The 1,153,433-nt window shown below is 37.0% G+C and overlaps 1 protein-coding gene across 2 annotated transcripts; it reads left to right on the top strand.

Moving 5' to 3' along the window:
- The first annotated feature begins 364,091 nt into the window (after positions 1 to 364,091).
- On the top strand, positions 364,092 to 1,056,021 carry PTPRK (protein tyrosine phosphatase receptor type K). Of its 2 annotated transcripts, XM_010593476.3 has the most exons (31): positions 364,093 to 364,402; positions 519,081 to 519,203; positions 613,271 to 613,542; positions 714,874 to 714,955; positions 717,437 to 717,552; positions 763,048 to 763,222; positions 806,924 to 807,217; positions 914,924 to 915,226; positions 921,098 to 921,207; positions 922,567 to 922,768; positions 925,890 to 925,995; positions 936,914 to 937,187; positions 940,155 to 940,191; positions 1,000,914 to 1,001,052; positions 1,009,613 to 1,009,773; positions 1,016,103 to 1,016,287; positions 1,018,010 to 1,018,097; positions 1,018,854 to 1,018,930; positions 1,021,983 to 1,022,019; positions 1,023,316 to 1,023,413; positions 1,026,606 to 1,026,722; positions 1,030,724 to 1,030,878; positions 1,033,682 to 1,033,817; positions 1,034,042 to 1,034,191; positions 1,035,044 to 1,035,217; positions 1,043,593 to 1,043,724; positions 1,043,864 to 1,043,989; positions 1,049,988 to 1,050,151; positions 1,050,700 to 1,050,835; positions 1,055,280 to 1,055,337; positions 1,055,723 to 1,056,021. In XM_010593476.3, the coding sequence occupies exons 1-30, from the start codon at positions 364,306 to 364,308 to the stop codon at positions 1,055,331 to 1,055,333; spliced, it is 4,320 nt and encodes a 1,439-aa protein (XP_010591778.1). In that variant the 5' UTR covers positions 364,093 to 364,305; the 3' UTR covers positions 1,055,334 to 1,055,337; positions 1,055,723 to 1,056,021. The 2 variants fall into 2 exon arrangements, with proteins under 2 accessions (XP_064146755.1, XP_010591778.1); XM_064290685.1 differs by lacking the exon at positions 1,055,723 to 1,056,021 and having other exon boundaries at positions 364,092 to 364,402; positions 1,000,917 to 1,001,052; positions 1,055,280 to 1,055,715.
- The last annotated feature ends 97,412 nt before the right edge of the window (positions 1,056,022 to 1,153,433 follow it).

Raw genomic sequence — 1,153,433 nt, 5'->3', positions numbered from 1 at the left:
AAGATGTTTCAACAAACGAATACAGTGCTGGAAGTGCTCACTCATCTATGCCAAGCAATTTGAAAGACAGATTCCTGGCCAACCGACTGGAAGTGATCCATATTTCTGCCTATTCTAAAGAAGGATGATTCAGTCAAATGTGGAAATTATCAAACAATGTCATTAATATCACACTGAAGTAAAATTTTGCTGAAGATCATTCAAAAGCGGCTGCAGCAGTACATCAACAGGGGATTGCCCAAAATTCAAGCTGGATTCAGAAGAAGACGTGGGACTGGGGATATCATTGCTGATGCCAGATGGTTCCCAGCTGAAAGCAGAGAATACCAGAAAGATGTTTATGTGTGTTTTATTGACTATGCAAATGTATTCATCTGTGTGTATCATAACAAATTATGGATAACATTGGGAAGAATGGGAATTCTGGAACACTTAATTGTGCTCATAAGAAACCTGTACATAGATCAAGAGGTATTCGTTAAAACAGAACACGGGGATAATGTGTGGTTTAAGGTCAGGAAAAGTGTACATCAGGGTTGTATTATTTCACCATAATTATTCAATCTGTATGCTGAGCCAGTAATCTGAGAAACTGGATTATATGAAGAAGAACAGGCCATCAGGATTGGAGGAAGACTCATTAATGCAACTGACACAACCTTGCTTACTGAAAGTGAAAAGGATTTGAATCACTTACTGATGAAGATCAAAGACCACAGCCATCAGTATGGTTTACATCTCAACACAGAGAAAACAAAAATCCTCACAACTGGACCGATAAGCAACATCATGATAGACGGAGAAAAAATTGAAGTTGTCAAGGATTTCATTTTACTTGGATCTGCAATCAATAGCCATGGAAGCAGCAGTCAAGAAATCGAAGGATGCATTGTATTGGGCAAATTTACTGCAAAGAACCTCTTTAAAGTGTTGAAAAGCAAAGATGTCACCTTGAAGACTAAGGTGCACCTGACTCAAGCCTCATATGCATGCCAAAGCTGGACAATGAATAAGGAAGACTGAAGAAGAACAGACGCCTTCGAATGGTGGTGTTGGCGAAGAATACTGAATATACCATGGACTGCCAAAAGAACAAACAAATCTGTCTTGGAAGAAGCACAGCCAGAATGCTCCTTAGAAGCAAGGATAGCCAGACTTTGTCTCACATACTTTGGACGTGTTATCAGGAAAGATCAGTCCCTGGAGAAAGTACATCATGCTAGGTAAAGTAGAGCGTCAGTGAAAAAGAGGAAGACCCTCAATGAGATGGATTGACACAGTGACTGCAACAATGGGCTGAAGCTTAACGATTGTGAACATGGTGCAGGACCAGGCAGTGTTTCATTCTGTTGTACATAGGGCACTGTGAGTCAGAACTGACTCGAAGGCACCAAACAACAACAATGAAAGGCAATTTCATGTATAGGAAATAGGCACAAAGGATTAGATTGAAGCTAGCTATCCTGATTGCAATTATCTTCAGATCTTAATGGGGTTGAGTAACATGCTTATTAGAGAGAACACGTGTAGGCATTATGGGGTACAGGGAGGAGAGGAACAAGTTATCTGCAGAGGAAAAAAGAAAGATCAAACACTGAATTGGAAGCTGGCTAATGTAGGCTAGGTGAGAGAAAAAAGAATGCTTGTGATTCAAGGTCACGAGGCAAAGGATTTAAAGGCAACTAATATTTATGTGTGCTTCTTATGCCCAAGCAATATGCTAAGTGTCTTATTCATACTACAACTGCATAAGGCGTCACTGGCTTTATTGCAGTGTCCTTCAGATATCCCTGAGAGTATCCCAAGATATTTTCTTAATATCACATAGTTAACTGAGACTAGGTTATAACTTTGAAATGACTTCCATTAAAGACTGGGTGATAACAGAAGGAAATTCTCGCATAGAAAGTGCCTTAACACTATGATGTAGAGTAGCCTCAGTCCAGCTATTTCTCCTTGCCTGCCCCTGTGCGGAGGCAGAGGAAACCTAGACCCCACCCCTCAGAAACTCTCCTGACATCTTTAAGTCTCACAGATTTTTCTGCCCTGTTTAGGGTACCCATTCAAACTCTGCCTAAATCAGACTTAAGAGGGCATTGCAATTAGTTTCCTTAGGAAGGAAATTTCAGGCAAATGATTTCTTCCCACATTATTTCAGCAAACTTCCGTATTTAATCTTCAATATCCTTCACATTTCTAATCTATCTGAAAAGTCCCCTGACCTCACTCCATGCTCTTCACCCTTTAGAGACCAATCTCCTCCTGCAAGGCTGGCAACCATTTGGGCATATTGACTGTTGACCAGATAGATAATCAAGCTGCTTTATGCTTCTGTGTCACTGGGTATATTGACTTTTTGTTTCTGTCTTTTCTGAAGAATTATTTCATGTACATCCTTCACTCTGAAACTTAGCCAAACACACAAGACAGATTTAATTTTTTTCATTCTTTAAAAACATTTTGAATAATATTTTGTGCTATTGTCTCATCTAGGAGTGAGATGTACAGTTTTGAACAAAACAGGTAAGGCCTCTACTCCACATATTAAGCCTCCATTCTGAGGATTTGAGATATAAGTACTCTTTCGTTAATATTTCATGGACTGTACCATGTACACCTGTTCAGTTTAACTCTTATAACATGGGTAGTGTAGTTTTTTCTTGCCATGCATTTTTCTCACTATACAGTAAGCTCCTAATTGCAAGGACTATGACTGTAATGCCCAGGTGTCTAGTGCCCAGCAAAATGCTTGGAACATCGTTCTGCTGTTTGACACCTAAAAGCAATGCTCTCAACAGGCATAATAGGAGGAATAGTGTTAGACACATGGATTTTTTTCCTATATGTTATGGATTTAATTGTGCTTTCCAAAAAGTTGAGTTGAAGTCCTAAACCTTGTACTTTAAATACGATCATGTTTAGAAATAGAGGTTTTATTTTGTTATTGTAATGAGACCATACCAGAGTAGGGTAGGTCTTAAAACTAATCACTTCTGAGTGGCATCTTATAAAAAGCACAGCATAGACACAGAGACAGAAATAAGGCGAAGACACCATGGAAAGACCTGTCTATAAGTAAAGGAACACCAAGAACTGCCAGCAGACACCAAAAACCAGAGAGAGGCCCACAGAAGGAATCAACACAACTGAGACCCTGATTTGGCCTTTCAGCCTCCAGAACTGTGAGGAAATAAGTTTCCATTCTTCAAAGCCACAAGGTAACAAAGATCATATCTAAAGACCTTTTAACATCTTTTTTTATCATTATTACTACATATCATAATTCAAAATCCAGCTATTATTATTTTCTGAATCTGAAAGTTAGCAAATCGATGCCCTGAGTCCAGCTCTAAAGAGCTTATTATTTTTCTTCTAAGGACACATTCCCTGCAAAAAAAAACGACTTTATCGAATCAATTAAAAATATGTACATATTTTTTAATATCATGAGTCTTTAGTTAAAGGATTTCTTAATTCATATTGATAGATTTCAGTCCCTCTCAAATAATTTTCTATACCAACTATTCATATTTTTTTTTTTTTTTTTGGACTCTGTTTTGGTTTTGCTGGTGGTTTTTAATTTGTTGATCTTGTTTTGCTTACTTTCTATCACATCTCTACCTCCTCTCTGGAAGCTAAGAGATGACTCAGAACAAAGAAACACCAGTAATCGTACTGTGTGTTCTTTCTTCTATCTTTTTTTATTTTTCAGGCTACATCAACAGTTTTTGCTTACCTCTCCTCTAAATTTGGGTGGTTTAAGGTTTGCAAACTTCTGGTTCTGGTTTATGTACTCTAACTTCTGAAAGAAAAAAAAAATGACTTATTTACCCAATTGTACCTCCACTAGTTTTTTCTAACTTAAGCTGTCACTTTCAGCTGCTGAGTCAAAAATGTTTTGCAGGGATGATAGCAGCTTCTGTTCATCACCTTTTCTTCTGCACAGGTGGAGGCCAAATGCAATGTGCAAAAAATATAGAGAAAGTGTTCAGAACATTATTTTTCTGGGGCAACATGACTGATGTCACTTTGTATTCTTTCTAACCAACTTAAAATCTATATACTGCAATGTAGTTTTGATATTTCTTTATATTCCAAAACTTGGTTATGACATAAGCCCTTATCTAAAAATCAGCACTTCTAACACCCTTTTAACTTTTAAAAATCTCAATAATGAGTCTCCTTCTCCTCTTCAAATATTGTCCCCTCATTGTTTACACATTTCACTGTACCTTCTAGTTTCCCAGGGTTGCTTCCATGGTATTGAATCTGCACTACTGAGCACTTAGTATTCCAGCCATCTTGTCCTCTCTCCATCAGTCACAGTGTAGCTGTCCTCCGTCAAATTTTTTGATGGTTAGGTTGGGTAACTGGCTATTTAAATCAACCATTTGCATTCAAGATTGCATTTCTAAATTTCACAGGTAATACTTCAGCAAATCTGCCTCACTTGTCAATGCCGTACAGTAGTTTCCATCTCACAATAGTTTCTAATTTTATTTTTACTTTGAAGCAACTTCACTTGGTTTCTGTATTTGGAGTATCACTGCAATAGTTCTTTATATGACAGAAATGGAATTTCTTGTCTTTCTTTACTTTGCTCACCGATCTCAATTCCCATTTCCAATAGCCAGGTACCATGGTGCTAATTCTTCCTCCATGTAACTTGAAGGCACACGCGGAGACCTCCCTTAATTTTTATTTTGAAATATTACAGGGATGCTGGTCCTATCAACAACCACATTAAGGAATTATGTAGAAAACAATTGTCTCACTGCTTTAAACAGGAAGAAGCTGGGCTGCAAATAATAATGTGCCCTTTTAATACAAAATAAGTCAGTGGTTGGTCTGGGAAGGGAGCCAAAGGAATGTGCCGCCTATGTTAGCACATTGATCAATAGACTGATTTTTATTTTCATTTAATGTGAAATCATAGGGCTGGAAGATCCTAGTTCCAGTGATATTCTAGGCAGAATTCTATCAGCGCTCTCTCTCCTGGAAGGTCATCTATTAATTTCACAAATGTTTATAGAAGAAATCTTTGTAACATGATTCAATTTTTTTTTTTTCTAAATGTTAGTCTCAGGGAACTGGAACTTCATGTCTCAGATTAGAATCTAGTCTAACCAGGAGAAATGACGTACAGTTCTTTTGGAATAGAACAATGCTCAGTGTCACTGTAATATTCACAAAAGCTTTCTTTCACCATGCTATCTAGGTCCAAAGCAGTCATTTATTTGTTAACACATTCAATTGTTATTTGCTAAACAGCTATTATGTGCCAGGCCCAATAAAATACTTAGACATTATACTTTCCTCATACAAGTTTACCATCCTGCAGGAAAGAAAGTTAGAAGCTATCGTTTACACTGTGTTAACTCTTACTTTAGAAAATGTACGAAGCTTGATAAGAGGACAGGGTCAGGCACCTCTATGTGATTGTAGGGTTAGCAAGATTTTTTAAAGGAAACAATACCTCAGCTGGGGTTTGAAGAATAAAAATAGAGGTGACCAAGTGAGATGGGAGGTAGGGTGGGTAAAGAATATTTCAGGTGGAGGTAACAACATGTACAAAGCCAACTATGATTTGTAAGAATTTCGGCATGAGTGGGAGGTGACAAGAGTGAATAACCAGGGCCAGTATGAAGAATGAGCTAGAAGAGGTCAGCACACATTTCTGTAAAGGATGAAATAGTGAATATTTTAGGCTTTGTGGACCATGCAGTCTCTGTCACAACTACAATAACAATTCAACAACTATTCATGTGACTCAAATATGTATTCTCCAATTTTTCTTAACATAATGCTTATATTTTCAAACAAAATGAAACTTAAAATATTATATACAAGAAATTCCACACTCTGACCATGTTTTCACAGTAATTAGAATCCCTTTTTTCACTTCCCTGTTTTGTATAGATAACACAGTAACATCAGTACATTATTTATAACTTGATGCAATTAAGAGGAGCCAAAAAAACCACTGTAAATGTAGAAACAGAAAAAACTCAAACCAGAACCTGAGAGATGGTGGAGTTAAATGGCATGATTGAATTGCTATTGGACTAAATATTATTCTCCAAAAAGAAATACTTAACTAGTTATTACTGCTTTCCATTTCTGTGTCTCAATTTTCTTCTGAAACTTTCAACTATTAGATAGTCAGACTTCTTTCAGACCTACAATAAGTAGGATATAATTGACCACTATCTTAAGAAAAATGGCTAGAAAAATAAGATTCCTTTTCATATATGGGACAATTAAATCTGTGAATACTTAACAAGATACTATTGATTTTTTGAACATTTTTTTGTCTCTAGTAGGGGAAAACAAGTATCTGAAACACCATTTTGACTTGCATAATACTGATAATAAGTTTCAGCATAGCCTTCTGTCACATTCCCATGAAAATATAAAGAAAAGGCTAAAGTGTCAACATGACATGCTGAGTGCAGGAGATGCAAAATTAGCAAGATAACACCCATTCATGATAAAAACTCTCAAATAAGAATAGAGAACTCCCTCAACTTGATAAAAAACACCCACAAAAACTTACAGCTAACATCATACTTAATGGTGCAAAACTAGAGGCTTTCTCCGAAGATTGAGAACCACAAGAATATTCACTCTCACCACTCCTATTCAACATGATACTAGAAAGTGCTAGATAACACAGTAAGACAAGAAAAGGAAATAAAAGGTATACAGCTTTAGAAGGAAGAAATAAAACTACCATCGTTCAGATGACATGATTGCCTATGCAGAAATTCCTGAAGAATCAGTGACTTAGCTTAGGTTCTTTAGAGGAGCAAAACCAGTGAGACATATAGATAGTGATTTAGATATAGATATAGGAGTAGGTGGAGATACAGATTTACATCAAAGGATTGGCTTACACAATTGCAGAACTGGTAGGTCCAAAATCTGTAGATCAGGTAGCAGGCCAGAGACTTCTGCAGGCTTCTGTTTCAAGATACATAGGTCAAGTGAGAAGAAGAATGCAGTTTAAAGAGAGAGTGTGACCTCTGCCAGAATATCCATTTATATGTAGGAGGCAGACCACACACCCAAGGAAGCTCCCCTTTCAACTAATTGGTTGATCACACCATGGAAAAGGGTTACTTTGCAATGTATTGCAATGCATTACGTTACATTATAGAACAGCAAGTAGTCCAGTATCTGGCCAAACCACTGAGAATTATGGCCTAGCCAAGTTGGCTCATGAAATTAACCGTCAAAATGAACAAAAGCAACAACAACAATAAAAAATCCTCAAATGAATAAGCAATTATAGCAAGGTTTCAGGATACAAGGTTAACATAAAAAAATCAATTGCTTTCCTATATACCAGCAATGAACAATTGAAATCTGCAATTAGAAACACACCATTTATATGAATAACCCCTCCCAAGAAAGGAAATACATATGTGTAAATCTAACAAAACACGTATCAAATCTACATGAGAAAACCATAAAATTTGGAAGAAATTTATAAAACAAATTTAATGCATGAAGAGATAGTCTATGCTCATATACAGGAAGATTCAATATTGTTAAAATCCCAGTTCTTCCAAGCTAGATCTACAGATTCAACACAATCCCAGTCAAAATCCCAGCAAGTTATACTGTGGCTATTGACAAAGTAAAATTTTTATGAAAAGACAAAAGACCCAGAATAATCAACACAATATCAAAGAAGAACAAAGTGAGAGGACTGACATTTCACAACCTTCAAGACTAACTATAAAGCTACAGTAATCAAGACAGTGTGGGACTGGCAAAAGAATAGGTAAATAGAGTAATGGAACAGACTAGAGGGTTCAGATATGTGTCCACACGAATATGGGTAACTGATCTTTAACAAAGGAGCTAAGACAATTCAATGGAGAAACACAGTCTTTTCAATGAATGATGCTGGAACAAAAGTATGTTTGCATGCAAAAAAATGAATCTAGACACTGACCTTATACCTTTCACAAAAATTAACTCAAATTGGATCATAGACCTAAATGTAAAATGCAGAACTACAAAATTTTTAGAAGATAACATTGGAAAAAATATAGGTGACCTTGAGTTTGACCATGAGTTTTTAGATACAACACAGAAAGTACAACCCATGAAAGAACAAGTTGATAAATTGAAACTCATTAAAATTAAAAATTGTTCTCCAAAGGATACTGTTAAGAATCAGGGCCATAATGGGTGGATCCTGATAAAATGAGAAAAAATGTGGAACAGCTGCTCAAATATCTAAAAAGAAGAAAAGAAGACAAAACAAAACCAGACCCACTGGAGTGGCTGAAGCTGGAGGACTCCCAGAGACTATTGCTCTGAGATACTCTTCAAACCTTGAACCAAAAATAACCCCTGAGGTCACCTTGTAACTAAATAACAAATTGGCTCAAAAAATAATGAATATTTTCTATAAGTACTGTCCGCCTTTAAAAGAAAAAAAAAAATTGCCTGTATGAAACCAAAAGGTCAACAATTACTTTAAAACAAAGATGAGAATATCAGGAGGGCAGGGAAACTCTATGGGGCAGTTCTACCCTGTCCTATAGGGTCACTGTGAGTCAGAATCAACTGGACGGTAATGGGTTTTTAATCTAATAGTTATATATTTGAAATGCTAAAATCCAAAACAATGACAACTCCAAATACTGGCAAGGATGTGGGGCAATAGGAACTCTCATTCATTAATTCATAGCTGGTGGGAATGCTAAACAGTGCTGTGATTTAGGAAGATGTTTGTCAGTTTCCTATAAAACTAAACATAAGTATACCATATAATCCAGCAATCAAGTCCCTAGGTACTTACCCTAATGAACTAAAAATGTATATCTATACAAAAACCTGCACGTAAATATTTATAGTAGTTTTATTTATAATTGCCCAAAATTGTAAGCAACCAAGATGTCCTTCAAAAGGTGAATGGGTAAACAAATTGTGGTACATCCATCAATGGAATGTTTTTCAGCAATAAAAAATATGAGCTATAAAGCCATGAAGAGACAAGGAGAGACCTTAAATGCATATTGCTATGTGAAAGAAGCCAGTCTGAAAAAGCTACGTACTGAATGATCCTAACAATATGACATCCTAGAAAAAATCAAAACTATAGAGACAGTGCAAATGTAGTGATTAAGAGGAGGGGAGTCAGGAGAGATGAATACGTGGAGCACAGAGAATATTTAGGGCAATAAAATTATTTTTCATGATACTGCAATTGTGGATACATGACTTTATACATTTGTCAAAACCCATAGAATTGTACAACACAATATAATGCTAATATAAACTATGTACTTTAGTTCATAACAACATATACTATTTGTTCAATATTGTTTGTTGTTAGGTGCTGTAAAGCTAATTCAGACTCGTAGTGACCCTACGTACAAGAGAACGAAACACTGCCTGGTCCTGCACCATCCTCACAATTGTTGTTATGCTTGAGCCCATTGTTGCAGCCACTGTTTCAGTCTATCTTGTTGAGGGTCTTCCTCTTTTTTGCTGAACCTCTACCAAGCATGATGTCCTTCTCTGGGGACTGAATCCTTCTGATAACATGTCCAAAGTCTGTGAGACAAAGTCTTGCCATCCTTGCTTCTAAGGAACATTCTGGCTGTGCTTCCTCCAAGACAGATTTGTTTGTTCTTTTGGCAGTCCATAGTATATTCACTCTTTGCCAACACCCCTGTTTGAAGGTGTCAATTCTTCTCCAGTCTTCCTTATTCATCACCCAGCTTTTGCATGTATATGAGGCGATTGAAAACATCATGGCTTGGGTCAGGCACATCTTAGCCTTCAAGGTGAAATCTTTCCTTTTCAATACTTTAAAGAGGTCTTTTGCAGGAGACTTGCCTAATGCAATGTGTTGTTTGATTTCTTGACTGCTGCTTCTATGGGCACTGATTGTGGATTCAAGTAAAATGAAATCCTTGACAACTTCAATCTTTTCTCCATCTATCATGATGTTGCCTATTGGTCCAATTGTGAGGGTCTTTTTTTTCTCTTTATATTGAGGTATATTTCATACTGAAGGTTGTAGCCTTTGATCTCCATCAGTAAGTCTTCAAGTCCTCTTCACTTTCAGCAAGCAAGGTTATGTCATCTGCAAAGAGCAGATTATTACTGTTCATTGTTGTTCATTATTATTGTACCACAGAAATGCAAGATATTAATAATAGGGACAACTGTAGGCAGGGCAAGAAAGAGTGCTTTCTGCTCAATTTTTTCTGTAAGCCTAAAACTGCTCTAAAAATAAAGTCTATTAATTAAAAATATTAATTAAAAGAAAGAATAAAGTTATATCAAACTTGTTGCCAATGAGTTGATTCCAACTCAGAGTGGCCCTATAGGACAGAGTACAACTGACTTATAGGGCTTCCAAGGAGCATCTGGTGGACTCGAACTGCTGCTGATCTTTTGGTTAGAAAACGAGTTCTTAAGCACCGTGCCACCAGGGCTCCAAAGTTAGACCTGGGAGAATTAAAAAAAAAAAGAAAAATGCAAAAATAAGTCAGCAAAATATAATTCCTGGCCCCAAAGAATGAATTTCCCCCACTAATTTTTCCTCCTTCCCAAAACCTCTCATGCCTATTCCTTCCTTTCCAAGCTCATTACCATGTCACTAATAAATATTTATAAAATCTCTGAAACACAGCAACTTCCTCTGAAGCAGAACAGGATAGTGGAAAGAGTATGAATTTAGGAGCCAGAGAGATCTGAATTTAAATATTGACTTTAATAATTAACAAATACATGTCCTTTAAGAAGTTATTTCAACTCTCTGGACCTCAATTTTGTCATTTGTTCAAGACATGAATATTAACACATACATCAAGTTTTTTTTTTTTTTTACTTTAGATGAAAGCATACAGAACAAACTAGCCTCTCATTAAACAGTTAATACACATATTATTTTGTGACATTGGTTACCAACCCCACAACACGTCAACACTGTCCCTTCTTGACCTTGGTTTCCCTATTACCAGCTTTCCCATCCGCTACTGCCTTCTAGTCCTTGCCCCTGGGCTGGCGTGCCCCTTTAGTCTCATTTTGTTTTATGGGCCTGTCTAATCTTTGGCTGAAGGATGAACCTCAGGAGCGGCATCATTACTGAGCTAACAGGGTATCTGGGGGCCATACTCTCAGGGTTTCTCCAGTCTCTGTCTGCTCTTTTTTTGTGAGTTAGAATTTTGTTCTCCAGCTCTGTTCGGGACCCTCTATTGTGATCCCTGTCAAAGCAATGGGTGGTAGTAGCCGGGCACCACCTATTTATACTGAACTCAGTCTTCAGGAGGCTGTGGTAATTGTGGTCCATTAGTCCTTTGGACTAATTTTCCCCTACATCAAGGTATTTTTGCAGGAAGTAAATGAGACAGTAGTTGTACAAATCTCCTGGAAAATTATCAAAAGAAAAGAAGTCTTCATTTCTTCATTTCCGTAAGTGTTGAAAAAAAGAATGTAAATCTATTCTGTAGACTGTAAAAAAAATACTAATTTTAACTTTAACCTGAATCCATAAAACATTTTGCTGCTAGACTAAACCAAACCAGTTGCTGTTGAGTCGATTCTGACTTATGGTGACCCTATAAGACAGAATAGAACTGCCCCATAGAGTTTCCAAGGCTGTAAATCATTACAGAAGCAGGCTGCCACATCGTTCTTTCAAAGAATGACTGATGGGTTCAAACATCAGACCTTTCATTTAGCAGCCAAGCACTTAACCACTGTGCCACCAGGGCTCCTTTCTGCTAGACTAAATTCCATAAAATTGACTTTAACATAAATAAACCTCAAAAACCTTGATCAGCTTTCAGTTTCTTTTCTCACGTAGCCTAGCTCTTTCTGCTTGACTTTCAAGGTAAACAGAACCAGCTCTCTTCATTCCGATCCAATCATTTCCCCATTACTCCCTGAAACCTACCATAGTCTAAATGTCTTCTTAGGACAATTTGGATAGGCATGCTCTCACTTCTGGGTCTTTGATCCATATCTGAAACATGCTCTTTTCAGTATTATCAGATCCTATCCATTAGTCTCATGTCAACTCGTAGTTCAAAGAAAGCCTTTCTTGATTATAAAACTTTCATTGAGCTCTCTTGTTTCAACTTCTAAGGCATCTATGTACTACTCAATTTTCCATGTGTTTCAGTGTTGTAATTGTTCCCCATTTGTTTGCTAGCTCCTTAAAATATCTACTTTTGTATATAATATAAATGTAAATTATGGATTAAATAAAAAGCTTTAATTAATTTTTTATTTGTAAATAAAAATTTAAATGAGACGTTGAGGATTAGATGTCTGCAGCTGTCATCTAGTTTTTGAATCTTCCCCAACGCTCCCTTAAAAAAAGACAAGGCACAGAGAATAGCAAATTCAAAAACCATGGACACCCTCTACATCAATACTAGTTAACAAGTTAACCCCTCTGCCCCAAAACACCAAACCCACTGCAGTCAAGTGGATTCCAACTCATAGTTAGCCCACAGGGTTTCTAAGCTTGTAAATCTTTATAGTGAAGCTGCTGGTGGTTTCATTCTTGCCGACCTTTCAGTTAACAGTCCAGTGCTTTGACCATTGCAGCACCAGGGTTCCTAATTCCACAAACCTTAAAATGCTAATAAATAAAGGTATGTCACTGCAACAGCAAAACCCAAATGTGCAGGAGGAAGCAGAGAAAAGGCATATAAGCTTTGGATAGCCACAAGACCTTGGGAACCCACAGATCACCAAGCTCTGGAATGCTTGGAAATTTATTCTGACATACTCTTCTCTCCTAAAAATGCAGAAAAAGTCATCTTAAACATGAGCATTGTAAAAGGACTCCAGTCAAATCCCAGATAAAAATATTGTAATAAAACTGAGAATAAGGAGAAAGTTTATGTTCCTATACACAATGAAGGCACACTAGAAAAACATGCCTATAAAACAATTACCTAATCATTCAAAATGAGTCTGAAGAAATTAATAAAATGCTAGGAGCTATGCATGAACAGCTTAAATTAGAATAATACAAACTCATAAATAAACTGGACAAACAGTATAATTTAAAAAGAGAGCTGACAAAACTTAAAAATAAATCACTACTTCAAAAATAATGATTAAACTAGAAAGGACATATACAAGCACAGATAAGCAGCATGAGTAATGACCCAAGATAAATAGAAAATGGAAAGGAGCAACCACATATATGAGACTAAATGGGCACACCAGCTCAGGAAAAAAGATGAGAAGGCAGGAGGGGACAGGAAAGCTGGACAAATGGAAATCGGGAACATAAAGCTGAAAAGGCGAGAGTGTTAACATGTCATGTGGCTGGCAACCAATGTCACAAAACGATTTGTGTACTAGTTGCTTAATGAGAAACTAATTTGCTCTATAAACCTTTGTCTAAAGCACAATAAAAAAAGCTGTAAAAGAAAGAAGAAAATAAAATGGAAAAGCTGATACTTAAAATGAAGACAGAAATAAAAGGAAATTCATAAGAAAATGATAGATACAGCTAGAAGATAAGACAAGATCCAACGTATAAAAACTAAGACCATGAAACAGAACAAATACTAAAAACTACAATTCAAAAAACTTTCCTGAAGAGAATTTAAAAGCATATATTGGAAGGCACACTGCAAACATGAATAAATGATCCAGAACAATGAGCACCTGGATATATTTTAGTAAAAATACTGATTTTTACAGAAAGAAAAAAGCTAGGTGAAAATATCAAGACACTTAAAATGGAAAGTAAATTGGATAGTTATTAGATTTTGACAGCAACACTTTATACCAGAAGACAACAAAGAAACATATTTGAGAAAAACAATAAAAGAAAATGTAAGTTAATGATTTTATTGTTAAGAAAACTCCATTTAAGCATAAAAGTTATCAGACAAATTAATTAGGAACATCAAGGACTCAGACAATATTGCTTCCACAAGCAGTTCTGGAGAAATCTATTAGGGAACAAGTTTCAGGCAATCAAAATAAATTGGAAGATATCAAAAGGAGGTCTGGAGTGAGCTTTAAGTATATACCGTATTTTTGCACGAATACTACACACCTTTTACGTTTGTTTGCCAGCCATGCCCTCCCCCCATGAGGTATTTTCATAAGCACACTAGGCTAACTTTTTTCACAGGAACATATAAAAAAAATGGTATATCGGTACTTATGAATACACCTTGTGGGGTGAGGATGCTGTTGCTAAACAAACATAAAAGATGTGTGTTATTTGCATAAAATGCAGTAATTATCTGTAGAACTAAGACTATATGGTGGCTATAAAGAAAATGGTATCATCACAATAGCCATATTTTCTAAAAGTATAGATACACTACAATTATTTTATACAGAATATGTATAAAGTCTTCCTCCAATCCTGATCCTGATGCCTTGTGCTTCTTCGTACAGTCCAGCTTCTGGGATTATTTGCTCAGCATACTTATTCAATGCATATGGTGAGCAAATATTCCTAGAAGCTGGACTATACAAAGAAGAACACAACATTAGGATTGAAGGAAGACTCATTAACAATCCGCAACATACAGATGGCACAACCTTGCTTGCTGAAAGTGAAGAGTATTTGAAGCACTTACTGATGAAGATCAAAGACTACAACCTTCAGTATGAAATACACCTCAACATAAAGAAAACAAAAATCTTCATAAATGGACCAATAAGCAACATCATGATAAATAGAGAAAATATTGAAATTGTCAAGGGTTTCATTTCACTTGAATCCACCACCAACGGCCATGGAAGCAGCAGTCAAGAAACCAAATGGAGTATTATATTGGGCAAATCTGCTGCAAAAGACCTCTTGAAAGTGTTAAAAAGCACAGATGTCACCTTGAGGGCTAAGGTGCACTTGATCCAAGCCATGTGTTTTCAATTGCCTCATATGCATGAGAAAGCTGGACAATAAATAAGGAAGGCTAAAGAAGAGTCGATGCCTTTGAATTACGGTGTTGGCGAAGAATATTGAATATTTAATGGACTGCCAAAAGAACAAACAAATCTGTCTTGGAAGAAGTACAGCCAAAATACTCCTTAGAAGTGATGATGGAGAGACTTCTTCCCATGTACTGAAGTCACATTATTAGGAGGGACCACTCCCTGGAGAAGGACACCATGCTTGATAAAGTAGAGGGTAAATGAAAAAGAGGAAGACCCCTAATGAGATGGATTGATACAGTGGCTTCAACAATGGGCTCGAACATAGCAACGATTATGAAGATGGCACATAGTATCGGGCAGTGTTCCATTCTGTTGTACATAGGATCACTATGAGTTGTAAACAACTTCACAGCATCTAACAGTAACATGAGGAGGAAGAACAGAAACTAACTTGTTTTTGTTGGCATTTTGGCAGAAACATAGCAACTACGGTATACCAAAACTGGTCCCCAAAACATATCCACTTCATACCCCTGGAATCTGTGAATGTGACTTTATTTGGAAAAAGGGTCTTTGCAGATGGAATTAAGTTAAAGGTCTTAAAATGAGATCAGCCTGGATTATCTGTGCCTGCCCCACATTCAATGACAAGTAACCTTGTAAGAGGCTGACAGAGAACAGACAGAAGTGTAGTAAGCAATGAGACTATGGAGCAAGAGATTGGAGAGATGTGGAAAAGGAATCCCAAGGAATGCCAATAGTCACCAAAAGCTGAAAGAGGCAAGGAAAAGTCTCCCCTAGAGCCTCTGGAGGGAGTGTGTTCATGCCAACAGCTTGAGTTTGGATATCAGATCTCCAGACTGTGAAAGAATAAATTTCCATTATTATAAGCTGACAAGTTTGTGGTAATTTGCCATCAGAGTTCTAAGAAATGAATGTTGTTGTTGTGTGCCATTGAGTCAATTCCAACTCATACTGGTGTTACAGGACAGAGTAGAGGTGCCCAATAGGATTTCCTAGGCTGTAATCTTTACAGGAGCAGTGTCTTACTTAACTAGTGCTGCTGTAACAGAAATAGCACAAGTGGATGGCTTTAACAAAAAGAAATTTATTCTCTCCCAGTCTAGGAGGCTAGAAGTCTGAATTTAGAGTGCCTGCTCCAGGGAAAGACTTTCTGCCTCTGTGGGCTCTGGAGGATGGTCCTTGTCATCGGTCTTTTCCTGGTCTAGAAGTGTCTCAGCACAGGGACTCCAGGTCCAAAGGACATGCTATTCTCCTGGCTCTTGTTCATGGTGGTATGAGGTCCCCCTCTCTCTCTGCTCACTTCTCTCTTTTATATCTCAAAAGAGATTGATTTAAGACACAATCTAATCTTGAAGATTGAATCTTGCCTCATTAACGTATGTCTTAGTCATCTAGTGCGGTTATAACAGAAGTATCACAAGTAGATAGCTTTAACAAAGAGAGATGTCTTTTCTCACAGCCTAGTAGGCTAAAAGTCTAAATTCAGGGCATCAGCTCCAGGGGAAGGCTTTCTCTCTTTGTTGACTCTGAAGGAAGGTCCTTGACTTCCCCTGGTCTAAGAGCTTCTCTGTGAAGGAACCTCGGGTCCAAAGGACACACTCTGCTCCCAGCACTGCTTTCTTGGTGATATGAGGTCCCCATGTCATTCTGCTGGCTTCTCTCTTTTATATCTCAAAAGAGATTGGCTTAAGGCACTACCTAATTTTTTAGATCTCATCACTATAACTGCCACTAATCCATCTCATTACATCCATTACATCATAGTGATAGGATTTACAACAAAGGGAAGTCATATCAGATGACAAAATGGTAGACAAACATACAACACTGGGAACCATGACCTAGCCAAGTTAACAGGTATTTTGGGGGGACACAATTCAATCCATGACAACATAAATGCCACTAATCCCACCTCACTGACATGATAGAAGTAGGGTTTACAACACATAGGAAAATCATATCAGATAATAAGATAGTAGACAATCACGCAACACTGGGAATCATGGTCTCTCCAAGTTGACACCAAAATTTGGGGGGGGGGTCACAATTCAATCCATAACTTGCAGGTTATCAGGCACCACAGAAACACAATCAGCCAAATGAAAAAACTAGGAAACTCTACACAACAAATGACCTTGTTTCTTTGACAAAGTGTGAGAGAAAAATTTGAAGAGGGAATCCACAGATTAGAAGAGACTTAATAAACCTGTACCATACAAATGCAATGCTTAGGCTTTATTTGTATACTGATTATATCAAAAATTTAAAAAGGAAGAAAATAAAAAACTCTGAGAAATTTAAGCACTCTCTGGATATTTGATGATATTAAGGAATTACTGTTAATTATTAGAAGTGTGATAATGGTATTGTGATTATATTTACAGATGACATGATATGATACCAGGATTTCCTTAAAATAATTAGGGGTGGAAGGCTTACAGGAATGAAGAATGGCCACGGGTTGATAATTTTTAAAGCTGTATGAATACATGGGGATTTATTATACCATTATCTCTCATTTTTTATATGTCTGACATTTTCCATTATAAAATTCTTTTACATATAAAATAAAGATGGTGGCAGGTATGACAGGAAATAAGGGCCAAAGACAGTAAAATTTTATAATACTTAATCTTTAATATGAAATACCATTTCTTTTCAGTAAATATCCTACATTTTTCCACCTTCAAGACAATTAGCCTACCAAGAAATTTACAGTAATGAATAGCAATGGACTGGAAAGCTGTTGTATTCAAGGAATTATTTTGTATGTAAGGGGTTGTTTGTGCATATCACACTGGCAAGATGCCCACTGCTGAACTAAACTGTAAAAATGAATAATGTCTTTATGTTCAAAATTAAAAGCCCACAATATATTTATTGTCCTGTTACTATAAAATGTTCAGTTTGCAATTCAGTTTCTTTCACATTTTTGTAGACCAAATCTCTTAATTATGCAGTGACATAAGTGGAATAATAGCATACTAAAGCTCAAAGGAAATTGAAAGATCATTTACTCTAACTCCTACATTGTACAGAAGAGGAGAAGAAATTTTTGAGCTTCCCAAGGTATTACTGATTGAGCTGGGATTAAAACCTAGACATTCTGCCTCTCATCCTAGCACTCCTTTCACTACTCAACCTAGAAACACAACGCGAGATAGTGTCCCTTGCAAGTAAATCCACTCTGACTATTGCTAATGCAAACTCTCCCAGGATATTGAAAAAGGCTTTGCCCTCTCACGCTTCTCACTAGTAATTCTATCTCCCCTGTCATCCTAACAGGTTGTGAAGATTTCCAGGAGGTCTTTGCTGTTGCTGTTTTTATTTATCCTTGATTCCCCCAGGATCTATCACAGTTGATGGAAAACAATACAGTAAGAAAAAAAAAAAAAAGTTGCCATAGAGTAGATTCCAATTCATCGCAACCCATGCATGTCAGAGTAGAACTGTGCTCCATAGGATTTTCAATGGTAGATTTTTCAGCAGTAAATCACCAGGTCTTTCTTCCAAGGTGCCTATGAGTAGATTTGAGCCCCCAACCTTCTGATTAGCTGCTGAGCTCCTTAACCATTTGCACCACCCTGTGACTCCTGGTATACAATAGGCAGTTAATAAATGCTCACTGGAGAATAAAGGATGTGCTAGGGCTATGTGTCAATAATTGCAAAGCTTTATCTAAAAGCAAAATGATTGCCACTTTTTGTCAAAAGAGATCATAGAGGTCACGTGTTTCTTATGTATAGACTTAGTGTGGTATTATTTTTGCAGGTTTGGGCACTGTTATTGGCTTGGTATTTTTGTGTGTTTGGTGAAAAGTTATCTACTTTAATAATCCAACTTGTTATAAGCAGTATGTGAAGTGTCTTTTGATTTATGTTAGACTTATAAAAGCCCAAAACACAATTTCACTTAACAATCCAAGCAATGAAGAAAAATTAGTGTAATGCTAACAAAATGTATTAAAGTTTTCATAGTTTATAATTATAATAGATGCTAAAAATCCCAACACTATTTCTCTCATGTAATTAAAAATCCTTTTTAAAAAGAAAAACTATTTCTTACAAGTACCAAAGAAATTAAAAAAAAAAAAATCCTTGACTAAATGTATTTTCATGCCTGAAACAATCTGTGGAACGTTTGTAAAGACCTAATAATTAATTATTGAAAAGACAGCCTGTCTTTTGTAATTTATTTGTGAAGGGAATATTTTTTGCTCTATGCACAATATCTCTAACAATGTACAAAAGTTCTGTAAGTATGAAAACCTTTAAGTGAATCCAATGGAAACATTTTACTGCTCTGTGTAAATGGGTTATAGCAAATTAAATAGCTGTTTCTTGTGTTTATGAGGGCTTATTAGTGCACCCTTGTGGTAAAGTAATAAATTACAAAAACAAGCTTAAGAAATTAAGCTTAAAGCCAGCCTTAAGAGCAGCAAATGTGAGTTATCTGCTCCTTACTTGCAGGAAGTATTGAGCTGGGATTAAAACCTACCTGGTCACGGGAAAAAATGTTTAGTGTGAGTTTTGCTTTGTGAAAAGGAGATACAAGATCAAGCATTTGTATAAGGTTTAGGGCAAAAGGATAATGTTCAATAAAGTCTGTAAGAGAGATCATTGAAGAGATTTTGAATAATATAAACATATTCAACATATATCAGTGGATTTATTTATTCCAAATTATTTAACCTTCTGTACTCAACCATATGGGAAAATGGTATTTGGACAATGCTCTCTAGTTTCTCTCAATTTGTCAAATCTGGTCATGACTCTTGCTTTACCTTTTATAACTGAACATGAGAAATGCTTGATCTGTACAGAAATGGATGCTTTACTCATCAGAGGGAAGTAACATGATAAGCAGGTAACATGTTTTTTATTTAGGAAAAAGAGCACCAGGTTCATCTCTGAAAATAAGACGACAAAACACAAGACCTTGTAAGTTTAAAGTCTTCTTTCTTGTAACCTATTTCACATTGTAACATTATTTTAGTATATAATTTGTAGCAAAACATTCTTTTAATACAGTTTTAAAGTTTGTATCAATATATGTCTGAAAATAATTACCAACTCACTTGCTCATAATCTTAAACATGCCTGAAATTCTAAATCCTCCACTCCTTTTTGTTGCTAGTTTTTTTGCTTTTCATAGAGATCTGAGAGAAATCCTACTATTGTATTACACAAAAGATGTTTAAGATATTCACTCTTTTTAGTGGGAGCATATCAATAGAAATGAGAAACAGCTATATGCTCTGGCGAATTAAAAATGTTGCTCAAATTTTATAAGCTTGAGGATGTTTCAAAACTATCTGATAAATGATTATGTTGAGCGAGGATCCCAAATGCCTTCATGGGCCCTGAAGGAAATGTATATCAGTGAAGTAGGCTATGAAGAAACAATGGAAAATGACATGTGTCTCTTCTTCCTGCCTGGTAGAACCTGCCTCCTACTGTAAGGATTAAAAATCTCAGACATTCACTTTCCCAGCCTCCCTTGCAGCTAGATCGTGGCATATACCACAGTCCTGATCAAGGAACATGATGGGAAGTCTGGAAATTGTCCTTCCATATAGAGGGGAAAGCAACTTTATTCCTACCTGCTTTGGACATTGTCATTTGAGGATATAACACTTGCAGCTGCAGAGTCATTTTGTGGCCATGTGGAGAAATCCAAAAAAATTACAGATAAGCTGAACTTCTAATGCCATCTACCTCTGGAGTTAAATTAGATTTATTATTAAACTGCTTTTTTTCCATCCACCTTTAGCTGGATATCCTGGTACCTACGGTCTTAAGCCTCTTAAGTGATATACCACTGTCTGTCACTACACAGCTCTTGCTAATTGTGTTTGTGCGGAAATAAAGGCTCAGTGCTGCCAAATTTTTCTGTTTTTCAAGAGGAGATAAAAATCAGAATTTGTATTTTATATCCTAATAATTAAATGCTGGCAGCAAAAACATGTGCAGGTTGAATTTAATCCTTGGGCAGCAAATTTGAGGTTTCTTAAAAAATAAACTTTCAGGAAAGTATAAATATTATATTCCACAAACATATACATCACGATAAATAGAATTTGGGATACATGAGTTCATATAATAACAAAATTAAGTCTAGAACTTTTCTATTTTTCCCAATAATTTTTACAAAATTCACAGTTAACTCAGATATTTTTATACCAAAGAGAATCTCTTGTAAAGGCCAGGACATATATACAAAATGTTTACATCAGCATTATTGGTAATAACAAAAGTCTGAAAGCAAACTAAAAGATCACCAACAGGAAAATGGATGAATCAATTATTGTATAGTCACAAGATGCAATAATGTCAAATAATGCAAAAAAAGTTACATATACACAACAAATGAATATAAGCAATCTAAAACTCAGTAGGAAAACAAGTCTCAAACATGAAAATACTGCATAATATGTTTTTATAAAGTTTACAACAATTAAAACAAAACATACTTTTTAAGAATACATAGCTATAACTAAGTCATATTTTTAAAAGCAATATAATATCCATATTTGGGACAATATTGGCACATGGTGGTATGAGGTTAGTTAAGGGGCAGAAATGCGAAGGACCACATTCTTAGATGTTCTAGTTTCTAAGCTGAGTGTTAAGTTAACTGGTGTTTGTTAAGTTATTGTATACAAAAAGCAAACAAATTAACAAAAAAAACACTAATAAATAAAGGAATAAGGTATACAAGAGATACTGATGAGAGAATGTGATAAAAAGAGGATAAATATTAAACCAATAGAATAGACAGGAAGTTGAATTTTAATTAATGTAACAGTTTCTGCAAACTAGAAAAAAAATTATGTAATATATTTAGACATTGAAGATGCTCTCAAAATTTTGTAGATCATCTCTGAACCAACAACTTGCCTTCTAGAGATCTGTTCACACATAGCATGAAGACAGAGACCACACGTCCATTACTGACCTGTGTGCCCGCAAAATCAAGTACAGCACTTCCCACATAGCAGTGTTTAACAAATATTTTATGACAATAGGCAATATGATCCAAATATTAAACCCAGTCTATCTTCAAGAAGGCTCCAAAAATTAAACGCAGAGAAAAATAATTATATTTTTCAAAAACCATTATTGTACACATACTTTTCAGTCATTTAACTATATTTTTACAGAGAGAGAGCCCTGGTGGCACAGTGGCGAAGAGCTTGGCTGCTAACCAAAAGGTCGGCAGTTTGAATCCACCAGCCGCTCCTTGGAAACCCTATGGGGCCGTTTTACTCTGTTCTGTAGGGTCACAATGAATTGGAATTGACTTGGCAGCAATGGGTTTCATTTTTGTTTTGTTTTATATATATGTGTGTGTGTGCATTCTTTGAAACATGTCCCAAAATATAGTTTTACATAAATAATTAAAAGTAATACTACAATTTATTTAAGAGAATACTGTTTTAGAGACTTTTACCTAAAGTATGGAAATAAGATTTTGCCCTTTATTTTCATGCTTTTATTTTTTGCCACCCTAAATGGCATCTTTTTCTACTAGTTAAATAATTTCTGCCTGGTGCTTTGTAATAGAACTAGGAATTATGTCCACTACCAGCCAAGACAAATAACCTTTGCCTCATTAGAGAATCTGGTGTGTTGTGAGAAAAAGCCAAGTCAAGGGGAGCCTGGAGCATGAGATAGCTTGTGAATACAGGAAAGGATTCTAAGAAGATGCCAGCTGGCCTGGAGAAGAAGTGGACAGGCCTTTCCTGGAATAAAATTGAATGACTATGCCAACCTTGAATTGGGTGAAATCTGGCATTAAAAGGAGAGCCTTGGAGAAAGGCCAGATCACTCAGTAAAAATGATGAGAAAAGGGAGCAGGTGGGTAAACTCTACTGCAGACTTGAGTTATTGAAAACAGTCATACTTATGAACTATTCAGTATAAGTAGAAAGATGTTGAAAACATAAGCATAAATTATATTATTATATTATGAATTCATGTAATTTGAAAAACAAAATGTCACGAACATCCAAATTTAGCCTATTTTCAACTCCATCCTGCCCACTTCTACCCGAAGTAAAATATGATAAAGGATTTGTGTATTCATTTAATAGTTTAGGAAACCCTGGTGGCGTAGTGGTTAAGTATGATGGCTGCTAACCAGAAGGTCAGCAGTTCGAATCCCCCAGGTGCTCCCTGGAAACTCTATGGGGCAGTTCTACCCTGTCCTGTAGGGTCATTATGAGTTGGAATCGACTTGACGGCAGTGGGTTTTTTAGTAGTTTATTCAAGAAATATTTATTATATGTCTGCTTGTGTTTCAGTTTCCTAGGGATGCACCAGGTGCTCCTTGGAAACTCTATGGGGCGGTTCTACTCTGTGCTGTAGGGTCGCCATGAGTCAGAATTGACTTGACGGCAATGGGTTTGGTTTTGGGGTTAGGGATGCCTAGAAAATATCACAAAGTGGGACACTTTAAGGACAGAAATATATTGTCTCACAGTTCAGGAGGCTACAAGTCTGAATTCAGGGCACGGCAGAGCCATGCTCTCTTTGTCCACTCCAGAGGAAGAGCCTTCCTCATCTATTCCAGCTTGTGGCAGCCCCAAGTATTAAATAATAATAAAGAACATGTATGCTCCTTAGAACTAACACATCTACAGTGCTAAGAACAGTTTGCCATAGTTGGTTGGATCAGATGTAGGTGCCTGACCCATGAATGGATAGTTAGTTGTCTGATGAGTGCTGCGAAACTGGGATGACAGGTGATTAAGTCAACAATCCCAATTCTCTCTGAGGGCATTTGAATGTCAGACACAGAGAGAGAGAGGGAGTCTTTAGACTCACGGATCCTGTATGGTGAGACAGAACGTTGTTGACTCACCATAATGATTACCAGTAAGTCCCAGACTCCAGAACGATCACCTCTAAGAGAACAATATGAGTGCATTGTTAGAGTTACAGTTGTTAGACTAGGACTACCACTTTGTTGCAATGCCTATGAGTCCTAGATCTGCTGCTGTTCATATTCTCATTTCTTCCCATGCATTCTTATGAAACAGGACATTTTTGACTGGCTGAGATGGTATAATGATGCTACAAAGGCTTTCTCTAGTTCTGTTGTTGTTGCTGTTGTGAGCCATCCAGTTGACTCTGGCTCATAGCGGTCCTACAGGACACAGTAGAACTTCCCCATAGGGTTTCCTGGGCTGTAATCTTTACCGGAGCAGATTGCCAGGTCTTTTCTCCTGCAGAGCTGCGGCTGGTGGGTTCAAACTGCTAACCTTTAGATTAATAGTAGAACACTTAACAATTGTGTCACCAGGGCTCCTTCTCTAATTCTATATATCACAGATATCAGTTTCTACAGATCCAAGGTAACTCTCCCAACTAGAGGAAAGCAGGAAGAATTTTAATAATGGACAGGAGCTTTGTGAGAGCAGGAAGATTGAGAAAATGATTCTTTTAGTTTTGAGTCCACTACCCTTTAACAGGAAAATAAAACTAAAAGTGTTTGTAAAGAGATATAATTTTCTCCATCCTTTTGAAAGAACTGTGTAGTAGTCAAGTCAAGAGATTATAACTAAATTGCCAAAACGGCCACCTATAAGTTACAAGACTATGTGTCCTGCAGAACAGTGTCTATACTCACAAAGGATGGCCCAAAGTGAGTGACAAGGCCATTCTTCCCACATCTGCACTGAACACAGCATCCCTCTAGTCCTGTATAGTTCTACATCTTGGGACCTTGAAGTTTTTATGACTAGAAGCAGTGAGTCTTTTCTAAGGGGTTCTGTTATTAGGGTGTCTGAACTTAGGGGATCCTAATAGAAGACCTGAAGAAGAGCGTAAATATCACATGGTTATTGCAGCTGACAGACTGGTTTCTGGGCATAATTAAAACACCCTTTCAGCACTTCCAGGAAAAACAAAACAAAACAAAACCTGGAGAATGAGTTGAGCAGAGTGTATTTCTGCTTAGGCAGATAGGACAGAGGTTGATGGTTTATACTTAATTAAATCTCTCCATTTTTTTAAGTCACAGGCTATTAAGGTTTGGGAATACTTGTTATAATTAAAATAAACCCATATCAGCATATTCTAAAAGTTTACCTCCAACCCAAAGGAGCTTAACTAACACAATTATATGGCACACTTCCAGAAAGTGTTATGGGAGTTTTTTCCACTAAATTAATTTGGTAATGGAAAAGACTAAGTTAGTTTGACTTTTTTTTTTTTTTTTGCCAATTCAAACCTTAAAATGGTTGCAATCAAAAACAACAAAGAATCATGTGTTAAAAATTCTCTCACAGAAATAGTTGAATTAATTTGTATTTTAATAAATTAGCATTTTATCAAAAGTTATAAATTTTTATTTATTTTATCCAAAACAAAAGCAAAACCTATTGCTGTCTCGTCAATTCTGAATAATAATAACCCCACAGGGCAGAGTGGAACTGCCCCACAGGGTTTTCAAGGCTGTAATCTTTATGGAAGCAGGCTGCCACATCTTTCTTCTGAGGAGCAGCTGGTGGGTTTGAACCATCAACCTATCAGCAGCCGAGCATTTAAGCACTGTGCCACCAGGGCTCCATGTTATCGAAAGATATGAATCTTTTTTTATTGTGAAAAAAGTATAGACTCTCTATCAGTTGAAAAAATAGTGAATAGGTAGTTCATGTGCCCATCACCCAGGTTTGTCTGCAGTAGGGTCTTACACAGTACATACACTAAAGTAGCATATAGATATTGGCACATTGCACTTGAACAGACTGCAAACCTTACCCCAATTTCACCAATTTTTGCCATGTAATCATTTTTTGTTTGCCTCTAAAATAATTCTTTAATATTTTACTACACATATAGATTTGCATAGTCACCATGACATCCAAGATATGGAACTATTCTGTTAACCACAATGAGCTCCTTTGAGGTACTGTTTTACAGTCATATGATCCCCCTCCTGGCACTTTTTGGCTTATGGCAGCATAACTCCACTCTCTTCCTCCATCTTCTCATGACCTTCTTCCCTGTGTGTCTCAAATCTCCGTCTCCTTTCTATTATAAGAATACCAGTCATCAGATTTAGGGTCCATCCCAAATCCAGGGTGATTTCATCTTGAGATCCTTCTCTAATTATATCTGCCAAAACCATGTTCCAACTAAGGCCACATTCTGAAGTTCTGGGAGGACACGAACGATTGGTGAACACTAATCAACCCATTGGAAACTCTGGGGGCATACTGGTTAAGTGCTATGGCTGCTAACCAAAGGGTCGGCAGTTCAAATCCACCAGGTGCTCCTTGGAAACTCTATGGGGCAGTTCTACTCTATCCTATAGGGTCGCTATGAGTAGGAATTGACTCATCGGCACTGGGTTTGGTTTGTTTTTTTAAATCAACCCATTATAGTCACACAGCTGGTAAATGGTAAAGTAAGGATATGATGCTGGGTTCTTCAACTATAGACTATGGGCACCAAACCAATACACTGAAACACTTTTCAAGTAAGCCTGGGAATTATTATACCAAGAAGATTTCTTCAATAGGACTTGTGAGAGAGATTATTATGTTTATGTGCACTGAATCTATATATATCATAAGATACAGTTTGTATTTATTATAATGCATTTACTAAGCCATAACACCTTTTGTGTCTTCGTAAATCATTCTACAGGATATTCTCAGGATTTGCTTTGGGAAATGTAGTTCAAAATACAAAACTCCTGCTATAAAAATCAGTCTCATTTCATTATATTCAATTCCCATTTATTATATTTCCAAAGGTTGAAAAAAGAGGAATTTTATGCACTACATCTGCATGTGACTTCATGGAAGTTAGAAATCTCAGGTAATTTTATATTCCCAACACAGAGTAGTGTGTTATACTGCAGTTGCTAAACTCAATAAACATTTATATCATAGATGAATTTATGAATGAACAAGATTAAATTCTTCTAAAGTCAAATGAGCAATTTGTCTTCTTTCAAATATACCTCCTGCTTTTACATGATGTTTTAATGCTTATATTTCTTTCTACAAACTTAATTTCAACTGTCGCTTATATATATATTTCTCATATATTTATATCTTATTACCTTCAGTTTTAAAAGCTCATACTTATTTTTACTTATTATTGAAGTTTATTTTATTTACTTAGATCAGTTCAATATCCTCAATAAGTTACTTGATCTTCAAAAATACACTTTCATTGGTATGAAATTGAATCAAATCAAATTCTCAATACCTTATATAGGATTGTAAATCTTAAATATTCACCATTATATTTAACATTTGAGTTGAGCATTATTAATGTCACTTTGCACTTATACCAATTTCCTTACTAATAGCTCAGATATACTGGTTCATTCACACATGATATACCAGTCATCCATTCATCGTGAACATAGCATAGAAAAACTAAAACTGGTTTAATAAGAACTAATCTCTTCTTGTCTTTCATCAACTCTAATACCTTATAAGCAAATAAATTCAGTGTGACCTATGGTTTACCAAAGTGAAACTAAATTATATTTTTAAATGAAAGAAGAAAAATGTTATAGATGACATATTAAAAACCGAAAATATACACAGTCTATTTTCATTTTTCATCATACCATATCATACATAATCAATCACTAAAAAGAAAAATAATTAGAGGGAATTACACAATGACCAAACTAGGTATAAATATTAGCACTTTACACTTAAATAGACTGCAAACCTTACTCCAATTTCACCAGTTTTTTCCATGTAATCCTTTTTTGTATGCCTGTGTATAATTCTGTAATATTTTACTACACGTTTAGATCTGCATAGCCACCATGACATCCAAGATACAGATCTATTCTGTTACCACAAACAGTTTCTTTGGGGTACTATTTTTTAGTCATATGCTCCCCCTCCTGGTGGAGCATATGAAAATAAAATATATTCTCAATCTGCTTGTGACAATTAAGAATGTGTGTCAACTTGGCTGGGCCACGATTCTCAATGTTTATATGTGATCACCCCCATGATGGGATCTGCTGTGAGTAGTCAACAAGCCAAATGGGAATTTCCCTGGGCAAGTGGCCTACATCTGAATATAAGTGTACATTCTAGCTTTTGCCTGCTCTGGATCCTGCAGGTGCCTCCTGTTCTGATCTCTGGCTCTTGGGGCTTGAGCTAGCAGCTTACCCCCTTATCTTGGGATTCGTAGATCTTCACAGCTTGTGAGCAACAGCCCTGCTCTCTGACCTGCCAATCTTGTGTTCTCCAGTACCTGCAGCTACATGAATCAGAAGCCTTGTGGTCTTGCCTGCTGATCTTGGGATTTGTCAATCTTCACAGCCTGTGAACAAGAGCCCTGCTCTTCAACCTGTTGATCTGTGGTTAGCCAGCTCCTGCGGCTACATGAATCAGGAGAAGCCTCTATCCTTATTCACAGACTCGGGACATTCCAACCTCTACAATTTCCTTGATATAAATTTCCTTGATATAAATCTCTCTCTCTCTATATATATTTATGCACTTTACTGGTTTTGCCTTTCTACAGAATCCAGCCTAAGACACTATTGGTAAACTAATAGATATTTACCTAGTACAAGCAGACATACGAACAGAATAGCAAGTTCAGGAACAGGATACAGATTGAGTGAGTATGGTGACAGGATACAACCCTGACGCAAATCTTTCTTAACTTTAAACCATGAGCTATCCTCTTGCTCTGTTTGAACGACTGCCTCTTGTTCTTAAGTACAGGTTCCTCATAAGCACAATTATGTGTTCTGGAATTCCCATTCTTTGCAATGTTATCCATAATTTGTTATGATCCATGCAGTTGAATGCCTTTGCATAGTCGATAAAACACAGTTAAACATTTTTCTGGTGTTTTCTGCTTTCAGCCAGGATCCATCTGACCATCAGCAATGATATCCCTCATTACATGTCTTGTTCTAAATTTGGCTTGAATTTTTGGCAGTTCCCTGCTGATGTACTCCTGCAACAGCTTTTGAATGATCTTCCACAAAATTTTACTTGCGTGTGATATTAATGATATTGTTTGATAATTTCCATATTCTGTTGTATCACCTTTCTTTGAAATGGGTACAAATATGGATCTCTTACAATTGTTTGATCATGTAGCTGTCTTCCAAATTTCTTGGCATGGACGAGTGAGCACTTCCAGTGCTGCATATGTTTATTGAAACATATCAATTGGAATTCTGTCAATTCCTGGACACTTATTTATCACCCTGTAGGGAATTAAAAATTTTTGTATGTAATTTAGAAATCTTATTCTAGCAATTCTTTCTTTCCTTGGCTATAAATACTTCTATCTATCCTATAGTTGTTTTTTTTTTTTTTTTTTTTTAAATCTGCTTTACCATCTGGGTGGTTCCATCATTAATGAGTTAAATACATCTTTTCTGTATATATTTTTTAAGTAGCTACCTCCAAGGATTCCTGTGGGTTAAAGTATTCAGATTACCACCTCATCCTTATTATCATTATGGCAAATGTGTCAAACTTATTCTTTGATGTTGCTTTAAGCACTATTGCTTGGCCTTTGTCATTTTGGAGTCCCATCATCCCTATTGGCAGCATCTCCAGTGGTCATGCCTGGTCTATAGAAGACAATCACTGCAGAGCTTTTCAAGGACACTGGTACTCAATGTCTTAGTTAAGCCAGAGCCCTCTAGGTCTTCTTAGAATATGTAATGGATAGGAAATGCACAGGTCATCATGATAAATATTCCAGTATTTCTATTTCTTTAGCCTTTAGATTCCTTCCTCTACATTATGCTAGGGGTGTTCTGGCTATAACCTTCTTCAATCAAAATTTCAGTCATAAACAAAACAAAGCCATTTTCATCTTCTCAAGCTAACACATAAAATCTAGAATAACTTGTAATTTTATCCATTCCAAAAAATTAGTCCAATCTAGTGTTATGATCTATCCTCCTTGGCCTAAACCCTTAAAATGTGCTCTTACATTTATTCCTCAAGTATCTGCAATATTAATTAGAAAAGTCTTGCAATTCATAGGTGAATGAGCTATTTCCTTCCTGTTCACATTTTCCTTGTAACCACTACCCTGAAGGATTCTCATAAATGACCATAATTATCAGTCCAGTGGCAACCAGGGGAATTGGGGTATGTACTAGGCAGTGATATCCACTTTCTAATCCATGGAATCAGTGAATATATTACCTTACATGGTAAAAGGAACTTTGCAGATGGGTAAGGACTTTGCAAGGGGGAGATTATCCTGGATTATTCCAGTGTGTCCATTGTAATCAAAACCTATCATCATCTAGTCAGTTTTGACTCATAGTGACCCCATAAGACAAAGTAGAACTGCCCCATAGGGTTTTCAAGGCTGTAAATCTTTATGGAAGCAGACTGCCACATCCTCTCCCACAGAGTGACATTTTGGTTATCAGCTTGCAATTCATAGGTGAATGAGCTACTTCCTCCCTGTTCACTGGGCCAGCAGGGCTCTTTAATCAAAAGGGACCTCAAAAGTGGAAGATGGAAACAGTACAGGATGTCAGAGTAAAGTGATGTGAGAAGGACTTGACCCACCATTGCTGACTTTGAAGATGAGGAAGGTGATCATAAGCCAAAGAATGCAGGCAGCCTCTAGAAGGTGGAAAAGGCAAGGAAGTGAAATCTTCCCTAGAGCCTCCAGAAGGGAATGCATCCCTGCTGCCATCCTGACTTTAGCTCAGTTGAGACCCACTTTGAACTTCTAACCTACAGAAATCTAAGATGCATTTGTCGGCATGGTGACAGGAAATTGAAGGAGTTCTTTTTCAACTTCTATTTTTTGTCTCTAAAGAAGGCAATGATGGAAGCTACTAAGAATAAGAAAGGAAGGGGAAGGGTCAGAAGATTGAGAAAAATTGCAGTAACTGCTTTGGAGAACAAAAAAGATCCTTGATTAGAAATCTATAGAACGAATTCTTCAGAAAATTTTGAAGGTCTAATTGTGATTGAAGAGTATGAACTTATGATGATACAATCTCCATGGCCATATACTTTTCTCTAACGGTGTTCATGTATAGATGCAATGAGGAAGCCAACTGGATTAATGAGGGTTGTATATCAGGCATTTCTAAAAGTTTTTTCCAATTAACTTCCAACATGTTACCTATTTGGGGAAAAATGCCCCACCTCCCACTAAAGAAGATGAAGCAAAGAGAACTTCCTACTTTCCAGTGCAAAAATAAGGGTATAAGCATTTGAACCAGGTTCAGTCTTACATAAACTCCTACCTGAGACTTTGAATCTTGAAAGAGTGATGCAAATATTTAGATCCAGTTTAGAGGCTATTCATACCAGCAGTGCAGCTTTGACAATCCAGCAGTATCAGTATCAGCTGTTCTGCAGCAGCACTCTTCAGAGGTAACAGTGTCAGTGGGCTGGTAGCTTCAGTGTTACCATCCATACTGGTCTGAGTTCTCCAAAGAGATAGAACCAACACATATATACAGAGAGATTAAAAGAATGAGGAGAGACAGAGATTGATTTACAAAAATTGGCTCCCTCGATTGTGGAGGCTGGCAAATTAAAAATCTATAGGTCTGCTGATAGGCTGGGAACTCCAGAAGTCTTGAGTCCAAAATCCATGGGTCAGGGAACAGGCTGGAAACTCCAGCAAGATATATATATTACAGTCTTGAGGCAGAATCCCTTCTCCTTTCTGATATCTCTGTTTTTGCTTTTAAGATCTCAACTGATGGGATGAAGCCCACCCACATTATCAAGGACAACCTCCTTTACTTAAATTCAACTGCCTATAAATGTTAATCGCATCATCAAAATACCTTTGAAGCAACATTTAGCCTAGTATTTGACCATGCAACTGGGTGCCACAGCTAGCCAAGTTGACACACAAAATTAGCCATCACAGCATCCTAACTAGATGTCCCTGTGGCCTGATCTTGCTAGTGAATTCTTTAAAGAGCATCCCTTGGTGCCTGACCATTTTCTGAGCCTTTTACTCTTCTCTTCCCACCTATCTTGTGAGCTACCAAAAATCCTTACAATAAAATCTTTTCAGCTCTAATCATCTGGAGTGGCTTCTGCTACTTACAACCTGGATTCCTGATGAAAACACTCAGGTTTTGTCTGGAAGATAGGATGGGAGGGCACTTTGATATGGGATTGAAAATAATAGAAAAAGAGTGAAGTAATATATTAAAACATCTACACTAAATAAGGATACAAATAAAGTCAGGAGCAGGCTGAGGGGGAAAATTGGAGGGTTCAAATATTGAAGATTCCAGTGAAGGCAGAGGAAAGATAGAGTTGTAATAACTGAATGAGAAAGCACGGGAAGAGGCTGTGGAAGGAATTGGGATTTTGAGTTAAATATTTCTAAGGTGGTTAAGTCTTGAGTGTTAAAAATACCTTGGATATGACTATATGACTGAGGGAATGAAGAAGGATGGACATAAGATGGCAAGGAACTGAGAAGTTAGAATATTGTGTAAAGATTACACGTTTGTTGCAGTCACCAGGGATGATGATGAGAATATAATATAAAGTGGAAAAATGTAAATCATGTATTAAGATCTTCAGTAAATGGGAGGAAAATACTGAGAAAGCCCTGCTAATGAAACAAATGAGGAAGGTGGCTTGGGAGGATAGTAACGGTTTAAAAAAGCAGGATGCATTGTATGATGCTAGAAGAGTAATGGTTTGTAAACAACAAGAGGAGAATTCTAATAACTGACAAGAGTGTTGTGGGACAGAACAAGCACTGTCCTTTTTTTTTTTTTTTCAGGAGAGGCAAAGAATTAGAAGTGATGCTCAGTTTATGTATCATGTATTTCAGGAATCAGACCATTGGGATTTACCATTACCCACCCACTTTTTCTGCCTCTCAGGTTCATTGGGAAGCTGCTTTTCCCACAAGACCAATGCTTTTATGACTGTTTTATGACTGTTCGAAACTGAAAAAACAGGCATGTGCAGCAAACTACTGTTTCTACAGGGTGTTGTATGAGGTGTGTGTATTTTTGGCAGGAAAAATAGAAATTTTGAAAATTTTTCATTGGGACATTCTTTGTCCGTCTGGACTCTAGGGGGCATCTGGGGTAGGATTAGGGGACCAAAACATGTCCCTCAGGACTCAGAGGGTAGGATTTTTGGAGGAAGCAAAAAAAAAAAAAAAATCCATACTACCTATCAAAAATTCAACAACACGCAATGATTCAGCATGCTTCCATTAATGAAAACACATGGTATCAGCAAAAAATTCAGAGCAGAAAATAACTGAGTCTTGAAAGGGTTAAAAAAAAAATAGAACTTTTCTTGGAAATATACCTATTTTTTGGAACCTGGAAATTTTTGTTTCTGTGGCCTATTAGAATCAGTTGTAGATTTGGTTTGAAATATCTGAGATCATAACATTGTTATTTACAAAAAAAGAAATTGCTATAGGAACCCAGCATGTAGGATATTAATGCAGTACACAAAATATTGTGTCATTAGTGGAATTGTTTGCATCATGGTACGCTGTTGTATTTTAAAAAGTACTGCTTAATTGGGTTGCTTTTTAAAGGTATTTCCTTTTATCAATAAAAAATTCTGAATTTTATGAAATGCAGACACAAAAATTGAAAAGTGTATATTAAAAAATCAGTACATTACACAATTTTTAAGAATTATTTATATATTATTTGAAATTTTTTATTATGTATCTGCTTCTAATTATATTTTTTGTCTAATTATTAGTTTTCTGTCAGTATGATACCAAAAGCCAAACCCACTGCCATTGAGCAGATTCTGACTAATAACCACCCTATAGGACAGTGTTGTTATGAGTTGGAATCACCTCCACGTCAGTGGGTTTGGTTTGGTTTTAGGGCAAAATAGAACTGCCTCATAGGTTTCTATGGCTGTAATCTTTACAAAAGGGGCCCTGGTGGCAGAGTGGAGCCCCGGTGGCTCAGTGGTTAAGTAGTCAGCTTCTAAATGAAGGATTGGCTGTTTGAACCTATCCAAGCCGGTCACCTCCCAAAAAGATTATAGCCTTGGAAACCCTATGGGGCAGTTCTACTCTGTCCGATAGGGTTATTATGAGTCAGAACCAATGTGACGATGATGGGTTTGGTTTTTTTGGTTTAATCTGTAGGGGAGTCGACTGTCACGGCTTTCTCCGTGGCGCTACTGGTGGGTTCGAACCACCAATCTTTTCATTAGCAACCAAGAGCTTAACTACTCTGCCACCAACCAAAAAACAATAAACCTGTTGCAGTCGAGTAGATTCCTACTCACAGCAACCCTATAGGACGGAGTAGAACTGCCCCATAGGGCTTCCAAGGAGTGGCTGGTGGATTCAAACTGCTCATAACCACTGCACCACCAGGGCTCCTATAAGTATCAATATTGTTAAGTGGTCCAAATTTTCTTCTTTCTATTCTTACTGACTGAATAAGCAACAAATCCTTTCCTGCTAATTAAAAAGGAACCATTAAATTTTCAGCATTTAAACATTTAGAACTGACTAAAAATCCAATCAAAATGGAAAACCCCTCTTACTTAAAAAGTAGCAAACAGGGAAGTCAGGGACTCTAGCTTGGTGGTAGTAAGATTGACATTCCTTTAAACTAGGGTTTTTAGGCCACTCCTGGGCCCTAAAGCCACTTAAGTACTCATTGTTTCTGCCTGTCAAGCAAGATAGTCGTTAGCCTCTGCGAATATTTCCCTAATAGCTCCACCGATCATTTTTATCTCTGCTGCCAACCTGGGCTTTCATTAGCAAGTGTGAAAAATACACAGGAAACAACATAAAGAGGTACTGAACCAATTCAGTGGTTTGGAGTTTTTACTTATATCCAGTGAGATTGTTATATTACTACGGAAGACACTGTGAATCATTGCTTGCCTAATATTATTTCTCCCTCTCAATAAAATGACAACTTCTAGTCTTCCAGTTTTTTGGGCCAAAATTCATGGAGTCATCTTAGCTTTTCTTCCTCAAACATTCTATATCCAAACATCAGCAAATCCTCTTTGTTCTACCTTTTAAATATATAGAGACTCTGACCATTCCTGACCCTTCTCCAGAAACCACTTAAGCCCAAACATCTTAATTTCTAGCCTGTACTATTTCAATTTCAATAGCCTCCTAACACTTCCATCTGCTTCTATGTTAGTACCCCTGTAACCTATTTTTCACACAGGCACACTTAGTTTTTTTTTTTTTTTTTTCGTATAAAGCATATCACATACCCTTCCTCGACTCAAAACTTTCCAATATATTCCAATCTTATAAAGAATAAAATTCAAAATCCTTATTAAGGCCTACAAAGTACCACGGAGACTGGGCTCCAACAACTTGTCTGACCTCATCTCCTATCACTCTCCTCTCTGTTCCAGCTCCTGCTGCAGCTACATCTCTGTTGGGTCAGCTACGTCCCTTCTTTGTGACGCTGCAAACATACAAAGCAAGCTTCTCCCTCTTCCTGAAATGCTCTTCCTCAGACATTGCCATGACTCAGTCTTTCATTTCATCTGTATCTCTCTTTAAATGTTACTTCCTCAGAAAGGCATTTCCTACCTACCCAAAATAGCACGCCTGTGATATTCTGTCCCTGTACTTTGCTCTACATTTTTTATTAGCACTTACTATCATATATATATGATATATATATGTATATGTAAATATATATATATATTTACATATATTTATATATATATATGGAAACCCTGGTGGCATAGTGGTTAAGTGCTACGGCTGCTAACCAAAAGGTCGGGAGTTCAGTTTTATATATATATATGGAAACCCTGGTGGCATAGTGGTTAAGTGCTACGGCTGCTAACCAAAAGGTCGGGAGTTCAAGTCCACCAGGCACTCCTTGGAAACTCTGTGGGGCAGTTCTACTCTGTCCTGTAGGGTCGCTATGAGTCGGAATCGACTCGACAACAGTGGGTGGTTTATCATATATATATGTATGTGTGTGTATGTATAATCTTTCCCAACCAGACAGTAAAACTGCAAGTTCCAACCAAATTGTAAGTTTCACAAGAGGGAAGTTTTGTTTTATGGATTCCTTTGTCCCTGAGTGGCACTCACAGTTAACTGCTTGACTGTTACTGAAAGGTTGATGGTTTGAACCGATCCAGAGTTGCCTTGGAAGAAAGGCCTGGTGATCTGTTTCTGAAAAGTCACAAGGTTGAAAACCCTGGGGAATGTAGTTCTACTTTGCACACACAGGGCCACCATGAGTCAGAATTGACTCAAAGGCAACTTTTTTTTTTTTTTTTTTGATTGTTTCTATGACCTAGGACCGTGCACGTCAAAGTAGGCACTCAATGAATATTTTTTTAATGAATGAATGAATCTCTACTAAAGAAGAAAACTCTGATAGAGTTTATATACATATATATTTAGTAGATAAAAAGAAAGTTCAAGACATTCCAAAAAATCAAAATATATTTAAAGCTCGGAAACTGCATTGGTGGGACAGGGGAGAATTTACACAGAGAGTATGTGAACAAAACAGAAGTGTGTAATTTTGATCTAACCAGATTATTTCTGAATTGAAGCTCCCAAAGTTTCATGCAAGAAGCAGGTGCCATGAGCAGGTATTGACAGATGCAGCTGTATAACAAAGACTTTTCAGCCACGTGTCTTTAGTACCAGAGACGCAGTGTGCACCATCACTGTCTGCTGTCCTCTAAGATTATCTTCCTAGTTAGAGTAGTGTCTGAACCTGTGAAATTAATGAAACCACAGTATGGAAATATAAACTGGACTTGTTGAATGAGTTAATCAGAATTAGTTATCAGGGCAAGAGCTCTGACATTTTTCATCCTTGATTGGACATTCTAAGAACATGTTCCAAATCCTAAAGTAATAAAAGAAGACAAAATCTGCTTAAAGGCTGGCAAAACTATATTGATACCTCTGACTTTGTCAGGAGGCAGCAAAGGAGGAAAAACTCAGGCAATCCACATTTGAGTATATCTGCTGGAGACTCTCTGTTTTAAAGTCAAGGGAAATCAATTTAAAACCCCAAAAAGGTAAAAAAATCCAAGAATTTTTGTTAACTGCTAAGCGGACTATACTATGCCCAAAAGAAATCACTTGTGCTGGGCCTCAGGTCAACAAACCAAAACCTGAGTTTCTATTTCTTGTAAATGCCTAACCTTCCAAGGGGCGAAATCCAAAGTAACCAATTGACTCTTCTGGAAACAGGGCTTCTTAAGGCTTGCCTTCTTAGTTTAACCTAGTTTGAAATTTCCCCTTAATCGCAAACAAGGGAAGAAAAGGCCCGCCAGCCAATTCAAAGTTTGTCCAGCATAGCTTCCTTGTTGCTGTGGGTCTGTGCTTACTAAAGCCCTTCCACTTTGTATTGTGCTTGGAAACTCTTGTCTGATTTCCAGATCAGATGTTCTCTGGTCCATGAACTGAAAAATAAAGCTTGTGAGTTCATACACAAATTTAATATTGTGAAAATTTTATATTTAACAAAGCTAAGGTAATATAAAGCATTCCAGACACTAGTAAGACTCATCAGGAAAGCACCTTATTTGAAAATGGGGACATGGGATCCAGTTCTAGCTCCTCACCTAATTTGCTGAACCTTGTTAGATGAAACTGATCCTTAATTACCTCATTTGTTTATTTATTTATTTTAAAGGCAATTATATTTGTTACAAGACCCTAAGTAGGGGAAAACGATATCAGAATTTGAGGAAGAGGGAGGTTTCCAAATTTCACGTGTCTTAGTTTTCTAATGCTACTATAACAGAAAATATCACAAATCCATGGCTTCAGCAACATAAATTTATCTTCTTACAGTTTAGGAGGCTAGAAGTCCAAATTCAGGGCACTGGTTTTAGGGGAGGAGCCCCGGTAGTGCAGTGGTTAGGTGTTATGGGCGCTAACCAAAAGGTCGGCAGTTCAAATCCACCAACTGCTCTTTGGAAATCCTATGGGACAGACAGTTCTACTATGTCCTGTAGGGTCGCTATGAGTCAGAATTGACTTGATGGCAATGGGTTTGGCTCTAGGGGAAGACCTTCTCTCTCTGTTGGCTCTAGGAGGAGTTCATTGTCTCTTTTTAGCTTCTATTTGTAGGCATGGCATCTATAGTCCCTCATCTTTGCTTGTTTGCTTGCTAGCTTGCTTAATCTGCTCTTTTATATCTCAAAAGAGATTGATTTAAAACACACTCGACATTAATCCTGCCTAATTAACATAACAAAGAAAACCCATTCCCAAATGGAATTATCAATTCTGGCTCATAAAACAGAATAGAACTGCCCCATATGGTTTCCAAGGAGAGGTAATGGATTCAAAATGTAGATCATTTGATTAGCAGCCAAGCTCTTAGCTGAGCTCTTAACCATTATGCCACCAGGGCTGCCTCATGATTGTAGGGGTTAGAATTTACAACACATATTTTGGGGGGACACAATTCAACTCACAACAACATGCTTCTTTGCAGTCTCCGGTCTCTCACCAAGATTCTGAGACCACACCCTTTGGGGAACCACCACAGTGGCTTGCCACAGTTACCTATAGAATTTGCTTATTTCTCTTGAGTGTGTTCAGTAGGGGGGGAAATGGCTGAGGGCTACAGGAAAAATACACATTTTCAGCTCTAGCTATACAGAATTACAGATTCATCAAGAAGATATCCATTCCAGAAAAATGATTATAGACATTCCTCTGAAAATTGAGCAGTTTTCAGCTATTTTCCTGATTTATGTTATTGTAAGTATTTTCTTGTATCTAATGTAACCATTGTTTCTGCTATGCTATGATTTAAAATTAAAATCTCTACTATCCAATAAAAATAAGATATGTATCTAAAATAATATAATTTTGTATCTTATTATACTTGAAAACACTACAAATTCCTTTTTCTATCCCCCTTATAATAATAATATTCTCTCAATGCGTACCTTAAATCTAAATTTATAAATAAAAGCGTGCCCATTAATTCCAACTTCAGTATTTTCTCCGCTTATCATGATGTTGGTTATTGCTCCAGTTGTGAGGATTTTTGTTTTCTTTATGTTGAAGTGTAATCCCATACTGAAGGCTGTAGTAGTCTTTAATCTTCATCAGAAGTGCTTCAAGTTCTTTTCGCTTTGAGCAAGCAAGACTGTGTCATCTGCATAATGCCAGTTGTTAATGAGTCTTCCTCCAATCCTGATGCCACGATCTTCTTCATATAGTCCAGCTTCTCGGATTATTTGCTCAGCATACAGATTGAATAGGTATGGTCAAAGGATATAACCCTGACACACACCTTTCCTGACTTTAAACCATGCCTTGTTCTCCCCTTGTTCTGTTCAAACAACTGCCTGTTGATCCATGTACAGGTTCCTCATGAGTGTTCTAAAATTCCCATTCTTCACAATATTATCTGTAATTTGTTATGATTCACAGAGCTGAAAGCCTTTGCATAGTCAATAAAACACAGGTAAACATCTTTCCGGTATTCTCTGCTTTCAGCCAGGATTGATCTGACATCAGCTATGATATCCCTGGTTCCACATCCTCTTCTGACTCTGGCTTGAATTTCTGGCAGTTCCCTGACGATATATTGCTGCAGCCACTTTTGAATGAGGTTCAGCAAAATTTTATTTGTGTGTGATATCAATATCAATTATCAATTGATAATTTCTTCATTCGGTTGGATCACCTTTCTTGGGAATAGACATAAATATGGATTGCTTCCAGTTGGTTGGCCAGGTAACTGTCTTCCAAATTTCTTGGCGTAGACAAGTGAACACTTCTGGAGCTGCATCCGTTTGTTAAACACATCTCAGTTGGAATTCCATCAGTTCCTGGAGCCTTGTTTTTTACCAGTGCCTTCAGTGCTTGGACTTCTTCCTTTAGTGCCACTGGGTCCTGATCATTACAATGCTAGTGGATTGTTTTAATAGCAACAAGCTTCTTTCTCATTTTTTGGAAATATTCTTTTTTATCTGGTTTGCATTTTCCTTTAATGGAATCTCCTATTTATTACTACAGTGACTTGAAAAGTTCACGTTATGTAAAAGTTGTGAATTCCAGGATTAAGACACCATTATTCACATGCAAACCCAGCTTAATTTTGTCAATTTGCTAATTGTCATCTTGAAAAACAGGAAGAGTATGGAGGAAGTTATCCTAATGAGGGAAGTGGAGGTTCAGAGAGAAATACCTGAGTATGTGATATAGTCCAAGAAATGTAAGTCTGGAAAGTATTCAACAATGGAGACTCTGAACATTCAAGTTGCAGTGTGAATAGAGTTGCCAGATAAAATACAGAACACCTAGTTAAATTTCAATCTCAGATAAAAAATGACTAATACAATGTTTGGACTATAACCAAAAAAACCAAACCTATTGCCATTTAGTCAATTCTGACTCATAGCAACCATATAGGACGGAGTAGAACTGCCCCATAGGGTTTTCAGGGAGCATCTGGTGGATTCAAACTTTTGGTTAGCAGCCATAGCTCTTAACCACTACACCACCAGGGTTTCCATTTGGGTTATACTTGTTCTAAAAATGTATTCATTGGTTACCTAAAATTCAAGTTTAACCAAATGTTCTGTATTATCATCATTATTATTAATTGTTAAATCTGGCAGCCTTAAATGTGAAGACACTATAGCTTTAGGGTAATTGCTTTGAGAAAAGGACCATTGTCTTCTTGCCTTTAGATTTATTCTTATCTGTATCTACAACTAAATTAATAAAAGTCTACAGAATTTTACCTTGCCCACAAACAAGAATTTGCCTCTTCTCTGTAGAAGGTCATTCACATTATCACACTCTTCATACGTCAGTTCTTCCATTGAGTGCATAGCATGTACGATACACTATATAGACTCTAAACATGATATAAAGAATATAAGAAATTTCAATTCTTCATGGAACTCTCATTCTTGTAGCACAGTAAGGAAAAGCATGCAAATTAGTAATGCTATAGCACAGAACATGATTGATGACTTAAATGCAGAACTGAAAAGTGCTAAAGGATTTCAGAGGAAGAAAAAGAGTAGTTCCAAATTGGATGGTTGAGAGGTTGAAAGCTATTTGAAGCCTTAAGAAGTGATTCATGTTTCTGTCAACAAGGCACAGATATTGTCTTGCCACAGAGCACCTAACAATGCTGGATAAAATGTAGCAAACAACCTTTTATGAGCAGTATTTAGCTCACTTAAAGAGAAGAGACTTCTACAGGGGTCACTATGTGGTGGAGTAGAACTGCCCCGTAGGGTTTCCAAGGCTAAAAATCTTTATGGAAGCAGGCTACCACATCTTCCTTCCATGGAGTGGCTGGTAGCTTCAAACCATTGATCTTTCATTTAGCAGCTGAGTGCTTAACCACTGTGTCAGCCAGGGCTCCTTAGAAGACAAAGAAAAGAAAGGAAAAGGGAAATTTCTGACAACCTGCATTGTATGCTAAAACCTAATCATGGCTATTCATGAGATATTTGTGGATTCCAATGAACTAGAGGCTTGGACTATAAGGGGCAAATGGAAAACAAGAGACAAGATCCCGGACATACACATAACTGGGATTCTTGTAGGGTTATACCTTTAGTAAAAGGATTGAGTAGCCCTGGCGGTGTAATGGTTAAGAGCTTAGCTACTAACCAAAAGTTCAGCAGTTCAAATTCACCAGTCGCTCCTTGGAAATCCTATAGTTCTAGTCTGTCTTATAGGGTAGCTATGAGTCAGAACCAACTCAACGGCACCTAACAACAACAACAACAGGAAAAAAATTGGCCTGTCAACAAAGAGAGACAACAGGGATAATTCTGTGTTTCCACAAAAGCACAAACAGAAGAATCTGATAGTTGACAGAACTTCTGCATTTGAGCTGAGTGTACAAAAAAACCAAACCAAACCCAGTGTCGTCGAGTCGATTCCAACTCAGAGCAACCCTATAGGACAGAGTAGAACTGCCCCATAGAGTTTCTATGGAGTGCCTGGGGGATTCGAACTGCCGACCCTTTGGTTAGCAGCCATAGCACTTAACCACTACGCCACCAGGGTTTCCCTGAATGTACAAGGATGCAAAAAAAAAAAAAAATTGACTTCATGGTAGCAATGAGATAAATAATAAGAGCATATAAATAACATTTTGTGGGGCTACTAAAATTTAGTGTGATAAATAATAAAAGCATATAAATAACATTTTGTGGGGCTACTAAAATTTAGTGAATAGTGAAAGTCTTGAGGAACAAAATCCCAGGAAGTTGCATAAAGGAGCGGAAAGCCAGGACAGCTTTCATTCCTGGAGGCACATGTCTAGTCTGGGTCCTGGTGGGCAATAAGTGGGCCTGTCTTAGAAAAATTCTACAGGAATGAGGATAAACCAGTCTAGCATTTATAAAATGAGTGGGCTAGCAGGGTGGATTAAAATCTGGAAGGACTCCAGATGTAAAAATAAATGAATCTGCCTGAGAATTTTATCCATAACTCCCTGAATTTTGCTAGAGTAGCAGTAGAAGATGGGCATGAAACAGAATTCATCCAGTCCACTATAGGCCTTCTGGAGTGCAAGGTTCCTAGAGCCTTGGAGGAATTGAATGCAACAGCGATTTAAAAAAGAAAGAAAAAAAAACAACTTACGAAAACTGTGGCCCAAAAGTAGCTCAACTGAAACTTTGGTAGAATTTGAATGATAAGTCCTTCATCTTAGCCACTAAGCCTACACACTCTGAGAAAGGAACACAACATTTAAAATTAAATAGTAACTGTGAGATATGTTAGAAAGCAGAAAATGTGACACATACTCAAGAATAAAAGTTAACAGAAACAGACCCACAGATGATTCATATTTTTGAATTAGCAGACAGAATATTAAAACAAGTATATTAAGTAAGTTAAAGAATTTGCAGAAAGAGACCTATATAATAGGTGAAGACAAAAGGAATTTCAGGAGAAATGAAACCCCCCCCCCAAAAAAAAGAAACATGAGAATTCTAGAAATGACAAATACTATATCTGAAATTTAAATATTCATTATATGTTTATGTGTTTGTGTGCATATGGAACTTAAGAACAGATTAGTCACTGAAAACAAACCAATGAACTTGAAGTGAAGTGCACAGAAATTATTCATCATGAAGGGCAGAAACTAAAAGTATAAAAAATTATAAAGAACATGATCATTGGGACAATACCAAGTGGTAGTATAACACAGGTGTATTTTAAGTTCCAGAGGAAGAAAAGAGATTAGAGCAGGAAAAAAATATTTGAATAAATAATAGTTTTTTTTTAACCAAATTTGATGAAACATGTCATACATAGATGCCAGAACTTCAGCAAACCACAAGCAGTATGATATAAAGAAAACTAGACTTAGGTACCTCATAATCAAATTCCTGAGAAACAAAGATAATTAGAAAGTCTTTAAAAAACCTCAGTAGAAGAAAAGAACAATAACAAAAGTAACTGACTTCCCATCAGAAACAATGGAAATGAGAAGACAGCTAAACAACATATGTAAAGTGCCAAGGAGGAAAACTGTTAGCCCAAATTTTCATATTCAGGGAAAATATACTTCAAAAATGAAGGTGAAATAAACACATTTCATAATTTTTTAAATAGCTATTAGAATTCATTAGAAACACAACTGATTTACAAAAAATTGTAAACAGTGTTTTGTCAATCTTTAAAGAAATAATGCTTAATGGGAACGAGTAACTACCAGAATGAAAAAAATCCTTAGAAATTATATATATATATATATATGAAAAATATAAAACAATATTTTTGTTTAATTTTTTAAAAGAAAACAGACTATTTAAACCAAAAACTAGTAAGGATATACCATGAATTTATTAATATATAGAAGTAAAATATATAAAAACAATAGCACAATGAATGGGATATTAAATGGACTTAATTAATCTAGCATATGGTTAAAAACCTGTTGCCGTCGAGTCAATTCTGACTCATAGTGACCTTACGGTTAAGCGGTATAACATTGATAAAGGGGACTGGGTAAATTAAATGTGCACATTGTGATTTCTGGAGAAACCACCAAAAATAAAGAAAACAAAGGACTAATTAAAAAGCTAACAGAAGAAATGAATCCAAAGGCTGTCAAGGAAGGAGAAACAAAGGGACAAAGAACAAATGAAATAAAAAGAGGGGTGGGGAAGAAAGAGGTTAGCCTGTAACCCAACTCCATTACTAGTTAAATGAAATGTAAATGAACTAAACATTCTGATTAAAAGAAGAAATGGCCAGACTGGATTTCAAAACATTGATCTATATGCTCTGTTATGGATTGAATTGTGTCCCCCCAAAATGTATATCAACTTGACTAGGCCATGATTCTCAACATTGTGTGACTATGATGTTAATGAGACAGGATTAGAGGCAGTTATGTTAATGGATTTTTTATGTTAATGAGGCAGGACTCAATTTATAAGATTAGATTATATCTTGAGTCAATCTCTTTTGAGATATAAAAGAGAGAAGGGAGCATAGAGACAGGGGGACTTCTTATCACCTAGGAAGCACAGCAGGGAGCAGAGTGGCCTTTTGGACCTGGGATCCCTGCACTGAGAAGTCCCTGGACCAGGGGAAGATTGATGACAAAGACCTTCCCCCAGAGCTGACAGAGAAAGAAAGACTTCCCCTAGAACTGGCACCCCGAATTTGGACTTCTAGCCTCCTAGACTTCAAAAGAATAAATGTCTATTTGTTAAAGTGATCCACTTGCATGTTTCTGTTATAGCAGCACTAGATAACTGAGACATGCTCTTTAAAAAAGACACATATAATATAAAGACATGGATAGGCTACAATAAAATATTGGGAAAAGATATACAAATAGTAATAAGAAAGCAGGTGTGGCTGTCTGAGATAATGTAGATGCCAAGACAACAGTACTGACAAATATAAATGAGACCTTTCATAATGATAAAACAGTTGTGGTGGAGTCAATTCTGACTCATGGAGACCCCATGTGTTGCACAGTAGAACTACATTCCACAGGGTTTTCAATGGCTCTGACCTTTTGGAAGCAGGTTACCAGGACTTTTTCTGAGGCGTCTCTAGGTGGGTTCGAACTGCCAACTTTTCAGTTACCAGTTGAGTTCTTAACTGTGCCTCTCAGAGGTTGGGATTCCTTCATAACGATAAATAGGTTAATGATAAACAGACATAATAAACTTAAGCATATTTGCACCTAATAATAAAATGTCAAAACACATGAAGTAATAATTGACATAATTAAAGCAAGAAACAGACAAATGCTCATGTATGGTTATAGATTTTAACATTATCCATTCAGGACTTAATAAAACAGTTACACAAAAAATTCAGTAAAGTTAAAAAATATTTGAACATTATCAACTAACTTGATAAAATGAACATTTAGAGAACACTACAACAACAACTGAAGACTGCATTCTTTTCAAGTGTACCTGGGAGATTCATCAAGATAGACCATGATCTGGGCCATAAAACAAGTTTCCATAAACTGCTAAGAATAGTCAGAGTACAGACAATTTTGTTCTTTGAACCTCAAATGAATTAAATTAGGATCAATGACAAATATGAATCTAGAAAATATCTAAATGTTTGGAAATAAGCAACATGCTTAAAATGATTTATGATGAAAGAATAAATGAGATCTGAATGAGAATAATATTTAAAACTGAATAATAATTGAAGTGCTACATATCAAAAGTTATATGATGCACCAAAGTGATAATCAGATGGATATTTATAGCTTTAAAAGCTTGTAATAGAGAATACAAGTTTAAAAGAATATATATGCTTTCATCTTAGTAGCTACAAAATGAAGAACAAATTAAACCTAAAATAAAAGAAAAAAGAGGAAATAATAAAGAGTATAAATCAAACAGAGAAAAAAATACAATAGGAAGAACCCACAAAGCTGAACATTATTTGTCTGAAAAAGAAAGTAAGAAACATACCCCTAGTGAGAATGATCAAAAGAGAGAATAGTTATCAATATTGTTAAAGAAAAAGTGGTATTATATAGATCCTTTAGACATGAAAAAGACAACGATATCATGACAAACAACTTTTTATCAGTAAACTGAACATTTTAGATGAGATGAAAATTCACTGAAAAACATAATTTACCAAAATTGATGCAAGGAACGGCAATTTTAAATTTTGTTTCTACTAAAGATACATTTAATATTAATTAAAGAGAAAAATTAATATTATTCCCACGAGAAAAATTCCAGGCTTGGATGATTTAAATGGTGAATTTCATCAAACATTTAGTCTGAATTTATACAAACTTTGTTCAGAATAATGATGAGGAGGGATCAGACTTTAATCCATTCGATCAGGTCAGAATAATCCTAAGATCCACAACTGACAACAAATTTAAAAGCAAATAAAATCTAATAAAAGACATCTACAATAAAACTACAGCTGCATAAGTAAATTACCGAATGCTTTTTATTTAACACACGAAACAAGGCAGAGACTCCCACATTCAACACTTCTACGGAAGTGCAATAAGTCAAGAAAATAAAGAAATAAAGGAATAAAGATATGAAAACAGGAAGTAAACTACGCTTATTCACAAACTACATCATTACATACAAAATTTAAACAATTTACAAAATAAACTACTAGAATGAATAAGTGAATTTAGCAAGATCATAAAATAAAAAGCCAATATAAAAATTAATTTTATTTCTTTATATTAGCAACAAACAATTGTGAAAGGGAATTGTTTAAAATGCCTTTTATGTTAGCATTGAAGAACACAGAATACTTGGGAAGAAATTTAAGGTAAGATATGAAAGTATTGTACAGTGGGAACCACAAAACTTTTATGAGAGAAGTTAAAGAAACCTTAAATAAGTAGAAAGATAGCCGATGATCAGGAGGAGATTGATTTTGTGAGAGGTTGCCACGAGGCAGTTTCTCATCCATCTTTCTGGTTCTTGCGAAGTATGAGATTTTTCACCTGACACTGGCCTCTTTAGACACAGCTACAGGTCTGCTTAACTAGAGTCTACATATGAAATATATCTAAGACATAGTTGTCGCTCTCAACTAATTTACAAATTTTATAAAGACCAGTTTCCCTGTTGTTGCAATGAAATGTGTATATTAAATTTTCCAGTGTTGACCATGAAGGCAAAATAAGAAACACAGGTCTTCATCTACCTCATTCATTAAGACAAACTTCATTGTGAAATTCAAATAAAATTCTGTACCAAACAGAAAAAAATCAACAGGTTGGTTGCATTTTTCATGATTACTTTAAAGTTGAAAATAATTCATCTGTTAGGAGGCAAAAAAATGCAAATACTACATTCAATAATAAATCAAGGACAAAATGAACTGCAATAAAAATTCAATAGATATATGATCAGATCTAATTATCATTTAATATAATGTTTAAAACATTTTAATGGTAACTTTATTGTGTCAAACTGGAAGGTGCCTTTTGTACAGGAACTTAAGTGAATTAATGCGATGCTTTATAGACACAATTTTTCAACACTAATTGAATGAGGATGCTGAAAATTGGATAACTGGTGAGAGGTTTTCATTAAATCTAAATAGGTTCATCAAACTAATAGAAGGCATAAGCTCAGTATATCAGATAGAGCAGTTTTGAAACTGCCATTTCATTTGATTCTGAGTTGCAGATAAACATGCCCATAGAAGAAAGTAATTGTTTTAAATGTTGCTATTTGTAAATTAAAGACCTAAAAAAATTAAGATACTTCCATATACATGGTTTATATAATAATCAAAAGAAGCATTTAATTTAGGTTTAATACTACATGACACATTTTTATGTGTTATATTGTTACTGCATCTCACAAAATATGTTGTTCAATTACTTGGTGTTGATACTGCAGCATGTATCTCAAATAAGTGAAGCAGCTTGTGAGTTAGAATTTACATTGTCAAAACACTTACCTCCCTCCTCTGGAGGTAAGGACTTAGGGTTCAAATGAGAGGACTATAATTATCATTTGTTTCTTGTGACCATTAAGGTTATGTGTCAACTTGGATGGACCATAATTCTCAGTGATTTGACAGTTATGATATAGCTTGACAGTCCTATGATGATGTAATCACTTCCATGATGAGAGCTGATATAATGTGATCACCCCCATGATAGGACCTGCTGTGAGTAGCCAATCAGTTGAAAGAGAGTTTCCTTGGGGATGTGACCTGCATCCAATATAGGTGGACTCTCTGGTGAGGATAGCAGGGTTTTACTTGCACTGGATCCTGCATCAGGCTCCTGTTCATCTGACCTCCAGTTCTTGGGACTCAAGCTAGCAGCTTACCTGACATTTTGTCTGCTGATCTTGGGATTTGCTGGTCTGTGCAGCCTGTGAGCAAGAGTCCTGCTGTCTGACCTGCCAATCTTGGGTTTGCTAGCCCCTGTGGCTACATGAAGCAGGAGATGCCTCCAGCCTGACCCACGTACTTGGGATGTTACTGCCTCTACAATGTTGTGAGCCATTTCCTTGATATGAATCTCTCTATATAGATAAATTGTCTTGGAAGAAGTACAGACAGAATGCTCCTTAGAAGCAAGGATGGTGAGACTTCATCTCACATACTTTGGACATGCTCTCAGGAGGGATCAGTCCCTGGAGAAGGACATTATGCTTGGTAAAATAGAGAGCCAGTGAAAAAGAGGAAGACCTCCAAAAAGATGGATTGACAGTGACTACAACACTGGGCTCAAGTATAACGAGGATCATGAGGATGGTGCAGGACCAGACAGTGTTTCGTTCTGTCATCCAAGAAGTAGCTCTGAGCTGGTACAAACTCGATGGCACCTAACAACAACAACAACAACATGTAGATATTTATAGACTTTACTGATTTTGCTTCTCTAGAGAACATAGCCTAAGACATTCCTTCCACCGTTAAATTAGAGATATGTGGGCATTAGAGTAAGTATTTCAGCACAGTGTCTTTAAATATGAACACTTTTATTTGTTTTAAACTTCCCCTCCCCATGTTTGGCAGGAGTGATTTTTGAAAGGCTACTATAAATCTCTAAGGTTGGTATAATTTTAGGAGTTTACTTCTATCTATGGCGGCATTCCACCATTCCTCTGTCAGTTTGTCCTACTGTGGTCACTTGCATGTTGCTGTGCTGATGGAAGCTATGCCACCTGTATTTCAAGTACGAGTAGGGTCACCTGTGGTGGACAGGTCTCAGCAGAGCTTCCAGGTTAAGACAGACCAGGAAGGACCTAGCAATCCACTTTTTAAAAAACTGGCCTGTAAAACCTTATAAATAGCAGTGGAACATTGTCTGATATTGTGCCAGAAGATGAGCCCCTCAGGTTGTAATGCACTCAGAATATTACTGAGGAGTTGCCTTCTCAAAGTAGAGCCGTCCTTAATGATGTGGATGGAGTAAAGCTTTCAGGACCTTCATTTGCTGATGTGAAAAGACTCAACATGGTAAGAAACACCTACAAATATCCATTGATAATTAGAACACAGAATGCATGAAGTATGAATCTAGGAAATTAGAAGACATCAAAAATGAAATGGAATTCTGTGGTGTGATGGATCACTTTTACATGGCATTTCTAGCTATGGTCTTGTAACTCCCACCAAAGTGATTGGGTAGGACTGTGTGTTAGTGTAATTGTGGCGCATCAAAGGAATTGGTCAGTTTTGCCATCCCACTGGGCTTGAAATGAGCCATCTCAGAGGTGGGAAAAGAGAAGGCTCCACCACCAACAAGAAAAAACAGCCAGAAGCCAGCACATCTTTTGGACCTGAGATCCCTGCACGAAGAAGCTCCTGAACCCAGAAGACAGCAAGCTGTAACACTGAAGGCAGTGAGCAGTGGCAGCAGAGACCCAGCACCAGAGACCTGGCAGCAGATACCAAGCAGGATAGACCCAGTAGCAGAAGACAATGAGGTGGGCTTCCCAGCCCATGGAACAAGAAAGCTGAGTGCCTTTGGGCAGAGGCCTAGGGCCAGGGAGAGGCGTGCCTGCGAGTATGGCTAGGGAGATGCTGTCCTGATGGAAAAACTGTATCCTGAGCATTCTTGAACCTGAATTGTAACCTGTTAATTCCCTAATAAACCCCGTAATTGTGAATAGTGTCTGTGAGTTCTGTGTGGCCATTGCAATGAATTATAGAACCCAAAAGAGAAGTAGAGAGCGCTGCAGAAGGGACTGTTAGTGTCAGAATTGGTAAAGATGGTGCATAGAGGAGGCATGTCTGAACTCCACCTCATAAGAATCAGCCTTGGGCTGCTGATCTTGGTTCTTTTTCCCCTTGGTGAAGTTAGAGGAGGTCGGACACCTTCCTCCGTGCCATTTTTTCAAGCACATAAAGATTGATGTCCTAGGCATTAATGAGCAGAAATGGGCTGGTATTGGCAATCTTAAATTGGACAGTAATATGATCCACTATGCCAAGAATCGCAAATTAAAAGGAATGGCATTGCATTCATCCTCAAAAAGAACATTTCGAGAGGCAGAGCCAAGATGGTAGAATAGACAGACACTTCCGGGAAGCCCTCTTTACAAAAAAGACCTGAAAAAACAAGTTAAAGGAGTATATTTGTGACAGGCTGGGAGCACTGAGCTTCAAAGGCAAGCTTAGAAAACAAACTGAGGCAGAAGGGGAGGAAGAGACCATTCAGAGGCGGAGAAGAGTTACTGGACCTGAATCGCAGGGAACCCTCAGGCACCACTCCCCGAGCAGCAGCGGTGGCAGACTAGCACTACCGTTTGGCTGCAGTTTCCTCAGGGAGAAGCAGCCAGCCACACAGCCTACTCACACCTCCAAAACCTGAGGAGAACGATGTTTTTGGCAAAAACTAAGTACTTGTGTATATTTTAATGCACCCCCCTCCCTCCGCAAACTGGCTTTCATGGCTGAATTCCCTGGGACTGAGATAGGCACTGTTGAGCACCTAGAGCCATCCTTCAGGCCTTGGGGAAAGAAAAAATTTGAAATTGGGGGGAAAAGAAAATTTGCTAGCTCCACTAACTAGGGGAGTTCAGGAAAGAAGCAGCTCCTGCCCAGGTATAAGCCATCCGTGGTCCTGAGGACCTTTCCCTTCTGCATGGACCTGTGTGGGCCTATTTCAGGAGAATAGGCCCTTGTTGGCTGACTCCAACCATTTCAGCTTTGCGGCAGAGAGGTGGGTGTTTGACATTTGACATTACTTTGCCCATTAAACAAGGTCCTCACCTATCCACATCAGGGATCTAAGGACTGGTAGCTCCACTCAGGTCACCCAGCCACCCACAACAGGGGTCCAAAGATAACTGGTACCTCCCAGTCCTTACAACCAAAAACTTTGGGTGCCCATGGTTCTCCTGCAGAACCGACCCGCCAGCATGCTCTAGGGAACAGGGACGAGCTTTTCTCAGAGACACTCGGGGGTTGGCTCTCAGCCCCCTGCCTTGTTCAGAGCGTGACCCCCTGCTACAGTCAGATACCGGTATATACGCCAATCACCCTTGCCCCTCTAAGACTGTAGGACAAAGCCCGTACCACATACTTGATGATCAGCTACCTGGAAACCTGAGCTGAATTCATACAAGAAAACTGAATGGACTCCTAGACTGATGTACCTGATAACAGCTCTAGCCATCTGGGGATGGGACATCAGAGTTTCAAAGGCAAAAATAATCAAGCTAGCTCAATCAAGCAACCCATATATATAAAAATAAATATATAGGGTATACGAAAACAAAACAAAGCAAGAAGCTACGACACAGTAAACAAGCATAAACTAATACAATAACTTATAGATGGCTCAGAGACAACAGTCAATATCAAGTCACATGAAGAAACAGGCCATGATCACCTCAACAGGCTCTCAAAACAAAGAATCCAGGGATCTTCTAGACAAAAGTGCATTCCTGGAATTACCAGAGCCAGAATACAAACGTTTAATATACAGAACCCTTGATATCAGGAAGGAAAAGAGGCAATATGCGGAATGAAGCAAGGAACACACAGAGAAAGCAATTGAAGAAATTAGAAAGATTATTCAGGAACATAATGAAAAGCTTAATAAGCTGGAAAAATCCATAGACAGGCAGCAACCAGAAATTCAGAAGATTAACAATAAAATGACAGAAGTAGACAACTCAATAGAAAGTCAGAGGACCAGAATTGAGCAAGTAGAAGCTAGAATTTCTGAACTTGAAGATAAATCACTTCGCACTAATACATTTGGAGAAAAATCAGATAAAAGAATTTTAAAAAATGAAGAAATCTTAAGAATCATGTGGGACTCTATCAAGAGAAATAACCTATGACCGACTGGAGAACCAGAACAGGGAGGGGTAACAGAAAATATAGAGAGAGTTGTCGAAGATTTGTTGGCAGAAAACTTCCCTGATATGGTATAAGACGAGAAGATATCTATCCAAGATGCTCATCAAACTCCACATAAGGTAGAACTGAAAAGAAAGTCACCAAGACATATTATAATCAAACTTGCCAAAACCAAAGATAAAGAGAGAATTATAAGAGCTGTGAGGGACACACGAAAATTACCTACAAAGGAGAGCGAATAAGAAAAAGCTCAGACCACTTGGCAGAAACCATGGAGGCAGGAAGGCAATGGGATGACATATTTGAAATATTGAAGGAAAAAAATTGCCTGCCAAGAATCATATATCCAGCAAAACTGTCTCTTAAATAAGAAGCTGAAATTAAGACATTTCCAAATAAACACAAGTTTAGGGAATTTGATTAAAAAAAAAAAAAAAAAACTAAAAGAAATACTAAAGGGAGTTCTTTGGTTAGAAAATCAATAATTCAAGTATCAACCCAAGGCTAGAACAGTGGGCAAAGCAACCAGAAGTCAACCCAGACAGGGAAATCCAAAAAAACAAAGCAAGATTATAAAAAAAGCTCCAAACAGGGTAACACCAGTGCTTTGTATAAAAGAAGACAACATTAGAATAATAAAGAGGGACTAAGAAATGTAATCATACACCTTCCATATGAAGAGGAAGATACGGCGATACAAAGAAATAAAATTAGGTTTAAATTTAGAAAAATAGGGGTAAATAATAAGGTAACCACAAAGGAGACAAACTGTCCTACTCATCAAAATAAAATACAAGAAAAAAATAGAGACTCAGGAGAAAAAAAATCAGCAACAAAAAATATGAGGAAAGGACGATATATAATCTACTCAGCACATAAAACTAAGTGGGAAAAAGAAACTGTCAACAACACACAAAAAAAAAATATATCAAAATGATAGCACTAAATTCATACCTATCCATAATTGCCCTGAATGTAAATGGACAAAATGCACCAATAAAGAGAGAGTGGCAGAATGGATTAAAAAAACAAGATCTGTCTATACACTGCCTACAAGAGACACACGTTAGACGTAGAGACACAAACTAAAACTCAAAGGATGGGAAAAAAATACCAAGCAAACAACAATCAAAAAAGAGCAGGAGTGGCAATATTAATTTCTGACAAAATAGACTTTAAAGTTAAACCCATCATAAAGGATAAGGAAGGACACTATATAATGATTAAAGGGACAATACACCAAGAAGATATAACCATATTAAATATTTATGTACCCAATGACAAGGCTGCAAGATACATAAAACAAACTCTCTCAGCACTGAAGAGTGAGATAGCTCCACAATAATAGTAGGAGACTTCAACACACCACTTTCAGTGAAGGACAGGACACCCCAAAAGAAGCTCAATAAAGACACGGAAGATCTAAATGCCACAATCAACCAACTTGACCTCATAGACATAAATAGAACACTCCACCCAACAGCAACCAAGTATACTTTCTTTTCTAGTGCACATGGAACATTCTCTATAATAGACCACATATTAGGTCATAAAGCAAGCCTTAGCAAAATCCAAAACATTGAAATATTACAAAGCATCTTCTCTGAACATGAGGCCATAAAAGTGGAAATCAATAACAGGAAAAGCAGGGAAAAGAAATCAAACACTTGGAAACTGAACAATAGCCTGCTCAAAAAAGACTGGATTATAAAGAAATTCAGAGAATCCAATGAGAATGAAAACACTTCCTATCAGAACCTTCGGGACAGAGCAAAAGCGGTGCTCAGAGGCCAATTTATATCAATAAAAGCACACATACAAAAAGAAGAAAGGGCCAAAATCAAAGAATTATTCCCACAACTTGAACAAATAGAAAGAGAGCAACAAAAGAAAACTACAGACACCAGAAGAAAACAAATAATAAAAATTAGAGCTGAACTAAACGAAATAGAAAACAGAAAAACAATTGAAAGAATTAACAAGACCAAAAGCTGTTTCTCTGAAAAAATCAACAAAATTGATAAACCACTGGCCAAACTGACAAAAGAAAAACAGGAGAGGAAGCAAATAACCCAAATAAGAAATGAGATGGGTGATATTACAACAGACCCAAATGAAATTAAAAGAATCATATCAGATTACTATGATAAATTGTACTCTAACAAATTTGCAAACCTAGAAGAAATGGATGCATTCCTAGAAACGCATTACCTACCTAAACTAACATAAACAGAGTTAGAACAACTAAACAGACACATAACAAAAGAAGAGATTGCAAAGGTAATCAAAAAACTCCCAACAAAAAAAACCTCTGGTCTGGAAGGCTTCACTGCAGAGTTCTACTAAACTTTCAGAGAAGAGTTAACACCACTACTACTAAAGGTATTTCAGAGCATAGAAAAGAAAGGAATACTCCTAAACTCATTCCATGAAGCCACCATATCCCTGATACCAAAACCAGGTAAAGACACAACAAGAAAAGAAAATTATAGGCCTATATCCCTCATGAACATAGATGCAAAAATCCTCAAAAATTCTAGCCAATAGAATTCAACAACATGTCAAAAAAATAATTCACCATGACCAAGTGGGATTCATACCAGGTATGTAGAGAAGTTTCAACATTAGAAAAACAATTAACGTAATCCACTCATAAATAAAACGAAAGATAAGAATCACATGATTTTATCAATTGAAGCAGAAAAGGCATTTGACAAAGTTCAACACTCATTCATGATGAAAACTCTCAGCAAGATAAGAATAGAAGGAAAATTCCTCAACGTAATAAAGGGCATTTATGCAAAGCCAACAGCCAACATCACCCTAAATGGAGAGAGTCTGAAAACATTCCCACTGAGATCAGGAACCAGGCAAGGAGGCCCTTTATCACCGTTCTTATTCAGCATTGTGTTGGAGGTCCTAGACAGAGCAATTAGGTTAGATAAAGAAATAAAGGGCATCCAGATTGGCAAGGAAGAAGTCAAAGTATCTCTATTTGCAGATGACACGATCTTATACACAGAAAACCCTCAGGAATCCTCTAGAAAACTACTGAAACTAATAGAAGAGTTCAGGAGAGCATCAGGATACAAGATAAACATACAAAAATCAGTTGGATTCCTCTACACAAGCAGAAAGAACATCAAAGAGGAAATCACCAAATCAATGCCATTTACAGTAACCCCCAAGATGATAAAATACTTAGGAGTAAATCTTACCAGAAATGTAAAAGACTTATACAAAGAAAACTACAGTACACTTCTGCAAGAAACCAAAAGAGACTTACATAAGTGGAAAAACGTACCTTGCTCATGGATGGGAAGACTTAACATTATAAAAGTGTCTATTCTACCAAAAGCGATCTATTCATTTAATGCAATTCTGATCCAAATCCCAATGACATTCTTTAATGAGATGGAGAATCAAATCAACTTCACATGGAAGGGAAAGAGGCTCCGGATAAATAAGGCATTACTGAAAAAGAAGAACAAAGTGGGAGGCCTTACTTTACCTGATTTTAGAACCTATTATACCGCCACAGTAGTCAAAACAGCCAGGTGCTGATACAACAACAGATACATAGACCAATGAAACAGAATTGAGAATCCATCCACATATGAGCACTTGATATTTGACAAAGGCCTCTAAACAATTAAATGGGGGAAAAGACAGCCTTTTTAACAAATGGTGCTGGCATAACTGGATATCCATCTGCAAAAAAATGAAACAAGACCCATACCTCACTCCATGCACAAAAACGAGCTCAAAATGGATCAAAGACCTAAATATAAAATCTAAAACAATAAAGATCACAGAACAAAAAATAGGACCAACGTTAGGAGCCCTAATCCATGGCATAAACCGTATACAAAACATTATTAAGAATGCAGAAGAAAAACTAGATAACTGGGAGCTCCTAAAAATCAAACACCTATGCTCATCCAAAGACTTCACCAAAGGAGTAAAAAGACTACCTACAGACTGGGAAAAAGTTTTTGGGTATGACATTTCTGATCAGCACCTGATCTCTAAAATCTACATGATACTGCAAAAACTCAACTACAAAAAGACAAATAACCCAATTAAAAAATGGGCAAAAGATATGAATAGACACTTCACTAAAGAAGACATTCAGGCAGCTAACAGATATATGATCAAATGTTCACGATCATTAGCCATTACAGAAATGCAGATCAAAACTACAATGAGATTTCATCTCACTCCAACAAGGCTGGTATTAATCCAAAAAATGCAAAAGAATAAATGTTGGAGAGGCTGTGGAGAGATTGGAACACTTATAAACTGCTGGTGGGAATGTAAAATGGTACAACCACTTTGGAAATCGATTTGGCGCTTTCTTAAAAACTAGAAGTAGAACTACCATATGATCCAGCAATCCCACTTCTTGGAATATATCCTAGAGAAATAAGAGCCTTTACACAAACAGATATATGAACTCCCATGTTTATTGCAGCACTGTTTACAATAGCAAAAAGATGGAAGCAACCAAGGTGCCCATCAATAGAAGAATGGATAAATAAATTATGGTATATTCATACAATGGAATACTACGCATCGATAAAGAACAGTGATGAATCTGTGAAACATTTCATAACATGGAGAAACCTGGAAGGCATTATGCTGAGTGAAATTAGTCAGTTGCAAAAGGACAAATATCGTATAAGACCACTATTAAAGAACTCAAGAAATAGCATAAACTGAGAAGAAAACATTCTTTTGTGGTTATGAGGAGGGGAGGGTGGGAGGATGGGAGAGGGGTATTCACTAATTAGTTGGTAGATAAGAACTACTTTAGGTGAAGGGAAAGACAACACACAATACAGGGGAGGTCAGCACAACTGGACTTAACCAAAAGCAAAGAAGTTTCCTGAATAAACTGAATGCTTCGAAGGCCAGTGTAGCAGGGGCAGGGGTTTGGGGACCATGATTTCAAGGGACATCTAAGTCAATTGGCATAACAAAATCTATTAAGAGAACATTCTGCATCCCACTTTGAAGAGTGGCGTCCGGGGTCTTAAACGCTAGCAAGCAACCATCTACAATGCATCAATTGGTCTCAATGCACCTGGAGCAAAGGAGAATGAAGAACTCCAAGGACACAAGGTAATTATGAGCCCAAGAGACAGAAAGGGCCACATGAACCAGAGACTACATTAACCTGAGACCAGAAGAACTAGATGGTGCCTGGCTACAACCAATGACTGCCCTGACAGGGAACACAACAGAGAACTCCTGAGAGAGCAAGAGAGCAGTGGGATGCAGACCTCAAATTCTCATAAAAAGACCAGACTTAATGGTCTGACTGAGACTGGAAGGACCCCGGTGGTCATGGCCCCCAGACCTTCTGTTGGCCCAGGACAGGAACCATTCCTGAGGCCAACTCTTCAGACATGGATTGGACTGGACAATGGGTTGGAGAGGGATGCTGGTGAGGAGTGAGCTTCTTGGATCAGGTGGACACTGGAGACTATGTTGGCATCTCCTGCCTGGAGGTGAGATGAGAGGGTAGAGGGGGTTAGAAGCTGGCAAAATGGACACGAAAAGAGAGAGTGGAGGGAGAGAGAGGGCTTTCTCATTAGGGGGAGAGTAACTAGGATTATGTAGCAAGGTTTATATAAGTTTTCATGTAAGAGACTGACTTGATTTGTAAATTTTTGCTTAAAGCACAATAAAAATTATATTAAAAAAGAACATTTCAAGATAGATCCTGAAGTACAACACTGTCAGGGATAGTATAATATCCGCATGCCTACAAGGAAGAGCTGTTAATACAACTATTGTTCAGTTTATGCACAAGCCACTAATGCCAAAGATGAAGAAACTAAAGATTTTTACCAACTTCAGCAGTCCAAAATTGATCAAATATGCAATCAAGATGCATTGATAATTACTAGTGATTGGAAAGTGAAAGTTGGAAACAAAGGTGGATCTATAGTTGGAATCTATAGCCTTGGTGTTAGAAACAACTTCTGAGATTGCATGATAGAATTTTGTGAGACCAACAATTTACTCATTGAAAATACGTTTTTTCAACAGCATAAACGGTGACTATACACGTGGGCCTCACCAGACGGAATACAAAGGAATGAAATCGACTACATCTGTGGAAGCAGATAACTGAAAAGCTCAATATCATCAGTTAGAAGAAGGCCAGGGGCTGACTGTGGAACAGACCATCAATTGTTCAGATACAAGTTCATGTTGAAGCTGAAAAAAATTAGAACAATTCCACAAGAGCCAAAGTACTACCTTGAGTATATCCCACCTGAATTTAGAGACCATCTCAAGAATAGATTTGATTCACTGAACACTAATGACCAAAGACCAGACAAGTTGTGGAACGATATTAAGGACATCATACACGAAGAAAGTGAAAGGTCACTAAAAATACACGAAATAAAAGACAAAAATGGATGTCAGAAGAGACTCTGAAACTTGCCCTCGAACATAGAGTAGCTATAGCGAATGGAAGAAATGACCAACTAAAAGAACTGAAAAGAAGTATTCAAAAGGTGGCTCAAGAAGACAAAGTATTATAATGACAAGTGCAAAAACCTGGAGTTAGGAAACCAAAGGGAAACAACACACTCGACATTTCTCAAGCCGAAAGAACTGAAGAAAAATTTCAAGCCAGGAATCGCAACATTGAACGATTCTATGGGCAAGATATTGAATGATCCAGGAAGCATCAAAAGAAGATGGAAGAAATACACAGTCACTGTAGCAAAAATAATTATTTGACATTCATCCATTTCAGGACATAGCAAAGAATCAAGAATTGATGGGACTGAAGGAAGAAGTCCAAGCTGCACTTAAAAAAAAAAATAAATTTTTTTTTTTTTTTTTTGAAGGCACTGGCAAAAAGCAAGACTCCAGGAAAAGAAGGTATACCAGTTGAGATGTTTCAACAAACAGATGCAATGCTGGAAGTGCTCACTATGCCAAGAAATTTGGAAGACAACTACCAGGCAACCCATCTGGAAGAGATCCATATTTGTGCCCATTCCCAAGAAAGGTGATCCAACAGATCATAGAAATTATCGAACAATATCATTAATATTACATACAAGTAAAATTTTGCTGAAAATAATTCAAAAATGGTTGCAGCAGTATATCAACAGGTAACTGCCAGAAATTCAAGCTGGATCCAGAAGAGGACACAGAATGAGGGATATCATTGCTTATGTCAAATGGATCTTGGCTGAAAGTAGAGAATACTAGGAAGATGTTTACCTGTATTCTAATGACTATGCAAAGGTATTCAACTGTATGAGTTGTAACAAATTATGGATAACATTGCGAAGAATGGAATTTCAGAACATTTATTTGCACTCATGTGGAACCTGTTCATAGACCAAGAGGCAATCATTCAAACAGAAAAAGGGGTCACTTCTTTGTTTAAAGTCTGGAAGGGTGTGCTGCAGGGTTGGAACTTTTTACCATACTTATTCAATCTGTATGTTGAGCAAGTAATTTGAGAAGCTGGCCCATATGAAGAAGAATACGGCATCACGATTGGAGGAAGACTCATTAACAACGTACGATATCCAGATGACACAATCTTACTTGCTGAAAGCGAAGAGGACTTGAAGCCGTTACTGGTGAAGAGCAAAGACTACATCCTTCAGTATGGATACACCTCAACATGAAGAAAACAAAAATCCTCATAACTGATCAATAAGCAACATTATGATAAATGGAGAAAAGATTGAAGTCAAGAATTTCATTTTATTTGGATCCACAATCAATACCCATGCAAGTAGCAGTAAAGAAATCAAACAACATATTGCACTGGGCAAATCTGCTGCAAAAGACCTCTTTAAAATGTTAAAAAGTAAAGATGTCACTCTAAGGACTAAAGTGTCCGTGACCCAAGCCATCGTATTTTCAATAGCATCATATGCATGAAAATTCTTGACAATGAGTAAGAATACCAAAGAATTACTGCCTTTGAATTATAGTGTTAGTGAAGAATATTGAATGAATATACCATGGACTACAGGAAGAACAAACGAACTTGTCTTGGAAGAAGTACAGTCAGAATGCTCCTTAGATGTGAGGTTGGACATATTATCAGGAGGGAGCAGTCCCTACAGAAGGACATCGTGCTTGGTAAGCAGAAGAGCAAGGCCCTCAGTGAGATGGATTGACACACTGGCTGCAACAATGGGCTCAAACATTGCCAAGATTGTGAGGATCACACAGGAAGGGGCAATGTTTCATTCAGTTGTAAATGGGATCGATATGTGCCGGAACCAACTCAAAGGCGCCTAAGAGCAACATGGACAAATTAAAGGAGAACTTACACAAAATCCACATGTTGTTGTTGTTGAGTACTCTCGATTCTTTTCTGACTCATAGTAATTACTAAATTATTTTAGTAATATGTACCCCCAGATAAGTGATTAAACTTAAATATTTTTATATAATAGTATACAAAATATGACATTTCCATTCCCATGCCCCAGAAACGTCATCATGTCTATTTAATTATGAATGTGTTATAGGGTTATTGTAATGAGAGGTAAGCTGCATTTATAAATTTAAAATCCTTGTATTATTTATTCAAAAAGGCCCTCATGACAAAATTGGTAAAGTATCCAACAAAAATTCATGGTCTCTCTTCAGTAATATAAGAGTTTCTGTTGGGATATAGCTGTCCACCCAAAGTCTACAATTCCAGTCCTTTCCCACCTTTAGACAGGAACACCAATGTAATGTTATTCAAAGTGATGTATATCACCCAAGACTGAGAAACAACTTTAACTTATTCACACTCTTTTTTCCTATCTGCCAGTAAATACAGAGGGCTTCAAGGCCTTAGGGATGGTGAAGACGTAAAATGGAAGGAGTCTGAGATACTGAATCATTAGATACAAGATTACTCATCAACCAAGATCATCTGTGTTGGACTACCATGTGAGCAAAAACTATCTTCAATTATACAAAGCCACTAACATTTTGGGGTTTTTTGTGCATGTTTTGATGGTTAATTTTACAGCATCTGACATTATCTTAATCAATACAGATCAGAAACAAAAAGAAAAAAGATGAAGATTCATATCATGCAATGGCAAGACATTTGGTAAAACTGTCCCTTATAGTTTGAGTATGGTTATTGACACATGGAACTAAATGAAAGCACATAAATCAGAAGCTTATTAAGATTTTTTGAAGGAATTATAATTCCAAGGATACCATAAAAGAAAAAAAAATTTTTTTTTTTTTTTGCTGACCAAAAAAACCTATAACTGTAAAAGACCCTCAGTCTCCCAAATTTGAACCAGCAATTAGAGGGTTACAATGGTTGTTCAAATGCCATGAGACCATACACTGATGATCACTATATATGATTATCATGAATGATAATTTACAAGAAAGAATAACCCAGAGGCCACAGAAAACAAGGAACAAGGATTTCATCCTAAATATAAAACCAAGATTTAACCAAGGGACATCTTCCTCCACCAGTGGGTTTGCTTTATCCACATGAACTTCCCCTGTCTGTGATTCAAAGCAGGGGGCTCTAAAGCCCTGCAGAACGATTGGACAACAAGACGGTAAGACCAGTCCCTACAATACTACATAGAGAAAAACTTACTGCTGGAAAGAAAGACCACAGACTTTCATGAGGAAAAAATAACAGGAGGCTATCTATGGAAAGGAAATCCTGGTGCCATAGTGGTTAAGTGCTATGGCTGCTAACCAAGAGACTGGCAGTTCGAATCCACCAGGTGCTCCTTGGAAACTCTATTGCACAGTTCTACTCTGTCCTATAGGGTTGTTATGAGTCGGAATCGACTCAACGGCATTGGGTTTTTTTGTTTGTTTGTTTTGGGTATGGAAAATGGCACCTATGGCAATTAGTTTTAAATTGCTAAATGATCTCTCACAGCTGGGGATGGAAACTGTGATAGTCAATAGAAACTGTTCATTATTGTCCCTTCTCAAGTGGTGCCCAGGGCACGTGCCTTATCTGCCTTGCCTTAGTTATGCCTCTGATAACGACTATTTTGAAAATCTACTGACATTTTTGGAGTTTTATCGTTACACTAGCTAGTTTTAACCAAACTAACACACCTGTACTGAGAAAGGCATTATTTTCATCAATAGGTAGGAGTACAAGACATACTACAAAAGCCCTGTCCTCAAGAAACATTATTTGGTAAGAATGAAAAGACAAATATTTGAATGATTACAATAATGATAACTACTCTTCAGTAAGTGCTTACTATACTACAAAAATTGTACTTAGTAATATATAGCTCATCTCATGTAATCCTCTTAAAGTCTTTTTGAAATAGGTACAGCCATTTTCATTTTACAGAAGAGAAAATGAAAGATCAGGGAGAGATTTGTATAAAACCATACAGATTCTAACTATTAAATATTTGCTGAATGATTAAGTGCCCTGAAAAAGGTAGGTAGCCAACCTGAGCCTGTCCAAATCTAAACCTGACACTATTTCCACAGGTGCTCTGGTGGCACAAAGGTTAAGAGCTCAGCTGCTAACCAAAAAGTTGGCAGTTAGAACACACCAGTGGCTCCTCAGGAGAAAAGTCCTGGCAATCTGTTCCTGTAAGGATTACAGCTTGGGAAACCCCATGGGACAGTTCTAGTCTATCCTATAATGTTGCTATGAGTTGGAATTGACTCAATGGCGCACAACAACAACACACTTTTCACTAATCATACGCCTCCCAAGGCAGAGTTTGAAACATCCAATAATAAGAAAAAAAGCAGTAGTAAAACAATCAAACAAGATTAGATGATTACTTCAAGTTGGGGTGGTCACAGAAGTCTTCATGGCAAGTTAATCAGTTTTGAAAAACCAGCATATTTTAAATGCATAAATATAGAAAAGTAAGGGCAAAATATATGTTAGGTGTTGTTACTATGTGCTAATGAATCAATTCTAACTCGTAGAAACCTTATATGACAGAGTAGAACTGTCCCACAGGGTTTCCTAGGCTGTAATCTTTACGGGAGAAGATTGCCAGGTTTTTTTCCCCATGGAGCCACTGGTGGATTCGGACCACTGATCTTACAGCCCAGTACTTAACTGTCACATCACTGGGGATCCCTATATGTTAGGTAGGTGGGGAAAACTAATTTTGTTTTGAGACAGGGAAACACCAATTTGGTGGTATGTAGGTGGTAACAGGATTCAAGGCAAGAAAATAATTTGAGGTTACATTATAATGAAGAATGCCAAAATGGAATATTTGAGTTTTATTTTATAAGTAGAGTGAATGATATGCGTTTCTAGCACAGAGATCATAAGACTCTAATAAGGTCTTAGGGAAATTATGTCTATGAACTTTACAAATTGAACTTGCAAAGTGAAAGAGACAGGACAGAGTATTTCTTTGTGGTAGGAGTCTCTTGAAACAGTCCGGATAAGAAGCACTAGGTACCTGAACAGAAGGAATTCATACAAGATTCATTTGGGTGGTAGAATTGTATGAAGATTGGAAGTGATAAAAGAATCATCAAGGAAAATTCTGAAAATCTAAGCCTCATTCTCAAAATGATAATACTTTATTGTTAAGTAGGATGGTTGTCCCTAAGCAGTGGCTACGAGGTTAAGTTTGCCACTCTACCAAATTTTGTATCCTCATGTATTTCAATTCGTCACATATTTTAAATACCACAAATCATTACTATTTTGTTTGTTTTACATTAACAATATATGTTTGAATTTACTTACATATTTACTTTACCCTCTGAATTTCCATGTTTCTATCAAAAAATATATACATATATTTTTATCTTGAATTATTTTACTTCTGTCTGAGGAATTCTGTACTGTATTTCTTTCTATTCAGGTCTGTTAGTGGTGAGTTCTCGCTTTTTGTTTGTCTAAAAATGTCCTATGCGGCAGTTCTACTTGGTCCTATAGGGTCACTACGAATCAGAATTGACTCAATGGCAATGGATAAAAATGTCATTAATTAGTTTGCCTACATTTTTAAAGAATTCTTTTGCATGATAGAAAACTCAGGGAGGTATTTCTTTTGTCTAGCATTTCAAGATGTCTTCTATTGATATCTGACTGCCATCAAATTAGCTAGCAGGCTTTGAACATGAAATATCTTTTTTATTTTGGCTGCTTTTAAGATTATTCATTTGTCTTTGGTTTTCAGTTTTGCTATGATGTGCCTGGGTATGATTTTCTTTTTATTTGTCCTGCTAGAGGTTTTCTGAATTCATTGAGTCTTTCATTAGTTTTAGAAAATTCTTGCCCATTAGCTATTCAAGTGTTGTCTTTATCACATTTTCTCTCTCCTCTGGAACTGTAGATAATTTCCAAGTATCCCACACATCTCTAATGCTTTTTTTCTTTCAAGGATTCAAGTTTGATATTTTCAAATGAATCTTGTCTTCTGCTGTTTCTGATCTTCATAAAGTTTTTTAATTTCAGCCCTAGAACATCAATTTTAGGCAGATAGATACACAAGTATGATGTTCAGGTGAATGATCCAGCTGGAGAGAGAAATTTGTGAGTGGTATTTAATATGACAATGAAATTGATCTAAATAAAGCATAAAAGTTTTTAAGTGCACTGAGCCAAATTAGGAAGTGAGAATATTTATTGAGATCTTTTTTCCCCATTTTCATCATCATTTGTAGACTATATTGTCCATGAAGATCTAGGGAAACCACATGAATTCCAATAAAGAGAATGTTGATTTTGCCAGAATAAGCTTCAATACTGAAACTTTGAAACCTCTAATGTATATTTACTCAACAATAAGGAGACCTACTCAGGCTGATATTAAGATGTTCAGAGCATTCAGATTTCTACCTGGGAAGCTGACTTGAATTTTACCACTGCAGTATATCTACTCCCTGTTCTTGTATTCCTGTAAATCATTTCCATTTCTGCCTTTTTCACTGTCACATCACAACTTATCACCTAAATTTTTTCAATATATCTTTGTCAGTAGAAAAACAATAAATTAGTTATGACATAACTTTCAATTGTTTGGCAAGAAAATAAACTGCTAAAAAAGAAATTAGGGTAAGAGACTGAAAGGAAAAACACTAGATACCTTGTCATAATTGGGAGCAAAAGATCTAGAGAGGAGCAATATGTGAAGCTGAATGACTTTGACAACAATGTTAAATGAGTTGGTGATACTTGATTTGTTTCTCAATTTTTGAACAGAACTGGTGCTTAGAGAAAAGAGACAAAGTAAGACACATCTGAGAATATTTCAAAATGTCAGCCTCCACATTTCAAATAAATGGGTATAAAAAAGACATAAAATTATTACTAGTTTAGGAAAAAACCCATTTAAAAAGATGGAATAGGGCAGGGCCAAGATGGCAGAGAAGTCAGATGCTTTCTGTCATCCCTCTTACAACAAAGACCTGAAAAAACAAGTGAATCAATTATATTAGACAATGTAGGATCTGTGATCATCAAAGACAAAGCTGAAGAGTTCGACTGAGCAGCAGAGCGAAGGAGAGACAATTTAACAGCAGTAAAGAAGTGCCAGCCATGAGGTTGCTGGCACCCTATCAGCTGGGTCAGCTGGTGCATGCAAGCTGAGGTGGGCAGTAGTGTTTAGGACATGTCCCACCACATTGGGTGAGGTTGGGCAGCACTAGTCTGCACATGCCTCTGGAGCTGGGTAGAAGTGGTGCTGGACTTGCAAAAGTTAAGTGCAAGCATCTAACCTAACACATGGGGGCAAAATGACCCCTTCCTGAAAAAAATTTTGGCTATGACAAATTCAGTCAGTGCCTGATCTCTAAAATCTACAAGATGCTGCAAAACCTCAACAATGAAAAGACAAATAACCCAATTAAAAAATGGGCAAATGATATGAACAGACACTTTCATAAGAGAAGACATTCAGGCGGCTAAGAGATACATGACAAAATGCTCACAATCGTTAGTAATTAGAGAAGTGCAAATCAAAACTACATAGGATACTATCTCACAAAGGCTACCATTAATCCAAAAAACACAAAATAATAAATGTTGGAGAGGTTGTGGTGAGACTGAAACACTTATACACTGCTGGTGGGAATATAACATGATACAACCACTTTGGAAACCAATTTGGCACTTCCTTAGAAAGCTAGAAATAGAATACCATATGATCCAGCATTTCCACTCCTTGGAATACACCCTAGAGAAACAAGAGCCCTCATACAAATAGATACATGCATGCCCATATTCACTGCAGTACTGTTCACAATAGCAAAAAGGCAGAAACAACCTAAGTGCCAATCAACCGAAGAATGGAGAAACAAATTATGATATATTCACACAGTGGAATACTACGCAACAATAAAGAACAACAATGAATCCGTGAAACATCTCATAACATGGAGGAATCTGGAAGGCATTATGCTGAGTGAAATTAGTGGCAAAAGGACAAATATCGCATAAGACCACTATTATAAGAACTCAAGAAAAGGTTTAAACACAGAAGAAAACATTCTTTGATGGTTACGAGGGTGGGGAGGGAGGAAGAGAGATATTCACTAATTAGATAGTAGACAAGAATTATTTTAGGTGAAGGAAAGGACAACTTACAATACAGGAGAAGTCAGCACAACTACACTAAACCAAAAGGTAAGAAGTTTCCTGAATACAACTGAACACTTCAAGGGACAGAGGAGCAGGGGCAGGGGTCTGGGGACCATGGTTTCAGGGGACATCTAGGTCAAATGGCATAACAAAGTTTATTAAAAAAGTTTTCTGCATCCCACATTGGTGAGTGGCGTCTGGGATCTTAAAATCTAGCAAGCGGCCATCTAAGATGCATCAATCGGCCTCAACCCACCTGGATCAAAGGAGAATGAAGAAAACCAAAGACATAAGGAAAATATGGGCCCAAGAGAAAGAGCCACATAAGCCAGAGACTCCATCAGGTTGAGACCAGAAGAACTAGATGGTGCCCGGCTACCACCGATGACTGTCCTGACAGGGAACACAACAGAAAATCCCTGATGGAGCAGGAGAAAAGTGGGATGCAGACCTCAAATTCTAGTAAAAAGAACAGACTTAATGGTCTGGCTGAGACTAGAGGGACTCCAGAGGTCATGGCCCCTAGTCTCTCTGTTAGCCCAGAACTAAAACCATCCCCAAAGCCAACTCTTCAGACAAAGATTAGACTGGACTATAAGACATAAAATGATACTGGTAAGGAATATGCTTCTTAGCTCAAGTAGACACATGAGACTATGTGGGCAGCTCCTGTCTGGGGGTGAGATGAGAAGGCAGAGGGGGACAGGAGCTGGTTGACTTGACATGGGAAATACAAGGTGGAAAGAATAAGTATGCTGTCACTTTGTAGGGAGAGCAACTAGAGTCACATAACAATGTGTGTATAAGTTTTTGTATGAGAAACTGACCAGAATTGTAAACTTTTACTTTAAGCACAAGGAAAATAAATACTGAAATAAAATTAAAAAAAAACCCTTCCCCACAGAGTTTCACACTGGAGAAGTGCTTCCTTCCTCTCATCCACTTCCCAGCCCATTTCATTCCAACACCAATATTCAACAATTGCCATGTGCCATAAGCCAAAACTCATGGTTATCCGTGCACACGCCAGTCTTGTGACCTTACAAAACACCACGCTCCCTAAGCCAGGAACTAAGAGCAGGTCAGGAGGCCCTGTCCTTTCTTCCAGCCACTGGCATAAGGGGTCCACAGACTTCCAGCGCCCTTCACTCCTGCCTAAACCTGTGTTGGCCAATTCAACACCACATGCTCTCATTAGCATAAAACAGCAGGGTAAACACCTGAAGCCCATTTTCTACTGCAGCAGCCAAAGGGGAGCTGCAGATTCATGACGTTTGACACCACCCTGCCTCTTAGGCAAGGACCTCACCCACCCATATCAGGGGTGTGAGGGCTGGCAGTACAGCCTACTCCACCTCGCCACCCATAACAGGGATCTGAGAATAAGTGGTGCCTCACATTCTCTCCAGCCACACCCAGTACCTTGGTCCACACATAGTCCCCTACTGCAGCCAGATACCTTTGCCTTCTCCAAACACTCTGCCCATCTAGGACTGTAGGTGAGAGTCTACACCACACATGAGGGGGTTGACGACCTGGACACCTGTGCTTCACCTGTACAAGAAAAGTGAACAGACTGCTGGGATCACACACCTAGCAGATGCTCTAACCACTTGCAGACAGGACATGAGAACTTCAAAGATGCCAATAACCAAAGTAGCACACATGCTCAGCCTATGTGGAAAACAAAATGAAAAGTTAAGACGCAGTAAACAAACACAATAAATAAATATAATAACGTATTCATGGCTTGGAAACCCTGGTGGCATAGTGGTTAAGTGCTACAGCTCCTATCCAAGATGTTGGCAATTCAAATCTACCATGTGCTCCTTAGAAACTCTATGGGGTAGTTCTACTCTGTTCTATAGGGTTGCTATGAGTTGCAATCAACTCGATGGAAATGGGTTTTTATTCTTAATTGATGGCTTAGAGATGACAATCAATATCAAATCACATAAAGAAGCAGGTCAAGATGGCTCCAGCAAGCAACCAAAATAACGAACCAGGAAATCTTCTGGAGAAAGACAAGGCAATGGAATTACCTAAGATAGAATTCAGAAGACTAATACACAAAGCTCTCCAAAACATGAGGAAGGAGATCAGACAAAATTCAGACCAAGCCAAGGAACACACAGACAAAGCAATAGAGGAATTCAGGAAAACAATAAAAGAACAAAACAACAAATTTAACAAGCTGCTAGGAACCATTGAGAGAAACCAAGAAGATACCCAAAAGATTAACAATAAAATTTAAAAATTACGTGATTCAATAAAAGGTCATAGGAGCAGAAATGAGGTAATTGAAGTCACAATTAGTGAGATTGAAAATAAATACCTTGACACCAATTTATCTGAGGAAAAATCAGAAAAAAAAATGAAGAAAGCCTAAGAATTATGTGGGACACTATCAAGAGGAAAAGCCTGTGAGTGATTGGAGTACCAGTGTAGTGGGGGATAACAGAAAACACAGGTAGAATTGTTGAAGATTTACTGGCAGAAAACTTCCCTGATATTATGAAAGACTAGATAATATCTACCCAAGAAGCTCAATGAACCCCACTGTCATGGATTGAATTGCATCCCACAAAAATATCTGTCAACTTGGCTAGGTCATGATTCCCAGTATTGTATGACTGACTACCATTTTGTCACCTGATGTGATTTCCCTATGTGTTGTAAATTCTATAACTATGATGTTCATGAGATGAATTAGCAACAGTTATATGGATGAGATCTGTAAGATTAGATGGTGTTGTAAGCCAATCTCTTTTGAGATACTAAAGAGAGAGGCAAGCAGAGAGATGTGGGGACTTCATACCACTATGAAAGCAGAGCATATCCTTTGGACGCAAGGTCCCTGTGCCTGAGGAGCTCCTCGACCAGGGGAAGACTAATGACAAAGACTTCCTTCAGAGCCAACAGAGAGAGAAAGCTTTCCCTGAACTCGACTCCCTGTATTCAGACTTGTAGCCTACTAGGCTGTGAGAGAATAAACTTCTCTTTGTTGAAGTTATCCACTTGTGGTATTTCTATTATAGCAGCCCCAGATAACCAAGACAGAATTTGGTACTGGGAGTAGGGTGCTGCTCTAACAGATACCTAAAATGTGGAAGCAGTTTTGAAGCTGTGAATGGTTAGAGGACTCAGAAGGAAATGAGGAAATCTGTTACACCAGAGATGACACGGACCGTGAGAACCCATAGCAGCAAAGAACCGGCAGCAGATGAGAGCCAGCAGCAGCAGAGGACCAGCAGCAGAACTAGAAGACCAGCTCGAGACAGCACTGGAGCCTACCCACAGAGCAAGAGAGCTCAGTACCTGTGCACAGGAGGCTTCTTGGTGGAGTGGGGTGTCTCTGGGTACTTATCAGTGGAGCTGGGCTTGCCGACCAATGGACCAAGAGAGCTGAATGTCTTCCAGGCAAAGTTTACTGGCAAAGTGGGGTGACTCCAGGAACTTATCAGTGGAGCTACTGAGATTTGGAACACTTGTCCCAGCAGAGGAGATGCAGGTGGAGAGGGCTAAGGGGCCAAGAGACCAAGGAACCAGGAAACAGAAGCTAAAGAGACAAAGGAACACAGGAAGCTGAGCTTCCTTGGTCTCAAAAAGTATGGCCACAACCTCTAGGTCTTAAAAGGGTGGAGCCATGGCCTCTGGTGTTTCTAAGGATGGAGTCACCATTCAGATAGACTAGGAGAATGGTGCGCCTAAAGCCAAGGGAGCAGAGTTGCAGTCCCATTGGGCCTGGAAGAAGGAGCTAAAGCCCAGGGCTGAAGGGTCTCCATTCAAAGTCCATAGAGTGTGGCCAGTACCTAGAGTCTTGAGGGCAGGGTTACTGTGTAAATTGTATCAGAGAACAGAAGATTATTTTCAAAGCATTGAGGGGTAAAGTAATGCATTCTGCTGACTCGCTTGGTGCCTGTTATCCCTTCTTTCCTTCCAGTTTCTCCCATTTGTAATAAAAATACCTAGTTTGTCCCTGTTCTGCCATTACACCTTTGGAAGAAGATGACTTGTATTCTAGATTTCACAGATGAAGAGGAATTTTTGGATTTTGGACTTGGAGCTAACAGTTTTGCTATGATATGATGAAGTCAATATGTTTTACATGTGGCAAGGACATGAATTTTGGGGGGGTCAAAGGGTGGAATGTCATGGATTAAATTGTATCTCACAAAAATATCTGTCAGTTTGGCTAGGTCATGATTCCCAGCATTGTATGATTGTCTACCATTTTGTCATCTGATGTAATTTCCCTATGTGTTGTAAATCCTGTCACTATGATGTTTCTGAGATGAATTAGTGGCAGTTATATTGATTTTTTTTTATATATTGATGAGATCTATAAGATTAGATAGTGTCTTAAGCCCATCTCTGTTGAGATATGAAAGAGAGAAGCAAGCAGAGAGACATGGGGACTTCATACTACCACAAAAACAGCACTGAGAGCAGAGAGGTCCCTGTGCCTGAGAAGCTCCTCAACTGGGGGAAGACTAATGGCAAGGAACTTCCTCCAGAACCAGCAGAGAGAGAAGGATTTCCCTAGTGTTGACTCTCTGAATTTGGACTTGTAGTCTACTAAACTATAAGAGAATAAACTTCTCTTTGTTGAAGCCTTCTACTTGTGGTGTTTCTGTTGAAGCAGCTGCAGATAGCAAAGGAGATCATGCAAAACTCAGACCAAGCCACGGAACGTACAAACAAACCAATAGAGGAATTCAGGGAAACAATAAAAGAACAAAACAACAAACTTAACAGGCTGCTAGAAACCACCCACACAGACAGCAGAAACTAGAAATCCCAAAAATTTACAATAAAACTTCAGAATTAGATAACTCAATAGAAGGTCACAGGAGTAGAATTGAGGCAATGGAAGTCAGAATTAGTGAGATTGAAAATAAATCCCTTGACACCAATTTATATGAGGAAAAATCAGAAAAAAAGGAATTTAAATAATGAAGAAAGCCTAAGAATTATGTTGGGCACTATCAAGAGGAAAAACCTGTGAGTGACTGGAGTACCAGAATAGGGGGGAATAACAGAAAACTCAGAATTGTTGAACATTTGCTGGCAGAAAACTTCCCTGATATCATGAAAGATGAGACTGTATCTATCCAAGAAGCTCAATGAACCCCACACAGGTTGGATCTCAAAAGTAAGTTCCAAAAACATATCATAATCAAACTTGCCAAAACCAAAGATAGACTCATGAGAGAAGCTAGGGATAAACAAAGTCACCTACAAATGAGAACCAATAAGACTAAACTCTGACTACTCAGCAGAAACCATGCAGGCAAGAAGGCAATAGAATGACATATATAAAGCCTTGAGGAAAAAATAAAATGCCAACCAAAAAGTATATATCCAGCAAAACTCTCTATCAAATATGATGGTAAAATTTGGTCATTTCCAGATAAACAGAAGTTAAGAGAATTTGTAAAATCCAAACCAAAATTACAAGAAATGGTTAAGGCAATCCATCAGCTAGAGAACCAAAAATATCAGATAACAACCCAACACTAGAACACAGGACATATCAACCAGTTATCAATCCATGTAGGGAAGTTGCAAAAATAATCCAAGCTAAAAGACTGAAAACAGGGAACCAGAGACATTAATATGTAGATGATGACAATGTCAAAACAAAAAGGGAATAGATAGTGTAGCCACAGAACTTCCAAATGGTGAGGAAGTTAAGATGATATCGAGAAATAAAAGATTGGTTTAAACTTAGAAAAACAAAGGTAAATTTTAAGGTAACCACAAAGGAAGCTAATAAACCTTCCCAACAAAATAAAAATGAAGAAAAACGTAAAGACTCAACAAACACAAAATCAACAATGATGAAAATGATGAAAAGAAAATACATAAAGAAAAATAACTCAGCCCAGAAAATTAAACATAACAAAGAAACTGTCAACACCACAAAAAAAGTCAACATGACAGCACTAAACTCATGCCTATCAATAATTATTTGTCTATATGCTGCCTATGAGAGTCACACTTTGTTTTTAGACTTAAAGAAACAAACAAACTAAAACTCAAAAGATGGAAAAAATATATCAAGCAAACAATCAAAAAAGAGCAGGAGTGGCAATATTGATCTCCAACAAAATAGACTTTAAAGCAAAATCTACCACAAAGGATAAGGAAAGACACCACAAAATGATTAAAGGGTCAATAACTAAGACACGCAATCAGCCAACTTGATCTCATAGGCATACACTGAACGCTCCACCCAACAGCAGCCAAGTATACTTTTTTCCCAATGCACATGGAACATTCTCCAGAACAGACCACATATTAGGCAACAAAGCAATTCTTAACAGAATCTAAAACATTGAAATATTACAAAGCATATTTTGTGACTGTAAAGCCATAAAAGTAGAAATCAATAAAAGAAAATAAACCAAATACATGGAATCTGAAGAAGACCTTGCTCAAAAACTGATGGGTTGTAGAAGAAATCAAGGAAGGAAATAAAGAAATTCATAAAATCAAATGAGAATGAAAATGTACCTTACCAGAAGCTTTGGGATACAACAAAAGAAGTGATTTTGAGGTCAATTTATAGCAATAAATGCATGCATCCAAAAAGAAGAAAGGGCCAAAATCAAAACGTTAACCCTAAAACTCAAATAGAAAGAGAGCAGCAAAGGGAGCCCTCAGGTACCAGAAGAAAAAAAAAACAATAAAGATTAGAGCAGCAATAAATAAAACAGAGAATAGAAAAACAATTGAAAGAGTCAACAAGACCAAAAGTTGGTTCTTTGAAAAGATTAACAAAATCAGTAAGCCATTAGCCAAACTGACAAAAGAAAAACAGGAAAGGAAGAAAACAATCCAAATAAGAAATAAGATGGGTGATATCCCAACAAACCCAACAGAAATTAAAAGGGTAATAACAGAATACTATGAAAAACTGTACTCCAACAAATTTGAAAACCTAGAGGAAATGGACAAATTTCTAGGAACACACTACGTAGCTAAACTAATACAAACCAGGTAGAAAAACTAAATAAATCCGTAACAAAAGAAGAGATTTAAGGGGTAATTAAAAAACTCCCTACACAAAAGAGCTCTCCCTGATGGCTTCACTGGAGAAGTCTACCAAACTTTCAGAGAAGAGTTAGCACCAGTACTACCAAAGGTATTTCAGAGCATAGAAAAGGAAGGAATACTCCCGAACTTATTCTATGAAGCCAGCATAACTCAAATACAAAAGCCAAGTAAGTCATCAAAAAAAAAAAAAAGAAGAAAATTACAGACCAATATCCCTCATGAGCATAGACCCAAAAATCCTCAACAAAACTTCAACCAGTAGAATTCAACAGCATATTAAAAAAAATTATTCATCATGCCCAAGTAGGATTCATTCCAGGTATGCAGGGATGGTTCAACATTAGAAAAGCAATCGATGTGATCCATCACATAAACAAAAGATAAGAACCACATAATCTTAGCAATTGATCCAGAAAAGGCACTAGACAAAGTCCAAAACCAATTCTTGAAAAAACACTCAGCAAAATAGGAATAGAAGGGAAATTCTTCTACATAATAAAGGGCATTTATACAAAAGCCAACAGCCAACATCATCCTAAACACAGAGAGATTGAAAACATTCTTCTTGAAAACAGAAATAAGACATGGATGCACTGTATCACCACTCTTATGCAACATTGTGCTGAAGGTCCTAGCCAGAGCAATAAGGCAAGAAAAAGAAATAAAGGGCCTCCAAATTGGTAAGGAAGAAGTAAAAGTGTCCCTACTTTCAGATGATATGCTCTTATACACAGGAAACCCCAAAGAATCCACAAGAAAACTACTGGAACTAATAGAAGATTTCTGCAAAGTATCAGGACACAAGGTAAACATACAAAAATCAGTTGGTTCCTCTACACCAACAGAGAACGTTGAAGAGGAAATCACCAAATCAATACCATTTACAATAGCCCCCAAGAAGATAAAGTACTTAGGAATAAATCTAACCAAATGTAAAAGATCTATACAAAGAAAACTACAAAACACTACTACAAGAAACCAAACGAGACCTTCATTAAGTGGAAAAACATATCATGCTCATGGATAAGAAGACACAACATTGTAAAAATGTCAGTTCTACCCAAAGAAATTTCCAGATACAACACAATCCCGATTCAAATTTCAGCGCTATTTTTTTGAGGAGATGGAGAAACAAATCACCATCTTTATATGGAAAGGGAAGAGGCCCCAGTACGTAAAGCATTACTGAAGAAAAAAAAAGTGGGAGACCTCACACAGATTTTAGAACCTGTTATACTGCCATGGTCACAACAGCCTGGTACTGGTACAACAGATACATAGACCAGTGAAACAGAATTGAGAACCCATATATAAATCCTTTCACCTATGAACAGCTGCTATTTGACAAAGGCCCAAAGTCTGTTACATGGGAAAAAGTCTCTTTAACAAATTGTGCTGAAATAAGTGGATATTCATGTGCAAAAAAATGAAACAGGACCAATACCTCACACTATACACAAAAGCTAACTCAAAATGGATCAAAGACCTAAATATAAAATCTAAAATGATAAAGATCATGGAAGAAAAATAGGGGTGCTAGGAGCCCTAATACCTGACATAAATAGTATACAAACCATAACTAACAATGCACAAACACCAGAAGAAAAACTAGATAACTAGAAGCTCCAAAAAATCAAACACTTTTGCTCATCAAAGACTTCACCAGAAGAGTCAAAATGGAATCTACAGATTTGGAAAAAATTTTGGGCTACAACATACCCAATAAGGGTCTAATCTCTAAAATCTATGAGCTACTGCAACCCCTTAACAACAAAAAGAGAAATAATCCAATTAAAAATGGGCAAAGGCAATCCCGCTCCTTATAATATATCCTAGGGAAATAAGAGCCTTTACACAATCAGACACATGCACACCCGTGTTCATTCAGCACTGTTTACAACAGCAAAAAGATGGAAGCAACCAAAGTGCCCATCAACAGATGAGTGGATAAATAAATTATGGTACATTCACACAATGGAATACTACACATCGATAAAGAATAATGATGAATCTGTGAAACATTTCATAACATGGAGGAATCTGGAAGGCATTATGCTGAATGAAATTAGTCAGTTTCAAAAGGACAAATATTGTATGAGACTACTATTTTAAATCTCAAGAAATAGTTTAAACGGAGAAGAAAATATTCTTTGGTGGTTATGAGTGGGAAGGGAGAGAGGGAGAGGGGTATTCACTAATTAGATAGTAGACAAGAACTATTTTAGGTGCAGGGAAAGACAACACACAATATAGGAGAGGTCGGCACAACTGGACTAAACCAAAAGCAAAGAAGTTTCCTGAATAAACCAAACGCCAATAAACGCCAGTGTAGCGGGGGTGGGGGAGGCAGGGGTTGGGAACTATGGTTTCAGGGGACATCTAGGTCAATTGGTGTAATAAAATCTATTAAGAAATCATTCTGCATGCCACTGTGGAGAGTGGTGTTTGGGGTCTTAAATACTAGCAAGCAGTCATTTAAGATGCATCAACTGGTCTCAACCCACCTGGACCAAAGGAGAATGAAGAACACCAAAGACACAAGGTAATTACGAGCCCAAGAGACAGAAAGGGCTACATAAACCAGAGACTACATCAGCCTGAGACCAAAAGAACTAGATGGTGCCCAGCTATAACTGCTGACTGCCCTGACAGGGAACACAACAGAGAACCCCTGTGGGAGCAGGAGAGCAGTGGGATGCAGACCTCAAATTCTCGTAAAAAGACCAGCCTTAATGGTCTGACTGAGACTAGATGGACCCCAGAGGTCATGGTCCCCAGACCTTCTCTTAGCCTAAGACAGGAACTATTCCCAAAGCCAACTCTTCAGACAGGGATTGGACTGGACTATGGGATAGAAAATGATACTGGTGAGGAGTGAGCTTCTTGGATCAAGTAGACACATGAGACTATGTAGGCAGCTCCTGTCTGGAGGGGAAATGAGAAGGCAGAGAGGGACAGAAGCTGGCTGAATGGACACAAAAATAGAGGGTGGAAGGAAGGAGTACGCTATCTCATTAGGGTGAGAGCAACTAGGAGTAAATAGCAAGCTGTATATAAATTTTTATATGAGAGACTGACTTGATTTATAAACTTTCACTTAAAGCACAATAAAATTTTTTTAAAAAATGGGCAATGATATAAGCAGACACATCACCAAAGAAGACATTCAGGTGGCTAACAGACACATAAGGAAATGCTCATGACCATTAGGCATTAGAGAAATGCAAATCAAAGCTACAGTGAGATACCATCTCACCCCAACAATGTTGGCACTAATCCAAAAACAAAAAATAGCAAATGTTGGAGAGGTTGTGGAGAGGCTAGAAAATTTATGTACTGCTGATGGGAATGTAAAATGGTGCAACCACTTTGGAAAACGATTTGGCACTTCCTTAAAAAGCTAGAAATAGAAAAGCCATACGATCCAGCAATCCCACTCCTTGGAATACATCCTAGAGAAATAAGAGCCGTCACACAAATAGATGTATGAACACCCATGTTTATTGCAACACTATTCACAATAGCAAAAAGATGGAAACAACCCAGATGCCCATCAACTGACGAATGAATAAACAAATTATGGTACATGCATACAGTGGAATACTACGCAAAGATAAAGAACAACGATAAATCCGGGAAACGTCTGGAAGTCATTATGCTGAGTGAAATAAATCAATCACAAAAGGACAAATATTGTATGAGACCGCTATTATAAGAATTCAAGAAAATGTTTAAACACAGAAAAAAGCATTCTTTATTGGTTATAAGGGTGGGGAAGGAGTGGGAGAGAAAATCACGAACTAGACAGTAGATGAGGATAAACTTTGATAAACGGAAGGACAACACACAATACAGGGGATATCAGCACAACTGGACCAAAGCAGAACTAAGACATTTCCTAGACACATCCAAACACTTTGAGGGACAGAGTGGCTGGGGCTGGGGTCTGGGGACTACAGTTTTAGGGTACATCTAAGTCAACTGGCATAAGAAAGTTTATTAAGAAAATATTCTGCATCCCACGTTGGTGAGTGGCGTCTGGGATCTTAAAAGCTTGCAAACAGCCGTCTAAGATGCATCAATTGGTCCCATCCCACTTGGAGCAAAGGAGAATGTAGAAAACAAAACGCAGGTTAAATATTAGCCCAAGAGACTAAAGGGCCACACGAACCAGAGACTCTGCCAGCCTGAGACCAAAAGAACTAGATGGTTCCTGGCTACCACCAATGACTGCCCTGACAGGGAACACAACAGAGAATCCCTGGTGCAGGAGAAAAGTGTGGAGTAGAACTCAAATTCATATAAAAAGACCAGACTTAATGTCAACAGAGACTGCAGGAACCCCCGAAGGCATGGCCCCCAGACTCTCTATTAACCCAGAACTGAAAACATTCCCAAAGCCCACTCTTCAAAGATTAGATAGGATTATAAAACAAAAAATAAAACACATAAGGAGTGCGCTTCTTAGTTTAATCACATATAAGAGACTAAATAAGCAGCTCCTGTCCAAAAGCTGGATGAGAAGGCAGGAATGGACAGGAACTGATTGAATGAACACAGGGAACCTGGGGTGGGAAGAGGGAGTGTGGTATCACATTGTGGGGATTGCAACTAACATCACAAAACAATATGTGTATAAATTATTGTATGAGAAATTAACTTGAGCTATAAACTTTGTGTCAAGTATATATATGTATATCATATATATGTATGTGTGTATATATAGTCTCTTAACATTGGTGTTTACTTTTAAAATTTCACATTCATTGTAATATTTATATATTTAGTAGACATTGTTATATTCAAGGCATTTAGAAATGATAGACCATATGAGAAACCAATCAGTGTATAATCTCTGAACTGTATTTCTAATCCATTACTCTCATCAAAAAACATCATTGTGTGTGTGTGTGTATAAACCAAATAGGTTTGGAACGTTTTAATGTTAAGAAAGTAATAAATTTTTTATATAGAATTATTACAAAACATTAATGGAAGTGTTTTTATTAATATTACTTCCAACAGCTGATTTACATTCTGTGCAAAGAAAATAAATTCTTTAAAAAAATACAATAATAAAATTTTAACATCTCTGCTTTGAAATATACCAAGATGCTCCCAAGCAGAAAACAGGATTTGAGCCACCATCGTCTCTAGTCTGTTTTATTTCAGTAGCCTCCCAACTGTTCCTTCTACTTTTTCCTTTGGCCACAAATAACTTTTTCTCAACACAGCAACCAGAATGTTCCTTAAAAAATTTCAGATCATACCTTTCTACTGCTCTGACTTCTATTCACTCCAGTCTCTGAATTTCTGCCGCTGGCTTCGTAATCATTCTTGATCACTACAGGCACACTTCTACCTCAAGGGCTTGTTATTGCCATTTCCTCTGACTGATACGCTCTTCCTTCCTACTCCCCACTGTACCTGCAGGACTTACCCTCTACCTCTTTCAGGTTTTTGCCCAAATATCACCTTCCCAATGAAACTTACTCTGTCTCCCTCATTCCCCTAACACCCCAATCCTCCTTACTTTGTTCTGCTTCTTTTTCCATAGGGCTTTATTGCATACATACTATATAATCTACTTATTTCTTATGATTTGTTTATCATTTGTCTATGCTTACAATTGTGCCTGACAGTAAATATTTAGTGAATAGTGAATGAATAGAAAGGTTAGGTTCAACTTAAAAATGCTGTCAAAAATATTTTCTGCTTAAAATCATTCCATAAGAAATGACAACAGCAAAAGGAAAACTACGGTTATGTTTGCTTTAGTAAAGGCAAAGGAAGAGGTAAAGTTCAGAATTAAAATAGTATTTTATTTAGTGACACAGTAGGAGTGTTCTGACGGACGCTTTATCACATTGTATATGTTTAGTGTTTGTATTTATTTGAAAAGAGCTGCAGTCTTTTGTTTCTTTTCTTTACAGGCTAAAATAAACCAAACATAATTTTTTTCTAAATTTCTTTATGACTTATTTCTGTAGTACTATCACATACTTTGGTAGGAAAAAAAAGAATGAACTTAATAAACAAGTTATCAAAAACAAAAAAAAAAGTTTTGGAATGCTGATTTGTGGTATTGACAAAAACAGTTAAAAGTAAACACGACCCCTATTATTACAATATTACTTTTTAGATAAAACAATAACAAAATATCAAAGTAAGAAAAATAGAGTTTTGTTTATATTTTCAGGGAGAAAAACATTTTCAATGTACCAATTAGAAGCAAAGGGAACTTGAAGCACTTACTGATGAAGATCAAAGACTACAGCCTTCAGTACAAATTACACCTCAACATAAAGAAAACAAAAATCCTCACAACTGGACCCATAAGCAAAATCATGATAAACAGAGAAAAGATTGAAGTTGTCAAGGATTTCATTTTAATTGGATCCACAATTAACACCCATGGAAGCAGCAGTCAAGAAATCAAAAGATGAATTTCATTGCGCAAATCTGCTGCAAAAGACCTCTTTGAAGTGTTGAAAAGCAAAGATTTCACTCTGAGGACTAAGTTGTGCCTGACCTAAGTGATGGTATTTTCCATCTCCTTATGTGTTTTTTTTTTTTTTTAATGTGCATGAGAAAGCTAGGCAATGAATAAGGAAGACCAAAGAAGAATTGATGCCTTTGAAATATGGTGCTGGTGAAGAATATTGAAGGTACCACAGACTGTCAGAAGAATGAACAAATCTGTCTTGGAAGAAGCACAGCTAGAATGTTCACTAAAAGCGAGGATGGCAAGACTTCATCTTAGGTATTTTGGACATGTTATCAGGAGGGACCAGTCCCTGGAGAAGGACGTTGTGCTTGGTAAAACAGAGAGTCAGCAAAAAAAGAGGAAGACCCTTCAAAAGATGGATTAACACAGCGGCTGCAACAATGAGTTCAAACACAGCAACGATTTAGGATGGTGCAGTACCAGGCAGAGTTTCATTCTGTTGTACGTAGGGTCACTATGTGTCAGAACCGACCCCGTGACACCTAACAATTAGAAAAAAAGATAGTAGAGCATGCTTAATTATATTCCTATGTCCAAAGACCACAATGTAAAAACAAATATATAAGGAAGAATCTGTCCTCTTGACTAACTTAAAGAGGAAGTTACTCTCTCCATTACTAATATAAAAATGTTGACTGATGGCCACTGCATTCTGAATGTTACCTTCCATTCTCTAAGTGTCCTACCTCTGCTCAGAGAGTTTGTGCTGTAAAAAATCTTCAGCCAGAATATATACCTTTATCAAAGTCAGAGAATTCATGGCTGATAGAAAAGGTGAATGAAAAGAACGTGGTCATGTCTTCAGCCAAATCTCATACCTTTTTTCAGCCTCCCATAGTAAATACCAGAGAAAAGCCCTTTGAATGCATTGAATGTGGGAAGGGTTTGTTGTTGTTAGGTGCTATCTAGTCACAACTGACCCTTTACAGAATCAGACTGCCAGATCTTGCTCCTGCAAAGCCTCTGGGTGTGTTTAAACTGCCAGACTTTTGGTTAGCAGTTGAGTACTTAACAGTTTGCACCAACAAGTATTCTTAGGAGTGATTTTTGTGATAGTTTTTAACTTCAACAACAGGGACCTCAGACAGGCAAAAGGACCATACGCATGATGTGAATGTTGGGGGGCAGTCAGACAGAGGGCACCCTGATTCATCATCAGAAAGGTTATAGTTCTTTACTTATATTTGTGTGTGTGTGGGTGGGTGGGTGTGTTTGTCTCTCAATGGTGGCAGGGATTCTTGTGTGTTTTAGTCACTGCCGTAAGTATCCAGGACATGGCAGGGATTCTTGTGTGTTTTAGTCAGTGCCGTAAGTATCCAGGACATAGCACAGAGCCTGGTGCACATAAGTGCTCAGTGAAGATTATTTTGAGTGAATAAAGTAATGCTCCCACCAGTAGAGCTGTATGCTTACCAAGATTCAGTTGAATTTCCTAAACTGTTTATGCCAGTTGTACTTGTTACTATAATTATGTAATTAAATTAAATGTTATGCAAATTGATGAAATATGATTGATGATGAATTTGCTATGTAAACTAAGTTAAATGCTTTGAGAGACTGTAAACATTGAGTCACTAGGATATATTCTCTGTTGTATGAAATGTGGGCAAAAAAAACTATGAAAAGTTGACAGAAGACTTGAAAAAAAACTTAGTAGGTATTTATACTCAATTTTTTTTCTTTCTTGCATATACATGTGTTCTCATTCTAAATTTAAGAAACCGAAGCTGGAAATCACAAAGAATGCATTATGGATGTGTTTATACAAGGAAGAAAATGTAGAACACTTCTCAGCAGACACATCAAAGAAAAGGTCTTATGCCTCCACCAAAAGACTACCACGTGAATATAAATTAATTTGTTTTAATTTTTAAAAAGTTTAAGTTATAGATGTCTTTTTTCCCTGATATTCCAATTTACACAAATATTTCAGCCAACTTTCCACCTACAAGTCCTGCACTGGGTAAGAGGGCTACTATTGTCTAATAATAGAATGTATAACCTAATATATATTGTGGAAAGTCATTTTTATCTGTAGTTATTTAATGTCGTTGATGAACATAATCAAGTTCTGATAATCACAATGAATCTCAGGGTCAAAATATTTTAGTTTTAACTTGCGATTTATCTGGGGCAAACTATAAGTATTCTTATTCTTTGGAAACCTTGTTTTTGATGAAAAGATTTTGCTTAGATAAATAATTGTTTCAGACAACCAAAGTTTCCAAGGAAACATGTTCAAATTCAACAGCATATGCAAATGAAAATCTCTGTTCTGTATAAATTGCCTCTGAATGAGGGACAAATAAACTGAAACAATAAACCAATTCAAAGAGATAAAAAGAAACAACAACTAGCAAAGTGACTCCAGTGGCTCTTCTCAATAGCTGTGAAAATCATTTCCTTTTGTTTTACAAAGTTTAGTACCCAGAATAAGTATTTCTCTATTGTTAACTGGGGAAAGGTTAAAAATGAGTTGAGTTTAAATGCTCTTAGATTTGCATGGCAGTGTCTTTGTCTCTGAATGACATCTACTCGCCTAGATGATTATTGAGATTAAATTGCCTTCTAGAGCAGTTTGTGACAGTTTTTAGCCTTCTTACTGTGGCAGGAATCAGTTTGACCTGCCTGCTCTAAGAATGGAAACAACGGAGACAATAAACAAACACAGGAAACTAGAAATCCTTTGCCAGTTGTATTATAATAACTTAGTTATGTATCTAAAGTACATTTATAAAGATTTATCATTTATTATATCACTATATTATTATATCTGTGAGTATGTGATAGGAAACCCTGGTGGCATAGTGGTTAAATGCTACAGCTGCTAACGAAAGGGTTGGCAGTTTGAATCTGCCAGGAACTCCTTGGAAACTCTATGGGGCTGTTCTACTCTGTCCTATACGGTCGCTGTGAGTCAGAATCGGCACAGGGTTTTTTTTTTTTTTTTGGGAGTTTGTGATACTGTGATAGCTTGCATGATACTGTGATGCTGGAAACTGTGCCACCTATATTTCAAATACCAGCAGAGTCATCCATAGGGGAGAGGTTTCACCAGAGCTTTCAGACTAAGACGGACTAGGAAGAAGGACTTTACAGGCTTCTTCTGAAAAAATTGGCCAGTGAAAACCTTATGAATAGCAATGGAACATTATCTGATATAATGCCAGAAGATGAGACCCTCGGGTTGGAAGGCACTCAAAATACGACCAGGGAAGAGACGCCTCCTCAAAGTAGAGTTGAACTTAATGATGTGGATGGAGTTAAGATTTTAGGATCTTCATTTGCTGATGTGGCATGACTCAAAATGAGAAGAAACAACTGCAAACACCCATTAATAACTGGAGAGTGGAATGCATGAAATATGAATCTAGGAAAATAGGAAGTTGTCAAAAATGAAATGGAATGCACTAGTGAGGTGAAATAAACTGGTGTTGGCCATTCTGAATTGGACAATCATATGGTCTACTATGCAAGTAAGGCAGCAGGCTATGGTACTGGAAAAAATCCCACAGCAAGTGTGGACATGAACCAAGAAAGACATAACACCTTAGAACTTCTATTTCTTTTTTCAGGCAAGGTGACTAAGCCAGTGAAAGTCAGTTTAATCTAGTTCAAGAGACCTAGAGTTGACTTGGCTCATTAAGTGTCTCATATATTTTAACTTTTCCACCCCTAAGAGGAGTTTAATTGTGATTTGCTAAACATACATCCTATGAAGTTGTATGTAACCCCTACTATGCCTGTGTGGCATGATTTAGAATGCTGCTGATGTAATTCACATGATCTCCCTGCTTGTCAGCTCTATAAAAGTGACTTCCCTAAACCTTATCCTTGAGCAGCCTTGAAGGCACCAGCCCTGACTGTCCCTTTCCTTGCACAATGAAATAAAGCTGCCTTTCTAATCTCTACTTTGGCTGCTTTTTAATTGGCTGTGATGAGTCCCACTGAGCAAAACCTGAGGTTTCCATCAGGTAACACATGCAATGACAAACAGAAAAGTAATGACATCATGTTCATCATCAAAAATAACACTTCAAGATCTACTCTGAAGTACAATGCTGTCAATGATAGGATAATATCCATATGCCTATAAGGAACACCAGTTAATATAACTATTATTCAAATTTACACACCAACTACTAGGGCCTAAGATGAAGAAATTGAAGATTTTTACCAGCTTCTGCAGTCTAAAATTGTCAAATATGTAATCAAGAAGCATTGATAATTACTGGTGATTGAAATGTGAAAGTTGGAAACAAAGAAGAAGGATCAGTAGTTGGAAAATATGGCCTTGGTGATAGAAAAAATGTCAGAGACTGTGTAATAGAATTTTGTGAGACCAACAACTTCTTCACTGAAATACCTTTTTTCACCAACACTAAGCCAGATGGAATACACAGGAATCAAATTGACTACATCTGCAGGAAGAGACGATGGAGAAGCTCAATATCATCAGTCACAACTCAATACGGAACAGATCATCAATTGCTCGTATGCAAGTTCAAGTTGAAGCCAAAGGAATTATAGCAAGCCCACAAGACCCAAATTTTGACCTTCAGTATATCCCATCTGAATTCAGAGACCATATTAGGAAAATAATTGATGCATTAAATACTAGTGACTGAAGACCAGATAAGTTATGGAATGACCTCAAGGACATCATACATGAAGAAAGCTAGAGGTCATTAAAAAGACAGGAAAGAAAGAAAAGATCAAAATTAATATCAGAAGGACTCTGAAACTTGCTCTTGAAGGTTGAGCTAAAGTGAACAGAAGAAATGATCACATAAAAGATCTGAACAGAAGATATCAAAGAGCAGCTTGAGAAGACAAAGTAAAGTATTATAATGAAACATGCAAAGACCCGGAGTTAGAAAACCAAAAGGGAGAACATGCTCGCATTTCTCAAGCTGAAAGAACTAAAGAAAAAGTTCAAGCCTCGAGTTGTAATATTGAAGGATTTTATGGGGGAAATATTGAATGACAAAAGAAGCATCAAAAGAAGGTGGAAGGAATATACAGAGTCACTATACCAAAAAGAATTGGTCAATGTTCAACCATGTTAGGAGGTAGCATTTGATCAAGAACCGATGGCACTGAAGGAAGAGGTTCAAGCTGCACTGAAGGCACTGGTGAAAAACAAGGCTCCAGGAACTGACGGACTATCAATTAAGATGTTTCACCAGCCAAATGCAGCACTGCATGTGCTAACTCATCTATGCCAAGAAATTTGGAGGACAGCTACCTGGCCCACTAACTGGAAGAGATCTATATTTGGGCCCATTCCAAAGAAAGGTGATACAGCAGAATGTGAAAATTACCAAAAAATACCATTAATGTCACATACTAGTAAAATTTTGCTAAAGAGGATTCAAAAGTAGATACAGCAGTACAACAGGGAGCTGCCAGAAATTCAAGCCGGATTCAGAAGGGGACATTGAAAAAAGTATATCATTGCTGATGTCAGCTGGATCTTGTCTGAAAGCAGAGAATACAAGAAAGATGTTTACCTGTGTTTTATTGACTGTGCAAATGTATTTGACTGTGTGGATCAAAACAAACTATGGATAACATTGAGAAGAATGGGAATTCCAGAACACTTAACTGTGCTCATGAGGAACATGTACATACATCAAGAGGCAGTCATTCAAACCATCTCAGGAAAAGGCCTTCAGGGTATACTGCGCAGTTTAAAGTCAGGAAAGATGTGTGTCAGGGTTGTACCCTTTCAGCATACTTATTCAATCTGCATGCTGTGCGAATAATCTGAGAAGCTGGACTACATGAAGAAGAATGCAGCATCAGGATTGAAGGAATACTCATTAATAACCTGCGATATGCAGATGACACATCCTGCTTGCTGAAAGTGAAAAGAACTTGAAACACTTATTGATGAAGGACAAGACTGCAGCCTTCAGTATGAATTACACCTCAACATAAAGAAAACAAAAATGCTTACAACTGGAAGAATAACAACATCATGATAAACAAAGACTGAAGTTGTCAAGGATTTCGTTTTACTTGGATCCACAATCAACGCCCATGGAAGCAGCAGTCAAGAAATCAAATGATATGTTGCACTTGGCAAATCTGCTGCAAAAGACCTCTTTAAAGTGTTCAAAAGCAAAGATGTCACTTTGAGGATTAAGGTGTGCCTGGCTCAAGCCATGTATTTTCGGTAACCTCGTATACAGGCAAAAGCTAGACAATGAATAAGGGAGGCTGAAGAATTGATACCATTGAATTATGGTGGTGGGAAAGAATATTGAATATTCCATGGACTGCCAGAAGAATGAACAATTCTGTCTTGGAAGAAGTACAACCAGAATTTTCCTTAGAATAAAGGATGATGAGACTTCAACTCACATACTTTGGACATGTTATCAGGAAGGACCAGTCCCTGGAGAAGGATACCACGCTTGGTAGAGTAGAGGGTCAGTGAAAAAGAGAAAGACTCTTAATGAGATGGATTGACACAGTGGCTGCAACAATGAGCTCAAGCATAACAATGACTGTGAGGATGGTGCAGTGTGGGGGCAGGGCTTGGTTCTGTTGTATGTAGGAACTGACTGGAGGACACCAAACAACAACATACAAAGGGAAAAAGAGCAGGAGGAGCAAGAGAATAAGGTGATGTAGTGGTGATTTAAGACACCACTGTCATCTGACCCTATATACCCAGCTTTCATCTACATCATTTACCACTGTAATCTTAAACTCTCAAGTCTAACAAATAGGTCTTCTAGTTTTCTGGCCCCCAAACACATCATACAGTCATTCCTTTGCTGGTACAAAGATGAGCCAACTCTTGTAATCAATTTGTGAAGAGAAATTTAAAGGTTTGCCTGCGCCCACTCCCAAACTGCAACATTAGTTGCAAAGACTATACTGTGAATCAGTTTTTTATTTTGTCAGCAGTTTACATTGTTTTGAAAGAGGAGAAAAAATGTGCAAAAGAGTGGAGCAGTAGGGCTCCCTAGGAGTAGGTGAGGGAGACATTTTCTAAATGATCTTGCTGGAATATTAGAATCTTTTACAAAAATTAAAAACTACTTCTCTTAAGTAGTTGAATAGTTCAGCACATAGGAAAAGCAGGTCCATGCATAGAGAGCAAACTAAAACATTCAGATGAGTTAGATAAAACATGGTATCAATAATGGCTACAGAGCAAATAGGAATGGATGAACACTAATGAAATGGAGTATGTAGACCAGACAGTTGGTATCTGTGATGGTTATAGTTGTGTGTCAACTTGGGTGGGCCATGATTCTCAGTGGTTTGGCAGTTTTGATGTAGTTTGGCAGTTGTATAATGATATAATCACTTCCATGATGAGATCTGATATAATGTGATCCCCTTCATGTTGTGAGTAGCCATTCAGTTGAAAGGGAGTTTCCTTGGAGGTATGGCCTGCATCCAATACATATGCACTTTCTGGCAAAGCTAACTAGCTTTTCCTTTGCTGTGGATTCTTCATTTGGCTCATCAGCATCTGACCTCCAGTTCTTAGGACTTGGGCCAGTAGTGTGCTGTCTTACCTGCTAACTATGGATTCGTCAGCCCCTGCAGCTTCTTCAGTCAGGAGAGGCCTCCCGCCTGACACCTGACCCATGGACTTGGAATTTACCACCCTCTACAACCGTGTGAGCCATTTCCTTGATATAAATCTCTGTTTTTTATGTATGTATTAAAAAAAAAAAGATATGCTTCACTGGTTTTGCTTCTCTAGAAAGCCCACCCTAAGACAGTATCTGAGTTTGAATTCCCCTAGGAGCAATTCCAGAGAAAAGTGTTGGAATATAAGTAGTTTGTTAGGGAAGTGATCCAGGTAGATACGTATAGAAGAGAGGAAAAAAGAATGAAAGGAAACCAATAAAAGCTCCATCATCAAGCAAGTTACCACCGTGGGCAACTAGAACTAAATCCTAATATTCTGATTAAGTTTTTACATTAAAAAAATGGGGGCAAGAACTTTAAATAAATATGCTAAATATTTTCAAGAGAAAAAAAGAGGCATGGCTCCTTTCAAATTTAACAAGTTACAAGATTCAAAAATCTAAAGAAATTAAGTGAGAATACATGAATATAAAGATCATTTAATTATCTATTTAATAACACAATGAAAAAAAAGTCCTTGAAATAAAATGCAATATATAGGATTAGCATGAAAATGGGAATAACCAAAGAATGGCTAGGAGGATGAACATAAGGAAGAAATTCATCCAGAATTCAGTTCAGAGTAGTAAAGACAAATATGACAGTTCAGTTAAGAAATATGTAGGATGGCTTGAAAGGCTAAAGCAATTGCCTAATATGAAACAATGGCAGAGATTTGCTGTTTCAGGAGAAAATTACTTGGGAATTCTCCAGATCTAAAGAAAAACGTGAGTTCTCAGGTGAAAAGTACATTCTGATTTGTAGGAAACTTGCTTACACAGAGACAGTACTGATATCATAGAGCAGCAGCAAGGATAAAGTGACACTCTTCAAAGATATCAATGCAAAAAAGACAAATTACTTACACAAGGCAAACAGATTGAAGGCAGACGTCTAATTTGCAATAACGTATTTAAAAATTCTGTGGAATAATTATATTCCAAGGACAAATGAAAGGGGAGCAAAAACTGTCCACATAAATTTATACTTGAAAACTCATTGCTGTCAAGTCGATTTTGACTCATAGCGACTCTACAGGATGGAGTAAAACTGCCCCATATGGTTTCCAAGCCTGTAATCTTTATAGAAACAGACTGCCAAATCTTCCTCCCACCTAGCTACTGGTGGGATTAAACCACCAACCAATCAGTTAGCGGCTGAGCACTTAATCAATGTGTCACCATTTATACTTGATCAGACTCTAATTCAGGAGTGAGGGCAAAATACATTTCCAGATATGCAATATCTAAGGTCATTTTGCAACGATTCTCTAAAAAATAATTAAACCCGTTACTTTAAAAAAAACAAAGGAGGCAGAGCCAAGATGGTGGAATAGACAGACATTTCCGGCAAGCCCTCTATACAACAAAGACCTGAAAAAACAAGTGAAAACAGTATATTTGTGACAAGCTGGGAGCCCTGACAAGCTGGGAGCCCTGAGCTTCAAAGGCAAGCTTAGAAAATGAACTGAGGGGTGGGGGAGGGGAAGCGGGGGAGAGACTATTCAGAAGTAGAGAGGGGTTACCAGACCTGAATTGTGGGGAGCCCTCAGGCACCATTCCCAGAGCCGTGGTGGTGCTGGGCTGGTACTACCATTTGGCTGCACCTTCCTCAGGGAGAAGCATCCAGCCACACAGCCTACTTACACCTCTGTAACCTAAGAAGAACGGCTTTCTCTGCAAAAGCTAAGTACTTGCGTATATTTTAATGAACGCCCCCACGCCAAAGCTGGCTTCAGCGGCTGAATTCCCTAGGCCTGAGATAGGCACCATTGAGCACGTAGAGCCATCCTCCAGGCCTTGGGGAAGTAAAAAATTTGCAACTGGGGGAAAAGATAATTTCCTAGCTCCACTAACTGGGGGAGCACAGGACAGAAGTGGCTCCTGTCCAGGCAGAAACTGTCCATGGACGTTGAGCACCTTTCCATTCTGCATGGACCTGTGTGGGCCTATTTCAGGAGAATAGGCCCTTGTTCGCAGACTCCAACCATTTCAGCTGTGTGGTGGAGAGGTGGGTGTTTGATGTTTGAAATTGCTTTGCCTATTAAACAATGTCCTCACCTACCCACATCAGGGGCCTAAGGACTGGTAGCTCCACTCAGGTCACCCAGCCACCCACAACAGGGGTCCAAAGATAACTGGTACCTCCCAGTCCTTACAACAAAAACTTTGGGTGCCCATGGTCCATCTACAGAACCCACCCACCTGCACGCTCTAGGGAACAGGGATGTGCTTTCCTCAGAGGCACTCAGGGGTCGGTCCTCAGCCCCCTGACTTGTTCACAGCATGACCCCCTGCTGCAATCAGATACGGTATATATGCCAATCACCCCTACCCCTCTAAGACTGTAGGACAGACCTTGTACCACACACTTCCTACCTGGAAACCTGAGCTGAATTCATACAAGAAAACTGAATGGACTCCTAAACTGATATACCTGAAAACAGCTCTAGCCATCTGGGGACAGGACATCAGAGCTCCAAAGGTGAAAATAATCAAGCTAGCTCACTCAAGCAACCCGTATGGAGTATACCAAAACAAAACAAAGCGAGAAGCTATGACACAGTAAGCAAGCATAAACTAATACAATAACTCATAAATGGCTCGGAGACAATAGTCAATATCAAGTCACAAAAAGAAACAGACCATGATCACCTCAACAGGCCCTCGGAACAAAGAATCCAGGGATCTTCTAGATGGAAGTGCATTCCTGGAATTACCAGATGCAGAATACAAAAGTTTAATATACAGAACCCTTCAAGACATCAGGAAAGAAATGAGACAATATGCAGAACAAGTCAAGGAACACACAGATAAAGCAACTGAAGAAATTAGAAAGATTATTCAGGAACATAATGAAAAGTTTAATAAGCTGGAAAAATCCATAGACAGACAGCAATCAGAAATTCAGAAGATAAACAATAAAATTACAGAAGTAGACAACTCAATAGAAAGTCAGAGGACAAGAATTGAGCAAGTAGAAGCTATAATTTCTGAACTCAAAGATAAATCACTTGGCACTAACACATTTGAAGAAAAATCAGATAAAAGAATTTAAAAAAATGAAGAAACCTTAAGTATCATGTGGGACTCTATCAACAGAAATAACCTACAAGTGATTGGAGTGCCAGAACAGGGAGGGATAACAGAAAACACAGAGAGAATTGTTGAAGATTTGTTGGCAGAAAACTTCCCTGATATGGTGAAAGATGAGAAGATATCTATCCAAGATGCTCATCGAACTCCACATAAGGTAGATCTGAAAAGAAAGTCACCAAGACATATAATCAAACTTGCCAAAACCAAAGATAAATAAAGAATTATAAGAGTAGCGAGGGATATGCAAAAAGGCACCTACAAAGGAGAGCCAAGAAGAATAAGCTTGGACTACTTGCCAGAAACCATGCAGGCAGGAAGGCAATGGGATGACATATTTAAAAAATTGAAAGAAAAAAATTGCCTGCAAAGAATCATATATCCATCAAAACTGTCTATTGAATAAAACAGGCAGGAAGGCAATGGGATGACATATTTAAAAAATTGAAAGAAAAAAATTGCCTGCAAAGAATCATATATCCATCAAAACTGTCTATTGAATATGAAGGTGAAATTAAGACATTTCCAGATGAACACAAGTTTAAGGAATTCATAAAAACCAAACCAAATCTACAAGAAATACTAAAGGGAGCTCTTTGGTTAGAAAATCAATAATATCAGGTATCAACCCAGACTAGAACAGGAAAATACAAAAAAAACAAAGCAAGAATTTTTTTTAAAAAAAGCTCCAAACAGGGTAACAGCGATGTTATTACATAAAAGAAGACGACGTTAAAATAATGAAGAGGGACTAAGAAATGTAATCATACACTTTCCATATGGAGGCGCAGATACGGCGATAAAAAGAAATAAAAGTTAGGTTTAAATTTAGAAAAATGGGGGTAATAATAAGGTAAACATGAGGGAGACAAACTATCGTACTTATCAAAATAAAATACAAGGGAAAAATACAAACTCAGCAGGAACAAAATCAACAAAAAATATGAGGAAAGGACAATATATAATCTACTCAGCACATAAAATGAAATGGGAAAAAGAAACTGTCAACAACACACAAAAAAAGACATGAAAAAAAATTTTTTTTAATTCACAACTACCCATAATTACCCTGAACGTAAATGGACTAAATGCACCAGTAAAGAGACAGAGAGTGGCAGAATGGATTAAGAAACAAGATCTGTCTATATGCTGCCTACAACAGACACACCTTAGACTTAGAAAAACAAACAAACTAAAACTCAAAGGATGGAAAAAAAGGATCAAGCAAACCACAACCAAAAAAGAGCAAGAGTGGCAACGTTAATTTCTGACAAAACAGACTTTAAAGTTAAATCCATCAGAAAGGATAAGGAAGGACACTATATAATGATTAAAGGGACAATACACCAAGAAGATATAACCATATTAAATATTTATGTACCCAATGACAAGGCTGTAAGATACATAAAACAAACTCTATCAGCATTGAAAAGTGAGATAGACAGCGCCACAATAATAGTAGGAGCCTTTAACACACCACTTTCGGTGAAGGATAGGACATCCAGAAAGAAGCTCGATAAAGACATGGAAGATCTAAATGCCACAATCAACCAACCTGACCTCATAGACATATACAGAACACTCCACCCAACAGCAATGAAGTATGCTTTCTTTTCTAGTGCATATGGAACATTCTGTAGAATAGACCACATATTAGGTCATAAAGCAAGCCTTAGCAAAATCCAAAACATTGAAATATTACAAAGCATCTTCTCTGACCATGAGGTCATAAAAGTGGAAATCAATGACAGGAAAAGCAGGAAAAAGAAATCAAACACTTGGAAACTGAACAATATCCTGCTCAAAAAAGACTGGATTATAGAAGATATTAAGGATGGAATAAAGAAATTCATAGAATCCAATGAGAATGAAAACACTTCCTATCAGAACCTTTGGGACACAGCAAAAGCGGTGCTCACAAAATTTATATCAATAAAAGCACACAAACAAAAAGAAAAAAGGGCCAAAATCAAAGAATTATCCCTACAATTTGAACAAATAGAGAGCAACAAAAGAAACCCACAGGCACCAGAAGAAAACAAATAATAAAAATTAGAGCTAAACTAAATGAAATAGAAAACAGAAAAACAAATGCAAGAATTAACAAGACCAAAAGCTGGTTCTTTGAAACAATCAACAAAACCTATATACCATTGGCCAAACTGACAAAAGAAAAACAGGAGAGGAAGCAAATAACCCGAATAAGAAATGAGATGGGTGATATTACAACAGATTCTTTTAATTCTAATTAAAAGAATCATATCAGATTACTATGAAAATTTGTACTCTAACAAATTTGAAAACCTAGAAGAAATGGATGCATTCCTAGAAAAACGGTACCTTCCTAAACTAACACAGTGGTAGAACAACTAAAAAGACCCATAACAAAAGGAGAGATTGAAAAGGTAATCAAAAAACTCCGAACAAAAAAAAGCCCTGGTCCAGACGGCTTCGCTGCAGAGTGCTACTAAACTTTCAGAGAAGAGTTACCACTACTACTAAACGTATTTCAGAGCATAGAAAAGAACAGAATACTACCAAGCTCATTCTATGAAGATACCATATCCCTGATACCAAAGCCCAGTAAAGACACCACAGAAAAGAAAATTATAGACCTATATCCCTCATGAAAGTAGATGCAAAATCCTCAACAAAATTCTAGCCAATAGAATTTAAAAACATATCAAAAAAATAATTCACCATGACCAAGTGGGATTCATACCAGCTATGCAGGGATGGTTCACCATTAGAAAAACGATTAATGCAATCCACCACATAAATAAAACAAAAGACAAGAATCACATAATTTTGTCAATTGATGCAGAAAAGGCATTTCACAAAGTTCAACACTCATTCATGATGAAAACTCTCAGCAAAATAGGAAGAGAAGGAAAATTCCTCAACATAAGAAACGGCATTTATGCAAAGCCAACAGCCAACATCACCCTAAATGGAAAGAGTCTGAAAACATTCCCACTGAGATCAGGAATCAGGCAAGGATGCCCTTTATCACCGTTCTTATTCAACATTGTGTTGGAGGTCCTAACCAGAGCAATTAGGCTAGATAAAGAAATAAAGGGCATCCAGATTGGCAAGGAAGAAGTCAAAGTATCTCTATTTGCAGATGACACGATCTTATACACAGAAAACCCTCAGGAATCCTCTAGAAAACTACTGAAACTAATAGAAGAGTTCAGGAGAGTATCAGGATACAAGATAAACATACAAAAATCAGTTGGATTCCTCTACACCAATAAAAAGAACATCAAAGAGGAAATCACCAAATCAACATCATTTACAGTAGCCCCCAAGAAGATAAAATACTTAGGAATAAATCCTACCAGAAATTAAAAAACTTATACAAAGAAAACTACAGTACACTTCTGCAAGAGACCAAAAGAGACTTACATAAGTGGAAAAACGTACCTTGCTCATGGATAGGAAGACTTAACATCATAAAAATGTCTATTCTACCAAAAGCAATCTACACATTTAATACAATTCCGATCCAAATCCCAATGACATTCTTTAATGAGATGGAGAAACAAATCAACTTCACATGGAAGGGAAAGAGGCTCCGGATAAAGAAGGCATTACTGAAAAAGAAGAACAAAGTGGGAGCCCTTAGTTTACCTGATTTTAGAACCTATTATACCGCCACAGTAGTCAAAACAGCCAGGTGCTGGTACAACAACAGATACACAGACCAATGAAACAAAATTGAGAATCCAGACATAAACCCATCCACATATGAGCAGTCAATATTTGACAAAGGCCCCAAAACAGTTAAATGGGGGAAAGACAGTCTTTTTAACAAATGGTGCTGGTATAACTGGGTATCCACCTGCAAAAAAAAATATGGAACAAGACCCATACCTCACTCCATGCACAAAAACCAGCTCAAAATGGATCAAAGACATAAATATAAAACCTAAGACGATAAAGATTATGGAAGAAAAAACAGGGACAACGTTAGAAACCCTAATATATGGCATGAACAGTATACAAAACATTATTAAGAATGCAGAAGAAAAACTAGATAACTGGGAGCTCCTAAAAATCAAACACCTATGCTCAGCCAAAGACGTCACCAAAAGAGTAAAAAGACTACCTACAGACTGGGAAAAAGTTTTTAGCTATGACATCTCCAATCAGCGCCTGATTTCTAAAATCTACATGATACTGCAAAAATTCAACTACAAAAAGACAACCCAATTAAAAAATGGGCAAAAGACAAGAATAGACACTTCACTAAAGAAGACATTCAGGTAGCTAACAGGTACGTGAGGAAATGCTCACAATCATTAGCCATTAGAGAAATGCAGATCAAAACTACAGTGAGATTTCACCTCACTCCAACAAGGCTGGCATTAATCCAAAAAATACAAAATAATAAATGTTGGAAAGGTTGTGGAGAGACTGGAACACTTATACACTGCTGGTGGGAATGTAAAATGGTACAACCACTTTGGAAATCGATTCGGCGCTTCCTTAAAAAGCTAGAGATAGAACTACCATATGATCCAGCAATCCCACACCTTGGAATATACCCTAGAGAAATAAGAGCCTTTATACAAACAGATACATGCACACTCATGTTTATTGCAGTACTGTTTACAATAGCAAAAAGATGGAAGCAACCAAGGTGCCCATGAATGGATGAAAGGATAAATAAATAAGGGTATATTCACACAATGGAATACTCTGCTTTGATAAAGAACCATGAGGAATCTGTGAAACATTTCATAATATCTAGGAACCTGGAAGGCATTATGCTGACTGAAATTAGTCAGTTGCAAAAGGACAAATATTGTATAAGAGCACTATTATAAGAATTTGAGAAATAGTTTAAAGTAAGAAGAAGACAGTCTTTTGCGGTTATGAGAGGGGGGAGAGAGAGAGGGTGGGAGAGGGGTATTCACTAATTAGTTGGTAGATAAGAACTACTTTAGGTGAAGGGAAAGACAACACACAATACAGGGGAGGTCAGTACAACTGGACTTAACCAAAAGCAAAGAAGTTTCCTGAATAAACTGAATGCTTCGAAGGCCAGTGTAGCAGGGGCAGGGGTTTGGGGACCATGGTTTCAGGGGACATCTAAGTCAATTGGCATAATAAAATCTATTAAGAAAACATTTTGCATCCCACTCTAAAGAGTGGCGTCTGGGGTCTTAAACACTAGCAAGCAGCCATCTAAGATGCATCAATTGGTCTCAACGCACCTGGAGCAAGGGAGAATGAAGAACTCCAAGGACACAAGGTAATTACGAGCCTAAGAGAGAGAAAGGGCCACATGAACTAGAGACTACATCATCCTGAGACCAGAAGAACTAGATGGTGCCCAGCTACAACCGATGACTGCCCTGACAACGGACACAACAGAAAACAGCTGAGGGACCAGGAGAGCAGCAGGATGCAGACCCCAAATTCTCATAAAAAGACCAGACTTAATGGTCTGACTGAGACTGAAGGACCCTGGTGGTCATGGCCCCCGGACCTTCTGTAGGCCCAGGTCAGGAACCATTCCCTAATCCAATTCTTCAGACATGGATTGGACTGGACAATGGGTTGGAAAGGGCTGCTGGTGAGGAATGAGCTTATTGGATCAGGTGGACACTTGACACTATGTAGGCATCACCTACCTGGAGGGGAAATGAGAAGGTAGAGGGGGTTAGAAGCTGGTGAAATGGACGAGAAAAGAGAGAGTGGAGGGAAAGAGTGGGGTGTCTCATTAGCGGAAGAGTAATTGGGAGTATGTAGCAAGGTGTATATGAGATTTTGTGTGAGAGACTGACTTGATCTGTAAACTTTCACTTAAAGCACAATAAAAATTATTTAAAAAATTAATAAGGAGGTAGAGAAAATAGAAAGAAAAAAAAAGATGAGCATTGAAATTGATAAAAACCAAAACCCACTGCTGTCGAGTCGATTCCGACTCATAGCAACCCTATAGGACAAAGTAGAACTGCCCCATAGAGTTTCCGAGGAGCGCCTGGGGGATTTGAACTGCCAGTCTCTTGGTTAGCAGCTGTAGCACTTAACCACTACGCCACCAGGGTTTCCGAAATTGATAAAACACCATAGTAAATTTAATTAACTACACTTTAAAGATAATAAGTTTATGTTTTAAAAGAGGAGAAAATAAAAGTCCTAACTAAAATAACAGGATAGACAAGTGTCAGGTAATTATTCAATGGGCTAAGGTCTTTATTGTTATGTGCAGTGGGACCAGAATACTAAATAATTATAGACTTGAATTTAACATTGTAGTTAGTTATTTTAATTCAAGGCTAAGCAAAAATACTTTTTTTACTGCCAAATCCATAGAAGAAAAAATGAAAACATGATTGTTTAAATAGAAAACCTAAGAGAATCCATAAACATATTGGTAAAACAAGAGGCATTCCAAAAAAAAAAAAAAAGCTTCCCTATATTTTATGTCAGTAATCTCCCATTATGAAGTATAATAGAAAAGACATTTTATTTGCTACCACAACAAAAAGTAACCTATAATTTCCAATTACAGTTGTGACACAATTTCATTGAACTTGATTCTCTAATCCTAATATTCATATGGAAAATCAATGATTCGCCAATCCAAATAAAGAACCAAACCTGTTGGCATCAAGTGGACTGTATAGGACACGGTAGGGTTTCCAGGGAGCAGTTGGTGGATTTGAACTGCCAAACTTTTGGTTAGTGACCATAGGTCTGAACCACTGTGCCATCAACAGGCAATGAAATTTTGAAGAAAAAACTCATGATAGGCTTACTGCTTTACCAACATTTAAATTAAAATCTGTAATAATTACATCATTATGATTTCAATGCAGACAGAGAAAAATAAAGGGGCAGTGTTGGCCCAATGGTAGAATTTTTGCCTTCCTTGTGGAAGACCAAAGCTTGCTTCCCAGCCAGTGCACACCAACAGAGCCACCACCTGTTTGTCAGTAGAGGCTTACATGTTGCTACGATACTGAACAGGTTTTAGCAGAGCTTCCAGACTAAGATGACTAAGAAGAAAGGTCTGGCAATCTATTTCCAAAAAACCGGCCAACAAAAACCCTATGAGATCACAATGATCCAATCCTATGGTGTATGTGGTCACCACGAGTCAGGAGCTACTCAAGGCAGCTAAGAACAAAAACATAGACACATGCAGATTAGAAAGCCTAGCAATAGATCTTTATCGATATGGGAAAGACACATAACAGAGGTAGTAAAGGTCAGTGGAGAATTATAAGCTTCTCAAAACAGGGTTTGTCCACGTGGTTGTCCACAAGGTACCTTTGAGGAATCATTCCATATGTGTTTATTAGATCAAAATTGTTGATGTTCTGTGTCTTTTTTTATCTTCTTGAACTATCAAAATCCTGGAGAGATTGGTGTTAAAATCTAATATAGTGCTTTGTTTTTTCATTTATTCTTACAATATACTCATTTTTATATCAAATTTAGCATCTTTTTTCATATCTAACAATGTTTTCTGCCTTAAGAATCTATATTGTCTGATGATAACATAGCTTTCTTTGGTTTAATACTTTTTTAGTCATATAATTTTCTCATCTTTTAACTTTTATCTTTATCATATTGTTTATCTCATATAAATTGTTGTTGTTAGTTGCCATGGAATCAATTTTCAACTCATAGTGACCCAATGTGATGGAATAGAACTGTCCATAGGGTTTTCTAGGCTGTAATCTTTACAGGAACAGGTTCCCACATATTTCCTCCTGCAGACCACTGGGTGGGTTAGAACCACCCACCTTTTGGTTAGCAGCAGAAGGCTTAACCATTGCATCACCATGGCTCCTTCTTCATATAAGGTATTTTAATTTTTACTCTAATTTGATTATTTTTGTGTTAACTATAAAGTATGGTTCAATCATTTATATTTATTATGATTACTGCTGTTTGGATTTAGTGTACAACTTTATCATGTGTTTTTATTGTCATTCAGTTTGTTTTTCTGTTTCTTTTTGCTTTTACTAATTTCTTGTATTCTTTGAGCTTGGAATTTGGTTTTCTTCATTACATTTATCCCCCTGCCTCTTTGGAAATTATACTCTGTAGGTATTCACTTTTTGTAGGTACCCTAGTTATTTTAAGACTCATATCTAACAAGGTCTAAAGGGTTGAATCTGATTGTGAAATCTATTGTTCTATTGGCTCTTTCATATGGTCTTTTATATCTGTGTGTGTGTGTGTGTGTTTGTGTGTGTAATTTTTTACATTTTCTTCATGCTTCTAGGAACTTGATTGGAGAGAATTCTTTGAGGGGCTGTTTGTAGTTATATCCCTCCAAAGAGGAACTATGTTTGCTTTTGGAAATTATCTGGCAGCATCAACCCTAAACAACTTTAAATTGAATTTCCCATTTGAGTGTTTTAGATAAACACATTGTGAATTTGTACCCCAGACCAAATTGAGGGCTGGTTTATGGATCTGAATTCTCATATTACTTTTTCTCCCTTCTATCTAAAACAAAGGTTGAGGCGGGAAAATTTTCTTTCTGTCCCCTTCAGCATAGTGGTTTCTTTTCCCTTCACCATTACTCACTATTTTCTCAGCTTTGTGCTGGTGTCCCCTTTTAGATTCTCCATCCTTCATAAGCTCCTCCAAGGATAAGATCAAGGTGAAAATCACCATCAGGCTTCCTGCTTTCATTTGTCTGTCCTCTTCAAATTCACTTCCTTTGTGCAAGTTCAACAATACATTTTAAAGAGTTTTAAATATTCTAAATAGCATTGTAATTATTTTGTTTAAAAAGGTTGTTTAGGGTATTTCACCCACCATATTTTTGGAACTACTATCAAACTTGCATATACTTTATAATATGGTTAAAATCAATTCATTATTTTTAAAAATTTTGTTAAGTTTCCAGTGAAACTTACTTTCAATTTGGTAAGTTTAAATTTCAAATAAACTGGGTTGAGTGAGTTTTCTAGATATCACTATATTAGTTCCAGTTGGCAGCCTAACCAACTATTCATTACAAAACAGTAAGCAAGTTTTAATATATGGCCCGAGAATAAGGATTATCCTTGCTTGGGTAGGCCAGTAACTTTGAAGTTCACATGCCAAGACTAATTCCTCTGTCCTTCTTGATTCTTAAAAGATGCTAGATCAGCAATCATGAGAGTCAAAAGTCCTGAATTCTTAGGATAAACAGCTTAAATTGAGCTTCCCACTTCACTTTGCAATTTAAATATTGCCTTTAACAAAAAATATCACTTCATAAACATGGCAACAGCAAGGGGCTACTTTATTTTTCTTAATAATTCATACCCTGAAAAATTTCTGTCATTCTAATTCTCATGACAAATTTTCAGAGTTAATAACTTATTCTATTGAAAATTATATGTTTCCTACCTATATACTATGGTTCAATAGACCAATAATTACATAGTAGTATAGTTTTGCATTTTAATAAATTCATTTACCTTTATACATTTTGTTTTGATGGGGAAGAATTGCAAAATAAATAACAGATAAATAAGTAAATACAAAAATCATCCTTCAAACTATGATTTTGGATCTTCATTCATCTAAAAAAAAAGATACCTTTAGATATTCATTTTCAACTCATTTCCACGTAGTAAGATGTCAGAGGAATTCATAAGAATTTACCGTGGTACTTATTTAGAAATAGTGCACTGCTGAAATATTATAAGATGAATAACAGTTGAAGCTCATCCTTATTCTGCATTTCCTTGGTATGAGTGTAGATGTGAGAATCTTTTACTGTGAATATGAAGTAGTTATCTGTGCCTTTTGTATTTGCTCATTCCTTCCTTAATCCCATATTATTCACAGTGTGAATCTGAGTAGAATGTATAACTACTTTGTTTACTTAGTTAATGAATTTGAGCAGTCCGATTAAGTCAAGAAACAAGCTTATAAAAGAGCAAAAATCAAAAAGATTTCAGAATACTTTACCAAGAACATGGCATTTTCCTTCAACTACTGATTAAAATCTCACCAAGGGCAAATGAAGAGTCAAACAGAATTTAAGAGCACTGTATTCAGATGGATTTTGGTAACAGACTTGATTTATCTGGATGTCGAAGACTTAACACATTTTCTAAGAAAGAGGAGGAATAAAAGTTGTTGACTGGTAGCCATGTTGCTCAGAGGTATCTACCCAACTTATTGGAGGGACACTGAATATATAACTTACTACAAAGCATACGTGACCACTGCTAAGCATCAAAGACACAGGAGGAAACAATAATCTAATAGACATGACACTAATGATGATGGTAGATAATATCATAGAGTATTTGCTATGAGACAAGCACTTCCTAAAGCTTTTTCCATAAATCAATTTTATTTACTTCACAAAAACAGCCTACGGAATGATAATGTGAGATTAGCTGTATTTTACAGAACAGGATACTTCCCAAACTACACCTATCGCATATCTCAGTTAAAAAAAAAAATATATGATTTATATCATTATGTTCTTTGTGATTAAATAAAAGTGGACAGTATTAAAGACCTGTATTAGGCTGACTAAAATTATTAACTTTTAATGAAGCAAGTAAAAATTATTGTGAGAATAATCAGATAAAGTTGCATAAGAGGAAGAATTTGAATTGCACCTGCAATTCAAGAAGTGGTACTTCTCTAGAGTAAATATTTCATGTTTATTACAAAAAATTTAGAAATGTTCAGAAATATAAGGAGGAAAACATCAATCTTAAAAAAAAAAAAAAATCAACCTATCCAGAATAACAACTGTTAACATTTTGGTACATGTAGCCTTTCAATCATATGAATATATAGATAATTTTTAAATTCCTTACAGTTCGATATGTATGATTTTGCATATTGATTTTTTCATTTAATGAAATTTTTAAACATTGCCCTTTGACATATGCATTCTTGTTTAAGATCATTCTTAAGGTTTCCTAGTATCTAATCATATGATAATATGTTTAAGCAGTCCCTTACTGTTGAACTTTTAAATTATTTCTACTTTTTGTAATAATCATCCTTTGACATGAATCTGTGGACATGACAAGTATTTTTCCTTAGGGTGAACTTCTAGATGTGGGATTATTAGGTCAATGGATATGCCTTTTGGCCCTTGATATGTGCTTCTTTGTCACTGGTCTCCTTGCTTGTAAATACAAGTGTGTCTAATTTAGAGTGACAACTAACACAAATTCCAAGGGAGCTGGGTGTTTTCCAGTTTCACTCTCCTAATTACTCCCCCCATCAATATTGAGTTTGAGGAGCAGAGGGAAATATCAACAGTTCCGCAGTACCCTGGTGAGCTGTCCTAATCTCACTGTCCTCCTACTCCTCTGTATAGCTACCGAGCTGCCCACAATGAGCTCTGCCATTTCCAAGCCTGGGTGGCTCAATACTGATGCTTTTTTCACTTGTCAGCCAACAAGAAAGCTCTTCCTTCTCGGGACTCTGTTCTTTCACAAGCATTGGACCTCTGACGATATAATTCTCTCTTTTGATATCACTGGCCTCTTTCTCAGATGACAAAGACAGGGAAGGGGGTGGGCAGAGTGTTGGTTTGGCACCTGGTCTGGCAATGCCCCATGCATGGAGTTGGTGTCTATTTCCAAGTCCAATAGAAGTTGGAAAGTTCGTATGACCAGAGAATAATGACCTCCAGGGGGCAATATTGCCTCAAACCACAAGCTAGCCTGAGTTATAGCTGACCTAGTCAAAGTCAAAGTACTACCTTCTTGAAAAAGTGGTGTCAGTAGAACATCCATATGATAGCGCCTATGTCTCCACACCTTTGCTAACACTTTGCATATTTTTCACTTTAAATGTTTTTTAACATTTTGGAAGGCAATAATGGTAATGCTCTGTTGTTTTAATTTGCATATCTTTGATTACTAATAAGGTATTTTTTTAAACTTCATTTTTTAAGTTCTGATTTTATAAATAATACAAACCCGTTGGAAAAAAAGGTTGACACTTAGAAATGCATAAAGAAATGAAAGTCTGTCATAATTTCACCTCCAGAGGAATCCATTTTTATGTATATCGTGCTAGAATTTCTCTAATGTAAATACGTGTATACACAGACAAATATATTTTATGCCTATTCACAGAGATCTAAACCTACCTCATTTTTTTTATAGCTGCAGAAATTTTGAACAGCGAATACCATACTCTATGCAACCAGTCCTATATAGATGAATTTTGTTTCTGATATTTCACATGAATAAACCAAAAAAAAAAAAAAAAACCCATTGCTGTCGAGAGTCAATTCCAGCTCCTAGTGACCCTAGAGGATGGAGTAGAACTGCCCCATTTTAATTTCTTCTTGTTCATAATTTTGTCTACTTCTCTTAGGTTGTTTATATTTTTCTTATTGACTGAAATAAATATTTATGTATTAAGAGACTCTTCAGGTTGAAAATGACAGAGAGAAAACTTACGGTTTCATAAAAGGGAAAACATTCAAGGTCATTAAAAGCATTTATTTCAAGGATTACTAAATTTCAGCATCCAAACGATGTCACCAGAGCTCTGTCTTGTCTTGAATTCTCTTGTCCAGTGTCCTCATTCTCTTTTACTTCAAAGAGTTTCTTTCATACTTTTGGGAAGAAAAGTATTGCAACTGGCCATTCCAGATTTATATTATCCTAATTCAGCAACCCAAGAGCCAAAAGAGATATTCTGTGTTCCACACCCACATTCATTTCCACAGTCTCACTTCTACTAATAAATAAAAATAGGAAGACTTGCACATTGACCTGCCTTGAGAATCCCATTGGACTTCAATGGCCATGAGGAAAGGAGTGTTATGGCTAAACAGGCCTGTGTCAAGAGCCAACGCCTGCGACTGGGGGTTTCAGGGAGGGACCAAAGACATGGAGACCACCATGCTGTCAAAGTTGGAAGGGGGAGCAGCTCTTCAAAAGAAGAGAGGATGTGAGGCTAGTTCAAAAAGGAGAAGCATTAGTGGACAGACAAAAGCATCAAGTGTCAAATACAAATTTCACCCAGTTCTATCATTTATATTAAAAATAATTTTTTCCAATTTATCATTTTGATTTTACTTTGCTTTACATTTTGAAACAATATTTTAAATTTATATGGTAAACATCTATTTTTCCTTTATGGTTAATTTCTTACTTAAATATTTACAAATATTGTATAAATTAGGCAAGGAGTGAATTCTCAGGCCAAGGTAGGAAATATGTAAAATCATTAACTGAATTGCTTAATTATAAGCTGAGGATATGGTTAAACTTTCCAGAAGGACGTAATCTAGGGATTGGACTAAGTGATTTGGGAGTATCTGGGTTTGCTCTTACAAACAACTCAACTTTTTTAAATTATTTTGTGAGGTCAAGGAGGCCCACAAGAAACCCCAGCAAGAATGGACAAAGATTGGGTGGACTGGAGCAATTGGTTCCTGAGAAAAGGTATAGTAAAGTAGTTTTTAAATATTTATTTCAAGTAGAATTAAAAAGTGAAATATTTATATAGGAAACCCCACTACAGAACCCTCAACCATTGCTGGTGGGAATGCAAAATGATACCCCCAAAAAACCAAACCTGTTGCCATCCAGTTGATTCTGACACATAGCAACCCTATAGGACAGGGTAGAACTGCCCTATAGGGTTTTCAAGGCTGTAATCTTTAAGGAAGCAGACTACGACATCTTTCTCCCATGGACCGGCTAGTGGGTTCAAATCTTCAACCTCTCAGTTAGCAGTGATATGCTTAACCACTGTACCACCAGGGCTCCTTGCAATATGGTACAGCTGCATGAAAGACAGTTTGGCAGTTCCTCAAGAAGTTAAACATAGAACTACCATATGAACCCAGCAATATCACTTTTAGGTATATTCTCAAAAGACTTGAAAGCAGCAACAAAAATAGGTACACGTACACTAATGTTCATTGCAGCACTATTCACAATAGCCCAAAGGTGGAAACAACCCAAATGTCCACCAACAGATGAATGGATAAACAAAATGTGTTATATACATGCAATGGAATACTACTCTGCCATAAAAATAAATGAAATCCTGATACCTGGTATGATACGGATGTATCTTGAAAACATTATGGTGAGTGAAATGTGTAAAAGACAAAGGACAAACATTGTATAATTTCACTAATATGAAATACCTAGAATAGGCAAACATATAGAGAACAGAGTTTAATAGTGGCTACTAGAGGTGGGAAGGATGAGGAAAGGCGGCGGGGGTGGGGGGCAGGTAGGGAAATCATTGTTTAGGTAGTATCAAGTTTTTGTTTTTGGGGATGGAAAATGTGGAAACAGATTTTGGTGATGATTACACAACATGATTGATGTAACTGGTTTTATTGAATTGTACATGTGAAAAATGTTGAATTGGCAAATGCTGTGTTATCTGTATTTTTACAAAAATGAAAAAAGATAGAAAGAAACTCTACTACATAGAAAAGATTCTGTGTTTAAGAGAAAAATTGGAGAAAGAGAAAGGGCATTTGAAGAGCCTAGAGCACCTTTTCTAAAGCCTATTACATCATAAAACACAGTAAGAACGTTGCTATAACCATACAACATGCATGCAGCCTGGAAGTAGAAAGGCCTCACTTTAAATGCAGAGTCTACCATTTACTGGATATATGACAAGCATTTATATATTGACAAGTTTTTTGACCACATGGAGTTTTAATTCTTTTTCAGCATATTGACATGTGTCTTAGGCTAGGTTCTCTAGAGAAGCAAAATCAGTAACATAGATATATAAATATTTTATGTATAAAAGTATATATTTATATAATGTATACGTGTTGTTGTTAATCGAGTCAGTTCTGACTCATAGCGACCCTATGTAAAATAGAATGAAACATGGCCTGGTCCTGCATCACCCTCACAATTGTCATGTTTTATTCTATTGTTGCAGTCACTATGTCAACCCATCTAGTTGAGGGTTTTCACCTTTTCTGCTGATCCTCTGCTATACCAAGCATGATATCCTTCTCCAGGGACTGGTCCCTCCTGACAACATGTCCAAAGTTTGTAAGAGAAGTTTCACCACCCTTGCTTCTAAGGAGCATCCTGGCCGTACATCTTCCAAGACAAATTTGTTCATTCTTCTGTCAATCGGTGGTATATTCAATACTCTTCACCAACGCCATAACTCAAAGGCATCAGTTCTTCAGTCTTCTTTATTCATTGTCCCGCTTTTGCATGCATATGAGGCAATTGAAAACACCATGGCTTGGGTCAGGCGCACCTTAGTCCATAGAATGACATCTTTGCTTTTTAACACTTTAAAGAGTTTTTTTATGCAGAGAATTTGCCCAATGCAACATGTCATTTGATTTCTTGATTGATGCTTCCATGGGCATTGAACTTCAGTCTTTTCTATTTATCGTGATGTTGCGTATCGGTGCAGTTGTGAAGATTTTTGTTTTCTTTATGTTGAGGTGTAATCTACACTGAAGGCTGTAGTCTTTGATCTTCAACCAATGGTACTGACAGAAGAAGTCTAAGGTACACTGAAGGCATTGGCAAAAAACAAGGCTCCAAGAATTAACAGAATGCCAATTGAGATGTTTCAACAAACGAATGCAGTGCTGAAAGCGCTCACATACCTATGCCAAAAAATTTGGAAGACAGCTACCTTGAAAACCAACTGGAAGAGATTCATATTTGTGCCCATTCCAAAGAAAGGTAATCCAACAGAATGCAGAAGTTATTTAACAATATTATTAATATCACACACGAGTAAAATTTTGCTGAAGATCATTCAAAAGTGGTTGCAGCAGCACATTGATAGGAAATGGCCAGAAATTCAAGACGGATTTAAAAGAGAATGTGGAACAAGGGATATCATTGCTGATGTCAGATGGATCTTGACTGAAAGCAGAGAATACCAGGAAGATGTTTACCTGTGTTTTTTGACTGTCAACTTTGTGAATCATAACAAATTATGGATAATATTACAAAGAATGGGAATTCCAGAACACTTAATTGTGCTCATGTGGAACCTGTAAGTAGACCAAGAGGTAATCACTTGAACAGAACAGGGAGATATTTTGTGGTTTAAAATCAGGAAAGGTGTGTGTCAGGGTTGTAACCATTCACCATATTTATTCAATCTGTGTGCTGAACAAATAATCCTAGAATCTGGACTATATGAAGAAGAATGTGGCCTTAGTATTGGACAAAGACTCATTAATAACTTGTGATATGCAGATGACACAACCTTGCTGAAAATGAAGAGGATTTGAAGCACTTATTGATAAAGGTAAATATGGGATTTATATTAAGGAAATACATGATTGTAAAAGCTGGAACGTCCCAAGTCCATGAGTCAGGCTATAGGCTTCTCTTGATTCATGTAGCTGCAGGGAGTGGTGAACCCAAGAATGGCAAGTCAGACAGCAGGGCTCTGGGTCACAGGCTGCAAAGATTGACGAATCCTGAGATTGTCAGGGAAGACGGCAGGTAAGCTGCTAGCTCTAGTCCCAAGAACCAGAGGTCAGATGAACAGGAGCCAGCTGTAAGATCCGGTAAAAGCAAACGCCCAAGAGCCTTGCCAGAATGTTCACCTATATTGAATGAAGGCCACACCCTCAAGGAAACTCCCCTTCAACTTATTGTCTACTCACATCAGATTCCATTATGGAGGTGATCACATTATATCAAATCTCATCACAGAGGTGATCACATCATTATAAGACTGCCAAACTACATCCAAACTGCCAAACCACTTAGAATCATGGCCTAGCTAAGTTGACACACATCCTTAACAATCACATATTATATCTTGATTTACAGGATATTAAATGGAATTATTTAATTTCTGTTTTCAGCTAAAGACCCAAGACCATCAAAGAGGCTTGCCAAAAATGGTGAGAAGAACTGGTTTTGGGGTCTTAAGTCCCTCATTCACACTAAGTGCATGAAAAGATTGGAAGAATTTAGTAGAGACTTTTTGAAGGGAGTCGGTGTGCTGAGTCTTTCCCCTACCCAAGGGGAAGGGATTAGTGGTTCTTTTGTCTTAACTCCGGACCAAACAAAGAGCCTTTGAAGAAACCAGTTAGAGGGATTGATGTGTGCCTAAATATAAATGACAGCTAGGGAAGGTGCTCTGTCCCTCACAAGGGAGCTATAGGTAGAGGCTCCCCAGCAATGAAGGTAGAAGTAGGGTACTCTGTGAGGAGCCACAAAAATGCCCTTTCAGAAAAAAGGCAGCTTGAGACACCTACAAGATTCATAGAATTCAATGCCAGCTCATGAAAAGATTGGCCAATCTTCTATGCCTATGTCTTCAATCTGCCTATGTCTTCTCTTCTCCTCACCAGCTAGCGCCAAGGCTGCACGAGGCAGTGAGAATGATTTACTGAGAGAGGAAGGGTAGAGAAGAGAGAGGTAGATGGGATGAGTTAAAAGGGCAGAGTAAAATCTACATAGCAGTGAGAATTTGACTGCTTTCTGTGATCTTATAAGTCTTAATGAAGTTTCTAAACAAAAAATACTTAGTGTAAATGAAAATTTTGTGTACAAACGTGGGAAACTAGCAGATTTCATAACTAAATTGATGTAAAGAGAAGCAGCATATATGCATGCATAGTGACAGGGATGCCTCATTGAACACCTAGATTCCAAAAGGTTGCTTCCTAGTCGCCAAATCAACTATCAACTGAAAATGAAGTGGGCAAGATCTAATTGGCTTTATCAAACTCGGTTTGGTGACAAGTTGTTTTAACCTTTCAAGTACAATTTAGAGACTGCCACCTAGGAACTGACACAGAGCAGTCACTTTGGGTCAGAAGTAGGGTGGGCCTCAGATCATCTTGTCTGTTTTAGAGAATTCAACTTAGGCTCTCTCTCCCACATTTCCAGCACAGCATCCCCATATACCCTGGTCCAAACTCCACTTCTTGCTAATATTGAGTAATATTTAAATTTCATACTGTAAAATATGGCAAGGAATTCCTTAAAGATTGAGAGCTCATTTCTCAATGTTTATTCAACTGCTCATATGTCTCACACTGTGGTTCAAGTTGAAGATATCACAAAAAAAATGACATTTTCTCAGCTTCAACAAGTTTGTTGTTCAGGTGCAGAAACAGGCAACTAAAGACAAAATTATGAGGTAATGAGAAAAGTAGAGTAATAACATATACGCAAATTGCCATAGAAGCAGAAAGAAAGGAGAAATTTCTCAGGGTTTGGGAAAAACTACATCTGAAAAAACAAACAAAAAAACTTACCTAAAGAGCCAGTTATATGTAATCAAATCTTCATTTAAACACGCCCAGCCTTCCTATTCTTCACAATGGAACATCACTGTTACCAAGCAGCAGGGGCTGCCTCATCCAGTTATTGTCCATAGGGGCTGCTGGCCTTGCTAACCACTTGAATGAGACTCTTTCCTCTAAGATGGCATGGCTTCCTTTGTGAGAAAAACTTAGGGTGACATATGATCCCTTATCCCCAAATAGCTACCCTACAGATCCCAATACTGCGTTCATAATGCCGCAATTATAATCATACCTTTGAAATTGCATCACTGTCTCCAGAAGGCTATAGGTGAGAATATACTTGCCATCTAAAGTATGCATGCATGCTCTATGGGTACCGTCAGCTGGCAAACTTGGGATAGCTTAGAGCTGAGGAACATGTTTTCTGGAATCCGGCAGCCTCAGTTCAGAACTTGTCTCTGTCCCTCTTCTTAAATCAATGTGCTACAATGTCTTCATCTATGAAATCAAGATGCTGTGAAAGATTTAATGCCTAGCACATAATGAGCATTCAGTAACTGAGAATATTAACTTTATTATCTGGATGTTTGAAATGAAAGACCAATGGGAACTCATTCAAAAAAAGGAAAAAGTATAGGGGAAAAAGGACACAGCTAAGTATTTTTAAATGAAATGAAAAAAAAAAATAAGTATAACTGTTGTACAGAACTCTAGGAAGAAGAAACAGTTTTGATTTCTTTGTATTCCAACTGAGAAGACAAAGGAAGAGAGGGATAGAAACTTCCTAATAAAACCATAAGAACCATCTTCAAAACTGAACTGTGGAGCAAATCTATGCACTAGTGATTGCTACTCCACAAATTGCTACTCTACAAATTATTTGCACTATTATAAACGGAAGTAACTCCCAATCAGACACACACACACCAAAAAAAACAAAAAGCATTGACAGACAATATTATACACTTTAGCATATACTTTTTAAACTACAATATCATTCTCAGCTCATTTTTATAAATCCATAGTTATAAAATGCATAAACATTAATTACCTAAATCTTCCCATTTAATTTTATGAAGATATTCATGCTATATCATTAAGAAAAATCATTATCATACCTATAAGGAAATTATTAAATAAAAAATTGAAATTTTCATAATGGTTTCAGGTAATACTCTATATACTTAGACTCTAAAATGCTTATGGGCAGTCCCTGGATTATGAACAAGTTCCATTCCTAAGTCTATCTCTAAGTTGAATTTGTATGTAAGTCAAAACAGTTAGGTATGGTTAATATCTAACATCAGTTAGCCAAATGTTTGTCTTTGTGTATAGTATGTACACCTACTCTTCACTTATCAACATGGTTAGGTTCCAAAGACCAGGTTATTATGTGAAAACCGGTGTTGTGTGAAAATGGAGAATGACTACATCGGATCACAAAATGGAGGATGACCACATCATTGTATAACTGCCAAACTGAGAATCATAGCCCAGCCAGGTTGACACATAACCTTAATCATCACAACTAGTGTTATCCTTGCCTCGCAACTTGGTGTTTGTTACTGCCAGATGTATGTCATTAATGCACAAAATAGTAGGATTGTGGTAAATGAGAAATGTCGGACAATGAAACAGTTGATAAGTGAGGAGTAGGTGTAGTGTACATTTCCATGAATAAAAAAATCAAAGAAACACTTCCAGTTAAGTAAAACATCTTTAACATAATAATACAGTAATAATAATAATGTTTTGATGTGAGTCACAAAAATAGTACCAGTTTGTTATTACAAGACATTGTATGTACCTCAAAATTTTAATATAATAGGATTTACAGGAGTTGGCTCATAACTACAGATTGTATGTAAGTCAGATGTTCATAGCCTGGGGACTGTCTACTGTTTTAACAGCCCTGTTTCAAACCAACTGAGTTAATTTTTATTCTTAAAATATTTTTGCCCAACAAAGCTGAACAGGATCCCCACATTCATAAAGTTCTGTTACAAATTTGAGCTCAGGACAGGACAAGGACAAAACGCAAAATTACTAGTACTCTTAGAGTCAAAAGTCTTTTGCTTTCCTTTATAAAATTGCTTACTTTCTTCTGAGATTAATGGACTGTCCACAGGTTCTGGGCAATGAATAAAATCTTAAAATAAGGAAGAGTGACCCCTAGTGTTGGCCTTTAGAAACCAAATTCGAGTTAAACCACCAAACTCAAAAATGGGAAGAATTCAGCAGCATGTGTTGTAAAACAAGTCAAAATATCTAATTTATTTACCTTAATTGTCTGTTGACACACAAATCACTATTATTTAAGATATTACTAAAATGCTTTAGGAAAATCTTTTGAATGACAACACAGTTCCTCCCACATAAACTCCCTTTCATTCACAGCAAGTGTACAAATCAAAAAGAAATAGCTCATAGGAAAAGGCACAAGTGTTAGCTGAATGAGTGAAGAGAACTAGCCAAAGAAAAAAAATGAGGCCTCAACATTAACTCCATATTGCATTGAAGACAACAAATTATACTTACAGCATTATACTTGTATGAAGTATTTAGGAAGGCAATCTTGAGAAAATCGCTTACTTCCTTCTTAGATTTTGTATGGAAAAATTCACCTTTAGCAAGGTCAAGGACACCAGTCCTGCAGAAAAAAGAAAATAGTGCAACTTAGACAACTGTCACTTGTGACAAAATGAAATGAAATGAGAGGTCACAAGTAACTTACTGCATCATTTGAACCCATCATCACTCAACAAGAGGAGACTTTGGCAAAAAAAAAAAAAAAAAAAAGGATATGCTGGGAGAGGGAAAACTTACATGTGAAGGGAAATTCTTCCTGGGGGGAAAATATAGTATATAAGAAAGCCCTGAAGCTGTTTCCTATGAAGTTTTATTGCCATTATTTACTAAGGCTCTTGACTGGAGCTGGCTTGGCACCAGCATAGGGCTAAGCAAAAATTAGACATTTAATGCTCTCCTTTTTAGTTCCAGGTGCCAAAATGAAATAAGAGTTGCTTAGGCAAAGTTTGTGCTGAGGTCAGCGCTGCCACCTCCCTTTCTTTGGATGGACAGGACAGGGAAAACTACAGAATGGTGGGGGAAACAAGGATGAGAGGGAAATTGAATATGGTGATGAAATTTCCAATTTAATATGGTAGATAGAAATGAAAAGGACAATAGAACTCCATCTATTAACAAAGACTGCTGACATGTCATCTATTACGCCTACAATACATTTAGTTCTTATGACATACATTCGTTCTCCTGCTTGTTCTAATGCTTCCACAAGAAGACAGTACCTTTTGCTTGGTGAGATCAGCACAACTAGCATTTTATGCTTTCCAAGTGTCAGTTCGACCAAAAAATAACTTTGTTAGTCATTGAAACTCTCTAAGCCTTAATGAAGTCCCTAAATTTGGCTCATATTGGATTTGCAGTTTTTATTTTTCTCCAATGTCCTCTGATTTCTATCCTGTAAGTGTCCCCTCAGCTTTATCAAGAAAGATACCTCTTTTTTGTCTTGCATACGTGGTTTCTAGTAACCATGTTATTTACCTGTTATTTAGCTTGTAACTGTAAATTATTTAGATCATAAATACTAAATTATTTAAAATAATGCTTTGAAAGAATTGTATTTATATTAACAATAAAAAAAGATCTTATTCTCTAAGATTAGTATTAGGAGATTTATTTTACTCCTTTGGTGTTATTGATTTCAAACATTTGAAAGGAAGCAAAATACCTTTTTCTAATCTGCATTTTCAATATTTTCTAAAAATAATTCATTCACACAGGTTGCCTCAAGTTCCTGCTGTCATTATAGCCCTGCAGTCAAGGACTTTCAATTACAAGCAATACGTCTATCAGAAAAATGTTCATTTATTTAGCAAGAAGGTAATCTTTAATAGTTGCATACATAATTTAATTTCGTATGACTGATTTACCTGCCTACTGATGCTCATTCAAGCAGAGCATTAGCACTCTCTGGGAACTTCTTTTTCTTTTAAAAGCTGTATCAATTCCTCCCAGTGACTAAATTCATAGGACACTGAAATGGGCTTTTTGAAATTCAGCTTTCAAAAGTGCAGAGAGGAAAACAAAATTGCATAGAAATCCCAGAAAGAACTTATGCAGATTTTATGCTTCTTTTTGCATATACCTTCTACAGTAGGCCTCTAAGAAGCATCGGTCAAATAACCTCTCACTGAAAAAAATAATACCACAAAATACTGCCCTGTACAAACACACACACACTCACACTCCCAAACATACATGCAGATGAAATTTGTCTGTTAAATACTGTCCTTTTGGGAGAGTGGCATGCAAGGAAACATGAGAAGCGGTAGTATTAACAGAATATATTTTCTTGAAAAACCGATTTTTTAAAGATTTGATGAAATAAATGATTTATTTCAAATTTGAAACCATAAACATATTAAATTAACCATATTATGAAGTGGAATTCATGAATGCTTGAATTATAGAGATAAAACATGAGACTTCAAGGAAATTTTGTATGTATTGGAGTGCTTTAAGCTATTTTCTTAAGTACTATGGGTTTTTATTTATAAAGATATATTTTATTTATAGAAATTTTATTTTTCTATTCAGGACACCTTTATGGAAATGTTTGAGGTCAAAATTCTCTTTTCAGATTTAGACTCTCCTAAAAAAAAAAAAAAAACATTTTTTTTTTTTTTTTTAATTTAATAGGGCCAGGGCTGCCTACAAGCCAGGTGGGGCTCCTTCCCCGCCCACAAGAGCCAGCTGCTGGTCTCTTGAGCTGTTTGCAGTTATTTCAACATGTTGCTAAAGCCCAGGGCTCAAGGTACAGGGTTGTGAGTGACGACCAAACCTGCACTATTGGTTTGGGGGCCAGAAAAAATAAAAATCTGCCATGGCCAAGCCTGTGGTAATTTTCTCATCACCTGGAGCCAGCCAGGTAGCTGCCCCCGACTCCCAGTTGTACCTCAGGGAGAAGGAGCTCATGACCACAGAGGACAGAAGGACATTTCTGCCAGCCCTCAGTACCCCAGGTGTACAGGAGGCCCCATTACCCAGAGAGTCAGAGAGAGCGGAGTTCAAATCCCTGCTTCAGCCTCACTCTGTGACCTTGGGCTAAAAACTTAGTAAACAGCTTAGAACCCCAATTTCAAAATGGGACAATGATCATAATTACTCCTTTACAATGGATTAAGACACTGTGGCATAGCCACACACACACAAAAAAAAAAAAAAACTTTTTTTTTTAAAAGAGATAACATATAAAGTTGTTAAAAACAAAGTGTAAATGTGTTTATCTGACTTAATGTGAAAAGCAAGTATAACTGCTTATACAGAAAAGATTAAATAGATGGATAAATAAATTGATTGATAGATTGATGGATGATAGATGAGAGAGAGAAAAAATAAAGAGAGAGAAATGGGGGAGAGGAGCTTTAACTTGTGAGGTCCATATTTAAGAGCTCTGTAGGAAAAGCAGGGACAAACATAGGGAAAATTTGAAGAGAATACAGTGCTTCTGGATGGGGTCAGTGTGGAAGGTGTGACTGGTAGGCAGGGCAGCAAAAGGAAAGTTGGAAATGAGTAAACACAGCAAGGATAAATGACTGATACCACAGTTTTTGCAAAAGTCTATCTTCCTTTAACATCTATAGTTTCTGTGGGTTCTCTTTTTATTGTTTTGGTGCAGTCTTTTGATAAGCTTTAAGTGTTTAATTTTTAGAAGATCCCAGTTACCTAGCTTATCCTCTGGAGCTTGTGTGTTTTTAGTTATGGTTTGTATCCTGTTAATGCCGTGCATTAGGACCTCTAGCGTTGATCTATTTTTTCTTCTATGATCACCATGCGCTCCTTGGAAACTCTATGGGGCAGTTCGCTCTGTCCCGTAGGGTCGCTATGAGTCGGAATCGACTCGACGGCAGTGGGGTTGGGGATGATCTTTATAGTTTGGGGTTTTATATTTAGGCCTTTGATTCATTTTGAATTAGTTTTTGTGTATGGTGTGGTCCTGCTTCATTTTTCTGCAGATTGACATCCAGTTTTGCCGGCACCATTTGTTAAAAAGACTGTCTTTTCCCCATTTGATGGACTTTGGGCCCTTGTCGAAGATCAGGTGACCGCAAGTGGGTGGATTTACATCTGGGTTCTCAATTCTGTTCCATTGGTCAATGCATCTATTGTTGTAGCAGTACAAGGCTGTTTTTGACTACCATAGCTGTACAATAGGTTCTGAGGACAGGTAGCAAGAGCCCTCCTACTTTATTCTTCTTCAATAATGCTTTACTTATACGGGGCTTCTTCCCTTCCCATATAAAGTTATTGATTAGTTTTTCCATCTCTTTAAAAAATGTTGTTGGTATTTGGATTGGGAATGTATTGTATTTGTAAACTGCTTTGGCTAGAATTGACATTTTCACAATGTTGAGTCTACCTATCCTTGAGCATGGTATGTTTTTTCATTTATGCAGATCTCTTTTGGTTTCTTGCAGTAGTGTTTTGTAGTTTTGTTTGTACAGGTATTTTACACCCCTGGTTAGATTTATTCCTAAGTATTTTATTTTTTTTTAGGAGCTATTTTTTTTTTTTTTTTTTTTTATAAATGGCATTGTTTTCCTGATTTCCTTTTGGTCCTTCTCTTTATTGGTGTATAGGAATCCAACTGATTTTTGTATGTTTATCTTGTATCCTACTATTCTGGGAATCTTCCTCTTAGTTCCAGTAGTTTTCTCATGGAGTCTTTTGGATTCTGTATGTGTAGTATCACATTATCCGCAAATAGGGACAGTTTAACTTCTTCATTACCAATTTGGATGTCCTTTATTTCTTTTTCTTGCCTTATGGCTGTAGCTAGGACTTTTAGCACTATGTTAAATAGAAGTGGTAATAAAGGGCATCCTTGTCTTGTTCCTGTTCTCAAGGGGAATGTTTTCAGCCTCTCTCTGTTAAGAATGATGTTGGCTGTTGGTTTTGTATAGATGCCTTTTATTATGTTGAGTAATTTCTCTATTTTATTAAGAGTTTTTATCAGGAATGGGTGTTAGAGTTTGTCATGCCTTTTCTGCATCGATTGAGATGATCATGTGTTTCTTTTCCTTCTTTTTATTTATCTGGTGAATTACGTTGATTGATTTTCTAATGCTGAACCATCCTTGCATACCTGGTATGAATCCCACTTGGTCGTGGTGTATTATTTTTTTGATATGATGCTGAATTCTATCAGCTAGAATTTTGTTGGGAATTTTTGCACCTATGTCCGTGAGAGATATCGGTCTGTAATTTTCTTTTTTTGTGTTATCTTTGCCTAATTTTAGTATCAGGGTTAAGCTATCTTCCTAGATTGAATTCAGAAGTATTCCTTCCTTTTCTGTGTTCTGAAATAGTTCGAGTAGTACCAGTGTAAGCTCTTCTCTGAGTGTTTCATAGAATTCCTCATTGAAGTCATCTGTGCCAGGTCTTTTTGTTGTTGTTGTTGGGAGTGTTTTTTCTTTTCTTTTTTTTTTTTACTATTTCAATCTCTTCTCTTATTATGGGTCTGTTCAGAATTTCAACATCATTTTGTGTTAGTTTGGGTAGGTAGTGTGTTTCTAGAAATTTGTCCATTTCCTCTGGGTTTTCAAATTTGTTGGTGTATAGTTTTCCATAGTACTCACTTATGATCCTTTTTAGTTCAGTTGGGTCTGTTGTAATGTCCCCATTTCATTTCATATTTGGGGTATTTATTTTCTCTCCTGTTTTCCTTTTGTCAATCTGGCCAGTGGTCTGTTGATTTTGTTGATCCTTTCACAGAACCAACTTTTGGTTTTGTTGAGTCTTTCTATTGTTTTTCTATTCTCTATTTCATTTATTTCTGCTCTGATCTTTATTATTTTCTTTCTTTTGGTGGCTGTGGGCTTCTTTTGCTGTTTCCTTTCTATTAGTTCGAGTTGTGTAGCTAATGTTTTGATTTTGTTCCTTTCTTCTTTTTGCATAGGTGCATTTTTTGCTATAAATTGACCTCTGAACACTGCCTTTGCTGTGTCCCAAAAGTTTTGGTGTGATGTGCTTTTATTCTCATTTGATTCTAGGAATGTTATGATTTCATCTTTGACTTCTTCTATTACCCAGTGGTTTTTAAGCAGGGTGTTATTCAGTTTCCATGTAATTGATTTTTTTTTTCCTTGCTCTTCCTGTTGTTAATTTCTGTTTTGATCAGAGAAGATACTTTGTGTTATCTCAGCGTTTTGAATTTTGTTGAAGGTTCCTTTGTAGCCTAAGCTGTGGTCTATTCTGGAGAATGTTCCATGTGTGTTGTAAAAGAACTTGTACTTTGCAGTTCTTGGGTGGAGTGTTCTATATATGTCTATCAGGTCAAGTTGACTGATTGTGGCCTTTAGATCTTCCATATCTTTGTTGAGTTACTTTCTAGATATTCTGTCCTTTACCAAGAGTGATGTCTTGAAGTCTCCTACTATTATTATAGAATAGTAGGTGCATTTAGGTCACTATGTTCAGTACGATTATTGATAGGTGTGAGTTTATTGTTGTCATCTTGTAATGCTTTTTTTTTGTGGTGCTGATGTTTTCTTTGTTCCTCTTACTCTCCTGTGCTGAATTCCTTTCATTATGGACTTTTTTTCATTTCTTTGTTTTTGTAGGTTTTGCATTTACTGAGACTTTATATTTTTCCTTTATTCTGATGAACAGGATTGTTAACTTTCTTTGTTAGATATTTACAATTATCTTCATATATTAAAACTAGTCTTTTATTGCTTGGTATTGCCTTGCCTTCCTCTCTGCTTGAAAATTCTATATCTACACTATTTATTCCCTCTTTTATTGTTCTGACATTTTTGTCATTTACAGATTAACCTCTCTGGCTCCCTGTTGTAAATCTTGGTTTTGATTAACTCTTGAGAGTTCATTTCCAAGGTTGGGATTCCATTTGGAGCTTGGTTAAGTTCTTTATCTCTTCATTTGGTGCTCAGGGTTCCAGGATTGATGTTTGTCTCTGTTTTACTTAGTTTTTCGAGTCTTTTCTGTGGAGGGGCAGTATGGCGCTTCTGGCTCTGCTTCAGGAACATGGAGATTTTGACACCAAAACTCAAACTTATATCTAGTCTTGGTTCTATACAATGAAAGGCTTTTAAGGAATAACTAAATAAATATATAACATGACATGAACTAGGAAGAAATGGTGTTGTTTTGATTGACTACAAGTCCCCAACCAGACCAAATTGCTGACCTGAGGGCTGTGGGGACCATAGTCTCAGGGAACATCTAGCTCAATTGGCATAACATAGATTACAAGGAAAATGTTCTACATTGTGCTTTGGTGAGTAGCGTCTGGGGTCTTAAAATTTGTGAGCAGCCATCTAAGATACTCCACTGGTCTCACCACATTGGGAGCAAGGGAGAATGAAGAAAACTAAAGACATAAGGGAAAGATTAGTCCAAAGGACTAATGGACCACAACTACCACAGCCTCCACCAGGCTGAGTCCAGTACAACTAGATGGTGCCCGGCTACCAACACTGACTACTCTGACACAGATCACAATAGAGGGTCCCAGGCAGAGCTGGAGAAAAATGTAGAATAAAATTCTAACTCACAAAAAAAGACCAGACTTACTGGTCTGAAAAAGCCTGGGGAAACCCCAAGAGTATGGCCCCTGGATACCCTTTTAGCTCAGTAATGAAATCACTCCTGAGGTTCACCCTTCAACCAAGGATTAGATTGGCCATAAAACCAACAATAATACATGTAGCTCAACCAAGTTAAAAAAAAAAAACCTCCAATTTTGCAGAATTATATGTAAAGACTGTATGTAAAATATATAGCAAAAACCTTCTATATCCTCATCAGTTAACATTTGGATGGACATCTTTTGAGATATTTTTCTATGTATATATAAATATATTTAAATACATAAACATGGATTTTTAGCAAAATGAAATTACACTAAACATAGATTTTTAACTTATTTTCTTCACTTACTAATATTTAAGGAGGATCTCCACCAATCAATAAATATATATCTACCTAACTGCTAGATCAAAGGATACGCATGTTACACACTTAGATATTTATTGCCAAACTGTTGTTGTTAACTGGTTATATTGTTATTATTTTTGTTGATTTTAGTTGTGTCATGTCAGCTCTGACTCATGGTGACCTCATGTACAACAGAATGAAATGTTGCCTGGTCCTGTACCCTCTTCATGATCATTGATATCTCTCAGCACCATAGAGGACAATATTCTGTTTTGATAAATAGGGTTTTCATTGGCTAATTTTTGGAAGTAGACCACCAGGCCTTTCTTCCTAGTCTGTCTTAGTTTAGAAGCTCTGCTGAAACCTGTTCATTCTGGGTGACCCTGGTGATATTTGAAATACCAGCGGCATAGACTCCAGCATCATAGCAACACGTAAGTCACTACAGTATGACAAACTAAAAGGTGGGTGGCAGATCATCAAATTAGCCCCCAAAATATTATGGCAATAGCACTCCCACCAACACTGTCCAAGAACATCCATTTCTTCACGGACATTAATTTATTTCAGATAAATTTTAGAATCATGATCCCATTGAAATTTTTATTTGAATTTCCTTCAATTTATAGACTAATTTAAGGAGAATTGGTATGCTTACATATCGAGTATTTCCACCAAAGAACATCCTATATATCGCTATTGCTCATATCAGCAACTCTGAATATAAGTATGCGATGTTTGTTTGTTTTTTTTTTAGTCCCTTTATGGGAGTACTTTCTCTAATATTTATGCATGGTTGTATTTCTGCAGTTAGTTTTTGTTTTAAACCATATTTTATAAGTACATTTTGTCATGTGTGTGTGTTTATGTAGGTGTGAATATATAAATGAGTCTTTTCTGTGGCAGGTTTAGCTATCAGTATTACACTAGTATCAATATAGTGGAAAGATTCCCATCTTGTTCTGTTTCCAATATCAGATTTTAGAAACAAAAGAAATTTTCACTGCATGAAGGTTTAGAAGAACTTGCACACAAAATCATCTAAGCTTGGTATCTTTCTTAGAGGAAGACATTGACCAACGTGTTTCAGTTTCTTCTATAATTGTTGCTCTGTTTGGGTTTTGTACACTGTCATAGATCGGATTTGGTAATTTACATTTTATTACAGATAAATCCAATTAATCTAGTTTTTCACCATTATTTTTTCAAACAATTGGTTAAAACATTGTACTATTTTCTCTCCTTCCCATATCTTTGATTGGAGTCCATTTTTTCATCAGATTAACAATATCTAAAAAAACAATAACTAATATTTTGGATGCTTACTGTATCCTGGGCACTGTATGAACTTAGTTCTTAGAACAACTTTTTGAGATAGGTACCATATTTTTCAGATGATGAGGAAACTGAGGTATATATCAGACGTTTCTTTCCCAATATCATACAGAGACCAAGTGGTTTAACAAGAATGAAACCCAAAGCCTATGTTCTTAACTGTGCCTGTAAATGTGTGTCAATTGTTAAGGCTCTATCAGTTCCAAATCAAATTTAGATTTGGGGAAGAAAGGAGATCTCTACTGGATTTCAGGGGTGAATTTTCTTCAAACATTTTTTGCTTATGTATCCTCCAAAAGAAGCTTTAAGTTGAGAGCTAAAATTTTTTGATACGAATTTAAGTAGTTAAAAAATATAACTTTCTGCTTATTTTAAATATATTGCTTAAAAACAAAACAGTTATATTTCTTTTAAATGTATCCAGGAGAATCTAAATACCATAGTGATTTGACACCCCCTATAATCCATTTTTTTAATGCAGAAGCTTTTCATTTTAACTCAAAACTCTACATCAATCCTTTTTTACTATTTCTGGTTCATATACACCCAAAAAAAAACTTCATGCTAAGACAATATATACTTTTCTGCTTGTGCATCTTTTATTTTCATTTAATATTTTTTCTTCAAGAAAAGTGTGCATGTTTTTCATTTTTAATTTTCTCTAACTATAAGAATCAAAGTGCTAAATTATTTTTTTTCTAGATTGAATTATTATAACCATTAGCTGTACTCAGTTGTTTAAATAACAAATGTATAGTTTGATAACTATCCATCATAAAATGTAAATTTTAATTGGAAGTGCATTTTTAATGAAATTAATGGAACAGGATATTTTTTGTTTTTTTTGTTTATTTTTATCATTAATTCATATATTCATTGATGAATGCTATTACTGCTAGAATGAAATAGTTTAACATCCATAGTATCCCTATTTTCAATTTCCTAGCTTTAAGTGCTAGAGAAGCTTGTTCATAGAAATTAATAACTGGTCCTAGAAGGAGTATTGATATAAAAATGTTGTTCAATTCTTTGAACTCATTATTGGCTATATAACACTTAACCATAGTGCTATCAGTGCTCTATGACAAAAATTACTGATATTTCTTCAAAAATGGTATTTAATGAGTGTTGTTGTTAGATGCCATTGAGTTAGTTCCAACACATAGCAACCCTATGTACAACAGAACAAAACACTGCCCAATCCTGCACCATCTTCACAATCATTGCTATGTTTGAGCCCATTACTGCAGCCACCGTGTCAATCTATCTCCTTGAGAGTCTGCTTCTTTTTTGCTGACCCTCTATTTACCAAGCATGATGTCCTTTTCCAGGGACTGGTCCCTAATGATAACATGTCCAAACTACATGGGACAAAATCTCACAATCCTTGCTTCTAAGGATTTATCAATGATTATTTAGTGATTAATCAATGGAAATTCTATTAGATCCTCCTTAAATATTACTTAATTCAATGGAAAAGAAATCCAGTGATTTGCAAGAGGATTTGTTATCCAGATATTAGTTATTCACTTTCTCAACACTAACATCAGTATTTCCATCTGTCCCTTGTTTGGCACTCTAATGGTTTTTATACACCTTTTTAATATTCAGGAAGGATGACAGAAGCATATGCCTTTTTTTTGTAAAGAAGAAAAAGGTTATTGTGGGAAAAAAACTTAGAAAATCATAACTTTTTAATTGCATCCTTTCAGGCAGATCAATTTAGAAGAGAGAAATTGATTCCTTAACTTTTCATAGGTCCAACTAACCTTTGGGGAGTCTACACATATCCACAGAGACACATGGAGCTCCAGGCAAAGACCACTGTCCATGTCTTTAACCACTCTCAGTCTGCTGCTCACATTTTTAAATGTCAAATATCCAAGAAAAGAAAATAATTGGTTCAGCTTGGGTGAGTTCTCTAGTCACTGCTCAATGAACTGTGGCTACTTTACTAGGACAACATACCACATATGAGCAACTAGGGATAAATCTCTATATATTGGGGGCCAATCCCAGAGGGGTGAAATTGTGAAGAGGACCACTGTCACAAAAATTACCCACAACAAGCATTAATGTTTCTTCTCTGTGTTTTTTTTCCTTCTTCAAACCTGTCAATTTTCTTTTCATTTTTTTGTAACTAGTTCTTGGTTTCATTTTATTAATATTTAATTCCTGTTGTAGTTTTCCTCATCCCTTCCTCCTAAATTATTTTATTTTATTCTGTTAATCTTTCTACTTTTGTTTAGTTCATTTACTTTTAACATCTTAAACAGGTGCTTTTATTGTTATGAATTCCTCCAAGTACCACTTTGCCTATATTGTATAGGTTTTACTATGTGGTAATCTTAATGTTATTAATTTCTAAGTAATCTATCATTTCAGTTGATTCTCAAGGTCAAGACACATTCAAGAAAGTATTTTTACAGATTTCTTGTGGAAACTTTTTATCCTTTGCATCAAAAAAAAAAAAAAAAAAAAAAACCCACTGCCATCGAGTCGATTCCGACTCATAGCAACCCTATAGGACAGAGTAGAACTGTCCCTTAGAGTTTCCAAGGAGTGCCTAGTGGATTCGAATCGCCAATCTTTTGTTTAGCAACTGTAGCTCTTAACCACTACACCACCAGGGTTTCCATCTCTTGCATAGACCCCTAAGAAGCCTCCCTACTTGTTCCTACTTGCCTAATGTCAATTCTCAACAGAGTTGTCACATGGTCATTTTAAAGTTTACCACATGAAGGACTTTGCAATTGCTATTTACTTTGCGTGGAATTTTCTTTCCCAAGATGTGCTCAATCACTTCATTCTGGTCTGTGCTCAAATATGACCTCCTTACAGACAGCCTTATCACTCTCTGCCCATCATTTGTATTAAAAGGAAGAGAGATAGGAAAGACGGAAGAATACATATATTTTTTATGTACGGAACATCTTTGAAGGAGAAGGGAAATGAAGAGCTTCTGGCGGGCGCAGACTTTATAAGTTTCATGTTTCTTCTGAACCTTGTACCACAAGACCCAATCATCTATTTTAGACTTTTGAAAGACTATGTAATGACATTAAGAGAGGGAGATTAATGAGACCTGGCGGAAAGATTTGATGGAGGAGTAAAAACATTTGTTAGGTCATGGAGTTTATTTAGATTTATGTAAGGTGATGGAAGAGATGAAGACATTCCAGGAGACTAAAATGGCATGAGTAAAAGCATAAAAAGTGAGGGGGAAATAAGGAACATGCTACTGAATATATTATGGAAATTTTTATCTTCAGGGTCTAGTTTACTAGACATAAAAAGTATACCTGTCTCAGTAGGGCAGTGGAAGCTTGTTAAAGAATAATGGAAAATAATATTACATAGGAAAAGTACAGACAGATGGTGGAGAGTTTTAAAATTCAGCAGAGAAGTTTAGCTTTGTTGTATTAGGAAACAGCAAGCCATTGAAGGTTCTTAAACAATTGAACATGGTCCAATGAGGATATTGGGGCCTGATTTAGAGAGAAACTTTGGGTTACAAGGGGAAGTAATAAAGATTTTATTGTTAGGTCCAGTCGGTTCCAACTCATAGTGATCCTACAGGACACAATAGAATTGCCCCATAGGGTTTCCAAGGAGTGGCTGGTGGATTTGAACTGCCAACATTTTGGTAAGCAGCCAAGCTCTTAATCACAACACTACCAGGGATCCAATAAAAATAAGAGATTTATGTTTTTAATCGACAGGATTTAGAAAGTATCTGAATATGACATATGGGAGACTGATATCAGTCAAAGTAAATGCAATCAACAAATAAATAAAGGCTTTATATATATATAAGCCACTGTGTTATGACTCAGGAAATATATGAAAAGCAACGATGTACAAAACCTGATCCCTCTGTTCAACTGTTTGATTTTAAAAATTGCTTACATTTTTCCAAGAATTTTATAGTTTATAAACATCTTTACCGAAATTTTTCTCACTTTATACTATGAACACTCATTTAAGTTATGTCATCCCACTGTATAGAAGAGAGAATAAAACTATATCACTCCTAGATCATATTGCTATAAATCCAGGGAGCACAAAACTGGGACCTGGATCCTCAAACTTCAGGTTCCGAATGTTTTCACAATAGTATGCTTTGGGAGGTGTCTTAGGCTGCATTCTTTAGAGAAACAAAATCATATGTGTAAAGACAGAGATTTACATCAAGGAAATGGCTCATGCAGTTGCAGAGGTTGGGTAGTCCCAAATCCATGGGTTGGGCATCAGGCTGGAGGCTTCTCCTGACTCACGTAGTTGCAAGGGCTGACAAATCCACAATCAGCTGGCCAGACAGCAGGCTGCTGGCTCAAGGGCTGCAGAGGCTGATGAATCCAAGAATGGCTGGTAAGATTGCAGGCTGCTAGCTGAAGTCCCAAGAACCAGAGGTCAAATTATGAGAAGCAGAATGCAGGATCCAGAGCAAAGCAAAAGCCAGCAAGTTTTGCCAGAAAGTCCATATATATTGGATGAGGGCCATATCACCAAGGAAACTCCCTTTCAACTGATTGGCTGCTTATAGCAGATCTCATCCTGGAGGAGATTATATCAGATCTCATCATGGAGGTGATTACATCATCACATAACTTCCAAACTACATCATAGCTGTCAAACCACTGAGAATTATGGCCCAGACAAGTTGGCACACAGCCTTAAACATTACAGGAGGTGAGTTAACAAACGTTTTTTTGAACATGTCCTATATCTCAGCTACCTATATTTTATCTCATTTTTAACACTTTTAAGCATCCCACAAATTAGACATTATTATTATTAACACTGTTTAGCCATGTGAAAAAACAAAGCTTCAGAGAGGTAAGTGCCTTGCAATAGATCACTCAACTTGACCATCTGAAAGCCACACTATCAGCAGCAATATCACATGTTCAACTGCCTCTATCAGCAACATAAGGGGAAAAATGTGCTGCAGAAACCAAGAGAATGAAAAGAATCCTAGGAACAGTGGGATGTTGTTATTGTTGATGTTAGGTGCCATCAAGTCAGTTTTTGACTCATACAGACCCCATGCAACAGAGTGGCACCACCCCATATGGTTTTCTAGGCTATAATTTTTATGAAAGCAGATTGCCAGGTCTTTCTCCTGTGGAGCTGCTGGGTGGGCTCAAACCACCAACATACGGAAAGACTTGGTGAAGCATTAATCCTAGATATGTTACTGAGCTACGTAGAATGCTTAACTACAATAAATTTCTAGTAGAAATTGGAAAAATGTCCAGATAAATGATAGCTGAAAATACAAATTTGGAAGACTGTAAACTAAGTATAATAAAAATCCAACTTACTAGTTTGTGTTGTTGTTATTATAAGGAGCCATCAAGTTGGTTCTGACTCATAGGGACCCTATGTTCAACAGAATGAAACACCGCCTGGTCCTGTGTCACCTTCACAATCATTTTTACTCTTGAGCTCATTGTTGCAGCCGCTGTGTCAATCCATCTCATTGAGGGTCTTCCTCTTTTCCATTGACCCTCTACTTTACCAAGCATGATGTCTTTCTCCATGAACTGGTCCCCAAAATAACACGTCCAAAGTATGTGAGACATAGTCTCGCCATCCTTGCTTCTAATGAGCATTCTGGCTGTACTTCTCCCAAGACAGATTTGTTCATTCATCTGGCAGCTCATGGTATATAAAATATTCTTCACCAACATCATAATTCAAAAGCATCAGTTCTCCTTCAGTCTTCTTTATTCATTGTCTGGCTTTCACATGCACATGAGATAATTGAAAACTGTATGGCTTGGGTCAGGTGCACCTTAGTCCTCAAAGTGACAACTTTGCTTTTTAACACATTTGCATATTTGCCCAATAAAATTCATCCTTTGATTTCTTGACTGCTGCTTCCATGGGCATTGGTTGTGGATTCAAGTAAAATTAAATCCTTGACAACTTCAACCTTTTCTCCATTTGTCATGATGTGGTTTATTGGTCCAATTGTGAGAGTTTTTGTTTTCCTTAGTTGAGGTGTAATCCATACTGAAGGCTGTGGTCTTTGATCTTCATAGTAAGTGCTTCAAGTCCTCTCTACTTTCAGCAAGCAAGGTTGTATAATTTGTATATCGCAGATGGTTAATGAGTCTTCCTCCAATCCTGATGCCATATTCTTCTTCAAATAGTCCAGCTTCTCATATTATTTGCTCAGCATACAGATTGAATAAGTATGGTGAAAGGATACAACCCTGAATAACGTACTGGTTTGTAATGAAGATTAAATACAATTATGCAAATAAAAATCCTTTGAAAACTGGAAACTATTGTTATTTTATGATTTTTCACACAGAAGGGAGAGTTGCAACCTTGGAGTTGCAGCCTTGGGGGAAATGAGATCTCCGAGATTCAGTATTTAATAGAGAAAGAGAATAGAAGAGTGAAAAGAAATATTCGGAAAGACTGGATAAATAGAAAGTGAGAAGAGAAGAGGAATCTTAGTATTGCAGAACAATGTAATAAGCTTTTCAGGAGTCAAGAGAAGAATGACTTTGAGGGATGAAACACATCAAAGCATCAAGTAGATTGAAAGTAAAAAAAAAAATCTAATAGAAATGATAATAAATCCACTTTAAGAGAATAAATCCAATAGAATGAGAGACAAGAGAAAACAGATAAATTTAAGGCCAGGTGGATAGAGATGAAAGGGACATTGATGATATTTGGAAGTAAAAGATAGAAAGAGGACAGTGATTAGAGGGGGAGTGTGGGGACCAATGAGTGTGTTAAGGAGGATTTGAGATTCTTGACTTGAAAAGAATATCTGTCAAAATAATATCCACTATGAAACAGGAAGAAACAGGGTCAAAGACAAATAAAACAGATTTGTTTTAGGGTAGAATCATCTCTTTCTCAAAAATTGAAGGGCATCATAAATTGAAAAACGGTAGAGGAAGGAAAGTGAGTTCACACTATATGCCCTTGATTTTTTCAAATAAATAGGAAGAAGCATTTGATGAGGAATAAGAATGGACTTGAGAAGGGAGGGAATATAGGCTGGAAATATGAGAGGAAAAGGTATAGTTCTCTAAAACAATGTACGCATCATTTTCCCTGTTAGATATTTTGTTAGAGAAGCAATAAGAGATAAATAAAATATGAACAATTCCTTGCCTTCTCTCAGTGGAGTTCTGCAGCTATACATAGCAGCTATAGATAGGGATCAGATTAAAAGGCAGAACAATCCCCTGGTAAATCGGAAAAGCAAGAGCACTTCAACCCATTTTCTCTTCCTGGAAACAATGTGTCATGGACAGAATTATGTCCCCCCCAAAATGTGTGTACCCATTTGGCTGGGCCATTCCAGGTATCGTGTGATTTTCCTGTATGCTGTAAATCCTGCCTCTACTATGTTAATGAGGGAGGATGGGCGGCAGTTGTGTTAGTGAGGCAGGACTCAATCTACAAGATTGGATTGTGTCTTGAGCCAATCTCTTGAGATATAAAAGAGAGATGTGAGCAGAGAGACAGGGGAACCTCATACCACCAAGAAAGCAGTGCCAGGAGCAGAATTTGCCCTTTGGACCTGGGGTCCCTTGGCAGAGAAGCTCCTATTCCGGGGGAACATTGATGAGAAGGCCGGCAGAGAGAGAAAGCTTTCCCTGGAGCTGAAGCCCAGAATTAGGACTTTTAGTCTACTCTACTTTATTGTGAGGAAATAAACTTCTCTTTGTTAAAGCCATCCACTTGTAGAATTTCTGTTATAGCAGTAGTAGATGGCTAAGACACAAAGCATGGCACAAAACTTAGATTCTAGATTTCTACACTTCAGTTTCATTATGAGATAAACCATTTCTTTGGACCATTTTGGAAAAAAGGCCCAATCTTGATATTGTTGCTTAGGGAGCATTATTTGCAAATGTTGTAAACAAGACTTGTAAATGAGCTTAAAAAAGTATGTACCACTTTTAACTCAAAACTGTCTGTGCCAAAGAAATTGACCTTTAAATTCAGCAAAGACTATTTTAAGTAAATGGCTGAGGAAATAAGTTATGATGATTTCATATTTACAGTTCCTTAGCTGGAACCCTGAGAAAAGTATTATAGGTAATAATAATAATAAGTAGAAAATTTTAAGGGAACAATATAATTTGTTTATTACAGTTTGTTCTTAAAATGATACAGAATTTGTATACAATGTTAGGCAAAAAATGGTAATAAATTCAAATAAATATTTTAAATTTTCTTAGATTTAAAAAACTTTTCCAATACCTACATACATACACACATATGTACATTTACCCACACAAGGGTATATACACATGTGCGCCTAGAGTTTGCAAAAATAAGTGGAGGGATATCAGCATTCTAAAATTCTTTGGCTGGAACCATGTCTTGTTTGTGATAGAAAATTATTTCTGTAGAAAAAAGGGACAGAGAAAAGGATCAAAAAGGAATGAAGGAGTGAAGTAGAAAGAATATTTAAAAAAAAGGAAATGAATAGAGAGAAAATCAAATATAAAAATAATTACTTTCTAAAAATATTATAACACTTACTAAATACACACATTTAAATGTAAGTCTGGTTTTGGTCATAGCATTCTCTTGCCTCTAACTTCTTCAATTTTCTCAACTTTAGTTTGTTAGAATATGATTCACTGAATACTTCTACATTTCCCTATACTGTACCTTTCTTCCCATTAGAGCCAAAGGAAAAAAATGCTTTGTTATAACTATACTCCAAATACAGGCTTTGTGGAATTTAGTACATACTAGTAGAAATCATTATACGTGGTAGAGAGTCAGTGAAAAAGAGGAAGACCCTCAATGAGATGGATTGACACAGTGGCTGGAACAATGGGCTCAAGCGTAACAACAATTGTGAGGATGGTGCAGGACTGAGCAATGTTTTGTTCTGTTGTATGTAGGGTCGCTATGAGTCAGAACCAACTCAACAGCACCTAACAACAGTGGAAACCAGTGAATTTATACAGTACAAATATTAACCAAGGAATTCTTTAAATCAGGAATACTTCTAAATATTTGAAGCTTTTTTAAAACATAAGTTCAGAATATTACCCTATTTTAATTTTTATACCTTTTTTTATTGCATATACAACCAATACAGAAACATTTTGTAAAGCAAAGATGGAGACTGTTATGTTGGATTAAGAAAAAAAAAAAAAGAAAATGGGAGGTGGGGCCAAGATGGCGGAATAGACACACACTTCCAGTGAGCCCTCTTACAACAAAGACCCAAAAACACAAGGGAAATGAGTATATTTGTGACAAGATAGGAGCACTGAACATCAAAGGCAAGGTTAGAAATAGAACTGAGGGGCAGGGGGAGGAAGAGACAGTTCAGAAGTGGAGAGGAGTTACCGGACCTGAATCGTCCAGAGGCCTCAGGCACCATTCCTGGGGGCAGCTGCGGCAGGCTGGTACTGGAATTCGGCCACAGTTTCTGGAGGGAAAAGCAGCCAGCCACACGGCCTACTCCCACCTCCGGAACCAGGAAGAACAGCGCTCTTGGCAAAAACTAAGTACTTGCATATATTTTACCGCACTCCTTCCCCCAAGCCAGCTTCGGCAGCTGTTAATTTCCCTGGGCCTGAGATAGTTCCTGTTGAGCATCTAGAGCCATTCTCCAAGCCCTAAAGAAGGAATAAATTCACAACTGGGGGAAAAAGATAATTTGCCAGTTCCACTACCCAGGGGAGCTCAGGTCAGAAGCAGCTCCTGTCCAGGTATAAATGGTCTGTGGACTTTGAGTACCATTCCCCTCTGCACGGGCCTGTGTGGGCATATTTCAGGAGAATAGGCCCTTGTTTGCAGACTATAACTGTTTCAGCAGTGTGGTAGAAAGTTGAGTGTCTAATATTTGACACTGATTTGCCTATTAAACAGGGTCCTCACCTACCCACATCAGGGGCCTAAGGACTGGTGGCTCCACTCAGGTCACCCAGCCAACCATTACAGGGGTTCAAGGATAACTGGTACATCCCAGCCCTTACAAACAAAAACATTGGCTGCTTATGGTCTGTCTGCAGAACCCACCCACCTGTAGGCTCCAGGGAAAGGGACACACTTTCCTCAGAGACACTTTGGGGATGATTCTCAGCCCCCTGCCTTGTTCAGAGCATAACCCCCTGCTGCAATGAGACACCGGTACCTACAACACCAATACCCCTCTAAGACTATAGGACAGAGCCTGTACCACACACTTGATGATAACCTACCTGGACACCTGAGCTGAATTCACACAAGAAAAGTGAATGGACTCCCAGACTGATACACCTGATAACAGGTCTAGCCATCTGGGAACAGGACATCAGAGCTCCAAAGGTGAAAACAATCAAGCTAGCTCACTCAAGCAACCCATTTGGGCATATCAAAACAAAACAAAGCAAGAAGCTATGATACAGTAAGCAAACATAAAATAAACTAATACAATAACTTATAGATGGATAGAGAAAACAGTCAATATCAAGTCACATAAAGAAACAGAACATGATTGCTTTGACAAGCTCTGAAAACAAAGAATCACGGAATCTTCTAGATGAAAATGCATTCCTGGAATTACCAGAGGCAGAATACAAAAGATTAATATACAGAACCCTTCAAGACATCAGGAAGGAAATCAGGCAATAGAAGAACAAGCCAAGGAACACACAGATATAGCAGCTGAAGAAATTAAAACTGTTATTTAGGAACATAATGAAAAATTTAATAAGCTAGAAAAACACGTAGACAAACAGCAATCAGAAATTCAGAAGATTAATAATAAAATTACATAATTAGACAACTCAACAGAAAGTCAGAGGAGCAGAATGGAGCAAGTGGAAGGTAGAATTTGTGAACTTGAAGATAAAGCACTTAGCACCAATATATTTGAAGAAAAATCAGATGAAAGAATTTAAAAAATGAACAAACCTTAAGAATCATGTGGGGCTCCATCAAGAGAAATAACCTACGAGTAATTGGAGTACCGGAACAGGGAGGGATAACAGAAAATACAGAGAGAATTGCTGAAAATTTGTTGGCAGAAAACTTCCCTGATATCGTGAAAGATGACAAGATATCTATCCAAGATGGTCATTGAACTCCACATAAGGTCGATATTAAAAGAAAGTCACCAAGATATATTATAATCAAACTTGTCAAAACCAAAGATAAAGAGAGAATTATAAGAGCAGCTAGGGATAAACAAAAAGCCACCTACAAAGTAGAGCCAATAAGAATAAGCTCCGACTACTTGGCAGAAACCATTCAGGAAAGAAGGCAATGGGATGACTTATATAAAAAATTGAAGGAAAAAAATTGCCAACGAAAAATCATATATCCAGGAAAAGTGTCTCTCAGATATGAAGGTGAAATTGGGACATTTCCAGATAAACAGAAGTTTAGGGAATTCATAAAAAACCAAATCAAAACTACAAGAAATACTAAAGGGAATTCTTTGGTTAGAAAATCAACAATATCAGCTAACAATGCAACACTAGAACACTGGGCTGAGCAATCAGATGTCTGTCAACCAAGATAAGTAAATCACAAAAATAAATCAAGACAAAAAAAGGCTCAAAACAGGGAAACAGGGATGTTATTACGTAAAAGAAGAAAACACTAAAACAATAAAGAGGGACTAAGATATATAGTAATAGATCTTTTATATGGAAAGGAAGAAAAGGAGATACAAAGAAATAAAAGTAAGGCCTAAATTTAGAAAAATAGGGGTAAATAATAGCATAACCACAAAGGAAAAAACTATCCTACTCATCAAAATAAAATACAAGAAAAACATAGAGACTCAGCAGAAACAAAATCTACACCAACAAATATAGGGAAAAGACAATGTATAAAGATAAAGTACTCAGCACAAAAAATTAAGTGCGAAAAAGAAACTGTCAACAAAACACAAAAAAAGACATCAAAATGATAGCACTAAATTCATAAAAAAAAAATACCCTGAATGTAAATGGACTAAATGCACGAATAAAGAGACAGAGAGTGGCAGAATGATTAAAAAACAAGATCTGTCTATATGCTGCCTACAAGAGACACACCTTAGACTTAGAGACATAAACAAACTAAAACTCAAAGGATGGAAAAAAAAGTATCAAGCAAACCACAATCAAAAAAGAGCAGGACTGGCAATATTAATTTCCGACAAAACAGACTTTAAAGTTAAACCCATCGTAAAGGATAAGGAAGGACACTATATAATGATTAAACGGACAATACACCAAGAAGATATAACGATATTAAATATTTATGCACCCAATGACAAGGCTGCAAGATACATAAAACAAACTCTCTCAGCATTGAAAAGTGAGATAGCTCCACAATAATAGTAGGAGACTTCAACACACCACTTTCAGTGAAGGACAGGACACCCAAAAAGAAGCTCAATAAAGACATGGAAGATCTAAATGCCAGAAATAGAAAACAGAAAAACAATTGAAAGAGTTAACAAGACCAAAAGCTGTTTCTTTGAAAAAATCAACAAAACCAATAAACCACTGGCCAAACTGACAGAAGAAAAACAGAAGAGGAAGCAAGTAACACAAAAAAGAAATGAGATGGGTGATATTACAACAGACCCAAATGAAATTAAAAGAATCATATCAGATTACTATGATAAATTGTACTCTAACAAATTTGCAAACCTAGAAGAAATGGATGAATTCCTAGAAACACACTACCTACCTAAACTAACACAAAAAGAGGTAGAAAAACTAAATAGGCCCATAACAAAAGAAGGGATTGAAAAGGTAATCAAAAAACTCCCAACAAAAAAGAGTCCTGGTCCGGAGGACTTCACTGCAGAATTCTACCAAACTTTCAGAGAAGAGTTAACACCATTACTACTCAAGGTATTTCAGAGCATAGAAAAGAATGGAATACTCCCAAACTCATTCTATGAAGCCAGCATATCCCTGATACCAAAAGCAGGTAAAAAAAAAAAAAAAAAAGAAGGAAAATTACACACCTATATCCCTCATAAACTTAGATGCAAAAATCCTCAACAAAATTCTATCCAATAGAATTCAACAACCTATCAAAAAATTCATTCACCATGACCAAGTGGGATTCATACCAGGTATGCAGGGATGATTCAACATTAGAAAAACAATTAATGTAATCCATCATATAAATAAAACAAAAGACAAGAATCACATGATTTTGTCAATTGATGCAGAAAAGGCATTTGACAAAGTTCAACACCCATTCATGATAAAAACTCTCACCAAAATAGGAATAGAAGGAATTTTCTTCAACATAATGAAGGGCATTTATACAAAGCCAATAGCCAATGTCACCCTAAATGGAGAGAGCCTGAAAGCATTCCCCCTGAGAACTGGAACCAGACAAGGATGCCCTTTATCACCATTCTTATTCAACATTGTGCTGGAGGTCCTAGCCAGAGCAATTAGGCTAGATAAAGAAATAAAGGGCATCCATTTGGCAAGCAAGAAGTAAAAGTATCTCTTTTTGCAGATGACATGATCTTATACACAACCATAAGGAATCCTCAAGAAAACTATTGAAAGTACTAGAAGAGTTCAGCAGAGTATCAGGATACAAGATAAACATACAAAAATCAGTTGGATTCCTCTACATCAACAAAAAGAACATCAAGGAGGAAATTACCAAATCAATACCATTTATAGTAGCCCCCAAGAAGATAAAATACTTAGGAATAAATCTTACCAGAGATGTAAAAGATTTATACAAAGAAAATTACAGAACACTTCTGCACGAAACCGAAAGAGACCTACATAAGTGGAAAAATATATCTTGCTCATGGATAGGAAGACTTATTATAAAAATGTCTATTCTCCCAAAAGTGATCTATAGATTTAATGCAATTCCGATCCAAATTCCAACAACAGTTTTTAATGAGATGGAGAAACAAATCACCAACTTCATATGAAAGGGAAAGAGGCCTTGGATAAGTAAAGCATTACTGAAAAAGAGGATCAAAGTGGGAGGCCTCACACTACCTGATTTTAGAACCTAGTAGTCAAAACAGCCTGGGACTGGTACAACAACAGATACATAGACCAATGGAACAGAACTGAGAATCCAGACATAAATCCATCCACATATGAGCAGCTGATATTTGACAAAGGCCTCAAATCAGTTAAATGGGGTAAAGACAGTCTTTTTAACAAATGGTGCTGGCATAACTGGATATCCATCTGCAAAAAAATGAAACAAGACCTATACCTCACTCCATGCACAAAAACTAACTCAAAATGGATCAAAGACCTAAATATAAAATCTAAAACAATAAAAATCATGGAAGAAAAAATAGGGACAATGTTAGGAGCCCTAATACATGGTATAAACAGTATAAAAAACATTACTAACAATGCAGAAGAAAAACTAGATAACTGGGAGCTCCTAAAAATCAAACATCTATGCTCATCCAAAGACTTCAAAACAAGAGTAAAAAGATTACCTATAGGCTGGGAAAAAGTTTTTAGCTATGACATTTCCGATCAGCGCCTCATCTCTAAAAACTACATGATACTGTAAAAACTCAACTACAAAAAGACAAATAACCTAATTTAAAAAATGGGCAAAAGATATGAACAGACACTTCACTAAAGAAGACATTCGGGTAGCTAACAGATACATGAGGAAATGCTTACGATCATTAGCCATGTAAGTGAAGAGACATGCAAATCAAAACTACAATGAGATTCCATCTCACTCCAACAAGGCTGGCATTAATCCAAAAAAACACAAAATAATAAATGTTAGAGAAGTTGTGGAGAGACTGGAACACTTATGCACTACTGGCGGGAATGTAAAATGGTACAACCATTTTGGAAATCGATTTGGCGCTTCCTTAAAAGCTAGAAATAGAGCTACCATACGATCCAGCAATCCCACTCCTTGGAATATACCCAAACCCTTGGAATATATCCAAGAGAAATAAGAGTCTTTACATGAACAGATATATGCACACCCGTGTTCCCTGCAGCAGTGTTTATAATAGCAAAAAGATGGAAGCAACCAAGGTGCCCATCACTGAATGAATGGATAAATAAATTATGGTATATTCACACAATTGAATACTATACATTGATAATGAACAGTGATGAATCTGTGAAACATTTCATAACATGGAGGAATCTGGAAGGCATTATGCTGAGTGAAATTAGTCAGTTGCAAAAGGACAAATATTGTATAAGACCACTATTATAAGGACTCAAGAAATGTTTAAACAGAGAAGAAAATATTCTTTGATGGTTACGAGAGGGGAGAGGGAAGGATGGAGGGAGAGTGGTATTCACTAATTAGTAGATAAAAACTACTTTAGGACACACAATACAGGAGAGGTCAGCACAACTGGACTAAACCAAAAGCAAAGAAGTTTCCTGAATAAACTGAATGCTTTGAAGGCCAGTGTAGCAGGGGCAGGGGTTTGGGGACCATGGTTTCAGGGGACATCTAAGTCAATTGGCGTAATAAAATCTATTAACAAAACATTCTGCATCCCACTTTGGAGAGTGGTGTCTGGGGTCTTAAACGCTAGCAAGCAGCCATCTAAGATGCATCAATTGGTCTCAACCCACCTGGTGCAAAGAAGAATGAAGAATACCAAGGACACAAGGTAATTATGAGCCCAAAAGACAGAAAGGGCCACATAAACTAGAGACTACATCAGCCTGAGACCAGAAGAACTAGATGGTGCCCGGCTACAACCAATGACTGCCCTGACAGGCAACACAACACAGAACCCCTGAGGGGTCAGGAGAGCAGTGGGATGCAGACCCCAAATTCTTGTAAAAAGACCAGACTTAATGGTCTGACTGAGACTAGAAGGACCCTGGTGGTCATGGCCCCCAGACCTTCTGTTAGCCCAGGACAGGAACCATTCCCAAAGCCAACTCTTCAGACAGGGATTGGACCGGACGATGGGATAGAAGAAGATGCTGGTGAAGAGCTTCTTTGATCAAGTGGACATTTGAGACTATGTTGGCATCTCTTAACTGGAGGGGAGATGAGCAGGCAGAGGGGGTTAGAAGCTGGTGGAATGGACACAATAGGAAAGAGTGGAAGGAAGAAGGGGGTTGTCTCATTCGGGGGAGGTCAATTAGGAGCATACAGCAAGGTGTATAAAAATTTTTGTATGAGAGACTGACTTGATTTGTAAAATTTCACTTAGAGCACAATGAAAATTAAAAAAAAAAACTGCAGAGTGTAATAGACATTTTCTCTACAAAATATTAAGTATGAGTCCAATATATCTTTTCAAGTTCAGCAAAATCAAGTATTCTATTAGCTTTCGGATACCTACCTTATTAGCAAGTGGTATACAAATAAAAAATTTCCAGCATATCTCTAAGCCTTTCCAAATGATACTTTAGTTTTAGATGGTTATTAATTCTAACCCAGATGTAGTTAGTCTTCAGTCCAAATACATGACCTTCTACCATCCTTAGCTTTTTGAAAAATATTAGTAAATTAAACTTGCACCCAGAAATGACAATGAGGCTTTTTTTTATTTTAACAAACTTATGCCTTGATGATGAGTTCTGATTGCCTCCCAGCCGTTAATATATGTTTTTAATCATATCAGCATTAAATTTTAAATAGGAAATTGTCTTTATTGTTTTAGGTTTAGTTTCTCTCATGCATATCAATTTCTAGTGGTTGGCTGTGGGTAAGGTAATTTAATAGCTTTAAACATGTGGTTTAAGCAACCATGATTTACTTATTCCACAAAATGCAGGCACCCAGTGCAAAGGTAGCACAAGGACTTGAAAATATAAAATTTTTTACCTTAAGGTTTTACTTCTCCTTCTTTTTTTATTAGGAAATTTTAGAACAATTTCCATTCCTCCTCCCTAACACGTACATGTTCTTCCCCACATTCATGTTAGTAGACTGTTACTATCCTTCCTCAGGGCTCAGCTGCTAATGAGAAAAATTTCAACTGCTTGTCTATGAGCTAAAATAAAGAAGGGTGGACCCTAAGAATGAGTAGCCAGAGGACATGTTATCAATGTGTTTAGGTCTTGAATCATTACTTACATTCTGCAACTTTCAGTTAGTAGAAACTTGCTGATGTTTAGGACTTTGCTGTAATTTTCGGTGTGTGTGTGTGCGTGCACGCGTGTGCGCGCACACGCGTATATGTGTGTGTATATATACATGTATGACTTAATTTTATCTTAAAGTTATTCTGTTTCTTAAAGTTACAATCATACCTTATTTCGAAGAGTACTTAGTAGAGGGGTTGTATTTTAGATGCTGGGTCCCTATGTACATCATAACTAAGCCCAGCCTGTTTAGTTTTTTAATCTATTTGTTTTGTTTTTATGGTCATGGTTTATGGTCTGACCAAAATAAATTGGGAGTCCTAAAAGAGATTCATATTTTCCGGGAAGTTTGTAGATTGGGATGATAATTTTCATTTTGGCTCCCAAGAATTTTTCTTTCGACAAAGGAGGTCATGTTTCTGCTGAACTGCACATTCTTTCTGACCAGCATAGCTAAGTCAACTTTCATACTACATCACTCAGCCACAGACAGAAGCCCAAAGGAAGGGGCCATCAACAACCTGTCACCCTTCTTTCAAATGCCGGGTGCTTGGGCCTCATTATGAACGCTCTGCTGTCTTCATTTTCTTTATTTACACATGCAGAAATACTTAACACTGTGACATTTTAACGGCAGCTGGTTTTCTCTCCAGGCCTTGATTGTTCTTAAGTTTTCTTCCATGAAAACCAGGCTGATGTTTCTGCCACACCATGCTTTGATAATGGACCAGACTGGCAACACCAGGGGAGCAGCCATGATTTTGGCTTTTTTCCCCTTACTTGTTCAATTGAAGTTAAGGGAATAGAAAGTAGAGATGATTGTTTTGGTTGACACATAAATGCATTTATGTTCTTTTAGGCTTAATTTACAACTCAGAGGTTATAATATGTACAAAGGAAGGACTATGAGAGAAATTTGAAGGAAAAAAGATGGCTACTCAAAATCTAAACTACACAATACTTTTTAAATAAAGTAACTTAAATACAATATCGAGAGAATGTAGTTCTATGAAAACTTACTTCTTTCTCTGCATTATGTCTTTCCAAAAGGAGGACTCTTCCTAAAGATCCACAACAAATAATTTTCTTCCCTGAAAGTAACCTCCAATCAATACATCCTATTATTTTATGAACTGTGCCCTGGGGAACATATTAAAATCCACAAGGTTTGGTAGTCAACCAGATTCTAGAGAAATCAAAAGAAATATTAAGTCAAATTACTTTCCCTATGTCAGATCAACCAAGAGTTATGCTCAACTGATTTAATAATTTTTTCTATTATTGAACTTATTCACTATATATGTACACTTAAGTTTTTACCTTAGTAAATCACAAAAGCAAAAATGATAGAAAAAAATATATAGAACTCTTATAACTCAATAGTAAAAAGACAAAAAACACAATTTTTTAAATGGGCAAAGAATCTGAACAGACATTTCTCCAAAGAAGATAAACAAATGGCCAATAGATGCATGAAAATATGCCCAACATCATTAGACATCAGGGAAATGCAAATCCAAACCACAATGAGATACCACTTCACACCTATTAGAATGGTTATAATCAAAAGGAAAGACTTAAATGTTGGCAAGGATGTATAGAAATTGGATTCCTCATACACTGCTGGTGGGAATGAAAAATGTGGCAGCCTCTTTGGAGAACAGTCTGGTAGTTCTTAAAAGGTTAAATATAGAATTATCAGATGATCCAGCAATTCCACTACAATTATACCATATTTTATGCAAATAACACTTACCTTCTACATTTGTTTGCCAGCCACGCCCAAACGTAGAAAGCACATCTTATTTATATAAAAATATGGTATACACAAGAGATATGAAAACATACGTCGACTTAAAAACTCTTACATGAATGTTCACAGTAGAATTGTTTATAATACCAAAATGGTGGAAACAGCTCAAGTGCCAATCAACTGATGAACGGATAAATAAAATGTGGTATATCCACACAGTGGAATACTAATCAATAATAAAAAACAATGAAAACAATGAAGTATTGATACATACTACAACATGGATGACCCCTGAAAACTTTATGCTAAGTGAAAGAAGCCAGGAACAAAAGACTATATATTTTATGATTCCAGTTAGAAGAAATGTCCAGAATAGGAAAATGTATAGAGAAAGTAAATTAGTTGTCTAGGGCTTACGGGGGAGCCCTGATGGTGCAGTGGTTAAGAGTTCAGCTGCTAACAAAGAGGTGGGCAGTTTGAATCCACCAGCCACTCCTTGCAAACCTTATGGGGCAGTTCTACTCTGTCCTACAGGGTCCCTATGAGTCGGAACACACTTGATGGCAACAGGTTGGGTTTGGTTTGGGGTCAGGGTTTACAGGAATGCGTGGGGGGAAAGACAGAGTGACTACTAATGGGTATGGGATTTCTTTGTGGGGTGATGAAGATATTCTAAAATTAATCATGGCAATGCTTCATAACTCTGTGAATATACTAAACACCATTGACTTGTACACTTTATATGTATATGAATTATATCTCAATAAAGCTGTTATCAAAAAGAATTACTAGAACAATCTCAGCTGGAAATATCAATTTTGTATCCAGAAAAGGATGTGACATGATAACTGACACCAACTAAATAACGTTGCCATCTCAGCACTTTTTTTATCAGCGATTTGGTGACAGATCCATCTCTTTCCAAAAACAAAACCAAAATACGACTTTTAGGACAGCTAAAAGTCCAGAAGTTGTTTTCTTGCTCTGCTGAATAAATACACATTTTGAAAAAACTTTAAGTAGATTTCTCTTTTCAATAAAATTCAATAAACTATAACTTGTTAATATGGCTATTTTTCAAATTTATGCACCAACCACTAAGGCCAAGGATGAAAAAATTGGAGATTTTCACTGACTTCTGCAGTCTGAAGTTGATCAAACATGCAGTCAAGATGTATTGATAATTACTGGTGACTGGAATATGAAAGTTGGAAACAAAGAAGGATTGGTAGTTGGAAAATATGGCCTTGGTGATAGAAACATCATCAGAGATCACATGATAGAATTTTGCAAGACCAATGACTTTTTCTCACAGTTTAGGAGGCTAGGAGTCTGATTCAGAGTACCGGCTAGGGGAAGGCTTTCTCTCTCTGTTGGCTCTGCCAAGAAAGTCCTTGTCTCTTTAAACTTCTGCTCCTAGGTGGATCTTCATATGGGTTGGCACCTCTCTTCCCCATCTCAGCTTCTTTTGCTTGCTTGTTTAATCTCTTTATATCTCAAAAGATTTATGACACCTAACTAGTTCCTATCGAGTTGATTCTGACCCATAGCGACCATATAAGACAGAGTAGAACTACCCTGTAAGTTGTCCAAGGAGAGGCTGGTGGATTCAAACTGCCGACCTTTGGTAAGGAGACGAGCTCTCAACCATTGCTCTGATTTAATACACATCCTACATTAATCCTGTCTCATTAACATAACAAAGACAACTCATTCCCAAATAGGATTATAACCACAGGCATAGAGGTTAAGATTTACAACACATTTTGGGGGGACACAATTCAATCCATAACAACATCCAATACATTGCAGTCTCTGAAGGGAGTTGCAGTCAAAGACTCAGAACCCTCCTCACCCCCACCCCTACCCTCACCCCACCCCTACCCTCACCCCCACCCCACACACACATACCAGCCATGCTCTTTCAAATATCTGAATTCCTAGTCCAGGTGTCTCCATACAGAGGCCTCCTTATTAGGGACCTCCAGCCAAATCCTTCCTCAGGTGCCTCTGCTGAAGCCTCCTTATCAGGGGAAAGGGAGGGAGAACCTTGAAGATATTTTCCATCTTCCAACACAATACTCATACTTTTCTACTTCTAGCCCTTCCCTTTCATCCTTTCCCTGGCCCTTGGATCCATAAAATGTCAGGTGCCCATCAGCAGGGAGATGGGTCCTCATATTTAGGCTGACCCACTTGACCCTTACTGTGGAGCTGTTCCTGAGGCAGTATGGAACAGGGGGATCTGGAATCTTCTCCAGGTTTAATCTCTTGCTTATACTATTCCAGTAAGTGATCAAAGATTTCACTGTTACTTTCATTTTGGCTCATTCTCTTAATGTACTACTTGGACACCTGGCAGCTCAGCTGAGCCTTCTCAGCTCAACTCCCTGACCGAATTAATTGAGAGACTCCTTTGCAGTGGTAGAAATCTTGATAGAGTTGTAAAATTTCTGCCCTTTATTTATTTGTGTGTGTTCAAATCAATATTATTGAGCTAAGATGAAGCTCTTAAAGGGATAAACCAAGACCAGAGGCATGCACTTATTTAATAAACATTTATTTAAGGAATGTAAAGTTTTATAATAAATCACTATAAAATTTCTCTAGGTCTATTTCCTGAATCCATGTCTGCATGATGAAATTATCTCATTGGCTTATTAAGATTGGTTCTTTATTCTAAAAATTAACATGTGGTTCCCTTTTCTTAAGGAATCCTGGTGGTGCAGTCATTAAACTCTTGACTATTAACTGAAGAGTACCCAGTTCTAACCCATTAGTGACTCTGCTGGGAGAAATATGTGTCAGTCTGCTTTCCTAAAGACCAACAGCCTTGGGAAAAAAATGGACGGTTCTACTCTGTGCTATAGGGTCGTTATGAGTTGGAATTGACTCCACTGCAATGGGCTTGGATTTTTTTGTTTTGTTTTGGTTCTTTTTCACTTTTCTTACCTATCATACAGAGTAATGATGTTTGGATTTCCTTCATCCAGTACAAATCATAGCATTTAATTTAAGATGAAGTAAATCAAACTTAATAACCAAAAACAGAAAGGTCTTATTCTGTAATCTTAAGAAATATTAAGAGTTCAAAATGACAATTTATTTCACAGTGGATACAATTTGGAGCCCTGACGGTGCAGTGGTTGAGTGATACAGCTGCTAATCAAAAGGTCGACAGTTCAAATCCACCAGCTACTCCTTAGAAATCCAAAAGGGCAGTTTCACTCTGTCCTCTAGGGTCGCTATGGGTCGGAATCAACTTGACAACAACGGGTTTGGTTTGTTTTTTTTTTTTTAGTGTGGATACAATTTATTATGATGGAAAGTAATTCATAAAAGTACTAAATATCAATGTTTTACATTAAAGCTGTGAGTTAATTTAAGTGATTAATTTAAAAGAAAAAGTTTAAATTCTCACTGTCTTAGTCATCTAGTGCTGTAATAATAGAAATACAAAAAGTGGATGGCTTTAACAAACAGAAATTTTTTTCTCTCACAGTCTAGGAGGTTAGAAGTCCAAATTCAGGGTGCCAGCTCTAGGGGAAGCCTTTCTTTCTCTGTCGGATCTGGGGGAATGCCCTTGTCATCAAACTTCCCCTGGTCTTGGAGCTTCTCAGCAGAGGGACCCTGGGTCCAAAGGACATGCTTAACTCCTGGCACTTCTTTCCTGGTGGTATGAGGTACCTATTCTCTCTGCTCATTTCTCTTTTTTAAACTCAAAAGAGTTGGACTCAAGATACAATCTAATCCTGTAGATTGAGTCCCGCCTCTTTAACACAACTGCATCCAACCCTTCCTCATTTACATCATAGAGTTTAGGATTTACAACACATAAAATAATCACATCAGGTCACAAAATAGTGGACAACCACACAATACTGGGAATGATGGCCTAGCCAAGTTGATACATATTTTGAGGGGACACAATTCATCCATGACACTCACCATGAGTAGTGTCAGCCATTTTTTCAAAATTTTTATTGTGCTTTAAGTGAAAGTTTACAAATCAAGTTGGACTTTCATACAAAAATTTATAAACACCTTGCTATGTATTCCTAATTGCTTTCCCTGTAATGAGACAGCACACACCCTCCCTCCGCTCTCTCTTTTCATGTCCATTCGGCCAGCTTCTGACCCCCTCTACCCTCTCATCTCCCCTTCAGACAGGAGATGACAACATAGTCTCATGTCTCCACATGATCTAAGAAGCTCACTCTTCACCAGTATAATTTTCTATCCCATAGTCAACTCCAATCACTGTATAAAGAGTTGGCTTTGGAAATGGTTCCTGTCTTCGGCTAAAGGAAAGTCTGGGGACCATGACCTCCAGGGTCATTCTAGTCTCAGTCAGACCATTCAGTCTGGTCTTTTTACCAGAATTTGAAGTCTGCATCCCATTGTTCTTCTGCTCCCTCAGGGGTTCTCTGTTGTGTTGCCTGTCAGGGCAGTCATCAGTTGTAGCCGGGCACCATCTAGTTCTTCTAGTCTCAGGCCGATGTACTCACTGGTTTATGTGGCCCTTTCTGTCTCTTGGGATCATAATTACCTTGTGTCTTTGGTGTTCCTCATTCTCCTTTGATCCAGGTGGGTTGAGACCCATTGATGCATCTTAGATGGCTGCTTGCTAGTGTTTAAGACCCCAGGTGCCACTCTTCAAATTGGGATGCAGAATGTTTTCTTAATAGATTTTATTATGCCAATTGACTTAGATGTCCCCTGAAACCATGATCGCCAAACCTCCACCCCTGCTATGCTGGCCTTCGAAGCGTTCAGTTTATTCAGGAAACTTCTTTGCTTTTGGTTTAGTCCCGTTGTGCTGACCTTGCCTGTATTGTGTGTTGTCTTTCCCTTCACCTAAAATAGTTCTTATCTACTATCCAATTAGTGAAAAACTCTCTCCCTCCCTTCTGCCCTCCCCCTCTTGTAACCATTAAAGAATATTTTCTTCTCTCTTTAAACTATTTCTCGAGTTCTTATAATAGTGGTCTTATACAATATTTGTCCTTTTGCAACTGACTAAAGTCACTTAGCATAATGCCTTCCAAAATCCTCCATGGTATGAAATGTTTCACGGATGCATCACTGTTCTCTATTGATCTGTAATATTCCATTGTGTAAATATACCATAATTTATTTATCCATTCATCCATTGATGGGAACATTGGTTTCTTACGTTTTTTTGCTATTGTAAACCGTGCTACAATGAACATAAAAAAAATGGGTGTGCATATATATCTGTTTGTGAAAAGGCTCTTATTTCTCTAGGATATATTCCAAGGAGTGGGATTGCTGGATCATATGGTAGTTCTATTTCTTGTTTTTTAAGGAAGTGCCAAATTGATTTCCAAAATGGTTGTGCCATTTCACAATCCCACCAGCAGTGTACAGGAGTTCTAGTCTCGTCTCTCCACAACCTCTCCAACATTTATAATTTTCTGTTTCTGGATTAATACCAGCCTTGTTGGAGTGAGATGGAATCTCATTGTAGTTTTGATTTGCATTTCTTTCATGGCTAATGATCGTGAGCATTTCCTAAGGTATCTGTTAGCTACCTGAATACCTTCTTTAGTGATATGTCTGTTCATATCTTTTGCCCATTTTTTAATTGGGTTATTTGTCTTCTTGCAGTTGAGTTTTTGCAGTATTATGTAGATTTTAGAGATCATGCACTGATTGGAAATGTCATAGCTAAAAACTTCTTCCCAGCCTGTAGGTAATCTTTTTACTCTTTTGTTGAAGTCTTTGGATGAGCATAGGTGTTTGATTTTTAGGAGCTCCCAGTTATCTGGTTTCTCTTCTGTATTGTTAGTAATGTTTTGTATACTGTTTATGCCATGTATTAGGGCTCCTAGCATTGTCCCCATTTTTTCTTCCATGATCTTTATTATTTTACTTTTTATATTTAGGTCTTTGAACCATTTTGAGTTAGTTTTTCGGCATGGTATGAGGTATGGGTCTTGTTTCATTTTTTTGCAGGTGGATATCCAGTTATGCCAGCACCATTTGTTAAAGAGGCTGTCTTTTCCCCATTTAACTGACATTGGGCTTTGTCAAATACCAGCTGCTCATATGTGGATGGATTTATGTCTGGATTCTCAATTCTGTTCCATTGGTCTATGTATCTGTTGTTGTTCCAGTATGAGGCTGTTTGACTATTATAGCAGTATAACAGGTTCTAAAATGGGGTAGAGTGAGGCCTCCCACTTTGTTCTTCTTTTTCAGTAATGCTTTACTTATATGAGGCCTCTTTCCCTTCCATATGAAGTTGGTGATTTGTTTCTCCATCTCATTAAAAAATGTCATTGGAATTTGGATCTAAATTGCATTGTATCTATAGGTTGCTCTTGGTAGAATAGACATTTTTACAATGTTAAGTCTTCCTATTCATGAGCAAGGTATGTTTTTCCACGTATGTAGGTCACTTTTGCTTTCTTGCAGTAGTGTCTTATAGTTTTCTTTGTGTAGGTCTTTTCCATCTCTAGTAAAATTTATTCCTAAGTATTTTATCTTCTTAAGGGCTACTGTAAATGGTATTAATTTGGTAATTTCCTCCTCAATGTTCTTTTTGTTGATGTAGAGGAATCCAACTGATTTTTGTATGTTTATCTTGTATCCTGACACTCTGCTGAACTCATCTAGTACTTTCAGTAGTTTTCTTGAGGATTCTTCAGGGTTTTCTGTGTATAAGATCATGTCATCTTCAAATAGAGATACTTTACCTCTTCCTTACCAATCTGGATGCCTTTTATTTCTTTATCTAGCCTAATTACTCTGGCTAGGACCTCCAGTACAATGTTGAATAAGAGCGGTGATAAAGGGCATCCTTGTCTAGTTCCCGTTCTCAAGGGGAACGCTTTTAGACTCTCTCCATTTAGGATGATGTTGCCCATTGGCTTTGTATAAATGTCCTTTATTAGGTTGAGGAATTTTCCTTCTATTCCTACTTTGCTGAGAGTTTTTATCATGAATGGGTGTTGAACTTTGTCAAACGCCTTTTCTGCATCAATTGATAAAATCATGTGGTTCTTGTCTTTTGTTTTATTTATATGATGGATTATATTAATTGTTTTTCTTTAATGTTGAACTATCCCTGCATACCTGGTATGAATCCCACTTGGTCATGGTGAATTATTTTTTTGATATGTTGTTGAATTCTACTGGCTAGAATTTTGTTGAGTATTTTTGCAACTAAGTTTATGAGGGATACAGATCTGTAATTTTTTGTGTGTGTGTGGTGTCTTTACCTGGCTTTGGTATCAAGGATACGGTGGCTTCACAGAATGAGTTTGGGGGTATTCCATCCTTTTCTATGCTCTGAAATACCTTTAGTAAAAGTGGTGTTAACCCTTCTCTGAAAGTTTGCTAAAACTCTGCAGTGAAGCCGTCCAGGCCAGGGCTTTTTATTTTTTTGTTGGGAGTTTTTTTTTATTACATTTTCAATCCCTTCTTTTGTTATGGGTCTATTTTTTGTTCTACCCCTGTTTTTGTTAGTTTTGGTAAGTAGTGTGTTTCTAGGAATTCATCCATTTTTTCAGGGTTTTCAAATTTGTTAGAGTACAATTTATCATAGTAATCTGATATAATTCTTTAATTTCAGTTTGGTCTGTCGTGTTATCACCATCTCATTTCTTATTCGGGTTATTTGCTTCCTCTCCTGTTTTCCTTCTGTCAGTTTGGCCATGGTTAATCTATTTTGTTAACTGTTTAAAAGAACCAGTTTTTAGTCTTATTAATTTTTTCAATTTTTTTTTGTTTTCTATTTCATTTAGTTCAGCTCTAATTTTTATTACTTGTTTTTTCTGGTGCCTGAAGTTTTCTTTTGTTTCTCACTTTCTATTTTTTCAAGTTGTAGGGATAATTCTTTGATTTTGGCCCTTTCTTCTTTTTGGTTGTGTGCTTCTATTGATATAAATTGACCTCTGAGCACTTCTTTCACTGTGTCCCAATGGTTCTGATAGGAGGTGTTTTCATTCTCATTGGATTCTATGAATTTCTTTATTCCATCCTTAATGTCTTCTATAACCCAGTCTTTTTTGAGTGGGATATTGTTCAGTTTCCAAGTGTTTGATTTCTTTTCTCTGCTTTTCTGTTACTGATTTCTAGTTTTATGGCATTATGGTCAGAGAAGATGGTTTGTAGTATTTCAATGTCTTGGATTCTGCTAAGGCTTGGTTTATGACCTAATATGTGATCTATTCTAGAGAATGTTCCATATGCACTAGAAAAGAATATATACTTGGCTGCTGTTGGATGGAGTGTTCTGTATATGTCTATGAGGTTAAGTTGGTTGATTGTGGCATTTATATCTTCCGTGTCTTTATTGAGCTTCTTTCTGGATCTCCTGTCCTTCACTGAAAGTGGTGTGTTGAAGTCTACTATAATTGTGGTGCTGTCTATCTCACTTTTCAATGCTGTTAGAGTTTGTTTTACGTATCTTGCAGCCCTGTCATTGGGTGCAGAAATATTTCATATGGTTATATCCTTCTCGTATATTGTCCCCTTAATCATTATATAGTATCCTTCCTTATCCTTTGTGGTGGATTTAACTTTAAAGTCTATTTTGTCAGAAATTAATATTGCCACTCCTGCTCTTTTGTAATGGTTCTTTGCTTGATATATTTTTTTTCCATCCTTTGAGTTTTAGTTTGTTTGTGTCTCTAAGTCTAAGGTGTGTCTCTTGTAGGCAGCATATAGACGGATCATGTTTTTTTAATCCGTTCTTCCACTCTCCATCTCTTTATCAGTGTATTTAGTCCATTTACATTCAGGGTAATTATGTATAGGTTTTTTATGAGTTTTTTTTTAGTGTTGTCATTTTGATGTCTTTATTTTTGTGTGTTGTTGACACTTCCTTTCTCCCACTTAGTTTATCTTTATATATTGTCTTTTCCTCTTATTCGTGTTGATTTTGTTTCTGCTAAGTCTCTATTTTTTTCTTGTATTTTATTTCGATGAGCAGGATAGTTAGTCTCCTTTGCGGTGTCCTTAATATTTACCCCTATTTTTCTAAGTTTAAACCTAACTTTTATTTCTTTATATCACCTTGTCTTCCTCTCCATATGAAAGATCTATGACTACATTTCTTAGTCCCTCTTTATTATTTTAATGTTGTCTTCTTTTACATAATGACATCGCTGTTCCCTGTTTTGATCGTTTTTTGATCTTGATTTATTTTTGTGATTTCCCTGTCTGGGTTAACATCTGATTGCTCTGTCCAGTGTTCCAGTGTGGGGTTAATAGCTGATATCATTGATTTTCTAACCAAAGAACTCCCTTTAGTATTTCCTGTAGTTTTAGTTTGGTTTTTGTGAATCCCCTAAACTTCTCTTTATCTGGAAATGGCCTAATTTTACCTTCATATTTGAGAGACAGTTTTGTTGCATATATGATTCTTGTCTGGCAATTTTTTTCTTTCAATGCTTTATATAAGTCATCCCATTGCCTTCTTGCCTGAATGGTTTCTGCCAAGTTGTCCAAGCTTATTCTTATTGACTCCCCTTTGTTGGTGACTTTTCGTTTATCCCTAACTGCTCTCAAAATTCTCTCTTTATATTTGGTTTTGGCAAGTTTGATTATAATATATCTTGGTGACTTTCTTTTAAAATCTACCTTATGTGGAGTTCAATGAGCATCTTGGATTGATATCTTCTCATCTTTCATGATATCATGGAAGTTTTCTGTGAAGATATCTTCAACAATTCTCTCTGTATTTTTTGTTATTCCAACCTGCTCTGGTACTCCAATTACTCGTAGGTTAATTCTCTTGATAGAGTCCCACATGATTCTAAAGGCTTCTTCATTTTTTTTTAATTCTTTTAACTGATTTTTCTTCAAATATATTGGTGCCAAGTTCTTTATCTTCAAGTTCACAAATTCTGCCTCCCACTTGCTTGATTCTGCTCCTCTGACTTTCTATTGAGTGGTGTAATTCTGTAAATTTATTATTAATCTTCTAAATTTCTGATTTCTGTCTCCCTATGGATTCTTGAAGCTTGTTAAATTTTTCATTCTGCTCTTGAATAACCTTTTTAATTTCTGCAGTTGTTTTATCTGTGTGTTCCTTGGCTTGTTCTGCGTATTGCCTGACCTCCTTCCTGAACTCGTTCCTGATGTCTTGAAGAGTCCTATACATTAATGTTTTGTATTCTGCATCCGGTAATTTCAGGAAAGCACCTTCATCCAGAGGATTCTTTGATTCTTTGTTCTGAGAGCTTGTTGAAGAGATCATGATATGTTTCTTTGTGTGGTTTGATATTGACTGTTGTCTCCGAGGCATCTATAAGTTATTGCATTAGTTTATTTTATGTTTGCTTACTGTATCCTAGTTTCTTGCTTTGTTTTGTTTTGATATGCCCAAACGGATTGCTTGAGTGAGCTAGCTTGATTATTTTCACCTTTGGAGCTCTGACGTCTGGTCACCAGATGGCTAGAGCTGTTATCAGGTATATAAGTCCATTCACTTTTCTTGCGTGGATTCAGCTCAGGTGTCCAGGTAGCGGTCATCGAGTGTGTGGTACAGGTTTGTCCTACATTCTTAGAGGGGCAGAGGTGTTTGGTGTAGGTACCGGTATCTGGTTGCAGCAGGGGGTCACGCTCTGAATAAGGTGAGGGGCTGAGAACCATCCCCCGAGTGTCTCTGAGGAAAGAAAATTCCTGTTACCTAGAGCATACAGGTGGCTGGGTTCTGCAGACAGACCATGGGCACCCAATGCTTTTGGTTTTAAGGACTGGGAGGGACCAGTTATCCTTGGACTCCTGTCACAGGTGGCTGGGTGACCTGAGGGGAGCCACCAGTCCTTAGGTCCCTGATGTGGGTAGGTGAGGACCCTGTTTAATAGGCAAAGTGGTGTCAAATATCAAATGCCTACCTCTCCACTGCACAGCTTAAACTGTTGCAATTTGCCAGCAAGAGCTTATTCTCCTGAAATAGGGACACACAGGTCCATGCGGGGGGGGGAAGATATTCAGAGTCCATGGACCATTTATGCCTGGACAGGAGCCACTTCTGTCCTGACCTCCCCCAATTACTGGAGCTGGCAAATTATCTTTTCCCTGTTGTGAATTTATTCCTTCTCCAAGGCCAGGGGCATGGCTCAGGGGACTCAAATGGGCCTATCCCAGGCCCAGGGAAATCAACAGCCACTGAGGCCAGCTTGGGGGCTGAGGGAGCGGTAAAATATATGCACGTACTTAGCATTTGCCAAGAACACTGTTCTCTGGTTCTGAGTGTGTGAGTAGGCTGCAGGTGGCTGCTTCTCTCTGAGAAAACTGTGGCTGAACACTACTACCAGCCTGCCGTAGCCTCTCCCAGGAATGGCACCTGAGGGATCCCAGGGATTCAGGTCTGTCAACTCTTCTCTGCTTCTGAACTGTTTCTCTCCCCCATGCTGCTCAGTCCATTTTCTAACTTTGCCTTTGATATTCAGGGATCCTAGCTTGTCATAAATATCATTTCACTTGATTTTTCAGGTCTTTGTTGTAAGAGGGATCACTGGCAGCACCTGGTTATTCTGCCATCTTGGCCCCACATCCAGCCCTTTTTGAAGTATATTTAATTCACCCATTAAAATAAGCTTGGACAAAATTTTGTTCTTTATTAACACACAACTTATCTAGCAGCTGTTCAGACTCACCAGCCACTTCATGAATGATGTGGCAGTCTGCTTTCTTAAAGATTTACGGCCTTGGAAACCGTATGGGGCAGTTCTACTCTGTCCTATAAGGTCACTGTGAGTCAGAATCAACTGAGATTTTTTTAATCTAGTACTAATATTTTATACAAACTAGACTTTGAAATCTAGCCTGAGGATTACTTGACAAAAAATCCAATTCCTTACCATTGTGATATAAACAACTATAACTGGTTCAAAGTCATGTTTTTTTTCAAACGTAAAATAGCAGAGACTACAGTTAAGTATAATGTGACAATTCAAAGACTATTAAAATTAAATTTTTCTACAAAGCTACAAATATCTATAGAACTTTTAGTACACATTAACAAGGATCTGTAGTTTTCTGATGTCTGTGAATTTATTTAAATAACAACCTTTTTCCTTAAGAAATAATACATCCTTTTTATTTTTATGCATTATGTACAATAAAAGAATGAAGCACTGTGCAGTGATGTGGTTGAAAGGTTATTATTACTCCAATGACAGAGACAAAAGTATATTATCACTTGGATGATGTCAATGAAAGGGTATCATTACTTTTTCTGAGGAGAACATTCTGGTAAGTAAACACACAAGTACAGTATTTATTACATTTTATTCCACATGTGTCTCCAGGGAAATCAGAAAGAAATGCAATTAGTTTGGGATGTTGGAGGAAAAAAATCTTTGGTTTCATTTGTTCAACAAAAATCTCTGAATCAATTATATTTTTCATCACATTTTCCTCCACATCATAACATTCTGTTTTGCCACTTTGTATTTCTTGCGCATATCTCAAAATTATCTTTTCATTGAGAGTGAAAATAAAAATCCAAATTCTGTAAGAAAGTGCTTAGAATTTTCAACATTAAATCTATCCACAGTTATGTATATTAAACAGAATCATGTATATTACATCCCTATAAATCTCTGAAAACCAATATGTTTTTCTTAAAAATGTCTAATGAAAAGCACATTGTGATATGTGATAAATGAATCTTTCCAAAATTTTAGATTATAGTAAACTAAAATTAAGCTAGTTTGTTATTTAAACTACCTCTTATTAGCATCTTAGAAATCAGTGCTCATTGTTCTTTGCATTAGTCCAAGTGAACTCTCAGGCTGAGAAAATTTTAAATACCACTAATTATGTTATAGGAACAACGGATCACACCTAATGGGATATAATTAAAAAAGGGAATTCTTTTTACATGAAAAAGGTAACAGCTGAATTTTAGCATATGTTGACACTAATGTTCTTCTCTCCAAACTTTTTTTCTGGAACTCAACAAAGTATGAAACCAAAAATATTTGATAGGAAACTATATCTTTGTAGACAAACTCCAAAGCAGATACATGTCTTCCTTCTATTGTCAGTCTGGTATCTGGGATAAGATATGTAGTCTCTGCATAGACACAAGCTTTCACCATGAAAATCACAGAAGAGAAGCTGGGCATGCTGGTTAAATGACATTTTCCAGTTGTCAATAGGAGTTGTTAGAGAAAGACCCTATTATAGAAATAATGGTGACAAAGGCTATGTACTTCTGCCCTGTAACCTTACTGATACTGTTTGAGTAGTCTAGCGATGGATGGATCAATCCAGAGAAATCACCTCTATATTTCTTCAGTCCCCTTTCTTGAGACTTTTTCTTTCAGTTGTTCATTTGTTTTCTACGTAACCTATACTTAATTTGCCTACTCTTTTTGTTTCTCCTCCTCAGAATTCTGCCCTTGATATTCTGATTTCCTTATATTTTACAGAGTGTGGTTCACATTTGTTTTCAATTCTCAAGGACATAAATCATGACCAATGTCTCCATCCCTGTCTTCACCTCTGCAACTGGACCAGCCTTAAATGGCAGCACAGTTGTTAAGTGCTCGACTACTAACGAAAAGTTTGGCAGTTCAAACCCACCAGTCGTTTCACAGAAGAAAGATGTGGCAGTCTGCTTCCGTCAAGATTACAGCCTTGGATACCAATGGGGCAGATCTACACTTTCATATATGGTTGCTATGAGTCAAAATTGACTCAACAGCAATGGATTTGTTCCCTGGGTAGTACAAAGGGTTAATGTGCTTGACTGCTAAAAAAAAGGCTGGAGGTTCCAGCCCACCCAAAAGCTCCTCAGAAGAAAGGCCTGGAAATCTACTGTCAAGAAATTCGATATTGAAAACTCTACACAGTACAGTCCTCTACATGGGGTCACCATGAATCTGAATTGACTCTGGGGCAACTGGTTTTGTTGTTGTTGTTTTTATTATTATAACTACAGCAAGAATGAACTGCCTGCCTTCCTATCTAATTCTTCCCCTATTTATTATGTGAGTAAACATAACTAGGAACTAAATTTTGAGGTTATGCAAAAGGCACCAAGCTAAGCACTTTACATGTCTTAGCTCATTTAATCTTCTCAACCACTCTACCAGGTACATGCCATTGTTATTGTAATTCTATGTATAAGGAAACTTAAGTGCAGAGAGTCATAGCAACCCTGTGTACAACAGAATGAAACACTGCCCAGTCCTGTGCCATCCTCACAATCGTTGTTACACTTAAGCCCATTGTTGCAGCCACCGTGTCAATCCATCTCCTTGAGGGTCTTTTTTTTTTTTGCTAATCCTCTACCAAGAAGATGTCCTTCTCGAGGGACTGTTCTCTCCTGATAACATGTCCAAAGTATGTGAGACGAAGTCTTGCTATTCTCACTTCTAAGGAGCATTCTGGCTGTACTTCTTCCAAGACAGATTTGTTAGTTCTTTTGGCATTCCGTGGTATTTTCAATATTCTTCTCCAACACTGTAATTCAAAGGCATCAATTATTCGTCAGTCTTCCTTATTCATTGTCCAACTTTCGAACGTATATGAGGCAAATGAAAATACCAAGGCTTGAGTCCAGCGAACCTTAGTCCTCAAAGCGACATCTTTGCTTTTTAACACCTTAAAGAGGTCTTTTGCAGCAGATTTGGCCAATGCAATATGTCATTTGATATCTTGATTGCTGCCTCCGTGAGTGTTGATTGTACATCCAAGTAAAATGAAATCCTTGACAACTTCAATCTTTTCTCTGTTTATCATGGTGTTGCATATTGATCCAGTTGTAAAAATTTTTGTTTTCTTTATGTTGAGGTATAACTCATACTTAAGTCTGTAGTCTTTGATCTTCATCAGTAAATGCTTCAAGTCCTATTCACTTTCAGCAAGCAAGGTTGTGTCATCTGCAAAACGTAGGTTGTTAATGAGTCTTCCTCCAGTCCTGATGCCAAATTCTTTAGCTTCTCGGATTATTTGCTCAGCATACACATTGAATAAGTATGCTGAAAGGATACAACCCTGATGCACAGCTTTCCTGACTTTAAACCATGCAATATCCTCTTGCTCTATTCGAACTAAGGCCTCTTGGTCTATGTATAAGTTCTTCATGAGCACAATTAAGTGTTCTGAAATTTCCATTCTTCCCAATGTTATCCATAGTTTGTCATGATCCACACAGTTGAATACCTTTGCATAGTCAGTAAAACAAAGATAAATATCTTTCTGATATTCTCTGCTTTCAGCCAAGATCCATCTGACATCAGCAATGATATTCCTGGTTCCACGTCTTCTTCTGAATCTGGCCTGAATTTCGGGCAGATTGAATGATCTTCAGTAAAATTTTACTTGTGTTTGATATAAATGATATTGTTCAATAACTTCCACATTCTGTTGGATCACCTTTCTTTGGAATGGGCACAAACATGGATCTCTTCCTGTTGATTGGCCAGGTAGCTGTCTTTCAGATTTCTTGGCATAGGTGAGTGACTGCTTCCAACATTGCATCCATTTGTTGAAACATCTCAACTGCTTTCCATCTTCTCCTGGATCCTTTTTTTTTTCCACCAATGTCTTCAGTGCGTCTTGGACTTTTTCCTTCAGTACCATCCATTCTTGATCATATTTTACTTCCTGAAATGGCTGAACATCAACCAGTTCTGTTTGGTATGTGTCTCTATGTATTCCTTCCATCTTTTTTTATGCTTCCTGCGTCATTTAATATTTTCCCTGTAGAATCTTTCAGTATTGCAACTTGAGGCTGAAATTTTCTTTTCAGTTTTTTCAGCTTGAGAAATGCTGAGTGTGTTCTTCTCTTTTGGTATTCTAACTCCAGGTCTTTGCACGGGTCATTATAGTAGTTTACTTTGTCTTTTCGGGCCGCCATTTGAAATCTTCTGTTCAGCTATTTTACTTCATCATTTTCCTCTTTCACTTTAGCTATTCTACATTCAAGAGCAAGTTTCAGAGTCTCTTCTGACATCCATTTTGATCTTTTCCTTCTTTTCTCTCTTTTTAATGACCTCTTGCTTTCTCCACATGTGACGTCCTTCCACAACTCATCTGGTCTTCAGTCATTAGTGCTGAATGCGTCAAATCTATTCTTGAGATGGTCTTTAATTCAGGTTGGATATACTCAAGGTCACACTTTGGCTCTCATCAATTGCTGTAATTTTCCTCAAATTTAACTTGAACAATTAATGGTGTGTTCAGCCTTCTTCCTTCTGATGATATGAGCTTCTGCATTGTCCCTGTACACAGATGTAGTTGATTTGATACCTGCGTATTCTATCTGGCAAGGTCCATGTGTATAGCTGCTGTTTATGTTGGTGAAAAAAGGTATTTGCAATGAAGTCATTGGTCTTGCAAATTTCTATCATGTGATCTCCAGCAACATTTCTATCACCAAGGCCATATTTTCCAACTACTGATTCTTCTTCTTTGTTTCTAACTTTCACATTCCAATCACAGTAATTATCAATGCATCTTGATGGCATGTTTGATTAATTTCAGACTGTAGAAGTTGGTAAAAATCTTCAATTTCTTCATCTTTGACCTTAGTGATTGGTGTGTAAATTTGAATTATAGTCACATTAACTGGCCTTCCTTGTAGGCGTATGGATATTATCCTATCACTGACAGCATTGTACTTCAGGATAGTAATTGAAATGTTCTTTTTGATGTTGAATGCAACAGCTTTCCTCTTCTATTTATCATTCCCAGCATAGCAAACCTCATGATTGTCTAACTCAAAATGGCCAACACCAGTCCATTTCAGCTCACTAATGCCTAGGTTATCTATCTTTATGTGTACCAATTCATTTCTGATGACTTCCTATTTTCCTAGATTCATACTTTGTACATTCTACATTCTAATTATTAATGAATGTTTGAAGCCATTTCCTCTCATTTTGAGTCATGCCACATCTACAAATGAAGGTCCTGAAAGCTTGAGTCTATTCACATCATTAGGGTCAATTTTACTTTGAGTGCCATCCAACCTGAGGAGCTCATCTTCTGGCACTATATCAGACAATGTTCCATGCTATTCACAAGATTTTCCCTCACTAATTTTTTTCAGAAGTAGATCACCAGGTCCTTCTTCCTAGTCTGTCTGTCTTAGTCTGGGGGCTCAGTTGAAACCTGACCACCATGGGTGACCCTGCTGGTATTTGAATATCAGCAACATAGCTTCCAGCATCACAGCAACACGCAAACTACCACATTACAACAAACTGACAGAAGCTTGGGGACACATACACACACTGGAGTGGCTATAATCAAAAGAACTGACATTATCAAGTTTTGGTAAGGATATGCAGAATCTAGAATCCTCTTACATTGCTGGTGACAATACACAATGATACATCCACTATGGAAAATTTAGGTTTGTAGTTTCATTAAAATTTAAATATTAACTTATCATATGACCCATAAATTCCAGTCCTAGGTGACTAACCAAGAGAAATGGAAACATATATTCACACAAAGACTCTTATCATAATAGTTTTTTTAGAACATTTCATAATAGGCAAAAACTAGAAACAATCAAAATTTCTACCAACTGGTCAATAGACAAACAAGATGTTTGTGTCCAAATATGGAATACTACTGACCAATTAAAGGAAAAATATATTAATACATGAAGCAACATGGGTGAATATTAAAACATTATATAAACTGAAAGAAACTAGATGCAAAAGACTACATATTTTATGATTCTATTTATAAAAACAACCTATAAAAAGCTATAATTATAGGCATAGAAAAACAAAAGAGTGGTTGCCCATGGCTGAAGTTGAGACAAAAATTAACCGCAAAAGGGAACAAGAGAACTTTTTTTAATAATTAAAATACTGTAAAATTCAACTGTGTGAAGCTTGCACAATTGCATAAGTGTATTAAACCTCATTGAAGTATACATCTAAAATGGGTCGATTTTATGATATATTTTTTTTAAAGTATAACTTAATAAAGTTGTCAAAAACATGATAGAATACATAAGTTATTAAGAAAGCAAGAAGATATTGGTTGATGCTGGTGGACTGAGGAGAAGAAGACATGAGAGAGAAATTTAAAAAGAAAAAGAATTTGGAGACTACATCAAGTACATGTTGTTGTTAGGTGCCATTGAGTCAGATCCGACTCATATTGACCCTTTGTACAGCAAAATAAAACATTTCCCGGTCCTGCACCAGCCTCACAATCGTTGCTATGTTTGAGGCCATTGTTGCAGCCACTGTGTTAATCCATCTTCTTGAGGGTCTAACTCTTTTCCACTGATCCTCTACTTTACCAAGATGAAGTCCTTCTCCAGGGACTGGTCTTTCCTGATAACATGTCCAAAGTGTGTGAGACAAAGTCTTGCTATTCTTGCTTCCAAGGAGCATTCTGGCTGTACCTCTTCCAAGGCAGATTTGTGCATCCTTCTGGTAGTCCATGGTATTTTCTCTTCACCAACGCCATCATTCAAAGGCATCAATTCTTTTTCAGTCTTCCTTATTGATTGTCCAGCTTTCGCATGTATATGAGGTGGTGTAAAATACCATGTCTTGAGTCAGGCACACCTTAGTCCTCAAGGTGACATCTTTGCTTTTTAACACTTTAAAGAGGTCTTTTGTGATAGATTTGCCCAATGAGATACATTGTTTGATTTCTTGACTGCTGTTTCCATGAGCGTTGATAATGGATCCAAGTAAATTGAAATCCTGAAAGCTTCAATCTTTTCTCTGTTTATCATGACGTTGCTTATGGGTCCATTTGTGAGGATTTTTGTTTTATGTTGAGATCTTCGCTCTTCATCAGTAAGTGCTTCAAGTCCTCTTCGCTTTCAGCGAGCAAGGTTGTGTCATCTGCATATGACAGGTTGCTCATGAGTCTTCCTCCAATCGTAATGCCATGTTCTTCTTCATATAGTCCAGTTTCTCAGATTATCTGCTCAGCATACAGATTGAATAAGTATGGTGAAAGGATACAACCCTGGTGCACACCTTTCCTGATTTTAAATTATGCAGTACCCCCTTGTTCTGTTTGAACAACTGCATTTTGGTCTATGTACAGGTTCCACATGAGTACAATTAATGGTTCTGGGATTCCTATTTTTCTCAGTGTTATACACAATTTATTATGATTATATAATATCAATTTCTCAAATATTTATCGTGGCATATCAAATTAAGGCACTATGAATCTGTTTTGTTTTCCACTGTAAAGAAAAAGATATGTGAATAACATACAGTCTAGATGATCAGAAATGTATCCTTCAAACTGAAAATGTTAATATTTTTTGAAATTCTGTAACTAAAATGGGCACTGAACTGATATTAACTTTTTATTCAATCATTATTATAGTCCATTAGGGAAAAAAAAAATCTCTGCATTAACTCAAAAGAAATGTCACACCCCTTAATGCAAAAATAAAAACAAAAAATACAGCAGCTCCATGGTTGGCTCAGGCAGAGAATGTCCTGATGAGAAGAAACAGCTGAATCACATCAGCACTCTGGCTTTGTTCAGAGATTCACACTGGTGTTGGCTGTCCTTCGGGGTTACTGCTGCAACCATTACATTAATCAGGAGGATCTTTCTCTTATCAAGTTGTATAAATGACGACTTCTTTAGTTCCCCATAGCACAGCTGAGGTAGAGTTGAAAAGTTTACAGAAGATTATTAAAGGACCCTTGAAGGCAGTAAACGTATTTATGTCATAAAAGCTTAAGTGCTCAACTAATCGACAAAAGATTGGAAGTTCAGACCCACTCAGAGGCAACTTGGAAGTAAGGTCTGGCTATCTGCTTCTGAAAGGTCACAGTCTTGAAAGCCCTATAGAAAAGTTCTACCCTTGGGATCATACGAGTCAGAATCAACTTGATGGCAACTAACAATGAGAACAGGATTGGTAACAGTGATTGGTACCTGTGGTGTCTGTTGAGTACAAATTAACTTACCTGAACAAAAAAGAAAACACAAAGAATACGTCTACTTAAGTTAAACTTGTTTGCAACGAATATATTTTTTCTGTGGGCTAAAGGCATATTATATTCAAGTAGGACTCTAGGACAAATACGAGAGTTTACCTAAGTCTCCCTTCGTAATCTCTAGCCCATCTACATATGGTATATGCCTACAACAACAGGTTCTTCTAGATATCTGGATACTTCAAAGATCAAGAGCTGGAGATGGAGTCCCTGCTTCAGGCAATTTAGGTAGGGTCTGCCTTTGCAGTTTAAATTTCCTGTAAAAAGAATCACCTTTTCTCTAGGTAATTGACACTAAGAATTATATTCCCCATTAATCGAATCTCCATTTACATAAAGGTTTTTTGTCATACCCTTGCAGGCATAAACAGGATAACCTAATCTCAATATAAACTTGAACATCGAACTTCATATAAAACATAGATATAATTGGTAGCTGTAAAGAAATTGGGGTTAGATTGGGGGAAGGAGGTTGTTTCTCTGCATCACCTTTTACATTCTCATTACCATCTTTTCTCACTTATCTCACGTTAGCATTCCACACAATCACATCCATAACCTTCCAAGTATTGTCAATTATACTAGTATAATCACTTTTCTATCTTGCTTTCCCTGCTAATGCTAGCTCTTTCAAGTCATCATCTTGACTTTTTATTGTCTTCATTCCACCAGAACCAGGGGAAAAAAAAAAGGAAATCATAAGGAGCAAAATATTAATCACCCACAATTGACTGCGTATCTCAGTTGTTCTCCTTGCCTTATTGCCTCCTTTCCTCTTTTCCAATCCAATCCATCTGCCAGAACAAAACACAGTTCTTTTTGAACTACTTCACTCATCCAAAAACCTTAATTTTGCTCCAAAAATAAACATACCAAAAGTGAAATAACATAGAGAAGATCAGAATGGTTCTGTGAAACAGTCAAATGTCAGAGGTGTGACACATTAAAAACAAACAAACTGATAAATAAGCTAATAGGTACATTTTTCAATAGATTCTCCTGGGTCATAATATGAAATTTAAACACTTACGGATTCCCTCCTATGAAAGACTCTTTTTATAAGCAGCTGCCCCATACTTAAATATGGAGGTTTCTAGATAAGTCATTTGAGGAGAGCTTAGTAAAAGACATTTATAAATGTGTGGGCAGGTTCATAAAGGGAGATAGTGCATGTCATAAGGCTCACAAGAGGTGAGGCACATTACCAGCCCTAGGTCTGAAGGAGTAAGGGGAGAGAAAAGTTTTAAGTACCCAGACTGGTAGTTCTATGAAAAAGCCCACCTGAAAAAAGTTGCATCCTTCAGTTGAGGAATGCAAAAAATCTGTGGCAATCTGGTTACTTGGGAGAGGGTGCTGAGGCAATAAATGCCTCAATCTCTCTTGCCTCTTATTCTCTCATCTCCTACAAGTGTCTTCATTTGCCCAAGCACAACCAAAAACCCAACACAAGGGCACTCAAACATAAAGTCTAGACAGGTCAGCATCCTGGAGAATGGAACAGCATGGAGAAGAATGGAGAAATAATCTGGAAGGACCAACAATGGAAGATATCCAATACATCATGGGTTACTAATATGTATTATATCAAAGGAAAGAAAGGTACCTTTGTAAATGAAATGTGGGTACTACTGGCTGAAATAAAATCAGAGATTTCTTTACAGCAGGATTTCATGCAGACCCAGGGTATGGGGAGAGATTCAGGGTGTGTAGTTTTTCCAAAAGTTTATTTTTAATCATTCAATTCTTTCGAAAGGCATTTAGTAGAATCAGTGTTTCAGAGAAATCCATTTGTGCAAAGATAAACTAGACATACAATGGCTGGTTGACCTGATTCTCTCCAATACCACTATAAACTCCTCGAGAGAAAGAACAACGTGTTTCTTTCCGTAGTCCCATGGCCTGAGATATAAATGTTAATTGAAGACATAAGTGTTAATTGAAAAATAAGGGAGCGCATGCGTGAGTGGTTAAGTGGAAAGAAGGAATCAACTTTTTAGTCTAATTTAATATTCAAGGCTCTCCAAATTACATTTTTATATTTAAATATATAAAATATTAATATTAACATTTTTAATATTACCCACCACTATTTCCCTACTCCAGATGAACTGTTCCTAGTACATCCTATACTTTGTTCTGTGTTCTCCATTGCTCTCAGTGGAAACCCTGGTGCCATAGTGGTTAAGAGCTATGGCTGCTCAGCAAAAGGTCAGCAGTTCAAATCTACCAGGCACTCCTTGGAAACTCTATTTTTCTTGGAAACCCTGGTGGAGTAGTGATTAAGTGCTACAGCTGCTAACCAAAAGGTTGGTAGTTCAAATCCACCAAGTGCACCTTGGAAACCCTAGGGGGCAGTTCTGCTCTGTCCTATAGGGTTGCTATGAGTCAGAATTGACTTTACAGCAGTAGGTTTTTCTCTCCATTGTGAGCAGATTTTTATCAGCTCAGCCCTCTAGACATTTGGGGCTAGATAATTATTTCTTTTCAGGGATTGTCCTGTTCATTATAGAATGTTTAGCAGCATCTTGGATGAAAGTAGCAGTTCTCCAGTGGTGACAACCTAAAATGTCTCCACTGCCCCCAGGATAGGGGAATGGAAGGTTGGGAATGGTATCCTATTGAGAACCACTGTTCTAAAATATCACTCCTTTTTTTTCCTATTAAATATAAAAGTATCTCAACTATTGGTCTCCACTTGTCTAGAGCTAAAGAGAAAGACGGAAACTAAAGACTCAAAGAGGAAACCAGTCTACAGAATCAAGAGTCTACACAAATGACATCACCCACCTTGAGACCAGAAGAACCAGATGGTGCCTGGCTACTACTACTCACCATTCTGACCAGGGACTTTATAGATGGTCCCTGATAGAATAGGAGAAAAATGTAGAACAAAACTCAAATTGTTAAAAAAAAAAAAAAAAAGAAGGCCAAACTTACTGGACTGGTAGAGACTACATGACCCCCTGAGACTACTGCCTGAGATGTCCTTTAAACTTGGAACTCAAACCACAACCAGAGGTCACCTTTCAGTCAAATAACTGATTGGCCCATAAAATAAATAATATTACCCATTAGTACTATGTTCCTCAAAATAATCATCTAGATGAAACCAAATGGTTAACAAAATGTAAAACCCTAGACAAAGAATAGAAGGCTAGGGGTGACAGGGAAGCTAGATGAATGGAAATAGAACAACCAAAATGGAAATAACAGGAATGCTGATAAACTGTGAAGAATGTAACCAATGTCACTGAACAATATGTACAGAAGTTGTTAAATGAGAAGCTAATTTCCTGTGTAAACGTTCACCAAAAACACAATAAAATATTTTTTTAATTCAAAACAAGTTTTGAATTCCTGATAGATAATATCAAAGTCAAATTTGTAATTATAAAAAAAGTAATTTATTTTATATATACATATATAAAGTATCTCTAAAATGTTACTTTCACAAAAGTTTTGTGCTCCCCAAAGCCATATATGATGTTTCCTTCTCCCAGCCTTTATAATACTGATGTAACTTCTACAGGACACATATCTCTTTCCACCTTGAATTTAATTATTTGAATTCTCCCATTAGATGAAAGTTCCATGAAAACATTATAAAATTCCTCTAGGTACCTGGTGGTTTATCTTTCATAGGTTATAACATATGCTCAATAAATATTTCTTAAATGAATGAAAACCTTGTTTTCCTCATATACAGAATTGTCATCATATAGTGACATTTTCTCTGTATTGAGTAAAGGACTTCAGAGAGGGGACAAATCTTATAGGCTCTAAGATGGAAACCTCTTTTTGTAATACTGAGCTGGGAACAGTACTTGCTCACTTGCTGGGATATAAGAGAAAGTTATGAACATGAGAAAAATAAAATTAATAGAAACAAGTTATCCATGAATCTGCTGTCTAAGCATCAAGACTCAATGCAAGATTTCACATCCATTTTGTAAATGTTGTTTTTTAAATTCCAGATTAACATAGGGCTACAAATGGAACATTAAAAAAAAAAAAACTGAGGTGACCAAATGCATATTTTGGCTAGTTAGTATTAACCATAAAAATTTACATTTAATAATGAGACCTATAAAATTGTTTTCATCTTCAAAGTGCTGCAAAGCAATAATTAGTTATTGCAAGACTCCTGTGCAATAAATAATTATTATTATCACTCCCTTTATTGGTATATTAAAAAAATTTTTTTTATTGGTGGGAAAATGAAACAAAATTGTTTAAGAACTTTCTCTAATTTAAGTCAGCTACAGTGTTAAAGATCTAATGCCTTTCAACATACCTCTTTTTACTCTATAACCTGATTTAAGAATTATTTTTACTAAATATATTTTATAAAGTTTAATAACAGAAATCTCATATAATTTCTAATACCAGAGCTATAAATAATAAACTCTCTTATTTCTACCAAATATTAAATCCAACTTCAATCTTCAGTATTTCAGTTCATGACCTATAAAACTTTAAAATGTAGTGATTTCCAGAAATCACATTTCCATTGCTTCAGCATCATTATTAGTAACTGGATGAACAGTTTCTGCAAGAAAATATGTAACCTTTTAAAATTCTAGCTCACAAAGTAATGAAGTTCAAAACCTAGTTTGATGATATTCTAAGATTTACAAACCTAGCACTTCCCTTGAAAAATAAAATGACAAGAAATTTACTATGCTGTGTCATATTTGGTAATGTATTCAGAAGTAAACTGTTGGGAAAGTTTTGCATATTTCTGTCAATTTTGGGTTTGTGGATTTGCTGTTTCTGATGATTAAAGAGTACATTTACAGATTTAGGAAAATAAACTGCATATCCTCTTACTTTCATACACAGTATGCATTTGTCTTTGTATTTGCACCACACACACACAATATGGATATTCAAAATGATGTCAATAGCTGCACACTTAACTCAAACAGGCCTGTATTTCCTTGGGAGCATCAAGCATTGTTGAGTCTCTTTTCCAAAGCGGTCACTTAAGTAGAAACTTCTCACTAAACAAGTTCTGCAATCATAACTTCCTTCTGCTAAACAATGCTTACTTCTAAATAATAGGGCAACCTACAATAATTTCATCTCTTAAGGAAACATAACCTATCAATTTTAAATTGTATTCATTAGCTGAATAATAGTTCAGAGTGTTACAGAGAAGGAAGCAGTTAAGAAAAGGAAGGAAGCAAAGAAAGTGGGTGGTGAAAGAGGGATGGGGTCAGTGATTAGCATTTCATACGTAGCCCCTTGAGTGGGAAGGAGGGTGGAGGAGAGGAAGTCACTTAATGAGGAAGCACTATGAGTTTCTATATTAGCAGAGAAGTTTTAGAAGCAATCATTGCCAATGCCTATATTTCTTCACTAGCAGGATAGTTCTTGACTAGAAACTATCACTGAGGTTATGAACCCTGGCAGGAAAGAAATATGATTAACCTCAAAAAGAGCCACTTGGAAAATCTGCCCTGAAACACCCTTTTTTCTTACTAAGATTTTTACATTTTTTAGGCATCTCCATGCTTGCCACCACTGACACTAATCAGAATGTGTGGTGAGAAAAATCAAGAGTGGAAAGAGAAAATACTCCTGAGATGATACAGAAAGCAGCAAATGCTAACATTTTCCCTAACTTCACACTAAATATTCCGGTATAAAAATACTCACTGTCAAAAATATCTTGTCTTCTTCTTTGTTTTCTTGTAGATATGAATCTCTGGTAATTGAATAAAAATTTAGCCAAGAATGTTTATGAGGTATAGTAAAATTAAGTCTGCATTAGAATACTATCATTGTTGTTAGGTGCCAGCAGCCACTGTACCAATCCAACTCATTGAGAGTCGTCCTCTTCTTCGCTGACCCTGTACTTTACCAAGCATGATGTCCTTTTCCAGGAAATGATCCCTCCTGATAAAATGTCCAAAGTATGTAAGACATAATATCGTCATCCTTGCTTCTAAGGAGTATCTGGTTGTACCTCTTCCAAGACAGATTTGTTCATTCTTTTGGCAGTCCACAGTATATTCTATACTCTTTGCCTGCACCACAATTCAAAGGCATCAGTTCTTCTCTGGTCTTCCTTATTCATTGTCCAGTTTTCTCATGCATGTGACACAACTGAAAATACCATGGCATGGGTCAGGCACAGCTTAGTCTTCAAGGTAATATCTTTGCTTTTCAACATCTTAAAGAGGTCTTTCGCAGCAGATTTGCCTAAAGCAATGCGTCTTTTGATTTCTTGACTGCTCCTTCCATGGGTACAGACTGCGGATCCAAGTAAAATGAAATCCTTGACAATTTCAAACTTTTCTCTGTTTATCATGATGTTGCTTATTGGTCCAGTTGTGAGAACTTGTTTTCTTTATGTTGAGGTGTTATCCATACTGAAAGCTGTGGTCTTTGATCTTGATCATAAGTGCTTCAAGTCCTCTTCACTTTCAGCCAGCAAGGTTATGTCATCTGCATAGCACAGGTTAATAAGTCTTCTTTCGATCCTGATGCCCCATTCTTCTTCATACAGTCCAGCTTCTCAGATTATTTGCTCAGCATACAGATTGAAGAGGTATGGTGAAGGGATACAACCATGACGCAAACCTTTCCTAACTTTAAACCACACAGTATATCACATTGTTCTGTCAGAAAAACTGCCTTTTAATCTATGTACAGTTTCCTCATGAGCACAATTATGTGTTCCAGAATTTGCATTCTTTACAACGTTATCCATAATTTGTTATGATCCACACAGTTGAATGCCTTTGCAATAAAGAGAGGGATAGAAGGATGGAAAGATGTAAGAAAAAGAATAAAAAGAAAGAAAATTTTAATGAGCATCTACCTACTCTATGAGGTATGCCCAATAAACATTTTTTATATATGCCATCTAATCTATTCCTCACAGAATGCCTGTAAGGTATGTATTGATATACCAATTTTTATAAGTAAAAAAATCATGCTCAAAGTTTTTAGATAAACTACCCAAGCTTACTTAATTAATATGAGTAATAATTTTATACCATATCTAACACTGAAATCCAAAATTTTCTACTTTGCAGTCCTAACACTTAACCACTTATCCTCATATTATGAACACTTAAAACTCCAATAACTTAGTGAAAGCACTGAAGCCAAACAAAAAGTAGGCACACACACGCACACACACACACACACACACACAATGGGGAAAAAAAGTAGAGCATTTTTTAAAAATAGGGCAAGAAAGTTCTAGAATAAGACAATGTCCCTCCCTTTTTTTTTTAAAAAAAAAGAAAGCAAGATAAATCAGGAATCTATAAAAGAACAAAAGGAAGACAACATAAATCAAGAGTCTGTAAAAGAGCCTTGAAATCACATTCATGAAGTGAAGCTTCATTATAAGCAGAGAAAGACTTTCAAATCAAACAAATCAACCAATTTATGGTCAATTCATCAGTTAATAGAGATTTTTGGTCTGCACAACAGTCTATTATTCAACATAGATTTATTTATTAATTAATTAGAATACTATGTATTATTCTTTCAGAAGACTAACAGAGATATGGTTTTTTAAAAAAAAGTAATAAAGTTAAGACCATTATAGCACTGACTCGTTTCTGAACAGCTCTGCCAAAATTCGGTGCAATGCCATTAATCCTACAGTGTATTTATCACCCAACAGATAGTTTTTATTCAATGCCATTCATTTTTCAGCCAAAATGATACTGACAACTCAAATTAATTTTTCACATATTTCTTCAGAAACTGATAATGCTTTATTAAATTCTAGGAAATACAATATTGCACCTATTGCCTTTCCTCGATTCTCAAAGTTTGTAATTCTTTGTGAAACTATCAATTTCAAGGTGATTTATCCTTTATAAGACCATTTTCTTTATTTCTTATTGATTCCATTACCCTCTAGATTTTCCAAGATATCATACAGAACACCTTAAAGGAAGAACTGGTTTTCCAAATCAACCAAAATTTTGTGGTTACATAGAGTTTTTATTTTACCTTCCATAAATGTATATATTTCACTTAACAATGAAAGCCTAATAAGTAATTCCTTTTCTCTGTGTCCTTAACATAGCTGGTTCCTTAAAAACCTACTAAGCAACTAGCCTAGGTTTTTAAGGAACAAATACTTAGGAATAAACTTTTAATTTTTCAGAACTCTCATTTAGAAATCATTGAAAAGAAATTAATCATACCCAAGTACAAGAGTACAAAATATTTCTTTCAGTTGGGAGGTAATCAGAGCTATGTCACAAAGAAGAAGAAAAAATGGACAAGAAGGAAGTGGGGGGCTGTTCTTTTTTGGTAACAAACTATTTAATCCTTTATGTGAATGTATACCTTTAATTTAAGAGAATAAAAAATAAAAATTTAAGTTGTTAAAAGAAAAGAAAAAGGAAATTAAAAGTTCATTCCTAAGTAGTGGTTCCATTAAAAACCTAGACTAGTTGCTTATCTAACAGAAAGGAGGGTAACGAGGAGCTTCAGGTTTTGTTTTGTTTGAAACAGATTATAATTTTGAGTGGCTTTAAAATGACAAAAAGTCAGAAGTTACCTCTTCTATTAATCTGTTGTGCTTTTGCAATTATGAAACTCTGATATCTTTCTGGAAAGGATCAGAAATATAAAGTATCAATCTAGTTTCACTGTGCATGGAGTTAGGTTGTGTTAAATGCTGGCACTCCCTGGTGTACCATTTAAGATTTGGATCAGCTACATCAGACAGAAAACAAAAATTAACAGTGGCTTGAACAAAATAGTAGTGTGATTTTCTCTCACAAAAAAAGAATTCGGGAGGAAGACAGTCAAAGTTTTCAGGGATCCAGACTTCTTCTATCTTCCTCGTCTACCATCCTAGTGCGTGTTTTCCGTTCTAAAGGTCAACACGTGGTTCAGAAAGGAGGAAAGCAAGATGAACAGCACACTACCTCTTTTTTAAGGAGATTTTTCAGAAATCCCTTTTGTATATCATTGAAAAGAAATTAATCATCCCCAAGTATAAGAGTACAAAATATGTCTTTCAGCTAGGCAGTAATCAGAGTTATGTTACAAAAGAAAAAGAAAAATGGACAAGAAGGAAGTGGGGGACTGTTCATTTTTGTAACAAACGATTTAATCATTCATGCGAATGTATACCTTTAATTTAAAAGAATAAAAAATAAAAAGTTGTTAAAAGAAAAAGAAAATTAAAGGTTTATGCCATACCAGGGTTTCATGTTTCCTCCTTACTTTTTCAAATCATTGTTTAAATTCCCTTTTTAATCGTTTCCTATGTTCTTCCTTATAGGGTTGCTATGAGTTGGAATCGACCCAATGGCAAAAGGTTTTTTTTTCTTCTTCTTTTTTTGGCTTTTTGGGTGATCTATTTCATTCTCCAAGAACCAACTAAGCAATCCTAGATCATTGTCACTGTCTTCCACGGCTATATTTATTATTCAGTCATCTCTCCTAATTTCCAAATGCCTATTGGATATTGCACAACATGACAAAGAGAATGCTGTGAACTCAACACACCCATTCTCTCGTCCTAGCTGCACAGGAAGACTACATTTCCCAGCCTCCCTTGCTACTAAGTAGAAGCCATGTGATTAAATTCAGGCAAATAGAACATTGGCAGAAGTGATTATTCTTTAAAAGTGCCACTGATTGCTCACTATTTCTCTTTACTTTATCTGAGGCAGGAAGTGGAGGACTCGAAGATGGCAGAACCACACAATTGAAGGAGCCTACATTCCTGAATCATTGCTTAGAGGTGAACAGGATACCTAGGAAAGCCCCCCACCCAAACTGGTACGGGACTTAACGTTAAGCCAGTGAGATTTGTGGGGCAACTTATTCCAGTAGTAAGCATTAATTACCCTGACTAATCAAACAGGTATCAGTTATCTAAGGAATCATTATATTTTCTAACATATCAAAAGTAGCTCATACCAGAATAGTTTTGTAAAGGGAACAATAACTTTTGGAATGACAGGCTTTCTAGAAATGATGCAAGTAGATTAAACTTCAATGTTAATCAAATTACAAAGTTAGAGGAATTATATATTTAATAACAACAAATATATTTACTAATATTGATAAAATGACACTGCTGTTATTGGTGTTAGTTGCCGTTGAGTCAATTCTGACTCATGGCAACCCCAAGTGTACAAAATAGAACTGCTCCATAGAGTTTTCAAGGCTGTATCTTTTGGAAGCAGATTGCCAGGCTTTTTTTTTTTTTTTTTTTGAGGTGCATCTGGATGGGTTCAAACCACAAACCTCTCAGTTAGTAGTGGAGTGCTTAACCTTTAGCCCCACCCACAGACTTTAATATTAGGGTTTTTTATTTAAAAAAAAAAAAGTTGCCGCAGAGTCGATTCCAACTCATAGTGACCCTATAAGACAGAGTAGAACTACCCCATAGAGTTCCCAAGGAGTGGCTGGTGGATTCAAACTGCCAAGCTTTTGGTTAGCAACCATAGCACTTAACCACTGTGCCACTAGGGTTTCCATAGTAGACATAGTGCTCATAAATAAGGAAACTGCAGTTGAGTTAAAGGTATTTTCACCGTGGTTTAATTTTTCCCATTCCCAGTGTAGAATCTCTAATACTGCTAAATTCAACTTACATTTTTTACAAAAATTTTGGTTCTGTCACACTTATATAGGTGCCAAGTTTTATCATGTGATCATTTTCACAAAGACCTTTACTTTTAAGGTTTTCCCTAATTTTTTATTTGTGAATATGAATCAACATTCATATTATCCTAACTGATGCAATTATCATTTGATAGCACAAAGTTCCCCTTGCAGAAAACCAAAAGGCAACACTTACTGCCTCACTTTTTTTCCAGCTGACATGTGAATATTAGTCTTTCAATGTCTCCACATCCTGAAAGCAGTTACATGGAGGATTCCTCGCTCAAAAAACGAAGAGTTAAAGAAGCAACACTGCTGAGATAAGGCTCTAAATAGAGTTTCTAAGCACTTAAGCATGAATTGCAATACATGTAAGTGTTTACAGATGCAAGGTGCAAGGACAGAGTCTTGTTCACGCTGTGCAATCTGTGCAGAAATAACAGTGATATTTATTTAAGTTGTTCAGACAGAGATCACATTAAAGTCATATTGAAGATGAGGAAAGGAGAAGAATGAAGAGATACTTTATACAAACACAATGGAACTCCTTTTAAAAACAGCTTGAGAAAACATTAATGTTAACTAACACTAGAAAGAGAAAAAAGAAAGAAAGGTATTCAAGGAGGGGACAAACATGTACAAAGGATTTTTTTTTTTAAGTGGTGGAGAAAAGAGACAGAAAAATTATAAATTACAACAAGGAAAACAAAGTAATATTAGCTTGTCCTGTTCTACTTTCTCCCGATTTTCCATGAAAAGAAAAATGGTCATTAAAACAGAAAAGGGACAGGGTTCTCCCATGTGGGAAAATTTGGGAAACAAACCTGTGGATAACAAGGATAATATAAACTACAGAAGGAGATTGTTGCAAGCACAAAGGAAAAAAATAACCTGCCTTTTTTGGTGACATGCCCCTCAACCCCAAGAAAAGAAAATTAAAAAAAAAAAAATTCTTCATATTTCGATAGAAATATAGGCAGTTCATAAGGAATTAAAAGCCTGAAAGTGTCTTCTTCTTTGTGTGTGCCTGTGTTTGTGTTCATTTTCATGTCCCACTGCTCTACCCCAGCCGAGCCCACACCTTACAGAGAAAGTCTGGCACAAAGTAAATGTTCATTAAATGGGGAAATGTTAGTGAATTTTAATTGTTGACCTGCACGGGGGTACAAAAAGCTTTTCTTATGCCCAATAACATTTTATATTTTGAAAATTGCACTGAATTGATATTACATTTCTGTATTTGAACTACACACCTTTGATAAAAGCCCTTATCTATCTTGGAAGCCAAAAGCCAAACCCGTTGCCGTCGAGTCAATTCCGACTCATAGCCACTATATAGCACAGAGTAGAGCAGCCCCACAGGGTTTTCAAGGGGCAGCTGAGGGATTCAAAATGCCAACCTTTTGGTTAGCAGCCAAGCTCTTAACCACTGTACCACCAGGGTTCCCTATATCTTAGAAGGTATCTTTAATTTGTCCAGATTGCAATCTAGTAAGGGACACAAATGGAGCAGTAGGGAAAAGGGGTTAATCAGGAAATAAATTCAGCCAAATCTTCCTTAGTTGTGAATGGACAGACAGATGTCAATGCCAAATCATCCTTATGCCCATAGAATCTATGAGGTGTTGCTCTTCAGGAGATGTGCTGTGGCTAACATAGTAAATATATTGAAGAACCAATTCAAATGTTCACAATACAATGATTTTTGACCTGTTGAGAGTGATGTGCAGGTATAAAATAAACATCACAGTTGGCAATTCTCCAAAAATAAGCTATCTATATGATATGTTCCTTGAAAACCTAGAAAGATCAAGAGGTTGCATACCTGACATAAAAGAAGATAACAGAAAACTCTAGTTTTTTGTTTGTGTTTTTCTTCCTAAAATTAATTATAATTTTGAATAATAAAAAATCATGGGCCCCCTCTTTCATTGATTTGCTGTGCTTTTGCAATTGTCATTAGTTGTTAGCTGCTGTCGAGCCGGTTCTGACTAACAGTGACCCTACATACAACAGAACAAAACGTTGCCAGGTCCTATGCCATCCTCGTGATCTTTGCTCTGCTTGAGTTCAATGTTGCAGCCACTGCGTCAATCCATCTCATGGAACGTCTTCCTCTTTTTTGTTCACCCTCTATTTTACAAAGCATGATGTCCTTCTCCAAGGACTCGTCCCTCCTGATAACCTGTCCAAAGTATGTGAGACGAAGTCTCGCCATCATTGCTTCTAAGGAGCAATCTGGCTGTACTTCTTCCAACACAGATTTGTTCATTCTTCTGGCAGTTCAAGGCATACTCAATACTGTTTGCCAACACTGTAATTCAAAAACATCAACTCTTCTTCTGTCTTCCTTATTCATTGTGCAGCTTTTCACATGCCTATGGAAAAAAAAAATTTTTTTTTTTTTTTATGAGGCAATTGAAAATACCATGACTTGGGTCAGGTGAACCTTAGTGCTCAAGGTGACATCTTTCTTTTTAATACTTTAAATAGGTCTTTTGCAGCAGATTTGCCCAGTGCAATACATCATCTGATTTCTTGACTGCTGCTTCCATGGGCACTGATTATAGATTCAAGTAAAATGAAATCCTTGATAACGTCAATCTTTTCTCCATTTATCGTGATGTTGCTTATTGGTCCAACTGTGATATATTTGCATGTACGGACTTGTGATTTTCTTTTTGCCAAATGGTACCTAATCTTTGTTACTTTATCTAATTTAACCACAACTTTGTCACCTACAGCTCTTTGTTCTACTTAGACATCGCTGCATATCCAAATCGATTTCCTTCTACCAGACTGCATGCTTTTAATTATCTATGGCTATCAAGATCTAAGACCCAGATCCTGTAGTGGTACCCAATAAATGTTTGAGAAAATGAAATTTCCCTTTGCGCACTCTAGAAGCAGCTAAAACAATTTCTGAAGTACTATGATCACTTACAGGGACAATCCACCAACACAGAATTTCACCCTTGATGAGTTTCAGGACATCAAATTCTACACATAAGACATCTTCTCAGTGAGCAAAATAATCGTCTTTTGGTCAGGAGCCATGGTGCATATACAGCCCACCATTATTGCCACCTGCCAATCCTTGTAAGATCACAAACCATATTTAAGAAGAGAACCTTCTCAGGGCAGGATCGCAGTGCAAACAAAGTGAAAAGTGAAAGTTCAGACTGGCCATTTGAACTCTGACATTTCTTGCCAATATGTTAATATTGCCAGTAATTGCTCTCAGTAGGGTTTTGAATTCCCTGAAACAGGTGTGGACTTTTTAGGTGTTCTGCTTCTTCACTTGTTTTTACACCGGCATCAAGACCTTATACTTGAATGTGAGAAATGTCAATGGTAAAAAATTTTGACCTAACATTCTATACAAGTATAAGTTGTACTTCTTAAAACTAGAAGACTGAACATTTCCAAAAGATTTCCACCACACCTCGAAGGGAGAAGTGACATTTTCAGTTCTTGCTTCTCAATCAGGAATAAAGTTCTCCCAGTTTAAGAAGGGAAAACAGCAGTAATTCAGAGACATTTTAAAGGTCAGTAATATATGACATAGAACTGAAGCCTGTGAAGAAAATCACTACTTAGAAAGGATAAAGCTATCTACTCAACCTTCAAATACATTAATTAAAATGATACCTTCCTACAGAAAAAACGCTATGTCAGATACTTCACAAAATAACAGCCTTGTTTCACTGAAATTCAATTTCATATCATCAAGAAGTTCTTAAATGTCATTCAGACCCCTACACAAATGGTACCAATAGTGATACAAGAAGAGACAGTTTATTGGTCATATGATTCAAATCTCTGATTTCCTTACTTCCAGGCTTTATTTATTAAGGGTTAAACTTTGTCTTCTTTGTCTACTTCAAGGGACATCTGGGGTCATCCATTCCCTTTAACTTCCAGACAGAATTGCATTTATTTTTATACCTGGAAAATAGTTGTCTGCCTAATTCACTGCTAGTGCTTAATCATTTGCTTTAGGGTCTTTCTGTTCTTATTCCTAGTAGTTTTAAAATAAGAAAAAGTTCTCAATTTTTAACTATTTAAGCCTCAGTTTAAAATCTGCCTGATGATTCACACACAAAAAAAAACTCAACGTGTTTTTATTTCTCAACTCATTTACCTCTTTCAACTTCACTGTAATGATACATACACTTTGGTTTTACCGTAGATATAAAAATTGCAATTTATAAATAAGTCTAATATGAAAGCTGACCTCCATCGGCTTTAGCTCCTAGAGAATACAAAATGTACCCGTCAGCCTGAACCAATGGTTCAAGCCCAAACTCCGAAAACACACCAAGAGTGGGATAGTTCCTGTATCAGTCAAGGAACAGGAAAGTCGTTAAAACAAAAGCCGCCTCATTAAAGACATTTATTGTGTCAGATAAGGGGTTCAAAGCTACAGGCAGGCAGGAAAGCTTAGTTGGTTAATTCATCAGTCCATTACAGCATGAAGGACCCAGGTTCTTTCTTTCTCTGCCATGATGTCTGTGATGGTAATTTTATATGTCAACTTGGCTAGTCTATAGTTCCCAATTGTTTGCCTAAACACTAGTCTAGTTGCCGTCACGGAGTAGTTGCATGTGCTTAAATCATTTGACTTGAGTAGAGCATGTAATCTATAATGACACCTAATGTGATATAATCCATCAATCAGTTGAGCTCATACTGTTGTAGGGTGGATCCTAAATCTAATTACTTCTGAGTTATTAAAAAACAAACAAACAAAAAAACAGAATAGATACAGAGACACACACAGGGCGAAGAAAAAAACTGACATAGATAGACGTATCTATAAGAATTGCTGGCAGTTACTGGAAGCTGAAATAGAGAGGGAAGGTTCTCCCCCTAAATTTGGACTTCTAGCCTTCTTAACCGTAAGGAAGTAAGTTTCTGTTCTTTAAAGCCACTCGCTTGTGGTATTTGTGTAACAAAAACACTAGGTAACTAAGACATTGCCATCTTCAGAATTCACATGTAAGTTCTCAGGATTGTGTCCCTTCATGGTAGCAAGATGGCTGCAGCAGCATATCCAAAAGAATGAGGGAATGCCATAGTTTCTTCTGTACTGCTCAGAAAGAATGGCTAAAACTGCCCCAAAAGTTGTCCAACTGATAACCCCTCACATCTCACTTCCCAAAATTCTATCACATACCCATGCCAAAATGAATCACTTTGCAGGAATACAGGATTACCATAATTAACTTGGACTAATCAAGATTTACCCCTGGAGCTGGGGAGGAAGCCAAAATATCCTGAAGCACAAGGTCCCTGGGTACAGCATGAAAAAAGCAGTGAGTTTTTTTTTGGGTAGGCCACCAACCAACATTGTCTGTTATGGCTGCCAAGGGTTATCTCTGTCTCTTTTCTGTGCTTGTCAATTTCATTCTCTCCTACTTTCATTATATACTGAAAATAATGAGCTATTTCTTTTATTTTTCTCAATCCCAAGCTTGTAGCACCAGTTTAAAGAGTTCCCACTAGACCACATTGTGGCATGTCTTGTAAATAGGCTAACATTCAGTACAAAAAAAGCACTTAAGAGCCCATTAAAAAGCAAAATTGTCCCTTAACCTTCTTAATCTTTGAAAGATCAGCAGCATAATTCACTGAAGACACCTGGGGGGCAGGATATAGTCACAGCATTATCCAGCAGATTCGATTATTTTAGTTCTTCAGACTCAAAGATCATGATATTTGAGGTACCTTGTAGATTTAAAAGCAAGACTCTTATCTCCCACAGTGATGTTATGGGCAAAAAATGTTATGGGCAATTAATACGTATTTATTGGATAAATCAATAAAGTAATGCTATTCTTTTTGTGACTCTTCTATACTCTGACTAGACGAAAATTGCCTTTTGGAAGCTTGCTAAAACTCCTGTCTCTATTTATGGTCTGATTCACATTCACCCCAGAGAATCTAGATTCATCCTGCAAAAAATGATGACTTGCTGCCCATTAGACTGCACCATTCTATCTCACAACTCTTCACAGATTTACTTTATTGCTTGACATATTGCATTAGTTCTTCAAGTATTACAAAGCTAGGACTCTACTTCAGAATATCCCATAGCAACAGGCTGGTGTACAAGGCTTTTCATGGGTTGGTCCTGGCCACACTCTCCAGTGTCATACCTTATGACAACTCCACCAGACCTCTCCCATTCAGTTCATAATTTCCTTAGCGTTCTCTGCCTTATTCTTCTTGGGGCTTCAATGCATTTACCTGTTTAGTTTCCTCTGCCTGAAATGCCCTTTCCTACCTGGTTACCTCGAGGACTTACCGTAATAGTCACTCATCTGATCATAGCTTACCAGACAGCCCCAAGAAGAATTAGCAACCCTTTTTTCTAAGCTTGTTTATCCACATGTATTATTGTTTTGAAGGAGCCTTGGTGGTGCAGTGGTTAAAACACTTGGCTGCTAACCAAAAGTTTGCTGCTTCAAACATACCATCCACTCCACAGAATAAAGGTCTGGCAGTCTGCTTCTGTAAAGATTTGCAACCTCAGAAACCCTATGGGGCAATTCTACTCTGTCCTATAGTGTTGCTATGAGTTGGAATCAACTTGACAGCAGTGGGTTTGTTTGTTTGTTTTTGGTTTATTATCATTTTATTTTGGTTTGATGTGTTTTGTTTAATATACTTGCTTCCCCATTTTGATGGTAAATTCTGGAGACAGACTGTTGCTTTATCTTTTTTTTTTTTTTTTTTTAATTTTTGTTGTGTTTTACAGTACCATTAAGACAGAAAATGTTAAATATTTGCCAAATAAATTTTTTGAATTGCACGTAAATCTATACCAAGGAGGGAAAGCTTCTATTATTATAGGGCTGATGTTCTGTTTGAATTGCAGCATCTTGCTTCCCATCTTTTCTCAGTACTCAGTAAGATTGTAATTAGTCAGCCTCATTGACAGGAATACTATAGAGGAAACTATATTTCTCAGAATTGAATCTCACTACTACAAACATGGTTGAAACCACCACTGTATTGGAGAATTTTTGTCAGACATGATATTTAATACCCAGTTGATTCAAAGCTGCCATCTGACTTTTGAAAGCAATTCCAATTCTTTCCATGAATTTTTCTCTTTCTTTTTATCTCAGGCCACTGTAGAGCATTCAAATAGCTGGAAAGTAAGATTATTCTCCCCCATCTGTCAATTTGTTGTACTGTGGTGGCTTACGTGCTGCTATAATGCTGGAAGCTGTGTGACCGGTATTTCAAATACTTGCAGGGTCACACATGTTGGACAGGTTTCAGCAGAGCTTCCAGACAGACTAGGAAGAAAGGCCTGATGAGCTACTTTTGAAAATCATCCAGTGAAAACCTTATGGATTACAACAGGATATTATCTGATGTAGTGCCTATTAGATTGGAAGGCACTACACAGTATCTACAACTATGGGCTCAAACATACCAGCAATCATGAAGATGGCACAGGGCCAGATAATGTTTTTTCTGTTACACATAAGGTTGCCATGAATTGGAGCTGACTTGAGAGGAACTGTCAACAACAAGGTGGCGTAGTGGTTAAGTGCTACGGCTGCTAACCAAAGGGTTGGCAGTTTGAATCTGCCAGGTGCTCCGTGGAAACTCTGTGGGGCAGTTCTACTCTGTCCTATAGGTTTGCTATGAGTCGGAATCGACTCGATGGCACTGGGTTTGGTTTGGTTTTTGGATCAACAACAAGATTATTCTGAAATAAATGTTTGTATAAATACTCTTAAATTACTCTTGAGGTCAAATGCAGTATTGAGAAATAATAAAATCTCTCCTAAACTCTACTGTGCAAATTTCTTGCCTACTGTTTTGTTGAAAAAATTTAGAAATAGCTTCACTGCTTTCTAAGTTTCCCTCTTAACATTAGCACTTTGTCATAGTACTTGTCCCATTCACCAGAATTTCTGTATCATCACCTATATGTAAATACCACAGAAGTAACTTTGCTTTGCTCACTTACGTATTTATAGTTTCTAAAAGAGTGCTGAGAGGTTCCTGGGTGGTATGAACAGTTTGTGCTCGACTATTAACCAAATTGTTTGAGGTTAGAACCAACCCAGCAGCACCACAGAAGAAAGGCCTAGTGACCTGATTCTGTAACTATTTCAATTAGTGGAGCTCAGTTCTACTGTGTAACACATAGAGTTGCCATGTGTTACAGAGTAGAACTCTGTGTTGTGACTCAAAGGCAACAGGCTTGATTTGTTGTTAGAATAGTGTCAGATCATAGTACAGGCACTCATTAAATTTTTGTTGGCATGAATGAATGTATTTATAGCTTCTATATGCTCCCATCTAATTGAAATGACCTTTCATTATTTTTTTCATCATTCTCCCTTTCTTGTTTCTTCTTTTCCTTCCTCCGTTACATCTTATGTATATACATATACATACATATATGTATATTTATATACTGTGTAAATAAATATATATGTATCCTAATACTAACTTCACCTCTCTCTACTTCCCAATTTGTTTTCACACCATGGCTAATTTTGATTTTCAAAAATATTCAATAACTCCCTTTCACTAATAATGTCTTAATCCAGTGCTGTCGAGTTGATTCCAACTCATAGTGACCCTACAGGACATAATGTCTTAATTGGAATCCAAATCCTTCTATTACTTGGCCCAACTTAATTTAGTTCCAGTTCAACTTGGCTGCCTACTCACTATTTTATGAACAAATTTACTTTACGCTTTCCTGCCTTCAATCATCCATTCTACTGCTGACCTCTCTTAGAATGTGGTCTCTTTTCTTTATAGACATAGACATCTTTTAAGCCCTAGGTTTATCTAACTATTGCGATAATTAGACCATTCTTGATTATCCCAAGAGCTCCCTACACAATGATAAAAAAACAAACCAAACCCACTGCCATTGAGTCAATTCTGACTGATAGCGACTCTATAGGATAGAGTAGAATTGCCCCATAGAGTTTCTAAGGAGGAACTAGTGGATTCCAACTGCCAACCTTTTGGTTAGCAGACATAGCACTTAACCACTACACCACCAGGGCTTCTATTCAATGATAGCAATTATGATTTTAGGATTTGGGAAAATCTAATGAATTTATGAATTCTTTCTCAGAAAACCATGCATCTGCACGTCTTCCCAATATCCTCCTAAGGAATTAAAAAATGCCCTTGGTCTCCAGAACTATAGTAAAATTTGTGACTCACTCACATGACTCAGAAACTAACATATCTTTTTAGTCTCTATTTCTTCTCCTTTCAACTAAATCCCTGGATAACATGCACTATGACATGTACATGTATACATCTTTCATATAAATTCCACAGTGTCTTGATCAGAGCTTAAAAACTCCATATGCATGCATAAGCTGAACAATGAAAAACGGAAGACAGAAAAAGAATCACCACATTCAAACTGTAATGTTCACAAAGAATATTGAATATATTGCCAGAAGAACTAAATCAGAATCTTTAGAAGAAATACAATCAGAATGCTCTTTGGAAATGAGGATGACGAGACTTCAGCTCACTTACTTTGGACATGTCATCAGAAAAGACCAATCACTAGAAAAGAACATCATGTTTAGTAAAGTAAAGAGCCAGTGAAAACGAGGGAAACCCTCAATGAGGTGGATTGACACAATATTCAAAACAATGGACTCAAACATATCAATGATCATGAAGATGGCATAGGACCAGGCAACATTTCTTTCTGTTATACATAAGATAGCCATGACTCAGAGTCAGTTCAATGGCACCTAGTAACGACAACAAAAGTGTATTAAACCTTATAAACAACTTTCAATAGAATTAATGACAGCTAAGCTTCTACATATTTCTACATGCTACCTTCTCCACAATTACTCATGCTTGTGGGTCATAACTACATTTTAAAAAGTCCCCAAATGATATTCAATGACTTTCCAATTTTAGAAAGTTCAAAAGCTTAAGTTTTTGATAATAGTTTGATTTTATAGGAGGAAAAAGAAGAAAATGAAGCAATATTCTCTGGGGGAATTTTGTGCCTTAGTTTCCCTATGTCTTCACTGTGCTTTGTTCTTCTCCAAAATCAGTGATTTTATTCACTTACATAAGCCATATGAAGAAAAACTCAAGTTGTATCTCAGATTAAAATTGTAGTCAAATATTTAAGTACACTTACATGGGACGGGGGAGGTGAGATAGAAGAGACAGAGAGAGTGAGAGAGGAAGAGAACAACATCTTAAGGAAGAAGAAAAATATCATGTCTTTAAAAGTTTTATAGTGACATGTAGAGAAAATATTTTTTAAATCCCTAAATGGATTTATTTTATGTTATGAAATATTTCTCTCCAGAATAAACAAAAATCTCTTCTGTATTGTAACTTGTTTCTACAATTTTTTACCTCTGCTATTAAAAATAAGAAATATTGTAGATTTTCAATAAACAGCACTCAATTTGTAGAGAATTCTTAGACCCAAAGATAAAGCCAGCTTCACAGGAATACGTAACCATATTAGGGTTCTCCTGCAAGAAGGTACTTGTTTCACTCAGACTCTCCAGGGGATATAAACACATTTAGAAAATACAAAGAACCATTCATCATTTTGTTAAAATTATAAATAATCCACTGGGGGGAAATGTGGGAAGAAAAACCCACGAGCAATATGTGACTCTGGAATACAAAATTAGTTTGGACAAATCATTAGAAAACATACTGTAAAGAATAATCTTTTGCTATTCCCCACAGACTAAACAGAGTGACATAGAGAGAATTTTATATTTTTGTCATCCATAGAACTCTCCCCCAAGAACAATGGAAAATATGAATCAACCTCATAATAGCACAATTAACCATTTCTTTATCTGCATCACTGTCCAGCTTGTACAAGATGGATTCATGATACACGGATACATCACAGACTCAAAGACTGAATGAAACTTTCAAATACTAGTAAGTGTCAGGTACGTAAGAACAAACAACTGTACAAATCACAGGAGCTAGCTCCTCATTAATGAGCCAAACACATGTAACAGTTTCTGAACCATCTCTAAAACCCTTTTAACTGTGATGTAAGTTATTAAACTTTGACCTATTTGTTTCAAGTCTGTGGACCTGTGTGAACTATGTGGTATGGTATTTTTCTAAAAAATTCCAAGGTTTCTAGGCCTCAAGATTCTCAATACCCATGGAAAAGTAAGTTTGGTACACCTTAATTTAATCTAAATCAATCTAACCTAGAGTGGGTTTATGATTTCAACAGCCCTTGGCCCTTCAAATCAGAATTTGAAATCTTAGATTCTCTTAATACCAGTATGACTAAATCAGCAATGCATTCAGGATAATTTGACATGTTTGAGCAAGAACTGAATTGGCCTTGTAAAACTAGAGGAAATAAATTCTAGATCCACTCCTTCCTTTAATATCTCAAGCCACCCTAGTCCAAACCCTAATGACCTTTTGTCTTTTCTTTTTTTTTCATACAACAATAGCAGTTACCCTTTTCGTCATGAACCATTTACTTCTAGTCTTCATGTAACAGTTTTATTTTATTTATTTGACAATCAAAAATACTATTTTAATCAATCCTTGTTATAATCCTGTGAAGCATATGAAACATGTACTATTATTTTCCCTGTTTTAAAGGTAAGAACACTGAGGTACCGTCCCACCTGGAGCAAGAGAGAATGAAGCAAACCAAAGACACAAGGGAAAGATTAGTCCAAAGAAATAATGGACCGTAAGTACCACAGCCTCCATCAGACTGAGTGCAGAAAAACTAGATGGGTACCTGGCTACCACCATTGACTGTTCTGACAGGGATCACAATAGAGGGTCCCAGACAGAGCTAGAGAAAAATGTAGACCAAAATTCTAACTCTCTCACACACACACACACACAAAAAAAAAAAACAGATTTACTGGTCTGACAGAGACTGGAGAAACCCCAAGAGTATAGCCCTTGGACTCCCTTTAAACTCAGTACTGAATTCATTTCTGAGGCTCACACTTCAGCCAAAGATTAGACAGGCCCATGAAGCAAAATGAGACTAAATGGGCAAGGACAAGAAGGCAGGAGGAGACAGGAAAGCTGGTAACAGGGAACCCGAAGTTGAGAAGGGAAGAGTGTTGATATGTCATGGAGGTGGCAACCAATGACATAAAATGATGTGTATTAATTTTTTAATGAGAAACTAAATTGCTCTGTAAACCCTCATCTAAAATTAAAAAAAAGAACACCCAGGCACAAAAAGGTTAAATAATTTGCCCAAAGTCACATAATTTATAAACTGGGACTTGAGTCCAATCTGACTCCAGAGTGCAGGATCTTTACTACTATGCTATGTTTCTGGGTTTTTTTTTAAATCCTCCTTAGGTATAATTTTGGTTCTATGATTAGATTTTAATAGACTCTCAAAAAAAAAAAAAAAAAAAAAAACCAAACAGCTAGCCAATCAACTCAAATTAATATTCTTGACAATGGCCTACCCTGGCTGGCCAATCCCATTATAGTCTGGTTTATGCTCATTATTCCAGACAAAGTGACTTGGCTTCTCTTACAATGAACTCACCCTCTTCCACAAAAGTCACTACTTGTGCCTCCCTTTTCGTTAATGCTCACATCTTTTTCCGGGAGCACACACTCTCCCCATCCCTGTAAAAAACCCCAAACCAAACCCACTGCCGTCAAGTAGATTCTGACTCAGAGAACCCTATAACTGTAAGGGCTTGCTAAAAGCCACACAGAGCAGTAATTTATTTGCTATTTTCTTACCTTAGTCACTTTCTAATAGAACCTCCCTCTCTGCTAGCTGGAACATGACCTCTTGTAGGCTAGACCTATGGAATCTTCAAGGCTTCTACCTAACCAGACTTTTAGACTTGGTCCTAAATAGCCAATTTCATCCTGATAGTCACCTCCTGCTTCTGACATCCCCCGCTACCTGCCACCCCCCATAAGTATGGCTATTTCCTTCTGCAAATGTTGTTCAAAACTTATCATAACAGAACTTTTAATCCAAGAAATCTTTGCATTTGTTTTTTTGACAATATATTTCTCATTACCTTAACATATTTTAAACCCACTCAGTGAGCTCTCAATTAATATTTGAGGAAGGGAAACAATAAGGAAGAAATAATGGCAGTAGGGAAAGGCAGAGAACAAGAGAATGAGAGAGACATGGAGAGAATTACTCACGTAGGCTATCATTTGAAAGGCTAATCTTAAACCAAATTAACTACTGCTCTTACAAATATGCTATAACAAATTTCAATCTGCTTATTTAATCTAAATTTTGACCCCCAAAAGAAAATTGACCCCTTAACTATATCTATGGCCTAACAGATAAAAACATATAAACTAGGATAATGCATGCCCCCCATAATTTTTTTTTTATCTAATAACCTTGAATTCCTTCTTTAAGCCAAATATTTTTAGTAATGATTTATTTTTTATCATTTCTAGAAATGTTACTCAGGGGGGGAATGAGACTCAAAAAGATAAATGTTAGCAATTAAACAAGAATCTTCTATCTTATGCTAGATGGTGCATTTATAAAGCCACATAAAAAATATGAATCATCTTTATGACAATTGTTACAAGAATCATTAGTACTAGTCTTGAATTCAGTAAGGAAATAAATTGCTTTACTCAAAATTTAATCCAAATATTCCTTACATATGCACTAAAGTAAACATCTTACATGTTAAAAGGGCAGCTAAGGACCCTAAACTCCTTGTAGCAAACAATTAATATGCTTTCCTATTATAAAACATCTAAGTGTTGACAGTATAATTGGACTGGGGCATAGTGTAAAGGCTTGTTTGATTGTTTTGATTGACCTGACCTGTCAAATCAAGTCAAAGCCATCAAATAATACTTGACATGGACAAACAATTCCAGAAGCATGAATACTCTGTTCCACAACCATTACAGTAGATATTTTTAGCAATGTAAGCAAGAAAGTAGAGTAAAAAATCCATTATATGTAGCAATAATAACAATTATCTTCATAGCAAGAGTTCCTACTTTCAAAGGTCCATGACAGTTTGTCTTGTCAACTTTCAATTATACAACAATTAAATTGTCTTTTAGTGAGTTCCTTATTGATGTATTTTCTTCTCCTCTCTTCTCTTCAACCATCTGCTAGATATTTTTCTAGTAATTTATATTATTTCTGCTTATGAGGAAGAGTCAGGTAATGGAGGCAAAACACAAACCAACTGTTTTTGTCCTTGAATATGTGTAAAATGTTGATAAATAAGACATTCATTTTTAAGAAGTTTTTTTTGGATTACAATTGAGTTATTTTATACACCTTCGTGACCTCCTTCAGCAACATGGATAATAGTAATTTGGATATATGAAAAAAATTAATAAAGTATGAAAAAAGCTTGAAGATGAACTAAAGTCATCAAAGGACAATAAATATTTTAGTTAAAAATAATAAAACTTTAAAATTTAGGTAAGCAAAGGTATTCACCAATCTACATATATTCTATTATAACCTAGCAGCAAAATAAATGCTAATATGTGCAATCTGAGAGAGAAAGATAGCAAATTTCTTTCAAATCATCTACAAAGATACATGGTTTCATTTTTTTTTTTTTTTTTTGCTGAAAAAAAAGAATTCTCAGATCAGTATTTCTAGATAATTGGCTCTGCTACCATCTGTCCCTATTTGGAACAATCTCCTCCACACTGTTGATTTATAATCTATCTATAAAAATCCATCAATTCATATGCAAACCCAAAAAACCAAACACAGTGCCGTCGAGTTGATTCCAACTCATAGCGACACTATAGGACAGAGTAGAACTGCCTCACAGAGTTTCCCAGGAGCACCTGGCGGATTCGAACTGCTGATCCTTTGGTTACCAGCCGTAGCACTCAACCACTAGGCCACCAAGGTTTCTCAATTCATATCAGTCCCCTTAAAATTTTGGCTAACTCTGCATGCCTATGGAGTAACTGTTTATCATGGCAATAATACCCATAATAGCCTGAACTTAGATAACTTCTAAGCTACTTATCCTACTTCTACAACATCTTGATCCCTCACCCAATGATACAGCCATGAGAAACTTCTAGGCATTCCCTTACCTGACCATGTTCGTTCATGTTATTCTTTTGGCTGGAATGTGCTTCACTTTTAACCTCTGCCTGGTAAACTCCTGTATCTCTCGCGGCCCCGCATGAGTATTATTTCCTCTGTGAAACCATCACTTAACTATTCAAGCAAGAGTTAATCACTTCCACCTCTTTTCCAAATGAACATTATTCGTAACTGCTGTTGTTGTTAGGTGCCGTCCAGTGGGTTCGGACTCATAGTGACCCTATGCACAACAGAACGAAACACTGCCCAGTCCTGCACCATCCTTACAATCATTGTTATGCTTGAGCTCATTGTTGCAGCCTCTGGGTCAGTCCACCTCATTAAGGGTCTTCCTCTTTTCTGCTGACCCTGTACTTTGCCAAGCATGATGTCCTTCTCCAGGGACTGATCCCTCCTGACAACATGTCCAAAGTATGTAACACGCAGTCTCCCCATCCTTGCTTCTCAGGAGCATTCTGGTTGTACTTCTTCTAAGACAGATTTGTTCATTCTTTTGGCAGTTCATGTTATATTCAATATTTTTCACCAACACCACGATTCAAAGGCATCAATTCTTCTTAGGTCTTTCTTCTTCACTGTCCAGCTTTCACATGCATACGATGAGATTGAAAATACCATGGCTTGGATCAGGTGCACCTTAGTCTTCAAGGTGACATCTTAGCTCTTCAACACTTTAAAGAGGTCCTTTGCAGCAGATTTACCCAATGCAATGCGTCTCTTGATTTCCTGACTGCTGCTTCCATGGCTGTTGATTGTGGATCCAAGTAAAATGAAATCCATGACAACTTCAATCTTTTCTCCATTTATCATGATGTTGTTCATTGGTCTAGTTATGAGGATTTTTGTTTTCTTCATGTTGAGGTGCAATCCATACTGAAGGCTGTGGTCTTTGATCTTTATTAGTAAGTGTTCAAGTCCTTTTCACTTTCAGCAAGCAAGGTCGTGTCATCTGCATAACGCAGGCTGTTAATGAGTCTTCCTCCAATCCTGATGCCCTGTTCTTCTTCATATAGTCCAGCTTCTTGGATCATTTGCTCAGCATACAGATTGAGTAGGTATGGTGAAAGAATATAACCCTGACATACACCTTTCCTGACTTTAAACCAATCAGTATCCCCTTGTTCTGTCCAAACAACTGCCTCTGGATCTATGTAAAGATTTCTCAAGAGCACAATTAAGTGTTCTGGAATTCCCATTCTTCACAATGTTATCCATGATTTGTTATGATCCACACAGTCGAATACCTTAGCACAGTCAATAAAACACAGGTAAACATCCTTCTGGTATTCTCTGCTTTCAGCCAGGATCCATCTGACATCAGCAATGATATCCCTGGTTCCACGTCCCCTTCTGAAACTGGCCTGAATTTCTGGCAGTTTCCTGTCGATATACTCCTGCAGCCATTTTTGAATGATCTTCAGAAAAATTTTGCTCATGTGTGATATTAATGATATTGTTCTATAATTTCCACATTCAGCTGGGATCACCTTTCTTGAGAATAGGCATAAATATGGATCTCTCCCAGTCACTTGGCCAGGAAACTGTCTTCCATATTTCTTGGCATAGGCTAGTGAGCACCTCCAGCACTGCATCTGTTTGTTGAAACATCTCAATTGATATTCCATCAATTCCTGGAGCCTTGTTTTTTGCCAATGCCTTCAGAGCAGCTTCGACTTCTTCCTTCAGTACCATCGGTTTCTGATCATATGCCACCTCTTGAAATAGTTGAACATCAACTAATTCTTATTAATGGATGTTTGCAGCTCGCTCTTCTCATTTGGAGCTGTGCCACATCAGCCAATGAAGGTCCGGAAAGCTTTACTCCATCCACGTCATTAAGGTTGACTCTACTTTGAGGAGGCAGCTCTTCCCCAGTCATCTTTTGAGTGCCTTCCAACCTGGGGGCTCATCTTCCAGCACTATATCAGATAGTGTTCCGCTGCTATTCATAAGGTTTTCACCAGCTAATGCTTTTGAGAAGTAGACTGCCGGGTCCTCCTTCCTAGTCTGTCTTAGTCTGGAAGCTCGGCTGAAACCTGTCCTCCATGAGTGACCCTGCCTGTATCTGAATACTGGTGGCATAGCTTCCAGCATCACAGCAAAACGCAAGCCCCCACAGTATGACAGACTGACAGATACGTGGGAGTCCATAGTCACCATTTATATTCTTAAAAAAAAGGTATTTGTGATGAAGAATTCCTTGGTCTTGCAAAATTCTATCATTCTATCTCCAGCATTGTTTCTATCACCAAGGCTGTATCTTCCAACTACTGATCCTTCTTCTTTTTTCCAATTTTTGTCTGAAATTGATCAAACATGTAATCAGGATGCATTGATAATTACTGGCGATTGGAATGTGCAAGTTGGAAACAAAGAAGAAGGATAGGTATTCATAACTAATATACCATAAAGGAGGCCTGGTTGTACAATGGTTAAGCTCTTTGCTGCTAATTTAAAGGTTGGCTGTTCAAACCCACCAGTGGCTCCATGGGAGAAAAGACCTGGTGATCTGCTCCTGTAAAGATTACAGCCTAGGAAACCCCACAGGGCAGTTGTCCTCTGCCGTATAGGGTCACTATACACCTGAATCAACTTGACAGCACACAATGGTATACCGTGCATCAAGCTGGGTCATAAATATTTGTTTGCATGAGAGATACTGTGTTATAGCAATAATAGCTTGCCATCTAGAATCAGCCAAAGTCACCTTACAGGGTTTTTACATCAGCTAAAAAAAAAAAAAAATGTATGTATGCATACACAACCCTGTACCTAGCCCATTATAAGTGTTTCTGTAAGTGAATAAATATTTTCATTTTTCTCTAAATTTATATGAGGTGATAATCAACAGATACACTTAAAATATATAAAATACTTTACTTTGAAATAAAATTAAGAACGGGCAAAAGTGGCTATATGATTCTTGATTTATTTACATGTTCAAAGCTAATATCTATAAAGTCGAGATTTCATATCCCATATAGTGGCACTATGAACACAGAACTAGGAAGTATAACACATCATCCTTAATGGCTTTAAAATAGTTTATTTTTAAAAAGCATTAATAATGGATTTTTCATTGACAATCCCATCTCTTCTAAAAAATGGTTTTTGTTTTTTCAGATTTTACATTTTTAATTTTGTAACCAGTCTTCTTTTAATATCCAGGATTTTGAATAAAAGGTACATTAAGCTATAAAACTAATAAAAATATATTCTTAGCTGGAGGAATACTGGTTATTTCAAGGAGAAACTCCCACAGGTGGCATATTAAAATAAATAATAAAAGGAGTATAAAAGGGGGAATAAAAGTGAGGATATAAAAAACCTAGTGATTAAAAAAAAATTTTTTATAGTGATTAGTGATGAATAAATCACTAAACCTTAACTTAAGAAAACCTAAAATAAACCATGCTCTTGTAATAAGTGAATTGAAAAATTACTTGTAGAAATTAATTTATATTTCCAAGATCTTTGGTTTTACAGACCAGATTGTAATACAATCTTTATAGAAATTCTTTGAATGTATCTTTCCTAAACAGCTTGGAAAGTTACTACTTTATAGAAGGTAAGGAAATTTAACATGTATATTCAATATAAATTCATCATTTTCCCATAAATTGCATTTGGGTTTAGGGTACATTATTAAAACAATGTCAATGCAAAATAAATATCAGAAAGCCGATTTTGTTTTTTTCAGTAATTTTACAGAGGCTGAAAAGCTATGGAGATTGGATCCTAATTATTAAGAGGCCCTGGCTAGAGCAGCTGGATTCATTTTCTAAATACATAGGTCTACATGGGCAAAGCTCAAAGCTCTCTCTTATCATGGTTGTTTACAGGCCTTGGTAAGTAGGCAAATTTTCTCTATTATTCACAGTAAGTGTCCTGTCAAACAACACTGTAAACAGAATGAAATGGGTGTACACTTATATGTATATATTCTCTGTATATAAGGTTTCAAATTTATACTTTTCAAATCATTTAGAAAAAAAACCTGTATTATAATTCCAGATGGCTGCTTAATTTTATCATAAAATTCACTTCAAAATCCTCAAACATTTTAATACTGATGAACTATATTGGCAAAGACATACGTGATTGATTAAAATTGATGTTTATAGCAGGTGGCCAAATTACACAAATCTGCTTTGCTATGAAGCTGTATTAAAAACACCACTCATAAAACTAATCTGCCATTTTAAGGAAAGAGTTCAAGCCAATCCAGTAGCTGTTGCTATTTTAAAAATTTGACCATTTAGCTGACCATATCTTACCAATGTGCTAATACCCATCTGGGACATAATCCATTAAAATGACGCGAAGATGGCAATGGAACGAGGACCAGACTCTTTTGCTTGTTCCCAAAAAAAAGTAGGCTGTAAATATTCCTAGAGCTTTGTTTTTCTCACCTCTTTTATATTTAATTTTATGTTATGTTGGAAACTTGTGAACAAAGTGTCATGTTGACCACAAGAAAGACCCAGACTGCCTTTATACTATACTCAGATCTGTTATACACTTGAGTAAGATTGATGATTCTTTCCCCACATGCCATCTGTCTGTTCCACCTTCTAGAACCCAACACCATTTACAGAGATTGTGTGTAGGGGATAACCATTATGTAGGCTATAAGGATTACAAAATAATTGACTCTCATTACCTATTTCATATTTGGTAACAGTGTTGAAGGTGCCAGTATAGCAATAGGATTGAAGATTAAGAGATGCATCTATATCTGACTGTTAATGTGCTAACATTGATTGTACACATAAGGAAAGCCAAGTGGCCATAACTAATTTTAATAAATTAAATTTGAAATTAAATAAAACAAAACAATAAAATAAAGTGTCTTATTTTCCTAGTGCTACTGTAACAGAAATATCATAAGAAAGTGACTTTAAGAACAGAAATTTATTTTCTTACTGTTCTAGAGGTTAAAAGTCCAAATCAGGGTATTTCTTCCTTGTTGGTAGCCCCAGGCCTTCTTAGTTCTTGACAATTCTCACAAGGCATCTGTCTTCCCTAGGTAGTCCTCGACTTGCAATGTACTCAAGTTATGACAAACCACAATTAAGACCACCCGTTTTTTTTGGTTTTTTTTTTTACATCTTTTCGTTAGTAATATGTGCTACATACAATGTTGCGGTACCTAATTTGCTAATGCTGTCATTCTTTGATGTTCATCTCAAAACACGTGCTGTATAGTAGGCTGTGGCCTTGTTTACCATGAAGTCAGTGTCAATGTCAGTGCTGGGAGTTGTAACAGAAAGTTGGACCATGTTCAGCTCTAAGAACATATGACAATTGACCTGTACACGTGCCTGACAGCCATTACGATTCTGACTTCAATGTTACTACACTAATACCTACTTTATTGTAGACCAGGACTATAGCATGATCTCATTCAGCCTTTTGTACCATAAGAAGCATCAGTTGTTAATCTGAAGCAAAGTATTTGACTTATGTCAGAGCTGACTTATGATAAAGTTGTTGGAACAGCACCCCGTCTTAAGTTGGGGACAACTTATAGTGCATGCTTGTTTCTGTGTCTGTGCTGCTCTTTATATAACTTATAAGTGATTAGGTTTAGGGTTTATCCTACACTGGTAAGACCCCAACAGACTGATTGATCGTATTACATTAGATTACATTGTGGGAGGTGATTACATTACATCATTAGACTACATTACATTACATCCATAGATATAGGGGTCAGGATTTCAATACATATTTGGAGGGGACACAATTAAATCCCCATATATAACACAAAGAAAATAAATTGCTTTACAGAGAAAATCACAGATTTGACTTCAAGATAATGCTTATAAAATTTGAATTCCTACCAGAAAGTCTAATAAACTAACCTTTTAAAAATTTTTTCATAATCTTGTCACATGTAATTTTTAAAACCTAGGAAATAAGCATGTGTGTGTGTGTATGTGTATAATTTTGGTTTTGTAATTTTAACATCTCTTGCTATTATCACAACTCTAGCTCGTATAATTTAAAGACTTTTAATGTTACAGAAAAAAGTGCTATTTGCCTTTGAGAATGATGGATTGGTTATAGATAATGTGATACTAAACCACCAAATTTATATCCAAGTACAACATATTTTGAAGTTTATCATTTATTTGACTAACTCGTTACACTGTCTGTGGGTAACTTCATATAAATTTAAATATGGACAATGTCAAGTAGGATTTTCTCTTTAAAGTTGAAATGTTTTAGTTCCTGCACACATACACATTCAGTTGGAGTTATCTATCTAGCACTTCACTCAAATACACTCTGTTCATTCTCATTCCCATTATTGTGGTTTTTCACACACTATTTCAGGCAAAGGGAATGCTGAGCCAAAGCACAGACTTGGGATTCCTCTCTTCGAATAGATTGCAAACTTCTGAGAGTTAAGGCCTTCTTTGTTGAGCACCAATAACTACCCTCTCAATATTCTTTCAATAATTACTTGTTGGAAAAAAGGAAAAAATTCTAATATATGGGATTCAAAGAAGCTAATCTAATAAACTGCGTGTAATTTTTTTTATGTCTTTAAATGATCTCTTCATATTAAACCATGGCACTCCTATACAAAAATATTTTGAGAGTTTTATACAGTATAATATTCCTTTCAAATCCAATTGAAATCGCTGCTCTAAAAATTGCTAAATCCATAGATTTTCCCTGTCAGTGTTACTGAGATTATTATTCAATTAAGAGAATAAAATATTTTAAGTTACTTTCATTTAATTCTTAATTTGTTTAATACTGTGAGTGTTTATGTAATCCAGGAGTTTTTGTTTTAAACCAGATTATTTCTCTATACTTCTAAAAGTCAAATCTTCCCAATAACTCAACATGATGACTAATACCTGTTAGTTTGGGGGGAGGGAATGACTACATCTTTCTAGGCTCTGCTAATCATTTGGTGCTTCAGTGACAAATGGTCAGCAGATTGCTTTAGCAGGACACAGAACATCACACCTTTCACTCTTCTTAACCCAGTCCACAGGGCACACACTAGCCAGTGCTCCTGGACTGTTTTTCTCCATTCTCTTATGTTCAATGTTGGTTCCACAGAAGAAAAATAAAGCACTCCAGAAGATATTTGGGGATGTGGGCTACGATGGTAGAATAGACAGACAATTCATGCCATCCCTCTCGCAATTAATATCTGAAAAAACAAGTGAATCAGATATACATGACAATCTAGGAACCTTACTCATCAAAGACAAAGCTGAAGAAGCTGGAAGGAAAGACAATTCAAAAACAGTAGAAATGGGGAACTATGGATCGCGGGATTGCTAGCATCCTGCTAGCTGAATCTGTGCAGCACACACAGGTTGAGGCAAGCAGCAACATCCAAAGCTGAAACCCACCCCATCTGGTGCAGTCAAGCAGCAACAAATCTGCACGCACCTCCAGAACCAAACAGGAGCAACACCAGAACTGTGAAAGTTAAGTACAAGCTTCCAACCCACTGCATATCCCTCCCCCACCAGAGCTCCACAGCTGAGGAGCACCCTCTTCCCCCCATTCATCCTCCTCCCTGCTCCAAGACCAGCCCCAGAATTCAACAACGCAATACCTCCTAAGCTAGGAACTCACAGCTGGGTCTGGAGGTACCAGCTGCTTCACCCAGCCACTAGTGTACAGGGCCCGTGGACTTACAGTACCTTTCACCCTTGCCTATCACCCCTGCCCCAGTGACTTGTGGGCCAATCCAACACCACATCCCCTCATTGGGACAACATGGACAGAGCATCCACCTGAAGCCCATTTACACCTACAGCAGCCAAGTGGGAGCTGCAAATTTATGACATTCTACACTGCTCCACCCTCTAAGAAGATACCTCACCAACACACACCAGGAGTCTGAGGGTCGATGGTACCACCCACTCCATATAGCTACCCACAACAGCAGCCTGAGAATTAGTTGTGCCCCCAATCCCTCCAGCCAACTGTAGTAGGTATCCAAAGACTGGCTACATTACCCCCTCCTAGTGTATGCTCCAGCAGTCAGAGGTACACCCTCCAACCAGGCACCTGGGACAGTTGACAACACCCTGCCTTGCCCCACACATTGCCCCCACCGCAAACAGAGACCTGTGCCTGCTCTGAACACCAACATGCAGCCCTGCCCACCTAGGTCTGTAGGTGAGAATCTCTGCACCACACACTCAGAGACCAATGACCCAGGCACCTATGCCTTGAACAACCACACCCCCGCAAGAATAGTGAACAGACTCCCAGGCTCCCATACCTAGTAGCTGCTCGGACCACCTGGAGACAGGAGGTAAGAACTTCAACAACGCCAATGAACAAAGTAAAACACATACCCAGCCTACTTGGATGTATCAAAACAAAACAAAAATATGGGATGTAGGAAACAAAATACAAACAATAAACAAATATAATAACTTATTGATGCCTTGGAGACACAATTTCAAATCACATAAAGAAGCAGGACAACATGGCTCCAACAAGCAACCAAACTAAAAAACCAGAAAACCTTCCAGAGGAAGATAAGGATTACATGAGAAAGAATTCAAGAAACTAATACACAGAGTCCTCCAAGAAATCAGGAAGGAGATCAGGATAAACACAGATCAAACCAAGGAACAAACAGACAATGCCATAGAAGAACTCAGGGAAACAATATAAGGAAAAAATGACAGAATAAATAGGTTGTTAGAAATGATACAGAAACTAGAAATTCAAAAGATTAATAACAAAATCTCAGAATTAGACAATTCAGTAGAGGGTAATAGTAGTAGATTTGAGACAATGGAAATCAGAATTAGTGAGACTGAAGATAAAGCACTTGACACCAATTTGAGGAAAAATCAGAAAAAAAGAATTTTAAGAAATGAAGAAAGCCGAAGAATTATATGGGATACTATCAAAAGGAAAATTCTCTGAGTGACCAGAGTTCCAGAACAGGGGGGATAACAGAAAACACAAAGAGAATTGTTGAAGATTTGTTGAAGAATTGTTGGAAATTTGCTGGCAGAAAACTTCCCTAATATCACAAAAGATGAGAAGATATCTATCATGGAAACTCAATGAACCCCACAGAGAATAGATCCCAAAAGAAAGTCACCACGACATATCATAATCGAACTTGCCAAAACCAAAGACAAAGAAAGAATCCTGAGAGTGACTAAGGATAAATGAAAAGTCACCTACAAAGGAGAACCAATAAGACTAAGCTCAGATTACTTAGCAGAAACCATGCAGGCAAGAAAGCAACAGAACGACATGTATAAAGCCTTGAAGGAAAAAAGATTGCCAGCCAAGAATTACATATCTGGCAAAATTGTCTCTCAGATATGATGGTGAAATTAGGTTAATTCCAGATAAACAGAAATTAAGGGGATCTGTAAAAAGCAGACCAAAATTACAAGAAATATTAAAGGGAACCCTCTGGTTACAGAATTGACATTAGACAACAATCCAAGACTAGGATGCATGACAGATCAACCGGATACCAACTTAGATGAGGAATTCACAAAAACAAATAAAAGCTAAAAGACTGAAAATAGGGAACCAGAGACATCAGTATGTAAATGACAATAACATCAAAACAAAACGGAGTGAATAAATAGTATAGTCAAAGATCTTTCACATGGAGAAAAAGTCAAGGTGATATCAAGAAATAAACGATTTATTTAAACTTAGAAAAATAATGATACATTTCATGGTAACCACAAAGGAAGCTAACAAACCTATCCATCAAAATAAAAAAAAAGAAGAAAAAGACTCAGCAAACACAAAACTAACAATATTGAAAGAGATGAAAAGAAAATACATTAAAAAAAAAAACACCTCAGCACAAAAACATAAGAGGAGCAAACAAACTGTCAACACCAAAATTAAAAAATACACCAAAATGACAGCTGTAAACTCGTATCTATTAATAATTACAGTGAATGTAAATGGCCTAAATGTACCTGTAAAGAGAGACAGAGAGTGGCAGAATAGATTAAAAAACGTGATCCATCTATATACAAAGACATGAACCAACTAAAACTCAAAGGATGGAAAAAAAATACACCAAGCAAACAATAACCAAAAAAGAGCAAAAGTGGCAATATTAATCTCCAATAAAATAGACTTTAAAGCAAAGTCCACCATAAAGAATCAGGAAGAACACTATATAATAATTAAAGGGTCAATAAACCAGGAGGACACAACCATAATAAACATATACACACCCAATGACAGGGTCCCAAAATACATAAAACAAACTCTAACAGCACTGAAAAGAGAAATACACAGTTCCACAATAACAGTAGGAGACTTTAACACACTACTTTTAGTAGAGGACAGAACATCTAGAAAGAAACTCAATAAAGATAGAGAAAGTGTAAAAGCTTTAACCAACCAACTTGAACTCATAGACATACAGAACATTCCACCCAACTGCAGCAAAGTATACATTCTTTTCCAATGCACATGGAACATTCTCCAACAGAGACCACAGTTTAGGCCACAAAGCAAGCCTTAACAAAACCCAAAATATCAAAATAATTCAAAACATCTTCTCTGATCATAATGACATAAATGTAGAAATGAGTAACAGAAACAGCAAGGAAAAAAATCAAATACATGGAAATTGAACAACATCTGGCTTAAAAATCAAGGAAGGGATAATAAAAAAAATTCATAAAATCAAGTGAGAGTGAAAATACATCTTATCAAAACCTTTGGGGCACAGCAAAAGCAGCACTTATTGGTCAATTTATACAATAAATGCACACATCAAAAAAAAAAAAAAAGGAATGGCAAAAATCAAAATATTAACCCTATAACTCAAACAAATACAAGAGGGCAGCAAAAGAAGCCCACAGTCACCAGAAGACAGGAAATAATAAAGATTAGAGCAGAAATAAATGGAGAACAGAAAAGCCATTGAAAGAATCAACAAGATCAAAAGTTGGTTCTTTGAAAAGATCAACAAAATTGACAAACCATTGGCCAAATTGACAAAAGAAAAACAGGAGAGGAAGCAAATACCACAAATAAGAAATGAGACAGGTGACATCACAACAGATCCAACTGAAATAAAAAGGACCGTAAGAGAATACTATGAAAAACTGTACTCCAAAAATTTGAAAACTTGGAGGGAATGGAGAAACTTCTAGAAACACACTACCTACCTAAACTAATGCAATCTGAGGTAGAAACACTAAACAGGCCAATAACAAAAGAAAAGATTGAAGTGGTAATTAAAAAAAAAAACTCCCAACAATGACCAAAAAAAAAATCTGGCCCATACAGCTTCACTGGGGAATTCTACCAAATTTCAGAGAAGAGCTAACACAATGCTACTCAAGCTATTTAACAGCATAGAAAAGGAAGGAATACTCCTGAACTCATTCTTTGAAGCCAGCATAACCTTGATACCAAAGCCAGGGAAGGACACCACAAAAAAAGAAAACTACAGACCAATGTAAGGATGGTGCAGGACTGGGCAATGTTTCATTCTGTTGCGCATAGGGTTGTTATGAGTCAGAATCGACTCAATGGCACCTAACAAACGACAACAACAGAGACAAATGCGCCTCGTGAACATAGACACAAAAACTCTTAATAAAATTCCAGCCAATAGAATTCAACAGCATATCAAAAAAAATAATACATCAAGACCAAGTGGAATTCACATCAGGTATGCAAGGATGATTCAACATTAGAAAATCAATCAACATATTCTACCACACAAATAAAACAAAATAGCCACATGATCTTATCAATGCAGAAAATGCATTTGACAAAGTCAAATACTCATTCCTAATAAAAAGTCTCAGCAAAATAGGAATAGAAGGGAAATTCCTTGACACAATAAAGGGTGTTTATACAAAGCCAAGAGCCAACATCATTCTAAACTGAGAGGGAGTCTGAAAGCATTCCCATTGAGAATGGGAACCAGACAAGGATGCCCTTTATCACCACTCTTACTCAACATTGTGCTGGAAGTTCTAGCTACAGCAATAAGGCAAGGAAAAGAAATAAAGGGCATCCAAACTGGTAAGGAAGAGGTAAAACTATCCCTATTTGCAGATGATATGATCTTATACACAGAAAACCCCAAAGAATGCACAAGAAAGCCACTAAAATAGAATATTTCAGCAAAGTAGCAAGATACGAGATTAACATACAAAAAATCAGTAGAATTCCTCTATACTGACAAAGAGAACTTTGAAAAGGAAATCACCAAGTCAATACTATTTACAATAGTCCCCAAGAAGATAAAAGTATTTAGGGATAAATCTAATCAGGAATGTAAAAGACCTATACAAAGAAAACCACAAAAACTACAGCAAGAAATCAAAAGTGATCTATATAAGCAGAAAAACATATCATGCTCATGGGTAGGAAGACTCAATATTGTGCAAATGTCAATTCTACCCAAAGCCATCTACAGATACAATGTAACCCCAATTCAAATTCCAACAGCATTTTTTAACGAGATGGAGAAAAAAAAAACACAAATTTTATCTGGAAATGGAAGTGACCCGGGATAAGTAAAGCATTATTGAAGAAGAAGAAAAAAGTGGGAGGCTTCGCACTACTTGATTATGCAGCCACAGTAGTCAAAACAGCCTGGTACTGGTACAACAACAGACACATAGATCAATGGAACAAAATTGAGAACCCAGACGTAAATCCATCCACCTGTAAGAAGCTGATATTTGACAAAGGACCAAAGTCCATTAGAAGGGGAAAAGACAGTTTCTTTAACAAATGGTGCTGGCATAACTGGCTGTCCATCTGTAAACCAAAAAAAAAAAGAAAGAAACAAGGCCCATGACTAACAACATACCCAAAAACTAACTCAAAATAGATCAAAGACCTAAGTATAAAATTTTAAATGATAAAGATCATGGAAGAAAAAATGGGGATAATGCTAGCGGCCCTAATATATGGCATAATATGATATTTATGAGTTGATTCTGATTCACAGTGACCCTAGTGCAACAGAATAAAAGACTCCCTGGTCATGCACCATCCTCACAATCATTGTTATGCTTGAGTTTATTGTTGCAGCACTGTGTCAGTCCATCTCATTGAGGGTCTCCCTCTTTTTCACTGATCCTGTAATTTACCAAGCATTATGTCTGTCTCCAGAAACTGGTCCCTTCCGATAACATGTCTAAAGTATGTGAGACGAAGTCTTGCAATCCTTGCTTCTAAGGAGCATCTAGCTGTACTTATTCCAAGACAGTTTTTGTTCATTCCTCTGGCAGTCCATGGTATATTCAATATTCTTCACCAACACCATAACAATTCAAAGGCATCAGTTCTTCTTTGGTCACCTTTATTCATTGTCCACCTCTCACATGTATATGAGGCAATTGAACACTTCCCATGGCTTGGGTCAGGTGCACCACAGTCCTTAAAGTAACATCTTTGCTTTTTAATACTTTAAAGAGGTCTTTTGCAGCAGATTTGCCCAATGCAATGCGTCTTTTGATTTCTGGACTACTGCTTGCATGGGCATTGATTGTGGATCCAAGTAAAATTAAAACCTTGACAACTTCAATATTTTCTCCATTTATCATGATGTTGCTTATTGATCCAGTTGTGACAATTTTTGTTTTCTTTATGTTGAAGTATAACACATATTGAAGGCTATAGTCTTTAATCTTCATCAGTAAATGCTTTAAGTCCTCTTCACTTTCAGCAAGCCAGCTCGTGCCTGCATATTGATGGCTCTTAATGAGTCTTCCTCCAATTCTGGTGCTACGTTCTTCTTCATACAGTCCAGCTTCTCGGATTATTTTCTCAGCATACAGTTTGAATAAGTATGGTGAAAGGATACAACCCTGATGTACACTTTCCCTGACTTTAAACCATGCAGTATCCCCTTTTTCTGTTCAAAGTACTGCTTCTTGATCTTAGTGTGGGTTCCTCATGAGCACAATTAAGTATTCTGGAATTCCCATTCTTCATAATGTTATCCATAATTTTTTGTGATCCACACAGTTGAATGTCTTTGTATAGTCAATAAAACACTGCTAAACATCTGTCTGGTATTCTCGGCTTTCAGCCAGCATCCATTTGACATTAGCAATGATATCTCTTCTTCCGCATCCTCTTCAGAGTAAGGCTTGAATTTCTGGTAGGTCTCTGTCGATGTACAGCTGCAATCACTTTTGAATGATCTTCAGCAAAACTTTACTTGTGTGTCATATTAATGATACTGTTTGATAATTTCCATTTCTGTTGATCACCTTTCTTTGGAATGGGCATAAATATGGATCTCTTTCAGTTGGTTGGTCAGATAAGCTGTCTTCCAAATTTCTTGGCATGGACAAGTGACCACTTCCAATGCTGCATCTATTTGTTGAAACATCTCAATTGGTGTTCCGTCAATTTCGGAAGCCTTGTTTTCCATCTATGTCTTCAGAGCAGCTTGGACTTCAGTACCATCGGTTCTTAATCATATGTTATATCCTGAATGAGTGAACGTCATCCAATTCCTTTTGGTATAGTGACGGTGCATTCTTTCCATCTGTTTTTGATGCCTTCTTCATCGTTTAGTATTTTGCCCATAGAATCCATCAATATTGCAACTCGAGGCTTGGTTTTTTTCTTCAGTCCTTTCAGCTTGAAAAATGCTGACTGTGTTCTTCTCTTTCAGTTTTCTAACTCCAGGTGTTTACACATGTCATTATTATACTTTACTTTTCTAAAGTCACCTTTTGAAATCTTCTGTTCAGCTTTTTTACTTAATCATTTCTTTCTTTTGCTTTAGCTACTGTACTTTCAAGAACAACTTTCAGAGTCTCTTCTGACATCCATTTTGGTCTTTCCTGTCATTTTAATGACCTTTTGCTTTCTTCATGGATGATGTCCTAGACGTCATTCTGTAACTCATCTAGTCTTTGGTCATTAGTGTTCAATGCATCAAATCTTTTCTTGAGATGGTCTCTAAATTCAGGTGGGATATACTCAAGGTCATACTTTGGCTCTCATGGACTTTTTCTAATTTCCTTCAGCTTCAACTTGAACTTGCATATGAACATTTAATGGTCTATTCCACAGTCAGCCCCTGGCCTTGTTCTGAATGATGATATTGAGCTTGTCCATTGCCTCTTTCTAAAGACGTAGTCAATTTGATTCCTGTGTATTCCATCCAGTGAGGTGTATAGTTGTCGTTTATGTTGTTGACCAAATATATTTGCAACAAAGTTGTTGGTCTTGTAAAATTTCCATCATGCAGTCTACAGCAATGTTTCTATCACCAAGGCCATATTTTCCAACTACTGATTCTTCTTTGTTTCCAACTTCCGCTTTCCAAACACCAGTACTTATCAGTGGGTCTTGATTGCAAGTTGGATCAGTTTCAGGCTGTAATCTGGTAAAATCTTCAATTTCTTTATCTTTAGCCTTAGTGATTGGTGGGTAAATTTGAATAATAGCTGTATTAAATGGTCTTTCTTTTAGGCATATGGATATTATCCTATTTGACAGCATTGTACTTCAGGATAGATCTTGAAATGTTCTTTTTGACAGTGAATACAGCACCATTCCTCTTCAAGTTGTCATTCCTGGCATAGTAGACCATACGATTGTTCAATTCAAAATGGCCAAGACCAGTCCATTTCAGCTCACTAATACCTAAGATATTGTTTATGTGTTCCATTTCATTTTTGATGATTTCCAATTTTCCTACGTTCATACTTCATACATCCCACATTCCTATTATCAATGGATGTTTGCAGCTGTTTCTTCTCATTTTGAGTCATGCCACATCAGCAAATGAAGATCTCAAAAGTTTGACTCCCTCCAAGTCATTAAGGTGGACTTTACTTTGAGGAGGCAGCTCTTTCCCAGTCATCTTTTCAGTGCCTTCCAACCTGAGGGGCTCATCTTCTGGAACTACATCAGGCAATGTTCTCCTGCTATTCATAAGGTTTTCACTTGCTAATTTTTTTCTAAAGTAGACCACCATATCCTTCTTCCTGCTCTGTCTTAGCCTGGAAACGCAGCTAGAAACTTTCACCATGCATGACCCTGCTGGCATTTGAATACTGGTGGCATAGCTTCTAGGATCACAGCAGCATGCAAGCCCCCACAGTACAACAAACTGACAGGCACGTGGGGGGTGAAATATAGGATACAAATCATAACAAACAATGCACAAACACCAGAAGAGAAACTAAATATCTGAGAGCTCCTGAAAATTAAAATTTAGGCTCATCAAAAGACATCACCAAAAGAGTAAAAAGAAGATCTACAGACTGGGAAAAAAATTTTGTCTTTGACAAGGGTCTAGTCTCTAAAATCTACACGATAGTGCAAGAACTCAACAACAAAAAGACAAATAATCCAATTAAAAAAGGGACAAAGCTCATGAACAGACACTTCACCAAAGAAGACATTCAGGTAGCTAACAGACACATGAGGAAATATCAGTGATCATTAGCCATTAAGGAAGTGCAAATGAAAATTATATTGAGATACCATCTCAACCCAACAATATTGGCACTAATCCAAAAAATAACAAATGTTAGAGAGGTTATGGGGGAAATTGGAACTCTTATGTACTGCTGGTGGGAATGTAAATTGGTACAACCACTTTGGAAGACAATATAGCTCTTCCTTAAAAAGTTTGAAATAGAAACATCAAACAATCCAATAATCCCACTCCTAGGAATATACCCTAGAGAAATAAGAGTCATGCTAATAGATATATGCACACTCATGTTCATTGCAGCACTATTCACAGTAGCAAAAAGATGGAAACAACCTAAATGCCATCAACAGATGAATGGATAAAAAAATTATGGTACATACATACAATGGAATACTATGCAACAATAAAGAACAATGATGAATCCTCAAAACATCTCACAACATAGATGAATTTGAAGCACATTATGCTGAGTAAAATAAGTCAGTCACAAAAGGACAGATATTGTATGAGACCACTACTATAAGAACTCAAGAAAAATTTCACACACGCACACAAAAACAAGAGATATTTGCACTCTTTAAGGTAAAAACTAGGGAAGATTAAGCAAGATTTAAGAATGAAGTAAGCGACTTAAAATGAAACCCCTCAAATGACACTTTAATTTCTTTCCCTTTTTTTTTTCTTCAGAGTAAGGTGTGGTAATTATGAAGCAAGGTGAGACGGAAGAGGAAATGACAGGGCTGCCCCCCTCCTGGCCCCTTCTTCCAATGACTATTACAGAACACTCCCCATAGCAACCTTATTCCATGTTATCTAGTTCTTTATGCCAAAGCCTCTTATATCAGCAAAATGCAAGATTTAAAAATTCTCTGTAGTCATATGTGGGTTAGGAAAAAAAGGTATTATTGTAAAATATAACCATATAGTTTTAGGTTTAAACCCATTGGTGGAACTTCCACCATATTTCAGAATCTGCTGCCAAATAACTCTTCTGCAGTGTTAGAAGTCAGAATGACAGGTACTCTTGGTGGGAAAGGTGTTGGATAGTGACTGAGCAGAGGATTTTGGAGAGCTGATCATGTTGTGTCCCTTGATTTAGGTGTTTGTGAAAATGTGTGCACACTTATTAGAATTCATCAAGCTGTCCACTTATAATTTGTTCAATTTTCAATTTTGTTAGTTTTTTAAGTTTTCTAAAAATAATAAAATAAAATCTGCTGCCAAGTTAAAAATCCAACACTTTCCCTACTGTCAAATGACTTAGAACCTTCTCAACCTGACATTTCCTTTGCCAGTACAGAAATGATCTTTGTGCTGAGCACTAAGAAAAAAAAAAAAGATGCAACATCTTGAAAATTAATAAAGAAAATAACATTTTTTTCTATCCTAGTTTTTTTTTTTTTTATTAGAAATGATGTGTATCATTTAATATAACTAATGTTTGGTGTTATGAATTCATTTATTCTTCTTTAAACCACCAAAATAGCATTATAATACCCAGTATTTCATAATAACACTCTCTCCAGGGAAAGAACTCAATGTCAGATACTGCAGGATATGTATTTTCAGTGCGTGTTGTTTCTTTCCCTTACCCACTTCTTTGAAGGTTAGTGAGAATAAGTGATTAACGTCCACAATACCCCACAACATTAGCCTTGCTGGACTGGAAGAAGAAAGATATAAGACAACCATTTCTACACCAGGATTCCAGTTGGGCAGCATAGAGAGTGAAAATGTCTTTTTGTTCTTTTCTCTTCACAGTCTCTTAGGCTATAGCAAAGGCTGTCGGTGGAGTTCTCTCTTAGAAAAGGTATTAGCTTTTCCACCACAATTCACTACAGAATTCTAGTTTAAGATAAATCCATCTTGTTCTCTAACAAAGGGAGGAAATGTTTATTATTATGGTATCAGCAAAAGACAGATGATAGTCTGTGGCAACCATTTGTGTAGTGTGTCTGGCTAACCACTCATGGCTGCCTTCCCTGCTATCTCCTCAGCAAAACAAGACAAAAGGGAAGTGGACTGTGTCTGGAGACACAGTCTTTGAAATACAGAAACACTCGATCCCCTCCACGTGTGGGGAAGCAAAACATATTTTATTACCTAGGAGTATTTTGTTTGAGAGTAACAGAAACTATCAAGGCATAGTGGCTTATGGAGAACAAAAGAGGATAGGGTAATCTATTGGCTCGAGACACTGAAAATTCAGAAGAGCCTAGATCCTAGAACTTGGATTATAAACTTCTCTCCAGTCTGCTTTTCTCTATGTGGGCTTCATCTAGCAAGCTTGTCCAAGGAGTGGCAAGATGGCTGCTGCAGCTCCAGGCTATATTCTCTGCCTCCAGCCACCAGCATAGAAAGGGCTCTTCCTGTTAAATTCTTCAACCCTAAGATTGGTTCTGAAAATATCAGAAAAAGGGAGTGTGATTTTTCCCTACACCAAGCACTTTAGACACAGGAATCAAGTGAACTCATTATCTAGGCCTGGATCACAGACACATCTGGATTTGGGTTGGGTTACTCCTTCCAAACACAAGCCCTGCAGTAGGGATGGGGTAGTTTTCCAAAGAGGAAAAAACAAAACAAAACAATGTTGTGTTGTAAAAAAGATAATGGCTTCTGGGTAGGCAAAAATAGCATATACCCACCACATATATTCAGATGAATATTTTAAAATACAATGTTAACTTCTTCCTAAAGACAGCGGAAAAAAACACAGGTAAGCCAATTTAAGAATTAGGTAGTTATCCCACCACCCACTGCCATAGTTATAGCTATGTTCAAAGTCCAATATCATTCTAGATTAATGTCCCTGGTTTACCTATTCCAGAATGTTCTCTGACAAAGATACTGGTCTGCCTCTCCCAGAAGCCTCCTCTGTAGGTAAATCCCCTATCTTCCTTTTGCCTCATCAACCACCCATCCATGTCCTTTCACTCCAGCCCAAATTTCTTTTTAATTCTGCTATCTCTTTAACTATCCTTCTTTTCTTCTAATCATTGTATAATTACTAAGGGAGTAGTATATAGAATACACAAAAGAAGTAAAAGACATAATCTGGGTATAAATTTCCAGTCTAGATAAAATTAAGAAAGGAAATTTGTGTATCATTTCAAAGGAATAAAGTCATTCTCCACCTCCCAGGGGTTTATTAGTTAAAGTACTAGAATGACGTGGTAATAACATGGCTGTTGGCATTTTGTTCTCGTACTATATTAAGAAGAGACTTAGAAAAAGCATAATCTTTGAATATTTATCTAAAATGAGCATACAAATTAGATGCTTTCCACAGAGTATATAAAGGGAAGATTGTGGCCACTCCTTCACAAAATATTTTTAAGAATGAAAAGAATGATGTTTTTAGGTTAGACTGAATGTTGTTGGGCCAAGAGTAAGGATAATGGTTTTTTTTTTTTTTTTTTTTATATGCCTTTCAAGTCTATGATTCAAGGACAGTCAAACTACTCAAAGATGGGATTATCTACAAAGCAATTGTTATATGAGACACTTAGGAACAGAGTAAGTAAAAAACTAAAAGACAAATTACAGGGTAAAGTCCTGGACAGCTAGAGGATAGAGTCTTTTATCCAATTTTACCTGTTATTCTTGCCATTTTACTAGTTGTTATATGGTAGATTCTCTTTGGGGGAAAAAAAAATAACTTTCAGTATCAACTATTGTGAAATAAAATGCCCCATAAAATCTGTATGATGGTATCTTTATTTCTCCAGGGAGCCAAACATTCTAGGCTTTTAGGCTTGTGTGAGGTTTTCTGACATTAACTTTTCTCTTTCAAGGGTTTGTTTTGTGAAGATCTAGACTGCTTTTTTTCTCCAGAGGATTACAATTTTTATGTCTGTTCTTTCTACCAGACTTCTGTTGATTTCCACATTTTCACTTTAGTTATCAAATTTAATAGATAATTTTTAGCCTTATTCTTTCACTGGTTTTCTATTTCTCAGATTGTTGTTGGATTTTGGTTTTCCTTTTCCTAGAGAACAAACCTAGGTAAGTTTTTTTGTTTTTGTTTTTTTCTCTCTTCTTTCATTCTGATGTAGTTGAATCAATATCTTCAAAAAGATTTGGTAAAATTTCCAGCACAGCAAATGTCACCATAAGATTTAAAACATTTAATTCTTTTGCTATTAATATTTTAATTTCCTCCTCCATCTATTTGGGTCACTTTGTAAGTTTTGTTCAAATTACATTGCCACTAAAACTGACAATATGAAAGCCACTGTATTCACACATCATTGCACCAATAAGACCCTATTACTTTCTCTACATTATGTCTTGCCAAGAGCATTGCGGTTATTGTTAGCTTGATTTCCTAAGTGCTCTGAAAACGCTTTCAGGGCGGACTCCATGTCTAACTTGTTCACTGTGGTATACCAAATCCAATACATAGTTGTATATGCTTAAGAAATACGGTATGTCTTGAATGAAAGCATCAATAAATTATTTTTGTGCTTGGCATATAATAGAATCTCAATCATTTGCTTAACAAACACATGTGGAATTATGTTCTCTGCATATAGAACCCATATTCAAGTTTTCATATGTAATATTTAGAATCGACCGAGCAGCAATGGGTTTGTTTTTTTTCAATTAATGTAAATATTGCAGGTGATATCTGGGACAAATACTGAGGTAACTCATCGAGGTTTTGGGAATAAGAGAAAAAACTTGCCCTCTGAGAATAAATATAGGTCAACACATAACTGATAAAAGCAAACTATGAAGGTTACCAAAGTTAGCCATTTTTTTAACTTTTTCATTTTTTATTGTTGTGAATATATATATATAGATAGATAACATGACATTTGCCAATTCAACATTTTTTATAGTGATTTTATTAAGAGTAATCATATATCAAAAAAGTGATCCATCAGATGTAAGTATGGTCAGGAATTTCATCTTAGAAAAATAAGTGTTTTATAGGTAAGTATTGGGATTGGTCATCCAGGTTCTGTTTTGGAAGGGGGTGATGGCCTAAAGATGTGACCTGTTCAATTCTAATAGCAGATATTTCCCTATTCTGCAAATGAATATATCATGCTTTGTTAGATGCCATTAACATCATGTTACATAACTAACTCTCCTATTCAGTCAAGCAGGTTCCTGAGTCTCTGACCCCACGCTGGGATATGATGCTCAGAGAGCACAAGATGAGTGCAGGATTGAGTCATTTGAGAGGCAACATCCAAGGTAAAAGTTGATAAGAATGATGAGATGTCTGACTGAACCATCAGTTTAAAGGGATTAAGCAAAAAAGGGATAATTAAGGAAGAGACATAGGATGGAAAGAGTAAAACCAAACAAAAAGAAACATATTTGGAGAGGGATTCAGGTAGAGAATAGAAAGCACAGTGCCTGGAGGAACACCCTTGGCTGGAGAGTGTAGCCACTTTTCAAATGATGCCACAACCTCAAATAGGAGAGAAAGGGCAATTAGGAGGCAGCCATTCCACACTTTTCAGTGTTCTCAATATAGTGAATAATGAATGCTCCGGCAAGATGAAGTCTAAATTTAAATACATTTCCTGTGTTTGGTGAATATGAATTCACTGCTTGAGATCGATCTACTCTTGAGGTGTGACGAGTCAGGCCTCTGTGCTTGAAAGGCTACAGTTCAAACCTGGACTGGGGTGAATGCATTAAGGTCAATGCTGCCCTCTGGGCCAACAGCCTGCCAGACATCCTTCTCCAAGCACAGCCTCTGAACCACCACGGACTAGTTAATTTCTTTTTATCATGTTATGGATTGAATTGCATCCCCCCAAAATGTGCATCAACTTGGCTCATCCATGATTCCCACTATTGTGTGGTTTCTTTCATTTTGTGATTTGATATAATTACCCTCTGTGTTATAAATTCTAACCTGTATGATGTTAGTGAGGCAGGATTAGAGGCAGTTATGTTAATGAGACAGGATACAATCTATAGGATTAGTTTGTATTTTGAGTCAATCTCTTCTGAGAGATAAAAAAGAGACATGAACAGAGAGGACAGGGACCTCATTACCACCAAGCAAGAAGAGTCTGGAGTGGAGCGAGTCGTTTGGACCCAGGGTCCCTGCACTGAGAAGCTCCTAGACCAAGGCAAGATTGAAGACAAGGACCTTCCAGCAGAGCTGACAGAGATATAAAGTCTTTCCCTGGAGCTGGCTCCCTGGTTTCAGACTTTTAGCCTCCTAAACTGACAGAGAATAAATTTCTATTTGTTATAGCCATCCATTTGTGATATTTCTGTGATAGCAGTACTAGATAACTAAGACACCATGCCAATATGGAGTCTAACTTCTGAAGCTGGTAACTAATGTTGTGTTAACATCCCAAATATTTATTGAACATGGACTCTGCAAATCACTTATCAATATGTCTTCTTTTTTCCTCTCTTTTTCTTTCTTTCCTCCTCTACCTTAAAATTTTAAGTAGTCTGCAGATAAAGTGTAGACTGCAGCAAATACAAATACATCTTGAGGGACTGATGACTACATGTCTTTTTGTTCTGTTCTTCTGCATTCGTTTCTCCTCCCATTAAACTTTTGCTCAGTGCTGGCTGCACATGTCACCAAGCTTCCACACAAGAGGCACTCAACAAATAATGGATGTATTGAAATTTTCCCACTCCCATTTTAAATTTCAAACACAAAGTGCTAACATGAACACAGTAAAAGAGTCAAGTTTTACCATACCAGAAAGAAAAGAATATCTGGGAAAGGGAGTAAATTCAGTTGCTATACCTAAGCCAATCTAGAAGTGATGACCTGAGTTTAAACCAATTTGAAGTAAAGTCAGCATCAGGAATATTTTCTGCCAGTATAGGACATATTTCTTAAACTTTGGCTATATCATCCAGCCTTAAGGGTTTAGTTAATAAATGACTTAGGATTCAAGTGGAATTTTCCTCTACGGTTTTGCTCATCTTGGAAAATAAAAGCTAAAAATAAACTAAATTGCAGTGTTCAAAGAGTAAAATGTTTTGGCTCTAAATTTGGATGATTGTAAAATAACTTGGGTAAATAGGATCAACCAAAGGTTCTTATTTCTTAATGTTGCTTCCCAAAGAAAGATTAAGTAGATAGATAAATAACAGTTAGAGCAACCCCTCACATACACAGTCCTTTGGCTGAATTATGAGGAAATAAAACAATAAATCAATTTCTCCATGATATTTTGATGTAATAGTATTAGGCAAGGGGAATCGGTTATTAGAGAAAGTCTTGTTGAGATAGATAGACAGCGAGTTTTAAAAGACCTGGGCCCTGATCACATAATAGGATTACCAAAGGTGGTGGCACATCCATTCAGTTCAAAGATGCTTCCTACTCCCTAGTTATGAAAACCAAATCATGGTTCAGTCATGAATTATACATGACTGAACCATGTTTCAGAAGCAGCCTTTAATAATATGGCAATATAAAGTAATTCATCAAAAGGTGATGTTTGCCTAACCAGGAGGGTATTCCATCCTGGAGGCAGGAGAAAGGGAGAGAATAGGAAAAAAGATGCTCAATAAGTAGACAAAATCATCTTTTTAAATAATTTGTGTTGTTGTTAGATGCCATCGAGTCAGCACCTAATAATTAATTATTTGTGTAAATAATTTGTATAAAGAATGCTTAACTTGGCTGAAGCTGGCAGCTGGGCTAGGGAGAATTTAATTAAGTTTTTATGAGTTGGTTAACTGTCCAAAAAGTTGCTCTTTATTCTGTCAATCATAGTCCAGTAAACCCATTCAGCCCAACTCAGGCAGGCCAAAGGCGAAAAACAGCAAAGGGTTGCGTCCTGCAGAACAGAATTTCAAGCTCTCATGGGCTCAAGACTTCCTGGAACCATGAATGTTGGACAATCTTTAAACCTTAAACTAAAAACATCCCCTGAAGTCTTCTTAAAACCAAACAACAGCTTAGCTTAACTGGTAAAAAAAAGTCTTCCTTGAGCATAATGCTCATTTAAGAACTATCTATATGGGATCAAATTAACAACAGCAGCTCAAAAGATTAGAGCAGAACCTTAGTGGGCAATGAATTTATGTTAATGGGGGAGGAACAACTCGGAAAAGGAGGGTGAGACTGATTGCACAACTCAAAGAATGCACTCAATATCACTAAATGGTACATGTAGAAACTTGAATTGGTGTATGTTTTGCTGTGTGTATTCTCAAGAACAAAATAAATAAAATCATATTCTAAAAAAGTGTTATGTGCTGCACTTGAGCCATCTGTAATAACTTTTTGATGGCAAGAAAAGAAACCAGATCTGAAACTCTTGCTTTAGAATTTTGAATTTTTAAAACAATACATGGTAAAAATAACAAAATAGTATTTCAAATAAGTAACTAATAAAAGGTAAATAGAAAATTCTTAGTACAAATTATATGTAGGGGAGAAGGCATAAAACTAAGACATCACAGGCAACTTATATTTCTTTCAAAAATATACTGTTCTTTATTTCTCTAATAAGAAAGAAGCTTCAGAGGATACATTATATTCATGAGTCAAACATTTTCCAAATGTTTTTCATGCAATAGATGTCTTTTATATAAACATTTTCCACAAATGTGATAAAAATTTTCTTGTATTTACAACTTAGCTCTGTTTCCAAAAATACTATATAAAGGTGGAATACAATCTTAAAATTCTAGAAAATGTTACTTATTTGATATAGAAAAAAAACCTGCAATTTCAGTTTTAGCTCAATGCAATCATATATTTACAAATTCTTAAAGCAAGAATATAATGTAAAGGTACATTGATACAATCTTTTAACTTTTTTAAGATCATTTCCACAAAGCTTCAACTTTAAAAAAAATTTTTTTCTATCTCTGCCATCAATCTCCTTAGTTTATTGTTATGGGTTAAATAGTGTCCCCCAAGATGTGTTGAAGTCTTAAGCCTTAGTACATGCGAATGTGACCATATTTAGAAATAAGATTCTTATAAATATAATCAAGTCAAGATGAAGTCATTATATCCCTTACCGCCCTGTTGATTCCGATTCATGGTGACCCTACAGGACAGGCTAGAACCGCCCCACAGGGTTTCCAAGGAGCAGCTGGAGGATTCAAACTGCCAACCTTTTCATTAGCAGCCAAGGTCTTAACCACTGCACCACCAGGTTTCCAAGGTCATTACATTGTTGTTGTTAGGTGCCGTGGAGTCGGTTCCAACTCACAGTGACACTATAGGACAGAGTGGAACTTCCCCACAGGGTTTCTGAGGAGTGGCTAACAGATTTGAACTCCTGACTTTTTGGTTAGCAGCCAAGCTCATAACCACTATGACACCAAGGCTCTGAGGTCATTCATTATAAAGGGCCCTAATTCAGTATGACTTGTGTCTTTATAGAGGAGCCCTGGTGGCACAGTGGTTAAAGCACTCAGTTGCTAACCAAAAGGTTGGCAGTTCCAACCTACCAGCTGCTCCACAGGAGCAAGATGTGCTTCCATAAAGATTACAGCCTTGGAAACTCTATGGAGCTGTTCTACTCTATCCTATAGGATTGCTATGAGTCAGAATCAACTCCACAGCAGTGTGTTTATATTTGGTTTGGTGTGTCCTTATAAGAAGAGGAGAAAAGACACAGGCACAGAAATGCAGAGGAGGACACCATGTGATAACAGGCAGAGATTGCAGTCATGTGTCTACAAGCCAAAGAACGCCAATAATTGCTAGCAACACCAGAAGCTAAGAGAAAAACATAGAGTAGACTCTCCCCTACAGCCTTCAGAGAGAGAACATGACCCTGCTGACACCTTGATTTCACACTTCTACCTCCAAAATTCCGAGAGAATAAATTTTTGTTGTTTTAAACCACGTAGTTCATGGTAATTTTTTATAGCAGCTCCAGGAAACTAATACGCTTGTCTATTCATTTTGTCCTATTAATGTCATATTTTTCACTCCAGGTTGAGTGGGGGATGTATATTTAATCAGCTTTCTGAACTTCAATCAAAACCTTTAAAATAATTGAAAGAAATTAAAGCATGTGTTTTCTACTTGATATTTCAATCCATTTTTGTAATATTTCATGAATTTATGTGATAGTAGATAATAAAATAATTCTAATAATTTTATAATTATGCATGATAAATGACAGTTTATAATATTTACTTATCTGGCTCTATATTATAAATATATTTTTATTAGTACATTGATATTGGTTATTTCTATTATGTTTAAAAAAAAGCAACACATGCACTTTACTAGCTCCTTTAGATATACTTAAGCCATTCAATAACTCAGTGCATTAATTTTTATTATCCCCATTTTTTACAGATGAGATAACTGAGACTAATAGAAAAATTAATTATTTTGCTCAATTCATATATTAGTCTTTCCGATTTCAATGTGCTGATACTTTATTTCAGTTCCTAAAGCAAAACAATACAAACTTGAGGGCTTTTAAAACGTGAGAGGCATTATGATTCCTATTAAGTTAAAATAACTTTTACTTATTTCAAAACCTGTATTCCCTCGGAGTGCCATCTCAATTTGCTTTGTACTTCTTCTTTACCATTCCTCCCCACTTTCTCACCTTTTAATACCTTTCTTTTCATAAATATTTATACTTTGCTCCAAATTCTGTAATGTTATATTTTTAAAAACTCATTTTTATCCATTCCAAACTGTCCTTTGTACTTGACCATCCCCATCCCCAGATGCCAATATTTTTCCCATATTAATTTATATAAGCCATCACTTGGCTAGTGTAAAAACTGCATGGGAGTGGTGTCTGACCTCCTCTCTCTTCACAAGGTGGAATGAGAATCAAGATCAATAGCCCAGGGCTGATTCCTATGAGCTGGAGGTCAGACATGCCTCTTTTCTCCACCATCTTTACCACTACTGACAGCAAACATCCCTCCCATGGCACTCTCTACTTCTCTGCTGGGTTTGATAATTCCTTGCGATGGCCGCCTGTCACTTGACCTTACTTGCCACAACTACTTTTAAATACTCTTTTTAAAACAGGCCAAAGATAATATTCATGTTGTAGCTCTCTGTCCCCAAGATAAAACAGTAATAGCTCAGAACTTCTTTAAGCCTGGTGTTAGCAGTTTATGCTCGTGCAGCACTGTGTACACATAACTGAAAATCAATAAGAAGTTAATGAAAAACAAATACCATTGGGAGAATCAGACATTACACATAACATACTTATAGAGCAAGAGAGAAAACATTTCAAGCAAATGGATAAAAACAAGATTGGAAAGTTGAAGAAAAAATGGATCAGTTGTTTTATATGATGCTTACCTTTATGGGATCCATAACTTGGCCTTAGGTTCAATATGCTTTCACTTTCTCACACAATAAAAAATGTCTGTTTGAAACACCTTGAGGGAAATATCCAGATTAAGATGATTCACCAGGGTGTGGTAGGAAGTACATATATCTTCCTGGTTCTCATAATTGCAAGAAATGAACACTCAGAGGCCTAGTATCTCTAAAATGATGGATGTAATGAACAGCTAAAATAGAACTAGCCAAGCTCGAAGTTGCTCCAGCCACTGGCACTTTTCTCTAGCAAGGAAGAATAACTCTGGCCTCCTGAATATTCTTTTAGACCAAGATGCTGCTCTTTAAAAAATTAAGAATTGGGTTGGTTCTAATAGCAAATTCCATTTGTAATCAAAATATGAATTATTCATAAGTATTTCTTGAGCACACCGTGTGTATCAGACACTGGCTTGGTGCTATACGTCTCAATCATTCATCCAATAATTGGTAGCGGGGAGGTGGTATTGCACAGTGCTGGAAAACATAGACCCTGGAGTTAGACAGATCTTGATTCAAAACTCCATTCTGTCCTCTTCAGTAAAAGTCTAATTCATAAGGTTGTTTGTTGCAGAGGCTTAAACAACACAAATTTATTATCTTAGACTTCTCCTGGTCAGAAGTGTGAAACGGGCCTCACTGGACTAAAATCAAGTTGACTGGAGGCTGTATTTCTTCCTTCCTGAAGATCCTAGGAGAGAACCTATTTCTTTGCCTTTTCCAGTTTTTTGTGGCTGCCTGCCTGCCTTAGTTCCTGGCCTACTTTCATGTGTCTAGCCAGCAGTAAACTGTTGTGTCTCTCTCACAGCAATGCACGCTGACTCTGACTCTTTTGCCTCCTCTTCCATATTTAAGGACCCTTGTGATCACTTAAGGAACGCTGGTGGTGCAGTGGTTAAGCACTTGGCTGGTAACCAATAGGTCAGTGGTTCCAACCCACCAGCCACTCCAAAGGAGAAAGATGTGGCAGTCTGCTTTCCTAAAGATTACAGCCTTGCAAACCCTATGGGGCAGTTCTACTCTGTCCTACAGGGTTGCTATGAGTTGGAATTGACTTGACGGCAACGGGTTAACAGGTGATTACACTGGGCTCACCCCAATAATCCAGGATAATCTTATTTTAAGGTCTGTTGATATTTGGTAATTAGCAATCTAATTCCATCTGCAACTGCATTCCCCTTTGCCACGTGACAAAGTTGATACAAGATTCCAGAGATTAGGATGTGGATATCATTGGGGGTGGAGGGGTATTATTCTGCCTACATCAGACAGAGTAATTAAGCAATATTGTTTAATACTCATTACCATTTTTTAAATTTAGGCATAGTAGGAAAAAACTGACATTTACAATATCTTGTTTCAAAATTACCTAATAACATTAGTAAATAACAAAATCAATTAAGTCTATATATATTGGTCATCAGACTAAACATTTTTATTTTTAAAAGTAAATATTTGTTTTGAACAACAATTTCAATTGTAAATTATAGAAATGTAGAAAATATATGATGGTGCTTGAATTTTCAGTAGAAAATTTTTAATGATTTTAATGAGCAACAATTTGTTATTTCTTAACAAGAATTGCTTAATTGCCCTCTTTTGTTTAATTAAATTTTAATTTACCATTAACAAAGGGGAGATTAAAAAAAAAAAGCATAAAAGAAATATTTCTCTAGGAACTTTCAACCTGATATGTAAAAGAAAGCTTTCATTTTTCAAGCCAGTAAGTAGCAACGTGAACCAATTTATGTTTAAGTACATTAAGTCTTTCAAATTGCTTTCCAAAGTGAGATCAATATGGGCTAGAGTTTTCAGGGACCAGGTAGAATTTGTTAACAGGGCTACCTAACAATTTTGACTCGCAAAGCTGATAAACATTGTGGACTCACTTCCCTCCCTCACCTGTCATTTCCCTCCTCCTTAAAAAAAAAAATGCACACAAAAAAATTAAGCATAGAACTTGTAAGTTTTGCCAACTCCCTGAAGCTGATGCACAAACTCCGAAAGTTTCATCATCTGGGTGGAAAAGCTCTGCTCTGTTGCAGGAGTTAGATATGAATAGATTGGTGAGGAACAGAATGGAATTCTAAGGATAAAGAAACAGCTAGAAGAGGCCAACCACTCCTACAGGACCTGACATGTAACTCATACTTAAAATCATGTTAGTTCTCCTACATTCTTTATCTTTCCAGTACCTGAAGTTTTGGAGAAAAGTCTGAACAATGCGAGTTGGGTATCAGAAAGAAGACATGCCTAACTAAAGTTGTGTAAGGAAATATTTATAGCTAGCATCGGGTTTATTTGATATTTCAAGCCATTCTACTTAGAATGGTAGATTTCTTAGGCGGGATAATTCTTTGCATTCATTGCATCCTTCTGACAAAGCAAGACAATGTGTATTATTCAGTGCTTTTTAAGCTGCAAGCCTAACACTTATTTCAAGAAGAAAATTAATGCCAAAGGCATAAAAAAGAACTCAGAATTTTAAATCCATACACTTTTTCCATTTCTGTAGCTATTTGGTTACAAGTTATTAAAAAGTGATTTTTTATTTTATTTTTTATTCACATGCCCTGTGGCAAAAGCCTCCCTCTTTCATATCAGACCTAGAAAATGTATACAAAAATACTTTATTTTACTTCCTCCAAAAATCATTCTTTGTCACCTAGAGCTGGTCAAGTTCCTTCAGCTTGGACCTTCATGATTCTCCTTAACAGCAGTCATCACTGGAACAATGAAGTAAGTAAATGTGTAATTAGTTGTTTAATAGTTTTCTCTTTCCCACCCCAAGAATGTAAGGGCCACAGGAAAGGGCAATGTCTGCCTTATTTTCTGTTGTATATCCAGAATTTTGCCCAGTGCCTTCTACATATATATTTGATGAATAAAATATAAATGATTAGCTAAATCATCCTAGATGAATCCTGCATGGCTTAAATAGTTTTCAAAATGTTACTCCCAGCCTTATTCTGTCACCCTTGCATTTTGCTCTGCCACATATCCAGCTCTAGAGTATTGGCACGTATACAATCAACTTCCCACACATATGTATATTTTTTTAAAAACCTGGCTCATGTCTAATCTTCTTTATCTTAGAAATCATAGGATCTGATAGATAGCTGTGTAATGAGTCTTTGACTTATTCTCAGCATCTTATGCCTTCTTATACTCCCCAAAATATAGGGTATAGTTTGTCCAGCTTCTACTCTTAAGAAAGATGTTGGGTACCATATCTGACAGCTTTTACCAAAATTATTACCAAAAGCCAGAAAAAGAAGAATACATTAATAGTTAGAACTCCTGGCTTATAAACACTACACACTAAATTTAACTAGATTAAGCAAAAAATAAATAAATTTATTATAAGCCTATAGGTATGCTTCATGAACACCCAAGCACAAGAATGTAGGCTGGCTTTAGAGAAAAATTGGAAGAAAAATGAAAGATGTTAAAAAAACAGAAAATTCTCTTTCTCCTACTCTCACCTATTCTTATCTCTGAGCATTAGCTTCATTCATCTGTCTGTGAAGACCTTGGTGACATGGTAAATGAAGATGACAATCCTACAGTGTCCCATGTTTACATGTTAGCCATTCAAATGACTGTCCTCATTTTCAATTTAAACTTTAGTGCCCAAATTACAAAAACCCCAGAACAAAAATGCCAAATAGGCTCTCTTGTTTCAGGTAGCCCTTATACTACAATAAACTGTGGTCAGAGAAGAAAAAATCACATTGTGCCAACATCACTCTCATGATGCTAAGGGTCAGGCAAGTGTTGGTGTGGGAAGGATTAGCTTCAGCAAAGGAGGGAAATATGTGAGATAGAACGGCACTCCAAATGTCTCTGATGCAAATATAAAATAAATATTAAAAAAAATAGGAATCATAATGAGGAGAAAACCAAATCAATCAATAATGACCCAGAAATTATGAATATGATAGAATTTGTAAACAAGGATATTAAAATAGTTATTATAGCCATACCTCATATGTTTGAAAGGCTAGAGGAAAAACTGAGCGTGTTAGAGATATGGATGATATGAAAGAAACCCTAGCCAAACTTTTAGAGATGAAAACTACAATATCTGATTTTTTTAAAAGATGACCAAATAATTTAACGGAGAAAGGATAGTTTTTCCCACTGGAAGTCTATATGAAAAAAATGTAAGCCTCAACCCTACCTCAAGCCATACAGAAAAATTAGCCTAAAATAGATCATAGGCCTAAGCGAGCATTAGCCACTCTCTTTCTCCAGCCACTCAAGCTTGCAGCAGAAGTACAGGTGATTCATGGGCTTAAAAACCTGACTGTCATGGCTACCATTATTACTAAATAACATGATAACAGCTGAGTCTGATGCTGAGCCCCTTTTGTGGCAACATTGCCTAGGGAATCAGCTAGCAAGGTTGATTACCTTGAATCACTCTCATCATGGAGGAGGGAGCCACAAGTTATCACCAAAATAGACACACTAGATATGAATATGCCTTCCCTATCTCCACTGCTTTTGCAAGCAGCACCGCTATCTGTAGGTTAACAGAATGCCTGATTCTCTACCATGACAACCATACAACTTTGCTTCTGGCCAGAGAAAATATTTTTTTGAGCAAAGAATAAGGGAAAAATTTCACCCCATGGAATATTGGTCTTATCATGTGTCATGTCATCGCAACTCTACTTGGCTGATAAAACAGCGGAAAGCCCTATTAAAAACCCAGTTATAGTGCTTTGTAAGTAATAACACCTTGATTGGCTATGTGCTATTCTATAAGATACTGTATATATGCTCTGAACCTATTTCTCCCACAACCAGAATGCATCAAAGAACCAAGAGGTAGAAATGGGAGTGATTCCTCTCACTATTACCCTTGATGACCCAACCACAAAAGCTTTCCTTTCCATTTCTCATCTTCTGATTCTTCAGGCTTACCCAAGAGGACTTAATTCAAAAAGAGTAAATGGTTAATTCATGAAAAGAAAACATAACAATGATTACATTGAACTGGAAGCTTAAAAAGCCCCTTATCACTTTGAACTCTTCATGCCACTGAGCCAACGGGAGGGTTTTCTGTACTAGCTGGAGCAGTGTTGATGTTGTTGTTGTTGTTAGTTGCTGTGAGGTTGATTCTGACTCATGGTGACCCCAAGTATAAAGAGTATAACTATACTTAATAGGGTTTTAAAGGCTATGACCTTTTAGGAGCAGATTGACCTTACTTCTGAGGTGCCTCTGGGTTGGTTTGAACCACCAACCTTTCGGTAAGTAGTCAACTGCTTAACCATTTGTGCCACCCAGGGACTAACCCAAGCTGGAGTGATAAATCTGACTAGCCAAGAAGAAATAGAGCTGCTGCTACATAATGAAGTCTGAGATGATTCAAGGAATAATCTGGGTCCACCTTAGTAGTCATATGCCCATGGGAAAATATTAATAAAGGAGTGGAGCAGCCCAATAAAGGCAGGACCACTAATCACCAGAGCCCCTCGGAAATGAAGTTCTCAGCAGACCAAAAAAAAAAAAAAAAAATTACCAGCTAAGTATTGATTGGAATGTGTAGTGGGAGAAGGAAATTATAAATAACAACTACAGCCTCTTGATTGTTTGCGGAAATGAGGCACATAGAAGCTATGCCTAGTTCCTTCTCTGTTTTATAATATACGTTTTTTTTTTCAGCGTTCTTCTTCTTCTGCTATCTAATAGAAAGTACATTAGTCGAGATTAACCCTATAATTCAATCTATAAGTTATAGCGTATCAAAGGCAAATTGGAACTGATTTAGAGTAAGAATAGAGCATCCAGCAGGGATGGATAGAGTGACTTATGGAACATTGTGTTTCTCTTTTGCAGAGAGGGTGTACATATACATGGGTGTATAGGCATACTTATGCCACGTCATGTGGAAGCATGAAGTGGGGTGGTTGTTTTCTTTGAAGTTAAAATATTGACTGTTGTTACATGCTATTGAGTGGGCCCCCAACTCATAGTGTCCTCATGCGCAATGGAACAAAACACTTAAGATCCTGTACCACCTCCATGATATGTTGCAAATCTGACCATTGTAATCCATAGGGCTTTCATTGGCTGATTTTCAGAAGTCTATCACCAGGTCTTTCTTTGTCTTAGTCTGAAAGATCCAGTGAAACCTGTTTAGCATCATAGAGTCACCCAAACCTCTGCTGATAAATGGGTTGGTGGCAGTGCATGAGGTGTATTGGGTGGGAGTCAAACAAGGTCTCCCATGGGAAAGATTAGAATTCTACCACTGAACCACCATGGCTTTCATAAAATACACATAAACCAAAACCTGCTGCCATTGAGTCAATTCCAACTCATAGCCACTCTATAGAACAGAGTAGAACTATCTCACAGGGTTTCCAAGGCTATAATATTTACCGCCCCATGTGTCTGTCAGTTTGTGGCACTGTAGTGGCATCGTGTTGCAGTGATGCTGGATGCTATGCCACTGATACTCAAATATCAGCAGAGTCATCCATGGTGGACAGGTTTCAGCTGAAGTTTCCAGATTAAGACAGGCTAGGAAGAAGGACCTGGCAATCTACTTCTGTAAAAAAAGTATCCAGTGAAAACTTTACAAATAGCAGCAGAACACTGTCTGATACAGTGCAGAAGATAAGCCTCTCAGGTTGGAAGGCACTCAAAATACAACTGGAAAGAGCTGACCCCTCAAAGTAGAGACAACCTTAATGATGTGGATGGAGTCAAGCTTTCAAGACTTTTGTTTGCTGAGGTGGCACTACTCAAAATGAGAAGAAACAGCTGCAAACACCCATTAATAATAGGAAGATGGAATATAGGAAGTATGAATCTAAGAAAATGAGAAATAATCAAAAATGAAATGGAACACATAAACATTGATATCCTAGGCATTAGTGAGCTGAAATGGATTAGTTTTGACCATCTTGAATAGAACAGTCATATAAAAAAAAAAAAAAATTTTTTTTTTTTTTATGGTCTACTATGCTGGGAACGACAAATTGAAGAGGAATGGTGCTGCATTCATCATCATAAAGAATATTTCAAGATCTATACTGAAGTACAACACTGTCAGTGATAGGATAATATCTATATGCCTGCAAGGACATCCAGTTAATATGACTGTTATTCAAATTTACTCACCAACCACTAAAGCCAAAGATGAAAAAATTGAAGATTCTTACCAACTTCTGCAGTCTGAAATCAATCAAACATACAATCAAGGTGCATTGATAATTACTGGTGATTGGAATGTGAAAGTTGGAAACAAAGAAGAAGGATCAATATGGCCTTGGTGATAGAAACAATGCTGGAGACCACATGACAAAATTTTGCAAGACCAACGACTTCTTCATTGCAAATACCTTTTTTCAACAACATAAATGACAACTGTACATGTGGAGCTTACCAGATGGAACACACACAAATCAAAAAGACACATCTGTGGAAAGAGCTGATGAAAAGCTCAAAATCATCAGTTAGAACAAGGCCAGGGTCTATTTGCAGACTAGAACATCAATTGTTCATATGTAAGTTCAAGTTGAAGCTGAAGAAAATTAAAACAAATCCATGAGAGCCAAAGTGTAAACTTGAGTTATCACACCTGAATTTAGAAACCATCTAAAGAATAGATTTGACACACTGAACATTAAGGACCGAAGACCAGACTAGTTGTGGAATAACATCAAGGACATCATACGTGAAGAAAGCAAAAGGTCATTAAAAAGATAGGAAAGAAAACAAAGACCAAAATGAATTTCAGAAGAGACCCTGAAACTTGCTCTTGAACATCAAGTAGCTAAAGCAAACGGAGGAAATGATTAAAGAGCTCAACAGAAGATTTTGAAGGGCAGCTCGAGAAGACAAAGTATTATAATGACATGCGTAAAGACCTGGAATTAGAAAACCAAAAGGGAAGAACACACTCAGCATTTCTCAAGCTGAAAGAACTGAAAAAAAATTCAAGACTCAAGTTGCAATTTTGAAGGATTTTATGGACAAAGTATTGAACAACGCAGGAAGCATCAAAGAAGATGGAAGGAATACTGAGTTACTCTATGAAAAAAATTGGTTGATGTTCAGCCATTGCAGGAGGTAGCATATGATCAATAACTGATGGTACTGAAGTAAGAAGTCTAAGCTGCACTGAAGACACTGGCAAAAAAGAAGGCTCCAAGAATTGATGGAATACCAGCTAAGATATTTCAACAAATGGATATAGCGCTGCAAGTGCTCACTTATCTATGCCAAGAAATTTGAAAGACAGCTACCCAGCCAACCAACTGGAAGAGATCCATATTAATGCCTATTCCAAAGAAAGGTGATCCACCAAAATTATCAAACAATATCATTAATATCACACACAAGTAAAATTTTGCTGAAGATCTTTCAAAAGTGGTTGCAGCAGTGTATTGATAGGGAACTGCCAAAAACTCAAGCGAGATTCAGAAGAGGACATGGGACCAGGGATATCATTGCTGATGTCAGATGGGTCCTGGCTGAAAGCAAAGAATACCAGAAAGATGTTTACCTGGGTTTTATTTGTTTTATTGACTATGTAAATGCATTTGACTCTGTGGATCATAAAAAATTATGAATAACATTGAAAAGAATAGGATTTCTAGAACACTTAATTGTGCTCATGAGGAAACTGTACATAGATCAAGGGGCAGTCCTTTGAACAGAACACAGGGATACTGACTGGCTTAAAGTCAGGAAAGGTGTGTTTCAGGGTTGTATTCTTTCACTATACTTATTCAATCTGTATACTGAGCAAATAATCTGAGAAGCTGGACTATATGAAGAAGAACAAAGATCAGGACTGGAGGAAGACTCACCATCAACCTGCATTATGCAGATGACACAAATGTGCTTGCCGAAAGTGAAGAGGACTTGAAGCATTTACTAATGAAGATCAAAGACTACAGCCTTCAGTGTGGCTTACACCTTAACATAAACAAAACAAACACCCTCACAATTGGATCCACAGACAACATCATGGTAAGTGGAGAAAATGTTGAAGTTCTAAAGGATTTCATTTTACTTGGGTCCATAATCAATGCCCATGGAAGCAGCCATCAAGAAATCAGATGAAGCATTGCATTGGCAAATCTGCTGCAAAGGAACTCAAACCAGAGTGTTTTCAATCACCTTATATACATGCAAAAGTTGGACATTGAATAAGGAAGACAAGGAAAATTGATGTCTTTGAATTGTGGTGTTGACGAAGATTACTGAATATACTATGGACTGCCAAAGAACAAACAAATCTGTCTTAGAAGAAGTACAGCCAGAATGCTCTCACATATTTTGGACATATTATCAGGAGGGACCAGTTTCTGTAGAAGGACATCATGCTTGGTAAAGCAGAGCATCAGTGAAAAAGAAGAAGACCCTCAAGTAAATGGATTGACACAGTGGTTGCAACAATGGGCTCAGGCATAATAATGATTTTGAGGATGGCACAGGACCACGCAGTGTTTCGTTCTGTTGCACATAGGGTCACTATGAGTTGGAACCACTCAGCAGTACCTAAGAATAACAAAAACAATCTTTATGGAAACTGAACTGCCATATATTTTTCCCACAGAGCAGCTAGTGGGTTCAAACCGTCTGTCCTGCACCACCAGGGCTCCTTAAAATATGGATAGAAGTGAGTATATAGATGTTGAGTTGTCAAAGAAGGGGAATATACCAGATTTATGTTTAACTTGGCATTACTCCTTCCCCCATTTTATCTTTGCACCTACTTCTAAGGAGAAGATTCTGAAACTCCTTTTCCCTGAGTCCCTTTAACTAAGGTGGTTCCAGGTTAGGCTGCGAATAGCAGGCAAGCATTAAGATTTAGATGGTAGCAAAGAACGAAAAAACATTCTTTCCTGGCAGCAATTAAAAAAATATGCACAGGCAGAAGGCACACGTCAGATTCTATGGGTGAGGGCTTACAAATCAGCCAATTTGGGGACTATAGGCAATAGGAACACTAGTAGCTGCTTCCTATGAGATTCTTGAGAATCACAGCCACTTCCATGTGAACTCTCAAGAATCCCCTCTACATCTATTGGCCACTGATATCCGCAAGTAGGCTTCCCTGACTTTCACTATCCAGCTCTAACACTGATGACTATGTACGCTTCTAATTCCTGTAATAAAACCTTTTCTAATTTGAATATCCAGTGTTGCTTTTGATTTCCTGACTGAAATTGCCAATACAAGAAAATACTGCAAGATTCAAATGGCCAAAAAGTGACTGAGAAATAGTCCTTTAAGAATTTAAAAAGAAAAAAGACCCACAATATCAGTTCTGGTAAAGTCATAGATCAGGGACTTTTGCTATGTATACCTCAAGTGATAATTGGAGAGAAAATAGGACTACTGTTGTCTTAATTTAAAATAAAAAATTATTTAAAAACACTATTTTTCTACTCTTCCATACTTTTTTTTATAGGAAATGGAGGAAGAGTACTTAACTATTTAAGTGTGAACTCAAAACTTTAGTCCAATGAATGAACTTTATGGTTCTTACTCTTAAGACAGGGTAATCCTCCACAGGCATATCCTTCCCCTGGATTTCACAGTTAATCTCAGTAAATTCATTATCAGTAGGCTCATATTACTATATATAGTCTATCATATTTAATGTCATAACAAATGGAATTGAAATATTTTGTCAATAATGCATCATTTTAGATAGTTGAAAATACAGCATTTAATATCAGATGGCATTAAATGATGAATGAGTTAGTGCTAATAGACAAATTCCAGTTTCCTGCTTCAAGAAACATTTCATGCCAGCGACCAAAATTTAGGGTTTTGTTTCAGAATGAATCATAAAACTAATGGTGATTTAGAAGAGATCATTACGCATGTACCAATTAAGAAAAACACCTCCATACGCAATCTGAATAAAGGTTCATTTTTAAGTATTAGAAGTTCAAAATGAAAGCTGTCCATGCTTTGATTTTAAGCTTAACTTAAAAAGACTACACCCACTTGATACAAAATAGTTGTGGGAGTAAAAAACATATGTGTGTGTGTGTATGAAAACTCTGGCGGCACAGTGGTTAAGCACTACAGCTGCTAACCAAGAGGTCAGCAGTTGGAATCCACCAGGCCCTCCTTGGAAACTCAATGGGGCAGTTCTACTCTGTCCTATAGGGTCCCTATGAGTCAGAATTTACTCGATGGCAATGAGTTTGGTTTTTTGGTTTTATATATGTATATATAATTATGGTCGATTAATGCTTCTTGTAAGAGCATTTAAATATTTCCTTGTTACTGAGAACATATCATTCAAAACACTGAATATTTATTGTTTTTTCATGTATTAAAAATGAGGCTTCAAGAAGTTGTTCATTAAAGATCTATTTAGCCTGTAAGAAGTAAATGAAGCTTTTACAACTAAAAATAACACTGGCCTCTTGCTATATTTTTAAGCATGCTAGGAAATGACATACTGATATATGAAGAACTAGACAGCTATAGCGAACCCAATGTGTCCTTTGGCATAGAGTCAAACAATATTCTACCAAGCAACACTACTGTCTCCTATATGTGACACCTAAATCTATCAGTAACATCATATTCAGCTTCCAGATAAGTTTCACTGTTGACATGTTCCTCCTAGCATCAAGTGACAAGAGAAAGAGTCCAGTAAAAAGTTTTGAACTGAGGTACTCCTGAGACACGACAAACTAATCTACGTTCAGCTAAGCATTTTGGTCAACTGATAAAAATGGAACCAGTGACAGACAACTGAGAGAGAAGTTGTTTCTAGGGCAATTGCACAGAAGGCAGAATACCTGAAAAGGTTCCACAATATGTTACAATCCAATGTGAAACAACACATGAACAAGGAGAAGAGCCAGAAAGCGATAACAGCAGAGCAGCTTTGATTGTCAGAGATAGTGCAGAGGAGAAAAGGTAAGTTTGAGAAAGATTGAATAAAGCTACAATCTGCAAATGATCTGAAAAAAAGCAGTATTGTCTAAAGGGCAGAAATTGACAAAGAAACAAAAAAAAAGCTCTGCATATCTTCAGGCAATACTGCTTCGTATTTTGAAAATGTAATATGATTATGTGAGAAAATAATGGTAATAATTGTCATTTGTTGATATCTCTTACATGGTAGGCATTATGTCAAGCCCTTTATTTGATTATATTATTTAATACACATGACAACCCCTCAAGATCATTGTTATTATTATCTTCATTTTAAGAATAATTAAGAGGCAGAGCTAAGATGGCGGAATAGACGCTTCCATCGAGCCCTGTTTACAACAAAGACCTGAAAAAACAAGTGAAAGGAGTATATTTGTGACAAGCTGGGAGCCCTGAGCATCAAGGGAAAGCTTAGACAATGAACTGAGGGGCAGGGGGAGTAAGAGGCGGTTCAGAAGTGGAGAGGAGTTACCCGACCTGAATCGCGGGAATCCCTCAGGCACCATTCCCAGAGTGGCGGCGGCAGCAGGATGGTCCTAGCACTGGGCCACAGTTTCCTCAGGGAGAAGCAGCCAGCCTAGGAGCCCACTCCCACCTCCAGAACCTGAGCAGAAGGGCGCTCTCAGCAAAAGTTAAGTACTTCCATATATATTACTGCACCCCCCCCACCCCCAAGCCGGCTTCAGTGGCTGAATCCCTGGACCTGAGATAGACCCTGGTGTGCACCTAGAGCCATCCTCCCGGCCTTGTGGAAGGAAAAAATTTGCAAGTAGGGGGAAAAGATAATTTGCTAGCTCCATTAACCAGGGGAGCTCAGGACAGAAGTGGCTCCTGTCCAGCCATAAACAGTTGGTGGAACTTGAGCACCTTTCCCTTCTGCATGGACCTGTGTGGGCCTATTCTGGGAGAATAGGCCCTTGTTGGAAAACTCCAACCACTTCAGCTATGCGGTGGAGAGGTGGGTGTTTGACGTTTGACATTGCTTTGCCTATTAAACAAGGTCCTCACCTACCCACAACAGGGACCTCAGGACTAGTAGCTCCACTCAGGACACCCAGCCACCCATGAAAGGGGCCCAAAGATAACTGCTACCTCCCAGTCCTTACAACAAAAACTTTGGGTGCCCATGGTCCCTCTGCAGAACCCACCCACCAGCATGCTCCAGGGAACAGAGACACATTTTCCTCAGAAACACTTGGGAGTCGGTTCTCAAACCCCTGCCTTGTTCAGAGCGTGACCCCCTGCTGCAATCAGGTACTGGTATATACACCAATCACCCCTGCCCCTCTAAGACTATAGGACAGAGCCTGTACCACACACTGGATATCAGCTACCTGGAAACCTGAGCTCAATTCATACAAGAAAACTGAATGGACTCTTAGACTGATATACCTGATAACACCTCTAGCCAGCTGGGGACAGAACACCAGAGCTCCAAAGGCGAAAATAATCCAGCTAGCTCACTCAAGCAACCCACAGGGGTATATGAAAACAAAACAAAGCAAGCAGCTACGACACAGTAAGCAAGCATAAACTAATACAATAACTTATAGATGGCTTAGAGACAACAGTTAATATCAAGTCACATAAAGAAACAGACCATGATCACCTCAACAGGTTCTCAAAACAAAGAATCCAGGGATATTTTAGATGAAAGTGCATTCCTGGAATTACCAGATGTAGAATACAAATGTTTAATATACAGAACCCTTCAAGGCATCAGGAAGGAAATGAGGCAATATGCAGAACAAGCCAAGGAACACACAGATAAAGCAACTGAAGAAATTAGAAATATTATTCAGAAACATAAAGAAAAGTTTAACAAGCTGGAAAAATCCATAGATAGACAGCAATCAGAAATTCAGAAGATGAACAATAAAATTACAGAATTAGAAAACTCAATAGAAAGTCAGAGGAGCAGAATTGAGCAAGTAGGAGCTAGAATTTCTGAACTCGAAGATAAATCATTTGGCACTAATATATTTGAAGAAAAATCAGATAAGAGAATTAAAAAAAATGAAGAAACCTTAAGAATCATGTGGGACTCTATCAAGGGAAATAATCTATGAGTGATTGGAGTACCAGAATGGGGAGTGATAAGAGAAAATACAGAGAAAATTGTTGAAGATTTGTTGGCAGAAAACTTCCCTGATATTGTGAAAGATGAGAAGATATCTATCCAAGATGCTCATCCAACTCCACATAACGTAGATATTAAAAGAAAGTCACCAAGACATATTATAATCAAGCTTGCCAAAACCAAAGATAAAGAGACAATTATAAGAGCAGCGAGGGATAAAAGCAAAGTCACATACAAAGAAGAGCCAATAAGAATAAGCTCGGACTACTCAGCAGAAACCATGCAGGCAAGAAGGCAATGGGATGACATATTTAAAAAACTGAAGGAAAAAAATTGCCTGCCAAGTATCATATATCCATCAAAACTGTCTCATTAATATGAAGGTGAAATTAAGACATTTCTAGATAAACACGAGTTGAGGGAATTCTTGAAAACTGAACCAAAACTACAAGAAATACTAAAGGGAGTTCTTTGGTAAGAAAATCAATAATATCACGTATCAACCCAAGACTAGAACACTGGGCAGAGCAACCAAAAGTCAACCCAGACAGGGAAATCCAAAAAAACAAAGCAAGATTAAAAAAACAAAGAAAAAAGCCTAACACAGGGTAACGGCGATGTTATTATATAAAAGAAGACAACATTAAAATAATAAAGAGGGACTAAGAAATGTAATCATACACCTTCCATATGGAGAGGTAGATACGGCGATACAAAGAAATAAAAAAGTTAGTTTTAAATTTAGAAAAATAGGGGTAAATAATAAGGTAACCACAAAGGAGACAAACTATCCTACTCATCAAAATAAAATACAGAGAAAAATACAGACCCAGCAGAAACAAAATCAACAACAACAAATATGAGGAAAGGACAATATATAAAGAAAATCTACTCAGCACATAAAATCAAGTGGGAAAAAGAAACTGTCAACACACAAAAAAAGACATCAAAATGTTAGCACTAAATTCATACCTATCCAAAATTACCCTGAATGTAAATGGACAAAATGCACCAATAAAGAGACAGAGAGTGACATAATGGATTAAAAAACAAGATCCATCTATATGCTGCCTACAAGAGACACACTTTAGACTCTGAGACACAAGTAAACTAAAACTCAAAGGATGGAAAAAAATATATCAAGCAAACAACAATCAAAAAAGAGCAGGAGTGGCAATATTAATTTCTGACAAAATAGACTTTAAAGTTAAATCCATCAGAAAGGATAAGGAAGGACACTATATAATGATTAAACGGACAACACATCAAGAAGATATAACCATATTAAATATTTATGCATCCAATGACAGGGCTGCAAGATACATAAAACAAACTCTATCAGCATTGAAAAGTGAGATAGACAGCTCCACAATAATAGTAGGAGACTTCAACACACCACTTTCAGTGAAGGACAGGAGATCCAGAAAGAAGCTCAATAAAGACATAGAAGATCTAAATGCCACAATCAACCAACTTGACCTCATAGACATATACAGAACACTCCACCCAACTCCATCCAACTCTACTTTCTTTTCTAGTACACATGGAACATTCTCTAGAATAGACCACATATTAGGTCAAAAAGCAAGCCTTAGCAGAATCCAAAATATTGAAATATTACAAAGCATCTTCTCTGACCATAAGGCCATAAAAGTAGAAATCAATAGCAAGAAAAGCAGGGAAAAGAAATCAAACACTTGGAAAATGAACAATACCCTGCTCAAAAAAGACTGGATTATAGAAGACATTAAGGATGGAATAAAGAAATTCAGAGAATCCAAGGAGAATGAAAACACTTCCTATCAGAACCTTTGGGACACAGCAAAAGTGGTGCTCCGAGGCCAATTTATATCAATAAATGCACACATCCAAAAAGAAGAAAGGGCCAAAGTCAAAGAACTATCCCTACAACTTGAACAAATAGAAAGAGGGCAACAAAAGAAACCCACAGGCACCAGAAGAAAACAAACAATAAAGATTAGAGCTGAACTAAACGAAATAGAAAACAGAAAAACAATTGAAAGAATTAACAAGGCCAAAAGCTGGTTTTTAGAAAAAATCAACAAAATTGATAAACCACTGGCCAAACTGACAAAAGAAAAACAGGAGAGGAAACAAATAACCTGAATAAGAAATGAGATGGGTGATATTACAACAGACCCAACTGAAATTAAAAGAATCTATCAGATTACTATGAAAAACTATACTCAAACACATTTGAAAACCTAGAAAAAAATGGATGAATTCCTAGAAACACACTACCTACCTAAACTAACACAAACAGAGGTAGGCCAACTAAAAAGACCCATAACAAAAGAAAAGATTCTAAAGGTAATCAAAAAACTCCCAACAACAACAACAAAATAGCCCTGGTCTGGACGGCTTCGCTGCAGCGTTCTACCAAACTTTCAGAGAAGAGTTAACACCACTACTACAAAAGGTATTTCAGAGCATAGAAAAGGATGGAATACTACCAAACTCATTTTATGAAGCCACCATATCCCTGATAGCAAAACCAGGTAAAGACACCACAAGAAAAGAAAATTATAGACCTGTATCCCTCATGAATGTAGATGCAAAAATCATCAACAAAATTCTAGCCAATAGAATTCAACAACATATCAAAAAAAATAATTCACCATGATCAAGTGGGATTCAACCAGGTATGCAGGGATGGTTCAACATTAGAAAAACAATTAATGTAATCCACCACATAAATAAAACAAAAGACAAGAATCACATGATTTTATCAATCGATAAAGAAAATTACCAATTTTATTATTTGACAAAGTTCAACACTCATTCATAATAAAAACTTTCAGCAAAATAGGAATAGAAGAAAAATTTCTCAACATAATAAAGGGCATCTATACAGCCAATAGCCAACATCACCCTAAACGGAGAGAGCCTGAAAACATTCCCACTTAGATCAGGAACCAGAGAAGGATGCCCTTTATCACCACTCTTATTCAACATTGTGCTGAAAGTCCTAGCCAGAGCAATTAGGCTAGATAAAGAAATAAAGGGCATCCAGATTGGCAAGGAAGAAGCCAAAGTGTCTCTATTTGCAGATGACATGATCTTATACACAGAAAACCCTAAGGAAAACTACTGAAACTAATAGAAGAGTTCAGCAGAGTATCGGGATACAAGATAAACATACAAAAATCAGTTGGATTCCTCTACACCAACAAAAAGAACATCGAAGAAGAAATCACCAAATCAATGCCATTTACAGTAGCCCCCAAGAAGATAAAATACTTAGGAATAAATCTTACCAGAGATATAAAAGACTTATACAAAGAAAACTACAGTACACTTCTGCAAGAAACCAAACAGACTTACATAAGTGGAAGAATATACCTTGCTTGTGGATAGGAAGACAACATTATAAAAACGTCTGTTCTACCAAAAGCAATCTATACATTTAATGCAATTCCGATCCAAATCCCAAGGACATTCTCTAATGAGATGGAAAAACAAATCATCAATTTCATACGGGAGGGAAAGAAGCCCCGGATAAATAAGGCATTACTGAAAAAGAAGAACAAAGTGGGAGGCCTTATTTACCTGTTTTTAGAACCTATTATATCACCACAGTAGTCAAAACACGCTAGTACTGGTACAACAACAGATACATAGACCAATGGAACAGAATTGAGAATCCAGACATAAGTCCATCCACATATGAGCAGTTGATATTTGACAAAGGTCCCAAAACAGTTAAATGGGGAAAAGACAGTCTTTTTAACAAATAGTGCTGGCATAACTGGATATCCATCTGCAAAAGAATGGAACAAGACCCATACCTCACGCCGTGCACAAAAACCAGCTCAAAATGGATCAAAAACCTAAATATAAAATCTAAAGTGATGAAGATCATGGAAGAAAAAATAGGGACAACCTTAGAAGCCCTAATACACGCTACTGACAGTATACAAAATATTACAAAGAATGCAGAAGAAAAACTAGATAACTGAGAGCTCCTAAAAATCAAACACCTAAGCTCATCCAAAGACTTCACCGAAAGAGTAAAAAGACTACCTACAGACTGGGAAAAAGTTTTTAGCTATGACATTTCCAATCAGCGCCTGATCTCTAAAATCTACATGATAATGCAAAAACTCAACTGCAAAAAGACAAATAACCCAATTAAAAATTAGGCAAAAGATATGAATAGACACTTCACTAAAGAAGACATTCAGGTAGCTAACAGATACATGAGGAAATGTTCACGATCATTAGCCATTAGAGAAATGCAGATCAAACCTACAATGAGATTTCTCTCACTCCAACAATGCTGGCATTAATCCAAAAAACAGAAAATAATAAATATTGGAGAGGCTGTGGAGAGAAAAGAACACTTATACACTGCTGGTGGGAATGCCAATGGTACAACCACTTTGTAAATCGATTTCGCGCTTCCTTGAAAAGCTGGAAATAGAACTACCATATGATCCAGCAATCTCACTCCTTGGAATATATCCTAGAGAAATAAGAGCCTTTACACAAACAGGTATATGCACACCCATGTTTATTGCAGCACTGTTTACAATAGCAAAAAGATGGAAGCAACCAAGGTGCCCATCAACAGATGAATGGATAAATAAATTATGGTATATTCACACAATGGAATACTACGTATCAATAAAGAACAGCAAGGAATCTGTGAAACATTTCATAACATGGAGGAACCTGCAAGGCATTATGCTGAGTGAAATCAGTCAGTTGCAAAAGGACAAATATTGTATAAGACCACTATTATAAGAGCTTGAGAAATAGTTTAAACTGAGAGGAAAACATTCTTTTGTGGTTACGAGAGGGGGGAGGGAGGAAGGGTGGGAAAAAGGTATTCACTAATTACATAGTAGATAAGAACCACTTTAGGTGAAGGGAAAGACAGCACACAATACAGGGGAGGTCAGAACAATTGGACTAAACCAGAAGCAAAGAAGTTTCCTGAAAAAACTGAATGCTTCGAAGGCCAGCGTAGCAGGGGCAGGGGCCTGGGGACCATGGTTTCAGGGGATATCTAAGTCAATTGGCATGATAAAATCTATTAAGAAAACATTCTGCATCCCACTTTGAAGAATGGCATCTGGGGTCTTGGACGCCAGCAAGCGGCCATCTAGGATGCATCAGTTGGTCTCAACCCCCTGGATCAAAGGAGAATGAAGAACACCAAGGACATAGGTGATTACGAGCCCAAGAGACAGAAAGCGCCTCATGAACCAGAGACAACATTAACCTGAGACCAGAAGAACGAGATGGTGACTGGCTACAACCTATGACTGCCCTGACAGGGAACACAACAGAGAACCCCTGAGGGAGCAGGAGAGAGGTGCGATGCAGACCTCAAAATCTCATAAGACCAGACTTAATGGCCTGAATGAAACTGGAAGGACCCAGGTGGTCATGGTCCCCAGACCTTCTGTTGGCCCGGGACAGGAACTATACCCGAAGCCAACTCTCCAGACATGGATTGGACTGCACAATGGGTTAGAGAGGGGTGCTGGTGAGGAGTGAGCTTCTTGCATCTGGTGGACACTTGAGACTATGCTGGCATCTCCTGCCTGGAGGGGAGATGAGAGGGTGGAGGGGGTTAGAAGCTGGCAAAAAGGACACGAAAAGAGAAAGTAGAGGGAGAAAGTGGGCTGTCTCATTAGGGGGAGAGTAATTGGGAGTGTGTAGCAAAGTGTATATGGGTTTTTGTGTGAGAGGCTGACTTGATTTGTAAACTTTCACTTAAAGCACAATAAAAATCATTAAAAAAAAAAAAAAAGAATAATTAAGAAAGCTAAGGTTCAGGAGCTAAGTGACTTACCGAAGACCACCCAGCTAGAGAGCAGAAGAGCTAATATTTTATTCCAAATCTACATCGCTGAAAGTCCAAGCCCCCTTCCTATTCAACATGTTGGAGAAGAATATTAAATATATTGTGGACTGTCAAAGAAATGAACAAATCAGCCTTAGAAGAAGAAATACAACCAGAATGCTCCAGAGATGTGAAGATAACAAGACTTCAACTCGCTTACATTGGACACATCATCAGAAATACCAATTGCTAGAAAAGACATCATGTTTAGTACAGGAGCAATGAAAATGAAGGAAACTCTCAATGAGATGGGTTGACAAAATAGCCAAAATAATACACTCAAACATACCAAAGATCTTTATACATAAGATTGCCATGAGTCAGCCGACGCAGAGACAACTAACAACAACAGCAAATAATTATCTTTGTTTATGGGCGTACATAAATGCATGTTTGGAAACCCTGGTGGCACAGTGGTTAAGTGCTACAGCTGCTAATAAAGGTCGGCAGTTCGAATCCACCAGGCGCTCCTTGGAAACTCTATGGGGCAGTTCTACTCTGTCCTATAGGGTCTCTATGAGTTGGAATCAACTCGACAGCAGCGGGTTTTGGTATTTTTTTTTTTTTTTTTTAGTAAACGCGTGTTTATACAGAATATTCAAACATATCTTAGGGTATCATTCATATACATATATTGTGGCATCTCAAGGAATGTACTGGGTATTATGAGGTAAGAAACCTATATTAACCATTTCCTCACTCAGCTTACTCAAAATCTTACTGTGAATGACTAAGAAAGCATAAAAACCTGAAAAAAATGGCAACACATTTAAGAGCGAAACAGTCGTTAGTATAGGTTATGAATACGTAACCTGATTTTAGCCATTTTTCTGGGATTTTTTTCATAATGCTGAAAATAATCTCCCTAGGCAAAGTAACCCCCCAAGTGTCTGTCAGCTTGTCATACTGTGAGGGCTTGCATGTTGCTGTGATGCTGGAAGCTATGCCACCGGTATTCACATAACAGCAGGGTCACCCATGGAGGACAGGTTTCAGCTGAGCTTCCAGACTATGACGGACTAGGAAGAAGGACCCGGCAGTCTACTTCTGAAAAGCATTAGCCAGTGAAAACCTTATGAAAAGCAGTAGAATATTGTCTGATATAGTGCTGGAAAATGAGCCCACCAGGTTGGAAGGCACTCAAAAGATGACTGGGGAAGAGCTGCCTCCTCAAAGTAGAGTCGACCTTAATGATGTGAATAGAGTAAAGCTTTCGGGGCCTTCATTTGCTGATGTGGCACGATTCAAAATGAGAAAAAACAGCTGCAAAGATCCATTAATAATCAGAACCTGGAATGTAAGAAGCATGAATCTAGGAAAATTGGAAATCATCAAAAATGAAATGGAACACATAAACATCAATATCCTAGACATTAGTGAGCTGAAATGGACTGGTATTGGCCATTTTGAATCAGAGAATCATATAGTCTACTACACTGGGAATGACAACTCGAAGAGGAATGGTGTTGCATTCACCGTCAAAAAGAACGCTTTGAGATGTATCCTGAGGTACAATGCTGTCAGTGATAGGACAATATCCATACGTCTACAAGGAAGACCAGTTAATACAACTATTTTTTTTTATTAACTTTTATTGAGCTTCAAGTGAACGTTTACAAATCAAGTCAGACTGTCACATATAAGTTTATATACACCTTACTCCGTATTCCCACTTGCTCTCCCCCTAATGAGTCAGCCCTTCCAGTCTTTCCTTTCGTGACAATTTTGTCAGCTTCCAACTCTCTCTATCCTCCCATCCACCCTCCAGACAGGAGATGCCAACACAGTCTCAAGTGATCACTTGATATAATTAGCTCACTCTTCATCAGCATCTCTCTCCCACCCACTGTCCAGTCCCTTTCATGTCTGATGAGTTGTCTTCGGGGATGGTTCCTGTCCTGGGCCAACAGAAGGTTTGGGGACCATGACTGCCGGGATTCCTCTAGTCTCAGTCAGACCATTAAGTATGGCCTTTTTATGAGAATTTGGGGTCTGCATCCCACTGATCTCCTGCTCCCTCAGGGGTTCTCTGTTGTGCTCCCTGTCAGGGCAGTCATCGATTGTGGCCGGGCACCAACTACTTCTTCTGGTCTCAGGATGACGTAGGTCTCTGGTTCATGTGGCCCTTTCTGTCTCTTGGGCTCTTAGTTGTCGTGTGACCTTGGTGTTCTTCATTCTCCTTTGCTCCAGGTGGGTTGAGACCAATTGATGTATCTTAGATGGCCGCTTGTTAGCATTTAAGACCCCAGACGCCACATTTCAAAGTTGGATGCAGAATGTTTTCCTAATAGAATTATTTTGCCAATTGACTTAGAAGTCCCCTTAAACCATGGTCCCCAAACCCCCGCCCTTGCTCCGCTGACCTTTGAAGCATTCATTTTATCCCAGAAACTTCTTTGCTTTTCGTCCAGTCCAGTTGAGCTGACCTTCCATGTATTGAGTTGTCCTTCCCTTCACCTAAAGCAGTTCTTATCTACTAATTAATCAGTAAAAAACCCTCTCCCATCCTCCCTCCCTCCCCCCCCTCGTAACCACAAAAGTATGTGTTCTTCTCAGTTTACACTATTTCTCAAGATCTTATACTAGTGGTCTTATACAATATTTCTCCTTTTGCCTCTGACTGATTTCACTCAGCATAATGCCTTCCAGGTTCCTCCATGTTATGAAATGTTTCACAGATTCGTCACTGTTCTTTATCGATGCATAGTATTCCACTGTGTGAATATACCACAATCTATTTAACCATTCATCCGCTGATGGACACCTTGGTTGCTTCCAGCTTTTTGCTATTGTAAACAGTGCTGCAATAAACATGGGTGTGCATATATCTGTTTGTGTGAAGGCTCTTATTTCTCTAGGGTATATTCCAAGGAGTGGGATTTCTGGGTTGTATGGTAGTTCTATTTCTAACTGTTGAAGATAACGCCAGATAGATTTCCAAAGTGGCTGTACCATTTTACACTCCCACCAGCAGTGCATAAGAGTTCCAATCTCTCCGCAGCCTCTCCAACATTTATTATTTTGTGTTTTTTGGATTAATACCAGCCTTGTTGGAGTGAGATGGAATCTCATCATGGTTTTAATTTGCATTTCTCTAATGGCTAATGATCGAGAGCATTTTCTCATGTATCTGTTAGCTGCCTGAATATCTTCTTTAGTGAAGTGTGTGTTCATATCCTTTGCCCACTTCTTGATTGGGTTGTTTGTCTTTTTGTGGTTGAGTTTTGACAGAATCATATAGATTTTAGAGATCAGGCGCTGGTCAGAGATGTCATAGCTGAAAATTCTTTCCCAGTCTGTAGGTGGTCTTTTTACTCTTTTGGTGAAGTCTTTAGATGAGCATAGGTGTTTGATTTTTAGGAGCTCCCAGTTATTGGGTTTCTCTTCGTCATTTTTGGTAATGTTTTGTATTCTGTTTATGCCTTATATTAGGGCTCCTAAGGTTGTCCCTAGTTTTTCTTCCATGATCTTTATTGTTTTAGTCTTTATGTTTAGGTCTTTGATCCACTTGGAGTTAGTTTTTGTACTTGGTGTGAGGTATGGGTCTTGTTTCATTTTTTTTCAAATGGATATCCAGTTATGCCAGCACCATTTGTTAAAAAGACTATCTTTTCCCCAATTAACTGACTCTGAGCCTTTGTCAAATATCAGCTGCTCATATGTGGTTGGATTTATATCTGGGTTCTCAATTCTGTTCCACTGGTCTATGTGCCTGTTGTTGTACCAATACCAGGCTGTTTTGACTACTATGGCTGTATAATAGGTTCTGAAATCACGTAGAGTGAGGCCTCCCACTTTCTTCTTCTTTTTCAGTAATGCTTTGCTTATCCGAGGCTTCTTTCCCTTCCATATGAAGTTGGTGATTTGTTTCTCTATCACCTTAAAAAATGACCTTGGAATTTGGATCGGAAGTGCATTGTATGTATAGATGGCTTTTGGTAGAATAGACATTTTTACTATGTTAAGTCTTCCTATCCATGAGCAAGGTATGTTTTTCCACTTAAGTATGTCCTTTTTAATTTCTTGTAGTAGAGCTTTGTAGTTTTCTTTGTATAGGTCTTTTACATCCTTGGTAAGATTTCAGTTAATAGAACTGTTATTCAAATTTACGCACCAGCCACTAGGGCCAATGATGAAGACTTTATCAGCTGCTGCAGTCTGAAATTGATCGAACATGCGATCAAGATGCATTGATAATTACTGGTGATTGGAATGTGAAAGTTGGAAACAAAGAAGAAGGATCAGTAGTTGGAAAATATGGCCTTGGTGATAGAAACAATGCCAGAGATTGAATGATAGAATTTTGCAAGACCAATGACTTCTTCATTGCAAATACCTTCTTTCACCAACATAAACAGCGATTATACACATGGACCTCACCAGATGGAACACACAGAAATCAAATTTAGTACATCTGTGGAAAGAGACGATGGAAAAGCTCAATATCATCAGTCTGAACAAGGCCAGGGGCCGACTGTGGAACCGACCATCAATTGCTCATATGCAAGTACAAGCTGAAACTGAAAAGAATCAGAGCAAGTCCAAGAGAGCCAAAATATGACCTTGAGTAATTCCCAACTGAATTTAGAGGCCATTTGAAGAATAGACTTGACACATTGAACACTAGTGACCAAAGACCAGACGAGTTGTGGAATGACATCAAGGACATCATCCATGAAGAAAGTAGGAGGTCACTGAAAAGACAGGAAAGAAAGAAAAGGCCAAGATGGATGTCAGAGGAGACTCTGAAACTTGCTCTTGAGTATTGAGCTGCTAAAGCAAAAGGAAGAATTGATGAAGTAAAAGAACTGAAGATTTCAAACAGCCTCTCGAGAAGACAAAGTAAAGTATTATAATGACATGTGCAAAAAGCTGGAGATGGAAAACCAAAAGGGAAGAACATGCTCGGCATTTCTCAAGGTGAAAGAACTGAAGAAAAAATTAAAGCCTCGAGTTCCAATAGTGAAGGATTCCATGGGAAAAATATTAAACGATGCAGGAAGCATCAAAAGAAGATGGAAGGAATACACAGAGTCATTATACCAAAAAGAATTAGTCGATGTTCAACCATTTCAAGAGGTGGCATATGATCAGGAACCAATGGTACTGAAGGAAGAAGTCGAAGCTGCTCTGAAGGCATTGGCAAAAAACAAGGCTCCAGGAATTGATGGAATATCAATTGAGATGTTTCAACAAACAGATGCAGTGCTGGAGGTGCTCACTCATCTATGCCAAGAAATATGGAAGACAGCTTCCTGGCCAACTGACTGGAACAGATCCATATTTATGCCTATTTCCAAGAAAGGTGATCCAACTGAATGTGGAAATTATAGAACAGTATCATTAATATCACACACAAGCAAAATTTTTCTGAAGATCATTCAAAAATGGCTGCAGCAATATACCAACAGGGAACTGCCAGAGATTCAGGCCGGTTTCAGAAAAGGACGTGGAACCAGAGATATCATTGCTGATGTCAGATGGATCCTGGCTGAAAGCAGAGAATAGCAGAAGGATGTTTACCTGTGTTTTATTGACTATGCAAAGGCATTCGACTATGCGGATCATAACAAACTATGGGTAACATTGCGAAGAATGGGAATTCCAGAACACTTTTATTATGCTCGTGAGGAACCTTTACATAGATCATGAGGCAGTTATTTGGACAGAACAAGGGGATACTGATTGGTTTAAAGTCAAGAAAGATGTGCATCAGGGTTGTACTCTTTCACCATACGTATTTAATCTGTATGCTGAACAAATAATATGAGAAGCTGGAAAATATGAAGAAGAACTGGGCATTAGGATTGGAGGAAGACTCATTAACAACCTGCCTTATGCAGATGACACAGCCTTGCTTGCTGAATATCAAGAGGACTTGAAGAACTTACTAATGAAGATCAAAGACCACAGCCTTCAGTATGGACTGCACCTAAACATAAAGAAAACAAAAATCCTCACAACTGGACCAATGAGCAACATCATGATAAATGGAGAAAAAATTGAAGTTGTCAAGGATTTCATCTTACTTGGATCCACAATCAACACCTATGGAAGTAGCAGTCGAGAAATCAAAAGACGCATTGCATTGGGTAAATCTGCTGCAAAGGACCTCTTCAAAGTGTTGAAGAGCAAAGATGTCACCCTGACGACTAAGGTGCACCTGACCCAAGCCATGGTATTTTCAATCACATCATATGCATGTGAAAGCTGGGCAATGAATAAGGAAGACCGAAGAAGAGTTGACGCCTTTGAATTGTGGTGTTGGCGAAGAACATTGAATATACCATGGACTGCCATAAAAACGAACAAACCTGTCTTGGGAGAAGTGTGGCCAGAATGCTCCTTAGAGGCAAGGATGGCAAAACTGCGTCTTACATACTTTGGACATGTTGTCAGGAGGGATGAGTCCCTGGAGAAGGACATCATGCTTGGCAGAGTACAGGGTCAGTGGAAAAGAGGAAGACTCTCAACGAGGTGGATTGACACAGTGGCTGCAACAATGAGCTCAAGCATAACAAGGATTTTGAAGATGGTGCAGGACCAGGCAGTGTTTCGTTCTGCTGTGCATAGGGTCCCTATGAGATGGAACCGACTCTACAGCACCAAGAGAAAGTAAATATTAAATATATTTTTTATAAGACACAGAAATAAAGAATGGGGGCTTTTGTAAAGGCTCTTTTAGAGGAAAAAGTATCAGCAGTCAAAAAAATTTTTAATATTTCAGAGAAAATACAAAAATTTTTCATATTATTTGTTATAAAATAAACACTTTGGGGGGATGCTAAAGTGGATAGATTGGGACTATATAGACACTGGCCAAATGATTCAGAAACAGGAGGTTGGTTTTCTAGAGAGAGGGCTAAAAATATACTCCTGTATTCTCCAACAATGAGCACTGGTGACTGGTAAATATTCTATCGTTACCGTTTTTTTTTCCATAAGTTTGAAAATAAGGATGCAGCCTCTTCAATTTACTAAGCTGATAATTCAGTCATAAACTACCTCTTCAGATGATTACCTAAGGCAGCTCTCTTCAGCTGCCTTCATCTATCTTTTAAAACTTCTATTCTCGCTTTCTTTTAGTCAACCTAGGGGGTCCAAAATGTCTAGGATGTGTTTCCCTGCTTGCTCAAGGGAAAAAAAAAAAAAACAGGTGAATGAAAGCATCTATATCTTTAGGGGATGTAAGAGTAAGTCAAGGTCTTTTTCCAATTCGCTGTGCAAACTTGAACAACTCAACAGCCTTGTTTGTGGCTCCTTTTCCTGCAGTATAAAATAAGGAAATTGGAATAGATGGAAACTTACCATATATAACTTCCATGATTTTGTACACCAAGCTGTTAACTCCAGGTGTCTCCAGGGAAGGGACATCCACAGGAATGCCACCCTCCATGTTATATGCTTTTATAACAGCTGTTTGTTTAATGATAAACCTGTATTTCTTTTGAAAACAGAAATATCAATGTAGATTTTTTAATAAATTATTTTGTGATAAGTGACATAAGAGAATTCTGTTACCTTTGATGCCTACCATGGCAGCTCTCCACTAGGTATCCTCTAGGAGCAATTCTCTGCTCACACATTTTAAATACCTAGCAGAGCATCCTCACTCCCTCCTTTCACAATCAGAGGGGATTGATCTCATTGGTCCTCTTAGAAAATAAATACCTGACTCTTTTCAATCTTTACCTTTCTTTCCCAACTTTATTTTACATACTCTAACAAATGACTTGCCTGGGCCCCTCACACTATCTGACCAAACTCAGAATGACTTGGACCATTGAAAAAAAAACTTTGCATTTCCCTTTTGATCGTTTTACAGGTATGTCGATCTCTGAATATCACTTTCTTGCTCTAGCAAGAATAAGTCTAGTCACCACTGCCAGCTTGTTATCAAATTTCTTTTGCTTTTGTGATAAGCGTTTGGGATTTCAACTAACTGAGGGAGGGCTCCCTGAGACTGTCGCTGCAGCTGGATTCCCTGAATTATCTTCATCTGGCCCACATCTCTGCACAACAATGGAGCTAAGGCCTGACGGTATGTTATAATGTTGCCTTTGTGTAACATTGAAAAAGCTTCCTATTGTCTATCAAATGTAAATTTACTAGGTCTGGCATCAATGAGGTAGTTTTGTGGAAAGAATGCGTTGAAAGTGGTCTAGTTTGAGTTTTGAAACAGAAGGATTATTTTTTTAAGCTGGTAATTAACACCATTCCTTTAAAAATAACTGTTCCTTAGGTCCAGAAAAATCAGATAGGCAATTTTCTTTTGATTGGCTTCCCTGTTGATAAACTATACCATACTTCTTTTTCACCTAGGCCACACAATTTTCCAGAATTTGAGTAAACAACCATGCAGAGTTGTCTAACGCCAGTCTCCACCCAGGATTGTAACTAGGATAATTTCACCTCCTCTGAAAGGGGCTAGGTCTTACATTTCAACTAAAAAAGAGATTTGGAGTGGCAGGAAGGGGAACCCTCTCCTCCTATTCTCCCCAGTTTTCACTCTCCAATTCTTTTACAATATCAAGTGGTGGAGTTGTCATTTTATTCCTAGAGACATACCACCATCACCTACCTACTCTTTAAGCCTGACTTTTATCTTTCATTATCCTACAACGACATCATTTAGTCATTTTTCTCCCCAACCAATCAAAATGAGGAAGTCCTCCAAAGTAGGAGTTATATTAGTCAGTACATTAATTTCCTAGGACTGCTATACTAAAAAAAAAGCTACCACAAACTTGGTGACTAAAAACAGCATAAATTTATTCTGTCACACAGGAGTCCAAAATCAAGGTGTGACCAGGGCCAAACTCTCTCTAAAAGCTCTAGGGGAGAATCCTGCCTTATCTCTTCTAGCTCCTGGTAGCTCCAAGTGTGTCTTGACATGCGCAGCAGCATTTCAGTTGCTAACTCCAAGGTCAAATTGTCGTCTCCTTTTTTTTTTTTTTTTAATGTATGTCTTCTCCTCTGTGTGTCTGTGTGGAATCTCCCTCTGCCTCTATTTTATAGGGACATTTATAATGGCAATTAGGACTTACCCGGATAATCCAGGATAATCTCTTTACCTCAAGATACTTAATTTATTACATTTGCAAAGATCCTTTTTCCAAATAAGGTAACATTTAAAAATTCTAGGAATTAAGACTTAATATTTGGGTAACCAATATTCAACTAAAAAAAAAAAATTTTTTTTTTTTTATAGTCTAGTCAGCACTGGACACCCTGGTAGTGTAGTGGTTAAAAGCTACAGCTGCTAACCAAAAGGTCAGCAGTTTGAATCTACCAGGCACTCCTTGGAAATTCTATGAAGCAGTTCTACTCTGTCCTACAGGGTCACTATAAGTTGGGTTTTTGGTTTTTTATAGTCAGCATTAGAAGGTCTGGGCCACCAATGTCACAAAACAATATGGGTATTAATTGTTTAAGGAGAAACTAGTTTGCTCTGTAAACCTTCATCTAAGGTACAATGTAAAAAAATAAAAAGGAAGGTCTGGGCCATAAATTATTATACCTCTTTGGACATGGGCGCTCCTTGGAAACTCTATGGAGCACTTCTACCCTGTCCTATAGGGTCGCTTTGAGTCGGAATCGACTCGATGGCAATGGGTTTTTGGACATTTAGAATAAAAAATTTATAATTTCCCCTACTGAAGAATTGATAACAAGTATCTCCAGGGGAATAGTCCCACATCCATTATATAATTATCACCCTTCATTGCTCCCTTAATTTACCTCATCTACCCTAAATCTTTCTCCCAAGATGGGGCGCTTGTCTCTCAACTTTTCCTACCTCAAAATGATTTTTCTACCTACCTCAGACATCTTCTCCAGCTCTTCTCTAGTCTCTCACAAACAGCATTCTCCTGATTAATAAAAATACCTATTATATTGAAAGCTTCTTTTATCTCCTCTATATTCTTCCCTTCATCAAATATTTCTTGAGTCTCCATTATGGTCCAAGCACTGTGAGAGCCACTAACATTTTATCCTAAAGTTCCTTACTCTTGATTTACCTAGGAGTCCTAGGGGCTTTCATGCAATTCATTCTTGTCACCTGCCTTGCCAGTAAAGTCCTCAATATAGATAGTTAGATGTGTAAAGAATTGTAGCAAACCTCTTAGAGGTGAGGACTGCTGGATATTCCCCCATGGACATCCCAAATTTTCAAATACCTCTTGAGACCCTCAATGTATCCTCAGAGTAGCCCTAACACAGTATTTTTAATAAAGCATGGGGTCAGCCAGAGTGGAAGTGAATAACTAAAGGTGGAATGGAATGGTATACCATTTCTACCTGAGGATAATTTCACCAAAGAGTGGAGCCACCATCAACATCAGCTAAGGCGGGGGGTGGGGGGGTGGGGAGGGAGTCCCCAAAAGAAAGGAAACTAAATTCTCCAAAGTCCAGAAGAAAATCTTTACATCCTGATGATCCAAGAACTAGTCCAAAAGAATCTTCAGATGAGCAGGAGGTCCCACAGGCATGGTAGTTGGGCAGCAAACTAGATTAAGGGCATCTTTCTGTAGAAAAGTCGGGAATTATATATTAAGCAAGAGAAATTTTAAAGCTTATTTTTCTAATTATAAACTTAATGCACACTTGCGGAAAATTTGGAAAGTATAAAAATACATTTTAAAAGACTAACTAAAATTGCTTTTAATTCCCATCACCCAGTTCCTAGATATACAAATACTGGGTCAAGAACACTAACACTTTTAAAATTTTTAACACATAGTTAAACAACTATAGGTAAATAATTTTGTGCAATTGTTGGCATATGTTGTTTTTAGGTGCTGTCAAGTAGGCTCTGATTCACAGCGATCTTATGTATAATAAACAAAATGTTGCCCAGTCCTGTGCCATCTTCATTCTCATTGATATGCTCTAGTCTGTTGTTTTGACTATTGTATTTACCCCCTTTTCACTTACCCTTTTCTTTACTACCATGATGTCCTTTTCTTGTCCTCACCTAGTGATTGGTATTTCCTGATTATGTGCCCAAAGTAAGTAAGCTTAAGTCTTGCTATCCTCGCCTCTAAGGAGCATTCTGATTGTATCTTGGCATACAACCAATCCTGTTACTCTCAAGTCGATCTGACTCATAGTGACCTTATAGGACAGAGAAGAACTGCCCCATAGGGTTTCTAAGGAGCAGCTAGTGGATCTGAACTGCCGGCCTTTTAGTTAGCAGCCAAGCTCTTAACCACTGTGCCACCAGGGTTCCTCTTGGCATATACCAAAAAAACCAAACCCAGTGCCATTGAGTCAATTCTGACCTATAGCGACCCTATAGGACAGAGTAGAATTGCCCCCATAAAGTTTCCAAGGAGCACCTGGCGGATTCGAACTGCCAACCCTTTGGTTAGCAGCCATAGTACTTAACCACTAAGCCACCAGGGTTTCCTCTTGGCTAGACAGTATTAAATTAACACTTAAAAAAACAGTTGCCATCCAGTCAATTGCAACTCATGGTGATCCCATATATGTAATAGCAGAACTGTTCTCTATAGCGTTTTCAATGGCTGTGGTCTTTTGGAAGTAAATTGACAGGACTTTTTTCTGAGGTGTCTCTGGGTAGACTTGTACCTCCAACCTTTCTATTAGTAGCTGAGGGTTTAATCAACCAGGGACTCCAAACTAATGCTGGCTAATTTATGATACACAGATGAAAGATGTGGCAATCTGCTTCCATAAAGATTACAGCCTTGGAAACCCTGTGGGGCTCTACTCTGCCCTATAGGGTCAATATGAGTCAGAATGGACTCTAAGGCAATGGGTTTAGTGGGAATTTTTAATAACAATTTGCCATTCAGAAAGAACATTCATAATATTCCGTTTCCCAAATTCCTTTATCCAGAATCTTGCTGGAAACACTTCTATAACTCTCCTTTGAAGTTTGGGGGTGGATCCCAAGTTCTGTCCATCCCCCAAGACCAACTACCTACTCCCAGGTTTTGTACTGATTTCAGGTGTGGCACCTGTTACATTACAATCTCCCTAACAATTAAATGAACTGTCAGTAATGTTCCAGTGCTCAGACAACCCTTTTCTAAACCTGGCCCATTAGTTTACATCCTCTGAGATTAGGGGATAAGGGAAAAGGACCTGATATCCAGAACTGAACAGATGGTACATATCTTCACAGCAAAATGAGAATTGTTCCAAGCGATTTGGTATCCTCTAAGGAATAACTTTCTATTTTCTCCAAGCCCTGTCCACTGAGAAACTACCAAGGTTTATTTTCTCTTTCATAAAGCAGTCGGCATATCGTTACTGCGAACATTTGCTTCCTGCTACCTATTTTGAGAGACATTTTTTATTTAATACATGGAGTTGTGTTATAGTTGCCTTGTACTTGAGCACAAGGATGATTTATAAAGGAACCTTACAAGTGTGTGTCATGCAATCCCAAAGAGCTGACCTTTCATCATCCTTAAAATTGGGAAGAAATTAGCTCATTAAAAGGCAATATCATATCCTTTATTCAGCTGTCATGAAATTCAGGTTGAAATAAAATATACTTTAACCCTAAATGTGCATTCTATCCAAGTCTGAGTTTGATATCACATATCACACTTCATACTATTACAGTAGTAGTTCAATATGTTTTGGGTAGTTCTATAAAATTTCACCCTCATGTTTTTTATAGGAGCAAGGATTCAGTCATACTGCGCACACACACACACACACACACACTCAAAATCATGTCCTCTTGCTTAAAGGTTCATCATGAATTTCTTTCATTTTATCACTAAGTCTATATGTGGCTATTATCCAAATCTCTCAGCACCATATTACAAGTGAATTCTACTATATAACTTCATTAGCTATACACATTACATAAATTAGAACACCCCTTTCAGTCTGAAGATCAGAGTGGGGTTCCTGCCTATAAGCACATCACTTTCTATAGCACAAGCTATGTATTCCGAATTATATTCATTTTTTTGTTGTGAACAACTAAAGCACTGAAAATGAGTTCTAAAAATATGTTAACCCAAAAAAGCCCAGTGCCCTCGAGTCGATTCCGACTCATAGCGACCCTATAGGATGGAATAGAACTGCCCCATAGAGTTTCCAAGGAGCGCCTGGCGGATTCAAACTGCCGACCCTTTGGTTATTATCTAAGTTCTCAACATGCATAGTCTGATAGCTCTGTCTAGGCAGGGAACATCTTAATCATTATAATGAGTGCTGAGTACAATGCACATAGCAGAGACTATTTTTGTAAAAGGAAAGGAATGAGGGGAGGAAGTTAAGGAAAAGAAAGGGAAGGGAAGAGGAGGAAAGGCAAAGAAAAGGTAGAGAAGAGAAGGAGCATTCGAAGTATCAGACCAGATGCAACAAGTACGTAAAGCTCCCACTCATCTTCTGATTACCCTGTCCTTGAACTTTGGTGCTTTGATTATCTGTGCTGATTCACAAATATTTTCTTCCCTGACTTTGACTTAGTCACCTTCGTTTTCTTTTATTGCTGATTTTGGCTTTGTAATACAAGCTTACTAGTTGCTTGTTGGACCTGTGATCTCTAGCCCTGATTACTATCCTTTGTCTGCTAGCCAATGGGATTTCTTCCTTTGTTCCAGGCTCTTCTCTTTGCACTATTGATTTGGCTTGGTGCTTTCTAATCTGGACCTTGGATAATTTTTCCATTTAAACAGAAAGGGCTAAATTCACTTGTGCTGAATATTAACCTTAGGATAAGTTTGATCAGCCCAGTTATTCCAAGGAAATCTATACACAGATTTGCCTAGAACATCACATTATAACTTTGCTGAAAATTATTCTAAATATCCTTGTGAGACTTTGAAATTGCAGCCAATAATTTAGGTTTGTAATTTAGGAAGGACTTTTACATCTCCATGGAGAATAATTAGTATGGAGGTAGTCTAAATGTACTCAAACTCTCTGGCATTTAAACTAATTGATTAATTAATTTTACCTTGACTTTGAATTTTTACACGTGAGCATTGGAAGTTGGAGTCAATTAGTAATGAAGATAAAAACCCAAGTTTGAATCTTCTGACTCCATTTGCGGACCATTATAGGAGAAAGGAGCCTAGGACAAGGCTTCAGGGTCACTTGAGGGGCAACAACCATCATTTAAGCACAAATATAGCATCAACAGCTACATGATGATACCCACAGCAAATTTAGGTAATACTGAAAAGCCATTACCTTTTCTTTCAATCCAGTAAAAATACCTAAGAAAATTTTTACCAATCATGCCAGGATTATAAGTTACTGGGAAGCTGGACTAGGAGAGCTAAGAGTCTTTTAAAAACACAAAGCTCACAGAGCTGAAGGTCCTATATGAGAGGCAAACTTACTTTCAGGAGCTGGAAGTATACAAAAGCCAAGAATCAAGATAAATAGTTGATTAAAAGAGCAGGGATAAAGGTTACCTTAAATTGAAACAAATTTGGCCTTCACAAGTAAACTTCTAAACACATCCTACTCTGTCCAGACTGGTACCTGACCATCCTAGCAATAAGATCCAGCAATAGGAGACAGTGAGTGAAGATAAAAATATAATAAATAAGCTATTGTGATAAGAGTAAAAAAATATGATGATAAATAAGAGCCAGCTCACACATGAACTGCCAAAGTTCTTGCAATTTAGGCCCATTGGGATGCTGTTGATAAAGATCTCCCGGGCAAATATCTTTCTGTCTATCAAAGTCCTTTTACAGCTGCCTGCTTTTTCCTCTCTGTAATTTAACTCAATTAAAAATAAAATACTTGAACATCAACTGCTTATCATCTTTCTCTCTCCCTCTCTTTCTCTTTCTCCCTCTATGTATCTATCCATGATATTGGGATAAGGAGATAGAGAATACAAAGCTAAAGAAGAAACTCTATGCCTTCAATGAGATTTTAAAATAGAGTGACAAATGAGCAAATTAAGTAAATAAATGTAACAAAGTAAAGAGTAGGGTACTTTGATAGGCTAGAGGAAGGAGGGATTACATTCAATAGAAAAGACTCAGAAAAGACTGCATAAAGAAGGTGACATTTCAGAAAGAACCTGAAAATGGGTAAGATTTTTGTCAGACAGAGCTAGAGGAAGGGTTATTTGGTATTTAATATGCAGTACTGAATGTTTTTGAACAGGACTGGTAGAAGAAAAAAAAAAAAGGTAGAAGATGGACGTCAAAAAGATGTCACTTTCCGTGTCCAGCATTTGACAGGCAGGAGCCAAGGAATTGTATCAGCATCCTTAGCAGAATTTTATTCATGCCAAGGGAAGATTTTAATGTTCTTTCTAATGCTATTTGATTTGTTTCCAGTAACCTTAACATATTTATAACTGGGAATAAACTTTATGAAATAATTAATCATTCCTATTATGTTTCACAAGATTATAGAAATCTGAACAATTACTCATTCTTAGTTGATAACCTTTGGTTATCATTCGGTAGATAAATTTTCTAGAAAAGGTTATCTATTCTTTTAAGCACCTTTTCACACCTAGCAAGACGCAAATTAGGCTATAGCCATAAATGTCAGAAATAGGAACTTTCCAAGGTAAGTTTAATCTCACATTTCTGTGAGACATGTCCTGAATCAAATCTCCAAATCTTGTTTGTGTTAAAGTATATGTGATGCATGCGCTCATATAGACATATATCCAATGATTTAAACAGGTTTCATAAAGCAGATGAACACTGTTAGATTACTGAAATATTTAGATGAAGATTCTAAGTGTTTTCCAAAATGAGAGAATTTTAATTAAGCAAAAGGAAAATTACTGGAAGATTTCTGGAAAGTTTTTGTGCATCTAAACTTCACCTAAAAACTGGTGATGCTTCTCTGACTCTGGAGACACAGAAGCTCTTACCCTCACAAACTGGGTTAGAACATCCTAGCTCTGTAGATACTCTGAAGGCCAAGGGTCCCAGCTAGCTCTGCTAGACTTATTGGCAGGTACGAATCCTCTTTATCAATCTTGTTTCTGCTCCTTAGACTAACAAATGATTAAAGAAGCAAGAACATATCTATTTGTTCACCAAGGAAACCCTGATTTAGGAAGTGCAACATTTTCTGGAACTTGCCTTTCTTAATTGTAGAGATGCCCTGTTTATGGAGAAATGTTTTCATTGACCTGGAATGAAAGGGATTAATCAGCTTAACTTCTCCTGATTTCCTTAACATCCAGCATTGCAGGTGCTATATATCTAGGAAACATAATTCACACAGTCCCGTTTCAGGGAGTGAGCAGCCTCTCAGAATCACCTCCGCTCCCATCCCAGCCTTTCCTAAGCCCAAGACTTTTTTAAATGTCATGCTTGCTGACATTTTTTTTACTTCTTCTCTCTCATTAGATTTCATATTTGGTACCCAGATCAGTGCTTTTTCTGCTCTTCTGTACTGCCCAAGGCTACACTGAGCTTTGTGATCATTTTACTTTGAAATAAAATTGGGCCTGTTGTTTACAATACTGTTAAATAATTTAGGTAAGTCTTTGTATGTCCTCCCCTTTTCCTGTCTTCATTGGCACCAGATTCAAGCTTCATGTACAGTGTTTCCCATATTTAAGTGTTAAACTGGAAAAGTTGAATCAGATGGAGAGAAATCCTACTCTGGATATAAACTTTCTTTGGCGCTTTTGTGTTACTGATCGATTTACTTGGGGATGCCTGTGGCCCCTCTGCATAAAATTCTACTGGGGTTAAAAAAAAAAAAAAAAAAGAGGTTAAATTCTTTCATAACTGCTTCCAAAGTTGATAAATTTCACAGTGTAATGCCTACATTATGAATCCTAAATTATTTAGAAAGAAATAAGTGTAATATCATGAAAAGAAATAGAATCTAAGGGACCAATTTTACTAAAATCAACAATTTACTGAAATAATAAGGATTTTGATGCAGAAAATATAATGCTCCCTCTTTTTTTAACAAAATGACCAATGGTTCTTGTAACATTTAGAAAAATATGTAAGCGCTTTTATGGTATGTTTTCTTTTATCTGTATAAGAGAAATCATTTTGCTTAAGAAAAATCCTTGAAATAGTGCCTGAATTTTCACAAGTAGTGTAATCTGGCTACCAAAGACTTTTTAACTCCCAAATTTAATGAACAGTAGTAGGTCCTTTTCTTACTTGACCTCTGTCTCTCTTTTGACACTGTGACTTTCCCTCCTACCTCCATCATTCAAGATTCTGCTTTCTGTTGGCTTTAATTCTGTTTCTATGGTTGTTCTTTGTCAGTCTCTTTTACGTTTCATCTTCTTCCTCCTCTTTACAAATATGTTTTTTCCTGAGGGTTTCTTTATCTGTCCTCCTCTGATTCCAGTCAACCCTCTGTCCTGGAAAATCATAACTGAATGTGTGACTTCAAGTACCATCTGTTCACCAATGAGTTTCAAATCCATATTTGCCTCCAGATGTCTCTCCTGGGCTCCAGTACATCTATCCATATTCCTATCATACATCATTCATGTCTAAATTAATAAATCTCCAATTAGGCTAACCATCTTCCTTACCTCTATTCCATACCCTGCCCTTCAAAACACTCTGATGAGAGTCATCATCTAGCCAGTAGACTGAGCCAGTAGCGGGGCAGTCAGCTTTAACCATTTTCTTTTCTATCCCCCATTCAATCTATTACCTACACCTATTGATTTGACCTCCTTAGTATTGCTTAAACCAATAGCATTCTCCCAGTTCCTACCACTGCTGCTTCAGTTCGGGTTCTCATCCCTTCTTGCCTGCAATACCTAGAGGCCTCCCAAGTTCATTGCTTCTAGTAGATAGTATGTAAAGAAATTTGGCAAATGCAAACTAACTCAAATAAATAAATTATACCATAAATCATTTTGGAAAAACAAAAAACTAGCCCACTTAAGGAAGATAAACTTGCTTTTATTGAATAATATGGTCTTTTAATGTCTTTAACATACGTACTAATTATTACACAACCAACTAGATAGGTCAACTTGGATTTGTTCCTATCCAACATATAATTAAGAGTTACCAAAAATCTGAAGAATTACAATAATGATCTACTCATGACCACCCAGAAAATATATTTAAAACATCTGACTGTCTGCCAACATTGTTCATCATCTCTTATGCTAAAGCATTGCACAGGCAGTCTAAGAAGTGAAAACAGACTTTGTTTACTGCTCACCTGGCCTGTTACACAATTGCTGTACACACAGTGTGTAACCAGAATTCAGGGTGAGAAAATAGCTCTCTGCCACCAACAAAATCAGAGTGAAGAGTCATGTCCAGATCTTGCAATGCTTCCTGTCCACGGTTGACACCTGGGTGCTCAAGGCCACCAATACATGCAACGGTCCATAAATCAGGGCCCAGAGCACAGAAACTTTAGTCTATTATTCAAAGTCAAATCTGCTGACTCTTCTTGGCATTCCTGGAATTACTACTGACTGACTGAACACCTAATTATTTGCTAGACTCATTCACTATTCCATTCAATTCTTTCTTTCACAAAAATATAAAATATATTGATTCCTGACCTTGTGCAGGGTCTGTGCATCACGTGTAATCCATGGAGGGCTAAAGATAAAGAAAACAAGCAATGCTGCTTCCCCTTTTGAATTTTATTCTTTATTTGAGGAAACAGACATTCAAAGACTCACTTAAAAAAAAAACATATATATATATATAAACATATGACATACTAAGTGACATAAAGTATAAACATATAGGATGATGAAGATGCCTGATGAGGAAATGAAGAGAGAATTTTATTCTTTGCTTTATCACACTCCCTATTTTAATTCCTCCTAGTCTTATTTACTTTCCTGCTTGAAAGCTGGCCATTGGTTGTCCATTGACCAAAGGATTGTTTCTCAAACACCTTCATGGCTCAAGGTATATTATCTCTGACAATTCAACTGCTATTGAGGCCTGTTATGAAAATAATACTTTTGTATAGTTTTTTCAAGTGACACAGATATTCTTCAAATGTACCTAAAAAAAAAAAAAAAAAAACTGCCATATGTTTTTAATTTTTTTAGTTTATATGCCTTTTGATTCTATTTATATTTTCAGTTTGTACCATTTCTTGGAGTGATGATACCTTGGAAGCAAGTAATTGTGAGACTGCATCTCACATACTTTGGACATGTTGTCAGGAAGGATCAGTCCTGGAGAAGGACATCATGCGTGGTAAAGTAGAGGGCCAGTGAAAAAGAGGAAGACCCTCAATGAGATGGACTGGCACAGTGGCTGCCACAATGGCTCAAGCATAGCAACAATTGTGAGGATGGTGCAGGACTGGGCAGTGTTTTGTTCTGTTGTGCATAGGGTCGCTATGAGTCGGAACCAACTCAATGACACCTAACAACAGCAACAACAATGATACCATAAGATTATTGTCTATTTTATAAATGTAAAAAAGAGAAACAGTTAGTCAATGAATGGCCTTCAAGGGAGCTTTAGGACTTATTCCAAATGCTGAAGCTTTATGTTGTACAAATGTTACGGGGAAAATGAAAATTTTGTTAAGACACCTCTTTGTGAGAGTTGTGACTACAGATAAATGGAGAAAAAATAGTTTCAAAAAAGCATGGTTGGGTAATTGGAGGCGGAGCCAAGATGGCGGACTAGGCAGACGCTACCTCGGATCCCTCTTACAACAAAGACACGGAAAAACAAGTGAATCGATCACATACATAACAATCTACGAACCCTGAAAACAAACACAGATTTAGAGACGGAGAACGAACTAATACGGGGAAGCAGCGATTGTTTCCAGAGCCTGAAGCCAGCATACCAGTCAGGTACGGCACAAGCACAGAGAGCTGCTCCACCCCCCTGAACTAACCCCGGGAGGGGGACCAGCCGGTTCCGCGGGCGGCATGGGATGCAGCCGGTAGGAGAAGTCCCCGGGAGGCAGTGACTGGTCTTGGAGCAGAAAGAGCAGCATCCGAGCCGGGGAACCATCCCGTAGGGATTTGGACTGGACTCAGGTACGGCATAAACACGGAGAGTTGCTCCACCCCCCTGAACTAACCCCGGGAAGGGGACCAGCCGGGTCGCGCGGGCGGCGTGGGATGCAGCCAGTAGGAGAAGTCCCCGGGAGGCAGCAACTGGTATTGGAGCGGGGAGAATAGCGTCCCAGCTGGGACACTCGGTCACGGCACAAGCACGGGGAGCTGCTCCACCCATCTGAACTAACTCCGGGAGGAGGCCCAAGTGGTTCTCGGAGGCGGCACGGCCACGCCGCTGGAGGGACGAGAAGTCCCCGGGAGGCAGCGACTGATTTTGGAGTCGAGAGTGCACCGTCCCAGTAGGGGAGCCTTGACGCTGGGCGTGGGGCTGGAAGCGGAGGATCTGACCGTGACTCCAGCGGGCCAGACCCCCCGGGGGCAATCTCCACACAGCCAGCACACACAGGCGACGCGCCCGCGGGAATCTCAGATATAATAGTCATTCCAAGCAAGACAAGCAACTCTGGCTATATTCTGAGGTGCTACTCTCCTATCTCTCTGTTCCCTCCCCCATCCTCCCCAGGCGGCTTCATTAACATCTGAATAGCCTGAGCCAGAGGGAGAACTCTGATAGGGATCTGACTGCATTTTTTTTTAGCGGATTTTCTGGAAAAACTAGTTTCCCAGTGATGGCTCGGAGACAACAATCCATATCAAACCACTTAAAGAAGCAGACCATGACAGCTTCTCCAACCCCCCAAACAAAAGAATCAAAATCTTTCCCAAATGAAGATACAATCTTGGAATTATCAGATACAGAATATAAAAAACTAATTTACAGAATGCTTAATGATATCACAAATGAAATTAAGATAACTGCAGAAAAAGCCAAGGAACACACTGATAAAACTGTTGAACAATTCAAAAAGATTATTCAAGAACATACTGGAAAAATTAATAAGTTGCAAGAATCCATAGAGAGACAACATGTAGAAATCCAAAAGATTAACAATAAAATTACAGAATTAGACAACGCACTAGGAAGTCAGAGGAGCAGACTTGAGCAATTAGAATGCAGACTGGGACATCTGAAGGACCAGGGAATCAACACCAACATAGCTGAAAAAAAATCAGATAAAAGAATTAAAAAAAATGAAGAAACCCTAAGAATTATCTGGGACTCTATCAAGAAGGATAACCTGCGGGTGATTGGAGTCCCAGAACAGGGAGGGGGGACAGAAAACACAGAGAAAATAGTTGAAGAACTCCTGACACAAAACTTCCCTGACATCATGAAAGACGAAAGGATATCTATCCAAGATGCTCATCGAACCCCATTTAAGACTGATCCAAAAAGAAAAACACCAAGACATATTATCATCAAACTCACCAAAACCAAAGATAAACAGAAAATTTTAAAAGCAGCCAGGGAGAAAAGAAAGGTTTCCTTCAAGGGAGAATCAATAAGAATATGTTCTGACTACTCAGCAGAAACCATGCAGGCAAGAAGGGAATGGGACGACATATACAGAACACTGAAGGAGAAAAACTGCCAGCCAAGGATCATATATCCAGCAAAACTCTCTCTGAAATATGAAGGCGAAATTAAGATATTTATAGACAAACACAAGTTTAGAGAATTTGCAAAAACCAAACCAAAGCTACAAGAAATACTAAAGGATATTGTTTGGTCAGAAAACCAATAATATCAGATATCAGCACAACACAAGGTCACAAAACAGAACGTCCTGATATCAACTCAAATAGGGAAATCACAAAAACAAACAAATTAAGATTAATTAAAAAAAAATACACATAACAGGGAATCATGGAAGTCAATAGGTAAAAGATCACAATAATCAAAAAGAGGGACTAAACACAGGAGGCATTGAACTGCCATATGGAGAGTGATACAAGGCGATATAGGACAATACAAGTTAGGTTTTTACTTAGAAAAATAGGGGTAAATAAGAAGGTAACCACAAAAAGGTATAACAACTCTATAACTCAAGATAAAAACCAAGAAAAACGTAACGACTCAACTAACATGAAGTCAAGCACTATGAAAATGAGGATCTCACAATTTACTAAGAAAAACGCCTCAGCACAAAAAAGTATGTGGAAAAATGAAATTGTCAACAAGACACATAAAAAGGCATCAAAATGACAGCACTAAAAACTTATTTATCTATAATTACCCTGAATGTAAATGGACTAAATGCACCAATAAAGAGACAGAGAGTCACAGACTGGATAAAGAAACACGATCCATCTATATGCTGCCTACAAGAGACACACCTTAGACTTAGAAACACAAACAAACTAAAACTCAAAGGATGGAAAAAAGTATATCAAGCAAACAATAAGCAAAAAAGAAGAGGAGTAGCAATATTAATTTCTGACAAAATAGACTTTAAACTTAAATCCACCACAAAGGATAAAGAAGGACACTATATAATGATAAAAGGGACAATTGATCAGGAAGACATAACCATATTAAATATTTATGCACCCAATGACAGGGCTGCAAGATACATAAATCAAATTTTAACAGAATTGAAAAGTGAGATAGATACCTCCACAATTATAGTAGGAGACTTCAACACACCACTTTCGGAGAAGGACAGGACATCCAGTAAGAAGCTCAATAGAGACACGGAAGATCTAATTACAACAATCAACCAGCTTGACCTCATTGACTTATACAGAACTCTCCACCCAACTGCTGCAAAATATACTTTTTTTTCTAGCGCACATGGAACATTCTCTAGAATAGACCACATATTAGGTCATAAAACAAACCTTTGCAGAGTCCAAAACATCGAAATATTACAAAGCATCTTCTCAGACCATAAGGCAATAAAACTAGAGATCAATAACAGAAAAACTAGGGAAAAGAAATCAAATACTTGGAAAATGAACAATACCCTCCTGAAAAAAGACTGGGTTATAGAAGACATCAAGGAGGGAATAAGGAAATTCATAGAAAGCAACGAGAATGAAAATACTTCCTATCAAAACCTCTGGGACACAGCAAAAGCAGTGCTCAGAGGCCAATTTATATCCATAAATGCACACATACAAAAAGAAGAAAGAGCCAAAATCAGAGAACTGTCCCTACAACTTGAACAAATAGAAAGTGAGCAACAAAAGAATCCATCAGGCACCAGAAGAAAACAAATAATAAAAATTAGAGCTGAACTAAATGAATTAGAGAACAGAAAAACAATTGAAAGAATTAACAAAGCCAAAAGCTGGTTCTTCGAAAAAATTAACAAAATTGATAAACCATTGGCTAGACTGACTAAAGAAATACAGGAAAGGAAACAAATAACCCGAATAAGAAATGAGAAGGACCACATCACAACAGAACCAAATGAAATTAAAAGAATCATTTCAGATTATTATGAAAAATTGTACTCTAACAAATTTGAAAACCTAGAAGAAATGGATGAATTCCTGGAAAAACACTACCTACCTAAACTAACACATCCAGAAGTAGAACAACTAAATAGACCCATAACAAAAAAAGAAATGGAAAAGGTAATCAAAAAACTCCCAAGAAAAAAAGCCCTGGCCTGGATGGCTTTACTGTAGAGTTCTACCAAACTTTCAGAGAAGAGTTAACACCACTACTACTAAAGGTATTCCAAAGCATAGAAAATGACGGAATACTACCCAACTCATTCTATGAAGCCACCATCTCCCTGATACCAAAACCAGGTAAAGACATTACAAAAAAAGAAAATTATAGACCTATATCCCTCATGAACATTGATGCAAAAATCCTCAACAAAATTCTAGCCAATAGAATCCAACAACATATCAAAAAAATAATTCACCCTGATCAAGTGGGATTTATACCAGGTATGCAAGGCTGGTTTAATATCAGAAAAACCATTAATGTAATCCATCACATAAATAAAAGACAAAAACCACATGATCTTATCAATTGATGCAGAAAAGGCATTTCACAAAGTCCAACACCTATTTATGATAAAAACTCTTACCAAAATAGGAATTGAAGGAAAATTCCTCAACATAATAAAGGGCATCTATGCAAAGCCAACAGCCAATATCACTCTAAATGGAGAGAACCTGAAAGCATTTCCCTTGAGAACAGGAACCAGACAAGGATGCCCTTTATCACCGCTCTTATTCAACATCGTGTTGGAAGTCCTAGCCAGGGCAATTAGGCTAGACAAAGAAATAAAGGGCATCCGGACTGGCAAGGAGGAAGTAAAGTTATCACTATTTGCAGATGACATGATCTTACACACAGAAAACCCTAAGGAATCCGCCAGAAAACTACTGAAACTAATAGAAGAGTTCAGCAGAGTCTCAGGTTACAAGATAAACATACAAAAATCACTTGGATTCCTCTACATCAACAAAAAGAACACCGAAGAGGAAATAACCAAATCAATACCATTCACAGTAGCCCCCAAGAAGATAAAATACTTAGGAATAAATCTTACCAAGGATGTAAAAGACCTATACAAAGAAAACTACAAAGCTCTACTACAAGAAATTCAAAAGGACATACTTAAGTGGAAAAACATACCTTGCTCATGGATAGGAAGACTTAATATAGTAAAAATGTCTATTCTACCCAAAGCCATCTATACATACAATGCACTTCCGATCCAAATTCCAATGTCATATTTTAAGGGGATAGAGAAACAAATCACCAATTTCATATGGAAGGGAAGAAGCCCCAGATAAGCAAAGCACTACTGAAAAAGAAGAAGAAAGTGGGAGGCCTCACCTTACCTGACTTCAGAACCTATTATACAGCCACAGTAGTCAAAACAGCCTGGTATTGGTACAACAACAGACACATAGACCAATGGAACAGAATTGAGAACCCAGACATAGATCCATCCACGTATGAGCAGCTGATATTTGACAAAGGACCAGTGTCAATTAACTGGGGAAAAGATAGCCTTTTTAACAAATGGTGCTGGCATAACTGGATATCCATTTGCAAAAAAATGAAACAGGACCCATACCTCACACCATGCACAAAAACTAACTCCAAGTGGATCAAAGACCTAAACATAAAGACCAGAACAATAAAGATCATGGAAGAAAAATTTGGGACAACCCTAGGAGCCCTAATACAAGGTATAAACAGAATACAAAACATTACCAAAAATGATGAAGAGAAACCCGATAACTGGGAGCTCCTAAAAATCAAACACCTATGCTCATCTAAAGACTTCTCCAAAAGAGTAAAAAGACCACCTACAGACTGGGAAAGAATTTTCAGCTATGACATCTCCGACCAGCGCCTGATCTCTAAAATCTACATGATTCTGTCAAAACTCAACCACAAAAAGACAAACAACCCAATCAAGAAGTGGGCAAAGGATATGAACACGCATTTCACTAAAGAAGATATTCAGGCAGCCAACAGATACATGAGAAAATGCTCTCGATCATTAGCCATTAGAGAAATGCAAATTAAAACTACGATGAGATTCCATCTCACACCAGCAAGGCTGGCATTAATCCAAAAAACACAAAATAATAAATGTTGGAGAGGCTGCGGAGAGATTGGAACTCTCATACACTGCTGGCGGGAATGTAAAATGGTACAACCACTTTGGAAATCCATCTGGCGTTATCTGAAACAGTTAGAAATAGAACTACCATACAACCCAGAAATCCCACTCCTAGGAATATACCCTAGAGATACAAGAGCCTTCATACAAACAGATATATACACACCCATGTTTACTGCAGCTCTGTTTACAACAGCAAAAAGTTGGAAGCAACCAAGGTGTCCATCAACGGATGAATGGGTAAATAAATCGTGGTATATTCACACGATGGAATACTACGCATCGATAAAGAATAGTGACGAATCTCTGAAACATTTCATAACATGGAGGAACCTGGAAGGCATTATGCTGAGCGAAATTAGTCAGAGGCAAAAGGACAAATATTGTATAAGACCACTATTATAAGATCGTGAGAAATAGTAAACCTGAGAAGAACACATACTTTTGTGGTTACGAGGGGGGAGGGAGGGAGGGTGGGAGAGGGTTTTTTATTGATTAATCAGTAGATAAGAACTGCTTTAGGTGAAGGGAAAGACAACACTCAATACATGGAAGGTCAGCTCAATTGGACTGGACCAAAAGCAAAGAGGTTTCCGGGATAAAATGAATGCTTCAAAGGTCAGTGGAGCAAGGGCGGGGGTCTGGGGAACATGGTTTGCAGGGACTTCTAAGACAATTGGCAAAATAATTCTATTATGAAATCATTCTGCATCCCACTTTGAACTGTGGCTTCTGGGGTCTTAAATGCTAACAAGCGGCCATCTAAGATGCAGCAATTGGTCTCAACCCACCTGGAGCAAAGGAAAATTAAGAACACCAAGGCCACACGACAACTGAGAGCCCAAGAGACAGAAAGGGCCACATGAACCAGAGACCTACATCATCCTGAGACCAGAAGAACTAGTTGGTGCCCGGCCACAATCGATGACTGCCCTGACAGGGAGCACAGCAGAGAACCCCTGAGGGAGCAGGAGATCAGTGGGGTACAGACCCCAAATTCTCATAAAAAGACCAAACTTAATGGTCTGACTGAGACTAGAGGAATCCCGGCGGCCATGCTCCCCAGACCTTCTGTTGGCACAGGACAGGAACCATCCCCGAAGACAACTCATCAGACATGAAAGGGACTGGTCAGCGGGCAGGAGAGAGACGCTGATGAAGAGTGAGCTAATTATATCAGGTGGACACTTGAGATTGTGTTGGCAACTCTTGTCTGGAGGGGGGATGGGAGGATAGAGAGAGAGGGAAGCCGGCAAAATTGTCAAGAAAGGAGAGACTGAAAGGGCTGACTCAAGAGGGGGAGAGCAAGTGGGAGTAGGGAGTGAGATGTATGTAAACTTATATGTGACAGACTGATTGGATTTGTAAACGTTCACTTGAAGCTTAATAAAAGTTATTAAAAAAAAAAAAGCATGGTTATCTGAAAAGATAATAATGAAGTTATCTGAGTGATCAGATCCACAACAAGTCATAGGAATGGCATAGGACCAGGGAACATTTTATTCCATTGTGCTTGGGGTTGCCATGAGTCAGGAGCCAATTCAATAACAGCTAACAACAACAAAAATTGCCCAGCAGTCACTTAACCTTGATACCAGGGTATGATTTAGTTATGCTGAGATGGTTTTTAAAAGATCAGAAACTGTAAAAACCAGTGTCCGCTGTTTAAGACTTAAGTCTGACTGGTTGCACATACAGAACCAATTTTCTATAAATATGAATTTGACAACTGTCAGTTCCACATATTCAGAGCTAATGTTACACAAATTGTCAACCCACAGTCAGGTTGAAGAGGAGGTGGATATACTCTGGAGAACCCATCTTATCACTCTGTCCCACGGCTTATTTATTTATTTTTCAGTAAGGTAGCTGACAGAACCAAGGGCAAGGTAAGGACAGCTGCAGATTTTATGGATACTCTCAGGTATGGATTTTACTGCTTCAGGATAGGTGCATCCTAGGCTTTCAGAGTCCCCTTTTGAGAAAGAGCCCCTGGATAAATGAGGCATTACTGAAAAAGAAGAACAAAGTGGGAGGCCTTACTTTACCTGATTTCCGGACCTATTATACTGCTACAGTAGTGAAAACAGCCTGGTACTGGTACAACAACAGATACATAGACCAATGGAACAGAATTGAGAATCCAGACATAAATCCATCCACATATCAGCAATTAATATTTGACAAAGGTCCCAAACAGTTAAATGGGGAAAAGACAGTCTTTTTAACAAATGGTACTGGCAAAACTGGATATCCATCTGCAAAAAAAAAATGGAACAAGACCCATACCTCACTCCATGCACAAAAACCAGCTCAAAATAGATCAAAGAGTTAAATATAAAATCTAAAATGACAAGATCATGGAAGAAAAAATAGGGACAACGTTAGGAGCCCTAACACATGGCATAAACAGTATACAAAACATTACAAAGAATGTAGAAGAAAAACTAGGTAACTGGGAGCTCCTAAAAATCAAACACTTATGCTTATCTGAAGACTTCACCAAAAGAGTAAAAAGGCTACCTACAGACTGGGAAAAAGTTTTTAGCTATGACATTTCTGATCAGCACCTGATCTCTAAAATCTACATGATACTGCAAAAACTCAACTACAAAAAGACAAATAACCCAATTAAAAAATGGGCAAAAGATATGAATAGACACTTCACTAAAGAAGACATTCAGGTAGCTAACAGATATATGAGGAAATGTTCACGATCATTAGCCATTAGAGAAACACAGATCAAAACTACAATGAGATTTCATCTCACTCCACCAAGGCTGGCATTAATCCAAAAAACACAAAATAATAAATATTGGAGAGGCTGTGGAGAGATTGGGACACTTATAAACTGCTGGTGGGAATGTCAAATGGTACAATCACTTTGGAAATCTATTTGGAGCTTCCTTAAAAAGCTAGAAATAGAAGTACCATATGATCCAGTAATCCCACTCCTTGGAATATACCCTAGAGAAATAAGAGCCTTTACACAAACAGATATATGCACACCCATGTTTACTGCAGTACTGTTTACAATAGCAAAAAGATGGAAGCAACCAAGATGCCCATGAATGGATAAATTATGGTATATTCACACAATGGAATACAACACATCGATAAAGAACAGTGAGGAATCTGTGAAACATTTCATAATATGGAAGAACCTGGAAGGCATTATGCTGAGTGAAATTAGTCAGTTGCAAAAGGACAAATATTGTATAAGACCACTATTATAAGAACTCAAGAAATAGTTTAAACTGAGAAGAAAACATTCTTTTGTGGTTAAGAGACGGGGGAGGGAGGGTAGGTGGGACACGGGCGTTCACTAATTAGACCGTAGATAAGAACTACTTTAGGTGAAGGGAAAGACAGCGCACAATACGGGGGAGGTCAGCACAATTGGACTAAAGCAGAAGCAAAGAGGTTTCCTGAATAAACTGAATGCTTTGAAGGCCAGTGTAGCAGGGGCAGGGGTTTGGTGACTATGGTTTCAGGGGACATCTAAGTCAATTGGCATAATAAAATCTATTAAGAAAACATTCTGCATCCCACTTTGAAGAATGGCGTCTGAGATCTTAAACGCCAGCAAGCAGCCATCTAAGATGCATCAATTGGTCTCAACCCACCTGGATCAAAGGAGAATGAAGAACACCAGGGACACAAGGTAATTACGAGCCCAAGAGACAGAAAGGGCCATATGAACCAGAGACTACATCATCCTGAGATCAGAAGAACTAGACAGTACCCGGCTACAACCGATGATTGCCCTGACAGGGAACACAACAGAGAATCCCTGAAGGAGCAAGAGAGTAGTGGGATGCAGACCCCAAATTCTCATAAAAAGACCAGACTTAATGATCTGACTGACACTAGAAGGACCCCAGTGATCATGGCCCCAGACCTTCTGTTGGCCCAGGACAGGAATCATTCCCCAAGCCAACTCTCCAGACATGGATTGGACTGGGCAATGGGTTGGAGAGGGATGCTGGTGAGGAGGGAGCTTCTTGGATCAGGTGAACACTTGAGACTATGTTGGTACCTCCTGCCTGGAAGGGAGATGAGAGGGTAGAGGGGATTAGAAGCTGGCGAAATGGACACGAAAAGAGAGAGTGGAGGGAGAGGGTGGGCTGTCTCATTAGGGGGAGAGTAATCGGGAGAATGTAGCAAGGTGTATATAAGTTTTTGTGTGAGAGACTGACTTGATTTGCAAACTTTCACTTAAAGCACAATAAAAATTATTTTAAAAAAAGAGTCCACTTTCGAAAGATCAGTTCAAAGGGCTAATGGACCACATCTACCACGGCCTACACCAGACTGCGTCCAATACAGCTTGATGATGGCTGGCTACCACCACTGACTGCTCTGACAGGGATCACAACACAGGGTCCTGGACCGAGCTGGAGAAAAACGTAAAACAAAATTCTAACTCACAAAAAAAAAAAAAAAAGACTAGGCTTACTGGCCTGACAGAGACTGGAGAAACTCCCAGAGTATGGCCCCTAGACACTCTTTTAGCTCAATAATGAAGTCAATTCTAAGGTTCACCTCAACCAAAGATTAGGCAGGCCTATAAAACAAAACAAGACTAAAGGAGCACAACAGCCCAGGGGCAAGGACTAAAACGCAGGAGTGGACAGGAAAGCTGGTAATAGGGAAACCGAGGTGAAGAAGGGAGAGTGTTGATATTCGTTGTTAACCAATGTCATAAAACAATATGTGTACTAATTGTTTAATGAGAAATTAGTTTTTTTTCTGTAAACCTTCATCTACAGTACAATAAAAGAAAAAAAAAAAAAAAGGTTCCCTTTTCCTAGCACCAGAGATTGAACTACAGAGGACTAAAAACAATAACAAGCTCTAATTCAGGATACAGACTTTTCCTAGGTGATTAAGGATATGATATTACTTCAAGCAATGGGCATTTTCCCAACATTTTGGACCGTTTTAGACCTGAAAATTCCATCCCATGGGAGAATGTGAAAAGCAAAGAGCAACAGAATAGACTTTCACCTCCTGGGCTAAAAGGCCTCAGAGTCCAGGAGTGCTCTCTCACAGCCACAAGTTAATGGAAAACTCTTGCAATGCCTGTTTGTGTACCACCCATCTGGCCTACTTGGTTGCATACCAATTTAAGCCTTTCAGATAGAACCACCAGCTTAATCCCTTCCCAAGACCTTGATCTAGGCCAACTGCAGCTTCTCAGTCCCAGGGAAGAGGTTAGGTCAGCCCTTTAACCTGAAACTGGAGCGCCTCTGGCTAGTCCAATACTCCCTCTCTGACTTGTGCTGGTTCCCACGCACTGAAAGCTGTCAAAGCCATGTGCACCCTAGGTAGCTCTAGCTTTGAAAACCATAAACACATTCACATTCAACCCTTTCTACAGAGCTTTACACTAGACATGCAGCTCTACTTTACATTCAGTTGAACCAGCTCAAAACTTTCTTGAAAAGAGCTACCAGCTTATAGTTCTTTGTGTGCGTTCTGCTTTTCTGCCAAGGTCACTTTTTTCACAACCTCTTAAAATACCGCATGATTTTTATCTTTGTTTTTGCCCATTTCTGGTGAAGTTTATCAAACTTAGCCCCTAGGATAGTTATTTAAATATAGTGCTCCACTGCTAACCAAAAGGTCAATAGTTTGAACCCACTAGCTACTCCACAGGAGAAGGATATGCTTATGTAAAGACTACAGCCTTGGAAACCCTATGGGGCAGTTCTACTTGACCACTTGACAAAATTGACTTGACAGCACACAACAACAAAGTTATTAATTACCCACACACATTCTGCCTAACAAAGTTGTGCTGCAATAGCATCATTTCTTTGCCAAAAGAGTTTTGGGACTGTCACCTTGATCACCATTGTCAGTTAATATTAATTGTAGTTGAGAGATGACAATTATGAAAAATGTGGTCTATGTAACAGATATAGCTTACTAAACTACATATAGGATTAGAAACTACTAGTATCCAGCCTAAAGTGTTACGTCCCTGAATGAGTTGCTATTTGCCAAGCTGATTTACAGCATGGCAAATAAGAAAATGGAGTGATATACAGAGGTAGAGATGCTGCAAAAATTGCCATGCAGGCACTATTTGCAAGTACTAAAAAAAACTACCATAAATTCTCACAAGATAGACTATATACGAGAGAAGGCAGTGAACCATTTTCTTTACACTTCTCCCATTCTGCCAGAACTCTGAAATTAAAATAGGAAAGAATGTAAAGGAGCATCTACTTTGAAATCAGAGTGGATATCATCAAAGATCAGATCTGTCACTGGTTCCTACTCTGTATGAGGTTATGTGACCTTGGACAAGACTGAACTTCGTATTCTCAGCTGCTTTTTGCTGTTTTTAATTTTTTTAAGGGAGCAAAAATATCTTCCCTGTTAGTGTGAGGATACTACATGATAATTAATGCAGAATTATTATGGGTCACTAGAAATTATATATAATTTTTAGTGACCCACAATAATTTTATATTATCATATAACCCATTGCCATCAAGTCAATTCCAACTCATAGCAACCCTATAGACAGACTAAAACTGCCCTGTAGAGTTTCCAAGGAGCAGCTGGTGTATTCAAACTGTCAACCTTTTGGCTGGCAGCCAAGCTTTTAACCACTGCATCTTATATATTTATATATATGTATATATATGCACGTATATATACATGTATGTATACATATATGTATACACATATGGGGTGATAACATACTTTGACATGTGATATAAAGAATACATATGAAATAATATGAAAGATATGCAGTTGTATATATTTGGATGCTAGATACACACAGGGCAAGTGTGACACTATTCCTGTTCCTAATATTATGATCTCCTCAATTACATGAAAATTCTAATAATTGGGGGATCAGTAAAAGAACTTATTATCTTTTTCTTTTATTTTAAAGAAGAGAAATAATTTTTAAATTATATTTTCAACTGGTAATATTGAGAGGGGTTTAAAAACCAATAAGTTGAAAATTAGGACTGAAACTAGGAAAAACATACAAGACAATGGAAATGCATAGCAGCGTGATGTCATCAAGAGTTGGGTGTGGCTGAGATGTTCCTGAGATGATCTTGACAGAAGGATCAACCAAATGATATTTTCTAACCTAAACCAGTGAATTGGTGGTAACATAGAAATAGTAATACTGAAAGTGTTGATGTACTTTGATGCTTATTTATATCAAGTTTTATTTTACAAAGATATAAATGATCCCAAACATTGGGTGGCATTATGTTTTTTAAAAAATTCTAGGCATTAACCTGAAGAAATCATCATTCTTGCAGCAACATTTCAAGCAAATCTCTCAAAAAATTTCAGAATGTTTTGCAACTAAAAGGAAATCTTGGCTAGAATAGAGTAAAAATCACAATCGATGAAATTAAAAAAAATTACTTCAGACTTTCTTTCAGGGAAACCTGGGCATGTTTACTCCTAAGGCATATTTTAGGAGTAAATCTGGGAAATCCTTCCACTATAATAATTAATCAATACTAAATGTGAATACGTACCAGGGAAAATGCTAGGCAGGGTGATACATTAGTTAAAAACACAGACAAAATTCCTACCCTCCTGGAGCTCATACCAGCAGAAATAATATGAATTAAACAGATAATTACAAGAGTTAAATAAATAATTACAAAAATGCAAAGTGCTACAGATTTAATGGTTACAATGCATATATGGTATCACTACAAAGAAAATGAAGTTCTAATTAGACGAAGAGAGTTAATAATAGGGACCAGGAGTCACTTGAGATTCTTGGTTCATGAGATGAGAATTATACCACTAGGGGAAAATAGTGATCAGTATGGGTTAGTGAGACCAGCCATTGGATGTGGAGACCTTCAGGCAGTATTTGTGGGTCTCATTTCAGCAAGACTTGTCAGAGATTCAGAATCATGGTGGCAGGGAGGACAGGGAGGAATCTGGGATTTCTATCTCCAGGTTTATGTTTGTATGAAATGCAGAAGTTTCATGATTACAAGCCAGAGCAGAGAAATTTCCTGGCTATTGAACTTTATATGTGGAATCAGTACTTTTCAGTTCAGCACAATTTTCTGAAATTGATAAACTCAATGCAATTAGACCCATTAAAATAGAGACAAGATAATTTTTTCCTAATTGTAAGCTAAATTTTTTTATATTTTAATTAACATATACCAATACCAAACCAGTCACCATAGAGTCAATTCTGACTCACAGTGACCCTGTGTGTGCCAGAGTGGGACTGTGCTCCACAGGGTTTTCAATGGCTATGACCTTTCGGAAGTAGATTGCCAGGCCTTTCTTCCAAGGTGTCTCTGGCTAAGTAGCCAAGTGCTTGACTGTCTGTGCAACTCAGAGAGTCCTAATTAACATACAGGGGAACAAAATAAAATTCAGATGAATTTTTAAGGTAAAAGGAGAAACTTCAAAGAAATCCCACCCCCAGAACACCTCTTTTCAGTAAGGCATAATTTTACTCTCTTCTGGCTTTAGAGAAACTGCAATCAAAAGTTTTTTGTCAAGTACTTTGCAGTTTATAGCCTAGCTTTGCAACAAAGTGGCTTGTGACCTTGAACAAGTTACTTAATCTTTTTGAATGGTAGTATCCTCATTTATAAAATGGAGTTAATAATATCTCCTTCACGGACTTGTGAGATTCCAGCTGTGAGATGCTCACCCTAGCCTAACATAGAAAAAAACATAGAGTAGGTACCAAATAAAGATTTCCTCAGCTCTTTAATAAACCCTGTCCTTTCTATTTGGTTAATACCAAGTATGAAAGGAGGGGAGGGGAGAAAACTTCTCATCTTTCCAACAGAACCAGAGCCAGGATAAGAGATTCCTCCAAATCCAAGGAACAACTAGTGAAAACAAATTTGCATTGTAGCTATCAGGTGGTGATGATGGGTGGAAAATCTCTGCTCCTAGTTCAGTGACAACCACAAAGTAGGTGCTTCATATTTATTGAATGAATTGAATGTAATGAACACAGAGACTAAATGGAATGTCTGAACTGAATGAATAAATTAAAAAATGAGTGACATCCATTTCAGTGGGTCTTTGCGCTGCTACACAAATATTTATTGGTGCTATTCCCTTATATGAAAGTGGTTTTCAATGCTAGCTACATATTAGAATCACCTGGGAAATTTGGAGCCCTGGTGGTGCAGTGTAACCACTGAACTCAGACTGCTAACCAAAAGGTTGGCAGTTCAAATCCACCAGCTGCTCTTTAGAAACCCTACGGGGCAGTTCTACTCTGTCCTATAGGGTTACTCTAAGTTGGAACTGACTTAAAGACAATAGGTTTGGTTTTTGGTTTGGGGACTTTTACCACCCTGATGCCCAGTCTGCACCTAGATTGATTACATCAGAATCTTGGGGGAAGGAAGGAATCGGTATTTTTTTTTTTTTAAGGTTTCCCAGCTGATTCTAATGTACTCTCAGGATTGAGGATCACATTTAGAGGTTCATTTCTTCTAGACCAGTCTGTGTGCCATGCCACCTCATATCTATTGACTTGATGAAAAGCATTACCATTCTTTCTTAACCCCTCTCTCGGTGCCTTGAGGTACTGGTCACTCTATTTTGTCCCAGTATACTAACAGACTAAATGTTGCAACCTCTCCTTGGATCTGGATTTTCCAGTAACTGAGCCCAATGTACTATCCTTTGTAATAGGTATTTTAGATAGATTTAGAATGTATAAAAATTCTAGCTGAGTGATAGAATAGCCTGGGGAGACAAAAACACACATACGCGCATAAACTCATACTTAGAAACCCAGCTCCTCCTCTCATATCAATTCAGTCTGAATCTCAGAGTTTGGGACCTAGGCATGAGAATCTCTTAGAAGGTCTCCAAATGTCTCTAATATGCAGTCAGAATTGAGAATTACTGGCACAAAGGGAAAGTGGCTCAAGCTAGTGAGAGAAATTTTCTTTAAACCTGGGAAGACATACTATAAGGCAGGAGTAGAACCTTCTCCTCAATTGCCTCCAGCTGTCAATGAAGAAGGCAAAGTGGAGTAATGACGCCTTTATTTAAATATAGCACTGCATGTTCTTTTTGAAAGGCATGGGGTTTCTCCCTCTAGGAGAACCCAAAGCTCCTAAGCCATTTTGCATAATGATACACAAAATTCTCATACTCGAAACATCTACCAGCTATCTTGCCCCACAGTGTGGATTACCCTAAAATACTGCAGTGAAGTGCATTGCTTTTATATGGCCTTTCTAGTCATGGTTTTGTAACTCCCACAAAATGATTGTCTGGGACTATGCAAATAAGGTGAGTGTGGCCTACCAAGAGGATTGGTTGATTCTACCATCCTGCTAGGCTTAAAAGGGTGAATTCCACAGAGGTTCAAGGGGACCTCACTATCATCAAGAACAAGAGTCTGGAACAGAGCTCATCCTTTGGACCCAAAGTCCCTGCTCTGTGAACCTCCTAGACTGAGAAAAAAGAGTGAACATTGAAGATGGAGAGAGAGCGGTAGCAGGCCTGTCTGGCCAAGGGAGCAGAGCTGAGTGCCTTCTGGCAACAGGCTTGCTGTCAGAGCGAAAAGAACCGTAACACTTGCCCATGCAAGGCAGAGGCCTGAGTGTGCCCCATGCAGGGGTTGCCTCAGAGGATCCTGTGCAGCGGTCTTCCTACAGCTAGGCAGAGCTGGACACCTCTGGACAGAAGGCTTGCCAGCAGAGCTAAAAGAGCTGTAGCACTTGCTTGTCCAGGGCAAGAGAAGCCTGAGTGTGCCCCACACAGGGGCTGCACACCTCCCCACCCCTCAACCACCCCCACCCCAGGCAGTATTGTGGCAGCAAGAGAGCCTTGCAGGCCTGAGTAGTGTGGTGGGAGTGAGCAGCAGAAGCTTAGAAGGGCCCAGGGTAGAGGCCCAGGAAATCCCGTGTAGGGGTCTTTCCACTGGCAAGGCAAGGCCCAGAGAGGCCCAGGGGCAGAGCAGAAGCCTCTTTCTGGAGCCCTGCAGCCCCCACCTCTACTCTCAGCAGCGTAGTAGTAGCCAGCGGCAGCTGGGATGTGAACACAGCATCTGACCTGAACCACTGGTGCTCCTGCCCAGTAACATAAGAATGGACATAGGTAATTTGGGGGAGGGTAGGCATTTCCTGTTTGGGAATCTGTTGCTATTGCTTATCATTTGCTTTCTATAAATAATAATAACAGTTTTCACTTTGCTAACACTGCGTAAGTGTCTTGTGTGTATGGCTTGATCACAGATGAACATAGCACCCAAAGAATGGCTGATGCCAATGGGTGTATGTCTCATCTCTAGCAGACTAATGGCATGGCCTGTGTGTAATGCAGATAGACAGACGGGTACATACAAAAATGGTCTGTTTTGCTATGCTTTTGCATTTGTGAACTTTTCTACATGGAAAAAAAAAACTTTCTTTTGATACCTCAAACATGTCTAAGCATCCTAGTTCAAAAATTCAAGCACTGCATAAAAAAGGATAAGTTTAAGTATTGAGGAGAAACTTGAAATAAAGCTTTTTGAAAGAAATGAGAGAATATGTGATATCTCCCAAGTAATATGCATAAGGGAATACATATTGTGGATCACCAGAGAAAACGTTTTATCTGGAGTGACCTCAAGTGATGTGAAGTCCATAAGAACAAGGCCTAAAGAAATAGAAGAAACTGAAAGATTGCTCAGCATATGAATTGAAGACCAAATAGCACAACAATCTAAACAATCTTTCTCATAGAGAGAGAGCACTATCTACATACGAAGACAGTAATCGCCCAAGCCTGCAGAATTGGTTTTATTTTTAGTGCTACTAGCAGAGTGGCTGGGTGGTGGGACTACTAGCAAAAGCTTGGCAGTTGAAACTCACCAAGAAGCACTGCAGAACACAGGCCTGGAGATCACCTTCTTCTTAATGATTGGCTTGGTGGTTTCAAGCATTGGTACAATGTCCAAAGCTGTCTGCAAAGCTCTGAGTGCAGGTGAGAAAGATGCAGAAGAAATTTTGGAGCTGATATTGAAGTTAATTGAGGGAGAAGGCTATGCAATGGACGAAATTTCCAGTTTTGAAGAAACTTATCTATTATCAACATATGCCATGAAAGACCTTCATCTCAGAGGCAGGAAAAACATCCAGTATGATATTGATCAAAAATGTAGTTGAGATGCATTGATAATTACTGGTGTTTTGAATGTAAAAGTTGGAAACAAAGAAGTATCAGTAGTTGGAAAATATGGCCTTGGTGATAGAAACAATGCCGGAAATTTGCATGATAGAATTTTGCAAGACCAATGACTTTTTCATTGCAAATACCTTTTTTCAACAACATAAATAGCTATGGATCATGCCAGATGGAATATACAAGAATCAAATCAACTACATCTGTGGAAAGAGACAATGGAAAAGCTCAATATCATCAGTCAAAACAAGGCCAGGGGCCGACTGCAGAACACACCATCAATTGTTCATATGCAAGTTCAAGTTGAAGCTAAAGAAAACTAAAACAAGTCCAAAATATAACCTTGACTATATCACACCTAAGTTTAGAGACCACCTCAAGAATAGATTTGACACATTGAACACTAATGACTGAAGACCAGTTGAGTTGTGGAATGACATCATGGACATCATATATGAAGAAAGCAAGAGGTTGTTAAAAAGACAGGAAAGAGAGGAAAGACCAAATGGATGTCAGAAGAGTCTCTGAAACTTGCTCTTGAACATCAAATACCTAAAGCAAATGGAAGAAATGATGAAGTAAAAGAACTGAACAGAAGATTTCAAAGAGCAGCTCAAGAAGACAAAGTATCATAATGAAATGTTCAAAGACCGGGGTTAGAAAACCAAAAGGGAAGAACACACTCAACATTTCTCAAGTTGAAAGAGCTAAAGAAAAATTCGAGCTTCGAGTGCAACATTGAAGGATTCTACAGGAAAAGTATTGAACAACCCAGGAAGCATCAAAAGAAGATGGAGGGAATATACAGAGTCACCGTACCAAAAAGAATTGATCAATGTTCAACCATTTCAGGAGGTAGCATATGATCAATAACCAATGGTACTGATGAAAGAAATCCAAGCTGCACTGAAGGGAATGGACAAAAACAAGCCTCCAGAAACTGAATACCAATTCTGGAACTGAATACAAATTGAGATATTTCAACAAAGGGATACAGTGCTGGAGGTGCTCACACATCTATGTCAAGAAATTTGGGAGATGGTTTCCTGGTCAACTGACTTGAAGAGCTGCATATTGGTGCTCATTCCAAAGAAAGGAGATCCAACAGAATAAGGAAATTATCAAGCAATATCATTAATATCAGACACAGGTAAAATTTTGCTGAAGATAATTCAAAAGCGGTTGCAGCAGTACATAGACAGGGAACTGTCAGAAATTCAAGCCAGATTCAGGAGAGGACGTGGAACAAGGGATATCATTGCTGATGTCAGACGAATTTTGGCTGAAAGCAGAGAAAGATGTTTACCTGTGTTTCATTGACTATACAAAGGCATTCGACTTTGTGGATCATAACAAATTATGGATAATATTGTGAAGAATGGAAATTCCAGAACAAATAATTGTGCTCATGAGGAACCTGTAGATAGACTAAGAGGCAGTTGTTGAAACAGAACAAGGGGAAATTGTGCGGTTTAAAGTCAGAAAAAGTGTGCATCAGGGTTGTATCCTTTCACCATACTTATTCAAAGTCTATGCAGAGTAAATACTTCGAGAAGCTAGACTATATGAAGAACAGGGCATCAAGATTGGAGGAAGGCTCATTAACAACCTGTGAAATGCAAATGACACAACCTTGCTTGCTGCAAGTGAAGAGGACTTGAAGCACTTACTGATGATCAAAAGCCACAGCATTCAATATGGATTGCACCTCAACATAAAGAAAACAAAAATCTGCCCAACTGCATCAATAAATAACATCATGATAAACGGAGAAAAGATGGAAGTTGTCAAGGATTTCATTTTACTTGGATCCATAATCAATGCCTATGGAAGCAGCAGTCAAGAAATCAAACAACATATTGCATTGGGCAAATCTGCTGCAGAAGACCTCTTTAAAGTGTTAAAAAGCAAAGATGTCACTTTGGGGACTAAGGAACACTTGACTCAAGCCATGGTATTTTCAATTGCCTCATATACAAGCCAAAGTTGAACAATGAATAAGGAAGCCTGAAGAAGAATTGATACCTTTGAATTATGGTGTTGGTGAAGAATATTGAATATAACATGTACTCCCAAAAGAATGAACAAATCTGTCTTGGAAAGCTACAGCTGGAGTGTTTCTCAGAAGCAAGGATTTTGCTGTCTCATGTACTTTTGACATGTTATCAGAAGGGACCAGTCCCTGGAAAAGGACATCATGCTTAGTCAAGTAAAGGGTCAGTAGTTAAGTAGAGGGTCAGTGAAAAAGAGAAAGACTCTCAACAAGGTGGATTGACACAGTGGCTGCTACAATGCATCAAGCATTACAATGATTGTGAGAATGGTGCAGGATCGGGCAGTGTTTCATTCTATTGTACGTAGAGTCTCTATGAGTTGGAACCGACTCAAAACCACCTAACGACAACAGAATTTAATGCAGCAAAAGATCACAAATTTTGAAGGAAAAAAAACACAAATTTTGATAAGCTTCTTCCCACCACTTCACAATAACTCAAAAGCTACAACCCTTCCAACCCCCACTTTCATAAGCAAATTGCAGTTCTTTTTCAAAGTAAATCGCCATATTTATTATAGTATTAATGCATGTTTTTCTAACCATTTAACATATTTTAAACTTTCATACTATTTTGTTAAGATCCCTATCCCTAGGTGGTGCAAACCTTAAGGGCACTAGCTGCTAACAGAAAGTTGGAGGTTGAAGTCTACCCAGAGGTGCCTGGGTACAAAATCAGTCATTGAAAATCCTGTGGAGCAAGGTTTTACTCTAACACAGATGAGGTTGTCATAAGTCTGAGTCAACTCAACAACAAATGGTTTTTGTTTTTGATTTCTTTTACTGTTCCATCATGTAGTAGCTCTGATCTCAGCGTAGTTGTATACATGTCTATGAATATACATGTACGTGTGCACACGCATATATATTCCTATATATAATAAAGCACATTAAAAAAAACCATACCCACTGCCGTCGAGTTGATTCTGACTCATAGCGACCCTATAGGACAGAGTAGAACTGCCCCTTAGAGTTTCCAAGGAGCACCTGGTGGATTCGAACTGCCGACCTTTTGGTTAGCAGCCGTAGCACTTAACCACTATGCCACCAGGGTTTCAATAAAGCACATAGAGGGCACAATTATGAACACTTCTTGGATATAACGAAACACTTTCTGGGTTTGTTTTTAGGGGTTTGAAGACTTAGGACCATAGACTCATAGGGCAATTAGGTCAAGTTCATAAAGCTTTTGTTCTACATCCTAGTTTGGTGAGTAGTGCCTGGCATCTTAAAAGCTTGTGAGCAATCATCCAAGATACAACTATTGGTTTCTATTCATCTGGAGCAAAAGGGAAAGAAGGAAACCAAAGACTCAGAGCAGAAACTAGTCCAAAATGCTATATATTTAAATGCGCATATTGAGATTTTTTTTAATTTGATTTTCCAGGACACTAATTGTCAGTTCACCTTATTAATTAAGGTATGCTTAATTAAAGTATAACATATAAATTCAGCGGCTCAACAAAATTGCAGTGTATTTCTTCATCACATAAAGTGTAAGTGGTAAAGAGTAAAGATTAGAGGGACTCTGCTTTCCTCAATCAACCCAGGTTGATGGAGACTTTCATCTTCAACATAGGGTTTCTAAGGTCTCCTAGAAAAAATATATTCAGCTGGCAGATGGAGAGAAGGTGGAGGAATGCCACTGGGAGTTTTTATGTGAATTCTGGAATTGGTGCACATTACTTCTACTCACATTCCATTAACTAGAACACAGTGGCAGAGGCATTCATACCTACAAAGAGGGCCGGGGAATGTAATGGACACATATGCCCAGAAGAAAGAGAGGCCAGACTTGTGGAACATATAACAATCTCTGTCTCTTTGTCACACTCTCTAAAGACCACCACTCATTCAATTTTTCTGGCAAATTGTTTGGCTATGTAATCATATTTTTCTTTTGTTTATATTTTGTTTTTTAGGGAGGTAGATTTTGTATATTTGTTTGTTTCAGCCCCAGAAAAATTTCTTGAGATGTAATTGAATCTCCTTAAGGGCTCTGTTTAATTTTCTATTCAAATTATTGCCTTCCTTCTCCAGGAGCTCAATTTTGTTGAGCATGGGTTTTCCTTGTTCTGACTGATCATGCTATCTCTGGCCACTGGGTCCCTTCAGATGTTTTTGGTTTTGTTTCATTTCTCAGCTCAGTGTAACTCCAGGCTCACTGTGAAGTACCAAAGTGATGAAAGAAGCACAAATGTTGGAAGGCAAAAAGGTCTCTGTTGTCCACCAGCAGTGTAGATGCCCTTGCTAAAGCATCCATCATTCTCTCCCAGGCTTGGGTACACAGAGGACCACAGAAGTCTGACAAAGGTCAAAATCATTTTATTAAAAAAAAAAAAGTCATTTCCCCCTTGTAAACGGGAAAAACCAAAAGCACAAACATTAACCTTCCCTGGACTTCCACTAATTCTAAGGGCCAAGCTTTCTACAGTCAGGGTTTCCAACCAGTTCAAATCGGTTTAGCCATGGCCGACAAAGTGAAATTGGAACAGACCTGAATTTTTTTCAATTCGAGTGAAGCAGAAAAATAACCAGAATGGGAAAAACTGCAGTCGAAGTCCTGGAAAGGAAGACGTGGAAGAGATGTAGGGAGACCTTTCAGGAGCCTGATGCAGGACATCGCATTATTGCCAGACTGTGGATAGCGACACAAAAAGTGATATGATCGACTGCCATCTTTGAGTGGGGCACTGCTGTTTCTGACACCGTTGGTCAAGAGATTTGGTTGTTATGCAACGCACATGCTGCTCTTGTTTTCTAAAAGAGTGATTAAGTTTCTAGCCAGGTTTCGGCCTGTAATTTTTCCCGTTCCAGTTACTGTTCCAGTTCATCCACATCTTAAAAATTCTGGTTCATGCAGGTTCCCTTTGTTGGCCATGACTGAACTGGGCAAAATTTGTTCACAGCCCTGTCTATAATATCCAGTGATTAACACCAATCGGCCCAAATCTCCTTTGGTGATCTTGAGCATTTGCCCCATCAGAAAGAGAGAAACAAAGGCTTCCTTCCCACCCAGCACCCCAATAGACCCAGCTACCATTTGACTCCAGAGAGGCACTCTTTAACTAGGTAGTGGAAGGGAAGGGCATCCGATTCAGGTCACTGTCTTCCTAGAATATCCTGTTTTGAATTTCTGCACATTAACTTGAGGACACATTTATTTTTTTCCCAACAGAAAACATTCAATGTTAATCTTTTAAAATCTGTTTTCCCTTATTGTTTAACAGAGGAATATATCTACTATCAAAAGGCAAACTAGAATCTCTGTCAAAATCAAAGCAAAGAGTTTTATTGATGAAATAAAGTGCTTTGGACTGGGCAGAACTTAGTAATGATTCACAGAGTACCCCAGCAAAAGGAATTCTTCCCAGAGATTAAGTACAAAAAAATCCGGAACTTACAAGGAAAAATTTTGATTGGCTGACATTTACAAAATCATGCTTTAGCAGACACCAGACAATTATGAGATACCTTAAGCATTGTTTTGTTAACTTCTTGCCAATCTAGGGATATTTGAGGACCAACCGGAGTGACGCATCCTGTGAGAGGAAGGGAGGGGAAAGGAACCCACAGGCTTCCTGAGGTATTTTTTGAAAGTCGGCTCACAATGAGCAGTCTACATCAGAAAAAATGAATCCCATCTACATCCTGGGCAGAGGCCTCTCCTTACTCCAAGCACCTAGATTTTGGGGGCTCATTCACAGTACAAAACACACACAAAAAACTAAGATTCTATGACATTTTAAAAGAAATGTATCAACTGCATGTATATACAATAACATAAATTCAATTATTGATGAATAGATATGACATTTACTTTGTTGTTGCTAGCTGTCGTCGAGTCGACATAGTCTCACCATCCTTGCTTCTAAGAGCATCTGGTTGTACTTCTTCCAAGGCAGATTTGTTCATTCTTTTGGCAGTCCATGGTATATTCAATAGTCTTCAACACCACCACTATTCAAAGGTGTCAGTTCTTCTTCGGTCTTCCTCTTTCATTGGCCAGCTTTCACATGTATATGAGAAGACAGAAAATACCATGGCTTGGGTCAGGTGCACCTTAGTCTTCAAGGTGACATCTTTGATTTTAACACTTTAAAGAGCTCTCTTGCAGCCGATGTGCCCAATGCGTCTTTGGATTTCTTGACTGCTACTTCCTTGGGTGTTGACTGTGGCTCCAAGTAAAATGAAACGCTTGACAACTGCAATCTCCTCTCCGTTTATCATGATGTTTCTTATCAGTCCAATTGTGAAGATTTTTGCTTTCCTTCTTTCTTTCTTTATTTTTTTTATGTTGAGGTGTAATCCATACTGAAGGCTGGAGTCCGTGACTTTTATCAGTAAGCGCTTCAAGTACTCTTCACTTTCAGCAAGCAAGGTTGTGTCATCTGCATAACGTAGGTGGTTAAGTCTTCCTCCAATCCTGATGCCTCATTCTTCTTCACGTAGTCCAGCTTCTCAGATTATATGCTCAGCATACTGACTGAATAGGTATGGTGAAAGGATACAACCTGACATACAATTTTCCTGACTTTAAACCATGAAGTATCCCCTAGTTCTGTTTGAGCGCCTGCCTCTTGATTCATGTACAGATTCCTCATGAGCACAATTAAGCTCCAGAATTCCCATTCTCTGTAATGTTATCAGTAATTTGTTGTGATTCACACAGTCGAATGCCTTAGCATAGCCAATAAAACACAAGCAAACATTTTTCTGGTATTCTCTGCTTTCAGCTAGGATTCATCTGACACCAGCACTGATATCCCTGGTTCTATGTCCTCTTCTAAATCCAGCTTGAATTTCTGGCAGTTCCCTGTCAATATGCTGCTGCGGTTGCTTTTGAGTGATCTTCAGCAAAATTTGGCTTCTATGATAATATTGTTTGCTAATTTCCGAATTTGGTTGGATCACCTTTCTTGGGAATAGGCATAAATATGGATCTCTTCCAGTCAGCCAGATAGCTGTCTTTCAAATTTCTTGGCAGAGATGAGTGAGCACCTCCAGTGCTGCATCCCTTTTTTGAAACATCTCAGCTGGTATTCTGTCAATTCCCGGAGCCTTGTTTTTTGCCAGTGCCTTCAGTGTAGCTTGGGTTTCTTCCTTCAGTACCATTGGTTCCTGATCATATGTTACCTCCTGAAATGGCTGAATGTTCACCAATTCTTTTTGGTACGGTGACTCTGTGTTTTCCTACCATCTTCTTTTGATGCTTCCTGCGTCATTTAATATTTTCCACGTAAAATCTTTCACTATTGCAACTTGAGGCTGTATTTTTTTCTTCAGGTCTTTCAGCTTGAGAAATGCTGAGCTTGTTGTTCCCTTTTGGTTTTCTATCTCCAGGTCTTTGCACATGTCATCATAATACTTTACTTTGTCTTCTTAAGCCACCCTTTGAAATCTTCTGTTCAGTTCTTTTACTTCATTATTTTTTCCTTTTGCTTTAGCTACTGGATGAATATTCAAGATCAAGATTCAGAGTCTCTTCTGCCATCTATTTAGGTCTTTTCTTTCTCTCCTGTCTTTTTAATGACCTCTTCCTTTCTTCATGTATGATGTCCTTGATGTCATTCTACAACTAGTCTGGTCTTTGGTAATTAGTTTTTAACACATCAAATCTATTCTTGAGATGGTCTCTAAATTCAGGTGGGATATATCAAAGTTATACTTTGGCTTTCATGGACTTGTTCCAATTTTCTTCAGTTTCAACTTGAACTTGCATATGAGCAATTGATGGTCTGATCTGAAGTAGGCCCCTGGCCTTGTTCTGACTGATGATATTGAGCTTTTCCACAGTCTCTTTCTACAGATGTACTTGATTTGATTGCTGTGTATTTATCTGGTAAGGTCCATGTGAATAGTTACTACTTAGGTTGGTGAAAAAAGGCATTAGCAATGAAGAAGTCGTTGGTTTTGCAAAATTCAATCATGCAATCTCCAGCATCATTTCTATCACTGAGGCCATATTTTCCAACTACTGACCCTTCTTTGTTTCCAACTTTCGCATTCCAATCATCAGTAATTGCCAGTGCATCCTGATTGCATGTTCGATCAGTTTCAGACTGCAAAAGTTGGTAAAGATCTTCAATTTCTTCATCTTTGGCCTTAGTGGTTGGTGTATAAATTTGGTGCCACTTCAGCAAAGGAAGGTCCCAGAAACTTGACTCCAACCAGGTCATTAAGGTCGACTCTACTTTGAGGAGGCAGCTCTTCCCCAGTCATATTTTGGATGCCTTCCCACCTGAGGGTCTCATCTTCTGGCACTATATCAGACAATATTCCACTACTATTCATAAGATTTTCACTGGCTAATTCTTTTCAGAAATAGACCTCTGGGTTCATTTTCCTAGTCTGTCTTAGTCTGTAAGCTCAGCTGAAACCTGCCTACCATGGGTGACCCTGCTGGTATTTGAATAATGGTGTCATAGCTTCTAGAATCACAGCAACACACAAGCCCCCATAGAACGGCGAACTGACAGACACATGGGGGATTATATTTACTTTGGTAAATATAATTCTTTTATGTTGATTATATTAAATCAAATATGATTCAGTTATAATCAGCATTAATTCTACAAACAGGACTACGCCTTTTTTTCCTTGAAGCAACTAAGTACCCTAAGCATTTTTTCTGAAATTTCACTTTTGCCATCAACTTTTTAAAACAAACCAAACATCAGACTAAAGTGTTTGACTTATCATAAATCCTGAATAATTATCAATTCAAATTAATGACATTTTATTCTGAAAGTAAATATAAAATAATGTTCTATATAACAATAATCCAACTCATAGCAATCCTATATTACAGAGGAGAACTGTCCCATAGGGTTTCCAAGGAGCAGCTAGTGGACTCAAACTGCTGACCTTTTGGTTAGCAGCCATAAATCTTAACCACTGAGTTACCAGGGCTCTGAAAACTTGACATATTTGCCCCAATTTAACATCCTAGCATTTTTGTACACGTGGAGCAGTCAAAATTGACTCGAAGGCAACGGGTTTATTTTGGGGGGGAGGGGGTATAACAATAATATTCATATGCTGTCAAACTGGATTTTAGTAATCAGTACTACCTATATCTACTTGTACTAATTACTTTCTAGAATAATTCTGAGTAACAAAGGAATTTTCTGGTCTACGATTTTAACAATCATTTGTTATAATTAAAATGGTTTGAAAATATATTATTTGCCCTGGAGAGAAAGAAAGGGCTTAGAAAGAACTAAAAGAGCTATTATGTTGACTTGAACAACAATGACCTTTCGTTTTCTTCACAATTCACAATTGCCTCCAAACCAGGTTTCATAATTTTGAAAAAAGAAGAGACAAGTGGTGAAAGTAATTATATAAAACTTCCCCCTTTTAGCACCAATTCAAAACTTTACTTTCAAAGGCCAAGTAACTATTGTATATATTATTCAGTAAACTTGTAATCTCCAACAATGACTCCAAATTTTATAACCCTCAGGTCACTTGTTTTTCTCAGGAAGCTTGCCATAATGGAATTGCCTTTCAAATTACATACTGTTATTATTCAATAGCACTAACACACTCCTACTGGGAGTGTTAATTCCCACAAACTACCATTGCACTTACCATTGATGAAAATACAAATAACAAATTATACATTTTAAAATTACATTTGAATTTGAAAATATGTCCAATATCACTCTTTACCCTGAACAAAAGGAGCTCCCTGTGGTAACTGGGTCAAAATATGACTGCTGACACCTGATATATATTTTAATAAGAGGCTTTTTCATGTACAAACATCTAGATACTTATAATTATGAGAAACATATCTGAACAATAATTTATTTTATTTTTTTTTGTTGTAAGAATAATTTTTCATACACCTTCCCCCTCAAAAAATAATTTGAGAATAGACAATATTTTAAATTGCAGCCTTCCCATAAAATTCAAGGTTTACATTTTGTAAAATTATACCTATTTGTGTCAGATACAGGGAACAATGCTAGACACTATGGTTACACGACAGGCACAGTCTAGTGGAGTGATAGACATGACCACAGATAATTACTGCCTAACATGATAAGTTATGAAATCCATGATAAGTTATGAAATCCCTGGGTGGAACAAATGGTTAAGTAGTCAACTACTAGCTGAAAGGTTGACAGTTTGAATTTACCCATGCGAAATCACGACCTTTAGGACAAAGGCAGATTTTTACTCTCTATTTTTTTTTTTTTTTTATCTGTAGGAGACCTCTGAAATTATGGTGTGTTTAACATTCCTTCCTCCTTCTTCAAGTCATGGAACCTCACCTTTCCTCATGAGTACTGTCTCTCTCCAATTTCAGACTTTGAGGTTGGTTGATCAAACAAATGGCCACACATCCCCCATGACAGGAGGGCAATGTAACCCTCGCTACAGGAGTGGGGCTGTAGCCCAAACTGACCAGTAAGTGTATTCCAACCCTCTTAATAGAGATTGGGTCAGTTTTAATGTATTTCTCATGTAAGACTAATCAGAATCTTTTTGAGGATTGATAAGACTGTGAAAAAAAGGAGGGTCATACTCTATTCTCTGGGATTGCTAGTTACAAAGATGAAATAGATTTGGGGCTTACCAAGGTTCTCTTTGCAGCCAAGTGACAAAAATCTGCCAAGAGTCAAAGTTAACTCAGGAAAACAGACTTGAGAAATTGAGGGAAGAGAGATTTCTGATGATATTATTTGAACACACATGTCCAGCCATGCCTAAATCTAGGAAACATCTGTAATTTTACTTGAGACCATAAGTTTTTGCTTTACAACCCTGTTACACCTCAACATAAAGAAAACAAAAATCCTCACAACTGGACCAATAAGCAACATAATGATAAACAGAGAAAAGATTGAAGTTGTCAAAGATTTCATTTTACTTGTATCCACAATCAACACCCATGGAAACAGCAGTCAAAAAATCAAAAGACGTGTTGAGTTGGGCAAATCTGCTGCAAAAGACCTCTTTAAAGGGTTGGAAAGCCAAGATGTCACCTGGAAGACTAAGGTGTATCTGACCCAAGTCATGGTGTTTTCAATCGCCTAATATGCATGTGAAAGCTGGACGATGAATAAAGAGGACAGAAGAATTGGCGCCTTTGAATTGTAGCACTGGAGAAGAATATTGAATATACCATGGACTGCCAAAAGAAAGAAATCTGTCTTGGAAGAAGTACAGCCAGAACATTCCTTAGAAGAAAGGATGACGAGACTATGTCTCCCATACTTTGGACGTGTTGTCAGGAGGGATCAGTCCCTGAAGGACTGGTAAAGTAGAGGGTCAGTGAAAAAGAGGAATACCCTCAATGAGATGGACTGACACAGTGGCTGAAACAATGGGTTCAAACACAAGGATTGTGAGGATGACACAAGACCGGACAACGTGTCACTCTGCTGTACATAAGGTTGCTATGAGTTGGAACCAACTTGACAGCACTTAACAACAACAACAAAGAGGTAGATACAGGAGTTAGCATGATTGAGATTACAACATCATCTTTATCCCTAACAAAGCTGATTAAAGACTGACTTACACATTTTCTTGAGACAAGACCGTGTCCTTGAAATGGCCAAGTTTACTCCCTCTCCCACCTGTTGGGTACAGCCAAAAAAGCACAGGCCCCCACACTGGGCTAGGGTCCTTACCACAGGACAAAGAAAAGGCAGCAATGGACCACTTCTGCATACAAATCCAAGAAAAAGAGAGAGGAAGGGGCTGGATTGATTATGTAAAACTACTTCTCCCAAACTCACCCATCAGATAAATCCCTCCTTCTCCAAAGGAGAGGTGAAGAAGAGGGCTGGATGGAAACTGGGCATGCTTTGTTAGAATAATTCCCTACACAGAGAAACATTTGACTAGGCAAAAGATCTGTCTAACATTCTATAGATTTTTATTCTCTTACACCATTATATTTGAACAGATCAACCAGGGTTGGCAATCTCCCTTGGGGAAGGAGACCAGAATTTATCTAGAAAGCCCTACAATTCTTTTCTTGATGTCTATCACTCAATGATAACCATAGCTAATTTAGGGACCTTCCTGGGAATACTTGAGGTAGTTAAGTTTATACCAGTGATGGTCTGAAACAGGCCAGATTCACTTACTAAATTAGCTCTAAGCCACACCATGTCCTACTTTTCATTTTTCCTCCTATTTTAAATTAATATCCAGCCAAGTTTTTCAACACAGATCTTCAAAAATCTTGCAATTAAATTAAATGACAACCCAAAGATGCTCCAATAATAGTGTCAGCTACACAGGATTGTACAAATTTGGAAGTGAAATTGAAAATAGTTAAATAAAATCACTTCGTCTTGTCCTTGTGAGTTAATTTTTCAGAAGAATTGAAATTCATAATCATTTCTCCACAATTGCTGCGGAGACCTGACAGAGCATCTTCCTTAGACACCTAAATGGATTTTGTTTCCTCAGCAGCTTCAGTCCGGGATTTCTATGACTGAAATCCATGCAGTCTCTCATTCACGTGGAAAAGTCCAAACAGTTAACAGATGATACGAGATAATCAAGGCATGGGCCCTGTTATGGACTGAATTTTATTCCCCCAAAATATCTGTCAACTTGGCTAGTCCATGATTCCCAGTATTGTGTGATTGTTCACCATCTTATCATCTGATGTGATCTTTATATGTGTTGTAAATCCTACCTCTGTGATGTTAATGATGTGGGATTAGTGGCAAATCATGTTAATAAGGCTGGACTCAATCTACAAGATCAAGTTTTATCATAAACCAATCTCTTTTGGGATATAGAAGAGAGAAACGAGCAGAAAGATGGGGGAACTCATACCACCAAGAAAAAAGAACGAGGAGAATATGGCGTCCTTTGAACCCAGGGTCTCTGCCCTGAGAAGCTCCTAGACCCAGGGAAAGATTGATGACAAGGACCTTCCCCCAGAGCTGACAGGGAAAGAAAGCCGTCCCCTGGAAGTGGTGTCCTGAATTCAGACTTCTAGCCTACTAGACTGTGAGAGAATAAACTTGTGTTTGTTAATGCCATCCACTTGTATTTCTGTTATAGCAGCACTAGATAACTAAGATAGGCCCTTTAACACTTTTATCTGCTTTTTAAATTAGCCCCTTTTCTTCTCTACCTTGTGTAGGGCTTTCACCATTTACAGGTTTTCACTGAATAATTTTCTTTGCATTATCTTGATCTCTCTGTTTCTTGTTCTTGACTCTCTCAATCTGTCTCTCTATAACCCTGTACGTCCCTCCCTCTTCAAACCTAGCCATTTGTTTTTCGAAAACGTTTTTAGCTCTCTGGGATAAGTACATGAAGTCAGTGAGTTCTGTGTCTTTAAAACCATCCATAGTTCACCTTCACTACCCCAGATTGGAAAATCTCACCAAAACAATAACAAACCTAGCCGCGACTTAATTTCCTGACTGATTCCTCCCTACCATGCTTCAATTTGTCTATATCTTTCCTTAAAATCCAAATTTTTTAATTTTTTGAGCATGTTCCATCAAGACACAGTACTCTTTATGCTGACTTTCCACCCATAAAAACTTTGTCACCTCTGAACCCATTCAGCAACTCTGCAAAGTTTATGCTTCCCTTCTCAACTGTGTTAAGATTTCCTGTAACCATTTGTGTAGCTTCCCAGTCTCCAAGGGGTAGTTCCCCACTTACTCCTCCTGTAAGTAAGATTAGAGGTAAAATAACTAAATGGATTGCAAAACCCATTCCTTCCTGGAGGATGAGAATTTAGAGAAATTGCTTTACTGATGCAAGCCAGCCCCAGATCTACTTAAATTTCCTGTTGTCTCCACTCCTCTACCAGAGGTTTAATCCAAATCTGGATGTGACTCCTCAATCATACATCAAAGCAAGTGAAAAGTTTTAAAATTTACCAAGTTAAGCCTTTGAGTGTTTCATTAGATTAACAGATGGTTTTATGCAATGTGATAGGAAGTGTATTAGATAAAAATGGGATAAGCAACTATGGTAGTTTTGTGTTGTGTTTTTTATTTGATTCTATTAGAGTTACTATATGTTTGCAAGACCCAGAGTCTTCAGGTTTAAGAATAAAAGGAACTCTAATTTTCTATGGGATTTTAAATTAAAAATCTTTTTCAGAATTAAATATAGTAAATTGTTTTAATTTATTGTAATCAGATGGTAGTTTCATTGTATTATCATCTATAATGTTTTGTATGTTCGAAATATTTCATAATAAAAATAGTAAGCTATGCTTTTAAAGGAAGCCCTGGTTGGGTAGTGGTTAAGAGCTATGGCTGCTGACCAAAAGGCTGGCAGTTTGAATCCATCAGGCACTCTTTGGAAACTCTATGGGGCAGTTCTACCCTGTTCTATAGGATCATTATGAGTCAGAATTAAAAATCAGTTGGTTGCCTCAGCATCAAGGTCAAAAACTTACTTGTTTCTAAGTGCTGAAACCCAGAGCCAAAACTTCAGGCTATTGCCCACCAGGAGTCAATCTCTCCAGGCATAATTTTGGTGCCAAATGCCCGTCTCTGTCTATGTCTCAAGGGCCCAGGCAAGCATCACAATGTTAGATTTTAAGGTGCTAATATCACCTTTTCCCCTCCCCAGTTCATAAACATATGAGAAATAGATACTGGAATCAGATAAAGATAAAAATATCATCTTTGTCATTAATGAAAAAGATTGGAGAGCATTCCTTTGCATCTTTGGCCAAGTAAGCTTGCAATCTCGGACACTTTGAATAGACACAGTCATCAGGCAGTGGCACAGTGGACACTCACAGAGACAGACCCCTTCCACAGAATTGAGGGCAGACCTTAAAGATGCCCTCTCTGCAAGAAAGCGAGCGGGTGTGAAAATATGGGTGCAAGGAACTAAAGTGAGTAGGGAAGGGCATGGGAGAGCTTCCTCAAATACTTGATATTTTCTATTTCTTGATTTATTGTGGTTTCATGGTATATAAATACATAAAAATTCATCAAGCCATACACTTAAGATTTGTGTATGTAGCTGTATATATATATGATATACCTCAATAATTTTTTTTTAAAGTCTATAGAGTGGTAACAAAAAGATAAAATTCATTGTATGGTGAGTTTAAGACATCCTATCCTTTTCTGGGAAACCCTGGTGGTATAGTGGTTAAGTGCTATGGCAGCTAACTAAAGGGTTGGCATTCCAAATCCACCAGATGCTCCTTGGAAACTCTATGGGGCAGTTCTACTCTGTCCTATAGGGTTGCTATGAGTCAGAATCGACTCAACAGCACTGGGTTTGGTTTTGGTTTGGATCTTTTTCTGAGAAAAAAATTTATATGGAAAAGAGAGAAGTGGAAGCCTGAAGACAAGAAAGGAGATGGGGTAGGGACAAAAAAAGATTGCTGAGAAGCAAAGACTAGCTTTTTTTACTTTATCAGTTAGTTTCGAAAAGGTCAGACTCACTTGTTCTAAGTGGGTTCTATCAGCTACTCTACCAGAACACATAGAGTAGGGGGGAAAGGAGAAGAGGGACAGACAGAGACAGAGAGTCAGAGAGAATGAAAATGAATATAATTCCACAGGATGCAACAATATGGCTTACGGTTTAAGTAAATGAACAAATTAGTTCTGGAGTCAAACCACCTGGATTTATGTCCCAACTCCACTTAAGAGCTATGTAATCATGAGAAAATCCTGTAATCTCTCCATTCCTCAATTTCTTGATCTGTTAAATGACGTAAAGAATGCTATCTACCTCATATGATCATTTACAGAACCAAATGAGTGAGTATGTACAGTCTAACATCTATTTCCGCGAGTGCTATATAAATGCCTACTATTATTGTAACTGCAGTTTAAGACTTCCATCTGGAATCCGAAGTATAAACAGGCAAGGAGGACCTGTGTCTGTGAAGATCCAGTGAACGTGCATGGCTTGGGAAATAGTTTCCTTTTCACTGCCATGCTTGCTTCTCCTGCTGGGCTTAGGTTTGTATAATCATAGCCAACTCTGAACACAGCAGCCCTAGGCAGATTGCTCGGCTTAGCTGTGTTGAGGTGACTGGGATGCAGACTGTATTTCTCATGTGATTTTGTTTAATATTAAGCCTGACATTTTCCAACATAGACCTAATCCCATCTAGGACTTCTGATATCCTGCCTTCCCACAATAAGGCTAAGTGAGAAGTCTGCAGTTCTCAAATGTAATTTTTCTACCTGGGTCATCTTGCTTGCTTTCTCCATTGATGCGGCCAAAAAAAAAAAAATGTGAAGACCTTTTTCTTCCCCTCTACTTCACTGTGATACAGGTTGATAGACCACACTAACCCCTGAGGAGGATCATTTCTGAAATATGATAGTGTAGGTGTTTTGCTTATTTTCTTCACGGGTACTTTTTTCCTTGCCAGTGCATATCTCTAGAGACCACAATACCACACAGTAACCGGGACCTGAAAAACCACAGGTCATGTTTACTCCGTGTGTTCATTAAAAGGTGTTAACAGCTAATTGTAGAGCCTCGCCTACTTAAACACACCACAAATAGTCAGCTTCCCATGAGTCTGAGGAACATTTCCCCGGCACATATTTTGAGGAGCTTTTAAAAAAGAATGTGCTCCTATAGGAGATGCCAAATACGTGGCTTCATCCAGTGTGATTCAGATGGTAGACAGGCTGCAGTTCAGGGAGTTAAGGGGGGTTGCAGTGAGTCAGCTATGCAGACAAATGTTTCCATGGTGACCTTCCCCATTCATTGTGAGGCTTTGGTATACCCATGAGGATTAATGACACGGCATTAACACTGATAATCATAATGAACAGAGCTGTCTGAGAGTGGGGCAACCCAACCCTGACATTTGTGAGGAAATAGAGTGGAAAAATTTAGCCAATATGTAGAGGAAGAAAATATTGAACTACGGTGAGAGGAAATCCATTTCTTCTTTTCTTTTATAGAATAGTTTCCTTGCAGAATAGACCCTGCTGCTGACAGACTTCTAACATCTCCCCTCTGGGAATTCTCTTAGTGTTACAACAAAGTGGGGGTGGAAATAAATAACTGAAAGAAGTGATTCACCAAAGGCCAAAAGAACTAGGATGAGAGAATATGGAAGGGGCACAAGATTAAACTGTACTTATTTTGTTGTTGTTGTTGGGTTTTTGTTTTTGTTTTTAGTGTCTTCAAACATTCCTTAGAAAGTCCTTCTAGAGAAAGTCTTGTCACTAGTGGACTTACCTTTCTGTACAGCTTTATGACATACCTTTTGTTCCAGCCAGGAAAAAAAATTTTTTTCCTTTCACAGTATAGCAATAGTAACACATTGTGTTTTAGCTTACAGAGATGTGGGGCATAGTACAAACTAATAAAGTGAAACATTAGAAGCTTGCACTCTAACTCTGATGCCAGCCTGGGTAACAGTATAGACACAGGAAGAGATTGCCATATACTTTTTCACGGCGGGATGCAGACAATCACAGATGCACAGTGAATTACACTTTGTGATTTAGTAAATTGTTTGCATGGCTGTCTCCTTTACTAAATTTCAAGATTTTAGAGAGCAGGAACTTCATCCTATTCATCTTTGGTATTACCAACTTCATTCCAACACCTACACACTCAAATACACACACATACACACAAACATACCTACACACAAAAAACTTTGATCTAGCACCCTGCTATGTACACTATATTACTGCACACCTACTGAACGAGTGTATTTGATCAGCACTGTAGAAACCCCAGATGAGGCAATTAAGCACTATTTTAGAGGGACTCTAGAAAGTACCTCTAAATCTTAATGATTCATTAAACATTTTTATTCATTATCATAACACATGTTGAGCACTTTCTATGTATCAGAGTCTATGGTAAGCCTGCAAATAAGGTTATTATTTTTATCATTACCATGATAAAGGTTATGACATTGTAGAGCTAAAATATGAAACCATGCCCAACATATATCAAAGGCACTGTATTTAGCCTCACCTATTAAAAAAAAAAAAAAATTTTTTTTTTTTTACTACTTTTTTTTACTACTTCTTTGTATGTGAAGTTTTAGAAATCCATAGAGTCAAGTTATAACTTTTTTAAAGCTATGCATCTTAGTATCTAGTGCTGCTGTAACAGAAATACCACAAGTGGATAGCTTTAACAAACAGAAATTTATTCTCTCACAGTCTAGGAGGTTAGAAGTCCGAATTTAGGGTGCTAGCTCCAAGGGAAGGCATTCTCTCTCTGTCGGCTCTGGGGGAAGGTCCTTATCATCAAACTTCCCCTAGGTCTAGGAGTTTCTCAGTGCAGGGACTTCGGGTCCAAAAGATGTGTTCCGCTCCCAACGCTGCTTTCTTCGTGGTAGGAAGCCCCTGTCCTCTCTGCTCCCTTCTTTCTTTTGTATCTCAAAAGAGATTGACTCAATATGTGTCCTGCCTCATTAACATAATTGCCTCCAATCCTGCCTCATTAACATCATAGAGGTTAGGATTTACAACACAAAGAATAATTACACCAGATCACAAAATGGAGGACAACCACACAATACTGGGAATCATAGCCTAGCCAAATTGACACACATTTTGGGGGGACACAACTCAATCCATAACACTATGTAACACTGTTTTGTTTTTAAATATTTAGACAAGTTCACTTGATACAAAAAAAAAATTAAGCCTGAGAGACAGAGAATGAAAATGTGTGAAAAAAATCAAAAGCCTCTCAAGGCAGCCAGACTATTCAGGCTGATTAAAGGTTGTCTGCAGAATGCTGATGGCTGGCTTTACCATGGCACTGATTAATATATCAAATATTTTGAGCACCTACGTTATTAGCTATTTGCTCTGTGCCAAGTATTCTCCTAAGTGCTTTATGTATATTAACTTATTTAATCTTCTTACAGAGGTAAACACTATGGTTAAGTACCTATTTTTCAGACAAATAAACCGAAGTGCAAGTAGTTTAAGTAACTTGCCCAAACTCAACAGACATAAGAGGTAGAACAATAAATTGAACCAAGCAATCTGGCTCCAGATCACAAGCTCTCAACCACTACACGATACTACCAATCAATCACTGGGCTGGGAACTGGGGACGTAACAACAATCAAAAAGTATATATATATATACACACATATATCTTGTTTTTATAAAGCTTAGAATTTTGAAGGACAGACATGCTGGAAACAACCAAATACAATCACAAGTGACAAATGCCATAGGAGCCAAGGAAGGACGCCAGGGACAAGTCAGTGTAGGTCATTGTAACCTAAGAATTATCAGACTAGTCATAACTAGGGAAAGATAGAGATAATAGGAGAGGTGAGTATCATTTTCCTATTGACCTTGTTTCCTGATACTGTTTGGTGATGGGGTATGAATGGCTCAGTCAGAGATACTGAGTCATATTAAGGGGTGAACCTGTCCAAGCGATTCCTAACATCAGCTGGCAAACTTTGAAAGACATACCTCTGGTAGGTGTGCCACAGGGCATAAAATTAGCATCTGACTAGATAGTAGCTATTATGTCAGGTAGAACCTGTCGGCAAAGACTGTTGGAAGAAACAACATTTCTACACAGCAGTAGTGATTGCCAGAACCACAAACACATACATTCCAGAGAACAGCAGAGTCAAAACAGGTTATGATAAGCTTTGCTAGGGTTAGATAGACTGCCACGGACATGAGTAACTTTGGGGAGCAGGCACTCGCTGAAGAAAGTTTCTCTAAACCTTGCTGTTGTTAGGTGCCATCAAGTTGGTTCCAACTCATAGCAACCCTATGCGCAACAGAATGAAACACTGCCCCGTCCTGCGCCATACTCACAATTGTTGTTAGGCACGAGCTCATTGTTGCAGCTACTGTGTTAATCCATCTCATTAAGGATCTTGCTCTTTTTCACTGACCCTCTATTTTACCAAGCACGATGTCCTTCTCCAGGGACTGATACCTTGTCCAAAGTATGTGAGACAAAGTCTTGCCATCCTCGCTTCTAAGACATATTCTGGCTGTACTTCTTCCAAGACAGATTTGTTCGTTCTTTTGGTGGTCCATGGTATATGCAATATTCTTCACCAACACCATAATTCAAAGACATGGGTTCTTCTTCAGTCTTCCTTAACCATTGTCCAGTTTTCACATGTGTATGAGGTGATTGAAAACAACATGGCTTGGGTCAGGTGCACCTTAATCTTCAAGGTGACATCTTTGCTCTAAATCTTAAAAAAAAAAAAAAAAACTTAGTGACTCATTAATCTTTTTTATTCATCGTGATAATAGTTAACACATACTGAGCACTTTCTATGCACAAGAATCTATGGTAAGCCTACAAATAAAGTATTATTATTATTGTTACCTTCATAAAATTTATGACATGGTGGTGCTGGAATAGGAAACCAAACCCAACATATTTCAAATGCATTGCATGTAGTCTCAAAAATTCTTGCTGGTGTTTACAAACGAGGCAAAGTTAATGCTAGTTCACAAGAAGGAACTCGTAGAATCTTAATGGAGAAGTTGACCTAGGACAATTGTACCATCTCCAAAATTAATTTTTCACTTAATGTCTCTGATGCCCTGATGTAAAGGGCATCTATGGAGATGTGATAAAAAAAATGCAAAATTTTTTTCTCATTTCAATAATTTTATGAAACACTCTAGAACTGCTACCTAACATACCTAACATTGGATATTAGAAAAAACAGTATTTATATGTTAGCAAATATTCAGCTAAATTCCTAAATTAATTTTTCTTTAAATAAGAGAAGTTTGAAGTATATGTTTTCAGAATAAAATAGAAATCTGGTTCCCAATTAAATAAAATTTATTCCAAAAAATAAATAGTAAATTAATGACTGGAAAATATTTCTGAAAATGTTCAGGAATTTTTTTTTTTTTTTTTAAAGCACCATTTGGGAGCCACAAATCTTTAACAATTCCTGGAACTACTCTCCTGCAAATCACCTACAAGTTACAATTCACAATGTAACTGTCTGCATCCTCTCCTGACCATCAGCAGTTTCACGCTTTTCAAACAGACCAAAATGTGGCGTAATTGGGCAACCTGTGAAGTACATATTTGCTCTTGACATCCCAGTTTAGAGGCACATTATACATATCCTAAATTTTACTTCCATATTTGGTTACAATTGTGGCATCTGTTAGAATCTCTTGCATCATAGCTAGGACTGAAAAAGACAGGGAGAAGACACTCTAGCTTATTTTATAAAATATGGCAAGGCTATTTTCAACATCCAGGCACAAGTCTACTTAACTTTTCTATTCCTTTTTTAAAATAATGTAGGTTCAATATAAGGTCGTCTTACTAAATAATCTATCTTCCTTTGAAAATTTACGTCTTAATGAATTTCAAGGAAGCCCTCGGAAACTGTCAACTGATATTGTGGACCAGAAACTGATTTCCTTATAACAATAGGAATTATTGTTATTACCTATAGTAAACTTGGCACTTTTGGGAATTACGAAGTATGAATTTTCTTCCCTGCGTACAAACCTTTTTAAGTTACTGCCCTTGGTCTTATGACTTCTGGCTGGTTTATTAAGGATTTGATGTATTGTCTTTTGTCCTTTTGGCTGCTGTTACTGCCTTTACTTTCCTGTTCTTTTCATGGTACCCTACTTGGTTCTAGAATCTTTTTGGTTGCTTTCTCCCCTTTGTATAAAATGTTGTCTTGTCTTTTCAGAATTTCAAAAGACTCCCCAGTGACTTGAATTTGAAGAAAGTTGCAGGGTCATAGCTCAGTGGAAAGCTTAGAATGACAGTGAAACCCTTAAACAAGGACTACTCTTTCTGAATACAGAGGCCTAAAAATAAAAGCTGTCTGCAACTGGGACTGTGTGCCAAGACAGCTATAACTGAAATGCAGAGGAAACGAAAATCACAAATAAAAACCAATCTTGTTAGGAAGGATTAAGGTGTTAAACTGGTGCCAAAATAGAAATCAGAAAAAGGCCAGCTTCGTACTAGGTGGTTTGTCACACAGATATATTAATGTGATGGAAGGTTGACTCATCCAAGAAATGTCAATTCATAAAGAATTCAAGATTTGCCTGTTCTTGTCTTTGCATCTAAGTGAGGTCATACAATATTTGCCCTTTTGTGACTGACATAGTTCATTCAACATAATGTCTTCAAGCACCATCCTTACTGCAGCAGACAGCAAGACTTCTCTTACTTGCTGAATAGTATTCCATTGTATGTACGTACCACGTTTTGTTTACCCATTCATCTGTCGATGGACATTTAGGTTATTTCCACTTTTTGGCTGTTGTGAATAGTGCTACAATGAACATTGGTATACAAATATTTATTTCAGTCTCTGCTTTCAAGTCTTTTGCATATATACCTACAAGTGAAATTGCTGAGTCATGTGGTATTACTATTTTTAACTTTTTGAAGAACCACCACAGCTTCTTCCGCAATAGCTATACCATTTTGCATTCCCATCAGCAATGAATAAGTGTTCTTCCAATTTTCCCACATACTTGCCAACCTTTGTTATTTTCTTTTTTAATTTAGCCATCCTAGTGGGAGTAAAATGGTATCTCATTGTGGTTTTAATTTGCATTTCTCCGATGACTAATGACATTGAGCATCTCTTTGTGTGTTTGGTGACCATTTGACTGTCCTTTTTGGTGAAATGTTTCTTCAAGGACAGGCAATTGTATAGACAGCAAAGTTGCCTAGTGTTTACCATGGATGAGAGGGAGTGGGAAAAGGGGGGATTATTGCTTATGGAGTACTGAGTTTCAGTTTATGTTGTTGTTGTTAGGTGCCATCGAGTTGATTCCAACTCATAGCAACCCTAAATACAATAGAAAGAAACACTGCCTGGTCCAGCATCAGCCTCACAATCATTGTTATGCTTAAGCCCATTGTTGTAGCCACTGTGTCAATCTATCTCATTGAGGGTCTTCTTCTTTTTTGTTTACCTTCTACTATACCAAGCATGATGTCCTTTTCCAGGGACTGATCCCTTCTGATAACATGTCCAAAGTATGTGAGACAAAGTCTTGACATCCTTGCTTCTAAGGAGCATTTTGGTTATACTTCTTCCAAGACAGATCTGTTCATTCTTTTGGCAGTCCATTGTATATTCAATATTCTTCACCAACACCACAATTCAAAGGTGTCAATTTTTCTTTGGTCTTCCTTATTCATTGTCCAGCTTTCACATGCATATATGAGGCAATTGAAAATGCCATGGCTTGCGTCAGATGCACCTTAATCATCAAGGTGACATCCTTGCTTTTTAACATTTTAAAGAGATCTTTTGCAGCAGATTTGCCCAAGGCAGTGCATCTTTTGATTTCTTGACTGCTGCTTCCATGGGTGTTGATTGTGGATCCAAGTAAAATGAAAACCTTGACAACTTCAATCTTTCTCCATTTATCATGATGTTGTTTATTAGCCCAGTTGTGAGGATTTTTGTTTTCTTTATGTTGAGTTGTAATCCATACTGAAGGCTGTGGTCTTTGATCATCATCAGTAAGTGCTTCAAGTCCTCTTCACTTTCAGCAAGCCAGGTTGTGTCATCTATGTAACACAGGCTGTTAATGAGTCTTCTTCCAGTCCTGATGCCTCATTCTTCTTCATTCTCAGATTATTGATCAGCATACATATTAAGTATGGCGAAAGGATGCAAGCCTGACACAGCTTTCCTAACTTTAAACCACACAGTATTCCCTTGTTCTGTTTGAATGATTGCCTCTTGGCCTATGTACAGATTCCTCATGAGCAAAATTAAGTGTTTTGAATTCAGGACAGCCTAATTCCCCCAAAAGAACTGGAGAGTCCCACGTTCCCTAGGCACCTCACTTTTCTTTCTTTTACACAAGGATTCTTGTATATTTATTTTTACCAGCTCTTCTTTTGAATAAAAACCAAAAGCAAACCCATTGCTGTGGAGTCGGTTCTGACTCATAGTGACCCTACAGGACAGAGTTGAACTGCCCCCATGGAATTTCCAAGGAGCAACTGGTAGACTCCAACAGCCGACCTTCTGGCTAGCAGCCATACCTCTTAACTACTAAGCCACCACTGTTTCCAGATGTGATCCCAAAACTGGGTCCCTCCCACCAATCCCATCCCTTCTTCACATCATTCCTGCTTTCTGCTTTTTTAATCCCACTTTAACTGCCATTCACATGCATTTTGACCTCTAGTTTTCCAAGGACTTCTGCTTAATCCTCTGCCACCCTTGCATAGATTCACTTCCTTTTTTGTTCAGCTATTCACTTTTTTTCTCTGGAATTTAGACCATTCTGTCCTATGGGGGGAAACCCTGGTGGCGTAGTGATTAAGTGCTATGGCTGCTAAACAAAAGGTCAGCAGTTGGAATCTACCAGGCGCTCCTTGGAACTCCATGGAGCAGTTCTACTCTGTCCTCTAGGGTCGCTATGAGTCGGAATCCACCCTACGGCAATGGGCTTGGGCTTGGGCTTGGTCCTATGGGGGGAAAACCTGGTGGCGTACTGGTTAAGCACTATGGCTGCTAACTAAAAGGTTGACAGTCTGAATCCACCAGGTGCTCCTTGGAAACTCTGTGGAACAGTTCTACTCTGTCCTATAGAGTTGCTCTGAGTCAGAATCAACTTGATGGCAACGGGTTTGGTCCTATGGTAGAGCCCTGGTGGCACAGTGGTTAAGCGTTTGGATGTTAACAGTTCTAATTCACCAGCTGCTCCTTGGAAACCCTATGGGGCAGTTCTACTCTGACCTATAGGGTTATTATGAGTTGGAATTGACTCGATGGCAACAGGTTTGGGTTATTACTTGTTTCACCCTTGAACAGCACCTACTGGGTGAATCCCAAATCTAAATTTAGTCTATATGTTAAGGCTGCTGAAAACATTTGGAGGTAGGAAACACAAAAAAACACATACATATGCATGGATTAGCACTACTGAAATTCATGTTCACTTCCTCAGCTAAACCTTTCATATTGTCTGGCAATCTTTCCATGTGTCCCTCTTTGAGATTCCTCAACTATGAGCCATGAATGTTATTCATATCTTTTCAAACTTTGCAATTCTCTTCATCTTCTCTGTGTCTTATTTTCTCTTAGCATATGTCTTTATATGAAGAATATCCAGGTTCTCTGCAGTATTCAAAATTACATTTATCTATGTGGAACATCTCCCTGGGTAGCTCAAGAGGTTTTTGAACTTCTTCTAAACTAAAGATTGATGGTTCAAACCCACTCATCAGCACTGTGGAAGAAAGGTCTCGCGATCTGCTTCAATAATTACAGCCAAGAAAACCCTATGGAGCAGTTCTACTCTGAAACACATGGGGTCTCCTTGAGTCAGAATTGACTCAGTGGCAACGGGTATGTGAGACATCAACTCTTTTCTACCAAGCTAGGTGAAAAAGCACCCCCTCTCACTATTTCTAACTGATCACCCACTTTCCTGTCAGGTTATAGCACCATCCTTATTTCTCCTGTGTTAGCAGCAAAAAAAAAAAAAAAATCTTAAACTTATGTTCCTTTCTAGTTACCTTTCCTGCTTTCTCCTTCCTTTTATTGCTAAGTTCTTTGAAAGAGCTTACCATCTTTAATTTGTCATTCACATTCTCTTATTTCATTCAATCTAAATGTGTTAGTTCTTAAAAAATTATTGTTGAAGTAATTTATGTAATTATTTTAAAACACTTGAGACATACTGCTGCCCAACCCCCAATTCTCCTACTATTAAAAAAAAAAAAAAAAAAAACCACTACTATGGAGTCAATTCTGACTCATAGGGACCCTACAGGACAGACTAGAACTGCCCCATAGAGTTTCTAACCAGCGCCTGATAGATTTGAACTGCTGACCTTTTGGTTAGCAGCTGTAGCACCTAACCGCTACACAACCAGGGCTTCCCTTCTACTATTAGGGCCCTCTTTTAACTCTTTAGGCCACCTGGACACTGTCATTTTAGTATGTCATGTCACCAAGAGTGAGAGCTGGGCTGGATTTTTTTTACTTTATTTATTCTTTCAGTTTGATAAAATAGATTCTCCAGCTTCTGATAGAAGAGATAAGGTTTCTGAGTCCTTGTGTATCTGAAAACATTGTTATTCTATTCTCATGTTTGATTAATAGGTCAGCTGGGTATTGAAATCTGTGCTGACCAGCAGTTTCCCTCAGAATTTTGAAGGCACTACTCTACTTTCTGTAGCATCTAATGCTATTTTGGTGTTCAATGTTATTCCTGTTGTTTTGTTTTTTTTTTATGATCTATTTTTACTTTAAAAAAAAATTCTCAAACATACAGAAAAATAGCACAAATAGTACAAAAATGTTTTTTTCCAGAACCCTTCGCGAGTAAGTTATTGGCCTGATATCTCAACACCCTAAATATTTTCATGTGCATTTCCTATAAAAAAAAGACATTCAATATTCTCCTACTTAATAAAATGCAGCCATCAAAATCAGAAAATTAGCACTGATGCATACTATCATCTAACCCTCGAGTCTATTCAATTTTGGCAATTGCCCCAATAATGTTTATATTACAGAATCTGGTTCAGAACCACTTATTGCATGTCTCTTAAAATGGAACAATTCTTACTTTAATGATAATTTCCTTGATTTTCATAACCTTGACACTTTTAAGGAGTACAGAGTCAGTTATTTAGCAGTATTTCCTTCAGTTGGGGTTTCTCTGACGTTTCCTCCTGATTAGTTTCAGGCTATACATTTTTGGCAGGACTCTTAGAGAAATGTTGATATATTCTTCTGAGGAGACACATGATGTCAGTTTGTCCCAGTATTAAAGATGTTAATTCTGATCACTTAATTAAGATGGTATATGCCAGTTTATTCCACTGTAAATTTGTTATTTTTCCCCTTATAATTAATAAATGATTTGTGGAAGAATGTACCTTGAATGCATGTAAATATTCTGTTCTGCGTCAATCCTAAACCTGTTTGTTTCTGTATCTGTTTTTGATTTTTAACTCATTTATTCATTTATTAGTTGCCATTCTGTAGTTAAAAAAAGGGAGTTTCCTTAAGCGCCACATATTAATTTACATATATATCTATAAATATATATACAACCAAACCCATTGCTGTCAAGTTCATCCTGACTCATGGTGACTCAATGTGTTACAGAGTAGTACTGCTCCATAGGGTTTCTTGGGGGTAATCTTTACAGAAGCAGATTGCTAGGCCTTTCTTATACAGTGCCACTGGATGGGTTCAAACCACTAACCTCTAAGTTAGTAACTCAAGTACAAACTGTTTGCATCACCCAGAGACCTCTACACATATGTCTGTCCATATGCACTCATGGCTTCTGATTTTTTTTTTTCAATGGGTTACTTTCCATTACAACCGTTATTTATTTTGACACCCAAATTATTCCACATTAGGCCAATAGGAGACCCTTCAAATTGGCTCAGGAGACATTTAGCTATATGTCCATATTATTTGAACATTTACTTTCTGTGACAAAAGCTATCCCAGAATTATCTTGTACTTTCTCCCAACCCTGTATTCCTAATTTATTTTAATGATGAAATTAAGATACGGACTCTAGATGTGCTTATTTTTACTGGGGCGGCATTTCTTCTAGGCCTTCTCTGTAGACACACTCAATAGATATGTATTCCTATATAAAAACATGAGTTCCACATGCCTCCAATTCCAGTCTAATCTAACACCACAGAGTACATTCAAGCCTTCTTCTCTTCCATATGTGTAACTTCCTTCTCCAACAGTGAGTTTATCACTCAAAGATATTGAGTGAAAATTTGCTCACTTTATCTTCAATATATTAATTTGTTCCGGTCTAGAACACCCAAAAAATAGTTTCAGAGTTTCTAATCTATGTTTGGGGGCGGGGGGGCGAGGGACAAGGAGTACTAACCAGAATTCAATATTCATTTACTGTTCTTTCTCCCTTCACTTTAGGGAAAATTTATACAATGAATGACAAAGATCTTAAACATAAAATTAGGTAAGTTGTTCACAAATGTATATAGCAGTGTAACTCAGAAGCTTATCAAGATACAGAATATCACTCCAGAAAATCCCCTGACCAAGGCAATCCTTTTGATTTTCTACAGCCAGGATTAGTTTTACATGTTCTAAAACATCATTTAAATGGAATCATGAAATACATTCTTTTGTTCTGCACAGCATAGTGTTTTTGAGATCCCATCTTGGCTTTTATGTGCATTAGTTGTTCATTTCTATTTAATTGTATATAGCATTTATGGTATGAATATTCCATGATTTATTTATCCATTCATCTGATGATGGATATTAAGAGTTAATTTTTTTCCAGCTTTAAATCATTTGAACAAAGGCTCTAGAAAAATAAATTTATTTCCAAAGTGGCTGTGCCTTCTTATACTGCCACCAAGAATATATGAGGGTTCCAGTTGCTCCATATCCACAAACAACATTTAGTATTGTCAATGGACTTGATGGCATTTTGCTGTTTTTGTTGTTTATAGTGATCTTAATTTGCATTTCCCTGATAACTACTGAATGTCAGCATGTTTTCATGAGCTTTTGAACATTTATGTATCTTCTTTTGAGAAATTTCAATTAAATAACTGCCCTTTTAAAATTGGGTTTTACCTTCTTAGTAATAAGTTGTGGAAGTTCTTTTTATACACTGGAACCCAGTACTTTGTCAGATAGACATAGGTAAAGATACACATAAAAAAACAGATATAGAATATATATTAAGCGCTATGAGTCAGAATTGACTCAACGGCAGTGAGCTTGGTTTTTTGGTGTTGGTTAGTTTGTGGTGGTTTGCCTTTGTTTTCTTAATCGTACCTTTGGAAGACCATACGTTCTTAATTTTGATGAAGTTTGATTCATCAATTTTTCTTTTATAGTTACTGATTTGTTTTTCTATTGTAGGAAACTTTGCCTACTCTAAGGTCATAAAGATTTTCCTCTAAGTTTTCTATGAGAAGATTTATTGATTTAATTTTTTGAGTCAATGATTAATTTTGAGTTCATTTTTATAGATGATATGAAATGAGTATTGTTTCATTTTTTTCTAAATGAATATCCAGTTGATTGAGTGAAATTTTTTGAAGACTCTTTTTCCCCACTGAGTTGCCTCGTATTGTTGGGTTTATTTCTGAAGTTTCCATTTTATTCCACTGGCCAACATGTTTATTCTTTTACTACTACCTGTCTTACTACTGTAGCTTTATAGTAAATCTTGAAATCAGGTAGTATAAGTCCTTAACGTTATTTTGGTTTTTCAAAATTGATTGGCTAATCTGAGTCCTTTGCATTTTCATATTAAATCTAAATTGTTTGTCAATTTCTAAAAACCCTGCTAAAAATTTGACTGGAATTTTATGAAATGTACAGATTTACTTAATAAGAATTGGCATTTTAATAGTTTAGAGTCTTCTAATTAATGAATATGCCATATATCGCCACTTATTTTAGACTTCTTTAATTTCTTTTAGCAATGTTTTATAGTTTTCAGTGTATAGATCTTGAAAATATTTTGTTAACAATGTACTATCCATGTTATATTGTTGTATTCTATTTACTAATATTTTATTAAGAATCCTAGTTCCCTTGTTCATAAGAGATATTGATTTATACCAGGGATTGGAAAACTTTTAATGTAAAGGACCAGATGTAAACATTTTCAGCATTGGCACAATATAGTCTCTGTCACAAATATTCAACTCTGCAGTTGTAGCTGGAAAGCAGTCATAGACAATATGTAAATGAATAGGCATGGATGGACTTGGCCTAGAGTGGGTCAAGTCTGGCCCAGGAGGCATAGTTTGCTGATCTCTAATCTATGCTTTTCTGTTCTTGTAATGTCTTTTTTTTTTTTTTTTTTAATGTCTTTGGTTTTAGTGACTAAAAAATGCTGGCTTCAAAAAATTATTGGGTAGAAGAAACGAAGTCTTGATACATGCTTTAGTGTGGATGGAGCTTGAAGACATTACACAGAGTGAAATAAGCCAATCACAAAAGGACAAATACTGTATGACCTCACCTATACAAAAAGGCAAGTGTATGGAAAGAAAAGTTTATTAGTGCTTACCAAGGTTGGGAGGGAGGAAGAAAGGGGGGGAGGTAAACAGTGATGGAAAAATCACATTGATTAAGGGTTGGGTTGCACAGCTGACGATTGTAATTGCTGTCAATAAGTTATATACCTGTAAAAAGTTAAATTGGCAAAAGTTGTGTGACAGATATATTTACAATTACGAACACCTTATGGGATTTGGTTCCTTGGTTTGGAGATTTAGGGTCATAGTTTCATGGGACATCCCAGTTAAATGGCCTAATAACATGCTTAGTGCTACTGTCCTACCTCCTAGTTCATTCATAGTGCCTGGGGTCTTAAAAGCTTGCAAGTGGCTATCCAAGGCAAAACAATTGGTCTCTACTCACTTGGAACAACAGAGGAAGAATAGTCAGGAATAACATTTTACCCATTACACATTGCCATCGAGTTGATTCTGACTCATAGTGACCCTATAGGACAGAGCAGAACTGCCCCACAGGGTTTCCAAGGAGCGCCTGGTGGATTTGAACTGCTCACCTTTTGGTTAGCAGTCATAGCTCTTAACCACTACGCCACCAGGGTTTCCTAGTCAGGAATAGGGGGAGGATATGGAATGTGTGGCTAATTGCCTCCATGGACAACTGCTTCCTTTGCTATGAGACCAGAACTGGATGGTGCCAGCTACTATTATTGAACATTTTGATCAAAGATTTCATAGGAGAATCCTGATTAAAAAAGAAAAAATGCAGAACAGAATTTCAAGTTCTCATGGAATCCATCAATTCTGGAATCATAGAGTCTGGATGAACCCCTGAAACTATTGCCCCGAGATCATCTTTAAACCTTAAGCCAAAAGTCTCCTCTGAGGACATCTTAAAACCGAACAATAATTTCCTTAACTGAGCATTGTGCTTTTTTAAGAACAAGAGAAACTTGAAAGATAGGAAACTTACGGGGCAGTGAGTCCATGTTAATAAGGGAGGAACAATTAGAAAACAAGGGTGAGAATGGTTGCACAACTTGAAGAATATAATCGATGTTACTAAATGGTACATGAGAACTGTTAATTGGTGTCTGTTTTGCTATGTATATTTTCAACAACAAAAAATAAATAAATAAAAATTAGAAAAAAAATAATTTAGAAAATGCTCCTCTTCGATTTCTTAAAAATGTTTGTATAGGATTGGCATCATTCCTTCTTTAAATGTTTGATAAAAATCACAAATGAAGACATCTGGCCCTGGCGTTTTCTTTGTGGGAACTTTTTGAAGTACTATTTAAATTTTTATAATAAATACAAGGTTATTAAAATTTTCTATTTTTTTCTTCTATCAGACTTGTTATTTTTTGTATTTTAAGAAATTTTATCTTTTTCAGCTCAGTTGTTGAATTTACTGGCATACATTTCTTCATTATTTCCCCTATTATTATATGAATACCTGTAGGGTCTGGTGTGATGTCTTCTCTTTCATTTATGGTCCTGGCAATTAATGCTTTCCCTCTTTTTTTACTGATTATTATTGATATGTCTACCTAGAGATTTTTCATTAATATCGACCTTTTCAAAATACCAGCCTTGGTTTTCATTGATTATCTCTGCTTTTTGCCTATTTTCTATTTCATTGATTTAGCTAATTTTACTGTTTTCTTCCTTCTGCTTACTTTGTGATTAATTTGCTTTTCTTTTTGTAACTTTCTATGATGGGAAATTAAAACATCAACCATCGGCCTTTTAAATTTTCATTTCTAGCATAAGCATTTAGAAATATAAATTTATCTCTAAGCTCTGCTTTAGTTGCATCTCACAAATTTTGCCATGTTGCTTTCATTACCATTCAGTTCAAAATATTTTCTAAACATCTTTGTAATATCTTTTTTGGCCTCGAGTTATATTGACATGGGCTGTTTAGCTTTGAAATTTTTTTTTAAATTTTCCAGTTATCTCTATTGATTTCTAGTTTAATTTCATTATGATCAGAGCATTGCTCTGTATTATTTCTGTTCTTTTACATTTGTTAAGGTTTGGTTTACCACCAAGAATATAGTCAATCTTAACAAACATTCCTGCGTCTTTAAAGAGAAGACATATTCAGCTCTGCTGACTGGAATGTGCTATAAATGCCAACTAGTGTTTCATAGCGTTTTTTGGGAAACCCTGGTGACCCAGTGGCTAAGAGCTATGGTTGCTAAGCAAAAGGTCGGCAGTTAAATCCACCAGGTGCTCCTTGGAAACTCTATATGGCAGTTCTACTCTATTCTATAGGGTGAGAGTTGGGACAGATGGGGCATCGGACTGGTTGAGGTAGATAAACTCTGGCTCAATACTCCTAATTGAAGCCTCATAAGAGCTTCGCCTCCCCTCCCCACCTACGGATTGTTAGAATGTATTCTCTTCTGAGTAAATAACCTTTTCTTACATTTTGTCAGCAGCAGGTAAATGGCAACTTCCTCAGGGTTGTTTTTCGGGTTCCGCGCAAGGTGCGGAGCTTGCACAGCATCGCAGAGTGAGCCCTGTTCCACCCTCAGCAGTGCCGGTCGCGGACTCCATCTTCGCCTGACAGCCCTTGGTGGGGGGCGTCCATCTTGAATTCCGGCTGCATGCTCATTTGATTTCCATTATCCCTCCCCTTCTCTTAGAAATCTCCACCCACCTCATGAATAAAGATATGCCACTCCCCGACCCCCTGTCCTAAATCCTTTATAAACCCTGGGTAACCTTTTGTTCAGGAGGAGACTGGAGGCTAGCGTATGCAGGAGTCTCTCTCTGTCTCTCTCTCTCTCTCGCCTCTGCCTTTTATCTCTGCCACTAATAAAAAACAAACCTTGGTTCTGTGGAACTTCTGAGTCTCTGCTGGTCATTCTTGGTCAGGAGAAGGCAAGGGCCTAGGCAGAGTTTAGTTTTGAACTGAGAAATCTTAACCTGCAACACTATGAGTCGAAATTGACTTGATGGCAATGAAGTTTTTTTTTGTTTTTGTTTTTGTTTTTTAATGTACTCTTAACATTTAAACACATTGACTTGATGGCAATGAAGTTTTTTTTTTTAATGTTCTCTTAACATTTAAACGCACTTGTTTATATGACCCTAATCTTTAATAAGCACTTTTAGGTCATAGATTGCATCTATTTCTTTTTCTTATTCCATGTTTCTAGTCCAGTGTCTGCACTGGAAGTTGCTGAATAAACAAATGAACACACAAAGGAAGGAGGAATTTTGAAGTTTGTATGTATTTACTTGTAGTGGGTAATTGTATAGTGGTAAATATTTCAATAAGTAGCCAATGTTTTAAACTGAAGAAGTTCAATTGAGATGAAAAGGTAAATATTATAGCATGAAGATACAGTAAGAATTGGCTGAAGAGTCTTAGTTTTCTTCATATAAATTGGATCCCTGGGCGCACATTTTTCAATTTTTTCTTGGGAAATAGAGTCTGGCATTCATGTAATTAGACTAGCTGATTGGCATAGGATGCTCACAGACATCTGACCAAGTAGAAGAGGACAACCTGAGAGAGATCAAGGGAAAGGATGTCTTCTTTGGACAGATAAAATGCAAACATGCTTGATCATTTCAGGAACTGGTAGAGGAAAAGGATTTAAAATTCTGAAAATTCAAGTTCAAGGCAGAGAAAAAAATTAGTTCCTTAAAAAAATCAGTGTTTTAATGATGAACAATTATAGTCAATTAAAGTTTAGACTAATTGCTATGGTGATTTTTGAAAAGAATGAAGCTAATGAGTTTCTGAATGTCAACTGCAATTTTTGAGTACTTTTAATTTGCAGTCTTTTTATTTAATGGAATAAGCATTGAAGATTTACTCCAAATGTATTCAAACTGCATTTTGGTTTTTACAGCTGTATTTTAGCATAGGAATTATATTTTACTATAATATCCACTCTGTTTTCAGAAGTAAAGTCTTAGAAAGTCCTTTAGGAGTGTCAAATCATACACCCTGTAAGATTCCAAAAATAACTTTGCTCAGTGTTATACAGGATGAGAATCTGGTCCAATATACTAATCCTATGATCTAGAGGAAAAGAGTTGACAGATTGCTTGACCTAGCAAATCAATCAGATAACTCTGCTGGAAGCAATAGCCCTGCCACTTTTTTTTTTTTTAATATAAATTTTTGATTCATGTCACTTTTCACTGAAGGAAATTTTGAGGAAAATGCCTAAGTATTTTTTTTAATTCATTGTAGTTTAAGTGTCTCTTTCAGGTAGATAGAAGGAAATTCTTCTTTTCCCTACTTTTGCAGAGGCAAATGGGGAAAATAATAAGCATGACAAATTGTCGTTTTCTTCCTGCTTTGTAAGATATTAATTACGATAAGGGTAAAAATAGAGCACATCCACCTAGACATTTAAATCTACTTCAGCCTAGACGTCTACCTGAAGATCAGTAGTTAGAAACACACACAAACTATGTGCATGCATAAATAATTGGTGCTTTTCCTCACACTTCAGGATTTTGCTTTTTATTTGCTAGTATTGATGTCTACAGAAAAAGAAGTGAAATGACACTACAACGTCTAATGCACCAATCATACAAGACCAATCATACATGGGAAAGAAGTAATGAGCTGATTTTTCTCATTCTCCTCCCTGCTTTATCCACTCTTGATTTTTTAGCACTAAGGTAGTATTTGAAATCAGAAGAAAAAAAAAAAATGCACCTATATAAAAAACATGAAAAGCAAAAAAAAAAAAAAAAAGGCATCAAACGAAGGGTGACTTTCTGTGTCTGCATTTCAGATTCACACTGCCAATTATTTCAGGACCAAGAAACTCAGAAACACAAAGATTATCTATCCTGCAAGTGCATTCTTTCCTCCTTAGTTGTCAGGGTTGCAGACAACATGAAAACAAACATGGAAAACACGCATTTGCAATTTTTTTTTTTTATATTCAGGTAATGATTTACTAGAACAACCTTCGCTAAACACAACAACCACTGAAAAATACCTACCTCGTGATTTTTCTTTCTCTCTTTCTTTACCCTGAAATTTAAAATATTTAAGGAGAGATACCACTAGTTTTGAGGCTTTTAGTTGCCTCCTTGGACTGGTTTAAGAGCTTTGGCCTTTCCCTGACTAACTCAGGGGAACTGATCTTTCAAATAAACTTTATTCAAGATAAACACTACACAAATGAAGGTTCAATACAATTAGTTGAGCATTAGAGGACGTTCAATTTAACAAGTAATATGCAGGTAATTTTTTTTTAATGGTCCATGTTATCTACAGTTCTATTATGATAAATTATATCTTATTATCTGTGTTGTTACAATAGACGCTCATGTGCTTTTTCCTCTGTGATGGTTAAGACTGTTTGTCAACTTGCCTCGCCGTGATTCTCAGTGTTTTGGATAATGTTGTGATAATGTTTGGATAATGTTGCAATCACTTCCATGTTGAGTTTGTTATATGATCACTCCCATGATGGGGTGCTGTGAGTAGTCAAGCAGTTGGGTGTGTGGCCTGAATCAAATATAAGTGGACATTCTGGCAAGGTTCATGGGCTTTTTCTCATGCTTGATCCTGCAGCTGGCTCCCATTTGTCTGACTTCCCGTTCTTGGGACTTGAGCTAGCAGCTTACCTGTGGCCTTGCCAACGGATATTGGGATTCATCAACTTTCACAACCTGTGAGCAAGAGCCCTTCTGTCTGACCTGCAAATCTTGGATTTGCCAGCCCCTTCAGCTATGTGAATCTGGAGAAGACTCTATCCTGACCCACGGACTTGGGACACTCCAGCCTCTACAGACGAGTGAGCCATTTCCTTGATATAAATCTCTCTCTGTCTCTCTCTATGTATATGCTTTACTGATTTTGCTTCTCTAGAGAACCCAGCCCAAGACAGCCTCCATCAGTATATGAGGAGAATGCACTAGTTTTAAAAGAGATGCTCCATCCCACTCCTGTAGAAGTCTGTCAAAAAAGAAATAGTGTATTTAAGTGACAACTCTGGATTTTTCAGAGACTCCACACAGTAACTCAGTGTAGAATGTGTGTTCAAAATATTTTACTATAAACATTTAATTAAAAAAATCAGATCACTGTATCTGAATAACTTTATAATATTTTAGAAATAAAAAGGATTTTAAAGATTTTACAGACAAAACTCTTGCTTTGATATAAGAGAAACAAGGCCCTGAGATGCAATGATTTACACAAGGTCAAACCTCGAGTTACTGAACAAGGCACCACTAGAAAACAAAGACTTAGGGCATGGGATATATTCCATCAGTGATAAATCATGTTGCAACGTCAGAATGTTTTCATTGCCTTTTGAAATTCTTATTTTTTTTTCAGAAGTTTATGTTGATAAAAGCAGTCTTTAATGGATTATTTCTGCACCAACTCTCTGAAATAGAAGCTCTTATGTTCAAACTTCAGTTTGTTTTTTTAATAAAAAAGTACTTTCTGTTGAAGATTTAAGGCCTTTCTACATTATGAAAAAATAACTTAGACTTTAGAAATTTCCTTTAGAATGTTAGAAATGTTGGTCAGTTTATATGTCATGGAAATTCATTATACATAAGAGATATTCGTTCAGCAAGAATTTAGGGTATACTTTTTTTTTTATTATACAATGACAACAGTTAACATTCATGACTGACATTTATTTTGTTCTAAGTCTCCCCTCTTCTTCTTCTTCTTAATTTGTACATCTCAGCAAATACCATTATTTTTAAATTTTGGAAAACAGTATTTTGTTAGTTTATATGTGATTCTGTGCCTAGTGATTTATTAGACACTAAGTAAATATTAATGAAATCTAATTGAGAATGTTGTCTGGGACTTCTTCATTGCTACAAAATATAAAGTTTGATACTTTAACATATATTTTAGATGTAAATGCCTCACTACTTACTGTGAGGCATTGGTGAGTTTATTAAGGACTGCAGATTTAAGAGATCAACTCATAAGAAAGAGCAGCTAAACATCAAAAGGTCTCCAATTAACAAACTTACTGATTGATCTTCCTGTATAACCCAAATTAATATGATATTCCTTATTATAGCTTAAGCAGTGAACTACACTCATACACATACACACGCATACACTACACTGGTGTTCTGTAACGAAAGATACGCAGAAGTAATTGTTTTAAACTGAATAATCTCAGCCCCTCCGTTATAAATAGAGTATATTCAGTTGTTGCTCAGTAACAGAAACTGCTCTCCATGGGATACAGCTTTGTATGTAGACCTCTAGTTCTAACAGTTATAATGCTTTTTATCACGATAACTAAGCACTTAATTGCACAGAGCAATTTAGAAAGCCCAGTCTAGGTCAAGACAGATCATAATCTAAGACAGATAACACGGATGTGGAAAACCTAGAGAGTATACAAACAACAAAATAATAAGCAATGAATAATTACAAAGATAAAATTTATTATTTTCACTGTATTTCTGTTCAGAGTAAATGCATTTTGGACAATTCACCTTTGATTGCTAAATGCTTTCAAGGACTGTGAGGTGTTATTATTTTCTCACCGAGTGTTCATTACTCCACCCACTGCCAAACCCACTGCCATCCAACTCATAGCAACCCTGTAAGGACACAGTAGAAATGCCATGTAGGGCTTCCAAGGCTGTAAATCCTTACGGAAGCAGATTGCCACATATTTCTACTGCAGAGCAGCTAGTGGGTTTGAACCACCAACCCTTCGATTACCAGCCAAGCACTTTAACCACCATGCAACCAGGACTCCTTTCATTACTCCAGAGATCATGACTTCCTAGAACTGTATCACTGGATAAGGGGGCTGAGGGTAGGGAAGCTAGTGAAAAGTAAATAAACTCAAATAGTCATGTGCAACACCATTTAAGCCAATTTTTTTTCTTTTTTTGTATAATAATATTTGGGTATCAAAACACATGGCATTTCAACATTCTTCGCCTGTGCAATTTAGTGACATTAATTGTGCTCATCATGCTGTGCAACTATCACCATTATCCGTTTCCACATTTTGCCATTACCCTTAATAGAAGCTCAGTGACCCCCAAGCAATGAGTTCTCCTTTTCTCCTTCCTCCCACTCATTCTTGGTTACTACTAATAAATCTAGATCTTCATGCACTTACGTATTCTAGATATTTCATATGAGTTGAATCATACAATATTTCCTCCTTTGTGACTGACTTATTTCACTCATGATATTTTCAACACCCATACATGTTGTAGCATGTATCAGGACTTTATTCTCTTTATGGCTGGGTAATATTCCATCATATGTATGTACCATATTTTGTTTATCCACTCATGTGTTGATAAAAATTTAAGCTGTTTTCATCTATTGGGGATTATAAATAGCACTGCCAAGAACCTTGGTGTACAGGCAGTCCCTGAATTATGTACAAGTTCCATTCCTAATCTATCTTTAAATCAAATTTGTATGTAAACTGTAACTGTTAGGTACGGTTCACATATAACCTCAGTTAGTCAAATGTTTGTCTTAGTATGTAGTATATAGTGTACCTTTCTATGCATAAAAAAATTAAAGAAACACTTCCAGATACACTAAAACATCTTTAACATAATACAGTAATAACAATAATATTTTGATGCACATCAAAAAGCACCCATTTGTTATTATGAACCATTATATGTACCTCGAATTTTTAATAGGCTTTACAGGAAACCTTGGTGGCATAGTGTTTAAGTGCTATGGCTGGTAACCAAAAGGTCAGCAGTTCAAATCCTCCAGGCGCTCCTTGGAAACTCTATGGGGCGGTTCTACTCTGTCCTATAGGGTTGCTAGGAGTCGGAATCGACTCAACGGCACTGGGTTTGGTTTTTTGGTTTTTGGACAGGGGTTGGTTCATAACTCTGGGCTGTACATACCTTGAATGTTCATAACCCAGGGATTGCCTGCATATTTATCTGTTTCTGCTTTCAAGTCTCTTGGGTATACAACTAGATAGGGAATTGCTGAAATGTATAGTCCAGGTAGTTCCCAACTTGCACATATCTGAGTTACGACAAACTGCACTTACCATCATCTGTTTTTGTTTTTTTTTTGGTACAACTATTCGTTAGTAATATGTACTACATACAATGTTGTCATATGTAATTTGCTGATGTTCTCATCCTCATGCCAAACCCCAAAGACAAGGTCGGATTCATAAAAATACTGATAATAAAAACCAATAATAATGAAAACTTTAAAACAATGAGATATTCAACTTATGTCAGAACCAATTTATGACAGAGTCATCAGAAGGGGACCTGCCATAAGTCGAGGACTGCCTGTAATTCCATGTTTAACTTTTTGAGGAACTGCCAAACTGCTTTCCGTAGAAGCTGCACCATTTTACAATCCTGCCAGCAATGGATGAGGTTTTCTATCTCCACAGCCTTGCTAACATCTGTTGTTTTCAGGGTTTTTTTGTTTTGGTTTTTAACATAGCCTTCTTAGTGAGGATAAAGCGAGATCTCATTATGGTTTTGATTTGCATTTTCCTCATTTTTTCGTGTGCTTATCGGCCATTTGTATTTCTTTTTTGGTGAAATTTCTATTCAAGTTCTTTGCCCACTTTTTAGATGGGCTGTTTGCCTTATTGTGGTTAAGTTGTAGGAGTTCTTTATACATTCTGGATATTAAACCCTTATCAGATATATGGTTCCCAAGATTTTCTCTCAATCTGTAAGTTGTCTTTTCACTTTGTTGATTTAAGTCAATTCCTTCGACAGTATATAAACACAGCTAATTACCAAGGAACTTCTCTCCTTCCATACAATAACTGGAGGCTATAGGGTCAATGGTGGCATAGTGGTTAAGAGCTCAGCTGCTACAAAAAGTCGGCAGTTCAAATCCACCAGCCTCTCCTTGGAAACCCTACAGCGCAGTTCTTCTCTGTCCTGTAGGGTTGCTATGAGTTAGAACCAACTCAACAGCATCTAATAACAACATTGGGTCATTATGAGTCCAAATAAACTGGACAGCAATGGATTTGGTTTTTCGGTTTGGATTACTGGGAATATGTAAGAGTCTGTGCTTAGTGGTCTACGGTAGTTTGAAAAAATGTGTTTTTAAGAATAACTAATATTAACACAGACTTTTGCATTCCTGAAAGAGTCGATTAATAATATAAGAATAAAAATCATCTTGAAAAGATTAAATAAAGAAAAAGAAATATACATTCAATTAAATAATAATAATGATAATAATAATAATAAATGAAGATTTAATAGCAAAGATTGTTTATTATTATAATATTATTATATTATAATAATGATAATAATAATAATAAATGAAGATTTAATAGCAAAGATTGTTTATTATTATAATATTATTATATTATAATAATGATAATAATAATAATAAATGAAGATTTAATAGCAAAGATTGTTTATTATTATAATATTATTATATTATAATAATGATAATAATAATAATAAATGAAGATTTAATAGCAAAGATTGTTTATTATTATAATATTTTTATATTATAATAATGATAATAATAATAATAAATGAAGATTTAATAGCAAAGATTGTTTATTATTATCATTATTATTATTTAATTGAATGTATATTTCTTTTTCTTTATTTAATCTTTTCAAGATGATTTTTATTCTTATATTATTAATCGACTCTTTCAGGAATGCAAAAGTCTGTGTTAATATTAGTTATTCTTAAAAACACATTTTTTCAAACTACCGTAGACCACTAAGCACAGACTCTTACATATTCCCAGTAATCCAAACCAAAAAACCAAACCCATTGATGTCCAGTTTATTTGGACTCATAATGACCCAATGTTGTTATTAGATGCTGTTGAGTTGGTTCTAACTCATAGCAACCCTACAGGACAGAGAAGAACTGCGCTGTAGGGTTTCCAAGGAGAGGCTGGTGGATTTGAACTGCCGACTTTTTGTAGCAGCTGAGCTCTTAACCACTATGCCACCATATTAGCCTCCCAATGCTGTTTAAAAACCTTTTGGCTCCTAGCAATAAATCTTCATTCCAAAGAGAAGGATAATAGAGACAATTTCCATGTATTTGTAAACTATAATAATAATCCATTCTGAACAAGAGGGAAAACTAGGGAGAAATACTATTTTTTTATAGAAATTTTTCTGATACAGCCTAATATGTTTTAGTATCCATAGCCTGGAATGTTAGATGCAAACAAAATGTATCAATATGAAAACTGGTAAATATTTTTAAAGGTTGTCATTCCCTGATGTTAAACACTTTAAATTCAGGTTTTCGTGCTGTAATCGTCCCCCGGTATCAAGGGGTTGGTTCCAGGACCCGCACAGATACCAAAATTCAAGGATGCTCAAGTCTCTTATATAAAATTGTGTAGTATTTACATATAACCTATGCACATTCTCCCGTATACTTTACATCATCTCTAGATTGCTTGTAATAACTAATACAATGTAAATGCTATGTAAATAGTTATTACTTATACTGTACTGTTTAAGGAAAAATGACAAGAAGCCTGTCATGTTCAGTACCCATGCAACCATCATAGGCCTAACTGTGTAGTACACGTCAGCAACAACATAACTTTTTTTTTTTTTTTTTTTATATATTTGACAGGCAGTTGGTAGAATCTGCACATCCAGAACCCGCGGATACAGAAGCCCTACTGTACTACTCAGGAAACAACATAATTAATGAACATTAAAATAAAATGTTGGCCTTAAAACAAAGATTGTAACAGTTATTATAAATTTTCTACCTTTTTCTCAAATGACACTTAGTTCTGCTTTAATGCAACGTATACATTCCTAAAAATCTCTGCACTAGACAAAAGAACACAATAAAAGCCATAGGGTTTATGCAGAAAATAGGTTTGGGCCGTGATACTCAAAAAGTGGGTCTTGGCCACGTAAAACAAAAAGACAAGACCTGATAAAAACGGTTACAAAATTTTACACTTTTTTAAATGGTTGAAAAATACTTAAGTACTACAATAAATATGACACTTTACCTTGAAAGCAACCCGAAGTTTGCTTGCTGAAATGAGAGTCAGTAGGGCTGCAACTTGTGAGTTATTGTGAAGTGGCAGAAAGAAGGTTTTCTGAAATCGACAAGAGGTTGTAATTCCAGATGTGGAGGGGTGCAGACAGCTGATTGTCCTTGTGAGGTGTGAATGTGTGTGCATTTTATTTATTCCTACAAGGTTCAGTTCAGCTGTGTGCAGTTTCCTGCATTCAACTATTTTTTCTCAAGGATGAAATTACAAATAAGTGAATGCAAAATTCGCCTAACGCTAAAATCATTTCCTAATTCATCAAAAGCTTTGGAACAAATTAGCATCATTTTAAAAAAAGCATTATAGCAGAACTGACTATGCAATGTTGGTTCAATTCAAAATTATATTTGTATGTAACAGAATACCACAAGGAAATCAGTTATTGGGCATTTAGTCGTCTGACACTCACCAATCTCAAATAGCAACTAAATGAAAGTGAATGAACTTGTAGACTGCACATGTAAATCACAGGATAGTGGCAATCACAGCAAAGCTTAGACCAGAGCTTCTCAAATTATATTGGGATTGGAATAATCTACAGGATTGGTTAAAACTCAGATTTCCCAACCCAAGAGTTTCTGATTCAGTATTTACATTTCTAAAAGTTTCCAGGAGATGCTAGTGCTGCTGGTCTGGGTGCCATACTTTACACTGAGATCCACTGGGTTAGACCATAATAACTATTGCTGAAGTCTCAAGTAAAAGAATCTGTCTTATTCATCTAGTGCTGCTATAACAGAAATACCACAAATGGATGACTTTAACAAAGATAAATTTATTCTGTCATAGTCCAGTAGGCTAGAATTCAGGAAGCCGGCTCCAAGAGAAGGCTTTCTCTCTGTTGGCTCTGGAGGAAAGTCCATGTCATCAATCTTCCCTTGGTCTAGGAGTTACTCAGCCCAGAAACCTCAGGTCCAAAGGATGCGCTCTGCTTCCGGCGCTGCTTTTTTTGCAGTAGGAGTTTCCCCTGTCTGTCTACTCACTTCTGTCTTTTATATCTCAAAAGAGATTGGCTTAAAACAGTACCTAGTCTTATAGACCTCATCAATATAACTGCCACTAATTCATCTTATTACACCATAGTGACAGGATTTACAACATATAGGAAAATCACATAAAATGGTGGACAATCACATAATACTGGGACTCATTACCCAGCTAAGTTGACAGATATTTTGGGGGGATGCATTCAAGCCATGACAGAATCCTTCTAACCTATTGTCACATGTAGATATCTGGACTGAGTAAAAACCCTATAAATTATAGAGATTTGGGGCAAAAAGAGAAAAAAACTCTTAAAAGATCAGCCAAAACCCAGAGAAGCAACCACAGTCCCTCCCTGACCTTTCAAAATTCCACCTTAACAACAAAAAACAAACAAAAAATAAAGCCATGAAAAGTAAAAGACCGATGGATTCAAGAAAAGTCAATTTGATTCCCCAGTTTGCCTTTCATAAAAAGAAATTCTCTCACTTTCATTTGGTATATGGGCAAATTAACCCCTTCCAAAACAATGTTAAGTAGAAAGAGCATTATTGTCGGAGCAAGATAAATTTGAGTCTGACATCCCAGCTTTATTTTTTAACCTTAGACAAGCTATTTCATTTTTCTGAGTACCAGACTTCTCATCTGTAAACTGGTGATAATATGTATTGTTATGTGTGTGTTTGTGTCTGTGTGTATGACAGAAAGAGAGAAAATTAAATGAGCTAGCACATGAAAAGTAGGCCACAGTGCTGGGTACATATGTTGTTATTGTTGTTGTGTGCCATAGAATCAATTCTGACTCATAGCAACCCCATATGACAGAGTAGAACTGCCCCATAGAGCTTCCTAGGCTATAATATTTACTAGGAGCAGATCACCAGGTCTTTTCTCCTGTGGAGCTGCTAGGTGGGTTTGAACTGCTGTCCTTTTGTTTAGCAGCTGAGCATGTACCATTGTACCACCAGGGCTCCTTTAGTACATATTTCAAAAAAAGCCATTGCTGTCAAGTTGCTTCTGAATCATAGCGAGTCTATAGGACAGAGTAGAGCTTCCCCATAGAGTTTTCAAGGAGCAGCTGGTGGATTTGAATTGCCAACCTTTTGGTTAGCAGCCAAGCTCTTAACCACTACCCCACCAGGGCTCTAGTTGGTACATATTGGGTGTACCCAGTATAAAATAGTTTCCTGTCTTTTCCTTGCCCTAAATACCTCATTAAAATTGAGTTCCTGTTGAGTCAGTTCTGCCTAATGGTGACCCCAGTGTGTGACAGTAGAATTGTGCTCCATAAGGTTTCCAATGGCTGATTTTTGGGAAGATTGCCAGTCCTTTCTTTTGAGGCACCTCTAGGTGAACTAGGGGCCTCCAACCTTTCAGTTAGCAGTTCAGCGCATTATCCATTTGAACTACCCGGGAACTCCAAATATCTCAATAAAAAAACAAAACAAAACCCATTGCCATTGAGTGAATTCCAACTCATAGGAACGCTATAGGACAGAGTAGAACTGCCCCATACGATTTCCAAGGAGCACCTGGTGGATTTGAACTGCCAACCTTTTGGTTAGCAGCCGTAGGTCTTAACCACTATGCCACCAGGGTTTCCAAATATCTAATAGCCCCTTACAATAACTTAAAGAATAGCAATAATTCAACAGATTGTTTAGGCTTTCCATGAATAAGGCAACCTGAGTCCTACTGACCATAGGAGGTTGAGGGTATTGCTGTATCAGAGGGGTTGTCATCTTGAAAGTTCTCCAAACAATATGGAGTGACAGTTCCTCTACTGGGCTATCCACTAGCAAAGGAAACCATAATCCTTTCCACAGCAATGTTCAGGTATATATAAGAAAGATAACAATTAGTTCTGTAGAAAACAGATTGCTATACAAAGTGCTCCATATTAACAAAAAGGCAGAAGCTTTTTATGTGCCACTTGAGCTAGTTGATTTCTGACAAGCAGCTTTCACATTTGGCCGTGGGACATGAAACCTAAGGGCTGAGCGTATCCTGGGAAAGTAAGTCATCAAACAATGAAGCTGCTGGAAAATTAGATGGCATTTTAGAACTGGCTTATGAACGCTGTCTCCTGAAATACTTCTAAAACGCTGGTGAAATTGTGACCCATTTTACCCCTACTTGCCAAACAGTAATAATCTCAAACCACTGAGTTGAAGAAGAAAAAGGACACCTTAACAGCTTTCGCATATACCAACCCTGCTGTCTTCTATGTAATAAAACCTGCGCTGTTGTAAATTCCATCCATCGAAGACAATGTACATTTCTAGCTCTATATTTACAAAGATTGTGTTAATGGATGGTGGCTACAGTTCTGTTTTGTTTTTTCTGGTTGTTTTAATCTTATTTTGGCACCTGCAGTGTACTTGTTTAAAGGCATCACCTGAATGATAGGTTCACCTAAGGAAAATTGTAGAATGTGCTGTGAAAAGCAGAATGTGTCTTGTAAGTGTTTTGTGATTTTGCCGCTTGCCACTGTCACCTCATTGTTTCAACTATATACTTGGGTGTTACTCAGATTATATAATGTTATAAGAAAAAAACTGATTTCGTATGAAATTAATGTATACTGCATTAAAATGTTTCTACAATATTGAGTGAATTTTGAAAACAGTATTTGCCAAAAAAAATGGAAAATACAAAGTTAATTTCCTCAATGAACATGGTTGAATTCCCATTTCCACCATTACAGCTAGATGACCTTAGGTGGTAACCCAACATTTCCATATCATCGGGAAGCAAAACTAGAGTGAGATGAGTAAGAAACACACAGGTCATTGTGAAGAACAAATTAAATAATGAATATGAAAATATTTGAAAGAATGCAAACTGAGATGTTTCAACAGACACATGCAACACCGGAAGTGCTTACTCATCTATGCCAAGAAATCTGGAAGACAGCTACTTGGCCAACTGATTGGAAGAGATTCATATTTATGCCTATTTCCAAGAAAGGTGATCCAACCGAATGTTGAAAATTATCAAACAACATTGTTAACATCACTCACAAGTAAAATTTTGCTAAATACCATTCAAAAGTGGCTGCAGCGGTACATCAACAGAGAACCGCCAGAAATTCAAGCTGGATTCAGAACAGGACTCAGAACCAGGGATATCATTCCTGATGTCAGATGGATCTTGGCTAAATGTGGAGAATACCAGAAAGGTGTTTACCTGTGTTTTATTGACTATGAAAAAGCATTTGACTGTGTAGATTATAACAAATTATGGCTAACATTGCAAAGAATGGGAATTCCAGAACACTTAGTTGCTTAATTATACTTATCAGGAAACTGTACATAGATCAAGAGGGAGTCGTTTGAACAAAACAAGGGGATACTGTGTGGTTTAAAGTCAAGAAAGGTGTACATTGGGGATACATCCTTTACCATATTTATTCAATCTGTATGCTGAGCAAATAATCCAAAAAACTGGACATCAGGATTGGAAGAAGACTCATTAACAACCTGTGTTATGAAGTTGACACAATCTTGCTTGCTGAAAGTGAAAAGGACTGAAACACTGATAAAGATCAAAGACTATAGCCTTCAGTATGGATTACACCTCAGCATAAAGAAAACAAAAATCCTCACATCTGGACCAATAAGCAACATCATGATAAACAGAGAAAACATTGAAGTTGTCAAGGATTCATTTTACTTGGATCCACAATCAATGCCCATGGAAACAGCAGTCAAGAAATCAAACCACGCATTGCATTGGGCAAATCTGCTGCAAAAGACCTCTTTTAAAGTGTTAAAAAGAAAAGATGTCGACTTGAAAACTAAGGTTCACCCTACCCAAGCCATGGTGTTTTCAATCGCCCCCTATGCATGTGAAAGCTGGACAATGAATAAGGAAGACAGAAGAAGAATTGACACCTTTGACTTACGGTGTTGGTGAAAAATACTGAATAGACCATTAACTGCCAAAAGAACAAATCTCTTTTGGAAGAATTACAACCAGAATGCTCCTTAGAAGCACGGATAGCAAGACTTTGACCATACCCCACATGCTTTGGACATGTTATCAGAAGGGACCAGTCCCTGGAGAAGGACATCATGCTTGGTAAAAGTAGAGGGTCAGTGAAAAAGAGGAAGACCCTCAACGAGATGGATTGACACAGTGGCTGCAACAATGGGCTTAAGCATGGCAACAATGGGCTTAACCATAGCAACACTTGTGAGGATGGCAAAGGACCGAGCAGTATTTCAATGAGTCAGAGCCAACTCAACAGCAGCTAACAACAATGGCAAGGCAGTTGTGGAATTTTTAAAAGTCCCGGATTCAAGCACCATCTCTGTTATTTACACCTGTGTGACCTTAAAAAGTAATTTACCCTGTCTAAGCCTATGTTCGGAAACTGTGTTTGCATAGTGGTTAAGTGCTATGGCTGCTAACCAAAAGGTCAGCAATTCAAATACATCAGGTGTTCCTTGGAAACTCTATGGGGCAGTTCTACTCTGTCCTATAGGGTGGCTATGAGTCAGAGTCAACTCAATGGCAGTAGGTTTGGTTTTTTGGTTTGAAGCCTATGTTCTGCATCTGTACATTGCAAAAGAAAATAACAACACTCTCCTACCTATCTTACAATTTACTGTGGAAGTCTCATGAAATTGTAATCTCTAAAAGAGGGTTGTCAACTGTACAATATTGTGAAATCCTTAATGAGTAGGTGTTTTTGTCATTATGAAATACTCTTCGAAACAAGAATTCCTGCAATTATACTAACACAAATTCTGTTAGAAGTGGGAGACACACATCTGTTATACACACTAGGTTATCATCTCCATGAAGTCAGGGATTTTGACTGTTTTGTTTGTTGAAGTATCTTCAGCAACTAGAACAAGGTCTGATTCATAGTAAATGTTCAACAAATATTTATTCAATAAACTTTAACATAAAAAATATTGAAAAACATATAGAAGTTGTTATGTTAATAGTGGCAGGTTAAAAAAAAAAAGCATGATTTTAATGCAACTGAGACATCAACTGGCAATGGCAGTGAAGATTTTTCTGAAGAGCCAGAAAATCATTTCAGAGATCATTTGTAGGTTCTTTTTATCTCATGATTTACACTGCAAAAAAAAATAGCCACATTACACTTCCCTGGGGCCAACCAATACACTGGTTTTCTTCCAAATATGTGAAAAAGAAAACAAACCAGAAGCTAGCGTACAGTACTCTGGGAACCTTGTCAAGAAACAAAATGTGATGTACTTCGTGTGTGAATACTCATCTGGCCCAATATATTGCATCTTTATCTGCATGTACCCTAAAGTTCGCTGAAATGATCATTGCTCAGAATTATAACTCTGAGTCCTCAAAGAAATAGTAAATTTATTCAATGTTGTCCTTGTTAATAGAGAGGTATGTCATATGTTTTATAAATACTTCCCTCAAAAAAAGAATCATTACTCTTTTAAAGTTGTGGTATTTATTTCTTCTTTCTTCCAAACATTTTAATTATCTATTACGTGTCAAGAAGTGTAGATAATTCAAAGATGAAATAGATATATCCCGTACTCTCATGAAGTTTACAATTCAGTGAGACAGAGAACGAGATTAAGCCTCTTTTTCTTTTTTTTTTCTTTCTTTTGGGAATTATTTTATCCAGACCATCTGTTTTCCTAGACTACCAATAATTCTATATCAGGTTCATTTACAATAAAATTGAAAACAACTAAGTCACATTAACATGCATCTGTGTTGATGTTCTTGATTTCTCTTTTAGGATAGCTACTTAATTAATTTTTTATTTGTTTTGTTTGGTTGGTGTTTGTGTATTTTCCGTATATGTTAGTGATGTTATCATTTAGAATTTTCTAGCAGCTTCCAATGTACACTTCTATCATAATATACTTCACAGTATATTTATTTGTTTTTCTATATCCCCCACAACTACATGGTGAGTTTCTTACGAAATGGATTATGCCTTGTTTGACTTCGTTTCTCTGATAAGTAGCCCAGTGCCTAGAAAATGGACACTAAATATAAGTAGAAAGAAGGAAGGGAGGAAGGAAGAGAGGGCGGGAGAGAGCAAGAGAAGGAAGAACCCATGTGAAACATGCCACAGTTTATCCAAAATGACGTGTGATCTGAACCTGAAGAATTTTTAATGGGATTAAATGTACTTATGCCAAATTATGCCAGAGATTTAAGAGCATACAAAAGGAAAACAGCCAGGTGATAAAGGGTATATTTTGAATCAGAGATTAGATTGTGCCTATCTACGTGCACTAGTTAACCTCATGTCTTCTGTATGCCACAAAGAAGTACCAGCCTTCTGAGCTGGACAGAGTCTATTGTCTGGATAAAAGTCACCTACAGCCACAATAAACTCAGATTTCATAGCCAGAATAAACCAGAACATTGTGGTTGTTACCTCAATAACACGAATGAGGATGGGGGTGGAAAGCACTATAACATCCTCTTTGTTTTTACCTTTTTGCCTGAATTACCTAGATAATTGGCTTAACCCTTCATTTTTGCCTAGAATATGGAGACCTGGCCAAGCTGCAAATGCAAATTTGCCCAGTCTTAACCTATGCACAAATCTTAGCCTCACACTCTAAATAAACAATAAAACAACTAGCAACTTGCTGAGGAAAGTTCTACCAAAATTACGTGCCTGCTGTTTCCAAACTTGAGAAGCAGAAACTCAAAAGTGATTTACAGGAAAGCAAAAGCACAAATAAAAGTACAGCCTGGTGCAGTCCTACAGAGCAGGTTCTACTGGTATAGCTGCAATCTTACTTCTACACTATATAAGTGCTCTGAGATTCAAATTAAGAGCTGTCCACAGGAAGGGCATGCCCCTTGGGGAACTGGGATGGTTTCCCAACACCATGCTGTCCCAAGAGAACATTTCTCATTGGTATCTGTTAGGACAGATGGAAAGACATTATTTTACCAAAATAAAATTTTTTTTATTATTATTAAAAGTTATGATTGCATCTTCAGTACAGTCCAGCATGTGGTGTGTCAACTTTGTTGTACATTATTTTCCTATTACTATTCCAGGAAAGATCTCTATCAGTGACTGCCTGCAGAGTTGGGGGCGGGGGAGGGAATCCAAACTGGAGCATGATAACTAAGAGCCCAGAGGATAGAAAAACAGCAATAAAAATGTAGGACCCCATATCCTCCTTACCCTTAGTAAAGGGATTTACCTGATTTCTCATAGCTTGGCTCACGGTTGCAAAAATATTTTTTAAAACATACAAGAAAGGAAAGTCCTGCATCCAAGCAAATACAAGATTTTTTTTAAAAATGTGGGTGGATATTGCCCAATTGCTCTACAAAAAATGCTTTACCTACATGACCTTTCCAGTCTTACCCAAACTTCAAGCGATTCATCCTTCTCCACACTGGCCTGTGAGCATGCGTGGAATCTTATCGCTGCCCTCCACTCTCTCCGGGGCCCGCTACTTGTCTTCCTCAAGGAAGGCTTAGCTTAAATAGTCCCTCCTCATAGAAATGACCCTGTAACTTTCTGCCTGAAATAACTTTCTTCCCAATCACCGTTCCTCATAAAGTTTTTTCATCAAAGTTATTATAAATTGTAATTACTTAGAATATTGGCTTGCTTTCTTCAGTTTCCCTCAGTAGACTTTGGGGGTAATTTCTCCTCAGCAGTTGTTATTATTGTTAGTTGCCCTTGAGTCAATTCTGACTCACAGTGACCCCATCTGTGCAGAATAGAACTGCTCCATAGGGTTTTCAAGGCTGTGACTTTTTGGAAGCAGATTGTGAGACCTGCCTTTCAAGGCACCCCTGGGTGGGTTTGAACCACCAACACTTTGGCTACTAGTCAAGCATTTAACTGTTTGCACCACTCAGGGACTCCTGTTTCCCTCAGTATAGTTTAAGCTCCCAGAGGGCAGGTACCTTATCTGTCTTGTTGCATTCTCAGTACCTAACAAGTAATAAGTGCTTGGCACACATTAATCCAGAACACAGTTGCCTTGAAGTTGACCCTAACTCATAGAAACTCCACGCATGTCAGAGTTGAACTGCTCCATAGAGTTTTTCAAGGACTGATTTTTCCAAAGTAGGTCAGGTGGTGTTTCTTCTGAGGCACTTCTGAGTGGATTCGAACCTCCAATGTTGCAGTTAGTAGCTGATAGTGTTAACCATTTGCACCATCCAGGGACTGATACATATTTAGTGCCCGATTATTTTGTTGAATGCATGCATGAATGATGAAAGAGTACAAATTAGTGTCAAACAGACAAAAGTTCATTCATGGGCCTTGCCATTTATTTGCTGCGTAATCTTCAGAGAGTTATTTACCTTTCTAAATACCTTGATTTCCTTTACCTGTAAAATCATGATAATATTTATAACTACATAGACATGCTATAAAGATTAGATGAAATAATATGAGTAAAGAGCTTAGCACCACGTCTAATAAAATAGGATTGACCACAATTATTGTTTTTATTATTACTGCCTAAACCAAGATGCGGGGAGGAATAAGGTGAATGAGTGAACCCAATGAGGTACTCATTGGAGATTGTATGTGAATTCATGGGAAGCTGAGGCAATTAGAGTTGTTGATTGGCAGTTTCTTGAAGGCAGAAGACCTCCATCTACCCTGCCAAAATTTGAGGATTAAAAGGTATACACATACCTACAGAAGGAAGAAAACATTAATGTTAGTTCTTTCTTAAGACTTTCAAAGAATAGGACTTCCATAATTTATCTCTACTCAACTCCTTCTGGATCCTGTCGCAGTGGTACCACTAGGGTTGTTGTTATCCAGTACGGTAACTCAAGGTGTCACCCCCATGCTAATTACTACAATACTGAGATAAAATACCAGAAAATTTGACAAGATCAGTGACTATAAAAATACCAGCAACAACAAAAACACCTAGTGCTCTGGTAATGCATGCAGACAAAACCCCATGATTTGAAGCCTCATTGTAACTGGGCAGCATTGACAACTCTGACCAGAGTTCAATAACCAAAACAAAACCCATTGCTGTTGAGTTGATTCCAACTCATAGCAACCCTATAGGCAGAGTAGAACTGCCCCATAGGGTTTCCAAAGAGCAGCTGGTGGATTCGAACTGCAACTTTTTGGTTAGCAGCCAAAACCTTAACCACTGTACTACCAGGGCCCCTTACATATATATGTAATTAATATATATTAAATTAAATTAACTGATACATTAAGATCATATTTCTACAGACTGCAGCTCTAGATATGCCTGAATATCCAAAGTATTTGGGGTACAGGATGATGCTGTAGCTTTTTTTGGACTGAGCACTTAAATTAGCCTTGAAAAGATTTCTGCTTATAGTCCAAGGAGTCAACCAACCTTTCAGTTAGCAGCCAAACACTTAACCACTGCACCACCAGGGCTCCTTTCCATAAAGATTCCAAACCAAAACCAAACCCACTGCTGTTCAGTGCATTCCGACTCAGAGCAACCGTATAGGACAGAGAAGAACTGCTCCATAGAGTTTCCAAGGAGCGCCTGGTGGATTCAAACTGCCAACCTGTTGTTTAGCAACCGTAGCTCTTAACCACTATGCCACCAGAGTTTCCCCGTAAAGATTACAACCTTCAAAATCCAGTGGGGCAATTCTAGTCTGTCCTGTAGGGTCACTATGAGTCAGAATCAACTTGACAGCAACAGGCTTGGTTTTGGTTTTGGTTTGGGGGGCGATGTAGCATGTGGCAAAGGAATTATGAAAGATTTTATGTATAAGGGGTGTTCCTTTATAATGTGGAAGTCAGTTGAACAAATGCAGCAGTTTACAAGAAAATAAAATCATTGGGAGAGTGGGACATTAAATGGACTAGGGGAAGAAAGGAAAAGAACAAAAATAAAAAAGAGACAGGAGGTCGTAGATATGATTGTAATAACAGAGAGGGCTCTTAACATTCAGGGAGAGAAAACAGTTGAGGTTGAAGACAGTATAATGGTGTAGAAAGAAAAACAGAGCAGATCATAGGGAGCTTGAAAATGAAAGAGATGAGCAAGAATAAGCAAAGGACTGGTCGTTAATTGAGGGTAACTTTGAATATCTTACAGAAAACTTATTGCCATTGAGTCAATTCCAATTCTTAGCAACCCAATGGGACATAGTGGAACTGCCCCATAGGGTTTCCAAGGAGTGGCTGTAGATTCGAACCGTCAATCTTTTGGTTAGCAGGCTGAGCTCTTAACCTCTGTGCAACCAGGGCTCCATCTTACAGAAGGATATGAAAAACACGGGGCTAGTGAAGAAGAGAAAAAAATTAAACATGAAACACAGTGAGAAGAAAACAAGTAACCAAAAGACACATTAGTAAAACAAAACTAACTCACTGTGTGAAAGTTACCGAGTGAAACTACAGAATTAAGGCTTGTGCTGTAGAGATGATATGTAAACTCATTAAAAGAAACTCGTTAAAAAAAAGGTTTTTTAGTGGAGGAAAAATTAAACTATGATCAAACACAAAGGGAAAGACACAAATAGATATTACAAATTTCACTATTTCCAATTAGCGAATTTGTTTGATACATCTGAATGCAAAGCAAACAAATACAGGCTTTCAGTGGTGTCAGAGTGAAAGTACCTGGGAGAATACCGAACAGGGGAAACTGCTTGTACTTCCAAATCTAGAAACTCTAAACTATAAAAACCTTAAATTATAGAAAGAGATGAGAATTAGTGGGCTCAGTACATATGGAATATTAAAGAAACTGGGGCAAAGAAAGTTTGGACAATGGGACTTTCATAGTACTTTTGGTAAGCAGGGTTATCAGAATGCTTGGCCTTAGCTCTTCCCACCTCACCTTCCGTTCTACCATTTTCTAATCTTCCTGGTTCTCTGCATTCTTAGGGTTCTATCTCTTTACTCCAGGGCCAGCTTTTGGAGCTGTTTTCATGTTTGTTGTTGTTAGCTGCCATTGATTTGGCCCGCAACTTATGGCGACCCAAAGCACAACTGAGCAAAACACTGTCTGATCCTGCACCATCCCCATGATCAGTTGCAGATCAGACTGTTGTGATACATAGCGTTTCCACTGGCTAGTTTTTGGAAGTAGATTGCCACGTCTTTCTTCCCAATCCATCTTAATCTGGAAGTTCCACGGTAACCTGTTCATCATGGCAAAACACTGACCACACTGACAGGTGGGTCATAGAACCCAGGTCTCTCATATGGAAGGCGAGAATCCTACCACAGCCAGTGTTCCTGCTGTAAGCAATAAAAAGAGATTAAATGACTAAAAGACAGAAATGAGGTAGCATCGATTAATGTGAGTGATAAGAATATATATTTTCCAGGCTAATATCCCTTTGGAAACTTAATGGTTTTGAGGACTAAGGCAAAAATCAAAGTGTAGAAAATGGAAAATAATTGGAAAGGACAGGAAAATAACAGGCAACAATATAGAAAAGCACATGGGATGGGATAGAATTATAATAATAATGTGTATGTATATTTAATGTTACTGACAGCACATCTTGATAAATTATAAACTTTGCTTCTTCCGCTCCATTCTCTTCTCGCATACTTCGTGCCTTTTATCTATTTAGAGCAGATGAACTTGTTCTCATAATACGAGTAATTGAGTGTGAATATTATTTGAGCAGATAAAGCTTTCTGAAAAAAAGGTATTGTATTGTTTATTGGTGGGTACCATCACACACATACACACAAACACACACATACACACAAACACACACATACACACAAACACACACATACACACAAACACACACATACACACAAACACACACATACACAGGGCATACACACAACTTTGACATTTTTTGTTTTGTATCACATTTTGTGAAAATGGTTAACATGTTTTATAAACACTAATTAACTAAATATCACAGAAGCTCCTATTAATAATATCCAAAGAGAAATAACAAGGTGAACCTACCAGGCCTGAGATTATTCAATAAACAAGTAGAATACTAATTTAAGAAGTGTGGTGACCTCTATTCATCTATTGTCCTGTGTATATCTGACAAGTCCATTATAAATCTCTCCAGTAATGTATTTGATCAAAAATAGGCTGCACATTATATAATTATTTAGTAGTTGTCTCGAATTTAATTATCACTTGGTAAAGATATTTGCAGAGTTATAATCCCTATATTATTCTAAAATATTGATCTCAAATGCAATTTATGGTGAGTGTATCAGTCTGGGTTCTCTAGAGAAGCAAAACCCATAAAGCATAAAAATATATATTAAAAAAACCCAGTGCCGTCGAATCGATTTCATAGAAAGAGATTTATATTAAGGGAATGATTCATGAGGTTGTAGAGGCTGGAACATGGGGCAGGCTGGAGGCTTTTCCTGATTCAGGCAGTAGCAAGGCAAACCCAAGATGGGCAAATCAGACAGCAGGGCTCTGGCTCACAGGTTGTAGAGACTGACGAATCCCAAGATCAGCAGGTGAGATAGCAGGTAAGCTGCTAACTTAAGCCCCAAGAACCAGAAGTCAGAAGAACAGGAGTCAGCTGCAGGATCCAGTGCGAGCAAAAGCCCTGGAGCCTCCCCAGACAGTCCACCTAAATTGGATCCAGGCCACACCCCCAAGAAAACTGCCTTTCAACTGATTGGCTACTCACAGCAGATCCCATCATGGAAATGATCACATTATATCAAATCTCTTCATGTTATCATGTTATCATACGACTGCCCAACTACAACATAACTGCCAAACCATTGAAAATCATGGCTTGGCCAATATGACACACAGCCTTAACAATCACAGTGAGGTCTTTTTTTTTTTTCCCCTGACTCTAATATTGTTTCAATCTTGTTTGTCTTTCCAGTGCACTGTCTGTCTCTGGTGCTTTCTTCCTCCTGCTGCCTTTCCAGTGTTTATTTCCTCTCCTTGGTCTAATGTGCCATCTTTTAATTACTTTGTGTCCAGACTATCTGTCAATGTTCTGTTTCTATCTTCTTCCTCTATTCTCTTAATCTACTACTTCATCCTCTCTGGATCATCTATGTTTTGCTCTCTCAGTATTAAGGGAGACCTAGTATTCACAAATAATATTGCAAACTGATACCGGATTGTAATAAGCCCAGGCCAAAGCACAGAAGATCAAAAACCAGGGAAAGAGGCCAAACAGGGTAATATGTTCACAAGATAAATATTGAAACTTTCTGTCTTAATATTATATGAAAGTTTCACCCACTGGTCTGTTTAATATTTTCATGATTCTCCACTTTGATAATTGCTCAGAAAAGTTTTTGTTTGAAAGAGGACACCAGCTGTGTAAGGTAAATGATAAAGTGATGACACTCATAGTACATTTTCCTTTTCCAGAATTTCAATATTTGAGGAAAATCAGAACATATCCTATTATTGTAGTATGGCCTATTGGCTTATCACTTGGATTTGGCTAATTGCCCTCTATATTCATGTACAAAAGCAGTTTATGATACGTCTTCCTCTCCCGCTAAGTGTTCTCTCAGGATTGTCTGCTCTTCCAGCCAAATCGAGTAGTAGGTAAGGCTTTTAAGGCCTTAGTATATAACAGACTCTCCTTGATTAGGAGTAGTCTCACTTGGCCAGAGGATATTTTTCCATGCTTTTCATTTGAAATGACAGTGATAAATATGAAGTTATATATATCATAGAAGGTTAATTCACATTACTTGCCTTTGATTTCTATACTCATGATACTTTTTAATATTAGTCTTTTTTATCGTAATAAAGGGTATTTTGCTTTCACCCATAAAAGACACATTGAAATACTAGTTTTGGTTAAAAAAAAAAAAAAAGTCTTATATACTGCTCAAATTATATTTTTTGCCTTTATTTTTAAATATATTTTTAGAAACACAAAAAACATAAGTATGAATGTTGCTCACCAAAAGTAACATTGAACTATGCTGAAATATACAGTGGTTAGTTGAGATAGTGTTTCCGTAATGAAATCAAACTAGGGCTGCTTTGAAACAAAGTACAGGCAGTCCCTAGGTTATCAACGATATTAATTCCTAACTGTGATTTTAATTTGAATTTTAAGTCAGTTAACAGGAGCAAACCAAAAAAAGAACCAAACCCATTGCTGTCAAGTCGATTCTGACTCAGAGAGACATTTTAGGACAGAGCAGAATTGCCCCATAGGGTTTCCAAGGAGCAGCTGGTGGATCCGAACTACCAACCTTTTGGTTAGCAGACAGACTCTTAACCACTGTGCCACCAAAGCTACAGTAACAGGTGCATACATTATTATTTAGCCTTTAGTACAAGAAAAGGCTGAAAGCCTTTTCAATAATTTAAAAGCTGCATGTGCATTGTGACGAAGATGGTTATGATGAAGAATTTGTTGTTCAAAGCGAGGGCAAATTTGCATAACCTAAACGGCAACTACAAGTTGTCCGTAAGTCGGACATTTGTATGTTCCTAATTGTGGACTGCCTGTAATGTAATCAGACTTTTGCTTGAGTGGAACACAGATGTATGATCTGAATAGTATATAACTACTGAGCAGAAAGAGTAAGCCTCTTTTATTTTGTTTCAGTTAATTATGCTAATTAATTAAAACGTCCGCCATTAAGATTACCTGCAGCTGTATAGTTCTTACCATTATCATTGGCGTACACTGAAAATACTCCAACAGAGGGCACCAAAAATTGTTTATAATCTACACACCCACAGTCTTGTCACTTTGGAAAGACTGTAGACAGCATAACTAATAAAGTCATTGTGCTCTTGTGGAAGAATAATAGCATGTTTGAAGAGAGTGTATTAACCCTGTTGTAAAGTATTGATTGCACACTGAAGTAAAGGAAATGAAAGAACAAAGTGTTTTTAATTCTTACCCTGTTTGCTCTTGCTTGTTTTATTTCATTTCAATTTACACCTATATTCAAGAACACTACAAATGTATCACCCAGCCTCAAAGGCAGTTTTATTTTTCCTGCACACTTTTGTAACAATTTGATGCTTTAAAGAACGGATTTGTTACCTAACCTAAAAAGGAATGAATAAGAAATATCTTGCAATCTCAAATGGCCTGAACTCAATTTGCTATGTTTACTATTATAAAAAAAAAAAAAAACAAGAAGAAAGAGGAAGAGGGCAGGAGGAAAGGAAAGAGGAAGAGAGAGAGAAAGAAAAGAGTTGATGGAAAGCCTTATTTTTATTTTTCTGTTGTTACCGTCAAAGACTTCTATTTGCTGAGCCATAACCATTACAAATTATAATCCCGATCGTAACTCCAATAGTATATAGTAATAAGTGAACAATAAATATTTCTGAAATCTCAAGTTTGAACTTAGAAACTTTTAATGATGTGCTGATCCTCATTATAGATGATTAATGGCAATAATATGTTCACTAATATTGATATTGGTTCAAATCAGCACCTTTCATATATAAGGAGAAAGCTCTTTGCAAGGGATATAGTGTGAGAAGCAGGAGTAGTGGCAATCATTTGGATTTTTTTTCCTTTTAGTTGAAAACAGAAAAAAAAATTCCTGAAATTTTTGCTTTGGATTACAGAATAGAGTTTGTATTTACAGCAACTAGTACCTCTACTTTGTTGCATTATTACACACAAAAACAAGATATGCATGAAAATAAGTAATATTTACATACTATTGCCTCCATATTCATCGAGGTATAACAGGTCTTCACAGTATAGCTCATGAGTCTTGATGTACAAAAATAAAAACTGGATTCCCGGTAAATGAAAAGGATGTTCCAAGTGTAAAATTTGAAAGATTTTTTTAATCAAAATATCACGACAGAAGGAAGTTCCATCATTTAGAGTGGCAGATGATGGACATTTCATACATCATTTCTCAGATATAAACTAGTACTTGAAAATCAGATAAAATTCTCTTCTATTGTTAATGAGCATCATTTCAAATCACTCTTGTGTGGTGAGCTAGTAAGTATAAAATAGCTCACCTTTTCTGAACCACTTCTTTTAAGAGCAGAGTTTCTATAATTGCATTCCCACCCCCACCCCTCCCTTTTTTTTTTTTGGTAATGTGTCTGTAAAGACATTTGGCATCTCATCAACAAAAACAGCAGCTGGAGAAAGGCCTTCCTACGTGCTATGTCAAGGGAATGGCAAGTTCAGGTGGGGTTTTAATAGACATCAAGGATATACTGACATAACATAGATTGCAGGCTTTCATTCTATTATTTGTGCCTTTCTCTTTTAATGGAAATGAAAACAATTATAGAGCAGAAAAGGTATAGCTCCTCGTTGAGAGTACTGTATTATAGTCCACTAGAGAAGGTATATACTGACAAACACATGTATAAAAGAGGTATAAACACATCAGATGGCACTAGGTAAACTGAACTCAATTTCAAATTTTGTAGGAAATATCTGTGAAAGTTGACCCAAACCAACAAGTCAATTATATCCTATATGGGTCAAAGGAGGCAGTTTTATGTTTGTCTTTTCCAATTAACATTTTCCTTGAATTGCCAGTGTTTATCTGCCTTCTTTAAATTTCTGATGTTCTTAATAAATTGCTTCTTAAATAAATTCCCTACAACCTCCACTTTAAAAAAAAAAATACAAATTAGACAAATATTCCCAGAATCTAGACATGAAGATTGCCTTCATAAGGTGCTAACAATTCTTTAATGTGTGAGTCCTCGGCAGCCATACCACAGGAAGTGGCTCTACATCAAATGTAAACAACTGTTCCCAGAAAATTAAATAAGAGCCAAAATCCAGGCTAAAAATGGAAAGGGAACTGTAAAAAATATCATATTTGATAGGGATCTTTTGAATATAGAAGCCTTGGTGGTGCAGTGGTTAAAGCACTCTCCTACTAACCGAAAGGTTGGGTGGTCCAAACCCACCAACAGCTCTGTGGGAGAAAGATGTCGCAATCTGCTTCTGTAAAGATTTACAAACTTGGAAACCCTATAGGGCAATTCTACCTTGTCCTCTAGGGTCACTATGAGTCAGAAACGACTCAATGGCAGTGGGCTTGGTTTGGTTTCAAATATGTGGAATGTGGTCTTTATAAAACAGTCAAGTTACTCTGTGTTTGATTCATGCTTAATTATAGGATCATAGAAATACAGGGGGATGGCCTAATGTGTCAAGCTTGACATTCATTTTTAAATTTTAAAATGAAATCATATTTCTTGTGATAATTTTAGGAAACAGGTTTTATTTAAACATGGTAGATTGTGCTACTTTCTATTCCCTCTAGAAATAAAAGCAATAGTAAGTAACAATAATAAAAGAATAAATCCACAAAGACAAAGACAATTACAAGACAACAAAATCCAAAAACAAAACCTGTTTCCATCGAGTCCAGTCAAACTCACAGCAACCCTATAGGACAGAGTAGAACTACCCCAGAGGGTTTCCAAGGCTGTAATCTTTATGAGATCAGATTGCCACATCTTTCTCCCCCAGAGCAGCTGGTGGGTTCGAATCACCAACCTTCCAGTTAGCAGCTGAGTGCTTAACTACGGCATAACTGGGCTCCTTCCGAAGAAAACAGCAGGTGAGAAATGTGAAAAAAGTTTTTTGAAGAAAACAAGCAGATGAAGGAGTGGAAATCAAACTGACAGAAGAAAAGGAAAATGGAAATCTAAGTGCCTTCAAAGGAGAATAGTAAATGCTAGCTAGCTGATTCACAGCTCCAAATTCCAGGAACAGGTATGGAGGCTGTACCACTGGCGCAAGAAGAGGTGTGCTTTGGAGCCCATCCACCCCTAGATCACTTCCCCAACTTCGACAGGAGACCCAGGTTTGATAGGGATACTGAGGCACTGGATTGAAAAAATAAATAAATAAAAGACTACTGAATAAAGGTACCTCCCACTCCACTCACCTTCAACTCTTTCATTGCCAGTGTCCAAGGACACCAGCAAGAAGCTATAAATCCAAACACATTTGAGGGGAAACCTCCAATATTTAACACAGAGAACAAAACATATTATTTGACAATTTATACTCTCACCAGAAGTAATACAGGAATACCTATTATTTTCCCATGTCTTCTTCAATCTTAGATAGTTGCAATAATTTCAAATCGGTTTTTTTTTTTATTATTATTGTACTTTAGGGGAAGTTTACAGTACAAATTAGTTTCTCATTCAAAAATATATACACAATCCTGGAAAAACACTACCTACCTAAACTAACACATTCAGAAGTGGAACAACTAAATAGACCCATGACAAAAAAAGAGATTGAAACGGTAATCAAAAAACTCCCAATAAAAAAAAGCCCTGGCCCAGACGGCTTCACTGCAGAGTTCTACCAAACTTTCAGAGAAGAGTTAACACCACTACTACTGAAGGTATTTCAAAGCATAGAAAATGACGGAATACCACCCAACTCATTCTATGAAGCCACCATCTCCCTGATACCAAAAGTAGGTAAAGACATTACAAAAAAAGAAAATTACAGACCTATATCCCTCATGAACATAGATGCAAAAATCCTCAACAAAATTCTAACCAATAGAATTCAACAACATATCAAAAAAATAATTCACCACGATCAAGTGGGATTTATACCAGGTACGCAAGGCTGGTTTAATATCAGAAAAACCATTAATGTAATCCACCACATAAATAAAACAAAAGACAAAAACCACATGATCTTATCAATTGAAGCTGAAAAGGCATTTGACAAAGTCCAACACCCATTTATGATAAAAACTCTCACCAAAATAGGAATTGAAGGAAAATTCCTCAAGACAATAAAGGGCATCTCAAAAAAAAAAAAATTTTTTTTTTTTTATGCAAAGCCAACAGCCAACACCACCCTAAATGGACAGAGCCTGAAAGCATTTCCCTTGAGAATGGGAACCAGACAAGGATGCCCTTTATCACTGCTCTTATTCAACATTGTGCTAGAAGTCATAGCCAGGGCAATTAGGCTAGACAAAGAAATAAAGGGCATCCAGATTGGCAAGGAGGAAGTAAAATTATCTCTATTTGCAGATGACATGATCTTATACACAGAAATGATCTTATACACAGAAAACCTGAAGGAATCCTCCAGAAAACTACTGAAACTAATAGAAGACTTGGGCGGAGTCTCAGGTTATAAGATAAACATGCAAAAATCACTTGGATTCCTCTATATCAACAAAAAGAACATCGAAGAGGAAATTACCAAATCAATACCATTCACAGTAGCCCCCAAGAAGATAAAATACTTAGGAATAAATCTTACCGAAGATGTAAAAGATCTATGTAAAAAAAACTACAAAGTACTACTGCAAGAAACTAAAAAGGACCTACTTAAGTGGAAAAACATACCTTGCTCATGGATAGGAAGACTTAACATAGTAAAAATGTCTATTCTACCAAAAGCCATCTATACATACAATGCACTTCCGATCCAAATTCCAATGTCACTTTTTAAGGTAATAGAGAAACAAATCACCAACTTCATATGGAAGGGAAAGAAGCCTCGGATAAGCAAAGCATTACTGAAAAAGAAGAAGAAAGTGGGAGGCCTCACTCTACGTGATTTCAGAACCTATTATACAGCCACAGTAGTCAAAACAGCCTGGTATTGGTACAACAACAGGCACATAGACCAGTGGAACAGAATTGAGAACCCAGATATAAATCCAACCACATATGAGCAGCTGATATTTGACAAAGGCCCAGTGTCAGTTAATTGGGGAAAAGATAGTCTTTTTAACAAATGGTGCTGGCATAACTGGATATCCATTTGCAAAAAAATGAAACAGGACCCATACCTCACACCATAAACAAAAACGAACTCCAAGTAGATCAAAGACCTAAACATAAAGACTAAAACAATAAAGATCATGGAAGAAAAAATAGGGACAACCTTAGGAGCCCTAATACAAGGCATAAACAGAATACAAAACATTACCAAAAATGACGAAGAGAAACCAGATAACTGGGAGCTCCTAAATAACAAACACCTATGCTCATCTAAAGGCTTCACCAAAAGAATAAAAAGACCACCTACAGACTGGGAAAGAATTTTCAGCTATGACATCTCCGACCAGCGCCTGATCTCTAAAATCTATATGATTCTGTCAAAACTCAACCACAAAAAGACAAACAACCCAATCAAGAAGTGGGCAAAGGATATGAACACACACTTCACTAAAGAAGATATTCAGGCAGCTAACAGATACATGAGAAAATGCTCTCCATCATTACCCATTAGAGAAATGCAAATTAAAACTACGATGAGATTCCATCTCACTCCAACAAGGCTGGCATTAATCCAAAAAACACAAAATAATAAATGTTGGAGAGGCTGTGGAGAGATTGGAACTCTTATGCACTGCTGGTGGGAATGTAAAATGGTACAACCACTTTGGAAATCTATCTGGCGTTATCTTAAACAGTTAGAAATAGAACTACCATACAACCCAGAAATCCCACTCCTTGGAATATACCCTAGAGAAATAAGAGCCTTCACACAAACAGATATATGCACACCCATGTTTATTGCAGCTCTGTTTACAATAGCAAAAAGCTGGAAGCAACCAAGGTGTCCATCAACAGATGAATGGGTAAATAAATTGTGGTATAGTCACACAATGGAATACTATGCATCGATAAAGAACAGTGAGGAATCTCTGAAACATTTCATAACATGGAGGAATCTGGAAGGCATTATGCTGAGCGAAATCAGTCAGAGGCAAAAGGACAAATATTGTATAAGACCACTATTATAAGATCTTGAGAAATTGTATAAACTGAGAAGAACACATACTTTTGTGGTTACGAGGAGGGGAGGGAGGTAGGGCGGTAGGGAGGGAGAGGGTTTTTTACTGATTAATTAGTAGATAAGAACTGCTTTAGGTGAAGGGAAGGACAACACTCAATACATGGAAAGTCAGCTCAATTGGACTGGACCAAAAGCAAAGAAGTTTCCAGGATAAAATGAAGGCTTCAAAGGTCAGCAGAGCAAGGGTGGGGGTTTGGGAACCATGGTTTAAGGGGGCTTCTAAGTCAATTTGCAAAATAACTCTATTAGGAAAACATTCTGCGTCCCACTTTGAAATGTGGCGTCTGGGGTCTTAAATGCTAACAAGCAGCCATCTAAGATGCATCAATTGGTCTCAACCCACCTGGAGCAAAGGAGAATGAAGAACACCAAGGTCACACGACAACTAAGAGCCCAAGAGACAGAAAGGGCCACATGAACCAGAGACCTACATCATCCTGAGACCAGAAGAAGTAGTTGGTGCCCGGCCACAATCGATGACTGCCCTGACAGGGAGCACAATAGAGAACCCCTGAGGCAGCAGGAGATCAGTGGGATGCAGACCCCAAATTCTCATAAAAAGACCATACTTAACGGTCTGACTGAGACTAGAGGAATCCCGGCGGTCACGGTCCCCAAGGCTTCTGTTGGCCCAGGACAGGAACCATCCCCGAAGACAACTCATCAGATATGAAAGGGACTGGACAGTGGGTAGGAGAGAGATGCTGATGAAGAGTGAGCTAATTATATCAGGTGGACACTTGAGACTGTGTGGGCATCTCCTGTCTGGAGAGGGGATGGGAGGATAGAGAGAGTTGGAAGCTGACAAAATTGTCACGAAAGGAGAGACTGGAAGGGCTGACTCATTAGGGGGAGAGCAAGTGGGAGTACGGAGTAAGATGTATATAGACTTATATGTGACAGACTGACTTGATTTGTAAACATTCACTTGAAGCTCAATAAAAGTTAATAAAAAAAAAATATATACACAAATTGTTTTGTGGCATTGGTTACAATCCCTGCAATATGTTAGCACTCTTCCCCTTTCCACTTCGGGTTCCCCATGTCCATTTGTCTAGTTTTCTCGCCCCTTCCTGTCTTCTTCTCTTTGCTTTTGGGCAGGTGTTGCCCGTTTGGCCTAGTACACTTGATTGAACTAAGAAGCATGTTCCTCACATGAGTTATTGTTTATTTTGGCTGAAAGGTAGACTTCATGAGTGGCTTCAGTTCTGAGTTAGCAGGGTGTCTGGGGACCATAGTCTTGGAGGTTCCTCCAGTCTCTGTCAGGCCAGTAAGTCTGGTCTTTTTTTTTTGTGAATTTGAATTTTGCTCTTTATTTTTCAACCGCTCTGTCCAGGACCCTCTGTTGTGCTCCATGTTGGTCGGTAGTGGTAAATGGGCACCATCTAGTTCTTCCGAGCTCAGGTTGGTGGAGGCTGTAGTTCCTATGGTCAGTTAGCCCTTTGGACTAATATTTTCCTGTGTCTTTGGTTTTCTTCATTCTCCTTTGCTTCAGACAGGATGGAGCCAAGAGATATTTCTTAGATGGTTACTTGCAAGTTTTTAAGACCCCAGACGCTACTCACCAAAGTTGGATGTGGAACGTTTTCTTTATGAACTATGTTATGCCGGTTGACCGAGGTGTCGCCCAAGACCATGGTCCTCAGACTTTGCTCCAGTAACTCAATCCCTGAAAGTGTTTGGATCTGTCTAGGAAGCTTCTATGACTTTGCCTTGGTGGAGTTGTGTTGACTTCCTCTATATTGTGCATTGTTTTTCCATTCACCAAAGTTAACAATTGTCTACCTTCTAGTTAGTGATTTCCCCTGCCCACGCTTTCCCTCCCTCATACCCATCAACAATTTTTTTTTCTGTGTGTAAATCTTTTCTTGAGTTTTTATGATAGTGGTCCCATATAATATCTGTCCTCTTGTGATTGACATTTCACTCAGCATAATGCCCTCCAGATTCATCCATGTTGAGAAGTTTCACAGATTCATCATTGTTCTTTATATTGTTGCATAGTATTCCATTATGTGTATGTACCATAATTTGTTTATCCATTCATCTGTTGATGAGCACTTAGGTTGCTTCCATTTTTTGCTATTGTGAAAAATGCTCCAATGAACATGGGAGTGCATATGTGTATTTGTATGACGGCTCTTATTTTTCAAGGTTATATTCCTAGGAGTGGGATTTGCTGTATCTTACTGTATTTCCGTTTGCAGCTTTCTAAGGAGGCACGATATTGTTTCCCATAGCAGTTTTACCAATTCGGAAACCCTGGTGGTGTGGTGGCTAAGAGCTGTGGTTGCTAACCAAAAGGTCAGCAGTTCGAATCCACCATGTGCTCCTTGGAAACCCCATGGGGCAGTTCTACTCTGTCCTATAGGGTCAATAAGACCTGCAACGTCTCAAACATATGTTGTTTTCTTTTTCTTTTTTTATTAGTGCCAGTTATGTTGGGGTGAGATGGTATCTCATTGTAGTTTTGATTTGCATCTCTCTTTTTTTTTTAATGGCTAACGATTGTGATCATTTCCCCATATGTCTGTTAGCCACCTGAATGCCTTCCTTGGTGAAGTGTCTGTTCATATCCTTTGTCCATGTTTTGATTGGATTATTTGTCTTTTTGTTGTTTAGGTGTGGAAGTCTTTTTATAGACTTTAGAGATTAGGCCCCTGTCGTATATATCACAGCCAAATTTTTTTTCTCAGTGTGTAATTTCTCTTTTTACTTTTTTGGTGAAGTCTTTTGATGAGCATAAATGTTTAATTTTTAGAAGCTCCCAGTTGTCTAGTTCTTTTCAGGTATTTGTGCATTGTTAGTTGTGGTTTGTATTCTATTTGTGCCATGTATTAAGGCCCCTAGCATTGTCTCTAATTTTTCTTCCATGATCTTAATTGTTTTAACTTTTACATTTAGGTTTTTGATCCATTTAGGGTTAGTTTTTGTGTATGGTGTGAAGTATGGGACCTAATTCATTTTTTACTGTCTGACATCTGGATTCTGTTTCATTGGTCTGTGTGTCTGTCTGTACCAGTACCAGGCCATTTTGACTACCATGACTGTATAGTAGGTTCTGAGGTCAGGTAGCGTGAGACCTCTTTGTTCTTTTTCTTCAATAATGCTTTACTTATCCAGGACCTAGTTTTTCTTTTGAGAGATGAAAAATATCTCCTTTCACAAATATTCATTTCTTTGATAATTACTGATGTGAAACATTTTTCATTTTCATTCTTATTTTTTCTTTCTATTTGATATTTAAGGTTCTTTGTCCCCTTTTCAAGTAGGTTGCCCATCTTTCTGATTGTTTCCAAAAACCAGGGCTTCCAACCCCCTTCATTCCCTTGCTGAGAAATTTGCATTCCTAACAAGTTCTCAGCCAATGCTAATGATTCCACATCCACAGTTTAACAAGACTCCCAGGTGATTCTTACGTATTACCCAAGAATCGCCTGGGGATCTTGTTAAAATGTAGACTCTAATTCAGTATGTCTGGGGTAGAATCATTAGCAATGGCTGGAAAATTTTTAGGAATGCAAATTTCTCAGTAATGGCTCAAACGAGAATGAACCGGTTCAAAGCCCCGCCGAAAACTTCAAGAGTTCTTTTTAATGTAATGGATACTGTTTGGAAACCCTGGTGGTTTAGGAGTTAAGTGCTACGGCTGCTAACCAAGAGGTCGGCAGTTCGAATCCGCCAGGCGCTCCTTGGAAACTCTATGGGGCAGTTCTACTCTGTCCTATAGGGTCGCTATGAGTCGGAATCCACTCGAGGGCAGTGGGTTGGGTGGGATACTGTTTATGTACCCTTTATAGTAAAAACTATCATGGTAATAACAACCAACTCTTACATTCCCAAAACCCAAACCCATTGCCATAGAGTCAACTCCGACTCATAGAGACCCTATAGGACAGAATGGAACTGCCCCATAAGGTTTCCAAGAAGCAACTGGCAAATTGGAACTGCCAGCCTTTTGATTAGCAGCCAAGCTCTTTAACAACTGTGCCACCAGGAGAGCAACTCTTACATAGTCCTAAACAAACAAAAAAATCAAATCTATTGCCATGAAGTTGATTCCAACTCATAGCAACCCTATAGGACAGAGTAGAAGTGCCACGTAGGATTTCCAAACAGTGGCTGGTGGATTGAAACTGCTAACTTTTTCAGCAGCCATACCTCTTAACCACTGCTCTACCAGGGCTCCTACATAATCCTACCAAATATTATTAGTATTATTTTCTTAGAACAGAAATTGAGGCAGAGCATTTGTATAAATTGTCCAAAACCTGATAAGCAATTATGTGGTACTGGTGGGGTCTGAGCCCAGTTAGTATGACTCCAGAGGCAATGCTTTTAGCAACTTCCTGAGATATGAGTTATGCATATTATTTCCCAGTTTTTGTTTTCTAAACTTTAAGATTGGGAATTTGGTTGGTTTATTACTATACAGATGACTGATTTCTTGATACACAGGTCTGTCCATCTTTTTTTTTTTTTAATGACTAAAGTCTTTTTCACCCAACTTAAAATTTTTTTTTATCCTATACCAAACCAGATTATATTAAATATTATCTCATATTTCATTCCAATAACGTTAGAACTTGAGTCTTTTAAATTTATATATTTACTTTTTAATATATAGCCTATTTTCCAGTAATAGTAATTAAATAATTTAGTCTTTTTCCACTGGACTTAAAATGCTTCTTTTTGTTCTTGGTGCTGCATTTTATGTAAATATTCACATATTTTCACTTTGAGTCTCAGTAAAAACAATTTTAAAACCTAAAATATAGAAGGAAATTCAACAAGCCCATATTTTTGTCAACATGACAGATAGCAAAATTAATTTGACTATTTCAAACTTTTTATTTTAAAATAACTATGGATTTGCAGAAAGCTGCAAAGACAGTACAGAGCATGTACCATTCACTCCGTTTCCCCAGTGTATACATCTTACATACCTATACCCACAAAAAAGCCCAAACCCACTGCCATCAGGTGGATTCTGACTCACAGAGACCCTATAGGACAGAGTAGAGCTGCCCCATAGAGTTTCCAAGGAGGACCTGGCAGATTTGAACCACCAACCTCTTGGTTAGCAGCCATAGCACTTAACCACTACGCCACCAGGGTTTCCAACGGTACAATATAAAGCAAGAAATTGACATTGGTACAATGTGTGTGCATAGTTCTATGTCATTTTATCATGCAGATTCATATAACCCTCACTGCAATCAAGATACAGAACTATTTCACCCCTCAAAGACTGCCCTTCTGCTATTCTTTTCTAAGTCACATTCACCACCTTTTCCCCATCATCCCTTACCCCATTAATCTGTTTCCCATTTCTATTTTTTTTTTTGAGAATGTTACATAAATGGAATCATAGAGTATGTGACCTTTGAGACTGACTTTTTAAAACTCAGCATAATGCTTTTGAGACTCATTCAAGTTATCACATGTATCAATAGTTCATTCCTTTTTGTTACTAAGTATGTATTCCATGGGATGGGTACACCATAGTTTGTTTAAACCGTTCAGCTATCGAAGGACATTTTGGTCATTTACAGTTTGGGATACTATGAAAAAAGCTGCTATAAAAAAATTGTGTGTGGGTTTTTATGTGGACCAAGTTTCATTTATCTGAGATAAATATTCAAAAGAGCAATTGCTAAAACGTGTAATAAGTGTGTGTAGTTTTTTAAAGAAACTCCTAAGCTGTTTTCTGCACCAGCAATATATGAGAGATGGTGTCTCTCCGGATCCTGGTCAGCATTTGGTATTATCACTGTTTTCATTCTAGCTGTTCTAATAGGTATGAAGTGATAGCTCATCGAGATCTTAATTTGCGTTTCCTTAATGTCTAGTGGTACTGAACATCTTGTCATGTACTTATTTGCCATCTGTATATCCTTGTCAGTGAAATGTCTGTTCATGTGTCTTATCATTTTCTGTTTTTTTTTTTTTTACTATTGGGCTGTGATAATTCTTTACAAATTTGAGATATGAGTCCTTTGTCAGATATGAGGTTTGCAAATATTTTCTCCCAGTGTGTAGCTTCTCTTTTTCATCTTCTTAATAGGGTCTTTTAAAGAGAAAAATTTCTTAATCTTGAAGAAGTCCAATTTATAGGGCTTTGTTGTCACTGCTGTTGTTTTTCATACAGGAATCATGCTTTTGGTGTCATATCTAAAGCTCTTCACTAAGCCCTAAATCCTAAAGGTTTAAATTATGTTTTGAAATGTTAAAACATCTTAGTTTTATGTTTTACATTTAAGTCTAGGTTCTATTTTGAGTTAATTTTGTATAATGTGTGAGGTTTAAGTGGAGTTTTTTTTGTTTGTTTTTGTTTTTGCCTATGGATATTCATTTCCTCCAACACTATTTGTTGGAAAGATTATATTTCTTCCACTGGATTGCTTGTGCACTTTTGTCAAAAATCACTAGGCCATACCTTGTTGAGACTATATCGGGGATCTTTATTCTGGTCCATAGATACGTGTGTCTGTTCTTCCACTAACACCTCAGTCTTATTTTCTGAAGTTATGTAGTAAGTCTTAAAGTCAGGTAAAGTGATTTCTTCCACTTTATTCCTCTTTTTTTAAAATTGTTTTAGCCCCTTTGCCTTTCAGTATAAATTTTTGAATAATTTTATGTGTATTAAAAGCAAATCTTGCTGAAATTTTGAAAGGAAGTGTATTATACTAATATAATAATTTTTTTTTTTTTATCAATTTTGGGAGAATTGACTGTATACTTTGAGATGTTCCATCCATGAACATGTTATGTCTCTACATTTGTTTAGATTTTCTTTGATTTCTTGCACCAGCATTTTGTAGTTCTCAGTAAACAAGTTTTATACATGTTTTATTCAACTCACACCTAAGTATTTCTTTTTTTGCGTGATAGTAAATTGTATTGTATTTTTTAATTTTGGCATTCTCATATTCATTGGTAGGATAAAAAATTCAATTGAATTTTTTTGTGTGTGTTGACATTTTACCTGTGACTCAATAGTTCTGTGACTTTTTTGGGTTTTTTTTTTTTTTTGTATATTCCTTAGGATTTACTATGAAAACCATTGTAGCATCTGCAAATGGGGAAAGTTTGTTTCTTCCTTTCTAATCCATATGCTTTTTGTTTGCTTTTCATAGCATACTGTGCTGGCTACAATTTCCAGTACAATGATAAGATTTTTTTTTTTTTGCATCAGTTGAAATGATTGTGTGCTATTTCTCTTTAGCCTTTTAATATGGTGGATTATATTGATTGATTTTCAAATATCCAACTAGCCTTGTATAGTGGGATTATCACTAGTATAAATAGTATGGGTCATGGTGTAAAATTCTTTTTATATTGCTAGCTTTATTTACTAATATTTTGTTAAGACTTTTAGTATCTATATTCATGGGAGATATTGATCTGTTTTTTGTTTTTGTCTTTAGTTTTGGCATCAGGTTAATACTGGCTTCATAATATGGGTTAGGAGGTATTCGCTTCTCTTCTATTTTATAGAACAGATTATGTAGAATTGGTGTTAACTCTCCCTAAGTGTTTGATGGATCCCTGGTAGTGCAGTGGTTAAAGCACTTGGCTGCTAACCAAAAGATCGGCAATTCCAATCCACCAGCCACTCTTGTGGGGAAAAAGATGCGGCAATTGGCGTCAGTAATGATTTATAGCTTTGGAAACCCTATGGGGCAAGTTCTACTCTGTCCTATAGGGCTGCTATGTATCAGAATTGACTTGACAGCCATGACTTTGGTTTTTTGGGGGATTTAAGTGATAAAATTCTGCAGTGAAACCTCGTGAGTTTGAATATTTTGGTGGGGGTAGTTTTTAAATTAAATTTCCTAAATATTTATAATATTCAAATTTTGGCATAGATTTTATATGTAAAATTATTTTTAAAAACTCAATTTTTATTCAAATTAGGTTGGATTTATTTGATAAATAGAAATGTTGAGTATACAAAATTTTTTGAGTGCTAAGTAAGATCTTATTTACAGGTCCCTGGGTGGCATAAGTGGTTTGTGGTTGATTACTAATTTAAAGGTTGACTGTTTGAACCCAACCAGTGGCAGCAAGGAATAAAGCCCTGGCAATCTACTTCTGTAAAAATTACAGCCAAGAAAACACTATGGAGCAGTTCTACTCTGTGACACACAGGGTCACCCTGTGTCGGAATCGACTTGATGACAACAGATTTATTCTGGGTTTTTTTTAGGGGGGGTTATCTCCATACCCACTTCTCAGCAGTAAGAACCCTACTGTTATTCCACGATCATCTAATAAGTAAGTCTTTCTCCTCATTTTGTTAACACCTTCTCCCTTAAATTTCAAAATATTTACCACTATATAATAAACAGGAGCTCCTGGGTGGTACAAACAGTTAATGTGCTCTGCCGCTAACCAAAAGATTGGCAGTTCGAGTCCACCCAAAGGCACCTCAGACGAAAGACCTGGTGACCTACTTCTGAAAAATCAGCTATTGAAAACCTTGTGTAGTACGGTTCTATGCAGACACGTATGGAGTCACCTTGAGTCAGAATTGACTCAACAGCAATTGGATAAACAAACAAAATAATTATAATTAAATTTCAAAATATAGCAGACGTACAAACACAGTGCCGTCAAATTGATTCCCACTCCTAGGAACCCTATAGGACAGGGCAGAACTGCCCCAGAGGCTTTCTGAGGCTGTAATCTTTGTAAAAGCAGACTGCTACATCTTTCTCCCATGGAACACTGCTTGGTTCAAAGGGCTAACATTTTGGTTAGTATTCGAGTGCTTAGCCTCTGTGCCACCAGGGCTCCTTAATAGACATACAACTTTCCTTTAAACCTACCCTGAATAACTAGGGTTAGTTAAAGAAAGAGAGGAAGGATAACTATTCAAATAACAGCAAAATCACTCTGTGTTCCAGTCACCACGTGAAGTCATTTCACATATATTAATTTTATTTAATCTTCATCACAACACCTTTACTGTATATGTACTATATATGTTTTACAGATACAGTAAACTCTCCAATTAAAACATCAAAGCACACAAGTTCTCCCTAAAAGTTTCTGGCAACAAGCCTGGTCTGATTACTCCAAAGCTATACAAAGTAGAGTGTAAGAAATTGAATCAGTAACTTGTGCTATCCCCATATATCCAGCCTATTAATTGTCTTTAGGGTCAAACATTCCCTGATTGGCACTGTATGGCTCTTGATGCCCGTTATATTTGTGTCTTTCTGCTAGACTGGGACGTTTTAAGACTGAATGGAATTTGAAATGCTCTGAAAGCAGCATCTCTGAATATTATTATGCACCATTGCAACCTACATTTCCATCTCTTCGGCCAAAATGTTCTGGCATCTTCAAGTAGTGCCCAGATGTTTTCAGACATTTGATTAGTAGAAGTTATTCCTCTGAAAGTGTGAGGGATTTATTTTGAGATGTGCTCTGTTACCCTGACTGCTGCTCTAAAGCTGTGGGTTGTTCTTTCCTTTCTGCCATAGGAGTACTTTATAATTTCAGTAAGATTCTCTCTGCATGAAATAACGTACTTTAATGTAGCTTTCCTGCAGCAATCCACAAATACTTCTCTGTGGGATTTTGCTTTTCAACCAATTCACTGTACTATACTCATATCACTTTTAAATTCATTTTACTTACATTTTTATAAAGTTCACCCTGACTAGTTATTTTAACCTTAACATAGATATATTTTTGTCATGTTCTCTCCAAATCTTAAAGCCCTAGAACTCTGAACCATAAGGCAAAAAGTTCTGTTTTCCTTGTACCCCCACTCTCATCTAGAATGACAAGTTTTAGATAATAAAATACTAAATAGAAATGAAAATTGCCCTCAATGCTAGAATAATGAATTTGGCTTAAAAAACAAAATAGGCTGCGTTTTGCACACTTGCATTCCAATCTGGCGGGAGGTAGGGGAACATTCTTATTTGGGTATAGCCTGCACATACAAATTTTTTTTTTTTCTGACCCCGGGACTGGTTCTTTTGGATTAAGCTTTTTAATTCTAATTCTAATTTCAATAAACTTTATTGGCATGGCAAGGAATGCAAGCATGGCTAGAATCCATAAATTATGTTTGTGACTTTAGGGCAGTAGGCTTCACAGAGGTAACAGGATTTTTTTTTTCCTTTGCCTCTTCATTTTCCGTTGAGAAAGGGAATTGGAAGAGAATATTTCAGTCTGAGGAAGACAGAGCAGAAGAGGGGAGAAAAACGGACTTCTTGGTGGAGCTGCATTCTGAAATGAACCACGTGCAGGAAGCAAACCTTGTCTTCAAAGAAATGTCAGTTAGTATTTTATTTCCAAATAAAATGTGTATGGAGGGGAAGAGGCAGGTTTGAGGGGAGAAGGCTGAAGTTTTTACAACTTTGGGGACCTTCTTTAAGAAAAAGAAATTAAAATGATAAATTTAAAATTAGGTTCAAAAGTGAACAATTATTTTAAATGGTAAAAGAAATCACAACAAATTATACATTTTTAACATCGGACAAATAAAATAGCATCACAAAAGTCAATACAAACATTGCATTTATACTAATTAACTACCTAAAATAACTCTATAATGCTTTTTCCCCAACATTTTTGGTTGTGTATCTTTGATTGCCTCTTTATATGACCGCTATTTTTGTAATATTTTTATAAGTGGAGTGAAACGGTAATTCATCTGTTCTCTAGCGTAGTAGATCAAGATATACTTTAAGTTAATGATGGTTTAGAAAGCTTTCTTTCAGCTTCACCACTCATGGCTGATAGGGTAATGCCAAGACACCCCTTTGTTGGGATACATAAAACATGTTACTTTAAAAACAGACATACAGGGTGTTTGTATACGGCAATTGGTGGTGCCTAACAATCACAGGAATTCTATCAATTCCATTTTGCATAACTCGCATCAGAAAAGAGAAAAAATAGTGGTGCATTTATAATTGCACATGCTTCACTGTCAAGCATATTCCTGATAGAAGCTATCTTGATTAGGCATCCTCCCTTAATTTTACACTTTAGGTATCTGGGAAAATATGTCAGACTAGTTCTAGCTCCCTAAGTTTCAAACTTATTTTCTCTTCCACTAATAACCATTTTTTTTTTTTTTTAATAACCATAGAGCAAGTTCATGTAGTAGTGGTACAATCCATACCTTCATATCACAGCACTGGGTCAATCAGCACAGAGCGTTCCTAGAAGCCATTTCTATACCAGGACATCTAGGAATAACTTAATTATAAACGAAACAGTTTGCAAATCACACACAAAAAAATTATTCCACTAAGCCAGGGTTTCTCAGCCGTGTCACTATTGACACTTCGAGTTGAACAGTTCTTTGTCAGGGATGAGGGGCACCCGGTGAATTTTAGGATGTTCGGCAATCTCCCTTGCCTCTACTCATTAGGTGCCAGTAGCACTCCAGTTGTCACAACCAAAACTGTCTCCAGACATTGTTAAATGTCTCCTGAAGGGCCAAGGCCAAACAAGTTGAGAACCACTGCACTAGACAAAACTTGTCTTATAACTGAATACCAAAAAAGCCCATTGCTACTCCAATACCACTCAGTGAAGCAAAATATGGCACAGACGATGTTAAGGAGAAAAGAGACAAAGTCACAACCAGTTGAAGGTACTGTATCTTTCTTTTGCAAAAAAAAAAAAAAAAAATTTGAGCATATGGTCATATGAATACATTGCTAGGGTCCTCCCAGGACTTTGAAAGGGTTCCATGCAAGAGGACCTATAGATTAAGCTTCAGTAACTTCATGATGAATCACTTTCTGTTTGCATTTGAGACTATAACTAAAATAATGACTTTTAGTATTCTTATGCTGTATTATTCCAGGGCTTCCTGAACTTAGATAAAATGTTCCTAGTGAGCAGCGGTTATTTAAACTATCCTCTATCAGTGGATGGTTCCTGTGTGCCCTTGCTCATATTTGTTCCCCTTTGTTCTAGGGTAATATGGCTGAAGGTATGTCAGCAGAAAACATATGGGAAGTGTCCAAATGCCACAACTTACTTGCTTTAAAAGACTTTCTCCTTCAGCTCTGTGATATTGCCTAAGCTTGCTTCCCATGAAGTTATTCACTTCAAGTTTCCTGGTCAAGATGACTTAATCTCTTTTCTAACAAAAACAAAAAACCCATTACCATCAACTCAATTCTGACTCGTAGTGACCCTATAGGACAGAGTAGAACTGCCCCATAGAGTTTCCGAGGAGCACCTGGTGGATTTGAACTGCCAACCTTTTGGATAGCAGCTGAAGCTCTTAACCACTATACCACCAGGTTTTCCTCTCCTTTCTAAGACAACTAAAATTTGCAGTCATAACTTTGTAAATTTTTAGGTACCCTGCTATAATTCAGTTAAACTTGAAGGTGTAAATTTGGAGTCAATGAACTAAACTCTTGAGACAGTTATTGAGTGTCCTGAGGTAAGAACTTGTGACCTTCTGGCCAATGGTTATAGCCCACCATGGGAGCGGGAGTGGGGAGGCAGCTTGGTGTAATGCTATAGTTCCCAAATTTTATGTACAGAGGATGGTGGTCTGTGTAATGTTACTATGTGCTCCTCAAAACAGGGGTTTCTTTTTAAACAGGCATTTTCACTGTCAAATAAAATAAGAAACTACGGATTGAGTTAAATGTGTTTCTCTCCTTCAGTGTGATATTTCCCAAACAGGTGGCGATGAAGCCCTCCCTCCTCCCGGCCCGTTTTTTTTTTTTTTTCTTTCTTTTTATGGAAATCTCTTGCAGTCTCACTGAACTCTAGTATTATTTGGCAAACAGTTTTGTGAGGGCCGGTTTAGTGGTAAGAGTATGGGATTTGGCACCAGACAGTTTGCTTTTAGATCTCAGCTCAGCTGTTTACTAGCAGTGTGGCTACCAAAAAGTTGACTAACCTCCTTAAGCCTCTGAAATCTTATCTGTAAAAGGAGGATCAAAATAGATGCCCTAGAATATTGAAGAGAGGTTTAAGGACATCACAGAGAAAGTGCCTGATACATGGTATATGATCCATAAATTACAGGATGTATTAACATTTGAGTGCTTTCTTTGAAAGGGCTTTAAGAAGCACTAATCTGTAACCACAAGAAAAACATTTGTAATGAGTTGTAATTCCATTAGCCTTTACTTAATGTGTGCTGATTGACTTTCTAGGTAGAATGAAATCTGCCTAGATGTGTTGAACCCCATGAAATGCTCAATAGTTATTTCTGTGAGGATCTCTCTGCTCTAGAAAAAGCAAACAACTTTTTCTAGTAGAGAATGATTCACCATGAATTTAATATGCCAAACCAAACAAACCAAAAACAGTGCTGTCGAGTCGATTCCGACTCATAGCGACCCTATAGGACAGAGTAGAACTGCCCCATAGAGTTTCCAAGGAGAGCCTGGCGGATTCAAACTGCCAACCCTTTGGTTAGCATCCATAGCACTTAACCACTCTGCCACCAGGGTTTCCTAATTTAATATAATATTCTGTGAAATACCAGTGTTCTTATAAGGTTATATACCAAGCATTAGCCACAGTTGTGCTTGGACAGGTAGGAGTTGTGATGTTTTACAGTTTTCCTTTCTCTAATATTTTTTATAATGAGCATGTATTATGTTTCCAATGAGGATAGAAGTTATTTTAAAAATTTTAAATAACCAAAACTTCTTTAATGTTTTCCTGAATTTTTTGATGCCAATATTCTGGTAATGCTTATGTTCCTAGCTGGAGGAGATTATGTCTATTTAAATAGTGTTATACACAGCACAATTCTTCCAGAATGCAGTATAAAAATAATCACAGCCTTTAGAACTGAAAGAGATCTTAAGGATTATTTTTTCCTTTGCTTTCTTATGACACATAAAGAAATGGATCCCTGGAGGTTTAGGGGATTTGCATGCAGCTAGTTAAAGGAGGGAGTCCTGGTGGCCCAGTGGTTAAAAGCTCGACTGCTAACCAAAAATGGTTGGCAGTTTGACTCTACCAGCTACTCCTTGGAAATCCTATGGGGCAACTCTACTCTGTCCTATGGGGTTGCTATGAACTGGAATCAACACCATGGCAATGGTCTTTGTTTGTCTTAGTTAAAGGAGACCTGGTGATGCAGTGATAAAGTGTTCAGCAGCTGACCCAAAGGGCTGTGGTTCAAACCCACCAGCTGCTTTGTCAGAGAAAAATATGGCAGTCGGCTTCCATGAAGATTACAGCCTTGGAAACCATAAGAGGCAGTTCTACTCTGTCTTATAGAGTCAACTATAAGTTCAAATCGACTCAGTGGCAAGGAGTTAATGTTAGAATGACGACTGCTATGCTTTCCAATATGTTTTTGTGTAACCAGCAACACAGACCCAAGTTGTGGGGAAAGATTAATTAAAAGGAATATTGACTATTCAGTTCCATTATTCATATTCTTAATCCTTCCAAATTAACCTACTAATCTAATCCTAACTGCCTTTTCTCTTTGCTTTCAATGGCAAAGGTTTGTAATAGTCACAGCCTGTTTTATAATCCTCCCGTTTCCCTTTTCTCTCTTTTGGCATTTCCTCCCAAATTCTGAATCTACTTCTTCTCTCCTACCCACAATATCTTATGCCATTCCTAGCTGCTTTAATTTTCTACCCCAGTATTCACTAAAACCCTCCCCATTTTAGAGTCTTCATAATTCCATTGTTTTTCCTCTTTCCCTAGCTCTGGCCAAATACAACGTATATTTCAATATTTACCTCAAGTCATTGGTCATCTTGAAGTCTTTATTCAATTCCCAAGGCCGCATTGGTAGTTCCTTCATGCAATTATCACTTACTGAAATTACAGTTTTGTTCCTTTCTCCAACTGGGTTATGAGTCAGACAAGCCTTACTCATTTTTGTAAAAATTTAACATATAATGGGTCTTGAAATAAATAGTGGCTGAATGAATGAATTAGCCTCCCTTGGGTAGCTCATCTCTGCTAGATGTTTAGCGAAAAATAAGACGGAATAATTCAAATCTAGATGCAAATGACTGATAAAGCATTTTCTCTATCCTCACTGTGACATTTCCATGTTTGTTAAGACACATTAATGGTGGCATTTTAGACAAAGTGACTCTGGAGAGTCCCTCTTAGTTTATATTATATAGGCAACCAGGTTGAGGTGGTATATAGACTGGTATAAGAAAGCTAGAAAAGCCTGGTCCAAGGAACTAGATAGGTAGTGAAGCAAAACACTAGGAAATCCTGGGAAACATATTGGGAAGTTGGTGGAATGAGGGAGAAGAGAAAACATGGTGGAAAGCAGCTAGTATGTGGTCTTAACAGAGACCTAAGATAGTTGATCCTAAGAGGGATTTGGTCACTAAACTGCTCCCTCACTATATTAAGTAAATACTGTATCTTCTGTGGTTGACATCAGAATAAATTTTATTTTCCAGTTTCACATTCCAGTAGCAGTAACTGACAACCCAGATCCCTAATTGACCCCATTAGAAGTAAGGGAGACAGAGAGAAGGAGAATAAGCAGAATGAAGATATTTGTCACCCATCCTTGCTAGAAAATCACAAAAATTAATTGCCTCTTCCTCTGTGTTTTCACAGCAGGTTATTTGTACCTCAATTGCCTTTCATGTGTGCCTTTATTCCTAATTATTTTTCACATGTCATTCTCCCTGTCCCCCATACTCATCATTAGATGCCAACTTATGCTTTTGGAGGTATGGGATGTTGTACTCTGTTTCTTTACCCCCTCCATACCCAGTAGAGAGCATTTTATGTATAGGAAGGAAGGGAGAGGCAAGGAGTGAGGGAATATGCAGATAGGAATTGCCCTATTAGCAAGGTATTAGACAATGTAAGATGCATTTGTTAAGAGGGGAGGGGAAAAGAGTGTATGGACTGGAATGTGGAGAATGGAAGTCGAAAGTTAAGAGGTAGAGAGAAGATGGTGATGATAGACCAAACGCAAAACCAAGTTCCAAATTCACTGGCATTTTCTGTAATTATTGCTGAGAGTTTTGCAGAGTCCAATGTTTCAATTTGTACTGAAGTAGTTAGGGCCAACTTTTCAATTTATTCCGCTGCTAAATAATTAATCTGCCCTTTGGATTCCTTGGTAAACTGGTCAGCAGCAGTATTAATGTTGAACAAAACAGTTCTGCGATGGATCTTGTCACTTACCAATTAAGTGTCATTTTTCTTCTTTGAGAAATCATACCTTCAGATCTGAGTCACAGAGTCTCTTTTTAATGCAGGTTTATGTTGCAATAATTTAAAGGCATCTTTAATGCCTTACCTACTCTCCTCAAACATGTCCATTTTCTATGAATTATAGATTCTACACCAAGATTTATTCTTCTTGACAGTTTTGTTAAGAATTTGGAGGGCCTGGTGAGTCATTCTAATCTCTCTCACCAAAACCCAAAGATTAACTGGCAGATTGTCATATAGAGGAGACAGGAATTTAAAAGCTAGTAGAATCCTGTGATTTAGAGAGGAATAACCTTTGATTACATCTTAGCCAATAGCCTTTATAATGCAGAAACCACCTCCACTCCAAATGCACCCTGACAAATGCAGTGAACTAGCCCATGCTTGAGTATCCACTATGAAATTTTGGATAAGATGCCCTAACTTTCTGGGCCTTGGCATTTTTCATCTAAAAAAAAAAAAAAAAAATCAAAAGCAGGAAGATAGAATCATCATGGAAATTAGTGACAACCCATGAATCAATTAAAGAAAAGGAAGCAATGACCTCCAGCTTTAGATAACTAACACCCTTATATATAAAAGATGCAAATGGATTAGATGATGTAGACTGTGGGCCTTGTAAAACACAGAGGAAATATAGTCTTCATCCCTTCAATAGCTTAAAATATATATAAGACAGCATAGTGGTAGTTATGATAGGAAATATACAAAATGTAAATGATGATTAATCTCCAAAATAACCTCTGACAAAGGCTATCTCTTGGTTTATGTATTTCTCTGATTAAATAATATGATTATACTAGTCGAGAATATGATTGTTAGAATTTATTGCAAATGAACTATACTAGAATGTTAACAATTGTATTTGCTGTGAATACAGAAGGGAAAACAATTGCAAATAATTTTTTATGAATTTGCTATCACAATATATCTTTATGTGGTAATTCAATATATCCTTATCATTCTAAATTAGTGTTTTGAAACACTGCATTTCTCTCTAGGAGGGTCTCTGAAGTCAGAGTGTCTGGGTTTGCATTTTAGCTCTACCACTTAAGCAAATTGCTTAACCTATTTGGACATCAGTTTTCTCATACACAAAATGGGTATAATAGTTTTAAGAATCAAATGAGATAACCCATGTGTATTAGCTTAGCATTGCTGCTGGAACACATTATCACTTCCTTAGTAGCTTAAAACAATACAAATTGATTATCTAACAGCTCTGGAGGTCAGAAGCTGGAAATGAGTTTAACTGGACTAATACCAACATATCTTCAAGGCTGCATTCCTTTTGCTGGCTCTGTGTGAGAATCTGTTCCTTTGACTTTTTCAGCTTCAAGAACTTGCCATGTGTTCCTTGGCTAGTGGATCCCTCCTTCATCTTCAAAGCCAGTGGTATAGCATTTTCTCTCCTCTGCTTTCATCTTTACTTCTTCTCTGACACTAAATGCGCTACCTCCCTCTAATAAGGATCCTTGTGATTGTATTGGGTCCACCCAGAAAATCCAAGATAATCTTCTCATCTCAAGATTCTTGACTTCATCACATCTTCAGAATCCCTTTGGCATGTTAGGGAATGTGTTCACAGGTTCAGTTCATTGTTATTGTTCTTAGGTGCCATCGAGTAGCTTCTGACTCATAGCGACCCTACAGACAATACAATGAAACACTACCCAGTCCAGTGCCATCCTCACAATTGGTCCATTAGGACATGGATATCTTTGAGGGGGTCACTACTCTGCCAATTACATCAAATAAAGTGCTAGCACTTTAATGTTTAAAAAAATTAGTTAATATTATTATTGCTTATCTACATTTGCATTGTCTACCAAGCTTCTCTAATGTTTATATAAAGCAGTTAAGGTGGCTATTTTACATCGCGCCAAAACTGAAATAAAAGTAGGTTTTGGCCAACTTAGCCTCTGATTCTTTTCCCAGAATGTTCTAATTTGTTGTTCTTTGACTTTCTGTTGAGATCAGTAAACCATTAGTTTATATCAAGTATAGCTGTCAACAAGTAAAAGAGCTAATTACCTATTTCATTACGGGCCCAAAAAATCGCATGTCATTTTAATATTCTACTATGCTCGTGTTGCTATTTCAAAATGAATTCTTCTCTGGGCTTATTGAATTTAGGCAGCTGTGAAACTTTAAAGGACATATTACCGATGTTATGAGAAATCTGTCATGTATTTTGTGCATCTTCCAACAAGGCTTCTCGAGTGATTTGAAAACTTTCAGCAATAAAATGAGAACTTATCCCCAGGATGGGCAGTTATTGGCAGTCAAGGAGAGGTACACTTTGATCAGTTATCAAGAGCAAGCTGCTTCACAAAAAGCCTGTTCAAGTCCCCAAAGGTGGTTTATACCTCTGGCCTTTGGTTAGACCTTTTCCTCTGCCAGTCAGAAACATCACAAACTTCTTCAAGATCTAGCTTAAAACTGTTGCTGTTGTTATGTTTTGTGGAGCTGATTTTGACTCATAACAACCCCATGTGAAAGAGTGGAACTGCCCCACAGGTTTTTCTAGGCTGTAATCTTTATGAGAGCCCTGTGGCACAGTGGATAAGTTCTGGGCTGCTAACTAAAATTTGGCAGTTGGAACCCACCAGCTGTTCCATGGGAGAAAGATGTAGCAGCCTTGGAAACACTATTCTACTCTATCCTATGAGGTTCCAATGAGTTGGTTTTCCGTTTGGTTTTATCTTTATAGAAGCAGGTTGCCAGGTCTTTCTTCAGCTTAAGTGTTGCATCACCAGGGCTAAAAACTGGTCGTCCCCCAAAAGCTTTCCCCTGCAACTGAACTCCACCATAACTAAAACCTTGCTTTCTAGTTCTCCAAATTGAGCAGTTATATGTATTTATCTTCTTCTTCTTTATATCCTCAAGTACTCGGTTGGCTCTTATTTTTTGTCTCTTAACCTCAAATGTAAACTACTAATGCTCTCGTATCCCCCAGAGAGCAACTAGCACTGTGTTATACACTTAATAAATGCTTGCAAATGACAAAATGAATTCTTCGCTTTGGTTAAAGAGGACTTCAGCCCTGAAATGAGCCCCTGTGTTTGTGTGTAGGTTTAATGGTTCATTTTGTTGTCAGGCTTCCCATGGTTATGAATGCTGTGGCAGCACCAACAGTGTAAAGGGAGGAGGATTTTATTGGAGAACATTTGGAGGGTTAGAAAAATCTCCAGAGCTTTGGAAGCACCACGTTTCGTGTTCAGGCTTCTATTTCATTCTGTCTCAAGACCAGAAAAAGCGGAGCAAAAACAGCAAGATCCACAGGGTTCCATATGTAAAGCCAGCCTTCTCCCAAGTCCCCTTCAGAAGTAAGTGGGAGGAAGGAAGGAGCATAATCACTAGAGAATTTCTCATTCAGCTGTTATTTCTCCTCAGGCTGCAATTTTGCATATGAGCTCTTAACCCTGCAACAAACAGGCAGTCTCTGGGTTACCAAAAAGATCTGTTTCTAAGTGTGTCCGTCTTTAAGTTGAATTTGTAGGAAGTTGGAACAGGTGCATACGCCTCTTATTTAGATTTGCTTTAATGCAAAAAAGGCTTGAAGCCTTTTCTATGATTTAAAAACTGCACACGTGGCAAGTGAATGTGATTGTGATAAACAATTTGTTGGGAGTAGGGGTTGGTTCAATTGTTTTAAGTCAGGGCAAATTTACATAACACTAAAAGACTAAGGTGCCCCTGACCCAAGCCGAGGTATTTTTAATCCTCACATGCATGTGGAAGCTGAACAGTGAATAAGAAAGACCAAAGAATAATCGATGCATTTCAATTATGGTGTTGGTAAAGAATATTGAATATACCATGGAGTGCTGGAAGAATGAACAAATGTGTCTTGGAAGAAGTACAGCCAGAATGCTCTTTAGAGCAAGAACGGTAAGATTTCATGTTAGATTTTGGACATGTTATCAGGAGGGACTAGTCCCTGGAGAAGGACATCATGCTCGGTAAGGTAGAAAAAAAAAGGTAGAGGTTCATAAAAAAGAGGAAGACCCTCAACGAGATGGATTGACAAAGTGACTGCAACAATGGACTCAAACGTAGGAATGATTGTGAGGATGGCACAGGACCAGGCAGTGTTTTGCCCTGTTGTATGTAGGAATCAACTTGATGGCACCTAACAACAACAACAAAAAGGCAAATACTAGTTGTCCATAAATTGAATGTTTGTAATCCAGGGGCTTACTGTATATTATTGAATGGAGGCAAAGCGGTTAAGAGCTCTGCTGCTAACCAAAGGGTCAGCAGTTCAAATCCACCAGCCACTCCTTAAAAATACCATGGGGCTGTTCTACTCTGTCCTAAATGTTCACTATGAGTCAGAATCAACTCAACAGCAATGGCGTTTATGATGTATTTAATTAGTTTTAAGTTGTCCTCTTTTCTAGTTTGTACTAAAGTAACAAACAAAAAATGCTTCTGGTTAATTTGTCCATTTAGACAAAAAGAACTCAAACAAGACTCAATGAGATGTTATATAGCTGATGCCCTTTATATCTTTTTTTCCTATACTGAGCCAGGAAAAACAAAATTACGTTTTGGGGGGGGGGCATGGAAATTATTCACTAGTATAATGGGTGAATAAAATACCTTTTAGTGCCTCAGAAAAGGTAATTTATCAAACACATACTAATGCCATAAAGACCAGGCATTTTTTTCTGTGGAGTTCTGTCTGTTATTAACATCATTGGACTAGGCTTTTTGAAAATGGGTAGAGACTCTTGAGTCAGAATATACCAGCTCTGGAAATGATTGTCACTGTCCCATTCCTCTACCTCAATCCAATTCACACTTTTATGATTGGCTTCCTTTTTGACCCATGCTTGTTAATTATATCCAGCTGTAGGCAAATTGCTTTTCCAAATTGGCAATGCTGAGCTCTCAAGCTGCTCACATTTTTTTTTTCTTCCCTTGATAAAACCTTTGGAGCATTGCATTTTCTTGAATACTGTTTCTGAATGAATCCCCAGTTATAGACATTTTCAAGGGTTCAAAGGACTCACAAAATAGCTCTGTTTTTGAATACCACTCACTTCCTTCTTTTTGACCTCAGATTACCTAAAACATATAGAAAGGAAAATTTCCTTAGAGGCTTAGGTACATGGCTACCACTATTCCACTAGATCCTGGATACTCTGGTGTCAAGTTCTAAGTCTAACTGGCTAGGTCACAGTGCTGCTCCAGGGAGCAATGGACCTTTGCGCTACAGTCTAAGGCTCTAACACACATCTAAACTGGATCCAGAGCAACAACTTTTAAGAGCATAACAGGAACTTTTTTTTTCCTGGACGTCCTTGTTCTGCTCAAGGGCTTTATCGTCAGAAGTTCCCTGCCCCTCCCTTCCTAAGGGAGTCTACTGACAACACACACACCCACGCAAGGCTTTTACTGTAAGGAAGTATTTTTAGGATTTTTTTTTCTCCTTTTGAAGAGAATATAGAAACTCATTTCCACCTAGCAGCCCAAGAGGCCCTGCCTGATAAATTGGCATTGAGGATGTTGACACAATTCAAAAGAAAGTTTTTAAAGAGATGAGAATTAGGTACATAGGAATGGCGTGGGGGAGGGTAAGATACGGAATTGGAAGACTCAGGTCAGATAACCCTGGGAAGTATTTCAGTCCCTCTAAGCTTTTATTTTCCTCATCATTTTAGTGAAATTAATAATACAACCTACTCTGTCCCAAGCCATGGCGTTTTCAATTGCCTCCAATGCATGTGAAACTGGTCGATGGATAAAGAAGACCGAAGAAGAACTGATGCCTCAGAATTGTGGTGTTGGGGAAGAATATTGAATATGCCATGAATGGCCGAAAGAACGAACAAATCTGTCTCGGAAGAAGTACAATCAGAATGCTCCTTAAAAGCAAGGATGGTGAGACTACTCTCATATACTTTGGACATGTTATCAGGAGGAATCAGTCCCTGGAGAATGGCATCATGCTTGGTGAAGTAGAAGGTCAACAAAAGAGAGGAAGAACCCCAGTGAGATAGATTGACACAGTGGCTACAACAATGGGCTTAAAAACAGCAACAATTGTGAGGATGGCACGGGATCGGGCAGTGTTTCGTTCTGTTGTACATAGGGTCGCTATAAGTCAGAACCGACTTGATTGCACCTAACAACAGCAACAATCCTGCCTACTTCACAAGGACAGAGTGAAGATTGAAACTGTGTGGGTGAATATACCTTACAAATTGAAAAGCATAATATAAGTAATTGGTTATTATTAACTAGCTGAAAATATTATCTAATTGCTTATAAATACATGCTGTGTGAATACTCATGATCTGTTACTGGGTAAATAAAATCTTGCTTCTGCAGGTTTGTGTGCACAATCCCTCAGTGGAGCAAGCAAAGGAAAATAACATTTAGTCAGCAACACTTCCATCCAGGCACTTTCATATCTATGTTGTTTTTGTTGTTAGGTGCTTTTGAGTCGGTTCCAATTCATAGCAAGCCTATGTAAAACAGTATGAAACACGAATGAGTCCTGCACCATCCTCACAATCATTGTTATGTTTGAGCGCACTGTCGCAGCCACTGTGTCAATCCATCTTGTTGAGGGTCTTCCTCTCTTTTGCTGACCCTGCACTTCACCAGGCATGATGTCCTTCTCCAGGGACTGGGCCTTCCTGATAAAATGTCCAAAGTACGTGAGGTGAAGTGTCACCGTCCTTGCTTCTAAAGAGTATTCTGGCTGTGCTTCTTCCAAGACAGATTTGTTAATTCTTTTGACAGTTCATGGTATATTCAATATTCTTCACCAACACCATAATTCAAAGGCGTCAATTCTTTTTCGGTCTTCCTCATTCACTGTCCAGCTTTCACATGCACATGAGATGACTGGAAATACCATGGCTTGTGTCAGGCACATAGTTGTAGATTGAATTGTGCCACGCAAAAATATGTGTTAACTTGGCTTGGTCTTGATCCTCAGTATTATGTAATTACTTCTTCCATTGTGTGATCTGATGTGATTATCCTCCATTTTATGGTCTGATGTAACCATCCCATGTGTTGTAAATCCTAACCCCTATGATGTTAACAATGTTAACGAGGCAGGATTAGAAGCAGTTATGTTAATGAAGCAGGACACTATCCATAGGTTTAGGTTGTATGTTGAGTCATTTTCTTTTGAGATATAAAAGAGATTAAATAATCAAGCAGATATTGAGAGACCTCCTACCACAAATGAAGGAGAGTCTAGAGCACAGCATGTTCTTTGGACCTGGGGTCCCTGTGCTGAGAAATTCCTAGACCAGGGGAAGAATGATGACAAGGACCTTTCCCAGAACTGACACAGAGAGAAAGATTTTCCCTAGAGCCAGCACCCTGATTTTGGACTTCCAGCCTCCTAGGCTTTGAGAGAATAAAATTCTGCTTGTTAAAGCCACCTGCCTGTGATATTTCTGTTATAGCAGCACTACATAACTAAGACACACATCTTAGTCCTCATGGTGACATCTTTGCTTTTTAATACTTTAAAGAGGCCTTTTGCAGCAGATTTGCCCAGTCCAATATGTTGTTTGATTTCTTAACTGCTACTTCCACGGGTGTTGACAGTGGATCCAAGTAAAATTAAATCCTTGACAACTTCAATATTTTGTTTATAATGATGTTGCTTATTGATCTGGTTGTGAGGATTTTTGTTTTCTTCATGTTGAGGTGTATTCCGTATTGAAGGCTGTAGTCTTTGACCTTCATTAGTCAGTGTTTCAAGTCTTCACTTTCAGCAATCAAGGTTGTGTCATCTGCATAACACAGGTTGTTAATGAGTCTTCCTCCAATCTAACGCCTCATTTTTCTTCTTATTGTGCAGCTACTTGGATTATTTGCTCAGTATACAGATTGAATAAGTATGGTGGAAGGATACAACCTTGATGCACACCTTCCCTGATTTTAAACCACTCAGTATTTCCTTGTTGTTTGAATGACTGCCTCTTGGTCTATTTACCCACTCCACATGAGCACAGTTAAGTGTTCTGAAATTCCCATTCTTCCCAATATTATCCATAATTTGTTATAATCCACACAGCCTTTGCATAATCAATAAAGCACAGATAATCATTTGTCTGGTATTCTCTGCTTTCAGCCAGGATCCTTCTGACATCAGCGTTATCCCTCATTCCACTTCATCTTCTGAATCCAGCATGACTTTCTGGCAGTTCCCTGTCAATGTACTGCTGCAACTGTTTTTTGAATTATCTTCAGCAAAAATTTACATGTGCGATATTAATGATATTGTTCAATAATTTCTGCATTCTGTTGGCTCATCTTTCTTTGGAAGGGGCACATATATGGACCTCTTTCAGTCTGTTGGCCAGGTAGCTGTCTTCCAAATTTCCTGGCATAGAAGGGTGGGCGTGTCCAGCATTGCATCCATTTGTTGAAACATCTCAGTTGGTAATCTGTCAATTTCTGGTGCCTTGTTTTTTCCCAATGCCTTCAGTGCAGCTTGGACTTCTTCCTTCAGTACCATTGTTTCTTAATCATATGCTACCTTCTGAAATGGTTTAACATTGGCCAATCCTTTTTGGTACAGTGACTCTGTGTAGTCCTTCCACCTTCTTTTGATGCTTCCTGCATCGTTCAATATTTTGCCCATAGAATCCTTCAAAATTTCAACTTGAGGCTTGAATTTTTTCTCCTTTCAGCTTGAGAAATGCCAAGCGTGTTCTTCCCTTTTAATTTTCTAACTCTAGCCTTTTTGCACATTTCATTATAATACTTTACTTTGTCTTCTCGATCTGCCCTTTGGAATCTTCTCTTCGGCTGTTTTCCTTCATCATTTCTTCAATTCGCATTAGCTATTCTACATTCAAGGGCAAGTTTCAGAGTCTCTTCTGACATCCATTTGGATCTTTTCTTTATTATCTTTTTAATGACCTTTTGCTTTCTTCATGTATCATGTTCTTGATATCATCTCACAACTCGTCTGGTCCTTGGTCATTAGTGTTCAATGTATCAAATGTATTCTTGAGATGGTCTCTAAATTTAGTGGGATATGCTCAAGGTTGAACTTAGCTCGGGTGGACTTGTTTTAATTTTCTTCTGCTTCAACTTGAACTTGCATATGAGCAATTGATGGTCTGTTTCAAGGTCAGCCACTGGCCTTGTTCCGACTGATGATATCAAGCTTCTTCATCATCTCTGTCCACAGATGTAGTTGATTTGATTCCTGCGTATTCCTTTTGGCAAGGTCCGCATGTAGAGTCGCCTTTACATTTGTTGCAAAACGGTATTTCCAATGAATACGTTGTTGGTCTTGCAAAATTCTATCATGCTGTCTCCTGCGTCGTTTCTATCACCAAGGTCATATTTTCCAATTACTGGTTCTTCTGTTTCCAACTTTTGCATTCCAATCACCAGTAATTATCAATGCATCTTGATTGCATGCTTGATCAATTTCAGACTACAGAAGTTGTAAAAACCTTTAATTTCTTCATCTTTGGCCTTAGTGGTTGGTGCATAAATTTGAATAAGAGTTGTATTAACTTGTCTTCCGTGTAAGCATATGGATATTATCCTATCACTGACAGTGATGTACTTTAGGGTAGATCTCGAAATGTTCTTTTTGACAATGAAAACCACGTCATTCCTTTCCTATTTGTCAATTCCAGCGTAGTAGACCATGTGATTGTTCTGATTCAAAACGGCCAATACCAGTCCATTTCAGCTCACTACCCATTGCCCATTGCTGTCGAGTTGATTCCAACTCATAGTGGCCCTATAGGACAGAGTAGAGCTGCCCCCATAGCTTTCCCAAGGAGCGCCTGGTGAATTTGAACTGCTGACCTCTTGGTTAGCAGCTGTAGTGCTTAGCCGCTATACCACCAAGGTTTCCTTCAGCTCACTAATGCCTAGGATATCAATCTTCAAATGTTCTATTTTTGAGAACCTTCAAATTTCCTAGATTCATACTTTGTACATTCCATTTTCCAATTACTAATGGATGTTGGCAGCTGTTTCTTCTCATTTTGAGTAGTACCACATCAGCCAATGGAAGTCCTGAAAGTTTTACTCCATCAACATCATTAAAGTCAACTCTACTTTGAGGAGGCAGCTCTTCCCTAGTCATATTTTGAGTGCCTTCCAACCTGAAGGTCTCATATTCCAGCACTGTATCAAATAATGTTCTGCACAATTCATAAGGCTTTCACTGGCCAATTTTTCCAGAAGTAGGTTGCCAGGTCCTTCTTCCTACTGTGTTTTAGTTGGAAGCTCCATTGAAACCTGTCCACCATGGGTGACCTTTCTGGCATTTGAAATACTACTGGCATAGCTTTCAGCATCACAGCAACATGTAAGCCACTCCAGTATGACTAACTGAAAGATGAGTTACGGTAAATATCTATACCTATAACTAAATCTACATTTATATTTCATTTATCCTGCTGAAAAATCTAAGGTAGGATTTATTAGCCTCATGTTTATATGAAAAAAAATTGAGGTACAGAGATATTAAATGTTGTTTAAGGCTATGCTTCCCAAATTCTGTTCCCCAGAACCTAATCTCAAGGTATGCTTACCTAATGAAAAGTTCTATGATCGAAAACTTTGAGAAACACTGCATTCTCTTCTCTCGTCGAATACAGTACCATATTGCTAACCATGGCAGAGGCACTTCTTCTAAAGAAACTATACATATATATAAAGAAACTATAGTAAAGAAACTCATTTAGCTCTGTCTAATCCAAAATTCTCCAAGTTTATTCAATCTTGAGATCTTGTTTTCCAATTACATTTCTTAAAATGTGATGCAATTGATATTCCACAGAAAACATTTTCCAAATGCAGATCAAAGTTCATGACTGGAATAAGCGGTAAATCTGCAGCCAAAATACAAACCTGTCCTCTCTTAAGAGGTATATAACTGTATACCAGAATCAATAGGACAATAAGGAAGTGCAGCCATAAAATTTCAGGTTTTTAGTGAGAATGCATCTTCGCTGGTTTGCTGAATCTTCTTTTGAGAATCCAGTAAATTTGATTTGATTGGTTGATTTAGTCATTCATTCTTTCAAAAAACTTTTGATACTTCTATTAATATTATAATTTATTATTTTTCTTAGTCATCTTTTTTCTTGATTGTAATCATAGTGCTGGATTCCTGTGTGGCACAAAAGGTTAAGTGCTCAACTACTAACTGAAAATTTGGCAGTTCAAATCCACCCATAGGTGCCTCAGAAGACAAGCCTGCCAATCTGCTTCTGAAAGGTCACAGTCTTGAAAACTCTATGGAGCTATTCTTCTCTGCACACATGACGTCACTATGAGTTGAAAGCCACTTGACGGCAACTAACAACAACAATAGTCATAGTACATGCAGATTTTTGCCTTCTGATCTTTTTTTACCTAAATTTTGTCATAAGGATTTCCACATTGTAACTTTTTTTTTGGTAATCTTCATTTCTAGTGGTTGATTTTCCAGCCAGACAATGCTCATGAATCTCCCTATTGCTGAACATTTACATTACTTCTGATTTTCCATTTTGTAAATGATAACTTTGTGTATATAAATTTTTCCCCACGTTTTGGATTTCCTTAGAATAGATGATACTAGGTCAAAGAATATGACCATTTTAGTGATTTTTAGTGCATGGTGCCCAAATTTTTCTAAAAGTCATACCCAATTTATACTTTTATTAATTGATTGATTTATTCATTTTTTTTTTTTTATCTAGGTGGAAGACACACACGGTTCGTATTCAAATGATTTCAGTCCATTTTGGCCAGCATTAATTACTGTCACTAATGAGAAAAGGGCTGATTTACTTGTCCAAGAAGTTTTATTGTATTTCTTTGATTTTTTAGTGAGACTGTATCTTTGCTGGTTTGCTAAATTCTCTTTTGAGAATTCATTTTCCCACTCTGTCCCCCCACCCCCCACCCCCCAACCTCTCCGTTTAACTGTGGCTCTATTGCTTCTCACCCATATATGTGCTTCAATCTCATTTCCTTATTTGTCAAGTGGGAATAACTACATTCTCTAAGCATTACCTGTTATAGTTATTAGTCCCATGATTGTGAAAGTGAAATGAGTCTTCTATCAGTTGACCTCCTCAATGGGCAAGCTAAGAGCTGTGTGCACTTTGCCCTGGCATTTCATGTCTGTCTTTAAAAAAGCTTTTTCTCTTGGTGTTTAAATAAACACACACAAGTCATGTTCTTCCTTCATCTTTCTTAAATGGACATAACAGTTGAATTAGTACATGGCTGGTGGGCTTTGTTTTCTGAGGCAAATAGCTGCTAAATTTTAAATAATTCTGCTACATCTTTTGAAAGGAAAATATATGTCCTTCAATCTTTTTTAAACCTGGGAATATTACTCAAAGAAATAGGAATGATGGTGGTGATGTGCTAATAGCTACAGGCAAATAAGTTTTTAAAAAATTCTACATCGCACCTCAAGGAAGGATGAACTTAAGTATGCTGTACTGAATTGACAACTATTGGGCTAGTCGGTGTGCTAATGAGCCAGCTATAAGACTCCAAATTTTGTTTGAATCAAGCTGCTATTCTTATCAAAGTCTTTTCCTTCCTGATTTCATTCAAACACACACATATACACATGTATTTATATTTCCAGGTTTTGTCATAAACTTGGTCATTAATTATATATACATATACATATATATATACATATACACACATATAATTTGAATAAAGGAACAGTATGTGGCTTGGTAAATTATGTCAATGTTGCAGTAAATTGAATTTCACATTGTCTTGATTCACAAAGGAGAAAGCTGAGTAACTGATAGATGTCAGTCAATAGAATCTATTCTAGGAATTGCACACAGAGATCGAAGTCCTGAATAAAAATTATTATAATATTTATTCAGTTGTGACCACACATTTTTATTTGATATTTTATAAAAATTAATAAAGTATACACCATAAAGTCTTATCAGAGAAACTAGTGAGGGTGATGTATGGTGAACCCACTTCAAGCTGCTGAAGAAGTAACAAACTGTAAAATACTTAACTGTCACAATATAGCATTATTCTCCTTCCAGATAAATCATTTCCTTGCTGTTTTCATTATCGGTGTGAACTGCTTTTGTTAAATGCCTTCAATAGCTATCAGATATTTAAACGAACAAGCAAAAAGCAAAGCCACCTTCTCTACTCCACCGACTCTTGTGAAATGGAAGGATAATAAGCCCTGAAGCAGTCCTTAAGTGAGAAGCAAAAATTAAAGGCCTGAAGGTTTCAGAACAAGCAAAGCCAGTGAAGCAGAGAACGAATTCAAATATTTGGGAAATGACAAATAAACCAGAAAGGAGACACGCCAGCTGTTCACACTGGAAAGTTACTGGACATTTATTTTCTATTCAAGTTCTATTTATTACACGGATAAGGAACAATAAGTTTCAATGGGGTGAGGTGTCGTACTCATTATTACATAAATAAGGCACAGTAAGTTTTCAATGGGGGTGGGGTGCTTTTTAGGGCGCTTCTACACTTCCCCTTCTTCCTACCAACAACTGCTCTGGTGGGATCCCCACCGGGGGGGAATAACCCCAGGTCGCCTCTCCTCAGGCAGCGGGTGCTTTTGCACTCGTTCTCTGTTGTCAGGCAACACCGCTTACCAAACTCTCTTGTCTCAAACTCGAATTTCTGGAATAGGGCAGCGAACGGCGCCGGTTCCCCTTTCCCGCTCGCGGCCCCCGAGCGGACGCGGACACCAGGCGCAGGCGGCGAACAAAGGCGGCGCGGTGCGCGCGGCCGGGGCCGGCGCGCGTCTCTCCGGCAGGAGGCGGAGGCGGCGGCGCCGCGCCCGAGCCCGCATTCCTTAGAAGCGCCCGAAGCCCGCGGGGCGACGTCACCCCTCGGCTCCGCCCCCGTCCCTCCCCGAGCAAAGTAACTCTTGACTAACAGGAGCAGCCTCCGCCGAGCATGGAGAGCTGCCGCCGCGGTCGGCCAGCGACGCGGGCGACGCTTGAGCCCCAGAGGTAGTTTGGCGTCCGCCAAGCAGGAAAAAGTGTCGGCGGGTGGCTGCCGACTCCCCGCCCTCAGCCCGCGAGGTCCAGCCAGCACCGCTGTCGTGGGTTTCGCCGCGGTCCCCCCGGCCGCTCTTTGCAAAGCTGCTTGAAACTTCTCCCAAACTCGACATGGATACAGCGGCGGCGGCGCTGCCTGCTTTTGTGGCGCTCTTGCTCTTCTCCCCGTGGCCTCTCCTGGGGTCTGCCCAAGGCCAATTCTCCGCAGGTGAGTGGCCAGGGGACGTCCGGAGCCTCGATCAATGCCCCAGGCTCGGGGCTCGCGAAGGGTGGACCCGGCTCCACGCCAGGGCCGGAGGCAGTTATTTGGGGACAGCTTTCGTGGTCCCGGTGTACCGGCTAGAGAGAGAGGTCCCCAGAGTTCGTGTCAGGTGGGACTCGGGGCACTGAATCAGGCGCCCGCCACTGGGCGCAGGTAACTTTCAGTGTTGAGACCCATTGTTCCTGTGTGCGGCTGGCTCGGGGCGCGGGCTGGCAGGGCTGGACGGTAGTGTTTGGAGACCTTGCTTTGCTTGGGAAATTGGCAGCCTGGGCGTCCAGCGCAGCGTGCACTGGCTTAGTGGAGAAGAGAGAAAGAAAGTAGTTACGACTCTGGGGACGGCCACTCTTTTGCTCGTGGTGTGGGCTTTTTGCTGTTTGCCACTAGAGTGTTCAAAAAAAAAAAAAAAAAATCCCCCGGGAGGCCATTGTCAGAAATGTGAAGATTCGAAGGGACTGACCTCGGCGCGCTCTGCCAGGTGCTTTTTGTCCCGGGAATAACCTCCCCTGACTATAGTCCTACTACTTCCCGGTCCCTCCCCCACCTCTTCTCTCCTCCCCCAGCGCTGGGTTGCTCCTGGACTTGGACTGTGAGTTAGGGTTTTGCGTGGAGCATGTTCCTGGTGTGTACTGGCAGAGGCTGTAAGATAGCTGTTTTGAAATATGATTCGAAGGAACCACGCAGAGCCGTCCTGGGCAGGGGAATCCTGACCCCGAGAGAGAGCCCGCTCCTGAGGCAAAGCTACCGCGAAGGTGGCCCAGTAACTCCCTGAGCCGCCTTGAGTGACAGGGGCTGCAAACCAGTACCGTCCCCCCTTCCTCCCAACACCCCTACCCAGTAGAACCCAGAAGAAGTGAAGTGATGTGGTGAGGTCTTGTATGTTAGACCTTTGGGTTTTAAGTAAAGCCACTCAGAGAAGTCCGTGAACTCCGGTCTCCCGGTTCCCTCCTCTGCTCCCTTCCAGTTTGGTTATCTTTCCTGTAAATTGTTGCTTCTTTAATTCTCTCCTCTGAGGGTTCTGAAGTTTCACCAGGTGGACGCTGGAGAGCAGGCTTCCAGGCACTTGTCTGCCTCCCGCCGGTCCTGACAACTTTTCTGGTCAACTCACTCAGCTCAGATAGGCTGGCGAGCGCATCTGCTGCCTGGGGTCGCGGTGCAGATGGAGACGCAGAGGTGGTCGAGGGCGTGATGGAGAAGAGGAGGAAAGCCATAGCTGCGCTCCTGGCTGAGGCCGCGGAGGAAGAATTTACTTTGTACTTGTCAGTTGCTCTGGTTGTTGTGGCTGCTTGGTTTCCTGCAAATAAACTCCAATTGTTGTTTTCCGGAGTAATACTTTATTTCCCTTCCGTTCTCTCTAGCCCCTTTAGAACTCTATAAAAGGAGTTAGGCAGCAGATCCAAGTGGCAGCATGTGTTGTGCGCTCAGGCAGAGATGATAAAATATCAGCATGTGGAGGAGAAGCCTTGTATATAGATGATGTCTGCAGAGAGTAACTGCTGTGTTCAATGAACGATCCGATGATTTGATTTAATTCTCTCTGGAGAAAGCATTACTGCGTGCATCTCTGGCATATAATGCCCGTTAGTATTGGAACTGTACTTGATGTTAAGTCATTATATGCAGTCAGGTTGGAGTGAGTATTGATTTCTGTAGTGTTTGTCCCTTCGCAGAGGGCCTGTGCTTGAAAAGGCATGTAGTTTGTTAATTGAAAGTTTGAACTCTTACTAGTTGCATGATTAAACGTACATGTATTCAAGAGTTAGACTCTGTTCCAACAGCTGATGGATACATTTTCTGCAGTAAAGAAACTTTTTTAAATGTTATTTATTGTTTAATGAACAGAGAAATATTACATTTCCTCCAGCAGAATGTGCAGATGAGCTTTTGTGATCCTTGGAGTTCAGATATCTCAAATGAACAATTGTATTCTTAGACATCGAGTTTGAAGTAATTTACCTAAATATGCCTGGCTTTAGTGACGAAAGCATAACATTTGACTTTGTCACATTAGCGGACATTTTTAATATATGCCCAACCAAACCAAACCCACTGCCGTGGAGTCGATTCCTACTCATAGCGACCCTATTAGGACAGAGTAGAACTGCCCGATAGAGTTTCCAGGGAACGCCTGGCGGATTCGAACTGCCGACCTCTTGGTTAGCAGCCGTAGCACTTAACCACTGCGCCACCAGGGTTTCCGTTTAATATGTGCAGTTCTAATAAACGCAATTCTCGCAGGACTGTATCTCAGACTTTGCTCTTCAGAATTTATGTATACATACAAAACAAATGCCTTTTATTTCCAGTGTTTAATGTCAGATTGTGGGTCTGCCTTTCTCCGTAAATTAAAAGTTTGTTTTGTAAACACTTCTTTTTTCTGGCTATAATAAATCATCTGGTATTCTACTGTCATCAAGACCTATGGCAGTCAGATTTGTTGCAAAGACATTGATTCAAGAATCGGAGGTGTGTTCTTTCTCGCTGTTTTTCTTTTATTCCACTTTAAACAATAAACGTATTGCTATTGAGAAATTTCAGTAAAAATACCTTAAAAGTCTAAAGCAAGAACATGTACAGAATTTCAAAATATCCTGTTAAATGTCTTTTAAATCATGCCCAGTAAGGCCAGTTTACCACTTTCAGATATTATGGTGTGGTTCCTAAAAAGTGTGTTTCACAAGCAAATTTTGAAAGACTGAAGATTATTGGATCTTTGACACATCATGTGTGCATCTAATCTGTTGTTTAAACCAAAAATTTAAGGTTGTTTTCATTATTGTGACTTTTTTCTTAGCTTTTGGAGTTCAAGTGTGAAAATGCTGCAGAGTGAGCTTTTTTAGAACCTGAACTTCCCATAAATCTCAATTTATATTTATCGTCTTGAAGTTCAGTCTCTCATAATGACACCTGTGTTATAATTAGGGAAACTGAGGCATAGATGCACAAAAATAGGTTGAAGTTTATTCTGTTGGTTGTGTAGCTATCATTTGATATTTAGCATAGCTGGGCAGTGTCCTAATGTAAGAAAGTTTTCTGGATTCGGATGACTGACAAAACTAGTCACAGATTATGTGACTTGCAAACTCAGTTTTCTCATCTGTAAAATGGGAATAATAATATCTATCCTGACCTTTATACATGGTTGTTGTGAGGATCAAGTGAAGTAATTTATGTGAACCAGCACTGTAAATTGCAAAGCATTGTGCAGCTATCTGGAGTATAATCATCATACATGATGGTAGTTGAAGTGCCTTACCTTCAGCTTTTTCCTTTACTGCTTTTATGCTCTCCCTGGTGAGTACAGGCCTTTCAGGACTTCTGTTTTGTTTTTGCTCAACTAGCCATTCATTTTAATCACTCTTAAACATAAGCATCCTAGATTGGCCAGACCATAATTTTTTCAGCCCAATAGTAGACATTACCCTTTTAATGACTTACCTTGTGTTAATAGTTATTTGCACTGTATCTGAAGGAGCCTCTGTTAACATTTCTAGTATTCTATCTATAGAAGAAATATATTTTCAGTCAATTTCTTTAGCTGTTTGTTCAACTGTTGGTTGTTCAGGTTCTTCATCTCTGTGTAGAGAATAATATGCAGCTTTTTAGATGCAGTCTTATCACTGACCTAGAGAGGGACTATTGTCTCTTTAGTGGGATGTGAGCCTGGAAATGCAGCCCAAGCTCCTGTCTTGGATACAGTTCCTGGCATGCCACACTGTAAATGTGCACTTACTTAGATCCCTCAGGTCCTCGCAACTCATCTAAGCAGTGCCACTTTCCGTGTGTCTGACCTCTTGCTGTCTCTGTATGCTAAATTAATTTGTCTTATATTTGTTACCAACGAGGAAGATACATGAGAGGCAGCTTGTTTTAGGGCTTGCCTTTTAGTTTTCTGGTTTTGATTGGCCAGGATCCCTCGGTTCTTCAAATCCTTAAAACTCCAAATTTCTAATCAATAGTAATGATATGTAACTGGACGTTTCCCAGAACTGGTTTTTCTCTCTCTAGTCCCCTTATATCTGAATCTGTTGATTTTCCTGGATTGCGAGATGTCATTTTGTGTCTGTCCTAACCAGACGGGGAGAGGCAGGCCTGGCTGCTATTTGGGCATTGACATGTGTGCTGCTGACAGCTCTTCTCTTTGTGTTCATAAATGTGAATTTGAAAAATAAATCAGCCCCTCTGCTACCCTGCCCCTCTCCCACACTGCCTCCTACTCCTCTCTAACAACAACAAAGCCCTGCATGAATATCCACAAAATCGTAGCCTTTTTGTTTTCGCCACATTATCTTCTGTTCCTGGACATGTTCTTAAAAACTGAAAATATGACTCATCCACTACCCAGTGCTAATGCCAGTCCTTCCACCAAATCTTGTGTTGCTACAAATGATAGTTTATTACAGGTTTTTGTTTTATGGCTTTTCAAAGAATATTTAAATCATGTGATATAATCCTATATAGAGAAACCATGCTGTCATCTATTAATACCTTTGAAGCCCAGTGTGCTACGTCTGCTTAACGTGGTATTAAAGACTCAGTATGAATCATATTAAATATGGACCTGACGCCCGGAGGCCTGGAAAATGCTCTCTTCATCTGCCCTGTGCTGTTCCTGTTTCCTCTCCTTGGTCTTTAGGGAAGGCAGGAAGAGAAATGCTAGAAGATTGAGAGCAGGAAACATCAAGGGAATTTACAGAATGTTCTTGAAGACAACACAAAGGACACCAACTTCTGGACTGTGTGTGTGCATGTGTATGTTTGTGTGATCTTTCACTTAATTTTCTGAAGAGGGGAAAAATTCTCTTTTTGCCTTGTTTATTTGATCAGCCTTTGCTTTTGTCCAAATGCATTCATTTCTTATTCTGTGGATGCAAAAAGTTCCCTCTGTGTATTCCTCTCAGACTTTACCCTTTGATTATATGTATCTGGTCTGTATTCCTTTATGAAATGATGTTTCTCTTTGCCTCAAAAGGTTGTAATTGCTTTTGAACATGACTTGTTTTTTTCATGAAAACTCATGCTGCTTGTCACAGTTACTGAGTAATGGTGCTCAGACAATTCATGATATATCTTAAAATGGTGTTTGATAACAAAATAATTGGAGAATACATCAATCATGCTAATTTATGTTTCATTGGAAGCCAAAAAACCTAATGTTTATATCCATTGAAAAGTCCTTTAATGTCATAGAACGTTTATACGTTTGTGCCTTTATACCTCTGAATGGAGAGAGACTTTAAGTTCCTTTTGTAAATAGGGATAAAAATTTTTAGTACCACATTACCTGATTTTTACCTGAGATAGGTGAGATAACTTACAATTATGCTTTGGAAAACTTTAAAAATTATTTTTATGTTTGAACGGTTGATATCAATGTGAACTCTGGAGGTAGATATTTTACAAACTTCAGGTTGATCTTAGTGGAAATGTGCTTTATGAAATATCTTGTTAATGAAATATAGTTCTACATAAAGTATTAGTTCCATGAAGATTCTGTTGTGAGAATTACGTTTATTTTAGTATTCTGGACAAGGATTGAGGGAATTGATTTGTAGTTAATATTTTAGTAATAAATACTTAATTTACATAATAAAAAAAATCCCTGGGTTTGTGAGGTTTTTCAGATTATTGACATTCTGAGAAAACGTTGGGCCTGGGATGTAAAGATCACAGTAATCCTGTTATGGAACTTTGCCATATCCTCACTTAACTCTGAGTTGAATTTTTTGGCAGAATCCCCTGTGTGTTGATAATCCGTAAAAATTACAAGTCACTTATTTCGTCACTTACAATTGTTTTAGTAGCCAATTAAATCCTAAATGAAATAATCCAAGTTTCTACTTTATATGCTTGTAGAGCTCTATTAATAGAAATGATGAATAGGACAGTGCTGGCTAAGTTCTCTAACAGGTGTCATTTTAGAATTGTTCCAATAACAGGAGCTCAGGTAGAAATAAAGCCAAAGAAAATAGTGTCTGGTTGAATTATTGTTTGCATTTTGTTGGGAAAGCTGAAAGATGTGTGTGTGTGCACGTGTGTGTGTGTGTGTGTGTCTGTGCATTAACAGTGATAGGACTTCTTAGTCCAGTGGACCAGGTTAGAAAGAAGCTAAGCACATCTACAGATGGGATCACACCCGTAAAATAGATTCTTGGAAGGAATATTGAAAATAGACAATTCTTTTCTCTATTTCATAGATGGAAAAATTGAAATGGACAATAAATGAGCCATATACTATACTATATTTTAACAAGAAAATAAATGAAAGTATATACTACCTTTATTTTATCTTACTATTTTTATACTATACTAGGAGCCCTGGTGGCACAGTGGTTAAGAGATCAAAACTTCGGCAGTTCAAATCCACTAGCTGCTCTCGTGAAACCCTATGGGGTAGTTCTGCTCATTCCTGTAGAGTCACCGTGAGTCAGAAACAACTTGACAGCAGTGGGTTTTATACTGTACTATGTTTCAAAAAGAAAATAAATCTTCCTCTAAACTGGTGTCTATTTTTATAGACCCTTCCCAGTGCAGCCTGATGCTGAAGCAGCTGCTCATAGGCTGATTCCCCAAACCCTGCCCAAGGCAGCAGCTGACTAGCTTCAGAAATTCCCTTAATCTTTGTTGAACAGAGGGCGACCTAGCAGCTGCTTAAGCAGCAGACTGACCACAGCTCCTAGAGAGGAAGCCTTTCAAGGGTTTGCACTGCCCATCCAAGAATTGATGGCTGATTTGATTCATGGTCTTTGGATTCTCCAGTTGCAAGGTTCCTAGGATTTTGCTACTTCAGTTGGTATCCACAGACCAGCAGCATCAGTACCACCTGGAAAGTTGTTGGAAATGCAGCCTAACAGGCCCCACCATACCCAGAACCCAGTGCCGTCGAGTCGATCCCGACTCATTGCGACCCTATAGGCCCCACCATAGACTTACTAAATCAGAACCTGCATTTTAATAAAATTCCCAGGTGATATGCTTGAATATTTAATTTTGAGAAATAACTGCTTTAGGACAAAGAGAAGATTTGCTTGTTCGATGTACTTTACTGCAGAATAATAAGAGTATTGTGAAAGGATTAATTAAAACATGAAACAAATTTCCCTGGAAATATGTTTATGATCAATATTTACTTGATTATAATTTAACAGCCCAGACGTATCAAAACAAAAATACTGTACGTTTTTTTAAAAGGAATAGGTTCAGATAATTTTGAGGAAATATTTTCATAATGGGGATAAAAATGAGGGTAAATAAATTGGTTATTAATGTTTTTATATAAGATCTTTAAAAGTAAACACAGTATTTCAGGAATGAAGCACGATATATGTAAATCATTTTTATTTAGCATAATGTTGATACAAGAAATAGTCTTTCCTCTGACAATACTAGTAAACAGTCTCTTGCTTTATAATTCTCTTTCTTCTAAGTGTAATTTAAGGATCTTTGTAATAAGAAGCTCATTTATAGGACAGTCAGATTTAATGAATGGGAGTTAGTAGGCAGAATGCATTAAATATCACTGGTGTTCTTTTTACTATCTTTTGTGCTCATATTTAAGAACAGAGATTCGTGTCAGTTTTCTCAAGAGAAAAATTATGATGTAAGAGGCAGTGTACACTATTCATGTCAAAACACAATTTTACTTGTATTTTATGGTTTGCTTTAGCATTCTTTTATGAAATGAATTTTCCCAGAAGACCTAATTGCCTTCTTATTAATGAGCCTGCAAGTGTTTTTTGTTACCCATTTTCTATTCTAAATGTGCCTACTTGTGCTGGGTGTTTCAACAGTGAAGTCTCTGATTAAATCACAACTGCTATATTTGTTTTTACCACTCACGAGCGATTAAAAAAATACAAGAATAATGACATGGTTATGGCAGAGACTAATGAAAACCAAGAGGTGTGAATTAATGTTAACCCATAATAGTTGGCCATATTATAATAGGAGGAAATGGTGTATCTGTATTCTTGAAACTGTAAATGAAAGTCTGCTTAACCCATATTGTCTGAAACACAAAAAAATATACAGTTTTGTTAATAAATAAACTGCAAGTCAATATGTTTCCATTTTTACTTATAGTAAACACTGGTGCTTAAAGAGGCTTAACTGGAGAAAGATCAATGTTATAGGAGAACTCAGTGATGGAGAAATTCTGAAAGGTACTTTCGTACATCCTGAAGAGCTTTAGAGTCTGACAGCTCTGACTTCTTACTTTTTCTAATTTTATTCCAATTCTTAGGGCTTGCCTTTTGTGCCAACTCTGCTTTTATTTTTATCAGCGATACATAGGCCTGTTTATTCCTTCACATGTTGGTTGGAGAGAAGAGATTTTCCAACAGCAATTGCAAAAACGATGTTGTTGTTAGGTACCATCAAGTTGGTTTTGACTCATAGTGACCCTATGTACAACAAACAGAATGAAATGCTACCCAGCCCTGCGCCATCTTCACAATCTTTGCTATGTTTGAGCCCATTGTTGCAGCCACTGTGTCAGTGCATCTTGTTGAGGGTCTTCCTCTATTTCGGTGACCCTCTGACTTGCCAAGCAGGATGTCCTTCTCCAGGGACTGGTCCCTTCTGAGAACATGTTCAAAGTACATGAGATGAAGTCTTGCCATCCTTGCTTCTAAGGAGCATTCTGTCTGTACTTCTTCTAAGACAGGTTTGTACATTCTTCTGGCAGTCTCTGGTATATTCAGCTGCCGTTTACTGAGTGCCCATGACCTGCCAGGACCTATGATTGATGTTTTACAGGATTTTAAATCCTTGCATAATGCTTTAAGATTGAAATAATCTTTATTTTACAAACTGAGGCCTGGAGTTTAAATAATAACTTGCCCCAAGTCATAGTGTGAGGAACTAGTAGAGCCAAGATTCATTATTGAATGTGTACACATATGTAGCAATTTGACTTTTTTTTTTTGTATATTGGCAGAAATGCAACCCAGGCTGGTTGCAACAAAAGAGGATTCATTGCCTCCACTGACAATTCAGGTAGAACTAGGTTTAGGAACTCAACGTAATGCTGTTGGATATGATTTATCTCTACCTGGTATTCTTGGCTCTGGGGCTTTTTCTAGGAACTTCATTCTTAGGCTCCATGTAAAGGCAAGTTGGCTGTAGCAGTTCTTAACTCTGCAGCTTCCCAGGTTCAAGTCCATCAGGAAAATATAAACTTATTTGCTGGTTGTACCTGAAAAGACCACAGGGTTCCCTCTGATTGGATCTAGGAAGTCATCATCCATCTAGCCCCTGAATCAAAGGCTCTGAGGAGAAGTATGTGTGCAGATTGGCCTAGCCCAGGATTCTGGGCTCAGTCCTAGATGCCCACTCAGGCCACACGGACTGATGAAGGAAGGGAGACTGTGGATCCCAAATCACCAGTTGTCAAAATACAGGGGGATGGATTCCGGGAAGGTAACAGAGGGAACAGGCTACAGTGTGGCTGATCGATATGGAATTAAACAAGTCATGAGCAGTAAAAGCAAAGAAAGAGTGGGGAACACCACTGTGTGAATTTATATCCTTGTGAGGGAGAAAAAAGGAAGTGGTGGGGAAAAAGCAGGTGATGCAGATGTTCCTTCCTCTGGACCACTACTAGGTGGTAACATCAGGAAAACAAGTTGGTTTAAGCCTCAGTCTGTAAGTAGAAAGGGTGAAGGAAGAAGAGAGGAAAGAGACGGTTTGACAGGTTTGTGTGCATTGCCGATCAGCTGTTCTAGGGAGTGTGTCTTTTATTGGTTTTCCCTTTAAGATCTACTTTAAAACACCAATTTCATGCTTTTCATTATGTCATTCTCTGCCTGCCTCAGTATTGAATAGTCCAAGATAAAAATTTCACAGAATTTTAAAAGCTAAAATGGACCTTAGAAATTAATGATCCCTTCCTTCATTTATAGAATAAGAAACAGGTTCAGAATGGAGACATAACTTGCCCAAAGGCATATAGCTTGGAAAAATTGAGCTCAAGCCCAGGATTTTAATTTATAGGTCAGCATTATTGGGGGGGGGGGATATATATACACACACACACACATTTTTTGCATAATTATAATATATAGATAATTATTAATTGTTTTCTTTAATTATTTGAGTTTTTATTTTGAATTTCTAAAACAATGTTTCAAAATACAAACCTGATTTAATGATTGGCTTTGATTAGAATAGTAATCCAAATGTAAGATGGTAATAATTATACATCTGCACATGAAAGAGACCATCTTAGCAGCTTGGTTATCAGGTGTCATGACAGGATATATATATATATGTACATGTATGTATAGGTGTTAACATGTATGCATTTGCTTCTTAGTAAAAGGCAAGAGGCAAGTTAAGTTGTGGTAAATGATGCTGGTCAATAAAGTAAAATAAGATCTACTAACTCTTTACTCTTTGGAAACTAATTTTGAAAAACCTCATGGTGAAAGTGGATCTGTTTATAATTTTGCTCTTCTCAGACTGCTGCCTAGCTCTATAACACATATCTGAGCAACATGGGCTATTTGAAGTTGTTCTAGGAAATATCTTGGGGTACTATATAATGAATAAATTGTAGAAGAGTAGCAGCTGTTTCCCAGCTTCCTCCTCTCACAGTGAGAGAATTATGGGACCTATGCAGCCCTAAACCCTGGTGGTGTAGTGGTTAAGAGCTGTGGCTGCTAACTGTATGTGGCAATTCTACTCTGTCCTTTAGGGTTGCTATGAGTTGGAATCCACTCGACTGCAGTGAGTTTGGTTTTTTGGTTTGATGGAGCCCTGGTGGGACAGTGGTTAAGAGCTTGGCTGCTAACCAACAGGTCAGCTGCTGGAATCCACCAGTTACTCCTTGGAAACACTATGCTGCAGTTCCACTATGCCCTATAGTGTCACTACGAGTTGGAGTCGACTCGTTAGCAATGGGTTTGGTTTTAGTTTAGGAGCCCTGGTTGTTCAGTGGTTAAGCACTTGGCTGCTAACCAAAAGATCGACGGTTCAAACCCACTAGCTGCTGTGTGGGAGAAAGACATGGCAGTCTGCTCCTGTAAAGATTTACAGCCTTGAAAAAACCCTATGGGACAGTTCTACTCTGTCCTATAGGGTTGCTGTGAATTGGATTCAACACGATGGCACACAATAACATGTTAGACTTAAGCCTGTGTTAGTGACTTAAAGCTGGATATGACTGAAGACCAGAGGTTCAAATGTGGCTGTGCAAGTTGAGATCGTAGTGTAGCCCTCAGTACTTCTACAGTAAATGTTGTTGCTGTTGTTAGATGCCATTGAGTTGGTTCCGACTCATAGCTACCCTCTGCACAACAGAACCAAACACTGCCCGGTCCTGCACCATCCTCACAATTGTTGCCAAGCTTGAACCCATTGTTGCAGCCACTGTGTCAATCCATCTCGTTGAGGGTCTTCCTCTTTTTCACTGACCCTCTACTTTACCAAGTATGATGTCCTTCTCCAGGGACTGATCCCTCCTGATAACATGTCCAAAGTGTGTGAGGTGTAGCCTCACCATTCCTGCTTCTAAAGAGCATTCTGGTTGTACTTCTTCCAAGACAGATTTGCTTGTTCGTTTGACAGTCAATGGTATATTCAATATTCTTCTCCAGCACCACAATTCAAAGGCGTCAGTTCTTCTTTGGTCATCCTTATTGTGCCTTTTGCATGCATAGGAGGCAATTGAAAACACCGTGGCATGGGTCTGGTGCACTTTAGTCCTCAAGGTGATATCCTTGCTTTTTGACACTTTAAAGAGGTCTTTTGCAGCAGATTTGCCCAATGCAGTGCATCTTTTGACTTCTTGACCGCTGCTTCCGTGGGTGTTAATTGTGGATCCAAGTAAAATGAAATCCTTGACAACCTCAGTCTCTTCTCTGTTTATCATGATGCTGCTTATTGGTCCAGTTGTGAGGATTTTTGTTTTCTTTATGTTGAGGTGTTATCCATACTGAAAGGTGTGGTCTTTTATCTTCATCAATAAGTACTTCAAATACTCTTCACTTTCAGCAAGCAAGGTTGTGCCATCTGCATGACGCAGGTTGTTAATGAGCCCTCCTCTAATTCTGATGCCCTGTTTTTCTTCATATAGTCCAGCTTCTCAAATTGTTTGCTCAGCATACAGACTGAATAGGTATGGCGAAAGAATAGAACGCTGACGCACACCTGACTTTAAACCGTGCAGTATCCCCTTGTTCTGTTCGAACGACTGCCTCTTGATTCATGTACAGATTTCTCATGAGCACATGAGAAATGAGAGTGTTCTAGAATTCCCATACTTAGCAATGTTATCCATAATTTGTTATGATCCATATAGATGACTGCCTTTGCATAGTCAATAAAACACAGATAAATATCTTTCTAGTATTTTCTACTTTCAGCCAGGATTCATCTGACGTCAGCAATGATATCCCTGGTTCTGTGTCTCCTTCTAAATCCAGTTTGAATTTCTGGCAGTTCCCTGTTGATATACTGCTGCAGCTGCTTTTGAATGATCTTCAGCAAAATTTTGCTTGTACGTGATATTAATGGTGTATTGTTCGATAATTACTGTGTTTGGTTGGATCACCTTTCTTGGGAATAGGCACAAATATGGATCTCTTCCAGTTGGTTGGCCAGGTAGCTGTCTTCCAACTTTTGCTGGCATAGACAAGCGAGCACTTCCAGTGCCACATGTGTTCATCGAAACATCTCAGTTGGCATTCCGTAAATTCCTGGAGCCTTATTTTTGCTAATGTTCTCAGTGCAGCTTGGATTTTTTCCTTCATTGCCATTGATTCCTGGTCATATGTTACCTCCTGAAATGGTTGAACCAATTCTTTTTGGTATAGTGATTTTGTGTTTTCCTTTCATCTGCTTTTGATGCTTCACACGTCGTTTAATATTTTCCCTGTAGAATCCTTCAGTATTGCAACTTGAGGCTTGAATTTTTTCTTCAGTTCTTCCAGTTTGAGAAACGCTGAATGTGTTCTTCCCTTTTGGTTTTTTATCTCCAGGTCTTTGCACATGTTGTCATAATACTTTGTCTTCTCAAACTGCCCTTTGAAATCTTCTGTTCACCTCTTTTACTTCATCTTTTTCTCCTTTTGCTTTAGCTGCTCAACGTTCAAGAGCAAGTTTCAGAGTCTCTTCGGACATCCATTTAGGTCTTTTCTTTCTCTCCTGTCTTTTTAATGACCTCTTACTTTCTTCATATATGATGTCCTTGATATCATTCTGCAACGCATCGAGTCTTCAGTCATTAGTGTTCATCGCGTCAGATCTGTTCTTGAGATGGTCTCTAAATTCAGGTGGGATATACTCAAGGTCATGCTTTGGCTCTTGTGGACTTGTTCTGATTTTCTTCAGTTTCAGCTTGAACTTTCATATGAGTAATTGGTTGTCTGATCTGCAGTCTGCTCCTGGCCTTCTTCTGTCTGATGATATTGAGCTTTCTATTGTCTCTTTCTACAGATGTAATCGATTTGATTCCTGTGTATTCCATCTGGCGAGGTCCATTTGTATAGTTGCCATTTATGTTGGTGAAAAAGGTATTTGCGATGAAGTTGTTGGTCTTGCAAAATTCTATCTTCCGATCTCCAGCATTGTTCCTGTCATAAGGCCAAATTTTCCAACTACTTCTTCTTCTTTTCTGACTTTTGCTTTCTAATCACCAGTAATTATCAATGCATCCTGATTGCATGTTCGATCAACTTCAGACTGCAGAAGTTGGTAAAAATCTTCAATTTTTTCATCTTTGGCCTTAGTGGTTGGTGTGTAAATTTGAAAAATAATTGTATTAACTGGACTTCCTTGTAGATGTATGGGTATTGTCCTATCACTGACAGCATTGCACTTCAGGATAGATCTTGAGATGTTCTTTTTGATGATGAATGCAGTAGCATTCCTGTTCAAGTTATCATTCCCAGCATAGTAAACCACGTGATTGGCTGATTCAGAATGGCCAAACCCAGTTCATATCAGCTCACTAATGCCTAGAATATCTATGTTTATGCATCCCAATTCATTTTTGATGATTTCCAGTTTTCCTAGATTCATACTTCATACACTCCATGTTCAGATTATTAATGGATGTTTGCAGCTTTTTTTTTCTCATTTTGAGTCATGTCGCATTAGCAGATGAAGGTCCCAAAAGCTTGACTCCATCCATGTCACTAAGGTTGATTCTACTTGGAGGAAGCAGATCTTCTCCAGTTGTATTTTGAGTCCTTCGAACTTTAGGGGCTCATCTTCCGGCACTATATCAAACAGTGTTCTGCTGCTATTCATAAGGTTTTCACTGGCTCATTCTTTTCAGAAGTAGACCCCTGGGTCCTTCTTCCTAGTCTGGGTTAGTCTGAAAGCTCAACTGAAAGCTGTCTGCCATAAGTTACCCTGCTGGTATTTGAATACTGTTGGCATAGCTCCCAGCATCACAGCAACACACAAGCCCCCACAGTATGACAAACTGAGAGAAGCATGGAGGTCTACGATCAGTATGGCCCTTCTATGACCGGAGAAGCTTGCCTGGCATCTAGAGGGGAAGACAGTGGTTGTGGAGGAAGGCTTATCAACTTCAGCTTCAACTCTGTCACTAGAAGCTTATCTTCACACACCTTTGTTTATTATGTTAAAAAGCTTAGGGACATATTTCTTCCCTTTATTGCCTGCTTTTTTAGGGAAAACTTTTTTTTTTTCTCTTCCTTTTTCATATCTTTATCGGTTCTGGTAACTGTGACTCCTGAATGATGAAGTTTGTAATAATTTGCTCTCCCAGTTTTGACTCCTTATGGCCCCTTTGTCAAAACTCACATTTGAATACTAGGAGAATATATAAGGCAAAGAGGTTGGCAGTGATCTGCTTCAGACAGAGAGCAAGACTTCCTGGGAGATCTGTGTGAAAAAGAGGCTGTTTCCTTGGATGGAACATTGGACCTGCCATTGGAGGACCTGTGTTGCAGTCCTAACTATGTCACTCTCTGGCTCTGAGGTTCGGGACACTTCTCTTCTGCTTGATTCTTCATTTTCTTATATGTTGAATGAGGATATTACAATGAAGAGTGATTTTAATAGTTGCTCTGGCCATTCAATAAGACACTCATAAAAATAAAACGAATAATATATATGCAAGTATTTTATAATTGTTAAGTATCATAAAATATAAATTGTTTTATTAAAGTAAATTGTTTCTGTTAGGACTATAAACTTCAATAATAAATTATTGTCATTGAAGGAACAAAAAGTATATATGCTGAAGAATGAAAATGCAAATATATTTGCATATCTAAGTTAGATATTTTGGAGACAATGATATGATAAAGAAAGTCAATGTAGTTCTTGTGATCAATGGGTAATTTTGTTATATATCATAAAGAATGTTGTTAGCTGGTCCCTGACTCATGGCGACTCCATGCACAACAGAACAAAATGATGCCTGTTCTTGCACCATCCCTGTGATCGGACCATTGTGATCCACAGAACTTTCCAAAGGTGATTTTTGGAAGTAGATCACCAGGCCTTTCTTCCTGGTTTGTCTTGGTCTTGAAGCTCCACGGAAACCTGTTCAGCAGCATAGCAACATGCTGCTCTTGAGGTGCGTTGGCCAGGAACTGAACCTGGGTCTCCTGCATGGAAGACAAAAATTCTACCATTAAACCACCCACCATTGTAAAGAATATTCCCCCAAATTCATTTTTATATGTATATATCTTCCTATTTATACTTTGGAGCCCTGGTTGCACAATGGTTAAGAGCTATGGCTTCTAACCAAGGTCAGCATTTCGAATCCACCAGCTGCTTCTTGGAAAGTCTGTGGGGGCAGTTCTGCTCTGTTCTATAGGGTTGCTATGAGTTGGACTCGACTCGACAGCAACAGGTTTGATTTTTGGTTTTCTATGTATTTTATAACTGTTATTCTATAATACTGTCAAATAGTATTTGTATTTTCTGCAGATATGTCAATAAAGATTTTTGTGATTATAAAAAAAATTGAAGCTTAAACAACTGTTTTAAGGTCTCTGGTCATATATAACAAGTTGTGTGCATGCTTGTTTTTCCTTTTGAATATTTTCATGAAGAAATAGAAAATGCTGTTGCCATCTGAGCTGGTTTGCCTCACTAATAAGAGCATAATTTGGATTTGATTTGTATTCCGTTGCTTATTCCTTTACTTCACAAATCTTTGAGCATCTACTATGTGTCAGGTGCTGTGCTAGGTCCTTGGTATGTTGTTGAATAAGTCAGGCATGGTCTCTGCTTTTGGGAAGAATATGTGGCTTTTATGACTTTTAAGGAGTGGTAATCTTTGCATAGCTCCATGTACCAATGAGTCAGAGTGAAGCCTGGGGCTGATTTGTAACTGCCCATACATTCAGTCTTTCTCAGGTTTGCTGATCTACTTTAGAACTTGCCTGAGATAACTGCAGTGTGTTAGCAGTCATTCCGTACCCTTGAGTCTACACACAAAGAAATTGAAGGCTATCAAAAAAAAAAAAAAAAAAATTAAGTAAAAATTGCCACAATGTTAGTAAAATTCCAGCAAGTAGAATTTTCCCAAAGTTTCCCATTTGTTTCTGGAGGCTCTCACTCTCCCTCTGGAAGCGGGATCAGGAATGTTGGTGAGTGATCTCATAGACCACAGTGTATGGAAATGTACAGTCCCAACCTGTACATCCTACGCAGTGCCCCTGCTGGTTTGGCTGCAGATTCCTATTTGCTGTGACCTACAGCTGCTTCCGTAAATGCTTCAAGTTGTCTTCATTTTGGCAGGTAAGGTTTGGCATATCACGGGTTGTTAGTCTTCCTCTAATCCTGATACTGCGTTCTTGTTCATATAGTTCAGCTTCTCAGATTATTTGTAAAGCACACAGATTAAGTCAGGTGAAAGGATTCAGCCCTGTCTCATGCTTTTTACAGTTTTGAACCACGCAGTATCCCCCTTTTCTGTTTGAACAACTGCTTCTTGATCCATGTACACATTCCACATGAGCACAATTAAGTGTTCTGTAATTCCCATTCTTCACAATGTTATCCATAATTTGTTACGATCCACACAGTTGAATTCCTTTGCATAGCCAATAAAACACAGGTAAACAACTTTCTGGTATTGTCTCCTTTTGGCCAAGATCTATCTGATATCAGCAGTTATATCCCTTATTCCACACAGTGGATTGACACAGTAACCACAACAATGGACTCAAACATACCAATGATCTTGAAGACGATACAGCACCAGGCAGTGTTTTGTTCTGTTATACATAAGGTGGTCATGAGTCAGAGCTGACTTGACGTGAGCTAAAAGCAACAATAGCTACTTATTGACTGCCTGAAATGCCGGGACTGTGATCAGCTTCCTCTCTGTAGGTGCTGTTGCAGTGGAGCCCATTGCCTTCAGTAGTAGACACCCAGGAGAGAGGGAAGTCAGAGACAGACATAGAAGTGTGGCAGCCAGGAATGAGAGTGGGACCTGACCATCCTGCCCCTGCACCTGCAGTGCAAATTCAATACCTGGAACTTTAGTCATGCATTTTCAAGGAACAACACTATTCACATTTAAATATACCAGGTGCCCCACCAGGAAATGGGGATTCTGAATGTCTTATTAAACTAGACCCACCTGATCAACAGTGTATGAATTAAGGAGAGAAGTACTTATGGAGATAGATAAGCTTTATCTAAGGAAATCAAAACTGCCAAATTACATAAGCCAAAAGCTTCAAAAATATAAATTTCAAAAACAATTTCATTTTAGTGATTGAAATTTTGTGCCTATTTTATATTTAAGCAAAAGCCCCCAAATGCTGATCTCTACGCATAGAGTGTATAGTGTTTAGGAGCACAGACTTTGAAATCTGACTGTCTGTGGGTGAATACTGGGTTCTTGCTCTGTCACCTAACCACTTTCCCTTAGTTTCCACGTGTATAAAATGAGGTAATCAAAGTATCTTTCCCAGATGTTGTGAGGAACATTGAGTTAAAGTGTTTAAAAGAGTGCCTGGCAATGACTAACATTCATTCATTTTAGCTATTATTATCGTTATTACTGGACTAAACTAACTGATATTTGCAGACTATGCAGTCCCATGCTGTTACCTTTTAAAATCTCTAACTGCATTATCTTTTACTTTAAACTAAAACCAGCAGAGCTTAGATAATAGGATGCCTGAAATAAATCAACTCAATATGCTGATTAACAAGACCACAGCAAGCACTGTAAAGAATGTAATTCAACATTTATGAAAGCAAGAGGTAAGTTTACACCGATTTCTGGGACTCAGAGTCTGAGAATGAATGAGAAAAAATGAGTAACAGTGGATGGGGTGGGGAGGGTTAGGGTGCATGTGCAGGAAGCATTCAGGTTTGGGTATAAAAGACCTCAAAATCTTTGGAAAATGCATTCAAGTTTTTTTTAGATGGACTGGGAGAGGTGAGAAATTCTCAGCATACATGAGACTGCTTACCTCCTGAAGAGGTTTAATCTCAGGTCAAATATGAAAAAACTCTAATTTGAGAATTAGATTAAAATGGGAATTTACCAGAAAGTTGACCAGTGAGCTCTCTGAACTTCAAGTAGAGTTGTCCGTCCCGGTGAGATTAATATCATGTCAGGGAGTGGCACTCGATTTAGAAATGAGATAATTGTAAACAAGTAAAAGATAAGAGAGGCCTTTTGTATTCCTAAAGACCTTGTTTCCTCAGAGGTTATAGAGTCAGAAAGAGGTATCTGTATTGCTTGCTGTTTATGTCTGACATATATGCTAAGCAAATGCGCAACAGGCATTTAGATTTAGAACATTACCGATGAATTCTAGATATTTTTTTTCCCCTGAAAGTTGCTGTTGATATTTAATCTTCCTTAGCTCTCAAAGTAATGAGATAGTTTGAAATCCACTTCAATTCCCAAGACTTTTTCAAGCCACTATCAAATGGGCAAGCCATTATTAGACTTCTGGCGTATGGTGCAAGTGTCTGGCTAAAGTTTTGACAGTTGTTAGCTGATTTGCAGAGTTGCCCTTTGATCAGTTAGTGCAGAGAGAAGCCTATCTAAACTTAAACAAGGATTTTATGCTTGACTCGACTTCAAATTTTCTGTACCCTTTCTATTTTTAATTGAAACAGACTCTCCATTTCCTTGTGTTATATTGTGAAAGTATTTGTTTCCAGGTATAATTCAAAGTTTCTGTTAACTTTCTTATCAGAGAGATTTCCTTGCACTGCAGATTTGAATCTCTGTGAAATAAATGCTCTTGTAATATTCACTTTACCACAATAATGTAATTTTTGTATACTGTATAGAAAGTTTCAGGACATAGGTCTTTGTGTCAGTGGCAGCAGCAGGTGTCTTCATAAGCTCCTCTCCATTTAGAAGGTAAGTTTCTTAAGATGTCTTTTTGGTACACTGTTTGACACAGTCTTCATAAAAACAAACATTAATAAAAGTGGATTAGATAACTTGAAAAGCTACAAAGGAAGCTTAGGGGGCAGTGAGTTAATGTTAGTGGGGGAGGAGCAATTTGGAAAAGTGAGAGGAGAATGATTGCACCACTTGAAGCATGCAATCAGTGTCACTGAATTGTACATGTAGAAATTGTTGAATTGGTGTATATTCTGCTGTGTATATTTTCCACAACAACAAAAAATAAAAGAAATTATTTTAAAAAATGAAAAAAAGTTGATTAGAGAAAACAAAAAATTTCTGTGACACATCTAAATTTAAGTATGGAACAGTTTTAAAAGAGGGAGTACATATCTGGATTGTTTGTCCTGGGCTCCAGAATCATGACTCAGTGTATAGAAAGCAGACAGGTCCATTTATTTGTCATAACAATATCTAAAGGGTACTGAATTAGAAAAGGATTAACTGAGAGTGGCAGATCTGTGTATGGAATGAAAATGCCGTATTATTGATAACCAAGCCAAAAACCAAACCTGTTGCCATCAGGTCGATTCTGACTTATAGCAACCCTATTTTTTTTATAGGACAGGGTAGAACTGCCAAGGAGTGGCTGGTGGATTAACCACTTCGCCACCAGGGTGGATTTGAACTGCCAACCCTTTGGTTGGCAGCCATAGCACTTAACCACTATCCAACGAGGGTTTCCATGTAATTGATAGCATACTTAAATATCGAGCCCCGGTGGCAAGTGATTAAGAGCTTGGCTGTGAGCCAAAAGGTCTGCAGCTCTAGTCCACCAGCTGCTTCTTGGCAGCTCTGTGGGTAGTTCTACTTTGTCCTGTGTGGTCACTATGACTGGAGTCAACTCAACAGTAAAGGTTTTGGTTTTTTTGGTTATTCTGTCCTATATGGTCACTATGAATAGGAATCGACTCAACTTCAATGGATTTTTTTTTTTTTTTTAATATATACTAAATATGAAACACAAGAAAGTACAAGTTGCAGCCAGTGTGGTTCAAATTCTGGCTTCCAATCTTTTATACTAGGGAAGTGGCGAAACCCATAACTAGTAAAGGTTAGAAAAAATATCTCCAGAAGAACCCAGGTCCTTTGTTTTCAGGGAAAGTCTCTTCAGTTCTTCAGGGCACATTGTGTCTTTTTCTGTCAGACTCCGATCAGGAATGCAAATCTCAGGTAAAGCTTTGAGGGCTGTTGTTCACTCCTCAAGCTTAGTTAGGTACAGGAATCCTTAGGGCAATGCTTTAGATTGCTTACACTTCATGCTGTTCACTTAAGTATCCATTTGAGATCTTTCTTAGTCTCTCAGCAGTTTGCTCAGAGCTTGGAGTCGGCACACCAGTTGATAGAAGCACTCTATCCACTCTCATCACTCATTCACACTTCCTCTTTGGGAACTCATTTTAGAGAAGCATGTAATTTTATTAAGAATGTCTCATGTTGTTTTCAAATATAGTCAAGTGGGGGGAGGAGAGAGAGGAGGGGCAAGATGTCATATCAGCATTTACCTTTTCAGGTGCTGATGCCTTGAAATCAGTAAGAGATTTCCTTTTAAGTGGCAACTCCTATTGCTTATAGGCCAACCATGGTTTTGGGATTAGAGCTACATCAAATATTGTCTTTTGTTTGAACAGCAACAAAAAGGGTATATCTGTTCTATACATGATGGCAATAGACTCGAACTTTAATGATGGCATGTCAGATATGATATACTTTTGAGCTTGTTAAAAGAGAATGACACCAGTCTAAATTATTAGCACTTTCTTCTTGAGGACACCTTGTTGGGGCAGGCAGCATTGATTTGTGCTTTCTTACGATTGATTAGGATCCTTGTTAGAGAGGCTGGTGAGATAGTGGTGTTTCATTCAATAAAATGCTTGCGGCCGAGCTTGTCTCATTTCTTACACAGTAGTTAGGGTGAATTCACCACATATTTATTGCATGCCCACTCTATGCCAGGCAGTGTGTTTGGCACAGATGGCAAAAAGGTGACAAAGTGGATGAATTTCCTGCACACAGGAGCTTCACAGCCTCGTTAGAGGATCTAGAAATAAATCAGTTATAATTCAAAGTGGGTGGTACATCGAAAGCATGCCATCAGTCACTCTCTCCCAGCGTGATTAGTTACACTTTTCTGGTTCAGAAGACCATCAACCAGCAAACTCTGCAAGAATAGGCACACAGTGCACGTGGAACAGTGAGGAGGTAATGGCGATGGTTGTAAATGTTTAACAATTGGCTCCACTCCTCCCACCCCCCTAATGTTTGCCAGTTTCTGTGGTGTAAATACTCCCACCATGGCTGATTGCACACTCCAAATGTGATGTCACTGAACACAGACTTCCCTACTGCACGGGATGTTTATCTCTGGCCTCAGAAGTTGGTGTGACTGTTCAGCCTCTCCTTAAAGGGTGTTAACTTAGAGCCCTGCTGAAATTGTATAAAGAGTAAGCTTTTAAATGCCTTTGAGTTGTGTACACTTTTCATGTTAAGCATCATCTTTTCTGGAATATTTCGCAGTAGGTGTTAGGTTTCCAGCAAATATAGCTTGAAAATTGTTACGTAATCCTCGTATTAACACGCCTCTCTTGGCCCACAAGAGCACCCAGCAACACTTAAGCTATTCGCACATACTGGATGAACAAACCTATCATTGGAAGTGTTGGGTCTGCATTCAGTTCTGCTATTCATTAGTGCTTTGATAGGTTGTTTTTGATGTATATTAAATTGTTAACATCTACATGTACATTTTTTATATAAAGCGTATGAGTTTTGTCTTAATATTATATTTAAGTTCTTGGCTTAGGGATTTATTATTGTTATCATCATCATCCACTGCTTTATCAGTTGTTAGCTAGATACGGCTACTTCTGATTAGTTTACTTGATTTTTTTATTCTTTCTTTATTTAATCATTGCCGATGTCATATATAAGTGGAATTTTTTTTCAAGACATGCTCTTATAATATTTTTTTTTTTAAAACAAGAATATTTCAAGCCCTAAAAAATGTTGTAGGATATAATGCAGTGTTAAGTGAAATTCTTAATTGCACTCTTGAGGAGCCTGTACATAGATCAGTCCTTCAAACAGAATGAGGGGATACTGCATAGTTTAAAACCGGGAAAGGTGTGTGTCAGGGTTGTATCCTTTCACTATACTTATTCAATCTGTATGCAGAGCAAATAATCCGAGAAGCTGAACTATATGAGGAAGAAAGAGGCATTGGGATTGGAGGAAGACTCGTTAACAACTTGAGTTACACAGATGAGACAACCTTGCTTGCTGAAAGTGAAGAGGACTTGAAGCATTTATTGATGATCAAAGACTCCAGCCTTCAGTATGGATTACACCTCAACATAAAGAAAACAAATCCTCATAACTTGACCAGTAAGCAACATCATGATAAATGGAGAAAAATATTGAAGTTGTCAAGGCTTTAATTTTACTTGGATCCACAATGAATGTCCATGGAAGCAGCAGTCAAGAAATCAAACGACATACTGTATTGGGCAGTCTGCTGCAAAAGACTTCTAAAATGTTAAAAAGCAAAGATGTTACTTTGAGCACTAAGGTGCGCCTGAACCAAACCATGGTATTTTTAATCACCTCATATACACGTGAAAGCTGGACAGTAAGTAAGGAAGACTGAAGAAGAATTAATGCCTTTGAATTATGGTGTTGAAAAAATACTGAATATACCATGGACTGCCAGAAGAATGTACAAACCTGTCTTGAAAGAATTACAGCCAGTATGCTCCTTAGAGGCAAGATGGCGAGATTTTGCCTTGTGTACTTTGGACATGGTATCAGGAGGGACCAGTCCCTGGAAAAGGACATCATGTTTGGTAAAGTAGAGGATCCTCTACAAAGAGGAAGATCCTCAAGAAGATGGATTAACACAGTGGCTGCAACAATAGGTTCAATCATAGCAACGATTATGAGGATGGCGCAGGACCAGGCAGTGTTTTGTTCTGGTATACACAGGGTCGCTGTGAGTCGTAACCAACTTGATGGCACCTAAGAACAGCAACAATAAATGAAATTCCTTTTCCCCATATGCCTTTGCTAGGCTCTGTCTACAAAAAATGATGGTGCCTAAAATTAAGCTAGTCATATTTAGTGTGTAGCCTAAAATATTTCTTGAAATTGGCAGAATGTGAATATGTTATATATTTTCTTCCCATTTGGTGGGAATTTTGTGTGTGTGCATATGTGTTAATTGAGTTTAATAATATATGACAAAGGGCTGACAATTCTGATTTATTTTGGCAGATAGAATTCTGTATATTTATATAAAATCGTTTATCTGATATCGGGGGAAAATCTATGAAAAATTCATAAATACAAAAATTTAAATACTTTGGAAACATTCTAAACTTTATGGTTTAAAACTATATTTCATAACAGTTTTCCTAGTTTATGCAAAAGAAAATAAGGCTTTAATTCTTCTCAATTTGTGGGCTAATTGAGGGCTTCTTGAGGAAACAGTGGGAGAAGAGGTAGAAACAAATATGATTGTGTATTAATCAGGGTATAGTACTAAGTTGACTGGAGGTTTTGTTGTCTGCACTTACATATTTATAGGAAGGAGACATATATTAATAGATGTTCTCAGGGTTTTATTAAAAAAATCAATTTCTACCTAATGACTTAGATCAGTAGACTTAAGCTCAATTTCTTAACTTTATGCCTGTAATACTATAGTAATTGATAATTCAGAATGATGACTGAATTAGCTGAGCAAAGTCAAAGATCTAATTATGGTAGAAATACTGTAATTCGCAAGCCTGGAAAGCTTACCAAGAATGGCCACAGTGATTGAAATGAAAGGCTTCCTCCTCCCGCCAATTCTAAGTTAATTACATGGTTATATTAACCAAGACGACCCATTTTAGAGTATCTGCTTTTGACAGACAACGTCCACTTTTTATTACTTTGTATCTCAACAATCTGTTTATTCAGGCCTGGAAAAGATATGTAATTTATTTTTCATTACATTTAGTCACTCATTCATTGAAGCCTGATGACATGAAGACAACAGTGCGTGGGTATCAAAAATTTACCTATCTCTGTGTCAGAAGCTGAGACCATTGATATATTTTTCTCTGGGCTGTTTACATTGCTTGTGTAGACTGTCATTTCAAGGGTAAAAAAGTATTTCCTTTGTTAATGTTTTGGATCTACTGACCTGTGTTCTTGTTATTGTGTGCCACCTAGTCACTTCTGACTCAAAACTAAAAAAAAAAACCCTATGCTGTTGAGTTGATTCCGACTCATAACGACCCTATAGGACAGAGTTGAACTGCCCTAGAGAGTTTCCAAAAAATGCCTGGTGGATTCGAACTGCCGACCTTTTGGCTAGCAGCTGTAGCACTTAACCACTAAGCCACCAGGGTTTCCATTCTGACTTAAGCTGACCCTAAAGACAGAGCAGAACTGCTCCATTAGGGTTTCCTAGGCTATATAATCTTTTCGGGAGCAGATCACCAGGTTTTATCTTCTCTGGAGCCTCTGGGTGGGTTCGAACCACCTACATTTTGGTTAGTAGCTGGGCGCTTAACCATTGTACCCCCAGGGCTCCTTACTAACCTGTAGTGACATAGTTTTAAAAATATTATTTTTAATAATTACTATTTTAGTGCTAGTGGGCCTAGACTGTGCTAAGTTTTTTATAAGTATCAGCCCAGTATTTTCAAACTGCCTGCAACTACCCATTAGTGGGTGGCAACCAGCTTTAAAAAAACAACCATGAAATAGAGGAAATATAATCACGAGATACCAAAAAATAAGCATGCATTTCATGGAGGAAAGAGAAGTATTGTTTCATGAAATTTTGTTTTCAATTAAATGTATTTATATATTTTTATGAGCCTGCATATCGAGTCAAAATGTAAAATGAATTTCTCACTGTGGTTCTGCCAAAAAAGTGGGAAAGCTGCTAAACTGTTTGATATAATGTTCACCAGTCATATGAAGGTAACTTGTCCAAGGTTAGTCCATAAACTCCATGCCCATTCTCTCAATTGCTGTCGTTGTTGTTGTTAGGTGCTGCCAAGTTGGTTCTGACTCATAGTGAATTCGTGTATGACAGAATGAAAGGTTGCCCAGTCCTGCTCCATCCTGTTACTTTGTAGCATTTCTGATGGACCAGAAAGAGCACAGGATTTTTGCTTAATTTGGTAAAGGGGTAATTTAGCTTATTATTGGTCCGTTTCCTTATCCTCAATTTGGGGTTAATACCACCGCCACTCTAACTACTTACAGGATAATGAGGAACATATAATTTTTGTGAAAGTGTTTTTCCAAACTTGAGGATATGTACAAATTAAGGTGTTCTTGTTGCAATGGCTTGTTCTTCAACAAACTAGTTGAACAATGATTTCAAATGCTAATTGACTACTAGGTTCTACTAAAGACTGCAGCCAGTTGCCATTGAGTTGATTCCAACTCCTGGCGACCCCACGTGTGCCAGAGTAGAACTGTGCTCATTAGGGTTTTCACTGGCTGATTTTTAGAAGTAGATCACCAGGCCTTCCTTCCAGGTGCCTCCGAGTAGACTGAACTTCCAACTTTTGGGTTAGCATCCAAGTGTTAACTATGTGCACCACCCAGGGACTCACTCCTTCACTAAAGAAGGTTGGATTAAATGTCTCTTAATGTATTTTTTCAAACTCACAGGTCTATATGCAGTACTTTTGAGCATAGACACTCCTATCGAGTAAATCCTTTTATACTCTTTTGTTTCTTGCTCATGACGTGATGTTGTAGTGATAGAAAAGCTATGATTTTTAGTTATATTTACTTTTCCTATTTTGGCATTGCTGTTGACAGAAAAACAGAAAGCAAATGTACTTTGGACATACCTGTACAAACTCATTATTCACCTTTGTCTTAAAATAAGCCTGTATTTTGATTTTAAAATAACACTATGTAAATAAAGTTTGATTTAAAACCTTTTTTTTTGAAATAACCATGGTGATACTCAGTGAAACATCTAAAAGCTTCTGATGAAAACAAAACAAAACAAAAACCCAAGACTTAAATGACAACAGGAACAACAAAGGAACAAAACCCAAAAAACAAAAATCTCCAAAACTTGTGAGTAGAGGTATTTTGATGAGTGAAAAAAAATAGCTAGCAAAACAGCTAGCTGTCTTTCTACCGTCTGCTGCCTGACCTTGTATCTTCCTGTCATTCAGTCTGTGTCTGTTGGTGTGGCTGTCTAGTTAACTTTTTTGTCAAGATTTAAGTTTTTATTCCAGTTTGTTCTTTGGCTTCATTTTAGAATATAATGATGCAAATATACATATTTTTTATTTTCTATGTCAGTATGGTATAGCCTCATTTTGTATACATTCTGAAACCTTAGGGTTATGATTACTATCATATTTAAAAATATTTCTGCAAGTTTAGAGGAATAGACAGTTATTTGGACAGAGGGGCATTGATGCCTCTGTTCTCCAGTAGCCCCTTAGCCTAGTCTTACTAGAAACAGGAGGATGTTGGGATGTAAATTAGGTGGAGGAAGGGCTCTTTGCCAAGCGTTGTTTATTGAACTGAGTAAATGTTTCCGCTCATGGATTGGAGGGAGCTGGTTAGTTTAAGTGGGGGAGGAAAAGCCAGTGTACTTCCAAGTGCTGAGATTTCTGAGATATCTGAAATGTGGATTTCCTGGGCCCCTTCAGGGAGGGGCCGGCGTAAAGACTCCTCAGCATCCTGGAGCCCAGGCTGGGAAGACTACCTGTTTTGAGCTGGGAACTGTCCACAGTTTGGAAGTTAGGATGCTTAGAATGGGATTAAGCTGTGATTTATCTTTTTAGCATCTTGATGAAAGGACAGTGTTAAGCAAATAGGATGGCTGCAGCTTCAAGGTATTTATATACCTTTCCTAAAAGAACAAATTGTTTTACTTTTTCACGCTTCATATATAAACAGTTAGTATGCTAATGGCAGAGCGTCTATACCGATTCATGAGAAACATTCCCTAAAGGACTTATATTAGGCAACGTGCTGTTAAAACACTTATTGTTAGAAAACGCACTTCACAATATAAAGACTATATATTTTAAAAGCGTTCTCCAATTCAGATTTTAAAATGATTCACGGAATCACCTCACCTCACCTCCAGTTAGTGAGATTTTAGTGTTTCTGTGTCAGCCACATCTAACAAAAAGTGGGGGGTAGGGGAGATCACGGAAATTTGGGTCCAAACTAAGAGGACAGGACTCATCAAAATATGAATGTATTAATACTGGGAGAGAAGGTATCAATGTTATGGAGTAAGACATAAACGAGAGGAAATAGGATGAATTCAGTCAAAAAGAGAAAGTGAGGTACTTAAATGTGTGAGTCTCACTTTGATATTTATTTGATTAAAATGTGAAATTTTTATCGAAACCCTCAAATATCTAGAGCAATTTTATTTTCTGTCCACTTTATGTTAAAATTATTTTTCATTATGTACAAACCTAACCTGTTGCTATCTAGTCTATGCCGACCCATAGTGATGCTGCAGGACAGAGTAGAACTGCCCCATACGGTTTCCAAGGTTATAATCTTCACTGTATAGCTAGGCATGATTAAATTAAAACATATAATAAGTCTGAGTTTATTTAATAATGTTTATCCACTTCAACCCCCAACCCTAAGCATCATCAAACTATTAAGGTTAGTGTCCTGGCATTTGCATGTTTATTTTGTACCTCAGGAGAAAGATGTGGCAGTCTGCTTCCGTAAAGGTTAAGCCTTGGAAACCCTATGGGGCAGTTTTATTCCATCCTACAGGATCAGTATGAGTCAGACTCGACTTGACAGCAGTAGGTTTTTGGGTTTGGAAGTGAAAACTTACTTAACTGCTGGTACTATAGAGTACCAAACCAAAACCAAACCTGTTGCCTTCGAGTCGATGCTGACTTACAGCGACCCTGTAGGACAGAGTAGAACTGCCCTTTAGGGTTTCCGAGGAGTAGCTGATCCATTCACACTGCCAAACTTTTGCTTAGCAGCTGTGTACAGTCATCCCCAAGTTTAACAGTTGATATAAGGGGATTTAATAAGTGATTAATTGTCTATGGTTGTGTGTGGAGGAGGGTTAAGGCATAGAGTTATTTTGTTATCCTTTTGGGTGCTGTGCTTTTTATATTATAAGTATCCTTTTGTTTATTATAACTTTTTCTGACTCTAGAGCCACCTTGGCCTTCTTTAATTTACTGTGATGCCAAGCACTATAAATATATTTTGAGTAAAAATTTCTGAGGAAAACTATAATCTCCTTTGTTTATAAAGAATTTCATTGTACATTCCACAATTCCACAAGCCACAACTAAAAATGTCACATTATGTTACCAGTAGTTCATTTTCAGACCTTATATAACACATGCTTATGTGTTCTATAAATTTAGAAGCAATTCATTTTATATGATAGTTATTTGTTTAGAAGATAGATGAGATTTACTGGATGATCATAATTTTAAAGACAATGATAATAAAGGCTGTATTATTGTTACTAATAATGAATCTGAAGAAAGTTATATTATTTCAAAGATTAAATAACATGTCTTGTCGATCCTCCAATACAGAACCAAAAAAAGACCTGTTGCCATTGAGTCGATTCCAACTCTTAGCGAAAACCCTGTTGGCATGGTGGTTAACTGCTACTGCTGCTAAACAAAAGGTCAGCAGTTCGAATCTGCTAGGTGCTCCTTGGAAACTATGGGGGCAGTTCTACTCTGTCCTATAGGGTTGCTATGAGGACAGAATCATATAAAGATTAAATCTGAGCCTGGTTTCAAATTCTAAGTACTTAAATTAAACTTCATTTTGGGCTTAATATTTTATAGTAAAAATAATCACTCATTGTCATGGGTTGAACTGTGTCCACCCAAAAATATGTGTCAACTTGGCTAGGCCATGATTTCCAGTATTGTGTGATTGTTCACTATTTTGTCATCTGAAATGATTTTCCTATGTGTTGTAAATGCTACCTCTATGATGTCAGCGAGGCAGGATTAGAGGCAGTTATATTAAAAAGGCAGGATTCAGTCTACAAGATTAGGTTGTGTTTTGAATCAATCTCTTTTGAGATATAAAAGAGAGAAGGGAGCAGAGACAGGGGGACCTCATACCACTAAGAAACAAGAGCCAGGAGAATAGTGCGTCCTTTGGACTCGGGATCCCTGTGTTGAGAAGCTCCTAGATCAGGGGAAGATTGATGCCAAGGACCTTCCTCCAGAGCTGACAGAGAAAGAGCCTTCCTCTGTAGGTGGCATCCTGAATTCGGACTTATAGCTTCCTAGATTGTGAGAGAATAAATTTCTATGTTAAAGCTGTTGTCTTGTGGTATTTGTTAGAGCAGCACTAGGTAACTAAGATACTCAAATGCCCGTTGAGAAATGCTGAGGACTTTATTCTAAGGAAAAAATAGAAACAAAGCAGGAGAAAGGCATGATCACTGAGCGCGGTAAGATACATTTCAAACGAAGGGGGCTGTGTGGGTTTTGATGAGACCAATTAGGAGGATATCATTGTAATCTGAGTGAGGAATGGATGGTAGTAGTCTAGCCGATTTTAGGGTAGGAGAGAAATGGACAGGTAGGAGAGATATTTTGGAGATAGGAATGATAACACTTGGTGATAGATTTGTGGGCATTTAGTGAGAGGGGTCATTATGAATTGGTAATGACTCAATGGCACTCAGCAACAACGGTGAGAGGGAAAGATGCGAGATGCTGCCTGAGCACCTGGGTTGAATGGTAACATTTACCAAAATAATGAGTTGCCGTCGAGCTGATTCCAACTCACAGTGGTCCCATGCGGGTAAAAGTAGAACTGTGCTCTGTAGGGTTTCCAATGGCTGGTATTTTGGAAGTAGATCACCAGGCCTTTCTACCGAAGTGCTTCTGGATGGACTTGAACATCCAGCCTTTTGGTTAGCAGCCGAGTACATTAACCATTCGTACCACACAAGAACTCCATTTACAAAGATACCCGTTGCCATCGAGGCGTCGATTCCTACTCATAGCGACCCTATTTTTACTAAGATAGGGAACTTTAGGAAACCCTGGTGGTGTAGTGGTTAAGTGCTACGGCTGCTAACCAAAGGGTTGGCAGTTCAAATCCACCAGGCGGTCCTTGGAAACTCTATGGGGCAGCTCTACTCTGTCCTATAGGGTCGCTATGAGTTGGAATCGACTCGACGGTGATGGGTTTGGTTTTTTTTTTTTTTTTTTTAGGGAACATTAAAGTTGGGTTGTTTGAGTGTTTGCCTCCGTGAGAATTTAAAAACAGATTTTATTTGGATGTTACTTTTTTTTTCATGTATTTTATCTAATTCTGTTTTAGGCAACAAGACTAAATATTCCTATTTTTCAGAACTGCTTCCCTTCATGTTATGGTTTAAGGTAAATGTGTAAGTATGTGTATATGCGTGTCTGTTGAAAACAGTTATTTAAAATTACCCATTTCAGTTCTAAACAATTGGTCTGTGCCCCAGGCACCTTTCTGTATTGATCCTCTATTTTGTGCTTTGGCTTCCTTGGGTGACAAGCTTTACTATTTTCCAGGTTCTCCCCTTGTTAATATTCTCTTCTCTAGAATGTATATGAATGCAGTCTGCATATGTATATGTACATGCAGGTTTATATATACATTCTTTTAGGCATTATCCCTGCAGTCTGCTTGTATGTAATAAAATATGGAGAAAAGAAACTCAAAACATTGTTGTATTTTCTTTAATGTTTTGTCTTAGAAAATGTGCACAAACTAAGAGGTTGAAAACTGAGATTTAGAAAAATATTTTTTTTTGTGAGAATAGCAAATATTTTACTATTTGGTTGCTTACAAGAGTCAGAAAAATAGGAGTTTGACTCTTATTTTCCCCCACATACTTTGAGGGCATTATGACAGTTTTAATGTGAATTGTAAAATGTAGGAGGTATACTCTGATTCCCTTTCACATGCATAAATCAAGTGTCAGGCTCTTGTGGAAAAGTTTACTAGAAACCATCATGGGCAGATTTTAAAATGCTTTCAGATTGCATGACAGCATGGTGCCACTTCGATTGAAGGCTTGTAATATTTTATTTTCTTTCCCAAAGAGTCAAGATAAATCCTGTAAACATTTTTTCTTGTTTTGTTGTTTCTGTGATACTATTGTGTTTGGGTCTAACCTTTTACCCCCCGGAAACAGAAGTGTTTTCTTACTCTAGCGCTCCTGCTGAGTGCTGCAGCTGTTGGGCAGCAGTTTCAAAGTTGTTCGTTATTTACTCAGTGTCATTCTGGATGACTAGAAAGCTTCCTAAGTTTCATCAGAAGCATAATATACTAATTTTAAGGGATATATTTTGAAGGGAAACTCTTGTCAAAACTTACCAAATTGCAATTTAGTTTGTTCTCTTTTATTTTTTAGTATGCAGTTTAATTTATTTAAATCATTATGTCCTTAAAAAAAATAGTTGTGGTGAACTTCACCATAAAGCCTAAACTTAACTATACATAAAACGGCAGGTTCCGGTAACTCCTCCTTATTCATTCAAAATTAAAAATAACAGCAAATGCATTAAGCCACTTCAGTGTGTGCCAAGCCTTAGATTATGTTCTGAGGTTGAAAAGCAAGATGCAGTTTAGACTTTGCCCTCCAGAAGCAACATGCCAGAAATCGACATGTTGATAAATGTTACGACTCACTTACGACTGAAATGATGAGGGAGGAACTGGCTCTGCCTGGAGAAGTTAGAGAAAGCCTCATAGATGAGGGGACAGTTGTGTTAAGGCTTACACTTAACAGATGAAGAGATGTGGAAGAAAAGTGACACTAATTTATTCCTTCTTAAAATATTGATTAAAATATTTTATTTTGGCTGATAACCAAAAGGTTTGCAGCTCGAGTACACCCAGGGGTAGCCATTGAAACCCTACGAAATACGGTTCTACCCTGACACATATGGGGTCCCCATGAATTGGAATCAGTTGTTGGATTAAGCTCTCTTCTATCTAGTTCATAGTATCTATGAATAAATATATTATAATTTTTACGCAATCATTGTGTATTTATTTGAACTGAGTTTGAGACATTCATACTTAATGTTATGGATTGAATTGTGTCCCCCCAAAATATGTGTTGTAAATCCTAACCCTTATACCTGTGGTTCTAATTCCATTTAGGAATGGACTTTCCTTGTTATGTTGATGAGGCAGTATTAGTGTAGGGTGTGTCTTGAATCAATCTCTTTTGATATGTAAAAGGAGCAGACAGAGCAAGCAGAGGTGGGGGAAGCCAGATGCCATGCCACTTGAAGATCGCCAAGGAACCAATGAAGAAGGACCTTCCCCCAAAGCTGACAGAAAGAGAGGATGCCTTTCTGTATAGCAGGTGCCCTGAATTGGATTTCCAGCCTCCTAACTGAGGAAATAAATTTCTGTTTGTTAAAGCCACCTACTTGTGGTATTTCTGTTATGGCAGCACTAAATAACTAAGACATTCAATAAGTTAAAAAGATTCCACTTCTTGGTAGATTTTAGAGAATAGGACTTTTCTCTATCAAAGTGTAAAGGAGGTGAAAGCTTGCTTTTTGCAGAGCAGGCAATCCACTTATTCATTCACTTATATATTTTCGAGTGCCTAGTACGGAACCCTGGCGGCGCAGTGGTTAAGCATTCAGCTGCTAACCAAAAGGTCAGCAGTTCAAATCCACCGTTCTGTCCTGTCTATAGGGTCACTATGAGTCGGAATTGACTTGATGGCAACAGGTTTTTTTTTTTTTTTTTTGGTTTTAGTATGTGCCACATGCTGTTCTAGGCTCTGAGGATAGCGAAGTGAATAGCAAAAACATTCCAGCCCAAAGCATAATAATAATATCTATTACTTGTCTTTGTATCATTGTTGTTGTTGTTTTCTGTCAAGTGGATTCTGACTCATGGCCACCCCATGTGTGCAAAGTAGAACTGCTCCATGTAGGGTTTTCAAGGCTATGACCTATCAGAGGCAGATCTCCAGGCCTGTCTTCTGAGGCATGTCTAAATGGGTTCTAACTGCCAACCTTTCAGCTAGTAGTCAAGTGCTTAACAGTTTGTGCCACCCAGGAACTCTTTTGTCCTCATGTAGCAGGTGCTTTTTTATAGAAAGTATGGAAACCCTGGTGGCGTAGTGGCTAAGCGCTATGGGCTGCTAACCAAAAAGTTGGCGATTCGAATCCGCCAGGTGCTCCTTGGAAACTCTATGGGGCAGTTCTACTCTGTCCTATAGGGTCACTATGAGTCGGAATCGAATCGATGGCAGTGGGTTTTTTATGATATAGAAAGTATACGTTATTTCTTGAATTCTGTAACAGTTCTATAAAATAGATATTATGGCTCTATGCTATATCTTCTCTAAGTTCATATGAATAGTAAATGACAGATGTGGGTTTTAAACTCAGGTCTGTCTGATATTGTGGAAAAAAGATGTGGCAGTCTGCTTCTGTAAAGATGTAAAAAATTTACATCCTTGGAAATCCTATGGGGCAGTTGTTCTCTGTCCTATAGGGTCACTATGTATGGCAATCGACTCAGTGGCAGTAAGTGGGTTCTGCCTGATAGAGAAATGTATGCTATCACACAGCGTAATATTTTGAAGTTTTGCTAGCCTACAGGATCCTAATGGTTTTGAGCAGGGGAGCACTTAAGTATTTACAGTGTAACAGTGTGATAAAGTCTGGGGTATTGTGGGAACATGCTATAGAGGCAATTAGGGTGGATGGATGGAGTTTCCCTAGGAAGTGGTACCAAAGTTGAGAACTAAAGATGTGTAGGAGGTAGCAGGGCACGAGACCCAACGAGTAGGGTTTTCTAGGCAGAGAGAGCAGCCTGCGAAGGGCGTGGTAATAAATAGCGTGAACTCTTACAGCTGTGTTTGAAAACGTTAGAGAGTAAGTGTAGCAATGGAGTTGGGGCAGATCATGAAACCCTTGGGTTCTGTGCCAAGGAGTAGGGACTTCATCTGGAAGGTGGCCTGATGACATTGAAGGGTTTTAGGCAGGGGAGTGATATGATCAGGTTTCTCAATTAGAACAGTTAAATTCATTAAAAACCATGATAGGAATGGTGAATCAATCCTCAGGGAAATCTTCATTGTAGGTGTACTCTTCCTGCCTTGATGCATCGACAGCTGGTTACCAACCATCCTTTGTTCTTAGTGTTCTGTGTTTGCAGTAGCCTTTGCTGCCCTAGTCCTTGCTTCTAGACACCATTCCATTCTACATTCATCTTGTTTATGATATATAGAACCCCAGTCAGGATCATGAAGGGTGATAGAAAAAGAAACAGAAGATAAAAATGAATATTAATATAAGCCTAATGTTTATTTTGGTGGTTGATTTTAGTTTTCATATGCATACTTAAGCCTGTCTGAATTAATCTGACATTCTCACTGTAGTTTTCCAGCTTGGGAATTGAGTGCAGGTGAAATAATTAGAAATTATTGGTGTAGCCCAAACTACATTACAGCTGCCAAGTGTGGATACACGGAAGCCAGGCTGCTTTTGTCTGCTTCCTCATAAACATTCTTTCCGCATTCTTTATCAGCACATAATCCTGAGACACAAACAGCCTTTGTGTCCCACTGGGAATGTGAGAAAATCAAACCAATATATTGGTTTTGCTCCTGGTTAGGAACCACTAACATTTCTATATTAACCACCCAGGTTTTGAATTGAGATAAATGTTATCAGCAAGATATGCCCTACATTCTTCCCAAAGATATCAGTGTTCCAATACAAGAAATCTTAAAGACAGACTATGAATGCCTATTTTTATCCAATTGATACTGTGATTTGCGGGGTACTAATGTAGCTCTGGTGGTGCAGTGGTTATGAGCTCAGCTGCTGACCAAAATATCGGCAGTTCAAATCCACCACCCACTCCATGGAAACCTTATGGAACAATTCTACTCTGTCCTGTAGGGTCACTGTGAGTTGGAATAGATTTGATGGCAATGGGTTTTGTTTTTTTGTTTGTTTTGGTTTAGAAATGTCCTGCAGAGTCCTGGTGGTACAGTGGGTAAGTTCTCAGCCATAAATTGAAAGCTCGGCAGTTTGAACCCACCAGCACTCTCCGGGAAAAAGATGTGGCAGTCTATTTCACAAAGCTTTGGAGACTATATGGGGCAGTTCTACTCTGTCCTATAGGGTCTCTATGAGTTGGAATTGACACTGGGCTTGGTTTGGTTTAGAAATGTCCTGGGTAATGCAGTCAGTTAAGTGCTTGAGTATTAGCCGAAAGATTGGTGGTTAGAACCCACCCAGAGCCTTGGAAGACAGGCCTGGTAATCTGCTTCTGAAAGATCGCAGCCTTGAAAATCCGAGGGAACAGTTGGGGTCGCCATAAGTTGGGATCGATGCAACAGCAATTAACAACAGCCCAATAAATAGTAAACACTTACATAGCACTTTCCAAGTGCCAGGTACTTTATGCATATTAACGCGTTTAATTTTTACCACAGTCATCTGAGATATGTAGTGTTATTAACACACACTTTCCACATGAGGAAGTGAAGGCATAGAGAGGTTAAGCAAGTGGCCCAAGATCACACAATTAGAAGATGACAGTCAGGATTCACACTTTGGCAGTGTGACTGTGGAATCAATGCTGTTATTCACCACACTGTACTGTGTCCCAAGAGGGTAGAGTTTCCCAATATCTGGGCCTTGGTGGTATGACCACATATGCCTTTGGCATGTATCCTCTACCCACCCCCTTGCTTTCTTCTGCACAATATCCATGGACTGTTCTCTTTGGGCTGTACTGTCTAGGAGTGATACATCTGCAGATCCTCTTACTCCTATCATGGCTGGTTATTTGCTCTGGCTCAAGCAATTTCATGGTTCAGAATGAGCAGGGTCAGCAAACACTGTTAAGTTTTTTCTGGGCATGCATTAACTCTTCAAATAATAGCAAAGCTCACCTTCATTTTTTCTTAGCATCACTCTCATTATTTCTGTTAAAGGTAGCTTTTGTAGTATATCTCTGACTGACTTTTGGAAAAGAATTTTGGTAAAAAGACAGGAAGTGAGAAAAGGAGAGAGGAAGGGAAGTCTTGTTGGAATTAAAGTGACCATGTTAACTCCTAAGACTGGTCTAACTGATGAATTTAGCAGTTTCAAATTATTTAGAAATATGTTTAATATGGTGTATGTTTTAAAATAGTCTGTCAAATATGGTAGTATTATATTGTTGGATACGAATTCATCAGCAAACCTAAAGAAATGGTACAGTTGCAAAAATACAATACAGTGACCATGTGCAGGTAAGTTGTAGGGTCCATCCTGAAAACCCATGTATAGCTATACACACACACACACACACACACACACACACACGCATGTATATGAAAACCCTGGTGGCATAGTGGTTAAGAGCTACAGCTGCTAACCAAAAACCAAAAAAGTTGACAGTTCGAATCCACCACGCGAGCCTTGGCTCCTTGGAAACTCTATGGAGTAGTTCTACTCTGTCCTATAGGGTCACTATGAGTCGTAATCGACTCCATGGCAACGGTTTTTATATATAAATATATATATTTTTATACATGCATATATATCTACATTGCGATTGGTCTGGGAAGCTGTGAAAGCTTTTCTCCTGAGCTTATCAAATGTTTCGTACAAATTAGCAATTGTGGAGGTAGTATAGAAAAACAAAACTTACAAAGAGTATTTGGACTCTTCCTAACCCTCCTTTTATGATGTAAATAAGTGAAGATAAGTTTGTGTGCATTTCTTTGTGCCTTTTATATAGTGCAATTTGATACAGGCACTTGGATGTAGATAAAAAGAATAAAATTGAAGTTGCACTATGATTAAGAGAGTTATATGATCAGCACAAAGGAGCCCTGGTGGTGCAATGGTTAAGCACTCGACTGCTAACTGAAAGGTTAGTGGTTCAACCCACCAGCCGCTCAGCAGGAGAAAGATGTGGCAGTCTGCTTCTGTGTAAAGGTGAAACAAACAAACAAAAAAACAAACCCAAACCTATAGGACAGAGTAGAACTGCCCCATATGGTTTCCAAGGAGTGTCTGGTGGATTCGAACTGCCGACCATTTGATTAGTAGCTACAGCTGTGTGCCACCAGGGCTCCTTCTCATACCTAGTCACAGTAAAATAAAGGAAGGTAAATTATGAGAAGAGATTATTTTAATATACAATAGTTTTTTCTTTCCCATTAGATCAATTACTTTTTATCTTAGTGTACATTTTTATGTGTGTAAACAGTTTTAAACTATTTACCAGTGAAAGATGAAAGAAAAGGATTCTTACGATTTTCATTATAGTTGAAAGTCCATTTTCAATTTAAGAATTTTCATCTGCATTTAAAGAAATAAACATTTATAATTTATTTATTGAAAAACTTCAATGCTATTATACCAATGTACCCCAAAAACCAAACCCATTGCCACTGATCTATTGTGACTCATAGTGACCATATAGGACAAAGTAGAACTGTCCCATCTGGTTTCCAAGGCTGTAAATCTTTATGGAAACAGACGGCCACATCTTTCTCCCAAAGAGCAGCTGGTGAGTTCAAACCGCCGACCTTTCTGTTAGCAGCCAAGCACTTACCCACTGCACAACCAGGGCTCCTTATGTCAATATTAAAACAAAACAAAACAAAACAAAACAAAACAAAAACAAAACAAACCTGTTGCCGTCAAGTCAATTCTGACTCATATAGGAACCCTATATGACAGAGTAGAACTGCCCTACAGGGTTTCCAAGGAGCAGCTGGTGGATTTGAACTGCCAATTTTTTGGTTAGCAGCTGAGGTCTTGACCGCTAGGGTTCCGATACCAATATAGGTGTAATGAATTACTTTGTAGGTAAATATGGAGTTTTCGTTCTGCTTTCAAGCACATTTAATATGGTACTATCTAGCATACCCAATATAAAAGGAACTCCTTTTTCAAAGATAATTATCTACTTTAGGTTACAAATATCATATTCTAATGAATATTGGAGTAGGCAACTGTAGTTCGTGGCAGTGCAGCATCCATTCCTTCTGCTGGTAGCAGCATCCACATTTTGCTTTGGGAGACCACAACTCATTTTAGGCAGTGTTAATGACTTTCTGTCAAGATGTCCTGCCTTCCTTTGTCCATGGAGTAGATAGCTGAGCTATAGCAGGAAAATCAGAATCTTATCCCAGGATTTCTTAAACATGGACCAAGAAAGTAATTTTCTCGCAGGTGGTGAAAATTTTAAGATTTAAAATATGAGAGCGCATGGCATCCATCTTTCCTACCATGAAGAAAAATAAATAGGCGAGCCTTAGAGAGGAAGGCTGGGGAGTCCACGTCATGTTATAAATCCCTAGTGCCAATTATTTATAAGAACTAGCTTCTTCACTTCATTTCCTATGGTTTGATTATTCAACATTTCCTTGATTCACAAGTCAGTAAATTTCTCCTTTTGCCTAAGCTAGTTTGAGTTAAATTTCTGTCACATCCAAACTGATACACCTCAATCAAATTATTTTTTCCTCTGTTCATATTTTTCTTCTCTGTTTCCATATTATTATTTTCAATAATTATAATCACAGCATAGGTGCATTTTTTTTCTGCTTTTCCTCCCATTAACATATCCGTTAAACACAAGCTTTTTAACCTAAATATTGTCTTTATATTTATCATTAAAAAAAAAAAACAAAAAACAAGAACTCAGTAACATGAATTGGTACCATAGTTTAGTTTACTGTTTTCCTATGTTAACTATTTAGGTGACTCTTCATCCATTATTGCGAGCCCTGGTGGCACAGTGCTTAAGAGCTATGGCATGCTGTGGCTGCTAACCAAAAAAGGTCGGCAGTTCGAATCCACCAGCCGCTCCTTGGCAACCCTATGGGGCAATTCTGCTCTGTTCTGCAGGTTCACAATGAGTTGGAATTAACTTGATGGCAATGGGTTTGGTTTGGTTTTCACTTATTGTTAGTCTTTTTTTAAAACTAAAAGCAGAATTATTAAGAAAACAGTGAGATTAATTTAATGTTCTATAAATGTAATTCCAATTTTGGATTCCTAAATGGGTGTTGTACATTTATGTTGACAATAACAATGTATGTCTCCTTTTACCTACAACTGTACCAACTTTGTTTATTATAATTATTTATTAAATTAACAGAGCATTTTAATAACCCCCCCCCAAAAAAAAAACCAAACCTGTTGCCATCAAGTCAATTCCGACTCATAGCAACCCTATAGGACAGAGTAGAACTGCACCATAGAGTTTCCAAGGAATGCCTGGTCCATTTGAACTGCCAACCTTTTTGTTAGCAGCCATAGCACCTCACCACTACACCACCAGGATTTTAATGACATTCTATATTTATTCATCAAATCCGATGTAGTTTTTTTCCAGATTTTATGACCTTTTTCATCTCTTTCAGTTTCCCTGCTTCCACCCTATTTCAGCCCCTTATCAGTTTACTCATGTATTATTCAAAGAAATTCCTAGCTAGTATTTTATGTATTTGATTCCTCCCATTGCAGTCACATTTCATCTCCATCACTTACTAATACAGCATGGAGCTTATGGCAGACCTACCATAGAGAGTGGTTATGAGGATTGCATGGGATAATGCACATAGAATGCTCAGTGTGGTACCTGGCACATACGACGTAAGTTAATTATAAAAAACGGTGCTTGCCTACTTTAGGGAATCTATCTTTGCTGGTTTATAACCAGCCTCAGTACTCCTGGTAATATCTTCTCTGCGTATACTAGGCAAGATCATGACGTAACACTCTCCTCCTGTTTTTTTTCCCACTCGGTTCACAATTATTGGGAGGTTAAAGATCATTAATAAAGTATTGAATTTCTGAATACCTAAGAATTCTAATAGTCTGAGAGAGTCCTTGTTCACATTAGGTGTGCTCTGTTCCCAAAACAAGTACTGACATTAGAGAGGAAACCAAAGTTGATGCCTTAGGAAGCTGGGGTTGGGTAACAAGTATTTGTTCATCTTGTGGTCTCAAAATTCAGAATAATGAAACAAGCATGAGCTTGGGAACCCACATCTAACTGAAGAAAAGTCAAACTCTGCCAACCACTAACTGACATTAGTCTGATTGTTTTAATTTTTTCCTCTTCAGAATAGGGGTAATAATGTCTGTCTTCTGGCTTTGTTATAAACACTAAATGAAAAGAAAAAGTTACATAGTTTAACATATAGAGAAGCATATCATGCTCAAGGAAAAATGCAGATTACTCTTCATTCCTAGAGGATATTCTCTGTTGCTAGTCCGATTGTTGTTAGTTGCCATTGAGTAGATTCCAACTCATCGTGATCCCGTATGTGCAGAGTAGAACTGCTCAATAGGGCTTTCAAGGCTCTGACCCTTTGAAAGCAGATCGCCAGGCCTGTCTCCTGAGGCGCCCCTGGATGGGTTCGAAAAGCCAACCTTTTGGATAGTAGTCCAGCATTTAACCATTTGTGCTGGCACTCAGGGACTCCAGCTTGTCTTATTATTGCTAATTAATTCCTTAGTAACATGTTTCCAGCAGGAATGCCATTCTGTTTCGTCTTGGACTCTGGCAACTTCCCTCCTCTGCTTCCACATCCTTACTGTAGTGATTTACTTCCAGTCTTAGTCCCCTTGCAAGATCTGCTCCATAATTCCCCCATGGGAATTTCCTTTGTTCACTAGCATCCTTCACTGTGACAACAGTTGTCGCCAAAATAATCCACTTTTCTTTCCTTTTGTTTTGTATTGTTTTATTTATCATAGCAACACACCTGCGCAGTATCTGTATGTCTCTTCTTTACAACTGGGACCTTACTTTTGTAATAACGGTGCGGCCACGTAGTAGGCCTTAACTGTGTGTGTGTACATACGCATTTTCAATGAAAGATTTGCTAGATAAAACCTTTTAATGATATGGAACTTCAGAAGGTCATGTTAGCATCATATGCCCAGGAGTGTTTTTCCTTTTTCTCTTTGTTTTTCCTCCAGTGAAGGAAATTGTTAGAAATCTGATGACAGCAGAACTGAGTTAAGACTAAAGCAGGATAGATAGCTTGTTACTTGCCTAGAGCCTGATGATAAATTTATGTGTTCTGTTATAAACAACTGGAGACCTGGTGGTGCAGTGGTTAAGTGCTCAGCTGCTAACCAAAAGGTGGACGGTTTGAACCCAGCAGCTGCTCTGCTGAAGAAAGATGTGGCAATCTGTTTCCGTAAACACTACAACCTTGGAAACTCTATGGGGCTGTCCTGCTCTGTCCCGTAACGTAGCTATGAGTCAGAATTGGCACAAAGGCAATGGGTTTGTTATAAATAACTGTTGTATATTTAGAATGTTATCACTTAAATGATTTAAAAAATGTGATTATGGGTTGATTGCAGTAAAGCCAGAGGTTAACATTTTTATAGACTACTAGGTATTTCTGATAATTTTTTTTAATTATATAGTTGAATTGTAATTATAGAGCTTGTATTTATTTGTGGGTAGCATTAAAACTTTGAATAATTTACATTTGTTATATGTAGATTATTCTTCCTTTTTATTGTGGGTTCAGAGACTTCATTCTGATGCTTTTGATCCTATGAGCATCCTATTGAGACAGCTTGTTAAAATGGAAATTTAATTTTTTATTTTCAAGCAAATTAAAATTACAGTAGTTATGGTTATGGATTTGATTTGTGTTTTCTGAAAGGAAGGAAACTATTGAGATTAAAAATGTGATTAGATTTGAACCAACTATGCTAATTAAATTTATTTTTGAAGGCATATTAGTAGAAAAATGTAAATGGAGTAATTTTCCATGGCCTTTTTTTGTGCATTTCAGAAGTATAACTCAATGTTTTCTTACCACCTTGTTTAACTAGAGCATTAACAAAAAGTCATTTACAAGTGACTTATTTGTGCTTGAAATGTTTACTTTATAAAGGATTAGTCAGGAAATATCTTCTTCCCTAGTTTACTTCAGACCTTGGGAACAAATATGTGTTAGTATTATCACTTGATAACTGGGTCATCATCAGTGAAATTAGTATCACAGACTCAGTCTTATTCAGATTCCTTGAAGCTGGCTTTAGATTATTTTATTTTTTATAACATGTGAGTAGAAGTTTAATGAAAGTTAATAATTCATTTGATAATTTAACTAAGATTACAAACAAGATTGAACATAACTTATAGGGAGCATTGCTTTTCCAGAAGAATTTGACTGTAATTTTATTGTTAGGAGCTTAAACTGTTGCTTAGAATTTAATGTTAAGACTTCTGTAGAAAGAAGAGTTGGTGAAAGTGAAACCCATTATTCTTCTAAAAATACAGGTTTTATAAAAAGATAATTAAAACTACTTCAGTTTGTCTTGGAAATAATTTAGGACTAAGGACGATGGGGCAGTCTGTTAATACCAAATGAGAAAAACCAAGTACTTTTTCTTTGTTTTGATAAACATGGCAAATGTATCATGCATATCTGGTATTCACCAGTTGTATTCGAAGGACACTTTGGCCAGTAATTAGAATACATTTCTGAGGAGTCAAAGGAAACTGGGGATATATAACAAGACCATAATGAAGAGAAAATAAACTGAAAAGGAAATGACTGAACCTGGAAATTACCAGGACATCCTGTCCAGGATGTCATTACCAAATCTGTGTTCTGTTATTTTTATAAAAAGATAAAATCTATACACACCAGAGGACAATGGCAAACTGAGACATAATTGGCCTGTGATGATAAAGGGCATTTCATATCACATTAGCCTAGTAGTTTTAATTAGCATTTCAGTTTAATTACAGTATGTCTCTAAGCTAGTTGCAGGCCCTGAAGATGTGATGCTGGAGTGCAGAGGTTTTATTTAGGACTGGCTTTTCACATCAAAGGATAGTCATGATTGTGTGCAAAATGACATTGAATGCACAGCTTAGTGCTATGCCCTGAGCATTAGGGAAATGTGTACATTTGGTTAGTACGTTAGAGTTCTACTGTGTTTTTTTTTTTTTTGTTTCGTTGTTCATCTTTATGAAAAAGTAGTTACTTAGAAAGTTGGTCTCAATATTACTACACTTACCCTACGCTGTTTCATCGTATCAGCTCAAAGGAAGATGAGAAAGAAAAGAAAGTAAAAAATCAGAACTATGTTATTTTTTAGTTAGATTGGTTTTGTAAAAGGCATGCTGCGTTTTTGCTTATAAACACTCAGAGTGACAGAAACGAGATGAAAATGAGAGAGTAGGATAAAGCCAGTTGGTAGAAAACATTGCCCTTCCCGTGGGCCTCGATTATGTAATATACGGTGTAAACTTTTTTAAGAAGAATAAGTACAGAAATTACTGGACTCAGTGTTGATGGCATTACTACATTATTAAGGAACCATGTTTAAATAAGTAGATGTTCAGATTAGTAAAGTTTTGTTTATCAAGGTAAATATTTATTGTCAAATAAATGATTATTTATCAAGAATCATACATCTAAGGAAGTTAGCCCTTAGTTGGCTCAGCTAAGAAAAGAGTGTGATGTTGATGTATCAAAAGCTTTTATGAGCAGGATACCACCTGGTTCCTCCTTGCTCTGACTTCATTTGTTGTTGTCTGGAATAATGAGAACTGTTCATTGGCTTAATGCCTTAACTTGTAAGAGACAGATGCTATCTGATCCCTCTCTGTCAGAAGAATTCCCAGAATAAGCCTTTCAACCAAGAACAATTGGTGTCTTGTTGATTGCAAACAGTAGAAGAGGCCGTTCTCTGAAATCTATAGCACCTTGCTTTTTGTGTTCATGTGTGTCCATCAGTAACAGAAATTGTCCACTGACTGATTAAAGTAGCGCATTGGTGGCTTTTGAGGTGATATTGCTTTTCTGTTTTTTTTAGTTGCTCTTTATTACTGTAATGTAACTGCCCAGTATCTAAAAATGTCCACATTGCTAGTTTATCTTTAGCATTCATATCATGCCTGTCTTCTAAACTGTGTTTTCATTTGTATTTTCTGATATATACATTTTATTTCAAACAGGCCTTTGTTTCTAGTCCTTTTCCTTCTCTACCACCTCCTCCTCTTGTTTCTCTCCTATGACCACACATGTTTTCAGTCTGGACTTACTTTTAAGTCTTCTTCCATTTCAGACTAACTTAAGCAATACATTGTGTTTAAAAACAAATATATTACAGAGTAATATGAACTATGAGAAAAGGTAAACAGACTAATTACAAAGATTGTATTTCATTTCCACTCCTAGGCTAGGACAGGTATTACAGCTGTGGCTGCTTTACTTGGTGCTTTCCCTCTGCAGAAGGCTTTGCAGTGTTGTCGGACTTCAGCACAGTTCTCATTAAGGCTCGTGACTCAGTTTTCTTGTTTGAGGAAAGCAGTGAAATGCTTCCAGCTGCTAAGGGTGAATTACTGAAACTTTGAGGAGTGCCACTGTTAAAAAAAAAAAACAAAAAACAAAAAGCAAATCATATTAAAAAAAAAAAAAGTCTGTAAATTGCTGTTTCACGCTAGTGCCTGAAATCCATGCAAGCAGAATTTATTCATTCATTCATTTATTTTATTTTTTGACAATACTGGATTAGAACAAAATTAGACTCTGAAAATAAAATGCACAGCAGCCAGATGGTCCATTTAAGAACCCCTCTCGAGTTAGTTAACGAGCCTTTATTGAGTGCTTGTCTTCTGGAAAACACTATGCTATATAGTACTGGAAGAGATAAAAGAACTATAAGATCCAATTCCATTAAGGATATAAATCTTCCTGGAGACTCTTTAAATGTATATTTATAAAAATTCTTGGTAGAAGCTGAAAACTAGCTATGAACAAGTTAACAGTATTACAGTTGAAAACAAATGAACTGAAGGGCTATAACGTGATCAGAATAACTCTAAGATGAGGAATGCTTATTGAACCAGGTCAGAAAACAGGGAGGTAAATTTAGAGCTGGAGGAAAAATAGCTATGGAAAGGATTACTAATCAAGGGGGCTTGATATCACGATCTCTGCAATATAATGTTGTAGATGTTGAATGGGAAAACAGAACTCATCATGACAGGAAAATAATCAGTGAACCAATCACTTAAAACAAAATTAGTCTCAAAGGGGCACACCAGCCCAGGGGCAAGAACTAGAAGGCAGGAGGGGAAAGGAAGGCTGGTAACAGGGAACTCAAGGTAGAGAAGAGAGTGTTGACCTATCGTGGGGTAGGTAACCAATGTCACAAAACAATATGTGTACTAATTGTTTAATGAGAAGCTAGTTTGTTCTGTAAACCTTCATCTAAAGTACAATTAAAAAAAAAAAAACATGGCTTGGGTCATATGCATCTTAGTCATCAAATCGCCATCTTTGCTTTTTAGAATTTGAAAAGGCCTTTTGCAATATGTTGTCTGATTTCTTGACTATGATTCCATGACCACTGATTGTCAATCCAAGTAGAATAAAGTCATTGACAACTATAGGGAAAAAAAAAAGATTAGTCTCCATTCATTCACCTTGTCTCAGCCCATTTTCTCAAGGTCTGGTTAGTCTCCTGGGGATTATTATATGTTGTGAGCATCTGACAATATAAAGCAATTAAAATGCAAGGCATTTGATATGCAAAATTGGATATTTTGAAAAAGATGTAGGATTTCAAGTTCTAATTCTTGGCAAAACCATTGGGAAATGAGGATCTAGTAAGTGGCCAGTTGACTGTGTGTTTAGTTTTAATGGCAGAACAAAATGAAAAAATATGCATGAAATGGCGAAAATACATTTTTTAAATTGTTTCAAAAGATAAGGTGTAATTAAGCCTTCCTTTTTTGAATACATTTTCTGTCTCTCTCTGAAATTGGAATTGGAAATGCAAGCCTATTTGCCTACTTCATTCCCATATTTGTCTTACAGCTGTGCAAGGAGTAGTCTGTACTCTGATCCAGCAATTGTATTAAAGGTTATGTTGGTGTGGGTGTGACAAAGAAAGTGACTTAGTGAGGAGGGGTCATAATGATGAATAACGAGAAGTGAATTTGGAGAAGCAATGACAGTATGTTTAAATGCTTGAATGGTACAATGTACAGTCTTACAGGTTTTGTACAATATGATGTATGGAGCTAGAGTAGGCCTTGGCCATGGGTAATTGATGTGGTATTTACATGCATCCAGATATAGTGGATGGATTACTTGACTGGAGCTCATGAACCCTGAGTTTTATATACACCTTGGTTAGTTACGTCACCTCTTTGAGCCTTTGTTTTTTACTTGGAAAATAAGGGTGTTAGACTGATCTCTAAGTTACCCTTCTTATTTTGTGAAAGTTGTTCTGATAATTCAGTGTAGAAAAGAAACTGAACGTAGGTGGATGAGCTGGGTCCATTATTGTAATTCAGGTGTGAGGAATAGGACTTGGGTTGGAATGGCATTTGAGAATGAAGAGAGGAAAGGATAGATCGGGGAGATATGGTAGAAGTGGAAATGACAGCGCTTGTAAACAAGTTGGATTTTGATGATGAAGTGTCAAAAATAGCTTTTAAATGTATGAGCCTAGGACAGAGGTAACATTGAAAGTCACAGAAAGTTTGTGGAGTATTGCTTATTGTTGGAGGAAGAAGATGAGCTCAGGTTTTTACTTGTCAAATTTTAGTTGACACCTGAGTGAGATGTCCTGCAGGCATCTGGAAGCACTACAGTGAAAGGGAATGAGAGAGGTCAAGCCTGGTGATGGCTCCTGGGTGTCAGCCAGTCAGGCTGTTTCTCGTAATGAATGTACATGAGCTCATCGAAGAAGGAATGGGAAGAAAAAAAGAACAATGAGCTAAGGAATGATTTTGGAGTGGATGTGGGGCAAAATCCTTCATGTGATTCAGAGTCATTGATGTGGAAGTCAAGGACAAAAAATAACTGAGAGAAATGGGACAGGGCTAAGAGTACCTGAAAAGTCAAGAAAGCCACTGAGTTTGCTTGTGAGATAGTAAATAGCCTCTAGGCACTTGCCATGAGCTATTTCTAGAATATTGAAGCAGAAGAAAGAATTTTATAGAGGAAATGGAGATGATATAACTAGACTTCTTATTTTAGCCACAAGACGGATACAGAATAAATAGGAAAATAGTGTTAAGTAAAATTCATGATAATTTAGTGGTGTGCCAAGAGAAAAGAGGTGCTTTTTTTTTTTTAAATCTACCTTTAATGAGTAATCAACTATCCTTTCTAATCATTCCTCTTTGAAATTCTGCCAAAACTGCACTACCATCTACCCAAACACATTATATTCCTCAAAGGAAAAGGGAGAGAGAGAAATCCTGTGTATGAATCCTCCCATTTTTCAACTAACCAAAACCAAACAAACCCATTGCCATCGAGTGGATCCAGACTCATGGCAACCCTAAAGGACAGAGTAGAAATGCCCCAGAGAGTTTCCTAGGCTGTAACCTTTACGGAAGCAGACTGCCACATCTTTTCTCCCTCGGAGCGGCTGGTGAGTTCTAACTACTGACCTTTTGGTTAGCAGTCACACGCTTAACCATTGTGCCACCAGAGCTCCTTCCGTGTTCAACTACTGAGATTAAAAATACTCACATTCCCCCCTTCTGTTTACTATAAAGAGGCCCTGGGACAGCTCCATTTTATTACCACATCTGTAAAAACTCTGTCGATTAAGGTGGATTTTGTTACAGTGAAATTTGGACAGTGGAATTGAGTCAATATGGGACTTTATGACTTTGTTTAGTTTGTAAATAAGAGCTTGAAAGACCTTGCAGTGAATAACATCTACATAAGAATAGCAAAGATAACTTCCCCCCATAACTTTAAGTGTTATAATCATTTCAGAAGTAAAATGCAGATTCTTTTTTCCATCTGAGACATCTAATAAATTGCAATAACTTAGCACCAGAATCACACATTTTTATTGAAACTGGGGAAGTAGAGCCTGAATGAACTTTTCTGGATCATTGAATAAACCGTAAACATTGTGGCAAGACCAGAAGAAGTATTCTGGATATTAGAGTATCGGCTAGTCACTAAGCAGCCTTGTATCAACGAGAACAATGCCATGTACAGAGTAGTATAGTAAATATTTGCTGAGATTGTACTGTAGCCTCAAATATACCCTTTTTTACCCATGGAGAATATCAGACTTTTTCTGTAGCTCTCTGGGAAGGACTGGACACCAACTGCCTTTGGTGAGTAAAATTCATCAAGGTGATGGCTAAGGTGGAAGCTGGTAGAAAGCTGAATGCTTAACTTGACTTGTTAGTTCAGTGAGGGGAGGTTGTTGTAAGGAATGGCTGCTGAATTTTGTGTCCTAGGAATTTGGCTTCTGGTAATGTATCCTGGCCTATACCTGGAAAAGGCACTTCTAAATTTGCTTGCAAAGTAGTCAAAAAATTTATAATATTGTTTTATCAATTTTTTTCTAGTTGTAATGCTACTTTTCTTCGATGTGGATAGGCGAAGGGCAACTGTGAAAATGTTCTGCTGAGTAAGAGATCACAGTCATGGTTACGTTCCTTTTGCTTAAAAAAAAGAAAAAAGAAAAAACCCACATGTATTTGAGATATCTCTTCTAGACTGGCAAAAAAATTAAACCCAAAACAAAACAACCACGGTAAAAAAAAAAAAAAAAAAAAAACAACTAGTTGCCATTGACTCATGGAGACCCTACGTGTTGCAGAGTAGAACTGAGTTCCATCGGGTTTTTAATGGCTATAATCTTTCGGAAGTAGATCACTAGGCCTTTCTTCTGAGGTGGCTCTGGGTGGATTTGAACTTTGAACCAACCAGTTAGAAGATAAACACTAAACTGCTGTGCCACCCAGGGATCCTGGGGTAGCAAAAACAGCATAAAAACACAAAATGGCTTCTATTACACTCTTGTTTTGTAGCATTATTTTCTTTGTCTTTGTCAAGATCAAGGTCATGTTAGGGTTCCCTGAATACATGGATTCTACTTTCCAGAGTAGGGAGATGACCAGAAGCTGGTAGAGTAGTCCTAGCATAAGTCCTAGCATAGGTATATCAAATAAAAGCATCAAATAGTACTCCAGGTACCAGACAGTTCATACAGAGGGCAGTTTCTGATGGGTCGGTGTGTGGCAGCCCACCGAAGTTCAGGCATAGTGATAACACAGGGTTGGATCCAGGGAAGAAGCACAAAGAAAAGGTCCTGTGTATGTGGTGGCATTGGTGATTTATCCATTTGTTCTTGCTATCAGAAAACATTGACATGGGGAGGATGTGGGTAAGATGGAAAGCAGTCCATGAATCATTAAAAAAAATTTCTTAGTTGTTAAACTCTTTAATCGTTGCCCTACTTTTTTTTTTCTTCAACTGAATGCCAGTAACAAAACAGTGTCTCCAGAGATCGCCTGAATTCCTTAAGTTCCAAGGAGGCAGGAATGCCATGCCTACTCTTTCAATTAGTTTTAAACGGCATCAGCACTGCCGCCCTTAGCAAGGTGATGCTTCAATCATGCCCTCACATGTAGTGCATGGTTCTTTCCTTAGGCCCTTTCAATTTGATGGCAGTGGCAATAGCATATGGAGAATGATGGCAGGAAAAAAACCAAGCCAAACCTGTTGCCATCCAGCCGATTTCGATTCATCTAGGAAGGAGAGCCCTTAATTTGTCCTAAAATGCCTGAGAATTGAGCTGTGCCTTTTTTCTTAAACCTATAAAGTAGACTTTAAATATAAACTTATAGTCTATTTATTATTGATCTATTCTTAATGGAAAATTTTTTGTCATTGTCTAAATAATATATTTGAATATTTGCTATATGTGTCAGTTTCTATCATAAATTGCTGCTTGTCACACAAAGGAGTTTTTCATTTTTAGAGGAGCCCTGGTGGCTCAGGAAACCCTGGTGGTACAGCGGTTAAGTGCCAGGGCTGCTAAGCAAAAGCTCGGCAGTTCGAACCTACCAGGCACTCCTTGGAAACCCTGTGGGGCAGTTCTACTCTGTCCTTATAGGGTCACTATGAGTCAGAATTGACTCGACGGCAACAGGTTTTTTCTGGTGGCCCAGTGGTTAAAGTACTTGGCTGCTAACTGAAAATCCAGCAGTTTGAACCCTCCAGCTGCGCACCAAGAGAAGGATGTGGCAGTCTGCTCCCGTAAAGATTTCCAACCTTGGAAACCCTATGGGGCAGTTCTCTATCCTTGTATGGTCACTGTGAGTTGGAATCCACTTAACGGCACTAGTTTAGTTTTTAGTGAAAACACTTTTCTTTAGTGCTTTTAGATAAAATTAGTTGATTTATGGTGGTTGCTGCTCTTGAAGTTTAGCTTTTTAACTTGAATTTATAGGTTATAGAGAAGAGATTGCAACTTTGTGGTAAATGTTGAATGCAGCCATGGAAATAATTTTATTACTTTCTTTCTCTTGGCTACAGTACATCTGTTAGAGATCCCTAAGTGTTTCTGTATATATTTTCTTTAATAGAATTTCTTAGCTTCCTGAAATAAAATTGGCTTGCTTTATTTGCCATAAGTTTGTTGTTAACTTTTTCTAAAATTTAGTTTAGGGTAATTTCACACCAAAATGGGTAAACATTTTTCTTCTTCTTGGCTTTCTTAATTGCTCTGACTTCTTCATAAAATTTAGAAATCACACTTTAACTTTTTATTACCTCTTTATTAAGTGCTTAAGAAACTAAACACTGAAAGAATCTGTATTTTACATACTGCTGGTAACAATCTAGCAAGGTTTGATTTTTTTTTTTTCAATCTCAACATTGATTTTTTTTTTTTTTTAAGGCAGTTTAGAAACAACCTGCACTTGTTGGAATTTTTACTCATCTAGACTGTAACATCACAGTTATTATTTGCAGATATCAGGGATTTAAATAAATGATAAACCATAAACCTGAAAAATATGCTCTAATTTGCTGAATCAAATCAAAATGAAATTATTTTATTCTAAACCATGAATGAAATGAAATTATTTAAAACAGAATAGCAAACTATAGTAAATAGAGTATTTAGTGTATTGAAATAACACTAAATCTACATATTATATCACTGATTGAACTAAGACTGCTTTTTTAAGGTTACTTTATGATAAACCTTCGGTGTATTTTACACTTACTTTTTCCCAGAGATTCATGCCTAGGCGATAGGTAATACAGCTTAAATACTTTTGGATTGGTTGACCTCGAACAAGAAGGATGTTTCCAAATACTCCAGGACATTCTGAACATATCCATGACGAAGACGCTAGGAAAGGTGTTTTTGTGGGTTTGCTTATATGACCCTAATAAAAGCTAGGTAGCCTCTTAGGATGACAGGAAAAAGTGCTGGTAACCACAAGAACTGCCTTGGAAAGGAATAGTTCTCGGGCAGTAGAATTAGATCTGTACTATGAATCTCTTCTTTGAGGGGATTATAAAATAAAATAATGAATGAAACGTAACAGAGGACTTAACCTTAGTAAAAACATTCTCTCTCTCTTTTTTTTTTTTTAAAGAGAAAAGAATTGGTTAGTCAAAGCCAGTGACCAGTGCTGATTTTGAGGATTTGACAGCATGTTGGTGGAAGAACTTTAAGTACCAGTAGTTGATATTATACAAAAATACTGGAAGCTGAACACATAATGTAATATGGCTGTAAATCCTCTCTTTTATTAGGAAGTGCTGTTTCTTCTGTAAAATAAATTATAAATATTTTTCCTCATCAATTAAATGATGACCCAGGGTCACTATGAGTTGGAATCGACTCGATGGCACTGGGTTGTGGGTTCCCCAAATAGTATCTGTTATGGATTGAATTGTATCCCCCAAAATATGTGTTGGAATCCTAACCCTTATACCTGTGAGTGTAATCCCATATGGGAATAATATATATTGTTATGTTAATTAGGTCATATCAGTGTAGGGTATGTCTTAATCCTAATCACTTTTGAGATATCAAAGGAGTAGAGACAGAGGCAAAATCTATTGCCTTTGAGTCGACTCCCACTCATAGAGACGCTGTAGACAAGCAAGGGCAAATTCCAAACCCACTGCCATCGAGTCAATTCTGACTCATAATAACCCTACAGGACAGAGTAGAACTGCCCCGCCGGGTTTCCAGGGAGCGCCTGGTGGATTCAAACTGCCGACCTTTTGGTTAGCAGCCGTAGCACTTAACCACTATGCCACCAGGGTTTCCACAAGGGCAAATTAGGGAAGATAATAACACATGAAGATCATCAGGGACCCTAGGAGCAGAAGCTGAAGAAGGCAAAGATCTTCCTCCAGAATCAACAAAGAGAATGAACCTTCCCTAGAGTTGGTGCCCTGAATCCGAACTTCTAACTTCCTCAACTGTGAAAAAATAAATTTCTGCTCATTAAAGTCACCCACTTGTGGTATTTCTGTTAACAGCAGCATTACGAAACTAAGACAGTATCCCAGCTCAGACCTCTCCTTTATGCTTTAGACCTACTTATGGCGGTAACCCACAGGGATGCCCAGGGATATTTCAATCTCAAAATGCCTAACGGCAATTGTAATTTTTGCTTCCCTTAAGCTTTCTTCTTTTCAAACCTCCTAAGTTCCAGTCAGCCAAGCCAAAAACCTGGGAGTTGACCTTGATTCTTTTTCTTCCCCTTCTCGTACCTGTACTGTCTACCTTAAATTCTCCCATACCCGTGCCTCCTGTTCATCCCAATTACTGCTTTAGTTAAGACCCTCAGAATATATTTCCTGGACTGTTGCAGATGTCTCCTTATCAGGTCTCCTGCCTGGGCTCCACCAGGGACCTCTAACCAATCATTTTTCACATTGCTTGAAAAGTGATTTATCTGAATCAAAAATCTGTTCATATGAGTTCTGTCTTAATTGTTCATTCCTGCCCTATTGCCATCAGAATATAGGTTTACCTCTATATGTTTTCTGTGCGCACGTTACCTTTTAAATACATTATCTTGTGTAATCCTCACAGCAACTAAATAAGGTACTAATTCTTACTATCTTCGCTTACAAATGAGAAACAAACAGAGAGATTAAGTACCTGACCAAGGATCCCATAGCTGATAATAATAGAGCCAGAATGTGGCTTAGATATCAGACACTAGAGCCCCTGTGTTAACCACTGTGTTATACTGCTTCTGATTGCATATTGTTGTCATTGTTAGGTGCGGTTAAGCTGGTTCTGACACATAGCGATCCTATGTACAACAGAACAAAACATCGCCCGGTCTTGCGCCATTCTCACCATCATTGTTATGCCTGATCCCATTGTTGCAGCTGCTGTGTCAATCCATCTTGTTGAGGATCTTCCTCTTTTTCACTGACCCTCTACTTTGTCAAGCATGATGTCCTGCTTCAGGGACTGATCCCTCTTGATAACATGTCCGAAGTACGTGAGACAAAGTCTTGTCACCCTCACTTCTAAGAAGCATTCTGGATGTACTTCTTCTAAGACAGATTTGTTCATTTTCTTGGAAGTCCGTGATATATTAACTATTCTTTGCCAGCAACTTAATTCAAAGGCATCAGTCCTTCAGTCTTCCTTATTCTTTGTCCAGCTTTCCCATGCATATGAGGCAATTGAAAAAGCCATGGCTTGGGTCAGACATGCCGTAGTCCTTAAAGTGATATCTTTGCATGATGTCAAGGATGATGTCCTTCTCCAGGGACTGATCCTGCCTGACAACATGTCCAAAGTATGTGAGACGCAGTGTCACCATCCTTGCTTCCATGGAACATTCTGGTTGTACTTCCTCCAAGACAGATTTGTTCGTTCTTTTGGCAGTCTAAGGTATATTCAATATTCTTCACCAGCACAATTCAGAGGTGTCAATTCTTTTTGGTCTTGCTTATTCATTGTCCAGCTTTCCCATGCATGGGAGGTGATTGAAAACACCGTGGCTTGGGTCAGGTGCACCTTGGTCCTCAAGGTGACATCTTTGCTTTTTAACACTTTAAAGAGATCTCTTGTGTCCAGTTTGCCCAATGCAAAGTGTCTTTTGATTTCTTGACCGCTGCTTCCATGGATGTTGATTGTGGATCCAAGTAAAATGAAATCCTTGACAACCTCAATCTTTTTTCCATTTATCATGCTGTTGCTTAATGGTCCAGTTGTGAGGGTTTTTGTTTTCTTTATATTGAGCTGTAATCCATACTGAAGGTTGTGATCTTTGGTCTTCATCAGTAAGTGCTTCAAGTCCTCTTCACTTTCAGCAAGCAAGGTTGTATCATCTGCATAACTCAGGTTGTTGATAAATCTTCCTCCAATCCTGCTGCTCCGTTCTTTTTTCATATAGTTCAGCTTCTTGGATTATTTGCTCAGCATATAGATTGAATAGGTATGGTCAAAGTATACAGCCCTAACACACACCTTTCCTGACTTTAAACCATGAGTATCCCCTTGTTCTCTTCAAACAACTGCCTCTTGATCCATGTACAGATTCCTCATGAGCACAATTAAGTGTGCCGGAATAACCATTCTTTGTAATGTTATCCATAATTTGTTATGATCCACACAGTCAAATGCCTTCGCATAGTCAGTAAAACACAGGTAAACATCCTTCTGGTATTCTCTACTTTCAGCCAGTATCCATCTGACATCAGCAGTGATATCCCTGGTTCCATGTCTTCTTCTAAATCTGGCTTGAATTTCCGGCAGTTCTCTGTCAATATACTGCTGCAGCCGCTTTTGAATGATCTTCAGGAAAATTCTGCTTGCGCGTGATATTAATGATATTGTTTGGTAATTTCTGCATTTGGTTGAATCACCTTTCTTGGGAGTAGGCGTCAATATGGATCTCTTCCAGTCAGTTGGCTAGGTAGCTATCTTCCAAGTTTCTTGGCATAGACAAGTGAGCACTTCTAGCCCTGCATCTGTTTGTTGAAATATCTTAACTGGTATTTCATCAATTCCCGGAGCCTTGTTTTTCGCCAATGCCTTCACCGTAGCTTGGGTTTCCTCCTTCAGTAGCATTGGTTCCTGATCACGTTACCTTCTGAAATGGTTGAATGCCAACCAGTTCTTTTTGGTATAGTGACTCTGTTTATTCCTTCCATCTTTTTTTGATGCTTCCTGGGTCGTTTAATATTTTCCCCGTAGAATCCTTCAATATTGCAACTTGAAGCTTGAATTTTTTTTCAGTTCTTTCAGTTTGAGGAATGCTGAGTGTGTCCTTCCCTTTTGGTTTTCTATCTCCAAGTCTTTGCACATATTTCATAATACTTTGTCTTCTCAAGCTGCCCTTTGAAATTTTCTGCTCACCTCTTTAAATTCATCATTTTTTTCCTTTTGCTTTGGCTACTCGACATTCAAGAGCAAGATTCAGAGTCTCTTCTGACATCCATTTAGGTCTTTTTTTCTAGAGAAAAATATAATAACAGTCAACTGTGGTATGAAGATATTTCCCTTCTTGGTTCTGCCTGAGGCAGTCATGAGTTTTCAGTGGTTGAAGCAGTTAAAATAACTTAAATTCTGATGGGCAGAGCCGTTGAAAGTTTTCTGGCTTCAAGTTAAGTTTGAGAAAAGAAATACAACAAAAACATATCTAAAACAAAACAAAACATTGCTGTGTTTCTGACTCACAGTGACTCAATAGGGCAGAGTAGAACTGCCCCATAGGGTTTCCAAGGAGCAGCTGGTGGATATGAGCTGCTGACCTTTTGGACACATAAATGTATTATACAGCCTCATTTTGCAAACTCCTTGCCATTTTATTCAGTCCACAGTTTTCTAAGCATTTGTCCTATTTTCTGAGGTCACTGATTTTCCTTCTAGGGAGAGGTGAGTTAGAAAGATTTTTTTTTTCCACTGAAAAATGTAGTGTTTCCAGGTCATAGTTCAAACATTTTTAAGTGGCTTAAAACAAGTCAATTTATAATGCTTCTTCGTTTGAGAACCCTTCAACTGTTTTATGACAGCCGTCATACTTTAAAATAAACATTTAAGTTCCTTCCACAGCATGACCTTTAGTTTTATTAACTAGTTGATTATTATTACCCTGGTCCCACTTTGAATTAGGAAATCTAAGTATGAGTGGGTATGGTTTAGTGTCACCTAGAAAAATCACTGCTAGTTATCTTAAAGCAGCACTTACTTACTGGTCTCTAGACCTAATGCTTTCATTCCTGAAGCCCAAGACCAAGATTTTCCTTATTTAAGCCTTGAGGACATTTGCCTGAACAGATATTCTGCAGCCCGAGAAACTCTAGTATCACCCACATTAAGAATACCCTGGTGGTGTAGTGGTTAAATGCTGTAGCTGCTAACTAAGAGGCTGGCAGTTCGAATTCACCAGGCACTCCTAGGATACTCTGTGGGGCAGGTCTACTCTGTCCTGTAAGGTTGCTATGAGTTGGAATCGACTCGACGGCAGTGGGTTTGTTTTTTTTTTTTAGTTTTGAAAAATAACTAGTAACAGATGAGTTATTTAGTATCTAGACATCTGATTTCTGATCAAAAACTGATACCATCTTGGATTCCATGATGTTATGAAAGAATTTACGAAATCATCCTTTTGCATCCATAATAATAAAGATTGATTTGGGCGAGAATCATCAACAGGTATTAGATTGGGTCCAGAGGTTTTATGGGAGATATTTGCATGATCTTAAAGCATTTCCCTACAGATTTTTTCTTAGTTGCATGGACAAAAAATAATAATAATAACTCTATAGAGGAGAAACTGGAAAACACATTGACTAGCTGATCAAAAGCAACACCACTATACAAAATCACTTTTGTAATATTCCAGCCAAGAATGCATTACCAGAATCTAATCGTGACTGCACATCAGACAAACCCAAATAGAGGAACATTCTTTCTATAATATATCTGGCCTCTGTTCTTCCAAACGTCAATATCATGGACGACAAAGACAGGTTGAGGAACTCTTCTAGATTAAAGGAGACTCGGGTGTGACAGTTAAATGCAATGCATGATCCTGAATTAAATCCTATACTAGGGGAAAAAAAGCTAAAAACAACATTGTTGAGACAATTGAAAATTGTATGTGGAATGTGAATTATATCAGGGATTGGCAATTTTTTTTCTGTAAAGGGCCAAATAGTAAATATTTTAGGCTTTGAAGGCCATGCTGTCTCTTATAACTACTGAACTCTGTTGTTGTTTTCATTATTGCTATAGGCATTACAGAAATGAATGAGCATGACTGTGTTATAATGAAGTTTTATTTTCAAAAATAGGCAGTAGTCCAGATTTCCCTCACAGGTTTGCTGAGATATTGATTATAAAATTGGAGCCCTGGTGGCCCAGTGGTTAAGAGCTACACTGGTTAAGAGCTGCTAACCAAAAGACTGGCAGTTCAAATCCATCAGCCACTTCTCGGAAACCCTATGGGGCAGTTCTACCCTGTCCTATAAGGTCGTTATGAATCAGAATTGACTCAACGGCAATGCGATTGTGGCAATTTGGGAGACTATTCTTGTGGTTTGGAAATATATATCATTTAAATGTTGACAGGTAAAAGGGCATGGTGTATGTAACCTACAATAAAATGGTTTAGAAAATATAAACAAAGCATATAAAATTATATAGAATGAGTGCTAGGTATAAGAGAAAGCAAATTTGATGAAATGCTGACTATTCGTGCATCTGCGTAAAAGATATAAGGAGTCCTCTGTATTATTCTTGTATCTTTTCTGTAAGTTTGAAATTATTTCAAAATAAAATGATTTTAAAAAATTGAGAGTTTCCCAAACTAAATGGAAAAAAAAAAAAACTAACAACCAGCAGACACGTGCACACACACCCACTCACTGTACTTGGCTGTGTTGTGCCATCTGTGACTTATAGAACCATGTGAATAAACAGAAGCTACACTATCCAAGCTTCCGGAGGACTGTTCCATAAATGGCAGAATTCATAAGGGGAAAAAAACGCAAAGACCAGAACTAGGAATAAAGTGCCACACCACGGAGCTCAGCAGAGCCTCCTGATTTCACTTGGCTTTATTCTCTCTTGAGGAAAGAAGCTGTGGGGAGAAGGCGAGGAAGTGTGGAGGTGTTGCTGTCAGTTTTTGCTCTGCCTTCTTGTCCTCATCTCTCTCTCTTGTTTCTGCAGTTGCCTTTTTCAGCCTTCTCCTTTTCTGCCTCCACCCATCATCTCCCTCTCATAAGATAGCCATAGCACACAGACTTACTTGCTTCTGATAAATTCTTATTATGCATTAAATCACTTAATCATTGACCAGAAACCACAACCAGCATGGCTACGTCCCAATAATTTCAAATCCAGCCTCCAAAGCTGTGGTATGAAAATAGCCAGTGTTAACCTCACACACACTCACATATTCCTGCTGGGCCTCTAGCTTGTGGTTACAAATAGGAAGGAAGGTAGGACGATTTCCCTGGTTCATTTCCCAGCCAGGCTACTTTTACCCTTATTGATTGGCCTATTTTGTCTTTTTTGTTTGTTTTACTTTGTTTTTAGATGAGGTTTTGTATCTATTAAGTGCATTTCTGATTTACATTTTTTCACGAATTCACCACTGTTTTCATTTAAGACTTTTCTTTTACTCATGAATACAGTCCTTATCCCATTTCTACTAGATGTGCACCTTGTCCGAAACTTCCTGACGGCACTCTGTTTATAACTGGTTTTCCTTTGCAACAAGATCGAGCCAACTTTTTCTGCTCATCTTCCATCATCTCTGGAATCCTCTGCCCCATCTCTTTTTTTTTTTTCCTATTCATTTCTTGTACCACTTCCTACTTCCAGATGTCTCTGAAACCGAATATTTACTTTGGTCAATAAAAGTGTAAACAAAGAAGTCTCACAGTTTTAAAATCGGAAAATTGGTAATCCTGCAAATTCCTTTTACTGTTTGGCCTATGTTTGACAGTGGCTGGGAAAATCTTGCTTGTATCTACTCTCTGAGTGTTTTCAACTTTTAATCTTGACAGCCAGTTAGTCCCAGGACTACTAAATTCATTTAAAACCAAGAGAATATTGTTGTATAAAATTAACTCCTAAACGATGTCCTTTGGTGGTATGTATGGAAGGCATTATCATGTACCCTAACAATATTTTAACGTTCCAACATATAGGAGACTTAACTTAGCCCTTAATATATATTTAAAATTCTGTGTCTGGTTTCTTTTTACTTTTTTTGCTTTTTAAGAAATTAACTACATGGTTAAATGCAATGAAAATGAGTAGTTTCTTTTACTGCAGATATTAAACCACATAGCCAGGACTGATAATAGTTTACAGTAAATGCTTCATTGCCATTAAAAAAAGAAAAGAGGATATATTTTTTCTTCTTCTTGAGTATGCCTTATTGAACCTGTGAAGATCTGTATGCTGAGAATTATTTAAAAGCAAAGTTTTAGGCTGTATTGATTTTTCCTTTTCCGAGATAACAGGGATAACTGAGCCAAAAGCTGCATGCAAATATTAACTGAAGCACTTTCTTACTTGAACTTGGTCTTTTTGAAAGATAAGAGAAGTGCCATCGAAAGCAAAGTTAGAGACCTAAAGTAAAAGATAGTAGGTTATTATGAATAATTTTGTGAGCATATCTCAGATTCATTTTGACATGACTTATGTTAAAAACTCATTACAGGTTAACAAAGTGATTTCATAGAAAAAGTCAAAGCTAAGCAACACTTCGTAATTAGCATTTAGGAGACAAAAACACGAAGAAGTATGGAGCGTGAAGGAAACTTAGAAAATTCCAATAAACTCCATTATATTAAAAATGAGGAAACTGAGACCCAATGGAAGTAATTTAACTAATTATTAATTGTAGATAAACTGGGAGTTGTTGTTTTGACTACAAATTATATAAGATCGTTAGTTTATTATTATGCTGAAGAATATTGTTGTTAGGTAGAGTTGATTTTGACTCACAGAGACCCCATGTGACAGAGTGGAACTGCCCAGTAGTTTTTTCTAGGCAGTAATCTTTACAGAAGGAGCCCTGGCGGCACATGAGTAAGGGCCCGGCTGCTAACCAAGAGGTTAGCAGTTTGAATCTACCAGTTGTTCAGCAGGAGAAAAATGCGGCAGTCTGCTTCTGTAAAGATGACAGCCTTGGAAACCCAATGGGGCAGTTCTACTCTGTCCTACTCTCGCTATGAGTCAGAAATAACTCGACGGCAATGGGTTTGGTTTTTTTTTGTTTTTTTAATCTTTACAGAAACAGATCACCAGGTCTTTCTCCAGCAGAGCCACTGCTGGGTATGTTAGAACCACCCACCTTTTGGTTGGCAGCGGAATGCTTAACTAGTACTGTCAGAGCCCATTATGCTTAAGAATAGCAGAATGTATAATTTTTGTTGTTGTTGTTAGTTGTGAAGTCATATATTAGTTTTCTATGTCTTCTATAAAAGTTAGAGGCTAAAAACAACACAAATTTATCATCCAACATTCCTGGAGCTCAGAAGTCTGAAATAGTTTTCACTGAGCTAAAATCATGGGAGAAAGATGTGGTAGGCTGTTTCCGTAAAAATTTACAGCCTCGGAAACCCTGTGGGGCAGTTCTACTCTGTCCTGTAGGGTTCCTGTGAGTCAGAATTGACTTGAGGGCAGTGAGTTTTTGGTTGGGCTAAAATCAAGGCATCAGCAGCTCCGCATCCTTTCTGGAGGCTCTAGGGCAGGATCTGCTTCCTTTCCTTTTCCACCTTCTAGTAGTTCATCTTCTTTGGCTAGGTGCCCCTGTCTTCTGGCTTTAAAACCAGTAATGTCAGGCAGTCTTCTCATGTTGTCATCCTCTGGTTTTCTTCTTCTGCCTTCCTCTTCCCCATTTAAGGATATCTAGGATTATATTGGGTTTACCGGGGTAATCGAGAATAACCTCCTCATCTCAAGGTCAGATGGTTAGCAGCCTTAATTCCATCTGTAATCTTAATTCCACTTTGTCATCTAACAGCATATTCACAGGTTCCAGAGATTAGGATGTAGATATCTTCGGAGGACCGTTATTCTGCCTACCACAAGCACTCATTTGAATGCTCATGTTAAAATGAAAATATGACTGGAAGCAGCTAAGTGTTTGTTTGGAGACACAGATAAAGTTATTTTATTGTTTAACTCTCGTTTTTCTTCTATCATCAACATGTGTGTTAAAATAACCTCCATAAACATTATGCTGAGTGAAATAAGTCAATCCCAAAAGGACAAATGTTGTATGATCTCACTTACCTGAAATGGCAAGAATAGGCAAATGTACAGAGAACAAAGTTTCTTCGTGATTACTGCGGCAGATGGGAGTCATTGTTTAGGAAGCAGTGAGTTTCTGTTTATGGTGATGAGAAATTTGGCAATGATTGTGGGTAGTGGTTTCGTGGAGTGATTAATGCAATTGATATCACTAATTGTATACTTGAAAAGTGTTGAACTGGCAAATATTATGTTATATATATACATTTTACAATATATTTAACAACAACAAATAGCCCTTTTAAAGCTACTCCAGGGTGGTAATAAATAACAACAGTGTAAGAAGTGGCTGGAATTTTGTTTTATTGGATTTAAATTGGCTTTCCAGGTCAGTACAACTGTTTTGGAGGTATTTTCAAGTTACTGGAAGTTGAAAAAATCAGGCATGCTCTTCTTGTGTGCATTCTAACTTTATTAATTTGTAACAACACATTCCCTCGGCATACATCTACAGCTAAGTAGATAAGATAACCTTTTGTTTCTTGACAGATGGCTGAATATATTCTTTCTAGCTAGATAAAATAAATGGAGGAAAGCACTCATTTATAGTGGTCATTTCTATTTTTTTCCAGGTTAGATACTGGTCTAGTTTTGTTAATCTTGCTATGGATATGGTGATCTTATTTTTTTTACAAATGTGAAAAGTACATTTATCACTGCTATCAACAAAATACCTCGTTTCAGAGTTGTGAGAGTTATTTATCAAAGGAAGCTTCTGTGGGAAAAGAACTTATCCTGTGATGGTAAAATCAGATATATTAAGACTTCTTTTTTTTTTTTTAAAAAAAAAAAAAAGGTGTGCAGGGTATATATTGAATTCCCCTAGCCTGAGGCAGTATTTCTGTTTGGTACAAGTATTTTAGAAAATTGTTTTGGACTGAAATAAAACATTGCAACTTTTCAAGGTTTGGAGAAATCTCTGATCAAAGGAAAGTGCTAGTTAGGAGAAAGATAATTAAGAGAAAATAACATAGGGCTAATAGAAATCTGTTTCTTGGGTGGATGGAGACTTCTATAAATGGATGACCAATGCAGAGGTTTCGATGTTGCGCAGAGAAGCCATGGATTTATTGATGGGTTTGTTTTCTAAATCTATTCCACAACAATTTTCTACTCATGAAACTTTATATAAAAGTTATCTTTTTTATAAAGATGGATTCAACAGTGATATAACTTGATCACTGACTAGAAAGAGTCAGTTTAAAGAAATTACACTACTTGAGAATAAATTTATATAAGAAGAAATGTCTGGGTGTGGTTTTGGCAGGCAGGTAAATGAGGGTCCTAATAAACGCCTGCTTTGTAGGGCATAGTTAACTAAAAAAAACTAGAACTTGGAAATTCAGATTTGTGGATGCTGCCAGATTTAAATTTTTTTCCAAGATTCATATACTTTTCTGTGCCCCAAAATGAATACACTAGGGTTAGATGATATTTGAGAAGGTTGGATATGAGAAAACTAAATGTTTTCATAGGGTAATTAAAAAAAAAAAAATTAACATGAAGTTCTAAGGCTTCAATCAAGTTAAGGGTTAAAAATGATATAAATATTAAAATATATAGTTTGCTTAAAAGACTAATGATTCAGGGAAAAATGTTATTCTACACTAATGTATTGGTATGTGAGTTCATTCACAAATGATTTTCTTCTAGCAACTTGAAAGACAGTGTAACGAAGTAGATACATTGCGGTCTGACATTTGGTTTTGAAACTTGGCTCCACCACTTATGAGCTGTGTGATTTTGTGCAAATTAATTAACTGCCCTAAGCATCATGCCTGAGCCCTGGTGGTGCAGTGGTTAAGAGCTCAGCTGCTAACCAAAATGTTGGCAGTTTGAATCTACCAGCCACTCCTCGGAAACCCTATGGGGTAGTTATACTCTGTCCAGTAGGGTCACTATGAGGTGGAATTGACTTGGTGGCAATGGGATTGTTTTTTTGGTTTGGCTATTTTCCTCCCTAGTTATTAGGCACCTGTCGCCTCCCAAGTTTCTAGTCACTTAGACATTTAAAAGACCTGAAATGCATTTACTACTTGTTACCTTGTGGCAAGTAGGAGGCCATTGAATGTTATGCATACAAAACCCTTCAACTGTAATTGTTTTATTTTGTAGATTTTTTTAAAATAAAAAAAACTTATGGGTTGGTATGTTCACTTTTGCCATTCTTACTCATGCTGTTTTTGTCTTTGAGTTTCAGGACTAATTTATTTGCACTTAGTATGGGTTTGTCTAACATATGAATATTGTTTGTCTAGTTTATTTTTCTTCTTGTCAGATTTCTCCTATTTGTAACTGTAGCATTGACAAAAACTTGGCAGTAGATGTTATAAAGACAGATTCAACTAAGTCAACTGGCAATAGTTGCTACAAAAAGAAAAAAATTTTTTTTTTTTTTGCTTTATAGTCTGGGTGACAGTTGTTAGGGTATGCTTCATGGGCTGGAAACTAGTAAGTCACGTAGGGCCCTGCTTTCAGAAGAGGCCCCCACTTGGGGTTTAATGCTCTGTGACTGCTTTGAAATCTTATTAATTTTATCTTTGGTTAGTGTTTTGTAAAGGAAATCTGATGGGACAATGGCTCATGTACTTGAGGTTTGGGGCCTTAGCTCACTTACGGTCCTACCTCCTGGTCTCCTACCTCCTTGAGATGGGTTCCTTGCTGCTCACCCTCCTGCCCAGCCCAGCCCAGCCCAGCCCAGCCCAGCCCAGCCCAGCCCAGCCCAGTGACTGGTGCTGCCCTCTGCTCCTGGGAGCCTGGGGAAGGTAGAACCCAAAACCCAGTGCCGTGAAGTCGATTCCGACACATAGAGACCCTATAGGAAGGTAGAGTCTGGAATATGCCTGCCTTGGAGAGAGTAGTGTTACAGTGCCCCAGGCTCCTGTTAGGGTCCCTGCCCAGGGGAGCCAAAGGTAGCAGGACATTACATAACAAATAAAAAATACTATGGGAGATTGGGAAACCCTGGTGGCATAGTGATTAAGTGCTATGGCTGCTAACGAAGAGGTCGGCAGTTTGAATACGCCAGGTGCTCTTTGGAAACTCTGTGGAGCAGTTCTTCCCTGTCCTACAGGGTCGCTATAAGTTGGAATCGACTCGATGGCAGTGGGTGGGTGGGTAATGACAGATTGAGAGAGAGACTGTGGAAAGAAGGAAAAGGAATTTTTTCCTTACTTTTTGGACAAGGGCCTGCGTTTTCATTTTTGCTCTGGACAAATTATGTAGTGGGCCTGACAATTATTAATAGTGAGCTGGTGCCTAGAAGCAAACTTCACCTTTGCACTACTTATTGATTTATATGATTAGGGATAAGGTGAAGAGGGGTTTCCAAATTTTTAGTTTTGTTGAAACATGACATTTCAATGAATTTGGTTGTAATTAAAATCCTAAAACAAACATTTAATAATAGTAGTGGTCTTTCCACAGATCATGCTCTTAATCTTTAAATTTGCTTTTCATTACAGAAAACATATTTTTTCATTGAGCTATTATATCCTGGCAGTAGTAACAAGAATAATTTGAATTTTAAATATGAGTTTTCAAAATTAATACCATGTATACCATTACTGTTTTACCCTGAGCTTAAGTAATGTTTAATACGCATATTTTGTGATCTTTTTTAGTATGATTTCATTTCATGATTTAGTATTCAGAAGGTTGTTTTTTTTTTCCCTTAAGTTTTTCTTCATCATCACTACCTCTGTGTGCCACGTACCTTTCATTTTGGCCTGTGTCCTACCTTCAGTTGACTCAAATTACTAAACCACTTTTGTTGGAAAACATGAATTTTTATTTGATTGCTTTACTAAGGGTCATATTTGTTTTGCATGGGGCCTTTTAATACTTAAGAATACTAGTGTAGGGCTGTCCATTACAAAATTGCAAACTTTTTTTTTTTTTTTTAAGTGCAGAAAACAAACCCAAGCAAAAGAGAGAACAAATTAGATTTAGTCTTTCTGTCTATAACCTTTGTGACCTATATATTGTAGACTTGTAATGGTGGCGGTGTTTTTGCCTTTAAAAAAAAGTCAGTGAATTCTTTTTTCTTCTAAGCTGTTTTTTTAAAAAACAATATTGGTGTTACTGCTTGAGTTTTCTCCTTTGTCTCCAGATGGAAGTGTTGATCCTGCTGGGGTTGTAGGTACTCACTGGGGAATGTGATGGACCCATTGTGTGGCCATCTGTTGTCTTATGTTTTTTATTGTTGTTTTGTTTTTTACTAAAATGAAGCTTCTAAAGGCTCCTCGTGAAATGCATAATAATGGCATGTTATAAATGTGCTAATTTATTACTTTTGGTTTAGAGATATCAGTACAGCATATTTTTCTTTTTTTAAAGATTTCGGAGATCTGATTTGTTGATCTCATCCAAATTAGTTTTAGGTTTTTTTTTTTAGTGTCCAGTAATGCAGATCAGATAGATAAGCATTTTTAGTTATTGATGTACTCTTTTCTTTCTCAAAAATCCTACGGACTTTAAGGAATTTTCTTTGGTCTCTGTGCCAGTACAGTATTTATCCAGTTTATAATCTAGCATTTTCTTTCCACCTAGAGGTTAGACTACCCCTTCAAATTTAATAATTGAATTTGTGACTTTTAAATAATTTCACAGTTGAAACAACTGCTTAGCTATATGAAAACACATAAAGCTTTTGTGTTTATCGTAATTTTGCTTTTTGCTGAAGAGATTACGTGATAATGAATGATAGGTGCTTTGTTTTCCAAGCGTATTTTAGTCCTTCTCTAACGTTAATGTGGAATTCATGGCGGAGAGAGAGAGAGAGGAGGAATTGAGGCAGGAGGCTGTACTGAGTACTCCCAGTTGTGAATAAAAGTCCATCACCTCACCTCTAAACCCTTTTTGTAATACTTAGTCTTCCTTTGTCATACTGGCAGTGGGGGGGGGGGAATGGGAGGGAGGGAGGGAGGGGGCATAAATTACTGACTCAGAGTTTTTAAAACATTTTATCTCTCTTAATAATGTTTATTGAGGATAGGCATATATTGTATCTTTCTTTGTAGCCCCCTCAGGAACCCAGTTAGTCAATTAATTCTACCATGTATCATGCACTGTGATGGGTACTGTAGATGTGGGACTCAAAAAATGTTAAATGTAGAAATTAAAATCTGCTTCTTTTTTTTTCACTTGATATTCTTCCATTCTTCAGTGGTTTTCACTTCATGTATCTCATTCCTTATCCTTTCTAACCATTCTCATCTTTCTTTGCTGTCCTCCTCTTACTCTACTTCTGGATCCATTCTGTACAAAATGGTGCCCATTGGTCACATATGTCTATTGTGGCAAATAGGAATTGAGATATGTGAAATATAAATTTCATAATGGGTATGATATGAGAAAAAAAATATCTCAACAATTTATATCAATTTGCAGTGGATTAATTACTTTTGTGTGTGGCTTTTCTAGCCATGGTCTTGTGACTCCCACCCAGGTGATTGGGTGAGACTGTGTGATAGGGTAATTGCGGTCTTCCAAAGGAATTAGTCACTTTTGCCTTAAAAGAGAGCCAATTCCAGAGCAGAGGAACCCACCACTACCAAGAAAGGAGAGACCAGCATTAGAGAACTGGCTGCAGGAGAAGATGCAGTGGGCTCCCTGGCCTATGGAGAGAGAAGACTGAGTGCCTTTAGGAAGAGACTGAGTGCCAGGGAGAGGCATGCCTGGAAGCATGGTTGGGAAGAGGCTGTTCTGATGGAACCACCGTATCCTCGAGCGTTCCTGAGGCTGAATTGTAACCTGTTACTTCCCTAATAAATTCCATAATTGTGAGTATGATCTGTGAGTTGTGTGTGGCCGTTGCAATTAGTTATCAAACCCAGCAGAGAAGTAGAGAGTGCTGTGGGATGGACGGTTGGTGTCAGAGTTGGTAAAGATGGCTGAGAGAGGAGGCGTGTCTAACCTCCACTTCATAGGATTCAGCCTTGGGCTGTTGATCTTAGTTGTCTTTCCCCCTTGTGGGGTTGGAGGAGGTCAGACACTGCCCCCAAGCCATTTTTATACAATTAGATGTTAAACTGATAACATTTTGAATATATTGCCTTAAATAAATATTATTAAAATTAATTTTATCTGCTTCTTTTTACTTTTTAAAATATAGCTACTAGAAAATTTAGAATGACATATATGTGGGTCTAATTATATTTCTATTGGATAATGCTACTATAGATTATTTTAGTTACATTTCTGCCCTCTTAGGACATCTTTCTGCCTGTTCTATCCCTACCCCTCAAAAACGTTTTGGTGGGCGCCGGAAATTAGAAAACTGACAAATCTCCAAAACCTGTATTTAAAAATATAAATAATTGTTAATGAAATATTATTCATCAATAAAAAGGAATGAAGGGCTGATACATGCTACAAAATGGATGAACCTCAAAAACATTATGCTAAGTGAAAGAAACCAGTCACAATAGACCACTTATTGCATGATTCCAGTTATATGAAATGTCTGGCATAGACAAATCTACAGAGACAAGACAAAGATCAGAGATGTTACCTAGGGAAGGTAGGGACTAGAGTGGTGTGAGGAGAATGGGGAGTGACTGCTAATAAAAACCAAAAACCAAGCCCATTGCCACTGAGTCAGCAACCTCATAGGACAGAGTAGAACTGCCCCATACGGTTTCCAAGGAGCGCCTGATGGATTCGAACCGCTGAACTTTTCGTTAATAGCCGTAGCCCTTAACCATTACACCACCAGGGTTTCTGACTGCTAATAGGGAAGGGCTTTTTTTAGGGGAGGTGGGAACGTTCTAAAATCAGGTAGTGGAGGTAGTTATACAATTCTCTGAATATATTAAAACCACTGAACTGTACATTTTGAAAGGGTGGATACTATGACGTGTGAATTATATCTCAGTAAAGCTGTTGAAACGATAGGTGTTAGACCATTCTCATGACATCAGAAGGTCACAGGTTGGTCTTGTTTGATGCTCTGCTCCCCTTTTCCTTCTTCTTAGGGAAAATTTGCCTTAACCTTTATTAATCAGTATATCCTTCTAGAAATTAAGTCTGTGTTTTTATTGATGTCAGTAGCAGTCAGGTACTTTCATCTTAGAAAATGAAAAAAAAAAAAAAAAGGTCAATGTGTGTAGGAACTTTTGTAAACAGTTACAGTCCCTTTTTAAAATCGATATATGTGCAGCGCATTCATTTTAGTGCAGTCTTTCCCTGCGAAGGGCACTTGTTAGGCAAATGTATTTAAGTGTCATTTTTATAGGTTTTATTTTCTCCTTTCTATCTTCAGGATGTTCCGACATCTGATAAATTGTGGCTTTTCATTAGCACATCTGGATTGAGTGTCTATAAAAAAGAACAACAAAAGAGAAAAACAAAAATCTTCTCCACAAGGTGGTTACACACATCTATTTATACTACAAGTGTATAAATATGTATTTTTTTTTTCTAACAACTCTGGACGACAGAGGCCTGTATGCTGAAGAGAAACATTTTGATTAAATTGGCTCCTTATAAGAAATGAAAAAAAGATTGGTGTGAAAGAGTGTTTTTATAAAAAACATTTCTTTTAAGCTGCATTTTTTTTCTTTCACCGTTTTCCTTTCCGAAAGATGGCTGCAAAATGCAATATCTTAAGAAGAAAATATTTTTGTATTTATGCCTCTAAGTGTTCCTTATTTTATATCTGTCCTTCATTTTGAGTTGGTTTACTTTTCTAATCTTTAAATATAAAGGAATGCGTTATGAAACTAATGTAAACTTTGACCCATTTGACCTTAAGTGAGAAAAAGTGGAGAGACGAAAATTTTCAGGTTTTATCATCTCTTACGGAAGTTCACTGTTTTCAGTGGAAAAAGTTTTTCTTATATCATCTCCATCTGCTACACCGGGACAGCAGTTGTGTTATATCCATTAAATTAGATGTGCTTTGTGTCTCTAAAATAATTTGCAATTATTTTAGTCCTTCTTTTGGAAGGAAAAAGAATATTCTTGAAGATACCACAATTGGCCTGTGTAACAAATCTGTAATCAATAATGTATTATGACTCTCTGCCTCCTTGCAACTTCCCCCATTAATTTGAAATAGACTACTAATAATCTTCAGTGTAATGGTGTTACTCAGATAGATACCCACGCTGATAAATACACACCATATATATTTTTTTATTATTACTTTGTTAGAAACTTCTGCTGAAGGTTTATTATTCAGAGGAACTTTAAAGAATGACAATAAGAGAGCATTAGCAACTTCTTGCAGTTGATTTGAGGGTAGAGCCAGCCTGCAAATGATTTCTTTTGTTGTTTCTATGAGTGTCATATTGCCTTTTGGTAGCAACCTTTTTGTACTCACGTCTCTGGGTACAAAAATTTCGGAGCCAACATTTAAGAATCAATAGAAAGGACCCTCCAAGGTAGAACTTGGTGAGGTAGAACAAAGTGTAAGAGTGGCTGTGAGTTTCCTGTCTTTCTTTCTTCTTCTGACACATGGTAAACGCTGGGTTTAAAAACTGTGGGATATGATTTATTTTGCCAAGTTTTGGTACTGTGCCCTGTCCTTTGTGAAAGCCAGATTTATTAATTTGTGTGGTAATTTAACTAAAAGAGATACTTTGATTTATTCTATGTGAGAACATAGAAATTATAGAATTCACTCTCTTCATTTTCCAGATGACAAGTTTGCCAAAGACCCCAGCACAGTTAGATTTGATCCCTTTTCTCATTCATATGATAGACTCCAATAATTTAAACCCAAAATACCCATCTTTAAAAATTTCAATTTCCAAGTTATACAGGTGGCTGTAAAAATGACGTAGGGGTGGGCATCTGACCTCTAACTTCACAAGGGAGAAGGAGAATCAAGGTCCATAGCCCAAGGCTGATTCCTATGAAGCAGAGGTCAGACATGCCTTCTCTCTCCACCGTCTTTACCAATTCTGACCCAACAGTCCCTCCCACAGCACTCTCTACTTCCATGCTTGGTTCGATAATTTATTGCAATGACCACACAAAACTCACAGACATTACTTAAAATTATGGGATTATTAGGGAAGTAACAGGTTACAGTTCAGGTTCAGGAATACTCAGGATACAGTTCTTCCAGTAGGACAGCCTCTTCCTAGCTGTGCCCCAAGCGCACCTCTCTCTGGCTCTTGGCCTCTGCCCTGCTCAGGCAAGTGTTACAAAGCTCTTTTAGTTCTGCTGATGAATGCCCAAAGGTACCCTACTCTACCAGTAAACCTCAGAGGCATCTGCTTTCTCACTTCATGGGCTGAGAATCCCACTGCATCTTCTCCTGCTGGTGTTCTTTCTCTGCCACTGCTTCTCACCGTCCTCAGTGTTATAGCTCTCTCTCTCTTTCAGTCTCCTGGTTGCAGGAGCTTCTCAGTGCAGGGACCCTGGGCCAAAGGACATGCTCCAATCATGGCTCTCCTTCTTTGGTGGTGGTAATACCCACTATGCTCCAGAATTGGCTATCTTTTAAGCCCAGGTGGGATGACAAAACTGACCAGTGTCCTTGGTGGGCCACAATTTGCCAGCCCCATCCAATCACTTGGGCGGGAGTTACAAGACTATGGCAAGAAAGGTCACACAAAAGCAATCCATCTCACCGCAGTGGCTTTTATGTGCATGTAATTTTAGGATAAATGCATGTATTTCAAACATTCTGTGCACTTTAATATTCAAAATAATGTTTTTTAATGGCCCTGAGAAGAGTTATTGATCATTCTGTATTCCTTTTTGATGGTGATAGAGATGAATATAGGCAATAAGGGGGAGAAGATGAGTGTAACAGATTTCTTTCATTTGTTTAAGCAAAGTATTGCATTAAAAATGCTCTGTGGTTCTCATAAATGGTGTCTTTTTTTTTTTTTTAATTTGTGAGCATTTTAAATGAAGTAGCGGATTGTTTCTTACAAATACCAAATATTATGCACTTTTTGGAGTTATATTTTCAATTTCTTAGTATATGCACTTTTTGTAGTTGTATTTTCAATTAGTATAGAGTTACCTTGTAGATGTATATGTATGTATACCATGCTCTATAAAGAGATTTGCATCTTTTTATTAGCTTATTACCTTTGTAATAAAAGATATGGATTGGCTTAATTTCAAGAGTGGCAGTGCCTATCAGATTGACTTTCACCTGCTGTCCCCTTCCAGGCTTTGTTCCTATCTCTTTCACAAAACATCTATATATTTTCCAATTTTTAGATTTGGTGAGGGGAAGGGGACTGATGGGTGCTTTGTTATTTTTAATCTTGACGTCTGGCATCATTAAACTAAGGAGAGATGGAGAGAAATTGTCCAATTGGTGAAGCCACCGTGGAGACGATAGTGTTGCCCCAGTAAATAAATCAAGAATACAAATCAGGAGCCTGATTGCCTTGTCTTGTATACCACTTATGCCTTTGACAATGTCAGGTATTTGAGGGCAGTACGTGTGGCAATGTTAAGACATTAATGTTCTGTATCTTAGTGTTACTGTACTATGGCTAAACAGATGGTGTAATTAGCCCACATTGGGGAAGAACAGTGTTTTCATGTTTGGATAAAAAGGGCTCACTGTGGGTGGTAGAGTAAGAGGTTGCAAATGACAGTACCTTGTGAAGATTGGAGAGTGACAGTTTTATACTTTATGATATTATACAGCAGGTATGTAGGTGCATATACATAATCTCACAACCTATTTTAATCTAAGTATTCTAACTCTTGTTGCTTTTAGGGGAAAATAGTCTCTAAATGAATGCACAAATGATTATTAATTCAGTTTAGCCCAGGACATTGGGTTAAGTACTGTGGATTAAAAAAAAAGGCTTGGGCCTTTGTACTTAAGTGGTCAGTTATCTGGGACAAATTCGTAGGAGAATGGAAAATATAGAACTTGACAAACATTTTTGTAGCAAAAATATGTGGTAAGTGATCAGCTATATCTGAGTTACTGAGCCCTGTTCTGTATTCTTCACAAGGAAGATATTTCAGTAAGACAGTGGAAGGAAGTTACAAGGACTAAATCTGTCTCTTCATGCATTCAACATTGTCAGCTATGTCTTTATGTGGAGGAGAGTTAGCTCTTGTCAAGTCCAATGTATTCTGAATATGGTTATATATTTTTATACAGCACCAAAAGGTGATACAAGCAAGAAAATAATAAAATGGATAAAAAACGTAGCAAACCCTCTGTATAATTTGAAAATGTTTTCCTAAACAAACATTTGAACATTGAAATTGGCTGTCTTCTGTGATGTTAGGCTAGATCTTACTGAAGTTTTCATAATGATGTAAATTTGAGATAATACCTGACAACTTGGCCAATTATTACAGAGGCATTTGCAAAGATTTTTCCCTTTTTTCAGCCCATCTGCTCCTATGGTACAGTCATAATGTGGAAGCATTGACATCTCAATTATTGCCATGGCAACAAATTGATGTCAAGATCCCACATTTGACTTCACTGCAGGACCAAACAGAATTTGGATTACAGGGGTGGGTTGGGAGTTTTTACTGAAACACAAGTCTTTAAGAAAGAAATAAAAAATATCTTTGGAAAATAGTTTTGAGATTTTTTCCCCCTAAATTCTAGGCTTACTTTTAATTAGAATAAAACTGTACATGAGGTTACATGAATTAATACTCTTCTGTATTTTTATATGTACAAAGACATAATGAGCATTTATTTACTCTATTGGTGACAGCTGCAAGTAAGAGTTTTAATCTGATTTACTCTTCTCTCAACAGTATAGAAGAGTAAAGACTCAGTTGTCAGGAACACAGAATACTAAAGTCCAGACCCATCATACTGTTAGTTAAGTAATGGATACAAACTATCAGTGTCCTGTAGATAGACAGACAGACAGACAGCTACCATTAGGTCGACTCTGACTCACGGCGACTTTATGTACAACAACACGCAATGTCACCTGGTCCTGTGTAATCCTCACAATCACCAGCATGTTTAAGTCCCTTATTGCAGCTCTTGTGCCAGTCCATCTCACTAAGGGTCTCTCTTGCCCTCTGCAGCCCTCCACTTTGTCAAACATAATGTCCACCTCCAGTGATTAATCCCTCCTGATACCGTGTCCAAAGCAAGTGACTTGGACAGTGTTCTGTTGTGATCTGTGAGGTTGTCAATTTTGCCAGTTTGCGGAAGTAGATGACCAGGGTTTTCTTCCTAGCCTGCCTTAAGCCGGGAGCTCCACTGAAACCTGTCCACTCTGGATGACCCTCATGGTATTTGAAATATGATACCTTCCAGCATCACAGCAACATGCAAGCCACCACAGCATGACAAACTTACAGATGGGTAGTGGCAGTGTACTATACCTTAGCTTTAAGTTATTCAATCTGTGTATTTGGTTTGGGATGCTGTAACTACAGAGGAAAGGGGATTTGTTGATTTTCCACATTGTGTGGATGGTTTGGCTTCAGAACTTTTCTGGTACTTTGCTTTCCTTCTTGGGTGTTTTTGTGCTCCAGTTCTTTACTGTTAACTCTCAGGGGGAAAACTATTAGATTTGACTTCTACTAACTAACATTTCTTTATCAAATCTAAAGGTATTTCTGACATTTCTCTGTTCTGTAGTCCTCTGAATATAACTTGTCATAAGGCTGTTTTCATTAGATTCAAGTACATTTGGGCTTCTGCTTCCCTGATTAGACTGTGAAGGCAGCCATATTGTGTCTTTTTTATACCCTCAGCACATAGCGGGTACTTTATGTCTGTCTGTGAATATCGGAAGTGATCTCACTATTGTCAGGACTTAACAGATCCTCAGAATTTTGATGATGTTGACCCATTTGAAAGCTGGAGCTTGAGTTTGGAGGTTTAAAATTCTGATTTTATCGCTTTAGGAGGCCGAATCATGATCAGCAAACTCTAAAAAGACTGACTTATGATGCATAATTGGTGATAATTCCCTGATTCTGTCTCTCTCAACTTCTTTTGATGATTGAGTTCATGCAGGAAATCACCTTGTAGGCTAGATAGCTCCTGATTGGACCAGCTTTGGAACTTGATGAATCAGGCGTTCAAAGGTATTCCATAAAATTCTAGTTGCTATATAAATTGTTTCTAGAAATTTCTGTCCAGGTATCTTATAGCCGTCCATAGAATGAAAGTGTTCTTGCACTCTGAACTGTACTGACAAACACCATGAACAATTATGTTCTTCCTTTCCTCTAAAACGACTCGCATATCTTCCTGCTTCCTTTAATTATTACTTCAGACGTTCGAGTGCAGGTGTACTTGGGATAGTTACGTGCTCCTGCGCTAATCTCCCTGCAGGTACACCCTGGGATTCTGGGAAGATGATTGCCTGTGTATGTTGAGGGTTCACTGTGCCTGGCATTGTGCTGTGCTTCATATGCACTGTCACATTTAAATCTTTTAGCAACCCTACGAAATAGCTACTGTTGCTCTCCCCCATGTAACAAGAGGGAAGGAGAGGTAACTTCCCCCAAACTACACAGCAAGTACATGGAAGAGCTGAGATTTGAATCTGATTCTGCTGTACGGACATTTGCCACTGAGGTCATCTACAGATTGACAGATCTTATGTTTGAATTTTTGTTGTTTACAATTTTGGAAGGTGACCTTGTTTCCAAATTCTGAGAACATCTCACAGTAGTCCCTAAGTGTGAATGGCAGTTTTCTACCTGCTTTTAAGGTCACAGAAGCAGAGAATTGCCATGGGGCTAAGAAGAAATTGAGTGTACTTAATGGTAAGAATTCATAATGAGATTTCAAATTAGCAAATATGCCCATTTGGGTACATTTAATTTTTTTTTTTTTTTTACCATGCCACTTAATAACATTGCAATAAAATCTTGCTAATTTTATGAATTGTTGGCAACACCTGTCTGAATTAACTGAAAGTCTGAATCACAGTATAATTTTATAGAAATTAAATTTTATTATTTTCCTCATACATATATAATTTGCCTATCACTTAGGAGCTGAGAAACTAAGCTTCTGAGTTACTTAGAATAGTTTGTTTTTAAAGAAGCCAGTTTCTTCCACCTTGTTTTTGCTTTTAATTGACTTTTTAAATATTTTAATTTTTTCTGCATAGAGATCATCCTTTGCAAAAGCCTTTCATGTATATATAGTACTGCATTTAATCCTCACAAGAAATCTTATTTCCCAGACCAGTCAATTTGAAGTGAAAGAACGGTAAAATGACTTGCTCAGGACAACGTGATTGGTTAAGTGGAGCCTGGGCTAGAATCTGCGTCTTTTGATGCATTTTATTATTGGTACATAAATCTATAGTATTTAGACAACACTTTTAGAATTATCACAGTATACTTAGCAGCATCTAAACAGAAGTGCTTTTTCTTTCCCTTTCTCCCTCCTGTCCTCCATTCCTCCTTCCTTCCATCCATGCATCCATGCATCCATGTAGAAAATGTGTTTGTCTTAAGCAGATTTTCTGCTTTTTCATTTTGTTGGTGGCCATTTTAAATTTGCATTAAGTTCCTTTTACAATTCAGATTCAAACTCATTGGGCTGAGTCATTTCAGAACAGGATTAAATTATTGATTGTATTAATTTTCTAATGTTTTGTCATTTAGAGTATTATCAGTAATCAGTCTGAATTAGTCCCCGTAATTGGCTGTTGTAATGTTTTAAATTAGGAATAAAGTAGTTCCTTCCTCTGGTCTCTTAATTCTGCTTGTATCAGAACTCTGAGGTTTGTAAATAACAGACCCGATGCTAGTTTTCTTCAATAAAAAGACAAATTTGGGTAAGGAAATTGAGTTGCCTTGATACTAAAGGCCAAGAACCTGGGTGAGTCTCAGGATCTAATAGTGTCAGGAAATTGAACATCTGCAGGACTCTACTCAGGCTCTGCTTCAGTCTTACCTCTCTTTTCTCTCTCTTTCTCTCCTTCCATATGTTCCCTCCCTCTCCCACCCCCTCACTTCTGGTTTCCTCCACTTTATCCTTCAGATCTTTCCAGTCTTCCCCACATCCCTCCTCTTCTCTCTTCACCTAACTTTCTCTTCCTTACTCTTTCTCTTTTCCCTGTCTCTCTCTTCTCACTTCTCTAAGCCCCTCCTCCTTTCCCATTACTCCCTTTCCCCTTTAGTCAATAACTAAGTAAGCAGGCAAGCCAGCAAGATTCACCCATGGCTTCTGGTAGTAAAGCCTGATTGCTTTATTATAGGGCCCCTCATCAAACTTACAACTAATAGTTTTGTGATCCGTATTGATGATCATTACCTTATTCCATTAAAGATTAAAACATTGAAGTTTCCTTACTATATCATTCCTTTTCCATATATTTTCTAGGATTATTTTATATAGAAGACCTTTTCTTTGTCTGCTAGGGCTGTTTGGTTAACTGGAAATAAAGTTCATAATGAGAAGGTGAGACAATTCTCTTCCCTATGTAGTTTTCAATATACTAATTTGGTGCCCTAACACACATTGTATTTTTAAAAATCTGCAGCCAGTGTGAAGAACCACCAGTTTAATGCTTGGATGCAGCCTAAATCTTAAAGGTTTATTACCTATTATTAAAGCAGGTTTACAAGATAGCTATAGTTTTTACTACATGATATATGCTTTTGCCAGAATTTATCACAGTAAATGGATTTCATCCAAAGCAATTTTTGTAGGAGTGTTTTGGGAGATGCTTGCTCATTTTTGCTGGACTCCAAACTAAAGTAAAATGACTGTAGAAGAAACACTCCAAGGGCAACCTGGAGATAGTAGTACAACAGCTAACGTTTGTTCAGGGTTTATTCTGTGCTCAGCTTTCTGCTTTTAGCCCTTTACAACCATTAGCTCACGTGACCCTCATAACACCCCATGAGGTAGATGGTCTAATACCTCACGCCACAGAGGAAACAGAAACTTAATTAGCTTACTTAAAGTCAAGGGACCAGCAAAGGGTGGACAGGGGCTGAAGGGTGCAGATGGTTGGGAGACCTGGAGCCTGTGCTCTGGATCCCAATTATCCGTTCCTCTCAGAGTGGGATATTTCACATGTTTAATCCTTTCCCTCTTATGGATTCTTCCTACTTCCACTCTGAGGCAAAGAAATGGAATGATTCCTTGTTTTTAATCTTTAGATCCTGTCACAGGAAAAAGAACATGTGTGCAATTTTATGGACATGCCTGCTTATTTACATTCACAAAACCATTTAATCATTGAATCTGCGGGTTAGTGGTTATTTGCACTATTTTTATGTCTCAGGAAATAGGCTTAAAGGAATTCTATGCTCAGCGTCACCAAGTAGACTTGGTGTACAGTCTTTATTCTTAACCATAGTATGCTGACTATGGAAGAAGATTTAATAAGCAGTAAGGAGTGGTTATGGAGTCCTTGGTGGTGCGGACTGTTAAGTGCTTGACTACTAACTGAAAGTTTGGTGGTTCAAACACACCCAAAGGTGCCTGGCAATCAGTTTCCAAAAGGCCGCAGCCTTGAAAACCCTATGGAGTGCATTTCTATTCTGCAGCATGTGGAGTCACCGGGAGTTGGAATCGACTGGAAGGCAACTGATTTTTTGTTTGTTTATGGAGTCCCTGGGTGGCACAAACGGCTAAGCACCTGGCTGCAAACTGAAAGGTTATCAGTTAGAACCCACCCAGAGGTGCCTGGGAAGAAAGGCCTGATGACCTGTTTCTGAAACGTCACAGCCATGAAAACCGTATGGAGCACAGATATGAGTCACGCTTGATGGCAACTGGTTTGGTTTACTGGTTTAAAGAGTCGTTTGGGAAGTAGCACATTACCTTCTCCAGAAGCCAATTTAAGGTCTTTTTCCAGCTCAAACAGGAGACCTACATAGCAATGAACAACGTGAATTTTAGAGATTATGGCCTCAAATAACTCTATCAGTGCCAGAACTTGCCCCTATCTCTCTATTCTGCTGATTTTCCTTTTCAGTTACTCCCTAGTGTTGAACAGTGGAGGAATGAGGTGTTAACTGATCAGGATCATCTCAGAATTCTGCTGTGATTTTTCAGTAGATGTTGCTCAGTGCTTGTAAACGAGCACTCAAGATATTGCTCTATATTATTTTTGTGTGCTTTGCCTCATTATAGATGTAGAATTTGAACTTAAGAAATAAAATTTTGGGTTATTTTCTCCAATGATTAAAGCCTAGATTTTAGAGTTGCATATTTTTCACTTTATCTAAAGTTTTTTTTTTTATTTGTAATATTTAAAAGCTTATAAGCAGAATCCAGTGAATCTCCACAACTCTTTTTGATAGTAAAGAAACAATCAGCAACCAGCAAGAAATCGATCCAGAAGAAATAAAGGGCTAGGAAGGCTGTATCGGATGCACTTGTGTATATTTTACGTGGAAAGAAGGGAGGACTTAGATGGATGGCTGTTTATTTAAAGAAAAATAAAAGCCTTTTATATGAGAGTTGGAAAACGTAGGAGAAGTGAAAGGAGGCAAAAACAAACAAGAAAAACTTAAGAATTGTGATAGGCAGAGATTCATGGTGGCACTAAAACTGGTGACAAGCATTCTGCACAGTGACACAGACTTTGGGAATGGGCTCAGCCTTCCACAGGCCCTCTCCCCAAATAGTCCTGGAATAACTGGGACATTTCCATGCTAAATTGTAAGCAACTTGAAGGCAAGAACCCAGCATTTTCATCTTGTATCATGAGACATTAACATGGTACTTGGTATGTTTTAGGTTCTCTTTAAGTCTGTATATGAAAACTGTGTGTTAATGTTATTAAAGGATTTTGATATGTAAAAATCCTATTTATAATCTTACTTTAAAGTAGAAAACTAGCCTTTAAGTTAGATTAGGTTAAGAATTCTCAAACTTTTGTCTCAGGACCTATTTACAATCTTAAAAATTACTGAGGACCCAAAAGAACTTTTGTTTAGGTAGATTATATCTATCAATATTTGCCATATAAGAAATTAAAACAGAAGTTTAAGTAACAGAAGTTAAAAGACCACTACATATTAGTATAAAACATATTTTCAAAAAAAGTTCAAAACTAAAAAATAATAGACCTGGTTTTCTCGAGTCGATTCTGACTCATAGCGACCCTAAAGGACAGAGTACAGCTGCCCGCTAGGGTTTCCAAGGAGCGCCTGGTGGATTTGCACTGCTGACCTGCTGACCTTTTGGTTAGCAGCCATAGCTCTTAACCACTATACCACCAGGGTTTCCAACAAATAATACAGTGAAAAGAAAAGCCTTGCTTTATATTTTTTGCAGTTTCGTGAATGTCTACATTAATACAAAACAGCTGGATTTTCATAGCTGCTTCTATGGTCAGTCTCTTGTGATATGTAGTTTTGGTTGAACATATGAAAAGAAAAAAATGTAGGCTAACACATAAGTGTAGTTGGAAAAGGGAGGGGTATTTTAATAGACTTTTCAAAAAATTGTGAATATTTTTCTTTGATATTACACCAAAGCTCTGCAAGTTGTAATGTCTTAAAAGTTAGTTGCAACATGGAATTTGAAACTATATCAGTGAACTTTTTTCACTCTGCTACATTAAAATACATTGATTTTTTTGCACTTTGGATGGATCTTTTACCCATGCGTGATTTTGTGATGTCATGCTTTGGTCATTTGGAAAATACTGGTTCACTAAGTTATGAAGATCTTTCAAATGTTGCTGTATTTTATTATATAACATATAACAAAATTTGATAATACCTATAACCTCCAATATTATTAGAAAAGTTTTTAGTGTTGGAAAGCTGCCAAGTTCATAGTAGATACACATTTTCAAAGACATTAATTTTTTAAAAGCTTGAATTTTATCATTGGCAACAGATACTGTCAGTTTTTTCCTTTATGTGTCAGGTTCACTTCGTTCCTTTTCTCAAAAGTGTTGATAATAACCAATTCAGCTAGTATTAGTCTCAAGTACTTACTGTTCCTTGAGACAACCATCCCATTGTGTTTTGGGATGCACCAGAAGTGCTTTACGCATACTTCCCTTTTTTATCACACAGAATGTTAAAATGACATGTACTTCATTTTAAAAATTAACTAATTTAAAGACATTCTTAAGTGAAACTGTATTTTATTTATTGCAAGTGCATATTTGTGAAGAGTAAAATGACTATAGTTGGTTGGCCCTCTGTATCCATGGGTTCCACATCCAGGAATTCAACCAACCATAGATTAAAAATATTCAAGGGGGGTTGTGGGGAGAACAAAGTGATGTATCGGCATACCCTGCTGTAGCCTCCCCACCATTTCAGAGATCCTCAGTCTCTCCAGCACTTGTTTGAACATTGTTCACCCCGTGTCTGACGTGTACTCTGTTGTTAAGCCTGTGATGGCTGGGTCTGTACTGAACACGTATGGACTTTTTTTTCTAGTCATTATTCCCTAAACAATATAGTATAACAATTATTTACATAACATTTACATTGTATTAGTTATTGTAAGCAATCTTGAGATTATTTAAAATATACAGGATGATATGTGTAGGTTATATGCAAATACTACACCATTTTATATAAGGAACTTGAGCATATTTGGATTTTGGTATCCACAGGGATCCTGGAACCAATCACCCATGGATACCAAGGGATGACTGTACTACAATTTGGTGTGCTTGCCTTGATTCATGCCAGTAGCATCAACAGTTTTACCCACGATTCATTTGAACCATCACTGAAAAAGGCAAATAGTGCCTTACTAGAATTATGAGAATAGTTTTGACCCCAGAAGCCTGTGACCACACTTTGAGTATGTCTGGTTTAAGGTGTGATTTTCACATGCATTTGAAACAATTGTTTTTGTTCATAAAAAAGATTCTGTTGGTATATATTTCTTTAAGTTGAATTTCTTCCATGCATTAGAATAAATGGTTGTGTTTAATTGGCTCATTAACAAATTGAAAAAAAAATAAATTGTTATTACTGAGAGAAGGATAATTTGTTTTTAATTTTCAAATAAAACATAATAATGCCTCAAAGTGAATTTCTTAATAGTGATCTTGCTCATCATTATAATGATATATGCATCCTTAGAAGCAAATTTGAGCAGGAGACATACTTTTCCGCTGTCAAAGTATTAACCATTTTTCTGCTTGTAGAGTTCTTGGTTCAGTTTTTATGTTACTGCTGTTCAGTGTTCTACAGTAAGTATACGGGCAAAAATTACTTAAGTGTGAGTGTGTTTGACTCTTCAGCTGTTGAATTCCCATGGGATATATCCTAAACAAAAAAACCCATTGCTGTTGAGTCATAGTGACCCCATAGGACAAAGTAGAACTGCCACATGGAGTTTCCAAGGGGTACCTGGTAGATTCGAACTGCCGACCTTTTGGTTAGCAGCCATAGCACTCAGCCACTACGCCAGCAGATTTTCCAGCACATGTATCACCTGGGGAGCAGAGATCAGATTATGTAGGTCTTTCTAGTATTCTGGGATTTCCCTTCACTTTGAGGTTTCTCTTGTGGGAGAAAAACAACACTTTATAAAGTATAAGATAATCATGAGAAGAGCGCCCTCTAACAATAAAAATATTTATAGAGCAGTGTCTTTTCAAAGTTCTACAGGTGTTTTAAGAACTTAAGTTCTACAGGTGACATCAAACACCACAAATGACCTAGAATAGTAAATTTTGATAAAACAGTGTACATAGATATTAGTCTCTGCTTTAAAAAATGTAAAGTGGTAAAGGAAGCCTCTGGGTGGTGCAGATGTTTAAGGCACACAGCTGCTAACAGAAATGTTGGTAGCTGAGTCCACCCAGAAGCACCTTGGAAGCATTCTGAAAACCCTATGGAGCACAGTTCTGTGATACACATGGGATTTCCAGGAGTCAGATTTGTTGGCAGCTGATATACGGAATTTCCAGGAGTCAGATTTGTTGGCGGCTGATATACTGGTATGATAAAGACAAAGGAATGAAACATTAAATGTGTTTTAAAGGAGCCTGTTTTCAACTATGCACAAATGGAATTTGGTGAAGCCCCTTCCATATGCCTGTCTTATGTGTGTATATATCAAACTTTAGGAATACATTTCATAAACCTGGACTGGTATAGGAAAGAAACGTATAAGAAATTGACATGATATTTGCATAATTTTGTGCGTGGTTAATACTTTTTAAACTCAGTTATTGATTAAAGTTTAAGTTGCAGATGTCTCATAATTTCTTGTCTCTATCTCACCCTGATGACAAGAACCTAACATTGTAAGGAGCAATACACCAAAATAATTTATTTTCAATAATTACATAGTGCCTAATATATGCCATGATCAGTGCTGGGTGCATAGGAGAAAAGAAGAATAAGGTTAGGTCCTCAGAGTGTAGCAGAGGGAGACAGTGGGGAACATTAGTGGGGAAAAAGTGTTATGAGGACTATGATGGAAATATGTACAGGGTACTGGGTAAGAGTTCTGTTGTATGGAAAGGGGGTATAAAATGAGAAAACCAGAAAAATCTTTGTCAGACAGGTGACCACCTGGGATGATATGTATTCAGATGACTTAAAAATTATAAGTAGGAATCATGTGTTTAATATTGTTTCTGTAGAACTCTAGAACTAAGGTTCTAAAAATTTAGAAGTTCTTCATTCAGTCCACAAATATTTATGTAACATATATTATGTGGCAGGCCCTTGGAACTGGGCACAAATGACACAGTCTTTGTCATTGACAGGACCACAGCCTAGTGGGAAAGTCACATCATTTCTATAAATGCCCACATGGTGAAGTGTACAGAGCAGCATCTCACATGCTGAGGGGTGACAAGTTCAACAAAATATTTGTGTTCACCACAGTGTAAAGAAGGATGATTAGTGAATTGTGGAATATCCTCCAGTGTTTACTTGGTACCAATGTTTCTAAATAAACAGAGTTGTCTTAGTTATCTCATGCTGTTATAACAGAAATACCACAAGTGGATAGCTTTAACAAACAAATTTATTCTCTCACAGTTTAGGAGGCTAGAAGTCCAAATTCAGGGTGTCAGCTTCAGGGGAAGGCTTTCACTTTCCATTGGTTCTGAGGGAAGGTCCTTGTCATCAATCTTCCCCTGGTCTAGGAGCTTCTTAGCTTAGGGACCCTGGGTCCAAAGATGCACTCCACTCCTGGCTCTTTTTATTTGGTGGTAATGATGTCCCTCTCTTCCCTCTTTTATGTCTCAGAAGAGATTGACTCAAGATACACCCTAATCCTGTAGATTGTGCTCTGCCTCATTAACATAACTGCCTCTAATTCTCCCTCATTAACATCGTATAGGTTAGAATTTACAACACATGAGATAATTATATCAGCTCACAAAATGGAGGATGACCCCACAATACTGGGAATCATGATCTAGCCAAGCTGACACACATTTTTGGGGGACACAGTTTAATCCATAACAAGAAACTTTTGCATTTGTTCTGTCTTATCTTTATCTTTAAGGAGCATGGTCTTGAATTTGCACACTGGAAAATGACTGAGATTTTCCTATTATCTTTAAACACTCATAACTGGGGCTAAACCTGGTTCAAATGCTGGTCCCGTTGCTAATTAGCTATTGGATCCCTGCATCAGTTATGTCTCTAAAGCTTGTTTTTTTAGCTGCAAATTAGAGTTAAAAATAGTAGCTAACTCCTAGGGTTTTTGTGAGCATTTAATGACATAATCTATGTAAAGTGCTTAGCATGGTGCCTGGCATATGGTAAAATGCTCTCACTATATGTTAGCTATTATTATTTTCTCTTAAATGAAGCACTTTAATAAACCGCATAGCATTTAATCCTAAAAATAACTCCACAATAGAATTTTTTACTTTGCCGGTCAGGTAGAAATCTGGGCATTGATGCTTTGCCCTGATCTACCAGTCAAGATAACAAGCTCGTCTGGTCAAACTAGGAGCTGATTTCCTAGAAGGCAACGCTGTCCAACTTCAGCAATCAGGTGGGATAATACCTATTTTCTAAACCCTCACTGTGTACAAAGCAATGTGCTAAATATTGTAGACATAACAAACTTCAAACTAAAATTATCCCTGTCCTTAAGAAGCTTATACTTTATCATGATAAATAAGGGAAATATTTAAATAACTGTGAAGTAGAACATACAGTAAAAAGAAGGATCAAGTATTACTTAGCTTTGTCTCATTTAAGCCCTAGGAATTCTGAGGGGTAAAAAACATAATATTACAGTTCTTGTTAGAAAAGGCCTTTGTTAAAAGCTGTTTTGAGCATTTTCCCCTACTGTTTTTCTTAGTTTTATTTGCAAGCTGGAGCAGGTACTAAAGATGAAGTGTTCTGGTGGGAGCGGTAGCCCGGGGCGCTTGAAACATTGCTAATTTCAAACCTTGTAATTTAGTTAAATTGTAACATAACTGCATTTAGATGAATGGGCCGCTAGTTTTCCTTCCCAAAGCAAACATGCCAACCTTTCATTACTTCTTGTCTGGGCTACGGCTTCTGTGCTATTCAGATCTGCTCGTTTACACATAATTGACATCTTACGGTGTTGCAGATTTCTTATTTTGGAAAAAGAAGTAAAAAACAAAAACAAAAACATTAGGGATGTTTTCTGTAGCACGCTGCATCAATCATTTTACATTTTGAAGCAAGAATGAAGGAGTGATTCCGGGTAACTTGAAGTTCTTGGGGAAGGTGGTTTGTACTTGGCTCATGCTTTCACAAACTTGTGAGTAAGTAAGTGACACAGTAGGTCTGATTACAAATACAGTTTATCTTCATTTGGAATCCATGACTTCTATTAAATTTAATTACTTCCCCCGTGGCTTCTATTAAATTTAATTAATTTCCCCTGCAGCTGGCATGGTAGAGGTGCTGCTGCTAAATGAAGGTGATTGCTAATTGAGGGAGTTTTCGGAAAGAGGTTTTACCCTTTCTCTTGTTTATTTGGAAATCGCTTATCCAGCCAAACATCTCAGAGCGGCAGGAAGGAGGAGTTGCAGGTTGCAAAGTCATAGGTGAACTCATCACCTTACTTAGAGAATGCTGTAAATTTTTTTTTGTTTGTTTCGTCCTGTCTTTTTGGTGATATACCAGTTTAGGATTCAATGTGAGGAAAACTGGTCCAGTCTTAACCTAGACAAGATGGAACGAGTTATGCTTATCTACAGATGGAAGTTTCTGGCAATTTACCAAGGTTAATTGTTGCTCAATTTCAGAAATACAGGGGAAGAGAGGCAAAGAATTTAGCTTTGTATGTGTCTATTCTGCATCCAGCAGTCATTATTTAGGAGACTGTCTCAAATTAGAGTTAACAATCTTGTTAGTATGGTTTATTTTACTTGGGTCATATAGCTATAATGATAGTATACACACCAGTATAGGTTCTAAAGGTAAAAACAGAAACTTCAAAGCATCTTTTAAAAATCAAGATATAAAAATGTTATAAATTTATTGCCATTGATTTGTTTCTAAAGTTTGGACAAATGTTAGGAAGAAAAAATATATACTGCAATTAGATGTACGCTCGTTTAATGCATTTTTATCATCACCCTTTCAATTTATAATTAGAAGGTCACTCATATATTTTGAGCATCTAGTCTGTGCCAGGAGTCCCTGGGTGGTGCACATGGTGAAAGTGCTAGGCTGCAAACTGAAAGGTTGGAGATTTGAATTCACCCAGAGGTGCCTCAGAAGAAAGGCCTGAAGATCTATTTCAGAAAATCTGCCATTGAAAATCCTTTGGAGCACAGCTCTACTCTGAGACACATGGGGTTGTCATGAGTTAGAATTGACTGGACAGCAACTGGGTTAATTGGGATGTATACATTCATTTCCCTAGCAGCCCTATGTAATATTCTTTACACATGACTAGCCAAGGCCTGAGTTCTTGTCTTTTCCCTTAGTACTTACTTGTCATTTTTAGTGATACGTATACTATGATGGAGGAAATTAGCTGTTCTTTCAATCAACTCTACTGTACTGGCAACATGCTCCTTAGAAAGATGCTTCCCTTGTTTTTCATAATCTCATTTTCTGTACCCCACCCCACCTCCTCCATCATCCTGACCACTCCTGCTCAGCCCAGTTTGGGAAGCCATTATCTCATTATCTCTGCTTCAAACATTAAGTTTTAATTTGACATCCTTGGCCTTGCATAATGGCCCTCTTCACTTCTTACTCTATATTCTCTCCTTGATAGCTTTATCTAACCCGATAGCTTCTAGCACCATCTATAATCCCTTTACTCTAAATTTATAACTGTAGTCCTGACCTCTCTTCTGAGTCCCAGGACTATTCACCCATTCCGTATCCCAGTTTGGTTATTTCTTAGGCATGTTGTTAGGTGCCATCAAGTTGGTTCCGACTCATAGCGACCCTGTGTACTGCAGAATGAAACACTGCCTGGTCCTGCGCCATCCTCACAACTGTTGCTATGCTTGAGCCCATTGTTGCAGCCAATGTGTCAATCCATCTTGCTGAGGGTCTTCCTCTTTTTTGCTGACCCTCTACCAAGTATGATGTCCTTCTCCAGGGACTGATTGTTCCTGATAACATGTGTGAAGTAGGTGAGACATCTCGCCATCATTGCTTCTAAGGAGCATTCCCGGTTGTATTTCTTCCAAGACAGATTTGTTTGTTCTTTTGGCAGTCCATGGTACATTCAGTATTCTTCGCCAACACCACAATCCAAAGGCATAGCACATTGAAATAATAACATTCCTTTATAAACCTGTTATTCCTTCCTCCAGCCTTCCCCACTAGCCTTGACTCAATGGCTAATTTCAGAAACCTGGGAGTCATTTTTAATGTCTCCTTCACCCTCATGCCTTCCCTTCAAGTATTAAATTCTATTTAGTCTTTTATCAAATCTTTCTACTTTACTACATTTCACTCCTCCCTCGCCACTTTAGTTTCTACCACCTAAACAACCTACTATCATATATGCACCCTAGAGTTCCCTCAAATCTGTCTTCTACAGAGCATATATCTTTGAATTCTAGTATTTTCCTCTCCCTCTCTTTCCTCTCTCCTCCATTCCTTTTTCTTTTCCCTTCCTGTCACCTTTATCCCTCTTCTCTGTCTCCTCTTCTCCTCCTCCCTCCCCTTTTTCTTCCTCTCTTCCCCACTCCTTCTCCCTCATCTGCTTCCTACCTCTCCTTTCTCCAGCTACTACCTAGCACATGGAATAATAGTGTGTGTTTAACTGTTAATGATTTAGACTGAGCTTATGTAAAGACAATGCACTGTTGACCACTTAAAATTCCAAATTATCAGTGTTTTTTAGTGACCTGAATGGTTTTCTCTGCCATCTCTCCATCTTAAAGAAATTAATCTTTTTGTTTGTATTCTTGTTCTTTCTTTATGAAATTTAACTTCTCTTGGCACAGTGGTTAAGAGCTGTGGTGAGCTATGGCTGCTAACCAGAAGGTTGGCAGTTTGAATCCACCAGCTGCTCCTTGGAAACCCTATGGGGCAGTTCTTCTCTGTCCTGTAGGGTCACTATGAGTCGGAATTGACTCCAAGGCAACAGGTTTGGATTTTTTGATTTTACTGATATTCCCACATGTGTCTGTCAGTTTGTGGTACTGACATGTTGCTGTGATGCTGGAAGCTATGCCCCTGGTATTCAAATATCAGCAGGGTCACCCAGGGAGGACAGGTTTCAGCTGAGCTTCCAGACTAAGACAGACTAGGAAGAAGGACCTGGCACTCTACTTCTGAAAAGATTTAGCCAGTGAAAACCTTATGAATAGCAGCAGAACATTGTCTGATACAGTTGCAGAAAATGAGCCACTCAGGTTGAAAGGCACTCAAAAGATGACTGGGGAAGAGCTGCCACCTCAAAGTAGAGGCAACCTTAATGACGTGGAAGGAGTCAAGCTTTCGGGACCTTCGTTTGCTGATGTGGCACCACTCAAAATGAGAAGAAACAGCTGCAAACATCCATTAATAATCAGAACATAGATTGAATGGAAGTATGAATCTAGGAAAATTGTAAATAATAAAAAATGAAATGGAATTCATAAAGATTGATATCCTAGGCATTAGTGAGCTGAAATGGACTGGTATTGGCCATTTTGAATCAGACAATCATATGGTCTACTATGCTGAGAATGACAGCTTGAGGAGGAATGGTGTTGTATTCATCGTGAAAAAGAACATTTCAATATCTATCCTGAAGTACAATGCTGTAATTGATAGGATGATATCCATATGCCTACAAAGAAGACTAGCTAATGCGACTGTTATTCAAATTTATGCACCAATCACTAAGGCCAAAGATGCAGAAACCATCTGGAATTGATTGAACATCCAATCAGTTTTCATTGATAATTACTGGTGATTAGAAGGTGAAAGTTGGAAACCAAGAAGAAGGGTCGGTAGTTGAAAAGTATGTCCTTGGTGATAGAAATGATGCCGGAGATCGCATGAAAGAATTTTGCAAGACCAATGACTTCTTCATTGCAAATACCTTTTTTCACCAATATAAATGGCGACTATACATGTGAACCTTGCCAGGAATCAAATCAACTACATCTGTGGAAAGAGACGATGGAAAAGCTGAATATCATCAGTCAAAACAAGGCCAGGGACCAACTGTAGAACAGATCATCAATTGCTCATATGCAAGTTCAAGTTGAAACTGAAGAAAATTAGAACAAGTCCACAAGAGCCAAAGTATGACCTTGAGTACATCCCGCCAGGATTTAAAGACCATCTCAATAATAGATTTGACACATTGAACACTAATGAGCAAAGAACAGACAAGGTGTGGAATGACATCAAGGACATCATACATGAAGAAAACAAGAGGTTATTAAAAAGATAGGAAAGAAAAAAAAGACCAAAGTGGACTTCAGAAGAGACTCTGAAACTTTCTTTTGAAAGTCAAGTAGCTAAAGCAAAAGGAAGAAATGAACAGAAGAACTGAACAGAAGATTTCAAAGGGTGGTTCAAGAAGACAAAGTATTATAATAAGATGTGCAAAGAGCTGGAGATAGAAAACCAAAAGGGAAGAACAAGCTCAGTGTTTCTCAAACTGAAAGAACTGAAGAAAATATTCAAGCCTTGAGATGCAATAGCCAAGGACTGTATGGGGAAAATATTAAAAATGACGCAGGAAGCCTCAAAAGAAGACGGAAGGAATACACAGAGTCATTATACCAAAAATAATTGGTTGACGTTCAACCATTTCAAGAGGTGGCATATGATCAGGAACTGATGATACTGAAGGAAGGAGTCCAAGCTGCACTGAAGGCATTGGTGAAAAACAATGTTTCAGGAATTGACGGAATATCAATTGAGATGTTTCAACAAATGGATGTAGTGGTGGAAGTGCTCACTCATCTGTGCTGAGAAAGTTGGAAGACAGCAACCTAGCCAACTGACTGGAAGAGCTCTGTCTTTATGCCTATTCCCAAGAAAGGTGATCCAACTGAATGTGGAAATTATGGAACAGTATCATTAATATCACACCCAAGGAAAATTTTGCTGAAGATCAGTCAAAAGCGGCTGCAGCAGAATGTGGACAGGGAACTGCCAGAAATTCAGGCCAGATTCAGAAGAGGACGTGGAACTAGGGATATCATTGCTAATGTCAGATAGATCCTGGATGAAATCAGAGAATACCAGAAGGATGTTTACCTGTATTTTATTGACTGTGGGAAGGCATTCAACTGTGTGGATCTTAACAAATTTTGGCTACCAATTCAAAGAATGGGAATTCCAGAACACTTAACTGTGCTCATGAGGAACCTGTACATAGATCAAGAGGCAGTTGTTTGGACAGAACAAGGTAATACTGGGTGGTTTAAAGTCAGGAAAGATGTATGTCAGTGATGTATCCTTTCAGCATTCAATCTGTATGCTGAACACATAATCTCAAGTTGCTAGACTATATGAAGAAGAACGGGGCATCGGGATTGCAGGAAGACTTATTAGCAGCCTGAGTTATGCAGATGACACAACCTTGTTTGCTGAAAGTGAAGAGAACTTGAAGCACTTATTGATGAAGATCAGAGACTACAAGTCTTTAGTATGGATTACACTTCAACATAAAGAAAACAAAAATCCTCATAACTGCATCAATAAGCAACATCATGATGAGCGGAGAAAAGATTGAAATTGTCAAGGATTTTTTTTTTTTTTTTTACTTGGATCCGCAATCAACAACCATGGAAACGGCAGTCAAGAAATCAAGAGATGCGTTGTATTGGACTGATCTGCTGCAAGGGACCTCTTTAACGTGTCGAAAAAGCAAAGATGTCACCTTGAAGACTAAGGTGTGCCTGACCCAAGCCATGGTATTTTCAATCGCATCATATGCATGTGAAAGCTAGACAATGAATAAGGAAGACCAAAGAAGAATTGACGCCTTTGAATTGTGGTGTTGGCAAAGAATATTGAATATACCTTAGACTGCCAAAAGAATGAGCGAATCTGTCTTGGAAGAAGTACATCCAGAATGCTCCTTAGAAGAAAGGATGGAGAGATTGCATCTTACATACTTTGTGGACATGTTGTCAGGAGGGATCAGTCCCTGGAGAAGGACATCAGCCCCTGGAGAAGTATAGGTTCACTGCAGAAGAGGAAGACCCTCAAGGAGATGGACTGATCCGTGGCTGCAAAAATGGGCTAAGCATAATGATGATTGTTAGCATGGTGCAGTGTTTCATTCTGGTGTACATAGGGTCGCTATGAGTCGGAACTGACTCAATGGAACCTAACAACAACTATGTTATTATAACTTGATTTGTCGAATTATTTTAAAATCGTAACCCATTTCTAAAGTCCTTAGCTTTAGAGTTCTGTGCAAAGTACATATATGTATGCTACTCACCAACACTATCTAAATCTGAATTCCTTTTACAATAAACCTTGATTTTTTCTTCCCAATTAGTCATCAAGATTCCTGATCGTTACTTAACTGATAGTGTATTAATGTACTGGACACACTAATTAGAGCCCTGAAAGTGTAAGAATCAATCAATGAATAAATTAGAGTTTTTTCCTTAACCATTTATTTGCCTCTGACTGTCCTCAGTTCTGCACGGGAGAGACCTGGCATAGTAGAGACTGTTACGACTTCTGCACAATTTTAATTTGATATTTTTTGTCGTGTTTGAAGACATGCTCTTATTCTTTGGAATTTCCTCCCTGTGTAGGAGAAATGAGATAGATAATAGGTGTGGTACATGTGTCCTGGGTTAGAAACAAATAGATGTATGTTATGGGTATTAGTGGCTAAGCTTTTCCACGTAGAAGGGGCTTATGGATGACAGTGCAGTTCTGGGCTGGATAGCAGGGAAATTGTTTTGAAGCTGCATTTGATAGCAAGTAAATGTTAATTTACTTGCAATACAGTTTATTTGGGTGATTTTTAACAATCTGAAGTGGGTAGAAAGTTACACCCTTTATCTGTAGTAGACTCTGGTCTCACCAGCATGAAAAGAAAGGAATATGGACAGAGATAAAATAAAGGAAGAGGGAGCTACAAGATTATATATTACAAAAGGAGGCAGCGCATATAGAGGAGTGAGGTGACTATGGCCACAGCTTGAAGGATCTTAGCAGACAGTATACAGGATTCACTGAGTGCCTGAGTATCAGTCAGAAAAGCCCACTGGCTTCATTTCTTATAGTTCCAGAACTAACTTCTGGAGTTTAAACTTTTACAAATCTGTATCTCTATTCTATTCATAAAGAGAATTATGAAATACTTAGAGGACGTGCTCACCAGTTTTATCTTTGATTATCTTTTCTGATACTTATTCAAATATTAATTCAGTAGCTGAACCCTACTTTTGATGACATCCTGATTGGTCTGGGACTGGTGGAGAGAAGTCTCTGAAGCATTGGTTATGCTTATTTAAATGTCGGGATTACTGTAGCTAATGAGTATTGGTGGTATCTTCTGAACTGTGTTTCTAAATTTCCTTCTTGATGGCTTCTCTTTAGGATGATTACACAGTTTGTGCTTTCCTAACTTTTTCTTATTCCTGTATTTGTGAATTGAAACAGTTACTACCCCTTTCATGTGTAACCACTCTGTATGTGGTTGTTGTTTGATGCCATCGAGTTGATGCCAACTCATATCGACTCTGTATATAAAAGAACGAAACAGTGCCCAATTTTGTACCATCCTCACAATCGTTGCTGTGTTTGAGCCCATTGTTGTAGCCACTGTGCCAATTCATCTCGTTGAAGGTCTTCCTCTTTTTTACTGACCCTCTACTTTATCAAGCATGACATCCTTCTCCAGGGACTAGTCCCTCCTGATAGTGTGTCCAAAGTACTTGAGGTGAAGTCTCACCATCCTTGTTTCTAATGAGCATTCTAGCTGTATTTCTTCCTAGCCAGATTTGTTTGTTCTGCTTTTGCATGCATATGAGGCAATTGGAAATACCATGGCTTGGGTCAGGTGCATCTTAGTCCTCAAGGTGACGTTTTTGCTTTTTAACACTTTAAAGAGGTCTTTTGGAGCAGATTTGTCCATTGTAAATGTCATTTGATTTCATGATTGCTGCTTTCATGGTTGTTGATTGTGGATCCAAGCAAAATGAAATCCTTGACAACTTCAGTATTTTTTCCATTTATCATTATGTTGCTTATTACTCCAATTGTTTTTGTTTTCTTTATGTTAAGATGTAATCCTTACTGAAGGTTAGAATCTTTGATCTTCATCAGTAAGTGCTTCAAGCTCTCAGTAAGCAAGGTTGTGTCATCTGCATATTGCAGATTGTTAATGAGCCTTCCTTTAATCCTGGTGTTGAGTTCTTCTTCACGTAGTCCAGTTTCTAGGATTATTTTCTCAGCATACAGATTGAATAAGAATGGTAAGAATACAACCCTGACACACACTTTTTCTGATTTTAAACCATGCAGTATCCCCTTGTTCTTTTTGAACAACCGCCTCTTGATCTCTTTGTACCGTCCTGTATGTGTCTGCTTAAACTACTAATTTGGTGATTGCGTTTTAGAGTCTGTTTTAATGAAGCTGCCTTGTTAACCCTTTCTTTGGAACTGTTATACCTTTGTTATTTTGCTTTTCTTTATGTGAGAAGAGATCTGCCTGACTCCCAAGTGTGTGTAGGCTGACCCTTTTCTAGGCTCAGTATGTAGAAGAGAGACTAGTTGAAGTAAGGACATAGGGCTTTTACATAAAGGATAGAGAACTGGCCTATGATAGAGAGCCTTGAGTTTGAACTGTGGTACTCATTAGCAGGCAACGAAATACTCTTTGTTAGTTGGCTTGACTTTCTAATCCTCAATTTCCTTATTCATAAAAGAGCACTACAAAAAAACCTAGACACGGTTGATCAAGCTCTTAGTTGTTTACTTCTGCCCAATACGTTCTCCCCACATTGACTGAAGTTTTTGCTTCACACTTTCATGTTCCTTGAAATAGCATCACATAAGGACTATTTGGGTGATTAAGCCTCTTAAAATATCTAATGCTTTTAGGAGCTTTGAATCTAGAGAAAATATGAACAAACTATTGACAGAAAAGAAAATATAAACTTTTAAACATATGAAAAAATGTTCAACTTTCCATATAACAAAAAAATTAAATTAAAATTATAGGGAAATGTCGTTTTTAACCTGTCAGACTGGCAACTATCCCGAAATTTGATTGCATTCTCTATTGAAAAAAGGTCTCAGAAAAATAAGTGTTTTTATGTATTGCTGTTCAGTGCTTAAATTGGAAAAAGCACTATGGATGATAATTTAATGTTGTATGCTATGGCTGCTAACCCAAGGCTCGACAGTTCGAATCCGCCAGGCACTTCTTGGAAACTCTATGGGCAGTTCTACTCTGTCCTATAGGGTCGCTATGAGTCGGAATTGACTCGACGGCACTGAGTCGTTTTATTACCTAATACAGATGGGTACACCCAATAATGTCTCCCCTGGGAATTTATTGAAAATACCAATGTATAAAATGTTCATTGCAGCATTGTTTTTAAATAGCAAACAATGGAAAAGTAACTGTCCATCAATGGGAGACTGTTTTAATCAGCTGTAGTAAATTCAGGAAACCCCAGTGGCATAGTGGTTAAGTGCTACTGCTGTGCTAACCAAAAGGTCAGCAGTTCAAATCCACCAGGCGCTCCTTGGAAACTCTATGAGGCAGTTCTACTTTGTCCTATAGGGTCGCTATGAGTCGAAATCAACTCGACGGCAATGAGTTTCGTTTTTTTGGGTAGTAAATTCATGGAGCCCTGGTGGTACAGTAGTTAAGAGCTCAGCTGCTAGAGTGGAATAGTCTCCAACGGTTTAAAAAGCAATGAAAGAATGAGGCAATTATTTACTTATGGCAAGGTCTTTAAGTCAATTTATTAATAAAAAGATGCTGGACAGTGTGTATAGTTTGCCACCTTTCACATTAAATAGGGAGAAAATATGAAGGTATATTCCTACTTGCCTTTATACATAAAGAAATTTTCCAAAAGAAACTAATGGCAGCAGCTACTTGTGGAAAGGAACATTTTCACTATATTTCTTTTAATATTTTTTATTTTCAGAATATGCAGAAGTATTATCTATTAAAAATTAAATTAAAAAATTCATACTTTAGGGTGCACTAAATTAATTGCATTGTTTCCTCCTGAAATCAGTTGCCCTGAGGGGGGAAAATGTTTTAACTGGGAAGGAAGGAGGAAGGCAGCAATTGCATAGCATGCAAACCTCAGGTGGAGCATGGGCCCACCATAGCATTGATATACTGCAGTGGGGACAGTTTGGAGCCCTTGAGGGTTATGAAAATTAGGTAGTAGAAGCTTTGCAGGGAAATGGAAGTGAAAGGATGCCAAATACTAATTTAACCTACACTGAAATTTTGCCTAGGGTGAAATAATCCAAAAAAAGCAAAAGATAGAATGAGAACACTCTTTTTCCTTATCCATTCTCCTATTTCTTGAATAAATGAAAATTTAAATCAGAATCAGAATTTAAAGAAATGCTTTAATTAGCATGTAGTTGAGGTATAGTACCAGCCAGATTTAATGATTTACTCTGGGAACCTTACAAATGTGTAGAAATCTCTGTGTTTGCAACTGTGTTTTCACTTTCAATAAACTAATTTTCAAAGATGACTAATTAGGGGTAGCGTGTAATCATTTGCAAAGTTATAGACTCTGTCACTCACTGTAATTATTGGCTTTTGGCCTGCTCACTTGGTATTTTAGCTGTACCCTAATGCATAGATTTTAAAGAACCTGGAAATCATAGCAGAAATCATGAATATAGCATTTAAAAAACATATATTTTTTGTGAAAGTTTATACAACAACTTAGATTCCCATTTAATAATTTCTGTATATATTGTTCAGTGACATTGGTTACATTTTCTACATTCTCATAATTTTCGTTCTGGTTTTTCCATTTCCATTAACTAGCCACCCCCCCACCCCCCCACCCCCACAGACTTCTCATCTTTATGTATATTTTAAAGAAGCACAGTACTCATGGATGGTATTGTTTATTTTATGAATCAATCTGTTATTTAGCTAAAAGGTGACCTTTGTGAGTAGTTTCAGTTCCAAATTTAAAGGGCATTTCAGAGCTATAGTCTCGGGGATTACTCTGGTCTCAACCAGTCCAGTAAGTCTGGCCTTTTTTTCTAAGAATGTGAGATTTGTTCTACAATTTTCTTTGATTCTGTTTGGGACCATCTATTGTATCCCTAGTCAGAATAGGCAGTAGTGGTAGCGTACGTAGCACCATCTAGTTCTTCTGGGCTCAGGATAGATGAGGCTTGCTGCAAGTAGATGATTAGTCCTGTTTACTAGTTTCTTCTTTGAATCTTTGATTCCTTTCTTTCTCATCTGCTCCAAATGAGTAGAGACCAGTAGTTGTATCTTAGATGGCCGCTCTGAATAGAGCATTTTTAAAGGAGATTCTGTCATTTTAAACCTGTAACTCTTCCTGATTGAATTAGTCATATGTTCTAAGGCTGATTGTTTCAAATTATGTCAGTATGAACAGTTTCTATTTTCTGTTAATTAGTTCTTTTACTCAAAAATATATGTTGACTACTTGCTGTGGGCCTGACTGTATGCCTGGCTTTGGGGATTCATTAGTGAAACTTCAAAGAGTTTCTACTTTCATTGAATTTATAATGTTATAGATAAAAATGTTATCTAGCTTGTTCATTTATAAATTTTCCTCCACCCTTAATAATTTCATTTTAAATATTGTGAAATAGGAGTGAAAGGGAAAGATATATAATCATTCTACATTTCTCTCCTAAATATTCAATTTTCATTTAATAAAGAAATTTATCAACATTTATTGGAATCAATCTCCTAAATATTTTTCCCATATTATTCTCTTTTATTGCTGCGAAGTTCTTTGTAGGCACATTTCAGTAAGTCTCTGGTACTAAAAATATTGCATTGCATTGTATAAAGGAAAGAACATAAGGTTTGGAGTTCTTACTGGAGTATACATTACATCATTTAATAATTATATGGTCAGATTTAAGTTAAATTTCTCTAAGCTTCAGTTTCCCCATCTGCTACATGCGACAGCAAAGGCTACCTCCCAGAGTTGTTGCAGGGATTGTAGGTGTCTGTCACGTACTTGGCCCACAGTAGAAGCTTTGTAAATGTTATCTATTCCTTGGTTCTTAGTTCAGAAGCAACTGATCAGTAAATGCTTAAGTGGTGGTACTTATGGCTGGTAGTGTGTTCAGGTTCCAGTACTGGAGCCTTAACACCATTGTTTTAGGCTTTCTTAAGCCTAACTTGGCACCTGGGTAGCCCTAGTGCACTGTTCATGTCTCCTTGTAAGCTGATGATATGATGTGTATGAGGTGGGCAACAGCTCTTTGATTTGATTCCAGTATCAAAGGGCGTAAGGTGAAGGTTGATGAAGAGAGCAAGAGGCAGTTAGCTGGACAGAAGTGGAGAGATGAATTCTGACTGCCTCTCTCCTCTCTCGTTCCTTGCCTGTGGACAGTAGCCAGCCGCTTCCTTAATTCAAACTCTGTTTGCCCCGGCAGTGATAAAGCACATTCTTAGAGGAAATCCCTGCTGGCAATTGCCATTGCAAAGAAGAAACTTGTAGTAGAATTATGTGTGGTTTAGTGTGTTAGTGTGTGCGGAAGAGCAGGTAGAGTGAAGAGCCAGGGAATCCATTCCGAAGTGGGATGCCAGGCTTTTATTTATTCCCTCACTTGTGAGAAGTCAAAGTGTCAGAATTGACTTAATGGCAACTGGTTTTCTGGTTTTATCAGACTTTTGTGTCTCTCCTAGTGAGCTAATCCTGTTACAACATTTTGGGAAAGTGTTGGTTGAGACCCCTAAGGACAGTTTACAAATTATCATCTGAAATTTGTCTATTTTTTTGTGTTAAATATTTTTTCATATTCTTTGCTACTTTAGTTGTGTTTGCTTAAGAACTTCAAAGAAGTGTAATTCTTTCCTTTTTTGAAAAAATGGTTTTCATTTTGGCCAGTTGACTGAAAAAATTGCCCAGCCAATTAGTTGGCTTCTCTTCTTAAGCTACATCCAATCATTTGCCAAGATGCTTAATTTTTGTTAGGACATTTTTGATGACTAGAAAGTACATGACAGCTTGCTCTCATTATAATTTCTGGGTAGTGGCGCTTCTGTAAATTTTTGTCCAGCTTTACACAGTGGGCAAGCTATTATAATACACAGGAATTTACTTCACAGTCATGATTGCTCTGTTGACCTTTATTCATTGACTCTGTCAGTTGGCTCATAAGAGTACTCTCTAATGGTTGTTTGGGCCAGAATTTCCCTTTTAAGTAATAGATAAGGAACTGCTTTAAAATCACTCGCCACGAAGATAGAAAACTATCATTTTCTTCTACTTTCATCAATTGACCCAGACTGTACTGTGCAACTCTTGGTTTTTCCTCAGGAGCTGTAGCAAGTTCAAGCATAAACCATTGGCTAGTTATGTTGAGATCACTTCAGTAGCAAGAATACAACTTAAAAAAAAAAAAACTACACTATTAATAATAGATGTACAGTGTACTTCAAGTCAAACTATTTTATCCTCAAAAGATCAACTTTTGTTTAGGAGACGTTATTTAATTACAAATTGGTAGGTCTCATTAGATTAGAACCTGTCAGGATGCCCATTGAAAAACAAGTTTCTGGAAGTTTTAAGCTTTTAAATTGTTTTAAACAGTCGTAGACCTTTTGGACAGAATCTCAAAATAGGCATTTTCTTCATTTTTATGATAAAGACAAGGAACTGGGGAGGCTCACACATGAGGAATATTTAAATTTCTTTCTTGCAATGATTATATTTATTCAAGTTTATTTTAAAATGGGTCAACATAAGAGAAATTCCAATACTTTAGATATGATTTTTAGTGTTTTTTAAACTAGTTACATTTGTTGAGTTCTGACAGTGCCAAACATGCTCCATGTGCCTGTCTCATTTAGTGATTCCAAGAAATTTAAATTTCAGGAGGTTAAGCACTTTGCTCAAGGTTAAATAGCTATTATGTGGTAGAATGAGATCTTCCCTTACTTACGACCATTATGCTCTGCTGCCCTCTGTATTGTACATTTCCAAAAAAAGGTTGAAGGGGAGGCTCAGAAGTATCTTAATTTTGCTCTAATATCAGCGGTTTTGAAAGTGAGTAAAAATACTTCATTTAGGAATGCCCTATATGCCTTCTTGTCTTTCCATCCCTGGTCTGCCCTGGAGAAAAAGCCACGATCATGTAATTGTGCTTAGAGACTATGGTTTTTAGTAAGTCCACCTGCCTTCTCAGAATAGTGGTGAATTGCTTCATTTCTCTTGGGCAGTTTTAGGAGCTAGTTTGTTTTTCTCTTGCAGGAGTAATTCCGTCCTTTTAGTTCCTAGACTGTTGTCTAAATGGATAAAAAATGTATCTGTTAACCACTACTGTATAATGATGGTGAGGATCAAATAGTTCATCAAAGATTAGTCTGGGAAATCTCTTACTTGGGATGTAGGTGTTTCTGTATAAAACTAGTCAAAATAAAGAAGTCTGTCTTCTCTGTTAGGACTTACAGGTTGTGATCCTTTGACTCTCCCTGCTATGCTGAAGTGCCTTCCTAGTAGGTAAGAGTTATGTAAGTGTCTAAAAAATGGCATGAAAATGAAATGATTAAAGAATAAAGGATAAAAATTTAAAATAATATTAAAATCAGGTTAGATGAAATAGAAGTTGCAAAATCAGAAAACTGATGAAAGAATACAGTTAGATTAAGGAAAGAAAGTTTAAAGTAAAATGATAAATACTAAATAACAGTTCATAATACGAATATAAGAGTAACATTGAATAAACTATATTCATCTGTGTTTATGTGTGTGTTTATTCATGAACACTACTCCTATGTGCTCTACAACATTCGTTTTAGACTGGTCTCATACTTCATGTCTGTGGTCAAGAGACTCAACTCAGCCCTTTGTGAGAATATTAGACTTTGAAAATCCTGAATTAGTAACCTACCTGAAACTGTTCATTGTGGGATATGAGCATATTTTTGTATCATTCATATCAGAGCTGATGATCTTAAATGGTTTGTAATGGCTCTAAGTGGTTCTGCAATTTTATATAAAGCATGTTAAATTGTCAAGACCCATCACTATATAACTACAAATGGAAAAAGCTCTGCAATATTAACTTGCATCTGTACAGCACTTTAAGAACTGCTGTCAGTTACGTTATTTCATTTGTAAATTTGATTTTATATATTGCAGTAGTAATTTCTAAAAGGTTTAGTTTATATCAGTTTTTTTTTAAAAAAAAAAAACAGAAACAAAAATAAACTGAATCCTGTTTAAAATATAGCTGGGTATTCATACAATAAAAAGTTATCACAATTTTACTTACTTCGTAAGTGCGGAGCTGTGTTTATTTTTTAGTGGTATTTTTGAATTTTTGTTTTGAGCTTTTAAAAACAAAATCCTTTGAAAAAATATCTCTAAAACTGGTAATCCTGAGGTGACATATGACAACCCTAACAAATTGTGTTAGAAAATTGTAAGGAACTATGTTTTAAGCAGTTGTTTTCTCCCTCCCTGCCTCCTTCCCTTCTTCCCTCCCTCCCTTCTTCCCTCATCTTTTTCGTACCAGGAGTTTTGAAATATATAACATCTTCTCAGTATTTCTAAGTGTTGGTTGGGAGTGAGCAACTGTAAATATTCAATAAAATGTCAGTGTACAATGTTAGCCCCACCCCATTCCTAGGTCAAGTCTTACTCATTTGAATTTTTCTCCTGGCTTTACATGGAATCATTGTATCCGTAATTTCAAAGAAGCCCTGGTGACACAGTGGTTAAGTGATAGGACTGCTAACCAGAAGTTTGGATCCACCAGCCAGTCTTTGGAAACCCTACAGGGCAGTTCTACTCTGCCCTACAGGATCACTAGGGCTTGGAATTGACTCGAAGGCAATGGGTTTTTTTGTTTGGTAATTTCAAAACTGATCTTGTGTTAATATTTAAGTTGGTATAAGCACATAAATGAGTTTTTACAGGAAACAGTTGCCCATTAAAAAAGCAATTAGGTCCAGTGGAATGCTAGATTATTTGATGGTTTGTTGTGAACATATTGAGCATTTCAAGTGCATCATGAACTTTGTCCTAACTGAAATGATAATTCATTTTAGTTGATATGCTCTTGACATTGTCAGTGGCACCTGATAAAATGTAAAACATGTTAAAAATTTTTTTTCACTAGAACACTGTCAGCTATAACCACTAATTGCACTGGAGAGATTGAAATCTGATGTCTAAGTTTTTTATTAAAGAAAACATTTTTCAGACTACTTAGCTCAACAAGGACATTTTTTTTTCTTCAAAATGTTTTAAATATCACAGGGCTTGTGTTGAAAGACCATGTATTTATTTAAAATTTATAAAGAGCATTTCTGGAGAACATTATCAGCACAATACAAGGCCTGCATATTTGCATGATAGTAATGAATATTTTAAAAATCAACATGTTGATTAATAAAGGTTTAAATATTTATTTTTATGTGAAAATGTGAGATAGGCATTGGGAAGAGAGTACACAGTATCTGTTTGCTATTTCTAGAAGGCACCATGTATAGTCACATCTCTGAGCCTTTGTGTAGGCATGCTCCATGCCAGTCAGGAGGTACACATTAGGCTTTTTAGTCAATATTTACTAAATTAACTTTTTTTTTTTTCCCCTGATGTGCCCTTTCTTGTTTTTTTACCATGAAAAATTCCCACTTATTTTTCAAGGTCAAGTTTAGAAGTCACCTGTTCGTGACTTTCCTTCTTTGTTGTTGTTTTTAGCAGAATTAAATTTTTTATGTTTGTTTTTATAATTCTGTGGTAGTGTGTGCCATGCTGCATTAGTTTATTGTATCCTATCTTTTCTTTTTTTTTTTTTAATCTTTTCTACTATCCTTATAGGCATTGCCATGGATTAAATTGTGTCCCCTCAAAAATGTGTGTATCAGTTTGGCTGGGCCATGATCCCCAGTATTGTGTGGTTGTGCTCCATTTTGTGATTGTAATTTTATGGTAAAGAGGATTAGGGTGGGATTATAACACCCTTACTAAGGCCACATCCCTGATCCAATGTAATGGGAGTTTTCCTGGGGTGTAGTCTGTACCACCTTTTATCTTACAAAAGATGAAAGGAAAAGGAAGCAAGCAGAGAGTGGGGGACCTCATACCACCAAGAAAGTAGTCCTGGGAGTAGAGTGTGTCCTCTGGAACCGGAGTCTCTGTGTGGAGAAGCTCCTAGCCCAGGGGAAGATTGATGAGAATGACCTTTCTCCAGAGCTGACAGAGAGAGAAAGCCTTCCCCTGGAGCTGATGCCCTGGATTTGGACTTCTAGCCTACTAGATTGTAAGAAAATAAATTTCTCTTTATTAAAGCCATCGACTTGTGGTATTTCTGTTATAGTAGCACTAGATGACTAAGACAGGCATGTATCACTTTTTAGTCATCATTGTATCACAAGCTCTTAATATACTCCCTGGCATATAATAAAAAAATCAAAACCAAACCCATTGCCATTGAGTTGATTCTGACTCACAGCGTAGAACTGCCTCACAGGGTTTCCAAGGAGCAGCTCATGGATTTGAACTGTTGATCTTTTGATTAGCAGCAGAGCTCTTCAGCACTGCACCACCAGGGCTCTGGCATGTAATAGACATGCAATAAAGGTATGCTGAATCACATAAAATTGAACAAGGTTCAAAAGAGGGCAACTTGAAAGGTACGATATGCTTAGGGGACACTAAGCTTCTGTTAAATTCTGGAAGAATTTAGGGGTGATTAATGGTGGTGGTGGTAGTTGAGCAGCACGATGAACATATTTAATGTCACTGAACTGTACATGTAAAGATTGTTGAAATGACCAATGTTTTGTTACCTACATATTTATCACAGTTAAAAAAAAAAAAAAAGGAAGAGGATGACTTGGTAAGAGAACTAACATGTATTGATTAAAAGAAGATACTACTTATATTTTATAGATGGGAAAATTAAGAAGCTAACAGGTACAGAACTAAGACTTCTTATAGTTTAGTTTTTTCCTGTCAAAGTTGTACTAATCGGCTTCCATGAGTTTAAATTTCTATGGAGTTGCAATTTTTCCAGCTCATTTTCTTTCTTAGATCATTGTCAAGCTGGGATGGTAGAGTCATATTGTTTTCAAATCTAAGTTTCTTTATTTTAAATTATAAAAATATACCCAATTTTTCACCCATTCATCAAGGTGATTCTTGTATTCCTACATGTAACCTTTTCATCATCACAATTACATGTAAAATCTCTTACAAACTACCAAAGTTTGAATTCTGATCTTTCTTTAATAAATAAAAGGTCATACCTAAGAAGTGAATTAAAAAATTAAAACAGCCGCTTGTAATTTAAAATAAACTTTAAATAGCCCTGAAGATTATGCAAACATATCTCGTTATGGTGGATGTTCTCAGTTTTATTTGCTCTTTATTATTGTAAGTCTCTTAAGGCAGAAGAAATCTAATTAATAATCCACACCTCAGTGAGCAGAGTGAGTTTACATTCTGAATCACTAAGGCAAATTTCTAGAATGGCTTCTAGGATGTATTTTTTTTTTTAAATAGGGATGCTCCTTTCTTTCAAACACCACCCCAACCCCTGTACGCTTAATGCATTATAAGGGGATGTATTTTATAGATCAGTAGGATGGGGATGTTTTCAGTTGTTAAACTTTTACTATCACTTTGGAAATGGCACGTTATGTTACCTTTGTTTCATCATTGCCTTGTCCTTGCTGTTAAAAATACAGATTTTGGAGCCGTATTTCCAGATTATTTTTTAATTGGTAGGACAGAATTGGGGAACATGAATTTTAATTTTTATCAAGAATCCAAGGAGATTTTGATACAGGTAATTAGCTTGGTAAAAGTCCCTGGGTGGCACAAATGGTTAAGTGTTTAGCTACTAACCAAAAGGTTGGTGGTTCAAATCTACCCAAAGGCAGGCGCCTTGCAAGAAAGACCTAATGATCTACTTCTGAAAGATTATAACCATTCAACACCCAATGGAGGACAGATCTTTCTGCCCTGACACATATAGGGTTACCGTGAGTAAGAATAGGCTTTTTTTTTTTTTAAATGGATTTCTCGAACAATGTAGTAGTACATTTGAAGTAGCAGTAGTAGTAAGTTTGTAGTAAGTATTAAGTTTGTAGTTTTGTGTTGTAGTCGGTGCAGTGTTATAGTAGTAGTAAGTTTGCAGCAAGTAAATAGTAAGTTTGAAGATGGGTTTTTCATTGAGTGGAGCGTAGTTTTATTTTCTTCCTGGATCTATGGAAAGGCTGAAATTGATGAGTACCAGAGGCTTATTTATTTTATTTTTATTATTATTTTTTTAATTAACTTTCATTAAGCTTCAAGTGAGCATTTACAAATCCAATCAGTCTGTCACATGTAAGTTGACATACATCTTACTCCCTTCTCCCACTTGCTCTCCCCCATTGAGTCAGCCCTTTCAGTCTCTCGTTTCGTACCAATTTTGCCATCTTCCCTCTCTCTCTATCTTCCCAACCCCCCTCCAGACAAGAGTTGCCAACACACTCTCCAGTGTCCACCTGATTTAATTAGCTCACTCTTCATCAGCATCTCTCTCCCCCCCGCTGACCAGTCCCTTTCATGTCTGCTGAGTTGTCTTCGGGGATGGTTCCTGTCCTGTGCCAACAGAAGGTCTGGGGAGCATTGCCGCCGGGATTCCTCTAGTCTCAGTCAGACCATTAAGTATGGTCTTTTTATGAGAATTTGGGGTCTGCATCCCACTGATCTCCTGCTCCCTCAGGAGTTCTCTGTTCTGCTCCCTGACAGGGCAGTCATCGATGGTGGCCGGGCACCAACTAGTTCCTCTGGTCTCAGGATGATGTAGGTCTCTGGTTCATGTGGCTGTTTCTGTCTCTTGGGTTCTTAGTTGTCATGTGACCTTGGTGTTCTTCATTTTCCTTTGCTCCAGGTGGGTTGAGACCAATTGATGTATCTTAGATGGCCGCTTGTTAGCATTTAGGACCCCAGACGCCACATTTCAAAGTGGGATGCAGAATGTTTTCATAATAGAATTATTTTGCCAATTGACTTAGAAGTCCCCTCAAACCATGTTCCCCAGACCCCCGCCCCTGCTCCACTGACCTTTGAAGCATTCATTTTATCCCAGAAACCTCTTTGCTTTTAGTCCAGTCCAATTGGGCTGACCTTCCTTGTACTGAGTGTTGTCTTTCCCTTCACCCAAAGCAGTTCTTATCTACTGATTGATCAATAAAAAACCCTCTCCCTCCCTCCCTCCCTCCCCCCTTCGTAACCACAAAAGTATGTGTTCTTCTCCATTTTTTCTATTTCTCAAGATCTTATAATAGTGGTCTTATACAATATTTGTCCTTTTGCCTCTGACTCATTTCGCTCAGCATAATGCCTTCCAGATTCCTCCATGTTATGAAATGTTTCAGAGATTCGTCACTGTTCTTTATCGATGCGTAGTATCCCATTGTGTGAATATACCACAATCTATTTACCCATTCATCCATTGACGGACACCTTGGTTGCTTCCAGCTTTTTGCTATTGTAAACAGAGCTGCAATAAACATGAGTGTGCATATATCTGTTTGTGTGAAGGCTCTTATTTCTCTAGGGTATATTCCGAGGAGTGGGATTTCTGGGTTGTATGGTAGTTCTATTTCTAACTGTTGAAGATAACGCCAGATGGATTTCCAAAGTGGTTGTACCATTTTACATTCCCACCAGCAGTGTATGAGAGTTCCAATCTCTTCGCAACCTCTCCAACATTTATTATTTTGTGTTTTTTGGATTAATACCAGTCTAGTTGGAGTGAGATGGAATCTCATCGTAGTTTTAATTTGCATTTCTCTAATGGCTAATGATCGAGAGCATTTTCTCATGTATCTGTTGGCTGCCTGAATATCTTCTTTAGTGAAATGTGTGTTCATATCCTTTGCCCACTTCTTGATTGGGTTGTTTGTCTTTTTGTGGTTGAGTTTTGACAGAATCATGTAGATTTTAGAGATCAGGCGCTGGTCGGAGATGTCATAGCTGAAAATTCTTTCCCAGTCTGTAGGTGGTCTTTTTACTCTTTTGGTGAAGTCTTTAGATGAGCATAGGTGTTTGATTTTTAGGAGCTCCCAGTTATCGGGTTTCTCTTCATCATTTTTGGTAATGTTTTGTATTCTGTTTGTGCCCTGTATTAGGGCTCCTAGGGTTGTCCCTATTTTTTCTTCCATGATCTTTATCGTTTTAGTCTTTATGTTTAGGTCTTTGATCCACTTGGAGTTAGTTTTTGTGCATGGTGTGAGGTATGGGTCCTGTTTCATTTTTTTGCAAATGGATATACAGTTATGCCAGCACCATTTGTTAAAAAGACTATCTTTTCCCCAATTAACTGACACTGGTCCTTTGTCAAATATCAGCTGCTCATACATGGATGGATTTATATCTGGGTTCTCAATTCTGTTCCATTGGTCTATGTGCCTGTTGTTGTACCAGTACCAGGCTGTTTTGACTACTGTAGCTGTATAATAGGTTCTGAAGTCAGGTAGAGTGAGGCCTCCCACTTTCTTCTTTTTCAGTAATGCTTTGCTTATCCGGGGGTCCTTTCCCTTCCATATGAAATTGATGATTTGTTTGTCTATCCCCTTAAAATATGACATTGGAATTTGGATCGGAAGTGCGTTATATGTATAGATGGCTTTTGGTAGAATAGACATTTTTACTATGTTAAGTCTTCCTATCCATGAGCAGGGTATGTTTTTCCACTTAAGTATGTCCTTTTGAATTTCTTGTAGTAGAGCTTTGTAGTTTTCTTTGTATAGGTCTTTTACATCCTTGGTAAGATTTATTCCTAAGTATTTTATCTTCTTGGGGGCTACTGTGAATGGTATTGATTTGGTTATTTCCTCTTCGGTGTTCTTTTTGTTGATGTAGAGGAATCCAAGTGATTTTTGTATGTTTATTTTATAACCTGAGACTCTGCCAAACTCTTCTATTAGTTTCAGTAGTTTTCTGGAGGATTCCTTAGGGTTTTCCGTGTATACGATCATGTCATCTGCAGATAGTGATAGCTTTACTTCCTCCTTGCCAATCCGGATACCCTTTATTTCTTTCTCTAGCCTAATTGCCCTGGCTAGGACTTCAAGTACATGTTGAATAAGAGCGGTGATAAAGGGCATCCTTGTCTCGTTCCCGTCCTCAAGGGAAATGCTTTCAGGTTCTTTCCATTTAGAGTGATATTGGCTGTTGGCTTTGCATAGATGCCCTTTATTATGTTGAGGAATTTTCCTTCAATTCCTATTTTGGTAAGAGTTTTTATCATAAATGGGTGTTGAACTTTGTCAAATGCCTTTTCTGCATCTATTGATAAGATCATGTGGTTTTTATCTTTTGTTTTATTTATGTGATGGATTATATTAATGGTTTTTCTGATATTAAACCAGCCTTGCATACCTGGTATATATCCCACTTGATCAGGGTGAATTATTTTTTTGATGTGTTGTTGGATTCTATTGGCTAGAATTTTGTTGAGGATTTTTGCATCAATGTTCATGAGGGATATAGGTCTATAATTTTCTTTTTTTGTAATGTCTTTACCTGGTTTTGGTATCAGGGAGATGGTAGCTTCATAGAATGAGTTGGGTAGTATTCTGTCTTTTTCCATGCTTTGAAATACCCTTAGTAGTAGTGGTGTTAAGTCTTCTCTGAAGGTTTGGTAGAACTCTGCAGTAAAGCCGTCCCTGCCAGGGCTTTTTTTTGTTGGAAGTTTTTTGATTACCGTTTCAATCTCTTTTTTTTATTATGGGTCTATTTAGTTGTTCTACTTCTGAATGTGTTAGTTTAGGTAGGTAGTGTTTTTCCAAGAATTTATCCATTTCTTGTAGGTTTTCAAATTTGTTAGAGTACAATTTTTCGTAGTAATCTGAAATGATTCTTTTAATTTCATTTGGCTCTGTTGTGATGTGGTCCTTCTTGTTTCTTATTCGGGTTATTTGTTTCCTTTCCTGTTTTTCTTTAGTCAGTCTAGCGAATGGTTTATCAATTTTGTTAATTTTTTCAAAGAACCAGCTTTTCGCTTTGTTAATTCTTTCAATTGTTTTTCTGTTCTCTAATTCTTTAGTTCAGCTCTAATTTTTATTATTTGTTTTCTTCTGGTGCCTGATGGGTTCTTTTGTTGCTCACTTTCTATTTGTTGAAGTTGTAGGGACAGTTCTCTGATTTTGGCTCTTTCTTCTTTTTGTATGTGTGCATTTATCGATATAAATTGGCCTCTGAGCACTGCTTTTGCTGTGTCCCAGAGGTTTTGATAGGAAGTATTTTCATTCTCGTTGCTTTCTAAGAATTTCCTTATTCCCTCCTTGATGTCTTCTATAACCCAGTCTTTTTTGAGGAGGGTATTGTTCATTTTCCAAGTATTTGATTTCTTTTCCCTAGTTTTTCTGTTACTGATCTCTAGTTTTATTGCCTTGTGGTCTGAGAAGATGCTTTGTAATATTTCGATGTTTTGGACTCTGCAAAGGTTTGTTTTATGACCTAATATGTGGTCTATTCTAGAGAATGTTCCATGTGCACTAGAAAAAAAAGTATATTTTGCAGCAGTTGGGTGGAGAGTTCTGTAGAAGTCAATGAGGTCAAGTTGGTTGATTGTTGTGAGTAGGTCTTCCTTGTCTCTATTGAGCTTCTTACTGGATGTCCTGCCCTTCTCCGAAAGTGGTGTGTTGAAGTCTCCTACTATAAATGTGGAGGTGTCTATCTCACTTTTCAATTCTGTTAAAATTTGACTTATGTATCTTGCAGCCCTGTCATTGGGTGCATAAATATTTAATATGGTTACGTCTTCCTGATCAATTGTCCCTTTTATCACGATATAGTGTCCCTCTTTATCCTTTGTGGTGGATTTAAGTCTAAAGTCTTTTGTCAGAAATTAATATTGCTACTCCTCTTCTTTTTTGCTTATTGTTTGCTTGATATACTTTTTTCCATCCTTTGAGTTTTAGTTTGTTTGTGTTTCTAAGTCTAAGGTGTGTCTCTTGTAGGCAGCATATAGATGGATCGTGTTTCTTTATCCAGTCTGTGACTCTCTGTCTCTTTATTGGTGCATTTAGTCCATTTACATTCAGGGTAATTATAGATAAATAAGTTTTTAGTGCTGTCATTTTGATGCCTTTTTATGTGTGTTGTTGACAATTTCATTTTTCTGCATACTTTTTTGTGCTGAGGCGTTTTTCTTAGTAAATTGTGAGATCCTCATTTTCATAGTGTTTGACTTTATGTTAGTTGAGTCGTTAAACGTTTTTCTTGGCTTTTATCTTGAGTTATAGAGTTGTTATACCTTTCTGTGGTTACCTTATTATTTACCCCTATTTTTCTAAGTAAAAACCTAACTTGTATCGTTCTATATCGCCTTGTATCACTCTCCATATGGCAGTTCAATGCCTCCTGTATTTAGTCCCTCTTTTTGATTATTGTGATCTTTTACCTATTGACTTCCATGATTCCCTGTTATGTGTATTTTTTTTTTAATTAATGTTAATTTGTTTGTTTTTGTGATTTCCCTATTTGAGTTGATATCAGGACGTTCTGTTTTGTGACCTTGTGTTGTGCTGATATCTGATATTATTGGTTCTCTGACCAAACAATATCCTTTAGTATTTCTTGTAGCTTTGGTTTGGTTTTTGCAAATTCTCTAAACTTGTGTTTGTCTGTAAATATCTTAATTTCACCTTCATATTTCAGAGAGAGTTTTGCTGGATATATGATCCTTGGCTGGCAGTTTTTCTCCTTCAGTGTTCTGTATATGTCGTCCCATTCCCTTCTTGCCTGCATGGTTTCTGCTGAGTAGTCTGAACTTATTCTTATTGATTCTCCCTTGAAGGAAACCTTTCTTTTCTCCCTGGCTGCTTTTAAAATTTTCTGTTTATCTTTGGTTTTGGTGAGTTTGATGATAATATGTCTTGGTGTTTTTCTTTTTGGATCAATCTTAAATGGGGTTTGATGAGCGTCTTGGATAGATATCCTTTCGTCTTTCATGATGTCAGGGAAGTTTTGTGTCAGGAGTTCTTCAACTATTTTCTCTGTGTTTTCTGTCCCCCCTCCCTGTTCTGGGACTCCAATCACCCGCAGGTTATCCTTCTTGATAGAGTCCCACATGATTCTTAGGGTTTCTTCATTTTTTTTAATTCTTTTATCTGATTTTTTTTCAGCTATGTTGGTATTGATTCCCTGGTCCTCCAGATGTCCCAGTCTACATTCTAATTGCTCGAGTCTGCTTCTCTGACTTCCTATTGCATTGTCTAATTCTGTTATTTTATTGTTAATCTTTTGGATTTCTACATGCTGTCTCTCTATGGATTCTTGCAACTTATTAATTTTTCCACTATGTTCTTGAATAATCTTTTTGAGTTCTTCAACAGTTTTATCAGTGTGTTCCTTGACTTTTTCTGCAGTTAGCCTAATTTCATTTGTCGTGTCTTTAAGCATCCTGTAAATTAGTTTTTTATATTCTGTATCTGATAATTCCAGGATTGTATCTTCATTTGGGAAAGATTTTGATTCTTTTGTTTGGGGGGTTGGAGAAGCTGTCATGGTCTGCTTCTTTATGTGGTTTGATATGGACTGCTGTCTCCGAGCCATCACTGGGAAACTAGTTTTTCCAGAAAATCTGCTAAAAAGAAATGCAGTCAGATCCCTATTAGAGTTCTCCCTCTGGCTCATGCTATTCGGATGTTAATGGAGCCGCCTGGGGTTGGTGGGGGAGGAATCAGAGAGCTAGGAGTGTAGCACCTCAGAATATAGCCAGCGTTGTTTGTCTTACTTGGAATGACTCTTATATCTGAAATTTCCATGGGGCTCGTCACCTATGTGTACTGGCTGTGTGGAGATTTCCCCCTGGGGGCTCTGGCCCGCTGGCGTCACGGTCAGATCCTCTGCTGTCAGCCCCACCCCCAAGGTTAAGGCTCCCCTACTTGGACGGTGCAGTCCCGACTCGAAAATCAGTCGCTGCCTCCCGGGGACTCCCCGTCCCGCCAGCCACGTCGTGCGCCGCTCCCGCGAACCGGGTGGGCTCCCCCCCCCCGGGGTCAGCTCAGGAGAGCGGAGCAGCTCCCCCCGCCTGAGCTGCGACTGCGCATCCCGGCTGGGACGCCGCTCTCCCCGCTCCAAGACCAGCCACTGTGTCCCGGGGACTTCTTCCACCGGCTGCTCCGCCATGCCGCCCGCGTGAACCGGCTGGGCCTGCGCGAACCGGTTGGGACCGCCCTGGGGTCAATTCAGGGGAATGTAGCTGATCCCCGTGCTCACGCCCCGCCCGCTCCCGCCAAAATCCCGGTGGGACAGCTCCCTGGTTGGGACGCTGCTCTCCCCGCTCCAAGACTTGTCACTGCCTCCCGGGGACTTCTCTCTCCGGCGCGCCGCGCCGCTCACGCGAACTGGGTGGGTGCCACCCGCACGAACAGCTGGCCCCCCCCCCGGGGTCAATTCAAGGGAATGTAGCTGGTCCCCGTGCTCACGCCACGCCTGCTCCCTGCCAAAATCCCGGCGGGATGGCTTCCCGGCTGGGACGCTGCTCTCCCCGCTCCAAGACCAGTCACTGCCTCCAGAGGAATTCTCCCACCGGCTGCGCCACCACGCCGCCTGCGCTAACCGGCTGGGCTCCCTCCCGGGATGAGTTCGGGGGCTAGGTCTGGGCCCCTTGTCTGTGCCGTCTGCCCCCCTGGGCTCTGCCCCAAATTGGGCTCAGAAGGTCACCTGCCTGGTACGCTGGCTCCTGGCTCTGAAAACAATCGCTGTCTCCCCGTATTTGTTCGTTCTCCATCTCTAAATCTGTGTTCGTTGTTCAGAGTTCGTAGATTGTTATGTATGTGATCGATTTACTTGTTTTTCCGAGTCTTTGTTGCAAGAGGGATCCGCGGTAGCGTTCACCTAGTCCGCCATCTTGGCCCCGCCTCCCAGAGGCTTATTTTTGACACAGCTCTTGTCAGCCCTGTCACCAGGGAGGTGGTGTGGGTGTGTAGTAGTGGACTGTGCAAAAAATTATTCACTTTCGAAAAAGCAAATCAAAGGGTAGGACTAATGACCATAGAACTGTAGGTATTTTGGATTGGAGTATACCTTAGGGATCATCTGCTCCTGTCCCTTTTTCATAGGTGAAGAGATTGATACACACAGAGGATTAGTGACTTGAAGTCATTCCAGCTTCTCCTTAGGGAGGCATCTCTTCTCCCACTGTGTATCTCATTGCTGTGTCTGCCTACCATGCTTATGGAGTGCATACTTCCTGGCGTTTCTGTCTTGTTGACCTCCGTATGCTTAGAATAGTGCCTGTCACTTGATATTTATTTGCTTAAAAAACTGAACATTTGTATCAATAATGGTAAGCTTCTGACCTTCTAGTAGTCTACTAATGATGTGGATCTTTATATCATACTGTTGCTTCTCTCCTAGTCTAGGAGCTAATTGCTGAGTGGTACAATTCCAAAAGCTAATTCTTCAGTTGAAGAAAAGATTCAGTTTTTTCCCTGAACAAGTAAATCCATTGAATCCTTAGGAAGAGGATGTGTTAGTCTACAGTGTGGATAGGTTGTAATATAATTTCTTATTTCATTGTGTATGAACAGAGCAGTGCCAAAACTTCTGTTTTATATTGTCTTGCTGGTTGATGGTGGTGGTTGGTTCTGTGGGGAGGGTGGGTAGAGGTAGAAGTTAAGGAGAAGGGACTGATGATTCTGGTATGGCAGTAATCCAGGAATTGACAAAGGTTTCTTATTTTATTTTATATAACACAGAAATAATTAATAGAATAATTAAATCTATTTAACTAATGTAGAAATATATTAATTACATTGCAAAATTTTCAAAATCATGTCTCTATTTTATACTCTCTCTTCTTCTTAGAGGACATACTTGTCTGGGAAGGAGCCCAGATATTATTGCTTTCCAATATCTTGATTTATCTTCAGATTGTCAGTAATGGCAAGAATAAGTGTGCTTGTTAAAAGAAGTGACTCTTCAACCATGAACATAACTTCATGACATTTCTTTCTTGTATGCCTTAATACAGAAGGGCATGATGGCTAAGAGTTTGGGGTCTGGAATCAGACTGTTTGGGTTAAAATCCTGGAACTATTGTTATTAACTATGTGAACTTGGATAAATTATGTAACACCTCCATAGCTCTCATTTGTGGGGATAACAGTACTTTTCTCATAGAATCATTTTGACAATTAAATAAGATAATCATGTAAAGCACTTAAGTACTCTCTGGCACATAGTAAATGGCACTAAGAATTAGTTATTATTGCTGGCATTATTTATACAGTCAATTCTAGCTTTACACCCTTAACAGCATCTATTCAGTATTAAGACATGTTAGAGCATATGATGGGGAAATACATTAAGGAAAGATCAAAATCTCTGAACATTTTTGGTGTTTTATGTTAGGAGAGGAGAACTTGTGCCTCACCAGCTGCAATGTTGGCTGAGTGGAGGATTCCCTTATGGAAAGGTTGAAATTGATGATTACCAGGAAAAGTCAAGCTCCCAAAATCTTAAGAGTATATCAGTTTATAAAAAAAGAAAAAAAATATTTCCCTGACAGTTTTTACTTGCAGTAGGAACAATATATATTTAATTTCAGGTAAATAAAGAAAAAATGATTTATAAGGCATCTTATTCAGCAACAGACATTTTTCTTTTGCTTTTACCTCCTTCCCCTAAAAAGAGCAATAAAGCCCTTTTAGTTGCAAATGACAAGGCAAAGCAACAAAATGTTCAGTAAAATTATAAAACTATAACCTTTTCTTTTGAAAATGTTGGATTTTGTTCTTATGTGATTTTAAAGATGTTGGAAATGCTGACTCCTTTTATTCATTTTTCTCAAAGCAAAGAGCATTTTTGAAGGAGTGTGGTCTGTGATGGGGTCATAGGGAGTTATAAGAAGGTATAAAGATTAGGCTACATTTGAATTTTTCACTTAAGAAATAATTAAAACCCACTGTTGGATGCTGAGAAGAATAAAAAGATGAATAAGGCCTAGATGCTGCTTTCAAAAGGATTAAAGGGATTAAATAAAACACTGAAAAAAAATAACTTTAATGGAAAGCGAAAGGTGGTAGATACTGAAAGAAAAGTAGAATCAGCATTCTGTGGGAGATGTTACTTCAAGCTAGGAACCTCCAGGAGAGCTTTTAAAATGAATTGGTATTTGAACTTGGCCTTGATTAAAAAGATAATTGATAAATACTGGTACATATTGGGGGTTGTGAGGGGGAAACACATCCTAGACAGAGGCACTAGAATGTGCAAGGACTAGAGCCAGAAATCAGAGGAACAATTGTGGGAAACAGTAAGTCATAGTTTATTTCCCCAAGAATTCTAGCCCCAAGGATAACATGGACAAAGAAGTTTCTATGGTGAAATTATTTTGGGAAGCATTGGATACTATATCTGCCTCCCAGAGATTTCCAAACATTAGATGTTAATGGTTCCGAAAATTCTTTTAGTTTAAAAAAAAAAAAAAAAGATATTCTTTATACTAGCTTATTTGTGAAGAAACCCTCCTTTTTAGTAATATGCACAAAAATGCTATGACACTATTTTCTTGCAGAACCTTAATGGGAAATGTTGGTCCATAGAGGTAGGTTGAGGCCAGATGGTAGAAGGCCTAAGCACCAGAGTGAAGAGTATGGATCTGTTTATCAAAGCTTTCCAATAGGAATGAGCCCTCACTTGGTATGCTCTTTAGACAGGTTAATCTGAAGACTGAATATGAGATGGGATGGATTGGAGATTGGGATGAGATTTGTGGAAGGGCATCCAGTAATAAGCCTTTTTCAGCTGACTGGGGTTGAAGTTATGAATGTTTTAATTGGGGTGGTTGTGATAGTAATGAAAGGAAAGGTTTGAAAGAAAATATCTTAAGCACAGTCAGCAGTTCCTTAGTGTCAGTTTGATGTGATTGATAGGAGCCTATGCTTTATTGATTCTAAAACACCCCCCGCCAAACATTTTAACATCTCTAAATTCAGAAAGTATTTTAGCAATTATTCATTGTTTAATTGGCTGTATCTTTCATTTTTTCATTCTTAGTGGTACATAAAATAATATGGTTGTTGTTAGTTGTTGTCTAGTCGATTCTGATTCATGGTGACCCCATATGTGCAGAGTAGAACTGCTCCACAGGGGTTTCAAGGCTGTTGAACTTTTCAGAAACAGATCGCCAAGTCTGTCTCCTGAGGTGTTTCTGGGTGGCTTTGAATCACAGAAGTGTTGGCCAGTAGTCAAGGGCTGAACCATTTTGTGCCACTTCACATAAAATAATAGGGTTTTAGATTTGTTGAAATATCATTGTAGTCATGGATGATTTTGAGGTAAAGGAATAAAGTAGCCTGAGAGTAAATTGGGCCATAACAGTTTCTCAACAGCATGATGTTATCTACTCCTTATCTGGAAGAGAGATGACACTAGAAGAGTATTTTCCAGCCATTTGGACCAGTTGGAATGCTGATTTGATTCATAGGAGAAGAATGACTGAGGATCAGAGCCAGGATCCCATCCAGTTTCCTGCCACCTTCCATAGGCTTTTTTGAGCTTTCAATACAGAGGAGGGAATTCTTCTGAACGTCCGTATGTATCACTTACTGATTAGTCTTATTTTATCCGTCTGTGAATAGTGTCAACTCTGGATAAAATGTTACTTTGCTGAGAGAGATGTGAATCTTACCCTCCGTCTTCCAGATAATAATCTGACTTGGTAAGCCGTCCTAAAATTCCTGTCTCAAAATGACTTGTCAGTGGCTGCCATTCTTTCTCTGCATAGGTCTTTGCTGTTAAACTGAAAGAGTTTGTACCACGGCATCTTATTTGCTATGCTTCTGCTAAGAATCATTTAATCTATGTGATTTCTTTTATTATTTCTTAAAGACTCTAATTAAAATATATGCTGTACTGTTCTACATACCATGCTTATTATTAACATTCCATTCTTATGGGTTAGAGAATTCAAGAAATTTTTATTAAATGGGTTAAACAGCAACAGCAGCAACAACAAAAAACCCAGAAATATGGACCTAACAGATTATTATGAAAAGCATAAGCTTTATTGCATATATAATCCTGAAATTTGCTCTGAAATACTAACTCCATATACCTGCATAAATATTATTTTCATGAAACTCATGATCTTTTTTTTTCCCCTTCTCTTGCCACAAAACAAAGCTGTTTTAAAAAAGTCCCAGAAACCTATCCATAGTGGTTTGATAGAGCCTAGTAACTTTATAAAAATTTGAAATGCTTCCATTTCCTTTTTATTTTTAGGTCATGTGCTAGGTAGGTCCTAGGTCATGAGAAGAGTGTGACAATGCTTTTTCTTTGTTAATTACAGCTGTTATCATTAACCTATAGTTGAATCCTGCATAATGAATAAGAAAAAAAAAAATTACAAATAGTTTCCTCCTTAAATCAGAGAAGTTGGACTTTCTAAGGTTTTTCAGCCAGACCTATTCATATGTCGTAGGTGCTTAAAAAAGACCACACTCAAGTGAACTCGTGAAGAGGTTTTTAATTGCTAGAGAAAGTTGAATCCCTTTAAAGACGTATTCTAGTCTTGAATTTGTCTTAGTTTCCCTGGGCTGCCATCAGACCATACCACACAGTGGGTGTTTTTAAAAAGCAGGTATGTGTTTTCTCACAGTTCTGAAGGTTCACATCAGGGTCTCAGTTGTGTCAGTTCCTTTGGAGGTTTCGAGAGAGGAACTGTTCTGTGCGTCCCTCCTAGTTTCTCATAGCTGCTGCCTATCCTTGGCTTTCCTTTGCTGCTTCCAGATGCATCTGCTTCTGTTATCATATGGTGTCTGTATTCCCACTGTTGTGTGGCTCTGTTTTGTGTCTGTTCTCCACTTTCATAAAACACTACCCAGAAGGGATTAGGGTTAGGACCCACCCTGCTCCAGTATGACCTCTTTTAACTTAACTGATCACAAACAAACTAAACAAACAAAAAACACTTTATTTCCAAACAAGGTCACATTCACAAGTACGGGGATCAGGAACGACTTCCACGTGTCTTTTAGGGGACACAGTTCATTGCATAACACATACAGATTAGGAGACAAAGAGGAGTAATTTTGAAAATTTTAATTTTAGCACAGCATGTATTCCACTGACTGCCATGGTTTCATGCTAGTCACTCAAACCTCTTAACCTCTGTATTTTGTATTTTCAAATGGCAGAAATAGCTCAGTTGCTTACTTTTTAGAAACATCTGTGATACGTTATGAACTATTTTGAGTTCTTTGGGAAAAAGCAGTCTCCCATGTTACAACAAATAGGACAAATAATGTATTAGGTATAAGAATCTTTTGGTTTTATAGAAAAAGATCTGCCTGGAGGGGAAAAGGGGTGAAGTTAGAAAGATATTTGAGAATCTAATGAAGTCCAAAGATAGACTGAACAATGAACAATAAACCATGAAGAGATCAGATATGCAGCTTTGCCTCTGGGACAGCTAGACCCTGAGATATAAGACCCCTTCAGGGCACTATCTTCATCACAGTTCTCTATTTCTCTTTGTGTGTTGGCTTCATTTTTCTTTCTTTGTGGGGTACCCATTTTCTCCACATAATAGTATTACTACTGAGAGTTCCCAAATTGTGTATCCTAATTTGTCAGTGGAATGAGTCTTACCCGACTCTCTACAGGTCACCAGGTCCAGAATTCCAGGGAGGGGATTCTGATGTGTTGGACTTGGTTGGTTGCCACCTTGTGCCAATGGTAAGGGAAGAGGGTCTGTGAAACTAGCAGGGCATCTCCCAGATTAACCATGTTGATGAGGGTTGAGGGGGCTGTAGCGATCACACAGAGGTGAGGAGCTGGGCAAAACCCCTATGTATGACCACTGCAAAAGTAATGACTTGCCTATGTCATTTGGTTTGAAAATTTCTGAATAGATTATCAGTGATTGTATCTGGAGAAGTTATTTTAGTGGCACACATTTATTTGTTAAACATTCAAGAAATTGTGGTGATTCAGATCTTTAACAGAAAAAGAGTTATATTTGTTGGGGGAGGAATGGGATTTTATTTTTGGAGTGATTATAAGGTATCAAAATCAGTTTACACACAACACACAGACATGCATGCATACACACAAGAACCATAACATTGAACTCATACTTTAAATAACAGATTAAAAATGTGTGCATGAGGAAAATAATATATCACGAAAAGGCATTCATAATCGTTATCAACATACAGAAAATATACCACATATGAAAAATGGATTGGGGAACGGGGGAGACTCTAAGCAAAGTACAAAGCAGCTTTTTTGTCTCCTGGTTGCTGGCCTGGACTTTGAGGTGGTGCACGTTTTTATGTTGCTTAGCAGTAAGTGTTTTCGTTTTTGTAAGAGCTTAGCTTAGCCTCCTGAATCATGAATTGTTAGTTTACAAGAGTAAGGTGTTCTTGCAAGCCTGCCAAAAAGGTAACCAAACTCAGACCCTTTTACCAGAAGGATTTTAAGAACAGAATTTTAGCTTCTCAAAATTATTTTAGAGCTTGAAGAAATATTGTTTGATGATAATTCTCTCATTATAGTTGACCTCTAACTCTTTGTGATTCTTGCAAAAAAAAAAAAAAGTAGCACAGACACTTCTAAAAAAAAAAAAAAAGTGTTTAGTAATTCATTTTGGCTCTATTGTGTGGGGTGAGAAGTCGAGAGGTGATCTCGTTTAGTTACTGAATTCTTCCTTCCTGTAATGGATTGTGGCTTTTGAAGAATGAATACATGTGAATAGTAATCTTGAATGCTTTGTAAAAAATCCCATTTTTACAATTCAACAAGTTTTGAATCTTTACCAGAAGAATATTTTCATTATATTTTTAACAAGCAAACAAAACAAAAACAGCAATAAACACCTTTTTCATTTTCCCACTTTTTTGAGTAATGGACGAACTAATATATTCCACCACAAACACAACACTCTTTTTCAAATACTTATGGGACTATTTCTGACAATTAGTCCATTTTTCTGTTTCCATATCACCTTTTGCTCCCACTGTCTTAGTTGACTAGGACTGCTACAACAGAAATACCCCAAATGGATGGCTTTAACAAAGATAAATTTATTTTCTGACAGTCTGCAGTCTACAGAATTCAGCTAGAAGTCTGAATTCAAGGTGCCAGCTCCATGGGAAGGCTCTTTCTCTCTCTTTCTGCTCTGGAGGAAGGTCCTAGTCATCCATCTTCCCCTGTCAAGGAGCATCTCAGCGCAGGAAACCCAGGTCCAAAAGACACGCACTCCTGGCTTTTGTTTATTGGTGGTATGAGACCCATTGTCTCTCTGCTCCCTTTTCTCTTTTATATCTCAAAAGAGATTGGCTTAAAACACAACCTAACCTTGTAGATTGAGTCCTGCCTCGTTGACATAACTGCCTCTAATCCTGCCTCATTAACATCGTAGAAGTAGGATTTACAACACATAGGAAAATCACAACAGATGACACAATGGTGGACAATCACACCATACTAGGAATCATGGCCTAGCCAAGTTGGCATGTATTTTTGGGGGACACAATTCAATCCATGGCACCCATCTTTTCAAAGTCATAAACTAAAAATTAGGTTTTCCAAATTAATTCTAAGTGGTGAGTTTTTTTTTTTTCGTTTCCCCTCAAACTTTGTTTCTCTATCATTTTCAAGACAATAGTTTAATGTTTTTCTTTACCAGTTAATGTGCAAAAAATATAGTAAATGTGTTTAAAAATGACATTAGGAAAAATAAACCTGTCAGATTTGATAGATATTTATCTTAGTAGAAGTTGTCTAGAGAAACAGAACCAGTGTGTTGTGTTTGTATGTATATTACGATATATATATATATATGGGGACTTTCTGGCACAGTGGTTAAGTGTTTGGCTGCTAACCGAAAGGTTGGCAGTTTGAATCCACTAGCAGCTCCTTGGACACCCTATGAAGGCAGCTCTGCTTGTTCTGTAGGGTCACTGTGACTTGATGGCAAGTGTTTTATATATATACATATATATGTGTATTATACACATATATATATACACATATATAGAGATAGAGAGGGAGAATGAAAGAGAGACAGGGAGAGAGATTAATTTGCTTCAAAGAGTTGGCTCACACAATTGTGGAGGTCTTGTAAATCAAAGATCTGAGGGTCAGGTGACAAGCTGGAGATTTCTACTGGCTTGTGTGCCAAAATCCATAGGTCAGGCAATGGGAAGAGTGAAGTAAGAGTTCTGGCAAAATGTCTGAAGGCAAAAACATACCCTAAGGAAGCTCCCTTTTTGTTCTTAAGGCCTTCAGCTGATTGATTGAAGCCTGCCCATATTATGGAAGTTAATCTGCTTTACTGGTGGCCATCTAATTTAATCATGTGACTACTTTATCCATTATCCATTTTCCAGTTTGTTTTACTGTGTGACTTGCATGCTGCTATGATGGTATAAACTATCCCACCAATATTTCAATACTAGTAAGGCCACCCATGGTGGGCAAGTTTCAGAGGAGCTCCAGACTAAGACAGACTAAGAAGAGAGGTCTGGCATTTTATTACTGAAGATCATCCAATGAAGACCCTATGGATCACAACAGAACGTTGTTCAGTATGTGCTGGAGGATGAGCTCCCTAAGTTGGAATGCCCAAAAATATACAGTGGCCACAACAGTGGACACAGGCATGCCAACAATCTTGAAGATGGTGCAGGACTGGACAACATTTTGTTCTATTGTACATATCACCAAGAGTCACAGCCAATTTGATAGCAATTAACAACAGCAACAACAATAATTACTTTATAACAGCTACTAGACTAGTGTTTTACCAAGTGGACACCATTGCCTACTAAGTTGGCATATATAACTAACCACCAAAATATTGATTTAAAGAATGAGAAAATAAATTATTGCAATGCGTACCAGCAAATAGAACCTATCGTAGGGGAAGTGAAGTTGAAGTTCTTTGGCGGGAGAACCACTGAGGTAGGCAGGTGGAGTTTGTCAGCTGGGCATAGATGAACTGACCATGGCCCTAAAGTCTCTTCCAGATACCAAAATTGGAGTTTATCGTTTTACCAGAGTTGAAGATGGTTATACTAAGGACAACTATTTAAACTCTATCTACCCGCATTTTTATGATTCAAACCCAAGCTACATGATGCACTGTTCCCCAAATAACATCCTGTAGCTTTCTGCCCAGTGCTGTTCCCATAGTCTGAATGTTCTCGTTCAGCTTTAGTTGGCAAAATCTTTTATGATTTAGTCTTAGTGTTCCCATTTCTATAAACTCTTTTTCTTGACTTTAAATGGCAAACGTAAAATTGCAATCTAGGCTTCCTCTAAAGGTTCACTTAACTTCCTCGTAGTTTGTGTATTAATTACCACATGTTTCTCGGTGCCGTTGTTATTTGTGTCCATGCCCAGGTTTCTCCCTGGAGCTCTGTCTCTGAGAGAAATGACAAGGTCTGATTCACTGAATCACGTTTCACATACCTACTGTAGAGCCTTGCATTTAGTAGGTGAGGTTGCTATGAGTTGAAATCCTCTCTATGGCAACCATCAACACGGCAACAATTAAACATTTGTTGATTGAAAAGGAATAGTTAATTCACAGATAAAAGAGGGAAAAACTATGGATTTTAGCCTTTTACTAGCAAGACTTTCAGAAAAATTGTGTAAAAATTCAGTTCAGAGTCTTGTGTTTAAGTGAAATGTGCATAGTGTTTTCTATGCATATGTCACTGTGCATAGAAAAAAAAATTCCCAGAATTTCAACCTCAGTGAGATAAACAATTTTATATTTTTCTTTCAGTATTATTTAGTCGGTTGAGATAACTTTTTCTCTGTAAATTTATAGCCGATGACGGTGTTCCCAATTCCTTTTTTTGAGAGAGCAGCTATGTTTTAAGCACTGTACTAGGAAGACTGAGCACAGATGAACGGAATTTAGAAATGTATTTGCATGACGCTCACAACAAAGTACATCTTATGCATGTTTAATATTATGTGTGATTATTCCTTTGCCATGAACTAACTGGGCGTAAGTACTAAGCAACTGGAACCCTGGTTGCGCAGTAGTTAAGTGGTCAGGGGCTAACCAAAAGGTTAGCAATACAGATTCACCAACCACTCCTTGGAAAGCCAGTTCTTCTACGTCCTGCAGGGTCTCTATGAGTAGAATTGACTAGACAACAGTGGGTACTAAGCAGCTATTATGAAGAATGTCATACTGTACTAAACTCAACAATTTAAAGTTTTCACTAGAGGAAGGAATTGATCTTGGGGAGGTTGAGGGCACAATTTTTGAAATCTTTTGTTCCCTTCTCTTTTGGAGGGAAGGTTTTGGAGGCGCAGATATTCTTCGTACTGCTTTTGCTTAATAGCTTTTTGTTGGGATCACACGGAATCAGTCCTGCGCTGGCTCCTCAGCACTGGCAGTGAGTGGCTCCCAGACAGGAATCTTACTGAAAATTAAAGTCTTTAACAGGGTCCTGGTTTGATGTCCTATTTTCCTTTCCAGTATTTGAAAGAAGCAACTGAAGGCCACACCTATTCCTTTTAGCCTCTATTTTCTTCCTTTCTTGGTCTGTAATACATGGATTGAGTCCACTGAGTCATATGTTTCAAGTAGTTGCCTCCTTCACCCAAATGAGGAGACATGGTGGCTCAGTGGCTAAAGCACTCTGCTGCTAACTGAAAAGCTTGGTGGTTCACAGAAGAAAGATGTGGTAGTCTGCTTTCCTGAAGATTTACAGCCTTGCAAATCCTATGGGGGCAGTTCTAGTCTGTCCTTTAGTGTCACTGTGAGTCGAAATCTGTGGCAATGGGTTTGGTTTTTGGTTTGTCAACCAAATGATTTTCTTACAGCTCTCTGAGCTTAATGTATTAAGATTAAAAAAAAAAAAAACCCTGGCACTATCATTTATACTTTATTTAGAATTATTGTATACTAGTGATTTGTATACATTTGGAGATTTCTCCATAAATTCCTTTTAAGAGTTTCAGAAGAGAAGAAGAACAAAGCCTTTATGTGATTGAATGTGTGCATTGGGGAAGTGGTGTGAGCTGGAAATATAATAGAGTGCTTTAAAGAGCTAAATGGAATTATCAGAGTATCGGATGCTAATGACAGAAGACCAGACCAGCTGTGGGATGACGTCAAGGACATCATACATGAAGAAGGCAAAAAGGTCATTAAAAACACAAGAAAGAAGGAATAGACCAAAATAGATGTCACAAGAGACTTTGAAACTTGCTCTTGAATGTAGAGTAGCAAAAGCAAATGGAAGAAATGATGAACTAAAAGAGCTGAACAGAAGAGTTCAAAGGGCAGCTCAAGAAGACAAAGTAAAGTATTATAATGACATGTGCAAAGGTCTGGAGATAGAAAACTAAGAGGGAAGAAAATGTTCCACATTTCTTAAGCTAGAAAAACTGAAGAAAAAATGCAGGCCTCGAGTTGCAATATTGAAATTATTAAATGACACAGGAAGCATCAAAGGAAGATGGAAGGACTACACAGAATCACTGTACCAAACAGAACTGGTTGATATTCAACCATTTCAGAAGGTAGCATAGGACCAGGAACTGATGGTACCGAAGGAAGAATTCCAAACTGCACTGAAGGCTTTGGCAAAAAAACAAGGCTCCAGGAATTCATGGAATTTCCAATTGACATGTTTCAACAAACGGATGCAGCGCTGGAAGTGCTTACTATCTATGCCAAGAAATTTGAAAGACAGCTACCTGGCCATTCGACTGGAAGAGGTCCATATTTGTGCCCATTCCAAAGAAAGGTGATTCCACAGAATGTGAGAATTATCAACATTATCACTAATATCACACACAAGTAAAATTTTGCTGGTGATAATTCAAAAATATTTGCAGCAGCACATTGACAGGGAAATTCCAGAAATTCAAGTTGGATTCTGAAGAGGATGTGGAATGAAGGATATCATTGCTAATGTCACATGGATCTTGACTGAAAACAGAGAATGCCAGAAAGAGGTTTACCTATGTTTTATTAACTATGCAAAGGCATTCAACTGTGTGGATCATAACAAATTATGGATAACATTGCAAAGAATGGGAATTCCAGAACAGTTAATTGTGCTCAGGTAGAACCTGTACATAGATCAAGAGGCAGTTGTTTGAACTGAACAAGGGGATACTGTGTGGTTTAAAATCCAGAAAGGTATGTGTCAGGGTTGTATCCTTTCACCATACTTAATTAAATCTGTATGCTGAGAAAATAATCCAAGAAACTGGACTATATAAAGAAGAACATGGCATCAGGATTGGAGAAACTCATTAACAACCTGTGATATGAAGATGACACAACCTTGTTTGCTAAAAGTGGAGAGGACTTGAAGCACTTACTGATGAAGATCAAAGACTACAGCCTTCAATATGGATTACACCTCAACGTAAAGAAAACAGAAATCCTTACAACTGAACAAATAAGCAACATCATGATAAATGGAAAAAAGACCGAAGTTGTCAAAAATTTCGTTTTACTTGGATCCACTATTAACGCCCATGGAAATCGCAGTCACGAAATCAAACGATGTATTGCATTGGGCAAATCTGTTGCAAAAGGCTTCTTTAAAGTGTTAAAAAGCAAAGATGGCGCTTTGAGGACTAAGGTGTGCCTGACCCAAGCCATGGCATTTTCAGTTCCCTCATATGCATAAGGAAAGCTGGACAATGAATAAGGAAGACCAAAGAAGATTTCATGTGTTTGATTTATTGAGTTGACTAAGAATATTGAATATACCACGGACTGCCAGAAGAATGAACAAATCTGTCTTGGAAGAAATTCAGCCAGATTTCTTCATAGAAACAAGGATGGCAAGACTTTGTCTCATGTTCTTTGGACATGTTATTAGGAAGGTCCAGTCCTTGGAGAAGGATCTTATGCTTGGTAAAGTAGAGGATCGGTGAAAAAGAGGAAAACCCTGGATGAGATGGATTCACCAGGTGGCTGCAACAATTGGCTGAAATATAGCAAGGATTGTGAGAATGATGCAGGATTCAGCAGTGTTTCATTCTGTTTTACAGGGATCAGAGCCAACTCGATGGCACGTAACAACAGCAACATCATTTCTGGGCAGGGGATGCCTCAAAAATTGGGATGGGAAAGAATATGTCATAGACAAGAATGAGGTTTGATTAAAAAGTCAGAGACACCCAATGCAATATTTAAAATTTGACTGAGGCCTGTTTTGTCCTTTCCAACCTTGCACCTTCTCTTTATTAATACTCTGGTGCTGAGGAGGAGACTCATGCTTTTTCCCAGGGACTGCCTCATGCGACATGGGTACAGCAGACATATTCTTGTTCATGCTTTAGAACGTACAGAAAATAATTTTCATGGGTGTAGTCTCTGGTTCAAGCCTCATGTTTTTGTAAAGAAAAAATCTTATTTTGAGCATTTGAAAGTTTGTGGGATGGGGGAATTTGAAGGAACTGTGATTGTGTTAAGAAAATAGCAGTTAATGGATTTCTAATGCTCATAATTTTATAATAAGTAGAACTTACAACATCGAGTAGTGATAAGGAGCCCTGTTGGCACAGTGGTTAAGAGCTTGGCTGCTAACCAAAAGGTCGGCAGTTCGAATCCACCAGCTGTTTCTTGGAAACCCTATGGGGCAGTTCTACTCTGTCCTGTAGGGTCACTTTGAGATGGGATTGACTCGATGTCAATGGGTTCTTTTTTAGTTGTGTTAAAATGCATTTTAATTTTTTTTTGTTTTGTTTTTACAAGATTCCGTGTCTTACAGACTGTTAGCACCCTTTGTTGCAAGTCTTTTTAGCCTTAATTTTAAAACACATAAACCAAAAAAACACTTGTATTGGAGACACTTTTACTTCCCCTTCCATTTCTCTGGGTATGGGCAGGAAGTAAAGTGGTACATTACTCCTGACTGCGAAGAGTGCGGGGAACACACACAAAGGAGTTGCTGAGAGTGTCTCTAGGAATCAAAGATGAAAAGGACCGTATTACTTTTTGTTTTTCTCACATCAGGTAAATGAGATTTACTGTGCAATGCTTTCTGTTACTCAGAGAGGAAAGGTGAACTCTGAATTCATGGCATTATTATTAAGACTGAAAAAACTGAGGAAAAGGGATAAGAATACTGCTATGATCAAAGAAATTTTCTTGTTATTAAGCAAATCAAGATAGAAGGCTAATTATTAAATGTTTGTTAGTGAAGTCAGAGTTGTTTATATTAGTGAGAGATCCAGAGACAGCCTCTAATGATATGCCCACAAATTAGTTTTCTTATATTAAGGTGGTCTGTGCCTGTTAGCGTTATTAAATGGCTCCCGTGGTTTCCATTATAACATTATTGTTTTTTTAATTTGCATTATTAGCCATTATATTTTTCCATGTATAAACAGAATAGAAACTTCTCTATGGAACTGCTGATATTTAATGGTCTATTCTTAGGTCAGGTTGCATAGAGGATTGTGTTATTCATAGAGCAATTTTGAAATTACAGTTAATTCTCTATTGTCTTCCTAAGTATGGCCTTCATAATGGGTCATCTTGTCCTGGTATTTTAACTCCTAGGCTCTTTCTTCTCACACATATCACGTATCTTTAATCCTGAACCACTTGTTAACACTGTTGTGTTCTGGGTATGTAAACATTAGTGTGTGCCTGCACGCACATACACACACACGGTAGTATTTTTCCATCACAAGTCAAAGCACTATGTATTAAACAAAAAGTGATATGTGAATTCTAGATAATATTCTTCAGCTTTACAGCATTTACATATATATGTATTTATGTATGTATATATATTTAAATTAAGTATGATTTGTCCTTACTTGGTAAATTCCTGCTGAATGAAGTAAACATTCTCATTTGAGTTTTGGAAAGTTTTTTTTACCCCCTAGTTTGAAAAGAATAAATATTTTACATCTTTTTCTTAAGATAGGAAAAAAAAAAAAAATCGTGTGTTTGGAAAAATACAGAAAACTTTGTCATCCCACTAGTCTGAAAGAAATTCTACTAAAAGTATTTGGTTTATCTTTTCAGTCTTTTTTGTATGTGTGCATGTATGCCCACATTTATATTTTTGTGTACATATACATCTTCATCTACTTTTAAGTTTAAAGGGTGATTAATTATTGAATATATAATTTATATATATTTTTAAATATAATACTCACAAATTTATACTTTTATATTGCTTTTCCTAATGGCTTGTAGAAATGATGTAAATTAAAAAATGAAAACTATATGCAGCTGTAGTGACAACAGATCTGATGTTAAACCTCCAAGTATTTCCTGACTTGATTTCCTCCCTCTCCAGCCCTCACTGTCAGTTAGTTCCGACCTTCATTAATTCTGATCTTGACTGTTGCAGTCATCTTTTCAAATCTTTTCTTTCTCCCTTCTGTGTGCTTCTCCACAATCCATCCTTTACACGGGTGCTAACATGGAACACACACTTCACTCATGTCCATTATCTGTAAATCGTTGCCAGTGGTGTTTCCTGCTCCAGCTCTCCTGTTAGCATTCTCCTTTTCAGCTTTGTACTGTAGGGAAACAAAGTTAATGCTATTTTGTTAATCTTTGCTTTTTTCCTGCTGTGTTTTAGTCTGAAGTTATTCATTCTTTCTTCAAAAGTCAGTTAATATGCCAGATTTTCTGTTAAGTTTTTATTGCCCACCCACCCATGTATACCCAAAACCAAACTATTTGCCATGGAGTCGATTCCGACTGGATGGCGAACCTGTGCGTGTCAGAGTAGAAGTGTGCTCCATAGTGTCTTCAGTGGCTGATTTTTTACTAGTAGATCTTCAGACCTTTCTTCCAAGGCATCTCTGGGTGGACTCAAAGCATCACTGTTTCTGGTAGCAGCTGAGCGCGTTAACCACTCACATCACGCAGGAACACTCATCCAAACATAAAAACCAAACCCGTTGCCAGACTTGTTAATCGCTTATCCCAGTGCTACATCTATGTATGGTGCATAGTTCTCGTATTGTAACTATTACATTTCTCTAGCTCCCTTTATGGCCACTGGGTCTTTTTCATCACAGTATTCCTAGCAGCTACTGTGGTGCCTGGTATGTCAATAAATATTTATCAAATTGAATTGTCTTTGTCGGTAACTAGATTCAGTGAGTTCTGATGTTATCTACAAAAGATATTATGAGTCCTAGATGTTTAATCTCAACCGTTACAAATTTAACCCAACCAAGTTTTTATCGTACATGTAAGATTGAAGTTTTTCTTCTTATATTTTCATTTAACTGCAACTGCTATTTATTAATGCCTTCATGTTGTCCTGTAACCTCCTGGATTCACACGGGTGACTGTGAGTGAGCAAATAGACATCAATAATCTTTTATAGGTGGCAACTTAATTTTATTGTAATCATAAACCTTGTTGGATTAGGGTTTGTTTTTCATGCCATTATCTTTGGCAGAACTCAGCTGCTGTCATTTGGTTCAGATGCCGCACCCTAGTATCTATTCTTTCAGCCTGTTTTCTCAGAAGTGAAGGGGCCTTGACATATAGAAGTTACCCCCAAAAGTCACCTCAGCCAACGTAACTCGGAGAATGATTTGTGAGAATAACGTTTTTCTTAAAATTCTTCTTCTTACTGTTGGTCTCAGATGGCATGTAGTTTCCACTATGAATATGGCCCTTTTACTGATTGTTAAAATACAGTCAACTGTTATTAAAAGGAAAAGGAAAACTTTCCTTAATTTTAAAAATTTTCTTATGTCATTATTTAAACTAAACATAAATTCAGTTTTTATACTGGTGCCTCATCCAGATTCTTCTCAAGAATAGAAACCAGAATTCTTAGAGGAAAATCTCTTTTCCTTTTAATTTTCATGTAGTACCCTTGTAAAAAAAAAGAAAAAGAAAAAAAAACACTTTTTTTCTTTTACCCTTGACATTTGATGTTTACCTGTGTTTTATGATTATGCAAAGGCATTTGACTGTGTGGATCATGACAAACTATGGATAACACTGCAAAGAATGGGAATTCCAGAACACTTAATTGTGCTCATGAGAAACCTTTACATAGATCAAGAGGCAGTTGTTCAGACAGAACAAGGGGATACTGATTGGTTTAAAGTCAGGAAAGGTGTGCGTCAGGGTTGTATTCTTTCACCATACCTATTTAATCTGTATGCTGAGCAAATAATCCGAGAAGCTGGACTATATGAAGAAGAATGGGGCATCAAGATTGGAGGAAGACTAATTAACAACCTGCATTATGCAGATGACACAACCTTGCTTGCTGAAAGTGAAGAGGACTTGAAGCACTTACTAATGAAGATCAAAGACCACAGCCTTCAGTATGGATTGCACCTCAACATAAAGAAAACAAAAATCCTCACAACTGGACCAATGAGCAACATCATGATAAATGGAGAAAAGATTGAAGTTGTCAAGGATTTCATTTTACTTGGATCCACAATCAACAGCCATGGAAGCAGCAGTCAAGAAATCAAAAGACTCATTGCATTGGGCAAATCTGCTGCAAAGGACCTCTTCAAAGTGTTGAAGAGCAAAGATGTCACCCTGAAGACTAAGGTGCTTCTGACCCAAACCATGGTATTTTCAATTGCGTCATAGGCATGTGAAAGCTGGACAATGAATAAGGAAGACCAAAGAAGAATTGACACCTTTGAATTGTGGTGTTGGCGAAGAATATTGAATGTACCATGGACTGCCAAAAGAATGAACAAATCTGTCTTGGAAGAAGTACAACCAGAATGCTCCTTAGAGGCAAGGATGGCAAGACTGCATCTTACATACTTTGGACATGTTGCCAGGAGGGATCAGTCCCTGGAGAAGGACATTGTGCTTGGCAGAGTACAGGGTCAGTGGAAAAGAGGAAGACCCTCAATGAGGTGGATTGACGCAGTGGCTACAACGATGGGCTCAAGCATAACAACGGTTGTGAAGATGGTGCGGGACTGGGCAATGTTTTGTTCTGTTGTGCATAGGGTCACTATGAGTCAGAACTGACTCGATGGCACCTAACAATAACAACAACACCCTTGACATTATAGAATTCTGAGATTGATGGGGAGGAGGTATGGAAAGTGTCATATAGATGATAGCTCTGAGTGTCCATGTTTTCTGTCAGGTTGTGCTGACCATTGAATCATGTGAACAAGGGAGCAGAAATTAAGGAAATTTTACAAAGAAAAATCAACATTACCTGACTTAGTAACACTTGACTAATGTCCAGTTTGTGCTTATGTGTATAGTTCCTGGAAACCCTGGTGGCATTGTGGTTAAGTGCTAAGGCTGCTAACCAAGAGGACGGCAGTTCAAATCCGCCAGGCGTTCCTTGGAAAGTCTATGGGGCAGTTCTACTCTGTCCTACAGGGTCGCTATGAGTTGGAATCGACTCGACGGCAGTGGGTTTTGGGTTTGGGTATATAGTTCCTGCCACTTCCTCATTCTGCTTGCTATATGTCATCGAGACCGAAGTGTCTTTTGTATTTTGGGTGGATTGAAAAGTACACAAGCTTTAGAATTGGACACAAAAGTTTAAATCTACCAATTAATAGCTATGTGGCCTTCACCAAATCAATTAACTAGTGTATATTGTTATTTCCCAGAGCTGTAAAATGAGGACATTTGCACTGACCTTGTTTGTAAATATTAAATAAAATACATACACGTATACACACACCACTTACAGTATCTGACACACACGTGATTAAAAAACAAAAACCAACCAACCAAAGAAACAAACAAAGAAACACTTAGGTAGCATTCTTTCATTTAAAAAAAAAAAGGTATATTTTACTGAAGTGCTTGGTTTCTCATATTCTGTATACCACATTTAGTAAAGCTTGTATACTATAAAGTAAAGCTTTATAACATTAAATCAGCTGGACAGAGCAAGAAAAGAACTAATCTCCTCCAGAAGATGAGATTTTAAAAATAAGTAGTGGCAAAGCAATCCAACTTTTCACCTACTTGATTGATTTTTCTTTTTTTCCTTTTTTTTTTTTTTAATTAGGTGAGTGACATACAATATCTGCTATCTTTAAATGTTTTTTTCTACTTTCAGGAAATTTCATTTTTGCACATTAGAGAAAAAATTAAAAAAAAATTGGCAGACAGAGGCAAGCTGAGTAATATTGCAGGGTGGTGTGCAACAGAGGAAGAAGAATTGCTGCACTAAGAGAGAGGGGCCCTGGGATGCAGTCTTTCTCATCATTTACTGTGAGTCTGGAAAAGTCAGTTAACCTTAGGGAATCCCCTGTGTAAAAGGAGGCCATGATGCCTTTCCTACTTAAAGGTAGGCAGCTGATTCAGGTTATACATACATACATACATACATACATACATACATATATATATATATATTTAGTGACCCCCACAAGGTTTCCAAAGCATGTAAATCCTTTTTTTTTTTAATAGTACTTCAGATGAAGGTTTAGAGAACGAATTAGATTCTCATTAAACAGTTAGTACACATATTGTTTTATGACATTGGTTAACAACCCCACGACATGTCAGTAGTCACCCTTCTTGACCTTGGGTTCCCTATTACCGGCTTTCCTGTCCCCTCCTGCCTTCTAGTCCTTGTCCCTGGGCCAGTGTGCCCCTTTAGTCTTGTTTTGTTTTTTGGGCCTCTGTTCTTTGGCTGAAGGGTGAATCTCAGGAGTAACTTCATTAAAGAGCTAAATGGGTGTCTGGGGGCCATACTCTTAGGCTTTCCCCAGTCTCTGTCAGGCTAGTAAGTCTGGTCTTTTTTTGTGAGTTAGGATATTGTTTTATGTTTTTCTCCAGCTCTGTCTGGGATGCTTTACTGTGATCCCTGTCAGAGCAGTCAGTGGTAGTAGCCGAGCACCCTCTGATTGTACTGGACTCAGACTGGTGGAGGCCGTGGTAGATGTGGTCCATTAGGCCTTTGTACTAATCTTTCCCTTGTGTCTTTGGTTTTCTTCATTCTCCCTTGCTCCTGCAAGGGTGAGACCAGTGGAGGAGTATCTTAGATGGCCACTCACAGGCTTTTAAGACCCCAGACATTACTCACCAAAGTAGAATGTAGAACATATTCTTTATAAACTATGTTATACCAACTGAGCTAGATGTTTCTGGAGACCATGGTCTCCACAGCCCCCCACCACCAGCAATTCGGTCCCTCAGGGATTTTGAATGTGTCTATGGAGCTTTCATGACTTTGTGGTTCAGGTAAAATCTTGATGTCCCTTCCATTTCTGATATATTTAGAAAATTTAGAAAATATGGCCCTTTTCTGTAAGTATTTTACTTAATATTCCAAATATATTTAGTATGGCTTGGTTTGTGCTTTAGAGTTTGGGGAGTATCACACAGAATTTGTTACTCAGTCCCTCTTAAGAGCTGAATGGATTTCCTTTTTTCTCCCCATCATGACCCTTGGGACATCAGAATTCCAGTAGAATGGTTTCTTCTTTCCTTTAGTGACTTGTTAGTTTTCATTGGTCTTTTTTTTTTTTTATCAGGGTTATTAAGGTCAATTAAATAGGAAGGACAGAAAAAATTAAGAAGTAGACATCAATTTGGATAAGAAGAAGTAAATAGCAATGAAGTTGTATTTTGAAAAATTGTCTCAGGAGGGTGATGTTCATAAAGTGATCATTATAGGTAAATTTTATGTACAAGCACCTGTCAACCTTCAGAATCTAAACCTAGATTCTGATCTCAATTAAAATAAAAAGTGACTGTGCTTTAACGAGCCTTAAAGTCCTGTCCAATTCTGAAGTCTAATGGTTGTATTACATTCAATAGGGTATAAAAAAAAAAAAAAAAAAAACTATTTCTCAAGTGTGCCATGCTATTCCATGGCAAGTGATTTCAAAGGCAGCGTGGAAGAATACCATTGATACCACAGAGGCCCTGCCCTTTCTTAAGATGAAGGACTTGGAAATATTCAAGCAGATGCAGAGGCCATCTGTCCTGAGACTCTAGAAGACATTCCTATGCTGGAATGTCCAAGCCTTGTACTTGATGGGGTTGAAGATCTTTTGTAACTCCACACCTTTTTTTTTTTTTTTTTTTAATTTTCTCATCTTGAGCATTTAGAACAAGTAGAGCCCTGCGTTGTCCTAGAAAACTTAATTATGATGAACTTCATTGAAGAAAGGGACAAGTGAATGAATGTTGTCTCATACAGACCAAGCAGCCCTCTATGCAGATAGGCACTTAACAGATACCCTTGACAGAAGAAAACGGTCTTTATGAGATTGCTTTGAACTCTGTCATGAGCCAGGTTAAAATGCCACTGTCTTGTCCTGCTTTAGCATTACGTAGGCGGGCTTAAATATGGTCACCATCCTCAAATAGTTGGTTCTAGTAAATTAACTGCCATCTACTACTGAGGAAATATACGGGTTGTAGATGCTGGAATAAACTGGGTTAAAAATACTTATTGCACAAAAGAGTTGCTAACTGAGAGGCACGTATCTTTGCTCTCCCAACATTTTCTTGCTTGTAAATGCCATCTCTGAAGGGATGTCCAAATTCCTAGTGTGGGCATGTAGGGGAGACAGCTGAGTCACAGCTGCTAAAATGAGACCATGCCTCCTTCCCCTCTCCACGAGAAGGGACAGGGAGAAAGGAGTGAAAAAGAAATAGTGCCAATAACTGACTTAAAATGCATGGGCTCGAATGTATATGAGATTCCTGGGCCAAGAGGAAGACATTACTGTATTATGTTTGAAGCATAAAATCTGCTTTTCTTAAGTGAACTCTTTTAATTGGCCGTAGTTTGTGCAAGAAGAATATCTTTTTTCCTGCATTTGTAGGAATGCCTGTGGTGTCTGTCTAGCCTATGATTTGTGGCTGGTGTTTAGTCTTGCATTTTTGACTTGGCAGTACCTGGCTTGTTTGTTGACTTTCTCCCGGAAGTTCCATGCTACTCTTCTCTTTGAAGTGCTCATTGCTATGCATTTGGAGAAAGTTTAGAAATGCCAACTGTGCTTGGATTTGAATCCTGGGTTGGTGTCGCCCAGCAGCGTGACCTTGAACAAATTACTTCAGTTCTCACTACTCTAGTTTCTTCATAGATGAAATGGAAGTACAGTAGTAACAATAGTACGTACTTTAGTAGTTGTTGCGAGGATTAAATGAATTACTTTATATAAAGTACTGAGAACAGTGCCTGCCATGTAGTAGCCAGTTAATGATCTTAGCTGCTATCATTACCACTGCTGCTGTTTCCAGTTGTACTACAATGACATCTATTTCTATTAGTCCTATTGGTACGATTACAGCTTCCATCACTACTCTTACCTGTGCCTAAGGAATATCTCCTGTTAGGAGTGGAGTTGAAGATGAATAAAGAGAGAGGTTAGTCTACCAATAAAGTAAAACTCCAGCTAGCAGGAGGAACACTAAATAAATTAACATGTATCTGTCCAATATCACCATTATTAATATTGTTTAAGAAATTTTTGCAGATTTAAATAGTTTTGATAATTATGAAAAAGCTATTGGAGCAAAGGGGGAACAACTTAGCATTATTTAGATTTTACGAATTTATACCTAGAAATCTCGGTAGCATCAACTTAAAGCATTAGCAAAATGTCTGGATACTATAAATTTTCATACAGTATAGCTTTCCATAATAAATAAACAATAAGAAAATATAATGCAGGAAAGCCTAGAAAGGAATACACACCAAAATATTAGCACTGATTATCTCCTGTTAATGAGATTATATTTGGTTTTTTAAATTAAAATAACAAAATGTATCTTTTATTTGGTACTTCCTATGTGCTGTGGACTGTGTTAAATCTTTTTATAATTTAAAAATAGCTGTTGGCTTTATACTTTGTATTTTGACCAAATATTTCTATTAATCCCCATTGAGATCCATAAGGCCTTTCTGAGTTTTGTTTGTGAATTATAATGCGTGTAAAGATTGTAATTGTGAAGTTGCATACCAAACAGCACATATTGTAGTTTGCTGCTACTGATACCTGCTTGAAGCTGTCCATATGTAGAGAATAGATTTGATCATAGAACTGAAGTAAAACTGCTGTCAATATTGGGGTAAAAATTTAAAAATCCCTTCCTACTTTCTCTGTATGAAAATATATGTTTATAACTTCTGGTATGTAATCTATATAATAATGTTGACCTGTTTAGAGCTGACTTTTTTCCTTGGGAATGTTAAAATTTAGAAAAAGCTTAATATGCCTGATAGCCTGGGTCCCTAGAGAGGTTTACTTTGTGTCTTATGTTTAAGGAGTCTGTGCAGTTGCTTTTCGTTGGAGGCTGTGGTTGTTATTGTGATTATAAATTTAATGCTGGGAAGAAGGTTTTACCACTGGAGGCCCAGGCTCAGGCAAGTTAGTGATTGGGAAGGAAGTCAACTCTGCCTCTGTCAACTACTTACCCTGAAGTCCCTGTCCCGTGATTTATAGGCCAGTGTTTTATAGTACTATCAAATTTTACTCTAGGACCCCCACAATTCTCACTTCATCCCTGGAGGTGTAATTATGCCACTGAGCCAGATTCAATAGCTTGTCACTCACTGAACTCTTATGATCTTTAAAGAAATCATAGAGCCTCAAGTTCAGGTCTGCATTTTGTAGAAGTTTCCTTAGCCTGGTGCAAGGCCACAGGACAAGTCGCTGACTTTTAATGTTTTGGTAGAAATAATTTTTCTGGAACACATGACCATGTTATTGCCAACATCCCCATAGCAAAAAGGAAGAAGCCTTTTTGTCTGTTTTACTAGATGAGAATACATTAAAAAAAAAAAAAAATCTTAATATGAAACATAAAAAAAAAACAAAAACCAAGTGCCGTTGAGTTGATTCCGACTCATAGCGACCCTATAGGACAGAGTAGAACTTCCCCATAGAGTTTACAAGGAGTGCCTGGCGGAGTCCAACTGCTGACCCTTTAGTTAGCAGCCGTAGCACTTAACTACTACACCACCAGGGTTTCCCATATGAAACATAGCTAATTCCTTTTATGGATTACTAAAGCCGGGAGGGGACTGCAGAATCCTATAAGTGGATGATTTTCATCTTTTGGGAATATTTATTTCTAGACTTGACCACAGCAGGGAGAGGATTCCTAACCTCTCTTGCCAATTGTGTCTGGATTATGACCTTAGTACTTAGATTGAATAGTTCACAAACTTTGCTATGCAGTTCTTCTGTGCCCCAGGTTGGTGGTCTGCCATGCTCCCAACATCCCCGCCCCACACACACACATTCTTGAACTCTTCAAGTTCTTAGTTGTTAGCAGTTCTTCTATGCAGGAGCCTGGGTAGCACAAACAGTTGCCGTTGGCTGCTAACGTAAAGGTTGGTGGTTCGAACACAACCAACAGCTCCATGGGAGAAAGGCCTGGCAATCTGCTTCTGTAAAGAAACAGCCAAGGAGCCCCATGGAGTAGTTCTGCCCTGTTAAATCATGAAGTCACCATGACTCAAGGACAGCCAACAACAACAGAATCTGGGTGGTGCAAGTGGCTAACATGCTCAGCTGCTACCCAAAATGTTGGAGGTTCAAATCCATCCAGAGGCACCTCAGAAAAAAGGCCTGGCAATCTGCTTCCAAAAAATCAGCCAAAAACCCTACGGAGCACAGTTATGCTGTGACCCAGATGATGTCTCCATGAGCGGAAATTGACTCAACGGCAAATGGTTTTTAGAATCTCTCCTGTTCCTTCCCCAAGAGATAGTTTTATTCCTCTGGAACTCTATCACCTGTATCCTGTCACTCAACACCCCCTCTTCTGGTCACTATCCACTCTGTGGAACGTTTCCTGAAAGAATCTTAGTCAAATACAATTCCTTGGAAATCCAGCCAATTGCTTGCTGTGTATCATGATTTTCATGCTTTACCTTCTCCAGCCCAACTTCCTCCACTCATCGTCTTGACCTTACTTGTCTATGTTAATGTCCAAACTGTTGACTACAGTTAAACACAAAACTGAGAGATAAGGGGAAGGATTAAGAAGGGAATTGAAGTTGGAAGATATTTTCCTCCTTTCCCTAATAGGTTTAACATCTGATTTCACTAGTTAGTATTATTGTGTTCCACTAGTTGAAAATAATATTTCTAGGAATAAATTTTAATATCAGATTATTAATAATCGTGGATCAGGCATACACTGGAGGTTGTGTGTCAGAAGTGTATACATTCTCTGGCAAAGTTACACACCCATCCTTTGCAGATGAAGTGATATCAGAAATGCTTTTTGACATGTCTAGCTGTATTATACCCTAATCCATTTTGTGCTCTGCCTGTATTTTCAGATGAAGTCTGATGTTTCTGAAGTGATAAATGAAAAGGAGATAAGTTTTGTTATTAAATGTTGGGAGAACACTAAGACCTTATATTCAAAGCCATTCTTTTAGATTATTTTATTTTTGGCTGACTTACAATACTATTGGTGCAATCAGTCTTATTTTGAATGGCTTATCATAAAAATGTATTTCTCATAAATAGTTTCCCTGTGTTTGTCTTCTCAATCTTCTAAAACAGCCAGCTGAATGAATTGGTGGCTAGGGAGGGAGATTTTTATATGGCTGATCTCTAAGGATACTTCTCACTATCTACTTGTATACTTGATTCAGTGTTTCTTTAGCTCTGTAATATCTTTGGTGGCACAGTGTTTAAGAGCTACAGCTGCTAACTAAAACGTTGGCAGTTCGAATCTACCAGGCCCTCCTTGGAAACCCTGTGGGGCAGTTCTACCCTGTCCTGTAAGGGTCACCATGAGTCAGAATTAACTTGATGGCAATGAGTTTGGTTTGGTTTTGGATAATATCTTTAGATTCCTTTTCCTCACAGCATTTCAACAAATAATCGCTAGATTCTATGTTGCCTCTTAAAATATACTTTGTCTTCATCTTTACCAGTTGGTAATGTATAACATTTAGGTTCCTACATGAATTAAGATAACTATTATATTAATATACTAGTGTTCATTAGTCCAAAATTTGAAGTTATATTTAGCTAGCAATTTTGCTGACAATACCCTTTAAGCTTGAAAGTGGTCCTGTTGTCATTGGGTGTCTTTGGAAAGACCGATACATACTTAATTTTGGTGTGTGTTTGAAGCTGTTGGTAGCCCTAGCTTGTATATGTAGGACTCAAGACTTTCCCTGGGTCATATCTTTACCTCAAAATACGTACGCTTGCCACTTAACCCCAAGGTATTAACAGTGTTATTCATAGGGATTAATGGGAAGGAGAGAGAAGAGATTAAGACTTTTATTTTTTATTCTACCACTCAGGCCATCATTACACACTTTTTGCCCCTTTGACTACTCAAGTCAGCTGAAGTTTGTTTCTTTATTCTCATTCTTATTACTCTGAAATCATGATGCATTTCTCTTCATATCTGTTTATAAAAATCTTTAGCCTTCCAAAACTTGTGTTATAGTTTTTATGAATTCATGCGTGCATGTGTGTGTGTGTGTGAGAGAGAGAGAGAGAGAGAGAAGGAAAGAGAAATACATCCTGTGATTTAAGCTTATTAAAACTTAAGTTAAAGAATAATATGCCTCAGTGTGAAGTCTTCAGGTTCCAAACATTTTGGAAGAATAGTTTGTGGTTGATAGTTGAAACATGTAGATTATATATTAGTTTATCAGTAAAAGTGGTTGTTATAGATTTAGGTATGCTTTTAAATCCATAGACTAAATTGACTTCTGAACAGCAAAGAAGAATGAGGTTTCCCTGATGGGCCACTTTATAAATTTGAAAATCTACTGTAGGGATGCAGAGAAGAGAAGAGAGGTGAGGCTAAGAAGTTTGGTGGAGCCCAATCGGAGTTTTAAATTCTACACTAAGGAATTTAACCTTTGTGTTGTTAAATATTTTTTTTTGTTGTTGTTGTTAAATATAAAAAATGAGTAAACATTTTTAATAAAAGGAATAATGTGATTAGATCTTTTTTTTTTTTTTTTGTGGCGAGGGGAAATGCTGACTAACGTTAGAGGACCTGACCTAGATCATAGAGGTTTGAATGAAAAAGAAGGGTCAGAATCTGGAGTCACTTCCTTTATTTATGTTTTAATTCTACCAGTTTCTTTAGCAAAATTTGCCACTACAAGTCTATTTTAGTGGTTTACCATTTTGAAGATTTTAAATAGACTCTTGAGTAGATTCTTCATCAATCCATACATAGTCCACCATTTTTGAAGACGATTTTTTAACTTGTTTTGTGGTTTCATTAATGTCATTCGCCCTGGTGGCCTAGTGGTTAAGAGCTTGGCTGCTAATCAAATGGTCAGCAGTTCGAATCCATCAGTCACTCCTTGGAAACCCTGTAGGGCTTACTCTGTCCTATAGGGTTGCTATGAGTTGGGATCGATTTGATGGCAAAGGGTTTGGGTTTGGTTTATCCTAATTAGGTAAGACTCGATTTTAAAAGAAGAGCGATGAGATAGGGGCTATTTGATTAATGTATTTTATGTAATTGTGAGAAATACTAAATTTCATGTTTTAGTAAATGAAATCCTTACTCCCTTAGTACATGAAGTTACTTTGTTATTAAATTATACTGCATTGTTGGGAGGATTTACTGGATTAATCTGTTTGTTACTCCATCGTATTGGTCTTTTACAGTGTGTATGGAATATGACTTTCACTTTAATTCTTTGTTATATTTTAAATCCCAAAAGTAGTACATTTAAAAATTTTAATCTAATACAGAAATATATAGAATAAAAATGGAAAGTCTTCTTTTAAGTGCATTTCTCTCCTTCCTCCTACAAATCCCTGTGAGTAACAATGCTACTAGTTTCGGCTAGGGTGATGAGTGTATGTACGTGTATGTATATATACATTGTAGGTATTGGTTTTTACGGCACATTTTATCATATGTACATACTGGACTATACCTTTTCTTTTTTAGCCATAAACAACATATCCTCTTTCTTGGTAAGCACATCATGTCCTATATTTCCTTTTCTACTATGGTTCTATAGTATTGATATACCAAAATTTATATTCTCACTCTCCTGCTATTAGATATTTTGTTTATTTTTCATTTTCTAATTTTTTTAACTCTTATGGATGGATATTTCTTATGTATATTCTCTTTGTGCACATATGCAAACAATTACATAGGATAAATTTCTGGAAGGCTGTGACCTTTCAGAAACAGATCTTCAAGATGCTTCTGGGTAGGCTTTAACTGCCAGCTTTTTGGCTAGTAGTTGAGTGCTTAACTGGTTGTGCCACCCTGAACTCCTCTAAAAGTGTAATTGCTATATTAAAGGATGAGTGCTTTAAAAACCTTGGTAAATACAACTAAATAGTCCTCCGAAAAAGAAAATGCCAGTTGCCCTCCCATTGCTACCCCACATACTGTCAACATTGGATATTATCAGTCTTTGACTTTTTGTAAATGATATGGATGAAAACCCTCACTCTTGTTGCAGTTTGCCCTTTCTTAATTAATAGCAAAGGCTTTTATTAAATTTTTTTGGACATTGATTCTTTAGAGGCAGTTCGTTTCTACTTAAATTTGCCTGGGTGGCCTTGTCAGCTCCACATTGTAATAATGTGTTTTATCTTACCTATTTTTAGAGATTTGAAAATTCCTCAAGATAAGCCATGATTTGAGTTGAGGCAAGGCATGAAAGCAATCATACTGCACAGGAGAAATCAGACTTCAAATGCTACTTTCACACTGCCACTGCTTTTAATCTATTATTTAAACCTTGTTTGCCAGCTACTCTCTCCTTTATATTGGAAATTAAATATTTTCCAGGTTATTATGTTTCATTTTGAAAAAATGTGTTTGCCTTTTATCAGTAACATTATAGTTTGATTGAGTTATAGTTTGAGAACAAAATCTGGAGGGAAAAATAAAAGTAAGGATGTTGACTAAATGGGTTATAATGCCATCTTCTAAATCAGTGAGACTTGAATATTTCAAGTCTGTAGATATCTACTATTTTTGAGATCCATGAGCACCTTATCTGCAGGGAGTTTGCAACAAAAGAAAGCTGACTTCTTATTTCCATTAAAATATTCTTTCAGTCCCAGACTTTGCTGCACTGAATCATTTTTTATATTTTTAATTCAATTATAGGCCACTATCAGCATTTAAAAATATTTCGATCATAGAAGAATAGTTGAATTGTGGAAGTTTACACTTGAGGAACTCTACCTGAGAGTAGAGTCAGTGGAGGCATGTATTTATGACGTAAAACTGAACTGATCACTGCATTCGTGTTTCATCTTTTTACAGAGGCCCAGGAGTGATGGGGTATTACTCTATGCTCATCCTTCCTTTTCTAACCCTCCAAATAATCAGTGCTATTTCTTTAAAAATAAACAATAAAAGAATACACCTGGATGTTTTCCTAACTAAAATACTAACCTAACGATGACTTAAACATGCATAGCTTTTTAAGATTCTAGTGTCATAGGAAGCTGAGAAATTTTCAAATTAATTGGCACAGCATTCGTATATAGTAGGTGGAAGAAAAGATGGGAAAGTGAAGCTAGACTGTTCCCCTGTTGGTGTAGAAAAGAGAAAATGAAGACACAGGGAAGATCTGAATCTTGGTGGGACCCAGTGTAAGCCTTTCTCTTACCATTCTCCTTAGGTTAGGGTGCCCATTGACTGACAGGTTATTTAACATGGCTCTGTATAGCAGTGCTTTCTGCTGCTTGAGAAATCTTTATAATATGTGTCATTTTCACTAAAGGGTAACCGTATGTACTCTTCTGAGAGAGGAAATTTGAGAAGAGAAAGTTTTTGTGGTTCAGGATGCGGCACTGGCTTGGTCAGAAGTTGAAAGTTGTAAAGGCTACAGTGAAGGCCTCACTGAACGTTGGCTAAAGCTCAGAATGCTTTCTTTATGAACCAAGGGGCAGAGGTCCCTAACAACAATGTTTCTGGCATCACTCAACATTAACGTCACTATTTGCTTTTGTTACTGTGAGTGGCTTGTTTGCAATGGACCTGGTAGAAGCCCAGGCTGTTTAAATGATGTTCCGAATGAGACGAGCTGGTTAATATATATTTAATACATACTGAACATCAGTGGCTAATATACTGGTTGAAATGGTAACATTCAATTTCCTTTTATCTAAATGAAGAAAATGGCAGAAAGAACCATAATTCCTGACTCTTAAGAATGTGTTTTAAGAGCTATGGAAAATGCAAACATTGATCTTTATATTTCTACTTTATACCAAGTCTAGAAACATTTTGAAAGGAAAAGGGCTTCATATTTATGAAAAACAGAGAAAAATAAACCTTTTTTTTTACTTTTGAGAAACATTTTAGCTATTTATCTAAATGAGTTATCTTTTTTATAACTATTTTAAAGTCTTAAAACACAGTTATTGACCCTCTTAAAATGTCATTGAGTGTATTTAAGATTCCTTTGACAATGTGATATAAAACTTTACATTCAAAGCTTCAAAGCAGCTCTATGTCCTTCTTCTAGAAAGTTGGGTTATGGAATTCTTTTTTACAAGGATTCAGCCTTTCACAAAAGTCCTTTCGTAAATGAAAAGTGATCTATCACACCTATCATGCTTGAGCTGAGTCAGGAGCAATTGCTGAAATAAGCCAGAATGTGTCTGATACGGGTCTAGTGGAACCTACCAGGAATCCTCCATGAGAAACAAAACAAAACAAAGAAATTGTTTAAATGTGAGCTCGGGTGGCTTCCAATTTTACCAAAATGTAAATATGACTTCAGCTGGGAATTTTATTTTTCAGTACATTTACTCTCTATTACTTTGTTCAGTGGGTTTGTCTAGATTGTGTATCTAATGCTAAGTGAAAAAGATGAGATTTTATGGGATAGATAAAAGAGCAAAAAGTAGGAAAAGAAACTTGATAAATCCTCTAATGCTCTTTGAAAAAACACCTAGTTTCTTATCCTAGCATTAGTTTGGGGGCTGCTGTAAAAAAATATCAGAATAAAATTGTTAATTAAAAAAAATTTTCAAATATATAGAAAAAAGCCGTAGTTACTTACACATGCTTTTAGGGAGACAAGGTGGAAAGTGAAGGTTGCCAGACAAAAGACAGGACAGTGTTATGATCATATAAAGTCTCAGGGCAGGTGGCTTAAGTCACCCTATTTAAATAAAATTTCTTTGCTGCAATTACTAGTTAATCAGCTAGGATTTTTATAGCTTTGTCCAAAAAAGACCATTGCCTGTCTGTGTCATCAAGAATGCTTGAGAAACTTTGACATGTGATGTAGTTCAAAGTTTACTGCATTTTATCCTCAAAGAATGGAGCAAGAGGACATTATTATTTTTAGCAGCAAGCTGTCACCTAGATAGAGTGGGAATGTTCTCTACGATGGGTAATATCTTGAAGCTGTGTCAATAGGAGAGGGCTGTATGATGAGTCTGAAGATGTCTGATCCTACCTCATTCCTCTTGAGAAGCCCTTTAGTGTGGTGCTTAGGAATAAAGAACCCATACTGGGTTCAGATCCTTGCTCTGTGACTCTGGGTGATTTTTATTTTTTCTACTATGAGGTCCTTTTCACTAACATGATCCTTTTATATTTTAACAAGCCTCTTTTCATCTGTGAAATCATTTCTATGGCTGTTTGGCATGTAATCATCCATTAGCTTCATAATGAGGTTGAATGAAGTCACATCCATACTGTCAGGGCTAGTTTTTGGACTCCAACTTATGCATCAGACCTGACAGTTATATATAGGGACTTGGGTTGCTCACCCCTGTCTTCTGGGGTCACCTCCCACCAAGGACATGTGGTCACATGTGTCTGAGACAGAGAATTGCTGGTCTTTTATGTTTTAATACCTGCTTCCCTGTTTTATACAACTGTGATTTATTTCACTTTTGGAAAGAGCACTAGACTAGTGATCCATAGGAGGAAATAATAAATGAATGAATGTATTCATACATTCACATACACTATATATATGTATGTATGCATATATGTGCTGGATCGTGTTGTAAAATGTATTCCTCTTGTGGGTCATGGTCTTAAAAATTTGAAGCCTTTGGACGAGAGGATTTTGAAAGCTTCTCTAACTCCCTCATATTCTCGTTTTCTGACTTATAACCAGCCACGCAACCTTATTTGTTTCCAGATGTAGCACTGTCATTCAGACTCCATTTCTGAGTCTGTTTCCTGGTTGTGTCTTATTACTACTTGTCATGATATATGCCTTGTTATGAAAAAGATTGTTGAATCATGTAAGGATAATGCAGAAATCAAAGACCCTTGGTTGTAAACTTTTAACCAGATTATATACTATCTGGTGGCATAGTGGTTAAGAGTTTGGCTGCTAACCAAAAGGTCAGCAGTTTGAATCCACCAGCTGCTACTTGGAGACTCTATGGGGCAGTTCTACTGTGTCCTGTAGGGTCGATATGAGTCGGAATCCACTCGACAGCAATGTTTTTTTTTTTTTTTTGGCATATACTATCTGTGGTTTTCAAGAATACTTAAGATCAGAGTAGTTTAAACCAGGGGTTGGTGAACTATGGCCGGTTGGTAAAATACGGCCTGCCGTCTGTTTTTGTAATAAAGTTATTTTCACACAGAGCTATGGCCATTTATTATGTGTTGTCTGTTGTTGCTTTCTTGCTACATTGAGAGATTTTATAGTTGCCACAGAAATTGTATGACCCACCAAGCCTAAATTATTTACTAACTGGTTCTTTACAGGAGCCCTGGTGGTGCAGTGTTTAAGAGATGATGCTAACCAAAAGATTGGCTGTGCAAATCTGCCAGCTTCTCCATGGTCTGTTCTTTAGGGTCGCCATGAGTCAGAATTGACTCAATGGCAACGGGTTTTTTTTTCTGGTTTTGGTTTTTTACAGATAAAGTTTGCTGGCCTCTGATCTAAAGGAAGGCATTTTCTAGCTGTTTGATAGCATATCTGATTAAGTTGTATGCATGTTTGGGAAAACTGGTTATGGTAATATATTGATATTACCTCTATGGAAACTTTCTTTAGTCTTTCTGGGTAAATTAGATGTAAACCATATGTTTCTCATTTAGGCTTTAACTGTTAAGTGCGTGCATAGGGTTGCATCTGTGTAGCACATCTACAGATTAAACTGTAAAAAATGGGAACATGAAGAAAAATGATTTAAAAAAAAAAAACTTGCTGAGTGGTAGGAGCTTTCCATGCACTAATCCTCACACCACTGTACTATAAGCTGTTATCACCTCGATTTTAATGGGGAGAAACTGAAACTCAAAGAAGTAAAACAGAGAAACTACATATGTGCTAAAGGAGTCCTGGTGGCACAACAGTTAAGTGCTTGCTGCTAACTGAAAGGTTGACAGTTCGAACCCACCGGCGGCTCTGTGGGAAAAAGACCTAGCAATCTGTTCCTGTGAAGATTATAGCCTAGAAAACCCCATAGGGCAGTTCCCGTCTTTCACATAGTTGCATTGAGTTGAAAATCAGCTTGATGGCAAAACATGTATGTACTTAACCATCAATCCATGCTGCTTCGAGATATGCTATCTCTCTTCTGACACCTAAGTGGGTGGTGTGTACCAGTTCCTTGAAATTCCACAAGTGTTATTAATTTAAATATAGGAGATTTTTAAAAATAATATGTTTCTGTGTTTTGGTGAAAGTTTACATGGCAAATTACTTTCCATTTAACAATTTCTGTGCATATTTTCAGTGATAGTGGTCACAGTTCTCACAATGTGTCAATATTATCATTATTCCCATTCTGGTTGTTCTGTTTCCATTAATGTAGCTTCTCTGCTCCTCCCTCTACATTTCCATCTTTGCTTTAAGGTAAATGTTGACCTTTTGGTCTCATATACTTTTAAGAGCACAGTACTCGTGGGTGATACTGTTTATTTTGTGAGCTCCAATGTGTTATTTAATTGAAAGGTGACCTCCAGGAGTGGTTTCAGTTCCAGGTTTAAAGGATGTCTCAGGGCAACAGTCTCGGAGTTTCTCTGGCCTCTACTGGTCCAGTGTGTCTGGCTTTCTTTTGAGTTTTGTTCTACATTTTTCTCCCATCCTATTGGGACCATCTATTGTGTCCCTGGTTAGAACAGTTGATAGTGGTAGTTGGGCTCCATGTAGTTCTTCTGATCTCAGAATAGAAGAGGTTGTGGTTTTTGTGGGTTATTAGTCATGTAGACTAACTAGTCTTTTCTTTGAGTCTTTAGTTTCTTTCTTTGTCTTTTGCTCTAGATGAATACAGATTAATAGTTGTACCTTAGATGGTTGCTTGCAACCTTAAGACCCCAGCCTGTCCTTGCCAAACTAGGATGTAGAACATAAACTCTATGAACTTTGTTATACCAGTTGACTGAGTTGTCCCATGGGACTATGGTCCTAAGACTTCACACCCAGTAAATCAATCTCATGAAGTGTTTGGTTATGTCTAGAAAGCATCTGTAACTGTGTGTGTGTGTGCGCGCGTGTGTGTATATAGAGAGAGATTTTAATATTGCTTCTCTGCATTGATGGAGGGGAGTGAAAAGTGGATTAATTATTCCATTTTGGTTAATTCAGACTTATTAAAGGAAGATTATTCAGTCAGTTGGAGTATAGCATTTACTTTCAGTCATAGACAACTTGAATGGAAACCGTACCAGCTAAATAACCTTCGATTATATATATTAAACATATATTCTTGGCTAGAGATGAAGCTCTGGGAACAATTGAATAATTTATGGGTGTGTTTGGAATGAGCTCTAATCTCATCATTAAGAGCCATTTGTACCTATGAATAAATGATGGATCTGTATGTCCACAATGTGTTTCAAGTTCTTATTCCTTTATGAGGGAACTAGGCATATACAATATTTTCAAATACTAATTAATTGCTACAAATAGGGCAAAGGTTTTTTTTTTTCTCAGGATCAGAAGTGATTATCTTTTAAGGAACTCTTATTTATAAATTTTCTTATTTCTGTTTCAGTAGATCTTGTTTGATTTTATACTAGGGCAATATATTATGACCATTGACTCATACTTATGCCATTAAAGGCATTTGTTCTTTGCATCTGCTTCAATTTTTTCCTCTTTGAATTTCAGCACTTAAATTGAGAAAAAGCATTGCTTGCCTTAGAGCACATGTAAACTACCTAAACATGGATCATGGTATGACAATTCTTATTTTGTGCATTCAGTATTCCCAGAAATATAGAGTTAAAAATAATGAAAAAAAATAAAACAGAAACCTCGTAAGTTATCACAGTAGATTTCAGAAGAAATATGAACTTTATTGTAAAGCATCTATTTTACACTTTGGAAACCCTGGTGGTGTAGTGGTTAAGTTCTACGGCTGCTAACCAAAGGGTCAGCAGTTTGAATCCACCAGGCGCTCCTTGGAAACTTTATGAGGCAGTTCTACTCTGTCCTATAGGGTCGCTATGAGTCGGAATTGAGTCAACGGCACTGGGTTTGGTTGGTTTTTATTTTTCACTTTTTCCAATAAAGTCTATTTCTGGGAACAAACTGTATTTACTTGGATTGTAACTATATTTAAGATATTCGGTAATAAATTGCATTTTGTTCTTTCAAATTTCTATGAAATGTATTGTTAAATCAATAAATTTGTATCATGATTTCTCATTAGCATATATAAAGCTAGTTTAACTCTGTATTGTATGTGTTCTAATGTTCCTTGTGTTAATCTTTCTCTGTGCCCTTAATGGAAGAAAGATCATTCCAAAGTTGTCGATTACTTAAATGAGCAAATTTGTATATCACAGTTTGATTCATAATTGGAAAAGATTAATTTGTCCACTTTTTAGGGTCAAAAAACTAGGTTGATTTTGTATTCCAAGGTTACTGCATTTACCAATATTTTTTGTTTAGGACTTTCCTTTTACTTTTAAAACGTTATATACTCCAAACAAAATTTAAGTTTAAAAAAAAAATCATGTGTATGTTTAGCAAAATAAGGCTTGTTCTTTACTAACAGCAAAGATAACAATGAAAGATAATTTTGTGTGTTTCCTTCTATTATACTCAGTAAATTATGACTACAGAGGTGCCTTAAAGGGAATAACTTGTTAGAAGATCCTAGTAAAACTGCACACAGTGTCTCTAAAGAGAATGCTGTCAGCACAATGTTCAAAGCTATCCAGGGCCATATGACTTTTTATTTTTCTCCAGTTCAGCTTTTTTTTTGTTAAGTCACATGATTCAGGCTTTTATTGAAAAGTTCGACTTAAGAAAGGATATGTATTTGTTATTGATTTTTTCACAATTCCATAGAAAAGGCCTCTATTTCCATGTTCTTTCATAGTGTTATTACAATCTATTTAACTAAATATTCAAGAAATCAGTCTCCAAATGCTAGATGTTTTGTCAGTATAGTTTTGAGGTGGGTGATAAATTTTTTAAATTTATTTATTTTTTTAAATAAAAAAATAGGCCAGTGAAAATCTTATGAATGGCAGTGGAAAAGCGTTTGATATAGTGATGGAAGATGAGCTCCTTAGCTTGGAAGTCACTCAAAATACGAATGGGGAAGAGCTACCTTTTCAAAATAGAATGACACTCATGAAGTCAAACTTTCAGGGCCTTCATTTGCTGATGTGGCGTGACTCAAAATGAGAAGAAACAGCTGTAAGCATCCATTAATAATTGGAAGGTGAAATGTATGACGTATGAATCTAGGAAAATTGGAACTCATCAAAAACAAAATGGAGTGCATAAAGAATCAATACCTTAGGCAATAAGGAGCTGAAATGGACTGGTACAGGCAGTTTTAAATTGGACAGTCATATGGTCTACTGTGCTGGGAATGACAAATTGAAGAGGAATTTTTGTTGCATTCATTGTCATAAAGAACATTTCAAGATCAATCCTGAAGTACAACTCTATCAGTGATGGTTTAATATCCATATTCCTACAAGGAAGACCAGTTAATATGACTATTATTCAAATCTGAGTAATGTCAAAGATGAAGTAATGGAAGATTTTCATCAAATTTTGCAAACTGAAATTGAGATGAATTGATAATTATTGGTGATTGGAAAATGAAAGTTGGGAACAAAGAAGAAGGATCAGTAGTTGGAAAATATGGCCTTGATGATAGAAACAATGCTAGAGAATGCATGACAGAAGTTTGCAAGATCAACAACCCATTCATTGGAACAACATAAACGCTGACTATACTTAAGGGCCTTGCTGGAAGGAATACACAGGATTCAAATCAACTACATCTGTGGAAAGAGACCACGAAATAGCTCAATTTCATTAGTCAGAACAAGGCCAGGAGTTTACTGCAGAAAAGTCCGTCAATGACTCATATGCAGGTTCAAGCTGAAACTGAAGAAATTTAAAAGAAGTCCACCAGAGCCAAAATATGACTTTGAGTATATCCCACATGAATTTGGAGACTGTCTCAAGAATAGATTTGACACATTGAACACTAATGACCGAAGACTAAACGAGTTAAGGAATGACATCAAGGACATCATACATAAAGAAAGCAAAAGGTCATTAGAAAGACAGGAAAGAAAGAAAAGACCAAAATGAATGTCAGAAGAAACTCTGAAACTTGTTCTTGAATGTACAGTAGCTGAAGTGAATGGAAGAAATGATGATGGAAAAGAGGTGAACTGAAGATTTCAAAGGGCAGCTCAAGAAGACAAAGTAAAATATTATAATCACGTGTGCAGAGATCTGGAGTTATAAAACCAAAAGTGAAGAACGTGCTTGGCATTTCTCAAGCTAAAAGAACTGAAAAAAAATTCAAGCCTTAAGTTACAATACCAAAGGATTTAAAGTACAAAATATCGAACAAGGCAGGAAGCATCAAAAGAAGATGGAAGGAATACACAAAACCACTGTACCAAAAAGAATTGGTTGATATTCGGCCTTTCCAGAAGGTAGCATATGTTCAAGAACTGATGGTATTGAAGGAAGAAGTCCAAGTTGTACTGAAGGCATTGGTGAAAAACAAGGCTGTAGGAATTGATGTTTCAACAAACAGATGTAACACTGGAAATGCTTTTCTATGCCAAGAAATTTGGAAGACAGCTTCCTGGCCAACCAACTGGAAGAAAGGTGATCAGACAGAATGTGGAAATTATCAAACAATGTCATAAATATCACAAAGAAGTAAATTTTTGCTAAAGATAATTAAAAAACACGTGTGGTGGCAGTACATCGACAGGGAACTGCCGGAAAGTCAAGCCAGATTCAGAAGCAGATATAGAAGGAGGGATATTGTTGCTGTCATCAGATGGAACTTGGATGAAAGCAGAGAATATCAGAAAGGTGTTTACCTGTGGTTTTTTGACTATGCAAAGGCATTTGACTGTGTGGATCATAATGAATTATGCAGGTTGTTAATGAGTCTTCCTCCTATTCTGATGCTTTGTTCTTCATATAGGCCAGCTTTTCCAATTATTTGCCTAGCATACAGAATGTATAAGTACGGTGAAAAGATAGAGCCCTGACACACACCTTTCCTTATTTTAAGACACAGTATCCCCTTCTTCTGTCAGGACTGGAGGAAGACTCATTAACAACCTGCAATATGCAGGTGATACACTCTTGCTTGCTGAAGTAGAAGATGACTTGAAGCATTTATTGATAAAGATCAAAGGCTATAGCCTTCATTATGAATTATACCTCAACATGAAAAACAAAAACAAAAATTCTTGCAGCTGGACCAATAAGCAACATTGTGATAAATGGAGAAAAGATTGAAGTTGTCAAAGATTTCATTTTACTTGGATCCACAATCAACACCCATGGAAGCAGCAGTCAAGAAATCAAGGGCCTATTGCATTGGACAAATATACTGCAAAAGACCTCTTTCAAGTGTTCAAAAACAAAGATGTCATTTTGAGAACTAAGATGTGTCTGACCCAAGCCATGGTGTTTTCAGTTGCCTCATATATATGTGAAAGCCAATGAATAAGGAAGATTGAAGAAGAATCGATGCCTTTGAGTTATGGTGTTGGTGAAGAGTATTGAATATACCGTGGAGTGCCAGAAGGATGGACACATCTGTCTTGGAAAAAGTACAGCCAAAATGCTCCTTAGAAGCAGGAAAGGCGAGGCTTAGTCTCATGTACTTTGGTCATGTTATCAGGAGGGATCAATCCTTGGAAAGGGATATCATCCTTGGTAAATTCGAGAGTCAGTGAAAAAGAGGAAGACCCTTAATAAGATGGATTGACACAGTGACTGCAACAATGGGCTTAAGCATAACAATGATTGTGAGGATGACTTGGAACCAGGCATTTTTTGATTCAGTTGTACATAGGGTTGCTATGAGTTGGAACTGAGTGGACGGTGTGTAACAACAACAACACTATTTCTGAGGAATGGTTCTTTCAGTAGCAGCTTTAGAATAGAAAGAAGTTTTGGAAAGTCCAAATCAACTTGATTTTTATTTTCAAGTGAACAACTTGAAAGCCCTTAAGTGGCTTACCGTGGTGGAAGCTGACCATTGCAGTGATAGATCAGTCCCTTACCTGATTGATTGGCATAGAGGAATTAGCAATCTATGAAATGGCTTTTCAGAAGTAGTTTTCCTCCAAAGGTCAAGGGATTTGTAGATTCCCTGTATCTGGCATGATTTATAGTACTCATTGTAGCCTTATCAGTAGCACATAAAATAACTGAAAAAGGAAAGTGTTTTCCAGCTCATTTTTCTTCCTCTCTGCCTAACTACATTTCTCAAACACCAAATCAGTATTGCCTCCTTTCATTCTGCCATACATCTCAGTGAACCTTTAAATTCATGAATTATGTTTTTATTTATGAATTAGAACCTTGTTTTGACATTTCTTTTTTCTTAAGTAGATTATAACACTGTGTGTAAGGACATGTTGAACTCAAGAATGTGTGTATAGAGAAGTGTGCGTCATAGACGACTTTGTGTTTAGGGCTTTCTATTGAGCCTTAAATGGTTAATAGATCAAGATATTTTATGTGCCCTCTGTTGTAAGGATGAAACAAATTATCTCCCCCTCAATTTCCCTCCATTTCTCTTTAAACTCTACATGGCTGCCCGCATTTTTGTGTTTCGTTTGTTTGCTTTGTAAACATTTTTTTTTTTTCAGTTGTGTCATACTCCTGGATAAAATCCCTTAATAGTTTCAGTAAAACTATAGAATGAAATTTAGACACCTTTTATGATATTTCAAGCTTTTCATGCTTAGTTTTGTTTTTGTCTTGTCTACTTGCTATGCTGCTTATTTGAGATCCTCCAGTATATCATGTGCTTTTAAACATGTATTCCTTTGCTTTTCCTTCTAATTTGAATCCCATATCCATTCGGGCTTTTACTTGCCTGGTATATTCTCACTCATCTTCATCAAAGATTTCACTTAAAGAAGGCTTCCCTAGTCAACCTGGGAGGAGGTAGCCAATTCTTCTGTGTTCTTTAGAACTTTGGTCATACAACTATTATTCATTTAACACAGTGGGATATGTCAATTACAGTGGTGCAAATGTTGCAAATGGCGCTGGACTACCAGCACAAAAGGTTTGGCAGTTTGAGCCTGCCCAGAGATGCCTTGGAAGATAGGCCTGGCAATCTGTTTCCAAAAGGTCGTAGCCTTGAAAATGCAATGGAGCAGTTCTACCCTGCACACATGGGATCTGTATGAATCGGTATTGACTCAGTGACAAGCAACAATAATATATTATATATATATGAGGGGGCATATGTCTGTCTGTCCTATTTATCAGGCCAGGAATAATATTTTGTATATTTTTGTATCCCCTATCATCTAGAGCAGCACTTTGTGCTGCTCCTTAACCCTAAAATATATAACTTTTTACAAAAAGATGTGTAAAGCTCTGTATTAAACATTTATTAATATGCTATATAGGTTATAAACAGATGTACAGTACACTTTGAGTTAAAGTTATTGTAAACTCTAAAATGGAAATTCATCTTTTATAATTTTCTTATTACTCAAGTCAAGTGGACCAGCATCTTTTCCAAGACTTTTGTGACTTGTTGCTGTTATGCAAGTGATGTGCAATAAATAGCAGGGGTTGACCCACTTATTTGTACAGAAACTCCTAGTTGTTATTGCTAATCAGAATCCTGGTGTCTAAAATTAACAGTGGCTATTTTTTTTATAAGGACAGCAATTAAGGCCATTTGTCTTCCAAATGAGTTAATGTGCCTTCCACTGGTAGCTTAAATTTGCATACAGAGGGGACTCAAGCTACTAGAAAGGGTAATGGGGCCCCAGTGGCATGTGCTGCAAAGCAATAAGTCATTTTAGGGTTGCAAAAGCAAATTATATTTTGGGAAAAACTTTTCCCTTGCTATGTGAAGATGCATTCCTTAGCGATCGCTTTTCATTGATTCATTTTAACTTAAAAAGTATGTCATTTTTCATAACAGTGTTTATAAAAAGACAATTTAAGTACAGTTTAAAGACGATATAACACTTTCAAGTTTGGGTAACTGCTGGAGTTTAGATATTTCAAAGATTTGGTGTAGTCCTAAGAGTGATTCAAGGATACACACATACACACCCTGCTCTTGAAAAAGATTGTTAGGGCTATCTTATCACCCTGACATCTCTGAGTTTTGCCTGTGACACTGGCTTGCTTCTGTGGTTGAAGAGGCATATAATTTTTATTCAGATTCAAATTGTCAAACTATTGATGAAGGAAATGAATTCCCTGATTACAGAGTGAATTTCAGGGCCTGAAGTTTACCATCTCCTAGCTTGCTGCTTGGTCAGAGAATTTGCTGAGTTTCTTCACAAAGATCCCCATGGAAACTAAACAAATGAACTACTTGAAAGGAGACAGGTTATTGGTTTTTCTCATTAAACCCACTGCTGGATTTTCATTAATTCTAATCCATTTTCTTTCAAGATTAGTCACATAGGCCAGTTCTTATTTTCATGATTTGACTAAATTAATATGTTAAGTTTTGTGTGCATGTGTGTAGGCTAAGAAGCAAATAAGTAATCATTCTACTTCTGCCATAAAATAACCACTGAACATAAAGCCAGAAAAAAAAAAAAAATGCTGATGTAAACGGGAAAGGCTATCTCCATTTTTTTTTTTTTTTTAAAGGAAGTTATTAAATAAAGGGGGAGTTGTGGGGTAATCATAGGCTAATCTGATAGGTTTCGTGCTTCAATTTCATTTTTTTTTAAATCATAGTTGAGTATGAAAGTGATCTAAATAAAGCTTGGAATAGTGCATCACCTCTCTCAAGTTCTTTAGACCCATATGCTTCGTATGTATCATTTGCTACCACGCTACTTGCCTACCTACTGGTTGCCGTTGAGTCGATTCTGACTCATAGCGACCCTGTAGGACAGAGTAGAACTGCCCCATAGAGTTTCCAAGGAGCACCTGGTGGATTCGAACCTGCCGACCTTTTGGTTGACAGCCATAGCTGTTAATCACTACGCCACCAGGGTTTCCTTGCTACCATGAATAGACATCTGTGTGTTCTTTTAAAGCGTGTAATTCGGCAAGATTTAAATATTAGTTTCATTTTTAGAACTTGCATTATAGAGAGACAATTTTCACCCTTTTCCTTCCTTTCCCATATTACCACAAAAGTTATTAAAAGCTATTTAGATTCTAGGTGGTTTGTATATTTCAGGAAAGGCTCACTGTGTATGTATCTTTCATTATTTTTAATTTTTCAAAATCCGTGCCTCAAATAGAAGATAGCAATTTCTTTTATATGAACACTTAAAGAGAAAAGTGATAAACAGGAGCAGTGTTTATTGTTAAAATCATGAGAACCACATTAAATATTTTCATGTAACATTTTCTCCTCCAGCATTTTCTCCATTTTTAGAAAATCTCTTTTGAATGTAACAACAGCCTTCTTTTTCTTTCCAGGTGGTTGTACTTTTGATGATGGTCCGGGGGCCTGTGATTACCACCAGGATCTATATGATGACTTTGAATGGGTGCATGTTAGTGCCCAAGAGCCTCATTATTTGCCTCCTGAGATGCCTCAAGGTGAGAACTATTCTGTTTACTCAGGATTGATACCTTTGGAGTATGTAGTATTTTCTTATTTGAGGTATAACAATGATTTAATTATTACAATAAGCTAATTTATTGGTGCTACTTGACCACATCTAAGAATCTTACATATTGTCTTTTCCTCAATTACTTTCTCCAATCCTATATAATTAAAGAATGCACACTGTGGTATACCTTTGTATCTGTCTTTGGAAAAATAGAATATTATTGTTTTTTCCCTATGTAGTGAAAAAGCAAAATGAAAAAATAATAAAAAAAAGCATAACAAAGAAAATCCTTTCAAAAAAATCTAAAACGTGGGACCAACTCATTTTATATCAATTCAATTATATTAGAGTCGATGCGACTCTACGGCAGTGGAGTGGGTTTTGTGATTCAGGAGTGACTTGGTGGCACCTAACAACAACATATGTATTATAATACATAATGTATAATTGATTGATTGTCTATTGTTAATAATTCGAGTTTAAAATATATTTTTGATATTTTGTTATGATTATTTTTAAATAGCTTATAATTAATTTTTTTCTACAATTTAGAAAGGCGTTTCTAATACTGAATGTGAATTTTGGCTATAACGATTTCAGACCTGTCTTTTGTGAGTGACAATGTCAATTATGGTGATTGTAGGGAGAAAATTTTATTAATAGCATCCCTGAACTTGCTGATATATATGATTTAAAAGTTGTATTTCCAGATTTTGGTTTGTAAATGAATATACGAAATAAATCCCTTGGAAAGTTTTTTTTTTTTTTTTTTTAATTGTTTTTCCCTGCATTGTGTACTTACATAACCCCAAAACCTAAACCCATAGCAACCCTATAGGTCAGAGCAGAACTTCCCCATAGAGTTTCCAGGGAGCGGCTGGTGGATGTGATCTGCTGACCTTTTGGTTAGCAGCCAAACGCATAACCACTGCGTTACCAGGGCTCCATGTCCTTTGATAGTAGAAAAAAAAGGGTGAATCAAATCTGGTTTCTGTTCTCAATTGTCACATTCCATGGCTGAGTAGGCACATGGTTATTTTTAAAGCAGAATTTACAGAGAAATTACTTGGTTGTATGTGGTTGATAACCTCTTCTTTTGTTTGACGCCTATGTTGTCAGCATACACATTTAATTTTGTGCATAGGTTTGTATTTTTCTTTCAAAGGTACATAACCTTATTTTCCTGGTGCATTTTAATTAAAGAAACTCTTCTAATTTTTCACCTTGGTTTTCTGTGTGGTATATTTAGACTGAATTTTGCAGATAAAATTAAAAGGTGGTGGGCTGGGAGATGCACACATTTTGACTGTTTATCATCAGAGAATAATCAGAAAGACGTTGATTTATGGAAATGTTACCATTGCTAATTACCATTGAAGATGGGTGATGAATAGCTGAACAGATACTGCTCAGATGACCTTGTTGGCTCACCTTGATGAACAGCTTAATCGGTGGCTCTAGGACAGGATGATATGCACAGAAAATGAAAGTGTTTGAAATTCAGCCACATCTTCCAATTAATAGGGCATTAAGCAAATAATCATGCAGAATGTAACTTGTAGTTAGTTGTCGGAGGTGAGAAAAAGAACCCATGTGCACATTTGTTTGCTTTTCTCTTTCTACAATAAATAGTTTTTTTTCTTTTCCATTTCCTTCTGATATTCCTTTAAAATGTTGACTGAACATTATCAGCTCATACACTGGGGAAAAAAGGAGGCATTTGGATGTAGCCTGTTAAAAACACGTGAGTGGCTAGGGGGCGGAGCCAATATGGCGGACTAGGCAGACACTACCTCGGATCCCTCTTACAACAAAGACACGGAAAAACAAGTGAATCGATCACATACATAACAATCTATGAACCCTGAACAACAAACACAGATTTAGAGATGGAGAACGAACTAATACGGGGAAGCAGCGATTGTTTCCAGACCCTGGAGCCAGCGTACCAGTCAGGTACGGCACAAGCACAGAGAGCTGCTCCACCCCCCTGAACTAACCCCAGGAGGGAGACCAGCCGGTACCGCCGGCGGCGTGGGACGCAGCCGGTAGGAGAAGTCCCCGGGAGGCAGTGACTGGTCTTGGAACAGGAAGAGCAGCGTCCCAGCCGGGGAACCGTCTCGCCGGGATTTGGACTGGACGCAGGTACGGCATAAACACGGAGAGCTGCTCCACCCCCCTGAACTAACCCCGGGAAGGGGCCCAGCCAGGTCTCGCGGGCGGCGTGGGACACAGCCGATAGGAGAAGTCCCCGGGAGGCAGCGACTGGTATTGGAGCGGGGAGAACAGCGTCCCAGCCGGGACACTTGGTCACGGCACAAGCACGGGGAGCTGCTCCACCCATCTGAACTAACCCCGGGAGGGGGCCTACCTGGTTCGCGGGGGCGGCACGGCCACGCGGCTGGAGGGACGAGAAGTCCCCGGGAGGCAGCGACTGATTTTGGAGTCGAGAGTGCACCGTCCCAGCAGGGGAGCCTTGACGCTGGGTGTGGGGCTGGAAGCGGAGGATCTGACCGTGACTCCAGCGGGCCAGACCCCCAGGGGGCAATCTCCACACAGCTAGCACACATAGGCGACGCGCCTGCGGGAATCTCAGATATAATAGTCATTCCAAGCAAGACAAGAACTCTGGCTATATTCTGAGGTGCTACCCTCCTATCTCTCTGTTCCCTCCCCCACCCTCCCCAGGCGGCTTCATTAACATCCGAATAGCCTGAGCCAGAGGGAGAACTCTGATAGGGGTCTGACTGCATTTTTTTTTTTTAGCGGATTTTCTGGAAAAACTAGTTTCCCAGTGATGGCTCGGAGACAACAATCCATATCAAACCACTTAAAGAAGCAGACCATGACAGCTTCTCCAACCCCCCAAACAAAAGAATCAAAATCTTTCCCAAATGAAGATACAATCCTGGAATTATCAGATACAGAATATAAAAAACTAATTTACAGAATGCTTAAAGATATCACAAATGAAATTAGGATAACTGCAGAAAAAGCCAAGGAACACACCGATAAAACTGTTGAAGAACTCAAAAAGATTATTCAAGAACATAGTGGAAAAATTAATAAGTTGCAAGAATCCATAGAGAGACAACATGTAGAAATCCAAAAGATTAACAATAAAATTACAGAATTAGACAACGCACTAGGAAGTCAGAGGAGCAGACTTGAGCAATTAGAACGCAGACTCGGACATCTGGAGGACCAGGGAATCAACACCAACATAGCTGAAAAAAAATCAGATAAAAGAATTAAAAAAAATGAAGAAACCCTAAGAATCATGTGGGACTCTATCAAGAAGGATAACCGGCGGGTGATTGGAGTCCCAGAACAGGGAGGGGGGACAGAAAACACAGAGAAAATAGTTGAAGAACTCCTGACAGAAAACTTCCCTGACATCATGAAAGACGAAAGGATATCTATCCAAGACGCTCATCAAACCCCATTTAAGATTGATCCAAAAAGAAAAACACCAAGACATATTATCATCAAACTCACCAAAACCAAAGATAAACAGAAAATTTTAAAAGCAGCCAGGGAGAAAAGAAAGGTTTCCTTCAAGGGAGAATCAATAAGAATATGTTCTGACTACTCAGCAGAAACCATGCAGGCAAGAAGGGAATGGGACGACATATACAGAACACTGAAGGAGAAAAACTGCCAGCCAAGGATCATATATCCAGCAAAACTCTCTCTGAAATATGAAGGCGAAATTAAGATATTTACAGACAAACACAAGTTTAGAGAATTTGCAAAAACCAAACCAAAGCTACAAGAAATACTAAAGGATATTGTTTGGTCAGAGAACCAATAATATCAGATATCAGCACAACACAAGGTCACAAAACAGAATGTCCTGATATCAACTCAAATAGGGAAATCACAAAAACAAACAAATTAAGATTAATTAAAAAAAAATACACATAACAGGGAATCATGGAAGTCAATAGGTTAAAGATCACAATAATCAAAAAGAGGGACTAAATACAGGAGGCATTGAACTGCCATATGGAGAGTGATACAAGGCGATATAGAACGATACAAGTTAGGTATTTACTTAGAAAAATAGGGGTAAATAATAAGGTAACCACAGAAAGGTATAACAACTCTATAACTCAAGATAAAAGCCAAGAAAAACGTAACGACTCAACTAACATAAAGTCAAACACTATGAAAATGAGGATCTCACAATTTACTAAGAAAAACGCCTCAGCACAAAAAAGTATGCGGAAAAATGAAATTGTCAACAACACACATGAAAAGGCATCAAAATGACAGCACTGAAAACTTATTTATCTATAATTACCCTGAATGTAAATGGACTAAATGCACCAATAAAGAGACAGAGAGTCACAGACTGGATAAAGAAACACGATCCATCTATATGCTGCCTACAAGAGACACACCTTAGACTTAGAAACACAAACAAACTAAAACGCAAAGGATGGAAAAAAGTATATCAAGCAAACAATAAGCAAAAAAGAAGAGGAGTAGCAATATTAATTTCTGACAAAATAGACTTTAGACTTAAATCCACCACAAAGGATAAAGAAGGACACTATATAATGATAAAAGGGACAATTGATCAGGAAGACATAACCATATTAAATATCTATGCACCCAATGACAGGGCTGCAAGATACATAAATCAAATTTTAACAGAATTGAAAAGTGAGATAAATACCTCCACAATTATAGTAGGAGACTTCAACACACCACTTTCGGAGAAGGACAGGACATCCAGTAAGAAGCTCAATAGAGACACGGAAGATCTAATTACAACAATCAACCAACTTGACCTCATTGACTTCTACAGAACTCTCCACCCAACTGCTGCAAAATATACTTTTTTTTCTAGTGCACATGGAACATTCTCTAGAATAGACCACATATTAGGTCATAAAACAAACCTTTGCAGAGTCCAAAACATCGAAATATTACAAAGCATCTTCTCAGACCACAAGGCAATAAAACTAGAGATCAATAACAGAAAAACTAGGGAAAAGAAATCAAATACTTGGAAAATGAACAATACCCTCCTGAAAAAAGACTGGGTTATACAGGACATCAAGGAGGGAATAAGGAAATTCTTAGAAAGCAACGAGAATGAAAATACTTCCTATCAAAACCTCTGGGACACAGCAAAAGCAGTGCTCAGAGGCCAATTTATATCGATAAATGCACACATACAAAAAGAAGAAAGAGCCAAAATCAGAGAACTGTCCCTACAACTTCAACAAATAGAAAGTGAGCAACAAAAGAATCCATCAGGCACCAGAAGAAAACAAATAATAAAAATTAGAGCTGAACTAAATGAATTAGAGAACAGAAAAACAATTGAAAGAATTAAAAAAGCCAAAAGCTGGTTCTTTGAAAAAATTAACAAAATTGATAAACCATTGGCTAGACTGACTAAAGAAAAACAGGAGAGGAAACAAATAACCCAAATAAGAAACGAGAAGGACCACATCACAACAGAACCAAATGAAATTAAAAGAATCATTTCAGATTATTATGAAAAATTGTACTCTAACAAATTTGCAAACCTAGAAGAAATGGATGAATTCCTGGAAAAACACTACCTACCTAAACTAACACATTCAGAAGTAGAACAACTAAATAGACCCATAACAAAAGAAGAGATTGAAACGGTAATCAAAAAATTCCCCCCAAAAAAAAGCCCTGGCCCGGACGGCTTCACTGCAGAGTTCTACCAAACTTTGAGAGAAGAGTTAACACCACTACTTCTGAAGGTATTCCAAAGCATAGAAAATGACGGAATACTACCCAACTCATTCTATGAAGCCACCATCTCCTTGATACCAAAACCAGGTAAAGACATTACAAAAAAAGAAAATTATAGACCTATATCCCTCATGAACATTGATGCAAAAATCCTCAACAAAATTCTAGCTAATAGAATCCAACAACACATCAAAAAAAAAAATAATTCACCCTGATCAAGTGGGATTTATACCAGGTATGCAAGGCTGGTTTAATATCAGAAAAACCATTAATGTAATCCATCACATAAGTAAAACAAAAGACAAAAACCACATGATCTTATCAATTGATGCAGAAAAGGCATTTGACAAAGTTCAACACCCATTTATGATAAAAACTCTTACCAAAATAGGAATTGAAGGAAAATTCCTCAACATAATAAAGGGCATCTATGCAAAGCCAACAGCCATTATCACTCTAAATGGAGAGAACCTGAAAGCATTTCCCTTGAGAACGGGAACCAGACAAGGATGCCCTTTATCACCGCTCTTATTCAACATCGTGCTAGAAGTCCTAGCCAGGGCAATTAGGCTAGACAAAGAAATAAAAGGTATCCGGATTGGCAAGGAAGAGGTAAAGTTATCACTATTTGCAGATGACATGATTATATACACAGAAAACCCTAAGGAATCCTCCAGAAAACTACTGAAACTAATAGAAGAGTTTGGCAGAGTCTCAGGTTATAAAAAAAAAAAAAAAATAAACATACAAAAATCACTTGGATTCCTCTACATCAACAAAAAGAACACCGAAGAGGAAATAACCAAATCAATACCATTCACAGTAGCCCCCAAGAAGATAAGATACTTAGGAATAAATCTTACCAAGGATGTAAAAGACCTATACAAAGAAAACTACAAAGCTCTACTACAAGAAATTCAAAAGGACCTACTTAAGTGGAAAAACATACCTTGCTCACGGATAGGAAGACTTAACATGGTAAAAATGTCTATTCTACCAAAAGCCATCTATACATTTAACGCACTTCCGATCCAAATTCCAATGTCATATTTTAAGGGGATAGAGAAACAAATTACCAATTTCATATGGAAGGGAAAGAAGCCCCGGATAAGCAAAGCACTACTGAAAAAGAAGAAGAAAGTGGGAGGCCTCACTTTACCTGACTTCAGAACCTATTATACAGCCACAGTAGTCAAAACAGCCTGGTACTGCTACAACAACAGGCACATAGACCAATGGAACAGAATTGAGAACCCAGACATAGATCCATCCACGTATGAGCAGCTGATATTTGACAAACGACCAGTGTCAATTAATTGGGGAAAAGAAAGCCTTTTTAACAAATGGTGCTGGCATAACTGGATAACCATTTGCAAAAAAATGAAACAGGACCCATACCTCACACCATGCACAAAAACTAACTCCAAGTGGATCAAAGACCTAAACATAAAGACCAGAACAATAAAGATCATGGAAGAAAAAATTGGGACAACCCTAGGAGCCCTAATACAAGGTATAAACAGAATACAAAACATTACCAAAAATGATGAACAGAAACCCGATAACTGGGAGCTCCTAAAAATGAAACACCTATGCTCATCTAAAGACTTCTCCAAAAGAGTAAAGAGACCACCTACAGATTGGGAAAGAATTTTCAGCTATGACATCTCCGACCAGCGCCTGATCTCTAAAATCTACATGATTCTGTCAAAACTCAACCACAAAAAGACAAACAACCCAATCAAGAAGTGGGCAAAGGACATGAACACGCATTTCACTAAGGAAGATATTCAGGCAGCCAACAGATACATGAGAAAATGCTCTCGATCATTAGCCATTAGAGAAATGGAAATTAAAACTACGATGAGATTCCATCTCACACCAGCAAGGCTGGCATTAATCCAAAAAACACAAAATAATAAATGTTGGAGAGGCTGCGGAGAGATTGGAACTCTCATACACTGCTGGTGGGAATGTAAAATGGTACAACCACTTTGGAAATCTATCTGGCGTTATCTTAAACAGTTAGAAATAGAACTACCATACAACCCAGAAATCCCACTCCTCGGAATATACCCTAGAGATACAAGAGCCTTCATACAAACAGATATATGCACACCCGTGTTTATTGCAGCTCTGTTTACAATAGCAAAAAGTTGGAAGCAACCAATGTGTCCATCAACGGATGAATGGGTAAATAAATTGTGGTATATTCACACAATGGAATACTACGCATTGATAAAGAACAGTGACGAATCTGTGAAACATTTCATAACATGGAGGAACCTGGAAGGCATTATGCTGAGCGAAATTAGTCAGAGGCAAAAGGACAAATATTGTATAAGACCACTATTATAAGATCTTGAGAAATAGTAAACCTGAGAAGAACACATACTTTTGTGGTTACGAGGGGGGGAGGGAGCGAGGGTGAGAGAGGGTTTTTTTATTGATTAATCAGTAGATAAGAACTGCTTTAGGTGAAGGGAAAGTCAACACTCAATACATGGAAGGTCAGCTCAATTGGACTGGACCAAAAGCAAAGAAGTTTCCGGGATAAAATGAAGGCTTCAAAGGTCAGCGGAGCAAGGGCGGGGGTTTGCGGAACATGGTTTGTGGGGACTTCTAAGTCAATTGGCAAAATAATTCTATTATGAAATCATTCTGCATCCCACTTTGAAATGTGGCGTCTGGGGTCTTAAATGCTAACAAGCAGCCATCTAAGATGCATCAATTGGTCTCAACCCACCTGGAGGAAAGGAAAATGAAGAACACCAAGGCCACACGACAACTAAGAGCCCAAGAGACAGAAAGGGCCACATGAACCAGAGACCTACATCATCCTGAGACCAGAAGAACTAGTTGGTTCCCGGCCACAATCGATGACTGCCCTGACAGGGAGCACAGCAGAGGACCCCTGAGGGAGCAGGAGATCAGTGGGATGCAGACCCCAAATTCTCATAAAAAGACCAAACTTCATGGTCTGACTGAGACTAGAGGAATCCTGGCTGCCATGGTCCCCAGACCTTCTGTTGGCACAGGACAGGAACCATCCCCGAAGACAACTCATGAGACATGTAAGGGACTGGTCAGCGGATGGGAGAGTGATGATGATGAAGAGTGATCTAATTATATCAGGTGGACACTTGAGATTGTGTTGGCAACTCTTGTCTGGAGAGGGGATGGGAGGATAGAGAGAGAGGGAAGCCGGCAAAATTGTCATGAAAGGAGAGACTGAAAGGGCTGACTCAAGAGGGGGAGAGCAATTGGGCATAGGGAGTGAGATGTATGTAAACTTATATGTGACAGACTGATTGGATTTGTAAACATTCACTTGAAGCTTAATAAAAGTTATTAAAAAAAAAAAACATGAGTGAAGAGTTCTTTTATTTTCAACAAAATAGGGTGAGCATTCTTACGTTTTATTTTTTTAAATAAGGAAAAAAGGGAATATTTGGCAAATGTAAGGTTTTAAGGTAGGAATCCTGGGTCTCTGATGCAGACTTGTTACTGAACCATCTATATAGTATTTTGACATTTTGGACTGAAAGAATAAAGGGCTGAGTAATAGAATATAATAAAAGAAGAATGAAGGTAGGTAGAAGAAAATAATAGAAGACAAAAATTGTTTCTCTTGGTGGGGAAATATTAATAACTGCTTAAAATTTCACTTAGCAGCTCTTGCTCCATACACTGCTTTTGTCAGGTTATAATGATGGTGGTTGAAAAGATCTGCCAACTAGTTTTAAATAGCACACAAAAGAACGAATACTTCATAAAATATGTCGTTTCAAAATATGAAAATGTACTTAACTCAGTCATCAAGAAAATGCAAATCAAAACCACTAGAAAATACTGTATATTCAGTGAAAGGTAAAAATCAAAATTCCAGGCATTGGTGAGAATGTGAAATAAGTAAAACTCTCCTTCAGGTCGGAGGGTACAACCGTACGTATATACACACATATAAGGAAACCCAAAAAGAATAGAGGAAAGTAGCATGGAACTGAAAATTACTCTTTGACCTCAAATCCACCTGTGCCCCCTGACCTTGCTTGTCAGATATTCTCATACTTATGACCTCAAGAAACAAATGCATTTTGACCATTTAACATGTTCTGTCATACAGGTGAGAGTAGGAATAGTGATTGACAGCTCAATTCATTTATTGTCCACCATAATTATAACTGCTTTTTCTTTTTAACAGGTTTTCTTAAAGCGACTAATTGAATTTTAGTTTAGATCCTCTGGAGTACCCATTTGACAGTATTTAAAATTATAAATCCATTGTACCCCACCTTCCCTGGCACTTTTCAGTGACATCTATATAAATCGCTGCAAAAAGTATCTTCATTTTAAGTGTATTATATATATGTGTTAAAAAAAAAAAAAGCCCTCTGTCATAATTAATCAGAAGATTGAAGGATTAAACCATTCCTCCTTTGTTATAAAACTTAGTGAAGTCTGATTCAGTGGCCTAAGGCCCCAATGGATCTCAATTCTCCCCCTCGTCAAGCCCTCTAACTAAATCTTAAAAAAAAAAAAAAAAGGGTGTATAAGATTGAAAAAGATTGAAGAGGATGAAAAATGAGAGCTGCTGTTAAGAAATACATCTTTACATTGTTTTGTTCCTTTTTAGAATTGCGTACCTTCCTTTTTTTTTTTTTTGGTCTTAGAGTTAGACATGAATTATTAGTCAGAATGTTAGTAAAAAAAGGGCTTGTCTTTTCAAATATTTATTTCCAGAGACTAAATGTATTTGTGTATTCAATAGGGAGATAGGGAGTATGCTTGGGTCACATGGTTTTTGCCTGGTTTTCATTTGATAGGGTGAAGTAGTGAAAATCAAATAAAGCATCGGTGCCTACAATTTGATGCATACGATAATATTTCAAATAGGTAACACAATTTCAGCTACACTTTCTATGTACTGATATAATCTCTTAGCTTTGTAAGGGGATGTTTACTTACAATTTTATTAAAACAGTATCATGTACTAAGTGTGCCACATTTTAATCATCTGAGGAGAAATTTCAAGAGAGTTTTGTGTTGATGTACCGTTTCTAACCTATAATCTGTCTCCGGGAACCTCAGTTATTCATTGAAATCACTGTATCACTTTGCCTAAGCTTTTTGTCACCTGACTATACCCACTGCCATCAAGTTGATTCTGACTCATAGCAACCTTGTAGGACAAAGTAGAACTGCCCTGTAGGTTTTCCAAGGCTGTAAACCCTTAGGAAGCAGACTGCCACATCTTTCTTTGCGGAGTAGCTGGTGGGTTCCAGCTGCCAACAGTGGCATCACTAGGGGGATCTGGGAAGTGCGGACTGTACTGGGTGACACTATCGAGGGTATGACGCCAAAATGACTGCCTATAAAATTTTTGTGCAGTGTTTCAGCAGAAACTTATTATTTTTTTAATAAAAATGTCCCTGTAGGGTCTCTGTGAGTCAGAATTGACTTGATGCCAATGGATTTTAGTTGTAACCACAACAAAAAAAAAACTTTTTGTAAGTTCAGCTTACATGATTCAGTGTACCTGCAAGGCTAAAACTCTATGCTAGTTTACTTATTGAATCTTCCAACGCTCTCCAGTTAGAGCTGTTGTTATTACTTAATTACAATCAGGCTTGAAATCACGTGCATTTGCTGCAGGCTCTACAAGCATGCGCTGTTGTTTTCATTTTTGCCGGTGTTTTTATAGTTGCAGATTTTATCAAAAATTCTGGTGTTTTAGCTAAAATATTGTGATAATTAGTGGGGGAGGGACTGATACCATGAATTACGGCATGGGGCGACACCAATGCTAGCGATGCCACGGATCGCCAGCCTTTTGGTTAGCAGTCGAGTGCTTAACCACTGTGCCACCAGGACTCCTTTTCATCCTACTATAGACAACTGATAGTAAGGCATGTTTTTATAACATCATAACTGCCAAAATTTCATACTCTGAATCAACAAGGAGCCCAGGTGGTATAGTGGTTAAGTGCTTGGCTGCTAACCAAAACTTCTGCACTCTGGGGAAGAAAGATGTGGCAGTCTGCTTCTGTAAAGATTACAGCTTTGGAAACACTATATGGCAGATCAACTCTATCCCATAGGGCCTCTATGAGTTGGAATTGATTCGACGGCAAGGCTTTTTTCTCTTGAATCAACAGAATTATTTGACAACAAATTTGCCAGAGTCAAAACATGGCAGAGAGTGGGAGAATAAGGTTATGTGTACGTGGGTAATGAGATGTTGAGTGGCTAATATCGTGGCTAGTTTTATTTGTGTTAGAGGATAGAGCAAATCAGGCCCAAACTTTCATTTATTTCCTTTTGTTTTCTAGTTAACATTGCCTTTTACACACAACCTAAAGCAGTATATGTTCGAACCTGTTCCTTTGTCCTAAAGAGAACTGAGAGATGAGGGTGGTAGTGGGCAAAAGAGGGGAAGGGAAGGAGGAAAGAGGAAGGGAGAGTAGAAGGGTAAGGGAATCGCTTAACATCAGTTCATTAACGCAGATGAGGAAACTTCAAAGTATTGGATACTGGCATGAGGTTCTAGGATAGCGGAGACTGAAAACCGCAGGAGGTTGAAACTCAGGGGGCTACGTGTCATTCAGTAGTTTTCAGATTGTTTTTCCATTTTTGATAACATAATTGTTTTCAAACGAAATATTTTCCAGTAACCAAATATATAAAATTGATAAAAAAGAATCAGTGGCCCTGGAACTTGTTTTCTTTGAACTTCCTACATCTTTATCCCCTTTACGCTTTTTCTTTCCCTATTCCAGTCTCATCAAGCAGACTTCTGTGAAAAACACTTGGAGAAATAGGGCTCCAGGGGACAGTTTGTTTTGTTGCAAACTTGACCCTTTCAGATAAGCATCTTTAAGCTAAAAGTTCTACCACCAGTTACCAGCACTGTTAGCTACGACTCACTGGTAACTTACTGGTAGCTTGCTGAGTTTTATATGCCAAGGACATTATATATATTTTTTAATTTTCACAAGAACCCTACAAAATTAATGATACTTTAGAGGTGAGTGGAGTGATTAACTTGCCTACAGCCTCTAAGGGCCAGAATTTGAACTTTGTCTAATATCTAAGTTACTCTTTCTACTGTACCATCCTGCTTCATCATTATAGTTGACTTTGCAATTTCCCTTGACTTGGTCGTCAGCATTTTAACCTGTTAAATAATGATCCATATAATTTATTAGATGTAATTCACAATGTTTTTGTGCCACTTCATTTAAAATACCATTTCTTTCCAAAGTTTGAAAGCTTTCAATAACTTCTCTTAATCTTAACATGAAATGGGATCTGAGACTTGCTGTTGTTTAGAATTGCTGCTGAGTTCCAGAGTTTCCTTTGTGATATTCTCATCCCCTAGGGAAGTACTTTCCCCTTTCTTTGATTTACCTGTATGTTATTTTTAGTTGTTTGATGAATACTTGCTGCTTGTCTGTCTAAGCAAAACCTCTAGAAACATATATATTATCTGTTGTCTCATTAGAGTATGTATGACAGAAGAAAAACTCAGGGTCTAAGGGAATCAAGCTAAAGTTTAGGGTCTGAAAATAATTTTAAGACTTTGTATGCAATGGGGTATTTTGGGACTAGAATTATGGGCGTATTTCGATGTGCTGTTCCAAACCATGTTATCATGTGTCTGTTGGTACTTTTGCCCTCAGTACAGAAAAGATAGTTTACTGCCTTTGGGTTGCTTATTAAAGACAGTGGGAGTTAGAGGCAGTGCAGGGTCAGAAAGAGAAAGGCTGTAATGGACTACCTGAAGGGTGAGCCACTTAATGAAGACTAGTTTTTAATGTAAGGACTTTTACCCTTGTGGATATAAATGCAGCATGGAGAATGTCCAAATTACAGTAGACAGAAATGACATGCTGAGACAGGAATTTTTTTCCTGGTATTTCAGGTAGATAATGTATCTAAGTTAGATATGTCCCAATATATCTCAGAGAGAGAACAAACAAACACAAAAAAAACCAAAAAAAGTCTAGTATTAAAAATAATAATAATAATAATGGTGTCAATGCTAGAGAGCTTCTAACCTCCTAAATGAGTTAAGGATAAGCTACAGAGTAAGTTCAGAGACTGTACAGTCACCTTTAACATATACATTAAAATCAATACATAGTCCAAAGAAACAAAAGTACTTTTTATTGGGAGGACTGTCGCAGAAAATATAGTTATGACCTTATAATTTTTTACTCTCCAAAAATAAACTTGCCTCAAATTGGCTAAGGGGTTATTTTAGGCATTCTCTGTTTAAAAGTTTATTATCTTTGAAACACAAGAAGAAGGCAGAAGAAATCTATATTAAAGAAACAATGAAAGATAAGTAATATAGTTAAGGATTATTTAAAATATATATGTTTTAACTATCTCATGTAGTTAATGCTGTAAAAAATATAGAGTTGTGTTTCTATATTTGATTGTAACTATGCCTAAAATAAACCAGTTGCCATTGAGTAGATCCTGACACATAGTGACCCTATAGGTCAGAGTAGAACTGCCCCATACAGTTTCCAAGGAGTGCCTGGTAGACTTGAACTACCAACCTTTTTGTTAGCAGCTGTAGCTCTTAACCACTATGCCACTAGGGTTTCCAAAGATGCTTTTAAAATCTTGGAAGTATGTCAGCTTTTTACCTAATTTCTGCTGAAATGCTATGTATGGCGTGTTGTAAATGTCTCTCTCTTTTCTCCAAGAGGAAGTTATTGATTAAGAAATGTTTTATAAATGAAAAGCAAATACTTTATATGTTTAGAACACATGACAATGCAGAAATGCCAACATCATCATGAAATCACAGTAAAGAGAGATATGCTAACTTGCTTCTTGTACTTTAGGAAAATAGAATTAAATAGGACTGTTTTGAAAAGCTTATTAAGCTGGCCATGCAGTTTTTGTACTCCCGTCCCCCTCCCTGCACCCCCTACCCGCACTTTTTTAACACTTAGTGGCAAGGTGTGGCTATTCAGAATTTTTGTTCTGAATATATGATGTTTATCTGTGCTAGGCCAGAGTTACTGGGTATTTAAAAAATTCTCCTCTGACCACTTCTTTTATCTAATCCCAGGCACTCTTTATATGTCATTTCACTTAATTCTCAGAAAAGCCCTTTGGGACATTATTTAACTCATTCTACAGATGAGAGAACTGAGGTTCACAGAAGTTAAATTACTGGAGGTTTCATCTCATGGGAAAGGCATGGTGAAGAATCCAAGTTCGTAGGGCTATTGGATAAAGATTTGACTTTTGAACTGAATATAAAACAGGCAAATGTACAGAGCTTTACAGAATATAGAAAAATGCTTCAGGGTTGACTTGGAAGTGTGGCAAAAGTTAAATCTCTTAGGCTTTCTAAGAGTAATGGAAGTAATGGAAAAGTGCAGATCAGAATGTCTTTAAATCCTAAGGATTGGCTAGGAGCCCTGGTGGCATAGGGGACAAGAGGTATGGCTGCTAACCAGGGGGTTGGCAGTTCGAATCCACTAGCTGCTCCCTGGGACCCCTATAGGGCAGTCCTACTCTGCCCTGTATGGTCACTATGAGTTGGAATTGGCTAGATGACAACAGGCTTTTTGGTGGATTGGCTAAGTTAGTGGCTCAGTGATCCTATCAATGATCCAGGATCTTTCCATTTCTCTTTCCTCAGACTAGCTCCCCTCATAGGTATAAAGTCTGCAGCTATTCTAGGTATCAAATTCAGATATGACAAAATCCTGAAGAAAAAGAAGTTCTCTCTCTTTTTTGATTTATATGTGTATAAAAATAAACCTACTTATTAACAGATTTACCTTCCTGTTTAAATGGTCAAAATCATGCCACATGTCTATGCCTAAACCAGTCAGTGATGGAGAGAAAAAGACTGTCATGACTGGCCTGGACTATCAGCTCCACTTTCCTCTATCAGCTGGCTGAGGCTGGGACTAGTACTTGTGCCTATACAGATTTTATTGGAAGAAGAATGGGATGAATATTATGTTCAAGCATAAGAATGTTTGAAGGAGATATGTTTGGATGGTTCTGTGGGTAGTAGAATTTAGAAGCTGTGTGATTTAGAAGAGTGGACCAATTAAGTATTTATTAGGGTAGCCAGGTATTTACTTATATACCGTTGGCCTAATATCAGTTCTTTCTTGATTTCGAAGAATTTCCTGGATCTGTAACATGAGAAGTAGGAAAACTTTCTCTTCCTAGTACATTCATTTTACCTCCCTATTCTATAATCACTATAATTGAGAATTTTGGCATTTCTGTTTTCCCCTGAGTTTCATGAAAGAGAATAAATAAGGTAATATATATTTTTAAAAACTCCTAGAAATCATTTGAATAATAAATATATATGAATGAACACATGGTAAAGCTATGTTTAATTCTTTAATAAGGGAACCAGTAGAGTGGTAAATCTGGTTGAGAAGATTATAGGAAAGAGAGAAGCACTTACAGTCACTGGAAAAAAGAATGCTGGAATAAAATTTCTGAATTATATACTAAATTGATTAATGTCCAACAGGGCAAGAAAATTAAAAACTTTTTGGTTTTCTACCAGACAGAAATTGTTTGCAACTCTACTAGACAAAACTCATTTGCATTGTTGTTGTTATTGTTGTTAGATGCCATCTTGTCAGTTCCAACTCATAGCCACCCTGTGTACAACAGGATGAAACCCTGCCCAATCCTGCCCCATCGTCACAATTGTTGCTATGCTTGAGCCCATTATTGCAGCCACTGGGTCAGTCTCTTACTGAGGGTCTTCCACTTTTTTGCTAACCCTCTACTTTACAAAACTTGATGTCCTTCTGCAGAGATTGGTCCCTCCTGATAGCAAGTCCAAATATCTGAGATGAAATCTCTCCATCCTCACTTCTAAGGAACATTCTGGCAGTACTTCTTCCAAGAAAGATTTGTTCCTTCTTCCGGTGGTTCATGTTATATTCATTATCTTTGCTAACGCTCTAATTCATACGCATCAATTTTTCTTCAGTCTTCCTTATTCATCGTCCAACTTTAGCACGCACATAAGACTAGGTCAGGCGCACCTTAGTCTTCAAAGTGACATCTTTGCTTTTTAACACTTTAAAGAGGGCTTTTGCAGCAGATTTGCCCAATGAAGTATATTGTTTGATTTCTCGACTGATGTTTCCATGGGCATTGAGTATGAATCCAAGTAAAATGAAATCCTCGACAACCTCACTGTATTTCCCATTTATCATGATGTTACTTATTAGTCCAGTTGTGAGGATTTTTTTTTTTTTATGTTGAGGTAAAATCTGTACTGAAGGCTGGAATCTTTGATCTTCATCAGTGAGGGCTTTAAGTACTCTTTACTTTCAGCTGGCAAGGTTGTACCATCTGCATATCGCAGGTTGTCAGTGAGTCTTCCCCAGTCCTGATTCTGCATTCTATTTCATATAGTCCAGCTTCTGGGATTATTTGCTCAGCGTACAGATTGAGAAAGTATGGTGAAAGAACACAACCCTGACACATACCTTTCCTAATTTTAAATCATGCGGTATCCCCTCGTTCTGTTCTAACAACTGCCCCTTGGTCTAGGTACAGTTTCCTCATGAGCACAATTAAGTGTTCTGGAATTCCCATCCTTTCCAATGTTATCCGTAATTTGTTATGATCCACAGAGTTGAAAGTCTTTCCATAGTAAATAAAACACAGGTAAACATCTTTCTGGTATTTTCTGCTTTCAGTGAAGATCCATCTGACATCAGCAATGATATCCCTTGTTTCATGTCCTTTTCTGAATCCTGCCTGAATTTCAGTCAGTTCCCTGTCAGTGAATTATCTTCAGTAATTTTTTTTTTTTAATTCTCATTTGTATTCCATGTGTTTTCCACCAATTAACGTCTTCATTAAATCAAACCGGTTGCCATTGAATTGATTCCGACTCATTTCCTAATCAGTAGTAAATAGTGAATAAGACAAAGGCATGTACAACTAGAAAATAGTTTACCTTTTAGTGAAGAATATGAAGCCATTCTTTCGCCTAGTTCCAAGTTTTGAAGTTTTTTTTTTTTTGGTAGGGGGTAGGTAAAATTTTATTTATGATCATAAATAATCTCTATAAATTATTTTTGTTAAAACTAAATGCAAACAACCAATAAAACTGTCTATTTTTCCTTTGGTCTGATTTATTTACATGGGTGAAATAAGAATTGTTTATTAACAAATATAAGCCTCCTTGTTGTGGGATCGAAATATTCGGTGCCAGATACTGTTAAACGTTGAGTAAGGACAGAAAATTAACTTCTCTCTGGAAATTTCATTAGGAATCTAGGAGTATATTTTTAATAGCCTCTGTCACTAATACAACCTTTGTTCCTTTGGAAGACTTTTTATATCATTTCAATAAAATTTATTCTTGTTCAATAAAATTTATTCTTGAATAAAATGTTCCATAAAATTAAAAAATTTGATTGCACAGTGGATTTGTCAAATTATATTTTGGTAAAAAGAAGGGCAGATTTTTACTGAACTTATCCTGTTAACCAATTTCCTATTGTGAGTAAAGAAACTCAGAAAACAAGCAAACAAAACAGAACACTGTATTTCTGAATTGGGAGTGCCTAGTGACAAAGAGGTATCACCTAAGGTTCTATTAAATTAAAAATTAAATATGGATCAAAATGAATGAAGCTCTTAATTATATACCAGTTAGAAAATAGAACAATAACAATATAAAAATAATGTTCTAAAAAACCCATTTAGATCTCCCTTATCGGTTCCTTGACTCATACTTAACTAATTCTTTTTCTCTTGGGTGTTGGAATAGCAATCTCTTTTATGAAATCATTAGCCCTGAAAATCCTGGCTTATTATCTTGCTTCGGTCCGGCTGATGTGTAAGTGCTGACTAACACCTTTGAAGTCTGTACCCATGAGACTATCCCTTGAAGATTTCATCGTTAAAAGTACTGGTCCAGTCTTTTCCACTGACGCCATTAAGGACCCTGTTTTTTTATTTTTTTTATCTCATAGCAGTGGAAACCCTGGTGGAGTAGTGGTTACGTGTGACTGCTGCTAACCAAGGCATTGGCAGTTCGAATCCATGAGGCACTCCTTGGAAACTCTATGGGGGCAGTTCTACTCTGTCCTATAGGGTCACTATGAGTCAGAATTGACTCAACGGCACTGGGTTTGGTTTTGGTATCTTATAGCAGAGCCTTCAGGCAAGCATGGGAGGAACTCAGAAACCATCTGCAGGTTAGAAGACTGGATGACTATGATTAATGTATTACAACAATCAGAATGGAGGAGAGAAAAAAGTCTCTTTCAGTATACAGTACTTAACTATTTCATAAGGATTTCCTTCATGTTTCACCTGAGGTTCTGAATATATAGACAGTGATAGTATTAATAGATCTGTAGGTACTTCCTGTAATTTGCATAATTTTGAACACATATATTAATAACATTTACCTGAATAAAATTAATGTACAGGTGGTTGGACTTATTTTCTTTTTCTTTGGAAGCTCTACCTTTATAGCCCTTACAATGGCATTGAGCTAATTAAAATATATGAGGCACACCAAACAAATTTAATTTTTTTAGTATCCCTGGTTTTATGAGGTAAAGAATCAATCTTTTTGGTTGTCCAGGGCCCTGTAGGAAATCCCAGAAATAATTTAGAGCAAATGTCATCTTGAAATTTTTATTTAGGGTCTTATCCTCAAAGGTGGATTCAAAAGTGTTAACACAGGAGATTGATTACTTGACTAAGATTGTAGTAGCATGGGTGCCTGAGAACAAGGAATTATATCAATATTAATATTTATTATATCAATATATTTATTAATATTAATATTTCCAAATAACACAGCAGAAGGTAACCCAATCGTTTGCTCTTCCAGAAGTAATAAAGTCATATTTGTTTTTAAGAATCAAGACCGTAATAGTATCAGTGTAACACAAAAAACTATTTGAATACATACAGAAACTCTGCTCTCTGGGCAAATTAAACAGAAGATTAGGAATAATTCTACAATCTCTTGTTAAGATTGAAAACACTAAGACCAGTTTGTTATTTTAATAGAGAGAATACCAAATTGCAGTCTCACATTCATGTAAAATTGGCAATAAAAAGATTCACAACCTTAAAAAAAAAGTTATAGATAAAGCTATCAAAAGTGAGCCAACTCTGCAAAAACAAAACAAAAAATTAAATTGCTTCTTTTCAGATCTCATTATTTGCAGGCATTACACTCCAAGGAAGATAAATGCCTTTTGCAAATGATTTCCAATTTCTTATATTCTTTCAAGATTAGTATTTAACTTCTTTCACATTCTGAAAAAAACCCCACATTTTTCTTTCTTTCTTTTTTAAAGACAAAATTACTATCTTTTACCCTGGCACGTAATATGTTTTCATTTAATTTACAGATATCTCCCATTTAATGTCAAAAGTCTGTTTCAGAAAATCAGACAAGGAATCAATTTTCTATTATTCCAACCCGAACAAATAAATTATAAATTGTAACTAAAACACAGCATACTTAAGGACTATCAAAGTGGATGGTAAAATCTTTAAAACATTGTTTTCTGACCACCAGACAATTAATACGTGTTTTATTACTGAGTGGCTTTGTAGGTAGTCATCGTGTGCTACACACATTCCATACCTGGCACTTGCTAAACTTTTCAAACTATCTACACATTATGTTTCACCAACTGTATTTGGATGTAATATAAATTTTTTCACACGTAGTTTTATTTACATATTGTATAGAAATTTTGAGTCTATTAAAATTATTTTCTCAGAAATACAAAAAAAAAAAATTACAACATTGGCCAAAAATCTTTTTATTGAGTAATATCGATGTAAGTTTGACTGTTAAACCAAGAAGTATTCTGTAGATAAAAATGTTAATCAGGAAAACATGTCATGGGATACAACTGTATGGAATGTATGCATTAGAATTCTCTCCAAAAGCAGTTGTCAAGGCAAAGTTATTCTTTAATGGGAAAAAAGTAATTTTGTAAAAAAAGAAAAGGAAGTTATTTTGAAATTGTAATTTTGACTTCTTTCTGGCAGTGAGCAAACCTAATAAGATGGGGCTTAGTTCCTAAATTACTGTACTTCAATAAACAAATTATCTTTTTCTGAAACATTTAAGAAATAAATTCAGTAGTAACTGTAGAAAGCATTTGGGTTTTTAATTTGTCTTGTTACTGTGTTTTATTCTACTTCATACATAAGACATAATTTAACTTAGATTTTTATAAAAAAGTAAACATTTCTCAGTTAAACTGAAAAGACTTTGGTGGATGGTTCTTTTGTCGAGCAAATACCTTTAGGTAATTGAAAGAGAATGAGTTGGGCTGAATTATGATAATTACGTATAATGTGTTCTCATTTATATATGTTGTACAGTGAGAGTAATGTGAAACCAGACATGTAGTAGGGACAAATTATAGTGTTTTATTATAATCTACCAATGATTTTGACTAATCACTTTTAAATAATGTCTAAAACATAAACACAAAAAATGAAATATTATAGTTCATGTTTTTCTCTTTGGGCTTCGTGAAATCCTTGGTATTTAGATTTTTGAAGCAGTATTGGAAGATAAACCCTGGTGGCTTAGCAGTTAAGCGCTACGGCTGCTAACCAAAAGGTTGGCAGTTCAAATCCACCAGGCTGTTCTTGGAAACTCTGTGGGCAGTTCTACTCTGTCTTGTAGGGTCGCTATGAGTTGGAATCAACAGCAACAGGTTTTTTTTTGTTATTGGAAGATAATATTTTTCATGGTATGTCACGGCTTACTGTGGCTATTGAGGGTGTAATTGTGACTATAAAAACCTTGCTTTATATGATAGGCACTGATTTAGAATTTTTACTGGATTACTCAGGTAGATTCATTGGCAATAACACTAACAGACTGTCCTTAGTTTGACAGAGGTGACTTTATTTCTTCTGTTCTTGTTGACTCAAAATTAAAATCAATGAAGACAATAAGCCAGTGGGAAGAACTGACTCTTGCTGTTATATGTTACATTTCTCATCATAAAGTCCAGGTTTCTCTCTTGTCACAATGTTATATAAACCCTTTTTACTAAACTCCATTAAAAAAAAAAATAGGACAGCTTTCCTGTTATTCTCTTATTTGTACAGGCAGAGCAGTCCTTTGCTGGACCAAGTGCGGTGGTCCGAAGTTATTTGGAACTTAAAATGCTTCATGTCTATGTTTAGGAAGTGGACATTTCCAATCCTCAAAGAATCATTAATATTGAATGAATAAAGGGAAATGAATGGCCAATAAGAAAAATTTTTGAATTTTTTTGTGTGCTTTTTAAAAAAGTGTTTACTGACCTTTTTAAACATTTTACAGGCACTTAATTACATCTGGCTGAAAAGATACTATTGTATAATAGAGGATGCATTTGAAAAAATAGTATAATACAATTTCATTCCTTTGTGATCGGTTTTCCTTTTTTTTGTTATATGAAATCCCTAAACTTGTCATACTATATAAACTATTCCAATAGTAACACCAGAATAATATGCTTAATATTATCAGAATGAAATGTTCTCTAGATTTAAAAGAGACCTTACAGATTAGTCTGTCCCTTCATTTTATAAATGAAGATAACCATTGCCGCCGAGCCGATTGCAACTCATAGCAGCCGTATAGGACAGAGTGGAAATGCCCCATAGGGTTTTCAAGGAGCGACTGGTAGATTCCAACTGCTGACGTTCTGTTTAGCAGCTGAGTTAACCACCACACCACCAGGACTCCATAAATGAAGATAGTGTAGAAGAAAGTACGCTGATGTGAGAGTCAGAATAACTTGAACTCAAGCACAGGTACTATTACTTGCTATTTTTTCATGACACATAACCTGTTCAAGCTCCCATTTTCCCATCAGTGATTCAGGAATAATAGAATTTCTGTTTCAAAGTTTTTGTACTGGTGAAAGGAAGTAATGTTTGTGCAGCATCTAGTAGTATTTGGCATGTATTTGATACTTGATAAATATTATTTACCTTCTTCCCTCAAGGTGACATGGCTGATTAGTGAATCCATTAATCTATAAGAAATTGATTTTGAATTCCCTTCACTTACTTTTTTTTAGCAAGGACTAAATTGCATTTTCCCATTATAATTTTTCAGCAGCTCATTAGGAATTATTTTGTGTCCTATTCAGAAAATTACCTATCTAACTTAATTGTTCACCTAATGCAGTTATTTTGCACTATGACACATAATGATATCTGAAAATGATTTCTATAAAACAGTATTGTAAGTCAACTTGAACTTTCCAAATATTATTATTAACAGAAATAGAATACTTAGAATATGGAAATAATTTGAAAAAATATTATTTCTCAACTCTTTAAGACCGTTTCCACATAGTCATTATTCCACTTGCGGTTATTGGATTCCTTTCAAATTATTCTTATTTTAACATTTTTTTTCTTGTGAAGTGCATCATTTTACTTTGGATTTTGTTTAATGTTGATGACTACTGCAAGCCTATAATGTCAAAAGCAGTCGGAGGACATGCAGCAATATTTGAAACATTGAGAAAATGGACAAGTTGTTAAAAGTACCTTACACTACAAAAGTTGAGTGTTACTATACAAATACCTTCAAACAAGCTCCAATAAATATATAGGTTTTAAAAATTAAGTCTGAATCTGCCCGTTATGATTTTTTTTTTTTTAAAACCTGGATGTTCTATCATGAGTCAGTGAACTCTTACTGGTTTTATGGCTTAAAATAGAACTGGTACAAGTACTTATTTGGCTTCTACATATTTAGATAATTTTAAAACAGTTCACCAGAGACTACAGATATGCTCAAATTGTTAGTTGTGTATCTTTCCTATGCCTTGATTCCCTCTTTTGGAGAAAGAGTGAGTTTAATTATCTGTGCTCTTTATATTTCTCATCTACACATTGTGATTATTAATAAATTATAAACCACTTTGAATATCAAAAGCATTTTTTAACTTGGGGTTCGTAGGTTAATTATAAGGGGTTTAAGAACCCTTTTACATTGTAGTATTATATATGTGATTGTATGTGTCTATGTGTAGGTACATATGTAATTATTCAGGATTATTAGACACTGAATATCAGAAAAATCCCACAGAATACTAAAGAATTGTATAAAGTCCCAAATTACACAGCTTCCTAAGGTACAGTCCATTGGAAAGATTGTTTATAATGGGGAACAAAACTCCCACTTTGCTCTTCTCCTGGTCTGGTATCTTATAGTGACTCAATCGAAGATGGTATGTTTCTACCAAGCCTCTGTGCCCTTTTAATTTCACTTCCACTATTTTAAAGAGAGCCATATCCAGAGTTTAAAAGATTTAAAATCTTTTATTCTCTTGGAGGGTTGTTTTTTATATCTTTTGTCACTCCCAAGCATGTAATGCACATAGGTTATTTCTTTTATTAGATAAACCCATTTTTAATGTCCTTCTTGCCATTGAAGCCCTGTTTGCAAGAGTTTATATCCAGTTGGCAAGTCTCTTGTCTACTTTCTCCTACATGTACTTAACTATATTGTTCATGAGAAATCTTTAATTTCTTGGAGCTCCATTGTGCTCTCCATTTCCTGTGCAACTTGTTCCTTATTCTAGACAAAGCCATAGGAAAAATAAACACAGAGACATCATTAAACAACAAAATATTAAATAGGAAATATTATTAAACAAAACATTGAGGGAGTTTTCTCTCCACCTGTTGAAGTGAGAACCCTGGAAGGCCAAAGCTTTTTCCCCCTGATGTAGTTAACTAGTATTAGAGATGAATGTGTGACTTTCTAAGCCTTTCCCAAGAATCTGAGATCTACCACCTGTAAAGAATTTGATATTATGGGAAGGGAGATATACCCAGTGCCTTATGAAGAAAAGGATGTGAGTAAAACATTTTTGCTAAAGAGCTTATTGTTTTGGAAAACTTGGGCTCTATAGTCTAATACTTATGGGTCACATGACTTGGTCAAATGGTTCTCTCTTTATTTAAAAGTAAAATCACAACAATAATATCTGCTTTTCCTTTCCCAGAAGGTAGTTTCAAGGACCAAAGTAATATATGGTTGTGAACACATTTTGAGAGTGATGAAAGTATGTTTTAGTAATCCTAACAAGCAATAAGTGTTGGCAATGTAAACAGAATTCATCTTGGATATTTACTTATTCCATAACTTTTTACTAGTCAGCACTTCAAAGAATGAGAGAGAATTATATCGTTCATGGAAGTACAGTATATAGCATTTAGTTGACTCTTGGTGTTTTATTTCATGGTTGTAGATAGCAATGGCAGAGTATAGAGACAGAGTAGGAAGTAATAACCAGTTAAACCAGAATATATGGAAATAGGGTAGCTGAAATAGGAGTTGATCAAGTCCCAAATGGAACACAGAATAGAACTTTTAGTCAGAAACCAGACAGACTAATAGAAGGATGTCAGAAGAGGTACATAGCCAATAATTAGGTATTATATCTTACTCTTTTTCTTCCTAATGATGCCTAGAATGGTACTTTACTATGTTTGATGATAGATGAAGGCCATTTTAACCACAACAAATAACACATTCATTCCGTTATTTTTATCTTATTTGAACTTTGCATAGTATAATAATTATAATGAAATGGAAGTGAAAGTAAATGATAATTATACATATGTAAAAATTGGATAAAAAAAGATGAAACCAGGAAGTGACAAAATTCTACTCTATAAAATTTCTGAAAAATTAAATATGTATATATATATATATTTCCAGTTGTATAGCATATTTTACATGAAATTCTTTGGACTTCTTGGAAAAAAGAGAAATTCTGTATAAATATTAACAATAATTATTTGGTTGTCTAGTCTTCTTGAAAGATATTTTTCCTTTATTTGAATTTGAATTTTCAGTGAGGATTTTTGCCATGCTCAATTTTGCATAGTGTACAAAAATTAAGCCAGAAAACCACAAAGCTATCACACATGGTCTCATAATCAAAAGAAACTCCTATCAATATTTTAATGTTCTTTTTTTCTCTCTAATGACAAAGAGTCTATATTTATGTGTATATACAATGTTTGCCTGTCTCTATGTGTACATATATGTATTTTTATATGATATTGTGACCATATAGCATGTAAGATTCCTTTTTTTTTTTACTCAATACATTATTAGTACTTCACCATGTTGCTAGATGGGTAGCATAAAGATTCTTTATCAGATAGAAGTTCTGTACATTTGTTTACATTTCTCTAATACCAGGCATATATGATTTCATTTTCTTTTTGGCTATCATAATTAATGCTGTAATAAGTATCCATACCTCCTATAGTTTTCCATGAAAAGAGCCTGCATATAGATATTTCTGGGTCAAAGGCTGTCATTTCATTTAAGTCTACTAGTATATATTATCAGGTTTCTTACCAGATAGAAGAAAAAAATCTTAAATGCCCAACTTAATACATTCTTACCTGGACTAAGTATTAACATCGTGAAAGGAAGAAATGAAGTAAAAGAGCTGAACAGAAAATTTCAAAGGGCCGCTCAAGAAGACAAAGTAAAATATTATAGTGACGTGCAAGTACTCGGAATTAGAAAACCAAGAGGGAAGAACACACATGGCATTTCTCAGGCTGAAAGAACTGAAGAGAAAAAAATCAAGCCTTGAGTTTCAATGTTGAAGGATTCTACAGGAAAAATATTGAACGATGCAGGAAGCATCAAAAGAAGGTAGAGGGAATACACAGAGTCACTGTACCAAAAAGAACTGGTTGATGTTCAGCCATTTCAGGAGGTAGCATTTGATCAGGAACTGATGGTTTTGAAGGAAGAGGTCCAAGCTTAACTGAAAGCATTAGTGAAAAACAAAGCTCCAGGAACTGGTGTAATACCAATTGAGATGTTTCAACAAATGGATGCAGTGCTGGAAGCACTCACTCATCTATGCCAAGAAATTTGGAAGACAGCTACCTGGCCAGCTGACTGGAAGAGATCCGTATTTGTGCCCATTCTAAAGAAAAGCAATCCAACAGAATGTGGAAATTATTGAACAATGTCATTAATATCATACGCAAGTAAAATTTTGCTGAAGATCATTCAAAAATGGTTGCAGCAGTATATTGACAGGCAACTTCCAGGAATTTAAGCTAGATTCAGAAAAGGACCTGGAACTAGGGATATCATTGCTGATGTCAGATGGACCCTGGCTGAAAGCAGAGAATACCAGAAAGATGTTGTTATGGATTGAATTGCATCCCAAAATATGTGTATCAATTTGGCTAGGCCATGATTCCCAGTATTGTGTGATTGTCTACCATTTCATCATCAGATGTCAATTTCCCTACGTGTTGTAAACCTTATTTCTATTATGTCGATGAGATGGGATTAGCAGCAGTTAGGTTAATGAGGTAGGACTCAATCTATAAGTTTGGGTTGTGTCTTGAGTCAGTCTCCTTTGAAATGTGAAGGAGAGAGGAGAGCAGAGAGACATGGAGACCTCAGAGAACCAAGAAACAAGAGCCAAGAGGATAGCTGGGGTCCCTGTGCTGAGAAGCTCCTCTGTTGGGGGAAGATTGATGACAAGGACCTTCCTCCAGAGCTGTCAGAAAGAGAAAGCCTTCTCCTGGAGCTGACGCCCTGAATTTGGATTTCTAGCCTACTGGACTGTGAGAGAAAAAATTTCTGTTAAAGCATCCACTTGTAGTATTTCTGATATAGCAGCACTAGATAACTATGAGAGATGTTTACCTGTGTTTCAGTGACTATGCAGAGGCATTTGACTGTGTGGATCATAACAAATTATGGCTAACATTTCCAAGAGCGGGAATTTCAGAACACTTAATTGTGCTCATGTAGAACCTGTACATAGACCAAGAGGCAGTCTTTCGAACAGAGCAGGGGGTTACTGCATGTCATAAAATCAAGAAAAATGTGAATTAGGGTTGTATCCTTTTAACATACTTATTCAATCCGTATACTGAGCAAATAATCTGAGAAGCTGGAAGAATGTGGCATCAGGAATGGTGGAAGACAAACAACTGGTGATATGCAGATAACACAACCTTCCTTGCTGAAAGTGAAGAGGACTTGAAGCCCTTACTGATGAAGATCAAAGACTTCAGCCTTCAGTATGGATTACATCTGAACATAAAGAAAACAAAAATATTCACAACCAGACCAATAAGCAACATCATGATAAATGGAGAAAAGATTGAAGTTGTCAAGGATTTCATTTTACTTGGATCCACAATCAATGCCCATGGAAGCAGTAGTCAAGAAATCAAATGATACATTACACTGGGTAAATCTGCTGCAAAAGATCTCTTTAAAGTGTTGAAAAGCAAAGATGTGACTTTAAGGGCTAAGGTGGGCTAACTTGACAGCAGCTAACAACGACAAGAAGAAACAGACATAAACAAAGAAGGATTTCTCCCTAGACCCACACCTTTAATTTAGATGTCTAACTTCTGAAATGTAAGAAATACACCCACTTGTATTTTTCGTTGTGACAGCATTGGGTGTGTGTGTATTTATATATTGATTTTAAAGCCTTTGGGCTTCTTATTTGCTTTCTTAATGATGCATTTGGTGAGCAGAAATTCTTATTTTTGATGAAGTGTAATTTATCTTTTTTTCTTTTATGTTTATTGTTTTCTGGGCCTTGTCTAAGAAACATTTAGCTAGTTTCAAGTCACAGAGATAGCCTCTTATGTTTGTTTGTTTACCCAACAAGATTTTGTTTTTATTTCAATGTGTAGAAATCCTCCCTGACATTTTTTCTGTGATGTGAGGAAGTTGTCAAGGGCTTGCTTGTTTGTTTGCTTTTTCTTATGGATGAGCAGTTCTAGCACCATTTTTTGAAGACTTTCCTTTACCTGATGGATCACTTTGATACTTTTGAAAAATGTCAAGTTACCGTATAAATGATAGTCTATTTCTGGGCTCTCTTCTGTACAGCTGATCCTAGTTGTTGGTTCTCAGGTCAGTACCACCCTGTATTGATTATTGTAGCTTTATAGCGAATCCTCCAACTTTGGACACCTGTGTCACTGACTGTGCGTGCTGCACAAAGGCAGGAGCTTTTATGACTCTTTGAAATTGAATAGATGGGTGTGTGCTATAAGTTACAGTTTTTATAGGGTATCGTATGAGGCGTCTGAGTTTTTGATAGGAAAAATAGAAATTTTGAAAATTTTTATTTGTTACACATATGTACTAGTAGACCCCAGTGGAGACTCTGCAGTATAATTAGTGGTACTTTATATGTACCACTAAACACTTAGGGTAGGCTTGTAAAAGGGCCAAGAACAAAAAAAGTCCATATCACCTACCAAAAATTCAGACATGCTCAATGATTCAGCATGCTTCTGTTAATGAAAACATGGTATCAACAAAAAATTCAAAGCAGAAAATAATTGGTTCATGAAAGGTTAAGTATACTTTGAATATTCTAGCTTCTTTCCATTTACATATAAATTGTAGGATCGTAGGATCAGCTTTTTTATTTCAACAACAACTATGTAAACCTGGTGAGATTATGACTGGCATTGCATAGAATTTATAGATAAATTTGGGAAGAATTGATATTTTAAAAATACTGACTCTTCCAATTCATAAACATGGTTTATCTCTCTGTTTATATGTACTTTAATTTCCCTTTGCAGTGGTTAATGGTTTTTAATTTAGAGATTTTTGTGTTTTTTGTTAAATTTATATTTTTGACTCTATTGTAAATGAATTAAAATATATTTTCTGATTATTTTATTTTTGGATACTGATCTTATATCTTAAAACTTTGCAACATTTAATCACCCCATACCACAAGAACTGTTGATTTCACTGACTTTAAAATCTGTTATATATATATACACATACACACATACACCAGAAAAAAAAAAAAAAAAAAAAGAGATTCATTGCCGTTGTCGATTCTGACTCATAGCAACCCTGTAGGACAGGGTAGAACTGCCCCATAGGGTTTCCAAAGAGTGGCTAGTAGATTTGAAGTGTGAAACTTTTGGTTAACAGCTGAGCTCTTAACCACTGTGCCATCAGGGCTCCCATTATATATGTTATATATAAATATAAACATACATACCTCTCCCCCCAATGCCTTTTCCCTTCTTCCAAGTGTTGATCTCTCCCCACAGTCTCTCTGCTTTGGCTACTCTTTTGTGCCTTCAGGTAGTTTTATGTATTTTGCCCAGATATTATAATTTTTATGTCTTGAAAATTATTTCTATAGGAGCTATTTGGTCTTGACCTGACATGAACCCCAATTTATGTTTTATTGTAATTTGCTGTACTATATTTGCTCTCTGGTGCATAGATGCCAAGATATCTTAATATATGTAAGTGAAAGTAGCTTATAGTTAATATTTATTGAAATATAACTTTCACTTTAATATGTGTGGTTAATTTGTTATCTTTTAGTAATAATCTGTGAAGCTGCTGATCCTAAAAAAGCAAACAGTTCACAGATTCCATCTGAAGCATAATTTCTGATGACTGTATTGGAGTTAAAAAGAACAAAGAAAAGTGCATATATATATATATATATATATATATATATATATTAAGAAGGGAAGAGTTTAATGTGTTTAAAATACAACCTAATTTATATGCCTGTTACAATTCTGAAGTTGATTAACGCCTGTAGGGTGAATGAAAATTGCATGTAGTTCTCATTTTAGTTGACCTCCCATGTTAATTAGGACATTTTTACATTTATTTTGGATCTAAGTACCTTTTCTTTGTCTTGTAAACTTTGATTCTGTGTTTTTGGTTTCTGTTGGCTTTATTGAAGTTGATGACTGTCACATCCCTTTTAATTTTCTCAAGATTTTGAGTTATAAGAGAAAATACTGTGATGAAGATAATTTAGTCAGTTCTAGTTACCTATTAGCAACTAATTCATCCATTCAACAAATATTTATTTAATTATATAAGTGCCAGGCATTCTTCTAGGCACTTTTGATAAAAATCCATGAACAAAAAAGACAAAAATCCTCACCATCAAAAAGCTGACAGATCCCCCCCCCCCCCACCGGAAGAAATATATTTAAAAAAAAAAATGATAAGTAAAATACACAATGTTGTTAAGTGCCATGGAGACAAGCCATGCAGTTACCCAGGGGAAAAGCTTTCTTGGCAAGAGAGATCATTGGGTGGGAAGGCCTCAAAGGAGGAGCATTCCTGACATCAGAGGAGACTAAGGGTCATTTTTAAGGGTCATAAGAAGGAGCATAAGGAGAGTGTGAGGGATTGTAGTAGGAGATATGGTCAGGTTAGTAATAGAGGGTTGATTGTATAGGGTCATCAAAAAGACTATGGGGTTTTGAGGAGAGTAATGTGATTTGACTTATATCTTAACAGAGTGCCTCTGATTGCAGGATGTAAAGAAAGGAAACATTGGGATGGGGCAAGAGTACAAGCAGGGAGACCAATTAGGAGGCTGTTGTGATAACGCAAGTGGGAGAAGATTGTGACTTGGGACCAGGATATTTTCAATGGGGATGATCATTCATTGGATACAATAGAATTTGGTGACATATTGGATGTGTGGTGTGAGAGAAAGAGAGGAGCCAAATTGAATCAGTGTTTTGGCCTAAGTGCTTGGAAGGATGGAGTAGTCATTAACTGAGATGGGGATGAATGTGAGAGGGGCAGATATTTGAGGAAGAACAGGGAGTAGGTTTTAGGGATGTTAAGTTTGAATTGTCTGTTTGATATTCAAGTATGGTATTCAGGGGAAGGGCCATGCTGAAGATACACATTTAAGAGTGAGGCAGTATATAAGGAACCTTGGTGGCACAATGGTTAAGTGCGCAGCTGCTAACTGAAAGGTTGGCAGTTCGAACCCACCAGCAGCTCTGTTGGAGGAAAGACCTGATGATCTGCTCCCATAAAGATTACAGCCTGAGAAATGCTAAGGGGTAGTTCTGCCCTGCAGTACATAGTTGCTATGAATTGGAGTTGACTTGACAGCACAAATCAACTACTACTCCAGTGTATATGGTGTTTAAAATCAGACTAGATGAGATCACAATGATAGGTATGAATAGAGAGTGGAAGAATTCCAAAGACTGAACCAGCAAACTTGCCAAATTTAGAATTGAGAAAAATGAAGACAGATATACAATGGCGACTAAGCAGTAGTAGCCAGTGTCATTGGAAGAATGTGCACCATATTGAAAATAATATTAAGAATGATGCAGGTGAACTTAAAGTAGAATAGAACTGTGAAAAATTTGCCTACTTTCCCATCTTTATCAATAAAAGAAGAAAATAATATAAAAGTACATTATTAATATTAAAATGTTTGTTGGATAGGCACTAGAAAATTGGAAGATGTGGACCACATATTTGTTTCTGAAGTGTGTGTGTTTACATTTTTTTTTAAATAGCAAGGGAGAACAATGAAATGTAATTAATTGCAACATAAAAGACAACCACACACAGTGTAATAGCAATAATTTTCTTTCTCAAAGAATAATAAATATGTCTAGTACTGAGGCCAAGAGGTGCCCATAGACAGGCAAAAGATTTATCGTATAAAAAGAAATTTGTAGTGTCCTCTAACACAGGGCAAGCAGGTAATGGAAATGGATGCATATTTATTGTATAATTGCATTTAAGAATTTGGAGAGTTATAACTCTCCAAATTCTTAAATGCAATTATACAATAAATATATTATTAGGATAATGGAAAATTAAGATACTGGGTCTACAAGAAAAGATAATTTCAAGTCATATGTAGGCAATGTTATAAGTCATAACTGTATAGAACACTGGTTCACTCACCTACCCTTATCTTTTACAACATTTAAAGTATATGAGGCATCCATATGGTGTGATATATATACCCAAACTCATATACACATGTTTCTGCTCATTTTCCAATTCCATGTTTCTGTTCAAAATTTGGCCAAGAAGGAGTCAGGACATTGACCTACCAGAAATGTCCTCATGATGTACCAAGAAGTGAGTCATCCTGTTCTTTTCTGAGAACAGGGCAGGGGTTTCTTCTGTCTAACATTTTTTTTAACATGGGGTAGTTCCTTCCTACCTATTATTTATTCATGCTCATCAGAGTGTTTTTTGTGAGTCTTTAAAATACAAAGTAATTATAAACGTAATTATCAGTATTCAATAACTTGAAACCAAGTAGGAAATACCAACTACAGTAGACCTTTTTTGACATTAAGATTCTGGTTTAAGAAATTGTTTTAAGGATTAAATGAATGATGTATACAATGTGTCTACTGTACCTCTGTCACCTTTCCTTTGGTTTTCCCAGACACGTTGCATGTTGGAATGGGCTGAAGCTTAATTTTGGGGTGATTCTTTTGTTCTTGGTTTTCCTTGTGGATGGACGTGGTTTTAAACAAAGCATTAGGAAGACCTTTCCTTACTATAGACTCTCCCTCAACTTTACTTTTTTAATTCTAATTTGTTTTTATCATCATTCTCTAGTATCCTTGTGCAATGCCTAGATCACTACCGAATTCTGCTTACTAGTTTTTCTCTGAAGTCCTTTATTATAATATAGAAAAGTAAATGCAGAGCTGTTCCTGTAAAACCATATTTGACAATTGGAATTAAAAGTTACATCATAAGAATTTGGGCATAGTATCAGAAGGCTTGGTCTTAACATTAGAGAAACATTAGAGAGGGCACTTAAATTATCTAAGAGACGTAAACTAAATCAGACTCAAGATAATCGGGACAGACTTAGCTAAACTGGGCCAATGCTTATTTTATGTAACTGTATGTACCAAAGTTTGTAATCTCTAAGCGGCTCCTTTGAAATACAGGTAGTCCCCAAATTATGATGTATTTGTTATGACAAATTACACTTAAGACCATCCTTTTTTTTTTTGGTATATCTTATAGCTAGTAATATGTACTATGTACTGTGTTGCAGCATGTATCTGTAAGTTTATATGTAATATTTCCCACCCCTAAAGACAAATAAAGATCAGATTTATAAAGATACCGATAATAAAAGGTAATAACAATGAAAACTTTAAAAAAAGAAAGAGAGATATTTGACTTACTGTCAGAACTGACTTACTACTTAATCTTCTGAAGGGAACCCTGTCACAAGTTGAGGACTACCTGTAAAGTGTTGTTGAACTCCTATCCTCATGCAAAGAGTCATTGAAGAGCTGAGAATTTGGGGATAAAATCGGAAGTGGTGTCTTTTTCTTGAGATTGGACACATTTACCAGTTATTCAGGGAAGATAAAGTTGATGATGGATTTGATGGGTATTTTGACCCCAGAACTAGAATTGGAAGGAAGGAGGTTGTATAGACTGAAATACGCTGAAGAAATGTAAGAAGGAGAGTAGCAGATTGTAATGGATTTTGAAGTGTTTCAAGTTGTTATAGTAACTGACAATTTAGACCTGTAAGAGTGATGACAGTTTTACAACTTTAGTCAAAATCTAAATAGATTGCATTTACAATTTTTAATGAGAATATATAAACTTAACATGCTAAGAAGTTATCCTGTTTGGTTTAGAAATACTTTGCAGTAAAAGTGTTGTGATCAACATTGAAGTAGCCATTTATTTTTAAGAATTCCATGTTACAGAACAGATAGAGGCCAAACTGATTAAGCAGATGTAATTAATAAAATGAATTAGCAGATTCATAATTGTGAGGGGGAAGAAATGCAGGTAAAGCAAATGTTTTTTCTGAGTTTCTTGCTAATGGGGGTGTTGGGAGTGGTAGAGTGTGGGAAAAACATTTTTTTTTTTTTTAAGTGGGAAAGCATGGTATAATTCATAGATAAATCCTAGTACTTCTGTTTATACAGTTTCAATTCACTGAGTTGTCTGACTTTAATTGAGTTGTTCGTATTGTTCTCTTGAAATGTTTTGAGGCAAATGAAATCTTCTTAAGAATTCAATTGTACTGAAACAATAGCCACAAGACATAGTAAAGTTATTGCCGATGCTAACAGAGAGCAAGATGGGAAAACACAATTTGTATTTAGTAGTGTTGGTGCTATCGCTTGGAACCAAATACTTAAAATCATTTCCAAGGCAAACAGATTTCAGTTTAATAATGTATTTTTATAATAAATCATGAGCATATATTCTCCATCTTTAAAGAGATATATTAAAAGTGCTTTTTAATGAGGTCAATTGTGTTTTTTTTTAATGATAGTAACAAAAATCTAAAACTAATTTACAAAATGATGATTTTTTATGATGGGACAGAAATTTGGAATGTTTGGATGATAATTCTGAATTTAAAATTTTATTCACTAGGAAAGTTTTTATCAGAAAACTAGTGCTTAAGTAGATTTTAAAATAGAAAAATGCAAACTTGATATGAAGCTTTATATAAATGTCAAAATGACACTGCTTCATGAATAATATTACTATGAGAAAACACTTAAGACTCCTAAAGGCCTCTATAGGAGAAATATTTTATTTAGGAAATGAATATATATATGTGTGTATATATATCTATATATCTGGAGCAATAGCTTAGGGAACCCTGAGCTCTATTCCCTATTTCACTGTGAATTCTGTAGCTGTGAGCAACTAATTTAACCTTTCAAAACCTCTTCCTCATTTGAGTAAAGAGTGAATAATACTTTCCAGCCACACCAATAACAGGGTTGCTCTGGTGGGTGATGATGCTTATTTAGTACATTAAGCTCTGTGGATGGGAAGGCAAGTACTACAATATGAACACAAGCTGTTATCATAAGCCACTTGTTGTTTTTAAATTGAATATTAAAAAAATATATATTTATTTGGGCCCTGTTAAGTGCAAGGGAGCAAATGACATGTCCTTCCTGCCAGCTTCTAAGACCTTGAAATATGGCTTCCATTTCTTACTCACCACGTATCCTGTCCATTCAGGAACTTGCTTAGAATCTTCTACATGGTGAATAGCCAACAGATATTTGTTTAAACCATAAATGTGAATGATGTATTCTTAGAAGTGTGTCTTAAGATATAAAGTATGTGTGTGTGTGTGTGTGTGTGCACGTGTGCACACATGTGTGGAGGAGACAAAATGAATTAGAAGGGTATTTTGTTTTGAAAAAGAGCTCTAAACCTCAACTGCCATCACCATCATTTCCTTTAGGGTTAAACCTTTGCCCCCGCCTCCTCTCCTTACTGTCTTGTGTGCTTTTGCCTTAATCAGGGTCTTCACTTCCCCTCCTCCCCCCAGTTCCTTTGGAGGAAAGGGACTTGTGTTCTCTACTTCCTATTCATATTCCTTCATGGGAACAAAGTGCTCAGCTCTAGAATAGACAACCTCACGAGGGTAGCCATAGAATATTGTTCAGAAACATAACATCCGTGTGTGTGATATGCCACACTACGTATTTACAAAAACATTAAAAAAAAAGAAAAAAGAAAAAAAAGTATTTAAGATAAATAATCTTTTAGGAATTTCTAAGGCTTTTTTTTTAAAACTTAATGTGTTTTGACAATTTTTATCCAACTTCTCAATAAAAGTACATTGCTTTTGGAAGAAAGTAATTTCTCAAAGCTTATTAAAATTTAATCCAGTAACTTTAATTCTTTAGATGTGGAAGAGAAGTAAATTTTTTTTAAATAGTCTCCTCTGTTTCAAGCATTTAAAGATGAAGAATAGTCAGTTTTAAGCATCTAAAGATGAAGAATAGTCAGTTTTTACTTTGTAGAGTTTTATTTCACATGGTGAAAGGCAAAATTAAACTCAGGTTTATCACACCAGGGCCTGATATAGAGTTTAAATGTCTTATGAGATGACTGTCTGTATTGTGCTTATCTACTGAGGTTGTCCCTAGTATGTTCAGTTTTTCAGCCTTATATACGTATGGAATCATTCATTTTCTCTTCAGAGCTCTTCAAAGCATTAAACTATACTTTGGTGAAGAGCCTACTTTCTAAAATTATCATTATTGCACTTCTGAAAACTGCTTCTTTTCTTTAGAAATACAGAGGTAGGAAATGATTCAGTGAATCTTTGGTGAAAGAGTAGTGGGGCAGTGAGGGTGAAAAAATCAGTACATAAATGTACTTTCAGGAATTTTGTTTTCGCCTGGGTGAAATGCTCACTACACCCTAAAGGTAGAAAACTTTACTTGTGAAGTGGTGGTGAAATTTAAATTAGATGCAAAGCCACGGCTCCTTAAAGGAAAGTGGATTAAGTCAGCTGTGCAGTTTAGTTCTTTGCTGATTTTGTTCTTTTTGGAACAAAAAGAACATACATATTTTCTGAATAATGGAAGATTTTCTAGTACCTGAATTTTAAAGACCATTATTGTAGTCTGTAATCTTGAAGTACTTTGGAGCTGGGAGGGTACTTTTGAAACGTAGTCCAACTTCTGTACTTTACAGATACGAAAACTCAGTCCCTATGAAGTGGCAGTACTTGCTCGGTGAAGAGCACAGAGCTACTCAGTATTAGAGCCAAGGTTATAATCTGGGGGACTGGTCCCTCACTCTGACCCTGTAATCCTGAAAAACTAAAAGAGAATTACTACTGACTCATCCAGTTTATAGCAATCTTGGGTCACTTTGTGTTAAAAATAATTCGGAAGTAACTTGAAAAGAATGATAAAACTTCATTGGAGGAAAATTAGGATTAGTCAGAGGAAGCTCCAGTAAGTCAGAGGAAGCAACCAGTACAGACAGAATTTTGCTCATTGGCTTTATAACACATTTGCTTGTATTTTGACATGTTTTTTTGTTTTTCAGCAGAATAATTATTAAGGCACTTTTCCCATACTGGAATTGCTTTTGCATTAATTTATTACCATTTTTTGTTTGAATGGAGTTAAGTACTGATCGTGACCCTGTCCCTTTCTTTTTACCTCTTTTCAATTTATTTTCTTTGCCCTCTATCTCCCTAAGTGCAGTTTATTCTCTCCTTCATTCTCTGTTGTCCCTTTCCGTCAAAAACAGCCTCTTCCTTTTCCAGGTATAGATTTCAGAACTCTTGGGACCCTATCATTTCCTGGTATCTGTATATTTAAATCCAATAAAATAAGCTTATCAATTTTGAAAAAAAAAAAGATGCTATCTATGCATTTTGCATCATTTTTTTATTGTGGAAGTGAGGAGAGCTATTTATGTACATCAGAGAGTCAAATCTCAAATATTTGGTATTGGATTTGTTTCATTTAATTGCTTTATGAAATTGAACTAACACTGTAACTCATTACAGTGAGCATATCGTTTCCCAAAGGTTCTCTCAAACTCTCAAGTAGGGCATTACTTTATATTTTTTAATAGTTGTTATTGGTTTCCATTTCAGCACTGCTATTATGTGCTAAGAGACCTGTGTTTGATGTAGGGACTTAGTACTAATGAGGCCCAAGTTAAGGGTTTGATTTATATATAAAACAACTTAGGAGGAGAGATGTTCTCTATTGCCATATTAACTGCTGTCTTTTATTTTAATATGAGCTTTCTGCCACACTTAACTCAGAGATTCAGCAAAAGACTATGGCAATCAACCCTGGCTGCTTGGAATCTTTAGGGAGTTAAAAAAAAAAAAAAGTCTTTGTTCAAATACCACTTGAGACCAATTAAATTTAAATCTCTAGGGGTAGGACGAAGATATTGATATTGTTAAAATGACTCCAAGATGTGCCAGGGTGGAGAATATTGGATGAGTTGGGAAAATCATTGAACTCAGCATAAATTGAATTCAAGGGCACTGCTATGTTGGACCCAAGTGGGTAATGGATGGTTTTATACATCTCTTCAATTCTAGAATGTTACGATACTGGTAATCTCTCTTTAACTATTATCAAAAGGAATAGAATTGGAGGGGAGTAGGTGGCTGTCTTAGTTTTCTCGTGCGGCTGTTACAGAAATACCACAGGTGGATAGCTTTAACAAGAGAAATTTATTTTCTCACACTGTAGTAGCCTGAAAGTCCAAATTCGGGGTGTCAGGTCTAGGGGAAGGCTTTCTCTCTCTGTCGGCTCTGGAGGAAGGTCCTTCATTATTGCTGGAAGACTGCAAGGCATTTTGGACATAAGGCTTTGGGGTCAGAAAAACCTGGATTCATTTCTCAATTGTGTTTCCTGTGGTAGATAAAAAAAAAAAAAAAGTAAATGTCTTTAAGCCTTGATTTACCCAGCTATAAAACAGATACAATGACATCTACTTTGTAGGAGCCTTGTGCAGGTTTGAGATATGTAAATCCCTTAGCTCAGTTCTTGTACTTACAGATGCTAAATGAATGGAGATCTTGGCATTATTGTGGAAAGGAGGAGCACCTTTTACTTACTAATTAAAATTGTGAAGTAAGCATTATTCACAGAAGCAAAGAGATGGAAACAACCTAAGTGCCCATCCACAGATGAATGGATAAACAAACTATGGTACATACACACAATGGAATATTATGCAATGATAAAGAACAATGATGAATTTGAGAAACATCTGACAACATGGATGAATCTGGAGGGCATTATACTGAGTGAAATAAGTCAATCACGAAAGGACAAATACTGTATGAGACCAGTATTATAAAAACACATGAAAATGCTTCCACACAGAAACAATATTTGATGGTTACAAGGGAATGGAGGGGTGGGGAGGGAAAAACACTAAGTAGATAGTAGGTAAGTGGTAATTTTGGTGAAGGGTAAGGTAGTACACAATACTGGGGAAGTCAGTGCAGCTTGACCAGAGAAAAGTCACAGAAGCTTCACAGACACTTTAAAATGCACTGAGAGACTGAGCTACTGAGCTGAGGGCTGGGGACCATGGTCTCGGGGGACATCTAGCTCAATTGGTATAACATAGTCGGTAAAGAAAATATTGTAAATCCAACTGTGATGAGTAGCGACTAGGTTCTTAAACGCCTGCGAGAGGCCATCTAATATACTGGTCGCATCATGGCTGGAGCCATGGAGAATGAAGAAGATACAAGACACAGGGAAAGATTAGTCCAAAGGAATAATGGACCACAACTACCACAACCTCCACCAGACTGAGCCCAGAACAACTAGGTGGTGCCTGGTAACTACCACCGACTGTTCTGGCAGGGCACAATAGAGGGTCCTGGACGGACAGAGCAGGAAAAAAATGTAGAAAAAAATTCAAATTCACACACACACAAAAAAGACCAGGCTTTTGATAGAGACTGGAGAAACCCCAAGTGTATGGTCCCTGGGCACCCTTTTAACTCAGAACTGAAGTCACTCTTGAGGTTTACCCTTCAGCCAAAGATTCAACAGGTCTATAGTGCCAACAGTAAAACACTTGAGGAACATGCTTCATATTTCAACCCTGTATATGAGACTAATGGGCACAGCAGTCCCAAAGCAAAGATAAGAAGGCAGGAAGGGACAGGAATACAGGACGAATGGAAACAGGAGACCTGGGGTAGAGAAGGGGAGAGTGTTGACACATTGTGGGGTTGGCAACCAGTGTCACAAAACAGTTTGTGTATTAACTGTTCAATTAGAATCTAATTTGCTCTGTAAACTTTCGCATGAATCACAATTAAAAAAAAAAATCGAGAACTAAGGAAATTATAAGAACTTTAATATGCCACAACAGAAGAGGTGTGAAAACACAATTCTTATATATAATTCCTTTAGTCCAAGGCTTAAGGGTTCTGACAATCTGTTGGATTAGTTGGGACTTTCTTGGATAACTACAGTGTTCTTGCCTAAGCAATCTGTTTTCTTCTTTGCAGCCTTTTTAAAAGTATGACTTAACATCTTCGATTTAGTAGCTAAATGCTTGCTGGTCAGAGTGATAAACTGCTCCCAGATACACCTAGGGTTCATTTTATTTCTCTGCAACCTTGGGCTTCTCTTTCTGACCCCTATACTGACAAGTTTTTTTTAATAGTAAGGGCTGGTCCATCAGTTATATACTACTGAAAGGCTTGTCCATCTTCTTCTGAAATAACTCATTTTCTGTGACTTATTTGAACTCAGTGGAAATCTCCTGGTGCAGTTCTTAACCAGTGTTTGGAGAATAGATTCAGAGACTAATAAAAAACTACTCTCTCCAGCTGAAGATTTGAGTGGTAAGTATCACATCTATAGCACTACTGGAAGTTTTGGCTGAAAGTAGTCAAGAATGGCATAGCATGTGGATGTCAAACCATGTTAGGTTTTAAACCAATCTTATCAGTTTTCCTTTTTCTTGATTTAACTTAAGCATTGTATGTGATCGTCGTCTTGGAAAATACCCAACTGAAAAGTAAACAGTAATTTTCTTTTAGTGTACGTACACTGCTTAAGCTAGGAGTGGTACCTGTTCTGTGTTCTGAAAACATATAGACAAGACTGATATTGACACCAAGTTATGTAACAAATTCATAAGTACAGTTCAAAAGTGCCACAATGATATCAGTAGCTGCAGGTAGGCACACCGTGACTGAAAGGTATGTGATAATTGAGGTACTTGTTGCTGTATGAGCAACTAAGTAACTAACTAGAAGAAATGTTAAGTTCTACTTTAAGGCTTTGGAAGAACTTCCATATCCACATTTGGTCTTCTGACAGTACTTTGATTTTGCCAATGAATTTGTTCTTAGTTAAATAACCTCAAGTTTTCTTTTACCTCTACCCCTATTCAAGAGAAATCAAATCTCAAATGACATATTAGGTACTTTAAACTTAGAAGTGACTTTTAAAATGACTAAATATCTTTGTTTGCGGCTATGGAGATTTAGATAAGACTGTTAGGAAAAAGAAAATTGGGCATGTGGGTTTTACTTGGGAATGGAGTTTGAATTTGGCTCATGATGTTTACAAGTTTTTATTCATATCTCTGTCAACTTTGTGTGGTATGTTGTGCTAGTTTCCATAGTACACTCCCAAGGAATGAAGGAAGATAAGACTTCAACCATAGTGTTCATTAAACATTCTTTGGCATTTTCCAAATATATCTTACTCAGCTCTGTGGAAATATGGCATATCTATAATAACACATTCTCAAATTCTCCACTAACAATACAGAAATATAGCTTGTCAAAATCTCACCATGACTAGAAAAAGGTGAAGTGATAATTTCTGCCACAGTGGAACGGTAATGCTATTTAATAAGCTCATATTTAGATATATGATATAACAGGAAAAGGGAAGATTCTTAATTGATTCAGATTATAAAATACTCTGTAGGCATGTATATGATAATATAAAAGGAAGTATGCAGTATAAAAGAGAAGATGTGACTGTACATTACTATCATACATGTTAAAATGTGCATGTTTAGGCTTTCATAGGTGAACAGATTTATTTATTATCCTTATAAAATAAAACATCCAAGCACCACTGCTGCTTAGGAGAGGGGTATTTGTTCAGTTTGTTTTGAAGGAGTCAGTGATTATTAATGATTCTATTGGTAAAGCTTAATAATGCCTCCATTTTCCTTGGTGGCTGTTGTCAATAGCTTATCAAGATGTGTGAGAGATACTCATGACCATAAACTGAACTAGTTTTCACTCCGGTATCAAATCAGTTATGTGTTTCTAATTGTATGATTTTATTCTCATCTTCTCTTAACATACAATATATGTTTAGTTCAGTAGAAGTAATGCAGAATTCTGTAATTAACCAGCAAGTTTTTGTGTGGATTATTTGCCACTCATAATAAGACAAGATACAAAGTATAATTATTTGGATACTATTTGCTTCTAAGAAATATATCAAGATTTGAAGCTTAAAATTTGGAATGTGTGAAAAAAAATAAGCCTTGGACAAATCCATCATGACCCAGAGTCATAATTATAATTTTACCATATAACACAGTATAAATTAGTCCTACATTTGAGTACCATAATCATATAATCATTAAGATAATAAAATTTGACTCTGGTCTTTTTTTTTAATAAATGGCTACGTATCTAATTTAGAGGTTGAAATAACACCAATAAATTCAGGGCTTGGCTCTGCTAAATACTAGGTCTGAGGCCTTTCATCTCCACATCTATAAAATGGAAGAGATCTGACAAGTTATCTGTTCCTTCTCGTTCTTAAACCCTGTAACTTTGATAGGATACATAACCATGGATGTGAGTGTGGAAACGTAATTTGGAAGGGCATTATTTGTCCAAAGCAGCATGTCAAAAGATAGTACTACAAACTTAGATTCTGAATCTGAAAATGAGCACACAGAAAATTCTCTAGATTTCCAAAAGAGGACCTTCTTCAATAGTGGGCTGTATTGGGACTGTTTGAGCTATACTGTGAATATTTTTACTTGGGCACAATTGATCAACCATAACACAGTAAAAGAAATAGATAGAAATGGGTCATCAGAAACTGATTTCCAGATAAAAGAGATAAGATGTTTAGTCTTGTTTCTAGTGAGAATATAACTTGTGAGTCAAACTATAGGGGCTTGGAGGAGCCCTGGAGACCTGAAAACAGTTCTGCACTGTAAGAAGGAAAGCAGGCATTATTTTACCAAGTTTTTTAAAACAGACCATTGATATGACCATCTCTTTGATTTTGGAAGGTGTTTTAGACAGGCTAGACTAGATTATATGGCTGTTCTTAATGAACATGGCATTCCGGGACAAAAAAAAAAAATTATGTCTTACATATGTTACATGTCTATAGCAGGTCAGTGGGGCCTTTGCACTATGTACTCGCTCAGGGTCCCATTTGGACCACAGAACTTTCTCTATCTCAGTGGTCAGAGAAGACAATGATTCGAGAATCCTCATAGGCTTTCCACTGCCTCGTTCGGGAACTGATGCAGGTCACAGCTTATTGGTCACAACGAAGTCACGTTTTCCCATCTAACTGCAAGCAAGATGGGAGAGGTGGGCAGCACGGGGAGTGCTTGCTGGACTTCACTGCCTCTAACACAGGAGAAATGCTGCCGAAGAAGCATTTCCTGCCCCTTTCTACCTTTTTATGTTTACAGAGTTATATTAACTAAAACATATTTGACTTTTACCACTGTCTGTGCAGTAATTCTTTTTCTTCCTACCTTGATTTCCCTGCTTCGGTACCAGTTCTCTTCAGTTTATGAGAACCTAGTTCACAGTAGACACATTTATATCAAATTCAAATTCATACTGTCATTGACACATTGATATCTGTTAGGGGAAAGTATAATTACAGTTGAAACTTAAATGTAAATTTATTGTTGCAACTTAAGTTTTGTACTCTCTTTGTAGAAAAAAGTTACACATCTCATGCTAACTATGCTGTTAGCAATTTTGATATTAGATGCAGTGTTTGGCTCTATTTGTAAATGATATTAAAATGAAATAGCATTTAAAATACTAACCAGTAACTCATTGCCGCCGAGTTTATTCTGACTCGTAGTGACCCCATGTGTGTAAGACCAAGACTGTCCTCCACTGGGTTTTCAATGACTGATTTTCCGGTAGAATCACCAGGCCTTTCTTCCAAGGTGTCTGTGGGTGGACTTGAACCACCAACCTTCTGGTTAGCAACTGAGTGCTTTAATCTTTTGCATCACCAGAGGACTCACTTAAAATGCTTGTTCCATCTCATTGGTGGTCTTCCTCTTATTCCTGACCCTTTACTTTACCAAACATGATGTTCTTCTCCAGTGACTGGTCCCTCCTAGATGCTATTCCTTTTAAAATGTTAATCCAAATTTTAATATTGGAAATGCAGAAGTTGTCAATCTGTATTTTAAATGCAGAAATCAGGATTTTTGTCAGACTTCAGCAGAAAGTTGCACAGGTATTCTTTCTCTTAATTTTTGAATCAACAAGGAATCAAAAGAGATGTCTTTATAAATCACTTTAAGAGTTTAATTTAGATCCTTGTTGATAAACCCTCTGCAGAATAGTACTTACTTAAAATGACCTGTACGCTCATCAGAGACTTGAAGAAGCATTAAAGTACACAAAGGTTTCCCTTCTGTGCTCTGAAATGTGAAAAATAGATTTATTTTCATGGGAGCCTGGAATGTATCATACTGTTTTATAATGTTGATAAATAAGTAAGTGACAATAAGCTGGAAACAATGAAACGTGCTACATGTAATGAATGTATTTGACTGACGGAAGTACCTTTACTTAAGTGAATCAGTCAACTTTTAAAATACATAACTTACCTATATGCAATTTTCCATATTAACTGAAATTTATACATTTTATAACATGAGTTTAAAGGATTGTCCAGTGTGCTTAACAGTCTGCATAGTGCTCCACCAGAGTTACTAAAACAAACAGATATACAGACAAACAAAAAACCCAGAGTAGCTGGATATGCCTTCATAGAGAAATAGAGATTAAATTTCCTGGAGGAAAATGGGTAACTATTCCTTGGAACTCAATAGGAACAAGGAGAGCAGATTCTTTCATAGGTGAGTATTTCTTGAGGTAGTAGTATTATGTGTATGATTTTATGCAGGGACTACTCATGTGTGGAGCCCTGATGGTGTAGTGGTCCACCAGCCGCTTCTTGGAAACCCTATGGGACAGTTCTACTCTGTCCTGTAGGTAGCTATGAGTAGGGACCAACTTGAGGACATCAGGTTTGGTTTTTATGAACTCAAGTAGAGTTGATAAATTGAATATTTGAAATAACTTCTGGAATCTCTATAAACTGCTAAATAAGAAACATTCTAGAAAACAAAAAAGTTAGTCTTTAAAGATTTAGATATTTGACACTTAGCCATTTTGATTTCTAGTTAAAGGATTCTCAATAATTTGCTCTGAATTCTTAGGTATATGAAGGCAATAATAGGGACAGTACATGACTTGTGTGCCATTTTCAGTATTTCAAAAAATCTAAAGGTTATTGTATACTTACCACTGTAAATTTTTTCTTTCTAACGCATCAACTTTCTCTGATTTTTGTTGAAATTATATTATTTCATAATGGTGATATAAGTTATTTCATGTTATCCAGAGACCCTGATTGGCAGTATTTACACATGTGAAACAAGATTTGCCACGTTCTACAAAACAAGCTCGTGCTAATTATGGATGCGTGGGTTGTGGAATAACATTACCATCCCATCTATGTTTAGTTGCCTAACTTTTAATTTCATCAACATTTCCTAAAAGAAAACAACACGTTAAATGTTTTGTCGATGCTCAAATCCACCTGAAGGGAGTCACATCAGGCCCTCTGAAGAATCAGTGCAGAATTTTGAAGAATTAGTGTAGGAGTTTTGCCAAGGGTAGTAAAAGGCATGGAAGAAGAATGAACCTGAAGGTAAATTACTGGCTTCACATTCATTTTACATATTAGGTTAATACTCTGAAAGTGTGTCTGAAATGGTAAGTAGTGATTCACCTTGATATTATGTGTTAGCAGTTGTCATCACATCTGTGTTCTCTGACTACTTCTTTGGCTCTTATTGATGAAATCTCAAGGAGATGGTATTGAGTAGGGAAGAGTCTTGGAATCCTGTTTGGGCCATTCACTGGCCTGGGACTGAGAAAGTGGTAGTGCACGTTGTAAAGACCACTGCTTCTTCTGAAATATGAACATCGAATGAGGATTAAATGAAGTAATGTATGTTAAGATTTAGTCCTCTGACCTTATAAATATCAGGGGAGCAACCATTGTTACTTGTTTTCTGATAGTAAAGGAAAAATACCCTGGGAAATAGGAGGAGTTTTACATTTCTCAAATCTTTGTAGTTTTGTGTTGAAATGATGAACTTTTATGAAATGGTCTCTTAAGTTCTGTCATTCTCTCCTATCACGGGGTGTCTTAAAAGGCTTTTTTTTTTTTTTTAAGTTATTGTCAAAAGTTGGTAGGATCTAACCCTGAACAACAACAATGGCAAAAAATAAAGGAAAACTTCATATATTTGAAGAGAAACAAGAATTTCTTTTTGTTTTGTTTTGGAACAAATGTGCATTGAGAAAGGCCTTCCCTTAGCTTGCCTCATTCAGGAGGCAGTGAAATGAGCTGCAACAGTACAATATGTCTATGAAAGAGGCCAGCCCTCATTTGATTAGACCACAGGATAATAACAACCGCCCAGTGGACTGAAATATTGCTGTGTAGCCTATGTCTAATTCCTCATGTATTAATTTAGCCAATAGACAGACAGACAGATACACAGATATATTATAGACTTTTCGTTGAACTTTGAACACAAAAGAAAATTAATTTCATTTGGACTACTATTGCATGTTATAAAAATATATTCTTTAAGAAAAAATTGAATTATACCATTGCACACAGGATAACATTTGATTTTTGTCAAAGAGAAAATATTGTCTTTTAAATTGAATACAGTGAAAATATTACTAATTTATAAATTAGTATAGATACTCTTGCAAATTTTAAACAACAACAAGAATTTTCACAGGTGATGGAAATGTGTGATTCTTAAATATGTAATCATGCCTGTAAAATACAATATCATATAGTAATCCATGAGGCACAGAATGTAAGCATAAAATATATGTTATAATAATGTGATACAGCTATCAAACTAGAAAATGGAGATCATTTTGAAATGTACTGTTTTTTATTTTATAAAGCTCTCTGAAGTTCAACAAGGTAGGAATTCTTCTAGTGTTATATAAATCAACTTCTCTTAAACTTCCTGTAATTACATCACCATTTGTTCTCTTAGACAGCCAGGGATTGAGAGGGTACAGAATATTAGAAACATGTCGCTATTTCTCAATGTGTGATCCAATGTCAGAATTTCCTAGAGTGCTTATTTTCAAAGGGAAAGTCCTGGCGCCCAGAACCAGAATACCTGGGGTGGGGGTGGGGGGAACCTGGAAGTTTTCCCTTCTTTTAGAGGTATCCATTGGGTTGTGTGGTTGTTATCCCCAGTGGCATCCTATGCTACATTTCAGGAGGAGTCTGTGTCTTAGTGAAAGTGAGGGCTAGTAGGATATTTTCCCCATTGAACATGCTTTCTATCTAGTTTATTTGGTAGAAACCATAGCTGAAGTATATGCAGAATTCGTCATATATATATGTTGTTTTTGTGTGTTGTTGAGTTGATTCTGACTCATAGTGATTCTATATAATAGAGTAGAACTGCCCCATAGGGTTTCCTAGGATGCAGTCTTTATTGGAGCAGATGACCCGGTCTTTCCTCCTGCAGAGCTGCTGGTTAGGTTCAAACTGGTGACCTTTTCGATTTATAGCTGAACACTTAACCATTGTGCCACCAGGACTCCTCACTACCCTCCCTCTACATTTACATAAGAACAATCTAATATCATTTCAGAACCTGCTCTTCTCAGTTAGAAGTATATTCCTGCTTTCTGGCTTCTGGGTGTGGATCTTTCACAAAATTGAAATACGATTCTCATTTCATATCGTCTTTCTGAGTACCCATGTGCTAACATAATGCACTGGATAATTTTGTCATTCAGTTGTATTTGTGTGGTTTGTCAGGATAATTATTTGATTTGAAACAGCAGACTTAGAAAGCCATCTCACTACTAGGCACTGAAGACAGCACTATACATTGAGTTATTCCGCTGTCCAGTGTTAATATTGGTGGAATAAACCTCACAGTGTTTGGAAAAAGCCCCAGAGCTGTGGTCAAGGTTCTCTCTTTCATCTTTTTCTTATTCTTTTTCCAAAACTTAGGAACATGTGACTTCATTTACTATATATTCTCTGTGGTTGGAGCAGTGTTTTCATTGAGGTGCACACAGTTGGGTTGTTGTGAACAGCTAGCAGTTATTGAACTTTACAAGTGTCATAGAAACCATGAGCTGTGTTATGGAGGAAGGGTCAACTTGCACACGAAGGTGTGAGTGAGTACCCTACCACCTGCCACTAATGGTGTCTGAATGCGATTGTAGGCTCTGGCCTGAATATGCCCTGAATATGCTAAAGGCCACTGTAGTAAATACTGATTATTATGAATCAAGTGGGATTTGGTCTCTGCTTTATTTCATTTGACTGCTTTGAATTTCATTGGACTGCTTTTATGACTCTAAGTTTTGAAGGAGGTACCCAGTTTTGATGTATTTTAAAAGTTATGCAAATATATTGGATTCAACTTTGAGATAAATCCACAACTCTAAAATAAAATTATAATTGATAAAGACTCTTTGAGTTGGCCTACCCTCTGTAATTATTAATGTTTTTCATTAGAACTTGATATGTGAGTAGGGATGACAAAGAGAGGTGATTGAGTGGAGTGATATCTATCTACCGTCACTACCAGTTATTGTTAAAATATGCCAACAATTCATCTATTCATAAAGGCAGTGCTGTGCCTTAAGTTCCTCAAAACGATTTACTGATAAAATCAATGTTTATAGTCAGGTTGGACAGACAGACATAAATAATAGTTTCAGTATAATAAAACATGTCATTAATGTAATAAGATCAGGAATAAGATAATTGTAGTAAGGTAATAGAAATGGAAATATTGAGTTTCATTTTTATCGTTGTGAAAAACAAAGTCAGTCTCTTCTCTTAAGTATATGAATATTTATAATTATCTGGGGGATGCTGATCTCCTATTCTGGCTACCTCTTCTATAAACATAAATTGACGGTAGCTGGGAACAGTGTATGCTCTGACAGTGGCCAGAAATGCTGAGTTCTTAATACTCATAGTGGAACTGTCTTGAGGAGCTGGGACACCCCACCTAGCCCCCAAAGAATAGCCCATCTCTTATACTTACTGTCTAATCCTTCCTTTCTTGCCCTTTAAGTGAAGTGACTGCTTCCTAGATTGTGTTATACAACTTGCAAAAGACAGTTAATAATCAGAGGTTCATGATCTCTAGCTTTGTCTCTTTCCCACTGCTTAATATTGTAATATCACACCAGACTATTAAAATGTGAACCCTGATCCGTAGCTGATTAAATAGTTCCTGAGTTACAACTACAGAATGAGCATGCTTAAAGCTCAGATTTAATGGCATCATAGGAGCTAACTTGCATGGTTTCATTCTGTAATGGAAAATATAGCGAAAGGAAAATGTGAAAGGTGAGAAACTGTATTTCTTGTTTTAGGAAGGATGGATCCCTGGGTTGTGTCTCATCTCACAGCACTTTCTATTCTGTAGAAACTCACCAAATCAAGCCCACAGGCATCGAGTCAGTTCCAGCTCATAACAACCCCATAGAACTTCCACGGCTGTAAATTTCTACAGAAGCAGACTGCCACATCTTTCTCCTGCAGAGTCACTGGTGGTTTGAACTGCCGATCTTTCTCAGCCAGCAGTTGCTGATTGCTTTAAATATTCTGCCTAGAAATCTTATATTCTGTCTAGAATTTTTTCTTTTTCATTTGCCTTGTTGTTAGGTGCCCTCAAGTTGGTTCCGACCCGTAGCAACCCTGTATACAACAAAATGAAACACTGCCTGGTCCTGTGCCATCCTCACAATCACTGTTATGCTTGAGCCCATTGTTGCAGCCGCTGTGTCAATCTATCTCGTTGAGGGTCTACCTCTTTTTTTCGCTGACCCTCTACTTTACCAAGCATGTTGTCCTTCTCTGGGGACTGATCCCTCCTGGCAACATGTCCAAAGTGTGTGAGACGCAGTCTCTCCATCCTTGCTTCTAGGGTGCTCTCTGGTTGCACTGCTTCTAAGACAGATTTGTTTGTTCTTTTGGCAGCCCACGGTATATTCAGTAGTCTTCACCAATGCCACAATTCAAAGGCGTCAATTCTGCTTTGGTCTTCCTTATTCATTGTCCAGCTTTTGCATGCATATGGGGCTATTGAAAACACCATGGCTTGGGTCAGGTGCACCTTAGTCCTTAAGGCGACATCTTTGCTTTTTAACACTGTAAAGAGATCTCTTGCAGCTGATTTACCTAATGCAATGCATCTTTTGATTTCTTGACTGCTGCTTCTGTGGCTGTTGATCCTGGGTCCAAGTGAAATGAAACCCTTGACAACCTCCATCTTTTCTCCATTTATCATAATGTTGCTTATTAGTCCAGTCGTGAGGATTTTTGTTTTCTTTATGTTGAGGTGTAATTCATACTGAAGGCTGTGGTCTTTGATCTTCATTAGTAAGTGCATCAAGTCCTCTTCACTGTCAGCAAGCAAGGTTGTGTCATCTGCATAACTCAGGTTGTTAATGAGTCATCCTCCAATCTTGATGTCCCATTCTTCTTCATATAGTCCAGCTTCTCAGATTATTTGGATTATTTAATCCAGCTTCTCGGATTATATGCTCAGCATATACCACCTGCCTTAAGCCTTCCTTGTTTCCAATCCCCAGCTCCATCATGAAATACCACCCTTCTGTAAAGTCCTATAGTTCATATTTCCTCTACTGCTTCTTTGAAACTTAACATTTCCTCCTTGTACTCCAAGAGAAGCTATTGCTATGGTAGAAAATACATAGGACTGAAGTGGAGTAAGGGGGTGTGGCTTCCAGTTTTCACTCTGATACTGATTATCTAAGTGACCTAGACCAAATTAAAGCCTGTACTAGTTTGGAAAATTATCTGAAGTAGAAATGTGGATTTGTGTATTATCAGCATAAGTGGAAGGCTGCAGCTGTAGGTGTGGAAAATTGTTCATGAAGCATTGCAATTTATGATGCAAAGGATGAAAGAAACTCAGGTGAATACTCTTAATTGAGGGATGGGCTGAGAAAGAGGGTCCATGAGAAAATTGTGGAAGGTCATTAGAAAGGTAGCAGAAAAATAGAGTATGTTATTAAGTGCAATGGGAGAGTTTCAAGAAGGCAGAAAAAATGTAAATTGCTCTTGTTGCTCTGGAATGATATGGCAAGATGACAAATGAAAAATGCCTGGACGGCTCATTAATTAAAGGCTCATTGGTGACTTGGTGGAACTAGTTTCACCTGCAGAAGGGGACAAGCAAGCTTGCGGTGAAACTAGCTTGCAGTGCAAGTGAGGAAGCCCTTGAATACCCTTTGTTAAGGAAAGGGGAAAGCACATAGAGAAGAAAACACCGAATGAGGTGTTCTGTTTGTTTTTTGGTAAGATGGAGGAAATTATATGCAAGGGAGAGTTAAGGCAAGATGAAAAGACTGAAAATACAGGAGAGAAAAGGGATAACTGATGGAGGAGAGTACCCAGAAGAAAATAGAAGGGAATGGTACCCTGCATGTACAGAGGCAGCTTAGCCTTGAACAGAATGAGAGATACCTTTGACCAATATGTTTCTTTATTGGCTAGGTATATATTGTGTACGTAGACTGATTTTTCATTTACTTGCTTTTCCCAAAGTGGTATGCCATTTAGTTAGCTCACTAGTTTTGTAAACTTTAGAAAGTTGGATTGTAAATGACCAGAAAACTGAATTCAGTAATACTCTCAAATATTTAAATTCTAGTATAAAAATGTGTAGAAAAATTATATGTAGAATTTTGTTTTGTTTTGTGAAGACAGGTTACTGTATCAACACTAGGCCTTCAATAAATATTTGTTGAAAGTGCCTTTTTAAAGGCATTAAAAGGCTCTTTCACTGGCTAAGAAAGGAAAGGGAAAATAAAAGACAGATTTAAATATAATCTAATCTTAGGTATTTAAGTTCAGCTGTTTAAAACTTCAGATAATTTGGACATCATGGGTAGAAATGTACTTTTCTTTAATCTTTGGTAAAATGGTTTGCTAACCAGCTTCAACCTATGCTTTCTTACTTTTCGACACAGAGTGTAGTTATTGAACCCCATTGTTTTTCATGTAGGTAGAAGAAAACGCTTTCATGGTCACATCCGAATGTTCAGATTCTAAACAATACTAAAGAATGAATGTTTTAACAGTGTAAATAATAAAGTGAAATTCACCCTTAAGAATTTTAGTGTTAGGTGTTAAGGAAAAAAAAAAAAAGCTTTTATTTCCCTAAAAACGCAACTCTTCAGCAAAGCAGTTAAATTCACGAAAGCGTATATGCTATGTTTAGTCTCTTGATTTCAGTTAAATATATGCTAGTGAAATAACTATAACTATATATATATATATTTAATACACTGTAGTTTGGACCTAATTACAGGAAGTCCTTGGGTTAAGAACATCCAACTCATACCTGCCATTTAATGTTATGTAAATTTGCTCTCACTTTGAAATGATTGAACCAACTTCTACTTAAAACAAATTCTTCATCACAATCACCTTCACTTGCCGCATGTGCAGCTTTTAAATCATTGAACAGGCTAGAAGCCTTTTCTTGCACTACAGTAAGGCTAAATAAGAATTGCATGCACCTGTTCTAATTTACCTACAAATTTTCAAATTTGACTTAAAGACACACTTGGGAATGGATGCCGTTCGTGACCCTGGGACTGTCTGTAATTCAGACTGATCTTGAATGGTTAACAGCTTACTTACAAAATGCTTAGCACAATGCCCAAATCTTTTACTGATGTTAGCCATAAAAAAGAAAAAAAGCCATAGTTATTGTAATTTGTATTGATTTTTATGTTATGTGATAAAATAAATTAAAAAATATATATATAAAAATATACTTATAAAGCATTTGGAGTATATTATGTAAAGAAATGGAATTTATAAAAGTGGGTATAATGGAAAATCTGTTGTGTTTTGGGGGAGGAAAAGTATTTCTATGCACAGAGAAAAGAACTGTGTTAAAATGTAAGCAGTGATCGTCTCAGGGTGGTATGATTACGAGTGCTTTTAATTTCTTTTTGCTTTTTTACATTTCCTGTTAAAATACGTATTAATTTTGTTAAAAAAAATAATAGCAAGTGTTATGAAATAAAGCAGAACATTCCAAATATGACATATTTGTAAATTAAATGCAAAGTTAAGAATGTGAGGTGGATCTTTTGAGAAATTTAAGCAGTTTCTGAATTTAGTCGACGATCATAGTGATTAAACGGGCATTTTTGGCAGCTTTTATTTTCTGGGATAAGATCATTTTAACACCTGGAGTATGTATTTGAGATGGCTCGTCCTAATGTCAGTGGGTGTCTGTTCAAGCAGTGAAAACCAGCAGTTTAGGATAGAAGTTACTGGATAAAGAAGAATAAAATTGAATGAAAATGAGGGGAAAAAAAAAGAACCCGACAAGCCATGTTTAAATTATTATTATTTTTTTAAACTTTGTTAACGTGAAATGATTTCATTTTACTTGGATCCACAATCAATGCTCATGGAAGTAGCAGTCAAGAAATCAAATGAGACGTTGCATTGGGCAAATCTGCAAAAGACCTCTTTTAACTCTTAAAAAGCAAAGATGTCACTTTAAAGACTAAGGTGTGCCGACCTAAGCCATGGTATTTTCAGTCACCTCATATGCATGTGAAAGCTGGACAATGAATAAGGAAGACAGAAGAATTGATACCTCTGAATTATGGTGCTGGGGAAGGATACTGGATATACCATGGACTGCCAGAAGAATGAACATATCTGTACTTGGAAGACATACAACCAGAATGTTCCTTAGAAACAAGGATGACAAAACTTGGTCTCACATAATTTGGACATGTTATTGGGAGAGACCCGTCCCTGGAAAAGGACATCATACTTGGAAAAGTAGAGGACCAGTGAATAAGAGGAAGACCCTCAGTAAAATGGGTTGACACAGTGGCTGCAACAGTGGGCTCAAGCATGATTGTGAGGATGACCCAGGACCAGGCAGTGTTTCCTTCTGTTGTACATAGGGTTGTCGGAATCAATTGGACAGCACCCAACATCAGCAATACGAGATGATTTTATACTCTAGGTTTGTCTAATGTTCTTTCATTACAGTTCAGTATTAACATCATTATTACTACCATTATGACTATGGATGTGCTTGCCCTAAAGCCAGGATTTTGAACTGGTTCGTTCTGGTTTGAACCCCTGCTGAGAGTTTGCATTTCTAACATGTTCCCAGGAGATGCTACTGCTGCTAGTTAGGGACCAATTTTGAGAACCATCTGTAGAGCACTGGCTCTCAAAATTTATTATACATGAGAATCACCCAGGGGTCTTCTTAAAACGTAGATTCTGATTCAGTATATCTGGGGTGGAAACAAAAATTCTCAACAGTGGTTTGAACTGAAATGAACCAGTTTGAAGCCCTAATTAAGGCATATCAAAAAATATTTTAGGTATATTAGTCCATATTGGTTGTGAGAGTATAAATATATTAGAAACACGCATCAGAACCCGTAGATATATACGTGAGGAATAAATTAAGGATAGAATGAAACTATTTTTTTTTTTTTTGCGGAGTATGCAAGTATGTTGTCTATTTTACCATGGTTTCCTAAAGTTCATTCATTCATTTCTTCCCCAAATTTATTGAGTTCATCTAATATGCCAGGGATTTTTCTAAGTGCTCTTCATATAGCAAGAATCAGACAAGAAGCTGTCTCTCTTTTCTAGGGAATCATGTACTAGTGGAGGAAACTAGTCCATGAAACAAGTATAGGTAGTTCTTGCTTTGCAAGGTTCTGGTATCTATGCATTTCATTTACTACTGTTTCTTAAAAAAAATACCATTCCTTCCACAATGTGGTTGAAGTTTCAGTTACCGTGATATATTAAATGTGAATACGTAATTACATAAAGTACAAACTTCCTACTCTGCAAATCACTATGTAAATAGCAGGTGCACCTCACAATCAGTGACCAAAAATATCACTTCTTTCAACATCTGCTGATGATTGGTCACTGCTTACCCTTGTTTAATTCATGCACAAACAGCAGTGCATATAAGTATGTTGCCTCTTTGCTTCCCAGTGATAAACTTACATGATGTATTATAAAACTGGGTAATTGAAAGAGGGAATTGGCTATAAAGGATGAAAGTGCAGCAAATTAATGAAAAGTGATAACACCAGAATTAAATTAGAATCAAACACAAATGGAGTTATAGAAGAAACTGCTGAGCATGGGGATGCTGGCAGTGCTGCCAGAGGAACTTAGTAAAGACAGACTTATCAACATAAATGAGGAATGTGGTTGTGACGAAAACGATAAAGTTGTGCTGGAAGAAGAGAAACCAGAAATATATTCACATTAAAGGGACTCTTGAAGATATTGCATGACATTGAAAATGCCAAGGATAAAATGTTGTAAAATAATCCACACTTAGGGTATGACAATTTGCCAAGGCATAAAAGAAGATGCTAGCTCCATGTAGTAAGTTATATGGCAAAAAGGAGAAGGAAAGCACTGTTCAAATTTATTCTTGGTAAATCATTCTGATTCAGTTTTTCAGATAATTATAGATTCACATGCAGATTTAAGAAATAATACAGAAAGATCTCATGTAGCCTTCACCCAGCACCCTGAGAAATTGATATTGATACACTCCTGACCTTATTTGGATTTTACCGGTACACATATTTGTGTACATGTGTGTATTTTTTAGGTCCATATTTATGCAATTTAATCCCCCACGTGTCTGTCAGTTTGTGGTACTGTGGGGGCTTGCGTGTTTCTGTGATGTTGGAAGCTATGCCGTTGGTATTCAGATACCAGCAGGGTCACCCATGGAGGACAGGTTTCAGCTGGGCTTCCAGACTAAGACAGACTAGGAAGAAGGACCCAGCAGTCTACTTCTGAGAAGCACTAGCCAGTGAAAAGCTTATGAATAGCAGCGGAACATTGTCTGATATAGTGCTGGATGATGAGCCCCCCAGGTTGGAAGGCACTCAAAAGATGACTGGGGAAGAGCTGCCTCCTCAAAGTAGAGTCGACCTTAATGACGTGGATGGAGTAAAGCTTTTGGGACCTTCATTTGCTAATGTGGCATGACTCAAAATATGAAGAAACAGCCGCAAACATACATTAATAATCAGAACCTGGAATGTACGAAGTATGAATCTAGGAAAATTGGAAACCATCAAAAATGGAATGCATAAACATGGATATCCTAGGCATTAGTGAGCTGAAATGGACTGGTATTGGCCATTTTGAATTGGACAATCATACAGTCTACTATGCTGGGAATGACAACTTAAAGAGGAACGGTGTTGCATTCATCGTCAAAGAGAATGTTTCAAGATGTATCCTGAAGTACAATGCTGTCAGTGATAGGATAATATCCATATGGCTACAAGGAAGACCAGTTAATATGACTATTATTCAAATTTACACACCAACCACTAGGGCCAAAGATGAAGAAATAGAAGATTTTTATCAGCTGCTGCAGTCTGAAATTAATGGGACATGCAATCAAGATGCATTGATAATTACTGGTGATTGGAATGCAAGGTTGGAAACAAAGAAGAAGGATCAGTAGTTGGAAGATACGGCCTTGGTGATAGAAACAATGCTGGAGATTGAATGACAGAATTTTGCAAGAATAACAACTTCTTCTTTGCAAATACCTTCTTTCACCAACATAAATGGCGACTGTACACATGGACCTTGCCAGATGGAACACACAGAAATCAAATTGACTACATCTGTGGAAAGAGATGATGGAAAAGCTCAATATCATCACTCAGAACAAGGCTAGGGGCTGACTGTGGAACAGACCATCAAATGCTCATATGCAAGTTCAAGCTGAAAGTGAAGAAAATCAGAGCAAGTCCACGAGAGCCAAAATATAACCTTGAGTATATCCCACCTGAATTTAGAGACCATCTCAAGAATAGATTTGATGCATTGAACACTAGTGGCCACAGACCAGACGAGTTGTGGAATGACATCAAGGGCATCATCCATGAAGAAAGCAAGAGGTCACTGAAAAGACAGGAAAGAAAGAAAAGACCAAGGTGGATGTCAGAGGAGACTCTGAAACTTGCTCTTGAGCATTGAGCAGCTAAAGCAAAAGGAAGAATTGATGAAGTAAAAGAACTGAACCGAAGGTTTCAAAGGGCGTCTTGAGAAGACAAAGTAAAGTATTATAATGACATGTGCAAAGAGCTGGAGATGGAAAACCAAAAGGGAAGAACATGCTCGGCATTTCTCAAGGTGAAAGAACTGAAGAAAAAATTCAAGCCTCGAGTTGCAATGGTGAAGGATTCCATGGGGAAAATATTAAATGATGCAGGACGCATCAAAAGAAGATGGAAGGAATACACAGAGTCATTATACCAAAAAAGAATTAGTCGATATTCAACCATTTCAAGAGGTAGCATATGATCAGGAATCGATGGTACTGAAGGAAGAAGTCCAAGCTGCTCTGAAGGCATTGGTGAAAAACAAGACTCCAGGAATTGATGGAATATCAATTGAGATGTTTCAACAAACAGAGGGAGCACTGGAGGTGCTCACTCGTCTATGCCAAGAAATATGGAAGACAGCTTCCTGGCCAACTGACTGGAAGAGATCCATATTTATGCCTATTCCCAAGAAAGGTGATCCAACTGAATGTGGAAATTATAGAACAATATCATTAATATCACATGCAAGCAAAATTTTGCTGAAGATCATTTAAAAATGGCTGCAGCAGTATATCAACAGGGAAATGCCAGAACTTCAGGCTGGTTTCAGAAGAGGACATGGAACCAGGGATATCATTGCTGATGTCAGATGGATCCTGGGTGAAAGCAGAGAATACCAGTAGGATGTTTACCTGTGTTTTATTGACTATGCAAGGGCATTCAACTGTGTGGATCATGACAAACTAAGGGTAACATTGCAATGAATGGGAATTCCAGAACACTTAATTGTGCTCATGAGGAACCTTTACATTGATCAAGAGGCAGTTGTTCAGACAAAACAAGGGGATACTGATTGGTTTAAAGTCAGGAAAGGTGTGCGTCAGGGTTGTATTCTTTCACCTTACCTATTTACTCTGTATGCTGAGCAAATAATTCGAGAAGTGGACTGTGTGAAGAACGGTGCATCAAGATTGGAGGAAGACTCATTAACAACCTGCGTTATGCAAATGACACAACCTAGTTTGCTGAAAGTGAAGAGGATTTGAAGCACTTCCTGAAGAAGATCAAAGACCACAGCCTTCAGTATGGATTGCACCTCAACATAAAGAAAACAAAAATCCTCACAACTGGACCAATGAGCAACATCATGATAAATGGAGAAAAGATTGAAGTTGTCAAGGATTTCGTTTTAGTTGGATCCACAATCAACACCATGGAAGCAGCAGTCAAGAAATCAAAAGACCCATTGTATTGGGTAAATCTGCTGCAAAGTACCTCTTCAAAGTGTTGAAGAGCAAAGATGTCACCCTGAAGACGAAGGTGCGCCTGACCCAAGCCATGGTATTTTCAATCGCATCATATGCATATGAAAACTGGACAATGAATAAGGAAGACCACAGAAGAGTTGATGGCTTTGAATTGTGGTGTTGGAGAAGAATATTGAATATACCACGGACTGCCAAAAGAACGAACAAGTCTGTCTTGGAAGAAGTACAGCCAGAATGCTCCTCAGAGGCAAGGATGGCAAGACTTCACCTTACATACTTTGGACATTTTGTCAGGAGGGATCAGTCCCTGGAGAAGAACTTCGTGCTTGGCAGAGTACAGGGTCAGAGGAAAAGAGGAAGACCCTCAATGAGGTGGACTGACACAGTGGGTGCAACAGTGAGCTCAAGCATAACAATGATTGTAAGAATGGCACAGGACCGGGCAGTGTTTCGTTCTGTTGTGCATAGAGTCAGTATGAGTTGGAACCGACTCGATGCCACCTAACAGCAACAATATGCAATTTAATTGCATGTGTAGATTCATGTAACTGTCATCATAGGCAAGATATAGGATAGTTTAGTCACCACCAGTACCCCTCGTGTTATCCTGTTATAGTCATTCATTTGAAGAATGTTATTCATGTATAGAAAATTTCCTGGATGGTGCAAATTATTAAGCACCTTGGGAGAAAGCCTTCATGGTCTCCTTTTGAAAGATACATTTTTGGTTTTATAGAAGACCTTCAAGCTATTTTGTAGAGTGGCTGTACCATTTTACATTTCTAACAGGTAACAGGTAAAAAAACAGATAGTGTATGAGTAATCCATTTTTTCCACATCTTCACCAGCATTTGCTGTTATTACTGTTTTTTTAATTTTTTTTTAGACATTCTGGTAGTTGTGTAGTGAAATATTAATTTGTGTTTTTCTAATGACTAATGATATTGAATATTTTTTCATGTACTTATTTGCCATCTGTGAAGTATCCTCAGTAAAATGCCTGTTTATGTTTTTATCCATTTTTAACTGAATTTTTTTTTAATGTTGAGTTTTAGGGTTTTTAATGTTTTTTACCAATAAATAAAACATGTTAATTCTCAGTGTGTCTAGTGTTTATATATTAGTGTACTAAATAATTATTAATTTCATTATTTTTAAATTTTCCTGTAAATTTATTACTGAAAGTAAGGAGATTTATAATGTTTTAACAAACATTTTTAGAGTACATGGAGCAATCATAATTTTCCCCATTGATTATAAAGATTTATTTCTAGAGTTTGAGTTTTTGTGGTCATTTTTATAGTCCTTATTACTAAGCAAAGGAAGGACTATCTCTAGTTATAGTAAAGTGTGATAAATGCTTTGATAGAGAATGCTCAGGAAGTGGGGAAGCACATAACCCTTGAGAACTAAAAGCCCAAACTGGGATCTGTGCTTGAGTATGAGTTAGCTAAGTAGAGATGGAGGGTGGACTTCCAGGCAGAGGAAATGGCACATGCAAGGACCTGGAGGGATGAGAAAGCATAGAATTTTAGAGGGAAAAAAAAAAAAAAAATCATTCAGTATGACTTGAGCATAGAGTGCAATGATGACAGTAGAGAGGCTGCAAGGATAGGGGAGGCGTGGTCATTGTTATAACCCATGTTAAAACACAAGTCCATGTACTACGGCCAAGGGATTGATCCATTCAAATCCGGAATTCAGAGGGGTCCCTTTTGCTGAAGTATGGAAAATGAATTGTAGGACAATTCAGCTAACACACTTAATATTTTATGGAAATGTCTTGCATTCAAATTTCTGGTTGTTTTAGTATTTAAGAGGGCTTTTTTTTTTTAACCCCCTTTTGGTGTTTGTGTGTAGTTGGTGATTTTATAAGCAACATTTTTCAAATCGTACAAACCTGAGAGCCGGAAACTAATATGGAAATTTGATCAAAGTTGAGCCACTCTTCATAAAATTGAGGTGGATAGTCTAGACTGCAGAGTATCCCCTGCTTCCTTCCTGTCTATATCCAAAGTCACCTTGATCCTTCTCTAAAACTGTAATAATCATGTTCTTTGTAGGCGGGGGCTCATTGCAATGGTGAGTTCTGGGCTCTTTACCATCTCTACCATGGCATTTTTACTTTAGTTTTTTTTGTGATTCTCTTTGAATGATTTCAGTTTAAGAAAAAATTCTCAGTGAGCAAAATGTTTGAAATTCCATGTCCTTTAGGTTTGTGGAGTTCAGGCTGGAGTCTGCTAATTTAAAAAAAAAAAAAAAATTTTTTTTTTTTTAATTTAGAAAACGAAAATTTTGAACTCTGGGGTACATTTTTATTAAGAACTAGGTGAAAAATTACCAATCAAGAATTCTTATTTAGTCAGTTTGACTTGTGAAAATTATGTGAGAAGTTGATGATCAATCCTCAGAGATATTTTTTCCTTAACTTTGATGTTTAAATTCCCATGTCCTTTACAGTTATCTATCAGATGGTCTCTCAGATCTTTAAGGAATTAGAGTGAGGATTTTCCCTCTAATCTGTCTGAACATGTCATGTTTAGATTCACACTTAATTTTCTACTGCATAAAGCACACCCACCTCCTTGCTTGTATAAAATAGGATTATTTTTGTTCTCGGATTTCCAGATGTCTTTGTTTTCTTTTTATATCAAGTTACTGCTCATTTTGACAGAAGGATATTACCTTATATTTCCTTGAAATGCTGAGGCTAGGTTCATGGTCCTCCTTCCTCTTTATGCCCTTGGACTTCATGGAGTAGGTTATAATACTCCAGGACTGAATGGTTCGTGTTTTATTCATAGACTCAGTGCTGTCTGTTTTAGACTTCTGGCTAATTTCAGGAATTGTCTCACACGATTCAGCTACTAGACAAGTATCCCTCATACTTGTGTGAAGAGGTGCATAGAAATGAAGGAGCAGACACAGCTGAAACCATCTTTTCTGTGGTTTCACTTTATTCTGTGTTGGAGGTTTGTTGTTGTTGTTGGCTGACATTGAGCCAGTTCCGACTCATAGTAACCCTGTGTACAGTAGAATGAAACACTGCCCAGTCCTGTGCCATCTTCACAATCATTAAACTTAAGCCCATTGTTACAGCCACTGTGTCAGTCCATCTTCCTCTTTTTTGCTGACCCTCTTCTAAGCATGATGTCCTTTTCCAGGGACTGGTCCCTCCTGATAACTTATCCAAAGTACATGAGATGAAGTCTCACCACCCTTGCTTCTAAGGAGCATTCTGGCTGTACTTCTTCCAAGACAGATGTGTTTGTTCTCCTAGCATTCCATAGTATATTCAGTGTTCTTCACCAACACTGCAATTCAAAGGTGTAAATTCTTCTTCTGTCTTATTCATTATCTAGCTTTCACATGCATATGAGGCGATTGAAAATACCATGGCTTGGGCTAGGCACACCTTAGTCCTCAAAGTGACATCTCTGCTTTTTAACATTTTAAAGAGGTCTTTTGCAGCAGATTTACCTAATGCAATACGTTGTTTCACGATTGCTTCTTCCGCAGGAGTTGGTTGTGGATCCAAGTAAAACCAAACAGTGACAACTTCATTATTTTCTTCGTCTATCATGATGTTGCTTATTGGTCCAGCTGTGAGGATTTTTGTTTTCTTTATGTTGAGGTGCAATCTATACTGAAGGCTGCAGTCTTTAATATTCATCAGTAAGGGCTTCAAGTCCTGTTCGCTTTCAGCAAGAAAGGTTGTGTCATCTGCATATCATAGGTTGTTGATGGGTTCCTCCAATCCTGATGTCCGGTTTTTCTTCATATAGTCCACCTTTTCAGATTACTTGCTCTGCCTAAAGATTGAATAAGTATGGTGAAAGGATACGACCCTGACGCACAACTTTCCTGATTTTAAACCCTGCAGTATCCCCTTGTTCTGTTTGAATGACTGCCTCTTGGTCTATGTACAGGTTCCTCATGAGCACAATTAAGTGTTCTAGAATTCCCATACTTTGCAATGTATCTGTAATTTATTATAATCCATGTAGTTGAATGCCTTTGCATAGTCAATGAAACACAAGTAAACATCTTTCTGGTATTCTGCAGGATCCATCTGATATCAGCAATGATATCCCTCATTCTATGTCCTTTTCTATATCCATCTTGACTTCCTGGCAGTGCCCTGTTGATGTACTGCTGCAACCATTTTTGAGTGATCTTCAGCAAATTTTTACTTGGGTGGACTATTAATAACATTGATAATTTCCACGTTCTGTTGTCACCTTTCTTTGGAATGGGCACAAATATGGATTTCTTCCAGTTGACTGGCCATGTAGCTGTCTTCCAAACTTTTTGGCATGGATGAGTGAGCACCTCCAGCGCTGCATCTGTTTGTCGAAACATCTCAATTGGTATTCTGTCTATTATTGGAGTCTTCTTTTTGCCAGTTCCTTCGGTGCAGCTTGGACTTCTTCCTTCAGTACCATTGATTCTTGATCATATGGTACTTCCTGAAATGGTTGAACGTCAACACATGTAATATCTGCTGACTTTCTTGTTACAACAGAGTGAAGCCTTTAAAGTTTAAGAACATTTTTATATCTGACCCTGGTTGATACCTGTAGTTCTACCTTGCTGTGGGCTGGCTAGTCTGTGGATACCCACAAAAATTTACAGTGCCTTCGATCTTCTAACTCCTCCTTCTGACCTGCTATTCATGAGTCTTGTCTTGTGATCTAGAGTTTTCTTTTTTTTCTTTCTGCCCATCCCCATCAAGCAATATATTGGTAGGTTCATCTACATGACTTCTAGTACTTGGTTTTTTCCCAGTACTGTCAACACTGAAAACTCTTCTTCATGCTCTGAAACCAGTTGTGAGTTGGGGGCGGTGCTCAAATGTCCTGATTTTCCCAGGACAGTCTTGCTTTATAACTGTTTCCTGGGTGTAATTGTTAATATTGCCCCATTTCACTCTGTGTTTGGCGCAAGAATTATATCGTTGTCACCCTACCCATGGGACTTTTATAATTGTCGTAAGTTTTCATTCTTGGAAATCTAGCCCCAAATCTCATACTTAAATAAATTTCAAGTGCATTTAATTTCCTTATTAACCAGATAAAACTGACAATATAACATTTATGCCTTTTCAACATTTCTTCATCAAAATACTTTGTGTATTTTACAAACAAAGCCTATGCTATGTACGGATTTTTTGTTGAGCAGTAAGAATATAGTTATCTTTCCCTCTTTACACAATCAGCTTCTGAAGAAAAGCTGATTTGTTGTTAACTAAGGCAGTAACACAGCAGAAGCTCTTCAGCTAAATTGTCTCAGTGGACCTCTCACCTTACACTTCATTTCTTCATTTATTTATATTTGATACAATAAAAGGAAGATAAGAAGGTGGAGATTATGAAGGCATTAAGCTAGAATAAATTTTTTTTATTTTCTTGATATAATCTCTCGTCCTGCAGTTGTACATTCAATTATAAACCACTATTAAAAAAAAAAAAATTAGAACAAATACACTGGGGAATATTTATGGGCAAATTTATTTCTGCTTTTAGTTTCCTGCATACATTTGGATCGTTAATGAATTATCGTAAGAGGTATATGGAACCATACTAGGTCATGGCTGTAGGTTTGCTATAGTGCTTCCTATTGCCCTTGGTTGAGTGTGAATTTTTGTTCCTTTTTCTGGAACGCTTGTTGAGTTCTCTGAGACTCTCCTGAGAATTGTCTCTAATGCCTTATTTATACCTCTTTCATGATTTCTTATTTATGTTCTCTCTCTCTTTTTTTTTTTTTTTTACCTGTAATTGCCTGTTGTACAGTATAAGGAAAGGGGTGGGAGTGGTATGATAATCTCTGTTTGCAAAAACCCATAGCAATCACTACATTCTTAGATAGGTGGGTTTTCATTTGCTTTCTTATTTAATAAGGGCAGTCATTTCTATGCTGTGGTGCTCACGTATTTTTATTCATCGGCAGCCAAATTAGTGGTTATTTTTCTTATCAGTGTTCAACAGGAAGTTTGATTTGCTCCACCTCCAATTTAGAAGTTAAATTGTTATAAAGCTTCTGTGTTTTCACCTAGGACTTATTAACAGTGTAGCTACACTAACTGAAAGGTAATCCTCTTTGATTTGACTGTCAGATTTCCGGTAAAACATCACATATAATGAAAATAGGAAAACATAAAAATCGATGGTATATATTGCTAACAAAATATGTTGGAATATTTCAATTATAAAGGGATATTGAATTATAATTCTCAGAATTTTTTGATAAATTATTATACCTATAATATTCTCTATGGATAAAATATAATAAATTTAGGTATTAATTACAGCCATATTTTAAACATTTGGGAAATGATTTTTTTATCTTGATGTAACTAAATAAATTACTTTTTTACACATTTAGCAACTGTTTTATTTGGAAGTAGATTTTTTTTCATTGACCCAGTGATGGTGGGTACTGAATCAAAAACTGTATCTTGAAATTTCCGTTAAAAGTTGACTAAAATACCTTATTTTTGACACAATTTTATAATTTAGGGCTTTGTTTAACCAAATTTATTAGTTAATATTACATTGTCATTGGTATACTGAGTTAATTCATTGGAAATTTCATTGTAAATTATGTAAATGAGTACACATTTGAAAGTAATATTCTTCATTTCATGTTTCCATAATAGTAGTAGTGTAATGGCTTTATTATTATTCTCCACACTTTTTTTTTATCATAGCAACTTGGATGGCCTAGAGCTGCTGTTCTGTTTCTACCATCTCTCTACGTGTGAAAGCTACAGTGGATGATCTATACTTCAGATCCAAGTCATATTCTTTGCATTATTGACATAATTCCTTTAGGTGCAATACTTCTGAAAAAGCAAGATTTCAAAACTTAAACTTTTTGAGAAAAAATGAAAACAACCTGTTAATATTACTAATTCATGGAATATTACATTTTAATGCTGCAGTGCACTTTTAAAAGTTTAATTACACTACAGAGGCTGAAGTGTTTTAAATAAATAAAATGTAGGAAATTTTCGAGATTCTTTAAAAGTTCATTTTCAGATAATGGAATTTACTAGCTGAATTTGCAATGGTAGATATTAATCTATGCCTCCTTTTTCTTAGTATTTTTAAATGAAAAACCAAAAAACAAAAGGATAGTAACTGAGCTTTGAAAGAAGCACATGCAATATGAGATTTCTTTACCTTTGCATGCACCATTTTGCACCCCCGATACATATATGTATTGCACATGTGCGCGCACACACACACACACACTCGCACACACACATACAGATACACACACGGACGTTTACAGACTAAATGAAAAACGTAAAGGTCTCTCTGGTTTAGGGTTGATGTTCCTGCTTCTCAAAAACGTATAAATAAACAAAATGAAAAAAAAAATCGCTACATAATTATGTTTACCTTTCTTCAGTATAGGTGTATCTCCAATTTCTGTATGTTTGGAGATACCCCGAAATGGTAAATAGTGGTTCTGCAGTGGATTTGATCAACTCTTTCAGTTGCCTGAATTAGCATCATTTGTGTGGTACCGTTTGACAATGCAGAAAGTATTATAAACAATGCTTTGATGATCTCATTTTCATTGCCTTCGGGGACAAAATCTGACTTTCCTGTGGGTAAGTAGACAGTGCCAGCATGGTTTTCAGGATTCCTGTGTTCCCATTTTCTCAATGCCCCACTCATCCCACCATGTTTACTGGTGAAGGGCCAAAATTCCATTTATAGTCAGAGATCAAAGATTAAAACATTAACTTCTATTGTTTCTAGTGAGATAACATGCTAGTCATTTATGTTAGGAGCCTCTGAGTTAGTTTCTAGTATGCTTGAACCGGTTGCCACTGAGTCAATTTCAACTCATGGCAACCCCATGTGTGTCAGACCCTATGTGTGCTCTGTAGGGTTTTCAGTGGCTCGTTTTTCAGAAGTAGGTTGCTGGGTCTTTCTTCCAAGTGGCCTCTGGGTCTACTCACTTGTGTTAACCATTTTCACCACCCAGAGATTCAGAGTGCTTGAGCCTTGGTTAAAATCTATCACTTTAGGTCAGACATTTGATACACGCAAATTAACATTTTTTCATTCCTTTCCTATTTGTGTAGGGTTAGCAAACAAAGGGTTATCATTTGTTGTAGACTTACCATGTGCCAAGCCTCATGTTGAGTGCTTCACTTATATTCTCCAGTATATTCCTAACAGCAATCCTATGAAACCGGGTGATATTATCCCTCTTTTACAGATGATGGACTTGTGTTTCAGAAAGGGGAGATAATTTGTTCAAGATCACACAACTAAATAAGGGTGGAGCAGGATTTAAACTGGATTAGTTTGATTCCATCTATGTTGTTGGAAATAATTATAAGCCTTTTAGGTGTTTTATCTTTCCCTAAGATCTTCATGTTTATTGAGAGAAATAGAAACTACACTGGATTAATTTGTCAGGCAGCTGAAAATGAAAACAATTCTAATATAATTTATGAAATGTTTTTGGATTGAGCCTGTACAGCAGACTATTAATGAAATCATCAGTGTGTTTTTACGCAAATAACTTGTGCATTGTAGATTTTTTGCCAACCTACAACCCTTCTCAGTATTTTCGTAAGTGAGCTTTGCTGCATGTTATATGGGTGAGCACATTATTTACGTGGACATGTTATTTGCGAAAAAATACAGTGTGCTCAGGAAATTTTTTAGCTGAACTTTTATTGCACTATAGGATGTATCAGAAAATCTAAAACCCTTCAACTTTTTTTTTATTTTAAATGAAAGTATCACCATCAGGCAAAAATAAAAGACCACATCTCAGTTTTGAACTTTGTTTTCTGTTGCTTACTTAAATATTTAACACATTTGCCGTTTAAGTTATGTCAGTTAAATCCAGTGGATTCCAGATTTTTAATCTATTAAATGTAAGGCAAAATTAAATAATCTGCAGGGTCCCTAACAACCACAGGATTCTGTGAGCTTGTGGTCACTCAGAGCATAACTGGGGAAGAATCAGGAATGTAATATAGTTGTATTTGTCTTGTCTTTCCTCGTTCTGATTGTTATTCATTACAAAATGTCTGAGGCAGTGGATATATACTAAAGACAAAGCTATTCCTTTTTCCAGGATAAAAAAGCATTTACTATTGAAATACATACCCTTTTTTTTTTTTTTAAATAATATTTTACTGAATTTTTGGTGAAAGTTTGTAAAACAAGTTAGGTTCCCTTGACAGTTTCCACACAAATTGTTTAGTGACATTAGGTACATGTATCACAATGTGTCAAAGTTCTTTTTAATTGTGTTCTGGTTTGTTCCATTTCTAATACTCGTGTTTCCCTGCTCCCTTATGTTCACACCTTTGCTTTTGAGTAATTATTGACCTTTTCGCACCAATCTTACAGTAATATCCTTTATTTTTGTGCCATTTTATTTCACTAAAAGGTGATTTCAGGGGATAGGCTCAGGGAGTATCTCAGGGCGATTGTCTCAGGGAGTCCTCTGTTCTTTACTTAAATACATATCCTTTTAAAGTCCAACTTTAACAAAGCAGATACATTGGGTATAAAAAAAGAAAAAAAGAAAAACCTACCACTTTTCTTTGTACTTAATGAAAAGTGAGTGCTTCTATTTTCAGAATTAAAAACAAACCCAATGCCATCGAGTCAATTCTGACTCATAGTGACCCTATAGGACAGAGCAGGAATGCCTGCTGCATACAGTTTTCAAGGAGTGGCTGGTGGATTTGAACTTCCAACCTTTTTGTTAGCCAAGCTCTTAACCACCACACCACCAGGGTTCCTTTTGAGGATTAAAAAACAAAACAAAACAGAAACCAAACCTGCTTGCTGTTGAGTCAATTCTGACTCATAGCGACCCTATAGGACAGAGTAGAACTGCCCCATGGGGCTTCCAAGGAATGGCTGGTGGATTTGAACTGCCAACCTTTTGGTTTGCAGCCATAGCTCTTAATTACTGTGCCACCAGAGCTCCTTTTGAGGATTAGACATGTATAATTCTAGGGGAAATAAGGCTTGTACATTTAGATTCATTATCTCAGAACCTTTGGTATAACAAGCAGGATTGTATTAAACATCTTCATGGTGACAAGGTGTATCAGTGAAAAGGGATACAAAAGCATGAACTCTACGCTCCCCTTGCATAGTGATTAGCACATGTATTATCTTTCTCGCCTGAGTTATGTACTGAAGAGGAATCCTGGACAGTAGTTGAGAAGAAATAAAATGGAAAACATTCTTGCTCTTCCTGAAGCTGAGATTCTCATCATACAATAATTGTTTCAGATGTTGGAATTTTCTTAAACGTCAGTGACTCAATTAGCTGATTCTTAACCCTGCCTTTAGTACAAAGCTACATCCTATGTCTTGAAATAGTATAGGGAATTGCCATCAGCACGATGACTTGTATTCTTGAGGAGGTGGCTAACACACACAGAATAATTAAAGAACAGGCAAAAACCAAGAACAACAACAACAAAAAACCAAACCCAGTGCCGTTGATTCCGACTCATAGCGACCCTATAGGACAGAGTAGAACTGCCCCATAGAGTTTCCAAGGAGTACCTGGTGGATATGAACTGCCAACCGTTTGGTTAGCAGCCGTAGCAGTTAACCACTACACCACCAGGGTTTCCAAAGAATAGACAACAGGATGAAAACAGTTAGTATTTATTCAATACTTTATGCCAGTCTCAGAGTTAAGTGTTTCATAGATATAATGGGGGAGGGGGGGGAAACAACTGCATCTTCTTGCCTATGCCTAAAGGCTTAATTCTGTCTGTTGTCACATCAAAGAGAACTGTATATTAAATATAAAGAAGTGTTTAAAGTAGCATTCATTCACTGAGCAAAGACTGTTTCAGAGCTCTGTATGCGTGTGTATGTGATATATCATAATAAATGGAAAAAATGCTAAAAAGCCTCTTTATTGAACTCTGCAAAGTCCCACTTTAATAGCGTTTGCTCCACATTTGTGTGTTTCTTCACAGAATCATCACTTCTTGTCTTAGCCTGAGTTCTCTAGAGGAGCAAAAGCAGTGAAGCATTTAACATCCTTTCAGGATCTGTGGAGTATATGGTGGCCCATCCACTTCTTCTGCTTCTCAGGTTTCTTGGAACTGTACTTTACCTGCTAAAATTATTTACTGCCCTCCAGTGGAGACTTGTGTAGTGGTGAAAAACTAAAGAAATGTTTGCTGGCACAAAATAGCTGGGGTATGAAGCTTAAAAGTGTGGTAATGCATCCAGGAAGTGTGATTGGGTAAAACATTTGTCTCTTTTGGCTTTTGTACAGCTAGATAAGCCTTGTAAGCATATTTATGGTTTCCTGTGTGATAAATAGGAAGCCCTGGTGAGTTTGTGTGTGTGTGTGATATTTGGAAAACCGGAAGTGTCCAGTGTAATCAAATGGAAGGCTTCCCACAATGAAGCCTGCCACCAATGACCAGTGGACCAGACATATATATATCCCCAACCCCCAGTGCCATCGAGTTGATTCCAACTCATAGTGACCCCATAGGACAGAGTAGAACTGCCCCCTAGAGTTTCCGAGGAGTGCGCACACACATACACACACACACACAGGATTCAGGCCACACCTCCAACATAACTCTCCTTCCAACTCATTGGCTGCTTACGTGAGATCACAAAATGTAGGTTGGTTATGTAATGTCTGCCAAACCACTGAGAATCATGGCCTAGCCCAGTTGACACATAACATTAACCATTACACTTATCGTATATATAGTGAAACCTGTGAGAGCAGGAACCCAACGGGACTGTCTTGTTTTCCGGACTGCGTAAGTTTTCAGCCTTTGACAGGGTGCTTATAACTTTTATATCACTTTGTATTGAGAGTGTGACCTCATAAACATCCAGTGAGTTTTCTTTCTTTGAAAGGTTTCTGCCTTACGCAGGTTCCTGCTTTCACAGGTTTTACTTACATAGAGACCTGTCTTTTCCATTTTCCTAAGTTCAGGATAGTTTTTTTCTGTTCTTCAGGTAACTTTCTGCTTTTTGTTATAAAAACACTTTTAGTTTCCTAAGGTTAACTCAAATTCTTTTTCCCCCGTTATTCTCTCTGTCTCTGGGGATGCAAAAAAAAAAAACGAATAGTCCAGCCTAGAAATGGAGAATGATTGGGGTGGGGTGGAGTAAGGAAAAGGTTGTGAATAATCACAATGTTATTTTGTCAAATCTGCTTGTATACATCCTACATTGTGGTATATCACATTATGTTTTGTGATATTTTGACGAACACTGAGACCTCCAAGGGTTAGAGAATTTAGGATAAGAATCTTGATGTCATCGGAGCTGGTCTTTGAAAGATAAGTGTGTTTCATTGGCTAAGTGGTGATGGGAGGGTTTCTAAGAGGGGGAGCAGTATCACTGGATTCAAAGAGGATGGTGTAAGAAACATTATATCTCTCTTGATCCTGTTGATCAGGTGAAGTTATTGTCTTGTTTAGAAGAGGATCCATGTGAGAAAGTTCGAGTTCCTTTTGGGTGAGAAGAATGAGGCACTATTTTTGTGACACTAGAAACCAAAGCACAGAAATTTCTTGTTGTTATTGTTTCTGTGCAATGTTTGAGACATTCAAAAGAATAAACATAGCATACTCCATGTTTACTTTCCAACATTCCTGTAAGGTAGGCTGTATTATCTCTCTTTTACAGATTTTAGGGTGATGGAATCTATAAAAGAAGAAATAAGTTGCAAAGCTTACTTGTAAAACACTAAACTTGTAAGTGATATAGTCAAGATTTGAATCAAGGTTGGTCTGACTTTGACAAAGTTTATTCTCTTAACTGTATGCTTTGAAAAATAGACAGAATTGCAGATGTTTCTGGGCTTAAGTCTGCCCTGTTTATTTCATCTGAACTTGGGAGAAATAGGAACTTTGCCCTTGTGTATTTTGTCAAGCAGCTAAAAATGCAAACAACTCTGTTTTATGTAATTTATGAAATATTTTTAGATAAAATACTTAACAGTTGAATTTCTGTTTAAAATCCATTATTGTAAGGGAATTCGTCAATAAGTTTTACTATACTGTAGTGCTAATGTATATGAATAACATTTTTATTTAAACCAGGTCATCTTCTATTTATTTTTTTTTTGTAGCCTTTAAATGCTAGGAAATGTGGCATTACTCTTATTAATGTGAACCAGCTCTTGATTCTTTTCTTTTTTATGTAGACATTTATATCTCTGTGAAAATAATAGTTTTCTTTCTTCCTTTTCAATTTTTTATAATGATTATTTCCTTGTTTTAATGTGCTATCAGGCTCTCAAGAACAGTGTTAAATAGAAAGATAGTGGATATGCTTCTCTCCTTTCTGATTTTAAAAGGAATACTGGCAGTTTTCACCAACAAAAATGATGATTGCTATAGGTTTTAGTCATTACCCTTTATCATCAGGATAAGAAAGTTTTCTTCTATTCAAAAGGCTGCTTCTTTGGAAATTTGCTAGAATGAACATGTAAAAAAATGTTTTGCATTTCTCCTTTGAATTTATAACAGATTTCCCCCATTTTAATTTTGTTCATAATTTTGATTTTCTCTTTGTTCTGCGTTTTCCTAAAAGTAGAAATCAATTTATAATAACCTATTCTACAGCCAAGGAGCCCTGGTGGTGTAACGGTTAAGCACTTGGCTGCCAACTGAAAGGTTGTCAGTTCGAACCACCCGCCCTGTGGCTCTGCCACAGAAAGAGATGGCGATCTGTCCTCGTAAAGATTACAGCCTTGAAAATCCTATAGGACAGTTTTGCTCTGTCACATGGGTTGTCGTAGCTCAGAATCAGCTCGACGGCACCTAACAACAGCAATTCTACTGCCAGTGCGTGGCTGCTGAGAGAAACGTGATGTTGGGAGAGAGGCTTAAGTAGATTTTCAGGCTGTTAAGTCCTACATTGCTGTTCAAGTTGAGCCCCAAATTAGATGCTAAGCTTCCTGGCAACCAACGTTAAAAAGAAACGTATAATGATGACCTAGTAGCCCATACCATACCCGACTTTATCATACGTATCTTTTACCACACATATTTTGAAGCTCCAGAGTTGGTACGTATTAACTTGAAAAATCTCGTTAATAATAAATGAAGGAACTATCCAGGAAAGAATTATTATTAAAGAGCTCTAAATGTTTCCTAGTATTTTATTTTGGTATGCACTATTAAACTGATTGATCCAGCAAAAGCTTGAATCAATGGTTAAAAATTATTTCACTGTTAAGGAAAATAACAAAAATTATGACACTGACTTAAATAATGTTTTATTATGATCAAATTTGAAAGAGTCAAAACCAATAGTGAAATGTAACCTATAAAAGAAACTAGCGTATTTTTCACTATTTAATATTTACAATTTTGATTCCACAAAACATAATTTATTAGATTATATAAATGTTAATTTAAATTTTTATTTTATTTATACATTTTTGTAGGAATAAGTTCCAATCATAATAAGTTATCTATGCATATTTATCTGTGCATAGTTTAATAAGGTCTGTAAGAAAGCTTTCCTTTTAAACAAATCCATATTTTACTCATGTTTGGGAAATACTGAATCAGGATATAGGCTGAAACTGTATCATTTTTATAAGAACTTAGTGGAGGATGCTTTCTTATACACATTTGGTGGTTTTTAAGGTACAAGTAGTAGTACTTACCCAGATGTTGGGTCTGCTAGAATCAGGGATTCCATATGGAAATGGCTGAAGGAAATGTGCATCTGTAGAGAAAGTCTTGAAACCCTATCTGGTTGTCATGTTTATGTTGTGCGGCACATGAGTTTATTCTGACATCTGGGACCAGTGAATTCTTAACCATTTTTATTAATTTGATAGGGAACCAAGAAATAATTTTCACTTGGACAAACTGACTTATTTTAGGAAGAAATTGTCACCACTGGAGAAGTTTGTCTAAGAATTAGATCTCTCAGGCTTCTGTATCAACCTTTTGCTCTGCTCTTGAACAGCTTGTACCTCTCCCACCATTATCCTCCTTGTTCAGGTTTGTTTTTTGGAGGAGGCAGGGGATGAAGCTAGTAATTTTGACCTTTGGATTTCACCCTCAATATTGATCAAGAGGAACTAGAAAGGTGGGAGAAACCACTCTTTCCAGTACCCACCCTAAGGAACTTGATTGTGGGGCTATTTCTACCTCTAAAAAAGGAATCAGAGGGCCTGCAGAACACCTGGTGCCTCTTGCAGAACCTTTCTAAATAGAAAGAAGTCACTGACCCAAGTCTCTCCTGGAAGTTCACGTTGTTGACAGCAATGTGAATTTCCTTATGCAGCAGACATCTCTGCAGCTAGTTTATCCCCACAAACTGGTTTGTTAGATTCCCATTTATTTTTTTCATTTTCAAGAGTAGAAGGATATTGACCTATTTTTCTGTTATCTAAGAAGCGATTTTAGGCCAAAACTTCTGTGGAAAGGATAATCACAATGGTATTTAGATCACAATTAGTTCCAATTTTGCCTCTCCAGATGCATATGTCTGTTATAGCATCTTCTCAATTTTTTCTTCCCTAGAACATGTTGTCTTTTGAACTGAATGCTGATCAGGATAAATATACAGCACACTCAACAGGGAATTTTTGTTTAGTATTAAAAAAAAAATCAGAACACTGTTCAGAATCAAATACGTGTTTAGTGAGGGTTAAGAGGTGACTGTACTCCAGATACCCAAACTAGTTACGTGTGTTTGTGAGTACAAGGTTAAATGGCTTGTATCCAGCTGCCGACAGAGTCTGTCGTGGGGTCTTGGAAGCCACCCAAATTATTAATCATTATTGAAATAACATTTTGGTAAAAGATGGTAAAAATATTTTTAGTTTATAAGAGCTAGCCCTGTAAGTTAGAGGTTCAGAATGAGCATCTTCCTTGTCTTCTGTACTATTTCCATTACAATTAGTGATAAAAACGTTTGCAGCGTCCTCCGTTCCAAGGTCAATAGTAATGCACCAGCCAGTATTAATTTGATCAATTAAATTTATTGTTATATTTTATTTGTATTTAAAACTTGTTGTAAAGTTAAAAAAAAGAAAGCAAAAAACACAGTGGCACTATGGAATTCATATGGGTAAATTTATATGCAGATGATTCACGAACGTGTTAGCAGCCAAGATCTTTCCTTTGAAATATTGATATACTCGGCTGCCTACTTCTCTGGGATTCCTCAACGAAATTAATGCCCCTCCTGCCTTAAAAGATATTTGTTATCCTTTTTATGTCAGCCTTTCTATATTTGGTGAATTTCTTGCCTTATAAGTTTTATGACCCGACAAAAAGAAGTAAAAAACTCACTTTTTCAGCCACTCTTATAGCTACAGTGAGGACATATGACCTATTCTCCACCAAGTATGTCTCCCGTAGTAACTTTGATTAGGACACTACTGACCCAGAAAGGAAGCTTCATGAGAATTCACTTCTGAAGAAGGTGGATACAGAGACATGAGGGGCAGCAAAGTATTGCCTGGATGTTGGGAACAGTGTTATCTGGACCCAGCAGTGGGTTTCCTGATTGTATTCGGGTCATTGTTTTTAGATACAACGGGTTTTGCTGTTTATAATAAAGAACTTGACCTAATCTCTTCCCCAAACCTGATCTTCATCCAGTGTTCTGTAACTCAGGGAATGGCACCATTGTCTATTTAGTTATATGAGCCAGAAATGTAGTTGTACGTTCTGGACACCTGCCTCTTTGTCAGTTCTATATCTAGTGCATCACCAATTCTTCCTGCTGTTTACTTCTTATATAGATCTTGGATAGCTGTTTCACATCATCTCCAATACCCACTACCATAATTAATTACAACTTTACGTTGATGCTACAGCTATTTCCTAACTGGTCCCCTTATTTACTTTGCCCACCGCCCCACCCTCCATCTGTTCTCTACACTGTAGTCAGAGTGATCTTTCCAAAATGTAAATCTGATTTAGGACAGCAACTTCTGCTTCCCCAGTTTAAATCCTTCCAGTGTCTTCTTATAACATTTAAATAAAAGGCAAAATTCCTTATCTTGGTCTACAAGGCCTTCTTGCTGTCTTCATTTCTTGCATCTTCAGTCTCATCTCCCCAATTTTCTCTTATCCAGATACACTTTGAGTCACTCTTAGTCATTCATAATACTTTGTCCTGCTCTGGATCCTTGGCACAAGTGGTTTCTCCTGCCTGAAATTAGTTTCCCGCTTCTTTACAGACAAATGCTTTCTTTCATTCTTCAGACCACAGTTTTGTTTCTACATACATTTTTGTGATGCTTTGATTATTTGTGATGCTTCATCCATGAAGACGTTCCATGAAGGAACTTTATGGTGTTGGTTAGATTACTTTAAATTCATGCCCACTAGGTTTTCCATATACTATAAAATTATTTATTATTCCTTTTTAAACTAAACTGCTTATCCAGTTTGATAGGCAGTGTAGTATAGAATAACTAAAGAAGTTTGTCTTAGTGTAAGACAGATTTGCTTTGAGTTTTGGGCAAATTACTTAACCTCTTCAAACCTTACCTTGTTCTGTACAATATTTAGCACTTTACATACTCAGTACCTTTCTCATGGGAAGGGTGGATTGATTAAAATTTTTTTTTTACTGTCTTAAAATGTCCTATCAATTAATATATGCCAGTTAGCCACCATCATCAATTTCATTGATAGAATAACTGTTATATGTAAATCACTATGCAGAAAGTCATAATCAGAGATAACAGTCATTAAGTAGTTTACTGTTGAGTTTGGAAAATTATAAACATTATAATAATGCTAGGTAGAAAATGTAAAATTTGGTAATTACCTAAAAAGTACAATCAACCATTGGCATTCATGGAGAAAGTAGGAATTGAGCATCCTAGGGAAGAAAAAGAGAGAGTACAAAGCCTTCTAAGCAAAAAAAAAAAAAAAAAGGAGGGGTAAATGAAGGCAAAAATGTGTATTATATCATACCGAACAATTCGCTTTAAGTTTATGCTGGTGATTCGTGGCAAATAAATATTGCTGGATTTGTATGGACCATGTTTGTGAGGATTGTGAGTGCCAGACTGGAATATATAGCAACAGAATTGTGTTGTGTCTAATGGATGTATAGCACTATGATTGGAGTGGTCATTGCCAGTTCATGATGTTGACAGAGTTTAATCACTGCTTATAAGATGATTTTTTTTTTTTATATTCTCTTATAAGATGATTTCAATCCAGTCACTGTGTGTGTATATGTTGTTGTCTGCTGTTGAATTGGCCCCCAATGTATAAGCTATACACATGATCAGTTGCAGATCAAATCATTGTGATCCATAGAGTTTTCATTGGCTGATTTTTTTGAATCCATCTTAAGTCTGGAAGCTCTGCTGAAACCTGTTCAGCTTCATAGCAACATGCAATCTTCTACTGACAGGAATTGAACCCTGCTGTCCCTCAAGGAAGGCAAGCATTCTACCGCTGAACCACATTGCCCCCTCCGTGTGTGTGTGTGTGGGTGTGTGTGTATAGATATTTTGTTTTCAGTCACATAAGCATTTATTAGGGAGATACTTGATTATATTGTAGCTAGAGAAGAAAATTTTAGAGTCATGTCTTTGCTTCTTGTTATTCTCAAGGGAGAGAAATTTGATCCTATTCTGTGTTCTTGAAGTATATCATTTTAGCTTATGAATATTAATGGAATTTTGAAAGTAAATCTCATAGTAGTTTGAAAGACATGAAAGTCAAATTATTGAAATTTGGAGGGAAAGGAAGGAAGTATCTATTACAAACATATATTCCTTCTTCCCTCCCCATTCAGGATCCATTCAGGATCTCTGGTGGTGCAGTGGTTAAGAGCTATGGCTGCAAGCCAAAAGGTCGGCAGTTCAAATCCACCAGCCCTTCCTTGGAAACCCTATGGGCAGTTCTGTGCTGTGTCCTATAGGGTTGCTGTGAATTGGAATCAACTCCACGGTACCGGTTTTTTTTTTTTTTCCTCTATCCCTTCAAAAACAAAACAAACAAACAAACAAAAAAACACCTGTGCTTGATTGTTGGTTGGAGTTCCAAATGTTACTTGTTTTGGCTGAAATTATTTTCTATTTTGGCTTCTGCAGTACACCCCAGAGGGAAGCTTTAAAAAGTTAGTGTGGGAACTAAAACTCTACAATTTCTCAATGTTTGTGTTCACCCACTAAGTCTTAACTTAGCATTTATGAAAACATTGAAGTACAAGTCCCCAGTTGCTCTCAGGGTGAAAAGAGCAATGTCGGAATGGAGGTCACTTGCATCATGCAGCTTTTCTGCTTAGGTTTTAAAGAAATGTTTTGTGCGACTAGTATCCTTGGATGATTGTATGTGCTAAGAGGAAGTTAAAATAATTGTATGCCAGCAATCAGAGAAGTGTTGGCTTGTTGTTCCTTTTCTCACCCTTGGTCAATATGACATTTCACAATCTACCAGGTGGTTTGGTGAATTTTTTTTTTTAAGTAACAACTAGTTTTGGCAGCACTGGAGGTAGAATAGGTGATTCCAGAGAACAGTGATAGGATTCAGTATTATGCTTTACTCCATTGTTGGGAACCACTATTTCCTCCAGAAATGCCTTAAATTACTGTGGGCTCATGATTTTTTTTTTCCCAGAAGGGTCTGGGCCTTTTTTTTTTTTTTTTCCTTAGCTGATTTTATTTGGTTTTCATCACTTAAACACATACAAAGGTCCTGGTTAATATACTCTGTGATGTATTTGGCACTTTATTATGCACTCTTTAAAAATATATATTTTACTTATTTTTGGTGGCAATATAAATAACCAAACATACATTCATTCACAATTTACTACATGAGCAGTTCAGTGACATTGGTTACATACTTTACATTGTATCACCGTTCTCATTATCTCTACCCATATTATTTCATCACCATTCATTTAGGCCCTTACAGTTCTTATCTGTGCCTTAGATTAACTGTTGATTTAAAATCATACAGATAATTCTTTATAAGAGCATGATGCTCAAGGCAAACGTCCTTTATTAATTGGTCTAAATTTTGTTTAGTTTAACTATGCCTTCATGGTAGAGTTTTGGCTCAAGGTTTAAAGGTTCTTTCTAGGCATTAGATTTGGAGCTTTCCCCACTTTCAATGATCCAGTAATTCAGGTTTCCATATGAATTTGAAGTTCCGTTCCACACTTTTACTCCTTTTGATCAGTATCCGTCTGTTGAGTCTTTGATCAAAAGGTTCAGTAATGGTAGTTGGGTACTGTCCATTTCTTTTGGTCTCATGGTAATGGAGATAGCAGTTCATGGAGGAAATTAAATCAGTAGTTCATTTCCTTCTCTGATGCCTGGGTCTCCTTCTTCCTCTGCTGTTCCAGGCGAATAGAGACAAATTTTTGCATTTTCATTGGTCTCTCACAAGCTTTTAAGACACCAGGTACTACTAACCAAACTAGGGGTATAATAGAAACTCTAAAAACAGTGTTAGGCCTGTTGACTGGATAGACCCACAAAGACATGACCCTAAACCTTCAAACCAAGAAAACTAGTTCTATGGAATAGAGTGTTTAGTTGTACCCAAGTAACCCAAGTAGTATCAACAGGTACAACCTTTTTTTTTGGATGCTGTTGTTGTTGTAAAATTATATAAAACATTTTATTTGGCGTTTCACCCTCTATCTCTTTTTTTTCCTGGTATGCAGATTAATGGTAGCAGCTATATTAGTCTGGTTGTATAGCCATTGCCCTTAGTTGATATCAATGTTCCCATCACCATAGACAAAAATTCATTACATCTCAGTGAATCTCGCCCTTCCCTCCGCACCAACCTTGGTAACTACTAGTTAGATCATTGGTCTCTATATAATTACCTATTCTTGTCATTTTAATCTGATAACAAAACCTTGAATTTTATGCGATTAATAACCTTGTGACTAGAAGCAGTAACCTTAATATCTGATGACACTTCTGTTGTGCTTTCTTATTTTTGGGGGCTTCCATTTATTTATTTATTTATTTAAAACAATATTTGGAAGGTTTATGAGGAGACAGACAAAAAAAAAAAAAAAACAAAACCCAGTTTCTTTATCGTCCTGTTCTTCTCTCTTCCCAGACCATACATTTTAAAGTGTAAGCACTTACTTTGTTTTTCATTTCCTAGTTAGACTCTTTTCTTAATTTCACTATCATTTGATATCTTTTTTTTTTGCATACTTTTTGCTCTCATTCTTTTTTGCTTTTCTTTTACGTTGCTTGTCTTAGGCTTTCTTAGGCAGGCACTGCTATCCAAAACAAGCAGATTGTTGGCTTAGATAATACCTTGTAAGTAAAAAAAATGAAAACATGTTTTTACTTTCAGAGTTTCCTTTTCTGTAATCCTCATAATAATCCTCTGAAACATTATTTTTTATTATATCTGAGATACTAATGTTTTCTGGGTCTCAGATTTTCATCAGCAAAATGGTAGAGAATAGGAGTGGAAGTCTGGGAGAGGTAGAAAGTAGCAGAGCCACACTCCTAAATCAGAGCTAGACTGACTTTAGAGCTTGAATTCTTGTCTACTTTATAGACAGGGATATGTTTTCATTTCAGTATATGATATGCCTTCCTTTGGAATCTTTTAAGAATCATCTTCTATTGTAATCAGGAATCCTTAATTGTCTTTCAGGTTTAATAAAGGGTGAAACTTCCTTGGTTTCCAGTTGAACTACTCCTGTGGCAGATTACCTTTGAACCTGAGGACTCAGTTGAGAAGTTCTGTTCAACCTGAGTTCTTCTATAATAGATCATTACTTGCTGCTTGCTTATTCATGAGGAGTTGCTGTCCTATGTATTATTTTTTAGTCAAAATAAAATAATAGTTGCTCTTCTGCTATATTGAAATAATTTTAGTTACCTCCAGACATAATGTGACTACTGGGTAGAATGTCGTGACTTTGAGAATATTCATTTACGTGAAAATGTATAAGCACTGTGTAGTCATCCTCTGCTGACCTTCAGTTCTGGCCGTCCATTATTAATAGAGTTGAAGTATATCCTGGCAACAGGTTGGAAACTTTAGCATGATATTTAATCTTTAGACAGTTTCCAGGGACTACAGGCTGAACTGCCTTGTCTTACCCTTCATTGTTCCTTCCAATCTTGGTTCCTTTCAAAAGACAAGTGATGATTACAAAATTGGCTACAGGACAAAGACTTTCTTGCTTTTTGGGGTAACACACCTCTGATTATTCTCTCTCAAGAAGGTTTTCATTTTAGTGGCTGCTTTTCAAAACATAACATAAAAGCTATTCAGGTTGGATAGCCTTGGGGAGTGCTGGGATTTCAGAAACTGGAGAAATCTTGGAACAGGAATTCTTAAACTTAGATCTATGAATCTTTTAAAACTTTTGGTGAAGGTTTTTGTATGTGTCTGTGTTTGTTTCTGGGAACTGGAGGTGGAAGGCAGAGTTTAAAATTAACATCAGATTTCAAATAATGAAAGAACAAGGGGAATGGAAAGGAAAGAGCTGAGAAGGAGTTGTGAAAGGTAGAATGTTGGGAAAGATTGTGAGGATTAAGTCCACTGAATTGGAAGTTTTTAAGTGTGCCAGCCGTTAATATTGTATTCTTGTTTTTTAATTCTCTGTTATTGTCAGGTGCCATTGAATTGGTTCTGACGCATAGCGACACTATTTGAAACAGAACGAACATTGCCTGGTCTTGCGCAAGCCTCATGATTGTTGTTATGCTTGAGCCCATTGTTGTAACCACTGTGTAAATCTATCTCCTTAAGGATCTTCCTCTTTTTCATTGACCCTCCGCTTTACCACACATGATGTCCTTCTTCAGGGACTGATCCCTCCTGATAACGTGTCCAAAGTATGTGAGATGAAGTCTCACCATCCTTGTTTCTATGGAGCACTCTGGCTGTACTTCTTCCAAGATGGATTTGATTCTCTCTATTACTTGTTACAGAAAGGAATGAATATGTGCAAAGAAAAAATATCGAGAACGTACCTACTCTTCTAATCTGTGTGTCCTAGCGCATCATAGAGACAGACTCATTTATTCCACACAGCAGACCTAAGGGTGATAAACAGTTCAAGATGAGAAAACGGAGACAGATTGAGGTTATATTAGTTGTTAAGGCTATTCAATTGAATACATGTGTGGGAGGTAGGAAATACTGGAGTCCTGAGGGGTCCTGGAAAGAATAGTGCAACAGATTATAAAATCAGCTGTTTTTAAAAAGGAGGAAGATGATATTAAAAGCTTAATAATCATATTGCATAGGTTTTCTAGGTCATACTATTGAAACTGGAGTTTTGGTGGTTAAAGTGACAGCTAAGTAGATTCTTGCTTTGCTTTCTGAGATGTGAGGCAACAAGATTAAGCTATTGAAGAATCCTTGGCTCTATTCCTAAATCTTACCATGTATCAATAAACTCCCTGAGGAGACTAGTCACCTTGGAAGGATAAATGTTGTGCTAATTTTAATTGAAACCTTTTTTTACAGACACTATTAACTTATTGACATGGTGGGGTTCCAAAGACAAGGTCACTGTGCGAAAATTGGCATTATGTGAAAATGGAGGATTTTTCTTTTTCATGTTTCCAGACCATCCATTTGTCTGACTTTTTTTTTAATTTAGAAAAATATGATCATAGAAATAATAACAGCTATGATTTACTGATGTGCTCATCACTGTGACGAGTCCAAACTAAAAAGCCAAACTCCTCGTTGCCATTGGAGTTGATTCTAACTCATAACAACTCTGTAGTACAGACTAGAACTGCCCCATAGGGTTTCCAAGGATCAGCTGGTGGATTCAAATTGCCATTCTTCTGGTTAGCAGTCAAACTCTTAAACACTGTAGTAGTGCAGTTACGGATTATTCCTCTTTGGAGAAGGAGGCTTGGAGGATACAAAGCTGGACAAAGCCCAGTTGTGTGACTGGAGGACCCATGGCTTAACCACTTCACCCTTCTGTTCTGGGTTTGAGCTTCTCTCGAGAAACCACCTTCAGGCTCCACTTCCACTGCTGCAAACCCAGTGTTCACAGTCCTGGAGATTGCCCTGCCCTCAAGAACTGTAGGGTTCTGGGAGCCTGGCAGAGAACTCAGCCCCACTGAGTCAGAGGCTTCAGGCCCAGCTCAACTCACTTTGAGATGTCATTAAACTTGCATGTATTTTTTTTTCAAACACCCTCTCCAATGACTCTTTATTTCTTCCCTTGCCATCCCACAGGAATTTTGGGCTGCTGCACTTCAGGCCTCATAGAAGCTGGGAACCCAGAACAGGCACCAGCTGGCTCAGTGCCACCTGTGCATCTGCCTGGAGGAGGCCCCGCCTGGCAGCTAGACATGGTGTCCACCCCCGGCAGAAGGGAGTGATGGGCATGGGGCAGTGTGGCCCAGCTTCCAGGTGGCCGGTGGGCATGCGGCAGTGTGACCCAGCTTCCAGCTGGCCACCTTCTACCTCATTAATGTGCAAAATAGTTGGATAGTAGATTTTTTTTTCTATTGTCTTAAATGCTAAATGTCGGTTAATGAGATAGTAAGTGAGGAGTAGATGTAGTGATTTGTGGTTTGTAGTTTCTGAAGCTGTTTTCTGAAATAAAAACTTTTTTTCTGTTTTCAAGTATAAGTTGAATACCTAGAACAAATATAAAACTGTTGCTCCGGGATTAAGAACAATTTTATCCTTGAAGAATGTAAATGAAAGTTTTATATTTTGCTAAGGCAATGAGAGTAACATTTTTAGGAAGACTTAAGCTGTTTGAAGATGTAATTCATTGCTTTTGTTTCGTAGTTTGGGGAGAAGATTTACTTTTTCTAATCTGACATTTCATAATGTGAGCTGCCTTCTGTGTTTTATAAAATGGTATGATATAGGGTGGTGTTATAGATTGAATTTTGTCCCCTCAAAAGATATGTTAAGCCCTAAACCCTGTATCAGTGAATGGGCCCTGTTTGGAAATAGATGTTTTCTGGTATGAGGTGATACCACAGTAGGATGGGTCCTGAATCTAATCCCTTCTGAGTTGCATCTCATAAAAAGGGAAAACAGATGCAGAAGGGAGCTGCATGTGAGGATGGAGGCAGATGTGTCTACAGCCCCAGTAGCACCAAGGATTACCAGGAGCTACTAGAAGCTGAAGGAGACACAGAAGAACCTTCCTTTAGACTCAGTGCCTTGATTGGGACTTCTAGACTTCAAAACCATGGGACAATAAATTTCTGTTCTTTAAAGCTACCTGCTTTTTTCTATTTTATGATGGCAGCCCTAACAAACTAAGACACAGGTGAATTCTATTAGAAGAAAGGCATTATCTTAAGAAATAATAAAATGTAAAAGTTTGAAGTATTAATAATAGGCAGTACAAAAAAGTGAGGGCAACTATTTCTACCTCACCAAGTAATGAGAACTTTTGGAGAAATTGTCAAGACTGAGAACATATTTAAAGTCCTTTTCAGATTCCTTAGTTGAAAACAATGTTTTTATCCTTTCTAAAATGTCTTTGTTTTTGCTTTGCTGCAGTTGGGTTCACTAGGAGTTGACAGGAGCACAGTCCCTCTGTTAGGTGGTTGGTGGGAAAAATAGGTTTCTGCCCTGGAACAGCTTGCACCAGGGCTGGGGAGATGCACAGACGGATAATCTCCAAATGTGATATATGTTATTTAAAGATTGAAAGATCTGGAATGCAACAAAGTAGGGTTTTATCCAACACAAAGAATAAATGAATTTGTGTGTTTCAGTGGAAAACTCTTTTTCCTACCAGAATAGAATTCTTTCTATGACTGTTTTGACTATTTATAGATCATTATAAGTGGCCTATAGGGAAAATAAACAACTTTAAAAATATATGGAAAAATTGGGATCCATTTTTTAAATAGGAGTAGTAAAGGGTTATGTTTCAATCAAGTTTGAAGGTTAGAATGACACAGACCATTGTAGTCATAAACACACACATATACACACACCTTACTATTTATTCATGGATCCAAAAAATATTGTCTATTATGTTCCAGATCTAAGTTTTGGGACAAAACAAAATAGATAAAGTTTTCCTGGAGTTTTTCAGCCAAGTAAATAAATAAGATAAATTCCCAAAGTGGTAAGTACTATGAAGGGAATAAAAAAGAGTGATATGTTAGAAAGAATCTTAGAAGAAACTATTTTAATTGACAGCCCTGGTATTGGCTCACCAGTAATTTGAGGTGAGACCTAAATGATGAAAAATAAACTAGTTGAAGAGAGAGCAGGCATTCCATGCAGAGAAAACAGCAAGTGCAAACCACTAGTTCCAAAGTTGAAGAAACTGAAGATTTTTACCAACTTCTGCAGTCTGAAATTGATCAAACATGCAATCAGGATGCATTGATAATTACTGGTGATTGGAATGTGAAAGTTGGAAACACAGAAAGGTTGATAGTTGGAAAATATGGCCTTGGTAATAGAAATGATGCTGGTAATAGCATGATAGAATTTTGCAAGACCAATAACTTCGTCATGGCAAGTACCTTTTTTTAACAACATAAACAGCAAGTATACACATGGAATAGATTATGCCTTAACATAAAGAAAACAAAAATCCTCACAAGTGGACCAATAAACAACATTATGATAAACAGGGAAGAGATTGACGTTGTCAAGGATTTCATTTTACTTGGATCTGTAATCAATACCCATGGAAGCAGCAGTCAAATCAGACATAGCATTGCAGTGGGCAAATCTGTAAAAGACCTCTTTAAAGTGTTAAAAAAGCAAAGGTGTCACCTTAAAGATTAAGGTGTGCCTGGCCCAAGGCATGGTGTTTTCAGTCACCTCATATGCATGTGAAAGCTGCATTATGAATAAAGAAGACCAAAGAAAAATTGACACCTTTGAATTATGGTGTTGGTGAGGAGCATTGAATATACCATGGACTGCCAAAGAAATGAACAAATCTTTCTCAGAAGAATTACAGCTAGAATGCTCCTTAGAAGCAAGGATGGTAAGGCTTCGTCTCATACTTTGAACGTGTTATCAGGAGGGATCTGTCCCTAGAGATGAATATCATGCTTCGTAAAGTAGAGGGTTAGCAAAAAAGAGGAAGACCCTCAACAAGATGGATTGACACAGTAGCTGCAACAGTGGGCTCAAGGGTAACAATGATTGTGAGGATGATGCAGGACTGGGCAGTGTTTCGTTCTGTTGTACACAGGGTTGCTATGAGTCAGAATGGACTTGACAGCCCATAACTACAAGAGTAAAATGCAAAAGGAAATTAACGAAATGGGAAAAATCAAACTTATTCTTAGTTTCAGTAAAAAAAAAAAAAAAAAGAGTATATTATGCTGTTATTTAATCAGATGGCTTGAAAAAAGAAAATGGGAAGGTGAAAGATATTATGAAAAAAGGGGAATGGCACTGCCTTCATCACAAAGGTAATAGCAATAGACATGCTTAAAGACAATTTGAAATAAAGCAAATCCCACCCTCCAGAAAAATTACCACAGATGGGCTGGGACCCACATCATGATTTCAGCTCTCACTTCTCTCTATACTCATAGATCCTGACTATTGCTTCTTAAACTAGCTGGGCATGAAAGTATACCACTGTATAGTGCCTTTAGTTTTTTCACACCAACTGTATCTGGCATGTATTTTGTTTGTACTGGGAAATTCTCACTCAGTTGCAAGAACTAACTGTTGTTGCACAGTGTGTTGGTGCATTGGTAGCCATTCAAAATGGTTTTAAGAATGCGCAAAAACACTTTTGTTATTAGAATAGAATATTACTATATCTTCTCCTCTTTTCTGTTCACACTTAACAACCTGATTCTCTGAGGGTGGGAGGCTAGAATGGTGTAGAAAAATTCAGCTTTTCCTATTTTCATTCCCCAGGCATCCAACACCCTGGTGAAAAGTTTTGTTTCTTAAATGATGTCGTGGAGTACATCGTTATACCCTGCAGAAACAGAATGAGTGAAGTAGACTTAATATAAATAAAAGGGCTAATAATGTCCTCTTTAGAGCATGAAGATAAAAAGAATTATGTATGTTAAAATATGGTGGTTCTCCACATGTAGAGCAGGAACCATCGCAGGCCCCCAGGACCCCTTACGTGGAATCCATGAGGTCAAAACTATTTTCATAATAACAATAAGATGTTATTTTCCTTTTTTCTCTCATTTTCTCATGATTATGGTAGAATTTACCAGAGCTACATGAGATCACAACAGATTGAATGAAAGAGTTGTAAAATGAGAATCTAGTTGTCTTCTATTAAATCAGTTATTTTATTATTTTTTTGAATATATAGTAATTTTTATTAAAAGATGTTATTTTTCAGTTTTAATTTTTAATATGATAAGTATTGATAGATATAACTCACAGAAAGAATAGTTCTTTGGGGTTCCGCAGTAATTTTTAAGAGTTTAAGAGACTAAAATGTTTGAAATCTGTTGCTTTAATAGTTTCTTATATGCACCAAGGTGGCTCTGATGAAAATATTAAATGCTCATTTCCAAATGTTATACTCCTCCATCAAATCATTCTGTCCAGAAGCATCATAAACCAGTTTCAGTTGTTTTATTTTTTTTGTTGTTTTGATATTTTCTGAGAAATTAGCTCATCTATAGGAAGAACTAGCACTGCCTCAGCAGTTGTATATTGTTATATCCTAAGAAGTAGCCTTCTTGTCTGTCTTACTCACCAAGTCAACCAATCAACCAACTAGCAAGTGTCTACTGAATGAACTTCCACGTACAAGGCCCTTGTTAGCTGCCGCATCATTTATCAATTTATTGCTCAGTGCTCCACATTTATTATCCTTTATTACCTGTTTTTGAAAACGGAGTTTGACCTTTAAAGCATTTCTTCTTTGTAGCTAGCACAGAGTTAAGCTTTGTCTGTAGAGGGCAATGGAAGGACATTTTAGAAGGAAGTGTCTTGTGATTTTTCTGTGCTCCCATTTTTGTTTCTTCTTGCTGGTACTGCATAGCTGCCAGCGGCCCACTGGCATGCCCAGTGCATGCAGTCACTCAGTGAGCTCACAGCCTTAGCCCTGGCCTGGTCAACACCTCTCTGTGGCCCTTCCAACGTAAACACAGCTCACGCTAGTTCTGTTGCTGATTTTGCTATACAAGGAGTATTGCCTTGTAAAAACGGTATGAGGATGGTGTCTGACCTCCTCTATCTTCACAAGGCGGAAGAAGAATCAATATCAACAGCCCAAGGCTGATTCCTATGAGGCAGAAGTCAGACATGCCTCTTTCTCCACTATCTTTATCTATTCTGACACCATCCGTCCCTCCCATGGCACTCTCTACTTCTTTGCTGGGTTCGATAATTTATTGCAATGGCCACACAGAACTCACAGACCATACTCACGATAATGGGGTTTATTAGGGAAGTAACAGGTTATAATGCACATTCAGGAATGCTCAGGATACAGTTCTTCCATCAGGACTGCCTCTTTTTAGCTGTGTTCACAGGTACAACTCTTTCTGGCCCTAGGCCTCTGCACTGCTCAGGCAAGTGTTACAAAGCTCTTTTACCCCCTGCCAGTAAGTACCCACAGACACCCGCCTCCTCCATTAAGCCTTGACCCAAAGGCACTCAGCTTTCTTGCTCTGTGGGCCCAAAACCCCAGTGCTCAGCCTCTTGAATTCTCTCCTGCTGCCGTTTCTCTGCCACCACTTCTCACCATCTTCAGGGTTCCAGCTCACCGTCTGTCTCCTAGGTCCAGGAGTTTCTCAGTGTAGGGATCCTTGTGTCCAAAAACATGCTGGCTCTTATTCCTTGGTGGTGGTGAGATCCTCTCTTTGCTTTGGGATTTGCCCTCTTTTAAGGAAAAACTGAGCTGTCCCCTCGGTGGGCCACAATTGCTTTATTTGCACACCCCCACCCAGTCACTCCAGAGGGAGCTACAAGACCATGGCTAGAAAGGTCACATAAAAGCTATCCACTACATAGCATTCCTGTTTGCCCAGCAACTGTGGAGCAATTCTGTCCTGAGTGCCCTAGTGAACTTCTCCACTACGTAGTAGGCTGCAGCTACATCTTCTCCAAGGAAGTCTGATACTAGCAACTGTCTTCCCTTTCCACATTTGTTCCTTCCCTTAAAGTCGTTGTTGTTATTAGTTCCATTTGAGACACTTCTGACTGATAGCGACCCCATGTGTGCAGAGTAGAGCTGCTCCATAGGGTTTTCAGGGCTGTGACCTTTTGGAAGTAGATCACCGGACTTGTCTTCTGAGGCGTTTCTGGGTGGGTTTGAACTGCCAACCTTTCAGCTAGTACTTGAGTGTTTAACTGTTTGCGCTACCCAGGGACTCTTTAAATTACACTTTCCCTGTTAAATTTATTATGTGATTTCTGTCTTCTATTTGGACCCTGAATGAATCAGGTGCTTTCTAAGAGGATGTATTACTCTTGTGAGAGAGATAAAAGATCCCCGTATAAATTACCTAAAAGTTGTACAAAACAGTGTATAATCAGAAGCCAGAATCAGAAATCAGAAACTATTTAATGGGGGCTTCAAGGCAGGGGAAGTCCAACATGGGCCGGGGTAGCTGAAGAAGAACAATAGGTAAGAACTGGATAGGTGGTGAGCTTTGGGTTGGCTTTCTTGTAAAGGAGTGAGCTGGTTCTGGAGAAGAAAACTGGCATAGTGTGTGGAGAAAGTAGTGAGGGGCCTGTCATGTTGGAGAAGATGGTTTGTGAAGAGAAACTGTGCAAGTAAAGTGACAAAAGTACCTGGGAGGACAAGATCATAAAAGATTGTAAATAGTAAATAAGGAAGTTTTTTTTTTTTTTTTTAATTTTAGTTTATAAGGTACTCTTAATTGATTTTGAATAAGAACTGACTTTAAAACTATTGCCATAGTATACTAACACAACGGGTTTGGGGTTTTTTTTTTTTAGTATACTAACGGATATATATGAGGGAGTTTTAGAATGCGGTATGGAGACCCATTTATATTCATTATATTCTTTGCGGTTAATCCTATTTTCTATGCTAATACTTTATTCCTAGAAGTATGGCTTAAAGATAAAAAAATTCCATTAATACATAAAATAATCCATAGGGCATTATTTATTCATCTAGTTGTTACACTGTGATGTTTATGAATATTAGACTTGGATTTTTTTGGCCATTCTTTTAAATAAAAACATCTATTTAGTCTAAGTAGTCTCTGGCCCCCTCTGTCTCTTTTAATGAATTGAGATAGGGAGTATCTGATTTGTGTATTGTGTTTTTTGAATGCCAAGATTTTGTTAACCTGAAGGATGCGAATAGGGTTTATATTAAAAGGCAAGAAGCCTGTCTGAATTTGCTAAGTATTTATCATTAGTCATTTGATGTTCCTCACGTCAGAGAGTTATTCATGTAGTCTCTCTCTTTTTTAAAAAAAGTATAAATCTAATGCATGTGCGTTGTTGGACATTTAAAAAATGTACATCATCAAAAATAAGAAATAGAAGTTGATTAGAGTCCTCTCCACAGATAACACACTGTTAACATTTTGCTAGATTTTGTTTTTTTCCCCCAGGCATATGTGTATGTTTATGTGTGTTTATATATGAACACACACACATTTACACAAGAGTATTTTTGTAATTATATTTATTTTATGTAAATATGTATTTTTCATAAATGGACAATTATTTTACAACTTGCTTATATTATTTGACATATTGTGACTATCTTTTATTGAATGTTTTTTATAATTTCGTTCTTAATAGCCAAATAATAGCTCATTAAACTGATTTACCATGAAAAAAAAATTTTTGTTTTTCTTTATTATTGGATGGAAACCCTGGTGGCGTAGTGGTTAAGTGCTACGGCTGCTAACCAAAGGGTCAGCAGTTCGAATCCTCCAGGTGCTCCTTGGAAACTCTATGGGGCGGTTCTCCTCTGTCCTATAGGGTTGCTATGAGTTGGAATCGACTCGACGACACTGGGTTTGGTGTTTGGTTTTTTATTATTAGATAGTTATAATACTTCCATTTTTCTCTATTTTAAATGGTGCTGTGATGAGATGACCACCTTTTTTAGCTATATCTTTGTGCATGTGCATGTTTATCTAGGATACCTTCCTTGATTTAAGATTGCCAGAGTGGAGGATATGCATCCCTTTAAGGTTTTTTTTTTTTTTTGTATTATTATTGCCAAATTGTTCTCCAGAAACGTTACACTTTTTTTTTAATTTATAATACATATATGTATTTTCTCAATCTTGAATTATGTATTTGGGCACGCCATTGCTTAAGAGACTAAAGAATGTTTATAAGGTCACAGTAAAAATGTCACTTTACTTAAAAGTTGGTGTCTGGTATGGGTGTGAACACAGATACGTGTATTTCATCGTTAAGCCTTAAGAAGAGACAGCTAAATCACAACTAAATAGTGTTAAGCTTTTCTTAGAAATCTGAGGGATTGTTAGAGTCAGAACATTGGTAAATGATCTTAAATTATAACATAAAGAATGAGGGAAGTATATATTAGGAATTGCCTGACATTTAAGAGTTGGTAGTTACTCTGGGAGAGTGTAGAAGTAATTTTTAGAAGCTGATAAGAATAGCATAGTGTTCTCTGTGTTTGGGGTGATGGAGGTGGAATCTAGTGTCAGACAGCTACCTCCATGGGGCCTCCTGGGGAAACTGCCACTATATCAAGTCAGTAAGCAGAAGGATTTAGGTGACTTTTTGGTGTGAGTGCTTGCTGCTTCTTCCACTTCTTCTTTTTTTTTTTTTTCGTTCCTGGAACTGTGCAATAAATGGGCATTATCCCATGATCTGAAAAATGTAGCAATAGTCAGACTGCATTGAAAGAAGGCATTTAGCAGAAACATTCTACAGAAATGACTTATCAGCACTGATTTTCTTTGTTACTAATATGCATTGAATGCACATGAAATGTTGAAATAGTTTAGACAAGCTTGTATCTTGTGACCTTTGTCTTTCTAATGGAAACCCTGGTAGGCATATTGGTTAGGTGCTACAGCTGCTAACCAAAAGGTTGGCAGTTAGAATCCACCAGGCACTCCTTGGAACCTCTGTGGGGCAGCTCTACTCTGTCCTATAGGGTTGCCATAAGTCAAAATTGACTAGACTGCAATGGGTTTAATGGGTCTTCTAATGACCAAATCGGTAAGGTCTACAAATTAATATACTTTGCTAATCCTATTTTTTTAATAATTATTGTAGCTTTAAAGCTCAACTGGTAGAAAATTGCTAGATGGTCTTAATGGTAAATATCATACTATATAATGAAAATGCGAGACAGTGAATGTTTAATGGAAGAAAATAATTGTTTAAAAGCCCGTAAGTTATTTCGAGATAAGTACTTTAAAATGGACACTCAGAAGCCAAAATTGTTATAGGTTTGTAAAGATAATTCAGATGCATTACTGACATAATGTGTCATTAAAAAAAAAAAAAAACAACACTATAATAGCAGTAGAGAAATAGGTGACAGTGTTGTAAGGAATCTAAATAACTTGTCCAAGATCTCTGGCCTGGGACTGGTTCAAAACACTAATTGGTCTGCTATGGCAGAGTGAATGTGATATAAACATTTCACCAGGTCAGCTCTGGATTTCAGAATGGGAGTAAATCCAAGAATAGAAACATTCTGCTTCTATAATTTGACTTGGGATCCAGGATATCTGTTTTTTTTTTTTTTTTTTTTAAAGACAATTACCAAAATGTACATGGACAATTTATTCTATTTAAATACAGTATGTTAGAATCAGAGAAAAGAAAACAAGAATTCTACCTTATAGGAGAAGATGAGAACTAGGAAAAAAATGAAGTGATCAATCATAGAAGTAACTATCATTATTGGGTGTTTGTTCTGTTCCTGGCCTGTGCTAAAGTGTTATCATGAAATTTTCACCAAAACTCTGAGCCAGAGGATACCACTGAATATGAGTTTATCAGACACTGCTGACATAGTGGTTAAGAGCTATGGCTGCTAACCAAAAGGTCAGCAGTTCAAATCCACCAGGCGCTCCTTGGAAACCCTATGGGGCAATTCTACTCTGTTCTTTAGTGTTGCTATGAGTCGGAATCGACTCGATGGCAATGGGTTTTATATAGTTGAATTCCCCTGATCTGTCACAATTTGAACATGTTGTTGGGAGTTAATTGAACTAGTTTGACTACTTGTCAATGAGTGTTTAGTGGTCAGTGATAGTACAGAAGTCTGATTAATTTCACAAGTTGGTCAGGGAAGACTGGCTAAAAGAGGGTGAAGCGTATTAGCGTTTGTTCTGTGACATTACACCTAACACATTTTGGCTAGAATTATATTCAAGAAAAACATTTTGCAATAACATTTGGGTTCTACCTTGAGTATCACAAATAGGTATATTTACGTTTTTTCCGGAATGTGTCATTGTTAAAATCCATGGTAACATGAGAAAAACTGATTGTTTTTCTGGAGTGGACCCTAGACTAGTATCAGGAGCTTGAAATTCAAGTCCCATTTTTGTACTTAGTCACTACATGATCTTTGCCTGTAATGCAAAGACTGTGTGAGTGCTATGAAGGTGGGAATCTTTATGTCCTGGAAGTAGTCCTGTGTCTCACCATGACAGATAACCTATGAATATTTATTAAATCGAAGGGTGTGGAGTAAATTAGTGATTTTCAAGCCAGGTTCTCTGGAGCCCTAGAAGAGTATAGAGAATATTGCAGAGTCTGAGCCAAAAGCAATGATGCTTAGCTGACAGCTTAGTGTTCTGGTCAGGCTCCAAGTGAGTGAATCTACAATGTGCCAGATTCTCAACTCCAGAAATTTTACATTTTAAATCTCATTCCTCACACCAGTGCTGCAAGGATAAGTATTCTTATTCTCTTTTTATGAGAATGAGAAAACTGAGGTTCAGAGTAGTTAGAACATTGTATAGGATCACACAGCTTATATAAATGATGATTTTGGTATTTGAAATCAGAAGCGATTTGAGTGTTTGTATCTTAGCTGTATCATGGGTAAGCAAAAGGAATGATGCATTTTTTCATAAGTTAAATCAATAATGATTGCTTTTGTTTGTTTTATGTTAAAATATGTTTGCTTAGTAAGACTACACATTTTTAGAGTGGGACATGGATTTAAACGGAGCTCTACTGACTTATTCTCTGACTTTGGATACATCACTAACATTCCTGTGCTTCAATTTCCTAACTTGTAAAAGAGGGATAAAAACAGGTTCTTGTGGAAACTGAATGAGTGAATACATGTTATGTACTTTGAACAATGTCTGTTACTTAGTAAGTATTCAATTTAACTATTTACTTGAAAGAGATCTATGGCTCTACTCTAGAAGACATAGTCTTTTTGAGTTAAATTTAATCTTTAGAATGGATTGGTATCATTTTTGTTACTCTATTATGTATTTCCTTTTGCTTATATGTCTATTTAGCTTTATAATATATTATGTCATTTCAGGTTCCTATATGATAGTGGACTCTTCAGATCATGACCCAGGAGAAAAAGCCAGACTTCAGCTGCCTACAATGAAGGAGAATGACACACACTGCATCGATTTCAGTTACCTGTTATATAGCCAGAAAGGGCTGAATCCTGGCACTTTGAACATATTAGTTAGGGTGAATAAAGGACCTCTTGCCAATCCAATTTGGAATGTGACTGGCTTCACGGGTAGAGATTGGCTTCGGGCTGAGCTAGCAGTGAGCACCTTTTGGCCCAATGAATACCAGGTAAACATCTGTGCTTTTTGGTTTATGCTTTGATGTCATTGGATCTGATTTTATGTGTAGTATTTAGAGTTAAATATTCACCAGTTAGGAATGAGAGAGACATTGTCTCTCTAGCCCTCCTCCAACCCCTTTCTTAAGAAAGTGTTTGAATATTTTGGCACCAAACTTTCAAAGCAGAGAAAAAGATCTCTACATATAGAAAAAAAAAAAAGGAGGCTTAGGTCCAAATGCTATTGGTTGTTTGGCAAAAAGCTGTTTATTCACAAGCATATTTCTATGGCTCTGTTCTAGAAGAAATAGTCTTTTTGAGTTGAGTGTAATATTCAGACAGTATTGATTTATTGACTTCTTGAACCTAATATTTGGAAAATTAACATGAAATAGTCTTTCATGAAAATTTTATTTTAAGGGGCATTTTGAATGATTATATTTTTGCCAAATAAAATGGAATATGAAAGTAAGTAAAGAAAAAATTATTATGTCTAGGGTGGTAATACAGCAGTCTGATTAATCCCATAAATTGGTCATGTGTATTAGTGTTTACTGTCTTCATACTACACCTACTGTAACACTGGACCTAAGAAAAGCGGTTCACAATGTCTTTGGATTTTTCTCCCCAGATATGCTAATCTAATTATGATTAAACCAGACAATGAATAATGTCAATACTTCCTGTTTTTTTGAGTGAGTTTATATGGGTTAGCCAAAAAAAAAAAAAAAAAATGGAATCCATTTACCAGTGTGAAGAGTTGGTCAATAACCCTTATAAAAGTTCAGTATCTGGAAGTAGGAAGTTGTCATTTTTAAAGCTCATTTTTGCATTTGACCTTGAGATTTAAACTTTTAAAATAATAACTTATTTGTAGCTTATTAGAGAGCCTAATGAGAATGCATTTATGTAACCTTATGTTTTTTTGTGGTCAGCAAGTAGTTTATAAGCTAATAACAGTTCCATTTCTGCTTTTTAAAAATGAAGTGTTTCTTCAAGTTAGGCTTCTCTTTATTCCTGAGAACAAAACCAAGAATACATAGGAAAAAACAATGTATTGTTTTAATTGCTTTGTCTCGTGTTGATTTTTCTATTTTATCATAAGCCTCTTACTTCTTAGGCATGGTTCCAAAAGGCACGGTTCTTGGATTATGTGTCTGTTGAGATTTTAATGGATTTTCGTAAGGTATTAAGTTGATTCTATTATTCCTAAACGGAAGTGTGTTTCTCTTCAGCCTGGGTAGGCCATCTGCTTTTTACGAGCCTGCAGCTTTGGAAGAGATGTGTATGTGGTAGGTGGGTGGGTGGGGGTGTGGAACTAGTGCTAAAGTGATGGCAGCTACATCAGTGGCCTCATCTCTGACAATCAGTAGGTTGATGACTGTCATCACTGGGTCACCCTCACAATGCATTGTCATTATACTGACTTGGTGAGAATCTGTCATCAGAGCTTAACATAATACTGAAAAGAAATGGCTCTGATTCAGCAGGATAAAACTGTCAAAGAACTTAGTCTTCATAAAACAAAATAAAGCCTCCAAAAATAATAGTCTAGCAAAATCATTAGAATTGCAGGTTCAAGAGTCGGATTTCCTGCATTCAACTCTTTTATTTGCTTACCTGAGTTCATTATTTTTTATGGAATCAAACCATTAATTTTACCTTAAAAACAACAGCAGAAACAAAAAATAAGAGTAGATTTTGATAAGTCCAAAAAATAATGTATGTATGCTATCATATTTTTCTTCTTTTCTAACTAATAAGTGGCATAAATATTTTTTCTCTGAGTTTTTGTAATGTCTATCTTTGAGTCATTGATGTTAATTAATAACATGGTGTTAATAACATGAAGACATCTCGCCAGATTTCTGCACAGATTTTTTTCTTACAGCACAGATTTCTGCAACATTAGCTTTAATGCTGAGTTTCACTACCCAAAACTGGATGAATACTTCTTTTGTTCAGTCTCATTTTGTATGACGAAGCTCACTGGTTTATGTGTGCCTCCAGTGCATTTAAGCAAGCAGGGCAGAAAGTATCTGTGCAAGTTTCAACCTGGCCAGTGATAAATTTTTGGAGATCGATTGTCAGAACCTATGGACAAATGTCTCTTTGTTGTGGATTAAAATTTGGCCCATAAGTTGTTTCTTAAGCAATTATTTTCCCTCTACATCTTTTTCCTGAACCTGCAAAATTTAACAATCAATGGAAGCAAATAACAGAGTATTTTTTATTCATGTGCTTAGTGCTCAGTAAATTACTTGATTGATGTTTTCATCGACTCAGTCATTTAGATACCTATTTGTACTTGTACATCAATTATTAGAAACAACCAGTATAACATAAAATATATTTACATAGCACTTTTGCTGTTAGGAAATAGCACGAAAAACTTTTGACTAATGCAGAATTTTTATGGATTTTTAAATTAAAACAGCCATTGTAATGTGCCAACATCAGAAGCTATTATTCATTTTCCTTCTTAAAGGAACTAGTACATGTTATCGTCTTTGTCTCAGACTCTACATTAGTAGAGTTATGATATACGTAGAAATGATTCTCCTTGGTTCCACAGTTTTTTCATCTTCTCTTCTACAGGAAATTTACACCCTCCTCAAAACTTCTACATTAACATTTTGTTTTTCTCTAATTTTCTTGTTCCTTTTTCTTATGCTGTATTTCTAAGCACGATTCCTATCTTTTCTTTTAGGGAGGTGATTTCATCTGCTTGAGCTTTTCTGGCCACCCCTCTAACCCATCTCCTTCTCATCCAAAAATTACAATGACAGTAAAAAGCAATCGAAAGGAAAATAGTCCCAGAGTGCTACTGCCTTTAATTAGCTTAGGGTAATCTTTGTATAGCAATCATGCTCCTGAAAGTGGGGATGGAGTGAAACCTCTCTGACCAAGCTAGTTTTTCTCTTTTCCATCTTTGTGGGGATCTAAAATTCTGACACAGACATAGGATATCTTTGGTATGATTTGCCCTTCCCAAGTATCCCATCAGCCCAGATGCTTAAACAGTGTGTAACCACATGGTTAACTGTTGTGGTCATTCAGTCATTTATGCTTTGGGCTAGTTGATAAAGAAGAGATACCAGTTTTAACCCCCAAAAGTTTCATATCTAATAAGAAAAGGGAAAACATAATATACATGAAATGATGAAATAAAGGTAAAAATGTCCTTCAAATAACGAATTTTGGTTTTGGCAGATCAAGGAGACCTAATGGATTCTGGGGCCAGTCTGCCTGGGTTGTGTCTTAGCTCTGCTATTTATCCACTGTACAGTCTTGGACAGATTCCTTAACCTCTTTGTAGTTTCCTTGACTATAATATGTTGATCAAAATAGTACCTATTTTAATTGGGTTATTGTGAGTATTAAATGAATTAATATATGTAAAGTGTTTAGAAAGTGTCTAATACATAGCATGTGTTCACCAAAACATTAGATTAACATTATCATAGGTAAATAAAACATCTATAAACTCTATTATGTGCTAGCCTGTGAAGTTCTAAGTTTCTGAGTCTAAAAAGATCAGGAAAATAAAACGAAACAAAAACCCAAGGAAACTTTTTTTCTCTCTTCTTTTCCCTTCCCTTCTCTTGTGGCTAATGACCCCTTCTCTTAGGTATGCATTTTCCTATAGCACAAGATTTTGATGACTTGAATTAGAAGAAGAAAAATACATATCACAGCATAGTTTTTTTTTTCGACATGGATAAATGAAGCCATGTATAGTTGGAGCACAAACTAGCTCTACTGGCAAGAGAATAGCTGTTGGACCTGAGTGTGGCTGCTTTTTTGAGGACTTTGTTCTTTGTCTAGTTTATCACTTGGTAGTGATGGCGAGAATTGTGGTGGCTAATGACAGAGCAGGTGAGGTTTGCTCAGAGGTGTTTAGGTTTGATAGCTGTATACTTTGGGCTATAAATTATCTTTGTTATTGAATGTTCTGCAAGAAAAGTAGTTTAATGTTTGCCTGTTTGGAGCCTTCCAATCCCTAAGCACTTTTTCCCTTAGAAAAGTTTGCTTTTAACATAATATATTTTTATTCAGGTTTTCTTGAGAGTACGATGATATTCTCATGGAACAGTAGAATGGATTATATTCAAATTTTAATGGATTGTTTAGAAAGGGAAAAGCTTTTAATTCTCAACGTAATAGATCACCAGTGAGAAAAATCCAGGCTTTGGATCGTCATAGAAGGTGTATGTGAGGAACATACTTTAGGGATGGATTAGGGGGCACTCTACACTTTGATTTCCTCTCAATTCATGTTTTTATTATTTAACAACTCAGATATTGGCCCTCTGTATATGCCTAGGTTTCCATATTAATTATAGTACTTTTTAATTTAATATCCTTAATAAATATTTTTATTTGTTCTGTATTCTTTAATTAGTATTCTTTATTGGGAGTAAATAAATGTGCTTATTATTATTCACGTAATACTAGGATACATATTAAATCATAAAAATGTATGTATGTATATGTGTGTGTATACACACATACTCAAACACACCCATAAATAAAATTCACATATTTCTATTTCTAATTCTCCTGTATTTCTTTTCAAATGGATTACCAGGAATTATTGTCACATAATCCTATTATAATTCAGGAGTACTGTGACAGTCATTTGGAAACCCTGGTGGTGTAGTGGTTAAGTGCTACAGCTGCTAACCAAAAGATCAGCAGTTCGAATCCACCAGGTACTCCTTGGAAACTCGATGGGTCAGTTCTACTCTGTACTATAGGGTTGCTATGAGTCCGAATCAACTAGATGGCAATGTTTTTATTTTTTTTTTAATGACAGTGATAACTTTTAATTGAAAGAGGTATGGCTTGTGAAAGTTTCATGTTTTCCTGTTTTTTTTTTTTTAATACATAGTTTCTTCCCCAGCTCTATTGCCCACCCTAAGTTTGATCTTCTCTCACTACTTTAGAAAGCTACCAAGCAATTCTTAACTTAACATTACTACCTTACATTACTACCTAATAACCAAGTAATTGTTGACTGGGATACCTCTCATATTGTATGTTTACTTTTTCTTTTATGGACACATTCCTGTACTTTGTGACCCCTGATATTAAAAAGAGGAAGAATTTCACCTCCAGTGAAATCAAGTGTACTACTTTTTATGGCATAATTTAATACAGGAAATAGGCTTTAGGAAAACATAGACAAATAGTTTTCATGTCCCTTAAACCATAAAACCTCAAATATCCCATAAATTTTTGATAGCTTTCAAAGTATCTGTCAGCTTTTTGTCAAGTGTTGGTTTTTATTCAAAACATGGTAGAGTTTTTTGATAGGTAACTTAGAAGTTGGTAGTCTCTGTGTTTTAGTGAAGAGAAACTTAATTGCTCTAAGTACCAGTATCAGAGGTCAGTTTTGAGATTCCATTGTGGGAATTTGGTTTCTATTCTTGTGTAAGGATAGGACCATCCCATATTTATACAGAGATGAGTGTTAGACTTGATTTACACAGTGACAAACTTATTCTTTTTTTTTTGGTGTTTTATTTTTTATTGTACTTTAGATGAAGGTTTACAAACTAGCTTCTCATTAAGCAGTTAGTACACATATTGTTTTATGACATTGGTTAACAACCCCACGACATGTCAGCATTCTCTCTTCTCAACCTTGGGTTCCTTATTGCCAGCTTTTCTGTCCCCTCCTGCCTTCTAGTCCTTGCCCCTGGACCGGCGTACCCCTTTAGCCTTGTTTTGTTTTATGGACATGTCTAATCTTTGGCTGAAGGGTGAATCTCAGGAGTGACTTCATCACTGAGCTAAAAGACTGTCTGGGGACCATACTGTCAGGGTTAGGTAACTTTTATTTATTTATTTTTTAATTGTGCTTTAAGTGAAAGTTTACAAATCAGGTCAGCCTCTCATACAAAAATTTACATACACCTTGCCATACACTCGTAATTATTCTCCCTCCAATGAGACAGCATAGTTCTTCCCTCCACTCTCTCTCATTGTGTCCATTCAGGTAGCTTCTGGCCCCCTCTACCCTCTCACCCCCACCCCGACAGGAGATGCCAACATAGTCTCATGTGTCCGCTTGATTCAAGAAGCTCGTTCTTCACCAGTATCATTTTCCATTTTTTATTCCAGTCCATTCCCTGTCTGAAGAGTTAGCTTTGGGAACAGTTCCTGCCTTGGGCTAACAGAAGGTCTGGGGAACATGGCCTCCGGGGTCCCTTCAGTCTCAGTCTGACCATTAAGTCAGGTCTTTTTATGAGAATTTGGGGTTTGCATTTTTATCCCACTGCTCTCCTGCTCCCTCAGGGTTTCTCTGTTGAGTTCCCTGTCAGGGCAGTCATTGATTGTGGCCGGGCACCATCTAGCTCTTCTGGTCTCAGGTTGCTGTAGTCTCTGGTTTATTTGGTCCTTTCTGTCTCTGAGACTCATAATTACCTTGTGTCTTTGGTGCTCTTCATTCTTCCTTGCTCCAGGTGGGTTGAGACCAATCGATGCATCTTAGTTGGCTGCTTGCTAGCGGTTAAGACCCCAGACACCTCTCCAAAGTGGGATGCTGAATGGACAAACTTATTCTTAAGATTATCCTTCTCTCTGATCAAACACCTGGTCAGGTGATTGGCTGAGATTCCGGAAATGTTTCATATAGAGTATGAAAGAATAATTAAAAAAAAAAAAAAAGGAAAGAAAATAACCTTGTTGTTTAGAAAAAAATACACAGGTAATGCTGCATGACTGCCTTGACCACAAAATAATGCAGGTGTGGCCCGTCTAAAATACCTAATTTTATATAAATTGTCTTATTAGACTTGCCATGATGAAAACTGCAAATTGTGGAAAAAATTAACCAAATAAATTTTGACCCGTTGGTTTTTATTTTTTAGTAGTTCATACTTCAACTTTGTTTTAGCATAGTTTATGGACACCTGTTAGTTCTGACAATAATTATTCTTCTTCAAGGCTGGTCCAACTCATGAATATATATAGAATGGCAGATTGCATGTATTCTAGCCATATTTTAGCTGACAATTTTATACTTTATATATATGAAGGACATTATTCTGCTTTTACCACATTTAGAAGAAGAGTTAGTTCAGTTTATTCTTTGCTTCTAAGGAGCAGTTGGTGGGTTCGAACTGCCAACTCTTCGGTTAGCAGTCTGAGCACTTAACCACTGCACCCCCAGCACCCTATTTTTTCAGGTTTTTTGTCAAATTCTAGGACTCCTGTCAAGAATTAGATGAACAGCTAGATTTGTTATTCTTAGGGCTGGGGGAAATTATGCCGAAATGCAAATGATAAAGCACCCATTGCTTAAAGTCTCTACAACCTGAACTTGATTATGTTGCAATTTGTGAAATATGATATTGCATAATACCTAATAAAGCACGCTGGTAAAAAAAGAATAATATGTAAAGGTAAGTGTCATTAATGCTTCTTGAAAATTATGCTCTGTCATTTTCCTAAGCTGAAGTCATCTTATTTTCTGCTTAGCCGTGTTTGCAGGGTCTATGGTCAAATTGATGGCATTTTTTTTTTTTTTTTTAATAACAGGGTATCGAACCAGTTCAAAATGATTCTTTCATGGCTGACAAAACGAAACTGGAGCTGACTCTAATTTTTAAAATTTGAGTGAACCGAAATGATAACCAGAGCTAAAAAAATTTCAAGTGGAACCCCTGGATTGGGAGACTTGGAATAGGTGTAGTGAGCCTTTTCAGGAGCTTGATTTGGGAGACTGGATTATTAGCAGGACAGTAGAGAGGGATACACATTCAAAACAGAGTGGTCAACTGCAGTCTTTGAGCGAGACACCTCTGTTTCTAACTCTGCAGGTCAAGAGATTTGGTTGCTATGCAACATGCAGGCTGCCCTTGTTTCTCAATAGGGAGATCAAGTTTCTAGCAGAGCTTCAACCTGTAATTTTTCCTGTTCTGGCTATCATTCCAAATCACCCACATTTTGTTGGCCATGACTAAACTGGAAAGAACCAGTTTGAAGCCCTGCCCAACAACAACAACAACATGGATTAAGACAAATAATCTGAATGATAAATTATTGTAGTGAGGAATAGATAACTTTGTGTGGAAATTCAGAGAATAAAAATTACTTTTCCAGGCAGAAGAAGGAGGGGAAACTTCATTTCATGGTGGTGTAGTATTTGACTCATGTTTTATGTCTTGAGGATTGATGGGATTGATTGATGTATACTTCACAAATACTTTCCAGGGAAAGTTACAAAGGCCAAGTGGTTTCAAATTTTAGTAGATATTGGGAGCCATTGACTGCCTAGTTTAGTTCTGTTTGTCAGAGGGATAATAAGATCCAGATCCACTTGACAAATTTGAGAGTTACTGCTCATAATTTGTATTTTCTATTTCATTTTTTTCCCCTGAGATTTTTGGCTCCGCCCTTAGTTTTTTTTTTTTTTTTCAAGTTGTGGTAAATACATTTAACGAAACATTTGTCATGTCTACATTTTTAATTTTTTACTGTGTTAAAAATATATATAACAAAACATTTGCCAATTAAACATTTTTTTTTTTGCACGTCCTATTCAATGACATTGTATTTATCATGTAGCGCAACCATTACTACTACCAGTTTCTAGGCATTTCCATCACCCTAACAGAAGCCCAGTGCCCCCTAAGCAACGATTTGCTCTTTCCCCTTCCTTCCCACCTCTGGTAACCACTGATGGTATGGATTAATTTGGTGAAGTTCTTAAAGAATATTCCTATTCTTTTTTTGTTTTGAAAGCATGTTATTCTTTTCAGTTTAATTTTTTTTTTTTTTATTTATTAAAATGTCTAATTAGACATCTACTATGAGATCACACCATGTAGTCAAGGTCTCTCTTCTCATGAAGCCTATAGCTCAGCACTGTAGGAATGAAAATATAATTCATATATGTTTTTTGCTCTTAAGGAGCCTAGTCTAGATGGGAGATAGCGATTTTTAAATGACTTAAGGGAGGTATAACAGTTATTTAGAGACAATACATTCTGGTAGTGTAACAGAACAAGCAAACGTAAGTTCTATTTTTTGAAATAAGCATTACAGTAATACACTATGTATAAGGAACTAATCTATGTTTCTCACCTATGTATTCACAACAATAGATGTATTTTTAGCTTAGTATACTAATTATCAAAATTACCGTATGTTTTATTTGCCATGGCTCCAAGATGCTAATTCTTCTACCCTATTTTTATTGGTGTCAAGTAAGTACTGTAGATTATTAAATTGATTGCCAAGTAGATGTTAAAAAGAAAAAAAAAAAAAAACCCTTAGAATTGTATTATTTCAGTGTGATATTTCAGCTGAAGATCAGTACACCTCTAAAAGTGTAATTTTCTACACTCTGGAAATCTGATCTGCTTGTATGCATAAAACTAAGTTCTGCTCTAGGATTAAATTCATTACTTTTTTACTGAGCAGCAAGGTTGTTACCAAATGAGGCAGGCAGATGTAACTTGCAAAACTATTAGTAGAAACCTAATCTGCTGTTTTCCATTAACTGGGTGCACATCATTAATCACAAAAATGATGCATGTTGAAAACTACAGGGGTTTGGCCAGAAACGGGAAAGTGATAATATAGCAGAATATGATTTTTTCCCTGAATTCACCAAGAAACAAACCATAAACTTTTGCAACTCATGTCCTTCTGAACATTTTTCCATTCGTTTAAGAAAATGAAAGATCTGGAAAGGCACGGAATTGTCTAATTTTGTCTCCTTTTAAAGAGTTATGTTAACATGTATTGTACTGGTATTTTGGCAATTGGAAGATTGTTAAACTCCAGAGATCTTGCTGGCTTTGGATCTAAGACTTAAACTGCATGACTGTTTACTTAAATAAGAAGGCTTTAAAAACGATGTTTGGGCATGGGGGGCTGTATAAGAGCAAGCTTATGAATTGTACATGCAAAGAGTGAGGATGAGGGAATATCACTTGTGTTATATAGCTCTCGGAGCTTTTGCAATTTTTGCTGTTCCTCATCCATCATCCATGTAGAGCCCCGCTATAGAAAGGAGGGGGATCAAGGTTTTTCATTCCTAGATACGCCTTATAGATGTAACTTCTTCATTTATAAACATTATACATGATTCTGACTCGTTTTCTTATGTAACAGTATTGTAGATACTGTTAGGTTACTTATTCAATCATCATTCTTCCTACTTTTTTCCATGTTAGCGGGATTTCTTCCCACCTTACTTAATTTCCCAACTTCCTTTGCAGGTAGGGTTGGCCATGTGACACATTTCTGGCCAAAGACCTATAAGGGAAAGTCTGCTGGGAGACTTCCGGGAAAAAGAGACAAGTTGTTGCATGAGAACATGATGTTTGGAGCTACTGCAGTCATCTTGTAGCTATGAGTAAGGAGATAGTTAACAAACTGAGGGTAACAGAAGACAGCATGGAAGGAACATGGGTCCTACTCTTAAGGAAAATAATAATAGGATAGTAATGATAATAATGATAATATTGACAATAATAATTGAAACAACTATTGTTTAACCAAGTTTTAGGTATTTTCTATGCAGACAAAAGCATCCTTATATCTTTCTTGCATTTTCAAGCATTCCCACCTTTCAATAAATATTGTTTGTGAATAGCACCTGCGGGACATATGGTAGATTAAAAAATATATCCTTCTAACTCTGAATGATAAATTTACATTTTTTTCAGTCTAGTTGTAGAGAGAAGAAAAACTTTAGAAGATATTTTAGGATATAAACACTATTGTAATACATTGAGTTGATGACGAAAGAAAGGAAGGAAAGATCTGCTGTTGAATGTTATGTGTAAGACACTGGGATGTGTACTTTCATGTATGTTATGTTTAATTTTAGTATTTGATCAAAATAATCTATATTAAGCAAATGTTTCTTACCTCCTGACATGGAGTAAGTAAACATTTCTTACCTTCAGATATGGAATAAGTTGCTGATTATTTAATGGTGGTTAAAATCATTCTTCTTTTTTCTGTTTATTAATTTAGTCTGGCTTTTAAAAATTTTAGACTTTAGCCATGTCAGTGACTTCTGAAATTAGTACCACTAAATATTTAGTTGTGGCAAAAGTAGTTACATAATATGGCACTTTGGCTCATTTTTACACTGGCAAGTATCTTCTATGGATACGCTATTAACAATGCAGCCTTTTGCGGCTTCTTTTTGGTCTTCATGATTGCCTACTTGGTGCACTTAAAATACTCCAAACAAGTTTGGATAAACTCTTATGTCATTATAGTCATTGCTTTCTTAAACTTTATAACCTTTTCCCTGATTCCTAGCAGTTATTTATGTTTGTTACAAAGTGTCTGCTGTAGTTTTACTTTAAACTCTGTTTATGCTCACTCACTGATGAAGACTTATAGTTGGACAAATAAATGTCAGCAAATGAACAAGAGTCCCACAAAACCAAACCCGTTGTCATCAAGTTGATTCCCACTCATATGGACCCTTTAGGACAGAATGGAACTGCTCCATAGGGTTTCCAAGGAGCAGCTTGTGGATTTGAACTGCCGATCTGTTTAGTTAGTAGCCAAGCTCTTAACCACTGCATCACCAGGCCTCCAAAAGAGTCTTACTTGTTACCAAAATACTTACAAATACTTACTGTAAGTATAAGATACAAGTCTTGTTACTCTGGTGAATCATACCTTGTTTTAATTTGGATAGCGGAATCTGCCACAAAGCCCCTTCACTCTTGTCTTTTGAGAAATACTTCCATCAAATTAATTCAGTTCCCCTTCAATAACTAGTTGAGAAATAATGAGAGGTAAGGAGAGAGATAGGCAGTGTTTGTTCAGTTTATGGCTTTTGTTTGTTTAGGAGTTTGTTTTATCCAAAGGGAAGTAGTTGAAGAAATTCTGGTCTTTTGTTTCATGACTCACTTGAATTCAGCCCAACTTTCTTGAATCTGAATTAACCCCCTTAGTTTTCAATACCTCTTTATTAATTATTTAGCATATGTTTTTTTGGTGGGCTCTTCTGCATGTACCAAGAAATAAAATTGTATCCCACCAGAGCAGAGTTCCTTGCAAAACACCCAAAAAGGTAAGAACCGTTTCTTTTGAATCAGTTAATTATGTTTCTGACACTGCTCTACCATTTATTAATGCAATACCATATCACATGATTTACTTTCAGCTCTACTTCTGAAAAATCAGCCACTGAAAACTTATGTAACACAGTTCTCTACTCTGACACACACACAGTCACCATGAGTTGGAATCAAATCAACAGCAACTGCTAACTAATATCATAGAATGAAAATGCAGATAGTAACAATTTTAAATATATTTTTCCCCCAGTTATTTTGCTCACTGATTTTGGTAATTGATTAGAATTGGGTTGGTTTCTTAGGGTGTTCAGGTTTCTGTACAACTTTAATTTCTCAGTGAATTTTTTGCTCATTTCCATTTCAAAGACTGATTTTTCTTCATTTGAGACTGTATGTGGATATGAAAAAACACTCCAAGGGAAAAACAAAAATGAGCGACACAATGTTTTTATCGAAAATTTAACTTTTATACTGTGGTGACTTCAGTTTCAATTCTTAGAACATAATGGAAAAATAAAAGGAAAAATAAAATGCAATTATCTAGCTTAGTGTAGTTTTTCAATTGAGAAAGCATAGTAAGAAGGAACCATAAGGAAATATCTGATGTATTTATAGCCTCTATTTTTTTTTTTTCTTCCAGTAATATTGTACAGATTCCAGTGCCGTTGTTGGCAGGGCAAGTTGGAATATAAAGGAAAACAAACCTTGAACTCTTAAATCCAAGCATCTATTCATGTAATTCACTGGACAGTTTATCGTTAATTTTAGGTTTCTTGATTTCCAAAAGCTGTTCTTAAAATGGTCGCTATCAAACCAGCTACTACATGTTACTTCTGCATTTAGTTATGTAAGTAACCATTACACACACCACTGAAATTCTCTGACGAGAATTAGATTCTTAATATTTGAATGATCTTTTAAAAAGCCATTCTTCTCAGCTTTCTGGCAATAATAAATCAATCCTCATTTTATGTTTAAAAATAAAGTCTATGGTTTATAAAAAATATAGGGAGTAACTATTCAATAAAGTAATAAAGAATGAAAAAATTCTAGCAATTAGACATCAATGTTTGGTTCAGACCTAAACATCTTTAGATCCTGGCATTTTGCAACAGCAGCAGAAATATAATATCTGGAAACAGATATTGAGGTTCTCTGGGTTAATATTTATTAAAAGACATTTGGCATTTGGTTGTGAATAAAAGGTTTACAAGGCCTTGAAGTTAGTTTAGCCCCATAAATGCCAGATGAATTTATATTTATTGTTTGTTTTATCCCCCCCATATTATTATTTTGAAAGAGAGCAATTGTGAGCAGAATAATGAACACATAGCTGAATAACTTGCATTGAGTATGTATATTATATTAGGTATTGTGACGGACTGCATGAGAATGAGAAGCAGAAGGCCTCATTTTTTTATGGGGGTAGAGAATAAAGTAGAGGCCATTTTATATAAAAGATTTGAACAAAATGCCATATATGACCTGTGTTCAGTCTCAGGTCCGTTTGGTCAAGGTCTATGCTCAGTAGGCGACTGTGTTGTGGGACTTTAGAATTGCTGTCCCTACAACATGAAACAATAGCTAGTCTACTCATTACACTTATATTTAATGAGGTTCTAAGAAGGTAAGGAGTGCTGGTGGTATAGTGGCTATGAGTCGGAATCGACTCGACAGCACTGGGTTTTGGGTGGTACAGTGGTTAAGCACTTGGCTGCTAATCAAAAGGTCGATGGTTTGAACCCACCACCTGCTCTGTGGCAGAAAGATGTGGCAGTCTGTTTTTGTAAAGGTTACAACCTTGGTTCTACCTTGTCCTGTAGGGTCAGAATAGACTCTGCAACAATGAGTTTTGTTTGGTTTAAGTTGAAAGCAGCAAAATAACCTGTGTTAAAACTCTTATTTACAAATAACAGACTAAAGCCTGCAAAGTAAAGTAAAAAAGAGAATTAAAAAAATTTGTGATTCTCTCACATTATTTAAGGGAAGTAGAATAAGCTGAAGACATGGGGCCCAAAATAGCCCTGGGGACAAGAATAACATTGACTTTGTTTCTGAAGTTCTGCCAAGAATGATTCATTTATTTATCCATTCGACAAGTATTTATTCAGCAAACCTAATCCGTACTGTGCACCATTCTGTACACTGGGGACATATGCAATGCTGAATAAGACTCAAAGTTCCTGATCTCCCAGGGGTTCCACTTAGGGGTGGCAGGGGAGTTAGAAAAAACAAATAAACAAACAAACAGATGTATAAGCAAATGAGAAGAATATGAGAATATAGTATGTGCTAAAAAAATAATGTCAGAGGGAGAGTCTTGGAAACCATATTAAACCTGTAGTCCAGGAACGTGTCTTTGAGAGGCATTGGAAACCTGAATGTTAGTAATTAGCTGGGCATGCAAAGACCAATGGGAGAGCATTAGAGACACAGGAAAAGCTAGTGCAAAGCCCTAAATCCGGAAGGAGATTGGTGTGGAAGAGGGACAGACACAAGGCATAGTGGTCAGGAGAGACCTATCTTCAGATGAGACAGGTAGGGTCCAGTTATATGGAGGTCTCAATCCAAGGAAAGAGTTTGAACACTTTTAGGAAATTTGTGTCAAAGGATCTTAGTTACTTGTTCTTAGTCTTTGTTTCATACATGCTTAAAATGTTTATCCTGCTTTAGTTTTTTTCACCGCTTACTCTCTAGTCACAGCTCTGACTATGTCCCATCTTGATAATGGTGACAGCTTCCTAACTGATCTCCCTTGCCTTAACGGCGTTATCAGTTACTCTTCTTGGTATGCTAATTTGCAGATATTAGCTCCTCAGATTCTGTCAATGGTTCTTATTAAAGTTAAAATATTTATCATTTACTTGACATCTTTCGTAAGTTAACCTTAGTCAACTGTGACAATCTTTCTACTATTATTATTTTATAGTCACCCTACTTTAATCAAACTGCTTTCATAGTTTTTTTAGAATTTACACCTTCTGAAATGTCTTTGTTTCTTCCTTCTGCTTGTTCAAATTCTATTTATCATTTAAGGCCCAACTTTAGGCCTACTTCTACCATGAATACGTGCTGAACACCTCAACACGCAATGATCACCCCATTCTCCTTGTACCTGTATTGCCGGCATTGATAAATAGGCATTTAGCTTGTAATACTTCAGATTTTTTTCTGTCTTGCATGCTTTAGTGGATTATAGATCCTCAGTGGGTTTTAGTGGGTTGGACAGGGGACTGGGTATGCCATAAAAACAATATAATGCTGATATGGTGCTTTGTGCTTTAGAAAGCAGTTTGACAAGTTGAAAAAACAAAACAAAACAAAACTATCTTTACAGTGGCACTACAAGGTCACTAATAAAAGTATAACTGTTTCTCTTTTTAGAAATGAGGCTCTGAGGCTGGGAAGCTGTAGGTGACATGCTTAAGGTCATGGTGCTAGCTAGAATTGACATAGGTATCCTAAGGATAAATTCTGGTCCTTCTTCACTGTGCCAAATTATTTGTTTATTGATAATGATTCCCCTGTCTTTCAAAAGAAAATTTGGCCTGCTGATTAAATATTAAGTAAGGGGGTAAGAATAATGTCATGATTATTTCACTTTCATGTGACTTACCAGGATAATTTTTCTTTAATACTATTTGGTGATATTTCTTTGAAAACACTGAATAGGTTTGAGGATTGTCTATCCAGTCCCTGGAGAAGACATGCTTGGTAAAGTAGAGGGTCAGTGAATAAGACCGACACCCTCAATGAGATGGATTAATACAGTGGCTTCAGCAATGGGCTCAGCCACAGCAAGGATTGTGAGGATGGTGCAAAAACCAAACCAAACCCACTGCTGTCGAGTGGATTCTGACTCATAGACCAGGCGACTTTTTGTTCTGTTGTACGTAGGGTAGCTAAGAGTCAGAATCGATTTGATGGTACCTAAGAATGATAAGGAAACCCTGGTAGAATGATAAGGAAACCCTGGTGGCATAGTGGTTCAGTGCTACAGCTGCTAACCAAAGGGTTGGCAGTTCGAATCCGCCAGGCGCTCCTTGGAAACTCTATGGGGCAATTCTACTCTTGTCCTATAGGGTCACTATGAGTCAGAATCGACCCGACGGCACTGGGTTTGGTTTTTTTTGGTTTTAAGAATGATAATGTAACAACACTTGTGAGGATGGCGCAGGACGGGGCAGTGTTTCACTCTCTTATGCATGGGGTCGCTACAAGTCGAAACCGAGTCAACGTGGCACCTAACAACAATAGCAAGAACAATAACAAGCTAAATGCTTGAGGGATAGTTCAGAACTTCAGTGGATGGATTTCAGTTCGTCTCCTGAGTTGTTACCATATGCTTAATACTAGCCTAGGCTCTGGGAGAAACCAAAAAAAAAAAAAAAAAAATCATTCTTTCTTTAGGGAATATGAAGATCATTAAGGAGATTGGTCATGTGTTGATGATTATTGATGGTAGGTGATAATTAAATGGGGCTTCATTGTACAATTATCTCAAATAATTGTTTCATTGTACAATTATCTCAAATTTTATATATGTATGAAAATCAAATAATAAATGGAGAAAAAAGTCTGAGGGAGATAAAGCATCACTAGCCACCTTATATTGTTATTTAATTAAACGCCCAGAGGAGTGAAGAAAACAACAGTGCTAAAGAAGTTTTAAGAAGAAAGAAATCCCTTAGGCTCTGCAGTTAGAAAAAAAAATTGAATTGGATCTGGGTATATGTATTATATGTAGAACCAAAAAAAGCCCAAACCCATTGCCATCAATTCAGTTCTAACTCATAGCGACCCTACAAAGGCCTGGTGAATTCAAACTACCAGCCTTTTGGTTAGCAGCCATAGCACTTAACCACTATGCCACCAGGGTTTCTGGGTGTATGTAAAAAAAAAAAAAAAAAAAAAAAACTAGTATGTAAAGGCAGGAGTAAAAGGGGATGAGGTGGAAGATTAGGCTTCCCAGTAACAAGGAATAGATAGCACCCCCAAGTGGTTGAAAATAAGAATGATCATACTGTGTGAAGACTCTCCCGGACTAGTCTGGCTGAAATGGAGGATTTTGAAATGAGAAGGAATGATTGATTACGTTGAATAGATTAGATCCTATTATTGAAATGTTTTCATATCCAGGCTCAGAAATTTTTTTTGTTGGATCCTAAATGCTTGTGGATCACTCAGAAAAGTCTGGTTAGTAGAGCAATGTGATGACAGTGATGATTTTCAAAAGTCATTCCTTTAGGACTGAGCTTAGCGTATCAAAGGTGAGCTTTAACTCAGCATTTTCTGGACACCCATGCACTGTTTGTATACAGTCCCCGTCTGTTCAGACTAGACTCTTGAAGTTGTAACGTTCAACTTTTTTGGATGATGATCAGTGGGGGACAAGGCATATTTTGTTATTTAGCTCCCTTACTGCTAGGTGGAGATTTACGTGTTATGAAAAGTACTCAGGTTTTGGCAGACAAACTCACATTAAAAAAAAAAACCTATTCAAGGATTCTTTGTCAACAGAATTGCTAAATTTTGTTCATTGGAGCTTATTCTTTCTGCCGGGATCACCAGGGAAGTTTCCCTTGTTATAAAGGATGAAAGCTGTCCAGATGATACTCTTCTCCTCTATCTGCCTGTTAAATCCTTAATCTCCCACACCTGGGATGTTTCTGATCCTTTATTTGCTTTATGTACCAATGGTTCCAAGTCGGACAAGTTCTGTGTCACATATGCCAAGTAAGTTTCCTTGTGCCATAAAAGCCCATACTCTCCCCGAGATCTCCTGGAAAATAAAGTGGGTTGCTGTTCACAAGTGGACCAAATGGTATTAATGCAACCCGGTTTGTAAATGGCATTCACTCACTCTGCAACCAGGAGTGCCCTTATTGATTGGCAGCAGGAAGCTCCTTGTTCACATTGAGAGTTCCTTTTTGCAGGGCTGCAAGCCTCTGAGAGTTGTCAGTGTGCCGCCTTTGTGGTGTAGCAAAAGGTCCTTTCTGCTTTTCTCATTGCCGTGTGCTTCCCAGTTTGGAGCCAGCTGAGTATTTAGTTATGGGCCAAGTTGTAAGGTACAGAAGTTTTAAATGAGTCTCTGTTTTGATCTTCGTTGGTCGGGGTTCTTTTTGGAAGAACATCAAATAAAGAATAATAATAATAATAAAAAAGAATACAGGAGGGAAATTTATCCACTGCTTCTTACTTATCACTGTACTAACTTACCTTCAGTGGACTATCTTGTCAAGAGCTTATGCCCTGTATTGAGTTTCAGCCTTGACTTCACCTCTAGTTCAAAGAGAGCTCCTGTTGCAGAAACAATCCTCATACTTGAGCAACATAAGCCTTTTTAACAACTCATCTCTACACCCAGTGAGACCTTGCATATCTATCAGCTCTCTTATGGAGTGCCTAGGACTCAATCAGAAAGAAGGGAAAAACCATGTACTTTGCTAGTTCTCCGAGTAAAAGCCTGGCTATAGCTAATTTAGTAAAGTGTAGTGATTGCTAGGTCAAGACAGAGTATAGCTCACTGAGTTTAAAAAAAAATAGAAAGATAAGATAAAGGCTGTTCATTGGCTACTGACTTTCCATCTGATAACACAGGTTTGGAAACCCTGGTAGTGTAGCAGTTAAGTGCTATGGCTGCTAACCAAGAAGTTGGCAGTTCAGATCCACCAGGCACTCCTTGTAAACTCTATGGGGAAGTTCTACTCTGTCCTGCAGGGTTGCTATGAGTCTGAATCGACTTGGCAGCAGTGGGTTTGGTTTGGTTTTTGGTTTAACATTGGTTTGTAGGAGTAAAGACTGGAACTTCTGATTTTATTTTTTTAAATCTCATTGCCACTACTAGAACAAAACAATGGAAAAGAGATTTCTTAAAGTATCATTTATGATGTTTTTGCCTGGATGGAGTAAGTTGGTGTAAGTCTGAAAATAAGAAATTTTCTATAAAAATGGTGTTTATTCACCTTAAGAAGGAGAAATTTTTCAAAAATCTTAATATTTTAGCTTATAAGGAACTTTTTGGAAAATATGCATAAGAGAAATTTGTACTTTTTATTGCAGCCTATCCACACAAAATGCTTTGTTACTAAGTTTCTCTCCTTCAACAGTACAAAGCAGTTAGGTCAATGAAAAATTAATTACATCCCTGATGTAACAGATTTTGGAGGAAGTCAATCCAGTGCAAGGAGGTCCAAGCTGTTTTATGGAGCACCTATTTTGGATAGGGTCCAAGCCTTGTTTACAGACCAGGACTTCAAATCTAGACTCTGATACTTCTGTATTGTTTGGATGATCTCCAAAGACTTCTGACTCCTCCAGGACTTCCCTACCCCCCTCTGCCCCTTCCAAGAAGCAACATTTACACCATGACCTTCATCTACTACTTGTGTCTTAAGGGGAACAATGCCCATATGCGGAGAGAATCTTGTCCTTGGTCCAAGGGCTAGGAGAATTGGGGAGATGGGAGGTGATGAATATACCATATCCTATAATAATACTCAGTTTTAAAAAAGTCTAGTAAGTGCCCAAACGGATTAGACAATTCAGTGAGTTAAAAGGGTTAACTCTTTGAGTGAATTTAGAAGCCGCTCTGTAGCAGTGAGATGTAATGTATAGCCTAAAGACTGTTTTCTGACCTTTGAATGAGACATTTAATATAGGGAATAATAACCCTATCATTTTTCTAATGACCAAGATTATAATATTATTTATTTAAAAGTAAGAGCTAACCTGCCCAATTATCACCTTTTCCCAGCATCTTTGGTGGTTTTTCTTTTTCCAAGTATTTATTCCCTTTGATTCTCATGTATTTTTTGATATTACTAGAACTCCTTTGCTTCTTTGAATCTAAAAGCCTACATTATCTTTCTTTTTCTTTTGTTAGCTTTTCTGACCATTTCTTCATCTCTCTCCTTTTCTTGTCTTCTTTCTCATTTCTTCTAAATGTAAGCAGTTCTAAGTATTTAGTCATTCATTTTTATTTATGAATATTTATTTTAATGAAACATTTTACACATTTAAGAGTGTATAAAATATAAAGAACAATAACACAAATATACATGTGCTTATAAATCAGTTTAAGTAATATCACCAGGACCCCCTGAGAATCTCTTGCCATTAAAACCTTCCTTTTCTCTCAATGAAAACAGTGTCCGTAATTTTGTGTTTATCATTTCCTTAACAGGTATTTTGTTAAATTTTATATGTTTTTGAAATCTTTTAGGCATAGTATTTTTTTTTTTTTCATTTTTGGCATTTTACTTTTTTCCCTCACTCAACATCCATGTTTCTGAGTAACTGTCATTCTTTTTCACTGTTATATGGTGTTCTATTTTTGAATATGCTAAAATTATTTATTTAGTATTCTGCCTAAGGATATTTGGGTTGTTCTTGAGTTTTCTAATTACTATAGTAGAAAAATGTTGTTGAGAACATTCTTGTATATGTGTGTAAGATTTTTCCCAGGAATGAAATTGTTTAATCATGTTCAATATGACAAACTGACAATAAATTGTTGCCAAAGTGATTGAACAATTGGCATTTCAACCAGCACTATCTGTTTCTGTTGTTATGTATCCTCACCAATAATTTTAGATTTTTTTAATTTGCCTTTGGGTGGGTGTAAAATTGTGGTCAAAATTTGTGACTGCTGTTGAGGTGGAGCATGTTTTCAAAATGCTCATTTGTCATTTTACTTCTTTTTTTTAATACCTGCCCATTTTTCTTTTGGTTTATTTGTTTCTCATCAATTGGGGGAAGTTATTCATATAGTCTTGATAAGAATTCTTTGACAATTTGTGTTATTCTAGGTTTAGGCTTAATTTTTCACTCTTTTGTAGTTCTTTGAAAAAGTTTTTTTTTATTTTAAAGTTGATGATTTTACTGATTTTTTATTAAAAGCTTTTTTTATGTGTGTATTGTTTAAGAAGCCTTCTCAACCCTGAGGTTATATTATCCTGCAGACTTAAGTATTTAATAACCTTGACATTAATTATGTGGTTTTATGATAGTCTTCTTTAGTACTGGATTCATGCATGCTATGTTCTCTTTCATTCTCTCCCTTTCTACACATGCACACGCACACACATACACGCACACGCACACTCATACTTATTCACTCTAAGCTCTGAATTCTCTTCCCAGCTATTTGCTGGAGATCTTCATGTTGGTACACATCACCTTAAACTCATTATGTCTCTTATTTCCTCCCCTTTCTCACCTTACTCCCACATGTAACTGCTCCCTGGATAATTTTTTTCCTTTGAAATGAGCTTTGCGTCTGATCATTTCATTCCTACTCCTGACCTGTTTCCTACCTTTGTGACCCAAACCTCAGACCTCTATAATGTTCGCAGGTGGAGTTCCTGCATCTCTGTTTTTCCCATCCTGATCATGTGTGCTGACACCATATTCATATTAATCTTTCTAAAGCAATACTTTAATTCTCTCAAGTTAAAACGCCTTTTATAACTCCTCCTTATTCACAAACTAAAGTCTTTCTAGCACTTCTTATGTCTAACCCCAACCATGCTTTACAACCTTATTGCCCACTATAAATCTCTCTATTTCTAAATTAGTTTTTCTTTAGATTGTCTTGTGCTCTGTTTTCATTTATTAGCTCATTCCATTGTACCTATTGTTCTGCTTCCTCGAAAATCTGAACCAAACTGCTGTCATCGATCTTTTGACATTCATGATTCATTGAGTTGTAACTTTCCTGAATGCATTTGTTGAACTAAAGGTACCAATTCTTATATTATTATTATTTTTTTTTTTTTTAGCACTTATCACAATACCAAGCACATAAAAGATAATTAATAAAATATTGGTGAATTGATTAGCAGAAGGAGACAGATTTTATGCAGTGTGATTCTATTTAGATTATCCTGGGTGAATTCTTTAATTCTATTTAATTTGGGGATCATGGATTTTAAAAGATGCTATTGATTTTACTATGACAAAAATGAAAAGTTCTATTTAGGATAATTGGCAGATTTGGTATTTTTCTGAAAAATGAAATTTTCAATCTACATGAAGAGTTTCCCCTGTCCTATGTATTATTTTTGTAAATAAATGGTTCATTTCTATTATTTTTTTCTCGATTTCTATTTCCTTTTTTTTTTTTTTTTGCATCTTTCTTGACTTTCTCAACCAGTGAAAAGTAGTACCTTGCAGGAATAATACCTGCATTTTCCAGTAGACTTATTTTCTTTTCATTCTCTCTTTTATAAACGGATCAGTAATATTGAAAATGCTTAACTATTCAAGCCTGAATTTTTTTAAATAATTTTTATTGTGCTTTAAATGAAAGTTTATAAATCAAGTCAGTCTGTCACACATAAGCCTATATACGCCTTACTACATACTCCCATTTACTCTCCCCATAATGAGTCAGCCCGCTCCCTCCCTCCAGTCTCTCCTTTCATGACCATTTTGCCAGTTTCTAACCGTCTCTACCCTCCCATCTCCCCTCCAGACAGGAGATGCCAACACAGTCTCAAGTGTCCACCTGATAGAAGTAGCTCACTCTTCATCAGCATCTCTCTCCTACCCATTGTCCAGTCCCTTCCGTGTCTGATGAGTTGTTTTCAGGAATGGTTCCTGTCCTGGGCCAACAGAAGGTTTGGGGACCATGACCACTGGGATTCTTCTAGTCTCAGTCAGACCATTAAGTCTGGTCTTTTTATGAGAATTTGGGGTCTGCATCCCACTGTTCTCCTGTTCCCTCAGGGGTTCTCTGTTGTGCTCCCTGTCAGGGCAGTCATCGGTTGTGGCCGGGCACCAACTAGTTCTTCTGGTCTCAGGATGATGTAAGTCTCTAGTTCATGTGGCCTTTTCTATCTCTTGGGCTTACAGTTATCGTGTGACCTTAGTGTTCTTCATTCTCCTTTGATCCAGGTGGGTTGAGACCAATTGATGCATCTTAGATGGCTGCTTGTTAGCATTTAAGACCCCAGATGCCACACTTCAAAGTGGGATGCAGAATGTTTTCCTAATAGAATTTATTTTGCCAATTGACTTAGAAGTCCCCTTAAGCCATAGTCCCCAAACCCCCACCCTTGCTCCACTGACCTTCAAAGCATTCAGTTTATCCTGGAAACTTCTTTGCTTTTTGTCCAGTCCAGTTGAGCTTACCTTCCCTGTATTGACTATAGACCTTCCCTTCACCTAAAGTAGTTCTTATCTACTAACTAATCAGTAAATAACCCTCTCCCACCCTTCCTCCCCCCTCTCGTAACCACAAATATGTGTTCTTCTCAGTTTATACTATTTCTCAAGATCTTATAATAGTGGTCTTATACAATATTTGTCCTTTTGCATCTGACTCATTTCACTCAGCATAATGCCTTCCAGGTTCCTCCATGTTATGAAATGTCTTACAGATTCGTCACTGTTCTTTATCGATGCATAGTATTCCATTGTGTGAATATACCATAATTTATTTAACCATTCATCCATTGATGGACACCTTGGTTGCTTCCAGCTTTTTGCTCTTGTAAACAGTGCTGCAATAAACATGGGTGTGCATATATATGTTCGTGTAAAGGCTCTTATTTCTCTAGGGTATATTCTGAGGAGTGGGATTTCTGGGTTGTATGGTAGTTCTATTTCTAACTTTTTAAGATAACGCCAGATAGATTTCCAAAGTGGTTGTACCATTTTACATTCTCACCAGTAGTGTATAAGAGTTCCAATCTCTCCGCAGCCTCTCCAACATTTATTATTTTGTGTTTTTTGGATTAATGCCAGCCTTGTTGGAGTGAGATGGAATCTCATTGTAGTTTTAATTTGCATTTCTCTAATGGCTAATGATCGAGAGCATTTTTTCATGTATCTGTTAGCTGCCTGAATATCTTCTTTAGTGAAGTGTGTGTTCATATCCTTTGCTCACTTTTTGATTGGGTTGTTTGTCCCTTTGTGGTTGAGTTTTAACAGAATCATATAGATTTTAGGAATCAGGCACTGGTCGGAGATGACATAGCTGAAAATTTTTTCCCAATCTGTAGGTGGTCTTTTTACTCTTTTGGTGAAGTCTTTAGATGAGCATAGGTATTTGATTTTTAGGAGCTCCCAGTTATCTGGTTTCTCTTTGTCATTTTTAGTAATGTTTTGTATTCTGTTTATGCCTTGTGTTAGGGCTCCTAACGTTGTCCCTATTTTTTCTTCCATGAACTTTATCGTTTTAGTCTTTATGTTTAGGTCTTTGATCCACTTGGAGTTAGTTTTTGTGCATGGTGTGAGGTATGGGTCCTGTTTCATTTTTTTGCAAATGGATATCCAGTTATGCCAGCACCATTTGTTAAAAAGACTATCTTTTCCCCAATTAACTGACACTGGGCCTTTGTCAAATATCAGCTGCTCATATGTGGGTGGATTTATATCTGGGTTCTCAATTCTGTTCCATTGGTCTGTGTGCCTGTTGTTGTACCAGTACCAGGCTGTTTTGTCTACTGTGGCTGTATAATAGGCTCTAAAATCAGGTAGAGTGAGGCCTCCCACTTTCTTCTTCTTTTTCAGTAGTGCTTTTACTTATCCGGGGCTTCTTTCCCTTCCATATGAAGTTGGTGATTTGTTTCTCCATCACATTAAAAAATGTGATTGGCTTTTGGATCGGAAGTGCATTGTATGTATAGATGGCTTTTGGCAGGATAGACATTTTTACTATGTTAAGTCTTCCTATCCATGAGCAAGGTATGTTTTTCCACTTAAGTAGGTCCTTTTTAGTTTCTTGCACTAGTACTTTGTAGTTTTCTTTGTATAGGTCTTTTACATCTTTGGTAAGATTTATTCCTAAGTATTTTATCTTCTTGGGGGCTACTGTGAATGGTATCAATTTGTTGATTTCCTCTTCGATGTTCTTTTTGTTGATGTAGAGGAATCCAAGTGATTTTTGTGTGTTTATCTTGTAACCTGAGACTCTGCTGAACTCTTCTATTAGTTTCAGTAGTTTTCTGGAGGATTCCTTAGGGTTTTCTGTGTATAAGATCATGTCATCTGCAAATAGATATAATTTTACTTCCTCCTTGCCAATCCGGATGCCCTTTATTTCTTTGTCTAGCCTAATTGCTCTGGCTAGGACCTCTAGCACAATGTTGAATAAGAGCGGTGATGAAGGGCATCCTTGTCTGGTTCCCGTTCTTAAGGGAAATGCTTTCAGGTTCTCTCCATTTAAAGTGATGTTGGCTTTGTATAGATGCCCTTTATTATGTTGAGGAATTTTCCTTCAATTCCTATTTTGCTGAGAGTTTTTGTCATGAATGGATGTTGGACTCTGTCAAATGCCTTTTCTGCATCAATTGATAAGATCATGTGGTTTTTGTCTTTTGTTTTATTTATATGGTGGATTACATTAATGGTTTTTCTGATATTAAACCAACCTTGCATACCTGGTATAAATCCCACTTGATCGTGGTGGATTATTTTTCTGATACGTTGTTGAATTCTATTGGCTAGAATTTTGTTGAGGATTTTTGCATCTATGTTCATGAGGGATATAGGTCTGTAATTTTCTTTTTTTTTGGTGTGTCTGTAATTTTCTTTTTTTTTGGTGTCTTTACCTCGTTTTGGTATCAGGGATATGGTGGCTTCATAGAATGAGTTAGGTAGTATTCCATCATTTTCTATGCTTTGAAATACCTTTAGTAGTAGTGGTGTTAACTCTTTTCTGAAAGTTTGGTAGAACTCTGCAGTGAAGCCATCTGGGCCAGGGCTTTTTTTTTTTTTGGGAGTTTTTTGATTACCTTTTCAGTCTCTTTTTTTCTTATTGGTCTATTTAGTTGTTCTACTTCTGATTGTGTTAGTTTAGATAGGTAGTGTATTTCTAGGAATTCGTCCATTTCTTCTAGGTTTGCAAATTTGTTAGAGTACAATTTTTCTTAATAATCTCATTTGATTCTTTTAATTTCAGTTGGGTCTGTTGTGATGTGGCCCATCTCGTTTCTTATTCAGGTTATTTGTTTCCTTTCCTGTACGTCTTTAGTCATTCTGGCCAATGGTTTATCAATTTTGTTAATTTTTTCAAAGAACCAGTGTTTAGCTTTGTTAATTCTTTCAATTGTTTTTCTGTTCTCTAATTCATTTAGTTCAGCTCTAATTTTTATTATTTGTTTTCTTCTGGTGCCTGATGGATTCTTTTGTTGCTTGCTTTCTATTTGTTCAAGTTGTAGGGACAGTTCTCTGATTTTGGCTCTTTTTTCTTTATGTATGTGTGCATTTATCAATATAAATTGACCTCTGAGCACTGCTTTTGCTATGTCCCGGAGGTTTTGATAGGAAGTGTTTTCATTCTCTTTGCAGTCTATGAATTTCTTTATTCCCTCCTTAATGTCTTCTATAACCCAGTCTTTTTTGAGCAGGATATTTTTCAGTTTCCAAGATTTTGATTTCTTTTCCCTGATTTTTGTATTATTGATTTCCACTTTTATGGCCTTGTTGTCTGAGAAGATGTCAAGCCTGATATTTTTATGGGCTCTTTTTGGAGATAAGGAAAGTTTAAATCCTCTAAGCTACTAATGATGTAGAGGGTGAATCTAATATTCATGTAAGGAAAAAAAGAAAAGAGCAAATCTGGTTCAAGCCTTGCCATTAGTCAAATTTATTTCAGTTGTTAATTGGCCTATACCTAAATGACAATGATAAATCAACTTAAGGGTGACTCTGAAAGAGGAGTTCTTCAGAAATCTTCTAAAAAGCATGTAAACCTTAGTTGTCTTCTTTCTTAAAGTTCATATTTAAGATCCCTCTATAGCAATCAAACAGATAAACTCAGATGACAGGTATAGAAAAGAACTATTTTTATCTTCAGAAATAATTTTATTTAAGAAAAGAAAAATAGAAATAGCAAAATAGGCATGATAGAACTGTCATTTACTACCACTTTTTGAGCAGTTCTATCCAATTCATTTCTTTAAAAGCTATGGTAAATAAAATGCCTAATTTCTTTCAAGTTTTGTTCTATAAAACAAAGATTTCTTGACTTTTTCCTCTCTAGATTTTGGCCTGTTACTGTCTTAATTGTAAGACTAGGGAACATATATTGACAGTATGTTAAAATGAATTTTCGGGGAATTTAGGATTCTTTTCAGTTCTTTCAAAGAAATCTTAAGATGCTTTTCTTTGTTCATAGTAGTATTTCTGAATATATATAAAGATGGTTTTTAAACTTAGGGATTATAGATTTAAACACAGTTTACATTGAAGAGCTTTAAAGAGTATTTGATCCAACTCCCGAGTTTAGAGACTTGTAGAGGCCATAGTGGCACAGCGGTTAAACTCTTGACTGCTAACCAAAAGGTTGGCAGTTCCAATCCATCCTGTGGTTCTGCAGGAGAAAGACCTGGTGATTTGCTACCGTAAAGATTACAGCCAAGTAAACACTATGGAGCAGTTCTACCATCTCACATGGGATTGTTAGGAATCAAGGAAAAGAGGTCATATGATCAGTGCAGGTCAGACACAGAAAGGCGTCTGAAAGATCCAGGACTGGAAGGAACTGGAGCATCTTGAAGCTCTTAGTGGTCTTACCATTTTACCACATTTCCCTTCTATTCATGTACTGTCAAGATACTTTAACTAATTTTTGCATTTCAAAATCAGATGCGTTTTTTCCCCCTTAAAAACCAAAAGGGCGTTTTGTGTATTTTTTTTTTTTTTTAATTTGCGTCTATTAAAGTCATTTGCTTCATATGATTAAATAAATCACGGGTAATTAAATTGTTACATTTGGTACATTTTACATCCCTGATATTAAACGCTGCTACCTTTAGTGGTCACATTAATTAAACATATTATTTTGAGGGTTATACGAAAACACCCCATATGCGTCTGTCAGTTTGTCGTACAATGAGGCTTGTGTGTTGCTGTGATGCTGCAAGCTATGCCACCGGTATTTAAATACCGGCAAGGCCACCCATGGTGGACAGGTTTCAGCTAAGCTTCCAGACTAAGACAGACTAAGAAGAAGGACCCAGTGGTCTACTTCTAAAAATAATTAGCCAGTGAAAACCTTATGAATAGCAGCAGAACATTGTCTGATATAGTGCTGGAAGGTGAGCCCCTCAAGTTGGAAGACACTCGAAATGTGACTGATGAAGAGCTGCCTCCTCAAAATAGAGTCAATCTTAATGACGTGGATGGAGTCAAGTTTTATGGACCTTCGTTTGCTGATGTGCCACAACTCAAAATGAGAAGAAACAGTGACAAATATCCATTAATAATCAGAACCTTGAATATATGAAGCCTGAATCTAGGGAAATTGGAAATAATCAAAAATGAAATGAAACGCGTAAACATCAATACCAATTGAGATGTTTCAACAAACGAATGCAATACTGCAAGTGCTCAGTCATCTATGCCAAGAAATTTGGAAGAGAGCTACCTGGCCAACTGACTGGAAGAGATTGATATTTATGCCTATTCCCAAGAAAGGTGATCCAGCTGAATGTGGAAATTATCAAACAATATCATTAATATCACATGCAAGCAAAATTTTGTTGAAAATTATTCAAAAGTGACTACAGCAGTTTATCGACAGGGAACTGCCAGAAATTCAAGCTGGATTTAGAAGAGGACATGGAACCAGGGATATCATTGCTGATGTCAGATGGATCCTGGCTGAAAGCGGAGAATACCAGAAAGTGTTTGCCTGTGTTTTATGGAATATGCAGAGGCATTTAACTATGTGGATCATAACAAATTAAGGATAACATTGCTACGAATGAGAATTCCGGGACACTTAATTGTGCTCATGAGGAACCTTTAAATATATCAAGAGGCAGCTGTTCGAACAGAACAAGGGGATACTGAGTGGTTTAAAGTCAGGAAAGGTGTGAGTCAGGTTGTATCCTTTCACCATACCTATTCAATCTGTATGCTGAGCAAATAATCCGAGAACCTAGACTATATGAAGAACGGGGCATCAGGATTGGAAGAAGACTCGTTAACGACCTGCGTTATACAGACGACACAACCTTGCTTGCTGAAAGTGAAGAGGACTTGAAGCACTTACTGATGAAGATCAAACACCACGACTATCAGTATGGATTACACCTCAACATAAAGGAAGCAAAAATTCTCACAACTTGACCAATAAGTAACATCATGATAAAAAGGGAAAAGATTGAAGCTTTCAAGGATTTCATTTTACTTGGGTCCACCATCAATACCCATGGAAGCAGCAGTTAAGAAATCAAAAGACACATTGCATTGGGCAAATTGGCTGCAAGAGATCTATTTAAAGTGTTTAAAAGCAAAGATATCACATTTAGGAATAAGGAATAAGGAGTGCCATGGTGTCTTCAATCACCTCGTATGCATGTGAAAGCTGGACAATGAATAAGGAAAACCAAAGAAGAATTGACGCCTTTGAATTGTGGTGTTGGCAAAGAATATTGAATGTACCATGGACTGCCAAAAGAATGAACAAATCTGTCTTGGAAGAAGTACAATCAGAATGTTCCTTGGAAGCAAGGATGGTGAGACTGCGTCTCACATACTTCGGACGTGTTGTCAGGAGGGATCAGTCCCTGGAGAAAGACATCATGCTTGGTAAATTAAAGGGTCAGCGAAAAAGAGGAAGACCCTCAACAAGATGGATTGACATAGTGGCTGCAATAATGGGCTCAAGCACAGCAACAACTGTGAGGATGGCGCAGGACTGGGCAGTATTTTGTTCTGTTGTGGGTAGAGTTGGTAAGAGTTGGAACCGACTCGGCCACACCTAACAACAACGAAAAGACTTTTTCTCAGACAGAAGTTGTTTCCCTCCTTCTTAGTTTTATGCTTTAGTTTTGTTTGGCAAGACTATGCTGAAATAGCTCTTACAACCACTCCCAATTTGCCGGAGAAGAGCAGAAGGAGCTGGCTCTGCTCTCCTTCTAAAGCAAGCCACCGGCAAAATGTGAATGCACTTCAGAGTGATATTAAATGCTCCAGAATTGCCCAAGTCATGGGGCTGTGGTAGGATCTTCCATGGCTGTGTTTCATACTGACTACAGTGCAGCTTTTGTCTTCTTAAAACACATTCCTCTATTGTTTCAACAGGTACCTAAACTGCAAATAATTTTTGAATGAGTATTGTAATTTCGGTAATCAGCTCTTGGAACTTCAGTAAAAGTGGAAATCTTGTGTTCTATAAATTCTGTTTAAAAATATTCCAAATGTTTTAAAGAAAAAAAAATCATTTTAGAAAGAGACATTTGCTTAGAGACTTTATTTTAATGGAATGAAATTAAGTAATGAATCTTCATTCCAAAGCTTTAACTTAAGTCTTCTAGCTTCAGATAACCAATTATAAGAGAGATTAGGTTAACATCTTGAGGTAGTGAAAAGTCATTTCTGCTTAGAGAATACATGATTTATAACAGAGGAATACAAGTTAATATAGAATGTTATTGCACACATATTTTAAATCAATCATTTCATTATGAAATAACTCAGGCATTGGAAAGGAAGAGAATTGATGTGAAATATAGTAGGGCTAATACATGAATGGAGCCCTGGTGGCATAGTGGTTGAGAGTCCAGCTGCTAACCAAGAGGTCCACAGTTCAAATCCACCAGCTGCTCCTTGGAAACTCCATGGGGAAGTTCTACTTTGTTCTGTAGGGTTGCTGTGAGTCGGAATTGACTTGACGGCATTGAGGTTTCGGGAAACACTAATGGATGTGATCTTATAATTTTGAAAGTAGTATTCATTTTCTGTTCCCTTCTTTAGTCATAGGTACACCTTCACACATACGGTCTTCTCACCTCAGCCCATACGCATCTACCCATAGTCTGGCAGAGATCTGCATTCCTTAAAGGAATGAGAGTAATAGGGATACCTAGTGAAAAATCTCAGTGAATCAAGTGGCAGAGTTAAATGTATAAAGAGAGGGGGGCTAACTTTGGAAACTTTAGTTAGAGGTAAGGGGAATGAATAGGCAGTACTAGAGTCAGCCTACTCACTTAGGAGACTCTTGCAGTAGCTCAGGTCAGAGATAGGGGTGGAGTGCCTGAAATAAGCCACTGGCAATACAGCATGAAATTGATCAATTTCAGAAATAATTGTTGTTGTTGTTGTTGCCATCAAGTGAATTCTGACTCATGGTGACCCCATTAGTGCTGAGTAGAACTGCTCCGTAGGGGTTTCAAGGCTGTGACCTTTCAGAAGCAAATTGCCAGGACTGTCTTCTGAGGTGCCTGAGTGGAATCGACTACTCATCCAAACTTTGGACTAGTAGTCAAACACTTAACAGTTTATACCACACAGGGTCTCATCGGAATTAATATGGAGATGGAATTGATAGGAGCCAAGGGTTGAATTGCCAATGTAGTGTTGGGGAAATAGCGTCACTATGAGTCAGAATCGACTCTACAGCAAAGGGTTTGATTTTGGTTTTTTAGGGAAATATGACAAAGGTAATGCCCAATTTTCTAATTGTTCAAGTGTAGTCATAGATCATCATGCCATTTATCGACACCGGGTAATCTGAAAGGGTCAGCAAAAAAAAAAGGAAGACATTCAGTGAGGTGGATTGACACAGTAGCAGCAGTAATGGGGTCAAACATAGCAATGATTGTGAGGATGGAGCAAGACTGGACGATGTTTTGTTGTGTTGTGCATGGGCGCACATGAATGTATATGAATGTACACGGAAGTTGTGGGAGTTGAGAATGCTGATTTTAGGTGACTGTGCGCCTTCCATGTGGAGTTGACTAATAGTTTCGATATCCTTAACATCTGAGAAAGATCTTAACTAGAGGTATAGATTTGGAAGTCAGACAACATAAAGATGCTGATAAAAGTCAAAGGAAGCTAGTACTACCTGGGGAGAATAGAGTGAGAAGAGGTTGATGAATCAGACACCAGCATTTATGGTAGTCTGTAGAAGACAGAGAAGGGATAACCAGAGTTAAGAGCAAGCAAGGAAATTGAGTAACAGGAAATTCAAGGGAAAAGAACATTTCACGAAGAGAATAAGTAAGAATTTCAAAAGCTGAGAAATCTCAGAGAAGATAAGATAAAAAAGATTTATTGACTTTAGCCTGGAAGATTTTGGTTTTAACTTCTAAATAACAGCTTTCAGTACATAGAGCAAATGAAGGGTAGATAGTTCCAGTGTTGGGGATATTCTATTTTTCCCATAAAAATTAGGTTTTTTAGAATTTGTTTTTGTTTTCAATTTTGTAGTAGGAACATAAGAATGAATTTATCTGCTACATTTATAGATGACTAGCTTTTTGAATGTGCTTCAAACTAACCTACCTGGAGTAGGCAAGATAATACGCTGAAGTCATTTTATTTTAGCTTAGTTAGATCTAGGATATAAATCACTGAGATAATATCCTTATCCTAAAAGGAAGAATAAAGTAATGTAGTCTTCTAAAGTGGAAACAAGTCAAAACTAGTTATCAAAGAATGTATCAGCAATGATAACCCTTTTTCTAACTCTAAAATGGGCTCAATAGGTATGTCCAGGCAAAATTAAATAAACCTGAACTTATAATTTTTCTTCTTAAACAAACAAACAAAAAAGCCGAAAAGACTTGGCTTTAGAATTTAAATAAAAAATATTTTTAAAATGAACATACCGTATGACTAAAATCATACTGCACTTTTTTTAATTTAGCATTTCTTTAAATTTCTTATATTTTAAAGAAGTAACAAAACGCAAAGTTTACCTACACTCTGATTTGATACATATTTTTACCAAGCATCTTTAAAATATTAAGAATCATGAAAAATATTATTTTGGTTTATGCATTTAGCAGCAAACGTCAGGCCATTTGAGAAAACAGAGAAGAAAACTTTAAATTTTAAGGTCTAAAATCGATATTGAGAGTAAGTGCATTGTTATTTTGGGAAAAATAGAATTGTATTAAAATTGACAGTAAACATTTTTACAGTCAGACAATTGCTGTATTTTTATGCCTTCGTTTTTAGGAAAAAAGTGATATTATCTTCCCATTAAAGGAAATATTAATTCACTTATTCAAGAAATATTTATCAAAGGCCTTCTTTCTGCCAAGTAGTTTTCTGGGTTCTCACAATGTAGCAGTGAATAAAAGAAACAAATCATTTCTCTCGAGAAGGTTTTGTATTGTGAGGCTCAGGGGAGACAAACAATAAACTGACATAAATAAGATGAGAAGGCAATGACAACTAAGGAAAAGAAAATAGAGTAGAATGGGGGCTGGAGGGTGAGAGTTGAGGGACAAAGAGGTTGTAATTTTAAATTGAATATTCTGGATGGGTGTTATTGTTTGAACTGTGTCCCCCCAAAATGTATGTTGTAAATCTTAACCCCTATACTTGTGGATTTAATCCCCTGTGGAAGCAGGTTTTTTGTTGTTGTTGTTGTTATGCTAATAAAAACATAACAGTGTAGGGTGTGTTTTAAGCCAGTCACTTTTGAGATATAAAAAGAATAGATTAAGCACAGAAGCAAAGAAGCATCCAAAAACCAAAACCAAACCCAGTGCTGTCGAGTCGATTCCGACTCATAGCGACCCTATAGGACAGAGTAGAACTGCCCCATAGAGTTTTCAAGGAGCGCCTGGCGGATTTGAACTGCCGACCCTTTGATTAGCAGCCATAGCACTTAACCACTATGCCGCCGGGGTTTCCCAAAGAAGCATGGATGGATGAAAACAGACGTCACTCCACATGAAGATTGCCAAGAAACTAAGGAATAGCAGCTGAAAAGAGACAAGGACCTTCCCCCTAGAGCCAGCAGAGGGAGCATGCCTTCCCCTAGAGCCACTGCCCTGAATGTGTGCTTCTAGCTTCTTAAACTGTGAGAAAATAAATTTCAGGTCTCTAAAGCCACTCACTTGTGGTAGAGGTATTTCTATGATAGCAGCACTAAGAAACTAAGAGAGTGGGCCTCACTAGGAAATTGACATTTGGGCAAAGATGTAAAGAAGATGAGGGATATAAGCCATATGGATATTTGCTAGGGAACATTTCAGGTAGGGAAAGAACCTGGGCAGATGCCCTGTGGCAGAAGTAGACCTGGCATGTCCAAGAGTAGCAAGGAAGCTACTGTCGCTGGAGCTGAGTGAACAGGGGAAGAGGAGAAGGAGGTGAGGTCAGGAAGCGAATGAGGCTAGGTCATGTAGAAACTTGCAGGACCTGGGACAGATTTGGCTTTTACTCAGTGAGCATGGAGAATCCTTGAGAGGTTCTGAAGAAAGGATTGACTTGACAGCAAATTGGTTTTGGTGATGTTAAATTATTTTCATGTTCTCTATCACACAATATAGGGCTATAAATTTAAATTTTTTAAATTTATATTAAGATCAATATTTTAGTATACTAAATATTAACTTGAATATATGTATTTTTAATTAATATTAATAAGAATATGGTATAAGCAATTGCTGTAGTGTAGCCTATTGGCCACATACGAGATTTATGTGTGACTTTATGGGGTCCTGAAATTAAAGGTATATTGGCTCAGCATATACCTTTTTTTTCAGAACCCTCGTGATTTACTTTTAAAGAATTAAGATTTATTTAAAGTAATCACCTTAATTTGTAGATGTGGAAACTAACTTGTGTAAGATTACCCTGCTGGATTTGCTAGAGCTATGATAGGGTTTAGATTTTCTGACTTTAAAAGAGTGTGAGAAACAAGAACCAAAAAGTCCCTATTGTGACAAGATTTGTACTAAATACTTTATTTCTGTTCCAATATAAGCCCAGTTTCCCCCACTTAATTTGCATGGCTAATCTTTTCCACATCTTTACCCAGGTGTGAGAGTACCATTGCTTTTCTCTGTCTTTCCTGTTAATTACTATCTAAAGCAATCCATCCTCTTTTCCTCCTCAGGATTAGTTTGATTCTCATTCATAATCCAGTCATGTCCTATGGTTTTTGCACATCAGAGGTCTGCAACTATGGCCAAATTTGGCTTGGGGCCTGTTTTTTTATGGCCCGTAATCCAATGGGGTTTAGGGGAAAAAAAAGAAAAGAAAAATATTTAATGACACATGAAAATTATATGATATTCAAATTCCAGTGTCCATAAATAAATTGTCATTGGCACATGGCCACACATTCTGTTATCTATTGCCTATGGTGCTCTTATGCTACAGTGGCCGAGTTGAGTAGTTGTAATAGAACATATGGCTCATTGTTGTTGTGTTGTTGTTAGGTGCCATCAAGTCAGTTCTGTCCCACAGTGACGCCATGTACAACAGAACAAAACACTGCCCGGTTCCGTGACATCTTTATAACCATTGCTATGTTTGAACCCATTGTTGCAGCTACTGTGTCATTCCATCTCATTGAGGGTCTTCTTCTTTTCACTGACCCGCTTTACCAAACATGATGTCCTTCTCCAGGGACTGGTCCTGCCTGATAACCTGTCCAGAGTACGTGAGACGAAGTCTCACCATCCACTCCTCTAAAGGAATGTTCTGGCTGTGCTTCTTCCAAGACAGATTTGTTCATTTTTCTGGCAGTTCTGGCAGTTCATGATGTATGGTGTTGTTCTTTGCCAACACCATAATTCAAAGGCATCAAATCTTCTTCAGTCTTTTTTACTCATTGTCCAGCTTTTGCATGCAATATGGCTTCCAAAACCTATATTTTCATTTTCTATCAAACTCTTTAAGAAAAAATTATTGGTCTTTGTCCCTAGAGCAGTGCTGTCAGCTTCACTGTGCCTAAAAATGACCTGGAAAGCTTGTTTAAACCCAGATTCCTAGACATCACTCCCAGAGATTTTGACTCCACCAGTATAGGGTGGGAGCTGAGATTCTGCTTTCTAACAAACTCCCAGGTATTGCAGATTCTGCCAGTTTGTAGACCACACTTTACTGGTACTCTCCTAAAGTGGCCCTTCATGAACTTTTTGCCTACCTTAGATTATTATAAAAGATGATAGGCTATCCATTTTTGAGGAATGAACCTTAAAGCAGCCTATGCTAAGCAGGGAACCAAGTGCAAGCATATTAAATCTTAGAAATTTATTCAGATTATGCATTGTACTCAACATATATTTGAGTATATTTTAATGTAAAAATAACATCCATCCCCTCTTTGCCCCTCTGTTCTTCCTATGTAAAGTCTATGTGCTCTTTTTTTTTATTCTGTTATTTCAGATCCCTCTTCAGAAACTGAAATAATTGCCTGATTTAAGTGACTGTACTTGACTGAATAGTTAAGCATATTAATATTTTATATTTCATTGTTTTGGACTATCTCATCCTTCTTAGATGTGTTTCTTTTTCTTATTTTTTTAACAGTAAATACTGGTACTGTAATTTCTTTTAAATTAGTTTAAATGCATGGAACAATAGTTCAAAATATTCATATGGTGACATACAGGTAGTTTATTGCATAATCTGTGTCTCAAATGCAAACTAGTCATATGGTTAACTGATGAAAGAAAATATTAATTACTGAAGAATTTCCAAACAGTGTAATGAAATCACACGTGTAATTATGTACCTGTTTATATAGGGTTATTATATGTTTTCTGTTTAATACTGTAATTCTTCACAAATCTGTTTTTTAATGACCTTTGTTCCCAAAGGTCCATGATTTTTTTTGAGCTGGTCAGGCCTGTATTATTTATTCATATTTACAAAACTGTAATAATTTCTGCATTCATAAATTATTTAATAAGCCTTAATTGAATTTAGAATAAAGCAGAGGTAGAATATATTATACAAATATTATGTAAATGCTGAGTTTAGCATATCTTAAGTCATCATAGTAGATAAGCAATAATTGGATTCCTAGCCAATTTCATATTTGGCTAAATCTTAAAATTGTGTTGGTCACTGCAGGTATAATTCAGGTATGTTCAAATATACTCTGCCTACCAAAATGACAGAGATAAAATACAATAAACTATATCTCTTGTCCCCAGATTTTAATTTAATCAGTTAACTTAATAAAACCTAGTTTCCAAAATGCAGGCAGACATTTGCAAGATTCACTGATTATAGATGAATACAACAAGCTTGTTGTTGTTAGGTGCCCTCGAGTTGGCTCTGATTCACAGCAACCCTATAGGACAGGGTAGAACTGCATCATAGAGTTTTCAAGGAGCAACTGGTGGATTTGAACTGCCGACATTTTTGTTAGCAGCTGAGCTCTTAACCACTATACCACCAGGGCTTCACAACAAACTACAGTCTGTTAAAACTAAGGGTACTCCAAAGAAGACCAACTTGGTAACTCAAGTGACAGAAGAGAAGTAGATACCAGAGGGCACTATCTACTTCTGGGGCATTGGAGAGAAAAAAAAGAGGAGGGACTTCTTTACACCTCATATCAAGAGAAGTAGGGAGAAAACTGGATAAACATTTTTCTTTATCCCAGAACGCAAATCTTCCCTCCAAAGCACTATTATTTCGAGTGAAGTACATTGTAACCATAGAGTAGATGTTAAAAATCTTTGACTTTCTAGCCAAGGAAAACTATCTGACTAGGATTCATATTGAGGTTTTGGATATCTCCTATATTTTTTCCTGTCATTTAAGCAGGACTTTTTTTTTCTGTTGTGAAAAATCATAAAACTGAATGGTTCTCCATTTGATTACGTGACTGCTTCGCAAATCAAGTATCTTTTAATAATATTGTCTTGAAGTTGCTAAACATAGTGCTGTTATTTTGCAACATGGCTTTTATGTAGTATGAAAATATCTCATTGTTATATGACATGAAAAATAAAATGTTAAATTAATAATGTTTTTTGACACGTCTTTGAAATTGTCCTTGAGTTATATTTCTATAAAATACCTAACAATTTGTGCCATGCTTAAATTCAGATTCTCTTTGATATAAGTCCATAGAATAAGTTTCTGAAACTTTTTTTATCTCCGTAAATTGTATTAAGGTAATGCAGTTCAAGTTTTCTGTATCTATGTGGTGAAAGGCGAGGATTTGAAAGGGATGAACAAAGAGCTCCAAAAAGTCTCATTAAAACCTTCAAGTATGTTATTTAAAAAGTATAGCCCTGAAGGATCAATTGCTTTTTTTTTTAGGATAATTTTTTTAAAAGAAGTTTAATGTCACTGATTGGATAATAATAGAGAATGAAATGCATTGTTGAAATACTTTAAACTTTTGGGTAATTTAAAACCTCTAAGGCATTCTCTTTCAATGTTTTGAATTCAGACTGGACTTGGATTTTATAAATATGATTTGTGGCTTGTTCCCTAGAAAAATATCATATAAAAATAGTCAATGAATTAATGATAGCTGATGAGTTGTATTTGGCGTAATGTGAATGTTGAGTGAGATATCCTAGTTAGACAATATAATTAGACATTTTTGTACTTTGAAATAGACACGGTTCCCAGAACTCTGATGTGACCAATTTGAGTGGTTTGTAAACTTTAGAGTGCCTAAGAATCACGTAGTATGCTCATTAAAAATGCAAGTCTTTACTGGAACCTAGAGATGTTTATTTATAGCATACACTTCAGGTAGATCTGATGCAAGCAATTCAGGGACCCTGCTTTGAGAAGCACTGGTCTAGGTCATAGTGATAGTGGACATAGATTTGTGGGAGGAGGAATTGATTGCTGCAGAGGAGATTCGATTGGAAAATGGACACCAAGATTCATCATAATAAAGTGACTGGATAACAGTGATGAAGAGAAAATTTTAGAAGTAGTCAGAGAAATACAGTAATAAACAGATAATTTTAAAAGCAGTCAGAGAAAGAAGATGTAGGCTCTGCTCTGGTGGGGAGAAACAAAAATCAAACCAAACCAGTTGCCACTGAGTTGATTCCGACTCATGGTAACCTCATGTGTTTCAGAATGGAGCTGCCCCCTATAATGTTTTCGTGGCTGTGGCTTTTTCGAAGCAGATCGCCAGGCTTTTCTTCTCAGGTTCTTCTGGGTGGGTTTGAATCACCAGACTTCCGGTAAATAACCCAGCGCTTAAACATTTGCACCACCCAGGGTGAGTGCGAAATAGCAGCTGGACTGGAATCTCCAGGGTGGGTTGACAAAGCCAGCAGCATTCCAAGGCAGGCGACGCTGGATCCCACACTGAGGAGAATGTAACAATGGCAAGGATATTCCAAAAGGCATTATGGAACAAGGTTTTTGTGGGAGTGTGGGGAAGGGAAGGAGTCATATCAGACTGAGCAGAACTATGAAAAGTGAGAGTGATGCCCTGGTGCCTGAGAATTACCAGAATTATAACAAATATCTGGCCTCAATTTTTCTATCTTTGGTTTATGACAATTTGGTGCTAGAACTGGCTGAAATTCTCAGATAGTGACCAGTCTAGCCTTTAGAACAGCAATGTGTTTTGCTACCACATTTGCAAAACAAAACGAAAGGAAAAAACCCACTGCCATCTAGTGGATTCCGACCTATAGCAACCCTATAGGACAGAGCAGAACTGCCCCATAGAGTTTCCAAGGAGCGCCTGGTGGGTTCGAACTGCTGACCTTTTAGTTAACAACCGTAGCTCTTAACCACTACACCACCAGAATCACATTTGCAAAGGGATGATAAAAATCAGTTTTTAACTGTTCTTGTAAAATTTTGTTAAGGAGAAGAACACGATCTTCCTCTTAATATTGTGTATGTATAGAGAGTACTGGTATGTAAACTCAGAATAAGAGTATTGACATTGTATGACATGATTCCTGCTGCATCATATGGGACTTAATAAGATATTTAATGAATTTATCTATATCCAAACACATTGCCGTTGAATCGATTCTGACGGATAGCAGCCCTGTAGGACAGAGTAGAACTTCCCTATAGCGTTTCCAAGGAGAAACTGGTAGATTCGCACTGCCGATGTTTTGGTTAGCAGCCGGTCTCTTAACCACTGTGCCACCAGGGCTCCTAACTTATCTATAAAAAAAAAAAAAAAAAAATTTTTTTTTTTTTTTACTCTTTATTAATTGGTGGCAAATGTTTAATGCCAGAAACAAATTAGGATTAAAAAAAAATCCGCAGCAAACCCTATGTACTTCCCAGTCAAGCACAGTTACAATGGCCTGATGTTCTTTTTTTTTTTTTTTAGAACCATACAAAAACATTATCTGCAGTCTACTTAACTTTAAAGGAAAGATGAGGCTTCTGACCTACTTAGTATGTGTTATGAACAATAATTATAAAACTTTATATACTTTATAAAATGTCCTATAAATGCTAATAAAGCATCTTTTCTATAAATATCATGCAGATTTTTTAAAAGTAGGTCATTTTGTTTTAGTCCTTCCAAACTTGAGTGGAATTGAGAATAACCCTTAGAAGTTTTTTTTTTTTTGAAAAGTAGAAATACTCGTTCTTGCATTCAACATCATTAACTGAGTGAACATTTCGAGTAGAGTACCATGTGAGGCCCAGAGTTGTAGAAGGCAGAGTTTCTGCCCTCTCAGAACAAGCGCACATGAGTCAGTACCTGTAATCAAATCAGTATGTGGAACGTATCATGAGATTAATCTGGGATATCTTCTCTGACTGAAAAACTGAGGTGAACATGGTGATATTCAAAGAGGTGAGATTCTAATCACTATGATATGGAGAAGATATCAAGGACGAAGGGACAGGATTTACTTTGGTGATGCTGGGGGAGAGGTGTCATAGGCACAGAAAGTGGCATTTTAAAAGGTGCTTTGAGTACTTTTGAGAGATGTGAATTTTCAGTGAATTACAGAAATCTGAATTAAATAGAATTTAGGATTTACTTTGGGACAGACAGAGAGAACATAAAAAGTTTGAGTGAAGCCAGACTGTGAAGAACTCTGACATGTTAATAAGATTGAGCTGTATCCAGTTTATTTAAAAAAAAAAAGAGAGAGAGAACTATTTTCAAAGTCTAAAGATTGTTGGTCACTGTAAGTTGGAATCGACTCGGTGGCAGTGGGTTGGGTTTGGTTTGGTGGTGCAGTGGTTAAGCTTTAGGCTTCTAACCTAAAGGTTGATGGCTGGAACCTGCCTAGCGGCTCAGAGGGAGGGAGACCTGGCAATCTACCCCTGTAAAGATTATAGCCAAGAAAACTCTATGGCAAAGTTCTACTCTGTCTCATGAGATTGCTGTAAGTTGGAATTGACTTGGAGGCTCCCAACAACAACAACACAACAATAACAACAACAACAACCCTGAAGGTTTACTTGTAAAATGAACATCTTTAGAGCCTTAAGAGCTAATGTAAATTGTTCTGCTGGGTTTTGGACTTGCTTGTTGCCTGTGATTCCTTCTTTCCCTCTAATTTCTCCCATTGGAAATGGGAGAAATATCTACCTTGTGCCTATTCTACCATTGTACTATGGAAGCAGATAACTTGTATTCTAGATTTCATAAGTTCAAAGATGAAGAGAAATTTTGCCCTAGGATGGAATATGCCTCAAGTCTCACTGGTATTTGATATAGATGCTTCAGAAGATGAGATTTTAGACTTGGAGTTGATTTAAGACTTTCTGGATGATGTGATGGGGTTAATGTGTTTTACATGTGGCAAGAATGTGAATTTTGGGGAGCTAAGGTATGGAATGTTATGGATTGAATTGTGTCCCCCCAAAATATGTGTTGTGAATCCTAACCTCTGTGCCTGTGGTTATAATCCCATTTGGGAAAGGGCGGTCTTTGTTATCTTAACGAGGCAGAATTAGTGTAGGATCTGTCTTGAGTCAGTCTCTTTTGAGATATAAAAGAGATTAAACAATTAAGCTAAAAAGCAGAGATGGGGTAAGTTAAATGCCAAAATAGATGGAGATCTCCAAGGAACCAGGAAGCAGAAGCTGAAGAGACAAGGACCTTCCTCCAGAGCCAACAGAGAGAGAAAGCCTTCCCCTAGAGTTGTCAACCAGAATTCGGGCTTCTAGCCCCCAAACTGTGAGAAAATAAATTTCTGTTTGTTAAAGCCACCCATTTGTGGTGTTTCTGTTAAAGCAGCACCAGATAACTAAGACAATTATATTTTATACATATATTTAAAAATATTTTATATAAAAGCTGGAATGTGTGTATGTTGGAAGCTTGTCAGAGAAGGGAAGGAAAACTGAAATATTTTCCACTAAAATGAGAGATAGAAAAGTGGTAAGACTGCAACTTGTCCATGGTGGAAAACTTGAGATACTTGGAAAAACAAGGCAGTCCATCGAGTTCTGACTGTCATGATTTCATACAATTAATATAAAAAAATACAATTAATATCAATTTCAATATATATATATATATAGATAGATATTAACTGTATTTTTAGCTCTCCTGAATAACTTTTACTCTTGGGCTAATAAATAGTTGTGAATCCAGTTTGTTGACAGATTAGGCTTTATTTCAGAGCCTCTCCTTTTTGGTTTTGTGTCACACTTGTCATTTTCTGAATTGATTGGGGCACCTCTAGAGGAAATGGTCTGTGAAGGACACATGTACACACAGGACTCTGTAGCCAGGGCAAGTAGGGAATGAGCTGTGGGGATGAGTACAAGTCAAAGACAAGCTGTGTTCTGGCTGTACTCACCTTCCAGGAGAAACAAGGACACTTTTTTAAAGGAAAGTCTGGCCTGTTTTAACCCGTTGTAGTGTGCTGGTTTGTTGCAGTGGTTGGTATGGGAAGCACCAGGATTTTTTGTATTTGTAGGACTAATATTCTTGTATTTCTGTATCCAATCTCCTTGCTAATCTCTTTTGGTACTTACCTCATTCATTTTGATCGTAACTACCATTTCTTTTTTATTCTCATAGGTACATTATTGTTTCTTTTTATTCTCTATCTCATAAGTTGTGTATAGCAGACACATGGTATTCGTAAAGTATTTTTGTGTGAAGAGCTTACAGTATATCCTGGAGGTATCTACTAATTAATCTTTATAGAATTCCTATGAGGTATAAAGGGCTGGATAGGGTATTCAGCGCAGAATTCACTAGACCATGCTGTCTCTCTGTTATGATAGAGGATTATTATTATGTTAAAATGTTTATACACTGAGTATATAAATTTGTAGAGATTGATGTAAACCAAATCTCTTGGCAGAGATATGAACATGCCTGTAGCATAAAATCGCAATTGTTAAGCATGCTTTGTCAACTCATGGTGTTTAAAGAATTATTCCAAGTCTGTACACTAAACCTCGGTTGGATAGGCTGTTTCATTTATCATGTCTCTTGAGGAACAATGAGGGGACACTGGTGATAGAGAACTTCTGGAATTCTAGCAATGACAAACTTAGATTCTTGTTAGCATTATTTTAAAATTACAAGCTTCTCTGGCATGGCTGTGACTCATATACATGCATGTAACAAACAGCTTAATTGACTCGTATTATCAGTATTTTTGTATTGATCTATTTGGTCATGTTTATTGAAACCTAGTCGGTTGTTTCACCCTTTTACAGAGTTAAATTTGACTCATCTAGGATTACCCTTCCTTCAAAACAAACCAACACCCTCCTAAGGAAGGAAGCTCCATTATAGTTCTTTTTGAAAGCAATATATAGTCCTAAGGTGCCTCAGTGATCCCCCCTCCCCCACTGTCTCAAGCAGATTCCCTGGAAAATAGTAACTAAGGAAGGAAATGGAAAGCAAAACCTGGAGAGGCTGGCCTTGGCTATCTTTTCCCCTTGCTTTTTTTTCCTCTCAGTTTAGACATGATGCTGTTTTCTTTCCCCTCTTCCCTCAGCTTCTTCAAACTATTGAACATGTCAGGCGTTTTATGCAGGAAAATGTGACTGTTCTTAGAGTCCCATTCCATCTAAGCAAACATGATTACTTCTGATAGGGGCTCTTGGATATATAAGAGAGGCTTGAGAATTATAAGACATTTCAGTTTGTGTGTAAGTATATGGCTGCTGGTCTGCACCTCTCTGCCCTCTATTAGGATTATAATGGAGAAGGATATGTGGTGGGCTTCAAATGGCTGGGAAGATGAGTGCAGTGATAAAAAAAAATTCAAAGGCACATGGACCCCAGCAGGATGGGGGTGGTCTCTTATCACTGAGGTAAAGTGCTCCTTCCTGGGGAAGACTTAAGGGAAATAAGATTCTACTATTTCCTAAGTACCTGATTCTGGACTATTGAAGTGCCAGGCTTTAGAGAGTTCCTGAAAGATTTTAAGAGGGAGAGTGGGGTGAGACAAAATGAAATTAAGGGGAAGCTAAAAAATATATATATAATAAATAAATAAAAATAATTTTTTTTTTTTTTTTTAAATTATCATGGATCTGGCCTCAGAGGACCTTCCTATATGGCTCCTGAACTCCCTTCTTCATTTAGGCTTAGCCCCCTTTCACATTCAGCTGGAAGGACTACTTGGGGTAGGAGGAGAGCAGGAGGCAGCCTCACATTAGTTATAAAATATGTTCAGGGTATACATAATTTTTTAATAGACAAAAGACTAAAATTGTTTTCTTTACTTTAGACTCTAAAGCTCAGTCAGAGCCTTCTGCCCTTGTCTTGTTTGGAGAAGTCCACTTCTGGGCATCCTGTTCTCAGTTTGCCTTCTCTCTGACTGCTTGGTGGGACTGCCATATGATCCCTGACCAGCACTGCAGAGTTCAACAGAGTGGATCATGTTGGCAGGGTCAGCATGGTGTCAAACTGCCTTTCTATACTGATGCAGAGAAACTAATTGCTGCTTTGTGCTGTGATGGAATGTTTGCAAGTATCGATTTCTTTTACCTTCTATAATCCTTTTAAACGGTCACAATATGAAATCACTATTCCCTATGTTTTTTTTTTTTCCCAAAGTTTGATTTGCTTAATTAACAAAATATTTTTTGAAAATAATTATTTAAGTAGGATGTTGTAGAACATATGTAAAGTAGATTTAAAAATTATTGTAAATCCCAAACATCTAACATAACTACAGTCAATACACTGTCTTCAGCTTTTTCTAAATATGGTTTTCACGTAGTTGTAGTCATAGTATATGTACACTATTGTATCCTGTTTTAAAATTTAAATGCTTTAGTATTAACAATTTTCCCACCTTATTTTGATATTGTGATTATAATTTTTATGGAATGGAAAACAAGCTTACAAAATTATTATGATTGATGTAAATATTTCTCCTACTTATTCTATATTTTTTCTCTTGAGTTTTACATATATCTTTTTATAATATTTGCTTAGACCTTAATTCCCTGAACACGACTTTTAAAGTTAGAATGACTGACTCATGAGCTATATTGTTAAATTACTTTCTAAAAGTATCTTGCCACCAAAGTATTTTTTAAGCTTCTATTTTATTAAGTGCCCTGGTGGGACAGTGGTTAGGAGCTTGGCTGGTAACCAAAAGTTCAGCAATTCAAATCCACCGGCCGTTCCTTGGAAACCCCATGGGTTAGTTCTACTGTGTCCCATAGGGTTGCTGTGACTTGGAATCAACTTGGGGCAATGGGTTTGGTTTGGTTTTTATATTATTAGGTAATGTTCTTCTTTGATAAAATTCCCTGATACCCTATTCAGAAAGAGGAGAATGATAGTGATACTTTTATGGCTAAGATTATATAGAAAGTATATTAAAATTTATTCACTGACATTGAGAAGCTACTAGGTGCCCATCCTTGTGCTGGATGCCAGGTCCCAGAGCCCTTTCCCTAACCTAATGGGCCCAGAAGGGGCACAGGCACAAGAGAGCTGGTTGCTGTGAAGCTTGCTATGTGTTGGAGATTCGAACTCAGAGCTAGATGAGGAGTTGTCAAATCTGATAAGGAAGTACAGTGTTATTTCTTAACTCAAACTGTGTTTTCAGCTTTAAGAGATGAGAATGGGTTTTTTGTTTGTTTTTGAGCACTGATATTTTTAATATGTATGTGAATGTAAAAAAAAATGCTGTTACTAATAAGGAAGAAAGATATCAAAAGCTTTTTAATACACACACACATTCAGTGGGTCTCTTCTGATAAGTCAGAGATGAACAAGGCTTTTTTTTTTCTTTTTTACTGCCTGACCATTGGCTTTTCTAGGCTATTGGTAAGGATCGTGTACACATATGCCGGCAATGAGACACTGGGAAATGGCTTGGGGTAGAATGTGAGAGGTTGTTCATAATAAAGGCATTAGCTGACTATGATCCGTGAATACTTTCTGCACTCACTAAACCAGAATTTTGGGGTAAGGAATATGTAGCAGAAATCGTACAGCTGGTCTTGTCAAAATTAAAACAATAATACTTCAGTGATTAATTTAGTGATGCATTTTTGCATATATATTTTTTATGCCTAACTATGTGAAATTGGGTCGCTGTGAGTCGGAATCAAATTGATGGCAACAGGCTTGGTTTGGTTTTGGTTATATGAAATAATGCTTCAAAAGAAACTTCGTGAACGTTCTATCTTCCAATGGATTCCTCTAAAAAAGAGAGAGAAAAGCAAATAGCTCTTTGGTTTACCACTAGAGTATATATATCTATATATATATATCTACCTTGGCTGTCACTGGAAACCCTGGTGGCGTAGTGGTTAAGTGCTGTGGCTGCTAACCAAGAGGTCAGCAGTTCAAATCCACCAGGTGCTCCTTGGAAACTCTATGGGGCAGTTCTACTCTGTCCTATAGGTTCGCTATGGGTCGGAATCGACTCGACGGCAGTGGGTTATGGTGGGTGACTATCACCTGCATTGATCCTTATAGAAGTGGCTGTTGCTGTAACAGATTTCCCTGATAAGCAATTCCTTAAGCTAATAAGTAAGGCCATTCACTGGGGAATGAGTCCATTTACTTTGTGTTTCTAATTAAGTGTCTAATGCTGGTGTGCTAGTTGCTGTTCCATTTTCTCAAACATCAGAAATCATTTTTTTTTTTTTTCCTTAATCTAGGGCTTGATTTATATTAAAGTTTGTGTTAATTAGATTCAGGCTGTAAGACATTCACAGAGCAAGCCTAAGCACTAAACAATTTTTCCAGGAGCTTTTTCCTTTTTTTAATCTGCTCTCAGTAGAAATTTGGAAGAATTGTTCCCACAAGTATTGGTATGATTCTCTGAATGGTTATATGCAGCTTGTAATGACTCTCATTCACATCGTGAGCTACTTCTAGTCTAACCTTCAAAGAATAAGTGCTTAGGCCATATTGCAGGGTAATTAATGCCTGAGAAAGGCAAGCACACAGCGCTTTGTGGGCTAAAGGCCAGACCAAACCGTTCCAGATTCTACTCCCATCCCCCACCTCTTCACTCAGGACCCCTTTCTGAACTGTTCTTATTACTGATTAGAAGTCTTCATTTTTATGTATAGATGTGTTAGAGTGTGACAAGAGCACTGACCTGAGAAATCAGGAGGTTGGCATTTGAACCCAGGATTATACATTGTCCCAAATACATTTTATCTTGTTAGATGTATCTTATTATCACAGTCTGCTGAGAAATTTTTTATCCTAATTTTCCAAGCCAGTGATTTAAGTATTCTTTTCCCATTCTGTGTGATAAATATTAGCTAGTTATATTCTCTTTTAAGTGTTTGAAAATAATATTAAGTAGAATAAGGCTGAAGACTGAGCCTGTGGCCTTGTGTAGGATGGCTTCTTTCTGGTTAATAACAATGCGTTAATCAACTCTTTGTAGTATAGAGGCTGGATTAGCCAGGAAGTGACATTGCTATGTTATTATCCATCTCTCATTTCTTCATTTTGCTCGTTAGGGGATCATGGGAGATTTTGCCAAATGCTTTACTGAAATATGGACAAATTAACACTGTAGCATTTCCTCTACTTATTATTTTGCTTGAGTCCCTGGTGGTACAAACAGTTAAGCACTACTAACTGACAGGTTGGGGGTTCCAACCCACCCACAAGCTCCTAGAAAGAAAGAACTGGTGATTTACTTCTAAAAGGTCACAGACTTGAAAATGTCATGGGGCACAATTCTACTGTGTAACACATAGAGTCAATATGAGTTGCAATCCCCTTGACAACTTCTGTAAAAAAAATTCTGGTACTTCTAGCTTTTCTTTGGAAATATTTTGGAATTTCCTTTGGAAATTACTCATTTAATACTATCATTAGAACTTCATTGAGAATTTATGATCACTGGTTTATAGATTTTTTCTTTTTTAACTCAACATCCCTTTTTTAAGAATTTTGGGACTATATCCCCATTTTCATATATCATGCCTGTTTTTATTATTCTCAATATTAGAAAATGACACATTAGATCATACAACCATTCATTCAACAGATAGTTTTAAGTGCCAGAAAGGACCAGATTGTTCTGCAGGTTTTCTCCATAATTTAGGATACAGTTTGTTTAGACTAGAACACTGGGATTAATTCAGGACTGCTATTAATTTAAGCCATTGGCTGATTTCATTTCATGAATCATGCTAGAATGTTATTCTAACCACAGAGAAACTAAGGCCTGTCATTTGGCCAACCTTGACTTCTTTGGTCAGCAGTCAGTTATAAGCTAGGCAGCGAGAGCACAGCATAAACTCCTACCCTGGTTATTGGTTGTGTTGCAGAATCTACCTCTCTATTACCGTTCCTAGAGTCAAGGTCAGAAAAGTTACTGTTTTGAGAAAGGTTACATATTTCATTAGAGTAAAATATGACTGTGTTCTGATCTCTCCTCTCTTTATTTGGATTTTTAATGTTTTGATAAAGCTCTTACATGCATGTTATCTAACAAAAAAGACAAAAGTGAACAATTGTCTTTTATGATAGCTTTTCATAGTTTTATTATCTCAATCCAGAAGTATCATAAATTAAGAACTATTCCTGCCACTAATGTGGCCGATGTACTGTGACTCTCACGTCTGTTTAAAAGACCCATCCAACAAGTTACCTTGTCTGATATTTCACAAAAAATTTTCCTAATGCTGAGCTTGAAGTTAAACTTTCAATATGTGTTTTATTGAATTATTTTCCTTAATGATTCAAGTAGACAACTGTTTTCACGTGAGTGAAGCTTTTATTCAGACTAGCACTTTTGTGCCAAGCTATAAGGAGTAGACATTCCAAACAGCAAGTCATTCATTCTTTTAGTTAGAGAAAATTAAAAAAAAAAAAAACAAAAAAAAACTTCTCTAAGGCAATCTCTGCCGTAGTTGTGACTACTCAGCAAGGTGGCGGTAGCCTTTTGGAAATGGTCAAGTCTTTCTTAGACTAGATTCCTCAATTTTCGTGAAAGTATGTGAATCTCATATACATACTTTAAAAAAAAAAAGCTTTAGGATTTGTTAAAACACGTGAGTCCGTGTTTAGTAGGCATCATTAAAAATTTTTATGCCAGATACTTTTTAGGGAGTACAGTCTTGAACTTAGTGGTACGCTTTGTTTAGAGAAATAATATTTGGGGAGAATTGCTTAAAAGATATGTAGTTTTTTCTTTCTGTTTCCAATATCATCTAAAGTCTATCCCCAAATAAAGCCAGATCTGCAGAGACTGGGCAAAAGGAACGCATCAATCTACCTTTCAATGAAATTGTTTTAACTGAGTCAAGTTTTAACTTGGTCAAGTTAAAAGGCATAGAGCCAGCCAAATTTATGGCTCCCCAATAAGAGCTATATGAATGTTTACATATTTAAACATTATTCCTGGCTCTAATTGATGTCTTCATTCTCATTTTTCACTCTTCCTTTCCTCTGATTTTATACTTAATTCAATTTTATTTAGCTTACATGTCCTCGGCTTTTAGTTTTTTTCTAGGACGGAGGCAGAGTCTAAATCAACAAATACAAAAACATCTGTAGCAGAAAAGAATAATTAGAAAAGAAATGAACTGGTTTTATTTTTGAACTGATTTTGAACTTTTGTCCTGTGGTCAAAGACAATATTTTTATTGTTTTAAATAAGGTGTTCTAGTAATGCTATTTCGTAGACATAAAGAAATTAATGTTTAAATTACAGATATCATAAAACTTCACACACATCTTGCCTCAAGAGTAGAATCTACTGCTCTTATTTATTCAATAATTTAGTACCTTGGCATTTGTAATGAAGACATCCTATCTTATATTAACAAATGATTTTAATACTATTTTATATGCATACTTAAAATTAATAAAACAAGGTTTACATATATCATCATGCTGATTAAAAAGAACCTACAAAATAGGTATGGTTTATTTATATTATTGCCATTTTAAAGGAGGAAATTAAGGCTTGGTTTAGTTGTGACTTGCCAAAAAAAAAAAGAAACCCACAAAGAAAAACAAAGAATCTAACGAGTGGCAAAGAATAATATTATATTTTGAAATAACCTTATGAGTCACCTATCATTCATCAGTTCTAACAAGTGGTCTTTTAGTCTCATGAAATATTAATACTGCAGAGGACCATAGAAAGCATTTCATATGGCCTTTTCATTTTATGGGTGAGAACAATTGGAGTCCTGAAAGAATTTACCACTTTTGTGGTGTCACACAGTTAGGTGTTGACAGTGAGATTTAAAGTCATATCTCTTGGCAGCCATTCCAGTTCTCTCTGTATTATGCCACGTCTATTTCCATCAACCCATTACCTTCTAGCTGGTTCTACTCATGGCGACCCTATGGGACAGAGTAGAACTACCCATACGGTTTTCTAGGTTGTAATCTTTACAGAAGCAGACTGCCACATCTTCCTCCTGTGCAGCACCTGGTGAGTTTGAACCATTGACCTTTCGGTTAGCAGCTGAGTGCTTAATCACTATACCACCATGGCTGTATCTATTGCTATAGCCTTTCCTAACTGTAGAAAATTTAAATGAATACTAAACACCCATGTAAGGTCTACGCTTTGGAACTATGCTTGCCCCTATATAATAACTTCAAATAGAATAGGGTAGTGTAATCCCTATCACTATGTGGCTACCACCACCGTCTTCAACTCTTGATTTAGTTCTTTTTCCCGTTTAGTCTCTCATTCTTAAAATAAAATTCCACTGCCCTCACTTATGAGTTCTTAGTTCCTTTCTTTTTACAGCTAATAGCGCCAAAGTGAAATCTCTGCTTTAGACTCTTGAACTCTTTCTTTACTCTTCCCATGTAGCATTATATAGGTACTTATTTACTAGGTAAAAATAAATACATAAATAGATAGATGAGTGAATAGTTAACTGTCTGAGGACTCTGAACACTTAGCTTTACACTGAGAAAAGTAAGCAAACACATACATATAGAAACAATACTTTAGCATTGCATTTAAAAGAGAAAAACAGGCTTCAGAATTGTTTGTGTTCAAATCAAGGCTCTGCCACCAGCTGTGAGTTCCATCAAGCTGCGCAACTTCTGTGAAACTTTGTGTCTTCCTCTCTATAATAGGATAATAACTGCATGATAAGATTGTTGTTATGATTAAAATGAAATAGTGTTGCATGTAGCATAATGCAAATAAAACACGATATAACGGACATGGCATGGGCTCATACTAGTGTCTGATATAGTGTCATGAAACAGATTTACTTGTTCTTCACTTTGAAAGGAGGAACATAACTTGGTTACAGTATAATTGAATTGATAGAATTATAAGGTGATTTCAAATGTGATACTACCAAATAATTTAATTGTAGGACCTTACCAGCAATAACAATTCATATGTATTGTTTATGTTGATTACCTTAAACCAGAAAATGCTTCTGATTTTTTCCTTGACAATCTAAAATGGTACAGATATATATTCATATTAGCCAAATCAGGCTATTTCAGTCTATATTTTTCTGTAAGCTGGCCTAAAAACTTAATGGTGAGACAACCTACTTGTACTTTAGGAGGTATGTCTGAATCACATGTCTGGACCCAGAATAAAAATGCTTTCAAGTTTATTTCTGTGGTGACCAACGGAACAACCTGAGCTTTTTCATCTGGGTGTGAATGCTAGTGATGGCCCCTGCAGATACATCTGGCTGTGAGAACATGACAGAATTTTAAATCTATGTAGCAAAATTGTAAAATTCCAGGTAGCTGTTTATTATGAGTTAGATAGTAAGTTTTAAAAGACTCTCAAAAGTACTTTTAAATCATGTATTTCATAAACACTAAGTTATCTTTGGAGCCCTGGTGGCCCAGTGGTTAAGAACTCAACTGTTAACCAAAAGGCTGGCAGTTCAAATCCACCAGCTGTTCCTTGGAAATCCTGTGGGACAGTTTTCTGTCCTGTAGGGTCTCTATGAATTGGAATCGACTCAATGGCAACAGATCGGGTTTAAGTTATCTTTGTAAACCCATTGTAATAATATATTTAGCCAAGCACTTGATTATAGTTGTAGCTTTCTGATTTTTATAAAATGCCCGTTTATTTTAAGAACTAGAAACTGTGATTTAGTTTATTAAGGACAAAGTCTAGGCAAGAAGAATGAGCTTTCGTTCCTTTGTCCTTGGAATGCATTTCTTTTAGGAAAATTAAAAAAAACAACAGCAACAATGCAAACAACAAAACCTTGTTGTTGTATCGTGTAAAAATCTTGTTTATTTAAAATAACGAATCATTATTTAGACTTCCTATGCTTTTGACCAATATTTTTATTGTAATTATATGGCAAAGACCAAATTTAAACATTTTAAAGAGGGAAAATTTACTTCTTGCCTAATATAATCTTGATCTTTTAGCACTGTTAATCTAGGAGCTCCTGTTGTTTTAACTTTTACTATAATAAATTTGATATAAGATTTTCATTAATATTAAAAAAGACACCCTGGCTTTTCTGTGTTCATACGTATTTGAGGGGAAAACAGGATGTAATTTTATTTATGTATTTTTATTGTGCTTTAAGTGAAAGTTTACAGTTCAAGTCAGTTTCTCATACAAAATCTTACATACATATTGTTATGTGACTCTAGTTGCTCTCCCTACAGTGAGACAGCACACTCCTCCTCTCCACCCTGTATTTCCCATGTCCATTCAACCAGCTCCTGTCCTCCTCTGTCTTCTCATCTGGCCTCCGGACAGGAGCTGCCCACACAGTCTCATATGTCTACTTGAGCTAAGAAGCACACACCTAACCAGTATCATTTTGTCTTATAGTCGAGTTTGATCTTTGAAGAGTTGGCTTCGGGCATGGTTTTAGTTTTAGGCTAACAGAGTTCAGGGACCATGACCTCTGGGGTCCCTCCAGTCTCAGTCAGACCGTTAAGTCTGTTCTTTTTACTAGAATTTGAGGTCTGCATCCCACTTTTCTCCTGCTCCATCAGGGATTCTCTGTTGTGTTCCCTGTCAAGGGAGTCACTGGTGGTAGCTGGGCACTATTTAGTTCCTCTGGTCTCAGGCTGATGGAGTCTCTGGTTTATGTGGCCCTTTCTGACTGTTGCGCTCATATTTTCCTTGTGTCTTTGGTGTTCTTCATTCTCCTTTGCTCCAGGTGGGTTGAGACCAAGTGATGCATCTTATATGCTGCTTGCCAGCTGTTAAGACTCCAGAAGCCAGTCACCATAGTGGGATGCAGAACGTTTTCTTAATACACTTTGTTATAACAGTTGACCTAGATGTCCCCTGAAACCATGGTCCCCAGACCCCTGCCCCTGCTACTGTGTCCCTTGAAGTGTTTGGTTGTATTCAGGAAGCTTCTTAGCTTTTGGTTTAGTCCAGTTGTACTGACTTCCCCTGTATTGTGTGTTGTTGTTGTTGTTAGGTACCGTCGAGTCGGTTCCGACTCATAGCGACCCTATGCACAACAGAACGAAACACTGCCTGGTCCTGAGCCATCCATACAATTGTTGCTATGCTTGAGCTCATTGTTGCAGCCATTGTGTCAATCCACCTCATTGAGGGTCTTCCTCTTTTCTGCTGACCCTATACTCTGCCAAGCATGATGTCCTTCTCCAGGGACTGATCCCTCCTGACAACATGTCCAAAGTATGTAAGGCGCAGTCTCGCCATCCTTGCCTTTAAGGAGCATTCTGGCTGTACTTCTTCTAAGACAGATTTGTTCATTCTTTTGGCAGTCCATGGTATATTCAATATTCTTCGCCAACACCACAATTCAAAGGCATCAGTTCTTCTTTGGTCTTCCTTATTCGTTGTCCAGCTTTCACATGCAGTATTGTGTGTAGGATGTAATTTTATAATAATAATGTTTTTGTTGTTGTTAGGTGTCGTCTTGTTGGTTCTGACTCACAGTGACCCTGTGTACAATAGAACGAAACACTGCCCAGGCCTGCACCATTCTCATGATCCTTGAGGTGCTTGAGCCCATTGTTGTAGCCACTGTGTCATTCATCTTGTTGAAGGTCTTCCTCTTTTTCACTGATCCTCTGCTTTTCCAAGCGTGACAACCTTCTCGCGGGACTGATCCCTCCCCAAAAAGATGTCTAAAGAAGTTGAGACAGAGTCTTGTCATCCTTGCTTCTAAGGAGCATTCTGGGTTTACTTCTTACAAGACAGATTATTTCGTTCTCCTGGCACTCCATGGTATATTCCATTTTCCTCACCAACTGTCATTCAAGGGCATCATTTTTTTTTTTTTTTTTTGCCTTCTTTATTCATTGTTCAGCTTTCACATGCATATGGGATGATTGGAAACACTATGGCTTGGGTGAGGACCACTTTAGTCCTTAAAGAGGTATCTTTGCTTTTTAACACTTAAAATCTTTTGCAGCAGATTTGCCTAATGCAATGTGTTGTTTGATTTCTTAGCTGCTGCTTCCACCACCACATGTCTGTCAGTTTGTCTTACTGTGGTGGCTTGCATGTTACTGTGATACTGGAAACTTTGCCACCAGTATTTCAAATACCAGCAGGGTCACTCATGGTGGACAGGTTTCACTGGAGCTGCCAGACTAAGATGGACTAGGAAGAAGGACCTGGCAGTCTACTTCTGAAACAAAATGACCAGTGAAAACCTTATGAATAGCAGTGGAACATTTATAATAATAGTTTTATTTATTGCCCAATGATTTTTTTTTATTATGCTTTAAGTGTAAGTTTACAAACCAAGTCAGTCTCTCATACAAAAGCTTATATATACCTTGCTATATATTCCTAGTTGCTCTCCCTCTGATGAGACAGCACACTGCTTCCCTCCACTCTCTGTTTTTGTGTCCATTTGGCCAGGCTCTGACCCCTTCTGCCCTCTCATCTCCTCTCCAGACAGGAGCTGCCCACATAGTCTTACGTGTCTACTTGATCCAAGATGCTCACTCATTACCAGTACAATGATTTGTTTTTGATAGTGAAGAGAAAATCTGTAAAATTCATACTATTATGGGGCTTTTTGGAAACCCTGGTGGCATAGAGGTTAAGTGCTTCAGCTGCTAACCAAAAGGCCGGCAGTTTGAATTCACCAGGCACTCCTTGGAAACTCTGTGGGGGCAGTTCTACTCTGTCCTACAGGGTTGCTATGAGTTGGAATCGATTCAGTGGCAATGGACAGATGGGGCTTTTTATGTATTAGAATATGAAATTGCTACTTCTTCATTGACTAGTATTTCATATATCCTTTTCTGCTATGCTTCTTAGTGAAAGATCCATGAATAGAATCAAGGGAGATGATTCTAGACTTTCCTGTATTCACAATAGAAGGACTGTTGATTTGTGAAACTTAGGCATGTTTTAGTCTAGAGTCCAGTCCTGGAGTGGTTGCAGCCAAAGGTGTTACATCTGGAATATGGTATATTAGACTGTGGTTTTGAAAACATTTTAGAGATTCAGGTTCATAATCTTGAGTCTGTGAATGACTAGACTTTCCAATTTTGAGCTTCAAAGTCTTATAGACTCAATTGTACATAATTCATTAGGGACTCAAGGATCTATGATTTTCATGGAAAAGGTTTTGGAACTTCACAGAAATTAGGAACCATCACTTTCTAAACCATTGACATTTTCTTTAATTTCATACTAAAAAATCAAATATCTATTGTTTTTAACTCACGTTTAATGACTCATTCGTATGTGAATACATCCATTATAATCAACATGTACATGACTTTATCAATATTTAAAGTTTATATCAGTGTTCTTGTCTTAGGAAATTAAATTGTTACTATATTAAAGAGTGCTATTAATTTAATACTTTTCCTGAGAAAACATCATATTTAAGTCTTTGAGCTTGTTATTTATTTAAGTGTATTTGTTCCAACTTTTCCAAATAAATCTAAAGTTTGTAATCTTGAATAAACCAGTCAAACTTGCTGAGGATGCAAAGCCTTGGCCACAGATTATATGCATCAATAGTCTTGGAGGAGAACCAGATTATTATAATTTTGCCAAATCTGAAGTTAATGGTTCCTTCAAAGCTGAGCACACTGATGTTTTATGAATGCTTTAAATGTAGATTGAGAGGGACTTCTGAGCTTTGGCCAGGGTGCCAGTAGGGATTTGCACCTGAGCAGACCTTTCCTTTTTTGAGTAGATAATAGCTGCTTCTGCCAGAAAACCAGATCAAAGCGTAGCAGGGGGGATTACTACATTGGTTTTATCAGCCATTTTACAGCTATAGCTATTATAAAAGCTGATAACAGGGTAGGGGTGAATAGAATCATCTGCTTTCAACCTCCCTGTGGTGCTTTCATTTTGATTTTTGTGAACCAGGGAGAACCACTTCTACAGTATGGTTGGTCCCCTCTCCATCCCTGTCAAAGTTTCAAGCCCTTAACTGGTAATCACTGCTCTGACTCCAGGATTGTAGGGTACCATGTTTCTTTCCTTTTTGACTTGGAAACCACTGTGGCTTCCTCAGTACCTGGTCCTCTGCCAGCCACCTCATTTACTTTGGATCAACTACAGAAGTCTTTTTTTAGGCTTGTGTTTTCCCACTGTAATCAAGGCAAAGGTTTTCAGCTTCTATTCCCTCCTTCCATAAACCACAACACTTATGGAGCCTTTTGTCTCTCCTCTTTATTCCTTCAAAGTTGCTCTTGGTTAAGGACCTGAATAAAACACAAGTCCTAGATGCCAAAAATTGACAATTGAAGTCAGAGTCAGAGCTCTTAAAAAACTTAAAAAAAAAAAAAAAAGAAGACCTTAGCTATCCAGTCTTGCCCTCTTGTTTTATCTAGCACATATGCAGCTAAAAAACAAAGCAGGGGTTGGAAACTCAGTTTCTTGATGCCTGACTGGTTCACTGCTTTCTCCATGACCAGATGCCACACTGGCAACATTTTTAAAGAATGATTTTATTTCTCTTTTCTGAGTGAGATGTAAATTCATATTTTCCCAAATAGCATTTTGAAGAAATATGTACTATCTAAATAATCTCTAAAAATGCATTCTAAATTTTTAAGACTGCAAGAAATGGTATTGTTAATTAAAGGTCATTTTGGTTGCTGTGTTATTTTTAGTTCAGATTTTCTTATATAGTAGAAATCAATGACGGTCTAGCATCTGTACTGTATGTGGAAAATGCTCAGAATTGAATACGGGGGAATTTCATCTTTCAAGTGGATTATGTAAACTTTGTAGTACATTGGTTTCCTTCTAATAATCATTGTATACTAATTATTTATGCTTTGTAAGATTGTAGAGTGATGTGTAACACTTTGACCTTTGAACTGATAGAACTCAGTTAAGGTCCTATTTCTTTGTCTAATTTACCAAAACCATTTGGAGTCCAGTTTAAGCTATGAGTGTCACCTTTCTCATCTGCGTGAAAAAAAAAATGATGCTACCTTTTAGATACTTCCTAAAATTCTCTCAGGAACTAAAGTTCTATAGTCAGAATCGACTTGACAGCAGCTAACAGCAACAACAAAGTTCTAGGGGACATAATTGCTTTATTTAAAAAGATTATATATGTGCATGATTGTGCATTTGTATTTTTCTTTTGTTTTAATAATATATGATTGACGTAGTCATAATTTATTTATGCCAAGCCTTGGCCAAAAACCCTCCCCAAATTATAACATTGTTCGTATGGGAAAAATAATTCTCTTTACAGCTATCTGCTCTATGATATGGTTTCCAGGACATCATTATGGACAAAATGCAAGGATTGCCTGTTATCGGCTAAGGATAACTAACTAGCAGGTACAATCAGCAGAAAGCAAGGTGAATTTAATTGTTTTAAAGACTTTCTTCTAGCCACAGAGAATGCTAAATTGATTTTGTTTTACCACATAGAAAAACTGCAGCACACAATACAGAGGGGAAGTTGCTTACGTGAATCCACTGCGAACATTTTCACAAAGCTTTTGGAGAACACATTACCTTCTATAGACTACACTAATGATTTTAAGAAATTTTGAAAATAATTACCCCAAATTTCACAGACTATCCTTTTTGTCTGCCAGTTTTTATCTCTAGGGCTTATTATACCTACACCTGCTGCCGTCGAGTTGATCCCAACTCATAGCGACCCTATAGAGCAGAGTAGAACTGCCCCATAGTTTCCAAGGAGTGCCTGGAAGATTCGAACTGCTGACCTTTTCGTTAGCAGCTGTAGCACTTAACCACTGTGCCACCAGGATTTCCGTAGGGCATATGCAGGTAGTAAAAGAAACACACATGAATAAACAAGTATTTTGCATAAGTAGCTGGCTATATATGTCTACCTATTAAAACCACCACGTGTCTGTCAGTTTGTCGTACTGTGGTGGCTTGCGTGTTGCTGTGATACTGGAAGCTATGCCACTGGTATTGAAAACACCAGCAGGGTCATCCATGGTGGACAAGTTTCAATGGAGCTTCCACACTAACACAGACTAGGAAGGAGGACCTGGTGGTCTACTTTGGAAAAAATTGTCCAGTGAAAACCTTGTGAATAGCAGCGGAACATTGTCTGATATAGTACTGGAAGATGAACCCCTCAGATTGGAAGAGCTGCCTCCTCAAAATAGAGCAGACTTTAATGATGTGGATGGAGTCAAGCTTTCAGGACCTTCATTTGCTGATGTGACATGACTCAAAATGAGAAGAAATAGCAGCAAACATCCGTTGATGATCAAAACATGGAATGTACAAAGTATGAATCTAGGAAAACTGGAAGTCATCAGAAAAAATGGAACGCTTGAAGACAGGTATTTTAGGCATTAGTGAGCTGACATGGACTGGTATTGGCCATTTTGAGTCAGATAATCATATGGCCTACTCTGTCAGGGATGACAAATTAAAGAGAAGTGGCATTGCATTCATTATCAAAAAGAACACTTCAAGGTCTATCCTGAGGTACAACACTGTCAATAATAGAATAATATCCACAAGCCTACAAGGAAGACCAATTAATACAACTGTTATTCAAATTTATATACCAACCACTAATGCCAAAGATGAGGAAATTGAAGATTGTTACCAACTTCTGTGATCTGAAATTGATCAAACACGCAGCCAAGATGCATTGATAATTACTGGTGCTTGGAATGCAGCAGTTGAAAACAAAGAATGATCGGTAAGTTGAAAAATACAACCTTGATGATAGAAAGTACACTGAAGATAGCATGATAGAATTTTTCAAGTCCAATGACTTATTCACTGGAAATACTTTTTCCAGCAACATAAATTGTGACTGTACATACGTACTTCACTGGATAGAAAACACGAGAACCAAATCAACTGCATCTGTGGAAAGAGATAATGGAAAAGCTGAATATTATCAGTCAGAACAAGACCAGGGGCCAATTGCAGAACCATCCATCAGTTGCTCATATGCTAGTTTATGTTGAAGCTGAAGAAAATTAAAACAAGTCCATATGAACCAAAATATGACCTTGAGTACATCTCATCTGAAATTGGAGACCATCTCAGGAGTAGATTTGACTCACTGAACACTAATGACCGAAGACCAGGTGAGTTGTAGGATGACACAAAAGACGTTCCACTACCACTCATAAGGTTTTCACTGTCTAATTCTTTTTCAAACTAGACTGCCAGATCTTTCTTCCTAGTCTGTCTTAGTCTGGAAGCTACACTGAAACCTGTCTGCCGTGGGTGACCCTGCTGGTATCTGAATATCAGTGGCATAGCTTCCAGCATCACAGCAACGTGCAAGCCCCCAGTACAACAAACTGACAGATGCGTGGGGGTAACTGACTTTGGGGAATCAAAATATTTTGCCTGATTATCAGAGCTGTTAGATCATACCCTTTTCTGTATTCAAATATAGCTTTCTTCTGAGCCTTTCTGCCTTACTCGGCTCTTAGTCTCACCTCTGTGTTTCAGCAGATTTACGTAGTTATATTTATCTAAGTCTGTATTATGTCTTCTTGTAAACTACCTCTTTGTCTCTAGCTTTTTTCTTGATCGTTGGGCCTCTGTTTTAGCTTTGCAGCCCAATGTCCTGCTGTACTGCCTGGTGTATTATAAACCAAAAAACAAAACAAAACAAAAAAAACCCGTTGCCATTGAGTTGATTTCGACCCATAGCGACCCTATTGGTCAGAGTAGAACTGTCCCATAGGGTTTCCAAGTAGCACCCGGAGAGAGGCTCCTTAAAAGAATTATTCTGCTGCTTCAGAACAGGATCTGTGTATTCTATTTAAACATCTCTTCTCCATACTTCCTAGCAAAATGCTGGGCACAAAATTAGGTGCTAAAATTAAGGATAGCTCCTTGAGCCCTTAACGCAAATTAAGTATTTGTGTATTCTTGATTTGTGTTTTGTAATGATTTTGTTCCACACGTATTTACCTGTATATACTGTGCTCAGAACGGTGTTAGTTTTATTACTTACAATATCACGTAACTTTTTTTATTCATGTAATTGTGGAAATTTAGTTTTTCTTCATGTATTTCACTGACAGGTTCAGAGATTTACTTGAGGTTGTAGGTGTACAATTAGGCAGTTTAATTCTTATTCTAATAATGGGGAAACTAGTGAAGTTAATGAATGAGGTAGTTACAGTTTTCCAGGACACTTAGATACCACTATCTTTTAGTATAAATTGATAAGCTCTGGAATTATAGAGCTGAAACGTACAGGCCATTTCATTAAACTGCCTTTGTTTTATTGAAGAGGATAAATTCCTGCCCTCTGGGACTTTTCTGAAACTAATTAGCGCTTATCATGTGAGATATGAGACACTTATTACCATGTTTCTCTCCTGTCTGATTTTAACTTGACAGGGATATTACTAATAGATGTGATCTCTCTTACTGCATATGACAGCAGAGTGATAGTTATTGCATATCATTTCACCTGGGTCATTTCTTTTGATGAGGGCATGTGTACAGGAAATGACTAAAGAAAATCACAGGATAGATGAACAGACACAAGTCATCTTCATTAAGGGTTCATATTTACATTTTATTGGTGGAAAGCAAATGATAAGACTAATGATTAGTCTCTTCAGGAATGTTAAACATACACTTCCTTCCTACCAAGCTAAGGGGTGGGGAAAAAAAAAAGCTTAAAAAGTATCTCTCAAGGCAATATATTAAATCCTTTGCTGTAGTTGCTAGGCTCATCGATAAACACTTTAAATGTCTTATTTAATCTTATCAAAGTATATAGCTGGCAAAGAATACAGTAGTAAGGATGGGCTCAATATATTTAAAATATTTTACTTTAGATGGCACTTAATATTTAAAAGAATATCAATACTCCAGAAAAGGACTGATTTAAAGTTAGATGATCAGGTTATTGTACAGTAATTTAGCTAGAGCAACTATGTTTTAAAATTGTTAAAAAGAGAGAATTGTGAAAAATAATTTCATTTTTCACTGGGACACAGTAATTATTGTTGTTGTTGTTGCCTTCGAGTCAATTCCGACTCATAGCTACCCCACAGGACAGAGTAGGACTGCCACATAGGCTTTCCTAGGAAGAAAAAAAAAAAAAAAGGGAGCATCTGTGGATTTGAACTACTGACCTTTTGGTTAGCAGCCATAGCTCTTAACCACTCTGCCACTAGGGTTCCCAATGATTATCAGAGTAATGACTTTCTGTCGGTAAGGCAGTTGGCAAATGTAAATGAACCACTTTACTTTTCTTATCTGTTTTTTGGATACTTTGTTCATCTAAATGTGGACCCTGTTCCCCCCAAAAAGGACTGAAATTATAATAAGCATTTTGGGTAGTTCTCTGCCTTTTATGTAAACTTTAATTAATGATACTCTTACTCTTTTGCATTTTATGTTTCCTCGCATGTAGAAAATATGTCTTTTTTGCTCAATAATTGATGACTCTGACTCTTGGAATTTAATGACAAATGTGGGTTAATTTAAATCATCACCATCAACTTAACAAGCACCTCTGGTAATACGTTTTTCACTTTTAAAAAATTATATCACGAAGCAAAATGTGCTTCTCTGGGGAACAGCAATGATTAGAAGATAATCACACACCTCTAGGGCATAAGCATGGGAAGGTGCAGACAAATGTATCTATTCCTTTGACATAATGATTATTTCATAATAACTAAGTGCTTCCATTCTAGTCTTCCCTGCCACCAGCACCATCCCCACCCCCCTCCTATTAGGCTGAAAATGGAATAATAGTATTTTTTCTCCTGCTCTAAAATATGATGCTCGTAGTTTTATGATGCTTCAGTATATATTTTAGCTGAACTGTACATTTCCTTATAATCACCAGGAAATCAGAATGTTCCATTAGCCCAAGTAATTGATATAATAGAGAAAATGGATTTTTCTTTAGCTCTTTTGTTCATGCCTTTCCCAACAAGATTTACTAGATGTCCTTTTTTTTTCCAGAAATCTCCCGTTTGAACTGATACTCTGTTGCTATTGACAGTTTTTGTGAACATTCTTGTGTTCGTGGATTTTTGTTGTTTCTTGGAATAATTAAGCCAGAAATTGACATTGTATTTGATGTTTCAAGGGCTGTCCACAGCCTCGGTCCCAGGACCGGAGTTAAGAAGGTTTTGTGTGTTGTTATCGTTAACTGTGGAGTGCTGTGGCTTGTTTTGTGAATCAGTACCAACTTTTCTGAGGAAGTTGTTTTGTGAATTATTTGTAGTAGTCAAATATTGGAGGAAGAGTTACATAGTTTAAGAGATCATGGGCTTTAGAATCAAACCCAGCTATGTTAAAATCCCAGCTTAATCATTTGCTAATTCTTTCCTTGTACAATTTGCTGAGTCTGGGTCTCAAATATGTTTGAAAGTGCCTTAGTCACTGTCTGGCAGGTTACTACTCAATAAATGGTAGTTCTTAAAAGTTTTTCTCCTCAGGATTGTCATTGTGCCTATAGACTTGGTTAGGCTATGTGTCAAGGAGCTGTGGTGGTTCAGTGGTTAAAGCTCTCAACTGCTAACCGAAAAGGTCAGCGGTTTCAACCCACCAACCGCTCTGTGGGAGAGAGATGTGGCAGTCTGCTTCTGTAAAGATCACAGCCTCGAAAACCCTATCGGATAGTTCTCCTCTGTCCGCAGGGTCACTATGAGTCAGAATTGACTCAATGGCAATGGGGTTGCTTGGTTTGGGCTATGTGCATGTGTGTTGCGGTGGGGGTGGGGTGGGTGAGGGGGATAGTTTTGAATGTCTTTAGATAAGAAACAGTAATAAGGACAACTAGCCCTTGTTCTGAATCCTGGGAATAACATGAGTGACTCAACGGATTCCTAAGCTAGGCCAACTGTTTCTTGTCAACAGATTGGAGGCCTTTGCTGACAGCTGAGGTGTGTAGGAACCTTTGCTGAAGTTTTGACCTTTTTAGTGGGTCTGATAGGAAAGGAAACATTGATTGAATGCCTACTCTATGTTAGAATAGGTCATGAGTTATCGCATGTGCCCTCTTAAAACAGCCCTGTGTTTCAGAGAATTAAAAGCAGGTGTGAAGGCTTAAATAGTGTTCCCAGAGTCATGAGGCTAGTAAGTGATGACTTGGGATCCCAGCCCATGTGGGTCAACACCAGATTAGAAACTATTTAGAAAAGTCAAGCTTGGTTTACAGACTCAACTCTAAAATTTCTCTTTTGATTAGGATATTTTAATCAGTTTAGAAGACAATCATCTTATGCTTACTCAGTTACCTAATTGGGGCCATCTTATGGTATGTAAGTTTTATATCTATGTGTATCCAAAATACTCGTTGTCATCAAGTCAATTCTGACTCCTAGCCATGTGTTCTATTTTGTGTTTTTCACTATGGATGCCAAGAACAAAAATAAATACAGGAGGGATTTTTTTTTCCCCATGGGATACATGTCATTTAAATGGTATATCAGCCAATAGGTTATGGTAAATCAATACATAAGGTAGAAATAAGAGAGAGAACATAAAATAAATGATATTGATTAGCCTAGTGATTTCTATCCTTGGTAAATTGGTTGAAGAAATATGTTACATTTTTGCCTGTTAAAGATGCGTTTATGGCATGTAGATGAATCAGGGACTTTTTCCTTTTTTCATTTACTTTGTACTGACTCATCACTTGCTGATTTGTTATTTTCTGGGTGTGTGCTAATATGCAGATATTTTTGGTTTTGCTTATTTATGAAAACCTAAATATCAAAATTAGCATTTAATTAACCATACTTTTATGAGATTAATAACAGAATTACCAATATCATAATAAACAATAAATTATTTCTTTTGATATTTATTGATAATTTCAAGAACAGAGTAAGATATAATTTACACCTGGATTGCTTAGTAATTTTTTCCTAGAAATTACTTTCTTCTATATTCCTTCACACCCCATTTTAATCATGGGCTTTTAGTTATCCCACAAGCAAGCCCCACGGTAGTTAGGCAAGCTTGGAATCAGCTTTTGGGGAGCGCATAAAAAGCTTCTGAGTTAAGAACTGGTTTATCACAAGTTTATTTCCAGAAACCTGTAAGTCTTGCCTGAAGTCTCCCCTTTGGGACCTCTGTGTGCTTAGAATTACAGTTGGCCCTCTGTATCCTCGGGTCCCGCATCCTTGGACTCAACCAACCACAGATTGAAAATATTTGCGGGAGAAAAAAGTCATGTGTGGGCAACCCCGGCATAGCCTCCTGCCATTTCACAGATCCTCAGCCTCTCTCTGGCACTCGTTGGTTGAGCATTGTTCGCCTTGCATCTGATGCATACTATGTGGTTAGGGCTATGATGGTTGCTTATATACTGAACATGTATAGACTTTTTTTTCTTGTTATTATTCCCCAAACAATACAGTATAACAACTATCTACAGAGCCTTTACTTTGTATTAGGTATTATAAGTAATCTAGAGATGAGTTAAAGTACACAGGAGGGCATATGTAAGTTATATGCAGTATTATGTCATTTTATATAAGGGACTTGAGCATCCAAGGGTTTTGGTTTCCGCCGGGGTCCAGGAACCAACCCCCAGGGGCTACCGAGGGACAACTGTATAAGCACTATCCTGGTCTCCTGGACATGTTGGCCTTCCCTACTGGTGAAATAGATTTGTAAATCTAGAAGAGACCTTACAGGTTTAATCATTTAATTTCACAGAAGAAGGAATCATGGCCAGAGAGCTTGTGTGGCCCAATATCACACTACTCTCCATCGCCTGGACTGGAACCCTGGCCTCAACCTTGTTTTTCAAAAATTGCCTGATCCAGTGCTTTTCAGACTTACCATATTGATATATCAAGCTCATCAACACAATTGAGTCCCTAGACTCTGCAGGTCACTACATGGCACAAACGGTTTGCACTAGACCGCCAACATAAACTCCATGGGGCAGCTCTACTTTGTCACATGGATTCCCTGTAAGGCAGAATCGACTTGACTGCACCTAACAACAACATCTTACAGTGTTGTTATAGGAACCAAATGAGTTAATATTTTTGTTGTTGTTGTTTACTCTAATTTATCAATAGAAAGAAAGAAGCTCTGTTGAGCTCAAGGTGCACCATCAGCTCTTATTAATAAGAAGTGTTTAACTACTAGCTGAATGGTTGGCTGTTTGAACACACCCAAAGGTGCCTAGGAAGACAGTCCTGGTGATCTGCTTCTGGAAGGTCACAGCCTTAAACACCATTTGGAGCAGTTCTACTCTGCAATGTATGGGGTCATCGCGAGCCGTAATCGACTTGGGGCAACCAACAACAACCAAATCACCTTGATGAGGGAAGATTATTCCTTGCATACATACATATCTGATTCACTTTGAGGATTGCTGTAAACTTTGGCTCACCTAGATTGACACCTCTCCATTGGTGATGTTTTGTAATTTCTAGACTAATATTGGTGCATGAAATTGGACTTTGCATCTTGCACCAATAATAATTTTCATTCCTAAAGAAGTGCCACCTAACTAATATTTTCTTTGTGAGTACAGGCACATCTGTTTGTATAACACACTTCCTGATCAGATCTTCTTTCTTACATTTATTTTTTTTTTAATAATTTTTATTGTGCTTTAAGTGAAAGTTTACAAATCAAGTCAGTCTCTCACATATAAACTTATATACACATTACTACATATCCCCAGTTACTCTCCCCCTAATGAGTCAGCTGCTCCCTCCTTCCAGTCTCTCCTTTTGTGACCATTTTGCCAGTTTCTAACCCCCTCTCCCCTCCCATCTCCCCTCCAGACAGGAGATGCCAGCATAGTCTCAAGTGTCCTCCTGATGCAAGTAGCTCACTCCTCATCAGCATCTCTCTCCAACCCATTGTCCAGTCCAATCCATGTCCGATGAGTTGGCTTTGGGAATGGTTTCTGTCCTGGGCAAACAGAAGGTTTGGGGACCATGACCGCCAGGATTCTTCTAGTCTTAGACCGTTAAGTCTGGTCCTTTTATGAGAATTTGGGGTCTGCATCCCACTATGAGTTAATATTTTAAAGCAAGTAGAATAGTTTCTAGTACATGGTCAGTATTATGTGTTTGTTAATAAAGAAAAAAATTTAAAAATTTGTGAAGTTACTTATAATTATTTCCTGAAAGTTTGAAGTTGCTGAGAATTTTAAGTTTCAAAAATTAATTGTTCAACCTAGCAGAATGTGTACATATTAGCCACAATATTTATAGTTGTCAAATCAGTCTGTACACTCATGGGGTGTTGTAATTGGTAACAGAGTAGAACCAGATATGTTGGATAACTGTGTAGGACTTTGAGATGTATTCATGTTTTGGCTTTTAAGTGTCATTTCATTTCTCTGTGCTTCACTTCTAGTATCTACATTAGTATTAATAGTAATAACTGTTCTACCTGATAGACAAATCTTTTGTGTGTATCAAATAAAGTAATGTACATTAAAATATTTTTTAAAACATTAAAGACCTCTCCAAATTGTTACAGTGTTACTGTTATCAATGATTATGAATTGCTTTTTTAGAACACTTTGCAGCTCTTCACAGTTAATAGAAACCTGTGATGAAGTAAGGATACCCACATAGAAGGAACAGGACTATATATATCATAAGGAGCCCTGGTGGTACAATGGTTAAAGTGCTCGGCTGTGAATTGAAAGGTTGGCAGTTTGAACCCACCAGCAGCTCTGTGGAATAAAGACCTGATGATCTGCTCTTGTAAAGATTCATCGTCATCATCATCCCATTGCCACTGAGTAGATTCTGACTTATTAGAAAACCCTATGGGACAGTTCTACTCTGTCATATAGGGTCTCTATGAGTCGGAATCAGCACACAACAACAACAACACATATATCATACTTTGCATGATATCAATATTTAAAATCAGTTTGCCTTTTTGAAAAAGAAATACCTTTGCTTACTTTATTTTTGTTGTTGTTGTTGTTAGCAGTGGATACCTAGTACATTATTCTAAATAAATATTCTAAGCAAGTAACCAGTTTGTTGAGAAGTTTCAACTCAGGAAGGATTTAACTTTTTTTTTTTTTTTTTCCTACTACCATATACAGCTTTCAGTTATGCTTTATCAAGTCCCTCTTCCCTGACTCTTAATGACACGGACAAATTTCATAAGTCTTTGGTCATTTTCAATTGTTAAAATTCAGTCCAGTTTAAGTCAACATGCTTGTATCTTGCCCTTCTCCCATTCCTTGTCAGCTAGACTTAAAATCTGGCTTTTGAAGGAGAGGAACCAGTATGTAATCAACTGTTACATTTCTCTTCTCTTTCTCAGGACTAGGATTGGAAGCAGGCATTATTCTGACAGTATTTCTTTTATAGCTCCACTATTGAGTTTTTTATTGAGTGTGGTCTTTCCTGTACATGGTGGGGGTGGTTTATTTGGCATGGTATTCCGCTCATACCAGCCTCCTCTAACCTTGAAGAACCCCTTGAAAAGAGACAGCTATGTGTCCCCCCCAGACCTCTTCCTTGGTCCACTACTCAGTCTCTTCAACAGGGGTGGCCCCTCACTTATCTGCTGCCTAGTAAGAAAGACCTTCACTGCAATACTACCTCTACAAGGTGTTACTCCTTGTGAAAAGGGAGAACCTCATCTCTACCCTTAGGACAACAGGGAAATGTCCATCTGTGTACTAGGCACACTGGTAGTGTGCTAGATCAGCCTGTACTGACTGGTAAAAGCCAACTGTTAAATCTTCAGAAATTTTGTAAGCTGGTTGTTAACATAGCTGTTACTAATTACATTATGTAAATGATACTAGAATAAAGTATATAAACACACTGATAATATTAAAACAATTAGTATATTACAAACAAGCAACAAATACTCAAAATCTATCACTTCCTAATTAGTTTACTGCATTTTATTATTATCTATGCTCTTGATGTTGTTTACATATTTCTGCCTTTATGGTGGAAAATGCTATGTAATGGTGTGCTTCCACACATCTTTTTCCACTTCACCTTTAGTGACTTTACACTTGTAGTTTGAAATTGGTCATGGTGTGAGTATTTCCACCAGGGAAATCAACAAGCACCACAACCTTGTCCTCTGTCCCTCTCTACCTCCATCAGTTTTTGACTATTTACCAGCATGTCACTTGACACACTGAATTACTGTTCCTTCTGGTCCTATTGCTACAGATTACTGCAGTGAGTCTCCCTCCATTAACAATCTCTAGGGAAGACACAGGCACTCTATTTGTTTTCTTGGAGGATTTTTGCTAAATGCTCCCAAGAATCTCTCGTGAAGCATTCATCTGGGAGCCACTTGCCAGTCTTCCCTTCTCGCAGGCAGTCCTAGTCTCTCTGAGTGATTCTTTAGAACCCTCCCTCCACTTGGCTCTGGAAAGTTTCCAGTGGGGTACGGATCCCCCTTTCCTCCTTCCTGGTGGTAGGGAAGTCTGCTTAGACAGTTATGTATTACCGTGTGGGAAGGGGTAACCTGTGATAGGGCTGGGCCTGCCACCTGTTAGCAAACACTGAAGGCGATTGGCCCCAGTCGTTCATAAGGTTAAGTGGTTGGAATGTTTTTTTTTCTCCTTGGCTTTGGACCTCAGCTCTGAATTCCTATATAAAAGAAGTACCTGTTAACCTCCTATTATAAAAAAGACTAAAAGAGCTGTAGTGTTTTATTTATTTTGTTTATTTCACAGAAGAGCTCTTTCATGTAAATGCTTTGCATTGACATGTAATTTTTAAGAGATAAACATTCCTATTGTTTAAGTTTCCTGTCTTAGACTGATTTTGTTTTTGTTTTTTTTCTTCAAAGCGGTTGTTTAGATGGTTTTGGGTTAAGCATCTGTCATTCCCTATCCTTCCTCCTTTTTCTATCCTTCCCTCCCTAGTCCTGTAACTGAAAATAGCTTAGGGTATGTCTTTCATTAAAGATAACTTAAGTAAATAAACACTACAGGTTAACTTTTCTTAGAAATAAGTATTCGCTTTGTATTTGGGGAGTCTAACATTCTTCAAAAGCATTTAACTAGTCCTACCGCGCCCCACCCCCCCAAAAAAAAGCCACAAAAATACGATTATAAGAGGTAGGTATTAGTGATCAGTATTTTTAATTTAAGACTGTCAGTCTGATTCCCTTAAGGTTAAAATCCCCTTTCAAGACAGTATAGTTTGTAATGTTTTCATTGCCAATGACTATTTGGTTTCAGTAATTTAATCTTGAGTTTGTCTCCCTCTGTTTTAATCTAAGGAGAAAACACATTGGAAACTGGACATAAAATTGGTATGTCAACAACTTTGAGTTGTGGTATAACTTTCACCTTGCTGCTTAATTTCTCGTCCATAAAATTCAGATGAAATCCAACCTTGCAAAGTAACATCTGACTATAATAGCAAACAGTACAGTATTGCTTGATCCAAATAAAACATCCTTGGGAAACTTTGCTCCAGCTGAGTAATTCCTGGTATTGGATTCTAGATTTAGTCATGTCACTCTTGCCTGTTGTTGCCATTAAATTATTAGTCCACCATGTAAGGACCTAACTCAAAACTTGCCTTAAGAGTAAAACCTACATTCTTGATTCTAATGAAATTTTATTACATTTATATAAAAATATGCTGTGGCATGTCGGGTGCTGCTTTTCATTTTTTTTTTATTTCACTCCCCTTAATGTCCAGCAACAGTGTACCTTCTAGATGCTATTTCCTGCAATGTTGAAATTGCAGTGTCCAGTGAGGTAGCCATTAACTGTTGTTGTTAGGTGCCATCGAATCGGTTCCGACTCATAGTGACCCTTTGTACAACAGAACAAAATGCTGCCTGGTCCTGCATCATCCTCACAATCATTGTTATGGTTGAGCCTATTGTTGCAGCCATGGTGTCAGTCCATCTTGTTGGGGGTCTTCCTCTTTTTCGCTGACCCTCTACTTCGCCAAGCATTACGTCCTTCTCCAGGGACTGGTCCCTCCTGATAACATGTCCAAAGTGCAAGAGATGAAGTCTTGCCATCCTTGCTTTTAAGGAGCATTCTGACTGTACTTCTTCCAAGACAGTTTTGTTCATTCTTTTGGCAGTCCATGGTCAATTCAGTACTCTTCACCAACACCATAATTCAAAGGCATCAATTTTTCTTTGGTCTTCCTTATTCACTGTGTAAAAATGGCAGTCTACCTTACTGATTGTGTAAAAATGGCATGGGGGCAGCATCTAACCACCTCTAACTTCACAAGGGGAAAAGAGAATCAAGATCAACAGCACAGGGTTGATTCCCATGAGGCAGAGGTCGAACATGCCTTCTCTCTTCACCATCTTTACCAATTCTGACACCAACCACCCTCTTACTGCACTCTACTTCTCTGCTGGGTTTGATAATTCGTTGCAGTGGCTGCACAGAACTCACAGAGCATACTTATGATTATGGACTTTATTAGGGAAGTAATAGGTTACAATTCAGGCTCAGGATATAGTTCTTCTGTCAGGACAGCCTCTTCCCAGCCATGCTTGCAGGCACTCCTCGCCCTGGTCCTAGGCCTCTGCCCAAAGTCACTTAGCTTATCTCTCCATAGGCCAGGAAGCCCACTGCACTGTCTCCTGCTGCCAGGCCCCTGCCATTGCTTGTTGCTGCCTTTAATGTTACAGTTCTCTCTCTCTCTGTCTCCTGTTTCCAGGAGCTTCTCAGCAAAGGGATCCTGGGTCCAAAGAACATGCTGTCTCTTCTTCCCTGGTGGTGGTGGTATCTTCTCTTTCCTGTCTCAAGGGTTGCTTATTTCAAGCCCAATGAGATGGCAAAACTGACCAATCCATTTGGTGGGCCACAGTTGCCCTATCACACAGTTTCACCCAATCACCTGGATGAGAGTTACAAGATCACGGCTAGAAAGGCCACACACAAAAGTAATCAATCACATCACACATTGTCATTAACTAGATGTGGCTATTTAAACTTTTGAAAATTTAATAAAATAAAAAAAAATATTTTCTCGTTTTCAGTAGCCACATTTCAAGTGCCCAATGACCACATGTTGCTGGCTAGGAGATGCCGTCCAGGATAGCACAGATGTAGGCCAGTCCCACTGTGGCAGAAAGTCCTTGAACAGTTTTGTTCTAGATTGAGAAACTCTCCACATAGTAATGCTTGCCCTTTAATAACCATAGCTGTGTTGTTAAACTTTATTTCAACATTTTAAATATTTTGCTATTTTGAAGTTGATTATATGTTGTATTTTGTGAAGAAAATATATTAATAAATGCTGTTACAAATATATAGTGTAGTATTTCACCTAAGGCATATCAGTAGACTAACGTATCTTAAGGGCTAGCTTGTAAAACTAAATATTATTTATCTATAACATGCTTTTTTCCCCTAAAAACTGTACTCTCTAAAAGTTCAAATCTAAACAACCTGTTGGAAAAAATCTTTATAAATATTGATTCCGCTTATGCACCCATTAGTCATGAGGGCAAGTGGCCCTGATGGTGCAGTGTTTAAGCACTCGGCTGCTAACTGAAGGGTTGTTGTTTTGAATCCACCAGTTTCTCTGAGCGAGAAAGATGTGGCAGTCTGCTTCTATAAAGATTGCAACCTTGGAAACCTAGAGTTCTACTCTGTCCTATAGGGTCAATATGTGTAGTCTTCTGCTCGATAGCACACAACAGCAACACCAGTTATGTGAGCCAAAGAAAATACAATAATGAATCACCTAATATACTGGAGCAAAATTTGTTTTTTGAAACTTTAAACATTGGATTCATGTAGAAAAAATAAAGACAGTATGGGATTGATATTTGTTCCAGTAAAATAAAAAATGAAGTTCAGAGACTGGACAGAGTGACAGATCAAATGGGGCAAAAGAAAAATTATTGCTGTCCAGGATCTGGATAAAATGCTAATTAGAGACCTCAGTCAGTAACTAAGAAGAGAGATGGAAAAGAGCAGGTAATGCCAATGTGTTTTATAACTCAATATTAAAAATTTTCTTCATATTGTCAAAGGGAACTATACCATTAATTGTTAAACTGTTAAGGCAGGATTTCTTAGGTGCCTTTAGAGTAACTCAAGAGTAATATCATTGGTAATATCTTCTCCTCTAACACATTTGAGCCATTAGTGACTTCACAGGCTTTAATACAAGAGTTGAACAGTGAAGGAAGTTTGTTTTTAAATAATTACTTACTCACTTCCAAAATTAATTTGTTGTAACAGTGATTATATAACCTATAATTACTTAAGGGATTAATAAACTGCTTTCAGAAATGTACATTATGTAAGTTATCTCCAGGAAAAATGTTCTACCTTTCCAAATCTAACCCTATGAATAACTGCTCTCCATCCCTCCCTCCCTCCCTCTCTTCTTCCTTCCTCCATTCTTCTCTTCCTCCTTCCTTCCTTCTGTTCCTCCTTCCGTTCCTTAATATGAATATATATTTAATGAGGGGATGTCACCTGCTATGTTAGATTAAGGGTGGCAAACCCTCTTTTTTTTTTTTTTCCATTTTCTCCACCATCTTCATAGTTAAAGCCATCATCATCTTTTCCTTAAACAACTGTAGCCATTTCCTTAGTCTTGTTTTTGTTTCTGGATTTCTGGCTCTTGATCTCTCAAAAGTCATTTCTCCCCAACAAACATAAATCAGATTATGATACTACTCTGCTATAAGTCTATTTTATTTCATAATAGTTGCATAAAATCCAGTCTCTGTATTTCTTTAAAGGTATTTAAAGTATCATTTGGAGGAAGTAATGCCATTAAAAGTGTAGGCTAAGGAATAATAATATGTTCAACAGACTCCAATTTTTTTAATTATATGAGTAATATTGATAAACACATAAAATTTCAAATAATAACTGAGGTTTATAAAGCAAAACTTGAAAATCCTCCTTCATATCACTCAACCCTTTCCAACTAACACTTCCTCCAAGGTGACTACTGTTTATTGGATCTATATCCCTCCAGGTCTTTTTCTATGAAATTACAACCATATTTTATATTTGCTTTTTTATATACATATGCACTGAATTTATTTATTTATTTTTTTATGCACTGGAGAATGAGAGCGGTCCTATAGAAGAGTTTCTGTGTTACAGAAGGACATTTACTGGTTTCTTTTTAACTTTGCTTAAATGAGAAGGAAAGAATAATGTTTTAAGTTACATCTTCAGCTGCTAGAAAAGTAGTGTAGATGGAAAGTTTATGGCCCTTTCCTAAGAATTTATGATTTTCACATAAAAAACTGAAAATTGAAAACAGTGAATATTCCACTAAAACAGACTTCAAAATATTCTTCACCCTGTCTACTCCTGATGATTGAAAATGAAAGGATGTATTATTACTTTAAATGAAAGACTGCTCAAGCTTATATATACATACATATACTTTCTGCTTATAAAGCAATTCGAAGTTGTTATAAATAATTAAATTATTGCAGAAATACTTGGAAAGGGACTATAACCCATTATCTCATCCTCTTTCCTCTCCAGAAATGATCCATTGTAATAGTTTGATGAATGTCCCACTCGGAGATACATTTGTGCCTATGTATATGCATCTGTAAGTGTGTTTATGAAATAAACTTGGGTTAAAACCCAAAAGCAAACCCATTGCTGTCGAGTTGATTCTGACTCATAGCAACCCTATAAGACAGAGTAGAACCGCCCCATAGAGTTTCCAAGAAGCGCCTGATGGATTCGAACTGCCAACATTCTGATTAGTAGCTGTAGCTCTTAACCACTATACCACCAGGGTTTCCATGTTGTTGTTAAAAAAAAAAAAAAAAATTTTTTTTTTTTTGTTGTTGTTAAAAGGCACCTTCAAATTGAATACTACTCATAGCAACCTCATGTGTTACAGAGTAGAACAGCCCCATAGAGATAGCAAATCCCCAGGTCTTTCTCCCACGGATCCACTGGTTGGGTTCCAACTGCTGACTTTTTAGTTAGCAGCTCAGTGCTTAACCATTGCACCATTAGAGCTCCTTTCATCAGAGTTAAAAAAAAAACAAAAACAAAAAAACAAACTTGTTGCCGTCAAGTTGATTCTGACTCATAGAGACCCTATAGGACAGAGTAGAACTGCCCCATAGAGTTTCCAAGGAGCACCTGGTGGATTCAAACTGCTGACCTTTTGGCTAGCAGCCCTAGCACTTAACCACTATGCCACCAGGGTTTCCTTCAACAGAATAGTAATACATAATGTTTTACTCTTTTCAATTAGCATACTGGGAAGAGCTTTCTTCTCCAGATCTAGTCCATAAGCAATGTGTCTTGGATCTGACCACTTCTCCGTCAGTGCTTCTGTGCCAGTGCGCAATGACATGCTGGTGTGTTGTGAAATGTTATTCCATGTATAGAGAGAGTTTGATTTTGGGAAGACTTAGCACATAGGCTGGAGCCTTGAGCTATTAGCAGCCTTGTCCGTTTACTCCAGCGTGTCATGTGGGTATTAACATTTTGTGTTCATCGCATAAGGCGAAAAAGTTTGAGGGGCACTGCGTTAATTCAGGCACCCATCATTTCTTACCTAGAATATCAACCTCCACGTGGTTCTCACAGCTTCCATTTTCCCACATAGGATATACTCTTTACAGCTGACTGATCTTTTACAAACACATGTTAGATACTAGAAATTCTACCCCAAATCTTCCCATGACTTCCCATCACACTCAGAATAAATTCCAAATTCATTATATGCCCTACATGGCTATGCACACAAAATCCAACTACTGGCTGACTCCATGCCACATCCATTGCAGCTTTCTGCCTCCCTCTCTCTGACTTCTGCTTCTGGAATGCTCCATGGTTATTCGTATCTCAAGCTCTTTGTGCTTGTTATTCCCTCTACCTGGAACCATATCCCTCTTACCTTCATGTTCAGGTTTCTGCCCTATTTACCTTCTCAGAGACTTACTTGGTCACCCTGTCTCTCCCTCTCTGTTCTTTAGCTCTGTGCCTGACTTGAGCTTCTTTGCAGCACTGCCTCACCATACCACCTGTGTCTTTATTGCCTTTCTTCCATACTGGAATATGTTTCATGAAGGTACCAACTTTTCCTGTGTTCATTTCTTATATACAGTAGGTGTTCAGTAGTGTATGTTTCATAAATAACACGGCGATGTAAACAATGCAGCCACATGCACATATAAGGTGTATGGCACTTCTAAGAAAATAACACGTGAGGAGGTTGCTCTGTTGGCAAAAAAACGTATAATATGAATGTTATTTTCGTAACAATATGGTAAATATTTATCTTATGGGTAATTGTTTGTAATCTGCTATTCTAAAAGGGTCAGTAGACAACGAAACTAATGTTTTTATTCCCTGTTTGTCTCTTACTTTCTTTTCCCCATTACCTTGAATTACTTTTAATTATCTCTAGTACCAGCTTGGGGACTTCAGGAAGAAGTAAATGAAAAGATAAAATCTAGACCTAGTTAATCTATTAACAAATTAAATCATACATGAATAACTCTGTGGCAATATGGAACATGTAAGACATTTTGATCTTTTAAAAATATTCCAATGGAAATTTTTTATTGTACTTTAGATGAATGTTTACAGAACAAACTTATTTCTCATTAAACAGGCAGTACACGTATTATTTTATGACATTGGTTAACAACGCCATGACATGTCAACAGTCTCCCTTTTCAACCTTGGGTTCCTTATTACCAGCTTTCCTGTCCCCTCCTGCCTTCTAGTCCTTGCCCCTGGGCTGGTGTTCCCCTTTAGTCTCTTTTTGTTTTATGGGCCTGTCCAATCTTTGGCTGAATGGTGAACCTCAGGAGTGACCTCATTACTGAGCTGAAAGGGTGTCCAGGGGCCATACTCTCAAGGTTTCTCTAGTCTCTGTCAGGCTAGCAAATCTGGTCTTTCTTTTTGAGCTAGAATTTTGTTAGATATTTTTCTCCATCTCTGCACTGGACCCTCTGTTGTGATCCCTGTCAGAGCAGTCAGTGGTGGTAGCTAGGCAACTTCTAGTTGTACTGGACTCAGTCTGGTGGAGGCCATTGTAGTTGTGGTCCATTCGTCCTTTGGACTAATCTTTCCCCTGTATCTTTAGTTTTCTTCATTCTTCCTTGTTCCCAAAGGGGTGAGACCATTGGAGTATGGTCACTTACAGGCTTTTAAGACCCCAGATGCTACTCACCAAAGGAGAATGTAGAATATTTTCTTTATAAACTGTGTTATGCTAATTGAACTAGATGTTTCCTGAGACCATGGTCCCCACAGCCCTCAGCCCAGTAATTCGATCCCTCAGGGAGTTTGGATGTGTCTATGGAGTTCCCAGGACCTTGCCTTGTACAAGTTGTGCAGGCTTTGCCAGTATTGTGTACTGTCCTATTCTTCATCAAAGTTACCATTTACTATTGTCTATTAAGTGTTTTTCATCCCCACCCCTCCCCTCCCTTGTAACCATCAAAGATTATTTCTTTTCGTATGTAAATATTTATATGGAAATTTTAATTATTACCTTGTTTGATTTAACATTATGACGTGGTCTTTATTACAGAAATTTTAAGGAATTTCCCATAATGTCTATTTTCTTAAAAAAAGAAAATAGGTGCAGGCAGTATAGAAAGAGCTAAAGTAGTATTATTTGAAAAAGAATAAAATTATAGTTTAAATAAAAAAGAGACAGTTTTGCTTCTAGACTTTTTCCTCCATGTTGGCTTTTTCTCTAGAAATGTCGTATTGGAATAATTCTTACTCATCTAAATTGATGTCTGAATAAAATATGTTCTGGCCATTTTTCTTCCTGCTATGATTTGTTAAGAGGTCATCACCAGTGAATTTTAGGCCTGTTTAGAAATCAGAGAACCCTCGAATATTGAGAGTTGGAACCTGGAATTAGTTCAGCAAATTGTGTTGGTTTTTGGTGACATGTAGTATTATAAAGAAAATTAAACATGAATTTTCACCACTCCTTTATCTATGAAAATCAATTTAACTTAAAGTGAAGAGAGTGGAAAATTGGTATTTTATCTACACTAATATTTTGTTACTCTTAGAGTGAAGGCAGTATTTGTGACATTATTAGAATTTTTTTGGACTCAGATTAGATTTAAGTAAACCTGTGAGATTTTTAGTTATTTACCTTAAGCATTTGTTGTTAGTTAAATTTTTGATTAAAAAAAAAAAGGTGTGTGTTGTGTGTGTGTGTGTACAAATGGTGTTTTACCTGGATATATATCAACACGTATTTCATGTCTTCATATAAATATATATATGAATGTAAAGATAAGTTCTTCCAACACATTGTACAAATGTAAGCCAACTGGTGTTCACTTTCTATGGCATAGTCACTTCTGGAAGCTCTCTGTTTCTTTAGAGCCCAGTCAATGAATTGTTTAAACAAGAATGGGACCAACATCACAATTTCTTTTTCTCGCCTGTTTTTTTTTTTTTACTTATGCTAGCTTCTCATGGGCAAATCTAAGTTTTCTTTTCTTGCTCTCTTTTCTAATGAGGGTTTGGTAGCAGTATAAAAGGTGAAACTACTTGACAGTAAAATTCATCTCTTTGAAGATTGTTTGGGGATATCTTTATTACCTCCTTCTTCCACCTCACACTTCAGTTTATTTTGAAGGGTGGGGTGGCTGTAAACGTTAAATTATGTTACTGCTTTAGGATTACTTGGATTGTAGTGTCAGAATTTAACTTATATCTTTAATTTGTTTGTTTACTTTTTAAAAATAATTTCACACACAGAGTCTCTGTCTTTGGGTTCATGTACATGTTTTTTTATAAAGCATTTAAAGTTTTGCTAATATCTAATATAGGTGTTTAGCTATACTCAGTCGTACCAATCTTACATGGTTCTTGCATTTTCTTGCTGACCATCTATTTCATCTTTGCTCCTAGTTTTTGCATCCATTTACTCATTCAAAATGGTATGCTTCCCTGAAGGCTATACCTCTACCTTGCTGTTTCCTGTGACCTTCTCCATATTTGAAACATAATCTATAATGAGAGACTTTACTCAGGGTTTGTTCTGGATATGTTAGGTGGTATGGACAGAGGAAAAAGATTTATTTTCTCTCCACTTTTCTAGATTTGGAGGAGATGCTAAATGCACCAGGAATAAAAATCTGCATTTTTGTTACTACATTCAAGTAAGAGTGTAGAAAATAGACATGAGAAGGTAGAGACGAGAGGAGAACCAGTTAGGAGACTTTTAGGAATGCATTGACCAGAGAGGATGCATGACTGATCCAGGGCAGTGGATACAGAAACAGTGTTTACGTGCTGCCCAATAAAGCACAGAGATAGGTATCTGAGTTTACATTTGAGGAAAATGGTAAGGGTTGGAAGTATACATTAGGTTGGCATAGAAAGAATAACGGTGCCAAGCGGGGCAGGGCAATGAGCATGGATCCCTGGGGAACATATAAGGCATAGACCATACAGAAGGAAGAGCCCACCAAAATAAGACGATGATAAAGACCCAGAGATACATGCTCCACGTGAAAAGGTACATCTTCATTCTTAACTCCTTAATCAGGTCTCCAGGAACAGACACTAATTTTGGCACCAGCCTTTGACATAACAAAATACACAGGGAATGTGACCAATGGAACAATCTTTTAGAATTACAACATTTCATGAATTGTGTTTCATTGACTATTCTTAGACAAGTACAATATTCATCTATCTTTTACAGCATACTGACCTTTCCTGGGTGCCTAAGCAGAATGTAGCCCAAATGAAATGCTTTTTTTCTTAGCTTCTGTGAATACTGCCTGTTTTGGAAGACATAGGTGCATGAATTTATTTATTTCTTCTAGCAGCACATTCTTTTTTTTTTCAACTCTCTGAAAAATTGTCATTGTTTGTGTTCCTATTAAAAATCCTTTGCTATCCAGTCTATTACCAAAATCTAGCACAATATATGGCACAAAGTAGATGTGGGAAAAATATTTCTTGATTGGCTGGCTAATATCCAAGTATGGTTAGGCAAACTATTAGAAGTTTGGGACTTCATAGCACCAAGAAACAACTGCTGAGAGTGGAGTACATCCTTTGGACTTGGGGTTCCTGCACTGAGAAGCTCCCAGACCAGAGGAAGATTGATGCCAAGGGCCTTCCTCCAGAGCCAACCAAGAGACAAAGCCTTCTTCTAGAGCTGGTGCCCTGAACTCAAACTTCTAGCCTCCTAACGCATCTGTCGGGTTGTCATATTCTGGTGGCTTGCATGTTGCTGTGATGATGGAAGCTATGTCAGCGGTATTTGAAATATCAGCAGGGTAACCCATGCTAGACAGTTTTCAGCAGAGCTTCCAGACTAAGACAGACTAAGAAAAGGATCTGGCAGTCTAATTCTGGAAAAAATTAACCAGTAAAAACATTATGAATAGCAGAAAAATATTGTCTGACATAGTGCCGGAAGATGAGCTGCTTAGGCTGGAAATATAATAAAATGGCACTCAAAAAATATGACTGGGGGGATATCCATCTGCAAAAAAATGAAAAAAGACGCATACCTCACTCCATGCACAAAAACTAACTCAAAATGGATCAAAGACCTAAATATAAAATCTAAAACAATAAAGCTCATGGAAGAAAAAATAGGGCCAACGTTAGGAGCCCTAATACATGGCATAAACAATATACAAAACATTATTAAGAATGCAGAAGAAAAACTAGATAACTGGGAGCTCCTAAAAATCAAACACCTATGCTCATCCAAAGACTTCATCAAAAGAGTAAAAAGACTACTTACAGACTGAGAAAAAGTTTTTAGCTATGACATTTCTGATCAGTGCCTGATCTCTAAAATCTACATGATACTGCAAAAACTCAACTACAAAAAGACAAATAACCCAATTAAAAAATGGGCAAAAGATATGAATAGACACTTCACTAAAGAAGACATTCAGGTAGCTAACAGATATATGAGGAAATGTTCACGATCATTAGCCATTAGAGAAATGCAGATCAAAACTACAATGAGATTTCATCTCACTCCAACAAGGCTGGCATTAATCCAAAAAACACAGACGAATAAATGTTGGAGAGACTATGGAGAGACCAGAACACTTAATACACTGCTGGTGGGAATGTCAAATGGTACAACCACTTTGGAAATGGATGTGGAGCTTCCTTAAAAAGCTCGAAATAGAACTACCATATGATCCAGCAATCCCACTTCTTGGAATATACCCTAGAGAAATAAGAGCCTTTACACAAACAGATATATGCACGCCCATGTTTATTGCAGCACTGTTTACAATAGCAAAAAGATGGAAGCAACCAAGGTGCCCATCAACGGATGAATGGATAAATAAACTATGGTATATTCACACAATGGAATACTACGCTTTGATAAAGAACAGTGAGGAACCTGTGAAACATTTCATAACATGGAGGAACCTGGAAGGCATTATGTTGAGTGAAATTAGTCAGTTGCAAAAGGACAAATATTGTATAAGACCATTCTTATAAGAACTTGAGAAATAGTATAAACTGAGAAGAAAACATTCTTTTGTGGTTACGAGAGGCGGGAGGGAGGGAAGGTGGGAGAGGGACATTCACTAATTAGATAGTAGATAAGAACTACTTTACGTGAAGGGAAAGAGCACATAATACAGGGGAGGTCAGCACAATTGGACTAAACCAAAAGCAAAGAAGTTTCCTGAATAAACTGAATGGTTCGAAGACTAGCGTAGCAGGGGCAGGGTTCTGGGGACCATGGTTTCAGGGGACATCTAAGTCAATTGGCATAATAAAATCTATTAAGAAAACATTCTGCATCCCACTTTGAAGAATGGCATCTGGGATCTTAAACGCTAGCAAGCAGCCATCTAAGATGCATCAATGGGTCTCAACCCACATGGATCAAAGGAGAATGAAGAACACCAAGGACACAAGGAGATTAAGAGCCCAGGAGACAGAAAGGGCCCCATGAACCAGAGACTACATCATCCTGAGACCAGAAGAACTAGATGGTGACCAGCTACAACCGATGACTGCCCTGACAGGGAGCACAACAGAGAACCCCTGAGGGAGCAGGAGAGCAGTGGGATGCAGACCCCAAATTCTCATAAAAAGACCAGACTTAATGGTCTGACTGAGACTAGAAGGACCCGGGTGGTCATGGCCCCCAGATCTTCTGTTGGCCCAAGACAGGAACCATTCCCGAAGCCAACTCTTCAGACATGGATTGGACTGGACAATGGGATGGAGAGAGATGCTGGTGAGGAGTGAGCTTCTTGGATCAGGTGCACAATTGAGACTATGTTGTCATCTCCTGCCTGGAGGTGAGATGAGAGGGTAGAGGTGGTTAGAAGCTGGTGAAATGGACACAAAAAGAGAAAGTGGAGGGAGAGAGCGGGCTGTCTCATTAGGGGGAGAGTAATTGGGAGTGTTTAGCATGGTGTATGTGGGTTTTTGTGTGAGAGACTGATTTGATTTGTAAACTTTCACTTAAAGCACATTAAAAATTACCAAAAAAAAAAAAATATATATATATATATGACTAGGGAGCAGCTGCCTCCCCAGAGTAGAGGTGACCTTAATGACATGGACGGAGTAAAGATTTTGGGACCTTCGTTTGCTGATGTGGCACAACTCAAAATCTGAAGAAACAGCTGCAAACATCCATTAATAACTGGAACATGGAATGCACAAAGTACGAATCTAGGAAAATTGGAAATTGTCAAAAATGAAATGGAACACAAAAGCATTGATAAACAAGGCATTAGTGAGCTGAAATGGACAGATATTGGCCATTTTGCATCAGACAATTATATGATTTACTGTGCTGCGAATGACAACTTGAAGAGGAATGGCATTACATTCATCGTCAAAAAGAACATTTCAAGATCTATCCTGAAGTACAACACTGTCAGTGATAGAATATTATCCATATGCTTACAAAGAAGACCAGTTAATATGACTATTATTCATAGAAATAATGCCAGGCATCCACTGATAGAATTTTGCAAGACCAGTGACTTCTTCATTGCAAATGAACTAACTGGAAGACACCTAATCACAACAGAAGGCAGAACTACAAGAAAAGACACTTCATGATAGGGTCCTAGCCTCAAGGCTCCCAGATCTAATCTCCTTCGTTTTGTTCTTCTTAGCTATATTTAGATGTCTTGTAAATTGTTTGTGTCAGGAGGCCATGATGTTTCATATTGTCATACTTTTGTAAATCTTCTGCATTTGTTTTGTAATACCTTCATCTTGGTTTGCTTCATCTTTTCAAACTCTGTTCTGGATTCATTTTTTCTTTTTTAATCTTGTCTGCTTTCCCACGTAGAATCTATTTTGCTAACCTTTTCCCTTGTTCTACAGTATTACAATACATGTCTCGTAGGTTCTTACCTCCTTGAAATTGTAGCTCTTTTATCATCTCTATATCTCTAGTGGCTAGAACCCTTGGTGTGTGCTCCTGAAATGTTTGGTGAATGAAGGATGTTTCTTTGACCAGAGAGTCACTCAGGGATCACTTGCTCTGAAATCTTTTGCTCTTTCTCTCTCCTCTGAACTGTTTTACCTCCCTAACTCTGCTTTATCACAAGTAACTATGGTATAGTTGTTTCCTACCCGACACATCCATCTCTTCTGCCACAGTGTGAATCTCTTGAAGACTGACTGAATCTTTGATATTTTTCTCTTTCTTTGTCCTTAAGCGCTGTCGAGTTGGTTCCTACTCATAGCAACCCTGTGTTCTACAGAACTAAACACTGCCTGGTCTTATGCCATCATCACTATTGCCACTGCGTTGAGCCCATTGTTGCAGCCACTGTATTAATCCCTCTCATTGAGGGTCTTCCTCTTTTGCACTGATACTCTACCTTACCAAGCATGATGTCCTTCTCCAGGGGCTGGTCCTTTCTGATAACCTGTCCAAAGTATATGAGACGAAGGCCTCGCTTCTAAGGAGTATTCTGGCTGTACTTCTTCCAAGACAGATTTGTTTGTTCTTCTGGCAGTCCATCATATATTGAATATTCTTTGCCTGCAATGTAATTCAAAGGCATCAATTCTTCAGTCTTCCTTACTCATTGTCCAGCTTTCGCATGCAAATGAGGTGATTGAAAACACTGTGGCTTAGTTCATGTTGCTCATTGGTCCAGTTGTGAGGATTTTTGTTTTCTTTATGTTGAGGTGTAATCCATACTGATGTCTGCAGTCTTTGACCTTAATCAGGAAGTACTTCAAGTCCTCTTTGTTTTGAGCAAGCAAGGTTGTGTCATCTGCATAACCGGATCAGTAAGAAACATCATAATAAATGGAGAAAGGACTGAAGTTGTCAAGGATTTCCTTTTACTTGGATCCACAATCAACACCCATGGGCGCAGCAGTCAAGAAATCAAATGACATATTTCTTTGGGCACATCTGCTGCAAAAGACCTCTTTAAAGTGTTAAAAAACGAAAATGTCACCTTGAAGTTGAGGTGTACCTGACCCCAAGTTATGGTATTTTCAATCACATATATGCGTGTGAAATCTGGACAATGAATAAGGAAGACTGCAGAAGAATCAATACTTTTTAATTTTGGTGTTGACGAAGAGTATCGACTATACCATAGACTACCAGAAGAGCGAACAAGACTGTCCCGGAAGAAGTACAGCCAGAAGTCTCCTTAAAAGTAATGATGGCAAGACTTTGTCTTATTTACTTTGAACATGTTATAAGGAGGGACTAGTTCCTGGAGAAGGAAATTGTGTTTAATAGAGGGTCTGCGAAAAAGAGGAAGACCTTCAACGAGATGTATTGATACAGTGACTACCACAGTGGGTTCAAATATAGCAATGATTGTGAGGATAGTGCAGGACTGGGCAGTGTTTTGTTCTGTTGTACATAGGGTCACTGTAAGTACATAGGGGAACTAACTCAGTGGCATCTAGCAACAACTGCCTAGATGACTGGTTCTCAGACTTTAGCCTGAATCAAAGTCACCTGGATGGCCTGTAAAAACACAGATTCCTAGAGCCCATGCACAGAGTTTCTGATTCAGTAGGTCTTGGGCAGTGTCTGAACATTTGCATTTCTAACAAGTTGCAGGTAGTGTTGATGCTGCTGGTGCCAGGATCATCTTTTGAGAACCATTGACCTAGCCTCTCTAAGACATTTTACAACCTTCGACATATATGATTTCTTGATATTTCAGTGCCAACATGTAGAATATTGAAAAGGTTAAGTAGGTTAAGTATCTTCTTAAGTCTTTGGTAAAGGCCTTTATTTTCAGACAACATCCAGAATTATTTGCAAGACATCCTTATTTAGGTCACCTAAAAAGGAATACCCTAGTAGCATAGTGGTTAAGAGCTATGGCTGCTAATGAAAAGGTCAGCGGTTCGAATCCACCAGGCGCTCCTTGGAAACCGTATGGGGCAGTTCTATTCTGTCCTATAGGGCCGCTATGAGTCGGAATCGACTTGACAGCAACGGGTTTGGTTTGGTTTTAAAGGAATATAGGTGGTTTCTATTCTTTATGGTCTTCATTGAAAGATACACTTGGTGTATCTAACACTTTTCCTCTCTTATAACTAAACCCTGCCAAAAAAGTGAGTCTTCCTTTGCTCTTAATCTGTTCTCAGTGAAGATAGAGTTCTTTATCTCTCCCCATCTATCTTTAAAACTCAAATTTATGCCATTTCTTTGTCTTACATGAGCAGGAGAATTGTCCTACGAATAAGTCACATTGTTTTATGTAGTTTCAGGCCTTTGTAATTGTACAAGGGGTTCACAAGATTTATTTGTTGTAAGTGTTATAATTTCTAAAATTCTTTGTCTTAAAAAATCCGTTTTTATTGAGTACATGAATCTCAAAGAGGGTATGAGTAGTCTTCAAAAATAATGTTAACTTTATGATGTGGAAAAGGATGTCATTTTGCTTACTTTTTTGGCTGAGATTTCAGACGTCAGTTCTTGCAAACTCTGAATATTCTAGATAATTTTTTTTTGCCTTAAAATTTTTTAACAAGATTCTTGAAGTAAGATTCTATCCATTGCTATTTTTTTTTTTTATGATACATGCACATTTTAGTTAATATATTGCCAGGTATTTGAGTTCATATTCTGCAGAGTTAAATAAATTATGTACTTTAGTTTATCGATCATAAGCAAATGAATATTTTTTGTTTTACGGAAAAAAAGTCAAAGCAAGATAGAGATGCATATTTGTGTGCACACACCCTTTTTTTTTTTTTTAAGGACCTACTGCAGTTTGAACTCACCATCTGCTCCTTGGAGACCTTATGGGGCAGTTCTACTCTGTCCTATAGAGTTGCTATGAGTTGGAATCTACTTGAAGGCAATGGGTTTTATTTTGGTTGTAGTGCTAGACTATCTCTTAAAATTCCCCACTATTTTCCACCGTGGAAGCTAACTGTGAAATTTTTTGTTAATTACTTCTCATGTTGTTGCTAGGTGCCATCGAGTTGGTTTTGACTTATAGCGACCCTATGCACAGCAGAATGAAACACTGCCTGGTCCTGAGCCATCCTCATAATTGTTAAGTTTGAGCCCATTGTTGTGGTCACTGTGTTAATTGATCTTCTCCTCCAGGGTCTTCCTCTTTTTTGCTGCCCCCTTACTTTATCAAAACCTGTTAAACCAAACCCATTGCTAGTGAGTCGATTCTGACTCATAGCAATTCTGTAGGATAGAGTAGAACTGCCCCATAGGGCTTCCAAGGAGCACCTGGTGGATTCGAACTTCCAGCCATTTGGTTAGCAGCCAAACTCTTAACCACTACTCCACCAGGGTTTCCAAGAGTTTTGTTTATAAAGCATGATTTGTTTCTACAGGCACTGGTCCCCCTGATAACATGTCTTCTCATAATAAACTTTACTTTCATAGTATTAAGTATTATGTACTAATATAAATATTACTTTCGTTACTTCTCATAGTAAATATTTTTGGTTTTTACCAGGCTTTCCAGGTATAAGCAGTAACATCACGAATTATATAATATATAATTATATTTTTTAATCCTTATATACAAGGACATCATTGCTCTTGCCCATTTGACTTGTAAAATAAAACAGCAAAACAGTTCATGAGGTTTTCAATTCCTAAATCCAATTATGCATACCTCATATTTTTCATATTAGTTACTGTAACCTTGTATAAAAATTTTTCTCCATCCACCTCAACCCTTGCCTATTTTTTTGGAGGGAAAGCTATACAACTTTTGAAATTACTTAATTTTTAAACCAATGTTATATAAATAAAGAGTTCTTTTTTTACGTGAGGTTTTAACAAAACAATTACTTATTAATATGTTTGAAGTCATCATGTGAGAGCTTAAATTTAGCTTCTGGTACAATTTTGCCTGAATGTAGACTAATCTGGTTATTTTATCAGTTCAGTAGCAATTAATCATCCTGATTTACTAAGGCTTGCTTTTCCTTATAAGTGTATGCTGTCAGGAATTTCATATGTGAATAAAAGTTTAGTGTAATGATACCTACAGTTTGCCTTACTAATTTTTATTTTTTAAATTGATTCCCAGGATTATAAATTAGACCTTTTGAGATTCACTTACATTTGGCAGGGACAGAGTTACTGTGTTTGAAGGCACTTCTTTAGATATAGTTGTGCAAGTGAAGTGATCTACTTCTGCTACGTGTAAGATTGGAATGTTGGTGCTAAAATTTAAAAGGTTCTGCTTGTGGCTTCTAGGAAGACAAATGGCACATCTCTGGAAGAGAGGAAAAATAGTACTGTAATTCAGTGTCATGTTGATAGAAATAGAAACCTGAACCAGTCATCTTTTATTTTTGGCTCAGACAACTAACTATAAAATATAACCCAGATGGTGAGGCTCTGATAGTAAAGATACAGAAATGACATTTTCCTGATGAATTTTCTACTAGCCTTTGCTTCTCTTTCAGTTTTATACCCAATCTTTTATGGTATAAGTTGCCCGCTTAGGTACCTAAGGATAGACCCACAGAATGAAAAATGTATTTAGTGGCATTTTTATGTTTTAGGTTATTTCAGCTAATTTTTGTTTCATTTCCCTCTTCTACATGCCTTTTTGGTTTTTCCTCACTATTGTTAAACTCGTATTGCGACATAAATTATGCTGTGTTGTGAATAGTGGGTCTTATTTCAGTTTACTTCTGAATACATTTTAAGAGACATTTGGAATACATTATTCTGACTGTCTGCCTGCCTAACCTGGAATTCAAAACCAAAAAAAAAAACCCATTGCCGTCGAGTTGATTCTGACTCATAGCAACCCTATAGAACAGAGTAGAACTGCCCCATAGAGTTTCCAAGAAGCAACTGGTGGATTTGAACTGCCGACCTTTTGGTTAGCAGCTGTAGCACTTAACCACTATACCACCGGGGAAACCTGGAATCAGGGAAGCCTTTAAAGTGAACAGAGAGATGGGGCACATAGTGTGATCTCTTGTCTCAGCCAGCCTTGCCACTCTTAGACATTGGATTCTAAAGGAAAGGGAATTATGTAAGGGTAATTTAAATGATAAGGGCGTAGGATTATCTCAAGCACTTTACATTAAAGATTAGCGGTGCGGAAGTTGGTGGATTTGTGGTCCTGAATTTGTCACAGCAAAGTAGAATTAAGAAGGGTTTCTATCACTGGCACCGGCAACTGCTCTCTTTTCTCCTTATTCCCACTGGCTGGGATTTTAAGACACTACCTTTGACTGAAACAGTCCCTAGAGAAGGAAAAGAAAAGGATGAACGGGCTGACCTTTATGGAGAACATCCTAAATTGTGCATAGTCTCTTAATTCTCACAGTGACCCATGAGATCAGAGCTGGATTGAATTGAGGTCTGTGGCACAGAACTGAGGTTCTGTCTAACACCATCATGCACTTGTCTGTGTTCTGTGTGCGCGTGTCTGTATACGTTATCATAAGGGTCATATGTCAAAACTTTGAGAGAGGAATCTACAACTTTTTCCAAAGGCAGTTAATGACATAGAGAGCATGCAGACAACACAAAACTTCTCTTGGTTTATTTTGTGAGTATTATCCGTTCATGGTTCAAGTTTTAGTGTATTTGTTTTCACAGATGAAAAGTTTGTCTAGGTCTTCTTCAGCCATATTATGGAAGGCATGTGTTTTTGATATGTATTAACTTGTGTTTGTATCTAAGGCAAATTTAAAAGAACATTGGTAACTTTTTTACACGTTCAAAATTTCAGGAAGAAAGACTTTATTTAAATAAATAATAGACTATTATTATGAACTTAAACAGTCCAGCATAAACTCTGAAAATGATTAGTTAGTTCCTTTATTTAGATCTTCCAGATACTTTTGGTGATTACGTTAGGGATAGCCAACACCTCAGGCTAATTTGAAGCCTAGGAATGTACTGTGCGTACATTTTCATTTCAGTGTGGAGCCCTCTGAAATCTCCTTCTTAGGGTTTTTCTTTCATACAGTATACTTTTATATGAAATGTCTTAGGTTTTAGTCTCTCCTTTTGATCTGTGGTCCTCCATTTTTAGCATTTCCTGGACGCTGGCGTGTGCTTACTTAGGCTGATGTTCTGCTGTTTATCAGGCAAACATGCTTTCCCTCTGAAAAGGGTTGCAGTTGGATGGATACTGTAGGTCTTTATCATGCAAGTGCAGTCTTGTTATGACCAATATGGCTACCTATGTTAGATCATGCAGTAGTCTATCTCATCATTTAAGCAGTTGGTAATATATAATAATATATATTATATATATATGATAATGTATATAATAATAACCTTGGGATATTTTTGTAACCAAAGCCTTTGTAATTGTATGCCTTGACGTTTTATTAACACATACTTGGTGCCCTATATATAGTATTTGCATTCTGATAACAAGTTATGTCACTATGCCATTATTATAATGATGTTTATATAAATGTTATATATTTATCAAACTGTGGACACATGTGTGTCCGTGTGTGTGTATAGCCCACTACCCACTATATATTTAAACACACACACAAACACAAGCCTATTGCTAACAAATTGATCTTGACTAATGGTGACACCATGTGTTATAGTGTAGAAATGCTCCATAGGGTTTTCTTGGCTGTAATCTTTACAGAAGCAGTTCACTACGCCTTTCGCAGAGCTTCTTCTGGGTGGTTTGAAACCTCCAGCCTTTAGCTTAGCAGCTAATCACAAACTACTCGTGCCACCCAGGCTCCTTACATAAATGAGGGAGAGGGAGAGAAAGGATATCTAAAAAAATGCAGCAGCTCCTGCTGAAGTGGCAGATTCTGTAATTATTGAAAGTCTGAATGTATTCAGGTAAAAAGAATACTGGTTTTGGAATCTCTGTAGATTGTGAAGTCTGGACAGGAATGGTCCTTTTAAAGAACTAGCCATAGTTAGTCCTAGGGCATCTTAAGGGAAATAAGTGATTTTGAATTCCATTTTAGAATCAGTTCTGCCTGAGGTAGTTGAAGGGATACAGTTGAAGGACATCTGTAGGAACGTTTTGGGCCAAGATCTCATGTATAACAGTTTAACTGAGCATTCCCATGACCCAGGAAATCTAATATGTAGCTACAAGTCTTGGAGATGCTAAGGATAGCTAAAATCTGAAATTTGAAAGGATTTTAGATGAAGAATTGATTAGGGCTTGATTATATGTTTTAACTGCCTTCCATATTTAGTTGGCATATAATTAGAAACAGTTCTCTTTTCTCACCCCCTCCCTTCCCTTGCCTTTCTCCTTCAAGCAGCTTTCATGCTAAAAAATATAACAGCATTTCCCTTGCTTGACTATTTTATCTGCGTACCTTTTGCGATTGCAGGTGTGTAAGTCATTCCGGAACTAAATAAACAAGCAACCAGTAGCCAAAGACTGTTAAGAAGTTCTTAGTTTTAGAGAGCTCCAAGGCCATTACTAAAGGCACTTTTAAACTTTAGACTCTCAGAAGTGAACTATTACACGAATCAGTAGGCAAACCAGCCCGACATGCGGGATCTGACGCGGAGAGCTCTTTTTCTCTGACACTTTCAGCTAATCCTTAGTTGAAAAAGCAGAATTTCAAATTGGCAATGCCTGTGAGAGGAGCTGTAGTGGCTGACAGAGACCATGGGCTATGTGTTGGTCTCTTTTGTCACCTGCCAGCTTTGTGTATATTAATGTTTGAGTGTGAACAGGAAGAGACTGGATTCTAAATTTTGACATTTTCACATAGATGTTTGACTTGTCCTATTTAGATCTTCTGGGGCCTATCAGTAGAAACTAGGCCTCACAGCGTTATTTAAACATTCAAGGGAAGTAATTATGTTTTCATGATTTCTAAATTGGCTCGAGAAAATTATCTGGAACTTTCTCAAGGGAGACTCATTTTATTATGTCAACACAGTTTTACAAGTTAGGTAAAAATGAACTAAATACCATATCCCATTTTACCCCTTGAGACAAGCCTATTAACTAGAATCTGCTAGTATTATCACTGTCGTCTTCTCCAATATATATTGAAATGCTTTCCAGCCCTTGGGGTTCTCGGAATTCATGATGGAATAGGGAATTATACAAATCTAGTCGCTACCCTCAATAAGCTTAAATTTTAGTGGGGGAGATAAACATCAACAATTTATTTATACAATTAATTATAAAATTGTATTTGCAATTTCTTTGTGACTAGCCTGAGGACACTTATACAACCTCTAAAATAGCAGGTGTTAGTTCCTATATAACTTAGAATCAGGTCAGTGGAGAGAAAACATCTCTGTCCATTTTAGTTACTTTACTTTCTGCCATGCAGCCGCGCTTGTTATTCCACAGAACTATGAACCATTTTCTTTTATTCATCGTAAATTTTGGTACTTGCATCATTTAGGGTGGTTCCCTTCACTCCTAAGGCCCAACATCATCCTGAAGACTTCATTGTCTTTGTGGAAATTCCAATGGTAGTTCCTTCACCTTTTGCCTCCAGAAATAGCCTTCCTCTTTTTACCTCAGCAACCCACTGCCTTGGTTAAATGGATATTGTAATAGCTTAAAGTTATCATATATTTACATTTAAGCATCTCACTTTCTAACCACAACACGTCTCCATCCAGTTTACACCTTTTACTCGTACCTGAAATTATTTAGCAACCTCATGGAAAGCCCCAGTCCATACATATGCCTTTTCCTGATTCATCAACTTGATCCTTACATCAAAATGTGATGATCATTTTTGTGATCACTTTTGTTATACTTTTGCCATTTCCGTAAGCTCCTTTGCTTCTTTTCTTCTATGCACTTTTTCTGAACTTAAATTTAAACAAATGCTTTAAAAATATCACACAATATGGTAGGTTGGGTTTACTATGAATCCCTGATCACTAACTTTAAGTGGGCCCACAATACTCCTGGGAATGGAAACCCTAGCATATATATATTTTTTAATATCCTTTCACATTCTCATCTCCTTTCCTCTTCATTCCATTATCTCTAACACCACCTACTCCCTATTTTACCAGCCCATTCCTTATATATAGCTGAGAAAATTGAGGCCATAAAACAAAAAATCCCTTGTCTACCAATCCTGCAAAATTTCCTACCCCTTCATATGTTCTTTTTTTTTTCTCTCATGCTACTTAAAAAGGCAGAGCCCTTTGCTGTCTAATTTGGATCCTATCCTATCCCATCTCACGCTAACGGTTATCATTTTGCTCTCTCATGTACACTTCAACATCCCCTGTCAAATGGAATCATCTTCATCAACATCTAAACATGTTTAACTGTTTCCCTTAATCTCCTCCATCTTTAGTCAAATTTCTCTCCACCCATTCAGGCAAGTTTCCTGTAGGGATGTTTTATGTTTATCTCCACGTCTCCTTCCCTTCACCATCCAGTATGTTTTCTACTCCTCTTGTTCCATGTAAATGGTTCATCCTTTTGTCATTCATAATTTTATTGGCACAAATTAGGGGTATTTTGAGTCTCCATTTTATTCGATGTTTAAATAGCATTTAGTCCTTCAAATATTATCTTTTATTGGCTTTTATACCTCCAATTTCTCTTATACATCTCTGTACACTTTTTCCCCTCGGTCCCCTCTTTCTTCCTTGCAGGCTCATCTTGCTCTATCCTGCAGGGTAGAAAGTATGGCTGGGGGGAGAGGGGGAATAAAAGAAGGCCTTTTTTTTTAGATCAAATCCTTGAGAAACTATATTTTAAGTTCATATCACAAAGAGAAGTTAATTATATTTAAATATGTACATAAATATAAATAAATGTGTATATATATGCACACATATATACACACACTTTTTCTGTTGTTGTTCATCTAAAGTCTGTTGAATATCCGCTTTATGAATAAGCTTCGTAGGCACAAAGTTGAGTTAGTCACATTTCCTAACTTTGAGGCCTCACTTTGTATAGAGGGATATAGATGTATGTGCTTTTAAATTAGCACTGATATGTTTGAATCTGTAGCCTTAGTCATCTTTGTCTATGTTAGAAATGGTTATTTTATTCATTATCTAAATTTGGACGTAGGTATTTAGAAGCGTGTATTCATTTTGGAACACTCATTCTTTGAAAGCAAATGTGTAATTTACCTTTAACTCTGCATTAGCAAAACTCAGTGTTTAACCATTCAAATCACAAAAACACCAATTTAAGTAGGTTTTATCACCTTATTCTATTTTTTTTCACCAGTTGGGTGTGAGAGTTATTTTTTGATGGGAAAGAGTAGAAGGGAATGGAAAGAAATTTTATTTTACACGTGTCCTTTGTGGATGTTTTATTTCCGAGGTGGCAGCAGTGCCACTTCTCAGTGTAGAGCACTCCCTGTGTACCAGGCACTATGGTAAAGGTTTCATGTGCATATCTCATTTGATCCTCCCTGAGATCCTGAAGTGGATACTAATTGTTTCTTTTATTAAAGAAAAAAACCAAAATTTAGAAAATTTTACATAACTTACCCACGCTCACACAGTTAAAGAGTATGAACTAAATAAATATCTGATGTTAGAGCCTCGATTCTTAACACTGTGCTATACTGTAAAGAAAATTAAGGGCAATTAAAATTTTTTTCAATATCGCCATATTTTCTATTATGGTATTTCACGTGTCATTCAATCATTTGACATGTATCTTTAATCTTCATGACAAACATGATATCGTTGTTGTTGTTAGGTGCCATCGATTCAGTTCTGACTCATAGTGACCTTATGTACAACAGAATGAAACATGGCAGGACCCTGTGCCATCTTCGCAATCTATATGGTTGAGCCCATTGTTGCAGCCAGTGTGTCAGTCCATCTCATTGAGGGTCTTCCTCTTTTTCCATGACCCTTTACTTTACCAAGCATTATGTACTTCTCCAAGGACTGACCCCTCCTGATAACACATCCAAAGCATGTGGAATATAGTCTCACCATATTTGCTTCTAAGGAACATTCTGGTTGTACTTCTTCCAAGACAGATTGGTTAGTTCCTTGGCAGTCCATAGTATATTCAGTATTCTTTGCCAAAACCACAATTCAAAGGTGTCAATCTTCAGTCTTTCTTATTCATTACCCAGCTTTAGCATGCGTATGAGGCTATGAAAACACCATGACTTGGGTCCGATGCACTTTAGTCTTCAAGGGGATGTCTTTAGTTTTCAACACTTGAAAGAGGTCCTTTGCAGCAGATTTGCCCAGTGCAATGCACCTTTTGATTTCTTGACTGCTACTTGCATGGGTGTTGATTGTGGATCCAAGTAAAATGAAATTCTTGACAACTTCTGTCTTATCTATGTTTATTATAATGTTGCTTATTGGTCCAGTTGTGAGGATTTTTGTATTCTTTATAAAAAAAAAAAAAATTTTTTTTTTTTTTTTTAATTTTAAATTGAGGTATAATCCATACTGAAGGCTGTAGTCTTTGATCTTCATCAGTAAATGTTCAAGTCCTCTTCGCTTTGGGCAAGCAAGGCTGTGTCATCTGCATAACGCAGGTTGTTATTGAGTCTCCCTCCAATCTTGATGCCCCATTCTTCTTCAAAGAATCCGGCTTCTCAGATTGTTTGCTCAGCATACAGATTGAAAATGTATGGTGAAAGGATACAACACTGACATACACCTTTCTTGCCTTTAAACCACGCAGTATCCCCTTGTTCTGTTTGAATGACTGCCTCTTGATCTGTGTACAGTTTTCTCATGAGCACAGTTGAGTGCTGGAATTCTCATTCTTTTCAGTGTTATCCATAATTTGTTATGATCGACACAGTTGAATGTCTTTGCATAGTCAATAAAACACAGGTAAACATCTTTCCGGTATTCTCTGCTTTGAGCCAGGATCCATCTGACATCAGCAATGATGTCCCTGGTTCATATCCTCTCCTGAATCCGGCTTGAATTTCTGGCAGTTCCCTGTTGATATACTGTTGCAATCCCTTTTGAATGACTTTGGCAAAATTTTACTTGCGTGTTATAATTAATGATATTGTTTGATAATTTCTGCATTCAGTTGGACCACCTTTCTTGGGAATAGGCATAAATATGGATATCTTTCAGTTGGTTGGCCAGGTAGCTGTCTTACAAATTTCTTGGCATAGATGAGCGAGCACCTCCAGCTGTGCATCTGTTTGTTGAAACATCTCAGTTGATATTCCATCAATTCCTGGAGCCTTGTTTTTTGCCCATGGCTTCAGTGCAGCTTGAATTTCTTCCTTCAGCACCATTGGTTCCTGATCATATACTACCTCCTGAAATTTTTGAATGTCGACCAATTTTTTTGGGTATAATAACTCTGTTTTTTTTACCTTTCCATCTTCTTTTGATGCTTCCTGCATCGTTTAATATTTCTTTGTAGAATCCTTAACGGCTGCAACTTGAGGCTTGAATTTCTTCTTCAATTCTTTCAGCTTAAGAAATGCCAAGCGTGTTCTTCCTCTTTGGTTTTCTATCTCTAGCTCTTTGCACATGTCATTATAATACCTTACTTTGTCTTCTCTAGCCACCATTTGAAATCTCATGTTCAGTTCTTTTACTTCATTATTTCTTCCTTTTGCTTTAGCTACTCGATGTTCATGAGCAAGTTTCAGAGTCTCTTCTGACATCCATTTTGGCCTTTTCCTTCTTTCCTGTCTTTTTAATGACTTCTTGCTTTCTTTATGTATGATGTCCTTGATGTCATTTCACAGCTCATCTGGTCTTTGGTCATTAGTGTTCAATGCATCAAATCTATTCTTGAGATGGTCTCTAAATTCAGGTGGGATATGCTCAAAGTCGTACTTTGGATCTCGTGGACATGTTCTAATTTTCTTTGGTTTCATCTTGAATGTGCATATGAGCAATTGATGGTCTGTTTCACTGTCGGCCCTTGGCCTTATTCTGAGCTTTTCCATCCTGTCTTTCCACAGATGTAGTTGATTTGATTCCTGTGTATTCCATCTGGCGAGGTTTGTGTGTACAGTTGCTATTTGTGTTGGTGAAAAAAGGTATCTGCAATGAAGAAGTCTTTGGTTTGCAAAAAGGATGATCTCCAACATCATTTCTATCACCAAGGCCATATATTTCAAGTATCGAACCTTCTTATTTGTTTCCAACTTTCACATTCCAATCACCAGTAATTATCAGTGCACCATGATTGCATGTTCAGTCAATTTCAGACTGCAGAATTTGGTAAAAATGTTCAATTTTTTATCTTTTGCCTTAGCTTTTTGTGCATAAATTTGAGTAATAGTCATATTAACTGGTCATCCCCATAGGCGTATGGATACTGTCCTATCACTAGCAGCATTGTACTTCAGGATAGACCTTGAAATGTTCTTTTTGACGATAAATACAACACCGTCCCTCTTCAGGTTGTCATTCCTGACATAGTAGGCCATAAAAAAATAGGATTGTCCAATTCAAAATGGCCAATACCAGTCCATTTCAGCTCACTAATGCCTGGGATATCGAGATATCGATCTTTATGAGTTCCATTTCATTTTTGACGATGTCCAGTTTTCCTAGATTCATACTTCATACGTTCCACATTCTGATTATTAATGGATGTTTACAGCTGTTTCTTCTCATTTTGAGTTGTGCCACATCAGCAAATGAAGGTCCTGGAAACAATACTCTATCCATGTAATTAAAGTTGACTCTACTTTTTTTTTCTACTTTGAGGAGGCAGCCCTTCCCCAGTCATCTTTTGAGTGCCTTCCAACCGGGGGGGGCTCATCTTTCTGTACTATATCAGACAATGTTTTGCTTCTATTTATAACATTTTCACTGGCTAATTCTTTTCAGAAGTAGGCTGCCGGGTCCATCCTCCTACTCTGCCTTAGTCTGGAAGCTCAGCTGAATTAGGTCCACCATAGGTGACCCTGCTGGCCTCTGAATACAGATGGAATAGCTTCTAGCATCACAGCAACACGCAAGCCCCCACAGTATGAAAAACAGACATACGGGTATAGATGAGGCCAGTATTGCCCAGATTAGGCAGAAAGACATAGTTTAAATAAATTGATTGTGTTACCTGTAATAGCAAACCAAGAATTAGATCCCAGGCTTATTGACATCTAGCTCAGATTTTCAATATGTTTAGTATTCCTCTGCAGATGTGTATTTAGTTTAGTTTTACCAGAGAATAAAGTTGTCCTTGTTTCTTAGGGCCTGCAATTTTTTTTTTTCTACTTTAATTTAACTTTACTCCACTTAGTTAGTAATCCAAGAATGTTGCTGGAGTAGCACATATTTGATTAGAATCATCATCTTCACTATTTCAGGTAATAGAGTGAAGTGAAAATAGCATGAAAAGCAGAGCCCATTCATTCTGCTCTCAGGCTGGCCTCCTGGATCGGTTAATGTTGACAGCTGGTATGGCTTCCATTGCTGTCTTCTTCTGGGAAGCGGTGGGTGACTACTTGACACCAAGCATTAGATATGACCTGAACATTAGCTCAGGCAAGCTTTGCATAATTATGCTATTGAGATTTGTTTCTCCTGACTGGACAGAGACCTTTACAAGGTGAGGGCTCTGTTGAAGTGATAAAGCTGATTAGATCTTTAGCGGTAAAGGAATTTGATCTTAGAAATTTCCTCTAGCTTTCGTTAATGAGGTAAAGCCAGCCCTTAGCTAGGAAAATGAGGTCACTATATAAAAAGAGAAGCAGTTTTTCCCACCCTTTAATGAAAAAACAATGCTTTTGCCTCCTTTTAAATAAAGACGTAAGTTTATTGTCGTGAATGAAGCACAATGGAAATAAGAAGATTTTTCCCCGGGGTGCAGTAATCTTGTTTAAATTTACCACCTACGTGAAACAAAGGAAGTTAAACAGTTCGAGCAAGTAAAACTAAGATATACTTAGAAGTAAAAATAATTTAACAAATGCTGATTACAACAAAATTGAAAGAAAATAACTAACAATGATTAATTATACAGCTGTATGATTTGTCCATAAGAACGTCATTTTTTTTTCAATATGGTTTTTTCACTTTTTCTTTCTATACCTTCCCTTTCAATGACCAGCGCAAATAAGAATTATTTTTCTGGGATATATTTATACAAATTTCACATAGTAGCAATGTTAATAACTATACCATTTGGCTTATATAGTGCTTTTACATGTGCTACCATTTAATCCATATAAAACTTTATAATAAAAACTGTTTGTATTTTCTGGAGTTGCAACTAGGCTCTTAAAGGTGATATGATTTGCTGGGGAATTTGTAAACAGGAAAGTAGGGAGTCAAATTCAACCTTTCTCACCTCCAGGAAAGTGTCCTATACCACAGTTGACTCAAGAGATATGTTATTTAAAATATTTGATTCTCTTCTCCAATTTTTGCCAAGCTCTTGTTCCAGTATTTAGAAAGTGCCATGACAATTGTGCATTCGTACTGAATCCATGTATAAAATATGTCACACACACACACACTTTTGTGTTCAGTGATTATCCATCCTTTCATAGTGAAGCATTTCTCTTCCCACACAGACCCTGTCCTCCTCCTTCTTGGATTAAATTTACGGCAATGAAATCAACAGTCGTAAAGGGCAACCTTGAAATAGAAAAGCAGTAACACAAGAGAAGGTTATGATGGATGTGAGTGGAAGGGAGATGAGCCACCCCATCCTACTCTGTCCCACTGTTGGAGGCTTTGGGGTGGATGTGAGAGTATCCTATGAGATTGGGAGTAGTTTAACGCTCATAGATATTGCGGTTTATCCCATATAAGATTTAATCAGTGTGCTATTAACAATGACTTTAATTTTCAAGACTATTAAAAATACTCTCACTTTGTTTCTTTATCTTGAGAGGCAGTGAGTGATGAATACGTCTAGAGGCAGAATGCCTGGTGGCAGAATGCCTGGGTTCCAGTCCTGGCTCTACTACTCGTTAGTTGTTTAGACCTTGGTCAAGTTGTGTAATATTTTGTTAAAATAAGGATATAAGTAATACCTACCCTATGATCTTAGTGAGGATTAAATGTGTTTATGTGTGTATATATATAGACAGAATAACAAAAACAGTGCACGCAAAAGTGAGCTTGAATGTGCGTGCTAGCTTAGAAGAGCCTCTTGTATGCACTGCGTGTTCAATAAATGTTACTTATTATCAGTCCATTCAGTCAAGCTTCTGCCCATCAAATACATAGTAAAACTGTTCCTGCAGAGGTTACCAGAAATGGCTAACTTAATGGCTAACTCTGATTGGTACTTTTTTATTTTAGTTTTTCTTGATCTCTCTCCTATATTTGATATTATTTACCTTGGTCTGCAGGAATCCTGGTGGCACAGTGGTTGAAGTGCTTGACTGCTAACCAGAAGGTTGGCAGTTCAAACCCACTAGCTACTCCGCAGGAGAAAGATGTGGCAGTTGGCTTCTGTAAAGATTTATAGCCTTGGAAACCCTGTGGGGCAGTTCTACTCTGTCCTATAGAGTAGCTATGAGTCAAAATAAACTTAACAGCAATGGGTTTGGATTTTTTGGTTTACTATGGTCTACAATTTCTTTTTAATCCATCCTCCCAAATTTCCAATTTATTGTTCTATTTCTGCACAATTGCAACAAGCTTCACTGTTTTCATTTTCTCCCATCAGAGGCCCTGAATCTCTGCCAAGCAGAACCACAGCCTAATTCCAAAATTGGCAAATATACCCATGGGAACTGAAAATGGCTGGTGATTTTCAGGTCACGTTGGAGACTCTCCCTTCTTCCTAAAATGTGTGTGATCATCTAGATACCACTGATGTTTTAAAGTTATGGTCTGTAATTTACCAGACTTTTTCCTAATTATTTTAGTGTGAGTGTAGACATGCCTCAACTGGGACACCCTACCTGGGAGCAAAATCCTCTATCTTCTTAAACTTCTCTCTTGACTTGCCACTCTACTGGCACTTCTTTCTTTGACCATTACGTCTTAACCATACTTTTTTGGCTTTATTTTCTCTTGCTGTCTTTTCAGTCTTGGCCTTTCATTTTCAGTATCTCTCTCTTTTGAGGCTATCTTATTCACCCCCATCAGGTAAACTCCAAATCTATATCTTACTCGCTTTCATGGTGCTGATTTCCAAATCTATGGTTTTGTTTTTTTGTCCATCTCTTTTCTTCCATATATGTGTAATTATCTTCTAAGCATTTACCCCTGTATGTATCATAGGCAAATCAAATTTGAAATGTCCTAAACTTACTTAGTTATCTTCTTCCCCAAATGGGTACCTCTATGTTCCTAATCCTGGCTAATGACAGTATTGCCTGTCTGGTGGTCCAAGCCAGAAATCAGAGAGTTGTCCTACATATCACTTCCTCATTCCCCAGAATTAAGGAGTCAGTAAGTAAGTTCCCTATGAGTTGGAATTGACTCAACAACAAAGGGTTTGCATTTTAATTTCTGTATTGACTACTTCCTTAGCATTATTTTCATTTTCTTTTCTTTTTTTCATCTCTCCATTCCTACTGTTACTAGATTACCTGTCCATTTCCAGTCTATCTTATTTAAACCATCCTTACAGCCAAACGTCTTTCTAATCGACAGATTTGATTATATTGTACTCCTACTTTAAATATCAACTTCTATTGCAATTCCTAAAACGCCTCGCAAAATGCTCAGTCCAACAATACTCTGTTTATCTTCATGAACTAACAAGCCCCTAGTCAAATAAAACTTTGAAATGCTGCATGCTAAATCATTCTCTTGGAAAGTTATAGCACACAGTATTAAAACAGAGGCCATGAGAAGTTCTGGTATTGACTATAACAACAAAAGTCTATAAGAGAAGCTTGAATTTGAACAAGGATTTGTTTTTTTCTTTCTTTTTTGAGGGCTTGGCATTTATTGATTTGGAAATGTTGACAGAATGTACTCCTGACTTCATTCCTGTGGCATTCATGCTTAACTCTTTAATCTTATGTTTTCCTTTTTGAGACTTTGTGACCATACAAATTACTTCATTTATTCCCTAAATATTCATCTGTGTTGTATTACAGTATATATTGTATATATATGGTGTATATGTTTTTTCCTAGAAAGACACTAATCTGTTTGTTGACTTTCATCTTTGATACTTCAGCTATTTAAAAGCTCTGATTAGTTCTTTATTTATTTCATGTCTTCAGTGGTTAACATACAGTTTGGCACATAGTAGGTGATCAGTGCATGTTAAATAAATAATAAAAATGTGAGAAGTGGATAGGAGAAAATTTACTTTGAGAGTCATCTGATTTGCTGTATATGTCTATTCATTCTGCCTATATATTGCTTCTTCGGGAAGCTAAAGACATTTAATACTAGTTGCTTTAAAAAAAAATTATGATTGCTCCTTGACCTTAGTAATTTAATTGCTCTTCAGATATTTCTGTTTCCTTGTGACAAGACTTAGGAAATTACACTACAAAATAAACTTTAATCCTTACAGGAGAAAAAATCAAATTTAATTTTCTTAAGTGAGCTATAGCTATTGTCCTTCCACTGTGGAAATTCCTTATAAATGATTGTTGTAAATGTCTTCTCTTTCCTCCTGACAGGTAATATTTGAAGCTGAAGTCTCAGGAGTGAGAAGCGGCTATATTGCCATTGATGACATACAAGTCCTGAGTTATCCTTGTGGTAGGTTGTGATTAAGAATTGTACTTTTGTATGTCCTTGCAACACCTGTCTTATATTGACGGTGACTGTTGATTGTTCATCACTTGGTCATTGCTGTCCCTTTTGTTGTTGTTACCCTTAGCCTTCTGTTCAGTTTCAGCTTTTAAGCTTTAGAAAACACTGAAATATTACTATTGTTTTTTTTTTTTCTAAATCAAATATTTTTTAGACTAGTAACTTATTTGTACATGTAAAAAAGGTCTCTTAAATTATTTAATTACCAAGGACTAGTATGATGTCAATGTAGTTCTATGTAGGACTTGTTCAGTTTTTTTAGTATTACTAATTTGTCCTAGGAAAGCAAAGACGAATAATGAATCAGAGTTCAACTGAAAGGAACATTTAAAGAAGCCGCTCTAAATTTATCTGCTAAGCTGAGGTTTGGGGTGATATCAAGAGAAAGAAATAGCTCACTTTATTCCAAACCTTAAAACTTTTTTTTTTTTTAAATGTCATTATAAACCTCTCATAATACATATTTAACAAAAAAGAGAGAGAAAACAACCAAAATAAGAAACACAGATTACTAACCACTTAGTTACGTTACGCCCTTAGATGCATGTTGGTTAGGCTTCAGATGGCATGACTAAATTTGTTTTGTTTATATTAAATATTACATTCCCTAAAAAACAATTGTTGCATTCATTCATTAGATTCAAGCATAAAACAACTGGCGGAAACTCAAACTTTAGCCACATCTCTCAACAACAGCGTTTTATAGGGCCCTTGAATCCTGGATAATCTCTTCAGTAATCCTTCCTGGCAGACATGCCTCTGCATTGCAAGCAGCATGGACAGGGAACAGCTTGTGAAGGACAAGCACTATGCTCCTGCTGAGTGGTTTTCAAACTCCAGCATGTATCAGAATCACCTAGATGGCATGGGAATTTGCAGATTGCTTGGCCCCTCCACCAATTCTGATTCGCAGTCTGGGATGGGGCAGAGAAATTGCATTTCTAACAAGTTCCCTCAGTCACTGGGTAGAGCAAAGAATTAACACACTCAGCTTCTAACCAAAAGATTGGAGGTTCTGGTCCTCCCAGAGGCATCTACTTCCTACTTCGGAAAAATCAGCCATTGAAAACCCTATGGAACACAATTCTACTTTGAAACACATGGGGTCGCCATGAGTTGGAGTCATTCCTTGGAACTGGTTTTTCTAACAAGTTCCCAGGTGAGGCTGATGCTATCGTTCTTAAAGAGCCATTGTTGTAGCTCCTGCTCTAGCACAGCATTTCTTTTTTCGAAGCAGAGAAAGATGTAGCTCCAGAGGGCCAAAGGATACATTGCATGTGGTATTTTCTAAGAAAAAAAAAGAACAAAACCCTTTCACTCAATGTTCAAATGGGTTTTCTGGGTTCTTTCAATCAGTTAATAAAAGAGAATTGTGTTTCTATCTACATTTCATTTTCATCTCTTGAAAGATAGAAGTTATATAAAAGAAAGGCTTTTATGAGTAAACAGGAAAATATCATTTGTGCATGTTAATAGTGGTCAGTGTGATACAGACCTCCAGGCACTTTTCTTTTACTCTCTGAGGTTTAGCTTTTCTTGTTTAAATATCCTCTCAGTGCAAAACATGAATGAGACTCCAATTTTGAAAGGTAATTGGAGAGATTTGCTTGACAATCGTATAATTTACATACATTTTTACTGCCGGAAAAAACCTGTTGCCCTCGAGTGGATTCCGATAGTGACCCTATAGGGCAGAGTAGGAGTGCCCCATAGAGTTTCCAAGGAGCGCTGGGGGGATTTGAACTGCCAGTCTTTTGATTAGCAGCTGTAGCTCTTAACCACTACACCACCAGAGTTTCCAATTGCAGTCATCACGTTTTGCTGGTGTAATACTTCTTTTGGATAACTTTCCTAGGGTTAGAAAGGCATAGGAAGTAGTTTTAACAACAGTTAAGCTGATATTATATTTGAGGGAAATGAAAATAGTTCCTTGTTCTTAGAAATAGGATTACAACTATTGAAATTTACAAAAAAAGATCTAGCTGCCTAAATTATAGCTAAATTGTTCAATGGCCATGCACCTGTCATTATTTTAGGTATGTTTTCATTATATTTATATAAATATATTATATTTATATATTATGTTCGGATTTGTGCCTGTTTAATTGCTTTTGCTTGCTTTGGTTTGTAATTGTTTTATCATCACCCATATGCAACATGCTATGCAAATCAATTGGTGGTAATTATTGAGTGCTCACTGTGTATAGAGCTATGCTCTAGCAGCTATGGGGAAATAAGTAATAGAGCTATTGAGAAAAGAAAACTGTGAGAGGGAGAGAGAAAATGGTGTTTCCTTGCATGAAGAAAACTCAATTTTCTTCCATATGATATTAGTCATAAAAGTATTAAAAGCATTATTCTGTTGGGAAAATAGCATGGTACGTTTTCTTCGTGTGGAAAAAAAAATTTTTTTTTCTGTGTTCACAGATAAATCTCCCCATTTCCTTCGACTGGGAGATGTAGAGGTCAATGCAGGTCAGAATGCTACATTTCAGTGTATCGCTACAGGGAGAGATGCTGTGCATAACAAGTTATGGCTGCAGGTAAGGCCAAGGTGGCAGCTGAGCTAAAGGGTACATTTGATTTAAAGAAAATTTACACCACTGTTTTCGGTCTCATTCTACTGTGTGTGTGTGTGTGTGTGTGTGTATACACGGAAACGTGGAACAGATTGTCTTTCGGGTGGATTTAATTGACTGCAGAGTCATGTCAGAAATTTCCTTTTGGGAATATGAATAAAAATATGTGTACATATAATAAGTATTTATGTTAATCTACAGTGGAACCTAATGATTCTCTAATATTGTTATGTACAAGCTATAAAAATTATTTCTCTAAATCCATTGGCAATAGGGTAAAAAATGAAAAATTTTTTCTTAGTTAATAATATTTTGAGTACTGAATTTATAAGAACATAATACTTAAGTAGGAAGTGTTATAAAACTCTGAAATTTTTTTCTTTTTTAAGTATTTTAAGAAACCCTTAGGAGTATTTCAGGAAATGTGAATTGTTAGTGAGTCAATTAAAGTGTTCAGAACTCTTGTGTATGAGGTTTAACCACAGATCTGAGGTCAATATATTTGCCTTGTATTTATCAAGTCCTCAATAAATATGTATTTAATTAATTGATATTTAACATACATGTTGGTCAAATGTGAATGGTGCATATAAATAAAGATCTTAAAAGGAATCAGAGAGAAAACAGTAGCCTAAGGAATACTCCATGCCTTAAGAGAATGTACAGTAAGTATGTATAGCAATATTGAGGGAAAGGGAATGCTAAGGGCTGAGAACAATTCTAAGCCTAGGAGGCTGAACCTCTATGAGCTAAATATTTGAAGCTAGATGATATAGATAATATGTAAGTAATAATATTCTTTGAGTAACTTTTTGGCGGGGGGTCCTTCTCTGCCTCAGAACGAGGAAAGTGATTTAATTAGTTAGACTTTTAAATTCCTGAGGATGCCAGTGGAGACCGAGAAGAAAATTAGCTTAGCTTCTTGAAAATACACATCATGATTTATTTTACTGTATCTTTAGAGAGCTAACATTAATGTTGGGCGTAATCACTAGCTTGCAGGTGGTTGGGGTAATGATTATATTAAATGATTATTGAAACCATACCTACTGTAGAGACTAATATTATCCTAGGTGTTATACATGTGCTGGTTGCATTAGTCCATCTAATTCCCACAGCAATCCAATTGAATGTCTTCACAGATGTGTTTCATATATATCGAATTATCACTATTTTTATGATTTATTTGATTTGCAGTTATCAGAGTACCATCTTTTGTGCCTGTTATGGATTGAATTGTGATCCCCCAAAATATGTATTGTAAATCCTAATACCTAGACCTGTGAATATAATCCCAGTTGGGAATGGGTTTTCTTTATTATGTCAAGAAGCCATATCAGTGTAGGGTGTGTTTAAACTAATCACCTTTGAAATATAAAAAGAGCAGATTAGACATAGAGATGGGGAAACGTAGATGCAATAACACATAATGATCTCCAAGGAACCAAGCTTTTGTCCAGAACCTGAGGAGAGACAAGGACCTTCCCCCCAGAGCTGACACAATAAGAAAGCCTTCCCCTAGAGCTGGTGCCCTGAGTTCGGACTTCTAGCCTCCTAAACTGTGAGGAGAGGAGTCCTGGTGGTACAATGGTTAAGCGGTCAGTTGCAAATTGAAAGGTCAGTGGTTTGAAGCCACCATCCACTCTACGGAAGAAGGATGTGGCAGTCTGCTTCCTGCAGTCTTGGAAACCCTGTGGGGAAGTTCTAGTCTGTCCTATAGGGTCACTATGAGTCCGAATCGACTTGACAGCCACTGGTTTAAACTATAAGAAAATAAATTTCTGTTATAGCAGCACTAGATAACTAAGATAGTGCCCAAATGTGAAAAGGAAATGAGGTCCTTTTTAATTAGTGATTATGCTAATTTCACCTACATGTACTGAAATATAAGACAATTATTTCTTTCCTGGATAGTGTATTATATAACTCACAAGCTGTTTATAAGCTAAAAATCAAGGCATTGCCTCTCTCTCTCTTTCTCCCTTTCCTTCTCTTTCCAGCCTAAACAAGTAATTAACTTTGAAAATATGTTTGTTAAGACATGTTTTTACTAAAAATATTTACTAATAATTTTTTTACTTAGTTGGTAACGTTAGTTGTCACTTGACTTTACTTGTGATCTGTATAGTCCTGTCTTGGAGAACCAGAGGCTCTGCAATGTGCCCTCAGTTTTATGCCCCACGATTTAATGTGACCTTGAAAGAAAAAGGGTTTTGTATCCTCAGACACCAGCTGCCTTGTGAAAACAAAGACTTCCCTAGACCCTGCTGCTCTGAGTGGGTTGCAGTCAAAATACTGCTCTTCGTTTGTTTACTGCTTTGAGGATTGGCTCATTTCATCATGATTTCTTGAAATCTTCCTCCTGTTCTTTTTTTTGTGCAAAGATGAGAGAGAAAATATTTTGTGAGAACAATATTCTGCTTTCCGTTTCTCCCCTTCTGTCTCTTTGCACTTGCCACAGGAAGGTGAACTTGTGTACTTCTGTTTGACTTTGACTTCCACTTTGACATTGTCAGTTTCTCTGCTGTTTACGTATTTACCTCAGTAATTCAAAAGCTGCTATACCTTTTTAAGTCATACCACATAAAATACCTTAACTTCTTCTCTTAAATTATTCTTCTTAGTGTTCAAAAAAGATTGAAAGCTATCAATTTCTTAGTTCAGGGATGTTTGAAAATTAAATTTTTAAAATAACAGTTCCATTTAAAGATGAATCAGAAAAGACTCATTTGCATATATATAAATATATATATATGTATTGTGTATATGTGTATATATATATATATATATATATATATAAATTGTTTTTTCATTCATTGCCTGGTGGTATTCAATTAAATGTGACTTAAAAAAAAGTATCCATCTTTTGCTCAAAGTGGTAAAACAATAAAGCAGGAAGAATTCTTGTTCCAACATGAATTTACCAGCCAACCCACACAAATGGGTGTCACATCATCTTGGTGTAGAGCAATGGCGTAGAAATTAGGAGGACCAGTCCTTAATTCTCACCCTCCTTCTAGTTAATTGCATTTGCTTGGAGAATTCATTTAACTGTTCTGGGCTTCAGTTTCCTTATCTATAAAGGGAAGATCTTGGATAAACACTGAAACCTCTTCCAGCTATAAATGCTGATCTAGGTCTTTAGATTATTTTGGATGTCCTGAAACGTTGCCTTTATCACTTTCTGTTATTTGATGGAAGAATGGAAAGTTTTTATGTTATTTTTTTTGTATGAGGGAAAAAAATGGTCTCTTAAATTAAGTTTCAATGTGAGAACAACTGCTTACAATATCTGCCGAAAGTCCTGAGAGTGAATGTACTTGAAGCAACTCCATGAAAGGTCACCACATCCTCTCACAGAAGTAATGGAATAATACAGCAGCTGTTAAACTTGCACAATCAGGTGAAATAAAAGATGACTATCAGCGTTTCTGACCTCTCAATCACTTCCATTATATAATATTGAACTTCAGTCAGTGAACTGTTGTTTCAACTCAGCTGCTTAAAACATGAATGAAACTTCTGGGTCTTTTAAACGTTTGAAGAAAGCTACTAAGTTAATGTCATTGTCAATGCACACATTTAATAACTTAGCAGATCCCTCAGTGTTGACCCAGGGTGTCCTTTTTTCTGAAATGGGCACATTCAATGCTACCATTTTAGTTTCAACCTGGGTAGGTATAGGGCAATTAGCAGGAATTGAGGAGACTCTGTACTGAGACCTCTCCAAATGAACACATAACTGTGTGCCTGCTTTTACCAGTTTGTAGTCGTGGTGCCTTTGACTGCTCTTTTCAGGTTACTGTGAGATAAAGCTTACCTTTCCACAAAAAAAAAAAAAAAATTAAGTGACGTAACAAAAACTACCAAAGCTGCCAATTTTTTATTGAATGGAAAAAATGATGCACTACAACTGTTATGAAACGCACTGAACAAAATACCTGATAGTATTTGATACTTAATTTATGTGTAGAAATACATGTACAGCATAGATTCTGTCTATTGTCTGTCATTTGAAATAGCATACAAATTAGGTAAATTGAAAAACGGAGCAAAAAATTCAAGTACTTCATGAATTTCCTGCATTAACTTAGGAAGATAAGTCATAAGGCAATCAGTTATGGTGCTTCTGTATACCTTTAGGGAGAGTCCTTTCCTGTAAGATCTCAGACTATCTAATTAAAGTCTTAGAGGTATGTTGAGGAGACCTGTTGGCACGGTGATTAAGTGCTTGGCTGCTAACCGAAAGGTTGTTCGTTAGAGCCCACCAGCCCTTCTGTGGGAAAAAGATGTGGCAGTCTTCTTCTGGAAAGATTTACAGCATTGGAAGCCCTATGGGGCAGTTCTACTCTGTCCTATAGGGCTGCTTTGAGTTGGAATTGACTCAATGGCAGTGGATTTTGGTTTGGTTAGAGGTAGGTTATTTTTCATATTTAGAAGACAATGTCAAAATATACAACCTGCACTGACCTCCTGTTACATCCTGAATGAGCTACTGATAGTATATGGATGAACATTTTTAGAAGCCTATTTATTGTCAAGAAGCTAGAATATTGGTGCAATCATGAGGTTAAGGAATATTCATGTAGGGTAGAAAGTATTTTGTTATTCTTAGAGAATTTTAAGATTTTAAGATTCCTATTCTATCCGAAAGCTCAGTGAAGCAGCATGTATTCTAGATATAAATACTTAACTTTTTTGTCACTTTATAATTTACAAAATGTTCTCATGTGAACAGATTTTTTTAGTTCTCACAACAATTTTAACACTAAGCCATATTAATTGTATTCCTATGAAACCCCCAATGATAGAGAATTTGTTGTTCATAACTCAAGGCTTATGGTAAAACACAATAGGAAATAAGATCACACATTAAATTTTAATGTATAATTTATACTAAAATAATAAATGTCATTGTTAGGTGCCATCTAGTTGGTTCCAACTCATATCGACCCTATGTACAACAGAACAAAATACTGTCTGGTCTTCCGCCATCCTCACAATCATCGTTATGTTTGAGCCCATTGTTGCAGCTGCTCTGTCAGTCCATCTTGTTGACAGTCTTCCTCTTTTTTGCTGGCCTTCTAATTTACCAAGCATAATGTCGTTCTGTAGGGAATGATCTCTTCTGATAACATGTCCAAGGTATATAAGATGTAGTCTCTCCATTCTTGCTTCTAAGGAGCATTCTGGTTGTACTTCTTCCAAGACAGATTTGTTCATTCTTTTGGCAATCCATAGTATATTCAGTATTTTTTGAGAATACCACAATTCAAAGGCGTCAATTCTTCTGTCTTTCTTATTCATTGTCTAGCTTTAACATGAACATGAGGCCATTGAAAACACTGTGCTTGGGTCAGGTGCATCTTCAAGGTGATATCTTTGCTTTTCAACACTTTAAAGAGGTCTTTTGCCTGATGCAATGCATCCTTTGATTTATTGACTGCTGCTTCCATGGGTTTGATTGTGGATCCTAGTAAAATGAAGTCCTTGACAACTTAAATCTTTTCTCCATTTACCATGATGTTGCTTATTGGTCTAGTTATTTTGTTGAAGGGTCGATAATTTTCTAATAGGTAAAAGAAAAATTAAGTTATACATTTCTGTGGGTTAAAAAAGTTTTCATGCCCTTTTTAATTTATTTTTTGTGTGCGTGTGTGTGTAGTGAGACTGTATGTAATAAAAAATTGCCACTTCAGCATTTTTTGCATGTACAACTCAGTGACATTGTTTTCATCATGATATGCAACTATCACCACTGTTTCCAAATTTTTCTATCACCCTTAATTAACTCATGTCCTTTTTCATTGTAACTCTCATTAATATGAATAATGGATAAAGTGATTATAGGAAAAGTAAATATATAAGCAATCATCTAACATATGACTCAGCAGTTCTATTTCTAGGTGTTTATCCAAGAGATATAAAGACATGTGCCCACAAAAAGACTTATATAAGAATGGTTATAACAGCTCGTTCATAATAACCAGTAAAGCATGTGCCTGCAAAAAAAGACTTGTAAAAGAATAGTTGTAACACCTTTATTCATAATAACCAATAATTGTAAAGAGCCCATATGTATGTGAAAAGGGCAATGGATAAACAATTTGTGGTTCATTACGGCAATGGAAAAGGGCCCTAGTGGCACAGTGGTTGAGAGCTTGGCTACTAACCAAAAGGTCTGCAGTTCTCTAGCACAGCTAGATGGTACCTGGCTTCTACCACTGACTGCTCTGACAGGGATCACAATAGAGGGCCCTGACAGAGCTGGAGAAAAATAAAGAACAAAATTTTAACTCACCTAAAAGAAAAAAGGCCAGACTTAAGGGTCTGACAGAGACTGGAGGACATCCAAGAGTATGGCCCCCAGACACCCTTTTAGCTCAGTAATGAAGCTCACTCCTGAGGTTCACCCTTCGGCCATAAAACAAAACAGGCCCATAAAACAAAACAAGACTAAAGGGGCACACCAGGCAAGGGGTAAGGAGTAAAAGGCAGGAGTGGACAGAAAAGCTGGTAATAGGAAACCCAAGGTTGAGAAGGGGAGAGTGTTGACATGTCGCGAGGTTGGTAACCAATGTCACAAAACAATGTTGTTGTTGTTAGGTGCTGTCGAGTCGGTTCTGACTTGTAGCGACCCTATGTACAACAGAACAAAACATGGCCCGGTCCTGCGCCATCCTTACAATTGCTGTTATGATTCAGCTGATTGTTCCAGCCATTATGTCAATCCAACTTGTTGAGGGTTTTCCTCTTTTCCGCTGACCCTATACTCTGCCAAGCATGATGTCCTTCTCCAGGGACTGCTCCCTCCTGACAACATGTCCAAAGTATGTAAGATGCAATCTCACCATCCTTGCCGCTAAGGTGCATTCTGGCTGCACTTCTTCCAACACAGATTTGTTCGTTCTTTTGGCAGTCCATGGCATATTCAATATTCTTTGCCAACACCACAATTCCAAGGCGTCAAGTCTTCTTCGGTCTTCCTTATTCATTGTCCAGCTTTCACATGCATATGATGTGATTGAAAATACCATGGCTTGGGTCAGGCGCACCTTAGTCTTCAGGGTGACATCTTTGCTCTTCAACACTTTGAAGAGGTCCTTTGCAGCAGATTTGCCCAATGCAATGCGCCTTTTGATTTCTTGACTGCTGCTTCCATGGCTGTTGATTGTGGATCCAAGTAAAATGAAACCCTTGACAACTTCAAGTTTGTCCTGTGAACCTTTCTTTTTCTTTTTTTTCAAATTACTCTACTTTAGATGAAGGTTTACAGGACAAACTTGTTTCTCATTAAACAATTAGTGCACACAAAACAATATGTGTACTAATTGTTTAATGAGAAACAAGTTTGTCCTGTAAACCTTCATCTAAAGTAAAGAAATTAAAAAAAAAAAAAGGCAAAAAAGCTTTGCAGTTCAAATCCACTAGCCACTCCGTGGAAGCCCTATGGGGTGGTTCTACTCTGTCCTGTAAGGTCGTTTTGAATTGTAATCGACTCAACAGCAACAGGTTTGGTTTTGGGTTTTAAAGCAATGGAATGCTCCTCAGGAATTAAAAAAAAAAAATCCTACTGACACATGGAAAAACATGGCTAAATCTCAGCAACATTATATTTTGCTAAAGAGGACGGATACAAAGGAGTGTACAATGCATAATTCCATTTATATTAAGTTTCAGAACAGACAAAACATCTGTGATGATAGAAATCAGAACAGCCTGTGAATGGTGAAAATGGACTGGAAGTGAGTGGGGGAGAACTTTCTAGGATAAGTGTAAATGTTCTATATCTTGACTGACGAGTTGGTTTTATGGGCATATATGCAATTGTCAGGAGCCATGGTATTGCAACACTTAAAGCTCTCAACTACTAGTGAGATCATCAGTGGTTCTAACCCACCAGCCACTCCCCAAGAGAAAGATGTGACAGTCTGCTTCTGTAAAGATTGCAGCCTTGGGAATCCAACAGGGCAGTTCTACTCGCTCCTGTAGGGTTCTTTGTGTTGGAATCAACTCAGTGGCAATGGGTTCTGGTTTATATAATTGCCAAAAGTTAGGATCTGTCTAATTCCCTGTATAATACATTTTGCCTCAATAAAACATAAGGGAAAATGAATTTATGAAACAATTTATCAAATAACCAAATTACTAACAGTACTAATCAAGCCATAGCTGGCATTAGCCTACAAACATCACCTGCAGTTTTTGTCCATCTTCTCCATTGGAAGTGATTTAATTTGGTTCACAAGTAATTTGTAATCATCAGTCTAAGCTGAAATATAGAAGAAAGTATACTCTGAGTGTTCTGTTATTGAAATACCTTTTAGCTTTTAAGGATTTGAAAGGGTTGAAATGGGATGGACTGTAACATAAAAATTAGTATTCTTTCATGAAGGTCCAGTATAAGTGAACACCTACATGGAAAATCAAATACAGCTTCTTGCTGGAACATCTGTCAGACCATATGCTCTGGCTTCAGGTTCAGTGTAGAAACTAAAATGCTAATGACTCCATCCATCATTACTGAGCTTGGCAGGCATGCATCATTGAAATGGTCAGAGAAATTCAACGTGGATTTATTGACAATCATGAATTTCGTGGGTAGGTTTTGGTGGCACCATTTGTTTTGGTGAACTGAAATGAGGCTGTTTAATGTGTGACTGCTAATCCTGTGCAGATTGCCATCAAAGCTGTGGCAATTGGGCCAATCTGTCAGTAATCGCTGAGGGTGCTGGCACAGTGCCTCCTCAGCGGACCTGCCAAGACAGGAAGTCAGCCACCACTTCGCCCTTGGTGAGGCTCATCACAGCTAATGTAGTGTGATGTAGCTAGTTTCTCAGCCAAAGGAAATGCCATTCCTTATGGAGCAACAGATAATTTAAGCAATGACTTGAGGATAATAATTGGAAAGTAAAATTAGTAAAATCAGATGCAAATTGCTCTTAAAAAAAAAACACAAAAAAAAACCAGGGAGAGGCTGACCTCCCAGCAGTACCAACTGTTGTCAGCTGTGGGTCAACGAAAATGGTTTGTCTGAAACTTCTGGCCACATACTGTTCTTCCTGTCCAGGGAAATGTCATAGCCTGGTTTCTACGCTGCATGTGAACATCACTATGTAGTAGTGGAAATCTGGAACATGATTTAAAAAATACTGCACTAATTTGAAAGTACAAAATTCTTAACTGGTGAAATAGATCACTGGACTATTTCTAATGCCGTCTAGTTATTGTTTGCAAAGTTCTTTTTGATGCCTCCACGCTATGCCATTTTTCAATGCTTATTTCTACTGTCATATGAATTGCCTGGCTGCTTGTAACATGTTTAATTTTTATGAGAGATTTTACTATCTGTAACACTATTTCTTTTTGAGAAATAAATCTAGTAGCTTTGCATTTATTATAATGAAGGGATGTTCTCTGAAAAAATTAATCTATACTTAGAAACAAGCAATTTACAGTGAAAAATTCATTGAAAACTAATTTCAGAGGGATTTTTCAAAGCCAACATGATTAAACACATAATATGTGATCAGCTTGTTAGGTACCATGAAGAAATGAAAGAAAGGAATGAGATATAGTGGAAAGTGTCTCGGTACCTGGGCTTGATCAAAGTGCTGACATTTTCTAGGTAATTGGGCTTGGTAGTGGCTGACACAATTCTGAAATAGTAGAATAACAAAAGGCAGTACATCATTACCAGGACAGTATGTAAACTTGATGATATCAGAATGGCTAAAGGGATATGGTATAATTATACCCTTAGATTTCAGGGATACTGGATAAGCTTCTTTAAATCTTAGAAAGTTGGGAACATATAGGAGGGATTTAGATTGTTCTTTACTAAAAGTACAATAGTGACTTATGGTTAGAAGCTATATATTGAGAGATATAAACCGATTGTAAGGAAGACCTTTGTAATTGTTAGGGCTGTGGAAATCTAGAATGAGCTGCTTCAGGAAGTAGCAACATTAGTGAGAGTATCCAGCCATAATCTGAACAAGCCCTTGGTAGGAATTCAAGCATAAGGCTGAATGCATATGATCCTTTTAGCCCTACAGGTATGATTGTATAACTAAAAGTAAAAAAAGACTGTAAAGAATCTGAGTGTTACAGTGTTTCAGAGATGAAAGTGAGCAAAGTGCAATGGATTGTTTGGTGAAATCATTACTGAAGATTTGATTGAGGCTGTGAAGAACATATGTTGTTGTTGTTAGGTGCCATTGAGTCAGTTCCGACTCATAGTGACCCAGTGTACAACAGAGCTAAACACTGCCTGGTCTTGCGCCATTCTTACAATCGTTGCTTTGTTTGTGCCCAGTCATTGCTGTTGTTGCAGCCACTGTCAGCCCATCTCATTGAGGGTCTTCCTCTTTTTTGCTTACTGTCTAATTTACCAAGCATGATGTCCTTTTCCAGGGATTGGTCCCTCCTGATAACATATCCAAAGTATGTGAGGCAAAGTCTCACCATCCAGCTTCAAAGGAACTTTCTGGCTGTACTTCTCCCATGTCAGACTTGTTCGTTCTTCTGGCAGTCCATGGTATAGTAACTATTCTTCACCAACACCACAATTCAAAGGCATAAATTCTTCTCCAGTCTTCCTTATTAATTGTCCAGCTTTTACAACCATATGAGGCAATTGAAAATACCATGGCCTGGATCAGGTGCACCTTAGTTCTCAAATTGACATCTTTGATTTTTAACACTTTAAAGCTATATGAAGAACATATAGGACTTGAATAAGCAAAGATCAAATGGACATGGTTATTTCTGCAATCTAGGAAGGCAAAAAGTATACTGGGTTGGTTAGGTGTATATGGAGAAGGATCTTATTGAGGTGAAAAATTCAGTTGGGGTAAATATAGTTTATGTTAAGGTTGGAGGTCTGTGGTAAGGCTATACATCCTCACAATTGAAAAATATGTGAGAATAAAGGAGAGGGACAAATTATAGAAGATAAGAGAGTTTTTGGTCTGGCTGGTACCAATTTACTGAATAGTGGAAGATTTGGGGGTGAAATGATGGAGACAACTTTCTAAGTTTCCTTGAAATTTATTTTTTAATAAATTTTTAAAAAGCCAGTCATTGAGTTTGTTTTTTAATTCTCCATCTTGGAACTGATTTGTATGTTAGAACCATTTGTTTACTCCCCCCCCCCTTTTTTGTCTTCGTAATTGCTATATACTTTATTCTGAATAGGAATGAAAGATGAGAATGCATTCCAATTCTTTTTGGCTCTTTTTAGCCTTTAATATAAGTTTATCAGGACGTTTGAAGCTTATGACCATACTGAACACTTGTACGGTCCTGGTATCCCTGAGCAGAATTAATCTGTGGGAAGGCTGTTGGTGCTTTCAGCCCTGGCATCTTCTGTACCTTGCAGCTCACAGAATAGGAGTGGAACCACAGAGGCGTGTTAACTGTGTTTGTTGTACTGTCTTAACTTTGATAATCTGCTATTGACTTACACTGACAGCCTGTTACTTCATTCTAATTTTGCCTCTTTATCTTTAGTTCAAGCAGTAGTGATTTTTCTGTGTGTATGCTGGTTTACAGATAATTCTGCTCCACTTCCGAGACGATGTTCTATTTGGTAGCCAAATTACTCTCATCAGTCCAGCTTTCCTTTAAGACCTTGGTTTATTCTAGTTCATGGCGTAATATTCTTCCGTCCAAGTATCATGGATTAGTGTGTTTCTCTTTCATCTTCTGACATTTTTGATGTTTATGTATGTAATGATGACCATCAGAAAGTTTAGTCACAATTAAGTTTTAGGATTGTTAAACATTCCTGAGGTCATTTTGGTTGGCTTTATGAGGCCATCTACCATAAAGAGTTCAGTGCCTTAAAGATACAGTGCATTTTTTCCCTTCTTCAATAATTTATAAACTCTAAGTTTGATGTCTACAGAATACATAATTGATTATAAATAAATAATATGTTGACTATACTTTACCTTATCTACCCCTGGAGCATGACTGTGAATGCTTGGCAATCATAGAAACTCAAAGGTATTTTCTTGTTGATAGCTATAATAATTTACTACTCTTTCTTTACAAGAATAATACACTCTCCTCCTGTTTGTTTCAGTGTATTTCTTAAGTGTGTCACATCAAGCACTTTCCCACTTGCCATTGAGCTCCTATGATCACTATTACAACATGGGGATTGGTAGATTTCTTAATATGAAAGGTCTAAAAAAGATCAAATATTTACAAAATCATCGTATTTTAAAATAAAATATAGAGTGGAAACCCACATGAAAATAACATTTTGACTCAATTTTTATAAGGTAAACATCTTTTTTTTTTTTTTAAACATCACACTGGTCAAGAGAGAGACCTTACCAACCATCCCAGAGGCTCCTTCCATGTGTTCTATCCCAGTCACAGCCATCTCCCTGCCACTACAAATAACCACTGTTGTGATATTTAGCCCTTGTGTTTTCTTCCCCCTTACATGTGCAGCCCTAGGCATTATTGTTCCATCTTGCATATTTTTAAAAAATATATTTTTAAGCGTCTTTTAATCTGTAGCTTTGTCCACATCCCTTTCTTTTCCTCACAGTTTATCTGTTGAAGAGCCTAGGTGTCTCGATTTATAATTTTTCAGTCTGGATTTTGCTGTTGCATACTAATGGCCCTTCATTTCAACATGTTCCCTTTTCCTCAGTATTTCCTGCAAATTGGCAGATGGATCCAGAATCAGGTTTGATTCACTGGCAACACTACAGGTGGTGCTTGGTGCAATTATGGGAGGCACAGAATGCTTCATCTCTCTTTTTGTGATCTTGGCAGCCATTGATGCTTAAGGCCTGCATTCAGTCGTGGAGGTTGAAAATTCTATTATTTTGATTCTCTTATTTCTTTTTATTTGTTTAGTTGGTGAAGAGATGTTTCCCGTCACATATTATTTGGTTACCCAGTGATACAGTTCATCAAGCAACACATTGCCATTGAGTTAATTCTGACTCATAGCCACCCTGCAGGACAAAGTAGAACTGCTCCATAGGGTTTCCAAGGAGTGGCTGGTGAATTTGAACAGTTGATGTTTTTGTTGGCAGCCAAGCTATTAGCCACTGTTCAAATCTTTTATTTATTTATTAGTTTTAACTCCACTGAGTAGGTTTCCTATCATCCTCCAAAAGTGATTAATTCTATTTAAAAATATATCATTATGATCACAAGGATTTAAAGATATTTAATGGACTGAATCCATTGCAATTACTAATATTGTTAAGGCCCAAATGGTTTTGATCCGTTTTGTGGGCATACTTTATTGATTCTAGGGATTATATTCTGATCATTCTTCTCTTTTAATCTTATAATAGCTTTTTATGGAATTGGACCTTGATTTTTTTAAGTTGTTCTTTTTTTTCTTAAATCTTGAAAATTTAAAATGCGTTTGGATTCAGGAAAACTTTCCTGCCTTCACAGATTTCCCTCTTCTGTGATTGGTTTGAGTTGTGTTCAAAAATATCATTACTTGCTTTCTGGAATATCTTGACTCTGTTCTCAGTTCCAGTTTTACCTGGTACTTCTAATTCTCTGTTATTATTCTTCTGTTTTTATATGGCAGATTCAAAAAGATTTAAAACTAGGCTACTACCACCAACTTCCCAGCATCTCCAGTATCTATTGGTATAACTGCATTGGTCTTTTTGTTTTACTCAACAACCCTCTTATTATGAATAGTATAGTTTTGTAATTATAAAAGTATGTGCTTTACATTCTACGCTTTCTGCAACACAGTTTGGAGCAACCAGCCAATCTTTTTGTACCCCTAGATTGACAAAAATGTCCTAAGATAGCAAATTAATGTTTACCTAATACCTTTTCTAAAGGTATTTGATTAGGAGTATCCATGGTGATATTTCAAACATCACTATTGCTACATCACACAATGGATCATCAATGTTTTTTACCACTGAAAATAAAGTTATTAGTTATTACTTAATTATCTAGTGCTACTATAACAGAAATACCGCAAGTGGTTGGCTTTAACAAAGAGAAATTTATTCTTTCACAGTTTAAGATACTAGAAGTCCAAATTTAGGACATTGGCTCTAGGGGAAGGCTTTCTCTCTCTGTCAGCTCTATCGGAATGTCCTTGTCGTCAATCTTCCTCTGGTCTAGGATCTTCTCAGCACAGGGACCCCGGGTCCGATGAACATGCTATTCTCCTGGCTCCTGCTTCATGGTGGTATGGGGTCCCCCTGTCTCTCTGCTGGCTTTTCTCTTTTATATCTCAAAAGAGATAAACTTAAAACACAATCTAATTTTGTAGATTGAGTGCTGTCTCATTTACATAATGGCCTCTAATCCTGCCTCATTAACATCATAGAGGTAGGATTTACAACACATAGGAAAATCACATATATGACAAAATGGTAGACAATCACACTATACTAGGAATTGTGGCTTAGTCAAGTTGACACACATTTTGGGGGGATACAATTCAATTCATAGTGATACCTTTAAATCTAATCAGATTAAAACAAACAAACAAAAAAACCTATTGGGGTTGAGTTGATTCAGACTAAGCGACCTAGGACAGAGTAGAACTTCCCCACGGTTTCCAAGGAGCAGCTGGTGGATTCAAATTTCTGACCTTTTGGTTAGCAGCCAAGCCCTTAACCTCTGCACCACCAGGGCTCCAAAGTCAGATTAGAAAATCAATTCTAGAAAACAGAACAATTCAGAAAATTGATTTTTAAGATTCTGTTCTTCAGGTACCACTTCATGTACCAAAATCTTTATCTGTAAAGTTTCAACCAAGAGAAACAAAACCAACAGTAGATATATATGTGTGTTTATGTATATGTATATACACATACGTACCTATGTATATATGTATGTGTGTGTACGCAAGCTCAGACACACACCCATCTCAAGAGTTTTTATTGTAAGAAATTGTTTTACGTGATTGTGGGAGTTTGTCTCATTTATCTAGTGATCTATAATAATAATGCCATGGATGGTTTTAAGAAACAGAAATTTATTTCCTCACAGTTTAAGAGACTAGAAGTCCGACTTTAGGGCACCAGCTTTTGAGGAAGACTTTCTCTCCATATCATCTCTGGAGGAAAGTCTTTGTTTCCTTTCAACATCTGTGGGCCCATCGTTCCTTGGAGATCTCTATGTGTCTTGGCATCAATCTTTCCCTGGGTCTAGGCAGTTCTCAGCAGAGGGTACATGTGTCCAAAGGACATGCTGTACTTACTGGTCTGTTTTCTTGGTGGTAATGAAGTCCTTGCCTCTCTGCTCACTACTGTCTCCTTTTATCTCTTGCAAGATAAATGGTGATGAAGGCCACACCACGGGGGGGTGGGGGAAATCCCTTATGTCTTATCAGTGCTGTGACCTGAGCAAGGGTGTTCCATTCTACTCTAATCCTTATTAGTATGACCTAATCCTACCTCTTAACATAACAAACATAACCTAATCCTCTTTAACATGACCTCATCTTGTCTCAGGAACACAACTCACTCTCCAATGGGACCATAACCACAGGCATAGAGGCTAGAATTTACAACACATCACGAAATGGAGGAAAATCAGATAACAAAATGGAGAACAACCATACAATACCGGGAATCATGGTCTAACCAATTTGACACGTATTTCAGGGGGGACAAAATTCAATCCATGACATTCTACCCTTTTGCCCTCCCCCCAAATTCATATCCTTGGTACATATAAAACATTTTCACCCCATCATATCATCCCCAAATTCTTAAATCAGCTCCAAGCCAAAATCTCATCTTCTAAATCATCTGAATCAAATATAGGTGTGACATTTGAAACCTAGTCAACTCTGTTTCCCATGCTCCTTCAAACAGTTCTCCTGATCTCCAAGCATCTCCAGGGATGGTCCTTTTCTTTTCACAGAGAACAACAGACATAGCTCCTTTGACCTGTTTTCTGCTGTATAATTCCAAGAGGCAGACAGTGTTCTCTCCTTTTGTTCTTTCTCCGTAGCCGTGTCTTTGGTGAAAATTCTAGAACATGTGTCCTTAGTTTGTACAACAGAATTTTCCAAACCTTCAAGTTTTGTTGTCATTTTATACAGTTCATTTTTAAGTCCATCTCTTTCCTCTTGCATTTGCTGTAAGTGGCAATGAGAAACTACATAGCCCCTTTAAGATTTTGCTTAGAAATCTCCTCAGCTAGATATCCAGGTTTATCACTTAGAAGTTCTACCTTCCACCAAATGTTTGAACATAATTTAGACAAGTTCCTTGCCACTGCATAAAAAACATCACCTTTTTCCATTGTCCAATCATATCCTCATCATTTTATTTTAAAGCCTCACCAGAAGCACATTTAATATCCACATTTCTAGCAACATTCTGTTGCAGGCACCATATGTATTGTCTCAGACAATAGAGACTTTATATCTCTTCATTTCCTTCTGAGCCCTCATCAGTCACCTTTGACATCCATAATTCTACAAACAATCCCTTCAAGGCAATCTAGGCTTTTACTATTAGGTACCTTAAAACTCTTCCAGCCTGTATCCATCACCCAATTTCAAAACCACATGCAAATTTTAGGTATGTGTTAGAGCAGCACCCTACTCTGGGTACCAAATTCTGTCTTAATTATTCACTGTTGCTATTGTCCTGTAGGGTCGCTATGAGTCGGAATCAACTCGACGGCACTGGGTCTGGGCTACAACAGAAATAGAAATTTCCTTTTAGAGATAGAAATTTCTTTTCTCACATTTTAGAGGTTAGAAGGCTTTCTCTCTCTGTTATCCCTGGGAAAGATTCTTGTCTCCTTGTCAACATCTGAGGGCCCTGCATTACTTGCAAATCTCCATGTGTCTTGGCATCAATTTCCCCTGGGTCCAGGAAGTTCTTAGTGCAAGGACCTCGGGTCCAAAAACTCACTGTGCTTCTGGCCCTTCGTTTTGGATGGTAATGGGGTCCCTCCCTCTATGTTTGCTTCTCTCTTCTTTTATCTCCTGAAAAATAAAAGGTGATGCAGGCCACACCCTAGGGAAACTCCATTTACATCAAATCAGAGCTGTGGCTTGAGTAAGGGTGTTGCATCCCATCCTAATCCTCATTATCATGGCCTAATCCTGCCTTTTTGCCATAATGGACAGCTCACTCCCCAGTGGGACCATAACCATAGGCATAGAGGCTAGAATTTGCAATGCATCATAAAATGGAAGATGATCAGTTCAAAAAAGGTAGGACAACCACACAGTACTGGAAATCATTGCCTAGCCAAGTTGACACATAATTTTGGGGGATGCAATTCTACCTGTTACAGGGTTGGCTAGGCAAATTTGAAATCTATGGTGCAGGTTATTAGGAAGAACAAACTAAATGACTGGGGCACGGGCTGAAGCTGCTGATCACGAGTGGAATTTCTTTTACCTTAGGCGTGTGTGACCTCTGTTCTTCCTGCCTTTCAACTGATTGAACCAAGTCCACCCAGATTATCTAGGATAAATCTCCCTTACTTATTGTCAATTAATTATTGAGTTTAATTCTATCTACAAAATATTTTCACAGCAACACCTAGATTAATGTTTGCTCTAATAGTTGAGGATTGTAGCCTAGCCAAATTGTAATCAAAAGATTATTACAGTTGTTTATTGTTTTTATTACTGTCTTTTTAATATTGCTTTTGTCAGCATTTGTAATTAAGAATTTTGAGCATAGTACTTCACTTAATATTCTCAATATATCTGTTGAATGTGTGGGCAGGTATAAGGTAATATTCCCACTTTTAGATTAATAGGTTGAGATTTGAGAAGTAGTGAGAAATTGTGACTCTAATAAATTGTTCATTTCAGGACCAAAACCTAAGTGTTATCTCTGCCAGGCATGATTCTGTCTACTCACTCATGTTCTTTCTGCATGACTCCTTACATTAGATTACTTCTCCCAACACTGCAAAGACCCCTGTGCTTCTTAGGTTAAAACCCCTTTTCTTGCTTTAATAGCTGACTTTACTTTTTTCTTACAGTCAATTACTAATAAAAATTCTAGTAATTTGCCATTCCCAGCACATGTTTTCCTGCTTTATATCCAAATGATAATATTTACCTCTTCTCTCTTACTTTTGTCAAATATTAGTCACCTTCTTCAAAACTGTGCTCAAAAGTAAATTTAGGTGATTTTGTCATTTGAAAGCCATAGCTAACATTTTGCCAGGCTAGCTATGAGAATAGATGGTGTGATAAATTTTAAAGGATAAGACCCTACTTTCAGCTTTGCATTGAAATTGGAATTTGAAATTCTGAGAATAAGTTTGGGGTTGAAAGAATGCACAAGAGGGAGGAATGTTGATGGTGGCTTAGTCAGACATACCTGACCCCACCCACCACTACTTTCCTCCATTGAATTGAATCAATGGAAGTCAGAATCAGCAAAATAGAGGACAAATCCCTTGACAGTAATTTGAGGAATAATCAGAAAAAAGAATGAAGAAAAATGAAGAAAGCCTAAGTTGTGTGGGACACTATCAAGAGAAATAATTCAGAATTCCAGAACAGGAGGAGACAAAAAAAAAAGGGTACAGACAGAATCTTTGAAGATTTGCTGGCTGAAAGCTTCCTTAATGTCATGAAAGATGGGAAGATACCCATCCAAGAAACTCAACAAACCCCATACAAGATAGATCCCAAAAGAAATTTATTAAGACATATCATAATCAAACTTTCCAAAACCAAAGACAAAGAAAGAATCCTGAGAGCAGCTAGGGAAAAATGAACTGTCACTTACAAAGGGGAACCTATAAGACTTAGCACTGATTTCTCAGCAGAACTCATGCTGGCAAGAAGGCAATGGGATGACATATATAAAACTCTGAAAGAAAAAGTTGCCAACCAAGAAATATATATCTAGCAAAATTTTCTCTCATATAATGGTGAAATTAGGGCATTTCTAGCTAAACAGAAATTAAGGGGATTTTTCAAAACCAGAGCAACTTTACAAGAAATATTAAAGGAAGCCCTTTGGACAGAGAACCAGCAACACCAGAGAACAACTTGAAACTAAGACACATGACAGCATCACTCAGATACCAATCTAATTAGCAAATTCTTGGAAAGAAAATAAAGGTACAAGACGAAAAACAGGGAACCAAAGACATCAATCTGTAAATGACGACAACCTCAAAATAAAAAATGGGAATACATGGTGTAGTTACAGAACTTCCATATGGAGAAGAAGTCAAGGCAATATCAAGATATAACAGTCTGTTTTAAACTTAAGAAGACAAAGGTAAATTTCAGGTAACCACAAAGAAAATTAGTAAACTTACTCACTAAAATAAAAATGAAGAAAATCATGGAGACTCAGTAAACACAAAATGAACAACAATAAAGCAAATGAAAAGAATATCCATAAACAAAAAGAACTCAATACAGAAAAGTAAGCGGAAAAAGAAACCATCAGTACCACACACACACACACACGCAAACACAACACAATGGTGGCAATAAAGTCATACCTACCAGTAGTCACACTGAATGTAAATAGGCTAAATGCACAATTCAAGAAACAGAGAGTAACAGAATGGACGAAAAAACATGAACCATCAATATGTTGCCTACAATAGACATACCTCAGACACAGGGATAAAAGTCAAAAGATGGTTAAAAATATATCAATTATATCAATCTCTACATTTAATCTTTATTCATCTCTTATAAGATAGTTTAAGGCAAAATCCAGCATAATATACAAAGAAAGGCACTCTGTAATGATTAAAGGGTCGATCAACCAAGAGGACATAGCCATAATAAATACCTTGGCACCCAACAACAGATCTACAAAATACATAAAACAAACTCTAACAGAATTGGAAAGAGTAATAGACAATTTCACAACAACAGTAGGAGATTTTAACACACCACTTTTGATGAAAGACAGACCACTAAAAGAAAGTCAAGAAAGATACAGAAGATCTAAAAAACACAATTAACCAACTTGATTTCATAGACATATACAGAACTCTACACCGAAGAGCAACACAATACACATTCTTCTCCAACACTCATGGATTATTTTCCAGAAGAGACCATATTTTAGGCTAGAAAACAAGCGTCAATAAATTCAAAAATATTGAAGTAATATGAAGCACCTTCTCTGATCATAATGCTGTAAAATAAGAAATTAGGAACAAGAGGAACAAGGAAAAAAGTTAAATACATGGAAACTGAATAAAACCTTTCTTAAAAACTATTGAATAATAGAAGAAGTTAAAAATGAACTAAGAAATTTCCTAGAATTAAATAAGAAAGAAAACACAGCATACCAAAACCTTGGGGACATAGCAAAAGCAGTGCTCAGAGGTCAATTTCTAGCAATAAAAACATACATCAAAAAAGAAAAAAGGGCCCAAATCAATACCTTAACCCTACAACTTGAAGAGATAGACAAAAAGCATCAAAGTAAGCCCACAACTGCCAGAAGAAAGGAAATGCAATAGAGCAGAAATAAATGAAACAGAAAAGCAATTGAAAGAATCAACAAGACTAGAGATTTGTTCTTTGAAAAGACCAAAGTTAACAAACCACTGACCAATTTGTCAGAACTAAAGAAAGAGAAGATATGAATAACACATTACAATGTATCCAACTGAAATAAAAAGGAATCATAACAGAATATTGTGAAAAAATTGTACTCTGACAAATTTGAAAACATAGAAGAAACGGAGAATTTCTAGAAAAACAACACCTACCCAAAATAACAAAAACTGAGGTAGAAAATCTGAACAGACCCATAACAAAAGAAGATATTGAAGAAGTCATTAAAAAAAAACCAACAAAAAAAAGTCCTGGCCCAGAGGCCTTCACTGGAGATTCTACCAAACATTCAGAGAAGAATTGACTCCAGTACTACTCAAATGATTTCAGACCATAGAAAAGGAAGGAATACTCCTAAATTCATTCTATGAAACCATCATAACCCTGGTTCCAAAGCCAAGCAAAGACACCACTGAAAAAGAAAATTATAGACCAATATCTCTCATGAATATAGATGCAAAAATTCCCAACAAAATTCTAGCCAATGGAATTCAATAGCATATGAAAAAAAAAAATAATAATACTTCACGACCAAGTGGGATTCATATCAGGTATGCAAGGATCGTTTAACATTAGGAAATCAATGTAATATACCACATAAATAATACAAAGAGCAAGATTTACCTGATCATCTCAATCATGCAGAAAAGACATTTGATAAAGTCCAACACCCATTCCTGATAAAAAACCCTCAGCAAAATGGGAGTAGATGGGAAATTCCTCAGAGTAATTAAGAGCATAGATACAAAACCAACAACTTACATTATTCTCAATGGAGAGAGACTAAAAGCATTCCTCTGGAGAACAAGAATCAGACAAGGGTGGACTTTATTACCATCCTTATTCGATACTGTACTTGAAGTCCTAGCTACAGCAGTAAGGCAAGAAAGAGAAATAAAGGGCATACAAATTGGTAACAAAGAAATAAAATTATCCGTCTTTGCAGATGATATGATTATATACATAGAAAATCCTAGAGATTCCATAAAAAAGCTACTGGAACTAAGAGAAGGATTCAGCAATGTGGTAGGGTACAAGACCTATATAAAAAAATCATTTGGGTTTCTTCTCTACACTATCGAAGAGAACTCCGAAAAGGAAATCAGGAAAACAATACCATTTACAATAGCTCCCCAAAAGATAAAATACCTCACCTCTACATGTTGATGAGGCAGGATTGGTGTAGGATGTGTCTTGGGACAAAGTCTCGCAGGAGGGCATGACTCAAGTCCCACCCTTACTCAAGTCACACCCTTCCCTGGTGTGGCCTGTATCTGAGGTATATGTGTGGATGACCTGGCGGGGTTCTCTCTCTCTCTGCATCTGGATCCTGTGCCTGGTTTGTGATCAATTGACCTCCAGTTCTTGGGAATTGAGCCAGAGGCCTGCTGTCCAACCTGCTGATTTTGGCATTCACCGACCTCCACAGCCCCGTGGACTAGCAGCCTATCATCTAATCTGATTCACCAGCTTTCACAGCCTTGTGAGCCAGCAGCCTGTGGTCTGAACTGCAGATTTGGGTGTGTCAGCTCCTGCAGCTACATGGGTCAGGAGAAACCTATGCCTGACCCACAGATTTGGGATCTGATGGCCTCCACAACCACGTGTGCCATTTCCTTTATAGTTTCATGAGTTTTGTGAGATGTTGCATCGAATTAGGGAACCCAAACATAGGAGGGAGAGTACCACGGGGAGAGGGAGTAGCTGATGTTAGAGACGTTAGATATGATGGAGTAGTACAACAGTTTGGAAGAGTTTGACATTTCAAACATCTTTAACCTGGTGTCATTGGAACCGGCTTTGTGCTGATCCTTATAAAAGAAATCATTTGTTTAACATATATTCACTCATGTTATTCATAGAGCAAAATATTGGAAACAACATACAGGTTCATTTATGTATTAGTATGGAGGCATTGGCAGTCTCAGAGGTTGCAAACTGTTAACATGTGGGGCTACTAACTCAGAGGCACCCCAGAAGAAAGGCATAACAATCTACTTCCAAAAAATTAGCCACTGGCGAACACTATGATGCACAGTCTTACTCTGACACAGAGAGTTACCATGAGTCTCAATCACTTCAACAGCAACTGGTAATGGAGGCATTAAAATTGTATTATTGAAAAAATACAGACATGAAAAAATGTCACAATTGGGCTACATGATATAAAATAAGTTTCAAAATAATACACTCAAAATGATTTCATTTTTGGTTAAAATACAAAAAAAAAAAAGTACCTATTGGAATATCTAGAAAAAATACTAGAAGACCATATACCAGAAAATTAGCAGTTGTTATTTTGGAATGCCAGGATTATGGCTGATACTATTTTATTCATTTTTTTTTTCTCATTTCAAGTTTTCTGAATAAAATTTGCAAGTTTGAAAATTGAAAAGAAAAAAATGGTGTGTAATGTAAAGAAAAGCGAAAACAATCTTATACAAAGCTTTACATTTTTGTTAAGAACGTCTGTGTCCACTTTAAGAAGTTCTGAGTCTGAGACCATTTCATGTCCCAGGGTTCACTAGTGCAATAAGTGTATTTGTATACATTGGTTTTCTAATTCTCGAGATAAAAATTTTGTATGGCTTTCTTATAGTTTTTGCTCTTTCTTTCCAGATTAAATAGAGCACACATTGGTTGAATTTCAGTTCGTATCAACTAGGATATTTTCAAACTGAAATGAAACGAAAAATCAAATGTGTTATCTCACTTAACAAGAAGGCCAGAGAAAAGGTGGTTCTAGGAGTGTTTATACCATTTCAAGGACATGATCAAGAACCTGATGAGAGTGTCAGCTTTTTCTTCGTATTGAACTCCCTCATGGTTTTCTGTTTTGAGGCATCACAATGGGAAGAACAGAAGTGAACCAGGTCTCCTGCATGTCTTCTTGGTAGTGAGGAAATCTTTTCTGTAATTCATTGGCTGGTGTCTTGTTATATCTCATTAACCAGAATCAAGACATACACCCATTTTCAAGTCTGCCATTGTTAATGGAAAAAGTCCTGGGACTGAAGAACGTAACAAAATTAGAGAACTATATGTAAATACCGCTTCATAAGACAGAAATTTACTGTTACTTCTTATATTTTTCTTCACAGACCTACCCACTCAGCTAAACTGATAGCTTATAGTCTGGTGAAGACCTATTATTTTGGGTCATAAAAGGAAAAGCTGTCATTACTCTTGACTCCTTAAATGCACATGTTGTCAGTTGCTACTTCTAACTGTTATGCTTCACTGGAAGCCAAGTAAATAAAACAATTTCTAGTAAAGCAGGTTGCATTTTCTCATTAATGCATTCATTAAGTCTCAACAACAAATAATTCATTGTACTAAACCTATGCTGAAAACAAATTAAAAAAAGTGTCTTCAGTTTGAAGGAAAGATTGCTGGATTTTGTGTCATCAAACCTGGCTTTAAGTTTTAGTACTGCTGCCTGTTGACTATGTATCATATTTATTTTGGGGATTTTTTTTTCTTCTGTGCTTTAGGTGAAAGTTTACAGCTCAGGTTAATTTCTTATTCAAAAATTTATACCCATATTGTTATGTGACACTAGTTGCAATTCCTATAATGTAACAGCACACTCCTCCTTTTCACGCCAGTTTTCTCATGTCTGTTCAACCAGCCCCTGTCACTTCCTTTCTTCTCATCCTGTCTCCAGACAGGAACCTCCTCTTTGGTCTCATGTATCTGCTTGAACTAAAAAGCACACTCTTCTCGGGTATTATTTTATGTTTTATAGTACAGTTTAATCTTTGAAGTGTGGGCTTCAGGAATGGTTTTAGTTCTGGGTTAACAGAGCGTCTGGGGACCATGGCTTCTGGGGTTCCTCCAGTCTCAGTTAGACCATTAAGTCTGGTCTTTTTACATAAATTTGAGCTCTGCTTCATACTTTTCTCCCACTCCGTCGGGGACTGTCTGTTGTGTTCTCTGTCAGGGTGGTCATTGGTGTAGCCAGGCACCATCTAGTTACTCTGGTCTCAGGCTGATGGAATCTCTGGTTTAAGTAGCCCTTTTGTCTCTTGGTCTAATATTTTCCTGTGTCTTTGGTGTTCATCATTTTCCTTTGCTCCAAGTGAGTTGGGACCAATTAATGCATCTCAGATTGCCGTTTGCAAGCATTTAAAACCCCAGGTGCCACACACCAAAGCAGGATGCAGAATATTTTCTTAATAAACTTTGTTATGCCAGTTGACCTAGATGTCCTCCAAAACCTTGGTCCCCAAATCCCAGTCCTAGGTATTCTTCCCTCAAAGTGTTTGGTTGTATGTAAGGAACTTCTTAGCTTCTGGTTTACTCCAGTTGTGCTGACTTCTCCTGTATTATGTGTTGTCCTTCCCTTCACCTAAGATGACTCCTCTCTACTATCTAGTTAGTGAATTCCCCTCCTCCTCCCTCTCTACCCTCTTAACCATCAAAGAATGTTTTCTTCTGTGTTTAAACCTTTTCTTGCTTTCCCATAATAGTGGCCTCATACAATAGTTGTCCTTTTGCAGCTGACTAATTTCATTCAGCATAATTCCCTCCAGATTTATCCATGTTGTTAGATGTTTCTTGGATTCATCATTGTTCTTTAGCATTGCATAATATTCCATTGTGTGTGTGTACCATAATTTGTTTATCCATTCCTCTGTTGATGGCCACCTGGATTGTTTCGTTCTTTTTGCTATTGTGAACAGTGCTGCAATGAATATGGGTGTGCATATGTCTATTTGTGCGATACTTTATTTCTAGCTTTTTAAGGAAGCACCAAATCAATTTTCAAAGTGGTTGTACCATTTTACGTTCCCACCAACAGTTCATAAGTGTTCCAGCCTCTCCACAACCTCTCCATTTATTGTTTTGTGTTTTCTGAATTAATGCTAGCCTTCTTGGGGTGCGACGGTATACCCTTGCAGTTTTGATTTGCATTTCTCTAATGGTTAATGATCATATTTCCTTATGTATCTGTTTTTTATCTGTTAGCTGCCTGAATGTCTTCTTTGATGAGGTGTCTCTTCATATCCTTTTCTCATTTGTCAGTTGGGTTATATGCCTTTTTGTTGTTGAGGTGTTGCAGCATCTTGTAGATTTTAGAGACTAGACCCTTATCAGATGTGTCCTAGAGAAAATTTTTTTCCTAGTCTGTAGGTTCTCTTTTTACTCTTTTGGTGAAATCTTTTAATGCGCTTAAGTGTTTGATTTTTAGGAGCTCCCAGTTACCTAGTTTCTTTTCTGGTATTTGTGCATTTTTAGTCATTTTTGTATACTGTTTATGCTGTGTATTAGGGCTCCTAGCATTGTCCCTATTTTTTCTTCCATGACCTTTATCATTTTAGATCTTATATTTACGTCTTTAATCCATTTTGAGTTAGTTTTTATACGTAGTGTTTCATTTTTTTTTCGGGGGGGGGGCAGATGGATACCTAGTTATGCCAGCACCATTTGTTAAAGAGACTGTCATTTCCCCATTTAATGGACTTTGGACCTTTGTCAAATATCAGCTGCTCATAGGTGGATGAATTTATGTCTGAATTCTCAATTCTGATCCATCAGTCTATGTATCTGTTGTTGTACCACTATCAGAGTGTTTTGACTACCGTGGTGGTATAATAGGTTCTAAAATCAGATAGTGTGAAACCACCCTATTTGTTCTTCTTCAGTAATCCAGTATTTATCCATGGCTCTTCTTTTTCCATAGGAAATTGGTGATTTGTTTCTCTATATCATTAAAAAATGTTGTTGGAATTTGGACCAGGATTGCGTAGTGTCTGTAGATCACTTTGGGTAAAACTGACATTTTCACAGTGTTGAGTCTTCCTTTCCATGAGCATGGTATGTTTTTCCACTTACGTCAGTGTCTTTTGCTTTCTTGCAGTAGTGTCTTGTAGTTTTCTTTGTATAGGTCTTTTACATCTCTGATTAGATTTATTCCTAAGTATTTTATCATCTTGGGGACTATTGTAAATGGTGTTGATTTGGCGATTTCCTTTTCAAAGTTCTCTTTGTTGGTGTAGAGAAATCCAACTGATTTTTGTATGTTTATCTTGTATCCTGATACCCTACTGAACTCTTCTATAAGTTCCAGTAGTTTTCTTGTGGATTTTTTGGAGTTTTCGGTGTATAAGAGCATATCATCTGCAACTAGGGATACTTTTACTACTTCCTTACCAATTTGGATGCCCTTTATTTCTTTTTCTTGCCTTATTGCTCTGGCTAGGCTCTCCAGCACAATGTTGAATAAGAGTGGTAATAAAGGGCATCCTTGTCTGGCTACTGTTCTTAAGGGGAATGCTTTCAGACTCTCTCCATTGAGGATGATGTTGGCTCCTGGCTTTGAAAATGCCTTTTATTATGTTTAAGTATTTCCCTTTAATTCCTATTTTCCTGAGAGTTTTTATCAGGAATGGCGTTGGACTTTGTCACATGCCTTTTCTGCATTGATTACTAAGATCATGTGATTTTTACCTTTTGTTTTATGTGATGAATTACATTGATCGGTTTTCTAATGTTCAAACATCCCTGCATAACTGGTATGAATCCCACTTGGTGATGATGAATTTTTTCTTTTTTTTGGCATGTTATTTAATTCTATTGGCTAGAATTTTGTTGAGGATTTTTATGTCTGTGTTTATGAGGGGGAAACCCTGGAGGCATAGTGGTTAAGTGCTACGGCTGCTAACCAAAGGGTCGGCAGTTTGAATCCACCAGGTGCTCCTTGGAAACTCTATGGGGCAGTTCTACTTCATCCAGTAGGGTCTGTATGAGTCGGAATTGACTCAACGGCACTGGGTTTGGTTTTTTTGGTTAGGTTCATAAGGGGCATTGGTCTGTAATATTCTCTTTTTTTGTGTGTGTGTGGTATCTTTACCTGGTTTGGGCATCAGGGCTCTGCTGGCTTCATTGAATGAATTCAGGAATATTCCATCTTTTTCTATGCTCTGAAATACCTTTAGTAGAACTGATGTTAACTCTTCTCTGAAAGTTTGGTAGAATTCTCCAGTGAAGCCATCAGGGCCAGGGTTTTCTTTGTTGATGAGAGTTTTCAAATTACCTTTTTCAATCTCTTCTTTTGTTACAGGTTTATTTAGTTTTTCTACCTCAATCTGTGTTAGTTGCAGTATGTTTCTAGAAATTTTTCCATTTTCTCTAGGTTTTCAAATTTGAGTACAATTTTTCATAGCATTTTGTTATGATTCTTTTAATTTCTGTTCCATCTGTTGTGATATTGCCCGTGTCATTTCTTATATGGGCTATTTGCTTCCTCTTCTGTTTGTCTTTTGTCAGTTTGGCCAATGCTGTATTGATTTTGTTGGTCTTTTCAAAGAACAAGCTTTTGGTCTTGTTGACTCTTTCTGTTGTTTTTCTATTCTCTATTTCATTTATTTCTGCTCTCATTTCTATTATTTCCTTTCTTCTGGTTCACAAGAGCTCCTTTTGCTGCCCTCTTTCTATTTATTCAAGGTTTTGATTTTGGTCCTTCTTTTTGGATTTGTGCATTTATTGCTATAAATTGATCTCTGAGCACTGCTTTCTTCTGTGTCCCAAAGGTTCTGTTAGGATGTATTTTCATTCTCATTTGATTTTATGAATTTCATCATTCCATCCTTGATTTCTTCTATAACCCAGTAGTTTTTGAGCATGGTGTTGTTCAATTTCCATGCATTTAATTTTCTTTTCCTTGCTTTTTTTTCTTACTGATTTCTATGCTTATGGCTTTATGGTCAGAAAAGATTCTTTGTAATATTTCGATGTTTTGGATTCTGTTAAGGCTTGCTTTGTGGCCTAACATGTGGTGTCTTCTAGAGAATGTTCCATGTGCATTGGAAAAGAACATATACTTGGCTGCTGTTGGGTGTAGTGTTCTGATTATGTCTATGAAATCAAGTTGGTTGATTGTGGTATTTAGATCTTCCTTGTATTTATTGAGCTTCTTTCTAGATGTTCTGTCACTCATCGAAAGTGGTGTGTTGAAATCTCCTACTACAATTGTGAAGCTACCTGTTTCTCTTTTCTATGCTGTTAGAGTTTGTTTTATTTATTTTGGAGCTCTGTCACTGGGTGTGTAAATATTTAATATGATTATGCCCTCCTCGTATATTGACCCTTTTATCATTATATAGTGTCCTTTCTTTTACTTTGTGGGGGATTTGACTTCAAAGTCTATGTTGTCAGAGATTAATATTGCAACTCCTGCTCTTTTTTGATTGTTGTTTGCTTGATACATTTTTTCCATCCTTTGAGTTTTAGTTTGTGTCTTTGAGTTTCTTATAGGCAGCATATAGACAAATTGTGTTTTTTATCCGTTCTGCCACTCTCTGTCTCTTTGTTGATGCAGTTAGTCTATTTACATTCAGTGTAATTATTGATAGGTATGAGTTTAGTGCTGTCATTTTGGTGCATTGTGTGTGTGTGTGTGTGGTGTTGGCAGTTTCTTTGTTCCACTAAATTTTCTGAGCCAAATCATTTTTCTTTTCATCTTTTTCATTGTTGTTGATTTTGTATTTGCTGAGTCTTTAAATTTTTCTTTTTTTTTTTATTTTGATGTATAGATTTGTTTCCTTTGTGTTTACCTTAAAATTTACCTCTGTTTTTCTAAGTTTAAACCACTCTTTTATTTCTTGACAATGGCTTAACTTTCTCTCCATATAAAAATTCTATGACTACACTATTTAGTTCCCCTTTTTTGTTTTAATGTTGTCATCTTTTACATATTGACATCTCTGTTTCCCTATTTTCAGTGTTTTAACTTTGACTTATTTTGGTGACCTTCCTATGTGGGTTGATAATCTGGTTGTTCTGTCCTGTGTTTTAGTCTTGGGTTGTTATCTGATATTTTTTTTTTATTATTAATTTTTAAGCTTCAAGTGAACATTTACCATTCCAATCAGTCTGTCACATGTAGGTTTACATACATCTTACTCCCTTCTCCCACTTGCTCTCCCCCTATTGAGTCAGCCCTTTCAGTCTCTCGTTTCGTGCCAATTTTGCCATCTTCCCTCTCTCTCTATCTTCCCATCCCCCCTCCAGTCAAGAGTTGCCAACACACTCTCCAGTGTCCACCTGATTTAATTAGCTCACTCTTCATCAGCATCTCTCTCCCCCCCCCCCCCCCCACTGACCAGTCCTTTTCATGCCTGATGAGTTGTCTTCGGGGATGGTTCCTGTCCTGTGCCATCAGAAGTTCTGGGGAGCATTGTCTCTGGGATTCCTCTAGTCACAGTCACACCATTAAGTATGGTCTTTTTATGAGAATTTGGGGTCTGTATCCCATTGGTCTCCTGCTCCTTCAGGAGCTGTCTGTTGTGCTCCCTGACAGGGCAGACATCGATTGTGGCCAGGCACCAACTAGTTCTTCTGGTCTCAGGATAATGTATGTCTCTGGTTCATGTGGCCCTTTCTGTCTCTTGGGTTCTTAGTTGTCGTGTGACCTTGGTGTTCTTCCTTTGCCTTTGCTCCAGGTGGGTTGAGACCAATTGATGTATCTTAGATGGCCGCTTGTTGGCATTTAGGACCCCAGGCGCCACAATTCAAAGTGGGATGCAGAATGTTTTCATAATAGAGTTATTTTGCCCATTGACTTAGAAGTCCCCTCAAACCAAGTTCCCCAGACCCCAGCCCCTGCTCCGCTGACCTTTGAAGCTTTCATTTTATCCCGGAAACCTCTTTGCTTTCAGTCCAGTCCAATTAGGCTGACCTTCCTTGTATTGAGTGTTGTCTTTCCCTTCACCCAAAGCAGTTCTTATCTACTGATTGATCAATAAAAAGCCCTCTCCCTCCCTCCCTCCCTCCCTCCCTCTCCCCTTTGTAACCACAAAAGTATGTGTTCTTCTCCGTTTTTTCTATTTCTCAAGATCTTATAATAGTGGTCTTATACAATATTTGTCCTTTTGCAACTGACTCATTTCGCTCAGCATAATGCCTTCCAGGTTCCTCCATGTTATGAAATGTTTCACAGATTCGTCACTGTTCTTTATCGATGCGTAGTATTCCATTGTGTGAATATACCACAATTTATTAACCCATTCATCCGTTGATGGACATCTTGGTTGCTTCCAGCTTTTTGCTATTGTAAACAGAGCTGCAATAAACATGGGTGTGTATATATCTGTTTGTGTGAAGGCTCTTGTATCTCTAGGGTATATTCCGAGGAGTGGGATTTCTGGGTTGTATGGTAGTTCTATTTCTAACTGTTTAAGATAACGCCAGATGGATTTCCAAAGTGGTTGTACCATTTTACATTCCCACCAGCAGTGTATGAGAGTTCCAATCTCTCCACAGCCTCTCCAACATTTATTATTTTGTGTTTTTTGGATTAATGCCAGTCTAGTTGGTGTGAGATGGAATCTCATCGTAGTTTTAATTTGCATTTCTCTAATGGCTAATGATCGAGAGCATTTTCTCATGTATCTGTTGGCTGCCTGAATATCTTCTTTAGTGAAATGTGTGTTCATATCCTTTGCCCACTTCTTGATTGGGTTGTTTGTCTTTTTGTGGTTGAGTTTTGACAGAATCATGTAGATTTTAGAGATCAGGCGCTGGTCTGAGATGCCATAGCTGAATGCTCTTTCCCAGTCTGTAGGTGGTCTTTTTACTCTTTTGGTGAAGTCTTTAGATGAGCATAGGTGTTTGATTTTTAGGAGCTCCCAGTTATCTGGTTTCTCTTCATCATTTTTGGTAATGTTTTGTATACTGTTTATGCCTTGTATTAGGGCTCCTAGGGTTGTCCCTATTTTTTTCTTCCATGATCTTTATCGTTTTAGTCTTTATGTTTAGGTCTTTGATCCACTTGGAGTTAGTTTTTGTGCATGGTGTGAGGTATGGGTCCTGTTTCATTCTTTTGCAAATGGATATCCAGTTATGCCAGCACCATTTGTTAAAAAGACTATCATTTCCCCAATTGATTGACACTGGTCCTTTGTCAAATATCAGCTGCTCATACGTGGATGGATTTATATCTGGGTTCTCAATTCTGTTCCATTGGTCTATGTGCCTGTTGTTGTACCAGTACCAGGCTGTTTTGACTACTGTAGCTGTATAATAGGTTCTGAAATCAGGTAGAGTGAGGCCTCCTACTTTCTTCTTCTTTTTCAGTAATGCTTTGCTTATCCGGGGGTTCTTTCCCTTCCATATGAAATTAGTGATTTGTTTCTCTATCCCCTTAAAATATGACATTGGTATTTGGATTGGAAGTGCGTTATATGTATGGATGGCTTTTGGTAGAATAGACATTTTTACTATGTTAAGTCTTCCTATCCATGAGCAGGGTATGTTTTTCCACTTAAGTATGTCCTTTTGAATTTCTTGTAGCAGAGTTTTATAGTTTTCTTTGTATAGGTCTTTTACATCCTTGGTAAGATTTGTTCCTAAGTATTTTATCTTCTTGGGGGCTACTGTGAATGGTATTGATTTGGTTATTTCCTCTTCGGTGTTCTTTTTGTTGATGTAGAGGAATCCAAGTGATTTTTGTATGTTTATTTTATAACCTGAGACTCTGCCAAACTGTCCTATTAGTTTCAGTAGTTTTCTGGAGGATTCCTTAGGGTTTTCCATGTATACGATCATGTCATCTGCAAATAGTGATAGCTTTACTTCCTCCTTGCCAATCTGGATACGCTTTATTTCTTTGTCTAGCCTAATTGCCCTGGCTAGGACTTCCAACACGATGTTGAATAAGAGCGGTGATGAAGGGCATCCTTGTCTGGTTCCCCTTCTCAAGGGAAATGCTTTCAGGTTCTCTCCATTTAGAGTGATATTGGCTGTTGGCTTTGCATAGATGCCCTTTATTATGTTGAGGAATTTTCCTTCAATTCCTATTTTGGTAAGAGTTTTTATCATAAATGGGTGTTGAACTTTGTCAAATGCCTTTTCTGCATCTATTGATAAGATCATGTGGTTTTTATCCTTTGTTTTATTTATGTGATGGATTACATTAATGGTTTTTCTGATATTAAACCAGCCTTGCATACCTGGTATAAATCCCACTTGATTATGGTGAATTATTTTTTTGATGTGTTGTTGGATTCTATTGGCTAGAATTTTGTTGAGGATTTTTGCATCAATGTTCATGAGGGATATAGGTCTAAAATTTTCTTTTTTTGTAATGTCTTTACCTGGTTTTGGTATCAGGGAGATGGTGGCTTCATAGAATGAGTTGGGTAGTATTCCGTCTTTTTCTATGCTTTGAAATAACTTCAGTAGTAATGGTGTTAAGTCTTCTCTGAAGGTTTGGTAGAACTCTGCAGTGAAGCCGTCTGGGCCAGGACTTTTTTTTGTTGGAAGTTTTTTGATTACCGTTTCAATCTCTTTTTTTGTTATGGGTCTATTTAGTTGTTATACTTCTGAATGTGTTAGTTTAGGTAGGTAGTATTTTTCCAAGAATTTATCCATTTCTTCTAGGTTTTCAAATTTGTTAGAGTACAATTTTTCATAATAATCTGAAATGATTCTTTTAATTTCATTTGACTCTGTTGTGATGTGGTCCTTCTCGTTTCTTATTCGGGTTATTTGTTTCCTTTCCTGTATTTCTTTAGTCAGTCTAGCCAATGGTTTATCAATTTTGTTAATTTTTTCAAAGAACCAGCTTTTGGCTTTGTTAATTCTTCCAATTGTTTTTCTGTTCTCTAATTCATTTAGTTCAGCTCTAATTTTTATTATTTGTTTTCTTCTGGTGCCTGGTAGGTTCTTTTGTTGCTCACTCTCTATTTGTTCAAGTTGTAGGGACAGTTCTCTGCTTTTGGCTCTTTCTTCTTTTTGTATGTGTGCATTTATTGATATAAATTGGCCTCTGAGCACTGCTTTTGCTGTGTCCCAGAGGTTTTGATAGGAAGTATTTTCATTCTCGTTCCTTTCTAAGAATTTCCTTATTCCCTCCTTGATGTCTTCTATAACCCAGTCTTTTTTCAGGAGGGTATTGTTCAGTTTCCAAGTATTTGATTTCTTTTCCCTAGTTTTTCTGTTATTGATTTCTAGCTTCATTGCCTTGTGGTCTGAGAAGATGCTTTGTAATATTTCGATGTTTTGGATTCTGCAAAGGTTTGTTTTATGACCTAATATGTGGTCTATTCTAGAGAATGTTCCATGTGCACTAGAAAAGAAAGTATATTTTGCAGCAGTTGGGTGGAGAGTTCTGTATAAGTCAATGAGGTCAAGTTGGTTGATTGTTGTAAGTAGGTCTTCCGTGTCTCTATTGAGCTTCTTACTGGATGTCCTGTCCTTCTCCGAAAGTGGTGTGTTGAAGTCTCCTACTATAAATGTGGAGGTGTCTATCTCACTTTTCAATTCTGTTAAAATTTGATTTATGTATCTTGCAGCCCTGTCGTTGGGTGCGTAAATATTTAATATGGTTATGTCTTCCTGATCAATTGTCCCTTTTATCATTATATAGTGTCCTTCTTTATTCTTTGTGGCGGATTTAAGTCTAAAGTCTATTTTGTCAGAAATTAATATTGCTACTCCTCTTCTTTTTTGCTTATTGTTTGCTTGATATATTTTTTTCCATCATTTGAGTTTTAGTTTGTTTGTGTCTCTAAGTCTAAGGTGTGTCTCTTGTAGGCAGCATATAGTTGGCTCGTGTTTCTTTATCCAGTCTGTGACTCTCTGTCTCTTTATTCGTGCATTTAGTCCATTTACATTCAGCGTAATTATAGATAAATAGGTTTTTAGTGCTGTCATTTTGATTCCTTTTCATGTGTGTTGTTGGCCATTTCATTTTTCCACATGCTTTTTTGTGCTGAGACGTTTTTCTTAGCAGCTTGTGAGATCCTCATTTTCATAATGGTTAACTTTATGTTTGTTGAGTCGTTATGTTTTTCTTGGCTTTTTTCTTGAGTTATGGAATTGATATTCCTTTTTGTGGTTACCTTATTATTTACCCCTATTTTTCTAAGTGAAAACCTAACTTGTATCGTTCTATATCGCCTTGTATCACTCTCCATCTGGCAGTTCAATGCCTCCTGTATTTAGTCCCTCTTTTTGATTATTGTGATCTTTTACCTATTGATTTCCATGATTTCCTGTTATGTGTATTATTTTGTTTATTTATTTATTTTTTATAATTAATCTTAATTTGTTTGTTTTTGTGCTTTCCCTATTTGAGTTGCGTTGATATCAGGACGTTCTGTTTTGTGACCTTGTATTGTGCTGGTACCTGATATTATTGGTCATCAGGCCAAACAATCTCCTTTAGTATTTCTTGCAGTCTTGGTTTAGTTTTTGCAAATTCTCTCAACTTGTGTTGATCTGTAAATATCTTAATTTCTCCTTCATATTTCAGAGAGAGTTTTGCGGGATATATGATCCTTGGTTGGCAGTTTTTCTCTTTGAGTGCTCTGTATACGTTGTCCCATTCCCTTCTTGCCTGCATGGTTTCTGCTGAGTAGTCTGAACTTATTCTTATTGATTCTCCCTTGAAGGAAACCTTTCTTTTCTCCCTGGCTGCTTTTAAAATTTTCTGTTTATCTTTGGTTTTGGCGAGTTTGATGATAATATGTCTTGGTGTTTTTCTTTTCGGGTCAGTCTTAAATGGGGTTCGATGAGCATCTTGGATAGATATCCTTTCGTCTTTCATGATGTCAGGGAAGTTTTGTGTCAGGAGTTCTTCAACTATTTTCTCTGTGTTTTCTGTCCCCCTCCCTGTTCTGGGACTCCAATCACTCGCAAGTTATCCTTCTTGATAGAGTCCCACATGATTCTTAGGGTTTCTTCTTTTTTTTTAATTCTTTTATCTGATTTTTTTTCAGCTATGTTGGTGTTGATTCCCTGGTCCTCCAGAAGGCCCAGTCTACATTCTAATTGCTCGAGTCTGCTCCTCTGACTTCCTATTGTGTTGTCTAATTCTGTAATTTTATTGTTAATCTTTTGGATTTCTACATGCTGTCTCTCTATGGATTCTTGCAACTTATTAATTTTTCCACTATGTTCTTGAATAATCTTTTTGAGTTCTTCAACAGTTTTATCAGTGTGTTCCTTGGCTTTTTCTGCAGTTATCCTAATTTCATTTGTGATATCTTTAAGCATTCTGTAAATTAGTTTTTTATATTCTGTATCTGATAATTCCAGGATTGTATCTTCATTTGGGAAAGATTTTGATTCTTTTGTTTGGGTGGTTGGAGAAGCTGTCATGGTCTGTTTCTTTATGTGGTTTGATATGGACTGCTGTCTCTGAGCCATCACTGGGAAACTAGATTTTCCAGGTAATCAGCTATAAAAAAATGCAGTCAGATCCCTATTTGAATTCTCCCTCTGGCTCAGGGTATTCGGATGTTAATGGAGCCGCCTGGTACGCTGGCTCCTAGTTCTGAAAACGGTTGCTGTCTGCCCGTATTTGTTCGTTTTCCGTCTCTGAGTCTGTGTTTGTTGTTCAGAGTTCGTAGATTTTTATGTATGTGATCGATTCACTTGTTTTTCCGAGTCTTTGTTGCAAGAGGGATCCGCGGTAGCGTCCACCTAGTCCGCTATCTTGGCCCCTCCTCCTATCTGATATTATTGATTCTGTAGCTGGAAGACTCCCTTTATTAGTTCTTGTTATTTGGGTTTGATTTTTACACATTCCCTCAACTTCCGTTTATCTGGAAATGCCCTAATTTTGCCTTCATATTTGTGAGTTAGTTTGGCTAGATGTGTAATTCTTGATTGGCATTTTTTTTTTTTTTTTCCTTCAAGGCTTTGTATATGTCATCCCACTGCCTCCTTCCTTGCATGGTTTCTGCTGAGTGGTCAGAGCTTAATCTGATTGATTCTCCTTTGTAGGTGATTTTTCGTTTATCCCTAGCTGCTCTTAAAATTCCATCTTTATCTTTGGTTTTGGTAAGTTTATTATAACATGTCTTGGTGAATTTCTTTTGGGAACTAACCTTGTTTGGGTTTCGATGAGCTTCTTCGATAGATATCTTCTTGTATTTCATGATATCAGGGAAGTTTTCTGCCAGCAAATCTTCAACAATTCTCTCTGTATTTTCTGTTACACCCCTTCCCTCCCCCCCCCAAGTCTGGTACTCCAATAACTCATAGATTATTTCTCTTAATAAAGTTTCACATAATTCTTAGGGGTTTCTTCATTTTTAGCAAATTCTTTTGTCTGATTTTTCATCAAATACATTGATGTCAAATGCTTTATCTATGATGTCATTAAATCTGACGTTCATTGCCTCAATTCTGCTCCTATGGCTTTGTTTTGAGTTGTCTAATTCTGAAATTTTATTGTTAGTCCTTTGGATTTCTATTTGCTGTCTCTCTATGGATTTTGGCAGCCTGTTAATTTGTCATTCTGCTCTTGTATAAAAATAGCTTTCCTAAATTCTTCTCTATTTTTGTCTGTATGTTCTTTGGCTTAGTCTGAGTTTTGCCTAATCTCCTTCCTGATGTCTTGAAGAGCTTAGTATATTAATCCTTTGAATTCTACCTCTGGTAATTCCAAGCCCTTCTCTCCCTCTGGGGTGTTTCCTGGTTCTTTGTTTTAGCCTATTATTAGAGCCATCATAACCTACCTCTTTATGTGATTTCATATTGCCTGTTGTCTCCAAGCCATCAATCAGTTATTATATTTATTTATTGTAGCTTCTTGTGTTTTTTTTGTTTTGTTTTTTTTTTGTTTTGATATGCCCAAATTGGCTAGGTATGTGAGCTACTTTGATTATCAGTGTCTTTGAAGCTCTCGTATCCTGTCAGTACGTGGTTAGAGGCGCTACTAGGTGTGTGAGCCTAGGAGTCCATTTACTTTTTTTGTGTGAATTCAGCTCAGGTGTCCATGTCATCGGTCACTGAGGGTGTTGTGCAGGTTCTCATTTACAGTCCTAAATGAACAAGGTTATGTAGAGGTTTCTAGAGCAGGCACTATTATCTGGCCACAGTAGGGAGTTACGTGCTGAACAAGGTAGGGGGCTCATGCCTGCCCTTGTGTGCCTAGGTGGAAGGTGTGTCCCTATCCCCTAGAACTCTTGGGTGGGTGGGTGGGTTTTGGAGTCAGACGTTGAGCACTCAGTGCTGTTGACTGTAAGAACTGGAAACCACCACTTATTCTTGGACCCCAGTCATACGTCACTAGGTGAGGGGGTGAAACCACCAGTCCTCAGGTTGCTGATGTAGCTTGGTGAAGGACCCTGTTTAAAGGGCTAGGTGGTATCAAATGTCATGAATCTGCCACTCTCCCTTGGCTATTTCATTCGAAAGCAGGTTTCAGGTATATACCCTGTTGTACCGTTGTAATGAGGGTCTATACTGTTGAATGGGCCCACACAGGTCTAGGCAGCGGTGAAAGGCATTCAAAGTCTGTGGACCCCTTATGCCTGTGCCTTGGCAAAGGGTCAGTGCCTGCCCTGAGTTCTCAGCTTAGGGAGCATGGTGATTTTTTAAAGCTGAGAGACTGTTTGGGTGTGGTTAGCCCACAATCCCAGCTTAGGGGAGCTGGTAGTTTCTTCCTTTTTTTGTTTATTTATTGTTCCCTCCCCAAAGCCAAGAGAGTGTCTCAGGTGTGATGGGACCCACTTCTGGCCTAGAGGACACGGCACCCACTGAACACTGTTGGGCCAGCTGCAGAGCAGAGCAGGGAGGGGGCGAGGGAGGGGGTAGGGGAGGGGAAGAGAGACACTTCTATGTTACAGAATTCTCAAAGGGGACATGGTTATTTTGATCCTGTGTGGTAGGTTAGATGCTTTCATTTAACTTTCTTAGATCAGTGCTGCTGTCCCCTGGCTCCAGAGGCTTGTGCAGATTTCTCCACTGATCAGTTTCTCCTGATGTGGTAGAATGCATCCTGAGTGCTACTGCTTGCCTCAGCCTGTGTGCACCAAATGATCTAGCCTGTAGGGTACTGGCTAGGTCAGGTCTGGCACTTCTTCACTGCTTCTGAACAGTCTCTCCCTCCCCCTCCTGCTCAGCCTGACTCCTCAACTTTGCCTTTGAAATTCAGGGCTCCTAAATTGTCATATATAATTGATTAACTTTTTTTGAGTCTTCGTTGTAAGGGGCACCACTGTTAACGTCTGGCTATTCTACCGTCTTGGCACTGCCTTCTCTACGTATCATATTTCTAAGCTGCCTAAATTTTGATTTTATGATAGTTCAATGGACATGACTGTCATGGTTGGTTTGCATGAGAGTGGAGTGACAGAACTTAGTAACAGCTATCATAATACCAGGAGGTGCATATCAAATTGTCACTGAAGTTAATTCTGAATTTTATGATTATAATAATTTTATTGTTAATTTATTTCAAAGAGATAAATAACACCTAAGTCTACTCTACTCGTTAATTACAGAAATCATGTATATCCCATGGTGTTGTTTTTAATCCATTTTAACAAATTATTTGAGCACCAGTAAATGAAGATAATACATATTCGATATGATGGAAGAAAAAAAAATGTGTACTTATGTAGATACAGATAACATCTTAGTTTCTAGAGCTGCCACAACAAAATTCCCCAAAGTGGGTGGGGTGGTTTTAAAGAACAAAAATTTATTTCTTACAGTTCTGGAGGCTGGAAGTCAAAATCAAGGCCTCCCCCCCATCATTTCTTTCTGTAGGCCTCTTTCCTAGTTTTGGTGACTATTAGCAATCCTTGGCCTTATTTTTCTATGAATAGACCCATCTGCCTCCACTGTCATATGACATTTACTCCTGTGTGCATGTGTCTCTCTGTGTCTGTTTTCCCTTTTTACAAGACATCACTCAGAAGGAATTAAATCTAGGGTCCACCCTACTCCTTACGACCTCATTAACACGGCAAAAGAAAACTATTTCCAAACAGGGTGACATTCATAAATAAAATTTTTTGGTTCGTTTTTGGGGAACAAAATTCAATCTATAATACAGAAGTAGAAAAGTTGTTTAGTGAGACGGTAAAAGAGTGGTCTGCAAGTCAGGACCAGAATTATGTTATCCACTCCCTAAAGGAGCATATAACAGTAGAAGAAAATGTGCCCTCCTTTCAGAAAATTTTGGAGGAAAATAGTATTGTGAGAGGAATGTCAATTATGGTGAAAAGATGGACTGATTATTGAGAGGCAAACTTTACGGGCACCCAGAATCTCTTCGCAAGAAAGAAGGATTTTTGAAAAGCATGATGTCAGAAGAGGTGGGCGTGTGTTCACTCACACAAATACATTCATAAGGCAGAGCAGGTATCAGGAATTGGGTGGTTTTATCTATAGACTGAGAAATATAAATGGCAGGGCGAAAAGTGACACAAGGTTGAGAAAGCTTCTTCAGGGACACAATGAAGGAAAAGAAATGAGAATGTCTGAGACAGTAAGGAACGATGAATCCTGTTCTGCCTTCTAATTTAAAAGAATGTATGGGAATAATGGTATACTAATTGGAAACCTGTTGCTGTTGAGTCAGTTCCTACTCATAGGTATGTACTTATTCCATCTGTATGCTGAGCAAATAATCAGAGAAACTGGACTATATGAAGAAGAACGTGGGAATCAGAATTGGAGAAAGACTCATTAACAACCTGTGTTAAGCAGATGATACAACTTTGCTTGCTGAAAGTGAAGAGAACTTGAAGAACTTACTGATGAAGATCAAACACCATAGCTTTCAGTATGGGTTAGACCGCAGCATAAAGAAAACAAACATCCTCACAACTGCACCCATAAGCAAAATCAGGGATTTTGTCTAGGTGGTATAGTGGTTAAATGCTACGGCTGCTAACCAAAGGGTCAGCAGTTCGAATCCTCCAGGCGCTCCTTGGAAGCTCTATGGGGCTGTTCTACTCTGTCCTGTAGGGTTGCTATGAGTCAGAATCAACTGGGTTTGGTTTTTTTGTTTTTTGTTTTGGTTTTTCAGTTTATTTGGATCCATAATCAGCACCCATGGAAACAGCAGTCAAGAATTGGACAAATCTGCTGTGAAAGACTTCTTTAAAGTATTGGAAAGCAAAGATTTCACCTTGAGGACTAAGGTGCACCTGACCCAAGCCATGGTATTTTCAATTGCCTCATATGCATGGGAAAGCTGAACAATGAATAATAAGAAAGACCGAAGAAGACTTGATGCCTTTGAATTGTGGTGTTGGTGAAGAATATTGAATATACTGTGGACTGCCAAAATAATGAACAAATCTGTCTTTGAAGAAGTACAACCAGAATGCTCCCTAGAAGCAAGGATGGCAAGATTATGTTTCACATACTTTGGAGATGTTGTCAGCAGGGATCAGTCCCTGGAGGAGGACATCATTCTTGGTAAAGTAGAAGGTCAGCGAGAAAGAGGAAGACCCTCAATAAGATGGATTGACACAGTGGCTGCAACCATGGTCTCAAACATAGCAATGATTGTGAGGATGGTGCAATATCTGGCAGCATTTCTTTCTGTTGTATATAGGGTCTCTATGAGTTGGAACCAACTTGACAGCATGTAACAAGAACAACAACAATTGAAAAAAATGGAGTCTGAGATTTGCATGTTTAATGATTTTAACTTTATTTGATTTGTAGGGAAAGAACATTTTGGCTGATTTTATGGATTTATATCTCAGAGGTTTTGAACATGAGCTGCTTGTTCTCTTCCATATGTTCCTGTGGAATGAGGCGAGGTCTTAGTACAGTAGCCAGGAAATTGGCTGTTGAGGAAAGAATTAACAAAATGCTGAAAGAATGAAAAATTGTAACTGGGACCTTGTGTACTTAGATATACATGTATGCATATGCATACACATACATATATATAATACATAAAATGCACATATGTACCATTTCAGATATGGAAAAGAGTGATTAAAGATATATAGTACATCTCAAGATTAAAAAAAAAAAAAAACTGAAAAATAGAGTGCCCCCTTCACTATGTACGTTTATTTTAAAAATACAAAATACTTAAAACACAAAAAGTTACACAAAACAATAAAATTGCCACTAATGTACATACAACCTTAATATAATGGAAGTTAACATTTTAGTTAAAGAATGCTTTTTTTGAAATTTAAGTATGCATGCTTACAGTTACAGTCAGTACAATGCTGAAGGTGGGGAGCAGCGGCCTGTGAGAATAGTAGATTGTTAACTTTTAGGAATATTGAGAGCCAGTAGACACATTAGTAATTTGAAATTAGCCATGGTGAACCTGAAATACACAAATGCTACAAATCAGTGCTTTATTCTTTTGGTTGTAGAACTAGCTGTTTAACACCAGCACACACCTAGTTTATTTAATTAAATAGCCACATTGTATTTTTCTTTAATATTTTGTTTTGGGTGAAAATTTACACAGTGTGTTAGGGTCTCATTTAACAATTTCTATACATATTGTTCAGAAACCCTGGTGGTGTAGTGGTTAAGTGCTACAGCTGCTAACCAAAGGGTCAGCAGTTCGAATCCACGAGGCGCTGCTTGAAAACTCTATGGGGCAATTCTACTCTGTCCTATAGGGTCGCTATGAGTTGGAATCGACTCAGTGGCACTGGGTTTGGTTTTGTTTGGCTATACATATTGTTCAGTGACGCTAGTTACTTCTTCACAATGTGTTAGCATTCTCATTATTTCCGTTCTGGTTGTTCTGTTTCCATTGGTCTGGGTTCCCTGTCCCTCCTTACTTTCTCATCTTTGGTCTCAAGTAGATGTTTAGCATTTGGTTTCATTGAGATGATTATTTAGAGAAGCACAGTACTCACTGGTGTTATTATTTATTTTATGAGCCAATCTCTCATTTGGCTGAAAGGTGACCTCTGTGAATGCTTTGAGTTCCATGTTTAAAGGATATCCCAGGGTGATAGTCTCAGGAGTTTCTCAAACCTGTACCAGTCCAGTAAGTCTGACAGTTTTTTCAGGAATTTCAGTTTTGTTCTACATTTTTCTCCCATTCTATCTGGGAACATCTATTGTTTCTCTGGTTGAAATGGTAGGTAGTGGTGGCTGGGCACCATCTAGTTCTTCTGGTCTCAATGTAGGTGAAACCATGGTTTTTATTGACTGTTAGTCCTGTAAACTAGTTTCTTCTTTGAGTGTTTGGTTTCCTTCTTTCTCTTTTGCTCTGGATGGTCAGAGACTACTAGTTGCATCTTAGAAGGCAGCTTGCAAGCTTTTAAAACCCCAGCCCTGCTCATAAAACTAGGATGTACAACATTATCTTATGAACTATATTGTACCAATTGTCTGAGTTGCCCTTCGAGACTATGGTTCTAAGCTCTCAAATCCAGTAAACCAGTCCGCTGAGGTATTTGGTTTTATCTAGGAAGTATCCATAACTGTGCCCCCTATGTGCTTTATTTTGTATATGAATATATATGCAGCACACATAAACATGTATATACATATGCCTACAGATACACCTAGGCATACATATCCATATATTCATATGTGCCTTCCTATACTGTATATAAGGAGTCCTGGTGGCACAATGGTTAAAGTGATTGACTGCTAACCAAAAGGTTGGGAATTTGAAACCACCAGCTGCTCTGCAGGAGAAAGATGTGGCAATCTGCTTCCATAGAGATTTATAGCCTCAGAAACACCGTGGGGTCGCTGTGAATTGGAATCGACTCAATGGCAGTAGGTAGATTTATACTTATATATAAGTACATATCTATGTGACTATACACATATTTTTTAGTTGTTACTTCTGTTACAAAATTGTGTGTATTCTAGGCTTTACAAAATTGTCCCTTATTCTTGTGTACTTTTTAGTGTCATCATTTACCTTGGTCGAGATGTGATGACTTCGTTCTTATTTGGTATTGTCTTTCCCATCACTGAAACAAATGAGTGTCTACTGTCTAGAAAGTGATTGCCCCTTCCTCTTCCTCCCATCCCTGTTAACTACCAAAGAATGTTACTTTCCACATGTATACCTATACTTGTCATTTTATAATGATGAGATCAATATCTGTCCTTTTGTGATTGACTTATTTCACAAAGCATAATGTCCTGCAGATTCATCCATGCTGTAATGTATTTTGAGAAATTATCATTATTCATTATGGGTGCATAATATTTCATTGTATGTACCACAACGTTTATGCATTCATCTGTTGATGAGCACTTAAGTTGTTTCCATCTTTTTGCTGTTGTGAATAATGCTGCAATGAACATAGTTTTGCATATGTCTATCCGTTTCACTGCTACTGGATCTCTAGTATATATGCCTAGTAGCAGGATTACTGGATCACAGGGTAGGTCTATTTTTGCTTTCTGATGAAGCGCTATACTGTTTTCCATAGTAATTGAACCAATATACAATTCTACCAGCAGTGAGGCAGGGTTCCAATTTCCCTGTAACCTCACCAGCATTTATTCTCTGTTTATTTGATCAGTGCCATTTTTGCAGAGGTGAGATGGTGTCCCATTGTGGTTTAGATTTCCATCTCTGTAATGACTAATGATCTTGAGTATCTTTATGTGTTTGTTGGCCACTTTAATGTCTTCTTTGGTGAAGTATCTTTGCCCACTTTTTAATTGTATTCTTTGTCTTTTTGCTATTGAGTTGGTGAAGTTTTCTATATGTTTTAGAGATTAGACTCTTATATGCCATTCTTGAAAATTTTGTCCCAGTCTGTAGTCTCTTTTTACTCTTTTGATGAAATCTTTTGATGAACATAGGCTATGTAATTTTTAGGAAGTGCTTCATTATATTTTATTGAATGAATAAGTCACAGTTTATTTATCCATTCCCCTATAGATGTTTGGATCTTTCCCATCTTTAACTATTATAAACAATGCTGAGTTTAACAGCCTTGTACGTCTCCTTTAGCACATATGCAAAGGTGATTTGATTGTAGAATTCCAGATGTATAATTGCTTGTTCACCTTCAACCTTACTAAATATTAACAAGTTATTTTTTAAAATGACTAACACTGTATACTTCCCCCTGTAATTTTTTTCCCCATATTGAGTAGTATGAAAATATATTGCGGTGTTTTACTTAGCATTTCACTGACAAGAATTGAGGTTGAGGATCATTAACGGTTCTCTCCATTGTGAGTTTTCTCTGTCCTTTGTGGTATCTTTCACATATAAAAGTTTAAAGATTTAGGCTGTGGATCTCTTTTAATTTTATTGGCCATATATATTTTCTCTTTTGGTAGCTTGTCCATTTTTTGATATGATTATTTATCTTTTTTCTCACTGAACTGTTCAAGATCTTTACATATCCCAGATATTTATCCTATGATGGATATTTCCATGACAAATATCACATTTGCGGCTTGAGTTTTCACCTTATTTATGATGCTTTTCAACATGTAGAAGTAATAAATTTTATTAACGTTAAATACTTCAATCATTTTCTTTATAGTTTATGCCTATTGGTCTTGTGTGAGATACCCTGATATCGCAAATATATTTTCTAATATTTCCTTTTGAATATGGGCAAGGGATGTTTTTAGCATTTAGTTTTTTTTTTTGATTACTTCTTTGAAATGCTGTAAATAGACTGTCTGTAATGCCCAAAATATAGAAGTTTGCAGAGAATACAGATTTTGGTTTGACTCCACATTATTCATCAGTATTTTATCATCCTTCTGTGTTAGCTATGCTACACGTTTGGAATACTGGGATGTGTAGCTCATGGCCTCAGTCTATTGGTGGGACAAAATCTATTATGCATGTTGTTTCAAGACTCAGAGAAACTAACACATTTACGCCAGGAGAACAGGCAAGTGGGGGGCAGTGAACCATTTGCCATGGGACCATCAAATGTCCTTTAATTCAGGTATACTCTGGGCCAGTAGCAATTTTATGAAGAACTGAGATTACCCCAGTGTCAGTACTACACCCTTTAAAGAATTCTAGTATTTACCTACATTCTTTCCTGATTGAATGACAAAGGTAAAACAAAACAAAACAAAACAAAAAATTGTGGGTCTACATAGACTTTTCCCTCTAACTTAGCAGCAAGAATGATTTATCACAGATATTGATTGTTAAAATGCTTTAGATTTATGGAAAGGTTAAAAGCCTGTTTTTAAAGACTGGTTTCTGTTTGCAGAGGCGGAATGGAGAAGATATACCAGTAGCCCAGACTAAGAACATCAATCACAGAAGATTTGCTGCTTCCTTTCGATTGCAGGAAGTGACAAAAACTGACCAGGATTTGTATCGCTGTGTAACTCAGTCAGAACGAGGTTCCGGTGTGTCCAACTTTGCTCAACTTATTGTGAGAGGTAAGGTAAAATTGTTTTCACTTCATGAAATCACATGGCTTTATTAGAACAAAAGCAACTTTATAAATATTTGGATTGATTTTTAAGCCTCAGTACTCTTTATTTCAAGTCACTGTAACAACCATACCATTGTGAAGTAGTTGTAAAGTTTGTCGGTCAAGTTTTTAACAAATGTTTCTGTTGAAGGGAATCTATTTTTAAAAGGTCTAATATGGCTAAACATAATAAATACCTTGTTCTATTACTATCATGTAGTTCTTGATTTAACTTTAGATTATTTCTTCCTCTTCAAAATAATTCTATAGATACTACTTTTGTTTTTCAAAGCATAGTGGCTTTGAGGCCAAGGTCAAAAGTCCTATGTCCATATTGACCTACAAATTTTACCAGTTTCAAAACCTTTTGGTGGATGTTCATGAATTTTGGCTCCCTGTACAATCTTAGAACATTAGAACTGTTAAGAAGTCCTCATTCAGATTCTTGGACACTAAGGTTACTAGAGGTGTTGGGAGGGGTCATGACATCCGTGTACATTTGCAGTGAATACTGGAAAACAAATACTAGTTCACAGTGTATATTGCATTCATTCAAAATTTACTGAGTCCCTATTGTATTCCAGACACTGTTTCAGGTTGTTGCGATACAATTTTAAATAAAATACAAAGCTCTAGACTACATGGCACTAAACATTGAGGAACGCAATATAGAAATGCAGTATAGAGGAACGCAATTAGGAACACAATATAGAAAAAGAATGAAACTAGTATCAAGCCCAAGTTAAACTCAGTGAAGAAAGATAAACCAAATGATAGGAATTGATATTTTTGTTAAGGCAGTCTAGAAAGGCCTCTTTGAGCAGGTGATGGATGACTGAACCGGTACCTTAAAAAAATGAAGATGCCATCCATGTGAATATTCAAAGGAAAAGCAGCCCTGTAATAGGTATCAAGCATCGATCGATAATCCCACAAATGAATTGTAAACTACATGAATAGTTTTAAGAGGAAGTTTGGGAGACCATAACAACAGCATCTAAACTGGACTGAGATTTGTCAGAGATGTCAGGGGAGGCTTTTATGAATGAGTCTTCTATGTGATAATATCTGAAGATTGAGAGAAAGTTGCCCAGGGTGAGGGGTGGGAGTCCGGGATTAAGGGTATGAGACATAAGTGCCAACAGGGAGACAGCACATCATGTAACAGGGCCCAGCGACTTAGGGGAGAATATTAGCTGCATTCGTATTCAAGTTAATTCATTTTATAATGCTTGACATTGAGTATCTTTTACATACATTATTTCATCTCAAGACTTACTTGATTTTAATACTTTAGCCTTTAATACTTTTACAGAGAAGGAAATTGAAATTCAGACTATTTGATGATTTGCCCAGAGCCACAAAAATCTAATAATTATCTGAGCCAAAATTTAACCCCATGTTTCTTGACTCCTAATGCTTGGCTTGGTTGTTCCACCACAGCTTCTCACACATTGACATTATTAAAAGACGCTATTGGCCTCTTGTATGCTTTTGTCTTGTCAGATCATCAAAGAAATGTATCTTTGTAGATTGGATATGACTCTATTTTTATTTAAACTTCTTTCATGTCTCCAGAGTCGGCTTTGGGCATCTACACGAGTACCTGAAATCATAGCCCAATTTATTGAATACTAAGAAAATATGAAAGTATTTTACTCTGGTGTTCACACAGGGACAGTTATCACATGTACATACTTTCTTGTATATTTATCTTCACTGAGCCTCATTCCAGCACCTTTCTCACCTGAGCTTACGTTTCAGAGCCTGAAGGTGTCCTTGGGTTATCCTCAGAGTGATTAATATGCTATGAATTAAGGAGAATGTGGGTGTGCTATTGTCATTATGCTCATTGTGTCTTAAGGTATTGTATGTGCATCCCCAATATGCAGCAAATGAACAAGATGGGGCCTTTTTATAGTGCAGCAAAAGTTCTTTTGAATACCTTAAAGTTTGAGAAAGTGGTCTTGTGTTCACATAGTTTGAGAAAGTGGTCTTGTGTTCATTTGACGCGTTGAGGGCAGAGTCAAAGCTTTGATCCAAATGCTTCCTTTATATATACAGGGCTCCTCTGGGGTAGCCATTTTATGCCTGTTTATTTTGAAAGAGGATTATTTTGTTATTATGAGATCTCCCTTGTTTATCTTATTCTTCAAGTAGATTTGACCATTTTATGAAAGCCTGTTTTTTGTTACCCAAAGACAGCTACATTGTCACTGTGCTGGGAGTATTATGAAATAATGATTTCAACAAAATCTGTAAAGGGAGACTCCTTACATTTCATAGGACGTTTAGTTTTTTTTTCCCCCCTTTTTCTCTTCTTTTTATTTTTTTAAAGACAATATGGACCTGTAACATATGTTTTGTTTTAGATTTTATATTGTAAATATTGGGTAAAAATATGATGGTGCTTTAAATCGGTTATCCAGAGTCTGCTCACATTTTAGAAATATATTTTGGTAGATTTGGCAGTTTATATTTTCTTTTCAACATATTTTAGGTTGTTAGCATATACCTCCTAGTTATAGGTGATACTTTGCTTGCTGTTTTATTTGAAAACCAATATAGAGGAATATATTTTCTTGTTTGCCTAGATAACCACCAGATAAATATTCCTAACCAAAAGCATACCCTTGAGGGTCAGCTGTCCTGGTATTGAAACAATGCTCAGAATTAACTATGGTGACAAGTCCTATCTCTCATTGGCACTTTTAAAACTGACATCCTGTTACATGGGTAAAAAAGATGGTAATTTTAAAGGAAATTTTGGGGCCAGTGATATGAATAGTCTTTAATAAGAGCTGGCATGGTATTGCCTGTTGTCAAAGATGACCCAAGGGTAAGAGTTTATTAGTGCATTTTCTCCGAAACTGAAAGTGACAGGGCATGCTTAAGGCTTTTTGTTGCTGTTTGTTACAAATGAAAATTTTTTCTGCAAAATACTCATGCTGAAGAGTATTGATCTATTTGTTCCCTCAGCCAGAGGAAGGGAAAAAAACAAAAAGTATAGTGAAACACAATTTACTTTGTCATGACTTTAGCATTGCTTCCAGATCAGTTTGAGTAATGATAATGTCTTCAGCTTGTAGAAGCCAATCCTTATTGACAAAGAAGTTTTTACAGAGATGAGATGAAGAGCAGACGTTTTTGTTCAATGTTTCTAAAAAATTAAAGTGTAAATAATGTGAAATACAGGTTGAAATGATGTTTACAAGCTTCAGACTGAAAATACCAACTTTGTAGTCCAAGTTCTGTTATGGATTTGTTCTGCTCATTCTCTGCCTCACTTGCAGTCTTCTCTCTCTTTTCTACCTGTCTGATTCAAAGACCCGTTTATGTCTCTCATCAAATTGATGAACAATAAACTTCTATAAAATTCTGTTTGCCATGACTGCCACTCAGTTTCTGTTCTAAGTTGTTAATGGTTTTATAACTATTATTTTTATCTGTGACTCTCCAATTACATTTTAAGTTTTTTTAATGTGAGGAGCACAGGTTTTGTTTGCTGTTATTGTTTGATCTTTTTTCTAAATTTTAGTGTTAGCCATTAGCCCTTATCAAAAAGCTCTGGATATATAAAGCATTCAGTTAATATATTTATGTATTCCTGATGAATAACAGTGACCTCTAACTGCAAATTAGGGTGAAAGTCACTCCATTTACCCAACCGTTCTCAGAGTAAGTAGATCGATATAACAAATTGTAGTGTTCAAAATCACAAGGAATATGAATTGATGTTATTTTCCTTTGTAATACTTCACAAAATAACTTAAGAATAAGGATGTTTACAGGCTTTTGTAACTGAAAAGTGCAGAGATGTGCCTCAGGGTTGGCTCATGCAATCATGAAGGACCCAGGTTTTGTCCAAGTCTTCACTCAGCAGTGGATGATATCGGCCTCTATTCCAAGCCAGTTTCTCTCAGTGTTTATAGGATAGCAATCTAGCTACGCACTTCCTTGTTCACGTCCAGTTGCGGAAAGAAAGGGCACCACCTCCCACAACTATAAAAAGAATACATGGCTTCATATTGGAGAGACAGCTTGAGAACTTCTTGTACTCAGGGCTCCAGAGCATATGCAGTGTTAGAGAGGTTTGTTAATTCTATTCAAGTAGAACAGGAACTGAGGGGATATTTCGAGATGAGGTAAAATTTAACCTTGTAGGATTTACAGAGTTTAGATGATGGAAATGTGGAAGAAGGGCATTATCACCATAAGTCAAGTAACTGCATGAAGCGGGGTCACAGCTTATTTGGTGAATAATGAGCTGTTTATCATTAAATAACTGAATCACTTGCATAGTACCAGCACCTAGTACACATGTGAAGAGGAAAGAAGGCAAAACTAATATTAGGTTTGTATTTGAATGATTATATAGCTACTGATTTATTAATTCCAATGGCCAGCACAAAAATGAGGGATATTTGGAATTAGGTAGGAGTGAAAGCATGGCATACAAATAGAAATGTCCAACTGGAGCTTTGGTCCTGGAGGTCAGGAAAGAGATCAGGCTGGGATTGAGTTTGGGTAGCCTGGTGTTTAGATATGCTAGTTGAAATATCTTGAGTAGATAAACTCACCCAAGTAAGAATAGCTCAGGATTAATTCAGATGGAGGCAGAAAATTAAACAGAAGAAACAGACAGTCATGGATGTGGAGGTACCACTTTCTACATGGATTCTTTCCTCCAGAATTCTTCTGGAAGCATTCCCTCTCTCTTCTTTGAGATAGCCCTTTGTGATATCTCACCTTTGAGACACTGATACTTTGTAATGTTAGTACATTGTTTTCATTTCTGTTTGTATTATAATTATTTGTAGTTTATGTTCCATCACAAGGAGCCCTGGTGGTAGTGCAGTGGTTAAGCATGTGGCTACTAACCACATGGTCTGCGGTTTGAACTTATGCAGCAGCTCCACAAGAAAAAGACCTTGCAATCTGTTCCAGTAAAGATTACAGCCTAGGAAACCCTATGGGGCAGTGCTACTTTGTCCCGTGGGGTCACTATGAGTCAGAATCGACTTGATGGCACGTAACAATAACAACAAAATGCTCCATTACAGCCTGTCTAGTTTCAATTTGTGTTTGTTTACTACTGTACATAGCATATTCTTTAATTAAAGGCACACAGTACTTTTCAAAAAATTAAAAATGAAATTGTTTAACTGAAGTCAGAGCAATGAGCAGACCCTAGAAGGTGCAGGGAATGAGTGATTAATCAAATAAACCCCCTCACCTACGGATGAAGTATGCTGGCATAGCAGAAGACTCAGGCATTATTTGGAAAAGATGATAGCAGTGGTTTTTAGTAGTGTCTGAACCACTGTCTGTCTTTCTTATATGAACTAGTTAGGGTGACTTTAAATGTAGCATGAAATATTTTTTACTTAAAAAAAAAATCATGATTTGACAAATGTCATATTCTAACCTTTTTGTATATACCAGTTAAAAATCGAGTTTGAATATTTCATTTTATTGTTTTTATTTTAGAAGCAAGGACATTTAGAAAGTGGAAGATTAGACATACTTTACTAATACTTTTTCTAGTTGGTGGTTAAAGGCCAGGGAATTTGTAATTTGAGACCTTTGGCAGTCCAGTACCATGTAGTATTGGCAGTGCAGTGGATAAGCACTCAGCTGCAAACCAAAAGGTCTGTATTTTTATTTTGTATTGATTTTTAACTGGTTTTTGTAGCAGAGCTGCCAGACTCATGAATTCATCTAAAGATCTTTTTTCTTAATGGTGACTTGAAGATCCTTTTGCTTTGCTTCTGTTGTGAAAAACTAGTCAACTTGACAGGACATTTGGAGTTATCTGGGAGAATGAAATTTTAAAAATCTATGTTTTATAAAACCTGAAATGGAATGAAAGTTTAGGAACACATAGATCCCACATACTGATTTCCCCCAGTTGTCCCTGTGTAGTTAGGAAAGCACATGCAATCAGTGAGTATTAAATATCTCAAATTTGGAGGAGACTCCAAATGTCTCAAATTTTAAAATTTCCCTTTGCTACCCTTGAGTATGATACAAGAAACATTTGGAGTCTCCTCTCATTCGTAGGAGTTACTTGTCATTCAGGTGATTCAATGTTCAAGGTGTCTGGAACATTTCTAAATTTTAAATGAGCAAAAAGATCCTGGATGTCCTTATTTCAGCTGGTACACTCTGATACGACCAGAAACTGAACCCTGAATTGAATTGTTCATATAATCAGTTTAGGAATACTTCTTCCAAGATAAAAGCATTAAAAAGTATCTTCGTTTATTTAAAAGCATTAGGGAAATGTTGGCTTTTAAATTTAATACTAACATTGTCTGGGACTCACTGTTATTACCGAAACTCTGTTCTATTCACTTTTGTGTGCCATTATTCCAAGTACTTTTTCTTGTTAGTTTCCTCTTCCCTTGAGTTTCATTATAACTACAAAAAAGGTAGAGTACAGCTCTTGTTTTTTGCCTTATTGGTTATTTTCACTTTATTTATTGGTTATTTTCATTTTATTTATTTTTCTCTTAGTTTTAAAAATCAAAATGCAATAAGAGCTCTTTCCTAAATTATTTCCAAGTATATTTCCATAGGTGATTCACATGTGTAACTCAAAATAACATTTAGCAGTTCAGGTGATGGTCACTTCTCTTTGGAGTGAATCTTTGGGGAGTTTGCTCTTTTGAACCTTTTTTCTTTAAAAATTTAGGAACATCAAGGAAGAAGTGGAGTTATTTGCATGCCAAACAATTTTTTCTTCTGAACTCTAGGGAATTTGATTCCAGAGCACTGATAGCAAGTGTATCATTTTCCTCCTGAGCTTCTCAACTCTCTTCTCTTGGAGTTTGCGATAAAGGTAATTTGGTCCCATTTGTACCTAGGGACTATTGTGTACTTCACAGACAAGCAGTATCTTTGTAATTTATATTCCCCTCCCTGCTCACCATTTCCCTTTTTCTTACCCCAAACCAAAAAGGAAGCTGAGAAGTCAATTTGAGGTAAAATTTTTCTGTCTCTCAGGGTTCCTTTGCAGCTTCACTGGAAAATCAGCTAGGAGCCTTTACGGAGTACTTAAAGTGGTAATAAGCACTGTGAAACACCAAAGAAACATAGGCTCAGTCCTCAAGCAATTTATAAGGTAATTAAATTCTATAGGAAAGCATAGACTTGTTGACTGTCTTGACAAAGAGACTTGATTTAGATTTGATCATATTTTTAATTCTATAAGGTTAAAAAAAAAACAGGAGGGGGAATCCCCTAACAACTAGAAAATACTCTACCAAAGCTACTATTCCATGACAATCCTTTATTAAGCACTAATTCATAACTAATGTTGTGAGAGTATTACAGAATGTTAATTAAACAGAAACTCCATAGTGAGGGCAAGAGATAATTTAAAATGTTTAGCGGTACAATGAATAGAAAGGTGATTGCCTTAGTTACCTAGTGTTACTATAACAGAAATATCACAAGTGGGTGGCTTTAACAAACAGAAATTTATTTTCTCACAGTTTAGGAGGCCAGAAGTCTAAATGCAGGGTGTCAGCTCTAGGGGAAGGCTTTTTCTCTCTGTCAACTCTGGAGGAGTTTAGCTTCTGCTCCTGGGTAAGCTTCATGTGGTTTGGCATCTCTCTTCCCCCATCTTTGCTTGTTAGCTTACATTTAATCTCTTTTATATCTTAAAAGAGATTGACTCAAGAGACACCCTAAACTAATCCTGTCTCATTAACATAACAAAGACAATCTGTTCCCAAATGGGATTTATAAACACAGGCGTAGAGGTTAGGATTTATAACACATTACCTGGGGGGACACAGTTCAGTTCATAATAGTGATGTAGGTGTTGTGGTGGGATATTACTAAACTATTTATAGTTCTTGAGTTTCTCCCATTCTTCCTACCACTTCGGCTTCAAAAGAGTCAATGAGGGCATGGTTCCCTGTTTTGATCGTTTTAATCTTTAGCTTTTTGCATTTAAAAATAAACCAAATGGTCACATCTTTTTAAAAGCTAGCTAATGCACAATCTTGTTACTCATAAAATGAAATCAGGAACCTGACTATTACTAAGAGTACAAACAAGGACATACTCAGAAAACATGGAATATTAGGTAAAAATTTTTACAAAGAAGGCACAGAATAATATGTACTTATTTATTATGAGGAAATCAGTCAAAACCAACTTGTTCCGCAGTGTTTATCATATTGCTACAGAAAGCACTTTACTTTCCATTTAGGTTATTCCATCTTCTAAGAAATATTTAGTCCAATAAGAATTAAAAGCAAGCATAAGCTCAACACAAATAAGTACAGATAAACATTTATATTTTGTTAGTCCTCAGTTAGATTGTGTTTACTTAGTTATTTGTTTTTAGGGAAAAATGAAAAGTTTGAACATTTTAGTGTTAAAAACATGTGAGGATTTGGGGGCAGAAAATTTGACAGGCATTAAATAATTAGGGCAAAATACCTGGCAGCACTCCTCAGCCCTAGGCATAAATCCACAGCAGCCTCTTCTTACAAAGCGTTATCTTAACTCTAATATTTGTATTTAGAGAAATTGTGACCCACAGATGTGTTCTCATCTCTTACAAGTTATAAGCAGTTTATTTTTGAACTTTGGGGTATAACTTGGAAGCAAACTTTCTTAACCCTAAAGTAGGAAAATATTTTGTTTTTCCACAGCGTTGCCTAATTTGGAATGATAGATCTAGTCATGATGACAGAGAATCTGTCATTGTGTTAAACCAACTACAAGTGAGTAGGCTTGTGTCATGGGTTGAATTATGTCCCACCCCAAAAATGTGTGTATCGATTTGGCTGGGCCATGATTCCCCGTATTGTGTGATTTTCCCATACGTTGTAAATTCTGCCTCTATGATGTTAATGAGGGAGGATGGGCGGCAGTTGTGTTAGTGAGGCAGGACTCAATCTACAAGATTGTATTGTGTCTTGAGGCAATCTCGAGATATAAAAGAAAGAAGTGAGCAGAGAGATGGGGGACCTCATACCACCAAGAAAGCAATGCTGGGAGCAGAGCGTGCCGTTTCTGCCCGGGGTCCCTGTGCCTGAGAAGCTCCTCGACCAGGCAAAGATTGAGGGCAAGGACCTTCCTCCAGAGCCCACAGAGAGAGACAGCCTTCCCCTGGAGCCAAAGTTCTAAATTTGGACTTTTAGCCTACTTTACTGTGAGGAAATAAACTTCCCTTTGTTAAAGCCATCCACTTGTGGTATTTCTGGTATAGCAGCATTAGGTAACTAAGACAGCTTGTTAGTAAAAAAAAAAAAAAAAATTACCCATGTGGTTGATTGTAGTTTCCTCATTGCCCTGGTGGTGCAAAAGTTAAGCACTCAGCTGCTAAACAAAAGGTTGGCTTAAACCTACCCAATGGCTCCAAGGCAGAAAGGTCTGGTGATCCGCTTCTATGAGGATTACAGCCAAGAAAACCCTGTGCAGGCAGTTCTACTCTGTCACATCTAGTTGCAATGAGTTGAAACTGACTTCAGCATCCAACAAGAACAATTGCAACTGGAATTTTCTTTCATCTTTCTATACATATAAAAGAGTAACATTGCTATCCTTCTGGGTTCATGTCACCACATTGCCCCCTCCAATAGCTTCCTTTAACATTGAGTGGGAAAAACAAAACAAAAAAAATCCTTTCCCGGTCCACAATGCCTTTAATGACATATCTCCTGGCTGCTACTCCAGAATTGCTTCCTATCACTCACCTCCGTCCTGAATCCATAGCAGGCTCTTCCACGTGTACTCCATCCTTCCTGAATCCATAGCAGGTTCTTCCACGTGTACTCCTGCCTTGGGGTCTGCACACTTGCTCTCCTCTCAACAGTACTTCTTTTTCTCAAAGGTACGCACACTTTCACATTCTTATTTCATTCAGGTACTTCAGTTATTTTCCAAAATAACTAAAGGTCAAATGACAGTTATTTTCTAATACATAAGAGAATTCATTGATTTTATCCTACAATTTTTTTTCTCCAAAGTTATTCAGCTCTATGTTTTCCAAAGATCTTTATGTAATGCTTCTATTAGTCTGTGCAGAACAAATATTTGTACTAGACAATTCTAAAATTTTTTTGTGTTGTTGGATGAGATACAGCACATAGAAATAGATACATTGACTGCTTCCTTCATTTGTCCAACTTTGATTGTATATCCTGTGAGTGCCCAGCACTTGAATTCATCGGTACCACCATCACTTATATTCATGTCACTGTCCTCTCTCCCCTGTACATCTATAAAAAGCCTGTTTACTAGTCTCCTTACTTCAGCACTTGCCTACTCCAAATCAGTATTCACACTGTAACAGAGTGACCATATTTCAGAGTAAGTCAGAATATGCCGTCTCTAGCTCTGACGACTTCCTGTTCATGTAAGTATAAATTTCAGACCTCTCATTCTCCAAGACCCTTCAGGATTCTGGCTTCTGCCATCTCTCAAGTCCCTTTCTCCTTTGTTCATCAAACTCTAGCAGTCTTGATTTTCTGTCACCTGCTTGAATGCACGGTGCTCTTTTCTACCTTGGAACCTTTGCTTATTCTGCCTATAGTGGTCCTTCCCCAGTCTTGAAAATATAATTGCATGCCTGTCATCTGCTTCCTCCACTAGATTGGTGAAGTCAAGGACTATTCTCTTTTGCTCATTTACAATTGGGTCTCTGTATCTTGCATCGTCACCAACAAACAGCAGATATAACCAAATATTTGTTGTCAAAGAAACAAATACAGCGGCGTGACTTATAAAATGCTGTGTAAATTCACTCACTAGTCTGTAGAACAGAGAAGGGCGGGGTTATTGCTGTCATTGGGGGTTTGGGAGTGCACTGGGGAGATGGTGGAGTTTCAGCTGGCCCTCAATGGGCAGGATTTAATTAGTTGACGATAAGTAAAGGACATTCCACACAGAGGAAATGGCATGGGAAACTATCATTGCTGTGGAATAATATTAAACACAGTGTTTTCAAGGAGAGCAGTCTGAGATGAGCCCAAAAATATACTTGAGTTCTTTCTGTGGAGCAATCTGAATAACACACTAAAGAATATAAATTTATTATGCCATTTGCTTTGAGATCCCTTGGGTGTTTTGGAGTAGGTCACTAATGTGTTGATATCTGTCTTAGGAAACTACGGTGGGAGATGTATTAAAGGATGATGAGTTTATAAGTAGTAAGTTTAGGGGTCTGTAAAATTATGTAAGCTCAAAATGGGGAGGCATACTGGAGGGAGATTATAGTGGAAAGAGAAGGTCAAGGGTGAGAGATTTTGGCAAGAGCACTGTGTAATGACATGAGAAAGAGGTGTCAAAGGACCCTTTTAGGTTTTCCATCTGGTATGCCAGCGGAAATATAGACAGAAATTGAGAAGACTTGTATATAACTTGAGAGCATAGATGGTAACTTCAACTGTAAGCCTTGGGATTGGACTGATAGGAGATGTCCAGATTTAAAGCTTTGAGCATTTGGAAAAGGCTTAGGGTATTAGATATTAGGGTATCAAATAGGATTCAACAAAAGATGAAATAAACAATCCATTGCCGTGGAGTCGATTCTGACTCATAGTTACCCTGTAAGAGAGAATAGAACTCCCCCCATATGGTTTCCAAGGAGCAGTTAGTGGATTCGGTTAGCAGCTGTAGTTCTTAACCACTGTACCACCAGGGCTCCAAAATAAGCACCTAGTACATGGAAATTCTTTGCATTTTGTAAGCTTCCATTTCATAGCCTGTAGCTAATGTCATTAGAATGTTTCATGTTGTTAAACTTAGATAAATGCCGATTTATTCAATTAAATGTAAAATTTAGAAAGAGAACCCTGACATGGTTAAATGTAATGTCCCTTTTTTTTTTTTTTTGCTGACATTAGCCTCATACTAAAACACATGTAAATATAGAGCATATGTAAACATTTTTCCTCGCTGCTTCATATAGTTTCCTGGTGAAGTAAAAATCTTTTTTTTGTTCTTTGTAAAACCTTTTTACTTCTTAGAAATAAAGAAAGCTGTCTAAAAACTTCTCTACTTTTTCTGCCCTTCAGAGTTCGATTGCCCTTGATAATAATGCTCCTAGACTTGTCTAACATCAGCTTTTTGAAGGGTAGGGAGGAGGGGGAATTGCCTTCCTAGGACCCTTGGCCAATAGCATTTCTCACGGCAGCAGGTGGTTTAACACATTTACTTAAGGGTAGATAAAGAGCTCCCACCTGCCATAATTTTCCAATGTTAAAACCCCCGTAATGTTTCGCATTTCTGTGTATTGTGCAAGATTGTTAAAAAATAGTTACAGTGACCAGACTGACTGATGCATGGTAATGATGAAAAGCAGCGTGTTTGGAATTCAGCATGGATGGTTGAAAATGCAAGATGTCAGAGAAGCCATATATTAAAGAGAATTTGAATTGGAAACTGAATCCCAATCTGCCACTGGGAACATTTTGATCATTTTGATTTATTAAACTTTCATAACAGCGTTTAGATGGAGCTGAATTAAAACCCTTTAGTCTTGGATAGTTTATGGTACACAAACCGTGGTGTTACTGGTGTCATTTTTGAAGGTTCTTTTAGTAATCAGTGAAGAGAGGAAAGAATGGGTGGGTGAGGGACTTATTTTAAATGCAGTTTCCACTTAGATCCTGACATCTGGCTTTAAAGCCCTCGCTTTCATTTGCATTGTGTCAAGGATGAACACATGTTTTGCAATTTTGTCATACTGACTGCAAGAAAGTTCTGATTTTTTTGTTAAACTAACACAAGAAACTGTAACTAATAATTTTGAAATGGAAAAAAATACATGTGTATATATATATTATAGGTTATATTTTCTTTTTGGTGTGTGTCTGTGCACTGAGAGGCATCTGTCTCTATGTCTGTGTTTCTGAGTTTTATGGATAAATATTCAAAAGTTAGAAATACAGAATGCAGTTCTGAAGCCTAACCTGCAAAAAGAAAAAAGAGTGTGCATTTTGCTACAACTATTGGAATTCTTTAAATCTGGTCTTTTAAAAATCATCTTTCTGCATCAGCAATCATGGGTAGTCTTTTTTGAAGAGCGGCTCCCTAATAAAGAGAAATCAATTACTATTAGAGAGGCAATATAGGTTAAAGGCATTACAGGTTCACACACTGTTTTGCAGCTGTAGAGGGTACTTAGCTGTGAATTGGGAATGATGCAAAAGATGGATGAGACAGAGTTCAAAGAGCAGTAATGTGAGGGTCCAGTACTATCATTCCAAGCTGTCTCAGCAGTAATGATGGATGGTTTGGTGGCAAGAAGTAATAATACCAGATGATGAAAGATGCATCTCAGCATCTTGAGCCAGAGCACACCGTCTACCTGTTGGATTTGTGGGGCATAATGATTCCTGATTTGTAACCAAACGGTATGCTGCACTTAGCAACTCAAATTTTTGGCAGCAGTGAAGGAAGCGAGTAGCATATCAAGCACTCCTGCACATTGTAAATTTAATTACCTCATATTTATGCATAGTAGTTGTTGACAGGATCTTGTAAGCTATGTTAATATGGTGGGTAATTTGTTACCTCCAGAAATCACTTTCCATGTGTCTTCTGATCATTATCATGAAACATGATAAATGATCTAGCCCATGAGGTATAAATGAAAATGAAATGGATAATTGGATTCTATGACTAAATTGTGGCTGGAATAGTTGCAGCAATTATAATTGAATTTATCTCATAAAAATGTTTTTAGCAATATATCAGTGACCTTTAATTATCTTGAGGCTATGGCATTATATGAAACTATTCTTAAGGTGATTATAAAAGTTTATCAACAATTTTTTTTTAATTCTCCAACATTTAAAATTTTCTCTTTTCTCACCTTATCTTCCTATATTTTTAAAATATCATGTTTCTATACAGTGGGTTTAAACAATTGATACTGATAATCTTTTCCTACTGAAAAAAAAAGTATTTCATTGTTATAAATGACTGACTGATTGGTTTAGGGACTGTGAAAATTATAGTTGAAATAGTTTTACCATAAATAACACATATTTTCTGATGTGTGGTGGAAGTTTACCCTCTTAGTGAATGTGTTTTTTCTTTGAGTCTTATAAGAGAATGTCTCTGAAGTACAGAGATAAAATAGTGTTTATTTTAAACATCATTAGACTGTAAACCTTCCTCTGTCCCATCTTCTTAATTTACTTTAAATAACAAATTATTCTACTATAAACATCGAAATGCTCCATTAATTTATTCTGATTTGGTTGACACTTTTGAGCAGTTACTATTGGTTAATCATTGTGTTTCTGGCTAATAAAAATGACTATGATACATAATCTTTAGAGTCTTAGAGTTCCATGTGTAGTGATGGCAATACCTAGACTTTAAATTATGATATATTCTAATTTCTTTCTTGCACCTTAAGAAATATAATTCTGTCCCCTCATTTAGCTTCTTTCCATGAGAGTCCAAGAAGCCAATGAAGTTTTAATTTGTGCCTCTACTTTTATTTCCAACTTAAAAAAAAAAATATTCTGGAGTTATTTAATAACATGCATATAGACGTCAAAGTTATTCAGAAATGTGACATTTCTTTTGAATCAAATATGTTAATAAGCACGGCATATCCTTAGGGACTTCCCCCTTAAATTTTTATGCCTGTAATGTCATCAATTTCCGTACACATTGGTAATTAAGGTAGTTTAGCTTCAACTGCTAGACTTATTTGAGTAACTGATTGATGTTGGGGATAGTGAACATGGTCCAGCCATTTAATTCTTCTTTCTATTAAATGTAAATTTAATAAAAAAGACTACAAATTTGTAGTATAAATAGTAATAATAAGCTCCCATTTATAATACATTTAAAATATCCCAGCTACTATGATAGATGCTTTACCTACATTATTTCTATAGTCTTATGACAACAACAACTGTAAATTTTAGGTACAAGTATTCCCATTTTTGCCCACAAGGAACCTGGGGCTGATAAATAAAGTTACTCAGCTCACATGGCTCTAAAGGGCAGGCATCAGACTGTAACTTACGTCTATATCCAAGCTTGTAATCTTTTCACTACACCATGATAACACTACACTTTACAAAAACCTATCTAAATTTATATAATTACCTTAAGAAAAAATGCTACTTAAAGCAATGTTTAAATAATTGTCAACTAGAAACAGATTTGTGGGGCTTCCCCCCCTCATATTTTAATAATTCTAACTATTATATTGCTATGATGATTTTACTGTCACTTTTAGAAATAATGCCCTTAAATTGAGTCTCCTGGCTATTCTTTTTGTCTGCATCTTGACCTGACCAGTAACATTATAGACATAACCTACTGTTTTATAGCAGTGATTCTCAGTAGAGGAGCAAAAAGTATACGACCTTTTCTAAATCTCCTATGGGTAATATTTGTTTTATGACCACCACACGTCCTTCTCCCAGATTCCTGTATATTAAAATATGTGCATACACCCATGCACACATTAATGCATGTTCACACTCAGTCAACCTTCTTCCGCCTTTCCCTGAACTTTTTTCTAGAATTTTAAACCAAGAATTATAAATTGCCTCTGTAATTAACTCTGTGGAACCATTGGAAATATTTTAAATATCTCTAAAAATATCGAGATTCTATAGATTTCAGAACATCCCTGATTGTGAGATGAATGTCTTCCAAAGTTCAATAGCCTATCCTCTTTCTCAAAGCACAGTACTTAGAAATCAGAGAAAGACCATCCTTAATTTAATATGGATATTGGAAATTTCAGGCAGCCTCATAAGAGTTGCTTAGCAAGATGGGTTTTACCATGGCCCGGTCATCTTTGATCAGGTCAAATGAAAATCTTGGACTCTCTGGCTTGTTTTCTTTTCCTTCTTTCTCTATAAACTCCCTCTTTCTCCCGCCTATTATTTTCAGCTTGGTGAAATGGATTAGAAAGCTTTTAGTGTATGCTCTGGAGAAAGTTTTCTCCTCTGCTTAGTCTATTTTTATATTCAAGGTAGAAATGTGCTCTGAGTAACTTGGCACATTGAAAGTCAAATCATGAGCCAATTTTTTTTTTTTTCAAATGACTTAACTTGCACAGTAACTACATTTCTGTGTTTGTTACCTGAGTCAAAACCTAGAGAGATGCTATTAGACAGGCTCACAGTTTTTCTATGCATTAACAATGTCAAAAAATTCACAATAAACACTAATGACCTAAGATTGGAATGATTCCAGAATAAGATTAAATAAAAGGAAAATTTATGTTTGTAATACTATGGGAAACATATGAAATATGCAAAAATAGTATATCATATTTAGGTAGATTCCAAATAAGTAATTCTCAAGAACTTATGGCTACAAAGGTAAAAAAAAAAATTAATGACTTTATATGACATAAAGTCTACTTCTTAAAAATCATCTAGGGAAAGCATTCTGAATAGCAGCAGTACCGACTCATATCGTGCTGAAAGATGAGCCCCTCAGGTTGGAAGGCACTCAAAAGATGACTGGGGTAGAGCTGCCTCCTCATTGTAGAGTCGACCTTAATGACGTGGATGGAGTCAAGCTTTCGGGATCTTCATATGCTGATGTGGAACAACTCAAAATGAGAAAAACAGCTGTAAACATTCATTAATAATAGGAATGTGGACTGTACAAATTATGAATCTAGGAAAATTGGAAATCAACAAAAATGAAATGAAGCATGTGAACATCGATATCCTAGGCATTAATGAGCTAAAATGGACTTCTATTGGCCATTTTTAATTGGACAGTCATGCTGTCCAATTATGCTGGGAATGACAAATTGAAGAGGAATGGAACTGTAATCATCTTCAAAGAGGACATTTCAAGATCCATCCTGAAGCACAACACTGCCAGTGATAGGCTAATATCCATACGCCCACAAGAAAGACCAGTTAATATGACCATTTTTCAAATTTATGCACCAACCACTAATGCTAAAGATGAGGAAATTGAAGATTTTTACCAACTTCTGCAGTCTGAAATGAGCCAAGCATGCAATCAAGATGCATTGATAATTACTGGCAGTTGGAATGTGAAAGTTGGAAACAATGAAGACGGATTGGTAGTTGGAAGAAATGGCCTTGGTGACAGAAACTATGCAAGAGATCACATGATAGCGTTTTGCAAGACCAGTGACTTTTTCACTGCAAATACCTTTTTTCAACAACATAGACTGTGACTATACAGATGAAACTTACTGGATGAAATATACACGAATCAAATTGACTGCATCTGTGGAAAGCGACAGTGGAAATGCACAATATCATTAGTTAGATCCAGACCAGGGTTGACTGTGGAACAGTCAATTACTCATATGCAAATTCAAGCTGGAAGTTGCAGAAAATTAGAACAAGTCCACGAGAGCCACAGTACCACCTTGAGCACTTCCAACCTGAATTTAGAGACGATCTCAAGATCTGACACACTGAACACTAATGACTGAAGACGAGAAGAGTTGTGGAGTGGCATTAAGGACATCATACATGAAAAAAGGAAGAGGTCATTAAAAAGGCAGGAAAGAAAAAGACCAAAATGGATGTCAGAAGACTCTCTGAAAGTTGCTCTGGGATATAGAGTAGCTAAACTGAAAAGAACCAATGATGAAATAAAAGAACTGAACATAAGATTTCAAAGGGTGGCTTGAAAAGTCAAAGTAAAGTATTATAATGACGTGTGCAAAGACCTGGAGAGACAGAATCAAAAGGGAAGGACACGCTTGGCATTTCTCAAGCTGAAAGAACTGAAGAAAATATTCAAGCCTCGGGTTGCAATATTGAAGGATTCAATGGGGGAAAATATTAAACGACGCAGGATGTATCAAAAGCAGGTAGAAAAAATACACTTAGTCACTGTACCAAAAAGAATTGGTCAACATTCAACCATTTCAGGAGGGAACATATGATCAAGAACCAATGATACTGAAGGAAGAGGTTCAAGCTGCACTCAAGCCATTGGAGAAAAACAAGGCTCCAAGAATTGACAGCATGCCAATTGAGATGTTTCAATAAATGGATGCAACACTGGAAGCAATCACTCATCTCTGTCAAGAAATTTGGAAGACAGATACCTGGTCAACTGACTGGAAGAGATCCATATTTGTACCCATTCCAAAGAAAGAGATCCAACAGAATGTGGAAATTATCAAACAATATTATTCATATCACACACAGTTAAAATTTTGCTGAAGATCATTCAAAAGCAGCTGCAGCAGTACATTGACAGGGAAGTGCCAGAAATTCAAACCAGATTCAGAAGAGGATGTGGAACAAGGGGTAGCATTGCTGATGTCAGATGGATCCTGGCTGAAAGCAGAGAATACAAGAAAGATGTTTACATATGTGTTATTGACTATGCAAAAGCATTCGACTGTGTGGATCACAATAAATTTTGGATAACATTGTGAAGAATAGGAATTCCAGAGCACTTGTGGTTATGAGGAACCTGTGTTTAGACCAAGAGGCAGTCCTTTGAACAGAAAAAGAGATACTGTATTGTTTAATGTCAAGAAAAGAGTGAGTCAGGGTTGTATCCTTTCGCCATACTCATTCAGTCTGTATGCTGAACAAATAATCTAAGGAACTCTACGATATGAAGTAAAATGGGCCATCTTCATATGTGCAGATGACACAACCTTGCTTGCTGAAAGTGAAGAGGACTTGAAGCACTTACTGATGAAGATCAAAGACCACAGCCTTCAGTATGGATTACGCTAGAACATAAAGAAAGTAAAAATCCTCGCAACTGGACTAATAAGTAACATCATGATAAATGGAGAAAAGATTGAAGTTGTCAAGGATTTCATTTTACTTGGGTCCACAATCAATGTCCATGGAAGTAGCAGTCAGGTAATCAACGGATATATTGCATTAGGCAAATATGCTGCAAAAGACCTCTTTCAAGTGTTAAAAAGCAAAGATGTCACTTTAAGGTGTGCCTGACCCAAGCCGTGGTGTTTTCAGTTGTCTTATATGCATGTGAAAGCTGGTCAGTGAATAAGCATGTTTTCAGGAGAGACCAATCCCTGGAGAAGTACATCGTGCTTGGCAGTGTGGAAGATCAGCAAAAAAGAGGAAGACCCTTAATGAGATGGATTTACACAGTGGCTGCAACAATGAACTCAAACATACCAAGGATTGTGCAGATGCAGCAGGACTGAGCAGTTTTTTGTTCTATTGTATATAGGGTCACTGTGAGTTGGAACTGACTGGATGGCATCTAACAACAATGACATCTTTTACTCTTATGTCTGGCTCCTCTCATTCAGCATTGAATTTGTGAAATTTATTCATATTGTATGTAAAAACCAAAAAAAAAAAAAAAAAAACCAAACCCGGTGCCATCGAGTTGATTCCAACTCATAGCGACCCTATAGGACAGAGTAGAACTGCCCCATAGAGTTTTCCAAGGAGCGCCTGGCGGGTTCGAATTGCCAACCCTTTGGTTAGCAGCTGTACCACTTGACCACTACGCCACCAGGGTTTCCATATTGTATGTAGCTGTAGATTATTCCACATAATTTTTGCAAAATATTCCGTCCTATGACTATGCCACAATATGTCCATTTTACTGATGGATAAGCATTTGAGTCCTTTTCACTTTGATCTACTTATAATAGTACTATATGAATATTGTAGTACATGACTTTTGATATACAGATATACTAATTTTGGAGAAGCTTATACTTACTAGTGAATTTCCATGTCATATGGTATCCTTAAAGAGCCCTGGTGGCACAGTTGGTGCTCGGTTGCTAACTAAAAGGTCAGTGGTTAGAACTTACGAGTCACTCCATGGTAGGCATTATGCTTCTGTAAAAATTACAGCCTTGGAAACCCTATGGGACAGTACTACTCTATCTTACCGGTCACTGTGAGTCAGAATTAACTGGACGTCAACTGGTTTGGTTGGTTTTTTTGTAGTATGCTTATGTTCAGCTTTAGTAGGTACTGAGAACATTTTTTTTTTTTTAATTCGTTGCATCAATTTACAATCCAACCTGCAATGTATGAGAGTTATTGTTGTTAGTTGTCATCAAGCCAACTCTAACTTATGGCAACTTTGTGTATAACAGAACTGAATGTTGCCTGGTCCCGTGCCATCTTCATGATTTTTGGTTTGTTTGAGCCTATTGCTACTGCTGTTGTGTTAATCCATCTCACTGAGGGTTTCTTCCCTTGTTTTCATTGACCCCCTACTTTATCAAACACAATGTCGTTTTCTAGCAATTGGTTTTTCCTGATGACATCTCCAGAACAAACGAGGTGGAATCTCACCACCCTCACTTTTAAGGACCATTCTGATTATATTTCTTCTAATTCTGATTTGTTCATTCTTCTGAAAGTTCCTGGTATATACAATATTTTTCACCTACACAATTTGAATTCACCAATTCTTCTTCTGTCTTCCTTTTTTCATCGTCCAGCTTTCACATTCATATGGGGTGATTGAAAAGATCATGGTTTGAATCAGGCTTGCCTTAGACTTCTTTAAAATCTTAAAAAGCAAATGTAACACTTCAGTGACTGAGATGAAGCTGACTTAACTTTGTCTCACATACTTTGGACATGTTATCAAGAGGGAACTGTCCCTGCAGAAGAACATCATGCTTGGTAAAGTAGAAGGTCAGCGAAAAAGAGGAAGACCCTCAACAAGATGGATTAACGCAGTGGCTGCAACAATGAGCTCAAACGTAGCAATGATTGTGAGGATGGCGCATGCCTGGGCAGTGTTTTATCCTATTGTACAAAGGGTCACTGTGAGTCAGAACTGACTTGAAGGCACCTAACAACAGCAACAGTTAACTGCTTGAATTAAACATTAGATTGTTAATGCATCGTCCTCCAAAACTGATGCTGCATTCTTCTTCACATAGTTCCGTTTCTGGTATTATATGTCCAGCATACAGTTTAAATAAATAACGTTAAAAGACACAATGTTGTCTGTTATCCTCCCTAACATTCGACATTATCCTACCTTCTGTTTTTAATTACTTTCTTATATATTTTCATTCATTTGTTCATTAATTCATTCCTTCAGCAAACATTAATTGATTGCCTAATGTGCCAAGCACCTAAGACACAAGCTAAAGGAAAAATTATAAAAATAAAAGTCTTCGCTTTCACAGAAAAGATAATGTCTTTACAAGAGATTGTGCATTTATTTCATAACAGAGTTGGTAACACATTAGCTGAAATTTGAATATGAATGATATTTTACCAAATGTATAAATGGCAAAAGGACACTCCAGTCTGTGTATGAAGGAGAAGGTGGGATGATGTGTCTATGAAAAATTTTTCCCTTAGGAAATACACATCGATAAATATGGATACGTAATTTGAATAAAAGTGTGGTAAGAAATGAGCTAGACAGGTAAGCAGAGGACAGATCATGAAAGGACAGTGTGTTTTATGCTGAGAAGTTGTGATCTTATCCTGAAGCTTACCTTAATAAGACATAGTGACCGTTCTATTTATCAACTCCTGCGTAATAAAACAGCCCAAAACATTCTGGCATATAAACAGCAACCTTTTTATAGTGATCACAGCTTTTGTGAGCAGAAATTTGGAAAGGCATGGCAGGCATTAAAAAAAATAAACAAAGCAGATCCTTGCCTTCGAGTCGATTCTGACTCTTAGTGATTCTATAGGACAGAGTAGAACTCCCTCATAGGGTTTCCAAGGAGTGGCTAGTAAATGGGAACTGCCAAACTTGTGGTTGGGAGCCATAGCTCTTAACCACTGTGCCACCAGGGCGTAGTTTGTATCTATTCCAAGATGTTTGGGTCCTCAGCTTGTAAGGTTTAAATAAAACAGCTTCAGGTGACTCAAAATCCTGGACGCTAAAGTCACACGGAGACTTCTTCATGCTGAAGTCTGGCACCTGGGCTGGAATTACGCCACTGGCTAATTTAAATTTTTACATAGTAGCTCTGGGTTCCAAGAGCAAGTGTTCCAGGTTCCAATGAACAAAGAGGAAACAAACTTGTCTCTTGCGTCCTAGCTTCAGAAGCCTCACTGGAATATTTCTTCTGCACTAAATACTTGGACGCAGTTACAAGGTCACCCAGATTCAGCCCGAGGGAACAGAGACTGTACTTCTTAATGGGAGGGCTTTCGAAGTATTTGTGGCCATGTTTTCAAACCACCACTTTGACTATGTTATCTTATGCCTTTTTTTCATTTTTTATGTGTTACTATAAGATAATATTCTCAAATCTCAAATGTGATGTAAGATTTTTTTTTTTACTGGCCATTCTACCTGTAATGTTGGTAACATGGCTTGGAGACCACAGGCTTGACCATTGACCTTTTCTCTTCACAAAATTAAAGTCATTTTGTAATGACAAAAAATGTTTTACTATTAGGAAAGCATCCCTTTATCATGGCTTGTGTTCATATATTAAGTTAAAATAATTTTGAAACAAAATTAAAAATATACAGGCACAAATTAGCGTCTTTACACTTTCAGTGTATCACTATGGCTTATAAGAGTGATATGCCTGGTGTACTTCTATGATTAATTCCCAAACTTACTGTCTTGACATTTTCCCAGTATAAGGCTCTTATTTAAAAAACATGAACATAAGCATAGTCATACAGATTTAAAAATATACATATATAACTTTGGACCAGCAAATGATATCCTTATTTACAATGGAGAGACTTCTTAGCTGTTACCTTTTATAAGTATGTTATTTTACAAAAATACATACCAGAGAAGCATAATACTATCTTCCCTTTTTTCTTAATACTTAAAATAGCAGGTCTCCTTTTTCGATTCTTCTTTCTCTATTTCAAGTTCACTGATTGAGGTGCTATGTTAAAGATTCTACAGTGTCCATGAATCTATTTGCCCATTTTACTTGTTACCTTTTTTTTCTCCTTAGCAAAATTTTAATTGTTCTGGTTAAATTTGAAGAAGAATGGGAAATTCACAGGAAGTATTTATGAATAATAATATGGATAATAATAATAATGGATAACATTGTGAAGAATGGGAATTCCAGAACACAATTGTGGTCGCAAGGAACCTGTACATAGATCAAGAGGCAGTCATTCGAACAGAACAAGGGGCTACAGCGTGGCTTAAAGTCAGGAAAGGTGTGTATCAGGGTTGGATCCTTTCACCATACTTATTCAGTCTGTATGCTGAGCAAATAATCTGAGAAGCTGGACTATTTGAAGAATAGGATTGGAAGAAGACTTGTTAACAAACTGCAAAGTGCAGATGACACAGCCTTGCTTGCCCAAGGTGAAGAGGACTTGAAGCATTTACTGATGAAGATCAAAGACCACAGCCTTCGGTATGGATTGTACCTCAACATAAAGAAAACAAAAGTCCTCACAACTGGGCCAATAAGCAACATCATGATAAATGGAGAAAAGATTGAAACTGTCAAGGATTTCATTTTACTTGGATCCACAGTCAACACCCATGGAAGCAGCAGTCAAGAAATCAAATTGTGCATCGCATTGGGCAAATCTCCTGCAAAAGACCTCTTTAAAGTGTTTAAAAAAAAAAAACAAATATGTGTCTTTGAAGACTAAGGTGCATCTGACCCAAGCCATGGTGTTTTCAGTCTCCTCATATGCATGCAAAAGCTGGACGATGAATAAGGAGGACTGAAGAATAATCGACTCCTTTGAATTATGGTGCTGGTGAAGACTATTGAACATACCATGGACTGCCAAAAGAACAAACAAATGTGCCTTGGAAGAAGTGCAGCCAGAATGCTCCTTATAAGCAAGGATGGCAAGACTAAGTCTCACATACTTTGGACATGCTATCAGGAGGGATTATTCCCTGAAGAAGACCATCATGCTTGGTAAAGTAGAGGGTCAGCAAAAAGGGAGAAGACCTTCAATAAGATGGATTGACACAGTGGCTGCATAATAATTGTGAGGATGGCGTAGTATCGGGCGGTGTTTCGTTTTGTTGTACATAGTGTCACTATGAGTTGGAATCAATTCTGTGGCACCTAACCACACTTATGAATACTCTGGATTGGAAGCCTTTTCATGCCCTTCTTTTAAAAAATTTGTGGTATTTATGAAAGCAGAATAGGGAGGTTACTTGTCACTTTGTCACTTGACAGCAGTAGCTGTGAAGTAAGGGCTCAGCGCTTTAGCTGTATAATTGTATTGCTTGTAATTTTAGCATTCTTTATCTTATCATTCTAGAAACTTTCCCTTGCTGTACACAGATGGGCCACAACACTAGCGCTTCCTTCCAGTATTTTATGTTTCAAATGGTGTAACTTATTTTGATATGGTGAGTGTTTAGATGCTCCGTTTAAAGGAATGGAAGTAAAAGTTCTCTTGCTGGCTCAGCTGTCACACTAGTATAGAATTTCCTTGGGCAAGTAACCACTGACGTGGTCAAATACCTTAGAAACGTCACTAACTTATTATGTTTTGAGATCTGTATCGTTGGCCTCCTGTTTCCATGTGGTTATAAAATAGGTGTGATGATTTTATTTTCAATGGTACTTTTACTACTAGAGGTAGGTATGTTGGCCCTTAAAGAAATGCTAAACATAGCAATGATTGTGAGGATGGCAGAGGACCATGCAGTGTTTCTTTTTTTGTACATACGGTGCTATGAGTTGGAACTGACTTGAAGGCACCTAACAATAACAGCAATAACAAAAGACTGCTAATAGAACTTAGTATTCAGAAGCCCTTGCAATCATGGTGACCCCATTGATCACTCTGCTTTTATGGCGTTGCCTTGCTTTCCATCATTACGCAATAGATTCACAAGTTACTCATAGAATCCTGCTTTTCTTATTTCATGGAGCTAGATGGAAGTGCACAAAAATCTGTCGTCTGCTCCCCTGTACAAATCTCCAGATTCTTTTACCTAGTTACCATAAGGTGGCAAAATGATTAAGATCAGTGGCTCAAACTCATCCAGTGGCTCAACAGGAGAAAAGACCTGGCAATCTGCTCCTATAAAGATTACAGACTAGGAAACCCTATGAGGCAGTTAGTTCTACTCTGGTCTGTCCTGTATGGCAGCTGTGAGTCGGAATCGAGTCAACAGCTCACAACAACATAGCTGATTTGGAGTAACCAGCCACATCTGCTGAACTCATTTTGCAATAAAATTTCTCTATCTCCAGGTAGAATCCCAGGCATCTAATCCAGTAAAAAAAAAAAAAAATTTTTTTTTCATCTAAATTAGTTTCTGTTTTTCTTATCTGAAAACTGAGGAAACTGTTCTATAATTGCTAATTTATATTATTTGTTTCATTGCAATGAACACGTATTGGGAATCTTCACACCACAAAGCTGAGTTGGATCTATATAAGTTAATGACAAATTTTCTTTGTGATGAAGATTTTTTAAAGTCACTGAAAATGCATGCTTTTTGAACTGAAACGAATCTTAAAATTATGACTGCTCTGGAGTTAGTATCATATCCATAAATGCTGTTTTCCAGAGGAGTTGTCTATGTGACTGAAGTTTTGCTCAACTGGTTATACTATGTTATCCCAAAATCTTTTTCATAAAAAACATATAAACAAAACATAAATATATCACTTGTTACATAGAAGAGATACATGAAGGACCACAAGATAGTCACTTGTACCTTCCAGTGTCATGTAGAAATAATAGGTAAATGATAGTTCTCCTGATTAGCTTGGGGTAAGTAAAATCTTGGATTTTACCATCCTGGGATACCAGGTGACTGAGTGGAGGGAATAAGTAGTTTCTTTTGATCTCGTTGCTAAACTGAGTCATTACACTGGAAAAAATAGCCAGTAGTTGCTCACTACATCAATTTGTATTGACTTGGAATTATTACAAAATACACATTTATAATGAACATATGCTTATGTATTATATTACAATGAATCAACACAATGGAGTGTGTAAATTCAGGAACAAAATTGACAAACCTGCATTGTATTTGGTTATGATTAAATGTTGGAAAATTACTCTAATCAATTGCATAATTCTAAAGTTCCATAAAAATTTGAAGTTAGTGTCATAAAATTTTTTAATGTTGTTGCACTTTGGATATGGAGGACTCAGAATTTTTTTTTCTTTACTAATACTTTGTTTTCTTGATGATATTTTATATACCCATACATGTATGTGTGTGCGTTTATGTATAATGAGTTTATAATCTCATTGCAGAGATTTGGCAGTGGACTTTTGTCCCTTTAATTGATAGCTCTTGATTTACTGGACTGAGCCTTTATGTCTTAATATGTACTAATATAAAATAAAAATCAATGGTGTTACTCCAAATATTTTGGTTCCAACTTAGAATGGAATGATAGCCTGTATACTTGCATAATTTAGGCATATTTAAAATGTTGCTAAAATATATATTGTCCTTGCCAAACATAGTGCCCTTCCTTTCTCCCAGCACACACACACACACATTTATATATGTAATCTGCATAAATTATAAATTATCTCACCTCATACAGTTGACTGACAAGATGTTGGCACGATTATGTTTATGGCCATAGACTTGAGGGAACTAAACCAAGAGATGAAGGTTTTCCTGGATTCATTACTGACCTGATTGTTATTCTTAGAATGAACTCGGTGTTCTTCCTTTGAAAAGCTATGAACAGTTTGAGCTGAAATGAAGTATTAAATGACCATAAGAGTAATCTGTACTGGATAGCGTATGACTCATTCAAAGGGATACATAATTTTCATCATAAGGTATATGGTTTGCTGTTGTGTGGACTGTGATACTGACAGAGGCTTTTGTAAAGTTGTTGAGTTACTGCAGATAATTCATTATTCTGATCTGATTCATTGCACAGATGTTAATGAGAAGAGAGTAGTTTTTGGCCAAAATGAGGTACGTAACTGGTAGTTATCACACAGTTAGATTATATGGGTTAATAAACAAAGAAACGTCACATTTCAAATCCTTTCACCTTTTCATATACCCTAAATATGATCCTAACCTCGTTTATAGTTTCTGCTGACAGATCTAAAACAGCATGCTGCTGCTGTACCTTTTTATTTTGAGCAGATAATAAAGTTATTTCAACAGTGTTTTCAAATCAAGGTGAATAAAATGCCACGGTAATGCATAGGATATAAAATTCAGCATGCAAAATTTGCAGTTTCATCGCTAAAATGATTCTTCTTATTTCAGCACTTTATGCAGCAGGAAAGAGCCTTATCGTAGAGATTAAATATCACAATTCCACAGATTTTGCAGTTTAGAGAAATGAATACATATCACACAGGGAGTTGAAAGACAAAATAGCTGTTTAATATGAAGAGGGCCATATGTCACATTAGAATTTTTTTCCTACCCTAATGAAGTTTTATCCAAATAACTCAAATTATCAGTATACAGTCTCTTATCGGTACAACCAGATATTTTGGATATTTTTCATTATTGATATTCGGTATGTTCAAATTATTTTAAAATGTACATATGGGTACTTTTTCTTCACATAGAAAATACTTAAAAAATTAATTGATCTGACTTTACTAAAAGACAAAAAAGAATTATTACTAGATTTGTAGCTGTGCCATTTTTTATGAGCTGGATAAATCATTTGATGCCACTTGGTCACTAAGCAATTGCTTAGAAAGTGTTCTTTTGTTCCAGTCAACTAACTCTTTTAATTAAATGGTAACATTTTGTAGGTGCTGTGTATCAATGTCCGAGCAGTGGGCTAGCTACGTGGTTCAAAGCACGAAGTGGCAAATCTTAGTTTTTGAGGAGTTAATTTCAGCATTCAAAAATAACATACACTTTTACTATCACCATCTCCAAATGATGATTCTCACACTGAAATTGTAGTATACATCTTCTTGTATTGTAGAATTTATGTGTGTCATGGATTGAAATGTGTCCCCCAAAAATATATGTCAAATTGGTTAGGCCATGATTCCCAGTATTGTGTGGTTGTCCTCCATTTTGTGATTTACCTATGTGTTGTTAATCATAATCTCTGCCTGTGGTTAAAGAGGATTAGGGTAGAATGTAACACCCTTGTTCAGGTCACATTCCTGATCCAATGTAAAGGGAGTTTCCACAGGGTGTGGCCTGCACCACCTTTTTTCTTACAAGAGATGAAAGGAAAGGGAAGCAAGCAGAGAACAGAGGACTTCCTATCACCAAGACTGAAGCACTGGGAGGACAGCATGTCTTTTAGACCCCAGGTTCCTGTACAGAGAAGCTCCTAGTCTAGGGGAAGATTGATGAGAAGGTCAACAGAGAGAGAAAGCCTTTCGCTGGAGCTGATGCCCTGAATTTGGACTTTTAGCCAACTTTACTGCGAGGAAATAAATTTCTCTTTGTTAAAGCCATCCACGTGTGGTATTCCTGTTATAGCAGCACTGGATGACTAAGACAGTGGGGTTAATTTTTTCTTATAGTCACATGGGTGACTTTTTATTCAAGGTGCTGTTTTTGTTGAGCTAGTTATTCATTCTGTAACAATATTGAGAACTTTGTCAAACGCTACGGCAAACACTGGGGATGTAATGATGAGAAAGCTGTATGAGCACATGACAAATTTTATTGGAAAACAGGAATAAAAGAAAAAGTTAAACTACTTATGGTCCTATAGTTGCCTAATCACTCTTTTTAGGTTTTTGGTATAGGGGTGGTGATGGTAGTTGCTGGTTTTTTTCTAGGGATACACTTTTTACTTTTTAATGAAAACTCAAATCATCTTAAACATTCAAATGTTCCCTGTCATTATCTCATTTCTGCCTTATTATATAGCCTTCATAACTGGCATTCTTAAGATTTGTGAGAAATTCTTTTAAATAGATATATCATAATTTGCTTCACCATTTTCTTATTGTTGAATATTTTTAATGTATAGTTTTTTTTGCTCTTCTGAACAAAGATTTTAATTACATTAGAATTAACTCCCAGTAATTAGATCAATTTGAGTTATGAGCACATTTGTATTCCTTGATATATATTGATGGCTTGTCTTCCAAAGCGTTGTTATCAGTTCACTTGCCTATAAGCAAGCTGTATACTCAAATGGCCATTTACCTATGCCTTGATGACCATAGCCAAGCCTGTCTGAATAAATGATCACCCCTACAGGACTTGTACCCTCTTCCTCAAAATTCTGCTCCAGTGCTCTTTCAAAAAATGGAAATGTGAATGATGTAACTATAGGTAAACAAAAGCAGTGAATTAGGGAAGGAAAATTATTTCTATCATTGTTTTTGGTATTTCTCCAGAGGATCTTATTGCCATTTTGGTCTGACGTATTCTTCATGTATGGAACTATCCTGGGCATTTCATGATTTTAAGCATCACTGGCCCTCACATCCACTCAAGGCAATAGCCACTTTAGTCACTTGAACAACGGCCCTCAGTGGAGAACCAATAGGAAGGAACCAGAAAACTTCGTTTATAACTTTTAGTGGTCAAAAATGTATCATAAAACCAAACATACAATATTTTATTAAATGGCACCTTTGATATTCAGTTGTAAGGTTTTTGTTTTCATTATCCTTAAAACTTAATTTCTACCTACTTATAAAAAAAAAAAGCTGTGCTTATTTTAACATGGTCCTCAGAAAGCTTGTGTATGTGTGTGAAATATTGTAAGTGCAGTCACTGGGGCCTAGTACATACTATTCCATTGTCCAACATAACTTTATAATTATGCCCACCTATTTTCATGGAAATGATAATAGGTAACGTGGCTTTTTTTGATTAATACTTTGTTTAGGTGCTAGCATAAGTTCGATAACATCTAAACTTTGTGATGTCTTAGAGTTAACTTCATTGGACCAGTGCAAGCTTATGAGCCACCCGGATGATATGATTTGAAAAAGATAACTATCAGTTAGACTGATAAATTTTAAAAAGGATTCAATGTAATAACTTGTAAAAAAAAAAAATTTAACTTCAAAAATCTTCCAATGCACAAATATGTAGTTAAAACTTAATAGTAATTTATACCAAAGAGAACATATACAGTTAGCAGACTACATCACTGATATGAGCAAAATTTATGAGATAGTAGACAGAAGAGTGAATGTAGGGGTAGTTGGCATGCTAGTAAATTGTTAGGACTGAAAACCTGACATAAAAGGAAAACATGAAGGAATTATTTTTTCTCATAAATATACCTGAGTTACTGTTTATAAAACATGGGTACAGTAGATACCTTGTTAAAGTAAATGTAAAAATTTTCAAATGTGCACTTCCTGCTTTAACATCTAAAGGAAAACAAGCAAACAAACAGTTGCTCTCAAGTTGATTTCAACTAATGGTGACCTCATGTATGTAGAGTGAAACTCCATAGAATTTTTAATGCTGTGACCTTTTGTAAGCAGATTGGTAGGCCTTTCTTCTAAGGTTGTCCTGGGTGGGTTCAAACCACCAACCTTTCACTTAGTAGGCAAGTTTTTAACTGTTTGCATCATCCAAGGACACCTACATCTAAAGAAAAATGAAATAAATTCTGTTGTCATACTTATGATATTAAATGCCCAACAACAACATGCTTCTAAGTATGCTTTCCTCTTCTTAAGGAAGGCCATCATCCTATTCATCAGTGCTATTATTTCAAACTTCTTAAAACAGTCATGTTCCATTAAATGATATTGTTATCCTGTTGAGGCATAATTTAAAATCATTTCAAAATTATAACAGGGCAGCTGATAAATAAATGCATGAATTATTTGATAAGGATGTCATTCTTCCTTCCCTCTAATGTTTTATCCGCCTAATGCCTATTCCCTCTTACTTGAGCATTCGGTAAGTAATGGGAAAGAAAATTAAACTATGAAAATCTTGAACTAGTGAATTTGTTTAACAGGAGCCGGAACTGGATCAAAACTTCAGTGAGGAAATTAACTGTAGCAGTAAAATAAAATTGATTTCGAAGTGATCCATTTGTTTAAGTAAACAAATGTTAGCAAATGAGAAAAAAAAATCTGTTTCCAAGGCCATGTTGAAATTTGTACAAATTTAGACATGTCTAAAAAAATTTTTTTTTTTTTTTAGACATGGTACAGAAGCATTGACTCCTATAGCCATTTCGAGTAATAATTTTCATCAAGTCTGTTTTCATTTCTTTTTTCCACAAACAGATAATCCCTCCCCCCCCCAAAAGACAATATGGATACGCTATTAGCTCTTGTATAATATCAACTGCTCTGAATTTAGCCAGGAAGCTAAGAGTAAAACAAAACATAATGTTTCTTACATAGAAGTATTTTCTGCTTACAATCTTCCTGCCAATTAGAGAAAACTACCAAAAATCAGTTGCCTTCGAGTTGATTCCAACTTATGGTGGCCTCCTGTGTGTCAGCGTAGAACTGTGCTCCATCGGGTTTTCAATGACTGATCTTTCAAAAGAGCCTCTGAGTGGACTTGAACCTCCAACGTTGTGGTTAGCTGCTAAGCACATTAACCATTTGCACCAATGAAGAACTCACCTAGAGAAAATGTGGGGCTTAGATGTCTCTCTGGAGGAAGGATGAGATCACAGTCCATGTTGTTTATAGGCCAAAAAAAGACCCCCAACCATGTACTAATTCTTGGAGCCTGTGATTGTGACCTTATCAGGAAAAATTGTCTTTGCAGATGTGATTTAATTAAGGATTTTGAAACAGGAGATCATCCTGGATTATCCAGTAAATGCAACCATATTGTCTTTATAAATGGGAGGGCAGAGAGAGAATTGACTACACATAGAAGAAGAGAAGGCAATGTGAGCAAGGAGGCAGAGATTGGTGTGATGTGGCCATGAACCAAGTAATACCAGCAGCTCCCAGAAGCTGAAAAAAAGCTGAAAAGGCAAGGAAATCAGTTCTCCCCTAGAGCCCCTGGAGAAAGTGCCGACCTGCTGACACCTTGATTTCAACCCAGTGGTACTGATTTCGGACTTCTGGCCTCCAGAGCTGTGAGAGAATAAATTTCTGTTGTTTTAAGCCACCAAGTTTGTGGAAATTTGTTGCAACATCCATATGAATCTAATGAAATATCATTGCCTGCTTCTATAGTGGGACGGTTAATCTTGAAATACTTTTCACCAAAGCCTCTTTGACAGACTTGCACGAATTTTAATATAAATAAAATAGTTTGGAAGGAGATAGGATTGAGAGGTAGCTTATCTGTTTGGAAAAACCACTGTAGAGTGTTATTTGCCTTGATATTTACTTTGTTAACCTGACTTTTTTCTGGTTTTCTGGCTTCTATTTCTGATTTTGCATTTTATTAATTAACTGAATTTAAAATGTTGGTAAAATAGCATTATAATAGGAATAACTGGATGAGAATACACTTTCATAATGACTTATCCTTATTTCAAGGCACTGTAAAATTATTTGAAATATAAAAACAAATAAAGCAATTTGAATGTATAATTGGGATTTTATAATAGGTTCGGCTCTAGAATAATGAATGTAACTCATTAATTGAAAGTTAATTGGTAACATCGGCAAAGTTTATCTTGTATTTGGGGATTGCATGCTTCAGTTGATACCTAGTGTACTATTGGGATTTATTCATACCACACCTCTGGGTCTGATAGTGTATTAAGTTATGAAGGATATTAATATTGCTGCAGAACAATTACTTGTTCATTTGCTAAACTGATTAAAATTCATGCATAATTTATTGAAATGAATAGAGATTTTATAAATATGCCTTCTTGTTCTCAAGGGCCTCAAAACAAAATACATATGCTAATGTAAGACTACTTTTTACTTCAAACATAAAAAATTTAATACGTAGTGGTATATTAGTCTCATTAATGCTAGGCTTCACTTCTTATAATCATGCTGTTAATCAATGTGTATGCTTCTAAGCTGCTCTTAAAAGTGCCACAGTTCCGAATGTGAGCCACAGCTTTGATTACCGGACTGCCCGTTTTGTTTGCCTGACCATAGCAAGTAAGATGCAAAAGTGATCAGAGTGAGTTGTCCTTCTTCAGGCCAGGAGCCCAGTTACACCCAACTCATTTCTTTGTATACATAAAACACTAGTGTTGAATATTAATTTCTAGTTTTAAAATTTATACGCTCTCTGGCAAAAACAAAACAAAGCAAAATAGCATCAAATATAGGGCTTGTTGATGTATTTTGAAATGCCAAGTCTTAAAATTCATAAAATAATGCCTAGTTTACCAGTGAGGAAATTGTAATGCCAAAAGGTTAAATAGCATGTTCAAGTTTACCCAGCTATATAGTTGTGTATGCATTATTTTCTTCTTTTTTTTTTTAATTAACTTTTATTAAGCTTCAAGTGAACGTTTACAAATCCAATCAGTCTGTCACATATAAGTTTACATACATCTTACTCCCTACTCCCACTTGCTCTCCCCCTATTGAGTCAGCCCTTTCAGTCTCTCCTTTCATGACAATTTTGCCAGCTTCCCTCTCTCTCTATCCTCCCATCCCCCCTCAAGACAAGAGTTGCCAACACACTCTCAAGTGTTCAACTGATTTAATTAGCTCACTCTTCATCAGCATCTCTCTCCCCCCTGCTGACCAGTCCCTTTCATGTCTGATGAGTTGTCTTCGGGGATGGTTCCTGTCCTGTGCCAACAGAAGGTCTGGGGAGCATTGCCGCCGGGATTCCTCTAGTCTCAGTCAGACCATCAAGTATGGTCTTTTTATGAGAATTTGGGGTCTGCATCCCACTGATCTCCTGCTCCCTCAGGAGTTCTCTGTTCTGCTCCCTGACAGGGCAGTCATCGATGGTGGCCAGGCACCAACTGGTTCTTCTGGTCTCAGGATGATGTAGGTCTCTGGTTCATGTGGCCCTTTCTGTCTCTTGGGCTCTTAGTTGTCGTGTGACCTTGGTGTTCTTCATTGTCCTTTGCTCCAGGTGGGTTGAGACCAATTGCTGCATCTTAGATGGCCACTTGTTAGCATTTAAGACCCCAGACACCACATTCAAAGTGGGATGCAGAATGTTTTCATAATACAATTATTTTGAAAATTGACTTAGAAGTCCCCACAAACCATGTTCCCCAGACCCCCGCCCCTGCTCCGCTGACCTTTGAAGCATTCATTTTATCCCAGAAACCTCTTTGCTTTTAGTCCAGTCCAATTGGGCTGACCTTCCTTGTATTGAGTGTTGTCTTTCCCTTCACCCAAAGCAGTTCTTATCTACTGATTAATCAATAAAAAACCCTCTCCCTCCCTCCCCCCTTCGTAACCACAAAAGTATCTGTTCATTTCAGTTTTTACTATTTCTCAAGATCTTATAATAGTGGTCTTATATAATATTTGTCCTTTTGCCTCTGACTAATTTCGCTCAGCATAATGCCTTCCAGGTTCCTCCATGTTATGAAATGTTTCCGAGATTCGTCACTGTTCTTTATCGATGCGTAGTATTCCATTGTGTGAATATACCACAATTTATTTACCCATTCATCCATTGACGGACACCTTGGTTGCTTCCAGCTTTTTGCGATTGTAAACAGAGCTGCAATAAACATGGGTGTGCATATATCTGTTCGTGTGAAGGCTCGTATTTCTCTAGGGTATATTCCGAGGAGTGGGATTTCTGGGTTGTATGGTAGTTCTATTTCTAACTTTTTAAGAAAATGCCAGATAGATTTCCAAAGTGGTTGTACCATTTTACATTCCCACCAGCAGTGTCTAAGAGTTCCAATCTCTCCGCAGCCTCCCCAACATTTATTATTTTGTGTTTTTTGGATTAATGCCAGCCTTGTTGGAGTGAGATGGAATCTCATCGTAGTTTTAATTTGCATTTCTCTAACGGCTAATGATCGGGAGCATTTTCTCATGTATCTGTTGGCTGCCTGAATATCTTCTTTAGTGAAATGTGTGTTCATATCCTTTGCCCACTTCTTGATTGGGTTGTTTGTCTTTTTGTGGTTGAGTTTTGACAGAATCATGTAGATTTTAGAGATCAGGCGCTGGTCTGAGATGCCATAGCTGAAAATTCTTTCCCAGTCTGTAGGTGGTCTTTTTACTCTTTTGGTGAAGTCTTTAGATGAGCATAGGTGTTTGATTTTTAGGAGCTCCCAGTTATCTGGTTTCTCTTCATCATTTTTGGTAATGTTTTGTATTCTGTTTATGCCTTGTATTAGGGCTCCTAGTGTTGTCCCTATTTTTTCTTCCATGATCTTTATTGTTTTAGTCTTTATGTTTAGGTCTTTGATCCACTTGGAGTTAGTTTTTGTGCATGGTGTGAGGTATGGGTCCTATTTCATTCTTTTGCAAATGGATATCCAGTTATGCCAGCACCATTTGTTAAAAAGACTCTCTTTTCCCCAATTAATTGACACTGGTCCTTTGTCAAATATCAGCTGCTCATACGTGGATGGATTTATATCTGGGTTCTCAATTCTGTTCCATTGGTCTGTGTGCCTGTTGTTGTACCAGTACCTGGCTGTTTTGACTACTGTGGCTGTATAATAGGTTCTGAAATCAGGTAGAGTGAGGCCTCCCACTTTCTTCTTCTTTTTCAGTAATGCTTTGCTTATCCGGGGCTTCTTTCCCTTCCATATGAAATTGGTGATTTGTTTCTCTATCCCCTTAAAATATGACATTGGAATTTGGATCAGAAGTGCATTATATGTATAGATGGCTTTTGGTAGAATAGACATTTTTACTATGTTAAGTCTTCCTATCCATGAGCAGGGTATGTTTTTCCACTTAAGTATGTCCTTTTGAATTTCTTGTAGTAGAGCTTTGTAGTTTTCTTTGTATAGGTCTTTTACATCCTTGGTAAGATTTATTCCTAAGTATTTTATCTTCTTGGTGGCTACTGTGAATGGTATTGATTTGGTTATTTCCTCTTTGGTGTTCTTTTTGTTGATGTAGAGGAATCCAAGTGATTTTTGTGTGTTTATTTTATAACCTGAGACTCTGCCAAACTCTTCTATTAGTTTCAGTAGTTTTCTGGAGGATTGCTTAGGGTTTTCTGTGTATAAGATCATGTCATCTGCAAATAGTGATAACTTTACTTCCTCCTTGCCAATCCGGATACCCTTTATTTCTTTGTCTAGCCTAATTGCCCTGGCTAGAACTTCAAGTACGATGTTGAATAAGAGCGGTGATAAAGGGCATCCTTGTCTGGTTCCCCTTCTCAAGGGAAATGCTTTCAGGTTCTCTCCATTTAGAGTGATATTGGCTGTTGGCTTTGTATAGATGCCCTTTATTATGTTGAGGAATTTTCCTTCAATTCCTATTTTGGTAAGAGTTTTTATCATAAAAGGGTGTTGGACTTTGTCAAATGCCTTTTCTGCATCAATTGATAATATCATGTGGTTTTTATCTTTTGTTTTATTTATGTGATGGATTACATTAATGGTTTTTCTGATATTAAACCAGCCTTGCATACCTGGTGTAAATCCCACTTGATCATGGTGAATTATTTTTTTGATGTGTTGTTGGATGCTATTGGCTAGAATTTTGTTGAGGATTTTTGCATCAATGTTCATGAGGGATATAGGTCTATAATTTTCTTTTTTTGTAATGTCTTTACCTGGTTTTGGTATCAGGGAGATGGTGGCTTCATAGAATGAGTTGGGTAGTATTCCGTCTATGCTTTGAAATACCTTCAGTCGTAGTGGTGTTAACTCTTCTCTGAAAGTTTCGTAGAACTCTGCAGTGAAGCCATCCGGGCCAGGGCTTTTTTTTTTTTTGGAAGTTTTTTGATTACCATTTCAATCTCTTTTTTTGTTATGGGTCTATTTAGTTGTTCTACTTCTGAATGTGTTAGTTTAGGTAAGTAGTGTTTTTCCACGAATTCATCCATTTCTTCTAGGTTTTCAAATTTGTTAGAGTACAATTTTTCGTAGTAATCTGAAATGATTCTTTTAATTTCATTTGGTTCTGTTGTGATGTGGTCATTCTCGTTTCTTATTCGGGTTATTTGTTTCCTTTCCTGTATTTCTTTAGTCAGTCTAGCCAACGGTTTATCAATTTTGTTAATTTTTTCAAAGAACCAGCTTTTGGCTTTGTTAATTCTTTCAATTGTTTTTCTGTTCTCTAATTCATTTAGTTCAGCTCTAATTTTTATTATTTGTTTTCTTCTGGTGCCTGATGGGTTCTTTTGTTGCTCACTTTCCATTTGTTCAAGTTGTCAGGACAGTTCTCTGATTTTGGCTCTTTCTTCTTTTTGTTTGTGTGCATTTATCGATATAAATTGGCCTCTGAGCACTGCTTTTGCTGTGTCCCAGAGGTTTTGATAGGAAGTATTTTCATTCTCGTTGCATTCTATGAATTTCCTTATTCCCTCCTTGATGTCTTCTATAACCCAGTCTTTTTTCAGGAGGGTATTGTTCATTTTCCAAGTATTTGATTTCTTTTCCCTAGTTTTTCTGTTATTGATTTCTAGTTTTATTGCCTTGTGGTCTGAGAAGATGCTTTGTAATATTTCGATGTTTTGGACTCTGCAAAGGTTTGTTTTATGACCTAATATGTGGTCTATTCTAGAGAATGTTCCATGTGCACTAGAAAAAAAAGTATACTTTGCAGCAGTTGGGTGGAGAGTTCTGTATAAGTCAATGAGGTCAAGTTGGTTGATTGTTGTGAGTAGGTCTTCCGTGTCTCTATTGAGCTTCTTACTGGATGTCCTGTCCTTCTCCGAAAGTGGTGTGTTGAAGTCTCCTACTATAATTGTGGAGGTGTCTATCTCACTTTTCAGTTCTGTTAAAATTTGATTTATGTATCTTGCAGCCCTGTCATTAGGTGCGTAAATATTTAATATGATTATGTCTTCCTGATCAATTGTCCCTTTTATCATTATATAGTGTCCTTCTTTATCCTTTGTGGCGGATTTAAGTCTAAAGTCTATTTTGTCAGAAGTTAATATTGCTTCTCCTCTTCTTTTTTGCTTATTGTTTGCTTGATATATTTTTTTCCATCCTTTGAGTTTTAGTTTGTGTCTCTAAGCCTAAGTTGTGTCTCTTGTAGGCAGCATATAGATGGATCGTGTTTCTTTATCCAATCCGTGACTCTCTGTCTCTTTATTGGTGCATTTAGTCCATTTACATTCAGCGTAATTATAGATAAATAAGTTTTTAGTGCTGTCATTTTGATGCCTTTTCATGTGTGTTGTTGGCCATTTCATTTTTCCAGATACTTTTTTGTGCTGAGACGTTTTTCTTAGTAAATTGTGAGATCCTCATTTTCATAGTGTTTGACTTTATGTTAGTTGAGTCATTACGTTTTTCTTGACTTTTATCTTGAGTTATAGAGTTGTTATACCTTTTTGTAGTTACCTTATTATTTACCCCTATTTTTCTAAGTAAAAACCTAACTTGTATCATTCTATATCGCTTTGTATCACTCTCCATCTGGCAGTTCAATGCCTCCTGTATTTAGTCCCTCTTTTTGATTATTGTGATCTTTTACCTGTTGACTTCCATGATTCCCTGTTATGTGTATTATTATTATTTTTAATTAATCTTAATTTGTTTGTTTTTGTGCTTTCCCTATTTGAGTTGATATCAGGACGTTCTGTTTTGTAACCTTGTATTGTGCTGGTATCTGATATTATTGGTTTTCTGACCAAACAATATCCTTTAGTATTTCTTGTAGCTTTGGTTTGGTTTTTGCAAATTCTCTAAACTTGTGTTTATCTGTAAATATCTTAATTTCGCCTTCATATTTCAGAGAGAGTTTTGCTGGATATATGATCCTTGGCTGGCAGTTTTTCTCCTTCAGTGTTCTGTATATGTCGTCCCATTCCCTTCTTGCCTGCATGGTTTCTGCTGAGTAGTCTGAACTTATTCTTATTGATTCTCCCTTGAAGGAAACCTTTCTTTTCTCCCTGGCTGCTTTTAAAATTTTCTGTTTATCTTTGGTTTTGGCGAGTTTGATGATAATATGTCTTGGTGTTTTTCTTTTTGGATCAATCTTAAATGGGGTTCGATGAGCATCTTGGATAGATATCCTTTCGTCTTTCATGATGTCAGGGAAGTTTTGTGTCAGGAGTTCTTCAACTATTTTCTCTGTGTTTTCTGTCCCCCCTCCCTGTTCTGGGACTCCAATCACCCGCAAGTTATCCTTCTTGATAGAGTCCCACATGGTTCTTAGGTTTTCTTCATTTTTTTTTACTTCTTTTATCTGATTTTTTTTCAGCTATGTTGATGTTGATTCCCTGGTCCTCCAGATGTCCCAGTCTGCATTCTAATTGCTCGAGTCTGCTCCTCTGACTTTCTATTGCGTTGTCTAATTCTGTAATTTTATTGTTAATCTTTTGGATTTCTACATGCTGTCTCTCTATGGATTCTTGCAACTTATTAATTTTTCCACTATGTTCTTGAATAATCTTTTTGAGTTCTTCAACAGTTTTATCAGTGTGTTCCTTGGCTTTTTCTGCAGTTTGCTGTATTTCGTTTGTGATGTCTTGAAGCATTCTGAAAATTAGTTTTTTATATTCTGTATCTGATAATTCCAGGATTGTATCTTCATTTAGGAAAGATTTTGATTCTTTTATTTGGGGGGTTGGAGAAGCTGTCATGGTCTGCTTCTTTATGTGGTTTGAAATGAACTGCTGTCTCCGAGCCATCACTGGGAAAGTAGTTTTTCCAGAAAATACGCTAAAAAAAAAAATGCAGTCAGATCCCTATCAGAGTTCTCCCTCTAGCTCAGGCTATTCGGATGTTAATGAAGCCACCTGACTGGTACGCTGGCTCCTGGCTCTGAAAACAATCGCTGCCTCCCCGTATTTGTTCGTTCTCCGTCTCTAAATCTGTGTTTGTTGTTCAGGGTTCGTTGATTGTTATGTATGTGATCGATTCACTTGTTTTTCCGAATGTTTGTTGCAAGAGGGATCCTCGGTAGCGTCCACCTAGTCCGCCATCTTGGCCCCGCCTCCACTGTGTGTATGCATTTTTGAAGCTAGGTCTCCTGACTCCAAATTTAATTTTATCTTGCATACTACATCCTTGAAGATGAAAAGGGTAGAAGAAACATTATGCTTTGCTTTACTCTTTCGCTTATTGCCAATATATATTTTGGTAGTAGCTTCTTCCCTACTCTCTTTTCCCTTTTTGGAGAAACCTCCCCTACCCTTCCATCCCTCTCCTCTCTTCTTTTCTCCTTATTTTTCATGCAAATGGTGTATAGGGTTTTCATAGGTGAGATTTAACATCCTCTGGGAAATGGTAATGCAGTGGTTAAATTGCTTGGCTGCTAATTGAAAGGTCAGTGGTGTGAACCTACCAGCCACTCCATGGGAGAAAGATGTGGCAGTCTGCCTCCTAAAGATTTATAGACTTGCAAATCCTATGGGGCAGTTCTACTCTGTCCTATAGGATTACTATGAGTAGGAATCAACTGCATGGCAACGGGGTTGGTGTTTTTGTGTGTGTGTGTGTGTTTGGGTGATGCAAACAGTTAAGTGCTCTGCTACTAACTGAAAAGTTAAAATTCTTCTCAAGAAGAAAGGCCGTACAGTCTACTTCTGATAGGTCACAACCATTGAAAACCCTGTGGAGTAAAGTTCTAGTCTGAAACACATGGATTAACCATGAGTCGAAATATACTCAACAGGATTTTTTTTTTTTTTTACTCTGTATCAGGTCAGGTTTCAGAATACCAAGGTTTTTTATTTATAATTTGTTTAGCAAATAAATCGTGTTCATTCGTCATGTTAAGTATCATACCTCTTTAAAGGTTGTTGGTAAGCTATAAAGTGAGTGAGGAATTTCTGCTCTGAGGTAGAACCCCAATGAGCTGTAGATTTAGCATTGTCTTCTGCTTAAATTAGTCAGTATATGAGCCATCTCGAATGAAAACAAACATTGCACGTATGAGTCAACTCAGTTTATTCACAAAATACAGACTGCTTCTTAAAATATGTGCAACTTTCAGATAGTCTGGGAAGACATTTGCGTTTTTTCCGTTATGTTCATTTCTCTATTTAGTTCCATTTAAGTTTCAAGGTTTAAAAAAATATATCAACTTTACCCTTCTCCCGGGCTACCAAAACTTGTGAAAACTCTAAATATAAAAGTTGTTAGACTCGGTAAAATGTCAGAATATGAAATGTCTATCTGTATCTTTATTTTTTTACCATTAATATTTTATTGTATTTTTGGTAAAAGTATATACAGCAAAACAGGTTCTCATTCAATAATTTTTATACAGTGACATTCTTCAGTTTGTGTCCGTATTTTTTTTTATTTATGTTCTAGTTGTTCTACTTCCATTAATTTAGTTTCACTACCCCCCTCCCCCCCCAAATGCCTCATTTGTGCTTTGTAGTAACTGTTATCCATCTGGTCTCATATGGATAATTTTTAAAAGAGAGCATTTCTCAAGGATGAAATACTTTACTTTTTTTTGCTTATCTGCTATTTAGTTAATAGGTGATTGGAGGGGATAGCTTCTGTTCAGAGTTTAAAGAATACTATGGGCAATAGTCTCAGTGATTCCTCCAGTCTCAGTGGGTCCAGTGAGTCTGAAATCTTTGAGAATTTGAAGTTCCGTTCCACATTTTCTTTTCTTTTTCTGTCATGGTCCATCTATTGTGACCTTGATTAGAATGTTTGGTAGTGATACCTAGAGCACCATCTGTTTCTTCTGGTCTCAAGGAAGAGGAGGCCTCAGTTCATGGAGACAGTTAGTTCTGTACTCCAGCTCTTTCTCCAATTCTTGGATTTTCTTCTGATCTAGATGCAGAGAGACTAACAGTTGTATTTTAGGTGGCCATATGCTGTCTGTATCTTTGATAAATGAAAATTCTGAACTGTTCTGGAGTTAAACTTTTTCTTTTGTGAATAATTTCTCCATTGAATTTATTTGTGAAATTAAACAATGTTCACAAGCTATGAAATTTTAACTACGCATTGCTGAAATAATTTGGAAAACATATGGAGCTGATTTTATGGCTAAAGTTATAAATCAGGTGTTAGGAACCATTTTTCTATAGGAATAAAAATACTTCTAAATGTATGCAGTTGACATAGCGCATATATTTTCTTATTTTCTCTTAGTATTGTGAGTTTCATTTTCATTTCACAAAGAGCAAAGGGAAGTTACAAGTTCATACGTTTCTACTAGTAACTAGAAAATAAAAAACTGTTGCCATAATGAGTCGTAATTATTAACAAGTGTAAGTTATATACTTCACATGTACTTGGATAGAAAAAAAAAAAAGATGTTGCTCACTAGATACCATCCTCCCCTCATTTTTTTTCTCTATCACAGTATCCTTACATAACTCTCAGTTTAAAATAATGAGTTTATTGATTTAATATCACTGTCTATGCCTTCCTTCTATATTATATGGACATGGTAATACCTAGAACAACCTAGCAATTTGTGGTGACTCAGTAAATATCCGTCACATGAATTTTGAAGGAAAATTCTTGAAGATGACTTTTGCCTCTGTAGTGATCCTGACCAGGTTGGCTAGTCTTATCTTTTGTGTTAGGGATGTTTGTAACTTAGGGTTCATTAGCTAGACACTGTACTTTTATACTGTACAACTTAAAACTCTTACTTTATTAAAACCTGTATAAGAAGGTAAATTATCCTATAGGCTTTATTTATTTATTTATTTATGCATTGTATCTCATCCCTAACGTACATTTACATTAAAATAAAAATCCTAGTCTGGATGATATTGTCTGTATGTTCTTAACTCTCCTCTGTCTGTACCTTGTCCAATCTACCCACTTATATTTAATAGTTGCCTTAACTCTTAAAAAAATTTTTAAATCAATTTTTGAGCAGTTACCACTTTATTAAGATTAATGGTAATTTTTCTTTCTGTTAAAGTCTCTTGGCTTCTCTGATAAGTGTTCTTTCAAAGTTTCAAAGAAATCCTCACGTGTTCACAGTAGACTGATTAGTTCTTCTTCCATCCCCTGTGGACAGACAGTTTAAATAGAGCTAGAGTTGTGGAGCCCTTTATAAAGTCCGGCATCTAATTTAAGCTATATTGTTGTTAAGGGCTCTAAAAAATTTTGCTCTAATTCATCATTTCTATAAGTTCAAACATTGAAATGTTTCCCAAAGTTCCTTTCAAGCGAAATACATTCTGCTCTAAAAAATTAAATTGCAGTGTACCTTTGACATTTGAGTTTGATATTTGATGCATTGCATTATCGTATGCTACTCCTAAATGGGAAGTGATAGGATAGTGATTTGTGATTTTGCCTAGGTGTACATTTTAATTTCTTATACTGTGAGATGGATATGTGGAAGCAAGAAGCAAGTCGGCACCTAGCATCAGCTTCTGAGTTCAGCTCTGCTTTGCCTTTCTCTTTTTTTCTTCTGCAAGAACTTCAAAACAGTAGAAACAAAGCAAAAACAAAAACGCCACTTGGGTATATTTCATGAGTGAAATCCTGAGCTACAGCAGTGTTCGTTAGCTTGGAGGTTTACAAAAGTCTTTGAGTCTCAAAAATGTCAAAGTTTAACTGTACTCTGTGAATAGCTAATCAGAACTAGCCATCTCTAAATATTTTCTCTATTTCTTTTGTATACTGGATCTTTTTAAGTGTATTTCCTAAGAAGTCATGTTTTTAGTAAAGGAAAAGCTGTGCTATAAAACGTTATATTCCATCAGCAAAAGTGTTTACTCTTTAAGAGTATGGTTGCCAGACAACTCATGTCTGGGTTTTCTTTTCAATATTTGTCACGTACTCCTAGATGAATCATTCTTAAGCCCCAAGGCTTTAAGAAACATTAATATAGCTATGTATTATAGTGTTTTGTTTATTTAACTAACTAGATTGCATATTCATCTTTCCTAGAACCACCAAGACCCATTGCTCCTCCCCAGCTGCTTGGTGTTGGGCCTACATATTTGCTGATTCAACTAAATGCCAACTCCATCATTGGCGATGGTCCCATTATCCTGAAAGAAGTGGAATACCGAATGACATCAGGGTCCTGGACAGAAACCCACGCAGTCAACGCTCCAACTTATAAATTATGGCATTTAGATCCAGATACTGAATACGAGATCCGTGTTCTACTTACAAGACCTGGTGAAGGTGGAACAGGGCTTCCAGGACCTCCACTAATTACCAGAACAAAATGTGCAGGTAAGACTGAATGGCAGGCCATTCTACTTTTTGAAGAAATGTAGCAAAAGACATATAATATTAACAGTTGTAATTATTTAGTATATGATTGTGTCACCCTGCTTAAGAATTCCAGTGAACTAGGTAAATCACCACCTTGACTATGTCATAACTTTATGATTTCAGAGCAATGTGAGTGCTTCTCTATTATCATTCCATTATTATTCTGAATCTATAGTATTTTCTTGCATGGCAAATTTGCCCAGCCTATTATGTGTGTGGTCCAAAAAAATCTCTAATAGATGCAGGTAAAAGTACTATTGGGAGAGAAGACCTTTGCAGCTCAAGCAAATACAGGATTCCTTTCTACCACTTGGAAATTGTCTTCCTAGTAGTTAAGTTATAGTCAGTGCAGTGGCCATATCTTATAGATAAGAAAAGTTCCACTGGAATCGTTCCTTGGTGGGATTACTCCTACTTAGGAAATCCTGCAGTTGAATGTTGCCCACTGGCTCCGTAGCTTAATACCCCCCTGTAAAATACAGAAAGGCTTTCCTTGAATTTTTGAGCCCTATTATTGCCCTCTTCATACCTGAGATAGAGTGGTGAAAATAGGAGCATATGGAGAAGACACAAAGGATAAAAAATGAAATAAAAAAATATATATATAAACAAACATTCTGGTGCCTTAGTAGGAAAAATTGTTAGCTATTTGTTAAAACCACTAAAAAGTTTAATAATCTAAGTCATTTGAGTGACTTTTTTTACTATAGTGTCTATTTTATTATTGAAAGCTGTTAGTTTAATTTTTAGCTTAAAGAGGCATTTTATATCCATCATGCTTTTTGTTGAAACACCTGCAGAGTTAGTATATGGATCTATGAACATTTTAAAGATTTAAGGTCTGAAAATTAAAAACTAAGACTGTGGGGATCTTAGAAAACATAAGTGGTGATAAAGTATCTTGATTCTTGAACATCTGTTTAGCATTAACAATATTCTGTGGCTACCCACTCAATTAGCTGATATAATCATCAAAGTTTTTTTTTTTTAATCCAACTCAATTTTTATAGGAAGTTTAATTGCTTAATCATTATTTTGAGATTTAGACAATAAAAAGCCCACTGATATGTTGATTGGTGTCATAAACCTATCAAGTGGTTGAAAAGCAGCTTAACCTAGAAGATGCTGGGTAAGTCTCCATGGCCCAGCCTGAATCACCCGATTTGCCTTTTAGCTTTCTGTACAATTAAATCCACCCGCTTGAGTTAGTGTAACAAATTCTTCTTGTGATGGTAGTAGGAAAATTTTTTGAGAGAAAGACAAGTTGACCCCACAGTCTCATCTAGTCAGAGAAATAGTTTCGAGGGGAAACAATGTGAAAACTGAGAAGTAGCTCAGTCTCTCTCCCAAAATTAATGTCTAGTACTAAAGTAGAAAAAACATGAACAGCAGAGTCCAGTTTACTGAGGATATTGCCTATACATGTTTCTTACTAAAACTGTTTTATTTCCCACATTTAATCATTGTAAGGTATATAGAAGTTATAATCATCAATGATGGCTTATTATTCCAGTAGTTTTCCTCCAGCTTCCTGTGCCCAAATTTCTTTAAGTATCTTATCTGCTCTTATTTTTTTATCATCAAAATAGATCTTTAAAAATTAGCAGTACCATAAATTTATTATTAATGTAATGTGATTTTTTTTAACCTAGAAATTATTTGAGATTTGTCATTGGTATGAGAGCCAATGGAGAGTCTAAGTAAATAAGATTGTGTTTTTAAGCTAGCTATGTTTTATTAAGTGAATGAAAACAATACATTAGTGAACATTGATTTATCCCTATTGAGTGCTTATGTTTGGAGTACATATCGAGCTGTGGTAAGGAAAATTGTGACTATAAAGTGCTTTGAGGTATTTTGTTTTGAGAATAACCTTATGTATATGGAAGGAGATTGAGTAAAAATAACATGTACTCATAACTGCTTTCAAATTTGTAAATGCCTTGACATTTTAGAATTATATGATATTAGTCTTTCTTTCTGATTCTTTATTTGAGAAGCATTGATTTGTGGACCCTGTGGCATAAAATAGCATCAGGCTTACTCACCTTCAATTTTACTTCTCACTGTAGAAGGTTTGTTTTTAAAACTATCTTCCACATGTTGTACGCCTTTGTCGCACAAGTGTATTGTAGTTAATTAATGGACTCATAATGTGTATCTATGGGGTCCTATAGGGTCGCTATGAGTCGAAATCAACTCAACGGCACTGGGTTTTTTTGGGTTAATGTGTATCTGATGCAAATTTTTAGGAAAAAAGTGCTTATAGACTAGGTCTTCAAGTTTGTTATAGATTTAAGAGAAACTGTTGTTGTATGCCATCTAGTCAATAGTGGAACTGCCCCATAGGATTTTCTAGACTGTAATGTTTACCAGAGCAGATTGCCAGGTCTTTTTTTCCACAGAACTGCTGGTAGGTTTGAACTGATATCCTTTTGGTTAGCAGCCGAGCATTTAAACATTGCACCACCAGGGCCCCTCAAGAGAAACTGTACCCATAACCATTGCCATCGTGTTGATCCCAGCTCATAGCAACCCTGTAGGACAGAGTAGAACTGCCCCATAGAGTTTCCAAGGCTGTAATCCTGTAATGCTCATGATAAAGCAGTACTTCAGTTTCTCTTAAGGAACTCTGGGGCTCAGCGGTTAAGTGCTCAGCTGGTAACTGGAAGGTTGACAGTTGATGGTCCATGTGAGAAAGATGTGGTAGTCAGCTTCCATAAAGATTATAGTTTTAGAAACCCTATGGGGCAGTTCTACTCTGTCCTGTAGGGTCACTATGAATCAGAATTGACTCGACAGCGTAGGTTTGGTTCTATGTATAAAAGAATAAACTAACTACTATTTACTATTTTGAAAATTCCACTATTTAAGCCATTGGCATTTTATTTCCAGCAGTAGTAAATGTTGTTTACTTCTCAGAAATTGATTGTAAAGTATTTTTCCAGCAAATCACGTGAATGGTTTTACTTATGTGGATTAATGAATAAATTTTACATTTGCAAATCCAAATATGGACTTTCATAGTTCACTATTGCTATACTACTTTAGAATCACCATGTTAGGTGAATCTATCACATTATTTGATTTGAATACCAATCCTGTGAGTTAGGTGTATTGTTATCTCAAAGAGGGTGTGACTCGTCCAAGGTCAGACAACTGGATAGCTCAGTCTCAACCCCATTTTCTTGTATTGAAAAAGCCTGAACTCTTTCCTCACTTACTCTTACCTCAGGTATTTTTTCCCCCCTCACACTAGTATGAATAAATGAAAGTACAACAGGTAAAAACTGATGGGCTGGTACACTTTCAAAAATAGTATCTGAATAGCTGACTTATTCCTTGAGAAACATAACTCAGTGTTTTCAACTTCACTTTTATTGAAAGGACAATAACACTCAAATATATGCTGTATTTTAAATTTTAAACAGTTAAGGAAGTGTAAAAAAAAAGTTTTACTTTATGCTTTTCAGAAAATAATCCTGTCAGATCGCCGAAGCTATTTTTTGTGTTCTTTCTAAAATCATTTCGTGAGTGCTATTACCTGCTTCAGGGTTTCTTAAGTTAGGAAGGGTGGTAATTACAGCCTCTGGTGGCTGAAGCCACCTACGCCTGCCATATGTCTTTCTATGCGTTTAAGTGGTATGATTATTTCACTGTTAGCTTACAGCCCGACCCATGTTATTGTTCACATAATGCTTCTTCAGGCATTTTATAAATTTTAAAACAGGTATATAAGTGAAGTTGTCTTACATGGGTAATAATTCAAAACTCTCTTGAACAATCAAAGTTGTTTTTGTTTGTTTGTTTTTCTATGTGTCTGTTTCCTCTGGGTATACCATCTGGTATAGAAGCTAAGAAAATACAGTTTCTCTTTCTCTTATTAAATGGAAATAAAATAAGCCATCATCAGAAATTGTCTGCATCGCATGCTTTGGCAATTGCATGTTCAAATTGCTCTTTTAAATTGCCTTCTGCTTCTTTGTAACCCATTGTGGGACTGCTTTACGATTAACTGACGTTTCAGCAGCATCTCCCTCATAGGGAAGGTCAATAGTTCAGAGTGTCCAGAACATAATATATTTACACAGTTGGGAAAACTACTCTCCACTCTTATATTGAAGTTCAATGCTCTTGGCAATTTTCCATGAAACATGCAGATGTAGGAAGCAGTGAAAAGGAGTGTGTCTCATTTTAAACATAAACATTTACTAGAAATGCATTTTTTTTTCCTATCCTAAATCCAAAGTGGAGTGGAAAAACAAAACAAAACAGAAAACACAAGGCAAGGAATTAAATTTGGGCCTTTTGGCTATAGCTTCATCAGCAAAATGGAACCATATATTGATTTTTACGGTGGTCCAAGAGAGTTATCAATCACCAAGATTAGTTATCAATGACAGTCAGCCTTGAGGTTAAAACAAAATAAACAGCTCTGTCAGAATTGGTTTGGTTTAACAGTGTAAGGATGGCTTACTATTTGATTTAACTTGATGGGTTATATCCATGTTCTTTCTGTTTTTTTCTAAATGTATTAATTTCTTATGTATGATTTTATGTGGCTTCATTATTATTTTGAACAAGAATTTTGAAAGGCAGTGCTGTTATTATTTTTGAAATTAAAACAAACAACAACAAAACTAAAGATCAAAATGGCCACAAAAAGTAAGGAAAAACATTTTTTCAATTTTCTTAAAAAGCTAAAAGGGGAAAATCCTTTTTTTAGATTTCTTTCTTTTTGGGGAGTAATAACTGACACTGTTTTTCAGATTTTTTAGAGAATATTTCAGTCATCTGCCCAGCAAAGCTTTTACTACCTTTTTTCTCTGTTAACAGCACTAGGTTAAGTACTAGCATTTCAGTTTTGCAGTCAAGGTCTTGTCCTTAAGCCCCTCGTAATCACCAGGGACAGACCTATAAACAAACAGTAAAATGCAAAATGATACCAATTGAGAGGAAGAAGCTGTTCCAGGAGGGAAGTGTTTCAGAAAAGCTGTGACCAGAAAGGAATGACTTTTAAACAGGGTCTTAAAATTTAATTATGAATGTTTGAGGCATTAAAGGGTAGAAAACAGAGTTAGAAACAGACAAAATCACATGCTTAACTCAGCGATGAACATTGCTGATGTTTTTGGGGTTCTGAGAGTAGATTGAGTCGAGTGGAGCATTGGCTAACTCTGGGCTTCTGGTAGACATGAAGCTGGTAGGTAGGCTGGGACCAGGTCTGACATCACCCTGATTATTATGCAGTCGTTTTAAGCAGGCTGGCATTACTAGCTTTGGTTTTTAGAAAGGTCATCCTAACAGCTCTGGGGAGATGGATTAGAACTGAGGAAATTTGGGACAGAGAGACCATGAAAACTTGCTTATAATAAAGGAAAATATGTTGGGTGTAACCTTATATAGAGACCCCTGGGTGGTGCAGATGTTTAAGACTCAACTACTAGCTTAAAAGGTGATGGTTCAAACACACTCAGAGATCCTTGGAAGACAAGCCTGGAGATCTGCTTCTAAAAGGTCACAGCCTTGCAAACCCTGTGGAGCGGTTCTACTCTGTCATGAGTCGGAATCAGCTTGAAGGTAACTAACACCAACAACATAGTCTTGTATACAGCGTTTCTCTCGGATTTTAGAGATAGGAAATCTGTAAATTCCTGGAAAATACTGCCATTCCTTACAGTTAAAGTTTCTTTCAATAAATGAATTTATAAGATATAGATGATCTAACTCACTTTATTGTGTTACTTTTCTTTTTCAAATATATAGTTGCCCGATGTCACTAATATGCATGCAAGACCATTGGTATAACATGTGGTTTTAGAGGAGAAAATAAGTTAAAAAAAAAAAAATTAGACAAAAATGCAAGAGCTGCTGTCTATTTGGTAGGATATTTGTTCATTTCACAAATATTTATTGAGGGTCAGACTTGTACACATTTCTTCGCTCAGGACTGTAGAAGATACAACATTAATAACAGAATCTCTACTCATAAAAACTGACAGTCTAGTGCTATAACCATAATAAATGTAAAGAAAAATAAGTGATATAATCAAAATACAAAGTAATTTGAGAATCCAGAATAGAAGGAGAGAATTTCTGACCAAAAAAAATTGGTTTCCCAAGCCCCATATTTGAAACCAACGTTAACTTTTCTTTTATAAACAGAACTAGATTATTACCTTTGTTGAATAAGCCCTTAGTCTTATTCCTAGTTCCTTAATATGAAATAATACATAGAATAATGTCCAGCCAGTAGACACCTCAAGGGTGACTCACCTTCCCTCTCCACCATCATGTATATGGAAGTATTCAAAGGAAAGATATAATTCAAATCCTAATTTAAGTAATAAAAGTAGTTATTATTACTTTTTAAATTCTCTAGGCCTCAAGATTATAAAAATGTTATCCTAAATTTCTGGAGCTTGTGTGTGTGTGTGTTAGTATAGAGAGAGAGAGAGAGAAAGGAAAAACAGACAGGCAGAGGTGGAGAGGGAGAGAGATATGTTTATAAACTTTATAAACTCTGCTGTCTCAGTTTCCTAGTGCCGTTGTAACAGAAATATCACAAGTGGGTGACTTTAAAGGACAGAAACTTATTTTCTCACTGTTCAAGAGGCTAGAAGTCCAGTTATAGGGCACCATCTTTAGGGGAGGGCTCTCACTCGGTTAGCTCCTAGGGAAGATTCTTTCCTCAGCTTCTGTATCTGCAGCATTCCTAGGTTCCTTGGCCGTCCTCACCTGGCATCTGTCCGTTCGCCTGTTTGTGCTTGCCTCTGTGTCTTTTTTTTTTTGTGTGTGTCTGTACTGCTCCTTATAACTCAGAAGTGCTTAGGTTTAGGATACACCCTACGCTAACATGGCCTCATTCCCTTTTCCCAAATGGGATTACATCCACAGGTAGAAAGGATAGAATTCCAACACATAGTTTTGGGGGACACAATTCAATGCTTATTGTCTAATATTAATGCTCTACTCTGTCCTGTAGGGTCACTATGAGTTAGAATTGACTCGCCGGCAATACATTTGGCATAATACTGGGAACTCTCCTGGGATAAGAGTCATGAAAATTGAACAAATATGAAATCATTTTGCCCACTATTTTTTTTTTTTTTTTTAACCTCAGCGGAAGGATATACAGTTAATCACACATTTCAGTTCATGGCACATTCCCTTATAGGTGACATCATTAGTAGCTGTGCAGTTAGCTTTACTAAATAGAGTTGGGTTGTTTTCAGCTTAAAATGTCTTCATCTGACTTACCTTGTTGTTGAAAAGAATTTGGTAGCCAGTGAAAATGACACTATATTTATTTATCCTTAGTATTTTACCATATTCTGAGTTTGTTACCAGTATCATTAAGTACTCTTTTTATTGGCTGTATTTGTTTTAGTTGAATTTTGCACACCGCAATAAATCTGACATATGGAAATGATTTGAATAACAGCATCAGCCCCGTGAAATGACCTGAATTTCTCCCTCAAGTCCTAGGTCTCTTATTTGATATCAGGAAGTAGAAAGGGTTTATAAATAAAATGGTATATTAATAATGTCTTAAATTATAATAACACAGTAGTGCCTATGGAAGAAATAGGTTATATTAAAAAGATATGGGTCCAACAAATAGTAGCCATGGTTTCACAGCATTGTAAGATTAACACCACTAAATTGTACACCTGAAAACAGTTAAAAAGGGAAGTTTCATGTTGTAAATATTTTACCACAATTATGAACATTTAAAATAAAATAAGATACTGATCTAAATGTCAGACTTGAAGGGATGTGTTAATTATGAAGTTACATTCAAGACACCTAACCTGCAAGCTTCAGAGCTTTGTTTGATGGCGCAGTGGTAGTCACACTGGTGCAGAGACTTGCCCTTGATTGTCTTCTTCTTTACCCAGATATTCTACCTCTGTCTTCCATCTTACCACCCTCTATCCTCTCTACCAACTTGCATATAAACTTCAGAGGCAAAAAATATATTCAGAGGAAAAAGATAATGAGTGAATTCTAATTTTCAGTTGTCCCCCCACCCCAGCATTTGAATTATAATTTTTATTGCTTGATTGGTTGTTATAGGAAAAGAAAAAAAAAACAGAGAGAAGACAACTCCTAAACTATGCTCTGGAACACAATTGTAGTCAAATTTTCTTGGGAAAATACTGGAGTAGAGGGAGGAGTAAAGATTCATGATTATATTTGGAACTCACCTATCTAGACTGTCCTAAGTAACTAGCCTACAATCTCTTGAATGGGGGAAAAAAAATGCCTTTACACAGAAGTCTTGTTATTTTTGTTGTTTAACTTTATATACCTAATTCTGAATATGACAACACTGGTTTAATATCTAACATTCTGGTCTTTGCTGTCTTTTACAAAATAGATCTTCCCACAAAAAGAGGGTGGGATGACTTTCCCCCTCTTTCTTCCCCACCAACCTGTATATGAACTGCAGAAGCAAAAAGCATATTCAAATGAAGGAAATAATGAGTGAATTCTAATCTTGAGTGTTGTAAGTTATATTATACCTTGTGAATCCAATAGAAAATGAACTTCAAAGAGAATAAATTCATGACTTTCATGTCACCCTAAGCAAAATCTGTGCAAACTCAGCTGTCACTACATATGATACGGCCTAGAAATCATTGACTAATGTTCATATTAATTGTCACAGCCAAATCATCTGGGTGAAGATTGAGTTTAAATGACTTATCTTTCATCCTCTTCCTTTGTTACTCTTTCCCATCCTTAAATAGCTCTTCGCCAGAATAAAGGGAAAACAATCAGGAAAAAAATTGTATTTTTACCTATTACTGAAATTACTTTTTTTTAAGCAGTTGTTATATTATCTCTCTTGTTACACTGACCCTTAAAAATATTCTAAATATCATGTTTGTTGTACTAATGTTATATGTGACATATGTATATGGAGTGCAGTTCTACACTGACACACATAGGGTCACCATGAGTCAGAATCAGTTCAATGGCAACAGGTTTAATACATAAATCTGTCTGTCTGTCTTTCTACCTACCTAACTACTTAGCTATCATCTACCTAATCTATCTATAAGAGGCTCCCATTTTAACGTTAATTAAAGAAGAAAAATGATACGTTTTCTGTGGCAGTGATTATTTCTTTAAGTCAAGAGCACCTGAAACATTTTCTCAGGATTCAGTAAGATAATATATTGCTTTGCAGGAAGTTTTTCCCCTTTAAAATAATGGATATTCCATTTTGAAATATAAATGGCAGTAATTTTGAAAAGTTTGGTTAAGTATTTCACTAATTTTTAACTCCTTTCTTTTTGCCATCCAGTAAATTACAACAATATGTAAAGTTTTAAAGATTCGATTTCTCCAAAATGAATATAATATTAAGCTGTTACGCATTTTATCACCTTTATCTGCAGGCATTTTAAAGCACAGTACTGTTGAGAAAAGCTTAATATAACTTAAAAACAGATTGGTGTATTGATGAGTTTATGACTTTTGAATAGGTCATTATTGGAGCTCTTTATAGTATTTTAAGGACAGCAAAATGAAGATGACAGCTGCGCTCTCACCAGTGAGAGCACTTAATATGACATCCTGAAACACCATAGTGCTGTTGACAATGAAGCTTTGCTTTATTATTTTAACAAAAACTTAATCTGTTTATTTCAGTTTATTAACATAAACTCTCATAGGGTTTGTACTGTTTTCTGTGATGATTTAGTCATGAGTTTTTGAACTCCTCCAGTGTACCTGGCACTGTGGTAAAGCTTGGAATAAAATGGTAAAGAGAAAGACAAGGTTCCTCATGCATCATGTATTTAAAATAAAAGTTAACGGGTGGCTCAGTTTATGTGAAGACCCCTTCTTACAAGTGGTGGGTTATGCAAATTGATTCATACCATTTCATTTCACTTACATGGTTTTATTTTCTTCCTGTATTCCTACCTCGCTTAAAATATGTTCTAAATTAGTAGAATACCAAACTCTGCTCCTTTTGAAAGCAATAGAAAGGCAATCTTTTCTTTGAATCCTCTTTCCACCTGGCTCAGATAATCCTTTAACTGCTGCCTTCTCTTTACTTCTGGCTTTACCCTCCACTGAGGTAAAATCACATTTTTAAAAAGCTAAATGCAATCAGTGAATTTCCCTTTTGAAAAACAAAACCAATGAAATTAGTTGCTTTCAGAAAAGAACAAACTAATAAATTGATTTTTCAGCTTTATTGAACCAATTTAAGCTTTCTTTTCAAAATTTCTCATCCTTTTTAAGAATTTGAATGCCACCTTAAAAATTATGTAATCAGAGAATGTTAAAGCAGATTCATTGTCCCAGTCTTCTGTTTCAGGCATCACCATCCCTGCTCTAGCAAATTCTATGTCAGGTATGCACATGTGCATTGTCCATGTGTCCACTCTAAAACACCCAGCTCCATTCTGCTTAAATGTGACAGGGAGCACTAAGTATCCCTAAGTTTGATTTCCTTGGAGATCCCTTTCTAGAAATTCCACACTCTGTACAGACTGCATAGACTTAATACACCAAAATGGTTTGTATAAGCTATATGTAATAAAGCATGACACCAAATTTTGCATATAGAAATTAAAAAATAAAACAAAACTATAATGGAGCCCTGGTGGCTCAGTGGTTAACCTTTCAGCTGCTAACCAAAAGGTTAACAGTTTGATTCCACCACTGCTCCTTGGAAACCCTACGGGCCAGTTCTACTGTCATGTAGGGTTGCTATGAGTCAGGATCGACTTGACAGCAATGGGTTTGGTTTGGTTTTTGTAATGCTGTGGTACTTGTACAGCTTTTATCATTTTTGTCACTATGGTACTATTTGTTTCTCTGCCTGTGGATTTTTTGTTGTTCTTGTATATGTGTGCTATTGAGTCAATTCCAACTTATAGTGACCTTATATGACAGAGGAGAACTGCTCCATAGGGTTTCCTATGCTACAAACGACCTCTTTAAAGTGTTAAAAAGCAAAGATGTCACTTTGAGGACTACAGTGTGCCTAACCCAAGCCATGGTATTTTCAGTCACCTCATATGCATGTAAAAGCTGGACAATGAATAAGGAAGATGAAAGAAGAAGCAATACTTTTAAATTATGATGTTGTTGAAGAATATTGAATATACTGGGGGTACTAGAAGAACCTGGAGCCCTGGTGGCATAGTGGTTAAGAGCTCTGCTGCTAACCAAAAAGTTGGCAGCTCAAATCTACCAGCTGCTCCTTGGAAACTCTATGGGGCAGTTCTAATCTGTTCTATATGGTCGTTAGGAGTCGAAATCAACTCTATGGCACAGAAAAACAACTAGAAGAATGAACAAATCTGTCTTGGAAGAAGTACAGGCAGAATGCTCCTTAGGAGTGAGCATTGTGAGACTTTATCTCATGTACTTTGGACATGTTGTCAGGAGGGACCAGTCCCTGGAGGAAGGACATCATGCTTGGTAAAGTAGAGGGTCAGTGAAAAAGAGGAAGATCCTCAGTTAGATCAGTTGACACACAACAGCTGTAACAATGGGCTCAAACATAGCAACAGTTGTAAGGATGGCACAGAGCCCAACAGCTTTTCATTCTGTTGTACATAAGGTTGTTATGTGTCCAAATGGACTCGACAGCACCTAACGACAACAATAATCTATATGGAAGTAGATTGCCAGGTCTTTTCTTCTGCAGAGCTACTGTTGGGTTTGAACCACCAACTTTTTGATTAGCAGCCCAGTGGTTAACCATTGTGCGACCAGGGCTCCTTTTTTTTGGTAGTAAGTATAAAATATACACAGTTTTACATTCTGCTTATCTTATCCACCATCTTGTCAACCCATTCCCTGTTTTTTTGTAATACGTTCTAACCACCATCTTTGATTATTGCCTAATATTCTATTGGATATATGCACTGGAATGTATTTAACCATTTCTTCTATTTCTGAAAGTTTGGACTACCTCCAATGATTGACTATTGTAAATGCTGCAATGAGCATATTGAATATATCTTTTTTCCACATTAAGGAAAAGTTATTGACATATGCCTGTTCAATTACTTTCTCAAAGTATTGTGTCAAAGTACTGGCACCAATAAGGCCAAGCATACAGTCATGCATTTTTAATGTAAGCAAGAGTCCTGGGCTTTTGCACTCATCAGTGAAGTGACTTGATCATTGTCAAACAGCTATTAGATGAGAAAACCAAGACTATCATTTAAATTGCATCTTCTTGTTTTCACTTATGTGAGTATCTCCTGTATGCCAGACACTGCCTTAGGTGCTAGGTATTGAAAGATGAAGACTGCCCTCCAGCCACTGAGAATATAGGGAATGATGATCACAGTAACTGATATATATTGAGTGCTTACTTTGCACCAATGATATGAACTATTAGATTTGAACCAAGGTTGCCTGGCTCTATAGCTTTTACACTGACTTGCCTAGAGAGGTTAGAAGAAAGACAGGTAGGTAAATAATTAGACCAATAAGTGTTATAATAAACATGCTTCTAGGCTCTGTGGAAACACAGGAGGAGCCATGCTTGCTTTTGCACTTTTCTAACAAGAGGGTGCAAATTGAAAACAAGCCCTGAAGTATGAGTAGAATTTCATCAAGCAGCATATCATGAGAATTAGCGGTTATGAGTTAAGGTTCCAGAGTCAGTAAAATCTACATTCAAATTTAGCCCTAGTTATTACTATTGATCAAATAACTTAATCTGTATAAGCTTCCATTTCTTCATCTATAAAATAAAGATAGACAATTGCAACTGTCTGGTTTAATTTTTGTGAGATAATCAGAGTTGTGTTTGAGCCCCCTTACATGGTTTTTTAAGAATCGATTGTCAAAAAGAAAAAAGAAAAATTAGCCAGTTGTTCAACCATAATTTTTAAAAATTTTATTTAATTATATAAATTATGTTTTCAATAAAAGTAATACATATTCAATACTTTCTAATTATTTTAACATATATCCCATCATTATCTATGTTTTTGAGGCTACTTATGTGTATTGTCCATATGTTGGGCATACTATGAAAATCTGAATTACACAGTTGTCTTAGGCTTGGTTCTCTAGAGAAGCAAAACCTTTGAAGCATGTTAAATATCTATCTATCTATAGATAGATAGATATTTATATATGGAAGGAGCCATGGTGGTACTGTGGTTAAAGCAACCCACTGTTAAACAAAAGGTTGATGGTTCAAAACCACAAGTGGCTCAGGAGAAACATGTGGCAGTCTGTTTCTGGAGATTTACAGCCTTGAAAACCCTATGGGGCCACTATGAGTTGGAATTGACTTGCCAGCAGTGGATGTACATATACAGAGAGAGAGAGAGACTGAGATTTATCTCAAGGAAATGGCTCATGAAGTTGTAGAGGTTGGCAAGTCCCAAGTCTGTGAATCAGGTGTCAGGCTGGAGGCTTCTCTTCTCCTGACTCATGTAGATGGAGGGGCTGATGAACCCAACATCTGCAGGTCAGACAGTTGGCCACTGGTTCACAGGCTGCAGAGGCCAACAAATCCAAGATTGGCCAGGTAAGCTGCTAGCTCAAGTCCCAAGGACCAGAGGTCAGATGATGATGAGCCAGATGCAGGATCTAGAGTGAGAGCCTTGCTGGAACATCCATCTATATACTAGAGTCAGGCCACACACCCAAGGAAACTCCCTTTCAACTGACTGGCTGCTCGTAGTAAATCTCATCATGGAGTTGATTACATCAGTATGAAACTACCAAATTATATCATTACATAACTGTCAAACTATATCATAACTGCTAGCCACTGAGAATCACAGCCCAGCCAAATTGACACACGGCCTTAACCTTCAAAAATAATTTTTTTGTATTTTAAAATTTATAAACATACAGAAAATCTGAATGACAGAGTGAACACCCATATATCTATCATTGTAATTTGCTTTTGCTATATTTTCTATGTATGTCTGTCCTTCTATCCACCTCTTTATTCATTCATCAGTCCATCTTTTTAATTAACGCATTAAAATATTTATACAGGGGTGTCATTAAAAAAAAGAATGATTTATATGAATTACTTTTTATTAGACTGTTTCAAATGATTTGTTTTTTACAAATATTTCCCTAGTGGTAGTTTAAGAAATGGATTAGAAGGAGATTAGACTGAGTTTCAAGGAGATTAGAAGGCTGCTACATGAGTCTAAGCAAAAATTGATCAGTGCTTGAACTGAAGCAGTGGAGATAAGAATGCCAATGAGGAGGCAGAGTTAAAAGAGATTTCAGAAGTGTGATCAGTAGAATTTTGTGACAAATTGGAAGTGAATTCTCCCTCAGAAAATTAAGGTATAGTGATAGGTTTTACCCAAAGGAGTAGAACTTTGGGGAAACTTTTAGAAGGGAAGTCTCTGTACTTATTTTTTGAAATTAGTTATCGGGTAGGAAATTAGTTTCATGGGTGTCCAGTTCAGTATGGAGGGCACAGGGCAGAATATACATTGGTGGGAGCCTTCACCCTTTCATTCATGGTGTGAGAGTCATGCTTATGCTGTGATTTGTTTGAATTAGAAATTGAAATACGTTTGTTTCAACCACTTTCTTAGGAGTTAAATTTCTGTATCCAAACCAAAAAAACCAAACCCACTGCCGTCAAGTAGATTCCAACACATAGCGACTCTATAGGACAGAGTAGAACTGCCCGATAGAGTTCCAAGAAGCACGTTTGTTTTTATAGCATGAACTATTCTGATAACTGAAGCCTCACTGCTCGAGGACAAATATTGTTAATGATTTTACATGGACACAACTTGAAGATATCTAACAGGCTGCTTTCTATTACCGATGCATTAAACCTGTTCAGAATATGCTCTCTAAAGCATGATTGGTTTGTTGAAGTGTGACATCTATAGGTGTAGCTCTAGTGTTGCCCATGATGGGCAACTCAGAACAGTACGCCAAGCCCGGAATCATAATGTGGTTTAATGTTGGTTTTCACCAAGAAGCACAGTTGCAAATAAGTTTAATATGTGTTGAGTGCACTCTGTCTGCTTTCTCATCTTGATTACTCGCTGGTCTCTTATCATACCTAACTTCAAGTTTCATGGTGTGCCCTTCAGGAATCCCCAGGACAGGAAAGGGTCACAAGCATGTGTGCCTGTGATTAACAGCAGTGCTGGCATGTGCATTCTGTGGGATCCTAACACTGAACAGTTTTACATTGATATACTATTAGAATTTCAAATTGTAACACCTTTTTTCAACTTTGCGTTAAAGTCTACTTAAGTGCTTTGGAAATGAACTAAAGTAATTAGTCTAATTCTCTAAACCCTCAAATCAGAAGTCTCTGTAGAACAAACTTAAATATTTTGACTTTCTAAGGAGTTTCACTAGAGTTGGGGAGATAAAGCACGTATCTTCATGTTAGCTAAGAGCACAAAATACGTGTTTCTGTTCTGCCTGATTTTAGTGGAATCTTCTCATCAACTAAAAAAGTAGGCCAGTAAGATGTAAGTTATTTCGTTATAAGAACAACAGTATAAATATCATCTTAAGGAAATTATTCCACAATTACCTATTTTTAAAATAAAGGTAGGGAGAATTTTCAGGGATTCTTTCCTTAAGCTATCCCTTAGTCTTTGAGTATAATGTTAATTATATTAGTTAGGGTAATTGGATTTCTGCCTTCTTTAGCTGATCTATTTTTCTCTCAGTTACAATATTTTCATAATTAGTGTGATTTTGTAAATAATCAGTAAGCCCTTTTTAGAGCTACGTTAATCAAATCCGTTATTTGGTTGTGTACAATGTCGGTAAAAGGATTCTCAAAATATATTCTAAAATTGGTTAATCAATCTCTATATTGTCTTTTAAGATGATGAGTTAATGTCATCATCTTAATTGGCTCTGAAACAGAGTGTCAAATTTGGAAATCTGTTAAGCTCCTAGAAATATGTTTTTGATAGAAACATGTATGCATATACTTGTAACAATATTGAAAAATGAAGTAATGTTACTATTATTTTAAATTTAAGATCAAGAATTGATCTGATGAAGAAATTCTTTCTAAATTAGAAGTAATTCTTCTAAAAAACAAGAGAGTATGATTGCAACCCTTTAATATACCAATCATCGTAAAGTCTCTGAATAATAGAGAGATAAGTGTGTGCTTATATGTAGCAGAACAGCAAAGTAGAACTGCTTCCATATTACAAATAGTACATAATATTTTAATTTTCATGGGACTAGTAAAACATTTGTTATATTGAAGCTTGTAGTGAGGAATACTGCATATGCCTTCGGTTAAAAATATATTCTCAACTTGGACAGGTGGTATTTAAGGAGTTTGGAGTGAGAAATGGTTTGGCAGTATAACAAGGCATGTACAAGGGCCTGTCTTGAAAGGAAAGGAAAAGAGATAGACATTTTCCATTACTACCTACTGTTAAGGTGCTCGCATTATCCCCTAAATAACCTCATGCTCGTGGCAATAATCATGCACTGTCGTTTTTTTGTACTAATATGAAAGTGCAATTCAATCTTTTTGACAAATACTGCATCACTTCTGGCTTGGCAAATTTTCTTCACTCAAACCTAGTTGATGTATAAGTAGGTTGTGACATGTTGGCGGAAATGGCTTTGGATTAACTGTTGAGGAAAGTACAGTTTTACTTAGGGTGTTCCTTTCTCTTTCCACCTCTCTTTTTTTGCCCTGCTCAACCCTGTTCTCACTCCTGCCCTGAGTTCAGATTCATTCTACTTCCTTGTTCTGTTAAGGTATATCATTATACCTAAGAAATGTCTTACAGTGAAAATGAAGGCTGCTTTCCATGGAAGTGTGTAGTTCACTTTGGTTTTATTATTTTCTCAATTGTGTGTGTGCAGGTGTGTGCATGTGCACCTGTGTGCAATCTAAGGGGTTCATACTTTTTTTTTACTCTATCACTAACTAGGAGTCTATTTTTGAAATGACCTGTGAATACAGTTTCTATAACCCTAGCCTCTTAAAGTCCTTCATAATCTGTCATTTGGTATAAAATGCGAACATTCTACCTTTTTGCTTTTATGGTTTTAGAGTTACAAGTTTTGTACTACTAAATTGCCCTTCACAGTGACGTGTGGTCTGGAAATAATGTCAATTTTTGCTTCTTTAATTGTTACGTCTTTCTCTCACAGGGAGAGGAAATTAAAGGTAACAACGTTGTCACTTTAAAAGATGACACATGAATTCTCAGTAGTAACTCCCAAAGGGGCACTCTTGAGAAAGAGGTCAATTTTCTCTAACTTAATATGCCAGGTAAGATCTGTTTGTAGTTTAAATAAAGAGTTGTTAAGGAATATTATCTTTAGAAAATGTAGAGACTAGAATCAATAGTTTTTCTCATCTCCTCCCTCAATAAGATTGCAGTGGAATTAACTATGTCATCAGTCTCTTTATCATTGTCTCTCAGCATAGTAGTAGGCTGAGTAAAAACATAGAAATAGAGTTACCAATACAGATATACAGAGAGATGTAAACTAGATACAGGCATCTCCCCATTCCCCTATTTGCAGCGGAGTTTAGTTCTTCCTCAATACTCAAAAGCTCCTAAAGGCAGGCCTCAGGACAAGCTAGTAAAGATACCTCTGTCTTGGTCTGTATTATAGTAGTTGTTGCATGAAGTTTATATTTAACTTGGTGTTATTCAAAATTAAAATGTTATTTCTACTATCTGGACTAATATACTTTAGAAATCCATATCACCATTATTAAAATTTGTACACAGTCTAACTTAAATAAATTCTGAGTAATAAGTCAATTAAAACAAGAGGAAACCTCCCATTATAACTTAAACAAATGCACTCACTGGAATTTCAGCATTTATTTTCTCATTGCTAGTTTAGTTTGTGTTTCAAATCAAAGGTAAAATATGTCCTCCCATGTTGTTGTGGAAGGTACATAGCCTTTATTATAAAAATATGTATATTCTTCTCAATGGTGAGATTAGCCTAAGAATTTTATATATGTATATATATATATATATATATATATATACATACACACACATATATGTAACCAAAACCAAACCAAACCCAGTGTTGTTGAGTAGATTCCGACTCATAACGACCCTATAGTGACCTTATAGGACAGAGTAGAACTGCCCCATAGAATTTCCAAGGAGCACCTGGCAGATTTGACCTGCCAACCCTTTGGTTGGCAGGCATAGCACTTAACCACTATGCCACCAGGGTTTCCTATATATATATATGGATACCCTATGGGGCAGTTCTACTCTGTCCTATAGGGTTGCTATGAGTCAGAAAACAACTCAATGGTAAGTGGTTTGGTTTTTGGTCATATATATATATATATATGGAGTGGCTGGTGGATTCAAACTGGTTAACAGCTGAGCTCTTAACCATTTTTCTTAAAAACATGTATTTATAGTAGTGGAAATTGGAAACTAAATGTTCCGCAGTAAGCAAATGGTTTTATAAATAATGTCATATCTCTGTGTTAAAGGTGCAGCCATTGACATTCTATATATAAAGCCTTCACAATTTGAAACCTGGATGTTACATATGTTAAGTGAGGACATCAAGATATGATGAAATAAGAATAAAAAATATTTTGTGTAATAATTATTGAGATAGAGTAGTCTCTCATCTCTTAGCTTTAGTTGAAGTCAATTTTTAAAAAAATTGAATTTTTTTGAAGAAGAAGAAAATTTACCAGAAACAAAGAGATTGGTCTTTAGCAACAAATGTGAGTTTAACTATGCATGGTTCTTTTAACTTTCTAACTTTGGTTCCACTATCTGTAAAATTAGGGTGATGATACTACTATAAGGGGCCCATTTTAGGATTAAATGTTTTAATGCTGTTGCAAGTTAATATGGAATGCTGAATTTAGGATATGCGCATACATACAATTTTCTTTCAATAAGTAAAATTGATGATTTTATAAAATTACATACTTAGAACTAGGATATTAATTTAGGTTTGGGCTGTTTTGATTTTGAGCAAGATATTTTTCACTTTCACTTCATTCAAAATGCATAAGAGAATTAAATTGAGCTGTTACTTATTTTAGAGATTTACAAGTTCGCTTCTGTGAAGAGAACACATTTTCTGGCACTTGCTAATCATCCAGAAATATTTTTATTGCAGTGAGTTAGTTTGAAGAAAATTCAATTTCTGAGTACCATTTTCTGTTTTCAGTTTAAAAAATATCACTCTGCTTTGCTTTTAGAATGCTGTTTTAAATCAGTTTCTTAAGAAAATTTCAAAACTAAAAAATATTTGACCCCAAACTGGAACTCAGTTAAATTTTTATTTAATGGTAAGTTGTTGGTGACAATAAATGCTTTGACAAATCTTCATTTAGTGTTTAATGTCAGTAAAATGCTAGGTCAGGTGCAGCAGGTAAGTTGCCCTAAGTGGAATTTTTAGAAGATATGTAACATTAAAAAAGTGAACACACCAATTGTGTGATGAATTAATAAGTATGACATATCATAATAGCAAGAATCAAGGTTATGAGATGTCCATTCTGCTTTTAAATTGTGTCATACCAGAGTACTTAATAGTGGAGTATGTTACTGTTGTATTGCTTGGTAATGCAAGTTTTCTAAAAATCATTCATGAATTATCCCTTTGTAGGAAATTTTGGTATAACCCACGATTATGTGAACCATATATATTTGGATAGGAACCATGTAACGTAAAATGGACGAAGAGGAGGAGTAATATAGAAATATTGAATTGACATTAAGCAAAGTCAGTGTCAAAATATTTCAAATGACTGGGGAGCATAGTTTTGGGGGACATCTAGGTCAATTGGCATAACATAGTTTATAAAGAAAATGTTCTACATCCCACTTTGGTGAGTAATGTCAGGGGTTTTAAAAGCTTGGGAGCAGCCATCTAAGATACATGTATTGGTCGCATCCCACTTGGAGCAAAGGAGAATGAAGAAACCAAAGACAAAGGGAAAATACTAGCCTAAAGGACTAAAGGACCAAACGAACCGGAGACTCCACCAGCCCGAGACCAGAAGAGCTAGATGGTGCCCGGCAACCAGCAGTGATCACCCTGACAGGGAACACAACAGAGAGTCCCAGACAGAGCAGGAGAAAAATGTAGAACAGAATTCACATTAATGTAAAAAGACCAGCCTTAATGGTCTGACAGAGACTGGAGGAACTCCCAAAACTATGGCCCCCAGAAGCTCTTTTAACCCAGAACTGAGACCATTCCCGAAGCTCACTCTTTAAAGGTTAGACAGAAGTATAAAACAAAAAATAATGCATGTGAGGAATGTGCTTCTTAGCTCAATCAGCTCCTGTCCAAAAGCAGGATAAGAAGGCAGGAAGTGAAAAGAACTGGTTGAATGGACACATGGAACCCAGTGTGGAAAGGGGGAGTTTACTGTCACATTGTGCGGACTGCAGCCAATGTCACAAAAAAAAATGTTTATAAATTTTGGAATGAAAAATTAACTTGAGCTGTAAACTTTCACCTAAAGTACAAAAAAAGAAAAATATATTTCAAATGAAAAAAGACACTAGAATAATATATAGGAAAATAATTTTATATATGCTTTTTGTTAAATTTAGAAATGAATTAAGTCACACTCTTTTCTCCTGGCAAATATTAATGTAATAAACTTTTTTTAACTTATGGGAATAATTTTTTTTAACTTTTTTTTTTTATAATTTTTATTGTGCTCTAAGTGAAAGTTTACAAATCAAGTCAGTCTTTCACACAAAAACCCATATACACCTTGCTACACAATCCCAATTACTCTCCCCCTAATGAGACAGCCTGCTCTCTCCCTCCACTCTCTCTTTTCATGTCCTTTTCTCCAGCTTCTAACCCCCTCCACCCTCTCATCTTCCCTCCAGGCAGGAGATGCCAACATAGTCTCAAGTGTCCACCTGATCCAAGAAGCTCACTCCTCACCAGCATCCCTCTCCAATCCATTGTCCAGTCTAATCCATGCCTGAAGACTTGGCTTCGGGAATGGTTCCTGTCCTGGGGCAAGAGAAGGTCTGGGGGCCATGACCACTGGGGTCCTTCCAGTCTCAGTCAGACCATTAAATCTGGTCTTATGAGAATTTGGGGTCTGCGTCCCACTGCTCTCCTGCTCCCTCAGGGGTTCTCTGTTGTGTTCCCTGTCAGGGCAGTCATCAGTTGTAGCCGGGCTCCATCTAGTTCTTCTGGTTTCAGATGATGTAGTCGTTGGTTCATGTGGCCCTTTCTGTCTCTTGGGCTGGTAATCACCTTGTGTCCTTGGTGTTCCTCATTCTCCTTTGATCCAGGTGGGTTGAGACCAATTGATGCATCTGAGATGGCTGCTTGCTAGCGTTTAAGACCCCAGATGCCACTCTTCAAAGTGGGATGCAGAATGTTTTCTTAATAGATTTTATTATGCCAATTGACTTAGATGTCCCCTGAAAGCATGGTCCCCAGACCCCGGCCCCTGCTATGCTGGCCTTCAAAGCATTCAGTTTATTCAGGAAACTTCTTTGCTTTTGGTTTAGTCCAATTGTGCTGACCTCCCCTGTATTGTGTGCTGTCTTTCCCTTCACCTAAAGTAGTTCTTATCTGCTATCTAATTAGTGAATACCCCTCTTCTACCCTGTCTCCCTCGCCCCGCCCCCGCAACCACAAAAGAATGTTTTCTTCTCAGTTTAAACTATTTCTCAAGTTCTTATAATAATGGGCTTATACAATATTTGTCCTTTTGCAACTGACTAATTTCACTCAGCATAATGCCTTCCAGGTTCCTCCATGTTATGAAATGTTTCACAGATTCCTCACTGTTCTTTATCGATGCGTAGTATTCCATTGTGTGAATATACCATTATTTATCCATTCATCCATTGATGGGCCCCTTGGTTGCTTCCATGTTTTTGTTATTGTAAACAGTGCTGCAATAAACATGGGTGTGCCTGTATCTGTTCGTGTAAAGGCTCTTATTTCTCTAGGATATATTCCAAGGAGTGGGATTGCTGGATCGTATGGTAGTTCTATTTCTAACTTTTTAAGGAAGCACCAAATCGATTTCCAAAGTGGTTGTACCGTTTGACATTCCCACCAGCAGTGTAGAAGTGTCCCAATCTCTCCACAGCCTCTCCAACATTTATTATTTAGTGTTTTTTGGATTAATGCCAACCTTGTTGGAGTGAAATGAAATCTCATTGTAGTTTTGATCTACTGGGAATAATTTTTAATTTAAACTTGTATGTTTAAGGTTTATTTTGTTTGTTAGTGTTTACCAACAAATAATATGTTAATATAATCTTCACTATTAAACTTTTGATTATTTTTCCTGGCTGTGTACATATTTCTATTCTGTTTTGCTTTTCTCACCAACCAGTGTCTAATAGTAATTTGTAGTATGGTGAGTTCTTCACTTATATTTATGTATAAGGTATAACACAGGCTATTTATTCAAGGTGAAAGATTGTATTAATTTCAGAGTTTTTTTTGTTATCATTGTGACTATTTTTTGTGAAGTTGAATATTTTATCCTGAAGTTGTTATCCTTTGTTCCTAGTTGTCTGGTGAGGTTAATTACCCAAGGGATCTTGGGTAACAGAAAACATAATATCAATGTTAACTTCACAGGAAATCAAATGTATTGCAAATAGTATTTATTTTATTATATATATAGTTACCTAAGAGTATGCCTTATTTACATCCTCCTTGGTTTCAAGAATAATTTGAGGCAATTTACTAGAATACATAAGATTTGACAGGAAAGTAATAAATTTATAATTTGGAAAAAAAAAAGAATAGTAAGGTTTAAAAAACAGATTAATGCAGGGCTAATACAAGTAAATAAAAATTTATGTCTTAAAGTCTAATATAGTTAGAAAAAACTATATATAGATTTGATTCTAATTCATTATTAAAAAATTAGTAAAAGCAAAATCTGTACCAATTAATAGCAATGACAATATTTATTATTTTTATAGCAAAACAGCTAATATTTATCAATCACTTTTAGCATTCTAAAAACTGTGTTTACAAAGTTTGACAAACAATTTTCTTATTTAGTTATCGCAGGTGGTGAGGTTGTTATATTTTACATACATAGGCAAGAAATCTCAGAGAAGTGTCCTGCCCAGCATCACACAGTTACTAATTGATAGTGCTGGGTTGTGAATCCGGAAAAGTCTGACTCCAAAATCCATACTCTTATGTGCAGAAGTTACAGTTTTCATAAGCTAAAATAGATCACTTGCTTTGGAAAATAAACCTTGCCTTGATTCTGAGGTTAGGAAAAAAATATGTCCTGTGGCGCTCAGACTTGATTCGAGAATAAAATGGAGCCTGTCTAAAGGAAAGTCTGTAACGCACATCCTTCAGGCAATCCTTGTGAATATCTCTTTGCTCTTTGTTCCTACCATATTATTTTGTCTTTAGGCTATGAGCAAATTGATTTTCTAAAAGCTATGTCTCCTATGAGCAGTTAATATTAAAGCCATCAGGAAGACTTGCTAGACAGAGTTTTAGTAACTCTGTCTCTACTTTTCAACATCCAGAAGAAATATTGTTATAACTGAGAGCTAAACCTGTAGATGCAACTTTTGTGCAAAATTTAGTAAATTTCAATGCTATTTAAAAGTCATTTTTTAATTTTTTGCATACCTATTTTGCTTTTCTATCATGTTTTAGCTAAATATTGAACTACAATTGTTCTATGACATAAACATTTACAAAGAGTACAGATAATACTTTGGTCTCATAAATTTGTCATAGATACTTGAATATTCACTCATAGTACCATATAAATTTATAATGGATTTTATTAGCTAACTTTATTCAACCAGAGATATATTTGAAAAGTTTGTTGTAATGAAGATGATGAAAAATTGAAAATTATGTCAATATTAGTTATGAAAATACTGGTTATTTTACTTTCCTGCTTGTGAATACATTTGGGATCTGCTTTGTATATGTAAATATTTTATATGTATATCAGTAAATTTTTTTAAATAATGTTCACACCTGCTAATCATTTTCAGTAGTCATGATGTTTTTTTGATTTTCTATTGCATTTCTATCATGATTTTAAAAGTCTAAAACAATACATAAAAGTACAAAGACTGGGGAAAAAAAATCACCCAAAAGTCCTATCATGCAGAAAAAAAAAATCGTTACCTTTTGGTGAGCTTCATTCCATCCATCTCTTTTGTTGCATACTTTCGTGTGCATGTATGTGTGTAATGAGGAAAAAGAGAGAGAGGGGAAGGATTAATGGATAGTTGAAATAAATATACAAAATATACTCCGTATGCACCAGTTTTTTTAAGCAAATACTGTTTAATTTATAATATTTAATAAAAGTTAGAAAACTAAAGTAAAATTGGAATAATACTGTCATTTATATAAAATTTCCTGCAAAGATTTCTTTCTTTTTTTTTCCTTCATTTAAGTTTTTTTTTTTTTTTTTTAATGCAGTGTACCCAAAAGTCCTAGGTGACTTGGTAGTAATTATTAGCATATCCTTGCACATGTAGAATTTTCAGGAGATATATAGCCATATAAATGTATATAAAAATTTAACTATAAAATTTTCTACAAAGAAGTGTTGCATTTGTTATAATACAGGGGAACTAATCCAGTCAATGAAATCAGATATATTTTAAAGATCCTGGGAGTCAAGAAAATGGACTATGAAAAATATTAAGGGGCCAAAATGATTATTTTTTGAAATTCAGTTTTTACTTCAGATGTTAACTCTTGTCTTTCTGTTATAAAACATGAATATCCTAGTTCATTTCTGTTTTCTTTCACACCAAAACATTATTTTTATTAGATACATTATTATTTTACATTGTAAAGTTATATAATATGTTTTCTATTCTATAAACATATTTCTCACTGCTTTTTCAACGTAGTTCCACATTTCAGTGCATATAACCAGTCTTTTTTTTTATTATTAATATGATGTCTCTACTTCTGAGTTCTTTACTTTGATATATCCCTCTTAACTGGATTTTGTTCAGTAGATATTTTTGAAATATGTAGTGTTTTGAAGTTTTTACTTATGTATGAAATACGTAAGAAATAAATAAATTTTCCTCTTAGCGTTAGGTGTTTGATATTTATTCATGTTGTTGTTGTTGTGTGCCGTCGAGTCGATTCCAACTCATAGCGACCCTGCAAGATGGGGTAGAACTGTTTCATAGGGTTTCCTAGACTGTAATATTTAAGGGAGCAGACCACCAGGTCTTTTCTGATGGGTTCAAATTTCAGACCTTTATCCACTCCCGCCAGGGCCCCATTTATTCATGTAGAAACATATAAATCTAATGTATTAATTTTATGACTGAAAAACTACCCCACTCTGTCACTTGCCATTTATGTGTCAATCTATTTATGGTCATTTAAATTGTTTACAGTTTGTGGGGGTTTTTTTTGTTTGTTTATAAACAATGTTGTTATAAACATCCTTGTATATGTCTTTTCATAAATATATGAGTTTTTCTGTGCTATAGAACTAGAATTGGAATTGCAACATCATATGACATATTTCACTTTCACTAGAAATTGTTAAATTACATTTCAAAGTGTCATTTTTACTAATATCTTTACAATCAATTATTAGAGTCCCAGTTTCTACCCCTCTTAACTAATATTTAATATTTTCAGAATATAATTTTATAAATGAGTGTAAAAATGAATTTCAATATTTTTTTTAATCTATGTTTTTATTTACCTGATTGCTCCCAAGGTTCAACATCTTCTCCTCTGTTGGCCATTTGGATTTCCTTCCTAGTGAAGTATTGCAACTTTGTTTTCATTTCCTTTTGTTTTTAATCTCTTATTTGAGCTTTCGTTATTCTTGTTTAGAGTTTTTATCGTCTGAAATTTATTTGAAAGTTGGGAAAACACTTGGCTCTGGCCTTGTTTTTCTTCAGCTGATTGTATTTTTATGTATCATCTCTGCCTTTTTTGCAAATGTTCCTCTCCTGTCTTTCCCATTTCCCAACAATTTGTAATGCTTTAGTCTCGTGATGCATTTTTTTTTTTTTTAATCTTAATAGTCTCTTCTTCCTAGGAGAAAATTACCAATCTCCAGGTAGTTTATTTAGGGATTAAAATTCAGAAAATATTGTTTTCCATTATTTATTCCATTGAGTAATAATACTCCATTATTATTATTCCATTGAATAATACTTTTATCTACTTTTTATACTTTGCATATCTTAAATTATGCACTTAATAAACAAATAATTTTTTTCATAATTTTTGTGTTTTTCAGAGATATAAAAACATCATGAATTTGTAAGAGTCATGTGAGCATTTTGGTTTATTTCAATTAGAATGTACATATTTACCAGATTCTTATATTTTAAATGAGAGTAATTCTCAAATGATATTTAAAAAATGTATATATTTCAAATACATTTTTTATCAAGGAATTTTCATTCAATAATTCTACATTAGAGGGATTCAGAGGCAATTTGATAGCCATCTAAATGGAAATGACATTATTATTATGATTTTTCTCCTATATTACACTGAATGAGGTTGACTATCCCTTTCTAAAATGCATAGCACTAGGAACTTATAGGGTCACTATGAGTCTAAATAAACTTGATGGCACACAAAATCAGGAACCTAATGACTTAAGGGGAAACCCTGGTAGCTAGTGGTTAAGTGCTATGGCTGCTAACCGAGAGGTCGGCAGTTTGAATCCACAAAGTGTTCGAAACTCTGTGGGGCAGTTCTACTCTGTCCTATAGGGTCATTATGAGTCACAATCTACTAGACAGTAATGGGTTTGGTTTTTTGGTTTTAATGACGTAGATACTTACCCCGGAAGATCCTCCCTACGAGAACACAGTGTCCCCAGTTTACCTTTTTTTACTCTTAGACAGCACCAGAGACCAAAACCAACCAAACTCACTGCCATTGAGTCCATTACAACTCATAGCTACCCTGTAGGACAGAGCAGAACTGCCCCCTGGGGTTTCCAGGGCTGTAAATCTTTATGGAAGCAGACTACAACATCTTTTGCTGTGGAGCAGCTGGTGGGTTCCAACTGCCAACTTTTCTGTTAGCAGATGAGTGTTTAACCATTGTGCCACCAGGGTTCATTAGCTCCAGAGAAGTATCCCTTAAATATTTATTTTTTGTGCATTTTTCTGTTAAAATTATTTTACATTAGAACAGAAAGTTACGGGCCTAATGAAATCACCTCAACTATGGGAGAAATTATTCTTCGTATTCTAGAGAGAGACTGCGTGGAGCCTTGGCTAACAATAGGCTCTGATGCTAGACCGCCTGAGTTAGAATTCTGAATGCCAATATACTCAATCAAGGATTAATAATGCATATGAATAGCTTAGAAAATGTCTAGCACTGAGTTTTTGCTGATGTCTCATTAATGCTGCTTATCTTGATAGCTGGTGATATAATGGTGAAGAACTCAGCGGCTAACCAAAAGGTCGGCAGTTTGAATCCGCCACCTCTCCTTGGAAACCATATGGGGCAGTTCTACTCTCTCCAATATAGGGGTCACTATAAGTCAGAATCGACTCTAGGGCGATAGGTATCTTGATAGCAGGGAACTACTTACTTTTCATCATTAAGGTAGGTGTTAAATGTTTTTTGTTTTCCTTCAAGTAGTAACTTTTTATAGATTCCCTGTTTGTCACTTTATATTCCTTACAATCAGTTGGATACAGAACCAGCTGTACCTGAAGGGAAAGAGAAAGACCCTCATTCAGCCCCCAGCTCGTTCTACCCAGGTTTTGTGTCTCATCTCCATAGACTTCCTCATTCTCCAGCTGAATCTCAATGTTTGACCTAGAAACACATTTTTTTCCCTATGCATACTGAAAACTCATATAAATTCTATTTGCACGTATTTTATCAAGTAACATATTTACTCATTTTCCAGGGTTCTGTGAGCAGAGGTGTCTTCTCCTGATACTGGTTGTTACATAACTACAGTCTCTATTTCTCCAAGAGACTCTCCTTTGCGCTCCCTAACCAGACAGGCCCAGGCCTTCCTCCTGGGATGCCCAGGTCTTCCTCAGGATCCAGCAACTAAAGGGATAATGCTAGTTTCAGCAGGGAACCTGTAAGACCCTTTTTCAGTGCTGTGACCTATGTCTATTGTGCTTGGCTAGGACCATCCCCACTTAGCTTTTTATTTTATGATTTTTTCAACATTACTTATTTTATCCACATACACAGTTCATGTTGGCTAGCAATAAAAATGCAGAAATTTAAGAATTAGTTCTGTATTTTTTAATAACATATTTTAGGATGAAGATATTAACCCTTGTCAACCCAGTCTCATGTCTCTTAGTTTGTTTAAGCAAGAGGTGTTGAGGAGTAGCAGTTTTATCAGAATAAACCATGATAGAACTGGAGAGCCAATTTCATAATAGTGTTATGTATGAAGCCCAATTAAAGTATAATGCGATTAGTATTCCAGTATAGCCATTGGGTGAGGATTTTCTTTTATGAAGAAAGCAATTGAAAGATAAACATAGGGTTATAACTGTAACGACAAAGATTATAGGGTCATGCTTCATTCAAGAACGCTAGAGGTATGCATTTTCCAAAGTGAGATCTACACCTCTGAACTTGAACAATTATTGCCTCAAAGTCATACTCTATCTCTGATCTTTCATTATTAATGTCCTCTTTCAAGTATCTTTATTTATCCATAAACATGTAAGTGTGTGCATAAGTGTTGCTATATAATAGTTTCAGTGTTGACCAGTACTCGGGGAAGCATAACTAGAATTGATTATGGGGTGTTTCGCAGAAGGTTAGAGAGGGAGTGAGGGATTTGTGTGTGGTGGAGGGAGGGGGCAGTTACAGAATGATGGAGGGGACTGCAAATAGTATCTCAAATAGGGGTTCTTAGTCTCCGTTTCCATGAATTGAATCCAGGCCACTGGAGAATTTGTACATGAAACCAGTTTACATCCTTATTTCCACTGATCTCCAGCTATAATTTAGCATTTCCTTTAATTGTGCATATAGACTACAAATTATGATAGTGTTAGTAGCACCAATGGCTTTGTCTCCAAAAAAATCACAGATTTATTTTATCATATTAGAGTTGTAGATACCTTGAAATATAATTTACTCTGTCTCTACTTTGAAATTACAGTAGATATTGGACCTGCCTTTATTTAATGCATTAATAAAGTGATACCTTTATTATTATATCATATATTTGAAAAGTATTTTGATAATTGTGTTTTGATGTAACTGGTTTTCTATGCAATTCTGTGTATTTTATTTTTGCATCTGAAAACCTGTTCTTACGTAGGGACTGGGCTTTACTAGATTGCCAGGGAAGCTATGGCTTAAAAAAAGTATAGGAAACCCTGCTTGAAGAGGTAAGCTAGCCCAACTTGCTGTTAACTTTATGCAATTCCAAATATGACATCGTTGCCCCATTTTCCCTGCCATTGAGCATGAAGTTGAAAAGGAAATAGAGAATTTTTTTTTTTTCTGCCAAGCTATTTAATCATGTCATTGTCTCATTTTTTATGGAATGGATTTAACAATGTAAAAGGGAAAAAGAAAACTTGATAACTTCTTTAAAATCATTTCAGTCCAAAGACATTCAAAACTTGATAGTGAAGGAAAGGCAGATATTTGCATAAGCAAAAATTTCTCAGAAAGAAAGTATTTTATTTCAATAAATGATAAGGTAGAAGAATCTTAGGTTATATTCCTTAATAGCCTTAGATCTCATTCTGATAGTCCGAAATAAGTCTAAGAGGAATAACTGATACAGGAATAAAGTAATAAGTAGCACCCAAAATTGTGCTAATCATGTAGAATAAAGAAAAACCAGAAAACAGAAAAGTCTGTCAATACTGATGACCTCATCACCCTTTTTTTACTGAGATTTTGATCACCGTCTCTCAATAAAGTACAGTGTAGACCTTGTCAGTATTTGCAGCTTCCTGCAATTTGTTTTACTGCTCCATTTTCAACCTTAATAGTTCTTACCCAGATAGAGTTAACTGTGTGTATCAACTCTTTCTTTCATTAATTGAGCACATGAAGAAGGATTTGGCTCATTCTTGAGTTGAAGTGAAGCCTTCACCCAGGATTTGACAATTAATTATTTCTAAATATAATTGGATCCATTGCTTTCACCTCAGGCTGTTACTCTGTATGTGAAAATTGTTAAAGCGGTTTTAGTGAATCTATCAACGGTGCCCACATTCTGGCTTTCCCACCACATGCAGACGGGGTAAAGCCTAGAAAGTATAGCCCAATGTCAAAGTCTTTTCTGTCTCTTTCTTTTTTACACACAAACTCACACAAACACATCCATTGACACAAAAGAGAAAGCAAGATAAAATGGAGAAATTAGAGGAAAAAAAGTTATATTTAGTTCCTTTGTAGATGTATTACATGTCATATGTTTTTATTCACTCATGTAAGATTTATGTTTCAAATAATACCAAAAATCACTTAATCATCTTATAAAACATTAAAGTCTTACAGTGTGACATAATAGATAAACATCAAAACTAATATCTTCATTAGGTTGTATAATGGTATATTGGCAGTTACTGTTATTTAAATATCATCCCCAGTTCTTTTAAGTGCTGATGTTAACCTTATAAGCTCTAGATTGTCTGGAAGTTAATGGTCTGTTATATGAGTTTAATCGTTCTTAGTGAAAGAATATTAGATTATTTTATGCAGTTTGAAATGAAAGCTGATCTCTACCTCATAATCACAGATAAATGACAGAGTCTTGGTTGAAATTAAAGACTTATTTTTTTCTGCTGATGTTGTACATAGCATAAGTGAACACTTTTTATTTTTCATTTTATCTTAATAAACATATTTATTTGTCCATCATTATCACACTGTGCTTTAGGGGAAAATATGAGAATGAAAATGAGCTTGCCTGCTAAAGGGCAAAGTTTTCTTTTTGAAAATCAAAATTTGAGAATTGTTATATTAAAACTGGGAAATTCAAAAGCATTGTGTTCTGTCAGGACCCATATATGCCCTTGTCAGCGTTTGTGAGAGTTTTATTATTTTTTTAATTTTATAAGAGTTAAATTTGAATTGAAGCTAATGTAACTGACAAGAGGGAAATAGAAGCAATTGGCTTGCACTAAACAAGTTTGAATGGTTGTTAACGTGAATGACTTTCAGGCAGTGAATGTCAGAGAACAGTAGATTACTTTCTTTACCTCAGGCATTTTAAGCCATCTCCTGTGGTAGGACTGACATAATTTCTCTCCCTCTCTCTCTTGAAATTGGGAAACAAAGTAATTGGAGTCTGGTAATTTTGGCCTATGGCTGATGAAGATAAATCATAATGAGCTGTGGAATACACACTGACAATTCACATAGGGTTACTAGAACATAAACTTTCAGTAACGTATTAATCAAATATTCTTTCTGATTTATATTCAAGAAAGCCTCAGAACTGTTAATTATGAATGCACCCATCATTTGTTATTTTTGACAAAATTTCACACACTAAACAAATTGTTTCAAAATGTAACCTATTGTGTTCTTTAGAACTTGGGCTGACAAGTCTCATCCTTTCCATTATAACAATTACTATATTTTTATGCAAATAAATGTTCACGTTTTTTGCCAACCTCGAAAGCCCCTCATGCGTTGTTTTCCTAGGCCTGCTGTGTGCGTTGCATGTGTGGGGTGCGTTATTTGTTAAAATAGTATATATATGATTGGGAACTAGTATATTTGTTGTTTTAAACTATTTGAGGTTTTAAAGTAATAGAGGAAGAAAATTATTTGAGACCTTTGGTTTAAATCCTCTCCTTATGGCTCATGAATGTATAAATCATCTTGCACAAATGTAGGTGTAGTCATTTCAATTTTTATAGAAATAGAGGTTCCCTCTAGTTTTGAATTTGCTCACTCTGACAACTAGGAATTCTGTTTAATATTCAAACTGTTATAATTTAAATCCATCTTCTAATGTCACTTTTTAGGCCTTTGAAAATTAAATGGCCTCAGTGTTTCAATCAGTAAATAGAAATTTATTAATAAAATAAATACTTATTAACACTATGTACTTAATAACATTTATTGATTATTTTCAATGTATTAGACACTGCACTGCTTACTCACCTACAATATTGTATTATTGTAATCACTTTAACAATTTTGTGGGCTTAGGTATTGTTTTCTCCAATATACATTTAGGAAAGTGAGGATCAAAAAGGGAAAATAATTTTTGGCCAAATCACATGTCTAATGAAAAGAAGAGCTGTAACTTAAATCCAGATTTTTCTTTACTCAAGTCATTCTCACTACCTACTCAGGGTTAGATTCCAAACTCCTTCTGCTTTCTTTGGGTTGAATTTCCATCGTTTCTTGGTATGACCCCTTTGTATCATCTTGTTTTCTTTTCTCAGCTAATAAGGATGTATTCAGTCTTTTTTATTGTTGCTCACTGCCCTACCGAAATTACCTTTTTTGAAAATTTTCCTAATCTTTCTGTCATGAACTTTTAATACCACCATGTATTCTGTATCAGTTATGTACTATATATATATCTGCTTTGTATATAAAAGAGAATAAGTTTTTGCCCCTCCAAGAACTAATTTTCTCCCCTTTGGGAGTGATTTTGCCTGCCTATAGAGTGCATGAGATGTGTCCCTATTGCATATTTGATAGCATAATTTTATATTTCTTTTTCTTAATATGGATGATATGTTATTTTGTTAGGGTATGAGGAATATTTAAAAATATCAGTATTAATCCTTACCATTTTAAGTTATATGGACTTTTACAACATCCTGAAATAGAATAATTTTGAAGAATTTTATAAATATCTGGCCATAACTGACATTTTAATATTCATATAATAATATACAATTTGAGCCGTTGAAAAAACAATCACAGGATATAAGTTAACATGATCTGGCCTGTTCTATCTTTAAACTTTATACTGATTTTGTGTTTATCCACAGATATTCCATTCTTGCTATAAAACCATATTCCTCTCTGTTTTAATATCACAATCTGTTTCCATGGAAATGATTGATACCTTGCATTTATCTTCAGTTTTTCACAAGAGGTTCATAAGGAGATTATAAGGAAAAAACAGACTTTCTTGGCACCAGTGGACTTTTAAAAATAATGTACCTCTTTTTATGTACATCTTCATTTTCCTTTTAAATATAAGAGTATGAATTGGTACTTTAGAAAGTGTAAAAACTTTGTTTTTCGTTCTTTGATGCTTTTCAAAAGCCATAATGAATTATGTTGTTTATAAAGAATTTAAATAATAGGTTTTACACAATTTATATTTCATATCTTAAATGTAAAATTAGCTTGCCACCAATGGCTAAGAAACTGTGGTAACTAAATATATCCAGATTTATCATATTCTACATCAGTACAGCAGTTAGGAATAAGCCTCACTGGTACGTTGTTACACTAAGAAAGAAATCAGAAGATGACAGAAATTACTCGTAGTTTTTATATGCAAGCTGTGGAAGTTACTAGTCTGGGGCTTTTGATCTATTTCATTGGATTAAAAACAGGATAAATTGAATCTTGAAACATTTTAATACCTTTTTGGAAGCATACTCAACATTCAATTATTCACATAGATGAAATTGACCATTTAGGTTTTAGAATCTTTTCATTTACTAATGAGTTCACTTCCCTTTTCATGAGGGTTATTTTTCTTTTCTATTAAATTTTACCTTTCAAATCTAAGGGAGACATTTCAGTAATGTCTTTCCCAAACTAATTTTGAACTCATCGACTACCCCATGTATGTTCAGAAATTAAAGGAGTGCAATACAATATATCAAGAGCAGGTCATTCTGCCCCAGAAATGATTTTTTGTGCATATTAGTCCAGAGGAGTTAAAGGAAACTTAAAGGAGACTTCTGTTAATTATTGTATTTTCCAGGTGTATGTAGAAAAGGTGCAAAGGGTTAAGCACTTGGCTGCTGACCAAAGTGTTGGTGATTCAAGTCTACCCAGACTCACCTTAGAATATGAGGCCTGGCAGTCTTCTTCCGAAAAATCATCCATTGAAATCCCAATGGTACACAGTACTACTCTCGCACGTGGGGTATCCATGAGTCGGAATTGACTCCATAGCAGCTGGTTTGGTTTTTGGTTTGGTATATATTAGTAAATGAAATTGATGAATTAAACAAGTTTCAGTTTAAATGGAAATAAAGGAAAAAAGCTGTATAGTAAATAACCATTTGATAGATGTTTTAGAAGAGAAAAAGAGAAACGTGAAGTGGCCATGATGCAAACATGTGAAGAGAAAAATAGTATGTTCCTTAATGTATTACTTAAAGAGTCAAGTATTTGAAAGCACGATTGCTTCATGGATTGGCAGTTAAAATCCATGAGCAGTTTTGTGGAAGAAAAGACCTCGTGATCTGCTTCATAAGGATTGCAACCTAGGACATCCTATGGGGGAGTTCCACTCTATCCTATAGGGTTGCTATGAGTCAGAATCGACTAGATGGCTCACAACAACTGCTTCATGTTGACTTGTTGTTTTTAGGGGCCATCGAGTTGGTTCCGACTCATAGCAACCCTATGTACAACGGAATGAAACACTGCCTGGTCCTGTGCCATGCTCACAATCGTTAAGCTTCAGCGCATTGTTGCAGCCACTCTGTCAATCCGTCTCGTTGAGGGTCTTCCTCTTTTCCGTTGACCCTGTACTTTACCAAGCATGATATCCTTCTCCAGTGACTGATCTCTTCTGACAACATGTCCAAAGTATGTAAGCTGCAGTCTTGCCATCCTTGCTTCTAAAGAGTACTCTGATTGTACTTCCAAGACAGATTTGTTTGTTCTTTTGGCAGTCCATGTATATTCAGTATTCTTCTCCTACACCGTATTTCAAAGGCATCCATTCTTCTTCAGTCTTCCTTATTCATTGTCCAGCTTTCTCATGCATATGATGTGATTGAAAATACCATGGCTTCGGTCAGGTGCACCTCAGTCTTCAAGGTGACATCCTTGCTTTTCAACACTTTAAAGAGGTCCTTTGCAGCAGATTTACCCAATGCAAAGCGTCTTTTGATTTCTTGACTGCTGCTTCCATGGCTGTTGATTGTGGATTCAAGTAAAATGAAATCCTCGACAACTTCAATATTTTCTCCATTTATCATGACGTTGCTTATTGATCAGGTTGTGAGGATTTTTGTTTTCTTTATGTTGAGGTGTAATCCCTGCTGAAGGCTGTGGTCTTTGATCTTCATCTCCTCCAATCCTGATGCCCCATTCTTCTTCATATAGTTCAGCTTCTCAGATTATTTGCTTAGCATACAGATTGAATAGGTATGATGAAAGAATATAACCCAGACACACACCTTTCCTGACTTTAAACCACGCAGTATCCCCTTGTTCTGTCCGAACAACTGCCTCTTGATCAATGTACAGGTCCCTCATGAGCACAATTAAGCACTCTGGAATTCCCATTCTTGCAGTGTTATTCATAATTTGTTATGATCCACAAAGTCAAATGCCTTCACATAGTTAATAAAACACAGGTAAACGTCATTCTGGTATTCTCTGCTTCCAGCCAGGATCCATCTGACATCAGCAATGATATCCCTGGTTCCACGTCCTCTTCTGAATCCAGCCTGAATTTCTGGCAGTTCCCTGTCGATATACTGCTGCAACCACTTTTGGATGATCTTCAGCAAAATTTTGCTTGTGTGTGATATTAATGATATTATTTGATAATTTCCACATTCAGTTGGATCACCTTTCTTGGCGATAGGCATAAATATGGATCTCTTCCGGTCAGTTGCCCAGGTAGCTGTCTTCTAAATGTCTTGGCATACACAAGTGAGAACTTCCAGTGCTGCATCTATTTGTTGAAACATCTCAGTTGATATTCCGTCAATTCCTAGAGCGTGGTTTTTCGCGAACGCCTTCAGTGCAGCCTGGACTTCTTCCTTCAGTACCATCAGTTCCTGATCATATGCTACCTCTTGAAATGGGTGAATGCTGACCAATTCTTTTTTGTATAATGACTCTGTGTATTCCTTCCATCTTCTTTTGATGCTTCCTGCGTCATTTAATATTTTCCCTGTAGAATCCTTCACTATTGCAACTTGAGGCTTGAATTTTTTTCTTTAGTTCTTTTAGCTTGAGGAATGCAAAGCATGTTCTTTCCTTTTGGTTTCCTATCTTCAGCTCTTTGCACATGTCATTATAATACTTTGTTTCTCGAGCGGCCCTTTGAAATCTTCTGTTTAGCTCTTTTACTTCATCATTTCTTCCTTTTACTTTAGCTGCTCAGTGTTCAAGAACAAGTTTCAGAGTCTCTTCTGACATCCATTTTGGTCTTTTCTTACTTGCCTGTCTTTTTAATGACCTCTTACTGGTTTGTGTTTTACTTTCTTCATGTATGATGTCCTTGTTGTCATTCCACGACTTGTCTGGTCTTCGGTCATTAGTGTTCAAAACATCAAATCTATTCTTGAGATGGTCTCTAAATTCAGGTGGGATATACTAGAGGTCATAGTTTGGCTCTCATGGACTTTTTCTAATTTTCTTCAGTTTCAACTTGAACTTGCATTTGGGCAATGGATGGTCTGTTCCACAGTCGGCCCCAGCCTTGTTCTGACTGGTGATGTTGAACTTAGATCAAGGAAAAAGTGAGAAATGGGAAATAGAAACTGGAAAGTGTATAAAAGTGTATAGACCTACATAAATTAACTCATAGTAATTTTTTTTTTTTTTTTAATGTCAGTGTGTTGTGGATGAAACATTCAGACTTTCCTCAGTGGTTTTAACCCTCCTCTATTTAAATGTGTGCATTATTCACTTTCCAGGGTAAATACAACTCAGTCAATAAGAGCTGGACAGAGAGGCCATTTAAAACGTCATTTTATCGTGGATGCTTTAAAAGTTATGTTTCTCACGTATTTATGTTTAATATTTTGGAAGAGAGAGAAAATTAGATATGCAATTGATCATGGAATGTTTTTGACCATTCTTTATAGTGTTTATAGGTTTTTTTTAAGTGAAATGTGATTTACTTCAGATATATACTTGATATTTATAGAAATATTGAAAGCAATAAATGATAGTCAAGTGAAATTTACTATTTATTTGTTTTAAAAAAGAAGAGAATCCAAAGGAATAAAATAAGCTCTTGAATTATTTTTTTTCAATCCATAAAAAAAAAAAAAATGTGAAAGGATATTATAACATTCAGGGGATTTAAAGGGACGTAGTGAAAAATCAGTTGCCTTTGCTCAGACATGAAAGCATAATAACTCTCTAGTGGAGTCTAGAGCAACCCCTCTGTAATCAGATACATTCGTATCTCTTCAAAAAAGCCAGAGAAGTTTAATAAAAACTGTAAACTGCCTCATGACAGCTCGGAGTTTGAATGAACTTATGATTTCCACAGTTTTGTTTTTTTTTTTCTTCTTGATTTTGGGTAATTGATTACGGGCCTTTATTAATTCACTTAAATTCTCATAATAGCAAGATGAGGTATTCTTATCCTCATTTTAAAAGCAAGGAAACTAAGATATAGAGGAGCTAGTTGACTTCTTTAGAGTCACAGTTATTAAAAGAGTGAATCGGAATTTGAACCCAGGCAGCCTGACTCCACAGTCCATGTTCTTAACCATGATGCCACACTGCCTTTCTGACGTACATTGATATATGCATATGTACATATACACATATTCATACATTAGCCAGCAATTAATTAAGAACCACTCAGATCTGTATCCTGACAATTCTATTTTCAATTCTCTAGCTCAATATTACCAAAATTTGTGTAGGCCTTCTTCTTAGTTTGGTCTTTAGGCTTTAAAAATCCCACATTTTATTCCAGGTATAATTGATAAAATATTAGCTTGTACTAGAAAGGACAAGCTTTGTGACAGATTGGTTATAGAAAAATACTTACCAGACACAAAGCACTCCTAGTAAATTGCAAGAAAATAATAATCAAAATTATAAAATTCAGGAATTTACAATATTTGCTACATTGACAAAGAACTTACAGTTCTTCAACCCTGATGTTGACTCAACACCCAGGAATATATAGAAATATTTGCTTAGATATCTAGAGCTGCTATAACAGAAATACCACAACTGCGTGGCTTTAACAAAGAGAAATTTATTCTGTCCTAGTCTAGAAGGGTAGAAGTCCAAATTCAGGGCGTCAGTTCTAGGGGAAGGATTTTTATCCCTGTTGGCTCTGGAGGAAGGTTCTTTTCATCAGCCTTCCTCTAGTCTAGAAGCTTGTCAGTGCAGGAACCTCTGGTCCAAAGGAGGAAACTCTCTTTATGTTGCATCAGGGATGTGACCTGTCTAAGAGTGTTACATCCCACACTAATCCTCTTTAACATAATCTAATTTTGCCCCATTAACCACAGGCAGAGATTAGGATTTACAATACATAGAAAAATTACATCAATCAGAAAATGGAGGACAACCACACAATACTGGGAATCATGGCTTAACCAAGCTAACACATATCTTTGGGGGACACAATTCAATCTATGACACACATATAGGCTAACATATTACTGGCCTTGAAGTAACTTAAGTTGCAATTAATTCATCCAAAAGTTTGTGGCTCCTTGGAGAAAGCTGATTCTAAATTTAGAACAGGTAATGTACAAGTTGAGCCTGAAACATCTTGTACCATCAGAATAATCAAAAGACCCTAGTGTCAACAGATACTAGGGCTGTGACACAAAGACTGAGAGGTCAGTTTGAAGTTGTTCCCACTGGCCAAAAGTAGAATATTTTGGAAAAAAAAAATTAAAAGGAGGGAAGGGAAGGAGAAAGAGCAGGCAGTTTTTTGAAGCATATCAAATATGTTAAAATATGTAAGTTCGCAGTGATAGTTAAAAAAGTTGGTATCATTGATAACTTTCGGAAAGTGCTAGAAAACAAACACATTCTGAAAAGTGAAAGAAACAAATATTTAACCTTTTTCCAATATTAACTATAATTCAGAGCACCTAAATAACTGATTAGGGAAGACTCTTTTTATAAAATTATTTCAGTTAATAAAGAAAAAGTGATAACATTTTTACTTGGCAAGCCTTAAGGAAATAATGGAGTTAGTAGTAGATGATCATTAACAACTATTAACCTCACAGAAAGAGAGATCACTGGTCAGTCTGTGTCTGCCGATAGAAGTGTAGAACACAACCTATGAAATATTCTTGCCAAAAGTGAAGCCTGAATCTGATCAAGTTTGTATCTAATAACCAGTTTACAGGAAATACTACACATTGTGGAAAGTGTAAAAAACACTAAGTGGATGCAATCAAAAAAAATATAAAATGTAGGAAACTCTGAAGGAGTTTTTTAAATCAATTTTTTTTAATCAACTGATTTTTTTAAATCAATAAAGTGCAATATGAGAGAAATAGAGCACCCCTGTATAAAAAGAGACTTAAAATGCATATCCACCATATGCCATGTATAGACATGGTTTACACCCTGATTTGAATAAGTCAATAATTATTGAATTTAGGTACATAAGAAAAGGAGCCTTGGTGCAGTGGTTGAAGTGTTCAGCTGCTAACCTAAAGGTCGGTGGTTCAAAACCACCAACAGCTCCAAAGGACAAAATGTGGCAGTCTGCTTCTGAAAAGATTTATAGCCTTTGAAACCCTGTGGGGTAGCTCTGACTCAGAACTGACTCCATGGCAGTGGAAGTGAGAGGTGCATGAGGGGTTGTTATATTATGCTCTCTACTTTTCTATATGTTTAACATTTTTTATAATAAACATAAAAGTGAAATATAACTTTTTTATCTCATTGCATTTTCATCTTGTATCACTACCCAAGTGACAAATTATAAGAATTTATAACAGCTGGAAATTGAGTTATCATTTTCATTATTTCTGAAATTATCACTAATTGCATTTTTATTTCCTTTTTGATGAAGTAATTCCTTAGGCGAGTGATTTACTTTTTCAAATCTCCAGTTTTAATTATTTGTATTACCTTGTGGCCAGAAAATGAGGTAGTGAAATTTATGCCTTTTTGGAATTTATTAACTCTTCTTCACTAATTTGATAAATGATTTTTTTTTTTTTTGCAAAGACATGTGGACACCGAAAAGAAGGCAAACTACTCTAAATGTGGCATTTTACCATTATTGAACCTTTATCATTTTATTATTAAAGTCAGCTTTGTCATTTTTTTGTTACCATGATCTTTCAGAGGTGCTAATGGTAGACTTATCAATAAAATTGAATTTAGCTCAATTTATCGTTTTTTCCTTCTAATATTGTTGGCTGTGACATAGTGGTGCTTTATCCTTTAATACATAAGGACTCATGATTGCTATACTTTTATTATGAACAGAATTGTAGCTTTTGTCAATATAAAATAGATCTGTTTACTGCTTTTTTTGGCTTAACTTCTTTTTCACCAAGTATGGTCTCCTTTTTGTTTTGCCTGTTTGCCTGATCATTTTTTTTAATAGATTTTTTTATTGAAAAATGAATGCCTAGTTTATACAAATCAAATTGCCTAGAAGTCTATGAAGTAAAAAATCACATTCCTTCTAAATACTCTATCTCCTCATACTAACACTGTGACATTTCTTTTAAACGTTTTTATACTTTTTAATATATTCAAATAGATCCAGACATCCATATAGCCAATTTTCCCCCCACAAAAAGGTAATCAAAATTTTGCTCATCTGTTAAAAATAGTACCTAAGGACTTATCTCTTATTTTTAATAGTTTTTTTTTTTTTTTTTTTAATCTTTACATACTAGTATATCTGTTTTTGGATGTACCACAGTTTATTTAGCCTTTCTATTATGTGGAACTCTGTTCTATAGGGTCGCTATGAGTCGGAATCGACTCAACGGCACTGGGTTTTTTTTTGTTTGTTTGTTTATTATGTGGAATGTATTATCAGGCATAGCTTCTAAATTAATCTTGGAGAATTGTCCTAACCTTTTTTGTCAGTTCTTAAAAAACAAACAAACAAACAGAAAATACTTCTGTCCCTCTTAATCTCCTACTTCAGAGCATTTACAGTGCATCTTTTTTACTACACGTCAACTGTTATGGGTTGAATTGCATCCCCCAAATATGTGTGTCAACTTGGCTTGGCCGTAATTCCCAGTATTGTGTGAATGTGCACTATTTTGTCATCAGATGTGATCTTCCTGTGTGTTGTAAATAGCGCCACTATGATGTTAATGAGGCAGAATTAGTGGCAGTCATGTTAATGAGGCAGAACTCAGTCTACAAGATTAGAGTGTATCTTGAGTCAGTCTCTTTTGAGATATAAAAGGGAAACAAGCAGAGACAGGGGGACCTCATTACCACCAAGCAAGAAGAGCCAGGATTGCAAGTTCTTTGGACTGGGGCTTCCTGCGCTGAAAACTCATAGATCAGGGGAAGATTGAGGACAAGGACCTTCCCCCAGAGCTGACAGAGAAAGAAAGTCTTCCCCTGGAGCTTGCACCCTGAATTTGGTCTTCTAGCCTCCTAAACTGTGAGAGAATAAATTTCTCTTTATTAAAGCCATCCACCTGTGGTATTTCTGTTATAGCAGCACTAGATAACTAAGATAGCAGCTATTTTTGGAAAATATGGAGGCTTCGTTCAATAGTAAGAGTATCATTTCCATTCTAATACTATTCTTCCTTTACCCAGAATTTAATTTTTAACTTGGTCATAGAAACTCACTGAATCACAATCTTCAGAAAATGGCGTTTAGTTCTTTTTTTGGACTGTAGCTCCTTGCTTAGAGTGACATATATCTATAAATATAAATATAGATGTACATGAGCATGCCTTGGGTTTTAAAGTGTTCTGATTTATTTTTAAAGTAATAATGTAGAAACTTTACTGATTTACATTTTCTGGGGAAAAAACAGATATTAAAGGATGTCATCTCTAATCCCTTGATTTAAATGTAAAATTTGAGTTAATAATTAATTGTTAATTAAAAAAAAGAAAAAAATCCATTGCCATCAAGTCAATTCTAACTCATTGTGACCCTATAGGACAGGTTAGAGCTGCCCCACAGAAAATTCCATGGAGTTTCCAAAGAGGGGCTGGCGGATTCAAACTGCCGACCTTTTAGTTATCAGCCAAGCTTTTAACCATTGCACCACCAGGGTTCAGCAGTTAACCAAAAGGTCAGTAGTTTCAATTCACCAGCCACTTCTTGGAAACCCTATGGGGCAGTTCCGCTCTGTCCCATAGGATCCCTATGAGTCAGAATCAACTCAATGCCAACAGATTTTTTTAATCATTAATACACATTAATTATTTATTGATGCATATCTTAAATAAGATTTGACATGCAAATGGGATTATTAAATTATACATAACAATTCTAACCCTTCTATTAAGTCTTACCCAGTAAGCCTGACTCAGCTTTCTCTATCCTTCTTACGGAAGTCTTCTATCATTTTCGTATACCCAAAACCTATTGCTGTCCAGTTGGTTGCGACTCATAGTGACCCTATAGGACAGAGTAGAACTTCCTCATAGAATTTCCAAGGCAGTAAATCTTTATGGGAGTAGACTGCCACATCTTTCACCCATGGAGCAGCTGGTGGGTTTGAACTGCCTACCTTTCTGTTAGTAGCTGAGTGGTTTAACCACCACGCCACGCTGACCTTTCCATTAGCAGCCCAAGCGCTTTAGCCAGTGTGCCACAAGGGCTCCTTTTATCATACTCATAGCGTGCTCCAATCATAAATCAATTCTTAGCTAAAGAATAAATGCTTCTGAATTTGTAAGCATTCATCATCATTGATAGCATCTATGGAGTCACTTTTTTCTTTGGACCATGTAAAGTGAAGCATACATTAATAAATGTGGGGGCCCTAACTGATAGTTATAAACCATATTTAGCTATTTTAGTATTTCACAGGTAAGGGACTTTTTTATGAGAATATTGGACATATAAATTTCCATTGCATGAAATGATTAACAAGGGCTTGCTGAATCTCATATTTTTCATTTAGGAGACATTGTGTCTAAAATGTGTCATTGTCTGTCAAAACAGCATCATTATGCCTTTTTCTTAAATTCTTTTTAAACTGGCTGATCCTTAAACGAGAGGACAGTGTATTTACTTATGTTCATTGTCACCTGAAAAATGGTTTTCAGCCTGTAGAGCTGTGGTGAAAAATGTAATGCTAATTGTAGTTTGAATGGTCCAGTCACGTTCTGATGGTATATCTTTACACTCAAATAATTTAAGTCAAATTCTGGGAAACTCAATTTCTTTCTTCTGATAAAAAAACCAAACCCAGTGTCTTTGAGTCGATTCCAACTCATAGAGACCCTATAGGACCAAGTAGAACTGCCCCATAGAGTTTCCAAGGAGTACCTGGCAGATTCAAACTGCTGACCCTTTGGTTAGCAGCCATAGCACTTAACCACTACGTCACCAGGGCTTCCTTTCTTCTGATAGCAAGTACATAATATGCTTTAACTAATAAGAAAACCCACATGCTAGAGAGAGATGGACATGATTAAGTAAAATTAATTATTTTTCTTATACTGTGAGTCAGAATCACCTCTACAAGAAGTGGTCTTTGTTTGGCTTATGTATTAATAGCCTTCTCGAACTGTCCTAGTGGCTGCTGCATGTTGCAGTATACCTTACTGAGAAAATTGTCACTTTTGATCATAGAGTTCTCCATTTTTTATCATTGACCTTTTTTTAACTTACTGAAACCCTGTTTCTCTAATGTCTCTGATTCTTTATTGATTTTGAGTTTGCATATAATACAAACCTATTTCTTATATTTTGTCTTGTTTTTAGCTACTGCTGAGTTATTCCCCCACTCATGATTAATTCATACACAATAGAACAAAACGCTGCCAGGTCCTGCATCACCCCATGATCGGTTACAGATTTGCTAGTTGTGATCCACAGGGTTTTCATTGGCTGATTTCATGCTGATTGCCATGCCTTTCTTCCTACTACAGCTTAATCTGGAAGTTCCTCTGAAACCTGTTCAGAATTGTAATAACTCACAAACGGATGGTGGAACCACGTAAAGAAAGTTCTTTGTCTGGGAATCAAACCTGGGAAGATGAAAATTCCTCCACTGAACGACCACTGCCCCCTTATTTTGTCTTATTAATCAACCAGTATATTCATATATTTTGTTTTTTCTTCCCTAACACATTCTACGTTCCTGGAGGGCAAAAACTGTGACTTAGGTTCTGGGTCATATTTCTCATTGTACTCAGGTCTAGAGAAACAGAAGGTACATGAAAAATTAGAGTTTAATTGAATTATGTAGTTTTAAAAGAACTAGTTGACATTTGGGGTCAATTCTACAAACGTGGGTCACTAAGTGATGCTCTTGAGATGTGAGGCCTATTGATAATTCCATCAGCTTTTTTTCCCTTGAGTTGCTCCCCGTTTGTGAGTCACGATGTATTAATGCTGCTCTGTGGTATGATCTGCCAACTCTGCAAATTTTCAACCAGCATTTTGCCATCCGGGTCATGTTTCCTGTTACTTTTCTCTCTACCATTGTCTTAAACTATTAGAGTATTTCCTTTATAGTGACCACCAATGTATTCCTTGGAGCCCTAGTGGTTCAATGGTTAAGAGCATGGCTGCTAACCTAAAGGTCAACAGTTCGAATCCACCAGCTGCTCCTTGGAAACCCTATGGGACAGTTCTACTCTGTCCTGTAGGATCCCTATAAATTAGAATGGACTCCACAGCAATGGGTTTGGGTTTTTGGACTGTACTCCTTAGATCTTTTGCATTCTAACAATAAACTTCTCAATCCCGCTTTTTCCTCCTAACTACAATGATTGTTTTTTTCAGTCCCATTATAAACCTAATTCCTCAGTTTGTGTCAGCTGCTGTTCTCTCCTTACTTGTCTTTGTACTGCTCACTTTAGCTAGGTTCCCTCTTCTGAATATTCCTCTCTTTCCAGCTTTTTTCCCAGCTGGCCAGGCCTCATCCCTGAATAAACCCTACAATCCTCCTTCTGGTGTGATGTCCAGAAGCCCTTCCCTGTGCTGTTTCGCTCCTGTAGAAGCCCAGTTTACTGTGAATACTTTTCTTCTTCTCTGTTTGACTCTTATTTCTGAAAGTAACTGGTGACCTTAACAATGTCCCTTTCTTTTAAGCATCTAACCATGCTCTTAACTCTCTGCTGACACCTTACCTTTGATTTTAGTGAGAAAAAGCAAAGCCATCTGTTGTCAACTCTGTGATTACCTTTTTCTGCCTTTCTTCCCTTGACAAAACATTTCTCAGAATTTACTCCCTCCTATCTTCCTTCTCACCCTGTGGCAAATATATCCTATGTTTTCTTCAGGTATAATAAAGTCTTCCTCAGTCCTCTTCATCTTACCTCCTCTTATCTCTCCATGGACCTTTTCCATCAAATAATTCATCTCATCATCTCATGTATTCTGTTCATCCATTCCAACAGTTCCTCCAGTCAGCCTACCATTACTCGTGTTCTTAAATCGCCTCATCAAAGAAAAAAAAAAAAACTTTTATTTTAACCCCAGTTTTCACTCATTGTACTATATCCTTCCTATTTTCACTAAAAAAGGTCTCAAAATAATTGTCTTTTCATGTTGTATAATCTGTCTCTACATGATTTACTCACTCATTAATCAACTGTTATATTTTCTTGACTACTCCATTAAAAACTTCTCATCTAGAAGTTTTTAATAATCTTCAAGTAGGCAAACCAGAGTCATTCTTCTTAGACAACAACCTCTCTGTAGCAAAGGTTTCTGTGTAAAATACAATATGCATAAATTTATTTACAGACTACGCATATCATTTGTACTTATGCTGCTCTCTGACATATATACATATAATGCGTGTATATGTATAGACATCCATGTTTTTCTTTCAAGAACTCTTCAATCTGAGGTTTTCATCTATGAAAAATTGGTGGTCTTTTCTACTGCTTGTTGGAAATCACCTCATTAGATGTGTGTTGTTCTGTGTGTGGGCTCTTTTATCATTTATATTTCCTTCTCATATTTAAAATGACAAAATACTCTGCCAATGAGATGTCTAAAGCTACAGAGTAGGATAAAAGATATGTTTCTTTAAGAATGCATTTATTTTTGTTCTTCTGTCTCCCAGCCCCTTTGCTTGATTTCTTTTTTTTTTTTATTTTATGCATCCTTTAAATGAAATTTAGCAATCCTATAGCATTTCCTTGATTTGTTTTAGTTCAGAATACTTTCCAAGTAGAAATGAAGAAAGCTGAAATCCATAAAATAGGAAAAAACTTCCTTCTCCCTATGTTGACTTTTCAAAATTCAATCGATCCTTTAACCCACTTCAATTTTCAACAGATCCAGAAATTCAGGTCAATTTAACAAACATTTAATTTCTAAATGACAGGCTTCACGTTTCTGACATATCTCAATCAAAATTGCTTTCTTATCCTGTATTCCTTTAGTATTTTGTTTTTTCTCTACCAAAACACTTGTCACATGATATGCCATATTTGAGTTATTGACAATAACCATAATGATGACTGACAAAAGATATTTCTCTTTGCCAAATACTGCAGTAATCACATGAAAAACTTTATAGCTCATTCTCTGTATACACCTGAAAGGTTGATGTTATTATTCTCCTGTAATGATGACCAAATTTAGAAAGCTTAACTCAATTCTCCTGGATCCTAGAGATATAGCCAGAATTTGACCTTGAATTTTTTTCATAGTCTTGCCATTTCCTACTTCCATATTTATTTATTTGTATAGTTCTTACTCCTCAGTGAAAAAGTAAGATCCAAGAGGGAAGATAGAGATAAACAGATGTTTATGTAACGTGATAATAGGTGCATTTTCAAAGCATGAATAGCAGTTGGCTGAAAAACCCAGGGAAAACTTGACAGAAGGAGTGACATTTGGACTGCCTCTAGAAAGATGAGCAAGGCAGACAGGGGAGGGAAGGAATGATATTCCCAAGAGAGGGAATGGTGAATGCAAAGTATGAACGATTCAGAGTCCCGTGAGGCTGGCATAGAGGACATATACCAATTTAGTTGTTTTGGGTTGTTTGCTTCACGTACAATGGAAGAGTTCCAGCATAGCCCCCGTCACATCTAGTTTTGTTTTTTTTTTTTTGGAATTCTCAATTTATTTGGCCTATAGGGTCGCTCGGAATCAACTCGACGGCACTGGGTTTACTGGGTTATAGCCCAATGTGTGTTTCTGGAAGTCAAAAGAGTAAAATAAGACATGATTCTTTATGATTGTAAATGCTGAAAAAAAAGCAACACTAAGCCCACTGCAGTAATTACAGAAGTGTTTTCCTAGCCCTCCCCGTCAACCCCAGTGGTTTTACATTTTGGCTTGTTGTTGTACTGATTGTAGCAAAAGTTGCAGCCAGATTCACTGAAATTCTTGGCATTCTCTGTGAGCCAAATTGATACTAATGAACGTTTTAAGACTACATCCTGCTTCTAGCCCATGCGCAAGCTTTCTATCTCTCTCACCACCCAGTGGAATGATAAGATTCGCTTAGGCTTATTGAGAAGATCCTGTAATCCTTAAAAAACTGTGGCCTGTTATAACTCCCCAAACACCTTTCAACATAGTGAATGTCTGCGTTTCACTAAAAGTGATCTCAATTTTTAAGGCATTCAGCAATGATGCCTCTTCTCTTACCCATCGTATGTATATGCATACACATCCCAAGCCAGTTGAACGTGGGCAGGAAAGAGGAGGGAAGGAGGAGCGATGAGAGTAATGGGCTTTAATGTCTCAAGATAAATGGACAGCTATACTATACGGAGATTATATGAAGATTCTATTTATTGAGACTTTTGCCACCCCACCTCCCAAATATTTATTGAGACTTTAGGTGCTAGGTTCTATACCAAGTATTTTGCGTTTTCATTTTCACAATTACCCTATAATAATAATGTATACCATAGTTACGGAAACCCTGGTGGCGTAGTGGTTAAGTGCTACGGCTGCTAACCAAAGGGTTGGCAGTTTGAATCAGCCAGGCGCTCCTTGGAAACTCTATGAGTCAGTTCTACTCTGCCCTATGGGGCCGCTATGAGTCAGAATCGACTCGATGGCACTGGGTTTGGTTTGGTTTGGATCATGGTTACTATTAACCCCATTTAAAATAAGCAAAAAATAATAATAATAAATTTAGTGAGATTGAGCAGTGTTACCCAGCCAGTTTCGATTGGACTATATGCCCATTTAATTCCAAAGCTATCTCCTGAATCTCTGCAATACTATATTGCTGCTTCAATATAATAACTATTCAAAAATTAAAATATTTCTCTGAAGTCAGACAAATCTATAACACCACTGTAATCCATTTCCCATTTATTGTATTTCTTCTATTTTAGTATTCTTATTAATGTTATTTTGTTGTTCCTATTATTATAATTATTTCAGTTACTTGCTATGTTGTAAAGATTTTGTTTGATAGTCAGTGACAATCCACACCATAATATCAAGCAGGCTGATTCAGTTCATGGTTCCCTTTGATTAAATTACATCAGTCATTTATGTAAGATATGGTCGATGAATTCCCCTTGAAATCAAAGAAGCAGGTAATTGAATTCTGACACTTTTCCAAACTTTGGTTCTTCTGGAAAGAAATTACATAATCTTAAATAAGCCAGGTCTCGTTCTCCCAAAGTTAATTAACATGAAAATAAATTTCCCAAACACTAGGGATTGTTCTTACTAAGTGGATCAGTGTAGCTGGACAGATCGCTTTTAAGCAAACCTTTTTGATAACTCTAAAATGTTTTGGAAAAATTGCAAAGGCAAGAAATGGAAGGCAATGTGTTCTTTTTGCACATCAATCAATTCTTGGTTTCTGCTCTGACTGTTAAGTTGAAGAAATGCTAATAATATATCTGTAACTTGTTGAGGAATATCAAGTCTTTTCAGGAAAGGAATAATAAAATGCTAGTGGTCAGCATAGAGCCCTGGTGCCAAAGTGGTTAAGAGCTCAGGCTGCTAATCAAAAAGGTCAGCAGTTTGAATCCACTGTCTGCTCCTTGGAAACTCTATGGCGTAGGTCTGCTTTGCCCTGTAGTGTCACTATGAGTCGAAATCAACTCGATGGCACACAACAACAACAATGGTCAGTGTAAACCATTTGAGTTTGATGAAATTATAGAGGAACATTTGTGTATTCTTTCTGCCAAGGGAGAAGTGCCTTCTACAGTAATCCCTATAAAGGAATTACCTGCGTCTGCCAGATCTTTGTGGAATGGAAATTCTTTGAAAAAGAACTGTATTATTATTATTGTTATTATTACTATTATCTGTAATTTCATAATGCCTTGAATATCCTTTTACATAATATATGCCAAAGAATTTTTTTCAATCGATATTTTTAAATTCTAGCAATCAGGAATTCTCTGTCTCACAAAGCAACCCTGTTTTTTAGACAACATTCTACCTATATAAGTAACATATATTCTCATTCATCCTGTGGCACTAAATAGAAGAACCTTAATTCTGCCATGATGGTCCTTCAGGTGTTCAACATTCCAACAAGTTCATCAGTGTCTCTCTTAAACTATGACACTGAGCACTAAACTCCACATGTGGTTCAACCAATACTGAATATAATGGACTTTCACCTCCCTTTTTCTGCTCACTGATATCACAGTCGTAAGTTCTTGGCAGCCATCTCTTGGCTTAAGCTTGGCAGTCGAACTCCTGTGTGTGTTGTTGTTTCTCTCCATCAATTCATTTTTATATAAATTTATCCTTTAACCTCCTCTCCAACAGCAGGAATCCTTACATTTTAAGAGTCGTAAAATGAGGGGAAATTGAGCAGGAGACTTTGCTTTAAGGAGTGGAAGGAAAGGCGAGGTCTGTTGACAATTGTTAATGATTGGGGACGCATCACATATTTTCTTATGCAAAGCATGTTCTCATTTCTCATGATTTTTATTTTATTTATAAGCCTGTGCCATTTTCATATGACCTCTTGTTAAGCCAGGATACCCATAATTTTATCATGAATAGAAGAATTAAAAAAATAATATAGTTGGATCACTCTGTGGTTAGCTCACAGTCAATGAAATGCTACCAATGGGAAGATTTCTCTGTATTATAATTGAGATTTACTCACTGGATCCATTTTCTTTGTATGCTTCAGTCCATATGTCTAAAGATGCTATGCTTTTCTCAGTTATAAAAAACTACAAAATTCATAGATTTTTGGGAATAACTTCTCTCCTGAAATCAGAAATCACAAAATGTCCCTGGTTCCATATAATTTTAAATATAAAATCTAAAGGAAAAGTAGATGTCATTATTAGCCTTACACAGATTATTACTTTACTAGAATGTGTAGGCATTTTAAACACTGTCATTTTTATTCATAAATACTTCCCATATCTATTTGCATAAACCATGGATAAATTTCATTTTCTGTATGGCATGGAGCCATGGTGACAGAGTGATTAAGAGCTACATCTGCTAACCAAATAGTTAGCAAATTGAATCCACCAGCCGCTCCATAGGCACCCTACAGGGCAGTTTTACTCTGTCCTATGGGGTCACTGGAAACCCTGGTGGTGTCGCGGTTAAGAGTGATGGCTGCTAACCAAGAGGTCGACAGTTTGAATCCAACAGATGCTCCTTGGAAACTCTATGGGGCAGTGCTACTCTGCTCTATAGGGTTGCTATGAGTTGGAATCGACTCCATGGCAGCAGGTTTGTTTTTAACTTTTTAATTTTTGGTATGGGGTCGCTATGAGTTGGAATTCACTCGCAGACAACGGGTTTGGTTTTTTTGGTATAGGTATACATTTATATATATGTGGTAAGTAACAAATACTCACTACTTACGTAAATAGCTAAAAATTGAAGCAGTATTATTTTTATCCAAAGGCAGTACCTCAGAAGATAATAGGAAAGCAAACTGAGGTAGATGAACGAGCTAATTAAAGTGGAACAGGCGAAATGTACCCACTTTAGTTCTCCAAGTGCCTGTTTTTTCAGACTATTCATTTGTATTAAAACATGTTCCTAATTGAGGCAATTATATGATGCTTGTAGATGTTGCAAACGAGATATGAAATTGTTGGGTATTATACACTTCTCCACGGAAGCATATTAAAGTATTAATTTTATACTTTGTCATCTTTCTTACGCCACGTTTGCAGATTAGAATGCTAAAAAAAACTTCAGTTTGCTAAATTGGTATATATTTTAAAACAATATGGCAAAACATAACCCCAACAAACAATAAATTATGTAAGGTAGTACACTGATTTTTTAGTTTTTAAAATCAGGTGTACTGAGGTATAATTTATACAGAGTGAAATTCATCCTTTTTAGTATACAGTCCTGAGTTTTCACAAACCACTGCCACAGTCAAGATGTAGAATATTTTCTTCGTACAAGTTATATTCCCTATGCCTGTTTGTGCTCAAACATCAATGTCAGCAGCTGTACTATCACCCATCTCACAGCACCACCACCAAAAGGGATGTGCGGTGAACCTCTAACTCCAGATCCATCAGAAAGGTCCTGATTTGCCTGATTGGCCTAGATCAGGGGCCCACCCTTAGACCCATCACCCACAGATGGCAAGGGCTACATACTTGGAACAGCTGTGGCTTAGGCTGTGTGAAACTCCCATTAAACCAAATGGAAGGAAGGAAGGAGTACATCCCTAAGGCAGAGGCTTGGAATGCCGGGGACATAAAATAATGGAGATCTATGTATTATACCAAGTTTGTTAAAAATTAATTAACTTTCAACAAGATAATTAAAATTAATAGTTTTTTTAATGAGAAATACTTTGTTTTAATACTTTAAGTGTACATACTATTGTAAGATAATGGAATACACATTGTACCTATAAAACAACCAAACCCGTTGCTGTCAAGTCGATTCTAACGCATAGCGACCCTATAGGTCATAGTAGAACTGTCCTATAGGGTTTCCAAGGAGCAGCTGGTGGATTTGAACTGTTGACCTTTTGGTTAGTGCCATAGCTCTTAACCACTATGCCACCAGGGCTCTGTAATAAGGTATGCATTTATATAACCTGAAAGAATTTATGTTTTGTTTAGTTTTGTTTAAACAAGGGTTGTCTCTTGTGATTATTTTTAACTCCTTCAAATACAATAGACTTTTTTTCATTTTTTATTTCTTTAACCTAAAGAATAAGGAAGATTCTTTTATATGTTGATTTTCATCTAAATATACTGGTTTAATGTAATGACTACACAGTAAAATCAGTTTTGACTACAGTTAAATAGACTCAGGTCTCTTCATAAGTAAAGGAGTAATAATCTTATGAATCCACTTCTAGTTTTTTTTGAAAGGCCATGTATTTTAATTGCTTATCCTCTGTATAAAAACTTTTTCCAGTTGGTTTCACCTCAAGGATCCAAAAGCAACTGAAGAATTGAAGACACTTGTTGTGTAGCTTTTGTTACATAAACTATCTTAAACAACAAGTCTAACTGGTAAAATTTAGCCTCTGCCACCGTAGTACTGCTGTCCTTCCTGAGACTAGATCTGATGCCTGATTTTTTCCTTTTCCTAATTTCAAAGCACAGTAGAAAAGCACTAAAAGTCTATTATCATGGGAGGAAATGAACTTCAGTGTTTACTCAACTACAGAAACCTCTTGCCATTCTCCAAAAAGTGTGATAATGCCACACTCATTATCCCTGGTTATGTTTGTGCAGTTCATGCCTTCATTCAACATCATTGGATACCCATTCTGTATTACGTAAATGCTGGGTACTCAGTAGTGAAAAAATAGTCATTGCCTTCATGGAACTGAAATTATATTGGGACAGCCCATTCCCCATTGCCAGGACAGCAGACAATAAAAAATAATTGAGTAAAAATGCCTGTAAATGATAAATGGTATTTAAAAAAAATAATAATAATGTTGGGTGAGGGCATAGAAGGCTCTGGCAAGATCTTATTTTTATAAGATAGGGTGATCAAGGAAGTCCTCTCTGAGGTGGTGACACTCGAGCTGAGATAAACTGTGGCTCTTTGAGGGGAGAATATTCCAGGAGAGGAGACTGCAAGAGTTAGGCCTGAAAGGAGCAGGACTTGCTGTGTTGGAAAGGAGCCCTGGTGGGACAGTGGTTAAAGCGCTCAACTACTAAACGAGAGATTGACAGTTTGAATCCACCAGTTGCTGTGTGGGAAAAAGATGTGGCAGTTGGCTTCCGTAAAGATTACAGCTTTGGAAACCCTATGGGGAAGTTCTGCTCTGTCCTATAGGGTCACTGTGAGTTGCCATCGACTTGATGGCAACTAGTTTGGTTTTTGCTGTGTTTGGAGCAGTGCTACGACAAGTGTGCTCACTGGGCTGGCACCTGCACAAGCTGTTAGTTATTGATTACATCAAAATGAAGACATTGGCATTTTGATGTAGAAATTGTCTGTTGAATCTGATATTTGATGTATGCCCTTTTTTCTTCCCATTTCTTAATAACTTATTTTTATTGCACTTTTGCAAGAGAATAGGTTCAAAATAGTTGGGGGAGGGAACCAGGTGCTTCTCCACAGATAATATGAGAAGCATCGTGTTAGAGGGAGAGAAGGCCACTGGGGCTGGATTACAGTCAGTTAAGAGTGAAAGGACCTTGGAACGCTTAGCTGCAGCAGAAGGAGGAGGACACTGTCCTCTGAGTGATAAAAGAAGCAAGCCGTGTGCCAAGAGTAAGAGTGGGGATATAGAAGATGTGAGGAGCAGAAGAAGATGTAAAATAGTCTTCAAGGAGAGGGAATTGGTCAGAGAAGTAGTAGAGTTGCCTAGCTGTGCTGAGGACCCACCTAAAATTTGAGGTTAAAGAGTTAATGTGATTTTGTGTGAGAGAATGACTTGATTTGTAAACTTTCACTTAAAGCACAATAAAAATTAAAAAAAAAAAAAAGAATGATCCAGACCGAAAAGCACCTGAGCAGGTTGGGGCAGAAGGAACAGTGGGGTGTGAGATACAATCTAGGAAGGACTAAGAAGAAGAAATGCCCATAGATTCCAAAAGAAAACTGTGTATGCAAAGAAATGTTTTGGCGGCCGCCTGAATGGATATGAAATTAAGAAACTGAGTCTCAAATAAGGGAAATGACTGTTCAAACACCACTGGAGAGGACTTCACCTCTGTGGTCTCAGAAATCATGATGTACATCCTGCTGGTCTTCCTCACATTGTGGCTGCTCATCGAGATGGTGTACTGCTACAGGAAGGTCTCAAAGGCTGAAGAGGCGGCCCAAGAAAATGCGTCTCACTACCTTGCCATCCCATCAGAGAACAAAGAGAACTCTGCAGTGCCAGCGGAAGAATAGAAGAGACAGGATGTGGTCTGAGATGCCTGAACACTAAGGGACTGGATGTCCCAAATTCAGTGATGTCAACAGCATTGGGAGGGTGCCCTAGGGGCCACATCACTTCCCTTCATGTATCCATCCTTCTATCCATTCATCCATCCATCCACTGAACTTTCACCTCTGACTTCCTAATTCTGTCAGACCTCTGCACACTGTAAGACTTTGACGGAAGAACTGAGGAGTCAACACTTTCACACGGGCTCTATCTCACCCTGTCCTAGCTTTCAAGAAAGCAGCTCCCATGACAACTGCATTCTCCTCTGTGTTCCAAACGACTTTGCACAGGTGTTGGAGGTAGCACCTCTCTCTGTTCTTACCTGGCTGGAACTGACTTATTCTCATTGCTGCAAGAGAATGGAAGTTTAAAAAAAAAAAAAATGTGAAACTAACTGTCACACAGTTTTGCATTTTTTTCTTCAGCCACTGTCAGCTACCTCATTACAAGTGTAGAGTAGGTAAAGAATAGGATTTAGCTGGGAGTAGGGGTTTCTCCAGGAGACTATTAAGAAAAACAAAAGTGTTGAGAGTTTATGAAGGGAATCTAAGCCTGGAATCTAAACTGGGTAAAGAGGGAAGTGAGAATGTAAGGGGATGATAACCAATGAAAAGGTGGTTAGATCAGTGGACTAGAGCCCCAGTGTGGTCAAATAATTCCTGAAACAGGAGCACTGGCGGATATGAGCTGAAAGATCAGGCAGTGAGTCAATGCCCAGATTGGTGTTTTGGAAGGGGTGCAATTATTGGTAATGGCTGCATTGGGAAGGAGGTCATGATCATTGTGGTATCATGCTAAAACACGAATAGAGAGCCACAATTTCAGACTTGGGTAGGACCAAATGACATTATAGAACCACGTTATAGTTGAAGTCAGTTATTGTTAGAAAGAAAAACATATGTGTGTACTGATGACATTTAATGCTCAAATCAAATAATTTCTTTTTTTTCTTAAGAGAGTGTGTAGATCCCATCCATTTCTGTGTCTGGTGAGAGATGAACCCATTTTCAGAGGGATACATGAGGATGAGTCGGAATAATGGAAGAATGGAAAGGGGGAAGACATGAGTTGATGCGTTATCACCTGCTAACATGTGACTAAATATCAACTTCCTGCTATTTCTTTCAGCCTCCCTTGTGTCTGGAAGGTGGAGGAGAGACGTTTATAATTTATAGCGGAGGGATCAGCATTGTAGGAGAGTAAGGGGAGGGTTTGTAATGAATTACAGGGCTAATCAGCTGTAGAAAAGCGGTATTGAATATTCTGATTTCTCTAACATGAATGAGTTTTGAAAAATATTTGAGAAATAAGTCAATATTTAGATCAGACACCATAAAAATCTTGAATAGTTATATTGCAATAATTTGAAGTTATATTAAGAAACAGTGTACCAAATTGTTTCTTGGCTATGGCTTAAAATATAGCATACCTTATTTATGATAGCGCCAAAGCTTGCTATATTAAGACACGCATTTGTATGTATGATACCAGGAAACTTAGATGAGGAAACATTGTATGAATAGAATAGCATTCATTCCTCATTAAGATTAGACTTTATTTTTTTTATACTAGGATTTATTCTAATTTCCTTGAGTCGGCTCCACTTCTCTATAAAAATAACGTTTCAGGAATCTCTATATTATCATCTACAAGAAATATATTTGCATTCGGAAGACACATGTCTATGAAAGCAATATGTACATACACTGCAGTATTTATATTCATAACTTCCAGTGTACTTGGTGCTTTGCTTGGCTTGTCTAGGTGAGAGTTGTGATGGATTTGTTCACTTTAGGTGATATTTATTTCTTTTACTTCATTACACGCAATCTACCTGTGCAAGATCTTAAGACCTGTGGTGGGCTTTATACTCTACTAGACAGCTTATCAGCTTCTCTGCAGGCTTCTCAATTTGAATTTTAAAGTAAAAATAAATGAATTTGTGTTGCTTGTTTAGCCCATGTTCTGAGCTACTTCTGTACTTTGGTTCTGGGGTGATAACTAGGAAATGGAAAACAGGTTCATGGATTGTCATTTACAGTGGTTGAGAGTATTATATTTGTATGGTGTGTGTGGTGTGTGCCTGTGTGTGTGTATGCATACACATATATATATGCATATGCATTTATATATACAAGTATGTACACACATATATTAATGTATCAATGTCTTTGGGGGAATCAAATTATTTTAATATGCTTTTTGTAATTTCTATGAAGATAGTTGCAAATATAAATAAGGATTTAGCCCACATTAATTTATAATATATATTTCTTCAATGTATTTAATAGGATATTATTTTATTCTCAGAGACATGCCAATATTTGTCAGTAATTTTAACAGAAATTTAAAAGGTATTGGTCAAGATGGTTCCCCTAACCTACAAATAAATTTCTGTAAATATTGCTGAAAAAATGTTCCTTTGACATTTTAAAAATTTCATTTATGGTACCATAATTTTGAGTGCTATTTCTTAAAACATCCAACAAATCAAGATAATCTAGATCTGCCTTTGTATTTTAATTTCGTCAATACTCAAATCTTCGTCTGCTTTAATTTTTCTCTCCCCAGTCAAGAACTTAGTAGCTTCATTTACTAAGTAAATGAAATGCATTGAGTGTAGAAGTGCAAGTTCATAGGCTCATTAGAAGAAAAGAGACAGAAAATCACGTAGATACAGGCTTCAAGCTGTAGAAACAATCTCCATTATGAGACTTGCTTCTTATGAAGTTGTCTTCTTTCTACTAAAAGAAAAATGCTGTAGTCTCATTTGGATAACTAAGCCCTTCATTTAAAGGATATTAAGCTATATCTGATAGAATAAGACTATTTGTGTGAGTTTAAAAGTATTTCCTGGTTAAAAAAAAAAAAAAAATCCATGGAAGAAATTAAACCTGAGCAGCCAACTGTATTTGTCTGCCTACCTCATCTTGATCTGTTTATTTCTCCCGAAAATGCTTACCTGTAAAGTGGGCATACTACCTCCTAATCATAATAATTTCAGGAGTGTCTCCAGTAGTTTAAATAATCAACTTGCTCCTTCTAGAAAAAAAAAAATTTTCCCCATGAATTGTGAAAATGTACATGTATGTGACGTGTTCGTTAGTGCATCTGAATCAGATTTGTTGCAGATATCATCATGAAACCAAAGGATGCCATAGCAAAAATTCAGGCTGGGAATGGGACTGGTAGAGATGCTTAGGCAAACTCTTGACACTTATTATGAAATACTTGATTAGTATAAAGTATACTTTGAGGTATTTATTTCAAAGGTAATACTTGAAATTAAAGGATAACATAATTGCCTATATATATATTAATTTATAATTTCAAAAGTTCTTTGTACAAATCATATTTCACTCCTATAGGATTTAATATAGTTGCCTAGTTTTGTGTATCTTACTATAATGATGCCTTATGTTTTGGATAATTCTTTAAAGTTGTGTGAAACAATGTATTCCGCTGCCATAAATATGATTCATTTACATCTGTGTTGCCAGGTATACAATGAATTCTACATACTGCTAGTGTTAAAGAGCCAGGGAGATTGTTACAACATGTGTGTCTGGATGGAAGACAAGTGTGCAATAGTGTTTCATTCAGGGAATAGGAAATGTCTTCCTCCACTGCAAAAAGGTGTCAGGATGACATTTTCCAAGAATGTTCAAAACATTTATTGCCATCCTGCTTTCCCTTCTCTCAGTTTTATTTTGAATTACTCAGTGCCAACTTATGGTTGCCAGTTGCTATTGAGTTGATGCCGACTCATGGCGACCTCATGTGTGTCAGAGTAGAACTGTGCTTCAGAAGTTTCCAGTAGATGATTTTTCAGAAGTCATTCACCAGACCTTTCTTCAGAGGCACCTCTGCATGGATTTGAGCCTCCAACCTTTCGGTTAGCAACTGAGCACATTAACTATTTGCACCACTCAGGGACTAACACCAGTTTATTTGGGTCAAAAAATTTTGGGTAGCAAAATAAAAGCAAAGCCATGGTATCTAAAAATACAAAATTAAAACTAAGCTATTGATATCTGATATAAGTAGAATTTGGAGAACTAGAGTAGAACTGAACTCTCATTAATCTTCAGTGCTCCGTAGTTTGCTCAGTGTTTGATGTGTACAGAGTTCAGACTGGTCATCAGCAACCTGGGTCTGAATGTGTGTGTACGGGTAGTCCCTCGTTTACAACGGTATTTTGTTATGATGACTCCAGTGTAAGTCAGTTCTGACGTGAAGTCAAATACCTCATTGTTTTTTTGTTGTCATTGTTGTTTTATTTTTTAGTGTTCATTATTATTGCCTTTTATTATCAGTATCTTTATAAATCTGATCTTTAAACGCCTGCTAATGAACATCTGAGAATAATAACATCAGCAAATTATGCGTTGCAACATTGTATGTAGTACATATTACTAATGATAAGATGCACAAAAAAACCATTGAGACATATGTTTGGTTTGTCCTCGGGGACTACCTGTATATTAGGATCAGTGTTAGAAGGAAAGGAAGGGAGGGAGGAAGAGGGGAGGGGAATGGAGGGAAAGGGAAGGGAGGGAAGAGTTTGACTGCAGTAACACATTTAGACTACAGTAACTGTACAATTAAAATAAGTTTTAATTATTCAAAGACCTTTCTCAAAGTTTCACATTTGTTAGTGTTAAAACCTATATTCCTTACTATGACATTCTCCATAGGGAACAATTAGCAAAAGAAGACAGGAGCCCTTTAAACCACAGTTTCATGAAATTCCACACTTTATATGTTAGTGACATGTCTTTTTTTTCAGTGATATTTTATTCTTAAAATGTCAGAGAGAGCTACAAAACTATTGGTCTCTCTTTACTCAGTAGTTGGAATACTGCAGCAGATTCCAGGCCTACCTATCTTTTTTCAGTGTTACCTGGGGGGAGGGGATACCTATTGTAGACACTAATGGATTATCTTTTTTCTCACACTGCTTTTAACATACTTGATTCCCTGCTCAAAATCTACAAAGCTTATCAATGCTTGCCAGAAGTATAAATTTTACATCTTGTTTTTAAGATTCTCCGTAATGTAGCTATTCCATGCCCACCGAATTTTATCTTGCAATGTTCTCTGACCAGAACCTAAACACCCACCAGACTCATCCCCTTCATTCCTCACTCACTGTCCCCTGATCACAAGGTTTACTCAAGCTGATTTTTCTTTTTCGTGCTACCCTAGCTCATGCTATTCTCCCCTTCTCAGAATTTTCACTGAAAGACTTCCCAGCATGTACTACTGCTTAATTAAGAAGCTCTGATGGTACAGTGGTTAAGCAGCTTGGCAGTCAGCTTCTGTAAAGTTTCCTCATTGCAATTGAGTCGATTCTAACTTATAGAGACCCTGTAGGACAGAGTAGAACTGCCCCATAGGGTTTCCAAGGGCTGTGATCTTTATGGGGAGTGCTGGTAGCACAGTGATTAAGAGTTCAGCTGCTAACCAAAGGGTTGGCAGTTTGAACCCATCAAATGCTCCTTAGAAACTCTATGGGGGCAGTTCTACTCTCTCCTATAGGGTTGCTATGAGTTGGAATTGACTTGGTGAAATGGTTGAGTATGGGGCTGCTTAATTGTCTACCCTACACCCCATTTGATTGAAGTCTATTGAGGAGACAGAGGGCTTGCCATTTATTTTGTATTCCCCATATCACAGCCATGATGAGTGCTGTCTGCAGAGAATGCACTCAACTGATTATAGAATATGTCCATTAGGTTTCCCAAGTATATGACCCTTGCTGTATCTCCCATTATGCTGTCACTCTTCAACCTAAATGGAGACTCTGGAAGGCTCAGAATTGCTGATGTTCCAAAGACAGGATAACTGTTACTCTGGAGTCCAGATGATGGGTATAAAGAATCATCATTTCAGTATAAAAATGAAATAGATTAGCAAATCAAAGGGAAATAAAGCAAAGTGAAAATAACTTCACTTAATCAAAGGAGAGATGAGAAGAATCAGAGCTTCTTCTACTTTGATTTTTTTTTTTAAGATATCAGTTATGATAAATGGAGAAAAGATTGACATTGTCAAGGATTTCCTTTTACCTGAATCCATAATCAACGCCAATGGACGTCACAGTCAGGAAATCGAAAGAAGTACTGCATTGCGTAAATCTGTTGCAAAAGGTCTCTTTAAAGAGTTAAAAAGCAAAGCTGTCACTTTGAGGACTAAGGTGAGCCTGAACCAAGATATGCTATTTTCAATCACTTCGTGTGTATGAGAAAGAGGGACAATGAATAAGGAAGACCAAAGAAAAATTGACGCATTTAAATTATGGTGTTGGTGAAGAATGTTGAATATACCATGGACTGCCAAAGAACAAACAAATCTGTCTTGGAGGAAGTACAGTCAGACTGCTCCTTAGAAATGAGGGTGGCTAGACTTTGTCTCAGGTACTTTGGACATGTTATCAGGAGGGACCAGTCCCTGGAGAAGAATATCATGCTTGGTAAAGTAGAGCATCAGCAAAATAATGGAAGACACTCAAAGAGATAGATTGACACAGTGGCTGCAACAATGGACTCAAACATAGCAATGATTTTGAGGATGGTAAAAAAAAAAAAAAAAATTTTTTTTTCTCTTACAGGACTGGGCAGTGTTTTTTGTTCTGTTTTACATAGTGTTGCTATGAATCAGAATCAACTAGATGGCACCTAAGAACAGCACAACCTATATTTTGTAAGTCAAATATCTGTAACTTTATAAATACATGGCAGGTGTTTATACTTCCAATTGACAGGAAAAAAGGCCTGAAGTGGGAAACGCCAGTTTTGTGGGTAATTCCCCATTTCTTTTTCTTTATTAGTAATTGGTATTCTTCAAAATAATTCATACAAAATATGTAGTCTTTGCATTCTCTTCTTGAAAAGTTTTGCATGATCTACTTAATTTTACATTATTATTTTAAGCTTGAGGGAGCATTTAGTATAATTACTTTTGGCTATTCTTTATTAGATTGTTAACTTCCCTTTGTTTAAAGGAATACCTTGGATTCTGTTTGGACTTAGTAAATAACTCTTTGTTACTCTTAAGAGGTTTTGAGATTTCTGTTTTAAAATGATTTTTGGGTAAGAGCCCTGGGCACACCCTTCCTAAACTTCTGAGGAAATTGAATATAAAGAGTCAGAAAAAGATGACAATTCACTATATGGATAACATAGACTACTAGAATTGGGGGTAAATTCTGGAGCATTTTTTTCTACATTTATGTAACATTTTAAAAATAGAGCAATTAAAAAAACTTTATACTGAACACCTGTGTACCTACCATCTAGATGCTGTTTTTATCATCTATCTATTGATGGAACTGTTTTTTATAATTTAATTGATATATTCTGCCATGAAAAGAAATGAAGTACTGATATATAGACTATAACATGTATAAACTTCAGAAATATTTTGCTAGGTAAAAGAAGCTAGACACAAAGGCCCCATATCGTATGATTCTGTTTACATGAAATATCCAAAATAGATAAATCCAGAGTCAGAATGCAAATTGGTGGTTGCCAGGGGGAAGGAGCAATGGGGAACAGCTGTTTAATGGGTATTTCTTTTGGGATGATCACATTTTTTTGGAACTAGGTAAAGTTTGTGGTTGCACAGTGTTGTGAATGTACTAAGATGGTCTTGCCCTGATGCGATTGAATGGAGCAGTCCCTAGAACAACTCCATCAGTTGCTGTCAAGTTAATTCTGACTCATGGTGACCCCAACTGTTGCAGAGCAGACCTGTGCTCCATAGGGTTTTGAAGGCTGTGACCTTGTCAGACCTATTTTCTAAACAACTTTACCAAGAGCATCCAATTTGAAAGAGTATGAGTATGCAGGGCAATTTGGCGTTAAACCACTCAGGATCATCTCAACAGCATTTAAAAGCAGTTCTGGGAAACTCCAGGGTTCACATGGCTGTATTAACAAACAAGAAGTCAATAAGACTTTCGTGTTGTATAAGTTGCAGATAGTTGCTAAGACACAGCAGCTGCGTGTACCTCGAGGAATCTAAGCAAAAGCCTAGGTGGGTCCTGGCAAAGCGGCTTTACCAAACCAAGAGGGAAGAACACCACAGCTCTGGTTCCAAGTCTCCATCAACCATTCCTCCTACCTGTCAAGAGGCAGGGTTCAACAACAGTTCCATAGACTGTAAGGATAGAACAAAGAAGATTCCCATGCTTCGTTTGTGAACACATGCTAATTATGGTTAGACTTCAGCTCATGTAAAATGGGAAAGAATAAAAAACCACTGGGAAAAACGTGGTGACTATGAAAGGTTTCCAAAATTTAAGTAACGAATAATTCAATCCTCACAATGCAGAGGTAAAGCACAGTGTTGTAAATGTTATTAAAAACTACTTTGGAAAATATCAAATTTATATTTTCAGTAGAGTTCAAAAATATAGACTCTGAGGAAAGAATTAAGATGGGCCAGGAAGCAGTTGCAATTCAGGAATATTTTTTAAGGTTATACATACCCATGAAAAGCTGCAAATATGCATGAATTTTTGTTTTGACATTGTATAGATATGTTTGTATGTGAAAATGGAAATACATGTATTCCCACAAATATTGTTTATCCCATTGCTAATAATCACTGGGCAATAGTTTTGTTATTCGGTATTGCAATAATATTACTCTTGGAATCCTTCAAAGTTTAGAATCAGAACTCGTTGTTTGCCAAACAAGATTTTCCCAGTTTGGGTTGCGAGGGACAGTGTTTGAATCTTAAAATATTTGAAATTTTATTAACTATGCAAAGACATTCGACTGTGTGGATTATAACAAATTATGAATACCATTTTGAAGAATGGGAATTCCAGAACACTTAATTGTGCTCATGAGGAGCATGTACTTAGACCAAGAGGCAGCCACTCGAACAGAACAAGGGGATACTACATGGTTTAAAGTCAAGAAAGGAGTGTGTCAGGATTGTATCCTTTTACCGTATTTATTCAGTCTGTATGCTGAGCAAATAATCCAAGAAGCTGGACTCTATGAAGAACAGGGCATCAAGATTGGAGACATCAAACTAATTTATAAATCATGTGCTCAAGCTTTTCTTTTTTTTTTAACTTTTGATTTTAAATAGGTGGAATTAATTTCTTTCTGTATAAATACCTGAGTAGAAATTTTCAGCATGCTCCCGTCTTTACCAGCGAGTTTTTTGTCTAATGACTCTTTGTTAGGGAAGTGTCAAATCCACTTTATTTTGTAACTGAACTGGTAATATGAATAAACTTGTCAGTATCAGTAGCTTTTAAGTGTCTCTGTGGAGAATTTCCCTCTTACTGGAATGAAAGATGTTGACACTCAGGCGTTCAAATATGGCTGATGGGAAAATGATGACCATTCTCTAGTTTATATGGTATCAGAGGATGGCTTGCCATACCTATCACTGTTTGCTTTTTGTCAATTACAATTGCAATAGCATATATAGAACCCAGGTGGTGTGTGGAGGTAAAATATTCATGAAAGATGGAATGAGAATAAATATATATACACACATACATATGTGCATAAGCTAAATGAAAATGAAGTATGTCATAAATTTACCTAGTGCCACTTATGTTTTGTTCACATAGGCAGTGTGATTCAGGAAATCTCAATGGTAAAGCTCGATATTAGGAATGTTCTCCAGAATGGGCCCAAGTTGGGGAGTTAGGGGAGGGTGCTAGAGCTGGTGACATTAGTTCTTGTTTTAAAAATGCACAGCCTGTAACTATGCCTATACTTGACCTTTTATCTTATGCAATATTTTTATTGTGCGTTTTATTGCACTGCTTCAATTACAGAAGGAGAGTTTTTTTTTTTGCAGTACAGTAGTTTATAATTATTTGTCTGAAAAATAGTTTTGACCTTTGAAGGCATAATTTACGAGTATCAGTGGGGCTAATTTCTTTAAATATTTTGCAAACTATTAGGCAGTATGATATTATCTTCTAGTGAAGAGATCAGAGCTTAAAAAAAAACAAGAATGATGCAGTTTGCAACTTTTAAATCACATTATAAAACATTATCATAGAATTTGTTGCCTATAATTTGACAATATTAAATAAATACAGGGGAAAAATAATCTTTAAAGAGTTAATCATGCTTTGGTGGTTTGGGCAATGGCGGTTTGGGAATATCTGCTTTTAAAGCTCAGCCTCATTTAAACAAAATGCATTGTAAGACAACTCTACTTGACTTCTAGGAGGGCATTTCGTTCTGCAGGTGTCCTAATTTCACTCCTGGCTGGAGGGGCACGAAAAGATTTTCAGCCAAAACTGCAGTGAGAGATGAATATCTATTATGCACTAAGATGCTGAGATGCCTGGGAACAGAAAACAGCTAATTTTACTGTTGAGCTGTAGTTAATAGGCTACCTGTGTCCAAATGCACACCTGCCATCCCTGCACGAGTAAATACAGATTGGATCATTCATTGTGATGCTCCCTCACCTGATGTGGCTCCCCACAGATTTTTATTAGGCCAAGCATCCTTTGCTCAGCCCCCACCTCATCACCCATATTTTGCCACCAGAGAAGTAGTGTTTCAAGCAGTACACAGCCGAGATTGGGAGGATTGCCAAAGTCACAATTGCTGCTTTATCTTCCTGTTACTCTGAAAGAAAACTATGGCATGAATTGAATGCTCAGAGCTCTGTTCCTGCACAATCTGTAGTATATTATTTCCATTATACTTTTTACCGCTTCTTAGGGAATTGATTTTTCTTTTCAGTGTACCACCCTTCCTCATTTCTCTCTCTTTAAAAGCGAAGAGAGAAAGGGGTAAAAAATAGCGCACAAGGTGTTTGGTAGGAGGAACAGAATGTAGACATTTACAATCCCATGAGCATGTGAAATGGATGGAAATTAAAAGATACAAGGCAAGCATTGCTCACTCACATTAACAGCAAATTGTATCACTCTGGAGTGAAGCAGGAGACCTCAGAATCTTGCGTCTTTCAGACAAAGTTTCTTAAAATGTAATTCAATTATTCAGTTGTTTGAATGTATTTTATAGCTAGTCTTTATTCCTTAATATATCTGTTTCTGAAAAGTCTTGGATATCTAAATTAAAGATAAAATAATCCATTTTCATGTATTTTCCATACCAAATGCCATCCTTTTGTTTCAGGAAAAACAGTTTATTGTTTGATCAACTAGTCCCCAATGATTTAATGCAATTGCCAAATGAAAATTTAGAATGTGCCTTTGAGATTTAAATGAAAATACACATATTCAAGGTTTCATAAGCCATGGTAAATAAACTTGTTTATAAATTGTTTAATTCAGCATTTACTAAATAAAGCCCTTTTTACCCCATGATACCTATTTTATTTCTCACTATTATGGATTATTCTCAATATTATTGGAAACCCTGGTGGCACAGTGGTTAAGAGCTACAGCTGCTAACCAAAAGGTCAGCAGTTCAAATCCACCACGTGCTCCTTGGAAACTCTGTGGGGCAGTTCTACTCTATCCTTTAGGGCTGCTAAGAGTCGAAATCGACTCGACAGCAGTGGGTTTGTTATAGATTGTTGTTATTGCGTGCCGATCAGTTGATTTCAACTCATAGCAACCCCATGTGACAGAGTAGAACAGCTCCATAGGGTTTCTCAAGCTGTAATCTTTACAGAAGCAGATTGCCAGGTCTTTCTCCCATGGAACTTCTGGGCGGGTTCAAACTGCCAGCCTTTAGATTAGCAGCCGAACACTTACCCATTGCACCAGCAGGGCTGCTTGTTGTGAATTAGTGTGTAGATAAACAAAGTTGTATAGACTGAAAAGACATGGAAAGGAAAATTGATAGGAATTGTTGATGAAGAAATATGCAGGTAAGGTGAGCAAGGCTTCTAGGTTTCTGGCTTTGTAACCTGGTGATGCCATTCACTGAGATGAGACGCTACATGTCTATCATGACATTCACGGGTGTCCTGGCAACAAAGTGTGACTAGTTTTCTTGCTTTGAAAAAAGGCAAGTCAATCTGTGCATTGCAAAATTATTGATAACAAGTCTTTGAAGAAGAATAATGTCTGCAAAAATAGATTTGGTATTCCAGCTATGGTGGAAATTGAATTTTAAAATATGAGATAGAGAAATTATAATCAGAATAAGTAAAACAAATTATATTCCACATTAAGGTGCCTTAATCCTTTGACCAAAGCAATTACTCAATATGTGCCTTATTGTCATCTCAAACGTTGTATAACTTAGAGAAAATATGTTATATCATAATCCTTACTGTATTCTTATAACTATTTGCCAAGCAATAGGAGCAGAGTCGTACATTCAGAACTGGCAAGATGATTGTCTGAATGTGACACTATCTGATGACACTCAGAAAGCTTTTAAACATAAAAGATATGGAGAAATGCCTCATTGCTTTCCTTGGATGGCATTTTTTTCATTGAGTCTAAGCAAGATTAATGTTCTCAGCTGACATGATGACACATCTAGCCATGAAATGACAATAAAGTGTATACAAAATGGGAGTAGGGACATGCCTAATAAAATGCAGTTTCTTCATTTTTTTCTAAATACTGTTAGTTTGAGGTTGTTCTGAAGGTAATGACGTTCAACTTGTAAATGTGTTGCGTGTGCCATTAAGTTTTTACATTTGTGTGTGTACACTGCTTTTGTTAACAGTAATAGATCACCTTACTTTTGCCTTGACTCCTATGTCTCAGAAAAGAGATAGCATTTCTTATTCTGTTCAGTTCAACTTAGCAAACATTCATTGAGTAATTTCTACATGTAAACTGTCTCTTGTATGAATATAACTCAAAAAGGAAGAGAAGGACCTGCAAGTATCAACTTAATTTAGGCAAATAATTAATTCCTGATGATCAAAGTTAATCCACGATCTAATGAAAGAATTCTAAAAATAGATGGAACAGTATCACATGGAAGCAGTAAGGCTCTGTGAGTGTTCCCAGCTAGGAGATTCTAGTGCAATAAGGAAAGAAATATTGTTATTTTTCATATAAGCCAAGTTATTAATGACAACATGCACCACACAAGAATAATATCAATGAGTATTATATCTTGAATAGCCCTGATAAGATGGCTTACTTCGAGAGATATAAAAAATCCTTTGAGGAGACAGTGACCTTAAGTGTGGAATCATCAAAATTAAAAGAAGTAAGTAGATGTAGCAGAGTCACAAGCCAGCTTAAAGAGATGAAAATCAAGTTAAGACAAATTGTACAATTTTCAAAAAAGAAGGAAAACCGAGACTAAATAAAAATCTCTTGCTCTACAAATCAGTTGTCAAATAACCAGTATATGCAGTTAGCGGAAATACTTCCTGGTGCAATCATTAAAGGCCCCTTTTAATCTCACTTTTCAGAATGGGCACTAGTAGCATTTTCGATAGAAACAATGCCCGTTGCAGTACATTGAAGTATTGGTTAATTTCATTTCTGTGGCTTATTTAACACTCATTTATCATCTATTCCACAAACATCTATTTGGTACTTTATATTGGCTTGTGACTATACAAGAGTAACTTACCTGTAAGTTTTTTTCATCATATGACTCTCAGGAGAGAAGAATGAGACTATAGCTTGACTGTCTCATCTCCAACAAGAAAATTCCTTAGGAAGTTTTTATTATAGCTTAAAAATTCATGTGAATTTTGCATTCTTTCTTACCACATTTTAATGTAATTTCTGCCCCAAATCACCGATATCCAGAGAAGGCTGACCATAGTTATTTTGTGGTTTCTTCTCTCTCCTGTGAATGCACATACACCCTCATTTGAGAAACACAGTCTCATGTAGACATTGCTCTCAAGGAGTTCACAATGAAGTATTAAGATAGTGTCCCAGAGTACTATGGGAGCTGTGGAAAGGGAAGGGATGGCTGGCTGTGCCTGTTTCAATAGCAAGGTGACTTTTAAGCTGGCCTTAAAGATGGAAGTGCTTTTGGTAGATTGGAAAATAGAAAAGAGGAAGACCTTCTAAGCTGAAAGAAGGTATCTATACCTGCATGAGTATTATGGCTGGAGGATAGGGTGAGACTATCTAAAGATGAAATGGAAAGATACAGAGAGAGCACCTCGTTTGGCTTACTATGTGAACTAATGATTTTGGTCCTCATAGAGTATACTAGTGATTATCATGGAGGGCCATTTTTTTTTTTAATGAAATCAATATGAAAGCCTAATAAATACTTCTATAAATATATATATTTTTTAAGGTGATAAAATTCCGTTGTAAGCCAATTAGTGAAAACAATGACTATTTCAATAAAAACAGAAATTGAACTTTGTTGCTTCTGGATGACAGCTGTTGCCCTATATGGGCCTTAACATTCAGTTGATTCCTGCATTTTGTTTTGGTTTCATGGTATCAAGAAAATCTTGTTTCATGTAGATAATTACTGTAATTGAAAAAAAAATGTATTTTACAAATTTATTTTGCAATCCCAACATACTCTCTGATTAAGTGGATCCAGAAGTTTGAAAGAAGAGTAGTTGGAAATTTTTAATTTAAAACTGAATTACTAAGAGAATTTTAACTGCTGCTCACAAATGCTTTAATTTGGGTGGAGAAAACCAAAGTATTATAAGATACCATTTTAAAATAATTTTAAATATGTCAGTGTTCTGCTCAGTCAGATATTCAGTCAGAGTTTGCAAACAGTCGTATTTACTTTGCATGTTGAACCTAAACTGCAGGTTTTAGTTTCATCAAAGACACTTCCCTACAGGCAATATTGTGGCCCTGCATCAAGAAAGTGAGCTGGTTCAGTTAAATAAAATACGCATGCCAAGTCACCGCATCCATGTTCTAGTTGAGACATTTATCTAATAGGATCTCTTTAGCAGCAAAAAAAAAAAGTAATTATTTGTCTCCTTTGCAATAGTGCACTAATAACTTGCCTCATGACTGACAGTGAACTTTGGCTGGCAACAAAAAATTCTAAAAGACAGCGATATAATTTAAAGACTACAGGAATATGAAAGAGAAGGAATTATTTGTTTTCAAAGATGTTGCATTTAACTGTTTAGTAACACATGGGATGGCCATGCTTTAGAATCGATTCGATGACACCCAGTTTGGTGTTTTGGTTTTGTTCTTGTTGTTGTTGTTAGGTGCTGCAAGTTGATCACAACTCACAGCAACCCCATGTAACAGAGTGGAACTGCCCCGTAGAGTTTTCTTGGCTGTAATCTTTACAGAAGCAGATTGCCTCATCTTTCTCCCACATTACTGCTGGGTGGGTTTTTAGTTGTATTGGTTCATGATTTGTGACAAATGTACCATACTTCTATAAGATGTTCATAGAGGAAGTTAGGCCTGGGGCATGTCAGAACTCTGTACAATCTTCACAAGTTTTCTGTAAATCAATACTTCTTTTTTTTTTTTTTTTAAAGCAGTGCCCTTGTTTGAACAATGTTTGTTGGAGTGGATATGTGCAGGGCTGACTTTTAAAAAAGGCCAGTGCAAACAATGCCTGTCTAAATTCATGTGTTGTCAGTTTCCCATGGCTGCAGTAACAAATTCCCATAAACTAGGTGATTTAAAACAGCAGAAATTTATTCCCTCAGAGTTTTGAAGGCCAGACATCCAAAATGAAGGTGTCGGCAAGGCCACGCTCCCTCCAAAGGCATACAGGAGAATCATTCCCTCTTACAGCTTCTGGTGGCTCCTGCCATTGCATGGCTGGTAGACCTATCCCTTCAATTTCTGCCTCTGTCTTCACATAGCCTTATCCCTTGTATCTCTCTGCTTCTCCTTTCATGTCTCTTAAAATGACAGTCTTCATTAAAGTTAGGGCCCACCCTAAACCAGGATGATCAAGACTCCTATCTCAATGACATCTGCGAAGACCCTTAGTCCAGTTAAGTCACTGTTATGGATTGAATTTTGTCTCCAAAAAATATGTGTCAACTTGGCTAGGCCATGATTCTCAGTATTATGTGATTGTCCACCATTTTGTCATCTGATGTGATTTTCCTATGCCTTGTAAATCCTAGAAACCCTGGTGGTATAGTGGTTAAGTGCTACAGCTGCTAACCAAAAGGTTGGCAGTTCAAATCCACCAGGCACTCCTTGGGAACTGCCCCAGGGAGTTCTTCTTATCCTATAGAGTCACTATGAGTCAAAAGCCACTGGACTGCAACAGGTGTAAATCCTACCTCTATGATATTAACAGGGTTGCTATGAGTTGGAATCAACTCCCATGGCACTGGGTTTGGTTTTGGTTTGGTTTATGATGTAAATGAGGCAGGATTAGAGGAAGTTATGTTAATGAGGCAGGATTTAGTCTACAAGATTAGATGGTGCTTAAGTGAATCTCTTTTGGGATATAAAAGAAAGAAGTGAGTAGAGAGACAGGGGACCTCATACCACTAAGCAAGAAGAGCCAGAAGCTCATGTCCTTTGGACCCGGGACCCCTGCACTGAGAATCTCCCAGACTAGGCGAATATTGATGACAAGGACCTTTCCCCAGAGCTGACAGAGGGAAAAAGCCTTCCCTTGGAGCTGGCACCCTAAATTTGTACTTCTAGCCTTCTAGACTGTAAGAGAATAAATTTGTCTTTCTTAAAGCCATCTACTTATATTTCTGGTATAGCAGCACTAGATAACTAAGATAGTCACATTCTCAGGCTTTAGATGGACATATCTTTTTGAGGGCCCGTATTCAACCCACTACACCATAACATATTCATAAGATGTTATACGTTAACATGGCAATTAACAGGACAAAAAAAAGTAGAAAAACAAGTTTACCTGTAGTAGCTATCTACCAAGTATTAAAATTGGCTGAACAATGAGGATTATAGTAATGTTGTTATTGTTGGTTGCTGTCAAATTAATTCTAATTCACAGTGACTACAAGTGACTTCAAGTGTGCAGAGTAGAACTGTTTCATAGGGTTTTCAGAATCAGATTACCAGGACTATCTCTGAAGGTAGATTCAAACCGCCAACCTTTTGGCTAGTAGTCCAGCACTTAAGCGTTTATGACACCCAGGGAGTCCTAATTATAGTTATAGGCAATAATTATTAAGTTCTAACTATGCTAGACACAGATAAGAGTGCTCTACATGTATTATCTCTTTTAATCTTCCTACTGCAATTATCCCTGATATATATTTAGGAAGCGGAGGAACTGAGATAAAGAAACTTGCCTAAAATCACACAGCTGGTAAATTTCAGACATGTGCTAAACCATTTATTGGAGTTGTTAAAATACTGGAAAGAAAATGTGTATAAAACATTTGCAGAAGTTAGGAGTCCCTTTATGGAACCTGAGGGTCCCACTTTAAGGCTTAAAGCCATGGGGAGATATTGAATGTTTTTCAGCTTTTTGGTGTGAAGAGGTCTTATCAATTCATTTTTCTGGGGGTTTCTTGTGGCAGAGATAAATAGTGCTTTTCAATTTACAGGATTTCATGTAGACCTAGACCACCACCTCAGTTATCCAGATATCTTCCAATCTACTGTTACCTTCCCTATTAAATTCCTATTCCCCTCTTAAAATGTTTTATTTTCTTATTCAGGTTTTTCTGTCACTAGGCTCACCCTCCCCCCACAACACACACATGCACACACATGCTTACATATGCATGCTTTTCTAGCCATTTAATTTGTTCTTTACAACTATATTTCCCCCTAAAGACTTAAAAATTCTATCTTAATAATGTAAATGCTTATAATCTCCACAAGCATAGCGTTTCTAGAGGCTATTAAAAGTGTGTAATGCCAACTAAAAGTATATGATGAAATAAGTGATTCAAACAGAACAATTAACAGATGGCAGGAGCAATTATATATTCATATTCCTGGCCAACAGCATTTGGTAGATATAATTACCTTACAGGTGTTAACTACCCTTCTATCGTGAAATGAGACATCTCAGAACACTAGAGGGGCTCAGTTAAATGACTAATGGTCACAATTTAGTAAAAAATTCTATTGGCTCATTTTTAGACATTAATCAAAAAGCTAAATTCTGTTCTTGGAGTCTAGTGCAAACTTCCAAAAAAGTGAAACTTAGATGGGAGAGCAGGTGTGGTATAATCTTAACGTTGATTGCTGGGGAGGGGGAAAAAAAGCACGAACGTTAAAAGACGTTTAAAATTTGCTCAACATTTGGAAGGTACAGGGTCCAAAAAGGCAATCATTTAGGGAAAAGGAAGCAGCTGTTATGAAGTATTCCTTTGAGTTTCAGTAATTACCTGAGTTCCATATGCAAAATCACATGACCATACTATTTTCAAAAACAGTTTTCTGTGTAGGTAAGTTTGCAGTTATGTTTCTTTACTGTACTAGGTCTATTATACTAAAATAAGGAGAAAATACAATTTTAATGTTTTTTTAATATTTTAATCATTTTAACAAGTATTTGAAAATGTAGATAACCAAACACACACATAGACACACATTAAATCATTCAAGCATTGCTACTTTATTTTATTTTTCTATTGTGATGAATAAATATTTGATACTTCCATTTAATGTTTGTATCAACTGCAGTGTTCAGCCCAGGGAAATAATAAATGAATTTCAGACCCCACTGGGAATGATTTTCTCTAACTAAAACTGCAAGATTTCTTGTCTTCTACCTGCCAGGCAACTCTGAATCTCTTAATTTGAACTATCTTCAGTTTAATGCTTATTTATATTACTGTCTTACATTTTTCAATTTATTTGTTGGTTTTTGTTGCTATTGTTTTACAGATAGTTTCACAACTACTGTGAAAAATCCATGAACAAAAATTTGGCTTTTTTCAGGTATCTTATTTACTGCTAAACTATTTTACTGCTAGGCAGTAGCAAATACTCAATAACTACTTTTATTGATTGGTAAAAACCTACTTAAGTAACTTTCTTTATCATTTTTTTCCTCTTCCAATTCTGTAGAAGAAAAAGAGAATGGAATCTTTTCTGCAAAAATTAGGAAAAAGACACATTTTGGTTGGTAGACCTCACTCATTTAAAAGGGTAAAATCAGAACACAGTTTTAGGATTGTTAAATTGTTCACCTAACATACCTAAGTAGGTTTTTTATGGAGGAAATATTTATTGGGCTACAGTCTCTTTTTTCGTGTAATGAAAAGTTAGATTTTCAGTAATATAAATGTTACCACTTTAGTAATGATTATATGTAATAAAAAAATAATTTTTTTATAGTTTTTTTCTAGCATTTTATTCCCTATGACAGCAGTTGAAATCAATATATGTTAAAATCTTCTTTTTAATTTATACTGAAAAGCAGCCTTTGACTTTTGTTTTGTAAAATCTCCTCCAATAAATCTTACACTTTAATATTCCTCTATTTTTGTGTGCAGTTAGGAATATTACTTTTCTTCCTAGATCATGATGAATATTCAATGAGTAAAGAAACTTTTCCAAAAACATTACATACATATAATTATCATTATACATGTTCACTCTTAGCTGTTTTCTAGGTCAAAAGTTTATTAATACATTAGCACTAAAAAATTATCTCTACACTACATGGTATATGTATCTGCATCTTCTTGATAGATTTTTTGTAGTGGAATTACTCAATCCTGAAATAAATAAATAAAATCTGAGATTGAGATAAAGATATATGTACAAGGATTACTTATTTTTTTTTTTTTAATGTTCACATTTCTGCATAGAGGACTAGGATGCCACCTTTAATAGATAAGCATAGAAGAAGACTAGAATTGGTGTGCAAAAATGAATTAATAGTAATCATCCTTGGGTAAAGTAGAGGTTAAGCAAAAAAGAGGAAGACCCCCAATGAGATGGATTGACACAGTGGCTGCAACAATGGGCTCAAGCATAAGAAAGATTGCAAGGATGGCACAGGACCATTCTGTTGTACATGGGATCACTGTGAGTCAGAATCGAGTCATCGGCACCTAACAACAACAACAATCCTTGGAGTTAGGAGTAAGTCTAAAATTATCATATAAGAGCAAAATATTATAAAACTGAAATGTAAATTAGTTCACCACATTTATTTCAGTTAACATTGTTTTTTTTCCAGATTTATCAGATTGTAGTATAATATCGAAGAATCAGGCTGCCCATGTCCAGTTCTTCCTGCAACACTGTGACCTTGGACAAAACATTTAATTTAATTTCAATATAGTGATAACAAAAGGAACAATCTCATATGGTTATTGGAGTTAGGAAATGATATATGAAACAGTTATATAAGTGTCTAATCTATAGTTGTTCATTACATGCTGTCATTAATTAATTTTTAAAATATGTTAAATGGTTCAATTGAAAATAAGGAATGTTTGGCATAAATATTTTTGGAGCTGTTTTTATAACCAGTGGAGTCCCTTGTTTTTCATTGTGTTTTAGCCCTTCATGATTGTTATAGAATTAATATGGAAGTAGGGAAAACCTATATAAAACTGAAGTCTTTCTCTTTTGGGATAAAGTCAGTTTGGTCCTTGAGTAAATTTACTTTTCTAGCTGTTATTTTCTCATGGACAGCTTTTGCTTACTCTTGGAAATAACTGCCCAGGTCAGCAGCACTATTAGAAATAAAACCATTGAGAAAATATTTTCAAGCCAGTACTATATAGTTTTGAATTTTTTCAGTATACCTAAGGAAGTTTGTGAACTGTTTTATTAGCAAGAAGGTAAATATTCAAAACTTTCATGTTTTAAAAGACAGCATTTGGAGAGTAAAATTGAGACTTAGGCAGCAATTCATCTACATATAATGTGTATTAAAAAGATAACGTTTTTATCTTTGAGAATGTAATTTAAAGGAATAACAATCAAAGAAGTGTATGTTTTTTAAAAATATACATGCTTGTCAAATTTTTTAAGTTATGATTTCATTCTAAAGTTTTTAATATATTTTATTTGGGGGAAAAAGCCCATATAAGTAAATTTTAGTAGCATAGTAGATTCCATTTAATCAATGAATTAGTCCAGCAGATGGGTGAAATTTTAATTTACTCTTGTCACTTAAAATGGTTCCCCTGGCTTTTTTCAAAACAGTTGACTTATGCGATTAGAATATTTATATAATGTTTTTGACTGTTCTGTTCAAGAATGAATAGAATTTTACCTGACAGAAATCCAGTAATGACGTAGATTGACAAATGATATATCTGAGGGACAGAAGTGTTATAAAGTTCTTTATAAGAAGCAAGTAAAGAATGATCATCAACTGTTGAGAGGAAATTGTCTTCTCAAATTTAAGACTGTACATATATAGAAAAGAAGTCTAGAAAGAAATGGCTGATTTCTCAAGTGGAAAGAGGTTAATGGGGAGGCGCCCTCAGGATCAATTTTAGGACTGATGGTATATATCTGTTAAAGATTTAGAAGACAAACTGGAGAAATTTCAATGAGGTCATCATTTTATTTGAATACAGCTGTAAACACGGCATGGGGGCGGTATCTGACCTCCTCCAACCCCACAAGGGGGAAGGAGAACCAAGATCAACAGCGCAAGGCTGACTCCTGTGAATTAGAGGCTAGACATCCTCCTCTTTCTGCCGTTGCTACCAATTCTGACACCAACTGTCCCTCCCAGGGCACTCTCTAATGGGTCTGATAGTTCATTGGAATGGCCACACAGAACTCACAGACTATACTCACAATTGTGGAGTTTATTAGAGTAACAGTTACAATTCAGGCTAAAGAACACTCAGGGTACAATTCTTCTATCAGGATAGCCTCTCCCCATTTGTGCTTGCAGGCATGCCTCTCCGTGGCCCTCATCCTCTCTGCCCAAAGGCACTCAGCTTTCTCTCTCCTTCCTTGGTGGTGGTGGACTCCTCCTCTCTGCTCTGGAAATGGCTCTCTTTTAAGGCAAAACTGACCAATCCCCTTGAATTACTCTATCACACAGTCCTGCCCAATCACTTGGGTGGGAGTTACAAGACTATGGCTAGAAAGGCCACACAAAAGTAATCAATCAGTAATCAACCAGTAATCAATCATACCACAACAGCTAAAGAAAAATGTGTATTTTTTTAAACAATTCAGAGAAGTCATTGTAAACATAAATATCAAAATGATCAGTTCCAGACTTTTGCCTATTCCATATTTTCATGCTAATGGTTCAGAGGAAATTGATAAGTTTCATCTTTAACATAAGACAAGAAGTAATGTGTAATTTAGCTTTTTTCTTGCTTTTCTGTATTCTATATCCTATATTCATTAAACAGAGGCCTTTTTACTGGAGAAAAATATGCACATGCATATATACATACATACTAAAATTTCCTTTAGAGCAAAAGTGTTTTCCTCTTTTACTTCTTATATATAGTTTTTTCCAGAATTTGGATGGGATAGCTGAGACTAGTGCCAAGGTATTTGTGCCACACAAATATGCCACATTGCAAGTCCATGGTGACCTAGATTTACTGTCATTAGTTGCAATAGATCTAGTAATGGTATCTAAATCAAACGTTAGATCCCTTTACTGGAAAGTCTGATGGATAGAAGGATGAATGGAGTTATTTCAGTCATAGGTCACTATGACTATTATTTGTTGATGTCGTTGTTCACCTATAATATTGTTGTCATCAAAAAACCTTTGGATGGTGTGTGAATTCCTTCTATTTTCCACACTGAGGCAGTCTCCTTGTGGAGCTTGATCATTTTCTGATTCTTGGATAATATTTACCTAATCACAAATAAATAGCTTAGTTGTGAAAATACAGGAAGATTTAACACGATGTGAATGCTTATATCCCCAAAATTAGACAACATAGGAAAAAAAGCTGTATAGATCTTAATCAATGAAAGAATGTTAGACTGGAAACCTAAAATACAGAAAGCAGCAGAATATAAATGTAACAAATTATAAAATGTCATATTTGGGAATCTCCTCTTTCTGTAGCCAATATGCTCAAACTTATTAACTTGAGATTCATCCTTCTAAAGCTTAAAAACTATAAAAGGTACAGTCCTCTTACCAGTATATTACCTACTCAATTTGTTTTGCCCCAATATTATTGAATATATATACCGATTATATATATCACTAATCTAGTATAGAAAATTGGTTTTCAGACAGCATTTTACTGTATGTCTTCTTGGAGGATCTTTAGGGCTCATGAATACTGTCATCCAAATCTGGAATTCAGATTGTTTATCAAAACAGCTTTGCTGTTCCTATTGATTAATATAGTTTTTTAAAATTAGTGTTATACATTTGAAATTCTGAAACTAGATTTTAATAATAATTTTATCTCTTCATATATTGTTGCTCAACACAAGATCTTTTCTCTACCAGCATTTTACAGAAAATCAAAGTGTTGTTTAAAAAGGTTGCCTAACTTGCCCATGGTCACACTGCTAATCCTGAATCCAGATTTAAACCCAGCAGTCCAATTCCAGAACCTCTGCTCTTACATCCACTGCATCCACTGTAGATTTTCTTTGCAGTTGTAGAAAGATTAATGAAATTATTTTTTATTCAATCTTTGTTCCTCTTTGGTTGTGCCACATTTTATCTGTTTGAAAGATTGTTTTGGAGAAGACTTCTGATTTTCTCCCAGATATGTAGTTATCAGTATATTAAAGTGTATTTGTAACAAGACATTTCCATAATCAAGGAATAAAAGAAATGGTCTGATATTTTCAATAAGGATCAGATCATATCAGTAGTACATTTTAAGCATAGAAAATATTCATTAGTAGTAAATAAATAAGGAAAGACCAGAAGTGTAGAGAATTATTTCAATGAGGTTGTGAGTCCTACATCTAAATTTGGATGGTTCTAGGTTCCAGTTAACCTTAATTGATTCCTGATCAGTAACAGATTTTGTACATAGAAAAAGAGAGATTAGAGCATCAAATAAAGAAAGTTAGTGATTAGTATCTGTCAATTATGGGTGAAGAAAAATAATATGTACATTGCATTGCAGATTTAATTATTGCACATTTATCGTATCATAAGACTTGTTTGATACACTAGCATGTCAACATTCAGGTTTTTTATTCTAAACCTAAAAGTAATAATGAAATATATTTATACAAATTATTTTTTAAATCGTTCATGTATATTAATCCATACCATATTCATAACTTTTAGAGTGTTACAAAGGAGATATTAATATTCCCATTTTATTGATAATAAAAGCTTCTCTAAAATTCTAGTATACAATTTTTCTTTTTACCTCTTTAATTAATCTTTGACTGTATGCCAAGTACTTTCAAATTTCACTTTTACAATCCATTTTCCTTGATAAAATTATTCATCTTATGGTTACTTTTCTATAATTTTAGGTATTTTCCACATTTTTACCTAAGTGTATATTTGATTAGTCCAAGGGGGGCACACAGGGAAGGTAGAGACAGCAGACAGCCCTAATTTTATATGTGAGCACAGAGGGTGTGTTGACTGTAGTACTTGCTGTTGTTTAGTTCTGAAATCCTGCTTGTATGAGCCAGGGAATTCTAAGGGAAAAGTGTGTTAGATGCAAAGTCACAGAGTAAGTGATTGTGTTCAGTCAAGGACATTCAGCTGTTCAGGTTGGCTGGAGCCTTGTGTGCTTGTGGGTCGTGGATGAGAGGTGCAGGCCAGGAAGCCAGAACCTGCCCAGAATGCAGAGTGCTTGGTCAGCTTCCGGGAGTTTTTGACATTATCCTGAATGTAATAGGGAGCAGAGGAGTGGCATGATGGGATTGCATTTTAGGAACATCACCCTAGGAAACAGTATTTTCATTTAATGTTTTCAATCATAAATTAAAATATACGTGTAAACAGAGAAGCAACTGCAGAAAAACATAAAGATCATAATTCTTATGTCTATGGTGCAGCTTGACGTGGACACCTCCTATTTCACAAGCCTCGTTGGCTCCACTCGGCACTTACATGTCTTTGCTCCTGCCACAGCTCCCTTTATTTTCATGGCTTCTCTGGGGAGAACTATGCTCTACCTCTGGTGTGTGCTCTGCCTCGCCTTCCTGCTGAGCTCTCTGCCTGGAACAACTCGGACTGATCAACTGCTATTCATCCTTCAAGGTTCAACTGACATGGTCCTTCTTCAAGAAAGCCTTTCTTAATGTCTTAGTATTGATCAAAGCTCCCTCATTAAATGTTGCCATCACTCCTTGTACTTTCCCTTTATGACATTAATCACAATTTTATTGAAACAAAATATGATACCATTCATATATACATATTATGTTATTAGGATAGTATGCATAAAAAAAATACCCATGTGTATTTGTGTATACATGTGGGTATATGTGTGTGTGTGTTCGTGTGACATATTTTATGTACTTAAAAAATATTTGTTAAATGGATAAATGTTTGTTTCCCCAGTAGACTGTTTTTTCTTTATTGCCTACGTCAGAATCTGAAATGTAATAGAATTCAATGATTTTTGTTAAAGAAATAGAAAATAAATATCAGGACAAAAGAATCTGTAATTCAGGCACTACAATAATATTGTCAACACTTTTGTGTAATTCTTTCCAGTTAATTTCTCCTATCTCTGTATACATCTGTGTATTAAATCTGAGTGTATTTAGTTGGAACAATACCACAGATGTGTTTTGTTTCCATCTTTATGTCACTGTCATACTAAATATTTTTCTGCATAATTGGAAAGTACGAGGAGAAAATGGATAGAACTGGAAGTAAGGAGATTAGATAGGAGGGAATTTTATCAGTTTATGTGAGACTGGGAGTAGAGAGGAAGGGCTGATTTTCAGAGTAACAAATGGTAAGATTTGGGGTTCCATTTGACATAAGTGTATGGAAGAAAGGGAAAAGCATGTATATCCAGGTTGACTCCCAGGTTTGAACAACTGGGTAGGTGCCTATAGAAGGAGGAACCAGTTTAGAAATGGAGATAGAGGGAGAACATGATGAGTTCAGTTATTGACATGAGTTTGAGTTGCCTGGAAGAAATCAGACTGCATTTGCCCAGTGAATGAAGGCTATTCTAACTCAGCACTGAAGTGAAAGCAGAAGAATATGGACTTTGGGCTTTTTGTGTTGAACGATATTTGGCTTAGTGGATTATTAAGAGACATTATGACTCCTCTTCTCCTGGAAGTATTGTTTAAGTACACAGAAGCATTGGTCTGCTGTGTTTTGAAAATGGTCTTGCCAGGGCAGCAGAATTGCCAGCCCAGATAACCTGTCAAGAATTCTTCCAGTGCTTTGACTCTGTGATATTACTAATTCTTACATTGACTGTCACATGTTTCTAGTGTACCACATTTTTCATAAACAAGGGTTTTTCCGTTGCTAAGCCAGTAGAATTGATTGTGATTTACTAATATATGTACTCTCCATTATAAAATTAAATGCCAGGATCTCATATTAACTTAAAAAGTGCTTGTTCTTCATTACTTTGATTTTGTTTTTAATGTGTTTCCATCCAAGAAGGTTATAATATACACCTTAAGAAACTATACCATATGTATGAGTCTTGATTGTAGATATTTTTCCATTTTTTTCCATTCTATTTATTAAATTTCTCTTTAATGTGATCTGACTAAAGGCAGGAAGCAAGGATTTGGTGTCATTAAAAATAAAATACAACTTTATGAATAGTATAGTGTTGCTACGAGTATGGGGTTGACTTGATGGCAGTGGGTTTTTTTTTGTTTGTTTTTTATCTTAAAAAGTGTAAATAATAAGCTAAAGTCAATTTCAAAAAGTAATTTTTTTAAGCTACTCTGTAACTACCCCTCACAGTCAGCTCACTGGACTCATCATGATTTACTTCCCCATTCACACCCAGATATAGAGAGTGAGAATAGTGATATTTATTTAACATTAGAAGGATAGATTTATTAAAACTGTAAAACTGAGCCTTTCCACAAAATTCCACCTTTCAAGATTTAAAATGAGTGAGTTCCTCTAGGATCTCTTTACCAATACCCTCTCTCTATCTTCCCAGTTAAAACTGAGCATTCATTCAATCATAAGTCATTTATGGATCACCTCCTATGTGCTGGCAACTATGCTATATTCTGTGAATGTAAATATTCTGTGAATATGAAAATGAAAAAGAAATTAGAGATGCTCACACTTCAGCACCAGAAACAGGCTGTGGTGTAATGAAGCACTTTTATGTGCCCTTTCTAGGCGTGGTCTTGTTATTCTCACAAAACGATTGGCTAGGAGTATGCAATTGAGTGACTTTCGGTCTACCAAAGGGATTGGTCAGTTTGTTGTCGTGACGGGAGGACCATGCCTTGAAATTGATAAGGGGTTTGCTTATATAAGGGTTAATCCCACAGAGGATCAGGGGGACTTCACTATCATCAAGATGAGTGTGGAACAGAGTGCATCCTTTGGACCAAGGCCTCGGGCTTCCTGCCCTAAGAACCTCCTAGACCCAGAAGAAAGAGCTGTAACACTGAATAGGCCATAAGATGGTGAGAGACAGCAGCGGTGGGCTTGCAGGCCAGTGGAGTGAGGCAGCTGCAGTGCAGTTGCCGGCCAACAGACTGAGAGCTGAGTGCCTTTGGGCAGGAGGCTTGCCGGTGGAGCTAAAAGAGCTGTAACATTTGCCTGTGCAGAGCAGAGGCCTGAATGTGCCCCATGCAGGGGTTGCACACTCCCTCCCTGGGCAGTGGGGCCCAGGTAGTGTGGCAGCAAGAGAGCCCCACAGGTCTGGGTGTTATGGCAGAAGCTAAGAGCAAAGGCCAGCAAGGCCCAGCAACAAAGCAGAAGCCTTGGGAGCTACGCAGACCCCCTGAGCAGCATGGTGGTAGCTGAAGGCAGTGGTGATATGAACACAGTGTCTGACGTGAACTATGGCGTGCCTACCCAGTGACATAAGAATGGATGCGGGTAATTTGGGAAGGGAAGCATTTCCCCTTTGGGAATCAATCTGTTATTTTTTTACTGTTTGCTTTCTATAAATATTCACTTTGCCAAAACTGTGTAACTATTCCCTGTGTCCAGCTCGATCATGGTTGAATGTAGCACTCGTAAAATGTCAGTGGGTTTACATGCCTCATTCCTACCAGTCTAGTGGCTGCCTAGAAGTTTGAGACAAAGCCTGTCTGCATGTGCAGTGCAGGCAGACAGACATGTACATACACAGGCATAAAAAGTAATAATTTTTAGAAGTATAAATTCAATGGTTCTAGTACCACAAAGTGTTATAAAGGCATCTAATGAAGCGAAGAGAAGATGTGGGGTCAGCGAAGGATTCCTGGAGGACACCTGAGCTACATGATATTAACGGATGCTGAGAATAGGTAGCCACATGGGATGGCTGGGTGAGGGAGGTTTATTAAAAAGGGAAGTATGTTATATCAGAGAAAACTGCAAGAACAGAATTATGGAGGTAAGAAAAGAATATGAGGATATGGAGAAGGACAAATAGTTTGGTGTTCCAGAAACATGAAGTAAGATGTAGGCAGTGGTAAAGGAAAGCAGGTAACAGGTAAGCAGAGTCTGGATCACTGAGGATAAATCTTTTTCTAAGGAGCTTAGACTTTACCTAGTAGGTCCATGTTAGTCACAGCTTTGATATACATAGATGACGTAAGGGTGGTTAATGCAACTTGGAAAACCTGGTTATAGGCATTTTTTTTTTCCTTAGGTTAAAGTAAAACTGTATATGAAATTAAAAGTGACAATATTTATTTCAGAAAAAAATGATGCCATTAATTGCAAATTTTCATTGTTAAACACTGATTAAGCGTACCTCAGAATAGTACTTTTGAATCAGTATTTAAAGCTGTGTCTAATCTATATTTTTCTTACTCTTTCTTTCCTCTAACTTAGTAAATACTAAATCATAATTATTTTAGGTCATGGGAATCATCTCTAGCAAGTATTTTATACTTCCTGATGTTGGGGTCTAATATGGAACCAGAAGTGAGGGTTAGGTATTTTATTGGAAACTACTTTTAACAAGCTGTCAGAGTAGAAGTTATCATAAGCATGTCCTACTCAAACCTAGAGGGCTAAGTGTTTTAATTTAGGCCATAACAACAAATGGATTTCAATACACTCCTTTGCTGCATTCAGGAATACAGATTATTTTTTCATGTTTTGATATCAGGTATGGTCTTAAATATATGTACCAATAGGAAGCCAATTTCTTCCTCTAAAAAAGTATAGAAAACCATTGTGCATTGAAGTAGTTTATAGCCAGACTTGTGTCAGTTGTGTCATTTGTACCACTATTCAGTCATCTTGAGAAATCTCCTTCCTGATCCTCAAAATAAAATATGGTAATATTTTGGCTGTGATAGGTCTAGATATTCAATGAAGTGATTATATTGCTGAAGTTGGGCCATTTGGACATGCCACTTGAAATCTCTGAAATGGGCTTTAATAGCATGATCAGTGTCAGGAAGCAAAATGCTGATCTCATTCTTCATTTGAAAACCCGTAGCGCTTCTTTCCCCTTGATAGTCAGCATACTTCAGTATACCAAGCCAGTCTTATATTCACTGCCCATTTCTTCACTCAAGACACTGAAAAGGGAAGGCAATTATAGTCACAGTTTTTATTATTTCCTTCAACACTGAATCAAGTTCAAGTGGCATTATACTTGACTCTTAACTGTTCTTAATGAATAAAAATATATATATTGACATTTGAGTTTTAAGTCATTTTCCTTTCAAAGTGCCAACCTTCCCCTCTGCAGAGATAATGTTCATACAATGTTCCTCCAGTATTAAATTCACTGCCTTGTTCCTGCATCTGTAGCCCTGGTTTTCTGGGATAACTAGTACCAAGATTTATGGAGCATTTTTCCCTTACATTTATTCCACACATCCTTCAAGAGCATATCCTCTACTTTAGTAGTTTAACTGTTGAATGAAGTGCCTGCTACTACTTCCAATAGACAAAAATTGCCCTTCTCCGTTGTAGAGCTCCTCCTCGTTGACTTTATGCAGTGTCTAACAGTGTTCATTGATACAGACATATTGCTAATAGTCTTTTCTCATTTTTTGTGGACATGTTGTTGTTGCTGTTGTTAGGTGCCATCGGGTTGGATCTGATTCATAGCGACTCTATGTACAACAGAACTAAACACTGCCTGATCGGTCCTTCGCCACCTTTACAATCACTGTTACGCTTGAGCCCATTGTATGCATAGTATTTATCATTAATTTTCTCAGTGCCTCTTCACTTTTTGCATTAAGGACCTGGCTATGTTTGTCACTATTTTTATGATTCAGTGAACCAGTTCCGAGACACTGGTATATTTTGTTGTTGATGATGCCATATAGCAACAAAAAAGAACAATTTAAAAAGCATATTTAATGTATGTAAATAGTAGCACACACAGCTTGAAAATAAGTTAGATGAGACAACTGGACCAACACAGTCCTTGTGGCAGGTGTGCTCCATTAATAATGTAACAATTATTAAGAATGTAAGTGGGTTACATTGGAAATCATAATTAATCTTGCATTTCAAATTTCTGAAACGTGAAAAAGGGCATCACAAGAAGGATAGGGCTCATTTAGTAGGCTGCTGTGGCTGTTCATTTGCATTCAGCTACTCTTCGATATTACTTAAAAGGTTATTGTCACAAAAGTATAAACTAAATGTAATTATTGGCACATAATGTTTTAAATTACAAAAAAAAAGTTAAAGTAAATTTTAATCCTTTTCTCTGGAAAATGTTTTATATAGAAATGCTTACATTTTCCAGATTTCTTTTTCTTTTTAATAATATTTTATTGTGTTTTAAGTGAAAGTTTACACAGCAAATTAGGTTCCTTTTTAACAATTTATATACGAATTATTCCATGCCATTTGTTACAATTTTTACAGTGTTATTGGCATTCTCATTATTTTCATTCTGTTTTTATCCATTTCCATTGATCTAGTTTCCCTTCTCCTGCTTGCCTTCTCATTTTTGCTTTTAGGTAAATGTTGACCGCTTAGTCTCATACAGTTAATTGTTTAAGAGAGCACATTACTCATGGGTGATATTGTTTATTTTATAAGCCAATCTATTATTTGGCTGAAAAATGATCCACAGAATAGCTTCAATTCCTAGTTCAGAGGATATCAGAGGACAGGAGTCTCGGAGGTTCCTCTAGTCTCTATCAGTCTGGTAGATCTGGCTTTGTTTTAGGAATTTGGGTTTTGTTGTACATTCTTCCATTCTATCTGGAACCCTGTATTGTTTCCCTGGACAAAATGGTCTGTAGTGGTAGCTGGGACCATCTAGTTCTTCTGGTTTTAGGTTAGAAAAGGATGTGGTTCATATGGGCTAGTTTCTTCTTTGAAACTTTGATTTCTTTCATTCTCTTTTGCTCCATATAAGTAGAGACCAATAGTTGCATCTTAGATAGCTGCTTACAAGCTTTTAAGATCCCAGACGCTGCTTACCAAACTAGGATGTAAAACATTGTCTTTGTGAACTATTGTTACGCCAGTTGACTAAGTTGTCCCCCAAGACTCCAGATTTCTTAATATAAACTCTCTACAGTGTTAGAAAGACTGTATTTTGAGTCAGTCAAAACTGGATTTTAATTCTGACTCAACTGTCAATAAGTTACTCAACCCCTCTGAGTCTCAGTCCCCTCTTCTCTAAAGTTATTTGCCTTTTAGCGTTGTTACGGATATTAAATGAGATAATATTCTTAGAGCTATACTATGTAATCACATTACAAAGTTAAAATTTTGTTTTACTCTTTTTGTTTTTTAACTGGGTTTTCATTGATAGTATTTAGTTGTTTTAGATAATTTTTATTCACTAAAATGATTATATTAAGTTAGTTTGTAATTTTAGGTTCATATGGAGGAATCAATAAATTTAGTACTGTTTTCAAGCAACCAGTACTGCCACCTACCCATGTTAATAATTTGCCTAGAAATAGCTAATTTTGAGTGAAGTGTGTTTTTTTTTTTTGCTCTGCAGGGGTTTGGTTAGATTTTTGTGAGGCCTGGTGACATCATGAAACAGTTGAGAGATAGCATTCAAATCCATGTAAAATAAAAGGAAAATCACAGTGATAAGATGATTTAGATGGTTTACAAGTGAAAAGGAAGTATAAGGCTTGTCCCCATGAATGGGGCTGCTGTCTTGCTCAGCAGGCAGTGTCATCTCAATTATGCTTCTCGATATGAGTCCTAATTCAGTGAAGCACGTCCACAGTGAGAGAATCAGCTTTTCCATTGGAGAAGATTGAAAATCTTTATGTCTCAAGCTATCACTAATATTATGATTTCCTATGGATCACAATAGCCTGGTCTGAAACCGATCACCAGGTAGCATTTCCTTCTGATTTGCATGTGGTCTCCATGAGTCTGAGGCCAACTCAGCAGCAGCTAGCAACATTATGATTTAATGATGATATAGCTATGACTTTTTTTTTTAGAAGAAATGTGATAAAAATAATGTATAACTGAATTAGGGCAAATTGATGTACTATTAACACCTTTGCTCTTTGTTATAAGTTTTGACAAAATATCTGATCATACTTTTCTTTAAAATTATATTTACTTTTTACATAAATATAAATAATGTTTGAAGGCATTGAATAAATACAATTTTTTTCTGATCAGTTTTTGTATTATACTGCTTGGGGCTAAAAGTCCTAATACATGCTGCTTCTGCTCATTCAAAGGACATTAATTAAAAAGATGACATTGTAATATTAAAAGATGTATTTGATGTTTTCATTCATTAAAATTAATGAAGTTATTCATTTGTTCATGCAATAGGTTATTTTTAAGTAAGCATCTACTATTTGAAATTATACTTGGGTCTGTAATTAATGCAAAAAAATATGATGTAATACTTGTCCTCACAAAATGCAAAATTCCCTTGGGGTAGAGAAGACATTTGAAAAGGCAAAGAAATATTTCAAATTTGGGAAAAATAGCTTAACCAAGAAAGTAATATCAAGAAAGGAAAATACCCTTTCAAAAATATCTAGACCAAAAAACACAAAAACATTACCAGTTTTGCTGTTTAGTGTAAGAATAACTGCTTTTCAAGCTTTAATAGCACACAAGGCCACAGCTATGTGAGTACATATAATAAAACCACAGCCATAAATAAACTTGAATAATTGTTTTACTTAAAATTTTCATGACACAGTGTTTAAGATGTCAAAAAAGTATTGCTGACTTTTTTGAAAAATGGCTTTCTAAATAGTTACAATAACCAAACTGTGATTATTCTAAGAGGAATGTTGCAAAATATCTTTAAACATATATTTCTGGTGTACCTCATTCCTCGATGAACCAGGGAAATGAAATAATACTTTGCTTTTGAAAATACATGCAGATTTCAATGCTTTGCATTGTCAAAACATAAAAAAATATAGGAAGAAGATGGAACTCCCATATACCAGTTGCTGAGTATTATTTTAATAATTTCCTTAAGCCCTTCCCTCCCTTATGCTATAAAACTCATTGCCATGGAGTCAATTCCAACTCATATTGACTTTACAGGACAGAGTATAAGTGCCGCATAAGGTTTCTAAGGAGCAGCTGGAGGATTCGAACTGCCGACATTTTGGTTAGCAGCCAAACTGAACCATTGCATCATCAGGGCTCCTAAAAACAAAGAAAAAACGTGTTGACAACCATAATTCTTGAAGTATAATTATATGGATTATTTAATTTGGTTTGTATTTATTAGACTATAAGGAACCCATGGTGCCACAGCAGAGCCCTGGTGGCGCAGAGGTTAAGAACTCGGCTCCTAACTAAAAAGAGTCAGCCAGTACAAGTCCATTAGCTGTTCCTTGAAAACTCTATGGGGTAGTTCTCTCTGTCCTATAGGGTTGCTATGAGTCGAAATCAACTCAATGGCAATGGGAGTGCATGAAAGCAGAGTACTAGACTGTATTAGTAGATGTCTAGAAATGTTCTATATTTAAGACAAATTGTAATTTCAGATCAATCCAAAGCTTAACTACTTGGATACTTCTTTAAATTAAACCTGATTTTGAACGATTCAAGGAAAATGTCTTTTGTTAGGTGCTGAGATCATTTATACTCATCAAGTTTTGTTTTGTTTTGTTAAACATTTGTGGAAAACATACTGAAATGTTCCAAGAAAGCATAAGAGAATGCTGCAACATTATAAATAGATACCATTTGAACATGACATTTGGGTACTAGAAGTGTGCTTGAGCAACCATACATAAAGAAGATAAACAACAAAACCTTTTTAAACAACTTTCCCTATACCTTTAGTTTCAAAACAAGGATTTTTAAAATACCAAGCACTACTATACTAGTGGAGCCCTGGTGGTGCAGTGGTTAAGGTGCTCAGCTGCTAACAGAAAGGTCAGCAGCTGGAAATCAGCAGCTGCTCTGCCAGAAAGATGTGGCAGTCTATTTCCATAAAGATTTACAGCCTTGGAAACCCTATGAGGCAGCTCTGCTCTGTCCCAGAGGGTCACTGACTTACAATCAACTAAATAGCAGTGGGTTTGGTTTTTGGGGTTTAGTGTTTAATGATATACTGAAAACTTCACTTGTAGAGAAAGACAAAGTTTGTACTCATGTATGAAAAGCGAGTGGGTGGGCCCAAGGGATTCAGTCTAGTAGAAAATCTTTGTGTTTAGCAGCAATATCTATTCTTTTGTAAAATTTTCTATGTAAGATTTTTGTTAGATTTTAGTGCTATTTTTATTCCTAGTTAGCTATTTCCCCTACTACCTTATGCACATATGCTTCAAGAACCTGAAAATAGGTAGAACAATCCAGAAACCAAGCTTTGTTTCAAAAATTATTTAGCTTGACATTTCGAAAATTATAAATTAATGCTTTTACATTCTACAGTGGGGTAGAAGATGAGTAAATAGCTACAGGTGACACTTAATTGTGTTTGGAAAAAACAAACACACACACACAAACCTCTCTTCATGCTTTTCAAGGATTTTATTCTTATAGGTAATAATGCTACTAAACCACAAATAAGTAACTACAATAAAAATAAGAGCATTTCATCCATAAACTATGTTTTTCTAAGTTGCTACTCATTATATGTTACACATTATATCTGACTTTAGCCTTACTACAATCTTATTGTTGCTGTGAGTCGGAATTGACTCCATGGTATCAAACAACAACAGTCCTGAGCACAGGTGTTACATTTTTCCGATTTCATGGATGAGATTATGATGCATATGGACGTTAAGTAGCTTGTGTTTAAATAACAGGTAGCCTCATTCCACAGCCTAGTCCTGTAACCTATTTCATACATATATATGGCCTTTCACAAATCAGGGTACCTCTACGCTCTGTAGTGTAAGATCTAGATCACATTTGCAAACACGTGAAGACTAGGAAATAGCCTTGTGAAACTTGTTCTAGGCCACTATAATAATCAAGCTAGCATAAATTAAAAGTAGCTCACAAAGGCACTGAGCTTAGGAATCAGGGCATGATTGACAGCAAGTGAATGTGTAAACCCATGGTAAACAGTAATGACTCAGACTCCAATTAAGGAGCTAATTCTTTAGGTCTCCATGGGAATGAAAAAGAAGTTTAATGTGAATTTAATGACACCATCTGTTCCACAATGTAACCTAAAACAAAATCAGTTGTTCATGAATTAAGCTCAATTTATATAGGACATCTAATTTTTAAGCTGGAATATCAAATAATCTGAGATATCAAAGGTCCATTCTTCCTATGCTTTGAAAATAGCATCGAGTGACTTCAAGGATTTTTTTCTTTCCTCCCTCTTGATGAGGTTTATTTTGATATTTTATGTTCAAAACCCTTAGATTTCACAACACCTCCTTTAGAGTAAAATTGCTTAAAGTTAATGTATTCATCACTTTCTTACTATATATTTAGCACTGAATAGGAAATAAGCGAAGTAGTAAATACATTCCTTGCCCCGAAGAAACTTGCTCTCTAGTTGAGAAAATAAGAAAAAAGCTTGAAAGATCAAAAAAATGATAAAAAGTAGTTCAAGATGAATATCATTAAACCAGCCTAATATTCATGATACATTAAATGTTTTAAGTATGCTTCAAATTTCCAACTTTAAGTGTATACTTTTTCAAAGATTTTCTACCTTAGTTTTTCAAGATCTACAATTTCATCCAACAGTTTGACATTTTTTGTTATTCAACCAAAATCTTTACTTTGCATTTTAAGCCTTAAAACCTGTAAGATGATTTCTAGAGGCTGGGACTGTTTAGTTGTTTGACATTCATTTTACAAATAAATTCAGGTTTTAGTATGTTTTCTAGTATTAAAGAGTAGCCTTCAATCAGCTAAAATTTATAGTTCATTTACTACATATTATTATATGCCAGAAGATACAAAGATCATCAATTTATATATTCATTCAGCAGTTTATCAACCCAAATATTTACTGAGTAATTACTATGTACCAGACATTTTAGTGTGGGGAGACAGAAAATAATCCAGATAAATAAGTAAATACAAATGATAGTAGATAGTGATAAGTGCTAAGGAGAGAAATGAAGCAGTAAAGGAACACTGGATTTTAAGTAAGATGGTCAAGGAAAGCTTCACTAAGACAGCAATTTGAATTAAGCCCTGTAGGAGGTGAGAGGGTAAGACAAGAATTAAGCCCTGTAGGAGGTAAGAGAGTGAGACAAGTAGACATCTGGGAGAAGGGCCTTCTAGGCAGAGAAGAGCAAGTGCAAAGACCTTGCCTGAGGTAAGAATGTGCCCGACATGTTTGAGGAACTGCAAGGAGGCCACTGTGGCTGAGAGTGGAGGAGCAAGATCAAGAGTAGTGGGAGATGAAGTCAGACAAGGAGTGGAGAGCAGAATGTGCAGAGCCTAGGAACCCACTCAGAAGTGATTCTGAGTGAGGTAAACAGTCACTGGAGAGTAGTTCAGGGTCCCTCTGACTGCAAAAGAGGAAGCAGGGGTTCATTCCAGTTTCGTTTGGAAGCAGTTTCACTAATTCCAGTCTGAAATGATAATTGCTAGGATGAAATAAATACCAGTGGTGGAAGCGATGATAAGTGGTCAGATTTTAAACATATGTTGCAGATAGAATGGAAAGAATTGACTAATGAAATGTATGTGAGGGGTAAGAGAAAGGAAAGCTTTTGGGTGAGTCATTTCACTAACTTATTGGAATAACGGAGTTATTTTATTAAGATGGTGGAGACCGTTAGAAGCCCAGGCTATGGAATAACATTAGCTCAGGTTTAAGGATTTTAAGTTTGGGGTACCCATCAGACAACTTAAGTTGAAATATTAGTATGCAATTGGGTATGTAAGTCTGTAGTTAAGGGAGAGGTCTAGCAGGAGATTAACATTCAAAAGTGTTTACTTTCTCCACGCACCCTTTGGAGTCCCAGTGCCACAGTGGTTAAGAGCTCCGCTGCTAAGCAAAAGGTCAGCAGTTCATATCCACCAACTGCTCCTTGGAAACACTATTGGGCAGCTCTACTCTGTCCTATATGGTTGACAATGAGTCGAAATCGACTCAATAGCAATGGGATGCACCCTTTGTTCCACCAGGGATGAATGAGTATCACAAGAGAGAAATGCTGAAGGTGTGAGTGTAGTTCTCCCTTCCTGCCAGAAAAGACAGCCAGGATTCACTGTAATCCTATTATTTTTGAAGGTCCTTTATCCCCACTCCCTTCACAATGAAAATGTCCAGTAGTCCTTTGGAAAAGAGCTTCATTGTAACTTCTGTGGTGAAACATTGTTCCTATCAACAGAAGTTTTAAATTTCATTTATCTCCTTAGTTCAACAGTGCTTTTTTCTGACCACATTAAACTACGATTTACCTGTTTCTGGGCCTGTACATTTACCACAATTCAAGTTGTACAAGGAAAGGAGGCATGTCTTAGTCATCTTTGGTTCCTAAGCAACTAGTCTGGCCCGTTTGTATTTACTTGATAAGTGTTTGTTAAAGATAATCATTCTTAATATTTAAATGGTGTAATGGGAACTGATTTTGGAGTTGGTTCTGTGTTTTAAAAACCTGTACATTGCAAATGTACTAGGCTGATTAATTGTTTTAACTGGAACTGGTAGTATAGATTTGGGTTTGGCATGAATGTGATTACTATAGTAGCATATGCACAGAACAAACATAAAACATTTCCGTAATGTTTATAAACTTTTACAGATTTTTCTTTGTTTTCTGTTCTCCTGTGAATATCTATTAATATTCCTCTCTGATACTTCAAAATCTAATCTTACTAGGGTATTGCTATCTGTGAAAACAAAGAAAAGCAATCTCCTGCCTTGTCATTTCTATGTGTTGTCATCATTTTATTGTTTCCTGTAGAATTATTTGAAAATATTAGTAGATTGCAAATGAATATATCTTTGTCAAATCTCTTCCAGAAAGTATTTAATTATACATATACTTTTTTCTTTATACAATTTAAGGGGATTTAATTTTCTTTTAAGGCCGATATAAAACATATTCAAGCATTTCTCTAACACCATCTAAATGATATTGATGAATACCTTTTCCAAGGTAAGTAAATGAATCCTTCAAAATACTTATCAAGATGAACTACCTTCTGTTTATTTCAGCTGCTAACTGTAAGGTCAGTGGTCCTAACACATCAGTCGCTCCCTGGAAGAAAGATGTCTCAGTCTTCTTCCATAAAGATTAAAATCCACTGCCTATAAGTTAATTCTAACTCATACAGATGCTGTAGGACAGAGTAGAACTGCCTCATAGAGTTTCCAAGGAGCAGCTGGTGGATTCGAACTGCTGACCTTTTGATTAGCAGCTGTAGCTCTTTACCACTGTGCTAGAAGGGCTCTTGGAAATGCTATGGGGCAGTTCTACTCTTTCCTATAGGGTCAATATGAGTCGAAATTGATTCAACCGCAATGGGTTTAGATTATTTACTATCCTTAAAAAAAAAAAGTCATATTTATTCATCTAGCAATTAAGAAAAAACTGTCATCATTGTTTATCTTAAAAGAGATCATAAATCTTCAGTTTTAATATGGGTTCAGATTTTCCAGGTATAAGTTAAGGATTTCATTATTCTTATCTCTGCCGATTTCCTAATTTACAAAAATGAGCTGAAGCAATTAATTCTTGCGAGTCGCCTGTATTAATTATATCTTAAGCAGGTTTTCTTGCAGTTCTGTAATTCTTTTTGTCACATTTTCACTGTGTTTACTATCTCAGCTTGATGCTTGTTGACATGCTGATTCATGTTTTAGTGCACTAGATAGATTTTATTCATCTAGAGGAATGAGTATAAAGAGGTCACGCCTTATAATCACACTGGCATTTCTTGTGTGTATAGGCCATATATCTCCTTTTAATTTAATCTCTGAAAAATGTACAGGGATTTCTGCAGCTAAGCTGTACAAATCGAAAAAATTTATAATCAAGGCTGTCTAATCTCTAAACTAATATAAAACTTCACAAATATTGATTACATGTGAAGGCTCTACAAGCTGTTAATCATGCATGAAAGCATAGAATAAATGGTGGCTTCAAAAAGGAAATGAACAAATAATCATCAAACCTGCAGTCTTTGCCTGGTTTTTTTATTGTCCTGAAGCAAGCATGTTACTAGACACTGCATTTTATAAAATCGAAAGATGTGTTAAAGTGTATCAATAATTGTGATCACCTTTGGAACTTCCGTAACATTTATATTATAACTTAGTTTTCTCTTCTTCCTACAAATATGTGATCAAAAAAAAAAATTAGTCTATTTGATAAGTTTCCAGAGGAATAAAAGGACAGGACATTATTCGTTATGTATGGATATCATAAGCTTTGTAAGGAATGAAATGAGCAGTGTTCTTGTTAGGCGCTGTAGTGTCAGCTCTGACTCACAGCAATCCCACACACAACATACAAAAGACCTCCCGGTCCTGCACTGGTTGAGCCCATTGCTGCAGCCACTGTGTCAATAGATCTTATTGAGGGTCTTCTTCTTTTTCACTGACCCTCTACTTTACCAAGCATGATGTCCTTCTCCAGGGACTGGCCCCCCCATAACATGTCCAAAGTACATGAAACAAAGTCTTCACTTCTCTATTCTCAGGAACATTCTAACTGTACTTCTTGCAAGACAGATTTGTTCATTCTTCCGGCAGCTCGTAGTATATTCAATATTCTTCCCTGACATCACAATACAAAGGCATCAGTTCTTCCTTGGTCTTCCTTATTCATTGTCTAGCTTTCCCATGTATATGAGGCAATTAAAAATACCATGGCTTGGCTCAGGCACACCTTAGTCCTCAAAGTGATATCCTTGCCTCTCAACACTTCAAAGAGGTCATTTGTAGCAGATTTTCCCAATGCAATACATCTTCTGACTTTTTGACTGCTGCTTCCCTGGGCATTGATTGTGGATCCAAGTAAAATGAAATCCATGACAGCATCAATATTTTCTGCTTTTATCATAATGTTGCTTCATGGTCCAGTTGTGGAAATTTTTCTTTTATGTTGAGGTATAATCCATACAGAAGGCTGTCTTTGATCTTCATCAGCAAGGGCTTCAAGTCTTCTTCACTTTCAGCAAGCAAGGTTCTATCATCTGCATGTCAAAGCTGGTTAATGAGTCTTCTTCCAGTCCTGATGCCAGTTCTTCATATAATCCAGCTTCTCAGATTTTATGCTCAGCATACAGGTTGAATAAGTACGATGAAAGGATAAAAACACTGATGCACGCCTTTTCTGATTTTAAACCACTCAATTTTCCCTTGTTCTATTCAAACAACTGCCTCTTGGTCTCTGTACAAGTTGCCCATGATCACAATTAAGTGTTCTTAAATTCCCATTCTTTGCAATGTTTTCCATAATTTGTTATGATCCATACAATAGAATGCCTTTGTGCACTCAATGAAACTACAAGTAAACATCTTTGTGATATTCTCTGCTTTCAGCCAAGATCCATCTGACATCAGTAATGATATCCTTCATTCCACTTCCTCTTCTGAATCCAGCTCAAATTTCTGGCCATTACCTGTCAATGTACTGCTGCAATCACTTTTGACTTATCTTGTGCAATATTTTACTTGTGTGTGATAGTAATATTTTTTGGGAATTTCCACCTTCTATTGGATTGACATTCTTTGGAATGGGTACAAATATGGATCTCTCCAGTCAGTTGGCCAGGTAGCTGTCTTCCAGATTTCTTGGCACAGATAACTGAGCACCTCTAGCATTGCGTCCGTTTGTTGAAACATTTCAATTGTTGTTTCATCAATTTCCAGAGCCTTCTTTTTCAGCAATGTGACAATGCCTTCAATGTTGCTTGGACTTCTTACTTTAGTTCTATCAGTTCTTGATCATATGCTACCTCCCGATATGGTTGAATGTAAACCAATTCTTTTTGGTACAGCGACTTTGTGTATTCCTTATATCTTCTTTTGTTTCTTCCTTAGTCATTCAATATTTTGCCCATACAGTCCTTCACTCTTGCAACTCAAGGCTTGAATTTTTTCTTCAATTCTTTTAGCTTCAGAAATGCCAAACATGCTCTTCCCTTTTGGTTTTCTAGCTCCAGATCTTTGCACATTTCATTATAATACTTTCTTTGTCTTCTTGAGCTGTCCTTTGAAATCTTCTGTTCATCTCTTTTACGTGATCTTCCTCTCACCCTATCTATGTTCAAGAGCAAGTTTCTTCTGACATCCATTTTGGTCTTTTCCTTCTTTCCTGTCTTTTTAATGACATATTGCTTTCTTCATGTATATTCTTGATGTCATCTCATGATTACCCTGGTCTTTGGTCATTAGTGTTCGATGCATCAAATCTGTTCTTGAGATGGTCTCTAAATTCAGTTGTGACATACTGAAGGTTGTACTTTGTCTCTTGTGGACTTGTTTTAATTTTCTTCAGCTTCATTTTGAACTTGCATATGAACAATTGATGGTTTATTACTTAGTCTCCCGTGGCCTTTTTCTGAGTGATGATATGGAGCTTCTGTATTGTCTCTTTCTACAGATACAGTCAATTTGATTCCTGTGTTTTCCATCTAGGGTGGTCTATGTGTATAGTTGCCGTTTATGTTGTTGAAAAAACGTATTTGCAGTGAATGAGTCCTTGGTCTTGCAAAATTCTTTCATTTGATCTTCGATATCATTTCTATCTCTAAGGCTATATTTTCCATCTACCGACCCTTCTTCGTTTCCAGCTTTCACATTACAATCACCAATAATTATCAGTGTATCTTGATTGCATGCTTAATCGATTTCAGATTGCAGAAGTTGGAAAAAATTTTCAATTTCCTTATCTTTGGATTAGTGGTTGGTGGGTAAATTTAAATAATAGTCATATTAACTACTCTTCCTAGTAGATGTATGAATATTATTCTATCACTAACAGTGTTGTACTTCAGGATAGATCTTGAAATGTTCATTTTGACAACAAACGTGATGTTGTTCCTCTTCAATTTGTCATTCCCGACATAGTAGCCTATATGAATGTGTGATTCAACTGGCGATACCAGTCCATTTCAGGTCACTAATGCTTAGGATATCAATCTTTATGCATTCTATTTCTTTTTTGATGACTCCCAATTTTCCTAGATTCATACTTGGTACATTACATGTTCCAATTATTAATGAATGTTTGCAGCTATTTCTTCTCTTTTCGAGTCATGCCACATCCCCAAATGAATGTCCCAAAAGCTTGATTTGATCCACATCATTAAGGTTGAGTGTGCTTTGAGGAGGCATCTCCTCCTTACTCATATTTTGAGTATCTTCTAACCTTTAGGGGAGCCCTGATTGGTACAGTGGTTAAGATCTTGGCAGCTAACCAAAGGTCGAAAGTTTGAATCCACCAGCCCCTCCTTGGAAATCCTACAGGGTAGCTCTGCCATGTCCATTAGGGTCACTATGAGTCAGAATCAAGCTGACAGCAATAGGTTTGGTTTTTTGCTTTTTTTTTTTTCCTAACCTGAGGTGCTCATCTTCCATCACTATACCAGTGTTCCACTACTATTCATAAGGTTTTCACTAGCCTATTTTTTTTTAGAAGTATATCTACCTTCTTCATAGTCTTTCTTAATCTGGAAACTCTGCTGAAACCTGTCTCCTAAGGGAGACCCTACTCGTATTTGAAATACCAGTGGTATAGCTTCCGTCATCACAGCGACATGCAAGTTACCACAGTACAACAAGCTGCAGATGAGTGGTGGAAATTAGCAGTACATACTTAGAATATCATAATATAATTCTTTGTTTTACTTTGATTTGGTCAGAGAGGTCCATTTCATAAGATAGCCTCACTTTAAATGGGCCCTTTAACATTTCATAAACTAATATGTTTTATAATAAATTTCCCTATTTTTAATTGGCTGACTTATTTAAGAACCATTGTAAGGTGTTTACAAGGGTGCTATGCAGTTGAGGAAAAGATATATCTACTTTTGTAGTTACACAGTGTTTGGTGGTTTGATTAATATATATGTAAATATGTTTTGTCTGTCAGTTCTATGCAATCAAAGTTAAAGAAATTTAGATTGTATTACAGATTCGTTTTTATATATACCTGTTGCTGTTGGGTGCAGTTGAGTAGATCCCAACTCATAGCAACCCCAAGTGGCAGAGTAGTACTTCCCCATAGAATTTTCTTGGCTGTAAACTTTACCATAGTAGATTTCCAGTCTTTTTCTCCCAGAGCCACTGGGTACGTTTGAACCGCTAACCTTTCAGTTAATAGCTGAGTGCTTAACTGGTGTGCCATCGGAGCTCCTTTTATATACACCTACAAAATCATATCAACAAAGTAAAATAATTTAGTAAGTGTTGTGAAAGAGTGGGATACTGGATAACTACTATCTCAATTATTATAATTTTGAATAAAATTTTGATGTATCTTATTCAGAATATTATTAATTAAGCTCTGTAGAAGCATAATAAAGAAATGAACCTACAATCAAAGAGCTTATGGGAAATGAAGACAGAAAAACATTAATTTAAAATCATTTTATAAAGCATATGCTATACTATCACATTGCCTCGCATATACCGACCACTTAATAACTGTTTCCTTTTTTTTAATACTAAATAAGCTTGTAGTACTTCAGCACAACCCATTAATAAAATTAATAAAATTCTTAAAGTGCCATTCTGTAAAGAAATCACTGGCATAACACAAATATTAATGTACTTTACAAAATTAAGAGATTGGGAATAAAGGCTGTGTCAAGTGTTGAGCAAAAACTAACCACAAAATCTTAGTGGCATACGGCAAGCATGTATGACTTTCTCTTCCATAGCTGTTGTCTAAAGCCTCTGATGACCTTGGCTGGCTCACATACCTGCTGATGGACGGACTCTTTGCTGATTTAGGCTGACCTCAGCTGGGACAACTGGGGTGACTGAGATCTGCTCTACCTGTATCTCCTATTCTAGAAGTGATGGCAGAGGCATGAGAGCAGATAGAAACACACACGGCTTTTTGAGATATAGGCTTGGAACTAGAACACTGTCACTTTCACCTCATTCTGTGTACCAAAGCAAGTCACAAGGCAAACCCAAAATCAAATCTTTGGTGTGAGGAATTGCAAAGGCACATGGCAAACTGTGGATACAAGGAAGGGTGAAGAAATGGAGCCCTAATTGCAACTATCACAGAGGACAGTTGGGTTCTTGGATTCTATTTTCATTAATTCTTGAGCTTAAAATATATCAAAACTCTTTGCTATATTGTTCGGAAAGTAAAATTTTCCAAACATATGCTATGAGCCAGTCACTGTACTTTGCATGCAAAATTTTTACTTTGTTTTTCAGAGTAACCTAAGAAGTATCTTCTTTTTAGGGATAAAGAAGGTTTTACAAATCCCCTCTAGAGGTTTGTCATTTTTATATGCAGCTCCTCTGTAGTCCCCTTACCTTTACTCTGTATAATATGAAGCAGTGCTTTCCATATTAGTTTTGTTTTTTTGTTTTTACTCTACATTTTAGTGTGTGTAATTTACGCTGTTGCTTAACATTTTATGACAAAGCTTTTTTTGTACAGCAGGGGTAGATTATTCTCTTCCTGTTTCTTCTGTAAATTAAGAATATTGCTTTTACTTTTTTCTATTTTACGTTTCATCCAAACGTAGTTACCTATGGAGAATATTTTATTATTTTTTAATTAAAACAAAATAAATGGGATATGCAATATCAGAAATATATTTAAATGGATTCATTGATTGTAAATCCATGTTTCTTCCAACAAAATTTAGTATTGTGAATAAAAATTTAGGTGAAAAAATTAAAGAGTCCCAAAGGTTTTAACTGCCCACACTTTGAAAACTAAGTTTTATGATAAGGCATTCAATAGTATTTTTCTACTGTAAAAAGAGATCTCTTTGTCTTTTTTTTTTTTTTTTTTCCTATGTTACTTTGTTAGTATTATTCTCTAAAAATCAAACAATTTCTTTGGCATTATATTAGCAGGAATCCAAATGTTAATTTTATTAGAATTTCCTTATGAACTTCAGTGAGACTCTTGAGAGTAGAGACATTGACTTATTTTCATTTAATTTGATGATATGCTTTGTATGGTTGTGATGACACTGGGTAAATATTACTCTGACTCTACAGGAGAGCTGAGTAAGCCGTGCACCCCTGTCACTCCACATCCCCTAAGTCCAAGCATGTCACTTCAGCAACAAAGCCAGAAATGTGGCCAAAAGAGCTGACAGTTGTCTTGTGATTGTTCCTGAACCTGAGGCTCCCTCATGATACAGTACTAATTCAGTCATCTCACCAACTTATCATTAACTCAGTTTGACCTGTGGGACCAGAGATAAAACCTTTTTGGCAAGACTAATGCTGCTATACATTGAAAGATGTGCAGTGTAAAAGCTTGATTATCCTCAGTTTTTACCATGAGGAAAAGAATACAAAGCATCTAATGGGTAAAAGACATTGTCTTCCAGAGGACCTGAATTTTTTTTTTTTTTTTGGCTTTGTTTTGTTTTGTTTTCCTTTCCAAAGGTGTGGCACTGTTTTCTTCCTTTTCATTTTTTTAAACTCACCTTTGTTCAGAAATTTTATCTCAGTTCATTTTTATTTCACGTTAACAAATACTTTCTCTGGCAGTCAGGAAAATTCACAGCCCTTCTATTTGTTCAGATAAATGGAATGGAAATTGTGCTTTGCAGTCAGCTTTGAGGATTTCTGATGAAAAGGCAGCCGGCAGCATGAAGCTCCTGTCATGCTTCAATGTTCTTAGTTTGTGTACATCTTTGACAAGATCTTCCTTTTTTTCTCTTGGCGTGAGCTTTGGGACATCTTCTGTTTTTCTCTGACTGACAGCTGGATAATAAATTTTATCATTAAAAGCTGATTCTAGAGAAATATGATCCCTGCCCTTGATTCTCTTGTAGCTGCTAAAGCTTTTGTTTTCACAACTCTTTCAGAGTAACTAGAGATTATCGCTACAAAAGGACATGGATATTGACTTGTTATGTCACATGTTGTGTGGCAAGTACCAAAAAAAGAAAAAGAATTGAACTCCCTTTTATCTGTTATCTAGAACCACTTATTAAATCATCTTGCTGTCCAGAGGTGACTGGAAGTCAACAGGTTCTATCTGTTCACGTTGCCTTTAATTAACCTTCAGAGGATTCTTAAGTAATCATTCATTTTATCCTATGGAATGGGTTTAAATGTTTGATACAAAAATTATTACAGGCAAAAATCCTTGAACTATTTAGAATTTAAGTGAGGGCAGTAATGCATTACTTCTTTGTTTATGTACTTATTATATAATACTGGCCATAGGTTTAATAGCAAACTTTTCTGCCATTCTTCTTTATTTCCTCTTGACTTCATGTAGCCTTTCTCACTGTAACACCTAGGAAGTCGGTAGACAATAAAAGGAAAAAGAGTATTAGAAAAGTTAGTAAACTTGCTGATCCGACATTTGGAAGGCAAAATTAAGAAAACTAGTAAAGCTGACGTTTCTCATTGCATGTGTTTGTTTTTTGCTTTTTTTTAATAGGTAAGTATTTTCTTAGGGTTTATTGTAAGTTAATGAACAGAGAACTTTATACCTATTTGGTTGTACATGTGTCCACAGAGCTCTTAATAAGACAAGTTGAAATTCATCAGCTAAAATGCAAAATGGGAAAAGGGCTAAATTTGCTTCCAATTCCAGTTCTTCCACTTGTTTCTTAATGTTATCTCTGCTCCCATTCTATTCTTCAAATTTATCAAGACATGTGAGACCTTAATCCTTCTTTGTTCTTGTGCTGGTGTTCTCAGTGCTTTTTTCATAGGTTTCATCCAGTCTAAATGCCCTTACTGATGGTTTAGGGAGAGTTGAAGGGATGTGTGTACTAAACACACAGATTTCAAAAATAAGTAGAACGATTTGAGGAAGTTTGACTTCATGGTTTTTCTTTCACCGTCTTAGCCAAGCTGTTCCTGAAGGTAGCACTATTGTCTATTTTCTCTAGGTTATATAGTTCAAAACGTCTGTAGAAAATAAAGAAATCATGTTGTTAGAGTCTATCACATAAACACGTTCAGTCTCCTTAGCTGAATTCTTACCACTTTTTGTTCTGCAATCCTTTTGCCTCCTCCCTTTTGAGATCTTTTTTGAATATCTGTGTCTTCATTTCTACCAGTGTCAAAAAGCATTCTGAATGAATGTTCTAACCATAACTCCCTAGGGAATTCCTCTAATTGCTACTGCTAACAATTATTTCTCTTTCCCCAAACCCTCCCTTCATTCTCATGACCTAACCTCTTTCATTTTACTAAGAATAAAACCATTCTATTTTTCTTCTACACATAAAAATGAATTTGAGCTTTCAATTCTTGATGATCAGGCTCTGTGTTTTGGTTTACCTAACCCAGTTCATAGCATACAGCATGTATTCAACAAATTAATAATTAGGAACCAAATATATGGGTCATGGCACTGTTCTGAGCAAAAAAAAAATGTTTATTCAGTGACCTCGCTATGAGTCAGAATTGACTCGATGGCAATGGATTCAGTTTTTTGGTTTTGCAATAGACCAAGCCCAATTCTAGGAGCTGAGGCTACAAAGATGACTTTTGCTGACTTACTGGCTCTCTATTGAAATACCAGCTAGCCTCCCTTGGAACTCATTTTTTTCATCTATTAAATGGGATTGGGGGAAAGTTAGACTAAGAACTTTGGCTTCTGTAGGATAAATTTGTATCTTTATATGATTTGAACACCCTCCTTTCCTTCAAGCTTCCTCTCTCTCTTCTCTTTCTCTTCCTCTCTTTACTCCTCTCTCTTCTCCTCCCTGTGCCCTCTGTCTCTTCTTCTCCCTCTCTCTTATCTTCCCTCATGTTATTCCTCTTATTTTTGAAAGGAGAAGAGTGTTCCATAGGCTGATTAAGGTTGACTGGTGCTCCCATTTAGACCTCTTACCTTAGAAGGGAGGCCTCGCTGGCAATCTACTTCTGAAAAACCAGCCATTAAAAACCCTGTGGAGCACATTTCTACTATGACACACATAGGGGTCACCATGAGTGGGAGTCAAGTCAATGGCAACTGTTTGTTTTCTTTTTGTTTCCTTCAGAATGTTCTTCGAGTTATCTAAAACACAGATCAGTTCAATCGTTACTTTGCACGCTTTGCGTACTAAGTTAACTTGTGTAATTGATCTTTGTAGTCATAGTTTCCAGAATACATCCTGGCCAACCAAAAAAAGAAAGAAAAAAAAAAAACTCATTGCCATCTAGTCAATTCTGACTTATAGCTACCATATAGGACAGAGTAGCACTGCCCCTTAGGTTTTCCAAAGAGCAGCTGGTGGATTTGAACTGCAAACCTTTTGGTTAGCCACGATGCTCTTAACCATTGTGCCAATAGGACTTCACCTGGCTGAGAGAAAACACTAAATAAATGGCACTGAATTACAGGATCATTTTAATCCCAGATCTGTGTCTTCTCTGTTTATTTAAGACGACCAAATTTTCTTAGTCATTCAGTTTGGACACATTAGCTAGATTGTATCTACTTACATATCTTAAATTCAAATAGCCACCAAGCTTTTCAATTTTTCTTCCATGTCAGTAACATCTGTTCTGTTTTGCTGTCATCCTTCTTGCTTGGCCCCTTATTCTCCCTTTACTCATTGCAGTCTTGATTTCTTACCCACCAGTGTCTCCACCATACTTCAGTCCATCTTGACACAATCACCAGATTAATCTTTCCAAATCAACAGCTTGATTATGTTAATTTCTTATTCAGAAGCTCTTAGTGATACCTAAAAAAAAATATATTAAATCAAGTTCAGACCCTTACCATGACATCCAAATTTTCCCAAACCATTTTTCCTGTATTACCTCCTACTAGATACCTGTTTGGAAACCCTAGTGGCATAGTGATTAAGAGCTGTGACTGCTAACCTAAAAGGTCAGCAGTTGAAATCCACCAGGCCCTCTTTGGAAACTCTATGGGGCAGTTCTACTCTGTCCAATAGGGTAGCTAGGAGTCAGAATCAACTCGATGGCAGTGAGTTTTACGAGATACTTGTACAGCAGCCAGATGGGATTACATATTTTTTACAACTATGTTCTGCATTTTTATTCACCTTTTTTTCTTCTGTATTTGTATCATTTACCCAAACTATGCCTATAGATACCATCTTTATCCATTGAGACATGACACAAATGCCTCCTCTGTTTTCCAAGTAGAAGTTATTTCCGCTTCTTGGATTCTTATAGCATTTTATTCCATTCATATACTGCTTATGCTATCTTATACTATTTACTTTTTTTCTTAGTTTGTCATCTTTACTAATAGCAAGCTTCTTGAAGTCTAGCATTGTTTTATTTTCTTTATTACCCCCCGCAGTGTCTAGTATTGTAAACATTATATAATAGACAGTCTATTTTTGTTTCTTAGGTTGGATGATTTGGTCTAAGTCTTTTAATGCAATCCTTTGCTGTCAAAGGTCACTCCCTTGCCATGCTTCTAAGTTTCTACCAAAATCTTTCCCCACAATTTTTGCAATCTCTTCTGTCTTTCCCAATTGTCATTTTACCAGAACAGCTGAAAAAGTGAGAACTATTATATAAAACCACATTTATGAAATAAAACAAAACCCAAACCCTTTGTGGTTGAGTTGATTCCAACTTATGGTGACCCTATAAGGCAGAGTAGAACTACCCCTTAGACTTTCCAAGGAGCACCTGGTGAATTCGAACTGCCAACCTTTTGGTTAGCAGCTGTAGCTCTTAACCACTATGCTACCAGGGTTTCCATGTATGAAATACTCAAAAGAAATTTCGGAATGGAAAGTTGAAAAAGTGGGAAGGAGAAACATTTAGGAAATTCTAAAACACTTGGCTTTGGTCTCTGTTATTTTACTCTCGATATGATTATTCATGTTGTTTATTTATAAATATGATTTACTGTGATCCCACTATGTACTGTTCACAATGCTAGGTCATTTCTATAAATTATTTAATACTTAAAACAGGCCTTACACCCAGCTCATATGTAACATAATGGGTTCCAAGCAATATCTTTCTGCCTCCAGTTATTCTGTGGCCATTCAAGTAATTATTCTGATTTAGAAATTTAAAAATTGTATTTATGTTTTTATACCCCAGAAATATAATGGAATAATAGTAAAGTGCAAGAAATAATGGATCATGGTGAGGAATTTAGGCAATTTTACTACTGAGTTCTTTGATGGAATTCCTTTCAGTGAATTTCATAGTAGTAGAGCAGTCTCAAGTCACTGCTATTTATAAAAACTGTATTATAAAAAGCCATCTGCATATATTTGTCAGCCCATATTAGACCTAATAGAATTTAGAGGTGCTGCATAGTAAAGTGCCTATTATATGTATATTCCTGAGAAGGTCCCACCTCAAAAAATCTGGAAAAAACTTTAAAGCACAAGCCAATTGAGAGGAAGTGTAATTAGACAACTCTCTCTGAGTTAATGGAGATGTCATAGAGCTCAAAACAATCAAGTTTGCCTTTAGAATTGTGTGTTTACTTTGTGTGTTTTTTTCAGAATATTGCCCTGAGGAGAAAGTAAAATTATATTTTAAGTCACTATTTTTGCAACAATGGGGCAGTTTGCAGCATTTGTTTATGCTACTGAGAAAACAATAGATTTTAAAGACCATGTTAAACTTGTAGAAAGATTCTTGGCCTCTTCAAAAACAGTTTCTTTCCACACCTCTTTGGCTATCTTTACTAGTTAATAAAGTATTGCTTGCTGTAATTTTGATGGTGGTTTATACATATAAGATAAATAAACTACTGTTCCCCAATTTTAAATAAGAGTTTTTAATTTAAGTCACTATGAGTACCAACATAAATAGCATTTGAGGACACCAAAACAGAGTGTTCATTCAAAGTGAACTCTATGTATTTTCTACCAAATAGTTAATAAATATATCTGTAGCCAATTCTGATGAATGTGATAATTGAGAATGTAGAGTTACTGTCTTTTTCACAGTGTGGGAACTATCTAGATATGCTTTTAAAATTGTATTAGAATGCAGAGTAAGTGCAAACTGAAGTGAGGAAAAATGAAAAGACTAGTGAAATAGATGACTTGGAAATAAGAGAAATTCATAAAGAGGGAAAATAGCACATTCAAAATGAGAGGTGTATAAAAACAAGCATATAAATGCTAGGCCTGAAAAAAACTAAATAGGGAAGTAAATATATATTGGTGTTTTCTGTCATTTCTTAATGGGAAATTTTCATTCATATGCTCTAGGTATTTTCTTGGAAATTCTTACTTATTCATTCTAAGTGGTTTTAGAGTAAAGTATGAACTTCCCTGAACATGGCCACTAAATTATATCTGGCTGCTACCTCACAGGCAGCAAACTCACAGTTTATCTGAGAATTTATAGGGTGACTCTAGCTATTACTTACTGCCTGGTCAGTTGGCTGACAGTGGTGCTGAAGACTGTTTTCAGTATTCTGACTGAACTGAGCTACGAGTATCATCACCTCACTCTTGCCCCAGTGGGAAACATGTTAGCATAGGACTACACAAATAAAGAGTTTTGTTTTTGTTTTAATGAAGAAAAAGGTACATCCTCCTTCCAGCCTACTGATAACACATAAAGCAAAAGTGGTAGTAAAATAAGGACACTGGGTACTGTGAACACTCGAAAGATTGATAGACAACATTTTAAATCGAAGCATCAGGCTCTACTGAAGATTCATTGGGGTGTGTGTGTGTGTTATTTAATAGTTTTGAGGTTTTATGTTAAAGGTCCATAGTATGTATTTTGGGAAACCCTGGTAGCATAGTGGTTAAGAGCTACAGCTGCTAACCTAAAGGCTGGCAGTTCAAATGCACCAGGCACTCTTTGGAAACTTTATGGGGCAGTTCTACTCTGTCCTATAGGGTCGCTATGAGTTGGAATCGACTCGATGGCAAAGGGTTTGGTTTTATTTTTTAGTGTGTATTTCAGATCACACATTAAGTACATTGAACTGGAATCCCAATGTTGACTTGCCATCTGTGTACTGTGCTAGTTATTTTTACAGAAGGGAGAATTTAATCTCAAAAAATGAAAATTTATTTAAACACCCACATTGGTCTTTTTTGTTTTACTATTTTCTTCTTTTTTTTTCCTAATGATTTTCATTTAGCAAGAACATGGACTATCCTTAGTGAGTTAAAAGGGTAGCATCAGCAAGACAATGACCTAGGCCTTGCCTTTATTGTCTACATCAAATTAAAATATTAAGGTTATGCTAGGTGTTGGTTTCTTTGCTTTGTAGACATTGTCATAAACATGACTTTCACAGAGTAATTATTTTGATTAAGTTAAACGCTTAAAACTAGTCTTGCATAAGGAAAGAATACACTTGGGAAGCAGTGATGGATGGACTCCAATCTTTGGAGTGCCTAGTTCTGCCAGCATTTTCCAGTTGAGTGGAAATTCACCTCCCAGTTTGGTTTGGGTGACAGTGAATGGATTGCCAGACCTGTGTGTTGCCTAATAAAAGACAAAAAGAGATCAAGAAGGAAAGATGACAATGTGAATATCCCCATGTGCTCCTGAAATCTTTCTGATTTTTTTTTTGCTTTGATGAACAACATCATTACCTAAATAATAAATGGTAATTAATATCTGCATCATTTTTTGTAAATGGTAGTTGAGTACCACAATTAGAGTAATTAGTGTACAGCATAGCTTGGTGACATGACAAATCATAGTGCAGAACGTGTTGACTCTTATCCATTAGGATATATTAGCTAATTCACTTACTCAATAAGGTCAAAAGAAAATAAAGACAGGGAATTGGGCAGTAACAACAGCAATAGTATAGGCATTGTGGCCATGTTTTTAGGTTTTTATTTTTCCACCAAGTTCCTGAGTATTATGGATTGTTGACATATTACATTTTATTTCTCTTCCTATTGATCAGTCATAGTCCCTGATTGAATCCTTCAAGGATAATATCGTGAATAAAAAAAGAATATGAGAATAGCAACGAGGGTGCCCACATTCTCCTAGGTTTCCATATGTTATATCATGCTCACTGTTTTATTTTTTCAAGATTATTTCTGGTAAAGTTGACTGCTCTCTGAATTTTTTATTTATTTTTCAGAACCTATGCGAACCCCAAAGACTTTAAAGATTGCCGAGATACAGGCAAGACGCATTGCTGTGGACTGGGAATCCTTGGGATACAACATTACTCGTTGCCACACTTTTAATGTTACTATCTGCTACCATTACTTCCGTGGTCACAACGAGAGCAAGGCAGACTGCTTGGACATGGATCCCAAAGCCCCTCAGCATGTTGTGAGCCATCTGCCACCTTATACAAACGTCAGCCTCAAGATGATCTTAACCAATCCAGAAGGGAGGAAGGAGAGTGAAGAGACGATTATTCAAACTGATGAAGATGGTACGTTCATACTTTGTTATGTAAAAGAGGGAATTATGTAATTGCTTAAAATTTTCCCTGTATTACCTGATACTGAGTTGAAGCCTGAAATCTGAGGTGAACATTGAAAAGAGTTTGCCTTTAACAAAAAAATGCTTAATATTCTTCAAAGAAGTATCCAAATACTAAATCAAATATACTTCTAGTGTCTTCTCTCTTTATACAATGTGATTGAAGTGGGAACTATAATGAAAGTTTGCAATTTTTTTATTAGATTTCAAAGTTGCACTATTCATGTCACTATATCAACTACATATTGGAAAATACATTTGTTGTTTTAAAAAAACTGGGTTTCTGCATTTTACAAAGCAATACTAGTTGCTTTCATTTTACATAAATTTGAAAACAATATCAGCATCCTTTATACATCTTATTTTAATAAAGAAGCTATTAACATCCAAGTAATTGCATTGCCCTGTATGTACTTGTATGTGTACTTCTTCTGAATTAAGTAATAGAAACATTTATATCAATATTATAATATGTACACACTTGTTATAGCAATGCATGATCAATATGAATATGAATACATTTCCTGATCAACAAAAATGTTTTGGATACTATACAAAAAGTCTTCAAATGATGATAATGTACTCTCTTGATGTAAGACATGTCATTTTCTAAATTTTCCTTTACGAGTGAAAACATGTAGCCCAAAAAAGAAAAATGTGCTACATAGTGAGCTGAGGCGAAGGTGAACTGAGAGTCAGGAATCATGAGCTTTAAGTCCTGGCCCTAATACCTTTGTAACCTCAGCAAATCCTTTCACCTCTGTGGCTCTTTATTTCTTATCTCTAAATGAAGATTTTAAATTAGATGATCTCTTGAGTTCCGTCCCCTTCTAAAATTCTTTCTACTTAAATACCTTGACAGCAAGGCTACATGTTTATTTGTGTTTCAGAAAACGGGATATGTTTCATACTCAAGTATTGCTAATGTCCTTCAAGTCCTGAACTTTAGGGTCATATCTATAGTTTGGTACCTACCAAGTGTGAAATTGCCATGAAATGACTAATGTACCGCAATTTCTAGAAATGCTTCTTATCATTTCAAGCCTTCCCCCTCTGAAAAGTGGAAATGACCTTGGTTTGTCCTGGTTGTTTTCATTGTGATAAGGGGAAGCGAGAGTTCTTTAACCTCATTGAGCTCAGTCTTTGAAGGGAAAAATTACTATAGTCCTAAAAGTATGCATGGAATTAATTCTCATATTCCTAAAATTTCAAAGTATAAACTTTAGACTTGTTTATGATAAATGCATCATTGTCTGTTTTGAGATAACCTTTTCAGCTATTATGTTTGTACTTGCTTCTAACTGAAGCAGCAACAATATTTTTAGCTAACAAACCTTGTCCTCTGATAAATACACACAAAAAAAGTGAAACACATTCTTGTGCAAGAAAGAATGGTTAGGGATAAATGTTTCATTGGTGGATGATAGAGATGGGATATCTACACGTAGATCCAAAGCTCTGAGAAATCTTAGGAAGTGGAATGGATATTAAAATATCTGCATCCCACTAGCCATCTTGTAACTCATGTTTTTAGTGATAAGAGTATACACACTTTTTATTGACTGCACATAAAATTAAAAACAATAATTTTTTAATTGGTAATTTTAGAGTCAGTTACATGAGTTTTGTACTGCTTTAGCCAATCACTCTCGAACGATACAATTCATTTTGATGATATTCTTTGGTATGCTTTGTTAGTCTGCCTCTCTTTACCACAAACCAAAGAATGTAGTCAGGCTTATATAATCTTTATATAATCTTTCTCATATTGCATTCACTTTTGAAATGTATTTTTGGATACACATATGATTAGATTATTAATCAGAAAATAAGTTGCTATGGAATTTTAAATTTTGTCCTAAATTGATCAAATGTATGGCTGTGCTGTTTATTTTATCCAGAAATAGTCTTCTAGGAGTAAAATACCATCAACTATGTATTCGATTTCAGTATTATTTGCAATCCTAGGTTTTCTTAACCTCTCCTTTAAAATTTTAATAGGTCTTAATGATATTGAGTTGCATATTATTATGAGTTGATAGTATTACTAGGATTAGTCTCTTCAGCAGTGAGTTTGTTTTTTCTTTTGTTGTATGTATAAGACTTAATGATCAAAGTACAAACTTTCCATGAAGTATTTGCAAGTGCTTTAGTCTTCAGAAAACCCTGGTAGTGTAGTAGTTAAGTGCTACGGCTGCTAACCAAAGGGTTGGCAGTTCAAATCTGCCAAGTGCTCCTTGGAAACTCTATGGGGCAGTTCTACTCTATCCTATAGGGTCGCTATGAGTCGGAAGCAACTCGATGGCATTGGGTGGTTTGGGTTTTAGTCTTCAAATCTGCCCTGTGAGCTTCAGTTTCTACATGCAATATTTGATGTGTCTTGATGTTTTTATTTGTTTGTTTTTTTGTTTTTTGGGGGGGAGGGACCAAACTGTCTAAATCATAACCTATTGTTGCAAAGATCGATGGATTTTGACGACCTGATTAAGTCAGTTTTACTAAATTATTGCTGCCCTACATACATAGAAAAAGATAAATTATCAACCACCCAATAAAAAGGTATAATTTCATGAAAAGATTCTGAGGACATCCATAAATCATGAGAGCAAAGCTGGAATGATTTCCCACCAGAATCCCAGGGTAGGATTTATATTTAATTTATTGCACACTTTTTTTTAACACATTGGTACCTTTTTTATACAAGGTTTTGTTTTCTTTCTTTTTTATTCCAGCATTCATAAAAATCAATATTATGAAGTTAGCTCAACAGAAAAGCTTGATTTGGGTATATTTTTGAGACTACAAAGCTATTTCTAAATATACATTTATTACATTTTAAAGACTGTGATGCTTATTTCATATAATCTTTTCCCACCCACATCTCATTTGCCCTCTTTTCGATTCTGACAGCTGTATTTTAGAGAAACTTCTATACTCAAAAAATTAGCTAAAATATCTCAAATAAATCACAGCAAGTTAACAAGTCAGCTTTCTGCCTCCACTCAAAGGTTTGATGTAGAAACGTGAAGGGCCATTACTGCCATGATAAGGATCTTATTAACTTCATGTTGTATTTAGATACAGACGCTGTCTTTATTTGTAGACATTGTCTTCTTTCAAATGCACTGTTGTTGTGTGTCGTTGAGTCAATTCAGATTCATAGTGACCCATAGGACAGAGTAGAACTGCTGCGTAGGGTTTCCTAGGCTGCCATCTTTATGTGAACAGATCGCCAGGTCTTTTCTCCTGAGGAGCTACTGGTAGGGTCGAACTGCTGATCTTTCGATTAGCAGCCAAGAGCTTAACCATTGAATCACCAGGGCTCCTAAATGTATGGTTAGTGAATATAATTTGTCTATTTTATGCCCCATACCCTGACCTGTCCTCTTTGTGTATGTGTTAGTATGTGTTATAGTTCACCTGCCTAGTTCTTTCTCTGGCCCATGATATAGTCCAGGATCAGTGGTATTATACCCTTTTTTCCATAATTTTCCCACAAACAACTTTTACCCCTCTCACAGATGTGTCCTATTGACAAGGTTAATCCTATTGGCAAAGTAGACTATGTATAAGAAGAGCAAAGAAATACAGAAATTTTAGGGAAGGTAAACTACTCTCCAATTCTACCCCTTTCAAAGCAGGATTATGCAAACATTTAAAAGTATTTCTTTATAAACAATTGGAAATACAAATATTATTGGAGCCCTGGTGGTGCAGTGAATAAGTACTCACCAGCTAACCAAAAGGTCAGCAGTTCGAATCCACCAGCCTCTCCTTATAAACCCTATGGGGCAGTTCTACTCTGTCCTATAGGGCTGCTATGAGTCATAATCCTCGTGGCAACAGGTTTTTTTTTTTTTTTCATAGTATTTGCAAGCCAAATTATGCTGAATAAATGCCACCAGGGTTTCCATAGAATGAGCATAGGCAGTTATAATACCATCAAATAAACATTTATTCACTACCTGGGGGTTTTGCCCTCTGTCTCTTCAATCATCTTCTATGGGAGATACCTAAAGATGGAGAAATATTTTCCCCTAATCACATTCATCAGCTTGCATCATTTGAGTAGAAGGAAACAACAAATACTCCCTTAGAAAACAAACAAATGTCCGTGGCAGCCTCAGCAGGTACCGTGGATTGCACAGAAGGGAGGGTCTGTCATGGCCTGTCTTTATCAGCTGCACAGCCTGCACCAATACCGTGGGGCAGAGAGGGAGTGGATGCCTTTGGTTAACTTCTCCCCAGACCTTCTGCTGACAAATGCATGAACACATCTTCGGAAGTTCAATATTGGCGTCTCTTCTGTTTACTGTGGATTCCTTTCCTTTATAAATTTATTACAAACGTTCCAAATTACATTGGGTGTGGTTAAGTGCTACGACTGCTAACCAAAGGGTTGGCAGTTCGAATCCTTCAGGTGCTCCTTGGAAACTCTGTGGGGGGCAGTTCTACTCTGTCCTATAGGGTCACTATGAGTCGCAATCGACTCGACACCACTGGGTTTGATTTGGTTTTTGGTCCCAGAGGTCATAACATCACTCACGGTCTCCTCATAGGTTGAAATAAATCTTACTTTTGTGAGATACCATTCACAATTTCTTGATACTTCTAGCCACAATGCAAAGCATTTCCTTTGATCCAGTGATTTTTAATTTATTTCTGTCCTCGCAAAATTGCTATATACACTGAAACTACATTTCTAGATAATGTCATGTGTGAAGTTCACTGAAATATTAGATATTAATAAAAAATATTAATTAAAAACCATACTTGCAGAATGTTGGGGTTGATATTTTCAAAGGAAACACGTGTTAAAGCAATTAGGATGGGTAGTATATATTTTAAAAGATTGTTATTATTTCTATTTATTTTTCCCATTTATCAGAACTAGCAACTGGGTATTCATGTGAATAAATAATAACTGGATATCTAAATAAAATCTATGAAAGGAAAACATACAAGAGAAAATGAATCTTGAATCGTGTATGTTTTCAATAGAGGGTGACCAATTATCCAGTGCTGCCACTGGGTATTGCCAGTTATATGACATTGGCAAATAAAGCCTGGAGTGAAGGCTTCTCAAATCTTGTCATACCTGGGGACACTTCAGAACTAGTTATGTTGATTGTTAAAGTTTTAAACATGTCCAATGTTATAAGATGATTTGGTTCTTAGCTTTGAAAAAATGCATTTCATTTAAAAGACTAAAGCAATGACATTTGAACCATTAATATTAAACAACTTTTTTAAAAAGTTGTAGTCACCAACACTCTCTCTCACTCTTTTTTTAATTATAGAAATTTAATAATTTCAGTTACATAAGTCAGGTTGATTATTAAGAAACATTTCAATTTAGTGCTATGTGATTTCGCTTTTAATTCCAAGGAGTGTTAATTATTACAATAATTCATTATTTTATGAACTTTGTTTATGGAAACTCTTTAGAGACTTATAATCTTCAAAAAATCTTTCAGGGAATTACAGCTCTGTTCTTGAAACAAATTACAAATGAGATCTTCATGTTATTAAAGGTATACAACAGAGAAAACTAGACCGTACAATTTATTCAACTCTCTGAGGTGATAGTATATTCTTTTGAATAAAAATAACTTTACACTTACAAATTTTCTGTATTAGAAGCTCATAGACTTACTTTAAATTCCCAAATATCAAAATAAAGTCAGAATACTGATCATATAGCTTATTTTTTTCTTTATGCACTTTTTTATTTATTTTATTTTATTTTTAGTTTGGTTTATTTAACTAGTTCTGTTTCTTATGTGAGGAGCTTCTAACCAAAAAATGTATGTATTTGTAGTGCCTGGCCCTGTACCAGTCAAATCCCTTAAAGGAACATCCTTTGAAAATAAGATCTTCTTGAACTGGAAGGAACCTTTGGATCCAAATGGAATCATCACTCAATATGAGGTATTGGGAGAATAAGGAAGTTCATTGAATTATGGATTGAAGGGATAAGAGGGAGAGAAAAAGGAAAAGTTTAGAGAGAAATAAAGGAAAAGAAGTAAGTAGGGGTTAGGGGATTAAAATCATTTTTAGTTGCCTCTGTTTTGATTTACAAGCTCTTTGATCCCAAGAATGAGAATCAAAATGAATATTGTCTGGCATCTACAATTTTCAGATTCCTATTTTTTTTTTTTTTTTTAAAGTTAAACATATTTTTTAGGGAAACAAGGTTGGCGTTGGCAAAACAGACTTAGTGATGGTTGTCATGAAAGATCACGTATAAAAATCCCTGATTTTCCTTTATATAAAATTAAGAAGCTTATATTTCATACTGTGATTTAGGTGAGACCAATGAATGTTAATGGTTTCAGAGTAAGTAATTAATATCAAAAAAAAAAAAGAAAACATATTATGAACCTGACTAATCCAGAGTTTCATGTCAACTTTGAATATAAATCATTATCTTATTTTCAAATATGACAACCTAAAATGAAGAAACCAAAGGATCATTTCAATTGCACAAAGGTATAGCTCTTTTCCTGGGTACTGAGTGTTGATTAGAGCATAAAATGCCCAAATTTCTAGTGGCTATCGAGTACATCAGGAGCCCTGGTGGCACAGTGGATAAGTGCTCGGCTGCTAGCCCAAAGGTCAGCGATTTGAACCCATTCCACAGAAGAAAGTTGTGACAGCCTGCATCTGTAAAGATTTACAGCCATGGAAATTCTATGGGGCATTCTCCCCTGTCCTACAGGGTTGCTATGAGTTGGAGTCAATTCGATGGCAGTGAGTTTGGTTTGGTTTTGATGTGGAGTGCATCATGGAAATTGGCTTCACTAGCATAGTCTTATAACATGTGACTATAGTAGCATCCTTGAGTAATATTTGCATGAAATTTGCTATATAACTTTGACAGAGTATGGAAAAATGTTGATAGTAACAAACATTTTTTTAACGCTTTCTATGTTTCATCTACACTGAACTCTATAGCCATAAGATTTAGTATGAATATATATTCATGTTTAAGTATATTAATATATTGTCTGATTTTTTTTTTTTTTTGCTTGAAGAAAATGGAATGTATATTGGTCTGGTCAAATATAACTATCTAGGTTTATGTATGGGTGGATTGATAGATAATAGATAGATACAGAATTACAGAAAAATAACCATATCAAAAATGAAAAGGACAAGAGATGGAAAAAATTATGTTTGACTCCAGAGAGATGTTATTTAGCATACAGCCTTATTTTAGAAGGGTTTATTTACAATTTAATATTACTTAGGCTGGATATGTAACAGGAGATATATTTCTTAAAACAGGTCAGCTATAGCAGCATAAGGTCTTTTGATCCTGCAGTTCCAGTGGCTGGACCACCCCAGACTGTATCAAATTTATGGAACAGTACACACCATGTCTTTATGCATCTTCACCCAGGGACCACCTACCAGTTTTTCATAAGAGCTAGCACAGTCAAAGGCTTTGGACCAGCTACAGCCATCAATGTGACAACTAACATCTCAGGTATGCAAATGAGTAAAGTGCAAACAGGGTTGATCACGCTCATGGTTTGTAATAGCACGTGGTGGAGAATCTTATACACATAAAAAAGGAGTTTGTCTTGCTTATTGAATCTTTAATTTTTTTTACATGATTGAAGACACTTTAAAGAGTCATTGGAGTACACATTATCTTTTTATATGTCCAATCCCAAACATATCTCAGATAAGATAGTCACTTTTAATTGGCAGTGTTCTTTTAAGAAAAATTGTACTTTATTAAAAATTTCCAAAGTTTATTATAAACACTAATAACCTCAAGTCTTTATTAAATGAATTTTTATCCAAAGAACTGTGGAAGATCCTTGTTCTAGTACTATAGTACCACATACTTTGTCTGTGTTCCACTTTTCCTGATATTCTGGTAATTTTAAACAAATATGTGCTCTTGTCTCTCAGAGACTCACATAAATGTATGGGGATCTAAATTTGAAAATTGGGATGCGCAGGAGAATTTTATGGAAAAAATATGATGAAATTTTACATTGTATTGTGCTCACAATTTTATAGTTTGCATTTGACAAAACTGTTTACAGGTGCAATGATTAAATGCTTGCTAGCAATTAGCATTATAAAAAAATAATATGCCATAAATCTACTCCAGCTTATATGTTTTATCTTATTTAAGATTACTAAAATAAATATATATTATATAGCTAATGAAGGAAATTTTTAATAATACATTTTTTAAGGATCAGGCATTCACTATATTAAAACACTAATCTTGAATCCAAAATGCTCTCTTGTGTATGTTCATTTTCATTATAGTCCCACATAGCATATATTAGTGATATGTTTTTTATGTTATAATAGGACTGGAAGATATGTATCATTGTTCCGAATCTGTAACGTTTGCCTCAAAAAATAGCTACGCATTCTCTTCTCCAAATTGTTTTAAGTCTAAAACGTTATTTGCAAATATGTTGAATTAAAAAATAAATAAATAAAAAACAGTTGCTCTCGAGTCGAGTCTGACTCACGGCCACCCTTGTGTGTCAGAGTAGCACTGTGCACCATACAGTTTTCAACGTCTGATTTTCAGAAGTGGGCAATCCATGCTTCCTTCTGAAGCACTCTGGGTGGACTCTGAGCATCCAACCTTTCAGTTAGTTAGTAGCCGAGGTGTTAGACATTTGCACCACTGAGATATTTAATCTACCACTATATTTACATAAAATTATAAAAACAAGAACAGTGAACAAATGTACAGATAAGTCTGATAAAATTTATGGTCAGTATGGTTCTCAGCATCATTGGAATCTTTGAGATAAATTACTGTTTTTTGTCCTTTTGGTCCAGTAATTATATTCCTCAGCATTTTTAAAAGCTATTTAAGTAAAAGTGAGATCAGGTTATTGGAGGCGTGATAGTTGAACATAGATGGATAATACACATACCCATATTGTGCATGTATAATATTTAGTATCTGTTGATTCTGCTTCCTAAAGAACTCTCAGATAAGTTACCTCCTTCTCATGTCACTTTTTCTTCCTTTGCATGTGGACTATATTTAAAACACATCATTGAAATATCTTTTAAATAGTATTCCTGCCTTCAGACTTACACGCTGCTTCAGTGTATTTTTCCATTGATTAACACATATTTTCTTCTTAAATTTCTTCCAAATCTTCTTGTGTCCAGTAGGATAAAGACTGAATATCAACACATGATTAGCATTCATTGCCTTTCACGGCATATTTCCTCCCAACCTCCACTTCTCACCTTGAACCCAAAGTTCCGGACATAGCAAATGTTTGTAGCTTTTCAAATACAAAATGTCCTTTCAAAGTTGGGGTCTTCAAACATACTGTTTCCTCTCCCTGGAATTTTATTCCATGCTTAGTCCTCTTGATAAGTTTTTTAGTCTTCCTTTAAGATTTAACACAAGCATCACCAAGACCCTGAAGTCTTCTCTGTGTCACCTTTCCAACTTCCAACACTAATTTACACTAGTGGTTGTCAGAGTTTGGTCCTTTGACCAAAAGCATCAGCATCACCAGGGAACTTTCTAGAAATGCACATTGATTAGGCTTCTCCTCAGACCTACTGAATCAGAAACTCAGGAGAGGAGGTTGATGGTAGGTAGCTAGCAGTCTGTTTTCACAAGCCCTCCAGGTAATGTTGATCTCCCTACTTTAACAACCACCATTTTGGCAAATCATTTGTCTTCCTCCTTTGGCTATATATTCTTTGTTTGTTTATAAGACTCTCACTGTTGATAAAAATTGAATCCTTTTAATTTTAGAAATTAGCATTTATCAGAGATCATGCTTTGTCTTTATATTTATAGCACATCAGAAAACTTGGCAATAGTATATATTCAGTGAATATTAAAGGAATGCATTAAACACATTTTAAAAATTTGAGGCCATTTGCTCTAAGTTCTTTCTGATAGATAATGCACACATTTTACTGAGTATATACTCCTTTGAATATCTTTCTACATGGAAATAACCTAAAGCCATTTTGAAGTTACTTTTTCACCTAGCTCAAGATTAGGCATTCTCCCCCATTAACTTTCTTCTTTTCGAAAACCTGGCAACTAATAAAAACTAAGGTGCCCATTTCCATTCACCACACTTGCTTGATAGGTTTCTATAATGGTAAAAATGGTACAGATAAGAACACTGGGGCTCCCCAACTGTTAGATCATAAATGGTGCTGCCTCAACAGGCAGTCTGTATCTCAGTTCCTGCCACATGCATCTCCATATGTGTCTCCATAACAAAAACTCTCCAGAGTCTATGCTGTTACTACCTTCTTCCCATTCCATCATTGCCAATTTCAAGGTCTCAGGAAACTAAAAGTTGCAGCATCTTCACAGAATTTTTGAGGTGTGTATCAAAAATTGCCAGATTATTATTTAAAACTTAACAACAAATCTTGTCTTAATACCTTCAGATGCCTTAGGTTCCCAGAGTTTTAATATTCAGTGGCATATGTTATCCTATAAAATAAGATATATTTTAAATATTTAAGTATTAAATGGATTTTTTCCTTAGTTGGGATTATTTATTTATTCTTCTTGAATGGAGATATTACTGTTAATTAATTGAAACTTTTTTACCTCATTAATCATTTATCAGCTCCAACTTTACCTGACTACGAAGGAGTTGATGCCTCTCTCAATGAAACCGCCACCACGATAACTGTGTTGTTGAGACCAGCACAGGCCAAAGGTGCACCTATCAGGTAAGAGCGGAAAAAAATAATAGTTAAAGGAAACAAACAGCCACTATGAGTGATGTTTTTCCGCAATTGCTTAGCAGTCAATAAAGGTCATTGTTCTTTTTTCCCTCTAGTACCATTTCATCTCCCTTCCTCTATTGATATCTATGGTATATGAGCTTTGAAGATATTTGTCAAAAATAGAATGAGAAAATAATTCCTGTCCAATGTAGTAAATCACTTATGAATAATTTCATATGAATGACTGAAAATAGTAGGAAGCCTTGAGGAAATAAAAGGAAAATAAATGTAACTAATGTAGCCTTGTGACCTATTAATTCCTGAATTGTCCTTTTCCAGAATTGCATAGTAAATATTAAAATTATTTCACCGTGTCAGTTTTCTTTCCAGTATTAAGCTATCATATATTCGTCATCTTGCAGAAAATTTAACACTATGTTGTTTTCAGAGATTGCATCAAATTATTCCAACCAATTTCTGTACATTTGTAATTTGATAACTGTCTCAAGTTTAAGCAAGATTCCACTTGAAACTCATAGGTTTTGTGGATATTTTGTTATCCAGCTTCTATAGAGAAAGAAATCAAGGCAAAGAAATCAGTGTAGGTATTTCATAATTGGATCATCTCAAGTTGTTTGCATGTTCATTTAAAAAATAAATCTGTGTTCTATGTATAAAATGAATATATTTGAGCTTATGAGCACACATTGACCAGGCAAATAATCCTATGTCACTGTAAAGGGGCAAAATTTTTTTCTTAATTAAGTAAAGAAAACCTTGATAAAAGAACATGAGCCTATATAGGAAACTCTCTTGAGTCCTGCCTGGCTAAAACTCATGGGAATACCACAGCAGAGAAGAGAGATGGTTGAGTGTTCTTGTAGCATAAACACCTGCAAAGCACTAGCTACTTGAAAATTCAGAGTGAGTACCTGGTGCTATTCATGTATCAGTGATCTGTGAGTGAATCTGACTGCTGATCCAAAGAAGAAAAATTTCTTCACTCAACGCCTTTTTTCTATTGACAAGTAATCAGGGTCATTCACATGTTCCTACCTATGATAAAATTTACTTTGTAGGTGTTAAGTCTACTGCTGCTGTTTAAACAAGCAGCCAGGGTACTTGCATTTACCTTTTAAGAGTTCTATGTTTGAGGGAATTCAGCTTTACTTTATGTAAGTTGCAAACTTAGTGTATTATTATTATTTGATGACTATGTTGTATAACATAGCTTATACTAACTTTTTATTCACTTAATTAATTTATTTCATAAATAATGATTGACCATGTATTTTGTGCCAAACCCAAACCCGCTGCCATCAAGTCAATTCTGACTTATAGCAACCATAGGGTTTCCAAGACTGTAAATCTCTACGGAGGCGAACTACCAATCTTTCAACTGTGGCACCACTGTTGGTTTCGAACCACCGACGTTTTGGTTAGCAGTTAATCGCTTTAACCACTGTGCCACCAGACACATAAACAAAGATAAAATTATCACAATTAAACACAGAAACCCAGTGTCCAGTTCATCATGGGCCATCCAAGATACCTGCAACCTTGTAAATCTTTTGTTGATAGCTAGTGCTAAGGAGTTTTTTGAATTAATGAGCATATTATTGATCATACATCTTTAAATCAAGTCTTCCTGGCATTCACGTTGTTTACTTTTACTTAGGGTTTGTAATTACTGAGGGCTCATATGGTCTGAACTAATGGCTGTGCAAAAAAGAATTTCTAAATAATCATATATCCATCTTTCTCTAAACTCAGGAATGCACTTTTTTTGTATTTGTTGGAAATACATTTGACCATTTCTGGAGTTGAGCCCAGTGGCTGAGAACTCCACAGTATGTGCTGTAGGAGATTAGTATTCAACAAAATAAATTTAAAACCTGTAACACTACAAGAAGAAATGATGTAATGATATATAAACAAATGACAGGTTCTTTTTTTTTTTTTTCTTTAAAGAATGTTACTACCAGGGGAGCAGAAATCTGTTTTCCAACTGATATTCTATCCCATCTTGCCCATCTCTAATCTTTTGTAATGACTTGCTCAACTCCCTGGGATCACTCATAGGTGGGGACCAGGTGGTAGAACCAGAATGGTTCAGTCAGGAATTCAGCCTTAGATGAGTCCTTCCTCCTTTGCTCTTTGATTCCTCCTCTCAGGGAGCCTGTCTTTCGTTTTCTGACCACCTTCCTACCTGAAGTCTCACTACCAGTAACTAGAGCTTTATTTTGGGGCTTATCTTGCCCACTGCCCTAATTCCTTTGAAAATGAGGTTTCAGCTTGATGTGATTAATTTTTCCTAGAACTGAATTTATGGTTTGGTACCTCAAACCTTTAATTGAATCAATATCACTCACTACCTTCAGATGTACTTGAAACTAATTGACTTTTTGCCCAATTTCTTATTCATGCATGTCAAACTATCAGGATCTCATCTCTAAATAATGCTTGGTGCCATTCCACTCTATCTGAGGCCTATCTCCACCCCCTAGCCCCCCAAAAGCCTGACCTATTTCCACCTAGCTAGACCTCTTGAGAACATCCATCTATTAGCTTTGTCTGCTATGGTTAGCCCAAAATATTCAGTTCTCTTCTTGCCTGCCTTATGCCATTATCAGCCTCTACCATCCTGCCCTTCATCATACATTGTCCAAACTCTAGTGGAAATAGCTCTTCTTCTTTCTGCCCTGGTCTTCCTAATGTCAAACAAATCCAAATTCAAAAGCCTCTGTTACAACAACTAGGAAAGCCTTGCTGTTTAGGCTCTGTGTGTTTTGTTTAGTTTCATTAGTTTAGTTTTATTAAGAAAGCTAAAAAAAATGGTTGTTAAGGATATATATATATATATGCAGTAAAGCTTTAAAGAAATAAAAGAGAATGATAAATACAAAATTCAGAGTAGTGGATACCCATAAGGAAAGGAGTGGGATGAGATAATGAAGAAATATAGAGTCTTAATATTCTATTTCTTAAACTGGGTACCTGAATGTTCCTATTATTATTATTTGTACTTTAAGTATATGTTATGTGTAATGATAAAATAAATTAAAAAAAATTAGAATTTACACATCGTAAAAAAAAAAGAAAAGAAAAAGAAAGCTAATGGTGACAATGGTTTCTATAAATTCATTGATTCAATAACATTCAATATGTTCCAGGAACTGAACTGGATACTTGGAATACAAATTCACTTAAGGCCATATAGTAAGTGCCCTCAGATACGATGGTAGACTCGTAATAAATCAAAGATTAATAACAGTTCAGCATGATAAGTGCAATGACAGCAGTTAGAAAATGCTGTTCAAAAGCTGAGTTTTGTAAGAGAGGTAGAATTGAGTTTGCCCAAGAGCCATTTTGACAAGGGGGGAGAGAATGTTGTGAAGAGAAGGGACAATGGGCCTCCCACAAAAGGGAGCTGTGATATGTGGCTGCATATGTGGCATAGCATGGTGAGTTCAAGAACTGCAAGTAGTTCAGGCCATTGAGAGTGACAACGGCAGAGGCTGGAGAGAGAAGCACAGGCCAGAAGAAGAGGCTGTTGAGTGCTAACCAGAAAACTGAAGATGACTGCTGAAAGAAAGACTAACTGAAAAATCATCACAATTTTAATTTTAGAAAGATCATACTGATTGAAATATAGAGAATGAACTGGGGCGGGGGAAGCCTAGAGACTGGAATGCTCCTGGTGAAAAGTGATAATGGGCTACATTAAGGCAGTACCAATGGAAATGCAGGTGAGGCTGTGAATCCTATACGAAGTTTTACATAGGCAAGATGTATAAAGCTTAGTGATAGGTGAAAAGGGGAATGAGGAGGAATACTTTAGGTAAGAAATGATGGTAGTTTTCATTTTAGAAGTGGTAGAGGAGCAAAAAGTCACCTAAGAATTCAAGGTATTGGTTTTTGACGTTAAGTCACAACAAATATTTTTAGTAATCATATGACCTGCTACACCGGGAATGACAAATAGAATAGGAATGGCATCACATTCATCATCAAAAAGAAAATTTCAAGATCTGTTCTGAAGTACAGTGCCGTCAGTGATATGATAATATCCATATGCCTACAAGACCTGTTAACACCACTATACATATTACACTCCAACAGCTAATGCCAAAGATGAGGACACTGAAGATTTTTACCAACCTCTGCAGTCTGAAATTGATCAAATATGCAATCAAGATACATTGATAATTACCAGTGATTGAAATGCAAAGTTGGAAACAAAGAAGGAACAGTATTTGGAAAATATGGCCTTGGTGATAGAAAGGATACCAGAGATCTCATGATAGAATTTTCCAAGACCAATGACTTATCCATTGCAAGTACCTTTTTCAACAACATAAATGGTGACTATATACCTGGACCTCACCAGATGGAAAACACAGGAATCAAATCAACTACATTTGTGGAAAGAAACGATGGAAGAGTTCCATATCACCAGTCAGAACAAGGCCAGGGGCTGACTGCAGAACAGACCATCAACTGGACATATACAAGTACAAGTTGAACCTGAAGAAAATTAAAACAAGTCCATGAGAGCCAAAATACAACCTTGAGCATATCTCATCTGAATTTAGAGACCATCAGGAATAGATTTGACACATGAACATTAATGACCAAAGTTGTGGGATGACAAAAGGACATCATACATGAAAAAAGCAAAAGGTCATTTAAAACACAGGAAAGAAAGAAAAGACCAAAATTAATGTCACAAGAGACTCTGAAACTTGCTCTTGACCGTAGAGTAGCTAAAACGAAAGAAAGGGATGATCACATAAAAGGGCTGAACAGAAGATTTTAAAGGGCTGATCGAGAAGACAAAGTATTATAATGGAGTGTGCAAAGACCTGTAGCTGGAAAACCAAATGGACGAACGCACTCAGCATTTCTCAAGCCGAAAGAACTGAAGAAAAAAAGCAAGCCTTCAGTTGCAATATTGAAGGATTCCATGGACAAAAAATTTAGAATCATAGGAAGACTCAAAAGAAGATGGAAGGAATACACAGAGTCACTGTACCAAAAATAACTGGTCAATGTTCAACCATTTCATAAGGTGGCATATGATCAAGAACTGATGATATTGAGGGAAGAAGTCCAAGCTGCGCTGAAGACACTAGCAAAAAACAAGGCTCCAGGAATTGACGGAACACCAATTGAGATGTTTCAAGAAACGAATGCAATGCTGCAGGTGCTCACTCATCTATGCTATGTAATTTGGAAGACAACTACCTAGCCAACTGACTGGAAGAGATCCATATTTGTGCCCATTCCAAAAAAGGGTGATCCAGCAGAATGTGGAAATTATCAAACAATATCATTAGTATCACACGCAAGTAAAATATTGCTGAGGATAATTCAAAAGTTTTGCGGCAGTATATGCACAGGAAACTGCTAGAAATTCCAGCTGGATTCAGAAGAGGATGTGGAATGAGGGATATTACTGATGTCAGATGGATCTTGGTTGAAAGCAGAGAATACCAGTGTTTTACCTGTGTTTTGTTGACTATGCAAAGACATTCAACTGTGTGGATCACAACAAATTATGGATAACTTTGTAAAGAATGGAAATTCCAGAATGCTTAATTGTGCTCATGTGGAACCTATACATAGACCAAGAGGCAGTCACTGGAACAAAACAAGGGTATACTGCCTGGTTTAAAATGAGGAAAGGTGTGTGCCAGGTTATATCCTTTCACCAAAAGCACAGCATCAAGATTGGAGGAAGACTTACTAACAACCTGTGATATGCAGATGACACAGCCTTGCTTGCTGAAAGCAAAGAGTACTTAAAGTACTTACTGATGAAGAGTAAAGACTACAGCTCTCTGTATGGATAGTACCTCATCATAAGAGAACAAAAATCCTCACACCTGGACCAATAAGCAGCATCATGATAAATGGAGAAAAGATTGAAGTTGTCAAGGATTTTATTTTACTTGGATCCACAATCAATACCCATGGAAGCAGCAGTCAGGAAATCAGACAGCATATTGCATTGGTCAAATCTGCTGTAAAAGATGTCTTGAAAGTGTTAAAAAGCCAAGATTTCACCTTAAGGACTAAGGTGTGCCTGACCCAAGCCATGGTATTTTCAATAGCCTCATATGCATGCGAAAGCTGGACAATGAAAAAAGAAGACGAAAGAAGAATTGATGCCTTTTGAATTACGGTGCTGGTGTAGAATATTGAATATACCATGGACTGCCAGAAGAACAAACAAATCTGTCTTAGAAGAGTTACAGCCAGAGTGCTCCTTGGAAGTGAGGATGGCAAGACTTACTTTGAGCACGTACTTTGAACTTATTATCAGGAGGGATCAGTCCCTGAAGAAGGACATCATGCTTGATAAAGCAGAGGGTCAGTGCAAAAGAGGAAGACCGTCAACAAGATGGATTGACACACCAGCTGCAGCAATGGTCTCAAACATGGCAGTGATTTTGAGATGCCACAGGACTAGGCAGTGTTTCATTCTGTTGTACATAGGGTCACTATAAGTCAGAACCAACTCCAGAGCACCTAACAGCAACAATTTCTTTTAAAAATGAATTTTATAATTTTGTTTGTAGCTCCATCTCAAGTTAGATGACATCTCTTCCTTTAATGACTTTTAATTATTTTTATAGTGACTTTTCACTAAGTTTAAACAATTTTTAAGAGCTCACCATGATTACAGTTGATCTCTGTATAGATTATACACATTCTTTGCGATGTGCATGAATAAAAATATAAATGAAGAAAGTGATGTGTCTTGAAAGGAGCTAATTGAAGACTGAGCCCAACTAATGGCTGTAAAATGCCACTAGAGGATTTAAGCAGTATCATTACATGGAAGGGTACTTTTCATATTTTCAGTATGCTGGAAGGATAGCATGCTTAGGGTGTTCTGTAAGGAAGGATTGCAGTATACCAGGCATCAGTGGACCAAGATTTTAAACTTTTAAAGGTGTTTATGGGTGATAATATAGAAGAATAATAGTACTATTTCAGCTTGGTTTGAGTGTAAGGGCAAAAGGGTATATGAAAAATGATTTAAGATGACTCCGAAAATTTACTTCTGAAAGACTGTTTCAGTCATTTTTCAATGGTTACTGTAAACAGCCACAGGTTACAAATGGAGAGGGTTTTAAAGAACACAGATATTTTTACTTTTATGTATTCTTCAACTTATTGAAATCGAAGGGACCAGAAAGTATTCTAACAATAGAACACTAGAAAAGTAAATGTAAGGGTCATGAGAACAAGAGACTTCTCACCTTTCTTTTCTGAGTGCCTAGAACAGTACATTCATTATATATGGTAATTGCTCAATATACAATTGACAAATGATGATAGTTGAATGAATGCAAAGTTATAGACAGAAAGTTAATTGAGGAAATTCTTATTTACAAATAGAATTCATATATTTGAGATGACAAAGCCAGTTTCATGGAGATAGAAAAAATAGTCCCTTGGTTATACCCTAAGTAACCAAAGGCATCTACGGAAAAGGCAAAAACAATTTATTCATTCCACAGATTCTCTTTAAATACCCAATATCCTATTTGAAAACCACACTTGAATATAAAATGCTATGGTTACTATTTCAGCTTGTGGAGTTAAGCATAGTTGGGGTTTAAAAATATACAGAAACTGAGCTAAGTGTTATACCATGAAGACGTTTCTCCAGAGAGAACACTATCTCCATCTAGCTTTCTAGCTGATGTCAATCCTTGCACAAAGAATATTTTAGAGGCCCTCTAAAGCCAATTTTCAGAAGACTTTCTATAATGTATAGTATAAAATGTGGAAAGGAAAAAGTGAGACTCCTGCTTTAAAATTTTAACAAGAAGGAAGCTCTTTTTTTTTTTTTTTCCCTTCCCAGCACAGACATGGTACCTCATTTCTTCTATAACTATTTAAGGGATAAGTGGATATTATTAGTAAAGAAAATGCATATTACAAGATTAAAGCATATGCCTATAGCTGTATATTTGTACATATGTGTGGAAGTAATTTTCTTAATTTACATTCATTCAAGAAGCATCCCTAACTTATAAAATTAAAATAATTTTAGAGCAGGTTTTTCTTTCATTTAATTGGAAACAGTGCCAAATCTGAAAATGAAATCCAGTGTGTTGATTCTTATCTTTTATGAAACCACACTCAAAGTCCTTTCCCAAGGAGCAGATGCACCTTTTCTTCCTTTACTGTTCGACACTGGCAGTTTGCTTTGGTCCTAAATGATCTGGGGAACAAATTATCTTGCATGATATATCATTAATTTGAAAAGTAGAACCTATGCCAACTTAATAGAATTAGGTAAGATTGAATGTTCACTAGATTTTGTTTGTTTCTTTTCCCTAGAAATATGAGATAATTAACAAGGAATATATTTTTTAAGGATTAGTGTAACTGATTAACAAGGGTAGGTAATTATCATTATCGTTTATTGGGAAAAGAATACGAGATTAGGTTTGTTTGGGAAATACATATGTGGTGTATTCATGTGCATACGTATAAGTATCCACACAGTATGCAAGTGTATAATATACAAATGTGGATTAATAAATTCAAAGTAAAACAAGCAAAAAAAAAGCAAAGTTTACGTAACATAGCATATGTCTGCTGTGCTCTTCTTTTCACATCCCCTCCAAGGACTATGCTTGTGTTTTTCCTGGATTTGAAAACTGACAAGTGTCTACTCTGTTGATGCCTCAGAGATCATGTATCTTTATCAATAGAATTCCTAGAAGCTTAGCAACCCAACTTGGCAGAGGTAGAGAGAATGGCTCAGTAAGCATAATTTCTAGTAACATAGACTTCTGCCTTAACTTACTTGTTCACGTCTTGAGTTCGGATATTAACACAATTTCTGTCTTATTGCTAAAGGATACCAACCTATCTTTTTCTTAGGACTATTTTAATGGGAAATGGAAACTTGAATGATTAGTAAGAAAGGAAGTCTTTAATTTATAAAATGCCTTTCTTTCAATCTATGAGGAAACCCTGGTGGCGTAGTGGTTAAGTGCTATGGCTGCTAACCGAAAGGTCAGCAGTTCAGATCCACCAGGCACTGCTTGGAAACTCTGTAAGGCAGTTCTTCTCTGTCCTACAGGGTCACTATGAGTCGGAATCGACTCGACGGCAATGGGTTTTTTGGTTTGGTTAAATCTATGAAGATCTTTTGTTTGAAGGTATAACAAAGTTTATATTAAGTTAGAATTTTATACCAGGTTCTAAAGTGTTTCAATTTTCATAGATTCAAGTTCAATTATGCTCATGCTTGCTCTTGCTTGCCCTCTCCTTCTTTCTCTCTCTTTCCCCCTCCTCTTTATTTCTTTTTATGGAAGTCTATTGCTGCTAGAGATTCATTGAATACAGATGTTTTTCCTATATAAAACCCAAACCAAACCTGTTGCCATCGAGTCAATTCTGACTCATAGTGCCCCTATAGGACAGAGTAGAACTGTGCCATACAGTTTCCAAGGAGCACCTGGTAGATTCGAACTGCCAACCTTTTGGTTAGTAGCTGTAGCTCTTTACCACTGCGTCACCAGGGTGTCCTTTCCCTATATAGAAGGAGCATATTTGCCTGGAGATTGAAGATTCAGACATATAGAAGTACACATAACTTATTTATATTCAATTTATGTAAGCTACCACAATGCATTTTCTCATAATTTTTAAGATTTTTTGAAACATATTTCTTTTGAATATATTAATAACATCAACTGTCTGAGGTACACTGTACCTAAAAAAATTCTTATGAGAAAAGAATATTATTTATGTACCAGTTTTGGAAATTAATAAAAAAATCATTTTATTAGTGATCAGAAAGTTTCTAATTTCTAATCCTTATTTTAATGCTGCATTATTTTTTCTTTCTTTTCTCCCCTTTATAAAATAATAGCTATTGTAGAAATGCTTTAAGACTGCTAAGAAAGGTATTAGAAGATTTAGGTTAGAGCTTTAATAGGCCAAATGCCATTTGTTTCTACAATTTGTAACATTTTATTATTAACAACTCTAAAAGGAGGAGTTGGTGCCTTTCAGTGGTGAGGACAGATTTCTGTCCATCTGTGCCTGTATTGCAGCATGTCACTTGTACTTTAGATCTGCATAGCTCTGAGCCAACGTAGATGCCATAGCAAGGTCAAGAGGTGGAGAAGCCTGTCAGCACATTCTGTCTCTAATGCTATGACAACTGCGGACTGGTGCTTCAGGCACTTCCCTGAGGCAGTCATTCTGTTGGGCCTTGGAGCTGGGCCTTCCATAATATCACTTCAAAAGAAAATGTTAACTTTAAACCTTTTAAAATATCAGACAAAGAACTTAATCTATTATGTGTCTTTTGTTAATGTCAGGTTCCTTATTAGGATGGCTTATTTCTCAACATTTTAAAAATGTGGCGAATTCTATGGTGGTTTTTCTTACTTTATTATGTTCCTTAGTAACCCTACTGAAGCTGGGGGAGAGCAGAGTCCACATGAAATTCCATTTTAGTGCAAAAAAGCTGGAAATATGAATGCAGAGGGTTAAGACTAACTTAGTTGTTGTTAGTTGCTATGGAGTCAGACCCTGACGACTCATGGTGACCCCACGCATAACGGAATGAAATAACGCCTGGTCTTGGCCGTCCCCATGATCTGTTGTAGATCAGATTGTTGTGCTTCACTTGGTTTTCCTAAAGTAGATCTACAGGCCTTTCTTCCTAGTTCGTCTTAGTCTGGGAGCTCCACTGAAACCTATTCAACATCTCAGCCACACACAAGCCTCCACCGACAAACAGGTGGCGGTTGTATGTGAGGTGCGTCGGCCAGGAATACTCTTCATTATTGTGTGTTAATATTAAAAGCCCTGCTCCTTTACTGAAAAATCTTAGCATCTCCAATCTCTAAATGTGCATTTTTCTTTTTGCAAACAGTGCCTATCAGATTGTTGTGGAAGAACTGCACCCACACCGAACCAAGAGAGAAGCTGGGGCGATGGAATGCTACCAGGTTCCTGTCACATACCAAAATGCCATGAGTGGGGGTGCACCATACTACTTTGCTGCAGAGCTACCCCCAGGGAATCTACCCGAACCTGCTCCATTCACAGTAGGGGACAATAGGACCTACCAGGGATTTTGGAACCCACCTTTGGCCCCACGCAAAGGCTACAACATCTATTTCCAGGCAATGAGCAGTGTGGAGAAGGTGAGTTTCCACCAATATTTTTTTTTTCCTATTCTGAGGGAAAGCAGGAGTTAAACTTTATATATACTCAGTAGCATTTGTCAAAAAAAAAAAAAAATGCGTGTCAAGGGAATTGTTTCTGTTTCCGACAGTGCCCACAGTTTGGGGCCTACCATAGGGCTACAGCCGCAAGGCAGTTACTTTTTATAGGATACCTATTTTCTAATAACTGTCTCCACCTGGGTTTTCTTTAGGAAAGCCCACAGTAGCAATTGTGAGTAAAATTATTTGAGAAGGTGGGTGTGCTGCTGCCAGGGCCCCACCCCAATATCAGGCATTGTTCAGGCTTCTTTTCTCAGTAATGGCACACTTTAAAAGATTAAATTTTCTGCAGGATAAACAAAATGTGCATTCCATAGCAGGCTACTAAACCGTTATAAACTTTTCAGGAGTACAAGCCAAATAGTAAATAATGAGTAACAGTCCTCTGATTACAAAGTAATAGGGCTCTCTGGCACATCGGACAGAATCTAAACAGAAGGCTGCCTGAAGGTGGCTGGATGCTGTGCCGTAAGAGAAGCCGGCTTTCCCTTTGCCTGGTTGCCCCTCCTTTTCCCATTTTGGACACAGCTGTTTTTGAACACTGCTGCTGATTCCAAATGAATATTGAAGAGGAAAACACAACAGGAAGTTAGAAGCTAACCAGTGGTTCCATATGTGGGGAAACAACCTGGTCTTTTATGCCCCATGCTGTTTTCCTTGAGAAATTTTCTTTCCTTAAACTTATTTATTTGCTTATTTTTATTTTTTACAGAGTGATAGGGGAAAAAATGTTGAGAATAGAAACTTCTACAATTTAAAATCCAATTCAAGAATGACATTTTTAACACTTGTAACTATATAGGAAAGGAGCCCTTGTGGCACAGTGGTTAAGCACTCGGCTGCTAAACAAAAGGTCAACGGTTCGAACCCACCAGGCGCTGCACAGGAGAAAGAGGTGGCAGTCTGTTCCCATAAAGATTACAGCCTTGGAAACCCTATGGGGCAATTCTGCTCTGTTGTATAAGGTCGCTATGAGCTGGAATCCACTCAACAGCACAGAACAATAACTATGTAGGAAATCACTGGATTTGAGTAATTGAGTCCCTAAGGTGGGAACCTGACAGATGATGTGAAATAATGTGGTATTACTTGCATCAGTCATATTATATCTTGCAATAATTTAATTAGAAGATATTCATGACAACCATTTGCATTTCTGTAGAGGCCATGAGAACATTGGGCATTTGATTGGCTTTTGGACTGCTTTTGAAATAAAGCTTTTATCATTCTGCTTACCTATATGGTTAGCTCACATTGTATATCAATGAAAAGTGGCAAAGCATCTTCTAAGATATACTTAGAAAAGCCAGACAGTGCACATGGTTGAAGACACTTTTCTTTTCTTCTAGCTTATTTCTGTATAACTGGGAGTCTAGAGGTGAGTCAGGCGCCCACTTCCCACATAGACATCATCCTATACCACTGGTACAACTGGGCAGAAGACTACAGAATTATTATTTTGTTCCAAAAACAAAGCAGCATAGGGGTAGAAAATATAGTGTTTGGTTTTTATCTTTAGAGAGGTGAGAGATTCCAAATTAACTTTTGTTACTTGGTCTGTGGTATGAGAGGAGTGTTAATTAATGTCTCTGGCACCATTTAAACACTTTGATATAAATTTTCTCTTCTAATTGCTAATATATCTACACTGTGGTATAATCAAAGTACCGAATAGCAACAATGTATTTCACAGTTACCTTGGCAAAGAGTTTTAAAATTAACGTGGCTCCCATCAGCAGAGGCTGATAATGCCGATGTAGTCAACAGCAATTGCTTTTAGGAAATCACAGTCTCTTTGGGCATTACTGGAATGTGGAATTGTCTCTTACAGTTTGCTGTGAAGTCCTCAGGTCACAATTAAGTAACAGAAGTGCAAAGTTTTATTTTTTAATTACTAACCTCCTCTTCAATGCTTTATTGTGTCTAATTTTAAAATAATAAATGCTTTAGAGAAATTTATAAACTTTTTTGGCTTGTCAACGCATAAAACTACTCAAGATGGAATTATAAATGCATCTTGGCAACAAATAGCCTCTGTTTTGTGCATGGGCTTTGGCATCTTTTCAAATTTAAAGATAAACATTAAATGAACCAAGTCCTGGAGGAGTGAGGTGTGGGCCTAGAAGTAGCCAGTGTCAACACATTTTCCACCCTCTACTGTCACGCCAGAACATTAAAAAAAAAAAAAAAAAGTAAGAAAAGAATAAGATTTGAAATAATTCCTGCCCTTTCCTTCATCTGCTTCTGCTGCCTCCACCCCATCTGCCTGGCAAGAGAAGGAAAATTATTTATAATGAGAAATGTTTTCCTCCTAACAGTTAAATAAATAAAAAATATGAATAATAATAGATAAATTTAAGTGCAAGTATGCTACAACTTGTTGATGAGCTTTCTAAGTACATGTACTATCATTTAGCTCTTTAGTCATGCTAGGATCCAAGTGAAAGCATGCAAAATTCAGGTGTGGTCTGAGTCTACAGATATGAAGTGAAAATGATATTTATTTTTGCGCCTGATTTGTGTTAGCTTTGCAAACACAGTTTCTTTCTGAGAGTTCAAAAAGTCCACTAAATGCAAGTATAATGCTGTACTCTTTGTTCCAGACACAAGAGCCTTTTTCATTACAAGGTTAAAACAGGTACCTGCATCTTAAAAAAGACTGGAAATTTTTTTAAAAGGTCTTATTTTAGAGTTTTTTTTTTTTTTTTAATTTCCCTGAGAGCATATATATATATATATATATAAACTTTTTTAAGTTTTTCAGTGCCAGAATTCTATTCCTTATAATCCTATTTTATAACCTCAGATTGATCCTCATAATATAGTTCATGAAACAGGGCACATTGTCTGTGCACTGACTATTTTCTTTCATTTTTACTCCAACAGGAAACTAAAACCCAGTGTGTACGAATTGCTACAAAAGGTAGGATGTTTGCTGCTGCTGCTGCTGCTGCTGCTGCTGCTTTTTTTTTTTTTTAACTCATTTCCCCCTTTCTAAGATGAAAGAGCTTTGTTCCCTGCTTCAGGGCTAATTAAATGTGGCATTTCTATTACAGAGTATTTGCAGTAGGGACCAGTTACACTGCCAGCCAAGTCCTCAGCCTCACTTGGGTGCTATTTTCCATCCCCTAGTACTTCACTGGAGGAATCTTGTTATGAGAATAGGAAGGATTTAGGAAACCTTAGAAGGGCTTACTTCAGCCATTTAGAGTTTGAAAAGTCTTGTGCTGCTGATCAGCCAACGTATTAGGAAAACCTCAACAGTATCAGCTCAAAATAGCTAAGTTGCTTATTTAATAACCTCTGTTGCTCTCTGCGGTAGACAAAAACATAAAAAGAATCAAGGTAGCTCGTGCATGTATAACAGTATAGGCATAGAGACTGGGCCATATCCATCAGTAGGGCAGTTTGATTAAAGATGGCTTGCTTTTTTTGTTTGTTTGTTTTTTTCCATTAATTCAACTGATGTCAAGAAATTAGATCTGAGGTGGCTAATGACCAGGGCAATCCCTACTGACGCTGCATATTGTGGTTTAGTTTTCTAGTTTCTTTGAGAAGAAAAAACATTTTCATCTTTAAATGAGTTCTAGTGCTCAGAGTGGGGGAAGAGTCTCTTGTATCTGCTGTCCTTATAATCCATCATGTAAGAGTTATTTTATTGCACTGAAAAGAGAGAGAAAGCTACTTGATGTATTCTAGCAAGAGAAGCAAGAAGAATCTTCCTGCATGCTGACGTGGCCCTCCTCAAAGGGTTGATTCTCTAGTGATTTGCTGCCAGAGTTAACGTCAGACCCACATTCATGAGCAACACTCAATTTGTTGGGACTAAAAATGAAAGGGCATATTCTGTTTGTGCTGGCATCTTTCCTTCCATCATTTTTCTCCATCTAATCATCAATCTGCTCGATTAAGCATTTGTATTTAACTCTTGATTTGTAACAGCAATAAAGAAAGATTGTTTTCCTTTGACCCGTGAGAAGGAATAAAGAGGCTTCACAGGAAAGTACACTTTTCAATTCAAATATGAAAATTTCTCATGATAGTTAAAGAAAACAAACTAAAGTGTCTTAAAGGAGGGAAAAAGAAAATATATGGAAATACATATAATGTAAAAGTATTCATTTTATTTTAAAATTTTAGCTCATGGACCAGGAGTTAAGAATTGAAATTTTTAGAAGATAATGACAGAAGACATTTAGGTGCATATCAGCTATGCTTTTCTGTGTTTAAAATAGACCCAGAAATGTAAAAGGATCTCACGTTAACCTCCCAGAGAGTCTTTAGATATTGTCTTGCCATATTTCTATAACTGAGTAAAGATAGCTGTAAATAATATTCTAATTCAATTATTTATTTGCTTTACCACGAGTAGTTCAAGCGCCATTTTGTTCCTGTCTCAATACAAGTAAAATTACAATGACAAATACAATATTTATTTAGACTACAGGAAGATTGAGATCATGGAAATTGATCTTACTATGTGACATAAAAAGTTAGCCAGAATCTCAGAGGTACGAAGAAAGAGTCTATCTGTGGTAGTTATTTGTTGTTTAACAATATAGTCCTGTGTACTTCTGCCTCTAGGGTTGGCAGTGTGGGGTAGTGAGTAAGAGTAAGGGCTCTGGCCCCAGGCTGTCTGGGTTCAAGTACTGACTCTATTCCTTACTAGTTCTTTGGCATTTTATAATTTAATCCTTCATCCCCAAAATAGAAAAATCATGTTCCTACCTATCTTAGTTAACTAGTGCTGCTATAACAGAAATACCACAAGTAGACAACTTTAACAAAGAGAAATTTATTCTCTCATAGCACAGGAGGCGAGAAGTCCGAATTCAGGATGCCATCTCCAGGAGTAGGGTTTCTCTCTCTGTGGACTCTGGGGGAAGGTCCTTGTCATCAGTCAACCCCTAAGCTAAGAGCTTCTCAGTGCAGGGAACCCAAGTCCAAAGGGCATGCTATTCTCCTGGCTCTTGTTTTTTGGTGGTTTGAAATCCCCACTGTCTCTTTGCTCCCTTGTCTCTTTTATATCTCAAGAGAGATTGCCTTAAGACACAACCTAATCTTGTAGATTGTGTCCTGCCTCATTAACATAACTGCCTCTAATCCTACTCCATTAACATCATAAAGGTAAGATTTACAACATGGGAAAATCACATCAGGTGACAAAATGGTGGGCAGTCACACAGTACTGGGAATCATGCCTAGCCAGGTTGTCATATATTTTGAGGGGACAGAATTCAATCCATGAGACAACTCCTTTACTATTATTCTGAAGATTAAAAAAAAATTATATATCTAAATTGCCTGAATAGTGCCTATCATGTCGTAAGTACTACAGAAGGGTTAGCTGCTATTTTTATCACTATTACAATTATTATAATCTTTTTGCATCTTACTTCAGAAGGACATAATTTTTGTTATGCAGTTGTGAAAGAAATATATATGCAAAAAAAAAACCCAAACTTTTATGATGTATGTGGTTTGGCAAAAACAAAAGGGGCATTTTTTTTTTTTAATGTTGCTATCCAGATCTAATGAGATTCCTCCTCTGGACAATTAGCATTTTTCCACATAGGCAAAACCACACTTATTCAGGTAACATGAGGTTATTGCCTGACACCATTTTAAGCTAACACCATGTAAGTTTGGTCAGCTTCAGTATGAAATTTCTCAGTATGAAAATAAAAAGTTTTCTGGTAGGGCATTATCAAACATCATGAATATATTTTCAGAAATGTCCCTTTTAAGGCAGATACATTCTGGAGACATATTTAATAGTCAAAATGACATGGTCCTATTGACTCGGACAGGACATGAGGGCACCTTCAAGGGGAAGTATAAGATACAGTGGCCAGAAGGCTACCTCTTCCCTGAGCCTTCTGTCGTTAAAGAATATGAGACTATTTAGGGATTTAAAATAGTTCTGAAAGAATTTGTTGAAAACACTTTTGAGAACTTTCTAAGAATTAATAGCTCATTTAGACATTTGCCTGATTATACTCTGATTCATTGTACTTATTAGTCCCTATGGAATTATGAGCTTGGAGCCCTGGTGGCATAGTTGTTAAGCATTTGGCTCCTAAATAAAATGTCAACAGTTCGAATCCATTGCTCCTTGGAAACCCTATGGGGCAATTCTACTCTGTCTTATAGGGTTGTTAGGAGTTAGAATCAATTGGATGGCATCGAGTTTGGTTTTCTGGTGTTTTTACGGAATTATGAAACAATTATGTTTTTCCATTACCTGTTCATATTTTCACCATCTTTTTACATCTTACACAAGTGTAATTCAGGCTTGCACAAACCTGATGGCCTCTGTAGAATAGGCAAGATTAAATGTTTGAGGACATATGTTAGGTGTGGAACAAAAGGAAAATAAAGACTGAAGAATGAAAATAAATGATAATATATACCTTGAGAATTGTGGTGGTAAGTAGAAAGAGCATTGCACAGAAGATTAAGGTAGTATTCAAAGAGTAGACCTTGGGGACATTCTACATATCCGTAAAAACCTGGCCTTAGTCCCATTTCATTAAATACTCTTTGCCCATATTAGCAATGTGCAGAATCAAATCTGGAAAACAATAGAAAGTAGGGGAAAAGAAAGAAGAAGCCTAATAGAGGTATCTGTAGGTCATTCCAAAAATTGTTATATTATGCTCAGTAAAAACTGCAATAAAATGAGCACCAATCTAAGAAAAGGAAAAGACATGCACATTCATCTTGCCACCTTACCTCAAAATTTATTATAGAATAAAGGCATATCTCCTGAGTGAAGAACATTGCTAGTAAAGGAGCCAGCAGGAGTTTAGAAATACAATAAGCAGTGGGGAAAATGTTTAGGCAACAATTATCTCAAATGCAAAGAGTCTTGAGAAAACGAGGATGAGACGGGGAAAAATAAAAGTACAAGAACACACTGGTAAAGGATTTTGTGATCCTAAGTACATGAATGGTTAGAACCTGATAGAAAAAATATGTATATCCAACTCCCTACCCATTACTTAAAGAGCCGTAGTGGCACCGTGGTTAAGCACTCAGCTGCTAACCAAAAGGTTAGTAGTTCAAACCCACCAGCCGCTCCATGGCAGAAAGACATGGCAGTCTGCTTTCATAAAGATTACAGCCTTGGAAACCCTGTGGGGCAGTTCCACTCTGCCTTATAGGGTGACTGTGAGTCAGAATCAACTTGACAGCGCCTAGCAAAAACAACCTGTTATTTAAGATTCAAGCCATTATGAATTATAAAGTTGAAGCTAAATATTATAGGAACACTTTCTTTGTATGTGTTAGTTGTAGATCATTTTTAGATTAAAATATTCCTTTTCATTTTTTGTTACTGTCTTAACATATTTTTTTTTTTTTTCCTCATCCTTTTATGAGTGCTTATGAGTGGTGTGGAGATGGATTCTATTGGCTTTTGACATAAAAAAAAAACAACCAAAAACTATGTAACTTTTCTACACTGAGGATGATGATCGATTTAGATGTTTTAATGGAATAGTTTCTTAAAACTGAAAGTGCCGTAAAACCATATATTCCCAAATATATGGAAAGAAGAAAGTATATGTGAGAGGATTTTTTTATTACTTTTTATTTTAAAGTTATTTATTTAATTACTCATTAAAATCAAGTGAGTCAAGGATTTAGTTTGGATTGTTGTTGTTGTTAGGTGCCGTCGAGTCGGTTCCAACTCATAGCGACCCTATGCACAACAGAACGAAACACTGCCCGGTCCCGAGGCATCCTTACAATCGTTATGCATGAGCTCACTGCTGCAGCCACTGTGTCAATCCATCCTGTTGAGGGTCTTCCTCTTTTCCACTGGCCCTGTACTCTGCCAAGCATGATGCCCTTCTCCAGGGACTCATCCGTCCTGACAACATGTCCAAAGTATGTAAGGCGCAGTCCCGCCATCCTTGCCTCTAAGGAGCATTCTGGCCGCACTTCTTCCAAGACAGATTTGTTCGTTCTTTTGGCAGTCCATGGTATATTCAATATTCTTCACCAACACCACAATTCAAAGGCGTCAACTCTCCTTCAGTCTTCCTTATTCATTGTCCAGCTTTCACATGCATATGATGTGATTGAAAATACCACGGCTTGGGTCAGGGGCACCTTAGTCTTCAGGGTGACATCTTTGCTCTTCAACACTTTGAAGAGGTCCTTTGCAGCAAATTTGCCCAATGCAGTGAGTCTTTTGATTTCTTGACTGCTGCTTCCATGGCTGTTGACTGTGGATCCAAGTAAAAGGAAATCCTTGACAGCTTCAATCTTTTCTCCTTTTATCATGATGTTGCTCATTGGTCCAGTTGTGAGGGTTTTTGTTTTCTTTATGTTGAGGTGTAATCCATACTGAAGGCTGTGGTCTTTGATCTTCATTAGTAAGTGCTTCAAGTCCTCTTCACTTTCAGCAAGCAAGGTTGTGTCATCTGCATAACGCAGATTGTTAATGAGTATTCCTCCAATCCTGATGCCCCATTCTTCTTCGTATAGTCCAGCTTCTCCCATTATTTGTTCAGCATACAGATTGAATAGGTATGGTGAAAGAATACAACCCTGACTCACACCTTTCCTGACTTTAAACCAATCAGTATCCCCTTGTTCTGTCCGAACAACTGCCTCTTGGTCTATGCAAAGGTTCCTCGTGAGCACAATTAAGTGTTCTGGAATTCCCATTCTTCACAGTGTTATCCATAGTTTGTTATGATCCACACAGTTGAATGCCTTTGCATGGTCAGTAAAACACAGGTAAACATCCTTCTGGTATTCTCTGCTTTCAGCCAGGAACCATCTGACATCAGCAATGATATCCCTGGTTCCACGTCTTCTTCTGAAACCAGCCTGAATTTCTGGAAGTTCCCTGTTGATGTACTGCTGCAGCCATTTTTGAATAGTTTGGATAAGTTTGGATAGAGGTTATAAAAGTCAAACAGTCTAACCAGCGTCCTTTACAAATATGGAAACATCATTTCAGGGGAGTTAAATATCTACTTAAAATGTCATTTCATAGCCTGTGGCTTGTGGCAAAGCCAGTATTACAAGCCAAGCTTCCTGACTCTCTCAGTACATGGTTATTCTTTCCACTTCCTGCTGAATGTCCTTCATGGGTATGTTTCCATGGTGGTAGGAATGTGAAATTGAATAGATATGATACTTGCCCTCTTGGAGCTTTGTCCCTTTTAAGTTATACGTGAAATTTAAATAAAATAGGGTGCAAAATGTGCTGTGTCCAAAAGAAGGCAAGGTTGCTGGGAACAAGTGGAATGAGCAAAGATTTTATCCCAATGCAAAGAACATTAGCCTGGCATTCAGAAAGTTGTAGATTTAAGCCCTCCCTCTGCTATTTACTAGCTATTAGGCCTTTAGCAAGTTACCTAACCTCTCTGTGCTTAAATTTTCTTGTATATAAAATGAAAATGGGTTTGAAAACCATTAATTTTCAGAATTAATGTAAGAACCAGAAATAATACATATGAACTTGCTAGTAAAGTACCTCATAAGGGAGACATTTCCAATAAATGGCAGCTATTAAAACTATTGTTGCTAGTATTGTCATCATTAATATTAAACATAAGTACTTGTGTTTGAGAAACTAAGAGAAGGATTTTATGAAGGAAGTAATATTTAAACTGCACATTTAAAGATAGATATTATTTTGAAAGTTAAATATGAAAGGGAAGGCAATTCACATTACAAGTAATCAGGTAAAACAAAAGCTACAGGACTTAAAAGTATACTATATATCTAAAGAATTACAATTACTAACCCTCCTTAATATGGATTCAGAAGGGGAAAAGCTAGAAGGTTTATGGTCACATTTTATAGGGCCTTCATTTCAAATTGCATTATGAATTTAACAGCAAATCACTGAAAGCTTTTGAAGAGGGAAGTGGCTTAATCACAGCTGTATGTAGTATCTCCCGGGGGAAATCATTTAACAGCATATATGTTAGATTGATTTGAAGCACTTACTGATGAAGATCAAAGACCACAGCCTTCAGTATGGATTACACCTTAACATAAAGAAAACAAAAATCTTCACAACTGGACCAACAAGCAACATCATGATAAACGGAGAGAAGACTGAGGTTGTCAAGGATTTCATCTGACTTGGATCCACAATCAACAGCCACAAAAGCAGCAGTCAAGAAACCAAAAAGACACATTGCATTGGGCAAATCAGCTGGAAAAGCCCTATTTAAAGTGTAGAAAAGCAAAGATGTCACCTTGAGGACTAAGGTGCGCCTGACCCAAGCCATGGTGTTTTCAGTCGCCTCATATGCATGCAAAAGCTGTAAAATAAATAAGGAAAACCAAAGCAGAATTGACACCTTTGAATTGTCAGGCAAAGAATACTGAATATACTACATACTGCCAAAAGAACAACCAAATCTCTCTTGGAAGAAGTACAACCAGAATGCTCTTTAGAAGCAAGGATGGTGAGACTACATCTCACATATTTGGATGAGTTGTCAGGGTAGATCAGTCCCTGGAGAAGGACATCATGCTTGATAAAGTAGAGGGTCAGCAAAAAAGAGGAAGACCCTCAATGAGATGGATTAACATAGTTGCTGCAACAATGGGTTCAAGCAGGACAACAATTGTGAGGATGACGCAGGACTGGGCAGTGTTTCATTCTGTGTGCATACGGTCACTATGGGTCGATACCAACTCAACGGCACCTAACAATGATAACAACATGTTAGATTGATGCAGTAAATATATATATATATATATACACACACACAGATTAATTTTAAGGAATTGGCTCACATGATTGTGGGGATTGGTAAGTCCAAAATCTGTAGCTCATGCAATACACTAGAGATTCTGTCAGTCTTGTGTCCCAAAATTCATAGATCAGGTGCTGGGGAAGGCATTCCTACAGTCTTGTGTCCCAAAATCTGTAGTTCAGGCAATGGGAAGAGTGGAGTTCTGGGAAGATGTTTGTTTATAGTCTGGAGACAGAATACTCCCTATGGAAAACTCCATTTTTGTTCTTAAAGCCTTCAACTGATTGGTTGAGGCCCACCCACATCATGAAGGGTAATCTACTTTGCTAAAGGGTAACTGATTTAATCACATGTATCCTTTCATAACAGCATCTAGGCTATTATTTTATGAAACAACTGGGCCCCATACCCTAGCTAAGTAGACACATCAAATTAACCACCATACTTCCCTTCGGAAACCCTGGTGACGTAGTGGTTAAGTGCTATAGCTGCTAACCAAAGGGTCAGCAGTTCGAATCTGCCAGGTGCTCCTTGGAAACTCTATGGGGCAGTTCTACTCTGTCCTATAGGGTCAGTATGAGTCGGAATCAACTCAACAGCACTGGGTTTTTGGATTTTATACTTAGCTTCCTTCATTTTCTGAATAAATCTCCTAAAACCATTGGAGTGGATGAGAGCAAGTTAGACATTCATGCCAGTAGGAATGGAGAAGCAGCCATGGGGCTCAGCGTACCTTGTCAGAGCCTGAGCAGCCTGGCATAGGCGAGACTGAGCAGTTTCAGAAAGCCATCGACACAGGGGCAGGGGATGGCACATCCTGCTGTGAGAAGTCAGAGCTCAAGCAAGGTGAGGAGCTTGACATTGGGGAATCAGAGTCAAGTGGGATAAGGAAGGTTTTCACCAGGAGGACGGTCCATGCACAGTGTCAGAGTCTAATCAGACTAGAAGGACTTCCACACAGAGAGCTGCCAGGTGCAGGGTGCCTAAGTCTGAGTCTGGTGAGGAGGGCAGCTACACAGGGAAGGAGGTGACAGCAGAGAATACCTACCAGAAGACTGATCAGATACATAAATGAATTAAGGAAAATGATAGCAAGGTTTCTCGAAGTCAGAGAAGGGGGTACAAATATGGAAAGGGAGAAAACTAGAATGAACCCCGAATTGTTGGATTGGAATTGGAAGTATTGATGTGATTTCATGGTTCTCACATATATAAAGAGATAGGTATAGAAAATAAACATAGATGAAATTGTGTGTGTATGTTCCCGTAGCTCAGTCCACTGACAGACCTCCATGGACTGAATAGAAATCAATTTGAGCGTTAGAATAAATAATGATAGTAATGGGTTATAACACTGGATAAAATAGGAAGCCATGAGTCTTTCCAGATATAAATAAATATAAATAAAAAAGAGATTAGAAACAGGATGTTTACATGGTTTCAAAGTATCTCCCCACAAGAACTCATTAATTGCAAAGAGGAAAAGCCTGGCAGATACTTTAATCAAGTGATCAAAGTGAACAGCACCACAAGAGTGCAAGGAGAAGAGCACGGCATCACTTTTGTGATATTCCTGCCAAAAATACATAACCTTAATCTAACCATGAGGAAAGATCAGACAAATCCAAATTATAAACATTCTACAACATTTCTCGCCTGTAATCTTCAGAAACATTAAGGTCATAAAATTGAAGGGAAGGCTGAAGGAGACCAAAGAGACGAGATGACTAAATATGACACATGACTCTGAATTCGATAATTTTGATATAAAGGACATGATTAGGCCAGTTTACAAAACTTGAATGGATCCTGAGTTTTTTAGATGGTAGTAATATATCAGAGTAATTTTCCCAATTTTGATGATTGTTTTGCATTGTAGAGGAAAGTGTTCTTATTTGTAGGAAATGCACCCTAAAGTGTTCTAGATGATGGAGGCATCAGATCAGCAACTTACTCTCACATGGTTAAGTGGAAAAAAAAAAAACCTGTGTACTGTATTTTCAAATTTTCTGTAAGTTTGTGATTTTTAAAAAAGAATGTTTAAAAACTGTTACACTAAAACAAGTAAGAGGAGATTAGAGCTTTTAATAGGGAATGCAAAAATGGATGTGGAAACATAATGGAGAAAGAATTTACATGCCTTGGAGGTTTCTGGGAGCAAGGAAGCTAAAGTGTTGAATGTGATGTTGAACTTCTGCCTGACCTGGCCCTACTAGGACGATTGGGTGTCAATCAGAGACAGAAAATATAAGAATCCAAGAATGACATTTTTTTTTTATTAACTTTTATTGAGCTTCAAGTGAACGTTTACAAATCAAGTCAGTCTGTCACATACAAGTTTATATACATCTTACTCCATACTCCCACTTGCTCTCCCCCTAATGAGTCAGCCCTTCCAGTCTCTCCTTTCATGACAATTTTGCCAGCTTCCAATTCTCTCTATCCTCCCATCCCCCCTCCAGACAGGAGATGCCAACACAGTCTCAAGTGTCCACCTGATATAATTAGCTCACTCTTCATCAGCATCTCTCTCCTACCCACTGTCCAGTCCCTTTCACGTCTGATGAGTTGTCTTCGGGAATGGTTCCTGTTCTGTGCCAACAGAAGGTTTGGGGACCATGCCTGCCCTGATTCCTCTAGTCACAGTCAGACCATTAAGTATGGTCTTTTTATGAGAATTTGGGGTCTGCATCCCACTGATCTCCTGCTCCCTCAGGGGTTCTCTATTGTGCTCCCTGTCAGGGCAGTCATCGATTGTGGCCGGACACCAACTAGTTCTTCTGGTCTCAGGATGATGTAGGTCTCTGGTTCATGTGGCCCTTTCTGTCTCTTGGGCTCTTAGTTGTCATGTGACATTGGTGTTCTTCATTCTCCTTTGCTCCAGGTAGGTTGAGACCAATTGCTGCATCTTAGATGGCCGCTTGTTAGCATTTAAGACCCCAGATGCCACATTTCAAAATGGGATGCAGAATGTTTTCATAATAGAATTATTTTGCCAATTGACTTAGAAGTCCCCTTAGAGCATGGTTCCCAAACCCCCGCCCTTGCTCCGCTGACCTTTGAAGCATTCATTTTATCCCGGAAACTTCTTTGCTTTTGGTCCAGTCCAATTGATCTGACCTTCCATGTATTGAGTGTTGTCCTTCCCTTCACCTAAAGCGGTTCTTATCTACTAATTAATCAATAAAAAACCCTCTCCCACCCTCCCTCCCTTCCCCCCTCGTAACCACAAAAGTATATGTTCTTCTCAGTTTATACTATTTCTCAAGATCTTATAATAGTGGTCTTATACAATATTTGTCCTTTTGCCTCTGACTAATTTCACTCAGCATAATGCCTTCCAGGTTCCTCCATGTTATGAAATGTTTCACAGAAGGAATGACATTTTTAAAAAGTGATTTTATTTGGATCCACAATCAACACCCATGGAAGCAGCAGTCAAGAAATTAAAAGACGCATTGCATTGAGCACATCTGCTGCAAAAGACCTCTTTAAAGTGTTGAAAAGCAAAGTTGTCACTTTGAAGGCTAAGGTGTCCCTGACCCAAGCCATGGTGTTTTCAGTCGCTTCATATGCATTCAAAAGCTGGACAATGAGTAAGGAAGACTGAAGAATTGACAGCTTTGTATTCTGGTGGTAATGAAGAATATTGAATATATCATGGACTGCCAAAAGAATGAACAAATCTGTCTTAGAAGAAGTACAACCAAAACGCTCCTTGGAAGCAAGGATGGTAAGACTATGTTTCACATACTTTGGACCTGTTATCAGGAGGGATCAGTCCCTGGAGAAGGACATCATGCTCGGTAAAGTAGCCCCACCCCAGTGCCAGTAAAGTAGAGGGTCAGCAAAAAAGAGGAAGACCCTCAACAAAATGAATTGATACAGTGGCTGCAACAATGGGCTCAAGCATAACAACAATTGTGAGGATGGCGAAGGACTAGGCAGTGTTTTGTTCTGTTGTACATAGGGTTGCTATGAGTCAAAATGGACTTGACAGCACCTAACAACAACAACATGGTTGAGTTTGGGAAGGGAATATTCAATAGAACAGCTGGGCATGAAGATAGTAGTTAGAAGCAATATCTCAAGGATTTGCTTCATTCCAGAAATTTATCACTGATGGGACAAAGATTATTAGTTTTTTTTTAAGTTAAAAAAGATACAGTGACTGTGGTAGAAACTTGAGCATGTTTGTTGATCAGAGGAAAGATACCAATAGAGCCAAATTATTGAAGATATATAAGAGAGAATATATTCTCAGAAGTAAATAGTGATAGAATTAAACAAATGGAGAAATCCATATTTTAATAAGCAGGGAATAGTTGAATCTGTGGCATAAGACAAAAGGACAAGTGACACCAACAGAAAAATTTGAGGGGAGGAGTCAAATTAGATGAGCCCTGTACTAAAAGTATCAGAAGGGCAACAAGAGACCAGAAAATATTCTTTTAAAAAAAGGCTTAAAAATCTTTTGTGGGTAATATTAAGGAATTTAAAAGCCAAGAACAATTAACAAGACATATTTGAATAACATGATCATCTTGAAAATTTTTTGACATGTGAGAACTGTTCTAAAAATTTTCCAGTGTACTAGATAATCTGTTTCTGCCTTCTGGGAACTTATACCTGCTGGCAGCCAGCATGTAAAGCATATACAGACATTGATTTGAATATTTTTAAATATATGAATTAAATAATCAACATCACAATGTCTGGAATAAATATCAATACAAATATAAATTATTAGAGAAGTAAAGAGGTGTTCTGGGAGTTATGTCCAGTGCAGTACAGATAACGTTGTTGCTCTCTTACTCTTATTTGGGAAACAAGTTGCTGTGAAGATAGACCTCAGGGTGGCCTTTCCTTATCAAAGTGATACTGGAAGTAATGAAAGTCATTTATAAAATAACATATCCCAAAACCGGAAGTGTTATAAACATATGAAAAGGAATTTAGTCTACTGTATCTTTGAAAAGGACAATAAGTCTCATAAATGATGTTTGTGTTACATAAAAAACAAGAGACAACACTGGAAGGTCATGTGTGTATGGAGGTGGCAGCCCCGTGCAGTTTACACACCCCCAGTTCTCTATTCTTTCTAGGCCCAGGTCTTTCTAACCACCACTGAAAAAAAATACTGTGTTTCAGATTGTTTCATGCTGGTTTGGTCCCTATCTTTTTGCATACAATTTGTAACAGTGCCCTAATTTAGTACACACACCCACACATAAACACAAAACAATTTGCATATCAGCTGCTAAAAATCTTGTGCAATAGTGCAACAATTCATAGTGTGATATTGTGACAACTTAATTTTCTTCTCAAGGAAATTATTTCAATGAGCAACACTTTTATTGTTTGATTTAAATATACTGATTCATGCAAATACTATATCTATTATAATAAAATTTATTCATAGGATTTCCAAAACTACTTCTGTGGAAATATGCTTTGTTCATATTAAGCTAAGAAAGCATGCATTTAAATGGAAATTTTATTATATCTCGCTTAATAATATATAGCATTTCATGTTATTTAAAATTTTCTCAATATGTAATCATTTGTAGACCCATGTGCTCAATTACATAAAATTGTTTTGAAAGTAAAATGAGCAAGTATTATAAGAAATCAAGATATTGAATATGGCTAAGAAACAAAAGCAATAGTATGTGAAATTGAAAGTATTATAATCTGTTTATGTAAATAGCTTACATTCTGAAACTATTTTGGTTGTGCCTAATTTCTCCTTCATATATGAATTTCTGTGTTTTTAGAAGAAAACCGGGTACTTAACATTTATTTTGGTGGAGGTTTCTTTGTTGGTTAAATCAGTCCATTTAAAAAAAAAAGAAATGAGACCTTTCCATTGATAAAAATTATCAAATTTGATAGAAAACAAAACATTTGAAATATGTGTAAACTTATTTGAACATGGCATTTAAGATGAAAGCAAATGAAATATGGCTATATTTTATATTACCCTTATGAACACTTAACTTCCGAATCATGAATAGATTTTATTCCAGAATGCCATTTATAAGTAATTTGTTTTCATGGAGACTGTTGTTTGCCTTCCGGTTAGGTATTCTTTGACTTATTTCTATTTCATTTGTACATCAGCATTCCAGTCACTCATTTAGCAAATATTTATTTGATGGCTATTATATACCAGATGGAGTCCCTGGGTGGTGCAAAGGGTTAATGTGCCCCTAATCAAAAGGCCAAGAGGCACCTCAGAAAAAAGGCTTGGCGATCTATGTTCAAAAAAGCAATCATTGAAAACCATATGGAACACAGTTCTGCTCTGACACAAGCAGGGTCGCCATGAGTTGGCGATGGTAATAAACTCTCTGGAGAAAAATAAAGCAGTTGGGGTAGGAGGCTGGGGAATGCTGGGGATGAGCCTGTGCCATTATTCTTACCCTAGGAATGCTCTAACTCAGGTCATTATTTATTCAGAATATTACTTATGCTGAACAATGATGATATAGGTCCTTTCCCACTCTCCAAAAAATCTTGACTTCAATCCTAGCAGGCAATTTAAACGTGCATTCCTATGTTAAGAACCTGACCCAAAAGCATAAGTGTGTAAGGAATATTTTATCCAAAATACCTGGTAAAACATGCAAAGACTAATGCATCTTAGTTTCTTCCTTTATTCTCCCTTCCCTTCTTTGTTGTTTATTCCTAATTAATGTTTTTTTTTTTTTAAGCATTTTCTTCATAAACTTAATTTTGTCTCTTACTGCTTTTTTGAAACCTTTCATTGGTGCCCTTTTCTTTGAGCACGCAGATGGATGAAAATGTCTTTTTAAGTGACAGACATTCAAAAATAAAAAACCCAAGAAGGAAAAGAACACTTAATCTGTCAAGAAGTTACAGTAAAACCATGGAAGCTCCATTTGGTCGTGCCATGTGTGTGGAAGCTATTTGACTGAACTCATCCTCATCATATCTTCTACTGGTGAATTTGAACTTGAGAAAAACTCAGCAATCTCATCTCTGAAATTGCATCCCTGCACTTTATCACTTACAGACCCACTGCTGTCGAGTCGATTCCGACTCATAGCAACCTTATATGACAGAGTAGAACTGCCCCACAGAGTTTCCAAGGAGCTCCTGGTGGATTCAAACTGCCGATCTTTTGGTTAGCAGCCATAGCACTTAAAGGTCGTGTAGTGGTTAAGTGCTAAGGCTGCCAACCAAAAGGTCAACAGTTAGAATCCACCAGGTGCTCCTTGGAAACTCCATGGGGCAGTTCTACTCTGTCCTGTAGGATCACTATGAGTTGAAATTGACTCAACGGCGGTGGGGACCCCTTACAGAGTACAACTAAAGTGGAGGGTGCCTTAAAGGCAAGGGTGAAGCCTAAAGAAAATAAATAAATAATATATATGTGTATGTATATATGTTGTTGTTGTTGTTAGGTGCCGTCCAGTCAGTTCCGACTCATAGTAACCCTGTGCACAACAGAGCAAAACACTCCCGGGTCCTGAGCCATCCTTAAAATCGTTGTTATGCTTGAGCTCATCACTGCAGCCACTGTGTCGATCCACCTCATTGAGGGTCTTCCTCTTTTCCACTGACCCTGTACTCTGCCAAGCATGATGTCCTTCTCTAGGGCCTGATCCCTCCTGACAACATGTCCAAAGTATGTAAGACACAGTCTCGCTGTCCTTGCTTCTAAGGAGCATTCTGGTTGTACTTCTTCTAAGACAGATTTGTTCGTTCTTTTGGCAGTCCATGGTATATTCAATATTCTTTGCCAACACCTTCAAAAAGTGGTTTAAAGGAACCTGAAAATTTCTTCCTGACACTTTTCGTATTTTGTTCAACATGTAAATCTGTATATTTATAAATGTGTGTGTATATATATATATATATATACATATATATATACATATATAGTGTCAGGATCTACAAACATTAATTTCTTAAACTGTAGTAAGATACTTGTTTTATATTAGCCAGCTACATGTTGAACAAAATACGCAAGTGTCAGGAAGAAATTTTCAGGTTCCTTCTTTTATACCACTTTTTCAAGCTGATGGAAACTATGATCAACTGATTACTACTCACTGTGGTAGTTTAGTCTGGCCATTCAGAATCTTTGGACAGGGGTGTGACTTTTCTTTGACCTTAAGAAGGAATTGCTTTGAGGAAGCTACCAGCCCTTCTGAAAAATATGTAATCATTGAAAATAACTTTTTTTTTTTCCCTCTGAATTTCTAAGCTGTCTTTTTTCTTGCAAGGAAACAAGTGTGCATCATTCTTCCTGCCTTTTGGATCTATGTACTGGTTTTCAAAAATTAATCTTATTTGAGATTTCATTTTTCTTGAACTCAGAAAGGAGGAAGTAGCAGAAAAGTGTATTACTAACACAGTAAAAGGTATAAGCCTGAGGGAAATGAAAGCACATATAAGCAAAACCAAGCCAGGAACAAGTGCAATTTTAATAAAGCTTAAATCAGTGGTTCATGACTTGAAACTAACCTTTGATTAAAAAAAAAAAAAAAAAAACCTTTGATAGGCACTAATATTTCCTATTGCCTTGTCAAAGACCTCTTCATGTAGAGGAAGTTACTAAATAAGGAACAGTTAATAGATTTTTTTTTTCATTCTGTTTGAAACACTGAAATAAATTTTTACTTTTTAAGAACTAGAGTAGAATAAAAATATATTTCCAAAATGGGTTTGAAGACCAATGATTAGCCAACTTATTAGTCAGAAGTTTCTTAGAATGAAGAGCTGTCTGAATGGTCTGTAAGGCTTATGAGGTTAGGGATGCCAGCCTGCTTATATTTGTTAAGTCAATGCCAGATATTTAATGAAAATGCAGCCCATCTCTTTGGGATGGATGGACTAATTAATATTTTTGTTTTCCAAAATTATGCTACTTTTCAGTGCCTTAGGGATATATTAGGTTTCTTTTTTCTATTACATTTCCATTTTGTTGATGTAATTGAGAAACAATATAAAGTATTTATCTTCTACAGAAAAAAAAAGAAATATGAATAAATATTTGCCATCTTAGTATTCCAGACAACTCTAGCTTCCCCCAGATATAAACTACACTACACTACACTCTTAGAACATACAAAATGTAGAAAGAAAGGGTTTGCTTACATTCTTATTTCACCATTTATTATGTTAATTTTCATCTTTCTTCTTTATAATAAGAGTAACTTAAAATAATAGTTAAATTTTTACCCTTCCCCTGGAGAAAATATCATCATTATTGTACATAGAGGAAGCAAGTGGTATAGGAATCCTTGACTTTGAGAAGCTTATGGTCTAATAACATAAATATAATAAAACCTGAGAAAAATTACAGACTACCAGAAATACAATTAAAATTATGTATGTAATATACATAGGTTTTTTTATTATTATTATATGTATTCTACTAAAGTTTTGGGAAGTTTTCAAAAAAAAGCTCAGCAACAGTTACTTATGAAAATTTCTGAGAAGTGATCAATTCCCATCTATGTCTTAAGTCAGTTGAATTTTTAACTATGTGAATGGTATATACAAAAGTAGAAAGGTTACAACTAACAAGTGAGATGTGAGTTTCTCCAACAAATTCATTCATTTATTCAACAAAACTTTTTTGAGCACCACCTTTGTACCAGGCATGATTGTAGGTTACAGAACTAGAATGATGAATACTCTCAAGGAGCTTATATTTTAGCTGGGGAGGCAGAAAATATATAAGTATAAATTAAATAATCTATATATAGTTTTCAATATAACTGAAAACTATATATAGATTATTCAACAGCAGTGGGTAGTGGTTTATAGTTTTCAAATTTTGGTACACTCAATGAAGAACAAAGCAAGATGATGTGATTTTGAGGGACTTTTGGAAGTAAAGCTAATTGATAGAATTTCAAAGAAACTATCTCTGAGATGATATCTGAGATGAGACTTAAATGAAAAAATGGGCCTTTCATAAGTAAATTGGAGCCCTGGTGGTGCAGTGGTTAAGCATTGGGCTGCTAACCAAAGGTCGGCAGTGGGTTTATATATAAATTGCCAGCAGAGCCTTCCAAAGAGAAAAAACATCAAATGCAAAGACATTGAAGTAGGAACGAACTTTTGGGTGTTTGAAGAAAGGGGAGGAGACTGATGTAGATGGAATCTATTGAGAAAGGCAGAGAGTCATTGGAGATGAATATAGAGAGGTAGGCAGGTTCTGATCTTGATGGCCTTGTAAACCATGCTAAGGAGTTTGCATTTTAAGTGCAAAATAGACCCACGGGAGTATTTAAAGAGAGAGTCATACGATTTCATATGTGTTTTTTAAGGATTACTGTGTATGCTCTATGGAGAATAGATTGTAATATCATCAAATTGTGTTAAAAGATTGCATGCTACTTATAAGAATATGGCAGTCGTACATGCAACATTGGTGGTAGAACAAATACAATGGCAGTAGAAATGAGTGGGAAATGCACATATTTAATATTTTTAGAGATAAATGCATAGGACTTAATCATAAGTTAAATGTAATATATGAGGGAAAGAGAAAAATTAAGGCTGACAAAGTCTTGGCTTGGACAACTAAGTGGATGATGTTGCCATTTCATTTGGTTGTGTAATGTAGAAAATTATGATCTTTGAAATCTAAGAAAGGTGAAATTGAAATCCATGAGTGATTTCAGTATTATTTGTACAGAATAAGGACTGAAAATGTAATATTTTATATAGTAGAAAAGTCAGTTTTGTCTTTGGAAACTAGAATCAGAATTTTCAAACTCAAAAGTAACTTAAAGATTATATATTCCAAAGATTTTCCTATTTATTTGGCAGGCATTTTAGGGATTTCAAGAACATTTATTTTACTTTTATAAAATTGCTATTGTAGAATAAACTACTATTAACAAAAACCATGAATATATACACAAATCTATTATACATAGACTAGTAGGAAAAAATGTCAAATTTTGTCATAAAGTTTATTTCTGAGGTGATATAAAAATAAAACATTTCCTTCTATTTCTCTTTAATTAGAAATTGCAAAGTAAGGTACTAAAATGAGAGTATCATTTGTGATTACATGTATGGATAATGTACAATCAAAAGGAAATATTAAAATAAACAGATTTCTATAATGTTATAGCTGCCGCCATAACCCCTGCTTCCAAGTTTGCCTCTGAACATTTCTTATGTTTCCACTGAATGACTTTATAATAAGTAATGGAAGTAGTAATAAGTAAATCTGAACTTATAAACTTATATTTAAAAAAAAAACCTATATTCCATTTAGGATTTCTTTTATAAAATAGTTTTATGCAAAAAAGTTTGGAACCTCTGATTTTAGTCACTGCCCTCATTTTATGGCTGTTCATGAACTGCTGTTCATTGATGGTTTGATTTTCTGAGGGAATACAGACTAGAAAGTGTACTTTTTAAAAATATATCATACTTATTCCACACTGCCTATCTAGAGTCGCCAGTTTGAATACTAATATATATTCGGTCCTCATTTCATGTCAATCAGGACAATGTGATTACTTGAGGTCTACAATTTTAATCATTTCTTTAAAGTGTTTAAAGAACAATCCAGAGATTTTTTATTTGGTAAAGTATTCTGATAACATCAAACCAAACATGCCATTTGTTATCAGGAGGAATTTTATTATTTAGAATTTGATTCACATAATATCAGAAGCTAAGAGTCTTTAATTCTACAAATATTGCCTTAAGTGAATGAGACTCAGATTACTCCATTACTCATATTTCCATAGACATTTATGAGCAGGAGTCAGAAACAACATTATCTGACATGGCAAAACTCTTGGATTAGGGTTATCCCTCTACATTATCCCTTTTTAAATCTGTCATTCAAAACTGAGCCAGTTAACATTTCTAGAGAATTATATTGCATTAAATAGATTTGTGACTTATAATAGGAGTAAGTCTTGATTTGACGCTCTGAGTCTGCTGAATAATGATCCCTCAACGATGCCCGTTTTCTAATCTCTGGGCCCTGTGAATATGTTATTTTATAAGGCAAAAGAGACTTTGCAGACGTGATTAACGATTTTGAGATGAGGAGACTATCCCGGATTATCCTGGTGGACTCAATGTAACCACAAGGGTCATTGAAGAGGACTTTTGGCAAACCAGAGTCAGAGAAGGGGTGTGAAAAGGCAAAGAAGAGGTTGTTGTGATGGAAACAGGCTGGAGTGATGCACTCTGAAGAAGGAAGAAGGGGATCCCAGTCAAGCAACATAGGCAGCCTCTAGAATATGGAAAAAGCAGGTAAACAGATTCTCTCCCCTGGAGCCTCCAGAAGGAATGCAGCCCTGACATCACCTTGATTTTCACCCTTTAAGACTCATTTTGGACTTCTGACCTCTAGAACTGAAGGAAGGAAACTTGTGTCGTTTTTAACCCACTAAATATGCGCTAATTTTTTACAGTAGCAATAGAATGCTGTAAAAGATTTTGGCACCTGGAATTGGAGTGCTGCTGTAACTAGTACCTAAGAATGTAGAAATGACTGTGGAATTGGACAGTGGGTAAAGTCTGGAAAATTTTGAGGAAAAAAAAAAACCTAGTGGAGCATGATAAAAAGTAACCTAAACTGCCTGTACAGAAAATAGAAATATGGGTGTGAAAGGTGCTAATATGGGTGTGAAAGACGCTACTGGGGACAACTCAGAAGGAAGGGAGAAGAGTAGAAAAAACCTGTATCATCTTAGAGTTTGACTGTCTAAATCATCATAAACAAACTGTTGATAAAAATATGAATATCAAAAGCTTTGTTTGATGGGGGCTCGGAAGGAAGTGAGGGACATAGCCATGGAAACTGTAGTTAAGGGGAACCTTGTTATATAATGGCAGAAACCGAGCTGAACTGAGTTCTGCAGCTATGTGAAAAGCAAAACTTGTAAGCAATGATAAGTGTTGCAGGTACATTCTTTCCAAAGCCTATCATTATTATTATTATTATTATAATTTAGTGGCAGTACAGATTCCCTATTTTAATACTTTAATTTTGAGGAAGGCAAATACTAAATTGCAGAGAAGTTTATATATTTTTATTCTTAACAATTAAAAACAGGTCTTTAGAGTAAATTTCTGAATCAATAGGATTACATTAATTTTGTTGCAATATCATGGTGATATGAGCTCTGCCTCTTTTTTTTATATTTATCCTATTGTAGGGAAAAAAGATTAAAATCCAGTTTGGCCTCATTGAAACACGTTTGCAGATTGTTAGAGAGCATTAGTTCATGATTATTGCTTCATAACAAATAAAATATTCTTTACCATCCATCAGTGTAGTACCTGAAATTATTAATTCTATTCCATTTTTAATGAAATCTGGATTACTTTAAAGATTAACTCTCTGATTTAATAAATGACAGTAGTGTAGAAAGTTAATTGTGTCTTTCTTGAATGACTAATGACCACCGTGCATGATTGAGGCTAGGAGGAATAGATAATAAATCATACATTTTTCTCGTTTGTTTTATGTGTTTAAGACTATTTTAGATAAGTGAAGTATTTTTTGTGATCGCTTTTCTCAAATACATTGTGTATCCACTATTACACTGATAAAAAATCATGAAGAAATTCTGATTTAATTTAAAATGAAACTTCTCAGATTTTGTGAAAACAGGCTATAAAAAAACATCGCATACTTGAGTACTTATACAGTTTTGTGTGTTTTCATTTTAAAAACAGAGGTTATCCAAACCTCTAAGTAGTTCCATCACCTCCTGTTTTCGATGCAGATCCTGAGTGAGCTTCAAAATTTAGAATGTTGTTTCACTTCTTATATTTCCTCTTGTTTATTCAGAAGCCCCTGCCGAATTCACAAGTTAAAAAAAAAAAAGTTTTTTTCTGCTTGTTTATATAGAAATTCTATATCAAAGAAATGCAGAAAATGATGTATTGGCAGATATGATGACAGAGGGATACAGTGATCCTCATCGAATTTTTTGTATCCCTGGTGGTAAACATCATGCTTGGTAAAGTAGAGGGTCAGCAAAGAAGAGGAAGACCTTCAACGGGATGGATTCACCCAGTGACTGCAACAAAGGACTCAAACAAAGGACCCTTCAGTAAACATACAGATTTTCTTTAAGGCAGTGCTACTTCTCCTGACTGTTGTTTGTGTGTGCAGGTCTTCTTCCATATTGTAAATTCAGAAAGATTGTATTTTAATTGCTAGCTACAGCTGTTATTTACACCTGGCTTTGCATTTTTGCATTGTTGCCTCTTAAAATGCCAGTCTTGGACTTAGTTTGAGGAAACCACCCAATTCTTTTACACTTTCTGCTTTCCTGGCACATTTGATGCTGTTCTATCTGGATCTAAACCCAACTGTGCTATGCTTTTCAGGTAGCTTCACAGTATTAATAGCACTTCCATCTCTTCACCCTGATAACCATCATCTTGGATCTAACTCTTTTAAAAAAGCTTCGTTGTATTGCCTTAGTTAATAATTTTCCGACAAATTCAAATATTAGAGGACAAAGCCTGAAACATATGTGGCTTCATTGTTGGTAGTCAAAGAGTAGTCTAGAGGCTAAAACAAATAAGAAAATTGTAATAGAAAGAAAATTAAAAGGCCAAAACAAATCTGTAAAACCTCGCCTCACCTAATTCAGGCTTTTTCTCTTGTCTACCCTAGCACAACACTCCTCAGAAGTGTTAATAGTAGCAAGTACTTTATTGTTGCGAGATTTTTTCATTTATGATTAAGTATGGTGAAAAACAGTCGTCCTTGAATACATCTGAGCTTGTCCATTGCTTAAAGTTGTGCAACTATCCCAACAGCTGCTAAACACTGGGAATTTGGTCATCCATTCAGAATATATTGTGTGTTTATTCTCTGTCATGCACTAGGCCAGATATTGGACTCCAAAGAGAGGATTGTGGGAGGAAAGACATGAAAACTGTATACAGTAAACATTGTGCAGAGCAGGTTTGGGATAGAGATAGACATGGACTACATCTGCCTTAAAACTTGAGAAATCATCCATCTCATGGAGTTTCTACAACTCTGCCAAGATCTGTTCTTCCATTTTCATTTTGGTAGAATATTTATAACTTATAATTTTAGAATTAACCACCATTAAAGAAACATATTCTTGTCTGAAAAGTATGTAGGCTTTTTGGTTCAGATTTTATAAAACAAATCACCAATCTAAAGTGTAGGAATAAAATTTTATCTATTTACTTAAAATGAGAATATCTTTGCTGACTTATTTATGATCATAGAGGCATATATATTTTTATGTGTCCATCTGTAGATGAAAAGATCTACAGATTTTTTTTAAATGCTATTCTATAATATTGGTCTGAAACTAGCATTTTTCAACTTAGAATATGTTTTGGAAGTGTTTTTAGGATATCAAAAAAAAAAAAAACCTGTTATCATGGAGTCGATTCTGACTCATAGCCACCTTATACAACAGAGTAGAACTGCCCCATAGGGTTTCCAAGGACCGCCTGGTGGATTCAAACCGCTGACCTTTTGGTTAGCAGCCATAGCTCTTAATGACTACGCCACCAAGGTTTCCATTTTTAAATTAGAGAATATAAATATTTCATTGTATGAATGTTTTGTTTAATCATTCCTGTATCAACAGGCATGTAAAACAAAAAAAGTTCTGATGAGTCACCTCCAACTCATGATGACCCTATCAGTGTCAGAGTAGAGCTGCCCCATGGAGTTTTCAATGGCTGATTTTCCAAAAGCAGATTTCCAGGCCTTTCTTCCACAATACCTCTGGGTGGACTTGAACATGCTTGGTTAGCAGCAGAGAATGTTAACCATTTGCACCACTTTATTTCTTTGTACTACATGCAATAAAGTAATAAACGTTCTTAGCTAAGATCTTTGCATTCTCTGTCACAGGATAAATCCCTAGAAGCATATTACTAGGTCATATGATATGTGCATTCTTTTACATAATCGTAACCAAATTACCCTCATAAAGATTTATACAAATTTACGTCTCAATTCCCTGTACATTTACTACTACTAATTGTTACTGGTCTTTTAAATTTTGCCTGTCTGATAGGCAAATATAATTTATGGTATTTTAGTATTAACAAATGATTAGATAATGTTACCACAGCTTGTTCTAAAACTCTTCCGTAAAGAAAGAAAAGATGTTCGTATGCACACAATCAACTGTTCAATTTATATGAAGCATTTTGTTTCAAGTTGATGAATGACCAAATCAACAAACTTTCAAACTCACTGCTTAGGGAATTTCTGGAAATACTTTAGTTTGCTTTGGAATGTTTTAAGTGCATAGTGGTTCTGTCACAATTCCTGAGCTGCGATAGATTCTAAATCATCTGTGCTTATGATATTCATTTATTAATCACTGACAGTCTCTGATTTCATAATTCTTCAGACATTTTCACATGAAGTGGGGACACATCCCTAGAGAATTTAGGGGGATTTTTCTCAAGAAGCGTGTAAGACCACTACCTATAACTCAAAGTCACTTTCCTTGATTCCAAAAGAAGGAAAAAAAAAAAATGAATTCATATAATTCCATAATGAAAACTGTATTTTTTTCTTTTAGAAAAATAAAGTGTGTCCAAAATAGTTAATTAACATTGAATAAATCATGACTAGCTATACGAGTAACTTGGAATTCATTAGGTAAGCCAGGTGGCAGTGGCAAGTGTGGAGATTATTTTTGTATTCACTGCTAAGAGTGATTTTCTTTTTAATCTAGCTTAAAGTAACTATTTGAAAAATTCTCACAATACTTTGCAGAAGACAGCAAGATGAATGTCACAACAGTCATTAAAAAATACATTTATTATTTTAAATTTCACCTGAAATATATCTACATCTCTCCTAAGATAAATAACCAACTCGATAAAAGAAGTGTATGTACCTCATAAGCTCAGTTCATTTTGACTTCTGTTTACTGGGTGCTTTGACAAAAAAAAAAAATAAAAATTTTTTAAATTTTTTTTTGATAGAAGTTTTTTTCATTGTTCCATATAATGGTGCCTGTGTCTGACATTGCTATGAAACATCTAAGCTATAAGATACTGTGTGTTGATAAAAAGCATATGGCTTTGGAAATCTGTGTTAAAACCACATGGAAACTTTTGGTAAAGCACAATTTTGGTTTTACTGCCAATATAGTAATTGTTTTAAAAATCTTGTGGAATAAAGTCAAATTTCACCATAATACATACAGCCATTTAAAGAAATATACAGGCAGTCCCCAGTTCCAAATGTCCAACTTAAGTACAATTCATAGTTAAGAACCAACCCCTGTAAATCCTGTTATATTAAAAATTTGAAATAGATATAATAGTTCATAATAACGAATGGGCACTATTTTTTAACACATATCAGAACATTTTTATTAGTAGTAGTAGTACTGTATTGTAATGTTAAAGGTGTTTTATATGGAAGTGTTTTTTTAATGTTTTTATGCATAGAAAGGCACACTACATAGTATATACTAAGACAAACATTTGACTAGCTGACGTTAGATACAAACAGTACCTAACTCTTTCGACTTGACTTACTTACAAATTCCACTTAAAGACAGATTTAGGAACGGAAGTCATTTGTGATCCCACCACTGCCTATATTACAAAGAAAATGGCAGGATGTTTTACATTGCTGAACTTTGAATTGCTTCTCGTTTTTAGTTCCACAGGAATTCAGTTTCAGAATTGACCAAATAACTCCTGTGCATCTCCCTAACCTCTTGTCCGAAACAAGATATTTATTTATCACCAAAAACCAACCAAACCAAACTCACTGCCGTCGAGTCGAATCCGACTCATAGTGACCCTATAGGACAGAGTAGAACTGCCCCATAGAGTTTCCAAGGAGTGCCTGGTGGATTTGAACTGCCAACCTCTTGGTTAACAGCTGTAGCACTTAACCACTACACCACCAGGGTTTCCTTATTTATCACAATGATGCTTAAATGATGTTTGCAGATACTCTAAAACTGACTTCTCTTTTTCTTTCTCTAAATCGGTACTTCATGACAAATATGTAGAAGATCCTAATTATGCTAGACTTATTTCCTAAATGTGTTATCATCATGTGAATCATAACAAATTCTAAATTAGATGTTTTTAATATTGTTTTAAGATAGACATTCTTAACCTTGATCGGTGAATGTTCTAGGAAGCTCTGAGGAGAGTTCTGAAGTTTCAAATTGGGTAACTCTCTGAGAACTGACTTTCCTCACATTTGCATCATGTTTTTGTTTGGATCCTTTCACAGGAACAGTTGCCCATCATGCGGGGAATCAGAAAATGACCTAAATTAAATTTTCTGCGGGACGTAAAGGGACCTCAGGATAGGAGACTCCTGCTTCAGATTTCCCTCGAGATGTAAATTAATTCAGTCTTAATCTGGGATGACTTAAATGACTTAGTATATAATGTCTCTAGTTTCTCCCAAATAGGATCTATCAGTGACAGAGACTTCGGTCTGGCGATCCAATATACAGGCCTGCTTATAAAAGGAGGCAGGAAAATCTGATTAGTTCAAAATAAAAGGACGTGGGAGTGCAGTGAATGGCTTCCTTCCAAGCAAAACCAAATGAATGTGCTTTGGAGAAGGAGGAGACTGAGAGAAATCAGGTCATTTACCTTCAAAAAGATCAGACACTGATCGGTTGTCCTTTTTATAATTTTGTGATATAGCTATTGTTTGCCATTTTTGTTGATTTCTCGTATTTATTTCAGTATTCTATTTTATTAAGTACCTGCCATAAATAGGCTCAGTAATAAGAAAATGAGTAAGATATGCTCAATGACCTTTGGGCACTCATATCGTAATCACAGTTCTCTATTCTTTCTTTTTCTTACCATTTTCTATTGATGAAGGCTTTTGTGTATTACCAGGAACTTTTACTTCTCTTAACAATCCCTTTATTGTGATCATTTCTTACCTATAAAGTTAGCGTTCTCTGTAAAACTCTGTTGTTAGTAACCATCTTAGTTTGGTTATTCATAAGAGTATTTGTCTGCAGAGCACCTTTTGCATGTAGCTGCTCAAAGAAGCATGAGTTGACCACCACGGTGTATATGTCCATATGACTCAGTTCTTTCCGTGGGGTCATTTTACCATGGCCTTCAACTTCCTGTTCCTTGGTTGTTGTTCTTAGGTACCATCTAGTCATTTTCGACTCATAGTGACTCCACGCGACACCATTCCTTTTCAATTTGTCATTCCTGGCATAGTAGACCGTATGATAGTTGGATTTAAAATGGCCCATACCAGTCCATTTCAGCTCACCAGTGCCTAAGATGTATATCTGTAAGTGTTCTATCTCATTTTTGGCAACTACCAATTTTCCTTGATTCATACTTTCTATATTCCACGTTCCAGTCAGTAATGGCTTTTTGCAGTTGTTTCTTCTCAGTTTGAGTTGTGCTGCTCTATTTTTCCTAAATGCCCCCAGAAGTTCCTGTTTGCTCTACTGAGAACCACTACCATAGAACATATCCTTCAATTTCAATGCTTCTTTCTGACATCAGTCTCTGTATTTGGTGCTTTGAGGAAGGCTTTTCTTTGGAACTTCCATAAGCACGGAGAATCTCAGAATATTTTCTTTTCTGTTCCTCAGAATCGATCCCAGATGTGCACATAGTTGGACATGATGTTTTTAATATTTAACTAAGTACATCTTCAAGTGGCAGATCATAAACTGAAATTCTGACTTTGCTTGTATTATACTGTACCATGTTGCCATCAACTCTAAATCATCTTGGCAGAAACCACTGAATAAGTCAGTAACTTTTGATTAAAAAGGAGACTTATTTTAATAAATTTTAATGGGCAGTATCTTTTGAGCCCTGGTTGCACAGCAGTGAAGAGCTCAGCTGCTAACCAAAAGGTCAGCAGTTTGAATCCACCAGCTGCTTCTTGGAAACCCTATGGGGCAGTTCTGTTCTGTTCTATAGGATTGCTATGAATTGGAATTGACTCAAAGGCAACGGGCTTGGGGTTTTTTTTTTTTTTTGGATCTTATGAGTGGGAACACAAAATTTTAAGCAGCAGAAAGTGAGGACTCTGCATTTTCTTTAACTAGCACAAGGAACATTAAATAAAGCAGTTTCAAAATCTTGTGGCTGTCTCATTTGCATCTATCCTTAATGTATTTTTCTCATATGCTGTGAAACACTTCATTTTACTTCAGGTATGTGCTTCTTCAATAAATTTTTCACTGTTTGCCACTTTGATTTAAACGTGCCTCTAATTAATCCACAAATATTTAAGGACTTACATACTTTACAAAACTGCAGTTTATGTTTCAGTTATCAAATCTTGTTCACCTTCTTTTTATTTTTCAATCATTTTTCTTTAGATTAAAAGGAAGCATATAAACAAATCCAACACAACTACTCTTTTCTCCATAGGGGAATCATAAAAATCTTCAAGGTTTTATTTTTTGGTCTAATGAAAAAAACCTACTGCTGTCGAGTGGATTCCGACTCATAGGGACCTACTTTAAAATCGATAGAGACTATAGGTTTCGTAACACTCAAACTCTTATTTGTTTCCATTTGTAGCAGTCTCTACAACAAAACATTTACCTTACAGTACTCTGGATATTTAATAGTTTTGTATTGACTGTATCTGTGAGTGAATGCATGAAGATGTGAACGAATACAATTTGTTTGTTAAACATGCAAATATAAGGATTTAAACAAGCAAATGTATTTCCTCTATGAAGATTCTAAGGATTCTTTTCCTTACCAAAGGAAATTTATACTCAGTACTCGGATGGATGATATGCTGCTGATTAAAAATTGAACCTTAGTTTGCATGCATGTTTTCACTTTTCTATCGTGGTATTGGAAACCCTGCTGGTGTAGGGGTTAAGAGCTACTTCTGTTAACCAAGAGGTTGGCAGTTTGAATCCACCAGGCGCTCCTTGGAAACTATAAGGTCACTATGAGTCAGAATCAACTCGACGGCAACAGGCTTTTTTTTTTTTTAATCATTGTATTAAATTATTTCTGAAAATACAAAGGACAAGTTGATTGGACTGTCTTGGTTACCTTTCTTTATACAGTAGTAAGGAATATTTAGATTTTAATTCCTTTAACAGTACATACAGTTCTTTCTGTTGATTTTTTTAAAAAATGCACTGCTCTTTGTAAAAAACCACGATAATGTCAATAACACCATTATATGGATGGTTTACTTATCCTACCTACACAATTATTGACCAGGGGCACAGCTTGTTCTGGAGGGCCAGTCTGGATTCAAGGAGCTGGTCGTATGTATAGCGGAGTGTTTCTCTCTGTGTGATAAGGTGGTTGATGCCTCAAGGGTTCAGATCTACTTTGGCATGCATATGACTCTAATCAGACCAAATGTGTGTATAAAACTGTTCTTGAATTATCAGATTGATCTTTCATTACCAGTTTTATCCTTTAATACAAAATCTTTTGTTAAATATAAAACCACCATTTCATTTAACTTCTAAGTCTGTGTGTTAGTAAAATAAAACTAAAATTTAATGCAATGATAGCAGACATATGCTTTTCGAAAATCCTCAGAAATCTGGCAAGATGAAAATTGTGAAGATAGTTATGATCTCATGAAGTTTGAATATAGTCCTAAACCCTTTGGAAAGAGAGATTTGTCAGCTGGATTTTCATGCCCTAAATCTCTGACTTCAACAGCTGCTGGCTTCTACCAGAATGTATCCATTATACCTCAGTATCTCCAGACATTTCCAAACAAAATCCACTTTCAAATTAAAAGCATAACTCTGGCATCTGTGCCAGGCCCCAAGTGCTACCCTTATGCACTAAAATCAGTAGTGCTTTTCTCAGAGTTATTACTCAGGGAATATGAGCAACTGGAAACACTTTAGAAATACTAAAAGCATGTTTATTCTTTTCCTAGCTTCTCCACTTCTACAGCCCCCTCCACTGCCTAATGGCCCCATTTTACCTTGACCCACCCTTTCCGTAAGTTGTTCAGACATGAAAAACTCCGCTGCTTTCTCTCTGGATGGATCATGTAGCTTTGAACTGGTTCAGGATATATATATGGAATATCAACAATAGTTTATTTTTTTGTGTGTTTAACCTTCAAGGGAATAAGATCTGATGTTAGGTCAAGGTGGTCCTATCTCAAACCTCACTGCTAATATCCCTTCGGCGACCAGATCTATGGATCTCTGTCTGATGCTACTGCTCCTTCCTTTATAGGATTGATTTAAAATTTCGAAAATGTAGGAACTATAAAACCTTAGGACTTGTAACCCTTGGAGACCAGAATTATTGCATCTTTTCATCCTTCTTCAAGAGGTGAATATTTTCACCTTTATGGTTTAATTAACTGTTCATATTTGCACATTTACTTGATTGTTTAAAAATCTAGTTACAATCAATTTATAGGCCAGTAGGACATTATAATGACCCATATATTTGGCTGAAAATGCAAAACTCTTCTGTTTCCACTGTCTTGGAATACTTAAAATAAAAATTTAAAATTGTTCTTTTAGACATATGACTAGATGAAGCTATTAGAGCTATGGTCTTTACAAACCTTTAACAAACTAGTGAATCTCCTGTTACTGATCTGAATGAGCTTACTGGAGAAGCTTGTCTGAAGAACTGTGACCTGTCACGCAGAGCCAGAACCCAGAAGGAGGAAAACCTCAAAGAGGCTGAAAAACACGGCACAGAGCCCAGAAGCAGGGGGGTGGGGTGGGGCAGAAACCAACAGGCATTGATTGGAAGAGAAGATTAAATCAGAAGGCAGGGCTTACAGGGACTCTGGAGGTGAGAGGCAGCACAAGAGGAAGCCCCAGTAGACAGAGTTAGGCAGAAGCTGAAAATTAGGAACAGGCCATAGGTCAAAATCAGAAAGGATTTTGAGATCAGAGCAGACACAACAAGGCAGAAACAAATGAACTGTTAAAATAAAGCCTGCCTTCCACAGGAAGTTCTTGCTGTTGTGACTGGCTGCCAGGCTGTGGCCTGCTGAAGCCAGAGACACTCGCGGTTCAGTAGCTTGTCACACCTGGCGGAGCCTGACGCTGGATGAAGGTGCAGAAAAAGACAAGACATAAGATTGAGGGTGCTGATTCAGACAGGTCACTGGACAATTCAGATGCTTTTCTTATATGGGAAAAAAGTAGGGGCAGTATATCTATTTGTCTTTGTCACTTCAAATTGTAGTCTTTCTTAAACTATCTTAAAAAAAGGAGTTCAAAATCTACAAATGGAGAGAGAAAAGAAAGGAAGAAAAAGAAAAGGCTAAGTTCAAGCACTTTGATTGCAAATACGTTTGGAGGGTAGGCTACTGGGGGTTAAGAGCATAGATAATTTTAAAAAATGAGATTGGAGTTTTTACTTGGTTAATGGCATTTTCTCCTTAGCTTTTTGTTTCCTGAAAAGGGGTAATGACCATAGACTTTCATACACCCAGAAATTTTACATAAGCATTTAAGTTTCTTCTGAGAGTAATTCAGAGGAGTTCTATTTCACATCTCCCCTTCCTCTGAATTATCAGCATTTATTTTTTTTTATTCTGCAGCATTTATATAGCATCTGGTGTCACACAAGTCCCTGAGTGGTGGAAACAGTTAAGTGCTCAGTTACTAACTGGAAAGTTGGTGGTTTGAATCCACTCAGATGCACCTCGGAAGAAAGACCTGGTCTATCATCTTCCAAGAGGTCACAGCTTTGAAAACCCTATGGAGTTACAATTCCACTCTGCAACACATGGGGTCGTTATGAGTCAGAATCTATTGGACAGCAACTGGTTTGGTTTTTTTGGGAGGAGGTAGAGGGTTTCATGTCACACAAACTTGTATTATTATTTTACGTTTATTCTCTCCACAAAACACATTGCGAAGTAACTTCAGCTGTGATGTGGTAGAAAATATACTGTACTTGGTATCAGATGACATGGGTTTTACAAACCAGATGTGTGGCCTTAAATAAATCACCTTTCCGAGTTTAGATTGCCTAAACTGTTTTTTTTTTTTTTTTTTTTAAACTGTTAATCAGGTCAAGTGAGTGGTTTTCAAAGACGTAGCCAAGATGAAGGCAGAGTAGTCAAGGCTTGGGCACTCAACCTCTATTTCAATGAGTGTGCCTGCCTTCTTATTTATTCCATATATTGGGTTTCTACCTAAGATTTCTTTTTTTTTAATCCACTGCTTATAAAAGTCTCACTGTTTGTGATGATGTCTAATATTTCTTCCAAACCGAATTTCACTTTATTTCTTTATTTTATCTGTCATCTATTTTAGCATACTTCTTTGATTCTACTCAGTGTTTAATAAATATTTTTTGGGAGAAGAATGCATGCTTATGACTCAGTCATGCAATGTTCAGATGTTAATGACAATTTCCATGTGACAAAAGTTGAGTAGAGCCCATAGACAATGACATTTTAGACTTTTGAGGGGAATTCTTTGTATGTCAGCTAAAAATTCTTCTTAAACTTGATTTCTGACCTAGGAAAATGAGAAGCAAGCCTGGTATGCACATGCTTTGTGCAGAGAATGATCTGATTTTGAAAGAGTAATCCAGCAGCTATCTGATCAGCCATGTAGGACTTATTCTGGAAATGAAGAATCCCTCCTTTTTTGGGTTAAGTCACGTATATGAGAGCTTTGATAAGATTACAATAATCCAAGGAGGCAATTTCAGGATGCTCAGTGAGAAACAGAAACTAAGAAAAATTCATATCTCACATGACACAGTCACCTAATGGAAGACTCAGGTTTTGAGGACTTGCTATAGATAATGTCAGGCTATACAGATAAATATGCACAACTCTTGGTTGAGCTAGAAACACTCCTAGTTAAGCTAAAAAACTTAGGATTTTTATCTTTCAAAATGTCTCTCCTTGCTGCTTTCTATTCTTTTTAAAGAGCCAGTTAAGCTGTCACTTGTGCTTTTGTGTGACTTTATTTGATGTTTTTGATACCCTTCCCGGGTCCATTTACCAAGCTCGTGGACCCACTCCCCAGAGTCTGTGGACGTTATCTGCTAATGGCTCAAGCTTTCCTGCTCAGGAGAATCACTGGCAGCTGAATATCATTTGCTTTGTCCAGGGCCTTATGCACCCACCTTCCAGTCTCCATTAGCTCATAGTCAATGGTGAACTGATCAATCTATTGCCATCGAGTTGATTCTGACTCATAGTATCCCTATAGGGCAGAGTAGAACTGCCCCATATGGCTTCTAAAGCTGTAAATCTTTACAGAAGGATTCACAGGGGAGGATGGATAATTGTAGTCACAAGCAGTCCAGCACAGTTCCAACTTCACTTTCAATCTGAATTCTTATCTCATTGAAGAATCAGAAGTTGGTAGAATTGGGGAATAGTGTTATGATAATGTCAAAGTAGAATCCACTGAACATCCTAACCTTAAATAGGGGGAAGCATCATATCAAACAAAAAATGTTCTCACTTAAGAAAACATAGAGATATTTAATCAACATAATATTGTTGTATATCTACTGTTGCATGTACCCTGTGCCAGGCATTGAGAAAAGAAAAATAAATGGGATCCATACTCTCAAGGAGTTAAGAGTAGTGAGAGAACCCAAGAAGCTCATAATTGTGATGCTATGTGTCTAGACCTGAAACAGAATTCCAGACAAAGTGGCACTTGAGATGGGCTAATAGAAAGGAAAGACTATATCGGTATAGGAAACAGCATGAGCAATGGTATGTAGCCATAAAAGTTAATGGAATGTTGAAGGAAACATTCATAGTACAGTGTATTCATGGAAATTGGTGAGAAAGTAAGCTAAAAGGTATGTTGATGCGGAGTTAAGAAAAGGATGTAACACAAGGGATTAAACTTTATCCTGTTGGGGGTGGGGGCTATGAACATTGTTGTGGGATTTCAGTTTCCTCTCTGCTTTAAGAATTATTGAAACAATATAATAACATGAAAAAGTTTTTGCAACAATATTTCAAAACAACTATTATCGTTTTGGTGATTTTTCCCTTCTCTGATAAAATGCTTACATAAATATTTTTTTCATAATTGCAGCAATTGAGATTTGTAATTCTTTGTGGCTACTATTTTATCATAAGCTTTTCCCACATTATTATGCATTTTCTTTTTAAATGGCTGAATATTGTTATGTATTCCCATTTTCATTTCCCCTGAAAGCTCGATAGGCTGTAAAACAAGGCAGTGATAGGAACATATTTGGACCTTAGAAAAGTCACGCATTAAAATTGCAAACAGATTGAAGGAAGTAGGACTTGGAGTCAGAAACTTGAGGGAACCACTGCAGAGTAGACTAGGAAAGAAGTTACACCAACCATGTGGTGTCCTCATGCTCATCTGCAAGAGAGGGCACATACAAATACCTGCCTCTTAAGCCTCATGGTGCTTGTGGAAGTTAATTGAGGTGATATGTTCAAAAAAATAATACTTCTGAAGCTTTCAAATGGTCATTCATTCAACGAAGGAAGCTCAAGTTGAGGGGAGGGTTACTTTGGCTTTTAGGCGCCTTGTTTCCTGAAAGACTCTTTGAAATTTTTGAAGGCAGGGACTGTCTTACTCATCTTCCTGTGCCAGCTACACTGCTTGTCATGCATTGTTTCCCAACACACATATTTCTTCAATGAGCAATCTAATGAATGTCCAAGCATAATTATCTATTTGCTAAATAGACAAATATGTCTGTCTAGTGGAGACATGCTAGTAGATTCTGCATTTAATGAAAGTGATGTAATCCTGTTCTAAGAAATAACGAGTAAGTGCAAATACTTTAGTCATCACATGTTGACATGAGTTTTCTTCTTTTGTCAGTAAAAGCATGTGTTACATATGCACATTACAACCAAAACCGAAACCCATTGCCAGAAGTCAATTCCAGCTCACAGCGACCCTATAGTATAGAGTGGAACTGCACCATAGGGTTTCTAAGGAGCAGCTGGTGGATTCGAACTGCTGATCTTTTGGTGAACAGCCAAGTTCTTAACTATTGTGCCACTAGGGCTCTGACGTGCGTATGAGTGGGCCAAAAAATGATTGTGTATGTTTCAAGATGAGTAGTAAGGGCCACCAAGAAGCCAAATTTTCTGAACGCTGTAAAATAAAAGCCAGTGTTTAAAAGAGTAAAATGTCCTTTTCCTCTGTAGAACTGACCTTAATTGTAATTCATTATTTCCTTAATGCCTATCTCCTCTTCTAGACTGCAGACTCCTTGTGAGCAGGGCACGTGTCTATCTTGAACCTGCTCTTAGCAGTCAGCACAGCACAGGCGTCAAAAATATTTATTAATGTATTACTGAATAAGAAGTGAATGAATGAAATGGGACACTGGTTAAAGTGTATGGTCAGTCATAATTTCAGAGTGATAACAAGTGCTTTTCGCAACAGGAAGGAAACTGATATAATAACTTCCTCGTACTGAATCTGTGCTCCATTTAAGATAAAAAAGAACACTGCTGCATGATTAAAAAAAAGATTAAAAGAATGTTTATTATATTTTTCAAAATTATGTAATCTTGCCAAGTATATAGTGTTTTGTATGCCAGTAATTTTTTACTCCTTAGTTGTAATACTGGAAACCCTGGTGTATAGTGGTAAAGAGCTACAGCTGCTAACCAAAAGGACAGCAGTTCAAATCCCCCAGGCGCTCTTTGTAAATCCTATGGGACAGTTGTACTCTGTCCCGTAGGGTCAGTTTGAGTCAGAATCAACTCAACAGCAAGAGGTTTGGTTTTTTGCTTTTTTGTTTTTTTAGTAGTAATACTAAGTTCTTACTATGTGTCAGTTTGGCTAAAGATCATTCAAAAGGGTTGTAGCAGTACATTGACAGGGAACTACCAGAAATTCAAGCCAAATTCAGAAGAGGACATGGAATGAGGGATACCATTACTGATGTCAGATGTGTCTTGGCAGAAAGCATAAAATACCAGAAAGATGTTTACCTGTGTTTTGTTGACTATGCAAAGGCATTTGACTATGTGGATCATAACAAATTATGGATAATGTTGGGAAGAATGGGAGTTCCAGAACACTTAATTGTGCTCATGAGGCAGTTGTTCGAACAGAACAAGGGGATACTGAGTGGTTTAAAATCAAGAAAGTTGCGGTCGGAGTTGTGTCTTTTCACCATACTTATTCAGCCTGTATGTTGAGCAAAGAATCTGAGCAACTGGACTATCTGAAGAAGAACAAGGCATCAAGATTGGACGAAGACTCATTAACAGCTTGAGTTATGCAGATGATACAACCTTGCTTACTGAAAGTAAAGAGGACTTGAAGCACTTAAGAAGATTGAAGACTACTGCCTTCAGTATGTATTACAACTCAACATAAAGAAAACAACAATCTTCACAACTGGACCAATAAGCAACATCATGATAATAAAGAAAAGTTTGAAGTTGTCGGGATTTCATTTTACTTGGATCCATAATCAACACCCATGGAAGCATCAGTTGAGAAATCAAATGACGTATCACATAGGACAAATCTGCAAAAGATCTCCGTAAAGTGTTAAAAAGCAAAGATGTCCCTTTAAGAACCTAGGTGCGCCTGACCCAGGCCATGGTTTTCAAGGAAGATGGAAGAAGAATTGATACTTTGAATTATGATGTTAGCGAAGAATATTGAGCATACCACGGACTGCGAGAAAAACCAACAAATCTGTCTTAGAAGAGCTACAGCCAGAATGCTCCTCAGAAGTAAGGATAGCGAGACTTTGTCTCACATACACGGGACGTTATCAGGAAGGACTAGTCCCCAGAGAAGGACATAATACTTGGTAAAGCAGAGAGTCAATGAAAAAGAGGAAGATCCTCAGTGAGATGGATTGACACAGTGGCTGCAACAATGGGCTCAAGCATAACAATGATTGTGAGGATGTCAAAGGACTGGGTAGCGTTTCTTTCTGTTGCACATAGAATCACTATGAGTCGAAAGCGACTCAAGCTAACAACAACTACTATGTATCAAGCATTTCCAGATTCTTTAAAAATATATTCAGCGATCTTCAAAATAAACCTGGAATGTAAGCTCAATTTACTTTAAAATAAGTTGAGAAAACTGGGTCTTGAAAAATCACAACAACTTGCCCCAGATAACACACAAATTTTTCCTCACTAAAATTTTTTCTTGCTGCTTTCTCAATGGCAGTGGGTTTGGTGTTTTGGTTTTTGGTTTCTGATCTCTTTAAAGGTGTCACCTGTAAACTTATTCTAAGATGTGTGGAAGAAAGAGCCTATATAGATCCAAGCAAATCATAATAAGATTTTCATCACTGTAATAAAAAGTACATATGTAGATTAAATTTTCATGGGCCATAAACTTTTGGAGAATTACCAATCATTAATAACTGGTATTTCAGCTTTGCCCCCGAAAACTACTCTGTGTCAGTTTCTAATTGCTATCTATAAGTAGTTTACAGATTTTAGATACATCATTCTTAGTAACATAATTATTCAGTACATATAATTTAAAATAATATGTTTTTCACTTTAAAAAAAACTGAAATTAAGTCTTTTATAAGATTTTAAAATGTCCAAATAAAAATAATTACATGTTCTTTGCCCTCTACTCTCTGACCTACAATTAAAAATAATCTTTTGGGTAGATACTTCTCTTGTTTATCCAAACTTAGGATATAACTAAACCAAAAATTTTGCTTTTTTGGCTTCTTCCGTGACACCCTACTGTCTCATTTTTTTTCTTATATCCATCCATAATTTCACAGTTTTTTATATTAGCTTTTACTCTCCCTTTAGAAATTCTCCAGGCCTGGTTCTGGGCCTTCTTTCCCTCTTACTTGTACTGTCTCTAAGATTTTGCCATGGCTATAACCACATTCTATATCAAGATGACTTAACAACTCTATTTCTCTTATTTCAGACCTCTCTTCAGAGCCATACCCCATAATTGCAATGTCTGTTCATTGAACACCTTTGCCTCACTGGCAAAGAAGTCCAATCTAATCTGATCTTTCCTCCCAAACCTGCTCCTGAGATACTGTCCCCTATCTCAGTTTATAACACTGTCATCCATTGAGTTGCTCAAACTCTTGGGAATTACGGTTAACTACTCATTCTTTGTAACCTCCCATATCTAACCAATCACCAAGTACTGTTGGAGTTTACTAAGCATCTTAAATTTGTCCTCTTTATTCCCCATTTCCACTGCTGCTGGTTTAGTCTAAGTCCCCTTAATGTCCTGCCTGGATTATTCTAATATCACTGAAGTTCTCATATCACTGTAATATTTCCCATATCTACTAATTGGTTCCCCATGTTAGAGCCAGAGAAATTGTTTAAAAATGTACATCTGATCATGTCACTTGTTGAAAACACTTTTATGGTTTTCCAAAATCTTTAACCTGGCCTGCAAGGACCTACATTATCTGGTTGTAACACAGCTTTCAGTTGTGGCTTTTGCACTTCCCACAAGCTAAGTAAGTGGCAGTCACACTAAATGTTTTACACTGCTTGTTGAGATAGAGCCTTTGACCCTTTATGAAAAGCACATCTACTCCATCACCCCATTTTTAACTACTACCTATCCTTTAGGCCTTAAAATAATTACCTTTCCTTACTCCCCAAACTAGATTAGGATCTACGCTCACGTGGTTACATAATACTCTCCTTTACATCAGACAGCTAGTTATAAAATTTTTATTTGCTCTCTCTTTCCCCCTCCAGGCTAAGAAGATAGGCTGACTCTTTTCTTATTAGCTAATACATCCATAGTATATACACAGTGCCTGGCATGTAAAAACACTCAAGCATTTGTTTAATGAATTAGGGTTCTATAGTTCTTCACTTGGATTAAAAAAAAAAGTATTTGTGATATTGTATGTTTTGAAATATATATATAAAAGTAACATGTATGCTCATCCAAAGAGTTCACCAAAAGAGTAAGAAGATTACCTGCAGACTGGGAAAAAGTTTTTAGCTATGACATTTCCGATCAGCATCTGACCTCTAAAATCTACATGTTACTGTGAAAACTCAACTACAAAAAAACAAAATACTCAATTAAAAAATGGGCAAAGGATATGAACAGGCACTTCACTAAAGAAAACATTCAGGTAGCAAACAGATACATGAGGAAATGCTCTCGATCATTAGCCATTAGAGAAATGCAAATAAAAACTACAATGAGATTCCATCTCACTCCAGCAAGGCTGGCGTTAATCCAAAAAACACAAAATAATAAATGTTGGAGAGGTTGTAGAGAGACTGGAACACTTATACACTGCTGGTGGGAAAGTAAAATGGTACAACCACTTTGGGAATCGATTTGGCACTTCCTTAAAAAACTAGAAATAGAAGTACCATAAGATCTAGCAATCCCACTCCTTGGGATATATCCTAGAGAAATAAAAGCCTTTACATAAACAGATATATGCACATGCATGTTCATCGCAGCACTGTTTACAATAACAAAAAGATGGAAGCAACCAAGGTGCCCATCAACAGATGAATAGATAAATAAATTATGGTGTATTCACACAATGGAATACTACGCATTGATAAAGAACAATGATGAATCTGTGAAACATTTCATAACATGGAGGAATCTGGAAGGCATTATGCTGAGTGAAATTAGTCAGTTGCATAAGGACAAAGATTGTATGAGACCACTATTAAAAGAACTTGAAAAATAATTTAAACAGAGAAGAAAATATTGTTTGATACTTACAAAAATGGGGAGGGGTTTCACCAATTAGACAGTAGATAAGAGCTATTTTAGGTGACAGGAAAGACAACACACAATACAGGGGAGGTCAGCACAACTGGACTAAACCAAAAGCAAAGAAGTTTCCTGAATAAACTGAACACTTTGAAGACCAGCATAGCAGGGGCTGGAGTTTGGGGTCCATGGTTTCAGGGAACATCTAAGTCAATGGCATGATAAAATCCATTAAGAAAACATTCTGCATCCCACTTTGGAGAGTAGCGTCTGGGGTCTTAAATGCTAGCAAGTGGCCCTCTAAGATGCATCAATTGGTCTCAATCCACCTGGACCAAAGGAGAATGAAGAACACCAAAGACACAAGGTAATTATGAGCCCAAGAGACAGAAAGAACCACATAAACCAGAGTCTACATTAGCCTGAGACCAGAAGAACTAGATGGTGCCTGGCTACAACCTATGACTGCCCTGACAGGGAACACAACAGAGAACCCCTGAGGGAGCAGGAGAGCAGTGGGATGCAGACCCCAAATTCTCATAAAAAGACCAGACTTAATGGTCTGACTGAGACTAGAAGGACCCTGGAGGTCATGGTCCCCAGACCTTCTCTTAGCCCAAGACAGGAACCATTCCCAAAGCCAATTCTTCAGACAGGGATTGGACTGGACTATGGGATAGAAAATGATACTGGTGAAGAGTGAGCTTCTTGGCTCAAGTAGACACATGAGACTCTCGGGCATCTCCTGTCTGGAGGGGAGATGAGAGGGCAGAGGGCATCAGAAGCTGACTGAATGGACACGAAAATAGAGAGTGGAAGGCATGAGTGTGCTGTCTCATTAGGGGGAGAGCAACTAGGAGTATATAGCAAGGTGTATATAAATTTTTATATGAGACTGACTTGATTTGTAAACTTTCACTTTAAGCACAATAAAAAAAATCTTTTTTAAGTAGATAATGTTTTAAACAGTTACTTGAATTTTCACTTTTAAAATAAATTTTATTTTTCTGAAGAAATAACATAATTTGAAAAAATAATGCATATGCCGTAATGTACTACTTTAAAAACTATTTCTCCTCTTCGAAAGGATGATTTTTTCTTCTAGGTAGCTATTTAAAATATAGTAACAACTTCATGTATAAAGAGTGTCCTTTTAAGAAATTCATATCCCTAAAAAATAACTATGCATTACACGTCTTATAACTACCTTTTTGCTAAGAATTAGAAGAAATAATCTGTCTTCTTTATAATTTGGCTGGGAAAGCAATGTCATATAGCTAGAGAATTTGTGCCCAAAGTAGAAAACAGGTGTAATTGAACAATTATGGAAACTCAGCTGTATGGATGTCTCTGTAACAAGATGTGGGTGAATAGGGAAGGGAATGAGGGTACAGAATATCAATTTCAATAAGACCATTCTTGACTTTAAAGAGCTTACAGTATAGTGGGGACAATGCATATATTTTTAACTAAGTATTGAACAAGGAATAATTAAGGCTTACACAGAAAAAAAAAAAAAAAGACCAAGAGTGTATACTATATGAACAGTGTATACTATATTACCAGAGCAAGTGCTGAAAGTTTCATAGAAAAAGTGGACTTGAGGCAGACATTGAGGGAGTAAAAGGTAACTGGACTGGCAGAAGATGGATGGGGCAGGTCAGCAGCCCCATTAAAGGTTGTAGTTGCAAATGAGCTTGGAACCTGTGAAAAAGCAAGAGGAATAGTGGTGTTGTTGCTGTTGTTGTTAGGTGCTGTCTAGTCCGTTCCCACTCATAGTGACCCTACTATGTACAACAGAACAAAATTACAGTTTTCCCTCACATGATTACATAATATTCTCTCCTTTACATCAGAGCATTTATGACAGCTAGTAATAAAATTTTTATTTGTTGTCTCTTTCACCTTCCAGGCTAAGAAGACAAACTGATTCTTTTCTTATTGGCCAATATATCCTCAGCCCGGTACTGCACCATCCTCATAATTGTTATACTTGAGCCCATTGTTGCAGCTACTGTGTCAGTCCATCTTATTGAGGGTCTTCCTCTTTTTTGCTGACGCTCTATTTTACCAACCATGTTTTCTGTCTCCAGGGATTGGTCCGTCTTGATAACATGTCTCAAGTAAGTGATAGGAAGTTTCACCACCCTTGCTTCTAGGGAGCATTGTGGCTGTACTTCTTCCAAGACAGATTTGTTGGTTCTTGCAGTCCATGGTATATTCGGTATTCTTCGCCAACGCCTACAATTCAAAGGCATCAATTCTTCTTCCATCTTTCTTATTCATTGTCCAGCTTTCACACGCACATGAGGCAATTGAAAATACCATGGCTTGAGTCAGGTGTACCTTAGTCCTCAAAGTGACATTTTTGCTTTTTAACACTTTAAAGAGGTCTTTTGCAGCAGATTTGTCAAATGCAATGTGTCATTTGATTTCTTGACTGCTGCTTTCGTGGGCATTAATTGTGGATCCAAGTAAAATGAAATTCTTGACAATTTCAATATTTTCTGCATTTATCATGATGTTGGGTTATTGGTCCAGTTGTGAGGTCTTTGTTGTCTTTATATTGAGGTGTAGTCCACACTGAAGACTGTAGAACTTGATCCTCATCAGTAACTGCTTCAAGTCCTCTTCACTTTCACCAAACAACATTGTGTCATCTGAATATCACAAGTTGTTAATGAGTCTTCCTCCAATGTTGATGCCTCGTCCTTCTTCATAGAGTCCAGCTTCTCGAATTATTTGCTTAACATACAAATTGAATAAATATGGAGAAAGGATACAACCCTGACGCACACCCTTCCTGACTTTAAACCCTGTAGCATCCCCTCGTTCTGTTCAAACAGCTGCCTCTTGGTCTAGTATAGTTTCCTCGTGAGCACAATTAAGTGTTCTGGAATTCCCATTCTTTGCAATATTATCTATAATTTGTTATGATCCACACAGTTGAATGCCTTTGCATAGTCAATAAAACACAGGTAAACATCTTCCTGGTACTCTCTGTTTTTAGCAAAAATGCATCTGACATCAGCAATGATATCCCTGGTTCCATGACCTTCTCTGAATTCAGCTTGAATTTTTGGCAGCTCCCTTTTGATGTACTGTTGCAACTGCTTGATCTTCAGCAAAAGTTTACTTGTGTATAATATTAATGACTTTGATAATTTCTTCGTTCTTCTGGATCACTTTTCTTTGGCATGGGCTCAAATATGAGTTTCTTCCAGTCATCTGGCCAGGTACGTGTCTTCCACATTTCTTGGCATGGATGAGTTAGCACCTCTATTGCTGCATCCATTTGTTGAAACATCTCAATTGATATTCCGTCAATTCCATACTTTCCAATTACCAATCCTTCTTTTTCCAACTTTTGCATTCCAATCACTAAAATTATCAATGCTCTTGATTGCATGTTTAGTCAATTTCAGGCTGTAGAAGTTGGTAAAAATCTTCAATTTCCTCCTCTTTGGCATTAGTGGTTTGTGCATAAATTTGAATAATAAGTGTTACTATTAACTTGTCTCCCTTGTAGTCATTTGGCTATTATCCTATCACTGACATCGTTGTACTGCAGGATAGATCTTGAAATCTTCTTTTTGATGATGAAATAGTAAAAGTTTTGTGAAAGCAAGGCTGGGGTATAGAGAATGAGTCTCATCCCTCTTCTAAATGTAACTGTTCAGTTATTGGGATTCAGTTAGTATGACTGGATTGTGTTCTTTTACATAATTTCAAGGAAAGAATATTTTGGCACACATACAAAGAGGAGAAGAATAAAGATTTGTACCAAGTTGCCCAAAACTGCTATTTGTGTGGGTATGTGGACAATGTGGAGAGAGGTTCTGTCAGCACTGAAAGCAAATAACTAAGAGTGGGAAATGAAGAAAGAGAAGTAGACCTGCCTACCAAGATCTGCCAGATGTGGTAAATGATAATCTTTGTCTTGTTCACTCAATACCGTCGTTAAATGTCTCTCCTGTGGGATTCTTTTGATTATGTAAAGCACATAGATTATAGCAGGCTGAATAATAGCCACTCAAAGATATCAGGTTCTAACCTGTAAATGTTACCTTATGAGAATCTTTACATGGGGAGATTATCCTGGGTTATCTAGGTGGATTCTAAATCCAGTCATATATATCCTCATAAGAGGAAAGCAGAAGATTTGACACACAGAAGAGAAGGCAATATGACCCCACAGGCAGAGATTGGAGTGATGTGGCCACAAGTCAAGGAATGCTGTCAGCCACTAGAAGCAGGAAAAGGCAAGGAACTGATTCTCCTCTAGAGGCTCTGGATGGAGTGTGGCCCCAGTGACAACTTTGATTTTGTCCTAGTGAAATTGATTTAAAACTTCTGGCCCCCAGAACTGCAAGAGGATAAATGTGTTTTGAATTACGCTACCAAGTTTCTAATAGTTTTTCATAACAACCATAGGAAACTAATACATATATGGAATATCATTATATAACCTTTCTCTGTGGTGCAATTGCTTAGTCAGCATTTTTTCTTACTTGGGAACCAGGCTTTTCTAATTGGTGAGCAATTGATTTTCATATTCATTTAATGCTTATTTATTCTTCCTTTGTAAGGTAGGACGATTTAGCCAAAGATTTATAAGGATGCATTGTCTCTTTTGAGGTTTAGCTAAAATGACTTTGATATAACAAAACTTGGAGAAAGCAGTCTGTCTGAGTTAGAGACTTTGGAATATGAATTCACAGAAACTAATGAAGGAAAACAACACTTGGCCTCATAGGGAGAGAGTGTTTTATGCAGATCTTTGTTGTCAGTCAAGTTTATACACATAGAATGAAAAACTCTTGTTTCACTGTTGGGGATTTGGAAATAGCTTGAGATAATCTAATTCAAAAGGACTGGCAAATTCCTTCAGCTATGTGGAATTTATTCCACATATGTCAAAGATATACTTATTATACTGTAAAATAAATTAACACTGTGCATGGCCTTTGTTGAAAATGTAAATATCGCAGTTTGCATTTTATTCTTTCATATTTATTCTATTGGTTGGTATGTGTTAATAAATTACAAAAATATTGTTCTGAGACTGTCCAGTCTACAGATAAATCCTGGGAATTATCAAAGATTAGTGAAAATGTAGTTGTGATTTTGTACACTAAGAAAACATTAAAATATTACTTTTTATACCTGATGCTGAATTTATACACTGATTATAAGTCCAAACATATGATATAAAAAAAAAATTAATAACCAAAAAACCAAATACATTGCAATCAAGTCTATTTCAACTCGTAGTGACCCTATAGGACAGAGTAGAACTCCCCCATAGGCTTTCCAACGCTGGAAGTCTTTACAGAAACAGACAGACTGCCACATCTTTCTCCCGCTGAGCAGCTGGTAGGTTTGACTTTTCGGTTAGCAGACAAACGTTTAGCCACCCGCCACCAGAGCTCCTCGTATGATATCATAGGGAACATTAATCTTTTTTTTTCCCCCTTAAAAATGTTTCTGGTAAACAAAAGGATTCATAAAATCTTGGTTTGCTGGTGCCATAGCAACATAATCATATACCGAGAACATCATCTGTTACAATGCAAGTAGTTGTGGTCATGTGCTTAGAATAGACTTTCAGTTTCTAAAGTACACTATGATGTGATAGGATAAGATTTGTCCAGATGTTTACACAGCTCTTACAAGGAATTATTTTAGTGTGCTCATATGAGTTGAAATGTTATATGCTTAAAGGATTGAGTTACTGTTATGACTTGGAATATTTAAATAGCTTTGAACTACAGGAGTAGGTTAAATACCTATTTTGAGAAGAAAAATATAAGTGGATAGAAACTAAAATCTCTGAATTATCTGATTGCCTTAGAGATGTTCTCTATTTAGGTTAAAAATCAGAGATCAGAGATCAAATAATTCTGTTTTAAAATATACCAGATGAGAAGTGATTGTTTATTTTTTATCAAATTTTCAAAAAGAATGCTTTCCACCAGAGTTGTATAATGGGAAACCATAGGAAATTTTTTAAAAAGGAAGCATACTGCTGGCAGATTTAGTGGTGAAGATTACGTGAAGGATAGGATAAGGAGAGTGGCAACACCTGGTCTAGGGCTGAGGGAGAGTGGAGACAGGAGGGGCTGAGACGTGAGTCCACCTTCCAGAGAGGTTTGATGGATAAAATTTCACTTCTGGAAGGTGTGAGTTCAAGGTCAGCAGTTAGTTCATGTGGTAGCCACATCATTTGTTCGCGAGTCAGTTACAACTCACGGTGACACCCTGTGGGTCAGAGTAAACGTTGCTCCATAGGGTTTTCAAGGTTGATTCTTCGGAAGTAGATTGCCAGACCTTTCTTCCAAGGTGCCTCTGAGTAGACTTAAACCTCCAGCCTTTCAGTTAGCAGCCAAACTCATTAACCATTTGTACCACTAAGGGACTCCTACTTCATTTAGGGAGGGACTTCAACGTTATGAAAACAAAGAGGTGGAGCCTGAGGTCTTCTGGTGCTGTCTAAACAGTAGGTCCAAACTCCCATGAGAGTGGTGACCACTGATCTCCAGATATAGGCTTTCTGCTCTCCACTCAGTCTTAACTGGAGCACTGATATGACCAGACACCCTCTCAGATCTCGTTCAGCCACTGTTATAGATTGAATTGTGTCACCCAAAAATGTGTGTCAGCTTGGCTAGGCCGTGATTCCCAGTCTTATGTGTTTGCACAGCATTTTGTACTCTTATGTGATTATCCTCCAAACCAAATCCATTGCTGTCAAGTTGATTCTGACTCATAGCGACCCTATAGGACAGAGTACAACTGTCCCATGGAGTTTCCAAGGAGCGCCTGGTAGATTTGAACTGCTTACCTTTTGGTTAGCTGCCTTAGCACTTAACCACTATGCCTCCAGGGTTTCCGTGATTATCCTATGTGTTGAAAATCCTAACCTATGATGTTAATGAAGCAGAATTAGAGGCAGTTATGCTAATGAAGCGGGACTGAATCTACAGGATTAGGTTATATCTTGAGTTAATCTCTTTTGAGATATAAAAGAGAGAATCTACCAGGGAGGAGAGAGGCCTCATACCACCAAGAAGAACCTCTGGGAGCGGAGCTTGTCTTTAGGACCCAGGGTACCTGCACTGAGAAGCTCCTAGACTAGGGGAAGATCAATGACCAGGAAGTTCCCCCAGAGCGAACAGAAAGAGAAAGCCTTCCCCTGGAGCCTGTGCCCTGAATTCAGACTTCTAGCTTCCTAGACTGTGAAAAAATAAATTTCTGTTTGTTAAAGCCATACACTTGTGATATTTCTGTCATAGCAGCACTACATAACTAAGGCAGCCACCCGGGATGCTGTTTCTTTTCTAGGGAGGAATTGTTTTGAGGTTGAGTCTCCTTACTGAATCCCCTGTGATATAGGGACACCTTGCAAATATACATTTTTGTTTGTTTGTTTTTATTCTTTTCTTTTTGTCTTTTTTTTTTCCTTTGAACACAATACAGTCTAAATCCAGGATAACATCTTTCTCCCATCAGCATGGTTTTGGTCTCACCATTCTGTAAAACCAGACCTACCCATTCCCACTGTCCCTTAGCAGGTAAACATGCCCATTATTGTGCAAAGAGACATTGGGCTCTTGTTTGCAGGAACTGAGACCTGTCTGTTCACGAGAAATCACACTAGTTGTCAATGTTCATTCATTTTGCTATCAGAAAGGGACAGGGACAGATTTCATGTGCCAATTTGGATTGAATTCCTTTGACTCTGGGTCTGCTTCTGATGAGAGAGGGGTGGATGGCATTTTGCCAGCTTCTCCCACCATAAATGCAGCATGGGAACCACAGATCCAGCATGAGTGCGTGAGTGAAAGGAGTTATCCTGAGAGGGACACCTCTCCACACTTATGCTCTTATTTTCTGCAGACACAAAACTAGGTTGTTGGGAGACATCTCACAGGCTTGATATGATACAGTAAAGAAAATATGGAGCAATTAGAGTATGCATAACTTAGAGAAAATGAAAGGAAGAGAAGTTGAGAGATGGAAACTAGCAAATAAGAGTAAAGACTAAACTTTATTCTTTCAAAACTGAAGGAATTAATTTGTTGTAAAAACCGATAAAAAAAAATAGTAAAGTAAAGCTTACGATTTCACCTGATTCTTCACTTGTAACTTCAGCTTACTTCTTGGTGAGGTGATCAGAAATCAGTCTTTGTCTAAGAATTTTGGGATAATTGTGAACATTCACATCTGGCATTACTATTAATAGCTTATTGAATGCTTTTTATGAATCTCTATTTCTCAAGCTCTACTTGGTTTTGTAGATTTTATCCTTTGATTTAATCCTTCTTTTGTCTGTTTCCTTGTTTCTTCCTGTCCCACTACTCAGTTCAGAGAAGTTGTTCAGTATTTTTAAAGCAGGGAAAGTATGGTGAGGATGAAATTTTATAATTTAAGCTTTTAGTTTCTTTGTCAGAGCATGTTGGTTTATTCCCAAGTAGCTAAAGTTAGACAGGATCTAGCTCCTGATCTACCCATTGAGTGTGGATTTCTTTCTTTGAAAAGCTTAGCTTTCTATCCACAAAAAATGTAGAAACATATTGTGGTGGACTGAACGAAGAAATATGCTCATAAAATGTAAGGCTTGATGAAGCCTGTAAAAGAGCGAGTTTACATCGAGGTTAGTAGATGGAGTTGGTCAACATCATCCAGTTTGAGTGGCTCAGCCACGAACCCGGAGCTGCGCTGTGTGACCTGGTGATGGCGGAAGAAGTGAAACATCAGAAATCTCTTCAGGATAAATGCAGATGTTTCCTTGTCTCCATCAGCAAGGAGTCATTGACAGTAGCAGGACTCATTTGGAGCGAGGCGCTTCAAACCCCGCTTTAAGGGATTCAGAACAGTAACTGGAAGAAGTATGTGAACAGTGGATTCAGTGAGTTTGGAGGCAATTGAAAAACAAACATACTAAAAGTCAAAGAAGGCTGCCGAGAACTAGATATTAAGGGAAAAAATAAGGAACCAAAAGTTGGGATGGCAAAGAGGCAAAACAGACCAAAAAACCCCTATAATGTCTTAAAAATTGGTGCAGTAGCATCTGAGGTAGGGATAAAGGAGAAAATGGTATTGCTAAGAGTGCGAGAGAGCTAAAGGCACCTCTGGTAGGGGCTTAATTTCTTCTGAGAGTGAATTTATATCAGCTTACCTTGCTTTTGAGATAGTAGGCAAAAGGTAGTCCCTCGGCATTTACCCTGTAAAACTCTTATTTCCCAAACAGTGGTGTATCAGATTGCCAATGGTTAAATCTAATGTTTGTGAGGAATTTTGGGATCAAATATTTGCTGAGTCCTTACTCTCTGTTAGAAAGTGGAGAGGAAAGATATAGAAACGCACATACAAGTGAAAAAGCCTTTATGGGCATTCTTCAACATTATCTCGTTTAATCTTGGAATATGAATGAAAGAATATCATTGCCCCATTTTATAAATGAAGAAACTGAAATTCATAGAAATTGTTTTATCTTCCCAAGTCTGTATAATCAGTGAATGGTGACCTCAGAAACACTTGCCCCTCCTACAATTCTGTGCTGCTTCTTTTAGGAAGAGATTTAGAGTATAAATAAGAAATAGAGCCAGTAAATGCATAGGAATTCAGTAGATGGTAGGGTCGAAGGGCTGGAGAAAGCTTCTTGGAGGAGACGGAACTTCCGTATTGATTTCAGGTCCCATTTAGACAATTAGAAACCAGGGGAAGGCTTTGAGTATGAAAGAAGGTTCATTATCTAGAGGTAAAATATATATATATATATATATATATATATATATATATATATATATAGTTAATGAAAGTCTATTAGGTGTAAGTGTTAAATATTTTGAGAGGTAGACATTGGGAAATGTAGTGAGTACTTAGATAATTCTGGATGATAAAGTTAGATAATTCTAGATGACAAAGAGCCATTTAAAAAAGATCAATTTGATATCAGTGTCAAATGTGGCTCGTACCAACTCACTCAAGGTCAAAGATATTTTAGCATTAAAAACAAATCGCAAATTGTAAACATTTATTAATAATTTACCCTTTATACTATATTATCTTGGAAAAGCTGGAACTCAAAGAAAATCATTTTTTAATCTGGCTCTCCCATCCAATATTAAGGCACTCTCTAATTTAGTAAATAAACACCTGTGAAAATTGCGGCGCAACCTTTATTAATATGATTTAAACCGTGTTGTGTGTTCTCCTGAGATATGCCAGATTAATGAATTATCCAAGCCTTGGTGAAAAATGACCTGCTGAAAATGAAAACAGAATTCAAAAAGAGCAGCCAAAGAATCAGCTAGTCTTAACCCCTCGTTTTCTAAATAAGGAAAGTAGAAATAGGTTAAAGAGGTGGGTCATTTTTATTATTGTAGATCACATCAAAGCCGTACAGTTTGAGCACTGTTGAAGGTTTTACTTGATTTCTGTCACTCCTGCTCTAATATCTCAAATTATATTACATTTAAGTGTGTATTTTCTTTTCTTCCTGTTAGTGCTTTGAATGGCATGTTTGGATGACTGGCCCAGATCTGGCATTCTGAGTTCTGTGCCAACAAAAAAAAATTACATGCAGGTCCTAGATTTTAGTATTTCACATTTTTCCCTGAAGAAGACACTTTCCTGATCCTGTAGTTTTTTGAGAGAAGAAAAAAAAAAAACTGTTTACATTATCATGAAGCTTTTTTCCGCCTTAATTCTCCAGATACCTTTACATATCATTTCATAAACATTACACTTTAAGGTTCAGATGTTGTTGTTCAGTAGTCTGCTTTGCTGTAAACATTGTGTGGGTATACATGATCGAGCATCATTTGTTATTATTAATCCCTCTTATTTCTCAGTAGTTTTCCTCTCAGCCTATTTTACTCTTAATAGGTAATTACTACTTCAATGGTCCACACCTAATACTCAGTATATGGAAGACGTAGTTCCTTATCATTTACACTTTGGTTCCCTTTTCTGCATCTTTGGCGTAAGTGTGGACCAGGTCATTGTTCACCAGGGTTAAGGCCTTTATATTGTTTGGCTTCTTTTTCTTTGACTTCCCCAAGTTAATTTTTAATTCCACTCTATTCTTTTTCTCTGATCTCCTCTATTATTTGAGGTTAAAACAAAATAATTTTTTTTTTTTAATCAATTTAATAGCTCCACAGTGTCTCTGGGTGGTGCACAGCTTGGCTGCAAATTGAACGGTTAGACGTTTGAATCTACCCTGGGGTGCCTCACAATAAATGCCTGGTGATCTACTTCCAAAAAGTCAGCCATTGAAAACCCTATGGAGGGTTTTCACAGTTCCACTTTGACACACGTGGTGTCACCATAAGTTGGAATTGACTCATTGACAGCTGGGGTTTTTTTGTTTGTTTTTTAGACAGTTCCATAATCTCTGATCCCTTTAATGATATCTAAAATCCCTTTAAAGCCTAACACATACACAAGGCACTAAAAACATTTTTGCTATAGATGTGACCAACTCTTTCTCATCTCAGTGAATAGCTAGCTACACCACCCACTTTCATGTCTTCCTCTGGAAGGTCTTCTGTCCCCAGTGTTAAGTATTCTCCAATGCATTCTGTCTCATCACCCAATTTTAATCCTTTGTATAGAACATTTCTTTATCAGGTGATGTTTGTTTACATGTGTGTCATTCTTGACATGCTTACTCCATGAAATCAGAGATATTTGTTGTCTTGTTCAGTGATGATTCTTCAGAGCCTAGAATGTGCTGGGCACATGCCAGGGACAACACATTATTTATTTAGTTAATGAAAGTAAGTGGAGAAAAAGAACAAAATGCCTTATTTAGGCATTTTTTTTTTTCACTTTTATGATTTCCTGTAAGAATCCTCTCAGATGCTCTGTCCATCTATCTATCCATGCCTGCTTTTTTTTTTTCAAAAAATATTTTGTGTGAACAACTGCCAATTCAATCGTATTTCTATCCACCTTTCTCCTTTTTTTTTTTTTTCTTTCTTTTTGTTAGGTAGTGGTTTAGATTGATATCTCTGTGGTATTTTCCCATGTTTTCATTTGTTTTGTTTGTTGTTGCTTTTCTTTGTATAATTTTGTTTTCTTTTCTCAGAGAAGACAGTGGTGAAAATTATTCCTAGTAGAGGTAACTAATCATGTCTCTCCCAATTCAAAGTGCCAGATGGGTGTTAGGAAACATAGGCTATAGTTTTAATTGTATCAATAACTGCTGCTGTGTCCATGAGAAAGTTACTTACCTCTTCTGAGTTTGTTTTTTATCTGAAAATCAGAGTTGGGCTTTTATGCTCAACTATTCCAAGAAAAGTTTTAGGATGTCAGCAAACCAGATGGAATTTCATCCCCCTGTGCAAGAGCATTGTTTGTGCCTCTTTTGTAGTACTTGTCATATTCTACTGATAAGTGCAGTTATTTGAGTATTTATCTCTTCTTCTAGTTTATACACTCTCTGAAGGAAAAACACTTGTTCATCTTTCAAGGTTTTTTGCCTAGTACAGACAGTGTTTTGTACCACTCAGGTGTTCAATAAATATTTGACAAATGATGAACAGCAGCAAATTAATATATCTCTATTTTGAGAAATTAGACTTCTATACATCTAATACTGTAGATTTGAAGTTATATTAGCTATGGTTAAGAAATCTAGGTTTAGAACATCAATTTCATTTGAATTTAATTACATATACACTAGTAATAATTGCTAATACTTACCGAGGCCTTTTTATGTACAGGTATGGTCATAAATACTTTACATATTTAATGCATTTAATCTTTACATCAACCTACAAGATGGGTACCTTTATCATCGCCATTTTACTGATGGTGTTTTAGAGAAAAGAGTGTAGTTAAGGGGGGGACTGAAGCCGAGAACAGTGACCAATAGACAGATGAGAGAGGTTGGTAGTCTCTGAAGGTGGATGCCAAAGCTATTATATTACCTTTGTGACACTTACCATCAGGCTGGTAATGAAGGGCTTGCCTAGCCTGAGACTTTCATATGGACTTGGCACTTTTGAGGGATTCATAGGTAGTCTGAGTTCTGTGGTGCTCATGGCTATGGGGAGAAAAAAAAAATGGGCAGAAGCAGATGCAAATTCTTTTTTATATGAAATTATGCTTAATTTAGGGTTGCAGGATTTTCACAGACTAACATAAAGCAATTAACTCACAATGAGAGGTCACCAAGCATTCATGAAGGTAACTTACTGTGAGAGTTAGCAGAAACAACATCTAATTCCCTAAAGGGCTACAGGTATTGGATTGGTCAAGTATAAAATACAAAAAAGCTGCATAGAAAATATTTAAAGAAATGAAATGCAAATCATAAAGAGTAGCAAACAATTAGATGCTATCAGGAGTAACTAAGCAAAGAACCATTTGTAAAGAACCAAATGGAAATTCTGGGAAGAAAAAGTATAATCGTTCAAATTAAAAAATAACTTTTTAGATGGATTAAATGTAGATTTGACAGAAGTGAAGAAATTTATGCACTGGACAATAGACCTGCAGAAGTTACCCAGAACAAAAGATAAAGAAGAGCCAAGATGCTCAAGAAGAGCAATGAGACTAGGGAACAGGCCTATCATATATAACAATATATTATAGAGCTATAGTAATGAAAATCATGCAATATCAGTACAGAACTGATATTTTGGCTCTTGGAAAGTAATGGAAAGTCCAGAAATTGACTCATGCATTTACGTAATTTTGATATAGGACAAAAGTGGCTTTATAGATTCTTGGATAAAATTTAAAATTTTCCTGAGATAACTGGGTATCTTCGTGGAGAAAAACACTTGGAGTGCCTTCCTAGTGTGCAATTTATACATAAAGCAATTCCACATATATCCATGACTAAATATGAAATGCAAAGGTTTTAAAACTTCTAGAGAAAAAAGAATATTTTTTATGAATTCATGCTAGGAAAGGACTTCTTAACAAAAATCACTAATTATAAAAGAACTGATTAATACATTGTCTACATAGATAGATATATTTTGGGTAAGTTTAAGGACTTCTATTCAACAAGATATGGAGCCCTGGAGGCACAGTGACTAAGAGCTTGGCTGCTAACCGAAATGTCGGCAGCAGTTTGAATCCAACAGCCGCTCCTTGGAAACCCTATGGGGCAGTTCTACTCTGTCCTGTAGGGTCGCTATGAGTCAGAATCAATTTGAGAGCAACAGGTTTGTTTTTTTGTTGTTGTTCTTGTTTTGTATTCATCAAGATACCATAAATAAAGTGAAAGAAAAGACACCCAATAGAAGATATTTTCAACATATATGACTAACCAGGGTTACCCACACCCCCCAAAAAAGTTGCAGTTGAGTGGACTCCAACTCATGACAAACTCATGTATTACAGAATAGAACTGAGCCCCATAGAATTTTTAAGGCTGTGACCTTTCAGAAGCAGATTTCCAGGTCTTTCTCCAAAGGGACCTTTGAGTGAATTCAAACTGCCAATCTTTAGTAAGTAGTCCAGTGCAAACGATTTGGGCCACCCTGGAGTCTTTATTAGAGTATAACCCATAACCCATTGCTGTCTAGTCAATTCCGAATCATAGCGAGCCTTCTAGGACAGGGTAGAACTGCCCCATATAGTTTGCAAGGAGTGCCTAGTGGATTCAAACTGCCAACCTTTTGGCTAACAGCTGAAGCTCTTAACCACCACGCCACCAGGGTTTCCTTTTTAGAGTATAGGATAGCCTAAAGGAATGGTTGGTAGATGAGGTTGAAATGGGTAATTGGAGCCTGATTTTTATGAGTTGGAATCGACTCCGTGGCAATGGGTTTGTTGTTATTTTTTTTTTTTTTAATATGCCATACCAAGAACTTTTATCTTTTTCTCTTGAATGGAAAGCAACGTTTGCATTTTAGAAAACTCATCCCGGTATCAATATATAGGATAAGTCTTAGGAGGTCGATATTGGAAATAGGAAGGCTATTGAGTCCTCCCTAAAACAGAGGAAATTGGGATGAACAATTAACAGAATTCAGAGATAACTTAGCAAATAGAATCAACTGAGTTTAAAAAGTAAAAGAACAACCTAAGGCTACCTGGTTTACCTAATTGTATGAATTTAATTAAATGGGAAGCTTGATGAAAAATTCATATGTAAACTACCATATTTGCCCTTCATCAAATTGCTATGAAGCTAAATATTTCACATATTTTTTATTTTTAAATGTATTCCTAAAGCATGATGTTTATTTTATTCCTTTCATTAAAGTATGTCTATAATTTCTTCAGAACTTTATGTAATATTTTAAAGTGAGTTTTTAAAACCAAACAAATTTGGAGAGTTGTTGTCCGGAAGGAGATGCCTCAAGCAGTGTGAAGTTAATTTTAAATATTTGTAATATTTAAATAATTATAGATATTTATGATATTTGTAATATAATTTATAAATACAAATTATAATTTATCATATTAATCTATACTTTTAATTTCCTAGTTTTTTAAAGACTTCATAGACTTCTGTACTATTATTTTTCAATTCAGAATTTTTCAGGTTACATCCATAGCTTTATTAACCAATAATAAATTATTTTCCAGATACCATTAAAGCAAAATATGTGGCATATGGCTGTTTTTTTGTTTCATCAATAAAAAGCAGTTCATGCAGCACTTCTGATAGACCCTAATTTTATTGTCAATAACCTAAGAATATTGTCAAGAACCTAATAACTTAAGATCATATGACATGATGAAGCAAATGACTTTAAAGGATCATTGAGCTAAATGATACATACTTCAAGGTACCCATAAGGCCTAGATATCCACTGTTGCAGACTATGTGATTAATAACATCATTACTATTTGATTAATACAAACTCGTTATATATTTATACAATAGGCCTCTAAAATTTTTAAAAGCTGTTTGTCAGTAATGTCAGCTCTTCTATTTATAACTTTTAATTTTTATGTGATGGACTTAAAATGCTAACATCTAGGCAATATCTACTTAGAAGCCCAGCATCTACTGATACTTATACTTCCACTACTTCTAATATTACTAGTGTTTCACAGTTTATAAAAGCTCTTACATCCATTATTTCACTTGAAAAAGTATATAGTAAGGTACTGTTAATATTCCTGTTTTATAGATGAAGGCATTAACTCTTAAGAAACACTAACTTTCTCATTGTTGCACAACAAATAAGAGGAGATAAGAGTTAAAACTGGGTCTTGGCTGGTGTCACCTTTCTTGTACTTTCCATGATGATGTAATTTCACTGTACTTTGACTTGGTGATAGATGGTTGTAGAAGGTGGGAATAGTTAGCCCTGTGAAGGAAGGGCTTGAACAGGGGCTTGAAATTTCCAAAGGCAATTCAAAAATATACATACCAAGTTCATCAGACCCCAGCATTAAAACAAAAAAAAAAGAAATAACTGATCAAAAACCTTCTGTTTTTTAAGAAGGCAACTGATTTTCTATACACCAGTACTATCTGCCATAAACAGCCTTAGTGTAACTCTTTCATTTATTCAGCCAGTAATTTTTGTATGCTCTCTCCTTGCCAAGTCCTACTAGAAATAAAATGGTGAACAAAAGAAACATGATCCTCGCTTTCCTGGACTTTGTCTTAACATTCCAATGGTGGAAAACCATCAGAAAGCTCTAATCAGTGGAGTGGTATGGCAAGATTGGAGTCTTAGAATATTATGTGCTACAGCGTGGGTTTTGGTATACAATAGAGAGTGCTGTCAGGGAGACTAGAAAGGCAACTACTATGTAATCTGGATAGGAGTTGATGTTGATCTGAATTAAGGTAGTAGCAGTGGGGATGGAAACTAGTGAAGACAAGAGATAATTTGGAAGTAGTAGTACTTTGTAACTGATTGTATGAGAAGGAGAAGTAAAGTAACCCTACATCCCAGTTTTCTCAGGACAATCCCAATTTTTTCCTGTTACAATTATTAAGGGTCTCCCCTTTCCCTATGAAAAGCATCTTGATTTGGATGATAAATTTTATATTAACCTAGAGATAAGGAGAGATAGGAGGATTCAAGAATGATACCCCCCAGGTTTGAATCTTGAATGACTGTGTGGATAGTTGTGCCATTAAATAAAAGGAAATATACTAGAGGTCGAACTGGTGTTGGGATAAGATGACGAGTTTAGGTACGGACATGATGTGTATAAGGCGATTGTCATGCACTGGAATGAAAACTACAGTAATCAGATGACCCGTGGGTCAGGAGTTCAGTTGGAGCTCTTAGGTAGAGATATATAATGTGAGAGTTATCAGCATGGGTAGTAACTGGAATGATGAAAATGGATGAGATCCCCAAGATAGAATGTACAGAAAGCAACGTGAAGAAGCCTAGATCCCTGAGGAACTGAAAGGAGCACCTACTTTTAAGGGATGGATGAAAAAGGAGCAGCTCACAAAGGAGATCTGGAAAGGAGAGGCCAGAAACATAAGAAAATCGGGAAATGGTCAAGTAATGAAGGCCCCAGGAAAACAGTGTTGCAAGAAGGAGGATGTGGACAGCAGTGTAAAATGCTATTAAGAGGTCACATAAAATAAGATGAACAAAGTGCACATCAGGTTCAGTAACTTAAAGTCAGTAGAGGCATTGGTGATGGTGGTTTGATGGGGCTGGGAGGTATAAGCCTGATTATAAGATTTTAAGGAGTAAGTAATACAGTATTTAATGAAGTGAATGTGAGTGATTTTCCAGAATTACAAATGAGAAGGGAAGAAAGAGCTGGTGAACTACCTGGAGCATTTGTGAAAGGATGGTGTATCTGTAGCCGCTGTAATAGATCACCTGATACGTCATACCTGGAGGCTTCTGTATCTACTATCCAGCTTGAAAATGGAAGGATGATTTTGTGTGATTCTACCAATTAGGATAATTTAAAAATTGTAAGGAAATTTGAATAATTTTATTTTTAAATACTGGGAGTGATAACGCAATTTAGAAAGTTATATTAACTATTTTTTGCCCCCCTCAAAAAATTTATTTTATAAATTTGTTCAATACAAATGAAATACTGCCTTAGTTGCCCAAAGGGTAATGCTGCTCTTGGCTTCAGAACACTGGAGATTGTGAGAATGTTCTCTGGCAGGGAAAAAAGGTAAAGATTTATGGCAAAAGAAAGCATTTCTGAGAAAGGTGCTGTACATTGTCTTTGTGTATGTGCATAAATTATGAACAGGGCTCAAGGATACAGTCACTATAATAGCTTTCTACTCTCTTTGAAGAAAATAGAAAATGTTCACTTAGAGCTACTGGTTATGTTTCCAATAATGAGTCTTCTAAGCTTGAATGACTTTAAATAGAATATTTTTGTTCCCTGGTTCTGGTAAGCCAGAAACTGAGAAAAATATGTGATTAAAGTGTATAAATAATAAATTTCTACAGATGTATTTGATTAAATAGTATTTTAATAATAATAATATATATCACAGCTAAAGACTTTGAGGAGGATTAATAATCAAGGGAAAATAACTGCCAAACTATATGCACTTAAAGAATTTTATTAGCCTTCTATATTCATGTTTAATAATTGTGTTCAGGGTTGATGAACAACTCTGCACAAGAATAGAAATCATGACAGGCAAGCTCCCTTGCTCAACCCAAATAAATTAACTTGGTGATTTGTTTGTTTGTTTATTTTAAGCTCCTGGTAAATATTAATTGAAGTCCAGTCTTTAACAAAGACATGGACTATAACTTTAAAATAATAACACTGGTTTTTATAGCAATAATAAAAGTCTCACTGATTTGCACCCTTGGGTACCTCTGTAAGGTTATCAGTATCTCTGTTCAAAAATTTACTTTCAGATTTGGATTTTCATTTCTGGAAATATGCTGAGATTTATTCATTAACAAATCTATGTTATTTAATAAGACTTTAGAAAAGTCTTAGTCTTCTGAATTTGAAATTATTTACCTGTCACCTTCATGTCTGCATTGCTATTTGGTTGCTAAATCCAGGTGGTGTTAAGGCTGGCTGTTCAGTTTATATGATAACAGTTTTTATTCATTCCTGTGTAAATTTGGAAGATCGTCTGCTTCTGGTGGGGCTTGGCAGTTCTGAAGATTTGTATGAAATACAACATATGTTATTTATGGCATAGTATCTTTAGAAAATTATCCCATAATAGCATGGGTTATATTTAATTAAAATGTCATATTAAAAAATATTGGCTTCATCAAACAAGAACTGTTCTCTCAGAGAGTTCTAGAAACATTTAATTTTGTAAGTGCAATATCTATGTCAGAAAATCACAAAGGGATCATTTTCTCTGAAGGTTAAGTATAACACAGAACCCAATGAGAGTAAGCTTTAATTAGTGAACAAGGATTATTTATTGCACGGACTTAAGTTTTCCCCTTTTTGGAGGGGGGTGGTGGTGGTGGTTTCTACTTCAACCATTCTTTTGCACTTACTATTTGAATCAGTAACTGTGTCAAGCCAGTGGTGAGGGCTGTAAATTTGGGAATTATAAATAATAAATAGATATGTTCTTTCTACAGTTCAGATCCAATTCAGGATATCCAATCCACTTGTTTTCAGCATTTAAATATATAGATATACACTTTAAGACTGATATATATATATGTGTATTTCTAAAGTGTCCCTTGATGAATGGAACCATAATGTGTAGTTAGAATGTTATAAGCATTCTGCTACCTCTTCATTGTTATTCCCTAAAGTTTAGATGTATGGAAAGAATCAGTTCAAAAACAAAAGAACGAAAAAACCTCCCTTTGGTTATTAGAAGAAACAAGCTGAAAGCTTGCTTTCTTCTTTCTTAAGAATGATGGTTACCGAAATGCTGACCCATGGGAAAGTTTTATCCTATCCAATTGGAATAAGACAAGTTAGGACAATATAGTGAATTCTTTCTTACAAAGTTAACAGTGTCCTTGCTACCACTTTTTTCAAACTGTGTCTTTCCTACCGATGGAACTACCATTTCTTTTATGAAATGATATTGATGTTAGATCTATTGGTTCTTTTTTTAAATTTCTTAACTTAGAATCATTAAACGTTAACAACATTGTTTTCTTTTGGGGAAAACTGTGGCTGGCGGGAAAACTGGAATAGATATTTAAGTGTCTAGAACTTGGGGAAAAGCCTAAAGAGAAAAGCTAAAGGAGAAGGAATTGAAATGTGGAAGAATAAATAATTTTTCGAGGGAGTTAGCAAATTGTCTATTGGAAAAAGATGAGGTTAGATTTCGAGATTCATTTATGTGTCTGTTTGGTCAACAGCTCTCGACTCCAAATCCAAGAGCTATGATGGGTACTTTAAGGCAGTTTCCCAAACGTGCCAATCCGGAGAATCACCTGGGCTCTTGTCACACAAAGATTCTTAGTGGCAGGGGCTGCAGATCTAGAACATTGAGAAATGCTGCTTTAGGAGATAGAAGGCGTATTAGATTCTTTGTAGCCCTTTAGCAAATTTATAGTATTTCCTTATCTCTCTAAGCCTCAGGTTTTTATACCTAAAATGTAGATAATAATACTTGACAGTGTTATAGGTAAATGAAGTAAAAGGAAGATGTCTTCTGAGGATTACAGGAGTTTGTAAATGGATTAAAGTTTATAATTTTAATTGTACGTGTATATTGGGGATGAGTAAGTTGGGAAAAGAAAGGAAGTGAGAGGATACAAAGAGTTTTCCAAAAAAACCTCATATCAAAGTTGTGTTTCCCAAGTTTATTATCTGGATTTTATTTGGTAAGAGAATGTGAAATATTCCTTCATGTGTCTGTTATGCTTTTCTTATCGTTTTCTTCTGTTAAACCACCTATTCATCTTGAATCTTATATATCAAACCATAAGCTCACACCTGTAGAAGTTAGACTAGGTATTTATTTAACCTCACTCCTTGGGTCCTATACAAGTGTTCTATACATTCTTTAAAGCATCTCGTTTTTAGAGTTGAGGTGTTTGCTGAATGAACTGATAAACAAATCTCTAAATCTGACCCTGTCTCTTTCCAATGGACTATTTGCTAGAAAACTTTATTTATGACTTTTAAGGACATTTGGAGACTAATAGCTCACCATTAGCTTTGGTAGTTTTTTCTGGCTTTTTGTTTTTACTTTTTGTGCTAACAAAGCTTTGCCTTAAATCTCTCATGCCGTACTTTAGCATGCTTCGGTATTTATATTTTTTGGATTATTTTTAATCAATTAAATAAGTTGCCTTTCTGTAGTAATTTTTGACTTTTTGTGATAATTAGCTACTTTCAGTAACTTATTTTTTTAATTCATTTAGCAGCAGCAACAGAAGAACCTGAAGTGATTCCAGATCCAGCCAAGCAGACAGACAGAGTGGTGAAAATAGCAGGAATTAGTGCTGGAATTTTAGTGTTCATCGTTCTACTCCTGGTTGTCATATTAATTGTGAAAAAGAGGTAAGACCTGATATTGTCCTGTCCTACTTACTGCCATTTATGTCAATAGTTTAAAAATACCTTTTCTTCTTGAGATTTTTTTAAGTTAGAGGAAATAACAAGAAAAAGCACTGAATTTTAACAGTGTTGCTAGTGTCTGAGTCTATTTCTCATGATAAAAAAAAAAATTCTTGTTGGTTATTTGCCATTCAATTTTGGATATATGCATATTCCTTTAGTCAAGTTAATTTTTTAATTTGATGTAAGAATTCAAATTTCTCAAATGCAGACATACTTGAGATGTTAAATATCAAATATCTGAAGTGGTGTTTATTAAAAATGTCAAAGCATACACTTAGTGTGATACTTGGACTATAGTTTATGACTTCTTTTGTACTCTTATTCTGTATTTTTCTAAATCTTGGCTCCAAATAAGATACAAAACCATATAAATATTCTTGGTGAAGTTGTATATTACATTCCCTGGCTAAAATATCTAGCATTTAAAAGTAAAGTTTTTGGTTTTGTTTTGTTTTTTAAGTTGAACATTAGTCTTTCATACTCTAACAACCAATATCGCCATCTTCTGGAGTTATATGAAGATGTTAAGATTTATTGGAATTTAAAGTGAACTCTATTCTTAAGATTAAGGTATACTCCTGTTGAAAAATATTTCAAAGTATACATTTTTTTATAATTTGAATTTTTACCCATTATATATAATATAATATAATATAATAATCTATAGGTACGGTCTTGGAAAATAATAAAACTCTCTAATCCTTCCAATCATGTACTTTGGATAATTTGGCCTTTTTTTTTTTAACTTTACACACAGAGTATGGTCCTGAAACAGCTTTGTATATAGAAGTGATTGTAATTTATGAATTATATTGAATGATATAATAATTAATATTGCTTACATTACATTAAATCCTATAGTTGTTTATTGAGATGATTATTATTATTTTATACTCAAAATAAAACATTAACATTATAGATAAGACTCATAGTACAATGTTTTAACAATTGAATCCGAGTTTATATTAATGTATTGCCTCTTTACAATTATCCCCTGGAGATATATATGTTGGAGAAGATACATCTGCATTAGAAACATTAGGTATGCATTATAGTGTTTTGTGTTAACTTAGCTACATACGTGCTTTTCCCAATAGTGCTTTCTCTTTTTGCTGTTGTCTACCTCTGTGGTTGGAAAATACATCATATGTGAGGCAAGAAAATTTAAGCAGTTTAGTAATAGAAATTTGTCAATAAAGATCATTAGAAACATCAACTACAACATTCAGATCTTATGTGTCTATTTAGTTTAAATTTATTTTTGAACAGTTAACGAAAATGTTTACAGAGTTAACTAAACATTGCTTCACAATTAAAATTATTCCAGTCACTTCAGATTGGATATGCAAGCATGAAAGTGGCTTCTGATTATGTCCTGAGTTAGAGCTGGGTTAAGCTTATTGGTTTAGTTCATTCGCTACTTTTTTGAAACCCTTAATTTGGTACCAATAGCCCTCTTTATATACGGCCCTCTGTTTAAGTAATACAAAAAAAAAAATGGAAATTAGAATTTCTTAAAGTACAATGAAACAGTCACTAGGCAGGATTTTTTTTTTTTTTTTTTTAGTTGGGAGAGGGAACAAATTCTCTAATAGCTCTCTAAAATTGCATAATGCAACAAACTCTTCTTTTTCTGGTTTATATTTTAAAGTAGTTTGATAAATGAGCCTCTGTTGAAATGGTTACTGTTTGATAATTTTTTTATAATTGTGTTTTAATTTTCTTCTCATAAAAAGTATGCTAGAGCTTTTGCTTCTCTTCCTCACCAGCACTTCTACTGCTAGGAAAAGTTACAGTCTTACAGATTTTATAGGTAGATAGACAAAGTTCCATATTTAGATATGTTACCTTCGATATATAATATCGAAATTACCTGAACTTCTTACTTAAACGACACTGTAATGATTTTTGCTCATATGTAGTATGAATCACACTTGTGTCTTGTATGATTTAATCACAATTATGTTTATTATCCACATAGAAAAGCATAAATAGTATGATGAGATTGCATATTATCAAGTTCAGCTAAACAGTTTTAGTATATATTGTAGCTTCCCTTTTAATCCATGCATCTATAATGAAAAGAATGGGAAAGCAAATTATATTGGCCTCCTATCTATACCTTTATGGGAAACTGTTAATTTTCTCTATCCTCATTGGAAATAATACACATAGACATATTTTTTCATGTTGAAAAAGGTTCCGTGTCTTTCTGGTTGTTTTGTAAAGAAATGGTTTGGAGTCCAATTTAGTACAATTTTACAGCTGAGGGTATATATAAAGTAAGTTTTTAGGCTAAGAAAAGGGATATCTCATCTTTCAAAACACAATGTCATTTATTTTTATTTAATTGCTGTTTATTTCCAAATGTATGCCATTTCTTCATTGGTTATGTATTATATTTTATATGCGCAGCATGAACACATTAATATTTCCAAACACCAGGATTTGAAATTATGTTTCAAAACAGTAAATGTGTTTGGTACTGTGATCACATACATTTACTGTAGAAATCTCTTTGTGTATATATAATGTATGGTGCATATGTATATTCATATAACATATGTATATACCTGTGTACCATTAAGATATAATAACTTCTTAATAGAAAGTTGGGTGTCATTCTGCATATTTTATATATTAACCTAATAAATCTTTATATTTTATGTCTAAAGGAAATTAGTGTACAAGTTCTATACACAGCTATTCCATTTGTCATGACATTTAGATGGTAATGGATGATATTATGCTTAATTGCATGTCAAAAAACACAATTTATTTAATTTTTCAATTATTTGGCAAGAAAACATGTCAGCATGTTATTTTTTCCCCCAACTATGTATTTAAAATTTTATTTTTCTATTGCATATCTGTTTAATTGCATGGCAAAAGAAATCTAACCAGTGCATGAGCAAATTGAAATGCAAACCAAAGAAACATGAATTTTATTTTATTTTATTTTTTAACTCACATTTTTCTGCTTTATTGGATGTGACAGAGTCACGCTTTTCATTCACCATTGCTTCTCTTTTTCCACTGTCTGTGATTTGCTTGCCAGGAGGAGCTACTATTCTTACTCCTACTACCTGTAAGTAGAATATGGGTGATGTGCGACTTTACATGTGTTAAAGGTGCAGTATCCCTTTTCAAAAAACAACAATGATAACAGAGAATGTTGGCAATTTTGGTGACATTTCAAAAAATACATTTTTCTCAACTCGAAAACTATAAAGTTTATCCATTACTCATTTTACTAATCCTTTTTAAAAAGGGATATTGTATTTCTGTATGTTCAGCTACTTTTAATTTTTATTTATACTTTTTCATTATTAGCTTTAGTCTACAGCCAAAATCATCATTTATTTTACTCTTGTCCAACTTGTACCTTATCCTAGGAATATGAGACTTCACGTCTCTGGTAGAGATAGTGGCTGTAACTCATCCCTATCTTCCAGGTCACTCGACTATTTTTGGCCAAATGAGCACAGTGATATGCTGATAGAAAAACATTCAGAATATTTTCAGGATGTAAACTAGGTCAGGTCTGCAAACGATAACATCTCTCTCCACATTTCCAGGAATCCAGAATGGGTTAAACTTCAGAACATCCTTGGTCTGGGCCATCAAGGCAATCAGTATGCTCCTATAAAAACAAATGGATAAAATCATAATGTTGCAGCAATACATAAATAAAAATTCTTTCTAGAGAAAAAAAATTGAGTTTGTTTATTATGACTTAAACAGGACAATGGTTTTATAACACCAAGGCCAAAAGGTCCTCCCATCTACATGCACAGGCACACAGATTGGTGTCACATATCTGCTTTTCTCTTCCGGAGGCTGTGGGCTCATGCTGGACTTTGGTATGGAATGATAGTTTGGATAAGGATGGAGAGGATTGTCTACTCTATTTCTTGAGTCATCTTCAGTATACCACCTTGGATGCCAGGGTAGTTATTCATCCAGTCAAAAGGAACGTTACAACAAAACATTCTTGGACTTTGACTAATATTTGATCTACCAACTTTCAAGGTTTAAGAATTGAGATTAAGTATGTTTGGGAAATATGTACCACAGTATTTATACCACCAGATAAGCTAACTTTTTTGGTAAGACTCTCAATGACTGATAATTCTGCCAACAGTTTAAATATTATAAATATTTGGCTTCATAAAATCTGTTAAAACAAGCAAGTACAAACTAACAGTGCTCCTAGCTTATTGTGATGACTCATAATATCCTTGTTAAGTCACTTTTGATGAAGCCAGAGGTAGTTAACTGTACTATTTCATACAGTGGAAACCCTGGTGGTGTATTGATTAAGAGCTACAGCTGCTTAACCAAAAGGTCAGTGTTTGAATCCACCAGGAAACCGTATGGGGCAGTTGTGCTGTGTCCTATAGGGTCGTTATGAGTTAATCGACTCAACAGCAATGGGTTTTTGCTTTTTTTTTCATACAATTGCGGATCACTTTTCCCCTTTATAGTCCATCCTATACATCCACCTGCGGAAGTTTACACTGTTGGTTGCTTTGATAATGGAAGCCATTTGCACATCTGTCAAATTCAAGCAGTTGCAAATGAAATGCCTAACTGTCCCGAAGTGCAGATTATATAAACTGGTTGCTCAGGGGATTAAAGCATCAGATATACAGGGGATCAATAAGTATTTAATTATGAGACTCTCAATAAGCTTACCATTAACCATCAATGTGTCTGTAATATTAGAATGGGATTGCATTTCTGGTGGATGGATGACATTGCAGTATGTTAGACTAGAGAGCTGGTTATGAAAATGTTATTGTAATACTTAGGACTTCGTTAGCAGGGAAAAAAGCTTTACAGAGGTATGGTTTGAAAGGCTACTTGAACGTATTTCATGAAGCTAATCTGAATTGGAGATTTCTTTTTATAAAAGTAGAAATAAATTAGAGTGGAACTTAAAAGAAAACCAGATGCAATCTATGAGCTAATATTCTTTGACGTTGTGGTAACTGTCAATTCTTGATCAAAACAGTTAACTCTGATGTTAATTTGTGTTTGTTTTGTAATAACCTGAATGAAAGCCTACCTCACAGGGCTGTTGTGAGGATTAAGGTATAAGAACCAAGCTGATAATGCATGGCCAACAGGTCTCAACAGAGGTTATATTCCCTCGTAACATGTCAGCTAATAAGCATTTCTGAATCTGAAAAATAAAAGTCCTTCATTGCTAGGAAAATTTTTAGCTGTCGTGCATTTGACAAACCCATAACTTACGATTCCTCAGTGATGAAATACATCCAATTTATTCATGTTTTAAAGTAAGGTCTCAAAGTTTAAACTTGCCTTTTCTACTTGCTGTGAACTGCCCATCTTCAAAATTACAACGTTATTTTGAAACCGAATTTCAAGTACATGTTATTTTTATCCAGTTCTCTCTCTCGAAATTTTTGAGGAATAAATTCATTCTTCTTGCCCAAGAAACCAAGGTTGGAAGTTATTTTTTAAACTATTATTTTGCTGTTTTAAACTTAAAAAATGACAAAATGTTTGTGCTGTGTTTATATTCTTTTCAAATTAAAACAACTGACGTTTAAGTTCTCGAGTAAGTAGGTGCCGAGCCCTGGTGGCGCAGTGGTTAAAATGATCGACTGCTACCCGAAGGGTCAACAGTTCGTAAACCACCAGGGACTCTGCCAGAGAAAGATAAGGTAGTCTGCTTCCGTAGAGATTTACAGCCTTGGAAAACCTATGGGGTGCTATGAGTCAGAACTGACTCGATGGCAGCGGGTTTTATAGTATTTTGTATTGCAACAATAAAAAAACTGTGAACAAGAAGGTATAGTGTAAGAGCTTAGGCTTGAAACCAGCTCATCCTTCTCTGTGAATTAAATAAGTAACCTTGGGCAAGTTATTTAACTCCTCTGAGCCTCAGTGACTTCATTTATACAATTAGAGCCCTTATGACTTTTTCAGGGCGTTGATGTAAGTCACAAGATGAAATGTGCCAAGCATTTAACAGGCTTAATCCACCCATTCAACAAGTATTTATTGAGTGTCTGCTGCATACCAGGCACTGTTCTAAGTCCCAGGGATGTACAGACAGAGATGGTTCTTTCCTTCATTGAACACACAGCAGGGAAAACAGGTAATTAAAAGGATAATTGCAATGATATGTGATGATTGTTATTATAGGGAGAGAACATGGTATTATAATAACACTTACCAGGGAAACCTAACCTGAGACGGATGTTTTTGGGATCAGTTAGATAATGCCTCTCTGATAAAGTATCCTTTGAGACAGAATGGATGGAAGTTAGCCAGATATTAGACGTAAAAAATGTTTTGGGTCAAAGAACAAACATCCTATATGAAGGCTTAGCAGAAAGTGGAAACCTATAGGCTAAATATGACCTGCTGATGTTTAGCATGGCCCATTCAGTGTTCCCAAAAAATAACTAGTTGGGGAAGGGGTGGATCAAGGAGTTTAATATAAACATTCAGATTCATAATATCTTTTTAAAAATTTTTAAAAGTTAAAAGCTCAAAACTGAGATTAGTTGCCAATAGTCACTTAGGCAAACTGCCTCCTGAACTGTTGTCCAGTTCTTCACAGTCTCCACACTTCCATATGGTGTCTTGCCACTGGCAGCATCACTCATTCAAATTACCTGCCTGAAACCTAGCAGTATGTAAACGATTTGTAACCCTAGCCTAGAAAAAAAGAGATATAATAGTACTTCTACTGAACATCACAAATATTGCTCATAAATGATGGTGGCGGCCGTAGTGGTTGTGATGCTGTAGTGGTAGTGGTAGTCATGGTGGTGGTAGTGGTGCTAGTAGTTCTTGTTATGTTTTTTGTCATTGTTTCCTTTTTATGATTACTAATACTAACTTTTTTTTTTCATTATTATTTTCTGGAAAAATTGAGGCCATTTCTACCTCCAAATTTTAGCTGGGACTGTTTTTTTTTTTTTTTTTTATCTTATTCTAGGCCTCAGGTCGGTTGTGTCAGTGTATTAAGTGTGTTGGGTGTATAGCAACAGATATTAGGCACTGTCATCCTCAGAGGAAAATCATCTTATGCAGGAGCAGCTTTCAAATTGCTGTATTTATTTTTTAATGGAAAAAGACTTTGGACATAAACTCAATCTATTCATTGATCCTTTTAAAAATATTTATAGTACATTTACTCCTATCTAGATACTAGTGAGGATCAGAAGAGAATGTCCTCATTTATAATCTAACTGAGAGTTAGCTTCCTTAAAACAACTGAAGAATATTTCCAAGGCATTATAAACTGCTGCCATAAACTTGGAAACATAATCTGCTTTGTACAGGCTTTTTGAGTGTCTTTATTTATACCATGTATAAATTACATTGTTAAAGTGATTTAAGTGTTATATACCTTTAATGGGGAAAACCTGGTGGCATAGTGGTTAAGTGCTACGGCTGCTAATCAAAGGGTCAGCAGTTTGAATCCACCAGGCTCTCCTTGGAAACTCTATGGGGCAGTTCTACTCTGTCCTAAAGGGCCGCTATGAGTCAGAATCGACTCGACAGCACCGGGTTCTGAGTTTTTATACCTTTAATGAATTTTTTTCATTGCATGTTTTATGTGGAACATTCACAAATAACCAGAATATGTTTTATATCCTTCATATGCAAGATAAAGACGTCAGTGTGAAGTAGCTCAAAATTCGAGCTTCGCTACTTTCCAAATCCCATGAGTCATTTGCTGTGCTGCATTTATGAGGCATTCTGTAGTGCAATTCCAAAACATATTTTGGGGGATTTGCCCATGTCTGTAATCCCAAGGTGATGATAAATCCTATGGTATCTTTACAGAGCATTTTTAAAACTATTTTTCAAAGTACTTTTCTTACACAGTATGTCATTTAATCCCACATATTCCTGTGTATTTGTATTATGTATAATTGTGGTTGATTCTGACAGTCTTCAGATTAGTTTTCCATTAATGTTATAAGTATAATAATAGCACACATAATGAAGTATAGAATATTTGTGTATTTCACTTGGGTGATAACAGTAAAACAAGCATGAAACATATTATTCTCAAGAGGAGCTTCTTAAAGTTGATCAAAAGAATTAATTACCCAAGAGGAAAACCAAAACTTAGTTTTAGCTTAAATTTTCCTGAGCTACTGTACAAGGGAAGTATTTATTTATGGCTTTCATAAAATAAAGTTAAATTTTCTGATATATTCATTTTAACAACAGAATGACGTACAGGAAATGATGAGAGGCTTGGGCTGACAGCTTGAATTTTGAAATAGACATACCACAAATATAATAGTTTTATTGCAACCAAAAAAATGTAATTGTTTGAATGTCAACTTTAATTCCTGAAATTATGGCTAGCTCTTCGTGTTTCTAAACCACATCCTTATCAACCGCAGCCTTATCCTTGGGCTGTCCTGAGCTACTTACTGCTGGAGTCAACTCTCCTTAAAAGCTCACACTAAGGTTTTCATTTTGCATCTTGCCTTGGCAGCAAACTTGCTAAAAAACGAAAAGATGCTATGGGGAACACCCGGCAGGAGATGACTCACATGGTGAGCGCAATGGATCGAAGTTATGCTGATCAGAGCACCCTGCACGCAGAAGATCCTCTTTCCATCACCTTCATGGACCAACACAACTTTAGTCCAAGATGTAAGTTCCACGTTAAAATTTTAACAAGTAATTCCTCAAGTTCATTAAGTCTCCTTTGACTTTTACATATTACCTTTTCAATTGTGAGAAAGGGTAAAAAAGAGAGAGGGAAGAAGAGGGTTGAAACAGAGAAAAAGAGATATAGAATATTATGGAATTTAAAAAAGACTCATTTTCAGTACTGATTTAGTTTAACTTCAAACTATGTTGATTTTATTACTGTACCATAAGAGATAGTTCAAACATCTACTGCTTAGATTGAATCATGTCATCCTTTTAAGTTAAAATACTCAACTGCCTGCATGAAGTTATCTCTGGTTGTAATTTATAATTTTGTCATTTGCATTTTCCTCTATATAAAATTAAGTTTCTTTTGCAGCAAGAGGCATAGTAATTATTTCTGAGCATTATTGGCATAGATAAAATTAGTCCATTAAAAACTCTACTATGGACTCCTGGAAATTTTAATAATAAAAAGTTAATTAGGGGAAAATTAATATACATGCTCGTAAGTATCTGGTGTGTAGTTCAAACATATAAATGAATTGGTGGATTGGCAGGGGCTGGTCAAATCCATCCATCTATCCGTTCATCCATCCGTTCATCCATCCATTCATCCATCCATCCATCTATATTAAAAATTTCAAATACTAATCTACAAAGGCAGAGATTTTAAAATGTTTCCACTGAAGTTCTATCTAATGGCACAAGATTTGAATAATTGTCCTACAGTCAATATTACCATTTCATCTTCAAAATTTCTATGAATTTTGTTTTCTGTTATACAGTACCTGTGTTTAAGTTACTTACAAGTTAAATTACCTAACTTTGTTGGTTCAAATCCTCAAGTAAAAATGATGCTTGAGGAGGGCAAATCATGTTACTCCCATGGCCTTGTGTAGACAGGGGCACTCTGCCACAGATCCCAGAGGTATGCTTACCCCACTTTGAAAGACACATGTATAAGGAAAGAAATAAGCAATAGAAATATTATTTTCTCTACAGCTTATAAAGATTTTTAGTGTTAAGGTGGAGAACAAAAATATTTGTAAGTTATGTGTGTTTATGCCTTTTCGGGGAAGGAAGATTTTTCTCAAATATTCAGTTTGATGAAACTTCAGTAATTATTGGCCCTTGGTGAAACTTCAGTAATTATTGGCTCTGAATGTAGCCCATCATTTCCCCGGTATATATCTACACCAAATTAGTAATTAGAACTATTGTGTGAGTCATTTCACAATTCAGTTTTAATCGTGATAGAGCCTTTCTGGTCTATCTTATTTTTATGTCACTATAAGGTAAATGATAGAGAAGAACACAAAATACTATTATTATTGAAAGTAATTTTTGCTGAAAATATAGATGTGCCATCTGTCTAACCATGTAGTTTAATATCAGATCAATTAAAGGATTGAAAGCATTCCTCTTCCTCAAGGTTCTCTATCTATTGCCTGTCTTAGTACCTTATTAAAAAAAAATTTTTTTTAGGAAGTTTGAAATTAGTGCTGTAACTGTAAATATCCACTTATGATTTTACAGAAAGGATTATGTCTGTTTCCCACAACTAAATGAAAAACTTTTGTTTGGAACGAATATGATATAATTATTTCTCTAAGTACCTTATTTTTACTATATCCAAAATGTATTTTTTCCTTTTAATTTTATAACCTTAATAATGTAAAATTGACTTTTCTGGCTTTTAAGTTGAGAAGTTTACTGAAGTATAATCATAGATGCACCTTTCCCTGTGTCTTAAGGTAACCAAAGCTAAAAAAATTTACTTTGCAGGTTACAGTAATCAAAGAAAGTTTAATGATTATATTTTTTAAGACTAGAAAAATCTATTTTAAAGAAAAAAAAAAAGTGTTTAAAACACAACTTTAGGGCAATATATTCCTTCATGAGCTTTGTTTTCCTGCAGTGCCCAATGATCCACTTGTGCCGACTGCTGTGTTAGGTGAGGCCCTAATTCTTTATCATCTATTCTTGCATGGATCACTCCTCCTTGCATGGTTATAGCTTTGTCAACACAATAATTATTTACAGTGCAGGAAGCAACTTAATTTTTGAAAATAGACAGTCATGCCTTTATCAGAGAAAACAACTGAGGTCAACTCTATCAGCGCAGGTAGATTTCAGATTACAAAGGGTATGCTGTTTAAAGAAACCCATTCTTTAAATCTTAGTTCTGATAGATTTGGAGTAAAAGTATAAAGGTCCTTAATGTATGACTGATGTTTATATTCCCAAGCTAGTAGAATGAACCCAAATATATCAAGTCCCTGGGGGCAATGCTGCTTAAATTAAAAAAAAAAAAAAGAAGAAGAAAAAGAAGCCTGCCTGATGGAAAGAAATTTTCTAAATTCTCTTAATTTATGACAAAGAATATATTTACTAGTGAACATTAGGAATGTGTGCATTTGTTTTAGTTTTTGTCTTGATTAAATGCAGGTAAACTTGCCAGAACCTTGGTATGAGGTTTTATATCCTCTCTGAACCTTACATAATATAAGCAATGTTTCTTTTAAGAAATTTAGAACAAGCCATTTGGTTTACCTCTATATAACATCTAAGACAACTGATTTTACTAGTGATGGTTAAGGCCTTCTCAGATGTAAAATTACATTAATTTATTAATCTAACTGTATATTTGAGAATGGAATAGGTTTCATTTTTATTTGTACCCTATTCCTCGATTACTTATACACCAATGATCCATGACCAGCTTGCTTAAATATATGAAAATCCATGTAAGTTTTACCACAGTATTTCTAGTGTTCAACTTTTAGTCAGAGAACATGGAAATTGTCACCTAAACCAATTTTAAAAATTTGTATTTCTCACATTTGTTATGTATATTTAATATTACTCATGAACATAGAACTTTACATTTTATCCACATATGTTTATTATCCATCTACTCAAAATTCAATTACCTTATGAACATATTTTGGAATAAAACAACTAATTCAACTAAATAAGAATGATACAACTAATAACACCTCTCTCTTCACTAAAATAATTACATAAAATTTAAATTGTACAATTGATGTAAAGGATATGTATTCTAAAAGAATCTGAAAGTCAATGTTCTCTATCTCAGACCATATTCTCCCTTTGATGTCGACACTAATAATGGCAGGAAAGTGAACGGGAGGGCTTGTCTCGAGGGGTGGCATGATCATGTAGGTAGAACCAGGAACCCAGAATATTGGGGAGGTGTCAAATGCCTCTGAAAACGTCATCTTCTATTGAGCGCTGTGGGATTTTGTCAGCCTTAAATTAATAACTGGGGAATAAAATTTAATTAAAATATTAAGAAACTCATAGGAAAATAATTAGCTGCCTAAATGTAAATTTTTCATTACAGTAATATTCTCTAGAAAAGATCATGTAGTATTGGGTCCAAGTTTCAGTCCCTCTCTGGACTCACATACGAACTCATAAAAATATCTTATGTCTTGCTTCCTCATCTGTAAAACAGAGTATAATAACCTCCACCAGACTTATTTCACAGGGGTTTCAAAAAGAAAATGAGATAATGTATATGAAAGAGTCTAACAAACTGTAGAGCTTAAAAGATTATTATAATAATTTTCCATGTGGAAAGGAACATGTATGTTTAAAGATGGCTAAAGTTAACACAATGGAGTCAAAATCTATTTGCAGCACAATCATGCATTTTATTTCATTTTGAAAGTCAAGCTTATCGATATTTTTTTCAATATTGTCATTCATTCTTTAAAAGCTAAATCTCTCATTAATCATATTAGATGTAGAAGTGTGTTGTACTCTCATCATTCTCAGAATTGTGGTGTTTGCAGTTGTTCTGCATCCAATTGATTTTGTATTTATGAAGCAATTTTTGAAATTGCTTCAAATATTGCTGAATATTAATATCTACTTAATGATTTTAAAAGGGCTTAGAAAATTTTTTTTTATTGATTCATGTTTTTGTTTTTGTTTTTTTGTTTTACTGCTTCATTGGGTTAAAGTCCCTATAACTGGTAAGTGTATTGCAAAGAACTCTTAGAAAACCTTTCAATCAAGGAAATATTTGAAATTATTATTCTTAAATGTGTAATAAAGGTAGCGATTAATACATGTACCCTCACCACTAGTCACATTATTAGGTGGTTTAATGAGGTGAAAATGTATTGAGATTAATAATTCATATGTGATTTTTCTAAAGACCTTACTGCTCATTGTACACCATATTAAAGCTTAAGCAAAACAAAAGGCACTGTCTATTCCATACTGGGACACCATCATGTGTAAGATTCGGAATATGGGTAATTTCTGCCTTTCTCACTGAGATTTTTACAATTGTAAATATTCTGCTGCTCCAAGAGACCCAGTGAGCTCTGGGGCTCATCCAGAGAGCCCATCCCAGCTTGGGTGATTACATTTTGTCTCCCTGAAATTATCTATTCTCTTTACTTCTCATCCTAAGCTGTATATATTGTGATAGTGCCCACATCAGTGGCTTCTGAATTTAATTTTACTGAGGAGATGTATACATTCTTTATGTTGATCTGTTGATTGTAATACTTTAACAAAGATAGATCAATTGAGAGTGACCTCACAGGAAGAAGAAGGAGCTCTCATGAATCATGTTTTGCTAGCAAAATGTTTATGTGTAAAGCAGTGGGCAGAACCTGAGTAAAGGGTTTGATTTCAGTTGGGTGATTAGGTCACAATAGAATCCACCAGGAGATTTTTGATTCAGTGTGATATTATGGGGAGTGATTGCGAAAAAAAAAATGCATTCATTCTAATAAAAGATGTAAAGATAAATGCAATCAAGCTAAATCAGAGACATGAAATCTGATTGTGGGGTTCTTTTTTTTTTTTTTTTTTCCCCTTCTCCAGGAAGAAAAAATGTTTATCATGGGGACAACAATTCATTTTTTGCCATATCCTATTTGTAGAGTTGGTGATAGAACAGGCAAATGTACCAGCACTTGAGATATGTTTAACTGTTAATTAAATATCATTTTCTACAGTATGCATTATCATTTAAAACAAAAGCTCCCCTAAGGGTGCACTTTCTCTTCTGTTAATGAGTATGGCAGTGTAATGCTTTTCAGAATAACACCCCTTAAACATTTGTTTTGTTTTGTTTTTTCTTTAAAGTGGTAAGTTTAAATGTGAAAAATACAAGCATGCTTCTCATTGTAATGATGAGTACTATGGTCATTAAAATAATATTTATTCTTCATAGGTAAAAATGTTCTTGTTCTTTTCTTCCTTCTCATGACAGAAAAAGACTAAAAAGGTTTTTTTTGTTTTGTTTTCATTTTATTCATAACGCAATTGTGATGGGGCTACACTTAAATGCGGGTGGTGGGGACTCAATTGATTTTAGTTTATTAAAATTAAAATTGACTGCTATGCAGGCACTGGGAATACAAAGAAAATATATTGCTTTGTCTATGTCCTAAAGAGTTTAGAGTTTAGTGAAGAAAAAAGATAATAAATGATTAGAACACAGGGCACGTGAAGAACATATATGAGAACAGGAAACTATGGGAATATGAAGCAGAAGCTTTGTAACCCTGCCTGGATGAGCAGGAAAGAATTCCAGCGGAGGTACCCACGTGTTTTATCCCAGAGGCATACCCTAGTCTCACTCACACAAATATGGAAGAGTCAAAATATATTAGTAGTAAAGACAACAACAACAACACTACTAATAATTAACCATGGGAGTGGAGATTGAGTATAAATACACATGTAACCTGGCCAGCAGACACACTGGGGTGATCTGTAGAATGCCATGTTTCCCAGTCTGGAGTGTATTTTGGTAAGAAGCCCTGGGTGGTAGGCCACAAGGCAAGAAGGCAAGAAGAGTAGCTCTGTGGACATGACTTGCTTAGGTCGGGGTCCCTGAGGGAGGTTCAGGTATGGGTGGGAAGGAGCTTATTCAATTTAATCAATAATGAAAATACCTCTTCAGCTGACAACTTGACCACATGGTCCCACTCTACACTGCTCTGACTTCAGATGCAAGAAAAAGTAAGAACTCAGAAAAATCGCCCGCTTATAACTTTTTTAAGTGGATCAGATGTCCCCTTGCCTCTCATAGCATTTGTTTTCTTGCTGATACACATGTCATATACTCTTAACCTCAAACCTAGAGCTGAGGTAAAAGGCTGAGGCTTTATCTCTATGGAGATGCTGCCCTGAGCCTATCCTATCTAGTATTTCATTCTCTTCTTCCTGTTATCAGAAAGATCTTAAGGGCTTAAACTCTTCTTTGCATGGATACATATTAAACAAGATAACTTTGTTTTCTTTTTAATCTTCTCAAATCTGAAAAATGGCAGATGAGAACCACAGTGCTACAGCAGAGTCCAGTCGTCTTCTAGATGTGCCTCGCTACCTCTGTGAGGGGACAGAATCCCCTTACCAGACAGGACAGCTGCACCCAGCCATCAGGGTAGCCGACTTGCTGCAGCACATTAATCTCATGAAGACATCAGATAGCTATGGGTTCAAAGAGGAGTATGAGGTAAAAGTTTCAATACTTTATAAAATTTTATTTTTAACCAGGATACTAGTGGAATTTGCCATTTTTGTCGTCCTTTAACATAACAAGGAATGGAATGCTCTGTAGGCCCTTTAATCCTGTGTTGATGAGTATACAATCCAGTGTGTGTCTGTTAGCAGGCTGAGGGGGAGGGAGGAAGGAATTAAAAGGGCATTTCCCATGGATTTATCTGGGTTTAAATTCATTATAAGAATTAAAAAATGTTTTATTCCACATTTTATTTCGCTGTGTTCTTAAATACACTTTAGATCTTATATTTTCCCCACTCAAAAATTTATAGCAAGATACCTTGAATCCCATTGTACCATTAGAGATTCTATCATTTGAATAGCTTCTCTGCCTCTTTGCTTGTTGACCCTTTGATTGAGAAAGGAGAGCAAGCTTTGTGCTCCAAAAGTACTACTTGCCACTCCCTAGTTTAGTTTTGTGATTGTTGGTTGAGGGTGGCTTGAAAGAAAAACAGAGTACCGCAAATCCAGTAAACAACATTAAGAAGCCAAAAGAAGGATGTGGGAAATTCTTCTTCCAGTTGTATTTTTCCTTCCTCTTGAAACCAAAGTACCGGGATTGAAACTGCAAAGGAAGTGATTTAATCTGGACATCCCAATAAACATAATATTGCAAATAGGAAAAGGTTTCTTTGTGACTTTTCGCTTACTGAGAAATATAAGTCTGGGACCTTGAGGAAGCTCCATCACCCCCCATCTCATCCCCAGGACTCCCACCACACACACACACACACACACACACACACACACACACACACACACACACACATTTAAAATGAAAGAATTCAAGCAATACTTTGCTTTGAAAGACCTTCCAAAATACAACTTCATGAAGTATCTTTTTTAACAGACCAGTTTACAAATGAATCGTGTACCTTAGTTTGGAAGTGACTGAAATTATCTTTGAATTTTGAAAGTTGATTTCATATATATATTGGAAACACTATGCTGTGGTAGCAATAAGTGTAAGGAATTAGAATATTCTGCCAGAGCGAGTTCTTTTTCTTCGTTTCGTGTGTATTCCTGTGTGCCTCACTTCAAAGACCGTTGGCTCTTTGAAGACCCCGTTTCCTGTGTTGAGCAAAGCTTAAGATTTTCTGAAAAAAAGACATCTCTACCCACATTTTTAATTGCTGTATATAGTAATTAAACCAATCAACAACTTCATCTGTTCCGAGATTTTGGAGATGGTGACTCTAATTTTCGTTTGGTCTCTTGTTGTAGAAACTCTGTCCTTTTCATGGTTTTCAAAGAAACTAAAATGTGAGGTTTTATTTTTTTGTCATAAGTGCTATAAGGTAAGCACATTTGAAAGATACTAAAAGTATTTTTGAAGTTTTTGATATATTCAGTACTGTTGGAAATGAACGATGCTTTCTCTACCTCCCTCATATAAAGTTCTGGAGATCTTAAATTTGAAATACTTTCAAGGTCCTTTTTTTTTTCTCTAAAGTTATTTCTTGTCCTTAATTTGAACAAAATCCAATACCAAGATGAACAAGTATGAATCCAACAAACAAACTTTGAGGTCAGAGAATGAAACTTGTTTACTACTGCAGGACTTCTTTCCTCCCTGAGAAAGTGGCTGTTACTATTTTGGTCTTCAGAACAGATTAACCTGATTCAAAAAAAAGGAATTAAATTCAGTCTTCTTGTTAATTCTTTTTTTTTTTAGAGCTTCTTTGAAGGACAGTCAGCATCTTGGGATGTAGCTAAAAAAGACCAAAATAGAGCAAAAAACCGATATGGAAACATTATAGCATGTAAGTTGAAAGTAAATATTGTGTGTAAAAAGATAAAGGGTGAGTTCCAACTCCTCCTTATATGATTTAAAATGTTAGGAGATTCCCAGAGGGTGTTACATCTACTTATAAAGTTATCTGTTTAATATTAAAACAGTATTGGCTACTGGCAGTGACTCTGAAATTGTCATCATCCTCATTAATTAAATTGACTCGGACTCTTCACCTTGTGGTGATAACATGCTGTTTGATTTCATGTTTGTACATAAATAAATGTGTACCCAGTGAAAATGTATGGGGCTGTTTAAAACAGCTGAGAATAGCAGGATAGTGAAAAAGAAAGATCTTATCTAAATTACTATAACACTCCCACCAAACATATTCAAGGAGAAAGTGTTATTCTTGCCACAGACCTTTATGCATCACAGGGAGCCAGTGTCTGAACTTCAGTTGTTCCCTGTTGATTACCCTTGGGAACTTCCTCCTGATTAAGTCTTTAAGATCTAAACCTGGCAAACATAAGGGAGTTTTCATCAGATACAGCAGGAGCTTAAGGGAAGTGATAGTTTAACTTGTAACTCGCTGCTGATTGACTTAAACCACTCTACTCACAATTCAAATTATTTTTAAAATATCTTATAAATATGATGTTTAGGGAGCTATTCACAGTCTTATAGATAGGCTATTATTTTAAATCTCTGCCAGTGTACACTATGCCATTCTCTCAGAACAGGGTGGACAGTTAATAGCTGATATTTTGTTATTTAAAAATTTTAGATGATCACTCCAGAGTAATTTTGCAACCTGTTGAGGATGATCCTTCTTCAGATTACATTAATGCCAACTACATAGATGTAAGTATTTTTACAGTTCAGTTGTCCCAATTTGTTGGCTTATCTATGTGAATCTTTTTGCGTGTTATTGCCTATAAAGTAATTGCTAGCTTTTTAAAATAAAGAACAAACTGTACACTTTTCCTTGTTCTACGTCCTAGTACTTACTGACGTTGTTGTGCTTTCTTTCACACCTGACTTTGGTTTGGGCTGTAGATTTGGCTGTACAGGGATGTAAGTACCACTATATGTAAATAACAACACCCTATTGTAAACATGTACTATAACTAGTCTTAATTACAGTTATTACTAATGCTTACTACTAGTCACCTCTGCATGCTTCACCTAATTAGCCTCATACGATATATCTATGTTCATTTTTTTGTAACTCTTTTACATGTGTAAAGATCTATCTTACCTCTTTTCCTTGTCTATGTTTAGAAAAAACAGGACCATTTTTTAGCTTTTGACAACTTATTATGTATTCACGTTTTGTTGATGATTTCTGTTTCTGGTTGTATTCTTACCCTCCCCCAAACAATATGTGAGAAGCTGGATAGTATGATGTGTATTAGTGTTTCTGAAATTTTACTCTTTATATTTGACTTATGATAAAAATGGATAGGGAGATTATTTTGTAGTGTGTAGTATTGGCTTGTGAAGTAATAAATTACTTAGGCAAAATAATTACTAAATTGCATTTGTAAAGTATTCATACCACACATATATATCGAATCATACAAATCAAATAGTTTATTTTGATCAGACTCCATTGCTAAATTTTGATTACAAGCTTACCTCCATGGAAATCCTTTATTTAATGAAAATTAATTATCAAATAAAAGATAAAGTATTTTTAAGAAGGCAATATATTAGTTGATAGTACAGGCTTTTTGATCATACTACCTGGTTCCAAATCACAGCAGAGATCTTGGGAATGTTACTTCATCTCTCTGTGCCTCAGTTTCTTCATCTTTATAGCAGGGAAGATAATAGTACCAAATTCATCACTTTGTTGTGAGAATTAAACGAAGTAATGCGTGTTAAGCAATTAGTACAATGCCTCTAGCACATAATAAATGCTCATTAAATTTTAGCTATTTTTTATAATTAAAATCTGGGTGTGCTACAAAATTGTTGAATTCAAAATATGTGTTAATTATAAGTCAAAAGGTAGAACAATTAATTATCAAGTGTTGCAACATATATGCATATGTTTATGTACATAAAAGATAGGAAATTTAGAACCCAACTTTTTCTGATTTCCATAAAGAGGAAATAATTTTCATCACATTTATTATATTTCTGTTTTACAGTTATTTTGTGAATTGTAATTATTTATGTATTTGAATTAATGTATTTTAATAAGTATAGGATATGAGTATCTTGGTTAAATTTCTAATCATAATCTCAATCTCATTCAATATTTTAAATTAATCAGACATCTCCTCCTTAAAAATTAAGCTAACAGTCTACCCTTTAGAACTAAAAAAGCAATAGTTGTTTAACAAATTTGTAATTGTTCTTCCCTCTTTATTTGAACCTTGGTTTTCTGCCAAGGTGTATACACTGGAGTCTTGTTATAATACTGTTATGTGGTAGAATTAAATGAAACTGTGTTGTTATCCAATCTTCCTTTTAAGACCCCAGTGTATTTTGGCTGATTACTACACAATTTCATCATTTGTCATCTTACGTTACTTTATTATACTTAAAAGGCATACTCTGCAATTGGTAAATTTTCATGAAAAACAAGAGATAAAATGCTTAAAGCTTAGAATAATATTTTCCATAAAACCTTGTGTAACATTGGTGTAGTAAAAAATAAGAAACTTCCAAATTTTGCAAGAGTGTAATGCTCAGCTATGATAAATTTTAGCTTGAAGATTTCAGTTTATATGCATTTAAATGTGTATTGAGTTGCTTACCCTGAAATATAAGGAGCCCTGGTGGCACGAATGGTTAAGCACTCAGCTGCTAACTGAATGGTTGGAGGTTCAAACCCACCCAGTGCTCTGTGGGAAGAAGACCTAGCAATCTGCTTTGGTAAAGATTACAGCCAAGAAAACTGCATGGGAAAGTTCTACGACATCACATGGAGTCAGTCACTAGGAGTTGAAATTGGCTCTATGACACGTAACAACAACAACCCCAAAATGTAGACAAGTTGTGCCAAATGTTTTTATTAAAGCCCTTTGGTGAATAAACAACAAATTCAGAACTTAATCCTATCATTGACATTTTTTGCAACTCCTGATCTGTTGGAATTCAAACCAATTAAGTGTAATTAACACATTATTCCTTATGGGAGCAATTTCTTTACTGAAGAAAGTATTAAATGTTTAACAATTCAGAGCTCTTGGCACACTTAAAAAAAGTACCAAACATTTTTTTTTTTCAGGATAAGAGGCATTTAAAAAAAAAAAAAACTCTTCTTTCCCTATATATGTGTGTATAATTATGTGTGTATAAATTAATATTATCAGCACACAAAAAAATAATTTTGGCAGATTCCTGAACGGATTATAGAACAGGAATATTCTCTAAAAAATCTCAGCAGAACTTTGATTTCATGCACTCATGCATTGTCCAGCTTTAACATTGGAATGTTCTGTTATTATTTGAAGGTTCTAATATGTCGTTGTCCATTTGTAATGCAGTGTGTTGTACCCTTGGATGATAAAAAGAGAATTAATAATTTTGAACACAGTCTTGTCAGGAATGAGTAACTAAAGATTCACGTGAAGGCATAAACATTTCAGTGAAACCAAACAAAATCTATAAGGTTATTATGTATCAAACAATGCTCAATTATGCAGTATGTATTCTAATCAGAGCCTTTTAAATATTTTTTTTTATTCTAATCAGAGCCTTTTAAATATTTAATTTTTGTTTTATGTTTACGTTTCAGATAACCTAGGTTTGAGAAGTGAACTATATGTGTTCACTACTCATTTCTGGACTTTTTACTATAACTTAATCTTAACAGGTGGTTGTCTTCATCTTTTTATGCCTTCATTCATTTCTTTCTTATTCTAATGTAAAATAATAACCAATTTGTTTCCTATTATAGGGCTATCAGAGACCAAGCCACTATATTGCAACCCAAGGTAAAAGCTTTGCATTTTTAAAATGTTATGAAACAAACAAACTTGCTGTTTCAAAGGATCCATATAAGTTTTGGGGTTTTTTGTTTGTTTTTTGCATTTTTATCTGATTTAGCTGAAAAAGAAATCAGCTCTTCCGTATAACACTGCTCTTTATTCATTTGTATAATGGAAGTCTTTTTACCTGTGGAAAACAAATTAAAGACCTTTTTTTTTTTAAAATTAAAAGTGAAAGAGAAGCTGTTGGTAGTTGTGTGATTTGTTTCCCGGTATCCTGATGTCTCAGAGCATTAGTCACCCGGTCGGAGAAATTACTTATCCCTGATGAAAAGGAAGAGAAGGCTCACTTGTGTAAAGTGTCTGTCTCTTTGCAGTACAGTTTGACAGCCTGGAATGTAACAGTACCCAAGACCAATATTGTTATAATGAGATGTACTGTCTTACAGCAATTTTTTGACAAGCCAAGACTGAGGCAAAACAAAGAGCTAAAGGGAACTTAGTCAAGTTCGTTCTTCATGGAAAATAAGTAGAAAGTAAGGAAATCTTATTATAGTTGGCACATTAGGAAATAAAAGTTTCCTAAATTGATCACTGGCCATCTGAAGAAAAATCTGCACATCTATTAATAGAAAAGGAAAGTGAAATATAAGCTATGTTTGCTCTTTTATCAGAGATCATTTTCTAAGTGTTTTGCACATACCCTGGGAGTAATTGAATTAAATTGTACATTCTTTAAATTTAGAAAGCTCAACCGTGGTGAATGACATTCTAGTTTTAAGGTACTAGATAGACTATAGCCCAGTACATGCTTTCGCAGTTTGGAAATGACAAGATTAGGATGAGTACTTATCTGTAAGAATCCTTCTTCATTAACCCCTAAGCACGGACTGTTTATAAACAATGTACATTTATTTAATTGGGATTATATGCTCTTTGGTTGATAGTGGCATGAAAAGTTCTCCTTTTCACATGTGTTTGAAAATGCATTAAAGCAACTTGGTGACAAGCATAAATACCCTACGAACTAGTGACAGCTTCTTCTAAATTGAGAACTAAAACAAACAAAACGAACTAGAGAAGGAAAATTAGAGGGGGGAAACCTTGCATATGCCCACAATTTTTATCTATTATGTGAATTCCTATATAAAATTAATTTTAAGAACTTGCAGAGACATTTTGTGTTAGACTTTTAATTCTCTTATTCTTGTTTTGGTTTATTTAGCTTTTTATTTTATCTAAGCTTCTTGCAAACTACAAAATTGCTCTAATAACATAATATTCAAATTAATTTCTTCATAGGTCCGGTTCATGAAACAGTATATGATTTCTGGAGGATGATTTGGCAAGAACAGTCTGCCTGCATTGTGATGGTTACAAATTTAGTTGAGGTTGGCCGGGTAAGGGGATAAGAAGATTTTTGTTGTTCTTCTTCTAAAATATGAGAATAAGTTGAATAGCAAAACATAATACACTTAAAATAGAATATCCTTCAATTAAAAAAAAAAAAAAAGCTTATAGGCAAGGCATAATATTTCAAATCACTGCTCCTAAGTGGACCTTCAGTGTCTTAAAAATTATTTGATATCTCTAACCAAATCAATACCATTCACAGTAGCCCCCAAGAAGATAAAATACTTAGGAATAAATCTTACCAAGGATGTAAAAGACCTATACAAAGAAAACTACAAAGTACTACTACAAGAAACTAAAAAGGACCTACTTAAGTGGAAAAACATACCTTGCTCATGGATAGGAAGACTTAACATAGTAAAAATGCCTATTCTACCAAAAGCCATTTATACTTACAATGCACTTCCAATCCAAATTCCAATGACATTTTTTAATGTGATGGAGAAACAAATCACCAACTTCATATGGAAGGGAAAGAAGACTTGGATAAGCAAAGCATTACTGAAAAAGAAGAAGAAAGTGGGAGGCCTCACTCTACCTGATTTTAGAACCTATTCTACAGCTACAGTAGTCAAAACAGCCTGGTACTGGTACAACAACAGGCACATAGACCAATGGAACAGAATTGAGGGAAAAAAAAAATGAATTGAGAACCCAGACATAAATCCATTCACATAGGAGCAGCTGATATTTGACAAAGGCCCAGTGTCAGTTAATTGGGGAAAAGATAGTCTTTTTAACAAGTGGTGCTGGCATAACTGGATATTCATTTGCAAAAAAATGAAACAGGACCCATACCTTACACCATGCACAAAAACTAACTCCAAGTGGATCAAAGACCTAAACATAAAGACTAAAATGATAAAGATCATGGAAGAAAAAAATAGGGACAACCTTAGGAGCCCTAATACAAGGCATAAACAGAATACAAAACTTTACCAAAAATGACAAAGAGAAACCAGATAACTGGGAGCTACTAAAAATCAAACACCTATGCTCATCTAAAGACTTCACCAAAAGAGTAAAAAGACCACCTACAGATTGGGAAAGAATTTTCAGCTATGACATCTCTGATCAGCGCCTGATCTCTAAAATCTATAGGATTTTGTTAAAACTCAACCACAAAAAGACAAACAACCCAATCAAGAAGTGGGCAAAGGATATGAACACGCACGTCACTAAAGAAGATATTCAGGCAGCTAACAGATACATGAGAAAAATGCTCTTGATCATTAGCCATTAGAGAAATGCAAATTAAAACTACCATGAGATTCCATCTCACTCCGACAAGGCTGGCATTAATCCAAAAAACACAAAATAATAAATGTTGGAGAGGCTGCGGAGAGACTGGAACTCTTATACACTGCTGGTGGGAATGTAAAATGGTACAACCACTTTGGAAATCTATCTGGCATTTTCTTAAAAAGTTAGAAATAGAACTACCATACAACCCAGAAATCCCACTCCTCGGAATATACCCTAGAGAAATAAGAGACTTCACACAAACAGATATATGCACACCCATGTTTATTGCAGCTCTGTTTACAATAGCAAAAAGCTGGAAGCAACCAAGGTGTCCATCAACAGATGAATGGTTAAATAAATTGAGGTATAGTCACACAAAGGAATACTACGCATCAGTAAAGAACAGTGACGAATCGGTGAAACATTTCATAACATGGAGGAACCTGGAAGGCATTATGCTGAGCGAAATCAGTCAGAGGCAAAAGGACAAATATTGTATAAGACCACTATTATAAGATCTCGAGAAATAGTATAAACTGAGAAGAACACATACTTTTGTGGTTACGGGGGGGAAGGGAGGGAGAGTGGGAGAGGGTTATTTACTGATTAGTTAGTAGATAAGAACTACTTTAGGTGAATGGAAGGACAATACTCAATACATGGAAGGTCAGCTCAACTGGACTGGACCAAAGCAAAGAAGTTTCTGGGATAAACTGAATGCTTCAAAGGTCAGCGGAGCAAGGGCGGGGGTTTGGGGACTATGGCTTAAGGGGACTTCTAAGTCAATTGGCAAAATAATTCTATTATGAAAACATCCTGCATCCCACTTTGAAATGTGGTGTCTGGGGTCTTAAATGCTAACAAGCGGCCATCTAAGATGCATCAATTGGTCTCAACTCACCTGGATCAAAGGAGAATGAAGAACACCACTGTCACATGATAACTAAGAGCCCAAGAGACAGAAAGGGCCACATGAACCAGAGAATTAGATCATCCTGAGACCAGAAGAACTAGATGGTGCCCAGCCACAACCGATGACTGCCCCGACAGTAGCCCTGAGGAAGCAGGAGATCAGTGGGATGCAGACCCCAAATTCTCATAAAAAGACCAGACTTAATGGTCTGACTGAGACTAGAGGAATCCCAGTGGTCATGGTCCCCAAACCTTCTGGTGGCCCAGGACAGGAACCATTCCTGAAGACAACTCATCAGACATGAAAGGGACCAGACAATGGGTAGGAGAGAGATGCTGATGAAGAGTGAGCTACTTGTATCAGGTGGACACTTGAGACTGTGTTGGCATCTCCTGTCTAGAGGGGAGATGGGAGGGTAGAGAGGGTTAGAAACTGGCAAAATTGTCACAAAAGGAGAGACTGGAAGGGCTGACTCATTAGGGGGAGTGTAAGTGGGAGTATGGAGTAAGGTGTATATAAGCTTATATGTGACAGACTGAATTGATTTGTAAACGTTCCCTTAAAGCTCAATAAAAGTTATTATAAAAAAAAATTTTAGCAGACTGCAGGAAAAGCATATTTAAAAAATCAACATTAGTCTCGAATTAGCTCCTACACCTAGTACTTGCATTAAGCCTGTTACCTGCAATGACCTATACACCAACCTTTGTGCATTAATTAAATAAAAGCTCTTAGTAGAAAAATAAATAAATAAATTTATAAAAAAAAGGAATTATTTGATTTCTCACTGAGTAATAAACTTTGATTTTATACTGAACTAATTGCACAATGAGGCTTATATTTTTTATGAGACTGATAACGCATTTTTATTTATTGCAAACATATTCTTCTATCTCATTTATGTATTTTTAAATACAAATCCTATTATTTAATTGTTATGTGAATAGTTATCACTGAAATTAAGTCATGTTGCTTTATGTGTATTATCTGTTTAGATTCATCTATTATTTTTGTCATTTAGGTAAAGTGCTATAAGTATTGGCCTGATGATACTGAAGTTTATGGTGACTTCAAAGTAACTTGTGTAGAAATGGAACCACTTGCTGAATATGTAGTTAGGACATTCACCCTGGAAAGGGTAAGTATCTTAAAACTCTATTTTAAAAATCTGTATATTGAAATTGGTTTCTCTTTTTAAAATATCTATCGGGCTTTATTTTGATGTTGTTACAAAATTCATTCATTCATTCTACAAATATTTATTTGAGAGCTTACCATTTACCAGATACATTTATAGACCATGGGACATATTAAAACCCGTGTTCTTGTGGAGCTTACAATCTATTGAGCAGAGACAGACAATAAAAAACAAGTAGATATGAAGGAACGACTCAGAAAAGGAGGGTGAGAATGGTTGCACAACTCAAAGAATTTTTAATCAGCATCACTGAACTGTACATGTAGAAACTTGAATTGGTTTATGTTTTTGCTGTGTATATTCTCAACAACAACAACAAAAAAAATAAATAGATGGGTAGATAGGCAGATGGATAACCAAGCAAGTAAATATATGCTATAAGTGGTATGGAGAAAAATAATGTTAGAAATGGAAGGAAGAAATATTGTTAAGTTAAGGTTAGGCATAGCTTACAATTTTGAAAGGATGATCAGAAAAGGACTCATTTAGAAAGTGACATGTTAGTAAAATCCTGAAGGAAGCAAGGAGTGAGTCATGGGTCATGTCCAAGGGAAGAATGTTTCCAGCAAAGGGAAGTGTCATTTTAGTGGCCTTGAGGCATGAGTATGCCTGTCACAGTAAGAAACAGCAAGAAGGCCAGAGTATGCAGAGAAGGGTGAGTGAAGGGGAAAGAAATACAAAATGAAGTCAGAGAGGTCACAGGGCCAGATAAATGAGGCCTTGTGGGCCATTATGATGACTTTTGTTTGTATTAAAAGTGAGCTGGGCAGTCACTGGAGGTTTTGAACACAGGGGTAACATGATCTGACTTTTATTTTTAACAGGATCACTCAAGTTGGTTTTGATTAAAGACTAAAGCAGGGTGGCCCATGTAAGATTAAAGCAGGACATGGAAGCTGTGAAATAAATTGCTGTGGAAAAACTTAATAAATTTAACCACACCACACAAAAATGTAAAATTTTCTGTATCAAAATGTATTAAAAAGGTGCATATGTAAAAAAGAAACTTAAGGTTATTAGTATATCTAATTCATAGTATTAATTCAAATAGACAAATAATAGACTCTCCAAAAAAGTGCAGTGGCTGACATACCTTTTAAGAATGTTTAACCTCATGTACTGATAGACCATCTTGTACTTTCAAATTAGTAGAAACCTTAAGGAAAGAATAATAATCCTCATTGCTTATAAGGATGTAGTAAGACATGTTTTCAGACGTTGATGATCACACTTAAATTGCTGTAACCAAAACCCAAACCTGTTGCTGTCAAGTCGATTTGCCTCCTTGCGACTCTATAGGCCAGAGCAGAATTGCCCCATAGGGTTTCCAAGGAGCTGCTGGTGGATCTGAACTGAAGACCTTTTGGTTCACAGCCAAGCCGTTAATCACTGGGCCACCAGGGCACCAAATTGCTGAAAACCTCCAATAAATGAATAAAACAGTCTGTCACTGGGGGCTTTAAAATATTGATGTCCTTTGACTAAGTTTACCTTCTATGAACCTATCCTAAGGAATTTTTTTTAAATACAAAGTTTTCCTTCTAGTCTTGGAAAATTATAGATAACCATAAATGCCCAGCAATAGAGAAATAATTAAATTATTATAGACATGATATAGAAATACCATTTTTATGAATGATATTTGTAAATAATAGAAAAATGGTTATTGAAAAATATTTAGGGGAAATATTAAATGAAAAGTACCATTATGCAAAAGAACATAATTACAATTATCACAACTTATAAACTGTATAAAAATTTCTTAGATAAATCAAGTAGAATAAAATAAACAATGATATAGCAGATTTCAAAAAGAGAATCATCAAGCTTAATTAATACATAACTAGATCCCATTACTATATAAAAAGATAATATGAAATATACGTTCTTCTCTCAAATTCATAAAAGTTTTATAAAAAATCAGTCATAACTTTTTCACAAAGGAAACTTTAATATATTACAAAATGTTGAGATGTTTCTACAATTGAATAGAAAGCAAACAACAAATCACTGGCCAATACTCCCACAAATTAGCCTCTTAAAAAATCACAAAATCCTCCTTCAAATAATAGTCAATGAATGATTACCACAAAATTAAGTTATATGGTAAAGATCAATGGTTTTATATCAGAATTTACCTCAGGTAAATTTTATACCCACAAATCATTTCTGTTTAGAAAAGACAGTCTAAAATCACATGAAAAATCATACAAATTAGAAAATCTGGGGAAAAAAAGAGGAGAAAATGGAATAGGAAAAACCACAAACAAGAAATGATAAAATTAACAGTCTAGTTCCTCAAAAAAATCAACAAAGTAACTAAACCACTGTCAATCTTAAGTGAGATCCAACGAAAAGAAAATGTTAGAAAACACAAAGGGGCTATAACTACACTTATACATGCTATTAAGATAATTACAAAAGCACTATGTGCAAACTTAAAGAAATAGATTAGAGACAGATTTTCTAGCAAATAGTAAGTCCCAAAGTTTGACCCAAGAAGAGTGCGGTCCTAATTGGAATACTCTGCAGAATGGGGAGCACTTGATATTAATATCACTATAAAGATTCAGTGCAATCCTAATTGAAACATCATTGGCTTTTTATTGTTAATTTGTTTTGTTCTTTTGAACTGGAACAGAGTAGTTTTAAATTTTTGTTTGTTTCTTTTTTGGAACATGCACTGCCAGATATTAAAATTTACTGAAGTGGGAACAAGCCCCATAGGACAAGTCTGGTAAAAAAAAAAAAAAGATTAATATGGAAAAGATAAAGTAATTGTCAAAAATCAGGCCTTAAAACAATTTATGACCTTCCTCACTAGAATGACTTAACGAGAAGCAAAGAAGGTGATTTTTCCGTTTGTTGATTTCATGATGTTGAGTATTGTGGTGATTATTTGTTGAACCATGCTTTGCATAGGGTATTGTGCTGAGAACTGGAACTAAGACTAAGTATAAGACGTGATCTCTGGCTTCCAAGGTTTTGGGGATACTGATCTGTATAATAAAGAAGGTAAAGATAAACTATCTTTCTAAATTTTATTTCATGTAATTTTCCTACCTTTTCTAATTGAGCAAAGGAGGTGGAAGTTGCACAAACAGCTCACAGTAGAGTTGGAATTATATAAAGTTTTTATTTTTCTACAAATGTATATTTTTAAAAATAAATTCTGTGACTCTTCGTCTCGCCTCTTAAACTATGCTACCACAATCTACAGGCTTCTTTTAGCAAAACGGGAAGGAAAAAGCTGTGAAATGTGCATTTAAAGGGTTCTCTTACATTAACCCAGTGGGAGAGGGGCACAACAATGGATGTTTCACTTCTTTCATTTTGTATTTTTGTTACTATAAATAATATGCTGTGTGCTGAATTATCTCACAGAGCTAAGAAAAATAGTTTGCCCAAAGAACATTTTAGCTGGCTGTGTATTTTCACAAACCAATCTAGAGTAGCACTATCCTGGAAAATCCCTACATGCTATGCTTCAAAACCATTTTCAACATGGATAAGCAAGGCATCAAAATTTCTTTGTGAGGTGAGAAGCTCGAAAGTTGCTTTTATACACCATTTGAGAACTCAGTGCATTGGGTCAATAGGGCAGCATTTTAGCTTCCCCATTTTTTTCCTTTTTACCTAATAATTTTGTGTGTTGTCATTCCCAGTAAGGAACAAATTGTCAAGGTAAATAAAATTTAACCAGACTTTAAGAATTGAGCAAGGCTTTTGATTTTCTTCCTTTGGCAATTGTATGACAATCAAGGTAAACTCCTAAGCCATGTCAGGTCAGAAGCCTTTCTCAGGAAAATTTTTTTTAAAAAAACGTGATCTTTGACACATTTTTTCATCATTGTCTCTGTCAAATCTAGTGCCCATGACTGTGTGTGTTTAATGGCTTTATTTTGGTCCTTTTGAAAACAGTTCTTTCCATTTTTGCACAGAGGGGATATAATGAAATCCGTGAGGTTAAACAGTTCCATTTCACTGGATGGCCTGATCATGGAGTTCCATACCATGCTACAGGACTTCTTTCCTTTATCCGGCGAGTCAAGCTGTCCAACCCTCCCAGTGCTGGCCCCATCGTTGTGCATTGCAGGTGAGCAGTAATCCCAATGCTGTCAACTGTTCGTAGTCAGTTTTTCTTAGAGAGTATCAAGATAAGGCTTTTAAGCATGAAAACTACTGTACGTTTGCAAAGTTCCAGCTTGCATATAGATGAGGTAAAACAGCAATAAAAGTTAGCTATACATAGGATATAAAATAGAAACTTAAGAAATAACTGCATTCATCTCAATGTGTGCAGTGTTGTCCACAGTTGTGAATGTAAGAAAATCTGTCTTTTAGTGGCAATATCTGTGTTGTTTTTTATCATTTTTGAAAATCCCATATGGTATAGGATGGTAGGTTGAAATCAAGATTTCTTGCCAATTTAGTAAATTCCCAATAGAATCCTAGCTTTTAAAACTAAATTTGAGACATGCAAAGTTACTAAATGGTCTAAATTGCCCGAATTTGTACTGCGAAACAGCTATTTAAGAATTAAAAAAAAAAAAAATCTATCCATCAGAGGACCTTGAAAACTACATCAGTGAAATCCAGCAAGTATATGCTAGTGAAATGTGCAGATTATATCCAGACTTTCTTTTGATTAGAAACTTCTTTTGAAACAATCATTCAGAGACACTTTAAAGCAAATTACATGGCCTCATTTTTGAGATGTGACCAGAAAAACAAGTACTGAATGTGAAAAGCTTTTTCTAAATGCTACATACCATTCTCACATACTACTCCCTCAAGCTACATAATAGGTTGTAGTTAAGCTTTTTTTTTTTTCCCTGAAAATCCAACCTATTCAGAATTTAAATAACCAAGTACAGAAGGGGAAGAAAAGGAAACAGAGAATGAAATAAAGGTAAGACATCGCTTAAGGATCAGGATACTATGTACCCTGAAAAAAAAAATCTTCAGTTCAATCCCCCTCAAGAAATCTGATGTACTTTTCAATTACTTTCCTGTCTCAAACCCTGGGAACAGTGATTGAGAAGAGATGGTAGGGGGGAAAAAGAACTAGAGATAGCCGCAAGATCTTTTGCTTAAATTTCTAAATGAACAGTGAGCTTAAGAGAAGTGACCAAATCTCTACAACAAAGAAATAATGTTAGTAGCCCATCTAAGCATTTAGAAAATGAGATAGATAGGTTTTCAATTCAGGGATTTCTTGATTTATCACAGAGGCTTACTTTCTTATGAATTGCTTGATTTAGAAATGTGCCAAGATTCTCAGACACTCTTGAAGCAGAAGTGTTATTTTTCTCTTACACTCAGGTGTCTCTCTAATTACAGAAAAGAAGGAGCCAGCTACAAAGTGAATTCCCCACCCCCCCCCCGTGAAACCAAAACTATATCCTGTTTCCTTCACTAATATATATAAAAATATATGTTTTTATTGTTGTTAGGTAGCATCGAGTGGGTTCCAACTCATAGCAACCCTGTGTACAACAGAATGAAACACTGGCCATCCTCAGAATCATTGTTATGCTTGGCAGCTACTGTGTCAACCCATCTCATTGAGGGTCTTCATCTTTTTCACTGACCATCTACCTTACCAATGTTGATGTCCTTCTCCACGGACTGGTTCCTCCTGATAACATGTCCATAGTATGTGAGACATAGTCTCTCCATCCTTGCTTCTAAGGAGCACTCTGGCTGTACTTTCAAGACAGATTTGTTTGTTCTTTTGGCAGTCCGTGGTATATTCAATATTCTTTGTCAACACCATAATTCAAAGGTGTCAATTCTTCTTCGGTATTACTTGTTCGTTGTCCAGCTTTTGCATGCATATGAAGCAACTAAAAGCACCATGACTTGGGTCAAGTGCACCTTAGTCCTTAGAGTGACATCTTTGCTTTTTAACAGTTTAAAGAGATCTTTTGCAGCAGATTTGCCCAATGCAATGTGTCATTTGACTTCTTGACTGCTGCTTCTATGGGTGTTGATTGCAGATCCAAGTAAAATGAAATCCTTGACAACTGCAATCTCTTCTCCATTTATCTTGATGTTGCTCATTGGTCCAGTTGTGATTATATACATATAATTGCAGAAGCATATCCAAGGGGTAAAATAATCAACAGTATATTATGATTCGACTTCTAAATTGGATATAGTAAGACAGAAACTAACTTTGTCACCTGCTGAGAATCATATTCTGCACCTAACAGCTCTTTTTATCTTTCCTTCAGATCACTGTCCAAATACGCTTTCTACTATAGGTCTTCTTCCCTTTGATTCTTCTTTCTTCCCACCCTCACCATTAGAACCTCCCCTGAATTGTGGCTCCTCAGATATCCCACTTAAAGCTTTTGGTGTCTATGGTGTTTTTCCTTGGAACTTACAAGAGTTTCTCTGACTAAAACAGTAAGCCAGCAACTTCCCATGTTGCCAGAAGAGCCACAACTACGTGCTTATAAAAGTCTTTCGGATTGAAGTTAAAGTTTAAAACATAAATCACTACTTACCCAATTCTATGACTTTGAAATTATGTGTATTAAATGTACTTAAAACAAGGCCTCTGTAAGAAAGGTATGGAACTTTCTTGAATAATGTATTATATTATTTTTAAAACAATTTGATTTTAAGTTGTGTCCTCTAATTTGAAACTCTTGTTCCAGTCCTCAGTTTACACGAAAGCAGATGCTCTACACAAAGTTGTTTGTACATTGTTTACACAGTGTGTACAAATTGTGTTTCTTGCCCTTAGTTGAATCAATTTGACTTCACCTATCTGAAAGTGGAGGGGATCTTTATTAAAGTTTTAATAAAGTTATTTTTTATTGATTAAAGTTTCATAGACAATTATGTTTCCTAGAATTCTTTAAGTGTGGCTTTGAATTTTTTTTTAGTGCTGGTGCTGGACGGACTGGCTGTTATATTGTGATTGACATTATGCTGGACATGGCTGAAAGGGAGGGTGTTGTTGACATCTACAACTGTGTCAAAGCCTTAAGATCTCGTCGTATCAATATGGTCCAGACAGAGGTATGTTGATTTACCACTAGTGTTATTTTTTTTTCTTTTCTTTTCCTTCCAGTATATATCAAACAAAATAATAGATTCTTCTTAGTTCATCAAGTCATAGTGGAAAATACTGATTTTTTTCATTAATATTGCTATATAGAAAAAAAAATTCTCTAATCTCTGCCTTTGATGACAGAAATGTTTTATTAAAATCATTTGAATTTTTTTTTTCCTTCTTTTGGTAGGAACAGTACATTTTTATTCATGATGCCATTTTAGAAGCCTGCTTATGTGGAGAAACTGCCATACCTGTCTGTGAATTTAAAGCTGCATATTTTGATATGATTAGAATAGACTCTCAGACCAACTCTTCACATCTCAAAGATGAATTTCAGGTATTTGCTATTTCTAGGGCCTCATTTATAAGCAATTTAATAGAATTTGTTCTGGGCAGTATTCATTCTTTAAAGGAAGGTCTTTCAAGTCAAATTTATAAACTTTGACCCTGTGTTAAGTATAATACCTGTCTCTTTCATTATATGGATTATGGAGTCACTTTTGTATTAATGAGCTCATATCTGTAATATCTTAAAGGGCAAATAAGTTCAGGCTCAGGAAAGAGTATGCGGAAAAAGGTATCATAAAGTCAAATTTGGTGGTGATTTATGTGTATTTGCAACTTTTTTTTTTCATGCAGCCTTATGGATTTTGACCTTCTATGTTACTCACAATGTCATAGCTGAAGTTTATACTAAGCATTGTGTCTAAATAGCCCCAAATGTTAAAATATCCCTGAAGATGTGTGAATATGAAGTAAACAGTGGCTCTAAAACCATAATTCTTGGCCCAGCACCCTTTCCATCATGCCACAGCCTAACTCCAAATACGGAATGCCAAAAGGTTGTTACAAATGATGTAATTTCCAACTTTGGTGAAGGGTCATGATAATGGACCATCTGGATTGTCTTTTCTTTAGTTATGCAATACATTTTACAGGTAGCTATGTTATCCTGCTTCCTTTTTTCTTTTAAGAAGGGGCACTTTGAACAATGTATATTTTACTTCTTTGTTACTTCTCAGGCTTTATTAGCTTTAACTACAAAGTCCATTAGCTGGTCATAGTGGCAAATGCCATTGCTTTACACAAATCTTTCACTTTCTACTTCGCCTTCTAAATACTTGATGCATCTATGTTCTGCTATTAAATGGGTCACTGTGTTTTAACCCGGGTTCCCTTTTCTTTGCAGACCTTGAATTCAGTCACCCCTCGACTACAAGCTGAAGACTGCAGTATAGCATGCCTGCCAAGGAACCATGACAAGAATCGTTTCATGGACATGCTGCCACCTGACAGATGTCTGCCTTTTTTAATTACAATTGATGGGGAGAGCAGTAACTACATCAATGCTGCTCTTATGGACGTAAGAGACTGCCCTCTTTGTTAATGTAAAGTGCCAGGAATCCATGAAAAGCTACATAATGCAACAGAAATACTGACTAGTTTTCTTTACTGGGAAATTAAAAATGGCCTAAAAAGAAAAAACTGGAAACTTCCATTGAAGTACAGTTGTATGTTTTTGTTTTTTTTTTGCTTTAAGAGTGATTTTGGATTTCTCCTACAGTGACTCTTAGGAACTATAATTTTATAGTTTTATTGCAGTTGTGGAGCTTGATTATGAATTTTTATATTCTCTAGAGGAAATATCTGCAGGTGATATTTTTGATCTTAATTATTTTCAAAAAAGAAAATCATGTTTATCTATTTTGAATACATTTAGGAATGAATTTGAAAAATCCTTGAATGTCATATTCTACAGAAGTTGTGTTAATTTGGGAAATTTTTATCTCTGACATTTAATGTTCCAATAACTTAATTCTAACTGCTTTTCATTGACCATTAATTAATAGAGATTATTTATAGATAGGAGCTCTGGTGGTGCAGTAGGTAAGAGCTCAGCTGCTAACCAAAATTTTGGCATCTCAAATCTACCAGCCACTCCTTAGGAACGCTATGGGGCAGTTTTACTCTGTCCTAAAAAAAAAAATTTTTTTTTTCTTATAGGGTCACTATGAGTCAGAATCAACATGATGGCCGTGGGTTTAGTTTGTTCTTTTTTTTTTAATTTTTACTGTACTTTATGTGAAATTTACAATCCAAGTCAGTCTCTCATACAAAAACTTATATACACCTTGCTATATACTCCTAGTTCCTCTCCCTCTAATGAGACAGCACACTCCACTGACTCACTGTTTTCATTTCCATTAAGTCAGCTCTTGACCCCCTCTGCCCTCTCATCTCTTCTCCAAACAGGAGCTGCCCACATAGTCTCATGTGTCTACCTGAGCCAAGAAGCTCACTCTTCACCAATATCATTTTCTATCCCACAGTCCAGTCCAATCCCTGTCTGAAGAGTTGGTTTTGGGAATGGTTCCTGCCTTGGGCTAACAGAAGGTCTGGGGACCATGACCTCTGGGGTCCTTATAGTCTCAGTCAGACCATTAAGTCTGGTCTTTTTACGAGAATTTGGGGTCTGCATCCCACTGCTCTCCTGCTCCCTCAGGGATTCTCTGTTGTGTTCTCTGTCAGGGCAGTCATCGGTTGTAGCCGGGCACCATCTAGTTCTTCTGGCATCAGGCTAATGTAGTCTCTGGTTTATGTGGCCCTTTCTGTCTCTTGGGCTCATAATTACCTAGTGTCTTTGGTGTTCTTCATTCTCCTTTGCTCTAGGTGGGTTGACACCAATTGATGCATCTTAGATGGCTGCTTGCTAGCATTTAAGACCTCAGGTGCCACTCTCGTAAGTGAGATGCAGAATGTTTTCTTAATAGATTTTATTATGCCACTTGACTTAGATGTCCCCTGAAACCATGGTCCTCAAACCCCGCCCCTGCTATGCTGGCCTTCGAAGCATTCAGTTTATTCAGGAAACTTCTTTGCTTTTGGTTTACTCCAATTTGTACTGACATCTCCTGTATTGTGTGTTGTCTTTCCCTTCTCCTAAAATAGTTCTTATCTACTATCTAGTTAGTGAAAACCCCTCTTTCTCCCTCCCTCCCCGTTCTTGCAACCATCAAAGAATATTTTCTTCTCTGCTTGAACTATTTTTCGAGTTCTTAATAATAGTGGTCTCATACAATATTTGTCCATTTGCAACTGACTAATTTCACTTAGCATAATGCCTTCCAGATCCCTCCATGTTATGAAATGTTTCACGGATTCATCATTGTTCTTTATCGATGCATAGTATTCCATTGTGTGAATATACCATAATTTATTTATCCATTCATCCATTGATAGGCATCTTGGTTGCTTCCATCTTTTTGCTATTGTAAACAGTGCTCCAATGAACATGGGTGTGCATATATCTGTTCGTGTAAAGACTCTTATTTCGCTAGGATATATTCCAAGGAGTGGGATTGCTGGATCATATGGTAGTTCTATCTCTAGCTTTTTAAGGACGTGCCAAATCAATTTCCAAAGTGGTTATACTGTTTTACATTCCCACCAGCAGTGTAGAAGTGTTCCAATCTCTCCACAGCCTCTCCAACATTTATTGTTTAGTGTTTTTTGGATTACTGACAGCCTTGTTGGAGTGAGATGGAATCTCGTTGTAGTTTTGATTTGCATTTCTCTAATGACTTGATGGCAATGGGTAATGGCTAATGATCATGAGCATTTCGTCATGTATCTGTTAGCTACCTGAATGTCTTCTTTTGTGAAGTGCCTGTTCATATCCTTTGCCCATTTTTTAATTGGGTTATTTGTCTTTTTGTAGTTGAGTTTTTGCAGTATCATGTGGAATTTAGAGATCAGATGCTGATTGGAAATGTCATAGCTAAAAACTTTTTCCCAGTTTGGATAGGTAATCTTTTTACTCTTTCAGTGGAGTCTTTGGATGAGCACAGGTGCTTGATTTTTAGGAGCTCCCAGTTATCTAGTTTCTCTTCTGCATTGTTAGTAATGATTTGCATACTGTTTATGCCATGTATTAGGGCTCCTAGCATAGTTCCTATTTTTTCTTCCGTGGTCCTTATCATTTTAGATTTCATGTTTAGGTCTTTGATCCATTTTGAGCTTGTTTTTGAGCATGGTGTGAGGTATGGGACTTGTTTAATTTTTACGGATGGATATCCAGTTATGCCAGCACCATTTGTTAAAAAGACTGTCTTTCCCCCTTTTAACTGACTTTGGGCCTTTGTCAAATATCAGCTGCTCATATGTGGATGGATTTATGTCTGGATTCTCAATTATGTTCCATTGGTGTATGTACCTGTTGTTGTACCAGTGCCAGGCTGTTTTGACTACCGTGGTGGTATAATAAGTTCTAAAATCAGGTAGAATGAGGCCTCCCACTTTCTTCTTCTTTTTCAGTAATACTTTACTTATCCAGGACCTCTGTCCCTTCCATATGAAGTTGGTGATTTGTTTTTCTATCTCATTAAAAACTGTTGTTGGAATTTGGATCAGAATTGCATTGTATCTATAGATGGCTTTTGGTAAAATAGATATTTTAACAATGCTAAGTCTTCCTATCCACAAAAAAAGGGATGTTTTTCCACTTATGTGGGTCTTTTTTGGTTTCTTGCAGCAGTGTCTTGTAGTTTTCTTTGTATAGGTCTTTTACATCCCTGGTAAGATTTATTCCTAAGTATTTTATCTTCTTGGGGGCTACCATGAATGGTATTGATTTGGTGATTTCCTCTTCAATGCTCTTTTTGTTGGAATCCAACTGATTTTTTATGTTTATCTTGTATCCCGATACTCTGCTGAACTCTTTTATTACTTTCAGTAGTTTTCTTTATGGTTTTCTGTGTATAAGATCATGTCATCTACAAATAGAGATGCTTTTACTTCTTCCTTACCTATCTGAGTGCTCTTTATTTCTTTATCTAGCCTAATTGCTCTGGCTAGGACCTCCAGCACAATGTCAAATAAGAGTGGTGATAAAGGGCATCCTTGTCTGGTTCCCAATCTCAAGGGGAATGATTTCAGACTCTCTCCGTTTAGGATGATGTCAGCTGTTGGCTTTGTATAAATGCCCTTTATTACGTTGAGGAATTTTCCTTCTATTCCTATTTCACTGAGAGTTTTTATCATGAATGGATATTGAACTTTGTCAGATGGCTTTTCTGCATCAATTGATAAGAGCGTGTGGTTCTTGTCTTTTGTTTTATTTATATGATGGATTACATTGTTTTTCTAAGGTAGAACCATCCCTGCCTACCTGGTATGAATCCCACTTGGTCATGGTGAATTATTTTTTTGATACATTGTTGACTTCTATTGGCTAGAATTTTGTTGAGGATTTTTACATCTAAGTTCATGAGGAATATAGGTCTGTAATATTCTTTTTTTGTGGTGTCTTTACCTGGTTTTGGTGTTGGGGACATGCTGGTTTCATAGAATGAGTTTGGGGGTATTCCGTCCTTTTCTATGCTCTGAAATACCTTTATAGTAGTGGTGTTAAATCTTCTCTGAAATTTTGGTAGAACTCTGCAGTGAACCTACCCGGGCCCGGGCCTTTTTTTGGTTGGGAGTTTTTTGATTACCTTTTCAATCTCTTTTTTTGTTAAGGGTTTCTGTAGTTCTACCTCTTTGTGTTAGTTTAGGTAGGTAGTGTGTTTCCAGGAATTCATTTCTTCTAGGTTTTCAAATTTGTTAGAGTACAATTTTTCATAGTAATGTGATACGATTCTTTTAATTTCATTTGGGTCTGTTGCAATATCGCTCATCTCATTTCTTACTCGGATTATTTGTTTCCTTTCCTGTTTTTCTTTTGTCAGTTTGGCCAATGGTTTATCAAGTTTCTTAATTTTTTTCAAAGACCCAGCTTTTGGTCTTCTTAATTCTTTCAATTGTTTTTCTGCTTTGTATTTCTTTTAATTCTGTTCTAATTTGTGGTATTTGCTTTCTTCTAGTGCCTGAGGGTTTCTTTTGTTGCTATGTTTCTTTTTGTTCAAGTAGTAGGGATAATTCTTTGATTTTGGTCCTTTCTTCTTTTTGTATGTGTGCATTGCTTGATATAAATTGACTTCTGAGCGCTGCTTTCTCTGTGTCCCAAAGGTTCTGATAGGAAGTATTTTCATTCTCATTGGATTCTATGAATTTCTTTATTCCATCTTTGATGTCTTCTATAATCCATTTGTTTTTGAGAAGGGTGTTGTTCAGTTTCGAAGTGTTTGATTTCTTTTCCCTGCTTTTTCTGTTATTGATTTCTACTTTTATGGCCTTATCGTCAGAGAAGATGCTTTGTAGCACTTTTATGTTTTGGATTCTGTTAGGGCTTTCTTTATGACCTAATATGTGGTCTATTCTAGAGAATGTTCCATGTGCATTGGAAAAGAAGGTATACTTGGCTGCTATCAGGTGGAGTGTTCTGTATATGTTTGTGAGGACAAGTTGTTTGATTGTGGCATTTAGATCTTCCGTGTCTTTATTGAGCTTCTTTTTGGATGTTCTGTCCTTCACCTAAAGTGGTGTGTTGAAGTCTCCTACTATAATTGTAGTGCTGCCTATCTCACTTTTCAGTGCTGTTAAAGTTTGTTTTATGTACCTTACAGCCCTGTCATTGGGTGCATAAATATTTAATATGGTTATATCCTCCTGGTATATTGTCCCTTTAATCATTATATAGTGTCCTTCTTTATCCTTTGTGGTGGATTTAACTTTAAAGTCTATTTTGTCAGAAATTAATATTGCTACTCCTGATCTTTTTTGATTGTTGTTTGCTGGATATATTTTTTTCCATCCTTTGAGTTTTAGTTTGTTTGTGTCTCTAAGTCTAAGGTGTGTATCTCATAGGCAGCATTTAGATGGATTGTGTTTTGTTTTGTTTTGTTTTGTTTATCCATTCTGCCCCTCTCTGTCTCTTTATTGGTGCTTTTAGTCCATTTACATTCAGCGTAATTATGGATAGGTATGAGTTTTTGATGTCCTTTTTTGTGTGTTGATAGCTTCTTTTTCCCACTTAATTTTTTGTGCTGAGTACTTTATATATTCACTTTTCCTCTTATTTGTTGTTCATTTTGTTTCTGCTAAGTCTCTATTTTTTTCTTGTAGTTTATTTTGATGAGTAGAATAGTTAGTCTTCTTTGTGGTTACCTTAATATTTACCCCTATTTTTCTAAGTTTAAACCTAACTTTTATTTCTTTATATCGCCCTGTCTTCCTCTCCATCTTCCTCTCCATATGAAAGATCTATGACTATATTTCTTAGTCCCTCTTTATTGTTTTAATGTTGTCTTCTTTTACATAATGACATCACTGTTTCCCTGTTTTGAGCATTTTTTTATCATGATTTATTTTCGTCATTTCTCTATCTGGGTTGACATCTGATTGCTCTGTCCAGTGTTCTTGTCTTGAGTTGATACAAAGAAAGATATTGATGCCTTTGAATGTTTTGTCTTTGGCATCTCTGTCACATTTGTCTCAATTTCCAGATTACCTTTTCAATATAAACACTGGACCTTTTATTCTACTTGCTCCTACTTTCTGTGACTCGACAAAGATAAATTTTATAGTTGAAACTTTTCTGTGGTTTTAATAGTGTGGTTGGGCCTTCAGAGAGTAATGGTTGGTTTGGGTTTCAGGAATAGGACTGGACTCTTCCCCCTCTCCCTACCTCAACCCCATTGTTAGTGTTACACACCCTTTTACCCTGCCTATTATGAAGAATTAGGAGGTAAGGCCAAGGATTCTATGATTTCAAAGCCTTAGATGTGCTCCTGCATTTAATAAGGAAAACAAATAGGAACTCTTCAGTCTTCTCCCCTACCATCACCTCCTCATTCACCTCTCTTCTCTGTGACTCAAAAAATGAATAGTTATCAGTCTGCTTTGCCTTACTTCCCATTTAGTAGATCAGACATTTAGTTGGGAGAAAGCTTACTTCTTTCATCTGATCCTTTCTCATGCCCTTCATACCATTCTTAGGAGGTATTTACCGCAGATGCAGGCGTAACTTAGTAAGGTCTTGGTCAGTTAAAAGTAGCCAGGTGAATTACCATCTACTTAGATTTATCTCAGAGTCTTTTAGAATGAAATACTATGGTTAACATGTCCCAGTGAAATCCAAGGATCAGCTTCTACACTGATGTTAAGACACCTGTATGATACTAATGATTTAGGAGAGCACAAAAAAAATTTTTTATCAACATTGAGGAAATCTATCCCAGGCATCTTTTTTTTTTTTTTTTTTAGCAAATCATTGGTTTATATCACTACATACATCGTCAGTCTGTAGAATAACAGATTGCCCTGGCCAGATGGGTTGAGGTTGAACAAGGCTCTGCTCTGCTTTCTTGTTTTAGCTCTCATACTGTAAACAAGTGTCCTTTTTGTAGTCTGTTTAGCTCTACATTTTGTGTGTGTGTATGTGTGCTTTCTGTCGGTGATTTCACTGTTTAAAGTGGCCCCCAAGCATAGTGCTGAGGTGCTATCTAGTGTTCCTAAGCACAAGAAGGCTGCAATGTGTTTTAGGAAGAAAATACTTAAGTTAGATAAGCTTTGTGCATGAATTGTAGTGCAATTAGCAATGAGTTTGATGTTAATAAATCAGCAATATATATTAAATAAAGCATCTTTAAACAGAAACGCACAAAACAAGGTTATATGTTGATCAGTAATGAAACTGTTATAACTAGAAGCTCACTGGAATCTAACCCTTCACCTGAGAGAAATGGTTCAATATTTGGAAATTCAGTGTTTGCAACAGCTTTAGAGCATGACTACTGTGTATAACAAGAATTGACAGTATACATAACAGTCAGTAGATAGATTTTTAAAAAACCCCAAGATGCAGACCCCAAATTCTCATAAAAAGACCAGACTTAATGGTCTGACTGAGACTAGAAGAATCCCAAGCCAAGAACCATTCCCTAAGACAACTCATCAGACTTGGAAAGGACTGGACAATGGGTTGGAGAGAGATGCTGATGAAGAGTGAGCTACTTGTATCAGGTGGACACTTGAAACTGTGTTGGCATCTTCTGTCCAGAGGGGAGATGGGAGGGTAAAGAGGGTTAGAAACTGGCAAAATGGTCACGAAAAGACAGATTGAAAGGAGGGAGTGGGCTGACTTATTAGGGGGAGAGTAAATGGGAATATGTAGTAAGGTGTATATAAGCTTAGATATGACAGACTGACTTGATTTGTAAACTCTCACTTAAAGCACAATAAAAATTATTAAAAAAAAAAAAAAAAAAACCCAAACCTATTGCCGTCAAGTTGATTCCGACTCAGAGTAGCCTTATAGGACAGAGCAGAACTGCCCTGTAGGGTTTCCAAGGAGCACCTGGTGATTCAAACTGCCAGTCTTTTGATTGACAGCCATAGCTCTTAACCACTACACCACCAGGGTTTCCAGTAGATAGCTACACAAACACACACACACTAGGAAATGAGCTTACTTTGCCTTCAGCCTCACTGACGGTGATTACTTTTGGAAAACTGAAACAGCCCAAGAGGTACCTCATGGAGGTCCTTAACCTCAAGAAGTTCTTTAGTTCCTTCTTCTTTTTTTTTGGTCCTGTGTTTATTTTTCTCAACAAAGTAAACGTTCAGTTCCTGATTTTAGACTTGTTGCCAAGGCAGATCAAAGTCTTACCCTCAAACTAACTAATTACTAATTCTAGAATATTCCAGTAGTCCGTATCTATTATCCCATGGCTTAAACAGCAATCCAATTCAATCTCTATTTGAAGCTGTTAGGTCTTATTAGTATATTGAATCTGCTTTTACAATTGATCGTGCATTTCAAGTCTCTTATGTTTCTCCATTTACCTTGTTATTTCACAGAGCTACAGGCAGCCAGCTGCTTTCATCGTCACACAATACCCTCTGCCAAATACTGTGAAAGACTTCTGGAGATTAGTGTATGATTATGGCTGTACGTCCATTGTGATGTTAAATGAAGTCGACTTGTCCCAGGTTAATGCCTATGAGCTGCTTTTGTGTACTTGTACACACTTAATAGAGTAGTAGTAAAATGCTAAAATCTGTACTTTACTACCCTAATTAGAAAAAATAACTCCAATTTTCTTTTTCTTTCAAAACATTCATCTTCTAGGGCTGCCCTCAGTATTGGCCTGAAGAAGGGACGCTGCGATATGGCCCTATCCAAGTGGAATGTATGTCTTGTTCAATGGATTGTGATGTGATCAACCGGATTTTTAGGATATGCAACCTAACAAGAGTAAGTCATTGCTTAATCATTCTAACTGAGCTGATACAGGAGTTAAAATTATGACCAGGATGGGGTATAATTATATTCAGATAACAGAGAGAACAGTAATAATAAGTACCACATAGTCAATTCCAAAGCCAGTAATCTCTTACACCTTAGAACTAGAATGAAATATGCATTCTAAAAGCAGGAATGCAGGTATGCTGGGAGCTAGGTTCTCTCGTGAGTTGCTAGACTAACTTATTCCTACTGGAAATCTAGATTCAGATGCACTGATTCAATTTAGTTTGATTGTCTGTGCCTGGCCCCTGAGCATATGTAGATTTATCTCAAGAATGACTGAATGTTTTATTAGTATTGACATCCGGCCCAGAAAAGGCTTCGGATTGAAAAATTATATAATAATAACATCAACAACAGAGAAACTTTACGTCAGGAGGAAGGGATATGTTGGAACAGAAGGACCCTTGTAGAAGGGCTCCATATAAGAAAATGACCTATGCATGCAGATAGAGGTAAATCACAGCTGTCATCAATTCTGCTTCTACCTACAATTTCATACTTCTAAATGTCCCAAGAATATTGAATATACCATGGACTGCCAAAAGAACAAGCAAATCTCTTTTGGAAGAAGTACAGCCGAATGCTCATTAGAAGCAAGAAAGGCAAGACTTTGTCTCAAATACTTTGGACATATTATCAGAAGGGACCAGTAGACAGTGAGTGAAAAAGAGGAAGACCCTCAGTGATATGGATTGACACACTGGCTGCAACAATGGGACCAAGTATAACAACAATTGTGAGGATGGCACAGGACTGGGCAGTATTTCATTCAGTTGTACGTAGGGTCACTATGAGCTGGAACCAACTCTACAACATCTTACAACAGCAATAAATACCCCAACATCTGACTTTGCCCAGCTCTGAAGGTGGAACCAGTGCTGCTACTGCTGTGCCTTTTACCAGGAGCAAAGTAGCAACTATGTCCTTCAGGAGTCCGTTCCCTGACTTTTCGTGTGCTTTTTATTAAATGGCAAATTAAATTTAAGGACTCTCTCTAAAAAAAAAAAAAAATAGTACTAATAACTCTTTAGATTATGAAATCAAATACTAAGCAAAATTTGAAAAGAAAACATTAGTAACTTCCGTGAAATTACACTGTTTTTAAAAAGAAAAAATGCTCTGTTTTTTACAGTACCAGCTCTATGTTTGTATATTATTTAGGTATGTGATTAGGATTGTCATATTTCAGTGTTTTTCATCAAAATGGCTCTATGTGTGTCTGGTTAATAAGTCTATAAGTATATAACTATAAGCAGAGGATAAAATCATATCCAATTCTATTGCTCATTTCAGTGGAGAAAAAAGGAATAGCTTCAGTCATGTCATAATATTCTTCCATATCTTAGATGTTAATTTAAATGGAATCTCATTATGTCTGCACATCTGTTACATTATGGTTCTAGTAATATTTTAGATGAGAAATCATAGCTGCTGAACTAAGAAAGTAGGATCTGTCTATTGTGCTGTTTATATGAAAAAAAATTCTAGGAACTGAAGTCTGTATTACATTTATTTTGTCAACATTTTATTTACTTGTTTATTTAATTTTATTTTATTTCCCCTGTATTTGGTGTGGAAACCTGGTGGCGTAGTGGTTAAGTGCTACAGCTGGTAACCAAAGTGTCAGCAGTTCGAATCCACCAGGCACTCCTTGGAAACTCTATGGGACAGTTCTACTCTGTCCTATAGGGTCGCTATGAGTCAGAATTGATTTGACAGCACTAGGTTTGGCTTTTTGGTTGGTATATTTGGTGTACTAGTACTAGTCCCTGTTACTGCATGATTTTTTTTTTTTTTTTTTTATGTCTGCAGTCTCGCTGATTTGACATCTTTCATTCATCAAATATGTAGTGTACACCAATGACAAGATGGGTATTGTACTGGGTAGCTTAGCCAGGTAATCAAAAAGACTTCTTTGGCCAGTGAGGTTTAAGCTAAAATCTAAAGAATTGGTAGGAGTTATCTGGGTGTATAGTAACTAACTGTCCTGGTTTGCTCAGGACAGAGAGGTTTCCTCGGATACACATATGTCAGTGCTAAAACCAGAAAAATTCTGAGGAAGCTGAGATAAGGTAGTCACTGTAATTGAGAATGAGAAGAACAAGGAAGAAGGAAGCATTCAAGACAAAGGGAACAACATGGACAAAGTCCCTGAGGTGGAAATGAACAAGGCATGATCGATGGATTTAAAAAAGTGAACATGTTAGAACATTTAGATAAAAGAACAATAAGGGAATAGAGGAATTGAACAATACTGTAAACCAACTAGACCTAACAGATATATATAGAACATTCCATCCAACAATAGAATATACATTCTTCTCCAGTACACATGAATCATTCTCCAGAATAGACCATATGTTAGGTCACAAGACAAATCTCAGTAAATATACAAAGATTGAAATTGTACAAGGCATCTTCTCCAACCACAATGGAATGAAACTAGAAATCAATAATAGAAATATAACTGGAAATTTCACAAATATATGAAAATTAAATAACACACTATTAAACAACGAATGGGTCAAAGAAGAAATAAATAGGGAAATTAGGAAACAAGCTAATGAAAGTGCGGCATACTGAAACTTATGGAATGCAGTAAAGGCAATATTCACAGGGAAATTTATAGCTGAAAACTCCATTAAAAAAGAGGAATGATCTAATCAATAGCCTTACTTTACACCTTGAGAAATTACAAAAAGAAGAGCAAATGAAGCCCAAAGCTACCAAAAGGAAAGAAATAATAAAGATTAGAGTGGAGATGAATGTAATAGAGAATAAGAGCAAGAGAGAGAGAATCAATAAACCCAGAAGTTGGTTTTGTCAAAAAATAAACCTTTTTCTAGAATGACAAGTCAAAAAGAGAAGAGATATAAATAACTAAAATCAGAAATGAAAGTGGGGACATTACTACCAACCCTACAGAAACAAAAAAAGGGATTGTAACAGAGTGCTATGAACAGTTGTATACCAACAAACTAGATAACCTAGATGAAATGGACGAATTTTGAGAAACACACAAAATATCTAAATTGACTCAAGAAAAATTGAAAATGTCAACAGACCTGTAACAAGTAAAGCAATCAACAATCAAAAATCTTTCAACAAAGAAAAGTCTAGGACCAGATGGCTTCATTGGAGAATGTTACTAAATATTTAACAAATTAACACCAATCCTTTTCAAAGCCTTGCAAAAAATAGAAGATGAGGGAACACTTTCTAACTCATTCTATGAGGCCAATATTACCCTAATACGAAATCCAGATAAAGACATCATAAGAAAAGAAAGCTATAGACCAATATTCCTTATGAATATAATACAAAAATCCTGAACAAAATACTAGCAAAGTAAATCCAAGAGCACATTACAAGGATTATACACCACCATGATTAAGTGGAATTTATCCCAGGAATTCAAGTGTGGTTCCACATCAGAAAATTAATGTAATATACCACATTAATAAAACTAAGGAAAAGAACCATATGGTCATCTCTATTGATGGAATAAAGGCATTTGGCAAAATCCAGCACCGTTTCATGATAAAAAACAATCAGCAAACTAAGAATAGAAGGGAAATTCCTCAACACGATAAAAGACATTATGAAAAACTTATAGCAAACATCATACTCAACAGGGTAAGACTGAGAGCTTTCCCTCTAAGATCAGGAACAGGACAAGGAAGCCTGCTTCCACCACTGCTGTTCAGCATTGTACTGGAAGTTTTAGCCAGAACACTTAGAAAAAAAAAAAGAAATAAAAAACACCCAAATCAGAAAGGTAGAACTAAAGCAGTTTTCTATTAATAAATGATATGATCCTATATGTAGAAAATCCCAGTGAATTCACGAGGAAGCTAGTAGAGCTAATAAATGCATTCAGCAGAGTTGCAGAGTACAAGATCAACACACACAAAAACAGTTGTTTTTATATGCCAGCAATGAACAATCTGAAAAGGAAATTAACAAAATAATTCCATTTACAATAACATCTAAAAGAATAAATGCCTAAGACTAAATTTAAGGAGATGGAAGACTTGTACACTGAAAACTATAAAACATTGCTGAAAAAAATTAAAGAAGACCTAAATAATTGGACCCCATGTTCATGAATTGAAAGAGTTAACATTTTAGGATGGGTCCATATGAAAATCAACTCAAGATGAGGCAGTGATCTAAATGTAAGAACTAAAACCTAAAACTCTTAGAAGAAAACAGGGGTGGCACTCAGAACCTTCTTTTTGACAATGGATTCTTAGGTATGACATTACAAGTATAAGCAAAAAAAGAAAAAATACATCAGTTGGACTCCCTCAAAATTAAAATAAAAAACAAACAAAACTCTGTGTCAAAGGACTTTATCAAGAAAATGAAGAGACAGCCTACAGATTGGGAGAAAATTTGGGGGAACCATATATCCAGGAAGTGTTTAATGTCCAGAATATATAAAGAACACCCACAACTCAACAACATAAAAACAACTGAATTAAAAATGGGCAAAGTAGCTGAATAGACATTTCTCCAAAAAGACATACAAATGATCGACAAGCACATGAATGATGCTCAACATCATTAGTCATTAAATGAAATACAAATCAAAACCTCAATGAAATACCATTTCACACCCACTGGGATGGCTATCATCAGAAAAATAGGCAAGGATGAGGAGAAATTGGAACCCTCATCCATTGCGGGTAGGCATGTAAAATGGTGCAGCCACTGTGGAAAACATTGGGTGGTTAGTTCCTCAGGAAGTTAATCATAGAACTACCATATGACCCAGAATTCCACTTCTGGGTATACACCCAAAAGACTTGAAAACAGAAACTCAAACAATACTTGTATGACAGTGTTCATTACAGCATTATTTATAATAGCCAAAGGTGGAAACAACTCATGTCTATCAATAGATGAATGGCTAAACAAAATGTGGTATATACATACAATTGAATATTATTTAGCCAGAAAGAGTAGTGTAGTTCTAATACATGCTGCAACAGGGATGAAACTTGAAAACATTATGCTAAGTGAAATGAGCCACAAGAGGACAAATATTGTGTGATCTCACTTGTGTGAAATAAATCTCTAGTAGAGGCAAGTGCATAGAAACAAAAGTTTATTAGTAGTAATGGGCCAGGGGCAGGAGGACTGCCCCTGGCCCATTACTACTAATAAACTCCAGGGGCAGGAGGACTAGGGAGTTATTGCTTATGGGGTCCCGAGTTTCTGTTTAGGGTGATGAAAACCTTTTGGAACTAGATAGAGGTGATGGTTACACAGCATGATGAAAGTAATTAATGTCACTGAATTGTATACTTAAAAATGGTTAAGATAGCCAATTTTGTGTTATATAGTTCTTTTTTACCATTTAAATGACACAAATTTGTGTGTGTGTGTATGTGTGTCTAGAATGTGAACAACATGTTACATAGTGAAGGGAAAGTTGGGGATGGAGGTGGAGCCAGATCACATGAGAATTTTAAAGTCATAGTAGGGATTTAGATTTCATGATAAGATAATTTAGAAGCCACAAAAGCGGGGAAATGAGAAGATCATATTTATATTTCAAAATAATCATGATGGCTGCAGTAAGAATGGATTAGAAGGAGACAAAAGATTATTCAAGGAAATCAAACAGGAGATGATATCCTAACTCATGTGAAAGATGATTCAGACTTAGAGTGCATTGATGGCAGTGGAGAGGAACAGAGATGGATTTGAAAGTTATTTAGGAAGTACATTCACGGGAACTGATTATTGAATATGGGTTGTGAGGGAGTGGCAGATACAAAGGGTAACGTGTTTCTTGCTCCTGTAACTTACCTCAACTAGACTTAACCCAATGTAAATGTTGCTTATATTCTGGTGTAAATTGAGATACGCAATTTTTTTTTTTTGTAAAAATTGTAGTCCCAACTTACTTATGGAAATTTTTTTGCCTTTACAGCCACAGGAAGGTTATCTGATGGTACAGCAGTTTCAGTACTTAGGGTGGGCTTCTCATCGGGAAGTGCCTGGCTCTAAACGGTCATTCTTGAAACTGATACTCCAGGTGGAAAAATGGCAGGAGGAATGCGAGGAAGGGGAAGGCCGGACGATCATCCACTGCCTGTGAGTATGGCAACTTGGCCTGGCCGTTCGGGGGCCTTGGTGCTCATTTTCTTAGTAGCCTTTGCATTTTTATGGTAAAGAGTATCTGAGTCACATCTTACAGACCTCCGTAGTTGTTTTAAAACAGTCTGCTTACCCTACCCAGAAATATAATTAACTACTAATTTTAATTTTTGTATTTTTTAAAAATATGTATTATTATATAGTTTTTATATGATTGAAACTATTCTGAGCACTACTCTGAACCACTTTTATGATTTACAGTTTACAAATATATTGAAATCTCAAGGTATCTAGGTTGCAGCAATGCATGCCTATAGTACATCCGTATGTGTAAACTACCAGGGTGGAGTTAGCTCAAGCTTCCTTCCCGTCTGCCCTGTACACATACACACACATACATGAAGCAAAATAAGGAGGCAGGTGGAAAAGAAAAACAAAAAAAGACAGTTTTTTGTTTTTTGTTTTCACCCCAAACATATAGAATGATGTAGCCTATAGTCACCAAAAGCTGCTATGTAAAATGCCTTTCCTTTCTTTGCTTTCAGAAATGGTGGTGGGCGAAGTGGCATGTTCTGTGCTATAGGCATTGTTGTTGAAATGGTAAAACGGCAAAATGTTGTTGATGTTTTCCATGCAGTAAAGACACTAAGGAATAGCAAGCCAAACATGGTGGAAGCCCCGGTAAGTCATGGAATCTTAGACTTAGAAGGGATCGTAGAGTTTAGTCATGTACCTCCTGGTTGATTTGACTTCAGACATATGTGGGGAATCAGATGTGTAAATGAGCCTTTCTGGGGACTTTCTCACCTAACTAGTGGATTGCTGAATATCTCATTCTACCCATATAAACTTTTAATCGCACATTACATACAACTGCTGATGATAAAGAGAACTATTTTCATTTAATTTGGGAAATTTGTAGATTTTTTTTTCTATTAAAAAAGAAATTTTTTTTTTCTATTAACAGCCAATAAATATTTGCTACTATAACCATTGGTAAATCGTTCTAAAATAGGAATAGATCCTGCTATCTAGCCTTTATTCTTGTGTATTTTCATGTTTTCTGAGCACATTAAAATAACTGGTAAAGCATTGAACTGAGGAGTACACTCATAAGCTCGATCAGTACTTTAGATACCCAACATTTTTGAAAGATAGCTGAAATTTATTTTAGTCATAATCTGTAATTCCTCATTTTGTGGTCAAATTGTAAATTGGTAAGCTTGCCTCATTGGCAATTTTCAGCTTGTACCTGTTTTGAAATCTGGTGAACCACAGGGGCTATAAAGCAGTTTTCATCTGCTATTAGTAAAAACTAGTGGTTGGAAAGGAAAATGTATAGTCAATAATTAAAATATTTAATAATTTCTTTGATTATTTGATCCTTTATGTGGAAAGGTGGGGGGTGGGAGGAGTGAAGTGGACTGGATCAAGTCAGTACTGTAATAGATCAGAAACCAGAATTAAGTACAGTTTATTCTCGTTATTTGCAGTAGCTATGGTCAATAAATTGGAGCCTGGCTGTGCAGTGGTTAAGAACTATGGTTGCTAACCAAAAGATAGGCCATTCAAATCCAGCAGCTGCTCCTTGGAAACACTGGGACAGTTCTACTCTGTCCCGTAGGGTTGCTATGTTCAATAAAGTCCTTGCAAATACTAAGTTAGCAAATACCGAACCAGCCTTATTCAACCTCAGCTGGAATATTTTTGCTGCTCTGCGCATGCGCACGTCTGTAAATGTGCCATGGGTATTTTTAGTGAATATGAATTCCTGAATAAGGAATCAGAAATGAGGGATAATGCGGATGGACTGTACCCATAACTAGATATTTTAGAGCTTCATTGTAATTGGGGAAAACCATGTGTGTGGCACACCTGGAGGCGTACCTTTTAGATGGTCTTTTTCCTGAGTCAAAGCAGGGAATTTGTAGAGACCACACCCATGTTTGTGCAGCTCCTAATGTTAGGGTGCTATGTGTAAAAGACCCCACCCTTCTGGAATAGGAATAATGATTCAATTTACTACTGTGCCCTGTTACAGCCCACCATCAAGGAAATGTTTACTCCTAGGTTAGGTTGCTAAAGTACTGACACAGAGGAAATAAGCAGAAGCAGCCACCTCCCCTAGGGAATCAGTCCCAGCTTTATCTTAGCCAACTCTAAGGAGCCCTGGTAGCACAATGGTTAAGCATCTCGACTGCTAACCAAAAGGTTCAGAGGTTCAAATCTGCCCAGCCGCTCTTCTGGACAAAATACCTGGCTATTTGCTCCTGTTGAGATTACAGCCTAGGAAACCCTTGGGGCGGTTCTTCTCTGTTACACTGGGTCACTATGAGTGGAAAATTGACTTGAAGGCACCTAACAACAACAACAAACAACAAAGAATGTTGCTGTAGAGGAGAGTGGTCTTGATCCTGACCTGGTGTAAGCACAGATCTTATTGAACCTGCTCGTTAGATCAGGTTTGCCTGCCTGCTCACTGGGAAAATGCCCTATTAGATAGCTGCCTCTGTAGTAAAGGGAAAAAAAAAGGATGTGTTTATTCATATTGAAAATGATTTTCCATTTCATTACTTTTGTGTAAAGTATGTACAATTTTTTTTTTACCAACCACAACCTCTTTATTCTTTTCTTTTTTTGTTTCTATCGCCGTGATACCTCCAATACATGGGATGCAATATCTTGCTCACTCTGCTTAGTGGCAGGTGCTGACTGATACTTTGAGCATTCTTTATGATTATTTGTAGGATATGGCAGGGAACTCCCTTATTTGCATAATGCTTTCTAAAGTCTCAGTACTCCAGACCACACAATTTATATGATGCTTGAGTTTGCCAGGACTCGTAAAATCAGAACACAGTCCGTGCGTGTTTACAGAGAGATAATAGGCGTAAGTGTGTGGGGGCCCCTGGGGTGAGGATGCCGTATGCAGAGTAACAAAGTTAAACTTCTCTAATACATCTTACTTCTAAAGAGAGAGATTTCTGTGGGTTAAAAACATGTGTGTGGTGGATCAGGCCTGGAGCAGCTGTGTAGTTTACATACTCAAAGAAAAGCGAACCAGAAAAACCAAGACATCATTGTTGCTTGCCCTACATTTATCAAGATGATCAGATAACTAAAATGAGCAATTCAATAAACGTTAAAGCATTTTCACCACTTCCTGCTCATGGATTGCTCACAGAAGAGGTGCAATGCTTCCTGAGGCAAAATTTGAAGAGTTAGGTTTATACCGTTTCACTTTTATGAGTGACAACAGACTTCTACCCCTTCTCCAAATTCCCTCTATGCCTTGCCATTCTTCTGTAGTTTATTTCCGTTATCTGGACAAGATGATGTTGGTTGCAGCTGGGGTGCTGGCAGAGGAAATCGAGAAAGGGGGATGGATTTGAGGGATTTTAAAGGAAGAACTCTCAGGTCTTTCTTACAGATTGAATGGGTAGTGGTTATGTCTTTAAGCTCCTCGCTGTTTTAAGATTTCTTATGTGAACTTTGCCTCCATCTCTAAGATCGAGCCTTCTTAAAACCATCAGGGGGCCCACTCCTAGCTTCAGAATTCAACTCTTGACATCCAGATCTAACCCGGGTTCTCCACTTTTACTTAAAAAGGAAAAAAAGGTGGAGGGCTAAACTCTGGCATTCTAAAAAAAAAAAAAAATAGCTGCTATTTTCCTTTATATTCATGTCCCATGAATTCCAACTAAACACACCACCCTCTAATTTGTGTTTAAAATTTGTGTTTAGTCACAGTTAATGATTAGTTTAGTGTGCTGTTGAGTTGAACTGACAAGTTTGCTAAGAAAATTTAGAGCGTAAACAAAATTGCTAGAGACCGATGTAAGAGACTTAACTGTTACAGGCAATTTTTGGTTCTTCAGATGCACTTACCACAGTGGTAGGCTAATTTAAATCACACCTACTTGATAATTAGGGTGGGACTAATAAAGAACTCTCAGAAAGTTCTTATTACCCTAGTTTATTGCTGGAGACACCTGGAAGCTCTCTTTAAATAATCTGCCTTTTAAATTATTCTCCAATTCAGCATGCGTTTTACCCACTTTGACTGCATTACAGAATTTTTTTTTTTTTTTTACATTACAGAGTTTTTTTTAATGAGTTACATACTGTAAGTCATAATTTGGAATACAGTCTCTGAATTTTCTAAATTCTTTATAATGGAGTAACACAGAGATGGACTTAGAGGGAAAGTGGTTAAAACACACAAATTTTATTGCCAGCCAAGTTGCCTTAAATTTATAAAGGCAGCAGAAATAAATGTTCAGGTATAAAAAGCCTCAGAAAATTTAAGAACCATTAGCCACCCTTGAAAAATTTACTTAAATACTCCGATGAATCAAAAATTGTAAAAAATAATGAATTTAAAATTGAGAAATGACAGATAAAAATGGATTTTTTTTAATCCTGAAGGAATAATCTGAAATGCGGAGAAGAATGTTTGCACATGTTCCTTGTAGCATTATTTATAACAGAAAAAAGAAAAAAGGTAACTTGACGGTCAAACGCTCCATATGTTAGATTTTTATGTAGTATCAAAATTGTGTTAAAAGAGATGTTTAATAATATGGAAAAAGACTCAAAATGTTAAGCAAAGAAAGGAAAATATAAAATTAATCCTGAAATATACATATATAATTATATATTTTAAAAAAATATTTACTCCAAAATAATTACTGCCATATTTCAACCTTCATTAAAAAAATGGAAGCAAAATAAGGTAGGACTTTAACAGCAATTGCTTATGATAATAGAATTATATATAGAAATACCTTTTTTTGTTTTCTTGTATTTTTATACGCTGGGAAATTTTTCTATAATAATCAGATATTACTAGCATAATCAAATAAGAATTGTAGAGATGTGAAACAAAGTTTGATAGAAAAAATTAGTCAAAGATAGCATATCTTTTTACTTCACGTTTCTTTCTTAACCCAGGATCATTTAGACTCACATGTAAACCCTGTACACCCAGATATTAAAATCATATATAGAAAAAAATGTAATTCTTAAATACTCTAAATCGTTGAGTGTTTATTTGATAGCTATTATTTTTATTACCTTTTTTTTTTTTTAACTTTTCTCAACCCTTTTGTTTAACGTCTTTCAGGAGCAGTACCGTTTCTGCTATGATGTAGCTTTGGAGTACCTGGAATCGTCTTAGTTGGGTGAGACTTTTAAAAGTACATCCAAACAGAAGCCTGTCCGTCTGTTGAGCCAGCAATTGTTGTACCTATTACACCTGTGCAGAAAGATTTTAATGTGGGGGGTGGGGGACTTTTACATTCAAGAAGTAAAAGTATTTTTCTTATGAAGTTGTGTATCTTAATAAAAAGGACTGAATTAGTTTCTATTACTGTGTTACAGCATCAACATTTCGTGCCACGTAAGTTATATTTAATAAGAACCAGATTGAAAAAACCTGGTCAAATGAGAACTTAGCTGTGTTTGTATAGTGAATATGCAGCCTTTTCTCTCCTGGTTTCAGTAGAGCAACCACCACTTGTTGCATGAATTAATACTTCCTATGTGACATTTTTCTCCCTTTTTTAGATAAAGGATGTTAAATCTTAACGGAAGAGGAAAAGAAAAGCCGTGGAAATTCATAGTATATTTCATTTTTTAATATGTTTCAAGTGTAACAGATCTCTATATAAATATATATAACTGTCTTATTTTCTTTTAATGTGCAATGATGGCTGGATCATTTAAAGTTCTTTTTAGAAAATAACATAAGCCAAAGACTCAAGTGTAAATATGTCTATATGAAGAAAGCACATTATATTTATTGGTTACTCACATTCCTTTTTGATGATTAAAATACTACTACCACAGAATCATTTTTTTTCCCCCAAGAAAGCTTTTTCTTTAGCTAAAATCAATTGTAAATGATTTTTGTAGATTATTTTTTTGTATGTTTTAGTGTATGTAGAGGGCAAGCTTTCTCTTCATAAACCAGGAAGCAGTGTCCTTTATAGTGATTTTCTTGTGTACATACTTGTGAATTAAATTTATGTAAAACACCTTGGCAATTGGGTCTTTTAATAGAGGACCAAATTAAAACATTGGCTGAAGATGTTTAATTTTTTCAGTTTCATTAGGTAAATAATGGTTTGGTGATCACATATGAGAAATGCACACATTCAAAGGCCTTGCTGATAACTGAACTGCACAATTTTGAACATAGCCTTTAGGCATCATTTAAACTTTAAAGGAATCAATATTTTCAACCTGTGGCCAAGCACTGGTCAAGAAAACAAGATGGCAACATTTATGCTTTCAGGGTCAAGTTTTAGCAAACTGTTAACTGTCAAGGTGATAAAACATTTCTTTTGATGTTTACATGCACAAGCTTTGGGTTCCGACCATCAGAAGTGTGAATAAATCAATGCCAGATTCCTGTTTTGTGCATTGCCATGGGATTCCCAAGTGAACCTTTCTAAATGTGGTCTTGTTCACATGCTCCATGTAGCTGTAACTTCACATCATCAGCTTGCAGTTTGTTATTGACTAAAGCATTCCAGTATCCTCTTTCTAGATTGCCAGTACATGACATGGTGCTTATAAAGATTTAATTAAAGTAGGAGTGAAATAAAATTTTTATAATTACAATAACTACTGTTTGCACATTATCTTCTGTTCTTAATTTTCCCCAGTAGATAGGCTATTTCTGTATCCATTGACAGGACCCTGGGTGGTGCAGACGGTTTTCACTTGGCTGCTAACCAAACGGTTAAGAAAGCCCTGGCAATCTGTTTCCATAAAGATTACAGCCAAGAAAACCCTATGGGACTCAGCTCTACTCTATAACACATGGGGCCCCATGAGTCAGAATTGATTCAGTAACAACAGGTTTTTGTTTTTTTTTTTTTACTCATTGACATAAGTAGATCACAGAAATTCTATTAAAAGCAAAATAAAGGTCCATATTAGTTTCTATCATATTTTTCTTTAAATTGAATGTCATAAGGTCCAGGTAATGAAGGGGAAAGATGGACTGATATCAATTTATTTTTTTCTTTTTGCCTTTCTTTGTCTCCATTCCACTTGTCCTTTTACGTAATATGCATTTCCTTACTTCTTCCGTAATAACAAAGTTGGCAAATGGTAATTATTATCCTGTTTTACAGATGATGAAACTGAAGCTAATGAGAAGGAAAATGACTTTTCAACAGATTAAATCCGAGTCTGACTTAGCACCTCACTCTTCCACTAAATATACTGCTCCCCTGTTGATATGACAAAGAAAATTTGGCACTTCATTCTTATAGTTCCTCGTTAATTGGTTTCCTCATAAAGTTTTATCATTATGGGCATCACAACTCCCTTTTGCTATTTACATTATTAGAACATTTGCAACTTTCATTAGTAAGAATTCAGATAAAAGTACTTTCTCTTTTTCTAGAAAGGCGTGGAGGCATTTAACAAACAGCCCACAGGAATTCACCCAAAGTTACCCAAGATTTCTTTACCCAGTAATGTTCATGGTGTTGATCTTGTGGAGGATTTTGCTTTGCTTTATGACCTAATTTCATTTCTACTCATATGCTTGCATACACACCACCAAAATCGCCACACATACAGCTGTCTGGAGGTCCATGTGGCCTCCAAAATTCAAGCAGAGCCAGAGGAATGCTCTTTCGCTCACACTCTCTCTCTCTTTCTTTCTCTGACAGGAAATAAAAATGGCATGTTTGCTGTATTTGGGCACCACAGAAGCCAATTCTCAGGAGACAGTGCAGTAGGGGTGGTACCTAAGTGTTTTTCTCAAAACCCACATTCAGAAAGTCATATTTTATAGCCCTGTGGAGCTTCTTGTCATAGTTCTGTGTGTGGTCATATCCCACCTTGCTCTGTCCTGAGCAGATGTCCTAGCAGAGTTCAAAAAGTAGTCATGCCTTTCATAGTTGAGGGCCTCCTGCCCCTGTAAAGTTATCTCTTAAGTGGCTATCATAAAGTTAAAATTTGTAGATTCCTCTCCTACATACAATCAGTAGGGAAATGTTGGAAGTATTTAGGCTAGAGATACACACTGAGCTGGGAATTTATGAGTTTTAACCAAGTACTCTTGAAAATACATGTTAGCTGTCTGAGCTGCCTAGAGTTTTTCTAATAGTCTTTGGATAAAGGAAAGGTCTTACCTCTACAATAATGTGCTGATGTGCTCATTCAACATTCACCTTACTGAGAATCTCTTGGGTTCCAGGCACTCATGTAATAAGTTTGGAAGTTGGACACCAGCAGCTGCTCATGCTCAAATCTGCTCTATTTCCAGAAAACCGTGTAAATAAAGAAGTTCCTGGCATCTGAAAAATTTACTGAACATCAAAAAAATTAATATGCAGGACAGAAATGACTGTCTGTAGCTTAACTGGAAATACAAGATAGTTTACTAGCTTTGGAAGAATGCCTTTGAAATTTGCCTTACTTTCACAGAGGAATGACCATTCTGTATTTACACCTAATTCTATGCCCTTCAGTAACCTTTTTTTTTTTCCCCCGTAACAAAATAGCCTGAAATCAAGATTCTATCCTATATCCCACTGGTAGAATGTTGGTGACTTTTACCCTATAAAACACTCCTATTTGCAAAAACTTCACAGCCTTTTTATACTCATCTCAGTGTTTTAGCAAACACCACTATTTAATGTAGGCGCAATATATTTTATTCACCACTCTCCTAAGTGAAGATAGAAGACAGCTGGCTGTGTATCCCTTAATAATTTCTACTTGAAACTTATTTGAAAAGTATCCCCACAGCTTAGAGAGGCTTGGGATGGGAGAGATATTATCTGAATTTTTTCACAACTCTGGTCTATTCAAGCAGTCTGCAGAGTATTATAATATTATTTTAGGAAAAGCTCTGTCTTGGGATCTACTTTAAGTAAGTTACAAGTGGCTGCAAGAATATAAATAGTCCAAAAATCAATGGAAATGTGGTAGATATAACACTATTGAACTCCCAGCTCCCTCCAAAGTGAGTCAAAATTATAACCTGGAAGATAACAAACACCAGAGAGACACTGTTGTTATCGAATCCCAAAAGACCAATGGAGGGATTTCTAAACCATTGTAGAAGACATAAGGTCCCTATAGAATATCTGAAAGCCCTTTAATGTTAAAATCTTCCCAGGTGAGAGGAGAGAGGATGGATTTTATGACAGATATCATCTCTCAAGGTGCATTTGCCAGTTGTAGAAAACGATCTATATACCTGACATCTAACATACAAAAGAAAAAAAAAAAAAACCAAACCCAGTGCCATCGATGATTTATTCTGATGCAGTAGTATTAGTCTCCATTAGTCTTGATGCAATTAGGGGATATGTAATATTAGTTGTTTTTCTTAGGAGCCATCGATTAGATTATGACTTATAGTGACCCTACGTACAACAGAAGGAAACACTGCCCGGTCCTGCACCATCCTCACAATCATTTCTGTGTTTGAGCCTATTGTTGCAGACACTGTGTTGATCCATCCCATTGAGGGTCTTCCTCTTTTCTACTGACCCTGTACTTTACCAAGCATGATGTCCTTCTCCAGGGACAGGTCCCTCCTGATAACGTGTCCAAAGTAATCAAGACAGAATCTCACCATCCCCGCTTATGAGGAGCATTCTGGCTGTACGTCTTCTAAGACAGATGTGTTCATTCTTCTGACAGTCCATGGTATATTCAATATTCTTTGCCAACATCATAATTCAAAGGCATCAGTTCTTCTTTCATCTTCTTTATTCATTGTCCAGCTTTCACATGCATATGAGACTATTGAAAATACCATATAATGTTACAATGTTTAGGTCAAATAAATTCAAATATAGAATGTGAAGAACAAGAACATATAAACTGAGTCACCAATGAGTTCTCAATAGAAATTAGGTTGTATAGACAAAAACCATTCATTTAAACTATGTTCCATAGTCTAAGAGACTAAATCAAACTGGGAAAGTAGAGAGACATGGTTATCATAGCATTCATTTGTTAATTTATTAAGGAAGAGGAATGACAAACTCAAATGTCTACAGGACCAGCAGTTCTCTGAGTGAAGGAAACAGGCTCAGGTTGTATTATTACAGCATAGACATCCTTAGCTTGTGCATTTTATACTGGGAATATTCTTCATATCTATTTAAAAAAAAAAAATCCTATCTCCCTTTTTTCTTAAAACACATGGCCCTCTTGGTCCTTCTTGCATTTCCCCACTGTTGTTTGAGAAATGGATACTAGATATCCTACTGTTAACTCTATTATAAGAAACACAAGAACATGAGTGTGATGATAAATGGCAACTGTTGTTTGATAAGGACACCAGAGAGAAAAATGTACTAGAGAGAACATGTGATGTCTCAAGACAGTGTTTGCTATGGGGAATGTGAACCAGGAGTGTCAGAGCATTCAATTTTTTTCCAAAGATTGTGGTAATTTAAAATTGTATGTAAATTCTTAAAATTTTTAAGTGTTGGCAAAGCACTAAAATACAAAAACCTTTGTCCTAACTCTACAGAACAAACAAAACTCATCTGAAGGGTGAATCTTGTGGGGCCATAGTAGATCCACAGATCGCAACTCTGTGGTAGAACAGCTATTGTTTTAGACGTTCTGCTGTTTTGACCTTTTAAAAGTGTCCTTAAAAAATGAGTTTTTATTATCTTAAAATATCTATCACAATTCTTTTTCCACATCTATTCTTTGTTTCGTATTTCCCTTATTTTTTTCATATATTTTTCTGTTTTAAATGAAGTGCAGATGATTCTTGACTCCGAAGACAGAAAAAAAAAAAAAAAAAGAACAAGGTCAGTGTCTTTCAGCCTGCTCCTACCTGGACTAAATTCAAAAAACCACATATCGGAAGTAACTCACACATTTCACCTATTAAAAAAAAAGAGAGAAATCTCTTTTTTTTTTCTAAGCACCCCCAAAATGATGACTAGAAAATAGTTCTTCTGGAAATAATAGTATTGAGAACTCAAAAAGGGAGGACTTGTTCTGTGAGTCATGTCATGAATGCGAAGAGTATCTGTGGAGGCACCGCACTTCCAGATTGTGATGGTACCTGCTGACTTCCATGGCAGGTGCAAAACAGTGTGGGATCTTGCCAGCCCACAACGTGAACCTGAACTCCAATTGCGTAAATCTAATACCTGAAATGCAGACTACAGACTGAAATTGTTTTCATTTTCATTTTATATTCTTGTCATGGTAAAGTATTTGTTAATTCCTTATTTTCCAATGTCAGGTTCTTTACTGCCTGATATCAAATGTGATCATTAAAGGAAAAAGACCAATCTTGACATACGAAATCAAAGGATTGATTTTCCCATGAAATGATAAAATATTAGAAGACGTTGTTGTTAGTTGCCATAAAGTCAGCTCCAACTCATGGCCACCCCATGTACAAAAGAACAAAACATTGCCTGGTTCTGTGCCACCTTCACTATCGTTGGTATGCTCAAGTCCATTTGTTGTGGCCATGGTGTATTTTGTATGCCTTCCAACCTAGGGGGCTCATTTTCCAGCACTGTATCAAACAATAGTCTGTTGTGATCCATAGGGTTTTAACTGGCTAATTTTTGGAACTAAATTGCCAGGCCTTTTTTCCTAGTCTGTCTTAGTCTGGACTTTCAACTGAAACTTGTCCACCGCTGGTGACCCTGCTGGTATTTGAAATACTGGTAGCATAGCTTACAGCATCTTAGCGATACACAATCCACCACAGTATGACAAAATAAGAGAGAGGATGGAGTGGGACATTAGAGATTACCATATCCAATATCCTTTACTGTTAAAAAATTAAAGCCTAGACAAGTTATATTTCTATCTGCTAAAGGGTGGTTTTGAAGGGGCAGATTGTAAATATTTTAGGCTTTGCAGACCATATGGTTTCTAGGTCTCTGTTAAAACTACTTAAACCCAGTACTGAGGCACAGAAGTAGCCGTAGACAACAAGTAAATGAATGAGTATGGCTGTGTTCCAAAAAGAACTTCATTTAGAAAAATAGATGCTAGACCCTTGGGCCATAATTTGTGGACTTCTAGTCTAGATAATGGTAGAGCTGGTTCCTGGACTGAGATCTTTGCCTCTGAGACCAATATTGTTTTTGCTGATTCTTTTGTAGGTGCTAGACAACTAATGTCCACTTATTTGGCCATTTACATTCCTAGTTATTTTTCTGTAACTGATCCTAGAGTGTGGTGATAGATTTCTACTAATCCTTCCAGATCTTTCAGATCTTAAATTGTGAATATTGCTGCTCTAACCCTGTTTTGGAAACCCTGGTGGCATAGTGGTTAAGTGCTATGGCTGATAACCAAAGGGTCGGCAGTTCGAATCCTCCAGGCGCTCCTTGGAAACTCTATGGGGCAGTTCTACTCTATCCTATAGGGTCACTATGAGTTGGAATCGACTCGACGGCACTGGGTTTGGTTTTTTGGTTTTAACCCTCTTTCATTGGCTGTGGAGATTTCCCCAAAATATTGTTCTAACTAAGAAAGAAAAACACGGCAGTTACATAGCATATGATTATTGCTCATAATACAAAATATTCTCCCACTAGATTCTGTTGGAGAATTCTGAAAACGTGCAAATGTCTTGTAGAGTGAGTAAGGACAATCCTGGTTGCTTATTGATCTAGTGCATATTGATTACTAGATATAAACACTCAGGGAATATAGGCTCATAACATTCTACCAAAAAATGACAGATTTTAAGGTCTGATTCATCATTGCTTTTGAAAGCAGAAGTGGCTTCAGTGACTATCTTAGTTACCTTGTGCTGCCAAAACCAAAATACCACAAGTGAATGGCTTTAACAAATTTATTTTCTCAGTTTAGGAGGCTAGAAGTCTGAATTAAGAACGCCAGCTCTAGGGGAAGGCTTTCTCTCTCTGTTGGCTCTAGAGGAAGGTCTTTCTCTTCAGCTCCTGCTTCCAGGTTCTCTGGAGATGCCCGTGTGTCTTGGCATCTATCTTACTCAATCTCTGCTTATTGGCTTTCTTGTTTAATCTCTTTATGTTTCAGAAAAGATTGACTCATGATACACCCTACACTAATCCTGCCTCATTAACATAACAAACACAACCCATTTTCAAATAGAATTATAACCACAGGCATAGAGATTAGGATTTACAACACAATTTTGGGGGAACACAATTCAATCTATAACATTCCACCCTTTGCCAACCCCCGAAATTCATGTCCTTTTCACACGCAAAGCACAATCACGCCATTGCATCATCCCAAAAGTCTTAAATTAACTCCAAATCCAAAACGTCCTTCTGAATTATATAAATCAAATATGGGTGAGACCGTAGGCATATTCCATCTTGGAGCAAAATTCCTCCTCATCTGTGAACCTGTGAAATCTAAACTACAAGTTATCTATTTCCAGCACACAACGACAAAACAGGCACATGGTAGACATTTCCTTTACAAATAGCAAAAAATGTAAGGAAAAAGGGATGATGGGCACCAAGCAAGTCTCAAATCCAGCAGAACAATTTACGCATTTGCATTAGCTCTCAAGTCTTGAAAATAATCTTCTGTGCTTTGGGACCACCTGGGCAACGGCCCCACCCACCGGACTCTGGGTGTTGGCTATGCACTGTGGATCCTCGATGCATAAAATGCATCCCCCTTCCTCCATTGTCCAATTACATGTTCACCCATTTTCTTTTGGGGCCCTGGGAGTGCATTAAAGCCTCACCAGAAACACATCTAATGTCCACATTTCTAGCTACATTCTGTTGCTGGCTCAATATAGAGACTTTCTCCATAGCTCTCCTCACTTCCTTCCCAGCCATCTCCAGAATTGCCTTTAATGTCCGTAATTCTACCAACATTCTCTTCAAGGCAATCTAGACTTTTACTATTAAAAAAATTTAGGCACCTTAAAACTCTTCCAGCCTCTACCCATTACCCAATTCCAAAACCACTTCCACATTTTAGATATTTGTTAGAGCAGCACCCCACTCTTCTGATACCAAATTCTTAGTTATCTAGTGCTGCTATAACAGAAACACCACAAGTGGACAGCTCTAACAAACAAATTTATTTTCTCACAGTTTAGGAAGCTATAAATCTGAATTCAGAGTGCCAGCTCTAAGGGATGGCTTTCTCTTTCTGTATGTTCTGGAGGAAGGTCCTTGTTTCTTCCATTTCTGCTTCCTGGTTCCTTAGAAATCTCCATGTGTCTTGGCATCTATCTTGCAGCATCTCTCTCTCTGCTAGCTTCTTTAATCTCTTTTTATATCTCAAAAGAGACTGACTCAAAATATACCATACACTAATCCTGCCTCTTTAACATAATAAACACAACCTATCCTAAATGGGATTATAACCACAGGCATAGAGTTTAAGGTTTACAATACATATTTTTGGGAGGACACATTCAATTCATAACAGTGGCCAAAATCGCCTTGTCTGTTTCACCTATGTTTGTCTTGCCCATAATATAGGAGATGGTTCTTTCAACTGACCTAGAATGAACAAGATCACTGACTTAGAATATCTGCAGACTTAAGTTGATATTGATATTCAACTTCTATTTCGTAAAGAATTTTCATAAGATTTCCATAGAAATGTTATGTTGATTTGCTCTTCTCGATGTAAGATATATTACCTGCACCCCTAGATTGGTGTCATAGGTCTATACTTTGTGCTCTAGCCATGCTATTTTGCCTACCATGCAACCTGCTAGCTCCTGTATCTGTGACTATGTATTCTATTATTCCCTTTAACACATTTTTGCCTTTTCTCCCACACTCTATATGTACAAGTCCAATGCTTGTAAAGGATTTAGATTTGCCAGTATTTAACTTCATGGCTAGCTATAACAGCCAACAAGGAGGCTGAGAAGTCCAAGAAATTTATCTGATTAGTAATCTGGAAACTAATTCATTTCCACATACTCTCTTCCTACAATTTTTCTACCGTGAACTCCCATAATCTTTCCAGAACTCTCATTTCAAAGTCAAAGCTGAATTGGGTAGGACTACGTCACCATCTACAACTATTTTAAAAACTGAGATACTGGAGTAATTTAGCCAAAACAAATAGGATCAAATTATGACCCATCCAGGTTGCTGGTCTCCTACAAGACAGCAAGCGCTGTCCTCTGTCCAGCAAAGGACACATTTCTCTTCCCTTCCACATTTTCTCTGACTACACTTTGAATGTTGGTGTTTCCCCACGTTTTCTTTTTTGGCTCTTTTCTTACCCTTACATCATAAAAGGTGCATCAGTGGTTCAGTGGTAGAATTCTTGCCTTGCGTGAGGGAGGCTCAGGATTAATTCTCAGCCAGCACACAGGCACCACCTATGTTTCAGTGGAGGTTTGCTTGCTGCTATGATGCTGAACAGGTTTCAGTGGAGCTTCTAGACTAAGGTAGACTAGGAAGAAAGGCCTGAGAGATATACTTCCTAAGATCAGCCAGTGAAAACCCTGTGGATCACAACAGTCCTATCTGCATCCAATCATGGGGATGGCACAGGACTGGACAGCTTTATGATCCATTATGTGTGGGATCACCATGAGTCAGGGTCCAACTGACGGGAGCTAACAACAACAGCACCCTTGTACTATTTGTATTCAAAATGTTTTAACTGTTGCCTAGTTACTGATGACTTTTTCAGAGAGCTACCTGGTTAGTAGACATTTCTATAGAAATATCCAACAGGCATCTCAGATTCAACAAATACAGAAACAGAGTTCATTCTCTTTCCTTTCTAAACCAAGCCCTTATCTTTATTTTTCTCTTTTGGTGACATCACCCATCATGGATTGAATTGTGTCCCCAAAAAATGTGTGTCAACTTGATTAGACCATGATTTCCTGTGTTGCGTGGTTGTCCCCCATTTTGTGATTTTCCTATGCGTTATAAATCATAATCTCTGCCTGTGGTTAAAGAGGATTAGGGTGAGGCGTAACACTGTTGCTCAGCTCACATCCCTGATCCAATGTAAAGGGAGTTTCCTTGGAGTGTGGCCTGTACCACCTTTTATCATACAAGAGATAAAAGGAAAGGGAAGCAATCAGATAGTTGGGGACCTCATAGCCCCAAGAAAGCAGTGCTGGGAGACAAGCACGTCCTTTGGACCTGGGGCTCCTGTGTGGAGAAGCTTCTAGTCTAGAGGAGGACTGATGACAAAGATCTTCCTCCAGAGCCGACAGAGAGAGAAAGCTTTCCCCCTGGAGCTGACACACTGAATTGGACTTCTAGCCTAATAGACTGTGAGAAAATAAATTTCTCTATATTAAAGCCATCTACTTGTGGTATTTCTGTTACAGCAACACTAGATGACTAAGACATCATCTTATACTAACTCACCTAGAATCAGAAATATAGAATCCGTCTAAAACCCTTCCCACTTCCTTACTACCTCCCCCCACACATAATTAACCCTAAAGCACTATCAACTTAATTTCTTTATAATCTCTATCTTTCCCTATGGTACAGACAGCCACTTGTCCACCAAAATTTGAGTCCACCTTCCACAGTATGGCATTGTCCCTGGAAAGTGATTGCTTCAGCCCATAAGAATATTTCCCAGCCATCAATGCATGTAAGTGAGGCCATATGTAGTTCTCGCCAGTTCAGTATGAGAGGTAATACTTGCATTTCCTTCTGCCTGCTGCACGTAGGTGATGTCAGTGAGGAACCCTAGGGAATGAAATAACCGTAAGCTGAAAGAATCATGGGTCCTGAACAAGCACATGGAGAAAAGCCATCCACTGCTAAAGAGCACCTGCTTTATATTGTTATGTAAGCAGAAATAAGAGGAGCCCTGGGGGTATAATGGTTAAGTGCTCAGCTGCTATCCAAAAGGTCTGCTATTCAAACCCATCTGCTGCTCCACAGGAGAAAGACCTGGCAATCTTCTCCCATAAAGATTACACAAGAGGAAACCCTATGGGGCAGTTCTCCCCTGTCACATGGGGTCACTATGAGTCAGAACTGACTCAGGACCACACAATAACAACAAAGCAGAAGAAGCAGAAATAAACTTCTATTTTGTAAGCTTGTTGATAATTTAGGATTTTGTTGTTGTTGCTGTTACAGCAGCTAATATAAACAGTCACCATTTTTATTTTTAATGCATTAGTGAATATTTTTCTTGTTTCAAATATTACTTGAAGGATCCCCATTGCTTTGGGACACAGTTCAAGTTCTCTAGTATGGGGTACAAGGCCTAGAATGACCTGGAACCTACTTATCTCCACAGCCACATCTCCTGGAATCAATTGTACCACATAAGCTTCTTTTACTTATTTAAAAGACACTTACTCTTCCTAACCACAAAATGAGAAGTTTATTTGAAACTTTCTGGGAGAGTGAAGGGAGTGTTGAACATCCATGATTTGGGAAAGCAGGCACTTGGACAGCTCTGGGATATGAGTGGTAGCAATGCATGTAACCCAGCTCCAAGGTGTTCATTCTCTGTGTATCTCTGTGAAAGTTTTGAATTCTAAGATAGAATCTAATTTTCTCACAGCAACAGTCAGGGTCTGGTTAGGTAAACAGGAACATGCCAGGAATTTCAACCAGAGGAATTTTAACACAGGAAGGAGTTGCTAAAGTATCTGAAGAATTAAGGAAACAAAAATGGGAAGATGAAGGAAACCAGAGTATATTAACTACAGAGAGTTGCTACCTCCCCTAGGGCTGGTGAAACAAAGGGAAGAGTGTCAGCATCTGTTGACACTGGTGGAGACTGGTACCATTGTAGAAACCACTGCTCTGGGAAAGCCAGTGCTTCTGGAACCTGTAGCTTTCAGTAGTTTGGGGCAGGCTCCTGCTCTGTTAGAACCCCTAAAGGCCGCAAGGAGCCTGTATTTTCCCACTGCTGCCAGAGACATCACTAGAGAAAGAGAAGAGCAACTTATCTTTTACTTTCCAATATTCTACCAGTGCCTTCTCTTGGAAAGTTCTTACTGGAAACAGCTGATAATGGAGTTTGGGAAACATAGTTTGTAAATGAAGTATAGTTTGTGGTTTACTGTTTTCATGTAGTTTGTGTTTTGTAGGTATTCATAGTTTGTACTTTGGCTACTTGGCATCCTCTCTTACAACTCCACCTATGTTTAACTTCCATATATACAATAACTACCCCCATCTGCTTCTGTCTCAGAAAATGCAAGAATGCCTTGCACAAATGAAGATATTCTCATCATCCCCCCCCCAAAAAAGGTGCACAAAACTATATCAGTCACAATAAACAGTCTGTAGGCAACAGTAATTTCTCATCCAGCTGAGTCACAATTCCAACTGTGTATTCTGTAATATGGAAAATAAAATGTAAGTTTAATAACATTAACGGTCATTAAATAAAAGAGTAGGGGTGATAGGCAGAATCCTAGAAGGTCCCCAGGATTCACCCTACCATCACCATGTACATGTCCTGTATGACCCCCTCTACTTGAATGTGGGGTGCACCTGTGACTATGGTGGGATATCTATCATTCCTGCAATTGGGTTGCAAAGACAAAAATAAATACCATTCATTATGCCAGCACCCATTTACAACACTGTTAACCTTTTGATATACATGTGGGTGTCTTAATATGCAACTAGATCATATATAAACACACCTACAAACAAATAAAATAAATATTTTGATAATTGTATTTTTATACAATTTTGTATACTTCTATTAATATTTATAAAGAGCCCTGGTGACACAAACAATTAAGCGCTCAGCTGCTAACTGAAAGGTTGATGGTTCAAACCCACCCAGTGGCTCTGTGGGAGAAAGACCTGGTGATCTTTCAGATAACAGACAAGAAAACCCTCTGGGGCAAATCTACTCTGTCATATAGGCTCATTATAAGTTGAAAAAAAACTTGACGGCATCCAACAACAACATACAACAATGGTAAAGAATTTTGTAGAGATCTCAAATCTTTTGAACTTGAGTTAATTAAGAGGGAAATTAGCCTAGGTGGGTCTGATCTAATGAAGTGAGCCCTTTAAAAGAAAGTATAGATTTCCAGTTCTGGCAAGATGGCATGGATCTGTTTCTCACTGGCCCTCCCAGTAAATACAATTATAAAACTTGGAAATGATGCAAAAGACAATGAAAGGAGAAATCTGAAAGGTGATAAGATGAATGTGAGTTATTTGTGACCCCATAACTCAAGAAACAACACAGCAGCAGGGTATCTTATACACCCACACCCAAGAAAAGAAGGCAATGCAAACCCAGCTTTTCCCAACCCCCAATAGAGCTACAGAAGGTAGCCCAGGTAGACTCCATCTTTCATTGGCTTCAATGGGAGTTCCACCAACAACACCAGGAGAGCCAGGCACCACTAGCAAGGGGATTTGATTGGGAACTCTATGACAATAAGAAGACAGGATAAGGACCTCCCTCTTCTACCAGGTCTGAGACTCCCATCCTCTGCGAAGAAATGGGGAAGGCTCTAACAGTACAGCCAGGTGGCACCAGAAACAGGGTCCCCATGATAACTAGTGGCCTGGTCTGGGAAACCTCTTTGTCCCCACTCTGTCCAGAGAACAGGGATGGCCAATGGTACCAGAAAGAAAAGTGGCCCAACCCATGAAGCTTCTTTGCCTCCTTGGGTCTGAGTCTCCCTTTCCTTTCCCGTAGACGACAGGGAGGCCAAGGCCACATCAAAAGGGACCCTGCCAAAATAAGCAAATTGGCCCATGAAACCTCTTTACACCTGTGGGCCTGAAGCTCCTTCCTCAACCAGGAGGTACTAGGGTGGCTAGGAGGAAACAGCAAGAGAGACCCAGCCATGACAAGTGCCTCAGCCCAGGAAGACTCTTTGTCCCAATGGGCCTGAGTTTCCCCTTCCCCTCACAGATATAACAGGGCATTTTTATGGACAGCAATGGCAAAAGAGACCCCTCTACAAGTGACCTGAGCCAGGAAGAGTCTTTGTGCCATCAGACCTGAGATCCCATCTCCCATCTAGAAGCCTGGGGAAATCCCTTCTGCCCCATCAGGCAACACCAGTAGTGACTAACAAGTAAGAGCCTGAGGGCCACCAGGTAAACCAAAACCAAACCCACTGCCATTGAGTTGATTATGATTCACAGTGACCCTACAGGACAGAGTAGAACTGCCCCATAGGGCTTCCAAGTTGTGGCTGGTGTATTTGAACTGCCGACCTTTTGGTTAGCAGTCCTAGCTCTTAACTACTGAGACACCAGGGCTCCAAATAAAACAAAGTGGATCAAAATAACATGAAAAAAATTCTGATAATCAAACTGTCATTGGAATCACAGCCCACAAACCTGATTAAGGTGATTGCCCACTAAGATAAAATAGAACCCAGTGTTTTCTAACATAATATACAAGATGTCCAAAATAGAATTTAAAATTGCCTGTAGTGATGGTTAATTTTATATGTCAATTTGACTAGGCTCTGGTGCCCAATGTTTTTGTCAAACACTAGCCTAAATGTTGCTATAAAGGTATTTACATGTGATTAAAATTTAAATCAGTTGACTTTAAGACAACAGATTACCGTTTATAATGTGAGCAGGCCTTAACAGCAAAAACTGAGATTTCCTGAGGGAAAAGATTCTGCCTCAAGACCATAAACAGGCATCTTTCTGTTTTTTTACCTGGCTTTGGACATAAAAACCAAACCCATTGCTGTCAAGTCAATTCCAACTCGTAGTGACCCTATAGGACAGGGTAGAACTGCTGCATAGGGTTTCCAAGGCTGAAATCTTTATGGAAGCAGACAGTCACATCTCCTGCGGAGCAGCTGGTGGATTCAGACCCACCCACCTTTCAGTTAACAGCCCAGCACTTAACCACTGTACCACCAGGGCTCCTCAATTTTGGATATAAGACAGCCATGTGAGGAAACAGTTCTGATTTAGAAACCCACTACCTGTAGCATATGTGGAATACATGTGTTCATGTATTTGTATGTTTAGATACATGTTTCTAATGTGCCTTCAAAGATGTTCCCCACCACACACATCTCTCAGTGATCCAACTATCCAATATATGACTATGAAAATGTTCAACACTTCACAGTAGCAGATAACCCAATGTCACCTCCCCATTTATTGAACCCAGAGGAAAATATTATGTCATAATTAACCCCTGAGTCCAGAATCTCTTTTTCAAAATGAAAAATTACCCACTTCAGCATGTTCCATCTCTAACTGTGGGAGTAGTAATAGCATCCAGAGGAAAAGGAAAAGGGAATAGAATTTTAATCAAAACCTGTGCTTGTCCAAAACCCAAGATGGACAGGGAAGCTGCTAGCTCAAGTCCCAAGAACCAGAGGTCGGACAAGAGATAGCTGCTGGATCAAGAACAAGCCAACAACCTTTGCAAGGTGAGCAGGAAGGGAGTAGGCAGCAGAAGGCGGAGAGATGAAGGCTGAGGGGGCAGTGAGGTGCCACAGGCCCCACCCCCACCAGTACCACTCAGCAGATTTCATCATGGGGGTGATCACACGTATAATTTCAACAGGGAAATGATCACAACATTATACAACTGCCAAAACACTGAGAACCATGGCCTAGCCAAGTTGACACACAATCTTAACCAGGACAGTATCCTTCAATCCAGAGCTCTAAAATGGGAAAAGCCTGGATGTGTACAAGGAAGAGAAAGTGGCTGTGAGGCTGGAGCATATTGGAGACAATGGAATCGCTGGAGGTCAGCATAACCAGTCCACATTGTGTGGGATTTTGTAAGCCATAGCCTGAGTTTGGATTATTATTTTGTTTTGTCCTTCATTCTGTTCTCCATCATACTGCATAATCCAGAGCTTAATGCATTATATTACATATGGCAGATGTCAATAAATGTTTATTAGGTAATATTTATAGCCAAGCCTATGACCCAAGCTTTTTCTTTCTTCTCCCGTGTTTTCCCCACTACATCATATGGTGCCTCTGATTCTAAAAAACAGACAAACAAAACCCAACAGCACCTGCTCCTGGTAACTTTCCAGGATTATCCTTTGAGTACACTGGATAGTTCATTCCCCTAAGTACTTTGGCACTGCATTTATAGTATTCAGGAATTTAATGCGCTCTTTAGTAAGTAATTTGACTCAGGACCATGGAAAACATAAAATAAATCTGAGTCTACAGAGACTGTGGCAGACATCCAATTCAATATTTCTGATGGAGTATAAGCAAAATCTTCCTCCATTTGAGTCCAAATACGTAAATGATAGCAATATATAAACTTATTTTATGAACACAGAGCCTACTATGAAAACCAGAAAAGGAAACCTCATCAATCAGAAATGGAAAGGTTTTCCTAAAAAGCAAATTGAAAGACATAGCAGTGAGTGGGGGCTGAAGATGAGTGGCCTGAGGGTGTCAGGGGAACAGGATAGGGACAGAGCCAAAATGAAGTCACGGGGCTGACAGTAGGAGACGTGGTGGGATCCAGGGCACAATATGTCCATATAGCTGGGGCCTGAACCATATCAGGGCTGGAAAGGCAGAGACTACACTTGGTTGAATGATGAGGTCACCCACCTGTGCTCGTTGGCACCTGACTGCTATGCCATTCATTCTGGGTAAGAGGCTTGAGACGATGGTTACTGCCAGACCAGCCTTTTCCTTCATATTTATGGCTTTACTAGATTTTAAACATTGCATAAATGTTATACCATGGATATCTGTTATTGGTTGTGCATCTCCCACAAAGATATGTTGAAGTCCTAATCCCAGATACCTATGAATATAAATTTATTTGGAAATAAGGTCTTTGCAGATGTAATTGGTTAAGATAACATGAGGTTGTACTGAAGTAGGATGGGCCCTAATCCAAAGTGGCTGGTGTCCTTAAAATAAAGACGAAAAGAGACAGAAAGAAACAGACAGAGGGAGAAAATCACCACGTGAGGATGGGGACACAGATTGGAGTTACGCTGCCACAAACTAAGGAATACCAGAAGCTGAAACAAACAAGAAAGGATCTTCCCCTGGAGCCTTCAGAGAGAGCATAGCCCTGCTGATACCTTGATTTCAGACTCTAGCCTCCAGAACTGTAAGAGAATGAATTTCTGTTGTTTCAAACCACCCAGTTTGTGGTACTTTGTTATGGCAGCCCTAGTGAGTACAGTATCCTTCTGCTGCTTGTTGTTTTACACTTACGATAGTGTTCTGATTTATTTATGTTGAAACCCACTGCCACTGCGTTCATGTTGTAAAGCTAGTTCATTTCTTCAATTGCTGGATGATATTGGACTGTAGCTATATAGCCTATTTTATCAGAACTTTCTCTTGGGAACAGATGCATGTTATTCTCCACTTTCTGGAGCCATTCCCTGCCCTTCTGTACCAGGCTCTGTGTGGTGGGAGGCTGATCTCTTTGGACTGAATCACTTGAGCTTCCTTGATCTCTGATTTAGAGTTGGGTTTGGCAAAGGGCAGTATCAGCAAGTGGCCAGCTGACAGGAGGAGAGCAAAGTCATGGTTTCTCTTACTGGTCCACATTTTTTATAGTGGCTGCATTCCTCTAACAACCTCCTATTGTCCAGCCCCTCAGCCTATGGCTTCTGCTCACCAGATTCCAGTAACACTGCTTCACCCTCACAGGCATAGGGGTGATAACGAATTCCAGTTGTTACTACTTCCTCGGTGCTTTTCCAAGTCTTATTGGTTTCTTTAACTCTGCTAAACCTAAACCAAATCTATCGCTGTTAAACTGATTTCTGCTCATGGAGATGCGTGTACTAATATTACTGTAAACAGTATTTTAAAAAATTTGCTTAACATACCCTCAATTAACTGTTCAAGTGTGCCATTCATTCCCTGTCAAAATCTTAGCTGACACAATAATTGGCTCCAAAATTAGCCCTAGGACACTGTTCATCCAATCAGAAGTTGAGACTGGGTCACCCATTCTTTTGATACATATGTGGATACATTTTACCAGGGAGATACAGAGCATTGGTAATCTGAGGCAAGCAATGGCTGATATCTTTACTAAAATAAGTCATTCAGCCTCCGGCATACAATATGTACCTAATGACCTAGCAAATGTTTTCTTTTTTGTTCCCTCCACCAGATATAACCTGAAGCATCTCACCTTTGCCCAGAGGTTCAGCAGTACACCTTCACTGTCTTTTATCAAGGTTCTGTCTGACCTCTGTCATGTTATAGACTAGACTAAAGCAATGATCCTCAAAGTGTTGTTTATAACCTGGTCTCTGGTTCATGCTTCTTACTTGTCCCCAGTGAATAAAGGAGGTTGTACCAGAATGTGAACTATGTCACTAAACATACTATTCAGCTGACATGTTTTTCTCAGCAGGACATTTTTGATGAGGGAGCAGTATGCTGACTACATTCTGGTGCAAGCTCCTTAACTCGGTGTTGCAGACAGGGCTTTGAGTGGCTGGTAATCTGGTCTAGAGGAACTCAATCATCTTGATACCCAACTTAATACCATTTTGGGCCATACTAAATAGACTATATCATCAGGAAGTAGCTAACAACCAGATACTTTAAGAAGACAAACACATACCAGAGAAAGAGAACAAATCATGTGAAAGTTCATGGACCTGTCATATGGTAAAGTTTCTTGTGGAACAGGGGTTGGAATGTCAGGATATTCCCTTTCAAATGAGAGACAAGTTGCTTTACCTTGGAAATCCCACAAAGAAAGAAAGAGCCCTAGCAATTGGTATATATCACTGGAATTTGGAGCTAACAAATACCCCATTTGGGTATACATCTCTGATCCTTCTATTGGGTAACCTGTAAGACTACCTGTTTCAAGAGTTATTTGGAGCAAGGGAGGCTTCTGTGGCAGGTCCAAGTGGCTGCACAAACTGCTCTGCTACTTGGACCTATGACCCTGCAAACTGAGTGGTACGTGAAGTATTTGTGGCAGAAAGGGATATAGCATGAGGCCAGTGTGCACCAGTAATAATATTGCAATTCAGATCCCTGGAAATTTAGAGAAAGGCTATGGCCTCTTCTGCCTACTGTTATTCTCCATTTATAAAGTTGTTTTTCATTTGCTTCTCAGTTCTTGGAGAATTGGGACAGCTGACCATGAAACATGAAGTAACTAGGAGAATGGAGCTACCACTATGAACTGAATATTAGGAATTATAAAGATGCATGCACGCAGCAACATCCCATTATAAAATGGAATTGGTATATATAAGACTGCACCTGAGCAGGTCAAGAATTCACTAGTACATTTCAGGAGTGGGTGGCTCAGATTCCCATGGCATCTTCCCCTCCTTTTGATTGCCTCTCTCTTAAACCACACTTTTGCAGGCATCATTAAGATGCTAGAAAAATATTGTCTGTTAGCATATCAGCACCATTTCTGCCCTTCCATGTTCTCTTTAGTCTTGAAGGGTTTAAACAGGGCTTGGCCTGTGGGCCAAATCTGTCCTGTGACCTACACTCAGCCTGCATTCTAAGAATAATTTTTATATTTTCAGGAGGTTGGGGAAAAAAAAGGAAAAATAAGAGTTTGTAACACATAAACATTATCTGAAATTGAAATTTCAGTATCTACAGGTAATTTCCAGGTTAAAATAGCAAAGTCTAAAATAGCGACTTTGTAAAAATGCCCTGATATAGAACCCTGATATAGAACCCTGGGAACTAACTACCTTGTCCCAAATTCTGAAAAGCAGATTAGATTCCACTAGAGATTTAGAAGGAAGTAAAGAAGTAAAGGAGACCCTGATTGATGCAAACCGTTAATGTCAGGCTGTTAACTAAAAAACTGGAGGCTCAAGTCCACCCAGAGATGTCTCACAAGAAAAGCCTGGCAATCTACTCCCAAAAATTCAGCTATTGAAACAGTTCTGCTCTGACACACATAAGGTTGACATTGGAGTGGACTCAATGTAACTTTCTCTTTTTTTTTTAATTGTGGTGAAAAGGAAGAGCTAAGAGCTTAGTTAGATGCACCATGCCATCCTTCTACAGCAAAGATTCAAGAAACCACGTGAAACAGGTACAGGTAACAATACTGGAACCCTGAATATCAAAAAGGAAAGATAAAGAATTTAATTGAATACTGACTAGAATAAAAAATTGAATGAACACAGCAAAAGAGGAGTGACAAGGATTGAAGAGGCTCTGCCAGGCATCCTGGCTTAAAGTGGCCATCCTGAGACAAAGCCAGTAGCAACCCTGGGTGAAGAGCACAGAAAAGCAACTTCATGGCATTTTCATAAGAGACAAAGAAACTGTATAAATATACCCAGAGAGAAGCAAGGTGAACAGATCATGATCCAAATCTAAGGAAGGAAAACACAAAAAGGAGAGCAAGAAATCCAGGGACCCTGCCATCCTGCCATCCATAGAGCAGGGAGGGAGCCAGGATCCAGAGTCAGGTATACACACAAGTAGTGGGCTCTGATCTCCAAGGTGGGTGGTGCACACTAGAAGGTGAATCAGCAGACTCTGGGAGGCTCCCTCTCCTTGCACATGGTCAGGAACAGATCCTGACTGCTGGCTGCAGTGGACATGGGGAGTTCCTGGGCATCCACTGCTGCTAGCCAACAAGGTACACTCCTGACCAAAACCAGAGGAGGGTCTCATACCTCAGTCACTCCGCCCGACTGGAGACCATAATACAAGTCCCTCTCCCTTCCTCCAGCCCCATCCACCACCCCCACCCACCTGAAGAGCACAATAAGTGCACCCCCTCACTCTCACCCCCCACCATTCACACACCCAGGACCAGTGAGCTGCAGGGACCATGTGCCCCTGTGCTCACCTACCTGCCATACACACTTCCAGCCTCATGAGTAGTGACAACCACATGAACACATGCATGTTCCCTTGCCACCCACCTCCCCCTGATGACAAAGCCCCCCCGCTCATCCACCACACCCACCAAACCTATCTTCCCATCCACTCAATGAGAAGCACTGCCTGTTCCTGAGCCACTGGATTGATGAAAGATGGCAGCCAATGCCCACCAAGGCTTGCATAGCCAGTAAATAAAAACCCATTCTCACACTCCCAGCTGCTGCCCCGCCCACCCAGAAACAGGTAGCGAGTGCTCCAGGACTGCCAGACTAGGAACCAGAGTAGCATGCCCACCCTGCCCACCCAGATATCTCAAAATGAAACAAAAAAAAACAAAACAGAATGAGACAAACAAACATACAATCAATAAACAAATATAATAGCTCCTTAATTTCTTGGAGACAACAGACAATATCAAGTCACATAAAGAAGCAAAAACAATATAGCTCAAGCAAGTGACCAAAATAAAGGGCCAGAAAACCTTCCTGAGGAAGAAATGGTAATGGAACTACCTGATAAGAAATTCAAAAGACATATATAGGATCCTCCAAAAGATCAAGGAAAATACAGACAAAACTAAGGAAAACAGAGAAAAACATTAGAAGGGTTCAGGAAGACAATACAAGAAAAAAATGACAAAATAGACAATTAGAAACCAAGTAAAAACAGCAACTAGAAATCTAGAAGATTAACACTAAAATTTCAGAAATAGATAATGAAAGGATATAGGAGTAGAATTGAATCATCAAAAAAAAAAAGGAAAATAATAAATGCTGACAAGGTTGTAAGGAGATTAGAACTCTTATATACTGTTGGTGGGGATGTAAAATGGTACAACTACTATGAGAAATGGTATGGGGCTTCCTTAAAAAGTTAGAAATAGAAATGCCATATGATCCAGCAATCCCATTCCTTGGTACATACCCCAGAGAAATAAGATCTGTGACAAGAATAGACATATGCATACCCATGTTCATTGCAGCATTACTCACAATAGCAAAAAGATGGAAACAATCTAACTTCCCATCAATGGATGAATGAATAAACAATCTGTGGAATACTATGCAATGATAAAAAGTAGTGATGAATTTGTGAAACATCTCAGTGGATATTATGCTGAGTGATATAAGTCAATCACAAAAGGACAAATATTGTATGAGACTTCTCTTATAAGTAGTCAAGAAAAGGTTTAAACACAGAAAGAAACATTTTTGATGGTTACCAGGGATGAGAGGAGGAGGGTGGGAAAATCACCAATCAGAGAGTAGACACATGTTAACTGGTGAAGGAAAAGGCAGTATACAATATGGGGGAAGTCAGCACAATGTGACCAAGGCAAGGCAGGTGTGATAGTTAAGGTTGTGTGTCAACTTGGCTGGGCCATGACTCTCAGTGGTTTGGCAGTTATGATGTATTTTGGAAGTGGTATGATGATGTGATCACTTCCATGATGAGATTTGATATAATATGATCACCTCCAGGATAGGATCTGCTGTGAGAAGCCAATCAGTTGAAAGAGAGATTCCTTGGGGGTGTGACTTGAATCCAATATAACCGCTAGGCTCTAAGGCTTTTGCTTGCTCTGGATCCTGCAGCTGGTTCCTGTTAGCCTGACCTCCACTTCTTGGGACTTGAGCTAGTGGCTTATTTGCCTTCTTGTCTGCCTATCTTGGAATTTGGCAGTCTTCACAGTCTGTGAGCAAAAGCCCTGCTGTCTGACCTGCCAATCATGGGTTTGTCAGCACCTGTGGCTACATGAATTAGGAGAAGCCTCCAGCCTGACCCACAGACTGGGGACATTTCAGCCTCTATAACCATGTAAGCTACTTCCTTGATATAAACCTCTCTATATAGATATTTATAGGCTTTACTGGTTTTGCTTCTCTGGAGAACCCAGCCTAAGAAAGGAAGACATTGAAAGGTACACAAGAATAAAAGTCAACAACAGTAAATACTATAACATATACAATCCTGCAATGACAGTAATAAACAATAATTTATGAGTGGATACATAGGTAGATATGCATGCTGAATAGGTGTGGGAGAGTGAATGAGAGTACACCCAAGTGCATATATAGTTTTGGCAGTAGGTATTTCTACATACGTATTTGTATGTGCTGGATGTATATTCATATATATAATAGAGCACACAGGGGTCACTGTCATGGAAACATCCTAGTCATAACCGAACACTTAGTGAGACTGAGTTACTGGACTTGAGGGCTAAAGACTATAGTGTCGAGGAACTCCTGGATCAATTGGCATAACATAGATCATAAAGACAGTGTTCTTATGGATCTTAAAATTTGTGAGTGGGCATCTAAGATACGACTGTTGGTCTCTTTCCATCCAGAGCAAAGAAGAGTGAAGAAAACCAAGGACTCAAAGAAATAATTAGTCCAAAGGACTAATGGATCGCAGGAACCACAGCCTCCACTATCCTGAGACCAGAAGAACCAGATGGTGCCAAGCTATCAACACTGCCCACTCTGACCAAGATCACAAGGTCCCAGTTACAGTGGGAAAAAAAATGTAGAACAAAATTCAAATTTATAAAAAAGACCAGATTTACTGGTCAAAGAGAGACTGAAGGAACTCCGAGACTATGGCCCTTATACACCCTTCTAACTTGGAACTGAAGCCATTCCTGGAGATCACTTTTCAGCGAAATTATAAAGAGGCCTAACACAATAAACCAATAAACAGTTATACCAGTGAGGAAAGTCCTCCTTAGAACAGTCACCTATATGTGACCAAAAGGGCAACATCTGCCCAAAAGCCAAGATGAGAAGGCAGGAAGGGGCAGGATAACCAGATGAATAGAAATGGGGAACTCAGGGTGGTAATTAGGAGAGAGTACTGACACATTGCATGGACGGCAACTAATGTCATAGAACAATGTATGTATAAACTATTGAATGGGGAACTAATTTGCTCTGTAAACCTTCACCTAAAAAAAAGCACAATAAATAAATTAATAAACAAATAGATAAATTGTGGTGAAATATACACACCCGAACTGCTATTGTTTTTTAAGAAGTAGAAGGCAGTATTCTCCTACACGGTGTAGGACATTTCCTGGGCTTTGTCAGAAGGCTAGCAGGCAGTTTCATCAGTAGTATCCAGGCCTAATCGGGGACTTAAATGATTCATGCATTTCATGATTTCCTAAATTTGAAAGTCAGTTTTCCCTAGGCTTTTTCTCTCTTCCTGCTCTTCCAAAGAGCTTTTTAAGCCTTAAACTCCTATATTTAACTTTTCCTCATGGAAATACTTAAAGTTGTTTCTGTTTTTCTATCTATACCCTGCCTGTATCAGTAGAGCCCTGGTGGCACTTGGTTAAAGTGCTTGGCTGTTAACTGGAAGATCTGTGGTTTGAACCCACCTTCCCCTCCATGGGAGAAAGACGTGGCAGTCTGCTTCCGTAAAGACTTATGGCCTTGGAAACTCAAGGGGGCAGTTCTACATAGGGTCACTATGAGTCAGAATTGACTCAAAGGCAGTGGGTTTTGGTTTTTTTTTTTTGGTTTATCTACACCCTGATTGTATCAGTGGGGAAAAAAAATGACTTACTGAGACTAAAGCTGAATATTGAATATACCATGGATTGTCAGAAAAATGAACAGATCTGTCTTCGAAGAAGTACAGACAGAATGCTCCTTAGAAGTGAGTATAGTGAGACTTCATCTCGTGTACTTTGGACATGTTATCAGGAGGAACCACTCTCTGGAGAAGAACACTGTGCTTGGTAAAGTAGAGGGTCAGCAAAAAAGAGAGGAAGACCCTCAGCGAGATGGATTGACACAGTGGCTGCAAAATGGGTTCAAGTATAACAATTGTGAGAATGGCACAGGACCGGGCAACATTTTGTTCAGCTGTACATGGGGTCTCTATGAGTCAGAACCAACTTGATGGCACCTAACAACTACAACAACATCACAACATCATATAACTACAACTATGAGGGAGAATTATATATCCTGTGAAAGCATAACATAACAGAAATTCTTACTTATTATGGTAGGTCAGATAATGTTTCCCTGAAGAATTGGACACTAATCTTAGATCTGCACAAATAGGAGTTAGGTAGGCAACGGACTGGAGCTTTCAGAACAGAGAAAGTATGTCAGGAATGAGGAATGGTATGCAAGTAAGCCTTTGGCAGGAACAACATGGTGCTATGAAGAGAAATGCTGCCAACAGAGCTAAAGCTCAGTGAGGAAGGGGCAGGTAAAGCTGGAGAGGAAGAGAGAGACCATAAAATGCAGGACCTTCAAGGCTATGCTGAAGATTATATTTCTCCTAAAAGCAATCAGAAACTATTGCTCTGTTTTTCCTGTGTTGGCCATGAAGCTTTATGGAAGAGATGGCATGACAGAAGGGGCTTGACTAATGAATGGGAGAGTTGTGAGAAGGCAAGGCACTCCGTAAAGCGACTAGATATGTTACTGAATTGTATAACAGCCAGTTTGGATGGAGCACTGTATAACCATCAAGTTGATTCTGACTCGTGGAGACCCCTTGCGCTACAGATTAGAACTGCTCCATGGGGTTTTCTTGGTTGTAATCTTTACAGAAGCAGATTGCCAGGCCTTTCTTCTGCAGCACTGATGGGTGGGGTCAAATTGCCAACCTCTAGGTTAGTAGACAGAAAACATAGCGGAGAGTAATTTAAAGACAAATGTGCAAAACTAACATGGCAGGAGTTTGAACTTTATTTTGTTTTCTAAGGAATGTTATCTAAGCAACAAAAATGACACTAAAAACCCTGGAGATGTTTTTAGTGGTAAAACTTCAACTGAAACATTAAATTTAAGTTTAGGTTGAGAATGCTGCTGGCTTTTGTTAATGACAGTGTTTGTGGTTCCTGAAGTGAGACAAAGAAGCTTAACGTTACAGGAAATTGGTGGCTTTGTTAAAAACTTTGGGTTGTTTTATATTAAATGGAGCTGTTGCAAGATTTTTTTTTATGTTAGGACTGTAGAAATAGAGGAAATAGATTATAGCACTTTGGGATAGTAGAAGAGTAAATACCAGATCTAGGCTGTGTCAGCAGTTACCAAGCTCTGGCAATTTTTTCTTATGAAGAAGGCAAAGAAAAAAAGGCTAATTGAAATTTGACACACAGGCCTTGAAGAGACATGAATGAGTCATTTCAGTGTTTTATTATTATTATTTTTTTTTTAAGTTTAAAAGTACTACTCATTGTCTTGGAAAGAAAAACAACACTGACAAAATAATTAAGTACACGTCTTTATAACAGCTAGGTAAGAAAAAAAAAAAAGAAGCATCATTCTAACAGAGTTGGTAAACTTTACAAGTCAGTTACCATGAAAAGACCCTGAAATGGGGATTAGCATGGAGTGGGTTATCGGGGAGTGCCCTAGAGGATCCACCACCCGTCTATCAGTTTGTCATACTGTGATGGCTTTCATGTTACTATGATGCTGGAAGCTATGCCACTGGTATTTCAAATGCCAGCAGGGTCACCCATGGTACACAGGTTTCAGCAGAACTTCCAGACTAAGACAGACTAGGAAGAAAGACCTAGTATTCTACTTCCAAAGGCTAACCAATGAAAACCCTATGGATCACAGAATATTGTCTGAGACTTTGACCTACTTTGGGGGCATCATCAGGAAGGACTGATTCTTGAGAAGGAAAAGTAGAAGGCCACCATGTCAATATGCAGATGAGGTACCAATGACTGCAGCAATGGACTCAAACATACCAATAACTGTGGGAATGGCACAGGACTGGACGGTGTTTCATTCTGTTATACATGGTATTGCCACAAGTCAGAGGTGACTAGGAGACAGTTAATAACAACAAGAAGCTCTGGAGAACAATATCTGTGAGGGCTGAGAGAAGTGTGCTTGGGCAGAGGGAGAAGTTAAAATGTGACAGTAGCATCAGAGGTCTCAAGCAATCTTTTAAGGAACTCTATTGCTGGGATGATCCTTCAAGATTGCCCCAACTGAGGCAAAGAAACCAGAGCTGTATATCCCTACATCACCCAGTCATTGGCTGCAGACTGTCTAGGGGGAACAGGAGTAACTTTGGATGAGCAGACTTCTATAAATCAAGAGTAATTCATGGAGAGGAAATTTGCCAAGAACTATCAACAGTCAACACTTCCAGTAGCTGGTAGATAAGTGCCGCGGCCCTAAAGAAAGATTGATGGTACACCACAGCATCCACTCCAGTTTGCCCCTTTGTGTCTCTTGGATCCATTTACTTCACATAGTAAATTCACTCCATCAGGATTCAGCTCTTCCAAGATTTTGGTTGTAGGGAAACACATAAGATGAAGGTTAACAGCACACACTACACTCCACTTGTGCGACTGACTTCAAAGATAATGTCATCTCTCTCCCCTACTCTCCCTTTCTACAACGTCTAGATTTGTTTCACCCTAGACTAGCACAGCTGCTGGTCTTGATGGCTTATGTTGTTGGGTGATGCAGCCCTCATCCTTGACAAGTGGCCCATGCCTTTCCAAAACCGAACCTGCTGTAATTAACAATTTTCTGTCAAAAGCGGGCAGAGGAGAACCAACAGATGCCCCAGTGGATCACCTGGGTACCAAAGGAATTGTTCCCGGCCCCCACTGTGTACTGGCAGCCTTGCCTCCACCTGGTCATTAGGATCAATAATACATGCCAGGATGGTGACTCCATTCTTTTAACTGCTGGTCTGTGGTCACAAGGAGTCTGAAGTCATTAGGGGCCAATCTTGGCTTAAATTTTAAGAGGACTATCAGTGTGTCCTCTGATGGAAGTGTTTCCTCTCCAGGAACTAGAATCTCTAGAGCCCCAGAACCTACAGTTGAAGGCACAGGAAGCAAAACTCCAATTGGGTCACCTAGATTGATGAATGGGGCCACTCCTACCTCCACCCTTTGGGAACACAGCACAATATAATGGATATTGATTTGAGGTGTATGTCACATCATGAAGGATGATTTCTCATTATGCAAATTGGTGTCTCATCTGCATATCTAAGCTGGTGCCTCATCTGTATATTCAACAAACTATTTTACCACTCTATCAATCTGGTAGTTTCTGGATAGTATGGAACGTAATAGAACCAATGGACCCCATGCGCTTTAAAATGGTTCTCTTGGTTTTATAAGTTGTTATGTGGAATCTATGTTGGTGAATCAAAACTCTGTAAGTCTTCAGATAGTGGCACTGGTTAAAAGCCTGGAAGCAGGAAAGATAACCCATACCCGGAATAACTGTGGATTCTAGTCAAAATAAATCACTGGTTATACCAGTGTAGAATGAATCCAGTGTGATAAACTTGCCAACAAATGACTGCTTTATCTCAAGAGATGGTACCATATTGGGGGCTCAGTGTTGCCAGCAGGTTGAAAATTTCCAAGTGGCAAAGGACCAAGGCCATGTGATCATCAATTAGGTGTGTAATTCTGTCCACTTGATTGTGATGAATGCTCTCTGGTATTAACATGCAATATGAAATTTTCATACTCCATGCCACATTCATCGTCCCCAAATCTCTTTTCAATTTTCTTTGCCTTACGTTGGTGATTAATCACCTGAAGTTTTTATTTTTTTTTTCAGTCTTTCAGTGATCCCAGCAATTATATCTGATTCCAGTTCTTATAATTGTTACTTTTCCCAAATATCTCAAAATCTTAATATTTTGGTGCCTGCCAGTGCATTCCCTTTTACCAGTATCTCTTTCCAGTTCATCACTGGTGAAAGTTATAACAATCGCACTGCAAGTACATGCCAGGGACTCTGACTGCTCCACCCACCTCCAGTGGTGGTGTCCTTATTGTCACAAGGCCAGTAGTGCATCTAGCTCCAAAATCACATTTCTGAGTTTTCTTCCTAGGAATGCTAGTGCCAACTCTTAGGCCGGATTCCCCAGGAAACAGACTAAGATTCTGAGATATTCATGCAGTAGGCTTATTGCAGACGGCTTTTACTGAGGAACAATACGAGTGAGAGATACGAGAGGTGAAATGGGACAAAGGGAGAAATTGAACTGTGATGAGTTACAGCAGAGGCCTCAGTTGAGCCTATGAAGGATTCTGGAGCTGAGAGAGCCCTTCAGATTTGTGTCAATTGACTCAAGGAAGTTAAGACCTTTGTACCACAATATTAAATACTCACCGGATTCAAGCAGTCCTCTGGGAAGCATCTTAACCTTGACTGAAGCAGCTTCCTGCAGCCAAAGACAATTCCTAGAGAGGAACTCAACTGGGAGCCATTGGAAGCAACACTCTTAGCAGCTGAAGGGATTAAAGCATTAGTCTTGAATGCTTAATTTTTATTTCAACTGGGGTGTTAATCAAGTAATAATCAAAAGTATAACACTGATACATATTCAGGCTTTAAAGGAGAAAAGAAAAATATGCAGAAATATATAATCTTGTAATATTAGTATTACAAGAAGTAAGGATAAAGATAAAAGAACAGAAACGCTAAGCCTTTGGGTCCAGTCCACCTTTAATGATTAATTTTTCCCCTCCGGCTAAATTTGACATTAAAGAAATCCCTGCCCACTACACTGGGTTTGAAGATCCAGAAGAGACAGGCTCTGAGAATTTTATAATAATGCTATAATCAACTTTGGGCAGAGGAAATTTTTCAAAAATGACAGCTCCAGCATTAAGGAGTTCTGGGTTCTTAAGAAACACAGGGAGCAACTCTCTTATACTTCATCTCAACTACTTTTTAGGAATTTTGACTAGTTCTCATTTGTCACTGAAAGCATTTTTTAATGTAAGTATTACAGAAAGTGTAAACTGAACCCAGGCTGCCTACGTTCAAGTCCTGTCTCTACTATCTCCTAGCTGCCTGAAAAATAAATTTCTTAATCTCTCTGTGCCTGAGTATCTTCCTCTGTAAAATGGAAATGACAATGGATCTACCTCATGGGTTGGTTGTGAGGTTTAAATGAGTTAAGTCACTCAATTAGTGATTGTGGTTATCATTTTGTCACCTAAGGTTTTTCTGTCCCTTCACATATAATTTTGATAATCCCATGGGCTCTTAGCAGATAAATATGCTGCACCTTCTCCGTTGACTTGGTCTTTGCTGTATATTTCAAATTCCACATATAGTTAATAAATAGGTGCAAAATAATTGGCAGAATTTAAGTGTTGAGTCTGTGCCAGGACTGAAGCTACAAACCTAGACTTTTGTTGTTGTTGCTGGTAGTTGTTATTGAGTTGATTCCGACTCATGGTAAACCCACATGTGCAGAGCAGAACTGCTCCACAGGGTTTTCAAGAGTGATGGCTGTGTATAGATCCCAGTCTTCTGGCTTTGCCATCAGGGGCTGCTTCAGCTATTAATTCAAACCTTCAGAAGCAGATTGCCGGGCCTGTCTTCTGAGGTGCCTTTAGGTGGTTTCAAACTGCCAACCTTTCTGCTAGTAGTCGAGCACTTAACCATTTGCTCCACCCTTGTGATACCAAAATATAAAGTGGGGATTCTCAGTTCAGATTTAGCATATCTCAGAGTGTTTTTAGAGATCATGAAGATTATTTTACATGCCTTTTTAATTACTGATTTTTATGTATTAAGGCTATGATAGTATCGTTATTATAATTGTAAATTTTTTATACAATAATCCAAACCTGGTTGTATATGAGCAGGGAAGTTTCTTTTTATCCACCATTGCTTTCAACATGTTTGATTCCATCTTGCCTTCTTTGTCCCTTAATGATTCCTAGGCTGGACAGATCCCATAGCTTTCTGATAACCTTTCAACTAGAAGAAGTTTATGTGATAAAGACCACAATATAAGTTAAATCTTACTCCAGTTAAAAGCATCCCCCTTCCCTATTCCAATTCAGGTTGACTGTGGGGCTTGTGGTCTTGTGTTGGTGGAGCGCCTATTTATTCTCTCTTCCTTACTCTCACTTTACATGAAAGGAATCTGAAGCTGCACTGTGGAGGAGAGAAGAGGTTAGAACAAAGGGATAACCTTCTTATTTATTTTTTACTTCTTTGGTTCTGCAGTTTCATTTTCTCTTGGGTGCCACGAGTAGCTAGGCTGCCATTGCCTGCTCTGGGACAGATACCCAAATGTCAGCTTAAGCCGCATTTGGTCCCTGGGAGAAGCTGTGGGGAGTTCTTTACTGCACCAACTCCTAAAATGGGGGATGCCCTCTGACTGATTTCTGGCCATGCCCAGTTCAGCTTCTACACCTGGTGGGCTTATCCCACGATCTCTTACTGTTGACCTGCCACAGCCCCAGCAGTCTGCCTTCAAATACAGGACCTTCAGCATGAATTAATTCCAGCTCTGTCACGGCAAACTGTTGAGAGTGATGGCTGAGTATAGCTCCCTGTCTTGTGATTTTGGTATCAGGGGCTACTTCAGCTATCAATTCAACTTCAGCATTATCCAGGTGAGAAGCAGATATTTGATTCTCTGTTCATGTATGCTCCCAAACCTCCAAAAGGACACAGGTTAAGATGTTGAGATTTCTCTCACTGTACCTCACTTTGGTGCTAGCTAGGGAGGGTCTGTGAATTCTGAAGGTCAACACGTATGGAGTCAGAAAATGAGACAATTATCTTGGGCCAGTTGTTTTTTGGGGGGTTGTTTTTCTTGGGTTGTTTGGCCTAGGGTTGGAGGAGGGGAAAGAAAAGACATAGCTTTCTCCATAACCCAGCACAGTGACTCCCCGCAAAGACAATTAGTTTACTTCTATGAAACCTTCTCTAAATTCCTAGTCTTCTCTTTACATACCTTGTGAGTCCTATTGTTGTTGTGTACCCTCGAGTCGATTCTGACTCATAGTGACCCTATACGACAGAGTAGAACTGCCCAATAGAGTTTCCTAGGCTGTCTTCTTTATGGGAGAAGATCATCAGGTCTTTTTACCCTCAGAGAAGCTCGAACCGTTGTACCACCAGGGCTCCTTTAATAAGTCCTACAAAGATGTATATATTGGCTTTTCTTTAGTCTGTGGTTTATAATGTTGCTACCCAGGTCCCTGGGTGTTACAGATGGTTTGTTTTTGAGTACTAACCTAAATGTTGGCAGTTTGAACCCACCAGTGGTGCCACAGAAAAAATCTGGTGATCTGCCTCCATAAAGACAATGTTGGTAATTTAGACAACATCCTAAGAGATTAGGAAAATTTAACATACTGTTATACATATGTAAATATCTGTGGGGCGGCGGGGGCGGGGTGGGGGAGGTTGGATAATTTACTTAATCTCTTTCTGCTTCAGTTTTCTCATCTGCAAAAGGTGGAAGATAAAAGTATCTAATTTAGAGTTGTGAAGCTTAAATAAAGTAATCCATGGAAAACCCACAGCTGTATAGTTCATAACACATAGTAAGAATTGAATGAACGCTAGCTACTATTAGCAATATTATATATTTATTTAACTAAGAATAAATGTTGACAGAATGAACATGCATTCATTTGTTGAATATGTATTTACCAAACAACTGTAGTAAGCCCTTTGGGAGGGACAATGAGTAAAATAGACAGTTCCCATGGAGTTTACATTGTAGTGGAGAGAGGCAAACAATAAACAATGAAGTAAAATACACAATGTATTGGATAAAAATAAGTGCTATGGAGAAAAATAAAGCAGGGAAGGTGGATGAAGGGTGCAGAGGTATGTTGCTATTTTAAGTGACATAAGGGCTCACTGAAGAGGTGACATTTGAGTAGAGATCTGAGGTATAGCACATTGTTAAGCATGTTAGGAGAAAAAAGTGTTAATTAAATTCAATATTACAATCTCCAGAAGTTTGGTACTATTTATGGCTCAAACAGACAATAACCCTTTTACCCAATGAAGAAAAATTACTAAGTTAGGTAGATCAATTCAGCTTTTCAGGAGACAGCTTATACTATATATGAAAACTACATAGTGGGCCTGAGTGGCCCAAACAGTCTAAGCAGACTGCTCTCCAAAAAAGGAGCCTGTTGGCACAATGGTTAAGACCTCGGCTGCTAACCTGAAGGTCAGTGGTTCAAACCCACCAGCCCTTGAAAGTGTAGGAAACCCAATGGGGCAGTTTTACTCTGTCATATAAGCTTGCTATGAGTCAGGATCAACTTGATGGCACACAACAACAACAACTTACTGAAAGGTTGGTTGTTCGAGCCCTCCTGGTGGTGCTGTGGAAGAAAAATCCTGGTGGTTTGCTTCTGTAAAGAGTGCAGCCAAGAAAACTATATGGAGCAGATTTTCTCTAACACAAGGAGTGGCCATGAGTCAGAATAGCCTTGATGACAGTGGGTTTTTTTTTTTTTTTGGATTTGGAGATCTTATTTTAGTTTGCCTTTTACCATGCCTTGTAATTTTTTGTTATTGTTGTTCAAAGTTGGGTAATAGCAATTAAGGTCTATTAATTAAGGTTTTATGTTTCTGGCTGGGTGTTGGGCTGTGTTTAATGTTTGCTGTGGCTGTAGGTTGCCAGAGGCTTCACATTTCTGTGATGTTCTTATATTTGTCTCCCTGTTTGGTGTTCTGGGCTTCCCTAAGAATTTCTCCTTAGATAGAATCTGTACATTGCAGGTCTCTCAGCTTTAACCCACTGCTAGACTGGAGGCCTCTTGATGCAGTGATAAGGCATGGGAGAGGAGAAGCAATCTACAATTTTTAATTAAATCTTAGTCTTTAATGGGCATGTGACCTAGCCTGTAATCTTCACAAGTGTTTCTTAGCTTTTTCCTTCCCCTCTTTGATGAGACAGGAAAGCTGGAGGGGCTCGTGTTAGGAAAATGCCCTTCCTCCTACCTGGGTACAGCTCTGGTAAAGTCTTTTTCCCTAGTTTCTTAGTCATCTAGCGCTGCTATAACAGAAATATCAAAAGTGGATGCCTTCAACAAACAGAGGTTTATTCTCTCACAGTCAAGTAGGCTAGAAGTCCTAGTTCAGGGCTTCAGCTCCAGGCGAAGGCTTTCTCTGTCAGCTCTGGAGGAAGGTCCTTGTCATCAATCTTCCCCTGGACTAGGAGCTTCTCCACACAGGACATACTCTGCTGCCGGAGCTTCTTTCTTCGTGGTATGAGGTCCCATATCTCTCTGCTCACTTCTCTCTTTTATATCTCAAAAGAGACTGGCTTAGGACACTATCTAATCATGTAGATTTCATCAATATAACTACCACTAATCCACGCAATTAACATCATAGTGATAGGATTTACAACACACAGGGAAATCGCATATAGATGACAATATGGTAGACAAACATACAATACTGGGAATCATGACCTAGCCAGGAAGAAATTTTGGGGGGACACAATTCAATCCATGACACCTGGAAAGTCCTTTATTATGTGAAATGCTTAGAGTGTATTTCAAAATGGTTACTTTTCCTCTCCACTGCCAGATAGGAGGGGATCTTTCCTGGCTCTTCACCATGAAAAATTGGTGGGCCTCCTAGAAGTAAAACCCATGAAGGTATGGGGGGGGCAAGATCTTATTATTAGTAGCAGTAATTATTTATTGATGTATAGCTTACATGCAAATGTGCACAAATCGTAAGTGTACAGCATGATGAATTTTTCACAAAGGGAAAATACCCATGTAACCAGAAAGCAGATCAAGAAACAGAACATTGGCAGTATCCCAGAACCACCCTCATGGCCACTTCCAGTCACTACTCTTTCCAAGATTACGATTACCCTGACTTCTAACAGCATAGATTGATTTTGCCTGTTTTTGAACCTTATATAAATGAAATCAAATAGCAGGAATTATTTTACGTTTGGCTTCTTTCAATCAACATTATGTTTGTGTGATTAGCTGTCCTCTTGCACGTAGGAAGAGTTCATTCACTCTTGTTGAGCCATCAAATGTTATTGTATGAATATACCACCATTTATTTGTCTGTTCTACTGTGATGGGCATTTGGATTGTTTTCAGTTTTGCCTATTAAGAATACTGGTGTTATGCATTAGTGTACATGCCTTTTCATGAACATATGTACTTATTTCTGCTAAGTGTATACGTAGCAGTGGAAAATACACGTTTTCCGTTGGTAGATACTGACTGCCAAACAGTTTCACACAGTGACTGTAACACTTAAACCCCGGCCCGCTCCAACAAAATATGAGAGTTCCAGTCATTCCACACACTCACTGACACTGGAATTGCCAGTCTTCTTCAGTATATCCATTTTTGTGTGTGTGATGAAGAAAAATCAGTTGAGAAATTATAAACCTGTCTGCTACTTACAAGCATTGGTTGCCTTAGCAGTGCAGAATCCAATTTTTGTTTCTCCAGCACCTTGACATTGCCAAAAGGTTGTTGGATTCTCAACCTCTTCACAGTCACCCTCTGGTTAAGCTCTGTATCCAGGTTCTTGGCCTCTCACTGTGCTCCAAAATTTGGCAAATGCCCTGAGGGAAATACAAGTTTTCCTTCTTTTCAGCATCTGCCTTGAGTCCTTAAGTTCTGTGTGCCTCAGCAGTTCTCCAAAGCACTGCTATGCCAACTTTTTTTACATGTTGCTGTAAAAACAAATCAGAAGAGTGCACTTATGAAAATACCTTGCAGGGAGAAGGTGTGGTTGGCAAACAAAGGTAGAAGGAGCCGTCATTTACATTAAAATGCCTTATATAATCAAGTCCTTGGGTAGTGCAAACTCTTAATGTGCTCGGCTGCTAACAGGAAGATTGGAGGTTTGAGTCCACCCATAGGTGCCTCAAAAGAAATTCCTGGCTGTCTACTTCCAAAAAAATGAGTCTTTGAAACCCCTATCGAGCACAGCTCTATTCTGACACACGCGTAGTTGACACGAATCAGTACAGACCCAACAGCAACTGGTATAATATGGGCATATTATAACCAGCTCGCCTAATTGTTCTCAGAGAAAGAGTTGATCTGCCCCAAGCTATGTCATTATAGATAGAATTGGAAATCTAGGTCTTATTTGATGAGGTCTTACAATTCATTTATTCCTGGGAAAACGTGCAAGAGCTTCCCTGAAAGAAACAGGATTTTAAATATTTTGTTTGTTTAGTTTTTTTTAGAGAGAAAATTCTATCCAACATAATCTCCAAAGATTTTTTTCTCTTCCGCAGAAGAATCAATGTAGAATTAAGCTATTCTGAGATGTGTGTATTTTTCCCCCTAAATAATGTATCACGGATTCATGCTCATAGCTTTTGGTGTAGTTCGTTTTCAAAAGTGTTGAGGACAGCGTTTATAATACACCAAAAAAAAAAAAAAAGTTGCTGTCTAGTGGATTCTGACTCATAGTGACCCTATAGGACAGGGTAGAACTGCCCCGTAGAGTTTCCAAGGAGCACCTGGTGGATTTGAACTGCTGACTTTTTGGTTAGCAGCCATACCACTTAACCACTATGCCACCAGGGTTTCCTTATAATGTGCAGTATACAGCAAATACCCTGCGTTGATCTACAATTTAGTGGCAAGGCAGATGGATAAATGCACTGACATCTTTTTGCCATCCACAAACATACCACTAAATGTGTTTCTAAACGTGTTGGAAAGAGCGCCGTATACTGTCATTTTATGAACTGTAACTACTGTATTTATGATAAGAACTGATGGAGGAGAAGGAAACAGTAAAGAGCGGTAAATGTGCTTTCACCAGGAGGCTGCACGTTACAAAAAAAAAAAAAAAATTGAGTTAATTGCCTCAGTGTCAAACGCTCAAACAGTGAATCAGCAAAACAAAAACAAGATGAATCATCAAGAGGAAGATTGTTGAAAAACATATGTAAAATTATGTTTTGCTCTTATATTTTTACCTTTTCCAAAGTGTCTTTGGAACTTAAAGTCTACTAAAAGGGTAAAGAAATGTTCTATGTCAGTTTTTTTTTTAATCAAATGTCACACATTACTATTCTATTATAAATTCCTAACTCAGCCATATCTAAGACTTGCTAAAAATTTTAAAACATGTTATACTGCCTAAGGCAAAATAGAACTGTTGCAGAGAAAGAAGTAGAATTTGTGTCTTTTTTTCCTCAATCAAAAGTGAAACTACAGGAAGCATTCATACCAGTGACCTACAAGAGAATATATATTTCTCCCTCTCTTTTTACCTGAGCAGTATGCTCTCTGCTCTTCACAGAAAGAATACTCGATGCTACTGTTTTTTTCCTGTGTCTGTGTGAGGAATACCACTTCACACTTTGAGGTGGTACCTGAAGAGTAAAGTTCTACCAGATTTCAGTCATTGTCAGAACCTCCCCCTTCCCCTTACATGTGAAGGAATTTCGTGTATTCATCATTGGCCACCATAGCCAGTCGTATTTACTCCCAGATCCCAGCGCTGGAGCTGACCCCGAGATGCCTGCCCTGATGTTGGAGAGTGCCCCGTGCTCGCCATTTTGTTTGTTTCTCTGAGGTGCTCCAGCACCCTGCTACACCACTATGCCCGAGAACCGGTTTCAGAGTTACAGGGAAGGCTGAGAAGGTTGTGTTTCCTTCAGCTGCTTAGGACAGATGGTCCTTCAGAGAAACTCCCCCTCACTCCTTCAGTGTAATCGGGAAATTCCAGACTCAAAACTGTTCCTGGTGCCCAAGACTACAGCTTCTTTTATTTTAATAAAGCAAAAATTCTTCTCTTCTACAGTGGATAATAGGTAATATTAACAGTGAGCATTTACTGAGTACTTTAGCTGGTGCAATAGACATGAGATAGACACTGCCATTAACATTTTACAGATGCGGAAAGGAGCCCTGCTGGTACAGTGGTCAAGCGCTGGTTTTCTAACCCAAAGGTCAGGGATTTAAACCCACCAGCTGCTCTGAAGGAGAGAGATGTGGCAGTCGGCTTCGGTAAAGATTTACAGGCTTGGGAATCCCGTGTGGCACTTTTACTATGTCTTGTAGGGTCACTGTGAGGTGCAGCTTTACTATGTCCTATAAGGTCACTGAGTTGGGATCCATCGACTCAACGCAATGGGTTTTTTTGTTTGTTTGTTTTTTGTTTTCTTATTGGCTGCCAGTTCAGATTTCTGGCCTGGTCAGAGGTGATAACCCCATGCCTCCAGAGATATGCTGTTAAGAGAGCTCCATGCAAAAGCTGGCCTGGCTGTCAGGGTTGCAGCTCTTTAGATGCATGTATTTCCCCAGAGTGCATGTGTCCTTCCAGTTTTTCCAGCTCACAGATCCAAAATTGCTTTCTTTCATTTCCTGCGTGTCAACCTCTGCTTCTGTCTCTTATAAATTTATTTCATGGACTCCACTGCCCTTCCCTGTGACTAAATCTTAGTTAGGGCTTCTGTTGCCTTCCTCAAAAGGTTTCCTTTGTTTTACGATTTTCCCACTGAATGGAATTCCTAAGATGATGCAGAATGCAAATAGATGTAACATAATGATGATGATGAGAGTGATGATGATGATGCTGTAATATAGCTTTGCATCAAACTTTGGTCCATTGTATTTTATGTTACAGATATGGTAATGACAGTCTATTCTGTCTGTGTGGCACTTCAACATGAATAGTGGAATGGTCAAAGTATTTACCTGGGGCTTGGTAAGTGGGTTTGAAATTTCTCCCAGCCGTACAAGAAAGCCATCATTCATCTGTCAGTTTGATGTATTGTGGTGGATTGCTTGTTACTGGAAGATATGCAACCACTATTTCAAATACCAGCAGAGTCACCCACGGTGGACAGGTTTTAGCAGAGCTTCCAGACTAAGACAGACTAGGTAGAAGAACCTGGTGGTCTACTTCTGAAAAAAGTGGCCAGTCAAAACCTTATGAATAGCAGTGGAACACTGATATAGTGCCAAAAGATGAGCCCCTCAGATTGGAAGGCACTCAACAGATGCCTGAGGAAAAGCTGCTTCCTCAAAATAGAGTTGACCTTAATGATGTGGATGGAGTCAAGCTTTCAGGACCTTCATTTGCCAATGTGGCACAACTCAAAATGAGAAATAACTACAAACATCTATTAATAATCAGAACGTGGAATGTATGAAATGTGAGTCTAGGAAAATTAGAATCCTCAAAAATGAAATGGAATGCATAAACATTGATATCCTAGGCATTACTGAGCTGAAATGGACCGGTATTAGCCATTTTGAGTGGGACAATCATACGGTGGGAATGACAACTTGAAGAGGAATGGAGTTACATTCATTGTCAAAAAAAATTTTAAGATCTATATTGAAGTACAACGCTGTCGGTGATAGGATAACATCCACACACTTATCAGGATGACCAGTTAGTACAGCTAATATTCAAATTTATACACCAACCATTAAGGAAAAAATGAAGAAATTGGAAATTTTTACCAACTTCTACAGTCTGAAATTGAGCAAACATGTAATCAAGATGAATTGATCATTACTGGTGATTGGAATGTGAAAGTTGTAAAGAAAAAAGGATTGGTAAAATACAGCCTTGGGGATAGAAAGGAAGCCAAAGATCACATGACAGAATTCTGGAAGATCAATGGCTTCTTCACTGCAAATACCATTTTTCTGCAACATAAATGGCGACTGTACACATGGACCTCTCTGAAAGGAATATACAGGAATCCAATCGACGACTACATCTGTGGAAAAAAAATGATGGAAAAATTCAATATCATCAGTCAGAACAAGGCCAAGGGATGACTTCCGAACAGACCATCAATTGCTCATTTGCAAGTTCAAGTTGAAGCTGAATAAAATTAGAACAAGTTCACAAGAGCTGAAGTACGACCTTGAGTATATCCCACCCTAATTTAGAGACCATTTCAAGAATAGATTTTACACGTTGAACACTAATGACCAAAGACCAGATGAGTTGTGGAATGACATCAAGGACTTCATACATGAAGAAAGCAAGAGGTGATTAAAAAAACAGGAAAGAAAGAAAAGACCAAAATAGATGTAGAAGAGGCTCTGAAACTAGCTCTTGAACATAGAGTCGTTAAAGCAAAAGAAAGAAATGATGAAGTCAAAGAGCTGAACAGAAGATTTCAGAGGGCAGCTTGAGAAGACAAAGTAAAGTATTATAATGAAATGTGCGAAAACTTGGAGTTAGAAAACCAAAAGGGAAGAAAACACTAGGCATTTCTCAAGCTGAAAGAACTGAACAAAAATTCAAGCCTTGAGTTGCAAAATTGAAGGATTCTAAAGGAAAAATATTGAAAAACAATGAAATATCAAAAGAAGATGGAAGGAATACACAGAGCCTCTGTACCAAAAAGAATTCGTCGATGTTCAACCATTTCAGGAGGTAGTATATGATCAAGAACTGGTGGTACTGAAGGAAAAACTTCAAGCTGCACTGAACGTAATGGGGAAAAACAAGGCCCCAGGATTGACAGAATACCAACTGAGATGTTTCAACAAATGGATGTAGCACTGTAGGTGGTCATTCGTCTATGCCAAGAAATTTGGAAGACAGCTACGAGGCCAACCAACTGGAAGAGATACATATTTATGCTCATTCCAACAAAGATGATCCAACCAAATGCAGAAATTATCAAACAATATCATTTATTTCACACGCAAGTAAAATTTTGCTGAAGATAATTCAGAAATGATCGCAGTAGTACATCCACAGGGAATTGCCAGAAATTCAAATCGGATTCAGAAGAGATGTGGAATGAGGGATATAGTTGCTGATGTCAGATGGATCTTGGCTGAAAGCAGAGAGTATCAGAAAGATGCTCACCTGTGTTTTACTGACTATGCAAAGGCATTTGACTGTGTGGATCATAACAAATTATGGATAACGCTGCAAAGAATGGGAATCCCAGAACACTTAATTGTGTACATGAGTAACCTGTACATAAATCAAGAGGCACTTGTTCCAACAGAACAAGGGGATTCTGTGTAGTTTAAGGTCAGGAAAGGTGTGTGTCAGGGTTGTATCCTTTCAGCCATATTTATTCAATCTGTATGCTGAGCAAATAACCTGGGAAGCTGGACTATATGAAGAAGAATGCAGCATCAGGATTGGAGGAAGACTTATTAAGAACGTGCAATATGCAGATGATACAACCTTGCTTGATGAAAATGAAGAGGATTTGAAGCACTTACTGATGAAGATCAAAGACTACAGCCTTCATATGGATTGTATCTCAACATTAAAATAAAAAAATCCTCACAATTGGACCAATAATCAACATCATGATAAAGGGAGAAAAGACTGAAGGTGTCAAGGATTTAATTTTGCTTGGATTCATAATCAACACCCATGGCAGCAGCAGTCAAGACATCAAATGATGTATTGCATTGGGCAAATCTGCTAGAAAAGACACCTTTAAAGTGATAAAAAGCAAAGATGTCACTTTGAAGGCTAAGTTGCACCTGACTCAAACCAAGGTATTTTCAGTCACCTTAAAAAAAAAAAAAGCTGGGCAATGAATAAGGAAGGCTGAAAAAGAATTGATGCCTTTGAATTACGGCATTGATAAAAATATTGAATACACCATGGCCTGCCAGAAGAATGAACAAATCGTCTTAAAGAAAGTACAGCCAGAACACTCCTTACAAGCAGAGATGGCAAAACTTTGTCTTAAGTACCTTGAACATGTTATCAGGAGCAACCAGTCCCTGGAGAAGGACATCATGCTTGGTAAAGTAGAGGGTCAGCAAAAAAGAGGAAGACCCTCAATGAGATGGATTGGCACAGTGGCTGCGACAATGGGCTTAAGCATAAGAACGATTGATTGTGAGAATGGCTCAGGACTAAGCAGTGTTTCATTCTGTTTTACATAGGGCTGCTATAAGTTGGAACTTACTTGATGGCACCTAATAACAACAACAACGTAGAAGAAAGAAAAGTGTTAATTTCTATGTTGCCAGATAGCCACACAAAGTTCTTGTTGCTTTATATTTTCTGTACGCATCATTTATTACGTGTTTTCTTGCTGCACAGATCTTTCCTTACGAAAGATTCCTAAGGTTCCTTGACTGCTGTTCCCATTCCACAAGCATTTTGAGACATGAACCTGACCCAAACCTCGGTAGAGGTTCTTTCTTCAACTGGTTTGGGTAATAATTTGTGAATCTATGGTTGGGAGGGAAACCCTGGTGGCATAGTGGTTAAGTGCTACAGCTGCTAACCAAAGGGTCAGCAGTTCAAATCTGCCAGGCGCTCCTTGGAAACTCTATGGGGCAGTTCTACTCTGTCCTATATGGTCGCTATGAGTCGGAGTCGGAATTGACTCGACGGCACTGGGTTTACTGGGGGTTATGATTGGGAGAATATCTAATACCAGAACATATTCCACCTCTCAACTAAATTTTATCTAACAAATGCCCAAAGGTGAGATCTCTGACTTTCAGTTGTTAGCAAAAAACAAAAATGATTTTAGGCAAAAAGCTGAAGGTGTGAGGTTGCCAGATAAATACAGGCTATTCAGTTAAATTTGAATTTTGGAAAAACAATGAATATTTTTTACTTTTATTAGTGAAATCGGACAACCTTAATAAAGTGGGTTAATCCTGTTTATGTTAATTTTATTGTTTTTTAAAGAAAGAATGACATAGTAGAAAGGGAATGAGGGTAAAATCAGCTAGCTGTGGGCTCAAGTCTGACTTTATCAGCTACTTGCTAGGTGGCAGTGGGCAAATAATTGTGTCCAAACCTCAATTTTCTGATCCATAGAGATGAAATAATAATAACTACAGCTGCTGTTTTTGCAGGTGCCATCGAGTCGTATCCAACTCATAGTGACCCTAGGTAAAACAGAACGATAAACACTGTCTGGTCCTGCGCCATCCTCACAACTGTTGCTATGCTTGAGTCCATTGTTGCAGCCACTGTGTCCATTCATCTCATTGAGGGTCTTCCTCTTTTTTTGCTGATCCTCTACTTTACCAAGCATGATATCCTTCTCCAGGGCCTGGTTGCTCTTGATATCACATTCAAGGTATGTGAGATGAAATCTCTCCATACTTGCTTCTAAGGAGCATTCTGACTGTACTTCTTCCAGGAGAGATTTGTTCATTCTTCTGATATATTCAGTATTCTTTGCCAGCATCATAATTCGAAGACATCAGTTTTTTTCGGTCTTCCTTGCTCATTGTCCAGGTTTTGCACACATACGATTCAAAATATCATGGCCTGAGTCAGGCACATCCCAGTTCTCAAAGAGACATCTTTGCTTTTTAACACTATAAAGATTTCTTTTGTAGCAGATTTGCCCAATGCAATACATCGTTTGATTTCTTGACTCCTGCTTCTGTGGGCATTGGTTTTGGATCTAAGTAAAATGAAATCCTTGACAAGTTCAGTATTTATTCCATTTATCATAATGTTGCTTATTGGTCCAGTTGTATTTTTGTTTTGTTTATCAAACAACTCAGACTTGTTTAATGACTGGCATGTAGTAGGGACTGTATTACCATTAATTGCCAATAGTAATAATAACAGCTCACATTCAATACCATATGTTAAGAATACATGCATTATCTCATTCCATTCTTATGAAAACTTTTTAAGGGAATTATCTTTTGTTTGTTTGTTGTAGAGATAAGACAACTGAATCACATAAAGTCACATAGCCAGTACATGTTTGAGCCAGGATTTGAATCCACTTTTAAAAAAAAGTTTTTTTCAACCAACTTTTAATGCCATAATCTGTCTTCTAAATGCTGTTTAGTAAAAATTGTTGGAAACAGACTAGCATGAACTGTAGCAGTGATTGCTGTTGAAGATCAAAGATGCTCACAAGAACATAGCTACAGACTCTTCTTTCACCAATGGCTAGCAAACCTCACTTGGGAGTGCTGCTGGTCCTTTTCAGCTATATCTAGAGATGAGGTGCTTTTCATTGCTAGTGCTGCTGATAAAACAATAACAATAATAGTAGCAACTAATATATATCATTGACCACATATTATAGACCAGACTGTATTTGACATGAATTAATCTTTATAACATTTTACAAACTAAGATACTGACATTTAGTGTATATAAGTGATTCACACAACACAATCATCTTTTTATTTCAGCAATGAACTTTTCTGAAACCTGATCCTGGACATCTTAATCCCTTATTCCTCTTTGACCTTGTAGATTTAGTTCACGCTACTTTTATAATATTCCTCACAATGTTAATTAAAACTCTTTTCTACTTTTTCTCTGAGGGAAGCATTCTTGTTTTATGTTTTTTTTTGTACCCTCGTAGCAGTCTACATTGGTCTAGTTCCAGTTATCTATTGCTATGTAACAATCCACCCCAAAACGTAGTTGCTCAGAATAACAATTTAGCTTTTATCTTTCATGAATCTTTGTTGACAGACACTCATATGGTTGCAGTCAGATGAGTTGTGGCTGAAGTCATCAAAAAGCTTCAGCCCTTACATATCTAACACCTGGACTGGTCACCCTCTCTTTCTACACATCCTCTCCATGTGGCTAGCTTGGACTTCTTCATACTATGGTAGTCTCAGTGTCATCCAATTTCTAGCATGGTATCTGAGTTCCTCTACAGCAAACATTTCAAGAGAAAGGAAGTAAAAACTTTCAGTCTCTTAAAGCTTGACTCAAAAAATGGAAGGACGTTAATTCTGCTTGATTAATATTCTAATTGGTCAGTGCAGTTGCAGAGACCACCTAGATTCAAAAGGAGGGGACATAGACCCCAGGCTCAGTGGGAGAAGTGTCAAAGAATTTGTGGCCTTACTTAATCTACCACACTGGTACTTCTCAATAAGTGTTAGAGGGATGAACGCATTGATGGATGAATAGAAAAAAAATCTAGATCTCAGAGAATATTAAGAACCAAAATACTTAGAAGGAATATTACTATTGAAGATTTAAAAACACCTGGGAATATGTGTCATAAACCAAAACCCACTGCTGTCGAGTCAATTCTGACTCATAGTGACCCTATGGATGTATCATAGTCTAGACGTTAAGATGTAAAATATATAACATATGTATTATAAGTAGATACGGGGCTGACAGTTTCTTTTCATACTAATACATTGGAATGAAGCTCTCTAGAAAATTTCAGCAGATATAATGGCTCTTGGCCCTGCTTTTTGATCAGGTTATTTTATTCTTTTGTCTTGTTTTCATTCAAGTGTTTCTTTTCCACTCAACAGAGTTTATCTTTGAAAAGCCGGAGACATGGAGGACTTTATCATTTTTTCCCCCACATCTTTCCTATCAGTTTATCTAAGAGATTTCAAATAATATAGTGGTTTTATTAATTCTGTTTTTATTTTTTAATTCTTTTGTTTCCTAAAATGCTTAAAAGTGATTCTAGTCTTCAGCTTACATTTTGAGTATTAATTTTTTTTTTTTTTTTATACATAGCAGATAGAAGAATTCCACAGCCATTGTAACCAGAGCAAGCTCTCTTGACTACTGATATCTTCATCAATGCTTCTGTCTCAAACCCTCACAAGTCCCCATCTTAGAGAAATGGCATTTTATGTATGTAAATGAATCACACAAATTATTTAAGTTTTCTCTCTCCTTCCTAAAGAGAAGTGGAGAGAAATATGGGACACGAACAGGGGCATCATGAGAGAATAAAAACTACCAGGGCTTTAAATGTTAAAATCAACAAAATATGCAGAATGCCTGAGGCAATGTAATATAACTGTCTCACAGAAGGCTGAAAATTACTAGGAGAAATTTAAATGATGTGCTGGAGAATGTCAGCTGCATTTGGAATAGAGTTTTGGATCTTTATAGGAATTGAATACACATTTCAGTCATTAAAATGAAACACTTTGAAATTATTTCAGATTGAACTTTACATAGGCCGGGAAGGAAATTACAATTAAATATATCATGCCAAGTTTTTAATTTATGAAATGAGACATGGAGCTTTCTGAGAAAGGAATAAAATGCAAAGTTTATCTCTAAAGCCTCTCCATTCTTAGCGTGTCAAAGTTTGGGACCACAACTGGACCGCCATATCCACTTTATTACAAGCCTATAGGGATTGCCTTCACATACTTCCAACTGGTGAGTTACAGCTAGAAGCAAACAAACGTTAGCTCCTCTGTGCAGTGATCTGTTTTGGGGCATTTCTCCTTAATAGCCCAGGAACAAAAATCACGACTTTTCTTCTGTTTTACCGCCTTCTCCTGCTATGGCTTTGCTAGGTTACCACATTCTGCTTTTCTATTTCTGACCTCATAGAATTTTTATTGTGTTGTTTCTGCTTCCTCTCCATAGTCCCTTGGTGGTGCAAAAGGTGAACGCACTCACCGAAAGCCTGGAAATTTGAATCCACCCAGAGGCGCCAAGATAGAAAGTCCTGATGATCGGTTTCCAAAAAAGCTAGCCGGTTTGGGGTATATTTTTACTCTGACACACACAGGGTTGCCATGACTTGGAATCAGCTCAGTGGTAACTGGTTCTGACTGGTCTTCCCTTCAGATACAGATATCTGGGTTTCTAACCTAAGTCCACTTCCTTTTATTTGTCCTTAAATGATGCTTTGCATGTGGCATCCTTGACCTTGGACAATAAACTGCTGAGCCGTCCAAGCACTTAACAAGAGGGCCCAGACCCTTCCCGTGGAATCCCATGAGACATTCACTTATGTACTGCCCCTCTGTGGCTTCTGCTCAGAGATACACAAAATCTCAGAGACGAAAAAGGGGCTGCCAGATTTTTCACCTCCTTTTTTTTTTTTTGTCGTGCAGATAGTAGGGTCTTCAAATTTGCCTAACAAGAATAGCTCTCTGAGGATCATAGATAACACCAGAGATTCTTCATATGGTAATATGAACTTTTATATCCAAATGACCTCCTTCCGCTATAGACCTTAAAAATGCCATTCCAAATACTCTCAGCCTTGTTTTTCCCCCTTGTCCTCACCGTACTTCATTTGCTATGTCTGGACATCCATAGATTTTAATCTCTATATTTTTAAGTATCCTTCTTTATTTCCCATAAAACAACCTACAGCAACAATTAGGGATTTTTCTCCAGCTACGGAAAGCAAACTATTCTCTCCGTTAAAAAAAGAAAAAATGCAGCTACTCACATAATTATGGCCTTGGAAGCCAGGAACAGGTAATAATGATTCTGTCTCGGAAAGGACTTAGTCTTTTCTAGGATGCTTTTTTTCCTCAGCTCTGACATTCTTTTTGTACACCTCTGAGACCCAGTATAACCATTTATCTTTGCATTGCTCTGTCAGGGAGGAGTGCAAAATTATATCAAGAGTAATTTAAACACATAGGAATTTGCCCGATGCCCTAAGAAGTCCAGTGATAGGTAAACCAGGATTGGTATAGCAACTCTGTGATGCCATTAGCGCTCAGTTCCTTCCGTAATTACTTTCTTAAAAAAATAAAAGTTTGTTAGAATAGTTTTTAGCCTCACAGAAAAAGATGCAAAGATAGTAAAAAGAATTCTCATATACTGTGCACCCTATTTCACCAATATTGATGCAATATAGATCGCATCTGGACCAATAAGCAAAGTCACAACAAACAGAGAAAATATTGAAGGTGTCAAGGATTTAATTTCACTTGGATTTACAATCAATGTCCATGAAAATGGCAGTCAAGAAATCAAACAATGTATTGCATTGGGCAAATCTGCTGCAAAAGTCCTCTTTAAAGTGATAAAAAGCAAAGATATCACCTTGAGGACTATGCTACATCTGACCCAAGCCATGGTATTTTCAACTGCCTTATGAAAAAAATAAAATAAAAAAATTTTTTTTTTCATGTGAATGAGAAAGCTGGACAATGAACAAGGAAGACTGCAGAAGAGTTGTTGCCTTTGAATTATGGAGTCGGCAAAAAATATTGCGTGTACCATGGACTGCCAGAAGAATGAACAAAGTCTGTCTTGGAAGTTCAGTCAGAATGCTCCTTAGAAGCGAGGATGGTGAGACTTCACCTCACATACTTCGGATATGGTATCAAGAGAGACCAGGCCCTGGAGAAGGACAACATGCTTGGCAAAGTAGAGGGTAATGAGAAAGAGGGAGATCCCCAATGAGATGAATTGACACAGTGGCTGCAACAGTGGTCTCAAACATAGTAACAATTGTGAGGATGGCACAAGATCAGGCAGTATTTCATCTTGTTGTGCATAGTGTCACTGTGAGTCAGAACCGACTCGACAGCATCTAACAATAGCAACAAACATACAATAAGGATACATTATCAACTAAGGTTCATACTTTAGATTTTCTTAGTTGTTTTTTAATGTCTTTTTACTGTTCCAGGATTCCGTTCAGGATATCACGTTACATTTGGTCATAATTTTCTGCTGAGGTTCATCTTGACTGTGGCAGTTTCTCAGACTTTCCATGCTTTTGATAACCTTGACAGTTTTGAGGAGAACTGGTCAGGTATTTCTCAGAATATCTCTCAGTTTGGGTTTGTTGATGTTTTCTCATTATTAGGCTGGGATTTAGGGTTTTGGAGAGGAAGAAGACAGAAGTGAAATACTATTCCGTCACATTATATTAAGGATACATGCTATAAACATGCATTTTTGACGTTGACCTTGATCACCTGGCTAAGGTAGTGTTTGTTATGTTTTTCCACTGTTAAGTTAACCTTTTTCCCCCTTTCCATACTGTACACTTTGAAGTAAGTCACTACACACATGCCACACTTAAAGAGTGAGAAGTTAAACTCTACCTCCTTGAGGGACAGAGTATCTACATAAATTATTTGGAATTCTTTTGCACAGGCTGTTTGTTTTCTCCCAGTAGTTATTCAGTGATTTACTTCTATCGATATGGACTCATGAATATTTATTTTGTACTTTGGGTTATAATCCAATACTATGTCATTAATTTTGTTGCTCACATTTTTCCAGATTTGGCTATTGAGAATTATTTCACTTGGCTCCTCTGTCCCTTTGATGTACGCCATCATCGTGGATTTTTGTTTTGCTTTGCTTTGTTTTGAGCACTTCCTTTCTGACACTACAAGATGCTCCAGGTTCACGTTATATATTTTCTACCCTAGTCCTAAAATCAGCCACTTCTCCAAGGAAACCTAGTTCATTTTATTGGAGAACAATATTAGAAACCAAGATCTGTGGACTAGGTTTACTTGTTGCTACTGTGATGTTGTTATCTGGAGGCTCTCTCAGATGATAAAGGAAACAGGTGTGTATAGTATCCCATATACATATATACACACACTTATTTATAAAAATTTCTATATGTGTGCATTTGTGTCTATATTAAGCTAAACATGAGGTCATATCGATTTCTCCAATACTAATCCATTCTAACTTCCTACTCTTGTTTATCTCTAACCTCCCACTCCAAACATGAAAAATTTGGCACCTACCATCCACCATCCATTTGCTTAATTGTTCAACACCAGTATAAACGTGTATCCATATAAAAATTGGTAACCCATATCCCCATGGGAAATCACTTTACCAGCCAGAGTACGTGCCTGTGTACAGTTCCTTTTGCCTTTAGTCTTAAAGACTCCGCTGATTTCCAAAATTACTTAGATAAACAATTTTCCCCCATTCTGTGAGGTTTGTTTCGTATTATCACTCCTTTTTGCCATCCTTCTCATATAGGTTTGTCCTTCTGTTTGCAAGATAGTTGTTTTACTTCCCCATCTCATATTACTTGTTCTAGTCAGGAAGGAGAAGAAAGAGTAAAAGGCCGAAAAGTTCATGCCAACAACATTTGACCTATTAAACGGTTTTCAAAGAATTTCCATCCTGTGTTTTCTAGTTACATCTTATTGTCTATAACCGGGCCACATGACTATTCCTAAAGTAATTATTGAAAGATACAGAGTAAGGTTTTGTTGATGGGTTTAGGGTCAACTAATCAGCAGTATTTGCTACGCTTATTCTAGCAGAATTAGAGCTCGTTAGAACAGGATTCACTCATTTCTTCATGCAACAAGTACTTCCTAAATCTCAAATGTATGCTAATCACTATTCTTAGTGGTGGGTATGACCAAAAATGGTTTTGTCTTTCATGATGCATATAATCTAATTTAGGAGGAGACCAAAACTGAAGTAAACAAATTAATGATTTCACATAGTTGTGAGTGTGGTAAGGAAAATAGAGTAATTATGATAGAGTGATTGGAGTGAGTACTGAGTATGAGTGGACAGCATTAGAAATGTGGTCAGAGAAGGCCTCTCTAAGAAGATGATCTTTGAATGTAGTAACAAATGACAAGAGGCTACCAATGTAAGGACCTAAAGGAAGATCTTTCTATTCTGAAGAATAAATAAATGCAAATCCTTAAACTAACAAAAAGCTTAGCTTGTTCAAAGAACAGAATACAGTCAAGTGTACCTAGGTCAAAATGAACTAGGAAGTGAACCACAAGGCTTGGGGTTAGAGTGGCTCATGGAGCCACATCATGTAGTGCTTAGACCATGATGAAGAATTAAGATTTCATTCCAAGTGTAATGCAAAGAATTGAAAATTATAAGCATGAAGGTTAAGCATTATAACTTATACATACCCAATGTACAATTGTGGGGCAGGTATACAATAGCTGCAATAGCCACCCCCACTCACTAGGGAGGCATACAGCAGTCACTACTCTGTAGCAATTCTGAAATCTAGCCAGGTTCATGTTGCCATATATATATATATTTTTTTTTTAATCGGTTTTATTCTTACTTCTTGGGAGTTCTTTATGTTTCCTGGATCTTCTACGTAGGCTTTTGCTTCTATCTTCTGAGCCATTCTTTCCCATCCAATAAAAGTCTCTTGTGTTTGCAGCTGAGTAGTTTTCTTTTCCTGCTTTTTGCCTTTGGAAGCTGAAGAGTCCAAAGGTCTCCTTTAATTTTTTATTTTCTCTAACAAAATTCCTTAAAAATTCTGTGGACTTCATGTGTTCTAATTTATAATCTACTTCCTTAGACAAAAGACATGCCCTCAGATGTTCTTCAAGATAAGCCCTTCTCTACCTTGGGTTTACCTCTGAGGTTGTGGAAGGACAATGCTGTTAAGATTCTTAGAAACCATTTTATTTAATTAAATAGATTTATGATGCATGCCCTTAATGTCCTTTAAGATCTTTTTGATTCTCTGAAAAGTGCCAGGGGCCACTATCTTAGATCTATCTAACAATGTCATATTGCCATTTCGAATTTGATATTTGACCTAAGCTCCTTTCTTTGAAAGGGTTTTGCTAGCTGAAAAGACTATTTTGAGTCGTTTGCATATTCTTCTAGTTTAATTTAAAACCGGAATACTTTGTTTTTATTTGCTCTCCTTTTTCTCTCATTTTAGTTTAGGCAGCTAGAAGAAGCCAGGCCAACACCTGTAATTAAATTCTTTCCCAGGATCTTTAGGCTTTGCATAGTAATCTCCTCAAGGCCCTTTCAGCATCTGCCCCTCCCTAGTTCCAAAATAAATGCTGCATATTATTGTTTTTTATTATGGCATCTCATTTTCAGGTACCAAATTCTGTTTTAATTATTTATTGCTGCATAACAAATTACCCCAAAATTTATTGGATCAAAAATGACAAAATAATTGTTTTATCTCTTACGGTTTCTGTGGTTCAGGAATTTGGGACTGGCCTGACTGAGCAATTCTGGCCCAGGGTCTAGACAGTGACTGGAGCTGAAGCAGCTGAGGGCTACATTGCCCTCTGTTCACGTAGTAGTAAGGCTTCTCCATTAATCTCTCTGTGTGGGTTAGTTTGGGCTTCCTGACAGTATGGTGGCTTCAGGGTAGTTGGACTGTTTACAGGAAAGTCCAGGGATCCAACATGAGTTTAAGCAAGCAAGAAAGAACCTGAAGTACCTTTAATTATCAAGCTTCAGAAGTTGTACAACATCATATCTGCCACATTCAGTTGGTTTTAAGTGAGTCATAAGCCCATGCAAATTCAAGGGAAAGAGAATTATATTCCATTCCCTGAAGGAGAAGGGAAAGGGCATATAAAAGGATGGTTTTATTCTGTGTGTCTTTGATTTCACACGCAAAGCTTTTCCCTTTGGCATACAGAGATACAGAATGATAGTGAACCTATCGGTAAAAGAAGCTCAGGTTCCTCTGGGAAGTCAGTGCTTCTGTTCCCTAGGATAATTACTTCTTAGGGAGGACCAGGGTTGCCCTGAACCATGTCCAATGACAGGAAAGAAACTATGACTTCTAGAGAAAAGCTGCTAAGATAGAAAGGAGATCTTGGGTTGGTGACCTAGCCTTGGTGCACAGGTTGGGAGGGCTTGTTCCAGTGCCTGCACATTGCTGAGAAACCCTGCTGTTAGCAGCCACAATAGTATTGTGCTGGGGTTTAGAGAAGAGGAGCTGGGGTGGGAACCAAAGGAACAGGGATCTAAACAGGGAAGGACATCCCTATGGAGTGGGAAAGTATTGACTGTGATGATTAGGACCAGTCTTTCACTGTGACACTGTATAACAGAGACCAAAGCCACAAAGGTAAGGGACTATTTCAACACTCCAGTTTTCTCTTAAGAGGCCTTCCTTATCTTAAGTAAGCAATTTTGTTGCTGAGTGGCCCCATGTGGGAAAAAATGGACTCCCCTTCTAATATAGAGTCGATGAAGTGATCAGTTGGAAAAATAAAGCAAACATGACCATATTTTGTCCCAATTTCACACTGGTTACTTAGAGTTAGGAATGAGTATACTGATTCTCAAAAACTAGAGAAAGTTGACTTTGAATTTACTTTTCAGTTTAATATATTCTGAGAAACTGTGTTCACTAGAGTGGGGGTTGTTGTGTTTCTGGCTCCTAGTAACTCAGACATTAGAACAGATATGGAAAGTGACAAACCCATTTTTGTTCTGGTATGATTATAACTCTTTGCTGACAGGAAAGTCGGGCTGTTTTGCTTCCCTTCTGCAGGATATTGTCAGTTGATAGGCAAAACCTCAAGAATAATTAAGGAAATAGAATATGTACACTTCCTTGAGAAAATCAATCTTTTGCAAATGTATTTAAATGAATTCAGTATCCTTTCCCTTTAATAGTGCTTATCCAGGTGAAAATATTTATTTTAGATTTTTTTTTATGGTACCCAGAAAACTATGACACCTCTTTAAAAATAAATTATAGTGTAAAAGTCACAGAGGAAGTTGATAGAAAAGAAAAAAAGTCTCAGAAATGTTCCCTGTGTGTCTCCTGCTGTTTTATGTGCACTTAAAGTATGCCAAACAAATCTCAAAACACTTCCTGTTACCTGAGACTATCTTGAAGTGTCTCAGTAAATGTTAAATGAATCTCTGTCTCTTATTCGGTATGCCAGGAGAGGGATTTGTTTTGGGCAGGGTTTGGTTTTGGTAAATGCCGCAGGTTAATTCAGTAGGCGCTGTCGCATCTGTGTAAATTGGGAAGGTTTGACAGCTGCCTAGAAATACTGACCACTCTCTTTGGGAAAAGAGACTTTGACACTTGGATTAGGTCACAAATGAATGTCAATTCATCTGTTTACCTCACCTTCCCCTCCATTAAAACACTAAAATGTTTCATCAGTATAAATATCTCTGCTTGAAGAATACTCAAGACCATGGTGTTTGTGTTTAGAATTGGAGACCAGATAGCAGAGCTGTTTGGCAGGTTGACATAGAAAGAGAAATAATCATAGTTAGCATCCATCAAAAAGCCTACCATGACTGGTGCACTATGTGTGCTGTGTGTGTGCATTACCTCATTTAGCTCTCTCAGCAACACTCTGAGGGAGATACAATTATTATTTAAAAAAAAAAAAAAATGAAAAGACCAAGGCTTAGAGAGTTCAGATGACTTGCTCATGGTCTGCCTGGTGAGGTGCAGAGTCGGGACTATGTGACTTCATGGTCAATGACTCTACCTGCTACTCTATATTAGAAAAGAAGCAGGCAGAAATAAGTAGGCCTTTATGTAACTGTACATCAACCTCATTTAACACCTATTCATTTAGTGCAATTTGCCATTGAGTAAAATACAGAAGGAGTTAGATTTGCATAACTGATTAATTGCTCTCAAGGTAGAGTGTAAAGTAAAGTAGAAACTGCTCAGGACCAGAAGTCAAAAGATTTAGATTTCAGTTCCACCCCTGTTGCAAACTAGTTGAGTGAACTTGAGCAGATTTCTTAGGCTCTTTCTTGATATGCAGAGAGTACAAAAATGCGATGAGAGGTGGAGAAAGAACACTGGAGAGTTCCTGACGGCTCTTCAATTTGTGGTTCCGGTTTTTACTTGATCCCAAGCTACATGCATGCCTTTAACGCATTCTGAAACATAAAATTTTACTCTTTCAGTTTTTCTAACTGGGATTGGTTGTTCTTACTTACTGCTAAGACAGCAGGAAATACTGAGTCTGACCCAATCTGCATTTAACCACATTAAGATGTAAGAGCTCTACCTTCTTTGTAGACACACCAGGTTCACAAATTAGGCATTCTGAACATTAAGGGTTTACATTTACACAGGTCTTCAACATCAGTCTCTTTGGCTAGTGGAGTAGGAGTAGTAACCCTTCAGGAATCCCTTCTTCTCTGCAGGAAAGAAGTCCTGGGTAAGTCTGGTGCCCTTATGAAAATAGCAATCCTTAGCATCAGCCTCTGTGATCAAATGTACAGATCTTTGTGGGACAATACTCATGCATAAGATTTCCAAGGGCCATAACAGCCACTGGTTATGTATATGCTGTCAGAGTTTTCTTCCTTCAAATGGCCAATTCCAGGCACCTACACTAGATACCAATTTCAGCAAAAGAATTAGTACTATTACCAGTAGGATCGGGTTGATAACCCTTAAATTCTCTTCCTTCAGGATTAGACTGCTAATTATAGGACATATGTTCTACATGGGTTTGTTTACTTAAGTATTTATTTAACATTGGGATTCTGTCCTTTGGAGTGCAAGTGCTAGTTTGGAGTTAATGATGAGGCAATTCCTGGGCTGAGATTAGGATCTATCTATGAAAATAGTTTAAGGAGCATGGATGGCTTCCAAGGTTAGAATGGTTGTGCATGATTCTTAAAGATTAGCACTGAGAACATTAACTGGAAAATATATTGGTTAGGGCTCTCTCAGATAACAATAAAATAAGCTGACTCATGCTAATTTAAGCAGAAGGGTAGAATTTACAAGAAATATATTATTATATCTCATGGAGCCCAACAAAATATTGAACCAACAGACCTTGGAAATGTGGAAACCAGCACAGAAAGGCCTCAGAAAGAGGAGTTTGTAGATAATTTCACAAAAGCTCTATCTTTAATTTTTCTTAATCCCCAACTTCCTGCATATCTTCTAGTTCAAAGTTCAAACCCCAAAGAAAGAGAAACTGGTTGGCCTAGCTTGTCTCAGATGTTGGTCTTGCTAAATCAACTATGGCCCAGGTAGTAATCATGTAATACAAACATGACTACAGGACCCTGCCCTGCAGATCATTCCAAGAGAAGGGAACTGTCCTGTGCTAGAGCAGATAGATCAAAAAGTATTTAAAACAATGGTCGTCTCAAGGAGGTTTGGCATAGGGAAGCACTTATAATTGCTGATTGGCGGTCAGGGCAATGTGAAAGAGCGAGGTGCAGAATTCATATGTTCAGGATCCTACTGCCTTGGTTCCTACTCTGTTTTCAGCATCCTGTCATTTCTGTATACATCGTCCTTTTAATGAATTTCTCATTTGGCTTTAAATAGTTAGAGTTGGTGTATGTTGCTTGCAACCAAAGGACTGTAATTCATAGAGACATTGGTACCAGAAATTACTGTTGTGTGTTACAGTCCCAAAATGTAACTGGAAGTTTGACTGCCTTTTGCTCTTTTGATCTTGATCTCTAGGCTATACGTAAGATAGCTTTGGGAGTTTCAGGGACCACTCCACTTATAGCTTATGGTATTTAGGATTATTTACGGGTTGAATAAAGAGCCCTGCTAGCACAACAGTTAAGCACTCGGCAGCAAACTGAAGACTGCAGCTTGAACCGACCCAGAGGCTCTGCAGGAGAAAGACCTGGCTATCTGCTCCCATAAAGATTACAGCCTAGAAAATTCTTTGGTGTAGTCCTATTCTGGCACATGGAGTCGCTATGAGTAGAAAATTGATTCCATGGCACTCAAGAACAACAGCACAAGTTGAATAATCCAAGGCTTTGTCATGTGGCAGGCTTTGTTTTCTCTCGAAATGCAACTCTTATATTTTTTGTTTGTTTGTTTCAGTCTATTACCATTATCTAGAATACATGGACTACATTTCAAACCTAGTGCTCTTGTGGAAGAAAACTTCTTAGTCCTGGTTTGGGAGTCTCTGTTTCTTACCAGTGATCCGGAGCCTAGGCGTTCAGACCTTGTCATCAATTTAATGGTCTCCATCTTCCCCTGTGCCTCAGGGCAACCTGAAGCAATTGACTGGTAGCCTATCATTTAAGGTTCTCTGTTGCAAGCAACAGAAGCTGATTCTCGCTTAAGCAGGAGGAAAATTGATTTTAAGGATATTGAGGGACTCACTGGTTCTACCTGAAGCCTCAAGAATCAGATTTAGAACTTGAACAGGAGGCAGTGAAGCAGGAACTATTTACATATCTTGTCTGAGCGCTGCCAGCCACTGAAGCAAATGAATGCCACTATTCTAATTGTCTTACTCTCTTTGCCTTACTATACTCAATAATCAAGCTTCCCAGAGACAGATTCTGGTTCTTGCTTACCCCTTGAGCCAGGCAGAAGGATCTTGTTTGAGCCACATGAATAGAAATTGGAATAGGAAGGCACCATGAAGTTTCTGAATCTTCTTCATTTTACCCCAGGCAGCATTCCAGCTGCATCTGTGCCTTGAGTGGTGAAGCCTCAGACAAAAATCAGGGCTTGATGGAAGCCAGTAGAGGAGGCGGGATGGCCAAAAAATCACATCTGTCCACTCTATATGAAATGATACACTGCATAGAGATTCATTCTTTAGGGATTTACAAAGCAACAAGAAAAAGGAATATACGTTTTCCTTAATATTTCCAGACCTGTCCTTATAGGAATAGCAATAATAAGACTTGACCTCTACCTTTCTCTGTGCTGTTGAGTTACCCTTTCAGTACTATATTTTTTCTCAAAAAAAAAAAAAAAAATTTTTTTTTTCTGATGGCTTGTGTTTTCAGTATCAGAATGCATGCTTACTAATTGAATGTGTTTAAATTTTTGGTTGGTAATATGGATTTTGAGAAATAGAATCTGGTAATACAAGCCACCAGTGAGGTGAGTGGCGCTGTAATGCCACTGATCTGTGGTATGAGAATATATCAATGAGAGCTAGATAAATAATTTATTGTGGGTGCGTTTCCATTAGATTACATGGAGAGCCTCTCGTTTTCCAAATATGACACAGAAAAACCAAAACAAACCCACCAGGGCTCCCTAACTATCATACAGGAAAGCTGTAATTATGCTTGCAAGCCTTATCTCACAGAAATAAAAGAAAAAGGGCAAAGAAAACAAAAAAGGCAAAAGTTTACAGAACTAACACATCCAGGAAGCATTACCTGATAGAATGCTCAACCTACACAACAATGAGGCTCCAGCTCTGGTCTGCTGAGCTTCATGCATTTCAAAAGGGACCCAACTTAACACTAAATGCATTAGAACTAGAATAACGCCTTACCTCTGAGGTCTAGAGGCATAAAAAGGGGCTGGCATAGCATTTATGCCAATGAAAACGAAAGAGGTAAGGAGTTTGAGAGCAATATTTCCTCCAAATTAAGACCTAAGGTGCACACAGTCCTTGGTTGTCATTACCAATTCAATATCAGTAATCTAGGAACATAGTATATTCTCTCTGTCCATCCAGATGGTTTACTTCCGGTATCAGAGTGGGCCCCTGACCTCAGCTGGCCAGTCAGAGCATTACATTCACCTGGTCCCTGAGATTGTTCAGGAATCGGTGTATGACCCAGTCACACCACTGAGAACAGCACACAATCTCTTTCCACTGGAATTAGGGACATGTATCTGGAATCCCTGGATGGTGCAAACAGGAGCTCCCTGGGTGGTACAAATAGTTAATGCACTTGGGCACTTCTGAAGAGAAAGCCTGGTGACTTACTTCGACAAAATCAGCCGTTGAAAACTTTGTGGAACACATTCTACCCTGACACACATGGAGTTGCTATGAGTTGGAATCAACTAGACAGTAACTTTTTTTTTTTTTTTTTTCCAATCTGGAATACAAGTTGATCCCTTAGCCAAGACAACAGAATTCATGGCAGAACCTTGGAAATGTGGTGAGTTCAGGCTGGGTTCTGGAAGCCTTATCCTCTGCACTAAAGAGGGTGTGCTTTGTAAGCCAAAAAAGCATTGTTTCTTGTGCAAGGCACTGTTAGAAAATACACTTATGAAAGACACTGTTATAGAATATTGTGACAGCAAAAGATATATAACATTTGCCATTTTTTCAGTAAGATTATAGCTTCTCCTCTACATTTGCTTAATGCTTTTAAAATTTCAGTTGTATATTATGTTTTTTAATACTTCAACTTAGACCATAGAAGAAGGTCATACTCTAAGGTAATGAGTGTGGATTTTCTCAAATGTGGATTTAAGTTTCCAGTGTGAAGAATTTCTCAGACCAGTCCTAGACATAAGGGATTCCTGGGTCTAAGGTAATGTGGAAGCTTGGAAATCCCAGTGTGATTTCCACAGCTCTTCAATCCTCTCAGCCAGGTGCCCACCTCAGGACTTAGTGTGATGCAGGCTAGCTTCCAAAGGATCCCCCAACTCTGGGCCAGGCTTAGTGACTTGCTTCCAAAGAATACAGTATGGAAAAAGGGGAAAGTAACTTCACTATGGAGAAGCCTGTCAAACACTACCTTAGTGATCAAAATTAACATCATAGTGGTAAATCATGTTGGTAGCAGGGACCCTTGATATGATGTGATAAGAATAGTACTTCATAATCTTCCTCCCCAAATCCATAACCCCAGTCTAAGCTTGAGAAAAACATCAGACAAACCCAAATTGAGAGATATTCTATTAAATACATGACCAGTACTCCTGGTCAAGATCAAGATCAAGAACAAGAAAAGTCTGAAAAACTGTCACAGCTCAGAGGCACCTAAAAAAATAAGCAACTAAATATAATATGGTATCCTGGATGAGATCCTGGATCAGGAAAAGGACATTAGGGAAAAATTATTACAATTCTAATAATGTATGGAGTTTATTTCATGTTTCAATACTGGCTTCTAAGTGGTGACAAATGTTGTCAAGTAGATTCTGACTCATGGCGACCTCATGTGTGCAGAGTAGAACTGCTCCATAGGGTTTTCAAGGCTGTGACCTTTCAGAAGAAGACCACCAGGCCCGTCTTCTGAGGCATCTCTGGGTGGGTTTGAACCACCAACCTTTTGTCTAGTAGTCAAGTACTCAACCATTTGTGCTACCCAGAGACTCCTTAATGAAGTATAGAGTTTAGTTAATAATAATGTTTCAATATTCATTTCCAAGTTATGACAAATGCACTGTAACCAAACCAAACCAAAACCTGTTGCTGTCAAGTTAATTCCAACTCATAGCGACCCTCTAGGACAGAGAACTCCCTCATAGGGTTTCCAAGACTGTAAATCTTTATGGAAGCAGACTGCCACATCTTTCTCCTGTAGAGCAGCTGGTGAGTTCCAACCACTGATCTTTTGGTTAGCAGCTGAGTGCTTTAACCACTGCACCACCAGGGCTCCTCTAAATGCACCATAAAAACCAAAGAATCAAACCTGTTGCCATTGAGTCAGTTCTGACCCATAGTAACCCTATAGGACAGAGTAAAACTGCCCCATACAGTTTCCAAGGAGGGCCTGGTGGATTCAAAATGCTGACCTCTTGGTTAGCAGCTGTAGCTCTTAACCACTGTGCTTAAAATGTTAATAACAGGGGAAACTGGATAAGAGTAAACAGGAACTGTCTGTACTATGTTTGAAGCTTTTCTGTAAATCTAAGCCTATTCTAAAATTAAATATTTATTTAAATATTAAAAAAATTATGGCTATTTTATAAGCTCTACTTCAAATGTGAACTCCTCAAATTACCTTCCTTAGGGCATGAACAGTTTCCCTAATGCCTTGTCCTATTCAGATGATTATATTCTGGGTATAGGTTTGATGGAAATGAATAAAAATATTAAATTGCTTTTGAGTAGATACCGTCAGAAAACACTCACTCACTTAATGTGGTTTTAACTGTCCATGGTATCGAGAGTTTCCTGCCCAGATCACAAACTCTTCAAGATAAATTCAGGATTATTAAGAATGAAATAAATACATCTTCTGAAACAATGAGCTAACAAAATGATAAGACTTGTTGCAATGCTCTCAGACTTTAATTGGAATACACAGCACTGATGCTAACTTGAAATATAACTATAAATCTTGTGAAAAATCATCATCTGTAACAAGCCCTTTACTTCATTTGTCCTCAGCTATTTCATATAAACAAAAAAAGAAAATTGGATACACTAGAAAGTAATGAAATCTAAAGTCATTCTTCTTCTATAAAGTAAATCGGTAAATATCTTCTGTTGCTCCCTTCTTTCAATCCCTTCCTTTCAGATTTTGTCTTAAGGGGCAGTTTCTCAATGGACCAGCTTCTTTTGGTAAGTACTTCCAGCCCCACATTTTCTTGACAAGGTATTTATGACTTTTCCAGCTCTGAAAATTATCTCAATCAAATTGTATGCCGTGTACTTAGTTTGTAAAATGAAGAAACTTTGAGAAATATATTTCATCTTTATAATAAAATTCATATATAAATGAGATGTATTACATATGTAATATATCATTATTAAGTGCCATCAAATCAATTCCAAATCATGGTGACCCCACATGTGCAGAGTAGAACTGCTCCACAGGGTTTTCAAGGCCGTGACCTTTCCAAAGCAGATCGGCCAGACCTGTCTTCTGAGGAGGCTTTGGATGTGTTCAAACCACCAATATTTCAGCTAGTAGTCGAGCACTTAACTGTTTGCACCACTCAGGGGTAATATATAAAATATATTATTTTATTTTTTAGTTCTAAAATCTAAAAGATTTGATTTTTTATGGGGTTGGCAACTTAGTGTTTAATTCATAATAGACAATTGTTTAGGTATTTAAGAAATTGATTTTAAAACCTGTTGGGGTGAGTTGTTTTTTTGAGACTCTAAGTGTTATCACGCTGAAATGTAAATGATTTTCTTAATTTTTTTCAGGTATAACAAATGTGTGAAAATTAGAAGAACCATTAAAATTGGAGTATCCTTTCTAGGTCATGTTGCTGCTTAGTTTTAAAATAATGCCATATAAAGTCAGAAGAAAATGTTAGAATCATATCACCATTTGGAGAGAGAAATTGGAATATATTTTATGAGTAAATACGTTTTATTTTTGATCAGACTGGTTCTGAGGAAAGGAATTGAGTCTTAAATCAAGGCAAAACATCAGGGCAGGATTCGGTAAGAGAACAGAAGGAGAAAGAACACCAATATCACATTGTTTCTCTCTGCAGGGACTCACATTTCAACCTGTGTTCCAGTTTTGCAGTAACTGGCAATAGGCTGAAACCCATGCAAAAAATATACAGGTCCATCCATTTGACCAAATCCTCCACAAAGTGAAGGGCATGGCAGAGAAATAAGTGTTGTAATGACAACCAGGATTCTGGCTTGGAAAGTTGAGTGTAAAGCGGTACCGTTTACGGAGATAGAGAATATAGGAGAGAACAGATTTTGGGGAGTTGGGAGTAAAGAACACAAAAGGAATTAAATACTCAGTTTTGTGTATGTTGAATTTAATACATTTGAAAAATATCCAGAAGAATTTAAATAGGTCTGGAACTCAGAAAGAGTTTGGGTAGAGATACAGATTTAGCAGCATCACCATGCAGGTCAATGGACGTAATGGGTAGCCCCCTCCTTTTTTGCCACCACATGTTTTTATGATAATAAGTAACACAGTTCATAAAGATCAGGTAGTTATTTCACATGAAAATCAGAATTTGGCCAGCTTTCTTAAAAATGAGAATTAGTTGCAAAGTTACAAATGTGATTTGACTAGAAGAACATCTTTTTTTTTTTTAGACTCTAAGATTTTTTTTTTAATAATTTTTATTGAACTTTAAGTGAACGTTTACAAATCAAGTCAGTCTGTCACATATAAGCTTATATACACTTTACTCCATACTCCCACTTATTCTCCCCCTAATGAGTCAGCCCTTTCAGTCTCTCCTTTCGTGACAATTTTGCCAGTTTCTAACCCTCTCTACCCTCCTATCTCCTCTCCAGACAGGAGATGCCAACCCAATCTCAATTGTCCACCTGATACAAACAGCTCAATCTTGATCAGCATCTCTCTCCTACCCATTGTCCAGTCCCTTCCATGTCTGATGAGTTGTCTTCAGGAATGGTTCCTGTCCTGGGCCAACAGAAGGTTTGGGGACCATGACCGCTGGGATTCCTCTAGTCTCAGTCAGACCATTAAGTCTAGTCTTTTTATGAGAATTTGGGGTCTGCATCCTACTGATCTCCTGCTCCCTCAGGGGTTCTCTGTTGTGCTCTCTGTCAGGGCAGTCATCGGTTGTGGCTGGTCACCATCTAGTTCTTCTGGTCTCAGGATGATGTAAGTCTCTGGTTCATGTGACCCTTTCTGTCTCTTGTGCTCATGGTTATCGTGTGTCCTTGGTGTTCTTCATTCTCCTTTGATCCAGGTGGGTTGAGACCAATTGATGCATCTTAGATGGCCGCTTGTTAGTATTTAAGACCCCAGACGCCACATTTCAAAGTGGGATGCAGAATGTTTTCTAATAGAACTATTTTGCAAATGACTTAGAAGTCCCCTTAAGCCATAGTCCCCAAACCCCCGCCCTTGCTCCGCTGACCTTTGTGCATTCAGTTTATCCTGGAAACTTCTTTGCTTTTGGTCCAGTCCAATTGAGCTGACCTTCCGTGTATTGAGTATTGTCCTTCCCTTCACCTAAAATAGTTCTTATCTACTAACTAATCAGTAAATAACCCTCTCACACCCTCCCTCCCTTCCCCTCTCCCTCCCTCCCCCCCCGTAACCACAAAAGTATGTGTTCTTCTCAGTTTATACTATTTCTCAAGATCTTATAATAGTGGTCTTATACAATATTTGTCCTTTTGCCTCTGACTAATTTCGCTCAGCATAATGCCTTTCAGGTTCCTCCATGTTATGAAATATTTCACATATTCGTCACTGTTCTTTATCGATGCGTAGTATTCCATTGTGTGACTATACCACAATTTATTTAATCATTCATCCGTTGATGGACACCTTGGTTGCTTCCAGCTTTTTGTTATTGTAAACAGTGCTGCAATAAACATGGGTGTGCATATGTCTGTTCATGTGAAGGCTCTTATTTCTCCAGGGTATATTCCGAGGAGTGGGATTTCTGGGTTGTATGGTAGTTCTATTTCTAACTTTTTAAGAAAACGCCAGATAGATTTCCAAAGTGGTTGTACCATTTTACATTCCCACCAGCAGTGTATAAGAGTTCCAATCTCTCCGCAGCCTCTCCAACATTTATTATTTTGTGTTTTTTGGATTAATGCCAGCCTTGTTGGAGTGAGATGGAATCTCATCGTAGTTTTAATTTGCATTTCTCTAATGGCTAAAGATTGAGAGCATTTTCTCATGTATCTGTTAGCTGCCTGAATATCTTCTTTAGTGAAGTGCCTGTTCATATCCTTTGCCCACTTCTTGATTGGGTTGTTTGTCTTTTCGTGGTTGAGTTTTAACAGAATCATATAGATTTTAGAGATCAGGCACTGCTCGGAGATGTCATAGCTGAAAATTCTTTCCCAATCTGTAGGTGGTCTTTTTACTCTTTTGGTGAAGTCTTTAGATGAGCATAGGTGTTTGATTTTTAGGAGCTCCCAGTTATCTGGTTTCTTTCGTCATTTTTGGTAAAGTTTTGTATTCTGTTTATGCCTTGTATTAGGGCTCCTAAGGTTGTCCCTATTTTTTTCTTCCATGATCTTTATCATTTTAGTCTTTATGTTTAGGTCTTTGATCCACTTGGAGTTAGTTTTTGTGCATGGTGTGAGGTATGTGTCCTGTTTCATTTTTTTGCAAATGAATATCCAGTTATGCCAGCACCACTTGTTAAAAAGACTATCTTTTCCCCAATTAACTGACATTGGGCCTTTGTCAAATATCAGCTGCTCCTATGTGAATGGATTTATGTCTGGGTTCTCAATTCATTTTTTTTTTTTCTCAATTCTGTTCCATTGGTCTATGTGTCTGTTATTGTACCAGTACCAGGCTGTTTTGACTACTGTGGCTGTATGATAGGTTCTAAAATCAGGTAGAGTGAGGCCTCCCACTTTCTTCTTCTTTTTCAGTAATGCTTTACTTATCCGAGGCTTCTTCCTCTTTCATATGAAGTTGGTGATTTGTTTCTCCATCACATTAAAAAATGTCATTGGAATTTGGATCGGAAGTGCATTGTATGTATAGATGACTTTTGGTAGAATAGACATTTTTACTATGTTAAGTCTTCCTATCTATGAGCAAGGTATGTTTTTCCACTTAAGTAGGTCCTTTTTGTAGGTCCTTTTTAGTTTCTTGCAGTAGTACTTTGTAGTTTTTTTTCATAGGTCTTTTACATCTTTGGTAAGATTTATTCCTAAGTATTTTATCTTCTTGGGGCTACTGTGAATGGTATTGATTTGGTAATTTCCTCTTCGATGTTCTTTTTGTTGATGTAGAGGAATCCAAGTGATTTTTGTATGTTTATCTTATAACCTGAAACTCTGCCCAACTCTTCTATTAGTTTCAGTAGTATTCTGGAGGATTCCTTCGGGTTTTCTGTGTATAAGATCATGTCATCTGCAAATAGAGATAATTTTACTTCCTCCTTGCCAATCTGGATGCCTTTTATTTCTCTGTCTAGCCTAATTGCTCTGGCACAATGTTGAATAAGAGTGGTGATAAAGGGCATCCTTGTCTGGTTCCCGTTCTCAGGGGAAATGCTTTCAGGCTGTCTCCGTTTAGAGTGATGTTGGCTGTTGGTTTTGTAGATGCCCTATATTATGTTGAGGAATTTTCCTTCAATTCCTATTTTGCTGAGAGTTTTTATCATGAATGGGTATTGGACTTTGTCAAATGCCTTTTCTGCATCAATTGATAAGATCATGTGGTTTTTGTCTTTTGTTTTATTTATATGGTGGATTACATTAATGGTTTTTCTAATATTAAACCAGACTTGCATAAAAAAAAAATTTTTTTTTTTTTTTTTTTTTGATACCGGGTGTAAATCCCACTTGGTCGTGGTGGATTATTTTTTTGATACGTTGTTGAATTCTATTGGCTAGAATTTTGTTGAGGATTTTTGCATCTATGTTCATGAGGGATATAGGTCTGTAATTTTCTTTTTTTGTGATGTCTTTACCTGGTTTTGGTATCAGGGATATGGTGGCTTCATAGAATGAGTTAGGCAGAATTCTATCATTTTCTATGCTTTGAAATACCTTTAGTAGTAGTGGTGTTAACTCTTCTCTGAAAGTTTGGTAGAACTCTGCAGTAAAGCCATCCGGGCCAGGGTTTTTTTTTGTTGGGAGTTTTTTAATTACTGTTTCAATCTCTTTTTTTGTTATGGGTCTATTTAGTTGTTCTACTTCTGATTGTGTTAGTTTAGGTAGGTAGTGTTTTTCCAGGAATTCATCCATTTCTTCCTGGTTTGCAAATTTGTTAGAGTACAATTTTTCGTAATAATCTGATATGATTCTTTTAATTTCAGCTGAGACTGTTGTGATGTGGCCCATCTCGTTCCTTATTCGGGTTATTTGTTTCCTTTCCTGTATTTCTTTAGTCAGTCTGGCCAATGGTTTATCAATTTTGGTAATGTTTTCAAAGAACCAGCTTTTGGCTTTATTAATTCTTTCAATTGTTTTTCTGTTCTCTAATTCATTTAGTTCAGCTCTAATTTTTATTATTTGCTTTCTTCTGGTGCCTGATGGATTCTTTTGTTGCTCACTTTGTATTTGTTCAAGTTGTAGGGACAGTTCTCTGATTTTGGCTCTTTCTTCTTTTTGTATGTGTGCATTTATTGATATAAATTGACCTCTGTGCCCTGCTTTTGCTGTGTCCCAGAGGTTTTGATAGAAGTGTTTTTATTCTCGTTGCATTCTATGAATTTCTTTATTCCCTCCTTAATGTCTTCTGTAACCTAGTCTTTTTTCAGCAAGGTATTGTTCAGTTTCCAAGTATTTGATTTCTTTTCCCTAATTTTTCTGTTATTGATTCCCACTTTTCTGGCCTTGTGGTCTGAGAAGATGCTTTGTAATATTTCAATGTTTTGGATTCTGCAAAGGTTTGTTTTATGACCTAATATGTAGTCTATTCTAGAGAATGTTCCATGTGCACTAGAAAAAAAGTATACTTTGCAGCAGTTGGGTAGAGTGTTCTGTATAAGTCTATAAGGTCAAGTTGGTTGATAGTAGCAATTAGGTCTTCCGTGTCTCTATTGAGCTTCTTACTGGATGTCCTGTCCTTCTCCGAAAGTGGTGTGTTGAAGTCTCCTCCTATAATTGTGGAGGTGTCTATCTCACTTTTCAGGTCTGTTAAAGTTTGTTTTATGTACCTTGCAGCCCTGTCATTGGGTGCATAAATATTTAATATGGTTATATCTTCCTGGTCAATTGTCCATTTTATCATTATGTAGTGTCCTTCTTTATCCTTTGTGGTGGATTTAACTTTAAAGTCTATTTTGTCAGAAATTAATATTGCTACTCCTGCTCTTTTTTGCTTATTGTTTGCTTGATATATTTTTTTCCATCCTTTGAGTTTTTGTTTGTTTGTGTCTCTAAGGTGTGTCTCTTGTAGGCAGCATATAGACGGATCATGTTTCTTTATCCAGTCTGAGACTCTCTGACTCTTTATTGGTACTTTTAGTCCATTTACATTCAGCTTAATTATAGATAAGTATGTGTTTTTGTTTTTTGTTTAGTGCTGTCATTTTGATGCCTTTTTATGTGTGTTGTTGACAATTTCATTTTCCCACTTACTTTTTTGTGCTGAGATGTTTTTCTTTGTAAATTGTGTGTTCCTCATTTTCATAGTATTTGACTTTATGTTTGCTGAGTCGTTGTGTTTTTCTTGGTTTTTATTTTGAGTTATGGAGTTGTTAGACCTCTTTGTGGTTACCTTAATATTTACCCCTATTTTTCTAAGTAAAAACCTAACTTGTAATGTCCTATATCGCCTTGTATCCCTCTCCATATGGCAGTTCTATGCCACCTGTATTTAGTCCCTCTTTTTGATTATTGTGATCTTTTACATATTGACTTCAATGATTCCCTGTTTTGAGCTTTTTTTTTTTTTAATTAATCTTAATTTGTTTTTGTGATTTCCCTATTTGAGTTGATATCAGGATGTTCTGTTCTGTGACCTTGTGTTGTGCTGGTATCAGATATTATTGGTTTTCTGACCAAACAATTTCCTTTAGTATTTCTTGTAGCTTTGGTTTGGTTTTTGCAAATTCTCTAAGCTTGTGTTTATCTGTAAATATCTTAATTTTGCCTTCATATTTCAGAGAGAGTTTTGCTGGATATATGATCCTTGGTTGGCAGTTTTTCTCCTTCAGTGCTCTATATATGTCATCCCATTGCCTTCTTGCCTGCATGGTTTCTGCTGAGTAGTCTGAACTTATTCTTATTGATTCTCCTTTGTAGGAGACCTTTCTTTTATCCCTGGCTGCTTTTGAAATTTTCTGTTTATCTTTGGTTTTGGCAAGTTTGATGATAATATGTCTTGGTGATTTTCTTTTTGGATCAATCTTAAATGGGGTTCAGTGAGCATCTTGGATAGATATCCTTTCGTCTTTCATGATGTCAGGGAAGTTCTCTGCCAAGAGATCTTCAACTATTCTCTCTGTGCTTTCTGTTATCACTCCCTGTTCTGGGACTCCAGTCACACACAAGTTATTCTTCTTGATAGAGTCCCACATGATTCTTAGGGTTTCTTCATTTTTTTTAATTCTTTTATCTGATTTTTTTTCAGCTATATTGGTGTCAATTCCCTGGTCCTCCAGATCTCCCACTCTGCATTCTAATTGCTCGAGTCTGCTCCTCTGACTTTCTGTTGTGTTGTCTAATTCTGTAATTTTATTGTTAATCTTTTGGATTTCTGCATGCTGTCTCTCTATGGATTCTTGCAACTTATTAATTTTTCTACTAAGTTCTTGAATAATCTTTTTGAGTTCTTCAACTGCTTTATCAGTGTGTTCCTTGGCTTTTTCTGTAGATTGCCTTATTTCATTTCTGAGGTCATCCCTGATGTATTGAAGCATTCTGCAAATTATTTTTTTATATTCTGCATCTGGCAATTCCAGGATGGTATCTTCATTTGACAAAGATTTTGATTCTTTATTTTGGGGAGTTGTAGAAGCTATCGTGGTCTGCTTCTTTATGTGGTTTGATATTGACTGCTGTCTCCGATCCATCACTAAGATATTGTAGTGATTTATTCTATATTTGCTCACTGAGTCTTATCTTGTTTTGTTTTCTTTCAATATACATAGATGGGCTACTAGATTGCGCTGTCTTGAGTGTTGTAGCCCTTGACTCACTTATGTCATATTACCAGCTGGTTTGGGCTGTGACCAGATATATAAGCCTAAGTCCATTCTTTATTCTTGAGTAGAATCTGATTTTGGGTCATCAAATGTGTGGTGCAGACTGTCACCTATCCACCTAGAGAAGTAGTGGTGATAGTTGTGTGCACCAGATTCTAGTAGCAGCAGGGGTTCACACTCCAGGGGGGGCAGGATGCTGACAGGCTTCCCCCAAGTGCCAGTGAGGTAGGTGTGTCTATTCCTAAAGCACCTTGGTGGGTGGGCTCTGCAGCTGTATCTTACGCCCCCAATGCAAGTGCCTCTATAGATTGGTAGGTGTCACCCTCCTTAGACCCCTAGGGCAGGAGGATAGGTGGTCTGGGGGGAGCTTCAGCCCTCTGTTCCCTCTTGTGGGTCAGTGAGGGCTCTGTTGAATACGCAGAGATATCAGCCCTGGGAAACTTGTCTTTCCAGTAATCCGCTAAAACAATTACAGTCAGATCCCTATCAGAAATGCCTTTGCATTATAATAGCCACCTTGTTCCCTGTAGGGATGAAAGCCCGAGACTGTGGATCACATATGCTTGGCTGGAGCTGGTTCTGTGTTTTTAGTCCAATTAGGGAAGGATTTTTGGTCCCTGGGTTTTTTGTAGCTGCTTCTCTCAGGCCAGGAGAATGGGTTAGGAAAAGACCAAAAAAAAGAAAAAAAGAAAGAAAACCCGCAGTGCAGTTCACTCTCTGGCTCAGGAAATTCCACTGTTAATGAAACCACCTCGGAAGGGGAGGGGAGGGTTCAGATAAATAGGAGAGAGTAGCACCCCGAAATATAGACAAAGTTACTTATCTTGCTTGGGATGACTGTTTTATCTGAGATTCCCGAGGGGCGCATGGACTGTGTGCGCTGGCTTGGTAGAGATTGCCCCTGAGGGTCAGGCCCACGTCCTCTGCTTGTGCTGTCTCAGAAGCCACGGTTAGTTCCTCCACTCCCAGTCCAAAGCCCAGCACCAAGTTTCCCCGGCTGGGACGCCACACTCCCAGCTTCACAACCAGTTGCTGCCTCCCGGTGACTTCTTCTCCTGTCAGCCGCATTGCTGTGCTGCCTGCATGCCCTGGCTGGGCTTCCCCCGAGGTCAGTTCAGGGGGCTAGGGCTGCACCCTATCTTTGTGCCGTCACAGGATGCCGTGCTCAGCTCCCCCGCACCCAGTCCAAAGCCCTGCGCCAAGGTTTCCTGACTGGGATGCTGGCTCCAGGCTCCGAAAACAGTCGCTGCTTCCCCGTGGTTATTCGTTCTCAGTCTCTGTCACTCAGGTCAACTCTTTAGATCTGTGTTTGATGGTCAGGGTTCGTAGATTGTCAAGTATGTGATCGATTCACTTGTTTTTCTGGGTCTTTGTTGCAAGACGGATCCGAGGTAGCTTCTACCTAGTCAGCCATCTTGGCCCCCTTCGAAGAACATCATTTTTAATCGTTCTTGAAAACCCAGCAATTCCTCCCTGACAATGAGCTGGAGATATAGCAACCCACTCTCAGTGGGACCATTTGCTTTATCACAGTATCGCAACTCCTTTTTCTTAAACTCAGCCTCTTCAGGACTTTATATTACCTATTTTTACATCATGTTTGAAGGTAGATATTGCAATTGAATACCCAAGACAAATGTCGTGAGTGACATCACAACAATATTTAAAAGAAAGAAGAGGCTGCAATAAATAAGACTGAGAAAGAAAGGGCAAGCATAAAAATAGAATGAAAAATGAGGGAAGCCATGGAAAGAGTATTTCAAGGAGAAGGGAGTACACATGAATATGAAGATAAGATACAGAATGAAAATATCCACAAGATATAATAAAAACTAAAGTAGTCATAAGTGACATGAATGAGAAGAGTGAAAAGAAGATTCTGGAAATTACAGAATTAAGAAAAAATTATATAATCTCTGTATGTTCAAGAAAAAACAGTTAATATTTCATTGACTTTCAGTCTTCTTATTGTTTTATAAAACACATGACAAGCATGTTAAAAACATGAAATTTGACACCTATTTGGTGGCACAGTGATTAAGAGTTTGGCTGCTAACCAAAAGGTCTCAGTTTGAATCCACCAGCTGCTCCTTAGAAACCTTATGGGGGCAGTTCTACTCCGTCCTATAGGGTCACTGTGAGTCGGAATTGATTCAAGGGGAACGAATTTTTTTTTTGTTTTTTGGTTTTACATTTTGTTTTCTCTCCTGCTGCTGCCAATCCTCAATGTTTTTTAAAGACTTATTTTTTTAATTGTTGTAGAATATTCATAACAAATTTAAATTTGACATTCTAACAGTTTTTAAGTGTACAATTCAGTGGCATTAAGTACACTCACAATTTATGCAACCATCACCACTATTCATTTCCAGAACTTTTTTCATTATTTCAAATAGAAACTTCATACTCATTAAGTAGTAACTCCCCATCCTGTCCACCCCTAGTCTGTGGTAACCTCTATTTTTAGTTCTAACTCTATGAATTTGTCTATTCTAGATAACTCATACATATAAGCAAAATGATACAATACTTGTGCTTTTGTCTGGCTTATTTCACATAGCATAATGTTTTCAATGTTTATTCACATCATAGCATGTAACAGAATTTCATTCCTTTTTATGCCTGAATAATATTCCATTGTATATATATATATATATATATCACGTTTTATTAATCCATTCATCTTTTGATGGACACTTGGGTTGTTTCCACTTCTTGACTCTTGTGAATAACACTGTTATGAACCCTGGTGTAAAAGTGTGTATTTGAGACCTTGTTTTCAATTCTTTTGAGTATATATCCAGGACTGGAATTGCTGGATCATGTGAAAATTCTGTGCTTAACTTTTTCAGGAACTGCCAAACTGTTTTCTACAGAGGCCGCACAATTTTACATTCCCATCAGTAACACATATGTGTTCCAATTTCTTTACATCCTTGCCAACACTTGCTGTTTTCCATTTTTGTTACTTTATTATTATTATTTTTAAATAATAGCTACCCTAGTGGAGATGACCCCACATGTCTGTCAGTTTGTTGTACTCTGGGGCTTGTGTGTTGCTGTGATGTTGTAATCTATGTCACTGGTATTCAAATATCAGCAGGGTCATCCATGGTAGTCAGGTTTCAGGTGAGCAGGGGCCAGACTAAGACACACTAGGAAAAAGAACCCGGCAGTCGACTTCTGAAAAGAATTAGCCAGTGAAAACCTTATGAATAGCAGTGGAGCATTGTCCGATACAGTGCCAAAAGGTGAGCTCCTCAGGTTGGACGACTAGGGAAGAGTTGTCTCTTCAAAGTAGAGTCACCCTTAATGAAGTAGATGGAGTCAAGTTTTCAGGACCATCATTTGCTGATGTGGCACAACTCAAAATGAGAAGAAACAGCTGCAAATTTCCATTAATAATTCGAATGTGGAATGTACGAAGTATGCATCTAGGAAAATTGGAATCCTAAAAAATGAAATGAAATACATAAAGATCAATATCCTAGGTATTAGTGAGCTGAAATAGGCTGGTATTGGCCATTTTGAATCAGACAATCATACGGTCTACCATGCCGAGAATGGCATATTGAAGAGGAATGGCATTGCATTCATTATCGAAAAGAACATTTCAAGATCTATCCTGAAAAACAACATTGTCAGCAATAGGATAATATCAATACACCTACAAGGAAGACCGGTTAATACGATTATTATTCAAATTTATGCACCAACCACTAGGCCATGGATAAAGAAATTGAAGGATTTCACCAACTTCTGGAGTCTGAAATTGATCAAACATGCAATGAGTATGCACTGATAATTAACAGTTACTGGAATGTGAAAGTTGGAAACAAAGAAGAAGGATCAGTAGCTGAAAAATACGGCCTTGGTGATAGAAACAATGCCGGAGATCGCATGATGGAATTTTGCAAGACCAATGATTTCTTTATTCCAAGCATCTTTTTTCAATAACATAAATGGCAACTGTACACACAGACCTCACCAGATGGAGTACACGGGAATCAAATCAACTACTTCCGTGGAAAGAGATGATGGAAAAGGTCATTATCATCAGTCAGAACAAGGCCAGAGGTTGACTGTGGAATAGACCATCAATTGGTCTTATGCAAGTTCAATCAAAGTTGAAGAAAATTAGAACAAGTCCACAAGAGTCAAAGTACCCCCTTGAGTATATCCCACCTGCATTTAGAAACCATCTCCAGAATTGCTTTGATGCATTGAACACTAATGACTGGAGACCAGAGGAGTTGTAGAATGACATCAAGGACATCATACATGAAGAAAGCAAGAGGTCATTAAAAAGACAGAAAAGGGAGGTGAGGCAAAGATGGCAGAGTAGTCAGATGCTTCTGGTGATCCCTCTTACAACAAAGTCATGAAAAAACAAGTGAAATGATTATGTATGTGACAAGTTTGGAGCCCTGAACATCAAAGGCAAAGTTAGGAAATCGGACTGAGCAGCAGAGGGAGGGGCAGTCAGTTCAGAAGCAGTGAGGAGTTGCCGGACCTGACTTGGCAGGAACTGGCACCCCTCAGTCACGATCCCCTGGCACGACTGCAACAGGACTGGCAGTAGCTTTTAGGACGTGGTTTCCTCAGGGAGAGACACTGAGCCACGCAGTCTACTCACACCTCTGGAATCAGAGAAGAACAGAGCTCTTGGCAAAAGCTAGTACTTGCATCTATTTTACCATGCTTCAAGCCCCCAAGCTGGCTTCAGTGGCTGTCTATTTCCCTGGGCACGAGATAGGTCCTCAGACATTCTCTTGGCCTTGAAGAAGGAATAAATTAACAACTGGGGGAAAAGATAATCTGCCAGCTTCCCTAAGCTGAGGTGCCCAGGACAGAAGCTGCTCCTGTCCAGTCACAAACAGTAGTCCATGGACTTTTAATACCTTTCACCCCTGAATAGACCTGTGTGGGCCCATTTCAGGAGTTTAGGCCTTGTTGGCAGACTGCAACTCTGTAGGTACTTGAGATTGGACTTCAGCTATTTCAGCTGTGGGGTGGAGAGGCAGGTTTTTGATGTTTGACACCGCTTTGTCTATTAAACAGGGTCCTCACCTATGCACATCAGAGGGCTTAGGACTGGTGGCTCCACCCACATCACCTAGCCACCCACTACAGGGATGCAAGGATAAGTGGTACCTCCCAGTCCTTAAAACCAAAAGCATTGGGCACCCATGGTCGGGCTGCAGAACCCACCCACCTGTGCACTCTAGGGAACAGGGACACACTTTCCTCACAGACACTCGGCAGAGGGTTGTCAGCTCCCTCCCTCATTCAAAGCATGATCCCCTGCTGCAACCTGATATCTGTGCCTACACCAATCACACCTGCCCCTCTAAGACTGTAGGACAGAGCCTGCACCACACACTTGATGACCAACTACCTGGACACCTGAGCTGAATCCATACAAGAAAACTGAATGGACCCCTAGGCTTATATACCTGGCAACAGCTTTAGCCATCTGGTGACAGGATGTTAGAGCTTCAAAAGTGTGAATAATCAAGCTAGTTCACTCAAACAGCCTCTTTGGGCATATCAAACCAAAACAAAGCAAGAAGCTACGATACAGTAAGCGAACATAAAATAAATTAATACAATAACTTACAGATGGCTCAGAGACAACAGTCAATATCAAATCACATAAAGAAGCAGACCATGATCGTTTCAACAAGATCTCAAAACAAAGAATCAAGGAACTTCCGGATGAACGTATATTTCTGGATTACCAGCAGTAGAATACAAAAGATTAATACATAGAACTCTTCAAGAGATCAGGAGGGAGATCAGGCAAAATGTAGAATAAGCCAAGGAATACACAGGTAAAGAAGTTGAGGAAATTAAGAAGGTTATTCAAGAACATAATGAAAAATTTAATAAGCTGCAAGAACCCATAGAGACAGCAATCAGAAATTCAGAAGATTAACAACAAATTTTAGAATTAGACAACTCAATAGAAAGAGGAGCAGAATTGAGGAAATGGAAGTCAGGATTAGTGGGATTGAAGATAAAACACATGGCACCAATATATTTGAAGAAAAATCAGACAAAAGAATTTGAAACAATGAAGAAACACCAAGAATCATGTGGGACTCTATCAAGAGAAATAACCTACAAGTGACTGGAGTAGCAGAACAGGGAGGGATAACAGAAAATACCGGGAGAATTGTTGAAGATTTGTTGACAGAAAACTTCCCTGATATCATGAAAGATGAGAAGATATCTATCCAAGATGCTCATTAAACCCCACATAAGGCAGATCCCAAAAGAAAGCCACCAAGACATATTATAATCAAACTTCCCAGAACCAAAGATAGAGAATTTTAAGAGCAGCTTGGGACAAACTAAAAGTCATCTACAAAGGAGAGTCAATAAGAATAAGCTCAGAATACTCGGCAGAAACCATGCAGGCAAGAAGGCAATGGGATGACTTATATAAAGCATTGAAGGAAAAAAATGCCAGCTAAGAATCATATATCCAGCAAAACTGTCTCTCAAATATCAAGGCAAAATTAGGACATTTCCAGATAATCAAAAGTTTACAGAATTTGTAAAAACCAAGCCAAAACTACAAGAAATACTAAAGGGAGTTCTCTGATTAGAAAAGCTATAATATCGAATATCAACACAAGACTAGAACACAGGACAGAGCAATCAGATATCAACCCAGGTAGAGAAATCACAAGAATAAATCAAGACTTAAAAAAATGCTCAAAACAGGGAAACAGTAATGTCATTATGTAAAAGATGACATTACATAAATAAAGAAGGACTAAAAAATGTAGTCGTAGATCTTTAATATGGAGAGGAAGTCAAGGTGATATAAAGAAATAAAAGTTTGCTTTAAACTTAGAAAAATAGGGGTAAATATTAAGGTAATCACAAAGGGAACTAACAATCCTGTACATCAAAACAAAATACAAGAAAAACATAAAGACTCAGCAAAAAAAAAAATCAACAACAACAAAAAAGAAGAAAAGACAAAAAACTAAGTGGAAAAAAGAAAGTGTCAACCACACACAAAAAAAGACATCAAAATGACGGCACTAAACTCATAAAAAAATATATATATTTATTATTTTTTATTTTTTTATACCTACCAATAATTATGCTGAATGTAAATGGACTAAATGCACTGATAAAGAGACAGAGACTTGCAGAATGGATAAAAAAACATGATCTGTCCATATGTTGCCTAGAAAAGACACACCTTAGACTTAAAGACAGAAACGCATTAAAACTCAAAGGATGGAAAAAAATATATCAAGCAAACAACAATCAAAAATAGAGCAGGAGTGGCAATATTAATTTATGACAAAATAAACTTTAAAGTAAAATCCACCACAAAGGATAAGGAAGTATTCCATATAATGATTAAAAGGACATTAAACCCAGAGGATATAACCATATGAAATATTTATGCACTCAATGACAGGGCTTCAAGATACATAAAACAAACTCTAAAGCATTGAAAGGTGAGATAGCTCCACAATAGTAGTAGGAGACTTCAACACACCACTTTTGGTGAAAGATGGAACATCCAGAAAGAAGCTCAGTAAAGACACGGAGGATCTAAATGCCACAATCAAACAACTTGACCTCGTAGACATATACAGAACACTCCACCCAACAGCAGCCAAGTATACATTCATTTGTAGTGCACATGGAACATTCTCTAGAATAGACCACATATGAAGTCATAAAGCAAACCTTAATGGAAACCAAAACATTGAAATATTACAAACCATCTTCTCTGACCATAAAGCCATAAAAGTAGAAATCAGTAACAGAAAAAGCAGGGAAAAGAAATCAAAAACTTGGAAACTAAACAACATCCTGTTCAAAAAATACTGGGTAACAGAAAAAATTAAGGATGGAATAAAGAAATTTACAGAATCCAATGAGAATGAAAACACTATCAGAACCTTTGGGACACAGCTAAAGCAGTGCTGAAAGGTCAATTCATACCAATAAATGCATACATACAAGAAAAAAGAAAGAGCCAAAATCAAAGAATTATCCCTACAACTTGAACAAATAGAAAGAGAGCAACAAAAGAAATCCTTGGGCACCAGAAGAAAGCAAATAATAAAAAATAGAGCAGAATTAAATGAAATTGAGAACAGAGAAGTAATAGAAGGAATATTCCTCAACTTAATGGAGGGCATTTATACAAAGACAACAGCCAACATCACCCTGAATGGAGAGATTCTGTAAGCATTCCCCTTGAGAATGGGAACCAGACAAGGATGCCCTTTATCACCACTCTTATTCAACACTGTGCTGGGGGTCTTAGCCAAAGCAATTAGGCTAGATAAAGAAATAAAGACCATCCAGAGGCGGAGCCAAGATGGCGGACTAGGCAGACGCTACCTCGGATCCCTCTTACAACAAAGACACGGAAAAACAAGTGAATCGATCACATACATAACAATCTACGAACCCTGAACAACAACACAGATTTAGAGACAGAGAACCAGCTAATACGGGGAAGCAGCGATTGTTTTCAGAGCCTGGAGCCAGCGTACCAGTCAGGTGCGGCACAAGCACAGAGAGCTGTTCCACCCCCCTGAACTAACCCCAGGAGGGAGACCAGCCGGTTCCGAGGGCGGCGTGGGACACAGCCGGTAGGAGAAGTCCCCGGGAGGCAGTGACTGGTCTTGGAATGGGGAGAGCAGCGTCCCAGCCAGGGAACCATCCCGCCAGGATTTGGACTGGACGCAGGCGGCTTCATTAACATCCGAATAGCCTGAGCCAGAGGGATAACTCTGATAGGGATCTGACTAGAGTTTTTTTTTTAGCGGATTTTCTGGAAAAACTAGTTTCCCAGTGATGGCTCGGAGACAACAATCCATATTAAACCACTTAAAGAAGCAGACCATGACAGCATCTGCAACCCCTCAAACAAAAGAATCAAAATCTTTCCCAAATGAAGATACAATCCTGGAATTATCAGATACAGAATATAAAAAACTAATTTACAGAATGCTTAAAGATATCACAAATGAAATTAGCATAACTGCAGAAAAAGCCAAGGAACACACTGATAAAACTGTTGAAGAACTCAAAAAGATTATTCAAGAACACAGTGGAAAAATTAATAAGTTGCAAGAATCCATAGAGAGACAACATGTAGAAATCCAAAAGATTAACAATAAAATTACAGAATTAGACAACGCAATAGGAAGTCAGAGGAGCAGACTCGAGCAATTAGAATGCAGACTGGGACATCTGGAGGACCAGGGAATCAACACCAACATAGCTGAAAAAAAATCAGATAAAAGAATTAAAAAAAATGCAGAAACCCTACGAATCATGTGGGACTCTATCAAGAAGGATAACCTGCGGGTGACTGGAGTCCCAGAACAGGGAGGGGGGACAGAAAACACAGAGAAAATAGTTGAAGAACTCCTGACACAAAACTTCCCTGACATCATGAAAGACGAAAGGATATCTATCCAAGATGCTCATCGAACCCCATTTAAGATTGATCCAAAAAGAAAAACACCAAGACATATTATCATCAAACTCGCCAAAACCAAAGATAAACAGAAAATTTTAAAAGCAGCCAGGGAGAAAAGAATGGTTTCCTTCAAGGGAGAATCAATAAGAATAAGTTCAGACTACTCAGCAGAAACCATGCAGGCAAGAAGGCAATGGGACGACATATACAGAGCACTGAAGGAGAAAAACTGCCATCCAAGGATCATATATCCAGCAAAACTCTCTCTGAAATATGAAGGCGAAATTAAGATATTTACAGATAAACACAAGTTTAGAGAATTTGCAAAAACCAAACCAAAGCTACAAGAAATACTAAAGGATATTGTTTGGTCAGAGAACCAATAATATCAGATATCAGCACAACACAAGGTCACAAAACAGAACGTGCTAATATCAACTCAAATAGGGAAATCACAAAAACAAACAAATTAAGATTAATAAAAAAAAAAATAAACATAACAGGGAATCATGGAAGTCAATAGGTAAAAGATCACAATAATCAAAAAGAGGGACTAAATACAGGAGGCATTGAACTGCCAGATGGAGAGTGATACAAGGCAATATAGAACAATACAAGGTAGGTTTTTACTTAGAAAAATAGGGGTAAATCATAAGGTAACCACAAAAAGGTATAACAACTCTATAACTCAAGATAAAAGCCAAGAAAAACGTAACGACTCAACTAACATAAAGTCAAACACTATGAAAATGAGGATCTCACAATTTACTAAGAAAAACGCCTCAGCACAAAAAAGTATGTGGAAAAATGAAATTGTCAACAAGACACATAAAAAGGCATCAAAATGACAGCACTAAAAACTTATTTATCTATAATTACCCTGAATGTAAATGGACTAAATGCACCAATAAAGAGACAGAGAGTCACAGACTGGATAAAGAAACACGATCCATCTATATGCTGCCTACAAGAGACACACCTTAGACTTAGAGACACAAACAAACTAAAACTCAAAGGATGGAAAAAAATATATCAAGCAAACAATAAGCAAAAAAGAAGAGGAGTAGCAATATTAATTTCTGACAAAGTAGACTTTAGACTTAAATCCACCACAAAGGATAAAGAAGGACACTATATAATGATAAAAGGGACAATTGATCAGGAAGACATAACCATATTAAATATCTATGCACCCAATGACAGGGCTGCAAGACACATAAATCAAATTTTAACAGAATTGAAAAGTGAGATAGATATCTCCACAATTATAGTAGGAGACTTCAACACACCACTTTCGGAGAAGGACAGGACATCCAGTAAGAAGCTCAATAGAGACACGGAAGATCTAATTACAACAATCAACCAACTTGACCTCATTGACTTATACAGAACTCTCCACCCAACTGCTGCAAAATATACTTTTTTTTCTAGCGCACATGGAACATTCTCTAGAATAGACCACATATTAGGTCATAAAACAAACCTTTGCAGAGTCCAAAACATCGAAATATTACAAAACATCTTCTCAGACCACAAGGCAATAAAACTAGAGATCAATAACAGAAAAACTAGGGAAAAGAAATCAAATACTTGGAAAATGAACAATACCCTCCTGAAAAAAGACTGGGTTATAGAAGACATCAAGGAGGGAATAAGGAAATTCTTAGAAAGCAACGAGAATGAAAATACTTCCTATCAAAACCTCTGGGACACAGCAAAAGCAGTTCTCAGAGGCCAATTTATATTGATAAATGCACACATACAAAAAGAAGAAAGAGCCAAAAGCAGAGAACTGTCCCTACAACTTGAACAAATAGAAAGTGAGCAACAAAAGAATCCATCAGGCACCAGAAGAAAACAAATAATAAAAATTAGAGCTGAACTAAATGAATTAGAGAACAGAAAAACAATTGAAAGAATTAACAAAGCCAAAAGCTGGTTCTTTGAAAAAATTAACAAAATTGATAAACCATTGGCTACACTGACTAAAGAAATACAGGAAAGGAAACAAATAACCCGAGTAAGAAACGAGAAGGACCACATCACAACAGAACCAACTGAAATTAAAAGAATCATATCAGATTATTATAAAAAATTGTACTCTAACAAATTTGCAAACCAAAAGAAATGGATGAATTCCTGGAAAAACACTACCTACCTAAACTAACACATTCAGAAGTAGAACAACTAAATAGACCCAAAACAAAAAAAGAGATTGAAACAGTAATCAAAAAACTCCCAACAAAAAAAAGCCCTGGCCCAGACGGCTTCACTGAAGAGTTCTACCAAACTTTCAGAGAAGAGTTAACACCACTACTTCTGAAGGTATTCCAAAGCATAGAAAATGACGGAATACTACCCAACTCATTCTATGAAGCCACCATCTCCCTGATACCAAAACCAGGTAAAGACATTACAAAAAAAGAAAATTATAGACCTATATCCCTCATGAACATAGATGCAAAAATCCTCAACAAAATTCTAGCCAATAGAATCCAACAACACATCAAAAAAATAATTCACCCTGATCAAGTGGGATTTATACAAGGTATGCAAGGCTGGTTTAATATCAGAAAAACCATTAATGTAATCCATCACATAAATAAAACAAAAGACAAAAACCACATGATCTTATCAATTGATGCAGAAAAGGCATTTGACAAAGTCCAACACCCATTCATGATAAAAACTCTTACCAAAATAGGAATTGAAGGAAAATTCCTCAACATAATAAAGGGCATCTATGCAAAGCCAACAGCCAATATCACTCTAAATGGAGAGAACCTGAAAGCATTTCCCTTGAGAACAGGAACCAGACAAGGATGCCCTTTATCACCGCTCTTATTCAACATCGTGTTGGAAGTCTTAGCCAGGGCAATTAGGCTAGACAAAGAAATAAAAGGTATCCGGATTGGCAAGGAAGAAGTAAAGTTATCACTATTTGCAGATGACATGATTATATACACAGAAAACCCTAAGGAATCCTCCAGAAAACTACTGAAACTAATAGAAGAGTTTGGCAGAGTCTCAGGTTATAAAATAAACATACAAAAATCACTTGGATTCCTCTACATCAACAAAAAGAACACCGAAGAGGAAATAACCAAATCAATACCATTCACAGTAGCCCCCAAGAAGATAAGATACTTAGGAATAAATCTTACCAAGGATGTAAAAGACCTATACAAAGAAAACTACAAAGCTCTACTACAAGAAATTCAAAAGGACATACTTAAGTGGAAAAACATACCTTGCTCATGAATAGGAAGACTTAACATAGTAAAAATGTCTATTCTACCAAAAGCCATCTATACATTTAACGCACTTCCGATCCAAATTCCAATGTCATATTTTAAGGGGATAGAGAAACAAATCACCAATTTCATATGGAAGGGAAAGAAGCCCCAGATAAGCAAAGCACTACTGAAAAAGAAGAAGAAAGTGGGAGGCCTCACTTTACCTGATTTCAGAACCTATTATACAGCCACAGTAGGCAAAACAGCCTGGTACTGGTACAACTACAGGCACATGGACCAATGGAACAGAATTGAGAACCCAGACATAGATCCATCCACGTATGAGCAGCTGATATTTGACAAAGGACCAGTGTCAATTAATTGGGGAAAAGAAAGCCTTTTTAACAAATGGTGCTGGCATAACTGGATATTCATTTGCAAAAAAATGAAACAGGACCCATACCTTACACCATGCACAAAAACTAACTCCAAGTGGATCAAAGACCTAAACATAAAGACTAAAACGATAAAGATCATGGAAGAAAAAATTGGGACAACCCTAGGAGCCCTAATACAAGGCATAAACAGAATACAAAACATTACCAAAAATAATGAAGAGAAACCCAATAACTGGGAGCTCCTAAAAATCAAACACCTATGCTCATCTAAAGACTTCACCAAAAGAGTAAAAACACCACCTACAGACTGGGAAAGAATTTTCAGCTATGACATCACCGACCAGCGCCTGATCTCTAAAATCTACATGATTCTGTCAAAACTCAACCACAAAAAGACAAACAACCCAATCAAAAAGCGGGCAAAGGATATGAACACACATTTCACTAAAGAAGATGTTCAGGCAGCCAACAGATACATGAGAAAATGCTCCCGATCATTAACCATTAGAGAAATGCAAATTAAAACTACGATGAGATTCCATCTCACTCCAACAAGGCTGGCATTAATCCAAAAAACACAAAATAATAAATGTTGGAGAGGCTGCGGAGAGATTGGAACTCTTATACACTGCTGGTGGGAATGTAAAATGGTACAACCACTTTGGAAATCTATCTGGCGTTATCTTAAACAGTTAGAAATAGAACTACCATACAACCCAGAAATCCCACTCCTGGGAATATACCCTAGAGATACAAGAGGCTTCATACAAACAGATATATGCACACCCATGTTTATTGCAGCTCTGTTTATAATAGCAAAAAGTTGGAAGCAACCAAGGTGTCCATCAACGGATGGATGGGTAAATAAATTGTGGTATATTCACACAATGGAATACTACGCATCGATAAAGAACAGTGACGAATCTGTGAAACATTTCATAACATGGAGGAACCTGGAAGGCATTATGCTGAGCGAAATGAGTCAGAGGCAAAAGGACAAATATTGTATAAGACCACTATTATAAGATCTTGAGAAATAGTAAACCTGAGAAGAACACATACTTTTGTGGTTAAGAGGGGGGGAGGGAGGGAGGGTGGGAGAGGGTTTTTTATTGATTAATCAGTAGATAAGAAATGTTTTAGGTGAAGGGAAAGACAACACTCAATACATGGAAGGTCAGCTCAATTGGACTGGACCAAAGGCAAAGAAGTTTCCGGGATAAAATGAATGCTTCAAAGGTCAGCGGAGCAAGGGCGGGGGTTTGGGGAACATGGTTTGAGGGGACTTCTAAGTCAATTGGCAAAATAATTCTATTATGAAATCATTCTGCATCCCACTTTGAATGTGGCGTCTGGGGTCTTAAATGCTAACAAGTGGCCATCTAAGATGCATCAATTGGTCTCAACCCACCTGGAGCAAAGGAAAATGAAGAACACCAAGGCCACACGACAACTAAGAGCCCAAGAGACAGAAAGGGCCACATGAACCAGAGACCTACATCATCCTGAGACCAGAAGAACTAGTTGGTGCCCGGCCACAATCGATGACTGCCCTGACAGGGAGCACAGCAGAGGACCCCTGAGGGAGCAGGAGATCAGTGGGATACAGACCCCAAATTCTCATAAAAAGACCAAACTTAATGGTCTGCCTGAGACTAGAGGAATCCCGGCGGCCATGGTCCCCAGACCTTCTGTTGGCACAGGACAGGAACCATCCCCGAAGACAACTCATCAGACATGAAAGGGACTGGTCAGCGAGTGGGAGAGAGACGCTGATGAAGAGTGAGCTAATTACATCAGGTGGACACTTAAGATTGTGTTGGCAACTCTTGTCTGGAGGGGGGATGGGAGGATAGAGAGAGAGAGAAGCCGGCAAAATTGTCACGAAAGGAGAGACTGAAAGGGCTGACTCAAGAGGGGGAGAGCAAGTGGGAGTAGGGAGTGAGATGTATGTAAACTTACATGTGACAGACTGATTGGATTTGTAAACGTTCACTTGAAGCTTAATAAAAGTTAATAAAAAAAAAGAAATAAAGAGCATCCAAGTTGGTAAGGAAGAAGTAAAATTATTTCTATTTGCAATGACATGATCTCATACACAGAAAACACTAAGGAACCCTCAAGAAAACTAAAGAAACTAATAAGAGTTCAACAGAGTATCAGGATACAAGATAAACATACAAAAATCAGTTGGATTCCTCTACACCAACAAAAAGAGCATTGAAAAGGAAATCACCAAATCAATAGCATTTACAATAGCCCCAAGAAGATAAAATACTTAGGAATAAATTTAACCAGAGACATAAAAGGCCTATACAAAGAAAACTACAAGACACTACTGCAAGAAACCAAAAGAGACCTACATAAATGGAAAAATATATCTTGCTCATGGATAGGAAGAGTCACCATCGTAAAAATGTCTATTCTACCCAAAGCGATCTAAAGATACAATGCAATTCCGATCCAAATTCCAATGACATTTTTTAATGAGATGGAGAAACAAATCACCAACTTCATATGGAAGGGAAAGAGTCCCCGGATAAGTAAAGCATTACTGAAAAAGAAGGATGAAGTTGGAGGCCTCTTTCTACCTGATTTTAGAACCTATTATACCGCCATAATAGTCAAAACAGCTTGGTATTGGTACAACAACGGATACATAGACCAATGGAACAGAATTGAGAACCCAGACATAAATCCATCCACATAAGAGCACCTGATATTTGACAAAGGCCCAAAGTCAGTTAAATGGGGAAATGACAGTCTCTAACAAATGGTGCTAGCATAACTGAATATCCATCTGAAAAAAACATGAAACAAGACCCATACCTCACAACGTGAACAAAACCTAACTCAAAACAGATCAAAGACTTAAATATAAAATCTAAAACGATAAAGATAATGGAACAAAAAATAGGGACAATGCTAGCAGCCCTAATACATGGCATAAACAGTATATGGAAAATTACTAACAATGCAATGATAGACATGTCGATGAATGTATAACATGTGACATAAGTGGGAACATATTATATAAGAAAGCTTCTATCATTAATGATTTACCAGGATACCAGTATGGCAAATTGAAATCTCATTCCTCCAATGAGAAAGCTAATGCAAGGTTCTGGAATATATTAGAGAATAAGAAGTAGGCTTTTCTAACTACTATCCTAGTACAGTATCTGTGTTGGCTCCTGGCATTTTTACAGATCAGAACACTGAGGTACAGAGCAACTAAGTGACTGGCCCAAAGTCATAGAGTGAAGAAGTAACAGAGCCAGGATTTGAACCCAAGCCTGCTGGCTCACAGTCTGCATCCATAACCATGAGGCCACATTGCCTCTTGAGGATAAACTTCCAGCATTTTTATGGTGAAAAGATTTCAGAACTAAGCAGGGTAGAGCATATTTTCCTCAGTTAAACAACTGGGAGCTCCTAAAACTCAACCACCTATGCTCACCCAAAGATTTCACCAAAAGTGTAAAAAGATTACTTAACAGACTGGTAAAAAGTTTTTAGTTATGACATTTCTGATGAGCATCTGATCTCTAAAATCTACATAATACTCCCAAAACTCAACTACAAAGAGAGAAATAACCCAATTAAAAAATGGGCAAAGGATAAGAACAGGCACTTCACCAAAGAAGACATTCAGGCAGCTAATAGATCCATGAAGAAACATTCACGATTATTAGCCATTAGAGAAATGCACATCAAAACTATAACGAGATACCATCTCACTCCAACAAGGCTGGCATTAATCCAAAAAACACAAAATAATAAATGTTGGAGAGGTTTTGGAGAGATTGGAACACTGATACACTGCTGGTGGGAATGTAAAATGGCACAACCACTTTGGAAATCGATTTGGCGCTTCCTTAAAAAGCTAGAAATAGAACTATCATACGATCCAGCAATCCCACTCCTTGGAATATATCCTAGAGAAATAAGAGCCTTTACATGAACAGATACATGCACACCCAAGTTCATAGCAGCACTGTTTATAATACCAGAAAGATGGAAGCAACCAAAGTGCTCATAAATGGATGAATGAATAAATAAATTATAGTATATTCACACAGCAGGAAACTACTTATCGATAAAGAACAATGATGAGTCTGTGAAACATCTCATAACATGGAGAAATCTGTAAGGCATTATGCTGAGTGAAATTAGTTGCAAAAGGACAAATATTGCATGAGGTCACTATTATAAGAACTTAAGGAATAGTTTAAACACAGAAGTAAATATTTTTTGATGGTTACGATGGTGGGGAGGGAGGGAGAGGAGAGGGGTATTCACTAATTAGATAGTATACAAGAATTATTTTAGGTGAAGGGAAAGACAACGCACAGTACAGGAGAGGTCAGCACAACTGGACTAAACCAAAAGCAAAGAATTTTCCTGAATACAACCGAATGCTTTGAAGGCCAGAGTAGCAGGGTCAGGGGTCTAGGGACTATGGTTTCAGGGGTCATCTAAGTCAATTGGCATAACAAAATGTATTAAGAAAACATTCTGCATCCCAGTTTGGTGAGTGGTGTCTGGGGTCTTTAAAGCTAGCAAGTGGCCATTTAAGATACATCAATTGGCCTCAACCCACCTGGACCAAAGGAGAATGAAGAACACCAAAGACACAAGGTAATTATGAGCCAAAGAGACAGAAAGTGCCACATAAACCAGAGACTACATTAGCCTGAGACCAGAAGAACTAGACGGTGCCAGACTTCAACTGATGACTTCCCTGACAGGGAACACAACAGAGAATCCCTGGTAGAACAGGAGAACAGTAGAATGTAGACCTCAAATTCTCATAAAAAGACCAGACTTAATGGTCTGACTGAGAGTAGAAGGACCCTGGAGGTCATGGTCCCCAGACCTTCTGTTAGCCCAAGACTGGAATCATTCCCAAAGCCAACTCTTCAGGGACTGGATTATAAGACAGAAAATGATGCTGGTGAGGAGTGAGCTTCTTGGTTCAAGTAAACACATGAGACTATGTGGGGAGCTCCTGTCTGGAGGCGAGATGAGAAGGCGGAGGGAGACAGGAGCTGGTTGAATGGACAGGGGAAATACAGGGTGGAGAACAGGAGTGTGCTAACACATTGTGGGGAGAGCAGCTAGTAGTACATAGCAAGGTGTATATAAATTTTTGTATGAGACTGACTTGATTTATAAACTTTCACTTAAACCACAAAAAAAGACAAGAAAGAAAGAAAAGACCAAAATGCGTATCACAAGAGGCTCTGAAACTTGCTCTTGAATGTAGAGTAGCTAAAGCAAATAGAAGAAACGACAAAGTAAAAGCTAAATAGAAGACTTCAATGGGCAGCTCAAGAAGAGAAAGTAAAGTATTATAATGAAATGTGAAAAGACCTGGAGTTAGAGAACCAAAAGGGAAGAACACACTGGACATTTCTTGAGCTGAAAGAACTGAAGAAAAAATTCAAGCCTCAAGATGCAATATTGAAGGATTCTATGGGGAAAATATTAAATGATGCAGGAAGTATCAAAAAAAGGTGGAAGGAATATAGAGTCACTAAACCAAGAAGTATTCAGTGACATTCAACCATGTCAGGAGGTAGCACATGATCAACAACAGCACTGACTAATGATGTTGAACACCTTTACTTGTGCTCATTCGTCATCTGCATGTCTTCTTTTCAGAAATATCTGTTCAAGTTTTTGTCCATTTTGAAATTAGGTTGTTTGTTCTTTTTTGTTGTTGTTGTTAAGCTGTAGAATTCTTTTATGTATTCCAGGTATTAAACTCTTATCAGATGCGTGATTTGTAAATATTTTATCCCATTCTGTAAGTTGTCTTTTCACTCTCTTGATAATGTCCTTTGATGTACAAAAGCGTTGTTGTTGTTGTTGTTTTAATTTTGATGAAGTCCAATTTATCTATTTTTTTCTTTTGTAGCTTGTGCTTTTGGCATCATATTGAAGAAACCATTGTCAAATCCAAGGCTATGATGATTTTTCCCTATGTTTTCGTCTAAAAGTTTTATAGTTTTGGCACTTAAAGTTAGATCATTGATCCATTTGGAGTTAACTTTTGTATATGGTGTAAGGTAAGGGTTCAATTATATTGCATGTGGATATCCAGTTTTCCTGGGATCATTTGTTGAAGAGGCTATCCTTTCCGCATTGATTGGACTTTGCACCTTTGTCAAATATCAATTGGTCAAATACATGAGAGTTTATGTCAGGACTGTCTTCTCTATTCCATTGATCTATGTATGTTTCTATCCTTTTGCCAGTACCACACTGTTTTGACTATTGTGGTTTTGTAGTAAGTTTTTAAAATCAAGACGTGCGAGTCCTCCAGCTTTATTCTTTTTCAAGATTGTTTTGGCTTTTGGGGTTCCTTGGCATTCTATGAGAATTTTGGAATGAATGTTTCTATATCTGTAAAATAACACATTTTAGATTTTGATAGAAATTGCGTGAAGCCTGTAGGTGGCTTTGGGTAGTATTGACATCTTAACAATATTAAGTCTTTCAATCTCTGAACACAAATATCTTTTCTTTTATTGGGGTCTTCCTTAATTTCTTTCAGCAATGTTTTGTAGTTTTTGTTGTTAGGTGCTGTTGGGTTGATTCCAATTCATAGTGACCCTATGTACAACAGAAATATCTGGTCCTGCACCATCCTTACAATCGTTATGCTTGAGCCCATCGTTGCAGCCACTGTGTCAGTCCATCTTTTTGAGGGTCTTCCTCTTTTTTGCTGACCCTCTACTTTACCAAGCATGATGTCCTTCTCCAGGGACCGGTTGCTCCTGAAAACAGGTACAAAGTACATGAGAAAAAGTTTAGCCAATCTTGCTTCTAAGGAGCATTCTGGCTGAACCTCTTCCAAGACAGATTTGTTCGTTCTTCTGGCAGTCCCTGGTATATTCAATATTCTTTGCCAACTTCATAATTCAAAGGTATCAATTCTTCAGTCTTCCTTACTCACTGTCCAGCTTTTACATGCATATGAGGCAATTGAAAATGCCATGGCTTGGATCAGGTGCACTTTAGCCCTCAAAGTGACATCTTTGCTTTTTATCACTTTAAAGAGGTTTTTTGCAGCAGTTTTGCTTAATCCAATGTGTTGTTTGATTTCTTGACTGCTGCTTCCACAGGCATTGATTGTGGATCCAAGTAAAATGAAATCCTTCACAACTTCAATATTTTCTCCATTTAAACATTTCGATCAAATGTAGCTTTTAGCATACAAATTTTCTTCTCCATGGTTGAATTTATTCCTAAGTACTTTATTCTTTTTTTTCTCTAAATTCTATTTATTTTGTTGTTGTTCTTGAGGATATACACAGCAAAACAACCAATTCAACAATTTCTACATGTTAAATTTAGTGACATTTATTAGATTTTTTGAGTTGTGCAACTAATCTCACTCTCCTTTTCTGAGTTATTCTTCCTCCATTGACCTAAACTCACTGCCCCCTAAATTTTTGAGTTGCAATTGTCCATTTGATACTATATATATATATATAAAAGATAGTTCTTAAAAAAGCATAATGCTCAAGGCAGACATTTTTTACTAGTTAAGCCAACTGATTATTTGGTTTTAAGAAGACTTTAGGGAATATTTTTGGTTAAAGGTTTAAAGAAAATCTCTGGGCAATAGTATCAGGGGTTCATCTAGCACCCATGGCTCCAGAAAGTCTGGAGTCCATGAGAATTTGAAATTCTGTTCTGCATTTCCCCCCTTTTGATCAGGATTATGCTATAGAATCTTTGATTAAAATGTTCAGTAGTGGTAGCTGGACATCATTCACTTCTGGTCTCATGGCAAAGGAGGCAGTTGTTCACCAAGGCAATTAGCCACACATTCTATATTCTTGACTCTCCTTCTTTCTCTGTTGCTCCAAGTGAATAGAAAACAATTGTTGTACCTTGAATGATTGCTTGCAAGCTTTTAAGACCCTGAGACTATGCACTTCATTGGAAGACAGAACAGAAGCACTAAACACATTATTAGGCCAATTAACTGGATTGTCCCATGAAACCATGATCCTAAACCTCCAAACTAAGGAACCAAATCTCATGGGGTGTTTGATTGTACATAAGCAGCCTCAGCTACTTTTTTCCAATTTAACTCTTTACAGGCATATTATTTATGATGGCAATTACAATAATTGCTGTGTAACCCGACCCTTAATCAATGCAATTTTTTTCATCACCATTAACACCGTTTTCCCCACCTTCTGCCCCTGGTAACCACTAGTAAACTTTGGTCTCAATACATTTGCCTGTTCTTCTCTTTTTACATAAGTAAGGTCATACAATATTTGTTTTTTTGTGATTGACTTATTTCATTCAGCATGATGCCTTCAAGCTCTATCCATATTGTAGCAATTATCAAGACTTCATTTCTCCTACCTGTGGAGTAATATTCCATTGTATGAATGTACCACATTTTGTTTATCCATTCATCTGTTGATGGGCATTTATTTTGTTTCCACCTTTTGGATATTATAATGCTGCAATGAACATTGCTGTACAAATCTCTTTTTGAATCTCTGCTTACGAGTCTTCTGGGTATATTCCTAGGAATTTCTGGGTCATATGGTAGTTCTGAGAAGTCCGGTGGCTCAGTGGTTAAGTGCTTGGCTGTTAACTGAAAGGTCAGCAGTTTGAATTTACCAGCAGCTCAGCGAAAGAAAGATGTGGCAGTCTGTTTCTGCAAAGATTTACAGCTTTGGAAACCCTGTGGGGAAGTTCTACTCAGTCCTACAGGGTCTTTATGAGTTGGAATCGACTCAACGGCAGTGGTTTTGGTTTTTTGGTATGGTAGTTCTATTTTTAGTTTTTGGGGAACAGCCACACTGTTTTCCACAGTGGCTGTAATATTTTGCATTCCCACTGGCAATGGATGTTGTTGTTAGGTGCCATTGAGTCAGTTACAACTCATAGTGACCCTATGTACAACAGAAGAAAATACTGCCCAGGCGTGCTCCATCCTCACAATCATTTTTATGTTTGAGCCCATTGTTGTAGCCACTATATCAATCCATCTCATTGAGGGTCTTCCTCTTTTTCACTGACCCTCTACTTCATCAAGCATGATGCCCTTCTCCAGGGACTAGTCCCTCCTGATAACAAGTCCAAAGTACGTAAGACAAAGTCTCGCCACCCTCACTTCCAAGGAGCATGCTGGCTGTATTTCTTCCGAGATAGACTTGTTCTTTCTTCTGGCAGTCCATAGTATATTCAATATTCTTCACCAACACCACAATTCAAATGCATCAATTCTTCTTTGATCTTCCTTATTCATTGCCCAGCTTTAGCATGCATATGAGGCGATTGAAAATACCCCGGTTTTAGTTAGGTGCACCTTAGTCCTCAAAGTGACATCTTTGCTTTTCAACACTTTAAAGAGATCTTTTGCAGCTGATTTGCCCAATTCAATGAGTCTTTTGATTTCTTGACTGCTTCTTCCATGGTTGTTGATTGTGGATCCAAGTAAAATTAAATCCTTGACAATTTCAGTCGTTTCTCTGTTTATCATGATATTGCTTATTGATCCAGTTATGAGGATTTTGTTTCCTTTATGTTGAGATGTAATCCACACGGAAGGCAGTAGTCTTTGATCTACATCAGTAAGTGATTCAAGTCCTCTTCACTTTCAGCAAGCAAGGTTGTATCATCTGCATATAGCAGTTTGTTAACGAATCTTCCACCAATCCTGATGCCACATTCTTTATATAGTCCAACTTCTCTGATTTTTTGCTCTGTACACAGATTGAATAAGTATGGTGAAAGGATACAACCCTGATGCACACCTTTCTCGATATCCCCTTCCTCAGTTCAAATGAATGCCTCTTGATCTGTATACAGGTTCCGTATAAAAAAAAAATAAGCACCATTAAATGTTCTGGAATTTTCATTCTTCACAATGTTATCCATAATTTGATATGATCCACATGGTCAAATGTCTTCACATAATTAATAAAGCACAGGTAAACATCTTTCTGGTATTCTGTACTTTCAGCCAGCATCCATCTGATATCAGCAATGATATCCCTCATCCTATGTCCTCTTCTGAATCCAGCTTGAATTTCTGGCAGTTCTCTGTAATATACTGCTACAACTGCTTTTGAATGATCTTCAGCAAAGTTTTACTAGTGTATGGTATTAATGATAAAATGATATTGTTCAATAATTTCTCCAGCAATGGATGAGGGTTCTAATTTCCCCACATCCCCACCAACATTTGTTATTTTTTGTTTGTTTGTTTTTTTATCTTTGCCATCCTAAACCAAAAGCAAAAAGAATCTGTTGCCGTCCATTTGATTTCAACTCATAGAGACCATATTAGACAGAGTAGAACCACCTCATAGGGTTTCCAAGGAGCAGCTGGTGGATTCAAACTGCAGACCTGTTGGTTAGCAGGGGAGCTCTTAACCACCGGACTCCTTACTCATTCTACTGGGAGTGAAGTTGTATCTCATTGTGGTTTTGATTTGCATCTCCCTGATGGCTAATGATGGTGAGCATCTTTTAATGTGTTTGGTGGCTATTCAAATATCCTCTGGTGAAATTTCTGTTCAGGTTCTTAGGCCATTTTATGATTGATTCATTTGTCCTTTTGTTGTTAAGTTGTATATATATTTTGGTTATTAGATTCTTATCAGATATATGGTTTCAGAAGATATTTTCCCAGTTGATAGCTCGACTTTTCACTTTTTTGGTAAAGTCTTTTGATGAACCAAAGTTTTTAATTTTTATGAGGTCCTGTTTGTTTATTTTGTCTTTTGCTCTTTGTGCGTTTGTTATCATATTAGATAATCCTTTGTTAAAAGCTAGGCCTGACATTGTTGCCCCTTCATTTTCTTCTAAGAATTTTGTAGTTCTGGTTTGTACATTTAGGTCATTAATACATTTTGAATTTGTTTTTGTATATGGTGTGAGGCATGGTATTTTATTCTTTCTGATGCTATTGGAAATGAAATTCTTTTGTTAATTGCCTTTCTATATTGTTCATTGCTACCGTATTGAAATATGACTAATTTTTTGTGTGTTAATGTTGTATCCTGCAACTTTGCTGAATTCTCTTATTAGCTCTAACAGTCATTTTGTGAAATTTTTGGAGTTTTCTATATAAAATATCATGTCTTCTGCAAACAAATAATTTTGTTCTTTCCTTTCCAATTCTGACACTTTATATATATATATATATAATTTTGCCGACTTGTTTGGTTAGAACTTCCCATACTGTGTTAAATAGAAGTGGATAAAGCAGGCATCCTGGTCTTGTTCCTGACCTTAGGGAAAATGCTTTCAGACTTTCAACTTGAATGTGATGTTAACTATGGGTTTTTCAGAAATGCCCTTTATCATCCTGAGGTAATTCCTTTTCACTCCTAGTTTATCTAGTGTTTTTGTCATGAAAGGGTTTCCATTTTATTAAGTGCTTTTTCTGGATCAATTGAGATGATCATGTTGGATTTTTTTTCCCCCCTTCATTCTTTTATGTGGTGTATTGCATTGATTGATTTTCATATGCAGGATCACCCTTGCTTTCCAGAGATAAATTCCACTTGATTGTGGTGTATAGCCCCTTTAATATGCTGCAAAATTAGGTTTGTTAGTATTTTCTTGAGAAGTTTTGCATCTATATTAAAATATAAGAGATATTGGACTAAAGATTTATTTTGTTTTGTTTTGTAGTGTCTTTGTCTGACTTTGGTATCAGGATGATGCCGGCCTCATGGAATGAGTTAGGAAGTGTTCCTTTCAAATTTTTTTTTTTTCCATTTGTTCCTGGGCTTTCCATTATTGGAAGATTTTTGATTAGTGATTCAAATATAAGCCTAGTTAGATTTTCTCTTTATTTTTGAGACAGTTTTGGTAATTGGTGTGTTTCTAGGAAATTTTTCCATTTCAGCAAATTTATCCAGTTTGTTGGAATTCATAGTATTCTCTTTCATTTATATTTTTATAAAATCTTCAGTAATGACTTCACTTTCACTTCTGATTTTGTCAGTTTTCATCTTCTTTTCTTAATCAACCTAGTTAACACTTTGTGAATTTTGTTGATCTTTACAAAGATTTTTCCACTGTTTCTTTATTCTCTATTTCATTTATCTCTACTCTAATCTTTTTTATGTTGTTCTTTCTGCTACCTTTGGTTTTAGTTTGCTCTTATTTTTTACAATTCCTAGGCATATGAAGTTAGTTTGTTGATTTGAGATGTTCCTTCTTTTTTATTGTCAGTATTTACTGTTCTTGTTGCCTCTCATAAGTTTTGGTATGTTGTTTTTTCATTTCATTTATTTCAAGGTATTTTCTAATTTCCCTTATAATATCTTGTTTGACCCCTTGGTAGTTTAAAAATGTGTTGCTCGATTTCTATATTTTTGTGAATTTTTAAATTTTCTTTGTTATTAATTTCTAGTTTCATTCCATTGTAGTCAGAAAAGATGCTTTGTATAGCTTCTATCTTTTCAAATTTATTGAGACATGTTTTGGTCTATCCTGGAAAATGATCCGTGTGTACTTGAGAAGAATGTGTATGTACTGCTTTTAGATGGAGTATACTATATATATCTTTTAGGTCTAATTTGTTTACAGTGTTGTTCATGTTCTCTATTTTCTTATTGATCTTCTGTATAGTTGGTCTATCATTATTGGAAGTAGGTTTTTGTCTTAGGCTGGGTTCTCTACAGGAGCAAAACAAGTGAAGCATATACATAAATATATGCACCAAAAAACCAAATCTATTGCTGTTGAGTCAATGTTGACTCATAACAATCGAATAGGACAAAGTAGATCTGTCCCATAGGATTTCCAAGAAGCAGCTAGTACATTTGAACTGCCCACATTTTGGTTAACAGCCAATCTCTTAATCACTGCACCACCAACTGCACCACCAGGGCTCCATAAATATATATAGAGAGAGATTTATTACTAGGAAATGGCTATGCAGTTGTGGAGGCTGACAAGACCCAAATCCTTGGGTCAGGTGTCAGGCTGGAGGCTTCTTCTGACTCATGTGGTTGCAGGGGCTGACAAACTCAAAATCAGCAGGTCAGGCCACAGGCTGTTGGCTCGTGGGATTGCAAGAGCTGGCAAATCCCAAAATCTGCAGGTTGCTGGGTCACATCTCAAGAACCAGAGGTCAGAGGATGACATGACAGGTGCAGGACTGAGAAAGAGAGAGAGAAAGAGCTTTGCCAGAACATCTATATATATTAGATACAGGGCACACCCACAAGGAAACATCCGTTTCAACTGATTGACTGCTTACATCAGATCACAAAATGGAGGATGGTTACATAATATCTGCCAAATTACTGAGAATCATGGCCTAGCCAAGTTTACACATAATTTTAACCACCACAGCCCACCCCTTGTCAACATGGGACCTGTACACATCTCCTTAAACCATATATAATCTCTAAATACATAAAGGCAATTATTAAGTCTTACTTATGCCTAACATGATACAACTAATATAGGTACAACCAAATGCCCTAGCCATGTTTACATCACGTATTTTATAATAAGTAATGAAGTAAGGGAGAGAAGAAAACAAAGATATTTGCTATGTATACATACAGCATATATAGCACATACGCACGCACTTATGACAAAACAAGGAAGTGATAATATTCATAGCAACCACACTGTTTTTGCAACTAGTCACATGGTCATTGCTGGTATTTAGAACTATCTTCTTCCACCACCTATTTTGTATTCCTTTTGATCTCAGCAAGCATCTCAGCTGGTCATGGTTCTTTGCCTGGTGGGGTGACCCAGAGCTTCATTCCTGAAGGGTCTGGGCCATTAGTAGTTGTATTAGAATTGGGTTGGTGTAGTTCTATATACACTTTAATCATAGGGCGTGCAGTACTAAGAGATATCCTGGCAAATGTTTAACACTAGGTTCTCTAGTAAAAGAAAAAAGGGGAACAGCCTTTATTATGAATTAAATCTTGTCCTTCCAAAATATATGTTGAAATCCTAACTCCTGTACCTGTGAATAAAAAGGCTACTAAGTAGTGCAAATGGTTTGTGCTTGACGACTAACGTAAAGGTTGGTGGTTCGAACCCACCCAGCAGCACTGTGGAAGAAAGGCCTGGCAATCTGCTCCCATAGAGATTACAGCCAAGAAAACCCTATAGAACAGTTCTATTGTGTAACATATGGGGTCTACTCAATGTCAACGGGTTTGGTTTGGTACCTGTGAATATGATCCTGTTTGAAAATAGGTTTTCTATTATGTTAATGAGGTCATACCAGAGTAGGGTGGGTCCTAAACCTAATCCCTTCTGAATGGTGTGTTATAAAAAGGGAAAACAGACATGGAGAGACAGCCACACAGGGGAGACGCCATGTGATTGTGGAGGCAGATATACCTTTAAGCAGTAAAGGAATGCTAAGGATGGCTGGCAGTCACCAAAAACTAGGAGGCTTGAGGTGATGGAAATGGTCTAAAATTGGGGTGTAGTGATAGTTGTGCAACTCTGTAAATTTACTACAAATCACTGAATTGTACACTTAAATACGTTAATTTACTTGAAATGAATTTTATGATATGTAAATGATACCTCAATAAAGCTGTTAAAAAAAAAAAAAGAGAGACATCCTAAGGGATCTCCTGTATCCCAGAAATACTCTTCTTTACCTCCATTATGTAGTATCAATCCAATTTCCCCTTGGTAATCAGGATCAATCACACAGCCAAAATGATAACTCCCTTCTTTGCCTGCCAATCCAGAGGCATGAGGGGCCCAAAGTGGCCAGGTGGCATTCTTAACTTCCATTTCCATGGAATCAGTGTTGTGTCTCCTGATGGGAGCATTCCTCCCTCTGGAACTAAGACCTCTAGACCTGCAGAGCATAGGTTCAAAAGGACAGGAAGCAAAAATTTGGGTAGTGGGTCACTAGGGGTATTAGTCAGTGATACCACTCCCATTTTGACCCCTAGATATTGGACCCATGAATCCTGGCTATAAGAGAAAAAACACCATATATTGGATGTTGGTATAGAGCATATACAGCTTTCTGGAGAACATTGCCCCAATCCTGCATGGTATTGCCACCTAGCTGGTGCTGTAATTGTTTCTTTAGAAGGCCATTCCATTCTTCTGTCAAGCCAGCTGCTTCAGGGTGATGGGGAACATAGTAAGACCAGTAAATTCCATGAACATGGGTCTATTGCTACACTTCATTTGCTATGAAGTGAGTCACTTGATTCGAGGCAATGCTATGTGGGATACCATGATGGTGGATGTCTTATTTATCTACTACTGCTGTAACTGAAATACAACAAGTGGATGGCTTTAACAAAGAGAAGTTTATCCTCTCACAGTCCAATAGGCTAGAAGTCCGAATTCAGGGCACTGGCTCCAGGGGAAGACTTTCTCTCTCTGTGGCTCTGGAGGAAGGTCCTTATCATCAGTCTTCTCCTTGACTAAGAGTTTCTTTGCTCAGGGACCCTGGATCCAAAGGACATGCTTTGCTCCCGGCTCTGCTTTCTTAGTGGTATGAGGTCCCCAACTGTCTGCTTGCTTTCCTTTTTTTCTAAATCTCTTGTAAGATAAAAGATGGTGCAGGCCCAGGGATGTGGCCTTTATGTTGGATCATGGATGTGACCTGAGCAAGGGTGTTACATCCTATCTTAATCTTCTTTAACCAAAGACAGGGCTTATGATTTATAACACACAGCAACATCACAAAATGGAGGACAACCACACAGTACTGGGAATCATGCCTACCCAAGTTGATACATGTTTGGGGGGGAGCACAATTCAATCCATGACAGTGGATAAGGCATTCTGCAGGTCTTCAGATGGTAGTTTTGGCAGAAGCATTCCATGCAGGAAAGACAACAAATCCGTGTTCAGAGTGAGTCTCTATCCCAATAAGAACAAAATGCAGTCCTTTCCATGATGAAAGTGGTCCAATGTAATCAACCTGTAACCAGGTTGCTGACTGATCACCCCCAGGAATGGTGCCATATCAGGAACTCAGTGTTGGTTTCTGCTGTTGGCAGATTGGCACTCAACAAT

The sequence above is a fragment of the Loxodonta africana genome, chromosome 1, assembly GCF_030014295.1.
Source record: "Loxodonta africana isolate mLoxAfr1 chromosome 1, mLoxAfr1.hap2, whole genome shotgun sequence".
Taxonomy (NCBI): domain Eukaryota; kingdom Metazoa; phylum Chordata; class Mammalia; order Proboscidea; family Elephantidae; genus Loxodonta; species Loxodonta africana.
Note: the sequence above shows the minus strand (reverse complement) of the source record. Positions and strands in the feature narration are given on the sequence as shown.

Coding starts and splice junctions, on each gene's coding strand:
- PTPRK (XM_010593476.3), top strand. CDS start 364,306: ATGGATACAGCGGCGGCGGCGCTGCCTGCTTTTGTGGCGCTCTTGCTC. Junction 1,018,931..1,021,982: donor TTAATGCCAACTACATAGAT/GTAAGTATTTTT, acceptor TTCCTATTATAG/GGCTATCAGAGACCAAGCCA. Junction 1,050,836..1,055,279: donor CAAACATGGTGGAAGCCCCG/GTAAGTCATGGA, acceptor AACGTCTTTCAG/GAGCAGTACCGTTTCTGCTA.